Raw genomic sequence first — 1,019,279 nt, 5'->3', positions numbered from 1 at the left:
GGTATCCAGGAGGTTTAGGAGAGTTTGCCTCAGTGGATATTACATATAAATGTAATATTTTATATACATGAAAAATTAAGGTGTTAATGAGAAAACTCTTCTGAAGGCCAGTTCTGAATTGTTGCTGTCTATTAGCTACCATCCAGCTGGATGTCCTAGAAGCATTTCACATCCAAGTTCTAAACTAACAAATCAGCTCCAGCCCACAAGCCCACTCCTGTCCATTCACCATCTGCCCAGTTGCCTGGGCTCCAAGCTCCAAGCACTTGCTCTCTGTTGCTATTCAAGAAAATGAGTTGTTCTTTCTATTCTACCCCCACAATATTTCTCACATCCTTCCCAAGCTTTGCTTTCTGCCGCAGGAACTCCTCATCTCTCTTGCAAATAGCCTCCCAATTGGTCTCCCGGCTTCCTCTCACTTTTTTCTTGGAATACTGAAAACAGCTTCATCTTGCTAAAGTACAGATTTGAACAAGTACTCCTCTGCTTGAAAATATGCAATGTTTCCCCATGGCCTACCTACTGGAAAAGTCTCAACTCCTTAGTCTGCAGGGGTATTTGATGGTAACAAATCTGGCTGATCAGATGGCATCTCCTGGGAGGGGAGAATCTAAGGAGAAGGCAGCGAGAAGCCTTCATTTGTTCATGAAACATCGATTAGCCTCAGCTGTATGCCATGCTCTGTTCTAGGTTCTGGGGACATGTGAAGTCTTTGGTTTTATGGAGCTTGTATGTGAAGGGACCAGAAAATGGAGTCACTAGTGTCTGCCACGGGATACGTCTGGTTGACTTTTAAGATGACCTCTAGTCTGAAAAACAAGATTGTGTAGATTGCATTGGCCTCAATTCTTCCGTCCTCGGCGTCCACGCTCTTTGCCATGTGATAGTGAAGTTCCTTACAGAAGTAGATGGACTTCTTCCTGCTCAACGCCGGGCTTGGCCACGTGACTTGCTTTGGCCAATGGGACGTTAGCAGATGTTACACAATTAGAGGCTTGAAATGTGTTTGCTTGGCTAAGCTTGTCCTTCTTGTACTTTTGCTTCTGCCACGGAAAGGCTGCCCTGGGTAAATCGCTGGTCCCAGAAGAAGGAGAAAGATACGAAGTAGAACCAAACTGTGAAGGAATGGTGATTGCTTTACGACGCTGGGGTTTGGAGGTAGTTTCTTAAATAGCCCTAGTGGGGCAACAGCAGATGGATTCTATCCTCCATGAGATCTTCCTGACGTCCCTGCATTGGGGGTGCTGCTCCAGAGAAACTGGGCTGCTACTTGGCGGGGGGAACTCTCATACTTCCTTACTTCTGTACAAGAAACCCTTCCATGTAAGGAATTTTTTAAAATCTAGCCATTTACATCAGCACCTAAGAGATGGAGTATGTCTTTTCCTTATAGCCTGAATGAGCCTAATGAAAGCGAGAGAGGGAGGAGATATTGGCCCAGAACCTGGTGTAGTGCATGGTATACTCCACGAGTTGTGAAACCAGATGAAACTCTGGGCCAAATGAGTGAATTTAATGGAGCAGTCTGCCCTCGATCCTCTCTCGGGAGATCTTTTTCCATGCGAGAGGCTATTGTCAATTCAGTTTACCTGTCTCTTTCGCCCCCTCCACCCATGCCATTGGTGGAAAGAAGACATTCTATTAGGCTGTAAAATATAGGGGGCAAATCAGGCATGGCTGACCTTGTCCTTGTAGAGATCACAGATTAATAGAAGAGATTAATAGACTATTCCAAGGTGGTGAGATATAAAATCTACCAGAGGAATGAGAACTAAGATACTAAAGGAGGGCGGACTAATCCAGGTTGGAGGATAAGATGTGTCATCCTTATCCTATCCTGGGGTTTTGATGGACAAGGAAGCACTGACCAGGTAGGAAACGGGGAGAACATTCTGGGAAGAAGCTGAGCAAGGGCATGAACTGAAAATCTATGAGGAGGGTGTGTGGGGTGGGGAGGGCGTGGGAAGTGGTAGGAAATGAGGTAGAAACTCAGACCTAGCCAGGTGTGAAGAGCCTTGAGTGCTGCAGTGGGGCCCTGAGGACACTGGGGAGCGCTGAAGATTTTAAACAGGGGAGCGATGAGTTTGGATTTTGCATTTTTAAAAGATCCCTCTGACCACAGTGGTTTGGGAAGGAACAAGGGAGCTTGTTAGGCCATTACAGTCATGCAGGGGGAAATTTTAGATGACCTGAAGTGTTGCTAGAAACCTAGAGAGGTGAGAGAGTGGGAGAGTTAGGAGGTTGAGTGGACGGACCGGGTGACTGGTACCTGATCCGCAGAGAGAGCAGTGTTGGGACTCCCAGGCTCCCAGGTTGCTGCTTCAATGAAGGCTGGTGATGATACCACTCATTGGAGTTGGGAACTTGGGTGGATGGGGGCGGCAGATGGAAGATGAGTCCCCTTAAGGTCATGTAGATCGGCGGGGGGCCTCAGGAGCCTCTAAATGCAAGTCTCACAGGCAGCTGAGCACCCACACTCAGAAGAAGTATTTATTTGGGTGTCATACATTGTGATGGTGGTTGAAAGCAAGAGTTTGGCTCGTCACTTGGCCTGCCCGGGGCTGGTGCTCGCAGACACACTGAAGAGTCATCTGCACATGGTAGAAGTAACTTTTGCAGTCCTAAAAGAATCCCTACATGGGATGTGAGAGGTTATCCTAGGATATTCACGTGGGGGCCATCCTTTTCCACCTTCGTGCAGCCAGAACCCTCTCTAGGGCCCAGATGTTAGCACATGCTCAGTAACGCAGATGAATGAATGAATGAATGCATGAAGCCCCCTGGTGCTCTGGAAGTGGTGGATGGAAAAACAACCTCATCAGACCGCATACCACAACCTGATTCTGTAGGTTCAAGTTATGAATTAATGATGTTGAGGTTTCTCGTAATTCCATACCTTCCAGAGATCCCCAGGTGAATTCTGCAGTCACCTTGAGGAGTTTTCTGAAAGTGCAGATTCTGGGGCCCTACGGGTAGATATGTTGATTTGGTAGGTCTGGGCTGGAGCTTAGGAATCTGCTTTTGAAACAAGCTCCCAAAGGGTTCTCGATGCTGATGGGATGTGGGCCCTATTTTGAGAAAAGCCACTTGTGCTGGATACTTCCCATTTCTCCATGCAGATCTGCGCTTGGCTTTTATTGGAGTCTGTGCCCAGTCAGGTTGCCTTCTGTGGCCCGCACCAGGGTGGGCGTTGATGTCCTGGACCCTCTGGCTAAGCTGTGTTTTCGCAGTGGCTTCACCCGGAGCCCCTCTACGGGCTGTAGCTCTCCCCCAGTCTTGTCCCAGCTCCCTTCCCATGCCCCCGCAGGCCTGGGGTGGTAACAGCTTCTCCCCTGCAGCTCCTCTGCGGGGGCTTTGCCGTCTTTATTTCCTCTAACTCCGTCCAGACGTCTAAATAATTTGTTTATTACATGCTCTTCAATTACCTCTTAGAGTGTGCCCTCTGCTTCCTGCCGAGACAGGAAAACAAAAACACTGACTGGAAAGAGTCGGGAATTCTGGGCCCAGTTCAGTTCAGTTCAATTCAATTCAGCAAACATTTACTGAGCGAGGTCCTCGGGGCCGGGCTCTGGGCCAGAAGCTGGGGATCCAGAGAGTGACTTAGACACAGTACCTGCCTGTAGAGGGTTCACAGCTTCACGGGAGGGTAGACCCCAGAATACAGGTGAAGATGTGGCAAGCCAGGGTAATCCTGGAAGTACAAGGGAGACCACTAGGTCAGGAGCAGCAGGCAACGAAGGCTTCCCAGAAAAGGGGGCAGGTAGAATGTGGGTGGGCCAGGAAAGAATGAAATAGGATGTTTGAGCAGAGACAGAATCATGATGTGAATGGCAGGGTCTGCTCTGGCTTCCTGGAGGAGGAACCAAAGCTAGGATCTTTGTGCCCACTCTGCTGGGAGGCCTTGGGAGGCCTCGGAGTCTTGGGATGTGGGATGCTCCCCTGGAACAGGTGCTAGTCAGGGTCTCCCGGCCTCCAGGTGTTCTCTGTGGGCTGGGCACCTCCCATTCTTTCTGACCTGCCTTGATCTGGACTCCGCTCCTTTTAACGCTGGTCTAATTCACCAGCCCGCCCTCCAAGGGTTGTCTGGGAGAAAAGAGGGAGATTGCATGGATAATGCATGTGGTGGTCCATGAGGTTAAGGTGAAAGAAAAGCGCTGGCTGTTATACACAACAGACTTCCCATTTGGGACTCCTGATTCCACAAACTATCTCCATTGTCTTTGAATGGAGAGGAGTCTGGCAAACTCTTACTCATCCTTCAAAAGCCAACTGAGATTTCACCCTCTCCAGGAAGACTTCCTGGAGCTCCCTCACTCGTGCTCCTTCCTTGTACTCATCAAAGGCTTTGGTCATTCGTACGATCACTGGCCGATCCAGCTCCCCTCGACTACTGGATCCTCACATGCATGGCTTTGACCTATTTGACTCTTTCTTTCCGGGACCCAGCACGGGGCGTAGGGCATCACAGGGCATGAGAAAATATTTGCTGAACAGAACTAAAAGGAATTCTTGCTGCATTAGCAGAAGTGGTAATAATAATGGTGATATTATCGGCCCTATGTGAGGAATGAGGAACTGTGGCCCAGGGCCACGAAAGGGCTTGCTCACCGGGATGGCACAGCCCATAAATGACAGGATAGGAACTGAGACCTGAACCCAAACAAGCCTGTTGATCACAAGGGCTGGAGTAGACCTGGGTGGGCTTTTCACCCACACACACACAGTGTGTGCGATGGCTGCCCAGTGCTGCCCAGCCAGGAGATTGAAAACAAGAGCACGTGTTGACAGAGTGCTCCTCACCAGGAACCGCCAGAGCACTTCCTTTCCATCAACTCACTTAACCCTGACAACAGCTTCGGGAGGTATGTGTGCGATCACTGCATGTGTAATTCCAAAGATTAGGATCCAAAGAAGTGGTTAAGGAATGCGCCCAGGTCATACCAAGAGGAGACAGAGCTTGCGTTCAAACTCAGACTTGTTCCAGAGCCTATGCTCTGAACCACTGCACTTTCCCCGGGGAATGTGACCCCAGTGTTAGATTTAGGAAAAAAGAGAAAGCACTTATGTATATATTGTATTTGTCGTTATTGTTGCTGGTTTTTGAGGGGGCAGAGGGAGAGAGAGAGAAAATTTGGCAGGTTTCACACCCAGTGCAGAGCCAGACATTGAGTTCCATCTCACTACCCTGAGATCATGACTGGAACCAAAATCAAGAGTTGTGCACTTAACCTACTGAGCCACCCAGGCGCCCCTATATATATATATAGTATTTGTAAGAGGTTTATAAACCAAAGTATGCCTTAACATGACAGTGGGGGTAAAAAAAAGGAAAAAGAAGGGCGCCTGGGTGGCTCAGTTGGTTAAGCATCTGCCTTCCGCTCCCGTCATGATCCCTGGGTCCCCGGCTCAAGGCATGCAGCCGGCTCCCTGCTCAGCAAGGAGTCCGCTTCTCTCTCTGCCTCTGTCCCTCCCCACTGCTTGTGCTTTCTCGCTCTTGTGCTCACTCACTCTCTCTCAAATAATCTTTAAAAGAAAAAGGGAAAAGAAAAAGAATGATGTTTCTAGAAATATCCTGAGTTAGAGAAATGGAGAGTTTTAGAACATTTAGAGCATTGCAGAGGAAATTGCCTGGGCATGGTGGAACGTGCTCGTTCTGCTACTGAGTAGCTGTGTCATTCTGGGCACATCACTTCCCCTCTTTGGATTTTGTCTTTCCTCATCTGCCTAACTAAGTCTTCAGGAAAGCGTTCCCTTTCGGATCGCCAAGTACCAGGCAGTTTGTATCAAGTGTAGTCTTTTAGTGCCCTCTACTGTCCAATTGTGGCACTGCCAGCGGCGTGGTTTGAAAGCAGAGGCGGTCTTGGTCTGGAGCCAAACTCTCCCCGCCCCCCCCCCCCCCCCGCCTCCCCCACCCTCCGGGAGAAACCCATGACCTGAAGCAAAGGCCAATCCTGTTCCACCCCTTCCAAGACTTAAAAGTGCTGCTTACACAATCTCAATTGTTTCCGGAAGTCTCCCCTCCCCCAAGGCTACCTGGATTATTACAATCCTCACATTGTGTGGTAGTAACTTGTTCACATGTTGGTCTTTTTTAAAAAAATTGTGTTGTTAGTCACCATAGGATACATCATTAGTTTTTGAGGCAGTGTTCCAAGATTAATTGTTTACGTAGAACCCCCACTGCTCCATGCAATACGCTGCCCGTCCTTAATACCCACCACTGGGCTCACCCATTTCCCCACCCCCTCCCCTCTAAAACCCTCCCTTTTCTCAGAGTCCACAGTCTCTCCAGGTTCATCTCCCCCTCTGATTTCCTCCAAGTCACTTTTCCTTTCCTACTCCTAATGTCCTCCATGTTATTCCTTACGCTCCACAAGTGAAACCATATGATAACTGACTCTTCTCTGCTTGACTTATTTCACTCAGCATAATCTCCTCCAGTCCCGTCCATGTTGATACAAAAGTTGGGTATTCATCCTTTCTGATGGCTGAGTAATATTCCATTGTATATATGGACCACATCTCCTTTATCATGTTGGTTTTTTAAAATACAATGCCTAGTGTTACTTTTATATTCTCTTCCTGCCCCCTAGAAGAGTGTGTGACACAAAGGCCTTCAGCTCAGGCTTGCTGAAGGGATGACAAATGGTGAGAAGAATGAATGAGCCAACAAGAGAGAGAGAGCCCTCTGCAGAAAGTTTGGAGCATGAGTTGGGGGAGTTCCGAGTTTGGGACTAGCAAACACTCAGCCTTTGCCATGCCCTCCCCTCTGCCTGGAACACAGTCCCCCGTCCCTCTGTGGGGACTCACCTGGATCACACCCTCTGGGATCAGCTCGGTAATGATTTCCTTTGGGAACGCTCCTCCGATTCCCCTTGGCCTGAGTGAGATCTGCTTTCTCTATGCTCCCACAGTGCCCTGAGCTTTTTCCTCTCGAAACACTTACCAAACTATTTCCAACTCTAATTTGCTTGTCTTCCTCACCAGACTTGCGTTCCCATGAGGGCAGGGACTGCATTTATTTAGTTCATCCTTAAGTTGCTAGTTAAAAAGGCGCCTATACTCATTCTCAGAGCTTAAATATTGTTTTGTTAAGTAAATATTACATGAAAACTAACACAAATGGGCTAAAGAAATCCCCGATCGAAATGAAAATCATAGGAGGAACTTCAAGAGTGTCTAGTCTCATCCTTTCATTGTACAGATGGGAAACTTGAGGCTCAGAGACGCCTGTCTGAGGCAGGGCTGGAGTTCAAGGGTTCTGATCTGGATGGTCTGGGCTTTCTCTGCTGGCTGGTTTATCTAAGGAGTGAGGGAGTCTAAGCTCTTAGGACCAGCAGCATTACTAGCACGTCGATTCGTTGGGCTCTCAGGCCCTGCCCTAGACACGCTGAATCAGTCTTCTTCTTCTTCTTCTTTTTTTTTTTTTAAACAAGATCTCAGGTGTTTTGTAGACACATAAAGTCTGAGAAGTACTGATTTCAGTGACCAAGGGGGACACCTAGCCTGGCTTAAAAAGTCATTCCAGTTTGTGTGGGAAAGCCAGCTTGTGAAGTGCAAAAGGAAAACTGGCCAAAATATTGTGCATCCAGTGCATGCAGGAGATGAAAGTTCAGACGTACGTGCCCCCTCACCTTCCAAAGTTCCATATAGTTTGGAAGTCCAGGACCTGACCTCATGGCGGTCCATGGTTCAAGTTCAGCTGAGGTAAATAAAGAGACCTTGAGTAAAGGGAAACTCTCAGAAGCACAGCTGACCAGCAAGGCTTTGTTGCACATTTCCAGCTTTTGTGGTTCTCAAATTAAAAAAATATATATATATTTTTTCAAATGTATATTCATTTATACAAATAATTCCAACTGTGACTCTTGATTTGGTGGTAAAATCTCATAGCCTGCTGGTGACATTGTTCCCTGGTGCAGCCCATGTGGTAAACACGACAACAGTAGGTAGCAACGGTCAAACACAGTTTGTCCCGTTGGACCAAGTAATGCCATCCACAGGAAGTGATTCTAAGAGAGACAGTTGGACAGAAGGGAAAAGCTATACGCAGGAGATGCTTACTGCCATGGAAAGTGGAGCCTATGAAATGAAAAGGAAATTGCCTGAGCAAATTATGATGCGGTATCTTTCCAAAGACCATTCACAATTAATTGTAATGTAACTAATATACCTCACTTCATCTGCTTGGGGTACATAGGTAATTAAGAGCACGGTGTCTGGGTTTTCGATTCCGACTTTACCACTTGCTGTGTAACCTTGGGCAAGTTTACTCAACTGCTCTATACCTCGGTTTCCTCATTTGGAAGATGGGGTTACTAACAATACCTACTTCACAGGACTGTTGTGAGAAATAAATGCTTAATTGAGTTGATTGAAGTGCCTGGAATAGTCCTCCCTATAAATTGATACTATTATGATTTTTAAGGTTTGTTTGTTTATTAGAGAGGGAGAGAGAGAGCACAAACCCACGCATGTGCATGCACGAGTCGGGGGAGGCACAAAAGGAGAGGGAGAGAGAATCCTTAAGCGGACTCCTCACTGAGCGTGGAGCCTGACGGAATGGGAAGAAGGGGCTCAGTCTCACAGTCCTGAGATCATGGCCTCAGCTGAAATCACTAGTGGGACGCTCAACTAACGGAGTCCCTATATTATTATTATTATATAATATAATATATTATTATTATATAGTATTATATATTCTAATATTATATAATATTATAATATTATAACATATATTATATATAAATAATAATATATTATTATTTTTAACAGTCAAATTAAATGGCCTGATATTAGCACCCCACCTGCCTGACATACGAAGGCTTTTCTTCCCTCCTCAGGACCTGACCTCCAAGACCCCAGGGAGGGATGTTTCCTCCATCCTTCCTGGAGTCAGTCTGGTTCTCTAGCCTCAAGGAGAGAAAACAAGAGAATTTGCTCAAGTGGCCTGTACCTTCCATTCTTTCTGGCTTTTGTTGATGGCTGGTGTGGCCACTGAAACAAGTGGTCCAGGGGCCCTCTTGAATTCTCTCTCCCCAAGAATTATGCTGAACCATGGGAATTCAAGCCCACATAGGCCAGTACTCCCAAGTCTTTGGTACACACACACACACACACACACACACACACAGTGCAGCTACTTTCACAAGTCACTCCCCATGGTTCCTAGGTCTTTGTTACTGAGGGTAAACAAACTCCTTTATCTCCCAAAGCCCTTGGTCTGTTTGCATTTACTGGCCTCGAATAGCATTCCATTCAGTGGATAACCTCACTTGTTTCAATGGTAGTAACAGCTACCAGCAATAGAAAGCCCAGTGTTCTGCCGATGTTTTCTTAGAAACATCCATCCTCAGAATGAACCTATGAGGTAGATACCATTATCTCTACCTCGCAGCTAGAGTCTGTCCGGTTCAAGTATGTGAAGTAGTTTGCTGGAGATCCCCAGCTTGCCAGAGATAAAAACTTAGATTTTAACCCAGGTTTGTCTAACTCCAAGGCCCACACTCAGAACCACTACCCTACACTGCCTCCTTATGAAGGGATATAAACAAGAAGTTCACAACAAATGGTAAATGAGGAAGTAAAATTGCATCATCGCAGTAAGTACAGTTGTACAAAAGTATGTCTGCATGTCCAGAGCATGTGCTTTGCAAGAATGACGGGATTATGTGCGCTTGTTCTCCTCTTAAGGTATTTCCTCTAGTGACAGCTGCTACATGGTTTTTACAATTTTTACAAAAGTTGTCCTCCACCCACAAAAATTACTGCCTTTAGCCTAGTAAGTTCTTAGCATTGGTTGCGCAGGAGAATCACCTTGAGGGTCTACTGGAAAAGATACTCAGTGCCTGGGCTCCATCACAGAGGAAGTAAATTAGGCCTGCTTGGGGTCGGATCCAGGCAGTGGTATTTTTTTTTTTTAATTTTAATTTTATTTATTTGACAGAGAGAGAGAGAGAGCATAAGTAGGCAGAGAGAGAGAGGGAAGCAGACTCCCCGCTGAGCAGAGAGCCCGATGCGGGGCTCAATCCCAAGACCCTGAGATCATGACCTGAGCTGAAGGCAGAGGCCTAACCCACTGAGCCACCCAGACGCCCCAGGCAGTGGTATTTTTAAAGCTGATTTTAGCGTGCAAGTAGAATTGAAGAAGAGCTTCATGGAGAAGCTTCACTTCCCGCTCCTCCTCTTCCGGTGAATCTAGCTTCTTTGTGTTCTGTAACCCCATGCTACTTAACTCAAGCTTTTCCCTCTGTGCTCAGGAAGGGGCTAACAGTATGACTTCTTCTTCTTCTTCTTCTTTTTTTTTTTTTTTTTTTTTAAGATTTTACTTATTAGAGAGAGAAAGAGAGTGTGCACAAGCGGGGGGCGGGGATGGCAGAGGGAAAGGGAGAAGCAGGCTCTCCACCGAGAGCAAGGAACCCAATGAGGAGCTTGATCCCAGGACCCTGGGATCATGACCTGAGCTGAAGGCAGACACTTAACCGACTGAGCCATGCAGGCGCCCTGTATGACTTTTTTTCTAATCCTTTTTGCAAAGAGGCACTGAGAGGACCTTTTGGCTGATGGAAATATTCTATATCTTGATGGTGGTGTTGGTTACATCATTGTATACATTTGCCAAAACTCATTAAATTATAAACTGAAAATTGGTGAATTTTTTTAAATGTAAACTATACTTTATTAAACCATTTTATAAAAAAGGTGTAAGTTTTGGAAAGGAAGAAATAAAGGAAGATTGTATGTTTGAATATGAAGAAATCTAATATAAAGTATTAAATAAGTAAATTGGCAAGAGAACTGAATACAAGGTCAATGTATAAAACACATTTGTACTTCTACATACTAGCAATAAACAAGTAGAAAATAAAAATTAAAAAATATAATTTATAATAACAGAAAACACAAAACATCTAGGAATGACTCGAATGAAAGGTTTTGAAGACCAGTATACTGCCAACCATGAAACACTCCTGAGAGAAATTAAAGAATGAAATAAAGTGAGGGATAAACCATGTTCGTGAATTGGAGGATACAATATGAATAAGATATGAATTTCCCTTAAGTGGACCTCCAGACTTACTGCAGACTCAACAAAATTCCAGTAAGGTTTTTTTTTAAAAGTGGATATTGACAAGTTTTAAAAAAATTTATATGGAAGCAAAAGACATAGAATAGCCAAGGCAATATTGAAAAAGATTAACAAAGCTGAGGACTTCCACTACCAGGCATAAATGTATTATAAAACTACAGAAATTAAGACAGTGTGATACACAGATAAACCAATGGGCCAATGAAATAAAATAGAGTCCATATCTATGGACTCCTATCCGTATATTGTGGGGAGCCATGCAGCAGGAGCTGGGAGTCACGTAGATGGATATGCCTGAGGAGGAGGGGCTGTGAATGTTTAACCCAAAGATAATGGGTGCGCTCATGGACGACGCACGTTCAATGCCTGGAGTCACAAGGAGGGTATAGGATTAACTTGTAGTTTTGGGAAGGGCACAAGATCTGTAGAACAATAGAAACCTATGGAGTCACGTAGGTGCTCACGAGCATCTCACATGCTCATGGATAAGGTCACTAGTAATCCTTCTGATTGGTGTTTAGGTGAATCGCGTGATATGGTGATTGGGCATTTGTAACTACTGATACTATAATAAGGGGCTTAATTTGAGGAGCTGGGTTCCCGGATCAAGATATGTAGAAGACTGACAATAAAGAAGTTTGCCACTCAACCTCGTCTGCGGGTCGTTCTTGCGGGTCGAGAACGACAGTATATGATCATATGATTTATGACAAATGTTCTATAGGAAGCCAATGAAGAAAGCATCAACTTTTCAGTAAAGAAAAAAAAAAAAGAAAGAAAGAAAGAAAAGAAAAAGAAGAAACGGGACCCTTCACACCACATACAAACATTCATGATGGACCATAGATATAAATGTGAAAGATGAAATAATTTTCTAAAAGGAAACATTGCAGAATATCTTCACGATCTTGGAGTATGCAAAGATTTTTAGAATAGGATATAAAATGTATAAACCATAAGAGAAAAACTTGATAAATTGGATTTCATTAATATAACTCCTATTCATCATAAGCACCATTGGCAGAGAAGGCAAACCACAGACTAGTAGAGAATATTAACAATACACATGTATCTGACAAAAGACTCATACCCAGCATATATAAAGAAATCTTACAAATCAATAAGCAAAAGGCATACATCTAATTTTAAAAATAGACAACAATGATTGTTTCACAAAGGAGGATATCTAAATGTCAATTACTTATGAATAGGTACTCAATATTCTTATTTATTTGGCTAATGCAAATTAAAACCTCTGTGATCTTCTGAAGGGGCATACGGCAATGCTGTAACTATAACTGCTCAAGAAAAAATCTATTAATTAAAAAAATTATTGACCAGGAACAACAATGATAAGAACAGACTTGTTACCAGAGGTGGATGGTGGGGGGAGGGGGAGCTGGAGGAAGGGGGTCAGAAGGAACAAACTGCCAGTTATAAGATACATAAATATTAGGGATATAGTGTACAACACGATGACTATAGCTGACAGCGCTGTAGGATATATAGGAAAGATGTTAAGACCATAGATCCTAAGTGTTCTTATCACAAGGAGAACTATTTTTTTGTCTTTTTTCTTCCTTTTTTCTTTTTTAAAATTTTATCTGTATGAAAAGATGTATATTAGCTGAACCCATTGTAGTAATCATTTCACACCATATGTACATCAAACCATCATGCTGTTTGCCTTAGACTTATACAGTGAGGGGGTACCTGGGTGTCTCAGTTGGTTAAGTGTCTGACTTGATTTCAGCTCAGGTCATGATCTCAGGGTCGTGAGATCAAGCCCCACATCTGCTCTGTGCTGGGTATGGAGCCTGCCTAAGATTGTCTCTCTCCCTCTGACCCTCCCCTAGCCTTCTCTCCCTCCCTCTCCCGACAACAACAACAAAACAACGACAACAACAACAACAACACCCAACCAACCAACCAAACAAACAAACAAAAAACTCCAAAACTTTTACAGTGATGCATGTCAATTATTTCTAAGTAAAACTAGGGATAAAACCCCCACATAATCCCCCATCCTCCCCTGCCCCATCACTTGATATAATTAAAAGAACTAATAAGGCTTGTGTTAACAAGGATATAGAGCAACTAGAATTCTTGTTGCTACAACCATTTTGGAAAACTGACAGTATTTACTAAAGTTAAATCTTATGTCCAAACTTGCCACTCTGTGTATACTAAAAACAAGCACATCGCTGTGTTCATCAAAAGACACGTATGTGGATATTCTTAGCAGTCAAATGGAAACAAACTCCAATATCCATTAATTGTAGAATAAAAAATAAATTGTGATATATTTATATGGGAAACTATGTATCAGTGAAAAAGGACAAACTGCTACACACAGTTAAAAGCATGGATCTCAAAGACATAAAGTTGAGTGAAAAGAAGGCAGTTGTAAGAAAGCACAGGATCTCTGATTCCATTCGTATGAGGTTCAGAAGCTGGCAAAACAAATCTGTGGTGATGAAGGCAGAATGGTGATTACCTTTGGGGGTAGGGAGCCTTCTGGAGGGCTGGATGTTTATTTTGATCTGAGTGGTCATTTCAAAGGTATATGTAAAAATTCACTGTTCTGGGGCGCCTGGGTGGCTCAGTAGGTTAAGCCGCTGCCTTCGGCTCAGGTCATGATCTCAGGTCCTGGGATCGAGTCCCACATCGGGCTCTCTGCTCAGCAGGGAGCCTGCTTCCTCCTCTCTCTCTGCCTGCCTCTCTGCCTACTTGTGATCTCTCTCTCTGCCAAATAAATAAATAAAATCTTTTAAAAAAAATAAAAATAAAAAAAATATAAAAAAAAAATTAAAAAAAAAAAATTCACTGTTCTATTAATGTTGGTGCACTTTTCTATAAATTATATGTTATATAATATATATATATATATCATATATTATATGTATATATCTATGTGGGTCTAACAGTCTCTTCTTCCCTTCTCTCTTTATTGTCTCCTCTCCCTTCTTCTTTGTGTGTGTATATGTGTCTCTAGAGTCTGTCTGACCATATTATACATGTTTTAGTGTCTCTTTGTTTGATGACTTCTACTTCCTTGTACATTCATTCTTTTTCTTGACATTGTTGCTCTTCTTCTCCCAGGGTTGGCTTTCCTCAGATATTCCTGGCTGCCCACTCTCCTTGGACGCTAGACGTCCCTGGTTAGCACATGTTGACTTTCCATATGGTTCCGGTGGCTGCCTCCTATCACTGTGGGGGAAACAGGATGTGTGCTGGTGTTTGTCCTCCAGGATGAAGATTCTTGGACTCACCCAGTTTTCTATGAACCTGGGGCTTCAGAGTCTATACTCGGTGCTTCTACCAGGGAGAGATGCGGCATTCTGTCCTCCATTAGAAGTGGAGAAGGGGGCAGGGCTGACAGGTCTAGCTTTTCTCAAAGTGGTTCTCAAATCTCTGTCTCTAAACCAGGAGCATGAGCATCACCCGGGAACTTGGAAGAAAGGCAAATTCTCAGGTCTCATCCCCAGACAAACTGAATGAGAAACTCAGGGGTGGGGTGTGGCCATCTATGCCTGGACCGGCACTCCAGGCGATAGCAGTGCCCTCTCAGGTTTGACGACCGCTGTCTATTATAGAGTGCCTCGGTTAACTTCCTGGACCATCACTCTTCCTCGTCCTTGACCTGTTTTCACTGTGGGGACCTTTGCAAGTATTTCAAGCTAGATGTCTTCCATCCTGTTTCTCCTTCTGTGCAATCCTAACTGCTGTCTATCTTTCAGAAATTCCTTACAGTTTCTGATGGGCGATAGCCCCCATTCTTGATTTCCCGTGTTCTGGCATTTATTTATGTGTTTATGTATTTATTTATTTATTATTCATTCACTCACTCACTCACTCACTCCACACTCCGTGCTCAACGACCCTGACATCAAGACCTGGGCTGAGATTAAGAGTCAGATGCTTAACCGAAGGAGCTACCCTGATTTTAATTTTTAATTGTGGTAACATTTATAGAAGAGAAAGCCTCCTCCCTTTACAATTTCTGAGTGTGGAGTTGAGTAGTGTTGGGTACATTCACACTGTCATGCAGTCCTCATCACCACGTAGCCCTAGAACTTTTTATCTTGCAAAACTGAAACTCTACACCCTTCCAGCAACAACTCACCTTTTAATGGATTTCGTAAAGCATTTTTTTTTCTGTCATTAAATAGAATTTGGGGTGGAATTTGAGTCCGTAGCTGCATGTCCTTTGAATGCCATCTTTTTAAAATTGTGGTTAAATATATTACCAGCCCCACCATCCATCTCTAGAACTTTCTCTTCTTCCCAGACTGGAAGTTTGTACCAATTGAACACCAGGTTCTATTCCTTTCCCCGCACCAGCGCCTGGCAATCACCCTTCTATTTTTGGTCTCTGTGAGTTTGATGGCCCTAAGTACATCACAGGAGTGGAACTGTACAGTATCTGTCTCGTTTGTGACTGGCTAATTTCACTTAACATGTTGTCTTCAGGTTTCATCCAAGTCCTCGCATGTGTTGGAATTTCCTTCTTTTTAAAGACTGACTAATATTCTATTGGACATATATACCACATTCTGTTTATCAAGAGTGCTCGGGTTTCTTCCCCTTTTTGGCTATTGTAAATAATTCTGCTGTGAACATGGGTGTACAGGTATCTCCTCATGTCTCTGCTTCCAGTTCTTGTCGTTCTTTTGGGTAGATAGCCAGAAGTGGAATAGCTATTTTTAGTTTTCTGAGGGATGGCCATACTGTTCCCCACAGCAGCTGCCACAGTTTTACAACTGTGCACAAGAGTTCAAATTTCTCCATATCCTTGCCAACATTTGTTATTTTCTTAGTTTTGTGCTGTTTTTGATAACAGTCATCTTAACGGATACCAAGTGGTATCCCATTAAAGTTCTGATTTTCATTTCCGTAATGATTAGTGATGTTGAGCATCTTTTCATGTGCTTATTTTTTTAAAAAAGGTTTTTTTTATTTATTTGACACACAGAGATCACAAGTAGGCAGAGAGTCAGGCAGAGAGAGAGACAGAGAGGAGGAAGCAGGCTCCCTGCTGAGCAGAGAGCCTGATGCAGGACTCAATCCCAGGACCCTGAGATCATGACCTGAGCCCAAGGCAGAGGCTTAATCCACTGAGCCAGCCAGGTGCCCTTTTCTTGTGCTTATTAATCAACTGTATATCTTCCTTGGAGAAATGTTGATTCTAGTGCTTTACCTGTATCTGGTTCTTTGTGTTTTTGTCATTCTTTATATATTGTGGATATCAATGCCTTATCAGAGATAATTTTCAAACATTTTTCCCTCATTCTATAAGCTACTTTGTCACCTTGTGGATAACATCCTTTGACGCACAAGAGTTTTTCATTTTGATGAAGTCCAATTGGTCTGTTTATTCTTTTGTTGCTCCTGACTTTTGTGTCTTATCCAAGAAAATCAGAGCTGATTCTGATAGCATTGAAGCCTCATGTTTCCTTCTCTGTATGCCATTTTGATCCAACCTCTAATAATGGTTTCCAATTATCTGCTAGTTAAGCATAAATATATAGCTCTTTCCTACCTCTACCCTGCCTCTGTCATTAGCATGGATATTTAAAACCCAGCACTCTCGCGATCAATTTTTTTTAATTTTTATTTATTTATTTATTTTTTAAAAGATTTTATTTATTTATTTGACAGACAGAGATCACAAGCAGGCAGAGAGGCAGGCAGAGAGAGAGAGAGGGAAGCAGGCTCCCCGCTGAGCAGAGAGCCCGACTCAGGACTCGATCCCAGGACCCTGAGATCATGACCTGAGCCAAAGGCAGCGGCTTAACCCACTGAGCCACCCAGGCGCCCATTCACTATCAATTTAAAGTATAGATACAGCTGCTCTCTGACGAAAGGCTAAGACAGGCTGGAGTAAGGCCAGAAATCAGAATAACCTTGGTCTTAACCTTAGTCACACTGGAAGGGATCTGGGAATAGTAGAATGGGCAGAAGTTTGGAGAATCAAGGGAGCCTTGCTCAAAATCTTGGATTATAGCCTTGCCTCTGCCGTGGCTAACTGGGGCGCCCTGAGCAAGTTCCATCAATCTGAGTTTCAGTTTTTATGTTATTTTTTATCTTTAAAATGAGGATAAGGTGTACTTGTGAGAATGACAGATAATCTATATAAATGTCTGGCTCTTGGAAGCTGGATGCCAACACCGGATCCCAAGCCTGGTCCCTGGTAAGTCAGGACCTCAATAGACATTGGCTCAGTGAGTGATTTGGAAAGAGAAAAAACATTCCCTTGCCGCCTGCCTGAAAGTCACATGGTTGTCCTTGCACACAGGTAGGACGCTGAGTTTGAGGGCTCCTATGGAAAGCTCTGTAGCCTTGACCATGCACCCTTGCTGACTGTCTACATTCGTGCTCTTTGAATGTACTTCTTTCCACATTATAGATGCTAAACGAAGCCCAGCATTTTCTTTCCCTTCTTCACTGCTGCCATTTTGTTTTTGTTTTTGTTTTTACTTTCCAAATGAAAATGATCCTGCAGAGAAGTTAAAACTTTGGAAGAAGTTTTGGTGGAGGTGAAGCCAGGTTCCCAAATGTTCTGGGTTTAGCAATGGAAGTCTGGGGTCTGGGAAACCCCTCTGTCCTGGGGCTTCCTTCAGAACGGTTGGTCACTCTAAAAAAGCAAGGGGAACTTGACTAGCAGATACACCAGCTACAAGATGGAGACCTTTCAAATTCACTCTGAATAGATAGATTCTGTCTGGTTCTCATAGGTCACATTGAATTTAGTACTCAGGTGAGCATGGAGTAGATAAGATTTTCCTTCTGGCTTCATTCAAATTTTCATTCTCTGTACGCAGCAACCCCATTGACTATTTCTAAAATTTACAGCATGCGGTATTTCTTGACATGGGAAATTGGCTGAAACTGAGACTGGGAAAATAAGTGTATTAATTTTGGATCCTACCTCCTTTTCTAAACCTATTTTCATACCACACTTTGCTCTCATCAAAACCAGGCTCTCTTCCTTGGTGAAGTATCTGCTCAAAGACAAGTCTCTGGGAGTAATCTTTAGAGAAAGAGGAAGCACGTTAATTTTACATTCAAATCTGTTGGATGCCAAAGGCGGTAGGATGTGCAAAAGGAGGGGCTTTAGTTCCTTAAAATAACACCTACAATTTTTCTTCCCAGAAACAGTCTTCTTACTGTTTCTGAGTTCTAATTTAATGGAAGAGGATTACAATCACTTCCCTGAAACATGACCAGGCAGTAGTTTAACTTCCTGGTCCACCTGTTACGAGCTCTCACTGAGCCAGCAGACTCCACCGGCTGTTTCCAGGGTTCTGGACCCTCTCTACTGTTACCAACCATGCAGTGTAAATGTCTAGACTTTTTTTTTTTTTTGAAAGATTTTATTTGTTTATTTTTATTTTAGAAAGGTGTGGGGAGGGGCAGAGGGAGAGGGGAAGACTCTCAAGCAGACTCCGTGCTGAGCAAGGAGCCTGTCTCTGGGCTTGATCTCGTGATTGCAATATCACAACTTGAGCGGAAACCGGGAGTTGGCTGCTCAACCAACTGAGCCACCCAGGCATCCCCAAAACGTCCAATGTAAAACAAGTCACCCACCGACTAAAAATTCCTCACTGCCATCCCTTTCTCCCAGGATGAAGTCCGAAGATACCCAAGGCTTACGGGAGCCCATTCTCAATGGATCCTATAAGCTTGCTTCCTGGCTCCCTCCCAGCTTCTTCAGAGCTCTCTTCTTATTCACGTCATATAAAATTAACCGTTTTAAACTGAACAGTTCAGTAGCATTGCCACATTTACAGTGTTGTGCCACCATCCCTATTCTCTGGTTTTGGAGAATTTTTATGCTGCTGAGCAGTCATTCCTCATCACCTCTCCTCCTGGTCCCTGGCCATCACTGATCTGCCTTCTGTCTCCAAGGATTTCTCTATTTTGAATATTTTATATAAATGGAATCGTACACTCTGTGACCTTTCTGTTTAGCTTTTTAAATGGAAGAGTATTATTGAGGCTCCGCTGTGTGGTGGCAGTGTTAGAAATTCATGCCTTTTTAATGGCTGAATAATAATTGAATGGATATACCACATTTTCTTTATCCATTCATCTGTTGATGGACATTTGGATGGCCTCCTTTGTTTGGCTATTGTAAATGGTGCGTGCATATATGTATTTGTCTAAGTACCTGTTTTCAGGTCTTCTGGGTATATACCTGAAAGCGGAATTGCTGGGCCGTGTGGTAATTCTACATTTGGTGTTTTGAAGAACCGCCGGACTGCCGTCCTCTCCTTTCTCTTGTGCTTCAATAGCCCAGCATATTCAAGTGAACTTCTGTCATATTACAATTAGAAGATGCCTTTAATCCTAACAGGCTGCATACGCATCTGAGGGCAGGGACTGCGTCTTACTCATCTGTGCATCGCAGGCGGGCTAGTCAAGGGCTTCACAGAGAAGGTGCTCCATGAAATGTTTGAGGGAATGGATTGACTCTAGAAGGATTATATACAGTTTTATCTTGAGGAAAACATGGGGTGTGTGGTAAATCTTTGAATCCCTTTGAGTGATGAGCTAAGTGGAAATTGGGGGGTGGGCAGCGAGGTGAAGAAGAGTCGACTGACTCCTTTGGACAAAGGGAAAGGAACACCATGTAGGAGAACCAGTTATCCGCATGCCTGGTTTCTGCTGCTGGTTTGCCTTTTTCTAATTCATTATAGTTCTCTGGGAAGTGGATTCCCCTCTCTGTCAAATGAAAAGTTTGCATATTTTAGCGATACTCAATTTTTTGGTTTCCTTTAGGGCAATGGAAACTGTTTTTCCCATGAACTCACAGGGGAAAGCCAAATGGGGTTAGGGTATGCATTTGAGGAGGGAGAGCTGAGGGGAAGGCCAGAATGCAGGGTACCCTCTATCCCTGCAGCCCCAAGGACCTTGGAAGGACCCCAAGATTCCAAGGTTCCCAGCACAATCTGAGCTCCCCTCAGTAGCTCTCAGAGACCTCTGTTCTACAAAGATTAGGAAAGCATTAATGCATCAAGGACACATTATTCTGTAAAAGATATTTTTTTCCCCAAGCAATCAAGGGGAATGTAAGTATTGAGGTAGCCACTTAAGCAAGAAAAGAACAAAAGTTCTTTCTGTATGAAAAATTAGAGTGAATAGTACACTTGGTTAAAGAGGGGGGTACCCAACCTCCCTCACACTTCCTCTTCCTTAAAAAGTAAAAAGTAAAGAAATATCAGTTGACTTCATGACAGGATTGTCACATATTTTTACTTTCCTAACCAAACGGATTCCTGCACCGTGAGAGCATTTCCTCTGCAAATGTCCTGTTCCAAACCAAAGCTGAACATGTCAACGGGCAAGCTTAGTCTTGTCCGAACACTCCCGGGTTTCCTTTTCTTTCTATCTCTCTCTCATTCCCGGGGAAATGTCTTGAAAGCGTAACATTTACACTGTACCCTTATGCTCGCTGCCTTTTCTCGCTAGTTCTTTGCTTTGGAATTAGCCTGCAAAACCGGGTCTTCGCTGAGTGCCCCCCACCCCTGCCGTTTCCTGACACGCCCATGGCGCCAGCGGGCCGTAACCTGTCCCCTCAGCGATGGTCACTGTTGACGCTCGCCTTGCTCTGGTCTCGTTGGATTCTTTATTTCCATGAAGCTCCTTTGTAGGCCACACTTCTGAACACACCCTGCCTGAACTCCAGCATCATCTCTCCCCGAAGTTCTTCAGGCACTGAGACCAAAGATGGTTTAAACAGATGTCTGAGTGAGCCCCAAACACTCGGTGTTCTAACACTGGCTGTCATAGAAACACAGCTTAAGCAGTGTAACCACAAATGTTATTCACATTCTAGTATTAACCCCCCCCTCTTTTTTTTTTTTTCTTTCTTGCAAGGCTCTTCTTGAAATTCTAGAACTTCTTTTAAAACAGAGCTTCTAAACAATGACTGTCCTTTGGGGGGCATAGCCCTAGCCCAAGAATAGAAAGGATATTCAGTTTTATGACACCTCTGGTTTTTCTTGCCTAAGGTTTGCTTTCATTCCAAAATCAGCGTGAATAACAAACACTGCAGTATTTCCACCATTTCTTTAAAGGCTTTGTTTCCAGGGAACTTACGGTTCTCCGGAGGCGGGTGCCCGCAGGACGATAATCCCTCTTGCTCCACCATGATGCCGGCGGACGAATGGAGAGGCGAAGGCGCTAATTCTTTAAACAGCACTTCAAAAGTGATTTAGAAAAGCTAACGTCTGTCTTGTGAACCCCAGAACTTGTCTCGGAAATCTTGCCTCGATCGGCCTCCAAAGTCTAAATGCAACATGATGATTTTCCTCCGGGGAAACCTGTGAAACAGGTCTTCGAGCCCCATTTAATGTGTCAGAGTTTTAATTGATTCTTTACCACGTCGGTCCACCCCATAATAGCAGTGCTAAGCACAGGACGTGTTTTACGGGAATAGTCACCCAGAGCTTAATTTGTTGTTGTATAGCAGACGGACTATTTCACAATGAAAATAAATCTGTTTCGTGCCCAGAGAATTTCTTCCCGATGAAGCAGGGCCTGCTGTTACAGAATGCAGACCATGAGAGCCTCCAACCTGCACCACCGCGGCGGCAGGGAGAACTTAGGCACTGCTCCCTGTCAGCTCTAAAGACCTTCCGGTTGAGGAGAGGGCTGCCCCACAACCCTTGACCCTTGACCTCATTTACTCTTCTCTTGCTTCTTGAAGCACAGGACAGAGCTGATCCCCAGGCTCCTATTTATAACCCTCCTAAAGCAACTTCGCAAACCTTATCTCCTTCTGTTCTCGTGATAACATTATAAGGAAGGCAGGGCAGATATCAATCAATGCGCCCATTTTACAGATAAAAGAACTGAGAGCTAACAACCTTGCAACCTTCTAAAGGAACCCCAGATAGGAAGCACCGAGCAAGAACTAGAAAGCAGATCCTCTTTTTAGTAATTACTGTTTTCCCTGGAGAGCAGCCTGGACTGGTCTACCAGGAACCAGCAGCAAGCAGCACGGTCTCCTTTTCCCAGCACGGCTGGTTCATTCATACATTCATTCATTCAACAAATATTTGTAATGAGTATGAATTTGGGGGCTTAAAATTCAGATCTGCCAAACAAAGGTGGCTTTCTTTTTCTATAACTTCAGTTAAGTTCTCTCCCCAGTCCTTATTCCTTCTGGTGGCAGAATCCTGTCAATTCTAGGTTTTCTGAGCTGGCTCAGCGAGTCCCTCCTCCCCTTTTTTCTGTGGTTGTATAGAAGTTCAAGCCTCTGGAAGGGATGTGTGGGGGGTGTTGGGGAAATGGAGGACGAGTATGGCCTTCAGAAGTCTTCCCACCCTGGCTGCTATTGAAATGTGTGGCCCATCTGGTCTTCAGACATTTGGAAAATGCTGACATTCCTTGTTATGCGCTGTTTTGTTCGTTCGTTTAAACGTGATCTTGAAGCATCTGTAGAATGGCCGGCTCCCTCTCTTTCACCTAGCTTCTGTGTCCTCCTTGGAAGTGTGGAAGAAGTTTGGTGGCTCTCCTGGGCTACTCAGAGGATCTGGGGGAATGCCAAAGGGTTATCTCAGGCCCTTGTGGTCTAGCCTTGTCATACATCATTTTTTTTTAAAAGAGATTTTTCTTTATTTATTTGACAGACAGAGATCACAAGTAGCCAAAGAGTCAGGCAGAGAGAGAGAGGAAGGGAAGCAGACTCCCCGCTGAGCAGAGAGCACGATGCGGGACTTGATCCCGGACCCTGAGATCATGACCTGAGCTGAAGGCCGAGGCTTAACCCACTGAGCCACCCAGGCGCCCGTCATATGTCATTTTTATTCTAAAGCTCCTCTCTCCTTTCCTACTGTGCATGGGCGGTAGGGAAGGGACGGGAGAGGAGACTGCTTCCCCATCTCCTCAAGCATCGCCTGGTGTAGGCACAGGTCCCTTCTCCTCTAGGCTGTCCCAAACTGATCAAGACTGTACTTAATATCCCTAAGCACAAGCATATATCCCTCACCCCTGGCCTTAGCCCAGGGGAAGGAGGGCAGTGCAGTATGCTGGCTGATTGAAAGCATGTGTAGGGGGCGCCTGGGTGGCTCAGTGGGTTAAGCCGCTGCCTTTGGCTCAGGTCATGATCCCAGGGTCCTGGAATCGAGTCCCGCATAGGGCTCTCTGCTGAGCAGAGAGCCTGCTTTCCTCTCTCTCTCTCTCTGCCTACTTGTGATCTCTCTCTGTCAAATAAATAAATAAAATATTAAAAAAAAAAAAAAGAAAGAAAGCATGTGTAAGGTGTCCCGGCTGCCTTTTTCGGAGACTTAAGCAAGGACTATACTCCTCCAGTTTCCTTGTTATCCCAGCTATTTGGTGCTCACAACTTTGGGCAACTGTTCTGAACTCAGACGGGAGCAGAAAACCAAGGAAACAATGATAAAACCATTGTCATTTTGTATCTATGATTTCAGTGGCCTTCTCCACCTCAGCGAGAACTAGGAGGGTTATCTCCGTGTGGCGCCTATAAAGCCAGGGTTACTCAGTAGCCTCTTGTAGGTACCCGTGCATGTGGAGAAGCACCAGTCTGGCATCCTGAAATAATCTGAATGTATACTCTCAGAGAAGCTCCGAGAGCGTGTGTGTTCTTTACTTAGAGCTAATCCCCTCCTTCTCCCACCTTCTCTTTTCTCATTTTCTCTTCCTCCTCACCTCTTATTTATCCTATTATCTATCAATCTATCCGTTGATCTATCTATCATCAATCTGTCCGTCCATCCATCCATCCATCCATCCATTCATCATCATCTATCATTGACTTATCTCTCTCACACCCAACTTGGCCTTTTTCCCAGCCCAAACTCTTTCCCACCCCAAATCTCTTGAACTGAGCTGGCATAGTCTTTTTTTTTTTTTTTTTTTTAATAAACATTTTCAAGACCTTCCTATTTCATTTTCCTCTCTTTCTTTTTCTCCTTTTCTTTTTCCTCTCCTTTCCCCAAAAGGCAGGAGCCTGAAATTGCTGAGAAAACCTAGAATTGACAGGTTTCTGCCACCAGAAGGAATAAGGGCCCAGGAGAGAACTTAATTGAAGTTATAGAAAAAGGAATCATCCATCTTGTCCACCCAACACGGGGCTCGATCTCATGACCCTGAGATCATGACCCAAGCCAAAATCAAGGGTTGGATGCCTAACCAACTGAGCCACCCAGGCACCCCACCAGAAGTTCTTCTAAAACTTACTAAGTTTCATCTTTTTACTTTCAGATCTTTGATCCTTCTGTAATTGATCTTGATGTAAGAAGTTAGGAAGTTTGCTATATGATTGTTATTTTTATTATAGGACATCTTTGGTAGGAAAATGAATCAAGAGCAATAGTGGGAAGACAATGGGATATGCAGTTGGATCAGTCTGGGTTCAGGTGACTCTACCAGTTACGAGTGTGTGACCTTGGTCGTAACCTCCCTAATTCCAGCTTCCTCATTGGAATAGTGGGGATAATAATAGTATCTGGCTCATGGAGCTATTGTGAATATGAAGTGAGATAATGCTAGTAAAGCACTTTGCACAGTGTCTGACACCTTGTAGGGACTTAGTAAATGGCAGTTACACTGGGTATGATGATGGAGATAATTACTGTTGTTACATAAGTAAGGAGACGAAGTCATCACACCTGTGAGTCAGGTGCACCAAGGGCTTGGGGAGCTGTTGCTCAGACCCAGTCCACACTTCAAACCACACAAAAAGCTGCTTTCTATCGCAGAACCTGTGTGAGGTTTGAATCCATGAGATGGATTTGGGTTTATAGGATCAGGAAGTGTGACCAGCAAATGGGCAATGTTGTAGGTAACACATTCACATCTCCCTTAGTTAATGGTGGTAGACAGGGAAAACGAGGAATCTACGTTTTCTAAGAGAGTGTTTCTCAAAGTCGGAATTCAATCATCTGGTACCCTTGCTAAAATGTAGATGCTTGGGCCCCATCCCTGATCTGGGAAATTAGAACCATGGGCAGGACCTGAAACTCTGCATTTAGCAGGCTCCCCAGATAACTCTTCTGGGCACCGAAATTTGTGACAAACTTCTCTAGAAGGAAAAGGAAGAAGGTGGGTGTGGGGATGGGAGGGAGTGAAGCAAGGAGAGCAGGAGACAAAACAGCAGAAGAATGAGAGGGGAGGGACTACTATCGTGGATTAGAGTATTAACATCTCCCCTTTGTAAATCTTCCGGTCCCCTTCCCCTAGTACCTGCGGTAAAATACAGCCTGGATCCCACTTTTTATAGGTCACTCAGAAAGCTCATTTAGTCAACCCAAAGTTTTCCAGTCTGGCTGTGGACCAGAACCCTGGAGAGAAACAGAAAAGAGACACATCACCCAGTGATGGAGAAAGACACACACTCACATCCCATTCAGCAGGAAGGTGCTGTGGTCGAGAGATGGGCATCAGGCGTATATGGAAGGCTGAAGTAGGGCCACTAAACGCAGACAGGGAACATCAAGAGATGGCTTCCGGGGGGCGAGGTACTTGGACTGAGTGTCGTAGCGAGTAATCATTCATTACAAAGGGGGGAAAGAATTAGCAGGGAGAGGGGAGAAAGGGAGCCAAAGACTCAGTCAAACAGCAGGGAGTGTCCAGGATGGGCCAGCTCAGTGTTGCTGGAGGAGACAGTTCGAGGGGGGAAGCTGTTTGTTAGAACAGTGGTCAGGAGCCAATGTTCTCATTGTAGTAGCCACATCTTAGAAGAGTCTGGGGGCTATGTCAAAGCACTTGATCACCCAGGAACCACCCAAGGGTTGAAGCGAAGGATGAATATTGGTGAGGTTCTCATTTGCATGTTGTAATGTTGGTTTTTTCTTTTTTCAAGATGGACATAGTTTTATTGATTTTTCTGATTTATAAACATGATGCATGCCAATTGTGAAAATAGAGATAATTCAGAAAGAGGTAACGAAGAAAGTAAAAGTTGCCTAGAATTCCAACACCCAGTGTGTGTTTATCCTTCCAGACTTTCCTCTAGGTGGGCATACATCCAACCCCCCTCCACCCCACCACACAGCATATTTTGAAATGAGGCCATTTCACACACATTGTGAAATGCTGCCTTCTAATCCTTTTTATCTTGAAAATATGGAGTGGACATCTTTCTCTGTCTATAAATATAGATTTCGACCTTGGTCATCATTTCTTTTTTCTTTTTTTTAAAGATTTTATTTATTTAACCAGGAGAGATCACAAGTAGGCTGAGAGGCAGGCAGAGAGAGAGAGGCGGAAGCAGGCTCCCCGCTGAGCAGAGAGCCTGATGCAGGGGTTGATCCCAGGACCCTGGGATCATGACCTGAGCCGAAGACAGAGGCTTCAACCCACTGACCCACCCAGGCGCCCCTTGATCATCATTTCTAATAGCTCTGTTGCTCACTTCTGACCCTCCTTTTTACTCCCTCTCCATGTGTTGTCCTCTTCCCATTTGGTCTCGCTCCAAGTGTCAGCTTGGGAGCTCAGCACTCAAGTCCGTCAGGCAGATGGAGATGCTCTGTTGTGAAACCTTGATTCTGGTAGGACTTCTGTGATGCTTAATTTTATATGTCACATAATTTATTTGCTTGGGCCATGGACTGGCAAGATATTTGGTTAAACATTATTCTCAGTGTGTCTGTGAGGATGTTTCTGGATGAGATTAACATTTGAATACGTAGACTGAGGACAGCAGATTGCCTTCCCCACAGTGGTGGGCCTCTCCTAATCCATTGAAGGCCTCAATAGAACAAAAGGGTGGAGTTAGGGAGATTTTGCTCTTTCTGTCTGACTTCCTTCAAGCTGGGGTATCAATTTTCTCTTGCTTTTGGGTTTAGACTTGAACTGGAATTTACACCATTGGTTCTCCTGTTTCTTAGGCCTTCAGACTTGGACTAGAACTACGCCATTGGCTCTCCTGGGTCTCTAGCTTGTCAACTGCAGATCTTGGGACTTCTCAGCCTCTATAAGTCTCTTATAATAAATTCCTATATATATGTGTATATGTGTGTGTGTGTGTGTGTGTATAATACGTGTGTGTGTGTGTGTGTGTGTGTATACTTTTAAATATGCATATGTTCTGTTTCTCTGGGGAGACCTGTCTAATGCAAGTTTCCTGCCTTGTTCTTCTCTGTCTTCCTGGCCCACCTCTTCCTTTGTGCCCAAGTCCCTTGCCTTGTCCCCTCAGTCATAGCAGCTTAGATCTCAGTAATGTTCTTCCTGTCCTAACACTCACCTGCTTCATGTTTCTTCGGGATGACACCCCGTTTTCTTAGGCTGGACCAGGGAGCTTTCTTGTCACCTTCTCAGGTCTCACCCGCACACCCTCTCCATCATTCATCACCTGCAGCCACACCCCCTTAGACTCCCTGTGTTTCCTGCATCTTGCTTTCCCGCAATTGCTCATGCTGTTCCTGATGCCTGGAATGCCCTCACCCTCCAAATGTATCTGGCTCACCTGCCTAACTCCAATTCATCCTTTGGAACTCCACTCAGTCATCACGCCCTCCAGAACCGTCCCTGACACAACTTGGCCTGGATTAGCTACTCCTCCTGGTGCTCTAAGAATACTCTGTTGTTTCTTTTATTGGGTTGTGTTAGCATAATCTCATGTGTCTGTCTTTCTCAAGGGATTGTAAGCTCCTTCACTCATTTAACTTTGTATTCCTGGACCCTAAAATGTAATTGGCAGTAAGTACATGTTTGTTAAAGGAACAAACCCCTGTGTTTGTAGAGGGGGTTTCTCTTTTCCTGCCATCTACCCTGTGGCTCAGATCTCTGCCCTGTGCATCTCTGCCCACCACTGCTTTCTGCTGCCTAGATGGGCACCTGTCTGGGACAGACCTTGAATTAGTATAGACCTTGGCCTGTGATGCTTCCTTCTGCCTCTACTTGCCCTCTCTAACTGATCTTCTGGTTTGGAGTCCTGTGTCTTGTCCTTGACAATTAGTCAGTAATAGTCTGTCTTCTGGGTCTATTTGAACTTCAAGGCCCAGCCCTCTCCACCCAGTCCATCTTGTCACCTTAAAAAAAAAAAAAAAAACCCGACACAAAAAACACAACAAAACAAAAAAACCCAAACCAACCCTGCCATGTCCAAATTCCCTGTTTTACTTTATAGACATTAAACATTATTATCAATTTTATTTGATTATAATAATACTTTGACAAAAATGTCCTTCAGCGCACAACACAACAAATGTGTGCATTTGTGTGGTTCTGTGAAGTTAACAAGCTGTCTTCACACAGCCTTCCTAAGACTGTGTGAAGACTTCCTAAGACTACTTCACTCAGTCTTCCTAACAACTGTGCATAGTGGGTTATTATCCCTATTTTACAGATGAGGACACTGAGGCTCGGTGTAGTTAAATGAGCTCCTTGAGGCCTCATCAACGGGGAGTAAAAGAGCATGAACCTTGGGTGAGATCGTTGGATTCCAAAGCTTGGAACTCTCTGGAGTTCTCACCGTGGCATTAACATTAGATATATGTGATTGCCGTCAGTCTTTGTCTTGTACCTTGCTCTGTAGGCAGTGGTGGTCTGGCCTTGGTGCTCTATGACTTCACCTCCCACCTCCACTGCATTTACCCTTGGCCTGGCCAGTATGTCCTTCCTATCGAGCTCCGGTGTCACCTCTACTCCGAGCCCATTTTAACACACCCTGTCCTCACTCTTCCTACTACTGCTTCATAGTGTCATGGAGTGAGTCCCACACATCTGTCCCGGCACCTCTAACCATGTGTGGTATTGTTCTGATTATCTGTCTGCCTCCCTCAGAAAACCTCTCTATTCTTCAGGTTAAAACTGAGGCTCAGGTCCTCCTATATTTACAGACACTTAGCACCATCCCAGCGCGGAGTACAAGTGGGAATGGGAAGACAAAGGCAGGAAGGTTAGGTCGGGTCCGGCTGTGGTCTGTGCTGCGATCCTGGTAGGGATTCTGGGAAGGAAGTCTTCAGTCCACCTTCATGCTGCTGCCTGAGGCGTCTTCCACAAAATGAACCGGATCAGATCCAGGATATGATTGTGGTTTTCCTGGACGCCGAACTCCCAAGCACGGTATGTAAGGCATCCTGTGCCTGCCCCGGGTCCACCTCCCCGGACACAGCAACCTGTCCCTCTCCTGCGCTTCAGCCACACCCAGCGCCTTCATGTTTCTGAAAACGCCCAGGCAGGTCCAGTTCCCCTCACTCCATGCACCCAGTGCCCAGCCCCTGGGAAGGAAGCACTTTCCTCCCCTTCTTGAGGGAACACTCCGGGATGTTGAGCTTTCAGGTCGAAGCTCATTAGGACCTCCTCGGTGGGTCCATGGTCCACCGTTCCCTCCTTTGTGACTGCTCAAAGAGTGGCTCAGATTTCTCGTTTTGTCTTTTTCTGGGTGTGTTTTCCTCATCACTGAACGCTCTATAAACAGCAGCCCTCATTTCTCTGTAACCCTTTATTCTACTATCTTTTCCTTCCTAGCTCCAAACACCACTCAACATTTTCTGATGTATTCATATTTTTCATATAATTGTATGACCCCTTTCACTTGGAAGCAATGCCTCCAAATTCCTGATAGATACTTATCTTAGGGAGTTAAGAACAAAAAAAAAATGACAGTTTCTTGGAGTTTGGGGAGAGTATCCAAATCATGTCTTTCTTTTTAAAAACCTGAAAGATAATTTTTCACAACTTTGTTTTAAAATGCGAGAGACCATAATATTAAACAAAGAATCATTTTTCTAAGATAGGATTATACCCAAAGTTTTAGAGACTTTCTGTTTAAAAAACCTGACATAAAAAATACAAGGTTTGTTAATTATGGATCAATGTGTTATAAAATTACATATTTCAATAACATTTGAAAATGGTTTTTGTCTGATATTTTAAAAATGAAAGATTAAAGAACATTAACACAAATAAATTACTTTTTTAGGGGCACCTGGGTGGCTCAGTGGGTTAAGCCTCTGCCTTCGGCTCGGGTCATGATCCCAGGGTCCTGCGATCGAGTCCCACATTGGGCTCTCTGCTTGGCAGGGAGGCTGCTTCCTCCTCTCTCTCTCTTCCTGCCTCTCTGCCTACTTGTGATCTCTCTGTCAAAAAAACAAATAAAATCTTTAAAAAGAAAATAAATAAATTACTTTTTTATTCATCCTGTGACAAATATTCCAGATGTCAAAATTTTTTTCATGTTTCACTGATTCAGTTAAGAGTAAATCCAAAAATATCTTCAAGTTGGGTACATACTGTTTCATATAAGCTCATTTTCTTAATAATGAAAATATTTTTTCTGTCTACTTCTTTCAAGTCAAATATCATCTCCTCAGAAAAGCCTGCTTGGACTTCATGATTCAGAATAGCAGTGCCTCATTACTGGCTTTGCCTCATTCTGCTGTCCTTCCTGCCAGCAGGAGGTAAGTGCTAAGAGAAGAGCGGTGACAATTTGTCAGTTTTAAAGAATTCTACAAGTTCAATGTGAGTCAACTTATGAGAGGACTGCTGACCCTTCAGTTAGTAGCCATAGCAATAGTAATAGTAAGTTGTAATAGTAATAGTAACAACAATAACTAATTTTTTTTTAGATTTTTTTAAAGAATTTATTTGACAAAGAGGAAGAAATCACAAATCACAAGTAGGCAGAGAGGCAGGCAGAGAGAGAGTGGGAAGCAGGCTCCTCGCTGAGCAGAGAGCCCGATGTGGGGCTCGATCCCAGGACCCCAAGATCATGACCTGAGCTGAAGGCAGAGGCTTAACCCACTAAGCCACCCAGGTGCCCCAACAATAACTATTTTTTAAAGGATATTTGGGGGCGCCTGGGTGGCTCAGTGGGTTAAGCTGCTGCCTTCGGCTCAGGTCATGATCTCAGGGTCCTGGGATCGAGCCTCACATCGGGCTCTCTGCTCAGCGGGGAGCCTGCTTCCTCCTCTCTCCCTGCCTGCCTCTCTGCCTACTTGTGATCTCTGTCTGTCAAATAAATAAATAAAAAATCTTAAAAAAAAAAAAAAAGGATATTTAGTTTTGTGTGTGTGTGTGTGTTTTTAATTTATATTTTACTTTTTAAATTCCAGTGTAATTAACATACAGTGTTACATTAGTTTCTGGTATACAATATAAAGATTCAACAATTCTGAAATGACTCAGTGCTCATGGTGGTAGATGTCCTCTTATCCCTTTCACCTGTTTCACTCATCGCCCATCCACCTCCCCCCTGGTATCCAACAGCTTTTTCTCTATAGTTAAGAGTCTGTTTCTTGGTTCACCTCTCTTTTTTTCCCCTTTGTTCACGTGTTTCTTAAATTCCACATATTAGTAAAATCCTAGAGCATTTCTTTTTCATTGACTAGCTTATTTTGCTTAGCACTGTGCTCTCTAGATCCATCCATGCTGTTGCAAATGGTGACATTTCTTTCTTTTTTTTCTAGCTGAATAATAGTCTGTTGTGTATATACACACCACATCTTCTCTATCTGCTCATCAGTCAATGGAAACTTGGGCTGCTTCCATAATTTGGCTATTGTAAATAATGTTGCAAAACATAAGGGTGTATATATCCTTTCTGATTAGTGTTTTCTTTTTTCTTCAGGTAAATACCTAGAAGAAGAATTGCTGGATTATATGGTGGTTCTATTTTCAATTTTTTGAGGAACCTCCATACTGTTTTCCACAGTGGTTGTACCAATTTGCATTCCCACCAACAGTACACAGGTGTTTCTTTCTCTCCACACCCTTGCCAACACTTGTTCCTTGTCCATTTGATTTTAGGCATTCTAGTAAGTGTGGGGTGATATCTCATTGTAATTTTGATTTGTATTTCCCTGATGATGACTGATGTTGAGCATCTTTTCATGTGTCTATTGGCCATCTGTATGTCTGCTTTGGAGAAATGTCTGTTCATGTCTTCTGCCCAATTTTTAATTAGCTTATTTTGTGTGTGTGTGTGTGTGTGTGTGTGTGTGTGTTGATATTTATAGGTTCTTTATATATCTTGGATATTAACTCCTTATTGGATAGATCGTTTGCAAATACCTTCTCCCATTCAGCAGGTTGTCTTTTAGTTTTGTTGGTTGTTTCCTTTGCTGTGTGGAAGCTTTCTATTCTGATGTAGTCCCAGTAGTTTATTACTTGTTTTTGTTTTCCTTGTCTCAGGAGACCTACCTAGAAAATGTTGCTATGGCTGATGTCAGAGAAATTACTGTCTGTACTCTTTTTCTAGGATTTATATGGTTTCAGGTCTCACACGGAGGACTTTAGTGCATTTTGAGTTTATTTTTGTGTGTGGTGTAAGAAAGTGGTCCAGTTTCATTTTTCTTCATGTAGTTGTCTGGCTTTCCCAGCACCATTTATTGAGGAGACTCTCCCATTGCGTTTTCTGGCAAGAGCTATTTTTGGTTTTCGCTCTTATTATGTACCAGGCATTGTTTAAGTCCTTAAAATGTATTGTCTCTAAGGGACTAGATAGAATTAGTGTCCCCCGTTGCATCGGTCAGGTCATAGAGAGGTTAAACAGTTTGCTCAAGACCGGGCAGCTAGGAAGTGAGAGAGCCGGGAACGGAATCCTGAATGCTTGACTCTGGATTGTACACTTTTCACTGTGATATCTGACTGCCTCCAGAACAATTTTATTCTACGGATAGCATGGTGTATGTTTCTGGGAGAAAAGTATAGGTATGGCTTCACTGTCTCGACCCTGTGCTAACCAGGTGGCACAGAAGAGGGCTGTGTTTGGTGTTGGGTTCTACCAATTGGAGCCCTCCAAGAGAGGGTCCAGAAATCAACCTTGAAATCAACAAGCCCTGAGTAGAAAACATTCTGCACCTGGGGTACGTCCTGTTGGCTGAATTGCTCCCCTTACAGAGCAGAACCAGGATGTGGCCCAGTGGACAAGTGAGACTTAACAACCACCAGCAGCAGCCATACCCGGTGGACACGCAAAAAACCAACAGTCTCCACAAACCTGAAAAACAGCTCCCCAAACCACCAAGGAGCTGCGTGAGTTGCTTGCCAATATCAACCAGCCAGGATGACACACTTTCCTATCCCTGATTAACATGGTGGACGGCAGCAGAACCTGAGTGGGAACTGTCTGTGGGAACGTCCGCCACAGAAGTAGGGCCTCCTGGTTGTTGGGGATGCCAGTCTAGCCGCTCTCTGTGGGTGCTGGGTCTCCCCTCTGCTGGCGTGGTTGCCCCCGGAAAGCCTTGCCTGTGCCTTTGACTTAGCGGTCTGGCCCCGTTTTTGTCCTCGTCGGGTCCAAGAACCCGGCTCTGGTAACAGAGTCAGGGGCTGAGAGCCTGATGATGCTCGACCTGGGGAAGAAAAAGCATGTGACTGCTTCCCGACTCTGTTCAGGTCCCTACCCAGGCGAGAGAACCCTTCCCTGATCACAGGTTTAAAACAGCAGCCCCGTCGCGCTGCTCCTTCTGTTTAATTTTTTGTCGTAGCACTTACTGCCACCTGACATTTTCTGTTACATGTATTTCCAACCATAAGCCACTGTTGAGTTTCCCTACTAAAGAGTAAACTCCATGACCTCAAGGATATTGTCCAAGACTGTCACTCCAGGGACCAGAAGAGTGCCCGGCATAGAGTACACACTCAACACATTTGCTAAGTGAATAAATAAATCTGAATCCCCAAATATTCTCAGGTGTTAATATCCTACTCTAGTCCTTGCCCACGAACAGAACTGACTTGTATATACTTCAGCTACATCACAGAGAGAAGTTGATGTCCTAAATTTTCCATTGATACTGGGCCATGCGTATTTCTTTTTTTTTTTATCCCGCGGCATTTGAATCTTACCTTCCTCTTTTCTTTCCTTTCCCATCTCCTCTTTCCCAAAGGCAATTGATATTAAAAGTCGATCCTCCCTTATCTTTCTCCCTGGTTGTACAATCATGGACATATGACATGCGTACACGTAAGTTTTCTCATTGGTTTTTCAAAACGGATTATTTTACATATCTCTCGCATCTGCCTTTCTCACTTACATAATGGAAATTCTTCCAGGTCAAGACATAGAGTAGCCATTAAAAAAAAAAAAAAACCCAGGATACTATTTCATGGTATAACTGCTTCAGCAATTTATGCTGTACTGGAGTTTTATCAGCAATTTATACTGACAGGCATTTTGATGGCTTTCTGTCTGTTGCCATGTCTATCAATTCTGCGGTTTGCATTCTTCGAGGTATATTCTTTTGACCCTCAGGCTTCATTTCTATTTGTTACATTCCATAAGTGGGATTTCTGGAGTATGAAGGTGTGTGGTCAGAATAAATTTGTTAGATTACTTGCCCAAGGAGCAATCACAATTCACGTCCTATCAGCAAAGCCCAAGAATGCTCTTTTCTCTCTGCAACCCTCTGTAGGGACTCAAACTTCTCTGGATTTCTCAGCATTCCTGTAAAAAGCCCCAGCCTCCTGAGACAGAGCAATGTGCATGGTATAAAGCCAGGGAATGTCTGACTTCCATTCTCCTAGGCACATTTTGCTTTTCCCACAGTGAGAGAATTAAGTCTGCAGGCTTTTGTTAATTCCTCTAGTCCGAAAGGGTAATAAAATTTCTCTTATCTCTCCAAGAGGGACCAATGGTTATAACCTGGACTAGATTTCTCTTATACTCCCAAAGGGTCGGAAGTACAGGACTGCTATCTTGCCAGGTATCTGCATTTCTAAAGGAATGAAGCCCAGACCTTGGAGACATCTCTTGATGGTAAAAGCCTAAGACTCTGGGTTTAGCTGGCCCTTGGAGAGTTGTTTTTATGTTCCAAAGGGTCGAGTGAGAAGCCAGGATCCTTCTCATCCCTTTTCCAAAGAGCCAGGGTTTTTCTCCTTCCCGTCTGTCTTTCTTTCTTTTTAAAGATGAGTTGTTGTTGTTGTTTTTAAAGATTTTATTTATTTATTTTAACAGAGAGAGAGAGAGAGATCACAAGTAGGCAGAGAGGCAGGCAGAGAGAGAGGAGGAAGCAGGCTCCCCGCTGAACAGAGAGCCCGATGTGGGGCTTGATCCCAGGACCCTGAGATCATGACCTGAGCCAAAGGCAGAGGCTTAACCCACTGAGCCACCCAGGCACTTCTTCCTTTCTAGAGAGGAGGGGGATGGCTGCCCCTGTCCTGTATACAAAGGGAGGAAATCCTTTCTTCCATCCCTTGTCTGTGGAGTGAAACCCGCCACTCCTGGAAGAGTTGCTACGGTGCTCACAGCACTGCCTGTCGGTCCACATGTCGGGGGCTGATCTAGGTGTCAAGGGTGGACCCCTGCCTGTTACCTGGTTGCATCAGGAAAGAACACTTCTCCCTCCCCCATCCAGGCGCCTCATGTTTCTACAGTATCCACACAAAGAAAGTACAAAAATTATCTAAGTGACATAACGTTCCACACCCTTCACAGTTCTTGGCAAGGCATCCTGCCAGCATGGGAAATGATCATTATTTTTAATTTTTGCCCATCTAATAGGTGAGAACTGGCTTCTCATAATTACTTGCATTTTATTTCCCTGGTGGTCAGTGAAATTGAACATCTTCCATTTTAGACATTTCCGTTATCCTGGGGGTACATCTATGTGTGTGTGTGAGGATCGCCTTTTCATACATTCTGCCCATTTTTCCAAGGGTTTCAGCGAAAATTCTATAGCTTCTACGGGCTGTTTTTAGAGTAGCAGAACGGTTATGAGCATAGACAACAGTGGTTCATTAGCAGACGTTTTGCACATAATTTTACTTCCAGTGAACCTTTCTTCGGGGTGTTGTCCTCATCCTGCTTCTTCCCCCTGCTTTCTCTGTGTTACTAAACAGGAAAAGGGTCCTTAAAGCCTGCTGTTTGCAGGTCCAGAAGGGAAAGCATGGCCCTCACTGAGGGAGGGGCCAGAGTCACCTGGAAGGAAGCCCTTCGGGAGGGGCTGGCGGTAGGGAGGGTGGGTCCAAGGACAACCTCCTGTCTGACAAGGAGTCCCATGCAGAAGAGCAAAGCCAGAGGGGAGGTCACAGTTGGTCTCTGAAGGAAAAGAGAAAATCACTGTCAGGTGCCCCAGCTGACTTGGTCACAGTAGCGTGAGGCTTGGAAGGTACACTCAGGCCTCCCATTGGGAAGAACTTTGACCTCTGCTTCATCGTGGGTCAGCTGGCACACAGCCAAAAAGCAGGACTCTCCCCAGTCCTCACCCCCCTGGCATAGGGGGTGGTCACAGGAAAAACAGGCAAAGCAGGACCCAGAGCCAGCAGGAAAAGACTACAGTGTCCGGAGGCTGTGTTTGGACCAGAAATGAACAGGATGCGAAATGGGGCTGGCTGCAGAGGCAGAGGTGGGGAGAGCAGGGGCGGCCTCCATGCTAGGTCCTGAGAGCGGGCGAGTCCCAGGGAGGGCACTGGATATCCATGCGGAGCTCTAGATGTTCTGGGGCGGTGAAGGGCAGCGGCAGTGAGGGGAGGGGAGAGCAACGGGCCAGGTGCTGGGTACATTCCTTCAGCAAAGTTTATTTGTAGAAAGAAACTGCATGGTAGCTGATCAGAGAATGAAGTTTCCTTTCCAGATGTAAGCTCTGAGTGTTGGTTGGCCAACCAGGAGGCATCCAAGGCTTAATGAAAATACTCACACTTCCAGAAGCAACTAGAAACATTGTTGCCAGGGATGGTTGGCCATAACGGAACAAGTTTGGGGGCCAGAAGTGCCCTGTGGAAGGTTTGTGATGTCCAGGCTGTCCCTGTGCCTGGGGTCTCAGCTGGGGACCTCCATCCCTGAGGCTCTCTGGCTGGACGAGGGAGAGACGTGTGCGGGGAGCCGCAGACATACCTTCTCAGAACTCACTTCTCATTCCTCCCTTCCGATTCTGCGCTGAGGGCTCCTGCCATTCTCCTGGAGACTGAAGAGAGACACCAGAGAGACAAGAAAGGCAAGTCAGGGTCACGCTTCTCCAGAGACGCATTTGGGGCTATTTCCGTGAATGGACCGGGTAGCAGTGAGGACAGTGAGGCAAGGCGGTGACTTTGCATCAAGGTCAGGTGTATGAATGGTGAAGCTTCCCCCTGCAGGGCGTCCTGGAGAGCTGGCATGAGGATGGACATATCCTGAACTTGCAGTCTCTGCCGTGGTAGCCGCTAGCTACGTTGAGCACATGGAAAGTGCCTATGATTACCGAGAAAGCGGGTTTTTAATTTTCCATAATTTTCATTGCTTTAAATTCGAATGTAAACAGCTACCACACTGGCTCGTGAATTCCACATGGTCGAGCCCTGCACCACAACACAGGGGTCTGGTGTTTGGGCTTCAGAGTGAGACAGAGAAGCTTGCCTCCCTCAATTCCTAGTCCTGTGAACTCAGAAAAACAACTTAAGCGCCCAGTGTTTCAGGGTCCTCTAATCCAAACCAGACTTAATGGAACCAACCTGAACTTCTTTCTGGGAGAGTTGAATGATGTCACCCAGGGGGAGGCAGTACAAGCAATCTTGCCTACACGTACAGGTGCCCAGCAGACATTGGCTCCTATCCCCATAGGTCTGTCCAAATCCACGAACGCTGCCCTAGCTCCCATCAACTCTCCTTCCCTGCACTTCCTCAACACTTACATTCTGACCCTACGCTTTGCAACAGGACTGGGACATCTGGTTCCGATTAGGAAGTACCTCGTTAGTCATACTGTAATCAAATCCACTCCTCTAGTACCCACTCCTTGCTCCATCAAATCTGGCTTCTTGGACGGGCACAGGGAACCTGCAGATGGAGTGCAGGCTCTGCTCAGGAAAGAGATTAAGACTTTTTTCTCCCATATGCTCTACAAGCATCCCAGGAAGCTCCCAAGGTTTACAGCAGAAAGCAGAGACATCGGAGCATAGTCAGGAAAGTGGAGGCGGGTTACTCTGAGAGCCCTGCTCTGCCTCACTGGACCCTCAGTGTGGCTTTCCAGTTCACTGGACTCAGGTAAATAAATGCCTCACCTGGCAAACCGTTACCATCACACATCAGGATACCAAAGATATGGTTGAAAAAGGGCAATGTATTTCATCTGAATGACTAGTTTCCTTTTCTCCCTGGCAGGAAATTAAATACCAGGTTAAACTGTTTCTTGAAACCTTTCTTGGACCTGAAGAGTAGGGCCACATTGTCAATACAGAGAAGGACACTTATCTGTGTATTAATAGGTGATCATGTGTCTCAATCACCAGAAAAATGTTATTCATACCACAGGGCCTAAGAAAGGGTTCTCTGCTTTATAACCAGTGATGACAGAATGGGGATAGGAATAAAAATTAGAACAGATCTGGGTTCAAATACCTCCTCTATAATTTACCAGGTGGTAAATGACGCAACATCTCAGAGCCTCAGTTTCCTTTCTGTGAAGTGGGGATAATAGCGATAGCTACCTCATAGAACGTTGTAGGGATCAAGTCAAATCGTGTGTCTCAAATATTTAACTCAGCTCTTTGGACATAGTGCTCCCTAAGTGTTGGCCATTATGATATGCTATGATATGATATGATATGATATGATTTGAAGAGCAGTATCAACTGTAAGATAAATCCATCGTATCAGAATATAGATAGTTATTAGGTTTTAGTGGTAAGCACACAGGATGTATTTGGGTAGAAGGCTGTGAAGTTTTGACTTTCTTGTGACCGGAGTAGGTAAGTGAGCCAAGGACACTGGGGGAATATGACCTGGGGCTGGGCTAAGGACAGATGGTGTAAGTCTTCTTTCTGGTTTCCTGAGTTTTGAGTTGCCTCTTTATGTACTGATGTCGAGATGCGCAAACCCCCTCCAGATGGAGTAATTAGACATCAGTCCTAGCACTCTGTGGCTCATGAGCCCCACCTAGAGGAAGGGGTTGGAAGTGCCAGTTACAGAGGTTACAGGGAAGAACGTGAGCTCTCCATAAAGAGGCACCTTGGGCTGGAGTCTGCAAGCCTCTTGCCATGTGCATCTACCTACAGTTTCTCTTCCAGGCATAGCTGAGACCTGTGAGAATAAACTCCACCCCCTCATCTGCCCTGATTGCCCAGGCCATGGTGGGGAACACTCCACAGGGAGACAGTGGCAGTCACCGCATCAGTGGCTTCTATGTGTGGGCTTAGGTTGCCTGGGACCGTGGCAATCTGATCTTGGTTGCTTTCCTGGCCCCTTGCTGCTGCTAAAGAGGGCAGAGCCTGCATGTATGGGTGGGATTGGGTGTCAACAGTGTCACTACTGTGGCTGTGGGTGTCACTGACCCCACCACCGCCACTCTCAGTTATAAAGCTGGTGAAGGACATTGGTTGGCCCAGAAAACCACTACTGAGAACTCAGTTTCCTCTACTTAGAAGAAGAGCAGAAAGAAGGAAGAAGGAAAGACACTAATGAGCAGTAAATAACCAAGATGAACGTTGCAGTTCAATTATTCAGGAACAGAGGCCAGAGAAGGCGCCGAGATCTGACCAGGACGGCCGCCTGCCTGGCAAGACACAGAGCTCCCTGCTCCCCCCAACACCACTTCCGACGGCCTGCAGGTGCAGGGCTCACATTGTGTTGTGTCATCCTTGGGACAACCCTGTGATGCGTGGGTCATTGTACCTATTTTACAGTTAGGATGAAAGAGGCTGGAAGACCTTGAAGAGGGCGCCTGGGTGGGTCAGTGGGTTAAAGCCTGTGCTTTCGGCTCAGGTCATGATCCTGGGGTCCTGGGATTGAATCCCGCCTCAGGCTCTCTGCTTCGGCGGGGAGCCTGCTTCCCCCGCCTCCGCCTGCCTCTCTGCCTACTTGTGATCTCTGTCTGTCAAATAAATAAATAAAATCTTTAAATAGATAAATAAATAAATAAATAAATAAATAAAGACCTTGAAGAGTTTGTCCAGTTTGATCCAGTGAGTAAACGGAAGAGTAGAATTCAAACTCAGGTCCATTTGGAACTAAAGTTCTCTGATTCATCACTGGAATGTCACTCCTACTCCCCAAGTCTCTACTTTCCTTCTCAGAATATGGGGGAGTACAACTGACTCCAAGGCCGTCATTCTAACCCCAAGGATCACAGGGGATCATCAAGCAGTACTGGAAATGGGAAAGGATAGGAGAGGACCCGGTTCAATGGAGCAGCAGCTCTGGGTCTTGAACAGAGTAATTCAGGCAACAGGTGTCTGCCAGGGGCTGGCCTGGAGCAGGCAGCTTTGGGAGGGGAGCTCAGAGAAGGTAGGGTTTGGGACAAGTAGGGTGTGTCTTTCTCAGGCCATATGGGTTCCCTAGAAAGGACATTAAAGATGCTAGCCTCCCCTGCGCCTCTCTGCCCTTCGTCCTAGCCATGAACCCTGGGTTCCGACTTCTTCCCTAGGAAAGACCCACACCTGCCTAGCTGGCTTTGTGCCACCAGACTGGACTCTCAGCTCTTAAAGCTATATTCTCCTTACCTCTGGATGCCCTTGCCCATGTAGCTGGGCTGCAATTGCTTGTCTGGAAACTGTCGTGAATTACCCAAGTACAAAAATGTAATCCAAGGCCCACCAGTGCTTGGAGACCTTCACATTTTCACTGGTTTGGCAGCATCAGCGGCGCTGTCTGTACCCACGGCACCGATATGCGTGTTAGGATTCAAGCTGTCAGCGGAGCCACAGCAGACAGGCATGCCTGACCTCACCGGTGATGCCGGAGCTTTCCGTGGTCCGGCCCAAACTCAGACCTCATTGCTTCTGTAAGACCTGTAAGAGCAGTGCCTTCTACCAGTGTAAACCCCTGTGGATGTGCTTTGGTTAAAAAAAAAAATTTTTTTTTTAAAGATTTTATTTATTTATTTGTCACACACAGAGAGAGAGAGAGAGAGAGAGAGAGAAAGAGAGAGAATACAAGCAGGGGGAGTGGGAATGGGAGAAGCAAGCTTCCTGCTGAGCAGGGAGCCTGATGCAGGGCTTGATCCCAGGACCCTGGGATCATGACCTGAGCCGAAGGCAGATGCCTAATGCCTGAGCCACCCAGGCACCCCCACCCCCCATATCAGTCTTACTGAGGAATAATTTCCATATGAAACTGCCCCTCTTCTGGGTGTACACTTGGTGACTTTTGGCGTATGTACACCTTTGTGTAATCAGCATCACAATCAATCTATAGAACATTTCTGTCATCCTACAATGTTCCCTGTGCCCTTCCTCAGTCTATTTTCCGTCCGTGCCTCCCTGGTCCTAGGCTTCCAGTGATCTGCTTTCTGTCAAGACAGACTTGTCTTTTTTGTAGTTGCCCATAAATGAAAGCATGCAGTAAGCACTCCGTTCTCGTTCTGTCAGGTCGCTTGGCAGAAGAACGTTGGGATTCCTCCATGTTTCTGCACGTGTCATAGGTCATCGTTGTCGTCACTGAGTAGCATTCCATTGTATGGATCTGCTATTTGTGTGTCCATTCCCCGCTAGTAGGCATGTGGATTGTTTCGGGGTTTTGGCTAGTACAATGAACAGTGCTATGAATATTCGCATGCTGGTCTTCGGGTAGACATAGGTTTTAATTTCTCCTGGGTAACACCTAGGCGTAGAACTACAAAGTGTGTGTCCTTAACTTTCCAAGAAATTGTTGTCAAGTGCTTTTTCTGAATCGACTGAACAAATCGTGCGAGTTTTCCTTTCATCTGTTAACACTTGGTCCATGATCTGTTACCTTTTTACAGATTGGCTGATGTGATTTGCCAAAATTCTATTAGATTTGTACGTTTGCGTTATTAAGGATATTGGTCTCAGTTTTTCATTTCTTGCAAAGCTTTTGTCTGCTTAGGGCACAATGTAGTGCTGGCCTCATGAAGTGGGTTGACAAGTGCTCTCTTTTCCTCTATTTCCTGGAAGAGTTTGCATAGAACTGGTATTATTTCTTCATTAAGTGCTCGATAGAATCCATCAGTAAAGATACCTGAGTCTGAAGTTTTCTTTGTCAGAAGGCTTTAAAACTGCAAATTTATTTTCTTTAACAGATATTAGGATAGTCAGATTTCCTAATTTTTTCTTGAGCCAGTTTTGTTAATTTATATCTCGGGAGACATTTGTCTACTTCATCTAAGTCGTTGAATTTATTGGCAAAAATCTTTTTATAATTTTTTTGTTGGTGACTGCAAACCTGATAGCAGTGTCCCTCCTTCATTTATGATATCACTAATTTACGTTTCTCCCCTTTTAAAAAAACTGACATATAATTGACATACAACATTCTATTAGTTTCAGGAGTACAACATAACACTTTGATATGTGTATATATTGTGAAATAATCATCATGTGAGACTAGTTAACAACTCTCAATATACATAGTTATTTTTTTCCCTTGTGATGAGGTCTTTTCAGATCTACTCACTTAGCAACTTTCAAATATGCAATACAATATTAACGACAGTCACCCCGCTGCCCATCATTACATACCCTCTTTCATTTATAATATTGGTAATTCTGTTTTCTCTCTCTCTTTTTTTTTAACTTGGCAGTCTGGCTAAGGGTTTATCAGTTTTACTGATTTTCTTTGTGGAATTTGCTTTTGGTTTAATTGCTTTTTTTGGTTGTTTCTTTGAGCATCTTCTATATCATTGATTTCTGTTCATATTTTTATTGTTTCCTTCATTCTACCTACTTTGCGTTTAATTTGCCTTCCTTTTTCTACACTGAGATGGAAGTTTAGATAATTAATTTTAGACATTTCTTATTTCATTAACTTTTCAAACTTATGGAAATATTTCAGAAAGCAAGAATTTCCAATAAGCCAATCCCCTTGAGGTAATTGTCTTTAAAAATAAATAAATAAATAAACAAATAAATAAATAAATAAATATATTTGAGAGAGAAAGAGAGAACCTATGCGATAAGGGGAAGGAGCAGAGAGAGAATGGAGACAGAGAATCTCAAGCAGGCTCTGTGCTGAACATGCCACCTGATGGGGGAGGGCTTGATCCCAATACCCTGAGATCATGACTTGAGCCGAAATTGAGACTTGGATGCTTAACAGACTGAGTCACTCAGGTGCCCCAAGGTAATTGTCTTCCTTCCTTCCTTCCTTCCTTCCTTCCTTCCTTTCTTTCTTTCTTTCTTTACCAACACTGTGCCCACCAAAGACTTACCAAGGATGTGGCATTCTTCTAACATACCACGTGCCTTTGAATGTATGTGCTTTGCCTCATGGCATTCCTTCAGACTGGAATACTGAGCCCAACATCCTCCGCCTGGTAAATTTCTGCTTACTGAGCTCGATCTCAAATGCAGCCTTTTCTTTGAATCTTCCTTCTATTCTTCCGCTCAGAGTTAGTTGTTCTTATCTTTGTGTACTATTGAATTTTATATACAACTCTACTACAGTGTTCATTGGATAGGAAGGGTAAAATTTTAATATGATGCATCTGTTTCCAAAGTCCACACTCTCATGTGCTATGTTTCTTCCTTGGAACTTTTCTATTGGAATTTAGAACATGATCTAAATGCTTGATTTGCCATACTTGTTTTTTTTTTTTTAATTTGGGATATAACTCACAAACCATAAATTTTACCTTTTTAAGGTACACAACTAATTTCAACTATTACAGGTTTTTTTTTTAAGATTTTATTTATCCATTTGACAGACAGAGATCACATGTAGGCTGAGAGGCAGGTAGAGAGAAAGGAGGAAGCAGGGTCCCCGCTGAGCAGAGAGCCCAACACGGGGCTCCATCCCAGGACCCCGGGATCATGACCTGAGTCGAAGGCAGAGGCTTTAACCCACTGAGCCACTCAAGTGCCCCTACAGGTTTTGTTTTGTTTTTGTTTTTGTTTTTGTTTTTTTTTTAAATTCCTCTTGGAAAATTTCCTCTTGGAAAAACTATATCTATCTTGCTATTTCCAGTTCCTGGTACAGTATTTAACATTTGGTAGTAAGACATTCAATAAACACTTCCTGAATAAATGCTCCAAGGCAGCACTTTCTCAAATCATCCAGGGAGAGTGTTAACACATAGATTCTAATGGGGGAGGGATGCAAGATCGACATTTCTAGCAAGCTTTTATATGATACCCATGCTGCTGGTCTGAGGAGACCACACTTTCAATGAATTTCAAGGCTAACTCCCTACTCTCTAGACTAAAGGTAGTTCTCCTAAAGTTTCACAAGGGGGCGCAATGGGCAAATATTTCTACTGCTATTTATAACATTAAATGAATTCATGCGACATGCTTTCAGCAGCTGTTTTGCTAATTATTATTTATTTCATGGAACAAGCGCAGTGCATATCTCAGTGGACTAAAAATAGATTTTCCTTTACACTACCGTCTAAAGAATTTGGCAAGATTGTGCTCACAGAAATTAGAACAATTCAGTATCTCTGTTATGGGAAGTGTCATATAAGAATAGTACTAAAAAAATTATTAGATACGAAAGATATAAAAGATGTGATAATAATAATTGTAATAATATAAGTAATAATAATAGTATCAGTCACTTATTACATGTTGTGGTATTGTCCTAGCTGTCTTGGGTAGATCGCTTCATTTAGTCCTTACAGCCACCCCATGAAATAGGTCATAATACCCTCATGTCACAGGGAATAAAACTGATGTTTACAGAAATGAAATAAAATGCCTAAGTCCTGGGGTGCCTGGGTGGCTCAGTCTGTTAAGCATCTGCCTTCATGATCAGGTCATGATCTCAGGGTCGTGGGGTCCAGCGGAGTCCCGCGTTGCACAGGGCTCCCTGCTCAGCTGGGCGTCCACTTCTCCCTCTCCCTCTGCCCCTACCCCCACTTGTACTCCCATTCTCACTCTCTCTTTTTCTCTCAAATAAATAAATAAATAAATAAATCGGAAAAGCAATACCCAAGTTCTGGAGGTCATAATTGGAAAGATAGAACTTGAATACATTCTTTTTCCAAAGTCTGTGGTCTTGTGGGCTACGCTGCTTCCCAGGCATTTTCTGCCGGGATTTAGAGCAGGAATCCATGATTCTTGATTTGCCATCCTCTTTTAAAAAATCGATTTCTGATTCATATGCCATAAAATGCGCCCTTCTAAGACGCACAGTTCCCTGGGTTTTAGTATAAACACAAGGTTGTGCAACCATTGTTACTGTCTCATTCCAGATGATTATTTTTTAAAGATTTTATTTGTTTACTTGAGAAAGAGGAGTATGAAGAGGGGGAGGGGTAGAGGGAGAGAGTGAAGCAGGCTGAACAAGGAGACTGATGCGGGGCTTGATCCCAGGACCTTGGGATCATGACCTGAGCCAAAGGCAGATGCATAACTGACCGAGTCACCCAGACACCCCTAATTTCAGTTTATTTTTGTTACCCGGAAGAGAAATCCGCACTCATTAGCAGTCACTCATTTCCTGGGTGGCTCAGTGGGTTAAAGCCTCTGCCTTCAGCTCAGGTCATGATCCCAGGGTCCTGGGATCGAGCTCCACATCCGCTCTCTGCTCGGCAGGGAGCCTGCTTCCTCCTCTCTCTCTGCCTGCCTCTCTGCCTACTTGTGATCTCTGTCAAATAAATAAATAAAATCTTAAAAAAAAAAAACCGAAAACCACAGACTTACTTTCTATTCCTATGGATTTGCCTATTCCAGGCATTTCATATAAATAGAATCATACAATAGGTGGCCTTTTGTATCAGACTTTTTGTCACTGAGCATCATGTTTTCAAGGGTTTATCCATCTTGCAGCATATATCAGCCCTTTGTTCCTTTTTATGTCTCAGCAATATTCCATCACACGGATGTATTACACTTTGTCTATCCATTCACCAATGGATGGACATTCGAGCTGTTTCTAGTTTTTAGCAATTATGAATAATGCTGTCAGGAACATTTATGCCTCGTTTTTTTTGGTTTAAGATTTTATTTATTTATTTATTTATTTGTCAGAGAGAGAGCGTGAGTGAGCGCGAGTGCACAAGCAGGCAGAGTGGCAGGCAGAGGCGGAGAGGGAAGCAGGCTCCCTGCTGAGCCAAGGAGTCCGATGCGGGACTCGATCCCAGGACTCTGGGATCATGACCTGAGTCAAAGGCAACAGCTTAACCGACTGAGCCACCCAGGCGTCCCTATGCCTCCGTTTTTGTGTGAACATATGTTTTCAGTTCTCTCGGGTATATACCTGGCAGTGGAACTGCTGGGTCGTATGTGATCTCTCTGTTGAGCTTTCCGCGGGACTTCCAGACCGTTTCCCACAACGGCGGCTCCATTTTATATTCCCACCTGCAGTTTTCTCCACAGATTTGCCAATGCTCTGTGTGACCCTGGAGTATGATCTAGTCCTTCAGATTCTCAGCTGGAGATTTGAGATAATAAAATCTGACTCATACCCCCTTCCATTCCCTCAAAATCAATCAGTCAGTCAATCAATCAATCAATCAATCAAACAAATCTGACTCACTTACCTGGTGGTCGTGGCACAAAGCTAAAACCAAATACCTATGTCATGAGAAAGGGGTTTCACAAAGGAAAGAGCTGCCACAGAGTTCATGAAGGTTAAGGACAGTGCCCTCTCTTGCATGGGCCATGGCCTCTGCCCCCACTCTCTAATCCTTCTCCTCTAGGAGTGGCACTGGATGGCCAAGGGCATGTTGAGTCAGAGCTAAAGATTAGTTGAGTTGGGTTCTAAATGACTTGTTTCTGGGGCACCTGGGTGGCTCCTGGTTAAGCACCTGCCTTTGGCTCAGGTCATGATCCCGGAGTCCTGGGATCGAGCCCTGTGTCAGGCTCCCTGCTCAGCGGGAGTCTTCTTCCTCTTCTCCCTCTTTCTCTACCCCTTCCCCTGCTTTTGTTCTCTCTCTCTCAAATAAATAAATAAATGAAGGCGTTAAAAAAAAATAAATGACCTGTTTCTAATGAGGTGGGTCCCAGATGTCAATAAAGTCATGGCTGTATCTTCACTTACTCAACTATGTACTATACTGTATCTAGCACCTGTACTAAATACTGGGATACAATTTTGTACAGGGTAACTAGAAATTTTATTATAAAGCTAACTTAAAATAAGCAAAGGTATAGAAGAACTAAACAACATAACTAACAAGCCTGAAAAAATATGTACACTTCACACTTCAAAGCCAGCATTCAGAATATATACATGTTGATCATACATTGTATGTTTATTAGAATCGGCCATGTTTTAGGTCATAGAAAAAAGGTCCACTTTATTCCAAAGGGTCAATATAATACAAACTATGTTCTGTGACCATAATGTAATAACATTAAAAACCAAGATAAGAGTTAAATTTTTTCATTTCTTGGAAACTGACAAATAGTGAACAAACCAAAACTAAAGGAAGGCTCCCTCCCCCCAAATCTTTGGGTTAAGGGGATTGTTATATGTCACAATTCATGAGGCATAGCCAAAACTGCATTTAGAGGGAAAGTTATAGTTTTAAATACATTTATCAGAAAATGGGAACATTTGAAGGCAGATAAATGAAACATTTGGTTACAATAGTTTGAAGAAGACAATAAAGCAAACTCTACTAGTGGAGAACAGAATTCATGCTCTAACTTATACATACCCAGGACCCCGAGGGAGCCCATTGGAGAGGCGGCTAACCTGGGAAGAAGACATGTGAGCTGAGTAGAAGGATATGGGAGAGAAATTGTGGCAAAAACGAAGAACAAGTGCACCGAGGTGAGAAAAAGCCATTTGGTTGTGCCCAGCTGCAGTAAGGGCTTCTACAAAGGGGTGCTCCGAGAGAAGGTGGGGTCATGTCAGACCATGAAAACTTTGTTGTGAAATCGATAGGGGAGCCTACCACTTTTTTTTGTTGTTTTTTAAATAAGATAATAATGATCAGTATGAGGCAGTGGTTAAGCGTATGCGCTCTATAATGTATAGACGTATGCAAACACTATATTGTACTCCTGAAACAAATGTAACATTGTGTGTCAACTATACTTCAATTAAAAAAAAAGAAAAAAAAAAGAGTATGAGCTGTCAGGTCAGCTGGTGCCAAGTTAGAATCTCACTCATTCGAACTGTGGGGTTTAAGCTGTGTGTTCATGGACCAACCACCTAACCCGTGCAAGCCTTAATTTCTTCATCTTAAGCGGATAATAATAACTGTTGCCCAATGAGAGCACTGGGTATATAAAGCACTTAGCACAGTGCCCGGCAGAGAGTTAGGATTTATTTACCGCACCAGTGCAATTATTCATAGCACATCCTGTTACTATCGGAAGTGTCTGTTGGCTGATAAACTATATGGCCACATGTAGTTGGCAATCTGTGGGTCAACTCTAGGCGTAGGTGAGTGTTTTAGAAAGATCATCTTGGGTATACATTGGAGAATGGATTTGGAAGACACTAGGCCAGAGACAGAGAGGGCCTCTGGGAGGGGCTTGAACAATGCAGGTGAGAACTGACTGGAGAGTTCGGAACATGGGTGTATTTTTTTTATTTTTAAAAGAAAGCAGCATTTATCCAGCTGGTAACTAAGGTGATGCTCCTAGGCGTATGCTGATGTTTTTGACTTAGATGACCGCATGGATGGTGATGGGAGATTCACCAAGGCGGGGCTTTCTGAAGGAGGCACAAGTTCAGGATGAAGGCAGATGGGCTGGTGAATTTCGGATACGTTGGTTTGAGATGCCCAAGGACTGCAATGTAGAGGAGTTCATGAGAGTCAGAAAACAGAATCCGAAGTTCAGAGCAAGGCCAGGCCTGGGGATGGCGATGTGGGTCTTACCTGTGTGTGAGAGCAAACAAGATCACTCAGGAAGACAAATGCACAGTGAGAGGAGATGAGAGCTGGAGACCAAGCCCGAGGCACCCTGCGAGTTAGGTGTCCACGAAGGACGTTGTTGCCTGGCAGCTGGGGAAAGCCAGGAGACGCGACGCTCATGGAAGCCAAGGAGGGCAGGGTCTCGAGAAGCAGGAAGCTGCCATGGAGAGGTCAGATACAATGAAGGCACAGACCTGCCACCAGGTTCAGCCGTGTGAAGCTCGTGGCTTCTACAGAAGGGAAGGTTCTGTGAAATGGCAGACTGGAATCGTGTGGCCGAAAGCTTAGTGTGAGTGGCAGTCCAAGGAGGAGTGAAGAGTCAGGTTGTTTCTATAAAATTTCCCAGACTCAGAGGTTCAAGTTAATGCCATCATTCGGATGATTAAAGTAACGGATCAGAAAGTCATGATCGAATTCTCGGGGCGCACGAAGAGGCATCCACGGCTGTTATTTCCTGCGCACTCAGACGGCCACCCACTTGCACACTACGTCTGCAACTGAGGATGTACTGAATCTTGGCTACCTGCCCGCATTGTGACGCAGTGATGGTGTAAGGGACCTGCCCCCTTGACCCCTGCAGGAGGGGATGGGAGGGGGTTCCAAGTGGCCTGCTCAGCATCACACAACCACAGTGGGATGGAGCGGCAGCTGCACGCATCCCTGACCCAGCCCGGAGTCCACGAGCATCCCACCGAACCTCAACTCCAATCTCAGAACATCGCCCCACTTTTTAATTGTCGGAAAACAATTAGCAGCTACCGACACCGTAATCATGTTTTCCAGTAAAAATGCTGCAGGTTCACATAATTGCCGAGGAAGACCATCACTTGTGTTCACCGTGCAACCTGGGGACCTCAGAAATGTTAAAGGCATTAAAACAAAACAAAACAAAATATTGTGCTTTCTCGTGTCTAGAGCGAACAGTGGAAAATGACCTGTCTTTCCAACCTGAACCCCGCTTTCGGGGAACAAGGAAACTTTGTGTATCTTTCACTCCCAGAAAAGGGAGGGGGCTTGTCCCTGAGTAAAACAGCGAGTTTCATCTTAGCCTTCAAGAATGGTGCCTTTTCATGTCTTCCTGGGGGTACCTGAAGGCCTGCCAAAACTCTCGAGTGAGAAACCAAACCCAACTCACTCTGGCCAGTCTGCACCATTCCCAGCCAAATAGGAGGCCCTTTTAGTGGGGGTGAAGGCACCCTTGTCCTCGGAGGTCCGTGCGTACTTGATTCTTTGTACCGCATGCATGTTATTTACAGCTTTTCATGTGTGCAGAACATCTCGTGATACGATTCAAAGTGCACTGCTTATAACAAATAGCATGGAGGACATGGGGACTTAGAGTGGAGAAGGGAGTTGGGGGAAATTGGAAGGGGAGGTGAACCATGAGAGACTATGGACTCTGAAAAACAATCTGAGGGTTTTGAAGGGACGGGGGGTGGGAGGTTGGGGTACCAGGTGGTGGGTATTATAGAGGGCACGGATTGCATGGAGCACGGGGTGTGGTGCAAAAATAATGAATACTGTTATGCTGGAAATAAATTAAAAAAAAAATCCCTAAAAAAAAAAAAAAAACTGTAAGCAAAGGAAGACTCCTCCTTTCAAAAGGGAAAGACAACTTTTTGAATAGAGGAATAGTTAAATAAAGCAGATAATACACTGTATGGGATACCATACAACGGAAAGAGCAGATTCCATCTACTGGAGTCTGTTCGGGGAAGCCCGGAAATATGTCATGGCCTGAAAATAGCACACCGCAAACTGACAGACTGAACGTATTTATCCAAAAGTAAAAATAACCAAAAAACCTATATACATTCTTCTACAACTATAGTCCATCTAGTAAAAGCCCGTATGAGGCGTAGATACCAACCCTAGAATTGTGGGTATGTCAGCATCTGGAAGGCAGTGGCGATGCCGGTTGGTTGGTGACAGATGAGTTGAGAAGGACCTCTGCTTGATGCGTCGCAGCTGCTCCAAAGGGTGGTCTGAAGGTCCCGAAAAGTCTCCGTGACTGCTCCAGGGGTCCTCAGAATCAAAGCTGTTTTCATAACAACATGAAGATGTTCTTTGTCTTTTTCATGGTATTGACATCTGCACCGATGGTGTCAACCAATGACGTGCAGAGCTGCTGGGTCCTTAGTGTGTAGGGGGGGCTCTAACCGAAAGAGCTGTCCTTGCGTCCAGTCCCGCCACCTGCTTGAAGGGAAAAAAAAAATAAGGTTCACTTTGGAGTGATCGTAAGGAAATGGTAAAAACGATTAATGTTAATAAATCTTGGCCCTCGTGTACACATTTTTTTGAAGATTTACTTATTTATTTTAGAGAGGGAGTGTGAGTGAGTGGGGGAAGGGGCAGGGGGGAGGGAGAGACAGAATCTTCAAGCAGATTCCCCGCCCAGCGGGGAGCCGGACTGGGGCTCCATCCCAGGACCCCGGGATCAGGACCTGAGCCAAAATCCAGAGTTGGTTGCTCAGCCAACGGAGCCACCCAGGCGTCCCTCTTACATATTTTTAAAATATATCCTGAGTACGGGGCGCCTGGCTTGCTCAGTCAGTGGAATGTACAACTCTTAATATCGGTGTTGTGAGTTCGAGCCCCAAATTGGGTGTAGAGAGTGCTTAAAAATAAAAAATCTCCAAAAAAAAAATCCCGAGTAATGAAGTATGAGTAAAGTAGCTTTGCTGCCTTCTGAGGCACAATGGCTGTCTTTATTAAAAACACTTAAGTAAAAAATAATAAATAAACTTGTATGTTTGAGTTGAGATCTTAATTAATCCCTCCCCTTTTATATGGAACACCATTTTTATTTGAAAGAATGACAGCAGACAAACTGTGATTATTCAGACAAGGGGATCTGGGGAATATTTTCCTGGAAATTAACAAAATGAGCCTGTTTCTTCAAGGAAAACAAGTGATGATTTTTTTTTACCAATGATAAAAATACAAAATTTCAACCAAAAATTTGAGTTTTGGAAAACTTGTTTCTGTAACTGAGCTTGGCAGCCCCTCAGTTCTTAAAGAATTCTACAGTGAGACTTGTGGTGATACTAACACAGGGGATTTTTTGATATGGTATAATACAACATTTGGAAGACCTGTGTAAGCAAGTGAGCCAGTATTTTCCAAAAGACCAATGTGTTTCATTACAAGATCATTTTAGTCTCTGCTTTTCTGCATCTTCAACTCTAAAAAAATTATTTGCTGCAAGGTTCTTCTTTCTTGTAAGAAACCTAGATCATTAGAAATAAAGTTATTTTGGGACGGGGCAACAATTCACAGCATGCAAACATCCAAAGAAGTTTTACTTGCCTTTTTCTCCCAAATCTTTCACTGCATTTTCCTTTTCTCCCACTTCCCTTCTTTTCTATTTCCTGCTTCTTTCCTGTGTCCCCAAACCAAAATGACAGGCACATCGAGGGTTGTGGCTGTGGCTCGTGCCTGTGCACTCACGCATAGGCACACATGCACGTGGGAACGCAGCAGGTACGAGGTATCAGATAGTGGTGTTTTGTGTTTTCCCCATATGTTGGTATTAATACCCCTTTCCTCTGTTCTAGTATGAAGAGAGAACCAGGGTACCTGGGTGGCTCAGTTGGTTAAGTATCTGCTTTTGGCTCAGGTCATGATCCCAGGGTCCTAGGATTGAGCCCTGCATTGGGTCCCCCCATCAGTGGGGAGTCTGCTTTTCCCTCTGCCACTGCCACTTCCCCTTGCTTGTGCTCTTTCTCGCTCTCTGTCTCTCTCTCAAATAAATAAATAAAGTTTTAAAAAAAGAGAGAGAGAGAGACAGAGGGACACCTGGGTGGCCCAGTTAGTTAAGCATCTGCCTTTGGCTCAGGTCATGATCCCAGGATCCTAGGATCAAGTCCCACATTGGGTTCCCTGCTCAGTGGGGAGCCTACTTCTCCCTCTGCCTGCTGCTCCCCCTGCTTGTGCTCTCTCTCTATCTCTCTGCTAAATAAATGAAATTTTAAAAACAATTTCAAAGGGATGCCTGGGTGGCTTAGTTGTTAAGCATCTGCCTTCGGCTCGGGTCACGATCCCAGGGTCCTGGGATCGAGTCCCATACCGGGCTCCTTGCTCAGTGGGAAGCCTATGTCTGCCTCTCCCACTCCCCCTACTTGTGTTCCCTCTCTCGCTGTGTCTCCTCTTTCTGGCAAGTAAGTAAATAAAATCTTTAAAAAAATTTTTTTAAAAGAGAGAACCTTGGAGTTAGAGAGAAGAAATAGAAGCATGGAGACTTTGTCCCAAATGGCTTATTTTAAAATAAGGAAGAAAAAAAAGGCAAATATAATGAAATATATTATATACAGAAATATAATGCCAAGGCTATTATTTCTCAAGGAGTGGCCCAGGGTCAAAGTCGTGGGAGAAAATACATTCTTCCTACAGCCTGGGAGTCCTTGGAAGTGTCATGGATTCTTGTGGTTCCAAGTCACGTTAGTCTTCTAATACTTTAGGTAGAAAACTGGTCACAGCATGGTAGGTGGGGAACAGCTGAAGCACCCACTCTTTCCTGCCTCCTCCTAAGCCAGAACTAAAGCCCACCAGCTCTCCTCCTCACGGGGGAAGTCAGCAGAGAGGTGAGCTTGAGTTCTTCACTGCGAGCCTATCATGGGTGGTGTTTGGCTCAAGCAAGACAAAAATCCACCTCCTTAGCCCCAGACCCAGGTCCAATGCAGCATCTTCAGCTGCTTCTCAGGGCCTGTACATTGTCCTTGTGGATATTAGTAACTGCAGCACATAATATCTCCTGAACCCTCACTGTGCACCTGAAATGCTTATTTTGTTAATAATCCTGTAAGGGTATCATCCTGGGGCAGGGACTGGCTGGCTTCCCCTTGTGGGCGCACTAAACCGCTAAACTCTATTTCCCAGACTCCTCTGCAGTTAGGGATGGTGATACGGTTGGGTTTTGGTCAAAGGTTTGTTAGCGAAGGTGTTGTGTGTTACTCCCAGGCCTGGCCTCCACTCTCCTCCCTTACCTCGGACCCCCCATGTTCTTTTCTCCTCTTCAATCTCATGAAGACAAGCATGGTGATGCTGGAACTATAAGCCAGAAGGAGTCTGACTTTTGAATCACATCTTGGAGGACAGCCACCGCTCTGCGACAGAACTCCGCTGACCGTGGTCAGTCAGGGAGATTTTTGGAGTTTACTTTTCACATGAAAACTCATCCCCATTTTAGAGATGAAAAAACTGAGGCTCAGAACATCTTCCTTGTCCAAGGTCTCACAAATATCCAGCAGACCTACATGAGCTTGAACTGTGTATGTGTGTGTGAGTGTGTGTATGTGTGTGTGTGGTACAGTTCCATCTGTGTTTATGGGCTCTGTGGTCCCCGAGGTCCCCCTCAGTCTCCAGCAGGAATGAGAAATGTGAGTTTCAGTGACCATACTCGACCCTCCTCACGGGACTGAGGGTGGGACAGTTACTTCTGCTTCTGGGCACAGCCGAGTGAAAAGCAGTGACCCCAAAAGTGACTGAAACTTCATCCCCTATGAAGCGGCTGCTGTGTGGCTGCCTGACAAGCTCTCAGCCCTTATCTGAGGTGCAGGGGGCCTGGCCGAGGACAACACCAACCTGAGGAGAATATAACTCTGTAAAATGTCAGCCTTTCCCAGGGATATCAGTGTCGGGAGGCTGGCAGGATGTGGAAGGGAAGCAATCTCAGGCCGGCGTACCTGGCCCCACTCTCACCCCCGCTCTGTGGAATTTCCACTGGGCCTGGCAGAAAACAAGCACCTCCCCCCCCCGCCCCCACTCCACTTCTTAGCCAGGTTACCCAAGCTGGCCCACCTTTCTACTCATTCCTGCGTCAGCGTGGAACCGCGTGTCTGTGACGAGGGAAGTCACTCGGATGTAGGTCATGTAGCTTGCTAGTGGCATATTGGAGCCCCTGTCATATGCTCGCCTTTCTCTCATTGTTGCAGGATCGTGTTCCCAAGGCAACACACGCTGAAACTCTGAGGCTCTCAAGCTAGACATTTATTGGATAGTCCCTTGGGAACGCGCCTGTAAGGGAGGCAGGACTGGGCAGAAGGAGACGTTGAACTGTGATTTGGTTGCAAGAGACCCTAGCTGAACCCACAGGGAGCACTGAAATTGAGGTGGCCCTTTGGAGATATTCCAGATTGAGGCAAGAGGGCTGAGGCTTTGCATCCCTGCATGGACTGAGTTGCAAGTGAGCTGCTCTTGGCAGGACTGGGGGGTTGGGGGAAGAGGGGGAAGGTCATATCCTTGGGTGAGGCAGCTTCCTTTGGCATGGGGCAGTTTCCAGGGAGAGGCTGTGCTGTGAGCTGGGGGAATGGGTGCCCCAGTTCTAGATCCTGGAGGGCGTCTGAACAGAAGACCACACAGCATTTGCTATATTCATTTATACACACAGAAGTGCCGAGATTTGGGATGGCGGACATCGGAGCTTAGGGAAATGATGTTCCTTGGGTCACTTAGTCACTACGTGAACTAGAAAAATTTACATCTCTGGTCTCAGACTTTTAGCTCAAAGTCTCAAAGTGGTTGGGAAGCATACCAGAGAGGACGGAACAAGGTTGATCTTGAGAATGATGGACTTCCCAGTTTAGGAAAGTGGCTCGAGTGGAATACTTGGCCAGGGCTGAGTTGACCCCTGAAGTGTATACTGGAACAGGAGAGAAAGATTGGTGGGGCCAGAGGCAGGGAATGGAAGGACTTGGTAGTGAGGGCAAGAGGCAAAGGATGGGATGGAAAAGCTTGGTGCCAAATTCCAGAAAGCCTGGTCTCCCAGGAGGAGCTGAGGAAGCCCTGTAACCACTGGGAAATTCATTTCCCTGCCTTCAGTGCCTTGGGAGCAGCAATGGGTGAGGTGGAGGGAAGGGGCCATCCTAAAGGTTCCTGAAGGACACTTCCGTCCCATCAGCAGACACCGACACCACCCCCCCCCCCCACCGACCGCCGCCCATGGATATAAATGCCTTAGATGATTGATGACATTTAAGCAGGTGGCCTAGCACCTGGGAGGCATACATTCTGCCAGGAAAACATGTGAAAGACTTTGAAATAGGCAGAAAAGACTACTGGGTGTCTTGTCTAGCGCACCCTTCCTGGTTATCTGCAACTCTCATTGCTTCGCAGCTTTTTTGGTAGCTCTGTCATTTGTAGAAAACTGATAGTAATGCAAATGATTCTTGCCCATAGAAATGCAAATGAATTTTGTTCACTGGAGATGCACTTGGTTATTGCACTGGGGATATCGACCAGGTTTGCGTTTGTTTGTAAATTCATTTCTGTGTTCGGGATTGCACCCCTCCGTGTGTTCTTTGAATGCTCCTTTGATCTGGTTGTAACACCTCATGGTTCTCACATTCATGATTAAATAAATCTTTGACACGTGATCACTTAAAAAATCACACAAAAGGAAAAAACCCCTGCAGTCTTGTCTCTCTCAGTTGAATTGCTCTGAAACTGGGGAGAGTTATTACACCCTGCAGAGACTTCTAGAGTCTGCAGGAAGAGGGTGGTGCTGAGGGAGTGGCGAGAACTCAGCACGCTCGCTCGCTCGCTCATGTCACTTAGAGAAGTTCCATTTCCCCCCTTACCCCCTTAGGGGCATCCTCGTGAGATTTCACTGGAACCAAAGTGGCATGGGTTGAATCTTTTCCCTTTAGAAGATGCTGAAGTCCTATCTCCCAGTACCTGTGAGTGTACTTCATTGGAAATAGGGTCTTTGCAGGTGGTCAAGTTAGGGTGAGTCATCAGGGTGGGCTTTCATCCAATAGGACTGTACCCTTATAAAAGGGAAATTTGGACACAGAGATAGACACACTCATATAGGAGGAATTCCAGGTGAAAAAGGCAGAGATCACGCTGCTGCATCTACAGGCCAAGGAACGTCAGAGATTGCCAGCAAGCCCCCGTGAGCTAGACGAGAGGCATGGAGAAGATTCTTCCTCACAGCCTCAGAAGGAACCAACCCTGCCAAAACCTTCACCTTGGATTTCTAAGCCTTCAGAACTGTGGGCAATAGCTTTCTGTTGTTTAAGCCACCCCGTTGTTGTGCTTTGCCATGGCAGCCCTAGGAAACTGATACCCAAGGCTTCTATAGCTCCGTGCAGTGCAAACCACCAGATTTTGGCTTGCGAACCCCTCTTTACCACCAGAGAAGGGGAATTAGGACTGTAGAGTGTTAGAGGACCTTAAGTACCTTAAATACAACCACCATTCAAGTGGGGAGGCACTTCATCTTTTTGGTTGTAAAACTCTTCAGGAAAATATGAAATCCAAAATAGCCTGCCCAGCTGCAGTCTGACACTGGGTAATTATAGCTCTCCTGTTTGTTGTAGGCAAAAGAAGAGACCCTCCCTGTGTCTTAACAAAAGAAGCAGCTTGGTGCCTGACTGGTACCCTGTTACTGTGTCCTCAATTTCCCAATCAGAACTGTCAGAGGTTGCCCTTAATTAAGTTGTCTTCCCGGCCTCCTGGCATCCGACAGGTTCCCATAGTCATTACTGAGGTTTCCAAGAAGGGTTGGCTTTCCTGCATTTTTGCACACTCTCGTGGCAGGCAGGGGTGGTTTGGACTCTGATGAGATCTTGGCTTTTCCCCGTAGCATATACTGGAAAAAACATTGATTGAACCTTGGCTTATCCAATTTTTTGACAGGAATAGGGGTACCGAAGAGGACACACCCAGGGCTTGAAGTGGGAGTGACCCGTGTGCCTTGCAAGGGTTCTCTGGCATGTCTCTAGAATGCTGGGGGCTGTGGGAGGAGGGTTGAGTGGGTAATGAACCCGGGGAATCAGCCCCATGGTTCTCTTAGGCTGAAGAGATGTTGGCTGGGCAGTTCTCTCTGGTTAATAATCCATGTGATGCCTCTGAGAAGCCCACCCATTGCCTGCATTCCCTAGACTTAGGTTAAACATTTGACTCTGATGGAGATCTGATTGCTTGTTTGCCTGCAAGAGCTCAGGTCAATGCCCAAAGCTGGATGATGGGGAGGGCCACAGAGATAAGGCAAGAATAGGGAATCCTGATTCTCTTTTGCATTTTCTTGCTTGCTGCAGAGCACTTGGCCTAAGGGGGTACAGCTTCCCTATAAAGATTCTACTTCATTCCCTAAACGCCCTGTTTTTTCTCCTCCTATAGTCCTCCTTGAGGACTTCTCTTGTGTCTTGTGAAATCTGACACCTTGGCCTTCAGGTGGGAGGCTGGTGAGGCTTCCTCTGGTGCCCCACAGTGGGTCTCTTTGAACTATCAGTTCTTTTGCTTCTTCTAATCTGTCCTTGAACTTCTCTCCTGACTTCAGAGGAGTCTCCTGATCCCTTTCCCTTGAGACTTCAGAAAGTGGCTTCTCACCCTTGCTGTGGCTGTGAATGCCCCCAGTGTGATGCTGATGTCCAAGGCAAGTCCCCTAAGGGTACGCCTGATGTCTTCACTTCTGGCAAGCTCTAGGGAGGAGGAGTCCTCCCCACTGTGTACCCTACTCTCCCTTTTGTCTAATTTTTAGTTCTCGTTAAAACTACAGAGAAAATATGTGCTGAACTTGCTCAGCCTCAAGCTCGCCCCAAGGTCAATGCCAGCACACAGGGGATGGACTGGTGACACATGCATGTTGGGGCCTGGAGCCTTGGCTGTGGAGTCCTGTGACCACAGGTATGAGAAAGGCCGAGATGACAGAGAGTGATGGTTTCACTGTAGACCTGTCTCCATCAGGTGTCTGCAGTTCTCATCACGAAAGAGAGAATATACGAGGTATTTGCTTTTCCTGGCATAAAGTGCAAACTACTCCCCAAGCCCTTCTGACCCGCAGACGTTGTAGCAGCTTAGTAAATTCTTGTCCAAACATCTGCATGGTCAAATATGTCTGGTCACTTGTGTTCTCAGTGAAAACTTTCACTGTGTTTCTCCTGTTAGCTGAGGAGGAGCTCCCAGAACAGACGGGCCTATCTCGAAGGGAATCTAGCAAAAGCAGTAGGTTAGACTGGCAAAGCCAAAAATCACAGTTAAAGAATCTGGCCAACAGAAGCTCAGGTGCTGTGTTGGGAGCAAGAGAGCTGCTCTGAATGAGATCTCCTCCCGCATTAAAAACCATTCCCGGCCCTTGACTCAGCTAATCCTGATGTTTACGTTACGAGGAAAGTTCACCCAAGAATGTAGAAGTTGTCCAGATCTGTAGATTTCTCAGTCTACAAGGAAGTCCAGGCTGCCTGAAATGTGGGACTTGCTGTTCATTCACCTGGCCTTGCCCTTGGGACTGTCAAGAAGACCTCACGCAGAGGGGATGCTCGGGGTTCCTTATCATGGCACTGCTAATACACAGCAGTCAAGGTCCCCTCAGGACACAGAAACCACATCTTATTTTCATTTTCGTTTCATTTCATTTTTCTTTTGAACACCATGGGCGATGTTCACCGTCTAGAGCCTAGACCTAGAGGGGAGAATGTGGGATTTCCCAGGAAGGGAAGCTGGACGTGTCTGGAGGCCTCAGGGTGTGTTTGTGGTTTAGAGTATGTGATGGAGAAAGTCCGAGTCTAGATAGATGGGCAGGAAGAGAGTGGCCTGAGATGTGGAACAGACCCTTTCTCCAGGTCAGAGTGTAGCATTTTCTGGCCTCCATCTGATGCCCCAGGCAACCCTTCCTAGCTTAGGGCAAGGTAGATGGGCTCCATTCTATGTTTTTTTTTTTTTTAAGATTTTACTTATGTATTTGACAGACAGAGATCACAAGTAGACAGAGAGGCCTGTAGAGAGAGAGGGAGAAGCAGGATCCCCACTAAGCAGAGAGCCCGATGCGGGGCTCGATCCCAGGACCCTGGGATCAGGATCTGAGCTGAAGGCAGAGTCTTTAACCCACTGAGCCGCCCAGGCGCCCCTCCGTTCTATGTTTTGCAAGAACAGGTGGCTTTGCCACTTGTCCCTGAGCCTCCTGAACCGCTAGAGGTCAGGTCCAATTATCATCTTTCTGTGAACCACGTGGCTTTGGTGTTTGCCCCTGGGTCGAGCTATGCTTCTCTCTCTCTTTCACTGCATCAGTGGATTTTCTTTCTTGCTTTCTAATTCATATATGTATTGAAAAAGTTCTTATTTTGAGAGACTTGTGTGTTTTATCTTGCATTTCTTCCTGTTGTAGCTGAGGTAGGGAGAAGGGGGAGACGCTTCCATGACAGGTCAGTGTGTCATGCTGACCCAGAGTGTGGGAGAGTCCTGACAACCATGGGAGAGACAGAGAATAGGAGATCTATGCAAAGGGAATGCTACAGTGTTTTGCTGGGAACCAAGAATGTGGTCTTCTGCCTGCCACTGGTAATGACTCAAATTGTTTTTAATTACCTTCGTTTATCAAACTATAGTTTACTTAATTACAATTCCATGCACCGAATAGAGTCATACAGAGCTCTAGTTATATTTGAGATAGGACTCCTGGTCTCAGTGTTTGCCATGTAGTAGACCCTCGATACGTACCTGTGAAATGAAAGCAGGCACGCACGAAGGTCAGAGTGTTAATGAAAAACAAAGGCTTTCTTGACAGAGGGGACGCCTGGAAAGTATGAAGAGCAAAACTAGAAAGAGGGAGCCTGAAGAGAAAACATTTCTCCAAGAAAACGACACATTGAAGGCAACTTTAACAACAACAACAACAACAACAAAAAAGGCATTAATGATCATATGGTAGAAATTGCTTTATTGTCTCTCCGGAGAGAAATCAACGAGAGTTTTAGATTGAGAAGAGAGGAATGGTGGGTTCCTCAGAGCACATCGTCTGCGGGGTGTAATGACAGCTTTGCCTCAGGGGAGGCTTTCACAGTGACAGGAAGAAGGTGGCTTCCCTAGGCAAGTCGCAGGCCCGCTGGGGACCAGACCCGAAGGACGGAACAGCAGGTTCTTCAGAATAGAAAGCTGACTCAGAAAAAATGTATGCTTAGGTGTTGTGGAGAAAGGAAAGGGGACCCAATAAAAGAGATCTTTGATTCAAGAAGGGAGGAAGCTTGATAATCACATTAAGTTGATGAGAACAAGTAGCAGGAAGACAGGTGGGACAACAGAAGTGGAATCAGTGGCAGTTATCAGGGCAGTGGGATCCGAGAGGGCACCCTGGACAATGGAGCACACCTGGGAGGAAGGTGGGGACAGGAAGCTTGGGAGGAAGGGATCCCAGTGGGCGTAATGGAGAGAGCGACCTGGTCACAGCTTGGCCCCAGGCTGTGGACAAAGAAGGGAGAATGATTCCAATCTTTTCTTCCAGTCTCTCCCTCTCAAGGCTATGGTCTTCAAACGGGAAAGGGTAGAATGGTGCGAAAGGGAACTGCAATCAGATGTGGTTACGGAAATAGTGGAAACTAGGTGCCCAGATGAAGCATATTCTGGAGATCAAAGGGCTAGAACCATAGAAAGTTGTTGTCAGCCATCTATGAGAAATTGTAGAAAATTGGAGCAGTCCAGGAGATCAGAGGGGAGTTGTCTTAGTCCGTTTGTAACTGTAACCACATACAGTAGACTGGGTGTCTTATAAACAGAGACCACTTATTTCTCACAGTTCTGAGGAAGGAATCCAAGATGAAGGGGCTGGCTGGTTTGATGTCTGATGAGGAACTGCTTCCTTCTTCACAGATGGCCTTCTCCCAGTGTCCTCTGGTGGCAGAAGGGGCTTGGGCACTCCCTGGGGTCTCCTTTGCAAGGGCACTATTCCCATTCATGAAGACTCCACCCTCATGACCCAAGCACCTCCCAAAGGCCTCGCCTTTAAGCATCCTCCCAATGGGGACTAGTTTTTAACATAGAATTTTGGGGGACACAAACATTCAGTTATAGTGTGAGTTAATATAATATTCAGCAAAGCCACCACTGGCCCATATGAAGCCTTTGTGTGATGCAGCAAAAGGCACCTCTTCCTCAATATACTTTCCTTCGAAAGTATATCTGTCAAAAAATTATTGTAATATAATTTTTAGAGAATAAGACACTTCGTGGCCTTCTGCCAGAACAATTTGGATAATATTCAAGACTCAAATCTACAATATCTACCAGGTATAGGGTCTCTCTGTCTAAGTAATATATCACCTGCACACCTTGCACAGTCCCTGATTTTCAGGACAAGAGGAAGGTGGATTACAGAAATTATAGAACAGGAACATGATATGATCCTGGGAAAAGTTGAAGAGCGTTCAACTATCCTGCTTGGGAACAGAAAGTTATACGATGGTCTATAGAACTCCCCGAGAATTCTGATTAATGGAGACAAGTTAACTTGGAGAGAGGTTTTTGGGGCAAATGACGTGCTCTGCCCTCAGTTCTGCCTTACTTAGCAATTCCTAGCTGACACGGGCCTCAAATTTTCAGATATGACATTAAAAGGAGTTAGGAATATCGAAATTGCTGGGTAATAGAATTGGGGTGCCCCAAATGTTGACAGATCAAAGTGATACACTAATTTGCTAGAATGATATTTAATTGGCAGAACTTGTAGATGTCAGCCCTGCAGTGTGAAAACAACACCATGCGTATAAGTACAGGGAAAAAGTGGGATTAGAGGGAAAGCGTGTGTGAGAAAGAATTTCTATTGCCACGCATCTCGGCATAAGTAACAGGTGAAAAGTGATCCCTATAAAAGTTTTTGGTGTCCGAAGCCACATCTGTAGAAGTAAAATTCTTAGAATGATAGAGATAAAGGTCCTTTCCTATTTTAAAATCTCACGCCATGATCGACATGTCATTTTGTGTTCAACACATTAAGGTACATATAACTAAACTGGAGTCCATTCAAATGCTTGTGTAGGAATGTGAGAAAACTTGACATTACAGGAGTATTCCCCCTATCTGTGGCTTGGCTTTCAGCAGTTTCAGCGACCCTGTCCACCACCGTGAGGAAGAAGCCAGAAGGCTCCTCCTTCTGGAGAATCATCAGCCAGTCAATAGCAGCCGCGTGTCCCATGACGTCACAACACCTGCATGGTCCACTGCCTTGTCTCACTCACCTTGAGGGCATCTTACGATCTCATATCATCTGAGGAGGGTGAGTAAAGTAAAATAGAATATTTTGAGAGAGAGAGAGCACACTCACGTAACTTTTATTACAGTATATTGTTACAATTGTTCTATTTTGTTTTTAGTTATTGTTGTTCATCTTCACTGTGCCTACTTTACATCATGGCATGGACCTAGAGGAAGAAACATGAGCATGTGGAGTGCCGTCTGCTGTTTCAGGCCTCCAACGGGGTCTTGGAACATATCCTTCACACGTAAGTGGAGACGACTGTATGTTGTTCGTGCTGTAGTCTGAGGAGCTGAAGGCATGAGCTTGTGTGATGGGAAAAATTATAAAAGGAAAAGATTATTTATAATTTCCACACTGAATGGTTGTGGTTGAACACTGTTCTGTTTGCTGAAGTCAAAGTCCTCCTTGGGAAAATAAACGCTAGCGTTCTGGGATTCCAGGAGAAAGATGAACACGGATTACAGGGCAGCCAGGGGGAAAGATGCTCGGGAGAGGGCTTGTGTTGGATGGGGATTCCTGGGGCGTGAGATCCTTCCTCTACCACATCAAAAAATCTGTTTTTGTTGCTCATTCTTGATTGTGGAAAATATTGGGGCCATAGGCTGAGATGAAATGTTGAGTCCTGCTTCAAGGTGGTCACCTTGGAAAAGAGAATTTTTTTTTTTGTAGGGAAAGTAATGGTTACAAAAGGCCATACATTAGAAAAATTGGTAGTAGTCACTCCCTTAAATCTTTTTTGATCGATAGCAATCCTATACCCCTCCCCCACCTCACCCCACACCTTAGCCATGCTATTCATCTGTGGAAGAAATATGGTCATTTTTCCTGCAGAAATTCCCATTTTCTGGATTTGGCTAGTTGCCTCTTGTGTGTTGATATCCTAATGAGTTGATATCCTAGCAACCTCCAAAAGTGACCCATGTGTGTTATTATTATTTTTATTTATTTTTTAGATTTTATTTATTTATTTAGAGAGCATGAGCGGGGGCGGGGGGCGGTGGACAGAGGGAAAGGGAGAGAGAATCTCAAGCAGACTCTGCGCTAAGTTTGGAGCCCGACATGGGGCTGGATCTCACCCTTCTGAGATCACAACCTGAGCTGAAACCGAGAGTTGGACACTTAACTGAGCTACCCAGGTGCCCCTGTTGTCATTATTTTCAAATGATCCCATAACCCGGGCAGCACCCTCAGATGGTTTACTTGTTCCTTTCATTCTTGGCAGATGTTCCCTGGAGAGGCTCAGTCTTTGCTCCCCACGTTTCCACTGTTTATTCCTTCCTAAAGCAGTTCCCGGTGGGATAGATAGTGGTAGGTGATGGCAGCTAGTGGGCCGGCTAAGTGGACTGGCGCCAGGCTCTGGTAGATCGAGCTCCAAATCCTGGCTTAGCAGGCGTGTGACCTTAGCCACATCACCAGACTTCTCTGAGCCTCAGTTTCTCCTCTGTAAACACATGAGAAAATAATAGTCACTCTGAGTCTTGGCGCGTTAAACGAGATAATGGGTGCAAGGCACTTATCCCAGGGCCTGGCAGGTAAGTTTGGGTTAGAAAAATGGCAACGGTTACAAGAAACCTCTCGAAACAGAGTTTCACCTCAATGATCCATCCAGACACATAGGAGTCCCCGCTGAGCTCCAGTCCCCCCTCCTTCCCTGCCAGCCCCACGGCGACCGGGCTCGCTCAGTCCCCCAGGAGAATTCCCTTGTAGCTTTCTTCATCAGCAGGTCTGGCCGCCGACGCCTTTAAACCTGCCTTGAAGAGAACGTCCCTCTCCCTCACTGTGCTCATCGATAGTATGTCTTAATACTGCAGTTATTTATCATCTACTTATCTTTCTTTCAGTATGCACGTTTTAGAGGAGTTTGTATCGGAAAACAGTTAGTATTTCTCGCAGTTGTGGCGCATTTGCCTTTCCTGATTCACTCTCCATCACTTATCCTGCTCAGATCGTGTGTGCTCTGGCAGAGGGCTTTTTTGCCCTCTGGCTTCTGGCTGGGTTTGGCCCATGGGAGGCACAGGCTGGAGACCTGATTTTATCCCTGCCACTCGCTCCCTGCCGGGTCACGGTGGCTTGGTTGTCTCCCCCTAATGCAGGCTACACACGTAACTCTCTCCACATGCTCTCTCCAGTTTCCGGTGGGCTCTCATTCTCCATCAGGCCCAGGGAGGGTACCAGCTTCCTTGGCCTTTCCAGCCACCAAGCAGTGCACAGTCTGCAGTTGCTTTTCTTAAATCCTCCCCTTAACTTTGTAAATAGTACCTCTTCTGCGGTAAATATTATCTTGGTTAAACTCTCCTTGAGTGTCCCAATGCAAGTGTACCACCTGTGTCCTGCTGAGAGGTAGGACAGCTGTTGGAGTGCCGAAAGATCAGCAACAGCCTAAAATAATCACCAAGTATAGAGGATTAGTTTATCCAATTACGGTGTAGCTATGATGGAAAATCATATGTAGCATCTGAATTCGAGTTTTTGAAAAAACACTTAATGGCAAATTCAAATGCTCCAGTATTATCTTCAGAACTACCCAATTTTATAAAAGAAAAAGCGTGTCTAAATTGTGTGAGCCTGTAGAAAAAGACTAAAAGTTAACATAAATTCTATATAGGATTGTGGTTGATTTTAGCTTAATTCATGATTTCATGTTCCCAAATTAAAAAGTAAAAAGGTGGAGTTTGTAAGAATAAAACCAGCACATCTCATTAACTTTTATATTATCGAAAGGACTTCTCTGCTTAATGTTAGGAATGACAATTATAGCAATACCAAAAGAGTTACTTTGGGCAGATGATCTTTTCTACTTGTATATTGTTTGATGTCTATAATTTGCTTGAAATAACTTCAGCAGGGATGTGTTTGGGGTGGTGGGAGAGAAAGAGAGAGAGAGAGAATGAATCCGAACTACTTTCTAAGGGCTGTCAGTGGCCCTCAACAATTCCCACTCCGGAGCTGGTCCGCTAGCATTTAATCTGAAAGTCCATACCCCAAAGGCAGCTACCATAGCATTTAAGCTACTCTATTTCAATAAGCACCAGAGGCTCTATTAGTTAAAGATTTATTTATTTATTTATTTGACAGACAGAGGTCTCAAGTAGGCAGAGAGGCAGGCAGAGAAGAGAGAGAGGGAGGCTGGCTCCCTGCTGAGCAGAGACACCCCCATCCCCATACGGAGCTCGATCCCAGGACCCTGGGATCATGACCTGAGCCGAAGGCAGAGGCTTTAACCCACTGGAGGCTCTATTAGTTAAAATAATGAAGGTCAGAAATGGGTTTTCCTAGATGAACTATACGTCTTGCTAATCTGCATAACAGATGTTAGAGATCAGCTTTTCTTATAAAATTAAATATTCTCGAGATATAGAAATTAGCTATAATATTTGAGAGACAATTGCCACCCTAGCAAGTCCGGGAGCCTGTCCTTTTGGGGATGGCCCTTGAGGTTTGGTCCCTAAGTAGTCCTGTGTTGAGCCAGAGTGGGATGATTCTGGTAGCTTTATATGGACAGTAGGGACAGCAGAATCCTGCCTCTGGAATATTGTGGTGTCTGCCTCTGGTTAATGTTCCTTGCAAGGTGGGGTCAGAGCACCTATAAACCAAAAGGGATCGTATGGTGTTTTAGTGCCTGCTACTAATAGAAGGTTGTTTAATCCATGTCTGTACATGTGGCAGAATTTAGTCTGAGACCTGCTTTCATAGAAACTTGGCAGCAAGGTTATGGGGAAATAGTTCATCCCTACACCCAGAACTTTTTGATGTGAACAAGACAATGAATTTGAGAGTCTTGGGTGACCAATGCAGCTTAAGTTCACTTATAACACAGAGCGTTTGGATTCTTAAGGCACAAATATTCTCTAACACAAATATTCTCTAATTCCAAAAGAGCTACTTGAGGACGGAATCGGGATGGAAAGCACTCTTTGACCAGGGGACAATAAGATGGCATAAGGGTATGTAGCAGAACGAGATGTTCACGAAAGGCCAAAAAGTTTGCCTTTTGTTGTCCATCGTACCCTGTGCCTTTGTAGCGTGCCCGGCACTCACCTGCTCCTAAGACTAGGGTGTTTCAGGGAGGGTGGAGATCAGAACCCCAGCTGGGCCAGAGCTTTCCAGAAGGTGGTCATGTCCGGAGGAGAACGGCGGATCCTCCTAGGTCAGAGGAGGAGTGTGGTTATGAAAATAATTTCAGGGATAAAAGGGAAATAGGGGCACCTCCCAAATATTGTTGGATATCTCCAAGAAACAGCACACAGATGTAAATCAGATGTTAAGGCCTCGATGCCTCCGGGGATTAAGAAATAAAGCATCAGTAATTGTGGGCATGTTAAATGTGTTTGCATGCTGAGTTCGCTTAGGATTTCTTTCTTTCTTTCTTTCTTTCTTTCTTTCTTTCTTTTTTTTTTAAAGATTTTATTTATTTATTTGACAGAGAGAGATCACAAGTAGGCAGAGGGGGAGGCAGAGAGAGACGCAAGCAGGCTCTCTGCTCAGCAGAGAGCCCGATGCGGGAGACTCAATCCCAGGACCTGAGCCGAAGGCGGTGGCTTAACCTACTGAGCCACCCAGGCGCCCTTGCTTAGGATTTCTGAGTCATTTACAGTGTCTACCCCGTAATGGGCATCAATTATGAAGTCACATATAAACAACATTTTTTATTTACTAAAATTCTGCCTTTGTCCTAGAACTATTGAGGCAGCTGAATAGTATCGCCTGTATAACAAAAGGAGGTTAATTCATGCAGTATTTGCGGATACATTTTATGGGCTAGCTTCATCTGATAAAGCTTTCAGAAGCAGTTTTGTTCTCAAAGGCATCAGGTGACCTGCTTATTGAAGAAATAGGGCCTTAGCTTTTCTCTAAACCTTTCTGTTGCCTTATCTTTCTCTGTCCTGGATGAAACTTTGGGCAGTTTCCCCAGCTTTTCCATAATCCTCAGGTGTTAACACATTGTCTAATTTTCCAGCCACGCCATTAGTTAACTCCAGTCCTGTTGAATAGCAAACTTCAGTCTTTCATCCAGTTTAAAGCCTCTCCCCGACAGTGTGGACCGCTGTCAGGCAGGAGACTAGCAGTGGGGGTATGGGGGTGTGGTTGGAATCTTTACTATTCCTCACCCTTGTGTTCTGTTGCTCTGGCTTCTCCATGGTTAGGGCCAGAAAGGGAGGGAGGGAAGAGGCAGAAATTGCCTGCCTTGAGTGCTCAAGCCCGTCATCCACATCGGTGCCCTCTGGGTGGGGCCAGCGGACAGATGACGGTTCTCTACGGGCTCCTTCCTGGAGGGAACCCTTCTGCTTCTTGACATGGCACTTTCCTTGATAGTCCCTGACTCTTAGTGGATCCCTCCACACCCTTTCTGGGGTTGGCCGGGGTGGGGTGGGGGGCTGTCCCTCCTGATGACCTGTCCTTTGTTCCTCCAGACGACTGAGCCTTCTTTCCTTCTGAGGGATCCAGATCTAGCATGTGGGAAGCACATGTTAGAAACAGGCATCTTTGGGCCCTCCACAGGCTTCAAGTGGAGGCCAATTTCAGTGAAGCCCTCTTTATCACCAGCGGTCCCTCTGGCCAGCTGGCTTTTCATACGTTGACGGCGTCAGGTGTGGGACCGCTCCAGACTCCAGGACTCCAGGCTCTCTCTCCAGTCTCTGTCACCAGGGTATACCTACCAAGCTTTCTGAGACCTGAAAGTCGCCTCAGGTCAGGAACCTTATGTGACTTAAGATGAAAACAGCTTCACACTTCCTATTTCCCAGGGGGAAGGGAGGAGAAATGCCACAGGGCACCAAGTCTGTTTCTAAAAAAAATGGCCCGATGTCTGTGACAGGTCCTCAAGCCTGTCCCAATGTGAAGAGTGAAGGACCGAACACCCTCCAGCCCATTTTCTAGCCCATCCTATGAGAGTGACGTGTCCAGTTGTCCTCAGCTGCAACCTGAATCTTGTCCTACTGTCCTCAGCAGAAACTTCAATGAGAGGAGAAGTCCTACTGAACACCCTGTAACTCGCACTGCACACACCCAGAGGTGGTGCTGTGCAAAACACAACATTCCCAAGGAGCCACGGTCCTCAAGATTCTCCTGCAGTAGAAGTGGGCGGGTAACGCCTGCTCTCGGAATCTGTTGGGCCAATGTGGTCGCATTCCCTGTGTTTCACTCTGAAGAATTTAGGAACTTAAACACATCAAATACTCAGGTTACTTATCTTTCAGAAAGTCTCTAGAGATCTCCATTTTGCACTGACGGCCACATGGTTCTGTCACGACCCTGGGCACAGCTGGAGCTACCCCAGCCATCAAATACCCCCAGCCATCCCAGACTCTGTCTCTCTCTCCTTTCTGAGACCCATATCAGGCAGAACAGGCAGTTCACTGAATAGTCTTTCTAGGACTGTGATCTAATTCCATGGCTCTCACCGAAGGTCAGTATAACAAACAACCATATACAATTTCCTGTTAGCCATACTAGAAATATCAGGGGAAAAAGCAAGTCTAATGGAGAAATAACCAACTCCCTTTAATCTTTCTGTAAAGCATCAAAGCTGTGAGATAAATCTGGAAATTCCGGAAGAAAGAAACGCACAGTCCAGAACATCCACATAGCTTCCTAACTCCTGTGACAACAGAGAACATGTCACTTAGAGACATGGCAGAGGATGCCTCTGCTTCATTTGAGGACAAATCCTATTTCAAATAAATAGCAGAACAGACTTTCTAGAAGTTGTAATAATTGTATCTGGGCCAGAATGGAAGAAGAAACAATTGAGAATAGTGAGTTTAAATGCCAAGAACAAGAGGAATGACATTAGCAGCTGTAAAAAGTAGCCTCTGACCAAATCTCCCTGTGCCTTCCCCCTCCAGCCACCCTCAAGATCTTCACATTCTAGAGCAAGGTTTGTCACCTTTTATTTATTATGGTCCAATAAGGAGCTTTTTCAGACATTTTTTCCCTACTCTCCACCTCTCATGAACATTTAATATCACATAGGTGTTTATGTACTTACTGTAGTTTTATCTGTGTTTTATACATGAAAAGCGTAAGATATTTTCTTTTTTTGGGGTGCTTTTTAAATTAATTTTTTATTTTTTTATAAACATATATTTTTATCCCCAGGGGTACAGGTCTGTGAATCACCAGGTTTACACACTTCACAGCAAGAGTAAGATATTTTCAACCCCTATAATAATTTCCTAGGATTGCCATAACAAACTGTCATAAACTTGGTGGCTTAAAACACCACCAATTGATTCTCGTACGAATCTGGAGACTCCAAGTCCAAAATCAAAGTGTTGGCAGGGTGGTGCTCCTCCGGAAGGTTCTAGTGCTTCTGGAACCATTCTCTATGGTTTCTGGTTCCGTTGGACCCAATCATTCCTTGGCCTGTGGCTGCCTAACTGCAGTGACTGTCCTCACACTTGGCCTTCTCCTCTCTGTGTTTCTGTCCGTCTTTTTCTCCCTTGTACCAGGACACTCATTGGAGAGTGGCCCCATCCAGCATGATCTCATGCCTTCCCTGAATTGTATCTGCAAAGACCCTCTTTCCAGGCAAGGACGTTTCCCGAGGTTCCAGGTGGACATGAATTTTGGGGACACTGTTTGACCCAGCACAGATCTGCCCCTCTAGGGATGATATCATCTTCATCAAGAATACATAGACTAGAGAATAAAAGATCCTCAAAGCACTCCAGAACCTAAATGCAGTTTACCTGGAGAAGCGAATGTCAACTCTCTGAAAAGCTGCTTTTACAAATCCTCTGTTGGAGACTTTCTTGTGGCTTCCTGCAGGGGGCCTTCATGCTCCCTAAAGGGGCGTCACAGCCCTGCCAGTCCATCTGCCTTCCCGCACCCCTCACCCAGCTGTCAAAAGCATTCTTTAGCATCTCTCATCCTTCACCCAAGCCTAGATAAAGTGGAGAGAAAAAGAGGCATTAAGGAGGGCACGTATTGCATGGAGCACTGGGTGTGGTGCCAAAAACAATGAATACTGTTACACTGTATAGAAATTAAAAAAAAAAAAAGATAGTATCTACTTCTAGAGTTAACTTTGCCAATAATGGAAGTCACGCAAGAAGGGGCGTTAGCTCAGTGTCTGCAGTAGAACACGTGCTCAGTAAATTATTAGTCCTTGTTTTTACTGTTACTCTCTTCCCCTCACTGTGACTTCTTTGAGAGATGATGCTCCCTGTTCCTCCCCTGCCAGTTTCAAGATCCCATTCCTCCCTCTAGCCAGGCGTCTTGGGGCTTCTCTTTTGCTCTCTCGCTCGTGATCCCCATTTAGTGACAGCTGACCTGATCTTTACAAGCTTCAGGTTTATCTCCAGTCAGGAAATCATGGAAATGCTTGTCCTTGGCCCACAGCACTTGCCCTGATACAAGCAGGGAGCCTGGGCGAGAGAGGGCCAGCCCATCCGGGTGGGATGCCGGATGCATCGTGAAAAACCTGGGTGCACGGTCCTGTTGGGTTCCCTTCAGAGGCCTTCTGTGTGACTGCTCTTCTGAAAAGGTAAGAAACCCGTAATCGCCTCTTCCGAGAAAACATTTTACCATGACATATGCTTATAAATAATCTGCTTCCAGCACACTTCTCTTGGCATAGTCCTGATATTAGGCTGTGTATCTTTGTCTCTATACTGTGGCTAAAACTCCGCGGCAGAATTAGAGTTGGACTAGGTGTCCTTAACCCCATCAGCCCCCCAGGGACTTCTCAGGCAGTCCCTCTTGTACAACCGGGAACTCTATGGCGTGGGTTTGATTTTATCTTTGATGAGTAAGTCTAGATCTGTCTTCACTATTTCATCCTCTCCCCTTGAGTTGCGCCAAGAGTTCTTGGTCACACAGTATTGTGTTTGGGATCATTTACTGTGATATGTTTTTCATGCCCTTTGGCAGAGTTAAGCATTGGTGGGGACTTGAATGCCGTTTGGGGACCACTGCTTAAAGGACGCGCTAATGATCATTTCCTCCAGATAATCCGCCACATACCCTCGAGTCACACTGGCTCAAAGAGACCCGGGAAGGTGGATGGCACTCTCCTGGTGGCATGCAGTTTGGATTAGTGAATTGCTTCTGGATTTTCTGTCTTCAGCCTATATTAGCATCCCCTGGACTGAGCCCTAGCAAGCTTCTTATTCTGTGGGAAAGCGATGCTGAGGATATCCTTCTTTCCTTCCACAGTGTCCTCTGGGGAAGAGTCTCATCTTCCCTACTGAAAAAAAAATCTATTCTTCCCTTGAATGCTGGGTCCGTTTTTTGCCTCATGGATGTTGGAATCCTGTCTGTGATGATGTTTCTTGTGTGGATGGCAAAGCATAGAGCAGTTGGTAGTTCCCTCGGGAGCCAGGCTGAGGGCCTCTCCTCCCCCGCGCTCGTTCTTGTCTCTCTCCTTGTATTATTCTTACTTCTACACCACTCAGAATTTGTGCCCTTGTGGTGTGTTTTAGTCACCCTTGCAAACTCCCTTCTATCATTTCTTGTAAGAAAGGGGGGAACACCTTTTTAAGCAAATGTTTACCTGGAGAGGAATTAGACAAATTTTGTCTAATTTTGTCAGGAACTGAGCTGGGAGACTTAGAGAGATAGAGGAGGAAGCTTTAAGCTATTTAAGAAAGAACTTTACAGTGCTCAGAACTGCCCAAAGACAGGCAATTACCCCTTGCCCCAGAACTTCACAATTTACAAAGCACCTGCGCGCACACATGACTTTGTTTTACCTTCACAGCAATGCTCATTGTAGGTGTTACTTACTATCCTTGTTGATCAAGAGTCTGAGCTTAAGCAAGAATCTTAGCTAAGACAACTCAGCTGCTAAATGGGGGAGGCAGGGGTTGCCTTCTGGGTGGTTTGCCCTTTCTGGGACCTGATACTCCCCACCACCTGTCCCTCCTTTACTCCCCGTGGGCTGGGCACATCCTGTCAGTCTGAATGTGCTCCATTTTACTCCGACCTCGTTTTTACCCAAAATGTGAATAACATTTCATGTAATGCGCTTTCTATTTTTATTTTCTGTGATTTAAAAGACAATAGAAATACACCAGACATGTTTCTGCTTTCACGCTTCAAAAGTTTGGCTTCAGGAGACGGAATCTTCCATAGAGGGGCCATATGAATGCTGGTTGGGGAACAGGTGGGTCAGCGTGCCCATCACTCAAGGCTCCCATCAGATTCAGCACAGTTTCCGGGTCACCACACACCACCACCTCCACCTGGGAGGCGAGCTCTAATTTGCTGTTTATATATGCGTATATCATGCATTATTGTGGGGAGAACAGAACAGTATGTTCTAGAACAATGCTAGTGCTTGTCACAGCATGCCCCACCAACAACTATTAAGGCACTTCCTTCTCCAAAACCAATATAAACTTGGAGAGCATTGTTGTGTGTGTGTGTGTATGTGTGTGTCAGGAAGACTCCTCACCACAGCCCTATTTAGCATGAATAAGTAATATTTTCTAAGATATTATTTATTTGTTAATTTGTTATCCTTCCTTAAACTCATTTTTATCTTGTTGAAATCCCTCAAACCCCATGGCTTATGGATGGTACTCTTCCTCTGCTCCTAGAGAGATGCTGTTTCCCCCTGTTTTTATGGTTCTCTGGTCATTTCAATGGGGGCTCTTCAGTGTAAGCCCCTGGGTATTGTGGATCAAGCAGGGTAAATCAGGTTATGCTGTGATAACAATATACCTCAATAAAACAAAGGCTTATTCCTGGCCTGGGTTCACTGTAGGTCACCTGGGGGCTCTGCTTCTCATTGTCTTTACTCTGGGACCCAGGCTGACGGAGCAGCCCCACCTATGTGGTGCTGGTCGGCGTGGCAGAGGGAAGAAGTGTTACACCTTCTGCACTAGACCCGAAGATTTCAACCTTTCAAAATGAGTCACTTGGTCACACACACCTCACTTCAAGGGGCACTGAAGTGCAACCCCACCATGGACCTGTATAGGGAACCTGAAAGAGTTGGAACAGTGAGTTGGATCCCTGCGCTATATTCGAATCTTATCTGGAAACCTCACCATTTATATTTTAAATGTAAATGTAAAGTTTTATTAGCGTTTTGGAATCGTGAGGCTAAATCTGACACTTACAGCTTTGTACTTTTGGATAGGCCACTTACCCTTCTTCTAAGTCCAGATTCCTTTATCTTAATATGGTAGTTATAGCCTCTGGTCTGGCTACCTTTGTAAGATCATTGGTGAGTTTATCAGTGAGATACTATATATGAAAATATTCTGAAATATGAAAAATCTTTATAGATAAAAATTTTTCCTATTATTACCATATGCCTCTTTTGGGTAGAATGATAATTGCAACTCATACCCATTAGATTAAGAAGAAATACACCTATTTTGAAGACTGGTACCCTTTCTGCAAGTGATTCTAAATGTCAAGAACCATTCAAAATCAATGCACAACAACAGTAACAAAAAGTTATTGCAGAACACACGGGAGAAGAGGCCATGGCAAAAATAGTTACTTTCACAGGGGTCTGACCTCATGGGTCATTTTGACTTTAGACACTTGTAGGAATATTTTTATTCAGATGAAGAAGTTTTCTGCCCTTTGCTGGCTTTCTGTAAGTTGACAGGTAGAAGAGTGATCATTAGAGAAGAAGACACAAAATCCTAACACTGTAGATTGTGAATGGATCAGATTTCATGGGCAGTCTGAGGAATTCATTCTATGGCATTCCCATTTTTCATGGCAGTTCATGATGACCTTCTTTGGGGCCCCCTAGAGGGCAGCATTTAGCATATGTGCTCTTCTTAGGTTAACAGGACCTCGGTTAACAAGACTTAGGTTAACAAGTTTCCATTTACCCCAAATTTCACAGGATACCATGGAAGGTAAGCTCTTTAGGCCTCCAAGAGCCTACACTGGGCACACAACTCCAAGTGGGTAGCTTACCAAAGCTGGTTCTTTGTTCTTGGCTTTTTAATTCACCAAACACTAATTAAACACCTTTAAGTTATGAAGCACTGGGCTAGTGATCTAGCTAGTATAGATGCAATATTAATAAGACCCGGTCTGCCTTTGGGTAGTTCATACCTGAGTGGAAGGAGACCATTCTACAAGTGGTGATTACTTAAAACGTGTTAGAGATGTCCGGAAACAACTTAGAACAGGGGAGCCTAACTGTCTGTAGGGGTCAGGAAAAGCTCCTAAGAGAAGACAGAAAGAAAATAGAATCTTAAATGGCTATCAATACAGAGCAATAGAATTGAGGGAAGAGAGACAGCATATGGAAAGACCTAGAGGCTGAGAAGACTTCGTATTATGAAACTTGTGTCGCCGGGGGTCATGAGGCCCAGCAGAGCTAGGAAGGCAAGCAGGACTAACTGTGCTGGCAGAACTGTTCCCCTCAGAAGTAGTCATCATCCCAGATGTATGCACACATAATGAACGCGTACGTTACACTCTGGGGCGGAACCCAGAGAACACTTCTCAGGTTTCCCCCACATCTTCCTCCTTCTCTGCTCCTCTGCCTTCTCCCTGGCCCCTCCCTCTACTCCCTAGGCTTTTGGTTCCACCCAGCTGCTCCCCATTTGGGCAAGTCTGGGACACTGTGTGCCCCTTAGTTCTGAGATTGCTGCATTTAGGGGAAGATAACAATGGATCTCTGCATTCTTCAGAATGAGACACCTACCAGACTACCCCCTCTCTCTTGCCGATACCCATTCCCCAAAGGCTTAATTTTGATGCGTGATCATCAAAGTCTAAAAGACTTTCTTCCTGTAAGGGAAGAGGATGGGAAGGAATAAAGCAGACGAACAGCACAAATAGCCATGTCTATTCACTTTACCTTCTGAGGCAGAGATGAAAAGTCTGAGAGCAGCCATGTCTCTGTATTTGCCTTGTTCATCGCCTTCCGGGCCAACCTCCTATTTTCACGGTAAGAGGATGTGAGTGGGTGATATAAATTCAAGAGCTTACTTAGCCAGCTTACCTTCAATGACAACCTAATGGATTCCATGAGATTGTCCCAGGTTATATAAGTCAACAGCTGTGATCTCTGACTCGAAGTAGTCAGAAGAGCCAAAGAAAAAAAACCAGTAAGAATGTATTGGTAAAGCATTTGGTCCTAAAAAAGAAAATTTGCAGTTGTTTTTAGTAATGTACAGAAAGGCTACAGAATTATTATGTGAGCAAGTGTTCTGTTCTTTTGCTTAGTTCCAGTATATATTGGAATGATCCTAAATCATTCTCTATTATATTTTCAGCTCAGTCCCAGCTGGTCATTTTCTGTCATTGTGCCTGCGGAAAAAAAAAAAAAAATTGCAGCTGACCCATAACACAAAGACTACTGTATTCTTAGAGATTTGTTGATTTGATTTTAAGATCCCAGAAGCTAGCACTGCATTTTGAAATGGCACATTGCTTGACATGGGGTTTAAATTCATCTTGGATCCAAATCCTTCCCTACCACCCCAGCTGCTTACTGATGGGTCTTCAAAGCATTCATAACAGCAGAATGCTATTTTCCCTCTTCCCCCCGTAAACCATGAAATTCTTTCAGTTTACCACTTTATACAATGATCAAAAGTAGTGACCACCACTGATTAGTAGCTGTTTTCAAAAATCTTCTAACCATGGGAGCATTTATGGCAGAGATTGTCAATCTTTTGCTGCCAGTAGATTCTTAATTCCATCATTATTCTTGACAGATAGTGGGGGTACAATAAATATTGAATGATATTATGCAATATCTCTGCTTAAACATTTTCAAGTCTTCCTGTAGTCTTTTGATTTCCTCCTGACTTTGGAGGAAAGTAGTTTGGGGTTGAGGGACTCCAAGAATATCCTTGGGTCTGTGACCCAAGGCTTTATTACCCCTAAATACTTATAGTATATATTTAGATCAGAAAGGCTACCCCAGGGGCGCCTGGATGGCTCAGTGGGTTAAAGCCTCTGCCTTCAGCTCAGGTCATGATCCCAGGGTCCTGGGATCGAGTCCCGCATCGGGCTCTCTGCTCGGCAGGGAGCCTGCTTCCTCCTCTCTCTGCCTTCCTCTCTGCCTACTTCTGATCTGTCCCTGTCAAAGAAATAAATAAAATCTTAAAAAAAAAAAAAGAAAGGCTACCACACTTCTTTTCCTCATTAGCTCGCACTTGAACTGTTACTGTGGTTTCTTATCTGGTTTCCTTGCCTTCTGACTTCCCCCCTCATTTTAATCATCCATAACCCCATATCCTAAGTCCTGACCAGCCATATAATGTGAAGGTCACAGGTAAGAGGAAAATGCATGGACTCATATTCAAAATTACTCAAACTTTCAACAAAGCAGCAGTATATTACACCACACTTGGGACACTTCTATGCTTGGGGTCCTGTGTGACTGTGTAGTTGGCATAGCCATGAAGCTGATCCTGCCTGGGTTCAATTCCTTTTTTTTTTAAACATATTCATTCATTCATTCATTCATTCATTCATTCAGAGAGGCAGAAGGGAAGGGAGACAGAGGGGGAAAGAATCTCCAGCATTCTACATGCTGAGTGCAGAGCCTGATGTAGGGCCTGATCTCTGAACCCTGAGTTCATGATCTGAGCTGAAACCAAGAGTCGGTTGCTTAACTGACTGAACCACCCAGGTGCCCTGAGTTCAATTCTTTTTAAAGTAAAGTTTTGGTCATGGTAAGTCCTTGCTCAAAACTTTCAACAGCTCTAGTGTTTAAAGTTATAACTTTAGGGACCTCTAACTAATTCTAACTTACCATTGATGACAGAGGTGAAGATACTTCTGTGGACCCCTGAACTTTCTAATGGGGGGTACAAATTTCACAAGGAAAAGCCCTGGCTGACCCAGGCCTTATACTCCATTGGTCAGCTGAGTCCAGAGAGGCCTGAGGAGTAAAAAGAGAACAAAGAATGCTGCTGTCCCTTAACAGGTGTTTTAGGGAAGAGCTGCATACAGGTGTGACCTGGAGAGACAGCAAAGAAAGGCAGTTGATGCCTTTAGTCACTGCATATTATGAAATCTGTGGGAAGAAAGAGGGCACTTAAAAAAAAAGATTTTATTTATTCATTTGACAGAGATCACAAGTAGGCAGAGAGGCAGGCAGAGAGAGAGAGAGGGAAGCAGGCTCCCTGCTGAACAGAGAGCCCAATGGGGGGCTCGATCCCATGACCCTGGGATCATGACCTAAGCCGAAGGCAGAGGCTTTAACCCACTGAGCCACCAAGGCAACTAAAAGAGGACACTTTTGATATGCCAGCCACAAGTATGGTTTCCATCTAATTGAATCTGTTCATCACTGTTTTTTTTTTTTAAAGATTTTATTTATTTATTTGAAAGACAGAGATCACAAGTAGGCAGAGAGGCAGGCAGAGAGAGAGGAGGAATCAGACTCCCTGCTGAGCAGACAGCCTGATGCGGGGCTTGATCCCAGGACCCTGGGATCATGACCTGAGCCGAAGGCAGAGGCTTAACCCACTGAGCCACCCAGGTGCCCCCATCACTGTATTTTTAAAAAGATGATGTAATTGAAAAATGAATTAAAATGAATCCATCCTCCCACAAAAACAGCCTGTTGTGTGTGTGTGTTTGCATGTGTGTGAGTATGCATGTGTGCATTGATATAGATTTCATTTTAAAGAAAAAAATGTAGTCCTGGCTTCGAGCAAACTGGAGACTTATTTCATATGGCAGCCTCCTTGCAGACAGCGGATGGTTCTAGCTCATGGAATTACTTGTGACTAAAACCTCTGACTGAAAATGAGGATGTGGCACTCAATTATCATCCTCTTTTCTGAGATTTAAAAGGCTCTTTAGAACACAAACAAATACCAGTTGTTATTTGAACCAATCTGTAAGTATCTTCATGGACTTGATCTTCCCCATTTGGCAACATCCCAGAGACCTGTGACCATAAAGTTGTCATATATGTGCTGGACATAGCCATCTTAGAAGAGTAGGTCTTCTTTTAAAGACTCTAGGAAAGGAAAGGGCAGTGCTTGTTTAGAACTGTGAAAACCAGCCAATCTTCCCTCAATATTTCATCTTTGATCAGGATTACGTTAGTTATCTGTTGGTGTATAACAAGTTACTACAAATTTAGTGACTTAAAATGATGCACATTTATTAACTCAGTTTCTGTGTCAAGAGTCTGGGCACAGTTTAGCTGATTCCTCTGTTTTAGGGTTCCTCACAAGGCTGCAATTCAGTTGCCAGTTGGGGCTGTGGTCTCATGTGAAAGCTCATGTAGGGAAGGAGCCACTTCTAAGCTTTTTCAGGTTGTTGGCAAAATTCAGTTCCCAGAGGACTATTGAACTGGGTGCCTTATATTCCTCATGGCTGTTGGCTGGAAGCTTCCCTGAGTTCTTTGTCATGTGGACCTCTCCAACATGGCCCCTTGACTCATCAAAGTTTGCAAGCCAAGAAAACAAGGAGAATCTGTTAGCAAGACAGATATAATAATCATCCTACAGGTGACAAGCCCATCATCTCTGCTGTACTCGAATGGCTCCCCCATTCTCAAGCGGAGGGGACTACACAGGACATGTGAATACCAGGGGATGGGGATCATTCGGAAACATTTGGAATCAACCCACCACAAGGATGTAGTCCCTGCTTGAGGGAATCACAATGCTATTCTCTTATAAAGAATGTACTGCATGTTCCAGAGTTTTGAAAATTCTTGTGGATAGGTTCAGCAGAGAAAGTATATCCTTGGAGAAACTGTGATATCCCAGTGGCAAATTTATGTCTGTATTTCAGCTAATTTTCTCATCTTTCCCATAAAACATTATCTTCTATTCCCTCCAAAGAATCTCTTTTCTCTCATACCCCCTTTCATCTTAATCTAAGGGAGGAAATGTCTGGTTAAAGTAGAACCAGAAAAGAGCTCAGATTCCTTGACGTTGGACATAATAGCCTAGAATTAGCTGGTGGGCAGTGTTGTGTCTGCAGGGCATCCTTCGACCTTGGCTTTTCTCAGTTTCACTATTTGTCTTTCATGTTTATGAGACCCCGAATCAGACACCCACACATTTTCAGAGCCTTTCCAAGTGGAGTCGTCATGACAAGCATTTTTAGAGAATTCCATGCTTTATCCTCTAGAATCTTAAAACCTATTGAATTTGTTCCCAGCCATTTCCCTTATGGACTTTGCTAAAATTTGCAGATGGCATTCTGCAACTTATAATTCTGCAATTTCTTCTATGTTTGTCATTTTTAAGGACAAATACAAAGGGCCTACATGTCTTTTTCAAGTGGGCAACGATTTCAGGAACTAGAACATTCTTGTGGCGGCTGTTCTTTTTGGGCACCAAAATGTAGTATACTAATTAAGTCAATCGCTTATTCACAGAGTAAACTTTACTCATTCGAGAATGGCCATGGCTGCTGGTGTTGGGAGTGACAAATGTCCCTGTTGGTCCTTGCTCTCCTCACTCTTGATGGCATTTCCTCTTAGTATTCACAGTTCTGGCCTCTCTTAGAGATAGAAAGTATTTTATCTCTGTGCCTCCTAGGGTCCTAGCTGACTCAGAACTGATATTCCTTGTGTCTGAACACAGAGTCAAGGGCAATACTTAAGTTTAGTCCAATTGTCCTTGGACTTCTTCTACATATTCTGGGGGACTCAGGGGCTATCGAGACCTGCCTGCACTGGGTCAGACCCAAGGATGTGTAAGATTTCTCCTTTCATGACCTACTTAGAGGTAGCAGATGGAGCGGGGGAGGAGAAAAGAAAGATGTCAGGAGTCTGAAGGCTAGACAAGATGGTTAGAGTCTTTTAAAAGGTAAGATGGTAAATTTCAGAGCCCGTGAGAAGGCCTTGAGGTAGTTCTCAAATAGGTTAGTGTACATTAGAATCACCTGGGGAAAGTTTTTTTTAATGCAAATTATTTATCTCCTCAGATATTTTAATTGGGGTGGAGGAGATCTAGGTATGGCTTAGGAATCTGCATTTGCACCTAGCATTCTTCACAATTATGACGCTAAAGGCCTACAAAGCATCATGTAGAAAATAGTGGGATCTTTGCAAAAGAGATCACATGGAAAACTGTAAGAAAAAAAAATCCAAGGAGTGAATTTACTATTTGTTTTCCCCTTCATGGATTTCAAATGTATAATCACAAACACAATGCAATCTACTTCTTATATTTGACCAGAGGGGGAATGATTGCAATGTTTATTAGCTGAGGGAAACCTAAAAGCTGAAATTAAGCTAACTGACTGCTTAGTTGGATCATTTACCTCCTCCATTTAAAGGGCATTCATTCATTTCCTCTTTTCTTTCATTCAGGAACATAGTCACCTATGCTTTATGAATGAAAGTCAGCAGCCTTTCACAGCTTGACAAATAATGCCAGCTTTGGACAACCAGACAATGTCTCCTTTATATCTGCGTCTCTAAATCACACCCTGAGTACTCACTACTGTTGTTCTCTCTTGTTCTCAAAGTTTTGGAATTACAAAGACTCAAAGCGAGAAGTCTGTGATTTGCTAAAGAGAGCAAGGTATAAATAAGATAATGAATGATACAATGTGAACAACCATGACATAACATCTATCTGTATATATTTGTAATATATATTTTTAAAAATTATTTATTTATTTGACAGAGAAAAATGACGAGAGAGGGAGCATGAGCAGGGGAGTGGGAGAGGGAGAAGCAGGCTTCCCGCTGAGCAGGGAGTCTGATGTGGGGCTGGATCCCAGGACGCCGGGATCACGACCTGAGCCGAAGGCAGACGCTTAACGACTGAGCCACCCAGGTGCCCCTGTAATATTTTTATGATGAAAATTTTTAAAATATTTATGAAATATTGTCATGAAATATTTTTATGGCAAAAAGAGGTAGAAGATAGCTCCATCCTATTAATGTGTCTTTCCCCCTTTGGGGGACTGAAAATGAGATAGATGTAGGAAATTATTAACTTCTATTTTTTATATCTTAGTATTCTTGTTAACATTGAGCCTGTATATATATTTTTTGTATCAAAAAATAAAAAAGTGGAATATTACAGTGTGTATTAGGTACAAGGAAATTCTGGCTTTTGGGTCCCAGGTCCTGGGCGTGTTAAAATTAGAGGAAGAATGCAGGTATGAAGTAGCTTCCTTTCAGTGACTTCCTATCAGATGCCTCTCCTCACTGTCTTGTTAGGTCAGTCAGATTTACTAAAGTATTTACTAAATACTAAAGATTTATGAGGACCAATCACCTGCTTTCTTTTTTCCTCAATAGGCTCACGCTACAAAGGGTATTCACTATTACCAAGAACACAAAGCACCCCCAAAATGAATGATAGGATGGCAGGATTTCTGATAACACTTCAAATGTGCCCTGATTTTGGAACAGTACAGAGATTAAAGTGACCAACTGTTAACTCTTTAAGAGCTACTAACAAATGTCCCGGGGCCTGTCCAAGTTTTGAGACAGAGGTCGGGTACCATTCAAAGTTCGGGTACCATTCATTTATTCACGGAATGAATTTTTACAAGTGTGTGGAAGGCCAAAGAAGAAAAAGTTGTTACTGATTTTATTCTGTTAGCGGTACCCAGTCAACAGCTGGTTATTTTCGCTACTATAATTGTAAACCAATAAAATTCAATTTATACTTCAATAATTTCTTGAAAGCAGGAAAGGACAAATATTATATGATTCCACTTACATGAAGTACTTGGAGCAGTCACATTCATAGAGACAGAAAGTGGAATGTGGTTGCCAAGGGCTCAGGGGAAGAGAGTGGAGAGTTAGTGTTTAATAGGTACGGAGTGTTAGGTGAGGAAGATGGAAAAGTTCTGGAGGTGGATGGTTGCACAATGATACAAATGTACTTAATGCCACAGGACTATACACTTTAAAATGATTAAAATGGTACGTTTTATGTTATGTATTTTACCACCATTTAAGGAATTACTGAGAAAACTTGACAGAAAATGCAAGATGTTTCCAGAAACCTCTTCAAGGTATAACATTCCTGGATCTTATGACCCTTGCAGTGTGGTCTTAATGGCTACCATCCAGAGGGAAATTGCAGGGGGCCGCCAAGTGTCCTACCGTGCCTGGGAAGGAGGGGTTTCTTAGGAGGTGGAAAGTGCCTAAACTGGAAAGCCTCAGGAAAGCAGGAGCATGTTGGTTGCCTTAACAGTATCTAGCAAAGGCACCTCTTGGAGAAGAAAGACAACGGGATTGCAGGCTTGCAGACCATGGAGAACAAGGTGAGGGAGTGAGTGGAAAAGCAGTCTTGATGTGGGAAAGCAAGCCCCATCAGGACTTCTTGTGCCTTTAACAGTGGAGATGCATTTTTGTTTTTTGCAATTTCGTTTGAAATCTGGATTGCCTTGGCTTCTTCTAATTTACCTTTTTTGATGGTCGGTGAGCCATTCAAATAAGGACACGGTGCAGACCCAGCCGAAACTGAATTGGAAGCACTGACAGAGGAGGGAAACACCGAAGGACCTAATGCAGGACATAGAGATTGCCTGTTTTGCAAGCATCCAAGCTGACCTCGTCAGGTTTTCTGGAGAATAAACAACTGAAATGGCATCCTTTGATGGACCATTTGGCTGCGCGGGGACAATATCCCATCCCTTCCCTGGCCTTTCCTTTTTGCTGGCTGCCAGCCAATCAGCATTGTACTCTTTTTTTTTTTTTAAGTATTTATTTATTATTATTTTTTTAAGATTTTATTTATTTATTTGAAAGACAGAGATCACAAGTAGGCAGAAAGGCAGGCAGAGAGAGAGGAAGGGAAGCAGGTTCCCTGCTGAGCAGAGAGCCCGATGCGGGGCTCGATTCCAGGACCCTGGGATCATGACCTGAGCTGAAGGCAGAGGCTTAACCCACCGAGCCACCCAGGTGCCCCACAGCACTGTACTTTTAAGTATGGAAATCCACGTCTGTGTTCTCAGAATAACTTTCTTTCCTCCTCGACTTCTCTTTCTCCTATTAAAGTCCTGTTTTATTGTTTTTTCTGCTTCCATTAGAGGAAATCAACCTATTAATGTTTCTCCTTATGTACAAATAACATGTTAATTTTACTGTATGTCTCTGAGTTAGTTTGATTCTTATTCTGCTGTGATCTAGTCCATTCCAGAAACAGGTAGATTGACGTGCACCTGGTCTGTGTCTTGTCTATACCTGGACCCACTGGGTTCTTGGCTCATCTCTTGGCTCCAGTAATAAATCTTGTGTGGCCATTGTGCTCTCTGCCTCTTACATGCTGACTCTGATTCTTGGCCACATCTATTTCTGCGTCTGGTTCCTGCTTTGCTTTGAGCAGGGTTGATTGAACCTACCTTGGTGGTAGCAATGGTGGAGTCTGGGTTTTAATTTTCTGGCCTGCCCATGACATCACTTCTCTCAAGTGGTAGCTGAAGGGCATCTGCAATCGTATCCATGTCCATCATAGGTTGTTTGCTTGGAGGTTCTAATGGCGCCTGGTACTTGAGAATGCAAGATTGAAAAGTTCTTGGGGTTTTTCTTGCTATCGACTGCATTCTTTCTATTTATGCATTTTGGTTTGTTTGTTTGGGTTCCTCTGATTCCAAATATCAGAACCTTTTTTTCCTTCTTTCAAACCGCTGGTAATTTTTCATGTGCATTTGTTCTGGACCCAATTGTGCCAATATCTGCAAAGTGAAAATTGCTGTACCAGAATTAAAAGGACGCTGGATCTCTTTGCTTTCTGGCACAAGTTGTTTCAGGCTCGTCTTGTACTTTTTTAGTTCTAGTTCGGAAATGAGTATTCAGTGGTCAGATTATGTTTCTTTTAATGACTAAATAATTCCAGAATTACTGTCTTCAGGACTTATAAAATAAGGCCAAAGAAAGATTTGTCACTATTTTAAAAAAAATGGGGGGGCATTAGATAAAAACGAAAAGAGACTATCTTGGTATAATTAGAAGGAAAATCACAAGGTTTCACAACATTGACACTGATGCTTCCCAAAAGGAACAAATGATGATCAATTGCATGCCTCTATTCTTTAGCTGATCAGTATCCTTAACAAATATGGCATCTACATTTCCACTTTAAAGTCTGCTCCTTGTCACAATTAGCTCCTCTAACTTGCATAAGAATGGATACAAGTTCCCAGCTTAGAAATATGAATCAGTTTCTGAGCAAATAAATGGATATATTTTGTCTACCTATAGAGATAGCTAATAAATTAGATTATAAGGTTCATTAAAATCTAATGGAGCATGTGCCTTTTCCAGTTAGCTTTTACAATTTCAAAATATTAAGTGCTTATATAAATGTCAAGTAAGAGAAACTAAAAATTCTAAGTATGACTTAAGTAAGTTGACGGTATAAAAAGTTTTTCGTGCTAAAGCTGTAACTCAGAAAAAGATTTAACTGTAAGTTTCATTAACAGACTTGAATACTAGGTTCAAAAATCAAATGGAAAAATTTGCTTTTAAACGTGTTGGATGTTTTAACATATGGTAATATAAAAGTATAGAAAATAGCTTCTTTTAATATTTATAAACAAAATGCCTCTGAAAATTAGACTGATTTAATAAATTTATTTAAAAACATTATCTCTTTTCTTTATGCCAGTCTTGGATATATTTTCTCATAAAAGCCTAATTAATTTGAGTTTCCTAAATTCTTAATACTCGTTTAGCTGGTTATGTAAACTAACATTCCTTTATTTAAGATGATAAAATTACAAAAGCATGTGTTCAACTAAATTAAAATTTAAAAGGTAATTTCTTTATAGAAAGAGATACGTTACTTGTAGACAAAAATAGCTAGTTCTTGCTTTTCTGTTTCAGGTTTTCTGTATCAGGAGAAAAAAGTTGGCTGCTTTCGTTAAAGATAGCAATTAATAGAAAAAGCTGATATACTGGTATAACGTATTACAAAATATGAGGGGTGCCTGGATGGCAGAGGGGGTTAAGTGGCTGACTCGTGGTTTGGCTCAGGTCATGATCTCTGCATCACGGGATGGAACCCCGTGCTGGGCTCTGGGCTCAGTGCAGAGTCTGCTCGAGGCTGCCCAGTGTCCCCCAACCCCCATTTTCTCTCTCTCTCTCAAATAAGTAAATCTTTAAAAAAAAATAAATGTGCATATACAAGATAATGGATATTTTAGCTGTTTATCAAGGGAATTGTTACAGCTTATTAAGATGGCAAACTTTATATATTGTGTATATTTATATTTTACACATTTATATTATACATTTATATAGTCTTATACATTTCAGATGAAACAATTACCAATATATAGAAAAGCTGGAAATATTGCAAAGAACTTTTATTTCCTGAGCCATTTGAGAGCAATTTGCCAGCCCAATGCCCTATCACTCTGTCTAATGTGTACAGTTTTTCTTACGAACAAAGCCATTTTTCTCTAAAACTGCAATACAACCTTTGGAATTGGGGAATTAACCTCGATATGTTATTGCTATACAATCCTCAGTCCACACGCAAACTTTCTAATAATATCCTTTATAGGAAAAGGACCTAGTTCAGAATAGTTGTCACATCTCTTTTGGGTCCCTTAGTCTGGAACATTTCCTCACTCTTGCTTTGACTTTCATGACCTTGACACCTTTGAAGGTTATAGGTCAGTTATTTTGTAGAGTGTCCCTCAGTTTGCATTTGTCTGATGTTTCGTCATGACTAACACAGGTTAAGCATCTTCAGCAGGAATATCCCAGAAGTGATGCTTGTTCTCACAGCATCCCATCAGGTGGTACAGGGTGTCACTTGGTCCCATTACTGGTGATGTTCACTTTAGTCACTTGGTTTAAGATGGTGTCTTCCAGGTTTCTCCACTGCAGAGTTCTCTTTGCAATAGCTCATTTGTCATCCAGCTTAACTGTGTTCTTTTTCTCTCTTTCTCTCCCTCTGTGCCTCCCTTCCTTCTATTACTATTGACTCATGGATTTCTATTTTGTTTGATGGGTTATAGTCTGTTTCCATCATTATTTCTGTTGTCCCCAGTTGTTCCCCTGAGGCTAAATCAGTCCAGGTTGGTTCTTCTGTCCTTCTGACATGCTCTTCATTCTTCAAGTACTTCTTCGGTTTCTGGCGTAAGTTGTTTCAGGATCACCTTGTACTTCTTTAGTCCCAGTTCTGAGTCATTTCTCCAAGGGGTTTTGGTGCCTTTAGTGGAAAATAATATCCAGAAACCCACATCTGGGGACTTGGTGTCCTCACATTACTTTTATTGGGGTGTTATTGTTCCAAGGCCCTCTCTTTGTGGACACAGCAAGAGAGAATGAATATTTGTTTGCATGCTTATATTTCATATACACATGAGTTATGCACACATTTGTGTCTGTATTAATTTCTTTATCTACCTATCTGTATATTAAAGACCTTGAATTAACACCAATATTTCTAATTCCAGGTTTCATTCTGATATTCACTCTTTGTGTATTTATTGATCCTTTTTCAGATACTCAGAAACCTGGCTCCTATTACCCTTCTGCATTTACTTATTTGTTTGCTCTTCCTGCCCAGTCTATAGTCAATGCTACCATCCTTGTTTTGACTTGACTATATTCAACTCTGGTGATAATTCTGAAGTGATAGTTCATAATATGTATATATGTATGATGTCATATATATGATATATAAATGATATATCATGTGTATATGTGTGTGTATATATATATAGTTATCTCTAGCTTATTTTCTTCAGATAGCCACTCTACTAGAGGTTTAAGAGTTAACATCTCTACCAATTATGGATATGTCTTCAGAGTTGGCTGTGATTTTTTTCTCCACTATAGAGTTCTCTGTGAGGTATAAAAATAAAAGTAAAAAAGTAATGACTTCTTAGAGGCACTTTATGAAGTGAAGAAAATCTCAGCTATTAAGATTAAAACCAAAGAAAATGTCCCAAATGACCCATATGCTTACAAGAAACCATGATGCTTTTGGGTTCCAGGATTCTGTGAAGGTAGAATGGGCTATGGTGTGTTAAAATCAATATGGCCCAGGGGTGCCTGGGTGGCTCAGTCAGTTAGGCGTCTACCTTCTGTTCAGGTCATGATCTCAAGGTCCTGGGAGGAGCCTACTTCTCCTCTCCCTCTGCCGCTCCCCCTGTTTGTGCTTTCTCTCCCTCTCAAACAAGTAGTCTTTTTAAAAAAATCACGATGGTCCCAACTTTCAGAAAAGCTTACTCTTTACATTTAGCACTAATAACTCCACACCCCAAACTCTTCCTGTGCTCTTACCTGTGAAATGGTTGCAGGAGGACCCATGGAACTTGCTTGACTCTTCATGTAACAAACTCTACTTCCTTGGACTCTGACTCAGTCATTAGTGAGATTTCTTGGGTTTCTTGGTATTCTCACCTTGCCCTTCCTCGAGTTCCCTGGTTCTGACTCAGATTGCCCCTGGGTCTGGTGTCCTTCCCTTCTCTCTATGGACTTGGCTTTGGTTATTGACCAGAGCCAATCAGACAAAGACCTCTTCAATTTTCACAAAGAAATTGATAGTCACGTGGCACAGAAGCAAAACATAGTCTAGAACATTTTTGCCTTAGAGCAAAGAAAGTCAGAACTATTCTAAAAAGCATTGATTGTTAACATTTTATTTGGATGGGAGAATCCTATGATTTGTACGATGTTACATTTAGTCTGGTCAATTTGCAACTTTATACTGTAACTTTAATATTCATTTAAAATTGATATTATTTCAAAGACTAACCAGTACCCAAATATTTTCCCCAAGACCAGTCACAGTGTCTGAATCTGAACATCAGAGACTCACAGGATGATAAAGAGAGCTTGAAAATATGTTTGGTCCTTAATTGCCCTCCATGGAAATCTGAACCACCACAGGAGGATTGTAAGGCTGGGAGAGGTTCTGGGGTTCTTGAGATCAATTTCACTTTTTAGAGCCAGCCTCTCCTTGCCCACTATTTTTGTTTAAACTTTTCAAACACTTTCTAATGTTTTGGTTTTGGAGTGCTGCACAAATGATGCTTATGAATATGAAAAAATTTAAAGGGGAAGTTATTTGTATTGTTGGAGACAAACACAGATCAAGTTCATCTTTGTAAGCTGCTTAAGCGCTCAAATTAAAAAGAGTGCCTGGGGAAGAGTTATCTGTAGTGTTAAATAAAACCATGGGTGAAGGCAGGGGACCTGGAGAGTGGGGGAGTAGGTTTGGGAGGCTTCAAGGACAGCACGGGAGGTGGAAAGGCCATCCTTGGCAGAGTGTCTGACAATGGGACATATGTGCTTCAGGCCACCATCTTGTATATGACCCCTACAGTCAACATCTTTTTTAAAAAATTTTTAAAAAACTAAAAAAAATTAATTTATTTATTTGACAGAGAGAGAGAGACCACAAGTATGCAGAGAGGCAGGCAGAGAGAGAGAGAGGGGGAAGCAGGCTCCCCGCTGAGCAGGGAGCCTGATGTGGGGCTCCATCCCAGGACCCTGAGATCATGACCTGAGCCGAAGGTCATGTCATGAGGCTCAGAGGCTTAACCCTCTGAGCCACCCAGGTGCTTCTACAGTCAACATCTTTTTGACTGGGTTTTGAGCCAGTGATCTCCAGGAGAAGAAGCTGTAGGGACTGCTGCCACCTCTGAGTTCTGTGAAAAATACCCCCGTTCCCCTCCTGTCACTCATCTGCTTACAGGCCCATTAAGTAGCTTGTTTTGACTTGTCTAGAAACCTATAACTCCCCTAAGAAAACTTGTATATGCCCTGACCTCTCCCCATTCCTAACAACCAACATCTTTTAAAGAAGCCCAGAGCACCCTCCACCCCCAATCTATCACTAAACGGCCATGCAGTAAACCACGTGACTCTGCAAGAAGCTATGAGACATCCATGTGTTTTGGGAAATTCAAACCCATCACTGTTGATTCCTTAAAACCAAGATTGTAAAGGACAATCGTATCCTGATCCTGACTTGGACCTTCTCACTGACTGACGTTTCCTGTCCAGGTCTGCATTGGTGTCAGCCTCAGTGGACACATTGGAGATGTGGGCAGGCATATTCCCAAGAATACTGGAAAGAGGCCAAGGTATGCTTCCATTTCCCCTCTGAGAGTTCCAGGACCAAGAATATTATTAGCTCTGGGAAGCAAGGAGAGAACATACCCTTGCCCCATACCTCCGCTCTACTTCTGTTTCCCAAATGTATGCCCTTGTGAAGGAGAATCAAGAGTGTGGAGATACCGCGGTACCATCTCTTTCCCAAGATCTGGACCTCAACCCAGGAGTACCCTCCCCACCTCCTGCTATTTTCAAGTTGCACTAAGTTTGTAGGAATAGAAGGAAGAAAAGGGGATGTGGAAAACATGGATTCTAGAAATTCGAGAAAAGTAAAACAGGACTTATCTTTATCCTTTAAAAGTAGGTCATGTTCATATTTGGCATTTCATGGTGAAACCTGATGAGTGCCAGTGGCTTGAGTGGAATGGAAGTTAAGTTGCTGGGTGGACGAGGTCAAGAAACTGGGAAGAAAGGATTTGCACAAGACACTCGCGAGCATTTAAGCCAGTGGTATGATGATGGTATCTGGCTTACAGAGGAATTCTGGGAGTGTCAGTGAATGTGAGCACCTGGCAAAGGTAACGGGAGGGAGAGGCTGGTTATGGTTTACTTGGTTCAAAGGAAGATATTTAAAAGTTTTATCTGAGGGGCGCCTGGATGGCTCATCAAGCATCTGATTTCAGCTCAGGTCATGATCCCAGGGTCCTGGGACAGAGCCCCACCTCGGGCTCCCTGCTCAGCCGGAAGCCTGCTTCTCCCTCTCCTGTTCCCCCTGCTTGTGTTCCCTCTCTTGCTGTGTTTCTCTCTGTCAAATAAATAGATAAAATCTTAAAAAAATAAAAGTTTTATCTGAGAATGGAGGTCTAGTGGGAAGAAGTGGCCCGTGGCTTCAGTGGCTGCCTGACCTAAATTGTTGATGTTTCTACTGATAGAACGTTCGTTACCCGAAAGTCAAAGGATTTCTTATTGGGAGTAACTTTCCTAGTTCTCTAGACTAACGCCTAACCGAATAGCCCAATTTTGAGTACTCCGTTACTTCAGTTACTTTCCCTGAGCCCTCTGACCCTATACTTTCATAGACCTCTGGAACAGTATATTGTAGAAAACTAAATTCAGTTCTTCTCAGACGTTGCTTCCCCTCTCCTAACGTCTCCGCACAGCTCTGCTGTGAGCAGCTCAGGGTATTTCATAGACCACACAACAAAATACGAGGTGTTCCTAGTCTAGAAGGAAATGACAAGCTGCTCATTTGTTGAGGTCAGAATCCTCTGGTGGCACCTGCAGGCTCCTCTCGAACGCTCTGGCTCACTTGGTCTTCTCATCTGTCAGTGAGTTATTTGAGCAGTGAGAATCAGGTGTGATGCCTTTCTCTTGCCCACACATTCTGCACCCTGGCCTATCTCTTGACTCTCTTTCCTTTCCATGCCAACTCCGGCTGCCCTAATTTAAGACCTTATCATCTCCTGTCTAAAGGATTGCAGCAGTTTTTGAACTAGCTTTCCAGCCTTCAGGCTTGTCCACCCTGAAATCCATCATCCAAGCGGTCATGGAGAGCCAGTGCCTTGCCAACATGACACGGAAGCAATAACGTAAGACTGAGGGGGAGAAGGCCTCATGCACAACCTCCAGAGAACACCTTCCTCCACATCACAGTATACTTTCTCAATGTCCCAGAGGGGAGGAAACCCAAACTATTTGAAACATGGAGATCATAAATTGTGATTACAGTTGAAATCAGCTGCGTCAATCATGAAAATGACTCTATTTATTCTGTGTGCATCCCAAAAGTTTTGAGGAAGTAGAATTATAAATTAAGAGAGACCGTAAATACCTCTTGCCTCGATGTTCTGTGATTTGGAGGTAAGGATAGGTATTGTGTTTGCCAGTGTCATCCTGTCCCTTAGTTAAGCTTCTGCTTAACTGCTTACCTCTGGTGACCTTTTTTAGTCTCACCTTTAACCAGTTCCTTCAGGACCCCTTCATTGCACAACCCCACAGGGTATCGGGTATCGGGTATTGTTACACTGGATTGTATGTAAATGGTGCCTCTGAAGTTGAGGCATACTGTGGTCCTTCTCTTTGCCTTACATTCCAGTACATGCCAGAAATATGTAGAACTCACCCTTCTGAGTCTTGTTTATTTGTCTTTGATTTTTCTGGTTTCTCCTGGAAAATCTTTTCTTTTTCCCATCTTCCTGGACACATAGACACAGACATGGACATGTGTACACACACACACACACACACACACACACACACACAACTTCTGGTTAAATGTTATTCATCCTTAAAGACATAGTGTAGGCATCAGACTTCCAGCAAGCTTTTCCTGTTTCCCTACTCATCCTCACCTTTGTGATCACATCACAGTATTGTATCTCAATTTTTTAAAATTATTTATTTATTTATTTTACAGAGAGAGAGATCACAAGTAGACAGAGAAGCAGGCAGAGAGAGAGAGAGGGAAGCAGGCTCCCTGCTGAGCAGAGAGCCCGATGCGGGACTCGATCCCAGGATCCTGAGATCACGACCTGAATCGAAGGCAGCGGCTTAACCCACTGAGCCACCCAGGCACCCTGTATCTCAATTTTGATTGGAAACACATCTTTCCTCCATAGAACCCTAAGATACTTAGGAGCAGACACCATGTCTCAAGCACCATTATAGCCCCAGTTCTGACCACAGTACCTGACACCATCTTTCCTTTAACCACTTGCTGACCTTCCTCTCTGTGGTTCAGATTTTCCATCCCAAGCCTGACCCATTCCCAGGATGATGAGGATGGAATGATATAATTCCTTCATTTGAAAAACTCCACCCTACCTACTGGAGTGTTTTTTTTTTTCCTACCCCCTGAATGACATGAAACACAATTCTTGGCCCCACACATATGCCAAAGGTCTAGGTTTACTGAGTATTAATACCAAATGCCAATACCAATTGAGTATGAATAGTGATACCAATAGGTGAAACACTGAGAATCTAGACCAAGTTTTACTACCTCAGCATTATCTCATTCCTTTTCAAAATGTTCTCCAGCATCCAAGAGAAATAGATCTGCATACTTTCTTGCCTATCTTGTGTGTGTGTCTGTGTGTGTGTCTGTGTGTGTGTACTTGTGTGAATGGGTCATGTCCCTGATCCCTGAGATAGGATCAAACACTGTTATATGGGGCAGTCAATGCATACCTAGAGAAAGAAATATTTCTATGGGAAAGACTTGGATTTGATAAAAGGTATATCAAAGAAAGTACAATTTCTTGGTGTCTTACATAAGATGATTTTTTCCATTATTTTATTTAACAAATATTTATGCAGAGACTGCTATGTGCTAGTCACTGCTTTAGGGGACATATGAGTGAACAAAATAGAAGAAGAAATCTCTGTCCCCATAGGTCTTACATTCTAATGGGTACTTGATTGCATTTGCAAAAGTAAAATGTTCTACTTGCATTTCTTTTTCCTAGAGCAAAAGAACATTTTGCCTCAAGAATAAATCCAAGTTTCCAATTCTCAGAAGGGAAAAATGGTTTTCAACTTTCTAATGATCTTCCTCAAAACAGGTTCCAAAAAAAATGTTGAGTTTCTTCTTAGGTAGTGTAACTTTTAACATTGACATTTAATATTTGTATCAGGAGATGAGAATATTCATTGAGTGTATAGATAAGCAACCTTTAAAGATACCACCAAGTAACCAAATAACTTCTCCAGCTTCATTCAGTATGATGAATGATCGAGCTAATAGAATTTTGCTCAATTAAGTATTAGTGGCCTTATTATCAAACATCACCAAGGTCTTCTGGCTCATAGCTTTCCCAGTGTGCAGTGTAGCTTGGTGACACTGAACTGGCTTCTCTCCAATGTGTGGTCAAGGGACAGCTTTTCCTTGGCAAAATCCCCTTGTTGAGTCCATGGTGTCACCGGTGTGATCTCTGAGAGGTCATTGTTCGTCTTCCATCATAGGTCAGACTTGGCAGTGGTGAAATAAATGTTCTTGCTCCATCTGTACGTACATAATCATGGGCTGTTCTGAACACATACGTCATTTTGTGGGTGGGTGAGAGGATTCTAAAAACAAAAAACAAATAGGCCTTTTCAGCTCTTTAAAAGAAAACAATAAATGTGTTTCAGCGAGAAGGATGATTCCAGGTCAATTGTAGAAGTTTGTGTTGGCTGATGGACTAGGTAACCCCCAGAATTCCTTCCATTGTCAATAGACTGTGATTCTGAGAACCACCCATGAGCCAGAAGTCAGTGCTATTAGTGTGTTGTCTGAGCATAGTCATAAATATATAGAGAAGTCAATAGAAGGACCATGAGGGTTCTTCTCTAGAAGGTTCTCTCTAGAACCTTTGCCTCTATTTAACCAAAGAAAAGAACTCCTTGCATTTTGCCAATATCCTTCCTGTCACAGTCTATGGGCTGATTCTATAGAGCATCAGAATTACAAGAAACCATTTGAGGTGACCTATTTTTAGAGAGGACTTATTAATGGCGGAAGAAGAGTGATGCATGGAGTCTAGTAGTGCCTCCTCCATGTTCACACCAGCTCTATAAGCCAAGTGGGAAATCTACAGATCAGTGAAACTCAGTAAATTATTTAATTACACTCCTCCACCCCCCACATGTATAGGTCTAGATGAACAAATACCCAGTTTCTGTTAGAGATGTTCCTTTCCCACATATATCTAAATAGTAACATGGAAGTAAAAAGGTAAAGCAGTATGTTATGAAATATAAAAGCTACATAAAGCTCCAAAGGTCCTATTACTTCTAGGAATAGAGTTAAAATCCAGTAATGTCAGGTAAATTAGAAAAGTGCCTGTTTTTATATTTTAGTGATCAATCTAATGATTTGCTTTGGGTTTGTTAATGTATTTGAATGATGCCTTAAGCTTGACAAAATGATTGTGCCTATTTTTATTCCCTTCCTCCCCCATTAGACCTTTAAAATTATAGTAATATCTCCATTAACCAAACATTAACGAGAAATGAGACGGAACAGGAGCCCTGATGCACTTTCCAAATAACTAAATGTTAGCCTAGCTGAAAGATAAACATTAACAACCTAATATGAATGGGAACATTTGAAAGCCTGTTCAGTCTTAAACACAGGTGCTGAAAATGATTATTCTGTGATGTTCTCAGGAGCTACTTTGATGTAGACAACTGTCAGTTCCTACACTGAATGATTCCACATTGTTTCTGTTTTGTTGTCCTATGTCCATTTTCATATGTTTCTTCCTCATTTTTTAGCTCTTACTTCCCAAAATCACAGTTTTACTGATCCTCTCCAACCTCTTCAAATTGTGTATTTCTAATTCTAGTGATCCAGACACCAGTTAACCAAATATACTAAGTATTATATCCAAAGTAGTCCTATTCAGAATTTTGTTTGTTTTGAATCAGGAACACTAAGGTAACACGGTGAGAGGCATGGACATTTTCTCTCTACTTGACCTACCGCTCCTAGCCCCTAATTCTGCCTGTAGTCTGAGGCAGATCCCCAAAGCCCAGCCATGGTCCCCAGTTTAAGAATTCTAATTCTAAAGCTTATGCATTATGCCTAGATAGAAATCATGTTGGGTTTTCTCTCAGCCAGCATATTCTCTTTTTAGACCAGGAGGTTGAGGACTTTGGTTTTGTTTGTGAATTTGACTCTTGTTGACATGTGAACCCGTTAAGTATTTAGCTACTCTAAGCTTCAGTTTCTTCACCTACAAAATGGGGATAATAAGTCCCACAAGACAATCACAGGATAAATAGAAAACAATGTATATGGGAGCAAGTGGCAAACTCCAGGCAGGTAGAACTTAGTCTGAGGTCCATGAAGAATGCGTGGGCTTTAGGGCATCTACAAACCACCTGATATTATGAGAAAAATGTGAGTTTGTGCCACCTTATGTTTTTCCTGGGAGAGGGGTCTACAGTTTTTCCCAGATACTCAAGGAGGTTATAACCCTAAGGAGGTTAAGAATAATAATTTATAACATGGACTTTATGATATGACTCTTTTATTTCCTGGTTCTAGACTAAATTTCAGATGGGTTAAGTTGTTAAGGTATTGACTTCCAAGTTAGAGAGGTGTTAATGTGTATTTGGTGTACTAATAGTATCTGGTGAGCTCAACTAAATGAATAAACCATTAAAGAATGTGTGTATTGGTATATCCACATAGCCATAGCCTGTTACTTTTTATGCTATGTATACTACTTTACTATATTATATTATTGATATATCTATATCATTTTAAAGAATAAATAATATGTCGTCTAGTGTAACATTCTCATTCCATCAAAAAGAATAAACAAGTTGATCTTCACCATGTCTACACCTTTATCAGTTTCACTTCTTCAGGGGTAAAGGGATGTTGTGAAGATAGAGCTGCACAATGTTTAGGATTTCAGAGGAAGGATGCTATGTAATAATAATATGGTGACAATAATAATTATGATAATAGCTTATTATGCTGCTGTTAATTGAGTAGCTACTAAATACCAGGCACTGTGCTAGACATTTTGTATACACTGTATCTAATTTCAAACCAACCCTTAAAGATAAGCATTATTGTCCTCATTTCATAGATGAAGAAACCTATGAATTAGATTAAGAAATATGTCCCAAGTCACAAAACTAATAAGTGGGCAAGCTGGAATTTTAAGCAGAGTCTTAAAGTTTAAAGTTTGGCTTTAAAGTCTGTTATTTTTTCCTGCAGTTAAATGTAGCAGATGATATGTTTGTGTCTTTTAAAAAGATATAGGCCAGCCCTGTAAAATGAATTAATTCTTATTTTTCTACTGCATTTGAAAATTATATTAGTGAAGAGACTAACTTCAAACAACTTAAGGTGTACCTGCAATGAAATCTGACCTTTATCTTAAAGTTGAGAGATGCCAATTGAAAGGTGTTAGGCAAGGGGACGATATGATTAGATCTTGTGTCTTTGGAAGATTGCTCTGGCTGTACAGTTAGATGAGTTGGAACTCCTTAAGATGTAACTAGAAACAAAAAAGCCAGAAGGGAGGCTGTTTTATTAACATCAGTGGGATAGACAGGAATGAATGGGCTCTGTGACTCTTCAGGAGGTAGCCTGGAAAAATTCTGATTGACTGGATATAGGAGGTCAAGTGGAGACAAATCAAAGAAGGTGCTCAGGTTTCTGCATGGACATTTCCCTCTCTATTGTTAGGATAGTGTACAGGTTACTAGAAGGAGATTTACAGGTGAAAATGAAAAGTGCTTTTTGGACATATTGGATTTGAAGTGTTTGTGAAGATGTTACAAGGGACTTTGGATATTCCATTTTGAAGATTAGAAGAATGATGGGCATTTGAGATTTACTTTTAGAAATGAACACCAAAAAAGCAGCTAATTAAACCCACAGAAGTAGATAAAATTGCTCAGGGAGGGTATGTACGGTCAGAGGGAAAGAGAGTTAAGACCAGATCTTGCAGAACACAGAACACTAACATCTAAAAGACAAGAATCAGAGAACAGGTGCTAGAGCTATGGCAATGTGGTGTCACCTAGGACAGTTTTTCAGAATGGTAGGTGTGACCCTAGGTATTTACCCAAAAGAAATGAAAACATATGTTCACACAAAGCCCTGTACTTGAGTGTTTATAGAAGTTTATTAGTGATTGTCACAAATTGGAAATAATCTAAATATTCATCAGCTCATCAGCTGATGAATGAATAAATAAATTGAAGTCCATCTGTATAATGTACTCAACAATGAAAAGAAACTGCCTCTACACACAACACTGACTCCCAGAAGCATTTGCTAAGTGAAAGAAGGCAAATATAAAAGGCTACATACTGTTTATATGACATTCTGGAAAGCAAAACCACAGAGACAGAAATCAGGTCAGTGGTTGCCAGGAGCTAGAGGTGGGAGAAGGGAACTGACTATCCAGGGACTCAGAGGAACTGTTTGGGGGTGATGGTAATGTTCCTTATCTTGATTATGGTGGTGATTACACGAGTGTATAATGTGTCCAAACTCTTAGACCTGTACACCTGAAGAGAATGAATTCTGTATATAAATCATGCATCAATAAAACCAACTTAGTGGGGGATAAAAGCAAATACAAAAACAGTGGTCAAGGGGTGCCTGGGTGGCTCAGTGGGTTAAGCCGCTGCCTTCGGTTCAGGTCATGATCTCAGGGTCCTGGGATCAAGCCCCACATTGGGCTTTCTGCTCAGCCGGTAGCCTGCTTCCCTTCCTCTCTCTCTGCCCGCCTCTCTGCCTACTTGTGATCTCTCACTGTCAAATAAATAAATAAAATATTAAAAAAAAAAGAGTGGTCAAAATGTCAAATGCTGCTCATAAGTCATGAGTAGAAGAGGCCCAAGACATAGCCATTGCATTTAGCATTAGCGACTCTATAGGGAGTAGTGTCGGTATGGGAAAGGCAGAAGCTGGATTGTTAAGGGTTAAGGAGTAAGAAAATAATGCTGGTTTGCCCCCAATACCCATTTTCTCCTTCTTTCATGGGAATGGAGCCCTGAATTTCTGGTTAGGCTCATGACTATGCAGAATGAAGACTGTTTTGCCCAGTCTCCCTGGAAACTGAATATGGCCATGTGACTGAATTCTAGCCAAAAGATGTAAGTGAAAGTGTCCTGAGGCAGTTTCTGGAAGCCTTCCATAAGAGGCAGCTGGCCTGCTTCCTTAGCCCTTTCTTCTTTGCTTTTTCCACCTTTGTGGTGGTTGGAATGCAGACATGATGGCTGGAGCTGGAGCAGCCACCTCTGACTATGAAGAAGGGAGACCACAAATGACAGACCAACATTTTGGAGGAGCCTGGGTCTCTTAGCTCTTTGAGAGATATTAAAGCAGTCCAGGACTGCTTATCACTGAACTTTTAAGAGGCAGACAAATCTCTTTCCTGATTGAGACTCTTAATTACTCACAGTTGAGTTTAATCCTATAAGCTACCAGGAACAAATAGGAGGTGCGGGTGGAGAGATGGCGATTATAGGCAATGTTTTTAAGAACCTTGACTATGAAGGGTAAGAGTAAAGATAGATGGTAGCTGGGAGGAACATGGGTTGAGGGAGGGTCTTATGATCTCCAAATTCACACCAGATTCTCTGTGAATGGAGACCTGGCGATACCCCAGAATCTCTTTCCACAAAACAGCCCTGTGAATATTCACTAAAATCAACTTTGTGGCTCACTCTCCAGAGGGAAAAGAGGAGCAGTGCATTCCCCCAGAATATTTTACACCCATCTCCTTCCAGCCCCTTGATTGTGCAGAGCTCTTTCCCATCTAGAATCACCCAGCAAGCTGGGGCTGCTTTTGAGCCCATCCCCTCTCAGGTCAGTGTTTTCAGGGGTCCTTTCCTGAACACCTGACCTTAGCAAGCCCACTTCCCTTTTATTCTCCATTGGAGTATTTTTCTCTTAACTGCTTTAAGATATAGTTCATATACCATAAAATTCACCCAGAATGTACAATTCAGGGCTTTTTAGTATACTCACGAATTTGTGTCATCATCGTCACAGCTTAATTTTAAGACATTCATCTTGATATTTTATTTCTTAATTTTTCGAGCAGTATTTTCAGTCGGTGGTGATGTTTATTTTTCTCTTTCTCTGTGCTTTGTCTTTCTGCTTTAGCCGGTGAGCTCCACTAGGGCAGGGACTATGATGACTCTGGTTAGGGCTGCATCCTTATCGCCTGGCAGACACCCACTGACAGAGGGACCGGGCAGCAAGACACGGTGAAAGCCTAAAGCTTATCCCGTCTAGTCTTCATTGCAGCAGGTGCAAGGCACCTGGATGGGAGCCAGGTTTACATTTGGGAAACCGTTAGGAGTAGGGAATCCTTGTGTGTGTGTGTGGGGGGGGGGCGTATAAGGAAGGAATATATGCCCTAGGGAGGCTTATAACTCTGGGGTGGAGCCATGGTAATTTGGGAAAACATGTTCAATGAACCTATTGTTTTCAGAGAACGAACTAGGAAAAGTAACGCTGGACAGTATCTTCCTACTAGGCAAGAACACGCAGAATATGGAGTGATAGGAAGGGCGTGGGATTGCCGAAGGGACGACACACCGCAGTAACGCGCCGCCACGCAGCTGGAGTTTTCCTTGGGAAACTCAGACCGATGCCCGCCGGGCTGGCACAATGGCGTTTCCGAACTCCTGCCCGGCCCGCTGGGGGCAGTACTTGTTATTTGCAGCGGCTAGATGCTAGATGCTTCTTTCTTTCGCAACTTCCAAGCCTCGAGAGCTGCAACCTTGCGGATGACTCAATCGTTTCCCTGAGCCCTCTGGGCTGTGCGGCCGCCGCAGCCGCCCCTCTCTCCTCCCACCGGTCCCCACCCCCCACCCCCAGCGCCTCAGTGCCGCGCCGCCCGTCCCAGGGGAGCCGCCGGCGCACCTGGCGCCTCGAGCGCCCGGGCACTGCGCGCTGGTGGCCACACCGCCCGGCGCGCAGCTGCCAGCGCGCTCCCTCCCGAAACATTTAAGTGGAGTGGCTTGTCTAGCGCCCAGCGAACAACATTATCCAATTGCTTCCCGTTTTACTCGCAGGCTGGGAGCTGAGAGAGCCTGAGCGTTCACTTTCAACCCTCAAGGGGAGGAGGGGGTGCGGGCGGGGAGGGGAGAAGCTCCCGAAGCTTGCGGCTCCACCTCGCGCGCGGCGCGGCCAGAGCGCCCGGCTCCGGCAGAGGCGAGCAGCGCCGGTGAGCCCCGCAGCAGCGCGCCGCCGGGCCGCCCGGAGCCCCGCGATGGAGTGAGTATCCCCGCGCCGCGCTCTCCGCTCGCTGCCCTGCTCTCGGCATGTTGCCATGGCGACCGCGGCAGCAGGCCGATGCCGGCTCGGGTCCCAGTCCGGGATGGGTGTTTAATTTCAGCCCAGTGTGTACGCCTGGTGTTTCTATAGCAGCAGCCGCAGGGGCTGGAGCCAAGGGGTAGGAGCCCCAGGATGCGTGGTTTTGTGCCGCTGCCTCTCAGCCAGCAGGGCCTCCGGAGGGGACGGTACTACTAAGGAGGGAGGCAGGTTCTAGGCTTCCCCATCCCTGCCCCAAGCTCCCGCTTCTCAGGGAGTTGACTGCAATAGCCATTACTTCCGATTCCTAACCATGTCAGCATTATTGGACTGCAGTTAAAAAAAAAGGGGGGGGGGTCACTGCGGATCGGAAGCCAATGTGGTTCGGTGTGAAGCGTGTCATGGAAGGAAGGATGATGAGTTCGTGGTAATATGAGCCAGAGCGGCAATGCCCTGGCTACTAGAGACCATCGGAGGACCCAAAATAATTGATTTGTTCCTGGGGTAATTAATTGAGAAATGAGACAAAAAGGTAGGAGCAGCAGCTGGGGGTTGAGTTACCACGTTTGGCCCCGTGGGCACAGCAAGAGAGGGGTGGGGAAGAGAGGGCAGGGAGGCAAGAGGGGCGTTAACCAGAAAAGACACAATGAAGGGCTTCAGTTGTGGGTTCGAACTGGGGTTTCTTTCTCAGTCTTTGCATCTCTGGGCTGGTCCCTCTCCCAGGCTGCTGCCGCAGCAGGGCCACTGTGACAGGCGAGACGCTCCACGAAAGGGTCAATTCTGGAGTCGGCTATTAGATACTGCTCACTTGGTCAGCTTCTCTGCCTCCTCTTTTCCCACGGATACTCCCTGATGTTGGGGCTTCATGAAATCATATTTCAGCCTGGGGATAACGTCCGGTTTTCGGGTAGCAGGACCTTCATGTCAAACCCAATAAACCCTAGATGCAGCTTTTGTCCTTCTGCGTATCTGATTGTGCAGATGCAATTTAATCCTCACCAACAAGGCTGCTAAAGCAGAAGTAAGAGACGGTGTGGCATTTTAGGAGTGAGGAGTTGTAGGTTTCAGCCCCTGGTTGAAATACCCCTTGGCTGGTATTAGTGCTATTGATTTCCTATACCAGTAACTTCTGTCTCTGAGCCTCAGTTTCCCCGAGTGTTCATTGGAGTCAAAGATGCTCTTGACATAGTTTTTAAGCATCGTTGAGAGGATCGGATAAGCTTTCTATCTCTTCTAAAGGGCATTGTAAATTGTAAGGTGTATACAGATTTAAGGAGTTAATGATTAAGTCTTTGCGATCAGTTTGCCGGGCTTGAGTCCCTGTGCACTTTGCGGAATGACGTCAGTCTCTCTGGGTCTCATTTCTGGAAAGAGGAATAATAACTATTTCATGCAATTTTTGTGCAGATTAAACAAATTGATACATATAATGGTCTTAGAGCCTAGCACAAAGAAAGCTCAATAAATATCCTCTATTATCTAAAAATATTATCTATTGTCTACTATTATTACTGTGGTCTCCAGCATTCTCCATTAACATTTTGTGGGGTTTCAGGTTGGCACCAAGCTGTTTTTTTTTTTTCTCCCTCCAGACAATTTATAAAGAAACTTAATGCCCCAAGGGCAACTAAGAGTAACACAATTTTCAAGATGCCATTGTAGGTGTGGAGAAGTGACCAAAAGACATAGCAGCCTTGCATACATAGCAGAAGCTGGACAGCTTGGGCTTGGACATATTCTATTCTTTTTTTTTTTTTTTTAAGATTTTATTTATTTATTTGACAGACAGAGATCACAAGTAGGCAGAGAGGCAGGCAGAGAGAGAGGAAGGGAGGCAGGCTTCCCTGCTGAGCAGAGAGCCCAATGCGGGGCTCGATCTCAGGATCCTGGGATCATGACCCGCATTGAAGGCAGAGGCTTTAACCCACTGAGCCACCCAGGCACTCCTGACATATTCTATTCTTATTGCCATTGTTGTTTGTTTAGACAGGGAGACGGTCCTTAATAAGAGAATGAATGTCGATCTAGCCATCGCACCATGGACGCTTACGGGATACCCTGGTTGCTTGCCAGGGCAGTGACTTTCATCTCTACCATCCCACATTAGTATGCTAATGTACTGCCAATCTCCAGGATTAAAACTGGAGTGCTCAGTAACTGTGAAACAGCTTAAAGAATTTGTAAGTTTCCTTCCTCAGACCCTCCCTCCTTTCCTCTCCATCTTCCAGCTAAGTTTTTGTTCCAGGTGTGCTGATCTCCCACACTCTTCCTCTCCTATCACAGGACCCACCTAGGAGCCACAACCAGCCTGCTTCTCTCCTGATCAACCTTGGCCCTGGTTTTCCTGTTCCCTTGTGACGTTCCAAAGTCCTTCTCACCTTCCAGTTAACCTCCTGCATTTCCAACTGTCTATCTGTTCCCTGTCCCACTTCCTTTGCTTCATTAATGTAATTAACTTTTAAACTCTTTTTCTCTTCTTTCAGAATACCACCTCTTCCTGTCTTGGTTCTAACAAAATTTCTCATATCCTGTTCTTCCTCTCAATCTAAGCCCTCTCAGAATCTCATCTTAGGTAGGACAGGCTGCTTTAAATATCAGTGAGATAGGGGCTCAATTCTTCTTACTTATTGTGTTCAACTTATGTTTATGAGAAACAATTAAAAGGGGGTATAAAACTCACTTCGTCCTTTTATTTTTTCATGTAACTAACAAATATTTGTTGAGATTAGTCCTGGTCAACAAAGCAGTCATGATTCTCACCATCTGAAGTTCATAGTCTAATGAAAAGGTCGATGTTAAAGTAGTAAACACAAATGAATATATAAATGCAAAAGTATAGTAAATGCTATGGAGGGAAATGCACAGAGAAAATAACAGGAAGGGGATACAGATTAGATTGAGGTGTCAACAAAACCTCTCTGAGGAGCTGATATCTAATGTGAGATGTAAAGGATGAGTAGGAGTTGGTTAGGTGAGGAGTAGAGGGAAGAAACCCTTTAGGCTGAGAAAGCAGCATGTGTTAAGGCCCTGAGGCAGGAGAGATCCTTGGCAGGTTGGAAGAACTGAAAGAAGGATGGTATGGTTAGAGCTTTGGCAGTGAGGGGAGGATGGTTTAGAGATGTGGCTAAGTGCAACGCAGAGCCATCAACAAGCTTTATGAATGGACATGAAGATAATCACTTGTCTTTTAAAACTTTTAAGCTTACAAGTTCAGAAAGCTAAAATTAACTTTCCTACTGAAGGTATGTAAAATGGATGGCCTAGAAAATGTGTCACACCATATAAGATAAAGTGATAGTATCAAAAATCTATAAAGAACTTATCAAACTCAACACCCTCAAAATAAATAATCCAGTTAAGAAGTGGACAGAAGGGGCGCCTGGGTGGCTCAGTGGGTTAAGGCCTCTGCCTTCGGCTTGGGTCATGATCCTAGGGGTCCTGGGATCGAACCCCGCATCGGACTCTCTGCTTGGCGGGGAGCCTGCTTCCCCCTCTCTCTCTGCCTGCTTGTGATCTCTGTCTGTCAAATAAATGAATGAAATCTTCTTAAAAAAAAAATAGTGGACAGAAGACATGAACAGACATTTCTCCGAAGAAGACATCCAGATGACCAACAGACATGAAAAAATGCGCAACATCACTCACCATCAGGGAAATATAAATCAAAACCATAATGAGATACCACCTCACACCAGTCAGAGTGGCTAAAATTAACAACTCAGGAAATGGCAGATGCCGGCGAGGATGCAGAGAAAGGGGAACCCCCCTACAATGTTGGTGGGAATGCAAATTGTTGTAACCACTCTGGAAAACAGTATGGAGGTTCCTAAAAAAATTAAAAATAGAACTGCCCTACGACCCAGCAATTGTACTACTAGGTATTTATCCAAAGAATACAAAAATACTGGTTCAAAGGGTACACATGCACCCCAATGTTTATAGCAACATTATCAACAATAGCCAAATTATTGAGAGTGTCTAAATGTGCACTGACTGGTGAATGGATAAAGATGTGGTGTGTGTGTGTATAGTATATAAAATGGAGTATATATAATGGGATTATCTACACATAATGATATATATATACATACATAATGGAACACATAGACTTAATGGGAATATTATATATATAATGGAATATTACTCAACCATCAATAGAATGAAATATTGCCATTTGCAATAACATGGATGGAACTAGAGTAACTATTGCTAAGTGAAATAAGTCAGTTGGAGAAAGAAATACTATATGATTTCACTCATGTGGAATTTAAAAAACAAAACAGATGAACAGGGGAAAGGAAGGAAAAATAAGATAAAAACACAGAAGGCGAACCTTAAGAGACTATTAACGATAGAGAACAAACTGAGGGTTGATGGAGGGAGGTGGATGGGTGATGGGACACCTGAATGGCTCTGCTGGTTGGGTGTCTGCCTCCCACTCAGGTCGTGAACCCGGGGTCCTGGGACCAAGTACTGCATCGGGCTCCCTGCCCTGCACGGAAACGGCTTCTCCTTCTACCTGTCTCTCTTTGTCTCTCAGAAAGAAAGAAAGAAAGAAGGGATGGACATTAAGGAGGGCACTTGTGATGAGTGCAGGGTGTTTTATGTAAGTGACAAATCACTAAATTCTACTCCTGAAGCCAATACTACACTATACGTTAACTAAAAAAAAAAAAAAAAAAAACTTGGAAGGAAAATATGTTGTCATAGCCAAGCGTCAGTATACTGCAGATATGTGCAATAGGAGAAGGGGATATCAGTTTTGAAAGCCAGACCGTTTGTGGTGTGCCAGTACCTGAGAGTTCTGAATAAGCCAAAGTCACTAATTTTAAATGAATTGGAGTAAAATAAACAATGAATCTTGGAACACTGAAAAAATAAAAAATTAAATTAAATTAAAAATATAAAATTATCCCCCCCCCAAATAATCATTTGTTCATGAACGTTTTTGGTTTAAAAAAACAAGAGCATCTCAGTTGAAATAGGAAAAAATAAAGATAGCAAGCAGAGGGTCCTAACTGATTACACTTGGCTGTGCTCCTTGTTGGGCTGAGTGTGAGATCAGTGTTATATATGGGGACAAACTTTAGTATGTGCAGTATTTAATTTGGTACCACACCTATAGGTTTTGCTGGACACTTCTCTAGAACACAGCCTTCCAAACAGCATGGGAGCTAAAAGGCACAGAGGATATTACATGGAACTCTTTAAATTGTTGCCATCTCTGCAAGCTTTGGGGTCTGACAACGTGGATGGCAGCCTCGGAACTTATCTGATGGGGTGTAGAAATGACATTTCTCCTCACCTGGCAGGTGCCTGCTTTCACACAGCCATACCACAGGACAACTTTAAAGCACGCAGAGGAGATCAACAAGTATCTCAAAGAAAGTTTCTTCTTTCACATAAACAAATCAAGGCTCATGAAGGGATGAGTGTGGGAAGGGTATTGAGTCACAGCTGACTTCTGGTTCTTCATATATGTCTTCATTCATGCATTCATCCATTTATCCAACAAACATGTATCGAATATTTTCTTTTTTTTAAAAAATATTTTATTTATTTGACAGAGAGATCACAAGTAGGCAGAGAGGCAGGCAGAGAGAGAGAGGAGGAAGCAGGTCCCCCGTGGAGCAGAGAGCCCCATGTGGGGCCAGATCCCAGGACCCTGGGACCATGACCTGAGCCAAAGCCAGAAGCTTCAACCTACTGAACCACCCAGGTGCTCCTTATCAAATATTTTCTATGTGCCAAGCACGGTGATAGGTACTGGGAGTAAATGGTGACCTGATCCTGTCTTCAAGGAACTTCCCGTTTAATCTAAATGTGACTATCGGTGCTCTATGACCTTGAATCATTTTCCTTGGCTATGTCTGCCATCCGTTACACAAAGTGTGCCATTTCATGTGTTCAACACTTTGTAGGCATTGAAAAAATGTGTTTAAAAATGTACAAGTCTTAAAAAAAATTTTTTTTTGTTGGAAGTATTGTTTGCTTTTTACAACAATTAAAATGTTTGGGGGCTTAGTTTATGAAATAAACCCCTTTTCCTTTCTCTTTCCCCCAAGGCTTAGTCCTTGGAGCCTTACTGTGAACAGTTTGGAGGTATCCTTCCGGATATTTTCCATGCAAAGCAAGTAGAGTTGGAAACACATACTGATAGAAGTTTAAATACTTCCTTTTATATAAATGAAATCATACCACATATGTTGTTCTGTAACTTGCTTTTTCCTCTAAATATATCGCACATACTTTTATATATCAATATATACATACCTATCATGTATGCTTTTATTAGCTGATTACCATTTACTTTTGGAATGTAGTTCATCAGTCTCTTTTGATGAAGATTTCGGTTTGTTGCCACTTTTTTTTTTTTTTTTGCTATTAAATGCAATGTTGCAGTGAACATCTTTGTACATCCTGCAAATGAATCTGTATAGTGCTTTCCAGAAATGGAATTGCTGAGTGAGTGAATATGCATATTATGAATTTTTCTATATGTTGTCAAAGTGTATCCAAAAATGTTCTATCACTTTACATTGCCACCAATAATGTGTGAGTCCCTGTTTCCTCAAATCCTTGACAACCCTAGCCACCTTATATATTTATATCTGAGTAATACATTTATATTTGACTCATCTGACTTTATGTAACCATTCTTTCAGTGGTCACCGTCTTTGCTTTTGCCTCACTGGACTACTTGTCATTTTTTTCAGAGAGCACTAGGGAGCCATAAAATACAAACAACAAGCTTGAGTTGGGAAGAGAGTGAAAATTATTTACAAAGGGAAAACTTAAAATACCTAGTTAACTTTAAGAAGTGATCAAGTAATTTTTTTGTAGAGTTTGTTGTCAAATTTTGACTTTATTGAATGTATTCTTATTCCTATCATTAAGGAAATCAGAGTATATCACTTAGCATTTACCATTTGTTGCAGTTATACTGTTAGTTAGATTGTTAGATTAGTTAGTTAGATTGTTAGTTACATTTTCAAAGTTTTTAACTTTGGCAATTTTGAATTGTAAGCCAAATTCTCACAGTTCAATCAACTGAGCACCCTTTATGCACTGGGCACTGTTGGAAGCACTGAGAGTAGAGCAGTGAATCAAACTGAAAAATGTCCTTCCTTCACAGAACTTATATTTCATAGAAGAGATACAGTGTGTATCTACATTAACATCAGGAAGTGATAAATGTCGAGACTAAAATTAAAACGCATTAGGAGACTGGAAGCTGATGAGGGAGGTAATTGATGATCGGATAGTCAGGAGACAAGTTTCTGAGTGGGAAAGTTTGGAGAGAGACTTGAACAAAGTGAGGAAGTGAGCTGCAGGGAAGGAAGACCACGCTTTGTGGACTTAGAGTTCGTCTTGAATCTGGATAGAGTCAAGGTCACCACCAGCCCCTTCCTCACTTGCATCTTCCTTTAGCATTTTGTGATGACTTAGTGTTTAGTGGGGAGGTACTGTTTTCAAACAGGGCCCAAGAGTGTTATATTCTGGATGCCTTTCTGTTTCTTCTATGAACAAACAGATTGACTCCTTGTAAAATTAAATTCATGTATATCCCCCTTCATAATTCTACAAGACATTGTTCCATTGTGTTCTGGCATGGACTGTTGCTCTGGAAAAGTGTGAGGGTGGCCTGATTATTTCCTCTTTGTAGCTGGCTTGCCGCCTCCTTGCCCTCCCACTCTTGCAATTTCTTTCTTTCTTTCTTTTCTTTTCTTTTATTTTTTTTGGCCTTGGTGCTGATAGAATTATTTTTAAACATGAAAGTTTAATAACTTCTCTGTGCTTTTTCTCACTGCAAGTCACTGTGTCAATTTTTTCCTGGAAAATGGTATAGTCCTTTGATCTAAAGATTTTTATTTTCCTTTTTTTTTGTAAAGGCATTTTCTTTATGGCTTTCAATTAAACAATCTACTTGTTCTCTTATCTAAACATTGTGTGTGTGTGTGTGTGTGTGTGTGTGTGTGCATGTATATATGTATCTCAGAGTGGGCGGGGGCAGATAGCTATTTGGTGCTTATTTGTCATCAAGTGGTTGGCTTAGTTTAGCATCTACAAACAGGAGGGAAGGGGCAAGTCATCAACAAAGGTCATTGTTACTTTCCTTTTTTTCTGCTGTCTCTCTAACCTCCGGACTATGGCTAGACTGGCGGATTATGACTATCCTCTATGCATGCAGACTAGATCTCTTCATTAAGTTTTTAAGCTTCAGGCTTTCACTGATAATAAAGAGGAGAGGGATGCCTGGGTGACTCAGTGGGTTAAAGCCTCTGTCTTTGGCTCAGGTCATGATCCCAGGGTCCTGGGATCGAGCCCTGCATCGGGCTCTCTGCTCAGCAAGGAGCCTGCTTCCTCCTCTCTCTCTGCCTGCCTGTCTGCCTACTTGTGATCTCTTTCTCCCTGTCAAATAAGTAAATAAAATCTTAAAAAAAAAATAAAGAGGAGAGAGTTCACACCATCAGTTCACACCATCGTGGTAGAAGTGTCATCGGTTCCACCATGCTGGTACGGAACCAGCCCCTCCATATAGATGTTTCCCATGTCTTTCATGACCTGTTGCTACTCCTCCCCGTTCTGGCATTGGGTTCTGTGAGCTCTCTCTTTACTTACAGAGAAATTTTTGAATAGGATTTGGAATCTCTGGAGGTATGGATCACCTTTTAGGTTTGTCCACTGTTTCAATAAAACTTTTACTCCTTAGGGCCGGTAATTCTTCTAGTCTGTGATTTGGGAATCTCAACTCTGCTAGTTTCATAGTAGATAATTTTTTTTCAACGTTTCATTCATTTCAGCAGGTTTCAGAGAGATGGAGAGGAAATTTGCCTTTACCATATCTCCAAGTGAAAGAATCAGTGAATCTTGCATCCACATGAAAATATTACAAATCAGCAATTGTTGGTGTTATTGGAAAATTTGTTTTTATTATAGATCATTTTGTCAATTGGTTCTTAGCGATGCGTATGACAAAATAAGTTTGTGAGTGCTCTTATGAATACTTTGCAGTACAGGAAATTTGAAGGAGGTGTGCATAGTCGGCATCCTCTGTCCTGCCCTTCAGATGCATCCTTTAGCTCCCCCACTGCTTACTGCCCTATGAGGCTGACGTCCGTGGACCACATCAGTTCGCTCTCTTGCCCTTTGGTTTCCTGTTGGGTTGGATGAATGCAAGGCACCAGCAGGAGACCCAGAGGTGCAAAGAAGTCTGAGGTCAGCATATTTACTCTATGGTCTCCCTTCCAGTAGAACAGGGTGTTGGCACTGGCTGCTTTCCTCAGCTGAAGGCTACAGGTCCTGCCTTGTAGCCCTTTGCTGCAACTTTACTTCTGGTTCTCTCCTAGTTCTGGTGACCGTTCCCTCTCCTTGCTCCTTCAAGTCCAGGTGAGGCTATAGCTGATCTCCCCACTTGGTTTGCTCCTGGTGTGTTTCACCATCCCTGTTGGTTTCCCTGAACTCTTCCCGTGGTTTCATAAAGTAGTACCTTTATTAAGCGCATTTCAGTTATCCAGGTGAAGCATGCCATCTCTCTGTAGCGGGATTCTCAACTCACAGAGGGTGCAAAGGAAACAAGTGTTTGAAGGTTTAAAAAACAAACAAACAAACAAACAACAGAAAACCCCACACACTTCACATTACCAGGATGGAACTTGGCAACTCTTTATTTGTTTACACATTTTGGTCATTGGAGGTCAAGGCCCCCATATATGAAGAAGCTATTTGATAACTGTTATGAGTTTACTCATGAACTTAAGAAAGAGAAGCTCCAATGCTATGAGCTATTGAAGTGTTTAGTTGTTTCCCATTGAAAGTTTCATTTTTCTTATAACTTATAATAAAAATTCCCCAAATTTGATTCCTCAGAGGGAAAACCAATCTTAGTCTTGAGGTGGCTTAATTAGAATTTTATTTAAGGAAATGAAATTTTATGTGTTCTTGTAATAGGAGAGAACTTTACTATTAAAAAAAAACTAGGGGAAACTATTGTTTTCATGAATAGAACTTCATAGTATTTGATCTACTATTTAAGTATAAGTCATAATTTAACTTATCATTAATATCTAAATGAACACTTCTTAAGTTGCTGTCAAATCAATAAAATCTGTTTTGTTTAATCCTCACAGATAGCACAAAAGCATAAAATGGAGTCTAATCAAAGGCTTTGTTTTACAAGTTCTGAATAGGTGGGATCTAAATTAGATATATTTTACTCCATCTATCTTTATATAGTATTTCATGCTTAGAAAGTGAGCTTCAGGGGTGCCTGGGTGGCTCAGTTAGGTTAGGTGTCTGACTCTTGATTTCGGCTCAGGTCATGATCTCAGGGTCATGGGATCAAGCCCCACACTGGGCTCCATGGTCAGCACGGAGTCTGCTTGAGTTTCGCCCTTTCCCTCTGCCCCTCCCTGTGTGCACTGTCTCTCAAATAAATAAATAAAATCTTAGAAAAAAAGTGAGTTATTTAGACTGCTTATCCTGCTTTAAGTACTTCCATTTTTCTGTCAATTATGTTCATTTAATTTATTCATTTCACTCATAATTATTAAGTACCTACTATGTGCTAGCCAGTGCTCTAGGTACCTGTAATACCTAGATAAATAAATAATAAATAAATAATAAATTAAAAAAATTAAAAGAATATGCTGGTCCCTGCCTTCATGGAGGCCACAATCACATGAGGGACAAACGTAGTTGACCAAGTTATTATAATAAAATGCGCTACATGTGGTGCTGGCGGAAGTTTTGGTGGGATACTGTCTGAAGCTATGACATAGTGAGAGGGCAGGAGCCTAAATGAATGTTAAAATCTCCAACATTCTATATGAGGTCAAAATCCAAATCTAATTCTTAGCCCCTGAGGTTAATTTTGCATAAAAACACCTTGTTTTTATTTTTTTAAAGATTTTATTTATTTATTTGACAGACAGAGATCCCAAGTAGGCAGAGAGGCAGGCAGAGAGAGAGGAGGAAGCAGGCTCCTTGCTGAGCAGAGAGCCCATGCAGGGCTTGACGTGGGGCTTGATCCCAGGACACTGGGATCATGACCTGAGCCAAAGGCAGAGGCTTTAACCCACTGAGCCACCCAGGCACCACAACACCTTGTTTTTTTGTTTTTTTTTTTTAATTTATTTTTTAAAGATTTTATTTATTAATTTGACAGAGAGAAATCACAAGTAGACGGAGAGGCAGCCAGAGAGAGAGAGAGAGGGAAGCAGACTCTCTGCTGAGCAGAGAGCCCGATGCGGGGCTCGATCCCAGGACTCTGAGATCATGACCTGAGCCGAAGGCAGCGGCTTAACCCACTGAGCCACCCAGGCGCCCCAACACCTTGTTTTTAATGTTGGGACTAGTCATCTTAGAACTCCTTACGTCATTTTCTAAAACACTAGCCAAGCCAAGTCCAATGTTAAGACTATTTGAATAATTGACAGTCTTCAGATGTTTTTGTTTGCACTAATGAACTTGGGCTAATGCTACCTCCAGGACCAAGCATGTTGCTATCAGTATCATGGTGAATGCCTGCCCCCTTGAGGAATCAGAGACTCAGTTTTTCAGATGACAAAGCAAAGTGGGATGGCTAATAAAGACAAAACAAAGGACAAAGAGCAGTCAGAACAAACAAACACTTTAAAGAATTGCAGGTCACTGCTAGACATTTTTTTAGACACAGTACTTGATTTGTTTAGCCCTCTGTTGAAATCATATAAAAAGCCTCTTTTTTTTTTTTAAGATTTTATTTATTTGACAAAGATCACAAGTAGAGAGGCAGGCAGAGAGAGAGGAAGGGAAGCTAGCTCCCTGCTGAGCAGAGAGCCTGACGTGGGGCTCTATCCCAGCACCCTGAGATCTGGACCCAAGCCGAAGGCAGAGGCTTTAACCCACTGAGCCATCCAGGCACCCCAAAAAGCCTCTATGTTTTGAAAGGTATCAAGATCTGCCCAACTATTAGCCAGGGAAGCACTCAAGAAGTTGACCTAGAAAGCACTAGGAATTCTCCTTCCTTCCAATGCTTTCCTTAGCTTCTTACCCTCCAAAAGGGAGGGACCCAGGATTTGAAGGTAATGATACCATCTCCTCAGAGACTCATGCTGTAATGTGCACGGAATCATCTGGAAATAGTGTTAAAAGGCAGATCCCAATTCTGTTAAGTTTAGGGAGGGATTGAAGATCGTCTATATTTCCAGCAAGCTGCTGGTCTGTGGACCACACTTTGAGTAGCAACGTTCACAGAGCAAAGCCCCAGCCAAGGGCTGTACATAATGCAAGAGGTAAGGGCCTCATTCTTTTACACTTAATCCCTCAAAACAGAACTGGAGTTCAGCAGTCTGTGTGTGAAACAGGCCAATATACAGAGCCAAACAAGGCCCTTCATTTTAGTTGGCATAACTTGGCAGTTCCATGGGAATAGCTAGGTATTTTCTGGAAAATCAGAACAGGATAGGGGGTTGCAAGAAAAAAAAAAGTGTTTATGAGGTAAATAAATGTAATCTTATCTTTTAAAATATGAACTTGAAAATATTTGGGGTCCTAAATAATTTAAAATCCAAAAATATTTTTCTTTGCCCAGTTCCTTAATATTTTTCTTAAAAAAAAAATAGTGAATCCGCTTATCTGGAGCCTCAGGAGTCTGCAAATCAGTAATATCTTGGTATAAATGTCAAGTTCGGATTCTAGAAAGACGATATTCATGTGAGCATGAATATGATCTATTAGGACCAAGTAGCTTGTGGTATTACATTTTTGGAGCGAGGCTGACAAACTTAGGGTTCTTTATTAGTGGAAGCCAGGAAAGAGCCACCTACTTCATGAAGAGTAATACAAACAGGTTACTAAGTTATATTTTCATTTACATGAGATGGGAAATATCTCCCAAACTCTTTCCTTGTTACGGGAACTAATTATTACAAGGACAATCCATATTGGAGAACTAAACCGTACAGAGCAAGGTTTTGTTAAGAATTCTTGGTTGCTTAATAAAACGATGGCTCTCCACAACTAATTACATTTTTGGGAATTAAAGCACAGTTCTTCTTCTTCCTCTTTTTTTTTTTTTTTTTAGGAGTTTGTTTATTTATTTGACAGAGATCACAAGTAGGCAGAGAGGCAGGCAGGTTTTTAATAGATGTTCTGTATCAAAATTGGGATGTTCCTTTCTTCCCCTGGTGTGCTGATAGTGTGTTTGTTTTTTAAATGAACAGCAGTTTCATTTGTCAGATACTTCTTTATAGATCTGATGAGGCAATCCTGTGAATTCCCTTTGCTAATATTATGTGGAGGTTTTTACATCTATGTTCGTGAGACATATTGCTTGTAATTTTATTTTGTTGTGGTGCCCCTGTCAGGCTTTGGTATCAGTGTTATGCTAACATCATAAAACTCTGGGAAGGTGGTCTTCCTTACCTATCGTCTGGATGAGTATATGTAGAAGTAGCATTAATTCTTCCTTAAATATTTGGTAGAATTCACCACTGAAACTCACTGGGCTGAATTTTTCTTGATTAAAAGATTTTTAATGACAAATTCCATTTGTTTAATAGATATAGGGACACAGATTTTAGAAATTTTTGTGTGTTATTTTCAGTAAGTTGCATTTCCAAGCAATTTGTTCATATCGTCTAAGTTCTGTCTATTGATAAAATCTTTCACAGTATTCTGCTATTATCTTTGTAACATCCTGGGAATCTGTAGTGATGTCCCTGATGTCATTCCTGATATTTGTTATTGGTATTTTCTCTCTCTTGAGAGAGTTTTCTTTTAAATTTTTAAAAATTGTTTCTTTATTTTAGAGAAATTGAGAGAGATATCAAGTGGGGAGATGGGCAGAAGGAGAGAATCTCCGGACAGACCCCCCAGTGGCAGGGAACCTGATGCAGGGCTTGATCCCAGGACCCAGAGATCATGACCTGAGCCAAAAGTCCCAAACCAAAAGTCCCAACGCTTAACTGACTGAACCACCCAGGTGCCCCTTGATTAGTTTGAATAGAGATTTGTCAATTTTGTTAATCCTTTCAAAGTACCAACTTTTGATTTAATGTGTCCTCTATTGTTTGCTTTCCACTTCATTGGTTTCCATTCCTTTCCTTTTTCTTTCTTGTAATTCTAAGTATCTTGGGTTTATTTCATTATTTTTCTAGTATTTTCAAATGAGGACTCAGGTCATTAAAAATATCTTCTTTTCTAATATGAATACTTCAAGTTATAAATTTCCATCTAAGCACTTTAGCTGCTTGCAACATATTTTGATTTGTTGTATTTTCCTTCTTTTAAAAACATTTTTTGTTTAGTGATCTCTGTGCCCATTGTGGGGCTCCAATTCACGACCCCCAGATCAAGAGTCACAGTCTACTAACAGAGCTAACCAGGCACCCCTGTTGTATTTTCATTATCGTTTAGTTTGAAATTATTTTCTAATTTCTGTGTAATTCCTTTTTTGACTCCTAAGATACCATCTAGTATCATTTTCCTTCAGCCCTAAGCAATTTTTTCCACTTGGTTTCTATGTGACATGTTTATAATGGTGACAAATTCTCCTGCTTTTCGTTTATCTGAGAATGTATTTTTACCTTCATTTTTTGGAAGATTTAATTTATTTATTTGACAGAGACAGAGAGACAGCGAGAGAAGGAACACAAGCAGGCTTGTGGGAGAGGGAGAAGCAGACTCCCCACTGAGCAGGGAGCCCAGTGTGGGGCTCAATCCCAGGACCCCGGGATCATGACCTGAGCGAAAAGCAGATGCTTAATGACTGAGCCACCCAAGCACCCTTTACCTCTTTACCTTCATTTTTGAAGAAGATTTTTGCTGAATATAGAATTCTAGGTTTACAGGGCTTCCCTCCCACCCCCCACTTTCTTTTAGCACTTTAAAGATGTCATTCTGTTTTTCACTTTCAATATTTCTAAGTAAGTAATAGTTTTTATCATCCTTCTTCTATATGTAATATGCCTTTTTTCCTTTGGTTGTTTTTAGGATTTTCTCTGGTTTTCAGCAGTTTGACTATAATGTGCCTAGATGCAATTTTCTTATAATATTTCCTATTGGGATTCTGGAAGATTCTCAGCTTATATTTTTCAAATACTTTTCCCACTCCATTCTTTATGCTTTCCTTTTGGAACTCCAATTATTCACACAATGGAGTGCTTGATGCTATCCAACAAGTCATTGAGACTCTGCTCATGTTTTTGTACTTTTTAAATTTAAATAATTTTTAAATTTAAGATAGTTTTTAGATTTATATAAAAGTTGCAAAGGCAAGTTACAGTTCATATATGCCCCATACCTTGTTTCTTATGTTGTTTGCATCTTACATTACTAGTGTACATTTGTTGCAACTCGGGAATGAACATTGATATATTGTTCTCTAAATTCCATACTTGATAAAGATTTCAGTAGTGGTTCCCTAATATCCTTTTTCTATTCCAAGATCCCATCTAGAACACTACAGTGTTGTTAATCATCATACCTCCTTAGCTTCCTTACCTGATCTGTGACAGTTTCTTGGACTTTCGATGTTTTTTATTACCTTGACAGTTTTGAGGAGTGCTGGTCAAGGTTAATTTGGGTTTGTCTGATGTTTTCTCGTAGTTAAAGTGGGGTTATGGCTTTTTGGAAGGAGACCACAGAGAAGAAGTGCTAGTCTCATCACACCATTTCAAGGGAACACAACATGATTTATTTCTGATAATGTTAACCTTGATCATCTGACCAAGGTCATATTAGCCAAGTATTTAAAAAGGAAAATACAACATTGTGAAGTTACTTTTCCCCCTTTTATGAGGAGGAGGAGTTAGGCTCTACCTTCTTGAGAGGGGACTATCTGGATAATTTATTTAGAATTATTCTGTAGGAAGGCTTATTTTTCTCCACAACTTATTTATTTAGTAATTCATATGTATATATATATACATCAGCATGGACTCAGGGATGTTTATTTTATACTTTAGGTTATTATTTCTAATACTACGTTATTTATTTTGTTCAAATGTTTCTACTTTTGTCACTAGGATCTCTCTCAAGTTGTCCATGATGTACCTAGAGTAGTTTTCTTCATATTTCTCCTGCAGGGTTTTGGGCACTCAGCATATAAACTTTTTTCACCCCATTCTTTATCTTCTCCTTGTAGGAGAAGTAATTCATATATTAGAGTGCTTAATATTGTCCCCCAGTCACTGAGGCATGCTCATTTTTTTCTAATTTTTTTCTTTGTATCATGCTTCTATTTTAATAATTTTTCTTGACCATCTTTATGTTCCATGTTTGTTTTTTTGCTTCTGCATTGTATGGTTTGCTGTTAATCTTATCCGATAAATGTTTTATTTTCATTTTGATTCTTTGTTATCTCTATGAGTTTTCTTATATTTTCACTTGTAATATCCATATTTTCCTGCAGGTTTTTAAAAAATATATATACTTACCACTATTATTTTAAAAGTCTTTATGTGCTAATTCTAATATTTGGGTCTTCTATGGGTCTGTTTCAATTAACTATTTTTCTCTTTGTGACTGTGGGTCACATTGTCCTTTAATATACCCAGGAATTGGCAAATATATAATGTACATTAAGGATATTATATTGTAGAGATTCTGGATTTGGTTATACTCTTTTAAATAGTGTTATAGTGGTCTAGAACCTGGATACTGCAAAGGCTGTCCTTTCAACAATGTGGCAGGACACAAATCAAAACCACAATGGGATATCACCTCACACCAGTTAAAATCACAAAAATTAACAAGACAGGAAACAAGTGTTGGTGAGGATGTGGAGAAAGGAAAGCCCTCTTACACTGTTGGTGGGAATGCAAGCTGGTACAGCCACTCTGGAAAACAGGATGGAGGTTCCTCAAGACATTAAAAAGAGAGCTACTCTATGACCCAGTAATTGCACTACTAGGTATTTACCCCTAAGATACAGGTGTAGTGAGAAGAAGGGGCACATGCAATAGCCAAGTGGTGGAAGGAGATGAGAGGCCCTTCAACAGATGAATGGATAAAAAAAAGATGTGATTCATATATACAATGGAATATTACTCAGCCATCAGAAAAATGAATACCTACCATTTGTATCGACATGGGTGGAACTGGAGGGGATTATGCTAAGTCAAATAAGTCAAGCAGAGAAAGTCAATTATCATATGGTTTCACTCACATGTGGACTATAAGGAATAGTGCAGAGAACCATATTGAAAGGGATGGAAAACTGAAGGGGGAGAAATTGGAGAGGGAGATGAACTGTGAGAGACTTGGACTCTGAGAAACAAACTGAAGGTTTTGGGGGTGTGTGGGGGGGATGGGGTCACCGGGTGATGGGCACTAAGGAGGGCAGTTTTGTGATGAACACCGGGTGTTATATACAACTAGTGAATCATTGAACACTACATCAAAAACTAATGATACAGTGGTTAACTGAACATAATTTTTAAAAAAGTGAAAAAATATAGTGTTATACTACCAGGTAATTAATTACTAATGTGCTCCCTTAACTTTGTGGAGATTTAAATTTTGTGTTTTATTGGAGTTCTAGTCCAGTGTTGTCTTTAGGCTTCGGGTGCCCTTCTAATGTGTAGCTCTCCTGGGGTTTTAATGGAAGTTCAAGGTTTTAACACATTTCTTTATATAGATGATTGGTGAAAACATATTTCAATAGATTGAGGGAGGTATTTTATGGGCAGATCTTGCCAGATTGAAAATCTGATTCTTCTCAGCTCTGAGACTAGCTTGCTTCTTTGTCTTAATCCTCTATTTTAAAGAAATACTTATGAAAATACAAATAAAGGAAAAATTGACTGAATTTCTGCATTTTAAAAATCAACTAATTTTTTTTACACAAAATAGAAAAATTGACATGTTTAAATTTAGTGGATGAAGGTAAACCCAATGTGCTTTTGAGTCCTTTATATTCCATTTGTAATATTTCTAAACATCTCAGGCTTATTATCTATTAAAAAACACCAAGAGAAAAAAAGACACCAAGATACTTGAGTTTTCTTTGAAAAATGTGTGCATATCTTTCTAATAGTCATCATCAAATTAATTATGAATTTTGATGACTATGTGTTGATAGGCTCAAGACTCATCCAGTAATCTAACCTTGGCAAAGGCTCTAAATAAACAGAGTTCCCATACTTTGCTTGGCCATATTGGCTTATGTGTTTGTCGTTATTTTTTAAATCTCTTTTTCCTTTTTACTACATATTAACAAATACCTCATCCTTTTGTTAGCCAAATTCTGTCTATAATTAGAGCCCCAGAGTCGTTTGCTTTTAAACATCTCAATCATCCCAGGGATAGTTCAGCTTTCCCATTCCAATCATCATTGTTCTAATTATAAAATATAAGAACAAAGCTTTTCACACCTCTTGATGGGAATATTTTGCCATCAGACTTTGCTTAGCCAGAGACTTTGCTTCCTCCTTTTCAGTCTTATCTGGACACAAGTCTTATCTGGCATTTTGCCTGCCTCTTCTCCATTTGTACTTATCCACTCTTACCTGTGTCTTGTCTCTCTGAGATGATTCTCTTTACTTTTTTCATGCCTATAGATTTCTGAAATGATTATCAAAGACTCACACATCATCATATCTACTTATTAGGTCCTAAGGCAGCCTGCCATGCAAAATTTCTAACTAAAATATCCAGAAGAGACTAACAAGGCAAAAATGTTCAACCCTCAAAATTGAGGCAAATGACCTATGGTTATCCTGTGGAAAGGATTTCCATTTATTTTAAAGTCAGTGGAATTGGGAAAAGGACAGGGTCTTCTATCCATGCTTTACCTCTGGTAAGGTAGTAGCCTCACATACCCAAAAGAAGGTTGAGAGAGCCCACCTGCCGCCATCTTGCATAATCATCTGTTCTAGTCAGAAAATCAGGCAGCTTTTCTCTATTCATTTCAAAACATATATTCTGTGACCACTGTGCCAAGAAAAGAGAGAAATTGTTGTTTGTCCACTTAATTTTGGAGTATAGCTGATGAGCAATCTACATCAGGACAAGGAGATGATAATTGGATGGGTGTCAGGATGTTCCTGATACAGGAGGGGAGAACAGACTTAGATGAAAGATAATGAATCTAGTTGTATGCATGCTGAGTGCGAGGCTCCTGTGGTGTTTTATTGTAATCATTAAGCTTGAGCTACTTTAAGATTTTTATTCATAATCGTTAAGACTTTTCAAGTAGATTCAAGGGAATAAGTGGTAGGAACTTGGCCATGTGACTAGAGTTTAAACCAGAAGTGATATGGATTTAGAAAACATAGTAGTTGTAGTCAGAATACGGATGCAAGAAGAGAAAAGAGCCCTAGATAAATCGCCAAGGGGCATCAGCATTCTAAGTACAGGCAAAGGTAAAGGAATGAACAAAGTTCGGGAGACACAGAAGGAGAGACGGAAAGATGTCGAGGAGAGGTTGGTGTCAGAACCCAAGGGAGTCGAGCGCTTCAAGAAAAAGAATGGTTCCCAGCGTCAAATGCTTCAGTTTAGGTAAGGAAGTAAATAAGTATGTAAGCTGAATGTATGTATTATGTAAGATTACGATGAATGCAGAGAAGTGATGCTGTAATTGGGTACCAGTTATCCGTTGATTATCACTGAAAAAGACATGTCATAGGAGTGATGGGATGAAAGTGAGATTCCCATGTGTTGAGTGAATGACAGAACGTGTGAGGACTACAGAAGTCTTATAAAGGGGTGTCTGGCTGGCTCAGTCAGAAGAGCGTGAGACTCTTGGTCTCTGGGTCGTGAGTTTGCGTCCCATGTTGAGTGTCAAGATTGCTCAAATAGATACAACGTTTTAAAAAGCCTTATAGAAATTTGACTTTCAAAGTAATATTAGGGGGCACCTGAATGTCTCAATGGGTTAAAGCCTCTGCCTTTGACTCAGGTCATGATCTCAGGGTCCTGGGATCGAGCCCCGCATTAGGCTCTCTGCTCAGCAGGGAGCCTGCTTCCCCCCCTCTCTCTACCTGCCTCTCTACCTACTTGTGATCTCTCTATCAAATAAATAAAATCTTAAAAAAAAAAGAAAGTAATATTAGGCTGTACCCAGAAGGCTATGTAAGATCAAGGGAAGATTCTTTTGTTCATGGGAAAGACTTGAATACTTTTATATTCTTAAGGAAGGATCTGAGATAGATATGGGAGAGAATAAGCTAGTCCCTAATGGATGAAGAAAGAGAGAAATGTATTGGCTTACCACCTACTGTATGCTTCACAGGATCCCAATTAGAGACTTGTGGATCTTTAGTTCTTAAGTGAAATTATGTTGCTGTAGGGATCATAGAAGTCTTTGCTACCTGAAGCCCCCTAACTATAGCATGCAATTATTAACATTAATAATATTAGCAGAAAAACCTAATAGGAACACATTCTAAAAAGGCTTTGTTGGCCACCTGGGTGGCTCAGTCAGTTGAACGTCCAACTCTTGATTTCTGCTCAGGTCATGATCTCAGGGTTGTCGGATCCAGCTCTGCCTGGGCTTTGTGCTCAGCACAGGGTCTGCTTTTCTCCTTCCTCTTTCTCCTTCTGCCCCTCCCCCCAATGACATGTGTGTGTGTGTGTGTGTGTGTGCACTCACTCTTTCAATTTTTTTAAAAAAATATTTTATTTATTTGACAGAGAGAAATCACAACCAGACAGAGAGGCAGGCAGAGAGAGAGGAGGAAGCAGGCTCCCTGAGGAGCAGAGAGCCCGATGCAGGGCTCAATCCTAGGACCCTGAGATCATGACCTGAGCCGAAGGCAGAGGCTTTAATCCACTGAGCCACCCAGGCGCCCCCGCTCTTTCAATCTTTAAGAAAATAAAAAGTTTTTGAGATGACCTATTTTAATAAATATTATTTATTTATTGTTTGTTATTTTAATAATATAATTGGTTAAAAAGAAATGGGTGATAAAATCAAGACAAAAGGGAGATTAGGTTTGGAAATACAGAATAAAGCTGAGCAAGAGTAGTACACAGCAAATGCACATCACATTGCTCTGATCAGTTGCTAAAGATTGGCTGCAAACTTGGCTCCAAGCTTGCCAATGTCTAAAATCAAAAAAGGAAAAAATAGTTATAAGATTCAAAGCACCTAAATGAAAGAAACTATTTATTAATTAGAAAACAGTTTTTCGTAGTTTCTCTCATGGATGCTCTCCATTCCCATGATAAATACACAAAAAGATTTCATGGGAATTTCCTTGCAATGCCCTCACTGGAAGTGGAGGACAAAACAACTATGTGTGTCACTTTTACAGCATGCAGCATTATTCAGGGGCATTTAACAGGCACTAAATATTTAAAAGATTCTGACAACTTTCATAGGTCTTGTTACTTACACTGAAGTAGTTCCTCAGATCACATCTGTCCAGTGTGGCACCCTGAATTTTCATTCCCCTTAAAACCTCTGAAATGAATGGGATCCACATTTCATTTCAGAGAGGCTGAAAAATTATCTGTCTCCGTTCCCTTTTCCATTGTTTACTGTGCTTTGCACTCAGTCTAAGAGAAGCAAAGCAGTGGTACTGGAAGCTGATAACGTTGGGTTTCATTTATAATCATTAAGATTTTCAAATAGACACCATTTCTCAGGGCACATACTTATCTAGGAGAGATAATCTATGGGCCTTGCTAGTATCCAGCAGTGACAAGGTATAGACAGAGGAAATTAAAGTTCTAGGAAGAGGAAATCATGGTTGGCCCAAATGTTATAGGAGCTTTTTTTCTCTGGCTAGAGGTGAGCCAAAATTTAATTATACTGTTGATGGTTTAGCTTGATAAGCATAGCAAATGCTAAGTCATAGGTGGCTGGAGATCAGTCCTTTTTTTTTTTTTTTTTCCAGTGAGTAATAACATGCTTTCTTTAAAATAGTTTATCTACGTGTAAGCTTCAACACGTACAGCTTTTTGAGGTGTCAACTCTGAGAAATGCAATATGGTAAAGGCAGATTTGAGTTTAGGGCTTAGACAGAGCTGCCCTGCGAGATCTGATTACAGAAGCCCCTCTTCACCTCTGAAGCATCATTTAGAAATCTCCATGCTCTCTAAGTGCTGGGTCTCTGTTACTGAAACAAGGCCTCTGTGTGCCCGAGACGACATTGGCTCTCTCTTGTGCTGCTTTCTGTTGAGTGTTTCAGGTTACATATTGCCGAGCTGTGGCCGTGGAGGGCTTCCTTTCAAGAGAACTAGCTTAAAAGAAAAATGCTTTCATGTTGTAGCAATACCAGAAGCAGAGGGAAGGTAGTCTCAGAGACAGCTGTCCAGAAAAGAAAAGAGCAGATATTCCAGTAAAAGATGAATGGTATGGGGATAGGAACCATGTATAGGAACCATGTATATATAATCAGCCAGATGAGCTGTTCGCTTCTGTTTCATGGGTATAGACCTTGTCCTTCACCAAGGAGAAGTGAGTTGCTGCTTATTTCTTGGGAAAGAAACCCACGTTCCCTGTCATTGAGTTTTGCCTCTGAAAACTCTGACTTATTATAAGATCTTGGGAAAGCAATTGGAATTCTGGGCTTCAGGTGCCATTTGAGTATGACCTAAACTAATTATATTTGGCTTTTTCATACCCCACTGGGAGATGCAGAGAAACCTCAAAGCACAGAATTGTAAAGCTCAAAGGTTATCTGGCTTAGCCTCATCTCCAGTCTGTGAGTTCAGAGGTAAGTGTTCTCCACAATAACTGGACCTACATTTTTAAAATGCACCCTCCAAGGGTAAAGAAATTCCTTTGGTTGATTTTTAGTGTTCCCTTTAGTCTTAGGTAACAAGATACTCTTTGTTCTAAGACATATTGTTACTGAGGTGGCATGGCTATATTGTGGATACAATCTTCTAATTCTGTTTGACAGGATTCGTTTACTATCTGTGCAACTTGGTAAAGTCACCTTGGTTATTCTGATTCGTTCATCATCTGTAAAACAGAATAATAATTTCATCTCTCTAGATTCATGCAAAAAGAGAGGGTTTTTTTCCCTTCAACTCTTATATGCTGTCGTTATTTTATATTTCATTATGTTTGCCCTGGGAACGAATTAGTTTTCCTTGATGACTCACATTTGCCTTATGGTCCACCAAGATTCCTAGGTGCTTCTGGCTATACCTGGACCTGTGAGTCTCTTTCCTCCTGTCTGGGATGTGTATGGTTTGGATTTCAACAAATGGCAGATTCTGTTTAAACTCCCTTCTCAGGGACGCCTGGGTGGTTCAGTCAGTGAAGCGTCTGCTTCAGCTTCAGTTCAGGTAATGATCCTGGGGTCCTGGGATCCAGTCCCCCATCAGGCTCCTTGGTCAGCAGGAAGCCTGCTTCTCCCTCTGCCTGCTGCTTCCACAGCTTGCGCTCTCTGAGAAATAAATGAAATCTTAAAACAACAACAACAACAACTAGTCTTAAAAAAAATGAAATAAACTCCCTTCTCTGTTAGTGAAACTCAGGTGTGTGTACACGCGCGTGCACACCACCTCCCCCAGACTCACGCATGGGTGATTAGAGCAAGACAGACAGTCACCTGGGAGTACATACACATGTCCTTTCTCCCCTGCTGCCAACATGTGGCTGGAAACACTGTCCCACTGCAAATGAATGGTCCACATGCAACTAAGCCTCAAAGCTCAGCTCTGGCTTTGGACATCACCTCAGAGAAAGAACTCAGATATGTGTGAGGAATAAGTACTATCAGGGCATAAATCAAGAGCCCTCCAACTTTCTCGAATGCTGTGATCTCTTTGGTAGTTTTGTGAAGCCTGTGGAGTCCTCAAAAGAATCCAATAAAATATATTGAAATATCATTAAAATATTTTGCAAAAACAAATTTGTGGTATGATATTAAATACACCTACATTTATAATATATACATATTACATATGTATATATGTACTTTTAAAAAAAATATTTCATTTATCAGAGAGAGAGCTCATAAGCAGGGGGAGTGGCAGGCAGAGGGAGAAGCAGGCTCCCTACTGAGCAGGGAGCCTGATATGGGACTCCATCCCAGGACCTGGGATCATGACCTCAGCCCAAGGCAGATGCTTAACTGACTGAGCCACCCACATGTCCCAGCACATACTTTTTATTCATGCATTAAATACTAAGCCTAAGAGCAAATCAAATAAGTAATTTCAAAGTTTTGACGAGTGTAACAGGTATTCCAATATACCTGTTTCAGCTAGAATAGAACGTGAAAACAGCCGTGATTTCTACTGGTGACAAAGTCACAGAAACCCTAATGAGACTGGGGCTGGTTACCTACACTTGTAATGGAAAGAAATACTGAATTTCAGTTGGACATTCATGGAAATACATATGTCATTTTTTCCCTATGCCCATTTATGGATCTCCTGAATTCTATCACAGGTGAAGGACCCTTGGTTTAGACAATAAGGAAAACAGAAGAAAAGATCAGTATAAGGAAAATGGAAGGCTTTCCTTATGAGTGCCCTGACGTGAATGTTAATTGCATTTGAAACCACTAACAATCAAGGGTTAAGTTTGGTGGTTCGCGCAGCTTTTTGTGTACCAGCATCTCCCAAGAAATATCTGTTGAAGAAATTAACAAAATCATCGCTTTGCATTTGTCCATCTATTAGTCTTTTTTCCCCAGTGGAATATGAACATTTTGAGTTTATTGAGTTAAAAAAACCGATATGGGGCGCCTGGGTGGCTCCGTGGGTTAAAGCCTCTGCCTTCAGCTCCGATCATGATCCCAGAGTCCTGGGATCGGGCCCCTCATCGGGCTTCCTGCTCAGCCGCGAGCCTGCTTCCCCGCCCCCCAGCCCCCGCCTGCCTCTCTGCTTACTTGAGATCTCTGTCAAATAAATAAATAAAATCTTGAAAAAAACCCCAATATGATATAACATAGTAGGATATAATATAATGGGATAGGATTTCATTTAAAGCTCACAGTAAGCCGCAGGTGTGCCTCACTCATGTTGGACAATGCAATTCAAGTATGGCTGGGCGCTTCCATGCAGAAAGCCGTGGCGGGCATTGCACCAAGATCAATGGGACAGTGGGGATGTAGACATGGTCCCTGTCTGCAGACATCTCATAGTCCAGGAGGGTGGGTAGATGTGTGTGTGCCTGATCAGGAGACAAGGTAAGCGAAAGCAGACTGAGAGGCTGTCATGGCAAGAGGCCCAGGGACAGGATGGATTTTGGTTTTTTTTTTCTGGGAATGGTGGGCTTTTCAGAGGAACTAAAGTTTGAGGAGAAAAGGAAAGGGAGTAGCAGAAGCAAAGGCTGGAAAAGTAGGTCAAGATTTAAATTGCAGGGCTAGGTGAGTCTACTGACTGCAGAGTTCAAAAACACCACCGCTGCCCTCAAATTGCATGTCCATTCTCTGCCTTCTTCCAGGCTCTTGTACACTGTTTCATAATGATGTTTTCGGGGCCTCACAGAACACATAATAAATCTCAAGTTTTCCGATTAGGTTTAATGAACACCCCTCTCTTCATGCCCAGGGAGGGCATTGCTAAAGAGTTCAGGGGACTCTGGCTTTTGGACAGGAACAGAGCATCTAAATGCCATCTGTCATCAACCTAACAATGCTAATCGGAAGCACCGCTCTGCTCTCAGACTCTGGTTAAACATTGTTGTCGTGGTTCATAGTAGTTTTCCCAAACCAAAAATTTAAGAGGATTAATAACATAGTAATTTGATCAGATTTGATGTTCTTGGACTAGTCCAGGCAATTAGAGAGCCATCATCCATTCCATGCCTCTGTTGAGCCAAATGAGAAGCGCCCTGATTTATAACGAAAGCCAGCAGTTTAATGTAGCTCAAAACAGAATTTGTAGACTCTAATGCCCAGAGCGTTAGCTATCGGAATGGTACAAATGGAACCATTTCTCAGAACGTGTGTTGTTTCGATGTTTCTGGATCACATTGCTTTGCTCACTGTAGGAAAAATATTGCTTCGTACACAGTTCACTAGATAATCAAACAGTCGCGTCTTCTACTGAAAATATGTTTCTCATATGATCATCAGTTTAAGAACATCTTTGGCCTTTGAATGTGCAGAATCATGGAATAATTGAATAGAAGAGGCTTAAAATGCTCTAGTCCAATTACCTTATTTTGTAAATAAAGATTTCCAGGCCCAGAGAGAGAGAGAGAGATCTTGCCTAAGATCATTTGATTCCATGTAATAGACCTCAGGTAGGACCCTGCCTGTGCATTTGTTCCCACCTTGAATAGTTTTTAGAACACTTAGTCCTTTATTTGTTTGGTGTGCTTCATGCTGCAGGAGAAAACTTTTTTTCTCTGCCAGTTTTCTGGGGCATCCTGACCAAGTACCACTGGATATTTTATGCTAAATTGATAAGTGTTGTCATTGGTGAAGCAGCCTCCCCTTTCCTCTGACTTCTTGACTTTATTTCTGAACTTTCTTCCTGTAGTCATTTGAATGGTGACCCTTCAAAAAGATTTACCCATGTTCTAAGCCCAGAAACTATAAATGTGACCCTATTTGGGAAAAAAAAAAAGAAAAAGAAAAAAGAAAGTTCTTTGCAGGTGTCATCAGGTTAAGGATACCGTGATGGAATCATCCTGGATTTAGGCTGGGCCCCCAGTCCAATGTCAAGGGTCGTTATAAGAGAAGGAGCAGAGGGGGATTTGAAACACAGAGACACAGGGCAGGAGGCCATGTGAAGACAGAGGCAGAGATTGGAGGTCTGCAGATACAAATCCAGGAACAAGGGGCATGCCAAGGATCGCCAGCAGCCCCCAGAATTCAGGAAAGAGACATGGAATGGATCATCCCTTAGAATCTCCAAAGGGAACCGTATTCGATGCTAATAAATTTTTATGGAAGGAGTGAAAGGCAAATAAATGTTTACTTCTAAAAAATTGCATAATAGCCCAGTTCATCAAATTGCCAAGAATTTAGGGATGCAGGGAAGATAAAAGGTTGAAACTCTCAAAGGAGAGTAAAATTTCATTGTAGCATTTGTGGCACCAAACCTATCCTTTTGTAATAATTGGGTATATGAGTTATCATCATCTCTGAAGGACTCATAGTTCTTCTGTATTTCCCCAACATCAGTGAATAAAATGCTTCATGTCTCTTGTGATAAGGCCTGCAGAATCGCATTCCCATTAGAGGGGATAAAACACACTAAATGAGTTCAGTGCATAACTCTGGGTCCCTTATTCCTTCTGATCCTCGATTTTTCATCTGTAAAATGGACAAAAATAACACCTTCCTCAAAGCCTTGTTGAGGTCATGAAATGAGATGGGCAGTGACCTATCTCTTGAGTTGGACATGCTGAACAGTACCCCCAGTGCCTGAGTTCTGAACAAACTGAGAAATGAGACAAAAGACTCAGTCAATGGAACACAGAAATGTCATCTTAGTGACGACTGGCAGAGACTAAGATGGAGTCCGCAGCTAGCGTGAGACCCACGTGAGGCTGCTAAATCCCTACAAGGGGCAGACGTACCCTTCTAGTTTCAGGCGACACTGGACCCTGCCGTGGGTACAAAGCCTGTCTCTGGAGATGCTGAGCAAATCCACAGTCTCCCCGTAGACTGGCCCACTTCGGAGAGGAAGAAGAAGGGTTTTGCATGTCAGATTCCAGCCACCAGATGTTCTCCTCAGCTGAGTGATTCCCAAAGAGAGAGTGAGTGAGAGTTGAAATGAGGCCAGGAGTGTCATGGAAATAGAGCTTCTTCCCAATGGGCAGGAGCCTGAGGAGTGGGGAGTAGCTTTCTGTTTTCTTAACCTACTAAGTCTGTGCTCAGCCACCGAGTGGTCTTCCCCTGAGGGAGAATGGGCCCCTCCCACTCCCATCTTTGCGACACTGTTCTCCACACCTAAGAGCCTCTGCTCACCCAGCGTGTCATCCTGCCCTGGCTTATGGCCAAGATATTATCTTTAATTTAGTTCATAATCTACAAATATGAGCTTAAAAATATGTAGTATTTGGCAAAAGATCTTAAAAGAAAACAGCTGTCGATCCACTATATCTTGATAATTATGAAGTTAGGAGCATAAATCTTTTCTGGATGCTGGCTAAAAGAGGAGGTTTGAAATTCTCTCTCTCACATATTCCTCCAAAGGCCCATCTGATCTCTGCTCTAAATTTATGTGTCTCCGTCTCAAAGAATCCAGTTAACTTTAAAATCCTTCATAATTTTGAGATGGACTTCTCTTCTGCTTTAATCATTATCGCTTAATACTGCATAATCAGGAAGAATACATCATGCTCACAATTTGTAACAGATATGCAATTACATTGTTCTCACATATACATTTAGGATCCCCCCCAACCGAATTCAAAGATAAAATTAACACAGAGTACAGAGACCCTGGATACAATGTTTTAAATAATTAAATACATATTTGCTCAATAAGTATAATTTACAAGTGTGTAAATTATAAAGATTCTCTTCCTTCCCTTCCTCCCAGTGCAGGCAGAACACACAGGAACTGATTACAAAATTAAGATCATGTCCTACACAACTGTGAGATAAAACAAGATCTGAGTTTTCCATGTTATAAGTTCTGCAGTGAGAGTTCTGCCTGCCTGTGAGATTTCTCCTGATTTCAGCATGGGCGCACTGACCACTTCTCAGAATGAGGAATGAATGTGTCTTTTTCCTGAACAAAAGCTGTAAAAATGGCTTTTAAGTGCCTTCAGGCAGGGCCTGGAAAATCTTGAAAGTTGAAAGGGTCATGGAATAATTTGCTGTTGGCATAAAATCAGAGGAGATTAAAATATGACCACAGTATAAAATATACAAAGGTTCTCCAAAGCACTCAGATCTTTCAGAGGCATGAATGCTGCATTTCTTTGAATTTACACACACACACACACACACACACACACACACACACACACACACACACACAGCTTCATGTGTTCTGCAGCTAACTGTCATCTGTCAGACTGAAAGGTGAGATAGTGAGGGGAAAATGAGATTGAAGAGTAGAGTAGAAATTCCTTCCCATCTCCCCTTAAATTTTTCCCCCTCTTTGAATGATTTCTATTTATTCACCAGATAGCCTCATGCACCCTGGGAAATGGAGGAAACCTTACTTAGAATGGATCCAGTCTAATCTCCTACCAAATTTTGGGATTTTCTCCCTCCCATTCCAGATTCTGGCCTTCCCACTTCTACTTGGAGAGGCCTGGGGATGTAGAGCTCCGAAAGCACGAGGGACCCCTGTTCTTTGCAGACAGTGCTAGCCATCAGAGAACTCTTGTATCTGAGCTGACCTTCCTCTCCCCGTAATATCCACCCTTTCATTTTCATTCAGTCTTTTGGAAACAAGGGGAATAAATTTAGTTCCCTGCTTCCGTGTTATGGCACTCTTTCAGATGCTGGAAGAAGCCTCTTAGACCACAATAAACCTTTTTTTTTCTAACTTACATCCAAGTTTTTTCCCATCTCAAGAAATGACATTTTAGGAGTGCCTGGGTGGCTCAGTGGGTTAAAGAAATGACATTTTTAGGGAGAATTAATGTCTTGACAATATTAAGTCTTCCGGGCCCTTAAAATGTTCTCTCTCTCCATTTGTGTTGGTAGTCTTTAATTTCTCTCAGCAATACTTTAAATTTTCTCACATTTTGCATATATGCATTACATTTGTCTCTGGGTAATTTATAGGATTTTAAGATTGAGATTATAATTCACATAAAATCTACTCCTTTAAAAACTGTATAATTTGATGGCTTTTAGTAGATTCACTCAGTTGTGCAAAAAGCACCATTTCACAGTTCTTAAATGATATTTTAAATTTGTGTTCATATATTTATATTATTTTTATATATAACTAGATGTATATAGATATACAGTTGATTTTTGTATTTTGACTTTGTATCTTGAGACCTTGCTAAACTCTTTTATAATTCAAATAGTTTTTTAATTGTATTGAATTTTCTAGATAAACAATTAGGGCATCTTGTTTTTTTTTTTAATTTACTTGACAGACAGAGATCACAAGTAGGCAGAGAGGCAGGCAGAGAGAGAGAGAGGAGGAAGCAGGCTCCCCGCTGAGCAGAGAGCCCGATGCGGGGCTCGATCCCAGGACCTGGAGATCATGACCTGAGCCAAAGGCAGAAGCTAACCCACTGCGCCACCCAGGCGCCCCAATCATGACATCTTTTAGTATATGTGCTGCCGAAGCGAGCACTCATGACATCTTTTAAAAGACAGTCTTAATTCTTCCTTTCTTATCTCTTGTTTATTTCTTTACTTCACAATAAACTTCCAGTAAATTCATGAAGAGCAGTGGTGACAGCGGATATCCTCAACCTGTTCCTAGTTTTAGAAGGAAGCATTCTTCTTTCACCATTAGGTTTGATACAGCTATAGGTTTTTCATAGATGCCCTTTATTAAATTGTAGAGTTTCCTTCAACATTTAATGAATGGATGTTGAATTTTTTAAAAAAAGATTTTATTTATTTATTTGACAGATCACATGTAGGCAGAGAAGCAGGCAGGGGGGAGGGGGAAGCAGGCTCGCTGCCGAGCAAGGAGCCTGATGTGGGACTCGATCCCAGGACCCTGGGATCATGACCTGAGCCGAAGGCAGCAGCTTAACCAACTGAGCCACCCAAGCATCCCTGGATATTGAATTTTGTCTAATGGTTTTAGGATTATCATATGGTTTTCTGCTTAGAATATGTTAATTGGATGAATTACATTGCTTAACTAATTTAAAAATGTTAAACTTTGTCTTTCTGCAATGAACTCCATTGAGCATGAAGATCTGTCTCATCACTGCTTTAGCTACCTTTTGCTAATTCTGATATGTTAGGTTCTCATTTTCATTCAGTTTTAAATATTTTCTACTTTTCTTTGTGATTACTTTTTGGACTCATGGTTATTTAGAAATGTGTTGCTCAATTTTTAAGTATTTGGGTACTTCTTAAAACATTCTCCTAAGATTGATTTCTGATTTAATTCCATTAGGGTCAAGTTTCAGTCCTTAAATTTATTGAGTCATGTTTTCTGGGCCAGAATATAGTGTTTTGGTGAATGTTTAATGTGCATTTGAAAACAGTGTGAATCTAAATCCATTCAGGTTGTTATAACAAAACACCGGGTGGCTTATAAACAAGAGACAATTATTTATCGTAATTCAGCGTTCTGGCATGGTTGGGCTCTGGTGAGAGCTCTCTTCCAGGTTGCAGACTTCTGACTTCTTGCTGGGTTCTCACATTGTAGAAGGAGCTAGGGAACACTCAGACGTCTTTTAAGAGGTCCCTAATCTCATTTACAAGGGCTCTGCCTCCCAAAGGACCCACCTCCTAATATCATCACTTTGGTGGTAGGATTTCAACATATGAATTTGAGACGGGATACATTTAATTTATACCAGTCACTGTTGAATAGTATAAATTTAGATGTTCTTTAGGTCAAGATGACTGATAGTATATCCAGCTTTTCTGTATTTTTATTGATTCCTTTTTGGTTATTTTACTAATTAGAGAGGAATATTGAAATCACCAATATAACTTGAATTCATCTCTTTATCCTTTTATTTCTGTAAGTTTTGGGTTCATGTACTTTGAAGCTCTATTATTTGGTGTAAACTCCTTTGGTATTGTTATGTCTTACATTGAATTTGTCCCCTTTATCCTTGTGAAATGTCCCTATTTCTCCCTAATTATAGTTCTTGTTGTGAAGTCTGCTTTGATATTAATTAGCCATTCCCACTTCCTTTATATTAATGTTTTCAGGTAACACCTTATCTGTCATTTTTTTTTTTTTACCTGTGTTTCTAAACTAGTTCTTTTTTTTACTTGAATAAACAGCACGAAATTGGTTCTTACCTTTTTTTCAATAATGGGACAGTTTCAATGTTTTACTTGGGGTATTTAGGGTGTTAGCACTTAATGTAATTATCTATATGGTTTGGTGTCAGTATTTTGTCTTGAAATTTATTTTTTAGTTGATCTGTATGTTTTCCTTCATTTTTCCCGTTTTCCTGCTTTCTTTTGGATCAACTAATATTTTTATGATCCTGTTTTATCTTCTGTTGGCTATATGTTTTGCTTTATTTTTTGTTAGTGTGGTTATTCTAGTGTTTGCAATATTTATTTTTAACTTACCACTTTCAAATATTGTAACATTCTACAAACTATGTAATGCCTTCGGACATTCTATTACCATTTCCCCTTCCTAACCTTTGCGCTACTGTCACTCATTTTACTTATGTGTGTTGTCTAGATGCCGTAATACATTGTTACTATTTTTTCTAAATAAGCAATTGTTTTTTTAAAGAGATTATTAAAATGAGAAAAAATTACATTTATCCATATTTCCCATTTCTGTCATTCTTCATTGCTGTGCATAGATCCAAATATCTCTTTTTTTTTGAGAGTTTATTTATTTATTTGACAGACAGAGATCACAAGTAGGCAGAGAAGCAGGCAGAAAGAGAGAGGGGAAGCGAGCTCCCCTCCGAGCAGAGAGCCCCGATGTGGGGCTCCATCCCAGGACCCTGAGATCACGACCTGAGCTGAAGGCAGAGGCTTTAACCCACTGAGCTACCCAGGCGCCCCCCAAATATCTTTCTAATATATATTCTTTCCACCCTAAGAACTTCTGTTAGCATTTCTTACAGTATAGGTCTTAGCTTTCATTTGTCTGGAAAGCATTTGACTTTCATATTTAAAAGACATATTCAACATTAAAGGATTCTAGATTGATTTTTTTCTTTAAAGTACTTTAAGATGGAATTTCATTGTCTTCTTCCTTCCTCCATTACCATCCCATTTTGCTTTTTTTGTCACAACTTCCTTTATTTGTTCCAAGACATTTATAGGATATTTTATTGTAGATTTGTTTACTTCACTTATGCTCTAGTTGCACCCTCTCCCTATCTCCCTCACACCTGGAATGTGTGTTCCATGAAAGCAGGAGTTGCACTGTTTTGTTCATTCCAGTATTCCCAGTTCCTGACACTTAATAGGCACTCAGTTATTGGCTGAATGAATGATTAAACAAATATATGACTTCATGTAACTTTCTTCAAAACACCAAGATAATTTATATACTAAAAGTTTTACACAGGCTAGACCATGGTGCTCAGATGAACACTTTAAAACATTTTATTTTTGGTTAGAATAAAGAATGCAAAAACTTCTATCATGGACATATTTTCCTGGAAAATAATTAACCTCAAATAAAAATAGTGTTTATGTGTCATCTACAATTTTTTCTTAAATTACTTTTAGATTATTTTTATGAGTCATACATACTTCTTAAATTAAGAATTCAGGAAAATGCCCAACTACGTGATTTATAGAATTAAAAAGGAGAAACAGAGACAAATGGGAAAAGATCCCATCTGCAACAGCAACATGAAAAATAAAATATCTAGTAGTATACTTAAAAAAATGTTTAAGATATATGTGAAAAAAACTTGAAAACATGATTAAGAGATGCAAAAGTTGGAGTGAATAAATGCCTGCTCTTCGGAAAGAATACTCAATATTATTAGACACCCACTCTCCCTAAATTAATCTATAAATTGAAGGAATTCCAAGAGAAGCACTGAAGATTTCTTAAGTGTATAAGGAAAAATAAATCTGCCAGAGTAGAGAGGAAGATTCTGAAAAATGGAGACCAATAGCCAGTGGCTAGCTCTCTACATATTAAAATATATTGTAAAGCTACCTTAATTAAAAGTGTAAAGTGCTGAGGCAAACTCAGACAATGGAAAGAATGAGGAAAAACAAGAGTCTAGAGACACACTAATACACGTGGAAACATATTCTGTCATAAAGGCACTACATTTTAGTGAAAAAATGATTAATTAGTGTGTGCTGTTTAGGTAAGGGGGTGTGCCATCTAAATTTTTTTAGATTTTTAAAAATATAATGGAATGTTATTCAGCCATCAAAAAGAATGAAATCTTGCCATTTGCAGCAACATGGGTTGGAACTAGAGAGAGTATTATGCTAATTGAAATAAGTCAGAGAAAGACAAATACCATATGACTTCACTCATATGTGGAATTTAAGAAACAAAACAAACAAACATGGGGTAGGGGGAAAGAGGCAAACCGAGAAACAGACTCTTAGCTATAGAATACAAGGTGATGGTTACCAGAGGGGCGGTGGGTGGGGGAAGGGTTAAATAGGTGATGGGGATCAAGGAGGGCACTTGTGCTGAGCACCAGGTATTGTATGGAAGTGTTGAATCAACTAAATCTACAACTGAGATGAAAATTACGTTGTATGTTAACTAACTGGAATTTAAATAAACTACACAAAAAAGGAAAAAATATTTTTAAAAGTTGGATCCCTACTTCTTACACCATGACAAATTTCAGGTGGATCAAATGTTTAAATGTTAAAACAAACAAACAAACAAACAAACAAACAAAAAAACCAACAACCCATAAACATAAGTGAAAAAAAAAATTCACCAGAGAATTATTTTACAGTTTTGGAAACTTGGGAAGCATGATATAAAATTGAAATGTTATTAGAAAGAATGATACACTTGGGGTGCATAGGTGGCTCAGTGGGTTAAGCCTCTGTCTTCAGCTCAGGTCTTGATCTCAGGGTCCTGGGATCGAGCCCCGCATTGGGCTCTCTGCTCAGCGGGGAGCCCACTTTTTCCTCTCTCTCTGCCTACTTGTGATCTCTCTCTCTCTGTCAAATAAACAAATAAAATCTTAAAAAAAAAGAATGATACACTTGATTTTAAAATATTTTAAATTTTTTTAAAAGATTTTATTTATTTGACAATATTTTAAATTTTCTTGTAAAAATACCATAAGCAAAGTAAAAAAACATATATATATATGGTTGAGAATATATATATTCACAGAAAAGGGTTGCTGTCATTAATTTAAATAGCACTTATGAATCTGTAAGAAAAAGACCAACAACCAAATAGAAAAATGGGCAAAGGCCATAAAGAGTTTTTTAAAAAATGTGTTGCCTGGCTGGTTGGTCAGTACAGCATGTAACTCTTGATCTTGAGGTTGTAGATTTGAGCCATATGTTGGATTTGAGCCCCATGTAGATTTAAGAGATTATTTTAAAAAATAAGTCAAGCAGAGAGAGTCAATTATCATATGGTTTCACTTATTTGTGGAGCATAACAAATAGCATGGAGGACATGGGGAGATAGAGAGGAGAAAGGAGTTGGGGGAAATTGGAAGGGGAGGTGAACCATGAGAGACTATGGACTCTGAAAACAATCTGAGGGTTTTGAAGGGGCGGGGGCTGGGAGGTCGGGTTACCAGGTGGTGGGTATTATAGAGGGCACGGATTGCATGGAGCACTGGGTGTGGTGAAAAAGTAATGAATACTGTTATGCCAAAAATAAATAAAAAATAAATTAAAAAAAAAGAAAAAAAATAAAGTCTTTTTTTTTAAGTTCACTAAAAAAGAAATAAAAATAACTTTGAAACATATTAAAAGATATCAAAAATTCCCATAGTAAAAGAAATGTGAATAAAAGTGCAACAAGATGCCATTTTCTACTGACCAGATTAACAAAGATTAAAATATTTACTAACTTTTTCAATGAGGGTGAAAGAAGACTGAAGTCTCATATGTTTTGGGTGAGAGGGTAAATTGGAGAACAACTTGGCAATAGTACCAGAATTTTAATTTTATTTATTTATTTTTAAAGATTTTATTAATTTATTTGACAGAGAGAGAGAGACACAGCAAGAGAGGGAGCACAAGCAGGGGGAGTGGGAGAAGGAGAAACAGGCTTCCCACTGAGCGGGGAGCCTGATGCAGGGCTTGATCCCAGGATCCTGGGATCATGACCTGAACTGAGCCACCCATGTGCCCCTCTACCAGAATTTTAAATGCTTATAGCTTTTGGCCCAGTAATTTCACTTCCAGGCATTGATTACTTCAGTGGTCTGGCACGTATACAGAGGCATGTGCCTGCAAGGATATAAGCATTCCTGGTACCTGCAGAATTGGAAAGGACCTAATGTCCATTGAGGTGCTCCACCTAGACCCCTTCTCCTAGGCTAGAACATTTATCTCTAGCCACATAGGTGTTGGCTGTCTGTGGTTTACAGCTACACCCTTCTCCAGAGACTTATTCTCAACTGAAAAGGATCCTTCTCACTTGGAAATGGCCGAAGGGTTACCCTTGGATGCAGCCAAAGCCATTGTCTGCAGAAAAGTGTGCCATGCATGCTCCAGAGCTCCCCATGGGATCAAGCTGATGTTAGACACAACTGAAGCGCCGTCTTTCCTTAGCTTCCTCCCCAGCCCTATCTTTCCTCCCTGGCTTTTGGATAGGTTTCTTTTGAAATCACTTCTCAAGAAATCACTTGTGCAAGAATCTCCATTTCGCGCTTTGCTTTTGGAGAATCTGATCTAAGAGATCCATCAACAGGGGGCTGCTTAAATAAGTGTAATATTCTATATAATGGAGTACTACCTAGATATTAAAAAAAGGGGAGGCAGCAGCTCTCTATATACTGATATAGACTGATCTCCAAAATGGAGTGCAAAAAACGAATTGCAAATATGTATAATATACTACCATTTATGTTAGAATAGACAATTAACAAATATGTTTGAGTATGCATGGAATATCCTTGTAAGGATAACTAAGAAAGGATAATAGTGTTTGCTTTGATGTCAAGAGGAGCCTAACTGGGGTCTGTGAGATGGAAGGTAAGAAGAGTGCACTTGGTACTATATACTGTCCTACCTTTTTAACATCTCACCATGCAAATAAATTACCTATTGAGTTATAGTTGATAACAATGTTAAAGCAAAACCCATTAGTACTATTAAAAAATTTAGGTATCAGAAGTCTTTTCTCTTGCCCTCAGGAATAGATCACATTTAAGAAAATCAGCATGTCAGTACTCTAAATGGAAACATATGTTTTTTAAGTCCTTGGAGAGCGCTTAAAAAAATCATCTAATCATCTGCATCTTAAGGATTCTTTCTGTAATTTTCTTAATTTACACAGTAAACACTTTCCTTGTAGGTAATGTCATGGCAACTTCCAACTGGCCCTTTCCAAATTATCACAAATTGGCAAGTATCTTCATTTAAATGAGTGTGCTTTTTCTAAACTTGAACTTAATTGCCATTCATTTTGCTGCATTAATTATTGTAGATTTCCTGCCTCCTTTATGCCTGTGGCCACACAGACATCATATCATTATTAGTTATACTTGGCCTTTGGTTACAAATTAAACACACATATCTGCTGTGAATTGTCCATTATGTTAAAGATCAAACATGCTGGACTTGGGGCTTAAACAGAAGAAGTAATGTCAGTGCACAGTCCTGAGATATGAGACTGCACGTTGTCTCTGCCTCATGAAACAGAGGTCATGACTATATTAAAAGCATCTCTGAAACTGAAATATAATGAAAGATATATCATACCTCTTTCCCTGTACATCCCTGAGTCCATGATATATAACAACAAAAAACCTGGCCTTTGTTCTTCAACGGCATGGTGCTGCTTTTGGAGGCAGGCAGAGTACTCTTCCAAAACGCTTCTCCCTAGTCATCTCCCCTCCCCACCTCTCACCCCTGCCACATTTGTCATACCCACTCAGAGATGGCACAGAAGACACAGGGCAGGAAGGCTGGTATGAATGCATCTTGTGGCCATTCGTCCTTCCATTATGTTAATAAATGTTAATAAACATTTCATAAATCTTTACTATGTGGTAGGTTTTGTGCTAAAGATCTGGGCACACAGTGGTAGATATGGTACCTAGCCTCTGGAGTTTAGACTTACTTTGAGGTAATACAGTAAGCAAATGAAAATAAGACAATAAGCAATGTCTTCTTAATGTGCACAGAGGAAAGGGAGAAGTGCGTGCGTGTGTTTTTGTGTGTGTGAATTTTAACACTATATGCATATATCTATCTATATACATATATGTGTATTATATGACTACCATAAAATTTTATAGTTCTGTGCACTAGGAACAGCACAAGCAAAATTGAAAGGCTGAAGATGACAGCCGGATTGTAGCATACAGGACAGAAAGAAGGGTGGGTTGCTCTTAACAATCAATAATAGAAAACAGACAGTCCAATAGAAAAATGGGCTAAAGACATGAACAGACAGTTCACAAGAAATGATCTCATTAAATCAACAGGTATAATTTATGCTTACTGAACTAGCAAAATGTTGTAGTTGTAGGACCTCATGAGATAAGAATGTGGTTGGAAAGACTCACACACAGCCATTGGTGGTGCAAATTGGTGTCTCCTTTTGGGTACCTCTCTACTGGACAGTTAGATTGTGTAAATAAAGAACCTGAAACCAGTTCATGCCACTTGACTCTATAACATCACTTTTCAGCATTTGATCTTGAGGGATTAATCAGAGATGTAAATAAAGATTTTTGTACAAGGATGTATATTGTAGCATAATTTGTGATCATGAAAAATTGCAAATAATCTATTCCAAAATTAGATGTTTAAATTTATTAAGGTGGTTATAGGGAGGAATATTATCCCACCATTAAAATTTATATTTTCAAAGAATAAAGATATGAGAAAATATTTCAGATTTATTACTAAGTGAAGAAAACAGGAAAGCACAGTAAGAATTCTAATAGATTAGTAATGTACACACAGACATAAAGGAATAAGTTATTTCTAGGTAAGTGACTTATTTCTATTTTAATTTTTCTTTGTATTTTCCAACTTCAACTGTGAACAAGGATTACTTCTTGAGTATATTAAAAGATTGTATCAAACGAGAAGGAAGAGCTATGAATCCCACCCAACTCATTCAACACCCAGCCCAGATATTTATAGTCAAGTGTATATTTTTTCCCTTTGGAGCAACTTTATTGAGATATATAATTCATAAATGACTATTTGTTCAAATCTTTAAAAGTTTCTAATGTCCTTTGGCATACAACTATCTCATAAACTCTCAAAATTCCTCTAGGATATAATTTCATGTTCACTCTTGTACTTCCTGTGTCTCATTGAAAAGTCTGAGCTAATGCTTATAATTTATTCTATAATATCTCATCCCCCTCAAATATGTATTTGAACACTTTTTCTGGATGTCTCTATTATGCCTGGAGTTCTTTAGAAGCAAAGAGGAAAAAAAAATTTAGGAAAGCAGATGTATTATTTCCCTATTTCCTTTTTGCTCCCCACCGCCATCTTATGTTTTCAAATCCTGCAGTTTAACACCAGATAAAAAGACCCTTTCATTGGAAAATCAAAACATGAACATAGCTGGCAAGAATGCATTAAGTCAATAATATGATTGGAATTGTAACAAGGACAAAGAATGGGGTATCACGTATGGTAGACATGGAAATACATGCTGAAATGCAACTTCTTATAGCTGGGAGAGAGGGAATGCCTGAAAGAAGATTTTGCATTAAGAATTAAATTTTATGTGGGGCGCCTGGGTGGCTCAGTGAGTTAAGCCCCTGCCTTCAGCTCAGGTCATGATCTCAGGGCCCTGGGATCGAACCCTGCGTCGGGCTCTCTGCTTGATGGGGAGCGCCCCCCCACCACCCGCCTGCCTCTCTGCCTGCTTGTGATCTCTCTCTCTGTCAAATAAATAAATGAAATCTTTTAAAAAATTAAATTTTATGAGATACTATAAGACCAGGTATAAAAAATTATAGTTGGAAACAAAACAACAACCTACAACATTTTAAGGCTATAAAATAAATTCTTGGACATACTAATGGCACTTTGAAAATATCTTCTTAAAATGTTTTCATTTGGCTGAATTTAGAAATTCACATGTACATATTTAGTTCCTTTTTGCAATGTTACAGGTATTCAGGTCAGTATCCCCAGTAAAAATTATTCAGCATTCTGTAACTTTTCATAAAATTGTTTTTTGGGCTTCATCTGTCAGGAGCAGTTTTCTTTTGGGGTGTGTTTGTGTTGTGACTAAAGATAGGGATTTTTCTTATTAGCCAAGTTTTCAATATATAAAATCATAGAATAATCTCATTTATTTAAAAAATTGTATTGCATATCCAATATATTATGGCGATATATTTTTCCGATAATTCTATTATAACGTTTAAAAGTCTTCAAAAATGGTATTTTGTGATGGAAAATTTTTGAAAAATTTTACAGGCAGGTACTTATTTCAAAATAGATCTTTATATCAGGAAAGTAGGAATTGGATGAGTACTCTTTGGAATTTTAAGATTAATTAAGACTCCCTTGGAATGATTTACTTATTTATTCAAGTAAGAACCAAAACATTATCTTAACAAAAGGATAGTATACCACTGAAAGACTAGGCAGTGTGGTGTGTTTCAGGGAACAGAAACCCTAGATATATAAATTTAATATTCATAAATGATTGAGAGTGATATATAATAGAGATCTTTCCAGCAGCTGGAGAGTTAAAAATACTCGTTACCTGATAGCTTGAAAATATTTTAGTTAATTAATCTATGGAGAATGTTAATTTTACTACACAATGCTTGCATACCAGAACACTCATATTTTTTTATTTCCTAAAATTTTATTAGTCTGCTCTGAGTCTCTACACCCATGTCTGGGGGAAAGTCAATCTTAGTGTGTTTTGTGAACACTCTTCACTCCTCGTGACTGAGGGTCATACAAAAATTCAGGGGTCTTATGTAGTCCAGACCACTGGGGAAGGACCTGTTCATCTTTGGTCCTCACTGGTCACTTCTGAAAAGCTCCTTAGTCCTCCCTTGTGTCTTGGATGTCTCCTTGGGAAGCCATTCAGTCTTGAGATCCTAGTAAGTGGCCATCTCTGAGAAAATAGATAGATGGTTTTCTGGCTCTGGGAACCTGAGATGGAGCATAGGGAAGAAGAAGGAAGTGCCCAGGGGCTCAAAGGAAGAACAGATGTCCTTATGAGGGAAGAGTCTTATAGGGAGAATCACTATTTGGACAAGAGGGCTGGTGCTCAGATGTGGCAGGTTCTAGACCATGACTGTGAAGCCCTCAGATCTACCCTTCTTCCAAATTTCCCCATTTGTTAGCCCACAAAACAATAGCTAAGCCTGTGCCTGGCTCAGAATAACCTCCATATGCATGATGTGTAAATGACTGAAATCAGATGAGCCACGACTGTGACTTTACTCATATAAATGTGTAAATTACTCAAGTGTTCCAATTGGATGAAGAGAAATAGCAAAGTGTAGTCCTTGGTACCTCAATGTAAGAAGAAGAAAATTCAAAGAGAGGATACTGCAGAATGCGGATTCTGATGGAAAAGTCTCTGCCATCATAGAATTTAAAGGCATGGGGATTCAGTGGGTGACCCGTGTCATTGTTTCAGGACTGCTCTTTCCATCACTCAGGCCCCTCATCTACAGTCTCCTTGCACACTTGTAACAGTCTCCAGACCCATCTCTGCCACTGTCTATATTCCCTGTTCATGTCTGATTGTCCCAGAGGATCTGAGACAACATATAACCATGAAGACCTGGCTATAACCATGAAGACCTGGCTGCCCATGAGCTGGCAATCACATCAGCTTGGCTCTTACCAGTGCTTGACAAGTTTTTTTCTTCCTTTCTCCTTGGCATGTCTCCAAAAGGGCTTTTTTTTTTTTTTTTTTTTTTTTTTAATGTTCAGTTAGCCACTGTATAGTACATAATTAGTTTTTGATGTAGTGTTCAGCGATTCGTCAGTTAAGTATAACACCCAGTGCTCATTACAGCATGTGCCGTCCTCAATATCCATCACCCTGTACCCCCTCCCCCAGTGAAGCACTCAGATTGTTTCCTGGAGTCCATAGTCTCTCATGGTTCATCTCTCTCTCTGTTCTCCCTCTTTTGATTTCCCTCCCTTCCCCTATGGCCCTCCATGCCATTGCATATTATCTGCATGTGAATAAAACCAAATGATAATTGTCTTTCTCTGCTTGACTTACTTCCCTTAACATAATCCCTTCCAGTTCCATCCATGTTGATGCAAATGGTAGGCATTCATGGTTTCCAATGGCTGAATAGTATTCCATGGTATATATGTACCTTGTCTTCTTTATCCATTCATCCATTGAAGGGCACCTTGGCTGCTTCCATAGTTTAGCTATAGTGGACATTGCTGATATGAATATTGGGGTGCATGTGCCCCTTCTTTTCACTACATCTGTATCTTCAGGGTAAATATCTAGTAGTGCAATTGCTGGGTCATAGGGTAGCTCTATTCTTAACATCTTGAGGAACCTCCATACTGTTTTCCAGAGTGGCAGCACCAGCTTGCATTCCCGCCAACAGTTTAAGATGGCCCCCTTTCTTCACATCCTCGCCAACAATCGTCGTTTCTTGTTTTGTTAATTTTTGTCATTCTAACTGGTGTAAGGCGGTATCTCATTGTAGTTTTGATTTGTACTTCCTTGACGGCTAGTGGTGTTGAGCATTTTCTCATGTGTCTGTAAGTCATTTTTATGTCTTCTTTAGAGAAGTGTCTGTTCATGTCCTCTGCCCATTTTTTGACTGGGTTATTAGTGTTTTTGAGTGTTTAGTTTCAAAAGTTATTTATAGAGCTTGGATATTAGCCCTTTATCTGTAATGTCATGTGCACATATCTTCTCCATTCCATGGGCTGCTTCTTGGTATTGTTGACTATTTCCTTTGTTGTGCAGAAGCTTTTTATCTTGAGGAAGTCCCAAAAGTTCATTTTTGCTTTTGTTTCACTTTGGAGACCTGTCTTAAATGAAGTTACTGTGGCCGATGTCAAAGAGTTTACTGCCTATGTTCTCCTCCAGGATTTTGGTGGGTTCCTGTCTACACTGAGTTCTTTCATCCCTTTTGAGTTTTTCTTTGTGTATAGTGTAAGGGAGTGATCCAGTTTCATTCTTCTATATGTAGCTGTCCAATATCCCCAGAACCACTTATTGAGGACAAAATGGCTCTTTTAAACTATTCTTCTCTTCTTGAACTCCTCAGTTGTACCTGCTGAGAGTGAGTGAGTGTGTATGCTGGTGTGGGCATCAACAGCTCTGCACTCACCAGCTGTAGGACCTTCATCACATTTCTTTTTTTTTAATTTTTAATTTTTTATTAACATAAACATATAATATATTTTTATACATCACATTTCTTAAGTGCACCTGGAAAACAAAGATGATAGTAAGCAGAACTTACTTACTGCTTACATAGTAGTAAGTAAGTAGAACTTAACCTCTGAGTGCTGGTAAGCCTAAAAAGATAGTATCTGGGATGGGGCTCTGTGAATGTCATCTGTGAATGTGAGTAATCTCTCCTCAGCTGAGTGAACCCCTTTTTCCTTCCTTTCCCTGGAAAATAAAGCACGCCCTGTATATTCTCCTTCAGTTATTTGATATTCCTTTCTGCATATCATTCTGTATTTCCATTTAATCACCTTTTCCCAAAATGTACCAGCAGACCTGTATTTTTGGATGCCATTATTGAGGGCCCAGTTTCTTTGTCCTCATAATTACCCCCACCTTCTCTGTAACCTCCTTTGGGCTCCAGGCAAACTTGGCTACTCTTGAGCATACTTCCTGAAATGCTCCCTTCCCTTGAATGACCTTGCACCATCCCCTACCATGTTGCTGGGCTTCTCTCCTTCCTGTGTCATATTTCATGGTTCAGTTCTTAATATTTTCATCTTTACTTTTGTACCCATTCACTCTGAGAGCTTTCAATGGATGTCAAGTGCAACAAATCATTGCTAAATGTCCCGTATTCTGAAAAGAGCCAACAACAGCTGGGGCCAGATACGTCCCCATGACATACTGTGGAGAGGCAGAACTGCCCAGTTAACTAAGGTGATACTTATCCACTTCTGAAAATAGCCTAGTGGTTGAGAGCACTAAGATGTTTTTGGAGCCAGCCTACTTAGATTTTAATCCTGGCTCTGCCACTGACAAACTTTATATGCCTCTAGTTGAGATATTTAATCTCCCTGTGTTTGGTTTCCTATCTGTAAAATAGGGGTAATAATAGTACCTACTCCCACTCCATTGGGCTGAGTCCATTATTTTTTTTTAAAGAATTTTTTTTTCTTATTTGCTAGGGAGAGAGAGAGAGTACAAGCAGCCAAAGTAGCAGGCAGAGGGAGGCAGGAAGCAGGAAGCCCAATGTGGGGCTCCATTCCAGGACCCTGGGATCATGAACTGGGCCGAAGGCAGACGCTCAACTAACTGAGCCCCCAGGTCCCCGGATTAAGTCCATTATTAAGAAAGATGGCAGTAGCTTTTTAATTCCCCAATGTTTCTGCCTCCTTCCCAGTCCCAGTGGGGGAGAAGGGGAGGAATGAAGGGGGAAACCATGTTTCTCTCTGCACTTAAGACTTCTCCAGAGAGGGGTCAAACTGGTACAGGAGACAAGGAAAGGGAGAAGATGAGATTTAAATCACATTTAAGGGGCGCCTTGGTGGCTCAGTGGGTTGGGCCGCTGCCTTCGGCTCAGGTCATGATCTCAGAGTCCTGGGATCAAGTCCCGCATCGGGCTCTCTGCTCAGCAGAGAGCCTGCTTCCCTTTCTCTCTCTCTGCCTGCCTCTCCATCTACTTGTGATTTCTCTCTGTCAAATAAATAAATAAAATCTTTTAAAAAAATAATAAATCACATTTAAGAGTGAAATGTTTGAGTAGATTGAAATTTTAATAACTATTCAGAAAATGTCTGGAAAGCCGTGGCATCTGTCCAAGATATAATTAATAATCAAGAAAAGGTTTATTGCAGATTTCGAGAAAAACTGACCTGATTCTGTATTATCACTCCTCCAACTTGATTCCTCAGTGATGTTGATGATGATGGCTAACAGCATCAGGATAGGTTTTCTTGGATATCTATAGCAAACTATCAAGCTTAATACCCCTTAAGATGGCTATAATCAGAAATATAGACAATAACAAATATTGGCAAGGATGTGAAGAATCTAGAATACTTACGCTAATGGGAATGTATAATGGTACAGCCACTTGGGAAAAAAAGCCTGGCAGTTCCTCAAATGTTACACATGGAGTTACCATCTGACTCAGCAGTCCTACTCCTGAGGATCTACACAAGAGAAATGAAAATGTATGTCCACACAAAAACTTGTCCACTAATGCTTATAGCAGCATTATTCATAAATAGTGAAGAAAGATGTCCGTCAACTGATGACTGGATAAACATAATGTGATATCCTTACAATGGAATATTATTAAGTCATAAGAACAGTGTACCAATGATACATGTTGTCATAAGGATGAAACTCAAAAACATTTTGTTACGTGAAAGAAGCAAGTCACAAAAGCCTACATACTGAATTGTCCGACTTTGTAAATTGTCCAGAATACATAGAGCTGGAGAGACAGGAAGCAGTGGTTTCCTAGAGCTAATAGCAGGAAGTGACTCTTAATGAGTATGAGGTTTCCTTTTGGAGTGATGAAAGTATTCTAAATTCAAATTAGGGTGATGGTTGCACAACTCTGTATATATGATAAAAAAAAAACATTGAATTATACACTTCAAGTGAGTGAACTTCGTGACATATTATAAATTATATCTCAATATAAGTACCACGTGCTAACCAATTACACCACTGGAGCTCCTAAATTATATCTTAATAAAGCTGTAAAAAAATCAGTTGATTTTCTCCAGCTGTTGAAAATAGAACCACAACTTCCCTTGCCTTGGGCTTCATACTCTACAATAAACAACCTTTACCTTCTCTTTCCACATGGCCTCACTTACCAGACAGTGGTACTAACAGATGTTTGTCATTTTTCTAGTGTCCCAGCATTTAAATCCATTTCCAAGTTTATGAGTTTTGGCAGGTGCATCAGCCATCTCTCATTATAGAAATGGAAAACAATAGATAGCTGCTTGCCAGAGGTCGGAGGCACCCAACCTAGGCTTGGCCAACCTGCTCCAGACTTGAAGTTCAGCATTAGGGATAGATTCAAAGAAGCAGGGACAGTGAGAAGTGCATTTGGATAGGGGTGAGAGCAGTGCCAACAGCCAACAGTGTTTCCAGGGATGGAGTCTGTATCTTGTGCCAGGCAGTGGGAGCGACGCAAACTCTGGTCACTGTGCTCAGCAATAGGGGTGATCTCACTGGATGGATTTTTGGCTTGATTTTGGCTGTGACTAAACGCTACTTCATCTTCCAGTCCTGACTGTTTTCCAAGTCTGGTTCCTCCAACCTTCTCAGCAATTGTGTGGGTGAGTTAATATCCTTCCAATCAGTTCTTTTTCTCCCATGATCAGTTTCTCTGCTTGCAGCTAAGAACCCTGTTGATGTAATTCATAAGTCAGGATGATTTTCATCCTACAGGGTCTCTGGGATTCATTCTTTTGACTGTAGGCATGTATTTATTCATTGATTACTTTGTGCCATCCATTATCTCATGCATTCTTCATAATAACGTCGTGACATACATACTATTAGCCTTCCTTGCACAAATGAGGAATCAAACTCATTGGAATGAATAACTTGTGGATTTAAACCCAGAGCAAGGCCAGTGACCCTTCCTTGAGATCTTTGTGGCCACTTCTCTATTTTCACTTTGGCTACATCTCATCCACCATCTACTGGACAAAAGTCTCTGCTACTCTTCCTCCTTCTATCTCTTCTTTATTTAAATTGTGGTGGGCATCATTGCCAAAGTTCTTCATTAAAGAATTGTTCTTCATTAAAGTTCTTCATTAAAGTTCTTCATTAAGGTATAGACTCTGTACAAGAGTCTGTACCTCCCTATTTTCTTGAGGCTCAGACCTCAGAAAGGATTAACCGCTGATGTCTGACACCTTCCTTTCTGTTTATATCTCTCAGTAACTCTAAACAAGCCCATTACATGCCACAAAGGCAGACCCTATTTTTTCTTAGTCTGGCTCAATTTACTGCAGACAGTAGGCCCTCAATAAATCTCCTTAATCTGGAGACAGACTAAAGACAAAATATTGAATTCACTCCTCCATCATAAGCCCCAAATTCCATGGCAGTGATGATTTGGGGAACAATAAAATAAGCACCAACATCATATGACAAAATCTATTGGAATGTGATGTTCTTGGCAGGAAATCATGTCGGAGTGGAAAATGATCCCTAAGTATAAATACTGTAAAGACATGTGTACCATCAGGACTGTATTATTAGATTCCCAGAGATTTTTATTTAGAAGCTCAAGAACTTGTAAGGCTATACAATTCCTGGAATGGAATTTAGGTTTGCTTTCTGAAATCAATCCAGTCAAGCCTTTTCACACACGAGCATTCTTAGAAAGTCTTTGAACGTCTATTCTTACTCATTTATACTGGTGGCAAGGAGTCCAAAAATAAAATCATCATGAGGTTCTGCTTGCTTCCTGTTTTAGTTGCACTGGAAATCTTCCAGGGAAAACTCATGTACTTTTTGAGATCTCCTTTGCCTTCCATAGTCAGCACTGGGTAGTGGAAGCCTAGACTTGGGGCAAGGTCTGGGATAGCATTTGGGGTTCTATACCCAATTCCAGTGTGTGTGTGTGTGTGTGTGTGTGTGTGTGTGTGTGTGTGTGTGTAGTGGAGTTTCATCTACACCAATAAGCAACTACTGGACAGCAACAAGGTTTTTGAGAATTCAACTCAATTCTGACACAACCTACCCTGAGATAGTGTCAAGTTTCATAGATTCAGGACTCAGTCCTACAAGACTATCCCTTCTCCCAGATACGAGTCACAAACCCAGGTTATGACCTGGCCTTCCAGCCAACCAGGTGTAGAGTGGAGGTTCCAGGACCCCTTGTTTGTATGTCAGATGCCTTTTGAGTTCAGGGTATTACCTGTACTTCTCATTGACTGGCTATAATCCCGGAGTTCCTAAGATCCCTTCCCTGGACTCAACGAACTTGCTAGAGCAGCACAGAGAACTCAGGGAAGCATTTACTCACTAGATTATTGATTTATTATACAAAGATTTAACTTAGGACTAGCCAGAAGAAGAACAGAAACTTCTATGCCCTCTATAGTTGTACCACTCTCCCCAAATCTTCTTGTGTTCACCAGATCAGAAGCTCTCTGAACCCTATCCTTTTGGGTTTTTATGGAGGCTTTATTACATGGGCATGGTTGATTAAATCGTTGACTCTTGCCAATTGATCTAGAATTCCAGCCCCTCTCCCCAGGTTGGGTGGGACTGAAATTTCCAGCCTTCTAATGACTTGGTTGGTTCTTATGGCACCAGTCCCCATCCTTAGGTTACCTAACAGCTTTCTAAAAGTCACCTCATTAACATAACAAAGACACCTTTATTGTCATAGGAAATTCCAAAGGAGCTCTGTGCTAGAAATGAGGACAAAGACCAAATATGCATTCCTTATTATACACCACAATACCACAGATGGTATGAACCAAGTGAATCAAAGAGGCTGAGCAAGAGAATGCCAAAGACAGGATCTCATGCCAAGGATGGACCTGGAAAGCAAGGGCATCAGGGGAGGGTTGGTCAGGAGAGATAGGGACGTAGTAGACATTGAGCCTGGCTCTAGTCTGAGACTACTTCTCTCCCTCCACTGGGGCTACTGGGGCCCTTAACAGATCCTGATCTAGGACAGATTGAAGGGTCTACAGCCCACATTTTGGGGCACTCCAGCATGGCCTTTTTATGGCTGGGTCTGTCCCTCACTTTGGACCCTGAGTGTGATACTCTGTGAGAGTATGTGGCCAAATCCTACTGTAAGGCCCAGCCTAGTATCTGGATGACTGAGAGTTGCCCCTTCTCTCCCCTTGCCTCCCCTACCCCCCTCCCAAAATGGCTATCACTCCATTCTTGCTGCTGTGAGATTGAGCCTAGCGAGTGACTCTCTTGGAGGCTACTTGCTCACTGGGCCACTGCTTGTTGTTAAACTCAGAGACTCCATTAATGCTATCCTTCACAGCCCCTTGCCAGGTAAAGCCTGTGCCTTCAGGGCCTATCTTCCCACCAGGAAGTCCAGTAGGCAGACCTAATTCCAGACCTGACCACATGCTGACTTCACCAGGCTCTGTTTCTCAGAGAGGTAGCATGAGTTGAGTAGGCTGCCAGAGGCCCAGCCATGGGTTAAAGATTGATAACCTTGCAGAGAAAGAATGGGCTAAAATCCTAGACTGATGGACAATAGGAATCAGGGCACACATTGAGGGGATCATGATACCCATTAGCTCATACAGGTCTTTGTGTTAAATAGAAAAATCACATCCTTTTGAGGTGGAACAATTAGGAAAAGCTGCTCTTCTTCCATGTGGATACAACCTGAAATGGATTGAAGTGGCCCCCAAAAGATCCATGCAAGTCCTAATCCCAGATACCTGTGAATGTGACCTTATGTAGAATGAGGATCTTGATAACATAATTAAGTCAAGGATTTTGAAATGCAATCATTCTAGATTAACCAGGTGGGTCCTAATTCCAATGACAAGTGTCCTTACAAGAGAAAGAGAAACACGGAGGTGACACAGGGAGATGATGAAGGCAGAGATTGTCTCTACAGAGCTACAAGCCAAGGGATGCCAAGAATTGCAATTGCCAGTAGCTACTATCAGCCAGGAGAGAGGCATGAAGGGATTGTCCCCTAGAGCCTTCAGAAGGAACCAACGCTGCCGATTCCCTGGTTTCAGACTTCTGGCCTCTAGAACAATGAAAGAATAAATTTCTGTCTTGTTGAGTCTGTTGGTTTGCAGTAATTTGTTGCAGCAGCCCTAGGAGATGAAGGCATAACTCCAGGAAGGGGATGTGGCTTTCTAGGCAGAATGCAGGTGGGCTGTGAACCCCCTTCTGCCCCTCAGCCAGATTTCTTTGAGCATGGCACAGACACAAACTGTGCAACTGTTCACCAACGCTCTGATGGAGACTGAGAAAACATAGCCCAAATCCACAAGAATTAAAGGGAGTCAACACAGGGCAGTGGTCAAAGAATGAATTCTGGAAGCAGATAGGAAGTCTGGGATTCTAACACTGTCGCAGTCAATATGACTTTGAGCATCATTTCCTTACCTGCAAATGGGCATGGGGAGGGAAATGACATTTATCGACTACTTGCTGGGAATTATTATTCCTCTGCTTTTGCTGAATGACTGTTAGGATTGGATGGCAATGTGTAGGACTTGGTGTCCCATCCTTTCTCAGTAGATCTTTATTTCTGTTTATCTTCCCACCCTGGGCAGTGTATCCGTACAGCAGGTATAAGAAGGTTGCTTGGTTCTGTGCTCTAGCTTTGCTTCTGCTCAGGAATATTGCAGGCCTCTTGACACGGCAGCCATTGGCATTTGCCTTTAGCTCCTTGGAGCTGTTAGAGAGGACAAACAAGGGAGAAAACAGGAACTAGGGTTAAGAGATACTGTTTCCCCAACATGGCCACCTTGGGAAATTTACTCTGTGCCTTTATTTTGTATGTAACGCTATAGGTGCCCAAACCTGACTTAAGACAAGCTCCTCGATGAACACAAGCATTAAATTTTTTAAAATTTTATTTATTTATTTGAGAGAGAGAGAGAGAGAAAGTGAGCATAGGGGGAGGGGCGAGGGAAAAAGAGAATCTCCAGCATACCCTGCACTGAGTGCCAAGACCGATGCGTGGGGGCTCAATCCCACGACCTTGAGAACATGACCTGAGCTGAAATCAAGAGTTGGACATTTAATCAACTGAGTCACCCAGGTGCCTCCAAACACAAGCATTTTAACAATTAACAAGCATTTTAGCAATTTCAATCTCAGTAAGTGTCCAAATGGGGAAAGGGTTCTTTATTCCAGTATGACCATGATTGGATGTTGTTGCCTTTGTCAGGCAGAAGGGAATTACTTTGTTTTCATTACAGAAAGAAGGAAAGAGAGAGGGAGGCTGGGAGGAAGGAGGGAAGGAAGGAAGGAAAATAAATAAATAAATAAATAAATAAATAAATAAATTTGGTGGATGTTAGCCTTGGGTTGGAGGAGAATGGATTGACACTTTTCTATCAAGCGGAGTCTGTCTGCTCTTCTGAAGCACAGGGACATTTCATATTTTCTGAATCTGAACAGAAGAGCTTGTTGAAATACAACATTAATATGCACTAGTAAGATGGTTTTGGTGGTTTATAAAACCCCTTGCGAATCATACAGGAGCGAGGGCCCTCAGTGAGATGGCGTTCGGTAATCCAGCGGCTGGGGTCTTCTAGTTCTTTCAGAGCAGGAGAGAACAAAATCATGCCTTTTCTTAACCTTGTGTGTATCTTTATGAATGAAGACATTGCAAATGAGTGGGATTTACTGAGTTCTCCCTGTGGTATGTGCCTGTCCCTGCATGTGTGAGCAATTCCCATAAAAAGCATCTCTAAAGGGCTCAGTTCTGCCTTCTGAAGTGACAGATGCATGTACATTGGAACCATGAACTTGTTCATCCAATGAAGCAGGGGTAATACAAGAATATCTATGTTTTTATGCCCCTTCTCAGCATTCCCAGGGACTTTTAGGCAGAAATTCATTGCTTAAAGCATAGTTAAATAAAGACGCTGAAGGATTAGCTAAAACATTATCCATGTGTTGTCCCAGAGTCCGTGCCAATATCTACCGACAAAAGAAAAGATTAATCTTAGAGCCTTTTGCTCAACAGCAAGCTGATACCCAAGTCACGAGTCAGCATACTTCATCACGGGAGGCTGTTTTATCTCCGTCCAAGGTGGTATTGATAGACTTAACGGAATAAGTTCTCCTGGTCTCCAGAAGCTTGTCAGCTTTCCAGTGACATGTTTTTTCAAATAATTCAACTAGTCAGGTCCATCTGGAAACAGTTGTTTTGATGCTTTATGTCTTTTGTGTGACCCCTAATAAAGGCTACAGAAAGAATATGGCTTGTAGAAAGACTGAGGTGTCCCAAAGTAGTATTTAATGCTCTGCCAACATTCAAACAAATCAACACCTTCTTTGGAAGTTTATATGTTAGCACAAGGAGCCACTCCAAGGAGCCTTGGAGTTACGGAATGTTTGCCCTAGAGACGCTTAGAGCTCCCGAGCCTACCTTCCATTTGGTGATGGTGAGACACACCTGCTGTGGCTTTCCCTCTAGGTGGTCTCCAGCTGTGGTCTCTGCACACTTTGGTAGAGGATGTTCCCCACTTCCTAAAGGAGCCTATTTCTACTACTAGACCATAATAGCATAAGGAAAGTTCTTCTGTTGAGCTGAAATATGCTCATCTAACATTTGGTCCTAGTTCTGCATCCTAAAGCAACAAAGAGTGAATCCCTTTCTCCGTAGTGGATTCCATGGTCTGGACAAATGGGTAGAGATATTGGATTTGACCCTGCTTCATCGCCTAGCTAGCTGGGCAGTTTAGAATCCCTCAGAACCTTGGCTTCCTGATCCCTCCAATGAAGATCAGAATCCCAATCACATGGGCTGTTGTGGGGTTTGGACCAAATAATATCTGTAGCCACTCATCACAGTGCCTAGCATATCATGGGTGTTTATTGAATGTTCCCCTTTTCCTTCTACTTCTCAGCTCTTTAGACACCTGAAGGCAGCACATCTGTTTGCCTTTGCTCTTTTCTCTTCACAGCCACTGAACTGCAGATCAAAGGGTTGGAGTTGAAAGTAGGGGCTGGGGAGGGGAAGAGGGGGCTGGGAAATATTCAAATCAGTGTTTCCTGAAGGGTTGGCATTGATAGGTGGTGAAAGGATTCTTCTCAGATAGCGCATGGGTAATCATTTTACAGTTTAAATTTAAATCTGTCTCTCTAAATGATATATTTCGGTTTCCTTCTGTTATGACAGGTGCTACTATCTTCCTTTCTTTGATCTTGATATAAAGTTTGCCTTAAACATACGTTTATTTAAGAATAAAGGTGAATTGAGCACCATAAAAAGGTCTGATTATCTTTAAAATCAAATGAATTTCCAAATAAATCAAAATCCTGTTCAAAATCTCCTTAGCTATCGGAAAAGGCTATCCTGTATGATTCCAACTCTCTGATATGCTGGAAAAGGCAGAACTGGGAAGACAATAAAAAATCGCCTGGGAGCACAGGGGATTTGTCGGGGACAGAAACTATTCTGTGTGATGTTACAATGACAGGTGCAGGTCATTATACATTTGTTAAAACCCACAGGATGTGTAAGACAAAGAATGAATCCTAACAAGCTCTGGACTTTAGTTAATAATAATATGTCAATATTGGCTCATCAGTTGTAACAGTTGTAACAAATGTACTACACTAATGCAAGATGTTAGTAGAGGCAACTGGGGGATGGGTGAAGGAGGGGGTGCATGGAAACTACTTTCTGCCCAATTTTTCTGAAAGCATAAAAGAGCTCAAAAGAAAGTCTGTTAATTAAAAAATCCCATTAGCTAGGCAAGTTACCATTCTGTTTAGTCACTACTGTACCTCTGTTTGCCTAGGGATATTTCATGTCAAAAGCCAAATTAGCCACATTTCCCCCCCCCAAATGTTACCATTACCACCAATTGCTAATCTCTGAGGTCCTCAGGCTCATCTCAGTGGGTCTTGTGCTCCTATTATTCCTTAAGTTACTATATTCAATTTACTGCCTGCCTACTAATTCCCCCAACCCCTCTCCTCTTACTCTGCCTGGAATCTCAGGCCTATTTGATTGACAACAACTCTTGCTATGGAGTAGGAACTCTCATTCCTCCATGTCTGGGCTACTCCAAGAGCCTCCTGGGTGGTCTTCTTACCTTTAATTTCTCCCACATTCTAAGATCACCCGCTAACATCATTAAAATGCTGTGCTGATGTCAATTTCATCCTAATTCTCCTCAGCTTGAGAATTTGTGAGTCTCTGCTCCCTACCATCCAATGAGTAGAATGATCAAAGATGTAGATCTTGCATGTGTCTACCAGGTCAGGACAGGGAGCTGAATGAAGATCAGCCACTAGCTGATCCAACCACGATAATTAACAAGGACAATTAAGAGCATTTTCTGAATACCTGGGAGTGTTGGCAGCTTCCAGCTCTCAGATGAGTCCCTCTCTAGGAATTGCTCTTACCTGAAGACACCACCTCCCAGGGGCAGCCCATAGCTAACGTCTGGTGGGTGACAGTGTATAACACCCTACCTCTTTGCCTTGAAGCAGGACATTTCTAAAGGCCCATTGGAGTATTAGAGCTCCCCACAGACTGGCTGCATGTGTGGTGACTGCGCTGCAGTTCAGCTCCTCTCCTCTGCCCTGTGATTCTTGCTCTCCTGCACAGCATCCAGCAAACTTCCTGCACTCACATCTCCATCCTGGCATCTACTTCAGGGGGAAACACGTCTGTGACAGCATCCAAGGTTAACTGGGCTCTAAGTATGTGCTGTTGCCCTGATGTGTGCTCTTTCTTCTTCTTTTAAAAAGTATTGTATTTATTCATTTGAAAAAGAGAGCAATAGAGAAAGAGAGAGAGAGAGAGAGCACAGGTGGGAGGCAGAGGGAGAGGGGGAAGCAGGCTCTCTCTTGAGCAAGGAGCCTGTTGCAGGACTCTGATCCCAGGACCCTGGGATCATGACCTGAGCCAGAGGCAGATGCTTAACTGACTGAGCCACCCTGGTGCCCTAATGTATACTCTTTAAAAAAGTGGGGGAGGGGATTAAAAGCAACAGACATTTTTTTTTTTAAATAACTTCTGGATTCCAGGTTCTATATAGGATATTTTATTTATGTGAGTTCTAATCTTTACCTCAACCTCATGACATAGGTCTGCTTTCCAGATAAGAATACTAAGAATTAAAGGATTTGGAAATGTACAGTTGTGGTCCAGTGAAAGAGGTCTTTGGACCTCACAGGGAAACTCCTGTGAGTGGTGGTAAGGAGGCAAAATAAAATGACAGCTTAGAACCCACGTGGCTTGGTATTGAATTATCAATTACTTCTCCCTCCACAGGGCCAAGTTTGGTTCCAGGAGAAGGAGGCAAAGTGGGAATGGGCAGTTTTCCCATAAAACCAGCTCATGGCTGCTCCAATCCCAGGCCCCAGCCTCACTCACTCTATTTCTACCCATCAGCCCTCCATTTCCTGGCAGATACTCTGTTTTCCATCTGTTTCTCTAAGTGTAACCCAGCCCAGCCCCTGCATTTTGTCTGGGCCTTGTATTTTCTTCAGAAATGCCCATTCATCAGCCCATGTCTGTTATATCCATTTCAGTTTTGTTAAAAAATATATCTTCCTTCAGAAAGGCTCTCCTAATGCTATCTCCGGATAAAGAATTCACCTCACCACGGTACTTAATCCCTCAGCGTGGTTATCGCTGTTCTACCTTTACTCATACCTTAAGTCATACTCTGAGTCATAGAGTTCAGAAAGCTTCTTTTGATGACATTGAAGATTGATTTGGGTTGGGGGTTCTAATCTCACTTCTGTTCTGAATCAGTGGTCGAGAAAAGGCATAAGAAGCAATATGTAATACTAAATTTGTTCAGAGTTTGGGGATATTAACTTAGAAGAGGCATTTCTGGACTATGGGGCCTGATCCAGGTATGGTTATTACAGGGTCTAGGAGCAGAGCCCAGGCCCCGTTGGAGCTCTAGCAGGTCTAAAAGAGAGCAAGAGGCCAGATCAGTTCAATCTCAGCAGGCAGTCAGAGAAACCCGTGCAGTGAGGAGGGGATATAGGATTTGAAATATTCCTTCAAAGCTATGTGTTCATGGAGAGACTAGAGAGAGACCTCTCTCTTCTATGGACACATGAAGAGTGGGTCACAGTGCCCTCCCGTCCTCTTCAGAGCAGAGGTGTGCTCTGCAGAGAGTGTAAGCTCCTAGAGGACAGTGTGCCTCTTCTTCCATTTCTTCTGTTCCATTGCCCAGAAGGTTAGAAGTGTCTCGAGCAGGACATCACTGTGTCACTTCTCTGCCAATGCTCCTTAGAATAATACACCCCAGAATGCCAATTTTAACCGGCTTTGTTAAGCAGATGTACTCTCTTTCTATTTATTACCAAGTCTATGGTGCCCATGTGATTTCTATGTGTTTTTCGGATGCCACTGGGCATGGACTTTTCTGCCAGGTTGACTGGAATGTCTAGAACATTTTATCATCTGCAGCTGGGAAATTGCTGAACTGTCTGAGTGTTTTCCTATGTGAGCAATTGTTGTGTCAGCCAAGGCACAAGTAAGATTTTAAATAAGCCCAAATTGTTCCATGATGTAATTTAGGAGTGAGACTTGTGTAAAAAGGGAAAGGAAGGATTTTTATTGTGATAACTCCACTTGTCAGAGTTCTCTCCCCTCTATGTCAATCACATCATTTCCAAGAAGACATTAAAATGTCTTCTTATGTTTATAATATTATTGAGGAGCAAAAACATGTGAAGCAGAAACTCATGGTTTCTGTAAGCCATTTGGTACCCACTGGACATATAAATTCTATGTCAAGACCCAGTGAGGGTAGTTTGGTTATCTGTTGCCTGCATCCCACTCATTAGACTGGCATAGAGGTTGCTAGGTAAAATATTGGATGCCCAGTTACATTTGAATTTCAGATGAACAACAAATAACTTTTTAGTGTAAGTATGTCCCCCAAATTGTGTGAGATATACTAAAACTTATGTTATTCATCTGAAATTCATATTTAAATAGGAATTCTGCATTTTACCCTCTGAATCTGGCAACTGTAGGCTGACAGAAACTTGGAAAGACCCCTTCCACCCTCCAAGGAGAAAATTAGGTCAGGAGTAAAGCCTTTAGTCAGGGCAAGGGGAAAGGAACATGTTTTTAGTGGCAGCCAAGAAAGCCAAAATAATTCACATTGCCTTGTCAAAATCTGTTCTACCTCTGAAAAACAGAAATGGTTTGGGAAGACAGGCATAACCAATGGTGTGGGAATGTAACAGGTGGCCTCATATTGTACATTTAGAAAATCAGTTGGCCAATGTAGACCTTGTTATGGCCATTGGTGGTTCTGACATTATAGCCATATGCTGGGAGAGGGAAGAAGGTGAGGCTGTCGGGAGTCAGCCTGGCAGAGTTGGTGTGGCTGAAGGACTGGATGTCTGGCTGTCAAATATCCAACATTCAGTTACGGAGCAAACTAGGCCTTGATGTAGGCTGGTAATAAGATCCACTAATACTGATCCAATGTGGCAGTCCAATCATAAGAGAAAGTCCTGGTTCCTGAAGAGAGAGGGTTGATGAGACTTTGGGTAAGAGTCAGGACTCTTGGCCCAGTGGGGTCTGGAAAGCATGGCATGAAATGGTGGTGGCTGGAGAAGAGGCTGTTCATGAAGACAACTGTGTGATGTTTTTGGATTCCTGGGCTTCTTCCCAACACTATAAAGGACCCTATTAGGGTAGCCTGTTTGATTCTGGGTCTGATTCAGGAGTGACACTGAGGCAGCTTGTGTCCTGTCTCTGTGGTCAGGCTGGCCAGGGTCCAGGAGGGGCCAGGCCTATGAGACAGAGAGAAGAGCCAAGATCTGCATAGCTCAGGAGAGACTAGGGTAACAGCCATAGAATTACCTCATTTATGCCAGGAAAGTGTGTGGGGTAGAGAACAGCCATGTACCAGACATCATCCAAAGAAACAGCAGAAGCAGTTGGAAATGCAAGAGTGACTGAAACAGAAAAGTACAGTCCAAAAAGGCAGGTGAGTCATCATACAAAGATAGCGCTCGAAGCCATAGAGGTCTTCTTCCTTTGAAAAACAGAAACAATTATAAAAAGGTGGGAACAAGCTTTTGTAGATTGCGTGTGATCTCTGGTTAGGCTCCCACGCTCAGCAGGAACCTGTCCTAAAAAGATTTTCACTGGGGGGCGCTTGCAGGGTGAGCAGCTTGAGCCCTCAGGAGAGAAGCACCAGTTTCCATTAGGTCTGATGTCTCGATTGAGTAATTGCATTGAGTGCCTCGTGTGAAGTCATAGGAATAAATTCAGGTGGACTGGGGGCACCAAACCTAACAAGAAGAGAGTTTGGCGGAAATGAATGAGAGATTAAAAGAAGGAAGGGAAAGGAGATAAAAGGAAAGACATGGAAAGAGAAAGGCCAAATAGACATTAGGTGCTCTGGACCCTTTCCCCTCGTTTGCACATCTTTTTTATTTTTTTTTAAGTTTTTTTTTTTTTTTAATTTGACAGAGAGGGAGCATAAGCACACAACCAGAGGGAACAGCAGGCAGAGGGAGAAGCAGGCTTCCGGCTGAGCAGGGAGCCCACATGGGACTTGATCCCAGGACCCTGGGATCATGACCTGTGCTGAAGACAGACCCTCAACGAACTGAGACACCCAGGTGCCCCTGATTTGTGCATCTTGACTGAACATCCTGAAGACTGGTCTCTGCTAGGCATTATTACCTGATTTTTTATTTAAAGTTAGTTTTAACATTATTATTTTTTTTATTTGAGTATAGTTGACCCTCAATATTACATTAGTTTCAGGTGTACAACTTAGAGATCTGAAAGTTCATACATTACACTCTGCTCATCACAAGTGGAGCTACATCTGTCCCATTACATCACAATTATAATTGCATTGACTGTATTCTTCATGCTGTGCCCTTTTTCCCCCCTGTGACTTACTCCTCTGGCATCTGGAGACCTGTATCTTCCATTCCCCTTCACCATTTTGCCCAAACCCCTACTCTTCTTCCCTCTGGAAACCAGTTTGTTTTCTGTATTTATAGGTCTGATTCTGCTTTTCATTTTAATACAAAAATTGTTTGCAATGCCCTTACCAGCTTCTGTGAGGTGTTCCTTACTCATGTTGCTTTCTATGGAGTTGATTTATATTATACTGTTGAAAAGTTTACTGTCCGGATGTGGATGCCGTTGGCCCTGAATACTTCTCAGTGTAACTTCGACATATCCCGGGGTTTTCAGGACTTGAGAAATGTTCTCATAGGACCATGTTTTCCTTCTCCCCGGAAGCCTGAACTTTCCCACCCCAGGCTTTGGGATCAATGTGTGGTCCCTGTTCAAATGGTATTTCCTCTCACTCACTTGACTTTTGTATTTACCAGATCTCTCTTTACATCCTTAAATGTAAAATAAACTATTTCAAAATGATTTTTTTTTTTGCACTTCTGGACTTAAAACCAGCAGAAATGCATGGTTCTGGCAAGGGAAAAATATATATGAACTGGGGTAAAATAAAAACATTCATTTTCCAAATTCAAGGCCAAACGCTGGAATTTAATCATCTCATAAAAATAAACCATTTGAAAATTACTTAATTCATCACTGATTCCGTCTGGAAATTAGATATCAAGGAACAAACACAATAAAGCTCTGTTAGTTAGCACGGAAAGGCTAAAGCATGTTTTGTTTGAGCGTTAAGTGTTTAGGATAAGACAATCACTGTGTGTTCACTCTAAAGAAAAGTTTAGTTTTCAGAGGCGTCTGCAGTGGTCAGCAAGGTATAATGTTGGGAACAGGAACACACAGGACCGGGAACCCTCCAGATTCTTAGTATAATCCAAGATAAGTAACTTTACATAGATCTTGATGTCTTTGCCTGTATATGAGAGGCATTTAGAGACAGTGCCATGGTCTGAATGTCTGTGTCTGCTCTAAATTCATAGGTTGAAAACCTAACCCAAAGGGGATGGTATTAGAAGTCAGGGCTTTTGGGAGGCATTAGGTTATGTGGGCAGAGCCCCAGTGAATGGGATTATACAAGGAGTCAGAGAAAGCTTCCTTACTCCTTGAGCGTTGTGTAGTTACAGAGGGAAGATAGCCATCTCTGAAAGAGTGGGCCCTCACCATCCATCTCTGAAAAAGTGGGCCCTCACCGGACATCAAATCTGCTGGCACCTTGATCTTGGACATCTCAACCTCTAGAAGTGGGAGCAATAAACTTCTGCTAGTCATAGGCTACCCATTCTGTGGCATTTTTTTAGAGCAGCCCAAACAGACTAAGACAGGGAGGTAGTTAAGGTGTTCTCCATTTTCTAGACTCCACAACAACATCCAACAAATTCCCTAAATGCTGTGGCCTTTGCGTATTATCTGATGATTGACCTGACGTTTAGGATCTTGCTGTACGTGGGATCCCAATACAAGTGCTAGCAATGGTGTTGATGAAATGGGTGAGAATTAATGAGATTTTGAGGACTGGAGGCAAGATTAGTGCTTTTGAACCCTCTTGATATGGCACCCATAGAAAACAGGTTAACAGCCAAAGATGCTTATGCCTAAGGCACCTGGCTTATAGTGTAATCAGCATCCCTAGGTTCTTTCCAGATGCCCCATGTGCCAAAAAGATTGTTATCTTGGGTACTAACCTATATCTCAGTTGTGGCATACCTTCACACATCAGTCAGGAAGCTCTGGACCAGAACTTGGAACTACAACTTACTATAGAATGGAGAATGACAGTTTACACAATAAGCATAATAGCTACTAAAAATAATACTCTTTATTTTTATTCTTTAGTTGTAGGAAAATTCGAGAGTGAGAAGGCATAGATCTGAAAGGGGCCAGGTTGTGTGTTTAGCTGGGGACAAACTGATTAGGGGGCATCTCTGAGATATCCAAGTGCGGATGTTGAGATGCTAGGTAGATACCCAGATCTGGAAGTCGATGGAAGTCTGGGCTGGAGAGAGTTCTGGAAGTCATGCATGTATAGATGAGATTGGAAACCCTGAGTGAGATTTCTCTGAGAGACTGAGAAGAAGCGAAGAGATGGGCTTCAGGAGAACACTAAAATTTGAGGTGTTGGTAAAGAGAAGGAGTTAGCAAAAGATATAGGGAGGAGCCATTTACAAAGTGACTTAGTTGTTTCATAACTGAAAAATACAAGATACATTGATGTCCATTGTAGATACGATTTATTATGTAATGACATCCATAAATACAGGCAAGGACACGTGCGTACGGTGGATTTGGACACGTGCATACAGGACAAGTGGATACAGTTAATTTCATTCACTCATTCACAGCATTTTTTCTTTCAACCAAATGTTTACAGAGTTCCTACTATATGCCCAGAATTATTCTAACCACTAGGGATATAGGCTACACAAGTGAACAAAACAGAGCAAGTCCCTTACCTAGTGGAGTTTTATTGTGGCATGCGCGCACACATGCACACACACACACAGAGACACCCCCCCACACACACACCCCACACTAAATACTTTAGAGCCTACTTCCCAAGAGGTAGAGCAGAATGTAGACAGGCTTGTGTTTTTACTGGGCCAAGATCCTTTATTCTCATAAAGAATTGCCTGTCATCACCCCCCACATATCGCTTTGGCCCTGTTATATTTGTCTTTTTTTTTCACTTAAAAGGTTAACTGGATGGTTGAATTATGGGATTCTAGCCAAAATACGCTTCCCTTAAAGGGGTTCCCAGCTAATCAGTAAGCTGAGCTGGTTTGGCATCTGTCTTACATTACCAAGGAGCTGGGCATCTGCAGGCTGAGCTCATACTGGGGAGGCATCAACGGGACCTTGATCTGCCTTCACACTGTCATTGCCAAATGACAGGGGAGCGGCATAGGGCATGGTTCCAGTCTGAGATGGCAGGTTCTGAGGACAAAGCCTGCAGGGATAATTTTTTATTGGAAACGCTTTCATTTCCACCCATTGTCAAATATTCTAACTCCAGGTTATCTTCCGACTCCAAAAAGTGAAGATAAATCTATTTTTTTTCCTTATCATTTCCCCCAAATTATTATTATCATTATTGTCGTTTAATTTTTCTCATATAATATGGAGATCAGAGATTTTCTCCATTTTGGGGCCAGTATGTTCTGGGCCCTGTTAGGTGATAGGACGACTCTATCTCTAGAATTTTCTGTTTCTATTAATGGCACCATCTGATGATGTTTCTAGTCTCTGTGGTTCCTTAAAGTGATTTCCCATTGAGGAAGCTTTTCTTCCCTTCTGTTCTTTCTCCATTGTCTGGGTGAGACCTATTTGAAAGCCTATATGGTATTGGAGATGGGAAGGATTTAATCTTTATGGGTGAGAAAATACTCCATTATGCCCAAAGTGTTGGCTGTCCTGGTCATTTTCGTTAATGATCTTAGAATAACCCTGTACTCCACCATCTTTCATAATCTGTTGTATCTAATTAGTTACATATGAAGTCAGTTTCTTAAAATACTATCTGTATATGCATTCTTTGGCCAATAACTTTCAATGAATCCCTATCATGGTTGGAATCCAAATGCATTAGCCCACATTTGACCCAGTGGTTAACACTTGGAGGAATTTTTCTTACAAATATAGTTACACCAATGCAAAATGGTCTATTTGTAAAATTACTTACTATAGCATTATATGTAATAATAAAAGATAGGAAATGTTTTAAATGTCATTTAATCAGGGATGGATTCGATAAATTATGATTTATACATACAATGGATTACCATTCAGTTAGAAAAAAAGGGAATTCTTTGTATAAGGGTGGTAAACGATCTTTAAACTATACTGTAAAATGATAAAAACTAACATTTAAAGAAAGATACACATGCACACATACACTCATGCATAGATTTTCTTCATATGCATTGTATCTTTGGAAACACAACTAAGAAATCAGTTGCCTGTCAGGGGGGAGTGGGGGACAGGAGATAGCCAGACTGCCAGGTGTCAATTCCAGCTCCACACAACCCGCACCATCCGGGACCTCAGTGAAAAGCTGTGAACTGCCTGCTACGTGCTTCTTCTCTCCAGTCGGCCTTTCCTCACTTTTTGGATTCACGGAGTCATGGTGACATTTGTAATGACAGCATCGTTTCCACCTCTCTCTTTCTCAAGTCATCGGGTTCTTGCTTAAAGAACGAAAATAAGCTATAATAGCCTAACTTGTGCTGTGGAGGGGCTGCCCTACTGGTCTAAATTTCTACCCACTGCAGTCCTGGGAGTGGACTTACTCGTCCCTAGAAATAAACGTCATCACCAGATCCCCCCGACCAGAAGCCAAGGCCACTTTCTCCTTTCCCACTGGATGATGTGCATGTGGAAAGCTGTATCTCCTGCAGGGCGGGGATCTTAGTCCCCAGAAAGGAATCCTGGTGCTCTCCAATGCTAGCTCTCTGAAGCCTCCAGGTGAGCTGTTGCTCAGAAGGTCTGAAGTTGTATTTATGGTCTGATGTCCCTTTGTAACCTGCCTTGACCCATAAATGAGTCCTCTTTTCAGCTTCTGCCATGAGAGGTTCTGACCATGAGATGTTTGTTGGCAGGTGTTCAGTCTTCATTCTGCATGAATTTCATTAGGTCTGGGTCCCAAAGGCCTTTCCTGGTGCAGAAATTTTGTGCTCTTTACATGTGACTTTGCCAGGAAAATGGCAAAACTCTTTCAACATACTCTCTCAGTCTGCTAAAGCAATACCAGATACATGATCTTGGAATCATAATAATGTACTGACAGCTAACAAACATTTAACCACAGAGCCTGTGCCATTCACTGGTCCAAGCACTCAATTTGCATAAACCCTTATAATCTTCACAGTAGCTCTCTGTAGTAGCTACTATTAGCATCCCCATTTTGGAGATACAACAACTGAGACCCACATAGATCAAGTCATTTGCCCAAGGTCACTCAGCTACTAAGTGGAGAAGCTGGGATTTGAACCCATGTAATCTGTTTCAAGCCCTTCAACACTTTGCACTCTATACCAAGTGTAACTTGCAAGCTGTTATAATATATTGATCTTCATGGAATGACTTTCTGGCCTCCATCAAAGGTTTTCCTCTTTAGGGCCACTCACTTTCAACCTGAATTAATGTCCTAGGTCTCACAAAATACAAAATACAAAATTTGGAACCAGGCAGTCTGGATCTCAAGGCCAGGTACTTGATCATTATGCTAGACTGCCTCTCTGGAATGAGACTGGTAGGGTAGACACTTTATTTCTAGTGAGGCCCATACTCCAATGTTGAGTTTACATGAACTAGGCTGTTCATGGACACAACACATTTCCTGATGAGACCTGTGCTATCAGAAAGTCTTGCTCTACCTCCTTCCTGCCAAAACTCCACACCTGACAGGGATCCATTCAGCCTGCACCAGCTCTCACAAGGAGGACCAGACTGGCAAGAGCAAGGACTGGGATTCTAACACAAAATTTTTTGATGCACGTTACCCTACAGCTTTATCTCTTCAAAACATGGCCTCGTTAATGACTTCAGACTGGACTGATTGGTAGCGCCCCCTTTTTAAAGTGTGGGTGAGGTGTCTTATCCTTGATCCTAGGCCCTTTTGTGTAGGGGAGGAGAAGGAGTCCGGTGAAAGAGCTAACAGAAGTTTCAAGCTCCTTCAATGTCCAACTTCAGGTCCACCTCCCCCCAGGCACCCGTGCCTACACACTCAGCAATGTGATTTCCCTTGAACTCCTGTAAATCTAATTGTGACTGCCCAAAGCACTGTCCAGAGCCAACCTGTGTGGCCACTTACCATGACACACTGGGGGGATCATGCTCTATTCCCAACCAACTGAATATATTTTTGCCTTCAACAAATTTATTGAAGTACCATGGTCACCATGGTACCATTTGGTACCATGTCACCAAATAGCAAAAAGATCAAGACCCATTTCTGCCCTCAGGTACTCATAGACCATTAGAGCAACAATTATATTTCAATGAAGAAGGCAGCCCTGAGGTCAGTGGGCCATGGCAAGGAGACCTCCAAACTCTTCATGGGAGATCATGGAAAGTTGCCAAAAGCAGACCAAACTTGACATGAGTCATGAGGGTATAAAAGGAGCATTTCAGGATGACAAGTGGAAAAAGAGCGAGGTTAAGAAGGAGTTTTCCAACAGGAAGACATGTAGAAGTGCAGCTAATTCAGTATAACTGAAGTACATAGCACCTGGGAAGAAGGAGAGGAGATGGGATGGATCCCCAGGCATGAGCTACTACAAAGCACAAATTCCTCCTGAATATGGGCTTCTTAGTGGCAGGGACTTTTGTCCGTTTCTTGATGGACTGCTGGTGTTCCATGGCACCTGACACAGAAGAGGCGCTCAACACGTATTTGTTGTCTATGTAAAAAAAATGAATGTGTGTTGGATCCAGAAATATGAACTTCATCCTGGAAGATTGCAGGACTTTAGGCTCGTGAGTGACATGATTAGACATTCATTTTAGATAAACAAATAAAAGGGCTCAAAACAAAGGCTGAACACAAACATACAAACACCAACCATTTACCCATATATGTAATTGCTAGTAATAAGATGATAGCAATAAAAATTCAAAATACCAAGTAAACTAAGAATGTGCATGATGTACAGTAAGAAAACTGTAAAGCTTGCTAGAAAGGCAAAAAGAAGACTTGACTAAATAAAGAGAAACACCATGTTCCTGGACAGGAAGACTCATATTGTAAAGATGTCATGCTTCCCTAAAATAACATATAAATTTAATACAGTTTCAGTTAAAAATCCCAGTGGGATCTTGTGGTACTTGACAAATAGCTTTTAAAATTCATTTGTATGTATAAATGAATGAGGACAGCCAAGAAACATGTGAAAAACCAAGAAAAATGAGAAAGGAGCTTGCTTAACCAGATCAAAAGGCACTATATAAATCCATGGTAATTAAAACACTGTGGTACTGGAGTTGGAACACACAGAAAAATGGAACAGATAGAATATCCAGAAACAGGCTCATGTGTGTGTGTATATAGTTAGCATATAGTGAGAGCTAACATTTACTGAGTACTTACTATGTGCGTGGTACTGTTCTAAGCATTTTGTATTGTTCATTTAATTTTTGCCCAACTCTGTGAAGGACGTCCTATTGTTATCTCCATGTTAGAAATAAAGCACATAGAGATTATGCTACAAGAAGTCTAGGGAATGGTATCCAGGCTTTCAAACTCAAAAGACTTCATTTTCCATCATAATGGAATGATTTTTCTGCAGGTGAAAATCAGGGGAATTAAAAAAAAAAGAGATTAACAAATTGGACTATATAAACATTTAAACAATAAATGGAAAAAAAATAATGTTAAAAAGAAAACGAAGACCAGGAAGATATTTGCAAAACATTTGATAGCAAAGGGTTACTATCCTTAATACACATTTATATGTATCAGGATATATAATAATACATAATTATATAAACTATTTGTAGTTATATTAATATTTACTATGTACAAATCAATAAAATATGAATCTCTGGGTAGAAAAAGCAAGGAATCAGTCTGAACAGGCCAGTTCATTAAAGGAGAATATGAATGCCCAATAAACAGATAAGATGCTCAATTTCAATATCAAAGAAATGAAAATTAAAATGAGATATCATTTTTTTTTCTATCAAAATGGCAAAGAGTAAAAGGATTTCTAAATTCCTGAGGTTCCCTAGAACATGTTGGTGGGAACAGCGCTGTGCCAAGCCATATTGCCTCAGAGCCTGAGGTGGAAGAAAAATCAGTAATACTGATTCTGCCTTTATTTAAAATTCTGTTATTTTGTTCATCATGGACTTCTGTGCCTTCATTTTGATTTTTAAAATATTGCACTAAGTCAGTATTTGTCTTAATTACTGAGTTTTTTAAATGCCTCCTTAAATTTTGAGCCCAAGGTGAAGTGCCTTATTCACCTTGTCCCTGTCCCAGCCCTAATAGAAAACTAAACTACTACTACCTTCAACAATTACTTAAAAATGTGAGTCAACCTGTTAGATGTGGTTAGCCACTAATATAGCAACTCTGTCTCTGGGAATTTGATCTAAATGTATGGCTGGGCCAGTACACAGTAATATATGTACAGGGTTGCTTGTTGTAGCACGATTCAGAAGAAAAAAACTGTAAAACTGTAAATAATCTAACCGATCTTCAGAAGGGGGTTGTTAAATAAAATATGGTTTATTTGTGCAATGGACTACTGTGCAGGGGAAGCATGGAAACACCTGGGTGGCTGAGTTGGTTGAGTGACTGACTCTTGGTTTCAGCTCAGGTTATGATTCTGATCAGGGTCAGGGGATCGAGCCCTGAGTCGGGCTCTATATTCCGCATGGTGTCTGCTTGAGATTCTTCCCTCACCCACCCCGCCCCTCCTCCCACTTGTACTCTCTCTCTCTCTCTCAAATAAATGAAATCATTTTTAAAAAATGATGGCATAGAGGTGTGCTTAAAGGAAAAGATCCATATTGTTTTCAGGAGTACATTAAAAAGCAAGAACTACATGTGCGCAATCATCCCCATTATACAACACACAACTCCAAAACGTCTCAAAAAATAATGTCTTTATTGGAGTCCTATGAATAGGTAGCCAAAGGAAGTATCACACTTCACAGAAATCTCACTTATTATCGCAGCTACTCGAAAATCCTTGACTGTCTCTCAAAATTCTTGCTAACTCAACCTCCCTATAATTCTCTGGCATGTTCTCTTTTCCCCATGGTAGTCAATAGCACCTTACATGCCAGTGGTTAAGCTCCCACATTCCCCAGATCCCTGGGTCTTGTGTTCTGTCTGTAGCTCTACCCGTCCTCCAGGAGACCTGGGCTTGTAACCCATTCGTCTTCCTCCCCCAGAAGGTGGGTGTAACGGATGTTTGTTTCTGTTTGGGGGAACTCTACGGCTTAGACTTTGCTTCCTTCTGTGGAAACCAGATTCTTGCTCTTCCAGCCTCCCTTGCAGCTAGAGCAGAGACACGTGACCTGGATTTACTCCCAGGGAGCTGTCCTTGTCCCAGACCTGGAAACAGAAGCCTGCAGTGCAAACCAGCAGGCATGGCACAGTAGCCAACTGCTGATGGTGGCAGCAGATCCATCCAGTGTCCCCCAGCAGCCATGCCAGGGGACCTCGGGGAGGCAACCCAGGGCCCAGCATCTGTGGAATCCATTGATGGTCTACTGAGTCCATCCTTGGTGCTGGGGTGTCTCCTCCAGAGCAGCTCTGCAGTAGGACTGGGCTTTGGCTCTGGCCATGGAGTCTCCAAACCTGGTTGTCTGGCCTTCCAAAGACTTCGTGAGTGACCTCATGACCTGTAATACATCCCTTTTCTGCTTCAGTTAGCATTGCTTGCAACCAGGAATCCCGATTCATACATACTGATTTTTGGTGTTGGCACAAAAACATGTTGTGGGGGGATCTGATTTCAGCATTCATTATGACACAACTTTAAGTAACTCTCCCCACCTCAAAAAGACACATGCATACAAGCTTATAGGTCAGGTCAAGTAACGTTTTGGGCAGCTTTATTCATCAAGAGCTGTGTAGTCCAATGCAGTGGCTACCAGGCACATGTGGCTAGCTAAATTTAAATTAATTCAAAATAAATAAAATTAAAAATTCAATTCCTCAGTACCACTAGCCAGATTTCAAGCATTGAGTGGTCACAGGTGTCTTTTTGTTACTGTATCAAGCAGTGAGATGTAGAAGATCATTTCCAAAATCACAACCTAGAAAGTTCTTGAGATTTCACCTGCCCACCTCACTGAACCCTCACAGAGAGTAAAAGAGTACTTGGGGATATATTCATTGCAGCACAGACATTTTAGGTTAACAGAGAAGTCATCTCGCTAACCAGACAGGTATGTTTTATTTGTGATATTTAAATTGTTCTTGCTTGATTGCCCTGTGGCTTCCAATCTCCCTTTCCCCTCTCCATCTCTCTGCCAGACCCATGCTGGTGAATGTGTTCAAATTATTTGGGCATATGCTATAAGTCTCCCGTGAAAGTGTTTGCCCTATCAACTTCACAAGGTTGCTATGAGCGTTAGAATATAACTCAGTAGGGTATGGAAAGAGCTCTGAGATGAGATGATTCTACGATTTTAATCATTTGACTCTGAGCAAATCACTCAACCTTTCCCAGATTCCGGTTTCCTCACTAGTCAACTGAAAAATTTGAATGAGATCATTTTTAAGGTCTCTTCCATTACCAACATGCAAAAATTCTATTATCCCATATGTCATCCAGAAATTGTGTTTATTCTTTCTTCAAGGGAGCTGAGAATAGAGTTGTAGGGCTGGTGGGCCTTGGTCAGGGAGGTAGGGATGACAATAATCTAGAATGAGTCCTTATTCAAGATTTGATATCCAGTCGCCCATTTTACTGGTGTGAAAGCTTGGGATGTGAAAGCAAAATGACAAAGTGAGGGGCTCAAACCACAACCTCTTTCTCAAATTACCCAGTTGTCATATCCTTACTGCTTCATAGTTAATATTTAAGCATTCTGAAGCAACTTGCAAATAGACCAAGTTTGAAATCTGCACTTTTTCTTCGGGTGACCCACCTCCATGTTTGGCAACTCATTCCTTGCTATGGGAACACAGTCTACCCCCAAACACTGTGTGTTCTTCAAAAAAATTCAAGACTATTTCCAAGTCACCCTTCTGGGTCAGCCACCTGGTCATCCATCCCAGAGGAAGACTACTTGAGCCTCTGCCAAGGGTTTTCTGTTCAAGAATTCAAACACACAGAGTATCAACTTGTCTCTATTGAACCTTCTGCTCCCATAGACTTTATTAACAGATTAGAATGTTAGGTCAAGGCCACCTTAGAATCAAGGGTTATGATTCTAAGTGAGAGAGTATTAAGGTCTGGATGATTTGGTAGTTTTAGAATATCTTTTAAGCACTCTCTCAAGGAAAAACAGATGTTCCTCATTGTTAATTGGGGACTGCGTTACAATAACATTTATTGTCACTAAGCATGTTCTGTGTATGAAGTACATTATTGACATCCCCTTTCTACAGATGTGGACACAAGCACAGAGAGGTTTAGCAACTTTGCCTTGCCTTCTGGTTCATAGTTAACTGTCACGGCCGGCGTGAAAAATCGACCAGGAACGTGAGGGTAAGAGGATGAAGAAAAGAACTCGAGAAGCAGGGAGATGGGGGCAGGAGGAGCACTGAGGAGGATGTCCAACAGTGCTAAGTTTATTCAAAGTATTAAGGCCATATATATAGTGATATTACAATAGGAGAAGCAATACATCTGTGTCTAGTTAAACAACCACGAGTTCCCATAATAAGTTTCACCATTGACTATAAGCAGACCTCATGACATCAAATGGCTGATGCCAGTACAATTGTTCTGTATTGATACAGCAAACCTGAAAGTAATTTATGGGCTTTACTAGGGCAGCAAGGACCAGCCACAAACTTATGACCCCAACTGAATTGTTCTCATTTGTTTAGCAAGCGTGTGGGAAGTCACGTAGGCAAGCGCACAACACATAGAACAGACCCTTTCTCAGTGCTACTCAATATTTCCCATCCTAAACCTTTTGTTAGGTTATTCGGACTTTAAAGGAGGCACAAGTCAGGGCCTGGTTTGGTCCTCGTCTCAAGCCTTCCCGTGGCCTCCCACGTTAACCAATGGCTTTGACAGGATTTGAAACTTAGAGCAGTCACATCTTGCTACCACGTGCAGATGGGAAATGATCACAGCACCCAGAAGCAAGAGGTGGTAAGAAGCTGAGAGCAGTCTTGTCCCAATGGCAGCAGTAAAGCCCTAAAGTCAGTTGTGCCCCAGGCAAGTCTGCCTCTGCACTTTGTGGTTGCAAAGGGTCAAAGTTTTGGGGGTTCGGTTTTTCTTTCACTCATACCTTCAAGAATCCTACTTGATAGAGCTTTGTTTTAATTAATGTCACCAACGCAAAGATGCATAACTTTAGCCAAAGGATATGTTTGAATTCCAGAATATGGAGAAAAATAATTCAATGACTTTTTTTCCCCCCTGGCTAAGGTGAGGACCTCCAAGAGCTGGATGCATGCGGTGGTTCACGGCTCAGGCTCATCCCCTTCTTCTCATTCTGGAACCTAAGCCCGGAACTGTAGTGGAGAAATAATTTAATGTGGCATTTTGCTGAAACATCCTGTAGATATTTTAGGTATTTGCACAAGGAATTTTTTGACCTTTGAATAATATATGTGCTGAGAAAGGTCTTGGGATATTTTAACATGTTGAACTGAGAGAGGCCTAAAGGGGTTTATTTTGGTCTCTGTTGGCTGCCACTTTTTTCAAATCTTGTTGGAATATTTTAGTTTTGTGAGGACGCTTTCAAGATTTTTATTACTGTGACGTATTTCAGACCACTGGATTGTCCCTGTATCAAAGGTGATGGGCAGCCAGTTGATGAATGTTCCAGAAACAGGCTCCATTAACAATCTAGGTGCATTAATGCTGAACTGAGGTGGCCACCTGGACCTCCAGGAGACACCTCCAGCTTAATGTGTCCCAGATTGGGTGTCTGGGGACTTAAAGTGGACACACGCTTTTCCAACATTTCAAATGTGGGCATAATTCTTTGAAAATATAAGTACCAGTGATCATAAGCATGAACCAGGCCAGTATCATGACGGGCATCTTGAGGACAGGATCTCTTCCACCACTGGTTTTTTATTAAGCAGATGAATATGGTAACATCTATCACATCAGCCCTTTAGCGGAGGAGACTGTGATTCTGCTTTCACAGCTGTAGGATAGATCTCAGCTTAAACTGGGGATCAGTTAAAAGTGCATGCAGTTTGGCTGTTCTGTCAAAAACCTGAGGAGACAGATTGACCCAGAATGCAAGGTAGGTCCCTGGCTGGAGCTTGGCATCTTTGGAGGACCTGTTAACCTGTCTGTGCAATTGAGCAACAAGAAGATACATTTCTGTTAGAAAAAAAAAAAAAGAAAAAATACGTTTCTGTCCCCTAGGACATTTTATTTCCTAAAAAGAGGAACTTGCAGGTAAATTTGTAAGTAAGAATGCTATACTGTGGTCTGAAATTATGTTAGGCCTGGTTTTCTTCCAAATTAATAAAAGCATGTGAGCTCTCCATGTCTTGCTCACTGCTGAATTCCTAGAGTCTGTCACAGTGTTTGCATACAGCAAGCATCCAATAATTATCTCTTGAAAGAAGTGCACTCGAGTGGTGAGCAGCTGCCTTGAAGAGACAGAAGCCACCTTGCCCGGGGGATTTTGGAGCTGAGTAGCAAAAGATGAGTGGGGAGTCTTGGTGAAAGGAGGGAGCATGGATGGGGGGAAGGAATCACAATAAAAGGGAATGGAGACACTGATGTCAAGCACCTAATCATTCATGGCAGGAATCCACGAGTAGAATCTTGTGTTAGGTCATAAATGACAGACTTTCACAAAGTGCAAATAAAACCCCAATTCATAAATGTCCTGCTGTGGACATTGGCCAGAAGTTGGACTTGAGACACAACATACACATTATATCAGGCCAATTACCTTTGTGAGGTGATGAACTATTTCTAGAAGTTGGCAGGTTCCTCCCTGCTGGTTTTATAAGGCTATTGCATAACGTCGACCTATTCTAGAATGTTGCCCGGGGCTACGTCACCAGGAGTACCCATGAATCAAGGACTGGTCTGGAAAATACACTAACCTTCTGTGTATGATAAGGTGGGAAATTCTTCTACAGTGGGTCTTTGGCCAACTGCCATGTTTTTTTTTGTTTTTTGTTTTTTGTTTTTTTTTGCCAATCGTGTACATCTGAGACTATGAATCTGGCTTAAGAAATCTAAGACAATTTTTAGAAATCACTGTATCTTTAAACGCGTTCATCATTTTTTCAGAGTTTGTGTGTACATACACGACATACATATAAGAGTCCTTCAAGAAGAGTCATCACACTTTTCTCTCCCCGTAGGATGCTTCACAAAAGAGAAAGGGGGACTCAGTCATTTCCAAAGGTCAGGCTGCTGGGCTCACTAGATGTTATGCTGTACCTATGCAAGGGTGGGGGTGTTGGTGCTCTTTCTAACCAACCACGTATCTTGAGTAGTACTCATTTACCAATGGCAGGGGAGGGGGAAAGCATAACATCCTTGATTCAAACCATTTGGTACAGATTCAGATAACTATTCCTGAGGTGCTTGCCTGTGATTTCCAATTAGGGACCATCAAATGCTAACCCACCTTTCTGGAATAGAACTTTTTATTAGGTACTGCAGATGTTAATTAGCCACACCCAGAGCGCATATTAAAGTTAACTTCTCTATGCATATATGTACAGACACACACTGTCTGTGCTGAACTGTTTTAAAGTAATTATGGAGGAATTGGTGTCTTAATTCCTGATTTTTTTTCTAACAGTCCCATCTGTGCCTCTACTGCCAATGAATAATGGAGTTCGTAACGCTGCGTGAACGAACCAGCTTCTATCGGACATGTTTCCTGTCTTTTCTGTGTCAGATGATGTTGTCCTCAAACATCTTGGAGTAGCTTAGTTTTCAGCAAAGCTAACCCTTATCTTTTCCTTTCCATTTTCTTCCTCTCCCAAAAATGAAGGGGAAAAAAAAAGATTCATGTCCTCAACGCAATCACTTTTATTGTATTCAGTAGAAAGAATGGTGGCCTGAATTTTAAAATTACAGTGAAATTATAAAGGAGGATATTCTTATCTTTGCATTAGTAGACTGCCTAATAATCTGTCATCACGGTGGGCCTTAGGTGTCAGTTCTGTTACATTTAATTATCACTAATGGTAATTAAATACTGGAGATTGTGAAAAATTTTTATGCTACAAGGTTGAATCATGCCCTGCTCTTCCATGTGTTCCGAAGCAAGTTGAAGTTGGGGTTAACACCTGGGGGCAGCACACACACACATTCACAGGTGTGACATGCATCAGGAGAGAAGAGAGAGAAAGAGCTCTGTCTTGTTTTGGCCGGAATGCCAGGGTATACGACGACCTTGGGTTTGATTCTTGTCCAGCTGTAGGGCTGGGTGGGGACTGCAGATAGTGCTACAAATGACATCTTAGGCAGTTGTCTAGCCAGGTCTGTGCTTTGGGAAGCCCGACTCTTTAGTGCCTTCAGCAGAAGCCATTTGACACAAAGGACAACAAGACGGGAAGATTTCTTTTTTCTTTTTTCTTTTTTTTTTTTTTTTTTTAAGATTTTATTTATTTATTTGACAGAAATCACAAGTAGGCAGAAAGGCAAGCAGGGAGAGAGGGAGAAGCAGCTCCCCGCTGAGTAAAGAGCCCGATGCGGGGCTCATCCCAGGACTCTGGGATCATGAACTGAGCTGAAGGCAGAGGCTTAACCCACTGAGCCACCCGAGCCCCCTGAGACAGGAAGATTTCTATCAGACTAGTCTTCCTCAAGCAACTTCAAGGGACCTGCTTCATTGTCCATGGGTTTAGATGCTATGCAAAGACCAAGGTACAGACCAACAGCAGTGAAAGACTACACAGAAGAGCAACAATCCTTCCATGTGTTCTTTGCCCTGTGTTTTCCCCAAAGCTCTTGGGTACTTTGCTTCAGAAGACCGGCAGCGTAGGATGCCGGTGGAGACAACATCAGCTTGAGCATCAAGTTAAGGAGCCCCGTGCGTGACCCTGAGCAGCTCAGCTCCACAATATCCTCACCATGTCTTCACAGGTCCTGTGTACATGATAGCAGCTTTCTAACAAGGTCTGTGTGATGATTAATGAGACACCCCTCGGGAAAAAATTAGATTTTATTTATAATTGATGGCTATCATCAAAGAAGGGGAGGTGAATGATAGTCGTTAGAAGACTTTTTGTTTGCTTATTCGATGGATGGATGGTGGGATTGCAAGTTTGGAAGAGTTAGGATGGAACTAAATTGCTCTCACCTATTCCTTCAGCACGTGGTCAGTTGGGCTTTGAGTGAATAGGGCAGATAAAGACCCTGATTTATGGAGTTTACTTTCTAGGTGAGGGAGGTAGATAATAAGCAATTAATCGAAGAGAAAAACAATATAACGTTTGCAATGATGAGTGCTAAGGAGACAAATAAAGCAAGGGAAAGGGTTAGAGAAAGGGTAGGGTGGGAGCAGGGAGGTGTCCATCCAGACAGGATGCTCAGAGAAGGCTTCTTTCTCTCTGGGTCATTGGAGTAAGCCACGCAAAACTCAGGGTTGAAGAGTGTTCTGGGCAGAGATTGCTGCCGTGCAAGGACCGTGCAGCTGGGATGAGCCAGGTGTGTTTGCTGAATTTTCCAGGGAGATGAACTGAGAAGGAGTGAGTAGAGTGAAGGTTGCATGGCAGGAGGAGAGGGCTGAGAGGTGGGCAGGGCCTAGTTATGCGTGGAGGCTTGGGCTTTTATCCTAAGTGGGACAGGAATCTCTTGAAGGATTTTCAAAAGAATGCTCTGGTTGATGCCGTGCTTAAAAGGGGGTGGGAAGAATTTTGAAGAAATTGGGAGCTGAGACACCGTAGAGTGATTCAGGTACATCTTGGAGAAGGGTTGAGGGGAAACATACCCCCTGGTCTGTTTTCCCATTGGCTTGGATACAGAAGGACCTTGGCGAGAAGGGAAATGGCCAAGGAACATTTTATTAGGTTGTTCAGAGCATGGTGTGTGGTAGAAGCTCCTACTTCCTCTCTTCTAGAGAAGCTTCAGGAAATTCAGTACCGGTCAACAATGCTTTAGGGTGAGTAGATCGCGTGTAAGTATGAAATGCTGTGTCCACCTCGATGGTAAGGCAGAGTGTGATACGTGTGTAAATACCCTAGCATGTACAAAGCAGAAACTCATCAAGTGTGCCTTTCTATCCCCAACTCCATCCTTCATCCTTGCTTTGCTTTCAGTTACTGTTTAAGGTCATTTCCTCATTTGTGGAATGACATTGAACTAGCCCAAGTCCCTTTCAAGGTTGACAGTTTATAGCCCCATGGTTCTTTTATCCCCCAGAGAAGAAAACTTGATGTAAATTTGTCCTTAGTTTTAATCATGGCATTTAACATAATCATTTGGGGATCAATCTGGAAATCATCAGGGGATTCTTTTTTCTTTTAACCGCTCCCACAGATAGTGATTGTGCAACCGTGTGGAGGAAAGATTTTTGGTTTTGATGCTGCAGGGAATGGAAAGTTGCTGCCATCTGCGACTTAGCCAGAATCATAATTTCTTTTGCACCACAAAAGAAGGCTCATAGGGGACCAGAGGATGGTTCTGGGCAGCCTCGACATACATCCAGTGGTGAATACACCATTGCAAAGGGGGAGACGCAGCCACGTTTGAGTAGTTCGATTAAAGAACAGCTAAAACAGATTCTAGATGATTTAACCTTGACTTAATGAAAACCCAAGGGAGGGACCATAATTACAACTTACTTCTCTTTTTCTTGGCAGAGTCTGGAGTCCATTTTGTTTTGATTTCACTTAAGGTATCCCTCCTACTCAATGATCTCCTTTTTAGATAGCGGCTTTAAATGTTTTAAGAATCTTACGGTTATTTTTCCTTTCAGCTATATCCTGGGGAATCAGTCTGGACTAACACAAGCAATGCATCATAACTGGCATCTCATAGCTAGTAAAAGGAGAATAAATTACAAATTGAATATTTAACCTAACAGGACCATGCTAATAGACAGCCATTAGGCACATGTGTCTATTTAAATTTAAACTAATTACAATTAATTAATGTTAAAATTTAAGTTCCTCGGTTGCATTAGACACATCTCAAATGCTCAGTAGTGATATGTGGCTAGTGTTGATCATGTGGATAGCATAAATAGAGATTATTTCCCTCAGTGCAAGCAATTCTTTTTTTAAAGATTTATTTATTTTGTGGGGGAGGGCAGAGGGAGAGGGAGAGAGAATCCCAAGCAGACTCCCTACTGAGCTCAGAGCCTGACGTGGGGCTCGATCTTATGACCCTGAGATCACGACTTGAGCTGAAACCAAGTTTGTTGCTTAACCGACTGTGCCACAGGTGTTCCTCATTGTAGGCAATTCTATTGGACATCCTGGTCTAGGAGTTTTAATGGCTTGGAATCAAGAGAAGAGTTCTTTGGAATGTATAAAGAGGGAAAAGGTTCTTATCAAACAGTTTCCATGACATTTTAATTTCATACCCTTGAGCCACTGACATCCTTAGCAATGATCTGTGTGCTAGAACCAACTCATTACCCCAGGGGAAGAAAAGGGAAGTTAAGTTTCCTACAATTTCCAATTTGTTAGAATTCCCAGGAGCTTATGTTCTTTTGCAAAGTGGCCAAAAGTATTTTCAGCAGATGGAAGGAGGACCCGTCTACTATGATCACAAGACCCTACTGCAATGAATTCAGCCATTCCCATCCCTGGAGAAATAGATGGACGCCTTCTTGACAAACATATTGACTTAGTTCCATCGAGGTAGGGAGCAAAAGAGCTTACCAAGTATGAGACTCTTGTGGGCCAAGCTATTATTCAAAGAATGTAGAGAAATAATAGCAATTCTTTCTCAAATACTAGGTTGGACAAGATGAGGCAAATGAGAACTTTACCTTGTTCAGCAAGCATCATTGAGAGAGTGTGTCTTGCCAGCTCTCTGTGCTCTTCGCCTGACTCTGGCAAAAGTCACCCTCAGATTTTGGATATTGCCCTGAGCACTAGATCCATGGGCTTTGTCCTGGAGTTCCTTTGTAGCTCATGCTGACCCTGCTCTCAGGCAGCTCAAACTCAAATACAGTTTGGGGTGAACCCATCATTTATGATCTCTTAGTGCTGCAAGGAAGGATACATTATGCACATGTGCCCATTTGCATACTTAAAGAGCATGGTGTCTGAGGATTGTTGAAAGCTGTGGGTCCAAGGGCTTCCTGCATCTGGTGAGTTTCAATTAAAAGGCAGCTTCTTGGGACAAAATCCCAGCTCAAATCATGTCCTGCAGGGAGCCATGAGGACTGAATCCAAGGATTTCCATTTTTAAAGCTGTAGAATTCCGCACAGAAAGGCCCAGTGAAATGCCTGTAGTCACACAGCAATTTAAGTATAGAATAAACAAATAATTTTTTTTAACTGAAATTCTGATTGCATGTTTAAGAACTTTGTTCCCTTCATTCTGTTCTACCCTTTGTAAAGATGCTTTGTGTGCCCAGGGGACAGGGAAAGATGGTGTAGATGCTGATTTTCACTTAATAGATTTTTCTTGGAATGTTTGTTGGTTTTATTCAAAGCATCAGTGGCAAGTTGGCCTTTGTGCACCTTGTCATCATGCTGACAGTGGGAAGAAAAGAAGCAGAATGAAGATTCATTTTTTTTCCCTCCCCTTCAGGACAACAGCTTGGGTTAGCTTTCTGTCTATGTGCAACAGGCTTCAGAAGACAGGCCATCTCTCTGGCTCTCAGATGTTAAGGAATGGGGCCAAATGTGGAGAAGAAAGCCAAGTAGGCGTTTCTCCCATGGTGGTTATCTTTAGTCTACGGTGAGGTCATTTCCCACTGTGAGAAAGTTGCCTGCTCAAGGGCTGGGGCCAAATTTGCACTGATTCCAGGAATCTGGAAGATCACCAATCATCCCAGCCTCAAGGATCAGACTTCTTCAAGGTGTAAGCAGGGTTAAAATCCCTGTTTTTTTGTCTTGCCTTTATCTTTCTATCTGGAAGAGAAGTCCCAGGGGTCTGGCCCTTTGGGGGGAAAAATGGTTATAAACATATACACATTTGTGAATGAATGTATAAACATCTTCTGCAGAAACAATCTCTTTTTTTCCTGAAGTTACTACGAACATGAGAGAAATTGATCATTTAAATTTAAATTGAGTGAGTTGCTAGTGCATTGGAAGACATGTTCAAACAGTGGTCTAGATGCTATGAGACTTTATAGCAGTGGTCACAGCCAAACACCAGTCCAAGTGAAATGACCTACCTTTTCTTCAATTTTAGTGGAAGATGGTAACACACAGCCACATTCACTTTATAAATGAAAGGATTTGATGGCCATTTCCTGAAGCCTGGAGAAAGCATCTTTCCCCTTATACCGCCTCTAAACTCTTGGTATGAAAGCACAACCCCTGTGCTGTTGACAGAAAAAAATAGCCTTAAAGAACTGAAGGGCTGCCCCCGGTTTGCCATATCATTTGCATATCAAGGTCAGCCATTCTAATCTTTAACACCATTGGGGGAGGACTAGAAAGCATTTGAAAATTGATTTGGAAAGAAGACAACATAACCAAAGATTCTTTTTATCTCCCTGGAGATATCATTGAGGAAGGTCTTTGCCCAGAAACATTCTTTCTCATCCTAAATCCTAAGAGAAACAAGAAGAAGTTTAGGGATCACTGTTCTGGACAGAAGGCATCAAAGGGGTCCTGGGAACCATCTGATCAGAATGGCTTACAGAGATGTGGTAGAAAAGACAGAAGGAACAGGGGTCAGTGTGACCCACATCCCGGGTAGCCTGAGTGGTCATCACAACTAGAAAGGAGTGACCAGTATATCCATTTATCCTGTGACAGCACAGCTAAGACTCACTGACTCCATGACCACGTGGCCAAGGATGAGGTCTGGCTTGATTCTGCAGAGAAGTGTCACTTACTCTGCCAAGCATGCGTCTGAAAAGAGGCAGAGGTAAATGAAATGTTAGAGGCAGCAGTAGCAGCAGCCACTGGAAAGGGAAATGAAGCATGCCAGGAGTCCTGCCATGGACAAAAAGAAGGCAGCCAGGCACGTAAGAATGAAAGGTCTGAGGAAAACAGAACCAGGGCTAGAACTGGGACTTTGCTAATTTTAGCTAGGTACATTTACTGACCTCATAGTAAGAGTAATTGATGATCCAACAAGAATAATAACTAGTTAAGAATAATAGCTAGTTAACACACACTATAATTAGTGAATTTTGACCCTACATTGTTTAGCAAATCTATAAGTAGTTTACGCATAGGGTTCCAAGCATGGGCTTTCAAAGGACCAAATTAAAGAACCCCATTCAAACATGATTACTAATCTGAAAATGGATGGTCTCCATCCAGTTGTAAGGTTTTATTTGATATTTTCTCAAAGCCTTTACAACTTGCAGGTTGGAACCAAAAAAAGTCTGAGACCAGGTAGATGGACACCAACTTGCTTAATTAACATGGCATAGGTGTCTCAGTATGAAAAAAATTGATCGTGTCTTTCAGATGGCAAGAGACATGGACAATCATTATATAATCGGCCTTTAAATGGAAGGCCACTACTGCTGCTACTGCTGTCTGTCTACATAGTTTCTGATACTAGCATTGTCAAAAACGAATACCCATTTATTGAGCACCAACTGTATCCAGTCAACTACATTTGTCAACTGTTTCTTTATATAATCATCTGTGTTTCGCTCACAGCATACCTGGGAAGTAGAATTACTATTCCTATTTTATTTATTCATTTATCTTGAAGATTTTATTTATTTATTTGACAGAGAGAGAGAGAAATCACAAGTAGGCAGAGAGGCAAGCAGAGGTGGGGGGAAGCAGGCTCCCCGCTGAGCAGAGAGCCCAATGCGGGGCTTCATCCCAGGACCCTGAGATCATGACCTGAGCCGAAGGCAGAGGCTTAACCCACTGAGCCACTCAGGCGCCCTACTATTCCCATTTTAAAGGTAAGGATACGGTAGGGTATGTTGTCAAGTAGGATCTTCCTCCCATTTTCTCACAATTGCCTTCAGAGTCTATTGCTGAGAACTTAGAGTTCAGAGAAACAAGAGCTGCCATGAAGGATTTGTGGATGTGTACGCCATTCCTGAAGAAGGACCAGAAATAAAAGACATACAGCTAGGAAAAGAAGCATAAAACTGTCTTTCTTCACAGAGTAATGGTTGTTTATATAGACAATTAAGAAATCTACAAAAAAGCAACTCAGCAAACTTAACAAGGTCTCAGGATAAACGGTCACTATATAAACATCCCTTGTGTTTCTATTATACTAGCATTGAACAATTGGAAAATGACTTTTAAAAATGTTCCACTTGTAAAAACAGAATTCCTGGAAAGCATTAGGAATTGACTGATTTACTATTAAGGGAGTCAGCTATCCAAGCAAGTCAACAGAGAACAGTTGCTAGGAAAATAAAGCATTCTACATTTTACCTCTGAAGAGTTGAGACTCAAACAAACCTTTACACGGGCCCAGAGGAATTAACTGTCCCAAAACCATACGGCTAATAAGTCTGCGAACTGGGACGTGGACTTTGGCTTCACGAACTCAAAAGAGTCTTGTTTTTTTTTTTCCCCCCACAACACCTTTGTTCTCACCACGGGTACTGTGAATAGTGGGAAACCAATGGTGGGAGAGAGTAGACATACTCTCTCTTCCAAGTGCCCAAAGGTTCAAACATTCTTCTGAACTCCTAGCATTTCCATTTGGTATTAGGTTGACTTTCAAAGTGCTGTGCTATGATAATACTATCTCATATTCACACAGTGTCTTTTACTAAGCTTTTGCATATATTTGACTCTCACGATAACTTGTAGGTAAGGAAAGACTGAAATGATCTGTTTTATAGATGATCTAAATATAGGTAGGCTCAGAGGGTTTTGTCTCCACCAAGGTCATGTTGCTTATAGGTAACAGAGTTAGAAATAGAACAAAAAACTGCTTAGAAAACATTGATTCAGAAGAGCACCAGACTTGGCTGACATGGATGGATTTCATTAATTCAGATAGTCAGTTTATTAACTTAGACCATGTCTGAACATTGGAATACATTTAAGGAAATGCAGGTTGTTAAATCTGTTTACTTATGTCAGTGCTCCAAAAGGGATGGAGAAAGGGAAGCTAGGCCTCATGTTTTAGAGAATGCCATCACTTGTATGAAGAAATAGCAAACTTGGGGCACCTGGGTGTCTCAGTTAAGCATCTACCTTCAGCCCAGGTCATGATCTTGGGGTCCTGGGATCAAGCCCTGCATTGGGCTCCCTGCTTAGCTCAATCTCCTTCTCTCTCTCTTTCTCTCTCTTTCTCTCTCTAGTAAGTAAATAAAATCTATAAATTTTTTTTTAAAAGCAAACTCATTTGTAATAAGCCTATTTTTTAAAAAATATAGACATCACTATTGAAGGCTTTACTCATAAGTTGAATTCTTCCTCATTTATGGGTATAGAGTTCACAAATTCAAAAATTTCAGGGTTGGAAAATGATTTAACCAACTGAGCCACCCAGGCACCCACCCCTGGAAAGCACTTTAGAGTTCTTCTGGTTGAACTTGCTCTTTCCTAATTGAGGGTGATGAAGCTCCAAGATTTTAGCTGATTGCTTATGGTCACACCACTGATCAGTGACAGAACTGCTCCTTGATCCAAGCCAGACTCCAGTCCAGTCCTGTGGTAACACATCTCAAGGGTGGGAATGGTTTCCCCTGGTTTTAGTGTGTATTGGACAATTTTAATAAGAATTCTCAGGTCTCAAGTCTTGAATGGTTGTGATTTTGGAATGCAAAGGATGGCAGCTCTGAAACTCTCTTCCTGATCCTCTGCAGGGCCGGGAGGGAGGTCTGCAGAACATGGTCCCTCCTAGGGACGGGTCCATCCCTAGAGCTTCCCACTCTGAACACAAAGGACAGTGTCATGTATCACTTTGCTGTATGACATCTCATCTTAAAGGGCTTGTCATGGCTGGCCACACAGGCCCTTGAAAATATTGTGGAGTTCTTTGAAGTAGGTTGTTTATTTTTCCTGAAACACATCTGCTAGTCATCTTGTTTGTGTGTTAAAATGCAAGTGTTGTGGCCAGCCATTGGAAAGAGAAGTCTAATCAAAAGTACGTATACCAGTCTGCTGTGATATTTTTCATCAGATGTACCATTACCCTCTGTTCATTCATTCATTCATTCATTCATACTACTTAATGGGTGTTTACTGCAGGCCAGAGACTGTTCTGCCTGCTTGGGAAATAGCAGTGAACAAAACAACGTCTTTACTGTCAAGAAGCTTTTACTCAGGAGAAAGACACAGACAATCAGCAAAGAGATCATGAGGTTTTTTATATGCCAGATGCCGATGTGATCTGTGACAAAGAGGCAGGGTAAGGGAGGCTAGGGGGTGATGGTCGTAGTGACTGCGATTTTCTACAGGATGGTTTAGAGGTTTCTTTGCTCAGGTGGCATTTGTGCAGAAACCTGATGGAAGTGGAGAAATAAACCATGTAGCTACCTGGGAGAAGAACTTTCCAGACAGTGGCCCAGCAAGGCGTGGTCTCTGCATTAGGAGACCATTTGGTATGTTCTAGCAATAGCAAAAAGGCCCGCCTCTCTGGAGTGGAGAGAATTAGGTGGAGAGTGATGGGTACTGAGATCAGGGATGCAGCAAGGCCACACAGGCGCTCATAAAACAATTTAAGGGATTTTTGGGGTCCTTTTTAAAATTTTTAAAAAGTGAAATATAATTTGCATATAATAAAATGTCTGGGTCTTAAGTACATGTGTTGAAGGGTTTTGGCAATTACACATACCCTGTAGTCACCACTCAGAACCAGATATAGAACACTTCTATCACCTCAGAAAGTTCCTTGTGACATTTTCCAGTCAACTCCCCACCCAGCCCAGAGTCAACCAGGGTTCTGACTTGTATCACTATTCCTGAACTTCATTAAAAAGGAATTGTGCAGCATGCCAGCTTTTGAGTCTGGTTTCTTTTACGCAGTGTGATGCTTGTTTGTTTTTTAAAGATTTTCATTCATTAATTTGACAGAGATCATTAGCAGGCAGAGAGGCAGGCAGAGAGAGAGAGGGGGATAAGAAGGCTCCCCGATGAGCAGGGAGCCCGATGCGGGGCTCGATCCCAGGACCCTGGGATCATGACCTGAGCTGAAGGCAGAGGCTTTAACCCACTGAGCCACCCAGGCGCCCCTATGCAGTGTGATGTTTTGGGGCTTCCCCCACATAGTTGCTCTATCAGGAGATCAATGCCAACTAGTATTCCACTGGATTATGGATATCATGTATCATGTATCCACGGTCCTGTTGACGGCCATTTAGGACGTTTCTTGTTTTTGTCTTTTTTGAATGAAATTGCCACGAATATTCTTTTTTCTCTTTTCGTACCTTTAGAAGGTAATGAGGTACCTTCCCCCATTTCCCTATCCTCTACCCCCTCCCCTCTGCCTCTAGCAACCATCAGTATGTTCTTTATTTGAGTTTGCCATGAATATCCTTGAACTAGTCTTTTCGTGGGTATATATTTTCGTGCTTCTTAGGTACATATGTAGGAGTGGAACTGCTGGGTTATAGGGTGGTATATGTTTAATGAAACTGTCAGTTTTCCCAAGCGATGGTGTCATTTTATACACCTACTAGCGATGTCTAAGAATTCCAATTGTTCTATGTGCTCACCAACATCTGGTGTTGTCTCGCATGTTTGTTTTGTTCTAAACATTCCAAGTAGTTGGAAATGCTCCTCATGGTGGTTATGATCTACATTTATCCACTAACTATTGATATTGAGCTCATTATCCTGACACTTTTTTTTTGGCATCTGCAGATCCCTTTTTTATGAAGTTTATGTTCATGGGTTTTGCCCAGTCTTTTAAAATTGGGTTGCCTTTTACTGTTGTTTGTAAGCACTAAAAAACATAATTTTGATAAAGGCCCTTTAATAGATCATTCTATCTCTCTATTGATCTTGTCTAGCTAGCTAGCTATGTGCCAACCTATCTACCTAATATTTATACTAGTCTGAAGCTTGCCTATTTATTTTTCAAAGGATTCATTCATTCATTCATTCATTTGAGAGAGAAAAAGTGTGTGGATGGGGGAGGGGCAGAGGGAGAAGGAGAGAAGCAGACTCCCCTCTCAGCATGGAGCCCAAGGTGGGGCTCAATTTCAAAAGATCATGACCTGAGCCGAAATCAAGAGTCAGAGGCCTAACCGACTGAGTCACGCAGGTGCTCCATTGCCAATGTATTTTCTTAATGGTACCTTTTCATGGGCAGAGATTTTTGGCGGGGGGCAGAGATTTTTAATTAGATGATATCTGATTTTTCATTTTTTTCTTTTATGGTTAGTACTTTTGTGTCCTGTCTGAGAGATATCTTTTCTACTCCAAAGTCATGAAAGTATTTTCTTCAAGGAGTGTTGTGGATTTAGCTTTTAGATTTACCTCTACGATCAGTCTTGAATTAATTTTTGATGTACTGTAAAGCAGGATGAAGGTGCAAATACCAGTTTATTAAAATGCTTTATTTTCCCATTGAATTGTTTCAGCAGAAGGAGTTTGTTTTTTATTCCAAGTGAGAAGAAAGCTCCTGGAGAGCTTGAAGAGCTCTCTGAAGGCAATTAACACTTTCTGCCTTGCACTATAGTTGTTTATGTGCATATCTTAAACGGCATGGACACACACTTTTAGACAGGCACTGTCTTTGCTTGGATTTTTCATCTCCAACACCAACACGTAGCATATTGCTTGATACAGCATAGGTGCTCAATGAATCAGTGAATCCCAACAAAAGACAAAGTTAGCTTTTTATTCCTTGTTTAGCATGTGAGTCCACTCATTTATTCATGCTCTATATGGTTCCCATATAGATTATGACCATTTCCACTGAAGTTTGTTAGTCTCCAATTTCTGGGCCATTTATAATACGTGTGCAGGATTATATATTTCTTTGACCCATACCACATAAGCATATGCTGGCCCCTAGCATGGTTAACTTAGCTTCTATTTTTATTCTTGTTTCTACTTGTCACATTTGGGTAGAGAAGATTAAAAGGCATGTGTGGACAGCAGAGTCATGACATCTGGATTGTACCCTTGTTCAGCCCTCCCTACTCACTCCTAAAACTCCCAGAAAGACTCAGAAACACGAAGAAACACTCACCACAACCATGAACAGTATGATTGTTGAACAGGCTATTGCTAAGACCTAGGAGTAGTCTCCCTGAAGGAAGGGCAGAGGTGAACAGAATGGGGAAAGGGCTTTTCATGACCTCCTAGACTCTTCTTTTTGAAGAAACCATTGGTCTACTCCAGCCAGAAAGCCAAGTGCCCCTTCTCTTACTTTTGAGAGGCTGCTTCCTTTTAAGGCAGCCACAATTCTCCTTCCTATTCATCCTTCCTTTATCCGCCCAACCTCAACAACTCCCCCAAACTGAGAGGATGGAAAAAAGAGAGAGATCTTTTTCCTCCCCCTTTAAGCATTTGTAATGCTTCATTGTACCCAGGGAAGTAGAACTCTTTAAATTCAACACGCAGGTGGGTGCAAGAGGTAAGATTTATGGCAGAAGCCATCTATATGCCAAAGTTGTAGTTTCCCAGATATATCGAGTCAAAGTCTCAAAGAATCAGACAATGGGAGCTGGAGGAGATGCGCCCTCAGGGGAGCTGCTTTAGAATCTGGAGTTTGGGGACGCCTGGGTGGCTCAGTTGGTTAAGCAGCTGCCTTCGGCTCAGGTCATGATCCCAGCGTCCTGGGATCGAGTCCCACATCGGGCTCCTTGCTCCGCAGGGAGCCTGCTTCTCCCTCTGACTCTGCCTTCCACTCTGTCTGCCTGTGCTCACTCTCGCTTGCTGTCTCTCTGACAAATAAATAAATAAAATCTTAAAAAAAAAAAAAAAGAATCTGGAGTTTGGCGAGAAGCTGTACTTCCACCTGTCCTCCAGCTGTAGGAGTGAGGTCATCACAGATGCGAAGGGTGGGCGTTGCCAATGCCAATTTCATGCCAGGTATGACTGTTGACACGAAGTCTAAGGGGAGCTCACCTTATTTAAATAATCATACTCGAAAAACAATACAAAAGACTACTTGGAACCAGTGGGACAAACTGTTGCGGACTCCCTGCTTACCTGCCCCCCCACCACAAAGGAGATTCAATCTTAAAAATTTATCAGAAAATGAGACTTCTTAAAATTTTGTGTATTGTAGGATCAGAAGAAAATTTCAAAAAAAGTACAGGATTCAAAACATCTTTTGAGATTTAAGCCTTATTTTTTTTAATTTTTTTTTTATTTTTTGAGATTTAAGCCTTTCTTAAAACAAGGAAGACTTTCTACTTTACATTATGGTTGTTTATGATGCATATTTCTTTCTCTTTCTCTCTCTATATATAGATCTATCTATCTATCTATCTATATATATATATATATTTTTTTTTTTTTTTTCTCCCCACACATGCTTTGAGACCAGAGGGACATAACTTGCTTTAAAGCCTAGCACAGTGCTTGGGACATTATAGATTCTCAATGAATGATGAATGAATTCCAGAAAGTGACAAAATGGGCTTTTTTGTTTCTGTTTTGTTCTTTTTGCTTGGTGTATGGATGTACTCATCTGTCCATGTTCTATATGGCCATTAAAAGATAGAAATAGGGGACGCCTGGGTGGCTCAGCTGGTTAAGCTGCTGCCTTCAGCTCGGGTCATGATCCCATGGTCTTGGGATCAAGTCCCGCATCGGGCTCCTTGCTCAGCGGGGAGCCTTCTTCTCTCTCTGCCTCTGCCTGCTGTTCTGCCTGCTTGTGTTCTCTCTCTCTCTCCCTCTCTCTCTCTCTCTGACAAATAAATAAATAAAATCTTTAAAAAAAAGATAGAAATAGAAAATTCCAAGGTCATAGGGATAGGGAGGAATGAGATGAAAATGAAAAAAGAAGTGGATTAAATATGTTCGAAAGCTAAAATCTTAAGAATAGAATGAAAATCCTTATTAGAGGTAGTAAATAACTGAACTGAGCCGGTGGAGGTCTGGACATATTACTGGAGAAGATAAATTAGAACTCTGCCTTGGAATGCAAAGAGAAAGGAAAAAGGTAGGCAACTGGCAGGGAAGATATTATTAGATAGGGAGGGCAGGGAATGGAATTCCAACCCAAAAGTAATGCGTTTTTGGTTTGGTTTGGTTTGGTTTGGTTTTGGGTGTAGAATGTAGTGATTCATCCAGTGCTCATCCCAAGTGCCCTCCTTAATCCCCATCACCCATCTGGCCCATCCCCTGCCCACCTCCCCTCCAGCAGCCCTCATTTTGTTCTCTATGGTTAAGAGTCTCTTGGGGCACCTGTGTAGCTCAGACACTTAAGCATCTGACTCTTGATTTCAGCTCACGTCATGATCTGAGGGTCATGGATTGAGTCCATGTCAGGCTCTGCACTGAGCTTGGAGCTGCTAAAGATTCTCGGTCTCCTTCCCCCCTCCTACCTCCAGCTTGTGCATTCTCTCTCTCTCTCTTAAAACAAAACAAAACAAAACAACCAAACTCCCTTACGCTTTGCCTTCTTCTCTTACCCCCCTCCCCCTATGTTCATCTCTTTCATTTCTTAAATTCCACATTTGAGTGAAATCATATGGGATTTATCTTTTTATGACTGACTTACTTTGCTTAGCCTAATACACTTTAGCTCTATCCATGCTGCTGCAAATGGCAAGATTTCACCCTTTTTGATGGCTGTATAATATTCTAGTGTGTGTGTGTGTGTGTGTGTGTGTGTGTGTGTGTGTGTGTGTATCTATCTATCTATCTATCTATCTATCTATCTATCTATATTCTTTATCCATTCATTGATTGATGGATATTTGGGCTCTTTCTGTAGTTTGGCTATTGTTGACAATGTTGCCATAAACACTGGGATGCATGTGCCCCTTATAATCAGTATTTTCATATCTTTTAGATAAATACCTAGCAGTGCAACTACTGGTCTCACAGTAGGTCTATTTTTAACTTTCTGAGAAACCTCCATACTGTTTTCCAGAGTGACTGTACCAGTTTGCATTCCCACCAACAGTGTAAGAGGCTTCCCTTTTCTCCATATCCTCACCAACATCTGTTGTTTCCTGTACTATTAATTTTAGCTGTTCTGACAGATGTGAGGTGATATATCATTCTGGTTTTGATTTGTATTTGCCTGATGTTGAGTGATGCAGAGCATTTTTTTCATAAGTCTGTTAGTCATCTGTATGTCTTCTTTAGAGAAATGCTATTCATGTCTTCTGCCTGCTTCTTAACCGGACTATTTGTCTTCTGGGTGTTGAGTGTCATAAGTTCTTTACAGATTTGGGATACTACTCCTTTAACAGATATGTCATTTGCAAATATCTTCTCCCATTCCGTAAGTTGTCTTTTAACCTCCTGAGCCACCCAGGCGCCCCGTACGTAAGTTGTCTTTTAATTTTGTTGATTGTTTCCTTTGCTGTGCAGAAACTTTTTATCTTGCTGAAGTCTCAGAAATTCATTTTTTCTTTTGTTTCCTTTGCCTCCAGAAGTGTGTCTAGTAAGAAGTTGCTATAGCCGAGGTCAAAGAATTGCTGCCCATCTTTTCCTCTAGGATTTTGATGGTTTCCCATCTCACATTTAGGTCTTTCAACCACTTTGAATTAATTTTTGTTAATGGTAGAAGAGAGTGGTCCAGTTTCATTCTTTCACGTGTAGTTGTTCAGTTTTCCCAACACCATTTATTAAAGAGATTGTCTTGTTTCCATTAGATAGTCTTTCCTGGTTTGTTGAAAATTAATTGACCAGGTAGTAGTGGGTTTGTTTCTGGGTTTTCTATTCTGTTCCATTGATCTATGTATCTTTTTGTGCCAGTACCATACTGTTTTGATGACTACAGCTTTGTAATACAGCTTGAAGTTCAGAATTGTGATGCCTCCAGCTTTGCTTTTCTTTTTCAGGATTGCTTTGGCTATTTGAGGCCTTTTGTTGTTCCACATAAATTTTACGATTGTTTGCACTAGTTCTGTGAAAAATGCTGGTAGTATTTTTTTTTTAAAGATCTTTATTCATTTATTTGATAGGCAGAGATCACAAGCGGGCTGAGAGGCAGGCATAGAGAGAGGGGGAAGCAGGTTCCCTGCTGAGCAGAGAGCCCGATGCAGGGCTTGATCCCAGGACCCTGAGATCATGACCTGAGCTGAAGGCAGAGGCTTAACCCACCGAGCCACCCAGGCACCCCAGTGCTGGTGGTATTTTGATAGGGATTATATTAAATGTGTAGACTGCTTTGGGTAGTATAAACATTTAAAAAGTATTTGAACAGACCCATAGCAGAGAAATGGAATCAGTAATAAAAAAAATCTCCCAACAAACCAAAGTCCAGGGCTAGATAGCTTCCCAGGGGAGTTCTACCAGACATTTAAAGAAGAGTCAATATCTCTTTTTCCCAAACTGTTCCAAAAAGAAAAAAGAAATGGAAGGAAAACCTCCAAACTCATTGTAAAAGTAGACAAAGATCCCACTAAAAAGGAGAATTACAGACCAATATCCCTGATGAACATGGACACAAAAATTCTCAAAGGATACTAGCAAATTGAGTCTAACAGTATATTAAAAGAATGATTCACCACAGTTAAGTGGGGTTTATTCCTGGGCTGCTGGGGTGGTTGGTTCAATATTCTCAAATCAATCAACATGAGACACCACATTAATTAAAGAAAGGATAAGAACTATATGATCCTCTTAATAGATGCAGAAAAAGTATTTGACAAAATACAGCATCGATTCTTAATACAAATCCTCAACAAAGTAGGGATAGAGGGAACATACTTCAACATCATAAAGGCCATATGCAAAAGACCCACAACTAATATCATCCTTCATGGGGAAAAACAGAGCTTTTCCTCTATAGTCAGGAAAAATACAGGGATGTCCCCTCTCCCCATTGTTACTTAACATAGCACTGGAAGTACTAGCCTCAGCAATCACCCAACAAAAATAAATATAAGGCATCCAAATTGGCAAGAAAGAAGTCAAACTTTCACTATTCATAGATGACATGATACTCTATGTAGAAATCCGAAAGACTCCACCAAAAATTTACTAAAACTGATACACAAACTCAGCGAAGTCACAGGATGTAAAATCAACATACAGAAATCTATTGCATTTCTATACACCAATAATGAAGCAGCAGAAAGGTAAATCAAGGAATCAATCCCAGTTACAGTTGCACCAAAACCCATAAGATACCTAGGAATAAACCTAACCGAAGAGGTGAAAAATCTGTCCTCTAAAAACTATAGAACACTGACGAAAGAAACTGAAGAGGATCCAAAGAAATGGAAAAACAGTCTATGCTCATGGATTGGAAAAATAATAGGTATTTTTGAGTTAGAAAAAATGACTGGAACAGGAATAAGTATAAGGGCTTTGAAAAAACAATTGTCTGGGCTGAAACCAAGAATGTGGTTGTCACACTCCAGGCAAAATGAATGACCATATTTCTGGATAAAGAAAAATATCTTGCAAAGGCTAAGGCACTTTCCCCCTGAGCTCCCTTTAAGGCCTGTGTGCCCTCACCCCCTGTCATTTATGGATCCCACTGCCTTTCCTCTAAGCCTAGGCACCGAGTAACTTTTCTGACAGCTTAATCGGCATTTAAATCCAATGCCATCAGGGGCGCGCAGGTTGCCTTTTGGATCACATTCGGATCCCCAGCTCTTCGCCGTTAGGAGCTACCTTTCATAAAAATGGCAGGATGGTGGCCCCAAACCGTTTAGCCCCCCGCCAGTACCAGTTGTAGGCATGGGTTTCCCTGAAAAATGGGGCTCATTGTTCACAGTTCTTACTACCACTGTTCCTTGACTTGGCTGCCGTGAACGCTACCTCACTTCTTTCCTTTCTGATCTCTGGAATCAACGGTAGTGGATGTGCGCACGTGTGTGTGTGTGTGTGTGTGTGTGTGTGTGTGTGTGTGTGTTTGTGTTTGCAGACATGCACACACTTCCCCCTAAGAAGGGAGGGAGCACGAACTACACCAGTCAGAATATACACTCACACTCTCTCCTGTCTTACTAAATTGCACTCTGGGTTATCCAGAATGGTACTCAGCTGCCGTATTTTTAGCAACAATAAAAAGGAGCAGAAATCGTCAATTCTATGAACAATAAACATGTGTAGAAAAAGCGGCAGACAGGAGAGGCTGCTGGAAAGGGTTTCAAAGGCATCTCTTTGACACAGGAGCAGGCGGAGGATGCCGGCAGAACTCCTGGGCCCCCAAAGTTGATTTACACAGTAGTCTGGGGTGCCCCAGTGGTGACCACTCAGCTTGGCTCTGGGCTTTATAAATTCAGACCTCAGAATACAGTTTATTTGTGTTATGACTCCATCCAAAACGTTCCAGGGAGGCCAACTCCCCTCACCCCATTAAAGGTGTACTACGTCATTTTACTAGTCTGTGAGCTCGGCCTTTGGAGGTAACAGTGTGTGCTTTGTTCCTGCACAAGTCTGCCATGGAGGGGGCTGCGGTCTTTGCCAGGGGGTGTGAGGCTCCTTCCCAAGAGGGTTCACAGCCCCGAGAAGCACTTCAAGCTGCTTAACAGCCCGCTCTAGCCTTGCCTTTTATGGTGTTTTCCTTCTGCACGAGGGAATGACAACCACTTAGAACATCAGCCAGCGAGAAACAGATGACAGCAAAAAATCCACTCTGCTCTTAGTTCCAGGATGTCCTATCTGCCTTGAACTATTGGTCTTTGAACCCGTGTTCTGATAATGAATTTGGGAATGCCAGTGGGCTTGGAGGGAAATAGGCGTCACTTCGTGCAGCTGGCCAGATGATTCTAATTTAGAAAGCACAGAAGAGTGTCTCCCGCCCCACCCCACCCCCACTCCCACCCTGGTACATTAGTTAAGGAGCATAGAGCACAGGAAGCCCCCCAATAAATGGAAGAAATGGAACAAAATACAAGCTACAAAGTACGTGCTTGATCACATACTTAATACTTAATAATTTAATTCAATCTTTAGGGCAGAGTTGCCAGAAGTAAGTTGACTTATTAATTATTAATCATCATTCATTAATAATTATGAGAAGCATAACAAAGCATCCCAATGTCGCAGAGTCATCTAGTGGGCTACCTCAGTAAAAAGAAGCACCAACAATATTCCTTGGAGGTTGAAGGGAGGACTGTTGTAAGCCTTTTAGATCTAGTATCTCACTTAATCATCACAACAGCCCTATGAGGTAGTACTCTTATTTTCCTCATTTTGCAGATGAGGAAACCAAAGCCACACACTAGTGGGATTGGGGCATAATTACGAAGTGGCGGGAAATCTCACCAGGAGTATAATCTCACTGCCATATTGTGGAGGCACTGTAATTACTATTATTACTACTGCTGTTAAAAGCCAATATTTTCTTGCTTTTTTTCTTGTTAATTTCATCTGGACTAAATACAGAATTGTCTAGGTCTGTACTAGGGCACCAGCCCCAGTTCTTTTTGCCCTTGTCTTGCAAGTGGTTCATGTCAAGCCACGACACTAATATTCACTGAGTCTCTGGTATTGGATCTTTCATTAAAAATGCCTTCTTAAATTGATACCTTACTCTAGAAATGTTTTTGAAAAAAAAAATTCTATTCCACTTCTAAGTAATGGCTAACAAATACGCCTGAATAATGATGGCTTGGAGTTCATGCAGAATTTGTTATAAAATACTACACAATCATGCAAAATCATAAAAAAGAACCAAAGAAACAGTCTTTCTTGCTAGTCATTTGCATGTCACAAAACAACATTTCTGAGTAGAAGGCATAATGAAACATAATTTCACTAAATGCTACCTATCTGGTAGGCATTAACATATAGTGAGTAAGGAAGTATCATTCTTCCCATTTCTAAAATACGAAGGACTCCATAATTTTAAAGACCACAAAAATAGATCGGGCAGAAGTTATTCTTCTTACCGATTTCACTAAAATATTTACCAGCTCAAATTGCTTTTTATGCTGTTTAGAAGGCCATTTCCTTAATTAAAAAATTTATTCTAGGGCACTTACTTGATTCATCACTTGGAATGAAGTAGGTTGTGTTTTTCTCACTCTAATGGAATGACCAAGCAGATGAAGGAGGAAGAATATGAGCCATGGCAGATGTACCCAACCCCTGTCCTCTCTCCATTTGGACCTGGTGAACTGGGCTGCCCTCTTGCCCTTGGGAGCATGTTACCCATTCAGGTCCTTATTCCCAGTAGGGCACTAGAGTCTGTAGGTAAGTAGGTACTATAGGGAGAGGAGTAAGAAAAATTGGGGTAAAGGGGGTCTACAAAAATGGTAATCCCGTTGCCTTTTGCTTTTTTTCTAGCTCAAATAGCATGTGATCTTTCCATTGTATTAGAAGCAGAGTCATGATGTTTCATAAGTCAGATGACTGACTTCATGTACTGTCGTGTGTCATGTTCTGTCTTGACTGCATTTACACATTTGTGCTCTGGACTTGGGAGTAGGTTGATGTTGGGATGGGATGAATTTCCCCTTACGGATCCCTGCACCACTGGGCCACCTGCTTTAAGCATGAGGTGATACAGGGCGCCTGGGTGGCTCAGTTACTTGGGTGTTTGCCTGTGGCTCAGGTCATGATCCTGGTGTCCTGGGATGGAGCCCTGTGTCTGGCCCCCTGCTCAGTGGGGGAGTCTTCTTCTCCCTCTCCTTCTTTCTCTGCCCTCTTCCCTGCTTGTGCTTTCTCTTGTCACTCTCCTTCTCTGATAAATAAAATCTTAAAAAAAAAAAAAAAAAGCACAAGGAGATAGGAACAGCTCTTGTATTTCTATCTCTATTCCCCTGGGCTTCTCATTAGCTTTTGCAGGAGTCAGCCTGACAGGTCAGGATGCCCTTCAGAGGTGCCCAGACTTTTCATGGCATGCAGCAGGGCATCTCCACATTTCTCCAACAGACAATTGAACTTGGTCACGCGCCCCGCCATGTTAGAACCACTTACCCGGGCTTGGGCAAACCCCTAGTGATGAAAAACAATCACTGCACTAGAAGTCAAGAGATCTGGTTCTCATCCGGACTGCCAGGAGCCTGCTCTGGGACAAGACTTTTTCTTTGGTGGGGCTTGCTTCCCTACCAGAAAATTATAAGCATTATGATTTGTAAGGTCAGCTATATGTGAATTTACTAGTAAGTGCAAATGAGCTTTCATGGGTTGGGGAAAAAAAAAAAACCCATAGAATATTTTCTAAGAATTGGGAGCTTTCAGAACTTGCAATTTCACAGAAATATTTTCATTGTAAAAGTTAATGTACTAGGTAATCTTGCAGAAGGATGCAGGACCATTTTGCTGTTGCCTAGAATTATACCTGTGATCTCCATCTTCTAAATTTGAGCGACATTTTTGGAGCACTAATTCCATGCAAGGCACCAGGGTGAGTGCTGCAATAAGGATTTCATAATTCAGAGACAAATAAATCCTGCCCCTGCTCCCGAGTTGCTCATAGTCAACCTGTTTCCTTCTTTGGATGTTCAGGACCCTTGGCTAATGCCAAAGATATCTACGTTGGAGACCATGGGCTTTACTTTCTAGTTGTCCTTTGGCATTCAGAGCCTAAACAGCTCCAGGCTGGTAGACATCATTGGCATGGCTTTATTGCTCCCATGAACGATGAAAATTTTGCCCTTGAGCCTCCATGAGTCCAGGAACAATGATTTCAGTAAGGCCAATATTGCCAGACCTCATGATTTACCAAGAAGAAGCCAGATATCAAGATTGTAGGTATACCCTTGATTATACCTACAATAATCTTAAAAAGAGACCCTTTTAAGGGTCTCTTTTTAAGAAAGGGCAGACAGGAAGCTGAAGGAGCTGTGTGAAATAAGAAATGCCAAGGAAACGCTCTCACTTCCCTTATTTGAGACAAAGACGGCCAATGAGAATGCTCTCCGACACTGGCATGTTTGGTTCCTCATTAAAGAAGGAAAAACACAAATATACATGAAAATGTAATGTTCATATAATTCATATATAGTTGAATATATTCACATATATTCATATATAGTTCATATATTATATATAATTATGTATAATATAATGTTCATATAATACACCGCAAAAGTGGTGTAAGGTTAAGAAAACAGAAGGAGGAAGAGAAGGAGAAGAAGAAAGGAAGGAAGAAGAATTTCTATTACCGTATGGAACAGAAAAATCATGAAATAACAAGTAAGTTACCTAAATTAGAATGACCAAAGGTGGCCAATCAGTGGAGACAAAACATTTCTTTCTCATCCTCAGAGCCGGCTTAGTGTGTGCGTGCGCACGCGTGTCGGAATGTGTGTCATTTCAAAGATGAGTAACAAGCAGGTTCTACTCTGATCCAGCCGATCATTGCCATGCAGAAATTTTCAAAACGCTGGCAGCCAATTGAAAGCATTCTTTTTTTAAGATCTAGTGTGGTCCAAACAAAACATGCCTGGATCACTGATTTGCAGCCTCTTTTCTAGAGCATCTTTCCCAAGGTTAGATATTATATTCATGATCAGAAGCAGAAAGTGCAGTTCAAGACAAGTCTCTTTCCCGCTGAAGAGACTCCAGACAAAAACCAGAGCAGACAGAGTCTCTCGCGCCCCTGCCACACCCCTACCCTGGCTTTCTGTGCAAACTATACCATCTACTTGATGTGCTCTGTTCGGGCGAGTCTTTCAAAATATAACCTTCATCCAGCTGGGCAGTCCTGGATTTGCACAGGCAATCCTGTTGCATTTGCTCTCAAATGTTTTCTACTCCAAAAAGTTCTAGAATGAGTGGGAGCTATAGTTGAATTGGGCATATACAAGGGTGTCTTCAATTCTGAATCTTTCCCAAATATCCATGGCAAAAAAAAAAAAAAAAAAAAAAAAAAAATTTTAATAATAAATTATTCAAATGCACATTCATTCTTGAAACATTTTAAGGATGTTTACATTGAAACCAGATGCCTCCCCCCCCCAAGCAGCCCCCATTTCTGTTGATTTTACAGTTCTACTGCTCACTTCAGTTTTCTCAGTAGGGTCTTTGTTTCACTCGTGAGTAGAAAGAATGTTTCTTTTGTTTGCTTTTCTTGCCATCCCTGTGGCCAGCCTCGGGAGGGAACTCCCGCCACGCTGGGATTTGGCCGGCATCCCTTCCATTTCACTCCTGGAAGTCGCACGCTCACGCGGCGGTAAATCGTTTCTGATACCCCCACGTGCTTGGGCTTTTCCTCCAGCCCGCTTCCTCTGTGTGGCTGGAATTTTGCAGCACTTGGAGCTGCAAAATAAAGAAGCTGAGTCAGTTTGGGAAACCCATCCCATGGAGCAGGCCGAAGCTAGAATTTCTAGGGACTTTCTGGCCCTTCAAAAATGTCATCCGAACCCAAAGCTTTTATGTCTAATCTGAGCTGAATCCACAGGCAAGCAAAGATCTTGAAGACTCTTATTTGTTAAAATGCCTGGCCCTCTTGGCATGTGGGAGGATGGGAGAATGGCTATTTCCAAGGGTGCCCTTGTGCTTTCTTGAGGGGTTGGTAGTTGAACCCAAAGGGAGAAAGATCTATTTGTCCTGGTTCATCCATTCGTTTCTTCATTTGTCAAAAAAGCATTTATTTACACCTGTTACATATTTCTAGGCTCTATGATGGGTCCTGTGAGACAGCAGTGCATATCTTCTGGTGGGGGTGACAGGAGAATCCAGAAAATTGTTAATGTATCAAAAAATATGGAGGGATGGGGCGCCTGGGTGGCTCAGTGGGTTAAAGCCTCTGCCTTCGGCTCAGGTCATGATCCCAGGGTCCTGAGATCGAGCCCCGCATTGGGCTCTCTGCTCAGCAGGGAGCCTGCTTCCCCCTCCCCCACCGCCTGCCTCTCTGCTTCCTTGTGATTTGTCTGTCAAATAAATAAATAAAATCTTTAAAAAAGAAAAAGAAAAAAATATGGAGGGAAATGCATAGGATAACGGGAGACCAGAGAAAGGCTTTCGGTGTGGACTAGGTAGAAGAAAGGCAGAGTGAGAGAAGACTCTGGAAGGAGATCACTTTCAAAAGTGACCATGAGGAGTGCCTGGGTGGCTCAGTTGTTAAACATCTGCTTTTGGCTCAGGTCATGATCCCAGGGTCCTGGGTTTGAGCCCCGCATCGGGGCTCCCTGCTTGACAGGAAGCCTGCTTCTCCCTCTCCCTCTCCCACTCCCCCTGGTTGTGTTCCCTCCCTCGCTCTCTCTCTGTCAAGTAAATAAATAAAATAACAAACAAACAAACAAACACAAAAACCAAAGTGACCATGAGGAGCAATTAGCTGGACCAGCTCTCTCAAGCTTCCGTGCACATAGTAATTATCTGGGGATCTTGTTATACTGGAGATTCTGATTCTAGATATCTGGGGTGAAGCCCAAGATTCTGGATTTCTAAGGAGCTCCCTTCCCTGACAACTTGACCCAAAATAGCACCCAACCCCACCTCCACCCTCTCCTCTCTGTCCCCTTACCCGGCTTACTTTTCTATAAAGCCCTTGCAAATAACTAGTTAAATATTCATTTATTTATATATTATATGTAGGGAGAGCCCACTTATAAAGGAAGGGACTTCTTTGCGGTCATAAAACATAATGGTAGAGGGAACAGGAGGTCCCAGATCTCTCTTTTCCCCCTTGATTTATGTATTTTGATTTTTATTTATTTTAAATTTTTACTTATTTTAGAGGGGGTAGTAGAGTCACATCGCTAAAATTCAAAAGGTATAAAGATTAGTACCTTAAAAGTCTTCCACACTTCCACTCCTCTGGGGTTCCCAATAGACAAGTTTGTTACCATTTGCCTGCTTATCTTTCCAGAGATAGTCCAAGCATATACAAGCAAATACTCACATATATTCTCTAAGACCACCTCCTCCCCTTCTTTAACCTGCATGTTAACCTCTGGTCTCCTATTCGCATTTTGACTTTTTGTTTCCAGTATATCTTAATGATGGCTCCTTCTCATACATGAAGAGCTTTCTTATTCTTTCTTACAGTGAAGGCGTATTTTATTGCCTGATATAGAAAAATTCAACCCTGCTGAGGGGCATTTATTTGCTATTCTGCAGTAAGTAACGTGGCGTACATGTCATTTTGCACATGGGTGATCAGAAGGATAAAATTCATGGACGTGGGATTGCTGGGTCAAAGTTTTTTATAGTATTATTTTTTTTAAAGATTTTATTTATTTATTTGACAGAAATCATAAGTAAGCAGAGAGGCAGGTAGAGAGAGAGATGGGGAAGCAGGCTCCTGCTGAGCAGAGACCCCAATGTGGGGCTCGATCCCAGGACCCTGAGATCATGGCCCCAGCCAAAGGTAGACGTTTAACCAACTGAGCCACCAGGTGCCTTTTGATTTGTTTGCTTTTTTTTTTTTTTTTAAACTGGATATTGGCCTTATGTCTCACTAATTCATAGAAGCATATATTTAGAAAAGTTACCATTGTGTTAATTACATTGAGATTGAACATCTTTTCATATGTTTAAGAGCCCTCTGTATTTTCTCTCCTGAACTGTCTTTTCATCGTTTTCCTCCCTTTTCCTTTCGGATTATTAATGTTCTCTTCTTGATTTGTAGAGCTACTTATCAGTTATAGAACACAGCTTTTGGATCTCATTCCAACCTCTTACTTTGGCCAGGCTGTCTCCTCTAATAACATCATACTTTTCCTCATTTCATACGGTGGAAAAACATTTTATAAATGGACATGTAAAAACCAATTTCCTAAATGACACAAATTTAGAAAACAGCCTCAAAATTGTGATTGCTTTTTTTTTTTTTAAGGGGAAGATCATGTGAATCACTTAATTGCTGGCAAATGCATCACAACCTATGAACTTTCAGAATAGAAAATGAATCAAACCTATAATAAATCTTGCAAGCAATTTGTAAACAGAAGCTACAGTCTAAGTCATTGATCACAGTTGGTAAAGACGAAAAAAAAAAGTGGTTAACTGCAACCTTCAGACTCAGTTTAAATGCAACCCTCTTCCATAAAATAAGTCTTAGTGTCCTATCCCTGGATGGTTGTTTCTCTTGCCTCTGAATTCCCAGAGAACTTTGCACCTCTCCGAGGAAGGTTATCCAATGTCTGTTTTTGTTATAGTTAGTTTCATACAAGAGTATTCCCAAGGGCACCCTTAACTTCCTGTACTGCTTATAGATTTTTTTTTTTCTTAAAGGAAGCCTTGAAGGTCCCAAGCTACAATGTTCTTTTCTAAAGTCAGTTTTATTGAAGTATAATTTACATACAGTAAAATTCACTCTTTTCGAGTGTACAATTCGATGAGTGCTGATGAATGTACCCAGGTGTGTAATCGCCTCCAAAATCAAGATACAGAACATTTCTGTCACCACCAAGTGCTCCCTTGGGCCCCCTTTACCGTCTGTCACCTCTCTCCACATTCAACTCTTGTCACTCACTGATCTGATGTTTGTCACTATAGTTCTGCCCTTTCCAGAATGTTGTATACAAGGAATCATATATTCTGCAGTTTTTTGTGTTTGGCTATTTTTACACTGAGCCACAGGACTTTGCAATTAAACACAGAGGGAACAATTTCCCCCATTGCTTTGTGGAATTCAGGCTAAGTAGGCTCGCTCACCAAAATGATGTGAGTGGTTAGACAGTGGCCACAGGAAGGAGTGAAGAGGAAATGAGAGAGAGACAGAACAGAAATTGAGACAGAGACAGGAAAAAAGCTTAATATTTGTTATCATCTTGATTGTTTAGAAATTGTGGCTCTGAGTGGAGGAGAGCACTCTTGGCGGGCCCAGTGTTTTGCATAATTGCCACGACAACCTTACAAATTGTTATTATTCCCATTCTGCAGATGAGGACACTCGGGTTCAGACTGTTTATGTGGTTTGTCCCCCAAAAGCACCCTAGTGACTCAAGTACAGGGACTGAACTAGCTCTGGTTTAAAAGACTTTATTTTGTGGGCTTCTCCAGGCTCTGTCTTCCCTGAAGCCTAATAAAGGAGGGGTAAAAAGAAGACCCGTAAGCTCTGGATGGAAAAATTTCCCTTTACTCGCCCAGAAACTCTCATGGTAAGCCCAGAAACTCACACTGTGCCCAGTACACAGTAGGTGCTCATTTAAATACTGTTAAATGACCGAGTAAAAGAGATCTAACTTTCTGATCCTTCTAATGCAAATACACTTATTTTTTTTTTTTTCCTCAGTAACTCACTGGAAGTTTTTCAAGTGTCTCATTTCCCTTAGTTTTTAAAAGTTTGCTTTTCTAAACTCGAAGTGCACATTATCTCCAACCTCCAATTTTGTTTCAGGGTACATTATCTCAACACATGCATTGAAGGAGTTTGAGCAAGTTCCAATTATCCCCTTTTGGATTGTCTGTCATTTGAATGAAGGTTTATATTCATTAAAGACCATTCCAGAGGCAACATTCAGCTAATCGTTACTATGTTCTATTTCTACGCCATAAGGAGTAAAACTCAACATGAGGTAAAATGAACTTAATATGAAGACCTAGAAACAATTTAAATAAATATTTAGTATCTTCGGTATATTTGAATACAAAATAGGCTATACAGGAAATACTATTGTAATTGAAGGAAAATCTAATCTTATGGTATTTTAAATTACTGGCAAACCAATAAGGTACATGGCAAATTTCTTCCCAAATAAGATTATTGCTTTTCTACAAACAATCTGACTGCCTGAAAGCAGACGAATATGTCAGGAATCTTGACAATTTCACTTTGTGGAATGTTGCGAAATGCTGTCTGAGGACAAAAATGAACAATGTAAAACGTAGCATTCTATCCTATAAACCCTGTGCTTCCCAAAGACGTTCCCTAAATATTTCAGGGAAGTTGTCAATCCTTTGGATTTCTCATTATCTCTTCACATCATTATATCTCCAGAATGGTTCCTCTTTTGGTCAGTGGAAACACAGTGACACCTAGGTAATAAGTCCAAGGGTCTATTTTTTATTTAAAACATTTGTCTATTTGAGATCCTGAGCCTTCCTATGAAATTTCATCTCAGGGTAGAGTAAAAGTCTATTTTATCATTCTTTAAAAAGATTTTATTTACTTACTTATTTGAGAGAAAGAGAATGTGAGTAGGGTGGGGAACAGAGGGAGAGACTCGCAAGCAGACTCCCTGCTGAGCACAGAGCCTGACACAGCTCAATCACCGGCCCCAGAGATCACGGCCTGAGCTGAAATCAAGAGTCAGATCGCCCAAATGGCTGAACCACCCAGGCTTCCCAGTAAAAGGCTATTTTAATGCTAGACCTGTAGAATGATACTAATACCCACCTTTACATTTACTGATAGATTATGGCCACTAGCAGATTTTTCCATCCCAACCCACAGAGGAAATTGTAGGGGCTGGCAATTTCTTGAACTAGTCATGTATGTCCTCCATATGGCAGTAACACAGCAGACTCTGTGCTTTGTCGCTAGACCCAAACTGGTGTAACTCACTCCCTGTAGACCAGGAAAAAACCCTAAATTATTACAAAGAAGCAAAACGTACTTTCGAATGCTTTTTTTGGTCACTTGAACTCAGAGGATGAGAAATTTTACAAAGCGAAATAAGAAAACAATGCAGAGGGACTGATACTTTGCCTTGGAAGACATGGTTTTCCTACCAGCCCTTCACGTGGATGCTCTTCCTTCTCATTTGGCAGGGGAATGGGGAAAGCGGAGGAAAGGACCAGGGAGGCAGAGAGCAGAAACCAGTATAAACAGTGGGATTCTAGGGTCAGGAGAAGTGCCTGGGGAGAGCTCAAAGCTGTAAGAACATACAGCCAGACGGGGCACCTGGGTGGCTCCCTCACTCGAATGTCTGACTCTTGCTTTCGGCTCAGGTCATGATCTCATGGGTCGTAGGATCAAGACTCATGTCCGGCTCTGTGCTCAGCGGGGAGTGGGCTTGAAAGTTCTCTCCTTTTGTCCTTCCCTACTGCAAACAAACAAACAAACAAACAAATAAATAAGAACATGCAGCCAGAACCAAGAGAAAGAAGGAGGCATAGAGACCACTGTCTAGGAAGTCAAACAGTAGGGCCAATTCGAGGACATATTGGGGAGAGCCAAGAAGGATTCTTTGAGAAGCAGGTGCAGGGAGCAGGACTTGAGAGGTAGACAGGTTAGCATGTCCTGAGGGGCAGTGGGTCATGGAAAACAAAGGTTGACATCAACTCAGAGGATGGAGGCACCCTAGCACCTGAAATCCCAAAGCCTTAATCTCTCCTGCCCACCCTTCTGATGTCCAGGGAATGGCCATGTTCTAGTAATTCTTTCTACCTGCTCAATTCTGCTCCTCCCTCACCATCTCTCCCACATTAGGCCAGGGGCCTGAGGCCACAGGCTGTCCTCCCAGACTGCCTGCGAGGAAAGCCGTGCTCTGCCACCATGGGTTTTGTAACCCTGGGTAAAGCGTTTATCCTTCCTGTGCCTCAATTCTCCCATACCATAGATGGGAATGCCAATACTAGAACCAACCTCATGCAATTGTTGGAAGAGAGCAAACACCATTGAAGCACTCACCCCTCCCTGCACAGAGTAAGGAGTCAATGTTAATAACCGTGTCAATTTCCTAGGCCCAGCCTAATACATTACTCCATAATGGGAGTTGTAGAATAGTAACAATGTACTCTCTCTTGGGTCTCTAGTTCAGAAATCTGAACAGGGTCCTTTCCTTCTGGAGGCTGGGAGGGAGAATCTGTTCCATGCCTCTCTCCTTTGTTCTTGGGTCTGCCAGATTCCGTGGTGTTCTTTGGCCTGTGGCTGCAGAGCTCCTATCTCTGCCTCTGTCTTCACATGGCCTTTCCCCCTCTGGGTCTTTGTATCCCAAATCTCCCTTTGCTTTCTCATAAAGACATTAGTCATTGAGTTGAGCGCCTACTCTAAATCCAGGATGATCTCATTGAAAGATCCTTAACTTAATTACATCTGCCAACACCCTATTTCCAAATAAGATACCAAGAGTTAGGATTCCGAGGTATCTTTTCTGGGCTCTTCAACCCACTACAGTTGTCATGATTATTATTTTCAATTCAGTAGCTTACCATCTCTCTTCAGGACTTAAGGGAAATAGTCTCCCTGCTTACAATCTTCACATGACAATCCATTCTCAATAAATAGCCCCAGTGATCTTTCCAAACTAAATTCCCTGCCTACACCCTTCAGTGGCTCCCCACCACCTGCAGGAGAACATGTGAGTGTGACATGCTGAGCAGAGGTGTGACCTGATGCCTGCCTCATGCCCCCAGTGCCATCTTCCATGTCCTTGCACCTTGCACATACCTCTCCAAAACAGGACTTCACTCTTTCTTGCCTCCTGGCCTTACCCAGCCTCTTTCCTCTCCTTATGTACCATTCTCCTCCCTACTGAGGATTTGTGCAAACTTTGAAGGTCAGTTCTTATTTCATCTCCTCTGAGAAACCTTCATGGGAACCACCACCACCTGCTGCCCCAGCATTCTCCCCCAGGCCCCAGGAATAGGTGTTCTCCTCTTCACCCCCAACACATCCTTGACTTATCCCTGTCACCAAACTTTATTCATCATTTTTTAAAGGCCTGTTAAGATTTTTGTTGCTCTTTGAGAGCTATACCATACTCAACTCTGCATCCCAATGTCAGTGCAGTGAAGGAAGACGTTTAGTAGAGGATGGATGGATGAGTGAATGAATGGAGGAATCAATGTATAGGAGGATGGATGGACAGGTGACTTGATGGATGGATGGATGGATGAATGGGTAGATGGATGGATGGATGGATGGAGAGATGGGTTGAGTGAGTGGATGGATGGGTGAATGGTTGGGTGGATGGATGGATGGATGGATGGATGGATGGATGGATGGATGGATAAATGGGTTGGTGAGTGAATGAATGGATGGATGAATGGTTGGGTGATGGATAGACAGGTGAATGGATGGATGGATGGATGGCTGACTAATAACTGGGAAAATGAAAATGACTCATGGATCATATGGAACCAAGGGGTAAAACCTGAACTAAAACTGGGACCATCTACAGTTAGAAGATCTGACCAGTTACTGGAGGAGGGACTGTGGCTCCTTAGGAATTATATATGCATAGTATAAATTATGAGCAACTATGTATCTGAGCAGTCCTGTACATGATACCCAAGATGACTGCTAAACAAATTCATTATAGCTCCCCAGAGTACTTGGATTATTCTCCATTTTCAAGGTCCTAAATTAAAGAAGCCACTTTGGGAGTGGATAGAACATGGTTCTCATATCTTATACTTCTGTATGAAGAAGATTGACTGGTGTACAAATCCCTAGGCCCCACCCTCACAGATCCTGGTAAAGTCAGGATGGGACAGGCTCACGATTGGTCAAGAGGTTAAAGGAGAAAATGTTGTCTCTGCAAAATCCTCCACCTATGGTCTAGTTGTTGTTTTTTTTTTTTAAGATTTTTTAATTTATTTGACAGAGATCACAAGTAGGCAGAGGGGCAGGGGAGCAGGCTCCCTGCTAAGCAGAGAGCCTGATGTGGGGCTCGATCCCAGGACCCTGAGATCATGACCTGAGCCAAAGGCAGAGGCTTAACCCACTGAGCCACCCAGGCACCCCTGATCTTCATTTCGTAATTCTTAATCTGAAGTGGAAAAATATAGTGCCCCTTCCTAGGACTGCAGTGAGTGACTACAGTGATAAGAAGAGTCTGACATACGCAAGTGCTATAAAAGAACCTAGGAAGTTTGAAAACAGATCTTGACAGAGTCGTTCTGGAGTGGGTCTCAGGGAGGGACATTATTTTAAAGCATCCGGAGTCCCCTGCACTGTCGCGTGGAGACCCAGCAGGCCCTTGACCAATGCTCCTACAACTTGAACATGCACACGGATCCCCGAGGGATCTTAGAAAAATACAGATTTTGATTCAGAAGGTTTCAGGCTAGCTGAGAATCTGCATTTCAGCCATGATGCCTCTGATTCTGTCCACAGATCCCACTGTGAGGAGAAGCCCTGAGACACAGTTTACGGCTTGGTCAGGGGTTCGATGTCAACACAGGGGCTGGTTGTGGTGGAGGCCAGGTGGTTCCCGATTGCACCCAGGCCTGTCCCATGCCTCATGCCACACTCTGTCTGGAAGCTCCCCCCATTGTCGGCTAACACGGCCAAACCCTGGGAGGAGAGGCAGGCAGTCTCTTTCTGACTTGTCTGATAAGATATGTCAAGTGAACATTCATACTGTCCCAGGAGTCCTTCCAGGAGGCATTTAAGGAAATGCCACACACTTAGCACTTAGCTCTCCAGATTTCAGAGCTCAGGGGTCATCTTTTTACCCATAAAAGGGCCGTGTGTGTGCGTCTAAACTGCTGAGCCAATTACCCTGCCCCGTGGAAACAGTATTGTTGCGTCTGTTTTTGGCACAAATGACTTGAGTCTTTTCCAAACACCATTGGATGCCAAAGTCCCTGGCCCTTGGTTCCAGATGTAGTGACTCAGAGGTCTACCATCAAACTGGGCAAGGGAGGGGATAGAAGGTGAAAATCAGAGCCGACTAACCGGCAGAGGATGTTAATCCCCCAACACTGCGTTGGCATCTTGCAGACTCGTTGTGATTTTCGTCCAAGGTTTAAGTTGTTGGGGAGGCCCTCGCTGCCTGGGTAAGGGACAGGACTCACGGCATCAGGAAATCATCCTGAAGACAAATCTCAGAGCATCCTCACTCACCGTGCGTGAGCTTAACATGACGTCATCTTTTGGTTGCTTGTTGATTAGGCAAAATTATGAGTCATTTAAATACCTGATTACAAAGACTCTTACTATTTACATGGCAAACCGATCCTTTAGATTTTCATTTCGTATTTTGTGATTCCCTAAGATCTAGAGTCAATACTAATCATATCTTTTTAAAAGGCATGCATTATTTAGCATCCATATCACCAGAAAAATAAAAGCCAACACAGACCTTTCCATGTTCCCCTTCAGGTAGATATTATTGGCCTCAGGTTACTCAGTTGAGGCACTGGGAAGGTAAGTACCTTGCCCAGGGTCCCCCGTCCCCCGTCTGCAGAGCTGGTATTTGAGATGAGCGTCCGATCCCGGCAATGCTCTTACCCACCACGTCGGGCTCCTTTCATAGAAATGCTGCCGCTCAGCAAGGACCAGAACTCCGTGCCAAGGGCTCCACATGGATTGTCTTCTTTTGCCCTCAAGACACCTGGACGGGCAAGGCACTGTTACTTTCAGGTTCCAGAGGCGGAATCTCATCTTAGAGAAATTCTCTAAATGGGTTTGAACCCAAGCGGTCATGTTCCGTCTCTTCAGTCCCCTGCCACTTATCTCCTCCAACCTGGAGTGGAGGTTTCCTGGGTCTGTGTATGGGATGATTCCATCAGTGCTCACCTAGGTTCACTCTGCCAAAGTCCCCTTGCCACGTAAGGTTCCATAGTCACAGGTTCCGGGGATCTGCACGTGGAAATCACTGGAGGCCATTATGCTGTCTACCCCCACCTTCCTTCTCTCGTGTAACCCTCTAGCCGGTCTCTTACTCCTATCTTCTTCCCTACCTGATGGCTGCCAGAGTGATCTTTTCAAACGTAAATATATCCCTTCATAGCTTGTCCAACCGCCCCCCCACCCAGGCCATGCTTTGACTGGGCCACTCTCTGGCCTCTTTGCCCAAGACCGACACCTCACTTCCTCTGTCCTTGCCCCACAAGTCTCGCAGCCGCTCCCAGATGCTGAGCACAGTCATGTCACCTCACAGAGGCTTTCCATCTGCTGTTCCCTCAGCCCGGAGCAACCTTCCCTCAGTATCTTCGTGGCTCTGTCACTCCATTCAGGTCTTTCTGATAGAGTCACTTCTTTATCGCAATCCCACTCTCTCCCCCTTAGTGTGGTTCGTTTTCTTCAGAACATTTCTGAAATTAAGTTGTAGGGTTCCTGCTTTTAATGCCTCTCTCCCTTCCCTGGAATGTAAGTGCGAAAGGGCTCTCTTGTTCTCTGCGGATCCCCACAACCTGGGACAATGCTTGGTGGGAAGTGTTTGTCCAGTACATGTAGCAGGAAGGAAGGTAGGAACGAAAGAAAGATGGGAGAGAGGGAGGGAAGAAGGAAGGAAGAAGTGGGAGGCAGGTGTGGGAAAAGAAAGAAAGGCACAAGGGAAGACATTTGGTTAGTTGATTGTCTTTTTTATGGTTTTTGTCTGAGGTCTTATCCCTTCCGGAGGAGGATATTCCAAGTACCTCAAAAGGCAAGAAATCACTTTCACCTCTTACCTCTTTCAGTTGCGTGTTATTTATAATACAGTTAAGTCCTCCCAGCATTGAACTAGCCCCACACAGGTATGAGCTTCCAACAGCACAAGTTTATTATCTGATATTCTTACATTGGCTACTCAAAGGCTGTGTGACGGGAAGCTCTGTATTGCCTCAGTGTCCTTGTCTGTAAAATGGGTATAGTAATAGTGCAGCCCTCTACAGGGCTGTTATGAGGATGGCATCAATTAATGTTTGCAAAGCCCTTCGAAGGGACCCAGGGGGCAGAAGAAGCGTCATGTAAATGTTTAGTAAATTTAAAGAAACACACTTTTATCCTTAAATTCAAACTATTTTCTCCAATACTCCATTCTTAACTTTATTCAATGTAGAAAAACATTTGGGAACTTTCAGCCTTTTACTTACATTAATTTGTTTCTGATTTCTTATAACTCAGGAAAATACGGGTTTATGTCTGTGTTAAGGTAAAAAAGGCAAAAGTGTATCTGATCCCATTTTCCCCCACCTGTGGCCCTATTCTTAGCAAATAAATGTTTCCTCTGCAAACCAGAGCAGTTACAATGTTTTTTAAATAACGGGACTGAAGTTGAAGTCATCTCTTGCTCAGAGGGAAAAGCAGGCTGCTCTGAAGACATCATCAAAGTATCATCCGCTGGGCTTTCCGGAGTGCTGGGGTTTGAAAACGGACGCTCATGTTGCTTTGCCTCACCACCTTGGAAAGGCTGCTTCCCCCTTATTAAGGAAAAAGCTGCTCCCCCCCCTTTTTTGTGGGTTCCAACCAACCTAGCAGTGTCTTTAATTCAGTGACGAACTGTTTTCCTTGGAACTCGGAGAGTCCAGTGGTTTTGGATCAAGCTTGAGTTCTTGCTGGAAGTTCCAAACTCAAAGTCCAATGATGTCACTCAGCTGTGGTGGAGGCAGGAAGGTGGGGTCAGCCTTGGAACGTGGATTTTGAATATCGCAGGCTCTTCATCGTGGGGCCTAATAAGGGGCGCACCTAACTCCATTTGAGGGTGACGTGGACAAATCATTTTATTATTCAGTTCCAGCGCGAGGTCTTGATATCTCTTTTTATTTTGTGTTAATTGTTTCTACGGAAGATAGAAAGCAGTTCCCAGCCAATCCTGGGAGGCAAGAATAGATTGAAAGATTGCCTGCTGTATGCAGACGCAAGACAGATCTTTTTGGGAGACCAGGTGAAGGTCACTGGCCAGAGAGAGCTGGAGGTTGGGAGAGAGATAGTGCAGGTAGCGCGTGTGTAGGGAGGGGGTTCATTGGCCTTCTGCCTTTTCTCTGCCAAGAGTTGTGAGTTGGGACAAAGGAAGGCAGCTCTCAGAGCCACCAGCAGGTAGCTTGGGCTGCTGTTGTCCAGGGCAGGGGGACATGGAAGCTGAGCAGAGTTGCCCAGACTTCTGACATTTCTTGCATTAATAAGCCAGGTGACCTTCCTGAATCTTGGAGATAAATCTGCTCTCGTATCTCTCTCAATTTCTCTGATATTCTAGGTTCCAGAGCAAATATATATATTTTTTAAACCAGATATCTATGGGTACTCTCAGAGTATCCAGGGAAGAATTCAAGAGGTTCCTGAAAGCTCAGAAATTGTATACAATGTGTTGTAGGCATGTGAATTTCCCTGGAAAACAGTTCATGTTTCCTACCAGATTCTCTAAAGGCTTCTCTGATCTTCCCTCCTGCAAAGCTTAAAACCATTGTTCAAGATGGTAACATAAATCACTTTAGAACACTTTGCACTTTTGTCTCCTTCCATCTCTCATGGTATGCACAGAATCTGGCAAAGCCAAAATGTAGCAAAAAAGTTTGCACTGTGTGGAAAGACCTTGGATAGCCAACTCTAGTGGTAAGACTAGTCAAGGGCATTCACAAGCGGCCCTAGTCTGAAGGCCTTGTAGGTACACCTAGTGACTGGGTCAGCTGTGAGCTGCTGTAACATATTATCAACGAGAGGGTGCTTAAACAGCAAACATTTTTTCCTTCCGGTTCTGGGGGCTGAAGTTGAAGATCAGGGTTCAGGCAGATTGGGCTCTTAGTGAAGAGCCTCTTCCCGGTTTGCAGAGGGCTGTCTTCTCACTGTGTCCTCATATGGTGGAGAGAGGAAAGCAAAATCTCGAGTGTCTTCTAAAGACACTAATCTCAACACAAGGGTACCACTGTCATGCCCTAATTACTTCCCAAAGGCCCCACTGCCATCACATTGGTGATCCGGGTTTCCACATATGAATTTTGGAGGGACACAGACCTGCAGTCTCTAGTCCCTGGTGCTGGGCTGAATAACTCAGGAGCCTTCACTCAAACACAAGCACATCTCTGTAAAACACAGCCAGAGTGATAGAGTTCTCAATCAATCAGTAAGATTGTGCTCATAAGAATAATAGAGTTTTCACTGACCAGGGACAATATGCCAGGAACTTTAGATATATTACTTTATTTGATTATCACAATAATCTCATAGAGTGCATAATAGTATCTTTCCTATTCTACAGATAAAGTAACATAAGCTCAAATATGTAAAATAAATTTCTCAAGGTCATTAGGTGATAGAGTTGGGGTTTAAGGCCAGGTTTGTCCAACCCATGTTTCCTGTCTATTTAAGTAGCATTGTTACATCCCAACAACCATCGTGGCAGCCTGAGGAATGCTGATTAGTCTAAGGTCTCCTTCAGGGTCTGAGTTTATGATTTTTAAAGTTAACTGAAAGAGTGACAAGTCAAGCAATCAATTTGTAAGTCACACACTATGTTTGGAATTGGGAGGGAGAACCAATTTTCCTTCCCAAAGGGACCGCCAGGCATCCCCTGAGGGGTTGGGATTTCTGGAACTTGGTGGAGCTAACAAGAGGAGACTTGGATGGTTAGAAAAGTGAGGGGGAGGCTACATTCCAGACATAGCATATGGTATGAGAAAGCACCAAATTTGGAGTGGGACAAACAGATGAAGAAGGTGTCAAGTTCTCCGGGGAGGAGTAGGGGAGCAGAGGCTACACACAGGGTCACGTTTTGACAAGATGCTGGGGTGACTTAGCCGAGTCTCAAATGAAGAAGAACCATCCCACAACACGAGGAGCCTCGCCTGCCCCGTCCTAACAAGGGGGGGTTTCCACTGATGAAAGGGACCAAGTCCCAGACGGAAGCCGACTGCCTGTTCATAGGCAAATCTTCGCTTCTGGCAGAGAACTCTCCATTCATAGGAAAACTTATCTCTATTGCAATGGCTTGTCCACTTGCAAAAGATGACCTAGCAAGAGTCTGGCTTAGCGGCGAGGGAAAGTTAAGGAATTACAGGAGGAGAGGTAGTAGTTGAGTGGGAAGAAGAGAAATAACGGACTGATGGGAAGCAGCTGGGTCCCAGCGAGGCCAGAACGATCTTTCCTCGGTTATAGGTACACGGGACTTCACGCAACACAGCTCACAAATACAACATCCCCCCACTCCTCCCCCTCTCCTGACCCCAAGGAAGCTGCCCCAGGAGAGGAAAATAACTGGAATGACACTGCAACGGAAGGCAAGCTCAACTTTGCATCAGAAGTGGCCCTGCCAGCCTCCCACTACTTTCCCCCCTTGGGGACAGACACCACCTAAAGCGGTGGAAAGCGGCTGAGTGTCCACTTCCCCAAGGGCTGGGCCAGAAGCATGAGCTCCGGGGAGTCAGGGCGCCGCTTTTCCGGACACACAAGATCTGAAGTCTTGTTGGTGCTCACACCCTTCTCAGAAATGAAGGGCACATCTGCTCCCCTGAAAACATGGCCCTTTGTCAAGCCAGCACCGGCTCCATTCTCCAAGCCTGCAGAGGAGCTATCTTTCCTCTTCTGGAGCTCCCCCAGGGCCCCTGGCTCCCAGTCAAGCAGCCGCCTCTGTGTGGGCTTTTTTTCCACCAAGTATGCGTTCCCCTCTAGTGGGATAAATTTAGCTCTGAATGAATGCGGAAAGGAGAGCACATTCATGTAAACACAGATCAAGTAGCTTTCAAATACAGGTTTGACACAGACACAATCGGCAAAAAAGATCCAAGTTCCTCCGTCTCCTTCTCTCCTGCTTCTCTCTGCTTTTGCCGTCTTGTCCTCAGAGCCCTGCACCTTTTTCTGCATTTAGTGAAATGAATTAAATACGTACACCAGACGATGGTTGTTTGTCTTCAGACTGGAGAAAGCAGGATCACTTGAGGGATTGAGGAGCATCAGGAAGTCAAAGGGAACCCTAGATGGTGTTGGTAATTTTCATTTATCGGTCTGATTGTCTTAGTAGCCCATCAGAAACTGGGAAGCCTCTTTTGTCTTCTGCATTAGGAGAGTTTTCTCCAAGTGGGCCGAGCCCCTGGCTACTACAGAATGTTGCACAGGCCTGCAAACATTTCCCTGCTGACCCGTCATTATGTCCCTAAGTCCTTAACTTTGAAGCCACCCCTTTTGGTGTTGTCCTTCCCCCTCACAGAGCATTTATAGTTCTCAGAACACTTTCTCATTCATGAGTTCCTTTATTCTTACAAGAACCTTGTGAGGGAGTCCGGGATCCCCTTTCCCTGTTTAAAAACAGAAAGCCTCAGCTAAGAGCAGTTACGTGACTTGTTTGAGGTCATACAGTAAGTGGCGGAGTTAGGATTAGGAGCTAAGATTGACACTTGGTCTTAGGCTCTTTGGGGAAAGGTAGCTTGTCCAGGAGGCCCGATCTGGGAGAGTGCCATTTAGTAAACATTTGCTAGTGTATGGACTGTGGGTAAGGGGTGGGCCGGCAGGATTGAGACCCCAGATGGTCCAAAGGGCTCAGCATCCAAAGGCAGTAGGAGCTGAAGCCAGGCTTTCCAATTTCATGACTCACTCTCCAAACAGGAGGGCACATAGGGCTGGTGTGATGGGCCATTGTCCCTTCACTGCCAACCCCGTAGGACATCTCTCTCTCTCCTGTCAGCAGTGCTGACTTGCAGAATGTGTACAGCATTATCGAATCATGGCTAACAATGAAAGTGTCAATGACCGTGCTGCAAACAGGGATTCCAAGCTGACAGGGCACATCGCGCTCATTGTGCGAAGGCCAACGAGACTGGCCCCTAAGCTCTCTGAGAAGCCAATGACCCCGTTGTGTCTATCGGCATTACGTAACCAGATAGGCCTTCCCAAAGACTTTTTCCCTTTGTAGCTAATACATCCCCAACCTAGAATCAACTCCATGAAGGAGCGTACTTAATAGGTAGGCAAGTAGCTCTCCAGAATTCCGAAATCAAGCCTGTTTTCCATCTTTCCCTGGAATGCCATCCATCTCTTCTTAAGCATTCCCTTCTCACTCTTATTTATAATTATTAAACGGACTCACTCCAGAAGATAAGACTGTAGGTATCTATGAATCCTGAAAAAGAGAGTCTGGTAATGAAATTTCTAGACAATAAATGACACAGAGCAGAATCCTCCGTTTTAAAGGATGACGAAAGAGAAGTACCTACTAATGTGAGGAATTTTAAGAATAACCATAGTTCACTCTCTTTCTCAAGGAAAAAAAAAAAGCCTACATAAAAGGGTGGATAAAATCTAGTCACTCACTTGGCCTGGTTTATGACATTTTTAATGAGGCAACAGTTAGGCTGAGCAATTAGGACCTACCATTTCTGGAGCAGCTACTGTGGCCACTCTTAAGCATTTTATACCTGATCTCCTGATTTCTCAGGACCTCCTCATGATAGCCCCATGAAGTTAGAGTTATTCTCCCCCAATTAAAGATGAGGGCAATGTGGACCAAAGGAATTCCAAAAATGCAGCTGGTGAGTCTCGGGGCTGGGAGTCACACTTGTCCATAGAGCTCATGCCTCTTTTCCATGTCACACCCACCTACGGCTTCCTAATCGTACTTTCCAAAACTTATTTTTCAGTAACAAGATTATTAGGGACCAACATCTGAATATCAAGCAAAGCAAATGTAAAAATGATCCCTAACCACCCCGCTCTAATTCCCATACACTCTCCTCCTACCCCCTCATTTCCTCTGACAATGCACATCGTCAGTCAGTTGACCTTGCCAAAGCTAACCAAGAGAAAAGGAAACCATCAACATGAAATGCTAATGTTCATTTCTGGATGGATTTCCAGCTGCTGATTGTGAAGCTACTATGTAGACAGCCTAGTCAATAGATAGATACCTTAAGTGCCATCCAGCTCGTCCTGGCTGGATCTGTTTTCTAACTTCTCTTTTTGGCCCCACAGTGACTCTCTGGACGGATCTGTCATTTGAATCCCATAGGGAAACACAGCACATACTTGAAATCCCATCAACTTTCCCAAATTGTTTGCAACCAAAGAAGCCAAAAGCCTCCAACCACTATTCCCCTCCTTTTGATTCCATCACATATGTTTTGAATGACCACTGATTCTAAAAGACCCTAAAAGGCAAAACAGAGCTCATACGAGTACAAACATTTTGGAGGCCCCAGGCATTCCTTTTAAAATTACTTCTGTCAAGAGAAAGCTTCAGGTTACTCTGAAATTTCACACTCCTAGCTGCTGCTTAGTAAGACTTTGTTACTCGCTCAAGGGGTCTTGGCAAGTCATTTGCCTCTCAGTTTACAGAGCTCCTGCTGTCCCCACAGGGGAGTGGGCCCTGACCATCTGTGGTTCCCAAAAGACTCATGCTCTAAAGTATACTCTGAAACTTATTAATAAAACATTTATTTTGCAAATCTGGCATTCTGTATTCTCCCCGTATAATGCTTTGCCATGCAGCATCTATCAGAAAAACCATTTAACAGTACGGGCAGTGCTTATGCAACACAATTTAATGTCCCAGCAAGAACTAGTGATTTGTTGCACACATTATGCACCATTGTAATAGATCTTTCCAGATTTTAAATGTGTGGAGGGCAGAAGGTCACCAATATCAGCACTAGACTACAAATTCTTTGCAATACCAAGCCATAGCCTAATGTCTAGTATAGAATAGCTACACAATAAAAGTTTATGAAAGAAATGACATAATTTGTGTTAAAAATGTCTGTGTTTGTAATGGATTCAATGATTTTCAAATGCTCAAATTTAGAGAGCTGAAGGGAAGAGTGCTGGAAGAGAAGAAAATGTTTCCCCTCGGCTCTTTGGCAAGCATGGGCCATTCATTTTACAAGCCTTCCAACAGGAAGAAACATCACTTAGTGTTCTTGGTCATGAGAAACAGAAATTGATTCTAGTTGATAGGAGCAGAGAAGGCATGAACTCAAAGTGTATTCACAGAATAGCCGAGAAGACGAGAGAAGGAGGTTCGGACAATGGGCAGGACCATTGTCCTGAAAGAATTTTTGGATGCTGTTGCCTTCAGGATCCTTGGCAGGTGCTCGTGCCTGACGGAGCCCAGATTGCACGCCATATTGTAGCTTCTAGGGGATCTGGGGAAGCAAGTGTCTGGCATTTCCCAGCTTCTAGAACAAGAGGTGGCTCTGACTGTCACTATGGTTTGTAATATGGGAGTCCCCCAAAGATGGAAAGGGGTTCACAAATTGGGCAACCAAAAAACATGAAAGAATCTGCTACACCTCCCTCTGGGCAAAGGCCCAAGGTTCAGTGTTCTGAATCTCTTCCCTCCTTTGACTTTTTGCCATATCTGGTTTGGCAATCCTCAGCACTGACTAAAGATACAACCACTGTGTATCATGGGCCTCAGGTAGTTAAAAACCACTGAGGAAGTACACACAATGGGTCATGGGTCTTTTGTCTATTCCTAGTAAACTCAGTCCAATGGTTCCAAACCCATCCCTAACCCCTACCTCACCCCATAGGAATTTGTTTTTGTATAGGGAAATGTGTTCCATGGAAATCCTGATGCAGACTTTTGGGTGGGAACCATGTCTTATTTTTTATTTTTAAATAAACATATAATGTATTATTAGCCCCAGGGGTCCAGGGGTCCAGGTCTGTGAATCGCCAGGTTTACACACTTCACAGCACTCACCATAGCACATACCCTCCCCCATGTCCATAACCCCACCACCCTCTCCCTCCCCCCCTTCCCCCAGCCACCCTCAGTTTGTTTTGTGACATTAAGAGTCTCTTATGGTTTGTCTCCCTTCCGATCCCATCGTGTTTCATTTATTCTTTTCCTACCCTGCAAAACCCCCCGCATTGCGTCTCCACTTCCTCATATCAGGGAGATAATATGACAGATAGTTGTCTTTCTCCGACTGACTTATTTCGCTAAGCATAATACCCTCTAGTTCTATCCACATCATCGCAAATGGCAAGATTTCATTTCTTTTGATGGCTGCATAGTATTCCATTATATATATATATATATATATATATATATATATATATATATATACCATATCTTCTTTATCCATTCATCTGTTGATGGACATCTAGGTTCTTTCCATAGTTTGGCTATTGTGGACATTGCTGCTATAAACATTCGGGTGCACGTGCTCCTTCGGATCACTAAGTTTGTACCTTTAGGGTAAATACCCAGTAGTGCAATTGCTGGGTCGTAAGGTAGCTCTATTTTCAACTTTTTGAGGAACCTCCATGATGTTTTCCAGAGTCCTAGTACCAGCCTTCATTCCCACCAACAGTGTAGGAGGGTTCCCCTTTCTCCACATCCTCGCCTTCATCTATCATTTCCTGACTTGTTAATTTTAGCCATTCTGACTGGTGTGAGGTGGTATCTCATTGTAGTTTTGATTTGTATTTCCCTGAGGCTGAGTGATGTGGAGCACTTTTTTCATGTGTCTGTTGGCCATCTGGATGTCTTCTTTGCAGAAATGTCTGTTCATGTCTTCTGCCCATTTCTTGATTGGATTCTTTGTTCTTTGGGTGTTGAATTTGATAAGTTCTGGATTCTTTGTTCTTTGGGTGTTGAGTTTGATAAGTTCTTTATAGATTTTTGGATACTAGCCCTTTACTGATAAGACATTTGCAAATATCTTCTCCCATTCCAATTCAATTTTTTTTTGAAAAAAAAATTTTTATGGTAAATTATACATGGCGTAAAACTTACCACTTAAAAACTTTTAAGTGTACAGTTCAGTGACATTAAGTCCACTTACATCGTGCTCCTCTATTCCCTTTTAATATCTATATAGCTGGGGCAAGGGAGGACCATTTCTTATTCATTACCTGTTGATTCCGGGGGCTTGCCCTACCTCTGTTATCACTGGCTGAGCCTGGTGCTGAGTGAGGAGGAGCATGAGCTCTGGAAGTCTGACCTGAGTTTAAGTCTCAGCGTTATGACTCTGGCTGGAACTGTCAGCCTCACGGGTCTCACTTTTCTCATCTTGTTATTCTCTCCTATTGTTGGGTACACAGTCAGTCTGCCAAAGCAATGACAGCTGGGTTTATTTGTGAGCAAATACCCTGCAAAGAACTTGACCTGCGGGAGCTAGTGCTGGAAGTGAAGAGAAAATGAAGTGTTTGAAGAAAGTGATAGATCTTGGGGCGCCTGGGTGGCTCAGTCATTAAGCGTCTGCCTTCGGCTCAGGTCCTGATCCCAGGGTCCTGGGATCGAGCCCCACGTTGGGCTCCCTGCTCTGCAGGAAGCCTGCTTCTCCTCCTCCCACTCCCCCTGCTTGTGTTCCCTCTCTTGCTGTGTCTTTCTCTGTCAAATAAATAAATAAAATCTTAAAAAAAGAAAGGAAGGAAGGAAGGAAGTGATAGATCTTAGCCAGAAAATAGACTTTCTGGATAAATTGGAGTGGGATGTTGACTCGAGCACTGGCTTGGATTTATGACACAAATAACTCCACCTACACCCCTTATGAAAAGGAAGAGAAAACAATCAATCAGTAAAGCTGTTTTGGTGATGACTTCAGTTTTTCGGCAGAGTAGTAATTGCTCATCAAATGACAGGTAAAACCTCTGTGAAAGTTGAAAAAGCAATTTAGTTGAATTGCAAGAATTTGCCCAGGAAAGAGGTGATTTGGGGAAATTCAAAGTACATACCTTTTAAAAAGCCTTTCAAGTCCTGCATTTATAGAATCATCAAGGGTCTAAAGAGGTAGGATTGTTTTGTTTCATTTCTTTCAGTGTTTATTATTTCATTTTATGGAGGAAAGTTTACTTGTGAGTGTCCTGAAGGTTAAGAGGTATTTTGTTTGTATTTAGCCTTTATTTCCTTTTGGACTTGGTCTTATCCATCTCTCACATTCAGCCCAGGGCTGGTCACAAAAGATGCACTTTAGTACGGTTTAAAGGAATAGTGAAGTATTTCAGTGACCTGATTTTGCTTTTCCTTTCAGAGCCTGTGTAAAGAAGTAAAGACTCTGAGTTTCAGCCCCAAAATGTCACAGGATAATGATAGAAACAGCTTGCCCTTTACAAAGCACCTTCATATATTTTATCTCATTCATCACTGATGACATTCCATTTTTCAGATGAGGAGACTGAGGTTCAGAGTGGGTAGGCAAGTTGCTGGCATTTTCACTGCTGATTTGTCAAGCCCCACCTAGCCCAGCAACGGAGACTACAAACTCTCTGTTGTCTCTCTGAGCCACATTTGGCATACAGAGAGGTAGGTGGCCAGTGTTGAGCTATATACCCTGGCCGCGGCCCACGTGACCTCTGAGCACCCTGTCATCTAAGGCATGTGGGCGAGGCAGCCCTTCCCTACTGGAAATGTCCCCACGTGGAGCCCAAGCATCTGGCATAAGCTAGAAGGTGGCCAGAACACTCGGCGGCCACAGCCCGCACGTCACAGCACGTGCTTGGGGCCCGCTTTCTGCCAGAGGCCCCTCTGCTGGCTGGCACTGGCGCCACCTTGCCCTGCTCAGACTCCAGAGAGCGCCCGTCCACCCGGAGCCAGCCCTGCGCCCCAGCCGCTCGCCCTGCGCCCGCGCCCCAGGTGCCCACCGCACGCGCACTCCCGTCGGCGCCTGGGGACCCAAACTCCCCCGCGGCGACAGCCCGGCGTCTCCTGGCCGGCTAGAGCCCCTGGAGCGGGGGCGGTGGCCGCAGGTCCCCCACATCCCAGGGGCGGAGCGAGGCGCCGAGACGTCAGGGCGGAGGACCAGCGCGGGGCGGGCGCGCCCTCCCGGCGGCTGCCCGTGGCCCACGTCCCCGACTGGCGCGGCCGGCCGCGGCCGGGAGCTGCAGTTAGCGGCGGCGCTGGGGCGCATCCAGGCGGCTGGGCGGGCGGGGGCCGGAGGCTGAGCCGGGGCGAGCCAACCGTGCGCACAGCTCTACCCGCCACCCACCCCCCAACCCCAAGCGGAACCCCGGCCGCCCCTCGGCTCTCCCCTGAGCTTCTAGCGCAGCCCCCCGAGGTGCCCATCCATTTCCGTGGGTTGACTACAGCGTGTGTTTTGTTTTTCTTTCTTTTTCCCCCTCCCCGTGTGCCCTTCTCCAGGATGGCAGAGGCAGAGTTGCACAAGGAAAGGCTGCAAGCCATAGCAGTAAGTCCACTTTCATTTTATTTTCTTGCTCTATTGTCTGGGATGGAAGGGGACCCCGAGTGTTTCGGGGCCATCGACATTCCAGCACAGTAGCCGCCGGGCATGTGTTTGGGGGATAAAAGTCTGTCAAAGCTCAACTACGCTGCTTTTTCTTTTAGACGTCTGTGGATAGAAACCCCCAGGGCGCGCTTTGGGCTGGGGATTTGAATGTGGAAGACTGGCTTAGAAATAAGATGCTTGCTACTGGGCTTTGGGAAAAGACCAGACGCATGGGGGTGGGGGTGGGGCGATTCCTGGAATATCAAGTCACCCAGTGATCGGTCCTACTCTGACTGCATACACTGGAGAAGCAAGAAAACGGCGACCAGAACAGTGGCTGCCACCCTTCCTGAGGAAGCTGTTCGGTCTCTTAAGTGGGAAACCAGCAGTCAGCCCCTAGACCAGCCCCGCGGTAAAACCTCCTCCCTGAAACCCGGGGTGTTCATTTTCCCTGTTCTCTCTGATATTGACAAGGACATTGGCACTAGCCTCCATCCTGGAGGTGGTCTGGGAACTACTTAGAGCATCTGGGTCCTGGGCATAATATTCCAAGAGAGCATCCTTCTTTTCCCGGGGTGGACAATCTGAAACCTATTTTCAGCATAGGAAGGAGCAACCAGTTTTGGCCAAGTTTACATGCACTTTTGGAAAAGTGTACCCTTGTGCATCTCGAGTGAAAAAGGAGAACTTTCTGGGACTGTGTGGATTTGAGCAATCTTGCCTCAGTGTTGCCAACGATCCGCAGATGTGGTATTTTTACTGGAGCCACCGCAGCTGGATTATATATCTCCTTCGCAGATGAGGGAATGATTACTGCTGCCGTATGAAATATTAACAATTAAAAGAGGTCTGTTCACATATTGGCCTAAAAGAATCTCCAGACGTTCTTCTACCTAAGTACCTTTTTTTTTTTTTGGTCCAAGAGTTCTCTGGAAACACATATAAATCTGTCGGAGAAATTGTGTGTAATGTTTTGGAATCGAAGTATATTAAAGTGTTTTCAAAATCTTTGGACAGATTCTTCATGGGGAAAATGCACACAGGCCTTTTTTTTTTTTTTTTTTTTTTTTTTTAAAGAATCGTTTGATATGGTTCCCAGGGCACTGGGACCGTCTTTACCAATGTCTTCACATTTTAAACGTCTTAGAGATTTGACCACTGAAATGAGAGGGACATTTGTCGGCAGTGTTGAAATGCTATGGTTTTTGGGGGGGGGGGGGTTGGTCTATTGGGCAATCTTTGAACTTGGTCCTTCAGAACTAAGGAAGGCTGTTTTGTTGTTGTTTTTGTTGTTGTTGTTTTCTCTTTTCCTTTTCCCTCTGTGCATGTATATTTGGATGGTTAATGAAGTTATTTTACGGTTTCTAAAGCTAGTGGCGAGGCAGTGTGGCCAGTGTGTCCTGTCAAACTTGATAAGAATGGAGATATTCACTTACTCGTGCCATGTAGCTGCTGGGTGTTTTATGTAAACTGAATAATGGGCGGCTTTAACCACCCCGAAGTGGCCGCTCCAGAGGCGGTTCAGTGGCTCCTAGCCTGTGTGAGGGTTTCCAACAGTTGTCACATTTTCTGCCTTTGCGTGAACAGCTTTCCTGGATGCCTGAGAACAGCTGAGCCTTATGAAAGGACTTGCTCTCTGAACGGGAGTCAGTAGCAGCTAATGCTGGGGCGACCCCTTTCCAAAGGGGCTTGGGTAATCCCGGGAGGGAGCCGGTGGATTTTCAAGAAAGATTGCACCAGTCTTTTTGGAATTCTCTTGAGTGTATGATACATTTAAAGACAAATACTTGTGCCTGTTCAGTTGTGGAATTGAGCTCGTCCTGGACCCGGGAAGATGCCGATGATTCTCGCCACTGTATCAGCTTCAATTAACACGTGTTGTCATTGGTTTGGATGCACTAACTGTGTGTGTGTGTGTGTGTGTGTGTGTGTGTGAGAGAGAGAGAGAGACACACAGGGAGACACTTAAGAAAGGAGAGAGGTCAGCGAGTCTTGATGACCGTATCAATAAATAGTTCTATGCTATGCTTTGGCCTAGGGCACACTCTCCGAATCTGGCAAATGCTCCCTCTCTCTTCCACCTTCCTAGAGTTCTCAGGGGACCATCAGGAGGAAGGTCCTAAGCCTTCCTCTAGAGCCTAGCACTCCTGCAGTATGTCAGGAAATGAGAAAGAGAACGAGCACAAGTCCTTACCTCTTCACCAACCTGGGCTCCTCCCTAAGCGGCGGAACAGAGAGACGAGGATTCTAGGCTGAGCGGTCCTGGGCAGTCTTTAGTCTGGACTGCTGTTTCTTCGTCTGTGCAGTGAGCTCATGCATTCTACCTCGTGGGCTTCTGGCAAGGTTTAGCTCTGAGACACGTGAAGTACCTGGCATGTGGTTGTCATTAGATGGTTTGAGCCCCTGAACCCCCCATTCCCATCTACAGCATCACTGTGTCCCGTGAGGCATCAAGACAGGACCTCTGGAGCACAGAGCCTGAATAGCTTTTTACATTTTCCCTTTTCATTCTGACAAAGGCCAGGGCTGTGTCCAGCATCAGTTCCTCCCGCTGCTTCAAACACAGGTCTGTCACCTGAGGATTCCTCCATCCATTCGTTCCCTGGGTCCTCACGGCATGCCTCCCCTGGAAAGGCACTATCAACACCAAAACGTCAGTGTCCCCACGTTTCATCCTTCAGAGGAAAGATACTGCCTTTTACATACTTACATCCTGAGAGGACAGATGTCCTATGACCCATTTGCCACATGGTCATCTGGGATTTCTCCCCTACCCCCACTGGAATGAAATACTCAGAAACTGTGGTACTTTAAATGGAATCTTCCAGTTGAATCCAGAGCCTGATCAATGAGAAAAGATGGATTTCTCATCCTACCTCTTGCAAAAGAAGAGCAGGTCCATCTTTGGCAACTTTCTCTGCTCCCTTCCACCTGTGGGGACATTCCAAAGTGTTAATATCAGGACAGAGCAGAGGGCTTGTATAGCAGAATGAGTGTGAATAATAATTCTGGGGAGTAATAATACAATTGCCATTTATTGAACATCATCTATTCAGCAAGGCACTGTGGGATCGGCTTTTTTTTTTTTAACCTTAAGTTTTTAATAATCTAAAGGAGAAACACAAACAATTACTTATGCAAATGAGCCACTCACGTGAGCAGGGAAACCAGCCTCTAGGAGTTGCAGAACATTCCCCGGAGAGGAGGCATTGGAGCAAGTCCTGAAGACTGGGTCAAATCACATATAACATAATAACCTTCCTAATTAGCAGGAGGCATTTATTGGTTTCTTGTTAGTTTATTACTCATTTGGAACACTTAATATGAGAAAGGAAAAGCCAAAAGCATGAAGAGGTTCAGTCAGAAGCTAAAGGCACAAACTCAATAATGAGACTAAAGGGCATTTCAACACACATTATGTCATTTAATACTAACAAACTGATGAGGCAGGAAATGCTGTATTATCCGCATTTTGCAGAGAAAGAGCCCAACATGAACAGAGAGTGTCAAAGCCAGGATTTGAACCCACACTTCAGAGCGCTGGAGCCCCCGTATTGACTCCTGTCCTGAATTGCTACTCCCAAGATGGTGGCAGCTTCTGCTTTTCCTGGGGGCACATTCCAGTGCAGGTGGTTCCAACAGCCCTAGTGGGAGCCAACAAGGGTAAAGCAGAATGATTGAGTAGCACTGGAAAAGGCCAAGACAAACTGGGAGGCTCACATCCTTTTGAGAGTCTTCCAAGCTGGGTTTCAGTGCATGGAAATATACTTTCTAACTGAATGAGTAACACTCTCTTGGGAGAGAAGCTATGGAGTCTCATTGGAAGTCAGCCTCGGGAGAGGATATTACGTCTGCATCCTTGAGAAAGACAGTCTTCCTTGGGCATGTGGGAAGATAAGTACATGTTGCAGAGGTAAGCATGTGCAATAGCCCACAGAGCCATGTGGACAAGGTCTCGGCCTCTAACAGGGACCAGCATAAGCATGGTCACAAATATGAAAGGCCAACCCAACCTACACATGCTTTCTAGAGAATTTTTGTCATTTCGTGAGAACCCACTCTGTGGAATAATGAAAACGATCTTTTGCATCTCTATACTGATTTACAATGTACAGATGCCTGAGTAGGTTACCTTAATTCTGAGCTGGGTGCGGCATTATCTTCACTTTACAAGTGAGGATACAGAGATATCCACTTCGGGCTCCCTGCCGCCGTCTTGAAACTCTCACACAGTTAGTGGGTCTGGGGCTCCCACCTGATCCCATCCTCTGTCCTGAGAAGGCCTGGATGTGGGTGGGTGGCTTAGGTTGGCCCCGCGTGCACTTGCAGAGAAACACATTTGACATTTCCTTGGCATTTCCTTGGATTCACATCTCAGTACCTCTTCTTGCCTTGAAACGATAAGGCCTAGAATACCACCCGGGTTACGGTGTGGGACCAGGGGCCAGGGTGCCAATCAGCCTGCATTTGATCCAGGCCACTTAGGTTGGTCTGCATAGCCTGGCTGCCATTTACACGTGATCCAGCCCAGTCCAACTTCCCAAGTCAGGGACCCCTCAGAGCATTTAGAGATCCAAACCCCAAACCCTTCAGTAAAAACAACAACAACAAACCAAACCAAAACAAAAACTCCGATTCTTGCAGGGACCATCCCTGTACAGTTCCCTTGTACATGTGCAAGGTCATACACCCACCCCTCTGACCCCTAATCTGGACCTCTGAGTATTTCAGGCTTTAGTCTCTTGGGACACAGAGCCGCTGCTCTGGCGAGAGCCCTGAGAAAGAATAGCAGTCATCACTAAAAAGTCCTCATAAAAAAAGCCAAGCAGCGGGGCTTGTGGGTTATGATTTGTCAGTATTTAAGGGAAACCAAGGCTTGGTACTGGCGCTTCTATATTTCTTCTGGGCTGCCCAGCACTTTTGGGACCCCTGCTGTTGGCCGTTTGAACTACCCACATTTCATCACGGATCCCTTTTGGGAATGTTGTTCAACTCGCTTGACAATAATCATTATGTGGTGTGACATCCGTCATCAGGTGGTGTGACATTGATGGAGACAGCAAATGGGCTCTGATGCATGGAGACAGTGGTCCCCTGGACTGGTAGAGCCTCGCACGGTCTGACTGGTTACGAGCAAGGTTTCTGGTGTCCGAAAGCCTTGGCTCGAGTCCTGGCTTTTCTCTTAGTATCTGTATGACCCCACTGTCCCTCATTTTCCTCATCAGTAAGATGGAGATAATGATAATACCTATCTCATGGAATTGTTGTGAAGGTTATTTGAGAAATTTTCATGGGACATGCCCAGAGCAAGGACTCAGAAAGCACTCCGCCAAAGCTCTTTAGTTACAAGTGAATCATTGAATCATACCTCATGGATCTTTAAGCAGAAAATGGACACTAAGAATGGAAGATGAATTCTGTTAACTTCAACATTTTTGTCAAACTGGGAAATTCAAGTGAACAGAGTAGGTATTGAGCATTTCCAGTGCAGAAGGATACCACTAATAACAGTGAAAAGGATTGTTTATGGTGGATAGGAGTTGCAGATTTAAAGGCTCCAGGGGCCAACATGTGACATGGAGGCTGGGGGGCAGCAGTGAGGACCTGGAGAGCAGACACCGCTCTTCGGTTAGGATCCGGTGAATTTATACCATGTGAGAATGCAAGTGAGTTCTATGTTGTTATGTCCACTCATCTAGAGAAGTGGGAAATCTGCTTCTTAAAAATGTGGGATCTCCCATTTAAGAAAGAACTAGTTTCAAAACTTTAAAAAAAATTGTGGATACAACAAAATTCCTTTGGGTCAACAGGTCAACCTTTTATGACCTCCAGAAGTAGGTAGAGCTTTGAACTTTACGATGTGCTTTTCTTATGCATGGACTTATTTGGGTTTCGTAAGGATACTGTGAATTAGTACGGCCAGCACCCCCTTGGTGTTTCATAATGTTACAAAATCAGGGTGTATTTTCACCAGGGTTTTGTGAGTTTGTTGTCCAAATGTTTGGACTGTTGGAAAAACAGTGCGCATTTGCTGTATCTTTTGACATTAAGTGAGCTTTTGGTAATCACTAACATTTTTGTAACCCAGAATATTCACATCTGGGTGGGTCATTGCTCTCTCAAAATTAACAGAAAAATTTTAGACAATCAGTATCTTGAGATGGGAAATTCCTGTTCTAGAGGAATCTTTAGGAACAAGGTATACATGTCTGAGCCCCTCACATAAATCACCCAGGGTGTTTATATGATATCAATTTATTACCAGCCTCACATAATGAACAACCTAGGGAGACCCAGCAGGGGTTAGGACTTCTAGTAATAGCAGCAACTGCCATTGGGCACAGACAGTTTGCCAGGTAAGGTGTAGAACGGTGATTCTCAAACCTTAGTGTATTAAGATCCCCTGAGAGCTTGCAAGGCAACCCCCTGGCAGCATGTTTGATTCTGTAGGCCCCGGGGTGGGGCCTGAGAACTTGCATTTCTAATGAGTTCCCAGGAGATGCTGTTCCCAGCTGCAGCTGCTGTTCTGGGGAACACAAGTGGAGCACACCTGCAAAGGGACAGAAGATGAATGGTCAAGAAAGATGGCAGCCTGGGTCTTGATCTGTGCCTCATACCCATTGTGACATGTCCAGGAGTTTGTGTGCTGTGGATATCTTCAAGAGGCAAAGTAGAATAAAAGATCAATTCAGTCATGATCAGCGGGAGCCTGAACAAAGCTCTGTTTGAAAGTGATCCAGCATGTTCCTCTCGTGTCAAGTGGCTGATCAAGAAGAGGTCTCTGTTTGGGTAGTTGCTTTAACTGATTTAAATATAGGGAAATTTCTATCTGTTGGTCACTTGAAGACACTGGTTTGAAGGGTATGCTTGGGATTGGCTGATTAAAACCATGGGCCACCAAATTCCCGGAGGGGGCACCTCAGTGAGACAAGAAGTCATGCAGTGCGGTCGATAGCCAACCTACCGTGGGAAGACACTGAGGGGTGCATGGTACCTAGTACAGTGCTCTAGATGGTTCCATAGCAGATCAGGCCATGGAGCCTGGTGGCAGCCCCTCCACCGCCCCCCACGCCTGGTTCCTCATGCAGCTGCTTCTCACGTGGGCAACTCCAGTGGGGGCTGCCAGGACAAGCCGCAACTGAGACTCATTTACTCAATGATGGTTAATGATTCTCTTAAGCCAGTCTGCGTGCACACAGGCATAGCTTGTCACTGGGCTTTCAAAGAGGAGTTTATTCTCGCAAAGCTGTCGTGGAGGCTTCTTTCATCCTTCCTTGTAGCGCCCCTCTTCTGAACCAACCCTTCATGTGCGGAAGGGGTCAGCCTCACCCAGCCTCTTCTCTGTCCTGAAGCTCCAATCACAGAGGCCACCCCTGTACAGGACAAGGCCCAAGAGAACATGGATAGGATTGTGGGTGATGGCCGCCCAGCATGGGATCCTTTGCTGAGGAATGTTCGCACATGAGTGCTGTGGGTTTGGGAGAATACTGCACAGCTGAGACCTATTTCTGACAGGAAATGCCAGCAGAAGCAGAGGTTTGTGTGGGGCGGTGTGCGTTGGAGCTACATGGCCCTGGGTTAATTCTTATGTCATTTTTTTTTCTCCCTTCGTTTCTCGTTGGATTAAAATCTTCAAAAGATTATTACAAGAGAGACAGATAAAGACAGCCTAGAGGCTATTTACTTAATGCTTGAACATATATAAAAAAATGCTGTGGGGTTAGTCTTTGACCCTAGGATCAGCAGTTCTGTTGCATCACATGAGTTCAGGCAGAAGACGGGAACAGGGAACACAGTACCTTTCCCTTGCATAAGATGGAGTGGAAAGAAAATCCATATGCGTCCCCAAGATAAAAGCTCTAGGTGTAGATGAGAAGTTTGTGGGCCAGACCTCAGGACGCATCCTCCTACCTATCATCCCTTACCGAGCAGCCGAGTTCATTACCCTGAGGGCTCCTGGGCTCTTGACAGTCTGCCCCATCAGATGTCTTCAGAGCATTTGTAAAAGCTGCCCTTACTTTTTTGCTGAATTATACTGGTCTTCTTCCTATTCTAGGTGGGTGGGATTCCCCCCCTACTTCTAAATTATAACCAGTCATCTGAGTATTCACTTTATTTTTAAATTCAGAGCTGAAACTTAAAACTTTGAGGGTTATAAAAAATGTTATTCTTAAGAGAAAAACACATGCTTGAAAAGTTAACCCCTTTAGTGGTACGTGAGGGATCTCTCTCTGCATCTGAGCAAAAATGGTGACAACTTTGAGGCCAGTGACTAGCACACAGGGCTCTAGGATTTGGGCAGCTCTGAGAGTATGCCTGGGCTGTCTGTGATGTGTGAGAGAGGTTGGGATCTAGGAGAGGTGCCTCCTGGCTGAGAGGCGTAGAACCTTCTCTATGGGGCTTCTGGTCAGTCTCAAACACTGAGTTTCTATGGCCTGATTTGTCAACATGGGCTGATAATACCTGCCGCCTCTAATGGGGTGGGAAGTGGTGCAGAAGTTTCCTTGTTCCAGTGGGGCCGTGAGGCAGCTAAGGTCTGAAATGCAGAGAAGAGTAGAGCGGTTCCTCAAGAAATTAAAAATAGACCTGCCACGTGGTCCAGCAATCCAACTGGGTGTAGCTCTGGAGGAAATAGACTCTCTACTTTGAGGACATATCTGCAGCATTATTTATTATAGCCAAGACATGGAAAAACCCACATGTCCATTGTCCCATGAATGGATAAAGAAAATGTGATATGTATTATAATGGCATATTATTCAGTCTTAAAAAAGGAAGTTCTGCCATGTATGACTACACAGATGGACCATAAAGGCATTATGTTACGTGAAGTAAACCAGATGCAGAGAAACAAATACTGTGTGATCTTGCTTATACGTGAGATCTAAAAAAAAAAAAAAGTCAAATTATAGTAATATACAGTGTAATGGGTTTTACTAGGGCCTGGGAGGTGGGGCCAAGGGAAGATATTAATCAGGCCTATAACTTTAATTAGAAGATGAGTAAGTTCAGAAGACCTAATATATAACATGATGACTAAGGTTAATAATAATGTGTTATATACTGGAAACTTGCTAAGAGAGTAGGTCTCCTGTGTTATCATCACACACAGACAGACACAGACACACAAATCGCAACTATTTGAGGTGATGGATATATTACGTTGTTTGTGATGATCATTTTGTAGTGTATATCAAAACATCGAAACATCATGTATACTGTAGATATGTACAATTCTTACTTGTCAATCATATTTCAATAAAGCTGGGGGGAAAAAAAAGATCATTTTTTTAAAAATCTGAAAAGCTTGAAGCTATTGTGAGTGACCCTAACCCCTGAGGGTCCCATTTTTCTTTACCAGGTGCTTTGCAGCCAGCCTTGTTCATGAATAGCAAAGTCTGAACGTCTGTGTTCAACACACAGTGCTGTTCATTAAATAAAACTCACAACTGAAGCGGAAGGGTATTTAACAATTGGCGGGTTAAGTCTGGTGGGGATGAGTCGAAAGCCAGGGCAGAGCCTGGAGGCTAGGATGTATGCTTTACTGCCACCAACTACTAGAAGTAAGACTCTAGTAGCCCGATCACCCTCATCCTTATTCACCCTGGAGTGAGAATGGTAGGTACCTGGGCAGTATTGGAGCTGAGAAGGGAGAAGGAAGAGGAAGTATTCATTCTGACAATACAGAGAAGAGGAGGTGACGGGGAAAGTAAATTCAAAGGCTCGGCGACCCCCTCCCCCCTCCTTCCACCATCATCTGTGTCTGGACATGTCAGCTGCTGCGACCTCTGGATGATTCCAGCTGTCTGTCTGCCCTAAACCTGGGTCCACAGAAAAAAGCTGGAAGTTAGACTGGCTTAGCATTGGAAGGGCAGGCGTGGAACATCTCCCCTGTAGGGAGACAGGGAACCCCAGAGCTCTAAAAGCAAGTAAGTTGTGGCAACTGCATCCTGTTGCATTTTTTAGGGGAAGGGGAGAGGGGTCTCCCAGTTTCTGAGAGCTTTTCATGGGCCAGACACCCGGCCGAATGCCTGGTGTTAAAAACCCAGATGTGTACGGATGCCAGGTTGACAAGATGGCTGAGTTCTTGGGGTTGTGGCGACCCAGACAGTGTGGGTGCTTTTCAGGGATAGGCAGCACTCAACCCTAGCTGATTGGTACTTTGTGGGAACACATGCCCAGGATCTTCTGCTTTTTCAAGAGAAAACCTGGAGATCCAGCTTTTGAAGGAAGTCTGTTGATGTTTAAATGTTCACAGCGATTTAAACACTGTGTGGGCCAAACCTAACATAATGAGATTTTAACACAGTGTGGGCTGGATCCATTTCCCATCCCAGTGCCCCCCTGCCAGTCCCCATCTTGGGCCACCAGCTTGCCACTTCTGCTTTTCACAGCATATTTTATTTAATTGTCAGGAGTATGAGAAGGTGCTGGGGTGGTAGTGTTAACAGTGGGAAGCTAAGTGAGATGTAGATAGGTTTAGGCATGTTGGGCAGATTTGTGGGTGGGCCTGTCAGAAACCCTTTGTGGGCCTTTGGGGATGGGGACCTTGTAGGAGAACCATAGTCTTGGGTTAAAGTCAGGACAGCTACTTAAATCAGTTCCTTATGCAGCTTGCTTGAGGAACTGGTGAATTCTCCATAGACATAACAACTGAAAGCCCTCTTTAAAAGACAATTAACAGAGCACATGTGACCGTTCTGAAGTATACATTTTTGAGGGGGGAGCGGCAGAGGGAGAGAGGAGAGGGAATCTTAAGCAGGCTCGTGCCCGGCGCAGAGCCTGATCTCATGACCCTGAGATCTTGACCTGAGCAGAAATCAAGAGTCAAATGCTTAACTGACTGAGCCACCCAGGTAACCCTACTTCTCAGAATTTTAACACATGTGTAGATTTGTGTAACCACCAACAGAGTTGGTAGTGTTCAGTTCTGACAGCCTCCAGTACTCCCCCAAGAAGCACTGGTTTTAAATTTCTTCAGACACTGGCGTGTAAGTCGTTCTGCTTGCCCTTCCCTTTGCACCCTAACTTTAACCAGAACAGGAGACTGGGGTTCCCAGTCTCTGGTGGGTAGCTCTTTCCTAATAAGCACCGCTCCTAGACCTTTAACAAATTCTAATTTTCCCCTAGTAATTACCTTCAGCTCTAGGCTGGCCCCCCTTTTTCCCTATCCCCTACCAGGGTCATCACATTTAGCAACTAAAAATATAGGGTGCCCAGTTATGGCCTGGGGCACACTTTTATACTAAAAGATTGCTTGTTGACCTGAAATTCAGGTTTAACTGGACATCCTATATTTTATGTGATGAGCCCATCCCCTTCAAGTACACATCGCATCCGCCACCGATTTCAGAACCTGCTTCTCCTGGGGTTGTGTTTCACTCTTCCACGGTGACTCTGAAGATACCCCTTGGTTTTAAATAGTAACATGTTTTTGTAGGGAGAGAGGGCACGTATTGGAAGGATGAGAGGACCTCATCGATACATTAACATGTTTCCAAGAAATCCACCTGACCTCTCTTTTCTGGAGACTAAGAAATGGCCTAATGTGTGTCGGGAGGAGAATTACTGAATTTCAGAAGTTGGTGCATTTCCCAGCCCCTCCTGCCCCTCCCTCAGCCCAACCTCTGAATAATATCCAACTGCACAGTCTAAATAAGGAGATCGCTCACACTGAATGGGTTTAAAAATACCACTGGAATGTGAGCCTTCAGCAAGCCATAGATCTCCTACTGTATTGAGTAAGATGGGGCCTGGTGGTGTGTTGCGAATGAGTCTCTCGGTGGCCCCAACTAGATGATTCCCAGCCTGGGTATTTGGGTTGCGAGTGCTGTGATAGTTGATTTATTTGTCTCTTTTTTTTGTTTTGTTTTGTTTTTTCATTTATCACTTTTAACTAGTGTGATTTCAGAATCCCAGTGAGACAAGAAGGAAAATCAATTTAATTTTTTTTAAAAGATTTTATTTATTTATTTGACAGAGATCACAAGTAGGCAGAGAGGCAGGCAGAGAGAGAGGGAAGAGGAAGCAGGCTCCCCGCTGAGCAGAGAGCCTGATGTGAGGCTCAATATCAGGACCCTGGGATCATGACCTGAGCTGGCTTTAACCCACTGAACCACCCAGGCACCCCGGAAAATCAGTTTTATATGGCAGCTACAGCATTAAGAAAAATGGAAATTCCAATAACCTATCTAGGCCAAGGGTCATCAAACAATAGCCCACAGGTCAAATCGGACCTGCAGCCTGTGTGGATAGGACCTGTGATCTGTATGTGGCTCTTACAGTTATAAAAGAAAGGAAAACAGTCTTTTAAGGACTATTTCATGACACATGAAAATTATGTCAAGTTCAGATTTCAATGTGCACAAATAAAGTTTTATTAGAACATGGCCATCCCCATTCATTTATGTGTTGTCTAGGGCTAACTTCGTGCTAGGACAGCACATTTGAGTAGTTCCAACAGAGACCGTGTGGCCTGCAAAGCCTGAAATACTTATTTTATGACCGCTGCTAGAAAAATTTCTGTCTCCTGCTCCAGATGGCGTATCTTCTATGGTTGTGTCTGCCGTTAAGGCTCTAGGTGTCTTTTACCTTAAAGGAGTAACTGTTTTCTTCTTGCTGGCCATCCAGAACAATAGAGCGTGTCAGACAGGCTTGTACTGTTTCCTGAGCTACCGTGATGACAGGCTTATACTCCCTGAAGAGCTCACATGTGAGTTTTGCGACTGCAGAATTTTCTTGTTATATCCTTGCTATCCAAGCCACAAACTGCATGTTGTTTCCTTTTGAAAGCCGGAAAACCTGATCTCTTAGAAGTAATGGTTTGGCCCCTTTAAAAATAAATCATTACATTTAAAACCATTTTTTTCCCCTGGTGACAGGGACTGAGAGGGTAGAGGAAAACCATTGGTGATTCTCCAGGTCATTTTTCTTTCTCCTCAGAAATTTCCAGAACCCTCCTTCTGCTCTCTCTGAGGATTTTGAGGGTGAAGTGTTAGACTGAGAGTCAGAGAACACACCTACCGCTTTCCCAGAGTCCAAGCAGGAAGCCAGTGAATAGTGGCTTCTGACCAGCTGCCCTGTCATTTGTTAGCACATCATGGAGGGTTCATTACCTTCTGGAAGCCAGAGTGTCACAGTCTTCAGTGCACATGAAGTGACTGTCAGCTCAAGCTGATGGTGGCCTGTGGTGGCGGAGTCCATGCTGGCCTCTCTGAATCGACAAGTGTTTCCTTTCTGCTCTCTTGGCTTTCTTGTTTAGAAGGGCCAGGTGCCACCATGAAAGCTCCTCAGTGCACTCCAGCCCTGCACTCTCCTGTGTCCTGTGACAGTTAGTGGGGGCATGCATTCTGCATGTCGGATGCTCTGGATCACCTGGCTCTGGTGACCAGGGGGGTTTACGTTCCTAGTTCCTCAGAACTCTAACAATTAGACAGTTCTCAACAGGCCAACATTCCCAGGGCACTACGCAGACAGCAGATTGAAACATACTCCCAGTCTTGTGAAAAGTGCTCATTACTTGTCTGGAGCTTCAGCTTGAGGGGCAGACCACGGGTTTGCCACACATAGAGAACATAGGCTGGGGGACACCATCTTTGTGCTCTCCCTTGGCCTCACTGCGGGTCACTGGTACTTGTCAGAAAGGAGCTTATACACTCATCTGAAGCCCTGATTTTTGCAACTGTCACCCAGGGGACACCTCCAGATCACCTGGTCTGGAGGCCAGCAGGGTTTACAGTTGGGGTTCCATGGGGATGTATGTATTTGCATGTTTTATTTTTTTCTATTTGTATTTTTAAAGATTTTTTTTTTATTTGGGTATTAGGGAGAGAGAGGGATAGAGGGAAAGGGAGAAACCAACTCTCCACTGAGCAGGGCACCAGACGCAACGCAGGGCTTGATCCCAGGGACCCAGGATGTGACCTGAGACTAAGGCAGATGCGTAACCCACTGAGCCACCCAGGCACCCCTATTTGCATACTTTAAAAGCTGCTGCCTGAGGATCTGGTTTCCAATCAGCCTGAAACCAGGTGCTGATTGAGATCCCTCCCTTTAGAACACTGACAGGTCTTGATAGACCATTAACAACTGGGACCTATCAGGAATAAATCAGGCCTCTTAGACAGTCACAGTTCAACAATTTATTACAAGGATCATACATCAAGTGGGATTTATTCCAGGGATACTAGGATGGTTCAACATCCATAAATCAATTAACGTGATATACCACATTAATAAAATGGAGGATAAAAATGATAAGACCACCTCACTAGATGTTAAACATGTGACAAAATTCAACATCCATTTATGATAAAAATTCTCAACAAAATGGGTGTAGAGGGAATGTAGCTCAACTTAATAAAAGGCCATATCTGACAAGCCCACAGCTAATGTCATACTCGACAATGAAAAGCTGAAAACGTTTCCTCTAAAGTCAGGAACAAGACTAGGATGCCCACTCTTGTGGTTTTTATTCAACATAGTATTAGAAGTTTTACCCAGAGCAGTTAGGCAGGAAAAAGAATTAAAAGACATCCAAATTGGAAAGGAAGAAGTAAAACTGTCATTATTTGTGGATGACATGGTTTTATATATAGAAAACCTAAAGACTTCACTAAAAAATTGTTAGAACTAATAAAAGAATTCAGTAATGTTACAGGGTACAAAATCAATGTAGAAAAATCTGTTGGATTTTTATACACTAGCAATGAACTGTCAGAGAAATTTAGAAAACAATACCATTTGCAATTGCATCAAAAAGAATAAAATACTTGGAAAAAAATTTAACAAAGGAAATGGAAGACCTTTATGCCAAAAACTATAAAACATTGATAAAAGAAATTGAAGAGACACAAATAAATAGAAAGAAATTTCATGTCAATGGATTGGAAGAATTAATATTGTTAAAACGTTCATATTACCCAAAGCAATCTGCTGATCTGGTATAATCCCTATCAAAATCCTAATGGCATTCTTTTTTTTTTTACAGAACTAGAACAAACAATCCTAAAATTTGTATAGAACCACTAAAGATGCAGAATAGCCAAAGAAATCTTAAGAAAGAGGTACAAGGCTGAAGGCATCATATACCTTCATTTCAAATTATATTACAGTATGGTGTTGGTATAAGAACAGAGGTGTAGAAACACAATAGATACGTGGAACACAATAGAGAGCCAAGAAATAAATCCATGTATATACGGTCAGTTATGACAAAGGAGGCAAAAATACACAATGGTCAAAGGACAGCCTCCTTTTCTTTTTGAAGAATAAAATTGATAGGTTATATTTACTGTAATATACAGACCCCCTGCCTTCAACAACAAGCAAATGCATATTATTTTCAAAAATATGTAGAGTGTAGCCACAAAAATTGAACATGTATCATATAGTAAAGGTACCTCAACTAATTTGAATCCATTGGTATTTTCAAGACCAGTGAAAATGATAGAATTTAATTATTTTTTTAAAGTAAGACTATTTCCTTATTTTTATTTTAAGTAATACTTGAGAGATTCTGGGAAACAAACTGAGGGTTAGAGAAGGGAGGGGGTTGGGGGATGGGTAGCCAGGTGATGGGCATTAAGGAGGGCGCATCTTGGATGAACACTGGGTGTTATATGAACTAATGAATAGGTGACTACTATGTCAAAAACTAATGAGGTACTGTAAGCTGGCTAACTGAACATAATTAAAAAAGGGTAATACATGAATACAGCCTCACTTTAAGACACGAAGTCATTCAAACAACAGAAAAACAACCTCACTTCTTTTTCCCCACTAGGCAATGCTATTTAAAAAAAATTACTATTATTTTTAATTTAAATTTTAGGTAGTTAGCATACAGTAGCAATATTGGTTTCTGGAGTAGAATTCAGTGATTCATCACTTACATATGATACCCAGTGCTCATCATAATAAGTGCCCTTCTTCACACCCATCGCCCATCTAGCCCATCCCCTACCACCTCCCTACAGCAACCCTCAGTTTGTTCTCTATTGTTATGAGTCCCTGATAGCTCATTTCCCTCTTTCCCTTTTTTTTCTGTCCCTTCCCCTATCACCCTCTCTTGTGTCTCTTAAATTCCACATCTGAGTGAGATCATAAGATAATTGTCTTTCTCTGACTGACTTGTTTCACTTAGCATAATACCCTTTAGTTCCATCCATGTTGTTGCAAATGGCAAGATTTCATCCCTTTTGATGGCTGCATAATATTCCATTTATCTATAAATGCATGCATACATACATACATACATACATACATACCACATCATCTTTATCCACTTATCTGGGAATAGACATCATTTGGGGCTTTCTCTATAGTTTGGCTATTGTTGATAGTGCTGCTATAAATATTGGGGTACATGTAACCCTTCAAATTTGTATTTTTGTATCCTTTAGGTAAATACCTAGTAGTGCAATTGCTGGATCATTCCAGTTTCAGCTTTTCTGAGGAACCTCCATACTGTTTCCCAGAGTGGCTACACCAGCGTGAATTCCCACCAATATTGTAAGAGGGTTCCAACCCTTTCTCCACATCCTCTCTAACACCTGTTGTTTCTTGTGGTGTTAATTTCAGCCATCCTGACAGGTGTGAGATGGTATTTCATTGTGGTTTTGATTTGTATTTCCCTGATGATGAGAGATGTTGAACATCTTTTCATGTGTCTGCCATCTGGATGTCTTTTTCTGAAATAGAGGACAGCCTCCTTAATACATGATGTTGGGAGAACTGGACAGCTACTTGCAAAAGAATGAAAATGGGTCACTATCTTATACCATACACAAAGTTACCTCAAAATCAGACCTGAAACCACAAAAGTTATAGAAGAAAACACAAGCAGTAAGCTCCTCGATATTGGTCTTGGTGATGATTTTTTGGATCTGATTCCAAAAGGAAAGGGAACAAAATTAAAATCAATTTTTTTGTTGTTGAGTTAGACTACATCAAACTAAAAGCCTTTTGCACTGTAAAGAAACCATCAGTAACATGAAAAGACAACCTACTAATTGAGAGAAAATATCAGCAAAACTTATATCCAATAAAAGTTACTATCCAAAATATATAAAGAATCAGCAAAAACCCTGCAGACAATCTGATTTAAAATGGGCAGTATATCTCAGTAGACACAGAGAAGACATAGAGACGGCTAATAGGCACATGCAATGAAACTAACATCAACATCACTAATCATCAGTAAATGCTAGTCAAAACCACAATGATATATCACCCCGTACCTGTTAGAATGGCTGTTATCAAAAAGCAAGAAATAACAAATGTGGGTGAAGATGTGGAGAAAAGGGAACTTTCAAGCACTGTTGGTAGGAATGTGAATTTGTGCAGGCACGGTGGAAAACAATATGGAGGTTCCTCAAAAAATTAAAAATAGAACCCCACCATATGATCCAACAATCCTACTTCTGGCTTTTTATCTGAAACACTAATTCAAAAAGAGATGTGTACCTCCATGATCATTGCAGCACTATTTACAATAGCCAAGATATGGAAACCACCTAATAATAGATAAATGATCTGTACACAATGGAATACTGCTCAGCCGTAAAAAGAATGAGATCTTGCCGTTTGTGACATGGGTAGACCTTGAGGCTATAATGCTAAGTCAAATAAGACAGAGAAAGACAAATACCAGAAAATGTTACTTGTATGTAGAATCTGGAAAACAAAACAAATGAACAAATGGAACATAACTTAGAATGTTGGTTGCTAAATGGCTATCAGACACATGAAAAAATGTTTCTCATCACTAGCCATCAGGGAGATTCAAATTAAAACCACCCACCTTGAGATACCAACTTACACCAGTTAGAATGGCCAAAATTAGCAAGACAGGAAATAACGTGTGTTGGAGAGGATGTGGAGAAAGGGGAACCCTCTTACACTGTTGGTGGGAATGCAAGTTGGTGCAGCCACTTTGGAGAACAGTGTGGAGATTCCTTAAGAAATTAAAAATAGAGCTTCCCTATGACCTCGCAATTGCACTGCAGGGTATTTACCACAAAAATACAGATGTTGTAAAAAGAAGGACCATCTGTACCCCAATGTTTATGGCAGCAATGGCCATGGTCTCCAAACTGTGGAAAGAACCAAGATGTCCTTCAACGGACGAATGGATAAGGAAGATGTGGTCCATATACACTATGGAGTATTATGCCTCCATCAGAAAGGATGAATACCCAACTTTTGTAGCAACTTGGACAGGACTGGAAGAGATTATGTTGAGTGAAATAAGTCAAGCAGAGAGAGTCAATTATCGTATGGTTTCACTTATTTGCAGAGCACAAATAACACGGAGGACATAGGGAGATGGAGAGGAGAAGGGGGTTGAGGGAAATTGGAAGGGGAGGTGAACCACGAGAGACTATGGACTCTGAAAAACAATCTGAGGGTTTTGAAGGGACAGGGGGTGGGAGGTTGGGGGAGCCAGGTGGTGGGTATTAAGGAGGGCACGTATTGCATGGAGCACTGGGTGTGGTGCAAAAAATAATGAATTCTGTTATGCTGAAAAGAAATTAAAAAAAAAAAAAGAATGGTGGTTGCTGGAGGAAGGTGGTTGGGGACTGGGTGAAAAGAGTGAGGGGGGCCAAGAGATACAAACTTTAGTTGTGAAAGAAGTCATGTGATGAGCAGCATGATAATTGCAGTCAGTGATACTGTGGTGCATGTTTGAACGTTGCCAAGAGAGTAAATCTTCAAAGTTCTCGACATAAGAAAAAAAATTATTTTTTGTAACTTTGTGTGGTGATAGATGGTAACTAGACTTATCGTGGCGGTTGTTTCAGAGTGTCCACAATTATTGAATCATTACATTGTGCCCCTGAAATGAATATAAACTTGTATGTCAGTGACACCTTAATTAAAGACGAAAGAGCCAGGCACAACTTTGAGTCTTGTCTGCCTGGAAATTTCCAAAGGGTCTTTGGTGCCTTAGTAAATATTTTCAGATTGCCCAAGGTTCTGTGAGATAGCAGAGCCATAATTGTGAAATCAGGTTTAAAGACAACAGTTAGTGTCGTGCTTGGGCTGCTCTTGTGACCGTGTCATAGAGAGCCACAGTGCGGGTACTCAAGGGTGCTCTCCCTGCAGATGGATGGATTTAGGGCTTGTGGTGATACAAACTCCTGACCCTGAAACTCTCTCTCTGGGCAACCTCTGGAGAAGCTGCTCAGAGAGTAGGACGCCAGACATAAACAGCGTAGCGTTTCTCAACTGTGACACTATTGACCTGACACTTTGGACTGAATAACTCTTCGCAGTATGGGGGTGTCCCATGTATTGTAAGATATTTAGCAGTATCCCTGGTCTCTATCTGGTAGATGCCAGTAGCACACCCCCTCCCCCCTGCCGTCCCCCAGTTCCTCATCATGACAATCAAATATGTCTCCAGACATTGCCTGGGAGACAACATAAACTCTCTGAGAGCCACTGACCCAGTATACCATAATGGTTAGCCCTCTGTAGTACTATCTTGGAATGACCTCCAAGGCCGCACTGGGGTTTTGGAGAAAGAACACCATGATAGAGTTTGCCTTTTACGTGCGAGAGCTGAGGGATTCATGGGTAAGGAGCCTTGTTACTTCACGTCTGGGCAGAGGCTCATTAATCGGCCTTTTTTTTTTTTTTTTTAAAGATTTTATTTATTTATTTGAAAGAGAGAGAATGAGAGAGATAGCATGAAATGGGGGGAAGTCAGGGGGAGAAGTGGACTCCCTCTGTGCAGGGAGCCCGATACGGGACTCGATCCCAAGACTCCAGGATCATGACCCAAGCTGAAGGCAGTCGCTTAACCAACTGAGCCACCCAGGTGCCCCTAATCAGGCCTTAATCTGGGGTTGGAACTGTTCCCAGAGCACCATTCATTCACGCATGGTTCCTGCGCCATGTGTATTTGTGCTAAAAAGATGTCTTAAGAGGCGTCTTGTCTAAGTCCTGCAGAATGGAGGTGCTGGAGTTGGTCTGATGACATAAAGTGGCAGGAAGCAAAACAGGGGCAAAGTGTATAAATGCCCGTCTCTTTGCCCCGCACGATCATAAACTTCTGGAGGACAGGAGCTGTGCTCTTGTCATTCTCAGTGTGCTGCCTCCTGTGGCATTGGGTCAAAACCTGCTTAGTGACTGGAAGCTGGGCTCCTAACTGCTTTTATATCTTGTGCCCCTTTGTGGTCTTGTGGACCCAGTTCAGAATAAAGCCGAAATGTACAAAATAAAAGACACAGGGTTAAAAAGATGATCTGAAATACAGTGGGAAAACAAGAAAACAATAGTAGGACACAAATGTGCTACTTTATTATTCTATTATAGCAAATCCAATGACAGTTCTGATATGCAGTCCAACCTCAAATTACTGAGGGGCAGAGGTGTTATTTTGAGTTATCTCAAACAGCTATAATGTGAGATGAGTGTAACTGTGAGTTCTACTGAAGACAAAGTCATGGGTGCTAAAGACTTTCCTGAGGCTTGTGCTCATGTTCAAAACTAAAGATGGTGCTAAATTTCAGTTAGAGGTTAGTGAGAATAACCTTTAGCTGGAAGCCCTGGTTTCTGACTTATCCCTAGATTCCCTAAATTCTTTCCTAACCAAGCCCCTGCTTTGAAGGCTCCCTCCATTCTCTTGCCTGGCCCTTCCATGGCCACCTTCCTAGATGCTCTTCCCTTGCAAATTTCTCGAGGTTCCATCTTCTACACTCATTTCCACCTAACATCTCCTAGCTGGGTCGTTCATTGGTTCCTAACTTTCTCACTGAGGTTAGCCAGGGAAGGGAAACTTTCAGCCTAGCTCATGGTTCCCCTGAGCTCGAGGAGAGAAAAAAATGGGCACATCATAGATGCCCAATGAATGCTTGTTGAGTTGAAAAGTTTGCTTTGCCAGCTTCACCCTTTTTATCTGGTGCTGCTGTTGGGTGTTGAGTTGGTGCTTGGACTGAGGTCATTCCACCCTTGATGCCTCCCCTCTGGGTGGAGAGCATCTAGTATTTCCAGTTAGAGCATCATCCTTCAGTCCTGTTTGCCTGGTTCCTGGAGGTCTACAGAGTAAGGCTGTGAAATTTTGTCCCCTCATGAAGAGAGAGGGCTGCACACCCATTGTGACTTCGGGAGCAGCAGTGAGCCATGGGAGCAGTAGGACCTTTGACCAGCAATGAGTCCCCTACATGCCCCTGCCATGAGCAGCTCTGCAGAGGTCTCCTAATCCCCATGGTCCACCTAGCTCTGGAACAGCAGGGTGGGGGATATGCGCAAACCAGGCAGCCTGGGGATGGGTGATGGCTTCATGAGAATTCCATAAGAAAGACCGAAAACCAAAATGGGCCATCTCTAACTCAGTTCCCTATGATAACAAAGTCACAAGTTTCCAAAATGTGCTGTGAGTTTAGCACCAGTGGTTTTCACCCAATGAATACATCTACCCAACTTGGATCTTATGGCTTCCCCGGTTCTTGCCCCCCCCCACCCTCACCCCCCCACTGGATTGTTACAAAGGATCTGTAGTATATTCCTAGGGCTGTCCTAACAGAGTGCCACGAACTGGGCAGAAATGTACTGACTCAGAGTTCTGGTGGCTGGAGGTCTGAGATGACGGTGTCAGCAGGGTTGGTTTCTACTGAGGGCTATGCAGGAAGGTCTTCTCCAGGCCTCTCTCCATGACTTACAGGTAGGCAGCTTCTCTCTGTCTCTTCACATTGTCTTCTAGGTGCATCTGGCTCTATGTCCAAATTTCCCCCTTTTATAAGAACACCCCTCATATTGGCTTAGACCCCAACCTAATGACACAATTTTAACCGGATTATCTCTGTAAAGATGCTATCTCCAAATAAGGTCACATTCTCTGATAGTGAGGATTAGGTATTGAGGATACTTTTGAGAGGGGCACATTGAACCCCATATAGGGGTCCCTGCATGTTTTCAGACGATATCGGCATCTCACAGTGATGGTTGTTTGTATCCTACTCTTCTTCTGACTGTAGTGCTAGAAATCGTGTCCAAGGGAAATGGCCCAGGAACCCATAGGTAGAGGTTCCCATTTGCTACTAATGCCTCAGATCTCTGCCTTTTTTTTCACATCATGACTTCCTTTTAGCACCCACAATCCTCAGCATCCTACAACCTTCTGTCTCCAGTCAAAGCCTTGTATCTGAAAAGGCCCAGAACGGCATTTCACACAAGGTGTGATGAAGAAAGCTTAAACATTCCCTCCCTCTGAAAGCCAGCTAAAAGCAAGGCAGAGCTGTAAAGGATGTCACAGGAGTTCAGGATGTCAACTCAGCCACCATTAGTGCTATCTGTGTTTTGTTTGGGACCCAAGGTTGTCCCCTAACTTGCCGTCAATCATGAGCCACACATTCCTGGTGGGTTCAAGGCTATTCAGAGTCCACGGAGTTCTCTCATTTCCATTATCTTGTTGGGGCCTCAATGATCAGCACAAGTATTATTTTCTGGATTTTACTGCAGAGAAAACAGTTCAGCTAAGCAATCCGTCCATATTCATATATGGCAATATCATCCACATCTCTAAGCCAGCTCTCTCTCCATTACCTCCAACACACCCGCCCTCTCACCTTCCATTTCTTCTCTGGGTTCCCACGGTGTGGTCCAGGCAGCCTGAATCTCAGTTTCACTGATTCCCTTGCTCTGCTCCGGGAGCCCATCCTGGCCCTTCCTGCTGTCCTCAGGAGGGCAAAAAGTAGCCTACCCCTGAGCAGGGTGGCCAAGGTGAGAGTATTCTTTGTCCCCGGTTTAGGCCAAAGGAGCACACGGGCAAAGGCACAAAGCTCGCGAGAGTGAAAGCAGCCCCGAGAAACCACATGGAGTTGGGCGTCGTGGAGCATCCCAAGAAACGAGGCTCGAACCGCAAGAGGTGCTGGGTCCTGGTGTGCCCCGTGCAGGGGACCAGGACTTGCCCGGTGGGTTGTGGGAGCCCGTGAAGGCCCATGGTTTCTCAGAGAATGCCCTGTGGCAGAGTGGGAGGCAAGAGGAGGCAGACAGCAGTTGTCCATCCCCGCTCACCCCTCCAGAGCCCCGTCACCGCCAGAGGTGGTACATTCCTGAAGGGTTCTGAGGTGCTCTCCACTCCTTCCATGCAGAGGTCACCTTTAGCTTTTATTATCGCTTAAATCATCCTCTTGATCCTGAAATCCAGAAGCAGCAGCTTAACCAACTTCAGCTGAAACCCTCAGAACCAATGGAAACCAATTTGGAGCCTGAATGTTGGAGGTTATTTCTGGACGCTGTGACATCCTGTTCAACTTTCAGAGGAGCCTGGGAATAAAGGGGTGACTCAGTCTGTGAGCTTATTTTTAGGGAAAGCTGAGAATTCAGTGTGGAGCCACTCAGAGTCCCCATTGCCTGCCCGTGCAGAGTGTGCTATTGGGGAAGAGATTTCTGGGCAGAAATGCTGTATTTATCATCAACTGAATGTTACCCGGCACATCCTACACACCAGCACAAGGTTTGTTGATTTGAGAAGAGGGTGGAAATCCAATATAAACAAACCTTTAACTCAGAGAAGCATGTTTCAGGGCACTTGCATTTGAGAGCTGACTTCAGAGCTCAAGAACTAATGTCATAAGAGTTCCTGTTTATTGGGGTTTTTGTAGGTCCTACACATGATGGTAAGTGCTTTGCGGAAGCATAACAGGAATGTTGGTTCTCTGTTGGAGGTATGGTATTGTCATCAGTGTTTTATAGTGGGGAAATGTTAACTTAAGGAAGTTAAACAGTAGCCTAGGGCCAGGTAGCTGAGTCCAGATTGGACCCGAGATTTGACTCCAAAGTTCATGCAAATGACTGCTCCAGTTTTGGCGAATAAGTAGCCCACGTGCTGCCACTCTTTGGTCCTGGGAATCACTCATTGCTCATGGAATTATTTCCTGCTCAGCTCCGATTTGGCCACAGGATCCTTCCCAACACAGTACTCTGGGTAGTTCCTGTGACCAACAGACCAGCCTTAGTGCTTGAGATAAAGCGCCTCAGTCGTCTTATTTTTTCTCTTTGTATTTGCTCAAGATAAATTTTGAAGTCTGGAGACTTTTTGTTGTTGTTGATTTCTACAGATCTATTTATAGTCTTTTATTTCCCAAATACTTGTAAGAAACAGAGCATTTAACGGGATTTCCTCTTACAGTCAGTGGAGACTCTGTATTCTTTAATAGGGGGATTCAGCTGCCTTGGAGGGAAGAATGACATTTTAGGAACCCGAAGCCTTGATATGGACAATTGCCTTATGTATTGGTGTCTGCAGTGATGAGTGGAAGATGAGGGATGAACTTCAGGAACTCAGGCTGTTTACAGCAATAATGCTTTCAAATAACCCAGTCTGATTAATTATAGCAGGATGGTGGAGGGCAGGGGAGGGCGTGGCTGTGGTATGAAGGCTAAGAAAGCAAGATAATGGGGCAGATGCTGGGGGAACACGCTCTGCTTCAGTTGCTGTGAAAAGTGTCAGCTCACCAGGCAGGCCTGTGGTCCTGAAAGTGTAGCAACGGTTGGGGCGGAAGTCCCAGCGGGGAAAAGGGAGCTCCTTAAAAGCAAGCTCAGACAAGAGCAAAGGGAAGGCAGTCTCCGGGTTGGTGCCCAAGGAAGAAAAAAGGACCCAGCCATGTAGCAGGATGAGCTAGAATCCACCCAGGAGGAAGTCCCATGGTCAAGATAGAAAACTGGAACATTAAGATATAATAATAGAAATATATTGTTTAGGCAGTGCATGCATGCATTTAAGGTTCCAGATAATTGCTAGCATGCATTTAAGGTTCCAGATAATTGAGCTAAAATAGGGTTCAGCGGTTGAAATGGAGGGAAGGTACTACATATGGACCACTGATACAGGCTATAGTTAAATAAATAAATAAATAAATAAATAAAGGAAGAAAGAAAGAAAGAAAGGAAGGAAGGAAGGAAGGAAGAGGAAAAAAAAAGAATACTTTTGCTACGCTTAAAAAAAAAGAAAATGATAAAAAAAACCCCAAAACTCTAGTCAAGAAGCAACAGAAGCCTGCAGCAAGGGGCAGGATCTCAGTCATAGGCCTGGGCTATAGGGTCAGGCCTCCTGGCCCTGGAATGGGATGGGTACGAGTATGGCAAGGCTCACTCTGAAATCAGAACTGCATAGGTCAGGGCAGAGCTGGAATAAACCCACGTGTTGCCGCGCCTGGGCACCCCCTGGTGAGAAGCTGCTCTCTCCTTGCTGATTTCCTCGAGTTTAGTCTCATTTCTGGGTATGGCCCTCTGGATCATCTGGATCCAAACCAGAAAAAGGTCTGCCTGGCAGACGATTTTACCTTACCTCTTAAAAGGCTGGTGATTTCGCCAAGCGGGGCTCAGAGACCTGAGAGCTTCCCAAAGCCCTGTTCCTAGATGCATCCCATCCGGTTTCTCGAGTTTTCTTATCCGCTCAACAGCTGGTTGGGGGTGATGAGGGAGCTACAGCGTGCCTGTGGGCTGCATGGGAAGGATGGAGAGGAGCGAAAACAACTGAGCATCAGCACGAGGGGGTACGTGCCACAGGCCCAGTTCGCCATCCCGCACCCTGCTTCTCCCTCCAGTAGTAGACATGGTGGGAGAGGAGATGAGGAATGCAACCAGTGGCTTGGAATTCTCAGGGTCTGCATTTAATGGGTGCGTGTCCCTTGGGAGTTCAAAAAACAGCAGTGGCCATAAGCCTATTCCTTAGAGCTTGGAAGCTCCGTGGCTGTGTCCTGGACCAGGCCCACAGAGTCCAGAGAAAATCAAAAGCTGTCACATAACACAACTGTCTGGCCATCCCCTGAAGCCCCACCTTTTCCCAGGCAGCTTCAGAGAAAGATAATTCCCAGCCCGGCTCTGACAGCTGAATTGGATGGCTGAGTTGTGGCTGTGCTGTTGCCAAAACCACTTGGATTGTTTCCCCAGGGGGCCTATGGAAACAGCCAAGTATCCTACTTTACCCTGAATTAAGCAGAAATCCTCACCTGCCCGGATGTTGCTATGCCTGTGTCACCTCATCATCAGAGAAAATACATTTCAACCTCCTGCAGCTTACTTCATGAAACGAAGCATGGCATCGAGGAAATAAGATAGTCACTATGGTATCACAGCAGGTCAGAAATAGTATCATCTACATATTTTGATGATATTTTAAAATTCCGTTTACACACAATTGGAGCTCAGTTAATTAACTCCAAGCCATAATATCGGTCTGGGTTTGAGTGGATCTGCATTTCAATAGCTTCTTCCTCCAAAATAATATTTATATGCCCAATAGCAGCCTATCATTCTAACACTGAAATCATGGAACTTGGTTGTTTCCCCCTCATTTTTCAACAATCATTATTATTTATGCAGTAGTAATGAAATCAAGCAGTTATCATTGGACTTTTTTGTAGATGAGGTTAATTTGTCAATTTCCTGCCAGTCTTCCATTACTTCCAGTACACATTTTTCTGGTTAGCTGACAAATCAGAATGCTAATGAGAGCAGAGCAGAGAGGACTGGCAAAGTTTATTTCTGTGGATTTTACCCAACTCATGATTGGTTGAATTTTTTTTTCCTTTCAGTTTTCCAGGACAGAGGATTTAAAATTTTTTTAAATAATTATTTTCCATTCAAAACCAAAATGTGCAGTGTACCAAAAAAGTGAAAAAAATGGAATAATCTAAAAGTGTTCAGCATGGGGCCTGACACTCAATAAATGTTTTAATATTTTATAACAAAAAATGTATGTAATCTTAACAAATTTGGGGGACTTTCTGTGCATAGGTTGTTTATGGTTGTAATTATGCTTCATAGAAATGTTAGTTGGAAATTTTCCACTTAACGTTTTCATGAATATTTTCTCATGCTGTTACAAACTTCTTATAAGTACTATTTTAATTAGTTAGGTAATTGTTCATTAGGAGTATATCTGGCTGTGAGTACTAGAAAATCCAAGAAACAATAATTTAAGGGTTTTGTGTTTTTTTTTTTTTTATTCTGTGGGAGAAGAAATCAGGATAATTTGAGGCTCTTAGGGTAAGGGAACTGCTCAAGGGGGACACAAGGAGCTCTCAATGCACTGCCATACTTAAGGAAGGCTGCCTTGGGCCAGGCATGAGGTCTTCCTGGAGGAAGCAGAAAATTTTGCCTCCTGCAGACTGAGTCACATGACTGCCCTAGCTCAAAAGAACTTTCCAGCTTCTTTGGTGGAAGAATGTGGATTTCTTGGAGTAAGGTGGCCAGAACCAGATTTACCATGTCAGAAAGGACCGTTGATGTTTGTGTTTTCAGAATTTCATTTAGATTGCCTACCTGGTAAGTGGCAGAATCCTGTGCCCCGTTTCCAACCATCTGATTTGATCCTAGAAGCACAAAGGTACAATCGGTCGTGAAAGTAGCATCAAAACTCAAACTGGTGGATGCTGGTTTTAGGGAGGCAGCTGTTAATACAAGGAAATGTTCCTCAACATTTAGGGCCGGCCCAGTTTGGATTAATTAATTCATGGGATGGTGAGCAACCTGTCCCCAGATGCAGAGACTGAACAGAAACTCGGTGTGTAGATGGGAGAGGTAACATGCATCTGCTGAAGTGGGCCAGGGTACCGCTAACATCTGTACATTTCCAATGTTTAAAATTAGGGGATGTGTGCTAAAATACTTCCGAAAGCACCTAGGATGCTGGCTGTGTGGTAGAGCCTTGCTCCAGGGTCACTTCGGATCAGATACAGTTACCTGAAATAGGTAGAGTAATTGCTGGAAATGACAGGACTTCCCTGTTAGGTTCCAGGCTCCAGTGCTGTGTGAAAGCTCTGCCCAGGGTTTTGGGCCAACCATTACCTGGTCCATAAATCAGCCCCATCCACAGTTTTACCTTTTTCCTCATCGCCTGTTAAGATGACTCTGTTATTTCCCTTTATGCCATGGGTTTCCCCTTCTCTGCCAACAAAAGTTACATGTTCCTCATGTGGACTCTCTCTCTCTGACATTACTCAGTGTTAAAAAGAAGAGAAAAACTCACCGTTCCTCAAATTTATTTGTAAGAGTGGGTCTACTAAGATAGAAAAGTTTTGCTGATGAAACTCATGGGAATAACTTAAAGCTATGAGGTTAAATGCAATTGGTAAACAAGTAAGTTTGAGTTTATGTAACTCAGTCAACAAATATCTTGTGAACATCTTCTCTGGGTTAGACATATTCGTGTGTGCTGGAGATGTCGGTCAATGCAGCAGTTTCTGCCCAAATGGAGCTTGCATTCTAGGGGAGGGTGGGACGATTTACAAATGGACGAGTGACTATGTGCTGTGTTGATTTGAAATATGGGGGCTAAAGAAGGCTGGGGAAGGGACACCTTCAGAGAATGGTCAGGGAAAACCGTACCGATAAGATGATGTTTAGCACAGAGCAAAGGAGTGAGCCGTGTGGGTATCCGGGGGAAGTATACTCCTATAAAAGGTCACATCAAGGCCATTAGCCCTGAGTTGAGGCCTACTTGGTGTGTTCAAGAAGCAACAGGAAAACCAGTGTGACACAAGTACAGTGGTAGCAGATGTGACCAAAGAGATGGTGGCCAGGTCTAGATCACCAAGGTATCTGGATACCAGGATAGAGACTTTGACTTAGACTTTAATTGATATGAGAATCCGTCAGAGGATTCAGAGCATAACCCAACCTGTTTTTTAAAAGGATTACTCTATCAGCTATGATAAAAAATAACTTGGTAACTTGGTATGGGGCAGAGGGCAAGCGTGGAGGCAGGGAGACCAGTTGGCAGAATATTATAGTAAATCAGAAGACAGATGAAACCTGCCTTGCACCAAGATGGTAGCAGTGGAGGTGGTGAATGATGGATATATTTAGATGATTCAGACTAAGGGGTTTTCTCATTGAGTAGAAGTAGAATGTGAGAGGAAGAAAGAAGTCAAGGACGCTCCAAGAGTTTTGGCTGATGCAGCTGGCAGGATAGAGTTTCACTTTAATGAGTTGGAGACAACTATAGAAAGGCCTGTTTTGGAGAGAAAATAGGATTTCAGTCTTGGAAATGTTAAATTAGAGATGCCTACTTGATACCCGAGTGGAAATATTGAGTGGGCAGTTAGATGAATGAGTCTGAAGTTCAAAAGAGAGGTCTGAGCTGATGACATAAAGATGGGAATCATCAATATCTACATGACATTTCAAGCCAGAAGGTTGGATGAGATCACCAAGGGGGCAAAAAATAAATAAATAAAATAAAATAAAATAAAATAAAATAAAATAAAATGGAGACGAGGCCCAAGGATGGAGCTCTGGGCTGCTGCCAGGGATGTTGAGGAATTGGTAAATGAAACTAAGAAAGGGTGGTGGGTGAATTAGGAAGAGAACAAAGATAAATGGTGACCCAGATGTGAAGAAAGTATTTCTAGAAAGAGGAAGGGATCCTCTTCGTCAAATGCTGCCAAAAAATTTGAAGTCGAGTTTTGACCATTGGATTTAGCAGTGTAGAGGTAACTGGTGCCCCGGACTGGGGCCGTTTTTAGTGGAGATGTGGAGGTGAACACAGAAGGGGTTGTATTTCAGTGAGAGTAAGACAAGAGGAAATAGCAACGGTCTTTCATTGAGTTTTGCTCTAAAGGGAAAAAGAGTAAGGGAGGCATAGATGAAGAAGAATGTGGGCTCAAAGGAGCCTTCTTCTAGAAATACTAGCGCATGTGTGAGGGCTTCTGAGAATGGTCCAGAGACTGGGAAATGTTGGTGAGGCAGGAGAGAGAGAGGAGACAATTGCTGGGAGGACGTCCCTGAGTTGGGGAGTACGGATGCCATCCAGAGCACAAATGGAAGATTGTCCTCTTATGAGAGTGATGGCCCAGCCTGTGGGACCCATGGGCGGGCTGGAGCCTGTGATGGTAAGGTTCGAATGAGCCCTTCTGACTGCTTCTGTTTTCTCAGTGAAATGGAAGCAAGGTCATCCGCTGGCAGTGAGGAAGGGGGGAAGAGGTGTTGGAAGTTTGAGGAGATAAAAGGTGTAATATAATCCTTTGGGATAGTTCAAGAGCAGTTAGTCTAGGGAAATACAGTTTGATTTCTGGTTACCTCCAAGGCCCTTCTGTCATTTGAAGTTATGAGTTGAAACCAAAATCAGACAACAGGGTCATGTGCTTTTCTCCAGCGTCTTCAACTGAACATGTAGAGGTACAAATACGCAAAGTGTTGGGTTTCATCTCAGTTGGTCTTTTGGAAGAATATGCTTATAATTATTGATAGTGCTATCTAAAATCTGGCCAAAGAGGGAAATGAAAGCCTGAGGTGGGTAAGAGGCAGTGGGAGATTGATAGGATCAAAACAGTATACAAAGAGAACTATATTATGCTTTTATATGCTGGATTCCTTTTTATAAATTCATCGAATTTGTAATGCATGATAGAGAGTTACTATATTAAAAAAATCTGTGGTAAATTTTTATATATGAAACATCCAGTATAATAGTAAAAAATTATCTGTCAGTGTTGCTGTTTATATTACAATTTCTTATATAGCAGGTTACGGTATATCTGGAAGAAACGGGATGTAAGGCATTGTGGGTAAATTCTGACTGGGAAGAATCTGTGTGGAGGCTTAGTGTGAACTAAGGGCCCTCAGCCCAGCCTTCAGGGCTGAATTTGAAGATCCTGCTGATGCCCCACCAGCCAAGGAAGCAACAGTTTAGGTCACGATAATAGAACTGATGATCGGTGGAGTGTCTGGTCCAGAGGGACAGGAGACAGCTAGTTGAGGAGAGGGCAGCTGGGCATCTAGAGCCTGGATCGGTCTAATCCAGGAGAAGCAAACTGATAAGAACAGAGGAGAATGGACAACCAGGAACACCCATCTAAGAACGAAGCAGAGTAGTAGGGGCATGTGCTAGACAGACTGGAGTCTAAGAGATAGCAGAGGTGGCCCAGGAGGAAGGGGAGAACCTGGGTAGACCCCTTAGTCTCAGACACTCTACCCACCATGGCCTGTGTTGGCTCAGGCATTGGGTAGGACTGAGTCCAAGGGTGGAGGCACAGACAGATCCAGCTGTGGAATCTGGGAAAGGCAGGGGCAGAGGAAGCCGAGAGGAGCTGACAAGAACCATCTGTTTCTTCCCCCAGAGCAGCTGGAAGGCCTAAATCCCAGCACACCATTCATATCACCCATGGTCCCATTGTCCCTGTTTAACACAAACCAGGGCAGCGTGAAGGCGAACCACAGGTTCCTTTTCTTGGCCTTACTGACTTTATTCTTGTCCAGGGCGGCTGTGTGTGGTGGGTCAGCATCACGAAGTGGGTGACTCTCCAGGGCACGAGACGCGATTCGGATCTAGCAACGTCACAGCCTGGGCACGCCATGTTTGAGTCTCCTCATCCTTGAGGAGAGCATGGCGAGGCCCATTCTCTCAGTAGCACGAGAGAAGAGATATGGAAGCGTTCTTGGAGGTGCCACAGAAGGCACAGCTGGGAGGCTTCTGTGGGGTGGGATACAGCAGCCCAGTCCTTGCGAAACGAAGTGAGGTCAGCACAGACTAAGCAGACCAAATCAAATCTTTGATGGTTGAGTGATTTTTTAAAATGATTGCAGGTCTGTACAATTTAACGAGACTGCCCTTCGTGGCTGAAAACATTTTTCAGAGCAGATCAGATAAAACCAAGTTAGAAATCGGTCGTCGCTCTAAATCGGGTGGTATGCTATCAATGACCCAGATTTCCCCAGAAGTTTTCCCATAGGAAGCGAAAGGAAAACCACTGTGCGGGGGGCTGAGTCTTGATTTGTCAAGAGCAAAGAGATCGGCGCAGCATTAAAAGGTTGCTCTTCTCCCAACGTGCCCTAATGAATCGGGGTCCACTTAATTCAGAAGCCAGTGAGATGTGTAAATCACTCCTCTAAAATAAATGGTCTGATTTCAACCCCAGTTGCCAGCAATCTTTAATGGCTTCCGGTTACATTGTTCTTCTGTTAGCTTAGCTGACAGAACGCTCTAGTCACTGCTGAAGGCTCTGCTTTTTAATGCCTCACACGGTGAGGTCAGTATTTTTCCCATTTTCTGCCTCCCCCTAAGGTAGGGTTGGAAGATGGTGTAAGAGGGCTTGTTGCTGGCTCTGAACTGAGCGCCTCCGAGAGCTGCTGCTGAAGCAGAGATGTGGATGGCTGCTCTCAGTTGCTCTGTAGGGTATGGGGCTAATCAGGGTGGCCCAAGGCTGTGGTAGTTACTCCAGGGCATCCTGGACTTTCCAAAACGCCCATGAACTCGTAGGAAGAGCTTGGAGCTGAGCGCTTCTCATCTGTCCTGTATCAGGCCTACAAAACGGTGGAATGAATTATATCCTGCAACTTAGCTGATGAAAGTGAGTCATGGTCACTGCAGGATGGGTTCCTGAGGGGTCCTGAGGGCTTATCCCCCTGGGATCCGCTCGCACACCTAGAGGCACAGGAGGAGTTTAGAGTATCTTTGGTGACATGCAGACATCAGAGCTTCCGGGTCCACATTAGGACATAGTAGGTGAGCATAGTTCAGACAAAAATAAGCACATGGCACACGTTTGGACACCCACCTCAAATCTGCACGGTTCTATTGCCCTGCTGTGCCGTATGCACATGGAGCGTGAACACATATGAATTTCCTTGTGCTCTTGTCCTACAGTGTTAACAATGGTGTTTGCAAGTGAAGATGAATCTGGCAACGTTAAAGTATAAGCCTGAAAACCCTATAGGAGTGATTGTGGGAGGATTCTGGTGCTCTCGATGCCGTGTCTGAAGACCTTTGTAACAGCCAGGTGTAAAGATGCAATATTTGGCCCTAGGAAGAAGTGAGCTTCCTGTTGCTGGAAGAATCCATTCATTCTCCTCATTTACTCATATGCAGAGTATGTAATGGTGGCCACTGGGTGCTGGGGATTCAAGGACAACCCAGTAGAGGAGATGGGCCATGAGTATTCTGTAAGAGAGGAGCATGTGCTCTTGTCCATGGTCACAAAGTAGTAAGTGGCAGGGCTCGATTTGAACACATGTCTATCTGACATTGACTAGTCTAGCAACCACTAAACCACATGGCTTCACAAGCATGAGTTAGGATTGGTGAGAAACAGTGACAAAAAGGCAGAACAAGTGTTTGCTAAGTGAGGGGTTTAGATTTTATCCTGTAGGTAATGGGAAGCTTTTGGGAAGTGATCTAATTGGGTGTGCACCTTCTGAAAACGTTTTCCACTGTAGCACCAAAAGTAATTTGAGTTGGGGGGTGGGGAGTGGGCACTAGGCAGGAAGACCACAAGAGGTGGTTTCACTGAGCCGGTGATAAGGTAGTGATAGCCTAAAGTAGGAGAGTAGCTATGGAGGTGGTGAAGAAGGCTGGACATGATAGTTATGAGGTTGGGTTGTTAGACCTTGGAATGACTGAATCAGGTGGGAGAGGTATGGAGAAATACAGGTGCTAGACAGGTGACCGGCAAAGATAAGTGGATGGGCTGTTGGTATTCATCAGGGTAGGGAACACAGGGAGAGGGAGGTATTTGGGGAGAAAGCGATGAGTTTATTTTAGATGCATTAAGATCATTATGTGGAAAAACACATGCAATGCCTGGTAAGACAGTTATAGAACTCGGGAAGGAGATTTCATACGGCGATTTTAAAGACCTGCATATAATCATAACTGCATCTGTTGGAGTCATTGAAACCATCCAGGCAGAGATTGTAGAATATAAAGTCAACCCAATGAGTCACATTTAAGGGATGAGAAGGCCAGCAAGGTAGGCGAGGGAGGCAGGGAATCAGGGCTGGCAGGAGTGGGGGTGGGTGGAGAATGAAAGAAGAACCTTTCAAGGAGGGAGTGACGCACCGTGGTGAAGGCTGACAGGTAGTAACGCGATTTCTGGAGACAACATGATTGGGCATACCTTCCGGAAGGTCATGGTGGGCTCTGACAGAATGGAAAATCTGGTTAGAGTGGTGAGACTTGGAACTGGTGGTGAGAAAGTGAATGAGAGAAATATTGAAGGAAGCCCTTTTCTCCCCGAATGTGTGTGATTGTGAAAAAAAAGAGAAAAGAAGTGAGGCTTTGGGCAGGGAGGGCATCGGGGTTATATGGATGCTGTTTTAATTGAGAGGAGACCAGAATTCTGCACAACAGGAGGCAGGTGACAATAGAGAAAGAGGGGAACGCTGCAGAGGTGTGGAAGGAAATTTGATGGCACGTGGTCTCTGAGAGGTCACGAAATGATGACACTCAAGCCACACGTGATCAGGTTTTTTATGTATAAATGGAAAAAATTAGGGGCGCCTGGGTGGCTCAGTGGGTTGGGCCTCTGCCTTCAGCTCAGGTCATGATCTCAGGGTCCTGGGATCAAGCCCCGCATCGGGCTCTCTGCTCAGCGGGGAGCCTGCTTCCCCCTCTCTCTGTCTGCTTCTCTGCCTACTTGTTATCTCTGTCAAATAAATAAAATCTTAAAATTAAAACCAAAACAAAATCCATATTGAGTTCCTACAGGAGCTAAGTATAGGCTTGTGCTGGGGAGGGATTATCTTCTACTGACGCTAGGGAATCGACAGAGAACAGGTGCAGAGATTTTTGGACAGTGGTGAGAGCCCACCCGAGGCTGCAGACCACGGATTGTTGGTTAGTATTCTCTTGCACAGTATGAATGACCTTCTCCAGAACGGGCTTTTAGTCTTGGGAAATCAGGACGAGCGCCTAACCCTGGTTTGCGATTTTTCTGGACGGGTATAGATCAAGGTTATCTGCGAGGAGACTGTCTAGGGAACTGTGGGAATAACAGTTGGATGACTCATGCTCACAAACACTGAGGTCACCCAGCATGATGGTGGGATTGGATACGGATACTGGGAGCCAAAGAATGAAGTCATCATGAGTAGGAAAGAGGAGGTGACTAGAAGAGCAGTTGGTGACAGAGATGATAGCATGATAAGATAGAACAAGGGAACAAGCGAGATTTTTTCCAGGAGGTCAGAGGAGTCATGGTCTGGAAGCAACATTAAGAAATAAAAAAATTGCCAAACCCACTTCCTGATCCTGATACAGTCTGTGGTGTTTTTTTTTTTTAAAGCCCTCTTTTAAAAACTATTCTGTACTGTTCACTGAATCTGAAATTGAATGAAAAACTATCAGTTTGCCTGGAGATGCTACCACCTTAAAAAAAAAAAAAGCCTGTAGGAAGTAGCCCATTCTCAGCTTTATTCAACCAATGTACTCACCTCTACTGAATTTTCCAAATCAGCGAGTCCATATTTTAAGGAATAGATCTTAGGCACAAGAAGTGGTGGGAGTTTAAAGACTTGCACCACCAGTGTCCTCTTTTAATCAATCAAACTAGTCATATAAATCTCTGGTTAAAATTTAGATAGCAGTGGAGACTTAAAACGTGCAAACATTCCAGTTGGCATGTCTGTGGCTATTTGTCTGACACTTGGGCACAGTGGCTGGCCTTTTGGTTTGATCTGAGGCTGAATTGAACTAGGAATACCCCATACATTCCCATGATGTCCTGTTACCTTTAACACACACTTGGCTTCTGATCCTGCCTGTTATGCTGAGAATCATCGGACTGGAGAAAGGTAGATAGCTATGAATCACAGAGGCAGCAAATTTTGTCTAAAAAAAAAAATCAGACATCTATAATTAATGAGTTCATAACCCTATTACTCGGATTTTTTTTTAATCCGCAAAACAAAAGCAAAAAACTAACGTGGATGATACAGGTTTGTGTACATTTACAGTGGAAGTTAGCTCCTCCGGTGAGCCATCTGGTCTATAAGGGTTAAAAAATGAAATCCAGAAAGCAAAAATTTGGTCGCCTCAGAGCCCATGGGGTGCTCAGAACTCCTTAACATCATAGTGATGACCATGGAAAGTTTTGTGACTTGACTTAAAGCGAAGAAGGTAGCACAGCTGTCAACCATGACAGCTGTATTTCATTTATGCTTGGAAACGGGGCCCTTTTGTCTGTTCCAAATGTTCTTGGCCCCCTCCCTCAATTTCATGGAGTTTGGTTATTAGTGGAAAAGTAGTTGTTGAAACATAGTCTCACTCTTGCTGAGCCTGCCACTCACCAGGACTTCTGGGGAACCTTTGGGTATTGAATTTAAGACAGCGAATCTTGTTTGTGATATGTGGTAAGGTGCAGAAATCATTCAGCGGACTGACCACGTGTTCATCTGTGACTTCATTCATAGAAGCGCATGGATTCCCAAAGTTAAGGACTTGCTTCCCAGTTATCCGGGAACACAAAAGGATGTAGCGCCGCCTAGTGGAGGTGACTTAGTGGCGTGTGTTCCGCCTCTTTTTTTTTTTTTTTTTTTTTTTTTGTTAGAAAATATGCTACTGAATGCATTTATTTAATTTGGGTAGTCATAAAACAAAAAGGTATAAATAAGCCCTCCAAAAATTTTAATTGATTACACAATCTTTTTTTTTAATATTTCATGTACTTATTTGTCAGAGAGATAGAACACAAGAAGAGGAGCACCAGGGCGAGGGAGAAGCAGGTAGAGGGAGAAGCAGGCAGAGGAAGAAGCAGGCCTCCCACTGAGCAGAGAGCCTGATGCGGGACTCCATCCCAGGACTCTGTGATCATGACCTGACCCAAAGGCACACACTTAACCGACTGAGCCACAGAGACATCCCAACTACAATGTCTTTTAATGGTGAAGATAATGACTTTGAACCACAGCGTCTTGTAACTACAGGGGTTCTGGGGTTCATAATATGGAAACTAAAGTTGTGGTTACTTTCAAGTGAAGGGAGAGGGGTTGAGATTGGGATGCACATGGAGAGGTTTCTGGAAGTGGCTGGCAAGTTTCATTGATTTTAACTGGGTGGTGGTTATAAGGGTGTTTGCCTTGTAGGAATTCATACAGCTCAAAGTTGATTTTTTGCTTTTCTGTGTCCATATTTAATAATAAAAAAGGGAAAATATGGAAACTTTTGACCAGCATACCACCACCGAAATCTATAGCTCTTTTTAAGAGAAACCTCAACAACACAAAGGGTTGTATGGTTTTGACACTTTATTTCATCATATTTACAAAATACAGCTTAGGTACTGATGAATACTTGTGTCCACAAGCTTGGTGGCATCATTCAAACTGAGTGTGTTGTCTATCTCAGTAGCTATATCACGCTATTTAGTGGACTGTGTATTTTGCCCTGTTGTGTATTTGAATCTGAGTTTTATATATTCTCTGTGGCATAAATGTTCCCTTTCTCAGCCCCTCCAAGAAGTCCAAATTCAGTAATGCCCTTAGAACATCCGGTTGCCATGGAAATGGCCATTTAGGTTATAAGTTCATTTTTGTAACCAGTCAGACAGAGAAATTAAGGATTACTTAGGAAGACATCTGCCTTTTAGAAAAATCCTTCACAGAGTCCTAAATTCAGAAAAATTATACTTTGTTTTATAAGTGAGACATGAACAGGTGCATTAGTAATGCTGAAACATCTGACTGCTTTCTCTAATGGGGAAAACTCTTAGAGAGCCTTTTACAAGGAGAAATTATGAGTGATCTAAGTGATAGCAAATCAACCGCTGGATTGTAATATTAAATCGAACCTAGTTTAATGCTGAGTTATTCAGTCGTAGCTAAATTTCTTCAAGACACGATGCATTTAAAAATTTACCTTGAGGAAAATCTCCAAGAAGCTTTCATATAACCCAGATGAGGAACGAGAAAAAAGCAATGAAGTTGAAAGGCCCACAGTGATTCCAGAAGCCCTTGCCAAGTTTCCGTAATGTCTCATTAGCTGTTTGTGGGGGAGGGAAGCTTGGGGAAAAGCAAGGATTCTTTTCTAGGTTCTCAGGGTAGGAAGTGAGATTTTGATCTGGTCAGTCTGGTCTTATATCTCCATTCTTGTCTTCTACCCTATCCTGGACAGATCTGTCCCCAACCCTACCAAGGGAAGAAGATATGATGATAGGAGCAGCTCCTTCTACACTCATCATAGAACATCACCCACCCCCTAGTGGTTTGGATATACACACACATACTTCTGCAGAGACTGCATTGTTTGTGCGCACGTGTGTGTGTGTGTGTGTGTGTGTGTGTGTGTATTATGTATATTAAGCTGGGGCTTTTGTGTGTTTTCCCCTTCTCATTCTTCATAGCACAGCTTGTATAGAGACTAGCCCCTGAGTTGGAATATATTACCCTTATTCATTGGGCGTTGGGAGACCACTAAATATATATTAAAAAAAAAAAAAAGCTTTTAAAAAACATGACAGTTGAAATGAGAGGCTCTGCCCAAATAAACATGAATTAGAAAGTTTCTTTAAAAGTTTTGTTTGTAATAATAAAAAATTAAGACCAAGTCAATGGGGGAAAAGGGAAAGGGTTAAATGTAGTATGTTCCCAATAGAGAACATTATGTCGAAGCTTAAATTGTAAAGTCGATCTGTATGTACTGATGTGAAAAAAAGTCTGTATATGTGCACATGCCTTGTGTAAATACATGAAGAAGGGGTCAGGAGTTTGAGATTTGGTCTTCCCTGTATTATTAGGATTTTAAAATATCAACATGGTGTTCATATAGTACTAGTGTTAATTAAAAAAAAATGTCAGCCAAATTGAAACATCTTTGGAATTGACTTTTTAAAAGTTATCTTACACCACCTGGAGGTAAATATACCAAGGTGGTCGAAATTGCAATGATAACCTGAATTCTCGTTGGACCTTTTCAGCTCAAGATGTTTTCAAAGGAGGGCTTAGGGGCAAGATCCCCTCATGTGTATCTGTTGGGGATGTTTCATCATGTTGGTTGATGGCTTAGGGCTCTGTCTCTAGCCCCTCCTGTCCACTGTTAGCTCAAGCCCCCTGGGTAAGGAAGTGAAATAATTAAGGGCCAGCCCATCTCAGTGTTTCCTGGGTCCCTAAAAGCAAATGCTGTCTTACTCTAACATTTCTTATCCAAGATACCATCAGCCCCCAGAGAGTCATAGGGAGGGACTCACCAGAGATGCTGGTGATGCTAGCTGTTCCTTTGTCACTTGAATTCTGACTTGTGAGCAGATCTTTTGCCCAAGCCATGGGAAACCTCCAGTTGTCTCCAGTTGTCGTGTTTGGAGGGATCCATGGAGCGACTAGAGAAAGCAGAGCTTCCCTTTTTCTTTGAACAGCTGTTTGCACAATGTGTACCAGTGGCTTTGTAGACCTGGTTTTCCTTACCGAAGTATTCTATCTGGGGACAGTTATGGAAGGCAGCCACACATTTCAATTAGAGCAGCATGCTAGAACTCATTTACTTGTTTTCTGCCTAATGACTGTCCCAGCTGGGCTCCCAAGGACCCTCAAGATCTTCTAGATAGAACAGAGCACCCTGATTTTAGCCTATGAAGTCAGTCTGTGTACGTTTTTAAAGTGCTCTCCTGTCGCTGCACCAGGCATGGATACCCACTTCCAACTTCGGTGGAGTTGGCTGCCTTGTGAACTGCCAGGTAGGACCAGGCCCAACCCAAAGCAAGGCCACCAGATGTGTCTATTGGTAGAATAGGTGCTGAATAATATTCCTTGAACGGCTGAATGAACAGACATTCGTATAATCTGGGTAAGTGAATGGGCCCCCTTCCCTACCAAGGAGCCTTGGTAACGGAACTCCTGGAACCCACCTCATTTAGAAACCTCTCAGAGGTGGTTGTGTATCCATCCATCCATGCATTCTTTCAACAAGGAATGATTAAGTACATATTCTGGGCCAGATACAACGCTCAGTGGTGGGGATATAGTGGTGAAAAGGGCCATCATGGACTTCGCAATCCAATGGAAAATGCATTCTGGGATAGATGGAGGGTGTTGTGTAACCCCAGTGACTTGGTCACAATGTTGACTGTTGACACCTGCCTAAGATGATGAGCCCTGCTTTATCTTCATCTCCACCCTGTATGTGACTCTTCCTAAGAGGGAGCCCATTCTCTTAGGTACCTTTGTAAATGGATCGTCTGGTGTCAAAAAATAAAATATCTCAGATTCCATTGCTTGTAATAGGCATTTGGAACCTTAGGCATTTTTTTTTTTTTGTAAATGAAAAAAGAGTTTTTCATAAGTTAATGTTTTTTCTTCTAGACCTGGATGCCCTTCTCTTATTCATCCCCTGCCCATGTAGCTAATCAGATTTGAAGGGTAAAATAACACCAGGCTCATCACCGAATATTTCATGAGAAATGTATTATTAGTTAGAAGCCTGGGGTTCTAAGAAATAGAGACCAGATTGAGCTAGCTCAAGGAAAAAGGGGTGGGAGTTGTTACTATAAGGATGCAGGGGTGTCTCACAGAATCAGAAACAGAGATGTGACTGGCCCTAAGGAGAGCATTAAATCTGGAAAGCAGAAAGTCCCCGGAATCCTCTGTCTTTCCTCTTCCCATCTTCTCCATCCATCTCCTTGACTTCCCTCATTCCCTTCCCCTCCTTTCTCTCTCCCTCAATATCTTTCTCTACTTAGCTTCTTCTGCTTTTCTGATGCATATAGTCCATCAAATATGGCGGCCTCACCGTTTCTAAGTTTATATGTTGTAGGCCCAGCTACATCAAAGAGACGCCCTTCACATTAGGTGTGGTCAGGAGCCAGAGACCTAGTGTTTCAAAATGTCTCCTGGAAGTCACTCTTCCGGACGTGGGTTCGCTTCTAGAGAAGGGAACGTGTATGCCCAGAGGTATCTAGTATGCCTGGGTCTATACACACAGACACACTTAGAGCTCATATGTGAAAATCCCTTTCATGGGGATTGCTTACATTTAACTGGAGATGATCAGTTGGGCCCTGCTCTGAACTAGCATATGGAGGAAATATTGTTTACTGAATAATTTTTTTAAGAAAGTGAAAATTCCCTATACTTATACTTAGTTAGTTGGGTAGACTACTCCACACTTCTCCGTTGGTCTGTGTTGCATCACCCTCTCCTAGGAAGCCCTCTGGCCACCTCTCCCAAGAGGTCTTCCTTTGCTTTGCATCCAGGTGTGTCTTGTATCCACAGCACCTGGTGCATCTGCTGTCTCATCACCTGCTTTCCTCTCTTAGACTGTGAGTACCTTGAGAACTAGGAGAGTGACCTATTTATCTTGGTTTCCCCGGCATCCTGGAGCAAAGAGCGCAGCATGTTGTAGGCTCTTGTGGCCAATGTAATTCAAGGTATCTTGCAACTGCCCTGCTCATGGTGGCTGGAGGATAAAAACGAAGGTTTCTAAGTTCCCCACCTGCTACAAAATTCTGGGCTGTGAAAATTTGAAGTATTCTTTTCCGCATGCACAAAGCCTTCCGTTTCACAGCCTCAAGACTGAGACAACCAGTTCTGCTTGCCAGTCCTGTCCACCTGTAAAAATCAATCCATCAATCAATTAGTAATTTTTAGAGTCAGTAGGAAATAAACCTTGATTTATAATTTGATCGTGCAAACGTTTGATGAGTTCAATTAGGCAAACAAACAAAAAATGGAAAGAAAGACAAAATTGAAAGGAGACAGAATGACCTATTTGAATTGTGTGAATGATGCTTCATGGGCCTATGTTCCGGTGGGTATGGGAGGCTGATGGATTTACTAGAATCTCTACTGGCTTCTGTTTATGATTTTAGTGTTTCAAGATTTGGATATGTTCTTCATGCTTCATGGCCTCTAAGCACAAGGTAGATTTCTTTATCTGGGGGTCAAACAAAGAAGCCCTGCCCTGTTCACAGAAGAATAAAGGAAGCGGTGACTATGTCAGACTCCATGTGAGACACCGTGCTGGAGGCTTCATGAACATTTTACGGGATTTAATGGGCAGTTTTGGTGACAGATGATTTTTGCCTTATACACTGATTAGAAACTGAATGTGACATTCTTGGAGAGGCAGAATTTGTTCCGCAGATAGACTTCAAGGTTGGCAGGCTCAGTGAGCACATCATGCGTGTCAGTGGGGCTGAAGGGAGGGCAGGCGAGGGCCTGGTCCGCTGGCCAAACCAAAAGCTGGAGCTGATGTTTGATCAGCAAAACGCTTAGAAGCCTCGGAGTCTGACCTTGGTCTGGCTGCCAGTTAGGGTTGAGTAAAGCCTTTTCACGCCTGCCTTCCCTACCTCAGTTAATGGGGGGCGGGAGGGGGAGGGGGAGGGAATGTGAAGGAAAAGGAAGAGCTACAGCCAGGCAGTGGCTCCTTTCCCTCCAGAGAACAGAGTGTGTTTACTTAATTTTAGCTGAAAAGCCCCAGCCACTAGTTTTAAAGCTGGGTTGGAATAACAGAATGGCCTTGGGGGAGAGGGAGAGGGAAAAACAGGATGCTTGGTGTTCAGTGTCCCCTCTGCGTTCTGTGTCGTGTTGAATACGGAGGTGGTGGGGATGGTTCCCTCCGTTTTACCCACCACGCACCGGAAGCTCGTGGGCTGTGGAAGGCCACACGGTCAGCGTGACAGCGTCTAGACCAGAACCCAGGCCTGTCTCTCTTCACAGTCTCAGTTTTGACACTGCAGACTCGTCAACTTGACACAGGTTGAAGGCCAGAGGGAGACTTGTGCATGCTCCCCCAGATGTGAGAATGTCAGGTTTAGGGGTCATGTATTAAGAGAATGGGCCAATGTGAGTCTTTGGATCCCCAGAGCCTTGGAGGGAAAAAACCCGCGTCTGGGAGTCGGAGCTGTTCAGCTGGAGGTGGACAGTAGGGGTTTCCAGTGCCGCCTTTCCTTCTCGTGGATAGCTGTAACTGCCCTCCCACACACACAGAGGGGTGCTGGAGCCCGTGTGCACACGTGTGCTTACACACTCACATACGAGACACCGTTTTCTCCCACGTAAGGGCTCCTCTCCTTGCCCCTCTCACCCCAGCAATGTGTGCCTCTCTGTGGCAGAACTTTGCCTTGTATTAGGGCCCTGATGTAGAAGAACTCTCCACCCAGGCCCCAGAGGGCAGGCCTCCTTCATCTTTAAGCCCCCGTGCTTCCTAGCACAAGGGCGATGAAGGCTCCTCATGGTCTGGGGTGATTTTTGATGAGTGACATAGGCGACCTCCTGACACCCTTATTGCCACCATCTGTCCCATGCTGTGGGTGCCTATCAAATGAGGCCGGACAGCTTCTCAAGATCACAGTGAGAACATTCCTGGCAGAGTCAGAAACTTCTGGGAGTTGTTTGCAGGCCCTTAGGCAATAGTCTGCTTTGTGGACTTATCCCCAAGTTAGTGACAGAGGCAGTGAGACAAACAGAAAAAAATCTCCAATGATGCAAGCCCTTTGAGTTGTTAATCATTGATACTACCCTGCATTTCTTGATAATCCTTGGGAAATATGGAGGCTTGCAGTGCTTAAAATAATCAGTCCATTCCTCTGATGAGCCGGCTATCTAAGTCAGTATAGAATTCTGTCTTTTTGACTTTTGAACTAGTCTTTTTTTTTGTCTTGGTAGAGAAAATGATCTAAAAACTCCTTGTTTGGGGTGACTGGAACTGTCAATTCAATTGTGAAAGCCAATTATTTTTAAGCAGTAGAGCCTTACAAATTCTAAAGTTGCAGACGGGAAGCCAACCAACCATCCAAAATGTAAAGATTTCCTTTTGGGGGAGAACACTTGCAAATTCTTTCCATTTTAGTCCAGTGCCCTCCCCCCGCTGCCCACCCAGACACAAGGGAAAGCTCACCAGTTGGCAAAGTTGAACAGGTGTGAAGGATTCGGTGCATGGAGAAGCAAGACCCTGACCTCTCAGGGGTATAAGAGCAGGCAGTGCTTGTGTGGGGCCGTTTTGACTGCATGGAAGGTTCTGGAAGTGATCCAGGCTTGAGGTTTGGCAAGTCTCACTGGCTGGGTTCGAATCCCACCCCGTTCAGTCACTTGCTAGTATGCACACAGGGCCGGTTGCTTAATGTTTCTAAGACTCCGTTCTACTCTCTGTGAAGTAGGTTTGTGGTAACCATACTCACTTTGTAAGGATGCTGTGTTGCGAGGAACAGATGAGCCGTCCATGCGAGTAGGGTAGCATGGTGCTAGGCTCAGACTTGATGCTCAATTGATGTCTGTTATTAGTTCTTTGGTGCCTTCTTTCTTTCTTTCTTTCTTTAAAGATTTTATTTATTTACTTGACAGAGATCACAAGTAGGTAGAGAGGCAGGTGGTGGGGGTGGGGGAAGCAGGCTCCCTGCTGAGCAGAGAGCCCGATGTGGGGCTCGATCCCAGGACCCTGAGATCATGACCTGAGCTGAAGGCAGAGGCCTTAACCCATTGAGCCACCCAGGCGCCCCTCTTTGGAGCTTTCTTACTTCAGTCTCCGGGGCTATATTAATCCTTCTTTCCTGCCCAATGGTAATCTGAGGCCAATTGCCATTCTCAAAAGAAATGCTCTTTTTTCTTTTTAAATTAAGAAAAATGTACCCAGAATCCCAATTTCTGATTTAGCTTCCATACCTTAACAGAAAAACCCAGATATCTTAAAAGAGTTTCCACGAAATATAGATTTCCAATCTAGGAAATTCTCCATCAGTAGTAATGAAGAGCTTTTGCAAGCCCCAGAGCTCTTTTATGCCCACAAAACCATTCCCCAGTCACAGATCATCTGACACAATGTCACTGTGGTTCTCAGATGCTTAGAGCTTATGTAAAATGCATGGATCTGAGCCCCACCCCTAGAGAGTCTGATGAGGGCCTGGGAATCCACACTTCACAAAGCACCAGTCTCACTCTGAGAAGGCAGTAGACTGCCCTAGGCCTTTGGGTTCATCCCCGCAGCCCCGGTCTGCCCAGAACAGGTGCTCTCTGGTCTTTCTCTTGATGGAAGATGATGTGCCGGTCCACTAAAGACAAGCTGTGTCTCACCTTTTAAAATCGACTTCCCAACCAAGTATTGCTGTGTGCTCGACACCACGATGGGCCTGGAGTTGACAGTGATGAATTCAGCATGGCCTGTGCTGACGTGGAGCTCAGAGTCCCGCTGCCGACACCCTCAGCAGAGGACTTCCATGTATACTGAAGGTGCTTACAAAGGATCGTGAAGTCAGCACTGGCCCCGACCACCCTGGCCCCCCAAGGCCCACCCACAGGTTCCAGTTTCTAGTCTGTGGGCTCACCTGCTTTGAAGACTCCCTTGAGCATCAAGGAATGTTCCAAGCATGACTCATTCGGGGAGTTACCGGTATATATGGCAGGACAGTTAGTCATTGTGTGGGACTCCCCAACACATCAGAGCATTGAGCATCTCTGTCCTTGCAACACGGAATGACCACTGTGTCCCACCTTGTCACTGTGACCTTCTGAGAAAGAAGGACTAGTATGGTGGGATGACACTGCCCCATGTGGAGGGCCTCCCTCCAGTTTAGCTCTTTCTCTCTCTATAGCTCTGTCCCTTCTGAAGGGACCACCTCCCCCCAGGGTCGCGCTTTCTTGGGACTGAGTTTGACAGTGTGCAAAGTTGACGTGTTCTAAAATGCAAATAAGTTAATGGAGTATCAACCAACGGGAACAAAGCATCATTCTATAACAGACAGAAACCAGTTGGGATGAAGAGGGTCCTTAAGCACTTGTAATTTTTTTTTTCTATGAAGAAAAGTCATCTTATTTTTTTTCCAGGGATCGTAGATGAAAGTGTTTGGGTTGCCTTTGTGGGTAAATATGATTTGTAATCATATAAATGATAATTAGCATTTCTCAGGATGCAAAGCTATACCGAGTCTGAGGCTGATCCTTAGTGCTGTGAGGAGCAGGCCCAGGCTGGGGGTCTTGGAGAAAAGAGGGGCCAGCCTGAGGCCCTGACTTGCAGAGTGTCTCAGCTCTGCCTGAGATCACCACACGCAGAAATGAAGCCGAGGTGACCTTTGTTGTCCACTGCGTGTCACCACATGCCAGGCACCCTGCTGAGCACTGAGAAGGACCTCACACAACCTTCACAGCAACCGAAGCTTTTGCATCCTGCAGTTGGGGAAACTGAGTCTTAGCAGCTGGTTTCAGACAGCCAGAAGGAGTGGAGCTGGGATTCGTTCAGATGCTGTTCAAATCCAGAGCCAGGACTTTGGACCCCGGTACCATCCGCCTCCTCACCCAGCTTTTGCTAGATTCATCTATTTTATTATTCATTATAGATTCAGTCTGATTCTCCGCCCACCCCCCCCCTTCTCAAATTCTTCCAAGATGAGCAGCACTTCTCCTATAAACCCTTTGTTCTTATGCTGCGGGGAGCGGGGGTGGGGGGTGTCTCCACATCATTGCTATTGTTGTTTCTTTTTCATCTTTTTTTATTTGTGAGACCCGAGACCCTACTAGAAGAGACCACAGGCAGTAATTCCTCCAACATCGGCGGGATCCCTGCTTAGATGACTCAGCTGTCCCAGTGCCATGGTCCCGGCTACTCTCATCACTCAGATTTGGGCCTCGTGGAAGCTGGCATTTAATTTCAACAGCCCGATAGATGACAAGAGGCAGAGAGACAGGCTGGCAGGGAGAAGGGACAGGGAGGATGACATAAAAGAGAGGCTGGAGCTGTCATGGGGAGACCTGGGGTTATTTATTTATTTATTTTTTAAAGATTTTATTTATTTATTTGACAGACAGAGATCACAAGTAGGCAGAGAGGCAGGCAGAGAGAGAGAGGAGGAAGCAGGCTCCCTGCTGAGCAGAGAGCCTGATGCGGGGCTCGATCCCAGGACCCTGAGACCATGACCTGAGCTGAAGGCAGAGGCGTAACCCACTGAGCCACCCGGGGGTCCTGAGACCCGGGTTTAAACCTGACTCTCACATTTACTCGCTGGGTGACATCATGTGTGCTCCAATTCTCTGGGTCTTTTTCCAGTTCACGTGTGAAACAGGGACGTTGTTATCTACTTTGCTAATTGGGCTCTTGTGATCCTTCAGAGCAAAGAGAGAGAGGCATCCAAAGAGAGACAAACACCCCCCTTCCCCGAGGGCGAGCAGGACAGTCCTTAGGAGTGGTGGTAGAACATTTGAGGATTTCTGTTTATCTTTTCCTTAGTAAGAAACTTATATAAGTTTCACTTAAATATAAGTTTCACTAATATTTAATATAAGGGTTGCCCCTGATACCCACAGCATGCTGTATGTCCTGGGCATGTCCCAAAAGGAAAAAGGGAGTTCTAGAAGCAGAAGGGAGGGGGCATGTCTGTCTTCACTCAGCATGTTGCATTGTCTTATAGTTCATTTCTGCAGGTGACATGGGCTCACAGAGCTCATTATCCATTTTAAACTGCACCAGACTGAAGATGTGACTTATAAAAGATTTTTGTATAGACACTATGAATTAAAAGGTAATATGAGGGGCACTTGGGTGGCTCAGTCTGTTAAGCGTCTGCCTTTGGCTCCGGTCGTGATACCAGGGTTCCAGACTCGAGCCCTGTGTCGGGCTCCCTGCTCAATGGGGTTGGGGGGAGTCTGCTTCTCCCTCTTCCTCTGCTGCTCCCCCTGCTTGTTCTATCTCTGTGTCAAATAAATAAATAAATAAAAGCTAATATGAATAGTATCCACATAGAGCTAATATTAATAACATCCACATAGACCAAATATGGCAAAGCTAACACTTTGCCTTCTAGAAGGATTTTTTTTTGTCAGCTTCAGCCAGATGTTAAAAACAAAGACATGCTAGTCATATCTGATAAGAAGTTGGCCCCAAGTATTTAAAAATGATCAAGAAGACTTTTTGAAGTAAGATTTATAGTTACACTCATGAAGAGTTCTCTTACTTGTCCATTGATTTAACAGATTGCTTCTCTCATCTACAAATTACCCAATTTATTTATTTATTTATTTTTTAAAAAGATTTTATTTATTTATTTGACAGAGAGAGTTCACAGTAGACAGATAGGCAGGCAGAGAGAGAGAGAGGGAAGCAGGCTCCCTGCTGAGCAGAGATCCCGATGCGGGACTCGATCCCAGGATCCTGAGATCATGACCTGAGCCGAAGGCAGCGGCTTAACCCACTGAGCCACCCAGGCACCCCAAATTACCCAATTTAAATGCCCATTTTGTGCATATTCTATAATGTACACATTAGTTCAGTGGTACATATGTATTACATTGTTTATTATTTATATATATGCAGACGGTATGTACTGAACATATTTTATAGATAAAGGTGTATGCAAAACATTGAAGGCCTCCATGCATAATATATGTGCAGAGCTTGGCATGAATGTTAATTTCCATCCACCCTGGACTGGAGTCTGTGTTACTGAAATGGGCCTCGCTGATGGAAGGAAAGGTCAGCGTGACTTCCAGAAGACGGTGTGTCTAAAGCTAACAGCTGTGCTCCCCTGGGCCTGGCCCTGTGCCAGCTGCTCACGCTGAGCAGGGATGCGGCCAGCTGGCTTCCTATTCGTAGTCCTCTTCTGTCACCACTGGGCATTTGTCACAACCCTGATATTTAACCATCAGACACAGCCCGGAGACAAGCTAAGATTCAGATCTGTCATTCTTGTCCCCACCGGCCACACCCAGTTTTCTCGTTGGCCAGACAGAAAAACCACACTTTTTCAGATGTGGGGGATCTGCTCCTCAGACGAGCTCTGGACCATTCATTTCTCGGTAAATCGGAGCTTGGGATGCAGTCGCCCTTCCCGGTGTGATATTGCAGCAGCTCACATCTGCTGAGTGGGGAGTATGTGTAGCCTTTTGCTAGGCACCCTTCCAGAATGATTTAATTTTCACAACAATCACATGGTGCAGCTCTGCTCCTAGCTCCATTTTTCTGCATTAGCCACCTGAGACTTCAAGAGGATTAGTAATTTTACTAAAGGGGGAAGCGAGGGTCTTAGTGTCTCTTTGGCCTGAGCGTCATTTTCTGTTTGCAAAGCCTGTTTTGTTAGGAACGGAGGGGATGTACCGTCCTACCTCTTCAGATAGAAATGCCCTAAATGCAGTGTGGTATCCTGGATTGGATTCTGAAGTGGAGAGAAAAGACATTCGTAAAAAAAAAAAAAAAAAAAAAAAAAGCTAAAATCCCAAGAGTCCGCACTTAACAGCTCTGTATTCACATGCACCTGGTTGGGGCAGCTGTGCTGGGTCCTAGCAAGATGCTGACATGAGGGGAAGGTAGGTGGGTTGACCTTCTCTACTATCTCTGCCACATTTTTATAAATCTAAAATTATCCTAAAACCGAGAGTGTATTTCAAAATGGAAACGCAGAATTCCCGTGTGTCCGTTTGTGGACACACATGCTTACGTACGGGCACGTGGACGGTCGTGTGCGTGCGAAGCTTCTGGAACCCACTCTGTACATGATTGCACACCCACTGTTATCCCCATGTGCCATGGGATTCCAGCAGTAAGGCACACCTGCCACCCTGGGAATTATGAGGGTGCCAGCCAGGGGAAAGCCTGCAAAACTCACACATGACATTCCCTGTCGTTGTCACGTCACATCTCACCTTCGCTGTAGAAACCCTGCATCGTGGGTGGTAGGCTCATGCCCTGGGGGGAAATGTCGGGAAGGGGGTGTGTCTATGCTGGTGTCTATGCTCATGAAGTCAGTTATAAGGATGCTCTCAGGGAGGGCTCAGAATGACCAATTTATGTTTTACATGCTTATCTCAGGGAGGGCCATTTGCAGCAATCTTATTTATTAATTTTTTTTGGCAAGGACACTGGAGGATTCCTCTGCTTTATCTTTTCATCCAGCACCCAAATGGAAACCAAGGGCTCCTGGCGGTTCTGATCTAAAAGGCAAGCCGAGGAGCTGCTGGCCACAGACTTTTGCCTTGTTTCTTAACATGGGCCACGGCGATGCTGAGAGAGTATCTGGATTGTCTTTCGGCTAATGCCTGTCTCCTGGGGGGCCCTGTAAAGCTGGAATGAAGACAGTTTGCAATTTAGGCAAGAGCAGTCGCTTCCCCAGATGGCTAGGAGGCAACCATGAAAAGTGCTTGACTTGCTAAAAATTGCTCAATTAACTAGATTCAGGGATTTTCAGGGTTTCTGGGTTAGACTGTGTTCCTTTTGTACTGCTGTGCGGTGTAATTGCTCGAGGCCCCCGGTGAGCAGAGCAAACGCGGACTCGGGCTTTCCTGGGTGACTCCTAGCGCGCAGCCCTGGGGAGAGGAAGAGAACCCACTCATCTGAATGCATCCCATGATCGGGCAGAAATACTGTGTGTTGAGAGCCCGGGAGGCTCGGCGTCCTCCCTGGAAACGGAGCTTGCTGGGGGTGTGTCAGTTCACTTGCTCGCTCGCTCATTTATTTATCGTCTGCCATGTGCCAGACATCATTCTGGGGATGGGGAATCTAGTGCGGGACAATCAGAAGGTTCCAGGCTGGGTTGGATGGATCAGGGTGCTGACTTCTGAGTTGAGATCTGGAGGATGAGGCGGCGGGAGGAGGAAGAAGGGACAGCACTGGTGGGACAGCAGCTCTGCTCTCTCCGGCATCTCTCCGAGGCCCCGCACAGAAACTGGCGAGAGTGGCAAAGGAGGAGTTCAGGATGGGAGGGCCTTGTCCCCAGGCTCAGGCAGCCGGGAAGCTCAAGGCACCCAGACGGAGGCCTGCAATAATAGGGACCTGCCCCCTGAGGCCATGAAGAAAGGGGCAGATTGGTGTCAGGGCTGCTATGCAGATGAGTCTAAAAAGCCCAGGGGTGCGGGCAGCCTCCTTGGCCAGGGTTCAGCATCATATGAGAAGTCTCTGGCCATTTTGGTTCTTTCTTGCCCAAGTTGCTCCACTCCCGTCAGCTCACTCCCCGCTCCCAACACACACACACACACACACACACACACACACACACACACACACTCATGCACCATGTACCATTCCTGGCCAAACTTTGTGATGTAGAACACAGATGTTAGAAGGGAGAAGGCAGGAGTCCCAAGGACCCTTATTACTGAAGCTTCGGCTTTGGGGGAAGGCAGACACAGTGAAGTCTCAGTCCTCGGACCTGAATGCAAATACAGAACCAGCCCTACCCCCTCCCTCTATGTCCTGGGCACTCACCCCTTAAGACTTAATTCCTTCCTCTGCAGAGTAGAGAGGATGCAGTCTTCTTGGTAGTGTGAGACTTAACATCTGATAGTTCCAGAGCGTGGGATTCTCGGTGAGAGTTGAGAATGCTCTCGCTTCATCCTCCCTGGCTGCCTCCTTGCCTCCGGCAGTCAAGAGGACACCAGTTTGAGCGCCCGGGGCACCCACGTCACTAGCAGAGCTCGGGGGCCGGAGTCACTTCTTGATGTGGTTTGGCCAGGGTCTGCAAAGTCCAACCTGTGGGCCAGACGGAGCACAGCCACACCTGTTTGTGTCCTGTCTGTGGCTGGATGAGGGCAGAGCTGGGTAGTTGTGGCGCAGACTGGGAAGCCAAAGATATTTACGATGTGGCTTTTTACAGAGCGAGTATGCCAAGCCCTGCACTGGAAGATAGAGGCAAAGGATCCAGGATGCGACATGGGGAAAAGACAGGGAGTGTGAGATAGGAGAGAGAGAGAGAGAGAGAGAGAGAGAGAGAGAAAGAGAGAGAGATCATACAGAGATTTCAGTCTTTTATTTCCCAGCAAATGCAATACTCCATACTAGCTGTAACCTTTGGCACTTCCAGCCCCCCTGCTTTAAAGCAGAACCTTCCAAAGATCAAGTGCATGGGGCCCGAAGCCCCAGGATCCCGGGCTGGCGTTAGTTAATAACTCTTTAGAGAGGCAGACATCTCAAAAATGAGCGTAAACAGAAGGCATCCAGCTGGGGATTTGCAGATAGATGCCTTCTCTTTTGAGAAAGACTATGTGGTGTCACAATATAGTCTTGTTTGTTTCTTGGATAGCCTTTTCTTTTTTCTTTTTTTGTAAGTTAGCTGGTGTTCGCACTTCAGAAAAGCCTGTAATGATACAGATGCCATTTACCAAGTTTGCGATTTCCCCTTCTTGTCCTATCATTGTCCTTTTCATTCAATGAGACCTTTATCAAATACCAGCCTGGGTTCTTCAGTCATTCCCCTGGTTAGGAATGTGCCTGAACTAAATGCTATGAGTTCATGGAAAGTGCCAGAACAAAGAAGCGCTCATTGTCTGTAGGGTATCCTGAGGGAGGCTGAGCCAGTTGGAGAGACCCATGGGTCTCATTGGCCTTCAGTGGTATGGATTTCCTCTCCTGTTCTCAGGTTGTCATTAGAAACCCCCTTCCCCACCAGAGGAGACCAGACAGGGAATTCTGGGAGACTTTGGACATACCTGTGGGTTCTGCTGCCTGCAACCCAAAGCTGGTGGAGAACCTGCTCAGCTCACCTTTACTGCTTTTTCTCAGTATGTTTTTCTTAGACGGAGCTGCCTAGGAGGAATCCGTTCTCAGGGAAAATCTTTTTCCTAATCATGGTCATTCCTAATTTTTAAATGTAGTGTAGCACCCAGGCATTTAAATAAATCTTCAAAGCACAAAACTTGTTTATTTTTGATGGAAGCCAGATTCACTTTGACCTGCACTGGAGATGTTTTCTGTAGTTCTGTGTTCAACCCCCGCCCCGCGACTTCGTCTGACTTGGTTTACCATCCATGTTCTGGGGTAGAAAATTATAATGTAAACCAATTCTGAGAGCCTCCGAGGAAGGGATGAGAGCTGAGCAGCAGGTGAGGACGGTATACACTACAAAGAGAAGCAGTGTTGACTCTTGAGAGACATGGGCTCATACACACTCTACAGCCCTTACCTCAAAACCCCAATGACCTTTGGCTGAAACCCAGAGTTTTGAAGAGGAAAGAAAGTAAGGATTTAACTGCAGAAACAGGCAGGTGATCGACTCTGTGCTGAGTCCTCAACAAAATTATAACCAAAGAGCTTATTTCAGACTGACGATGAGGAAGCTCAAACCAGCTGGAGCAGAAAGAAACTGCTTCTCAGTGTGAACCATGGGATGGTCCCATGCCCTTTGGTGACTTTCCACCTTGGCTAACATTAAAACTACCTGGGAGCCGTCACAGCCTGCAGGGCCCGAACCAATGAGACCAAAGTCTTGGGAGGTGGGTCCTGGGCTTGGTACTTTGTAATGTTCTTCAGGTAATCTTAATGGTCATCTAGGGTTGCACACTGTGGGGGAGAATTAGGGTCAAAGTGTGGAGGCATCTAGCTGGCTTCTGCTTGTTCCGGGCTGGATGAGACTGGAAGCCAGAGCTTAGAAAGAAGGAGATCAGGGCACCACTTACGTGATCTTAATAGCCAGAAATCGTGAGTCTTGCTCCACACTGTGGCCATAACTCTGGAGGGTTCCCTGGGAGGATAATGGCAAAGGAAAGCCAAGTCTCATTTTATTCTGAGGCAGACTTAGCACAGATAGCACAGACCCCCTCCCACCTCCCTGGCCCCCCGGCGATGTTCGATCTCTGGTTAAAGCCAATGTGGCTGGAGTGGAAAGTGACCAGGAAAGAGAGACAAGATGAGGTGCAGAAGAGAGGCAGGCAATGCATTATGGATGGGCTTTCTTTGATTTTATCTCAGATGAAAAGGGAAGTCATTGGATGGCTTATAAGACTAACTAACTACTTGCTATTTGACTTTCTTTTTGGTGTTGCATATATATTTCTAGGTTGAATATACGTTACAAAAATCTTTGAGCATGTCAAAGATGATTTTTTTTTCTGCATAAATTCTTTATGATAAAGTCAATCAATAACTTTAGAAATGCCTTCCAGAAAGACCATTCTTATTTGTAATTCTGACTGAGATTAAAGAGAGGGTCTTTTTTCTTCACACCCTCTCCAAAACAGAACACATGGTATTTTAGGATACACTGAGGGTGTGTAGGATGCAAGAGAGTACATTTCATAGGTGGAACATGGCATCCCAGTGCTAAATTTGCATTTCTTTGGTTACTGATAATGTTGAATGTTTCCCCTATATTTTGTTCTTTTTCCTGTATTTCAGGGTTCATAGCTTTATTTACACCTCTTCTAGTTTTGTAAGAGCCTTTATTGACTAAAGGTCTTAGTCCTTTGACATAAATATTGCAAATATTTCATCCCAGATGGGCCTTTGGGTTGTATATTTCATTGATACTATAAAAGCCACATTTTTAAGTTTTATGTAATGAAGTTATATAATGAAGGTTCATACTTTGTGGTTTCTTTCTCTGCTTTATGTTTTTAAAGTCCTTTCCCTTCCTAAAATCAGATAATCACTGTATTTTCTCATGTTCTCATTTTTCACATTGCAAGTCCATCTAGAAATTATTTTGGTAGATGGATAATTTTGTACTCTTAAACCATGGAGGACAGCAGCAGCAGGAGAAGAAACAAACCTTCTTTCATTATAGACAAGTAGGCACAACTTGGCTCTGTAATTCTGACATTAACGGTATAAGGAAGAGGGATACATATTTGATTCCTCCTAGAAAACCAATGGAGCCGTGATAGACGTCTGTTCATAAAGGAGAAAAGCACCGCTTTTATAAACCTGAAAGGTATCCTTTTAAGCCCCAAAACACAGAGTAATCGTTTGTGATAAAGACGGATGGTTTAAGTATGGTTTAAGAACAGCTTGCAATTTATTAACAAAGCAGTGGATATTTTCTTTCATTTAAACTTTCATTTCTTTCATTTAAACTCCCCCTGGGTCACTAAAGATATGACTAATAAAGGGGAAAACTGTCAAAACCCTTTGTTGAGTTGCTTGAGTCTTATTTTCAACTCAGATTTATATTATTTAAGACACAGAGAAAACAGTTTGGGGAGGGCAGTTTGGCCCTATTCAAGTGTTAAGTGCCCAAATCCTTTGACTTAGCAGTCCTTCTGCTAGAAATTTACCCTACAGATATGGCCACAAAAATACATTTAAGATGTGTACAGAAAGAGATTCATTAGAGCTCTGTTTATAACAGCGAATAAAATACTGGGAACCACCTAAATAATCCATCAGGAGCGGACTAGTAAAATAAAGTAAATCTAAGCAGTAGTTACAAAGAATGAGGTGGGGGGGGGGGTCCCATGTGCTGAGGTAGAAAAAATCCCTAATACATCCCTAAGAAAAAAGGAAGGTGGAAAGCAGGAAGCATATGTTATGACTCCTTTTATATAAAGAATAAAAGTTCTCTATGGATAATACATTGGTATACTTTGTGGGGTTTTTTTTTTCCCCATCTTAATGTAGGATGCATTAAAAAATCTAAATTAATGGGGGTGGGGCATGGGGAGACTCAGCTATTCATTTTATTTCTTGTCTGAATTTTCTCACCATGCACATTTATGAATTTGATTTATATTATGTTTAGATTTATTTTTTTTAAAGATTTTATTTATTTGAGAGAAAGAGAGACAGAAATAGAGAGAACATGAACAGAGAGCTTAGGGAGACTCCCCACTGAGCAGGGAACTCCATGTAGGACTCGATCCCAGGACCCTGGGATTGTGACCTGAGCTGAAGGCTCAGACCCTTAACTAACTGAGCCACCCAGGCACCCTGTATTATGTTTTTGAATGCTCTAGTTATCTGGGCTATTTATATTTTCTTCTTTGTAGTTTTCTCATAGGTACAGGTAGATGTAGATATAGATACAGATGCCAGTAGGTGGTCACCGGATATTGACATCTAAAGAAACAAACAAAAACGTGGATGGCAAGAGTCAGAAAAGTTGTGTACGTCTCTGTTTGCAATGACGCTCTTTTCTCGGAGTTGGCGTTCCTCTCTTGTGAGAATGCCCCACATTGGCGTTCAGGTTCTATTTTGGGGCAGACTATTTTGTCTTGTATTTCTGACAACTGCAGCTCTGTTCGGGTGCCTCCCAGCTCCCCTACTGGTCCATGGGCTGCTGCTCTGAGACCTGCAAGCAGCCAGTGGGAGAACTGCTTCCCGTGAGGTCCGTGCAGGGTCCACTCCTGCTGCCGGCTGAGGGACATTTCCCAAGGAAGAAGTGCAGGCCTTGCACATCTTCCCAAGATAGGGCTGTCCATTTAGTGGATGCCTCTGCCCCTTACTCTTCCTGTCAGCTAATTTTAGAGAGATACATTCTAATACCTAGATGCCCCAGATTTAGAGTTTCTCCACTCATGAGCCCGACATGGTAAATTGAGAGCTTCTCCAGCTGCTGCCTCCTTTTGCAACCGTCCTTTTCAGACAAAAAGTTCAAATGGGAGAGACTTAGTTTGCATTTGCTCTCCTTATGACATGGTTCAATACTCCTGCAGGAACTGAGCAAAATGAATGTAGTGGTTCACCAGGAATTGCTAAAGGTTCCAATCTAGCCTCAGTGGATTTCTGTTTGGAATTGCGAAATCCTCCCAGATTTGTAAAAGGCCTTCTGTTTTGGGGGTTGGGGTGGTGGTGGAAAGGTTTGACATCAGGGTGTTTTGTATCCTCCCTAAATCATTTGTTCTGGAAGGTTTTGGCACATACGCACAAAGGTGGGGAGGTCGTGTGTTCCAGGTGTCTTGTGTGGAGCTCTCTCAGAGCTGAGCAAACGTTAGTAGCCAAAACACATGTCTGTTCACAATAACATGCTCAGGAATCAGACTGTCTGGGCTTCAGCCCCTGCTTGGCCACTGCCTAGCCCATGACCTTGGACATTTTTACTCACTCATGCTCAGTTTTGACTATTCTCATCCATCACAAGGGGGACAGGATAGTAAAGGTACCTCCTTGAAAGTGTGCTAGGGTTACCTGGGTGGCTCAGTTGGTTAAGTGTCTACCTTCCGCTCAGGTCATAATCCTGGGGGTCCTGGAATTGAGCCCAATGGTGGGGGGGGGACGGTCCCTGCTCAGCGGGGAGTCTCCTGAGGATTAAATGAAAAAAACTGGAGAGATCCTGGCACAATAAACTTAATTACCATTATTATGGTTTTTGTTGTTGATATTTTTATGACCACCAACATCCTTATTCTTAGTTTCAACCAGCAGAGATCTGAATTTTGGTTCCATGAGTAGATTTTAGTTACCTGGGCAGATCCTAAGCCCAAAACTTCATACTAGGTGTGAAGAAAGCATCTTTACCTTTTGAGTACCCCACTCTGTCAGGAGATGGGCTTGGTTCCATTTTTTATTGTATTTCACATGGGACCTTAAGACCTTTTTATTTCCATATTTCATACTGGGTTTGAATTCTGTTTGGCACTAGCCATCTGACCTCATCTCTGTATCTCCCTGTACCTCAGATTTCTGCTCTGTAAAATGGGGAGAATTATTGTTCCTAACCTACTGGATCATTGTGAAGGTGAAAAGTGTGAATATTTACCAATCTGGATGGTTCTAGGCACACAGTAAGCACTATGTAAACGTTAGCTAGTGTGACTTTAGAGATGAAGAAGGGCATGTGACCATCTAGAATGTGAAGCCATTGCTCTCTCTGGTATAGTGGATTCTTAGAGCTGGAGGAAGCTTACAGTGAAGCTGTTCCAACCTGCTCCGTTTCCACGTGCAGAATCGAAAGCCCAGACACAGCAGACTCATTCCAGTTACCCAGGGCTTAGGGGTCGAACATGGACCCAAAGCTGGGTCTCTTGACTTCTAGTTCAGTGCTCATGGGGCTTCATGGTTTGGAATAACACAGTACTTTGAGGGTGATTATATGGAGATTACATGCTGTGGGTGAATTTAGTTAAGGTATTTCTGGCATTTGGGACTTTCTGAGTTCTCTACCATTCCATCTGTGTAGAAAGTCCATGATTTTTTTCTTCACGGTGGACTTATCTACATGATACCATAAAACAGATCTTACTTTCTCATGAGAACTGTGTCAGACCACTCTCCTTTCTGGTTTCCAGAAAAGGACACTAAAGGGAAGCACGTCTAACAAAGATGTCGATGTTATAACCATTAAAGCAAAAATATAGCTGTATGGTTAGATAATTATTTAAAGGGTAACACTGAGGGCAGATCTTAAAAATAGACTTAAGGTATAATCCATATGGACTGTAATGTATCTACAAAAGGCCTCATACTAAAACTTTCCTGTGTTGTGCTTGGGACCTGTCACCAATAGTCTAGCTATATTAACGGTTCCGTTTTGCATCTAAATTCTGAATAATGTTTGTTAAAATTTTAGGTGTTAAAGTATCCTCTCAGAGAAACCCTTAGGGAAGTTTGAACTAATCCGTGGCTTCTTTCCCATTTAAAATTCCTTCTCTTGACTTTATAATTTCTGTTAAAAGCAAAACAAAGCAGGTGGTTCCTTCTGTTACCAATAGTTGGCAACTTCAAGGCCAAGGAATCTGTTTAATAAAAGGTAATTACCTAAATGGGAATGCGGGTCCAACCTAAGCAATGGGAATGAATAGAGTTGTAGAATTCTCTAGTTCACATGGTGGTGCTGTAGGTTGAATGGGTGCACAGCTGGGCAGAGCGGTGTGCTTATAGGAAAAGTAGTTGACTTGTCGTTTTGACCAAGCCTTTTGAGCTGACGCCAGATTCTGTGCCTTAGTTTCGTGGGATCAGAAAGTCACATAACAACTTGGCTTTCAATACACTTGTCAACCTAAGCCCAGGCACCATGTTATTCATTTGATGGCAGACGGACATTGCAGGGGGCTTAACAAGTATGATCTCTCTCCATTTAACTAACTTCTTTTTTTTTTTTTTTAAGATTTTATTTATTTATTTGACAGACAGAGGTCACAAGTAGGCAGAGAGGCAGGCAGAGAGAGAGGAAGGGAAGCAGGCTCCCTGCTGAGCAGAGAGCCGGATGCAGGGCTCAATCCCAGGACCCTGAGACCATGACCCAAAGTGAAGGCAGAGGCTTAACCCATTGAGCCACCCAGGCACCCCCATTTAAGTAACTTCTTGAGGAAGCCTGGATATAATCAGAATCATGATTGGTGACCTTCAAGTCAGAGCCAGGAGAGAGAGTTTGGATATCAGGGGGCACTGAGATCAGCCTTAACTGATCTCTGGTAGGGGTACATCCGCTGAGCAAACTCAACCTTCAGATTACCCGGGACAGGCAGCTGGACGGTCCCCTCCTCGAGTGTTCTGTTTCTCACCACTCAAGTTCTCAGTTTTCAGACTGACCATCCTGCTTCTCTTTCCTCAGATATATAAATACACTGGTTCTATAGCAGCATTGAACAGGTAATTATAATTCAACCACGACTGAGATAACATTCTGATTCCTTAATAGAAAAAGCTCACGGGGGGCCCCCATTTGCAAGTCGATTTCACAATTACCTTACTACTTAGCATAACCTCTATAAAAGCTGGCATCCTGGCGATTCCATTTCAGCTACCAGGCACATTTAAAGAAGCACGGTCTGAGGAAAAGTCCAGTGATCTTATCGGAATCTTTGGGAGTGCATCAGAGAGGATTCATTTGATAAGCCACAATAAAAATATCGCAAGATTCTCTCGTCCTGATCTTCTGGTCTTAATATCTCAGCTCCTTTTTAAATGGGTGAACTTTAAGCTGTCCCCAAGCCACCTCAGGATTTTTTTTTTTTTTTTTTACTTCATTTCTTTCTTCCTTTTCTCTGATTTTCCCCCATCAGCTATATGCCTTGTTCCCTTTCCAAGTGCAAACTATTTGAAACAGTCTGGGTCTGCAGTTCAGCACTCTGCCCCTTTCTCTGACGCTGCACCGCAAAGCCTGTGAACCAGCTGGCCCAGAGACACTGACAGGCCTGCGCGAGCTCAGCAAAAGGACACGAAATTCCCTCTGGCTCACAGTGGGAGGCCATCAAAGCAGCTTTCTCTTTATCTAGCAGTAGCTGGAGGAAAGACTGCAACATGTAAATTTTAACGTTTATTTTCTTTTTTTCCCCCCCTCTCATCTAAATTCTGGCATCTCTTGAAGGCAGTTGTGCTCTGAATAAGTAGGTCTTCTGGTTCCTTCCCACAGATGCATGCCGCGGCTCGAAGTATCTGCTCAAGTACATGGAGGCCTCAAAAGAGGAAAGGGAACTCCTTATCTCTGCTCCTTACTGCCCTCCCTGCTCAGCCTCTTCCCCTCTCTCGCGGTTTCTCCCAGACTCATCTGGAACACCTCCCCAGCCACTGCCGTGCGTGGGTGACAGCCCGGGCAGAGGAGAGAAGAGGGAGTCTGCCTCTAGCTGCACAAGGGTGAATGCAGGCTTCCTAGTGGCTCCCCGTTGTACTTCTAACCACCTTTGCCCAGAGTGTGCTCCATTCCACGGCTGCTCCTTCCTAGGCTAAGAGCCTGCAGTTTCATAATGTTGCAAAACTTCCAGAAAATACTTGCCAGGAAAATATCTAATTTACAGAAAGACAATGAAAGCGACTTGCTAGGCCTCCCAGATAGTAGAGGGATCTGGAAACCTTCTTAATGAATCGAGATCACTTCATTCCAGATGTCTGTTGAGTCACATTCCTTCTGAATGGATCGCTACTGTCAGCTCATTATGCTTTCCCTGGAATTTCCCCTTACCCCAGCTTTTCTCCCCAGAACGAGCTTCCCATGATTCCTTCCCAGAGTTAGCTTTTTCAGCTCTATTCTTCTATGCACGGCAACAATGGGCAACCATTAATTCCACAGGGGCTAATGTCTCCAACAGAAAGATGCTTCTGGTTCTCTTGACTGATCGCTAATGTGTTTTCAGTGATATATTTTACTGCCATTGAGATCATGAGAGCAAATTCAAAATGCATGTGAGTGAGAGATTTGTGCAAAGAGAACATGAGAGAGGAGCAAGTTCCCCAGTCAGGTATACTTGTCTATTACATGTCTTCATCACGCCATGCTCTAGGCTTTGGAGATGCATTGGCCAAGATTTTCTTTTTTAATGATTTATTTATTTATTTGAGCGAGAGAGATGGGGGGAGGGGCAGAGGGAGAGAATCTCCAGCAGACTCCCCGCTGAGTGTGGAGCCCGACGCAAGGCTTAGTCTCATGACCCATGAGATGATGACCCGAGCCGAAGTCACGAGTCGAATGCTCAACCACCTGAGCCACCCAAGTGCCCCTGCATCAGCCGAGACCTTTGTCCTCAAAGGGCACGTAGTTTGCCTAAAGGGAGAAGATATGTTAACAGTTAAATGTGTAAGTGTTGAAGTGCTCAGGGTGCTAATGCAGAAAGACCCACAGCTTGTAAAGGGAGAAAAGAGAAAGTGGGAGTGATGAATTCTATTGGAGGGAGCAGAAAAGGCATCTGTACTTGTCACTACCCTTTGAGTCACAAGTGGCAGAAGCACCACTCACACTCGCTTAAGCAAAAGGGAGGTGTGTTAGTGTACATCATTTCGGAAGACCAGGGGTGGTTCTGGCTTCATGGGTAACTAGAGTTGGGACCCATTAGTATCATCAGGATCCTTCTTTCTCTGTCTTTCAGCTCTGCTTCTCTCTGCATGTTTGACCTTTTCCAACATGGATGCATTTCTTCCATGTGGCTTGGGAAAATTGCCACTCGGATATGCATTGTTCCAGCTTAAAACCTTAGTGGAAAGGGAGCTTTTCCCTCCTAGTATTCATGTGTCTATTTCTTATTGGTCCTGCTTGGGTCATTTAGCCAGCCCTTGGCCCAAGTGGTATTGCACTGAGTAAGGTAGAATGATTAGCTCAGCCTGTGCCACACACAAATCCTTGTGGCAGGGACGAGCCTGGCTATATCTGATTAACTTAAGACTGTCATACCCACCAGCTCCATTTACGGTGAGGGTATGTGAATTCTCTGAAGGAAGGAAGACTGGGCAGATGGTTACTCTAGTTTCATTGATATTTAAACTATATTGTCAAAGAGGAATACTTTTTTTAAAAAAAAAAGATGTCATGTATGTGTGTATGGATTTGGAAAGCTTGGGCAGAGGGAAGGCAGAGGGAGAGGGAGAGAGAGAATCCCAAGCAGACTCCATGTTGAGTACAGACCCAGTGCAGGGCTCGATCCCATGACCCTGAGATCATGGCCCAAGCTGAAATCAAGATTCAGATGCTTGACCGACTGAGCCACCCAGGTGCCTCAGTACTTTTTTTTTTGCCTGATGAAGAAGTGAGGGAAAACTTAGTATTTGCCATTGCAGGCAATGGGAGGGATTCTGGGATTTGAGGCAAGGGATGGAGATACACTTCCATTTGAGACTGTCACTCTGGCAGCCGTGCAGCGGGACTTGTTCAGAGCCAAGACTCAGAAGCAGGGAGACTAGTGAGGACACCCTTGCCGTAATGCAGATGGAAATTGGATGTAACAGGTAAGTGCCAGAGAGCTGAAGATACCGATGTAGAACATTCTACACGTGCAGGTGAGGAGATAAAGGAGGGAACATTGAGGTAGTGATAAAGTTGTATTGGGGAAGCAGAAGATGTGGAAATGACAAGCAGAACCTACAGGAACCGGTCTTTTGAAAAAGTGACCTGTCTAGGATCATTGCAGTTTCTGACTTGAGTAACGTCATTGGCTGACATGAAGACTGGGAAGAACAGACATGAGGCTGGGGGAGGAGGGATGGCCAAGATGGTGTTGAGGGAAGTGCTAAATTTGAGGGAATGGGTATGAACCATCGGCCATTGGATATGGGAATCTGGAGCTCAGAAGAGAGATCTAGGCTGAAAACACAGATGGGGAAGTTATTAACATAGAGTTTTCTGGTCAGTGAGACTAAAGGGAATCATGTCTAACTGTGGGCGTGGGAAGAGAGTGAGTGGTTTTGCCTTTATCCGGGGAAGGAGAAGTCTGGGAAGCAGCAGGTGAGCCAGTGAGAAGCACAGCTCGGATCCCAGCAGCCCAAGCAGGTGATACCCGGAACCCAGCAGTGCCCTCTTGGAACTTGCTGGACGTTGGGCTCGAAACCGATAGTATACAGAAGCTAGCTGTGCGTCTTAACTCTTCTGTTGGGTTAGTAGTGGCCTGAGGACCTAACCACATCACTGTGGAGGGGGACTCAACTCATCAAAGATTCCTCCAACAGCCACTGATGTGCAGAGGGTCCCTGGGACGGGGCCAAGCCTGAGTCTGCAGCAGACGGAACACAGATGTAAACGTGCTCGTGCCGGTGCCTGGTTGTATATGTTAACAACTGTTTGGTTTTGAGTTTTAACCTAATAAGGAGTTTCCTCAGGGAAAATGTGAATACGGCACCAGTGGGAAAGTACTGCTTTCCCACTGTTGCCTGTTCCCACTCCAGCATGCTTTGGTCTGTGTGGCTAAAAGCCAGGATGCTGCCTTGCCTACCCGCCCTAGATCCTATGAGTCCCAAGTCCCACCAGTTCTGGTTCTTGTATCTTGTCCTTTCCTTTCCATTCTGATTGGAACAGCTCTTAGCGAAGATGGGCTTGTTAGTTTACCCATCCCCACCACACCTGTGGCATCCTCCTAAGACATTTAATGATCTTTTCATCTGGAGGCCAGCAAACTCTGACTGCAGGCTAAATCTGACCTGCCCCCTCTGTTTGTAAATAAAGGTTTATTGGAACACAGCCACCCCCGGGGGGCCCAGGTGGCTCAGTCAATTAGGTGTCTGCCTTCGGGTCAGGTTATGGGTCCCGGGATCCTGGGATCAAGCCTCGTGTTGGGCTCCCTGCTTAGTGGGGAGTCTGCTTCTCCCTCACCCCCTGCTTATGCGCGCGCTCTCTCTCTCAAGTAAATATTAAAAAAAAAAAAAAAGAACAGAGGGGCACCTGAGTGGCTCAGTGGGTTAAGCCACTGCCTTCAGCTCAGGTCATGATCTCAGGGTCCTGGGATCGAGTCCCACATCGGGCTCTCTGCTCAGCAGGGAGCCTGCTTCCTCCTCTCTGCCTGCCTCTCTGCCTGCTTGTGATCTCTCTCTGTCAAATAAATAAAAAAAAATCTTATTTTAAAAAAAAGAACAGAACCATACTCATTTATTCATATATTGTCCAAGGCCATTTTCGCACTATAATCACAGTTTTGAGATTGTATATTCTACAAAACCTAAAATATTTACTGTTTGAAAATTTATAGAAAAAGCTCCCATCCCCCACCATTAATCTATCCTATACACCAGTGTCAGATTAATGTTCCCAAAATGCCATTTTACTGTATCACTCTCTTGCTTAGAACCCTGCAATATGCCATTGCCTGTAAGATGAAATCCGAACCTCTTGACCTGGCATTCAAGGCCCTCGATGGTCTAGTCCTAGCTAATCTTTTGAATCATTGATCTCTATTCCGAAGAGCAAGCTCTGCACTTCAGATAGATTTCCGTCCTCACTATCCCTGGAACATGCCAGGACATTTCTACCCTTGTTCACACAACTCCCTTTTCCTGGAATGTGTCGCCCATTAATTTATACCTACCTGATTCCTACCCATTCTTAATGAACTATCTTAAAACCTGCATTGTTTGTGATCATGTCTGTTCACAGTGACCACCAATCAGTCTTCTGCTTGGGCATACAAGGGTTCACTGCTTATACCATTGGTAATATTTTTTCTACTTAAGGTATAGTTCACTCCTATCATGGTGGGTAACTCCGAGTGAGGATTTTCTATACGAACAAAGACCCAAAGGTGGGAAAACCTAGGTTTGCAAAAGACCAGACATGTAATTAGAATACTGGCTTAGCCCATTCAGGTTCTATAACAAAATACCATAGACTGTGTGCATTATAGACAGCAGGAATTTGTTTCCTGCTGGAGGCTGGGAAGCCCAAGATCAAGGCACTGGCAAATTCCGTGTCTACTGGGGTCTTGCTTCCTGGTTCAGGGATAACTGTCTTTTCACTGTGTCTTCACATGGCAGAAGGTGCAGAAGCGTTCTCTGGGGTTTCTCATATAAGGGCACTAGTCCCATTCAGGAGGGCTCTGCTTTCATCACCTCACCACTTCCCAAATGTCCCCACCTCCTAATCACTGTTGCTTTGGGGATGACGTTCTCATATGTGGATGTCGGAGGAGGATGTAAGTGTTCAGTCTGTAATGGACACGTAACACACAGTTTCACGTGCTTAAGTATGGTATCTCTGCATCTTGTGTCCATGACATCCTAGATCATGGATCTGGATCTAAATTTGGCCAACTACATGCATACCTTGACATCCAATGGAAGCGAATGATGAAGTTGTTCTAATGTTGAGGAGCTAGTCGCTAGGTTATAGAGAGGGTAGCCAGTTCTGGAGGCCCTTGCTTTATCACCTGGCACTTCCAAGACCCTGGAGAAGGGGGCTCTTCTCATGAGGCCTCACTTTGCCATCCACTATCATATATCATATGTTCTGACACATACTCTGGGCTTAAGCAGCATCTGTAATGTGCCACGGATCAGAGTTCTTTGGTAAATGGTGAAGTTCTCGGGCCTTACTTTGGCGGGGAGGTTATACCCCTGACGTGGATATCACATCTCCCAGCGACTGGAGATGAATAAACTAATATTTCTTACAAGTCTGTGCAGTGCCCAGAGGAACTTGGTTGTAACGCAAATCATTGCTGTGCTGACTTGATCATCAGTGGCGCGAGCCCATCCCCAGAAACAGCTACGCCGTAAAATACAGCCTTCTGTTGACACAGAGCACGGCAGCCGGCCTTCTGCGTGATTGTCTTCCCCGGGGTTTGGCGGTCGTATTGTAGAATGCCACTCTGTCTGTCTAGCAAGTTTCTCCCTGCATATGTGAGGGAAGGAAAGGAATCCAGGGCAGTGAATGTCTCGGCAGACTGCCCCACTGTGCACTTTGGAAACAAAACGTGGAACAAGCCAGCTCTTATTAAAGGCTGGCCTTTCTAGTCTTAAATCAGTCATGTTTATGTGATGTCTATTGTCTGCATTTGAGAAATGTGAAGGAGAAAGGCATCAAATTTGTACCCCAGCGGAAAGGTTTTGCTCTGAATACAGGGGAATTCCATCCCTTTAGAGCCGGCCTCTAGGCATTACCTAGAAGTAAATGCGATGGCAATAAGCATAAGAACAAGTAACATTTATTGAGCATTTACTATGTGCCAGACCATTGTTCCAAGCCCTTTATATCACCGTCTCATTGGATCCACGCCCCACCTGTAAGGCTTAGGTACAAATTATGATCTCCTCTTTATGTGAGAGAAGGCTTGGACCCAGGGTTGTAAAAGAACTTGCCAGAGGTCACACAGGTAGCAAAAGGCAGAACTGGGAGTTGGATCCAAACAGACCAACTTCACATTTTATATTTAACATAACCTCAGGGAGCCCCAGCCACCGGCAGTGCCCCACCTGCACTTCTCACCCAGAGACTAGTTTCAGCAAAGACCACCCATCTAATTTGCATTTTTGGTGATATCCAACGGAAATGATGTGTCCTACGAAACTGGAAATTATGTCGGATTACTTGTGTGTGTGATTTCAATAAAAGAAAGCTAACCTTAGAATCTCCCCGGTTACATTCTGTCATCTTTGCAGCCGATAACCACCTCTAGCTTTTCGTTGGAGACATTTTTATTCTTTGTCTCCAAATTAACACTGCATAGAACATGATTCTGTGAGTGTGTGTGTGTGTGTGTGTGTGTGTGTGGAAACCGCCTTTTCTTCTGGATTCAATTGCTGCAGCCCGGCTGACTGAGGGGACTCTCCCACTCGCAGAGCCCACAGCAGGCATGTTAGGAGAAAGCTCCTGGAGGCGGAGGGGCAGGTGACATGCGTGTGTGCCCAGCATGTCTGCGAGTGTCTCTCCAGATGTGAGCTGCTGCTGCTGCTGCTGCTGCTGCTGCTGCTGCTGCTGCGGTGGCAGCGGCCACTGCTTCCGGCCTTAAAATTCCTGGAGCCAACACCCACCTACTCTTACAGGCTCTCTCTCTTTATTTTCAAGGAAAAAAGAAAGACGCAGACTGAAATAGAAGGCAAGCGCCAGCAGCTTGACGAACAGATACTTCTGCTGCAGCATTCCAAGGTAAGTGGCCGATCCCACGAACCTTTTCCATGATTAGACATGCAGATCACACTCCGGAGAGCCGGGCAGAGCCTGCCCTGGCGCGAAGGCACTGCCGCTGACTGCACGAGCCCTTTCTCCTCCAGTCAGGAAACCATCCTTGGGCTTTTCTTGTGAATTCCTCCAGCGCAGGGCATTGTTAGAGCATTTCAGTTTCTGCGAGCAGGAGGAGATTACAGTGTGCATGTGGACGGGTTTGGGAGCTGGTGTGTGCATATGAAATGTGCTGGTTATATATAGAAACGGGACGAGAATCTCCACATGGTGGGAGAGGCAGTGTTCTGGGGCTGCCTCTCCAGTGTATCAGGTGCCCTGCGTGTGTGTGTTCACAGGTTCCAAAGGATCCGTTGAACAGGCTGTTCTTTTATAGATAAAACACCGGAATGTTTTCTTTCTTGATATGGAGAAAAGGGAGATAAAAGCATCATGATCTGATAAAAAAGAGCAACCCTGTGTATTTCCGGGGATGCATTCATTTTATTTCTACTTTCACAATTTTGTAAGTGTTCTCTCTGAATGAGCAGTTGGTCGAAAGATGGCATTGAAATGATTTCGGTCAGTTGGGTCTCCATTGTACAGAGAGAGAGAGAGAGACAGAGAGATGTTTCATTATTTATGTTTCTTTAAAACATAAGGCACTTAAGCATCGTAATTGATTACAACCTACGAGAAAGCTCTGTCACTGTCACAGGGACTCCACGGGCTGCAGCATGTTGCTTTCTGCAGGCTTGCAGAGTTCAGTGAACGCATTCCAGCGGCCAGCTGGGAGCTGCTACATGCCGTCTGCGGCTCTGCCCCACTCAAGTTGCTGTGACATTCATGTACAGATTCGCATTGCTCAGAGGGCTGGTTGGGAAGGTGGGGCTGGCTTTCCGGGTGATGCTGGCTGTAGATAGTTTAGATTCTTTCCAACAAGATGAGCCTTTATGATTGTATTATCCTTTCTTCCCTAGAAGATAGCGTTGTGCTAAATGAATCCTTCAGATGAGAGTGATCAGCAAGCTGATTTCAAATAGTAGCATGACCTAAATCTGCTTGGTATATTTATCAGTACACTATCCACTTTAACCAGAGAAATGTGTTTAAAAGGAAGTACAGCAGCATGATACTGAGAATATTGCCCATTTATTTTTGCTCTTATAAATCCATTTATAGACCTTTCTTTGTAGGAGCTTACAATACATCCCCTACGCTGTTACTCTCTGCTTACACCATTCCTGAGGAAGCACTGAGGGCTAGAGTTAGTATGTTCTTCTTGCGTAGAGGGGGACTTAACACTTAGTGGAACCAAGTGAATTTTTCAAGGTCGCTCTGGACAGAGCTGGGACTGTGGCTCAGAGAAAAGTCAATTCACTCCTTACAAGAGACCAAAAGGAGTTCTTGGTTTAAGGTGGATTTTTTTAATGAAGGGGACTGGAAAAATGAGAGGCTGTTTTGACTAGGCAGGCCCTCTCCCCTTTAAGCTCAACATGGTTCCTTGCTTTTGCATTCCTTGAACCAAAAGTCGGGCAATAAACATATGTCAGAAAATTAAGTTTCTTTTTCCCACTTTTTATCATTCCGGATGCCTGATTGGATACCAAGGACTCATTCAGGACTGACGTCCAGCTCAGTATCCATCCATGTGTCTGGCCATCCAGTCAACAGAAATAACAGTAAAAGGACTTAGTATTGCATGTAGAAGCAGTGAGACGCCCTCAGAGACTTGGAAACAAGGGAACCAGTTCTTTATGGTTATCCTGGTAAAATTCTCACATTGCTGGTGTAATTGGCTAGCTGAGGGAACACCCGGCCCTTTCACCTGGGTCATCTTCCTGTAACTTCAAGAGAAAGAACTAGAAGTGATGACAGTTTAATAAATGGAGACCAAGGGGTTGTGATTTTCTCTCTCTGGGGAAAGCCCATGTAGACAGAACAAGGGTAGGTCACTAGTCTTGAACCATGAAAACAAAAATGGAAACGACTGCAGGTACCAAGTTCCTGTGCTCTGGTGAGGTGGGGTCTGAGGTAGGCGAGGCATGTCATCAGGCCTCACTTTGGCTCAGGTGAAGCTTCTCTCATGACTCTGCCTCTCTTTGTTCTGAGGCCATCATTCCCAAAATAACTGAGTTATTTTGGTGGTGCCTGACTGAGAGATATGATCACTTCAGGCACCAGAAAAGAATATGTTCTACTTTCAGTCAGTTAGCGGTTGACGGGACTTGAATAGCCTGAGTCATCTTCCCTGTGATCATTCAGTTGTGAGCTCAGCTGCCTCACCTCTGGATGGTAGTAAATTCATTGAGGTTATAGTTCCTCTGTGAGCCTCTTGGTAGGGACTCCACCAGCTTTGTCCTGGCTGCATGGCAGCCGTGTCATCGCCTTGGCCATCCTCGGTGATAGTCATTTTTTTGAGTACCTTGTACGTGCCTGGTACTTTAAATACATCCCCTCAGTAATGGCCGCAAAAGAGTTTCCCTGTCTCACAGGCGAGGAAACAAACTCAAGAGGTCAGGTCATTTGCCCAGGAACATAGAGACTCCACATGAGGAAGCCCTGGTTGAACTCTAGGGCTTCTCTACCCTCAAAACCAAGCCTTCTCCAGGTCACTGTTTTCTTTAAATGTAATATTCCATTTTGAATAGTTTGTCTAGAGAGCTGCCAGTTACCATCATCATTGTCTATAACTCTAAGTTACACTTTCATGGACTCCAGAAAATTTAGACCATGCAGAGACATTATTGATTACTGGCAGTTCCTTGAAGTAGAAAATATTAAGAGATATGTCACCAATTAATATTTCTTCCACTAATTTATAAAATCTGAGATGCTCCCTAAAAAAATAACATATACTTAGTGTAAAGTTAAATGGAAAAGCATTAGAATTAGATTTCATGTTTATTAAGATATAGTTCTCATGGTCCAGTAGTCTATGGACATTTTATTCTCATGCAATGAGGTATGAAATATTTAGATAGATTTACTGGTCTCTTGTCAAACCAAAAAAAAAAAAAAAATAGAATGCAAAGCCATAGTTTTGATAATAATCACATAGTTATGTGATTAGTATTTTTGGTAATTGTAATGTGTAGGATTGTGCAGTGAGCAGTGCCACAAAAATGGAATATTTTTACTTTATATATGGACAATAAACAAATTCTGCAATGCAATGAAAGACCCCAAATATTGAAAGAGCTGCCACACTCCAGTAGTTAGGAAACCCCCAAGCACTTTGAAGTCCTCGCCAAATTAAACTCAGATTTCTTTTTACAAGATCCTTAGCTATACTTAGTCTCTAATATTTGTGATGTAAGAGTTTCCAAGAAGTGCTCACATCTGGGACCAGTAAGCGATTTCAATAGCTGAATTACTTTTTTGCTGATTGTAAGAGAAAGGAATGCATGATCATTCCAAAAGTAAAAATTTAAAGTGTAGTAAAATATAAAGGAAAAAAGATATCAGCTGTATACTGGTCACCCAGATGTCACTCACACAGAGATATATTCTTCTGTACTTTTTCTCTAGTATGTTTTTATAGATTAAGCTCTATGACCCTTATTCATAAGCCTCATCAGTTGGTGATTAAAATGAAATGGTTTTAACATTCAGGTCCAGAATACATTCACCTTTACCTCTTTTTTGGATTTTGATAGATGGGCTATTTTAAATTCTCATAAAAGGGGCACATGGGTGGCTCAGTCAATTAAGATTCTGCCTTAAACTCAGGTCCTGATCCCAGCATCCTGGGATCAAGTCCTGGGATCCAGCCCCATGTCAGGCTCCCTGCTCAGCGGGAAGTCTACTTTTCCCTCTCCCTGTACCTCCCCACCGGAACTTATGCTCTCTCTCCTGAATAACTAAAGAAATAATTAAAATCTAAAATGAGTACATACATTTTCATACAAACCTTTAATAGTTGTGATATCACAGCTAACATTCTTTTTACGTTATGATTTCTGACGTTGTTGTGGTTCTTGCAAAGAACGTCTCAAACATTCACCTAGGATGTTTCTTATCCTTCAGTCATTTTAACCCATCTAGAATTTATTTTTCTATATGAAATAAGATAGGAATGACTTCACTTTTTACTGATGGTGAACCAGTTACCCCAACGTGATTTATTGATTAATTCATTCTTGTCCTCACTGACTTAAATGTCTTCTTTATCATATCCATATTTCTCCCTTATACGGAAGAGTCCGCCGTCGGTGCCTTCTTCCTCCTAGATGAATCTGCCACTCCTGGGCCAATACCACCCTCATCTCATCCCTCTCGCTTTTTAATATATAACATATAACCCTAGTATGTCATAAGGTAAGAGCCATCATTATTCTTCTATTGAAAAATGCTCTTGGCTTTGTATTCCAGGGAAATAATTATTTATTCTTATTGTTTTTATTATGTGACTTGGGATAATGTTGAGTTTAAAAAATAAATCAACTATGAGATTATACCAGACAGACTAAATTTAATATTCCCTTTGTGCTCTGGGTTGAATGGCCAGAGATTTGTCTATTTTATTGGTCAGTCCAAGGTCCCAGCAAGAGCAGTCAGCATATTTTGCCACACGAATCCCTTTGGAACTGTCACATTTATAAAGGTTTGTATGACAGAGGCAGCACTGTCAGAATCGAATTGTTAATATCATATCTTCAATACATAAGATGCCTTTGAATTACTTATTCATGAGCAGGGAACCCTGACTAGAGGGTTTTTTTTTTTTTTCCCTAAACCACGCTGTGAAAATTGTCATTATATTTTAAAAACTACAGCATTTTCTTTCAAGAAGATTGAATGAAAAAAAAAAATCAAAGACTGAATTGTGACCCTACGAGATATTTATTGTCAACCTACCAAGGTCATTTGCTACATAGCCTGAAGGTTCCAGTGGGCCTCGCTGCAAACATGTTTTAGTGTCTCCCGCTATTGTGAACCTTTAGCACTAATTTTAGACTTTTCTTGGTCATTAGTATGTTTGAAAGGCCAATTTCAAATGTTAGAGTATTGAATTGACAGGCAGGGTACACAGTGTAAAGGAACTTCACGTCCCACTTTTTCCCATCACGTCTCCACTGGCCCTTTAAACAGAGCTTGAGTAGAAGTTAGAACTTGGTTTCTTCTTCTTCTTCTTCTTTTTTAGATTATTTATTTATTTATTTGACAGAGAGAGACAGAGAGACAGACAGAGGGGCAGGTAGAGGGGGAAGGGGAGGCAGGCTCCCCGCTGAGCAGAGAGCCCAATGAAGGGCTCGATCCCAGGACCCTGAGATCATGACCTGAGCCGAAGGCAGAGGCTCAACCCACTGAGCCACCCAGGTGCCCCCAGGACTTGGTTTCTTCTATCAGAAGTCTTGGTTTGGGTTCTGTGTGGACTGAAATCATGTGACGAAAACTCAATACCAAACCAAGATCTCGCCGGGAGTCAATGGGGAGGAGTGATAATTATCATTGTCATCATCATCATCGTCATCATCACTCGATACCGTGGCTTCAGATATCATTTATGTATCAATGACTCCCAAATGGATGTCTCCGGTTCCAGGGACCCCTGAACTCCATGCTCCTGTATTCAGCCATTTTCCTGACGTGTCCACTTGAATGTGTCGCTTCCCTTTATAAGCTTCTCAAGCTTATCCTGCCCTAAATGGAAATGTCCGTTTTCTGCTGTTCCAGCCTTTGTTCTTCCTCTAGTCTTTCCAGTCTAGTGAGGATACCACCATCCACCCTTTTGCTCAAACCAACTGTCTATGTCGTCTTGAATCCCACCCTGTCCCTTGCCCCCCACATCTAATCTGTCAGCAAGTCATGTTGACTCTCCCTCTGAAGTACACCCCGAGCCTTCCATTTCTTCTGCTGCTCCTCCGCTTCCAGCTAGCACACTCTGTCAACTGGTGATGTAATAGAATCCAATCACTTACACTTTGTAATCCTGTCCCTTCCAAACTGTTCTCTTCCTACGGTGCTCAGGAAACTCCTTAGCACGTCTGCAGGACCCCACCAACTCTGGCCCCTGTGCTCCTCTCCATCTCCAACTTGTTCTCCTCTCCCTTCCTCACCCCTCACTCACTGTGGTCCCGCCGCTTGGGCATTCTGTCTGGTCCACAAACGCGCTAAACTCTGTCCCACATCTGGGCTGTTACGTTTGCCGGCCTCTCCCCGTGAATGTCCCTTCCTTGGATCTCAGATCTCAGCTCAAGTGTTCAAGTACTCACAGGGACTTTTCCCCCCTAAAGTGTCCTCTCTGTGTTCCTGTTTGTCATATTGTCCTGCCTACCTCCTGCCGTGCATGTTTCGCAGTCTGAAATTATCTCACATCGTTGTTTATTGGGACAAAAGCTTAGTGACGCTGAGGACTTGCCCGTCATCCAGAGCGGTATCTTCAGGACCTGGCGGAGTATCTGGGGGAATGGATGGGGACACCACTGCTCCCGAGATGGGGATGCAGAGGGAGAGATGGCTGAGTGGGAGGATGATGAGCTCCTTTTTGGGTCAGGTTTGGCTAGCTGGTGGGAAAGCTTAGGTATTCTCCAGGCACTTGGATAGTCACAGGTTCTTCTGTGGGGCTATTCAAATTGTGGACCTTGGGCCAGGACCATCAATGACAGCATCACGTGGGAGCTTATTAAAATTCATATTCTTAGGCCTTACCTTAAACTTCAAGAATCAACATCTTGGGGGGGCGGGGAGGTGGCAATCTGTGCTTCCGCGAGCTCTCCTATAAGCCTTATGCATACTTCCTTTGTCTTGACTCTTCACAGTTGCCTCTCCTTGACCAAAGTGAAGTTTGACTGTTCTTCACTGCTGTAAGCTAGGATACAGTTTTTTGGTATATGCCGTCTGGACATTAAAAAAGAAGAAGAAGAAAATTTTTTATTTTTAGTGTTCACTTCTGCATGCTCTGCTTATCACTTATTTCTGAAACACTTAGGCAAGCCAGTAAGGACCAGCACAGTAGGGGGAAACGGGTGCTTTCGATGGGCCTGTGTGAAAAGCACGTTCAAGTGCATTCTAGTCTAAGGCCATAACACCACTGACCCTTAGAGACAACAGGAAGTGATCTGGCGGAGGTTAAGGGAACCTTTGGTGGTAAACGTATTTGGATTGGTGGTCTGCCCACGCAACATCAAGGCCAAGTGGGAAAAAAATCAACTTTGCTTTTTAATTTTTGTAATGTCCAAACACTTCTGTGAAATAGACTTCTCTGAGACCAGGCCCACTGTCTTGTTCTGTTAGAGTCTCTCTTCTTGGCTCCAGCTGTTGGGGATGTTTTGGTGACATCATCACTCACTGCCTTATCCAGAGAAGAGACAGATGTGAGGGCACATGTGCTCTCGGCGCTCGTGGTCACCAGGCTGCTCTTGTCAGAAGTACTGACGGATGGCTAGGACTCAGTCAGCCGGAAATGAGTGGTTAGACCCTTTCCTTGGTGGCGGGGGGCGGGGGGGGGCATAGTGCGAAGGAGAGCAGACAGAACATTCTCAGGAGCAGCCACTGGGTCACGTCTCTAGAAGCGCTGGCTCTAGAGCATCCCTCCTGGGGCAGAGAAAGCTGGGTCTCTCCAAGGCTGCCTTTCCAGAATGTCCAGTCAAAATGGACTCAGAAAGTCCATTCAGAAGTGTAGGAATTCGAGCCATTGGAACCTACCCCTCCGCAGCCGGCAGCGGCTTCATAGCCCCGCGTAGCTGCTAGATTTTTCAATAGAATGGTAAATCAGAACCATTAATGAATTCTTACTGTTACTAAAGTTGGTAATTTTTCATAACTCCTTTTATAGCTTTATCATAAGGAGCTCTTGTTCCTTAACCTCAAGACAAATGTGAACCTCTGGGATTGTCTACCTTTTGCTTATGAGAGTTGTAGAAAGCAAACGGTAGTGAGTATGAGTTCTGTGTCTATAATATTGGAGACATTCTACTCTCTCATTTCTGTACGTCATATTTAATTGGCTCGGAGCCATGCATAACCTGGCTCTGAGTCATTATACGGGGCTCCTTTCCTTTACCGTGCTCAGCCTGCCTGAGGAGGTCAAACCGGATTCTGACAGAGGTGATGCTGGGAGCCAGGGAACCCAGGGCTTACCCTATGCTTCCACTATGTTGACTGGCTTCATAGCCATGACAGGACCAGGGAAAATCTGGTCACATGCCCTACTTTGGGGGCACCCTTACTGCCTTCCAGGACCACCAACCTGACCAGGGGACACTCAGCCATGATGCCTAGGGTCCAGCCTCTACAAACATCTAATAGCCACCCTCTGCCATCTAGGCACCATATAATGAAAACCCAAATCAAAAATCCTCTCCCACACCTTCTTCACCTTGCTCTTTGTTTTAGGGAGTTTCAGCCTGCCTTTCTCTTGAGCTGTTTTCATTTCCCTTGTCAAAGCAGTAATGGCTCCCTCCTCGCCATTGCCTGAAACTCAAAACCTTTTTATTTGGGGGGGGGGCACCTGGGTGGCTCGTCAGTTAAGCATCTAATTCTTGATCTTAGCTCAGGTCTTGATTTCAGGGTTGAACGCAAGCCCCATACTGGGCTCCTCACGAGCCTACTAAAAACAAACCAAAAAAAAACCCCACCTTTTTATTTCACTCCACAATATATTAGTACACTGGTGCAAATGGAGTACGTGATTTTAATACCATTTGGAGACCACTGCTGAGGATGGTTGGGAATCATTAAAAAGCTTCTAAGAAGTATGACATAACCTTTTTTTTCTTTTTTAAACACTTTAAGATGGACGCAATATCTGGTGATCTTAAGAAATTATATAATGAAATTGCAGCTGCACAGAAGAATGCCCTTATGTTTTAGAGATTCATACTGAAATACTCACGGGTGAAATGTCACGATGCTTGTTATTTCCTTTAAAGTGCTCTGGTAAAGAACTTGTGGGAAATACGGCAAACTGTTTATAATTGTAAAGCTAGGTGAGTTACACGGACATTCATTATCCTGTTTCCTGTTTTTCTGTATGTTCTCAAGAGCTTTTTATAGTCAGAAATGCAGAAATAAATCGCGCTGGTGGCTCTCTAGGGGCTGGGCCTGGGGGAGGTGGGGAGCCAAGTCAGAGAGGAGGCGAAGGCAGCAATTCAGGTGACCAGTGACGAGGGGCGGAGCTCGAACCGAGGCACCGCGGCACGGAGAAGGCTGTGGACGGAGAGGTATCATCTGGTCTGTTCTCTTCCCTCATTCCCACAGTCCAAAGTGCTTCGGGAAAAATGGCTGCTGCAGGGTATCCCCGCCGGAACTGCCGAAGAGGAGGAAGCCAGGAGGCGGCAATCTGAGGAGGATGAGTTCCGAGTCAAACAGCTGGAAGATAACATCCAGAGGTAGGTGGTTCCCAGCGCCGGCGCCCACCCCCGCCCCTCCCTCTCTGGGGTCTTACAGTGCAGTAACCGCCACTGTCCTCTAGGGGGCCCTTCTCAGTGCCAGCCCCTTTGCCCAGAGCTCGGGAATTCTCTTCCTAAAAACAGAGTACTTTGGGGAAACAAAACAAAACAAAACAGAGTACATTGGTATCGTTTAAACGTTTCCAGATAACCCCGAGTTACTACTCTGAACACTAATTACTGTAGGGGCTGTTATCGGTACAGCGATGTTTTCCTGGAACAGTGAGGTGTTGGAAGCAGCTCGCCCCTTCAGTAAATGCCCACCTTTTTTGAGTTCTTCCACCAGCTTTTGTCTTTTTCCTCCTGTGAGTCAGGCTGTTAGCTGTTGTTGCTGCTGTAGTGGGTCTCTTTCCTACATTTGATCAGTCTGAAGTGGGAAACGGTAGCCAGGGGTCTGAGAACGAGAGACGTGCCAAATGAGGATACCACTGTGAGTTATGTGCCTGAGCTCTAAAATTAACGTTGCACTGTCTGCTTGCCCTGCTCAGAGGGTGAGTTGGGTTCCTTTATGGTTCTCAGCCAGGTTCTGAACATTTCCGTCTGGGAGATAAGTGCCCTTCCTGTGGCCAGTGGTTGGCCAGGCTCACACAGAAGCAAAAACATAGGTTCGTACTTGAAAACTGTAGTCGTATCAGGTCCCAGGACACCTAGCCAGAGCTAAGAGAGGGGGGTGGAAAGTGGCAATCAGAGATGCCTTAGAACCGAACTTCCCTATCCATCGTATCCCTCCAAAGCCCGCCTCAAATCTCAACCTCAGGAGCTTCATCTCTTTCTCCTGAGGGTGCAAGCTCGTTTAGAAGACAGGGCAAGGCTACTACGTCACTACCAGCCTTTAAACCCAAGGATGTATGAGGACTGTGAGAGTCCCTGGGGACTCCAGTACTGTTACCAGAGGGAAATCAGACCTGCCATAAGCCCTAAAGGCCTGGATCCCTATTTGCTTGGGCCTTAATGTCCCTTGAAGTGTTCTCAAGAACAGCTTAGCTAAATTTTGCTTATAGAGGAAATTCACTAAGAAAAAGTTTGTATGCGATGTACATATGTTCATATACACACATGTGTATGTGAACATGTATATGTGTGTACATACACGTGAGTGTGTGCTCACAAACATGTATGTGAATGTGTATACATATGCGCATACATTATGAGAATGTGTATGCATGCACATACATGTATCAAACACGTGTATGGAAATGTGTCTGTGTACATGCAAGCGAATATGTATACGTGTGTGTGCACATGCATGCAAATAGGCATGCATATGGATATGTGCATGTGTGTAAATGTGCACACATGCACAACACGTGTGTGGATATGTGCATTTACACATGTGTGAGTGTGTATACGTGTGTATATTATCATACATATGTGAATGCACATGCTTGTATACACATGCATGTGAATATAGATACATATGTATACATACATGCATGTGTGTGGATATGGATACACGTGTGCACACACATGTATGTGACTGTATGTCCTGTGTGCACATGCATGTGTGTAGGTATTATGCACGTATGTGTCTATGTACACCCACTTTTTTCTTTAGCATACAAAGGGTAAAGGCTAAATTATTACTAGCCATTTTAGATAGAGAGATATATACATGTCATTAGAAGAAGAAAATCTTAGTCCTGGGAAGACGGCATCAAGCTTGTGAAGACAAGTGCCTCTAGGAAGTAGGAAAGCTCTTCTGTTGGAGCCCAGAGGTAGGAAGGGGAGAGGCAGGAGCAAGTCACTCAGTGTCCTGAGCCTCGGGAGTTCTTCTCCTCCGAAGCGGCTCAGCTGGCTGTGTCTTAGGCAAGATAAGGGAGCCAGGGATTATTGAAAACATAGACGGTAGGTTGGGGAGAAAGAAGCTGCTCAGAGAAGTGATTTTGCGGGAAGTCTCGGAAGTTCAAGTCCATGGTGCTCTCAGCTGCAGGTGACCGTGGATATAATACAGCAGCATCGCTTTGTCTCTGCTCTCGTTAGAAGTTCCGTCGTCTTCATTTCTCTCTCTCACTGGCTTTACATACTCAGGACAGATGGGTCTGGTGCTGAGCAGCCGAGCAGAAACTCCCCAACTCTTTGTTGAATGAAGAATTGGGACCTGGCAGGCCACGTATCAGGGGATCCCTGCCTGGCAGAAGAAGCCTGGGAGATTATTCTCCGGGCTAACTTCATACTAGGAGCCCCCGTGGCCTGAGCACAGTCTGTTCGCTACCGTGGATGCGAAGGGAGGCAGGGTACACACTGATGGGCAGAAAATTTTGTTTAAAATCATTTTTCAAACACTGGGTATCTTTTCTGACCAAGGCTGAACCTGTTCATTCATTTCATCCTTTAGGTGTCATAGATGGAAAGCAGAAGGGACTTGGAAAATCGGATAAAATTAGGCCTGTGACCTTTTCTGTGTGTGTGCATGTGTGTGTGTGTTAATGGCCTCAGAAAACACAGTTTTCCCACCAAACTCTCAGTTTGGCTTTGGCCTGCGTACACGTAGACCATTATTCTGGCCTCACAGGTGGTAGCCCTTACCTGTGAGATGAGCCATTACATGGAGGGAGGATCTTTTTTTTTTTTTTAACTATTATTTATTTATTTGACAGATCACAAGTAGGCAGAGAGGCAGGCAGAGAGAGAGAGAGAGAGAGAGAGAGGAGGAGGAGGAGGAGGAGGAGGAGGAGGAAACAGGCTCTCCACTGAGCAGAGAGCCCGATGCGGGGCTCGATCCCAGGACCCTGGGATCATGACCTGAGGCGAAGGCAGTGGCTTAACCCACTGAGCCCCCCAGGCGCCCTATGGAGGGAAAATCTTAAATCAAGACTCAGTTTGGGCTAAACTGACCCCCAGAGCGAGGCACAAGAGTTCAGGGCTGGTTTAACATTCATGAGGTCGGGGCGCCTGGGTGGCTCAGTGGGTTAAGCTGCTGCCTTCGGCTCAGGTCATGATCTCAAGGTCCTGGGATCGAGTACCGCATCAGGCTCTCTGCTCAACAGGGAGCCTGCTTCCTCCTCTCTCTCTCTCTCTCTCTCTCTCTGCCTGCCTCTCTGCCTACTTGTGATCTCTCTCTATCAAATAAACAAATAAAATCTTTAAAAAAAAAAAACATTCATGAGGTCATCCCCATATGCGGAAAAATAAGGAGCATCTCTTCTTATCTTTTGAGTCAACAGAATAAAGAGCTCGCAGATGTATGCAGGCAATCTCTCGGAGCTCACTGAAGACCCAGATAGCCGAGCCAGAAGGAGAGAAGTCACAGCAGCCTAAAGGGCTGGGGATGTGGGTGCTTATTAGGCCTGGATTCAGGGCGCATGTCCTTCCGGCACAGTGATGGCTGCTCTGCCTGGCAGTGGTCATTTGCTGGGGGTTGAGCTGTGTTCCCTCGAGCTGCTTTTCTGTAGTAGCAGGACTGCTGCTGGGTGTCATTTCTTCGTCAGGGGCTCTGGAGGAAGGAGCTATTTCCTGGAGATCGGTTTCTACTTCTTCTCATCTTACTCGAAACTTCTCTGTTGCACGTTAGCATCTTCAGGTTCCTGTGCCAAGGGAAGAAAGGAGCTGTCCTGCTTTTTGCCTTAGAGGACTCTGAGCCCCCTCAGGCGCTTTCCTTAGTCAGGCATGGTTTAGTTCGCTCTCACAGCCCTAGAGCCACTGGAACAGCCCTAAAGGCTCTTTGGAAGCACGAGAGTCCTGCAGTCTTAACAGTCCGTGGGGTTGGGCCGTTCTGGCTCTGCTCATTTGGGCTGAGCTCAGCTAAGTGACACCAGGGCATAGGTTGGACGAGTCTTTGCTTTCATCCGCCGGGCCTAATGAGCTGACCATGACTGTTTCCTTTTACGGCAATGGCAGAGGAGCCAGAGGACCGAGAGGAAACAGAACTGTCCATATGGTATAGCCCCAGCAAGTCACGGCCACCCCCAAAATCAAGGCGGGGAGACAGTCGGCTTTTAGTGGAAGGAACTTTAGAATTGTGTGGCACCGGGCACAGATACAGGGAGGGGTGAGAATGAGGAGGAAGATGACCTAAAATTTTATAGCTTGAGAATTCAGAGGGACAGAGAGAAAAGAACGCGAGAAAACAGAAGTGGCTTTGAGATCAGATTCAGAATCTAATCTTTATAGAATCAGAATCCTGGACATTGACAACAGATTAAATGCAGAACCACTAAATAAAGGAATTCTAAAGGGAATTTTCTTTGTTTGAAGCAGAATATCAATCTTTAGATCTTTAGATTTGAGCCCATTAATCTAAGTCTCTCCTGAGTGTAAAAGAAATTCTCCTAAAGAGATACATGTGGGGCGTCTGGGTGGCTTAGCCGGTTAAGCGTCCGACTCTGGATTTCAGCTCGGGTCATGATCTCAGGCTTGTGAGATGGAGCCGCGTGTTGGGCTCCACGCTGTGTGGAACCTGTTTAAGATTCCCTCTCCCTCTCCCTCTGTCCCACTTCCCCTGACTCACTCTCTCTCTCTAAAAAATAAAAAAATATAAAATAAATAGGGAAACTGTTTCCAAACCATAGAGTAGATGAGTACCGTTGTGTCCCGAAGGTATTTTAGTCCCTGCTGGTGAACCAAGAGTAGCTCGAAGAACTTAAAGGAGCAATAGCGAATAGTGATCAGAGAGCAGGGAGAATGTGTTCCAGGAAAGATTAAGGAAAATCAGTGTCATTTAAGTTTGGAAAAAGAAAAGGTAATAATAGCACTCTAACTCAGAACCTCAGTGTGGGTCGGTTTAGGCCATGTCTTAATTCCTTATGTCTGAATATTTAATTAATAGTAAATAAATTAATATTAATTCTTGAAGTCTGAAGGTAATAAAGACTTCATATAAAGCACGAGAATTTGCGCTTAAATGTGTCTCTTTCCTTAGATATCTTCAGGAAGAAAGAGTATGGCCACATTTCCATTTCTGAGTCTACAGTTCTTTATAGTGTCCGCAGCTAGGCAACAAATCCCAGGTTTCCCCGGCATGGTTTTTTATAAAAGTGTTATTTGTGAATTGGTGGTTGTTTGGAACGAAGAATGTTATCTCTTTTCCAAGATTATTAGAAGGCAGCACAGATTAGATTTTGAAGAGGGGCAGAGGGAGGGAGGAAGGAACTAGACGATTCAATCCTGGGCCTTAGAATCACCTGGGAAGCTTTTTTTAAAAATATAGATTCCCAGGACTTATTCCAGAAAATTTTGATTCCGTGACCCAGGTAAGGAGCCCTGGAGTTTTTTTTTTTTTTTTTTTTTTTTTTTTTTTAAGAGTGTTCCTAATCATCTCTGCAGCGCATAGTCAGGTTCAAGAAAGATTGCTGTAAAGGGAAAAAGAATAGAACACAAATAAAATGTAATTCACTAAGAGCACAACAGAGCTGCAGTGGGAAAGGAAAGAGAGGGCTGGTCCCTACAGTGGATAAATAGATGGTTTTGTTGTTTGTTTGTTTGTTTGTTGTACAACTTTTCCCTGGACAATGTCTATTGGTTTATTCTTGGTTCTTTAGAAAGCAAAAATGGTCAGCATTGCTGAAAGCAAAATCTGTACAATGATCTCTTTTTTATTTTTTTAATTTCTTTTTTTTTTTTTTTTAAAGATTTTATTTACTTATTTGACAGACAGAAATCACAAGTAGGCAGAGAGGCAAGCAGAGAGAGAGAGGAGGAAGCAGGCTCCCCGCTGAGCAGAAAGCCCGATGTGGGACTCGATCCCAGGACCCCGAGATCATGACCTGAGCCGAAGGCAGCGGCTTAACCCACTGAGCCACCCAGGCGCCCCTATTTTTTTAATTTCAAATGTCCCATCTTCTGAGTGCTTTCTTTCCTCCTGGAGTGCCAGATTAAGAAAGCCCAAAGGATTGTTTCTGGCTTGAGCCCATGGTCAGCTGCCCTCCATGTTGTCCCTGAGTGTGAAGGGACCACATGTGGACCTCACATTTATACTCTTGGAGAATCCTGGCAATTAGATCCGCGCTGGTCTTGTCAACCTCACATCTCTCTAGACCACAAATCTTGCTGCTTGCCCTGTGATTTTCCTACTTAAGTGTCTCTTTCTAATTTCATCAGCTTTTATTCATATGTTTGAAATACAGTGTTCTAGTGCTCACTTCGGCAGCACATACGCAGAAATGGAATGATCCAGAGAAGATTAACGTGGCCTCTGCACAAGGATGATGTTGAAATTCATGAAGCTTTGAAATACATTGTTCTTAACTTTCTCTGACTAGTGAGAAATTTGGGAGCGCTGTGCCCCTCCCCCACCTTGGAATTACCCCCGTGAAGAGGAGAAACTGTAGCGAGTAGTAAATGAAAGTGGGGACAAGCTGTTGTAAAGCCAGGGTGTTAATTCTAGCTCTGTTGTTAACTTGCTGTGTGACTCTGCGCAAGGCTCTTGCTCTCTCTGGTCTCAGCATCCTCATCTTTTCAGTGAAGACTCTCTGAGGGTCTTCCAGCTCTGGTTTTCTAAGAGTCTCGAATTTGGGAAATTGAATAGAGATCCCTTTTCTGAGCAAATACACCTGTGTGGAGAAATGCTACTATTGTAGAAGGAAGTGCTTGTGGCGACAGGCTGGAACTGGGGAGAGAGGTGAAGTTCTCAGGAGACAAAAGCCCCATGGGTGAATCATTGACTCATCACCACAATGACTGATTCATCTGATCAGCTGTGAGTTCTAAAATATGTCCCATCAAATATTGATTGAATAAAATGTTGAAGTCCCAGCTGCTCACCTCGAGAGGGACATTGTAGCTTTTTAGAAAGAAAGTTCAAAACCCAAGTGGACTGGCTCATTTCTGCTTCTGATTTAAGATTCTCAGAGTGCTTCTGTTGGTCTCCGAATAAATTCGGATGCCAGAATTCACTTAGTTTTCCACATTCTTAAGAGACTCAAAGCAGAAGACTGGAGACATTAGGCAGAAGCATGTGTGTCTTACATGTTGGGATTTTGGCAACGAACGGGATGACAGTCATCCACAAATAACTGTTCTAGAAAAGGCAACCACAGAAATGTTCATTGGAATCACAAAGGATACTTGCTTGGGATTCATTCTGTCCTTCTTGCTATTTTTGACTCTATGGTGCACTGTTCTTCCGCAGAACGCTCACACAGGCGGTCCACATCTGTGCTCTCCCTGCCCGCAGCCCCACCCGCACAGCCACATCTGGCAATCCAGCCCTGTTCTCTCATGCTCTAGGTTCTAATATAAACCATAGAGTGATGCAGTGCCACCACCACTGTGCCATCTCATACTCATTGGTCTCTTACACTTCTGGGTCCCTAGCTTTTTGGCTTCCACTTAATTCATTAATTTTCTTGTGTGTGTCCTCATCCTACTCCCATGAAGCTGTGGTGATGATGATGCCCATAATACAGATGGGGGAACTGAGGCTTAGAAGATAAAGTAACTTGTTTCCCCCAATGATCCCATGAATAAGTGGAAAAGTGAGGAGTTGGCTTGGTTGGTACGTAGAGCACGTGACTCTGGATCTCAGGGTTTTAACTTCAGGTGCCATGCTGGGCATAGACCTTCGTCTAAAAGAACAACAAGAGTGAAAAAGCAATATTTCAGCTGGGCTCTGTCTAACCCCAAAGCACATTCTCAAAAATCTGGACGCAAGTTATTTTAAGGTCAAAATTCTTGAGACATGTGGTATCTTGGTCACACTGAAATCACACTGGCGTTCTCCTCGTGATGCAGCCCTCAGTGTCTCCGCAGGAAGCATGGTAGCAAATGTGCCCCCACCCCAGAGAAGCTGGGCTTGGGGCCATTGAGAGTAGTCACGTGGTTCAGGAGCCTGTGCCTTCAAGTTTGTTCTGGAAGTACAGGCTCCATTTTAGGCTTGGTTTCTTTGTCTCTTTCTGATGCCCTTTACTCCTGAGGGCTCTTTCTTGGCTGAAGAAAGCCTAAGTGTCTGCTGCAAACAGTGTACAATGACTTCAGGGGCTCCTGGCATACTAATGCGGAACTGGGCCCTTTGAGTCTAACTGACTGGGTTCGAGCCCTAGTTCTGCATTTGCAAGCTGTTTCGTCTTAGGCACAAAGTAACTCTCTAGGCCTTGAGCCCTGGACCCTGGCCAGAGCAAAGCCCATTTGAAGAGTTGTCGTACAGACCATATGCTTTTGTGAAGTACCAAGTATAGTGGGTTGTCAGCGAGTAAGAGTAGTGCTTTTGTTGTTGTTTTCTCCTCCATGCTTTTGGAACAGGGTTTCTCAGTAGCAGCACTGTTGATGTCTGGGCTGGAGAATTCTTTGTTGTGGGGGGCTGTCCTGTGTGTTGCAGGATGGTTAGCAGAATCCCTGGCTCCTATCGGGGAGATGCCAATAGCGTCCTCTACCCCCCATCTCAAGGTCAGGAATGTCTTCAAGCATTGCTAAGTGTCCCGTGGGGCCCAAGTAGCCCCCAACTGAGAACCATTATGCTAAAGCCTGGAATTACAGGTTTTGATACGAAGATAAAATCACCCCATCAAAGAGCTTCAGAACCCAGAACCCTAAAAAGATGTATGTGGCACAAAGGCCAGACAGAACAGATGCACGTGTGGATATGGAGCAAAGGGAACCCCTGTGCACCATTGGTGGGGTTGTAAATTGGTAGAAAACAGTATGAAGGTCACGTAGAAAATTAAAAAGAGAACTCTCCAAGTGATCCAGTGATTCCATTTCTGGGAATACATGCCAAGGATATGAAAACCAAAGATAACCAGGGTACCCAAGTGGCTCAGTCTGTTAAGCGTCTGACTCTTGATGTTGGGTCACATCATGATCTCAGTCCTGTGAGATCGAGTCCCACACTGGGCTCCATGCTGGGCGTGGAGGCTGCTTAAGATTCTCTCCCTTCCTCTTCCTCTTTCTTTCTCTTCCTCTGCTCTTCCCCGCCCTCCCCACCTGCATGTATGCAGGCACACACTCTCTCTCTTTAAAAAAAAAAAAAATGCTATCTTTTTTTAGGTTATAAACAGGTTCATAGCAGCTCTGTTTATAATAGCCAAGACCTGGAAACAACCTAAGAGTCCATCAGTGGATGAGTGGGTAAAGCAGATGTGATAAACATATATGGAATATTATTCTGCAGTAGAATAATATTATTCCAAAATATTATTTATATATATAGTAATATTGTATTATAAATTACATATTTTATATATAATAATATATTCCAATATATTATTCCAATGATATGGAATATTATTCAGCCATAAAAAATAAAGAAATCGTACCCTTTGTGACAACAGAGATAGACCTTGAAGACATTACGCTCAGTGAAATAAGTCAGAGAAAGACAAATACTGTATGATCTCACTTACATGTGGAATCTTCAAACAAACCCACAAAAAAACAGACAAAACAGAGAAACCCCAAACACATTGGAAAAGAGATTAGGCTTGTGGTTACCAGAGGCGGAGGGTGGGGAGGAAGGGGAAATTGGAGGAAGGTGGTCCTAAGGTGCAAACTCACAGCGGAGTAAGTACTGGGATGTCGTGTATGACGTGATGCCCACAGCTAATACTGCCGCAGGATATACAGGGAAGCTGTGAAGAGAGTAGATCCCAAGAGTTCTCATCACAAAGAGAAATTTCTTTCTTTTTTCTTCTTTCTTTCCTTTTTATTGTCTAAGAAGATGGATTTTAGCTGAACCTATTGGGGTGATCATTTCACATGTATCTATATGTACATCAAGCCATCAGGCGGTGTGTCTGAAGCTCATACAGTAACATTTGTCAACTCTTTCCCAATAAACCCTGGGGAAAGATTTATGAAAAGAACATTCACGATTTTCAGTGCAGCATGATGGAAGTGTTTCAGGTGCTTGTAGCGGAAGGCTTCTCTCAAGCATGGAACCACGAAAGTCAGTTCTGCGTTAAAAAGAAATGATGGCCTTTTCCGTTTGCATCCAATGCTGCACTGATTTTGCAAAGGCAGTGATTTTACGACAGCTCATAAAACCATAGACTCTTAGAGCATTCATAATGGAGGTATGATCTGGATCAACTCCTGTCTGATGCTTGAATTTGCAGTGAACCCAGTGAGTGGGAGTCCATTCGTAGTCTCTCCCCGAGGCTGAAAGGGACAGGAGTCTCACTTCCTCACAAAGTAACACCCAAGTCCACATTGGAACAGCTCTTACTATTATTACAAAGGATCCTCCTCTGGGATGAAAGTCATGTTCCCTGCCCTCGTCACTGGTTCTCTGATCCCTGCTCTCTGGTACCACGTCGAAAGGTCCCTTTTCACAGACTCTGAATGTGAATGCTTATGGTTTGTGGCCAGTTCTGGAAGCTGGGACAAGTCAGGAGGGAAGCACTCTCCTCGTGCTTTCAGCACGTCAGCATCGCCTGTGTGTAGCTTAGTGGCAGTAGTGGAAACGCCTACTTCCAGGGGCCTGTTTGTGAGAGCCCAAATATCTTGCCTTCTTCGGCTTTTGTGGGCTCCATTATAATTGCCTCATTATTGGTCAGGTAAATTGGGTTAAAGTATCCATAATTATGAAAATAATGGGAGAATTTTGTTCATACACTGAGACCACATAGGAGCCACAATTGGGGCAATGCTTGCATTTTCCAGCCCTTAGAACAATTGCCATAATTGAAGACATTGTGCAAAGTCAACTTTCTTGGCAGCTGGCCCCAGGCTTTTTGGCTTATGAATGCCATACCTCAGATCTCCCTTCTACAGAAAGTTTCCCCTCTGAAAATCACATTTTTCTGCCCCTGTAGCTGGTAATATGGTCCCTTGTAACCTGTCTGTATTCTTGATGAAACAAAGACGTCAAGCGTCCTGTTGACATTTTCCTAAACGGTTTTCGCCTCCTGTGCGTTGTGAAGGCAGCGGATGGTCACTTGGATCCTCTTCAGCGAGGGCAGTCTGTGATCTTACAATATGGCATCACGACCGTGGAGTCTGGGGGCTGTGGCCTGGCAGCCGTGGGGAGGCAGGCGGGCTCTGACCTGGGCAGGAAGCAGACGTGTGTAGGCAGACCGGTTTGACACTCCACAGCCAGGGCCTGGAGCCAAGTCAGTCTCCTAGGCACACCCCTGCTTTGTAGCCCCCTCTTTCCATGACTGAGGCCCCAAGAGAAGAGTTCAGTGGGTTCGGAGGCTGCTTGAGACTTGTCACGGCAAGTCCTGCGTCCACTGGCCTTGCCAGTTTTTCCTTCCCTCATCTCTAGCCTCGAGTTCACTACTGCAGTGAATGGGTCAGGGCATGGACCCACTCCCATTCTAGGGTTCCAGTTCCCTAGCAAACTCATGCCAAGACCTGAGAGGAAATGCCCCCCTTTTTTCTCTTACCCAGAAAGCAACTTCTGACATCAGGGCTGCTTTGGCTCTCTTCCCTACAATGTAAGCAGCAGAAGTGGGGACTTCAGGCCAGGGGAGAGGGAAGGCATGAACAGTAATAGGGGAGTTAGGTTGGGGCACATCTATGAGAAGGGCTTTGCCTACATCTTCCTTCCTGTCCCTTTTCTGAGAAACTGTTTTTAGCCCATTTGGAGCACATGTGCCGTTATATTTGCAAAATGAATAATTCAGGTTTATTGTGCTCATGGATTCTTATTTTTAATTAAGTATCATTGACACACTTGTTACATTAGTTCCAGGAGGACAACATGGTGATTCAACTTCTCGATGCCTTATGCTCTGCTCACCTCAATTGTAGCTACCATCTGTCACCATACAGCACTGTGACAGCTCCGTTGACTATATTCACTGTGCTGTGCCTTTTATTTTCATGACATAGTCTTTCCATAACTGGAAGCCTATGTCTCCTGCGCCCCTTTGCCCATTTTTCCCCTCCCCCCACTCTTCCCCTCTGGCATCCATCAGTTTGTTCTCTGTATCGATGGGTCTGCTTCTGTTCTTTGTTGTTTGTATTGTACTCTCGGATTCGAAGTCAAGAATTCGAGCAGAGAACAGTGGGGATGACCTGTCTCTGCTCCTGTGGGGCCTCAGCTGAGAAGTCGCCCATGGCTGGGGGTGACTCCAGGAGCTGCATGCTGAAATCACCTGGGGGACTTCTTCACTTGTGTGCCTAGGGCCTGAGCTAGAGTGACCCAAAGACTGGGACTAATGTCCGAGGCCCCTCCACAGGCATGGCCTTCTCAGCACACAGCAGCTGGGTTCTGACCGGGAGCCCAAGGGGGAGTGTCTGGAGAGCAGCTTTGCAAGGGACCCAGCTGGAAACTGCAAGACGTCTTCTATCTTGGCCCTTTGGAAGTCACATAGCATCACCTCTTCTGTATCTTACTGGTTTCACCTGAGACGCTAAAGCCAGCTCAGACTCAAAGAGAGGGAAATTAGACTCTACTTCTTTTTTTTTTTTTTTTTTTTCCAGAGAGCATCATTCAACTAACCTCTTTCATGTGGAAGTGGCTTTTTAAATATTTTTTTAAATTCTATTTAGTTAACATATACTGTATTATTCGTTTCAGGGATAAAATTTAGCGATTCATCATTTGCATACAACACCCAGCGCTGGTTATAGCAAGTGCCCGTCACGCGGTTATCCCTTGCCCATTTCTCCTCCCTGCCAACAACCCTCAGTGGTTCCCTAGAGTTCAGTGTTTCTTAAGGTTTGTCTCCCTCTCTTTTCATCTTATTTTATTTTTCCTCTCCTTCTCCTGTCATCTGTTTTGTTTCTTAAATTCCACATGTAAGTGAAATCACATGTTATTTTTCTTTCTCTGACTGACTTATTTCACTTACCATAACACCCTCTAGTTCCATCCACGTTGTTGCAAATGGCAAGATTTCATTAGACCGTTTCTTGATGGTGGCGGGCCACCCCTTGAAAAGACACCAGGTGGATTCCAGCCTGGTTTGGCCCCTCACCCGATGTCCTTGGGCAGAAACAAGCTGGGTGAACATGCCCAGTGGCCCCGCCCTTTTGTTGGTCTCCACACAGCCCCTTCTTATTGGTCATCAGGGTATTCCCAGTCTCCCCGCTTCTCACATGATCTCGGGTAAGTCCAGACAAGATGGACATGAAGCTTTTTACAGGCAGGTGGGGAACACAGAATTATACATGGGAACCACCACTTGCACAGTGGTGGGAAAGGTCTGATCATGGGGGTTCAGAAGGTTCTAGAGGAGCATATAAGGGGAGGGTACTTAATACTCAGGTTAGGGAGTGCAGGTAAGACTTCTTAGTGAAGGAGATGTTGGAGGAGAAATGCTTCTCAGGTATTAGACCAGTGATTTTCTCTTTTTCCGTCCCATCGCATCCCTTTCCATTGCATTCTGTTGGTTCTTAGCCAGGATGTAAATTCTATGAGAACAAGGACTTGATTGGTTGCCTCCTAGATTAGTTTTCTGAGACTCTATAACAAATTACCACAAACTTGGTGGCTTTAGACAACAGAAACTTCTTTGCTAACATTCTAAAGGCCAGAAGTCCAAAATCAGGGCGTCTGCAGGGCTGTGCTCCCTCCAGAGTCTCTAAGGGAGGAGCCTTTCTTGTCTCGTCCAGTTCCAGAGGCTCCAGGTGAGCCGTGGCTTCTGTCTGTGTCCCTCCTGTCCCTGCCTCTGTCTTGTATGGCCTTGTCTTCTCCCTGTGTTTTCTCCTCTTCTGCCTCCTGTAAGGACACTTGTCATTATAAGGTCCATCCAGTTAATATCAGATGAGCTCATCTGAAAACCCTTAAATTAATTGCATCCACAGTGACCATTTTTTTTTTTTTTCCAGATAAGGTCACATTCGCAGATTCCAGGGGTTAGGGTGTGGACTTAGGCTTCTGGAGGCCACCATTCAACACATGACACGACACCCCCTGTGTGTATCCCAAGGACCTAAAATTGTGCACGATGCCTAGTAGGTTAACAAATATTTTTCAATTTAACTGATCCACATCGGGCTTAGACCATCCATAGGACTGTCACGAGGACCCTAACCAACACTTCCATGTCGAGACGGTGCAGAGCTGTGGTTTGGGGCCTGAGCATCAGCATTATACTTCCTGGGGTCAAGACCAGGGACTCCCCTTGCCGCCTGTGAGCTCTTAGGCAAGTTCCTCTACCTCCTCTCTGCTTCAGTTTCCTCCCCTACAAAAATGAGATGATAATTATAACGAGGTGAACTTTCCTGGGTGGTGATGGTGGTTAAATTAACACAGGCAGAGTGTTTAGAAGGTTCTAGGACTTGGTACCCAAGAGACTCTAGCTTTTACTATTAATCCCCTTCATTATTTATCAATTATTACTATTATTTATTAAAAATGAAACTGATGTGACAGTGTACCATATGTAAATAATCCCAGCTGTTGGGTTTTACCAGACCCCCACTCCACTCTCAGAAATAGCTGAGAGGGATGCCCCCCCCCCCCCCCCGCTAAGCTTAGCGCACTGTCTCAGAAGTCAGCTGCCACCAGACCTACAAGTCCAGTGGCAACTTGGAAGTGCCAGCCCTCACCGCTGACAGCTCCAGGGCCGTGGAAGGAAGGGGGGATGGGGGCACAGCCCTGAAATTGGGGTGGCTGCTGCCTTACAAGCGTGAGAAGCAGCTTCTGTCCCCAGGGCAGCTGCCGGCCTCCCGTCCCTCACCTGTCGGGTTCCCTCCTGCCCTGTGATCAGCTCCTGTCTGTTCCCCTGAGGCCCTCAGCAGGGAAGCCAGGGCTGCTCCGCATGGCCAAGCGCTGTCAGCTGCAGGGGAGGAAGATAAAGACCAACTCCAAGGGCAGGAGAAGTAGGACGGTATGATAGACGGATTGGAGAAGAATCCAGATCAGGTGGGGCAGACCTAGTTGAATAGGACGAGCAGCAGGAGTTATCTCAGCAGGTGGATAAAAATAAATAAATAAATAAATAAAGGGGGCTTCGTGTTTTCCAGTTGCTTATTTAAAAAAAAAAAAATCAGAGCACCAGGGTGCTGCAGTCCTTAAGTGTCCGACTCTTGGTTTCGGCTCAGGTCAGGACCTCATGGTTGTGAGATCCAGCCCCATGTCGGGCTCCGAGCTTGGTGTGGAGTCCACTTGAGATTCTCTCCCTCTCCCTCTCATGCACGTGTTCTCTCTCTCTCTCAAATAAAGAAATAAATCTTTAAAAAGAAAAAAAAATCATCTACTTGTCTGAGTGATGCTCACCTCAGGTCCGTAGGAAGCTTGCTTTGTTCGAGAAAAATAGCTAAACCCAGCGTTGTTCAAAGTATGGTCCGTGGCTGCTTCTTGTCAGACAACTGTTCATTACCGGTCTATGACAAGATAAGGACAGAAATTGCCAGTTTGGAAGCTTTAATGGCAATTTGATATTGCCATGGCAACCAAGGACCGGGGTGGGGTAAGGGGTTGATCGGTGGACCTGTCTCACCAAACAGGCTGGTCTGGGTGTTGTCTCACTCCCATGGTGAGTGGCATGCATTGTGAGTCATGTGCGAGTATTGGTGTGTGAGAGGTTGGGATTGGGGTGGGGGAGCCCTAGTCCCTGACCACAGAGAGTCTGACAAGTCCTGCCCCAACTCAGATGGCAGAGAGATGATGTGCCTCTGAACCACATGTTTTGCCTGAATGCTTAAATATTGTCATTGCCATCTTTGGCCATCATTTATCTTTAGATTTAGGAAAGAACTGGGAAGGTCCTTAGAATAGCCCCTCCCCACACTTCTCACCTTAAAGGTGAGGAACCCAAGGCCAGGGTAGCCCACGGGACTCCCCGAATGACCCCGCCAGCCAGTAAACTCGAGCTACACACGGGTCCCCCGTGCTCTTTCAAAGCTGCTACTCTTTTCCTGCAGCCAGTGCAAAAGCACATTTTAGTCCCTAACAAGGAATCACAAATTCCAAATTAATAGCCCAGAATGATATGGCTTTTTCGGGTACAGCCGGTTTACAAACACAGCTCGGGCCTTCCGCACAGGGTCTTCTGCGGGTGCAGTGGTCTGTTCTGTTTGGGCAAAGGATGGGAATCCAAGACACTGACATTTTAATCTTAGCCACCGAGATGTCTTAGTTTGTGATCATGAGAAAATCAGTTAATTTCCCAACTGATTCTATAAATAGGAACAACAATAAAAGTTGCTTTCCTTGGGAACATCCTAAGAATTTTCATCGGGCTATAAAAGGAGGCCCAGAGAGACGGTTTGGTCCAGGAAGGCAGAAGTAAAACTTGGCTCTTTATTCTGGAAGACTGTCCATGGTTTAAATAAATGATGTGAAGCCGGGGGGGTGGGGGACCTTTGTCAGTTGGCTTGTTCAGCCCTCTGCCTTCAGGTAGGACGACACTTCTGCCTTTTCTAAGTGATGCACATTTCTCCTATTTTTCAAGAAGGGAAAGTTAAGTAGCTTTTCCTTTGGCAAATGCTGCCATGGTCACGATAATATTAATGGAGCCAGTCGGGGAGGAAGTCCGGCTTCCTCAAGGCACAGTCCCTGCAGATGGAGGGTCAGAAGGGAGAGCCTCCTATCTCAAGGATGGCTGCTCTTAGGTTCTAAGTGTGTCCTATGTCGAGTGGAGCCAGATGCAGTCCTGATAGAGAACATTATTCAGATGTCCTCAGGCTTTTCTTCAGATGGTATAATTTCACTGGCTTTCAGAGTCCCCAGCTGGCATTTTCCCCAGCCAACTTTTGCTTCACTTAGTAATTAGCTCCAAGGTCTTTTTGTCACTCCTTAGATGTGAATCCCATGCTAATAACAGGTGATGGGGATTTTCCACAAGGTTTAAATATTCACCACGCAACCTCTTAGCACAGAGCACGGAGGCCAGCCTGGCATCCTTCACAGAGGACAGAGTGGTGTGGGGACAAGAGCAAATATCCCTACTGGTTTCGAACCTTTACTTCGCCTCAGACTGATTACTTCGTGTTTTGTATTTCAGTGTCCTCACCTATTAGATGGAAATTTCATAGCACATACTTGGAGAATTGGCGAACTAATACACATAATGAGTTAATACATTTAGATACACTCAAAATGGCATCCGGCAGTGATGGTAGATGACCTTGTCTGTCGTGGCCCAAAACCTGTATTTGCTTTGAGCAAATGGAATGATTCTCAGACCAAGTGTTTTCACTCTCCATTTATTAGAGGGGCGTTTAATTTGATTCTCAATTATGTTCCAAATCACACTCACTGTGTTCAAAAAAGAAATATAGATACATAGTTGTGGTTTCTTCTTTTGGAGGGGGTGTGGGAAGGATTCGACATTGTCATCTTAAAGGTGACCTTCGTGCCTCACTCTGCTCATCTCTCACGAGAATTCCATTGTGTTTGCCACCGGCTAGCTCCGTAAGACAAGGGGTGTAGAGGAGCTCACTTACTGTTTAGATGAAGTGTCCTTTAGTCACGGGAGTATGGGAATTTGCATTAAAATAAATTATAGGTAATTGCATTAACAAACCAAAAAAAATTGTGATTTGGTAGGGTAAAATATAGTTTACTTACAAGTCCTATGAAACCTGTCTGTGACTGTCTCAGATCTCTAAAGAGAATTCATATGGATACACCTTTTTTTAAAAAAAAATTTAAACAAAGAGGTCACATAAGCAGTGGTACCCTACTTCCTTTGCAATAATTATATCCTTCATGCCTTCCCCAGGTCATAGCGATATATCAAGGTCAAGCTCCCACTATGTCAAGTAAAAGTACCATTTCACCTATGCACACAGAGTTGCATACAGACTCCTGTTTTTCAAGTTTTCTTTCCATACCATTTTAGAGATGAGGACACACAACTCAAAAGTCCTCTCTTTCTGAGCTATTTGAAGATATATTTTTGCAACGTGCTAAATTCATGGTTCTGCTTTTATATATGTTAGAAATATCTTCTGCCTGGACTCGTTTATGTTCACATTCATAGAAGCCAGCAAGTGTTTCCTTTATTAGGATGGACTCAACATTGCTTGTTGAATTATTGGACCTTTTAAAAGCCCATCAAGAGATTAAATTTTAGGAGTCTTGGTAAAAACAAGACAATCGGGGTGAATGAGCCTAGGACTGTGTAGCTGACTTGGGAACAGCCATTTCTTTGTGGTATCATCTGTTCCCAGGGCTTTCGAAATGTGTTCTTTCATCCCACTTTCTTCCCCCTGAGCTATCCATACAGCCACCCACCTCCTGTCTGTACCCATTTGGATCTACCCCAAACACCTAAAACTCGGCATGTCAGATACTGAATTGTTTACTTTCTCAAACTGGTTCCCCCTCTTTGGTTCTTTGTTTCATGGAAAAGCACCACGGTGTACCCAGTTACCCAAGTCTAAAACCAGGGCAGCATCCTTGATTCTTCTCCCTGTCTTGACCCCATATCTATTCAGTAATTTCCTATCACAAGTATTTCTGGAATCCTTCCATTCTTTCCTGTACACTCCACTGTGACACGAGTCCAAGCCTCCATTATCTTTCAGGTGGATTGCAGCAACCCTGTCGCACGCCATCTCTCTGCCGCTGGCATTGTGTCCTATCCCAAACTCCACCCAGCCACCGGACGTCTCCTGCAGAATTTCTATCTGATGGCACTGCTCTCCAGTTTAAAGACCTTCACCCATTCCCCTTGGACTTTAAGATAAAGTCCAAACTCCTTATTATGGCTCAGAGAACCATTTATGATATGGCTTCTGCCTACTTCTCCCGCCTTATCTCCCATAATTGCCTCCTCTTCCTCCCATTGCTGGCCACCCCAGTACTCTCTGCAGCTCCTTGGAGGAACCAAGCTCTCTCTGGGTCAAGTTCTTTATACATACTGTCCCTTCTGCCAGGAACTCCTCAGCTCCTCTTTACTTGGCTAACTCCTACTGACCCTTCAAGCCTCAGTTAAGACTCTACTTACCCGGAGCCTTGAACACTGGTTCAGTGTCTCCTATGGGCATTTTTAGCCCAGAACTTACTGTACCGTAACACACGTGAGATTGTTTTTTGCTCTCTTCTCCTCTAGCTTCAGTTTCCTGGAGGTGAAGAGCATGTAGTGTTTACTTTTGTATCCACAGATCCTAGCACACTGCCTGGGACAAAGGGCTTTCACTTGTATTTAATGGAAAGGAGGAAGAAAAGACTGAAGGCAGCAAAACGACACACTCACAGTCACTCTGAGAATAAACCCTAGTAATATTTCTCTTTGCACAGGCATTTCCAACTGCAGCTTGGGCCTTTGTCTCTATTCCTTTGATTGACATGTAATCATGAAAAGGAAAGAGAGTATTTTCTTGAGAAGGCTTTCCTTTACATAGAAGTATGGACAAGTACTGCTGTGAACAAACATCCATGCTCACAACTGATTGCTCTATGGTGGTTGACATAACATTCATCTGGAACAAGATTATTAAAAATAGGTTCATTGAGCATAATACCTAGCAGTGGTAAGGTGTAGGAATTGTAGAAAAGGAGACTGAGTCCTCTCCCTTGCCTTTATGAATCCAACAGTCTAGGTGCCTGATGGCTAGTGTACCCATATGGCAGTTGCTGGGATATATCATACCTGTTCTCAACATAGTTCAGAGAAAGGAATGATCATTGAGGGGCTTAGGGTTTGGGCTTTTGCTCCAATGGGATTTCTAGGACTGATGCATTCACTTAATGATCTGTTATTGAATATTTATGATGGAGGCTGAACTAAGTTCGAGATAGGCAAATGAAGGTAGACACAATTATTTATACCACTTAGTTAAAATGGGAGACAACTCTTCAACGTCTCTTAACTTTGAATATTCAGAAATTTCCAGAAGCTTCTGGACTTAGGTTTCTATTGGTCTTGAATTTGATGTTAGAAGGTCCCCTTCCGGGCGCCTGGGTGGCTCAGTGGGTTAAGCCGCTGCCTTCGGCTTGGGTCATGATCTCGGGGTCCTGGGATCGAGCCCCACATCGGGCTCTCTGCTCAGCAGGGAGCCTGCTTCCCTTCCTCTCTCTCTGCCTGCCTCTCTGCCTACTTGTGATCTCTCTGTCAAAAAAATAAATAAAATCTTTAAAAAAAAAAAAAAGTCCCCTTCCAAGAATATTTATCACCCAGAGAGGGTTAACTTTGACTCTAGACAGTTCACTATCGTCCTAACACAGAACCTTTAATACCTGAATGTTGTGAAGCAGTCATGGTTCCACTTCTCAAAAATAAAAGATAGTAGGTCAAATGTGGGAAACAAGCTATGAAGGCTGTGTTGAGATGGGCACTGAATGGCCGCCATTGAGATGCTGCAAAGGCTCACGGATATCATTAGATACTAGCAGACTGCAAAGTGGGGACCCTTCCTTGACCTCCATGAGGCCTTGGCCCCTTACAGCCACATGTTGGGTCCCAGCTTTAGAGCTGGGCTTGAGCTGCTAGATGATGTAGTCATTAGAGACCGTGGCCACAGGCCTGCTGGAACGGAGCTTAACTGGCGAGGCCAGCTGGCTGTCATGGACGCTTCATTTTGACCAAGCTCATTTGGCTCTTCACAGCTCAGCCACCTGTTGTAAACAGCTGAAGGGGGCCTGGCTCCATTGGGAGGTTGTCACTATCTCTGGTATGTTGTCCCTCCCTGGGAAGAGAAGGGTGTGTGGAAACGGAGGACAGTAAACAGTTGTTTCTCTCCCAGAGCCACTCTTTTTGTCAGAGGCAACGGTCCAGGCATGGCCAGGCATGGGTGGTCCTTCTGCATGGGATCTGCCATCGCTTTGATGACAGGATAGTCTCAGACCTAGCCATAGCAGCAGCTCTGCAGAAAAGACTCAAATAGCAGGCTGGAACCAGATCACAGAGGGCTTTGTACGCTCAGTGGAGGGATTTAGAATTTATTCTAGAAGCCATGGAGCATGACTGAAAAGTTGCAGAGCAGGAGAGTTGTTATAAACCCAGTGTTGCAACTAGAGAAGGAGAGGGGTAGGCGAGTCAAGGGTAGACTGGGAACCAGCGGGGCACGTGGCCAGCATAGGTTGAACTGAGCGGGCTAGAAGACATTCCACTGACACAAGATGGACCAGGACACAGCACAGATGAAACAGGTCACTCAACAGCCACATGATCCTCACTCACACCTGGGCCAGAGGAGGCATTGCAGGGGCTGTCCAGGGCTCTAGAGACTTCCCAGGCAGAGGCATTGCTATACCATGAAGGAAAACTTCCAATCTTGGAACCACTTCTTGCCCAGCCCGATTGTGTATTTTTTTTTCCCTTTTTTAGTCTTGGCAACATCATGGGCCGTGTATAGAGTTCTACCAGGGGTTCTCATCAGGGGTTCTTCTTCTCCCCCAGACCCTGGGGTTCCAAAGGCTAAGGAGGGGTTTGTTATGGAAGCAGTGAAAAGAGTACGTTCTTCGACATCAACTGAACTTGGTGTGAATCTTGGCTCTGTGCCTTATTAATTGTCCAGGCCCTTGGGCAAGCTACTTAACCCATCTGCAAAGCAGGAATCAATAACAGGGATCTCATTTGTCAGTTGAGAGATTTCACTTGGGTAATATATGTAAAGCATCTAATCAGTGCTGACTGCATAATGGGTTCCCAGCTCTTGTTGGTATCCTTTTGTCTTTCTTTTCTAACACAGAGCACACTTATACCCTTACACTGACCCTCATGAGGGGAGAACTTGGGGGAGGAAGTATGCACAAAGTACAGGCCTTGCCTCAAGTCCACAGATAACCAGGGTCTACTTTGTGCAGGTCCTTCTGTTGGGTATTGGGGTTCCTGAGATGACACGGGCTCAGGCTCTGTACTTGGAACTTCACAGACTTCATGAACCTCATGGGCTAGATGTGATTCCTGGCCTTGGTCACTGGGTTACCAGATGTACCGGGGGGAGAGCTGCTCTTTCAGGGAAGTGTTGCACCCCCGAAGGGAAGGACCAGGACACACAGAGTGGAGAAGTGTGCTAAGACCGCCTCAGAGAGGGAGGCGCCCTCGGGGCGTCACTGCTACTTTGCAGCAGTGGGAAGAGCCATGGGCCTCGGGGTCGGTGTCTAACCCAATGACTGGCCTTCAGGACACTATGGACATTGTGCTGGGACATATTGAGATATTGAGATATTGATATATTGAGATTTTGATTCCTAAATAACCACACAGTACCAAATCTTCAGAACGACAGCAATTTCTTTTAGAAGCTTTATCTGAATTCCCAAACTTACTAAGTTTGTGGTCTATGATGACTATCACCTGCCAGTAGATGGCACCACATGCACACACAAGCCACTTCCACGGAGAGCCCTTGAAGTAGTTTTTCTGGTTTTTTGTTTTGTTTTGTTTTTAAAATGTGTACACACACATATATACAGGCACAAAATCTTAACTTTCACCATCTTTGAAGCTGATAACAAATTTACTAATTTCCCCTTTAACATTCAAATGCTAGAACTTACATTCTCTGAAAAATTGGTTTAACATAAAAAATCTGGGGTTGTTCTTAGATCCTTTGGGCCATAAACTACATGATTAAGAAAGAAATTAGATTTGAATATCTTCTATTAAGTAGTATGTTTTGGTTTGCCTTGTAAAGTAATCCACACAGTGTTTAACAGAATAGTCTTTAAGTTCAAGTTTTTTTAGTAATGCTTACTTTAAGTAATAGTCTTTAAGTTCAATTTTTTTTTTAAAATAATGCTTACTTACTCCTTGACAGGAAGTGTTCTGAGATATTTCAAGTGGTTTTTTTTTTTTTAAGATTTTATTTATTTGACAGAGATCACAAGTAGGCAAAGGGGGGGGGGGAGAGAAGCAGGCTTCCCACTGAGCAGAGAGCCTGATGCGGGGCTCCATCCCAGGACCCTGGGATCACGACCTGAGCCGAAGGTGGAGGCTTTAACCCACTGAGCCACCCGGGTGCCTTGAGATAATTTAAATGTTAACTTATTAGTCTTCATAGTGAAATTAGCTCTTCTGTACCCATCATCATAACCGTCCTATAGACAAGGGAACGGAGACGAAGAAAAGTGGAGAGCTTACTCCATGTTTCAAGGAGGCTAATCGAAGTCCTGATCCTGGCTCCTTGGCACTGCGTCCTGCTGCCTCCCACTGGCCTAAAACAATCAGGAGGGGCTTAGCAGAAATCCAGTTGTGGGTGGCAGGAAAGATAATCAGATTCTGACTTCTCTTTTTTCCCTCCTTTCAATTTTCTTCTTGAAACCATAGAAACAAAACAGTGCCTAATTGCTACAAAAAGAACTTGGTGTACTACACAGATGTCTGCTTCTGTGATTATGGGGATAGTTTGGGGGTTTGTGGGAATGTAAAACTCTCAGATGTGCCCAGGAGGTGTGTGGTCCTTCCCTCATTCACCCCCAAAAGTTATTTATTTGGAGATCTCCCACACTGAGGTGCCTGTGTCAACAGCGAATCCGCCCTGCCCTGTCACAGCTGAGCGTCACCCTGAGGTTTCCCTGCGCTTTCAGCAGGTGTCTCGCCCTTGGCCTCAGGATCCAGAAATACTAGACAATGGTAGGAAAGCTGCAGAGGCCGGACCACAGCTGAGGGGAAGATGCCAGTGTTGCCCCTGCATAAGCCAGATCTCCAGCACGAGGCAGATGGGTTTTTAAATCATTATTTTGGAACACAGCGTACTACTTCCGGATCCAAGAGTTTCCATTTCAAGTGGCCAATCAGATCACCCCTCCAACGGAGGGCTTTAGCTAAAAAGCGCAAGTCTCTGGATTACACTTTAAAAAGGGCGTTCTTCTTCCTTGGACCCGACGCGAGCCACTTTGGTGTTGCTCCTAAGAGCTTCTCCAATTTGGCTTAAGCAATGCTGTCCGACCCGGGCTTTGATCCCTAGGTGTGAATCATTCTGTATCTGGAGGTTCTTTCTCCTTGGCAGGCTCTTGGTATAAAGAAAATTCTGTTTTCCTTCTAGATTTGAAAACCCAGCAGGAGATAGCATTCTCATTTGACTTCTTCATAGGCTAGCTGGTGAGAAACAGAATTCGGGCTGATAAGTCTGCAGGGATAGAGTTCATCAGAGAAAGTAGGTGTGACTTTATTTGTAGCTCCTCGAGTTTTTGTCTCAAAACCTCATAAATAAAGATCGGGTGCCTGACTTTCTTTATCCTCTGTAGGGCCTCCTTGGGCCACTGGTCCACGCAGCAGCCTTCTGCCAGGTTTCTCAGAGCTCTGGCCAAGGGGGCTTATCCACCAAGGCCATTCCATTCCTAGAGGACCAGCCTCTGGGGCAGCAGGAGCATTCATGAGTCAGAGATGGGGGATGTAGCTGTTTTTGCCTCAGAATCCTCTGTGCCCCTGGGGCCCCATAGGGCTCTCTTGATGGCATTTGGACAGATTGTATTATATCTGCAAGAAAGAAAAATGACAGGGGGGCTGTCAGAGGGACTCCTGTGAACGTGCCAAGGGGAACCAACAGTGCGGAACCACTTTGTGCAGTCCACACAGGGCGCGCGAGGAGGACAGTGTTCAGTGTTCACTCAACCTCCCCGCTGTAAGGGAGAGGGGAAGCCTCAGCATTTGCCCAGCCCCGTGAGGATCCGTTAGTCTGCTGCTGTGAGCCCTTTTCTGCTGCAGCTACATGGGGCCTGTGATACAGTTAATTGGGCTAAGGCCTGATTTCTCTTGCAGGAATTCATGGGTTTGGACCATTTCAAAACTTGGAACTTCTTAAATTGCGGCCTCTGGGTTCAAATTCATTTCTGGGGCAACACTGAATCAGAGACTATCAAAAGGGACAGAAATGCTGGCTTGGGCTGTATTTCCTCCCTTCCCCAAGATAGGCATTCTCTGATACCTCTAATGGTTGGACGGTCACAAGGAAGAGGCCTAGAGAGGAGTGGGCGGGAAGGTGAAGCCCAGAGTCTCACTAACCCATACAGACTCTAGCCACAGGGCCACCACAGTCTACTTTTGGGCTTAGTTTCACTATTTAATGTGCTCATCTGTTTCAGCCCAGGCTGTAGGGTCACGTCAGTGCCAAAATTTGATTTAGAAAGACCTTGATGTCCTTGGAATATAAAAATCAAGAAATGAAACCTTTTCTTGCTTCCCACAGTAGGTCTTCTCATCTCTTGCCTGGATAACTCCTAACTGGTCTTTATGGTTTCATCCTGTAGCTCCTCTACATATCCACATCCATTCTCACACAGCTGCCATAGTGATCTTTCTAGAACATAGCTGATCCAGGCACTCCCATAAAACAAACAGACAAGAAATTTAAGCGGTTTTTCTGTTGCCTTCAGTATCAAATCTAAACCCCAGAGGTGGGGTTCCAGCACCACGTCATCCTGGACCTGACCCTCCCTGTCACCCTCTTCCCATCCCGAGCACCCTTGGAGTCCGTCATCTGGTCTGACAGAAGTCCTCACTCCCTTGCTTGAACCCTCCTGGCACACTGGGCCCCTTTGTCCATGATATTGCCTTGGCCAGAAATGTCTTCTAAGCACCCCTCTGTCTTGATACCTTTTCTTATCCCTCAAGGTCCCACTGATATGTTCCCAAACCCTGAAATCCTGCCCTCCTCTCCCAGTCCCTCAGCAGTCAGGATATCTTCTTTGCATTCCCATAGCCTTGTGGACCTCCAGTTTGAACTCTGCTGAGCAGGGCTGTATAACTGTTCATACACTGGCCTCCCCATCAGATGATGAGTTTATTAACTGTAGAGACGCGGCAACTGTCACTGTACCTAGCTCAACACATCCTTGATGAGCAACGAGTGAGGAATCCAGAATATTTCCTACCTCCCCTCTGAGGCCAGAGAGACCCAAACGCTGTGGTTTCTGCTCAGCCAGCAACCACCCCTGTTTTGATTTCAGACCCTTTCCTCCTGGCCAGGTGCCTGATCTCAGAGTCCCCTACACCTCAGCCCGTAGCCGTGACTGTGGCCCGTGGCTCCTGAGAGGAAGGGGCAGGGCTCCGTGGCTGTGTCTCTGAGAACATGCTGGAGAACAATAGCGGGAAGTGTGCAAGTGGGAAACAATCACTGGGCTCGGCCCATGTGGAGGCGCTTCCTGATTGGCTTGATTTGTTCTGAGCAGGAACTCTTAGAATAACTTTGGAATTATCCCAGTGGGATGACAAATTTCTCCACAGAGGAGGAACTGTCACCTGGTAAGATCAAGCATGGAAAACATGGTTACCAAAAACAAAAAACAAAAGAAACAAACAAACAAAAAACCACAATAAAACATAAGAGGACGGTCCCTTGAGGAAGATGGTTTGGGTGTGCCAAGTCTTCCAGCCCCTCCCATGGCTCCTGGGGCCAGCCTCCTTCTGAGATGCCCCTTGAGGCACAATTCTCTGTCACCTGTATCTTCCAGATGGAGAATGTTCTCTCCTCCAAGGCTTAGAGGCCGGAGGTGCCTTCTGTCCTTTGTTGACCTGTCAGGCAGCTCATGGAAGCTTGGACTGTTGGTGGCCATAGGCAGCAGGGCCCCTCAGAACCCCATGCCTGTGGTAGACATTGATGGAGCCCTGGCTGTGTGCACAGCACTCCTGGAGGCACTGTGGGGGGGCGTAGTAATACACCAGATGCTCTTTCTCCTCTCAAGGAGCCATGGTTTCCAGACCATGTTCTGTTCTGTGGGCAGGCCCAGCCAAGGCAGGGATGGGGTAGCAGAAGCAGGAGGGTCTCCCAGTCCACCCAGGCCTCAATCAGAGCCAATCTATCTGATCAAGACATTGGAAAAGAAAACTCTACACCAGTAAGAGGAAATACAGCTGTTAGAGTGGGAACAGTTTCATTTGTCCTTGGAAGGAGGCAGTCCAGGACAGCCTAATACCGACCCTAGGCTCCAGCAATAGGCAGACCTAAGTTTGGATGGCAGCCCTGCCCCTCACTGTTGATGGGCCACCAGTTCCCCAACCTCTCCAAGCCTCCAGCAGACCATCCATCAAGTGCAGATGATAGCTACTGTGCAGTTTGCAGAGAACTGAATGATGCCTATGAAAAACTTAGCACATTGTCTGGCTCATGGTAAATGCTCCATAAATGTTAGCATTTTTACCACTACTACTGTTGGACATTAAATAATTTTTTTTCTCTTGAATGACTCATTAAGACGCAAATTCAAGTATCTGGAAAGCTCCGTCAGTCTCCTCAGCGTAACCTCCCATACAGATAACAGGCAAAAATAAGTTGATTAGCCCCAGTCTGGGCATTGATAAACGCTGTGGCTGAAGCCATGTGGGTCCGCACATGTACACACATACACACATACACACATACACGCACACGCGCGCGTGCGCTCTCTCGGGGGCTAATGGGGAACTCTAACTCAGCAGGAAAGCTATCACAGAGTGCTGGATTTAGACACAAACAATGAGTAAACAGGGATTTGGATGAGAGGAATGTGCCACATAAACAATTTTCACAATCCGATATGAAAGCCCAGATGCTTCCTGCATGAAGGGCAAACCCAGAGAGAATCACAGGGCAAGACAAAGTAAATGCTGAGACTCTCCGTCATTCTGGCCCAGTTCCTGCATAGCTGTGTGCCCGGTACCTGTAGTTTTCTGTAGGTGAGCCCCAGAGTAAAGAACAATGCATCACACATGCACACACACACACACACACACACACACACACACACACACATACGTGGGGTCAGGGGAAATGATCTATTTGAGATATATTTGAGTGAGTGAAAAGTCTAGAAAACACAGCAGTTCCCTCCTGCATTTTCTGATCTCAGAGAAAGCAAGTAAGACAAGTTGCTTCTCAGTCTGTTCTTTTTACTAAGTCTTGAGTTTCCATTAATTTGAATTTATTCTTTCAAGAATCATTTTTGACTGAAGGCATTGAGCCAAAGGGTCTGCCTTGAGGCTGCTGCCAGTTGAGAAACAATTTACACATTCACTGAAGTGTGTCTTTTTTCCACCAGCATTTCTTGAGACTTTCCCTGAGCCCTGTTTCTTGCTGGATGTAAACCAGCTCGATGCTAGAAGCCATATTCAGAGAAGGCTAAAGAAGAGATGGTTATTCTCTTTAAGAGTTTTGCAAAAGGGAGTTGGGAAAGGAACCTCAAATCCATAAACAAGTGATTCAAATATGATGGGAGAAAATCGGTGGTAGAAGTATGTCCACATGGGGCATGTGGGTGGCTCAGTGGATTAAGCCTCTGCCTTTGGCTCAGGTCATGGTCCCAGGGTCCTGGGGTGGAGCCCCTCATCGGGCTCGCTGCTCAGTGGGGAGCCTGCTTCCCCTTCTCTCTCTGCCTGCTGTTCTGCCTACTTGTGATCTCTCTCCGTCTGTCCAATAGATAAATAAAGTCTTTAAAAAAAGAAAGAAAGAAAGAAAGAAAGAAAGAAAGAAAGAAAGAAAGAAAGGAAGAAAGAAAGAAATATGTCCACAGGATAAGGTGGCGAAAGGAAGGGCAACTTCATGGGAAAGGTATCAGGGACGACTTCCAGAAAGAGACGCTACCCAAGCAGATTCTTAATGTGTAGTAATTACCCAGGGGAAGGGGAATGGGGAGATAAAGCAGTTCAGGCAGAGGCAGTGGTAGGAGCAAAGGTGTTGAGGCAAGAAAGAGTATCCTGTGTGCATGGATCTTTAAGAAAGTCATGGTCCCGGAGATAAGTGGGAGGCTGGGAGTCTGTAGACTAAGGGACTTAGAGCAGAGAGCCTGTGAGGAGTTTCTAGCAGGGGGATGCAACTGGGGTGTCGGATTAGAGGGCGATAAGGCTGGGTAGGGGCAAAGAGATTGATGGGAAGGTTGCTGTAGGCATTAGGGAGAAAGAGGAGAGAGCTTTCACAGGACTGAGGAGGAAGAGATATGGAAGAGATTTGTGGGGCAAATCAGCAGGATTTAGTGCTGCTACACATATGTGGTGATTAGCAGCGAGGGGCAAGTCGGAGGTCAAGATAACATCCAGGTTTCTATCTTAAGTAGAATGGATTGGGGGTGGTACCAGGAACTGAGGTAAAGGGGCGCCTCTGTGGCTCAGTGGGTTAAACCCTTTGCCTTGGGCTCAGGTCATGATCTCAGGGTCCTGGGATCGAGCCCACATCGGGCTCTCTTCTCAGCAGGGAGTCTGCTTCCTCCTCTCTGTCTCTCTCTGCCTGCCTCTCTGCCTACTTGTGATCTCTGTCTGTCCAATAAATAAATAAAATCTTTTAAAAAAAAATGTGGCGGGGGGGGTGGGGAGCTGAGGTAAAGAATGCCGGAGGGAGGAACAGCTTCATGGAGAAAGAGGAGTTTGGTCCCGCCAAGTGTTGGGTTTGGAGTACCTGTGGACCGTCCCCGTGGAGACCCGGCAGATGCAATTGCGTACAGAGGCTGGAGTCTAGGAGAGAGGCTGAAGGTACCGGTTAGGTGGAGGTCGGCATGTCGTGGGAATCAAACCATAAGCAGTGACGTGATTGGCCAAGGATAAAATGTCTAGCGAGGACGGTGAGCCAGATGAACACTGAATAAAGACGGGTAGAGGAACACATCGAGAATCCGGTGTCTTGGCCTCTGAGGGGGAGGAGGGATGGTCCACAGTAGTTTAAATATGGGAAAGCTAATAGATTCACCCGAAGAGTGAGACTCCACTGTTAGGATGTCACGGACGGGAACAAGACCAGAAACAACACGGTGGTGGGGGCAGAAAGTAGAGGGGAAGCAAGTTGGACGGTGATGGGGATACGAGGGGTTTGAAGCAGCCAGAGGGGAGTGCCGTCAGGGGAATCTGCGAGAGAGATTCAGCAGCAACTCAAACAGGATGCAGGGTCATAAGAAGTTCACCTATTTTTAATGTGAGAAAATATATTCTTGTTTGTGGACTAAAGGAAAGGAGGCATCTGGGGAGAGGTTGAAGCCATAAGGGGAGGGGATAATTGATGACGTGCCATCCCCGAGGAATCTGCAAGGTCAGGTGCACAGGTAGAGGCACTGGCCTTGAACAGGAGAATCTCTGAGTCAGAGTCGGGAGGCAGAAGGCTGGGATGAGACGTCTTTTCTCTTTTGACAAAAAGAGACACTTCTTGGGCTAGAAAGGGTTTAAGCCACTGAGAAATATGTTGCTTTGAAAGGAGATTCATCTTAGTGTCGTGTAATCAAAACTCTTTATTTCTGATGAAAGAGGCTCAGACAGGAATCACACCCAAGACATCAGTGCTCAGCACAAGCTTGGACGTGATTTCCTGTAGCAAAAAATCAACTTGCACAGATTCTGATGGTGTGAGCCGTGTGATTCCAGATGGAATAAACACACAAGACAGGGGGACACAGGCTGGTCTCTGTGGGATAAGGAAAACTTAGGGAGAGAGAAATTTGCATTCATGTTTATTTGGGATTCAGTTTGGTTGCACCAACGTCAGTAATGAGAAGTGTTAATATGTCCCAGCTGTATACTTAGATCAAGAGATAAGTCAATCCAATATTAATTTTTTTTTCTCAATGTATATACAAATTAGTGTATCTGGAAGGGGGAAAGTAGCAAAACCAAGCCAAGATTTAAAAAAACATATTGAAAAGTACTATCTCCAAGTTAGTTTCACTATGGAATCCTTGAAAAGTGTGTTCTTGCCTTGTCTTGATTTTCATTCACTCAACATATATGTACAGGGACCAAAACAATAGATAGTCCTACATCTCGGTAAGTCTGTCCTCAGGAGTGGGGTAGTACAGATAAGATTGGGTAGGGTAAATACATCTCTAACACTATTATCAGATGGTGTATACCAAAAACTTAACAGGGCTAGCAATGTTATGGTGGGGGGAGTGAACACAACAGGTTAAAATGACTTAAGAAAAACATTACCAAAAAGACAGGCTTTGGACTGGGTTTTGACTGTTAGGTATGTTAGATGACGTTGAGAGTAGGGAGTCATTCCTGGCTTTTTCACAGGGCGGCGTATTATCTGTTCTGGCTGGAACCGTGGGGGAGAGCATAAGGCCGGGAAGGGGTTAGAGCAGAGCCTGGAGGGTGTAAACTTCCTGCCTAAGAAGTTTGGGTCCAGGAAAGAGTGAATGGAGAGCCACCAAGAGCTTTTTAACAAGGGAAAGGATATGAGCTGGATTTTAAGAATTCTTGATGGCACTATTCTCTTCTCTGCCATTATTTCTGTCTCAGGGATGACATGGAAAAAAAAAAAAAAAAAAACGAAATGGGCATGAGTTTCCACTGACACCTTGCAGTCAGGGAAGGTCCTGTTCTGTTATAAGGAGAAGTGGAAATCCTCTGTTTATTTAAGAGCCATTAACCTTTTTTTTTTTTCTCATAGTAAAATACCAAATGATCTGGGGTGATTCCAGATATGCTCATCTAAGTAAAAGGAAGCTGTTTCCTTGCAAATTGAGTCACAAATGAAAAATATTTGGGGAGTGCCATAGAAACAAATGTACTGTCTTCCTGAAACATGGAAAAGGAATTTTGTAGCATCTATCTGTGTGAAAACAAACAATATTCTTCCCAGTGCTCCACCTAGACTGCAGAAACAGAGACCGAGGTATTGAGAGAGACAAAGAGAGAGAGACTGGGAAGGAGAAGGCAGGTGTGGGGGGCAAAGAGAGACCGGCTAAGTATTCTACGAATGGAGGAGGGGTCAGAGGATTAGGTCTCAGGCAGAGCTGAGGACCCAGGAAGCAGGAAGTAGTGGGGCACTCTTCAGAATCCTGCTGGGGGAGTATCTCCCCCTTGATGTTTCTTCTTTCTTGGGTCACTTCTCTCAAGAGGCAGACTGGGCAAGAGTTCAGGCAGACTCGGTTAGTTACATTTCTACTCCGTGGCTAGGGATGTGGGACCTTTTCATTGGTGAATGGTTCCACCAAACCCATGGAAACTCCAGAAGGACTGTGGATTGAGCTGGTTGTTGTTCCCAGAAGTCAAGGAGCGGGGATCCGGGACAAGCACCGTTCACAGCAGCTGGGACCCCCTTAGCCTCTTGTCACACTCACTTCTGAACCACATACGATGTGGATGTGTCTTCTGTTTCCATCGTGTAACTGCAACTTCATTGTCTTTGATGAGCACCATATTGTTAATTAAGTCTTACGTGTCCTATGAGCAGCTCAGCTGGAAAGTTGTTTCAAGTATACACAGACAGCAAGGACTGCCTCTCTCTCGCCTTAATTCAGCAAGCAAAGGCTCTGAGAGTCCGAGTGACACAAACATCACAGTCACAGCACACCAAAGAGATGCTAAGACATAAGACATGGGTGATTATCCCTGAGCAAAACGCAGGAACTTCCCTGCTGAGCCTTTGGCTGGGGCAGGGATTTGAGGTAGGGCTGTTGGTCCAGCACAGCTTCGGCCAAGCCCCATTGACAAGAGTTGACAGGCAGTGGTGAATTCCAACTTTGCCAATTGCTTATTCTTCCCTCCTGCTGCTGCTGAGTCATTAATGAGGCTCTGGGCTGTGATGAGCTCCGTCCCCACATCGTCAGCGGACTTCTAAGAGCGCAGCAGACTTCTCAGAGTGTTCATTCAAATTCAACCCTAACGTCTTGTATGGGTTAGAATTAAATGTGGATACAGGTGAAGGGGTCCCCAATAACACTGGCTTAAACAAGATGCTCATTTGTCCCTCCAGTAAAAATCCACAGGTGGCCATCTCTCTGAATTCCTCAGGGACCCTGGGCTGCTTTCAGTTTCTCCCTCTCCTATCCTTGTCCTCAGAGTTCGAGATGGTAGTTCGAGCTCCTCCTGCACACATGTGCGTTTCAGGCCGAATGATGAAGGAAGGGCTAAGGAAGGTTCTAGGATCTTCCCTCCAGGGCTTCCACTTACAGCCCTTCGGCCAGAATACGCCGTACGTGGCTACAAAAGAGGCTGAGAAATGCGGTTGTTATTCTGCATGGCTGTACGCTTAGCTAAACCTTAGGGATCACTCTGCTGTGCGAGAAAGGTTGGAAATCGGTGAACAACGAACGGTCTCGGTTACGGGTTCCCTTGTGCTGGATACACAAAGATGTGGGCAGCCCTCCTCTCCTCTGAACACAAACATTCTTCCTGAGGTTCTTGTTCTGGGAGGTTGGCCAGACGGGCGCCCCACTTGACTGCTCAACTATGAACCTGTAGTTCAAGAGAGGAGAACAAGACCTCTTAATTCGGCGGCCCAGCCATCCGCCAGCCTCTCCCGTTGTTCTGGGAGAATTTACTGAGACTCAAAAGACATGGCAGTGAGCAGCCGTGTTTGGCCTTTCACGGTTTGTGTGTGTCACCCTGGCTCAGGTTTCTCAGTGGAGAGGAAAACTGCAAAGGTTCACTCCACTGGCTTAGAGCTTCTCCCAGAAATAGACCTGGGCGCCTGGGTGGGTCAGTGGGTTAAAGCCTCTGCCTTCGGCTCAGGTCAGGATCGCAGCGTCCTGCATCGGGCTCTCTGCTCAGCAGGGAGCCTGCTTCCTCCTCTCTCTCTGTCTGCCTCTCTGCCTACTTGTGATCTCTGTCAAATAAATAAATAAAATATTTTTTAAAAAATACCTTAAAAAAAAAAAGAAAGAAAGAGACCTGTGAACATTTCTTTACCACTCTTGCCTCAGCTGACTCAGGGCTGAGTTCCTCCATGGGAAAGCCCACAAGCCCCCGTTCCTCTTCTTACCTTACTTGTCTACTCCTCCCACCACCCCCCTCCCCACTCCTGGGCCCCAACTCATATCATCAATGCCCCCAGTCCCACTGGGTGGAAAGTTCCATTTGCCTGGGTCTTCCCATGTCCCCGAATGGGGCCCCTAGAAGTCATGGTGTTTGCTGAACTTGACCTCTGCACTTCCAAACAACAGCACTCAGACAGCGAATGCTGCAGGGAAATGAACGTCACCTAAATCGGGGCACTCTGATCTGAAGGTCAGCGCTGCCAGAAGAGGGAATGGACTGCCTTTAGAGGTGGTGAGCTCCCCGTGCGGGGAGGATTTCAAAAAAGGGGTAGGATGACTGCTGAGTGGAGTACCGCTCGGGGCTTCATGTTTCTGAAAAGCAATTAGATTACATAGCTTCCACTCCTCGCCTGACCTTCTGTGGGCATGAAAAATACATTGTGTTGCATTATGCATTCTTCAGGAAACCAGGGCAAAAAGAGGAAGTGGTCATAGGGAGGTAGTGGAAAGCGGTGGCAAAGAATACCAGTGCTCCAGCCAGACCACCAGGGTCTGAATCCTGGTCCCACATTATCTTTGTGACCCTGGGCAAGTCAGGGACCCTTCTGCACCTCATTTCCTTCATCTGTGGACTATTGTGAAGCTTAATGCTTGTAAAAGACTTAGACACAGCGTCTGGCACGCAGTCAGCACTCAGAAATTATAGTCATTACTATTGTTGTTGCACACAAGCAATATATATGTAACCCACACAATATTAGCATTCTGAATATCGTAATGATTATTCTCACCACCACTGATGGAGAAACAAAAACACAGCATACCACAGGGATCAGGCAAAATCCTCTGCAGGCAGTAAGACTAGTGGAAACCCAGTTTGTATTGGTCTGTACTCTTTTGGAGTGGACTGAGAGCCGCCCACACGAAGGAAACATTTACTGGCTCCTGTAAGTAAGAAGGTTAGAGGTGTAGCAGAGAGGGTCAGGGGAAAGAGTAGTTAGAGCATCCACGGCCCAGGGTCCCTCTCAGGCAGCCTCTTCCTTGTTGGAGCCTTGTTTTCTCCCACTTCAGAGAAGGGGAGGTCGCTCCTCCCCAGAGCCCTTCAGATCTGGTATTTATTTCTGGACCAGACGAGGCAGGGCAAAATGCAAGCACCGATTGAGCCAAGGGGAGGAGCCATAGGGAGGGGCCAGAGGGATGCGGGATAGAAATGCCGAGGACCTCTCTGAGACCATCGTGCTGGGCCGTGTCAGGGTAGAGCTGGCAGTACCTAAAGAGGCCATATGAGGCTACATGCTCCTGGGTGAGAGCGGGGACATATTCTGGGCCGTGGCCTGTACTGGCTCCTTGGCCTGGCATGTCTTCTCTTGTTCACTTGGTGAGTGCATCCTTCAAGGCTCAGCTCCCATGTCACCTCCTCAGTCAGGCTTTTCTCACCGCCCTCTGGCAGTTGGAAATTGCTTTCGGCTGTGACCTCAACAGGGCCTTAGACTCCTACAAATCTGGAGCTAACAGTCCAGGTGCCTTTTGAGTTGACTTGTGACATTATGTGTCTACCTGACAGTTTTGGTCACTTGACCGAGGTCTCGGGAGCTGAGACCGTGGCTGACCTTGCTCTCTGTCCCTGAGGCTTTGGGCAGGGCCTGATGGGATGAAGGTGCTTGCAGAAAGCTGGATGGATGAATGCATACATGGATTTTGAAATGAGAGTGACTGATGGGCCTCACAGAACCAGAGGTCTTTCGTATCTTCCTGCTGGTGAAGTCCGTTGGGGTTAGGGGGACTGTGTAAGGCCATCTGGACATGACTGGAACTTTATCTCCAGTAAATTAAGCCTGCACAGGTGCAGTGTGTTCCCTCTGCTTACGGCCTGTTACAGGTTGGTTTGTGCTCGGAGGAAACCGAGCGAGCCGGTCTGAGGCTGCCTTGTGCACCTGGATCAGCCTTAAGAGCCTCGATTAACCTGGCGTGTAAATTACACTTCCTGCCCATTCTTTATTTTTAGCTCAGCAAGATCTACTTGACTCCTGCAGGCAAGACTGCTTTAAATTTCAGTCATGAAACTACAAAGCCCGAGCATCTCTAGCCCGGCTAGGATGACTCTCATTAACCCCACGATGCTCCGTTTCTTGGGACGCTCCCCAGCTCTGGGACTTAGGTTTGCCATAGAACGATGGTGGCCTGGGCCATTCAGCGCCCTCAGGACCCGGCCCCAGCCCACATGTGCACTGGTAGGGAAATCTGCTACTCGGACCGGACCTGCCTACACTTAACCAAACTGTCGATTTCCCACGTTCAACCCCTAGGAGGGAAACTCATTTGTTGTTACTGCAGAAGTCGAGTTTTGTTGCTTTCTCTCCCTCTGTCTCGTTCGCTCTCTCTCCCCTTCTCAGTTACACAGTATCATGACCCAAATCTTCAGTGCTTGACCTATATAGCTGAGAGGTCTGAAACCCGCAGCGCCAGGGGCAGGCTATGGAGACAGTCGGTCATACGGTGGGCATCCGTCCCCGGAGGATTCTTAAACACTTGGGGCTGCTTCACTGGGAGACAAGAGCAACTTAGAGTCAGCCTTTCCCCCCAACCCCTTTTTTCAGCCAGCCATTCTTAACACGATTTTGTTTATTTTAGAATCCCCGGCTCCGAGTCCAGCCACACAGGGTCCGAAAGTGTTGGTTGAGTTGAATAGAAATCCACGCTGGAGTGTGTCCTTTTAACCCTCCAGGGACCCGGGAGAAGCTGGCTCCTTTCCCGTGCCCCAGTCTGTGAAATGCTGCCTTCTCAGCACTAGGTCAAAGGAGGGTTTGTTTGTTTTTTTGTTTGTTTAAATCCACTTAATGTTTTATTCTAGTTAGACAAGGAATATATGATTTTTTTAATTGGGGAAAATATTAAAAATTATGAAGAACAAAATTAAAGTTTCCAATACACCATTACCCAGAGGCAACTACTGCTGATGTTTTCCTATTTTCTCAATCTTAACTCCTCATGACAGAGGGGCCTGTATTGCTCCAGATTTTTCTGAGGATTGAGGGGAGGAGGGTTGAGGGTGGATTATATTCTTTCTAATCTTACAGCTTCAGGCCTTCTTGGGCTATACACACACATATTCCAAATTTACATATATTATTGGGATATGTTTTATTAGGATATATATAGTCACAGGTATATGTCATATAATACATATGTATATAACATGTATCCATATAATATATAAATATTTGAGCTCTATCAGCTGTTGCCGTAATAGTACTATATGACTACTCGCAAACTCCGTGGGTTTTTTTTTAAAGGTTTTATTTATTTATTTGTCAGAGAAAGAGCACAGGCAGACAGAATGGCAGCCAGAGGCAGAGGAAGAAGCAGGCTCCCTGCTGAGCAAGGAGCCTGATGGGGGACTCCATCCCAGGATGCTGGGATCATAACCTGAGCTGATGGCAGCTGCTTAACCAACTGAGCCACCAGGCGTCCCACAAACTCAGTGGTTTAAAACGAATGTCACTTATCATTGCTCACACTCCAGTGACTACACTGGTATTTGCTGATCTAGGCTGGGCTCTGCTAAGCAGCTCTAATTTCAAGTATAGGTCCGACTGGGCCTGGCTTCTTACTCTGGTTTGGGCTCCAGTCTACTCCCCATGTGTTTTTCCCGAGGCCAAGGCTAGAGGGACAGCCACTGAACAGAGAATCTCTTCTCTTGGTGCCGCCAAGGCACGCAAGGACAGAGCCAGCTCCACAAGCACCTTCGAAACGTCTCCTGTGTTGTGTCTGTTAACATCCCAGTGGTTAAGGCAGATGACATGACTGAGTCCATCGTCCAGGGGCAGGGAAGTACAACCCACCCACCATGAAACGAAATCACATGACCAAGACCAACATCAGTGGGTCAGGGATGTATCCACTTCCCACGGAGGTGAAGAGGGGAGGGAGGGAATATGTTTGAGACTGATAGACTCTACCGGCGTTTCACATACCTGCTGAAGAACTCTGTCCGCTGTGATTCAGTCTGCTCAGAACACAGCGGGCGAGTACTCTCACCCAGTCTTCTTGGGAAGCCTCCTCCAGTGTTCCTCTACCCATTGAGCTAGCTCCGTTTCTGGATCATCATGACCCATTGAGCTAGCTCCGTTTCTGGATCATCATGACCCATTGAGCTAGCTCCGTTTCTGGATCATCATGCCCCATGTGTGTTGTTCCCATTGCACACTCATATCCCTTTCCTTGATTCCCCCAGAATAATGTACACAGAGGTGGGGAGGAGATTTTGCGACACATCTGGAACAACAAAGTTCTTTTTTTTTTTTTTTAAGATTTTATTTATTTGACAGAAAGAGAGATCACAAGTAAGCAGAGAGGCAGGCAGAGAGAGAGGGGAAAGCAGGCTCCCTGCTGAGCAGAGAGCCCTATGTGGGGCTCGAGCCCAGGACCCTGAGATCATGACCTGAGCTGAAGGCAGAGACTTAACCCACTGAGCCACCCAGGCGCCCCTATCCTTTTGTTTAGATGTCTGTGTCACTCGGCCCTGTCTCCTGTGGATTCGATTTGCATCTCAGCCTGCACACAGCCTCTCAAATCCAGGCTTGCTGAAGAACTCATCTTGGCCTCAGCAATCCTAGAGGTCTCATTTGGCTGAGCCATGTCTTTTTGCAACTTGGTTTTGTTTCTTTGACTCTTTTGACATACGTTACATTGAGCACTTGAGCCTTGCAGCCCCACGATGAATGGATTATCTAGAGGGGGAGATGAATGATTTCTGTGTGCTGTCGTGTTGGGTTGGGAGTTGCTGGACCTCAGCATTATTGAGATTTGGGGCCAGATAATTCTTTGTGGTGGGAGGCTGTTCTGGGCATTGTTGGGGGTTCAGCAGCATCCCTAACCCCACTACCCACTAGATGCCAGGGGCAGCATCCCCACTCTTCTCGAGTCGTGGACAACCAGAATGTCGGCAGACATTGCCAGATATCACCTGGGGGAAAATATCACCTCGGTTGAAAACCATGGCTCTAACATGTAGTAGACTTAAAAAGACCTCTGATAAACCAAAATAATGTGCTAATAAGTGAGGGCAGTGTTATTACCTGGTGCTGCATCTGTGAAAGCCTCATAGGCTGGCTGGTATCTGTGCTGAGACCTCAAGAAAGGTTAGGATTTTGAGATGGGTTTCTCGGAGGAGGGATTAACGTGGGGCACAAATGGGCAAATAAGGAGTAGCTCTTGTCCAGAATGTAGACCATGTTGGCATGGGAGGCTAGCTACTGGAGGGCCACCTAAGTTGTTATAAAGTCTTTCACTTCTCCCAGGAGTGAAATGATAAATATATCTGTGTTCGTTTGGAGGGAAGATGATTGTACGTAGAGTTTGTCTTCATAGCCCAAAGTAATTGCTACAAAGTCTCATCCATTGACAAGTCATTTCTCAGATATCCAGGAAGGAAACCTCTAAGGGGCACAGTGTATCCCTAAACAGACCCATGCTTGTAGCTTGATGTCCCTTACCCCTCTGAAGATCTCACTCTGGACTCCTCCTCTTAGGTCTTAGTTGAACAAGCTTGGTTAGCCAGTTCCCACCAGCAGACTGGAAGATAGAAGTGGATGGTGATAGGACAGATACAGATGCGCACAGACTCTGCAGCAAAGCTCTCAGCATGGCAGAGGGGAAAGAAACGAAAAGCAAAATTGAATGAGCGGACAAGTATGTTCAGGCCAAATAAATCTTTAGGCAGGGGAACATCCAACCCTTCATAATCCTTAGGACATTGCTGTGTGACAGCACCACCTAGGATGCCAACTGAGGCAATGTTTCGCAAGGCAGGAACTACGTGAAATACTCTAGAACCCGTGTGGTAAGAGGTTAACCCCACGGTCAGGAGTAGGGTCTAGAGTTTGACTTCTGGCTTGAGTTCTTGCCTCAAGCCTCTGTAGCAATCAACTGGCCCCTTAATTTGGCCAAGCCTTACTGGTCTCATCCATAGAATGGGGATTCCCTACTCAGAAGGTCATCAGGAAAGTTAAATAAAATCCACTGTGTGAATTCTGAGCTCTGTTCTCACCACGGATTTCGTACTCAATAAAAGCTAACATTTAATACTGTCATTTCATTGAAAGAATAAGCGACTGAGACCTCTCCCAGATTGAAACTGTTCTGGAATATTCCCAGGGTCTCTTGTCAGTGCCCGGTTTTCCCTTTCAGAAAATATCTAGGATGTCCGTGACAACTGAGAAAGTTCCAGTTGTCTCAGTTACCCTCCCCTTCCCCCTTCTTTGGGGCAGAAGAGGACGGGCCACTGAGGGCGATGACAGCAGGCTTGCAAGGATATTGCCCACTAGCCTGTGGCAACCTATTTTCTTTGAGAAAGAAGAGCAGTTGTTCTGAGATGACTAGAAGAGTAGGAATCTATTTTCCTTCGGCCCTTATGCCCTATTCTATGCAAGAATATCTACCGCCAGATTAAGAATGGGCACACTAACAGAGTTCCAGGGGGAGACGCCCAAGCATATCACAAAGCAGTGGCACTGAGCGAGGGGCGGTCGCTCTGGGATGCTTTCCTTTGATCACTGTCTGCGACCTGGCAGAGCTGAACACACAGGGTGCTCTGTGGGGGTGCTCTGGCCTGGTATTACACCAGGAGACAGAGACTGCCAGGAAGTCACCCCACAGGAAGGAGCTGCTCTCCGGCCCAGGAGTAGCAGGACAATAAAGGACCCTGTTCTCTGTTTGTGTGTTTTCCAGGCTGGAGCAGGAAATACAAGCGCTAGAAAGTGAAGAGTCCCAGATATCTGCCAAAGAGCAAATCATCCTAGAGAAACTAAAGGAGACAGAAAAATCCTTTAAGGACTTTCAGAAGGTAAAAAAACAAACAAACAAATAAAAAACTGATGTGATTTCTCGAGATTATATCCCAGGGAAAGTGAGCACTAACAAATTGGCACCAGTGGGGACAGGCCAGTTAGTACTGATGAGATGTCAGAGCCCCACACACACTCCATGAAATGTGGTGCGCGTGTGTGAGGACCCCGGCCATCTCCGACCCTGACAGTGGCCTATAGTCAGTCAGGTGTGGGACCACCTGGTCTGCTGCGAAGCACAGACAAGAGCCTGTAAATCAGCCCCATCAACCTATTATCCAAACCCTTCATATGCCTGGTTCCTAAAAAGTCCTCTCCCTTTGGACTTCAGAATTCCTAAGTCAATTCTTTTTTTTTTTTTTTAAGATTTTATTTATTATTCATTTGACAGACAGAGATCACAAGAAGGCAGAGAGGCAGGCAGAGAGAGAGGAAGGGAAGCAGGCTCCCTGCTGAGCAGAGAGCCTGATGCAGGGCTTGATCCCAGGACCCTGGGATCATGATCTGAGCTGAAGGCAGAGGCCTTAACCCACTGAGCCACCAACGCGCCCTCCAAAGCCAATTCTTATGAAGCAGATTAGACCTGCTCCTTGTGGCTTCCATCTAAATCTTTCCTTTATAAAAAGGCCAGAGGCAAAAACCATATCCAGTGGATATGAATACCGAATAAACAGAGTGTAGACACTATGGAAACAGGTGGGATCGTGTAGCACATAGGAGAGAACCCATAAAGCCAGCAGTCTCTGAACATCTCAGGACCTTCCTTCCATTTTGTCACCCACCTACCCAGACCGAAGAAACAATCCAACCAAATTAATTTTACGATGGGATTTTCCGATGTCACTTCTCCCACAAAACCAAGGGTATTTGCTGGGTAATTGACATAAATCCCTACCGGGAGAAACTCAGTATGAGGTGGAAATGCCAAAACTTTCCCTTAAATTTCAAGATCCCAAACAAATTTCCCAAAAGAAAAGAGAGTATTGGGTTTATGCACCACAGTCAAATTCTGGACTTGGGGGAGAGAGACGGGTTAGATGGTTGAGGGATTGTGTCCCCACATGTGAGTAACGCTCTGCCCTGCTTTTGTTTCCACAGAGCTTCTCCAATGCGGATGGAGGTAAGTGGAAGTGTTCTCTGCCCCCATTCTTTAGAAGAATCTTATCCCGGTCAGCTTAGTGGGTTTCACGAACACAGGCTCACTGGGAGATGCGATGTGTTGGCGTGTGAGGCCATCAGAAAGAAGGAGCAGCTCTCTGTGCTGGGCCCTGAGGAGGTGCACATCCCCAGGCTTGTCTGCCTCCTTCTTCAAGGATGGTTTCTTGACTCACCATTTGTAGTCTTCTACAGTTGGCCTGGCTCCTCCCCTTCCCATCCGGTCCTCCAGGTTCCCTGCTTGGGCCTTTCTTGGAAAGCTGCTCCACCAGGAGTGCTAACATTGGGACCAGGTCCCTGGTGAGAATGAGCCCATTGGTGGCCAGGGCTCCAGGTCACGACAGACATCAGAAGGCCATCACCTGGTGTTTAGGTAACTTTTCTAAGGCCTGTGTTTTTACTCGGAATCAGAAAACTGCCATTTCTTCAGCCTCCCAGGGTAACAAGGCTGGGCAGAACTTCCCTCCCTGTGTGGCGACGTTGGCCTTGAACCCATGAAGGGTGGGAGCAGGGCCCTGGCTTCCTGGTCCCATCCTGGCAGGAGTGGTTCTTTCTTCTGTTCCCCCTTCCCTTCCATGGCCCTAACCTGCCTCTACTGACCTTCCCTGTCGCCTGTAGTCAGGTGTGGGACCACCTGGGGTGGTGGGGGATGAACTTGGGGTTAGGGGATGAACTTGAGGTTGTGTGTTTCTCGTCCCTCACCTTGCTTCCCTCACTTAAGCTACAAACTCATGAAAACCACTCCATTTGCACTTTCACTACGGCCTTCAACTAGACTTGCTTTAAAAGGCCGGGACTTGTCAGAAAGATCAGATGCCATCTGCTCTCCTGATTCTTATAAGGTCAACCTCTAAACTATGAAGAAGATCAGGAACCAGAATAAAGGTTGGCATCAGTGTTTTCTCAGTGTCATTTGTAAATATAAGAGCAAAGACTTATAAATGCAGAGATGGGTCATGTATTTTTCTGGATTAGCAAAAATATTTGCACTGAGGATAATTCTGACTTTAGCCAGAAAAAAGTATTATTTTATTTTATTTTATTTTATTTTATTTTATTTGGTGGGAGAAGTTGGTTTCTAGCAAATAAAAAAGGAGGGAATCTGGATTTGGGGGCCCCAGGGATCTTGGGGAAAGTAGTAAAGTAAACTTCATGTTCCCAGCACAAAAGGGCAGAGACAAATCAGGGCCAAACTAGTAGGGACTCCTGGGGGAGGACCTATGACATTCTAAAGCCTTCTCCAGGGTGTGGCCAAATCAGGGGTCTTGTTCTGTGCTTTGGGAATAGAACATGGAGTGAAGAGGTGGTCCCGTGTCTTTGGGGCCTAAGGGATGGCAGCCGGGGAAGCACAGTGGGCTTCCCTAGTGCTAGGAAAGACCTGAGGCAGTAGACATAATAAGCAATCAGTCAGTAAGTGTGAGGCTGGAGTGGGGCCATGGGACATGGGCCCTCAGACACCTACATGCTGAAAGGGTACACACTGACCTTTCATGCTTTTACCTCTTTTTTCCCCCTCTTCTTTCTCAAACCAGAATCTTCCCTAGACTTTTCTATATAATTAGGGAAAAGAAGGAGCCTGAATGTCACATCTCTGGGATGGCTCTGTGGGGCATGGAGACCCACATAGCTTATGACTTGTTAACAAGCAACACAGAAGGCACGTTATAAGCCCTGCGTCTTTCATTTTCAACATGAGCTTCTTTCATTTCCTCCTGCATCACTTCCCATGATGGGCATCCCTTCACCCAGCAGCTCATGGAAGTGGGAAGAAACTTGATTGTGACTAAAAAGAGCCTACAGAGAAAATTGCTCTGCTGACTCTGTCCTCAGTCACTTTTTGACAGAGGTGACCTCGGGCTCCAGGATGCAGACATTTTAGGGATCCCGGGAAACAGTCAGGGAAAGCTTTCTGTGGTCTTACTGGTCACCCTGGATTATGGCTTCTGCCATCTCTTCTTATTCCTCAGTCTGCGCGTACCTTTCCATCACACCACATCTACTGGCAAAGAAAGGAGTTTGAAGGAAGGACCACATGCTCCAAGAGTGCGGTCAATGTTTAGCTCAAATTGTCGTTTGAGAGTACAAAGTGAAGCATATCCAGTTGAGAGACCCTGGAATATCTGATTCATTTCCCATTCTTTGGTTTCAAAGGCCAAGACCCTCTCAGAATCAACCATGTGTTGTTACTAAGAACTAACCCCAAAGTGTCATAGAATAATAATGCCTTGAGAAAAATACCCTACTTCTGAAATGCTAACTACAGAATCCAAGGCCAACTAGGATTATAACTGTGCAAGATGGTACAGATAACCAGCAGAACATCCCTAGTTTAATGAGGTGCCAAGGAGATGGCTGCTGGCAACCCCGCTTCAGGTCCCTGTGCATGTCCCCGTATGCATGTCAGAGGACGTGAAGGGACAGCACTGCTAAGTCTCCAATGGCTTTGGATTGCATGGTCGTCCTGGACATCAAAAGCAATGTATTCCGATCTTGAGTAGAATTCCCTGGCCATGTACATTTCGACCCCCCTCACTTTCTCCCCACCCCCATACTTTTTTTTTTTTAAGATTTTTATTTATCTGTTTGACAGAGAGAGACACGGAGAGAGAGGAACACAAGAGGGGGAGTGGGAGAGGGAGAAGCAGGCCTCCTGCAGAGCAGGGAGCCCAATACGGGGCTCGATCCCAAGCCCACGGGATCATGACTCAAGCCAAAGGCAGATGCCTAATGACTGGGCCACCCAGGCGCTCCCCCCGCCATACACTCCCGTTATGTGGCAGAGCCTTCATCAGTTGGGCGGGTTGTTACCACCACCTTAAACTGGCAGAATGTCTTACGTAACTGTAATTTCCATGTAGCATATGTCTTGTGATAACTGCTCTTCGCCCACCGAGGAGCTGGGGTGAAACCTTTGGCCAGAACTTGCAAAGGAGCATGTTGTCCCAGGCCTGTCTCCGCCCTCGCTGTCTGAGACCGATCTTGGGTTTCCATCCCATCCGGGTCTGCGGGGGCCGGAAGCCATCCCCACATCAACCCCTTCACAGGCGCTGCTGGGAAATCTCAGTGTTTTCAGGTGCCCATAAATCATGCGTTCTGAGGAATGTTCCTTTGGTTTCTCCAGCTCTGTCTGTGCGTGTCTTTTCTAGTCACGGTAAATATTTCAGCAGCACAAGGAGCACTCATGTGACGTGTCTGCCTTGGCAGTGACCGTTCTCTGCCTTCTCTGACCATAGACCACCCTGCCTTTGGCAGGAAGAGGGCAGGTTACTGACTGAGTCCGCGTGAAGAAACTCTTCCCAAGGAGGCTCTGGAGGCCCTGTTACTTATTCCTGGTGTTGGTCTGTTGGCTGCCTCCCAGTAGCACAGATTTGCGTTGACTACTTCATGCTATCTTGAGGGGGCTGGCTGCCTCGTTCTCCTTCTGGAACCCCATCCTCGCCACTCCCTCATCTCAGCGGGAGTCTGCAGTCCCCACCTTCCAAGAGCTGTAGTCCTCAAGCTTGTAACCAGAGACCTCTGGGCAAAGGGGTTGCCACCCCAACCCACACTGGGCAGGGAGCTGCCTTCTGGGGGAGGCTGAGGCAGAAGCACTGGAATCCTGTTCTCTTTCTGAGGTAGATGCCCCTGCCTGCAAGTGTCTCTTGTTTCTGGCTGCTTTCATTATCAGATGCCCCAGAAACTCTCTATTTAGCATAGAATGTACAGACACACAGGGGACCAGTCTGGAAGTCCTCCCCTGGTCCCAGTGGCTTGAACCTTCAACTCATTTGAAGCAGAAAGTCAGATTTACTGAGCTCGCATTCCACAGATTTCTAGAAACACTCCGGGAAAACTCAGAAGCTCTGCAGATCTGCTCTGGCCACCTCTTGTCCCCTGCACTGTTCCTCTGGCCCCACACTGCTTCTCAAGTCTTCTTCTGGGCCACTGTCAGCAGTCTGTCCCTACACCCTGAGGAACAGCTCATCTCAGGCCTCTGCTCTCTTCTGGTCCTGTGTTGTATGGGTTGGGACCCGGACTCTGCTCACAGATTCCCACAGTGAGAGTAACCCGAATTCAGGAATAAGGGAGAATTATGTACAACGTTAGACCTGTGGACACACCTGGAACCCTTGACTCAAGCCAAGCCCATCTTCAGGGAATCTCCATAGGCTACCTCATGACTATCTCCCAGTCCATCCCCATCATCTCAAAGGCCCAATTTCCTTCCTTGCAGCAAGAGGACCATCAATCATGTCTGTCGACCCTCCCACACACAAAAGGCCCCAGACAGAGATGGTCACTTGAACCTCACCATGGCCAGAGGCCTGCCTGTCGACTCCTGATTTCCTGTTCCTTCTCTCCCAGTGGTTGATATGGAAAAATCCATTCGCTTAGTGAAACTTCCCCTTCCCCCCATACACACAGAGTGTGTTCCTAAAAACATAACTGTCCAATCTCAGCACATTCTGGATCGTTGACCCGCGAGTCAGCAAATGGTCTAGTCGGTGCAGAACCGAGCTAATCCTAATCCGCATCTCAATCTAGTGTCTGGGTCCTCTCCAGCATGGAATTGAAAAAGGGAACAAGAAATCTGACAGAACGAAGGTGATATCAGTGGGGACCCAGAGGATGGGACGGATGTAAGAGTTGTGAAGGAGGTGGAGGCTAGGGGCTGACCTGGTTGTCAAGAGAGGGTGTTCAGGGCACTGTCTGGGATCCTGGGTGAATTGTGGCACCAACTAGCTGAAGTAGGGAGTCCAGGACAGGTGGCAGATGAGCACAGATGAGAGTTTTCTTTGGGACATGTTGAGTCTGAGGTGATTGGGGGGATCCAGTGGAGACGGGCAGGAAGCTGCTCCCTGTATCGTCTAGGAGGGATTGGCATTCCAGGATTCTGGGATGTGGTCCTGGCACGGGGAAGGAATCACATCACATCGCGTTCTAGAAGGTTCCTGCCTTCGCTTTCCCACTCCTCTTTGGGGGATACACAAATTCTTCTCTTTGTCTCATTCCTGTGGTTTCCTCCTCTCCTCTGACACTTTGACACACCTGCTGGCTGAGATTCATGGCCCGAGGGTCTCCCCTCCCTGAATGGGCTTGTCAGGCTCTTTTCCCAAGAGGAGCTCGTCTCCCAGTTTTGCCCGGCCACAGTGTCCTGCAACTGGGCTAACAGTGAATTCACTGGTGGTTGTTATTTGGAATCTCAGGATTTTCTGGCTGAACCACCACCCTGTTAGACCTGATTATTAAAAGTATTAAAACTGTGGGATAGATTCTAGAGTTTGGGGAGCTTTTTATTTTTTTTTTTAATGTCTATAAAATAGGTCTTCTGGATGAATCAGACACCCGACGCTACATTTCCAGTTTAAGGAATGAGCCCCGAGTTTATTTTTCAGTACTGTTGAAGGCATATTTCTGTGTTTGGTCAATCCCACCAAGCTCATAATGGCTCTTGTTAGCCCATCCCCTTCCCACCCTCCCCGAACTCATTGTACTCTGAGAATCTAGAGCTTTCTGATGGATCTTTTAATACATAGAGCAGTCCTGGGGCTTGAGCTCTCTGGCCAGGATCTGTCCTACCTCAGCTACTCTGCTGAATACCAGTCACTGGGCAAATGCTTGTCTTTGTTTACCCTGATCCTCTGGTTCAGTGGCTGCCTCTGCGGTCCATTATGTAGGGCAGACAAGCTGCTGTTTCGGCAGTGAACCCACTGGGCCTCCCGACACTGTGCCTAATTGTATTCCCTGTTCTCTGCTACCAGATGCAGTAAATTACATTTCCTCCCAGCTCCCCGACCTGCCAATGCTCTGTTCACGAACAGCAAAACCATCACCTGGGCAGGACGGGACTAGCAGAGGAGCTGGTAAGTCCTGGGGAGCTATTTGGTTTTGATGCCGGGACTGGCCAAGGGGCCTGCATTTCTCTAAGCTTTAATAACAAGGGATGCCCAGATAACCTTCCAGAGAGGACCCTGTCCTCAGCCAAACCTCAGACACAGAAATTGCAGTGGCCACAGAGTGTAGGTGCTAGGCCCTGATGAGTAATTAAGGACGGAATAGAAAGGACTACTGAGAAAATTATAGGGTGTTTCCCCCCTACTTTAGTGGGGTCTCTCTCTCTCTCACGTTTATGGTCTTTATATCTCTCCTTATTCTCAAAGTTAATCTGTGCTCTTCCTCTGGGGGTTTTTATTTTCCATACTGGAAATGTACAAGAGCCAAGGAGCTATGATGGAAGCTGGGGGAAAATTACTTTCAAAGTGTATGAGTATGTTGCCAAATCTTTTGGGAATCAAGGTGCTTGTATATTATAAATATATATTCCAAGTGTTCCCATTTCTGGAATTATTTCTGAGCTACTGTGGTATATTTGGGGAAGGGGACTAACAATTTAAAGAATATGTTTCTTGCTAATGTTTTTCACAATGGTGGATTTTTAAAAAAAACATACCTTTACAAGTATAAAGTCTATAGAGAGCTGTGTTTTGCTCTGTTCGATACAAATGTGCCTCAGAAATCAGAACTGGCTGGGCGTGAAGAATCAGTCTCTAAACCAGTCGTTTCACAATCCACACAGAAATGCACTGGGGGCCAGGGGCTCAGATGAAAAAAATGAATGGCCTAGGTGGCACAGTTAAGAACAATGTAGGTGAATTCAAATCCAATTTATGTTTTACATAATCTAGGTAAGTTTATGTATAAAATAAATCACATAATGACACTTTTCATGGAACAAAATAATCATGGGCTTTTAAGCCAGAAGAAATCATTTATATAGGCCAAACAGAATGTTTTGTGAAGCAAATAGTCCCTCCTTCTTTTAATGAAACATACCCTAAAATGGCAAATAAGTGGTGACATGGTTGACGTGTGCACTGATTCAGTAGCTACTGGGTATCTCTGTAAACACCTTAGCATGTCACTTTTACAACTGACTCACAGAATTCTAGAACTGGTGTTGTCTGGTCGGACCCTGGCCAGGTTCATGTGTCCCTGGACCGAGAAAGCAGTTCTCAGAGCCTGCAGGTGTGTAGCCAAGAAATCATTGTCAGAGGCTTAAGCCGTAAGCTCTCACGTGCTCCAAGAGCATTTCTGAAGTCAACTAGAGTGATGGCTGTTCAACAGTCACACACCTTACCTTCTGCCAGTATTAGAGACTTGGGTGCTGATCATTCGCAATAAGTGTGGATAAAGAGCTTCCAGGCCCTCTCTACAACATGCTCCTGGACCTTACAGGATGTGAGATACGATCCAACCAACAGACCTATGGATCAGCTCTGGGAGAGGAGAGGGACAATATGATGACTCACTTTTAAGGGGTCTAGAAAGGGTTTGGGCAGCATCGATAGTCAACAAGTGTGACATGTAAGAGTAAGTAAGGTGTTAATGCAGTTGGAGCTCCGGCTGTGTGGGAATACGTGTGCCATCGCAGCTTAGCCTCCTTCAAGTTGAAGGTGCGCCAGAAAAGTAATGATCCAATGGCAAATGCATTTTCAGAAAAGAATTATGTGATCAGGGTCTTCAAAAATAAGTGTAAGTGTACTTCTGTTTATTACCAAAGAACTCATTTGCATAGATGTATCTAACTGTGGAAATATACACATGCAGAATTGTGGAAGGAATCGCATGTGGTGTGGCTAACTCCTTTGTCTAGACTCTTTTCGGAATGGAGTGTCCAGATTCATTATCAGTTATGGCCAACAGACCATGGCTGGCATACCAAATAACGGCACTCGCCCCCAGAATCCTTTCCCCTAGACATGACCCATCTCACTTTATGAACATTCTTTTGGAAATTTGCACAATCTCAGGGCCATTTTATTTTTAAGTTCTCAATTTTTTTAAAGATTGTATTTGTTTATTTGAAAGAGGGAGTGGGGAGAGGAGCAGAGGGAGAGGGACAAGCAGACTCCATGCTGAGCATGGTGCCTGATGAAGAGCTCCAGGCCAGGACCCTGAGATCATGACCCAAGATGAAGTCAAGAGTCAGACGCTCAACCAACTGAGCCACCCATGCATTCCTTGGGCCCATTGTCACTTGTCATTACTCAGCATTATGACAAATCTTCTGGTCATTTGGAGTTTGGAAGGTTTAGGCTTCTATATAAATGGGAATTTATTTAGCATCATTGCTTTTAGAATTAGGAAGCATCTATTGCAATCAAACATGAGGCCAGGCTTTAGCAGCCCTGCAAATGGATCCCCAGACCACAGTCATATACCTCTGTGATTGGAGTTTGTGTCCCTCCAGGAGCCCCACTCTGTCTAATTGTACTGACCATTAGGAAGTCCTTCCTCTGATGTCTGCCTCCATCTTCCACCCATCAGTCCTTATCCTGCTCCCTGGAGCCACTTGGAACAAACCTTGAGTTGATTTCCCTTTAACTATTTGAAAATGACTATCATTTCTGGCCTTTCCCAGATCCTCAGTCTGCATCCCCTTAGCACCCACAGCACCCAGTCTCTTTGGCTGTCCCAAAATTAATAAAATGGCTTGGAGATACCCTCTGCTATCCTTTCCCCTCCCAACTAAACCCTCCCCACTTTGCCTCTTGTCCCTCAGACGTGCAGTGCATGGACCTGCCCCATGCACTCTGGCTTAGGCTGATCTCCCCCCCCGCCCCGAGAGCAGGGCGAGAATCCGCAGACCATGGGACTCACTCTGCTGGTGCTGTGGTCTCTCAGCTTCAGGTTCAACCTCTGCTCAGCCTCATTCCCTTGATCCAGTGTAGTCATTGTTCCAGAATCATTTCCACTGAAACATGTAGCGGTTTTCTCTAATTGTGCACACACTGCTTTCCCTGCTCAGAGAAACTACAAAATTCCTTATTTCTTAATTTCAAAAGGTAAAAGTAAGAATGAGCTATGTACCTTTCTGCCCTTTGTATATTTGATGTGACTGTTGAATTTCTTCTTGTTAGATTGTCCCTTGTAAGTGTCAGGGCCCCATGGGGTCACTTAAGAGCATCTGTGAAAGGTGGGGAGGGGAATGGTATAAAGGGATTTGGTAGTCAGGGCTCAGCTGTTCTGTCCCATTTCAGACACAGCAGCTCCTCTGTCCTTGGGTTTATATATTGTATTTCTGCCTCAGATTTCCATCTGAATAAAGGTTTTCACAGTTTTGAAAATAGAAAACCTTTCTTCTCTAGTGCTGGGATTTTTATAGCTATTGATTTTAGCACCTCAAAGCCTTGCTTTTCTTCTCAATTTAGTATCACCTGAGATCTGAAAACAAGCTTCCATTATTTTTCTTCATTTCATTGATGAAAACATGGCACAGTTAGAACCAAAGTCAGAGGCCTGTGACACACTGTTGGGGTCTCCTGGCCCTTGAGAACCCTAAATAGGCACCTATGGGACATGCTCATTTAATAAGTAACAAGTTCTGGCAACTGTCTTGACTACCCAGGCACATGTTTCTGTCTCGTCCACAGGAATGTAAGGGACTTTGTGATGATCCAGATGATCTTAATCTCTGGCTTTGCTTAAATTGCCTGAAGAACTTGAACAGAAAGAAAATGAAATTCATCTCTATACCTTCCGCCTGATGAACCCTTCCTGGGTCTTGGTGGTCTCCACTCTTTGAAAATGAACTTTAGAATTTAGCCAGCCACGATGGCAAGCTACTTCTACATAATTTATGTAATTCCTTCCTTCTTCTTTGTTTAAATCAAAAGAACTCCAGGTGTCGGCTTCTAGCACCTTTCCTGGCATCTAAGATTCTTGAGACAAATTTATCAATAAGGGAACTGATTCCTGGGTCCAAAGCACTGAGATCATTTATGTCTCTCAGTGCTTCATTATTTTTTGAGCTTCTCCACTCATCTGGGCTTCACTTCCCTCTTAGCAATATTCTTTGGCACTCTCGGACTGAAAACTGTCCTTCTTGAGCAAGAAAGTGGAAGCAAAATCAGATATGGGAAATTGGCTTGTGCTCTTCTCAGCCATGATGTCACACCTTTCCAGACTTATTTCTGTCAGTACTAAGGTGTCCTGGGAAAGCAATCATTCCAAGAAACTTGTGATGACTTGTTTTAAAGGTAGAGATTGTCTAACTGCTGGGATGAGAGAAAAAATCCACTCTGAATTAATTTCCTCGCTTGCATTGTTTTTTTTTTTTTTTTCCATCACAGCAGCCAAGTTTGTACTTCCATCCCCCAGAGAAGGTATGAGCATATATGTATATGCATAGTCATGTGCCCAAAGGGAAATGACCACATGTATGTATGTTCACTGAATAAGCTAAGTGTGTGCATTGTTTCTCCTCCACATTCCAGGTGTGATGTCAGCTACTGGGTGTTCAGTATATTGCGGGGGTCTAATGACAGTGGGCTGTGTCATATTTTATTTTACATGTGGACCTTCAGGCTTATACCTCCTCCCACTGATCCCAGTGAGTCAGAGCAAGTGAGCTGCTAGGAGCTGGAGTCGAGGGACCTAACATGATTGAATTTTCTGTCCTCATGGAACACAGTGTCTTGTTTGGTCTGCTCTTGGCTTGATTCTGAAATGGAATCATGTGGTTGGTCGCCCCACCCCTCCCTTGGGTCATATGCTCTTGTTTCCTCTTCCCTAGGCTCCATAGTGCCTGTATAGCTACCTTCTCCTTACCAAAGCTGAAGGAGCAGGGAACACGAGAGTACCTAGAACTGTTGGCATAAGCTTGCATTGAAATCAAGCATTCTCTGTGGCTCAGACCCATGTCTCTGGGCTGTTCAGTGTGCCAGTAGGTTCACCTGCTGCCCCCACCCTGGTTTTTAGGCAAGTACCTATCACAGGAGCCTCCCCTCTGAACCACACCTGGCTGTTTTCAGAACCAAGAGCCTAGGATTAACAATCCGAATTAGACTGCCTCTGTTTCTTTAAGGCTCTCCTTATTTACCAGAGGGTAGGGTGGAGCAAGGACCTAGTAAACCAAACCCAGAGGCCTGGCGTCAAAGCTCCAGTTGCATCATTCATTCCTATCCGTTGCAGAAACTCACCACTATGGGTTTTATTCTTCCTTGACAGTCATGAACATCTACTCCCCCATCTAGGTTCTTGGAAAGCATAGCAAAAATGCTTTATCCATTCCAACCTTATTGTCATGTATGTCGTGTTAGGAGATCAGTAATTAAATATATCATTTTGTAAAAACCTACTTTCAGATTTCAGTTCTCCTGTCATTGAGACTTCCATCAGACCATCTCCATTCTCTCTTCTCTGGCTCCAGAATCTTTCTCAATGGAGGAAATACTCATACTTTCCTGGAAAGTATGAGTATTTCATACTTTCCAATGTATGTATTTCATACTTTCCAATTTCATACTTTCTCAATGGAGGAAACTCTCATACTTTCCTGTATGTCCATGTGGCTCTCAAAATCTCTTCCAGGGGCTCCCCCAGAAAACCCCCTCTCCTCAGAAACAGCCCTTCCTGACTTGTTTTCAGTAAGCTGAGCACGGACCCCTCATCTCTACACAGATTGTAGTGTATCCCATGTGGCGAGGGAAAGCTTAAGGGAAGAGAATGGAAGAGAAGGGAGTATATTTTGTGGTTAGACATGAGAGCATGACCTAAGTGAGAGGCCTTTGGTAAACGGTGTGCATGCATCAAAAATAAAATGTTAATTTCAAAATGTAAGTCTCGTTTCTGTACTGGTTCACATTCACCCTGCTTCACATTTGAAATATTATCGGCTGAGAGCTGGAGCAAAATAAAAATGCTTGTTTATAAACAGCATATTTAAGATAAATGCTCACACTTCCTGTATGGCTTTCTGAATGTCTGGTAACATTCTTGTATGTGTATCCATGGAGTCTAAATGCTGCTTTCATGTTAAGCAAGAGCTTCTCAAAGTGTTCACCTTGGTACCTCTTCCTAGAGAGGAAAGTGGATGCAGACAAATCATGGGAGGCCAGATCCTGACGAAATCTGCTAAAAATCTGTTTCCTTTGAAGACTTGTTTTACCTGGGGGGGGGAAGGTAATCTGGATGGATGTGGTATTTTATGGCATAATGTATTCAGGCTTATCTTATTGGCAAAATGTCTTAACGATGTTCTACTCCCATATTCTAGAAATATTGAAAGAACAGTGTACAACATGTAAATACAAATACTAATATGTCACCCTGATGAAAACATGACCCATGTGGTTCAGTCCCAGAGCCATGTCACATTTAACAAAATACGGTTTAAAATCACACACACAGGGACGCCTGGGTGGCTCAGTTGGTTAAGCAGCTGCCTTCGGCTCGGGTCATGATCCCAGCGTCCTGGGATCGAGTCCCACATCGGGCTCCCTGCTTGGCGGTGAGTCTGCTCCTCCCTCTGCCTCTGCCTGCCATTCTGTCTGCCTGTGCTCGCTCTCTCCCCCCGCCCCCTCTCTCTGATTAAAAAAAAAAAAAAAAAAAATCACACACACAGAAACAAAAACAAACAAACAAAAAAAACCACAACATTAAAAAAGGAATTCTGTTCCTTACTGTTTTTCCTGAAGGATATTATAAGGACTCCAATTCATATCCCCACCCAGAAGCATTTCTCACTTGTCCTTTTCTTTATTCCCCATATCTCCACTACCACCACAAAAATGTACCCTCTTTTTCCACATCCCATGTAGCTTTTACCCCCTCTCCTACTGAACGCCTTGCTTCTCCGCTCTTTTTTGTGTGCATCTACTCAGGTGTTCTAGCATAGAACTCCTCCTCAACCCCCTTTCTGTCTCGTCTCTGATTCTGGAAACAGGCAAAGACAAAATGAAGGTTGGGGGTTAGGATGGTGGAGAGAGGAAGAGTGGACCAACAATGACAGCGTTCTCATTGGTGGGCAGAAGAAGAAGGACATCTCCAAAGAGTCCCATGCTAATCATTTGTACCCGATCACATATGGATCTAAAAATAGACATGTTTTGTTCCATAGTCTGTATTGAGAACAGATCAGTGTGTCATTTTGTTCACATATTACTAGATGCTTGGGGAATAATTAGATATTGTACCTATAACTGGCAATCATTAGCATCATCCTTATTTATAAGTATGTCCCATGAGTGTTTTAATAGTGATAGGACATAATATTTTAACCCCCAAACTGTGCTTTTTAATGTAAGTGTCATATTTAAAGAACAAACCTTGGAGTCCACACAAATTTTAAATGCTTAGTCTGTTTCTCTGGTGACACACTTGGTGGGAAATCAGGAAATAACCGAGACAAATATTTCTCTTGACGTCACCATCCTTGTGTGAGCCCATGTACTTCCATGACAAATATCGGTTGGCCTCTCACTGTGTCACTGAAGGAAACTCAAGATCTTTGTGCTGAATAAGTGAAACTTTCAAAACGGACATAAGGAAAATCAAGCATTGGATCTGGCTTCACAATCTGTTTAGTTAAGTCTTAACTGTGAACGGACTGTATCTTATTACCCAACAGATGAAATAGTATCATGGCTGTTTCTCTAACCAGTTCAAACATTAATTACTGTGTGTACCTTTTCATTGGTATCATGTTATACAAAGTCTTTGTGACTAGATAGTAGACTTTTCAATTAGTAGTATTTATTTCACCGGTATTTGTAGATCAGGTACCATGTAGACAGAAGGCTCTAAGGTAGGTGCTGGTGGGTAGGGGAATGGTAGAAAGACGTCGGGCAGAAAACTCACCTTTAGGGATCCTAAAAATCCAGGGAGCTAATAAAACATTTCCACAAATGATTATACCCCTGAGTGGAAAGTGTTAAGTGACTTCAGAGAGGTTTGGAAGTGTTCAGAGAGCTTAAGAAGAGAGAGAAGTCCTGGAGATGGAAGGACCAAAGAAACCTTCTGAAAGTGGGGAGGCAGCTGGCTGGCTGGCCATCGCATCGATGGATAGGTCCTATTTGGATGGATAGAAACTCTGAAAGGAAAGCCAGTTCATGAGAGGAGAATCTTAAAAGCAGGAAAAGTTTAGGTGTGGGGTGGTGTTATTTGATTACGCTAAAAAGGGAGGGGAGTTGAAATGATCATTTGGATCTTCTTAACACCCTTGGGGAACATGTAGTTATTCAAAAAGAGGTAGGGACTCAAAGGCAATCATAACCCGAGATGCCCCCACAGGAAAGGCAGGTCAAGTAGGGAAGGATGCTGAGTTCTGGGAATAGAGCAAAGTTTGCTATGGTTGGAGCAGACTGTGGGATGGGAGGGGCTGAGAGACAAGGCTAGAAAAGAAGTTGCAGACAAATTCCCAAGGGAATGATATGCCAAGCTAAGAAGTTTGGCGTTTGTCCTATATAGATGCAGGAACCCACAGAGCATTTGTGAAGAAGGTGTTGTGGGCTGGATGGAGCACAGGTTAGTGGAGCCAGTAGACTTTTTTTTATAAGTGGCCTGATTGTAAATATTTTAGACATTGTGGACCACATATAGTCTCTGTCATCTATTCTTTGTTTTTTTTTTCTTTTTTCCTTTTCTCTTTCTTAAATTTCCCTCCTTCTTTTTTTCCTTCCTTCCTTCCTTCCTCCCTCCCTCCCTCCAATTTCCTTTTTATAGTATTTTCAAAACAAGTTTTGGGCTACCTTTGCCCCCTGCTCTGAGAAGGGGCAGGTGGAAGTGGGCAAAGCTGTTGTGCGGAGAGCAGAGGGGGGCCTGGCCTGAGGCAGGGGCAGTAGAAGAGTCGTGAGGAGATGCAAGGGGAGAGGTCCGAAGTGGAATTAGTGGCTCACAACAGTTTGGCTGTGGATGAAATTAGGAAGAAAAGGACAAATCAGGTGTGATTCTGAGGCTTCTCACTCGAGAGACTATGTGGTACTGGTATTATTGAAAACCAAGAAGACTAGGGGGGAGTCTTTAGAGAAGGTGAGTTTGGTGTTGAAGTTGCGGAGTTTGAGGTAACCCATGGGTCATCTAAGGAAAGTGTGCCTGGGGCCATTTGGCTTCCTGGGACCAACACTCGCTTGGTGTCCTAGCATCCAGAATGCGTGCCTCGCAGGGAGCCTCAGAAGTAACAGATTGGAGAAGCTGGAGTGTCACACAAGACTACAGAACAGGAGAGAGCAGGTCTTTAGGAAGCCCAGATTGGTGGCAAGATTTGGGATAAGTTGGAGAGGGCTAGAGTGGACGGAGGGAGCTGGGAGGAAGCCCTTACTGTAACCTAGGGAAGAGGAAATAGTGTCTCAGATTGAGTAGTGGCTGTGGAAGAGAGAGAAGGTGACTGAGGAGAAAGATGGTATGGGGCAGAATCACGAGGATTTGGTGCTGTGCGCATGGCCAAAGCAAGAAGCCTTTTGTGATCATTGTCCTCCAATTCCAGTTGCCATGGGATGCTGCTACCTCCGTCTTGTTCTTTTTCTGGTCCTTGTTTCAGAAACGCAGCTCAGTGATTGAAGTAGTCTCAGAGCATATAACTTGACTGGTTTGTAGCTTCAGTTCCTGTAGACAGCCTAGTTCAAAGCACAGTGGAGGATAGCCATGCCCCACCAGCAAAATCTTTTGCATATTCTCCATTCACAGTAAAAGGAGATGCAGAAAACAAAAACAAAAACAACCGCTTGGTGAAAAAGTTAAAAAAAAAAGATTTAAGATTTTGGAATTACAATGCTTCTTAACCAGGACCTTTAAAATTGTCTATAAGCCTCGGGTAAGCTGTCAATCAAAATAAACTTGCATGTGTGCCAGCCTCCCAGAAATTCATTACAAGGGATGTACATGGTCGCTTGTGGTCTTACGTTAGCAGATCTTCCTTAGAAGTGTAAGTGCCAGTGAGATGTGGCAACTCTGTACATCTGGCTTCCCGGTGCAGTAAGCTGCTGTGTGCAAACACATTTATAACCACCTTTGTCCACACTGTGCACTCATTCTAACACTCAAGATGCTTGGCAGTTAGACTAGAAAGGGCACAAAGCCCTTTTTTTGGTGTCTGTTTGGCAATTAACCATTCACTGGCTTTTTTTGTTGTAACATGCACTTCCTTTCTCTTGTTTTCATTCAAGCTGTGTACGCCATGGAAATTAATGTGGAGAAAGACAAACAAACAGGAGAGACCAAGATTCTCTCTGCATCCACCATTGGCCCAGAGGGGGTCCATCAGAGAGGAGTCAAAGTCTATGATGATGGTACCAAAGTAGTGTATGAGGTGCACTCGGGAGGCACTGTGGTAGAAAATGGAGTGCACACGTTAAGCTCAAAGGATGTAGAAGCACTTATTCAGAAGGCGGGACAATCAAGCTTCAGAGGAGGGCACGTGTCAGAAAGAACTGTGATCGCAGATGGGAGCCTTGGCCACCCGAAGGAGCCCATGCTCTGCAAGGAAGCCAAGTTAGAAATGGTACATAAGTCTAGGAAGGATCATTCTTCTGGGACCCCAGGGCAGCAGCCCCCAGCCCCCAGCACAGAAGGGCCCGAGGCCAACTTGGATCAGCCAGTCACCATGATTTTCATGGGCTACCAGAATATTGAAGACGAAGAGGAGACGAAGAAGGTGCTAGGCTATGACGAAACCATCAAGGCGGAGTTGGTCCTCATTGATGAAGACGATGAGAAGTCATTGAGGGAGAAGACCGTGACGGACGTGTCCACCATCGATGGGAACGCAGCCGAGCTTGTGTCCGGGAGGCCGATCTCAGACACCACAGAGCCCTCATCCCCAGAAGGGAAAGAAGAGAGCCTGGCCACAGAGCCAGCCCCAGGTACCCAAAAGAAAAAGCGCTGTCAATGCTGTGTTGTCATGTGACCACTTCTTTCTTCCCTTTTCTTCCGGGCAGCCTCTGGGCTCTCCACCACTTCCGTAGACCTCACTGTACTGCTAACGGCAATACTGTCAGCTGGAAGCAAACACCTGCCTTGCCTTGCAGTTGGATTGCTTGGGTCTCTCTTATTTTTGTCCCCCTTTCATTTTTCTCCAGTTTCCTCACCTGAGAGACAACGTGCATGTGTGTGCTTCATTCTTTCCAAGAACTTACTTTTCCTCTAAACCTTTCCTTGTGTCTTCAAGAGTGAATCAATTTCTTACTGCTCGATTGGAATGGACTCTCCACATCAGCCAGTTCTATAGTAGCCTTAACTCACTTGACTGGAATCGAACCCGTGGCCCTGGGGGTTTCCTGTTGTAGCGTGTTCCTATAATGTAGTCACACATCACCACGTCGCTGACTTCCCACTTGCCTCCCTTGCTGTGGATCTTTGCTTTTATATCGTGTGTGGCAAAATGCTGTGGGCTCTAGCTGGTTGCCAGCGTGGCCAAAAGTGGACCTTATACTTAGTCTGTTCAATCTAGGGTGATGCTTTTTGCTGCCTTACATAAGCTTCCAGATTACAGTATTGTGCATCTATGACTTTCCATCTGTTAAAACTGAAATGACGTTGATGTAAAAGAAAAGGAACCCAGTGCTTGTCGCAGCTGAAATGTAGGGACTGATTCCATAACCCGCCCATCAGCAGCCGTCTCTTTCTGTGGCTTACCTGATGGACCCTTTATATACGAAGCACCATTTTTAATTTTCTAAGGACATGAAACAAACATTGTTTTGAGCATTCGTAGTAATCTCTAAACTTAGGCATATCCATGAGCCTTGCTTCTATTCTCTCAGAAAAAAAAAATGTAAATTTTTATATTGTTTTCTTTTTCACGGATATTTTCTGATCATGTTAATCTATTTTCAACGAAGGGATCATTTTGAGGAGTATCTCTGCAGTGACCATATTTCTAGAACAGTCTTTTTGACCAACTGTGGTTGCTGCCAAGCTTCCATTTCATTGTGGATGGACGGTGCTGGAACTGAATTTACCTGTTCATCTCCCCTTCCCACTTGATTACAGAGCCTTACTTCTGGACTCTTTTCTTTCTGTCCCATGAGAAAGAGAATGTTTCCCATAATGTCACCATGCAGGTTGATCCACCCTTCAAAATCAGCTTGAAAATGTAAAAAATGTGTAAGAAAGACATGTCTTCTCCACGTTAAGTCCTTAAACTCATTCCACAAGTACCGGCTGAGTGGCACATAGCGGAGCTTCTTAAGGCATGTTTCTTAAACTTCTGGAGATTTCAGAACATCAGAGAATAGTTTTTTGGTTGTTGTTGTTTTTTTTTAATCTAGAACACAATGAACAATTTAAATAAATTCTTAGCATTCTCCCAAAGCAAACAGCCAGGTGTGTAGTAAAACCAAAGGGAAGCAATAGAGTAAAAAAATAATACAGTAATAAAATAAAGATGTAACATTTTAACTGGTTTTAATAACAGAGATCTCTTAACCTGAAGTTATTTGCCCAGATGCTCATAGCACTGTTGCAAATCATTCACAAAATATATCTATGTTCCATGGAACATAGTTTTAAAAAACATAAAATAAGTCATGCTCCCTCAAGTCGAACCTCTGTAGAAAGCAGACAAGAAAAAAAAAATAAGATAGTCTTGAGAGAATTTCTTTATGGAATCAACTAAATTTGTCCTAAACATAGTTTTCTCAGTGCTAAATCTAACTGTTACTATTTTAAGTTTCGTGGCTTGAACTTATATTCCAAATGGAAAGGGGGAAAATGACATTTTTATTGCGAAAAGTTCATTTCTCTCAAATAATTATATTTCAGTGAGCACAAAGTAAGTCATTTTATCACCAACGGGTAAGCAGAAAAAGTCAAGAAGGGACAAATAAAGGAGCTAAATTTTGCTCCTAAAATGATTCCATCAATGGCTTCCTTTTGAATAGTGGAGGGGGTTCCCTCTAAATGATCTCAGGTTCACCAAAGCAGCTACAGTTGAATTAGGCTGCTGTCTTATCTCGGAATAACATCTGGTTTTGCTGCCTAGAAATCTCCCCACTCGGCTTCACACTCCTCAGTCAATGGTCATTTAGGCTTCCTTTAAATGTTGAAGAGAACGACATGCCAGATAAACTTATTCACGTAGAAAATGAAAAAAGTTTCAGTGTTTGGACAATCTATTATTTTAATAATTTATTTAATAAAGAAACAATCTAAAAGTTTACCATAACTTACCTTTTTTTACTCACTTAGGGGTTAATATTATTCAATAGGAGTTTTTAAAAGCACAGTTAGTGAGTGGAATGGTAGAATGTAGAACCCTTGAGCTTGCTGTTTGATAACCAGAATCAGTCTGGTTCGAGGACAGAGAATTCCCAGAAATGTTCTACCCATCCTGCCGTAGTGAGCTAGTTCTTCATGAAGAAAATGATCTGCCCCTTTCACAGCAGCCCTACACAAGAGATCTGAAAGACCAATGATAATCTGCACTTTCATTCATCAGTTATTATTATAGGAATTAACAAATTATATGAAGTAGAAGTCTCTTTATAATTTTACTATTAAATCTTATTATTAGAGCCTTTAAAGTAAGACATGTTACCTTTTGTAAAATGATATGTGGCCATAGGAAGTGGTTTGTTTGAATATGGCATTTATGTGCTTATTTTTCATCCTTTTCTTATCAAAATAGAGGATTTAGGCTCAGCCAGTACTTTTATGGGATGAGACCTATAATCTCACCTACAGCATCAAGTAACTACATAATGAACATATCCTCAGTGTCCTGATTGAGAACGTTCTGCCTTCCCTGCCATCATTCTCTCTGTAAAAACTTTATTATGTGTGGTATCACACCCTCCAAAAATACAGGGTACTGGCTTCCATAATCTGACAAATTAAAGAACCAGTAATGAAGCTGCAAGACCATAGTCTTTTTGAGCCAATGGTTCGTTGGGTTGTCTTCTAAAACTAAATAATCAGTTCCCCCCTTAAACGGAAAGAGAAAGAGGGAAAGGAGGGATATTTCATTTCTTAGAAATAGATTTTCAGTGGCATTGAATTAAAGATCTTTTAATGGTTAAAATGGTAAAGTTTAACGTACATATTCTTACAAATCTCAATGACTTGTATATCCTTGCCTTTGTTTTCTTTGATGTGCAATAGGACAGACTAAGGGGAATTTTTTTTTTTTTTTTTTTTTTTTACCTTGTACCTCTTTTGCCCTTAATTCTATTAATTACTTTTATAAGCAAAGTGAGTTGCCTCTAAAAGTGATTTGACAGTGTCCAGGGACATCACTAATACTAGGACCAGAGAGGGTGAGGAGAGAGGGCATTCCCTTCTGGCCAAACCCAACGCATGGTTTCCTTCAGCCTCCTGAACAAAGACTTTCAGGAAACTTAGATTTGACTCCTTTCTGAATTGCAATTATACATGTATCAGCTTTAAATTCCCATCAACTCCATTTTACTTCCTGGTCATAAATGTGTTTGTTCCTTCATACAAGTAGAATGCTTTATTTCGGTTAGGGTCAAGTTTTTTATAAAAGGGGGGAAAACATCAAGATGCAGGAACCTCTCTGGAGCAAAACATTCAGGCCAAGTGCGAAATAGGCTCCTGTCTCTTCGCCTCCTGCAGAACTTCATTTCAAGGGACCACTGAACACCCTTGAAATGAACACTTATTTCCTGCCATTGAACCAGGGTTGCGAAAGCAGAGGGAGGGAATATGGTGACAGAGGCAAAACTCGAACCACTAAACCAGCTCTTCCTTTTTACAAAGCACCCTGTCGATTTAAAACACAGGCGAACACAAAATATTCACAGAGGACTTTTTGTTGTTGTTCTTGCTGAAGATCTAGAAGCTCAGATCTCCCTTTGTCAATGGACTCACTGTGGAGTTCAGCTCACCAAAGGGCCCCTTCCTTGTGGGGATAGTCTCATCTCCCAAAGGGTTACTTTGTTTACAGTAAACACCCCTCCAAGGCAAGCAGTTTTAAGTTGTATTTTTGCAACATGCACCTTCAGTCATTGGAACCACAAAGAAGGTTTGAAACCTCATAAATATGCAATCTTTTAGAAGCTCCTCAGTTTACTTTGTATCAAGGTATATAGAACTCCACTGATGAGGATAGAACCAGCAAATATCCTTTGTCCTGCTGGACGGTACAACCCAGCAGGTAAATGGAGTGACGGTGGTATATATCACAAACCAGCTCCAAGAAACCAGCAAGATGAGCTCTTTGACTCTAGCTGCCAGCGGTCATTGTATAGCCTTCTTCTGGTCTTTTCAGGAATACTGGCCTGCATTTTCTAGGGACAAAGAAAAGCCAGGCTTTCGTGATCATAGGAGCACAATGCAATTATGTGTCTGTATTTTCATAGTTTCAGTGAACTCTAGGATAAAATTCTCATTTAAAAAAAAAAAAAAAACCAAAATACTTATTATTTGAATGTAGAAAAAAATAAAATAAAACTTACATCCTGAAAGGTTTCAAAAGGGCAATTTCCCTGGGGATCCCTAGACCAGCCTCGCCCATCCCCCTTCATTTTTATATGACTTAAATAGGCCTCTGCTTCCCCTCTCCACTCAGTCTAACCTAAGGTCAGAACCATATCACAAAACCTTGCTTTCAACTTGAAAATATAAGATGTAATTTTGGGGATCGCAGGTTTTCTGCATCAAAGATCTGGACCGCCTTAACTTTTGTAAAAAACAAACAAAACAAAAAAACAAACCAGTTTTTCAAGGCTCTCTTTTACTAAGCAGGGAAACCAAAATGTTTCCTGAAAATTAATGACTTTTTTATATTTTGTGACTATTTTCTAAGTTTCTATAGGTTGAGGTGTAAATGGTCATCTTCTCCCCGTAATGCCTCTTCCTGGTCAGCGGGGTGGGGAGCGGGGCCTCTTTTTTGCAAGTCACTGCATTTTTATCAAAAGAAAAGTATATTTCATGAACCATAAATAAATAAAAAAAAAAGTCCCTAGACTTCAGGCAGTCCTTCTGGAGTGAAAGAACAAAAATACAGAAAGAAAAGAATTACAGGGTGGCTTTCCTTTTATTTTCCTATGGTTAATGTACTGTATGGTATGTATGTTTACAGAATGTATCTGCCTTGTGATGTGAACAAATGAATGACAAAAACAGAGTTCTGATGTGCCATTTTAAAGTTTGCCTTAGCATTGCTGTTTATGTTTTTCTTTTCTGTCCTTTAAAAAAAAAAAATGCAGGTTGTATTCCAAAGCTGTATTAACACAACATTCTCTTCCCCGCCCCTACCCAGCCCTCTTCAGAGCTGTGAATTCCATCACAGGAGCCTTGAGGCAGAACCTTGCTGGTCAGACCCAGAGGGAATACAGTGGACATTGCCTGGACATTGTCTATGTCCATCTAGCAACCAAGCATGTTCCTATGTTCTCATCTGGGTCTGAATGTCACGCTCTGACACTCCTGGGCAGGCCATAGACAGCATAAGATCTTCTGCAGTCCTTACAGTGAGGGGATGGGGACTTACTTGTGGACCCCCTCTCTGGGTCTGGGAGCATATTTTTAAGCACAAGTAGCATAGCTTGTGAAAGCAAGAGAGATGGACTCAAATGGTGTGATTGAGCCATAACTGAGAGGTGTGCCCATTCATAAGATGAGTACCATAGGGCTGGGAGTAAGGAGTGGCCATTAGAAATGGAATATTTTACATTTATGTATTTTTTTAAGGAATGATATTTTTATAATGAAATCTATATGCATTATGAAGCTTGAGTTTGAAAACAATTTTGATTGAGTTATTTCTCCATTCCGTTAAGGTAACTTTCTGGTGACTTCAGCACAAGCCCAGACCTTGAGAGGCATGATCAAAGGTCCTGTGGCCTGCCCATGTGCCTCCACTGCATGAAATCCAATGTTTCCAAACAGACCTATATTGTAAGATCAAGCTTTCTATGCCTGTCATTAGATAAACCATGTCTTGATAGCTTGATAGCTCTCTGGGCTACATCTTTAATGATAAATAATGATGTTTTGAAAGGGGATAGCCATTTTAAGTGTAAGGCAACTCTAGCAATGATCAAAGTCCAAATATTTCACATATTTAAGGACTGATCCCTGTGTTGGAGATTAAGGGACCACTCACTATGGTACATTTAAATTATATGGATAAAATGGTGGGTCAGAAGCCTCTGGCCATAAACCAACAATATAAAACTTAGGAGGTATAATTGGCCTTGTAAATACCAAAGGTGCTGCACCACATTTTCAGAGTTAAGAAGACACAGGAAAGAATTGTCTTTATCTATCCACTAATGAGATTCTGAATTTTTAGAGTTCCTGGATCCTCCCCCTCCACCAATTTTCTGCCAAGCTCCCAAGTTCCCATTACAATCAAACTCAGTTTCCTAAAGATCTTCACCCACACCTGTTCCTCTGAGGGACAGAACAGCGTAAGCCTCGGAGTCTGCTTACCACCCCTATTAGACTCTCTTCCCAGACAGTATCCTTGCCCCAGACGGGCCCTTTTTCTATGACCTTAAAAGACCAAGAGCCTTTTCCAACAAGGCAAGGTCAGAAGCATTCTCTCCAACTGAAGAAAAAGAACCCCTCCGGGTCCCATGCAAATCATTTCGATTCTGTCATCACTAGAATCCCTCCAACAGGCCCAATTCAAGCCCAGCTATGAACGCCAGTGTCATGGAGACAGCTCTCAAAATGCAGGAGCTATGCAACTGCCTGAAGGTGCTAAGGGAGAGCGGTTTGGCTCTCTTCTCTTATCACACGGGAGCCTCACAGTGTTGAGCTGAGGCGGACGGGGAGGCGTCCAGGTCCTTGATTTTGCAGTCAGTCTTTAGAGACAGAGAAACCACCAGGTGATGTCTGATCCGAGCTGTTCTGGTGCAGCTTTAACACCAATTCCGTGATATCCTATTCTCGCAAGCAGAAAGAGTCCTGTCCTTTGCGGGGTTCTGGAACATTCTCTCCTCCTCTCAAGCTCCTGACATAGTAAAGTTAAAAAATCACACAGGGGTTCCAGAAAATGTTGTGTCTGATGCAGCTTTTCAGTGAATGTAGGTTGTTGATGGAATTTTCAGCTTTAGCAGTTCACTCGGGGTGAGTGACATCTCTGTAAATATTTCCATTTCTGTGGTTGGTTGGGGGGTGGGGTGGGAGCCTGTCGTGCTGACTCTGAATTAGACTTGCTGGGCTAGCTGCTGTACTTTGTAACCTGAAGTGTACTTTGACTGTTCTCTTTCCTTCGGATGAAAAACAAAACAAAAACCGACTTCAGAAATAACACTGCCAGCGACAGCCCAGGGCTGTACTTGTAGCTTCTCTCTGTTCCTCTGTACAGTATTAATAGACAATAAACTGCCTTTTCACTGCATCTACCTCTGAGTGTCTGTGCCCCGATTCTTTCCCACCCCCCACCTGCCACGGGTGCATTTCAGGCCAGACTGCCTCGAGCGGCGCTCGCTAATGCGAAACCCTAATCCAGTGCCTTTCAAACTGGAGTGTGCCTCAGAATCACGTGGGGGGACCTGCCAAGAAGGGGGAAGCTCGGTCCCACCTCTGGAACTCCCATTCAGGTTCCTGGGTGGGACCTGCTCACCTGCCTTGCTAATCATGTCTCCAGGTGATTCTGATACATGGGGTTCCTGGCCCGACGGTGGGGTAGGGGGGCCCCGCAGAGGGCATCCCTGTGGCCTGCCTGTTCCAGCTGGTTTCCACACTAACTAATCCGCTTTCCCAGCACCTTCTCTCTCTCACCTGCTCTTGCACATCTGTCTCCACACCTGTCGTCTTTGTTCTTGTTCCTTGCAAACCCCTAGCTGTGGCATCGACCGTGATCCCCTGGGTCCAACTTGGGCTGTCCCTCAGGCAGTACGCATTCAAGCACTGTTGTCTTAGAAACAGGAGCACCTGAAGACACATGGGAATTTGGTTATTCTTCTTTACTGCTGTATCCTCTCTATCCAGAATAGGCTCAAGAAACTTTTTCTGGAAATGGCCAGATACTAAGTATTTTGACTTTGCAGGCCAGATGATTTGTGTCATAGCTGCTCAGCTCTGCCAGAAGGTAGCCAAGCACTGCACATAAATGAATGAGTATGGCTAGGTTCCAATAAACCTAATGTATTAAAAAAAAAAAAAAAAGACAGTAGACTAGATGACTGGATTTGGCCCTCAGGCTTGTAGTGTGCCAATCCTTGGCCTCCAAGGGAGCCTGGCTCATAGCAGGTACCCAAGAAAAAAATGAAAAGGTATTATATTAAAGAACAGACAAAGGGCAGATGTGATACCACCTGTAGAACTGTCATAGAAATTTGTTTTCTTTGAGGATATGGAGTAAGAGAAATCAGTCGGGGGGCTCTCATCTGTTTGGGTTCCGTAGTGGATTTTTTTTTTTCATGTCTTTATGCATGGACATTATCTTGCAAGTTCGAAGCATGAATGGTGCCTTGTAGACAGCTCAAAGTGCCAAGCTGAAATGAAAAACTCTCAACCAACAGAGAGTTGAGGAAGTATTAGGACATCTTACCCTTGTCGGCAGCACTGGGGATACTGGAACCGGGTGGTCCCTAAGTATCTCAAGCATTTGATCCAAATGTCTGTGGAACTACATTTGGTCTGAGCTGTCCTATGCCGTGAACTCAGGGATTTCTTTATATTACCTCTCCGTTCACTGAAATACTCTTTAGTGTGTGCACATGTGGGGAACTGCAATGGCACGTTACACATCCCATAAGCCAGGGCACACTAACAGTGACACACCAGGAGCTGTGTGTTTCTATCCACGGCCAGTGTCGTTGTGGAGTTGAAGGAAATGATATGAACACAAAGCAGTTGGTAAGCGAGAAGTAGATAACAAATGTTATCGTACATGTGATGGGAAAGTGTTTGTCCCGCTACTGAAGGGTTCCCCTTTCCCAGATGTAAAAAGTACAGGCTGTTCCAGTATGTTTCAGAACCAGCAGAAAAATAGAAGCCACTTTTCCCTTCTTTGGGGTTGGGACTACTTTTGTATTACATGGAACCAAATGAAATTGATATTTTGGAGGTCAGTAGGGCTGAATGTTGACAGTTCCATAGACTTTAAACTGATCATTCTATTCCAGGGATCATTTTCCATCAGAGAGGGCAAAATATGACCAGAACTCCAAATACAGCAGGAGGAATTTAGATAAGAAAGTAAGAACTTCGAAAGGAACATGGTTCAGCAAGACTAATGCAGAAATAGGCATTTCCCTTGGGTGTGTAGGATTTCCTATGATCTTACATCGACCCGATGAGGTAGACATTGCTATTGTTCTCCTTTATACTTGAGGAAACTGAGTTACTAAGATAGTAAACACTTCGCCCAACCTAGCAGGGCTACAAATTGGGGTGGGGGTATGAGCGGGAGGGACAAGTTTCAAGCCCAGCTCTAACTTACTTCTACACAGAGGTCTCTATGTCATGAAAGTGATGTGAGGTTACAGCTAAGGTTGGACATAGGAAAGATGTGGAGGATGGAGCCATGGATGCAAATAAAAAAGCCCCACAAAATGGCACCAGTTCCTTTTTGCACCTCTTCCTACTCAGGCAAACGCTCTGTAATATCACTGCCCTCTGCAGGCTGGGAGGAGTCTCTGCAGGCTTCCATCCCAGAAGAAAAGCAGAGGGTGAAATCGCCCGCTGTTCTCTTCTCTGTTCATTACTGCTTGACTGTTTTTGCGTCCCCATTTAGGAAAAGGATTAACAAAATTTCCCAGACAACTCTGTAAATTCTAAGAGTGCTGTGTCCATCTCCAAGTAAGCGAAGGTAATTTTGTTGTTGATGATGGTGATAGGATTGCTATTACAATTATTAAATCACCCGTGTCGCAAACAGCGAAGAGGAACCGTGCTGGCGTTAGGCACCTGCCTTTGGATCTAGGCTGGGTCACCCATCCGCAGCACCACTATCTCCCCAGCACCCCAGCTCCTCTCCTGCTTTTCTTACGTGGTATCAAATCCTCTGCTTATGGACAACGCACAAAAGCAAAGATGTGCTATTTAGGGGCTCAGGCTACCAGATCTGAAAGAGATCATCAAGTACAGAAATCACAAGATAGCTATCCATAGACTGAATATGGTCTACAGCTATATAAATTTTGCCTGCATAGTGCTTTCAAACAGTTTTTAATTCATTGCCAAAAATATTAAGAGAATTCTCATTTTGAAAGTATGGATTTTCAGCTTCTCTGGATTTTAGAGCCTCTTTTTTTTTTTTAATGTTTCAAAGCTATTATTTATTCTGTTCAAGTTTCCACTATACAGTAGACATTCTTCTACTCTTGCTTACACAGTAAATAAGTATACACCAGCCCCGTGGCTCAGGCTTGCAAGTCTTCCCTGGAGAAGGGTGTCAGGTCGTTTAAACTCAGGGTGTCTTTCTCTGATGCCTCCTCCTGGAAGCACTGGAAGGCACCAGGCTCCAAGCTGTGTGGGTGTGCAAAGAGCTCCATACACGGAGCCCCATGCCTTGGTGTTGGACAGCCCTACTCTCTGGAAGGCCACAGAGTGGTGTCCAACTACTTAGGGCAAAATCAAGCCCGTGGGAAAGAATCACACAAACCGAAGCAAGATGTCCCAGGTTACTCAGGCTCCAGCTCCCAGGGTAGGACTGAAGGCCAGTGCCAAGAGGACCAAAGGGTGGCTTGGGCATCCCTGAGAAACTTGGTCCAGAGGGCTTAAGTCTAGGAGACTCTGGTAAGATTGGGGTTGGGGGTGGCGGGAAGGTCAGGGAGGAAAAGCATGTTAAAAGGGAATAAATTAAAGGTTAGAGAAGCAGCGAGGATAAGAGGCTTGTGCTCTCCTTCGATTGTTTTCCCAGCTAACAATTGCCTGGAGCTGATGGGCGCGGCTGCCCCCATTAGAGGATCCATGCTCTCATTCACCATCATCACCACTGCTTCCTATTACCTCAATCCTGGTCAGCTTCCTTTCTTTATGTCACCTGTCTGGCCCCTGTTGACATCCTTAATCTACCATAATCCACTCATTTTATGGTTGGGTCAAATGAGTCCCAGGTGGGAGGTGAGACTTATCCTTTGCAAGGTAACAGCTGAGCCAGAGCTCGGGATGATCTCCTGAACTCTTTTGCAAGCACAAGAGTTTGTACTGTGTTCAGATTTGGCTCTGATAGAAGCATTTAAAAATTTGAACAGGCTCTGGGCAGGTAAACCAACCTCAGTAGTTGGTGCTTTTGCTTTTTGACAGGGGAACCCACTTACTTGTATTATGATGGACAAGGCTGGTGAGTTCATTTACAACTCAAGAGAAAAAAAAGTCCTTTTCCTACAACAATGGATAGTATATGGATTATCCTACTCTGTCTTCCTTAGGTTAAATGAAAACGTAATGTTTGAAGAACATTGTGGTATCATACGCTTTTTGGTATAAAGTTTCATTCCCGGAAAAAATAAACAAAACTTTGTAATCAACAGTTGAATAGTACTGGGAGCTTCACATCTCTTCTTAGGGAGAATATGAGGCAAATCCTACACGTCCTTAAATTTAAATGTGGTCTTCTCTCCTCTCCTAATTCATGATCTTTAGTCATGTTCCTGAGGTTATATGGTCAAGGACTAGAAATGTTCTCTAATGTTTACTCCCTTATCTTATTAAGAAAAGCAATCAGTAAGAAGTTTGACAATTCAGAGAACAGAGGAAATGGGGGGACCTTCCCTCCCTTGGCTTGTCATCAAAAATTAGTGTGATCTAGTGTTTTCTTTTCTTTTTTAAATCTTAACTGGAGGCTAATCACATTTAAGATGATAATTGTATTTCCTCGCTTTCTTTTCATTCCCAAATCACTGAGAATTAAAAATATGAGCAGTGGACCTACTCTTTCAGGTCAGGGTTGTGGGTCAGCCTGGAGGGGAACTTTGAAATGAGATGATGTCCAGGGCTGGTGTGATGTGTCCCGTCCATACTGTCAGTATACGCAGTCTCCAATCCCATGTCTTAAAGAGTGGTTTCAAACCAGAGTCCATAAACAGGTTCGCTTGTTTCCTCTTTACCTGAATTCTACCCAAATCCTAGCTACACTCAGAGACTCCGTGTGAGATTCCATCACATACCTTAAACTCGGTTTTTCCTAAACTTTGACTTCGGGACGCCGCGTTAGTTATTTTTATCCTGTATGTATATCACCTGTGGACCATTATTTGTTTTTTTTTTTACCCACGTCTTTGACTTAAATAGACTTAAAATGTAGCTTTGTAGCCCTGCCTTAAATAGGTAGCACATACCATAAAAAGTAACTGTCTAAGAGCGCCCAACTAGGTCAAGCAGAATAGCATGCGACTCTTGATCTTGAGGTCGTGAGTTCGAGGCCCACACTGGGTGTAGAGATTACTAAAAAAAAAAAAAAAAAAAAAATTATATAAATAAACTTAAGGAAAAATAACTGTCAAAATAAAAGCGAATCAACATTATTAATTCCAAGCTTCCTACTGTTGCCTCCTCGTGCAGTTACCTGAGACCAGTTCTCTCATTGTCAGAGGAGGGAATGGCCCGCCTGGAAAGCTGTCAGAAATCAACCTCCATCTATTTCATATAACCTGATAGATTGAAAGAGAACGAGCATGAGAATAAGTCTCTCACTCCGTGACTCAGTGTTACGTACCGTGTCCAGTTAGCCCTCAAGTTTTGGAAACACTTCTTACCCTGTTGTATTCCCTTAAAAAAATCCCAGTTCTCCACTTTGAAGATTAGTGTGAGGAATACAAAGTGGCTTGCTAAGGCTGCGGAGAGGGAGAGCAGAGACACCCAACTGGTATTCACACCCAGGTCGGGGCGGGGTGGTGGGGGGGGACTTCCGATTCTTTCTGCCGCCCCAGGTGCCTGTCCCGCGGCGCCTTGCATGAGGAATGAATTGAATACATCCGCAGCAAACTTCAAGTCTCCATAAGGCTCTCCATCATTTAAACAAACAAAAGTAACATCTGTTCCAGCTCGAGCTGTCTCTGGCGTAAGCAGTTTTTCACTGACGGAGGCCAAGTCTAATTGGGCTCCTTCTCCCTCACTTGGGTAAAGTTACAGAATCAGATGCGTGTATCCAGATAGAGGGGGAACTGATGGGCTGGCTCATCTGGGCAGGACGACTTCTTGGTTAATTCTCGAAGAGTCAGGGATTTAGTCGATGCAAACTGTAAAATTCTGGCGCCTAGAGATGAAGCAGATCTTAATGGAAGAAGAACCATCTCAACTTGCGGGACATCTCACCTTCTTTTCTCATCTCTTCCCTTTTCCTCTCTCTTCAGTCTAGTCTCTCTTCTCTAGTCTCTTCTGATGAATGAGCCTGTTGTCCATGTGAGATGCATTCCCACCTGTAGGGTTTATTTGGGCTTCTCAAAGAGCCTGGGACTTCTCCCACCAAGGGCCATGCTGGAGGTCTCTGCTTCTTCTTTCCTGCGTGCTGCACATTACAGTCTGGGACAGTTCCTTAAAAATAGGATCATACTACGGCCCCGCCCCAGAGGTCCTGATATAATTGGTGTAGGTGAGGCCTGGGACATTTATTATATGGCCCCAAGTGGTTCTAATGGGGGCTGCGTAGAGGAGCCTAGGGTGGGCAGGAGTGGTCCAGAGGAGAGGTCCAGGCTGGAATCTTTGTCTCAACTTGCAAAACCAAGAAGAAAGGGAGGCTTTGGAAGCAGGACGAAAGTCAAACCCTGGGTCTGTCATTGGCCAGCTGGGTAATCTTGGACAATTGATTTCAATTCACCAAAAGTCAGTCTCCTCTTCTGTAAAATGAGGTTAATACTTACTTTGTAGGGCTTCTATTAGGAATATTCTAAAAACTTTTCTTTCTGCTTTCCCTTTCCCCCTTTGTTCCCCTTAAAAAAGGAACTTGTTTGAGGCAGTTTATAGGAAAAGACACAGCAGCAAAGAATATAGAGGGAAATCAGGTAAAGAGAAAAATAAGACAAAACCAGAGGACTCAAACTAGCATAGATTTCTGAATGGGTATTTCTCTTTCCTTTGTTTGAGCAATTCACTTTGTAAAATGTGGGACATGATACTTCTTTATCAACCAAACCACTGAATTTGAATTTCTTGGATCTGTTTTGAAAGCAAACAAAAAACCCCATTAAATTATCAAATCAGCGTTTTTTAGTGTGAAGGGACCCATGGCCTGGACTTTGTCCTTGTTCTGCCATTGATTGTGTGACTTAGAAGACTCCTTTTCCCTCTTTTGGCCCCAACTTTCTCATCCTTAAAATAAGTAATTTTACCACATGGCTGTTAAGGCAGTTTTGGGTGACCTTCTAGGTGGATGTTAATATCAAGACTCTTTCTTTATAATTGAGACGGAAGGAAGAAAGAAAGGAAAGGAGGGAAAAAGAAAAAAGAATAGAAAAATACATCAAACTGAGGGGTGTTTTTCTAAAAGTTCCAGATATCTCTGGCCTTTCAAAACGAAAACATCAGCAGTCTGTTGTGACTCTGGCCCGACTCTGAGAAGGCCCTGGGCAAAATCCCTCATCACTGCCTTCCTTCAGGGTCTTTCCAACCCAGTGGAAATCTGGTGGTCATTTTCTTCTGTGTAAAATCTAGTGGGGGAACACCTGATTTTCCAAGACTTCCAGTCCTCAATGGTTGAAAACAAGAGTTTGAATTCCTTTTTTAAAACCAGCTGTCCTTATTAGGAGCTAAAGCCTAACATCTTCATGCCCTACCCTTTTCTGACCCTGAGAGTCTTGGAGAGTAGGTAAATACCCACCTAGAGGCTCATGGGAAGTGAGTGTGGCAGACACACACCATTATTCATCTATTCTAGATGGTTTCTCCAAAGGAACCTTAAATATTTGACCCACAGAATGGCAATGCTTCTCTCCCCCAGACAGTGGATGATTTGGGCAAAATACAGCCTCCTTCCCTTGGGCCCCATAGCTTGATGTCCAGCGTAACTGGATCTGAGAGGAATAAATTCATTCTGCTCCTTCAAAGCTCTCTTTGGGGACACTTAGTCTGTATGCTCTGCAGTATGCCACCGACCACTAACTAAGCATAAGTGTGTTTGTGTTGATGCAAAGAGCTTTAGAAGCTGTAGATAAAATGCCAGTCACAGAACCTCCCAGCTGAGTGGGATTAGTTGACTGAAGTTCAGCTGAGGATAGTTTGGTCCAGGTCTTTTCCTCTCTCAGGAGAAAATTCCCCCAGCTGAATGTTGGGAGGAGAAATGGGAATTCTCAGGTCATTTCCTGAGACCAAGACCCCTATATAGCAATTATAGAAGCATCCATCAAGTCATCACCAAGGCACTGCCCGACTTCATAAGAACAGAGAGTTGATGCTTTATTCATTCCTTCCAGAATTAAGATCAGACTTTGCTCTCTGAAAGTCAGAATTTCCTAAAATGTAACACCTTCTCCATCTCCCCTCTCCTCCACAGGTGAATTCCTACTGGTTCCTAACATAAAGTCTCCTTTCCAATTCAGGAGCCCAGCCCTGCCCCTCACTGGCCACATTCACCCCCAGCATTGCTCATGCTGTCTGGTACACATCTCGAATAGCCCCTTTCCTCTCCACATTTTGTGAAGTCATAATCAGCTTGGCCAAGCTCAAGCGCCTTCATCTTACACTCCCCCACGTCTGTCTCAGTTCCATTGCTATCAGCCTCCTCTGTCCTCCTGCTCCCCTTATTTGTGGCTAAGAGTTTACATGGGTTCTCTGTGTTCCTATGATGAAACTCAGAAAATTAGAAAGACTCATTTTCTAGTTCCAGAAATGGATCAGAAACAGCTTAGTTAACTTTACCCAGACTCTGAGTCAAAAACCATAATCAAGGTTTAATGCCACCTCTTGGCTCCCAAGACTCAGAGGGAAAATTGGGACAAGGGTCCTTGCCTACCCTCCCCACAAAAAAAGAATTATAGTTTTAGTGTTTCCCTCCAATACCAAAAGAAGGTATTGATGTTGTACTGAGAGCCATGATCTTCTCTTGTCAGGCCAGAGGAAGGGTTAAACTTCTATCAGTGGGTGCCAGGAAAGTTAAGTAGCAGAGCATGTTGTTAAAACATTTTTTTTGTGTGCCTCATAGGATGAGATTATGGGTAGGTACGTGCTCACTACTTTTTGGAAGTGAGTAGGCAAGCAGACACCACACTGAGGGTGACCAGCTATTTAAGGATTAGACTGCTGAAGTATACCAGTTCTGGCTGATGGGGAATGGGACTAAAGTGTTCCATCCAAGGCTACCATGTATGATTGTCAGGTTGCACACTGCAGAATCCTAGAGGGCTCCATTCACATAAAGTATGATGTGAATGGTGCCCTTAGAATTGTGCAGTGCACAGCATGCACACTTTACATGCTCAGGCATGTACCTGCTCAGGCAGTAGATAAGTTCTTGGGAACACATAGCTAAAAATCAATCAGACACTTACTTCATAAACCTAACCCTATATTAAACTTGCCATAGTATGTCAAATTGTAAGACCCAGTTTTTAACTCCAGGAAACTGACTTTAACCAGTAACCAAGGCATACTTTCAGGACAGGACCTATTCTTGATTTTTTTCCAGTTAAATCTAGGTTGGTGTAGTCTAAACACATGGTATAGGAGGAATGTTGCATGGTGTTGTAGCTACGATCATGGACTGGAATGAAAGGGGCCAGTTGCTCTTCTCTCTAAGGCAGAACAGTATTGCTTAGGCACAAGAGGCTTTCCAGTGGCTGCTTAGAAAGGTTTCTCTGACCCAGGTGACCCTTATGTCCATGTTTGCCCATGTTTTCCCAGCCTAACTGTCAACAGTGTTCCAGTTTGGATGATAGAGCTCATGATCACGCTACCTCCGGCACCCAGATGGGCATCTCTGCTTCGTCAGCCACCTCCACACCTGAGACCAATCCTTCCTTTGATTGCTCCTTTGACAGTTCCCATGATGCAGAGCAGTGCTCAGGGCACAAATACGGCTCTTTATTCAAACTAACCATTATGAAGGATCAGACAGAGTGTTATGGGACAGTTGACCATCACATCAAATCATTTCCTTTTTTCTTTGCCATTTATGGTTGGCTTCATATTCCTATGGGCATGTGACGAAGAGGAAGAGTTAAAGAAAGAAAGCAGAACACTATCAAACTCAGTACTTACTAGCCAGATACAGACTCAGAAAGCACATGCATGGCTCTTGGCCCATGTCATTTGCCTGCTGTCCTTGGTTGTTGATGGAGGAGGTTCACTGTTGCCTGGGCTCTGTAGTTATAATTACCACCAATGCATGGGAGGGAGGGTGGAGGGTGACAAGGTCCTTTGCAAATGCACATTCATCCAACAACAACCAAGAAATACCCACAAGATGGGGCACATGAGTGGCTCAGTGGGTTAAGTGGCTGACTCTTGGTTTCGGCTTAGGTCATGATCTCAGGCTACTGGGATCAAGTTCCCTGCTCAAAGGGGAGCTGGCATGAGGATTCTCTCTCTCCCTCTCCCTTTACCCTTCCTTCCACTCAAGCTCTCTCTCTCTAAAATACATAAAATAAACTAAAAAAAAAAAAAAAAAAAGAAGAAGAAGAAGAAGAAGAAGAAGAAGAAGAAGAAGAAGAAAAAGGAAAAGAAAGAAAGAAAGCAATACTCATAAGACTGTGCAGATGCTGCCCAAGGCCTGAACCCATGTACACAAATGATTCAGAGTTCAAGTTCTCAAGTCTAATGGTCACTTCTTGGCACCTCAGTTTCTTCCTGTATGAAGTAGTAATGAAGGTTAAATCTCTTATAAAGTGTTTTGGACACTGCCTAGGGAGTGTGGGTGAATTAAAGTATTAGCTATTAGTAGGAACAGTAACAGCAGCCTTGAGAGCCACAGAGCCAGCTCTGAGAATGGTATGAAGAGGGAGTCGGTAACTATCATCCTTGGGGCAAATATGACTGTCTGCCTGTTTTTGTAATAAAGTTTTATTGAGATACAGTTATTCCCATTTGTTTACCATTAGTCCAGGGGTGCTCTGTTGAGTTGTCAGGAAAGAAACCATGAGGCCCACAAAGCCTCAAATATATATTGTCTAGTACTTTACAAAATAATTTGCTAACTTAAGTCAGATATTCAAATTCACTTTCCTAGTCTCCTAGCATTTACTGAGTAATGATTAAATGCCCTGAACTGTACTAGATTTTTATAACATATATTATCTAATTTGACTTTCACAAGATGTAGCTCTTCAAGGTCAATGGAAATATCAGCTCATTTTCCCTAATGAGGCTCAGAATACTTGTGACTTGTGTAAAATTGTAGAGCCAGGATTAATACTCAGGTCTCCTGACCCTAGGTCCAGAATTTCAGGTATCACCAGAGCAGGCATCCTGAAGGAGGTGGACTTGCACTTGTTCTTGAAGAATGAGTGTGGCTGTCAGTAAGCAAGAATGAGACCCAGGGGAGAGCATTCCAAACAGAAGGAACTCATTGATTAAAGCAAAGGGCCCGAAGTGGGAAGCTCAGGCTGTGTCTGCTCATCTAATTTTGAAGAACAGGAGGAGACTGAAGGAACTGAGGTCATGGAGGGCAAGAAGTGGCTTGAGGCCAGGATGTAGAGGGACAGGGTGTTCCTCAAGGAAGAAGTTACAGACTGAAAGTTCAAGGACAGATTGGTAGATGTACTGTGCTTGGCCTTTACTGTATTGACTCACACAGGGTATTTTTGCAGTGGGGGAGGCTTGGTTTTAATGTGAATTTATTAAACATTCCACAGTTTTATCTTCTCTTGAAAAAGCAAAGTATTTAGTCACACTCGGGCCCACATTCCTAGGAAGCAGGAATTAACTGCAGTTGTGTTCAGCTGCCTCCTTTAGATGGGACACCTGCTTTCCTGCAGGCCTAATCAGTACCATCTTTAGACCCAAGCAAGAGGAGCCTCTCTCCTGAGCCCTGGACTAGTAGAGCCTTGCTCTGACTACACCCTTTTCCATATCAAGAGGAGTCTTTGGCTTCAAGGGGACTTGACCCCTCAGAACCTGTACCCCTCTCCTGCTCCAGAGGCCAGGACTCAGAATTCTCTGCCTAAATGGCCCAGGCTCTCCTCCAGAAGTTATATGAGTCTCTTCTCTAGGTCTGGCCTTCCAAGGGTGGGGACACACTGAGGGGCCTACCAAGGGGGAGCAGATTGTAACGGGCAGATTGTAACTCTGAAGTGTAGGCTGGAGTGTCCACTGTGGACTTCAAGGCCACTGGAGATGCAGGACAGAGCCAGGAGCCAGAAGAGAAGGAATGTGGGTAACAGGTCAGAGGACCTTGTTCTGTATACCTGGTCTCAACCTGGGGCTCCAAGGAATGCAGGTACACAGTTTGAACAGGGCCTTCTGAGTCAGCAGGAAATATATTTGCCAACTTAGGGGGAGGTAAGATAGTTTATTTAATAATTTAGTTCTTGATTTCCAACTTTTAAATATTGACACACATTTATGTGGCTTCCATTTGTATACTTGCTCTAAGCCCCAAACCCTGCCTCAAATCCTGCTCCTTGACTATTGGTAGTTTAAAGTAGGAACTGGCTGCAGTCCCCATCAGTTCTTATGACGTTACACCATTGACATAACCTGTCTGGTCCTTACAGGCCTGGGAGTGTGGCACTTGCTTTGAGCAATTTGTGCTGAAAAAAGTTGAAGACTTTTGATCAGTGCACAGTGTGTCTGGGGGGCTGCTGTAGACAGAAAATGAATCAGGAAGTCCAGTTGGGGTGTGTGTTGGGGGGGTGTCCTAGGTTTAAACAAGTGGGAACAAGAAAGGAAGGGACAGAACAAAAGGAAATTTTTTTCTTGCACAATGATCGTTAGGTCAAGGTGGCCAATCCTTGTTTGCCTGGGACTTTCTTGGTTTTAGTTCTGAAAGCTTGCATCCCAGGAAACCCCTCAGGCCTAGAAGATTGGCCGTCATCTACCACCTAAACATCAGGTCCCATCATACTGAGATCTAACTATACCTGAGCCATCTGAGAACCAGGGGCATTGGACCTGAGGACAACTTTGCTTCTGGAGGCAAACTGTCCAGCTATTTCTATTCCTCAACCATAAATCAAAAATTTCTCCTGACTAGGGCAAATAACGTAGACCACAGAGGGTTCCCCCAGTGCTGCAGAATCAGTCCTCATGGCAAGGGTATGTTCAGGGCCTCATTGACTCATCAGAAGGCTTAGGTTCCAGATTCATGCTGGCAGAGAAGCCTTTTCTAGTTTACCTTTGCTGGATGCAGGATGTCATTTTCCCACCTGTTTCTGACTATTGTCATTACCTTCAGAATGAACAGAGATCACACATAGCACCTACAGTTATGGAATCCTCAATAAATTAAATTCTCATCTCATCTAGAACCAGCATTTATTAGTGAAATCAAAATCCTCAGGAAAACAATATTTAAGTCCCAGACATGTGGCCTTGGACAAGTGACTTAACTTCCATGAGCCTTAATTTTCTTCATCTATGAAGTAGAACTAACAATCCCTACCGCAGATTTGCTCTGAGAATAGATTTTTTTAATGCTTCATGCATAAAAGAGTTGAAAGCAGGGACTTGAACAGTAGACCAGTGTTCATAATAGCATTATTTCCAGTAGCCAGCTGTGTCCATTGACAGGTGAATAAACAAAATGGGGTCTACCCATATAATGGAATATTATTCAGCCTCAAAAAGGAATGAAATTCTGATATAAGCAACCACATGGATGGACCTTGAAAAATCACGCTAAGTTATATAAGCCAGAGAGGACAAATACTGTATGATTCCATGATATGAGGTAACGAGACTGGTCAAATTCAGAGAGACACAAAGTAGAATAGAGGTTACCGGGAGCAGAGGGCAAGGGAGAAATAGGGGGTGAGTGTTTAATGGGCACAGAGTTTCAGTTTGGGGCTGACAAAAAAGTTCTGGAACTGGGTATGGTGATGGTTGTACAACGTTGTCAATGTACTTCATGCCGCTGAATCATATACTTAAAAATGGTGAAAACTGTACCTTTAAGTTATATATTTAGAAGCCCAATAAAAAGTAAATGCCTCCTGCAGTATGTGGCCATGAAGAAGAAAAAAGCTGAAAGAATCAAGATGCTACTAGGTGTTCAGGGATAGGAGTTCATCCTTTAAACCACCAATAGCCAAAGAGCGGCACCTGAACCACGGTTTGGTAGGACCAGGAGACCAGGCAAGAAGAGGCAAATCCAAGCAGCAGGAAATGCGTAAGCAAACCGGAAGTGGGCCGTCATGGAGGACCGGTGGTGCTGTGTGCTCTGTTCCGTTTCCTGTTGCAGACTGGAGGCGGGACTACGTTGCCAGGGCGACCTGGTGGGCTGCCAGGCTGAGCAGAGGCAGCAAAGGTGTTCGGGCAGGGAGGATGGTGGGCGCCGTGTTTGCGGGCAGATTCATCGAGGTGCTGCAGGAAACGGATGGGGAGGTGCCGCGGAAGAGGTGGAAGCCAGCCGGGTGCTTTTGGAGGAGCCCTAGGTACACTCAGATGGCGGTCGTGGGGAGGAGAGGAAGGGAGGACCTGGAGGTCAGTTTCAAGGAAGATTTGATAAACGATGTGGGGGGAGGGAAAGAGGTGGCACAGTGTTAAGCGGCCAGAAAAAGAGTAATTAAGCCCCTGAGCCAGGCCCCCACGTTCAGATAGCAGCTCTGTTGCTTGTGAGTTGTGTGCCCTTGAGAATATGACCTAGTCTTTCTGTCCTCAACCTCCTCATCTATGACATACAGAGGTGGGGGCTATCATAGTGGCTCTCTCGCGAGGCTGTCATCAAGTTAAATGATTTGGTATGTGTCAACTAACTAAACCAGCATCTGGAACCGAATATATACTTGCTGCAATTATCTGTTAAATCTGGTTGGTAAAGGTATGTTGTGGTCTGTTGCATTATTTTTTGTGTTTGAATTTTTATAGGCATTGCATTAAAATACTATACTTTAGGGCCTCCAGGGCGGCTCAGTCGGTTAAGTGTCTGCCTTTGGCTCAGGTCATGATCCCAGGGTTCTGGGATGGAGTCCCGCACTGGGCTCCCTGCTGAGCAGGGAGCCTGCTTCTCCCTCTCCCTTTGCCATTCCGCCCACTTGTGCAAGCTCTCTCTCCCTGTCTGTGAAATAAATAAATAAAATCTTAAAAAAGAATTTAAAAAACTGTACTTTGAAAAAAAGATACGGTAAACAATGCTGCTGAAATCCTCACCCGTATGTGAAACACTTGGAAGTCTTATTACAGTGCGGGATTGGGCTCAGCAGGTGTGTGCTGGATCCCAGGTCTCTGCTCGGCTGACAAGCTCCCGGGTGGTCCGATGCCACTGGTCAGCCGGGCACCCCGGGAGTAGCAAGACTGCAGAGGAATATAGGCCCACCAGTGTTTCCGGAAGGGGGCACTGTTCCGGTTATCCTTCACTGCAAATCACCCAAACCTAGTAGCTTCAGCCGAAGCAGTTCATTATCATTGTTAGACTTATCATCCCTCGCAGTTCAGCTCTGATCCAGGTCTCTCACGCGGGGGTCCTCAGCTGGTGTGGGGCTGAGCTCACCGTGAAGCCTTCCTCACTTTCTTGTCTGGCAGGTGGTGCCCCTGGGACCTGAGCTGGGGCCATCAGCCAGGACATCTACCCGTGCTCTCTCCGCGAGACAAGGGACACAGCCCAACAGCTGAGTTCCAAGATCAAGTGTCCCCGGAGAGAGAGCCAGGCAGAAGCTGTGTCCCCCTTTCCGAGCTGGCCTCCAGAGTCACACAGCATTCTTATACCACATTCGATTTGTTAGAAGTGAGTCAAGATTTAAGGCGTAACATTGTGATTATACCTAACAAGGCTGTATTAAATACTGGAAAGTTGCTGAGGAGACTAGAACTTAAAAGTTCTCACCCCAAAAAAAGAAATGAAAAAAAAAAAAAGTGACCCAGTAGGTACCTCCGAATGAAAAGAAAGGGCTGCTCTGGCCTTAGATTTCAAATATCCGAGTTGCAATCCCAACTCTGTCATTTCTGGGCAAAGGAACTCCTGGGCCCATCCTTTTACTTTGAGTCTCGTTTTTTCCCACGTCTTATCAGACTGTTTTCTTCTTTGGAGATCTGAAAGTTTAATAAGGCCCCATACGTGACTAAGCCCAGCAAAGTACCTGCTCCTCAGGAATTGTTTGTTGTTGAAAAAGAGCTACGGGGATGGGGTTGGCGTATCTCACGTCGTCACTGCTGAGACCTAACATCATGCAGGAGGCCAGTAACTATTTTGAGTGATGAGGGCAGATAACTGTCTATCCAAACATTGAAATAGGATATATACAAGTTTTTTTTTTTTAATTTTTTATTTTTTATAAGCATATATTTTTATCCCCAGGGGTACAGGTCTGTGAATCACCAGGTTTACACACTTCACAGCACTCACCAAAGCACATACCCTCCCCAATGTCCATAACCCCACCCCCTTCTTCCAACCCCCTCCCCCCAGCAACCCTCAGTTTGTTTTGTGAGATTAAGAGTCACTTATGGTTTGTCTCCCTCATACAAGTATTTTTTTAAAAGAAGAAGAAGAAGCGTTTCACGAAAGCCAAGCGATAGACGAGGGGGGAGCCCTTCGACTCCTTATCTTGAAGGGAAAAGGGTCCAGACCTTTGCAGACATGTCGTAAACCCACCAGGGCCTTGTGCTTCAGGAAGCTCCAACAGGGACAGAAAACCGAGAACGAGTACACCAGGGACAGCCAGCTTGGTTGTGTTCCGATTTGGGGGTTTGAGGTACGCGGTGGGCTGAGTGGAGGTTCCTTCCCAGGAACCCTGCAGGACTCGATCCCTCCTTCCACACAGGAGGGCGTGTGAATAGTTGGGTGTCTGTGTCCAACACCAGACTGACTTCACAAGAGCAAGGACACGGTCCTTTTCTCTGCAACAGACCCAGCACGATAGTCCCACGCAACGCTTGGTACCCAAACAGACCCCATACCTAGTTGTTGGGTAAATGAATGGATGGATGGGGAAGGGGTTAGGACCGAGACTCAGAAATTCTGGAAACTGCCCCCAGAATTAGCCTCTTTGGCGTAGCTCCCCCGGAGAAAGGGACTCCTGGTTTGCTCAGAGGCCCTGGTGGCCCTAGAGGTCTGGTCTGTGGGCAGCTTCGGGCCCCTGCACCAGCAGGGGCTGGGAATCCTCCTTGACTTGCACTGATTGGAAACTGAAACCGGAATTTCTGGAGAAAATAAAAATCAACAGTGGCTCTTTGGACTATAATGCTATCTCTTCTCTAAGCAGTTCTCCTCATTTCCTGTTTACAGTCTCCACTAAGAGCAAGAGTGACCCGATCTCTGAGCAGAAGGTTTTCTCTGGGGACTTCTAGGCAGAGCAGCCTCAGGCAGCTGTGGGGACTTCTGGGCAGCCTGGAGGTTTTGATCGTGCCCTGGGTGGGGGCGGGGAGTGTGGGTTTTTGACAGAGCCTCCAGGTCTGTGTCCATCTTCAGCATCTACCACGCGGAGTGGCTCCCAGTGGCCCGGATCCTGGGGCCTCTGTGTGCAGTCAGCATGAGGGAACTGGGGAGGGAGGCCCCGAGGACTACAGAGGGACGTTCAGGGCCACCCGCGCAGCTGTGCGTCACTGTCCACTCACCCGGCAGGAAATGCTGTCCCTGGCAGGCCTTCAGTCTGCACACAGATGATCTCAGGATCTCCTCCAGGGATAGAACAGGGTCCCTAGGCTGGCTCACCTCTGGGACTGCTCGCCCTGAGAAGCCCCACCCGCCACCCGCTCTGTCCTAACCCTCCAGTGCCTTTCTCATTCACTGAAACTCCTAAATTCAGTCTCAGAGTCAGTGGGTATAATGATAACTCCACAAACCCAAGAGGGAGAAGGGACTCTTTGTTTTCTTTAAATCAAATGATACTGGACTCTGAGGTTCAGAGCTGCCAGCCTGGTGGGCAAGTCAATCTCAGTCTTTCTTGGGATTCCCTCTGACCCAGGCTTGTGCGGGGGTGCCATGCCAGCCATGGCGGGCGGAGAGGAGGCCCCCCCATCGCTGGGCCCCCTGATGTGTCCTCGGATGCCTTGTGGTGGCCCCCCACAGCCCCTTCAGGAAGCTTGTGTGGCTTCTGAGCACAGTCTGGGGACGAGGACTTGGGCAGAGGCTGGGAGCCAGCTTCCCTAAGAACACCACATTATTGCTTCCCACAACTCTCCTCCCCCAAGCCAGCGGCAGCCTAGCTGAGCACTCCCCTCTTCAGCTCTGGGAGGAAAGTGTCCACCCCCCCACCAGGAGGCCCAGCTTAATTTCCTTAATGAATTTTGGTTTTTGCAAAAGATCTGAAGGCCCACTGACCAAAAGAAGCTCTGCCACTGTCCCCCCTCCCTCCAAGCAAGAGAGCACAAAATCCACCCACCTGCTAGCAATGGAAAGGAGGGTGACACATAGGAAGCACCCCCACAGATGTTTCCTGGACCTTGCCAGTAGGGTCTCTCTGTTCTCAGGGATGCAATCCACCCAGCCCCTGAACTTGAACTCCCTGAGAACAATGCTTCTCTAACAATCTTAGTAAAGAATCAGATTTAATTTCTTCTTTTTAAACTTCTAGTTCATCCCAGAATGAGAGTTTTGTGAAGTACAGTGAAAGAAATTATTAGAAAAATGAAAAGAAACACAGACTACAAGTGCCCATTTTTATTAGATTCGGCAGATTGTTATAAAAGTTTCTAAATAATTTCTCCCCACTTGCAGACTCACCTTGTCACAGACAGGTGCCTGACTGTGGAGGGCCATAAACAGGGGAGGCACACACTTTACAGAGTATGGCTTTAGAACACTCAGGGAGGAAGAGTGCCTCCTTACCTCTAAAAGGATCGTAGGCAGGTCATAGTCTCAGGGTCCTGGGATCAAGACCCGCATCCGGCTCCCGGCTCAATGGGGAGTCTGCTTGAGATTCTCTCTCTCCCTCTTCCCCTCCCCCCATGAGTCTTGCTCTTTCAAATAAAGAAATAAAATCTTGCAAAAAATGAGATGCTTAGTGAGTATAGACTCTTCAAAGAGGTTAAAGTAGAAGACGGAAGCAGGGACAGCCTTTCCTAGTGAGCTGAGAAACTAGAATTCAGCCCCCTATACAACTACTTGTGGTACAGAGAGACAGGACACAGCAAGGGGCCCAGAGCCTGCCTCTGGAGCACACTGCCTGCCAATGCTTTCTGGCCCTGCCACTTACCGCCTCGACTCAGGATGAGTTTATAGCTCTGAGCCTCAATTTACCCATCTGTACAATTATAATAGCATTATCTCCTGGGGTTGTTATAGAGACTAGACAAGTTAGTAACTAGTGAATAATCGCAGAGTGGTGCTGGGAACTATTAAAATGTTTCCTTAGAATGAAGACTTCAGGAGAGCAGGGATTTTTATTCCCTGGTGTTTCCCAGATGCCTGGAATTGTGCCTGGCACATAGTAGGTGCTCAATAAATATTTGTTCAGGGAATGGATCCATCTTGTCACCCATGCTCAGCTTCAGACAGCCACGTTTATCCTACTCTAAGCTTCAGGAGAAGGGGCGGTCTGATTGCCCTCCAAGCTGATACCCGACTTAGTGTCCAGAGTATGTTTTTCAACCTCAGGCCCCTGGAGGTTTTTGTCCCCAGACTCCCACACCTTCAAGAAAGACTTGAATTGCCTCTCCGATCTGAGCCCTTTCTGGGCAGGTATTCAGATATTTTCAGAGTTTAGAACCAGATCTTCATAGGCTGGGATTTCAACCCTTCGAAATCTGGTTCCATCCGATGTTTCCAGACATTATGATCCGCCGCATGGTACACTGCCCCAGTACGGACTGTTTTACCTACTCTGGGCGTGTTCTTCCTCCAAGAGGCTCTTCTGAGCTCCCACCTGGTGAAAGATGACTCATTCTACCAAGCCAGGTGTGAATGTGACCTAGACCTTGGAGCTGGCCCCGATGTTTGGCCAGAGTTCATCTCTCTCCTCCACATCTACTCATCTTCCCTTCTCTTCTCCCTCTTTAGAAGGCCTTGTCCTCTAGTTCATTATTGGCACATCTGTCTCTTTACTAAGGGGGAACTCCTAAAGGACCAGGGACCACGTCTCAAACACTTGAATAGCATCGGCACTTAACGCAGGGCATATAAATAAACGTTCACAGGGTCCACGTTCCCACCTGCAAGTGTAAAGGCAGCAAGCTTCACTTTGGCCAAATACAGGTGTCAGTCGGAAGAGGAATGTTCTTGAAGGCCCCATCCCAACGGCCCCACTACCACTTTTCTCAAACTACTCCTTAGTCGGGGGTATTTTTTGGACAGCCTGATGGCACAGGCTGAACAGTCACTCTAAATGGAAGGCCTGTGCAGCTGAGGTTGAGTTTTCCTCAGGCTGAAGGCAGAGGCAGAAGGTACCACGGCGTGTGGGTGAACACAGGAGATACCGACGCAGGGTGTGGGGCTCTGACGTGGGATACGGCTGGCTTCCTATCCAGGCTCTTCTGTGACTGGCTGGATGCCCCTGAGCATGCTTTTTCCTTCTGAAAGCTTCATTTTCCTCTTCTGTAAATTGTGGATAATGTCAGTACCTTCCAGCCTAGAGGCCCGGTGAAGGGGAAACCGAGGTGGGGACGTCTGACCCCACTGGTGATCTACAGGAAGGGCCATGAGGATGCTAACCTTTGCAGACTCTGGCACAGTGTTGTGGGGAGAAGGCTCACAAACCTCATGTCCCCCCAGGCGCCGTGTGCCCTTACTGTATCACCCATCTTACGGCACAATTGTGAGGATTAAGCGCTGGGCTTAGCGCACTGCTCTCCGATAATGGCTTGATAAACATAAGCAAAAAGGCTCAATAACACAAAATACTATGAGCTAGAATGAATAATTCATGAAGGAAATCCTGGATGGGGTCTGTAGGCTATCGACACTGCTGTCCCATCAGCCTTGAATCCCAGTATAAAAAAAAAAAAATCTACTTCCTTTTTATGCCACAAAATGCCACCTTGAATTTATGCTGGTGATTAAATGTCACAACCCAACAAACCCAAAGCACTGGGTGATCTGGGAGAAGGCCTACAGTGTGTGCACTGATTGCTCAGAGGCCTACCCACTCCTACCGTGTATCAGCCAGCTTTCTCTCTAGATTGTGCTGCCGTGACAAGCAGCCCCAGGATGGGTTTCCTTCTTGCTCATACTTTATATCAGATGCAGGCCGGCTGCCCACTCTGCTTAGAGGGCGTTCATTCCAGGACTTGCGGAGAAGGAGCAGCCCGTCTGTGGGACACTCCATTCTCCAAGCATTCTCCCATCAGAGGAAAAATGCCAGAGCCCTTCGGTGCTGTTGAGGTTCACGTTGGGATGTGGCCTGTGTCACTTGTGTCCCATTGGCCAAAGCAAGTCATATGGCCGAGCCTCACAACCATCGGGTAGGAGCGTAAACCACCCATAGGGCAGCAAGGGAAGCCTCTTGGCAGTGGTGGGGGTTGGATAATCCTCTTAGAGGGATGGCAAAAAATAACTGGGGAGAAAAATCCAGTCTGCTGCATGTTTTTATGAGTGCTGTCTAATTTTAGTCTCATGATAACCCTACGAGGTGGGTATTATTATCCCTGATTTATGGAGTGGAGGATTAAGGCTTGGTGTGGCTCACGGACCTGCCCGGGGAGGTAGCCAGGAATGAATGGGGTCATCAGACTTGAAGCTGGCTCCAGGGGCATGTGGCCAGCTGTAGTCCCAGCGGCAGCTGCTTGAAGGCTCATATTCACATAGGTGTTGTCATTCAGGAAACATTTACCAAGTACCCACTATGTGCCTGGCACTGGGCTAGGCCCTGGAAGCCTGGCGGCGTGCAAGTCAGGCACTGCCTTACCCTTGTGGAGTCTAGAGTCCAGTGGTAGAGGAAGACCAGCAAGAACCTTGTGTCACATGAGCAGTGCCTCCCCAGGGAGATCGGGGCACAGTGAGAGGCACGGTGGGAGTATGTCTCTGGTGACAGCTCAGTCGCTGAGAGCTGAAGGACAAGGCACATGGCTCCTGTCTGTCTGGCAGGGTGAGTGTTGGGAACAATTTGGGGTTCAGAACTCTCAAGGGCACTCCCGGGAGCTCGGTGCAGAGGGGCATGTGCCCAGCTCGCGGCTAATGAAACTTGTCAATCCTAAACCGTCACCAGCCTCTCCTGGGGCTTTGCCCAGCCACAGCGGACCTACTCAGAGACTCACATGCCACAGAGGGCAAAGGTCCGGAGACTTTGGCATCAGCCTGAAAGAGAAAGAGAAAGAGAAACCTGCCTCTGGTCTGATTTGAATCAGCGCAATGACACATGCTGCTAGCTCCTTGGAGCTGGGCACTCTCACTTCCCCGAATGGTTTCCATTTTAAAGGCGTGGTCATTTAAAAGAAGAAGGAAAGAAATCCCCTTCCACGGTTTGCAAAGTGTGCTATAATTGTAAAAACAAAACAAAAACAAAACAAAAGAAAACCCTTTTCTTAACACAGCTGCCTGTGTATTAGAGCATGGGGATGGTGGGGGTGGGGGGCAGCATTTGGCTTGTCCCTATGAACACAGCTTGTTACCTACTGAGCAACTGCCCCTGAACCAGAGACGGCACCAGAGCCTCAGACTGGCCGCCTCTTAATGAAGCGGAACCCGGCACAAAGCCGGAGCCCCCACGGACCGTCCCTCAGGACACGCAAGGCGTCTGGAACGTGAGTGCGTGTGTTCCATGGCAGAGCCTTTTGGCCGCACATCTCATCTCCAAGGAAATGTTTTGGAAAGAGGGGACTCTATTTTCGGTTCAGTTACAGACATACACATCCTTGAAAATTTCAGAAAATAGCACAAAAGGGGCGCCTGCGTGGCTCAGTGGGTTTAGCATCTGCCTTTGGCGCTGGTCATGAGATCAGGGTCCTGGGATCCAGCACCGCGTGGCTCTCTGCTCAGCAGGGAGTCTGCTTCCCCCCCCCCCCCGCTCTTCCCCAGCTCATGCTGTCTCTTGCTCTCTCTCTCTCTCAAATAAATACATAAAATCTTAAAAAATAACCACAAAGCTAAATGTACCTATACATACATACGTGTATGTGTGTGTGTGTGTGTATATATATATATATATATATATATATATATATACACACACATATATATTATATGAATACGTACAAACACTCTTTTTAAATTTTGTCTGAAAACTGATACGCTTTGAGTTTATACTCCTTTTAAAAATTCAGTCTTGGAGTTTAGAAAGGAGCCTGTTCTGAACAGACAGACGCAGCCTCAGGCTGTGGGCAGGAACTTCCTTGCTGAGTCTGAGACCCCTGGGGGAGCAAGGAAGAGCTCCACATTGCTGGGGAACCACAGGGCCTGTGTTTGGAGTTTCAGCCAGAGGGGAAAGAGCAGATTAAGCCATCGTGTCCCATATCCCATGCCTCTGTAATCAAGACAAACAATATTTTAATGCAATATTTTAAAAAAATCAAACTAGCAAACTCTGGCCATGGGTCATCTGCCTGTGTTTATAAATAAAGTTTTATTGCAACCCCTTTTTAATTGGAATGATTCCAAGCTTTATTGGAACTAAGTTCATTGTGCCTTTTAAGTTTTATACCCAAGGCAAGCTCACCTCACTGCAGACCTAGTCCTGCCCCATATCCATTCACTCATTCCCAATACCTGTCCTATACCTGCAGAGTGGTAAGCTCCAGGAGACAGAACTAACATTTATTGAACATTTACTGTATGCCAACCACTGTTGTAAATCTCTGCACATAGTGCCTCATTGAATCTCCCCAACAACCCTATAGGTAAATACAATTATCCATCTCATTTTACAGATCAGGCATTGAAAGCTGAAACAGCTTTCCCAAGATCAAATAGCTAGGAAGAGGCAGGGCCAGGGTTTATGTCTGGGCAGTCTGATGGCTTTGAATAGAGGATGCTTAGCAGTGGGGAGGAGGAAGGGAAGCCACCATAAAGGAGGTAAGAGCTTAAAGGTTGAGTAGAAGTTCGCTAGACAGAACAAGCACAGGCTGCAACAAGTAAGTGTTTTAGAGGAGCAAGTCCCTCGGGAGAGGTCCTGTCTGGCTCCTCTGGGCCCAGGCCCTACCACGGAATCAGAGCAACAAAAAATCATACAAATAACCAGCATTTTATTCAGTGCTTACCTTGTATGCTGGGTATGCAACTAAATACTTTAGTTGCATTGTCTCATTAAATCCCCAAAGTAACAATGAGCAGCTACCACTCTTAGTTCTGTTGTACAGAGGAAGATGAGGCTTGAAGATGTTAAGTGACTTGCTCACGGTTGCACAGATAGTAAGTGGCTGACGCAGAATGCAAACCCAGGGGGCACTGAGCATCTTGTGGTCCCAGCAAAACCCACAAACCTGGCACCAGAGCCACAAATTGAGCCAAACCCTGTACCAGAGGTTCTCAAACCAAACGTCCTCGTGCATCAGAATCCTCTGGAGGGTTTATTAAAACAGATTGCTGGGTCCTACCCCTAGAGATTCTGATTCGGGAGGTCTGGGGCAGAACCGAGAATTTGCATGTCTAACAGATTCCCGGGTGATGCTGAGGCCGCTGGTCCAGGAACCAGACACCGAGAACCGGTGTTGATTCTATAGAATCCAGCAACAGTGTAGCAGTGGGCTGCAGGGGAAACAGGAGCGCAGGAGGTAATTGAAAGAAAATGCTTCCTTCTTGGTACCTAGATCAGAATCAACCCACTGCTGAGTTTTCTACCCTTCCTTTTATTCTAGGGGCTTTCTTTTCTCTGATACTTGCACTGACCTTCTTGATTGTCCAGGCTCTTCATATTCCTGCTCCTGTGGACTTCAGTGACGAGGTGGCCCCATGTCCCACCACCTCTTGTTCCAAGCCTGATGTGCTTCTTGGATGGACATGGACTCCAAGCAGCGAGAGGGAGGAAGTGAGGGAGGAAGAGCGTGACGATCTCGGGGTTCCTGGTGCTTCTCCGGGCTCCGCGGGGGCTTAATTTTACCAATTAGTCATTCATTCCACATATTAGTCAGAAGTCTTGGTGTTACAAGTGACAAACAATTTGAACTGGACTGGGAGAATTGGGCACTTACTGACTCACAGAGCCTGGTCACAGGATGGGCGGGGTGGCAGCTGAGCTGCAGGCGCGACGGACAAGGCTCCAAATGCCACTGGCTGTGGCCCTTTCCCTACTGCCTCAGCCTTTCAGGCAGGCTCTGTCCACACAGCTGGGGACACACCTGCCATCGACTATCAAGCCCTCCATTTTCAGCCCCACCTTGCAATAGGAGCAAGGAGACAGGGGTCTGGGGTTCTGGAAAGAGCTCTGAGTGGCCCAGCCTGGTTAGTTGTCCATCCCTGGACCAGAGCCCTTGGCCCTTTTAGATGTCTACCTATGTCCAATCTGGGATGAGGGGGGATAGGTTTTTAAAGATGTGAGATCTCCCTCCAACTATAATGTTGGATTGAACAAAGGGGCATTTTCCAGAAAACAGTGGAGGAGATGCTGGGCAGGAAGATGAACCCCACAGGTGTGTGGGTGAGTGGTTGGAAGGATGTGTGTCTTCTCAGCCTCAGGCCCCGAGTTGGCAGCTGCAGTAGGCCGAGAGAGGTAAGCGCGGAAAACCCCAGTCTTCCCGGAGTTCACAGTCTAGAAAGCAGGCTAAGACATGCCATAGATGTCGCTGAAGCTAGGTAGGAATTTCTGCAGGTCACAGCGGGAGGTAGAGCAGGAGGATCACAAAGAAAACCTAGGTTCTTCCGGCCAGGCTTACTTAAGCGCCCCCCAGCCAATTTGTGACCACTCACATGTTCCATAACATGCCTGCGCTCAACAGACTTGGCCACGTGGAATGCCCAGTATTCACCCTTACTCGGGGTCAGCCAGTCACTCTCAAAGCTGTTCGTAAAGCTCCCTGAGAAAAAGCATGTGCATCTTGTCTAGTGGCTGTCCCCAGCTTGCTCCCATGGCCACGTGAAGGACTTTCTCCCTGTACCAACTCGGGCTCCTCCAGCCTTTGCAGAATAATCTCACGGAGGAATATTAGTCTGCCTTGTGGCTTCTGTTTGCTTCCTCTGGATCCCTGAGCAGAGATTATTTTTCTATCCCTTCATGTCCTGTCCTGTGATTTCCTTGACCTTCTCCCTGGGACTCCTTGCTACCCCACGCTGTGGCTTCCAGAGCTTTCTAAAGAAATGGAGCAATCATGGCAAATCCTCCTGAGCCATTTGGCCTTGTCACTGTGGACACACTTGTCTCCATTTTTCTGTCCGAGTGGTGTGAGCTGGTGCCTGGTGGCACGGAGGACAGCAGGCAGATGTCATCGGGCTCCTTGATTATTTCTATCTTTTCCACGTGGTTCTCTGGTCCAGGTCTTCCATTTTAAGTCTGGCGAGGAGGGGAGAGGAAGAATTTGAGAGATGGATGGCTTCAGGAGCTCTGTGCAGGAGTATGGCCTCCCTGTCACCCCTGTGTTCGGTTGGCAATGGCAATGAATGCTGGTACCCTCCCTGACACACACACCGCACCAACCTTTGCAGAAATTCAGTAAACCAGGTTTAAAGTTGTCGGCTATTGTCTCTGTCCTCTCCAAACACGCATGACCTTTCTCTGGGCCTGTCCCTCCAAGAGCGTCTTTTTAGCCCCTGGCTTTATTATGCTTGTTTCTCACGCTTGGCCACAACATGTGTCCAGGAAGTGCCCTATCCCCACGCATGAACCTAACAAGGGATGGAGCTCAACTCTTTTTTTTTTTTTTAAAGATTTTATTTATTTATTTGGCAGACAGAGATCACAAGTAGGCAGAGAGGAGGAAGCAGGCTCCCCACCAGGCAGAGAGCCTGATGTGCGGCTTGATCCCAGGACCCTGGGATCATGACCTGAGCCAAAGGCAGAGGCTTTAACTCACTGAGCCACCCAGGCGCCCCTCGAGCTCAACTCTTCATGTAAAACAGAGGGGTGAAGTAGGAGAAAGTCCATCCTGCCACTGTCCCATCGTACTGTTGGGTTTGGGGAATGGTGATTATGGACACCCCTTAGACTCCCTTCAAATTCAAGAATACATTGAAAAACAACCAGTGAGGATTTGGGGTGTTTACTTGTTTTGGAAAGGTGAGTAGAGAATGTGGTTTAGGTCTGTGTGCTGAATACATCCCTCACCTGAATTAAGGCCTCCTCCCTAGTCTCAGACCAGTCTGGACAGCCACAGGCCTTCCCCGAAAGCAGGCCAGTTTTTGAAGACCAGCAGAGAGACACAAGTGTCCTTGGGATGCTCCTAAAAGTGTGGAAAGGCCACACCACACATACTAAGCTCCCTGTCACACCTTATCTTGACCCCGGCGTCCATGGAGTGGGGGCCTGCTCTGTGCTCTCTGACCCTTACCTGTGCCTCATACCTGTACAGGCCTGTCTGCCATGACTCTTCTCAGTTCTGAGGTCCCTGAGTTCTGCACACAAAAGGTGCTCCCTTGGTATGGAGGAAAGAACCAGGCTTTGGGCCATGAGTTCATCCCTTCCTGGTGTCCTTGGACAAAGTCATCCAGCCATGGTGGTCCTCCCCTCTCTCGGTTCTAGAACAGGGTGTCATCAAACTGGCCTGCCCCTGGGCTAAGCTGACCTCAATTACTTACTAAATTGTTCGAATTCTTATGTGAGGAGAATTCTTGCTGGAGGTGATTTGGAGATTGAGTGGGAGGATTTATCCAACTTGAAAAGGGTTCTGAGTGTTCCTTTAGGGCACTGAGGATCAGGAGAGGTAAGCACCTTGCCCAGGGCCTCTGCCCAGGTCCCAGGTCCCATCTCCCTAAACCAGCTCCTGCCAACCAAGCAGCTTTCTCACTGCTTCTCTGCTCTCTCGAGACTTTGGGCTCATCCCAGGAGCTTAGAAGCAGGTTCGGCTGTGGCTAATAACCTCCATCTGCGTCCCCCCTGGCATCCTGCCCACACCGGGAAACATTCAGCCAGTACTTGTCGGCTGCCTGGGTCCCAGGCGCTTTTGCTGCTTTAAATTCTAAGGGGCTTTGAAAAACCAGCTAAGATTTAAGGCCATGAAAGTCTCGAAGGGGAGCCAGAAAACCTGAGCATGGACAGTGGTCTGGCCATTTCCTGTGAGTTGTTATACGAGTCTGAGCTGTTCCCCTGGCCCCCACCGGCCGCTGTTGGCATAGGACTTTCGGAGCAGAAAAATGCCTCTGAGCAGGTTAGTAAGTCATTAATGCATACATGCAATCGAACAAACGTCTCCCTAATGTCTGAGACAAGGATGGTGAGCAGAGAGGGAAATTTTTGGTTGGGTTTGGTTTGGTTCTTAACGAAAAAGAGGCAGCGGGCCATCAGCCCACTGAGGGTCTCCGGGCTACGTGAAAACCAGACCCCATTAGTCCTGGGCGGGGCCGGGGGTGAAGGGGAGGTATGGATGCCGGGCACCGGAAGTAGCCTCCTCTACTTAAAACATTTTCCCTCCAACCCTCTCTGCACTCAGGAATGGGTGAGAAAGCGGTCCTTTTGACCAGTTCAACGGGCTTTTGTGGGATCGCCTGAAAACCTACATGTATTCTCGTGACCAAACGTGCTCGTGGTTTCCGGCACCTGGTTACTGTGTTGGTTTTGGTTGATACATTTGCCTTTCTCCTTCTCTTCCCTGCCCCCTTCCCTTTCTCGGTTTCTACACGGTCTCTCCCCTTTCTCTGTCTCTCCCTTCATGTGCCCTCTCTCTGCTTTTACTCCCTCCCTTCCTCTCTGCTCTGCCTGTTCTCATGTCCTTACCCCAGTAGCTCACAAGCCATTTCAGCTGACTCTCAGAAACAGAAATTAGGAAAACATCAATAAAACATAAAAGATTCCAAAGAGAGCGCCTGGGTGGCTCAGTGGGTTAGGCATCTGCCTTTGGCTCAGGTCATGATCTCGGGGTCCTGGGATCGAGCCCCACATTGGGCTTCCTGCTCAGCAGGAAGCCTGCTTCTCCCTCTGCCCCTCCCCTCTTCTTGGGCGCCACGCTCCCTGTCTCCCAAATAAGTAAATGAATTCTTTAAAAAAAGTTTTTAAAAGTCAAACATGACTTAGAAGATCTTTCTAGGGATTTGTGGTTCGTTTTTTAATGTTCAGTGACAGATACTCACAGCTGTACCGCTGTGTGTCAGGGAAGTCCTTCTGGCTTCATGATTGCCTAGTACAAAAGTCAGTTCAGAGGAGGCACATGTTGGAAGAGACATGCAAGCAGGTGGCTGCTAGAATCGCCAAGGCCAGTGGGAGTAGAAGTGGACATTCGACTCTCAGAACAGAGTTGAGCCTGAATTTGGTGGCCTTCAAAGTGACCTGTAGGTAAACCATTTTAAGTAGTTTACAAACTGTGAACATTGGGTTTAAAATATTTTCATGAGTTGGGGCGCCTGGGTGGCTCAGTGGGTTAAAGCCTCTGCCTTTAGCTCAGGCCATGATCTCAGGGCCCTGGGATGGAGCCCTGCATCGTGTTCTCTGCTTAGCGGGGAGCCTGCTTCCCCTTCTCTGCCTGCATCTCTGCCTACTTGTGATCTCTGTCTGTCAAATAAATAAATAAAATTTTCAAAAAATATATTTTCATGAGTTATCCCCACAGACTGTGATATGGGAAAACCGTTGCTAAGTTTATTCTTACTAAATGACTTGTTTTTTCACTATGTGATAGATTCACATGATTCAGAGTGAAAATGTGATACAAAGGTACACAATGAGATACCTTATTTGGAATGCATGCCCACCATTACCCTCTCTGCCCCTTCCCCGCAAAAGGTAAACCACCCTGAGTTGATTTTTTACCCATGTGTTCCTGTATGCAAATATAACCAAATTCAAAAATATGTTCTTATTCTCCTCCCTTTTTAATACAAAAAGTATAATACTACCTACAGGATTTTGCATCTTTTTTATTCTTGTATTTAATGATCTGTTCTGGAGAGTTTTCCATGTTAATACATATGAACATATTTTTACACACAGAGCTGTATAATATTCCAATGTGTGCATGTCCTTTATTCCTATTTACAAATTCTGCCCATTTTACTGATCTTCCAGTGGGGCTCAGTTATCTATAGTGTAGGGACCAACGAGAAGCCTGCGTGTGGTAGTCAGAGCCCCTCAGACCTGGAGACACCCTCACTGATGGGAGACACAGTATTCAGTGTGAGGTTGGGCTTTCTGGACGTGAGTATCCACCATAGGATATTGGTTTTTTTTTTTGGTTTTGGTTTTTTTTAAAATATTTTATTTATCCTTTTGAGAGACAGAGAGTGAGAGACAACATGAGAGGGGAGAAGCTCAGAAGGAGAAGCAGACTCCCCATGGAGACAGGAGCTTGATACGTGACTCGGTCCAGGGACTCCGGGACCATGACCCAAGCCAAAGGCAGTTGTCCAACCAACTGAGCCATCCAGGCACCCCAGGATATTCTGGTTTAAAACTCTGTGAGGGGATCCAGGGTGACTCAGTCATTAAGGGTCTGCCTTCAGCTCAGGTTATGATCTCAGAGTCTTGGGATCAAGCCCTACATGAGGCTCCCTGCTCAGCGGGCAGCCTGCTTTTCCCTCTCCCACTCCCCTTGCTTGTGTTCCTTCTCTCTCTCTTTCTGTCAAATAAATAAATAAAATCTTAAAAAAAAAAAACAAAAAACCCCTGAGTCAGAACACCTGTTGGCATCGAGAAGATCATTTGCACAGAAAACAAATAATGAGATATGAGATTATTGCATAAATCACCATAAGTAATTATCTTTTTTCAACATCAAGAGGTGAAATATCACTTAAGAAATAATCCTTTAAAAAAAAAAAAGAATCCTGATGAGGTAATAAAAATTCACCAAAGGTGAATATGACCTCATCTTTCCTTTTTGTCTGGACCATTTTTTGGAGGTAACTTCTCCATTGACTTAGAGATCCTTAATCCTCTCTATTTTTAATGACACTATTGGAGTGGCTAAAATCAAATGGCTATTTTGATGGAGAACTGACCTTTAAAAGACAATGCAAGGTGTCTCCTTTTAGAATTAAAAATTTGTGCTTTACAGTGTCTGATATTTAGTGTATTAAGTTTTTAGAAAGCAGGGCACATCTGTGGACTATTCCTGCTCTAAACATTTGCTATCTACAACAAGATAAAATACCTATGTAGAATATGTTCCTTGTCTTCTAAAACTCTGAGTTGTTGCTGTTTTTGTTTTTTTTTTTAATTCTACTGCATACTTTTCAACTTTTCAGTAACCTGACATCTTTTTCGTCTCATTAAACCGAATTCAACTGGTAATACTTAATCAAATTCAGAAGAAATTTGACCCCCACCAAAATCCAGATCTGAAAACATTTAACCTTAAGCTTTGGTTAAAAAAAAAAAAAGATGTTAATATTTAACAAAGCCTTCATATAAGGTGTTGTTTGAGTCAGTGTTGGAGGAACCAAATGACAGCATGCTGTGTGAAAGCTTAGGGGGAAAGGGGAATTTCTGTAAGTGTAATTGAATGTGTTTTCTTGAATCATTTTGCTGTAGTTCATAGGTGAACCTCCCAATATTACAGTAATTTTCTTGGCCTTGATTTTCAATCTGTCCTAATTTAGTTGTCAATACACATAACAGAATTCACTCTCATTGGTGACACTTGAAAGAGGAGTTCCAAAAATAAAATGCCGTAATTGCCTACTACAAAAATATTCCTATAGCCTTTCCATCGGATGTAAATTTGATAGGGTTCCTTCACGTCCGGATTTTCCCTGCTCCACATTTTCTACGATGTTCAGGCAGAGGCAGACCAATTTTTCAGTGTGACAGCCCCTCTGACTTAGATTTTCTATTTCCCTTGTGTTTGTGCCAATTAAGCCAAGCTTCAGGCTGTGCTTATGACATATTTTCGGAAATCCATTGTGTAAGAGATGTTGACAGTTCCCTGCACTGTTTTCCCTTGGTCTTCTTTCTTCATTTCTCCAGAATCCTACCCTTTCCCTCCTTTGAAGTCTGTGTGTTTGACATTCTTTGAAAAGATGTTTCATACATTTGGGTTATTGTAATGGATAATTACATCAAAGGAGGAGGCTCGGAATCACAGACATGAAATGACTAGTTCTAGACTCATTTCCTAAATTTTCAACAGTTATTTCTCTGCTGTTTATTTCATGAAAAAGTTCATATTGGGGGTCTGATGCCGTTTCTCATAAACTTTTTGAAAATAAAAATTTTGACTGAGTAATAATTTATAGAAACAGAACCTAATATGCATTCAACGATAAGCTATCACTATGAAGTTCAATTTGCTCATGGAGTTTGGTACAAGCCATGGCAATATTTACATTGTTAGGATTGTGTACCTACCCTTTTATATTCTGCTTTTCTTTTTCATAGTGTGATTTTCATGTACACGTGTCTCTGAATTTTTGAGTTTGGGAGAGAAAATTTTAATCTTTTGGCCACTACTTTGATATATCTCCTCCAAAGTGAATTACTGGGTCAAAGACTACAAACAATCTTATAGCTTCCCGGAGTGCTTTTGCTACAAGTAAGAGAAAATTCTCTCTCTGTTGGCTTAAACAATAAAGAAGCGATATAATTGCCCACAATAACCCCTGGAGTGGGACTGCTCTGGAAATAATTTCACTACATGGTAACATCCTCAGTGGCCTAGCTTGCTTCCATGTCTCCGTTCTGCCAGCCTGAGGGAGTCATCTGTGTCACTGGGCCTCTGTTCTCATGGTCACAAAATGGCTGCCACATTCCAGGCATCACCAACCCCCAGAGATCTGGCAATGTTCAGTAGAAGAAGAGAGAGATATTTCTTCATCTATGTCACTTTTAAAGAACAAGGAAATATTTCCCAAAGAACCTTATCTAGCTTCTCTTGCATCGTTCATTCAGTGTTTCATTGGCCATTGCCTTTCCTACCCTGGCATAACAAGGAGCATAGGATTCCTATGATTGATTTAGTGAAACACAGGGCCGTGTGAAGGAGAGCAGCATACCAGGGTTGGATGGTTTCTGTTTTACAGAAGAAGGTAGTTTCTGCTACACTTCCCTTCCATGTATTCTAGATTATTCTCTCAAAAGACAAAATCACTTTACAGTACCAACCTGAAATGCCTTAGTGTGCTTGTTCTCTGACAAAGCTGAGTCTCTATCATTTTTATGTATCATTATAAATTTGAAAGTTATATATAATGAAATTATTGTTTCAATGTGTGTTTCTTTAACGATAACCAAGGTATAGGCGGTCCATTTGGGATGAGTTTGTCTGCTTGCAGTTTCTTTAGAGTTTCACATCCCCTAAATTTGAAAACCCCTAGCCAACCACATTTATACAGTAGTTGTGCAAAGACATTCACTACCACTCAACGATCGCTATAGAATTTTTGAATCAGAGACCATAACTATGAAGTAAGCCTATATTGCAAAGTTTTCCTTATAAGATGTCAACATTTGTAAGTAGTAAAAAGCAAGCAAGCAAAAGGGTAAAGGAGCGTGTTGGGAGGTTTTCTCCTCCAAAGCATTCCAGGTACTTGGAGACTGAAGGGCAGTTAGCGACTAGAGCAAGAAGGACACCCTCTTGACAAATGGCAAATGGTCCTCTCCCAATGGCCCCTCCCCCTCCCTGTACCCAAGCATCAAGTCTGCCATTCTGTCATCCTGCCCCACAGCAACTGGAAAGGCAAGCAGCTGGGTCTATCCACTTGTAACTTGCCATAAGTCTTCTCCAACCCTAGAAGGTGCTCCAGCCACTCTCTCACTCTCCTTCTGGATGCCCCACGGCTGCTCACTTGTGGTCAAGCTGGCAGACGAGGCCTCCTTCAAGCTGTCACCCTCTTCTTGTGCCCCCCACCCCGGTTCCATTTGCCTTGAATACTAACATTCTTCTGGAGGACCCTAGCTAAAATGATGATAGCAAAAAAGCTTTTTCTCAATATTTACCAGTCCATATAGCCTGTTTTAAATATATTATTCTGGAGACACCTGGTGGCTCAGTTGGTTAAGACTCTGCCTTTGGCTGAGGACCTGATCCCAGGGTCCTGGGATCGAGTCCCTCATTGGGCTCCTTGCTCAGTGGGGAACCTGCTTCTCCCTCTGCCTCTGCCTGCCACTCCCTCTGCTTGTGTTCTCTCTCTTTCTCTCTGACAAATACATAAAATCTTGGGAAAAAAGAAAATAAATACATTATTTTGGTAAGAGACTCTCAGCGGGGGTGCTTACTTCTGTTGGGGTTAGCAAGAGTGAGGAGATGCAGAGCTCTGTCATGCCCCACTCTTAGTGGGCTATCTGGACATCCATCCAGAGAAACTCTGCTATTGTCATTCAAACCTGGTCCACCCCATCTAAGTCATGAGTTGCTATGGGTGGCTACCGCCTTCATCACTGGCTACGTGGGGACATAGATCATAACCTGGTCTGTCTCCAGAGATCCCCATTCTCATCTAAATGCTGAACTGCCACGTCAGTTAGGAATTGTCTCTCTGAACATCTGTGGAAGGAAGGGAGAAAATAAATGTTTTCCCCTCTCAAGTCTTCTTACTCCAGGATGGAAAGAATTTAGGAGAAAAACAAATGCCTTGTGTTCACGACGGCTTAACACGTTGTCTCCTTATGGTTTGGCTAATAGAGGTCCTCGTGAAGAATGGAAGTGTGGCCCGTCGGCATGTGGGCACACGTGGGTGCACTGTGCACGCGCATCTCCATATGGTGTTGTCAAAGCACTTCCCAAAAGTGACCTCAAATTGACCCCCATCTAAAGATGAGCCCCAGGGCAGAATCTAGAACCAGCCCTTCAGAGTCTTAATCCAAGCTCCAAGAGCTACCTTTGAAGTGGTTCCCAAATTTAACTCTCCATCAAAGCAAAAGTGAAGATTCCTGGCTACACAGGACAAAAGCAGCTTCTCTTTACCCCAGTAGGCATCAGACCAAAGCTACAAGTCATTCAAATGTGGGAGTGTACATTGGAATCTGTGACATTGCCAGAAATTGGTGCTTTTGTCAGAACACCTTGCCTTTTGTTCATTGTGAGATCAGCGTGTGCCCAGAATCCTGTGAGTCTGTGGTAATATTTTTATTCTTGGAGAAAAAATAAGAAGACGATGTTGAAAGGCTTTCTCTTTGTTTTCCAAATTTCCCCTCAGGACTGAGTAATTTGTTTTCCACTAATGTAGGACTTTATCTTTGGTTAACGGGAACTTCCTCTGACTTAAGGCCCAGGGATATGGGTCCTTGAGAATAGTTCCCCTTTCCCTCTGTCCCTGCCTGTGGGGGGGACATAGGGGACCTAGAAGTACAGCTTGGGGTGGGACCAACTTTGAGAGGAAACCTTCCTGCATTCCCAGTTGGGAAGGAGCCGGAATGTTTTTTAAATGTTGTCTATTAACAAACTTCTCTCCGTGTCTCGCCTTTTTGCTTCTTCCTTCAACAGCTTCTCATCGTGTCTTAACCACCATCATATTTCTTTAAGATGATGATGAAAAATGTCTCTTGGGAGGATTTTCAGTGGGAGCAAGTGCCACCCCGAATGCCGGGTTGCAGTTTATCCCAAAGCCTCGTTAGCTCATATCTCAAAGAAGAAGGCACAGAGGATGTTTTGAATAATGTAGCTGTGGTGACCGCTGAAAAAATAGGGAAAGGCTCCATGGTCGCCATGACCAAGTGTTGGGAGGCATTAGGCTTTGTTGTTTGTTTGTTTGTTTTTTAAAGATTTTATTTATTTGACAGACAGAGATCACAAGTAGGAAGAGAGGTAGGCAGAAAGAGAGCAGGAAGCAGGCTGAGCAGAGAACCCAATACAGGGCTCGGTCCCAGAACCCCAGGATCATGACCCAAACTGAAGGCAGAGGCTTTAACCTGCTGAGCCACCCAGGCGTGCCAGGCATCAGGCTTTGGAAGGCACCAGGATGTGAATGGTCCAGGAGCATAAACAAAGAGACCTCTTGCGGGCTGTATTCGCAGCCTGGAATACTTAAAGGCTGTTTCCTAGAGGCAGAAGTAAGTGTGTGTTTGACTCCAGAAAGCTGAGCTAGGATTAGTAGTTGCACTAAGTTTTAGCTCAGTATCAAGGAGTGCATTCCAACATGGAACTTGTTAAAAATGGAATGGCTGTGTATCAGTTTCCCAGGGCTCCCTGGGAAACATGGTGCTTCAAACTGGATGGCTAAGACAACCTTTTTTTTTCCTGGGTTGAAATGTATTCTCACACGGTTTTGGAAGCCAGAAGTCCCAAATCAAGGTGACGTCAGGGCTGTGGTCTCTCTGAAATCTTTAGGGACAGATCCCTCCAGGCCTCTCTGAGCTTCTAGCAACATACCTCTCATCTTTGCCTCATCTTCACGTGGCCTTCTCTTCTTGTAAGGACACCAGCCATACTGGATTAGGGTCTACACTCATGATCTCGTCCTACTTTGATTATAACCACAAAGGCCCTATTTCATATATAAGACCATATTCTGAGGTGCCAGGGGTTAGGTCTTCAACATATCTTCCTGGGGAACACAATTCAACCCATAATGAGCTACCTCTATGGGAGTAATTTCCTAGTCCCTTGAAGTATGCAAATAGAATCAGAGTGAGTTGTTTTTCAAGATGCTTAAAGAGATGTACGCATTAAGTAGAGAATAGGACCAGATGTCTTCCAGAATCTCTTCCAACAAGGGCATTTGCTAATTTTATGAGTCCTGTTGAGAAGGACTCTACAAAACTCTGGAACCACACTTGGTCCAGTCTTGGTAAAATATCATATGCACAGAAACACAGTCTAGCGTCTATAAATCACTAAAATGAATTCTCATCTTTACTTTAAATTTTTGACAAGCCTCAGTAGAACTTCCTTTTTCTGTCCCCTGCAGCTGCTTTTCTTGGGGTCCCTCTGTCCTGGCCGGTACTTGTTGGAATGACAGAATTCTAATTCAAAGTAGTGTTCAAAAAAATCCAATTTTCTCACAAAACTGTGAAGTCTGGGAGTTTTTATTTTGCCTTGAATTCCATTTTCAAACTTTGTCTTCCTCTCTGTTTGCTTTATTCTTAGAAAAGCTTTTCCCATATGGTGTCCACCAGTACCCCTAGGCTTAAATATTAGCATTTTAGCAAACTCACTAGGAAAGTTCTCCTTTTCCATTCTAAGGCAAGTCCCAGGATTGACTCTCATTAGTTCAACTTTGTCCCCTTGCATTTGTCATATACTCTTCCTAAACTCATCATTGGGATTTTGCTTATATTTTGAGGAGGGAAGGTGAAGAATGGAGGTAGTCCTATCTAAATCACACAGAGTAGGAATGGAGGACAGTATCCCCAAGGGGAATTTGAGGTGCTATTAACATAATAAAAGGGAATCAGGGTTGGAAAGGACAAAGCAATGACTGTCCATTATGAATCTTTGATTCCTTGCTTCAAACCACTGATGTCTTTTGATAGGTGGGTAGGTAGGTAGGTAGAGATAGGTAGGTAGGTGGATAGATGAACGGACAGACAGATAAATTTCTATTTATTTCTATCTATCCATTCACCCATTCATTTATCCATCTATCTACTTACCTAGTTGAAATCTATCTAAAATATGCAGCTGAGCATATGCTTTTTGTTTTCTCTTGCATTTTCCTCTTGCCTTTCTAGCTTGTCTCTTTCTACTTATTTCCCAAAGTCTGAATTGTAAATGCCTACTGGGCTGGGAAATACCGAGCTCTCCTTTAAGGGCAAGAAAGGAAGAAAAATGGAGCCGGCCAGAACCAGATTCCTCTGGAACGTGCGGAGAGGGAGATGGGGAAGAACTCACATTAATAATTTTGTCCCCATCATCTATCAAATCACCGGAGTGATCTTTTGTCATTTTGAGTTGTGGGTGCTTTAAAAATTTGCATCTGTGTCCAGGAAAGAAGTAGATAAATTTGCACATGATGGTAAAAGAAGACTTTGGGATATAAATACTCTGATGGGAAATTATGGATACATCCCAAAAGTCCAGTCAAACAGTGTCTGCATTTTAGCTTCCAGACTTCTGTAGTGGGTCAAGCCAAACTCCCAAATGGGTTTTTAAACTTCTGAAACATCAGGCTTGTTTGTTTCCAATCACACAAGCCCTCTTGAATTGAAAAAAACACTGGGTCATCAAACAATATAAAAATTAATTGATATAACTTATCCTTCTGCCTTCAACACATTCAGCCCTGTGACAGTTCAGAAGCAAATACTCTTTAAACAACCTCCCCACATACAAACAGCCTGGTAAGAAGATTTAAAATCCCAGTCAAGGTCTTTGGTTCTGTCTCTGGAATCCATCTGGGCCACCTCATATTTCTTTGTCCTACATCATTGGTCTTGCCCTTTCTCAGTCTCGAGCTCTGAGGGGAGACTGAGGTTCTAGGGTTCTGGTCCCAAACGCTGCCATGACCAGCTTCTTGTGATTGCTTACTGTCTCCCATCCATCAACTGCAAGTCAGAGGCTCTCTTGTCTTGTGCCCTCCCCTTATGGTTCCCAGGTAGATGCATTTACTAGGGGTGCTTAAATAATAGACATTAATTTTCTCATACTTCTAGAGCCCAGAAATCCAAGATCAACATGTTGGCAGGTTTGCTTTCTTCTGAGACCACTCTCCCTGGCTTGCAGATGACCAGTTTTTCCATGTGTCCTCACATAGTCTTCTTTCTGTGTGCAGTGCCTCTATGTGTCCAAATGTCCTCTTCTTGTTAGGACACCAGTAAGACTGGATTAGGGCTCACTGTAAAGTTCTCATTTTAACTCAATCAGCTCTTTAAAGACTCTGTCTCCAAATACAATCACATCCTGAGGGTACAAGTGTTAGATCTTCAATATAACGAAGAGGGGAGTACATAATCAGCTCATAACAACAGGTAAGTTGACTTCCCACTACAGACTCCCAAATCTGCTAAAAATTGGGAGTCAGACATTCCCATGTGGCTCAAGTAATTTCTTAATAAGACTAATTAAGAATCATGATCATCTGGCAACACAGAAGAGAACAAATCATCACCGCTATTTCTGGAAAAAAAACAAGTTAGCTGGACAATACAACAGAGGGGCTAATTATGATCCCAGCCCCCCAAAGACTCTAGAACCTTCTATTTAGATCTGGATATATGTTAACTCTCCTGGCAGCACTTTTCTTAGCTGCAATTTTTATTGCCAGATATTCCTAGAAGTTGTTGATTTGAAAGTGAAGCCACTATGGTATCAAGGAATAAAAATAATGATAATGACTAACTTTTATCAAGTACTTGCTATGTTCTGGGCACTGAGCTGTGGAGTTACATGTATTATCTCATTTAAACAACACCAAAACCCTAAATGGTTTCCATTACTGCCCTCATTGTACAGGTAAGGAAAACTATGGCTTTGACTAGAGAAGCAATTTGCTGTAGTCCTGGTTCTCCCACTAGTTCCCACAGTGAGCTCCTAACCAGCTGTGGCCAAGTCTGTTTTAAAATCAATCTACTCTGGGGCACCTGGGTGGCTTAGTCAGTTGAGGGTCCAACTCTTGACTTCAGCTTGGGTCATGATCTTAGGTTTGTGAGATCGAGCTCCCTGTCCAGCTCTGCTGAGTATAGAACCTGCTTAAGATTCTTTCTCTCTCTCCCTCTGCCCCTCACTCTCTCTCTCTCTCTCTCTCTCTCTCAAAAATGAGTAAGTAAATTCAATCTGCTTCAAAAAAAATCTTCAAAAAGGAATTTATGAGGTTCCCCCCGAGGGACACTGGGGGAGTTAAACCATATGGGGACTGTAACTCAGATGCCATCAGGGACCAAACCCTTAACATTAGTGAGTGAAATCAACCCACAAATAAAACAAGAATGTGGTGGAGACTGAGTCCCGTCAGAGCAGGGAAATCTCTTGTAAAAAGGTGACTTGGGGCACCTGGGTGGCTCAGTGGGTTAAGCCTCTGCCTTGGGCTCAGGTCATGATCTCAGGGTCCTGGGATTTAACCCCACATCGGGCTCTCTGCTCAGCAGGGAACCCGCTTCCCTCTCTCTCTCTGCCTGCCTCTCTGCCTACTTGTGATCTCTGTCTGTTAAATAAATAAATAAAATCTTTAAAAAAAAGTGATAATAGTCACTCAGCTCTTGGCAGTTGCTGCCATGTAGAGCTATAGATAGCCGGCCTCGTTTTGCCAGTCTTCTAACTTTTTTCCAAAAAACTAGATGTTTGGATGTTCACGTACATTCTCGTGAATTTAAATGCTGGCAACTAAGTAGGAACACCTGGCTGGCTGAAGAGCATGCGACTCTTGATCTTGGGGTTGCCTCTGCTGGGTATAGAGATTACTTAAAAACAAAATCTTTAAAATGAATGAATGAGGGGCACCTGGGTGGCTCAGTGGGTTAAAGGCTCTGGCTTCAGCTCAGGTCCTGGGATCAAGTCCCGCATCAGGCTCTCTGCTCTGCTGCGAGCCTGCTTCCCCCTCTCTCTCTGCCTGCTTCTCTTCCTACTTGTGATCTCTGTCAAATAAATAAATAAAATCTTTTAAAAAAATAAAATAAAATGAGTGAATGAAGATAACTAAGTCATTTAAAACAACAACAGTGTTGATACTCCTGACTGGCTTAGTCAGAAGAACACATGACTCTTAATCTTGGGGTTGTGAGCTGGAGCCCCATGTTGGAATAAGTTAAACACACAAACTTAAAAAAAATTAAAACAACAGCAATGCCTTGCAGATGAAACAAAGCATAGCTGCAAGCCTGAAGGGTCATCACTCCTAACTTCTGGGCTGATGAGCATCCTAAGAACTTCTCTGAACTTTTCGGGGGACTCTTTTTTATAAATATTCTCTCTTAGGCACTTCTACTTGATTCAAGTGGGTTTTTTGAATGGGTGAACTCCCACAGGTCATCTGATACCACCACAGCCCCCCAAGGGGAGGAGAGGAAGCTCTGCTGGCAGGACGCCCAGAACTCAGGGCGGAAATGTAACATCGGAAGGCCCCATTCAGTGAGGAAAGGAGTGGTGCTGGCAATCAGATTGCCCAAAGAGAAAACCTCCTCCTCCCAAATGGCCAGCTCCCTGAGTACCCGGACCGGGTCTTTTCAGCCCAAGCACATGCATGGCAAACAGCAGAAATACAAGGAGGGAGGTTGGGGTGGGGAGTGATATGACAATTACGTTTCTAAAAAATAACAATGGTGTTGATATAGCAAACAGATCTGAGTTGGGGGAACCTTGCAGGGCCTGAACTGGTGCACATGCAGTGGGGTTGGAGGGGAGGGATCCGGTGGGAAAGACATAGGCGAGACTAACTTCTTCATATCTCCAAGGGTCATGCTCCACTATGCCTTCATTCCAATGGAACTATTTTCACAGCCAAGAGAGGCAAAGTCACAGCACACCAGTTGGGTGGTTGACTCTCCAAAGAGCCCAAAGACCTTGAACATGCCCTGGTCATCACTGGCTGTTGTAGTTATTAATATACATCTCCTCTGCATGGAAACTAAATCCAAGATGGTGGCTTGGGTTTTTATTTAATTTTATATCACATTATTTAGGGGCTGAAAATCAAATAATTTCCAGCCTAATAAAATCAGGTTGGCAAAAGTAATAATTAGGATGTTATAGAGATTATAACAGAATCTCTTATTGGACTTAGGGAGAAGATCCTCTGAATGGTAATATCTGTAGATTAATTTGCAAGTAAACCAGATTTTAAATTGTTAGTTCTCTAACCTTTGAGTAGGGAACTTACTTGTGAGCACTCCTTTGAGTTTGTTGCAAGTATCATGGTTGCCTAAAAAGACTTTAATTTCTGAGTACTGATTCAGGTCAGCTAAAACAAACCATTTTTAAAATTGGTTTGGGCCCCAGAGTCTCATTAAATTCATTTTAAGCACTGTACCATAATCCTTCTTTGCTCTCATTTTCATGTAGTTTTCAAGTAGTTGAAGTTTGCCATCCCCTTACATTATGAGGGATGCTTAAAGTTCACCTTTGATGGTAGACCAGGAGATGAAACACCCAGTTTCTCAACTCACTCTCAGATGCTATGAGAGATAAAGGCTCTCTTAAAGGGAGGTCCAAGACTCCTCATTGTACATTGCTTGCTGAAAACTTTGCAGCTTCCTGCCCAGACATGCACATGTGTGCATGCCCATATGGGTTTGGGCATGGGTTATGCATGAGCACCTACATGGGTCTGCATGTGTGTGTATGCATGTGCATATACAGAGTATATGGATGTGACAGGCACATACATGTGTGTGCATACCTTCTCAGTCTCAGGAGGGTTGTTCCTTCTTGCCCCTCTCACCAAGGGCACCTTGGTTAGCATAGGTGATTAGTAACAGCATAGTGCAGCATGAGCACTGAACTTGGAGAGCCTTCTCCAAATCACAGGTCTGCTTCTTTGTGTTCTTGGGCAAATTATTTACCTCTCCAAGACTCCTGTTTGCATTCTGGAAAGTGAGGATTAAAAATAGTGCCTACTTCACTTGGAACTTTGGACTATTAGTGTGATAATATATGTTAAATATACCATAATGAAGAGCACATAATAAGCACTCAAGAGCTGACAGCTGCTATTATTATTGTTATTCCTTCTTACCCCATGCTTGCAGGGAGAGAGTCAGGTAGAATCAGAAAATTATTTTCCAGCTTCTGTTACTCTTAAGTCTTTACCTCTTTTCCTATGCGTGATTGCCTCTTCAATCACCCAAAGTTCTTCTCAGGGTTTTTCCTGGGCTGTTAAAACCCAAGGTGACACTCAAGAGGCACTAGGTGCTTTCATTGTCCATTGTCCATTTTTCAAAAGTTCTGCTGCTCAGGTCACCCTCTGCAGAATTAGATTGTGTGGGATCCCACAGGACCAAGCCCAAATCTCTTCCTGCATGAAAGGAGAACCGCCCATCCTAGCTGCCCCAGAGAGGTTCCATAAACTCTTCGTAAATGTTTGCTGAATTGTGTGGGATTGGGTTTGGTGCCCAGCTATATATTTTTCTCAGGACCCCACCATAAAAACCTTTATTTGATGTGTGCTTTGTTAGCTTGAACCAGAACATTTTCCCTCTGTGAATCTTGATTGTTTTCAGTATGTCCTCAAGTTTCCTGTTCTCCTATCTCTGAAAATGAAAGAAATACTAACCTTTTGGATGGTAATATGATGTACTGGTTAAAAATAATAGCCTCTGAGGTAAGAGCACTTGGATTAAGTATTGGTTCCATCACTTCATAGCTCAGTTTCAAGTCTTTGACCCTCAATTTTCTCATCTGTAAGTAGGAATAGTATTATATCTGCCTCATGTACCTGTACTCTCTGAAGATTGATGGCAAAGTTATACATAAAGACAAAGCCTTCGACCCACAGTGCATCCCCAGGACAGTTTAGTGGTCACAACTAGTTTTATTGTGTCCATGCTGGAGGACAGCACTTCGGTCAAGAAGCCTTGGGGGGCACACTTGGCAAGATACGGAGGTTTTTCTTTGTGCATCTTTGAGCAACCTGAACATCGTCCCCTGAGAAGCACCTAGAGAGGCATCACTTACCCAGGAATGTACAGGTAGGGAAAGAGGTCACTAACCTCTGGGTGAGTTTGAGGAAAATAACTTGTCATCCAAGAGGTGGACCTTTTCTTTCACAATGGGCTCTTCTCAGGAGAGGAACCAAGTAAGGGGAAATTGCCCTTGCTGCCATTGCTTCAGGAGGCCCGGGGGGGGGGGGGGGGCGGCGGCTAGCTCTTCCATCTGTCCTGTGAAAGAGAAAGCTGGGGCTCAGGTTCAAGGATGAGCTTCCACCTGGAGCAGTCTGGGCTGGGCTGGGGCCACATCCTGCCTTGCTCCTCCAGCCCCTGGCAGGGCTTTCCCTTCAGAGGAAGCAGGCCCCATCGGCTTATCCTTGGGTGGGGTTTCCCAAAGCCAAATGTTTAAAGGCAAATCATTGTTCTGAAGTTCCGCTAAGTTTTAATGACCACCCTTCTGAGAACGCCTTCAAGAACCAAGCGAGGTTTTTTAAAGCCCAAGGATAGCCAAAGACAGTTACAAGAAGAGAAATACCTGTGTGAGTCTCTGTTCCAAGACACTCTAGGCAGAGGCGTGGGAGAAGAAGGAAGAGGTGGGATCCAGGCCCTAGCCCTATCCTTTTCACTGTGATCAGGAAAAATACTTTCACAGTGGGCTGATCTTTTGTTTGTAAAATGGGGTTGACCCAGTTTGGGCCCCAGGAAGAACCCTGGTCTAGGAAATCAGGCAATCTTGTCTTTTCTCGGCCCAGCTCAGCTGGGACTTTCTGGGAGACCCTGGCCACTCATTTCTGACTGAGGTCTCAGTTCTCTCTGAAAAAACATGAAAAGCTAGGTTCTAGACTCTCTTGAAGTTCCAAGCTATGTGTGGGTCAGTAAGTTGATGAGGGCTGAGGCAGAGGTGTGGCAGGGAGGAGAATAGCCAGGATGGGTAGGAAGGTTGGCCACATCTGAGCAGGCTCCATCCACCAAAGTCCCCACAAATGAAAGGGACAATCTCCTAGCATTTGGGGGTCTACTGGGTCCTCTATTCTCTCCTTTAAATCAGGTGATGTAGGTCCTCATCTGGGCTCTATTTTCCCCAATCTGCTATTGCTCAGCTATTCTTAAGACATTCCAGCTGTCCAATGAACATGACCTTGGTTGGTGGTAAGGAAGGTACCCAGGAAAAGAGGGCACCTCCCTTACCACATGGAGGCTGAGGACATTGTAGAGGAGCTTTCTATCCTGATGAGAAAGCAGCTCAGTTGGCTTCAGGCCACTTCCAACTCCAATTCAATTTGGGGAACATTGAATGAGCCCCTGCTACACATCGGCCCTCACTGTGCTGACTGAAATGAAGTGGGACTAGGTGGGGCTGGTGAATGGATGGCCCTGTCTTCATAGTACTCAAAGAGTCCTTAGGGAGCCTGGCTAGCTCATTCGGTGGAGTGTTCAACTCTTGATCTCAGGGTTGTAAGTTCAAACCCCACATTGGGTGTAGAGATTACTCAGAATGCCCAGAGTCCTACCACCCAGATGTTTTATGGCTGATGACTGTTATGCCCCAATAATGGGTCCATGATTAAAGGAGCAAGACTGATATAAAGCGAAGGTCAAGCAAAGCTTTATTTTGCACCAAGCATCAAGAATCTAACCAAACGTTCGGGGACACACCTCTTACAAGAGAGGTTGACCCTTCTCTGTTTCACAGTCTAGCTTTTAAGGGCAAAGGCCATGCGGTCGGGCCTGGCCACGTGCAGGTGACCAATGAGGTTGTAACACACACAGGAAACTCTACAGTGATGCTAGGTGACCTATTGAGTTATAATTGTAGTAGGTGCTAGGTGACCAATTGAGTTACCCTAGTAGACATTTGATTTAGCCTATCACACCTTGGTTAGGATTGGCACCCAAAAGTCTCCCAAAGGGTGGGGCCCATACTCCTTGGTAGCCAGGGAGACAGTATGCATCCCCTCACTGATTGGATGCCTCTACCTGGCTTGACCCACCCTTGTATCTGGGCTTTGTTACCTGGAGCTGGTTTCTGGGACTTGTTTTAAGTGAATCCCCTGGGGGAAGGGGAGCAGGGGCAGTTTAACTTTAATGAAAGCCTCTTGCTAAGTAGGTCCTTACAGTGACTACACCTTCACATCCTCCCCATCTCTGGATTTGCCAACAAGTGCCTAGGGCCCCCAGGCCTTGCCTGGCTTGGAAGAATGGGACCAATGACAACCTGTTTGTTTCTTTAGCATCTAGAGTAAATTAGCACAGCTCTGGTGCTATTTCTAATGCCCTCCACACCCTGCCGTTCAGCGTCCCCCAACCTCCTTGGAGCACTCTCACCCCCTGCCCCATTCTGAAGCTCTGATCCTTCCAACCTGGCTGTCCAAAACTCACACTTCTTATTTAACCGATATTTGGGGAGGCTAACTGGGTATCAGGCTAAGTCCCTGCCCACAAGCGCTTACAAGCTAGTTGATAAGGTCCCTCTCAGGCATCATTGATGAGCCATTGCTGTCAGCCAGACACACTTAAGGGCTTTCCCTGCCCAACAAATGGGGCTAAAGATCAGGGCTATGAGTTCACCATGGAGGGAGCAGGTGGTGATGTCACTCTGGACACCTCACGCTGGAGCTGGCATCAGAAAGCAATGCTGAGCACTGGCATCACCTGTGTATTTAACTTCTGTGAATTCTTGTCTTTATTTCTAGCTAAAATATGATAGAAAAGTACATTTGAAAAGTATCAGGAATTCTGCTGACATTCCAGTCTATGTGCCTGCCTGTCAGACCCTGCTATTTGCTCGTCTGATAGCCATCAACCTGTCTCCTTCTTTCTTGCTGGCCAAGATCCCAATTTTGTTCCTTTCTTCATCCTCCAAGGGGCTGTGTGCTAAGAGAACGCTGACCCAGGGAAGGCCTGACTCAGGGGGTAAATCCTGATTAATTAGCCCCAAGCCAATTTTGAGGATTCCATTTGCTTTTTCTACAATTGGCTTAGAGATCGACTAATGCTGTGTTTGAGTGAGACTTTAGGTGTGTAGGCCAGGGTGCCTTGGTGGAAGTGTATTTACTCCTCCCTTTTCCTGCCTCTGGATGTTTTCATGACACATGGAAATGCTATGTCCACCTTGGGACCATGGAAGAAAATCAAGAGAATGGCAGAGAGGTCAAACTGGGACTAAGAGGCCCTGAGGCCATAGAGCCATTGGATCCATCAACCACCTCTGGTGCCACACTACCTTGAGACTTCTTGTTCCATGAGTCACTCAATCCTCTGTTGTTTAGTCATCTGTCAAGTAAGTAGGCTTTCTATTACATGCAGCCAAAAGCACTCTGAATGATACACTCTGGCACGAGGATGACAATGCCGGTGTTAATCTGCTGTCCCATAGCTGGTCTCTCCTTCTATCTCCAGTGTGCGCATCTCCAAAGCCTGAGAAATTCTACAGTTTCCAGATCTGTATTTTTTGTACAACATGATCCTTAGTCCAAGCCAACAGCATCGTCTGGTACTTAACAAAGGAAACGGTCTGTTCCAAAGCTGGAACAAACTGTGGCTCTGTTGGGTTTTCTGAAGTACGGTGCTATTTTGGACGGGATGGAAGATTTAAGGAATTTTCGAGAGCAGCCATGACTATGCAGGATGAGGTCTTTTGTCTTTAGGCCATAAATCCTTCATGAGATGCGACTAACCTATGCAATAAGCACTGGGAATAATGGAAACAGGGAGGCTCCAAAACAGTAGAAAGTATAGATCATCATAGCCTTGTTTTGGAGGCAAAATTCAAATGGCAGGAGTGATTTAGGGAATAGAACACAGAGTTACCTAAAGAACTCTATCCAAAGAACTGGAGGTTGATGGGAAAGGCAAGTCTGGAAGGGTTCCCTCCTCTCCTTAGGCTGGGCTAGGTTCCGTTACTATAATGAACAACTCTCAATTCCCATGTCTTAAAACAACAAAGGTTTAGTTCTCACTCATCCTACATGGCCACTGTGGGTTGGCTGCATCTCTGCCTTGGGTTACCCTCACCCTGGGACTCAGGCCAACAGAATCCCACTCTCTGAAACATTACCATTCACCGTGGTAGTGGAGAGGCGCTCTGGAGTGCCTTCCATCAATTACATGCTCCAGCCTAGAAGTGATAGATGCCACTGCTGCCCACACTCATCAGCCAGAACTCATCACAGGACCACCAATTCCAAGGAGGCCAGGAAGTGAAATTCTGTTATGTGTCCTCAAGAGGAAAGAACTGGAAATACTTGGTGAGCAGCACTAATGACCCACTTTGTCCAACAATCTATCTAAAATCTGTGTTGACAGATGAGCTAGAGCAAAGATCCACTCTCTTGCCCCCAAGGGTCCATATTGACTTGCCTTTCTTTCTTACTCTGCTTTTATCTAGCAGCACACAATGGTCCCAGGAGATCTAGGGTTAGCTAACACCCTCTGGTACAGTGCTACCCTCTCCCTCTAGGTCTCTGACCTTGTGTTTTTACTTTAGTCTATTTTGTAGTACTAACCAGAATCAGAGATAAGGAAATCACCCAGTGTTTTCTGCAGTGCCACTGGTTGCTTCCCCAACAAGCCTTCTTAGCAGCTCATCCCATTCTTTGCTCAGACTAGTCCTGTCTCCCTTTGCTCAAACAAAAAAGCCATGTTGTCTACAGGTTACTATACTCAAGCCCTTAGGGCTACCCTCCCATCAGCCCACATCCCTCACCTTGTTGGTGCTCATGGGTGCCCTTGGCTTCTCCAGCCAGGCCCAGAGCTCAGCCTCTTTCTGCTTGCTCTTCCCTGTCAACCACACATGTGTTATTCCCAAAGAAATCAAAGAGAAGGGCCATGCCAGTTAGTAGAGTGCATCTTGTGCATGGAGACCAGACATGTGAGTGCTAAGGAACTGGAAGCTCGGGCTCATGGATTTCTTCATCTGATTGTGTGGCTAAGCGAGGAGATGTATAAAAAGCAACAATTGGTTGGCTGATTTTACTTATTCCGGAAAGATTTTTGTATAACTGTCCCCGATGGGGGCCTTAAAAGCATACATCAGCTATAAGTAGACAGGTCTCAATTTTTCCCACTACTGTGAAATGCAAACCTGTTCTGTTCTGGGAGAAAGATGTTATTTTAATCTAGGGATTATAGAAATAATATAAAATATGTTCTCTCTTCTTTGAGAAATTATAAATAAAAGAGTTTAAGCAAAGGGAAAGGGAATATAAGAGAAAAAAGGTTAGGGGCGCCTGGGTGACTCAGTGGGTTAAAGACTCTGCCTTTGGCTCAGGTCATGATCCCAGGGTCTTGGGATCGAGCCCTGCATCAGGCTCTCTGCTCAGCAGGGAGCCTGCTTCCTCCTCTCTCTCTGCCTGCTTCTCTGCCTACTTGTGATCTCTGTCTGTCAAATAAATAAAATCTTTTTTAAAAAGAGAGAGAGAAAACGTTATTTGGATGGAGAGTGTATAGAAATATAATATGTAAAGTAGTGTGTGTGTATGAATATATATATATATACATATACATATATGTATATATATATAAATTATCCAAATTCTTAGGTCAAATTCTTTATATGGGTTCTTTCCCTGAAATCAGAGGTGACCGTGCTTACACAACTGACTAATAATAGAAATACGTCAGTCTGGAATGTGTTCTTTTGCAATTATACATGTGACCTGTTAAATATTTGTGCTATTGCTATAAATATTGATCTTAGTTGAGTGGAAATTCATCTCAGGAACGTAGACATGAAAGGAGAGGTTGATAGTCATTGATAAAATCCTAGAGTGGAAGAATGACAAATGAGCATTCTAAGCTATTCCCCTGCCTACTTGGGGTACAAGGCATTTACACGTTGGTGGTATGGAAATCACCATTGCGGAAGTAAAAGTCATATTTTCTACATTCTACAACCTAGTGAGAAGGTTATTATTCTTCTTATTAGAAGTGGAGGTCTTCTTGCTTCTCCAAGTCCTCAGGGTGAGAGGGTCTGCTGCCCTTTGGTGTTCAGATGAAACCGACCCATGGCTCTGTTGTGTATATTCAGGTCTAATACCCTGTCCCAGATTCTTATCATCATGTCCTCCTCAGATCCCACTTTTGCAGGGAGCTCCTCTGTGCACCTGCCATTCTCTTCTCTCCAGCCTGAGGTCCTCATTCTGTTTCCACCAAACCACACCAACACAAGATAATTGTGTAGAACAGATCTTCACTCAAGGTATGAGACTGAGGGGAGCATTATGTGATGAGACAGCATGACAAAAAATTTAAAATCGATGTTTAAACGTCATGGTTCTCAAGAGTCCTTTTTGCTGCCCTTGGAGATTTCTTAGCCAGTTCTCATCCCAGCTTCTTTCAGTTTCTCTCCTTTTTTGAATAGACTTCTTCCTTTCCCTCCTACTTCCATGGCATGGGGCCCATCCTATCCAAAACTCAGTTTTCTCCCTGGAAGGGATTTTGTCTCTAGCTTTTAAAATAACATTTTCCTGTCCTTACAACTTATCATTAAGTTGCGTGTCTGGTTCAGTTGGTAGAGCACACAACTCTTGATCTCAGTGTATACCCACACTGGGTATAGAGATTACTTAGAAACAAACAAAAAAGGTGTATTTTTGGTTGTAGGCTAAAATTTTGAGAATACATATATATTTATGTTTCATGTCTCTTAGGGCCATATATCCATTAGTAAAGATTGGATTGCTTATGAAAGGATCATAGTAGAGAAAAGATTCTTCCTCGCATGGCATAACATGGAGAGATACGGGGGAACCTGGCTGGCTCAGTCGTTAGCACATGCAACTCCTGACCTCAGGGTTGAGAGTTCAGGTGCCACCACTGGGCACAGAGCTTACTTAAAAAAAAAAAAAATAGAGAAGAAAGAAAGCAAGCAAGCAAGCAAGCAAGCAAAAGATAGATATAGAAAGAAGCTAGATATAGAAAGAGAGAAATATAGATATATCAATACTTGTAACTGAAATTTCTTTGCAGCAAAGGTGTTCATTTGCATTTGAACAAAGATAAATGTGCTTTATCCAAAATGACTTTCATGTACAATTTTGCTTAGGTATTGTATCTATTAGTTACTATTACAATAATGCTTCTTAACCTATATCATTTTCAAATTCAGTGCCTTTTATTGTCTTACATGTGCAGCTGGGCTAGGGATTGACTGATCAAGACTTGGCTTGGCTCCAAGGTGCTGATGGGGCCCAGGTCCGCTCCCCAGTCCCTTGCAGACCAACTGGAGCATGTCCTCCTCATGCTATAGCAGAAATGCAGGAGGGCAAGCATCACCACACAAGCCCATTTCAAACCTTTGATTGCCTTATGTCCACTAACCTCCCACTGGCCAGAGGAAACATCTGAGGGGCAGGGAAGAAAATTTCTCCCACAGAGGGAAAGGAGGAGAACGAATACTTGCTGAATGATAATTCAAACTACTCCATAAAGTAAGTATCAGATAATTGTCCATTATGCCCAATGTCTGTGTCTCTCTGCCAGCCAGATCCAACAGGGGCCAGCAGTGCCTTAAACCAAGAGGGACTACTAGTCTGTTGAATGCAAGATGTGTCAGGGAAGTAATCCATTCATGTAGGAGCAAAGATATCTCTCCCAGAAACTTGCATTTAAGAAAAAGCTGACAACCTCCTTGTAGCAATTTCTCTAGAAGAAACTGTAGGGCAGCTCACCAAACTGACCCAGTTACTACAACCTAGTTAGAAACAGCTATTTGCACCTTGCAATACATTGAGTGCATGGATCTTGAATAATCCATTGTGCATATGTCCTGTACAATGAGGCTCTCAGGGATCCAGAATATAAAATAATGTAATGGACGCTAAAATATTAAAATTGAATTAATGTCATATTAGTTTCTTAAAAGTGTCATGCAAAAATTGTTTCTCTTTCACCATCTGGTTTGTCCATTTGGTCTTTACAGAAATGCTGGAGTATAACAATCTTTCTTGTACATGTCTCTGCTTTCTTGATTTAGAACAGAAGCTGGTAAAGTAACTTTTTAAAAAATTACCATATAATTTTTATGACATTAATACAAATTTGACACAAAAATCATTACAATACCATACACGGAAGTATATGGAATACTATAGTGAATATTTTATGTACCTACAACTTGCTTAAGACATCAGTTCCTATCACCATACAAATTATTTACTGATAACACTACCAAGCGAGTTATGGTGATGTCAAAATGATTACATCACGCATTGTTGGTGGTTGTAAGATTGGCATCATTGTTTTACAAAGTGGAATGGGAACACATGCCATTACCCTTATAAGTACGCATACTTTTTGCTTAGGAGTCCCTTTGAGGGAGATTATTCATAAGAAAAGCATTTTAGACAAAGAGGTATTCCTTTTAGCATTACCTATACTGATGAGAAATTAAAAATGACCTAAATATCCAACATTTTAGAAATAGTTAAGCAAGTAATGGTATAGCAACTCATTGGGTGATTATAGAATCAGTTAAATTGAAATTCTGAATATTGCTTAGCAAAATGTTTTTTTTATTGTGGTAAAATATACATAATGTAAAGTTTGCATTGTAACCATTTTTAAGTATGTGGTTCTGTGCATTAAATACATTCACAGTGTGGTGCCACATTAATCACTATCCATCTGGTTTAGAGGATCTTATGGGCCAAATCTGGCCTGGTGCCTGTTTTTGTAAATAAAGTTTTATTGGAACTCAGCCATGCCCATTTGTTTTGAATGTTGTCTGTTGGCTGTTAATGGGTTGTGTGTTTTGCTCTACAATGGCAGCTTGAGAAGTTACAACAGAAATGGCATGACCACAAAGCTTAAAATATTTACTGTGTGGCACAGAACATGTTTGCTAATCCTCACTTAACGTAATGCTAGATAATTGAAAGTTTTTAATTTGAGCTAATCACACAAGTCCAGAATGAATGCTGTCCTTGAGTTATCCTTAGACAAAATTATTTGTTAAGGAAATCAACAATGGAAGCAAATATTACACAGCGAATTTTAACCTATTAAAGAAAACAATCTCTTTAATGCTTTAGGTTCTGAGCATTCCTGTATCTCAGCAGGCAGCTGTTATACCAATTACAAAATTTGTATCTACTGGTTAAGTTGGCCCTTAAAAACTTTACTAAGGGGGCTCCTGGGTGGCTCAGTGGGCTGGGCCTCTGCCTTCAGCTCAGGTCATGATCTCAGGGTCCTGGGATCAAGTCCCACGTCGGGCTTTCTGCTCGGCGGGGAGCCTGCTTCCCCCTCTCTCTGCCTGCCTCTCTGCCTACTTGTGATCTCTCTCTGTCAAATAAAGAAAGAAAAAAAAAAACTTTACTAAGTATTCCTTTTTTAGCTTTTAAGAAGATATGACTTTATCTGCAATAAATGTGTTTCTACAAATATACTTGTCATTACTCTAATACAGACCATCCCCCCTTAATTCACTCATATAATTGCATCTGACCCAGTGTAGTTTGGCTACATTGTGTTCGTGGGTATATCTGAACACCAACCCCTGATCTCCTTTTTTGAGGTGAAGAGAGCAAAACCTTGTCTCTTGCCATGTGTCTATTCTTGGAGATCATCTGGTAGCTTAAGAAAAAAAGAACACTAACATTTATCAAGACTTGGAGAGAAAACATATATAGATTTTCAAAGTGAACATAAACTCTCTGTCATTTCCAGTATGTATGTGGAATCTAGGGCAGTGAATAATCTGGAATCAGTTCTACTGGGTGTTGAATAGATTCAGATGTCTGTGTTTCTGCATCCTGGAATTCACTTTAAGCCCCCAGTAAGACCTCACGATGAGGACTGGATTCTGGAAGAGAATTCATTTCAACTTCTTCTCCACTCTGGCCTGGGAATGGAACTGTCTGGAAGTTAGGACTTAGACAATGGACTCCAAAATTGGAGATGAGGTAGAAACAAAGGAGGTATTGACTGGCCACACTTCTCCAAGGATGCTTTCCCAGTAACTGCCCTGCAGGGGAAACTGTGGAGCGACATTGGTTTCCTTTATAACACACATGGGATTGGAATCTGCAAAATGTCACTTAGGTGTCTATCCATGCCAGCTGAATGTACTTGGCTCAAATGGCACTTTTGTTTTTGTTTTTGCTTTTTTCAGGGGTCGGGTGGGAGAGTATACTGCTAAAGGGAGACGAGGCAGCCTCAGATGCCACAGAAACACCCAGCGCAGACATGACGGTCAAGGTAAGAGATGTCTTCTTTAGTTCGGTTCTCAAAGAAGTACACCCCTCAGGAAAACGAGCCCCTGGCAGACTGCTGGGAGCCAAAAGGGCACGGCCCCTCAACTCTGCTGGGATTCTTTCTCTGCTCACTGGAGCCGCAGTGAGTCAGCCAGACATAAGATTTTCTGAAGTTTGGCATCTAGGTTAGGAAGCTACCTGAAAGGTAGAATCCAAGAGATGAATTACAATGGCTTGTTGCAGGGTCTTCAGTGACTATCTGCATATAGGTTGTGGGCACATGGTAACCCCATTGGCACAGTGGAGCAAAGCTGAGCATTCCAAGCTGAGCAACCGGGGCCCCACTGTGCCTTGTGAAGAAAGGTCAGAGAGGCAAAAAGAGCCTTGATCTTGACTCAAGACTTCCAGTGATGCCAGTGGGAAGGCAGCACATGGCCCACTCCAGCTGGAACACCAGTGGCCAAAAGTTCACAAAATGAGTCATCTGGAAATCAACCTAATTATCACTGTTCTAATGAAATGCATGAATTTATAATCACTGCCTAGATTAAAGAATCCATAGCAACATTTATTAGAGTCAACGACTTCCCCTCTATTAATAGATTAGACACAAAGGAATAGTTCTTTCTTCTTGAAATTCTGTTTATGATTCCGTGGACAGAGGTTGGGAGTAGGAAGCCTTTCTTACATTTTTGATTGAGTGATTAGAATCTACATCTATACCACTAATGAATTTTTCTTTGAAAAAAGAAGGTAATTCCTCCCTTTCTTCTAAGTCAGCTCTAGGCCCAACATGGGGCTTGAACTCACAACCCCAAGATCAGGTGCCCCAAGTAGGGTCCCTCTCTGTATTGAGATATACCTAGATATATTTCAGTCCTGGATTTATTAGTAGAGGTTGTACTAACAGGAACGTACAGGATGAATGTATCCAAGCTTTCCCTTGTAATGTGAAGGCTGGAGTTGTATTATCTATGTTTCAAATGTCAGAGAAAGCAAACAAAAATGCCACAGTGAAATTAAATGAAAGATGGGATAGTAGCCTGGTCGGTCAAAAAAGTCAACTAATCTAAATAATAACCATCCAGTACTGAAAGTTCATTTGTTTATAGTTATGTTGTTATGTTAAATGGAGTTTGCAAGACAATAATGTACATCCAATGGTGCACTAGTGTTTCACTGACTGTTATTGCAAAGACAAGTTTGCATCTATGGCTGCATTGCACAGAGAGGGACAGGTGGATGAAGCTGATAGATTTAGATTGACCCTTTTGGAATCTGGCATCTTCTTAAGAGTTTGTTTCTGAGCTGTGTTGCTGATAGAGCTGCAGATGTAGTGCAGATATTCAAATGATCAGAAAGCCTAGAGCTTGTTTTATAAAAGCAAATGGCATATTCTGATAGACGATGTAGTGCAGACATTCAAGTGATCAGAAAGCCTAGAGCTTGTTTTATAAAAGCAAATGGCATATTCTGATAGAAGCAAGTCTTGTCCAAGTCCCATTTTATAAGGTTGCTGCTTAATCAGGCTGTGGATCCTTAGAACCAGGATCGTGACTAAAGTTGTATTTGGGTCTATCCGGTTTACATGTCGTTCTATCTCTCTTTCTCTTCTCTTTTAATGAATAGCTGGGAATGTTTAACAGAGGATTTTTAGTTCTTTAGAACTGAACCACTCTGAAGAATGGACACCATATAGTTTAAAGAGTTAAGCAAAATAGATGTATATTTAAATACATCCATAAATTTCTACAAATATTATCAAGTTCCTCCATGAATGCCAGTCTCTTCTCACTAAAGAATTTGTGAAACTGCTGGTGGATATAACTTAAGGAACTACTTCTGTTTAGAACTTCTACTTTGGTTTTCCCAATTATGCAGGAATCACTATTTTTTGCCCTTTGCTTCATACTCTGGTTCCCACTCCGCACTGCTTGATGTATCCATCCTGTCCTTATACCTAACCTAAAGAACTGTTTTTTCCTGCATCTGTAAGTGCCCAATGTTTATTAATTAACTAAAGATTCCTCATCATATATCTATATATGTACAGCTATTACTGATTCTAATAACTACTTCATATATCCTTGCAATATCAGCTCTTCCTGCCTTCTGCCCTGCGAAAGTTTTATTCTTTAAAACTCTAATTACAATAAAACTTAATCCATTGACACTTGCCAAGGGGACTACCAGGAGAAATCACTAAACAGTCTGGTATCCTCCATATTGCTCTTCTTATAATAGACATATCTCTCTTAGTGCTTAGAAATTTTCTTTCTGAAAATGGTGCAAAAAAATTTTTTTTGCAATGTCGCAATTCCCTGAATGTGGTTTTCTCTACTTCATGTAACCTTTTAATACCATATCTTATTTTTAAATGACAAAGTCATGCTTCTAAAAATATACATGACTCAGAGGAGTAAATTCATTCATAAATAAACATCGGTCGTTCTGAGGAACATTGAACTAAGAACATTTATATTAAAAACACCCTCTAAATATAGGTCTGCTCAACAATTTTAAATCACTTGGTGTTGGGGCGCCTGGGTGGCTCAGTGGGTTAAGCCGCTGCCTTCGGCTCAGGTCATGATCTCAGGGTCCTGGGATCGAGTCCCGCATCGGGCTCTCTGCTCAGCAGGGAGCCTGCTTCCTCCTCTCTCTCTCTCTGCCTACTTGTGATCTCTCTCTGTCAAATAAATAAATAAAATCTTTTTAAAAATAAATAAATAAATAAATCGCTTGGTGTTGTAGGTTGAATTGTGAACCCACTCCTTCCCTGCCATAAAGGGACGTCTATGTGCTATACCAGGTACCTATGAATATGACCTCTTTCTTGACTGATGATTCACAGACCTGTACTCCTGAAGCAAATAATACATTATAGGTTAATAAAATATATATATATATGACCTCTTTCTGGAAAAGGGGTCTTTTCAATGTAATTAAGTTAAGAATCTGGGTGAGATCACCCTGGATTAACCCAGTCCAATGATACATGTCTTTACAAGAGACAGAGGAGGAAACACACCTGGAAGAGAAGGCCACATGAACAGATGGAGGCAGAGATGGGGGTATGTGCAGGCCCAAACCAAGACCACATGGAATCAACCAGAAGCTGGAAGAGGCAGGGAAGGATGCTCCCTTAGAACCTTCAGAGGGGGCACAACCCTGCCAATGCCTTGATTTTAAACTTCTGGCACCAAAACTGAGAGAGAATAAATTTCTGTTCTTCTAAGCCACCAAGTTTGAGGTAATTTGTTAGGGCAGCTCTAGGAAACAAATACACTCCCATCTACAGGGAATTTTGTATCTACTTTTCACAAGTGCCAGTGCCAGAGACATGGAAAACCAGTACTCTGCACACCCATCACTGTTTTCTTAGTATACTGTGCTCACTTTTTTAAAAAATTGAAGTATAAGTTGACTTATATGACTTAAGTCATTACAGTTGACTAATGACATATTATTGACATTATAGTGGCATATTGACATTGTATGTCACTTATGACTAATGTCATTGGTTGACTAATGACATATATGACTAATGAGGTTACATTAGTTTCAGGTGCACAACAGAATGATTTGACAAGTCAAGTCTAAATGTTATGCTCTGTTCATAAGTGTAGCTACCACCTGTCACCATACAATACTTATTACAATATCATTTTTTTAAAGATTTTATTTATTTGATAGAGAGAGATCGTAAGTAGGCAGAGAGACAGGCAAAGAGAGAGGAGAAAGCAGGCTCCCTGCCGAGCAGAGAGCCTGACTCGGGGCTCCATCCCAGGACCCTGAGATCATGACCTGAGCCGAAGGCAGAGGCTTTAACCCACTGAGCCACCCAGGCTCCCCTACTACATCATTGACACGCATAAGGAATACATATATTCCTTATGCTGTTTTTATTTTTATTGTTTTTTATACTGCTGATGATGATTCTCACAACCATGCAAGCTTTAGAAAATACTGGTCTACGCCTTTTGCTTTTTTTAAATCAAGCAGCAAAACAGAATAAGATACAACATAGAAGCTATCCTAAAGTATAACTATCCTTGTGTTCTAGTGAACAGACACAGGCTGAAAGAGATCAGTAGGGTTCTTGAAACAAGAACAGGTGAAAACAACTTTTAAAAAGTGAACATAGGGGATGCCTGGGTGGCTCAGTTGGTTAAACGGCTGCCTTCGGCTCAGGTCATGATCCCAGCATCCTGGGATCAAGTCCCACATAGGGCTCCTTCCTCAGCGGGAAGCCTGCTTCTCCCTCTGCCTCTGCCTGCCACTCTGTCTGCCTGTGCTCACTCTCTCTGACCAAAATAAATAAATAAATAAATAAAAAGAAAGAAAGAAAGAACATAGTAGGGGCACTGGCCAGCTCAGTCAGAAAAGCACGTGACTCTTGATCTCAGGGTCGTGAGTTTAAGCCCAACGTTAGATGTAGAGATTGTTTAAATGAGTAAACTTAAATAAAAAAAAAAAAGAAAAGAAAAGTGATCCTAATCTATCCAACTGTCCATCTAACAGATGAATGGCTAAGTTCATTATAAATTATCCCTGTGACATTCATTCCATAACTGGAAACCTGTATCTCCCACTCCCCTTCAACCATTTGCCCATCCCCCTACCCCTTTCCCTCTGGCAACCATCAGTTTGTTCTCTGTATTTATGGGTCTGTTTCTGCTTTGTTTGTTCACTTGTTTTGTTTTTTAGATTACACATAAATCAAATACACAAATACACATAAATCACATGGTATTTGTCTTTCTCTGTCTGACTTATTTTACTTAGCATAACACCTTCCAGGTCCATCCATGTTGTCACAAACGGCAAGGTCTCATCCTTTTTTATGGCTGAGTAATATTCCATGATATACATATATAGGCTGCATCTTCTTTATCTATTCATCCATCGATGGACACTTACCACTCTTCACTAGAAGAAAAGGGCACTCTTATTTCAGAATAGCTTCTATATTATACTTTATTGTGTTTTTCTGCATGTCTAGACATTGTTTTTTTAGAAAAGGGATGGATCAGTATTTTCTGAAACTTGCGTGACTCTGAGAATCTGCAGCTATATATTTAAAAATAATAGTAAAAATACAGCTTTCCAGGCTTGAAAAAAAAATCAAGATCTGGGTTTGGGAATTAGCATTTTTAAGGAGGGCTCCAGTGACTATGGTGGTCGGTTTGGGAAAATGTTGTCTCTGCATATAATTATGGCAGGGTCATGTGTGGCCACGTGAGCCCTGTCATTGCTCTGGGTTCTCTAGTTACCACCTAGCCTGGGAAAGGACTTCCCCACCCAAAACCCTTGGATTCCATTCCTTTACTTTTGAACACTGACCAAGGCTTAGGTATTTCCTTTCACTTTCCAGATTTCCTTACCCTAACTCCAGTTTCGTTTCTAGCCTTGTCTTCCACCATGTCTCTTTCTGTAGCCATCCTCACCTTCTCAACTCAGCCTATTGGTAGTCACAGTGATCCTTTCAAAAAGCCAACCTGGGACCTTCCCTCCACTCAAGCCATGCTGGCCTTCCCCTTGCCCTGAGCAAACCAAACTCCAGCAGGTGCTCTGCTGTATAAAACCATAATGGCTTCCTTGGTCTTCCTCCTCTTCCTTCTTCCCTTTCCCCATTCACTAGAGGGAGAGAGAGAATCTTATATTCCAGTCTTTGGCTCAAATATTATCTCCTGAAACAACACCACTTTCTGACCTATCTTGATTGTCACATGCTGTCACTGAACCTAGTACTTCCCCTAGCCAGTCACATAAATAGCCACAGAGGCAATGCATGACATCTGATCTCCCCTTGTGGAATGTGATTTCCGCAGGGCATACATCCCCAGTACCTTGCAAAGTGTCCCGTGCGTTACATGCACCTGTCAGTATTTGTTTAAATGAACAAATCTGTGAATGAACAAATGAAGACCGCTGCTGGACTGCTGGCCTTCCCCAAACTTAGTTTTCATGTTCTCACCTCAAGATCTTTCTCTTGAGGCTCCTTTCCTGCTTTCCCCTCCTATGCCACTTTCCTTGTGGTTTTGCTGGTTTTTCACTTGCTAGAGCCTCTAAATTACAGTTCAGTTTTTACCATTTCTTTCTTTTTTAAACACAACTTAATTGATGTATATAATTTACAGACCACAAGATTCACACATTCAAGTGTATGATTTCACAATTTTTAAAAAAAAAGATTTTATTTGTTTTAGAGAGCGAGAGACCACATGCATGTGTGTAAGCATGCACAGGCAGGGTGAGGGGCAGAGGGAGAGGGAGAAAGAGAATCTTAAGCAGACTCTCCGCTGAGTGCAGAGCCCACTGTAGGGCTCCATCTCATGACCCTGAGATCATGACCTGAGCCAAAACTGAGAGTCAGATGCTTAACCGACAGAGCCACCCAAGCATCCCTAAGCTAATAGTTGTTAAATTTACCAACCATCACCATCATCCAATTTCATATTTCATGACTTCTGTAAGATCCCTCCTGCCCAATGAGAGATAATCTCCATTCCCACCGCAGTCCCAAGTCAACACTTGCATGTTTTCTGTCTCCAAAGATTTACCTGTTTTGGACATTTCATATAAATGGAATCATACAATCTGTGGTCTTTTGCGTTTGTCCTTTTTTCCCTTAGCATGGTGTTTTGGGATTCATCCTATTGTGTCCTCCACCACCAGTTCATTTCCTTTAGCGCTGAATAGTATTCTGTTAATGGGTACCCTGATGTTTTGCTGTGTTTCTTAGCTCTTTCACAAGCTGATGGACCTTGAGCTTGTTTTGACTTTTTGCCTGTTATGAATTCACTGCTGTGAATATTCATGTGCAACTCTTTGCATGGACATGTGTTTTCATGTGTTGTGGCTATGGACCTGGGCGTGGAATTGCTGGGTCATGTGGTAAATACATGTTTCACTTTGTGAGGAACTGTCAGGTTGTTTTCCCAAGTGGCTGCACCATTTTACACACCCCCCAGCCTCGGGTAAGGGGTCTACTTTTTCCACATCCTAGTCCCCACTTGCTTTAGTCTGTGTTTTGATTATAACCATCCTAGTGGGTGGCAAGGTGGCATTTCACCCTGGTTTTGGTTTGCATTCCCCAGGGGTAATAATGCTGAGTATCTTTTCATGTGCTTATGGATCATTTGTATGCAGTTAGGTTTTTGATGGCTTGATTTCCATTATTCACTAAAGGGTGGGGTCTTCAAAATTCTTCACTGCACACAGTCCTCTCTCATTCAAGTGCTCAGTCATTGTTTTAACAGGAGTGCAGGAGGGACCCTCTTACCAATTGGGGATGGGGCATGGGGTAAAGGACATGGGGTTGAGGAGGGCCTCAATTCATTCTTCCTCTTTAGTATCCCTGCCATCAGCCCTGAGTAGGGGTGCGGGCTCATCAGACTCTTAACACTTCTTTTCCCTTCTTTTCTTTCCGCTTATGTTCCCCTCACATCTCAGCTTTAAAAAAAAAAAAAAAAAAAAGATCTTTATTAGTGTATCCATTTTTTTTATTGTGGTCAAACATACATAACAAAATTTATTCCTTTAACCATTTTTAAGTGCAGTTCTGTAGCATTATGATGCCATTAGTACTGTTCTGCAACCGTCCCTACCCTCCGTCTCCAGAACTTTTTCATCATCTCAAACTAAAACTTTGTAGCCATTAGATATGAATTCCCCATTCCCTCCTCCCTCTAGCTCCTGGCAACCACCTCAGTGTTGCCTTTTATATATAATAATATCCCCTTGTCTTCTCAAAGGGAATTTAAGTACATCCTGTTAATCTTAAAAAGCCAGTCAAATGACTAACCCTTAACCTAGCATTTTCACATCCTGTGGACAAGGCAAGTAAGAAAGGCGATCACTTTATAGACGTTTAAGAGTAGTGTGCAAATAAAGGCATTAGGAAGGTGCTTAATGCTAGATTTTGAATGAATTTGCTGGTGACCGTGCTTCCTTTCTTCTGTGGAGTAAACTCCTCAGTGCCAACATCCTGGAAGTATCTGGCTTGATCCAGCTGGGTGCACTGCTGGGAGCCAGAAATTGCACCTGTTGGGCTACGCATTGTTTTCTTGAATTCTGTTTATATGACGACTACTCAAAACTACATCAGTCATGCTGGAACTCTATCAGTCTATGATAAAGAACTATCTTCTGAGTAGAAATCATGTGGCCATTTTAATCAGATAGATACACCAACTAAATCCCAAACGCTCTCTGTACCTTGCCTTCTTGTTCTATATAAAGATACTAAAAACTTGAGTATTTGCAAAAAAGAGCCATTTTAATCAAATACGTACACAAACTAAATCCCAAACGCCATCTGTACTTGCCCTTTTATTCTGTATGAAGATACTAAAAACTTATGTACTTGCAAAAAGGAGTCCTGAAAATTCTAGCACAGCAGATTCTTTTTTTTTTCCAGAAAGAAGCCTTGTACTTATTTATATTATTAAAAGATAAACCAAGACCTATTAAACATTTTAAGAGTTTGAGGAAAGATCAGTTCAAATGGGGCAGCACTTGATCAGAAGTGGTTAGCAAGGCTCCAAAGATGGGAACTTGGGGAGAGATTTGTATAGAGTAAAGGCAGAAGCAAAGAAAGGAAATTATTGATTGCTTATAGCTTGAAGACTAGTTGGCTCTTGGGATTGGCTATCCTTTATGTTTTGATTTTATAACCTTGAAGCATTTACAGGCTTAGATTTTGGTTTGCTTACATAGATGGCCATGGTACTAGAGCCATGTCAGTCTAATTAATTTAACAACATATACAATATTTTTCATTTGTGCTTAGGCTAAGATTTAGGCAGGTTGGAGATTCTGGCTGTAAAACCATTAAAAAGGGGGCATGTTTCCTAATCAAGGACGTGGGAAAGAAACATTTAAAAAAAAAAAAAGGATGTTGTTTCTCTATATGTAAAATTCACCGCTGGGACAAAGATTGTTCTGGAAGGGCAGATGTTCTCCATTACAAAAGGGGGAAAGCAGTTAGAATCTTCCGGTGATAAATAGAGGCCACAGGTTACAGCCATTCTGCGGAGGGTCTTTTGTGGGCAGCCGGTGGTGGAGCCCTTTGTCCTTTGTATGTGATGATGACGACATGGAGGATTGTTTTGTGTGCGGGACCAGAAGTCATTTCCACATTGTGTCCATACATAAGACTGCTCTCTGTTTGCTTCCTTGCCAAAGGAAGATTTGTCCCAGATTGTCTTAATCCTTTAACTTAAACTTTAAACTTTAAACTCTTCAGAGTCGTGGATCTCTGAGAGGGTCGGACGCATCTTTTGGTCCTACAGCTACCTTTTCACAGGAGTCCCTGTTGGAGAACCACTGTCTTGATTTTTTTTTTTTTTTTGGAAATATGCATTTGTGGGGGTGCCTGAGTGGCTCAGTGGGTTAAAGCCTCTGCCATGGGCTCAGGTCATGATCCCAGGGTCCTGGGATCCAGTCCCGCATCAGGCTCTCTGCTCGGCAGGGAACCTGCTTCCTCCTCTCTCTCTGCCTGCCTCTCTGCCCACTTGTGATCTCTGTCTGTCAAATACATAAGTAAAATTAAAAAAAAAAAAAAAGAAATATGCATATGGCATTGTTCCCAGGTAATGGATGTGAAAGGCCATGCTGTAGACTGTAACAAGCTGCATCAAATTGGTTATTATCATTCCGATGTGTTACTCCCTATTTGTCTAATAAAATGAAAGTCACATAAATGAAAGCATAGCCATTGGACAGTTCTCCATTCTCTGTGTATACATAAGGAATATTCCTGGCAACGGAAAGATCCAGGTACTTCTTTGCCGTTTTATTTCTTCGTTGTGTTCCCTTACCAGCAATCACAACTAATATGGATTGAGTTCTTGCTATGAGCTCAGTCCTGTGCTAGGCCCTTCCTGCACCATTTTATATAATCCTCAGACTGATCCTGAGAGGGAGAGGCTCTTATTCATCCCATTTTACCGATGTGGCCATTGGGGCACAGTCAGTGTAAGTAACTTATCAAAGGCCTCAAAGTGAGCATTTGAACCTGGTAGACCTGCTTAACCTCTCGATCTGAGTATTGATGAATGCAAATTAGTTTTACTGTTAGCAAAGGCAGGAGTGATCTCAGGATGGGGCAGGAGTAGCTTTGCCACACACAACACTGGACACTCAATTAAGTTAATTATTAATTAAATTAAAATTGAATTTTAGAGAAGTGATGAATAGATTTTTGAGTATTGGTATGTCCCAAATATTGCCTGGGAAATTGTTTATTGGTTACCTAAAATTTAAATTTAAGTGGGCATCCAATATTTTAATTTACTTAGTCTGGCAGCCCTAGTCCGGAGGGGTGTTGCAAAGGAGGTGAAGATAATTGCTTAATGTGTCTGATTATTGTGGTTTGGGACTTTTTTTTTTTTTTTACTATGCTTTCATTCAAGGATAACAATGTGTTCTGTGAAGCTTTAAATCAGACAGATACACAGTTTCTGTTCACAAAATACACTGATAGCCTATCAACAGAACTCTCCTGGCTTTTTTTCCTAGAAATAAAGGCTTCCAAACCTGATTCAGGTCAAGATCTATAACTCACTGGTTTCCCTGTGAAATGAAACTATAGGGAACTCTGTCCCCAGTTTGTTTTATTTCTCTTGAATGAAAAGAAAAAAACAAAAACAAAACAAAAAGCAAAACAGCTTTTCCTCAATCTGGGCACGTTGTGGTTTTTCTGAAGCCCATTCTAGAATTTTAATTTTAGCTGGGCTATCGGTGTTGGCCTGATTTCATTTTTTGCAGATAGCTTCATCATCCCAGTTTTTAAAATGTTGATGAAATATTCTTGCACTTTTACCAACTCTATTACTTGGTAAAATCTCCTTTTCTCTGAGTGGTCCCCTCCTAAAATAGAAGACAGTGGCCTGGATAGTTCAAGCCAAAGTTCTAATATATTCACAAATATTTCCTGGACACATCAGTGCATTTCCTCTTATGTTCATTTCTAGCATTCCACCAGTGGGAGCAACTAATGATGATAAAGCTCTAGAAATAGTCTCTCTCCATATAGGTCAGAGCCCATTTTCAGATAAGCCTGTCTTCTTATGAGGGGCTCATGGGCAAGGACCAAAGTCTACAGAGGAAAAAAAGGTACAGAGAGCCTAAGCAACTCGTCCAAGGACACAGAAAGGAGTCTCAGAGCACAGATCTAACCAGGCAGCCCTTGATCTTTCTTTTTTTTTTTTTTAAGATTTTATTTATTTATTTATTTGACAGAAAGAGAGAGAGAGAGAGATCACAAGTAGGCAGAGAGAGAGAGGGAAGCAGGCTCCCTACTAAGCAGAGAGCTGGATGCAGGGCTCGATTTCAAGACCCTGAGATCACGGCCTGAGCCAAAGGCTGAGGCTTAACCCACTGAGCCCCCCAGACTCCCCCAGCCCTTATTCTTAATGACTACTTCACACTGTTTTGCTTGGGAGCACAAAATGACTGCGCTGTATGCAAATGTATAAAGTAGGTCTCATAGCCCCTGATCAATAAGGGAGCTTTTATGTAGTTCTGTTGGCATTTGTTCTTCAATACAAAGCTGGAGTTTACCTGGTGGGAAGAGAGTCGATTTCATTGCTGGGATCTGGTTGGTTTTCAGACTTTGCCCTTGGGCCCTCATCCATCCCATCAATGTTCTGATTACATTTTTGTTATCATTCTATTGTGGTGATTCATGAATATGATAAAACAGAACTGCCTCTTCAGTAACTAAGGGAAGCTGGGCCCACAGTGAATAAATAGACCTTTCATGCAACCTGGAGAAATTCAGCCTATGGATGTCCTGCAGTATCTATTAGAAAACTGGCTGTCCCCACCGTGTCTGAGCTTAGGACAGTTTCTTCATTTAGTGTTGCCTAAGGTACCTGCACTTCTCTGTTACACAGCATTTGTTGGCTTTTAGGTAAAAAATCGGTTTATCGAATGTTGTGTTGTCTACTTTTACATGAGGTGTACTTTATTATTTATTTATTTATTTAATTATTTGACAGCAAGAGAGGGAACACAAGCAGGGGGAGTGGGAGAGGGAGAGGGAGAAGCAGGCTCCCCACTGAGCAGGGAGCCTGATTTGATACTTGATCCCAGACCCTGGGATCATGACCTGAGCCAAAGGCAGATGCTGAACTGAGTCACCCAGGCACCCCAGAGATGTACCATATTTAAACAAATTCAAATGTTAAAGGTGATTTTTTTTTTCAAATTAATGTCACTAAATCCTCTGGAAATTTTTTAAAAATCAAAGCTTATTGAAAGTTGAGAAATAAACAAACATTCATCCAGGAGGAGCCACTCCTTTTTTTTTTTTTTTATTCTTGATGTGCTGTAAATATGTTGGTTCTTGCAAAGAAAATATGAACAAAACCCAAATATGGAAAAAAATTTCCAAGTTTATATATATATGAGTGACAAAGGAAAATCCTTCTTAAGAGAAATGGCCGTGCAAAAGAGGTAGAGAATCTTTTTCTTTTTCATATTAAAAATGCATCCTGTTTCTAAGCACTTTTTCATTGTATTGGAAAGTTTGTTAAAATAAACCGTTTTCCCCCAGGTGGACTTCATCAGGCTTTTCTTGTCCTATGACAGTCTTGACCCACCTTCCTATTTCCTCTTCCCCTCTCGCCCCTTTTCCCTTCCTCCCTCCCTCCCTCCCCCTCCCCTTCCTTCCTCCCTCCCCCCTTTCCTCTCAGCCTTACTTCTTTGTTTCTTTCTTCCCTTCCTGATTTGTCCTCCCATTCTTCCCCAGCATGCGCTAAGGGCCAAGCACTATTACTAGACCTACATTATTTTATTTAACATTCACAGCTACACCGTGAGGCAGGTACCTTCCTGGTCCCACCGGTACAACAGATGCAGAAATCAATGCTCTGAGGAGTTAAGTGACTTTCCCAAGGTCACAAAATCTGTAGAGTGGAGTTGGGATTCAGTCTGAAGTCTGTAATATTCCAGAGCCCACAGGTAATGCTTTCTGTACAACGAGGATGCATTTCTTTTATAATTGGGGAAATAACTTATTTATTTATTTACTTACTTACTTATTAGGGAGCGGGGAGGGGCAGAGGGAGAGAGAATCCCAAGCAGATTCCACCCCACAGTGCAGAGCCCATCACGGGGTCAGTCTCAACAACCCCAAGATTGTGATCTGAGCTGAAATCAAGTGTTAGACTCTACGCCAACTGAGCCACCTGGGCACCCCCAAATACTTTCATTAAAATTTAACAACAGGAAAATATTTATGATCCTGTAGGAGAAGGGTTTAGTCAAGAACTCATCCGATCTAAGACCACTCTGGCTCTTTCGACCAAACATCGGGAAATTTCAGAGTACAGACTAGCACCGATACATCATAAGTAGCTACGCCCACTGAGAATCTGAATGGTAGGTTCTGTGGATGGCGTGAGCATTAACTCATCCAAGGCTCACCCCAGGCTTGCAATATAGATACTGTGTAACTGTCCCGATTTTAAAGACTGGGAAAGTCATCCATGGAAGGGTCCACCTGTGGATCTCCTGCCTGTGGTCATGAGTGTTCATCCTTTTCTCAGAAAGGTTGAGCCTGTTAACTTCACAAGCAGCCATTCACTTGGATTCAGATCCAGAGCAAAGACCAAAAACTATGCTTTCCTCATGGAGGGAATCAGTAACTTCCCAGCCACACATTTTTTGCGTAAGTGATGTGTCTGAAAAGACTGTTTGTGATTAAGGGAATGAAAGAGAGAAGAGTGACGCAGGTCATAGGAAGGGAAAAGGAACGGCCATGGTAAATGTTAGAAATGTGAGGGTTGTTGATCATTTCATATGAAATACGAAATTCTTCTTAGAATTTGCCTTACAGTCTAGTTTATTTGGGGTTTTATTTTTTTATTTTATTTTTTTTTAAGATTTTATTTATTTGACAGAGAGAAAGATCACAAGTAGGCAGAGAGGCAGGCAGAGAGAGAGAGGGGGAAGCAGGCTCCCTGCTAAGCAGAGAGCCCGATGCGAGGCTCGATCCCAGGACCCTGAGATCATGACCTGAGCCAAAGGCAGCGGCTTAACCCACTGAGCCACCCAGGCGCCCCATTATTTGGGGTTTTAAAAGTGCAAATTTTTTTTAACCTAAAAGTTTAAGAACTATTATATTCAGTGTGCTTTAAAAAGTTATTTTTGTGAGTTGGTCTTTTGTGTGTTTAGAAAGAAATTTCCTAGAAACCTACTCAGATGGGGACCAGTTCAAAAGGGCATTTTAGTGTAGTGATTTATGATCAGAATGTTAGTGGACAGAGTGACAGGGGCTGAAATCTTCAAGTGGTGAGGGAGGAGAGTTCACCGAGAGAGGACAGCAGTCCGGAGGAAACAGCAGGGAGAATGCCTGTCCCCTCTCCAGGCTCGGTGGTCCTAGAGAGAGAGAGAGAGAGAGAGACACCTGCCTGATGGTCCCCGTATCCCTAACACATGCAGTGATGCTTTCTACATAGCACGATCTTAATAAATATCTGTAAAGGGATGAATGATTGAATAAGAAGAATTTTAATTTTGGCAAGAGGAACCCCTGGAGAGTGGTTTAGGAGGCGAACCCCTTTACACTGTGAAAGCAGACAAGATGGGGGAGAGGCCGAAGACAGAGATGCCTGTTAAGAGACCAGGGAGTGGTCCAGGCAAGAAAGGAGGCAGGACTAGACCAGGCAGAGGTGTTGGGGACAGTAGGAGAAACCACAGTGGCTGGACCTCTGGGAAGAAGAGGGCAGAGGTGGCTCTAGGGACCGCAGGACCTTCAGTCAGGAAATGCAGGGAAGGTGAGGGGCAGGAGCCACGTATGGAGTTTGGCTGGAGTAAGTGGCTTTGAGGGGTCCTTAAGGGAAGACACTAAACTCTAGGTAGGACTTAGGGAGCACTGGATAGAATGTCTCTATCCAGGGAAAGGTCAGGATAATGGAAATGGAGGGAAGAAGGCTGTGCTTGGGGAATGGCAGCCTTGGGGACAGGCTGAGAAAGAGGCCCTTGAGGGAGAGGAGTTGGACAGGCTGGGGTGGGTGAGAAGGGCTTTCTGGGTGAAGGAAAGAGCGTGAGGTGGAAGGAGTTGTGGTTGTTTACTGTTTGCTTTAGCAATGATGACAATACAGAGGAGCCAAACTTACAGCCAAGAACTTTACTTTGGCCCGAGAGAGAGCAGGCCTGTGTTTGAGTCCTGACTCTGGCCCAGTCTTGCTGGGTGGCTCTGTGCAAGTTCTGTCCCCGACCTAGGATTCATTTGCTTCACTCACAACAACCACTGCTGAGTTCTGACCTTGTAGCCGGCCCTGTGTTTACAGCTGGCCCTGTGTTTACAGCTTTACGTGGATGATCTCATTATGCTTCCAGCAACCATATATGGCAGAAGCTCTGATCGGCCGCTTACAGGTGAGAGGGTTCCGGGAGACAGCTTTCCCAAGTTCACACAGCGACTAAGGGACAGATCAGGATCCAATCCCTGGCCTCTTGCTCCTATAGTTCACAGACACTTGGTTGTGCTGTAAAATGAGGGACGTGGCTTGGGTGACAAGTCCTTTGTGCCCCCAGCTCTCAGTCTCTGTCTCTGGCATTGTGAAATGCCCTCCCCCATCCCTAGCAAGTACAGAAAATGTTTAAAATAAAAAACAGGAGCAGCAGCCGTCCTCTATCTAAACACGCCGTCCCGGTCTCCATGCCCACCTATCTTATCTCCACCAGGCTATAAATTACTTAGCAGTCCAGCGCCGGGGCGCCTCAGTGCCCCAAGCCCTTCATGGGAGTCACCGGCAGTTTCGGGTACGTGGATGCTTTACCCATTTCTGTGATCTGTCCGAATAACAGGCTTCTTAAGGTATTTGAGTGTGCAGTGCCTGCTCCTAAAATTAGCCAGGCAGCAGTCTAAAAAGAAGGAAAAAGAGGGAAGGGGGGTGGTTGGGGAGGTCGGGAGGCAGGCAAGGAGCGTGGGAGGAGAGGGGAAGGGGAGGGAGCTGGGGAGAAGCCTTTGACCTGAGCTGGTGCAGAGTGTGCGCGGAGAACATGGCTCTGTGTATTTAGTTGACTTTACCATTAGCTGTTGTGGCTTTGAAAGTGATTTTACACTGGCCACGGTCCCATCCCAAAAGAAGCTTTAAACATGCCGTCGAAGCAGCGATGGGCATTCTCCGTATTTAAAAGATCTTAACACTTTGGAATCTTAGTGGTCGCTGATGTGAGTAGGTAACTTTGTGCATCTCATAAACTTAAAACACCTTCCAATATAGCTCATCATCTTTGGTGAACTTAGCACTAGGATAACGAATTTCATGTGTTCCGTGTTGTAGAAGGAAAAAGCCTACTTTCTCACTGGATAGTTATCAATATGAACACATTTGATGAGGGGCACCTAGGTGGCTCAGTGGGTTAAAGCCTCTGTCTTTAGCTCAGGTCATGATCCCAGGGTCCTGAGATGGAGCCCCGCATCGGGCTCTCTGCTCAGCGGGGAGCCTGCTTCCTTTCCTCTCTCTGCCTGCCTCTCTGCCTACTTGTGGTCTCTGTCTGTCAAATAAATAAATAAAATCTTAAAAAATAAATAAATAAAACATTTGATGAGTCAGAATCTGCTGGGAAAATTACTTCTGTGATAATCAGAATTATTTAAGATGTCAAAGTGTAGTCTTTCTCCACCCCTAATGGTACTGAAGAGCCTTAGGATTCTTTCCATAAATGAACAAACAGCCTCTGAACAGAAGTTCAAGGGGAAACTTGGGAATTCCTGGGAAAATGTTACAGTCCCATTTTGTAAAAAATTAAAAATAGCAGCACCTGGGTGGCTCAGTCAATTACGCAGCTGACTCTTGGTTTTAGCTCGGGTTGTGATCTCAGGGTCATGGGTTCAAGCCCCAAGTCGGGCTCCATGCTCAGCACAAAGTCTGCTTGAGATTCTCTTTCCCTCTCCCCCTCTGCCCCTCTGCTCACGCACTCTCTCTGAAAGAAATAAATAAATCTTTAAGAAAAGAAAATAGAAAAAAACCTAAAAAATAACTGCATCTTACCTAAAATTGAAAAGGAATCGAACAGCTCTGGAAAGAAAGTAGTTTAGCATTTCAAACACAGACCATTAATGAGAAGCAAATCCACTGAGTTTACTCAGTGAAGACTGTCCTGGGCATTGGGGGCACTATTTCCCAGCATCCTGTGAACGCACTGTGCACGGCTCCAGTATATTGGGCTTATTTTCTGTTTTTCAATGCCATGCTTTAAAAATGACCCCATTTCATGCTTTGTCTCCAATAGGGCATAAACTCTGGAATGTTTAGTACATTTTTTTGAAGTAATGGCTATACCCAATGTGGGGCTTGAACTCATGACCCTGAGACCAAGAGATGCTATACCTACCAACCCAGCCAGGTGTCCCTAGTAGGTTTTTAAAATGATATACTTGGGTAGCTCAGTGGGTTAAGCCTCTGCCTTCAGCTCAGGTCATGATCTCAGGGTTCTGGGATTGAGCCCTGTATTGGGCTCTCTGCTCAGCAGGGAGCCTCCTTCCTCCCCTTTCTCTGCCTGCCTCTCTGCCTACTTGTGATCTCTGTCTGTCAAATAAATAAATAAAATCTTAAAAAAAAATTAAAATGATTCACTTGTTAAATGAGATAAAATCCTCAGCCACGAAACAAAGAATCTGCACTTCAGAGAGCTTTGTTGTTGTTACATACCAAAGTAATACCTGAGTAACGTTCTTGTCATTAGCATGTGAGCTTCAGGGACTCTGGGACTAAGGGTATGGAACCCACAGTTGTCCCATGAAGCCATCAGCACCTTCCCATACCAGGGGACTCTGTCCTCTGTGTCCTCTTCCTTCCCCACCTGCCTTTCCCCTCCACCAATAGAGTTTTTCCTTCCACCCTTCCCAACGCAGGGCGTCCCACATTGTTGCTTTTCATTGAAGATTTTAGTCTGGAATACTGTCTGACATTCTCTCTGGGCTGCCGTGGAATGGTATATCACAATGGCCAATCTGGATGATTCGATCTCAGTTTGTCCTTGGAGAGAAGTCAGGGTCCAACTGCAAGGTGGGACCAAAGAAAGACCGTGAGATGGGCAAAACTTGCTTTGGTTCTGGAATGTGTCATTTGCAGGCTTCCTAAAGGTCTTTTGAAAAAAAGAGTCTCAAACAGCAGGCAGGAATGTAATCAAGTCACCATTTCCTTGTGTTAGAAAGTTTGGCAAAGGAGAGGCCAAGTGTGAGGATGCAGGAAAAGGAAATAAATGTGGAATAGGCAGGGAAGGAACTCAGCGGGGCACAGGAAGCCAGAGACCCTGGAGAGGAAAGGAAGGAAAGGCAGGCATTGCTAACGAGGCCCCGAATGAGTGTAAACATGGTCTAAGAGCCAAGTGTTCTCATATGACACGGTCCCTGTCTCTGTGTCCACGAGCTCTCCTTCTCCAGCCTAAGGACTGTGTCTACCCCAGGTGCCTCCCAAACCAGGCTGGGTAACAGAATCATGTGGAAAGCTTAAGCAAATACAGATTCCTGGGCCTCAGGGAAACAAAGTCCCAGTTTTTTCTCCAAGCTACTCTTGATGTGAGCTAGCTTGGGAAACACTGATCTGCGGTCTTTAGAGCGGACTACCACTTAGCAACCAGGCCTGACCTTGACCCATGTCAGTCTTATGTGTTGGACATTCAAAAAGTTGGTGGTTAAAATGTCCTATGGATGGGTCATCCTTTCTGTGAAGAATCCACACTTCTAGAGAGATGCCCTTTCTGCCTTTAAATGAGAATCAGGGGTCAGAAATGTCTTAAGTGGGAAGCCACAGACATACAAAACATCCGGATGAACAAGGTAAAACAACTATTTAGTTTAGAAAGCAAGCAAATGACCTGTGTGAATCCCAGCTCCTGGGATTGGCTGTTCCAAGTCCTATAGCCAGCAGGGATAAATTGTTCTTTTTTACTTAAAGTAAAATTATTTGAACCCCTACTCACAAATTAGAAGATGTCCAGTGCCCGGCCCATATATTTTTTTTAAGTTTTATTTATTTGACACAGAGAGAGAGATCACAAGTAGGCAGAGAGGCAGCAGAGAGAGAGGAAGGGAAGCAGGTTTCCTGCTGAGCAGAAAGATTGATGCGGCTGATCCCAGGACCCTGAGGTCATGATCTAAGCTGAGGGTGGAGACTTAACCCACTGAGCCACCCAGGCATCCCCCACCCCATTATTTTTATGGGCTCTTAACTCAAGTGATTAACTCAAGTGGCGTGGGGCGGTGGGGGGTGGTATGGTGGTTAGTTCTTCTGGACACTCCTTGTTCTGATTTCTTGTCTGACGTCTTCATCTCATATCCATCTTGTCTGATATTCACCCTGTACCAAGCCTCATACAAGCCCCTTGCCTTTGGTTCTCCAAACAAATCCTGTTTTAAAAGGTCTGCAGGTTACAGAAATACTTACATCATGACACAGCATGGCAAACAACTTTAAAAGTGTCTATTAAATATTCTCTTTCTTTTTAGCCTTATTGGTGATCAGGAATTTTTCATCCACTGACTTCTCCCCACCACCCCAATCTGTCATCTGACTCCCTAGATTTTATAAACTTCTGAATTCCCAGAGAGAATTGCACTTGAGCAGTGTATGAACATTTTTTATCCCCAGAGACAGCACCAAATTGTCTTCTGAATTTACCGATTTATCAATCATCAACAAAGTACAACAGTCACTTAATTTTACCGATATATTAATCATCAACAAAGTATAACAGTCACTCAATTTTCATCATTCCCTCACCAAAAACAAATAAAATTTGTATTTTATGTATTTACCAATTTCATAGGTCAAATATATTATCCCTGTATTTTTGCTTGCATTTCTTTAATTATAAAGAGTTTGAGCATATTTTTTTAAGTTCCATGGCCAGTTATATTTATTCATCTATAAACTATTAAGTTTTTTTTCTTTTGGGTATTTAGTGATTTTCTTCAGTTTTCTTATTGATTTGTAAGAACTCTTCACATATTAGAATAGTAACTCCTTGTTATGTATGTTGCAAATACTTCCCCCTGTTTGTTTCTTCTCTTAGATTTTCAGTTGTACATCTGGTCCCATGGAGATGTCCTTGGGATTGGGATCCTTCCTAACTTCCCAAAGGCTTTACCTGTTGCTTGGTGGGAAAGCTGTATAGATCTAGAGCTGTTGGTTAAAGCGGGGCCAACCTTTTTGGTGTTGGTTTTGGTTCCTTTGCCCTGCCCCCTCCCCCACCTCTTCCTTCCCCTCTTCCTTTTTCTTAGCAAACTTTTATTTTTGGTGAGACACATTTAACATATGAGGATTACACCCAGCTAATGTTTTTGATGTCTTTCGTTGCTAGAAGGGGGAAGTGGCAGATTCTCGTTTATGATGGGCCAGTCTTGGGCTCTCATTTGGGTTTGCAAATCACTTCTCTGAGCCACTCACAAGTCTTTTTTTCAACTTCTGCTCTTCTCAGGTTGGAGGCATGTTGCTACTGATAGACCATTATTTGCTGGATTTGGTTCCTTTTGCTCAGTTTGGGAAGAAAGAAGAGGTTTTGTCAAATTGTGTCTAAGCTGATTTCTTTCCCAAACACTAACATTTACTTTTAGTCTTTCTTTCTTTCTTTCTTTCTTTCTTTCTTTCTTTCTTTCTTTCTTTCTTTCTTTCTAAGATTTTTTTTATTTATTTGACAGACAGAGAGCACAAGTAGGCAGAGAGGGGGGAAGCAGGCTTCCCGCCGAGCAGAGAGCCCAGTGTGGGCTCGATCCCAGGACCCCAAGATCACGACCTGAGCCGAAGGCAGAGGCTTACCCCACTGAGCCACCCAGGAGCCCACTTCTGGTGTTTCTTTAGTGTATATTGTATTTCTTGGGTTCTGTTGAGACCACTCTTGGTCAGGGCACAGTTTAAAGTGGGCCAACAGCATGGCAGATGCAAACGGAGCAGAAATGTACACTAGGTCATAGCAAAAGAAATCCTGAGTTCTCCTGTTAAGCAACATTTCCATAGGTTTTGTGTCCTAGATGGTGTAGGGCCTTTGGGAACATTTAACATTTGGACATCCCAGCTAGATTTTTCACCCTGCAACATTAATAGCCCTTTCTTTGCTTCAAACGTGCTTCTAAAGTGCATCTAGGGGACACGTGGTGGCTCCCTTTGTTAAGCATCTGTCTTTGGCTCAGGTCATGATCTCGGGGTCCTGAGATCATCTCCCATCAGGCTCCTTGCTGGGGGGGTGGGGAAGGGAGTCTGCTTCTCCCTCTGCCTGTGCTTCCCCTGCTTGTGCTCTTTCTCTCTCTCTGACGAATAAATAAATAAAATCTTCAAAAAAAAAAAAAAGTGCATCTAGGAGACTAAATGGGCTTCTTTCATAAAATATTCTCAGCTCTAATAATCGTTTTCATGGGGCGCCTGGGTGGCTCAGTAGATTAAGCCGCTGCCTTCAGCTCAGGTCATTATCTCAGGGTTCTGGGATCGAGCCCCCGCATTGCGCTCTCTGCTCAGCGGGGAGCCTGCTTCCCCCTCTCTCTCTGCCTGCCTCTCTGCCTACTTGTGATCTCTCTCTGTCTAACAAATAAATAAAATCTTTAAAAAAAAATAATCATTCTCATGTTAAGAGATACATGATATGATGTACCCATAAGAATATTATGGGTATATTCTTACGTACCCATAAGAACGTCCTGGGTGATGGGGCACCTGGGTGGCTCATTTGGTTAATCCTCCAACTCTTGATTTATGCTCAGGTTGTGATCTCAGGGTTGTGCGTCAGGATCTGCCCTCAATGTGGGGCCTGCTTAAGATTCTTTCTCTCCCTCTCCCTCTGCTCTTACCCCCGCTCACACCCATGCGCTTTCTCTCTCTCTCGCTCTCTTAAAAAAAAAAGTGCTAGGTGGTAAACCCAGCTTTTCCCATCTCTAGGATTTCTTATACTTTTATGTTCTTACAGTCACCTGGCAGCTGTTAAAAGTTTACCTAGTGGGATGCCTGAGTGGCTCAGTTGGTTAAGTGTCTGCCTTCAGCTCAGGTCATGATCCCAGAGGACTAGGATCCAGTCCCACATCCGGCTCCCTGCTCACTGGGGAGCCTGCTTCTCCCTCAGCCTGCTATTCCTGTGCTTGTGTTCTCTCTCTCACTCTATTTCTGATAAACAAATAAAATCTTAAAAAAAAAAAAAAAAGTTTTCCTAGCCATGACCCCATAGGTTCAGACTTAGTAGGTAAAGGTGGGGCCAGGGAATCTGCATTTTGGTAACTGTAGTGGTTCTCATGTCTGTGGTTCTTAGTGCTGGCTTCGAGTCTGGGGCCAGATTCGCAGCCTCAGCCATGTTGACAGTTGGGACACAATAATCCTTTGTCCCTGAGGGTACTGTTTAGCAATGTCCCAGGCTTTACCTATTAGATATCAGTATATCTTTATAACATTATAACTATCACAAAATCTCCCCCATTGTAACAATTGTAACATTGTTATAACAAGCAAAAATACATCAGTCAAAAATATCTCCAGACATTCCCAACATGTCCTCTTGGTGGTCAAATCACCCTTGACTGAGAACCACTGACTGAGGGGTAAATAAATGAGAAAATGCTAATTAGGAACAGTTTTTACTTCCACATGCAGACGTTCATACCCGTGATTTCACTGAACAAATTAAACAAATATTTCTAGAACCTGGCATGTACCAAGTGTTTTTATATTAAAAAGTGTTTAATCATGTCTACTTCTTTAACACCTTATAAGATGGAAGAAAAGGAAATTTTCTTGTAAATTAATATCTATATTGAACATGGACTTTTCCTAAATTAATATTCCCAATAGTTGTCTGGAAGATAGACCAGAACTTTAAAATTCACAGAATAACAGAAAATTAATATTAATTAATATTTATTTACATTTCTATTATTTATATTTCTATTAATTTACTATTAATCAATATTAAAAGTAATATTAAATTAAAATTAATATTAACATTGGGGCTCCTGCGTGTTGCAGTTGGCTAAGCATCTGACTCTTGGTTTCAGCTGAGGTTGTGATCTCAGAGTTGTGAGATGAGCCCCAGGTTGGGCCCTGTGCTCAGTACAGAGTTTGTTTAAGATTCTCTCTCCCTCTCCCTCTGCCCCTGCCGCCTGTGCACATGCTTTCTCTCTCTCTCTAAAATAAATAAATAGAAATCTTTTCAAAAATTAACACTAACACTGACATCGCTTTCAGAAAGATGTAATCCAGCTGGTGTGACTTGCTGTGCTCTCTAACAATGAAACAAATTTGATTGATAAACTTTACATTTATTCAAATTTAGAAACATAAGAAAGAGTCATGACACACCTGCCATGTTACTGTTTCTAAAACCTCACCTCTGCTGTCCGTTTAGAATCTTTCCTTTGAGAGTCTGTGGTCCATATAATAAATAACTCGACCCAAACACCCTCAGTTCCGTGTGAGTTTTTCATGTGTCACTAAAATGGTAAAAATAGAGCCTGATGTAGGGCACTCAGATATTTAACTCCTTAAGTCAGGGGCAGGAGGAGCTACAAGGAAGGAAGGAAAGACGGAGGGAGAGGGAAAGAGGGAAGAAAGGAGAGATGGAAAAAGAAGGGGAGAGAGAGAACAGGAATTGACTGAGGAAGCTCTGTTATCTCAGACCACAGATCAGTTAAATCCTATTGAAATTCAAGAGTGGAGACCTACCAGAAGGCTGGTGAAACAATTCCCAAGTGGCAAGAAAAAGAAGCCTATTGACACTCAGGAACCCTGAGGAGAACAAGGGACCTCTCCATTTTGGACTTTAGCCCCTCCCCCAGCAGAGGTGTGACTCAAGCTCAAGACTGGAAAGATGCCTTTTCTCCGGAGGGTTCTGTTGTCAACGTGTCATTAGCGTGGACAGGCTTTCTGAGCAGTTCCCGATGGATGATATCATTTCTTTGTATGGGAGATGGAGGCCCTTTGTGGATTAGCAAAGAAGAACTGGACCAGCAGCTGTCTTTTCCTGCCGAGTCTGGCAGCACAACTGATTCTCTGGAGAGGACCCCAGGACCTTGGCCAGGGGTTCCGGAAGAAGCAGGCCTACCTAGAATGGAAACTCCAAGGAGAGCGAGGGGCTCTGACTTGCAAAGCTGGAGAGAGAATAAATAGGAAACCGAAAACCCCCATCATTCCCCATGGAAAGTTGAATTCAAGAAACCTGGCATTTTATTATTTTCCTCTGCAGAGATGGAGCAGAGGAAGAGAAGTGCTCGCTTTTTAAACGTGCCGTGTTCTGTGTGCGGTGTTTTCTGTGCGTGTCCTCTGAGGATTTCGAGACAGTCCCTTCTCAAAGGGTCATTAACATTATTTAAATATTCATGGTGGGGGAGGGGATTACAGACTGAAATTTCAGACCGCTGGAGAGTGAGGGACGGCTGGCCACCAGCCTAATGGAGCCCCACCTTGTGTATCAGCTGCCTCCTTCCCCACCGCTGGCTTTGTTAACTCACGCGCTGTGACACCAGGCCGCCGGCTGCCACAGTGGGGAGGGCAGCCTGAAGGCTCGGCCGGAAACATCCCTGTCCACACCTCGGCCTCTGGGCCATATCGGGGAGAGCGCCAAAACACAGGGAGACCTCATCCCTGTCACCAAGACAGACTTCCTCACCGCGGCCAGCGGTGGTACTTCCCCGGGGACCATCGTCGTGGTGCTGGGTAAGACATGAAGGATCGGGCAGGAGGAGCTCAGCGGCTCCTGGCATCGCGAGCGCGCACCGGCACCCACACGGTTCCACCTACCCCCCCCCACCACACACACGTGTACACCAACATGCGTACGCCTGTGCACACGCCGACACGCCCACCCGCACGCTGACCCGGGGCCCCATGCCCAGACACAGAGCCCTCTCCCCAGTTAGGAAATCACACAGCTTCCCTGGCCCGGTGCCTCTATTCATCCACCCTCCATCCCTCCAGTCCATCCATTCATTCATCCCGTGGTTTCTCAGTTTGTGCTTGGATTCCACCAAAGCCACAGAGAGGTGTGGGTGGATGGGGAGGGCACGTGGAAGCGGAGGGGCGGCCCGCGGGCGCCGGGCGCCGGGCGGCGGGGCGGGGCGGGGAGGAGGCGGGCTCCGGCGGCCGGCGGGCGGCGCTCCCAGCCCTCCAGCTCGCCCGGCGCGGGAGGCTCCAGGCAGACGCGCTCGCCCCGCTCTGGGGCTGCCACTCGTCTTCGCCGGAGCCTGTGGACGCCCCAGCCGGGAGGCAGGGGCCGAGCGGGAGCGGAGCTCGAGGACTGCGTCCCCCGGGATCCTGCGCCCAGAGGTGGGTGGCCCAGGCTGGGGGTGCGGCTACCCCCGACACCACATCCCCAAAGAGCTCTCCTGATGTAGGGGTTCAGGCGTGGTGGGAGGAGGGTGGCCTGGGAGGGGCTGCAGATCTGGGGAGTCCTCAGAAGGATCGCGGACTTTAAAGGGCTTTTATGGCCTTGCTTAGAGGAGCGTGTGCTGGGAGGGGGCCTGGCTGGAAAGGGCTGTGGCCATGTGGCTTTGAATTCCTAGGTTTGGGGGAGGGCCGAGCCTTTGGCCGCTTTATTCAGTACTTAGTTATATGTGCTTTGAAAAATAAACTTAGGGCTCTTTCTCCTGCCCCCCCCCCCCACAACCAGACACACACACACACACACACACACACGCACGGGCGCGGGCTGTAGAGGAAAAGTGAGGAGTATCTAACGGCCGGCCCGTGGCCACCCCTCCGGAACCGGGAGCAGCAGAAGATAGAACCACCGGTTCGGCTCCCGAGGAAGACAGGAGTCCTTAGATGGCAGCGCTGGGGGGTTGGGGAACTCAGGGGGTGCGCCGGGAGCCCGAGGCAGGGGAGGGCCACCTCCCGGACCTGCCAGAGCCCCGCAGACTAGATTTGCGAGCTGCGCTCCAGAGGCCATGCGGGGATGGAGGGGTACGCGCTGAGCCTGGAAGTTTGGCCTGAGGCTGAGACCTCGGCTGCTAGGATCCGGTATTTTATTCTGGATAAAGCCGAGGGTACGTCTCTTTGGGCCCTTTGTGGAGACACTTTGGGGAGTGGGATGTGTGGATCGTGCTGTGCTGGTGAACTCTGAGCAAACGGTGCCGGTAATGGGAGCGGGGTGGGGGGGGGGTGCCGTAAGCATGCCTTTAGAGAGGAGAGCCAGGAGATCCTGGTGGCCCTGAGCAATTCTGGAGAAACATAGTGGGGGACGGGGGACTGAATGGAAGTCCGTGAGCCCCGGAACCTGCGGAGGAAGGCCCGGCTGGGCAAGGGAAACTTGAAGGCTAAGGGTGGTTGCATACAGTGGGGGAGCAGGATGGGCTAGACAGGCAGCGGGTTACTGAGCTCCCTGCCCTCAGGACAGACATTGCCAGCCCTGGGGAGCTCTCCCTAATCCTCAAAAAGGGGGAGTCCTGTAGAGGGAGTTCACTCATTTGGAGAGATGGTGGGTTGTCGCTTCAAGCCAGTTTCCCGTGTGGGGTGGTATTGGTTTGGCTCGGGCAAGCTTCCTTCCCCACTCTTAAATGTACTTACCTTTGAGAAGAGTGTGCACACACATATCTCTCTATGTACATCTCTCTATGGTACATCTCTCTATGGTACATCTTTGAATCCGGGAAGCAAATTCCCAGGGGAAGCAACCTGCTCTCTTAACGTGTTCACTGGATGTGTTCACTGGCATATGGGGGGCCACCGCCCACTATTGTAATACCAGAAGATCTGTTTCCTCCGTTCTGTTCTCATTAAAGAGAGAGTTCACTTACGCATCACACTTTTCTTCCTGGAAACGGTCCTAATTTAATTAAACATTCTCTCTTTCTCCCAGCCTGGCAGCATCCCCAATATTCATCAATAACATTTCAGAGTAGCATGTCTAGAAATGATGGCTGTCTCTGAAGGAGTTTCCTCTGTTGCGTTAAACATACAGCCCTTAAGAACTAAGACTTGCCCTAACACACCTTCCAAACAGCTGTCCATGGCCAGCTTTCTCCTGCCCAGTTTTGACACAGGCTCTTTGCTCCGAGGACAGCTTCTCCTTTGAATGGGTGTCCCATTGGGTTATGTAGGTCCTGCAGTTATTTTGGGCTGCACTAATAAAATGAGCCAAGAGCCAAGAAAAATGAAAGTAAACCTCTCTGGGTCTTGCAGTCTCTTCCGTGGTGGACTGTGTGCAGTTAGGTGCTGACATGTTTCTCTGGCAGTGAGAAGAAGAAGAAGAAATTCACTTCAGTGTTTTTCTGGGATGCTGAGGTGCTGGTGTGAGAGGGTGGCCAGGCTCTGAGATGGGAACAGACCTTTTGAAATACCCATTGTTTCATCATTCTGGCATGACAGTTGGCACGACTCTGCCTGCAGAGTTCAGGGTAGTGTGGTCAGAGATCATTTCACTTCCATCAATGGTTCATTCTGACTCAGGAGCCTCGGGATCTCAGGGTAATAAGATGAAGCAGGTTGTCTTAACTTGGTATCAAGTGAGGGAAAAAATGATCCGTTGGTTGTTTTATTCGAAAACTTCTCTATTTTAGTATGGAATTAACTATTAAATATTACTTTTAAGAAATGCTAACACCCTCGACTTTCTGCTTAATTGGGAGAATTGTTGTCTTGGTAGCATCATTAGAGATTTGATTGACTCCTAAAGCTCCCATCTCTCAGATTTCTATCACGGATGTCCTTACAAGTCTCTACTTATTAAGATAATGAGAGATGTTTCAAGTAAGAATGAAATCAAATTTGGGTGGAGGTTATGTTGAGGAATTTAAACAATTGAAACAGGTGCGTGTTGAAAGTTACTTGTAAAGACCACAAGTGTGATGGTATAGTTCCAGTCTTTAATTTTATGCATATCTCATCTCTGGTAGAACTGGTGATCAATCTTGAAGTAGCCTGTGGAATGACTGCTCTTTGATCGTGAGAAACAGGAGTCATCCTTTGTTTAGGTTATTGGTCAGGGATCCTGTACCAGCTATTGGAAACTTGAACCGATTAATTCATGTACTTATCAGGTTCAACAGTTTTAGTAAGTTTTGCCAGGAAATGGCGTCATTTTCTTTATACTGTGTAAACTCTACACTGATGGATAGATTACTCTATGAAGCTAAAATAGCTTAAGGTTGGGGGTTCCTCATTGGCACCAGCCTTACCCATCAGCACGTTGAGTTGCTTGGGCCCTCGGGTTTTGGTGCCTCCATGATCCATGGTGATGAGATCCAGACTCTTGGTAAGAGAATCCCCTTTTAAGAACATCTGTGACTACTGTTCAGTTTTGGACCTTTTTCTCAGGGAGAAATTATAGATTTTGCCTATGTGATTTTTTAGTCACACCTGATGAACCAGAATACTTAAGAAATGAAGTACTCTAAGTAATATACGTTTAAACCTAAGTTTTTAAAAATTTGTTTCAACTGTTGCTGATACAAAGTGCGTTTCTAAGATATAAAGAATGGCTATCTTGCCCCTGATTGCTCTTTGCCTTGGTGAGTTTACTGTGGTGAACATATGGTTGTCCTTCCGTCAACAGTTTAGGACTTTGTAGTCTCCATGTGATGTCAGCAGAAAGACAAATTATGAATTATGGGAGTGCAGAAGCGTCATTGTGGAATCCACTCCAGGACGGCCCCTGGAGACTGGCTTTTGAGGAAACAATCCCACCATAAATACCATTTCTGTTTTCGCCCCGCTGTCTGGAAAATTGAGTGCCAGGAGAATGAATGAATCATGGAGCTTTCCTTTGCCTCCAGTAACAACAAGATGTGCTTTCTCCAGGTTTCAGCCCAGGGTTCTTTTCACGTGTTGAAGTGAATTCTGAGATTGGGGAGATACAAGAGAGAATAGACCCTTTGGGAGAAGGGCCTGAGGTTCTCCTCGGGCCCACCTACCTCTTTCCCGTGTAGTGTTTGTCTCTAAAATTTAGGTACACCTGTACTGCCAGGCCTTGTGGGATACCTTCGAGTGGGATCAGGGACAGGTAACTGGTATTGTTGCCGTCTCCGTGGAAGTCTCCGAGTGGCCTGATGGGCCATGCCAGTGGAAAGGGGGACCTGCGCAGGCAAAATGCTGTCCGTTTCCTTATCCAGGCGGAAGACAGGGTAAGGTGATGGAGTGTCCCTCAAGTGGGTTTAAGAAGTTGGGTGTTTTTGTTTGGTCTTTTAAGTCTTGGGGGATATGTATCCTGGTTGAGGGGGTCGTGGTATAAATGCCAGGGAAGCCAGGGGAGTGGCAGGACTCAGTGAGGAATGGATATCACCATCCTTTGGCCCCTTCCTTTCCTAGCTCTTTTGGTTGGTTTTGATGTTTGAACAGAGCAGCCTGAGTGAGCAGAGCCCAATACACAGATGCTGTAATGCCGTGGTTATCGGGAACCTCAGCGGGGCCAAAACACATTCGTGCCTTCGTCAAGTTCTCTGTAAGATCTTAGGCATGTCACGGAATTAGAATCTTCGTTCCTTCCCGTCTCAAAACAGGGATGCCAAAACCTGCCTATTTGAAAACTTGTGCTGAGTGAGAGAAGATATGGAAGTACCTTGCATGTGTTGTGTATCTCCCCAAATTGGTTGTTTTCCTAAGTTAACAAAGTCTCCTTTCATCTTTTTTTTTTTTTTAAGATTTATTTAGTTAGTTAGTTATTGAAATCGTCTTCAAACACCCAACATGGGGCTCGAACTCACAACCCCGAGATCAAGAGTCGCATGCTCCACCAACAGAGCCAGAGAGGTGCCCTGAGATCTCCTCTCATCTTTAACGTGGATGCAAATGAACGGTTTTTAAAGTATAATTTACAAAATTCCAGCAATTGTATCGCAGGCTGGCTGTTCATCGCTCACACTGATCAGATGGCAGAGCTTTGGGCACAAAGATTCTCCACCTGACCTCACCTCCACCCTCCTACCCCCTTTCGACTTGGGGGGTCTGGCTGACACCCTTCTCTCTTCACCCTCAAATCACTTGCACTCCAGAGGCTTCTTCCATTTTTTCTTTACTTGCTTCCTCTTTAGGCTTTGAGTTAAATCAGAAATGGCTTCTCGTTGGGCAAATGGACCCAAATTTTCAGGAGCCTAAACCTGGGCTTTAAGCTCACTCAGTGACCCGTAATATGATGGATGTCTGTGAGACTCCCTTCCGGAACTCTTACAAGATTCTTTGCTGGCTCTAATGAGTTTACTCGGTCACTAAGATGGGAACAGGGATTCATGTATTAAGGTAAGAGTTGCAGTTCGGGTTAAAATTAAAACGGTTCTCAGAAGAGCCTGAGAAGCCTGGTCAATCCAGTCCGTTTATGTCTTACCATTTAACTTTACAGATTTGCAGATCTCGATGGGGGGGTGAATTATTAAGTGGCACCATGGTGGGGTGGCCACAACAGAAACATTAATTTTGAGGGAATTTGTGGGCATTGCAAATCATTCTTTTATACAAAGACATGTAAAATGTTTTCTCCACCTCTGGTCCAAAGTTCTCCAGCAGATAGATCCTCTGTGCTGGCCAGCCCTGGGGACTCGACTAGGATGAGCCTGTACATTTAAGGAAGTGAGTCGGTTAGAAATAACTGGGGATTTACAGGCAACATGATTTAAAAAGCAGAATATTGTAGCTCCTGACCGTTTGTGATGCCTCTGTGAAGTTTCCTTTTTAGTCACTGTCTGCAGTGGGGGAAGTCCCCCCCGCCCCCTTAAAATGTCCAAGTCAAGTCCAGTGACCTCCCACTGTCTCAACTCTAGTCCTACACTGAAGACCCAGTGTCCGGGGAATCTGCCTTGTTCCGAGGGGCAGCCTATCGAGACAGGCAGTCTGGCCACGCCAATGTCTATGGAGGGATTCCTAGGTTTTGGTATGGAAATTCAGCAACCCCCATTTGAGAGGAGCCTGGATACCACCTTTTGTTTCCTTGGGGGTTTTTTTGTTGTTGTTTTTTCTAGATATTGCCTTTAAACCAGCTCTGCTGGTGACATCAAATAAAGCCTGAGCACTTAATGCCCCAGGACACAAGCCTGCAGTGGATCCAAGTCCGTCCGTCGCCGCCCCCCCCCCCCCCCCCCCCCCCCCCCCCCGCCAAGTGCACCTGCCCAACCCCAGCTGTAACTTAGGAGAGATGGGCATGTGCCCTGGACAGGGTCCCCAGAGCCATTATGAGATCAGGTGATCTGCCCTGACTTGCCTGCCTCAGGTCTTGCCAGTTTTCACTGCTCCCACCCAGAGGTGATTCTGGAAATACTTGGAAAGGTCTGTGGATCCTGCTTGAGCTTTCTGCCCAGCGGAGCCCCTATACTCCTTATCTGCTCTGTAGGCTTGGAGAGAAATCGAGTCAATACATGAAGATAATAAATGCCAGTCCAGAAACATTAGCCTCCCTTTGAACTACCCATGGGTGTATCTTACTGCTTTCCTGGTGCTTTGCTGAGGGGGACCTCGACGATGGCTCTTACAGGGCCTGCTCAGCAGGGATGGGGGAGCCGTTTTTCCTGGGGTGTCACAGGAGGCCGGCCTGGAGGTTTCTGCATGGAGCTTAGAGTGCCCTGGGTTTGTAAGGTGTAGAGAAACTGCCCGGGACTTCCAGGTTTTTAGTTCTTTGTTAGAAGAGTGTGAGGACCCGACACCCACTACGCTGAGCACCGGAAAGAAAAGGGGTTCCTAGGTAGGCATCCTCTCTGTAGCGCATGGCCTTCGCAGGATGTCCCTAGTGAACCTGTGGGGCCAGGACTGAGCCAGTGTCCTATAGCAGACCCCCTGGGGGGAAAGCCCAACTGGTGGGCAGGGAAGGGGGGAGGGGGGACACTAGCTGCTGCTCCCCTCCCCCACTGCCGCCCCATTAGTTGCCTCAAATGCAAAGCTCTGTGGGGCCTACCTGAGCCCCACACCTGGGTGAAGTGTGTACAGAAGGTTCTAGGAAGGCCCAACCACATTTTCCTGTAGGCGTTTAACTGACTGCTCTCAGCCCCTATCCCTGACCTGATTGGCTCACGTGATCACGATGTCATTTGCTCAGGGGAATAATGCAGAAACACTTTGTTTGGAGTAGGGCCTCATGTAAATTTTGTGATGCAGCCTGTAAACAGAGAAAGAAACCCATTGTCTAGCCCGTTTTATGTAAGGGTTAGGGGGAATGCCCAAGGAATACATACTAATTTTCTAGAAAGTTGAAGTGCTTCTCAATCCTAAATTCAAAAAGCTCTCTCTGTATGTGTATTAAAATCGAGGCCAGGGGTGCCTGGGTGGCTCAGTGGATTAAAGCCTTTGCCTTCCGCTCAGATTATGATCCCGGGGTCCTGGGATCAAGCCCCGCATTGGGCTCTCTGCTCAGCGGGGAGCCTACTTCCCCCTCTCTCTCTGCCTGCCTCTCTGCCTACTTGTGATCTCTGTCTGTCAAATAAATAAATAAAATCTTAAAAAAATAAAAAATAAAACCGAGGCCTGTGTGCCGTGTGCTGTGTGATTCCAAGGCTATTTTTAGCCTGGCAAATTAATGTTTTGCATTAGAACATTTTATCCTTGCAAAGGGATTTAAAAAAAAAAAAAAGGCAGGAATTCTCCTCTGACACAATTCCAGATGAGCAGAAGCCATTCATTTGGGGAGGAAAATGATCAAACTGTATTGGAAACTTAGATCATATCCAAGGCACTTGTGATGATCCCTATTTGGGATCATTTTTCCTTTAGAAGAAAGCTCAGATTGGTGTTTCACACAGCACAGAGATGGGCCCTGAGTGTGGGAGGCATTGCTTTTGCATGAAATCACAATGTGTACATTGTTTTTAAAATATTCTTTTCATCATATGCTTCATTATCAAAACAATTCACAGCCTCTGAAGGATGACGGATGTTATAGTATCACCCGCATAGAGGGTATAAAATAGAAGAAGGAGAAGGGAGGAAACCCCTCCCTCTCCAACCACTGTTGAGAATGGAATTTCGTTTTCTCTTCTAGGGAATTCCCTACAATCCCCCGGGACGCCTTGATCTTAAGGTTTGTAGGCCTGGTGCTGGTGCTGGGAGGAGCTCTGAGGGAAGGGAAAGGGAATTAACATTTTTTTCTCAAGATTTTATTTATTTATTTGATAGAGATTACAAGTAGTCAGAGAGGCAGGCAGAGAGAGAGGAGGAAGCAGGTTCCCCGCTGAGCAGAGAGCCTGATGTAGGGCTCGATCCTGGGACCCTGAGACCATGACCTGAGCCGAAGGTAGAGGCCTTAACCCACTGAGCCACCCAGGTGCCCCAGGGAATTAACATTTTTTGAGTGCCAGTTGCTAAATTGGTTGCTTTATCTCCACAACTTCTTTTTATCCTTAGAATCACCACCATGTTTCTAACGAGGATACTGATGTGCTCAGAGGCTGTGGAATCAGCCCAAGGGTCCCACAGCTGCACAGGGTCCTACCCAGCTCCTGTACGTTCCTAAACCAGGGCTCTGGGGCCTTGCTGTTCAAAGTGTAGTCGGAGATCCACAGCATTGGCATCATTCAGGAGCTCCTTGAAACTAGAGAACTCTGAGCCCCATTCTAGACCCACTGAAGCAGAATCTGCATTTTAACAAAATCCTCAGGAATTTGTGTGCACATGACAGTGGGAGAAGCTCCCTTACCCAACTAGGAGGGAGGAAGGTTTGGCAGTTGACACTGTGCAAACCAGCCAAGCTTCAAGAGGGGCGAGATTTGTCTGTGAGTGGGGAGGGTGCTACTACGATCCAGTGGACTGCACTAACAGCCAGCAGAGCTCAGCACAGCTCCCCCACAGGGAAGAATTACCCTGCCCGGAAGGTCCAGAGTGCTGCTGTTGTCCCACATCCTGTATGTGTTTCCGTAGCTTCAGATGTATGCAACTCTCCAGCGAAATCGTAAGTGATATCATACAAATTGCAGTGCGGTATGCAAATGTGATTCTTTTCCCTGGGACTTGAAAAGCGGCAGAGAGTTTAAATTGCAGCATGAAAGATTTCTGTCTGAATTTTGAGAGCATCTGGCTAAGGTACCCAGGAGGCAGGGGAAATGCTTCTGAGGCCAGTACCGAATTGCCCCCGTCACTCCCTCCTCCAACCCATCCTGGCTGGCAACAGTGTCTTTCCTTTCTTAGGTTTACTCCCCAAACTTGTCCAGGCCTCTGTCCTGTTTTTCAGCTCCCAAGCAAGCTGTGTTGGTCAGCTGTGCCACCTGGAGCCCGGTGTGTGTGTGTGTGTGGGGGGGTGTGGTGGTGGGGGGGTGGGGAAGGAAGGCGGGGGGGGGGGGGCGGGGGGGAGGGGAGGCCTCCTTCCTTCTGTCTTTCCTCTCTGCCCCCTGGGATCCGGGCCTCTACCTCTTTCCTCTGTAGCTCCTTTGGCTCTACTCCACTCACTGCCCATCACCCATCCCCTGTCCCTTCCTCCTTCTGTCTCTCTAGATTCTGGTCCGGAACATCTGGAACTTTCTCCCCTCCAGCTCCTTGGTCTCCCTCCTTCCTTTTCTCTCTGTCTTTCTTTTGTAAACAGAACATCAACCGGAATCACAGAGTCAGGACTGGGAAGTGAAACCAGCACGCCCAGTGTATATTAAGATGGGGGGAGTTTTGAAGGGAAATGATATCCACAGAGACCCCGTCATCCCCCTTCCGTTGTGAGAGTCTCCTCAACATTCCTGCAGACGTCTGTACCTACTTTCTGGTTTTACTCCGACTCCGCTTACTTTTTCTTGAGCTCTACCCTTTGCAAACAGAGTTTGTTCAAGGTTCTGTGGCATTTTCCAACCTTCTTTGACGGCTGGTATTATAACCGTCCTTTCCCAATACTTTTTAATAACCATTATCCACGGAGTAGAATGTTCTCAGTCAGCTTTAGAACCAAACTGGTTTCATAACCGAGGCATTCGAAGGAAAAGAACCCCTTTCCATACCTTCTGGGTACCCACTTTTCATAACCATTGTTATTCCTTGCAAATGGAAGGTGGGGCCATGAACGTGGAGGGGGCGGTGGGGAGGGGCTGGCGGGTGGTGCAGAACTTCCAGCTCCCGCCCTGGGATCCAGAGGCGGGGGTGGTACAGAAGAAGCCAGATTGCTGGGCATCTGGCCAGGTGGACTGTATCGTCCCAGGGGAAGTCTGTGTTTTTCCAGCAGACCGGCTGATCTGCTCCAGAGGGCTTTAAGCGGGAAGGTGGGGAGTTCCCGGGGAGAGTGGGAGTCAGGGCAGGTGCTGTGGAGGATTATCCGTCTTGTCACCAAAAGGGAGATTTGTCACCTGGTATTTGCTTCCTCGTTGTTTTGAGAGAATAATTGGGAAATCCATGATAGAAATAATTTTGTCTTTAACATCCACCCTAAAGGTGTGTAAATGAGAGGAAGCAAACCTTAAAGGCGTTTGTCCCCTGAGTACCACTCCTCCCTCCAACCCACACCCTCTAAGTGCATCGTCCCATCTCAGGAACTCCTCAAGGGTCCTCCTGGGCTTGATAACGTAGGCCACCTCTGACAATTGCCACTGAACTCTCTGTGCCGCAAATGATACCTTTCAAAATCGGCCTGGAAACATGCAAGCAAAAATTATTGCACAATACACCATACACAAAAATTCTTACCCTCTACTGCAAATACTTGAACAAATACAAAGTAACAATTCCTGTGGCTTTATAAAGAATGGATCCAAACCAAGGACAGAGTTTATATGAACAGAGGAAGACCTAATACAGTATGTGTACAATTGGATAAAACCTTGAGCCTTTAACATGGGTTTATTTGCAATCACAAAATTCTGATTGAGCTTTTTTCCGGAAGAGTATAACGTTGAAAAGTTCAAGTTTTTCTATTTCTTTTGGGAGTTCAGGCTTCCCCAAGAGCAGAGAGCTTTACTCTGAGAGCAAAGTAGATTTAAGCTGCTTTTCATAATGACTGTATAGTGAAAAGTTGGGCCCTCTTTCAAGGGGCCATGTAGATATTGTCATCTTTGACCTTTGTAACTCCTATTGGGGAAGATGCCATTATTATTTTTTGTTGTTACAGATGAAGAAACTGGGATACCATGGTTTAGGACAAGAGCATATAGCTAGTGGCAGAGCTGGATTTGAATCTCTATAGCTTGGCTTTTTACAGTCTCTTCATCCTTAGCCTCTTTATTCTGCCTGTTTAGTGCTTACTACAAGCTAAGACAGCCCTGTCCTTTTCCCGTGGTTGAAGTTATAAATCTCAGTCCATAAACAAAGGCTTGCAAAAAAAAAAAAAATTTTATTTAATTTACATAAATTAACTGAATTTTGTCTTTGAGCCCTCAACCTGTCTAGCTAACAGAAAATTTAACCCCAGTCATTTGGGGGGATAGTCGCACCCTGTGATTATATCTAAAATGTAAAGGTTTAGAAGGTTCTAGGTTGTGGGAAGGAGGCCGTCCTGACACCTTTCTGCACTGGTTTTAGCTGGGATTTCCCGTCATGCGTCTATATGGCTTTGACTGTTTCTGTCCACATGGTCAAGATTGAAGCTGCTGGTCCTCACGGGCGCACAGGGATCCTTGGCAAGTCTGTGAACTCGGGGCCTGGAGCCTCCTCTATGAAGTCTTGCCAGTTCCCCTAGGAACTTCCAGGGAACAGAGCAAAACACCCAGGGCTGGAGGGAATAAGGACCCTCTCTAAAATGCCTTGCATAATCTTATTGATGACTTAGATTTTTACAAAAGCCAGGATTTTTGACTCCTTGACACCAGATCCCCAAAGCAAGCATTTAAATGAAAAAGCCTGGCTGCCTGCCTAAGGAGGAGAGAAAGTAAAAGGAGAAGACATTTATTAAGATCTCAAAAATGTTCGGGGAGTACAGTGATGGTTGCCAGGGCCTGGGGGAAGGGGAGAATGAGTTCGTGTTGAAGAGGTAGAGTTTCAGGTTTGCAGGATGAGAAGGGTTCTGTGGACAGATGGTGGTGATGGTCGCACAACTCTGTGGACATTCTTAGGGTCCACAGGACTGTGCACTTAAAAATGGTTAAGATGGTACATTTTGTGTGATATATATTTTACCGCAATAAAAAAGCATAGTCATCCATGCAGAAATTTTATTTTCTTGGTATAAACTTTGACTCATTAAAAAATAGGAAAACTGCCCATAGAGAACAAACTGATGGTCACCGAGGGGAAGTGGGGGGATGGGCGGCACAGGTGATGGGGATGATGGAGGGCACTTGTGATGAGCCCCAGGTGACGTATGGAAGTGCTGAATCCTGTGTTGTACACCTGAATCCAGTACGACACTGTATGTGAACTATCCTGGAATTAAAATAAAAGCCTAGTTAAAAAGCAGTAAAAAGATAAACCCAAATGACAGAAATAAAAAGTTAATTTGTCACCCTCCAAAAAGAAGTTCATGACAAACGATTTTTGAATGCCAAAGGAGAAAAGTGGAGTTGAATTCTCCGGTGGTGGATGGGTTTACTTTCCTTGGGGAAGTGCCCGGTCTCGTCCGACCTCTGAGACCAGCCTGGGTCTTGGACACAGAGGCCCTAAACACCCAGAAGGGGACTGGCCCAGAGAGTGTTTGAGGTCCCCAGGGTGTCCATTCCCTCGAAGTGCACTCCATGGGACAAGCCTGGGTGGTTAATGGTGGCCTCACTGGAGGCCACAGGGCTCTGATTTGAAGAAAAGGATGTGAGTCGAGCCATGTTTTCCCTGTCCAGGCAGCTCTCTGTCCCTGGGATGAGGGCAGCTCCTTAAACGCCACCCCTCTGTCATCAAAGGAATCCCAAGCTGTCCCATTTCTGAATATTGTTTCCTTTGCAGATTAACTCTGGCTTGTCACATTTCCAAGGTGGAAACTACCTTTCCCCTTTCTGTTTTTACCCTGGTGGCTCCATGACAAGGGAGATGATGGATACCCAGACTTGCCTTCTGGCAGTCGGAGCGTCAGGCAGACATCTGGGCCCTTACACCAGCCTAGTCCCCGAGACAGGAAGAGGTGCCCGCTGAGGTCTCCAAACCATTCCGCCTTGGAGTTTGCGCTCTGCTCATGCTTCCACGGTGGTCAGAAAGGGCATGTTCTGAGAGTGACCTGTGTGTCACTAGGCTGTGGAAGCACAGCGGTGGCAGCTCTGAATGGCTTGTCCTTGAAGCGAACTTCAGGGTCATACCAGTGGGATGACTCCCTGGTGGGGGTGGGGGGAAACTCCCTGACCCCGGAGACAGTGGCCAGAGACAGTGGCCAGACTCTGGCCCACCAGCAGTCCCAACAGAGAAGTTGAAGCATTTCTGTGATGGGCATTCCTCCTGCCCTTGTTTGTTTTTAATTATAACTGTGGGAAAATGCTTAGAACATAAAGTGTACCATCTTAAAGGATTTTAAATGCACAGTTTAGTATCATTAAGTAGATTTGCATTGTCATGATATCACCACCCACAAAACTTTCCCTTCCTGCAGAATTGAAACTCTTTTCTCATTAAACACTAACCCCATTTTCTCCCTTTCCAAAAGCCCTTGGCAGCCATGTTCTACTTTCTGGCTTTATTAGTTTGCCTATTAAGGTACCTTGTGTCAGTGGAATTGTTCAATATTTGTCCTTTATTTATTTTTTTTTTAAAGATTTTTTATGTATTTATTTGACAGAGAGAAATCACAAGTAGATGGAGAGGCAGGCAGAGAGAGAGAGAGAGGGAAGCAGGCTCCCTGCTGAGCAGAGAGCCTGACGCGGGACCTGATCCCAGGACCCTGAGATCATGACCTGAGCCGAAGGCAGCGGCTTAACCCACTGAGCCACCCAGGCGCCCTGTCCTTTATTTTTTGACTAGCTGTTTTACTTAGCAAGTTTCTTCCCTGTCATATCATGTGTCAGAATTTCTTTCCTCTTTAATATTCATGGGTCGTTTTCCTTTGCATGTAGATACCACACTTTGTGTGTCTGTTTACGCCTTGATGGACCCTTGGGCTGCTTCTTCCTTTTGTCTCACCCTTGTTTTTGAGGAGAGTGATCCATCTGTGAGGTCCTTAGGAGATCACAAGAAATCCCCAGTCCCTGTTTTCAAGGGGTTTACTATCCCTAGCAAGTGCCAAAGCACAAACACAGGAAAGAGTCAATCACAGGGAAAGTTGTAGAAGAGGAGGCATCCTTTCAAGATGGGTCACGAGAGCTCGGGTGTGGATCTGCAACATGGACGGGTTGGGGAGACTCGGCTTCACAGCAAGGACTCCTGAGTTCTGAGCCCAGGCTCCAGTCTGGCTTCGTCACCTGCTATCCAGGTTGCTGGATAGCAAGTGCTCCTTAAGGAGCAAGGTTCAGCTGTGGAAGCTTTGTAAGCTTCAGTTTCCTGAGATGGGAAATGGGGATAAGAACCCACAGGGAGGGGCACCTGGGTGGCTCAGTGGGTTAAGCCGCTGCCTTCGGCTCAGGTCATGATCTCAGGGTCCTGGGATCGAGTCCCACAATTGGATCTCTGCTCAGCAGGGAGCCTGCTTCCTCCTCTCTCTCTCTCTGCCTGCCTCTCTGCCTACTTGTGATCTCTCTCTGTCAAATAAATAAAATAAAATCTTTAAAAAAAAAAAAAAAAAGAAAGAACCCACAGGGATCTTGGGGGATTTAAACAAGAAAATGTAGATAAAGAGCTTAACAGAGAGCCCAGCACTCAGTTAGCATTGTAGTTTTAGCCCCACAGTAACGGATTTTGGAGACTCTCATTATCAAGTGGAGAAAAAGCCCTTCATTTGTTTTTATCAGATAGGTGATAATCAAAGTAAATATGGTGGGCTTTCTTATCAGTGGGAAGATAGAGAATGCGGAAGGAGAATGACTGTTAATAGATAACCTTTCTCTAACTGACAAGGGAGTTGGCTCGATTAGAGAGAGTAGGATGCCAGGCTCTAATCTCTTGGGAACCCGGTGTCTCGATGACATTGTCTGTGCGGACTGCGCGCTCACGGCTGTTCTCTCGACCCAAGATTTCACATTTAGATTCCTTGAATCTCAAGTCTTGGAAACACTGTCATTTTTCAAGTAATAATTAGGGAAATTTTGTAAGGTCAAGGTAAAATGGAATTGTTTTGCTGAGTGAAATGTTTTCCCTTAAAGTGTTTTATTTAAAGGGTGCCCTTTAAGTAGTCTAGAATGTAGGTCTAACACAGATGGTCTGGTTGGTGCATTTCTTACTCTATTCCTGTTTGTCTGCTTGGTATTTCCTACCCAGGAGTTCATTGACTTCAAGGCAATCGAATCCATTATTAGCTGGGAGAAAAAACATCTCCGTCTCCCTGGCCCCAACAATGGATTTTTTAAATGCATTGTACACAGCCCTCTGAAGGAAAAAAAAAAAAAAAGACATTCGAGGGGGGTGGGTGTGAACACAGGGGATTTCCTCCTCCACCCTAACTGCTGCTAAACTGTAAGTTAATATTGTGAGAGAGAAAAAAATATCAAGGTCTCAACTTTCCTTGGCATATTGCTTTGTATTTTTGTTTATGAGTAATAATGAAGACTCGCCTCCCCCCTCCCTCCCAATACTGGTTAAAGCTGGGTGGTTGGCACTTGAATATGGAGACTTGGGAGTTTGCTTAGATTAATTCTAGGTTCCTGAGCTGCGTACACTCCTCCTGGAGGTTCTTTTTATACCTTCAGGTTATCCTGGGGTTGTCTTCCTCTTAACACTGGGGATCAAGAATTTCTTGTTTACTCCATCTGCTGGGGTGGGTAAAGATATGCTGCATGGCCTTTAAATGTATTTTTGATATTTGTCATCAGAAACGAAAACAAAACTTGGAGATTTATTTTCTCTATTTAAATTTAGATGTTTTTCTTTTTGCCGAAATCTCTTGAGAGCGACAGGGTGGCAGTGGTTGAAATACTTGTCTGGCTTTTAGCATGTGAGAATTTCCCAGATTGGGTGTAGAAGTGTATTTGTTTATGTTCCAATATTTTTTTTTTCGTTAAGGCCATAATTTTGAGTATCAGCAGAACTTGGGGCAGATAGAATTTCATGGAATGTATAATCCTTTGGGGTTGTATGTTTTACTCAAACTTTCATGAGGGGTTGGGTAAATGGGACAAAGACTCCAGCAGATCTGACTTGGTTTATTTTGCTGTTTTGTTCTTTTCCTTTTTTCCTAATGAGACTTCTATTCTACTCCTCTGAAGGGGTCAGCTGAACTGCATGAAAATAAGGGATCTGAGTGGTAGTGCACTTACTATGGGGTATTGTATTCAGGCTTGGTAACAGATCAGGCTAATAACTAATTGATACAGAAACCCCCATTCTGGCTGCTCTAGGGGTGGGTCTGGGGTATTCTCCGGTGAGGGCAAGATTGGAGGTCTCATCAAAGAGAATGCTTGTGGGTAACAAGGTGCCTGAAGTAGTTAGACCTTGTTTGGCAGGACATAGGACTGCCCACCAAGGAAGGATCCTACACTGTGGAAGTGCGAACATAGTATAGGAAGAAAGCTGACATTTTTCAGTGTCAACCTGATTTTAATTTGAAAAATCCTTTATTTTCTTAAAGCCCTAGAGTAACCCACAGACTCCTCAAGACCAAAGTGTGTGGTCTCTAAGAGGACCATGTTGTAGGGAAGGAGCCCTGCAGAGGTGGTCAACTCAGAATGACTTGATCGAGCTGGTCTACCTCCCAAAGCCTTGGCTTTGTGAACTGCAAAATGGGTTTAACAATACCTCGGATTAGCTGTTGCTACTGAGGATTACGTGCAGTAACAAACCCAGCGTGCTGGCACATTTTCTTTCTTTTTTCCTTTTTAAGTTTTTCTATCCACATTTTCAATAATGTACTTTTAAGTAAGTGTAAATTCCCTTTTCTCCAGCATTCCTGATCAAAGGAGCTGACATGTAAAGTGTTTTGAAAACTACAGATATTAATTATTGTTTGTGATGGCCTCTTAGTTGACTTTAAAACATTTGTTTGTCCCAGCAACAGAAGGGAAATATCTTTTGATCACAGGACAGGTGCGTTTTTAGTATGTGGCTTATTAATGTGGCTAATTTAAATCCTTTCTTCTTATTCTTCTTCTTTTTTTTTTTTTTTAAGATTTTACTTATTTGAGAAGGAGAGAGGGAGAGTGTGCTTGGGGAGGTCGCAGAGCGGGAGGAAGAAAAAATCTGAAGCAGACTCCATACTGAGTGTGTAGCCCTCCAAGCCCTAATGACTTGATCCCACCATCAGGAGATCATGACCTGAGCCAAAACCAAGAGTCAGACGCTAAAGTGACTGAGCCACCCAGGTGCCCCGAAACCCGCCCATATTCTTGATGGCATAGAACCTTGTATTTTTAACTGTGTTCCTGGGTTGTAAAGTTGCCGGATGATCTTCTGGGCCCCTTTCAGCTCCAAAATTAAATGATGTGTGCGTTTACTTATTGACTTAACTCTAAAGCCATGAAATGATGGGAGTGGGTGAGTGGGTGGAGCACTGAGCAAATGACAACATTCAAACAGTCCCTCAGCCTCACAGAGCCTGTGTCTCTGGGGGGAGATGAGTGAGGCAGAGGTGGAGTCGTAATCAATGACTCCCAGGGGTCCACTCACACTCACTGGTTTCCGTCTGGTCCCATTTATCAGGAGTGATGTGAACATGAGTCAGAGATGGTTTTAGAAGAATTTTTATTTTGGTTGAATCATCATTTGTTGGCTAGTTCCAGTTTTTAAATATCATTTGATTAGCTCAGAGATGTCCAGCCTTTATTGTCCTGACTCACTGAGGAAGGCAAATCGCTAATTAACGGTGAGACCCTGGAGAGGAAGAGGGTTGGCAGGCATTCCCACCTGCTGGCTAGCCTGGCACATTCCAGAGAGGGAAGCATGTGATCACAGCTTCCAGCAAAGTGATATAAAGCCTTGCACACAAACCTATCCTGGGGACACTTTCACCTATGTTAACACATCTGTCTTCTGGGAGGAGGCTGAGCTGATGTCACCCCACTCATTTTGCACACGAAGAAATGGAGTCTCAGACAAGATCAAGTGAGTAGCTCAGGGTCACACATTTGGCTCTGGCAAAATTCCAGATGGAGACAGACTACCAAAGTAAGAGGGGAAGGGAGGGTCTAGAAAGATTTTCTCCTACTTTTTAAACCTTTCTGTGTTGGTTGGCTAGTTTCCAAAGAACAATACTTTTTTAATAATCATTTAAAAAAAATAAAAATTCTGTTTATTATATTTGTACATATTATTCACATTTAAGAAAATGAAAAAGGACCTAATCAACCCTTTTGCCCAATCATCTCCTTTTGACAGGTAAGTACAATGAGGTAATTTGGTCATCGTGATAAGCCAGCTGGGGTATAAAATATGTTTCAAAACTTAATAGACTGAATGTGATGACTTAAGGTCCATATTCCATTAAATACATCTTTAGTTACCTGAACTAACACAGACATCTCCAGACTGTGCTGTCGAGAGGAAAGCTGCTGACCCTTGGCTCTGGGATCTGCAAGACCCAGGGTGGGAACATGGTACCTCTTGGTACCTTGGGGCACATTAGTGTTCTTTTTTATATCTGTTTCTTCGTCTGTAAATCTGGCAAGGTGAGAATTAGACATTAGAGATAATGAATTAGGTCAAATCCATCTGAAATGGCTATTTTTATAGATTAAAATAAAATACTGGGAATTTCATATGACTTAACCTAAAATATAAAGAGTTTGGTAGGTACTAAGTAAATAAACGATTCTAGCTGTAATAGGAGATAAAAATATAATTCTTGCAGATACTATAGTCTGATCCCAAATGGCTGTTTCCTTTTCTCAAGGAAAGGAGGAACATAGCTATGGCTTTTTTTTTTTTTAAAGATTTTATTTATTTATTATTTGACGGCGATCACAAGCAGGCGAGAGGCAGGCAGAGAGACGGGGAAGTAGGCTCCCCGCTGAGCAGAGAGCCCGAGGCTCCCCGCTGAGCAGAGAGCCCGACGTGGGGCTCAATCCCAGGACCCTGGGATCATGACCTGAGCCAAAGGCAGAGGCTTTAACCCACTAAGCCACCCAGGTGCCCCGAACATAGCTATGGCCTTACACTTTCTTAAATATGGTAGCAGCTCTCTCACTTTGAAAACCTTCTACTTCCTTGAGCTGCGCCTTCCCGTATGTCCCTTTATGACAAATTGCGCCTTTTGATGGTGACTGTTCATGGCTCGGTTCACTTTCTCCCATTCTGTTACGGCTCCCTTGGACACATATGGGTCCAGTTTTCTTTAACTGAAGATCCATTATTTTTAGGTTAGAATGTTTCCTGTGGAATAACTGCCCTGCTTCACCGATGCCTGGAAAATGGGTTATTTTCAGGATTTGTAGCACTGTCGCAGTTTGTCGTAGTTTCTTGTTGGGTAAGTTTTGGCTAAAAGGATATCTCTACAATTTACTTAAACTGAAATAGTATTATTGAGTGATAAGAACCCAAGGGAGATACCTCTTTTCTGGACATCACAGTGCTATTACCAAATGGTTGACCTTGGGCTTCAGATGATTCATTTCTCAATATATAAGATCTGTAAGATTGTTAAGTAGAAAAATTGGTTATTTGTGATTCTCCCCTCATTATATATTTATAGATCATACAGGCAGTGAACAAAGGGTAGGAAAAAGCAAAGGGTGAGTTATCATTACTTCATATTTTTAATTCATTTTATTGGAATTTCCTAGTTTTTCTTATCAAAAATTATCTCTAAACCAACATAACACCCAGAGAAATTGCTCAAGTCTCTTGGTAAAATGTAGAAACTTAACCACATTTCATTAAAGGCGAACTGTTGACACGAGCAGATGGGATGGGGGTGGCAGAGAAGGACGTGGGAGACGAAATGAGAAAATCCCAAATCTTCATCCCTTTCCGTAGGATTCGACTCAGTTTTCTACTCCCTGGAGTGCCAGGCTAGTCCTTTCCGTTTGGTCTTTTGAATGATTTTGAAAAAGGAAGCTGACATTTATATGCAACTTAACTCACTCAACAGCATCTTCTGCCTGGCAAGAACATGCATCTCTCGGCATCCTTTTCCAAGATTTATCTTGTTTCATTAAAACTGCAGATGTGGGTCATCTGTTTTACTCGTCCGCATAGTTTTAGTCATCATAGGAGACTTGCAACCTAAATTAAACACAGGAAGTATTAGCAATGGGAAAAGAGGGGAACTAAATGTCACTGTCTCTGAGCCATGCGGCAGCGGCTGTCAGTAAGAGATAATGTGGAAGGGTCTGCTACTGTGCCTTTAGACACCTTTTTAAGAAACCAGACCCAAGTAAGGTTAAAACGTCTTTTAAAAAGTTGTCTCATTTAGTTAGATTTCCCAGGTGACCTCGGAGGCTGGAAGTGGAGGCGGTGGCAGTGGTCTGAGGCCCTAAGCAGAGACCTCACTGGGGACAAGGAAGAGGCGTGTTTTTCTTCCCTGACCTCTCAGGTGACCTCTCCTTGGCTCCGTTCCCATCCTCCCTCCTTTTGTCTTTTCCTCCTCTGTGAGGGCCGGATTCCACCGCAGCCTTTCAAAGATCTGAGACTTACCTTATGCTCTGGGAATCTGCCATGTGAATTCTGGCTTCTCAAAAAACAGTAACTCATCAGCCAGGAGAGAAGCGGGGAGGGATGTCCAGCTGCGGACCAGGCTGCTGGTGGGGCCCGAGCAGGGCTCATTGCAACACCACGCTTCCTGCTGTGCCTGGAGAACGCAGGGGTGCCGAGCCCAGGCTGGGAGGGAAAACGTGACCTCTCCAAACACCCTGCGGCCTTGCCATCCGCCATGCCCGCTCCAGATGGTGGGCTCCCTCTGGAGCAGCTCCGTGGCTGGCCTGGCTGATGGCCAAGCAGAACAGGACTGTCCCTGATCTAGCAGCAGTCTCAAAAACTCTGCCCCTGCTAAGCTTGTATCTTTCTAGCATCGTGCAGGGGCTAGAATTCGCCTGTGATGTCATTTGTGGAAAAGGAGGAAAAACCGAAGGGAGGCTTAGAGAAATGGCGTGTCTTGCATCCTCTGGTGTCTGAGAACGGCCCTGAGGGTTTGAAGGAAGGGATTTGGGATGAGTATGGAGAAGATGCTGGTTTGAGACAGATTCGGAGTGAGGACGCAGTCATCCTTGGGTGCAGGCGTAAAGTCTTATTTGGGGGAGCAGGTTTGGTAGAATGTAAACCCTCTAGAGGTCTGTGAACCGCCAGGGGCATTATCTCTCCGTGGGATTCTTGTCCTTCCAATGCAGCCGGTGCAACGTGCCCAGTAACCCACCTCGGGAGCCGCCGGCTCTTAGACGACTCTACTTAACTGACCGTTCTCCGTGGACCCGGCTCTCCCCTCTCAGGCCACTCCGTTCACCTCCTCTGTCTCCTGAGTTCTGACCCTGGTGCACCTTGATCTGACGCTCCAAATGGACCCGTCTGAGGCAGTGACAATGAGCAGTAACACATCCCTGTTTATTTTTAGCACCTTTCCTCAGGCCTAGGAATTCGTACAACAAACCCAAACTGTTAACCATCGCCTTCGGAGAGGTTTCTACCGTGTGAGAGTTTGAGTTGATTCTGATCGCTCTTGTAAGACCCTCGTCTTCCATTCTGAGGCACAGAGTGTGTCTCTGCCGGATTCTGTGTTCTGAGTGGGACTGTGGAGGAAGGATGACGTCATTGTTGGTCTTGGGTCTTTCAGAGAAGCACAAAGCTTCTGGGGGCAAAAGCTTGAGCAAAAAGACAACAGGTTCTCCCGTGGGAGTTCCTGGAAACCCTCAGATCTGGGACACTTAAAGTGAGCCTCCTGACCGGGGCGGAGATTTGGCACATCAGACACAGCTTTTATAGAATGTTCTACAAGGATTCACTTTGTATGTGACCCACTGACTCGAGCCACGGCCAACCTGGCTTGTTGTTTTATCTCAGTTAAAAGACTTCTGTTAAAAGCACAAACAAGAAAATTCTGATGAGTCAAAAACTCATTGTATTTCCAATGCCGGTTCTAAGGATAGAACTTGATGGCAAATTGTGTCAATTTTGCACTGTTTTCCCCAGGGATTATGGGTTGCACACCCAGATGTCAGCCCTTCTGCAACTTGTACAGATAAAAGATGTGCTTTTGAAACCACAGGATCTATATTATGGGAAAGTCGCCCCCCCACCCCACCACCAAAAGGAGTTTCACAGTTTGTGCAGGTTCTGAAAAATCTTTTTAGGGGTACCATATTTCTTAGATATAACTATAGTAAATATGTTATGAAGATGTGTTAGTTTGTTTTCTTGAGACTGAATTGATGGCTGCTTCAATTCAGAATAAAGATTTCAACTGTTCTCTTGTCCTATCAGAATATTTATGTAGCTTAATGTATCTCTCTACAAAGCCCGTATTTATTGCAAGGGGAAAACAGTAACTTTACAGTGGAGGAACCTGGCAGACATCACTCTAATCCAATATCTAAAGTTAGCATCGTCAGTAATTCGACAAATTGACATTGAGTCTCGTTTGATAAGATGAATAAGAGGAAAACCCAGCCTCACTTCTGTGATACCCCTCCAAAACGCTCACCTTGGAACTAACCATAAGGAACTATTGGATAACCCCACATTGAAGAAGAGTCAACAAAATAAACTTTTAAGTGTGTCCAGGTCATAAAAGACTAAGAAAGTGTCCCAAATTAATGGGGCGCCTAGGTGGCTCAGTTGGTTAAGCCATCCACTCTTCATCTTGTCTCAGGTTGTGATCTTAATGTCACCAGATGGAGCCCTGAGTCGGGCTCCACGCTCAGCATGGGGTCTGCTTCTCCCTCTCCTTCCTCTGTGCACATGCTCTCTCTCTCAAATAAATAAATAAATAAATAAAATCTTTTAGAAAACCTAAGTGCCCCCAAAGGAAGAAAGAAAGAAAGAAAGAAAGAAAGAAAGAAAGAAAGAAAGAAAGAAAGAAAGAAAGAAAGAAAGGAAAAATCGCTTTTAAAAAAAATAAGTGCCCAATGGCGCCTGGGGGGCTCAGTGGGTTAAAGCCTCTGCCTTCAGCTCAGGTCATGATCTCAGGGTCCTGGGATTGAGCCCTGCGTCAGGCTCTCTGCTCAACGGGGAGCCTGCTTCCTCCTCTCTCTCTACCTGCCTCTCTGCCTACTTGTGATCTCTGCCTGTCAAATAAATAAATAAAATCTTCAAAAAAAAAAAAAAAGTAAGTGTCCCAAATTGAAAAAGATTAAAGAGACATGAGAGCTAAATGCTACATGGAACTCTAGTTGGAACCATTTTGTTGGTAAGAGCATCACTGGGACACCTGCTGACATTTGAATGGGGTCTGTAGTTTTAGGTGGTAGGATTTTGTCGATGTTAGTTGTGTGATTTTGAGGCTCTACTGTGGTTAGGTAGAAAAATATCCTTATTTTTAGGAAATGTACACTGAAGTATTAGGAATAATGGGGCATGGTATCTGCAACTGACTTCAGGGATTTAGAAAAAAATAATTATATACACACACCAACCACACACACAGACACACACACACACACACACACCCCATGTAGCATTCTAACTTTTAGGAAATTTTTAGGAAATCGATAAAAGACATAATTATAAGAGATAAATTAGAAGTAGTAGAGTATTTTTTAAAAGCTTTTATTTATTTGAGACAGAGAGAGAGAGGGTGTGCGAGCACAAGTGGGGGAAGGGGCAGAGGTAGAGGGAGAACCTGACTCCCTGCTGAGCAGGGAGCCCTATGTGGGGCTTCATCCCAGGACCCCAGGATCATGACCTGAGCCAAAGGCAGATGCTAAATGACTGAACCACCCAGGTTCCCCTAGAGCATTCTTTAACACTCTTTAATTCAGGGACAATTATTTAGGCTTTCAGTTGACAGTCCTGAAAAAATTCTAGCTGAAGTTTGGAGTGCCACCATTTTCACACATCAGTCCTATAGTCTGCCCCTGCTCATCTGAGGTTTGAAGGAAAAATAATTTCAAATATGTTGTAAAATTTACCAGTGTGATACTACTGTTGCAAACAGGATTTAATCTGTTTGGAGCTCAGAAACCTTATCTTCAAATTCCTCTGATATGAAGTATTAAGTTAGTGCAATACAAATTTTAGAAGACTTAATCAGATGTTTATGTGATTCATAAAAATGTGTAGCTTTCCTATACTATTTCATTTTTTTCCTGATTATGAAATAGTACATACTTCCTATAAACGCTGTAGATATACAAGAAGCATCAAAATAATACAGAGGAAATAAAGTTCAGATAGAATCTCAGCACTCAGCGGGATGCCTGAGTGGCTCGGGGTGGTGAGATGGAGCCCTGCATTAGGCTTCACACGCGGCTGGGAGTCTGCTTGAGATTCTCTGTCTCTCCCTCCCTCTGGCCCTCCTTGCTGCTCTCTCCCTCCCTCTCTGTCTCTCTCCCTCTCTAAAATGAGTAAATAAATTCTTCTTTTAAAAAAAGATATGTGGGGCGCCTGGGTGGCTCAGTCGTTAAGCCTCTGCCTTTGGCTCAGGTCACGATCCCAGGGTCCTGGGATTGAGCCCCGCATCGGCTTCCTGCTCCAGTGGGAAGCCTGCTTCTCCCTCTCCCACTCCCCAGGCTCGTGCTCCCTGTCTCACTGTGCCTCTCTCTGTCAAATAAATAAATAAAATCTTTTAAAAAAATAAAATAAATTAAAAAACAAATTTTAAAAGACACGTATCTCAAAAAAAAAAGAAAAAGAAAAAGAATCTCACAGCTCAGAAGCCACATACCAACTGGTAACAGTCAGGCTTTTTTCTGTCTTATATACCTTTTTAAACTGCCCCATTCTTGAGACATCATGCTGAACATACAGTTTTGGATCCTAATGTTTTTACTCATTTTATTTTATTTATTTATTTGAGAAAGAACAGGAGCTGCGGGGGGTGAGGTTGATTGACAGACCCACCCAGGCATCCCGCTTTTACTAATTTTAGCAAAGCATTTTCCCAGGTCACAAAATTTCAGTATTTTTTAGCTTTTCATTTTAACATACTTTTAAACTTACAAAAAAATTGCAAGAATAGTACAAAGAATTTTTGTCTTCCCTTCACCAATTGTTAGCATTTTCCATAGTGGCTTTCTCTCTCTCTTCAAATTCATATATATCTATATATGAATTTTTAAATATATATATGTAAGATATATATAAGTATTATATAAAACATATATATAATAATTTATAAATACATGTATATTATACACATTACATATTACATATAATTTTTTTTTTAAGATTTTATTTTTATTTATTTATTTAAGAGAGAGACAGTGAGCGAGAACATGAGTGAGGAGAAAGTCAGAGGGAGAAGCAGACTCCCCATGGAGCTGGGAGCCTGATATGGGACTCGATCCTGGGACTCCAGGATCATGATCTGAGCCGAAGGCAGTCGTCCAACCAACTGAGCCACCCAGGCGCCCCTACATATAATTTTTAATACAATTTTTTTCTGAACCATTTAAAAAGAAGTTGTAGTCATCATGCCCCTTCACATTAATTTGTATAGTCATGATAAAGTTTTTAAATTCAGGAGATTTGACATAGGGTACTAATATTTACTACAAACTACATTTTCAAATTTTGCCAGATTTCTTCAAAATGTCCTTTATAGCAGTTTTTTTCATCCTCAAACTAGGATCTAATCCAGGATCATTTGGAGGTCATGTGTCTTCAGCCTCCTTTAATATGGAAAAGATTCTTAGCCCTTTCCTTGACATTGACATTTGTGAGGAGTACAGGCAATGGCCCTCTGTGTAGATTAGTCTGTTTCCTACATAGCTATTTATAGCTGTAAGAGATTGTACTCAAGATGATGTTTTATGCTGGGCAGGTTGGTGGCTTCTAAATGTTTGACTTTTTTTTTTTTCTAATTTTTTATTTTTTTATTAACATATGATATATTATTAGCCCCAGGGGTACAGATCTGTGAATCACCAGGTTTACACACTTCACAGCACTCACCATAGCACATACCCTCCCCAATGTCCATAACCCAACCCTCCTCTCCCAACCCTCCTCCCCCCAGCAACCCTCAGTTTGTTTTGTGAGATTAAGAGTCTCTTACAGTTTGTCTCCCTCCCGATCCCATCTTGTGATGTTTGCCTTTATAAATAGTAACATCAGCAAACATCCTTACACTTACATTTCTGTAAGCACTTCTGATTATTTCGATCTAATAGAATCCCAGAAATGGAAATAATGGGTAAATTGGCATGGGTATGAAGACTCCCGAGACGGGCTTCCAGATTGCTTTGCAGAAGGGTATGAAACAAGTTGCCAAGTGAAGCTCCATGTTTGAAATCCAGGAATATAAAATAGAGAGCGATGGGATATAATCTATGTTGTTACTAGTTTTAAGTTTCCCCTAATCGTTTTGTCAGATGTGCTTTGTTAAGCAGAAAGGCAGGGCCTCCCCTTACACGTACACAGGAGAAACAAGTGTATGGGGGATGAGATCACCCACTGAGTCGTGTAGGCAAGCAGTTTTTGTGGGTTACCTACTAATTTGAAATTGACCCTGGCACGCGTCAAGCTAAGATTACTGACCGTTAGCATGGCTTGGGGGCTTTCTGTCACTGCCTGAATAGGTAAAGCTTTAATGTTTATTTTATGGGCAATGCTTAACCTCTAACCCATGAGGAAAGCTCGCACACCGACTCTGCCCTGTTGGTGCTCAGGCATGGCGCTTGTCTCAGATATGATTCCAGGAGGCCTTTGTTCAATGAAGTGGATAGATTTAGTATATACCACTCAGTGGATTATATCAGAGACCCAGTGCCCGTAGTGGTTAAAAGCATTAAGTTCTCGAGTCTCTGCTTCCCCACTTACTTGCTTTATAACAATGGACACATCCCTTAACCTTTCTGAGCCTTGGTTCTTTTACCTGTACAAGGAGAATCATCATGGTACCCATGCAGTAGGGTAGTTACGCACTTAGCATGACGCTCTGCACCTTCGGAGCACGAATTTGGCTTTAGCTTTCATAATGATTGTTAACGATCTGTTCGCTTTGAGGCTGTGCTTTGCAGTGGCTGAAATCACTGTCGCATCTGGGGAGGCGGGAAAGCCAGGGGTCAGCGCCTCCGTCTGACAGATGAGAAAGACCGCACTCAGAGAGGGGCTGTGAGCTGCGTGGTACGTGCATTCATTACACGGGCATTCATCTCTGTTCCTTGCCTCCCAGGTCAGAGCTCCTAACCTGTGGTCTGCTGCCTCTTTCATAACTCTGTACCTGGAAATCCAAAGCCACTCAGGCAAATGTTGGATAAACCCCAAGGTTCTCTTACAAACATGTCTTGAGATAAGCCAGGCATCAGCAAATGTTTCTTATAAAGAGCAAACAGTTAATATTTTAGGCTCTGCAGGCATAGGACATCTGTTGCAATTACTTGATTTTGCTGTTGGAACGTGAAAATAGCCTTAGACAGTATGTTAAACCAACAGACGTGGCTGGGTTCCAGCAGGACCATATTCACGAGAACCAGTGACCACCAGATTTGGCTCCTGGCAGGGCTCTTTATCAACCAGTGATTTAGACAATCTGCATTTCTTGGGAGGGGGCTTGTGCATTTCATTCCATTGGCCACACAGGGACCTTTTGAGTTTTTAGACATAGCGAAGAATACTTCAGTAGCTTAGGTCTGGCACATAGTAGGTCCGTGGTCACGGCCTACTGAACGCATGAGAACTGCTTCTCTCAGTCTGCGTTTTCCTCCAGGTTATATAGTCCTATATTTTACAAAAAGGATCACAGTTTATTTTGCCTCTGTAAATTTTTTATTTTGTTTTTGTTTCGTGTCACTCTGAAGTGATATTTAAAGAAGATGGGGGGCGCCTGGGTGGCTCAGTGGGTTAAAGCCTCAGCCTTCAGCTCAGGTCATGATCTCAGGGTCCTGGGATCGAGCCCCGCTTCAGGCTCTGTGCTCAGTGGGGAGCCTGCTTCCTCTCTCTCTGCCTACTTGTGATCTCTGTCTGTCAAATAAATAAATAAAATCTTAAAAAAAAATAAAAGATTGGGAAAAGAGCTTCTATTCCCAAATGTAGATCAAAAAATATTTTCAGATATTTTTAATGTTTATTGTGCATCCATTTGTTATTTTATTTTTATTCTCTCGCACAGAGGATAATTTTCAATAAAAACTCTCCTTGGGGATTTACACAGCTTTTGTTTTAATTAGAAAGCCATCTCCCTTGCACTCTTGTACTACTGTTGACTCAAATTATTAAAAAAAATAATGGCTGAGGATACATTTGTTCTTTTCAAAATAAGCAACTACCTTTAATATTCTAGAAAAGAACCAGCCTGTGCTGGGGTGTTTGCTCCAAGAATATTTCTCGTGGTGTGGGAAATGGCGGTGGTGGCCTTCTGACCCTTGGGCCAAGACACGTAGTGTATTATGTCCATTACTAGCTGGCTTTGTCCGTGAGGGTATTCTGATAATAGCAAACCCATGTGACAACTAAATATAGGAAACTTGTGTAGTTAATTAGAAATGCTGCCTTTGGTAGTTCAACCTTGGCTGAATAAAGATGTTTTCTTTTGGGGGCATCTGGGTGGCTCAGTCGTTGGGCATCTGCCTTTGGCTCAGGTCATGATCCCAGGGTCTGAGGTTCAAGCCCTGCATTAGGCTCTCAGCCCAGCAGGAAACCTGCTTCTCCTTCTCCCACTCCCCCACTGCGTTCCCTCTCTCGCTGTGTCTCTCTCTGTCAAATAAATAAAATCTTAAAAAAACAAAAGGTGTTTTCTTTTGAAATCAGTACTCTGTTGCCCTCAGTGGTTGTTCTACACTAGCCTGCCAAGAACTATTATGCTCCATTTACAGAACTTGGTGAGGTGCCTCAGAATCTCCCAGCAATGGTCCATGTTTCATCTGAAAGGAAACAAGTATACGTCTCTGGTGTGTAGTGAGGAGTGAGGTCACGTAGCTCACCTTCATCTTCGAGTGGACTGTTGGGTGGACCATTAGTCTCCCAGGGCTTTTCCACAAGGAGTAATTGGGAGAAGACTTGGGGAAGAAGTCAGTGCAATTCAGCCAATGACCAGAGCAGTTCAGTCGTTTCTAGAGGGGGGCACAGCACTGCCACGTATCTTTCTGTGTACTTGGTGCTTTCTAAGAGAGGGTTTAGACCTTGAAGTGTGGCTTTCCCTATCTCAAAAAGTATCTTTGGTTTTTTCTCTCCGCATCAAGTTTTGTGACCATGCATTTGACATCTACTAGGGGGCAAGGCACTGTGCTAGCCCTGGGGATATAAACATGTAACCCATCACCACTGTTAAAGTGCTGGTAACTTGAGGGCTGCATCCTAGACTGGAAACCAGTGGTAGTCACAGAAATGGACAGATAAGGTCTGCAGTGTCTTCTGTTTTTCTAAGGGGAAGAAAGCTGGGGAGGAGAAAACAATACATTCTATCCATTTTCATCTCTATGTTTTATGCCATGAAGAAGATTCAAAAGAGGTTACCGATAAAGTTGGTAATTTGAGATGACCAAAACCACAGAGGAGTGATGGCAGACAGGCCGGGCGGTGGGAAGCACAGTGTAGAAAGTCTGCATGGTACACTCACGGGTTATGATTAGATCCAGGGAGCTGTCCCTAGAGTGTTGTCATTCCCAGTGATTTTTTTTTTTTTTTAATTCCTTGTCTATAAGAGCAGCACCCACTGGTCATACAGAATGAGCTGAATAAGCCAAATATTTAAAGTGTTTTGAGCTTCTCAGGAAACCAATGAACCAGAAATTTAAGAATCTGTGGTTGGGGTGAAAATATTTTGTATCTTTCCAGAGACTGACTGAAGAATGTGTATTTGAGGCAGTAAATGGCAGAAATGCTTGAACCTGGTAATATGCAGTTATTGCTCTGGGACTCTTACAGGAAGAATACGCACATTTTAATAAAAGAAGGCAATCTTTCTGATACTCTATTTGCTTAGTTTTCTAAAGCCTTCTAGAAAAAAGTGTATTGTGGAAGATCAATCAAGTTAGTTCAAGTTGAATGTTTTCCTCTTGATGCAAAGCAATGAAGATCGCTTTCTTGGGGAGAGAAGAAAAGTCATGACTTGCGGGGTACCTGGGTGGCTCAGTGGGTTAAGCCTCTGCCTTCAGCTCAGGTCATGTTCTTGGGTCCTGAGATCGAGTCCCCATCGAGCTCTCTGCTCAGCAGGGAGCCTGCTTCCCCCTCTCTCTCTGCCTACTTGTGATCTCTCTCTCTGTCAAATAAATAAATAAAACCTTTAAAAAAATGACTCACACCAGAGCATTTCATTGAGAATTATTGTTGCTTGTGTTTTGGAATTCACATTGTTAAAAAGAGAAATTTTGGAAAGGCAGGGAGGGGTGGGACGAGTCTTGTGGTTTGCATGTTGCCTATAATCACGTATTTCTTTTTTTAAGAGCCCGTGTTTCTTGGCGGATTGTGGTCTTAAAATAGAGCACAGCACATTTATTCTTGGGCTTGGCAAGGACCTGCATTTTGTTTACGGCTTGGGCTAAGGTTTTGTGGACAAGGAACTTTTCATAGATAATCCCAGGACTGAAACAGCTCATAAAGAAAGGTCAGCTAGTGCAGGCTCCAGCACCCTTTTCCCAAGTGGTCTTTCTGCCAGCTACCTGGGCCTCATGGTTCAGTGGCAGGCCTGTTGATTTGGGCAGTGTCCAAGTGACAAAAATGTCTCCCTTCTCCGGAACTAGAATCTTTCACACTGACTTCGCTACTTGAGCTTTGTTCCTGTGGGGGGGTGGGAGGGGTTCACAGAATCTGGGCAATTCTTTCCTGTGATAGCCCTTCAGACAGGAGAGATTTGAAGGACGGTCGTCAGGCTCACACCTTACCCCCCCAGCCACCCCACCCACCCCGCCACCTTCCATCTGTATTTCGGTTGATAATTAAAGCCCTTTACCACTGTGGACTCAAGAAAGGAACGTGTGTCCAGTTCAGCGTATCACTTCTCTGGGTCTTGGTTTTAGACTTCCGTTAATATAGCCCCAGGTGCCTCTTACCATGGGAGGGTCAGGCTCTTGAGGGTGAAAGCTGGTATAGTAAGAATCATCCTTGAAATGTCATATGAAGTACAGTAAATGCAAACAACATGTGGTTTTGTGTCTACAGCCCTTTATAAAATTTCTTATATACCTGAAAGTTTAGAACTACTGATCTGGCCAACAGAATTAAAGAACAAAAAATCTTACCTGCAAAAGATTTCTACATAAATGTAGTGATTGAAGACCCATGCCTGCTTTTGCTGCCTACCAAACAAAACCTCATGGAAGCAAGATGAAGGAGGTGTGTTTTTGTTTCATTGTGGCAAAATGTACGTAATGCAAAATTTACCATTTTAAAACATGCAGTTCGGTGGTATTAAGTTGTTGTATGACCAGCATCACCATCCTTCTCCAGAACTTTCTCATCTTGCCAAACCAAAACTCTGTACCCAGTGCACACCAACTCCTCATTCCTTCCTCCCACCAACCCCCACAAGCACCCTTCTACTTTCTGTCTTTATGGATTGAACTACTCCAGGTACCTTGTGTAAGTGGAATCTTATGGTATTTGTCCTCTTGTCCCTGGCTTATTTCACTTAAAGGAGCTTTTTTTTTTTTTTTAAAAAAGATATTTATTATTTATTTGAGAGAGAGAGAGAGAGAGAGCACATGTGTGTGCAGGTTCAGGGAGAGGGGTAGAGGGAGAAGCAGACTCGCTGCTGAGCCGGGAGCCGGATGTGGGACTTGATCCCAGGACCCTGGGATCATGACCTGAGCTGAAGGCAGCTGCTTAACCAACTGAACCATCCAGGTGCCCCTTAAAGACGCTTTTTTAAAGGCACAAATCTAAAAGTACCAGAATAGCAGGAGAGGAGAGAATAGGAACAATTTTTGGCACCACGCTGAAGGGGAGATCTGTGGCTAAAATAAGGAGGACTGGCTTGTTTTCAGAATGTCAAAACATTCCTGAGTCTTTTATTGTCTTTTAAATGAGTCCGTTGGCTCTCAGCCTTCCCCAGTGACAGCTTAGGGTCCTGTTTTTTTTCCAGGTCTGCAAAATGTTGTGGGTAGTTATGCATCTGCTTTCTATCTTCCAAAGTTTTACTAAAAATGTTCTTGGTGGCAAAGAGAAGATCCTATAAGCTTCCAGGGGGAAAAACAGATCATATGCAAAGATCGGTAATCAGAATGGATTTTGACTTGTCCACAGTAACACTGACAGCTGGAAGGCAGTGGGGCCATGCCTTGGGTAGTCTGGAGGAAAATGATGTTAAAACTAGCACTTTCTATCCAGACAAACTCTTAGTCGAATGTAAGGGTAGACTAATGACAACAGACATACAAGTTTTCAGGAAGCAACTGGAGGAGGTGGCCCACTAAAATAAGAGTATAAACGAGGAAAGAATTGGAGGGAAGTGGTGTGAGGGGGTGGGATTAAGAGATCCTTGTGTTCTGTAAAATCCATAAGACCAGTAGGCAATTTAAATTATATGCCTATATAACTTTAATAGAAAGAATAACTAAAATTAAAGAGAATGTGGGGAAGGGAGGGAGATAGGTACTGAAGGATATGCTCCAGAATAATGAGGGAGTAAGCAACAAAAGCAGAAGACATGTAGAAAACCGAGGCTCCCAGTTCAGAGAGTACCCACTTGGCGTCTAGTGATCACCAAGGCAGGACTGGAAGAGGACGAAGGGACACAACAGAGCTGATCATCTTTTCGGTGAACTCAACTCTTCAGAAAATGGTATTGGGGGGTTTTGCAGACCTTCTGAATTTGTAGAAAAAGTTAAGTGATTTGTACGTAAAACACCATAGTTCTTGGTGTTTTTTAGGGAAACACCTCATTAGGGAAAATGAAGTAATTACTAACTCTAGAGAAAAGGCATTAAATTAGACAAGAAAATATAATGTACTTCTGAGGTCAGCCATGTATGAAACTTACATGATCCTAGAAATATAAACAGTGAAGAGTAATTAACCACCATTTGTGAAGTAAGTAACAAGTGCTGGGAGGGCCAGCAGAGGGGAAGTCAGTTGGGATTGTCTAAAACTGATAGGAGTCATGTAACATAAACACCTTCTGTGGAAAATTTTGGCAAATACCATAAGAAATAACTAAAAAAAATTTGTAAGTGGTTTAAACTAAGGAACAGAAAGGACTATTTGACAGCTGAACCCTGACACCATTTGATTTTTAAAAAACTATTTGTGTGCTCTGTATGTTTAAACCTAATGAAGATATAAAATAACTCAAATAGGAAAACAATCTCTTTGCAGCTGTGTGGACAATATAAAGGATCTTGAATCTCATTGAGAGATGTGTTTGCTGTGATTCTTGAAGGAGGTCATGTTTGTGAGAGCACCTTGCACACAGGAGGTGCTAAATCAGTGTTTGCTGGGTTTGAATCTAAAGCAAGCATGTTTGACCAGACGAGGAGATAGTTCCTTGGAAAGCTGCAGGAATGACTTGGCCGTCTTTCCTGACCTTCCAAGGTGGCATATCTTGCCATGGCTGGTTATTGCTGCTGTACTATGGGCATTGGGCTCAGGACCCCACAGGTGTGTGTAGTTGCCCGTGAGCACGCATGTGTGCAGATGTGTGTGTGTGTGTGTGTGTGTGTGTGCGCGCGTGCGCGCACGTGCATTAGGTGGTGAAATCAATCCAGATGACATGACTGGGTCATACCATTGACAGCCATATCACTTTTGGCCCCGTTGAGGCCATTGGGCTGGGCTGTATATTCTGACCCTGCCGTACATTGTGTATTAGGCTGTTCCCAGTCTCTTCACCACCCATACATCTCAAGGATCATGAAAATCATTAAAAAGCAGAGAGTGACATCATCCTTCTTCAAAGCCTCTTGCCCACTGCCTTAGGAGTAGCACCTCAAATTTGGGGTATTCTGGGTCTATCTGAGCTATGATTTCGCCCTCCACCCATTTCTCTAGCTTTGTGTCTTGCCCCTCCAGGCCTCACTCTTTACATACCAATAAAACCAAAGAAATTACAGTTCTCTGTAAACAGTTGACCATTTCCTGCCCATGACTTTGCTGTTGTTATTCTTCATGCCTGGAATAGCCATTCCTCAGCTCCTCCTCAGTCCTTCTCCCACTGTCATGACAGTTTTAACAATTCTGTTCCCCTTCAAGATCCAACTTACTTAGCCCTTCCTCCAGGAAGCCTTCCCTGAGTATCCTAGGCTGAGCGCGGTATCTCCTTTTGTGCTCTCATAGCACAGGTACAGGTCCCCCTCATGGGGTCCCAGAACTAATGCATCATCATAATGCTATGGCTGTATCTGTCTCTTCCAGAAGGAGGTGACTACCCAACAGGTCAGGGGTCCCAGCTGTTTCCATCAGTGCTCTACGCCTGCAGGTGACACAGTTCACTCCCCCTAAGGCTGACACTAATCTTGTTGGGTCTTCAGGGTTGCAGCCACTTGCTCAGAGGTGACTCTTCCCTTCTGTGAGAGGAGCTTCATGTCCGTTCCTCAAGGATCCCGAGGCCATGGCCTCCAAGTGTCCAACCTTGTGATCCTGGTTTGGAAGCTCCCCCTCCTCCTTACCATTTGAATGCAGAGCTAGATGCTGGGGATGATCTGTAGGACATGGTTTTGTGGGTCAGAGTTCCGAGAAAGCAAGTCACTCACCAAGATGCATGGATTTCCCCCTTTTTTCCGTTCCATCAGGGAAGCACCTTGCCCAGGTGAATGGATTCATTCACTGATTGACTCAGCAAATATTTACAGTTTTGTGCCAAGCCCTGTTCTAGATACTTGGGAGACAGCAGTAAATAAGATGAGATGACTTTTCTATCCTTGAAGACATTACGTTCTAGAGCAGAGAAGCAAACAATCCAAAGCAAACACAGGCACAATCATTCCAGGTACTGAGAAGGGGAGACAGGGTAGTAGGGGGTGAGGAAGGTACTTAGGTATGGTGACCAGGGGACAACCTCTCTGTGGAGGCAACATTTGTGCTGAATGATGAAAAAAAGCTGCTCAAATAAAGAGTTAAGCTGCACTGTCCCATGTCACAATATTCGTGTGGTGGTCACTGGCCACACGAAAGTACTTAAATTAATTAAATTTAAATTAGTTCTTCAGGGGCACCTGGGTGGCTCAGTGGGTTGAGCCGCTGCCTTCGGCTCAGGTCATGATCCCAGGGTCCTGGGATCGAGTCCCGCATCGGGCTCTCTGCTCAGCAGGGAGCCTGCTTCCCTCTCTCTCTCTCTCTCTGCCTGCCTCTCTGTCTACTTGTAATCTCTGTCTGTCAAATAAACAAATAAAATCTTTGAAAAAAAAAATAAATAAATTAGTTCTTCAGTCACACTAGCCACATTTCAAGTAGTCAATAGCCAGCAAATGGCTGGTGGCTACCATATTGAAATGCACAAATAGAGAACGTTTTCATCATCACAGAAGTGTTCTATCTGATGGAGCTGAGCTTGAGAAAGAACATTCAGGGGAGAGGGACCTGCATGTGCAAAGGCCTTGAGGCAGGATGGGACTGGTGTGGGAGGGACCAGTAGGCAGTCTTGGGTAGGGCAGAGTGAGCAGAAGGAAGTCATTGGTGAAACTGATGTCAGAAGCAGGGGAGGAAGGGACATTGGATTACTTACAGGAGAGCACATGGATGTTTTTTTCAAAGAACTGCCTCCTTCCCTTTCACTTGTTGAAACTGGGCATGAAGTCAAGATGAGATGGGTCTGATAGACTTTTAAAAGGAGAATGAAAATGATCTCTAGAGAGAATATTAAGTATGTAAAAATCATGGAGAAAAGATCTCTGTGGACGAATACAGCATGGATATAGCATGTCCTGACTCGGAGAGAAATCCTGGTTGACTCCAGTGGCCAGGGGCTGAAGTCATTCACTGCCCCTCTGACTTTAGAAGGAGGGAGCCAAACAAGAACATAATTTACCCGGTCTTTTCCCCAGATCTCTTTAAAAGCAGGACAGTGTCTTTTAAAGCCCTTCGTAATGTGGTTCTTAGCAAAAGTAGGATTTTGACTCTTGCGTGTGAGAGGCTAGAATTAGATTCTTGTTTTATAAACAGGAGTATCTGTGCCTTGACTTCATTTTGTTTCCCATTTCACGAGGCACTCGTCCCTTTTTTGCGCCTGCCTCTTTGCTAAACAGGTTTTCTTCCTTTCTTTGTAAAGGTGCCTTTGTTTAAACCAACCAAGTTACTTGCTTTTACTGTAAACACAGTGTCCAGTGACTCTCCTTATTGTGGAGATCCAAAGCTTCACAGGAGGAAAAAAGTCTTCAAGGTCACTTTCTGATGTTTGTATTAGAAAATAAGTCATCATGACAAAAAAAAAAAAAGAGCTACACATTGGCTCCTTGGGGCTTATTAGTCCATTACAATTGAGTCCAAGTGACAGCTAGCGTTTGTTGAATCATAATTGATCTGATAAAATGTAATCTGATAATTAGGAGCTGTGTAAGAATAAATACACTCGACTCCTGTTTCCTTTGCCCTTGAAGGCTCTCACGCTGTTCCAAACCGCACCTTTGAATCGGAGAAGTTAGGGCGGTTCACGTTGCAGTCTGTGTGCTTCCTGGGGCAGTGTCCACCAGGTACGTGCGCACACGGGGTGCCAGCCCAGTCCCACTTCACCTGAAAGGCTGTGACCTGGCAGAAGGCTGCGTCCTTGCATCGGATTTTCATCCGAGGAAAGGGAAACCTGGTTGCAGCTTTAGGAACAGCTGGTTCTGTAGATCAGGTTGTACCCAAGGGCTGGTTGGGTCATGATTGCCACCTGGATGCTGTTCTCCCTCTTCACGGTAGGTCTCCTGGTTACTTACTTTTCTCGTGGAGTTCTGTGGCGTGTCGCGGAGGGAGCTTACACCTGTAGGGCCTCAAACTCGGGAAGGCACATTTCCCGTTATTCTTTAGGGGAATTACCTTTTTTTTTTTTTTAAGGTTTTATTTATTTACTTATTTGACAGAGAGAGAGAGAGACAGAAATCACAAGCAGGCAGAGAGGCAGGCAGAGGCAGAGGGAGAAGCAGGCTCCCCGCTGAGCAAGGAGCCCGATGCGGGGCTCGATCCCAGGACCCTGAGATCATGACCTGAGCTGAAGGCAGCAGCTTAACCCACTGAGCCAACCAGGCACCCCAGAATTACCTTTTTAAACTAAGGGCCTTAGAGTTACCCAGAAAGAAAAAGCACATCCCTTGACGTTTCCGGCACTGGAAGGAGCTAACGGTGTGCTCCCATGGCCAAGTTTTCTTTAAGAAAGAGAAAGCAGGATAGCGCTAAGGCTGTTAAAAATGCTATTCTTCAAGTTCCAATTTTGTTGTGAATTATTTCTCTCTCCCTAGTAATTACTGTAATATCTTAGGACCTTCGACTTATATAGCATTTTTCTTCTCAGGGAGGCAAAGCTCAAGTAGAATGTTCTCTGGGATTTTTACCTGATAATTTAATGCTGCAATTATTTCTAAACCAGTTAGTGATGGTATTAGATGTGTTGCTAGGAAACCAGGCATACAGCTCATAAGCTGTGGAATACAGGAAAGGTATACATGCTATGCTTTAAAATCTGGTCAAATTATTTGCCACTGACCTTGAATGTGTTGGCAAGGTTGGTAGGCCTGGGGGAAAGCTAAAACCTATCCTTCTTAGTGTTTGAAACTATAATGTGAACTTTTCAGACCCACTTCTGGCCAGACATTCTGTACCCCACAGGGGGTTGGGGGCAGTTTTTGTACTTCTGTGCTTCCCTAGCCCAAGGCAAAGAGTATAGGGATATATGTACAATGCCTCCTACATCAATATAATGATGGTAAAGTAGAGAAAGGAAACGTGAACTTGAACACTTGAACTTCTTCAAGTTCACAAGAATCAGGTATTGTCTGTCCAAGGTCAATAAAGCTGTTAGAAAACATCTTCATAACTCAAGAGAGATGACTTCGTTTTCAGACACTTTCAAATTTGCATGTGCTGATTTATAAAGTAATGTGTGGGATCTTTGCTTCTTTCCTGATCCCAGACGGTTTTGTGTGGTTGGGATGTATATGTATATTTTAATCATTGTTTAAGATTTATTCACTTTTTATATACATGCAGTAAAACCCTTTTAGCCTACAGTACCCCACACGGGTTTGGTCCAGTGGATACCGTTGCAGATTTGTTTCCACAGTCAAGATACAGAATAGTTCAGTTATCCCACAAATATATTTTGTTTTCAAATTTCTGTTGGCATGTTTGGGTATCTAGTTTACTCTTACTTCTGAAGGTGAAGCCGTGCAATTTTGTCACAATTAACACAATAGCTTCTGACACCTTCTACCTAAAAGTTGAGTGAGGTATTAGAAGCAAGGTCTGATTTACTAATTCTTTTCTCAAAGAGTCCTAAATGATAAAGTTGCACTATTTGATGAGTTGTTTCTTCGTATTATAATAGTTGGTTAGAACGGCATAATGGTTGGTACAATATATTAAAAAAATAGCTGAAGAAATTTGTAATAAATACTACAGTTAGTAAAAGTAATGTACTAAAAATGAAAAAAAGCTAATTTTAGGGGGAGTTTATATATATGTTTTTACATAAATTTAGTACTAGAGTTTTAAGGAAATTGAAATGCTGCTAGAAGCAAGGACTGCATGACTCAAACTAGCTTACAAAAGGGGCTTTAGTGGCTCAAATCACTGAAAGGTAGGCTTCAAGCATAGCAAAAGCCAGGGGTTCAAAAGACAGTGTCAATGTCCCTCCCCCCACCCCCATTCAGCTGTGTTTTCCTCTGTTGGCTCCATTCTTGTTTGGCTCTTTTCCTTGTGGGATCAATATGACTGATGGACAGCCTCTCCAGGCTTTTATCCCATTTTCTCAATCTTTCCATTCCTTGGAATGGAGTCTCATGGGCTCTGCTTGGCTCTCTTGCCCCTTGCAGCCCTGAAGGACAGGGAGTGGGTAGGTATAGTGCTCCGATTGGCTGGCCTTGGGTCACATGCTCAACCCTGGAGCTGCTGCCAGTGACTGCATTGGGCAGAGGGGGTAGTGTTAGAAGGGGTAGTTCTTTAAGGGAAATTGAGGGACAGGTATGTCAGATAGACCAAGACAATACAGGTCCTCCATAGAGACATTCAGGCCATGTAGTCCGCTGTATTTTTTTTTTAATCATCTTGTAAACATATACTCTAGGCTGACCTTCCAAACCAGTGAAAACAAAACAAACAAACAAAAAAAGTGTTCAGGATTGATTGAGTGATTTTTATTTGTTTTTTTTAATTTGCTTATTTTTGAGTGAGGACTTGAAACGTTGTACTGGATGGGAGATGTGATCATTTTGGAAAAGAGTACTGGAAATTGAGTGACCATGGAACTGTGCTGAGTTAGGTTGATGGGGCATGAGGAAAATCGGTCCTGTGGCTATCAATGAATAAGGAACCTAGTATCTGAGGCAAAAGCTGAGGGGAAAAAATTGGCAACTGACCGAAAACTGAGCTCAGGGTAGCATTGCTGAAGGAACAGGAATGGTGTCTCAGATAGAGATGCTGTCAGAACATTTGAGGAGAGTTCACAAAGGTTGAAGAGAGGTGGGGTTGGTCTCATCCTATGAAGTGTGATTGCTTCCAGAATAAAGTCCAGATTCCAAAACATAGCCTTTGCGACCTACCCCAGCCTAACTCTCCAGCCTCCCCTCTCCCATTGCTGCTTTGCACCCTGTCTATTAACACCTCATCGCTGAATGGTGGGTGCGCGCATAGATCAGATGCTTGATAAATCTTTGTTGAAGACAGTTCATCCTCATACTTTAGTTGAGGGTCTTGGAGAGAATTACTCCAAAGACCCCTCCCTTACAGATCTGTGCATTTTCTGTAAAACAACAGTGACTGGGAAGACTCATCAAGGGTTATGCCTTCTAGTCAAATCGATGTATATCTGGGGCCACTTTCATCATTTAATGTTAATGACCTAGGTTGTAAGGCCAACATTCAGCCCCTGTAGCAAGAGAAATAAAATCTATACAGCACTTTCTTAGGATTAATAGACATGCAGCTTTTGGAGAAATATAGCTGATAAATTTTTACTTCCACAGATGAGATCATTTTATGAGTTCTTGGAATGGTAACTGTAATATGGTTTGGATCCTGGGGCATCAGATAGGCCAGGTAGAGGTCTGCCTTGCAAACTAATGCAAACACTAACTTTATACCATTCCACTGCCTTAGTGGCCAATTTAGCAGACATTGTGGAATCATCCCTGTGAGCCGGTATGTACGGGGTGCTGGGGACACAAAGGTGGCTAAGACAGGATCTCAGCCTCTGAGAGGCTTACTGTCTGTTTGGTTTGGTTTGATTTTATAATCATGATAAAATGGACATAGCATAACATTTTGCCATTTTAACGATTTTTAAATGCAAAATTCAGTAGTATCAAGTATATTCACAGTGTTACCCACCCATCACCACGAACTACTTCCAGAACCTGTCTGTCATCCCAAATAGAGTCATATAAGATCTCTCCTTTTCTCTCTGGCTTCTTTTGAGTAGCACAGTGTTTTCAAAATCCCTCTATACTGTAGCATGTAACAGAATCCCATTTCTTTTCATAGAAGAATAATATTAGTGTGTGTGTGTGTGTGTGTGTGTGTGTGTGTGTGTGTGTGTGTGTGTGTATACCACATCCTGCTTAGCCATTCATCCAATGATGGACTCTTAGGTTTTTCGTACTTGTTGGCTACTGTGAAGAGTGCTTCTGTGAACACTATTGTACAGGTACTTGTTGGGGTCCTTGCTTTCAATTATTTTCAACATGTACCTGGGTTCCTGTCCGATTTTGCATCTTGTCTGGTAAACGGGCTGGTCTGGCACATCCATCAGTGGCTTCTGGCAAAGATCTATGCTCGTTTCCCTTCATTTCTGTCATGCTTTTTCCGTCCTAGGTACATGGGGACCTGGTTTGGTAAAATTTGATGAGAAAGAAAAGAAAAATCAGAAAGTAGCAATTCTGAGAGCGGAAAATAATGAACCTTTTTTCTTCTTATGCCAAGCATGAATGACTCCCTCTTCTCCTAGGTCAAGGGGCTGCCAGGAATTCTAGAAAATCCTCTCCTCATGGATCTCTCTCTGAAAGCATATAGGTGGAGGATACTATCTAAATGGGTAATCCTGAACACAGCAGAGTGGCTGCCTGTTTAGTTATTAAGCGCTGTAGGCCAAGAAGACACTGGCGGTCCTGCTCTGCAGGGTCTTGCTAGCTGTGAGTTCCATGGGGGATAATAGGCAGAGGCCTGCTTTTAACTTGAGCTGCTTGTGTTTGGGTTAGTGGCATGTCTTAGAAATGGAAGGGAGCCAGCCTTCCCTTCAGCCACCCCAGGCTTCCCCCTGAATTTCCTTTTTACCCTGGGATTTCATATGGACCCTGAGCTATGTAGCAGATCACATATGGCCTGCTGTCAAGCATGAGAATAGCCTTTTTGTTCTTGGGGAGCTGCACCAAGCAAATGGGAGAGGGGGAAGAAACTCTTTTTTTAGCATGAAAATACATTGCTATAATTCTTCCATTACCCCCTCCCTGCTTTGCTTTTTTCACCCAGGGCTGAATCACAACATTTGGCCATAACAATGAAAAAGTGGTGACTGCCTGGGCAGGCCACTTATCCTCTGTCAGGGCTGGTTATGGGGTTACACTGGGGAGTCTCTAAATCTCCCCCAACCCTGCCACCGCTAGCTTAAATGCACAACACTGTGTAGTCAAACCCCCTGAATCAGTGAGCCTGTGACATCTGAAGGCACAAGTTCAAATCTGATTTCTAATAAGAGTGGAGTAGGCTGGGCAGTTTCATGCTACTTTTTCTGAGTATAGAGGGGGATGTGTTTCTTCTTGGTTTTTCTGGACAGATTTGTTCTTATTGCTCCCCCCCCCCCCCCAAAAACCTGGAGCATTAGTGCTAGTTTCAGGTCCAAGGGCCCCTGGCATTGGTTGGAGACAGCTGATTGGATCTCATTAATAACCTCCCCCCCATCTCTCCCCATTCGCGCATAGGCACATGGCTCTTCCTTTCCACTAGGCTAAATAGAGATTTACAGGTGGTTCATGTATAATGCATAGCAGGCAATGTTCTTTCCTGACTGATTAGCCAGTCATTTTTGGAAATTCCATTATGTGTCAGGTGCTGGGGACCCCAAAATGAGTCACATGCATCCCTACATGAAGGGGTATTCAGTTAGTGATCTTCCTGCTACTTCCTGGGAAAGAGATATTTTGGTCCAGGACAGCAAATTTGTCATAAACATGAAAAGGAAGTCTGTTGATATTTTATCTTTTATTCATAGCATGAATGATGTATTCAATAAGGAATGTCTTTATGTCAGACTCTTAATAGGATCACAGAATTTTCAAACTGAGTGAGAATGTTGGTTCTCCATTTGGACTGCCTAAGTCCAAATGTCAGTCGACTTTTCTGTAAAACTGGGATAATACTAGTACTCGTTTCATACATTTGTAAGGAGGATTATGTGAATTAATTCACAAAAAATGTATTCAGAATAAAGCCTGGCACTTAGAGCCATGTTACCTTTAAATTACCGATTCCTTCATTCTTCAAAAAATGACTAGTGGATATAGTTGCCTAAGTCTGTGAATATTCTACAAACTACCGAATTGTATGATTTAAAAGCGTGAATTTTCTGGTATGTGAATTATATGTCAGTGTAGCTGTTATAAAAGAAAATGAATGGGAAACCTGGATGGCTCAGTTAAGGGTCTGACTCTTGATTTTGACTCAGGTCATGATCTCAGGGTCAAGAGATCGAGCCCTGTGGCAGGCTCCACACTCAGCAGGGAATCTGCTTGGAGATTTTCTCTTTCCCTCTGCCTCTGCCCAGCCCCCTACTGTATGTACTTGCTCTCTCTCTCTCTCTCAAATAAAATTAATCTTTAAAAAAAAGAAAGAAAGAAAATTAACTGAGTATCTATTATGTGCTGGGCACGGCCTTTTTAAAACTGACAACTAAGTAGGTGACCAGCTCAAGGTGAATGGGTGCAGAGATGGTTCTAGAGCTCTAGTCTCCTGGGGCACAAGCCAAGGTCTTTGCAAACCATCAAAATAAAATGAAGATTGCAATTCAGATTGGAAGCTGAGGTCAGTTTCTTAACCAGACCTTAAGAAAGAAAACGGTGTAGGACCTAAGAACCTTAGCTTTCTACCTTTACCAGCTGTTTCTAGCACTTCACTTACCTGCCACAGACCTCTGTGTTTTCAAGACTTCAGACAAATAGATTGTAAATAGTTTTATAAATCCACTGGAAAATATGACAGCATTCTCCCCATGCAGCTCTAAATCCAGATGGATATTTTTTGGTTAGATTTTTCCAGTTGAGTTATTGCTTTCAATTCCCCAACTTTGATATTCAGGAACTAGAGCTTTCTGGAAGGAAGGAAGAGAGAGAGAGAGAGAGAGAAAGAAAAAGAAAGGAAAAGGAAAGAGAAAGAAAGGAAGGAAGGAAAGAAGGAAGGAGAAAGAAAAGAATAGCTTCCTATTGCAAGACAGGGATAGTATTTAAAAATCACCCCTACTGGCTTGGAGGGCTTAGTCGTTTAAGCATATCTGCCTTTGGCTCAGGTCATGATCCCAGGGTGCTGGGATCGAGCCCCACATCCGGCTCCCTGCTCAGCGAGGGGCCTCCTTTTCCCTCTCCCTCTGGCTGCTGCTCCCCCTGCTTGTGTTCTGTCTGTCAAATAAATAAAATCTTCGAAATAAATGAATGAATAAATAAATAAATAAATAAATAAATCGGAAACAACAACAAGTCACCCCTACTTACCACCACTACCAAAAATGAAGAATACAAATTTTGTTCTGACGGTGAAGAAGATCTCACTGATTGTGGAGATTTCCTAGCTAAGTCTAAAGAATCTGGAAGACAGAAGAAGAGACAAGTGGGGGGTGCCTGGGTGACTCAGTGGGTTAAAGCCTCTGTCTTCAGCTCAGGTCATGATCCCAGCATCCTGGGATCAAGCCCCGAGACCCAAGCCCCGGGATCGAGCCTCGCATCAGGCTCTCTGCTCAGCGAGAGCCTGCCTCCCTCTCTCTCTGCCTGCCTCTCTGCCTGCTTGTGATCTCTGTCTGTCAAATAAATAAATAAAATCTTAAAAAAAAAAAAAAAGAGGAAGAAGAAGAAGAAAGAAGTGTTTTCCAAATAAAATGGCATTGTCTCTCCCCGCTGGATCCTGTTAATATAGTCACAGAAACTGTTTTAGAGCCGGAGTTGCCTGTAGCCTTGGACTCTCTTCAGCTGCTGCTTTTTCTCTGCCATATGCTTTGTTCTGGGGTTTCTTCCTTCTCCTGACATTTGGTATTCAGGATAAGGGAAAACGACTTCCCCTGAACCAGTGAAATTACTATCAGGAAAAAATGGCTCATGTTTCTAGGCATCTGTGAATGAGATGCTTCTCGGAGCGTCCTCAGCAACTATCTTGTGGAAGGAAACAGAAGAAGGTACAAGTTTTCAGCTCTTCCAGTTACCCAGGATGAACATGAAGTACGTCTTGCTTCAATGGCCCCAGACATCACTGGCTTTCCCCAAGCAGATGGGCAGCATTACCTCACTGCCATTGAATGAATAGGTTTGCCCCCGGCGGGTTGGAATGGTGGGGAAGGCTATTATGAAATCTCATTTGCTTTGCAGGAATCAGTTCAGGAGTCCCGAGAAAACACCATCTGAAAAATGATAAAACAGGACCGTAACTTAAATAAGCTCCTTGTGTAAATCAGATTGGCCCCAAACTGCTCTGACTTGGCAGGTCATTCTCCTAGTAATTTTGCACTTTTGGGACAAAGAGCATTTTTTAATTGAATTTGTTTCTTGTGAGTAGGACCAAAACCAATTGTAAACACCTTTGTGGTTCCCCTCCCTTCTCTCTTTCTCTCTCTCTCTTGTTTTTTTTTTTTTTTTCTAGGACTGTAGCATCTGGGGCACAGAATTTAGCTCTGAAAGCAGATAGCTGGAGGGCAGTGGGGAGGGGGAGGGGATGGTAAGAAGAGACCCATTCAGTTCACACACACAACACACTGCAGTTTTATCAAGAAAGGTGCTAAGCACCGGGTAATAGACTCCTTTCATCAAACAACTTTAGGCTGTTTATAAATCTCATTTATCAAGGGTTGGATGTTTGACCTCAACCTAAGCTGAGGTTTGAAAGGGCAGGCTGGGTAGCCCTGGGCCCACAGAGAGATGGAGAGCACAGCCCTGCTCTTCTGGAATGGGGAGATGGTGGTGGAGAAGACCATACAGCGCCCCCCACCCCCGCTGTCCATCTGGGAGGAAGCTGGTCCTTCTCTGCTTAACCCAGTGTTTGTCCGTGGACCTAGTGTCCCCTCAGTCACCTGGAGGAAACTGAGGCAGCTTATCATAAGACTCTGTGGAGTCATTTAATAAAAAATGGGTTCAGGTTTTGATTTGGCTACTGAGGTGATTACCCCCAAAGACCCCTGTTTACATGGGCTAGGGTCGGGGGTCCTGAAAAAAGGCCATTAGAAATGGGTGGCTCAGTTTTTCGCTCCTCTCCTGTGTCCCAGATAGGAAGCTCCTTGTGCTAAAGAAAGGCCAAAGACCATTGTCATTTGGCTCTGTTAGACACCCCAAGTTGGCTCCCTGGCCCCTTGAAGGCCACGGGGCACTCTCGCAAAAAGGAGAGTTGTTTTTAGAATTTGTGTCAAGGAACGTTTTTAGAAATCATCAGTAACTACAAAGACCCTGCGATGCTTTCATGCCGGGCCTGTGACAAGAACATGCGAGGTGGCTCCAAGCCCTCCTCAGCCTCGGGAGAAGTGGGTTCTCCCAGCTACCTTGAAGACGCTGGTTTGGGGACTTACTGGGTGGCTGGTGGCTCTGCTAAGCGAGCTGGGGTGGCTTCTGGGAGGTGAGTCCCTGGAGGAGGGGGGTCCCCTGAAGCCAAGTCATGATGCCTCCTGATGTCCATGAGGGGTTCTGTCTTTTCCCAGAAGTTTAGAAGAGAAGCCGTGTGAATAGGGGTTACAAAGAATATTCTTAGAGTTGAACCTTTCGAGTGTCGCTAAGGTCCATAAGGTGACCCTGGATCTTTCTTGAGGATATTGGCCCCTTTTCAACCAAATTAGGGATCAAATCTGGCTAGAACAGAAATCTTAAAAAATGAGGCATGTGGGGTCTAGGGCCGGCCTGGGGAGTTTTGCTGGCGTGTTCAGGGTCCTGTGTTTTCTATTTCCTGAAGGCTCTGAGGGCCAAGGCTGTGTGCCCAGCAGTTGGGTCCCCTCTTCCTCTCACCGTGTGGGGAACATCCGCTGGGAGCTAAGGCGCTCTCTGGCTGTGCTTGGAAGACAAACACAGGGTAGGAGGACGGGGTGGTGCCGGCAGCAGCCAGGCCAGGACACGGCGGACGGAGGTGGCTCCCACGGCTCCCACTTTCACTGGGAGAACCGCGGTGCCCTTTCCCTGCCTGAAATCCGGGGGCAGCTGTCACTGCCCTTCCCTCCGGCCTCCCCAGAGAGAGAACGCAGCTGACTTCTGGGCCTGCCTGAAGTCATCCACAGCTGCTCGTGTGTTTTCAGTAGGAGAACAAAGCAAGCCGTGTTGGCAGAGGGTAATCTGGAGGAAAAAGTTTCCTTTTCATGGTTCCCTTTCCTTTTGGATGTGATGTACGACCCTCTTGCTAGATAGCCTGGCAGATCACTGGCCCCCAGGGATCTGGTGGGGCGGGAACTATTCCAGATGATTCCTACTACAATGGGCCTTGTGCCACGGTGACGGTTCCTGCGTGCTGGGCTCCCTCTGGGCACATCACATGCACAGTCTCCTTTGGCTCAGTGATACTCCAAGGACCGTCCACCCATTCCATTTTCAAACAAGGGCACCGAGGCTCAGAGAGATCCAGCAGCTCGCCCACAGGGAGCAGGTGGCCGAACCAGGAGGTGGGAGCCACCTCCGTCCGCCGTGTCCTGGCCTGGCTGCTGCCGGCACCACCCCGTCCTCCTACCCTGTGTTTGTCTTCCAAGCACAGCCAGAGAGCGCCTTAGCTCCCAGCGGATGTTCCCCACACGGTGAGAGGAAGAGGGGACCCAACTGCTGGGCACACAGCCTTGGCCCTCAGAGCCTTCAGGAAATAGAAAACACAGGACCCTGAACACGCCAGCAAAACTCCCCAGGCCGGCCCTAGACCCCACATGCCTCATTTTTTAAGATTTCTGTTCTAGCCAGATTTCGTTTGATGCTGAGTTCGACACTCTTCCTACCCTGGCAGTGCATTTCGCTTTCTATCAGCATTGAAAGTATGCTAACTGCGAATCAGACACCCTCCAAAAGCAGGAATATCCTCTTCACAGGGGAGCACCTCAAGGAAATCGGGCTTACCTCTGTTTCCTAGACAGTATTTGCTGAGCTGTTAGACACAACATGTTTGGAAAATATACAGGGATTTATTACTATGTTATTAGGGTATAAGCCTTATCAAGGAGAGAATAAATTTTCCATCCAGTGTTATTGGCATCACATATTTTTTGTTTGCATTATCTTCAGGGCTGGATATAGAAAGATTAATGTAAGGAGAAAAAAAAAATCAGATGTGCAAAAGTAAATAAATTATCTCAGGCCTGGTCTCAGATTCACTGCTTACGGAACTGAAAGCCCGAAGTCCTTGGACCACAGGAGCACTGTCAGAATTTCATTCCCTGATCAGACTCCTGACCTTGTCCAGGGGTAGCGGGAGCAGCAGGCCAGGGTCAGGACAGAAAACCAAGACTGGCTAAGGAAATGGCATGTCCTTCCCCACCCATGCCCTCCACACTTTAATCCCCTCAATGGCCCTTTGCTCTTAAATGCTCTCAAAATTAAGACCCTAATCCTACATGGTCTGGTCCCATCCACCTCTCCAGATATCTTTTCCTCCAGGAGTGTCTTGCCCCATCCCAGAGCAGTCTCGGGTTTCTTGTCTGGGGTCTATCAAATTAGACTGACAAAAGAGAGTTACAAGAGGAAAACAAACAGTTGACTGATCCCCACGTCCTGTGTGTATGGGGTGTGTGTGCGCGTGTGCGTGTGTGTGTACGTGCGCACATGTGTGTGCCTCCGCGTGGGAATACTTGGTGATGAGTAACTCAAAGGAGTGGTTAGAACTTGAACTTCTATAGCATCTTAGCAAAGTGATAATTTTATAGAAAAGTAACAAGACCAAGGAAAACGACTTTGAGTTTCTAGGGTGGTGCATTGTGAGAAAGTGAACATAGGGAAGCCAATGGTGGAGAAGCAAGGTGTGTTAGGAACGTTCTTCTGGTGCCAGTTTCGGACTGATGAGGGTCTAGTGTTGTCTCCAGTGATTAACTTATGTGCTGCTAGTAGAGAGAGGAAGGGGGACACCTTACAAAATCATGCCCTGTTTTTAGGCAAATAGGAGGAGAACAGAGAGCTTTTCTTTTCTTTTTCCTTTTATTTTATTTCCTTCTTTCTTTTTCTTTTCTTTTTTTCTTTTTTTTTTTTTTTTTCCTTAATTTTACTTTTGAGTACTCTGTACACCCACCAGGGAGCTTGAACTCTCAAACCTGAGATCAAGAGGCACAAGTTTCATGGACTGAGCCAGCCCAGCACCCCACAGAGAGCTTCTCTTGTATTATCTGCTACATCTGGATGGCATTCATCTCAAAATAATTCTGTGCCGGGGTGGCATGTTCTGCTCCCCTTCACCAGCCGCCAAAGCCACCTGCCATTTTTGTCCTTGCTCCTCTCACTCCTCACGCAGGGCCTTTGTGGAACCTGCCACCAGCCTGGAACAAGCTTCTGTCCCCGTTCATGGCTTAGTTAACGCCTTATCCTTCAGATGGCAAATTGTTACTTCCTCCCAGAAGGCTCCCCTGACCTCCCTGACTAGCTCACGTTCCCCTGTTATAGAGGCTGTCAAAGAGTACTTTCTTCCCAAGCACTTCTCACAAAAGCAACTTTACATGTATTGGAGATTGGAAAGTGTGTTGTTTCCCCACTACAATAATTTCCAGAAGACCGCTCCATGCCTGGTTTCCCCCATCGTGCCTGGTCCACGGCACTCCTTTGCAAGAGTGAATGAGTGCGAGAAGGAAGGGGAAGCCCAGGGCGGTATTCAGATCTCACCGCGGTGGCCGTGCTAAGTTGCACCAAGGGAAATACTAAGCAGGTAAACAGCTCACATTTCTTAGCCATGGTGTTAAATTTAAAAAGAGAACTTGGGACGCCTCGGTGGCTCAGTCAGGTAAGTGTCTGCCTGTGGTTCAGGTCACAATCCCAGAGTCCTGGGATGGAGCCCCGGCATCATTCTCCCTTCTCAGGGAGCCCTGCTTCGATAACGCAGGGCTTTATACCTGCTTTGATAACGCAGGGCTTTATACCTGCTTTGATAAAGCTTCGATCTTTCCCCTCGGGTGATTCTGCTCAGGAATCAGAAACTGGAGTGTGGCTGCTGTCTGAGCATTTCCTGGCAGTTTTTCCTCTGGTTGATTTTTCTACTTGTCCTTGAATTTTTATCGAAGGGGAAATGTCCCTTGTGAATCCAGGTGGCATACAGAGAACCAAGACCTCTGGGATTAGGCAGAGCTGGGCCCTCATTCCCAGAGCTCCCTTGGGTAGAGACATCACTTGCCTTATTGGCAAGAGACCAATTTAAAAAAAAAATTTTTTTTTTTTAAAGATTTTATTTATTTATTTGACAGACAGAGATCACAAGTAGGCACAGAGGCAGGCAGAGATGGAGAGGGAAGCAGGCTCTCTGCCGAGCAGAGAGTCTGATGCAGGGCTGGATCCCAGGACCCTGGGACCATGACCTGAGCCGAAGGCACAGGCTTAACCCACTGAGCCACCCAGGTGCCCCCAATTTTTAAAATTTTTAATCACATTCTTTCTTGCTCAAATTTCTCTTGGCTTCATGAATATGGATCCTTCTGCTTCTCTCTCCTTTCGGGCTCTGTTTGATCCCTTGAACATCTAAAGGAATGCCAGTCCCACCATCTTGTAGGAACCACTCAGGGGTCTCCATCCCACAACAGTGAGTTTCCTGTTGAGTTTTCCCTGGGAAGCTCCCATATTACTGTTTGCTTGTCATTTGGCCCCTTGGCTCCATTCTTCCTCTTGTCTGTACTCTAAATGCAGCCTGGGGAGTTCTCCTCTTTTTTTTTGAAGGGCAAGGTGTCATATTTTGAGTTCATGTCAGTCTCAGACTGGAAGCTGTCCAGACTTTTGTTTGGATTTCAGATATTAAGCCCCAAACAAATTAAGATGTAAGTTGAAACAGTTCCAGATTTGGTAAGGCTTAAAATTCCTCCCGGAGCACAAATCGTCCCTCACTTGAAGCTACCCTAAGTACAGTTCTTGAATCTTGAATCTCTGCATTCCTTGTAAACACTCATGGTAAAAACAGTTAACGATTAATCTGCTTGTGTTCCAGTGACTGAGAAAATGAGCATCCACACTTCTGAGGCCTCATCTTATCGGGCTCTGAGGGGTGGTTTTTATAGCTAATGCGAGGCCTTGGTTTATCAGCTCCACTGGCCTGGAAACTCCTCCTTAGATCTGAATATTTGGGATGAGCAGAATGGACCCCGCTTAGGAATTCCAAGAAGGCAGAATCAAGATAGAGAGCTGCCAAAGCTCACAGATGTGGAATGAAACCCATTTCTAAACCTGATTCTTCTGCTCAGTTGGTCATGTGCTTAAAACCTGGACTCACTTGAGATTTTTGTAGCTGGTTAAAATATGTCAAACCCAGAATTACGCTTCTTTGTGTATTTATTTGTGAAACATAATGATGGCGATTCCAGGGCTGCGTAAGGCCCTGTTGAAATCTTCCGAGCGGATACCGTCGTCTTTGTGCTGCAGAAATGCAAAATGGTAACTGTTGATGTGTGTCTTGAGTTGTGTGGTTGCGTGTGTTACATGTGTCTTCAGACTGTCTTGGCCCTTTTCTCTCTAGAACTCAATCCCCAGATTGAGGTACTAGTTGACAGATTGATAAACTTACTCAGGTTAGTAATACTATCTCGTAGGTTATAAATACTGTGTCATCCTACACAGCCCCCCTAGTTTATAGGAGGAGAGGGAAAGATGGCAGAGGATCGAGGCTAGAAGCCCTTCTGGACTATCAATCGAGGCAGGGCTCTGTAGACCTTTTAATGATGAGTCTTCAGAAGAGTCTCTGCTTCAGAAGCTTTGATAATACGTATCTCTTATGTCTTCTTTTGAGATCAGCTTGTAGTAAAGCCTGTGGGTTCATTATGCCAGAAAAGGGGGCACAGAGGGAATTTATGATGGAAATGATTGCGCTGTAGTTCCTAGGGAATAGCGGTCGTCCATGCCAGGGCTCCCGGGATAGCATCTAAATGTTTCTATCATTGTTGCTTGACATTTGGTTGCTTTGTGGGTCCCACTTGGGAACTGAATTAACTTCAACACACTTGATGGAAGCCTCTTTTTAACCTACGGTTTGGGGGATATTGTATCATTCACATTAGTAATTTTTTTCTTTTCCTTTTTTTTTTTTTTTTTTAAGTAAAGTCTGTCCTCAACTTGGGGCTTGAACTTGCCACTCCAAGACCAAGAGTTGTAGCCTCTATCAGCTGAGCCAGCCAGGCAGCCTCAGGAGTAGTTGTTTTAAGGGACTCTGGTTACTTACCGACATGTACACACATCCAATATATATGTCATTAAAGAAATAATCAGTTAATTTTTTTAAAATTTTACTTATTTGTCAGAGACAGAGCACAAGCAGACAGAGTAGCAGGCAGAGGCAGAGAGAAGCAGGTTCCCCGCTGGATAAGGAGCCCGATGTGGGACTCGATCCCAGGATCTTGGGATCATGACCTGAGCCGAAGGCAGCGGCTTAACCGACTGAGCCACCCAGGGGTCCCAATCAGTTAATTTTTAATAATGTCCATCTGGTGACTACGAATTCATATGTTTTCAAATCCCTGATACTCGTTTGATCCTTTTCATACCCCGCCAGTCTTCAGTGCTGATCAGCAGAGCTAATGAGGTGCCTAAGTCCTGCCGGGTTCAGTTGCTCCTTCCCGGAGTTGGTTACACTTTTTTTTTTTTTTTTTTTTGGGCATGTGGGCGGAGATAAATTTATCAGCAGGGAAATCCTGGAGGAACTCTGTTACAAGTATCCTGTTAGACCTGCAAGCTGCCTCAGCCAGCTAGTTCATTTTGTAAGATAGTCTATGGGGTTTTCATTCCAAAGCTTTTTGTGTGACTCGGTAAGCAGCCTCTGCTTGAGAGAGCAAAGCAGCCCGGGTTGTTATAAACGGACTATACCCTCTCACGTGTGATGCTCTCATTTTCCCCTTCAGAGTCTTTCTGTGAGAGCCAAACTCCCTACTTTTGTTTTTCCAAATAGCATTACACAAATTATTACTTGTCGCCAACAGCCTTGGGCATTTTGGAAAATATCAGGGGGCTACATCTGCGTAACTTTGCAGAGGAGAGCACTTCTTCGACAAACACAGTTTGGTTTCTTGAGGAGGAGAACCTGGGGTTCATCGGGTTAGTTTTTCTGACGTGGAAACCTGCTTGGAACCACATGAGGTCTTAGCAGGGTCACAACTCTGACCCCCAGATGGTGAGATTTTGTGACTAGAGTCTGGGTTGACCACAAAGGAGACCCGAAGAAGTCCAGAGAGCTGGGTGCACAGTTGTGTGGCAGGAAGATTTGAACCCTGGGGCGCCTGGGTGTCACAGTTGGTTAAGTGCCCCACTCTTAATTTCTGCTCTGGTTGTGATCTCAGGGTTGTGAGATCGAGCCCCGCCTCGGGCTCTGTGCTTAGCAGAGTCTGCTCGAGATTCTTTCTCTCTCTTTCTCTCTCTCTCTCCTTCTGCCCCTCCCGCTTGTATGCTCTTTCTCTCTCCCAAATAAATAAATAGACCCTAAAAAAAGAAATAAGAAGATCCTAACCCCCCAGAGCAGCTTCTAGGGTGTGACGTGGGGAACTGAACCAAAAACGGGGAAAGCCTATGCTTCTAACCACCTCAGGATCCCCCTGGGCATTATTGCCGAGGGCACGTGTAAGGCTGCAGCCTTCCTAAGGTGGGGAGAGGAGCAGGTGGTTGTGTGCTGGGGCCGTGGCACTGAGAGGACAGGTTATGGGCTCCCAGTGCTTTTCCATCCCTGTGCACCCGGCTCCCTGATTCCAGGTGCACTGAGGACCAGTGTGCTTTCCCCGGTGCACAGCAAGGTAGGAGACTAGGGGAGAGAGAGAACAGCAACCGGGAGTAGTTGGGAGAGAGTTGGCAGACAAAGGCTTGTGTCGCTTTGTGTGTGTGCACAAGCCTCTACGTCCATCAACAGTCCAGAAATTGGATTGCCGGTCAATCCTCAAATGGCTTGTTTATGAAACTGAAAGCTGCTATCTCCTTTAGGAAATATTCAATTCCAGCAGTTAGCCCTGAGGGTTAAAGAACCTCCCTCTCCACAGTCTGCTTTGTGCGGTTCCCAAACAATGCTTTGATGTGCGAGGCTCTCCTAATGGAAGATAAGCCATCAATTAACCCAACTGGAAGGTTAAGCTGAAAGCAGACTTTTCAAGGAAGGGATTATCTCCAAGTTAACCACTGATTGACTTTATCTATCTGGGATATGTTCTTATGAAAAGGCTTAATCTCCACCTAGTCCGAGGGCAAGGAGGGCGCAGAAGTATTGTAGTTATTTGGTTTGTTTTGAAAGTCCCCATAGAAATTGGATCTTTGGTCACCTGAGCCTGGGATGGAAAGGACCATAGTTTCCTTTCCAAATAAGTTACCATTTGAATTCCTTCAAGAGTCGGTCTTAATACTGTTAAATTGCTAGGGGCTTTATTTTTATTTTCTTTACAAAAAGTGAGCAGAAGCATCTATTTTATAAGAGTTTTTTTTTGTTTTTTTTTTTTAATGAGAGTATTAACAATATTATGAGTTTAAGCACAGTGCCGATGAAGCAGACTGGTAATTGTGTGCTTGAGATTTGAGATTCTGATTTCAGAATAAGTTTTCTTTATTTTGACTTTCAAATACCTTAAAATATTGACAAACTCTAGTCTTAATTTCCATAGAGTTTTCCAGGAAAGTAATTCATAAATTGAGCTATTTCACTGTTACTTTTTTTTTTTTTTTTAGTATGCCTTGCATTTGCTAGTATGTTTAGGAAACCAAAAGGGGACTATGAAAATATATATTGTCAAAAACACAGAAAATAGTATAGGGTAGTTATTCCACCACCCTGCTACAGTCAATAGTTTATTTTCTTCTTGTCTTTTTTCCCCTGTGTTTGCTACAAAGTGTAACCCATCTACCTAGATTCTATTTCCTATTTCCTATTTCCTCAGCCTCATAGGATGTTTCCAAAATTATGTTCGTGATCCTTAATGCCCTTAGTGGGTCCAGAGTGTCTTCTGAGGGGGGATGAAAATTTTTAGAAATAGTGGGAATGATTTACTACATTGTGAATGTATTATTGCCACCACAATGTACTTTTAAAATGACAAAAGAAAAAAGGCAACTTTTACGTCATATATATATATTCCCCCCACCGCCCCACACTGTTAAGACATGAAGTTCGGCTGAGTAAATTTTAAGGATCTCATTGGCTTTATTAAACAGTTCCTGGAGTGGGCAGCATCCCATCTAACCAGCAGAGGAGAACGCCAAGGGGGTGTATAAAATGGAAGGCTTTTATGGGAAGGACAAGAATGGGGCAAGAAAGTTTTAAGCAAAAGAGAAGATAGGATTATTCCAGGCAAGCTCACTTCCCCTCAGGGAGAGGGCCTGGGGGGCGGGGGTCATGTTAGGTAGATGACCTCATCTTCCTTTGGGGGGCATGGAGAGAGCCCATGTGACAGATGATCTCATTGGTGCTTATCAGAAAATTCCAGATTGACAGGTTAAGATTTCTGGGAGAGATTGAAACTGCAGTTAGGTTAGGTATTAAGCCCTGGTTTGGTGACTCGGCCTGGCCCAGTGATGCCATTTGGGGCCTCTGGATTTCTTTTGAACACCACATTGAAAAAAGTACATAAAAGCTGTGCTCCCACATTGTTTGCTCCCCCCCCCCCCCCTTTTTGAGAAGTAAAGTATTGACGGATTTCAGAGTTGTAACGCTGGGAGAAACTGTTAGTGTGAGCTTTATCTTCCACGAGATTCAAAAACCAGAACTTTTTAATACTATTTAGCCTTTGAAATAAGCCTAAAATTTAAGAGGAGAATTTTCAGCAATGTTGTGGCATGTTATTAAAACTTAAGAAATGGGGTGCCTGAGTGGCTAAGTCCATTAAGCATCGGCCTCTGGCTCGGGTCATGATCCTGGAGTCAACGGATCAAATCCCACATTGGGCTCCCAGCTCAGCAGAGAGTCTGCTTCTCCCTCTGACCCTCCCCCCTCTTCCGTCTCATGCTCTCTCTTGTTCTCTCTGTCTCGCATAAATAAATAAAATTTTTATTAAAAAAGTAAAATTCAAAAATCTCAGAGACGTCATGTTTCAGGTTTGAGGTCATTAAAACCCCTCCAGGAACACAGTGGCTGTTGTGGGAAGGAGGGTCCCCATGATGGATGGTGGCCCTTGACAGATAATGACAGATGAATAACTCTTCCAACTAAATTGCCAGCTCCCCAACACCAGTGAGGTCGAACCCTGCCCATAAGGACTTCCTACAATAACTGAGTAAGTCCTTGAGAAGGACATCCAGGTGTGACAGCAACATTCTGCCGGGGGTGTTTCCGCACCAGGGTGCTTCATGGGGAATCAGGTTTGACCGGGGCCCTACAGAAAAGCTGAGTGAGAGAGAGAGGGCACCAGTGAGGAAAACAGATGAGATTTGGAAAGGGTGAGAGGCCCTTAATTCCAGATTCAGGAGTGTCTTTAAAAAAAAAAAAAAAAAAAGGTCTTAGTGCCCTTTACTGAAGGCCTCATTGGGGACCATCTCTTGTTTCTTTTAGTTCTTAGAGCCCCCGAGTCAGGACTTAGGGAGTTACGGACCCTCAGAAAATGTCTGTGCTACACTTTGGTGGCGGGAAGGAAGACCCGGAGGGAAACCACAGTGGCACCGCCGATCTCAAGCCTCCATCGAGGTGCCCAGGGTTCAGATCACAGGCTGGCATGTCTTTCCAGACCGCACACCTGACTTCCTTTGCCCCTGGGACATGTGGTCCCAGACATGGTGGCTGTGGTGCATTCAATTCCAGAATTCTTAAACAGTGCAAAGATGCATCCAGGCTTGCAAAAACAAGGGCAAAGCTGGATATGTGGGCCCATTTGGGGTCAAGGTTTTCAACATCTCCTACTCTTTTAGGATATTGTTTTGTGTTCATATCCCACTTGAAATTCACCGGCCCCATACCAGTTAAACGTCAACTTGTGAAATCAAGACAGGATCTTAAAGAATGTTTTCCACAACAAGTTCAACCACGGTATGGACAAGAGAAGGCACTATCTTGGGCGTTTCGGTGCTGCACGGTGACATTGAGGGAGGCTGACTTAGTGCGGAGCTGACAAGCCCCTCATTAGCACCCCACTCTTTGCAGGTGAAGTCTTGCCCCCTCCTTTTTACATTCCCCTGATGGCCAAACCTTTTGTCAGTCTGAGATGCTGGTGTTCTAACTGTGCCGGTTCTGAGGTTCAGCATGTTCTCACCAATGCGGGGAGCGTGGGTTGGGCTTATTTCTTCATTTTGCATAGGAGGTGCTCAGAAGAACGAAGGGGAAAAAATGGGAGATTCAGCATTTTAGAACACAACAAAGCAACATCAACATCGTGGTGTAAGCCAGCCTTCGGGTACCAGCATCTCACAGCCCGAGATGTTTGTTGATGGGTTCCTGACCCATTCAAGTCCCCACCTGCATGCCTGGCCCCTGTTATTTCCTGTTCTTGGATCCCTACCTTCTGTCGTCTTGTTTGGGAAGGCGTCCACGTCTGGAATGGACTGGCTTCTCTGGGCTCCCTGCTATTGTGGTCCAAACTGTGTACAGGACAAATAGACATTCTTGGGAGTGGCCAGACATTATCTAGAGAATTCCAACCATTCAGCTGAAGAGCAAGTCCCTCACCCAGAACTTTTAGAGGAGAACTCCTGGCATCTCAAGTAAGGGCAGATGGCAAACACAACCTTGTAAGACCACCATCCGATTTGGGCCAGGTCATGATCTTGGGATCGTGAGATCGAGCCCCGTATCGGGCCCTACACGCGATGGGGAGTCTGCCTGAGATTCTCTCTTTCTCTCTCTGTCTCTCTCTCTCTCTCTCTCTCTCGTCTTCTGCCCCTTCCCCTGCTTGGGTGCTCGTGTGCTCTCTCTTAAATAAATAAATCTTAAAAAAAAAAAAAAAAGACTACCTCCCAAGATAGAGCTAAGAGCTCTAAGTGAATTTTCCTTTTGGTGGGCCATGGCACATCGTACATTTTACGAAAACAAAAAGGATGTCAGCATCTGCTTCTTTGTTGTGGACTTTGAAGAGCTAGGCAAGCCAGGGCTTGGATCTCAACTCTGTCCCTTACTTGCTTTGGGTCCTTGGGCAAAACACTTCTACTCTGAGCTCATTGTCTTCACCTGTCATGTTCATTTCCCATAAAGGAAACTAGCACACGACTAAGCCAGAAAGCATGTGAAAGAAGAGTTCTAGGATCCAGTTAGAGGAGGAGGTAAAGTAGATAAGGAATCACAGAGCTAATCTTCCTTGTTTGATAAGCCTCTAGTCTAGATTGTCCCAACTTCTAATTCCAAATCTAAGGGAGGCAGGGTCATAGTTCATTGCCCTTAGACAGGTAGCCTGGGGTCAATCCAAGCCTCGCTATTTACTGCTATGTGTCTTGAGGCAAATTACTTAAAACTCTGGATCTCAGTTTCCTTAGCTGTATGGTTAGAGATGTCAAGCCTCCTGGCCTCAGAGGCTGGTTTTGAGGAATAAATATGACTGTGCATTGAAATCATTTAATGGCAATGGCTAGCAGGTCATCAATGCTTATTATAAAGCTATGACCACTTGGTCATCAACCCCACCCAATACCTTCAAGATTGGTGGCCGCTGTCTTCCATCTCCAGTCTCACAGGGTGCACATCCATCGCCAACTCTGAGACTCTGAAGCATCAGTCTTTGCAAACTGGCCTCGGTGGTCATCGGCGCCCACCCGTGCTTCCGTTCCGGTTAGGCACTGGGTAAGCCTGTACCTGTTGCTGCCTGAGTGTGCCCTTACTCCACACCTCTCCCTTTGCTCTTCATGTTTGGTCCGCAAATTTTAAAAAGTGCAAATGCCATGGGGCCACTCCCCTCTGACAAAGCTTGAAAAATTCTGTTGTTGGCTTGCTGCCAACACAGAAAGCCAGGGTGAGCTGCCTCGTGTGGCCAGCTTACCTTGTCCCCGTCTCGGGGCCAGGTGCCTTCCCGTGCTGTCTCTTAGGGAGTCTTTACAACAGCTTTAGAACGTGGGTATGTTGGTTTCTTATTGCTGCTGTAACAGATTACCACAAAATTAGTGGATTAAAACAATAGAAATGTATTCAGGAGGCCAGGAGTCTGAAATCCAGGTTGGCTGGGCTGGTTCTCTCTGGAAGTTATGAGGGAGAACGGTTCATGTCTTTCTCCTAGCTTCTGCTTGGTTGCCAGGAAGCCTCGGCACTCCTTGGCTGGTGGTTAAAATCACTCCAGTTTCCACCCTGCCTTCATACGGAGTTTTCCTTCTTTGTGTATATCTCTGTGTGTTTTTTCCTCTTATAAGGACACCAGCCATTGGAGTGAGGGCCCACCGTAATCCACGAGGACAGCATTTTCACTAATTATATCTGCAAAGACCCTGTTTCCAAAAAAGGTCATATTCTGAGGTTCCAAGTAGACTTGAGTTTTGGAGGGAACACTGTTCCACCCACCACAGCAATTATACCCATTTAACAGATGAGGACCTGAGCTTCAAGAGAGGAGCAAATCCTTTGTGTAAGCATCATGCGGTCCACGTGTGACACCAGACAATTCCAGCCCTGACGTCCTGTTCTCTAAGACTTGTGTTCTTCCCACTGGTTCCCCTTACTGCTCATAAATAAGTGGAGAATAAAATAAGGCTCTAAAATCATGGCAGCAAAATGGTTAGCAGCGATCAGCTACTAGATCAAAGAGGGCCTCTAGGGAGTGAGCAGGATGAAACAGAGTCTGTGCAAGTGAATGGTAACCCCCTTTCTGGTTGCTGGTTCTCCGACTTCATCCTGTTTGCATAATCAGCATAACTTGTTGGCTCTCCACCACAGTGCTCTGCTCCTGGGATTCCGTGGCCGGGCAGAGAGATTCCTCATAAATGAGACACGAGGTAGTTGTCGGATTCTGTTGGCATCGAGAGAAAGGAAAGAACACATTTCTCAGTGTGGTGCCAAATACTCTTGTACAGCTCTCTTGCACCCCCTCTTACTGCTGGCTTCTGCTTATCTTGCATCCCCTAGGGGGATGGAGAAATTTCATGCTTTCCTTCTCCCGCTGAGGTTCCTTCCTGGTATTCAGAGCCACAAAGGCAGTGGACGGAAGCAGGTGACTGGCCCTCGGCCGCCTCTACAGTGCAGCTTTTCCCAGAATGTGGTCCTGCAGAGCCGGCCCAGGGTAGGTTGGTATAGCACAGTGCTGGAACACAAGGGGAGTGATCCACGGGCTCACCCTCATTCCGGCTAAAGCAAAGGGCAGAACGAGGGTCAGGTCCTCAATGTCGGGACAAGCTCACCTTGGCTTAAATCACAAATGCCACTCTGGTACCAGCCTCAGAGTCCTGGGTTGTCAGGGTCATCGGTTTGCGGCGTGAGGTGGGAGTCCAAAATTCAGGTGGGCCTGGCTTCAGCCTTTCTTGCCCTTTGACTGCCCTCCAAGGGTGCTCTTCTTCCATAGACCAATGTCCCCAGCACCTGTCCTGATCTAGAACTGCCACTCAGTCCTGGCAGAGCAGGACTGTCAGACTGACCATCTGGATTTTTCCTGGAGTTCTCTCTTGCTGTCAGCAACCGGAATCAAGTGGACCAGGGGTCTGTCTGCTGCCCAGTCCACCTTCACTTGTGGCTTTGTGCTTTTGAAGAAACTTAAGAAAACTGAATAGCAGTTCATAGTGACTTGAATAACCGTGATGATGAAACCTGTTTTGTGAGCAGGGGTCCAAACCTTCTAGAGCCTTCCAGCAGTTCCCTTCTAATTCATATGTAGCAGATCAATAGAACCAAATCCTTCTCCTCTTGGTAGGTGGTAAATGCGTTTGTTGAGTTTTCTTGGAGCTCCCCAGGTATTTCATTTTAAAAGTACCTCTTGATTGTTGTGGTTTACTTCCTTCTCCAAACTTGTGAGCCTAGTCATGGGGAAGTGAAGGCAGATGGTGTGCTACCTCCCATCTCTGAGCAGGGAAGAGCTTGGTGAGTGAGTCTACTCCAGGACTCAGCTCCTGGCTAAGTCCCCTGACTGCCCAAGGGCTAGGATCTGGGGGACAGATGGGAAGGAATCCTGAAGCAGAATTGGCACTTGGGTCTGGGGCCCACGGTTCGGGATTACCCCAGTGCAATTACTGCCCATCTCTAAACTGCTCAGCATTCATTTTTGACATTAATAAGAGATGAGATAGTTTTTGCTTCCAGATTACCAGATTTGCTAAACCCCAAATGTTTTTTTTTTTCCTAAATACTGTTTTTAAAACTTAACTAGAACAAAACAAACAAAAAGATTTAAATTCACTGTGTGTGTGTGCGTGTGTCCACCAGTCTGTCTGTCTTACAGGGGAGGTTACTAGTTGGACTCACCTGCACATTTAAGTTGAATGGAGAAAAAAAAACCCAACTATTGTTTAGAATAATAGATAAAGTCAGCCTCCAATTTTTGTTCTCTACCGACTGAGCAGACCTTCAGAAATTTTTCAGTGGGGTTTTCCTATGACATATCTTGTCTGTGACAGTTCATAGAATTCTGTGACATTTGACTTCCCAAGAAGAATTTGGTTACTCACAAAGTGTTACACAACTTTTCTGGGAATAGGAAGCTCATGGAAGGAAAATGTCCATCTATAACAGCAAGCCAATTTCTTATCTTTGATGAAAAAGGAAGATTATATGATGGTAAGATGGACAGAGAGAGACTGTGCCTTCAAGTATACTGGATCACAGCAAGAAAGCATAACTCCCTCAGGGACAGGCTACATTTTGACACACATTTACTCATCATGGCTCAGTAGAGGCTTTAGTGTTCATTGTATAGATAGAAAATGAAGTGTAAGAGGCATTAAAATACCCAACAAGTAGATAAGCCTGGGTCTATTTTGTTGTTGTTGTTAGAGAGAACACATGTCCCTGCCACGACGGGGGAGAGGCAGAAGGAGAGAGAGAATTTCAAGCAGATTCCATGCTGAGTGGGGAGCCCAGTGTGGAGTTCAGTCCCAGAACCCTGAGTTCGTGACCTGGGCTGAAACCAAGAGTTGGATGCTTAACCAACTGAGCTCCCCAGGTGCCCCTCCTAAAGCCTTTCTAAGCAAATTAGGATTCCTTTGGGCAACGTTTAAGTTGTTGATATTCCCATCAAATACCCATCTAAGTGTAAATAGCTTGAAGGACTGGTTCCACGCTGAGGCGTGGAGTCACATGGGGCTGAGACTCAGAGGAGGACCCATCTGAATGGCAGCTGGGGAAAGCGCAGCCGTGGCCGTTTAGAAAGGACATCTGGAGGGGCCGAGACCCAGGCTCCTCGGTGTGTACCTTGCATTGGACCTTGGAGCAGTTTGAAAAGCCACAGACCTCCAGCTCCCTTCCGTCCTGGGAAGCCTGCAGAGACTTCCGGGTGCCAGTCTCTCCCCTCTTCCCTGCTTTGCAATGCTTGCAGCAGCCTGGCCTCACTGTGGTTTCTAAAGCCAGCCTCTCTCCCCATCGCCTGCTTCCATCTGGTTTCTCCTGATCTCAACAAAGCTACTTTGGAACATTCTGTCACACGAAGGTGTACACATGGGATGGCTACATTTAGCCGAATAAACTTCAACCCAAGGGGTGAAGTTCTAACAAGGGGAATGTCTAAGACGGCCAAGTTCCATCGGGGAATCCTTGCAGACTCTCTTGGCCCAAGTATCAAGCAGCTTCAAAGGCCGAAGTGGCTGCTCCTGCTCCCATTTGCTGGCTTGCTTCCTCTCCGCTCTGCCCTCGTTCCGGGCTCACAACTACCTAACGTTTCCTTTTTGCCCAAGGCTCACCCCGGCCTCACACAACCACAGAGATTAGAAGCAGAAAGGAAGTGAACTTTGAGACTTCACCTGGTTTAGGTGCCCCATTTCTCAGACCAGAAAACTGAGACCCAGGAAAGAAAGATGGCCTTTCCAAAGTCACGTAGCAGCAGGTGCACGGTTTCAGAGACCGCCCGTTTGTCCCTTGCATTTGCCACCCCTTTTGAGCCTGCGCGTACTTCCTGGGTTCCCTCCGGAGCTGCCCTCTGTGGCTTCCAGAGCAGAGCCTGGAAGAGCTCTGTGGGTGGGAGTGATGGATTCTAGCCAGAGCTCTGTTCTGGACCAGCCGTGTCACCCTAGGGAGGACTCTGGGTCGTCGCAGGCTGTGGAATGAGTGAGAAACTCCACCTTGCTGTTGATGGAGGAACAGAGAAGCTGTGTAAGGAAAGGTGTGTGACACAGATTGGCACCCAGTAAGTGTGCAGCAGATACTTGCTGAATGGTGGACTTAAGAGCGTCCACTGCCTTCCGACCCCGGCTGCTGGGGGCTCGCAAATTGCGCTCTGCTTCCCAGCCAACCAGGACCCGATTTCAAAATGGCTTCACTTCCCCCAGTGCCAGACACCCTCAGAGACTGAACAGGAGATCGGGTTACAGCACAGGAGCATTCAGCTGGCAGTCCAATTTATTTTCGTCAATTCAGGAAAACCACCCCAAGCTCTGAGGCCGTGCGGAGGGGGAGGTGGAGGGGTGAGCAGTGGTGAGGCGTGCGCGCTGCATGTAGCTCTGCTCAGTCCTGACAGGAGAGCCACGGCCGTCGAGGGCAGGGAGGTTCAGCGTATGCTTTTGCCACCTGTATGGACCTTGCTGGTTGAATTTCGCCCTGTGCCTCCGAGTATAAACCAGTTTTCCTAAACTCCATCCTATTTTTGCAACTGGAGGGAGGGATGTGTGTGTGTGTGTGTGTGTGTGTGTGTGTGTATACAAATGCATGTGCACAAATGTGCATGCCTGAGTGTCCATAATTGTGCACATGTGTGAATGAATATGCGTGTTCCTTCCTAGGGCTGCCATAACGAAGCACCAGAAACTGGGCGGCTTGAACCACAGAAGTGCACTGTCTCACGGTCCTGGAGACCAGAAGTGCAAAAACCAGCTACCCGCCATGCTTCCTTCTGAGGGCTGTAGGGAAGTGTTTTTCCAAGCCCCTCTCCTTGGTTTATAGATGCTGCCTGCTTTCCTGTATGTTCACATTGTCTTTCTTCTAGGTGTTTCTCTGTGTCTAAGTCTCTTTTTATAAGGGCACTAGTATTGGATTAATGACCATGTAACTCGATTACCTCTGTAAGATCCTGTCTCCAGATAAGGTCACATTTTGAGGTACTGTATGTTTGGATTTAGGCATATGAAGTTGGGTTTCAACCCATAACAGGGAGCATGTGTGTGTATGTGCAAGTAGGTCATGAACCATAGCATCTCAGACTCCAGTCAGAAGCATGCCCACTAACGATGAGGCGCTTGGCTGGCTCAGTTGGTAGAGTGTGAGACTCTTGATCTTGGGGTTGTCAGTTCGAGCCCCACGCTAGGTGCACAGATTACTTAAAAATAAAATCTTTAGGGGGAAAAAAAAAGAACCCAGCTACTACTTAAATAATAGTACTTTTTTTCTTTTTTAGTTTATTTATTTTTTAAAGTTTGTTTCTTTGTACTTTTGATAATCTCTGCATCCAACATGGAGCTCCAGCTCCCAGCCCCAAGATCAAAAGTCACAGACTCCATCAACAGAGACAGCCAGGTGCCCCTCAGATAATAGTACTTTAAGAGCATGTATGTTTTCTCTTTTGTGAACAGGGAAGATTTAAAATAATTTTTTAATATATATATCAATCTCTTCCCTCAAGCAGAAGGGCAGGTGTGACTATGTAGAAAGTCCTAGGTACCACTCTTGCCTCTTGGCTTGAAACCATCTCTTCATGGAAGGCTGTCTCCTGCTCTGTCCCTCTCCAGCAGAACGCCACCCCTGGTACGTGATTTCCCCACCTCACGTTCCTTTAGACAGTTAAGTAGCATCTTGAAATGCCTCTGGCTATACTACAGAACATTCCAGTTATTCCAAAGGGTACATAAATTCAGAATTTCCATAGCACTCCCTAGTGACTTGGTATCACCAAGGTAGCCCTTGAGAAACCCCTGAGATTTCTAAATAAATGGCAGCAGATTCAAAATTTCATTTAGAGGTTGGAAATAGTTGTCAAGTATGGTATACCTTTAGCTTCCTTTTCAAAGGGGGCCTGCCTGGGCTCCGTCTACTTTGATTATTCTTCCCGTGACTTGTATTCTCGGGAGGATCCCAGGAGGTCCGCTTTGCTGGCCAAGCCGCAGACCGCAGGGCCGTCCCGCTACCAAGGTTGGGTTCCTCCTCTGCTCTACCAGGAGGAACTGCTCCCAAACAGACCCTGAACTTCTGGCTGTGCAGGATCATGCCTGGCATTTACCTTCCTCCCCTGTTCTCTGTAAATATCTGCTTTCTCTGCCTTCTCCAGACTGAGTTCTTTGTGGCCCTGCGGGGACCTGAATTACGACTTTCTAGTCAGCCAGCCAGAGTTATGCCAAGCTTTTTCCTAGGTCAGCCCAAAGTGGGGGGCCAGGTGGGTGGGACTTGGGGGCAGAGTTGGGGACTACTCTGAATGTACCTGGGCAGGGGAACCTATATCAATTACCTCGTTAGCCTTAGCGTGTGGTGCTGGGTGGTCTGATTCTGTGGCAGAGAGTGGGGGATGTATGTGTGTGATACTCGTGTCTACCTGAGGCACGTAGAGATCTTTTTTGGGGGGTTGCTGTTGTTGGGTGACAGATGCTGGTGAGCTCTGAGAAAGTGGGCTCACTTCTCCCTGAGACATCCCGTAACCCTTTAAATGATATCCCTCAGAGACCGTTAGAGGACATAAAAAGTGCGTGTGAGATAATACAAAGTTAAAAAAAATGTTGGCTACGAAACCGTATGTACTGTCTGGTCTCGACACTATTAAATACATACTTCTACAAAGGAGACTGCAGTGGAATGCCATAAAATATTAACTGTTTTCCCCTGTGTGGAAGGAAGATGAATAATTTTTAGTTTCCATGTGGGCATTTATTACTTCACAGACACACATGCCCATAGATCTGTTGTATCTAGCTCAGCCATTTTCCTGGATCTTTGGGATCTTTCAGATTTTGTGCCACCTCAGCACCACCAGGATATTAATTCCCTGCTTGTCCAAGGCCCATCCGTGACTTTTCAAGGAGGCACGGGTAACCGGTTCCTGTCAGCCAGAGCCTGGGTCCTCAGAGGGCCTGGCGGGGCCCGGAGGCCTGTGGACGGCTCCTGCCCTCCAGGCTGGGCCGCTAGGGAGGGGCCGGGCCTCTTTGAAGGAGGTTAAAGTCCTTCTTTGTGTGAATGGCCTTTTAGGGAGCAGAGGGAGGGGCAGCTGTGACATCATAGTCTTCAGTCAGGAGGCTCGGAAGGAATTTGTCCAACTTGAGCCAGTGCGCAGGAATCTGTCTGGGAAAAGAGGCAGTTCTGACTGGGGACGTTTGAGACACACACTGTGGGCAGGGTAAGCCGAGTCTGCTGACCTCTCTGACTGTCCTTTTCCTTCTGGTCTGAAAGGAGTGGGTTCCTTTCGGAGGCCAGTCTTGGTGGAGGGGGCCTGGGAGTGGGGACGGCAGGGCTGAGCTGGGGAGTCCTTTTCTGCTGGAGGGAGAGGGGGTAGCTGAGCTCTGACTGGTGACTTGCTTCTCTTTGAAACCTCGTCAGATTCCCCGCTTTCAAGTTAGAGAGCAAAGAGGAAGCGTGTGCAAAGATTCACAGGTCCTCTGTGGGCCACGGAGGACGGTGCGTGTGTGTGTCTGCTAGAAAGAGCATGTGTGTCTGTCCTGGTTCCAGAACAGGAGCAAGTGACCCAGTGATTCTGGTAACTGGTTTTCTAGGGACTTTATTTCGTCTCTAACAGGGCCGTGTTGGGGGAACCGCCACACTCATGGAGTGACTTGGGGCGTTATTGGGAATGTGTGTGCCTGTCCCAAGTAGGAGCCAGGAGGGGCAGGAGGAGAAGCTCATCAGAATTGTTCAGATTTGGAGTGTCAACTGTGGACAAGGGGTTAATCTCGGAAGCGTCTGGCACTGTTTCCTCTTTGCTCCTGGCTCTCTTTCTCAACATAGTAGATTTGTGCTGGGTCCTCAGTGGTGCTCAGCTTTGGGTTCTCTGCCATTAGTGGTTGGCCAGGCAAGAACTCAAGATCCTGAACCAAGAGGGACATAGCTGAGTTACAAAGAACTAAAGTGAGCCTTGCCTTTGCTTTCAGCAGAATTAGTTACCCTAGAAAGTTCTGGCTGCACAAGCAGCCAGAGTTCCCTCTGCGGCCTTAATGGTGGTTTATTCTGGAGGTGGGGAACTGCCCTGTAAAAATCGCCTCCCGGTGAAAAGGGCCGCTGGGGAGAAGAGCATCTGAGCCCTTGACAGGGCACGGAGTCTGCTGCATTGAGGAGGAAGTAAAGCCTGACCTTCTTGGAGCAGAAAGGAAGCCTCTCTGCTCAGTTAGGGCAATCCTGAAGGCTCCGCTGCCATTCTCGGTCACTCCTGTAGGGAATGGATCTCCACGCAGCTGAAAGAAACGAGCCTTTCACCAGTTGCTGTAGAAAAGGAAACAGCTTCGTTCCTCCCTCCAGCCCCCCTGCCTGCCGCGTCCCACCACCCCCCACCTCACCTCCGCCCCCATCTTCAGTTGCTTTCATGGAAAGCCCGAGTTCTAAATGTGTTACTCAAACAACACCTTGACATTTTCCAGATGTGTAGCCTGACATCTGAGCTGGCCGCTGACTTTGCAGCTGGGTTAAGGGGAGTGCTGTTAACAGGGCAAGCTGTGGTCCTGGGGAGACTCCGTTATGTTATAAATGGACCACTTTCCTTCAACAGAAGCTTGAGCCAAGACACAGTTTGTTCCCAACGAAGGGAATTTCCAGAAGTATTTGCATCCCATCGTCAAGCCTGTATCTGTACCAGAAGCCAGAGAGAACAGCAGGATGGTGAGGCCTTGGAAGGTCTCAGAAAGAAAGGCTGGGCCTATGGGAGCAGAACCGTCTTTTCAGAGCTGTCCCCGTGCTACTTGGCTGTAATGTGTCATGGCAGGAGGTCCAGGAGCCGTTGTTAGTGTTCACTCCCTTTATCAGGGGTCATAGCATTAACCCTGAGCCCTTCTGCTCTAAATTTAGCCTGCACCTGCCCAGGAGCGCTTAGGGGCTTTAAGTCTGGCCTATTTCCATCAACCAGGAAGGGGTCGTTCTTAGGGACTGAGGAGGCTTCTGGCTTCCCACAGTCCGCACAGGCCCCTGGTCCTCCAGGCCGGAAGAAGCTCTGCGAGGGGCGGAAGAAGAGGAAAGGCTGCCTGGGACTGGGACTGGAATGTGGCCCGGGGTGATAGCCTCTCCCCTCCGCTTCCTGGCCCAGAGGCCTGAGGCCGAACCACGGAAGGAAGCAGGGCGCTCTCAGATATTTCCCTCACAGCGGTGGGTGGAAGGGGCCTCCTCAGAGTTCCCGCACGTTCTCCAGCCTGCCCCGAGCCTACATCTCGGGCCCGAGAGCTGCAGGCCAGCCGCTGAGGAACTCAGGTGCTCTCAGCGTTCTCCCTCAACTCTTTCTAGCCCGCCCAGTTTGCGCCGTGGAACAGAGCTGGGACTTTTTTCCCAGTTAGCACGTCCTCCACCTTGTGCTTTTTGCTGTCTTTATGGGAGGTGGAACTCACTCCCTCCAAGGTCGTAGGCTCCTTGCTACTGAGTAGGGACCCCCTCAGAGCTCAGGGACCACCCCCTCTGCCCCTCACCATGGCCCTGGCCCAGGCCTTGCCACTCTGCATGTAGGTACTCAAGGCGTGTTTATCCTTGCCCTGTGACACCTCTCGGCCCCAGATCTCCAACCCGTAGCTCCATTCCAGTCCCTCCAAGTCGGATCAAGTTTAGGAACCTCCTGGGGGCATCTTTCAGGTGTCTGGGCAGGATCTATTAGCCAGGATGCGTCCCCTCCTTCCATTTCCCTTTGCGACAGAAACCACAGCCAGGAAGTGGGGTCCCATAAGAAGCATTCTAGAGGGTTCCACCACACGGACCACAGAACCAATTCTCTGCCGCGAACAGCAGTCATGTCTTGTGTAATCAGAACTCGACTTAGGCAAGAGAGAGAGGGTAAGAAGGGAAAAAATGGAGATGTTCTCTGGTTGCACAGCTATGCGGAAGTTACTTTTTATCGCCACGCCTCTGTTCCTAGGCCAAGAATGAGTTTGTATTTTTGGTGAAACTTAAAAATAACTGGATTAAAGGATCAGGTCACCTATTATCTGGGGAAGCGTGTTTCTAATTTGACTATCATGGCCTTAGTAGGAAGTAAGTTGAGTTATTCAGAGGAGAAAGCTGGTGGGGCAGCGGGCTCCTGAGGTGTGAGTGATTTGGGTCACACTTTGCATTTAGGCCGGGAGCCCTGAGGTCACAGCTGGTAACAGGCGGTTTCAAGGGGTAACAGTCTGAGGGTGATGGGGAAGTCGGCGGGGAACCTGTGAACACAACCAGCATTGAAAGCGCAGTGGAAGCTTCAGCTTCTTGCTTGCCCCTGTAGCAGAGGATACCTTCCTGCTGTCCCCCTGGGCCCAGCCAGATCCGCTAAGGAAAACGTACCTCCTGCAAGTTCTTTCTGCTCACGACGTGCCCAGCTGCAGGCCCAGGTGCCCTGGGAAGAAAGACCACACTGCCGTCCATCACCCAGCACGTCAGGTGTCAGGACCCCGCTGTGTTTTGTGTGCAGATTAAAAACAGTCTTCTAGAATCTCACCTGTGCTGTTGACCAGTCACAGCTCTAATGCATGGTGACGGTGGCAATGCTTGGGATGTGGGATCTGAATCTTTGGCCCCTGGGTTGCTGCTGGAGGAAGCAGAGGACACTCCTTCAGAGGCCAGCCAGCGGGAAAGGTAAAATCCCCAGACTGAGCAGGAAGTCAGACCCTCCTTTCTAACTGGCGGGCCCTCTGGGGAGTGCAGAAGGTAGGAAGAGGAAACCTAGTCTCCAGGAAGTCTGTCTGTTCGGTTCTGGATAAAGAGGCGAGAGGGGCCTTTGACTTCTGGAGCCAGATCGTGAGTCTCTCATCACTTCTAGAGGTTCAAGGGTGCAAAATGTCGACCAGAAAGCCAAGGAAATACTCTTTAGTAAAAACCACCCACCCTAGTCAGTTTGGAAGCCTGCTGTCACAGAGGGTACTTGCTGAGGTATCCGAGAGAATGTGAAGATCCGGCCTTCAGATCCTGGCTGTGCCACTTTCTAGTCAGGTGATCTCGGGAAAAGTCTTCCAGTTTCTCTAAACCTCTTCTTCTGAAGTTCTAAAATGAAAGTAGAAAACTCTGCTTTTCCTGCATGCCAAAGGGCCCTGTTACCAGGATCAGCGGAGAGCGTGTGTACACATGCCCTGTGAACATGGCATGTCCACAGCGGGAGGGGGTGTGGTTCTCGACTCTCCGTTCAACCATGTTCTCAGACTTGGACTTTCAGAGACAGGAGACAACTATTTTATGATTATTTTATGCAGTTACTCGGATTATGGCCACAGCAAGTGCATCTTCTAATTGTGCTCAGCTTTAGTTAAAATGAACGTTTGAGGACCTGAGGTAGGAAAAGATTGGGAGGTCCGAGATGCCTTAGGTCTGACTTGTAGCCTTGCCTGGGCCTTTCTCCTTGCAATGCCTCATGCTGATTCTTAAAATCAAAGCTTCATCACCTCCCCTCCCCACCCCCCATCCTCCTCCAAGAAAGTCAACCAGCCTGCTTCCCCCTCTCTTTCTGCCTGCCTCCCTGTCTACTTGTGATCTCTGTGTATCAAAAAAAATTAAAAAAAAAAAATTAAAGAAAAAATAAACATTTGTAAAAGTAGGCATAAAACCTACTGTCGTGAACCTCAAAGAAACCTCCGCTCTGGAAGATTCTAGACGCTCCCAACTCCACTTGGCATGGAGATAGATGCAGCAGTTTCACAAAGGCAGGATTCCCTTACTGGTTAGTAGTTCAACAACCAGAGTCCTCTGAGCTGGAGGCGGGGGTGGGAGGGGGGAGGGCTGTTCGTATTCAGACTCCAAGCACCTTCCCAAAGGTATAAAGCCCCGATGCTCACTCTGTCCCTAAATCCTATTCAGGAAAGGCCAGAGAACATCTCGAATCGGCAAATCTGAACACCACCAATCTCACCAATTTCTAATGTTTATTCTGCTAATTGACAATCTGGTAATTTCACTGATGAAAACCCATTTCTCACCTTAACTGTGCCAATTAGCAAAGCCTCAGGGGGCCCTGGGAGTTAAAGAGAGCTGAACTATCCAGGAAGGAAGCCACCTGCGGAACCTGGAATTTCGGTTTAGATCCTGGTTGACCACTCTTAGAGGGTTATATTCCCAGTTAGGACAGTTGTCAGCCCCGGAATAGGATTTAAACTGATTCAGACACACACGGCTGTATTATATGGTCTCTCTGCACATATTTTAAAGTAAATAGTAGACATCCTGACTGGTTGTTAGCTATTGCAGGAAGCCTGGAGGCTGGCAGGTAACCTGTGTTGTGCTGTTAGGGCTCCACCTGGAGGGTTAGCAGGGGGACTCCAAGGATTTCCCTTGGGTCTCTTAGCACCCTTTCAAAATCCGGTTTGGTGCTATGTTATGTTATGTTGTTATGTTATGTTATGTTATGTTATGTTATGTTATGTTATATTTTTAAAAGTTAGCTGTATGCCCAATATGGGACAGAACTTACGACCCCCAGGTCCCACGATCAATAGTCATATGCTCTACTATGAGCCAGCCAGGTGCCCCTTATGGGGTGTGTGTGTGTGTGTGTGTGTGTGTGTGTATTTTTAAGATTTTATTTATTTATTTGATAGAGGGAGAGCAGACAAGCAGAGGGAGAGAGGGAGCAGCAGATAGAGGGAGAGGGAGAAGCAGGCTCTCTGCTGAGCCGGGAGCCCGAGGTGGGGTTCAGTCCCAGGACCCTGGGATCACAACCACAGCTAAAGGCAGACGCTTAACCAACTGAGCCACCCAGGTGCATTGGGGCACAGTTTATTTTGAGGACTTTCCAGTTCATTTAATGAATGCATTTTATCTGAATCTGGAATCAGGTTCATCTTACCTGAGGCATGGAGAAAATTCTAGTCTTTCTAATCTTCAAAGGTAGCAAGGAGCACTTGTTGGTTTAAGCAAAACATCATTTAATGACACCAAGCCCAGATTCCTGCCAAATTTGTGCTGTGGACTTTCCAGCCCACTTCCATTTATCTGGGCTACTCACTGGTGGCTTTGATTGCATCAGGCATGCGTCCCGGTGAGAACAGAACTCAGCAATTTGCTTTGTTATGACTGTTCCCCAACTTTACAAAAACTCAGGACCTCTGATGCATGGTGGTAAACCAGGAATGAGCGTTGTCTCTTGGATTACTTCTACCCTGATTTGGGTGTAGAGCTGCTACTACCTGACGTAGATGGAACTGAGTATCAAGAAAAATTTACTAAATTTGTGGCAAGAAGTGGGAGGAGCCCCCTTGTAACTAACAGGAAGGAGAGAGAGCCGTTTCCTGTTTAAACCCTCCAGTGTCTCCATGTTTTAAACAAATGTATTGGAACAGAATTGTTGCAGATTACACTGGGACTCCAAACTCTGGCTTTTAGCCAGTAATTAGCATTTTTTTAAAAGATTTTATTTATTTATTTGACGGATAGAGATCACAAGTAGGCAGGCAGGCAGGTAGAGAGAGAGGAGGAAGCAAGCTCCCTGCTGAACAGAGAGCCCAATGAGGGGCTCGATCCCAGAACCCTGAGATCATGACCCGAGCCAAAGGCAGAGGCTTAACCCACTGAGCCACCCAGGCGCCCCAGTAATTAGCATTTTTAAAGATCTCGGTTTGCTACATCATAGAAGGCATTCAAGGAATGAGACTCCTAGTATCTGACTTACAGCTAATGGTAGTGGTGTTGGACACGGCGAAAAAGTATTGTCAGATGCTATTCTCAGAGTTAAAATTTTGAATTGGAACACTTGCTACTTCAGAAAATAGGCCTTGGAAAGACTTGGTATAATTTTCAAGTTCTAAAAGAGAAAAAAAGCTGACAGGGCATCAGCTTGGCATGGTCCAACACTTGACCTGAAGCAACCAGGAGAAAGACATGAGGTGCTCTTGGGCCGTGCTGTGGAACTGGGCTCAGGACCTCCTGTCTCTGTCATTAGCAACAGGAGATCACCCTTCCCTCCTCCTGACCAGAGTAAATAAACTCCAAAATAGACTTATGGCTTCCTAGGAAGTCCAATTTTTGTTAAGAAAGAAGTGTTGTCTCCTGGAGCTTATGGTTGCTGCTGATCTCATTATGACCTTGCAAAATAAGCCTCCTGCTTGTTTAATCAATAGATGAATGACTAAATGAAGCGTAGAATGAATTATTTGCCTTTTAGCTTCCTTTACTGTTAACTGCCCTCTTTTCCTCTTATGTCAACCAAAGTATTTTATGTTTTAGGACGGCGGTGGTTTTCAACCATAATACAGTTCTAGTAGCTTCCTACCATTTTCCTACCTCCCCCCCCCCAAACCAAAAAGGATATAAGAAAAGCTCTACTTAGTCCCATAAAGAATGTTAGCTGTAAGTCACTGGGCAAATGACGCTGGGGCAGGAGGGCCACAGATCATCGGATTCTCACTGAAGCAGTGCCTTGTATCTCTTTTTGTTGGTCTGTTTATTCCAGCTTTCCATGGAGTGGGCTGATTTTGACCTAGGTTTATTTGAAATTGAATGGCAGCCAGTGAGTTTCAGGCATTCATATTTTCTGTAATTCTTAATGACCTAGAAGTCACTGGCAATTGCCTTACCAAAAGAGAGTCTAGTTAATGTTTTTAAAAGGCAGTAAAAACATCTTTGACATGCCTCTTGAGTTCATTCCAAAGATAAAAGAACCCCAAGTTAATGATGGTAAAAAAAATAAAATAAAGGTATTAGCATTGTAAACATTAATGGTATTAAATACCAGAGTTGGACAAAGACCAGAGCTAGACTGGAAGATCATCTAAGACCAGAAAGTGTTGACAAAGGAATAGTTGTTGCCTGTGACTGAAGAAGGAACATAAATTACCTGATTGGATTAAATCTGGAGGAGAATGTAAAAAATGCAGAATGAGGGAAACCCCAGTTCATGGAGAACCATGAGACTTTTTCAGCATTCTGACAGCAGTGCAGAGCACATAGGGTGGGTCCCTGTATTGTTCTAGGTCTCAGGAAGAAATCCATAATTATGCACTTTCCTTAGAAGGACTCTGAAATGAATCCCCTGGGAGTCCTCCAAAAGTGATGTTTTAGCATTATGTTCTAAGATTTTAAAATCGTTTACAGCGGACACACATGAAAACAATGCCACCTCACAGTTTGGCATGGAAGTATGCCACTAATGCGGCATGAACTTGAGAGAGGAAGACAAACTTGACCAAGGTGTCCCTGAGATCCTTGAGGAACACTCCCTAATTAACGTCACAATTTACCAATAAATTATCTAAGATATACCAGAATCCTTGGGTGTGAAAAAAAATCATCCTAGAATTTGAAAATTAATTTTACTAATGCCAAATGACAAAATTGCGTGGGACTGGCAATTAGTGACCAAGTGGGATTTATTTCAAAATTAAGAAGATGTGGTTTTTCTTATTGAATGATAAGAGTGGAGCTATCACAGACAAAGCATTTTAGGAACCAGGGAGGAGCCTCGGGCCACTAACTTTTCAAAGCAAAATTACTCAGTCCTTAACTAAGGAACTGTTTTGATGTAGTCCCAGAGATTAGAACTGTGCAAGCAGTGGCTTTGGTTATGGCATTTATAGCGCACATGCTGAATTAAGAGTCATAACAATGGGGCACTGCAGTTGTTAAGAGGCTTTGGAAGGGATCTCCACTTTTACAGTATTTTATTTTGGAAAAATTCTCCAAGAAGCTTCTTGTCTCCAGAATAACTGCATTACACCTGGCAGAGACTCATGTTTTCAAGAAGTATTGCTTATGCAAGGGGACCATCTTATTATACTTGGGGACACACAAATAGTCCTATTACATTTCTGCCCCGTTGCTATGGCTATGGTATATAATCTCTTCTACTTCAGAAGATATCTGAACAGTGTCTTCAAATGATCTGAATCTTCATTTACAATGAAATTTAAAAATGGGGTTAACATCTATGGAATGTTCTCTGGAGACCCAGTGAGAAAAACAGAATCTAACATGGAGAGGTTTAGGTACCTATCACCACAACAAAGTAAGTTGGAAAAGGAAAAATCTCTGTTCCCGAGACCTTGTCATGTTTCAGTTTTCCTTCCTGTCAGTTACCAACTAATTTCTCAAGGCTTCACCTCCATAAGAGATTTAGTATCTAACTCTGCCTTTCCTCCTGTCTTTATTCCAGAAGCCTCCCCAGCTCTCTGAGGATGATATCCGGCTAAAAAACCAGAGAGACAACTGCAGCAGGGCCAACCCCTTGGAGCCTGCATCCAGCTCCCTTCCCCCAGATCACAAAAACATGGAAATTGAGGTCTCCGTCACAGAATGTAAAAGTGTTCCCGGGACCGCGTCTACCCCACATTCCATGGACCACGCCTCTCCTTTCTACTCACCCCCCCACAACGGCCTCCTCAGTGATCACCATGAAGCTCTGGATAATGATGTGGCCAGAGAGATCCGCTATCTAGACGAGGTGCTGGAAGCCAGCTGCTGTGACCCTGCTGTGGACGGAACTTACAACGGTACCTCATCCCCGGAGCCCGGAGCAGCCATCGTGCTGGGCGGCGGAAGCCCACCTGCCCACGCGGCCATCCAGCCGGAACCCACCGAGAGGGCAGCTGGCAGACAGGTCCCTCCCCACACTGAGCTCAGCACCAGCTACTCTGACACCATGGCAGAGGGTGGAAAAGCCAACGGCCACTCCCCGGCCCAGCCCCGAGACCTGCGGGGGGACAGCCCCCAGGCCCCCGCGAGCCCCGGCTCGTCCAGCAGCTCGCGGTGCTCGGGCCGTGATGGGGAGCTCACGCTCACCACGCTGAAGAAGGAGGCCAAGTTTGAGCTGCGCGCCTTCCACGAGGACAAGAAGCCCTCTAGGCTCTTCGAGGACGATGAGAACGAGAAGGAGCAGTACTGTGTCAGGAAAGTGAGGCCTTCGGAAGAGATGCTGGAGCTGGAAAAGGAAAGGAGAGAGCTCATCCGGAGCCAGGCGGTGAAGAAGAATCCCGGCATCGCGGCCAAGTGGTGGAATCCTCCCCAGGAGAAGACCATTGAGGAGCAGCTGGACGAGGAGCATCTGGAGTCGCACAAGAAGTACAAGGAGCGCAAGGAGAGAAGGGCGCAGCAGGAGCAGCTGCTCACGCAGCAGCAGCCCCCGCAACCGCAGCCCTTCCCGGCCCCCGCCCCCTCCCGCGAGCACGCCGGCGCCCCCGACCACGCCAAGGAGGACATCGTCACCGAGCAGATAGACTTCTCTGCTGCCCGCAAGCAGTTCCAGCTCATGGAGAGCTCCAGGCAAACGGTGGCCAAGGGCCAGAGTACCCCCAGGCTCTTCTCTATCAAGCCCTTTTACAGGCCTCTGGGATCAATCAACTCAGACAAGCCCCTGACCATCTCCAGACCAGCTTCCATCGGGGGACCGCTGGAAGACGGTGGTGCACCAGCAGCCAAGGGGCAGAAAGCCAGCTGTGCCCTGGACAGCCAGTCTTTGGGGGGAAGCCAGGGCAGCACAGCTCCTCAGGGGAAGGAAGGGCCCTACAGTGAGCCTTCCAAACGCGGGCCCTTATCCAAACTGTGGGCAGAGGATGGGGAGTTTACCAGTGCCCGGGCTGTCCTCACTGTGGTCAAGGATGAGGACCCCGGGATCTTGGATCAGTTTTCCAGGTCAGTCAATGTTTCTCTCACCCAAGAGGAGCTTGACTCTGGTTTGGATGAATTGTCGGTGAGGTCCCAGGATACCACTGTCCTGGAGACCCTGTCCAATGATTTTAGCATGGACAACATCAGTGACAGCGGGGCATCCAACGAGACCACCAATGCCCTCCAGGAGAACTCACTGGCTGATTTTTCTCTGCCCCAGACTCCACAAACTGACAACCCTTCAGAGGGCCGGGGAGAAGGCGTCTCCAAGTCGTTTAGTGATCACGGTTTCTATTCCCCTTCGTCTACACTGGGAGACTCGCCATCAGTGGATGATCCCTTGGAATATCAGGCTGGTCTCCTGGTGCAGAATGCCATTCAACAAGCCATAGCCGAGCAAGTGGATAGAGCCGTGTCCGAAACCAGCAAGGGTGGGACAGAGCAGCAGGGACCTGGGGCAACTCTAGAAGAAGCCGGAACTGGGGCTCCCGGCTCAGAGAAGCCTCAGAGCATGTTCGAGCCACCCCAGGTGTCCTCTCCTGTTCAGGAGAAAAGGGAGGTGTTACCAAAGATTCTGCCTGCCGAAGACAGGGCGCTCAGGGAAAGGGGGCCCTCCCAGTCGCCGCCGGCAGCGCAGCCCAGTGGCCCTGTGAACATGGAGGAGACCAGACCAGAGGGGAGCTACTTCAGCAAGTACTCGGAGGCAGCTGAGCTGAGAAGCACAGCCTCACTCCTGGCCACTCAGGAGTCCGATGTGATGGTTGGACCCTTCAAGCTGAGGTCCAGGAAGCAGCGGACTTTATCCATGATCGAGGAAGAGATCAGAGCAGCCCAGGAGAGGGAAGAGGAGCTGAAGAGGCAGAGGCAAGTCTTGCAGAACACCCAGAGCCCCCGGGCAAAGAACGCCCCATCGCTGCCCTCCCGGACATCGTGCTACAAAACCGCGCCAGGTAAGCAAAGCGCGCACCAGACACAGATGCTGTGCACAAAGTTTGATTTCAGCTTATGTGTTTGTTGTGGAGCCTCCTCTGTGTGTGGCTAGAATTCGTGTTTGGGGCGGGGCGGGGGGGGGTGTGTGTGCGACTTGAGGGTTTTAGCATCCAGGGACAGGCAACTGAAGTCAGAATGTCCCCAAGAAGAACCCTGAACCTGGCTGGCGTGCCATTTCCCTGAGGGTGCAATCCCTTCTTTCTTGTTGTTCTGCTCTGAGTTTGCTTTAGTAGAGAATTGTTTTCTGTTATTGGAAAGGGCTGCCTCTGGCTCTGGGAGGGGCCGTGTGTGGCACAGACCCTGGCGGAGCGAGCCGGTGTGGGGGCCGGCTTAGAGTCAGTAGCCTGACCCTTGGTCTCTGTGGTTAAATCAAACCCATGTGATTTGGGGGATGTGCTCTGCTAACCCCTTCCAAACCAGGTCCCTTCCTAGCAATGACAGTCATGACCCTGTGTTACAGACTGACCCATAGCAGATGTTTTTGTCTTTCTTCTGTAGGATTGGCTTGGTCTTCCTTTTAGTCATCACAATGCAGTTGGTTTGGAATCAGGGCGGTCTCATTCATTCTTGGCCTGTCTTCACCACATTTGGAGAGATGGAGTTACCCTAAAGGTCTTTCGTCCCTTCCCATTGCCTGGGCTGTCCCTTTCTTGAATGCTTTGTATAAATGGTTGATGTTATTTAATTATGGTGGTAATTCATGTTGCTGCCATTGTGAATTAACAGGGTGACCAGTGGTTTTTATTTCCCATTTGGATATGATGGCAGTCAGAGCACCACACGTCCTAGTGCGGGAAAATGCTGCTTGAAGTGTGGTCTGGGCTAGTCCATAAACTGATTGTTACCAGTCCACACTGAGAATCAATCCAGACAGGGAGAGCGAGCATTTGACCATTCTTGTTGCAATTTGATATTGTCCTCAAATCCAAACGCGGAATTCTGTGTTTTTTAAAAGTATTGGTTCAGGACAGACTGAGGGGGAAACTTCTTTCACTGGAGACCGTCTGAAAAGCATGACTGTAACATAGACTTGCTAGCATTTGACCTGGTTTATCCAGATCCTAGCCCCGTCTTGACCCGTGGCTTCCATCAAATCTACAGTGACTCAAGGTAACTCTTTCGGTTATTAATTTTTAGCTTTGAAATAATCTCAACCTAAGGAAAAGTTTCCGAGTATAGTACAAATATGTCTTATTCTGAACCATTCGAGAGCAAATTGCCAACACTGATGCTCCATCATACCCAATTTTGTAGAATGTCCCTCAGTTTGGGTTTGTCTGTGCTTTCACATGGGTACCTTCAGGTAATGCATATTTGGTAGAAATACCACAAGAATGATGCTATATTCTTCTCACTATATCCAATCAGGTGTCCCTTACAGGGATGATACGGACTTTTTTCACATGATATTAATTTTGATCACTTGTTTGTGGGAGTGTCTGACAGGCTTCTGCAGTAAAATTACTATGTCCTTTGTAATTAATAAATATTCTGTGGGGAGTTACTTTGGTACTGTGTAATCTTTATCCCACTCCTTATCAGACTTTATTCATTTATCTATTTATGTCAACGTGGTCATATGGATTCCTATTATATTCTGTGGGTTAAAATCAATTTCTATGATTTTTATTCTTAATTTGTTTAGATATAACTTACGGGAGCTCTTTCAAGCTAACTTCAGCATCCTTTTGACATGTCCTCATTATTCTCTGGGCGTGTCCTTGCTTTCTGATGCCACAGATGTTCCAGTCTCATCTTATATTTTCCTAACCCTGAAATCAGCCATTTCTTCAAACAGCACTAATTCCTTTTCAGTGGAGAATGGAATTTAGAAACCAAAATCTGGGAGCTTGGTGTGCTCATTGTGATTGGATCGTCACTGCTCCCAGGCCCTCTCAACAAGCAGAATTAGAGAATATACACAGATTCCATCTGTCTGTCTGTCTATCTGTCCACCTACCTGCCTACCTACCTGTTTTGAAAACCATGAGCTCACCTTGATACCTTTAATTCTAATTCAATACCACGGCATTCATATTCTCCATATTTGTAACCTCCTTTTGACAACAAAATACCTGCTTCTTGCTACCCTCAGTATATTTATTATTTCATCAATCCCTTCCTCACCTTATGTAAACAGTCTCCTCTATTTTCCTTACCCACCATAGGCTCCAATACCATATGCCTGGTACCAATACCTACCTACCCTGCTGTAAACTCTAGCACACCATTCTGAGTCACTGTGACTCCTCCCACGCCTACTGCAGACACCATCTTGTTGAGCCCTCCCCTGTGGCTTTTGGACTAAATTGTTCATGAAGAAAAGAAAGGGAAGAGAAAGAGGAAAAGCATGGTGACTTTCTTGATACAATTTTTAATTCCTATAGGTCACAGGGCAATGGCCAGCTGAGTGAGGCAAAGAAAACTTTCAAGGCCATTTGTGTGTGTGTGTGTGTGTGTGTGTGTGCGCGCGCGCACATGCGCTTAATTAGGGATTGGTTGGCTTTCCCCAAAGATCCTTAGTTGTCAAGTTCAATTTAAATTTTTGTGGACTAGCCTGGCACAGAGGTGCTAGTGGGCATTCTGTATAGTATTGTAGAAAAAGTTTTCATACCACTTGAATTCAGCCCAGTTTGAGGAACCTACTTCACGAGTTAATGATGCTGAAGGGCCACATAAGAACTCGAAGTCTGGCGAAGGAACGTTCTTCAAGCATCTCAGCAATTTCTGCTCACATGGAAGGTAGATGCTGACACGGCTCTCCTATCATTTATAGCTGGCTTTACCTGCCTAAGCCTCCCTTTACATGATTTGATTATAAAATGTTCCTTAAAGTACATGTGCTCAGTGGTCTTTACCTCTTAATTGAACCTCCTGCTGTATTGCTCCCCTCCTTTATTTCTAGTATGTGAAAAAAAATAAAATATTTCAACACTTTCCTCTGTTCCCTGACCTGCTGTGGTCTCTTGGGCTTCCCCACCAGGCTTAAAATAAGATAAGGTTCTGTGTTTGCCCTCAGCATCCCAGCAGCCCAGGACTGATTTTCCCAGCACATCCCTCTATGCTTGTGCTAATACCCCCCCCCCCCCACCCATCTCTCCTCCCGGAGGAGGATTGATTCTACATGATGATTCATCCAGGCAAGTCTGTGTACTGCAATGGTCTAACTGTTGCACTGAACATAATCATGGTAATGACGTGTGTGCACCTCATTCCTTCATGTTTATCTCTAAGTAGGTGGCGGGCCTTGCCAGAATTACAACATAGATTGAAAAAAAAAAAAAAACAAAAAAACTGAATATAAAATGTAATTTTCTTTCTGTCTGTGCCCGGAATTGTTTGGAGTAGTGCTTCGCCAGCCAGTCTCCCAAGTTTGTGATCAGGGAGGAGGCTGACGCATCACTGTGAGCAGCCAAGCTAGACGATTCATAGCAGGGTTGAAACCACTGGTTCCAACTTTGGTTTCGTGCGTGGAGATGATGCTACGTTCCTACTGCGTTACTCTGCATCTGCCATCGGAAGAGGTGATTCAGCTGGTTTGTTGCATGACTCAGCTTGACGATTCAGTATTAGGTGATGAAAAATACAATTTTTAACTTTCCTCTGGTGGAGATCATGCTGGAAACAAGCTGGAATCCTAAAACCTATGGGAAGTAGAATCCACTGAGAACCAGGATGTCATCTGGAAAAGCAAATCTGCTGATTCCCCCCAACCATTCCGCAGGTGTTGAAAAGATAACTTGTTTTTGCTGTTAGTTTCCTTGCCTTTCAGAGGTGGAGAAGATATATTTTTTTAAAGATTTTATTTATTTATTTGATGCAGAGAGAGAGGAAAGCACAAGTAGGCAGAGAGGCAGGTGGTGGGGGAGGGGGAAGCAGGCTCCCTGCTGAGCAAAGAGCCTGATGTGGGGCTTGATCCTAGGACTCTGAGATCATGACCTGAACTGAAGGCAGAGGCCCAACCCACTGAGCCACCCAGGAGCCCTGAGAAGATATTTTTTAAAAGATATGTCATTCTCAAAGGCAAGTGATTAGGAAAATTATTTTGGAAATTTTATCTTGTTGGCTCTTACGTGATTTTAAAGGAAGACGTTTCACTTAAATAGGGTCTATGTGACTTTTGCTCATACAGAAGAGAGTAAGGCAGATGCAGTTCCTGCCCTCAGGGAACTTACAGTTCAATGAGAGAAACAACATCAGACGAAGATGACAGTTTCATGGTAGAGAAGCATGAAAACCTATAGGAGCCCATATCAAGGGAGATCACCTCACTGAGGGTATAAGAGAAGTCTTCCTTTCTTAGGAAGCTACTATCCAAGCTTTGAACTGAAGGAGTAGAAAGAAGTTGGGTTTAGGGGTGGGGGGCAGTTGTTCCAGTAAAAAGGAAGAGCAACTAAGGTGGCCCAAAAGGAAGAGAGAGCTTGTATGCTTGAGGTACTTAAGTAAGGTTAGGATGGGTTAAAGGAAGAGATTTAAAACAAAATGAAAGAAAGTTGGTTTGGAGCCAGACAGTGAAGAGCTGCTTTAATGAGTCCATTCCACCAGCTTTTATTAAGCTCTTCCTGTGTACAAGAACTTCTGAAGTCGGTTGCCATCTTGACAAAGGCTGTGTATCGTGTGAGAGGCCATATTCCCAAGAGTGAACACATGTGTGCCTTCTGTTGACAGTACTCAAAAGTAGAGAAGAAAGGAAGCATTCCAGCAGGTGCCTTAGCCTAGCTTGAAGGAGCAGCCTACAGCACTGCTGCAGATACCCTTGACGATCAAGTTTGGGAGGAAAACCCAAACTTTTTGTCGAAGTTAACCATTTGGATCTTTTCAAATGTCTTTCATATTGAGGCTGTCAGCAGACGGTTCTCACTTTAGCGCCTGTTGTCTATTAATAGATATCCTGGTTTCACTTCCAAGTTCTAGGCATGACAGAGAAACCCAGCTAGTTAGGTGATGATGAATTTAGTTTTTAAAATAGTTTCCATTTTCGTGCCAGATGTTGAACTGGTCTACCACATCAAATAATTTGCTCAGTGGGACAGTATGGGGAGTGGGAAAGCAGAAGGTACGGATATTGAGTTCTATAACTTGGAGTGTCTATTCATGTCTTTTAATATGTGGAAAGATATGATAGTTATGCATCTCATAAAGATAAAATTTCCACGGAGTTTCAGCTTCGACTGTCAGTTTGAATGAAGGTTGCGCATGTGGTGACCTTTACATTATTATGAAGATTAGTGATTGGGTCTTTTTTCTTTCCCCTTCATTGTCTTCAAATATTATAAAGTCCTAGACAGAAAAAAAATATATATTTATGTCAGCACAGTACTCATGAAGGAGAGCTTGATGGCTTTTTCCATGCAAAATTAGAATGGATGAGGCCAAGTCTCACTTCAGATGCCCTCCTTGCTCCGCAGTAGAAGACCTTGTATTAGCAACTGGTGGAAACATTCTGTCACAGACCCAAGTGAGAGAGGGCTCTCCTTCCAGGATATCCGCTGTCTCCCTTTCCTGCAGCCACAGATTGTACAAACTACAGGGGTCCAGCTGGCCTTGTGAAAGTACTAAAGCTTAATGTGGAACATCTTACAGAGCATTATGCCTATGACCACCACATTTCCTGAACATTCTCTGGTGAAACAAGCCTAATCATGGTACTGTGGGTTACCAAAACCTTAAAGAGTGTACTATATGAGTTATTTCACACACATTGTTCTCAGTTTTTTTCATTTGCTCATTTAATCTGCCCATCAGTCTTTTAAGATGTCATAACAAATTATCCAAGTCCTTGAGGCCAGATATATTTAGTTTCCCTGATTTCAGAAAAGCCATGAAGTGTATAAACTCTTATTTAGAAAAGAAATACAAGGCCTATACTATACTTAACCCACCCAGGATGGGGTCTGGAAGCAACCCCCTATCAACAAATTAGATTTCTACTATAAAACTTAGGAAGACTTAGTTACATTAAGTGGGATAAATAAAGCCTAAGAAGAGCCTCATGCCGGATCTTGTCAGGTTTTGTTGCCTAATAGGGTATGTCTTGGTTTTCAGAGCTTTGTTTGGATTTTGAAACCACACATAAGAGATCATGGACCTATAATATTATTCCCTTTTCAAGGAATTAATACCAGAGTCCAGAGAGATTAAAACCTGCCTGAGGTCACTTAGCCCAACTTAATCCATGTTCTTTCTTTACCCTTTCTTGTCCTCTGCAGAACCTGCCCCTCTGCTCTAGAGATCTACAAGCTGTCTAGTAGTAACAGCTCCCCTCTCCAGCCAACAGTAGTTGAGCTCAGTTTCTTCCCACCCTCTCCCAGTCTCAGGCCTGACCCCTGCATTGTCTTGGGTCCCGCCTGCCCCCTGCTTTTTGGAACCACTATAGCTCTGAAATCCTTTGCTCACTGTGGTCTGGATGAATGAGTTTGCTCCCAGAGGCCATGAGACAGTGCTGCCCTAGTGACCCCCAGTGGTTCCAGACCTTAATTCCAGTGCTCCAGATGATAATAGGCAAAATTGCTGGTGCTGTCCAAAGATCGGAGCCGATGGCGGAGGGGACGAGCGTAGTCTGTGTCAGCTGTCTAGCCTGATGGCTCCCATGACTTCTTTCTGAATGTTCGTTCCCCAGAAAGAAACACAGTCACTCACTCTAGGAGCAGGTCCATTCCCTGAAGCCGTTGGAAGGATTGGGTTCTCAAACAAGGAATCAATTTCTTAGTTTGAGGATGAGCAGGAATAAGTGTTCGTTCCATTAACCGAACATGTTTGGAAGAGTGGGACCAAAGACAGCTGTGTTCACTGGTGGTCACTGAGCACCATGACTGCCTTCTGCTGTTCCTGTTTGCTCAAGGTTGATCCTTCTGCCTTGGACCAGAAGCTCCCTGTGTTTTAGTTCATCTGAACCCAGCAAATACGTTCATTTTTAAAAAATATTTTTATAAGTGAGTGAGTGAGTTAGAGTGCCCTGGTGGGGGGAGGGGCAGAGGGAGAATCTCAGGCAGACTCCATGCTAAGTGCAGAGCCCGACATGGGGCTGATCTCTTGACCCTGAGATCATGATCTGAGCTGAAATCAAGAGTCACACGTTTCACCGACTGAGCCAAGCCAAGTGCCCCAACTACGTTCATTTTTAAAAAATGCATGCCATTTGGGAAGGAATGGTCAAGAAAAGGTTAGATTGAAGGAGTGTTTGGCAAAGGGGTGAGTGTATGTGATGACGGGAGGGCTCTTCAAATGATAGAATTCAGAGTTCTTTTTTGGACATACTCCTCCAAGGCCTGAAAAGGACAGCTGCCATGGTTAAACACGTCAGCCTGACTCCTGAGAAGATAGGGACCTCCCGTCTTCCTTCCATGCAATGTCTATGGGGTATAGCTTCTGGCAAGAAGAACTTTGGAAAAGGCACTACCTTCCATGGGTTTAGTTCCCTTCTGTAAGCAAGTTCTTCTGTCACTGCTCCTTGTGCTGGTCTTCTGACATATTCAGCGTGCCTGGGTTACCTTCCAGTGGGGCTCTAGCTTTCCTGGGGCCACCTCATAGTGTCCTTGTTCCTTACCCTTGACCCCTATGTGTGGCTACTCTGTGTTCCAAGTTAGACCGGCTTCTGAAAAATCCGACTCCACCGCTGCCAAAAAAGATGTCATCGTAAGCTGAGAAAGAAAAGATGAATCAAAGGACCTAATTCTTATAAGATCCCTGCTCTACCTCCAGTAAGAAATATGAGCTAATCAAAGCCAGGCGTGGGAGCAGGATGTCCCCTGTGATTGCTGGAGTCTGGTCAGGATATGACTACGTCTCTCACTAGCCATCGTGACCTGCTGTTACTTCCCTCAGGAGACTGGCATTTCAGACCTATTTGATCTTTGTGAATAAGCTACTACTTCGGGGGTGGGCTAATTAGGGGCGGTGGTGGGGAGTGTGTAAGACATGACCGTTCAGACACCAAGGAGTACATCCTGTATTTCATGTTGTGATATTTTATTTCTCATGACTTTTCCCTATAAACTTCAAAAGTTTCCCAAAACCTGTCTGAGTCAGACTTCACAGGTATTTCCAGCCTGTCTTTACTTTTCAAATATAAATTCATGCCTTCTATAAAAAAAAAAAACTATAGTTAAGGGAAATTAGGGGCCTACATGTGACCATCACGTCTCTGGACTTGTGTCGGCAGTTCAAATCCTGACTCCCCTGCTTGCTGACTGTGTGACTGACTGACTTCACCTCTGTAAACTCCCGTTTCCTCACCAGTAAATGGGAATAAGATAGTACCAACCTCATCAATAGGTTAGAACTGTGCCCAGGACACAGAAGTCTCCCCAGAAGAATTAACTGTTTTGTGGTTATTATAGTTATGGTTATGTTTTGAGAAAAGGCCTCGAAAACCTTACAGAATTACTTTCGAGGTTGCTTTTCTGTAGCTACTGTGAATCTAAAATAAAAGTCAAAACATACATTATAAAATCTCTTTCTACTCCTAGCTGGTGCATTTTCATGTTTACTTCATTACAGTGAAAGTCTCACAGAATCTGAGTTCAGGAATTAGTTTTCCACAGTCAGCTGTGATTTAAAAAAACAAAGTGTGTTAGAGGACAATCAAATTGCAAGTCCATAAAATTGTTTCCTTTTTTCTTTCCCTCTTTTTTTTGGGGGGGATGGTAATCATCACACAGTCGGACCCACCTTGTTGGTAGAAATGCGTTTAACGAAAAGGTCTTGATGGGAGAATTGGTACTTGCCATGATGTTCCTTCTTCCTATTTTAACTAAATTTTTTGCTTTTTTGGTCGTACACTCTGCTTCCCCTAGAGAAGCAGAGCTCTTTCCTTCTAGAGGTTTCACCTTCTAGTCCTGTTCATAGGGGATGACCCAATTTCATTCAACAACTCATCCAACACCCCGACCTTTAAGGAATAATACTTGTTAATTTCTCAGACTTGTTTTACCAGGCAGAGCTGTATTTCTCATCCGAGCTAGGCTGACCACGTGAAGATTCATGTCATTGCATTTGCCCACCCCTGTGGGCCTTCAGAAAAAGAGATGAAAGGACCAGGGACCAGTCCTTGGTGTGTGGGTCACAGCTGGCCCCCACCAGCACCTGGGCCCTGGATCTGACAGGCAGGATATTCCATTTTACTGGGAGGAAGTGAAATTGAAAATACAAGTCTGAGCTCATTTCTTTCTGGGGACTTGTGAGTCGACCGTCTTAGATGTTTCAATCTTATCCCCATGCTGTGCGAAGAAAGGAGGTCATTGAAGGCCTGGGCAAGGCCTGGCATCTGGTGGGCGTCTTTGTTCGGTTTGCTTTGGTTTTTAAGTAAGAGTGGGTGATGACTTTTTCTTTTCTTTTGAGAAATGTAGAAACAAAGGATCTTTGATTTAGGAACTCCAACACCATAGACATGGAATATAATAATCCCCCAAATCATAGTGTTTGGCCAAAATAATTTTCTAAACTTTTGAAACCCATATTCTTGGCCTGTTAGAAGTTAGCCTTGTCCCTACTGAAGGAGGGTCTGAGCTGTCAGCAGTGGTGACAGCTGTGTGTTCTGAGGACATGCAGCCCTTGGTCTGGTTCCTGGTTCCTCTGTCTGCCGCCCCCTCCCCCCGGGGCAACACAGCCCATCACAGATGCCCAAGGGAAACCCTTCTTGCCTGGAAAATCCAGAATTGCAGCCAAGGCATGGCTTTCTCTCTCTCCACCAGAAACTGGCTTCATGATTTATAATAGTAGTTATCTATAATAATAGTTTCTTTATAAAACAGAAATGGGAAATTTTCACAAATTCATGTTTTTTAGTTTTCCACTCATGACGGGACACAGCATTTACTAATTTGGAGTGAGATGTAGCCACCCCCTCTACCCTGTAGTCCACCTCGAAGACCTACAGCCTGTGACGGTCACTGTCGCAGATGTGAGGGTCACTGTCGCAGATGGGAGTGGTGCTGATCTGAGGCCCCGGGGAAGCGTAGGCTCATCAGTGAGATGCAAAGGTGTGTGGATTGCCTCCTGCATGAAGTTTAAGTAGTTAAGTAGTTTAAGTAGTTAAAGCAGGCAGCTTTATCTACTTGACTCAGCATGGCTACCAATATTTAAAGGAATTTTTTTCTGCTTTCTTTTATATTTTTAAATTAATTCATGCTTACTGTAGACAAAAACTGGCTCATAATCCACCCTAGTTAGGATTTCTGCCTAGTTTTCTGCACGCACATACGGACATGGAAGAAAATATTGGGTTTATATTTTTATGAATTTCTTATCGCTGCTGAGATAAATCACCTCAAATTTATTATCTTACGGTTCTGAAGTCAGAAGTTGACAGTGTATCAGCTGTGGATTGAATTGAGGTCCCCCCAAAATTCATAGGTTGAGCCCTAACCCGCAGAGGAGATGAGCACTTTGTGAGAGGTAGTTCGTGTTAGTTGAAGTCAGGAGGGTGTGGCCTCAGGATGGAATTAGTGCCCTCCTTGGAAGACACCAGACAGCCAGCTCTCTCTCTGTCTTGGCCGTGGGAGGATCCAGTGAGATGTGGCCATCTGCAAAATAGGAGAACAAGTTCTCACCCGAACCCAACCATGCTGCCACCCTGATTTTAGACATCCAGCCTCTAGAACCATGGAAAGATAATTGCCATTGGGTAAGCCACGCCGTTCATGGTACTTTGTTATGACTCCTCAGGCAGACTGAGACAGTGTTTGTCGGGGCTACAACCAGTGTGTTAAAAGGGCTCTGTTCCTTCCAGGGACTCTTCTGGGCTCCTTCCCTTTTCCCTTTTCCACTTCGAGAGGCTGCCTGCATTTCTTGGCTCATAGCCCCTTCCGCCATCTTCACAACCAGCAGCATAGTGCCTTCCAGTCTCTCTCTGACCCTCCTACTTCCTTCTTAGTAGGACCCGTGTGGTTACATCAAGCCCAACTGGGTAATACAACATCATCTACCCTACTCCGAGCCCTTACTTTCATTACACCTGCGAAGTCCTTTTGCCGTGAAGGCAACATCTTGGCAGGTCTTAGGGATTAGGATGTGGCCGTCCTTGTGGAGGCTATCATTTTGCTACCACAGGACTGTTCGTCTTACTCGGAGAACAGCTTTACCAGATGTCACACATGCACTTTTGCTTTCTTTCATACAGCTGGTAAGTGGCGAACCGGGATTTGAACCCTGGCAGTTGTCTCTAGACCCTGTACTCTTAAAGCCTTGATACAGATCTGCTTTTGCAATCTGTTTTTTTTTTTTTCTTTAAGTATTTTGTGTGTTTTCCCATGACCTTAACTATTCCTCTAAATTTGAGAGACTAAAACATGATTTGTGATAACTAAATACTACTCATTATCTGAGTAAGTCAAAACTAATTTAACCAGTCTCCTACGTTCAGATGTCTTTGTTGTTTCCACATGTGTCATTATATATGATGGTAAAAATGCTTGTACATAAGCTTCGTGCCTCTACTTAATTATTAGCTGAACTTGTGTGAGCCCATTAAGGTAACTGGTGTACACCAGAGAACAGTATTTCACAAATTGTTTTCCTTGAGATATTAATAGGGATTTTATGAAATGAGGTTCCCTCATTAAATTAATTTGAGAAATACTACACACCCATCCTTGAATTAGTGATTCACGATCACAGCTGCATTAAAACCTTGGAGAAGTCCCCTGGTAAAGAAATCCATCTCATTTTATTTTTAAAGCTTTCTTTAACCAAGTGTTTACCAATGACTGTTTGTTAGCAGCTGGTATGACTTTGCAAAGTTAAGCCAACAGGACACAATTTGAGAAAGACCTCTGGAATCATGCCACCCAAGGGAAGTTGCTTACCTTCAACATCTTTAAGAGCTTATAAAGTCTAAAATTACTCTCGATGAGTATTAACCCAAAGAATATGAAAACCTAATTCAAAAAGATATATGCAACATTTTTTACAGCATTTTTTTTTTTTTTTAGATTTTATTTATTTATCTGACACAGAAATCACAAGTAGGCAGAGAGGCAGGCAGAGGGAGAGGGAGAAGCAGGCTCCCTGCTGAGCAGAGAGCCCAATGCAGGGCTCGATCCCAGGACCTTGAGATCATGACCTGAGCCAAAGGCAGAGGCTTAACCCACTGAGCCACCCAGGCACCTCCAGCATTTTTTACAATATGTTTATTGCAGCATTATTTACAATAGCTAAACTATGGAAGTAACCCAAGTGTTCACTGATAGATTAATAAAGAAGACATTGTGTGTATATATATATATATATATATATATATATATTCATACATATACATATGTATTACATACATACGCAGTTACACACATCTATAGTGGAATATTACTCAGCCATCAAAAAGAATGAAATATTGACATTTGCAACAACATGGATGGATTTAGAAGATATAATGCTAAGTGAAATAAGTCAGGCAGAGGAAAACAAATGCTGTGTGAGTTCACTCCTATGTGGAATTTAAGGAACAAAGAAAATAAGAAACAAACAGACTCTTAACCTATATAGAGAACAAACCAATGGTCACCAGAGGGGAGTTGGGAGGGGGGATGGGCTTGAAACAGGTGATGGGGATTAAGAGTATACTTATGATGAGCACTGAGTAACGTATAGAATTGTTGAATCACAATATTGTACACCTAAATAAATATAACACTGTGTATACTAAATTGGAATTTTTAAAAATACACTGAAAAATAATAACTAATAAGTGAACAAAGTTACTCTAGATGGAATAGTTTGAACAAAATCATGTTTATGAAGGGGAGTTGAAAATGTCTCCTACCTTCCACCGAGAATTCCTGCCTAGTTTTATTCTGTTGGTTCCTTATGTCAGATGCCGTAGAACTCACATTGCACCTGCTCGCTGCTCTGTAAATGTCAGGGACCAGCCTTTGGCCAAGACCAACACAGGTGTGTCCCAACATCTGCGTGATGCTTTCTGTTCATGCTGTTTCACAGGGACAGTGATGGGTGTCCTCAAGAGAGCTAGTTTGTAGAGCATGCAGTCCAGATGAGGAGCTAGACAGCAGGACATCTGCCATTGAAAACAGAGGCCCCTTTCAGTACCATCAACTAGTCAGTCATTCACTAAGTGAATAAACACACGAGAGCAAGTTTTGATGGAGAAAATGGGGATGGAACATGTTGGCACTGGGAGGTGCTGTGTGCGATATGCGCCGGTGAGCACCAAAGTTAACCATCACTGTTCCGGAATTGTAATGGGGTGCATCTTCTGGGCCAAGGAATTTCCAGGGGCCTTGCAGGGCCATGGGCAAAGGTGAGACGGACTTCCCAGGTCTATGGCACAGACCATTTTGCATCACATCCATGTGATGATCCCTGAGCCCCCACCAGTGGTGGTGTGTGCAGTGTCCACTGCTGGGGGAAGAGAATTAGAAACTTCTTCACGCATCCTTATCAAGAGGACTGTTGGCTACAATCTTGGGCCCTCCGAGGAAGAGGTTGGGTATGGAGCAGATGCCCCTCCAGCTGTTGGACCATCTGTGTGATTGCTGAGACCGCACAGTGCGTAGTTTGAACTGTACTGGGTCAGTGGGGGAAGGAGGGTAGCATGGTTGGAGATCACAGGTCCTAGCAGAGAAGCCCAGCCAAGCTGGCTTCCCCTGATCCCAATCAGACTGATGGCCAGAAGTCAGGGGATGGGATGGGTTGTGGTGTCTCCTTTCTCTGGGGAACCCGTGACAGCTTCCCTTGAGGCTCTGACATTGGGTTGGTTAATCAGAAACCTGTTCTCTCGGGGCGCCTGGGTGGCTCAGTGGGTTAAGCCGCTGCCTTCGGCTCAGGTCATGATCTCAGGGTCCTGGGATCGAGTCCCGCATCGGGCTCTCTGCTCAGCAGGGAGCCTGCTTCCCTGTCTCTCTCTCTGCCTGCCTCTCCATCTACTTGTGATTTCTCTCTGTTAAATAAATAAATAAAATCTTAAAAAAAAAAAAAAAAAGAAAAAGAAACCTGTTCTCTCAAAGACCTCTGGACCTCTTTGGAAGTTGCCATTCCAGACCTGTCAGCTATCTTTCTAACCTGTTACTTCTGTGACCTCTAGTGGCTGGAACTAGTAAAACGTGCTCCAGGGATGGGTGGTTTTGCTGGAATATTAAGAATAAGCAGGAAAATGCCTTTTAATGTCCAATACTTGACTATTTCTCTATATTAACCCTTCACAACCTTTTTATGATTCTCTCTCAGCATACATTCCATCATCTAATTTAGCCATAATCAACACAATTTGCGTTCCAGACCAGACCCAACTCTTAATTGTTACTGTAGCTGACATTAACTTGGGCTGGCATTAGCCTCTGAGTCTCTGTGGTCTAAACCATTCACAGATGTCATGGCATTGACCCTGACTACATCCCAAGGTGGTTGTAAGAATCAAATGACATGGAGCTTATAAATAAAATGCCACATAAATGTGCTTGCTATTCCTACAAAGCCATTGAATCTGTGCTTCTGTAGACCAAGATGGCTTTGTTTCATGGCTTTGGTGAAAACATTTAAACTCTCCTCAGATTCTTTACTGGGAATTTTATCCCAATTCACAAGCACTTAACAGGTGGCTGCTGCATATATGTCAGAATGTCATAATGTACTTAGTGTACTTAGTGGTTCATTCCACAAACATGAGCACCTGCTTTGTGCCAAATACCAGTGGGTGCCGGGATCCAGCAATGACCTTGACAGACAAGGTCCTGCTCTAAGGGAGTTTACATTCAAATGAGTTAAGGGATTCATAATGGTTGAAATCATCCCTATCCTGGGTTGACATTATAGCTTAACTAAGAAGAGAAGCTTAAACAACCGTGTATGATACAAGTCAATATGTGATGGGGCTTTCTCAGAAGTATAAACAAAGTGCCATGATCCAGGGGTCCTACTGTGGTATGTGTGAAAGGGTGAATTTAGAGCAGTGAATATGGACTCTGCTTTCTAGAAGGTTAATACTGGAGAGGTGACTGTTGGGAAATTATTTGGATACCTATGAAGTCAGTTGGAAAATGATCGACCTGGTAATTTGGTGTCTATTTCTAGTTCTAGAAGAATTGCAAAAATCTTATGCAGTATATGCCCTTGAAATTGCTCATTCTCATTTGGTAGACATATTGTTCTTTGAGATTACAAATAGATAGTCACTAGATCATTGGAATCTCACTGTTTGAAATACTAACTTTATAAATATTAACTTATATCAACTGTGTGAGGTAGGTACTTCTAGCCTCATACCCATTTTATAGATGAGGACACTGAGATAGAGAAACAGGAAGTTGCCCAAGATTTGGCTGCTAAGTATTGGATTCAAACCCAGGTGGCTAGCTCCAGAGCTGCACGCCCACCACTATGCTGTATAATTTCTTAAGGCTTCACTTAAAAAGTCAATGGGAATTCTTAGAGACACATACTAAGCATTTAGGGGTGATACTACCTAAGGTCTAAGGTTGTTTTAAAATATTTCTGTATGAAAAGAGGAAGGAAGATAGATGGAAAAGGCATGGTAAAATGTTGCTAACAGTTTAATCTAGTTGATGGGTCTGTAGGTATTATGATAGCATTCCGTGTTTTCATAATAAAAAATAGAATCCATTGTTCGTGAATTTGAGGACTTCAAAATATTTATGGCCTTACTGTCAATATCAAAAGACTTTTTATTAGTGACCTGAGTAATTTAGGTCAAGACAATGAGTTTTGCTAAGTTATGATGGAATGGTGGGTCTGCAGATAGAGTGCTCTGTGTATTAAAAACCACCTTACACCTAATTTGCCAAATATGATGACCATATGTCTTTCCTTTTAATCAATATCTCTTGCCAGAAATATTTGACAGAATGGCAAAATGAGTTTGTTAGAAGGGACCTCAAAGAAGTTTCTTCCCAAATTCTCCCTTTTAAAAAAAAAAAGGATTTTATTTATTTATTTGACAGAGAAGGAGGGGGAGGGGCAGAAGGAGAGGGAGAAGCAGGCTCCCTGCTGAGCAGGGAGCCCGATGTGGGACTTGATCCCAGGACCCTGGGATCATGACCTGAGCCAAAGGTAGTTGCTTAACCAACTGAGCCACCCAGGCGCTCCCAAATTCTCTTTTTATAATTAGAAAAGTTGAAGCTTGGAGATCTTAAGTGATCGGCCCGAGATAAGAAGGAGAACAAGAAATGGTTGTCTACGGTCAACACAGAGCTAGTGAATGGATGTGCAAGAATTAAAACCTGGGTTTTCTGAACTCTAGGGCGTGGGGAGGGTGTCCAACTCCCATCAAAAGGAGCTATGCCCAGAAAAGGGCTGTAGCAGCCCACATGGAGACATGGTCCCCAGGCTTCACTTGGTGACTGTGGCTACAGCAGTGGCCAAGTTAGAAGTCCAGGGAGGAAGAGGAAAAAACATGAGCCACCTTCCGCTTGGGAATGAAAGGGGTCAAAAGGATCCGTCTCCTCCCTTGGTGGTTTCCAAACTTTTAGACTCAAATGGCCCTAGTAATTTGTGAGTTCCTTCCACATTCCTTGTTCACAGACCCTATCTGTGTCTCCCGTAATGGGCATAGTTGGAAAAATCATGGCTGTTGCACCTGAAGATGCCTCTCAGAGGAGCATTTGGGGCTCTGGCAATGAGACTCACCCCGTGATGGGTCAGGAGTCAGGGCCGGGCATTTCCTGAGAGGGAAGGATACAGACAGTCTTAATGAAAGTGCCTGGAGTCACCATGGCATCACAGTTGACCTGATGTCCTTATCCTGAGAATTCTCATAGGGCCCTTCAGAAGCTTAAAATTTCACCTTTTCCAAGTCTGGTGCATGCCTTTCTGCCACACCCAACCTGCCTTTGTTGGTATTCCGACCCTAAGGTCTGAAAGTTGCAACCATATGCTCTCAGGGCCCTGGCAGGTAAGGCAGGTAAGAGTGAAGCTGGCCAGTGTAAGACTGGGGTGACCTGGGAACAACAAGCCTGGCTCTCGTCAGATGTTTTGTAGTCCTGTGCTGTCCATGCAGAAAGGCTGGGCAGGTCCGCTGCCCACTGCGCTTGTGACTTCTGATAGAAGAACTTGTGAGGAAAGCAAGAGACCTGGACCCATCGCCAGCTCCCTGGGACCTCAGCAAGGCATCCCCTTTGCAGAGCCTGTTTTCCTCAACTGTAAAATGTGGGTTTCAAAGGCTTGGCAGCACCGCCACCTCTGACGGTTGAATTCTGTAATCTGTGATAGAGGACATATTCTCAAAACAATCAGAGCCAATGTCTGTCTGACATAGATTTCCAGAGTGCCTGCAGGCCTCCTTGGTCTGGCCGATTTTCCAGCACTGTCATCCTTGAGGTCTTTGTCGGATGGGTTTGTGACATCATCTCTAACTTTTAGTCCCTGCAGGACAACGACCCACACTTAACTACCAGTTCTGGTACTGCTCTCTGTCAGAGGTTGCTTTTTGCAGGTGTTCTTTCTGGAAGCAGTCATGAGCAGACGAGCTTAGAAAGGGTCTTCTCTTCCTGTTGTTTCAGGGAAAATAGAGAAAGTCAAACCTCCTCCATCCCCCTCACCTGAAGGCCCCAGCGCGCAGCCTGACTTAGCTCCTGAAGAGGCTGCCGGAACCCAGCGGCCCAAGAATCTGATGCAGACCCTCATGGAAGACTATGAGACACACAAATCTAAAAGGCGTGAGAGAATGGATGATAGTAGTGTAAGTGTTTCCTCCTTTCCTCTTTCACTTCTCTGAGGGCGAACGTCCGCGTGGCGTGTGGTTATCCCAGTTCAGGCGCGGGTGTGTGTGCCGTGGTCTGGCCAGCGTCCTGGCTCTGAAGCCAGTTCTCAGATGTGTCCGTTTAATGTGCCTAGAGTTGGGTTTGGGTGTTTTGCCTTGTTTCTCAAAAACGTGGATCACGGAGGGAGTGGGTCGTTTTGCTGCCGAGTGTAGCTGGAACCCACCGGCGAGGCCAGAGCAGGGGATGTCTGGTGTGTAGAAAAAAACCACATGAGGACAGCACAGGAGGAAGGACACAAGCACCCCAAAATCATCTCCGGGTCCTGGGGAGCTGATTGCTACCATGGCCGGCCCACCCCATAGACGTTTTTTTCTCTAGAGAACTGTGACGAGGCTGTCCCTCTGCTGTCTCCTCGCAGCAGTCCCCATAAATGTGTCGCAGTGTGCCAGAGGCTAAACGTGTTTTGGGCTGTTCCCAAGTGTGTGTGTACAGTTTGGCAGGAAAGAGCCATTGGAAATGACAGTTCGAAACCACAGGGCTACCCTGCTACCCTCGGTTCTCAAGATCTTTTTGCCCGTGACAGTCAACCTGAGCCATGAAGGAAATCATCTACTCTGGCGTTTCTTTCTCCACTCGGAGACATTAGGATTGTTTCACACAGTCTCCCCCGCCAGGAGCTCCGGGCCCCATGCCGACCTCCTGGGAGTCTGGTTGGCCTCCGTCTCGTACCATTTATCGAAGTGGTCCTCCCTCAGGCCCGCACAGTTTCACCTGGGTCACAAATAGCTTGGGTCTGTGGAAGACACTGCCCAGTTTACCCAGAGGGTGCTGGTTTATGCCTGTGGTCCTGGTGTAATTTTTAACAGGCCCCTCCCCCCCAGTTTGGATGCTAAATTATTGGGTCACCTTCAACTTCAACCTACAGGCTCACAGTAGGAATCCCATGCCTACTTACTGCCTTACTTATCCTGGTTGGCTAAACTTAAAGGTTTCTGCACTCAAAGCTAGATCCTGAATGATGCTTTTAAAATATTTAGTGATAAAGAAAGTGGACACCTCCGTGGACACCAGCCCGATGACTCGCTTGCGTTCCCCAGGCTCTCCCTCGGGTTTACACCTAAGCTGCCTGGAACGCTGCCTCAGCTGCTCTGGTCAGCCGGCACATTTGGGGGCCATTCCTCCTACCGCACGGTGGATGGGGCCCGGCCCTCGGTAGCTGCCGCAGACACTCCTGCTGGGGCTCCTTGGCCCAGCGCATGGGACTTCTGCCCATGAAGTCACCTTGGCCAGCACTTCTCTACAGCCCCACTGAGAACACGGAGTCCCCCTGTAGGTATTTTCTGGGGCCTGTGCTTTTGAGGTGCTTGCTTGCTTCCTCCCAGGGAGTCCTCCCTGTGTATCAGCAGCCGTGGGGGCGGTTAGCTGAGGGGCCCCTGCGTCCTGGCACGGAAGGGGAGGAACGAATGGAAGCACTCTGCGTGTGCCCCGTGCAAGTGTTTTCTAAGCACCGGCCGCGTATCTCTGGTGTGTGCTTTTTGTGCGTCCGTTAGAGGCACCCACTACCCACAGAAGTGAAGAGCCTGCGGCCGCCCACTCAGCAGACAAAGCTGGAAGCTGCCTTCGTGCAAACTCGGGAGGCCACCAGACCGGCTTTCCCCTTCGCCTTCAGGACTATACCTGGAATCAACGTCTCAATATACGCCTTACCCCTCACTTAACCAACCAAGTGGCAGGCTCCCATGTCAGTTTTTCCTCGAGTAAAGAAACATTTTGCATAAGGAAGAAACCCGTTAACTAATCAGGCTATGAATATCCCCAGATCTTGGATTCAGAGCCAGGTGTTTTACACTGTCCTTGAGATACAAGAGAACTAAGTTTGTTGTTGTGGGAAACTTAGGAACAGAGCAAAATCTATCCAGTTCACTATATCCTCTATACCCAGAACTTCAAAAGCCTACTCAGGTTGCTTCTAAAGCACGTAAGTGACCATCAGCTAAACTTGATGTTCGTGCCACCTGTTTGTTCACCTCGTAGACCCTTTCATCCCGGGGGTCCTTTCTACTGTCTCTTTATCAGTCGCTGGGGAACGTGTCAAAGTTTCCCTGCAGGAATGAACAAACTTCATTTGTCTTTCTAGCTGTTTCTGGCCCCTTCTTTAATCATCTCTTCTACCAGAAGGATAATCAAAGGGAGCCAATGGGTTGCTTGATATTTGTGTACCTGGCTTCCCTGCCCCAGAAGCTGGTAGTTCTGTTTTCCCAGTGCCGTTCCCATACACTGTTCTGAGGGTGCAACCTGACTCCTTAGCTCCTCCCCCCCTCTAGGAGCCTTACCTGGCTCACCTGAGGCCAGCGTCACCTGACACATCCACCTGCCAATATTCTTCCCAGTAGGTCACTGGACAGCACTATGAGTCCCTCACACACACTCAGGACCAAACTTTGTGTTTGCTCAGGGGAAACAGCGAGCTCTTTCTGACTGGAATGAAAAGAATTCTTACTGAGGAGAAGGAAGACCTAAAAACAAAATGGGGCAGTTGGCCTGTCTGTGTAGTGATACGGTAGACCCATGGTCCTATAGAGCATGAAGGACAGAAGAAAGAGAAGACGGAGGAACCAAAGGAAGCTATGCCTAGAGTTTTCATGAGTGGTTTTTGCCAACCCCCGAGAAAAACATCCTTGCCATTCCAGACAGATGAGTTTTTTCCCCACCCTGGAGCAGCGGTGGTCTCTGGAGTCCTGTCCCTGCCCCATTTCCAGCTTAAATTTTCCCACTTTTTAAAAAATTGTATGCCAGACCGGAAGGAGGCTGCTGGCTCCTGGATCCCCTGCCAGGGGATGGTGTGGGGGAAGCTGCAGTATTTGGTGGCCTTTTTCATGTCCCTGAGCTGGCCCTCTTCTGCTGGAAACAAGGTGAATGCTCCGAAAACAACAGAAGATGGGAAGTTCAATCCCAGCTCTCTTTTGGGGTATCTACCCACAAAGCACTGCATTGGGGATCTTACATCACCTGTGGATGTCTGCTCCTTTCATAGTTGGTGAAAAAGTCAATAAAAAGGAACTGGAAAAAGGTCCCTTTTCTCGAGACGTGATCCCCACATGGCCGCCCTTGTTACCGGCTCTGACCTTGGACGGGTGCCACCTGCTGGTTTCCTTGCTCTGTGTGAGATGGTCACCAAGGAGTGCCTCCCTGCTCAGGGCTTTGGCCAGGCCCCACTGACTAAGAGACCCCTCCATTAATTTGGGGGTAGGGACGTTGCTTTCTCTACCCTTAGCCCCTTACCCTGGCTGTTTACCAGCCTCCACAGGGCCTTTGTACAAATTAGAAAAAAGCACCTTTTTTCATGTTCCAGGATGCACCCCTGCCTCACTGGGAGGGCAGTGAGCAGACCGAGCTACAACCCCGTGCACCCGCTCAGCCTGGTTCTTCTGTGCCTCGTGTGCACCACACACCCAGATGCAACGGTCCTGTTCTGATTATGGATTGCTCTTATCTGGAAGTGTTTTCTTTGTGAAAGTGTCCCCTTATCTGGGCCTGATGGCCATCTCTGGTCCATCCTGTAACACACGATGGGCTGGTGAATCATAGTTTCCTAGAAGGTTCCCTGGTGCCTTGCAAAGGAACGATGTTTAGGCAAAAGTGTTTTTCTAGCCACTTGTTTCCTGAGCCTCCGAAGGGAACGGGTTCTGAGTCAGTGATGCTCTTGAACAAGTTGGTGGATTTGCCTTCCCTTTCTCACTGCAGAGATGCTGACCTGCACCCAAATTACAGTCTCCTGTAGGCATTCGGCCCCAACCCCGCTTCTAGCATAGGGTCTGCTTTTGGAGGGTTTCTACTCTCCCTTGCCCCTGAAATAGTTACTGAGGCATCTTTCAGTCGTCCCTGCCTGTTTTGGAATAAGAGAAGGCCTCGCCTGTTCTTCTGGGCTAAGTCAAAGCTGGGGGCTAGCGTGCTTTTCTAAAAATTCCTCACACACATTCCCCCTCAAACCAAGACACCCTGTGGCCATACTTACTCTCAGGGAATGGACGAGGGAGTCCTGTCCTGTGCCCCACACCACAGGCTCCGTGGGAAGCTTAGTCACAATCAAGGATGTTTCGTGCTACCTAGATTTCTCCTAGCTGCTCCTGCTCTGTGGGGGTACAAAAAAAATTCATCAGACCCGGGTCATCAGCCTTGACCATTACAGAACTGTAATTTTTAGCGCGACACATTAGCAGCCGATAATGACCACAGACATAGGACCTCACCTAACCAGTCCATGGATGCCAGCGGCCAAGACTGAGAAATGCCTCCAGTGTCCTAAGCTGTGTAAACAGAAGGTCATTACCATTACCATAATTCCAGAGGGGGCTGCCCAAAGTCCATTCTTTTATGTCCTTTCCCTTAGCTGGCCCATTTTGTTTGGAGATTTTCTTGCAGAGACTTTGAGTTTCCCACAGGAACTAAAAGGTCTTTTTAGTTCCTGCATGATCACCCGACTGTCAGGAACTCATCCAGGCCCCCCAAAATAGTGACAGGGATGACTGTGTGCCCTCCCTAGGCGGTGCTGGCCACAGTTCGGCTCACAGAATCTGCCCCCACAAACCTTGCATCCAAATCAAGTCCTTCCTGTGCTTTGGATCTTCTCTTCGGGGGACAGTGGGCTACAAGACTGCTGTGGGGCTCAAAGGAACTACAGGAAGAGAAGAGGCTGGTTGGCTATAGATTCTAGCAAATCCAGTATAGCCATCGAAGACCTCGTTGGTGGGAGGCCATCTGCACACAGGGGTGGGGAGGACTCTTGTTAATTCAAAACACAGAAAAATGGAAGCAGCAAATCTTGAATTAACAAAGTATGGCTTATCTGATATTTTTATTAATGAATAGCAGGGTATCTGTGTGCTCCCCAAGATAGAGTTTTAAATAAACTAATATCAGATGAAGCGAGTGTGGCACGTGTGTGTGTGATGGCCTCCCGATGTTCCGTCCCCGCCCGCCCACCCCCAGCGTGGCACCCGGTTTCCAGCTGGGGGAGGGTGTTGTGCGAGTGTGTCTCTGCTGTGTACTAACCCTGCTCTTTTCCCTCTCTGCCAGTACACCTCTAAGTTACTGTCTTGCAAGGTGACTTCCGAGGTACTTTTCCACTTGTTTGCCTTGCTGTTCCTGCATGCCTGAGCCAGGTGCATGCTCTTGTGGTTTTGCCATTTCCTGATGTGTTCGAGGAGACGGGCAAGGCCGCAGCTCGTCTCCCGTGTTTCTTTCTTCCAGCCTTTTCAGAACTGGGGACTCTGGGGACTGCCTGGAAATGTTGGGGTAAATGCAAAAGGGCTCCTTGCTGCTGTGCTTTGCTGTGCTGTGTAGTGGGACCGGAGAAGACCTTGCCCTGCTCATGGATCCGGAAGGGGTCTGCATGCAAAGGCACAGATGGTAGTTTCTTCGGGCACTGATAGCAAAGATAGTCTGGTGTGGTTAGAAGACAGTGCAGCTCACGAGGACTGGTTGGTTGGTTGGGTTTTTTGGAAGCTCCTTAAGCATTCAGTTTCCAAGTCTCCTCCCTTCTTCTACGGTTTCCTTTTTCACAGAATTCACAAGTATCTGTGCTATGAAAAATCACAGTATTTTTCATTTTCCTCTAATTTTTAAATATTTTTCCTTTTTTTTTTTTGCTACAGAACCACATGTTTTTGTATTTTTTTTTTTAGAATTTTATTATTTATAGAAGACTTGCTGTAAGTATACAGAACTGCAGGGAGAATCATTCATTCATTCTCTCAGTTAACAATTTATTGAGGACCTAGGACACCCCAGGCCCTCTTTGAGGTTCCAGAAATAGAGCCTTCGACGAAACCAAGTCCCCAACGTCATGGAGTTGGCATTCAAATGTTCCAATGATAAGAGATAATAAAGCAATAAATCCTACCCATCCAGGCTTTACCATGCTTATCATTTCATAATATTTGCTTAATATTTTAAATTATCAATATTAATAACAGGTATTAATAATTAATACCATTACTATTAATTTTGCAAATACCATTCGAGCTCCCTTGTTACTTCTCCCCAGCCGCCACTTCTCTCTCTCCGGAGAGGTGATGTTTCTTCAGTTTACTGTTAATCCTTTCTGTGCATGTTTTTATAGTTATATTTCATATGTTTGTCTACGTGGGTGACATCTTGGTTTTTGCATGCCTTAAAACTTTCCAGAAACATATCACATTGTTACATCCTCTGCTCCTTTATTCTGTCTACATTGTCTTTAGATGCGAACACGGGGTTACTGAGGGCTCTGGCTCATTCATTGTGACTGCTGTATCGTTCCCCGTCGAATGAATATATCACTGTTTATTCATCCTTCTGTTGATGATGTTGGTTCCTCTCTCTCTGTTTCCTTATTTTTTTGCAATTACAAACAATGTTTCAATGAACATTATGCGTTGCTCTGGAAGAATTTCTCTCTTCTCGGAGGGAAATACTGGTCACGGGCTTTTTCCCCATGCTCCCAACTCATGACATACTGCACATTATTCTTCAGGATGGTTATGCTTACTTATAGCACAATATATTTTTAAAATCTCCCTATCTTGCAAAATAATTACTACCAGAGATGGAAGCTGATGATTATCAGTAATCTTCGTTTGAAAGAGAAGAGTATTCTTTCCTAAGATATAAAATAAGTAATGAAATATAAAAGTTGTATCATCCCATGGACCCACCTCGATGACTAATTGTGGTTCTCATCTCGGCAATGGCAGTAGAAGAAAGAGGTCCTAGGCCCCATCCCCTTTGAGTTAACATAATTAAGAATAACAAAAATCTGGTCAGGTATGTCCAAGGAAGATAACACTGGGCCCCGTCTATCTTCAACTGAAGAGGACTTAGGAAGACAGAATATTAACGTGAATGGAGTCACTACATTCCTTAACACCTCGGTCTTTTGTCACCCATCCTCCCAAGTACAATCGTCTGTTGGTTTCTATGAGAAACGAGCGATTTGCTTGAATTCCTCAAGGACAAGAGACAGAAAATTAATATTAGGGGGGTTGTTCAAAGAGAGTTGATTTTTCTCCCTCTCACCAAACCTAAATCTGAATTTGTGAAAATGATATACCTTTAAATCAGACTTTTTATTATTATTTTCAAATTTTTTAATGTTTTCCCCTCTCCATCCCTGTGGAGGAGTATTGTTCTTTCTGTTGCTTCTTTGGACAGACTCCTTGTGGACACTGAGCCGCAGTGTGGCACAGCGGCCAAGGGCATCAGCTCCACATCCACATAGGCACATACGACATTACTGTCTTCTGAATTAATTATGGAATAAATGCTCATTTAGATACCTTCTCCAGGAGCTTGGCCTTTAAATCTTCAAAAGGCCATTGTGGGATGCCTTCAGCCCTGAGCCAGTCCTCACCAGAAGCCTTGGATTACCTGGAGACAGTAAATGGTGTAGTGCTCCTTATAAAAATGCCTTACATCTGAACACTTCATCATTTACAACCCCCTTCCAATAATGATGGAAATCGTTACAGTTCACAAAGTTGCAGAGCACAGGGAACTAGGCCGTACGTACATTGTATCATTTATTCCTTCGGCCAGCTCTGTACTATAGCTTTTAGGATTCCCATTTCACACCTAAGAGAACTAAGGCCCAGGGATAGATGACTTTTCTAAGGTCACATAGTCATTAGGATTTAAATCTAGACATGCCTGGGCTTCAGAGTCAGCACTGTCTCCGGAGAACGCCTGCGACCCAGGGCAGGTGCTGTCTCCATCTTGCAGATGAAGAAACTTGAGACACGAGATGCCATGAACAATACCGTGTTCCAGACGGAACTGGAAAGAAAGTGAGGACTTCCTGATCCAGTCCAGTACCCTCTCTCAGTACCGTGTTACCACACGCTGACCTTCTAGACAATTCTCTACTAAACTACACTTCTTTGCCTCTACCAGTCTCTTATTCTTAGATATTGAATAAGTGACCGTAGTATGCTTACACACAAGACCCTGCGACATGGCTTATTGCTTAACGATGAACATTCTTTTAGGAGACATGGCTAAGTGCGTCCTACATGGTAGGTCCAGCTGTCCCCACTGGGGAGCCTGGGGAAGGCTTCCCAGAGGAAAGCTCATGGTGGGTCTGGGAAGTCCATCTATTTGTCACTGTCCAAAGAAGCAGGTTGAGATGGACCCCCAAGTCGTGAATCTCCCTAGAACTTGCTCGTGCTCAAGACTGCCTGCAGCTTGCATCTCCCTGCTGCTCTGGAGTTGCCCGCCTTTCTGTCCCTTGCCAAAATGATTGTTCTTAGAATCAGCAAAGCCTTCACTGCAGTTCGGATCATCAAACAGTGCTGGCTCTGCTAGACTTTAATGTCAGAACCTGCATGTCCTAAGCTAATGCCACCGTAATTTAAGTGGTTGGCACGCATGGGCTTGCTTGTGGTGCGGAGTCATGAAATCGAGTCATTTCTCATATGTTGGCCACCTGAATGTCATCCATCTGGATCTCATCTCCATCAAACCAAAGCTGGAACAGCCTGAATGAAGTTTTCCCTCTGGAGTCCACAGAATACTCGGGTGAACTGGAGGGAGGGAGGCCTTGCCCTGATGGTGGTGAGCCTACCTATCCTTGATTTTGTGACCTTGGATTTCATTGATTAGCACCTGGGTCCTGATGTTGCATCACTATGCTCAGGTTGCTTTAATTGGCCTGGGAAGCTTTTTTTCTTTTCACTTAGTTTCTGTTGGAAGTTGAGTTCTACCAAAATAGACTTTCATGATATAAATATGATCACGGCTTATGTATGTCCACAAAGTTTGACGGATGGAATTCACACTGGCCCAGCTGTTTGGGATTATTTTCTGGTTTGCTTGTTTACAAAGAGACTGAGACAACTGATAACCTGTGCTGTCCAATATGGTAGTCACAAGGTCTGTGAGGATATTAAAATGAATTAAAATTAAATTTTTAGTTTCGCAGCCACACTGGTCTTATTCCAAGTGCTCCACAGTCATGTAGCTCAGTGGTTACCATGTTGATGACACAGATCCGGAACATTTCCATCAGACAGCACTGATCGGTTAACATGTAGAGAACCACTGTGTTAGCGAAACACAACGCAGAGTCAAGTCTAGTTCAAAAACATGTCCAGACTTGTGATGAGCTCTGGGCGTTATATGTAAGTATTGAATCACTAAATTCTGCTCTTGAAACCAATACGACACTCTATGTTCACCCACCAGAATTTAAATAAAAATTTGAAAGAAAAAGATGGACATGCAAAACATTTCAGGGAAATTAAATCTTTTTATATTGAAAACTTATGGGTCAAATAGCAAATGAAATTTGGCAATGAAATGAATGCATATCCAGCACATCCATCGGTCTTCATTTCCCATGTCTCTTCTACGTCCTGGCCATACCAGACACTATTACTTTCCCTTTCTTGGATGCTGTTGAGAGGGAAAGAACAAAAGAAACGGAGAAGCTGGTTTGTGTACATAGTGAACATCCATGATCTCTGATTCATTTTTTTTTTCCTTCTCTCTTCAGGTCCTTGAGGCCACGCGGGTTAATCGAAGAAAGAGCGCCCTGGCCTTGCGCTGGGAGGCAGGGATTTATGCCAACCAGGAGGAAGAGGACAATGAATAACAAACTTCCTTCCACCCAGAAGCTTCTTTGGTGCTTGGGTTCCCAAGAAACCAAGAAATCCACACATCAAAGCATTTTAATGGAATATTTATTAAAGTGCGAACAAACTCCACAATCCTTATGTAGACCAGAAGCTGCAATGACCAATGATGAAAAATCAAGTGAAAAGAAGCCCACCCATCAAACCCTAGAAACACCCAGGAGTCAAAAGAGAGAGGATTTTTTTTTTTTTTAAAGACTTAAAGAATCACCTGGATTTGGACCAGTCCTTCGACTCACAAGGACAAAGCAGTAACGAGTCAACACGGCTGCCACGGGCAGAACTAAGACCAGCGTTTCTGGGTGATGAGGACAAACATTGGTAACACTGGCCACGTAGAGCAGTAGAGCCCACGCCGGTGCAAGCCACAGGGCCTGGGGTACTTCCTACACCGGCTTCCCACCTTCACTCACGTCATCCCAGGTGTTGGGATAACTCCGTTTACTCCAGCAGCCATAAAACAAAATGCAATTTTCTCTCTATCTGCCCGGAAGAGACCATTAGGATTCCATTTCTCTTCCATTTAGTTGTTTTTAATTGGGAGCAATCAATGATGGCAATACCTAAAATCCACCTTTTGGAGACAGTGTTTCTTCATCTTGCAAACACAATCTATTCTACATGAAGGGGTTGAGAAGGAGGGAGAAAGCCAAACCAAATGGATTGTTTTAGCTTTAGGATCTCGTCTGGTTTGAGTATTGACTAATTTGCTGTTCATGAGAACACATTTTCACAATTATGTTTCTCTTCGCACGAAAGCTCTATTTAGTGGGCAACAACTATTTTTATGATGGGATGGGGGGAGCGTATCCATGTATGAAAAACCTGTACACATTCAACAGCTTGGCTCAAGATGGTAGGGATATTGTTGGAGTGGCAATCATTGAAAAAGGGCAAACTCTGCCTGAGGCAGGGGACAGGAAATAAATAGGTGTTTATAGCTATATTTTATATTATAAACTGGACCTTGGGAGGAAGAATGATAGATTATTTTGGATCAGTCAGAAAGGAGACATTAAAGAAAAGGTCATGAAGGTAGACAGAGAAACAGGGAGGGAGGAAGTGGGAAAACAAGGAAGTAAAAGATACTATTTTTGCTGAGCAACCAGCGTTTTTCAGGATGATCAAGAGAAAAATATAGAATAGAAATTTTAAGTGCAGGCTTGGAATCGGCTACAGTTCCTAAAGAGGGTTGTGTGTGTACACGTATGTGTGTGTGTGTGAGCGTGTGTGTGCCTTGGTGTGTTTGGGTCAAGGGTGTGTACAAGAATGAAAGTTCCAGAATGATCTTGGGACAAGGGTGTACAGTGATTTCCTCCAAAGCTGTTTGCCAGTGTCGGGAGTGAGTGAGAATTTCTTTTTTTATGAGAAGGGATATAGAGGCACCGACCGGATACAGTATTTGTAATATTAAATTGACCTAACCTGGTATTTGCAGGAGTCGCCATTGAAATGTTGGGAGCGGTTTTGTAATTTGACATTGAGAAAAGTACCGTATTTATTCTCATGCTTTGTATTCATAGCTTAGTACACTGTGGAGGACGCCAGCTTTGCTCTCTGTCATTTAAAGCAATATGAAAAGGGTATCCCATAATTGGGTGCCCTAAATTTCTGGATGAGAAACATTTTTAATTCTGGCCATGAGAAAAAAAAAAGACCAGCCTTTTTTTTTTTCTTCTTCTTCCTATTTCTTTCAAAACTGTGGTTTTAAAAAAAGCAATAATTAAGCCAGACCTCACTAAAATTCTTTTTTGTTTTTATATTGTTATGTCATAAGCTCTGCTATGTTACTCTGATAGGTAGCGATGCCACAACAGTGTGTATGTAGATGTTAGGCACGTTATCTTTGCTTCTCTTAATAGACTAGTGTTGACTTTAGGGGGGAAGGTTTATTCGCAGACCAGCAGCGGGCATTAAGTAAAAATGCACCTGTCTGATACCTCACAAGGATCCTTCAAACTGCCAAGGGAAACTGCTATTTGAAGCCAAACTCTAGAGATGGGGGGCGGGCACCATCTTTATATGGTTTTTTGTCCTGAATATTCTGAAAGGATACTCAGCCAAACGTGCTGGCCACCGGGAACACAACAAAGATCCCTACGGCAAGGAATTCTTTTTCAAGTTGGGGAGCCTGGCGTGGAGACAGACGTGCCCAGGAAAATAAGGTCTGTGTTAGGTGGGGAGTCCTGACGGGTGGAATGGGGGGAACCCAGGAAGGCTGCTTTGCCTGAGGATTTCCAGCCTTCCCGCAGCAGGCACAGGACTGAAAACAGCTGGGACAAGACCTTCGTGGGGCCCCGGGGGCACAGCGGTAGCTAGGATGGCCAGTGAGTGAAGTGGGTCTAGGCGGAGCACCAAAAACAGAACATGCTTCATGCTTTCTGGACTGACTCTGCCTCTGGTAGTGATCCAGACGTGATAGAGACAAACATCGTCTTTCATAAGAGGAAACCGCCCTCAGGACTGACCTGCAGGTTTTTGTTCAGTTTTGATGGAAGCTCTGTACGCACCCACTTTAAAACCTACATTTGAAAAAGAGAATTTGCTGCGGATTGAAAGCTTAGGAGGTCACACAATTAATGGAATCGCTCTAGAGGCAGACCAGTTGGCCGCTGACTCCGGCTGATTGAACCAGAAGCATGAATCACGTTGTGCAGAGTTCTAGAGCCAAGTCCCTGGGTGCGTGCTCCGTGCGTCGATAAGGCAACAAATGCAGAGTTTCCGTGACCCTCCCGTAGTCCCAAAGCTGCTTACCTACGGCCCCTACATCTCCAGCCTTTGCTTGTCCCTCTGCTGCCTTCTGATGACTGATGGCAATTTCCTTGCTTCACTTACTCCCGATCCTATGAAAATGTAAATTACAGTTCCCTTGGAAGAGCCAGATTTTCTCTGAGCTCTTGAGTTTTTTACTCCTTCAGAAAATACGGGGCTTTGTACATCGCACCCTGCTAGGCTCTGGGATCCCAAATGAACCCCTTGAACCTTCTGAAGATGCAGCAGACCCCTGGAGGAGAGTCATTCCTGCGTAATCCATGAAGAGGAAGAGGCTTGCCCCGAAAATCAGCCTCTGATGCTCGTCCCTGCCCCCAAATAGCACGCAAGCTTGTTAATCTCAACTATAACAAATGTTTAGATTCTGTAGATGTTAAAAGCTTTCCTGAAAGTGTTCCTTTCCACAGTGTTTATAGATGTTCACCTTCCTCGGGGGCTGATGAACTACTGACACGCCTTGGCTTTCTCATCCAGAAATTATGGAAACAGGGTCTGTCAGTGGTAGGAGGCGAGGCTGTGTCCCACTTAGTCGACACAACGCAGTTTCCTTGCCTCTTCACACCTCTGCATGCTGCCTACCCTAGACGATGACATATAAGCAGTATATAGATCAGTGTCCACATAGACACACAATACACACACACACACACATATAAAGCATAACAAGAAACACTACAACAGTGTCGACTCTTTGAAGACAATTAAACATTTTTCCAACTAAAGAATGGATGTAATTAAACTATGTATTGAAAAAAAAATAGCCTAAGTGTTTAGAGATGGTGACTATATCCAGTTTTAGTGACAGAACCAATTTCCTGAATTTTAAGCATTCAGTGAGTGAGCTGCCAATATTGATTTTGTGTTGCCCTGGACCCAAATGACTTTTTTTTTTTTTTTTTTGAGGAGGAGAGTGGGGAAAGCAGCAATACTGTGTTTGAAAATTATACTCTGTATCTGGCTCTCCTGTGTATGTTAACCACTTAAATGTTATTATCCTGCTTCGGTTTTATAGTGATTGTGAGGCATTCAATGCAAGTATACAATTATTTTCTCATTAAAACCCAGTGTGTGCTGTGTTTTTATAACCCATGGCTGCTTGTTTGACTGGGGGTGGGGGGAGGTCGGAGGCCAGGTCTGCCACGCGGTGACACGCCCGCACCCTTGGCCTTGACTTCCGTGCAGCAGCACCTGCGTCTTGCACATTGGGAACAGAAAAAGCAATGCTAGCTGGTGGGGCGTCCCTGTAACAGGCTGTCCCAGTCCCTTTTATGTGATGCTGTCTATGGCTGCCCCAGCTAGAGCCTCGAAACCTCTGTTGGGACCCCAGGAATGTACAGGGCCTCCAGATCGGGTAGGCAGACGCACAAGGTCAAAGGGATGGCTGGGCAAACAGCAGGACAATTGGTAAAACTCAAGCTTCCCATTGGCTCTCGGGCTCTAATTGTTCTTACTACATTTCCAGCACCTGTATTGGGCTCCCCTCCGAAGAACAGAGAATTTCAGACTTTGAAGAGCATACGAAGATTGCAGGTTCATCAGAAAGCTTCCTCTCCAAATTTCCTCCTGTCTTCCCACCCCCGGCTGCTCTGTTCACTATCCAGCCCCTCACAATGACTCACGCCCCAGACCTTGTGTCTCCTGCTCCTCCCCCTCGCCCCTACGCCCTGCACCACCCCACCCCTCTCCTTGGAGTTTCTTCCTCCATCTCTCCCGGTGTATATGACTTCTTCCAACCTTCTGAGACAGCGAAGTTGTGATCAGCTCTGGATTCAGTGTCCTGGTCCTCTTTGCCTCTGTCACTCCTAATACCAGAGTGCTGGGCAAAGCCAGGGGTGTCAAGGTACACAGGACAGGCACTCAGAATGGGAGGCAAAGTCTAGGATAGTCCAGGTAGAAAGAAGATGGAGTCTCACTGAGGAGGCTCTTACCAAAACCAATGGGAGGCATTAAAACCACTAATGGGTAGATGGTGGGCGTGCAGGCTTTTTGCTCTCTGAGCGAGACCACCTGTCCCTACGCCACTTTGATCTCCCCTGTACTTACCGGCTGTCAAAGAGACAATCACTGGGGGACACATGAGGCCACGAAGTTACCTCTGAGCATTGCTCATGTTCATTATGGGATGCCTGTGTCACAAAAAAGTGTGGTGCTTATGTCCCTCCCTGCACAGAACCCCCACAAAGTTTAAAACTAGGCTGCAGGGAACACAGAGAACAAATAGGGAATTCAGAGGGAGACTTGAAAAGGTTTGACAGGTCTAAGAAGACACAAAGGCAAAGAACGGAGCCTCCGAAAATCCCCGGAGATGGCACAGTAGCAATTTCAAAATGTTGCCCTAGCATTCAGATGTTTTCTTTCAGAGTAAGAAAAATGCGTAATAAAGATTTTTTTTTATTTTAAATTCTGCCATGATCTAGTATTTAGTATTCTCAGCATCCGTTCAACTTGATGGGAGAATTATCCATCTGCTTTGTTCTCAGTTCACAGGTGGTGGGCTCTGAAAACCTAGGATGCCTGTGTGGGCACCCCCAGAAGAGTAAAGTGGCAAATCTCTGTTTCCCCTGTTGGTTTGGTTAGTCTCCGCCTACCCACTGAGACCACATTCTGTGTCCGCGGTGGTTCTCAGCTCCTAGCAGTGATGTGCCTCTGCGGAGCGTGGCTTCTCCTGCTTCAGCAAATACCTCTGACACCTGGAGGGCTTGTTAAACACAGACTGGGGCCTCGTATCCAGGGCTTCTGATTCAGTAGGTCTGGCGTACGCCGCCTAAGAATTTTCTAACCTGTTGCCTGGACATGTCGTGGCTGGTCAAGGAACCCCAGTCTGAGAATCACCGACCTAGAGTAAGTAATGAGTAGGGTCTGGGCGTACCACTTAATGTTTGAAAACGGGGGAACGGACGCCTGATTTATAAAGCTGCAGATACCGTCACATGTGGTCCCAGGTTGTTTTGAATACTGGGGGGGAGGTTGTGCCTTTACCCAACACGCCAACTCAATGCTTTGTGGGTCTTGGTGAACTAGGGCGTCGATTCCATTCAGACTCTGCAGAAGACCCCCCCCCCTTGAAGGGGTTGAGCAAATTAAAAAGAAAGTGTCAGGAGAGCGGAATATCTAGGTACATTCAGACTCTGATTTCAGGGTAAGAACAAGGGATTCATTTGACCTTTGGGAGTTTTTATTTTGGGGGGGGTAGCAACATCAGGACCCTGTAAGGTTTTTTTGTTTTGTTTTTGGGGGTTTTGTTTTGTTTTTTAATAATTTTTTTTAAGATTTTATTTATTTATTTAACAGAGAGAAATCACAAGTAGATGGAGAGGCAGGCAGAGAGAGAGAGAGAGAGGGAAGCAGGCCCCCCGCTGAGCAGAGAGCCCAATGCGGGACTCGATCCGAAGATCGAGATCATGACCCGAGCCGAAGGCAGCGGCCTAACCCACTGAGCCACCCAGGCGCCCTGTTTTATTTTGTTTTTAATTAACATGGCTGCATAATTTGAGATGAGATACAAAATAAAAGGCATTCCTTATTATCCTTATTTGGTCTAAAGCAGCACTTCTCAATTTCTGACTCCATCTGAATCACCTGGAGAGCTTTAAAAGTTTGGGTTCAGTTGGCCTGGGCTGGCGATTAAAAAGCACCCCAGGAGACTAACCTGCGGCAAGCTTGAGCAGCACTGCCCAGGGCTGTGGCTCCCTTTTTGGCCGCACCCACACAGGGTCCCCAGGAGTTTGCTTTTAAGATACCGGCACTTGGGCCTCATTCTCAGATATTCTGGTATTTTGTCTTCACTGGGCTCAGACATGGCTGTGAACGTGGGTGTGTCTTAGCAGCTCCCCAGGTGTTTCTAACTTGCAGCCAAGATTGAGAATTGCTAGCCAGTGGAGAAATGTGTTTGCCTCAGGGCCTGACTCTATCCAGAAAGTTCTTGAGGGCAACCTCAAAATGTAATGAATAAAAGGCCTTGAGGGGCTGAACCCGCCCATCTCATGGGTCCCAGGAGGCAGAGGGCAGTGTTGGGGGCTGAGGGAGGGGCTTTGTCTCAGGTCTCCTCTCTTCCAACCTCCTCTGGCTGACAGCAGGCCCAGCTGTTCAAGCTTTTGGGTGAACTGAGGAATGCAAAAGCTACAAGGGAGGCATGTTCTAGCTTCTATTAGCTGCCCACTGAGAAGGGGCCCAAATGGACACAGGGTTATTTCTGGGAGATGAAGCCATGATCATTAGAAGCGTTTGCTAATTTCTGTGGTATAAATATTCCTACAGCGGCTGATTGCAAGATGCCGATGGTTTAACAACTGTTTTGCAAAATCCCTGAATATTGAATAATTGGTGGAGATCAGAAAATGGGATAACCTAGAGGTCTGGAGCTAAAGCCCCATTAACAGAGCCATCATTTGCCTGAATGTGTTTTTTTTTTTTTTTAAAGATTTTATTTGACAGAGAGAGATCACAAGTAGGCAGAAAAGCAGGCAGAGAGAGAGGGGGGGAAGCAGGCTCCCCGCTGAGCAGAGAGCCTGATGCTAGACTTGATCCCAGGACCCTGAGATCATGACCTGAGCTGAAGGCATCGGCTTAACCCACTGAGCCACCCAGGTGCCCCTGCGTGAATGTTCTGAACCGGTCACGGCAGGTAGCAATCAGGGGCTCAGGACTCTGACCATCTCTTTGGATGATCGTGATACGTCCCAGAGAGCAAAACCACCCAGCCTAGGTCTAGTGCTCACTCCTGTCACCAGGGGCTGTGGCGCGGGGCAGAGGGTGCTGGGAAGACCACATACATGACACAAAAGAGCCCGTGTTGTGAACCATGGCCTTGGACATATAGTATTTCCACGGCCATTGTCAGTGTCTGACAAACCTCTGGGATCAGACAGGGACCTCAGAGTTGGGACTCACCACTTTTTCAGCAGAACCTTTGACCATTTGCTTATTCTAGATTGGATTTCTGACTTCTAGAGTTGCTGTGCAGAATGGATAGAAATGTTGGGGGCCGGTGAGCTCGGAGTTTACTTCCTGGAAAGGAAAGGCCTGCCTTCCGTCGGCAAATCCTTACTGAGCGCCTACTATGTGTCCAACGCTGCACATATAAGAACAAACGAAAACGGGGGTTGTCGGGATGGTTTTCACTGGGATTGGGGGAGCTCTTTGCATAAGGAATGTGGGGACAAAGCTGCTCCAAAGTCGGGCACTGTGTCCACACCTGCCTGTTAAGTGGGGCCATCCTGTGCAGGTCTCACACTCTTAGCATGCTTTAAAGTTTTCCCCTTAGTGTGGGAACTATGTAACTGTAGTATTCTCCTGGGCGAGAGAGAGAACGATCCAAATGAAAAGATGTTTAGGAGAAGCCACATATGTTCCAGAACTCATCAGGGGAGGGTCAAAGGGCGCTAGGAACCTACCAGGAGACACTGAAGAAGGAACTTCCTGCAAGAACAGGAGGGCGGTTCAGTCGCCTCCGGGAAGGGTGGAGTTTCTCACTTTTGGGGGTTCTCCTTTGCCTGCAAGCACGAAGTGTGGCCACTAGGTGGCGATGGTCTCTAGGGCGAAAGCCGCCTCCCCAGCCGCGAGCCTTCCCCGGGGGAGTCAGGACATTTTCCCACTCTGAACACAAGACAGGAATCCTTTGAGATCTGACACGGAGCTACCCCAAAAACACCAAAATGGAAGCCACCACGTGTGCAATGCTATGCGGAGGCCCAATGTGGCCCTTTTACTTACACTCACATGTCGGCGGAAAGCCGACCGCCGCCAGCAGAGGGCAGCAGGCCTCTACCTGAGCCCTTCCAAGAGCCAGCGCTGGTGGGTTCCTTCGCTCCATTCCTGGCAATACTCCTTTGAGGTTCCTACTATAGTATCGTCTCCATCTTACAAAGGAGAAAACCCACCCTCGGGGCGTCTGAATAACTTGGTGCCCGTGACAAGTCTAGGGGTGGAAGGAGGATTCAAATCCAGGCCATCCTCCCGGCCACAGCCTGTGCTCCTGCCTCCCCAACTTTCCTTCTCGAAGACTTGATTGAACAGCAAACAAACCTCCCGTCTTGGTCCTGGGCCAGCTCTGCTTTCTGTCAGACCGGTAGAGCCTGCGCTGAGCGCAGACCAGTGCCAAGAGGGAGATGGCACTACTGGGGGCTGGCAATTGGGGGTGTCGTGCAAGTCAGGGCAATTGGAGGGGGGCGGTTGCACTGACGGTCCACTAAAAGCCACTATTGTCACAAAGAGCCAACGCATGCTGAAATTCTGGTTCTTTCCAACGAGGCACCATGGTTTGCCGTCTTTATTATCACAAGTGCCTACGGAGTCCTGCATATGTTCTGGTGGGCCACAGACGTGATTGCCAGCTCTCTCTTGCCTACAGCATGTTTTCCTTGGCTCCTGCTGTCTCCGTGTACACACATACACACACACACACACACACACACACACTCTCCCTCTCTCTCTCTCTCTCTGAAGAAACACTCTAGTTCTAGATGTCTGCTTCTGGACTGGGCGAGGTGAAGCTAGACTGTCGATGAAGAGACCCCAAAATTAAGTCAGTGTCTGAAGGAACATAGTTTATTTCTCTCTCACATGACAGTCCAAGGGGAGCAGTGAAGGTCTGAGGGCAGACTTATTTAAGTTGGCTTCTTTCTCATCCTGTTCCTCCATCACCCCCAGGGCCTGCGGTCATAGGTATGGTCCAGCTTTAGGAAATAGTGAGATGCAGCCAAGCCACTTGCTGAAAACATGGGTGTGGCCATTCCCTGGCTTCTCGGTGGCATTGAGACAGACTGTAGACTGACTTCTAGAGATGAGGACTAACTATTTCTAGAATTTCCATTGCCGCCACAGAAGCTGTTAAGGGAACAACCCAAAGGCAGCCAAAAGGAATAAGCTATTAAAAACGTGATTAGGGTGGTGTAGCCTCTCCCAGTCCATGGTCCACGTGTAGCGTAGCTTTTTCCAGAGTTATGACAGCACAACCTTTGGGGTGACAAATAGTGACAAGGACAGATGAGAGGAACAGAGAACTAGAAAGTTCTCCGGACTCATCAGAATCTCCCTTGTCTTTTAACACAAAGAATAATGCTCACAGAGATACGACTGTGGAGCACGGGGTGTTTTGACCCTTTAAGGTTGACCACGTAACTGTGTTGTGCCTAAGGACCAGCTCACTCTAAGAGATGTCCACTGCAAGTAGACGGGGCTCCTAGTGCTCAGGCTCTTTGCATGTGCACTAGTGGTGAGGTGGGACCTGGGAGACTCAGCAAAGGGTAAACCAAGAAGACTGTCCCTAAGAATTTCAGACCCCTCTGATGTGTGTCTCTCTCCCACATTGCACTCTCCCTGGGACAAGGCTGCCTGAGCATAAAACGTTCAAAACTTGAGTCCTTGCAGCCACAGAACATTTGAAGTAATGAACATGTAATTAACACACATTATCTTTTCGATGCATCCTCATCATCTATTCTTAATGTCACCTAAACCCTCTGCTTGCTCAGGGCACTTGGTCCTTGACAATCAGCCTGGGGACCTGGAAAGGGAAAAGCTCATGACACGGGGGCCTAATGAGGGCTCTCGGTTGTAACTCCCTGGGTTCCATGAATATGACTAAAGAGAATTCAAGTGCTCTGCCCAACCTGTGTGTGAGGCAGCACAAAGGGTATCCTGCAGGGAATCTGTCACCTGCAGGGAAGAGAGAGGGGACACCAGAGAGCAGCTCTCCCAGGAGGAAGGCAGGTGTGAAAAGAGACAAGCACCAGAACAGAGCCGCGTGCGTGAGACCAGAGGGATGGGCTCAGAGATGGCCAAGATGGAACCAGACGGTTTGCTGGGGAAGCGTACATGACTTTAAAGAGATTATAATTTCCTGAGGTGAAATTCGCATAACATACAATTAATCATTTTTAAAGTGAACAAGTCAGGATGCTTAGTCCATTCCCAATGTTGAACCATTTCATCGTCTCTATTAGTTCCGAAACGTTTCCATCCTCCCCAACAGAAGTCCCATCATCCGTGAACAGTCACTCCTCAGTATCCCTCCCCCAGCTCCTCGCAACCACACATCTAATTGCTATCTCTGTGAATTGGCCAGTTATGGACATTTTGTGTAGATAAAATCATACAGTGTGTGACCCTTTGGATCTGGCTTCTTTCACTTAACGTAATGGTTTCTAGGTTTGTCCCGTTTATAGCAGGTGTTAGAGCTTCTTGCTGTCTTAAGCCTGAGTGGTATTTCCACTATGTGGACAGACCACATTCTATCTATCCATCCATCCACTGGTGGCCACTGGAGCTCTTCCCAGCTTTCGGCTCCTTTGAGGAGTGCTGCTGTGAACAGACATAGTCATGTACTTACGTGAGTCCCCGGTTTCGGTTCTTTGGGGCACATACCTAGGAGTGGGTTTGAGGAAACTCTTGAAAATCTGGTTTAATCCCATCCATAACTTCCAACCGCTTCCGTGTCAGGAGTCTGGGATTAGCAGAGGGTTGTTGGAGAGAAAGTTGAGTGAGTTCAGAGCCCCACCCCCACAGAGGGGGCCCGGGGGGTCTGCCTCTCCACTAGCTGACGGAAAGGGATTTTAGGGACCCTCAAGGAGCTTGGGGTGTGTTCTCTGAAGATCAAGGAAATGGGGAAGTGGTCAGCTTCCTAACAACGTAGGAAAGAGAGCTGGCTGTGGGCATTAGAGCTCCTCCCTAGAATCCACGGGCCCGAAGCGTGATGCAGCCATGCTGTGGAGCAGAGGTAGGTCGCTCACTCAAGAGGTGCGAGGTTTCCTTAGATCCTGCGCGTAGGGCTGCCCAGAGAGGGGCTGAGCAACAGCAGAGAGAAGCTGGAGCTTCACCCTGTGCGCAGAACAGCAGCCATTTGGAGCGGGGTACATCCTCCCTCCCCTGTCAAAGGAACATCCCAGCGAGGAGAAGGTGGGTCTCCAAAACCAAGAAAGGGAAAGTGTTGGCTCTCGCTCCTTCCCTGCCCATCTCCGGGTGGTGGTAGTCGAGTAAGGTCTTACCTCACCTCCCTCCCTCCCAGCCACCGCCTACTCCCCCGCCCTGAAGAAGATAGAAACCTCTCCAAGGAACTCAGGATGAGAAGGAGAAGCTCCAGGTAGGTGAGCCCTAGCCCAGCCCTAGCTGAGCTTCCCACCTTCCCCCTGCGGACAGAGCTACAGAGGAAGAAGTTTTCCCTTTGAATGAAAGCAGAAATCTTTTCTTTTTTAAATGACACTGGACAGAATGTAGTAAGTTCTCAACCGAAAAGATGTTTTTGTGACTTCGCGGCTGGAGTGCTTCCTATTTCTGTGAGTGATCAGAAATGCTACAAGCCCAGGTGTGAATTTCATCCATGACCATGGATTTGTTAGTTTGTTTTTGATTTTGTGGGGGTTTTTTGTTTGTTTTTATTTATTTGTCAGAGAGAGAGAGAGAGAGATCACAAGTAGGCAGAGAGGCAGGCAGAGAGAGAGGAGGAAGCAGGCTCCCTGCTATGTAGAGAGCCCGATGCGGGTCTCAATTCCAGGACCCTGAGATCATGATCTGAGCTGAAGGCAGAGGCTTGAACCCCTGAGCCACCCAGGCACCCCTGGATTTTGTTTTTAATAAAACTAAATAATATATTAAAACGAGAACAAACAGTACAGACCGGAGCGGTTAGGTAAGATTTGGTGTTGGCATTTTAATTCTTCGGGTTTCTGGTCATCATTACCATAGTATAAATTCACTGGAGAAGGGTGTGGTGTTAAGAATCGGGAGAGCCAAAATTTCTCAGGTTCGCTGAGTTGAGTGTTGCTTAGAAAGTGAATTTCTGGCTTAGACTGCACCCTCTTTCTCTGACCCCATTTCTGTGTGCACCACTGTTTGTGGTTTATGATTCAGATGTATGACTATAGCCCACAAGGTGTGCCTGTGCAATGTGTTGGAGCTTTACTTACTCTCCTGAAGAACAAAGCGTGTGACATTCCTACGTCCCTGGCTCTTGTCGTAGCACAGAGCCTGGTATGCAGAAACTGCTCGGTACCTGGAAACGGTGTGTTCTCTGTCCGTCTGCAGACTCCTCATGTGGTAACCTGCCACGTAACCTTCTACGGTGGCCTCTCCCAAGCTTCACTGGCTGGCTTGACTCCGCAAGGAGCCAATTAGAAAAAAAGGGGAGGGGGCTCTGCTCCCTTCCTAGGTGGCTTCCAAGGGACACTTTTCTTCCCTGCCCCTCTTTAGCCCAGAGTAGGAAAAGGGGACCAGAAGTGGGTAAGCAAGCTTGTCATGGTGGCCCAGTCTCTCCCAAACCAGTAAGCAGTTCTCCAGCGTCTCTATACCAGTGCTTGGAACACGGACCAGGGATCTTTTTTTGCTTAAATCTAGAAGAAGAAATCTAGCACATGGGATGCATGCAGGGGACAGTCTGTGTCATGACCCATGAGATGGCATCCGAGTCACATGGAGGACTTGCTCGGACACACTGTGTGGCCTCACCCCCAGAGTGTCCGGGTCGGCAGGTCCGGGTAGGGCTGGATCCCATCTCCGACCTGTGCCCAGTGAAGCTGGTGCTGCTGGCCTGCGGGCCATGGCGCTTGGTGCTCAGCGGGGGCACCAGCGGTGACCCCAATCGCTCCAAAGTTAATCACTCTGAAATTGTTAAAGTGTTTTAAAACACTCTGAACATAACTCTTTGCCCACACTCCTCCTCCCTAGAGAAATACCACAGAAAGTGCTCTCGGGAGCATTTTGCCCGAACTGCCCCAGACTCTTGCCCGGAAGTATTTTTTCATTGTGATCATTGAGTTCACTTTCGTCTGTGGATGGCTTCTAGCTCATCTCAAGAAGAATCCTGAAATTACAGAACCGTGCAGCCCCCAGCGACCAATATGTTTCTGGTTCCGTGTATGGAGAACACACAGATGGGTTCTCGAGGCAGTCCAGAGTCCCCACGTAACTCTCCCCTGGCACAGAACACAGTCGGGCCTGTGTATTGGTTAGAGGATCAGTGGTCCTTCTGCTCAACTTTCTTTTTTAGACAGCCCCAGATGCAGGGGTGAATGTTCTCACCCACACAACTGGTGTGATACAATAAGCATGGGCTACAGAACAGCCCCCTCCCTGCTGCCCCTCCTTAGGAAGTCAAGTACAAGGCTGAGACTCAAAGGAGAAGGAACATGAAGATTTGAGCGCTGTGCTTGGTCCTACAGAGAAGCCTCTGTCCCGTGAGAAACTTTGAGCCTCTGGTTTGTAATCCATGTGGTCCTAAGGTAGTGGGTCTGAACGCTGACCACACATTAGAATCACCAGGGGGAGCTTTCAAAAAGTGCCCGTGTTCCACACCAGCTGGTCTAGACAGGCGTCTGTTAAAAAAAAAAAAAAAAAAGGAGGGAGGTGAGAATTTAACAGAGAGAAATGAAAGCAAATGTCACCAAAGGACATGTACAGCAAACAATATTGACTTTATTCATGACGGGGGAAAAAAATGGAAACAGGACAATGGGAAAGTGTGGTTGGGGTTACCTGGAAGAGGCTGAAGGGAATTTTCTAGAATGCTGGACATGTTTATCTTGATCTATGCTGTGTGTGTGTGTATCTAGCTATGAAAATGGTGTATATCGCTAAGATATACACGGAAGATTAGTGCACTTCCCACATTATACATGTTTTATGCTTTGATTAAAAAGTAAACTATAGAATATCAATGCTTTGGCCCTAGTCTGGAGACTGTAATTTAATTGGATAGTCTTCAAGCCCCCGATGATTCTCTCGTGCAGTCGGGGATGGGAAGCACTGTCTTCAAGAACAGGGCCCACCCAGGTACATGCCGTAGGCTGGAGGGGCCAAAGGGGGCCCCCCTGCTCGCATGTGGGCCAACTCACCAGGGTTTGCCACAGCGAGCACTTGTTTTAAGTCTCCTTTGCATGCACACACCCTTTGGGGACCGGTGGTGATCCTTGGGTGGTCAGGGGTCTTCCCAACAATTTTGGGTGGTCAGGGGGCTTCCCAACAATTTTGCCGGCACGGGGTAGAAGAGCTCAGCAGAGAGGAACCTGGGATCTGGGGGAAAGTCTCCCCTAGCCCTCAGATTGCAAGTGTGGCCACATGCGCAGTGGGCAGAACCTTAAAAGGAGCGAGCAAGGGTCTGGTATTGGGGGAGGATCTGGCAAGTGGAACCTCAGCCTGGCAGGGGCGGGTGTCCACGGCTGGGGCAGGAGCGGGGATGGGCTCTCTCAGAACCCTCTAACCAAGAGAGCACCACGCTTCTTGTGAAGGAGAGGGGCTCCTGCATTGGGAAAACATATGCTCATCACATCTCACATGGATTCTGAGGGAAAGCTCGGGCTTCAAAACACTTGAAGTGTGGGTCCGCAGAAGGTGCCGCCAGCAACTTTTCTCTTCCTTCCTCCATTTCTTGGCCAAGGCTGAGAGGCTGGCATGCTGCCTGGCCTTGGTTATGATCCTGGACTTGAGGAATTCAGGGGGTGGATTAAAACAGCCAGGTGGTAGATTCATCAAGGAACAGACAAAGGGGAGATAAAAGGATTAAAAATACATAGTGAGTGTATTGTCTTCCCAGACAGAAGTGAATGGGAAATCTCAATGCAACTGCCCCAAACCCAGAGCCAAGGAATAAAATAGAAATGAAATGTTCATTCCCTTGAATACGGTTTCTAGGAAGCGTCTTGCTCATAAGCTGTGGAAGACACGCCATCACAGCAGTCAGAAAAAAAAATCAACTTCAGGAATTTATGCGCAGATGGAAAATGTGGATGTGGAGTCAGTTGGGTCTTTCTCAACAATAAGGAGGAGACCTAAAGGAATGTTCGTGCAAAGTAGGGATAACCAATGCCTGGATGGCTGGAACGGGGTTAGGTGTTAAGAAGCAGAGTATTTCGGGGCACCTGGGTGGCTCAGTGGGTTAAAGCCTCTGCCCTCAGCTCAGGTCATGATCTCAGGGTCCTGGGATCGAGTCCCGCATTGGGCTCTCTGCTCAGCGGGGAGCCTGCTTCCCCATCTCTCTCTCTGCCTGCCTCTCTGCCTACTTGTGATCTCTGTCTGTCAAATAAATAAATACAATCTTTAAAAAAAAAAAAAAGAAAGAAAGAAAGAAAAAAGAAGCAGAGTATTTTGAAAAAGTCTTAGGGTTCTCTCTGGCCTCCAGATAGAGGCACCAATTTCACCACAGTTTTCAAGTCAGAATATTTCAAGAGGATTTCCTAGCTATGATGGTGTAGAAGTAAATGAAGGGAGGGAATCAGAAGGAAGCAGTGTAGCATAGTAGTGTTGAAAGAGAAACTGAGACATAGTAAACATTTAAAGAGTTTATTCGAGCAAAAATCTATTCAGATCTGCTAGCTGCAGACTAAAAGTGCTTAGGGGTGCCCCACCAACAGGAGCTCAGGGACAGACTTTCATACAGTAGGCAGGGAAGCAATGTGAGGAAATTATTGATTGATGACAACCCAGTGCCTGGTCGGTTGTGTGCGACTGGTTGTCCTTGGATTTCAATTTTGTAACCCAGAGACATCATCGTTGGATTGGGTCTGCTTCTCTTGCGAAGGTGGTGGTGGGTCATGGGTCCAGAGACAGTTTCCGCCTGCGTGCCCAGGCCCTGGCCGGGCCAGCAGAGAGGAGATGAGACCGGGGCACCCAGGAAAGAGAGGTGGAACTCTGATGGGTAGGGGGTGGGTGGGCTGGAGCTACAAGAGGGAGTCTGTCATCTCCAGGAGCCTGAGAAGCACTGGGATGAAAAGTTAGGGAATCAGGCTGAGGTGGCATGAGGGGAGACTGCCCCCTAGTGGGGACACATGGAATTGCCAGCTAATGCCAAGGACCCTCCTGTCCTTGCTCCTGCCCCCAGGAGCTATCATCACCTCATGTTCTAACTCAGCCAAGGTCATGTCTCCCAAAGGCAATGCTGAGACTGGAGCCCGGAAGACTGAAGCCGATCAGCAGCAGCACGTCGGGGTGTCCTCGCTGTGGTCGGAAGGCTGGGAGCCCCGATGTGGGTTGGTCTCTAGTGGCCAATAACCTTCCTCTGTTAGCACCGTGGAGAGTGTGGGAAGAGGTTAGCTCCAGTCCCGCCCAGCGCAGGAGAGAGGAAATCAGAGCTGTGGGTGGTATGACAGCCCAGACTAAGCTGAGCCCTTTGCCCGAGCACATGTGCCAGCCCATGGGTTGGTAGAAGTGCGAGTGTGATTGAGCAACGGGGGCGTGCTTGTGGCAGAAGCAGCCTTGTGGGAAGAGGAAGGACTCCAAACCAGCACGGCTCTTGCCCTCTCTCCCTTTAAACTCTCTGAGGGGAACACTTGATCCTCAACCACCCTCCAACCCCCTCCCCCCCCCCGCCACCACCACTGCCCCTGCCCGGTCCTGAGTATGAGAACAACTCAGTCCAGGGAAGGCCAGGCCTCTGGGGCAAAGGTGCCTCCCTGTCCGGTCAGCCGCGACGGCAGACAGGCAGTTGGCTCTGACCTGAACTTGGTGACACTGACCTGTGTTCTTGGCTGAAAAGTTCTACCACTCAGGGATTGCCTCTTGGACTCTGGCCTTTCATTCATTCATTCATTCATTCATTTTTTTGAGAGGGTACAGAGGAGGGGCAAAGGGAGAGGGAGAGGGAGAGAGAATCTTGAGCAGACTCCCCTCTGAGTGTGGAGTCTGACACAGGGCTCCATCTCACGACCCTGAGACCACGACCTGAGCCGAAATCAAGAGGCAGCCACTTAAATGACTGAGCCACGCAGGTGCCCTGGCCTCTGGCCTTTTAAACCCTGGCTCAAGAAAAAGCAACTTCAGACAGAGGAATGTGGATCTAGAAAAGGGCTTTGTGGAAGGCTTACAGTTAGGGGAGTGACCCCTGCCATGTCTTGCCTCTCAAGGTCTGTAACTTCCCAGCACCCAGGCTCTCCTTTTCTCCTTAGTCAGGGTCCTGCTCTTCAGTGTCCGATTGGAAAAATCCTTAGAGACTTTTCAATTAAGTGAATTATGCATTTTCAGGATTCATTCTGGACCCTGTCTTCTCTCCACACTGGGTAGAGGTCTACTGGCCTTGCCTCGTCCTTTTCAGGACCTCCACATGCTCACGCCACTTACACTCATATCCAGCCCAGAACTTTGGTCTCAGGTGTCCACTGGCCCATTTGATATCTGCATCTGTGTGTCTCACGAACATCTCAAACTCAGGATCCCTCAAACGGAACCTCTACTCTTCCTTCAGTAAATCCTAATGACTTTAGCTCCAAAATACATATGCAATGTACCCACTTTTCCCCCATCTCTTCGGCTCCTACTCGTGCTTGAAATAACAGCATCTTTCCCACTGAACTTGCCTTGGCCATTTTTCCCCTGGTGTTGCCTCTTAATGTGACCCTCAACTCATTCTCTCTGAATGATCAGAGTAATCTGGTTAAACTACAAATTAAATCATTGTAGTCTCATATGTAACTCTGTTCATGGCTACTCCTTGTATTCAGAATGAAATCTGTCTGACCCCCATCTGCCGTGCTAGCCATTAGTACTGCTCACCCGTGCCTTCCAAATTTTCCCTCCTTCCAGGCACATGGGACGATTTCATATCTCTGAAGTGAAGATAGGACCGTGAGACTTGCTTTGGGCAATGAAATGTAAGTAGAAGTGATCTGAAAGCAGGGACGTGACCATTACTGAGGGCACTGTCTTCTCCTGCTACAGCGATTAGGAAAACCATTGTTGATATTGTAGGGATTTGGGAAGTTTGCCCAAATACACGTGGACTTTTTGTGAGTCACAACAATCTCATGTTGTGAGATTGGAGCATTTGTTTCTGCAGCAAAACACAGTCTATCCTGAATAACGCATTGTAGAAAGAGAGGTTGCATGTGGAGGTCCTCTTCAAAACAAAGCAAAGGACAAAGGTTTTTCAGAAAATGTCCTGGTTTTCATTAGACTAAAAAAAAAAAATTAACAATGGCTCTATTGATTATTCCCAGAAATCCAATCCCCAAATTGGAGTGGATTTCTGGGTGATCCAAGAAGCAGGCACACATGGATTTTTGCCAAGTAATGACACACCTAGTTAACAGCTCTGAGTGTAGATAGACAAGACTGGATCACTGTTGAGGCAAAAAGAGGAACATACAAGTGAAACTTTACAGAGAGATTATCTGATATGAGGGAAAGGCACCTTTGGTGTGTTTAAGTATCATTACTAAAGTTAAACATTAACCAGGAGAGACCTACTTTCTTCCCATAACCCAAGCAGTAACACCTGCTTCCCTTTGTTTTAAGTTAATATACCCCAGGAAGGATCTGAGGGCTTCAAATTCAGCTGAAAAGGAAGGAGTTTGTGGGGCATCTGTATTTTCCAAGCAGGAGCATTTCCTTGTCTCCTGCTCAGGCTCCTCTTACCATGTATCTTCAGTGACTGGCCTGGCAGTGTTTAATAACTTAATTAGGAGAGAGAAAGTGAGACAGACAGACAGCGAGCGAGAGAAAGGGAGGGAAGGTGAGATAACAGATAAGTGAGATGGACGGATGGATAGAAGGCAGGCAGGCAGGTAGGGAGGAAGGCAAGAGCAGAGGGAAGGAAGGAAGGAAATATACCTGTGATGACACTGGAACGTGCAGTCTCAGTGAGAGGGGAGAGATGGCCAACCTTCCTGAACATGTCTTAAACACACAAAACAGTAGAGTTTTTCTTTCAACCCACAGTGACCATACTTTGGGAGCCTCCGCTGAAATGGTATGGTCACTACCAAGGGATGTAGTGACTTCTCAGTGAGCTGGCCTCCAGACACAGTAAGCAGAAAAAGGCAATTCTCAGAGCTCATCTCCAGATCATGTGAGAAATCATCAGAACATATTGAAAACAAGGCTGCTCACACTCGTTGACTCTAGTGCCCCTGCTAAGGCATTCCTGTGGCTAGGGTGCCAGTATCACGTTCCAAAATTCCCATTTCTAGGGACAGAGAAGATGCCTACGGGGCCTCCCCAAGGAATCGGCATCTAGGGCTCCAGTCATGTCTTCATATACAAGCACAGTGGGGCCACCCTGATCAGATACACTCTTTCATCCTAGACTGTGTGAGATCTGGCCTAGGCAATCTCTTCTTTTCTGAAGGACAAGACCATGCCACCATGAAGTTCAAAATCCCTACCACTGAGTTAGTCTGGTTCTTGTTCCTAGCTAGAGGCCCGACTCATGGCTCTGCCTCCTGGGTTCTTGGATGAGGCCATCCATGGTTTCAATGTTGAGACATTTGGCTGAGTAGGAAGCTTTAGGCTGGGCCATACAAGCCCAGGTTCCTGGCGGTTTGAGAGATCCTGGGCGTTTTCCTCTGGGGAAATGGATAGTGAGCTGGCTTTCCAGACCTGTGTGGGTTCTTCTTGGAAAGAGGGTGCCAAATGTCCACATTCAAGCCAAATCCCTCTGCCTTTGTCTGGGCATTGCTCACTGGACATTCACACTGGGCTGTTGGTAGGTTGGTGGACCCTTGCTGGGTCATTGGATTGTTTTCAAACAGACCTGGGTCTCCTTCCTGAGGGAGCCTTTGTTTGGACCCCACGAGCTTGTTCTTGTGTTTTACTGGAAGACTGATTTCCTGGTGGAAGGTTTGAACGCAGCGGTACATCTCCAGGTGTGCGTGCCATGGAGATTCAGGGCCCTGAAGACAGCCTCCGTTGGCCTCCTCCAGCATCCCCTCAGCCTCCAGATCTGCCTCTTCTAGGGACACTGACTGTCTTCTCTCCTTGTTAATCCAAACAGGACTGACCACGGACTCAGCAGGAGCAGGCGTGTGTCCTCCTGGCAAAGCAAGGCACAAGCAGGGTCACCACTGGTAGGTACATGGCAGCGCTCATTCTGGCGGTCTCAGAGGTCTCGAGCCATGGGAATATTATCCCAAATATGTATTTACACATAGACGTGAGTCACACGCGATCTCACTTGTACCTGCTCCCACCTGTCCCCTCCCTCCCCTGCCCACACACTCACACCCACACAAACCCTCTCTAACACATACACACACTCATGCACATGGACTCATTCATTCAACAAGTATTTATTGAGCACCTATTCCATGCCAAGCATCATTCATTCTAGGTTCAGGGAATACGGCAGCAAATGAGACAAAATCCACATCTTCACGGATAGGTTTTAGTGGGCTAGGAAAACGCTAAGCAAAGGAATGTGTTACAAGAAAATTGCAGGGGGGAACCGATGCTATGACAAAAATCTGAAGCAGAACAGAGTTTAATAATCGACTCCAGTTCCTAACTGCAGCGAGGGGGTGACCCCAGGGCAGAGCTAGGGAACGAGTGTTCAGATTGGAAGAATGGAACAGAGTCACAGGCACTGGCCAGTGGAAAAGATTACTCTTCACCTACAGGGTTTTCTGTTCTGGGATTCCCATATGGGTTTACGGCCCAAGGTGCAGGAGGGAGGAGCGGTATTTCAAAGCAGCTCCTTTTGGAGGACTAGAGCCTCGCCTTCTCCCACCCCTCGGACACTGATCTGGGAACACAGTTACAGCAGCTCTGGCTTCTCTGAACTGGCTGCAGGGATGATGGTCCAGACCGGTGTCTCTTTTTCTCGGGCACCTGTTTTTACCACCTTGTGGCACACGACAGTTTATCATCAACCCTTGGTGGCAGTGACTGAAAGGGGTTCCAAAGAGAGTTGGTCTATTGCCTCTGGATCGTGAGTGGGGCTCCCTTGAGCCTCGTGGCACTTGTCCCTGCGGGAGGCCCTGGACGGGACAGGTGCGCGCAGGAGGGGAGAGTCGGTGCTGAGGTATGAAGGCAGAAGGAAGCCCCTAGAGCTCCGGGTCTGGGAGTCTGCAGGAAACAGGACTGGTGGGGCCATCTCTGCAAACCAAACCGCGGAGGGACTGAAAATGTGTTCCCACTTCAGGACTACCTGATTTTTCTCGACATAGACACCCTGACTAAAAGTCCAGAATGCTATGTACTTATTTGGGAAGAGGGGATTTGATAGGAGAACCTTGGAACTAGTATCCTCTCCATTATGTCTGTGCAGATGGGCAGGACTTGGTTGCAGAAAGGAGCCTCCTTCCTTGTCAGTCCCAGTTCAGGGTCCACAGAGGACAAGGAAAAAGACCAAGTGGAGGGTACACCTGGACCCCGACCCCAAACAGATCCTGCTGAGTGGCTGACTTCACCTGGGAGTCAGAAGTCTTCCCTGACAAAGCAGAGTCTGGTCCGACCAGCCTTCTGGCATTAACCTGGCCAAACTGATCGGTGAGGATAGCTGGGCGGGGTGGGGGGGAGGCACTGAGTTACAGAGCGTGGGAGAAAGACCCAGAGGGTTGGGTTGGAGCAGGGGCATGTCGAGTTGGCCTGTCTTTGCAATGTGCGTCCGAATTCTGAGTCTGCTGAGCCTGGTACTCTCTTGCTTTGATGAGTGGTTTAATTTCTTGTTTGCTGAATGACTGAATGAATAAACACATTCGGGGATGGACTAGACCTTTAGGAACCTTTTGGTGTCCACCCTGCAGAGATGGGGAGTGTCTGACTGTGCCAGTTCAGTTCACACAGAACAGCCCCAGGAATGGAAGCTGGATACCCTCCGCTCCGTGGGACCACTGTTATCTCCACAAGGCAGCACACTTCCTTCCAGATGGAGATGTCCCTCTGGCCCCTGATTCCTTCCCAGCTGGCCTAGCATTGGGTGGGCCGCTCAGGGAGTCCCGAGTCAGGCACAGCATTGCCCTTCCCACCTCCCTCCACCCATTCATTCCTCTGTTAGAGAGAAGGGCTGGGGTGGAGCCTTATGCTCCTAACTTATCCAGGAACAAAACCTGAGTTCCCAGAGGGAAGAGGCATTCTCTCCTTGAGGCTTCTTTATCTCATGCCTCCTTAGAAGTTGTTTGAGACCATGATAAGTAAGCTCCAGGAGTCTGGGTCCCTGAGTGCCATGTGTCCTGGAGAGAGCACCATGTCTGCTCTCTCCAGGGCCAGTTTCTCTGCTTTGCAGCCAGGAAGTGCTCCCATCACCCCCACCCCCCCCCCCCACCTGGCCCAGCAGGGGGCTGAGCCACCTCCACCAGGCAGAACAGTCTGGCAAGGTGAGAACCTAATTGCTGAGGCCAGGTACAGCAGGAGGCTGGCTAATGCCTGGCTGAGGCCCCTGCAGGGGAACTGAGCCAAGCAGAGCTGCCCAGAACTGGCCTCCTGCTGGGCTCTGCTGGCTTGCCTGCTCTTTCCCACCAGCAGGACCCACAGAGCCCCCACCGGCCCTGGCCGCAGCCCACCACCCACTGTGCCCATAGCCAGGCCCTCCTCCCTCCGCTTTTGGCTTTTGTCCCAGCACCTGCCCAGCCCTACCTGTCGGGAGCACCACCAGGTAGGCCCGCGCCCTCTGCTGCCTTCGCAAGCCTTCGTACTGGGCTCGCAGGACCTGGATGCTGAGTGGGGGCTCTTTCCCCGGGGCCTGAGGGCCCGAGCCCTCAGCCATGAAGCAAGACTCCAGCTGCCAGAAATGCGGCAGGGCAGGGCAGAAACAGGGCCACCCCTTCATCTGGATCCGGGAGAAAAACAAACAGTGATGGGCGGGGCGAGGGAGGGGAGAGAAGGAGCGGTGGGGGGCGGGGGGGGGGGGAGAAGGAGCGGTGGGGGGCGGGGGGGGGGAGAAGGAGCGGTGGGGGGCGGGGGGGAGAAGGATCGGTGGGGGGCGGGGGGGAGAAGGAGCGGTGGGGGGCGGGGGGGGGGAGTGAGGAGGGCAGGTGGAAAGGTGGGGGGGAGGGGAAGAGGAGGGGGAGGAAAAGGTAAGGGAGAGGAAGGGAGATGGAGGGGAGGGGAGGAGGAGGTGGGCAGCCATGGGGGGGGGGAGCAGGAGAGGGGAAGCGGGGAGGAAAAGAAGGACTCAGAGGGAAGAGGGGAGAGGGGAAAAAAGGGGTCCCCACGAGGAAAGGAAGGAACAGAGGAGGAAGCTGGTAGGGCCAAGGGGGCTAACGGGATGAGAGAGGAGGGAAAGATGGGGGCAGGTGCCGGCAGGGCAGCGGGGAGGAGGGACCTGGAGCGAGATAGAGGGGCGTGGGGTGAGGGAGGAGGAGGGGAGAAAGAGCAAGGCACGCACAGCTGCTCTGAGCCCTTCTGGGTGCCCAGGGAGGCCCCGTGCTCCAGGTCCTTCACTGCTGGATCCCAGTGTTCAGAGTCTAGTCCCCAGAGTTCCTGCGCAGTGTCCCGCGTCCCCCCTGAGCGGGGAGCTGATGCTGGGCTGGGCCAGGCGCCTGCTCAGCTCACACCTCTTGGACTGAGACCTGGAATCTCATGGGCAAACCTGTTCGTTTGGTTTCGATGGAAAAGGAGCACCCTCTGCAGCCTCACAAAGCTGTGCCTCATAGTGCGCTTCAGCCATGCCCCTGGGAACCCCAGCAGCAAAGGTGCCCCCCCATCTCCACTCACGCAGCACACACATCCCAGGAGGAAGCCCGGCCCCAAACCTTGCCCTGGGGACAGAGGCAGGGGAGCCCTGTCCTCTGGCCGGCCGCAGTTCTCTGACATTTGCACCAGCCTGCTCCGACTCAGCTTTCTCCAGCCAAGCAGGGAGCTGGTGTTTCTCTTACCCGCAGCGAGGCGCGCCCTCACCCCTGCTGTCCAGCCCCACCAATTCTATATCCCCTTGGAATCCTAGACTCTCTCTCCCCTGCGCCAGCTTGGATCCATCCTTGTGTTTTTCGGTCAGCGAAGTCCCTTTCTATCTTGTCCTAACATGAGGCTTGCAGAGAACCAAATTTCCCAACACACCTACGGAGGCTGTGGAAAGGGTAGCAGCTGAATTCTAGAGCCGTTCTGGAGCCGAAATGCATGGGGTCTAGTTACCAGGAGTGGGAGTGAGAGATGGACAGGAAGTCTCCACTGGGCAGTGTGTTTTCGAGGGCTTGCTCTAATGGAGTGCCATAGACTGGGAACATAAAGGACAGAAATGTATTGTCTTAGAATTTTGGAGGCTAGGAGTCCACGGTCTCCCTGTGTGCCTGTCTCCATGTCCAGATTTCCCCTTTCATGAGGACAACAGTGATGTTGGATTAGGGCCCACTCTAATGACCTCATCTTAACTAATTATATCTGCAATGACCCTATTTCCAAAATACGGTCACATTCAAATGTCCTGGGGCTAGAACTTCAAAGTATGAATTTGGGGGCGGGGGGACACAATTTAACCCATATCAGGTAGATGAATGGTAGTTCTGGTCACAGAGCTGGGCCCAGGAAAGGAGCAGACTAGGGTGTGGGAGAGGAGAAGGGGTGTGTTTCAGTTGTTGTGTTAGGGATGCCTGTGGTTTTGGATCCTCAGGAGGGGCTCAGCAGCTTGGCGGAGACGTGCAAATGTTGTCTTTGGTGAAAATGATACAGTTGGCTCTCAGAAAAGTTGGCTCGTGCTCTGAATATTCACGTATAGGTTTTTCTTTGAGTACTTGTCTGCAGTTCTTTTGGTGACTCTTCCCAGGAGCAGAATTGCTGAGTCATACGGTTGTTGCCTGTTGTTTTCATTGCAAAACTCACTTGGCTGTAAGTTATATTGCATTCTGAGGATATTTAAAAAATGTTTGCATTGTCTGCTTTGGTTTTTCAGTTGATACGCCAAGAACTCTGCCCTAGAGCAGGCCGGCCTTTGCAAGTTGGTGTGTTTGGTGTTTTGGAAAGGGGATCACCATTTATAATTCCTCATCAGGCTGTGACAAAATAACTCCCTGTCTAAACCAGGAACTGTCTGACCTTCTTTTTCTAGCACTATTATGTCGAATGAATGAAAAGTCCAGGATAAAAATGTGCAAAAGTTTTCCCAAATTTGTTTTGCGGTGGCCTACCAGAATCATTACCTGTGCAATTAGAACTTTATATGATGACTGTGCAATCTTATTAAGTGAGGTGAGTAGGCACTGTGGTGACCAGGTTCCGGATTCTCCCACCAGAACACCTGGGTTTTCATCCTGGCTGTGCCACTTACTGGTTGTGAAATCTGTTTTCTTAATCGTCCCAGTTTCCCCATCTGTAAAATGGGCCAATAATAGTTATGCGTAACTATTTACCATCTGTAAAATGGGGTTAATAATAGTACCTTTATGAGGGTATGAAGTCCTTAGAACAGTGGTGGTGTGAGGTCAGTGCTATAAGAACTTGTTGGAGACAAACTGACAGATTGGTTCAGGTAATTCCATACCTTAAATTACGATTATAAGTTAATAGTGCAAGTTCTTCTCAAGGAGGATCTTATTGATTTTAGTTTTGACAATGTCTATCACTCTCTGTTAAAAAAATATTTCCCAACACCCTCCAAAATAAAGCATATAAAAGTTATCGAAGGAATCCTCTGGGACAACTACTTAATACTTAATTTCAAATACCTAAAAAGAGATATTTCAAAATTTGAAAGGAATTTTACTAATGATAAACACAATGTACTAGAATAATAACAGCCTCCATGTTTTGGCTTTGAACTTAAGATTCAATTCATTCAATATGTATTTCATTCAACAAGTACTTACTCAGCTACTGTGATGTTCCAGACTCAGTAATCGATCAGTGCAGAATAGCAAATAGACATTATCCTCATGAAACGTCCAATGCAGTTGTGGGGAAAGAACTGTTATCATTTATGGTAAGAACGAGGTGAAGAGAATACAAGAAGTAATTTAAATTAAATTAAATATATGTTAATTTAAATTAAATTAAATATAAATTAAATATTTATATACATAAATATAAATTTAAATTAAATATATGGCAATTTAAATTAAATTAAATATATAGTAAATTAAATTAAATATATTTAATAAATTAAATTAAATTAATTAAATATATGGCATTTAGCGGAGTTCCCAACTTTTAGAATGTATGTAATAAATGTTACCTATGATTATTATTCCAATAATGATTATCATTTATCCAGTTTATTCACCATAAAAAAAAAAAATCCATCATTTAAAGTTGCCTGCCCTCTAGTGAGGACCTTAAGTCATAGCCACACAAACAACTGGGAAAGGTTGAGGGGTTTTGGTGTTTCTACTGCTATTTAATGAGCTCTGACTGGTTCAGCTATCAGGCCCCATAAACCTATAAATTTCTCCAGAGGGCTTCTTTACACAGGCTCAGTGCCAAGTGACCTCACCACCCTCCCTGGGCCCATCTATGACTAGTCAGTGCCTATGAAGTGGCCTGAGGTAGAAGTTCTACCGAATAGGCCTAACCCTTCCGGAGATGGCAGGCCCAACTAATCAGGCTTCACATAGAGCAAGACAGAGCCACTGAATCCACAGTCAAAGGAATCGGATGGGAAGTGTTTGAACCCCATTGGTGGGAGACCATTGGGACAAAGAATGCCTGCTACTGACCAGGCAGGGGTGCCTCTCATTCCCAAAATATTTCAGCAGCAGCTCCGAACAAGTCCAAGTGGGTTTTGTGACTATTGCCTTGTTCTTACCTTCCCTGAATATCTTTACCATAACCCTGAGTTAATCCACGTGGTTCCAGTGTCAAAGAGCCTTACCAAAGATGCTTTGGATATGCTGTCCCATTTCATCCCCACCAGCTTCCTGGGAAACAGGTATTATTACCCCCATTACAGGGGCTCAGAGAGGTTGTGTAACCTACGCAGGGTGCCACAGCTGATAACTGGAAGGACAGAATTTGCACCCACTTCATTCTGCTTTCGGAGCTGGAGTTCCTTCTCATAAAGTATATCCCATGCGGGGCGCCTGGGTGGCTCAGTGGGTTAAAGCCTCTGCCTTCAGCTCAGGTCATGATCCCAGGGCCCAAGGATCGAGCCCCGCATGAGGCTCTCCGCTAAGTGGGGAGCCTGCTTCTCCCTTTCTCTCTGCCTGGTGCTCTGCCTACTTGTGATCTCTGTCTGTCAAATAAATAAAATCTTTTTTTAAAAAAGTGTATCCCATGATACTGAAACCTGAGTCTAACGGGGGTCTGAGATTAGATATTCCTCCACTATTTATTATTAGCAAAATGCTCTTTTAAAAAACCTAGTTTAAAAAACTTTAATCAGTTTCTCAGATAATGTTCTGTATGAGCTTTAAAAATAAGATAACATCCAGGGGAGCACCTGGTAGAATACTGTGACTCGATTTCAGGGCTGTGAGTTCCAGCCCCATGTTGGGCGTGGAACCTCCTTAAAATAAAAAATTGAAATAATAATAATAGTAAGTTAACATCCAGGAACAATTTGATTCCTTGTTCCAAAATCTGTAAATTTTCCTTTAATCAACTCATCCTGAACCTGATCCTTGACTGAAAAGTCGTCCCAGCCTTTTGGGCCCACATTCTTGGGTTTTCTGCTATATAGTGTGATGGCTGCAGTCCGAAGGTGTTTAAGGTAATTTGGGGGCTCTCGATCCTGACTGCACAGTAAGAATCACTTGAGTAACTTCTTATAGTTTCTGACGCCAGGGCTTCATCCCATACCCACTGGATCCAAATCACAGAAGGAAGGGGCGAGGCTTCGCTACTGTGATACTTGCCGGCGTGCCATTAAAGCCAAGAACCACGGAGCTATTTCCATAGTGACTTATCAAGCTACTTAGCTTTGGAGAAACCTTTTCCTGTTCACAGTCCTGGCAGATCTGTTTGCAGAGATGCATTCATATCGGAGAGTGGGGTGGGGATGTGGAAGAAAGGATTGGCTTCAGGTCTCAATTTCCCTGCTCTGAGCCCTCTGTCCGATCTCAACATAGGTGTGTCCTCTCTGCTACAGCCTATGAACTTGAGACCCGTTGCAAAGATTTGCGGAAGAAGAGCGAGCCTAATTTCAGACTCCCTACAGGGGCTGACCTGTTAATGTCGCCCTATCATGTAGCCCAAGCTGTGAGTTTTTCCTTAGACTGTGTTTCCAAGCTCCGTGTCTCTGCTCTGCTGTTCACAAACAACACTGGGTCCCTCTTCCTAGCGTGTGAAATTTGTGCACAGATCCAGATGTGTGCACAGAACGGCAAGGATATTTACAGAAAAGCCTACTCATCTCTGCTTTTGTTTCTACCGAAGATTTCAGCTACATCTCTGGCTTCTGGAACATGACTTTTGGATCGCAGCAGGTTTGGCTGATGACACCTGGGCTTCCAGAAATCACGTGTACTAGTCAGGTGAGAGTTGCTCAGTTTGACATCACTTCCCTGTCAAGTGTTGACATTCGACTCTTTGTGACATTATATTTATTTTATTTATTTCTGGTATGTGTTTTAAAATGGGCTGTTTTTGTGTTTGGGTGGATTTGGAGAGGTGATAAGCCCAAGAACACAGAGGCTTTTGAGACCCAGAGCCAGGTTAAACATTTGCTAGAAACTTCCATCTCCTGGAATTTCTCTTTCCATACCTCCTGGGCTGCTTAGTTCTTTCTCAGAATTTCTGGGTAGAGACAGGCCTGGGTGGCCTCCCCACTTCCTCAATGGGGAATCACTAAAGAAAAAGCCTTTTTTGAGTCTCTAGCTTCTGTGCCCCCAACTTTAGCCCAGCCCATCTGGGAGAGGGGCCATTCCTTTGAATAGTCAAAGGAGAAGCCACTAAGGGACACGTGAGGGCTCAGTTGATTAAGCTTCCGACTCTTGGTTTCAGCTCAGGTCATGATCTCGTGGTCATGATCTCATGCGTCATGAGATCGAGCCGCGCATCAGGCTCCCAGCTCAGCACAGAGTCTGCTTGAGGTTCTATCACCCTCCCGCTTCCCCCAACTCATGCTCTCTCTCTCTCTAGCCCAGTGATGGGTATGAAGGAGAGCACAGATTGCATGGAGCCCTGGGTGTCATACACAAACAATGAATCATGGAACACTACATCAAAAACTAATGATGTACTGTATGGTGACTAACATAACATAATAAAAACAAATCTTTAAAAAAGAAAGCAGCCATGAAAATGTGATTACAAATATAAACAATATGGGTCTTCAGGCAGTTTGTGAATATGAGGACAGATAACTAAGTATCTAACCGTCTTGACTTCTTCATGCCTATAGTCTGTAGACGTGAGGAGGCATGGAGTCAGATGGAGAAAGATCTGGGTCCACCCAGAAACTGGAATTTGTATTTTGCTTGAAGTCTAATTGACATATCACTCCTGGGCTGTTTATTGGCAATAATTAATTACATCCCCAGAAAGTTGACCTCACTTAGGGACCCAAGTGGACAGTGAATCTAAATTAAAGAAATTTCAAGCCATACGTAAATACATCAGTACAGAAAACTCCCTTGAAATAAAACAGCTTAAACAGCTTAATATGTTTGTGATGAAGGTGGCACTAGAGAGCCAGGGGGTGGAGGGAGAGGCAGTAAGCAGTGTTCCATAAACAGTGTTTAGTCCAATGGACAGCTCTGTGGGGAAAGATTAATCTTGACCTCTGTCTCCCATCATACACAAAACCTAATTCCAATTGGATTGTAGGTCCAAATTTTATTTTATTTTATTTATTTATTTTTTTTAGATTTAATTTTTTTTAAAAGATTTTATTTATTTATTTGACAGAGAGAAATCACAAGTAGATGGAGAGGCAGGCAGAGAGAGAGAGAGGGAAGAAGGCTCCCTGCTGAGCAGAGAGCCCGATGCGGGACTCGATCCCAGGACCCTGAGATCATGACCTGAGCCGAAGGCAGCGGCTTAACCCACTGAGCCACCCAGGCGCCCTGTAGGTCCAAATTTTAAAAGACAGTAAGTCTTCTAGAAGAAATAATAGAATAAGTTTTGGGGGAAGGCAAAGATAATTTAAACAAGACAGGAAAACCACTAATCAGGGAGCATATTATTGATAAAATGGAGTGCATTAAAATGAAGAAATCCTTATTTGTTTCTTATTGAAGACATTAAGAGTAAAAATGCAAGGCACAGAATGGACATAGAAATACCAGTCAGTAGATTCCTACCTAAAATATATAAAGAACTACAAACCATTGAGAAAACATAGACATTAATACAGACATAGAAAAAAGACAGGTACTTCAAAAAAAAAAAAAAGTCAATAAGCATATAGAAAGATGTTTAATTTCCACAACCCTGAAGTCAATAACAGGGCTTTTGATAATAGATTTAAAAGGAATGAAATATTCACAATTTTCCTGGTTTCTTCGGGTAGCTCAATACTATATCTAATGACTGTTAGTTGAATGGACACTTGTTCCTGCCATCATCAAATTGAACTGAATATGAATTTCTCATTGGAACCCATTATAATAATTTCTTCTATCTACAGATTCCATTAAAAAAATTTTTCTTCCTGGATATTAATCCTTCATCTCATTGTTTTATTCTAGCACCCAGTTTCCAAATCATTTCTGCTACTTTCCATTGTTCTCTGTAGGGATTATGCAGTCGGCTAAGCAAAGATTGCTTCCCTGGGACACACAATGCTTGGCGTAGAGCTGGTGTGGTGTTCAAGAGCTTCGAGCCAGTTCTCTACGCCAGCATTGACTGTTCAGTATCATCCATTGCTCACTACCTTCTCCTCTCCCAGTTCTGACAGTTCCCTATGTGCATCTTTCCATGGGCAAGTGATGTTTCATATTGATTTCGTGGAGAATCTAGTTGACAGTCATACATACCAACATTGGCCAAAGAGAATTCCGAAGACCAGGTGTACACCATGGCATGGGAGTAATAAAATACTGTTCTTTGGACTGGGAATGTACAAGCCAGTGTTCCCCAGCTTCTTTCTGTGTTTTAAAATATTGGTTTGATTATTCAGATATGATGAGGCCAATGGAGCAGGAGATGTCTGCCCTTGGAAAGCCAACTAGTACTCACAGTTCTCATGAAGAAGGGCAGGTAGGGATGAGAGAAACCAAGGCAAGTGTCTTTATTGTGGGTTCCACAGGAAGGAGCAGGAGAGGCAGGGCAAACAGGCTGAAGGTCAGCGAGATCAAATACTGGTGATGGGCTCCGCAGCCCAGAACGTGTCCCTAATGCCTTGGACCTGGCTTCCCCTTAGTGGTGATGTCAGGCCTCAGGTTTGGCGTTTCAAAATCTGAGCTGTGGTGGGTTCAGCTCACCTGAGCAGTGAGGGCCCTTCATTCCAACTTTTAAAAACACAACTATGTTTGGTTTTCAGCCCCGAGGAGTAAATGTTGGTTGGTGGGAGATAGTTGAAGTCCCTGGGAAACCATAGGCTTCCGTCCTTGTGACACATGGTGGAAATTCACATGATGGATTTTAAAGTTTTTTTTTTTTAAAGATTTTATTTATTTATTTGACAGAGAGAAATCACAAGTAGGCAGAGAGGCAGGCAGAGAGAGAGAGAGGAGGAAGCCGACTCCCTGCTGAGCAGAGAGCCCGATGCGGGACTCGATCCCAGGACCCCGAGATCATGACCTGAGCCGAAGGCAGCGGCTTAACCCACTGAGCCACCCAGGCGCCCCATGGATTTTAAAGTTTTTTAAAATTTTGATTCCAGTGTAGTTAACATACAGTGTCATATTATGTTTCCAGTGTACACTAGAGTGATTCAACACCTCCAGACATTGCCCAGTGTTCATCCTGACAAGGGACTCGTGAATTCATCACTTACTTTACCTCGCCCCCCCAACCGCCTCCCCGCTGGTAACCCTCAGTTTGTTCTCGACAGTTAAGAGTCGTTTGCTTGGTTTGTGTGTCTCTCTCCTTTTTTTCCTCTACTCATTTGTTTCTTAAATTCCACATGAGTGAAATCATATATTTGTCTTTCTCTGACTTATTTCGCTTAGCATTATACTGCCCAGTTCCATCCATCTTGTTGCAAATGGCAAGATTTCATTCTTTTTTTTAATTTTCCAAATAGTTTTATTTTAATTTATTTTCACATCCTAAGTTTATTTTATTGTCTTTTTCAGTGTTCCAAGATTCTTTGTTTATGCACCATACCTGGTGTTTCCTACAATACGTGCCCACCTCCATACCCACCATTGCACTACTGGTATTTACTTCAGAGATACAGAGGTACTGAAAAGAAGGACCATCTGTACCCCAATGTTCATAGCAGCAATGGTCACAATCGCCAAACTGTGGAAAGAGCCAAGATGCCCTTCAACAGATGAGTGGATTTCATTCTTTTTTTATGGCTGAATACAATTATGTTTGTGTGTGTGTGTGTGTGTGTGTGTGTGTGTGTGTACCAAATCTTCTTTAACCATTCATCTATTAATAAACACACATGGATTTTGAACATGATCTTTTTTTTGGCTGTGGGGTGGTAAGGACAGGTGAATCGTGGCTCTGAGTGTAAGAGCCTGATGGAGAAGTGATGAGGTGGACAGGCTCAGGCTTGGTTTCCATATGACAATCACATTCATAGGTCAGTCCTTTCCTAGCACTAGGAATTGGCTGGCTCTCAGCTAAGCAGTCCTATCAGGGTCACTAAGATCCCACATGTTGAAACATCACAATCAAAAGATACGCTTAATGCACTGTGTTTGAAAGACCTGATGTTAAATGAAAGGCTGTATTTTCTACCATGTTTATCCAGTGGAAAATCATTACCATGAATTTGAAGCACAGTGTGTTTTGTTAGAAAAAAATCTCATTCTATTAAAAGGGTTAGAATCATTTTCCAGTATGATTAGCCAACAAACACAGTAACACACCAGGGATTTTGTCTTTTTTGATCAATCTGCTGGTTTTGTGTCTATAATTTTATCTCACAAGGTGCAACCCAGAGTTACATTTGTTACTTCTGAATTATGCATTTGACATTAGGAATTCTCTTTTCCATCTCAGTGTTTTAATTAGTAGCTGAAGAATCATTTACCAAATAATATTAAGTTGTAAGGATTTAGTCAGACTTGCAGTTTAAGCTGTGGATTTGAGCAGAATCATATTCTTACTAACGTCCATAAATAATTAAATCTTCACTAATAAATAACCTATAGTGCCTTATTTCTGAATGTATATGGGTTATACTCAATAAAGTCTGAATTTTTTTTTAAAGATTTTATTTATTTATTCGACAGAGAGAGATCACAAGTAGGTAGAGAGGCAGGCAGAGAGAGAGGAAGGGAAGCAGGCTCTCTGCAGAGCAGAGAGCCCAACGTGGGGCTCGATCCCAGGACCCTGGGATCATGACCTGAGCCGAAGGCAGAGGCTTTAACCCACTGAGCCACCCAGGCGCCCCAATAAAGTCTGAAATTTTTATTGCTGCTAGTTTTTAAAATTTCTACAGGCTTCTTGCTTGAAAATTTTCTTTTTCCCTTTCAGTTTTTTCTCTCTCCTAACATCCTGTCATGATTTTTACTATGACCTTGACTTGAACTCATTTCAGTGATCTTAAAGATTAAAAAGTAATGTGGGGTTGTTTTCAAATATTCAAATTTTGAATATATTTTAATCTAAAAACATAAATTAAGAGTTAAAAAGTAGAAAAATTAGAAAATTCTCATGTTTCCTAAAATTAGTTTTCCCTAAATATTCAGAATTGCCAGGGCACCTGGGTGGCTCAGTCGGGTAAGCACCTGACTCATGGTTTCAGCTCAGGTCATAATCTCTGGGTCATGAGATAGAGCCCCACATTGGGCTCCATGCTCAGGGAGAAGTCCGCCTAAGACTTTCTCTCCCGGGGGTGGCTCAGTGGGTTAAATCCTCTGCCTTTGGCTCAGGTCATTATCTCAGGATCCTGGGATCGAGCCCTGCATCGGGCTCTCTGCTCAGCAAGGAGCCTGCTTCCCTTCCTCTCTCTCTGCCTGCTTCTCTGCCTGCTTGTGATTTCTGTCTGTCAAATAAATAAATAGTCTTTAGGAAAAAAAAAAAAAAGACTCTCTCCCTCTCCCTCTGCCGCTCAGCCTCCATGCATGTAGGCACACCTGCACTGATCTCTCTCTCAAATAAATAAATCTTTAAAAATAAATATTCAAAATTGCCTCAAAAATTAAGGAACAAATATAAAGACATTAGTCAAAAAGGCCAACATCTTTACTTAATTTGTGAAAACAAATAGTTATTTTTATAAAAAAAATAAAGCCACTCTAGTATTCAGTGTCCATCTGAATATATAAAGAAACATAATTAGTATCCCAATATAAAGAAACATAATTAGTATCACATTTTCATGTATTACATCCAGAATATAAAGAAATACATAAATAAACATAATTAGTATCACATTTTCATGTATTACATCCAGGCCTATAGGTTTATATACAAATTCAAGAATGATATAAGTTCTGTACTATTGCAAAATGTTCCTGGGTTGTGCAGTGCAACTGTTGCAAACTCTGCCCTACTTTGTAAGAACCTCGGGAACTGAGACTTGAAATACCAAGAGAAGCAAGATAAAGATTTCTCTACCATGACCGGTCAATGACACTTTGTATTACAAGAATCAGCCCCCTCCAGGCTAAGAGTTGACCATGAAGAATGGATCATTTCTTCTTCTACTCCATTCCTCTCTCACTCTACAGTTAGCACCTGTCTCCCACATCTATGACAGCCCCAATAGGTCTTGGCTGACCTAGTTACTGGTTGCTATGACACAAACTCAAAACCGAGGCTTGGACGGAGAGAAATGTGTTGATTCTCTGATGGTGGTCACATGCGCTCTTTCACTAAGGTTCGTTCTAAAGCATGTCTGTTGGCAAATGTATGCACAGATGGCCTCGGGGCCATTTAACACTGCAGTGAATTCAACCCTACAATTTTTTTCATCTTGATATTAATGCCTCCAGATAATGATAGAATTCTGTAGCTTCTACCCCCCAAATATTGCTTCTCGAAGTTTCATGTTCTAAGAATCACTTAGAAAGAGCTTATTTAAAATGCAGATTCCTGGGTCCCACCCCAGAAATCCTGCTTATATAGAATCTGCATTTGCTGGAAGTTTCCAGACCACTCTCTAAGAACCACTGATATCTACCCATCTACAGCAGCACCTCCTCTTTAACTCTGTAGTAACAATTCAGATCCCTCCTACCCACCCATTTTCTCCCAGCGCGGACTCCTGACTGACACAATGGCCCCAGGAGAGACACCAATGTAGGGGTTCTTTTTACCAGCTGCACATTTCAATCACCTGGAGAACTTTTAAAAAAATTCCTGATGCCCGTGCTTCGCTCCTAGCAATGAAATCCTACTCTGTGGGACTGGCACCCCAGCTACCAGTATAGATCCAAGCAAACCCAGTAGAAAGATCTGCGCAGCCAGAGTCAAAAATGACTGTTGCCATCATCCACTGCCTGCCTTGGTCTTTCTTCCCCTGCCTTAAAGTATTCTAAGGTTCCTTCTGTCCTGGAGCAGAGCCTCCTGGCTGGTATCCCGGGGAAGCAAACAGGCTACAGGTGTGGCACAAAACATTGACCTACCAGTAATCCGGCTGCTCCTGGGCCCACGGGCTCACGCTGTAAGTAGCTTCTCCCAGAGCTCCCTAGACTCGAGCTTGAGTTAGCTACGTTTGCTTTCTTCTCCAAGACCATGTGGTCTCTGCTGCCCACTGTAGATGGGGACCCCATTGCACGCAGAAGGAAAACAGGGCCAGGTGGACCAGAAAGCTCAACCCCAAGGTAGGGCTGCTTGGGGAAGGGGTGTCATGTGATCTGGGGTTGATGGAAGGCCCATCTGCACCAGCAGCCCCTCAGATTTCTGTCTTCACACGTATTCGGTTCTTTAACCGATGGTCACTGGTGTGCTCTCCATACAGTTATGGGGTGACTCCCCCACTAGTGCACACGTGTTCTAAAAACCAGTTGCATTATCACTGGGAAGGATTTGATCTAAAAACATGAACCTGGATTTGAAATCTGTTGGCATTATTGCTGTGAGTGTTAACGCTGTGTTGGGCTATGAAAAAAAGGAACTGTTGTTTCTCTTAAACACCATTTCAGATGGTGGTTGTTAAATTGTTTTGTGTTTATCGCCTTGTGTGATGCAAGTGTGTTGTTGTTGTTTTACATAGATGGTTACTAGCTAAAATAGCAGAAACCTTGCAAAAGCTTGATCAGGAATTGTGTGTAGCATAACCTGCCCAAATAAGAACACTCCCAAATGTGTAAAAGCAGCTATCTACCTGACTTCAGGGTTTCAACAATATTGAAATTGGGAATTTCTGTTTACCCAAAGCAACTTGCTGGTCCACTCACTAGGTCGTGTTGTAAAATTTCATGAAATGTGCTCGTTGAGAGAGACTGCTCGCTTGAAGTGAAACTAGGGGCCACTAAGCCTGATCCCACTAGCTTGGTCCTCCACAGCCAATCATCATTCCAGAAGCTTCCTGTTCCTGAGCGCCAGACATGGACTGGAAGTGGTTTCCGGGCACAATGAGCTCTGTGGCGTTGCGTCTGTTACCAGAGGTCAGGGAGGATGGTCATCATGGGAGAAAGAGGAAATGGAGCCAGGCAATTCTAGTGTTCTAGTATATCTAGTATTTCTCAATTCTTGACATGAAATTTTTTTTTATGTTAAGTGATAATACTACTTTAAAAATCCACAAAGCGGGTGAAAGAACAAGTCGCCAGCTGAAAAAATACTTGGGACATAAAATCAATAAAAGGCTAGCATCCAAAATGGACAAAGAATGCTGAAAAAATCAGTAAGACTGAACAACCAACAGAAAAATAGAGGAAAAGACTGGAATAGGTGCTTCACAAGAGAAAATCTGAGTAACCAATAAGCGTGGTGAAAGTGCTCAGCATCATTAACCCAAAATGCAAAATAAAATCAAAATACGGTTACACCGCCACTAAGTTGGATTTAATTTGAATATAGAGGTCTGAGTGTAGTAAATTGGGGAGTATGTGGAGTAACGAACTTATTCCTGTCGTACCTAGTAAAACTAGCATTTAATAAACTTCAGCAAATTCATACTTGACTCAAGGCAGGGTCCAGGGACCGGACCTGTTCATGTTCAATAACATGAACATTGACCCCACCTGAGAGCTTGTTAGAACTGCGGAATCACAGACCCACCAAACCGGAATCAGCATCGTAACGCGCTCTGCAGGTGAATTCATGTACACAATAATGTTTAAGAAGCATAGGTCTGTGACTCTGTAATTTCACTCCAAGCCTCCCCCTTAAAGAACCTTGTTCATGACAGCGTTGTCTGTAAACAAAAACTGAGACTAATCCTAGTCCACTGACCGTGGAATGAACAAAGAAATTACAGTGTAGCCCTAGAACTCTAGAGCTGTGTGCTCCATTATAAATTGTAGGGATGCCTGGATGCAAATTGTAGGGGTGCCTGGGTGCAATTATAAATGGAAATCGTTTTCTTAATTCCTCTTCTACTTTGCTATTAGTGTATGGAAATGGATTTCTGTATTTTGTATTCTGCAGTTTTTCCAAATGCTTGTATTTTAGTAGTTTTGTTTCTGTTTTGTAGAGTATTTAGGATTTTCTAGTATAATGTCTTGTCATGTGCAAATCAGGACCGTTTTATTACTTCCTTACCAATTTGGATTTTTGTTTTGTTTTGTTTTGTTTTTGGTCTGATTGCTATGGCTAGGGCTTCCAGTACTATATCAAGTAAAAGTGGTAAGACTAGACATTCTTAATTTTTCACCATCGAGTATGCTGTTAACTGTGAGCTTATCATATAAGGCCTTTATTATGTTCAGGTATGTTCCCTCTGAACCCACTTTGTTGAGAGTTTTTATCATAAACAAACGAAGAAAAAGCCTTTGATAAAATTTAACCTCTATAGAAATGATTGTAGGATTTCTAATTCTTTTTTCTTTCTGCTGTTTAACTTGGGGACTTTCCATTACCCTGCCTTCTAGAACACTGATTTGTTTCTCTACGTCCACTAACGTGTTGTTTCCCTCTAATGTATTTTTCAGTTCAGTTATTGTATTCTTCAGTGCTGATTGGTTCTTTTTAAATACTTTTTAAAAATTTTTGTTGAAATTCTCATGGAATTCCTCCACTGTTCAGTCTAGCAAAAGTTTCTAGGATCATTCCTTTAAGCTCTTTCTCAGGCATATTGCTTATCTCTGTTTCATTTAGTTCTTTTTCTGAGGTTTTGCTTTGTTCTTTCTTCTGGAGTTTATTTCTCTATCTCCTCATTTTGCTTGACTTTCTGTGTTTGTTTTTATAAATTAGGCAGAACAGCTACTTCTCCTATCCTTGAAGAAGTGTATGGCCATCCCCTGCGTAGACTGTGTGTGTCTGATGCCGTTCGCTGGAGCTGTGGCCAGAGTGGGTTGAGGGTCCTAGGGTTCATCCTAGGAATTTTATCCTCCTATCATTAATGTGGTATATCACACTGATTTGCAGAGCCATCTTTGAATCCCTGGAATAAATGTCACTTGATAATGGTGAATGATTCTTTTAATGTATTGTTGAATGTGGCTTGATAATATTTTGTTGAGAATTTTTGCATGCATGTCCGTCAGGGATATTGGTTGGTCTGTAGTTTTGTTTTTGTTTTCTTTTGGTATGGTCTTTGTTTTTGTAACGAGAGTAACGCTGGCATTGTAGAATATACTTGGAAGTTCTTCCTTGTGTGTGTGTGTGTGTGTGTGTGTGTGTGTGTGTGTTTTCTCAATACTTACTCTTCCCAAACTATTAATTCTTTTGTAAATGTTTGGTAGAATTGACCAGTGAATCCATTTGGTCCTGGACTTTGATCAGTTGATAGGTTTTGATTACAATTTGATTGGATTACAATTTTGTTACTACTCATCAGTCTGTTCAGATTTTCTATTTCTTCCTGGTAGTGTTTGAAAAGGCTGTTTTTAAGAATTTGTCCATTTTTTCTGGGTTGTCTAATTTGGAATATTTTTCATAAGTCTCTTATAAATCTTTTGTTTCTATGGGATCAGTTATTTCTCCATTTCTGATTTTGAATTATTTTTCTTGGTAAAGGCTTTATCAATTTTCTTTATCTTTTCAAAGAACAGGCTCTTGGTTTTGTTGACCTTTCTATTTTCTTTTTTGTTTGTTTCCATTTATTTTTATGCTGATCTTTATTTCCTTCTAACTTGAGGCTTTAATCTTTTTCTGAGATAGGCCTGTATCACTATAAATTTCCCTCTTAGAACTTGCACCGTGCCCCCCGACCAAAATTTTGGACTCACTTTTATTTGCTTCAAGGTATGATTTTTGTTGTTAATTTCTCTTTGACTTCTAAATTGATCTATTGATTAGCAGCATTTCATTTGGCCTCCATATGTTTGGGTTTTTTTTTCCATTTTTTTGTTGTTGTTGTTGTTTTTTTTTTTTTTTTTCTTGTAATTGATTTCTAGTTCCATACCGTTGTGAACAGAAAAAAAGCTTGGTGATATTTCAGTCTTGTTAAATTTTCGAGACTTGGTTTGTGGCCTAACATGTGATCTATCCCAGAGAGTGTTCAATGTGCCCTTGAAAAACATGTGTATGCCATTTTATGGGATAAAATGTCCTATATACATCTGTTAAGTCCATCTGGTCTAATGTGTCCTTCAAAGACACTGTTTCCCTATTGATTCCCTGCCCTGTCCCCCGCCCTGCCTGGATGACATATCCATCCACTGATATGAGTGGGATGTTAAAGTCCCTTATTACTGTATTACTGTTGGTCTCTCTCCTTTTGTCTATTAATGTTTGCTTTATGTATTTAGGTGTTGCAGTGTTGAGTACATTGATACTTAAAACATTATCCTCCTGTTGGATTGATGCCTTTATCATGTAATGCCCTTTGTCTCTTGTTACAGTCTGTTTTATCTTTTTTATTATTATTATTTTTTTACAGTCTCTGTTTTAAAGTCTTTTTTTCTGATGTAAGTATTGCTACCTTGTTTTTTTTTTCTTTCCTTTTCATGGAGTATCTTTTTCCATCTCTCCTTTCAATCTGTGTCTTTAATTCTGAAATGAATTTTTTTAAGGCAACATACAGATGGATCTTTTGTTTTTTTAATTTATCCTATCTATGTCTTTTGACTAGAGCATTTAGACCATTCACAGTTAATTAGTGACAGGTATATAATTCCATTTCGTTAATTGTTTTATGGTGGTTTTTGTAGTTCTTCTTGCTCCCTTTTCCTTGTGAATGATGACTTTCTTTAATATTATGGTTGGCTTTCCTTTCTTTATTATTTGTGTATCTATTACAGGGTTCAGGTTTGCAGTTACCATGAAGTTCATGTATAACATCCTTAAGTAATTGACAGTCTACATAAAGTTGGTCACTGAAGTTGAAACACGTTCTAAAAGAACTTCATTTTTACTCCCCCCCATCTTGTGCATATGTTGCCATATTTTACATCTTTTTTGTGAGTCCCCTTAACTAACTTTTAAACATCTAATTTTACCGGTTTTAAAAAAAATAGTAAATATACAGCATTTTATTAGTTCCAGGTGTACGATATACTGAGTCAACAGTGCTATACATTACTTTGTGCTCATCATAAGTGCACTTTTAATCCCCTTCACCTATTGCGTTCATCACCTCCCCAACCCCCATCCCCCCCCAGCCTGCACTTCCCTTCTGGTAACCATCTGTTTTCCATAGTTAAAAATCTATTTTTTTTCTTTGTTCATTTGTTTTGTTTCTTAAATTCCACAGCAGTGAAATCATATGGTATTTGTCTTTCTCTAACTTGTATAGCATTATACTACCTAGATCCATCCATGTTATTGGAAATGGCAAGATTTCATTCTGTATCACTGAGTAGTATTTGTGTGTGTGTGTGCACGTGCCACGTGTTTATCATTTACCAAAGGATACCTCAGTTGCTTTTATATTTTGGTTGTTACAAATAATGCTGCTATGAACATAGGGGTGCATGTATCTTTTCAAATTATTTTTGTATTCTTTGGAGAAATACCCAGTACTTGCTAGTGGGATTGCTGGTTCATAGAGTAATTTAATTTTTTGAGGAACCTCCATACTGTCTTCCACAGTGGCTGCACCAGTGTGCATTCCTACCAACAGTGCATGAGCATTACTTTTCGTCCACATTCTCACTAACACTTGCTGCTTCTTGTGTTTTTTGATTTGGGGCCATTCTGACAGGTGTGAAGTGATACCTCATTGTGGTTTTGACTTACATATCCCTGATGATGAGTGATGTTGAGCATCTTTTCATGTGTCTGTTGGCCATCTGTATGTCTTTGGAAAAAATGTCTGCTGCCCACTCCTTAAATGGATTTTTTCTTTTCTTTCTTTTTTTTTTTTTTTTAGTGTTTAGTTGTCTCAGTTCTTTGTATATTTTGGATACTAACCCTTTATCAGATAGGTCATTTGCAAATATCTTCTCCCATTCACTACGTTGTCTTCTTGTTGTTTTGTTTTGCTGTGTAGAAAAAATATATGTGTATTTTTATTTTGATGTAGTCCCAATAGTTTATTTTTGCTTCTGCTCTCCTTGCCTCAGAAGACCTATCTACAAAAAAAAAAAAAAAAAAAAGTTATGGCTGATGCCAGAGATATTACCATCTGTGCTCTCTTAGGAGTTTTATGGTTTCAGGACTCATATTTAGGTCTTTAATCCATTTAGAGTTTATTTATGCGTACAGTATAAGTGGTCCAATCCCATTCTTTTGTGTGTAACTGTTCAGTTTTCCTAATATAATTTGTTTTAAAAAACGGCCTTTTCCTCATTGCATATTCTTGCCTTTTCTGTCAAAGACTGACCATATAATCATGGGTTCACTACTGGGCTCTCTTTTCTGTCACATTGATTTATGTGTCACATTGATTTTTGTGCCAGTACTGTTGTGATTATTATAGCTTCATAGTAGATCATGAAATCTGGGAATATGATACCTCCAGTTCTTTAAGATTGCTTTGATTATTTGGGGTCTTTTTGTGGTTCCCTACAAATTCCAGGATTATTTTTTCCAGTTCTGTGAAAAATACTGTTGGTATTTTGATAAGGAATGTATTTTTTGAATAGTGTGGATATTTTGACAATACTGTCCATTCTTGAGCATGGAATATCTTTCCATTTGTTTGTATCATCTTCCGTTCAGTGTTTTATAGTTTTCAGAGTACAGGTCTTTTACCTCCTTTTGGGGGCCTATTCCTAGGTATTTAATTCTTTGGGTGCAATTATAAATGGGATTGTTTTCTTCTAACTCATTACTAATGTACAGAAATGAAACTGATTTCTGTATATTGATTTTTTGGGGGGCTATCCAATGACCTTACTGAATTAGTTTATTGGTTCTAATCCTCTTTTGGTGGAGTCTCTAGGGTTTTTGATATATAGTATCATGTCATCTTCAAATAGTGAAAGTTTAACTTTTTCCTTACTATTTTATTTTGTATTTCTTGTCTAATGGCTGTGGTTAAGATTTCCAGTACTCTGTTGAATAAAAGTGGTGAAATATACATCCTTGTCCTGTTCCTGACTTTAAGGGAAAGCTCAGGTTTTCACCATGGATGTTCACTGTGGGTTCACAATGATGTTCACTGTGGGTTTTTCATATAAGGCCTTTATTATATTGAAATATATTCCATCTAAATGTATTTTGTTGAAAGTTTATATCATGAGTAGATATTGAAATTGTCAAATGCTTTTTCTGCATCTATTGAACTCATGCGTTTTATCCTTATTGATGTGATATATCATGGTGGTTAATTTGCTAATATTGAACTACACTTGCATTCCAGAAGTAAATCTCACCTGACCATATTGAGTGATTTTTTTAATGTTTTGGATTTTTTTGTTAATATTTTATTAAGAATATTTGTACCTATGTTCATCAGAGATATTGGCCTATAACTCTGGTTTTGGAGTGTGTGTATATCTGGTTTTATAGTGTGTATATCTTTATCAGGGTAATACTGGCCTCATTGAATGGATTTGGAAGTTTTCCTTCCTTTCCTGTTTTTTGGAATTGTTTGAGAAGAATAGGTATTACCTCTCCTTTAAATGTTAGGTAGAGGGGCACCTGGATGGCTCAGTGGTTAAGCCTTTGCCTTTGGCTCAGGTCATGATCTCAGGGTTTTGGGATCGAGCCCCACATCGGGCTCTCTGCTCAGCAGGGAGCCTGCTTCCCCGTTCTCCCTCTCTGCCTGCCTCTCTGCCTACTTGTGATCTCTGTCTGTCAAATAAATAAACAAAATCTTTATAAATAAATAAATAAATAAATTTTAGGTAGAATTTACCTGTGAGCCATCTGGTCCTAGACTTTTGTTTTTTGTTTTTTGGTAACTTTTTGATTACTGATTCATTGCTGGTAATTGGTTTCTCCTGGTATTCTATTTTTTCCTGATTAAGTTTTGGGAGGTTACATACATCTAGGAATTTATCCATTTCTCCTAGGCTGTCCAATTTCTTGGCATATAGTTTTTCATAATACCCTTTCATAATCCTTTGTATTTGTGTGGTATTGGTGGTTCTTCTCTTTCATGGTTGATTTTTGAGTCTGTTTTCTTCCATTTTTTTTTTTTAATGTATGTGTCTAAAGGTTCATCAATTTTTTTTTTCATTCAATTTAACTGTTTCAAAGAAACAGTTCCTGGCTTCATTGATTCATATATATGAATCTCCTTTATTTCTGTTCTAATCTTTCTTATTTCCTTCCTTCTACTAGTTTTGGGTTTTGTTTGTTCTTCTTTTTCTAGGTCCTTTTAGACATAGGGTTAGGTTATTTGAGATTGTTCTTCTTGATGTAGGCCTGTATTGTTATAAACATCCCTCTTAGAACTGCTTTTGTGGCATCCCAAAGATTTTAGACCATTGTGTTCTCATTTTCCTTTGTCTCCATATATTTATTTCTCCCTTTGATTTCTTGGTCCATTCATTGTTTAGTAGCATGTTATTTAGTTTTCATGTATTTGTGTATTTCTCAGATTTTTTCTTATTAATTTCTGGTTTCGTAGCATTGTGGTTAGAAGTTGATCTTTGAAAATTTGTTGAGACTTTCTTTGTGGCCTAATATGTGTTCTACTCTGGTGAATATTCCATGTGCACTTGACAAGAATGTATATTCTGACATTTTGGGAAGGAATGTTCTGAATAGGTTTGCTCCGTCTGGTCCAATGTATCATTCAGAGCCACTGCCTCTTGTAGACTTTCTGTTTGGATGTGACCTATCCATTGATGTAAGTGAGGTATTAAAGTCCCCTATCATTACTGTATAACTATTAATTTACTTCCTTTATGTTATTAGGCTGCTTTTACACATCTGAGTGTTCCCATGTTAGATGCATAAATGTTTACATTTTTATAAATATTTATATTTTCTTGTTGGATCATTCCCTTTATGATTATATAGTGTCCTTTTTTATTTTAAAGTCTATTTTGTCCAATGTAAGTCTTGCTATCCTGTTTCTCTTTTCACCTCCATTTGCATGATAAATGATTTTCCATCCCTTTACTTTGTCTGCACGTGTCTTTAGAACTCTTGCAAGCAGCAAGTAGATGGCTCTTTTGATTGGAGCATTTACTCCATTTATGTTCAAAGTAATTATTCATAGGTATGTAATTATTACTATTTTGCTTTTTGTTTTATAGTTGTTCTTGTAGTTCTTTTTTGTTCCTTTCTCTCTTTTCATGATTTACTGGCTTTCTTTAGTGATATACTTAATTCCTCTCTGTTTATTTTTTTGGGTATTTATCTACTGGCTTTTGATTTGTAATAACCATTAGGTTTGTATATAACATCTTATGTGTATAGAAGTCTTTATTAAGTTGATATTTGCTGAAGTTTGAAATCATTCTTGACTCCTTTCCTCCTTCCCACATTTTTAGGTATATGATGTAATAATTTATATCCTTTGCTTTTGCCAATCCCTTGACTAATTTTTTTTTTTGGTATATTTATTTTTAATGCTTCTCTGCTTCTTACTTTTCTTCCTCCAACTTATGGTCTTGCTTTTCCCATTAAAGAATCCCTTTTAACACTTCTTGTAAGGCTGGTTTAGTGGTGGTCATGAATTCCTTAAAGAGTTCCCAAACAAGTTAATCTCTCCTCCTCCTAATTATCAAGTTAATGATAACCTTGTTGGATAGAGTATTCTTGGCCATAGGTTTTTCTTCCAGAATGTTTTTCTTCCACTTTCTTCAGGCCTACAAAGTTTCTGCTGAAAAATCACCTGTTATCCATATAGGGTTTCCCTTGTATATAACTGGCTGCTTAAAGCTCCTCCAGAACCTTCCAATGCACTGGCAGGATTAGGAGCATTGCCCTTAATCTGGTAAAATCTGCCCTACCCTCGTTTCCTCCCAATCCCTTTCAAAGGATCTGCTGGAATCTCGATCAAGAGCCCTCCCTGTATCCTCAATGTATTCTTAGAACATTTCTCCTTCTTTAACTAAAATTTTGTAAGGGTTCTTCTTCCCTAATCTTTTATATTCCACATACCCTGAGTCAGGGGGTGATTGGATTTTGTGCTTGCCCTCCAGTGCCCTTCATAAACCACTTTCTGCAAAATTTCCCACACTTCGGGAACTCATTCACTTCCTGAGACCAACTTCTTACCCTCTTTATTTCTGCCTTCTGCTGTCTACCAACCCCCTCATTCAGTGAAGATAGTTCACCTCCTACGTTTCTTATCCCTGTTCTCATTTTCTTTCTCAACAGCTATGTAATCACCTGGTCTCTGATCATTGACCTGCTGAGTTCCAACCGTTTTCCTCTATGCCACCTCTCTATCCATTCATGGTCACTTACTCCTTATCTTCTCTGGAATCTGTATTACCTCTAAAATCCTGCCCTGCTCCCCATCTCCCATCTGTTCCTTTATGTGCTCAATCACGCCTACTGCCACTTTTTTTTTTTTTTTTTTTTTTACCTTGTTAAGACCTCTGATCTCCAGACTCCCTCACTTTGTTCGTCTCCACCAGGCTTCTCCTAGCTTTGCTTTTCCATTTATCTAATCATGATTATTTCCTTTTATAAAAACACTGCGTCAGTGTAGTCAATACTCTGAAAATACAGTCTACTCATTTGCGTCCTCCCTCTATTGGACTCACCTCCTACAACCCTCTGCCGCTTGCATTTTGACTCTCCACCTGCTGCTCTACCTCTCCTCCAACTGCTCAGAAGCAGCTGAATGGCTGGAGAAACACAGAACAGGGTTTTGAAATCCTAACAAACTTCTCTTGGACACTCAACCCTGCCTAGAAACCATGGTTTACTTCCCCATTTTGACGATTACTGTTTCATACTTTCTCCTTTAAAGTTGCCTGCTTGCTTTCCTCCTACTTTCATCTTGGAATGGTCATCTGATGTTTTTTTCCCTCTCTTTTTATCCCAAACCCACAATTCTGTTTATATTTGCACACATTTTTACTCATGGATTTACCTCTGGGCTCTCTATTCCATTCCATTGATCTATGTATCTGTTTTTTTATGTCAATATCCTACTAGTAATAGTTTGAAATCAGGAAGTGTGATGCCTCCATCTTTGGTTTTCTTTCTCAAAATTGTTGTGGCTCTTCTGTGGGTCCATAAAAGTTTTAGGATTTTTCTATTTCTGTGAAAAAGGACATTGGAATTATGATGAGGATTGCAATGAGTCTGTAGATTGCTTGGATGTTTCAAACATTTTAAGAATCTTCTTCCAATCCATGAGCACAGAATATCTTTTCACTTATTTGTGTCATCTTCCTTTTTTTTTTTTTTCATAAAGGTCTTAGAGTCTTCAGCATATGTATCTTTCACTTCCTTGGTTAAATTATTGCTAAGTAGTTTGTTCTTTTCAATGCAATTGTAAATGAGACTTTTTTGTTTCTAACCAACTGAGCCACCCAGGCACCCAAGACTTTTTTGTTTTTAATTTTGCTTTCTATAACCTGACAGTTCACTTGTATAGAAACAAAGATTTCTATATACCAATTTTTGTGTCTTATAGCTTAATTCATTTATTCTAATGTTTTTTTGTGTGTGTGTGTGAAATCTTTAGAGTATACACACACACACACACACATAGTGGCAGTTTTAGTTCCTTTCAAATTTGTATGCTTCTTATTTCTATTTCTTGCCTAATTTCTTTGACTAGGACAGTCAATACTATGTTGAATAAAAACGGTGAGAGTGGGCAATCCTGTCTTGTTTCTGATCTTGGACTAAAAGCTTTCAACTTTTCCTCATTGAGTATAATGTCAGGCACAAGCTTATCATATATGGCCTTTATTATTTTGAGGTATGTTCCCTTTATACCTACTCTGAGAGTTTTTATAAGTGGATGTTAAATTTTGTCATGCTTTCTGACATCTATTGGTATAATCATGTAATGTTTCTCCTTCATTTTATTAATGTAGTGTACAACGTTAATTGATCTTTCTGGACTCTGAACCTGGGATTTATCCCTGGAATAAATCCCACTTGATCATGGTATATGATCCTTTAATTTTTTTTGTTTTAATATTTTATTTATTTGACAGTGAGAGACACAGCAAGAGAAGGCACACAGCAGGGGAAGTGGGAGAGGGAGAAAAAGGCTTCCTACTGAGCAGGGAGCCTGAGGTGGGGCTTGATCCCAGGACCCTGGGATCGTGACCTGAGCTGAAGGCAGACACTTAATGATTGAGTCACCCAGGTGCCCTGTGATCCTTTGATTTGTGGTATATGATCCTTTAATTGTATTTTTGAAATCAGTTTACTAATACTTAAGGTTTTTGCATCTGTGTTCATGAGGGATATTGGCCTATTATTTTCTCTCTCTCTCTCTCTCTCTCTCTCTCTCTCCCTTTTTTTTTTGGCAATGTCCTTGTCTTGGTTTTAGCATCAGGGTAACGCTACCCTTAAAAAAGAAGTTTGGAAGTATTTCCTTTTTCTTTCTTTTTTTTTCCTGAAGAGTTTTAGAAGGATAAGTATTCAAATATTTGACAGAATTCATTGGTGAAGCTCTCGGGGCATGTAGCATTTTATTTGTTGTTGAGAGATTTGCGATTACTCCTTACTAGCAATCAGTCTGTTCAGATTTTCTATTTCTTCATGACTTAGTTTTGGAAGGTTGTATGTTTCTAGGAACTTACCCATTTCTTCTACATTGTCCAACTTGTTGGCATATGTTAACAATAGCTGCTTAAGATCTTTTGTATTTCTGTATTATTAGTTGTAACATCTTTCATTTCTTTTTCAAGTCTCCTCTCTTTTTTTGTCCTTGAGTTCATCTAAAGGTTTGTCTATCTTGTTTACCTTTTCAAAGAACCAGTTCTTGGTTTCATTGATCTGTTCTATTGTCTTTGTAGTCCCTGTTTCATTTGTTTGGGCTCTGATATTTGTTATTCCTTCTAAGTTTTAGGCTTCTTCTTCTTTTTTTTTTTTTTTTTTTTCCTTTCCCCCACTTCATTGAAGCATTTGTTTGTTGAAGTGTAGATGGCACACAGTTACATTAATTTCAAGTGTACAGCATCATATATAGCTCGACAACTATATGTTATGTTGAGCTCACCACAAGTATAGCTACCTTGTGTCACCATACAGCATTATTACAGTACCATTGACTCTATCCCCTATGCTGTATCTTTTATTCCCAGGATTTATTCATGTTTATAACTGGAGGCCTGTATCTCCCTCTTCACCCACTTTTGTGCATCCTTCCCCCACCCCCAACTCCCTCACCTCTGGCAATCACTGATTTGTTTAGTATTTACTGCTCTGTTTCTGCTTTTTGGCTTCTCATTTTTCCAGATTCTACATAAAAGTGAAATGATACAGTATTTGTCTTTCTCTGACCTATTTCACTTAGCATAATACCCTCTAGGTTGGTCCATGTTGCAAATGGCAAGACTGCTCCTTTTTTTTTTTTATCTCTGAGTAAGCTATTTTGTGTATGTATACATGTATGTATATGTATATATATCACATGTATTCATGGTGAACCACATGTTGTATAACCATTACACACACACACACACACACACACACACACACACACGATCTTGTTTTCTTTATCCATTCATCTATTGATGGACACTTGGGTTGTCTCCCCATCTTGGCTGTTGTAATTATTCAAAAAACATGAGGAGCTTCTATCTTTTCAAATTAGTTTTTTGGGGTAAATATCCAGTAGTGGAATTATTGGGTTGTATGCTATTTCTATTTTTTATCTTTTTGAGGAGATTCCATACTGTTTTCCACAGTGACAATACCAATTTACACTTTCACCAACAGTGCATAAAGGTTCCCTCTTCTCCATCGCCTCACCAACACTTGCTATCTCTTGTCTTTGGTATTATAGCCATTGTGACACGTTTAACATGATATATCTCATTGTTGTTTTGATTTGCATTTCCCTGATGATGAATAATGAGTATCTTTTCATGTGTCTCTTGGCTATCTATATATCTTCTTTGGCAAAATGTCTATTCAGATTCCCTGCCCATTTTTTTTTTTTTTTAAATACAATGAATGCTGGAACACTGAAAAGAAATATAAAATAAAATGGGGGAAAAAAGATTTTATTTTAGAGAGCAGAGTGATGGGCAGAGGCAGAGGGAGAATCTCCAACAGACTCCATACTGAGCACAGAGTCCAACATGGGGCTTGATCTTAGAACGCTGAGATCCTGACCTGAGCTGAAATCAAGAGTTGGATGCTCAACTGAGCCACCCAGGTGTCCTTCTCTGCCCATTGTTTAAATCAGATTTTTTCAGTGTTGTATAAATACTTTATATTTTGGATATTAACCCCTTATCAGATCATTTGAAAGTATCTTCTATTTAGTAGGTTGCCCTTCCATTTTGTTGGTTTTCTTTGCTGTGTAATCCCAATGGTTTGGTATAATTCTAAAAGTTCATTTTTGCTTTTGTTTCCTTTGACTGAGAATGACTATCTAGAAAAATGTTGTGATGGCCAATATCAAATTACCACCAATGGTCTAGTTTCATGTTTTCAGGTCTCACATTGATTTTTGTGCATGGTGTAAAAGGTGGGTTAGTTTCTTTTGTGTGTAGCTGTCCAGTTTTCCTAGCACCATTTATGAAGAGACTGTCTCTTCCTCCTTGTATATTCTTGCCCCCCTTTGTTGTGGGTTAATTGACCATGTAAGTGTGGGTTTATTTCTAGGCTCTCTATTCTGTTGCATTGATCTATGAGTTGATTTTCGTTTGGGTTCCATACTGTTTTATTAGAGTTTTGTAGGATATGTTGAGATCTGTGATTGTACTACTAACCGCTTTGTTTTTCTTAAGAGTGTTTTGGCTAATCAGCATCTTTTATGGTTCCATTCAAATTTTAGTATTTTTTTCTGGTTCTGTAAAAATTGCAACTGGCTTTTTGATATGGATTGCATTGGATCTAGATAGCTTTGGGGTAGTACGGACATTTTAACAATATTAGTGCTTCCAACCTATGAGCATGGAATATCTTTCCATTTTGTTTGTATAATCTTCAATTTTTTTCATAATTTTTTATAGTTTTCAGAGTACAGGTCTTTTACCTCCTTGATTAAATTTAGTCCTAGGTATTGGGCTTCATTCTTCTAGTTCCTTGAGGTTGTAAATTTAAATGGAGATTTTTGTTTCTTGAAGTAACATTTAGCACTATGAACTTTCCTCTTAGAATTGCTTTTGCTGTGTCCCATGAGTTTTGGTTTGTAATCCATTTTAATTTGTCTCAATGTATTCTGGCTTCATTGACTGACTTCCATCAGTTCAATAGCATGGTGTTTAATAGCTACATATTTGTGAATTTTAGAGTTTTATTCTCATAGTTGATTCTAGCTTCATACCAATGTATTTGGAAGACAGTGCTTGATAGGATTTCAATCTTCTCAAATTTAAGACTTGTTTTGTGACCTAACCTGTTCTATTCTGGAGAATGTTCCATGTGTGCTTGAGAAGAATGTTTATTTTGTTGCTTTTGGGTGAAATGGGCTATATCATCTGTTACAGCCATCTGGTCTAATGTGGTGTTTGAGGCCAATGTTTCCTTCGGTATTTTTTCTTTTTTTTAGTCTGGATGTTTTATGCACTGATATAAGTAGGTAATTGAGGTCCCCTACTATTTTATGGCTCTCTATTCCTCTTTAGGTCTGTTAAAATTTGATTTACATATCTAGTGCTCATGTACCCATCTTTATTCTGCTGATTCTGGTGGAGGAAATGACTTTCCTCCAATCCAAGACTGGTCTCTTCCGTCATACTCCAAATTCCATTCTTTCTTGACTGCATAAGGAATTCCTTTTTTCATATATCCCTTTTTCCTACAAAATCAGTCTCTACCTCTGCACATTTCCATTTGCATGCTAGCAAACCTGCTCTCTTAAAAACACAAAGTCTTTATTAATCCCACCTCTCAGCTCTACTTTAGGACAAGATTTCTCATAAGTTCTACAAATTCTGCTTCCTTTTCCTTATATCCTATTCACTTTTTTTTTTTTTTTTTTTTTTTTTTTTTTTTTTTAGATTGATGTATTTGAGAGAGCAGGAGAGTGCAGAGGGTAGGAGCAGGGGAAAAGGAAGAGAGGAGTCCTCAGCAGCCTCTACATAAACCTGGAGCCGACCTGGGGCTCAATATCATGACCCTGAGATTATAACTTGAGATGAAATCAAAGGTTGGAAGCTCAATAGCACCACCCAGAAGCCCCATTCACTTAATTTTTTTTAAAGTAATGCATAACACATTCTTGTTATGACCCATCCAAACATTTGTAGATAAAACTAAAAAAAACATCAGCCTCTACCTGTTCTCCTTCTCCAGAAGTCACTGCAGTAATCAGTTGGAAATATTTCCTCAGGGGCACCTGAGGGTGGCTCAGTCAATTAACATCTGCCTTTGGCTCAGGTCATGATCCAAGAGTTCTTGGATAAAGCCCCATGTTGGGCTCCCTGCTAGGTGGAGAGCCTGCTTCTCCCTCTCCCTCTGCTGCTCGCCCTGCTTGTCCTCTCCCTCTCTCTCTATCAAATAAATAAAATCTTAAGAGAAAAAAATATTTACTCGGAGATCTATGCCTGTTAATTTACATGCAGGTTTACCTGTAGAAATAGGCAGAGATGGGCAGTGTGTCTCCTGTTTTATACAGATGGAATCCTGTTCTGTATTAATATTGTTCTACAACTTTTTTTTTTTCCTCTGTGACTTTGTATTTTTTCCTGTTTCAGTATCCATAGCTCCTTATTTTGTTACTTTGAGAGGATTTATCTAATTGATTTTAACCATTCTGCTATTGACATATCCTGTTTTGCGTTGCTATAAACAATCCTATAACAATCATCCTTGGACATTCTTTACACTGAATAGTATTATTTCTGATAATGCTTCATTTCTCACCAGTCTGGCTTCCATCCCTAACTTTCCATAGGATTTATTTATTTTGTCACAATTACCACCTCCATTTTGTTTTCCTCTGCTATTTCTTAGCTTGTCAGCTTTTTTTTTTTTTAAATGTTCTACTCTTTGCTTTTGGGATAAAACCCTCTTGTGGGTGGCCAGGCAAGAAGGAGAAAAACCATTAAGTATGTCTTCTTGGTTCCTGTTCTACTTGGTTTCTAAATATTGGGAGTTTTTCAGGCTGTCTTGAGCCCTCTTCATTACCTTCCTGGGTGATCTCCTAGATTCCTGTTCTGAAGAGCCAGCCAGACACACAGGTCAGTGAGGCATGGCCATGTCTTTCAAATTCCTATGCCAGGCCAGACCTGTCCTTTGAGTTCTACACTAATATCCCACAGGCTGTAGGGCATCTATATTTGAATTCACACCACTGAAGCCTCTCTTAACATGTCTATGAAGAACCTGACCTACTTCTGCCTATCCTTCTCTCTTTACATGGTACCCCAGCCCCTCAGTTGATCAAGCCAAAAATTTGGGGAATTGCTCTAAAATCCTACTCCCACAAGTCCTTGGATTCTCTCCCCAAATGTTACTGAGCCCATACACATCGGTCCCATCCTTACACTTTCCCATCATCCCCTAATCACCACCATCATTATTTCTGGCGCACGTAAATGCGAACACTAACTGGTTTTCCAGTTCTTCAGTCTCCTTCCTCAACCCACTTTTGTATACAGTGCCAAAATAGACTCTTATCAGAGCACATTATCTCTGACTTACCCTACAATGGCTTCCTTTTGTACCTATAAGGAAAGCCTTAGATTACTGGGTCCTGCCACCCTAACCAGCTTTAGTTATTGATGGTTCTGCTACACCAAGCTTTTTCTTGACTCAGGGCCTTTGTGCCACTCTCTCTGCTGTGGTGGGTTCCTTGGCTCTTTGTATGTTGGAGTCCTTTTCACTCATCAGGTCTCACAGCTTAGTCGCCTCAACCTCTTGTTTTCGCCTCCTAGGATATACTAGGCTACTATTCACTAGTTTTCCTTCCTTTCTAGAATATAACCTCTTATGGGAAGGGAGTCTTATTCACAGCTGTTGTCCTATCTAGCACAGAATAGACACTTACTTTGAGAGATCTTCTAAGTTCAGCATCCCAATTTTAGATGAGGAAAGAAACCAAGGTAAGGGCTCATTGTTTCACAAGTTGTTAAGATTTTCAACTGAGAGGCAGTATAGTGGTGGAGAGTATGTATGTGGGCTCCAGACTCCCTTGGTTCAAATCTCCAATTGTGTGTTGATGGGTGTGACACTGGAGAATGTCTCCAAAGAATGTCTCTTTGCCTGTTTCTTCACTGGGAAAATAAGGATCATGGTACCTATCTCCTAGGATTGCTGTAGAAATTAGCATAAGGATGGTGCACGGCATATGATTAATTCTATGATTTTCATTATACAAATTTAAGAAGTGTTTCTTATGCCTCTAGCCCTTTGCTGTGTCTAGAACAAAAAACACCTTTTTGTTTTTTACACTCTGGGTTTGATTTTCCATTGAAAAAAAATTTAAAAACAAATATAGTTGACACACAACGTTCCACTAATTTCAAATGTACAATGGTGACAAATCTATATATTCTATGCTCACAAGTGTAGTTACCATCTGTCATCATATGGCACTATCACAGTATCACCGATGATATTCCCTGTGCTGTTCCTTTTATCCTTGTGACTTACTCATTCCAAAGACTTGTGGCTCACTCCCCTTCACCCATTTTGCCCATCTACCTCCCAACCTCTCCACCACCCCCCCCCCCGACCCTGGCAATCACCAGTTCTCTGTATTTACAGGTCTGATCCTGCTTGTTTGCTCATTTTTGTTTCGATTCCACACATAAGGGAAGTCCTCTGGTATGGTCTTTGTTTTATTACATTTTGCATAATAGTCTCTCATCTATCCATGTTGCAAATGGCAAGACCTCATTTTTTTTTAAGATTGATTTATTTATTTGACACAGAGAGAGCAATCACAAGTAGGCAGAGAGGCAGGCAGAGAGGGAGGGGGAAGCAGGCTCCCCGCTGAGCAGAGAGCCCGATGCGGGGCTTGATCCCAGGACCCTGAGATCGTGACCTGAGCGGAAGGCAGAGGCTTTAACCCCCTGAGCCACCCAGGTGCCCCTGTTGCTGTTGTTTTCTTTTTTTTTTTTTTAAAGATTTTTATTTATTTAGTTGAGAGAGAGACAGTGAGAGAGAGCATGAGAAGCGAGAAGGTCAGAGGGAGAAGCAGACTCCCCATGGAGCTGGGAGCCCGACGCGGGACTCGATCCCGGGACTCCGGGACCGTGACCTGAGCCGAAGGCAGTTGCCCAACCAACTAAGCCAACCAGGCACCCCTTGTTGTTGTTTTCTAAGTGGACTCTATGCCCAATGTGGGGATTGAACTCAGGACCCTGATATCACAGACCGAACACACGTGTGGGTTTATTTTTAGGCTCTCTAGTCTGTAACACTGATCTATGAAATCCTAAAGACAGATTTCTTTAATGAAATGACCAGCAACTTCTACACCGTTTACCACTTAAGTCAGTATGTCTATCTGGCCTCCAGAATCAGTTTCAGATAGTTCCCATGGCAATGTTTGCAGAACTCCCTTGTGAGCTAACCGTGAAGAACTGCTAATGGACAGAACTGGACTCCGTTTCCACTGACTAAACAGCAGCTCGTTGTGACGTTTTGAGACTAGAATCTCAAACCAGAGAAAATTCCTTCACAGACGGACCTCAATTTTGGTCTGAGGATCATTCAGACAGCAGATCTACCTGCTAGAATAGAGAACGTGATTCTCTCTGCTCAGAGGAGTCAAACAATTATAACATACTACCTGTTATCTGCATTGCCCCCCAAAAGATTTTTTTTTTTTAAAGATTTTATTTATTTATTTGACAGAGAGAAATCACAAGTAGATGGAGAGGCAGGCAGAGAGAGAGAGAGAGAGGGAGGGAAGCAGGCTCCCCGCTGAGCAGAGAGCCCCATGCGGGACTCGATCCCAGGACTCCAAGATCATGACCTGAGCCGAAGGCAGTGGCTCAACCCACTGAGCCACCCAGGCGCCCCCCCCCCCAAAAGATTTTTAATCAGTGGCCTATAAGGTCACTAAAGAGTTATTGAAATTAAGAGTATATGAAATTAAGACATTAAATGTCATCTAATGGCCACATTTCATTTATTCTGAAAGCTATTCAAAGACACCAGACAGTTTTAAAAAGGGCAGAATTAATATTTTATTGTCACTTATAATCAGGCGGCAGTTGGGTATAGAGTCTTCATACTTGATCTTTACTTTTTGTAAATAAAAAAAAAATTACAAGTTTTCAACAGCCAAGGGCTGGTTATGTTTTCAGAAAACATAATTAGATTAATTCATTTATGGTGGCTTCAAGTTTTTCCTTATTAGCTCCAGAAAATTCACCCACCTGTTAAGAAAATATTGAATTGTGGTTAGATGTAGTTTTGTGACTGAGATATCATAGAACAGGGAAATAAGAGGGGAGGGAGAGGGAGAGGAAGTGTAATCTTACTTGAAAGAACTGGTTATAAGCTAGAGCTACACATTTTAGGTTAAAAACAAGCTCTCCCCCACTATCCCCCAGTTTGTGTTTAAGACAGATAAAATTTATCTCTCAAAAATCAATGTACTTAAAAAAATACGAAGCACCAATCATGGGATTAGTGACTAGTTCTAACAAAGATCAATTTTCAACTGGATGTCACAGCATGCACTATGACCTATTTAAATATTATTAAAAGTAGAAAATGGGGACAGGCTTTTCCACGTGAAGGTCTAGGTCCCTACAGTGTCTTAATTTATTCTGTTTTCCTATTGGCCAGCTGGGTAGAAGGTCCGGTGTACCTACCTTCTGTCCCTTTTTAAAAAACTGGAAGGTCGGCATGCATTTGACTTCACACTCTGAAGCGACGTCCTGTGGAGGGAGAGGCAAGAATTAAGACTGAGTGTTGAGCTTTGACAGAAGTAATCTCTAACCAGACTATTTCTCCCCCGTCATATACCTCAAAAGTCAGCACTAGAGTATTTTTTAAGCATATGAAAACTGATGGACTGAATGAAATGGCGGCAGAAGAGGCAAACTGGTTATATTCTCAATGCAGATTAATAGGCACCCCCCTCTGGAGGGGCCACCACCAAGCAGAATGCATCAGATACAATGACCCAGTGAGTTGTTTAACCCAATTATATCTTGGCTATTTCAAGTTTAAAGGAGTAATAACAGATCCTTCTGTAACGATACTCAGGATTAGAATCTTAACTATTCCTCGGAATTAGTACTGTTCTTCTTTGCTCCTAGTTTTTTCCAATCTTCTTCTGGTAGTGGAGTCCACAGCTGATGGTCATGAAGACTAAAACACAGCCTTAGCAAGAGGACCAATAATTTACTCACCAAAGAACTGTTCTAGAACAAAGGCGTAGTAACCCAAAGACAAAGCTCTACACCATTTCTTTCTGCTTTTAACTAAACCTTTACTTGTAGGTTCTTATATCTGGCTGCACATCGTGAACAAAGGTCCCCGAAGTATCAAGCATATCCTAATTCTGTAACTGGTATACCAAAGGAGAACTTCTAACACCCCTCAATACTTTGTTTATACAAGGGCTGGGGGAAATACCCCATAAAGTGGTTTGGTTTGCACAAGAGTTTTGGATCAAGAGATCCATTCGGGATGTCTGCCTGGTCCTCAAGAGGCTTGTGAAAGAACGGCAGACCCCAAAGCAGTGAGGGACAGCAACCAAGGAGGCTGAATTCTGAGAACCAGATCGCAAGAACCAAAGAGCCTACTGAGGAAAGGAAGGTGTCGTGGTGATTTCTAGCTTAGTATTCGGCAGGGCACAGGACTTAAAGGGGACGGGGGCAGGCGTCTGAGTAAAAAGCAATGGCAGCATGCCAACCTGAGTTCATCTCCTCCACTAAGACTGGGGAGGAAAAACAAAGGGAGTTTTATAGCTTTATAAATTTGCTTTGCTGGTAGCTTGGGCAAGAAGGAGAGTGAGCACCACTGTTAGAGGAATTCCTTCCAGATAACCTTGACTTTTCCTCTAAACGCTGGCTGACAGAGAGGCACAAGGACAGTAATGACTGGAATAAAAATGGCTAATGGGTTCTGGATGCCTAGGGAAGTTACCACCACAACGAAGATTCTACAATTCCAGTAATTCCCTTGGGCAAGAACATCCACGATTGAAAACAGGGTGAACACTTGACAGGGAGACTATGAACTGCCCATGACCAGGCTCCGGAAGGACTATGGATGAGGATTCAGGAAATCAGAAGTAGACAAGTTAGAAGGGGGGAGGGGGACTGGCTTAGGTCAAAGATTGAAAATTGGTAGTCTAGGGGGCTGAATCAGGTCCAGATATACTGCCTGGCTCACGTAAGAGGTTAAAGCAAATCTCTGCACGGGTTGCAACAGAAGCTACCTCTTGAACTTGAATATTTGGGAACACCGGGCTCACCCCGCACAGCGCTGGGGAGAACAGCAGTTTGCCTCGACCCCTTCCCTCTCTGGTGCACACGGGAGCCCCTGGCTGGAAATCACCTTTCACGCAGGCAGTTGGCAGAGCCTCACAGGAGCTGGGCCTTCATTTTACATTTACAGAACAAGGGCAGCCACCTGGAAGGATGAGCCGTCTTCTGCCCCACTTCCAAACAGAAACCCCCGGGGGCATGACTGAGCTGCTGTCACACACAAAGGCAGGTAAAACAGAACCTCCACAGTCATCACAATTTCTGATGAGAAAGCTTTATCAGCAGAAGATACAGGTTTCCTCCCAGTCAATGAAAGGGATAGTCTAATCGATGTTCTCAGATTCCAGACGCCTTACCCCTCACCTACCCAGAAGCCCAGCATTCCTACATCGGCACAACTGCTTAATGTACAACAAAATCCTAAAACTGGAAAAAAGATGAATGCTCAGAAGTGGTGCCCATGCTTTGAGAGAAGAGAGTATGAACAAGACTTTTAAAATACTTCTAAAAATTACAGTCAAATCTTTACGTGGTAAATTTTTAAAGAGTTTTCTTTCATTGGGTATAAAAGGGGTTTGCTGTTTTGTTTCTTTTAAAGGGATCTAGGATTCTAAACCTTAATTCCCCAAAGTGAGGCTTTGTTACTTGCAATTTATGATCATCCTTATGAATAAATTCTCTGACATATCCTAGGACAAAACCTTAATGTGATACTGCTAAGCTTATTAAGGAAGATCATTTTTACTTGCATAAGTATAATCCACCTTTACTGCAGAAAAACTGGAAGCGGGAAACCATTCCTCCTCAACTAGCTACTATAAACATGTTACTATTGTATCTAAATGCTTTTCTTTATAAAACCTATGCTGTGTGCAGGCTACACATACAGTATAACATACCTACAGTGGACTTTTCCCCACAAAAAAGTACACAGTTTTTATGGTCCTATCAACATGGCCTCAGTGGAACTAATCCATGGTCAATATGTAAAAGGCTTTGATTTTTGCTTCAAGCGAACACTTGCACCTGCCTATACAAACATCTCTGCATCCACTCTGGTCACCCCCGCTAGAAGCAGAATTGCTAAGAAAAAGAACATGTTCCTTTCATTTTAATTAATTAATTAATTAATTAATTTTAAAAGATTCATTTATTTATTTGACAGCCAGAGATCACAAGAAGGCGAAGGGGCAGGCAGAGAGAGAGGAGGAAGCAGGCTCCCTGTTTGAGCAGAGAGCCCGATGCGGGGCTCGATCCCAGGACCCTGGGACCAGGACCTGAGCCGAAGGCAGAGGAGGCTTTAACCCACTGAGCCACCCAGGTGCCCCAAACATGTTCCTTTTAAAAGCTCTAGATACATATTGAAATGACCTCTGAATGTGAAAGTGTATCGACTAGTCAGTATTGATCATGATTTTTGCCACCAGCCCTTCTCTACGCCATTTCTTAAAAACACGAGCTTAGCCTACGCATCAGACTTCCCTTCTGTGACAGGATTCTTCCAGGCCCATTTCCTCAGTGGCAAGAGAGGAAAACAGTTAAGGACCTGAGACTACAAGAACCAGAGTAGTTAACGTGCTTAACAATGTCCATCACTTCTCTAAGTATGTTCAATATTTTCTAGGATTTTTGTTTATATCCAAGTAAAACCTAGAAGACATCTAAAGAATGAGGCAGAGCAGCAGCCCGTTAACCCCAAATGGTTAATGATTAATACACATTTAAATTTTTTTTTCTAAACTTTACAGTCTATTCCATGGGTATACCTGCCTACTCTGTTATAAGACCACCCTGTGTTAGTAAATGCAGCTAATACACTATTTTTATGGGGCCTGACCTTTCTTATCCCCCACGACTTCTCTCCCAGTTAAGGTTTTTACAAACACTTTCCAGGACTTTCCTGACTGTCTTATTTCAGAATGTTAATCAATGGCCCCAAAATATCAGGTTGACATTGCATCAGACAAACTTGGGGAATACTGACGTTTTAATAATGCCGAGTCACTATCTAGGAACACAGTACGCCTACCTAAGATCTTTTACGGACTTTTCAACCTCTTCCTTTCCACTACTACTACTTTTAATTTGCCTAGTCTTAATAGTGACTCTAAAGGTATTTGTCCTTAAACTTCAACTGTAAAGATATTTTTATCACATTCTTCACCTAAAAATAAAACTAGCCCCCTCCTACTGATGCCACCAACTTGGTTTTATAAACAATCTGGAATTTTAAGAATATAATGGAATTCACTTTTTAGGGAGTGTTTAAGTTCAGTGAATTCTGACAAGTGCACAGTCACATAACACTAAAATCAAGACAGACCGTTCCCTCGCTCCCCTAAAATTTCCTCAGCAGCTCCTCCGAACTCCAATCCTCCCCCAGCCCTCTGCCCCCACCCGTTTCCCATCCCTATAGTTTTGTGCAATCTGACTTATTAGTAAGTGTAATAAGACTACTTTTTACCTTACTAAGTTTAGTTTCATTGCTTTCTAGCTTAAAACTCCATATGGCCAAAGTAACTTTAAACTTGCTTTTGTCACTTCTATTAACTCATCTAATCAAAACAGAAACACACAATGTTCTAAAAGGTTGCACAATTATCAGGTCTAAATTATTTTGTTTCTTGTTTTAATTTACAAAGTTAAGTCTCCCACCCTCTACAGAATTGGTACTAGAGTCAAGTCTATCATTTTCAAAAGGACTGGTACTCCTACTTTTCTATAAATACAAAATTTTCTTTGTGTATCACATTATGCCCATACCTCCTAATCTTTCCAGGGCCTGGAAAAATCTGTTTGAATCTATCACACCTAAAAGGTAACTTCCTCATGCTCAAGTGCTTACAGAGCCTGCTATTAAAATGATACACTGCTTATGCCAAAGACACTACGAAGTATCGGAAGTCTGAAATTCATCAGCAGGGAATTATCTGCACAAAAATTTAAAGACTAGTCCATTTGTTAAAAATTTCATCCATTAATGATATGACCTAATTCTCAGAAATGTGACTGAAGTACGTTTTATCCTTTGTCTCTATTTTAGAGTCGAAATAAGGGGATGACTTTACCAAGACCTGCAAATTCCATGAGGAAAAACTACTGCCTGTCAATCAGCTGCTTTGACAGAATTTGCTAAGAGAATAATTCCGAATGGCCTGGGGAGTCGGAGCTGGTAGACACTGTTACATGTATGTGACCAAAGGATTCTGCAATTAGTTCAATTTTTAACTCTACAACAGGTTGATGAGGCTATTCAGATGGTGTTGTAATAGTATCATTAAAGGTATTCAAAGTAAAACACTGTGTGTTGCTCAGTCTTTAGAATACAGAGGCAAAGTGAAAGGTCCTCAACTTGTGAGAGGGTCACTCCGGGTCTAGAAAGTTTGAGGGTATATACGCTAATCAGATATGAAGGAAGAGTTCGGCCCCACAAAAGGCCTTGCTTGCTCTGCATATCTTCTTCCTCAAGGTTTCGGATTCCAGCCCTGAGAACACCTGTCCAGGGTCTGGCAAGGTGCACGGTCCCCATGCTCGGCCTGACCTACCCCTCCCTCCTCCTGTGCGGCAGGCCCCTCGGCTGTTCTGTGGGCGTTTTAATCAAGGCGGTTATCACAGCCGCCTGAGGATCAAAGGACAGAACCAGCATTGAGCACAGGTTATTATTCCTTTCCAATAAAAACTGAAGAGATTCGCTTACTGTCTGACAGGGTCCCAGGACCAGTCACCAAATCTCTCTAGTACCTTCCAGGTACCCTATCTACCTGGCTAAAATGACCGCAGAGAAAAAATGCCTGTAGGTTAGGTTTAGGTGGGGAGCAAGAGTATGTTCACAGGCACCTGCTCTATACCCTCCTTTTCTTAAAACTCTGGAACATTCACTTTACCTTATAAAATAAACTCACTCTATACCTACTGCGTGCCAGCCAGGTAAGTAAGACAGACTTTCTGGTCTCAAGAAACTCACAGAGACTAACGATAAAGGACAGACAAAAAGACTACTACTAGTTAAGATTCTCTGAACACAGGCAGGCACTACTCTAGACACTTCGTAAGGATCCTCTCACGTCATCCTGACAACTCCTTCGGGATGCCGGGTCAACACTGTTGTTTTACGGAGGCTCAGCTGAGATGGAACTGGAAAGTAAAGCAGGCAGTCTAGGTATGGGATCCTTCCCTTTCTACTATCATATATGCCAGGGGGTGGGGGGAATGGGGGCAGGGGCAGAGGACAACACGGAGGCACAGATGAACGAAAAGCCTAGTCTAGGTGGAGAGAGGTTTCTGGAGAAGATGTGAAGCTTACAGCTAGTGTCTAAGGTATGAATGGAAAACGTGCCAGGACGAGAAGACCCCACCAGGAAAGGCATGAGTATGGAATCAGAAAATGTGCTAAGACAAAATAATTTGGTGATCGTAGGTCCTCACAGGTTTAAAGGTACTGCCATATACCTGTTTTTATAAACTCTGTACCTTTATTAAACACTCTAAGTTTTGCTTAATGAAAAGGCCACCCTAGGAGGCTAATGAGGCAAGTATTAAGGTTAGCCTAAAGCAGAAGTCCCTGAGCCAGGCCTGGAACCTGGGTGGGCACCCTTTGGGCCACGTCTTACCCTTACCCCTCCTGCCTCCCAGGGATAAGGGAAAAATGTCCACATATCTGTAAAGAACTTCGAGGTGCTGTTCTTGAATGTGAACAAGCTATCCTAGTTCAGTGGGCTGGAGGGGAAGGTCTTGGGCCAGGAGCAGGATCTGCGCCCACCCTGTGCCAGAGCTTCCTCTGAAGAGCAAGGGCCAGGCCAGAGGCCCTCGTTTTAAATCCTGACTCTGCCACTTACTGTGACTCCATGGACAACCTATCTTATCTGTAAAAGGGGGATGCATGGCCCCAAGGATTAAATGAATCAATACTTGTAAAGCATGTGGAAGAGTACCGGGTACACAGAGTTGTAAAGAAGCATTTGTAAAATTAAATCAACCCTCAAATTTCCCTCCAAATTACTCTCTGCTGTCAGGCACCTTGGTATTTGTTCTTTAAAACACCGGGTTTTCTAACTGACTAAAAACAAGCAAGATGTGTGAGCCTGTGTTTACACCCTCTCAGGTCAGTAGTTCACAAAGAATCCTAAGAGTGGTCTCCCAAATTTTAAGTCTATGGATTTAGTTATCATATTCAAATTCAATTTCGATTTATTGAGCATCTCAGTGTCAAAATGAATGTATTAGTTTTTAAAAAGGTGACTGCTAAGGTACAGAAGCTTTAACCATCTGTTTTTATGCTTATTTTAGGATGTGATATACATAGCTCCTGGTAGCTAGATAAGCTCCTAATTAGCACAATTACCTTTTGTGGCTGGGACTGTAGTTGTCATATTACTCAATATGTATGTAAACAAGCACTTGCAATTCAGAGAAAAAGGCCAAGGTGAAAAGGTTAGTAGTATTCCAGATTTCCAGTCACATACCTGACAGTCATCCACGTCTACTTCAAGGAACACCACATTGGAATACTTCTCAGAGAGGGACTGCAAAATTTAAAATGAAAAATCCAGAAAAATTCAGAACTGGGTAATGGCAAGTCACGATACTCGAGCTTCTTTAATAGAAAATAATAAAAGTAGAAACTACTACTTAAAGATCCAAAAATTCAGACTAGGAACCAGGTAACCACAAAGGACATACGGTCTCTCCGATACAAATTCCTCCTGGCATAAAAGAATTCGGCACATCCACTTTTGAGGCCTGAATTTCAAAAAAGGCCCGCGTTCCAACATGAAGAAAAAGAAAAACCACTTAAGACAACCAAATTAAGTTTTGACAGTTGTCTTTAGTGGACTACACACATGCCAAAACTAAATTAGGTTGTTACAGTATTACATTTACATTAAAAGATTTTAAGTAATCTCTACACCCAGCACTCTTGAACTCAAGACCCCAAGATATCCAGAGTCCCATGTTCTACATAGTCTGAGCCAGCCAGGTGTCCTTTAAGTTGTTACACTGTTACTTTCAGACCAAATAACCACCACCACCACACACACACTGTCCCTTCATAGCTTTGCTACCACCAACCCAAGAAATACAGAAACTCTTATAAAAACACAACTGGCTGGGCGCCTGAGTGGCTCAGTGGGTTAGGCCTCTGCCTTCGGCTCAGGTCATGATCTCAGGGTCCTGGGATCGAGCCCCGCATCAGGCTCTCTGCTCAGCAGGGAGCCTCCCCCCCCAACCTGTGTCTCTGTCTACTTGTGATCTCTGTCAAATAAATAAATAAAATCTTAACAAAACAACAACAACAAAACACAACTGGCTTCATACTCACATGAAAGAAAGGCTTGATCATTTTGCAAGGCCCACACCACGTGGCTGAGAAGTCAACTACTACAAGTTTATCCCCTGCACCAACCAAGGCTTCCTGAAAAGCAATCTAAGAAGAAAAAAAGAAAAGCTGGTTAAATACCTCAAAGTCCTGATCAAATGCGAGACAACGTGACACAAAGAAGGATTCAAAGTTACTGCTTTTTAGAAGATTAATAAACTAAAATGAACCAAATAAACTATTTGAAAAAAGTCCTAGAGTGTGTAGTGTTACTTAATAAGATGAAACAACCATGATGTGTATAGTGAATCATTAGTCATGTCTTCACCAATTTGTATTCAAACCGAGCAAATGATAACAGACATTTCTATTAGGTTTCCACATCAAATTTAGGTCTATGGCAAACAAGCACCTAAATGCTCATCAATGATGAAGAGGGTCACTTCAATCAAATAAGTCACAAAGGCAGGGAATTTTGCACTGAAAACAAGTTTAAAAGTGAACACATTTCTTTGATTAAAATGGTCTATAATGGAACAAGTCAAAAGCTTTGAAAATATTAAGGAAAATAAACCTCCTCCAGACCCTCAAACTCAGAGGGTCACTCTGGACATTAAGCATTCGCACACTCTCCTTAATGGGTTTCCAGAGATGAGAGCACACTGTTTATTGTTGCTGTTTGCCCTTTATCTCAAAACTCTGCCCTTGCTGGAGACAAAGGATAGCTTTAGTTCTCCATGCAGGGAATTCTCCTTAGGTGTTATTTTGCAATACAAATATGTCAAATAAAATTCCCCCAGTGAGACATGCTCAAGAAATCCCTTACCACCAATCTCCCCGAATAATTTACCAATGGTTTGGATACCGTAACCCCAGGAACCTAACCTTCTAGTTAAAAGGGACTCCTTTTCAACCATAGTTTAGTCAGTTAGTACCTACCAAAACGGGGGCAACAGAGAGCAACCAAAACGTAAGTATCTGTAGCTGAAGTCTGGGTTTTCCCTCAAGGGGAAAATGCTGGTCACACAATGGTTTAATTAAAAACTAACATTCCCTTCCCTGGAAAGCTAAGAATCATATCAGATCCTATTCAGTAAACATCATTTAAAAACAAAACAAAACAACCAAAGTGAATTCTTCTGCAATACAGTTACTTTTCTAGACTTCTAATTTCTACCTCAGGCGTTTTGCAGAAAAAATTCAAAAGTGGCATTCCCATGACCTGACTTCTGGAACCTTCTAGTTACTCAGATGCAAGCTCCTATCCCACCTTGGGGTGTGGGGAAATGTTTGTGATTGAGGGCGCTACGGGGAGGGAGGGAGAGCGAGAACAAGTCAGAATTATAGAAATTATTTTTCCAAACCATCAAGTTTCTCCAGATGAATTTAATTCAGATCCTTCTCTACTGTGATTTTTTTAAAAATGTCAAACTAGGGATGCCTGGGTGGCTCACTCGTTTAAGCATCTGCCTTCAGCTCAGGTCACGATCCCAGAGTCCTGGGATCCAGTCCCCCTTATCAGGCTCCCTGTTCAGCAGGGAACCTCCTTCTCCGTCTCCCTGCTGTTACCCTTGCTTGTGTGCCCTCTCTCTGACAAATAAATAAATAAAATCTTAAAAAAAAAAAAAAGTCAAACCAGCCATACTTTACTTCAAGAACCAGGTTAGACAAGGAAAAAAAAAAAAAAAAATCAAGGAATGATAATGTCAGATGCATGCACTGTTTTGTGAACATGGTTGGCCCTCCATAAACACCTGGTAAATTACTTACAAAATAAAGTATTATACAAACAAGCTCAACGGCTTCCCAAACAATTCTGAATCAAATTCAAGCAGAGCTACCTAAAAATCTTGGGGTGGGGGGGGAGAAGCATTCAACAGTAACTTTTGGCTTAACTGAAGAATTAGAGTCAGGTATGTGTAAATTTCACAACAAATTCTCTTCTCCTGACACTTAAGTTTGTCTAAAAGAGGTATCTTTTGAAAAGGACTCAAGATTATCTAAGAAGCAATCCATAATGTCTAACACTAAGAGACTAACAAGGAAGATCAATAAAGGTCCCCATTATGGACCTAAATATTCTGAAAACAAAACAATGTATGTGGGGTAGATAAGAACAGAGTCTAGTATCTCTTTTCCTAAACACACCCATTCCAAAAGTAATTAACAAGCACAAGAGTGCCCATGTATAGAAGGTCGGAGTTTAATAAGGGCAGCTACCATTCTTAAGAAATAACATACAACCGTGTGTTGGTTTCTTCCTCATCACCTTGACAGTCCATTATCCCACTTTATCTAAAATAGATACCAGTGGCTCTGACCCATGACACCTCAGAAAGAGCTGACTTAGCCAACAGCACCAAGTTTAGTTCAGCAGAATGAAAATCTAAAATGTACTCAACATCTACAAGTAACACTGAACTGAGCTTAATTTTGGATTAATGTCCCTGGGTCATAATCTTGAAGATCACCTATTATCAGGGTCTTCGCGCCCTATACCCTAACCAATTTCTGGTCACCCTTGTATATCTTCTCATTGATGAGGGGAGGAGGGTGCCAAAACTATGACAACTAAAATAGGGAAAAGCTGAAAGATGTGTTCCGGGAGTCAACAGATTCTGTTTGTAGTGTATGGATTCTGAGACAACTATAAGAATCTTTTTATGGACAACTATAAACCACTCAAAGTCTTCTCCCTCCTTTATGGGTTCTCACCTGTTAGGTTATATTGATGATGGAGTCAGACCCGGGACAACACCTCCCACCCAGACTGACACCTGTCACTGAATAGGTACTGAATAAAAACTAGGGGGAACAAAATTCTGTATTAATGACCTCTCCAACCAATGACAGGGTTGCTAATTTTAAAATAAAAGCTCACACAATAATAAGACATGCCATTTGTAAAAAATTGATTAAGGACAAGCAGATAGCTACAATGAGTCAATCAACATATGGTGGGGGGAGTTCAGAGTCCCTAATAATCAAAGGAGATACAATTTTTCTTACTAATAATGATTTGGCCAAAGTTAGGGGGAGAATGTCCGTGTGGAGGAGGGTGCTGTGAAAGACCACTCTCACATGCTTCTTGGGGATTTACAAACCTTAAATAAAAGGTTCGCACCCCTTGACCCAATCACTGGGCCCTAACCTGAGGAAACAGCTTGAACTCTGTACAAAGGGTTCTGAACAAATAGATGCACTGAGGCACTGAAAACTGCGTCAATGTTCAGGAATGTGTTCAGATATCGAAATGATTACAAAGCTTCTAACTACACAAAAAGGGTTCAGGCTAAACTACAAAAGCGGGGGGGGGGGCCTCAGGAACAAAACAGGATACATAAAATAATCCAACTACTTTGCAGTGGCTTCTAGGAAATAGAAGATCGCTCTCTTGCTCAATTTTCTACAATGACCATATATGCTTTCTGATTTTTAAAGGAACCAAAAGATAAGGCAGCATTATAGAGAAACTTTCATTCCCAAAGCCACCCAGCACCTCTCAGGTTCAGACATTCAAGACGGGCGAGGGCTTGGGATGGGAGGTAACCGCAAGGTAAACGCTTTCCAAGGGTCTTCTACTGTTCCAGCAACATCAATTTCTGCCCCTCGCTTTTCTGACTCTGCAGCTAACAAACATCTCTTGAATGGCTGCAGTAGAGCAGACACGAAGTCGGGCTCGGATTTACCCCGAGCAGGAGGGTATGAGGCTTGCAATATACTCTCGAAGATGGAACACGGTCTTGGACATTCCTAACAGGGCAGAACCACCACCTGGTACCCCAGGGCCGCCGAGCACACAGCCGGGCGCGGCCGCCTCGGGGGCACTCCTGGCTGCAGCGAAACCCACCCAGCGTAGGTGAATCACGGACCGGCAGGGCAGAGGAGGCCCCTGGGCCCAGTCTTGGGGACTGAGTCATTCCAAAGCCAGCGCTGCCGGAAACACGCCCTGCGCCGCTAGAGGAGGAGTCCCGAGGGCGCGGCCCCGGCCTCACTTCCCTCGCTGCCACCTGGGCCGCTCGGGCCTCGGGGCCCGCCTCGGACAGACCAGGGGTTCTGCAGCCCGGAGCCGCCCCCTTGCGCAGAGGCCAGCACGCGCCATTTCTGGGGCCGGGCACCGATGGAGGCAGCTGGGGTCTCAGGCCCGGATACGCTCCCAAGGAAACTCACGCCGCCCAGCGTGGGCGATCACACCGCCCACCGGGAGGGAGTGGCGGCCCGCGACCCCGTGCCTCTATCGAGGGGCCCTCCATCTCCTTCCCCAGCCTGTATCCAGAAAAGCAGCCTCCAGCCTCCATCCCCTCAGCCAACGCGGGTTTCCCGAGCACCGGGGTGCAGGAGGCGCCGTTGGCGGGGAGGGGGGACGCCCGGCGCGCTGGACACGGGCAGCACCGGGCACCCAGAGCCCGCCCTACAGGGCGCCCTCGTCCGTCTCCTCCAGTGCTCCGGTGCATGCTCCGCTGCCTCAGCGCGCCCAGGCCCCGGCTTCCCGCAGTCCCCGGCCAAGGCGTCGCGTCCCCCTTCCCCCCGGGCTGCGGAGGGGCGCCTGCCCACCTCCCGCCCTCGCCCTCCCCAGCTACTGAGGCTGCGCGTCGCGCCCGGGCCTTCTCCGGGGAGCGCGTACCTTGCTCTCGATCTGCTTCACCATTTTGGCGGCTGAGGGTCTGACAAGCGACCGTAGGAGTCGATGAAAGTGGATGCAAAACGCCGGACGGAGCTTGCGGAGCGCTCAGCCCGCCTTCCCTTTATAGCACTAGGGCGGGCGGACGTGCGCCCGCGGCGTGCGTGTTCCGGGGGCGCGCCCGCTCGGGCCTTTCGCTCCCGCCCCGGCGCCCGGGCCCCGCCCCGCCTTCCGGAACCACCAAGGCGCCGGCTGGGGGCGGAGTCGCCCCCGGGGGCGGGGTTGGCGCGGACGCTGGGCGGGGCTCTAGGGAGCATCCCAGGCTCCCAGCCCGCTGCCCCGCCCTCCCGCGCCCGGCTGTGAGTCGGCATGTGAGTCGGCATGTGTGCCGGCCGCCCCGCGGCCTATGGGACGCGGGCTCTGTGCGCGGTAGGGGGAAGCGGGGACGCAGACGGCCATCCCCGGAGCCACAGGGCCACCTGGGAAGGGGCCAGCGGCCTTCACGGAACGCTCCCACGTTCGAGAAGGGGCCGCTTGAGTAGGGCTGGATTCCTCGAAAAGGCCCGCCACACTCCCGCTCCCCCAACCCTGCAAACCCCACAAAGTGCTGAGTAACGATGACCAGGAAGTATCTTTGCGTCCCAGCCTCCCTTCTGGAGCTTATCGCGATGGTTGTCTTCTCTTCGCTCCTTCCTCTCCTTTTACTTTGACCCATGAAACCGCTGCTCCAGCGTGACACTGCAGTTCCGCGCGGGAGAGACGGCCGGGAACCGGCTTGGCCGCTGGCAGGGGCTGTGCGGCAGGTGTACCTGCGGCGGGGCTGCTGCGGGGCTGCTGCCGTTGTGGCCTGAGCAGGTCCTGACCTCCGGGCGCTTCAGTGTTCCTTTCTGTACAGTGGGAATCATGCTGGTGCCTAACTCATGCTGGTGGTGTTTTGAGGACTAAATGAAGTACTTGTAAAGTGATTAGGACAGTGCTTGGCACGTAGTTAAGTACTCAATAGTTATAATTAAAGCTGTTGTGAGTACTAATTAGGCTTGCTTGGTGTCACGGTGGGGGTAGGGGAGACAGGCTGATCTTGGCGACCTTATATTTATAAGGGCGCCAGGACACACATTTGGGTGAGTTTTTTCTACCAGTGATAGAACCTGGAGCAGAGGTGTTGATCCCGGGATGTGCGTTGCAGGTTGGGTCGGGCAGGTTGTGCGTTGCAGGTTGGGTCGCGCAGGTTAAGAGGCCATGTGAAGCAGGGGAGCGGGTTGCGTCATAGCAGGAAGTGAAGGTGGTGAAACTGTTGAGCTGGAGAGAGGAAGGAAGGCTTGGAGGTGGGATGATGTTGGTGTGGGGTTCTCAGTAGGAATTTTCAGGGGGAGCAGCTCTGGATGGAGCTACCTCTGGGTGTGATTGGCTGGGATGGTGAAACTCCCCCCTGCCTGCCTTCTCCCTATTGTAAACAGAGGGAGGAAGAAAACCAGAGGGTTCGAACTCATCCTGCCAAGCTTCTACAAGGTTGAGGAGCACAGGGCCATGAGTAAGGCAAGGGACAAGGGTCGTGGTCTGAGGAATGGTCTCAATGCTTTCCCACAGAGTATAAGGACGATTGGAGCAGAAAAGAGGTTTTATGGGGTACCAGGATAGAATAAATAACCTTCTTTGCTGCTGCTGTGTCACTGGTCAAACCTAAACACCCGCTTCTGGGCTTATGTAATAGTGGGTACGTTTACATGGGAGATGACAATAAATCCTGTGCTGTCGAAAGGGGAAGTACAGGTCTTCAGTGACCATCCAAACCACCCTCAGCTGACATCTCTCCAAAGATCTTCCAGATACACAATGACTCAGTTGGAGGAGGTTCTGACTGCTCCCACCTTCACAGCACCAATATAGAGTGGCTATGGGGGAATGCCACAGTTTCCGAGAAAAGGGAACTGGAAGGCTCGCATTTATGCTAAGAGCCCAGACTCTGCCATTAGACACCTTGTTCTCATCCCTACTCTACCACTTAGTAGCTGGGGAACTCTAGAAAAGTCTAAATAGCCTTTCTATGCCTCAGTTTCCTCGTCTATAAAATGGGGCTAATAATACTTCACGCTGTTATAAGGGTTGAGCGAGCTAAAATATATGTAAGCTACTTAGAACTATGCCTTGGACACAGTAAACGCTACATGAGCTATGATTACAGGCTGTTAAATGGAATGGTGAAATCCCTCTGGAATGACGGCAGAGGTGGAAGGGGAGGCTGTAAAACAGGTGTCAGAGTCGTACGTGAATTAAGTAATCAGGGAAGCAGTAATGAACAGTGAACTCTATAACATGACTCTCCCAAGAAAAGGATTTTTGCCCCAAAGGGAGGAAGATGAGGTGGGGTAGATCTGGCCTTAAAGAGCAAGCCCCCTACCTATAGGAAACTTGTGGGAAACTTGTGTCCCATTGTGGCAAGGAGGTGACATTCTGTGAGGAAAGCGAGGTGCAGGGGAATTGTTTGGGACAGCCCAGTGAGGGAAGATTTGTTTGGGCAGACAGGTAGTGGGAGAAGAGGAGAGACAGGGTGACGTCAAGGCCTTTCCATCTGAAGGGCTGGTTCTGTATATTAGAACTCCCAGCTCTAAGTAGAAATTCCAACCCCAACTGACTCACACCAAAAAGAGAATTAGTAACTCATATTACCAAGAACTCCAGAGGCCTAAAGATGTCACATTGCCACTGTCTCTCCTGTTTCATTCTCAGTAGGCTCGCCGTCTTCTGTGAGACTAACCCAAGGAGCTCCAGCCTTAGGTTCCCTACCATCCTCCTATCCCAGAGGAAAAACTTTCCTCTCCTTTGTTCTGGTCAGTGTCCTGGAGGCTGACCTTCATTGACTTGAGTAGGGGCGGGAGCAAGGGCATCAGCCTGGCTTGAGCCATTTGGACTAGGAATGTGGATAATCCAGAGGATTAGCAGAGAAAGGGGAAATGGATGCCAGACCCGACAGGCAAAAATGATCCATCCCCATCATCCAGAAGAATAGAAACAAGGGGCATGGGTGACGGATGAACTTGCGTCAGGTTTCTGGGTCAGCTTGGTCTGAGGCTCCCTGGTGGCCTGGAAAACTAGGCTTGTTGTCATTGCACAGGTCCAAATTTGAAGAAAATGCAGCTCTAAGGTTTCTAAAGTAAGCTTTTGTCAGATCATAGATTTCCCTAACTGTGGCCCTTGACAATCTCGTTCAGCATAGCTGGGGGTACTTGCTGACACTGTAGATTCCTGGGCCACACCCAGACACATAGATGAGGTAGATCTCTGGAAATCAGCATCTTAAAGAAGTCGCCTACAGGACTGGATACACTAAGATTTGATAGACTGCCCTGGCATCTGCAGAGGAAGGCAGCATTAGTTTAGCTTGAAGACTACGACTGGTACAGCCACTGTGGAAAAAAGTACAGAGGTTCCTTAAATTTTTTAAAATAGGTATACCATAAAGGCACCTGGGTGGTTCAGTTATAAAGTGTCTGCCTTTGGCTCAGGTCATGATCCCAGGGTTCTGTGATCGAGTCCCACATCCGACTTGCTGTTCCGTGGGAGCCTGCTTCTCGCTCTGTCTGATGCTTCCCCTACTGTGTTCTCTGTCAAATAAATAAATCAAATCGTTAAAAATAAATAGATATGCCATATGTTCCAGTAATTCCACTGCTAGGTATTTACCCAGAGAAAATGAAAACACTAATTTGAAAAGATATATGTACTTCTCTGTTTATTGTCCCATTATTTCTAATAGCAAAGATTTGGAAACAGCCTAAGTATGCATGAGGAGATGATTTAATTAATTAATTAATTTTAAAAAGACTTTATTTATTTATTTGACAGAGAGAAAGAGAGAGAGGTCACAAGTAGGCAGAGAGGCAGGCAGAGACAGAGGGGGAAGCAGGCTCCCTGAGCAGAGAGCTCTGATGCAGGGCCCTGAGGAGGAGAGCCCTGAGCTCCCTCTCTGAGCAGAGAGCCTGATGCGAGGCTCGATCCCAGGACCCTGAGACCATGACCTGAGCTGAAAAGCAGAGGCTTAACCCACTGAGCCACCCAGGTGCCCCAAGATGAATTAATTTAAAAAATGTACATACACACATACACCACACGTGCATACAATGTAATAGTAGCCATAATAAAGGATAAGACCTTGCTATTTGCCAACAACACAGATGGACCCCAGAGGGTCCATCTTATGCTAAGTGAAATAAGTCAGAGACTGTCTGACATTCCATAGGATTTCACTTACGTGTGGAATCTAAAAAACACAACAAATGAATAAACAAAAAGAATCAGACCTATACATACAGAAAACAAACCAATGGTTGCCAGAGGGGTGGAGGGTGGACAGATGGGCAAAATGGGTGAAGGGGAGTAGCAGATCCAGGCTTCCAGTTATGGAATGAATGAGTCACGAGGAATAAAAGGCACAGCATATGGAAGATAGCCAATAACACTGTAATAGCGTTGCATGGGAACAGATGGTGGCTATACTTGTGGTAGGCAGAGCATGATGTATGGAGTTGTGGAATCACTGCTACACACCTGACACTGATGTGACATTGCATGTCATATATACTGAACTTAAATAAATAAATAATCCCAGTCCTGGGTGTAGGGAGTAGGGCTTGAACACTGTCTAGCAAGAGAGTTGAGATAGGAACATGGTATGTGATATAAAATTGGGAGCTCAAAATACTGTGGTAGAGGAGATACTTGAAGGAAAAGGAATAACTCTACATATGTGTGATAGTCATTAAGTGCCAAGTCTGGAGCAAGGGGTCTTGCATTACTTTTTTCAACAACCCCTAGGAAATAGGTACTACTCTTCCATTGTACAGAGAAGAAAATTAAGGTTCGAAGAGGTCATCTTGTCACACCAAATGCACACTGATTCTCTTCAATATTGTACTATGGGTTCTTAGCCAGAGCAATTGGATACGAAAAACAGATAAAAGTCATCTGGATTGGAAAGGAAGAAGTAAAACTCTCTTGGCAAATGATATGGTCTTATATATAGAAACTCCTAAAGGTCCTAAAGACTACTAGAATAAGCAAGTTTAGCAAGGATGTAGGATTTGACACAATATACAAAATTCAAAAAGAATGAATTACATACAAATTACATACAGATGAATTGTATACAAATTTAATAAAAGTAGTATAAGACTTGTACAATGAGAATTGCAAAACTTCATTAAAAGGAATTAAAGTGCTAAACAAATGAAAATACAGCCCATGTTTATGGACTGAAGACAATATTATTAAGGTAATTATTAAAATTATTAAGTTAATACTTCCCTAATTGATCTGTAGATTGAATAAAATCCCTGTCCAAATCCTAGGTGCCTTTTTTTGCTGAGGTGGACAAGCTGTTCCTGAAGTTTATACGGAAATCTAAGGCACACAAAATAGCCAAAACAATCTTAAAAAGAACAAAGTTGGAGGATTTATACTCCCTAATTTCAAAACTTACTACAAAGCTACAATATTCAAAATAGAGTGGTACTTGCAGAAGGATAGGCATATAGGTCAACAGGATAGAATTGAGAGTCCACAAATAAACCTGGGTTTATTTATTTATGATGAGTTGATTTTCAGCAGGAGAACAAGACCATTGAACAAGCGTTCAATCAAAATACATGGTTGTAACAGATGTCTATACAAGAAAGTACAGTTTCTTCAACAAATGGTCCTGGGATAATTGAATATCCACATGCAAAAAGAATGAGGTTGGACCCATACCTTGCACCATTCACAAATATTCACTCAAAATGGACCAAAGATCAACATGTAAGAACTAAAATTATAAAGCTATTAGAAGGAAACATAAGATAAATTTCTATGACCTTGGATTAGGCCATGATTTTGTAGATATGACACCAAAAGAACAAGCACCCCCAAAAATGAGACACATTGAATTTCTTCAAAATAAAAAAAAAAATTGTGCTTCAAAGGACACCCAAGAAAGTGAAAAGATAACCTACAGAGTGGAGAAAAATATTTGTAAATCATGTAATTGAGAAGGGACCCAATTTTAGAATATATAAAGAACTCTTACAACTCAACAGTGGAAAAAAAAAATTGGCAAAGCATCAGACATTTCTCCAAAGGAGATATACGAATGGACAATAAGCACAAGAAAATATGTTCAATAACATTAATCGTTAGGGACATACAAATCAAAACTACGAGGAGATACTACTTTACACACACTAAGACTGCTATGTGAAAGACAAGAACAAATATCGGTGGAGATGTGGGGAGACTGGAAGGCTCCCACACTGCTGGTGGGAAAGCAAATGGCACAGCTGCTATGAAAAAGTCTGGCAATTCCTCATACATTAAACATAGAGTTACCATACGATCTAGCAACTCCACTGCTAGGTGTATACTCAACAAAGTTGATAATACACGTGCACACAAAAACTTGCACATGAATGTTCATGGTGACATTACTTTTGATAGCTAAAATGTAGAAGCAACCCAAATGCCCACCAACTGATGAATGGATAAGAAGATGTAGTGTTCCCACCCCATGGAATATTACTTGGCCACAAAACGGAGTAAAGTTACGATATATGCCACAACATAGATGAACGTGGAAAACATGCTCAGAAAAGAAGTCAGCCAGAGAAGGCTACATACTGAATGATTCCATTTGTCTGAAATGGCCAGAATAGGCAAATCCATAGAGTTAGGAAGTGACTGGTTTCCAGAAGCTGGGGGATCTGGGGAATGGCAACTACCAAGGGATATGGAGGCTGTTTGGGCGGCGGGGGGGGGGGGGGGTTCTTTTTTAGGTCTCAAATATGTTCTGGAATTAGATAATGGGGTTGATCATACAACTTTGTGAATATACTAGAAGCCATTGAAGTATAAAACAAAATTGGGATAAGGATATCTATTCTGCCTTCACAAAATCATCTTCTATAAGTAGATATGTTCTACAAATTCTAAAAAAAAAAAAAATAAGAAAGAAAGAAAAAGAAAAAGAAACAAAACCCTTTTCACAGAAGCCAGGTGAATCCAGTTCTTGTAATTTTACTTTGGAAAACTTCTTTCTCCAAAACATGTGCATTAGTGGGAGTAGAATATCTTTGTCCAATGCCATTAACCACTGGTCTAGAGCCAAGGGTGAGCCTGACTCTTGTGCCTTAACAAGTTGTGCCTTAACATCTTGTTAATCTGTAACCACAAGTCAACCAGGAAGTACATATATTTTATGATCTTTTCCTTACCCAGGTATGGTAAGCCAGATCATTCAGTGGAGCTCTATTAACAATCCAGCTATGCACAATTATTCTTACAAATGGGTAAACTTTAAGGGAAGGAAGCTGATCCCATAAAGGAGTTTTACATATTAGGATCCATAACCCATAACAGAAGCGTTCAATCAAAATACATGGTTGTAACAGATGTCAAATCCTAGAACCATTTAGACTTCACTTGGTGACAAGGAAGTAATTTTTTTTTTAAAGATTTTATTTATTTATTTGACAGACAGAGATCACAAGTAGGCAGAGAGGCAGGCAGAGAGAGAGGGAGAAGCAGGCACCCCGCTGAGCAGAGAGCCTGACGTGGGGCTCCATCCCAGGACCCTGGGATCATGACGTGAGCCAAAGGCAGAGGCTTTAACCCACTGAGTCACCCAGTCGCCCCACAAAGAATTAATTAAATGGCCCAATAAGCACATTCAAGATTATTCTGCTATGGCAGTTTTGAGGGTATGGTCAAAGTGTCACAAGCCAAGACATAAACATATTATCGGTCAGACTGTTACGTGATATTGGCCTTTACCTTTTGATTATCATTGTAACTTGGCCCATGTTTGTGAAACATGTTCTATTATGACTCTCCTCCCAGGGAAGCAGGGTTAAGTCCTGAAATTGGAGTCTTTATCAGAAGTAAAGGGGAATTGAAGAGACACTAAAACTTAAAAATGTATCGTTGTAAGTCAATGTACACCAGATGTGAAGTGATCTTTATTTTGCCCATAAAGGATATCTTTACTCCAATAAAGCACTTGGCGTTCCTTCATTTCTCTTTCCACTGCTACCCTCCTGGTTGCGACCACTCCATCCCTTACCTAGACCACAGCCATACCCTTGTAACCCATCTCCCTTCCACCATTCTTGTTCCCTTACATACAATGTGTAAATCTGAACACGTCGCTCTACTTGAAACCCTTCAGTGATCTCTTCATTGGTCCCTGAATAAAACACGAACGCTGACCACGGCCACGGGATCGTGCTTCCCTCAGGTCCTCTCTCCAGAATGTTCCCACTTTGGGATCAACTCCAAACTCATGAAAGAAGACATAGGAGTCAGACCCACGAAGACCAAAACATCAGTCTTTTTCCTAAAAACACATCTGTTTGGAAAGCAGATGTGCAGCTATAATCAGACCTTCTTGGGAGCCAAAATTTCCTTGTAGAAATACGAGGGCTGAGGTATAGTGGTTTTATCTCCACTTCCTTCAGGGCCCTTTCCATCTTATTTCTTGATGATTGTAGAAACCAGCCAATTATTTGTCTCATACTAAACTGGTGTGTTTATGGCATCATTACCATGTTAACACAATTCTTAAAACAACTGTAGACACACTGAGCTTTCCTCTTTGATTTATCCCTTTTCTAATTTACAGGGCATTAATTGTAGTGTTACTCCCACTTAGTCTTTTTCTCAGGAACACATTTGGAAAACTATCAGAAATCTGATAACTGAAATGTGTCACCTAGCACCATCCCACCTCTGCCCAAACAGACCAAACAGACCCGTGAGTCAATTCTATTTAATCCTGAGTTGGGGACAGGGTCTTAGGAAATAACAGGTTACTTCATGAACATTATTATCAAAATTATTCATAGACCCCAAACAGATACATTTAACTTCTAACACCTAAAGACAAGCTATGAGCTCTTAGTGGAAAATGTGGGTTGACCACCAAACACATAATGAAACAAAACACGACCTGCAAAGTGGCTGAGTAAAAAGGTAATCTGTCATGTGAGCTCTCTGGTTTCGGGACACATCAAGATCAAGTAATGTCACCAGGACCTAGTTTCTCTTCTATCTTTGGTTCTACCACCTCTGCTTGACCCTATTTTCGGACAAACTTCTTTACTGTGGTAACAATTTGGTTGCTGTAGTTTCACACCTAAATTCCTATCACTTCAAATCCAGGGGGAAAGGGCAATTTTTTTTTCCCTTTCTCAGGAGCCCCTGTCCAGGTTTTATTGTGTCCTGTTGGTTGTGGTTGAGAGGATCAGTCTTCTTGGTCACATAAGGGATGAGGCCAAGGTTATATGTGCCACTGCTTTGGCTGGACTGGGACAATGAGAAATAGGATTCTGTAGAAGGAATCTTCAGGGACCACTCAGCTTCTTCAGGATGGCAGGCTGTGATTTTATTGGCCCTCTTAGATTTCCTATCATGTGGGGACTATACTTCTCTATGTAGAAAAGAGAGAGGGATGCTGGGTATAAGGAAAACAAAACAAAAACAAACAAAAAAAAAAAAAACCCCAAAACCACCACGTCTTTATAGTCTCTGTATGTCTAAAATTATCAATTGTTAGGACAATCTTTACTTCAAATTTGGCTTCTAGAGCCACGTAAGCAGCTCTAGCTGTGAGAGAATAAGCAGGAAAAGACTGGAAAGACTGTGTCCAGCATCTAAGCACCAAGTTCAACCACCTTTATCATCACTTCATAAGCCAGTAGCCCAAGTGACCCAGTATCCCCCAGCACGTCTGCAAGATACAAATTTCATGATCTGGAACCAAGGTGCTTCTCTCCTATCTGGAGAAGAAAGAAGGGCAGTGTTTCCAGCCAGTGTTTCCAGTGTTTCATAAGCATTATCATAATTAAATTGCTTCATTATAGGACCCAAGGACAAGTAGCAAATTAGCATCAACCCCTGATCCTCAAGAGGAAATATATTTATATATAACGTATTATTTATTTATAATATATATAATATATTATTTTGGAAAAGTAAGAAAGTTAAAAGGAATACAATAGAATGTAGCAGCCAAGAAGTAATGATAACATTTTTCATGTTATAGGTTTTCAATGTATTCATATTATTAAACTTAATCATAGGGTAATTATTTGTATGAGAAGAAGTTAATTTTATCAGTCATGATAGGCTAAAGGAAAGGAAGAGTCCTAATAAGGGAAAGACGTGATTATGCTCGAATTTTGTAATCCTTAATTTATAATTCATCGAACATTCCAGGATTGTTGCCAGTTTCCGCTTAGGTCAGTTGAAGCAGGAGGCATTTTTGTGAAATTCCTCAAGCCACTGATAAAGCAGAAGCTTAAAACAAACAAACAAAAAACCACCTAGTTCCCTAGGGCCCAGACTTCGGAAGGCAGTACTATGCCGCTTCTGCTTTAAAAATGTTCCTTGTCTTCTTAATCTCTCATCCTGATATCAACATTAAAGGGCACTTTCACATTTTTGTAATGTATGCTGCAGTTTGTATGATACTAGTTCACAGCTGCAAGCAACTGAAGCTTATGCTGTATGATTGATTCTCATGGAATGTCTGGTAATGACAGAAGGAGGCTTGGAAATGGAGCAGGAGCAAGGGGCAGGGGGCGGTGAGGGGGAGGGGAGTAGCAACGTGGACCACAAACCCAAATCAGCCAGAAACCCAGTCTGGTTGAGGGCTCTCTTGCCACCTGGCCACTGAATATGCCGATCCCACTGGATTATAGTTGGATAAAACAGATTGCCTAATTAAGACTGAGTTTTTAGGAAACAATGCATGAGTTTTTAAAAGTATAAGTATGTGCCATGATACTGTACTGGAGATAGACTTAAACTGAAAAATTATGCTAAAAATTATTTGTTTTTTAATCTGAAATTCAAATTTAATTGTACTTTCATTTGCTGAAATGGCGACCCTTCACTGGACGTATCTGCTGTTGTCACTACTGTCCTTGAAAACCAGCTCCCATAACCACTCACACAGATTTTTCAGGCCATTTCTGGATCTTGGCATCATGGGTTCCAGAAAGAGTCTCATCGAAGTGGTTATGTGTGATTGGTAGAGCCTCCGTTCCATGCCCCTGCCCTGACTGTGGGAAGGTCAGAGAACTGATGGTGTCTCCACTGTTCATGGAAATTGGCTTCTGTCTTCCACTAAATCTTAAATTCCTCAGACACGGGGGGCAGGGGTAATAGTGAGGTTCAGATACTGGGGGAGAAAAAAGATCAATGTCTACCCCGTTTTCCTTTAACATAAATTCCCCCTCTTTCTCATTGTCTAATGGCTGGTGAGTTGGGGGCCAGCCAGGCAGAATAATATAATTCTTTTTGCCAGCGACTGCTTCAAGAGCCCAGATCTAAGCCAGTTAGCATATGGCGTCTTCTTGGCTGCAAGGACTGTTGCAGGATCGGCCATGTGATCCAGTCTGGACCAAGGAGATGAGAGGAAAGCACTAGAAGATTCTGGAGAAATTTACCTTATTCCTGAGACTTACATGAAAAAACGAGCTAGTTTTCCTCCAGATACTGTTTTGGGTGCTCAAGAAGCCTGCAAATCCTACACCATCTTGCTTCCAGCCTGAGATAAACAAGAGAGAGAGAAAACAAAGGCAGAAAGCATCCTGGTACTTGCAGAGAAGTCAAGCTGGAACCACTGGATTAAGTCCCCTGACGCCTGTCCTACATCTGGACTTCAGTTCTGGACACCAATACATTTTTGTTTGGCTTAAGTAACATCAAGTTGGGTGTTCTCGTACTTATAGCCAAAAACAACCCAACTGAAAAGGGATTCACGAAGATGAGAGCCAGTTTTGCAAGCTTTGTCATTTGTTGAATTCTGGAAGTTTAGCATAATGTGTTTTGATTGAACTAGAAATTATTGCTATTATGAAATTGTGAGGCAAAGATTAGTATTTAAATTAATGCAACACAAACAACTGGAGAGCAGCTCCATTAAGTCAGGGAGAGAAGTGGCTTATGATTAGTGCCAGATTCTTGCTCTTTTTGCATGAACGCCCCGAGGATGAACCAGCCTCTCAGGGAGTACCCTCTGAAGAGAGAATCATTTAAATTCCTGGAAGGGCTGGCAGTACAAACAGAAGCAAGATTTTGGAAAACATTTCTCACCCTCTTTCTTTCTTCTTGAGGTGGATAGCTGCTTCTTTGGCCTGCCTAGTAACCTCTCCCCCCTTCTTTGGGTGCTAACACCTGGATTTTCCTGGGGATACTCTCTCTCCTCCATTTCTTGTTGTCCCTTTGGGACCAGCCATCCAGGTGCCACACTTGCTCCTACCATGAGGCCCAAGGGTGGGCAGGTGACTTCAGACCAAACTGTCTGGAAGAACGTAGCTCTCTAGGGAGTGATGCAAGAGGGGAAACTCACTAGAATCATTCCTAAAGGGACCCTTCTTGGGTCCCTGCCGTTGACACCCCTGCAAATGCCTGAGTCCCGTCCTTTCTGAGACTTCATTCTGGAACCCTCCCCAGCAGCTTTGTATCAGGTAACCAGGGTGAATTCCTCTTGCATGCTGCCAAAAGCTTTAGCTGACATGCTCCACCAAAACAATCCTTGAACACACCACGCCTTTCTATAGGAGCCACCTCCTTAATTTTTACGAAGCACATATATAAATCTTTTTATAATAACTCCCATCGTTTACCTGAATTATCATACAATTATTGATAAAAATTTGATTGGGAGCTAACATATTGGAAATGACAGTCAATTTTAAGGATTCCTTTGAAAAACACTTACATAGCACTTATCCTGCCCAAGGCATTGATTATGCGTTTAATCTTCATGATAATCTGGTGCTGTAAATACTATTGTTATCCCAATTTTACAGATTTTGAACCTGGAGCACAGAAAGGTCAATGAACATGCTCAAGGTCACACCGCTAGTAACTGACAAAGCTGCAACCTGACCCAAGACAACTTGACCCCGGGCCGTGCTCTGACGCACGAAGATCCGGCATCATCCAAAGGCTGAGACAAACTATAAAACGGACTTCTAATGCGGGAGATTAGTCCTGTGAAAAAGCATCTTGATGATACAATGTCTTCTTCGTCCAGAAGCAAGAAAGATAAACAGTCGGCTGAAGCCTCTGGGTTCCAACTTTCAATTTTTGAACCAAACGAAAACTGCTTCAGATTTCCAGGGGAAAAATCCTCCTCTAATTAGCGAGCAAGCAGGAGTGAAGTCCGAACACCTGCTGCTGTTTTTTCTTTCACTGTTGCCAGGGGTTCCGTGAGCCGCCTCGGATCAGTAAGTAATTATAATGGAGACTGAAGAGCATTAATTATGTAACCTTAACTTACTAGGTTTATTTCCATTAAAATTGCCCCATAAAACCGGGATATTTTAAAGGCTGCCATAGAAGAGGGGAGCGCAGAGGACTAAACCCTTTTTTACAATTGACTCAGCTAGGAGTCATATCCTGCACAGCGTGAATTCGTGAATTCTCTCGTATCACCGTAGTTAACTCTAGTCAATATCTACAGAAGTACGCGCCCATTCATTCAACGAAACCTGCTAAGTACCTGCTAAGTGATGAGCTCCGTCCTGGGTACTGGGACTATGGCAGGGAACGGGCAGATGAAAATCCTGGCCCTTCTGGCTCTTACTTAGAGGGAGCTGTAATGCCACAGCCACAAAATTGAAAAATCCTGAATTTCTCCCATCTCTTGATTGTTTCCACTGCTACAATGAATGCAAGGGTGGGTTCACCTGAGGGTTGTGCTGAGTGTGGGAGTCGGTGCAAGGTTAGCTGGCCTGGTACTTATAAAGGTGCGCAAGGGAAGGACACTGTGGCTGCAGACTGACTACTTGGCAGAGGCCATAATATCATGATTTGTTATTGCCTGCCCAGGATGGCATATGAGTACGCCATGTGCTTCATATATTCTAACACACTTTTCGAACAACCTAAAATCTAAAGGCAATAGCACTGCATCTCCGCAGACTGCTGCCTAAGGCTTGTCCTTTCTCCTCTTGTCCCCATTTCCAAAGGCAGAGTCCTTCCCCACCCCCCACACCTTGGGCATGAACTTCTTGCCTGAAGACCACAAAGACTAACTAGTGTGAAAATGATAAACCAAGAACCGAAGGCTTGGTCTCAAAATAACCCACCAGTTGTTTATTTCAGGGGAGTTAATTTCAGAAGGAAAATGGGTCAAGCTTGGGACAAACAACTCTCCTGGATCCTACAGGTACAGCAAGAGGCTGGGACACCGTGAAACATGCACCAGGAGAGGACAGTCAGCTGGTGGCATGGGGTGGCTTGGCGGCTGGGAAGAACTAACTCTTCGTGATGAACGTATCTGGTGAAGCTGTTCCAGCCACCAGTGAGGAGGCGGATGCCTAGAACTCCCTGCAGGTGTCGCAGCCGATGATGGAAGCCTAGAATCTGCAGCTGCTCTTCAGGAGCTTGAGGAAGACATTGGCCGTGAAGGTGACCTTGTTGAATGGATGCATCCAGGTCTGCCACACTGCACCAACCACACCTGGTGACAGGAACTACTCACGGAGATGAGGCTTCAAATGAAAGTCCCAAGCCAAAACCAGGGGATGGAGCATTTGTGGAAGTGATTTCTTTACCAAGGAATGAGCTGGAAAAGAGACCCGATACTCTGGTGGCTGAAGGACACTCAACAATGGACACCAGCTGCTATTCCTGAACTCTGGCGCCAAACCATGCAGATGCAAAGCTGTCGGAGGCCCCTTTCCTGGAATTTGAAGACCAAAGGACAGAAGCCATATGTTTCTGTAAATGAGACCACTAGACTTCCTTCACTAAGACTTTGTGTTCTGCTTAGTTTCATGTAGATTTGAAATGAGGTTTTTCATAAAATACAAGCAACACAGAATGTAATCTATCAATCAATCAATCAACAGTTTGCCGATGTACCTGTTTTTACACCTTAACTTCTCTGGAATTGAAAGCTGACTTAGAAGCCAAGGCCTCTCCTAGGTTCGCAAGTATGGTAGTGATGGAAACATCGCCTACAATATCACGCTTGGACATGACTGTTTCTGTGTTCAGCATTTCTGTTGAATTACGAGCATTGCTACTGCAGGTGTTGAATTATTTGTTATTTATAACAGCTTTCTGGTTCTTGCTTGAAACCTTCTGTTGACACCTGCTACTAAGATCATCTTGCAGAATGGATGCCATTGACAGGAAAGAAAGTCTTCCAGATAGGGCAGGGAGCAGGTGAGGCATGCATGGGGGGAACTTCTTTGGGAATTGCTGCTTGGCTCATCTTATTGATGGAATAAGGGCTGGTTTTGCTTGGGATAGCAAACAAGAAAACACTGGGTTCTAACTTAATTGGTAGGTTTTTCTTTAATAGTATACAAGGTGTCTTACAAAAAAGGGCAACTTAGAGTTGATAAAATGCAGAATTATTAAGCTCACTTTATAGATGAGAAAGCTGAGACACAATCATGTGAGTTAAGCTGCTGCACACCCCAAAGATAGTAAGTGAGAGAGCCAGAATTTTATCCTGAACTGTGCAGTCAATCTAAGGTCTAAACACTTAGGTAACTATTGTACTGTACTATTCCTTGGTATTTATGTTGATCAAGGAAGGCTCTGGTGACCTGATTTACTCAATTAGCCAACCAACTGCATCATGGGTGCCCCATATACTGGGGACAGGTCCAGTAGTGAGCAAGGACCTGGAGCTACCCTCACGGAGTGCATAACCGAATAACGGGATAGGTCTTAATCACGTAACAGGAATAAATGTAAAGTTGTAACATGCGGTAACGGAAAGGAGAAAAATACAGTGCTATTCAAATATAAAATGAGGGGCCCCCTTTTCTTTCCTTTTTAAATATTTTATTTATTTATTAGAGAGAGAGCGTGTGCAAGTGAGCATGAGTAGGGGTAGGGCCTGAGGGAGCATCAGTCTCCCCGCTGAGTGCAGGGACTCGGCCTTGATTCCATGACCCTGAGATCACAACCTGAACCAGTATCAAGAGTTGGATGCTCAACTGACTGAGCCAGAGAAGTCAGAGAAGGCTTCCTGGAAGAAGGCTTTCCTTTCAAGTAAAGGTAAATAGGCAAAGAGGTGGGAGGTAAGAGCATCTCAGGAAGAGGACGTAACATGTGAAAAAGGTCTTGTGGTGGGAAAGACGTTAGCACCTTCTCAAACTAGAAAGAAGCCAGAGTGGCCATAGGGAGTGTGTGTGCGTGTGTGTGCACGCGTATGCACACACAGATGGAGGCCGGAGTGTTCTGAGATGGACGTAGAGAAGTAGGTTGGGGTAAGATCATGCGGAACCCGGCAGACATGATGAAGATTTAAGTCTTCATCCTGAAAGCAATGACGCTCTCCTGGAGTCTCACTGTCCCATTATTGTTCCCTAGCTCTATTTCAGTAAATCTGAAACTGTCCCAAATTCTGATTCATTCTCTGTGGGTGAGAGTAATTTTTCTGGAAGCCCTGATAAGCAGCTATCTTGTATAATGTACAATTATTTCCCCTACTATTTAAAACAGTTCTCATTGCTTGCTCTGGCAAGCAACTTAAGTGAAGAAACTTAGCCATAAATAAGAGAGAGATTTAAAACGGAACTCAGATATGGTACTACGGTTGTCTCGGTCTGTTTGGGCTGCTATCACAAAATTCCCCAGATGTGGTGGCTCACAGTTCTGGAGGCTACAAATTGGAGATTAGAGGGCAGACATAGCTGGGTGAGGTCCCTTTTCTGGGATGCAGACTTGTCACATGATGTAAGGAGCTAGGAGCTCTGTGGGGTTCCTTTTATGAGTGCTCTACCCTCAGGACCTACTCACCTTGCAAAAGCCCCACCTTTGGTAATGGTATTTTAGCATAAGAATTTGGAAGGGGACACCAACACTCAGACCATAGCAGTGGCTCTCCAGACCTGTAAATTAGTACGTATAGAAAGACCGTTGAAACAAAGTTTATTTGCCAGTATGTAAACATGTGGTGTAGAGAGATGCATGCAATGTACTGCGAGGTCATACATATGAAACATACTGTATTTAATTCATTCAAAGATGCACATATTTTTCCACTGAAATTATGACCTGTCTTACAACAAAATACACATCTTATGTGTCACATATGAACTGTCAGCATCTGTTCTTGGTGATATATAAAATAATAGTCTTGCAGTTGCAATACAATCAAGTAGAATGTCCAAGAGTCGAGTTTATAGAGGCAGAGCCAAAGACAGGTAGTGGGGTTTACATAAATTATTGAGAAGTGCTCTTTCAAAAAAGCCTGTAAGGGAGGAAGTGAAGCAGGAGAGGGAAGGAACAGAGATAAGCAGGGTCTCAAGTCAAGACTAGCCTCTGGCTGATCCCTCATAGGAAGTGGGTTCTGAAACATAAGCCCATCACGGTTTTACTCTCTTGAGGCAAGAGGTCTTTTGTGCCACCCAATTAGCTAGTCATTGACTAGGGACTGCTTTTAGAGAGGTTCTAACTTCTTGGGCAAGAGGCTCCTATCAGCCAAGGGTAATCCTCAGAAGAAGCCAGGGAGCTGGGAGCCATTATCAGCCAATAGTCACAACAACTGAGCGTTGGGGACCTCCACTTGGGGTAGGTGACCTGAGGGACATTACAGCACCCACTAGAAGAATCCTGCTCAGCTTCAAGGTTCACAATGCCCACAAAGTAGCGACCAGCCCATCTCAAAAAGAATACTCATTATCTTGTCATGGTGTGATCTTCAACGTCCTCAATAATATCCTTAGAGTAGACTCACCACCAAGTAGCCTAGGGCTATATCTCCCAGGTCTCCTAAGGACAAGGCAAGGGGATGCTGTCACAAGTCACAACTACCACAGGCACCGAGCCACTGGGATCTGCTTGTGGCCAGTCTGGCTCCCAAAAGGAATTCCCAGACTCTTAACATCCCGGGAGGGTCAGGAGGTGGGTGGGTGGTGGTTAGCCCAGAGATGAAAGCATAAAGCAGGTGGGAGTGTGCATTCTGTCCCCTGCCCCACCTTTCTAGAATCTTCTCCCCTGCTAGCATCCTTTTCTCTACCCGGATCACCTCCACTCTCCCTCTGCCTGATCTCTAACTGTTCTCAGAATGTTTCTTTCTTTCCTTTCCCTCCAGAGAACTTAAATTAAAAAAAAAAAAAAAAAAAGTGTTACTTAGCAATTTTATGTGTTACCACCTGGGTATATTTGCATTTTAAAGACCACTGGCAGAAGATACTGTTTACCATGGGGAAATGAATAACTATTGGTGTAATTCAAGGCATCTGGGGTCCTTTAAATTATTCAACAGGGACAAGCTCCACATACAAACTCCAAACCTGGGGTGAGTGAATAAAGAAACAGAAAAGTTGGGAAGATCTAGCTCTGCTCTCTCGTTTTTTGGCACATAGACCAATCCATGCTGCTAGCCTTAGCTAATTCTTTCTCTCTCCCTGTATCTTGGCTTTTTTTTCCACAAATGAGTGGCCAGATGGATGGCATCCACAGGCTCAATCAAGGGCATACGCAAGGATGGGCTAATTCTAATATATTAATTTTCCCCATTGCAGGGGTAACAACACTAGCAGCAATGACACAACCAACAGTCACTGAATGTTTTCTAGGTATCAGGGACTTTTGATCCCCAAGCCTTATAAAGGAGTGCTCAGTGGACTTCCTGGTTAATTAGAGCTAAAACCTCCATCTTTGGATGCTTTATACCTGAATATGTTTGTACACATTTGAGCTGACCTAGAAATGAATGTGAAAATCATGAGGAAAAAAAAAAATACTTGGACGAATGTAGTCTTTCCTAGACTGACACTTAGCATGGGGACATTACTGGCTCAATTAAAAGAGATGTAATAAGGCAGAGAGGGATGGGGTCCTAAGGATACAGAGCTGTAAGGGTGCTTAGAGTTCCAACTTTCTCATTGTACAGATGAAAAAATTACATACCAGGTAAGTTGTCTAAAGCCACAGTGCTCCAAGAAGACTTGGTGGTGGGAGTGGGATCAGGGAGGTGACATGGTCATAAAAGCAGGAGCCAACAAGGACTTTGCTAGATTTAAATGAAGATATTTTAATACAGAAATAGAAGTTTAGGGGCGCCTGGGTGGCTCAGTGTGTTAAAGCCTCTGCTTTCAGCTCAGGTCATGATCCCGGGGTCCTGGAATCGAGCCCCGTGTCAGGCTGTCTACTCAGCAGGGAGCCTGCTTCCTCCTCTCTCTCTGCCTACTTGTAATCTTAAAATAAAATTAATCTTAAATAAAATCTTTAAAAAAAAGAAATAGACGTTTAATAATGACTGCAGTTAAATTCAGCTAGGAACAAATAAGGATGAAGACTAGGGAGTGTTTCAATCTGATGAGTATCCATTTGCTGCAAGTACATTAGCAATCATTCTGAGCTCATTCCCTGAGCAGGTGATGAGAAGGGCAAGCACCCCCTTCATGGAGATGTGCCTCATAGAGATATTCCCCAAGGTGGGCGCCTGTGATTAGGTGAAATAGAACATCTTGGTGAAAAATGTGGGAAGAACAGTTTCTATGCCAAAACGGTACTTTCCTATTTTAAGAAGGAAGTGGCTAGTGTTTCTTATCTGCCCAGATTTAGTCTATCGGTAATTTATGAAAGATCCTGTGCAGTCCACCAGTCACCCCCAAAGGTTAATTTCTGGTCTTATCCAACCAACTGTGGTTGAAGGTCATCAGCTTGATGAAAGGTACCGAATCACCGAACATTTCTAAGGCTTCTGTCTCTTTGGAGGTCTAGAAGACGACTATGCTTTATTGCACATTTTACTAGAGCCCCTTTGGGGAATAAAAAAGAAGTCAAAAATTAAAAATAAATAAAACACATGTTCACAGGTTCAAAGAGAGGGTAATCTGGCTGCAACAGTAGAAGGAAAAGCATAACCATCCTTACCACCATCAGTAACACTCTTGAATACTTGCTGTGAATAGGTACCATACAAAACACGTCATGGCCATTGTTCCTCTTAATACTCACACTGACCTTTAGGAAGTTCCATTAGAACCCAATTTACTGATGAGAAAACTGAGCCCCAGAGAGGCCTGTAGCTTGGCAGCGCCAGAGTCATAACTGTAAACCCAAGTCCATCTGACTTTCGGAGCCTGTGATTCTTCCATCCCTGCACACTGGCCCCCACAGGAAAGCTTTAGAGCAAAGCGTGGTGATTAATTGCCAGCCTGATTAATAGAGACAGAACTGGCCCCACTATAGAGTGGATTTGTTCTTGGCTGCAGCTTCTCTTTATTTTGCCTGGTTTTGGATTCAGTCCTCTAACTTCTCACCCTCCTAATGTGATTTGTGTGGGAGCTGATTATAGACTTGTAAAGTATATAGAAACCATGCAGTGTGTGACTTGTTATTATATGTGTTAAAGACAAGATAGAGAATAATGCAGAAACCTTTTGCTCCTTCTGACGTGTCTAGTTTATAGATTATGAATTCAGTGTGAGCCCATTGTCTTTCCTCCTTCCAAACCTGCATTTCTAGGTGGAAATAGAAATGTATTCCTGATCTTAGCTGAAATCTTAGGGTTTCCTGTGTATGTCCTCAGGACTGCAAGTGCAAGGATGGAAAACTCTAGCCTTTGTCCTTAGGGAGCGGAGTCTCATTGAAGACAGACAGAGAGTTGCCAGATTGAGCAAATAAGAAATACAGGACACCCTGTTAAATATTGCATGGAACATGATTACACTAAAAAATTGTCCTGTTTATCTGGGTAATACACTTAAACTGGGTGCCATGTATTTTAGCTGGTAACCCTAGGCAGACATAAAAATCCACCACACCCAACAAAAAGACGGTGGTTCTAATGGTTGTGCACACGCAGCTCTGTAGGCACACAAGAGAAGGACAGCCAATGGAGGCTTCATATGACTGTGTGGGCCAAAGGAACGGTGCCTTTGCAGGGTGATCTGGAATAAGATTTGACAGGCAAAGATGAAGGCAAGGAAATTCCAGAGGAAGGAGGAGCATAGAGTTTGATACAATGCCTGGAGTGTGTGGTCAACGGGAGAAGGGCAGAGGTAAACATGGGGGCCGGTCATGAAGGGCTTCGGCAGAAAAGTGAAGGATTCAGACCTCACTCTGCCATCAGCAGGAAACCACCCAACCAAATACTTTTTATTTTTTCATACAATCAGGCTTTGATTAAGAAGCATTTTGTTACAAAATGTGGGCCATGGGCCAATGTTACTGTGAGAGGCGATTTTAGGTAATAATTTCTGATGACTTGGCATAGTATGGGGAACGCAGCATTAAATAATCTTGACTCACATGGGGTAAATGCTAATCTGCCTTTTTTTCAGTTTAAAACTTAATTTTATTTTTACATTTATTTAATTCTATTTTACAATAGACTAGGGGCGCCTGGGTGGCTCAGTCATTAAGCATCTGCCTTCAGCTCGGGTCATGATCCCAGGGTCCCGGGATCGAGCCCCGCACTGGGCTTCCTTCTCAGTGGGGAGGCTGCTTCTCCCACTGCCCCTGCTTGTGTTCCCTCTCTTGCTGTGTCTCTCTGTCAAATAAATAAATAAAATCTTTAACAAAAACATATATTAAAATTAACAGACTTTTTTGGAACAGTTTGGAGGTTCAGAGACATTGAGCAGAAAATACAGAGTTCCCATATATCTCCTCTCGGTTCCTTTTTTGTTGTCTTTCAATCATTTTTTATTATTCAAGATGAAAGTCTTCCCTTGGTGTTATTTTATTTATTTATTTTTAAGTAACCTTTACCCCAACGTGGGGCTTAAACTCATGACATAGAGAGTCACTTGCTCTACTGCCTGAGGCAACCAAGTGCGTGGTGCTATTCTATCTTTAACACGTTTCTAGTAGTTGTTCTTTTTGTTGGAAGAGAGGGTGGAATAGAGAAGTAGGAAAGGGAGAGAAAGGGAAGGGGGGGCAGAGCATTCAGGCTTTGAATCTTTGACAAGCCACAAAAATCAGTTGTTTTCAGGATATTGTTTATGAAAGTTTTCTTCCACTTCGGAGAACAGTAATTCATCTCCCATTTCAGATCTGATGATAAAAACTTCATTGCAAAATAAGTTCATTCCTATACAAGAAGTAAATAGATAAAGTAGATAATAAAAGTGACATGTGACTGACCAAAGCTTGGAAATTTTAGGGCTAAGGTTGAGGTTGCCCTCTTACCTGGTGGCAAGCTCCCACTGGACCTTTTCAGCGTTAAGGAATTTTCTGGGGAAAAGCTCGATCTTTTGGGGAGACTGAAGGAGGAATGCCTGGGAGGTCAGTGGCTCTACAGGATTCCAGTAAATTGCTAAAACTCTTTCTCCGGCTCCTCTGCTCTGAACCCTCATTCCCATCTGGTCACATGTTCCTTTCTTAAAAGCCCTGACTATGAGGAACAGTCAAATGGAATGCTTCTTTTTAAGAGGAAACCAACATGAAAATCCCAAATACTTGCCCTTAAAAACTCAAAAAAAGAACGGCTCAAGATTTTTAAAATAGTGAGTACCCGTGACATATCTACAGCTGACTGGTGACTTTCAGGAACATTCTGAGAGAGAGGACTCTATAAATTTATGGAGATTTCTCTGAAACCCATTTTCTGGATCAGGGTACAGGAGCCTGTATGATAAAAAAAAAAAAAAAAAAAAGGACTGACCAGAGCAGCAGATTTTATCTGCTTTGAGAGAATCTTTTATTAGTTCATCTTCCTTTTAATTTTGTCTAGCAACCCTGGGTTCCCATCTGGGCTCACCCCATTACTAGCAGTGTGATCCTGGGCAAAGAACTTCATCTCCCTGAACTTCCCATCTAGAAATGGAGAACAGTAATACTGTGGGAATGAAATGAAATTGCGTGTGGGCTTCTTGAGCTGCACTGTTCAAGAATTGCAACTTATTTCTGCCCTGTCCCCCTTGGTTCCGACGCCTCACTGATGATTGCAGTCAGTCCTTTGGTGTGCTCAAAGTCCTTGAACAGAGGTGCTCAATGTCAGTGTAGACCAGAACATTCTGGATTCCTCTCGGGATCCTCCACCCAGCTTCCAACCCAGGCTGTGGGCTCTGTGTATGTGTCAGAATGTGCACTTTTAACAAATGTCCCGGGGATGTTCCTGATCCCAGGACCTCCCTTTGCAAACTCCAGTCCCACGTCATCCCCAACACAGGGGAAACCCTCAGGCAATGGTTTTCAGTTGTGACTCACCAGGTCCTACTTTGAGAAACATATTTTACATTGTGACCCTAGGATAAACGTATATCACACTGAACAAGGTTCACGAAATGGTGGCTATCATTGTGACAGTACGTGCTCTCTGCTATTTCTTGTTTTAAGAGAATGCTGACCCATAAATTGCATTTTAGGAACCATGATTGGATTATGTCTCGGAAAATACCGAGAGTGCTTGAGAAGCAAGTGCTGCACTGGTAAAAATGAGCAACTCAGCATTAAACCATAAGGCAAAAATTAGTGACTTCTCATTCTCTTTTCCTATCGAAATAGAAAGGACATTATATAAGTTTGAACTCTTCTAATTTCCTAGAGAAATCGCCCTGGGAACTTGGCTGCTGAAAGTCGGAGGGAGACTGGTGTCCAGGGACATCAGGGACAGTGGTGCGTCCTGTTTTACTGTTAAAACGGATGGCAGGCCTGGAGTAACAATGAAGGAAACAAAACATTGGCTCCAGCACGTACGCAGACGCTACGCAAGATAAAACGCCGGAGGCTGCCAGGATGCTGCGTCCACATCTGAGCGTGGAGCTCCTTCCCACCCTGCCCTCCTCTCTGCAGACATTTTCCAGGCCGCTCTTTCCAGAGGCCAGTGACTAGTGTGAGTGGGCTTTGGTGTCAGGTTGGTCCTTGACTTTCATTTATCGAACTTGCACATATCACCCCTTCATGCAGAGAACTTGATCCTGCCACCGTCCCCAGCTACGTAATGATTTCCCAGCCATCTTCCCCACAGTGGCCTGTGCTCTGGGGATAGGTGAAGGCCTTAGTCAAGGCAGTAGGCATATTCACTCACTCATACTCGTGTCAGTGCTGGTCTGGTCCCAGGGCCTGGCCAACAGCTTTCTCACCACCACCTTTGTCCTACCAGCAGCCTGGCCCTCCAGAGCCATCTAGCTCCAAGCACGTATCCTCACATCTCTGTCTCAGCCTCACTCAGAGATCCCCTGGGCTTGGCAGAATGGCATGTCTGGGAATGGGGAAGCAGTTACAGGACCAGCCCCCCCGGGGATCTTGTTTTTTGGTGCAGAGAGGAGCACCTCTGCTTCTTTTCTGCCTCATGTACTTAGAACATCTAGACCCAAAGATTTAAAGATTAGGGGCCCTAGAACATTCCATCCTTGACCCTGTGGTGAGGGCAGGCTTGATTTGGGTTCCAGGCAGATAAGCAGTTGGACCCTATGGACATAGTACACACCCTCCTCTCCCCCGTGAAAGTTCCATGAAAGTTCCCCCTGGCCCCCAACCCTGGTGGTGGGCTTTGGGCTAGAAAGAAGCAAAGCATCACTAATCATACTTAAGATCTCTATGAAAAAGGGACAAAGCTTTTTTGGAACCAAAATGCTCTTATACTCATCACGTCTCAGTCTCTTTGATTTTGAGACCTATAATTTCCATAACACTTCTCCAGTCACCATTTCACTGGGAGGTTACATTCCAGAAAGGGGAGCAGGCAATGAACAAGAATGAGCTACCGTGGGGCGCCTGGGTGGCTCAGTGGGTTAAAGCCTCTGCCTTCAGCTCAGGTCATGATCCCAGGGTCCTGGGATCGAGCCTCGCATCGGGCTCTCTGCTCAGCGGGGAGCCTGCTTCCTCCTCTCTCTCTGCCTGCCTGCTTGTGATCTCTGTCAAATAAATAAATAAAATCTTAAAAAAAAAAAAAAGAATGAGCTACAGCGACAGAGAGATGATTCAGATGAAAAGAGAGAAGAAGAGCACAGAAATACATAGAAGAACCCTGGGCTCCCCATCTCTCTCCTCTTCTTGTTTCTGACTGTATGTGAAAGCTGGCTATCTTTCTGTCTTTGGATTCTATGAACCAAGTGATACTCTGCATGCCTCTAACAGTGCTTGGCACAGAGTAGGTGCTCAATAAATATTTACTGAATGATTAAAACTGTCCTTTTCTCTTAAGCTGGCATCTGTTGGCTTCTGCTACTCTATGTTCCAAAGAATAGTAAGATTCTGTCAAAATCTTAGTCATCAGTAGCTAGGGAAAGCTGGCTCCATTCTATGACTTCAGAACTCCAGAGTTCCTCTGATGGAAACCCCGAGTGGGAATGGTTGGTGTGAGAAGCAGCTGTCTTCTCTGGGGACTTAAATGTCTGAGCTGTCTCAGTTAACAACAATAACAAAAACATTATAGATAGTAAAAGGACTTTCCAGCTTTTGTGTGTACATGTGGATTTTTTTTTTAATTATAAAAGAATCTTAGAAAGGCACTGGGGGAGAGAAAAATGACACCATTCTAATACAAACGGATGCATCAGAGAAGAATTCTGTACCACAAGAGATGGGTCAATTAGCACTGGCTTCTATGTATTTGCAGTACACTAGGGAAAGAGGGCACTTGTTTGTTTCTTGATCACTGTGAAGAATTTCATCTTTGGCAATCTCTGGAAAGCCTTCTTAATGACACGGTATCACTTAGCTATGCAGGGCCTGTTGTGGAGGTCATAAAAACATTGCCTAAGAAATGTGCACTGAAAGAAGAAAGGCTAAGTTAGAAAATGGGAGTGATACTTTCTAAGTTAGAGAATGGGAGTGATACCACAAGAGCTTTAAGCAATTTTGCAGTGAGATTGCAAAAAGGTGGAATTCAACCGGTAGAGCGTCAGGAAAAAGACCAATGAATGGAGCATGAACAATATTTGCTGCAAATAAAAACACAAACACATTAGCTGCCGCCTTTTAAAATGTTGCAAATGTATTTTATCTTGGAGATCGGCTTACATTAGTTCTCGAATCTTCGCTTCCAATTTTTGAGCATCAGCTCCACAAAATTCAAAAATCTGTTTACAAATACACAAGGGGAAATACGTATTGGTTTAAATATTTGCAAAGATGTTAAAGCTTTGAGTTTTGTTCCTGTTAAATTATCCTCTACTCATTTCCGTTGTCTGAAAGATACTTAGAATATAAATACACATTTAACACATTAAACTCATGGTGTTTCAATTACTTGGCACATTTCCAAAAATCGTTTATGCTAATGTTTTGTCAGATTTATAGAATTCTTCACAATAGTCTTCTAAACCGAGCTCTGAAACATATAGTGTGTTAGAAATGAGAAAACTCAATCACTGAAACCTCTCAGAGACTTTATACATTGGTCTTAAGGACTTGTTAATTCATACACGATTTCTTGAAATCAAGTGAGACGTAATTTCCCATGCCCTGACCTTTGCACACGTCATAGTATTATAAACAACTGATTCTAAGCAGCGCAAATTCTTTCCAAATTGTCACATCTCTGTCTCAGGATACATCTCATAGTGGATGGTATATTTTATTTGGAACACTTTCCAGTGGTATGTAATATAATAGGTGCGTCTGTCAATGTGTGACTTAGATTTGATTGAAATATGGAAGTTTAAGACCCTTACCATGCATTATCACGTTAGTACCAACAGTATGATGTGCTTGTAGAGAAGGCAGAATGTGGGTTAACTGAGGACAGGGTTAGCTGAAGACTTGAGTTTCCAGTGAGGAAGGTTTCAGCTGCCAGAAATGGTGTTAGGACTTTGGGACAGGGGTTGGAAAGTTGTAGAACAACTTCAATGCTCCGTGTCTAGCAGAGAAGAAACCATCCCTGCTTCTAATGATTCTGCTTCCCCGGGCAGCAGCATTCTATCTAGGGGCCGCCTGTGAGCATGATGGTACATTCCATTTCTTGAAAGTAGACCCCAGTGTGCCCCAGACTTGAGACTCCATCTTGATCCCATTTTCACTTACCGGCTTGCTCACGATTCCACTTCCATTACAGCAAAAGGCTCTTTTGAGTCTCGAGAATAGGGTTACCTAAGTGTGGGTGCAGAATTTCATGATTTATCTGAGTTGCCTGGTTTGTACCCATTCCCTCTATAAATAGTTCTCGTGGCACTGGCTGGCGGGGAGGAAGAGGTCAGAAAGGATCTACAAAATGTTTCATTTCTAAGAGTCGGGTGGCAGGTGGATGGTATCTAGAAGCATGAAGGGAGTTTCTGAAATCTTCTGAGCCCAGGGCAGGTCACAAGACAAGAACCCCTGGCAGGAACATGGGCAGGGTTTGGCCACCTGAATGTGGGATTTGGCCAACAGTTTTCCGAAGTGATTTGATCAATTTCTATTCCCCCAACAGAGGATGAACGTTCTGGGTGTTCCATATGCTTGACAACACCTGGTATTGTCCATTCTTTTTTATGTTAGCCATTCTGGTAGCTTTAGGGGACATTAAATTTATCACCAGATTCCATGGATTTTATCTCATGAACTTTCCCTCGAACTGACTTTAGCAACAGTGTATGATCTGTCTCCAGTCCTATGTCCCTTAGTTCCCTTCCCCCTTGAAGATCAAAACCACAAATCTAGTCTTTGTAAAATTCTTCAATGTTTCTTCACCACCATAACATCCAAAGTCCTACAGAGATTCCTTGATTTTGTCCTATCTACCTCACTGAAATGGAATCTACCTCACTGTCCTATCTACCTCACTGAAACTCTGACCTCTAGCAATTCATTACCATTGGATTCACTTACTTATCTAATTTAACAAATCTTTAATAAGCGTCCATTCTGAGCCAGATCTTGTAAACATGCCAGACAAAAGTCCCCTCTGGAGTTCACATTCCAGTGATAACTTTGTACTAATGTATTGTCATCAAAAAGTTCCTGATACATACCCACCCTATTTTGTTACTCCCCCTTCTTCCCTTCTTCCTCACCTGCTAGTTTTCACCATCCTTCAAGATTTAACTCATGAAGTCTCTGTGATCTCCTAGAACTGGGGCATTCCACTATTCAAGAGTCGATTCTGTTACGTCGTCTCCTGCAGCTGACCAAAGATGGAGACTCCGCCTCATGTTTTCCCTCCATACTTCTAGCATCTACCTAGGAACCTTATACGGAGTGGGTGCTCTGTTAATGGTTTTAGGTCTGACGTGAGCTAAGCTAAGCTGATTTCTGTCACTGAAGTACAAGTCCAAGACTCTGGGTAGTGTTACATTTCAGAGACCAGGTGTTACCTATTTTCTTTTGTCCAGTTTGCCAAAAGCAAATGTGAGGTGTTTTCCTGTCTAGCATGGGGCTTTATATATAGGAGCTTCATGTGTGTAGTTAGTGACCGAGGAGCAGCTCAGTGGTAAGAGTTTATGGAATAAGTAGCTTTCTTGTGAAGAGATACACATACAAGGAAACTAGCATATAATTTCTGCTTACAATGTTTTCTCATTTTAATCTGCATGTTGGGCCGTGTCTCTCAAAGGCACGTTCTACTTCTCTCTCCTCAATGCCTTCACTTTATAAGCACTGCTGTCACCTCCCCCCCCAGCCCCACACCCATGACTGCTAATGAAAATGACAAGCTCCAGTTTACGGAGCCCAGTGGGATATGGTGCAGGGCAGGGGGTGGGGCTCTCCATGCATTTCAGAACCAACGATGCCCATTATGAAAAATGGGCATCTTTCATTATGAACTTCTTTTTTAAAAGATTTTATTTTTAAGTAATCTCAGTGCCCAATGTGGGGCTCTAACTCACAACCCTGAGATCAAGAGTCACACACTCCACCAACTGAGCCAGCCAGGCACCCCTTATTATGAACATTTTGAAACACACACACACACACACACACACACAGTAATAAAGTAACTCCCTACCCGCCATTGACCCATCACTCAGGTCCAACCAGAGGCATTTTTTTTTCCCCAAAGACAATCAATCACCTATAAAAAGTATATTACTATTACTGAGAAAATGCAAAAGATTCAAAGACAAGGGTCCCTTCCTAACAAATGGACTTCTGAGAGTACCAATTAAGGAGTTTAATGATGTATTCATAGAATCATTATAATAAAACACTTTGGACATTTGATAGGCAATGTGGTCCAGTGAATACTGAAGTTAGGTTTAGACCAGCTGACTGAAAGCTTGCCAATTTTCCAGACTTCTTTACTGAGTTAAAAGCAACAACAGAATCCTCAAAGCAACAATAACAACACAAACAAAAGAGCCCAAACCACCAACCAACACAAGACACTTTTTTGGGAGAAGGCTGTAGCAATGTTCATACATACAATATAATTTCATTAGCTGTAATAGTAGGATGTTCCTTTTCTTCCTTACAAAGGGCTTGCTAAGGCATTAAATCTTACTAATGAGATGGGAGGAATATGTCTAGCAAGAGAATGGTGAAAAGCACCTCCACCTGCTGAGAGCTGGACAGTGTTAATTACTTTTTGATCCCATCTTTGCTTCTTTGTCTGATTCAACCAGACCCATGCCTTGCCCTGAATCGACCTCATCATGGTGCAGGTGTTTGCACACTTCCCCTTGGACTTTCACAAGGCTGTTGTAAGGCAGACTTTGCAAAGGCGAGCAGCTCAGTTGTGGTTTTTGGAGTTTAGCAAAGTCAAACCAAGAAGGCGGGGCCTCTTAGAAACAGTCTATTTCGAACACCTTGAATTTATATGCATATGGATTCAAGATGAAAGCATATGAAAGCAATCTATTATCTCTTCTTTTCGAAGCTACACTGGCCTTCTTCTCAATTTGTTCCAGCAGTGAGGTTTCAAGAAAACACTAATTTGGTTTCATTTTCTTATAGCTGGCTTAGAAACTCCAGCTGCATACCTATTTCTCAAGCATGAGTGGCATAAATACTGTTTTTCTCCTTCTATGTTGGAGGTTGACAAACTTTTTTTGGAAAGGGCCTGATACCTGTTTCAGGCTTTGCAGGTCATATCCTATGTGTTGAAACTCCTCAGCTCTACTACATATAGTGTGATAGTGGTCAAAGGCAATATTTAAACAAATGGACATGACTGAGTTTCAGTAAAACTTTATTTCCAAAAGCTGGTGGAGGGTCAGATTTGACCCTGGGGCCACGGTTTGCCAAGCCTTAGACTACTGCCATCAGTTGAAGGTGTTGAGCACACGCGTGAAGCTGCCTGAGAACTCCTCTCTCAGTACAATGTTGTTTTCTGTTGAAGGGAGAAAGGGGCATGAGTCTAATGTTGTGGGGATTTATCCTACGCCACACTGAGAATTGTGAAAAGTGATTTTGGTCTCTGGCCGTAAGAGATGCCATTCTGCCCATTACCAGAAGTATAGGATGAAAATTTGTTCATGGGGATAATAATGGTTTTGGAGCCATTGTCTTCAATGACCTATACTCCTGTTCTCATGTTCCCACTGGAAGATCTGCTCAACTTTCCAATACTGGGAGATCCCTTCACCGACTTATCCCCAGCTTGAGGTGAATATATCAGTTGAGCTTAGATAAAGGAATGAGTTCATGATTATCCTCTCCCTTTCTGGGGGTGTTCTGCCCAGGGGACAGGTCTGCTCTCCGCCCACTGTCCTTCCTTTTCTAGAAAGCACCTCCAAAGCAGGCCTCACGGAGGTCTAGGAGGCTATCATCACCCTGTGTCCTCACTTTTGGAGCATGACAGTTGTGAAAAGCAGCACTATCTCCTCCACCTAGGTGGGTAAGTTTCTCCTCCGTGGTCCAAGATTCTCTCTTAGATGGGCCATCTCAAAGTCTAGGCTTCAAGGGAACAGGAGAAAGTCTGTTGACCTGAGCCTAAGCCATGTTCTGTAATTAGCACAATTTAGTGTTATTACAACTTACAATAAAGGTGATATTTTGATTTTCCACAAGACTCTGTGTGAGAAGAATTAACACAGCAGGTCTGGTTCCTTATTTCTTGCTTGTCTCCAGGGGAACCATGATTGATCCTTCATCAGTGCCCCAGAGACTATTATGTACCCTCCCCCCACCAAAGTATTCTTTGTATCAATAATTGATGATTTTGTTATATATATCTGGAGTGATGGACCATGCCACACTGGCTAGCTTGGCATAAACATCAATATTGATGACTTGCACCTGGTTTTATTGTTGGGGTCCTAGTCTTCATTGTTATAGGTGGTTGTGTAGCAATGGTTGCTTAGCAAGATGTGTCTACATGGCCAGTCCCCACATAAAGGCCTCAGACCCTGAATGTCAAAAGAGCATCCCTAGGCAGAAACAGTCCACAGATGTCCTTGAAGTTCACTATGAAAGAGAGAGCAAGCACTCCTATGTGTCCCCAGCCAAGGAAGAACATCAGAAGTTTGTGCTGGACCTTTCTGGACTCTACCAATGCATATCTTTTTCCTGAATTTTTGCTCTATATTTTCTGTTATAATAAATCTTAGCTATAAGTATAACCTGCTATTGAGTCTTGTAAGTCCTTCTGGCCGATCACTGAATGAAGCACTCCTACATTTCAATGACTTAAACTTTAGAAGGCAGAGCTTGGAGGAGGATGTAAAATTTAAGGGGTTCCCAGAACTCAGTAACTAAGATAAATAATATTTTAATATATATTTTAAAAGTCAAACATTAATGCAAAAAATCCATCATGAACAAAATATCAAAAATTCAAATAAAGACAGGTTTCCACCCTATACCTGCAATCACCAGCCTCACTCTAATCCCTGCCCTGGAGACAAGAGGTGTACAAGTAATTACTGCCTATGAATTGCAAATACCTAGAGCAGTATCTTTAGCAATGGTGCCAAATGGTGATAAATGCTTGCTGCTCCTCTCTCTTTCTTTCCCTCTATCTCACTTAGTTCTTGCCCCTCCCAGTCAATTAATCTCTGCTGATGTATCAGCTGCTTATGGGCCTGACATATAACCCCTAGACACTATGGGAGAGAGTGCTTTTATTTTCCCTCAGGTAGAAACCCTCTGTGTTGTAACAACATCCTTAACAGTTTGAATATCCCTGGGCAAAAAACTCTTAAATGCTAAGATGACTTAGCTTAAATGGATATCATAGTTATTTCGAAGAGTTTTAGAGGTCTCTCCTAACCACTGCTTCCAAATTTCTATTTATTCATAGATTCTCAAGGAGATAGGGCTCTAGCAATAACCTTATTTTATAATATGTACCAAGTCTAGTGCTAAAGCATTTATATACATTATCACAATGTATATAAATGGGGCTCTAGCAATAACCTTATTTTATAATATGTACCAAGTCTAGTGCTAAAGCATTTATATACATTATCACAACATTTCGTGACAACAGTTCAAAGATACATGATACAGTCCCCATTTCAAAGGGAGGGAAACTGGATTCAAGGTGGTGAAGGCACATTCCCAAGGTCACACAATAATAAAAGGCAGACCTGGGGTTCAACCCACAGGTGCCTGACTCCAGAGACAGCAAAAACTAGCCACAGACATTCTTTTGGGCTATTTTTTATGAACTTGAACAGTGAGCATTTGGGAGGCGGATTCTCCAAGGACCACCATCCTCCTCACTTTCTATTATCTCACTTATTGTCCCTGCCTGGCTCTCGAAGAAACCAATCCTGTCCTCTCCCAAGCACCCCATGGTGCTGCCCCTTGGGGATTTTTATACCAACTTGAAGGAGGGAGCACACTGAAATGACTTCTATGTCATCTGAGCAGGAGCCCTGTTGTTCACAGGCACAGGGACAGGAACTTCCCCTGACTCGATGTGAGCATAGGAGCTCTTAGTTCTTCAGAATTATTCATTTGTAAACAGCTCACTTATTAGCATCTATGTCCCTATATCCTATGGCTCTTATGAGTAGATTAAAGTGCTTTGAGAAGCCATTTATTCTCACATCAAAAAATGAAAGAGGGAACAAATTTCTGATGTTGGCCCATGTTTAAGCAGTTGGCCAAGAGTTGCTAAGTCTTTGTTACTCTTCCTTTCTGCTATTCCACTGATATGTCAACGTTGGTCTGGAATCAATGTTATTAACCCAGGGGATTTCCTGATGGGCTTCAGAGGCTCAATGAATAACTAGTATCATATGCACATTGCAGTTTATGTATTTTTCTACTTATAATAGAATACACTATAATATTCTGGTTAAAAAAAATCAACCAAGGTTTTGGATGGCCCCTCTGAAAGACACTGTGGATTTTTTTTTAAACAATAGCTAATCATACTGGAACAGGATGTGGATGTCCCAGGTGAAAACACGAAGGAATACAGCAGGGAGAAACAACCCTACCTTATTTATTGCCTAGAATTTGCTTTCATTGTCTTTCACCCCAACAGTGTGAAGTAATTACAACTGTTGTTTATAGTGCATCCCTGCTAGGGGGCCATCCAAATCTGCCTGGAAACTTCCAGCAACACATAATGCCTCTTATCTACTGAGACCCTGAGTCATGGTTATGTAGCTTTATCTGCTTCAGTTGTTTACAGTTTTATTTGTTTATATTTTATGTATCTTTGAAAATAGTTGAAATGAGCTAGAATCAAGGGCAAGGTAAAGTGACACCCCCATTCAAGTATGATTCGGTATGGAGATGGCAATTAAGGGAATGCCAGGAAACTGCAGATAAGGGGGAGGCTATTGTATTTGAGTAAAGGAAGTAATCTTGACATTATTGGCAGCAATCATAAAAGAGAAACCCAGGGGATTCCCTAAACCATCTGATCTAATGCAAGGGAGTGGATCATATTTTTGAGGGCAGCAAACATTTTCCTAACTCTGTTCTATGAGGAATTATCGCAGGGCTTTTTATACAATGTACATTTAAAAAGGCATAATGGATCGTGGCTCTTTGCCAGACGTTTTACCAGAAATGTGAGTACTTTCTTATAACATCCCTTAATAGAAACTGGATTCTAGGCTTTTTTTTTTTTTTTAAATACTAGATAAATGCTATTTAACTGCTTTCCTAAGTCAATTTTTAGTTGCACTGTCCCAGGTGAAAGAGAGATGGAAGTGGTCTCAAAGAAATGAACTTAATCTTTTTCCACTCCAAGGAAAACAATGAATGTCATTGGTAGCTTTCCTAGTCAGTTCTATTGAGAGAGGAGGGAAATTCACAGAGACTGGTCCTTTTGCACAGTTACGCTCAATTTTCTCTGGTTCCAGTGATTTTCCTGTACAGACCATTACAGGATAGAACCTGGGGGCATTTCAGAGGTCTCAGGCTTTGACTGCAGCTCTGGATGCAATGGAAGAGGTGGGGGAAGCCTCCAGAAGCCCTATACGGATCTCAGATATGAAATGCTGGGGATTGAGTCAAAGAGGTAAAGGAATTTGTAATACCATATCTTTAGGATTTCTGTCTCCGTATTTTTTCTGCTGTTGTCTTTTGCACAGATTGTTATTCCTTGTCAAATGGAAGCCAGCATTGCCAATCTTCTCTGCAGGTTTTCAAATGATATCTAAATTGACCCAAGTATGACTCTTTGTGGAAATACGATCATACATACAAAGTTTAGAAGTAGACTTATTTGTATATTATGACATGAATGATCTCAAGTTGTTGTTTTTTAAATAACTCCATAACCAAGATGCTAAGTTAGTAATATTCAATGAGACCCTCAATTCTCAAGAACATTTCTTGGGACATGGGTATCCATGTTATAATCAGAGGCTGGCTAACTCTGGAATTAAAATAGAGGGAGAGGCAGGTCAGCTTAATGCATGGTGTCATCAATTCAGTTAATTTTCTTTTCCATCAGCTAACTGGCATAAAACTCAAATTTGAGATCCTTCATGATGCCTAGAATACAGGCATTTTGTTCTAACCATTCAAAAGGGATCTGTCCCTATAGAAACCAGTTTGGAAAAAATTAATATAAGAGGTCACCCCACCCCCAACTGAAAGTTCTTCTACTTCCATATAGAACTGAGACCAAGCAGGGTCAAGCCTTTCCTCAAAAGCATAGCTATGGATTTGCTCAAGAGCTTAAGGCACATAGTCAGCTGAGCACCCAAAGTTTTGTTTCATAAAATGGAGAGCAAACTGTTGAGTTGCAACAAACCTTAAGCAGTATCATCTGCAGAAGAGATGAAACCAGAAAGCTGTTCTGGGCTGAAGAGAAACCCTTCCTGAGCCAGACTGGTATGAGGACAGAACAAGGAGGGGAGGCAGAGCTGGCAGTGGGTTGCAGGCCAAAGACAGCAGCTTTCATTTACTCTTTCATTTGTTCATTGGCTCATGAATCAAACATGGAATGAGTATTTTCTACCCAGGGGGATTCTTCTACATACTGACATCAACTCCTCCAGGTGCTTGGAATAGTATGACAAAAATACATGAAGTTAAGGTCTGAGTCAAACAGAAATGGACTTAGAAAAGTAGATTGGGTCAAAATTGTGAACAAATTTGAATGTCAGACTTGAATATGAGTGCTTAGTCTTGATTTTGCAGACAGCGGAGGGGAAGGGCATCCAATTTTAAATAAGAAAATGACAGACATGGAGCTGTGCCAGGATCTATTTAGGAAAGAAGACAGAGCTATGGTGTGAACTTGGGGTTGAGGAGGGCTATCACACTTGTTTACGTTAAAGGTAGTTATAGCTGGAATTATAAGTAGGGATGAAATTACTAAAGGAGAAGAAGTAGAATGGGAAAAAGAACCTTCGTAAACACTTATATTTTCAGACAGTAGGAGATAAGCCAGAGGAGAGCTGGGGGAAAGGATCAGGCATAGGTGCCAAAAGAGGAGGAAGTTTCTAGAATATAGAACCTAATTAGTTAATGGTGCTTTTGTGTAATCAAGGAATACAAGGATTGAGAAATGGCTATTTGAATTAGGTGCTGGAAGATCCTTGGTGACTTTTAAAAGAGCAGAGGAAGGATTAAATTATAAATGAGAATTGAAGGCAGTAAATATATTCTACTTTTTCAAGAGTTAGATCATGAATAGTTTGATCATTGATTTTTTTGTAATTAGAAATTTTTTGGTTGCAAGCGACAGCAAAAGCAACCCCAGGTTTACATAACTAAAGAATCTGCAGGGGTAGTACAGGCTTCAGACATGGACAGCTTCAGGGTTCAAACAATGCCACTGGTGTTTCTGGTCTGAATTTGCTCTTTTGATGTATGGTGGCTTCTTTTTCAAGATCCCTATGGTGGCAAGCTAGTTGTATACCATCAGCGTCACATCTCCCCAAGTTCAAATCCAGTGAAATTGAAAGAGAAGGTTTTTACTTAGCTACTTAAGCCAAGTCTTACAATTAGCTCTGGTAGGGCTTGGATTGGCTTGACTGGAGTCAAGGGGCTATTCCTGATGGGGATGGAGTTCACTCACAGGTCTAGGCCTGGAGATGAAGCCCTAAGGAAACACATGGATCAAGAATGGGAAAGGGCATGGTAACCTGGAGGAAAATCAAAGAACTCCTGATAGAGAATGAAGAATGGAAGTCGGTAGCAAAAACGAGTGTCCAAACACCAGGTCTAAAAGAAGGTAGCTGACTGATTGAGGCCTGGAGCACAAGGGAGAGAATGCAATCAAGGTACGATGGATAAAATCCATTTCAAAAGAAGGAAGCATTTTCATTTCTGAGATGGAAGAGAAGAAGATAAAAAATGGCACAGAAACAATCTGATCTATGGGGGACAGGGAGTTGGGGATACATAGGCTAATAGTTTCAATTTTCAAGTAAACACTCAAGAGAGAGAATAGGTAGTGTTAATTCTTTTTGAAGAATTATTTATATCTATTGCATCAATTATGTTATAGCAAATACCCAACAAATAGAAGCTAAAAATGAAATTCCATAGCTAGCCTACCAACTGCTTTCACTTTTTATGTTGTAGACACAATCTTCCCCAAAGCTTAAGCCTGAATATTTTTGCTTTACATATGTTCTTCCTAACACTTTTAATCACACACACTTTCATACAGTAGATGTAACACAAATCCTTTAGCAGGTCTACTAGAAAAGACATTGAGCTTGCTTTTGTATTTTGTTAGAAGTAATGCTACAATTACTATACACTTAGGGACTTATTTTTCCTTGAGGTATTTCCATAGCAAAGATTTCCAAGGATAGATAATTGTGTGAAAGGAATCAACAGTTTGTTCCTCTTAAGCATGTTGCAAAGCTACTTTTCACAAGGTATGTACAATTGTCAATGCTCCCAGCCATATGTGGAATTACTACTTTCATCACACGTGAAATATTTCAGACATTTTATTTCATTAATATCTTTGTGATAACAACTACCGTAACGTGCACAGCACTTATGCGTGTCAGGATGGGTCTACAAACTTGAGTCATATTAATTCATTTAGTTCGCTCAACACCCTTTGAGGGGAGAAACTCAATGATCTTTGTTTCTACAGAAAAGGAAATTAAGATCAAAGAGGCTTTTAAGTGAAGTGCTACGAAGTGGTAGATCAGGTATTTGAACCACGGAAACCTATATCCAGAGCCCACATGCTTCACTACTAGGCTCTTCTGCCTTGTGATTGTCTTTGATTAATATTTACCCAAGTATTGCCAACAATTTGTATACATTTGTGTGAGAATTTCATCATGTCGTTTTCTGTAAGTTTCTTTTTTGGTGGTTCTGCCCCATCAAAAAGGATAAGATAGGGACAATCGTGAGATATTTCTTACAGATTTGGATATCTCAGACGGTCTGAATGAGAATATTTATTACAATTCATGCATTTTTTTGTACTCCTTGCCAATATGGAAAGTTCAGAAACTAAGAATTCCATTGGTAAATATTAAAAATAAATGCCGTTGTTTCATCCATCCTGGATGCCCCAGGCCTTTTTTTAGATTCTGATGATTCTATAATTCAACTCTGCCAGTTACCATGGAAACATACCTTCTGGGCCTTCTTGAACATCTGAAATGTGGGTATGACTTTGACATGATAAATTTGGGCCAAGTCCTGGGAAAGGAATGAAATGGCATGAAGTCACAATTTTGGTATCCACACTCTATACCGAGCCCAGAACTTTGTGACTTCTCAGGAAGCATGTCTGAAAGACCAGGGACAGCTAAGACTTGGTAGATTCTCTTGCCAAGGAATGTCAAAGCTTCTAGGAACGCTACCATAGAAAATGGTTGCTCTCTGAATTCCTGAGCTTTCTCCTCTCAGGGCCCTGGGAGAGGGTTGAGCAATGGAGGCCAAAATAGAACAGATGCCAAAGGACTAAATGAACTCTATTTAGAAGAACTTGTGAAAGATTGCAGAGGGACCCCAGTTGAACCCAATATGGAGACAGCACATTGCAAAGATAAGGAAGAGTAGAGGTACCTTTACAAAGCACACGTGAGACATGGGGTGTTAATACTGGTCTCGCAGTGTCAGTTAGGGTTTATATGTCTCTTTCTTTTAGGCCTTACTCCCCACTTCACTGCCTGTGTTTGTGAAAGATGAATCCAAAGTCAAGAAAATATGTCAGAATTGCCATTATTATAATCCATTACAATCTTCTTTCAAATGGCAGTTTTCGTTTATCTGGTTCAAAAGTCAAAAGAAAGGATCAACAGAACTGCACTTCTCTCTCTAATATACATATCATTTTATGGGGGTGAATCCCTCCCCTGCCGCCTATCACACACACACACACGGATCCACACACATTAAATTATAAATTTCATGACCACAGCAAAGACAACTAATAAATAAATTACTGTTAAAGAAAACTGTGCATTTTGTTTCACCTGAAAATGGAAAGAGCTATAATCAAAAAGGCAGACAAGAACATGTGTTAGGGAGGATGTAGAGAAATATGGAGAGCCCTCACGCACTGCTAGTGGAAATATAAAATGGCGTAGCTGCTTTACAAAATGTTTTGCCAGTTTCTCAAAAAGTCAAACATAGAGTTACAATATATGGCAAAAATTCCACCCCAGATAGGTACTCAAGAGAAATGCAAATATAGATATACATGTTATACTATCATTACTCATAAGAGTCAAAAGGTGCAAACAACCCAAAAGTCCATCAACAGCTGAATGGCTAAATAAAAGGTGGTGTAGCCACACGATGGAATACTATTCAGCAATGAAAAGGAATAGAATGTTGATAACATGCTTGAATATAGAGGAACCTTGAAAACTCATGCTAAGTGAAAGAAGCTTGTCATAAATGACCACCTGTTCGATGATTCCATTTATATGAAATGTTCAGAATAAGCAAATCTAACAGAATATAGACTTATGGTTGCCCAGAGTTGGGAGAGAAGGAACTGGGGGTGACCACTAGAGCCTCCAAAGTGTTTTTTGTTTTGTTTTGTTTTTTGGGGTGGTGAAATGTTTTAGAATTGATGACAGTGATGGTTGCACAACTCTGTGAATATAAGAAAGGACAAAGAGATAATGATCCTGGGTGTATTCTGAACGCACAATATATGATTCACCTTCAAGGGCAATTAAACACTGTAACACTTTGATGACGTTTGAAGGAAACGGAGAAATGGAACTTCTATTGTGTTCTGGGAACTATGTCCTATATCTTATGTATTTCATCTCATTTTATATTGTTAAATTTTATTTGTCCTGTTTTACAGATGAAGAAAATGAAGTTTATAAGTGATAAGAAGTCACAAAACTATAAAGAAAAGGATGGGTGCATAACAGATTTTTTGTTATTCTAAAGCTCAGATTTAATCCAGTATGTCCAACGATCACTTGTTACTGTTTTTTTCCGAGTTATAAATGGACAAATATTAGGAAGAATAACTTTCCAGATACTTTGTGTATACCGATAAGGCACATTTTTTTTTTATTTTAAAGATTTTATTTTTTTATTTGACAGATGGAGATACAAGTAGGCAGAGAGGCAGGCAGAGAAAGAGAGGGGGAAGCAGACTCCCTGCTGAGCAGAGAGCCCGACATGGGGTTCAATCCCAGGACCCTGAGATCATGACCTGAGCCAAAGGCAGAGACTTTAACCCACTGAGCCATCCAGGTGCCCCCCAATAAGGCACATTTTGACTGAGGACATGAGGCTGATTATTTTCGGGTAGAGGGTGTGGAAAGAAGAATCTAAGGAGGGAAATGAAGGAAGGATTTCTTGGAATTCCTGTGATGTTTAAAAAACCCACAAAAAGCACAAGATATAGCAAGAGGAAAGCAAGGCATATTAATTAAAATGTCTGTAATGCATGGAGTAAAGTTTTAGTAATTGACTAATAATTTACTATAAGGGTAACAACCACTTTTCACCTTGAATGCACTATCACCCAACTAGTATTGTCTGTGTACAGCAATTCTGCTCAGTGGGATTCTGGGGCAGAGCTGAGAGCAAGTGGAGGAAAACGTTGGGAAGTCTGCCATAGTATGGGAGAGGAGGGGGCAGGAAGAGAGTCACATACTTTCTCACATACTTAAAAATTAATACAAAACATCTAAGAACATTATGAGGAAATTTACTACCAATTAAAAGAAAAAAATTACAAAATTCTACTCGACTTAAAATTGACTATATAATCAATGAGATCACTGAGACAGGGCTTTCAAAGACACTGCATTTGGATTTTATGTATCCCCATGGAAGGATCTAAGATTCTTACCCGAGAATCATCCACATCCACATTGGCAAACATTACATTTCGGTACTGCAGAGACATTGCCTTCAAAATAAAGGAATAAAAAAATTCCCTATTAGCTTAGCATTAATACTAAATCAACATGAGAATTACACACTTTTCTCTTGGCAAAAACAAACCAAGAACAAAAAGACTGTTCAAGAGAGCTGAGCATCACTCTGGCATTTCACTACTGCCTGGAACTTAAAGCACGAGAGTCAAATATGAGATGATACCAAGGTCAAGTCAAGATCACTGGCAGATTCAGAGGCTAAAGAACCATACCGGAGATCAGAGTTTCAAAGCTGGGAAAGGAAGCGAAGAAATCATAACATGTGGGTCCAGAATTACTCTGCAGGGTGAGGGGACAGAGGAAAGCCGCAGCTCTCTTCTGCTTCTGGTTTGTTCTGAAAGCATCTTTGGCAGCAGTGGTGACAAAGGTGTTGATAATGGGTCTGGGAATAGTGGATGCAGTGGCAGCCTATAAATGTCACCCCTTGTGTTTTTTCTTTTCAGACAGCTGTGTTCATACTTCAAGGACACTTAACAGCATCTGGATTTGTCTGCTTTAACATTGTATCTCAGGCATTTCCAGTGACCTATTTCAAATGGGACCTCTCTCTGATGGTATGAGGCATCCAGAGACAATGGAAACTCTTCTGTTGTAGGGATTCTCTTCAGCTGTTGTCTGGAGTTTGTGACCAAAGTGGGAGTTCTTTCTTTGGTAGCCCATCAAGGTTGTGAAAATGGGGAAAAACTCTCAGATAACAGAGTATTTTTCAGACAGAAGAGAAGCTGATTTTGGTCAGCAGCATCTCTGTGCCTTATAGGAAAATGGGATCACTCATGAACTCTTGGGGAATTGACGTGTACTTCAAAGTTTGAAGATACATGGATGTTCCCCAGTAGGAGTCATGGGAATGAGTTTGACCTATGTGGACATCTAACTGTATTTATGAAGTTTTCAGAGCCTCTCAGGAAATGGATAGGGTTGTGGAAGTTGCCATTTTTGCATCAAGTAGTATGTATACATGGGATAGATATAAGTTCTTTGCTAGGCTGGGTTCCCCTATGGACACTGCCTTCCTTCATTATCCCATTCCAGCCACTTATGACCCCATTCCCACCCACTCTTCCTTCTACTCTGTTCTTCCTCGTATGTAGTCTGCTACTATTCGGTTACCTATTCCGTCGATCTTAGCTCTAAAATATCTCCTGAATTTGATCTTCCCTTCTTTCTCCAAAACCACTGCCCTAGTTTTGGAAAACCTATCATTGAGACTGATGTCACCTTGGGTTATCTGCCGTCAGTCTTTCTCATCCATTTGTGTATAGCACGGCTAAAAATATTCTCTACCCTCTCCATTTGACCACAGTAGAACCCTTTTAAAAATTCTTCTGTTTTGACTGTCTACAGCAACTCATTAAATTATAACACAAGGTCCTTCTTGATTTGGCCTCAACTTTCTGTTTGAAGTTCATTTGTCACCATGCCTCCGTGTACACTGTAAGTATACCTCACAGAATATTTATTTGTTTTTCCATGATCATACCAATAAATTTCTCAACAAATATATAACTTCTCCTTTCTCCTGAAAATGCTCTTTTCAGGATGATCCTCTTCACCCAACTTCCATTCCACCTTCCTGCAGAGCCTGGAAAGGAAAAGAGGCAGAGATTCCCTGGGCTCCCTCGCAGCTAGAGTTCTGGATGCAGATTGATTTTTCCCATGCAGGAGAGACATGGAAGGTGGAAGTGAGACAGTAGCTACTTTCTTCTTGTCTTTGGATGTTCCTGCTGGAAAGCAAAACTGTGGGTAATGGAAGTGGTTTTTGCTGGAGGCAGCAGCAGAAACCAGACTCAGGCACTGGTGCCCAGACATCAGCTTCCTGGAAGTCCAGAGGCACTTGTGACAGTAGGAGCCTCATGATTCTGATTCTAATTTCCAATTGATACTTTATTGTCATTTTGTTTTCTCCTTCCAGGGAAGGGGAGTGGCCTTCCATCCCCCTCTTACTTCTGATTATGGCCAAGTTAGGATCCTCAAAGTGGGGTATGTTGTGTTTTGAGAGAATCATTCAAGGAACCTATTAATCTAATCTTTCAATAATTTTAAAAGCAATTAATTCCTTGTATTAAAATTCTTTTCTGTTTAATTTGGTTTCTGTTCCCGGCTTTGATCTCTAGTAAAGTAAACTAGAGTAAGTAAAGCCCTTTCTCCCTCCCCTTATGTACTAGAAGTTTAAAAAAATTACGCACATGGTACTTGAATAATTATAATGCAAAATTTCAAACCTTACAAGAAAGATAAAGGAATCCAAAATTAATACACTTTTGCTGGAAAAAGTGCATGCATCTTTCTGTTTCCCTTTTCTCTATATATTATATGTGTGTGTTTATATATATATACACACGTACATGTATGTGTCTGTTTTACATAAATGGGATCATCCTAGATACATTTTTCTATACTGTACTCATCACTTAATACTACATTGTCTTGGAGACAATGTCACTATTCCATATGGGTCTACTTGATTCTTTTTTAACATCTGGACAGTCTTTCAGTATGATTTTGCCAAAATTTATTTTAAAACTATATTTGCATTAATCTGGATTCCACCAGGAAACAGATGGCACATTCAAATTAGGACCACTTGGGCAGTTTATCTCCAAAGGGCTAACTAAGTCTATAAAAGTAGGAATGGGTATTGGAAGAGCTACAGGAGCCCGGACAAAACTGTGGCAGAACTGTTATTGCCCTTAGGGCAAAGGTATGAAGAGAGGAGTTACTAAGCCTTCACATTCATTGCACTGTCTGGAAATGTCACATGTTGGCTGTTGGAATTTGATCAGCTTTCACTGTGTGGCATGTGAATATATTTATACTCTGGAAGCTGAACACTGAACATTTTCTTTCTTCAAGTTTTGAGTGTCAGAATAAAGGGGCCCATGAGATAATAAAATGTTTCCTCTGGATGGTCCAATAATTTTTAAGTACAGAATGGATGTTGGGATGTCATGTAACCAATTTCTTTACTTGGATATAAGTCAATGTCAAAGGTTGTGACTGTGGTTAGAATGAATTCAAGACACTACAACAAAACGTATGATGTACTATATGCTGGCAAAATGAGCATTAAAAAAAAAAACAGGGAAACAAAAAGAAATTTAAATTTCAAAAAAAAAACCAGTTCAAATTGAAATGTTAGAAACTTTGCTGAAAAGAGACCATAGTATATTCAGTCGTGTAGAGAAATCAAAACTTCTTTAAATTTGAAGAAATATTTCACAAAATTGACCATAAGTGTGAAACTTCTCCAAGATAAGGAGAAATGAAAATGCTCTGAAGTTCTTTCTGTGGCATGTGACACCAAAAATAAATAAAATGTTAAAAACTTTTAAATGGAGCAATAAGGAAATTAACCAGATGAAACACTGTATAGACATTAAAGTTATAATCTGGAGACCCTACATAAAGGCAAAAGAATGTATACATGGAAAAAAGACCCAAATAAAATTATATGATTATAACTAACTAGAATATTTTACTAAAATAGTTTATAAAGTAGAAAAGACATGAAAGAATGTGTAAGACATAAGTTCTGATAATAGGGTTGAAGGATGGGAGAAATCTATTATATTATAGTTAAAAAAACAAGTATCATTTTTTTTTCATAAACTGTTCCAATATTTAGAACTTCTGAACTCTGGAACTTTGGCAAAATGTCATTATTATGAATAATCCATTCATTTGTACCACTGTACCCTTCTGCTCATCTGGATGCTGCTTGCACAATTAGCCATAGGTAAATAGTATTAATCTTCTAGTATGTATACTTACGATCTTATTAGATCTTGGTATGTTATCATCCGGATAATCAGGAAACTTCAAAAAACTATGATTCCATATGGCTTTTAAGTGCAAATTTTTAAGATTGAGAAAATTATTAGGGGATTTAAGATTCCTTCAAAAACTGGGAAATATATACAGGTGATACTTACATGAACAAGAGGACAAATCTTTTGGCAAGGACCACACCATTTTGCTGAGAATTCAACCACCACAAGTTTGCTTCCGGCAGCTTTCAAAAATGTTTTTAATTCATCCTGAGACCAGAGCATAAATGAAATATGCATAATCACTGCATTTCATACAACTTGCAGATAATGACACTTCAGTTCCTGAAAACTTTAACGAGATACCCCACCCTATCATTCTCCAGGAGACATACTTTTCCTAGAAGTCCCTGTGGTCACATATATTTAACTTTCTAAGTATACATAAGTGACTCATAAATCTGCAAAAAGTGATTAGGACTGTATTTACCAAGTGGTGGTTCTTAATGGTAGGTTACCTCTGGGGAGAAATAAGATTGATCAATGAAAGATAAGGGGTGGAAGGTAGTGGTGGATAGTTGTTCAAGGTGGACATCTATATTTGACTTTTTTAACAAGGACCCAAACAGGCATTAATAGTGAAATTTAAAAGAAGAAAAAGAAGTCTAACACCTTGAATCCATTTCTTGTTTTTGTTTTGTTTTGCTTTGGGAGGTAATCATTACCAAAGCTGTAGTCAAACCATTCATTTAAAGATTTGAAATTCTTCTCACTGAGAATCTGCAGTGATTTTTCCATCAGCTGTCCAGATCATTTAAGTAAAAGTTTCCCTTTCTAGAACCTCAGGCCATTTTTATCATAACTTCCTTGGCCTCTGACCAGACACCTGGCAAGTACTCATAGAGTGGATGAATGATTTGTTTAGTTGATGAATGATTTGCTAATATGCAGTGTTCCGTATATTATTTTTTTCTTTTCCTTTTCCTTTTCTCACTGGAATAGCAAGGACAATAGTAGCTAATTTACTCTGCACCCGGTGTCCTCTTCCTTAATGTTTACCATCACCCTCTGGAATGGGTATTAGTTTTATCTCCATTTTGCAGATAGAATAAAACAAAAGGTTATTAACTTTCTTCCAGTCAACCAGCTGCTTGGGACTGTTAACCTAAGCAGCCTAATCCACAATCCCTTTCCCTAAGCAGTACACAAAATCATCTCCTGAGTTCTTTCTAGTCATGGGGTTCTCTCTCCCTCTCACTGGCCTGAATTCTATCACATACTCATCCCTGGACCGATCATTAAGATGGGGAATGGATCAAGTCAAGCAGGGCCTATCACTGGAATTAGGAATGGGGTTAATTCCATACAAATGGCATACTGCTCTGTAATAGGGGAATCTTGACAATTATGTTGCGATTTGATTTAGTTTCAAGCAGATGAAACAGATGACTGAAGGAAGATATGCTCTCTTTCTTTACCCGTATTCGTCTAGGATGGGGGGGGTGGTTACTTAACTCTTTAAAGAGCTAGGCCAAGCTTCCATTTCTTACTTGCTTCTGAAATTATTCAGTAGGTGTCATCCTCACAAGCCCTCAACACCCTCACTTTTCAGCAGATGCTAAGGTGTAAACTGGCCTAGCTGGATCCATGAATTTGACTTGGCTAAAGTCCTCTGAAGAGAATATCCCCATAGGATACACACTGACTCGACAAGTACCTATTAAGTCTGATGCTATGCCAAGTAATGAACACACTGCTAGGATACAGCTTGTGCAAAAATAAAAACAACAACAAAAAAAACCAAAACAGAATACACTTCCCTGCCTCCATGGAGATTATTTATTTATTTATTTTAGGAGTTTTATTTTTTTGTTTAAGATTTTATTTATTTATTTGACAGCGAGATAGAGCCAGAGAGCACAAGCAAGAGGGAGAGGAAGAAGCAGGCTCCTCACTGAGCAGGAGCCCGACTGGGGGCTTGATGGGGGGCTTGATCCCAGGACCCTGATCATGACGTGAGCTGAAGGCAGGTGCTTAACAATCTGAGCCACCCAGAGCTTATGTTTAGAGGCAGAAGCTGATGGTAAGATCAGTAAGTAAAATATGCTCTGTGCTAGTAATCATTGTTAATAAAGAAAAAAAGGAGAAAGATAATGCCAAAAGGAAGGAAATGAGCTGTAGTCTAGGTGGCCAAGGTTCACCTCGAATAGAAGGGGACATTAGGATACAGATATGAAGGAAACAACAGGCCCTCAGGAGAGGTCTCTGAAAAGGAGACAGGGCATCTCACAGGGTTAGTGAGACCCTGGGTTATTCTGTAAGATTCCCAGAAAATTTAAAAAAAAAAGCAGCATCACATACAAATATGTGGTATTTTAAAACATTTTCTTATAGAAAATCTACATGGCAATGCCTTCTTTCAATCTGGTTAGCCTCACTTTTGTGACCTTATATATAGCTGCATTTGGGGAAAATGTCAAAAGTGCAAGTCAGAGGGTACTGATGGATAGCAGGCCCAAGCCCTATGCCTCCCCCCTCCCCCCAGGCCCATGCCTCCTGTAACAGGGCCTGGCACCAGAATGTCTGGGTTCTAAGGCCTTCCCTCATAAATGGTGTAGAACCTTAACCACTCTTACATTTCTTCTTTATAAATAAAGAACTCTCCCTGGCCTATCCATAGATTTTGATTTTTTTGTGTCAGTAAAACTGGACAATGGATAGAAAGTGGCTTTATAAAATACCATCTAAGGAATTGTTGACACTGTTGGCTGTCATTTTTCTTACCCTATTCCATAGGCACATCTGAGGCTTCTATTTTCTAGAATAAGAGAAATATACAGACTTTTATTTTCACAGATTGTTCCAGGTGCAGCTAAGGTGGAATCAGTGGGATCAGGTACAGGACAGGATGTGTTAGGAGTTGGCCTGGATTCAGCTAGAGTCAGAGGAAGAAATGAGAATCAGAGAAGAAAACCCTTCCTATCAATTTGTTGCTTGGCTACTCTCTATATAGTGCCATCTCTTGAGCAAGAGAAAAGAAAGCAAGACTTAAAAAAACAAAACAAAACAAAAAAAAAACTCCTCTTGCTACAGAGCAGAGTAGTGAAGGAATACTAATAGAGGAAATTCTTATGGTTTATCAAATCTGTTCTCAAGGTTGTCTCTTTTGAAATATCAGTGAAGCCATATAAATACTTGCCATGTCTTTAATAATCTGAACCATCATTTCCTGGGAATTGCTGACGAAACCTGCCTGTTGGTTCAGTTGGCTCACAGTAGCAGTCTGTCATGAAAAGATCCTAGCTGGAATAGAAGGGTAACTTCTCTATGATGTCATTAAACATGACATCTCAGAACCCAGAACTTCGGCAGACTTGAAGTGAATTTCACTTTTATGTTATGACTAGGTAGTCAACGTGTGGTCAGCCAAGAGCCAGCCAACTGCGGGCCTTGTGTGGAGACTCAATAATCAGTCTTTCTACTTTTGATCTTCTGCCATCTATTTCCATAACCCCTCTTCCTTCTCCACCCCCTGCAACCACCAAATGAGAAATAAGCAAGCTAATATTAAATAGGTGAAGACTATTTTCAGTTGGGAGTTTGAGGGGATTGTTTTGCAATTGAGAAAAATAGGAGAGCCTTAATCCTATAATTGTAGGCTTCCTACCAATTAGGTTTTATGAGTCATAAATTCTCTGAACTTTGTTATTTTGTTCTAATCATTTAGGAGGTAACGAAATTTCACTTTTATGGACTGGACCATGGGTAGGCAAACTTTTTCTGTAAAGAACCAGATAACTCAGGCTTTCTGGACCACTTGGACCTGGACTCTGTTGCCTAGTCTTTGTTTCCATAATCTTTTTTAAGAATGCAAAACCCATTCTTAGCTGGCGGGTCATACAAAAAACAGCATTTTGCCAAATCCTACACAAGGCGATTTGTCATTTTTCAGAATTTAACGTTAGGAAATAACCCAAACGTGGCCATGACCAATGTTCCCCTTATCTTTTTCAGAGCAATTACAAGAAAAATGAAAGAAGTTGCAGAATTCTAGAATAACATAAAAACATCAAAATCTTCCTTTCTGGCCTTTCTATATATCCAGTCAGGTCTCTCAGGTATGGGAGTTGCCAGCTTTTCCTTTTTTTTTTTTTTTTTTTTAAAGATTTTTATTTATTTATTTGACAGACAGAGATCACAAGTAGGCAGGCAGAGGGACAGGCAGAGAGAGAGAGGGGGAAGCAGGCTCCCTGCTGAGCAGAGAGCCCAATGTGGGACTTGATCCCAGGAACCTGAGATCATGACCTGAGCCAAAGGCAGAGGCTTTAACCCACTGAGCCACCCAGGTGCCCCTCCTTTTTTGTATGTATTAGATGAAGTATGAAGTGTGCGTATTTTCCTGTATGGCCACAGGCCCACTTGGCTTTTGTAGCAGATATCAGCAGTCCTCTCCCAGTGCCTGCTTCCTCCACTTTCTACCAAAATACACTGACTTTTCTGTGGATGAATTTATCCCTCCTCCATTTTATAGTAGCTATGCAGTTTGTGTGGGATTATTCTAACCCTAAATCCAGGGTTAGACCCTTGTTATCTTAATCCAACCAAAAGTCTTATCTTTAGGTCAAGAGTTAATGAAGCAGGAGGAAGAAAGCAAGAGGATGCCATTTCTAGCACGTGTGACGGAGTCAGCAAAACTTTCTCTTTCCTCATCTGGATATTAATAAGAACCTGGCTGGCAGCTCTTACAAAACACACAGGAACCTTTGCTGAAGGCCAATATTCCACAAAGATGTGAGGAGACATTGAAGAGAGTTGGGGTTTGGGTGATACCTTGATCTACGGGATTAAGTGTGGCCAGAAGTTCAAGCTAAGTCTGAAACATTCATTTCCACAGTAAATTCCTTTATGGTTTAAACTGGATTAAGATGGGATTTCTGATAGTTATCTGGAAAGTATTCAGATACAATATTATAGAAATTTCTCCCCCTGAGTCAAATTGCAAGCGCTATGACTAAATTCATCATGGGTGGTTTTTTTTTGTTGTTGTTGTTGTTTTGTTTGTTTGTTTGTTTGTTTTTTAAAGATTTTATGTATTTATTTGACAGAGAGAGAGAGAGATCACAAGTAGGCAGAGAGAGAGGAAGGGAAGCAAGCCCCCCGCCTAGCAGAGAGCCCGATGTGGGGCTCAATCCCAGGACCCTGGGAGCCGAAGGCAGAGGCTTTAACCCAATGAGCCACCCAGGCGCCCCCATCATGGGTGTTTTAAAATTTCTCACATAAGGTATGTTGTAATAGAGCAAAATCTAATGTTATGATCAAGGAATTTAATTTCTTATTTTTGATATACCGAGGCTCAAAAGATTCACTGATGCTCTGCAATGCCCAGGGAGAACATGGAAGGAACATGAGCTTTTGGATTCCGACAAATGTTATTTTCCACTTCATGGTGTATGACAGGTGCTACAGTTGGATAAAATAACTTGGTTTCAAATCTGAGTGCTGCCTTTCTGAGATCTTGAGCGAATTACTGCTTATGTCCTCATCTGTGAAATGGGGATAACATCCACCTCACGAGGTGTGGTGAGAATGAAGAGATATGAAAAAAAACCTGGTCAAGTGTGTATAATTTCTAGCCCAAGCTAGCAAAGACATGCATTCCCTTCTGGATTCCCAAGTTTATACTTCAGAGAGGGCTTTCTTAACGCCTTAGAGAATAGAAAGCAAACAGAAATTCAATGTGTTCCCTTTTGAGATGGCAGAATTCTAAAAAGAGAAACAAAACCTAGCTGACCACAAACCTTTGGGGGCATGCTAGGTTGGCCATACCATAGTGTTGGCCAACACTGACGAACTAAATATTTTAGAAATAAACAAAGCCTCTTATTCATCTTGACAAAGACCGGAAGCTCTGGCAGCACTGCCTGCAGTCTTGCATTGCATGCTAACTGCCGGGCGCAGAGCAGTGACCGCCCCTCTGGAGGGGCCATACTCTTTCCGGTCAACCACTATCCTCGCCATCTTTTACCACTTCAGAAGAACTCAAGGTGGAGTGGCAAGGTGCCTTTCTGTTGTGGGCACGCAGCTATTTGACTTCTACTACAGTAGGCATTAGAAGTTTTTCTAATGTCATTCCTTTCCCTTTGCCTCTAGGGTGTCCCTACTTATTTATACTACTTGGCTGGTTTCTGTTGGCATTTGAGTTTGAGACCCCTGATGCTGATGTTTCTACCATCACAGGCAGGAATTTTTTTTCCTGGCCATATATTGAAGATCTTATCATTTCCTTCTCCTTTTCTCTCTTTTTCATCCAAGAAGGAAAGACAGATGTTGATACATATTGTACATCCTTCAAGCTCCCAATTAGGAACCACTGCTTTAATGTGTGGGCTCGGTTCTAAGCATCACTTTATTTAGGTTACCTTGCAAGTACACAGTTAATTAAGGGGACCGCGTCTTCTCTACAAGTGAAATGGCCAAGGTACAGTACTGCAAGTTTAGACAAGTTATCCTAGGCAGAATTTAGAATTCAAGTCTGGGTCACCTATCACTGTCACACAGGGAGGAACGTGGGGTCCGTTAAAATATGCAGGTCTCTTAGAAAGCCATTTAGAATGGATGAACTGAACTTGGGGAGTGAATTTCTTTCTTCTCTGCTTTAAGACCACATCTATCATTTCTATCTTCCTTTTCCTCGTAGGATTAGCTTTTCCAGAACTTTCCTCCACTGCATTTGTAAAGAAATTAGTACAGAATTAACCCTCGGGCTGCAGTGCCAAAAAACTCCTGCCACATTCTGGGGTTCCTGGAAGTTGAGCAAGGCTGGGTCAGTAATTCTGCCTTTCAGCATTTGTAGGCTTTTCTTCAGAATTCGCTCACACTGTCAGAGTACAAGTTGACAGCCCACAGAAATCTGTTTATTCTTTTTTTTTTTTTTAAAGATTTTATTTATTTATTTGACAGAGAGAGAGAGATCACAAGTAGGCAGAGAGGCAGGCAGAGAGAGAGAAAGGGAAGTAGGCTCCCCGCTGAGCAGATAGCTCGACTGGGATGATGACCCGAGCCAAAGGCAGAGGCTTTAACCCACTGAGCCACCCAGGCGCCCCAAAATCTGTTTATTCTTAACTGGAATTTGCACTTGACTGCCTTCTTTGTTTCCCTGACATGCACTCACATGTATTTTCCTAGACTCATTTCTGACCTCATTGTTGGGAGCAGGAACCTTGAATGTAATCTGGGTGGAGTCTCCCTTTGAGAAGTCCGGGGTGTGCGTGTGTGCTGTGTGTGCCTGTGTGTTTTAGTTTATCCAGGGCGGAATCCTGGTAGGGGGTTGGGAATTCTAAATCTTGAAAAAAATTGACAAAAACAGAGTGGGAAGAAGAGAAGGAAAGAGGAAAAAAGGCTGATGAGAGCAAAAGGTAGAAAGGAAGGGCACAAGAGAAGAAAGGAAACAATTTTTTTTTTACAAAATAAAAAATAAATAGCTAAATCATTCCTACATATTGCTTGGACTCTACCTCAGAATTTACAGAGGCCTATCAGAACGGTAAGTAGAGGTGCCTGGTGGCTCAGTCGGTTAAGCGTCTGACTCTTGATTTCAGCTCAGGTCATGATCTTAGGGTTATGAGATCGAGCCCCCCATCAGGCTCTGTGTTGGGGATGGAGCCTGCTTGAGATTCTCTCTCTCCCTCTGCTCCCCCACACCCCGCCACCCCCGCAAGAATGTTAAATACCATAAAAGTAGGTAAATAACCAACAGAAATCTCAGACCATTATTAGTCTTATCCTAAGGGAAAAAAGTCACTTTAGTGCTCTCTGAACAAAAGCCCTGGTGAAATCTTCCTCTCTGTGGAGGTTTAGTTATCTGGTGAGAGCTGAGAGGGAGTAGCTCAAGGATCTAGGCCTGGAAAGGAAAGGAGGGGCTTCCCTAAAGTGCTCTGCGGGAGAGGCAGAGAACTGGACCCACTCCTAGAGTCTTGCCGCTCAGTACCTGTTCAGACCAACAGTATCAGCATCACTTGGGAATTTTGGGGGAGGGGGAGAAAAGGAGCTACAGGAACAACAACAAAAAGAATAATACATGCAAGAAGGAGGGTGAAAAGGGAATTGTATACAGAAAGGATAAAGGATTTACAGCTAGGACTTTATGTGCAGGAGGAGGGTGAATTCTCTTCATGCTGTAAGACCTTGTTAATCAAGGTCATTTATAAACACTAGCACCTGGGAGCTTGACAGACGGGGAGAAGGTCAGGCTCTATCCTGCAATCACTGCTTATGAATCTGGATTATAAGGTTCCCCAGGGGATTCTTGTGCGCACTGGTTTTGAGAAGCAGTGCTCCAGAGCTATGATTCGATCAGGGAGCTGTCGGTGACCCCAGGACCAGGAGCACTAGCATTAGCATTGCCCGAGATGGTGAGAAAGGCAGATTCTCAGACCCCACCCAGGACCTACTGAATTAGAATCTGAGGGTAGGGCCCAGGTGGGGCGATTTTAACACGCAGTCCCTGTGATTCTGCTGCAAGCTCAAGTTCAAGAACCACTGCGCTAGAAGTTTTTTTAAACAATGGGATGGATTTATGTTGGTCTGGTGGCACGTCTTCCACACCGTAACGAGGAGGCAGGAGTGTCGTTCAAAATATGTAACACCCTGAGTGACTTGGAGGCTGATCATTCAGACTGGACAACAGCTGGGCATCTGCTCGTGGCAGGGGGAGGGGGTGGAAAGAGGGCTAGTCTGCCAGGTTTTAACATTTTCGGTTGCTGGATTTGGGGGAGATCCAGAATGTCCTAGCAGTGGGGAGGAGTCAGCCTCGCGGGGTTGGGACGTGAGGGTGGGGCTGGGGGGCAGAGGGTACTTACCAGCCATTATATATTCCCATAATTTAACAACTGGTTAAACTGGCCCTTCCTTCCCAAGATCAGCCTTGTGATATTGACGGGAAATGTAACAATTCTTCCCAGAGATCAGGTGGGCGACTGCAACTGCGGATTTAAGTTCTTTACCAGACCAAAAAAAGGAAAAAACAAAAAACCAAACCATTAGTCAAAACAAACAGCCATATTTGCTTAGAGTTTCAGCACTAAAGTAGGAATTTATAACCTTCAGTGATCCCTTGACTACGAGGAAGCAAAACCGTGAGAGGTCCCTGAGCCGATGGCTAGTCTCAGAAACTGAGCAGGAAGGAGCTCTAGGATTCGAATGGCACTTGGCACTTGCTCACGGTAATGGGGCAGGAGTCACAACGGTGGGTCGTGTGAAGAGAACACATCTTGGATCATGTGGAGAAAAAGACTCGTGGAAAAGGACCATTCGCACTCTTCATTCAACCCCTGCAATGTACCTTCAGGGAAGTGAACGAAAGTATAAATGTGGAAAACTGTGCCAGGGCAAAGTGTTCACGAAAGTGAGCTACTTAATATTATGGCAGCAGTTGGCACCGAGCGAATCCTGCCAGCATGGGGCAAACCCATGCCTCTGGCTTCTGTGGGCGGTCTGTGGTGCTCCGCTGGGAGAAGCGGAAACCCCCATGACATTCTGGAAATCTTCATTTACTCTGTGTCACCCCCATTTCCACAGGAGGCTTACAATCTCTCTAACAGACTCGCTGTTTCTTATAAAAATCTGTAGTTAATTACGTATTTCTGATTATTTTTATTAGAAAACCATTTGAAAATACTGAAAACTAGAAAGTAGAAAAGCAACTGGGGTACATGATCTCTAAGATTATATTATCACCACAGTATTTTGATGTCACACACACACATACGTATATGTAATATGTGTGCGTTTGGGGGGTGTCCCCCACACCAAAAGGCAATTCTGGGACACCAACAGAGTGTCCTATAATTCAACTCAATTCTGACACTGTCTCCTCAGAGATAGCGTCAGATCCCACAGGTGGAGGGTACAGTCCCCAAAAGACCCTGCCCCTTCAGACCCTAGTCACAAGCCCAGGTGGTTTACCTGTGCTCCGACTGGCTATGATTGAGAAGTTCCCATGACCCTCTCCTTGGATTTGATTAATTTGCTTGAGTGGCTGGCTCACAGAGCAGAGAAACATTTTACTTACTAGATTACCAGGTTTTTTTGTAGAAGGAAATAACTCAGGAACAGCCAGGCAGAAGAGACGCACAGGGCGAGGAATGGAGAAAGGGCTTGGAGCTCCCAGGCCATCTGCAGGCTGCCATTCTCCCTTTTATGTCCGCTTGGTCACCAACCCGGAAGCTCTCTGAATCTGGTCCTTTCGGGGTGTTTATGGAGGCTCATTATGTAGTTAAGGTTGATTAAATCATTGGCCACTGGTGGTCCAGTAGACCTCCAGCCCCTCTCCCTTCCCTGAGTTTGGGGAGGGAAGTGGTGCTGAAAATTCCAACCCACCCACCACAAGGTTGGTTTGCTTGTCAGCCAGCCCCCAGGTTAAGTTACCTCGGGGCTTTCCAAAATTCACTCTATTAGCACAACAAAAGCACGTTTACCTACCTTATTACAGTCACTGTAGGGTTTTGGGAACTGGCAGAAGAGCAAATATTTGTTATTATACATCACAGCATCACAATATATATAATTCAGTTTTAATGAATTGCCATTACATTATTATACGATTTTGTATTTGTTCTACTCCTTAAGGCTTAGTGTTATGCCAGGGTCACTTACCCATTATCTAATGTAGTTGGACCATGTGTTTTGTTTTGTTTTGTATTTTTAAGTGGAGCCCAACGCAAGACTTGAACCCATGACCCTGAGATCAAGACCTGGGCTGAGATCAAGAGTTGGGTGTTTAACCAACTTGAGTGACCCAGGTACTCCCACACCACATGAGTTTTAATTGCTACCTACATATCACTTTATCATTTTAGTGCATTACGTTTTAATTAACTTTTTTTTTGTATTAAGTCTTTTACAACCTTACAGTCATAAAACAATACTGTGAAGAGTGTCTAATAAACCATTGTGGAAACCCTTATTTCTTAGAGTGATTTCCTAGGAATATAACTATTGTTAGTGATTTTAATGTGTAATGTCAAACTTCTGTCTGGAGTGCTTACACCTATTTGCAAACACTAGCAGTCCATGGACTTGTTATTAGTTTTAATTTGTACTTCCACTATTATTAATATGGTTGAACACATCCCTATTTTTTAATATGAAGTTATTTAGTATTTGCCAGTTTTTTTTTAAACTAAGTCTGTTTAATTTTGAATTGGTAAGAGGATCTTTATATTTTAAGTGTTTTAGTGATTGATGTTTCTTTTTTAGTACAGAAATTAAATTTTTTTCAGTCAAATTTATGGTGCCTTTTGACATTTTTGCATTGGTTATATGATTGAAAAGATACTCTTATGTCTATCATATTTTTCCTAATAACCAAAAATAATTCTAGTTTTTACATTAAGCCTTTTAAATTAAAACACATTCTAAAAACCTAAGACAATCAAGATACATTGTTAAAAAACAACATTCATCCAAGTAAATTCGGAGAGCTCATTGGCTTTTATTAAATGATTCACGACTCTGGCAGCATCCCATCTACCAGGTAGAGGGGAAATCCAATGGGTTACAAAAAGTGACAGGTTTTTAAAGGCAGGCCCAGGAAGTCCTGCCATTGCACTCCTGGGTATTTACCCCAAAGATACAGATGTCGTGAAAAGAAGGGCCATCTGTACCCCAATGTTTATAGCAGCAATGGCCACGGTCGCCAAACTGTGGAAAGAACCAAGATGCCCTTCAACGGACGAATGGATAAGGAAGATGTGGTCCATATACCCTATGAGGTATTATGCCTCCATCAGAAAGGACGAATACCCAACTTTTGTAGCAACATGGATGGGACTGGAAGAGATTATGCTGAGTGAAATAAGTCAAGCAGAGAGAGTCAATTATCATATGGTTTCACTTATTTGTGGAGCATAACAAAAAGCATGGTGGACATGGGGAGTTAGAGAGAAGGGGGCTGGGGTAAATTGGAAGGGGAGGTGAATCATGAGAGACTATGGACTCTGAAAAACAATCTGAGGGGTTTGAAGTGGCGGGGGGTGGGAGGTCGGGATGCCAGGTGGTGGGTATTATAGAGGGCATGGATTGCAGGGAGCACTGGGTGTGGTGAAAAAATAATGATACTGTTATGCTGAAAATAAATAAATGAAAAAACAAAAGTGAAAGGTTTTTAAAGGCAGGCCCAGGAAGTCATAAACAGAAGGTTTATTATAGGTGAAGCAACCTGTATTTGGGGACAAAAGGGTTTTAGTAGATGGATTACCTTATCCTCCTTTGAGGGTATGAAGAGGGCCCTGGTGATAAGGTGCCTTGTTGGTACTGACTATAAAATTCCTGACTGCCTGGTTAAAGGTTACATTTTGGGGGGGGGTGTGGTTGAAACTACAGTTAGGTTAGTTATTAAATCTTGGTTTACCAACTTGGGGCCTTAACCCAAAGGATGCCATTTTGTATGGTCTTCTTTTTAACAACATGAAGGATAAAAGATGTACTCACCTCTCAACAAATACAATATTATATACACTGCTTCCCTGTTGTGTCTATGTACATTTTAATCTTTCTCTCACTATTTATTGTTATGGGAAGAGAGGAGAACACACATACATTTCTCTACAGTCAAGTTACTGAATGTCAATCAATCCTTCTCCATTGCCTTGTGATGTTTTCTGTATAACCTACTGAAGTCCTGTCTCATAGAGCATGTTAAGCATTTTCCCCCTCAGTGGCTTGTGTGTTTACTCTGGCCTCAGAATCACATTTATTTATTACACATTTAATGAAAATATAAAAGCTGATATGATTACTTGCTCTTTGCAAATGTTTCTTAGCTCTGAAAAAAAAGTTCTGAGAAAATATCAATGCTGGTAAAGATAAATAGAAAACAGTTTTGTACATGAAAGACAACAGAGTGTTAGTATGTGACATATGGAGATTCGAGGTGTAAGAAAGTTAAACACTTGAGATTGAATTCCCCTATGCAGGGCAGGTTGGAGGTGATATAAGAGAAAGCTAAGGTTGGATGATAAGTAAGTTGGGGTCAGACTATGGAGGGACTTCAAGGGGAGAACTTTGAGTTTAATAAGAAACCAAGAAGGAGACTTAAGGGTTCTTGAGTGGGGACAACGACTAGGAAAAATCATTAGTATGATAATGCTCTACAGGCTAGAGGCAGGGACACTGGATTCAGAAAAGCATACTGGGATTTACAGAAGTTGATTTGTGAGAGTAGGAGGAATTTTACAGGAGTTGCAATGCAGCAGAAGGCAATGTTTTCTTCACATGTCAGATAGACACAAGGCACCCACTCAATGAATACTTGTCAAGTTTGCATATACTCTAAGTACATAAAGGACAGAAAAGAGTCAGAGAATGCCACTGTTATGAGCCTTATACTTTGAAGAGGTAGTAATACCACTGGTCAAAATGGGAACATTCTCTCCCATCGTATGGACTGTTGCATATCCTTTTCCCACTCAACTCCCCATAACTAACCCTCCAAGAAACTCTGTCTTTGTCATTTTTCTCTATGGTAGCTTCTGAGGGGAATTCACACATTCCTGGGGGAGTTGATTTTGGTCCATCTATCCTTGGATGAGGAGTCCAATTGTGATCACTGTTCGTGCGCTCTGACTTATTGGTGGTCTTAACTTCCCTCCACTCTCCCCAGATCCCATGCAGGACAAGCTCTAATGAGAGCACTTTGCACCAGAGGTCTCTCTTGATGTGAGAAACAAAGGTAGAAGAAAAATTATTCAATTTCCTTACTATCTAAGCCCACTGACAAGTGCTTGGAACAGGCAGAATGATATTCCTCTAGGGACTCAACTGCCTCGATGTTAGTACTTCACTAAGGGCAGAAGGCAATCTTAGCTTACCCCCAGGATCCTATAAGTATACTTCAACATATAACAATTCCTTTGAAAGCTTCCTCTATCTCTACCCCCCAAGATACATGTTGGCAACCATCCCCCAAGCATATGACTCACCAATAAACATCTGAAGGGTCCCATGACTCAGGTTTTATTACACAGTAATAAATGACCTTTCACCAACAATAGCTAGCCCACTCAAGGTCCTGGAAACCTTGCTTCCATTCCTTAGAGACTTATGCTATCCCTAACGCCCTCCCAACTTGATGGTATATAATGGGCCATTCCTCATGACCCCAGTGTAGTTTTTTCTGCCCATAAGTCCTGTCCCCATGCTTTTATAAAACCACCTTTTTCCACCAAAGACATCTCAAAATTTTTTCTTGGCCATTGGCTTTGCACCCTAACATCTTTTCCTATATCATCTATCATCAGTTTCTATCAAAGGATGACAAGGGTCAAACTTCTCTTATGCTACATCTAGGTCTTGGAGAAGAGTCTCCAAGGATGGGTCCAGCCCATCTCATCAGGGTTAAAGATGACCAACCTGACCTGACTTCAGCATTTTGGTTCCAAATTTTTGGCTAATGTCAGTGTCCTACTTGGCCATCATGAAATCAGCAGGAACCCAGGGACTCCAAACCTGTTCAAATCCAAATACCTGGGCTTCTGACCCCTTTCTCTGCATTATTATGTCTGTTACTCTAATCCTCTTGCTTTGTCTAGTTTAGCCTGCTAACTTGCTCCTTGAATTTGGGTTCTAAAAAGCCTTCAAATCTCCTCTATAGAAAAGTCTGCTTTTGCCTTGGGCACTCTACTGTGCTTCTACCCTCACCTAACCCAAGTCCTGGCTCTAATCACCTTCTCTCCCAAAGCCCACATGGTTTCTGCCTGACCCATCACTGGACATTGCCTGCCCCAGAATCTACAATTAGTTGCTATGTAATTTAAAATGACAGTAGTTCACACCGTCCCTCAAAGAGTACCATGACCTCCGATGGCCCTAAACCTAAATAGTCTAAGAACTGCTAATCTGTAAAATGGGCCTAAGATGACCTGGCCTCCCTGCCTCACTGAGTCGTTTCGGGGCTCAAATGAGATTATATATGGAAGTTGGCTTTGAAGGCTTTTAAGTGCTCCACAAATCCATGGCATTACTATCTGACATTAGCCAACAGTCACTGAGCACCTCTCCTGAGGCCTACAGCTGAATGACCTAGTGAAGAGGTTCTATTTAAGTGTTAAATTCATTAAATTTATTTAACACTTAAATAGAATCTAGGTCTTAAATTTACTGAAATGGAGCATCTTCTTAGCCTGCTCAGGCAAAATCCTCTTTTGGATTTTTATAACATAATTTCATTACAGAAGCAAAACAACTTAAGTAGAGGATTCAGGGTATATAGCTCTTTAAATAGACTACCTCCTCTTTCTCTTTTCTTCCCTCCTCACTTCCTTTCTCCCTCTCCTCCCCATCTTTTAAAAAAATCTCAAACCATGCTTCTATACATGCAATATGGTGTGTGTATGTTTAGGAACAAAGAAGTGGTAGATTTCAGTGTCGATTTTTCTAGAAGCTGTTAGATGATTAGGTAAGTAGCTCAATCATTTATAACTCCCTAGACCTTTCCCACTGTCATTCTTTTCAATGACGTTCATTGGGACCCATGTCAGGATTTAATGTGAGAACTCTACTACAATATTCTGTATGTGCGGCATGATGTAGAAAGGCACACAGTCTGCAGTTACCACCTGGCCTAAATGAACAATTCTGGGACAAAAACACCTTGAAAGAGCCTTCGCTTGGCACTGGAGTTGGTAGTGAATCAGCCAGTACTGGCACTGGAAAACAGTTCGGTGCTTGATCGAAACATTTTGCTCTCCTTTCCCCCATCCCTTTCCTAATCGCCTTCCCTCCTTTCTCCCCTCCAACCTCCTCCCCAAAAGATAAAGACAAAACATGAACAAAACCAATGCAGGCACATTTAGGAGATTATATTACCACCTTCAAAAATGTAAAACCACATGAACTGAAGGTTTTAAGATAAAACACAAGGCTTTACTGAATTGGCTAATTCAGGAGGCCATGGAAGCTGGTTAGGAGTAACTGGAAATAGAGAGGCAGATTTAGGGAGCAGAATCTCAGAGGGGGTCCTCTGGCCCACTCTGGGGCACTCTGTCTCAAAAAAAACTGGAGTTCACGGACAGTCTTCATTGGATGTTGGGAATGTGAGCAGTGCTACTTGCAATCGTTATGCTAGATTGTTGTTACAAAGGGTGTGGGGGGAAAAGAGACTTTTCCTCTTTCATAGAATATCACAAGTCACTGAGATGGACTCAGGTCAACTTTCGGGACATGAATACCTTGTGGTGGGAAGGGAAATGGTGGCAAGTTCCAGAAAGAACTTCATAATGTGCATTGCAGAGATGCGTCCTTTTAAGGAACCAGAGCCTAAGAAAAAAGAATGGTATATGTTCATATTTGGGAAAATTTTAAGACAGTCTCGGGCCCTCCAGAAACAGCTGAGAACAGAGTCAGGAGGGGTGAGCCCGAGGTTCTACAACAGTAATAGATGCTTAATAGGAAACACAATATACATGGGTCACTGTCAAGTCCAGATTTCATGCGCTTCCAAAAAATAAAGAAGGTGGACCCAGTGGACCTTCAGCGGAGGCATCAGTGCTTAATGCCACACATTAAATTCCTTCTTTTATGCTGGCTGGACCTGATTTATCACCTTTTTTTCTGAGTCAGCGCTACTGGCAGGGAGTTAACACTTGAGGTAGTTAGGAGCAATCCAAAGAGAAAGAAAATGCAAAGGAAACTGTGCCCGTAGTCCACGTGTCCTCCCTTTCTACTTGGGAATGAAAACCCTCCCCTTTTGCTGTTTGGAGCAGTTTTAAAAGGTGGAAGAGAAAACAGCTAAGCTGGAGACTGAAAATTCACAATACATCTGAAGCATCTTGGGACTTCTGGAGGGCGGTGGGACTTCTGGAGGAAAAAAAAAATGTCAAAGGAGAGTGGGAAGAAGAGGGAAGGGAAGGTTTAGATTGGACCTCTCTGCACTGTGTTGGCAAACGTCTAAGAGAGGACAACATGAAGATCTGAGCACGGAGGCCTCACACTTTTACAGAGAGCAAATGACCAGATAGCTAGATTAAGAGGAACCCTACCTCTCACCACTAAGTCTGTTAAGTTTTGATTTTATCATCTTTATTTGAGTTAAATTTCTGGATCCATGTGTGTGCTTTTGCTCAAGAAGGAGCATAGCCAAGATGTTCAATAGCACGGGGAAGAGAATAAATCCCCAAGTCAATGTCAATGTCTTATAATTTTACAGTGAACAATAGGTTTACAGTAAAATGAATCCAGCCAGGAAGATCACCAAATAGAGAATGTATTAAAAGGGTCAAAGGTGAAGAACCTATACCCAGTTGAGTGAGGATGCCAAGGATATAGCTTGGGTCATGCTTTGACCCTTTCTGTATGTCCTCCACACTTTGATGTGGACAATTCATTCTTCCTTGATCTTAAATAAAGTCATTTGCAGGTGTGCCTCCAAGCCCTATTTCCCAACCACATTGCTGCACCTATAAACCATTACTCTCTGGGTTATAACAGTGATATCCAGGATGTTCTCATAGCCTTTTATTATAATCCAGAAAGACGACAAAAAAGATGACAGCTGCCCAGTGTTGCAATTCACCTGCTTTTCTGGAGATTGAAGTTGGAGACAATCTAAACTGAGGGAAGAGGTATACACTCCCTGGAGGCTAGTGTTAGTGGCCAAGGTTGTGTTCCTCATGGTATTCCTAATGGTGTCACTCTGGGGAAATCCCTCTCCCCTGAGTCTCATTTTTAAAATCAGAAAATCAAGAAAGTCCCTGGCCCCCGAGGACGTTAACTTTTTCAAGGCTCTTTCCCCTTCTGGTTTTGACAGTGTTATGACAATATTGAAGCAAGCTGTGCCATCAACGGGACTGACCAGTTGTGACTGCTCCTGCAGAAGCTGATTTGGAAAGAGGCATATGTCCTGGAAGACGGGAATATGAAATTGAAGGTCAGCACACCAGGAGAAAAGAGAAATGTGATCACATAGGCAATGGGAAAATTGGGGTATAGGGGTGTCATCCAGATGACTTCCAAAAAGAAAGTTCCTCCAGCATGTGTTTACGTGACTCACCAGGGAACTCGATGACAAGGCTGATGATGGGTGGAGAAGGTAGTTTTCGTGTGTGTGAAGGGAAATGATTCTGTTATGAGGCATCTTGGGGGGGAAGAAGCTGGATTTAGCCAACTCCTTTTTTCCCATTGTCTTCACTCACTTACTAGGAGAGCCAGTAGAATTGAGAGGGAGGGTCAGGATCTGAAGCACCATTCCATAATGACACATACAATCAAAAACAATGATGTTTAGGAAATAATCTTTTTCAAATTAAAGTTCAGGGGTTCAAAGAACTCATATGTTCTTCCTTTATCTTGATGTTTATTTTCTATTAGCAATAGCAGAGTTTAAAGGATACAGAGACTCAAAAGACTTTCTACAGACCCAGAAATCACCTTCAGCACCTTGGGCCAGCAATTCACCTAAGGCTATAAGTTTCCATATGTCAAATATTATATTAATATAAGGTTGGGCACCAAAGATGTCATTTGATTGCTTCTTATAAAATCTAAGGTACCATGATGGTAAGATATACCATTAAACTGCCAATTATATCATGCCACGCCATTGTAAGATGCATTTCCATCCTAGAGATGGTATATTTCAGATGAATGAAACATGTCAAAAATCCTAACTCTGCTGAATATTGTGGTTTATGTTAAAGTCTAACTGGATACTGTTATATCTGGGGATGTGGTCAGTCGACTCTGGCTAAGACTTTATTAATCCTTAAGGCCATATTCTAATATCTAGGTCAGAACGCTGAATACCAAGACAGGGGAACCAAGTAGAGGAGAGTCACTTGTGCTCTGTTGGTAGCAGGGTCACTGGGTAGGATACAGGAAAACTGATTATCTTGGCAACTTGATAGCAAGCCATAACAGTGGGCCATGGCTTAGACTGCTCTTCAGTTCCAGTTCTAGTGCATGACTGTGCATTTATCTCAGTATTATTCCTTCCTCAGTGGAAGAGGTCTGGGGCCATCAAGGCATCAAATCCATAATATCCATGTTTCATTCACCTGTCTAGAAAATAGGCAACATGGCAATGGGGTTAACGTTGTCTGTATTTCCCTCTAAAGAACTTGGTTTTCAGTATTGTACTACTTCCTCCAATCTAGCCTGGTTGCCTGGACAGAATGTGGGGTCAGGAAATAAAAGAGCCTGGGTGACAATCCCATGGATGGTTAGTGTAGTGATGGGACTCACAAGGAAACATACTCAACTGAGAAAAATGGACTGATTCAGTGAATTGTGTCAACACCCACTTGTGAGACTGTGTCATCCTCACAATGAGAGCAATTAGAGTAGGTCCTATTATTGCTTCCATTATGCAGATGAGGAAAGGGAGGTTTTTGGTCTAGGACCTTGTCCAGATGATATGGCTCCTAAGGGGAAGGGGCCAGGATTTGAATGTGAGTTGTTGAATTCAGAGCCTCCGCTTTTCATGACTGTTATCACTGTACAAGAAATAATTCTTGCCATTATGGAGATTCAGACACATAAACTAGTCATGATATAATGAGAAAATTGCCTTAATACATACGTGTATACAAAGTGCTGGGGAGCCCAGAGGATAAAGCTATTAAGTTCTTACTTAATCTTACATAATATGAAAAGTGACCTTGAGAATGAACCAGCTAGATTTGCTTTTTTAAGAAGGGACTACTTTTACTGTTCTATAACCTCACACAATTGGGGTTCCTAGACAACACGCATTTGCCTGTTTGTGGATTGAGCAGCGATACCTTTCCCCCAAGTCTTAGGGATATCTAACACAAGGTTTATCAGCTAACAACCAATAAATGTGATGGAAAGACATTGTTTGGTCATGGAAAATTTCAACCACACCCATAGGTAGAGAGGACAGTGTAACAATCCCTGAGTATTCTTTGCTCAGCTTCAGCTGTTAGCAACATTCTTCTGTTCTGTTCACTTTTTTTTTCTTTTCCTGGACCATTTAAAAGCCTATCCAAACATCCATATAATTTCATTATAAATAATGTAAATACTTCAGTATGACTATCTAATATACCAAGCCTTAAGAAAAGAATGAAAATACCATGAGCCCAACCAATGAAATCAACAATAATTCCAAATATTCATCTGATATTCAGCGTGTGCCTAATTTTTCCTGATTAATAAACACGCTTTTAATAGAAGAACTTTCACTTTTTTTTTGCATAGAACAGAGGTAGACAGTTTTCCCTCTCAGTTTTATCCTGGCATATTTGCAAAGACTCAATTTTTCTGAGGAGTCATGTAGGTTGTTAGGAAATAAAAATAGAGTGACCAGTTTTCACAGATCACGTGCCAAGGTTGAGAACTGCTAAGGAAGTTGCTACAAAAATCTCATTAAAGCACAAGCATATTCTTGAGACACTAAGGTTCCATTTCTGTATTTCTGGATTTACCATAAGTTTGAATGTAGCAAGCCAGGCAGTGGCTTAAGACCAACATCATGGTTGGTTTTAACAGGAGTAAAAAGGTTTGTGCGGTCTGTGTGTTGGATTGCCACATTTGCTTATCTGTTCTACTCATTGGCATTGTTGACTAGAGGGAATATTGAAATGAGAAAGGGCAGAACTCACTCTCCCTGTGTCCTGTGAAGTTGACCTTGGGGTGGAGGCAATGGGGTTGAGTCAACAGGATCTGAGAACCCAAGAACGAATGATAGAAAGACGAGTGTGGGAGACAGTGATTACCCTGGTGGGGTTAGGTCAAAACTGGGAGTAGAGAACAGTGACACAGGTAAAGGGAATGGCTTGTGCAAAGGCTTCCAGATGACAATGCAGGCATTCAGAGAACTGAAAGCCATTCATCATGACGTCTTCTCAATGTGGCAATTATGACTTATGGAACATTTTGGGCTGCCCTTTAAACATAGCCTAGAGTTATTTGGTGGGACTCTCATAAAAACCAAGGCTGCTTTGTGATTAGGAACATTTTCTTTTGCGAACACCAGAAACACAGGTTGTCATAATAAACTACCAGAGTTATAAAGCTTATTTGGGGTTGAAAATGCCAGCCACAGTCTAGCTAAGGTTTGTTGTCTGAAAGGGCTGTGGTTGAGTACTCTGGACCCTAGCCTTGGACTTCAGGTGTTGGCTAGTCACTTCTAGATCTTGTAGGCATTGCTTTTTTGTGCCTCAGTTTTGCTAGGATCAAGAAGGGGTTTTTCAGAATTGTCAAGAAGGGTTGGAGAAGGGCTAAGAAGAGGGCGGGACTCAAACATTTATTCAGCCGTTGGTTGATACAAGGCATTCACGTAACTTCCAACTCTCACAACATTTTGAGACAGCCTAGAAGAAAGTACATTTTATATGACAAAGCAGCATGCCAACTATAAGGTGTGCAAAAAGGAATCTGGAAATATTTCCCCCTTGATTATATACTTCATAGAGTCCCAACAACAGTTCTGAAGAATGTGGTATAATTGAGAAACACATGCACCTCGTTTTTGCTTCTTTTTTGTGGTCTTTGCCTTAATCCATTCTTTCAGGTTTTTCTAGTTTGTCAGTTCACACTCTTTATTGCCTTTGCTGATCGGAGGCACTTGAACTTGCAGAGGCATAAACTACTCGAAGCACTCTGCCGGCAAGGTAAAAGATCCCGTGGACATAATGAAAGGCGGGATCTCAGTGATTCAGAAGGGCGAGGATCAGGTGTGTAATTAGACAGGTCGGGACTCATGAGGGTGGAGAGAATACACCAGAATTCTATGAGGGGTGGGTGTGATTGGCATCTCTCCCTCCCTAGGACAGGACAGCAGTCTGTACTGGAACTCCTACAGACACCCAAACAGCCGAGCTCTGTGTGGCTCTCCTAAAAGTAGCATGGCTTCCTTCACAAAACCCAACAGCCCAGTGACACTCCCGGGGAAGAGCAGGTACTTTAAGTGGCTTTGCCCGCTGGTGGCTGCAGCTAGGAACACACAGACGCCCGGCCCTCACAACACATCTGCAGCTTCCCATTCCTTTCAAAACAGTTCCCTTTTATCCAGGTGCCATCCAAGTCTACATTTTGGGCCCAGGTTACCTGGAATGCCTGCTTTGTAAGATCATTAGGAAAAAAAGAAATGGAAGTCTGAAGTTGCTGTCACTGCCTTAAGGTCTGAGTTAGGAGGAAATCATGAGTAATTATGTATAAGCCCTTATTTAAAAAAAAGGATTGCTGTCGCTATGTTGGTTGTTAAGGAAGCATGGGAGTGGGAGGTTGGGGGAACCAGGTGGTGGGTACTGGAGAGGGCACGGATTGCATGGAGCACTGGGTGTGGTGCAAAAACAATGAATACTGTTACGCTGAAAAGAAATTAAAAAAAAAAAAAAAAAGAAAGTAATTCTGATGTAATGTGGCTGGTAAATTTGCAATCTTGTGCCAGACTCATGCATTCAGCTGGGGCAGGAAACACAAGGACAGACTGTAAAAATACATCGCCAGTGTCAATAATTAACTTGTTAAATCCTTCAATTTGAGCACCAGCAAAATTTTTCTCCTGTGTAGAAACGCAGCTCCAAATTTATGGATATTGCCTCTTGGTAGCAGTTTCCATCTTTATATTAACCTAATGATCACCCTGATCTGAATTCTTCTCTAAAGAATCCTGAGGAAGTGTTTAAACAAAACTATATGGAGGCAAGATTTTTCAATTTACTGATGCAAATGCATACGCCAGATTAATTAGGGTAGACAGAAAGATGACCTATGCATCAGTGTGGGGCTTTTACTTCCATTAATTTTTATGAATTTAAGATTACTTTTGGTGAACATGAAAGTATGCTTATGAATATAAAAGTAATATATTTTCTTTGAAAATAACTCAGAAACTGTCGCCATCATGCCGGGTAATATATTTCATCGCAGTTGCTCCTGGAACCCAACTAACACCTGGCCTGCACTTCTATCTGTGCGTTGTTTTTTAAATAAATGTAAGTAGTAACATACGGAATAAATAAAAATTCTCTGCATGTTTCAGCAAAAAAAAAAAAAAAAAAAAAAGTCAGAAATAAAGGGAAATTTGGATAAGGGGTAAAAGTTTCCCGATGTTCCACATCTTGGGGAAAATCATTACTAATAAAGTTTGGCAAATCTCTTTCTATGCATACTGTATATGCATATTCTAGGCAACAGAGAACACACTATAAGCACTTCTTTTGTTGTTTTTAGAGAGTTTTTCGTTTTAAATAATCTCCATACCCAACGTCAGGCTTGAACTCACAACCCTGAGATCAAAGTGGCCTGCCCCATCGACTGAACCAGTCAGGTGCCCCCATAAGCACATTTCATATACTATTTTCCACAGAACATTATGCCATAATGATTTTTCATGTTATTAAAACTCTTCGTAAATATGAGAGAGAGACGTGGGCGTGAGCAGGGGGAGGGACGGAAGGAGACGGAGGGGAATCCTCAAGCAGACTCCCTGCTGAGAGCGGGCCTGACCTGGGGACTGATCCCAAGACCCTAAGATCATGACATGAACTGAAATCAAGAGTCAGACACTTAACCGACTGAGCCCCAAGTCAGATTTTTTGTCAAAAAATCCAAATAAAAAAATCTGTGCCCCCAAGTCAGATTTTTTTTTTTTAATAGGATTGCTTCTCAGACTAGGAATTACTGAGGTAAGAAATATGCATGCATATTTTTAAAGCTGTTAATACATGCTGCTGAATGTTTTGGAGAAAGGTTGAACTAGAGAAGTTCAAGGAAATGATTTTATTTAATAGCCAACCACACATTATCACTAAAACAAATACCACCACCACCACCACCACCAGTAAAATATTTGCCAATTTGGTAAGCAAAAATGTACATCATTTTAATTTGCATTTCTTTTATAATTAGTAGGGCTGCTCCTTTTCTATCTGTATTTTTTCTTTAGTGAATTGCTTATACACATCCCAGCCCCCCCAAAAATGTTTTCTAATGGCTGTCTTTTAAATCATAATATTTTAGAATATTATTATTTTGTCATGTATGTTTTCCCTTGGTTTCAAAATTCAGTTAATGGTAAATTTTGACTTCTAAGAGAAGTTTTTACATTTGCAGTCAAATATATTTGTTTCTTTTTGGGTCCCTTAAAATTTTATTTTCCAATTATTTCTAAAGCGTATAAGTCAGTGGTTTTTAGTATATTCACAAAGTTGGGCAATGATCACCACTATCAAAGTGCAGAACATTTCTTCACCCTCAAAACAATCCTGTTCCCATCAGCACTTACTCCCCATTCTCTCCTTGTCCATCTTCTGTTTGTATAATTTGCCTATTCTGGGCATTTCATATAAATGGAATCCAACATGATATGGCCTTTTGCATCTGGCTTCTTTTACTGAGCATAATGGTTTCAAGGTTCCCAAGAGTAATGTCAGTCTTCATTTTTTGTCTCTTCCTGATCATGCTTGGTTTTGCTACAACCTTTGTCTTTTTTGAGAAGCCACAGGAACTTGAGATTTATTTGGACCTGGCACACCCTGACCCACTGACTTCAGTTAATTTGCTAGTCAGCTTCTACTAAGCATAATGAGTGTTAGTTTGAAAAGGAAAAGCCTTACTCTAGGAGAGAAGTATCTTTGTGGTATGAGTTTTAGAGATTTTATTGAGAATGGATACTAAACGTTGCTGAAAGCTTTTGCTACATCTGCTGAAATGATCATATGGGTGTTAGTACTTGACTTTCCTATGATAGAGGGTAGGAATCACTGTGCTATGGTTGGACAATGTTTTCATTCTTGTGCAAAAACCATATTCCATTTGGCTGTCATGTGTTGTTGAATTTGCTTTTATCTATTGCTGCTAATTATGTTTGCCATATAAATATTCTGAAGTTAAGAAGTAGTATTTGAATACAATGAAAAAAGCACAGATATTTGGGGCCAGACATATCCGAGTTTTAAGGTTCTGATACTGCTAATTCTGTGGCCTTGGCATTTTTACTTCTCATCTTCATTATGCATTATTTTTGTAGATTTTTAACCATATGAGTATGGAAATTTTTATATCCTGCCTTTTCCCTAATTTAACCTTACACCCCATGCATCCCCCCTCCCCCGCCCCGGTCACTGTGTTATCTTCATAGGCTGTGTAATACATGATTCAAAATGTGCTAAGGTAGCAGAGTTTAGAGTTCCTTATCATTGGGCTTTTCATCCAAGTCCATTTTTTTACCAATTAATGATGCTATGATGAACTTTATCATGCCTAAAATTTGCTTTATATTAGCTCAGTGTATAAAAACACTTTTAAAGATACGTACTAAGTGCTTTCTATAATTATTTTACAGATTTCCATTCTCACTGACAATGTATAAAACTCCGTATGTCATCCTACATTTGCCCACATTGTCTATTAATGTTAAAAATAAATCACTGCTGGGACGCCTGGGTGACTCAGTGGGTTAAGCCACTGCCTTCGACTCAGGTCATGATCCCAGCGCCCTGGGATCGAGTCCCACATCTGGCTCTTACTTGGCAGGGAGCCTGCTTCTCCCTCTGCCTCTACCTGCCACTCTGTCTGACTGTGCTCTTTCTCTTTCTCTCTGACAAATAAAGTCTTTAAAAAATCACTGCTAATCTCGGGGCGCCTGGGTGGCTCAGTGGGTTAAAGCCTCTGTCTTCAGCTCAGGTCATGATCTCAGGGTCCTGGGATTGAGCCCTGCGGCGCTCCACTCAGCAGGGAGCCTGCTTCCCTTCCTCTCTCTCTGCCTGCCTCTCTGCCTACTTGTGATCTCTGTCAAATGAATAAATAAAATCTTAAAAAAAATCACTGCTAAGCTGATAAACAAATGGTTTCTCACTATTGTTGAATCTGCATGCTGCATTGGTAAGGTCAACATTTTCTCACATGCAATGAATTTACTGCATTTCTTTGGTGAGTTGTCTATGCTCTTGAGTTCCATGTATCTTTTTCAGTTTACATAATAAGACATTATAATAAAGGCACTATTCCTTGGTCTGCCATAAGAATGTGTCTTTACATTTTGGTGACGATTTCTAAAATGACACCAGAACTTTCCATTTACTTATGCTGTCAAATCTACCCATCATGCCTACTATGAGTTTTCTGTGACTTGTAGGTTTAGGTTTTTTAAAATCTTTAAATTGCTATGAAAAATTAGTTATAAAAGCCATTTTTATGGTTTTGATATTGGTATTTCACTCCCAAATCCATCGTGAATTTACTTTTGTTTTGTGGTGAGAATAGAAATTAAGAGATTTTCATGTTTTTACCAATTGTCTAATGCCAGTCACTCAATACTCCTCTCTCTCACTTTCTAATACTTTATAACAAAAATGCCAGTGGTTACTTAAAAGTTTTCGTGAGTCTTCATCTTGCACTAATTAGCGCAGCTTTTTTTTTTTTTTTAAAGATTTTATTTATTTGACAGATCACAAGTAGGCAGAGAGGCAGGCAGGGAGAGAGGAGGAAGCAGACTCCCTGCTGAGCAGAGAGCCCGATGTGGGACTCGATCCCAGGACCCTGAGATCATGACCTGAGCTGCAGGCAGAGGCTTAATCCACTGAGCCACCCAAAAAGCTCTAGTACAGCTTTTTATTGTTTTGATTTTTAGTAAAGTAGGCCTTTTCATTATTTTTCTTTAAAATATTTTAATTTCCTACTTTTTTCCCCAATAAACATTAAAATAAATAATTGGGTCATGCTTCAAAAAAAAATTCCAGTCTGGCAGGTATGATTAGAATTAAATTATGCCTATAATTTTATTTGGGAAAAATCGACATCTTTAAAACATGCTATTCTCTCACTGAGGAGATGGCATGCTTCGCATTATTCAAGCATTTTAAATGTTTATACGTATGATTTTATAATATTTTTCCTTGAGGTCACATACATTTCTTATTTATATAATATATATACACACATACATAAAGATATATGTATGTATATACTAATATTGTGAATAGGATCTTTTCTTTTTTTACTATATTTTCTATTTTTAAATGACATTTAGGAAAGCTCTTTTTGTATGTTCATCTGTAACTAGTTTATGGGACTTGGTGTTTTTAATGAATTTTCATGCCTTTGGCTTTTCATTTTATAAGTTATATCACCATTCCTTCTGCCAAAATAAAAAGTGTGACTCTTACTTTTCTCATCCTTATACCTTTCATTTATTTGATAAATTTATATATTACTGCTATGGCTGGAACTCACAGAATAATGTTCAAGATTAATGGGGATAGCTTTTTTGCTTCCTTTCTGATTTTAAAGGGAAACATTTAATACTTCACTCTAGAACCGGTTATTGTTGGTTTGAAACAGATTATGCTTTAGTATGCTGGAAAACATCCTTATTTCCTTTTTAGAAATTTAAGAATTCACTGTGAATATATGCAGTACTGAAGATTTTAAAAATTACGTTCTTCAGCTACTTTTGAGTTTCTACTCTGTGACTCATATTTTTCGATATAAAATATCATTTGCAAACCTCATTTGCATGATGCTTTACTTCACTGTACTGCCTACATAACACAAGTAATTTAACTTACTATGAAATAAAGATCTTTTCACCTACTCAAAGTAACCCAATATAAATACCACTTAGCAGGTACACTTTCAGAGCCGAGTTTTGTTTTCAAATGCAGCTTTCCCTAGCTTTCCTTAGCTTCTATTTTCTGGTACCATCTTTCTTTTTATTACTTGGCTTTTATTTTATAGTTTAAGGATTATAAATGATGACGATCAACATAGTTTGGAAGTTGACAGGACATCAATAAGCTAAATAAAAGGTATACCCATAAGCTCGTAAAATTGGTCAAGAGGGTGAACGTCAGGAGAAAGAAGTCAACAGCTGAAGAGTGCAGGGCAGGGAAGAGAACCACTAGGACAATCGAGATCTTCTTCATTGTTCCTGCATTTCTTCGTAGTGTTACAACGTACCCCATGGCGGATTTGGGAGCATTTCTCCCAGGACGAAGGTGAACTGATTGTGATTCTCTTGTTTTAAACAAAATCTAGTGTTTGGCTTTATTTTCCAGAAGTCTAGGGAAGTCTTTATCCTGGCAGAAGTACAGTGATTGAGTGATTGAGTGATTGAGGGGGAGCTGAGCCCTGCTTTGGACAGCATCAATTCTTTATTGCAAGTGAGACCAGGAGCACAGTTTGGGGGAACTTCACCCATCTGCCTTTTCCTTTCCCCTTCTCTGTCCTGCTTTTTCCTATCTCCCAAAGCAGTGAGCTGTGGGATTATGACCTAGGAGTGGGCTCTCAGTTCATCTTCCAGTTCTTGCATTTCTTATTCCAGCTGTGAGAAGGAAGGGACCCACTTTGCTTTCTGAGCCATGACCATACTTTCCCTCTCCATCCACTAAGCTGATTGCCTATAGCTTTCCAGATGCTGGGGAAGGAATCAGCCAGGCTATTCCTCAGCTCCGGCTTCAGCATTCTGTGTGGCAGGTGGTGGTAAGGTCCAACAACTACCTGCTGATTCAATAAAAGGAAACCTTTTTGATTTTGCATACTGTGAAGAAGATGGAACTAGAACAAGGGGTGTTCTGTACTGTGATTTCTTGATACACTGCACGTGATCCTGTATTGGGCCAGCATGGATGAAAGATCGTTATCCTCTTCATCATTTCTGGGACATCTCACAAAATGGCACTACCCAACCAAATATTATTTAATAGCAAAATAGATTTTAATTGAAAAATCATTTTAAGTAACCGAAGAAAAACGTGTAGCAGGAACTTCCCCAGCAGACAGCAGAGTATGTACATTTTGTGAGTGGAGCAGCATCTATTTAATATACCTTTATATCGAAAATACGAGCATATTTAAAAATGGAAACATGTAAGAAAGTATGTCACAAAGAATAACAAAATAGAAGACAAAATACAAAGGTAAACCCCAAATAACAAGTTTACAAAACAAAACAAGACCCAGCACCGTGTTGGAATTTCTTTGCATAAGTTCCAGGATGCCCAGGACTACCAGGAAGAGATGATCCTGCTTTTAGGAGAGCTGGTTGGTTGTGCAGTGGTTAAAACCCAGGCCTCCTTTTCCTGGAACAAAAAACAAAGAGATTCAACAGAAGAACCAAAGCTAAGAGGTAAAAGCTTAGGGGCCGATGAAAATGGGACTGAAAGTCTCAGACGCCGCAGGCATCCTCCGTGACATCATTTGTATGGATAGGGGGCATCCCTTGAGAGAACACGGGCCAACCTTAGGAAAACATCTAGGAATCAGCAGAAGCTGAGTTTTGATCCTGGCTCTGTTGCCAGTCTCCTATCCTCTTATCTGTAAAACGACGAGTTTGGTCTTCGTGAACCTGAAGGTCCCTTACAGCATTGACACTTTAGGGTTTTTACTTATGCCATTTATTTAGGATTGATTTCCTGAAGATGCCCATAGAGATCAGGGGAAATACACTCTCTTTCTTAAGGACAGAACTAACTGGGAATAATAGCAGGTCCATCTTAGTCATCAACAGAGAAGGTTACAGGTTGAGGAATTTAATGGATACCACAGGGCGTTTCTCGGCCTGCTATCACTGATGCCTGGAAACGGCTCCATCTGTGAACAAGCTTTACTGAGCATTTTTGTGTGTGTGTGCCTGGAATAAGTCCGAGGGAGACAATCTTCAAGGCACTCAATCTTGCCGGAGAGAAGGAATTTAAAAAAAAAAAAAAGTGTTTGGAAACATTTACTGTTTTGATTTCTCAGAAAAGCTTTCTCCTCTTCCCATTTCGGGAATCCTACTATGAAGAAGAAATCCTACTATGAGAAGAAATGTTTCTTTCTTCTGGGAATTGTCAGCCTCCTCTCCCCTTTACCCAAGAGTAAAGTGAAGATTTTGACAAAATGACTCTTCCTGTTAGTACAACATAACTCAACTTAGGATCCATGGTGGGTCCATGACTGGATCTGAGTAGTCAGTTCTTCTCCTGGATTTTTAAACTGGGTCAGCATACATTTCTGTGGCTTATGTGGCATGACGTGTAAAATGTGGAAGCTCTAAGCAATTCTGTCCTTCCGCTTGAACTGAACAACAGAGAAAACCACACTAGAGAGGATGGAGTGGGCACTGGAGAGGGGAGGGGAGACCAGAGGTAGAGAGGCTGTACGTGGCTTTCCAGTCCTCAGTCTGGTCTACTAATGCTTTGCTGCCTAATGTCTTTGGGTTCTATGAAAGTCCTTCTATTGTGACAACATATTCTTTTCTTTAATTAAGCTAGTTAGAGTTGTGGTAAGAGCGTCCTAACTAGTAGTTTCTCCTAGAATAATCCATCACAGTACAAGGAGGCAGGAGCTGGCCCAATCATCTGGGTTGAAGATGACCTTTCCTTGAATGTGGGATACGCCTTGTAGTTTATTTTGCTGATTGCTGAATATATACATTCAGATTCCTTTATTAAACTTTTGCATAAGAATATCTAGATTTTTTTCTTTATTAATATATTTTCACAAAAGCTAATAATTATTCTTCCCCAGTTGAGAAAGATCTCTTATGGGAGTATTTTGATATTACGGAATCACACAAACAACGCCGGGTATCCTTTTCTTATCTCTAAGAAGAAGGAGTTGAAATAGAAAGTCTAAAATTATAAGGATGTTATATTTCCTGTTCCTTTTTGAGTCATTTCCATTCTTATTCCTTTAATCATTTTTTTTCTCTCTCTCTCTTCTTTTCTTTTTTCCCCAGAAATCCATTCCAGTTTTATTTTCATTTTCTTAAATTCTTTCAACTTTGCTCTCCCATAAAACTATTATTTTTATCTTGGAAGCTTCTAAATATATAATCCAAATTCTCTCTTTGGGGTTTAATTTATGTTTTCTCTCTGCAAAGATGGCATATACATGGGATGATGTGAAGAAATTCATCTTCAAGGCACTTGGCACCAAGACTGATTTTTTTTAAATGAAATTTGCACTTAAATTTTTGCCTTTGCAAGTTTCTAATCACGATGAAATTAAAGAAAATGGAAAAATCAAAGTTGTTTTCAGCTAACTGAATTTCCTGCTTTTTAAGGTGCATATGAAAATATCCATTTGTTTTTAATGATTACTATAAGATGGAAGTAAATAGACATAATACAATTCTAAGTGATGTAATACAATAACATATACTGAAGTCTTAAAATAGAGCTGGTAAAATTCCACCATTTCAATGTTTGTGAAGAAAATACTTTATCCACTGCATGGTGCAGTGTGTCTGACAATTCCTGAAATTTAAAAAAGCTTAAATCTGGAGAGAGAAGAAAAAAGCTAGAGGTGTCATGTTCTCTGATTTCAAATTATATCAAAAGCTATGGTAATCAAAACAGTATGGTGTTGGCATAAAAACAGACACATAGATCAGTGAAACAGAATAAAGAGCTCAGGAAAAACCCATGCATAGATGGTCAATTAATTTATGACAAAGGAGCCAAGAATATACACTGAGGAAAGGATAATCTCTTCAACAAATGGTGCTGGGAAAACTGGACAGCCACATGAAAAAGGATGAAACTGGACCACTTTTTTTTTTGTAAGATTTTATTTATTTATTTGACAGAGAGACAGAGAGAGCACAAGCAGGGGGAGCGGCAGGCAGAGTGAGAGGGAGAAGCAGGCTCCCCACTGAGCAGGGAGCCTGATATGGGGCTCGATCCCAGGACCCTGGGAACATGACCTGAGCAGACGAAAGCAGATGCTTAACTGACTGAGCCGCCCAGGTATCCCCCACTTTCTTAATCATACATAAAAATTAACCCAAAATGGATTAAAGACTTAAATATAAGAGTTGAAACCATAAGACTCCTAGAAGAAAACATAGGTGGCAAGCTCCTTGACATTGGTCTTGGTGATCAATTTTTTGGATTTGACAGCAAAAGCGAAGGCAACAAAAGCAAAAATCAATAAGTGGGTCTACATCAAACTAAAAGCTTCTGCACAGCAAAGGAAACCAACAACAAGATGAAAAGGCAGCCTACTGAATGGGATCATAGATCTGATAGGGGATTACTATCCAAAATATAGAAAGAGTTTATACGACCCAATAGCAAAAACAAACAAAAACAAACAAAACCCAAAACCCAAAATCCCAAAACCAAAACCAAAAAACAACCCAAACAATTAGATTAAAAAACAGGCAGAGGATTTGAATAGACACTTCCAAAGACGACATCCAGGTGGCCAAGAGACACATGAGAAGATGCTGAACATCCTCAGTCATCAGGGAAATACAAATCAAAACCACAATGAGGTATCACCTCACACCTGTTGGGATGGCTATTACCGAAAAGATAAGAAATAACAAATTTCGGCAAGAATGTGGAGAAAAGAAAACACTATGCACTGCTGGTGGGAATGGAAATCGGTACCGCCACTATGCAAAACAGTACAGAGGTTCCTCAAAAAACAAAAAATTAAAAATAGAACTGCCATACAACCCAGGAGTTCTTCTACAACTCGGCATTTCCCTGAAGAAAATGAGAATACTAACTCAAAAAGGTATCTCTACCACCATGTTCATTGCAACATGATTTACAATAGCCAAGATGTGGAAACAACCTAAGGGTCCACTGATGGATGAACAGATCAGGAAAATGTCACACACACACACACACACACATATGCACAGAAATATTATTCAGCCATTAAAAAATGTAATCTTGCCATTTACAACGTGGATGGCCCCCGAGGGTATTATGCTAAGGGAAATAAGTTGGACAGAGAAAGACAAATACCATATGGTCTCACTCAAAATAACCAGCCAACCAAAAAAACCCCCTCATAGGTACAGAGAACAGACTGGTGGTTGCCAGAGGCAGGGAGTGGGGGGTGGGCAAAACGTGAAAAAGGAGTCAAAAGGTGCAGACTTCCAGTCATAAAATAACGAAGTCACAGGGATTTCACGTATAGCATGGTGACTACAGTTAACAACACTGCATTGCATATTTGAAAGGTGCTAAGAGAGTAAATCTTATAAGTTCTTATCAGGAGAAAAACATTTTGTAAATGTGTGGTGATGGAGGCTAATTAGATCTATTGTGATAATCATTTTGCTATATATATATTATATATATATATCAAATCATTAAGCTGTATACCTGAAACTAATATAGTGGATGTCAAATATACTTCAGTAAAAAATAGTTTAAATTATATTTAATCATTTTCCCTTAGAGTTATTTTTGTAATAATCTTTTCTCAATTATGATATTTATCTGATTAGAAATGAGAAACCAACTGACAGACATATTTTTACATAAATTTTTTTGGTCAATTAAATACTGCATATATATACATTAGTTGAAACAAGATTTTTGACTTTAAAAACAAACATTTCTGATCAATTTCCATACCATTTTCTATTGTAATCAGGAATGCAAGTGAACATCAGTACAATGTATTGAGTTTATTATTTATTTTACATCCTTACATATGAATGCTGCAATCTTCTGTTCAAGAGGGCAGTTAATTTATTTGTTTAATTAAACCTTTCTCTGTGAAAAAATATGGAATGTTTCATGAATTTGCATGCCATCCTTTTAAAGGAGCCATGCTAACCTTCTCTGCATTGTTCAAATTTTAGTTTACATACTGCCAAAGTGAGCAAAAGATTATTTATTTTTGAGATATTGTTTTCTTAACTAATACTTCTTTATGTTGGCTCTGGTTCACATTTAGAGAGTATCTGAAGATGGACATTTTTGGATGTAAAAGGATTATACTTAAAGCAGAGTTACCTTCTGGCTCTTGGGACAAACGTCCCTTGAGTTTTGACCTCTTTGTGTTAGAGATAAATATTCATTTTTAATTATCTTACCTGGAGCAGTCATGTCCTGTCCAAGCTGAGAGACAATGACACCGGTTTGGTCTTACGCATTTTCCACCATTTAAGCAGGGAGACTGGCAAACAGCTGGGATGAAAAGTTCATGCATTTATTTAATTAATACTTAGCAAGTTGGAAGATGTTCTGCAAATGTACACAGAATAAGATCTCACTGTGCTTTCTGCTCTAGCCACTGGCGCTCCCCACCGGCCATCTGCATTACACATTTCTGCCACTTTGTTTGACCGCATGTCGTTACGGGACACCACCCTTTCCCTTTTCCCCCTCCACGCTAGTCCATTCTCATATTTAAGCTCCAGGCTAAGTCCTACACCTGTGTATTGAAACCTTTGCTGATAACATTAAATCCACTGATTTTTCTCATTTTTCTTTACGTGACCAATTTGACACATACGGTTTTAAAGTGAAAATATTTCAGATGCTCAATTAGACTATCTCACTTTTGAGAACTAGCAGTGAATTCTATGACTGATTGAGTCATTATATCAGACAGCAACTCTTTTTTTTTTTAAAAAGATTTTATTTATTTATTTTTTAAAGATTTCATTTATTTATTTGTCAGAGAGAGAGTGCACAAGCAGGGGCAGAGGGAGAAGCAGGCTCCCTGCCGAGCAAGGAGCCCAATGTGGGACTCAATCCCAGGATACTGGGATCATGACTCGAGCCAAAGGCAGCCGCTTAACCGATTGAGCCATCCAGGTGTCCCCAGACATCAACTCTTAATATAATCAATCAGACATACAGATTATCTAGAATAACAAAAAGCAAAACAAACAAATAAAAATAGGAGATGATTCAGAAGTTCTTTGTATTTGCTAGAAAACACATTTCATGGCTTTTACCATCTTTAACTGGAATTACAGAACCTGGGATAGAATTAAAAGTTAGCCACAGATAAAGCCCCGAGTGAACACTCAAAGGTTTATTATCTAGGCATCTTTCCCAAAAATGCATGGTGTCACAACCACACTCTTCAACTGCATGTACCTACCTGTTAAAAAACTTGTGGATGCTAAAAGCCGACGAAGACCTAACACCCACAAGTTTAACATAGCAAAGAAAAAGAAGAACTTCCTTGAGGAAGAAAATAAAATTTCTGTTGAAAGAAGGCTGGAAATCAGAAATGTTTCAGCCTCATTATCACATGGAAAAGTAGGTTTCCCAGATGAAAAACTCATCTTCGGTGAGACAGAAGTAAATGTCATCGCTTTAATAGTTCACCCATCCTGACAAGCAAACACTGGGCGGGGAAAAAAACCCAACCCTGTCCTCACCCTTGCGGAGCTCCCATGGGGAGGTAATGAGTGGGAGTGGGCCAACAGAATGCATGTATCTGCCACACAATAAAGAAGGAATTATGAAACAAAGCCCAGGATTAAAAATAGCAAAAATAAAACCAAATCATTAAAAACCAACTCTCTACAGATTCTGCTCACTAATAAAAAAAAATGCTCCTTTTCCTTCCCTTTTTAAAAAAGATTTATTTACTCATTTTAAAGAGAGAGGATACACGAGTCAGGAGAGGGGCAGAGGGCAAGGGAGAGAGACTCTCAAGCACACTCCATGTTGAGTGCAGAGCCTGATGTGGGGCTCGATCGTACAATCCTGACATCATGAGCTGAGCTGAAATCAAGAGTCTGATGCTCAACTGACTGAGTCATCCAGGTGCCTCACTCCTTTTCAGAAGCATGATGATTTAGTGGTTTCCAACTGTACTAACAAATTCATTTCACTTCCTTGCCTAATAGCTTAACACCTCCTCTTCCCTATAACAGGCAAGCCCCCAGTGTTCCATTTTGGGCTACCTTTTCATGCAATGTGATTTCTGTATGATCTTATGTTTTGCTCCATGAATGTTTCCCAGTGATGACTTATATATTGCTATCTTCAATCTAGATGTATCTTCTGGGAACCCAAACCATCATTCGACTGCCTATCAGACCTCTCCCTTGTATGTTTCACAGGGTCCTCGAACTCAGCACGTACAAACTTAACTCCTCATCCGTACCTTCAAATATACTCCTCTTGGGTTCTCTATCTCAGTAAATGGCAGCTCCTTCCCCTCAGGGGCCCAAAACATGTATTGGTCTTGATTCACCTCAGACTTTGACTCCCTTAATAAATCTATAGCCAAGTAGCGAGTCACCTCCCCAACTTCTCTCAACCCACCCCCCTTCTCAGTTAACATTTTCCCAGACTTCATTACATCTTGCCAATTCTGTTTTGTTAACTTCCTAAGTGGACTCCCAATTTTAAGTCTTGCTTTCTGCCATTTTCCATACTGCCACCACAATCACTTTTCTAAAAGAAAATCTCAACACGTGATTTTCCTGCTTAAAATCCTTCCGTGGTTTCTGTTGCTCACAGGACATAATCTAGCACCTTGAACTTGGCACACAGTGCGTGTCCTTCTCTGGCTCTGCCCATCCTGATGGCTTCATTTCCAGTCACACCTCTACGTTCGCTTTATGGCTTCAGTTCTCCTATGCAGAACACGCCTGTGTTATGCTTCCATGCCCTTGAGTAGAATGATCTTCCTCTGGTGGCTACTCTTGCTCTTCTGATTCTATGCTTACAAAGACTTTGGAATGTCTCCACTTGGCTAATGTACCTACCCTCACTGTTGTCATGACCCCTTTCAGAGAATTTGGCTAGCCTCTAGTTATCTGCTTATAGGCCATTCTGCTTTTCTAGATCAAATTCTGGAGAGCAGGAGCTCCCGTATCATACGCAGTGGTATGCTTAGTATATAGGACGTGTGAGTGGGATGTGTGCTGAGGCAGCTGCTCAGGAAAGGAAAACTATGTGGCTCAGCGTTGTTGGGAAGCTAACGCCAGTTAGGGAGCCAAGGAGCTAGAAGAAATACAAATAGATCAATGGAGCTTTAAACTGCATGGTTGTACCTAAGTGTGTCATAGCTATAGAAATGGGATGTTAGAAAATAGATTATTGTGGTATAAAGCAAGTTTGGAGACAAGAGGAAACTTGGGCAGGGCTTGTGAGGTTGGGTAAGGTTTGAAGAGGTAGGGGAAAGAGGGAAACCATGGGATGGTGCTGAGTCATGGGGGAATGAGAAAGCCATCACTGCAGGGGACAGCGTGTGCTTGGCTGGATGAATGCTGAGTTTTACCAGTTGTGTGGCAGCTAGTCTAAGAAGAGCCTTGGAAGTCAGAAGATTTGTGCTTGAAAATTTGGGCTGGATGTGGTGGACACAAAAGGGAGCCATTTTAGGTTCTGAAATAGGGCAAAAAGGTACACCAAAAGGAGTATGTCATGATGTTTAGCTTGGAAATGGAGAGACAGGAAGATCTGATGGTGATTCCAAGGAAAGATCTTTTATTCGCTGGTGATGGTGGGGACAGAGTAGGATGGGGGAGGTACTGTGCAGAGAGAAACAGAAAGGTGCTGATACTGGGAATCTCAGAGGACAGAGCAGGATAATCAGGGGTGCCTCCCCCTGGTAGAGCAGGGCCACCGCCTGCAAAGTAAGATGGCTGGGCCACGGCCAGAAGCGTTTGCAAGTGACTTCAAATTGGGAAATGTAGATAAAACCTCCAAGTGCGTCTGTTACAAACAAACACTCTATTAATTGCCTTTAAAGTTTTGATAAAGGGCTTTGCATTTAACCTCCAGTAGATTTTTCCTTTTCTACATTCACGGACGGCTGTTTCGGGGGTACGGGGACGACCCATCTGATCTTGCCTGTGACAGTAGGTGGTACTCCCATTTCCTTAGTTCACTTGTCAACTGTGTCCCTTTCGCTCTCAGAAATGTCCTAGTTTGAAAGCTAAATTATATGGGTCCCTGGCCCTAGAGCTTATGACAAGCTCTGGTGCCAACACGCCTATTCTACGTGATGTCTGACCCCATCAGAGAGATGGTATAATATTGTTTACAAGAAAAACAGTGGAGTGCTAGAATGAATACCAAATAAATACAGCGAGTTGTCTTCTTTTAATAGTTACCTAAAAATATCAGACTTTAAGAAGGTCCAAACCTGTCATTTTAGACTGATTTGTTTCTTCCACATGAGAAACCTATCGTACGCAGGCGCTATTTTAGGTACTGGCATGTAATGACCACAAAGGGACACCCCGTCCCCAAGCACATGTCATCTAGTGGGGGCAAGGACAGATGGGTAACCCAACAGTTAAGACCTCCAAGTGCAGAGGAGTAGAGGTCATATTTGAGATAGGTAAGGGTGGTTAAGGGGATGTGTCTGTCCCCAATTAACCAACAATTTGTTACTGCTGTCTATGAAGGAACCATCTCTTTGATTTAACTTAAATGGTAATGATTCAGAGCCTTGTTCTTACTGAAAAGTTACCATGAAGTTAGTAACTTAGTTTCATAGAGATTAAAATAAATATTCTTTTGAACCTCCCCATGTTTTCTTGACATTCTGCAAAGTAGAGCAGATGACATGAAGAAGGATGACAACTGAGCGGACTGAGATTCCCATCTTTGGTTCTCGACCCTGACAGGTGCCTCTGACGCAGTCACAGAGCTCAGCATTGAGACCGTCATCCAAGAGACCATCTTGAGGGATGCCTGAGTGACTCTGGCATCATTTCGTTTCCCTGCCACCTCTGATTCTGAGTCACGCTCACCACTGTCCTCTAGGGCCTCATGGAGTCAAGTCAACAAGAAAACAAACCGCGAGAGAAGGCCTACCTGTATGACAGCGGGTCCCCGTCCAGCCAGGTGGGCAGTCACACTGATAAGGGGCCACACAGCGCCCACCGTTCAAACAGGGTAGAATGCATATTGCTGGAAAGGAGACCAAAACAAATTTAATCAAAATACACATTCAGACATGTTCAAATGTTCAAAAAACATTTTCCAGGAGGAGGAAAACCTTGAATGACCCACCAGATATGTCTCTCTGGATGTGTTCTGTTTAGTAATCAGTAAACATAATCAGGAAAGTAAGGGTGGACCTTTAGCCTCACCAAATGACTCTAGTGCCAAATATACTTTCAGAGAGGATATACAGTAATCGATGTCTACTAAGTGCTTTGCTTTCTCTTCACAGAATAAGCAGAATGTTCTCCACTTATTATCATTTCAAATTTCCTTTTCAAATTACGTGAAGTGCCCAAGAGGGTTTGGCTGTCTCGAGGCTCTCTCACTGCTTGAATTAAAGGTATGAATGGGGTCCAAGGGGCTATCCTGTAGGCCGGTTTTGGCAACACATCAGCAGTGATGGGACAACTCACCCTTTATTTCCTAGGATCAGAGGACTGAATCAGGCCTCCTTTACACCCTTCAATCATTCTTCCTAGAAAATACTGAGCTCTTTAAAGAGGAACAATCTGTTTAAAAGGAGTGGGGTAGTCTCATGGCTTGCTGCTCGAAGAACAATTCATGCACCGGCATGACCTAGGAGTTGGCTGGAAATGCGGAATCTCAGGTCCCAAACCAGAACTACTGAATCAGAATCTGCATTTAACGTCTCACAGGTGGTCTGTACACACATTAAAGCTCGGGAAGCCCTGGTCTAATGAAGAGGGTGGCCACATGCTCAGCAAGCTCGGCTAGACCCCTAGGGGAAATGTTTCCCTGGTCTTTGGACTCCTAGCATTATAGCAGGTCAAGTTTGGAAGCCCTAAATGGGAAGGAATGGTTGGGGAGAAGAGGGAGGAAAAACACAATTTCTCTTCTTTCTTAATCACTGTGAGAATACTTGCTTTGGTGAGTTGTTAGCAGCCAAATTTATTTCCATTGTGTATTTTCCTTTCCAGATTAGTTGCAAGAATTACACTTAAAACAGCTTTTGAATCTCTTATACCATGTCTGGTCTTCAAAAAAACTGATACAGACCAATGGCATTCACCCAAATGACTCTTAATGTGATTTGCAGACACCACTCCCAATGCAATATGAAATCATTTTATCCTTATATATATATTTTAAGATACCGAAACAATGTATAGATTAGACATTGAAAAACAGTTTAAAACCACTTATTTCCATTCTCCTGAATGTTCAAATTCAAACATATTTTCATAAGGATCAAAATTCCATCAATTTACTAAGCATTGTCTAGATACTGGAGGGCCAACTTCCCCTATTTTCTTAGTTGGGAAGAGCCACCTCTAAAAGAGTGAATGGTGGGCTGCAAATACTACATAAAAGTGATGTATTATGCAATACCGTCAGTTTATCCCAACTACAGCAATGTGAGGCATAGCATATAAATGGACTTGAGATAGGGAAGATAGAGGCCAAGAAACCCTCTATTATAAGGTCCTTCTCCAGAGGATTCCTGGGAATTTGTGACAGAAGGCATGTGGAGATGGCTCTGGATGGATTGCGGATCACTGTATTTTCAAGGTCACTTATAGTCTAGATCTTTTGCAAATAACAGACATATTCAGATCCACCCTAGGCCCTCTTGCCTGGCCTGCTGCAGGATTTAAGCAAATGAGTTCCTTCTAACAGTAAAGCCAGTTCCTAGTAACTCCCCTGAGTTGGCAGCTTCCAGGCAAATTATCAGGACTCAAAGTAAGGTTTAAGGACGTAACATGGAAGGTTTGAGGACATACTCACGTTCTTCACAGAGGCGCCCCATCCAGCCATCTGGGCAGGAGCAAGCATTGGGACGTTGGCAGATCCCTCCATTCTGACAAGGGAATCGACAGACAGCTAGAAAAGAAGCAGGATGGATCATAAACCCAGGGAATTATGGAAGGGTATTTGTTGGAAAATAGGATTCCTTACTTACATTTCATAACATTTCCTAGAGTCAAGATTTATGGAAAAGAAAACCGAACCTCAAGATTTAGTCATGGACAAATGTGAGGGCTCTCAGAAAGGGGCATAAATAAGCTTGGATAGTTCTGAGAATGTGGCTTTCAAAGTTTTAGTAATGTGAGGACTCAGAGCAGAAGGGACAAGGTGGTTTAGACAGAAGGTCATCTCTTTTTGTCTGGACCAGGGGAAAATCTTCTTCCAGAAGATCTGAGAATGCCCTTCCAAAGGTGCCCTTAATGGTCAAGAGCTCTTTGGTGCTGCTACTGTCATTGAGTGTCTTAAGATAAGCACATGGAGGAACAAGCAAGCCAGCCAGCAGACACAGCTCTCATTTGACTTCTGATTTGAAGTGGGCTGCTCTAGGAAGGTGGCACTTCCTCCGCAGCCCTCTCATTCTCTTACACCCCATGTGTTAGTGATCTCGTTTCTCACTGTTGCTTTCAGACAATTCATCTTCCTTCTCCTGAAATCACCCTTGCTTCTTTTGAGGCTCAGGCCATTCATTCATTGATTTCCTCAATTCTCCCAGTGCTGATGGGTCATTAAATACTCTGGCCCTTTCACCCCCAGTCCAAATCTCACCAGGGCCCATGTGGCCATGTGGACAATACACTCAACTGTTCGATTTTTCTTTCAGCTCTTGTTCACGAGTATAGCTCTTGACTTTCAGTTAGTATTTGTAGACTGGACCAATCATTATGGTTTGTAAGAAAGAATCCTGTTCTATTAGAAAGATGTACATTTTAGGACCTATTGGGATGCCTTGTTATGTACCTCTTTCGATTTTGCAGAATTTTAAGCACAGAGCCTTGTTCCCTCGTTCTCCCAAGAAGATTTTATGGACTGCACACACAAAATTCATCCTTGGGTTGGCAAATTCAATCCAGCAAGTGAAGGGACAGCAGTGCTGGTGTGAGCATGGAGCGCTTGTCACCAGCTTGTCACCAGTCCCAGCATGGCCCAGAAGACCCTGGGGCTGCCCAGTACATCTTGTGTCTTACTCTCGCCCTGGGGCAGGCTACCCCATCTCTGGCGGGGCTAGGGGTCTGCCCAGGATGGGAGTGGAATCTGCTCAAACGACCTGACTGTCCAAGAAGTGCACTCAGGGCTCATGCATGACAGAGCTCCCCTAGCAGCTGGAGAATACTCTGGAAGAACACTTGGACTGAGACCCACGATCGACTCAGGAAGGGGCCGTGTGCTCCGCTGGAGTTCTATATGAAAGTTTTCGAAACTCAAACCCATAAAGTTAAGGAAAATGACATAGATGTCAAGAGAAAATTTAAAGCCAAAGAGAAGTAATAGTTCATGCATATAGCTGTTGGCCTTATCAGACTATTCGCATTTCCCCAGCGCTTCCCTGAGAAACAGCCATTTAAAGATTCCCTTACCTCTGCAAACAGGAGGCGACGTCCAGGTTCCGTTCTCCAGGCAAACACTCCTTAGGGAACCCTCCAGCATGTATCCACTGTAACACGAGTAGGTGATCACGTCGCCATACTGGTAATGTACTCCTCGAGTGATCGCGTTTTCGACATGAGTTGGCAGACCACAGGATATTTCTACGGGAAAACAGAACCATGATGAAGCGTGTGCTACTGACCCAGCTAGTGGTCGGAAGAGAACACAGTCTCCTCTCCAAGACTGGATTGATTTAAAGAGCAAAGATGAAATATAGAAAGTCGCCTTTTCACCGGTATAGTAACTAAGAGATACTAGGAACTAAAAGTATAATCTGCTGCTGTCTAGAAAAAATGAGATGTGCAGGATCAAAGGTTTTGTCTTTTGATTCAAAGGCTGAACCTGAGCTGTTTTGTTGTTTTTTGTTTTGTTTTTATCAAGCAAGAAGTCTCGAGGAGTCCAAGAATGAGTTTTTGTGGATTTCCAAAGAGGTAGCTTCCAAGAGAAGGTTCATGCAGGATGCTGATCAAGTCAGAAGGGGAGAAGCATGGGGGTTATTTGAAGTCTATTGTTTTAGAGTAAAGCTCATGAACTGCAGTAGTGCCTATTCCATCAAGACCATGGTACTGATGGGGCGCCTGGGTGGCTCAGTTAAGCCTCTACCTTCAACTCAGGTCATGATCCCAGGGTCCTGGGATGGAGCCCTGCATTGGGCTCTCTGCTCAGCAGGGAGCCTGCTTCCTCTTCTCTCTCTGCCTGTCTCTCTGCCTACTTGTGGTCTCTGTCTGTCAAATAAATAAATAAAATCTTAAAAAAAGAAAAAAAAGACCATGGTATTGGTGCCGAAGATAGCATCCCGTAGGCAGTGGGCTCTCGAGACATGTTTGAAAAGTGAGTAAATGAGTATTTCTTTAGCCTGTCCAGACTCAGTTTACACACTTTGATGAGGTTTATGACATTCAAGGTTTCAAGGCTTCACATCAGTTTCCTTCTTTTCAAAACTGTAACCCAGTGACTCTCTGCTTTCGAAATATGAGAGATTGAATGACAATCTTCTTTTAGAAGTGACATGTACAAAAAGCTTTCTGATGGAGGCATATTATGCCTCCATCAGAAAAGATGAATACCCAACTTTTGTAGCAACATGGACAGGACTGAAAGAGATTATGCTGAGTGAAATAAGTCAAGCAGAGAGAGTCAATTATTATACGGTTTCACTTATTTGTGGAGCATAACAAAAAGCATGGAGGACAAGGGGAGTTAGAGAGAAGGGAGTTGGGGGAAATTGGAAGGGGAGGTGAACCATGAGAGACTATGGACTCTGAAAAACAATCTGAGGGGTTTGAAGTGGCGGGGGGTGGGAGGTTGGGGGAACCAGGTGGTGGGTATTATAGAGGGCACTGATTGCATGGAGCACTGGGTGTGGTGCAAAAATAATGAATACTGTTATGCTGAAAATAAATAAATTAATAAAAAAAAGAAAAGAAAAAGCTTTATAACTAATTTTGCCTCGAGAAGCCTTGGGATGACTAGAGTGAATCTGGGGTGGCTCAGCAGACAAGGCCTGGATTGGAGCTGGGATTCCAGTCGGCATCCTGTTCGTGTAAGTCTAACTTTTGGATGACTCTCCGTGAAGTCGAAAAGGTCACTTGGTGGTCATAATACTATGAAGAACTTGTCAAAGGTATGACCGATGTGTATGATTTTTCTAAATGTTCTTTTCCTTCAAGGTGGTTACAAATGTTAACTCAGTGATTCAGCTATGTACCAATGCCTTCTGTGGCTCAGAAATTGGAAAGAAACCAATGAAGAAAATGCTGTTCCTTTGTTCAGACAAGGAGCAGAATGATGGACAACTTAAAAAGAACTTTCCTCTCCTACAGGAAAGTCAAGGTGAATGTGACTGAATATACTCAGGATTATCAGGGTACAAATCTCAGTGAAGGTGGCATTTGGACTGGGCCATAGCGCTGGAGTGGATCAGAGGGAAAGAGCTTCCAGGCTGGGGGAGCAGCCGGTAGAAAGGTCGCGGCAAGCTGATGGCTGGTTTCCTGAAGTGACCAAAGCACAGATCTCAGACGACCTATATGGGAATCACCTTGGGTTTTTGCTGAAAATGAAACTTTCAGGAGTTTCTAGTTTGCGAGTCTGGATCTTACCCATCCTCCCCAGGTGATTCCCAAACATGAACAATTTTTATCACTGATTTGTAAAAATAAATATTAGGATGAGAGGAAAAGAGGTAAGTTGTTGCTCATGTCCCTCAGCGAAGAGATTGTCTTCTAAGCCAGAGGCTTTCTGTGTAATAAAAAATGCAAAAGAGGGATTGAGGACAGCCAACAAGGGTAGAAACTGTCTCCTCTCCCAGGCAACCTCCGAGCCTCTCAAGAACACAGAGGAAGAATGAAACGCGCCCACAGCGCGTGTCTCTCCTCGCTCGGTGTCCCCGGCTCTGCGTGGTATGTCTCAGGATCAGGGCCCTTGGCCTGCCTCCGTTCAGGAGGCATTTGTACACATGCAGTTCTTCCCATTTCGCTTGGGGTCGATTTTATAAGGCTAAACATATAGTATATATTTGCTGGAGTAAAAATAGAAATTCTAAGCCTGCGATAGGCTGCTGGTTGGCAATTCAGACACTTGGGCTGTTGGTGTATCTCTTCCTATCAGGAGACACGGCTGGAAGAAATACACCGACTCACTGATTCTTCAAAACAAACTTGTAAGACAGGTGTTATCGGGCCATTAACACACGAGAGCCCGAAGGTTCAGAGAAGTTAGGGCGCAGACATAAGTTTTGACTTAGAAAGCTCTGAGGACAGAACTCAAACCCAGGTCTTCTCCGACTCCACCATCCCCGTGGCCTTCACACACACTTTTCTTCTTAACTGAAGGGCAAGAGTTCTGAAGATGGTCATCGCAGGCATGATATATTCTCGGACTACGCGGCCCTGTGTCCTGCATCTGGCTAGACTCGATGAATGTTTGTTAACTGCTGCAGAGGGAGTAGCTTGGACGACAAGGGAGCTGGAGGGTGGGATGTTGGGCGGGGCAGATGTTTTAAGTTACCACAAGGCAGCAAGTGATGCTGCCAGATTCTGGGTTCTCTATCAAAGTGGTGCTAGCCCAGGGGTTCTCAAACTGTGGTTGCAGGACCGGCATCTGCAGCAACACCTGGAAACTTCTTCGAAATACAAATTCTCAGGCCTCATCCAAGCCTACGGAACCAGACATTCAAAGGAGGAGCCCAGGAACCTGTTTTAAACAAGTCTTCCAGGTAGTTCAAGTTTGAGAACCACTGTGGAATCATTTTTGTATGGCAAAGCATTCATAGCCTGTTAAAGGACAGTTTGGGTACTCTTGGAATATGGGAAGAATATGTATTTTGTTTTTTTAAAGTAATCTCTACATTCACTCTGGGGCTCGAGATTGTGACTCTGAGATCAAGAGGTGCATGCTCTACTGACTGAGCCAGCCAGGTGTCCTGGAAGAAAAATATATTTGAGATTTAACATTTTGCTCATTCCTAGAAGAACACATTTTGAAAATCTGTTCAGTGAATCCTGGCCAAGTAGGTTTTAGCCTACTTCTGGAAAGTTTTCTTTTTATGTTTGGAATTCAAAGATCTTTTTAAAAAGTTTATTTATTTATTTATTGTTTAAAAAAAATATTTTATTTATTTATTTGACAGAGAGATAGAGAGTACAAGTAGGCAGAGCAGCAGGCAGAGGGAGAGGGAGTGGGAGAAGCAGGCTCTCTACTGAGCAGGGAGCCCGATGGGGGACTCGATCCCTGGGATCGTGACCTGAGCCAAAGGCAGTTGCTTAACTGACTGAGCCATCCAGGTGCCCCATAAAGATCTATTCCTTTTTTTAAATTTTAAAAATTATCAACACAGAAGCTGATAACCATATGACAGAGAGCTCAATATCTACATTTAAGTTACTTGACGGAAAATATCTCACAAGGATGAGAAAACGTTCCGCACTAATCAAAGGAACTGGAATCCACCTGTCCATTTACTTACTTTCACATTTGGCACTTGTCAGCGTCCACGTCTCGTCAGGGTTACAGGTAATGATGCCTTGGCCTTGGAGCAGGAAGCCTTCCCTACACTTGATGGACACGTTCTGATCAACATAAAACTCCTTTTCAGAAAGCACAGCATTCTCAGGAATCACAAAAGGAACAGGGCATGGATTTGCTGTTAAACAGAACAACAACAAAAAATGCTTACTGATATTCTCCTTCTCTTAATTTATTCTTTAAAGCAGAGTAGGATGAGCCCTTTAGAGTTGGGTTCTCATTGAGGATCATACAAGGCTTAAAAATACAGAACTTGAAACATTAAAAAAAATGTGTTTTGCAACTGCATGAAATTATTTTTAAGGATAGGATCAGATCAGATCTGAAAACCTCAAGTTACTCCACCACTAACACCTTGTCCTAAAATTCTAAGATGGCAAATTAAATAGTTGTTTGAAATTATGGCCCAACACTGGGGAAAGAAGAGGTGTGCGAGGAATCAGTGAGCGCATTAAACACTGCCTTGGTGTTGGAAGAATATTAAGAACGCAGATTAAATGTTTCTCTTTGTCACTTTACTTTCTTTTACTGAACATCCTTCAGAAGGATGCCCCAGAGAAGCATCAGACTTTTCTAAGTGAGCTGAATTAAACTTCAGACTCACACTACTTAAACAGGATAGTATAGCTTAAATTGTAGAGTTTGCAAGGCTTATTCATAAAAATGGGTTCATTCTGTACATCTGAAGCAAAAACAAAAAATGATTACAGCACCGGGATTTCTTAGTGCAAGTGTGTGGCACACATAACATATTTCAGCAGTTTTCATTTTTTTTTAAAATTTTCAAAGAAGTCTGTATGAGTGAAGTGGGGATCAGCTGAATCCTAAAGACTCATTTTGTGCATTTTAATACTTTAAACGTAACCAGCACTCTGTCAAATTAGATCTTGCCTGTGAATATTGTTTTTATTCTAATGTTTATAACTAATTATCTTCATTCACTATATTTATACATATTTTATTGTATTAAAATTGCACCTTAATATATTCTGGCTTCACTCTTTTTACATCCTTAAACAAATTCCTTATACATCTGGGTCAAAATTTTTTCATTAAGCTGCATTTTTTTTTTATTAGTGCCTTGGACTGCTTGTAATCATCCAAGGAATCTAATGAAAGCTGATTCTCAGACTGGATATTTCAGATAATATGAATAGATTTTTAAAAATATCCCAGAGGTTAAGGTTAAGTCGATTCAGCATGTGCCTTTGGCTCAGACTGCGATCTCCGGATCCTGGGTTGGTCCGGTTCCTGCTCAGCGGGGAGTTTGCTTTTCCCTCTTCCTCTGCTCCTCCACCTGCTCATGCTCTCTCTCTGTCTCACTCTCTCTCAAATAAATAAATAAAATCTTTAAAAAATACCCCACAGGATTTGGTTTGGAGATGCACGGATTGCTTTCTCTGGGCCAGTCTCACTCAGGGGAGTTTTCTCTGTGTTTAGACATTTGGGAAACTAATCACAAAACGGAAGCTGACAAAACCTCTAGAGTCAACACACACGTTTGCAAACAGGAAGTGGGTGGCTCCAAGCTCCGTGTTCCGTGCAGTGTGCCTCAGGTGCCCCTTCAAGGCTGTACCCTCTGTTGCAGGAATACAGCACCCGGGGGCCAGTCGTGGTGTTTTCAACTTCAGCTTCCCCATTCAGAAACTCAAGTGGAGCTTCACAACTGGTCTCTAGAAAGAAAAACCAAAGCCTCGTATTAAATGCTTCTTCCAATTGTCTTTCCTTCCTCTGCTGCAATTGCTACTCAGTGCATCACAGAAAATATTGAAGCCTACTCCTATGTGAGACACAAGGATACGCTTGAAAAATCCCAGCATGTATAAGTTTCGCTTTAGGCATGTAGGCAATTAAAGATTGGTATTTTCCTGTTGACTCTATTTATCTTTATATATATTGTCACCTTTTGTAGTTAATAATGCTGGGGGTATAAATGAGTAAGGCTTCTCTCTGACCAAATGAATCAAAATCTCTGTGTTGTAGCCTAACTTCTGGTATTAGAAGCTCCCCATATGATTTCCAGCGCTCACTCAGGGTTTGAGAGCCAGTGGATTTGATGCTAACTGACTCCTCCCAGCTTCAGCCAGCCTGGTAAGGACTCTATACACTGGGACCATGGATCTTGGAATTACCTGGGAGCTTTAAAAATATATAGATGTGGCTTCCCACCCCAGATTCTGACTTAACTGATTTATCTGGACAAGGGATTTTTCAAAGCTCCGCAGGATGTTCCAGTGTGCCAAAGGCTAAAAGCCATTAGTCCAAGGCAATGTTCCTAGACTGATGTGCATGGAAATCATGGAGGGAGGGCGCCTGGTTGGCTCAGCTGGTTGGGCAACTACCTTTAGCTCTAGTCATGATCCTGGAATCCCAGGATTGTGTCCCGCATTGGGCTCCCTGCTCAGTGGGGGGTCTGCTTCTCCCTCTGACCTCCACCCAACTCTCTCTTGCTTTTTCTCTCAAATAAATAAAATCTTAAAAAAAAAAAAAAAAACCATCTAGGGATATTGTTAAAATGCAAATCCTATTCTGTGCTGTGGGATTTTTTTTCTTTTTCTTTCTAAATTATTAAACACATGGCACAAGTTCTTTGTAGAAAATTAGAAAACACAAATAAGCAAAAAGAAAATAATAGTTTTGATGCCACCACTCAGGGATAAAACTTGATATTTTTATATATTTTATTATACATTTTCCTGAGCCTTATAAAAATTACAAATATTTCTGAGGGGAAAAAGTGCTCATACTGAGCAACCTGATTTGAAAGATTCCTATATGATTTACTAAATTATTACCTACACTGACCTCTGTATCTATCAGTGAACAGACTTCCCTGAAAACAGGTTGATACAGATACTACTATATTTGATTTTTGACAATTTAGAAAGAAAATGAAAAAAAACCCCACAGATAAAAGAATAGGATTTGTATAGGGGGGCTTGGGTGGTGAGTTGGTTGAGCATCCAGCCCTTGATTTCGGTCAGGTTGTGATCTAAGTGTCCTGAGATCGTGTCCTGTGCTGGGCTCTGTGCTCAGTGAGGTACCTGCTGGAGATTCTCTCTCCTTCTCCCTCTGTGCCTCCTCCTCATGCACCTGTTCTCTCTCTCTCTTTCTCTTTCAAATAAGTAAATCTTAAAAAAAAAAAAAAAAAAAAAAAAAGAAGAGGGGCGCCTGGGTGGCTCAGTGGGTTAAAGCCGCTGCCTTCGGTTCAGGTCATGATCCCAGGGTCCAGGGATGGAGCCCTGTATCAGGCTCTCTGCTCAGCAAGGAGCCTGATTCCTCCTCTCTCTCTCTCTGCCTACCTCTCTGCCTACTTGTAATCTCTATCTGTCAAAAAAAAGTCTGTAAGTCTATAAAGTCTATAAGTCTATAAATCATAAGAATGAGAAAATAAATTTCTAGTACCATACTGTATTTATTGAAACAAACCACACGTAAGTGGACATGCCCAGTTCAAACCTGGGTTGTTTATGGGGTCGACTATACATTTTCTCTGGCAGAGGAATCATATGAACCATGTGCTGAGAATAAACTCAAATGAATTAACTCATGTCTTGCTAAATAAATTTGGGTTTTCTCATTAAATGAGTTAATACAAAATTCCACAACTATTCATTTACTTGGCAGATGCAACATCACTTTAAAAGACTGTAAGTACTGGCTAGTACCATCACCAAAAAGCAGAAAGGCTAAGCCTTCTAATTTATAATTATTTGGGGGGGGGGAACCCACAAAAAGAATGCAAATAAATTCAATAGTTAACTAATTTCTAACAAAGTGTTTGCCACTCCGGAATCAGTAATCTTGTGATTTATGCCACTTCAGTCATTAATCTGTTTGTTGGTTTGGTGACCTTGAGTGAAATCCTATCTAAGAGTCACACAGTTTGTAGAGATGATTAAAAAAATTTTTTTTTTTTAAATTGAAACACTGATGTATAAAGGAAATGTGGCCACACTGTTACTATGAGGCATCAGTATTGTTCTTGGGACTGCTAAATGTCACGTGACTTACTTTTACACCTTGCTACCTCTCCACTCCACATTCTGTTCTTCTGACAAACACGTTCCTTATTCCCCTGTGAATCAATGAGGAAAAAAAAAAAAAAAGATTATTTCCAGGATTATACCTTAATGATGAAAAGATAATAAGGGAATGCAAAGTAATCATAGCTATAAGCCAGAATCTCCCAGCACTGGAATGCTAAATGAATTCATTAAATAAATATGGTTTAAGGATGAGGCTTAGACTTTTTTTTTTTGACAGATAGAGATCACAAGTAGGCAGAGAGGCAGGCAGAGAGAGAGAGAGGAGGAAGCAGGCTCCCTGCTGAGCAGAGAGCCCAATGCGGGGCTCAATCCCAGGACCCTGAGATCATGACCCAAGCTGAAGGCAAAGGCTTTAACCCACAGAGTCACCCAGGCGCCATGAGGCTTAGACTTTCAAAAATGCTTTCAAAATTCATACACTGGGATGACCAGTGTAATTAATTTGTTTCACTTTCTATTCAAGTGACAACTGATTATAACCAATAGCAAAGATTGATGAGAAATGTGTCTGAAATGTCGAGGTCTACTTGTTGAGTAAATTTTAAAAATATTTTGAATTGAATTTAGTTTTCAATACCTGAGAGGTACCCCAAAGAATGGGAATTGGTTTTTTTATACCCTTGCATGTGAAACAAGTCAAGGTATCTTACTGGTATGAGGACTGAATTATTTTGACAATGTAACTTATCCATTAAAGATAAACTTAACCTATTAAGGGCCCAAGCATCTAAAATTTTAAATACTTGGAATAAAAATCTTCTTAAACATTACTTCCATGCCTTCTGAAATAAATTTAAATAAATAGAACTTACTTGAAAAATTATAATCATTTTTCTGAATATATTTTTGTACATTCTTCAATATCTCATAGCCCTTGATGGCCCTATAGGCTGTTGGTTCCCTATAGTTATTATAGGCATATATGAGCTAAGATTAATTCTCTTTGACTTCTGGATATAATTTTTATGAGTCTTTGTTTCTTCCTTCATTGTTGCTTATCTCTTACTATAATCATCAGTGTTCTTAAATAGTCAGGGAGCTGGCTTTAATGGCTTGTTATATACTTCCTCAAAATTAGGTAAAACCAAAAGAGAGGCAATAGCTCTTTCTCAGATCTTACTAATGTAGAACACAGCTTCAAGATAATTTGATATCAAATTCAAGATAATTTGATGTCCAAATTTGGATAATTTGATATCCAAAGGGCTCTGAGTAATGAAGAAATAGGTAACAAAATCTTTGTGCATATATTGACTTAGAATCAAGCCCCTTAATGCATTACTTAGACACTAATCCTTTTAAGTATGTATTATAAAATTTTACTTTATTTATTATTTTATAGTAGATAAGGAATTTAAAGCATGGAGAAGAACTCATATTATTTTATAGTAGATAAGGAATTTAAAGCATGGAGAAGAACTCAAGCAAAATATAAAAAGAGAAATAAAAGTAACACACTCCCAAATAGCCACAACCCACCTTATAGGATTAATTTGAGGCCAAATTGTTTCCTCTAAGCCCTACCTCCTTCCTAAGAAGGCACATTATTTTGAAGCAAATCCCAGACATCAAATCATTTACCAGTAATTATTTCAGTACAAATCTCTAAAAGATGAGGGTTCTTAAAATTATAACCACAACAACCAATAACACTATCATAGCTTATAAGTAACAATTCTTTAATATTAATAACAATCTGATTAGTGGTCAAATTTCCAACTGTTGCATAAACTTTATAATTTATTGCTTTATGGTTCACTTGAATCCAGACCAAAATAAGGTCTACATGGTTTATGTACCTTTTTAAAATATAGATTCCTTCTATTTCTTCACCTCTTACCCTGTCAACTTATTTGTTTCAGAAGCTGGAAAACTGGGTCACTTGTTCTGTAACTATTTCTACAGACAGAATTTTGCTGATTGCCTCATTATGGTATCTCTTACCACTTTTTCTTCTTTTTGACAAGACTTTTTCATACGATGTGTTCTTCCACCCAGAGGCACATAATCTCTGGTTGCCTCTATTTTTTTTCTAACACCAGTAGCCACAATGATGATGGCCTAAATCCACTAGACCATAAGAGTTGCAAACTCTGAGATTTAAGTTCTATCACTTATTGACTGAAATACTTCTATAAAGGAAACTTCTGTTCATTTACTATTGGTTTTCTTATCATTCAGTTAGCATGGAAAAGACAATTCTTCCCCTTTCATTGTCTGTTTTCAAAATCATGAATTTGGTCATGAGCGTCCTCTAATAGTTACCAACTAATTTTCTTGTGTCTTTATGAGTCTACTATTGTTCATGACAGATTTGATGGGCTTAGTCCATTAAAGTTATTGCCTTACTGAAGCCCAAATGATCTCATTTTGGCCTGTGGGAACCTCACCCAGTTGGCCTCCAAGTCTTTTTAATACATAGCCTTTGAGATTCCCTAATATCTCACATGACAAACTTTTCTAGGTTAATCTTTTACATTTCATCTCCCACACCTGGCACTGGTTGTTTCTGTAAGTAACTAAACATTAATATTTTTAGAAGTTTCTAAGATGATTCTAACAGATAGCTTAGAATGAGAACTATTCTATAGTACTTCTCTAAATTTTGTAGTTAACACTAGGATATTCCCCCAAACTTTTAAGGTAAGTTATCTACTTCCTCAAATTTAATGACCATCTGTTTATTAAATATTAAATTTAAATTCATAAGTTTAAATTTTATACCACTTTACTTCTTAACAAATTGTAAGATTAGTACTCTCACATGAAAGAATAAATTTTAAAAACAGGAAAACTCCAACTGCAATCAACCATTACATTATCAGACTTTTTTTTTTAAATCTTCTGGAGAAATGAAATAAGATCTACACAAGTCTAGTTCCAGCTTTCGTGGATCTATCTTATGACAATTCTCTGAATGCATGGTCAAAAAATAGTGGACTGTACTATACAAATTTAACAAATAATGCAATGAATACTTCTGCAAAACCCACACTTAAATACCACAACAATAAAAACAGTAAGTTTCCTGAAAACTCAGATGACAATGTTAGGAAATATAAGCAAGCCTCCTAAATTTGAAGTTTGATGATATGATTTATGCTTCAGCAAAACTGATTCCAGATAGGATGGAGGATGGCTGTGGAGTAGGGGGGCCCTAGACTTGCCTCATCCCACAAATACAACTAGGTAAATATCAAATCATACTAAATACTCCCCAAATCAACTTGGAACACTGGCAGAACAAATTCCACAACTAAAGGTAGATAAGAGGCCACAACAAAGAAGGCAGGAAGTGCAGAGATGTGTTTTGGGAGAGAATAAGATCAGGCCACTGCAGTGGGGAGGGAGCTGCAACAGCAGAGAAGGGTAAGAGACAGACCAGCACACAGGGGAGCACATGGATGAATCCCCACAGCAACTGGCTTGGAAAGCAAAAGGGCTTCAATTTCATGAGTTCTGGCAGGCTTAAAGCCTAAAATTTTAAAGATCGGTGTGCTTGGCTCTGGAAGAGCTTGGAGGACATTGGGGTGTTCTTGGAGAGAAGATAGGCAAACATCTCCAGAATGACATACAGCATAGACACAGTGATCTGAAGAATGCCTGGGACACACAGTGGGGAGGTTAGTTGCTCATCCCAGAGTGTGTCTCAGAGACACAGCATTCACGGAGAGCCCCTTCTGGGAACAAAGGAATTGGCAGGCACCATTTCCCTCCCCCACTCCTAAGCAGAAGCACAGGGCTACCTGTAGGAACCACCACAGTGCCAACATTTACAACCTAACTTACTTACACCAACCCGGCCATCTCACACTCCAGAACAACCCCCCTTTCCAGTCACACTTGCTTCAGTCGCAGGGCAATGGGCCCCCTACTCCAGAAGACCAGCCTAAAAACCTGCCAGCACTGTACTCCTGACCTGGGAGTTTTGCAAGGGCTCAGTTCTGGTGGTGGTGGTGACAGGTCTCATTTCACAAATGGACCAGAGCAGACCTAGTTAAAATGCACCACATTTAGGCCAGGGACAAACACTGCCCATGACTGGCAGAGAGAACCTCTGCAGACCACTGGCCTGAAGGAAAAAGCAGCTGGGACACAAAAGCAGAGCACACACAAGACACACTGGAGACACACTCAGCAGTACCAGGCCCAGAGGAACAAGGGACACTACACTGCAGTGCACTACAGGACCTCTTCTTCATAAAGCCATTACCCTCAAGAGACATAGCATTCCTAACACAGGGAAACAGGCACAGAGAGTTAGACAAAATGAGAAGATAGAGGATTTTGTCCTAAGTGAAAGTACGGACAAGGTCACATCCAAAGATCCAAGCAAAACAGATATAAGTTACATGCCTGATGGACAATTTAAAGCAATGATCATAAGGATACTCACTAGACTTGACAAAAGAATGGATGACATCAGTGAGACCATTAACAAAGAGATAAGGAATAACATAGCACAGATAAAGTGTTCAATAAACAAAATGAACAAAATGCTTAATAGAAGTAACAGCACACTGGAAGAAGCAGAGGAAAGAAATAATGACACAGAAGACAGAGTAATGGAAAGTAATCAAGCTGAACAATAGAAAAAAGAATTATGCAAAATGAGAACAGATTTAGGGAACTCAGTGACTACATCAAACATAATAACATTTGTATTACTGGAATCCCAGAAGAAGAGAGAGAATAGGTGGTAGAGTATTTATTTGAAGAAATAATAGCTGAGAACTTTCCTAAATCTGGAGACAGAAACAGATATCCAGATCTAGGAGGTACAGAGAACCCCCAACAAAATCAACAAAAGCAGATATACACCAATACACATTGTGACTAAAATGGCAAATATAGTGAGAAAAATATTAAAAGCAGCAAGACAAAAGAAGACAGTTCCATACAAAGGAAACCCTATATGACTAACAGTGGATTTTTTTCAATAGAAACTTTCCAAGCCAGAAGGGAACTGAAAGATATATTCAAAGTGCTGAGGAGAAAAATCTATAGCTGAGAACACTCTATCCAGTAAGGCTATCATTCAGAATAGCAGGAGAGATAAACAGTTTCCCAGGCGAACAAAAACTAAAGGATTTCATGGCCATTAAACCAGCCTTGCAAGAAATATAAAAGGGAACTCTTTCAGTGGAAAGGATAGACCAAAAATGACATAATGAATGTAGGAAACACAAAGCAATAAAAATGAGTATTTTTGTGAAAAATCAATCAAGTAACTCACAAAATAAAAGGATGTAAAATATGACACCATATACCTAAAATGTGAGGAGGTGAGGAGGAAAGAATGGGTTCAAACTTAGATATCTATCAACTTAATTTAGACTGCTATATGCAGAAGATGTTATATACAAACCTAATGGTAACCACAAATCAAAAACCACTAATAAATATGCAAAGAATGAAGAGAAAGAAATCCAAATGTATTGCTAAAGAAAATCAGCAAAACATGAAAGAGAGTATTAGATAAGAAAGGATCAGAGAAAAACTTCAGAAACAACCACAAAACAAGTAATAAAATGGCAATAAATACATATCTATGATTATTTTGAAAGTAAATGGACTAAAAGCTCCAATCAAAAGACATAGGGTGACAGAATGGATAAAAAACCAAGACCCATCTATATACTGCCAACAAGAGACTCATTTTAGACCTAAAGACACCTGCAGATTGAAAGTAAGGAGATGGAGAAACATCTCTCATGCACCTGCATATCAAAAGAAAGCCAGAGTAGCAATATTTATATAAGAAAAAAAAAAAAACCCTAACCAGACTTATCAAAAAAGAGAAAGGATTGAAATAAATAAAATAATAAATGAGAGAAGTTACAAACAACACAGAAATATAATTAGGATATTATGAAAAATGTTGGGATGTAGAGATTAGTTAAAAATAAAAATCTTTTTAAAAAAAGCTCTTGTACAGTGAATGAAACAATCAACAAAACTAAAAGACACCCTATGGAATGGGAGAAGATATTTGCAAATGACGTATCTAATAAAGGGTTAGTATCCAAAATATATAAAGAACTCAACACCCCAAAAACAAATAATTCAATTAAAAATGGGCAGAAGACATGAACAGGTATTTCTCCATAGAAGACATACAGATGGACAACAGACACATGAAAAGATGTTCAATATTATTCATCACCAGGAAAATACAAATCAAAACCACAAGGAAATATCATCTCACACCTGCCAGAATAGCTAAAATAAAAAACACAAGAAACAACAAGCATGGGTGAGTATGTGGAGAATAAGGAACCCTCTTGCACTGTTGGTGGAAAGGCAAACTGGTGCAGCCACTCTAGAAAACGTTATGGAACCACCCTACTATCCAGCAATTGCTCTACTGGGTATTTACCCTAAGAGCAAAGAACACTAATTCAAAGGGGTATATGCATCCCTACATTTATTGTAGTTTTATTTACAATAGCTAAGACATGGAGGTAGCCCAAGTATCTATTAATTGATGAATGGATAAAGATGTGGTGTATATTACAATGGAGTATTATTCAGCCATAAAAAAGAATGAAATCCTGGCATTTGCAATGACATGGGTGCTAAGTGAAATAAGTCAGTCACAGAAAGACAGATACCATATGATTTTACTCATATGTGGAATTTAAGAAACAAATGAACAAAGGGGAAAACAGAGAGAGAGAGAGAGAGAGAGAGAGAGAGAGAGAGAGAGAGAAACTAACCAAGAAAGAGACTCTTAACTATAGATAACAAACTGATGGTTACCAGAGGGGAGGTGGGTGGAGGGATGGATTAAATAGGTGAGGGGGGTTAAGGGGGGGTACTCATCATGATGATCATTGGGTGATTAAAAAACAACAACAGGGGCACCTGGGTGGCTCAGTGGATTAAAGCCTCTGCCTTCAGCTCAGGTCATGATCTCAGGGTCCTGGGATTGAGCCCCGCATGAGGCTCTCTGCTCAGCAGGGAGCCTCCTCCTTCCTCTCTCTCTGTCTGCCTCTCTGCCTACTTGTGATCTCTCTGTGTCAAATAAATAAATTTAGAAAAATAAAATAAAAAATTAAAAACAACAACAAAAACTAAAAAAAAAAAAAAAAAAAAATTAACTGCAGCGTTCCCACCAAAGTAAATAGGGAGACACAGGTTTTGTTGACGGGGTTTTAATATTACAAACCAGGAGTGGTCTTAAGACATAACTTGGTATTTGGTCAGAACTGCTCTGAGGATTTTCAGGCCACACTTGGCATACAGCAACCTGGCATTTCAACCAAGAACCCTCCAAGGTATTTAAATGCAGTTTGAGGAAGTCTTAGTTTGCATACCTGAATCCCTATGGTCACCTCCCCACAGTGACAGATGGACTGCCCTGTTACACAGTAGGATTAACAGGAGGTCAAAACATAGGTTTAAATGGCCAACTAAAGTAACAGTATCAGCCTTGTGGCTGGTATTCCAGCTTCGTCTTCTTCCTCATGGCCTTGATTTTTTGAATTTGAGACTTTTTTTTAAATTTTATTTTTCCTATGTTCCAAGATTCATTGTTTATGTACCACACCCAGTGCTCCACGCAATTGGTGCCTACCTTAATACCCACCACCAGGCTCACCCAAACCCCCCACCCCTCTCCCTTCCAAAACCTTCAGTTTGCTTCTCAGAGTCCACAGTCTTTTGTGCTTCATCTCCCACTCTGATTTCCCCCAATTCCCTTTTCCTTTCCTTCTCTTAATGTCCTCCATGTTATTCCTTATACTCCATAAGGAAGTGAAACCATAGGATAATTGACTTTCTCTGCTTGACTTATTTCACTCAGCAAAATCTCCAGTCCCATCCATGTTGATAGGAAAGTTGGGTATTCATTCTTTCTGATGGCTGTGTAATATTCCATTGTATGTACGGACCATGTCTTCTTTATCCACTTGTTTGTTGAAGGGCATCTTGGCTCGTTCCACAGTTTGGTGATTGTGACCAATGCTGCTGTGAACATTGGGGTACATATGGCCCTTCTTTTTACTAGATCTGTATCTTGGGAGATTCCTCAAAAAATTAAAATAGAGCTGCCTTATAACCTTGCAATTGCACTACTGGGTATTTACCCCAAAGATACAGATGTAGAGATTTGTTTTGTTTTTTAAAATTGTAAGTCACTTAAAATATTTCTTGGAAAGTGTTAGGATATATGGTAACAAAGTATAAAAAGTCTTTTAAGACCAAAATCAGTGAAACAAATTGGTGTTAATACTAAAAATGTTCCCAAGTATATTGGAAAAACAAATTAATTCTAGTTAACCAATGTATTCACTTACCTCTAATTCATAGCCAGGTTCACACTGATAAATAATTGTGCTTCCAAAGCTGTATTTACTGCCAAACACAGACCCATGTTCTGGACTTTCAGGTTTCCCACAAGAGACTGGGCTGCAGGATTCATCAGAAAACTGTGGCTTCCAGGTGCCATCAAGCTAAATAACAAATGACAGATGAGAAGTTACATTTAGGGGTTAATACATATGAATGCAGAAACTTGTAAATATTGGCATAGAAGAATAATCCCCAATATGATGGTCCAAAGAACCTAGAATTTGGTTCTACTTCTCCTGTGTATTATCTGTGGCCTTAAAAGCACCCATTAAATATTAGATGGCCTTCCTAGTTATTGCTGAACAATCTTAGACATTTCTCAGAAACATAAAATAAGCATTTTCTTCCTAATAGAATCCTTTAAAAATCAGGAACACCAAAAAGTATGTTTTCATTACGATGAAGGAGGACTGGAAAGTTGACACAAATATTCTAAGACTGACACCAACGCATCCTTACATTTCACTTCACTCCCCTCCTCCCAAACCCACCACAGTCAGAGTTAACATTTTTCAGCATCTTTCTATTTGGGTGAAAGTGAGGCATACCCAGATGTTTCCCTTGGAGACTATTATTCTCTTGTTAATATATATTTTTTGTTTTCTTTGAGAAAATACTGCATGAGCTGGATAACAGTCTAAAACAGAACAATTACTCCACATATGAGGCAGAATTAATTTTACATATGTGTCTGTCTCATAACTAAGCACTTCCCTAATGTCAGAAATTCAGGTTGTATCTAATTTTTCAATTCTGTGAATAATGCTTCAATAAACATATCTTTCTGCATAAATTATTCTGGGCATTACTATTCACTTTTAAAAACTATGTAGTATTGGTTTCTTTGATATATCTGGGATCTGTTTTGACACATTTTAGTGTTTCCCTGTAATGGTTAGTTCACTATATTAGAATAATTTGTTTACTAATGATTCCTTTCTCCATGGACTGTGATGATTCCTTTATCAGGATGTACTTTTGGTTTATTTCTTCCATTCCACTCAATTTCCTCTCTGCTGAATCTACACATCACACTGACAGGACATTTGTAATTCTGTAATATGTCTTAATCTTGGGAAGGGCTGGATCTCCTTCATTCTTCAAAATTCACATTGATCTTCTCATCCATTTATTTGTTCTATGAAGTACAGAATCAATTTGTTGTATCAAAATAAAATATTTCTAGGCACTGAACATAGTTATGGACAATTTCTACATTTAAACACTTAGAAAGGGTCTAGTCTACCTTTCAGACCAAAATTCAACCCAAGACTCAGTTGTGTGAGGGTAAGGGGTCATACCTTGCGGGGAGAAAGTAATAAGGGTTGTCAAAAATAAATTACTGACTCCAAAAACAACCCCCCCCCAAAACATAGTCACCAATACATCAGGGTCCTACAGGGCACATGGAGAAGCACCCAGTTATCCATATACCCAACCTGGAAAAACTCTGGGAAAGCACTGAATTAATTCCCTAATCATGGTGGGACAAACTTCTTGTAAGCTATTTCAGACAGCTCAGGGTCTGTGAAAAAGTTGCCCCTAAGACTGCTTCAGTGCTAAATCTAAAAGGGGCCATCTGGAAAGATACCAATTTTGAGAGTGTGGTAACTCTGACAGTCATCTGAGCTGCTTCCTGTGATGTTCCTCTTTTTAGGTTTGGTAGCAATGAATCATTGAGTATGCATGATTTATAAATGGAAAACTGGGAAGACTTTGAAATAGTTCTTGAGTCCCTACTAAATGTCAGTCATGCACTAGATGCTTTACAAACATTCAATAATTTAATCCTTCCAATTACAGATTTACAAATAAAGGGGGTGGGGGGAACAGGTCATCAGAGAACCTGTTAATATCTGAGGTGGAGTTCAAAGGAATGTTGAAGGCAAAGTCTTTTCTTTGCCATGCAGCATGTCCCAGCTTTTACCTCCTCACTCCCCCAACTCTAGCAATGGAAGAGCATACTAATAACTCATTTTCTTTTTCTTTCTCTGGTTTATCTTACAGAAGCTAGGAGAAGGGGATGAGCTAGGGGTAGCTGCTCTCTGTGGTGCTGGTCTAGGCATTTCCCCCGTTCACTCCCCAGTTTCTCATTCTGACCATACAAGACACATATTACTAGACACCTTTTTTTCAAGTAAGGAAACTGAAGCTCAGACATTTTAAGTGACTTTCTTAAAGTCACACAAGTAGTAGGTAGCAGAGATAGGATTTGGCTCTAAGTTGCTATCTGTTTCTGTAACCTCTGGTTTTTCTACTAAAACTGCAAACAGTTGGTATCAGTCAGGCCTCATCTCCCACACAAGGACACTCTTTACCACATTTATGTGTAGAGACTTGTGGTTAATTTTCCATGAATATTTTGTTATAGATATCTTAACATTTTATTTCATTTTGGCACTTTTCACCTACTCCTGGCATTTTCATAGTTTAAAAATGGAGCTATTGAAAAGAAAGATATGTTTTAAAATATTTCTACCACAAAGCTCCTCAAATTCTTGACACAGCTGGAAACTTGACTTTTTTTCTTTTTCCTTTTCAGGATAGCAAGATACTGCTGTTGACACACACACACATTTAATATATATAAATGAGGTACAGGTGCAGGTTCTAAGACAGAGAATCTTACCTGACACGTTGATATGTTAACTCCCTCATAGATATACCCTTCTGCACATGACACAGAAATTTGCTTATTCACACTGAAATCATCCCCATGAACACGTATATGTGTTATATTTGCTGGAAGAGGGCATTTTTTAGGGCTGCAGGAGATTTTCTCAGGAAACCAATGACCATCTTTCTGACAGGTGAATGTGTCTACATCCGTATCCATCACATACCCTTCCAGACATCTGCAATGGAAAAAGCAAAATAAGCCCCTTAAAGAGAGTACAATGCTGTTGGTGACTTCTTGGGTTTAAGATGCTGTTACAAAGCTCAGTAGACATTTTATGTGATGCATTGAAACTGATTTGAATGTCAAGGGAATGGGATTGCCATGCTAAAAGACCGACAGAACAACGACAAGCCGATCAGTCCTTTGTTGTCCACATTAAGGATGAGCCAAGCCTAAAGTTGATTTAAATGTTGCTGATGTTATTTACCCTTGTTGTGGACAATTTCAACGTTGAATTCACTTTTATTCTGAAAAGACCTAACAGTTCAAAACATTCTAGACAAAGCATAACACAGACTCAGATACTAGTCAAGAATATAACATAAGTAATATTTACTGAGAATCTACTTTGTGCCAAGCACTGTTCTAAGTCCTTTACATAGGGTATTTCTTTAAATCCTGAGTAGTTGATATTATTATGTAACAACAGTACTGGTGTTCAAACTCCAATCAGCCTGGCTCCACAGTACCCTATGATTTATAAAATTTGGATTTATTTATTCAGCAAATGTTTACATAGCACTTATTAAATTCTAGTCACTGTTCTAAGTGCCCTACAAATATTAATCCATTTAATTCTCATGACAACCCTGTGAGTAGGTATGATTATCTTCACTCCCATTTGGCAGATGGTGAAACTGACATCAGAGACACTAAACTCCCCCAGGAAGTGACAGAGCTGAGATTCCGGCCTAGGGACTCTGGTTCTCAAATCCATGCTTTCACTACTATGCTACACTGCCTTTTAAATTAAACCATTTAGCTAATTAACATTTATTAGGTGAATTTTTTTTTAATTTCACAAATCACCAGGTTAGACAGGAGTCACAGGTTTTGCAAACTTGTAATCTGTTTACTACACGTAAAGATCTGAAACATAATCAACACATGACAAGGCATAATAAATGGGGGGAGCTCTTGAGAAGCAGGTGATACTGTGATTTCTCAAGGTATCTCACACATCAACATCTGAAGACACAATTGAAAATGTGTTTCAAAAACGAGCGATAATTGTTGTTTTTCTCCTCTGTGCATGATCAACTACTCGTCAGCTTTCTTACCATTGATGATACTCCCTTGGGTCTCCTCCTTACTGCAATTAGGAGAGAAAAAAGGTAGGGCTAAAATGTCCACAATAGACATGTTTAAGAAGAGTGACTGAATTATTAAAATCTTAGAATCCAATATGTAAAGGATAATCCATAACTCCTTCACAGACGTGAAAAAAATCTAAATTGATTTAGAGGGTTGAGCTATCTTATGGGCATTTATTCCAATAAAAATTTAATTGCATATTAATTCCATATTCTCTTAGTTCTTTTTAATAACACATTATAGATAACATTACAGCAAAAAAAAATCACTATTTGTGCATTAAATAGTTCAGTTTGTTCAAATAGCATAGGTTGGAAGTCTACTTAATTTATCTTCCTATATAGGAGGGCCGGGGTGGCTCTGTGGTTTGGTTAAAGCCTCTGCCTTCAGCTTAGATCATGATCTCAGGGTCTTGGGTCCTAGGCTCTCTGCTTAGCAGGGAAGCTGCTTCCCAGCCCCATCTCTGCCTGCCTCTCTTCCTACTTGAGATCTCTGTCTGTCAAATAAATAATACATAAAACCTTTAAAAAAAAATCTTCCTATATATACTGTTCAATGAAGGTATCTGCTTTTTGACCTGAATTATTCAGCTTTTGCCTTACTTCCCCAATATTTGCTTGTATGAATATAACCACAGAGTGATATCATAAACTTATCAGCACGATGTTTAGAAGAAAAAAGAGCCTGGTGCCTTAAGAGATATAAAAGCCCGCTAGAGAATCTCACTCTTTCATGAAGGTCAGCAGAATATGATATTCATGACAATTATATGAGGGACTATAAGCTGAAAATGTAGACATTTATTTTTTGTAGCCAATGGATTTCTAAACAATTATGAATAGAATAAGGCTAAGTGTGAAAAGCTTCAGTTTTTGGAGAGCAGACCAGAGATGGTATTTTCCCAATTAGCTTAATTTCTGACCTAGCGCTTTTTATTTTACAATCCTCCTGTCTGCACCCTTTGAAGACTCTAGAGCCATGGACTTACCTGAGTTTCACTTTACTTTCAAAAGTGTGTGCCTCTCCAGTGGCCACTGCATTGGCGACAGATGGTGGGGGTCCACAGGACAAGGGCACACAGACTGGATAAGGCTGGCTCCATGTCCCTTTCTCTGTGCAAACCAGCTCTGAACTGCCTTGTATGACGTACCCAGATCTGCAGTTGTAAGTTACCACATTTTCCTCCGAAGAGACGCTCTCACTGGTGAATGCATTTGGAATGGCTGGGAGAGAACCACAGGAAGTGTGCTCACAGTATGGGAAGCCAGAGCTCCACTGGCCGTTGGCTTCACAGCTGATTTCAGAAATTCCATGAAGCTTGAAGCCTTTGAAGCACTGAATCTGGACTGCCCTTCCGCAGCCAAAATCTGTCCCATTGACAACTCCGTTCTGAATCACCGGCGTGGAACACCTGCAAGGCAGGCAGGAAGGCGGGCTGCTACTCCAGGAGCCATTGGAGAGACACCTTCTTGAAGGACTCCCATGGAGCTTATAACCAGGAAAGCACTGATACTGTATATGCCCCCCGTGATAAAAGGAGAAGCCGTTAGAAAAGCCATGGGAAGAATCTTCAGGAGGGCCACAGTTGACTGGTTTACAGAGAGGGAACTCTGCGTCCCAGTTGCCATTGGACTGACAGGTGAGTTTTGGAGCACCGTGCAACATGTAGCCATCATGGCAATGGAATGCCACTTCCTTTCCAAAACCATAGTCCAGGCCATCCATCACTCCATTTGCCACCTGTGGTGGGGTGGCACATCTGACAGGCACACAGATGGGAGTGGTTCCACTCCAACTTCCATTGGCAAGACAAACACGACTCCTGGCTCCCTCAAGTAAGAACCCTAAACTGCAAGTATACTCAACCTCTTTTTGGAATGTATGTTCATTTCCTTTCACCTGGCCATTGGCTGAGACTGGCGGTGACCCACAGTCCACGGGAACGCACGCTGGCTCATTCTCATCCCAATTTTTATTTTGTTGGCATGTTCTCCTCTCAGAGCCATTCAACACATACCCAGGATCACACTCATAGTGTAACACACTCAGGTATGTGTAGTTGCTTCCTTTGATGGAGCCATTCATAATGGGATTTGGTGCTTTGCATGAAATGGCCTCACACCTTGGGGAAGCACCACTCCATTCTTTATTCTGTAGACAAAACCTCATGTTGGAGCCCAGCAGAACGTGTCCCGGCTTGCAGCTATACTGTACAGCATTGCCCATGGTCGTCTCTGCAAAATGCAAAAAGCCATTTTCAGGAGCAATGGGCAAGTCACATTCAATGGAAATGCAGGATGGAGCACTGCCATTCCAAGTGCCATCTTCCTGGCATATCAGCATAGGGCTCCCTAGAAGTTCATATCCTGGATTACAGGTATATGAAACAATGGTGCCATATAGAAAGCTTGCAGAATGTGGAGTAGGAGATCCTTTGGTGCTTTCCCCGGCTTTAGCCCCTGCTGTCAGATGGTAAGGAGGTTGAGGAGTCACATACGGAACTTCCATCATATCTTCTTCTTCTACAAAAGATTCCTGACTATCTTTGACCTTAGTACATTCTCCAAAATCAATATGAGGCGGGAGACCACAGTCTATGGGTACACATGTTGGTATGAAGCTTGACCATCCTGACTCTTCACAGGTCTGCATGGCATGACCAGCTACCTGGAACCCAGGTAAGCAGCTGTAGATGATCATGGCCCCATAGCTGTAATCTGCGCCTTCTACAAATCCATTTTCGATGGGTTGTGGGGGATTACAGTGGATGGCACTGCATGACGGGACACCCATATCCCAATCACCTGTCTCTAAACAAGTCAAGGATTTGGGACCTTCTAGCCTGAAGCCTCGGTCACAGGAGTATGTAATGGTTTGCCCGTAGTGTAGGTTTGTGTAAGAGAATTTGCCATTTGAAATCTCCTTGGGCATTGGGCACTGAATGGGTTTGCAGGTGGGTTTCCCCCCAAGCCAGTGACCATTTTCTCCACAAAGGATGGTAGTATTTCCCACCAACTCAAAGCCGGGCTTGCAGGTATAGAGAGCTGTGCTGAGATAGGCAAGACCTTGTACATCGATGATGCCATTGAGAATTTCCTCAGGGTGAGGACATTCCACAGGGATACATTCTGGCAGTGGAGAGCTCCAGGTACCATCAGCTTGGCAGGAGGTGGTGGGATCCCCTCTCAGGAAAAACCCATCCACGCAAGAATACTTGACAGTACTTCCAAAATGAAGAGCAGACGAAGGAGCGGGGACCCCAAAGGAAATGAGGGGAGGTGGGAGGCAAAGAACCATCTTACAAACAGGGAAAGAATCATTCCATCGCTGTGATGGCAGGCATTTCAGGACGGAGGGGCCCTGAAGGGCATGTCCTTCTTTACAAGAAAATATCACCACTCCTACTTCCGTAGCTGACTCCTTCAGGACGAGCTGGTTTTCCAAGAGGGGAGGCTCTGGGCACTTGGCAGGCACACACTTCTGGTTTGGCTTCTTATTCCATTTGCCAGATTTCTGGCATGTCCAAGAATTATCACCGATAAGCTCATAACCTTCATTACAGAAAAACTGAACCTTGGATCCTACTTCAAAATTTTCTCCTTTCATGTAGCCATTCTGGATTGGGGGAGGTTTCCCACAGTTGAGAGGGATGCATGACAGAGGGGATTCACTGTGCCAGTGGCGATTGGCTTGGCAGACAAATATGGGACTTCCAACGGACTTATAGCCTGGATTACACCGATATCTCGCTTCACTCTCAAAGATCCTGCCAGTTGTATGCTGTATAATAGGGAGAAAACAACTAAGTCTTACATGTATAATGAATAATTAACTAAAGACATTGAACAATAATAAAAAAATATATACTGAAGTCCCTATGTTAAGACGAATCAGTTAAGACATAAGCAAATAAGGACTTAATGCTTTTCTCATTAGGCCTGTTCTATGTTAGTAAGTGAAAAGGACAGGTCAAATTTGGTAATCCTTATTGCAGAAATGTTTACCATGGGGCTGAGTTGTCATAAGTAAAAAATCAATAGTTTTAAATTGATGATTTGGTAGACTACTACTAAAAATTATAAATTACTTAGTAAATTCAAAAAAATCTTGCTCACGATAGCAATGCTGTAATTTTGTTGCTTTAATTACAGAGAAAGAAGTATACACATACGACCTACATTTACTTGTTAATATTGTCAAAAAAAGCATATAAAATATTTTCATGGATATATTCCAAAGAGTACAAAGTTTTGTGTTCATTCTTAACATACTCTTAAAAACTGCTGCTCTAAAGATGGGAAATTAAAAAGCAGTATCTTATCTTCTAAACAAAAAATTAATCTTCATGAACTCAATATTTAAATATATAAGGGACTAATAACAGGTCATTTTTAGGTAGTACCACACATGAATTAGTCATGAAAATTTTAAAAGGAATATCACGGTAAAGTCTAGCTTGTATGCTATATAGTGAACTTCTTATTCTAGTGGACATAATTTTTTTTAAATTTCTTTCTTGGGTACACACATGGAAGCACCATGCCATCATAGACCTAATCTGTGTTGTTAAATACCAGCTCTCCAGTGCTTACCTGGCACCCAGTAGGAGCTCCACAGATATTTGCTAAATGAACAAATGAAGAAAGCCTCCTCATCTACATATACCCTCTTCCAGTGGATCTGGTACCTCAGAGCAGAGGTGTTAAACAGAAGGTATTTACTATCATTTAGAATATAAAGGAGAAAAGGTATGACATATGTGTGGGTTTTTACATAATATTTAATTAGAATATTGTCTCTTTAAAATAGCCCTTGTGGGGTACCTGTGTGGCTCAGTGGGTTAAAGCCTCTGCCTTTGGCTCAGGTCATGATCTCGGGGTCCTGGGACTGCGGCCCACATCAGGCTCTCTGCTTAGCGGGGAGCCTGCTTCCCTCTCTCTCTCTGCCTGCCTCTCTGCCTACTTGTGATCTGTCAAAATAAATCAATAAAATCTTTTAAAAAGTAAATAAAATAGTCCTTGATTTGGGGAAATAGATTAGGCACATATTAATGTGCAAGGAGAACAGGAGTGCATCTGAGAGAACTCTTTATGTCCTGACGAAACTACCTTTAAGTCCGCTGAAAGAAAATTGTAATAGCTGCATTATAGTGAACAGATGATTCACCCCATCTTTGGTCTAAAAATCAGAAATGATACCAGATTTCTCTAAGTTCCAGGAGACCTTGATTTCTATAAAATATACATTCATCTTGGAATAATTTCTTCTATAAAGGAAAATAATATTGTATTAAAATTGGTTAATTCTACCTTCATTGTTAGGGCTAAGGATTGCTACAAAGCACTTCAAATAGCACTTCTATATGCTAGCAGAAGGTACAAAGCTCTATATTAAAAGGATCACTAATTTCTATCAACTTCCCTCAAATATTCACTACCTATAGGTCTAGCCACTTCTGTTTTTCAACAGTTAATCTGTCCAGTGTCCTGCCTCTAATCCCAGGTTAGCCACAGGAGGCCGGCAGTCAGTGATGAAAGCCATGGACCACTCGCTCATTAGTCTCTTACCTCTAGAAAGCCATTCTCAACCTTGGGTGGTTCATTGCAAGCCACAGGGTGGCATGTGGGTGTGGGGCTACTCCACTGTCCTGTGGCCTCGCACGTGCTCTTCTTCTCCCCTTTGATGTAGAACCCCTTGTTGCAGCTATAAGCCACCATGGCCCCAAAACTGTAGTTCGATCCACTTGCATAGCCATTCATGATGCTTGGAGGCTCTCCACACCGCACAGGGATGCACTGGATGGACATGGGGGAAGGGTTCCACTGTCCACCTCTCAAACACTCAATCTTCGCCGAGGTATTCAGTACAAAACCTTCTGTGCATTTAAAGCTCACAACGGATCCTGCTGCAAATTTTGCTTTGCTCACAGATTCTAAGATGCTATAAGAAACAGATGGGGGCTTTTCACAGAAATGAGCTATACAACGGGGCATGGCCTGACCTTCAGGGGGAACCCACTTGCCCTGGGCATTGCAAAGGAGCTGGGAATTGTCTGCCAGGCTGTAACCATCTGAGCAATAGTAGAAGGCAATGTCTCCAAATAACCGATGGGCAGTCTCTGGAGAGGCGTGTTCCACATTGGGGGGCTCATCGCAGGAGACAGCCAGACACTGCTGGTTACTTCCATTCCACTTGCCATTGGCCAGGCATTCAATGGTGTCAGGACCAGCTAGGGTATAGCTATGAGAATGGGAGGAAAAGAACAATAACTAAGCATAATATTTGAGAAAAGGTGTTTGTGCCTTTGTAATTCTGTTTTTAGTTTTTTACTCTTTGCAACAATGACTATTTTTAGTTGTTATTCTTTAAAATAATATTTCTTAAGATGGAGGTATAAGTAGGAGAACTCTACAGGCTCGTCTCATCCCTCAAACACAACTAGAAAATTATCAAATCACTCTGAATACCCAAGAAATTGACCTGAGGAGACAGAGCAAACTGCACAACTGTACAACTAGAGGGAGAGTTGTACACAACAAGGAAGTGTAGAGACATGGTATGGGGGAGAAATGGATGGTAGGTGCTGTGGAGGAGAGGGAGCCCTGGTCTCAAAGGTGAGAGAAAAAGGATGCTCAGGGGAATTGACAGAGAACACTTCCCCACAGCCATTTGCTGGGAAAATGAGAGGGGCTTATTTTCATGAATTTTTGCAACCAATGGGGCTTGAAGACCAAAGTTTTAAATGTTGGTAGTCTTGGCTTGTAGGGAGAACTGAGGCACTGCCCTACTCCTGGAGGGAAGACAAGCAAGCAGCCTGGGGTGGGGTGGGGGGTGAGTGGGCAGACAGCCATTTGAGGAATGCCTAGGTCACATGGGGGAAACTGTTTGTTCTTCTTAGAGAGCATCTGCGAGAGGTGGCATTTGCAGAGTTGTCTCTAAAGGGACAAAAGAGCTGGCGGACGCCTTTCTCCCTCCCTCCTCTTTCCCCCCAGCATAAATGCAGAGACACTTGCTGTTGACATCACAGCACCAACACTGGCTGCCTGACCTGCTTACACCAGGTCCTGATCCAAAACTGTGCTCTGCTGGGACTGCTCTTCTTGGACCAATGTGCCTCAGTGCCAGCATGGAGATCCCCTTCCCCAGAAGACCAGCAGAAACCCCTCTCCATGCCTTGTCTCCCAGCCAGAGTTCTATGAGGCTTCAGTTCTAGTAGAAATAGTATTAGGTCTCATTTAACAAGCAGAGCAGAGCACACCTACTTAAAACTTGCCACAGGATCAAACCCTGCCCACTGCAGGCAAGGAGAACCTCTGCAGACAAGTGGCCTGAAGGAGAGAGCAGCCCAAACACAGTAGCAGAGGGCACACAGCATGCACCAGACACAATCCCTGAAGCATCAGGCCCTGGACACGACATGACCACTTCTTCAAAAAGTTAGTACTCTCAAAAGCAGGACACGTAACAGGTTTCTCTAACACACAGAAAAAGACTCAGACAAAATGCCAAGATGGAGGAATTCATCCCAAATGAAGCAACAAGATAAGGTCATGGGTCAGATTTCTAATTGAAACAAATATAAGTAATATGCCTGATGGAAAATGTAAAGCAACAATCATAAGGATACTCACTGGGCTCGAGAGAAGAATGGATGACTTCAGGGAGGCCCTTACCACAGAGATGAAAGAGGTAAAAAAACCAATCTGTCAGAAATGAAAAATGTAATAACTGAGATTGGAAACAGACTGGATGTAATGAACACAAGGCTGGAAGAAGCTGAGGTACAAATTAGTGACATAGAAGATAAAATTATGGAAAACAAGGAAGCAGAATAAAAGAGAGAAAGAATTATGGATCATAAGAATAGACAGAGAACTCAGTGATGCCATCAAATGTAATTACATTCATGTCATAGGAGTTCCAGAAGAAGAAGAGAGAGAAAAGAGGGCAGAAAATTTGAGGAAATAATAGCTGAAAACTTTCCTAATCTGGGAAAGGAAACAGACATCCAGATCCAGAAGGCACAGAGAACTCCCATCAAAATCAACAAAGCAGGCCGACATAAAGACGTATTGTAATTAAATTTGCAAAATATATAATAAAGAAAAAATCCTACAGCAGCAAGACAGAAATAGTCCCTAACTTACAAAGGAAGACCTATAAGGCCAACTGCAGATCTCTCAACAGAAAGTTGACAATCCAGTTTAAAAGAGTGGCATGACATTCAATGTGCTAAATGAGAAAACTCTACAGACAAGAATACTCTATCCAATGATAGCAAGCCTATTATTCAGAATAGAAGGAGAGATGAAGAGTTCCCAAGACAAAAACTAAAGGAGTTTGTGACCACTAAACCACCTATGCAAGAAATATTAAAGGCGGACCCTTTGAGTGGAAAGGAAAGACCAAAGGTGACAAAGACAAGAAAGGAACAGGGAAATTTTCCAGAAACAATGACAAAATAAGTAATAAAATGGCACTAAATACAGATCTATCAATAAATACTCTGAATGTAGGTGGATTAAATGCTCCAATCAAAAGACAGAATGTCAGAATAGATAAGAAAACAAGACCCATCTTATGCTGCCTACAAGACAGTCATTTCAGATCTAAAGACACCTATAGATTGAAAGTGAGGGGATGGAGAAACAGTTGTCATTTATTGTGCCAATGGATGCCAAAAGAAAGCCAGAGTAGCTACACTTATATCAGACAAATCATATTTTAAACCAAAGACTGTAACAAGAGATGAAGGGCACTATATCATTATAAGGGGGACTATCCAATAAGAAGATCTAACAAATGTAAACATGGAAGCATCTAAATATATAAAACAGTTAATGACAAACATAAAGGAGCTAATTGATAATAATACAATAATTGTAGGGGACTTTAACATTCCACTTACACCAATGGACAGATCACCTAAATAGAAAATCAACAAGGAAATGATGGCTTTGGATGACATACTGGAACAAATGGATATAACAGATAGAGTCAGAACATTCCATCCTAAACCAGCAGGATACATTCTTTTTAAGGGCGCATGGAACATTCTCTAGAATAGATTACATATTAAGCCACAAAACAAACCTCAACAAATTCAGAAAGATTGATGTCATACCATGCATCTTTTCTGACCACCATGCTATAAAAATGGAAGCCAATCACAAGAAAAAAATCTAGGAAAACCACAAATCCACGGAGTTTAAACAATATGCTACCAAACAATGAATGTGGTCAACTAGAAAATAAAAGAAGAAATGAAAAAATACAGGAAACAAGAAAATGAAGACACATTCGTTCAAAAACTGCTGGATGCAGAAGTGGTGGTTCTAAGATGGAAGTTTCTAGCAGTACAGGACTACTCAAGAAGCAAGAAAAATCTCACATAAACAACCTAACCTTACACCTAAAGGATCTAGAAAAAGAACAAACAAAACCTAAAAACATCAGAAGGAAGGGGATAATAGAGATTAGAGCAGAACTAAATGATATAGAAACTAAAAAAACAGTAGAGCAGATCAATGAAGCCATAAACTGTTTTTTTGTAAAAATCAATAAAGTTGATAACCCCCTAGCCAGACTTAGCAAAAAGAAATGAGAAAGGACTCAGATAAATAAAATCACAAATGAGAGAAGAGAAATAACAACCAACACCACAGAAATACAAATAATTATAAGAGAATACTATGAAAAACTACATGCCTACAAATTAGACAATCTGGAAGAAGCAGTAAATTCCTAGAAACATATAAATTACCAACACTGAAATGGGAGGAAATAGAAAACTTGAACAGACAGATAATCAGCCAAGTAGATGAATCAGTAATCCAAAAACTCCCAACAAACAAAGTCCAGGACCAGATGGCTTCACAGGTGAATTCTACCAGACATTTAAAGAAGAATTAATATCTGTTCTTCTCTAACAATTCCAAAACACAGGCAAAGAAGGAAAACTTCCAAATTCATTCTATGAACCCAGCATTACCGTGATACCAAAACCAGACAGACTCCACAAAAAAGAGAACCACAGGTCAACATCCCTGATGAATCTGAATGTAAAAATTCTCAAAAAAATACTAGGAAATTGAGCCCAACAGTACATTAAAAGAATTGTTCACCACAATCAATGGGAATTTATTCCTGGGCTGCAAGGGTGATTCAATATTCACAAATCAATCAATGTGATATAGCACATTAATAAAATAAAGGATGAGAAGCTGGAGGCATAACAATTCTAGACATCAAGTTATATTACAAAGCTGTAGTCATGAACACAGTATGGTCCTGGCCCCAAAACAGACACATAGGTCAATGGAACAGAACAGAAAACCGAAAACTTAAACCCTAATTATGTGATCGGTTAATCTTTCATGAAGCAGGAAAGAATACACAGTGGAAAAATAGTTTCTTCAGCAAAGGGTGTTGGGAAAACTGGAGAGCAACAGGCAAAAGAATGAAACTGGACCACTTCTTAAACGATACACGAAAATAAATTCACAATGGATTAAAGACCTAAATGTGAGATCTGAAACCATAAAATTCCTAGAAGAAAACATAGGCAGTGTTCTTTTTGACATCAGCTATAGTAACATTTTTCTAGGTAGGTCCCCTTGGGCAAGAGAAACAAAACCAAAAATAAACTATTGGGGCTACATCAAAATAAAAAAAAAGATTCTGCATAGTGAAGGAAACATCAGCAAAACTAAAAGGCAACCTATGAAATGGGAGATGGTATTTGCAAGTGGATATCCACTAAAGGGTTAGTATCCAGAATATGTAAAGAACTTATATGAATCAATACCCTCCAAAAAATAATTCAATTAAAAATGGGCAGAAGACATAAATAGACATTTTTCCCAAGAAGACAGGTAGATGGCCAGATACATGAAAAAAAGTTCAACATCACTCATCATCAGGGAAATACAAATCAAAACTACAATGAGATATCATTTCACACCTGTCAGAAGAGCTAAAAACAAAAACAAAAACAAAAGAAACAACAAGTATTGGTGAGTACGTGGAGAGTAAGGAACACTCTTGTACTGTTGGTGGAAAGGCAAACTGGTGCAGCCACTCTGGAATACAGTGTAGAGTTTCCTCAAAAAGTTAAAAATAGAACTACTCTATGATCCAGCAATTAGACTACTGTATATTTACCCAATGGAATATTAATTTGAATATTTGAACATTCAATAATTTGAACATTCACCCTGATATTTATAGTACCATTGTCAACAATAGCCAAATTACTCAAAGAGCCCAAATATCTACAAACTGATGAATGGATAAAGAAGATGTGGTGCATACAGACAGAGTGGAATACTACTCAGCCATTAAAAGGAACGAAATCTTGCCATTTGCAGTGACACGGATGGAACTAGAGTACTATGCTAAGTGAAATAAGTCAGAGAAAGACTAATGCCATATGATTTCACTCACATATAGAATTTAAGAAGCAAAACAAATGAATACAGGGGAGGGAAAAAAAAAAGAGAGGAAAACCAAGAAACAGACCCTTAACTATAGAGAACAAACTAATGGTTACCAGAGGGGAGGTGGGTGGGGAATGGGTTGACTACAATGGGGATTAAGGAGTGCATCTGTGATGAGCAGCAGGTGTTGTATGTAAATGTTAAATCATTAAATTCTACACCTGAAACTAAATTTACACTGTATGTTAACTAACTGAAATTTAAATAAATACTTGGAAAGAAAAGAAAATATTTACTGCTTGAATACTGAGCTTATTGATCAAATGAACTTCCTTCAAGAAATAGAAATCCATCTTGTTATTAAGAGTAATGCTTATTTAGAAAGGGAAGTGAATTTGAAATTTTTGCTATTTAAGGACCTCTAAAAATTGTTGCACATTTCCTTAAAAATAAGAATGACTCAGCTTAAATTTAGAACACCATCTGTCTATAGACGGTTTTAGTTGGTTGATTTTATCACTTGTCCTTGAAACAAAAGCACTAATGAACCAGATGTAGCCCACACATAACTCATGTACTTACTTATATTCAATGAAATTTAAAGCAATGATTGTAATTTTAGTCTCCAGGGTTTCCTAAACCCTTATCCAACCAAATGTTAGCATTTCGAGCTCTGCTATTCAACCCGTATGAATCAATTTTGCTTAATAACTCTCAGTCTTTCTTTGTGCTTTGAACAGGTATTTTCCCACAGAAGGTGACAGATTGATGACTTGAAAAAATCCGAGATTATTCTCCAGTGCTCTCTCAATGAAGGAGAACAAAATATTACGATATGTCGTATTAGAATAATTACATGTGAGTCATTCTTAACTTGCTTCTCGCTTTCTTACTGAAGAGGAAGATGACAGAATTTTAAAGGAATGTCTAACACCTGAGCCATCTGTCATTTTTATACTAATGAGGGATAAAAGGACAAAAATAATCAGGCACCTAATTTAATCCTGTTTAGATATATTAATTTCTTCATTTTACAGATGAGTGAATGGTGGTTCCACAGGCTAAAAGCCCAGTCTGGAGTCACACAGTTGCAAGCAGCTGAGTTGAAAAATTGCATTCGATTTACAAGAGTCCAACCACTTACCCTTTTCCGTGATGTTGTTGTTGCCCCCGCTCCCTTTCTCTTTTCAGAATGAGGTAGGTCATAATTTGCAGGTGTCCTGTGGAAACTGCATTGCAGTGTCGCCTAGTACAAATTTTCTGATCCATCTTTCAGCAAAGATTTTTTTAAAGATTTTATTTATTTATTTGAAGAAAGAGAGAGAATGAGAGTGAGGGAGTATGAGAGGGGTAAGTTCGGAGGGAGAAGCAAACCCCCTGCTAAGCAGGGAGTCCACTGTAGGACTCGATCTTGGGACTCCGGGATCATGACCTGAGCTGAAGGCAGTTGCTCAACCAACTGAGCCATCCAGGCACCCTCAGCAAAGATTCATTAGTCATCAGTTAGCAAGCACTTTCCTCCTGAGGTCCCTTGTAGTTTTACAATGGATCTATCATAGTGAGGATGGAATGTGTCCCCTCACTGGCCAGATTCATGAAATCTATAGGAAGCAGAAAGATCGAGGAGAAAATGGTAGAACATCAGCAGAGATGTATACATCCACCTTACCTAAGGCCACTTATCCTGCTAGGGAAAGAAGTGGTCTCAAAACCCTCATAGATGTCCCTGACGACACGATGCAGCCTCTAATTAGGGTCTCTACAATTCGTTGTTATGGATAAATTCTGCTCTTCCTATTAGAATTCAAATTTAGTAAGTTTTTAGATAGCTTCTGTCTAGGAGGATACAGGCAGGTATATAAAGACAATATGCTAAAGGCCTAATTTTATTATTTAAAGTATCCATTATCCCAGGTCTGAGTGCCCAGATTCTACTGTTCCTGTGTAGAATGTGCTCTGAGTAGAAGTCCCATTTATAAAGACATCTGATGTTCTGTATTTTTATAGCACAATTTACATCCTCTGCACACTTTGAAACATGCATCATTATTTTCATGGGTCCCTTGATGCTGCTAGCATATTTCATTAGTAGAAGTTCACAGACACCACCTGAGACATCCCTGATTTATTAGGACCCATTGTGCCATCTATAAAATGCTCCCTTTATTTCATGGGCCTGGCTACTTTGAGGTAGAAGCATCTGCTTCCAGTTCCTTATTCTTCAAAGCCTCTTAAGGATGCAAAAATTGTGTATAGTAATTTGGCAGCCCTTCGGTAGGTCTCTGACCCCTGATCTTAAAGAAAATCTCCAGAACTACTCTTCCTTAATGAAAAATCACAGCAAAGCTCTTCTGTAAAATAATGGATGATTACCACTAAATACATATATTATGAATAAATGAATTTAAAGAATGCATTTTCATCACTACCCATAATTTCTTAGACCCCGCACTATTTCTCTGACCTTAGATCTTGAATTTTCTTTAAGACGCCCAATCAACATTTAGCCTTTCATTAAATAATTCTCAAGGACCATGCTATGGGCTAGAGCCACTTCCTTAGTGCACAACGCAATGCTCATGTATTTGTTTGTTTACACACCTGAGTCCAACCTGCACTCCCTACCCCATCCATTGCCTGGTGCATTGCAGGCCCTTTCACACCTACAGCAGCTGCTTAAAGGATAAAAGCTCAATTGTACCTGGAGAATGGGAAGGCTTCCCTGGGGAAATGCTTTTGAGAGGAGTCATGAGAGAAGAGCAGAAAAGGAATCGTTAGAGAATGAGGGGTAACATGAACCAAGAGCTTGCAGTCTGGTATGGCTGGGGCATTCTGAGAACTTACGAATAGTTGGGAACGGCATCTGAACACTGGAACAAGGAAGTGATAATCACTAGGGTTTAGTGTGTTTTGACACTTCGTGATGGTTGATGGGTAGAGACGTGGCAGGCACAGGTGAACTGGAAATGCCTTTTGACAGTTTCTTCTACAAGGACTCTCAAAAGATTTTAGCAGACAAAATGCTGCTAGGACAGAAAGATATTTAAATGGTTTATTAACCGGATGACCCACGGAGTACTGCTTTACAGAAATGCCCTCACTGGGAATTTCACATCTTGGGAATGCCAAAAAACTGTCCTTAGTCCCTACATAGCAATGTGTAACTGTAGGGCGGGGAACAGGGAGCTTACGGTCCAGTTCAGTGTTTCTAATCCTACAGGATAATAGTTAATAAAGATAAGATGGAACAGGCTGCACAGATACACAGTAAAGAAAAGCTGCGCAGATGGAAAACCCTGCCTAGCGACCGCCAATAGGAAAGACTTTGGAATTCTACTGAAATTAAGTTGAATGAGTCAACAGTGGCATTCTGAAAGGGTGACTGTGTTTCTAGAAACTCATTTATTTAGAAAGAGAAGAAGAGAAATGAAATAGTTACCTCTGTACGTGTGTGTATGTCACGCCACGCAGCATTTTTCTCTCCGCCGTATTGTAACGTGCATGTATCAGTGTACATTCAGCTTTGGGTACCACAATTGAAAATGGACGACAGACCTACTGGAGTAGGCTCAGAAGGATTCTGAGAGGAACAGACTCAGAAGCACGTTCATTTATGAGAAAGAAGTGCAGACTGGAGGCTGAGCTGGCTGAAATGCCGGTCTCCCTGCACCAGCGTGAGTGATCACCTCTCACTCTGAGACGTGTGAAGCCTCCCACTTAGCTCCACTGATCCGTTTGTAGGAGAACCTTGGGACCAAGCTACGAACACCTGAACAGCCGGCATCTCACTGGTGCGGAGAGATATACACAGAGGGGTTTCAAGAGGTAGAAGCAAAGCCAGTACTTGAGACTAGATACAATGCTCAGTAAGATGCGGGTTGAGGTTTACTAAAAACAACTCTCTTCCAAAACACATCAGTTAATCTTTGAAGATGCTAAAGAAGTATATATATTCCAAATCACAGAAAGTGAGGAATTGTGAGCTATTGTCTAGATTGAACCAGGACTGGTCTCTGATCCAAATGCTGCGTTATTTCCTCATGTTAGAAGTCTGAAGCTTTGTTACAATTTCTGTGGAACATACTTCACCTGCTTATTTGTTTAAGAGAATCATTTGCGGTGTCTGGGTGACTCAGTTGGTTAAGCATCTGATTCTTGATTTTGGCTCAGGTCATGATCTCAGGGCGGCGAAATCAAGCCCTGAGCTGGGTTCCACAATGGGTGTGGAGCCTGCTTGAGATTCTCTCCCTCTCACTCTGCCCCTCCCTGCTCACACACACTCTCCTTCTGAAAAAAATCATTTAAAAATCATAAAGTTCTATACAGATGATGACATACATCCTGTAAATGTTGGCTACCAAAGCAGGAAAATTGGTATTGGCCCAAACCTAAAACGCCGGACTATTTATGCTGTGACATTTTGTGTTCTCTCATTCAAGAGACCCTGGGAATGCTAATGCAGTCTATTATTTAAAATCAGGCCATATATATAATAAAACAAATCGTCCTACTCCATAATCCCAAAGAAAAATGGCCCATCAATATTACAATGATGCCACAGGAGGACATATTTTAGGATGAATTTGCTGCAATTCATTAGCCTATTTCTCGAATAATTTTGAAAAACTCTTGGAGAATGGGCAGAGTAATCTGCAGACACAATTTTCAGTGATTTGATTCATACACTGAGTGGAAGCCAACTGATGAGCATGTGGGAAGCTTTATGAGAGAGCTCCCCAGGTGATTATTGCCTCTTCTCTTTTTAAAGAACCTTCTAAGAGCCTTAAAAGAGCAGCTAGATAGGTAAAGGGCTGTGACTTAATAAGATCGATGGAAAGTAGAAATCTGCATCAGCAGTTAATTCTGTTTTCAACTAAAAATGATACAAAATTTTATCTTAGTACATGCAGTAATTGCATTTAGAAATCTACAATTAAGACAATCAAAGGTGGAACATTCTATGAGAATTTTAGGATTTCAATGAGCCTTCCTTTCCTCTGAGTTTCTCACCAAGAGAGGAAACACATAAGATGAAAAGGAAAATGGGAAACAAGTTATCATTTTATTTATCTGGGAAAACAGCTGCAAGCTTCCAGCCTAGTGTTTTGCTGGAAGGTCAATTTTAGGACAGGAGGCAGAAAGGTACTTCTTGCTTCTTTCCTTCCTGGTGTTCATCTTCTTACTCCTGTCTCCTAAAGTATTTGCTCTTCCATCCTACAGATGAGACAGGTTCTCTCCTCCTTATTTCAAGGGAGAGTCTATGCAAAGCACATCACTGATATGAGAAGAAACAACACAGGCCCAAAGTAAGAATAAGCGTAGGTGCACCCAAGAAGCAGGCGGGGGTGGCTCCCATATGTGGAGGGCAGTGGGAGTGGAGGCGGCTGGAGAGCAAAGAGGTTCTAACCCTCATTTCAAGCCAACAGCATCCCAGGAAGCTGAAGGAGACAGCAGGCCCATTGCACAAACAGGCCCACTGCACAAAAGCTATGACTTGAACACAGTGACACGGTCCTGGAACAGAACAGAGGCGGTGCATCTTGGCTATGCCAACCAATTTCTTGGGGGGAAGAAATAGAAAAGGAGTAAAGGAGAGAAGTTCTAGTGCTGGCTATACCATAGTCTGAAAACCTTCCTTATATCATACTTGATGAAATAGAATAGAAGTTATTTTAGATGCACATGCCAGAAATGAAGAGGAAATTCAGAACAGAGAAGTAAGCCTGTGGCTGAATGCTGTGACTGCCATTGGATTGGACAGGGAACGTAAGAAGGGATGACAGGAAATACAACTATGGATTGAGAGAGAGTAATAGCTGAGTCTATGGCATGGACCTTTGTCTAGAAGGACATTCACTGAAAAGATATTAAGTAGAAAAATCCCGCCCGGAAGCCCAATGACACGACAAGTGAGATCTCTGTATTTGTCAGGGCTTTGAGTGGGAAAAATCAAGTCCCTGCTAAGGTAGCCATCCCCAGGTCTATCTCCTGTGGATCTGAGGTTGGGATTTATGCCATTTACTTTGGCATGGAAAGCCTTCGAACTTATAAATTAATGTAAAAAAATTTTTTGATGATATTCCATGGATTCCTGATAGAAAAAAAATAATTCACACACTTAAACCATAAGGGACTATCACAGATAAAATAAGTCCTGCTAACTATAAAGATACAATTTGAAATTACAAAACATACACAAGCATGTTTTCCATCATGAGTCAGTCAGCAGGCAGAACAAACAGCAAGATTAGAGTACCAATAAATTGAGATAGCACAAAAGTGATCTAAAATCTGAAGCTTTATATAAGTATCTGACATAATTAAAGAAAAAAGACTCCAAATCCTATTTAAAAAGAAGAGACTATTTTAAAAGAAATGTTTGAAAAACAAACATATAAATTCTAGAAGCAAAAAAAGAAAAAGTAAAAATTTAGAAAATTAATGGATACATTTAAAAGCAGATTATAGATAGTAGAAAAGAAAAACCTATAAACTACAAGATATCTGAAAAAATACCCAAATGCAGTCCAAGTTTATAAAGTGATGGAAAATGTGACAGGTTACTACATATGGAGACAGAAAGAAAAGATCCAATATATGTCTAAGACTTAAAGAAATAGGGAAAAAAGAAGGGAAGAGGAGGGAACATGTGAAGTGAAAACGGCTGAGAATATGCTCAAATTGGTAAAAGAATTCTCAGATGTAAGAAGTACAATGACTCCTAAAGAAGACAAATGACTGTGAATACATGTTTAGTCAGATCATAAGGAAATACCAGAATGACAAAGACAAATTAAAAATAAAAACCAAAGGGAAAAGATACTGCTTATAGGGGAACCACGATTCAAGCAGAGTTTCTCAATCTCAGCACCATGTGGGACCAGACAATTCCGTGTTGTGGGGGCTGCTGTGTGCATTGTAGGCTGTTCAGCAGCATCCCTGGACTCCGTCCACTAGAGCTAGGAGCACCCTCCCCTCAGCTGTGACAACCAAAAATATCTCCAGACATCGCCAAATGTCCCTGCTGGGCAACACTGCCCCTGGTTAAGAACCACTAACAGACTGATGACGGAATCCTCAGTAGCAAGAAGAAGAAGTCAGAAGACAGAAGGCATTGGAATAATATTTTTCAAAATGTCTATGGAAGAAAACTACTAATGTAGACTCGTACACTCGGTTAAACTGTAATTCAAGAAGCAAGGATAAAATCTTATTATTTTCAGAAAAAGATTACAGAATATGCTGAAACTTACTGAAAAAAAAATATGCAATGGAGATTCTTCAGGAAGTAGAAATATTAAACCCGAAAGGACGGAATGGGATACAAAACGTAATGGTGATGAAGAGATTAATAAACATGTGAGTCAAACTAAATAAACACTGACTATATTAAAAAATGACTAATTTGAGAAGTCATAAAATAGGAGGGACGTAAAATACAGACAATGATAAAACATTTAAGATGAGAGGGGGGATGGAAATTCGTGCTTTCCAAGATCTCTGAGTCGTTCAGGAGAAAGGCAAAGATACAGTATGACCTCGGGGTAGGGATGATTTCTTGAATTTGATACACCCACACAAAACAAAACATAAAGGACATGACTGATAACTATCAAGTACTATCTCATGAAGTTTAAAATAAGCATATTTCATAACTCAACAACTTCAAACTTCGGTGTTGGGGCCAGAGATAGTCATACTCATATGTACCAAGAGACACGGGCAAGGAAATTTACTTCAGGACTGTTACATCAGCAAATAAAGGAGCAACAAACTAACCTTCTACCTGTAAGGAAAACAGTAATTTACAGACAGCTCGTTCTTCCAAGGGAATACCATACAGCTGTTAAAATGAATTCTACTGATTTACAAAAATGTACCTTTGTTACTTTGGGGAGAACAGCAAAGTGATGAGAATTGCTTCTTGTTGTATTTGTAATACTTTATTTCTTTCATAAAAAGAGAGCTACAATATGGCAAAAACTTAACATGTACTTTTCTCTCAAGAACGGATACCTAGGAGGGGTGCCTGGGTGGCGCAGTCAGTTAAGCATGGGGCTCTTGGTTTTGGCTCAGGTCATGATCTCAGGATCATGGGATCCATCACGGAGCCTGCTTGAGAGAGTCTCGCCCTCCCTGCCCCTCCCGCTTGTGTTCTATGTCTCTCTCTAAAATAAATAAATCTTAAAAAAAAAGAAAGAAAGAAAAAATGCATACCCAGGTAACTTTAAGTGGAGATTAATAATTACTATTTGTGTTTTTCTGTATATTTCAAATGTTTCATTAGCCATTTGGCCAGAAAAAAGAGGAGTACAAAGGTTTTCTTTTCTTTGGCATCCTCATAGCATCCCAAGGTGGAGTTAGGGGTATGCCAAGGGCCATCAGTGTGCTTCCTCTCACCAAAAGTTTCACTTCCAGAAAAAAATGAAACTATCCTTTAATAGCTTGATTTTTTTTTTTTTAGAACAAAATGTAGGTGGCAGTGATTTGGGACTGTAGATACTTTCTATTAATTTGATTAACTACTTAAGACAGTTTTTCCTACATTATTTTTAAATGTCATCACCGTATATAGCAATAATGATGACAGAGAAGATAATAAAGCTATTTTCTGCTTTGTTCTTAATGGACATACAAAGCACTTTCATAAAACTGTTCTCATATCCTTCAATAGATACATGATTTAGGGGAGTAGATCTGGTTTCCATCTTTTTGATGGATAAAAGGTCCCACAGAGTGTCTGTTTTCCTAGACCAGAAGGAACATGCAAGGTAATATGGGTCAATCCCTTCAACTACCAAGTTGGAATACTATTTATTCTGCCAAACCCCCACCGTTGTGGAAGGGAGCACAAGAGGAGATAATGTGTAGGAAAGCCCTGGGGAAATGGAAAACCCTCTGCAAATGTATGGCTATGTTGTAATTTTAATTAGTGCCTTTAGCATTTCTTTTAATAAAACCCTTTCCTATAACATATAGACTTAATATTAGACAGACTCAGAACTCTTTGAATATATTTTAGGTGAATGATTTCTAATGAGAAAAAAAAATGTAAATTGCATCTATAGCAGGATTTTTAATACTAAAAAATATGTAAAGACAAAATTCTGAGAAGAAATAGAGTAAAATACCACCATTTGTTTTTGGATAATTTTTAAAATATATTTTTATTTCTCTTTTTCTTTTCTTGTCTTTCTTTCTTTAAGATTTTATTTATTTTATTTGAGAGAATGTGAGTGAGCATGAGCTGGAGGAGAGGCAAACAGTGTTTTATCAGGTTCAGGTGTATAATACAGTGATTTAACCATTCTCTACATTACTCATCAAGGGCTCCTCAAGATAAGTATACTTTTAATTCCCTTTACCTATATCACTCATCCCGTTTTAATAGTAAAGATTTCTGTTTCACTTAAGAAGGTGTTAAGTTTTGGGACTTCAATCAGCTATTTATTCAAGTAGCTGACTCTCAGGAGACTTTTGAAATAAATAAATAAATAAATAAATAAATAAGAATATATAAATATTTATATGGATAAACACACACACATATATATATACACACATACATACACACACACTATATATATATGTACACATATATATATGTGGCCTATAATACACACACATATATGTGTGTTTATATATATATGTGGCCCAATATATATACATGTATATATGTATGTATACATACATACATATACATATATGTATATATACACAATACATATATACATACATATATACATATATACACACATATGTGTGTGTATATATATATGTGGCCCAATATGTATAGTGTGTATATATACGTGTGTGTGTATATATATATTGTCGCCACCTGCTGGCAGTCCTGTTCTACTGGGACTGTCTTCCATCCAGGTGAAATGAACTTCTATGCTAGAAATATGCTAGAATAGAAACTGCTATCTCATCTGTGTTTCAGTCATAATAATGGCAAAGTTGGTTGAATTAATTAAGTTTTTTTTTCCTGGCTAGGCCAGGCTTTATACTAGGCATTTGATTTCTCACAGTATCTAGAAGTATGAACCTTAAATGAAACTATTTTTATGTAGGACTCTCGAAGCACAGAGAGGTTATACAATTTCCCTGAAGCTACACAGCGAAGGACAGAGCTGAGCTACAAACCCAGAAAGCGGCAAACTCCTGCTGGCGCTGCTTCCAACTGCGTGACAAACACCTCTGGTCAATCTGGTGTGTGAAAGCACTACTCACAGCGAAAATATTTATTAAAGAAGCACAAAGGGGTCGTGGAGAAGCAATGAAATGCAAGTCAGATGTCGTGGGGATTCACATACCCCTCACTTCCTTATACCTCCCTGAGATGCTAAGCAGACACCCCCCCAGGGGGAGCCTTCCCTTTCTCTGTACCTCATTCCTTGTTTTTCAAATTTTACCTCTGAATGAAATGAGATCATTAAAAATAGAATAACCTGAGTTTTATCATCTTTTTTCCTCTGCAGACCTGTCATCTTTAGGTTGTGACTCAAAGTGTTGCCTTCAGGTTTGCCAAAGATAAACACACCAATGTCTATTCAACCGACCAGACCACCCAGGCGCCCCCACAGATGCCTATGTAAAAGTGCTTTTTGCATCTTTAAGTATAAAGCTATTTTCCACTGCATTGCCCAGTGTCTGCTATTGGAGGCCTAATTTGACAAATTACTCTAACTCCAGAAAAACACTGTTTCCACAGGGGAATATGCTTGCTCTCCGCTGTCAGGAAACAAGAGCATAAAGTTCTCTCCAGCTTTGGTGTCCAGAAAACGTAATTTAGTGTTCAGTGGAGCCCATCTCCATGGTGGTGGGGGGAGCATCCCCTCCCTTGAGGTTCCCAACGCTTCCTTCCCTCCCAGGACCACTCACCCTTCTTTGCAGGTGTAAGTGACAGTGTTTCCAAAAGTGAAGTTCCTCCCTGTGATCACAGCATCTTTGATGGCTGGTGGCTCTCCACAGACAACGAGATGGCAGGTAGGTGGCGCTCTGTCCCAGCTGCCTGAGGCCGAGCATTCAAGGACTGAAGGGCCCTGTAAGCTGGGAAAGAATGGCTATTATTCACTGCCGTGGAGACGATTATATACAAAGAAGGGAAGCCAGAGTGCTTCTGTCACAGAATGGGCTAAAACAACATCACAACTGCTGCAAAATAAAATGGGCTCCCTGGTGCTGGAGGAGGGCCCGCAGACCTCGCCAAAGGATTACGTGGATGAGAAGGGGTTAATAGGCTGGTTGGGATCCAGCCATAATAGAGACAGACACCCAGGAAGTCTGGGTAACTGAAGTCAAAGGGCACTGTCCTTGTCCTGAGTCTGGGTATGTGCACTGTTGCTCCTGACTCTGACCTCTGGTCTTCTTTGATTTCGCAAACCTCATATCCCAATGGCGTCACTTATCCACCTCTGCCTACCTGAATCTGTGTGTGTCACCTGACTTTCTACTCACTGGATCTGTTTCACTTCAGATCCCGCCGGCCAAATTTCTGACTGCAGCCGCGCCCTACTGTCCCTTCTGTTGGAACATACACATACATCCCCATGCATAACACTGATTGAATCAACCTGTTACAGTATTAAGAACTTGGGTTGCGACATGCTTTTTGTAACATCACATGCAATGTTCAGTATAAGTGTGGTAAGTTATGTTCCAAAAAAAAAAAAAAAAAATCCAGATACTATGCTATGTCTCCGAAACACTTATTTGCTTTCATGTTTAATGACTGAATGTTTAGAGTGACTCAACTAGAGCTCCCAGAGTCCAAGTTAGGTAGACTGTTTCCCTAGGTATTCCCAGCATATAAGCCAGTCCTCACAAACCATGCAAATCTGAGACTACCTTTTACACTTAGAAACTTGTGTCTAAAGTCAGCTAGTTACATACAAATGAAACCTATGGAGTAAATAATGGGTAACCGGGTATTTTAGGAAGCTTGTGGTGTCTACGGACTTTACCTGTATCCGCTCTCACATGAATATGATGCAGTAGAAAGGTAGGTAAGCCCACTCAAAACATACTTCCCGTTATTTATGCTTTCAGGGCTAGAACACTTGACCAGTTCACACACAGGAAGAGACTGACTCCAAGAACCGCTAGCAAGACAGCGCGATTCTTTATCACCTTTCAGCACATATCCTTTATTACACCTAAAAAGGATAAATGGGGATTACAGAATACAATTTGCCTTATTTTGCATAATTTTATCAGTACCAAAACCTTTAAAAATATTGAGAATTTACACTTTACAATTTATTGGAAGAGTTCTTTCTTTTCTACTAAAATAATGCTTTAAAATTATTTCCAAGGTTGAATACTGTACATCTCCCCCATAGGGAACCTTGCTGAGCGACAAGTAGAAAAATGAAGAGTTTGGCTTGTCCCCAGTTTACGTCATGGATTAGTAGCTGCAAAGAGTAAATTCTTAGTTCGAGAATGGTCTGGTTTAGTATGAGTGCCTGAGCCAAAGCTCCAGGTTATAACCAAGAACATTCCTTAGCTTGCAGGGCCTTCCTCCATGGCACCGGTCCTCAAGGATGCTGGTCACAATGATAAGTTACTTGTCAAGGGATTTAAGGATTCTGGATAGGAATGCTACCAGTAGGTTACTGAACTTGATTCCTTTGCACTACACATAATCCAATTAATTCCATATTAATTAAAAAACATCCTCTGGTATTCTTCTACCTTTCTTTCAGTTTTAGGTCACAGACAGCATGTCACCAACAATTTCTACAATGTAGTGTTAATCTTACACACTTACCTATATGTTATTTTACTGCCATAAGTAAATGCTGACCCATCAATGCCACCATTTTCTGGAATAGCAGGTACACCACAGTAAACAGCTAGAAGATGCAGAACAAAGGAAGTGTTGCTTTTTTTGCCAGTGTGTATAAAAATCTCTAAAAGCTCAAGGGCAGCTCTAAGTTCTCTTGTCACGTTTAAAGATTTTCTTTTTTTTTAATTTGACAGAGAGAGAGAGAGAGAGAGGTCACAAGTAGGCAGAGAGGCAGGCAGAGAGAGAGGAGGAAGCAGATCCCTGCTGAGCAGGGAGCCCGATGCGGGGCTTGATCCCAGGACCCCGGGATCATGACCTGAGCCGAAGGCAGAGGCCTTAACCCACTGAGCCACCCAGGTGCCCCTCTCTTGTCACGTTTAAAGATGAACCCAATAGTTGGGCTTTAAATACAAAGAATATTGATACAATCTAACACATGACACGTCTCTACCTTAAATTTCTAGTACTGCCAAACACTATGAACCTGGGGGAATTTATGAAACATACCTTCGCAATATGGTAACAGATGACTCCATTCTCCAGACTCCAAACATGTGATTTTGGTTACTCCCAACAGCTGGTATCCTTCCTCACACGAGAATGTGACTTGGGCACCCAGTGTGTAAACCTCACCAGAAGAGTGGCCATTTTCTGGATTTCCCGGAGCCTTACATTTTATAGGTTCTTGAAAGAGAGAAAAAGTTTGTGTGGGACAATGAGTGGTGTTCACACAACCACGCAGGGTCTCACGACAAAAAAATTTCACTACAGTTAAAGTACCAGTTAAGTCTTGGGGGCGGGGAGGAAGCTTTTGAAGGGAGATATGGAAAGGGCTGGGGTACACTGGACATTAGACGAGAACATACATTTAGTAGGCATTTAAACAATAATATTTTGAAACACAGTGACTAACAAAAATATACAAAATTTATCTGGCTAAAAGGGAGTTGTTTATTGGGAAGTAGTGTGGTACCAGGAGTTTATTAGAAGAACTTCAGCAGCTCCTACCTCCCCTGACTTCATGCCTACCTTTTTAAAAGGAACAGGCTTTCTATCAAATTGAGCTAAAGGCCATCCCCTGGGCAGATGTGAGAAAAATCCCCAGCCTCCCTTTCCAAACAGACTATGGGTCAGAAATCCTTTCTGTATGAACTGGGGTTGGTCACCATTTCTAGGAAGAGAAGTAAGTTAAAGGGATATTTATGACTAGACTTGGATAGGAGTAAATATAATACTTGGATCATCAAAAAAGGAAGATATGTGGATTCAATCTTTCTGAAGGTCATTCTGGGCATGGAAGTCAAGGACTTTATTTATATTTATTTTTAAATTAATTTTTAAATTTTTTTCTTTGGGGGGGCAGAGGGAGAATCTTAAGCAGGCTCCACACCCAGCATGGAGCCTGATGCTGGGCTCAGTCTCGGGACCCTGAGATCATGACCTGAGCCAAAATCAAGAACCAAATATGTAATGTACTGAGCCACCCAGGCACCCCAGAAGTCAAAGACTTTAATTAAAAAAAAAAAAAGTATTTATTTATTTCAGAGAGAGAGAGAGAGAGAGAGCGAGTGAGCATGCACAAGTTGGGGGAGGTGCAGAAGGAGAGAGAAAGAGAGAAAATCTCCAGCACGCTCCGTGCTGAGTGTGGAGTCTGATGCGGGTCTCGACACTGCAACCCTAAGATCATCACTTGAACTGAAATAAAGAGTTGGATGCTTAACGGACTGTGCCACCCAGGTGCCCCCTAAGTTGAGAACTTTAAATGAGTCCTCTCAAAGAGTAAATGCCATTATAAGACTTGATTTTGAGACTTCCTCTTTACTTTCTATTTTCTGGGAGTTGGGCCTATATTACCAAAGCTATGATAAAATCTAGAGATGTGATAAGGGAACATGTCGATTTTTTTTCAATAACGTAATTCTGTGTGGCTGAGGCAGGGGAAACATACTGATGGTGAAGTTGTCTTCTTTGCTCTGACTGTGGCCACAGAGGCCGGTGACGATATTTCTAAATCCCCTCTGTTATCCCTGTACTCTGCAGATGTTGCTTCAACATTCTGGTGGTATGGTTGGCTCTCTGTTTTATGTTCCAGAGATTGGGAAGTTGGGAGAGGCACAGGCTCATTTAAAGCCTCTTTAGTGGTTATTTGTATGTCTTTTTTTTTTTTTTTTTTTAAGATAGTTTCTCTCTTCTCCACCTGTCCTTTGGACTTGAAAATACTACTGTATTTTTAAGTAACATACATTTGATATATATACTTAAATAAAAAAAATTAATAAGCTTCCCAATTCTACACGTACTAGTTACCTGCACAGTTTTTACCATCTCCTGTGTAGGGTGGGATACATGAGCAAACATAGGATCCATTCGTATTCAGGCAGGAGGCATACTCACTACAGTCTGACCCAACTGCGCATTCGTCAACGTCTAAAATGAAGACAGCTTACAGGTAGTGAAGTTGATTGATTTTTTTCTTATAATCAAATACTCTTTTTTTTACTTGTAAATCATTATATATTGCTTAATGCATAACACTATAGATACCTTTCTAGAGTGAAAATATAGTAAATATAGTAGTCATGATCACATTGCAGACACACAATAAAAGCTATTATTCCCCCATGTTAGAGGTGGTAAGTACGAGAAGACAGATAGATGGAAACAGTCTCAGTATCGAGCCTGGTAGCAATTCCAAATATTTCTGGCATGTCTGGGGACAGCTGCTTTGTCACTGTGGCTTGCCCAGGGCTTACTGGGATGAGATGACGTTAACAAAGGAATGTCACAAGAAAGCCTCAGGAATTCGGGAAGACTGTCTCCCAGGGAGCTAGAATGAACCCAGATGGTATTGCCAAGATTTATCTCACCAAGGCACGATGGTGCGATGCCATTCCAGCTCCCGTTATCTGTACAGAACATCCTCGAGTCGCCCAGCAAATAGTAGCCATTGTTGCACTGGTAGGTCACTGTGCTGCCAGCGTGGAAATCCTCCGCTGAATAAAAGCCGTTCTCCAGAGGGGGTGGCACCCCGCAGCGGATGCCTGTGAGGGGGCCGGGAAGAGCACAGCTACATGAGGACCGAAATGCTAGACGCACATTTTGTCTGTATTAAGCTAGCGGTTCAGTTAAGCGGGACTTTCTCCTTGAGCATAAACGCAGATGCAGAGCCCTGGGGGTGGGAGGAGGCAGTGGCGGGGCAGGGGGAGGGGCAGGCTGTAGCCAAACTTGTGCCCTCAGCATCCAGCTGACCTTCTGGCTCAGAGCGGGCCTGCCCCTCATTAATGAAAACAAAACATTTCTGAAGGTCACACTAGACACCGTCACGGGTGCTGAAGTTACAGTGATGAGCCACGGAGAAGAGCCCCTGCCTGTGGAGCCTCCTCTCTAGTGGGAGTAGAGAAACAAGCCACAGGAAACACACTTGTCAGCGGGGACAGGTGCTATGGAGGAACTTCACTGATTGCTCCACCTGATGAGGCAGTTGGCTTCCCCTCAGCCCTCACTTCGTATTTCCCTACTTTGCTTTATTTTTCTCCAAAGCCCTTATTTCCGGCCCTTGTTCTTCTTCACTATAAATAAACCATATTTACTTGTTATTTCCTGTCTCTCCCATTTCAGTGTAAACTCCGTAAAAGAGACTTTGTCCCAGCTGTTGCATCGCTAGGACACGGATCGTTGTCTAGCACATAGTATGTGGTTTAAAATCCCTGAGTAAATAAATGACTGGACGCATCCAACCCGAGAGATCTTTTCCCGTCTCCCACCCAGCCGTAACCCACCTCTGTTGGGGCTCCAGCTCCCAGCTCTGTCTTCCCTTCCCATCCCGTTCCCTAGCCCAGCCGGGGGGCAGCCACGGGGCTGGTCCCTTCATCGCCCATCTCCCTCACAGAGAGTGAACTATTCCATGAATAGCTACTGTGTTTACGACTGTGGTGTATTTAGCTTTTATCTAGTATTCCTGAAAAGTGTCCCTGTGCTCCAACATCGGTCGGGAGCTACCGAAAGGCCGTCCACAAAGGCAGCTCACGTTCACAGTGGGGGAGTGGTTGTGTCCACTGTCCTTGATTCAGACAGTACTGCACAGGGTTCCCAACCATCTGGAAGCCTGGATCGCAGAACACACTGACTTTGGAGCCTGGCTTTAAGTTGGCTGATGCGGTTCGCAGATGAGGTACTGATCCTTCTAAAGGTGGACAATCTGCAGGCAGAGAGCACAGGCACATGGATTGTCAGCACCCTCGTGGCAGTGTCACCAGGTCAAGCGTCTCAAATCACGTGTTGTGCCAGCCTCTGAGACCGATGCTACTGCTACTAAGCCACACATGCTACAAGGTGACATGTGACCAGATTACTGGCAAGCAAAGCGACTAAAAAAACAAACCCTATTTGAGGCCACCACTTCTCCTCTTGCCACAAAAGTCAGCTGAATTTTTTTAAGGAAAAAGGGGTATTTTAGAAATATTAATGAAGTGTACTTGTAAGTTATCAAAACCCCTGAATTCTAGGACAGATTTAGAAACCTCTTCATATACACTGAGTTTTATGACCATTCAGAGCTGGATTAGGCAGTGTGTGGGCTGTCACGCCCACTGCTTTTCTCTCTGTGCCATCTGTCCCTAGACGGCTGCTAGGAAGTTACAAGTGCCCATCTCGCACAGGACAGGGCTTTGGTGGCATTTGAAAAATTAACCATCCCCTTCCTCTAACTCTATTTTCCTAATCTTATTTTACCGTCCTCCAAGTTTTCTCCACAGTGAACTCTGTACTCTCCAATACAGCATGTGTTTAAGTATTAAAAAAATAAATCCTTTGGATAAAGGTAGAGTAAGGGTGAATTACTAGCTACACAACAGACTGACAGGCACACGTTACTTGACCAACGATGCATTTTGGAATCATTTCCTTTTGCAGGAAAATCTTGGGAATAGTCAAGAGATGGCAGTTAATAGAAGGAGAACATTCTAACCAGAACAGAATATGCTCTTGTAATTGATCTTCACTCTTCCCACAATTCCAGACAGGAAATCAGGCCAGGCCAACACATTTCCTTTTTTGAGTTCTTCTGGGCATGACGTGGCCAGTGACTTCACCTGGAAGTTTAAACATGCGTCTTTAGATAAACCTTATCTGTTTCCGTATGACAGAGTTATTATATCTTAATTTAGTCGTCTTGAAAACATCCACAGATCAGGGGGGAGGCTGGGGAAGGGAAGGAGGCTTTTGTACAGTATGATTTCGGGGGTAACAGAGAAGTGTCTTCTCTCCCTCTCTCTCCTCCACGCCCATCCTCCCTTCTCCCAAATACGCCAGTTGCCAGATAGTCTGAAATTCTCCACCCAGAATTCTTGTGTCCAGCTCTGCAGTTTATTGAGGTGCTGTAGAGGTTCCCCACACCGCATTCTCCTGTCTTCTGCCTCTGATCCAGAGGTGGGTTAACTCAGGCCTAGACAAGTTCTGCCACTATAATAATAAGGGTAGACATCTGGAAGCCCTCGCTATGTGGCAAACAAGACCACGACTATACCTGTCATGTTGTGTGTGATCTGCTGAAGCTCTACCGCGCCATCTGTCCATCTTTCACAGATAAGAAAACCAAAGCTTCGAGAGATGGAGTTAACAGTTCAAAACCAGCACAACAAGGCTGTGGTAGAACTGGGATTTGAACCCAGGCTGTCAGACTCCAGACTGGCTTTACCACAGGTTCCTCTGTTACTCTCTAAGCATGGTTTTATGGCCAGCCCTCGACTTCTGCATCTTTAGTCAGAGGGATGTGAACCGGTATTCTGATTCTCTCAAGCTCGGAAATTACAAGGTATCTTAAAATTATCTTGTCTAATGAGATTTAAATACATCACCAAGAAACTGAAAAGGGGATTCACTGAAAGTGACTGCTGATAACCTCCGCCTAGCTTAGTCAACCTCCACCTAGCTTAGTCTATGACCATAGCGTCAAATGATATTGGTGGTCAAATGTGAAAACCCAGAGGCCGCAGTAAGATATGGCATCATTAGTCTATTCACATTTTCACTAGGTTTGTACCTTTGCAGCTCATTACTGTCATACACTGAAAATGGAATTGACCTGCTGTGGAGACAGGACATAGTCCCAGAGGTTCAGCTGGCTTATGGAGCCCACAAAAGACTCAGCTGGGTTGAATCCTTCTCCTTTTTGGTCTTGTTCTTGCCCAACAACTAAGGCACCACCACCTAAAAACAGGAGAGAAATAAGGAGGAAGACTGACTTCATGTCTGTTATTCCAAAAATGCTAACTTATTGAAATCACTGCCAATAGAAAGGTATCGGGGAAAATTGTTGAACAACCAAATTACCTACATGTTTTACCTATAAGGACAAATTCAATATTTTATCTAGAGCAACTTAAAAAACATCCACAGAAGGTTTAGAATATTATATTAGATTTACAAACATTTAACTCTAAAAACTGCACATATACATACATATGTGCATGTAATATTTTATGTCAACAAAACAGGTAAGTTCTGTTTTACCTATGTCCTTGCAGGAAGTCACCTTTCGTGACAAGCTACCAGGAACTGCTCTTCATTTTCTTCTTCTTAATCCTGAAATGCTTAAATTTCTATCACCAGTTCTAAGGTAACTACTAATTTTGCCAGTGGCAAATTCAATGGAAACGCTTCATAGTCACCTCTGCTGATTTCTCTTTATCATCAGTTCCTACCGGCCATTTCATTCTATTTAACTGTCCTTCCTGGATGTACTGGATGGTCTGTGTTTGCCCCTCCAGAGATACCTGCCACCCTCCTCAACTCTGCTTTGTGCCCACAAAGGTTCACACCATCTGGCTGCCTTGTTCCTCTGGCTTCTGTTTATACCTGCCCAATGGAAGGACCAACCCAAGATAAGAAAGTCATATGAAAGAGAAGTTTAGTTTCCTGGATACCTTCCTCCCAGGCAAGGTTTAGGTTTGCCTAAATTCTGGCAACAACTCCCACTCCTTGTCACTTTGGGCCCATCTCTTGGGCCATTCCACTGTTGCTAGTCATGGGTGTGTTTTACTGTCATTACTTTGGTTCTCTTAATTCTGCCCACACCTTTGAAAATCCACACTTCCTTAAACTGTCTTTAGTTCTCCTCCTTGGGGGTGCCCCCTGGTTTCCTGCCAGGGCCTGGGCTGATTTCACTTTCTTTTCATGAAGTCATCCTTTCCTGGTTCTCCTCGAATCTTTGTGCTCATTCTTTCTTTCTTTTTTGCCTGCCTCTTAAGACGCTGATGCACTCAGGCTTCTACTCATTGCCTCTGCTCTTCTTCCTTCCACAATCTCCCCATCTGATCTCAGTCCTGCCACTTGATATATGTAGAATCCCTTTCCATGATTTCCCAAACTACGTCCTTTTCTTATTAAAGTAATCATTAAAAATGGATACACGCACAGAAGAAAATTTGAAAAAATAAAGCATAAGGAATTCTTCTTATCCAGGAAAAAAAATCACTTAATGGTTTTGTATATTTCCTCCTAGGTTTTATTTTTATTATTTTTTTTCAGCACATGTGTATGTGTGTGAGAGGTTTCAAAACATACTACTCAGGATCATACTATATATGATGTTTGAATCTGGCTTTTCTTCTTGGACATGGACATTTCATTAAAACTCACTTCATGAGTTTTAATAGCTATTTTATAGATGAATACATAATAATCCATACTTCGCTTAATTAATTAATTAATTAATTAATTAAATAACCATTTCTTATTGGATACTGGAGTTGTTTTCCAAGTTTGGTACAAAAGTATCACTGAGATAAGTATATTGATACATGAGTATTTTATTCAGACCACTGATTATTTCCTTTAACCTGATTCCTGGCAGTTGCATTGTTGTTTGTATGCCAAGGGTTTCTTTAAAGGTTCTCGACAAAAGTTTCTAAATTGCTTCCCAGAAAGGTTGTATCAATTTTCATTCCAGCACTCTAAAGTGTCTTCTATACTGAATCCTTGCCAATCACATCTTATCACTAAAAACAACTCTGTCAATTTAATATCAAGTGGTATCAACCTATGCTTTTACTTGCATGTATTCCTGTGATTAGAATTCAAACTCAGTATGTCTAAAATCCAACAGAAATTCTTCCTTCACCCCTAGGCCTGCTCTGATAATTGTCCTTTTTCCTAGAATTCCTCTCTCAGCTAACAGACTCTTCAGTGGACCCAATCCCCCCTGAAGCGAGCCACTCACTAAAATCTGTCAGTTGGGGCTCTGTAATACTTATGCACTCCAACTCATCCTTTCCTGCCATAGTCAGACAACCACCTCCTCGGGTGGCTACTATTACAGTCGCCGTGGTTTATTTTCTGATCCCTTTAACCTACTTTCACTCTTCTATCAGGGTTTATTTTTCTTAAACACAGAAATGCTAGTTGGTTTTTTTTAACCATAAAGGAAATACATGGTCATTATGAAATATGGGAAAAGAATAAAGAATAAAATCCACCTGCAATCCCACTATCCAGAGATAGCTGAAAGAAAGAATACTTAAAAGAAAAGGAAACACTGCCCCACTTTACCTAATGTCACTTCCTGTTGAAACATTTTTAATGTTTCCTTATTTACTACAAGGAACCTCCAACCTTTCTTCTTTCTATCATGTATGTCATAGAAGGATCTAAACAGAGCAGGTGGATTTTCATATGTGATACTGAGAATCCTATATCACCTAGTACTTCTGCATTCTTTCAAACAAAAATTCCCTGAATACTTTTTATAAGACAGTCTGAGTTCTATTTGAAAAGGGCATAAAAGACAGACAGTATCAGCACTGCCCCAGCCTCTACACTGGATATACTTGTGTCCTATATACACTATCACAAAACAAAACAAGCAACCAAAACATACCAGCAATTCCTCTCTTCCTTGGAAGACAGTTTAGTAACCTTCCATGGCTAGCTCAGCCTGTGTCTTGCTAGTCTTACCATGAGTCCCCAAATGTGTTTCTTACACGGAGTCACACAGCTCACCTAGGAAAAGCTTCTAATAATTCACAGTCTGGGTAATCAGGGAGTAGAAAATGGGAGAGATAACTGTTGACCTTTGTGCAGAAGCAAGGACAAAAAAGCTAGCCAATGTGATGTTCATCTAAGTGCTTCCATGCCTGGCATCTAACAGAATTATATTCCTTTAGCTAAGACATACCAAGTATGGGTGAACCAACAGAGAGGCCCACACCACCGTCAGATAGTTTCCCATCAATATAGACCTTCCAGGCTCCATCAGAACTCCTCCAAGTGATGGCAATGTGGTGCCAACGGTCATCATTCACGGAGGGACAGTCTGTTATCTTTTCCTTGCCATTCACATAAAGAACCCAGCTGTGAAAAGATTCCAGGTAACAGAGTCATCAGTCATATGTCATACTCTCATCTATGGGGCACATTACTATTTTTCTTCTCTTCCTTCTTTTTCTTTCTTTTTTTGTATAGAAAGCGTTTTGAGGAAAACCATTACTTCTTTTTCTCCATTTGCACATAGTTCATAGAGGTAGAGTTGACTTATAAATTACACTTTATTGGGGTTCACTGAAAATTAGTTAATGCTTCTTAGACATGATGGGGTAGGAAAAAGTCTTAGGATAATGAGAGAAGTTGATCCAACTTGAGATAATTTACCAACTGTCTAGAATGGAATGGGAAGAGAATTGCACAAACATCAGACTGGTTTCTTTCCTTTGGAAAAGATGTTTTCCTAAGACCAGGAACAAACTTCAGAGGTCTCATACAAAGTGAGTTCTGTCTCTGGGTTGCCAAAGCAGTCACATGGCAGACGAAGTATGTCAATCCAAAGGCAAAGATAATTGGAACTAAACAAAGATGACCAACAAAAAGAGGGTTCCAACAACTATGTCACTTTGGGGAATGTCAAAAATACTAAGCAGTTTGAAATGAAATATCTTCAAAAGCAACTGGAGAAAAAGGAAAAAAATGGGGAAAATCGATATGGAAGATAAGAATTCATTGAATACCTCTCTCCATATCTTCTTAGTCCTTATCCATAGATGTTTTGGAAAATATGGTCTTTTTATAATACTAATTATTTACCCTTTGTGTTTTCCCATTTTCCTTCCCTATTCAAGTAGGTAACAAGCTCTCTCTTTATATGTATTTTGCCTCAGGGGAGGTTTGTGCAAATTTCTTGGATTTTGTTTTTGAAAGCTCAGGTCCACTAAGGATAAGGTTTGAGGATGGGGAGAGTTCCATCAGAACAGTGAGAGTCCCATGGACTGAGGAGAGGCAAGAGAGCTCAGTGGGGACTGTACCCTAACCTGTAGCAACAGGAGAGGAATTTGGGTAGATCTGAGATGAAAAGGCACCACAGAGTCTGTCTCGACTGAAGGTCAGGATTTCATGTGGCAAAGAGCTGTGATTCTGAGGGGCCCACAGAGGCTGAGGCAGTTCATAGCCTAGTGATAAGCAGTGTGGACTGAGGGCCAGTGATGGAAATCCTGGCTAAGTCTGTGGCTCTTTAGCAAGACTCTGTGATTTTCCAACAAGCTGTGAGGACCCAAGATAGGAAAAGCACTCAGTAGAGAAGGAAGGAGGGTAACAACTGAGACTGACCTTTCTGACAGCCCAGAGAGATGGAGGCCTGCAGGTGAATTAATCGATCCAAAGAGAAATAAACATCAGCTCTTATACCTGAGTCTACAGATGGGTTCATATTTAATATATGTGTTTGCCATGGGTCAATAATGTCACTGAAATCCTTGAACCCCTGCAGGCTCTGATATATAAAAGAAAGTGTCGGTTTTAAGAGTCAGAGTCTGCGACTTAGCTCTACCACTCCGAGAGTGTGAGATTTGGAGAAAATCATGGGGAAAATCATTGAGTCTCTCTGAAACTTTGCTTTGCTACCTAGAAAACTAGTTCCTCAGGTCACTGCAAAGATCAATGAAGTAACACTTAGCAAATAGCAAAACACAGTCCGTGCATAAGGTGCTATCATTGAAACTTTGCTTTCTTACAGAACGTGTCCAGATGCTCTGTTTGACCATTGTCACTCTGCTGTCCTCCTGGAGCACCTGACCCCCTTACTCCTCTATCCCTCAACCCCAGTGTCAGTTCTAACTTGGTGTCAGTTCTAACTTATCTTGGATAAGATCTAGAGTATGGCTTTCCTGACATTTCTGCTTACCCATTATAATCGGTCAGGAGGAAGGTATTGTCACTGCCATTCTCAAGTGCATAGGAGATCGGTGTTCCATAATTATTGGTGTCATTGGATTTCATCCAGAATGTGCAGGTTACAGCCCAGAGAGATGGAAGCACACCATCTAGCATGACGTAACCATAGATACCCGAAACTTCAAAATCCAGGTTAAAGCCTGAAGACTGGTCTACAACAAATAAGAAAAGAGTGTGGACCATGGGAGGCATTTTTCAATTGTCTAAGGTAAGCAGCAGATATGCAGAACTTTTGTCAAAAAGTCCATTTCAGTCAATGTGATTTTATGGGAAGTAGTTTCAGCATAAAATATATAGTATTTACAAAATATACCATACATTCTTTTAAGTAAAAGAATCAATGGGTAACTAAGATAGGGAAAGCACTCAGTAGTGTAAGGGATCAGAGAAATAGGAACTAGCTGGAAGGAGAGGTGGAATTGGGAAGTTAATAAAGACAGAAAACACTAATGCATGTTTGTATGCTGATGGAATGACTCCGCAGAGCAGGGGAATTAAAGGTTCAAGAGAAAAGGGGGAGGTAACTGCTAGGGACACATTCCACCTCTACTCAGGGCCCTTGTTCATCCCTATTTCATGAGCAATTCAGCTCTGCCCCAATCCTGCATACCCCACTCAAGAAAACAAAAGTCCCGCAGCTAAAAGACTCCAGCACCCTGAGAAAACAGCTTAATTCTGATTCTCAGACATGTCTATGGACTCTGAGCTCCTATATCAAGTGTCCTTTCTAAACATGTAGAAGGTGAAGAGTTCTTCTAAATTTCATTTTCTCCATTTTCCCTCTGAGCTTCATTTTCCTCACTTTTGCTATTGGGGATAATTGTAACTAGTCTGCTGGACGGTGGTCAAGATTAAATAAATACAGGGGCGCCTCGGTGGCTCAGTGGGTTAAAGCCTCTGCCTTCAGCTCAGGTCACGATCCCAAGGTCCTGGGATTGAGCCCCATATCAGGCTGTCTGCTCAGCAGGGAGCCTGCTTCCTCCTCTCTCTGTGCTTGCCTCTCTGTCTACTTGTGATGTCTATCAAATAAATAAATAAATCTTTTAAAAAAAGATTAAATAAATACAAAAGGCTTAGCCTCATTTTTGGTATGTAGTCAGTGTTCAGAACAGATAAAAATTGACATTGTTATGATCTCATTATTTTTAGTATTGTTATTAATAACACTGAGCTCACATATACCTGTTTCACACCTGTTGCCTGAAAATCCCGGCTGACATTTACAACTGTATGAGTTTAATTCATCCACACAGGTGGCCTGATTTCTACATGGGTTGGACTGACATTCATTGATGTCTATTTCACAATATGGTCCAGTGAAGCCTGCTGCACACTGGCACCTGAAAGAAACAGAATGTTACTAACATATAGAAATGCATTAGACAAAGTTGTCTCCCATTTATGACAACACTGTCTCAAAAAACTTTGAATACTGAAAGCTCATAGACGCAGAGAACAAACAGGTGGTTGCCTGGGTTGGGGTGGGATGGAGAAATGGGTGAACTGGGGTTTTGTTTTGTTTTTAATTTAGGAAAACTGAGTAAAACAACTCTGAAATGATGAAACATATTTTCCACATCAAGAAAGTGCTTTAACTGTTGGTTATCTTTTATTTTAACGTTCATTTAATTAAACCTATTTAAGACAATATGTATCTGAAGTGTGTAGCAAAAATAGAGTAGGAAGTGGTTCTGGTCCAGGCAAATTATTTACACACTGGGATTTTCTTTCCCCCAAAGAAGTGCTAGGAAAAAATACAAGAAGTTCACATGCTGTTCCAAAGGCTTTATATATATTAAACCAGCCTTTATAACAATGAGGTAACATTATTATCATTCCCCTTTTACAGGTGAGTAAACTGTGGCTCAGAGAGGTTAATCTGCCCAAGTCTCCTTGTTACTAAGTGGTGGATTAGGATTTTAGACCCAGTCTAGGGCCTTGTTCTTCATCAGGATGCTGTACAGTCTCTGTGGTATGCGACACACCATTTAAACCCATCGGAATGGACAATATATCTGATAATGTCAAATGCTGACAAGGGTGTCATGAACCAGGAAATCTCACATAGTGAGTAGAACTACAGTTTGGCAATGTCAAGGGAAGCTGAGGGTTTGCATTCCCAGGACCCGTAATTCCATTTCGACTTATGTGCTCTAGGAACTTACTGCACAGGTGCACAGGACACATGTAGTGAACATTCATAACAGCCTTATTCTATGTGTTTATGAAGAATGGGAAAATAAACCATGGTATAATCCTTTACTGGAATACTAATCAGCAGTTAAAGTAAATAAACTAGAGCCAAATGTATCAATCTTGACAACATACAATGCTGAGTAAAAATAAAACCCAAATTGCAAAAGGAAGTATGTAGTATAATAGTTATTATGTAACTGTAAAACTATATTATGCACTGTTTATGTAGCAACCTATGACGTCTGAATGAAAAAGATATACACCAACTTCAGAACAATGGTTACTACTGAGGAAGAAGAATGTGTGTGTGTGTGTGTGTGTGTGTGGGTTTTGAGGGAAATCCAAAACGATCTTTAGAAGGTATTTCTTTAAAACAAAAGATGTGAATCTAATAGGGAAAGATGCTAAGGTTTGATAATTACCATGATGAGTGTGTGATTTTTATTGTTCTTGGTAATTTTCTGTATGCCTGAAATATTTTTTAATTAAAAAGGACCTGTCCCATACATGTTACTTAACATTGTTATTAGCACGTTTACACTGAAATCAGGGGCAGGGGATTCTTTACTGAGTTCTCTGTATTCGATGACAAATCTATTTTAGCTAGACTTTCACTCATCTGTATCCACCTATGTTTGATATTCTAGCAATCCAATATCCTTGTCTATGAAATAGGTTCACTTTGGTGACAACTAACGTTCCCTTTGAATTAAGAGAGTTTACCTTTATGTTTCCTCTAGTTAGGACTTAGACAAATTTATAATTCGATTGTTTTTGACTCTGGGGAGAATTTAGAACGCTTGTTGTTTATCTGGAAATTTCTCATTGCCTGTGGTTAGGCACCTATATGCCAGAAGATGTAAAAAACCTACGAAAAGATGAAGCTACACTGCTAAGATTTCACATCAAGAGTGAAAGTCTCACTGGCAGAATCGGTTGCCTATTTCTTCTGGATCGTGCCCTGGCTGTTTGTTGGGGGACAGTAATGAAGGGCACTGAGCCACAAGAGGACTGGGAAATTTTGCAACTGGGTACTTTTTTGCCCCTTTCTTTTAACTTTTATAAACTTCCACAGACAGTGGCATGTTGAGGACAATAAAGTTTCCTAAGATTTTGCAAGTAAGACCAGTCCATCGTTCCTACTGCAGAAGCTACAGACCCTGCGAGGGGAACAGGATGTAATATAGGGCCAACTTGACAGTGATGAAGGAGAGTGTTGATTTTCAAACTGTATTCTCCCGGCACCCCAAGAGCTGCCTCAGAAAGGCAAAGGATGTCTCCTCTACAAATACTACTGTTTTCAAACATGAAAGGTTAGTTTTCATGTTAGATTTCTTATGAACCAAGGGTTACTAAACTTAAAAAAAAAAATGTTTGAAAACCACAGATATAGAATGTACACTGGCTCTTTGACAGGATGATGGCACAATTCCTTTTGACGTTGGCTTGTGCAACAACTCTGGCTAAAACACAAGACACTTGACGATGAGCTCTGTCTAGTGCTTTGGTATTTATTTCTGTGTTAGTGTGTTTTCTTTCATCTTTCATGACTTCCCAAGTACAGAACGGTGGTTTTCATATCTGGCCATGCATCAGAATCATTAGGGAGCTTAAAACATATAGGCTATATATTTTAAAATTACAGACTCTACTCCAGACTTAGTGAATCAGAACCTCAGGTGGTAGGGAGAGTCTACCGCAGCCTATCCTTGGGCTAGAATTAGGGAGTGGCTGACTTGGGACTTGAAGGAACGCTCCATAAAGGCTGCAGAATGACAGAATGGTTGAGAAAATAAAATTAGTGCAAAGGACCACACTTAGGGCTTTACCTGAAGCTACTGGCACCATCTTTACACGTAGCTCCATTTTTGCATGGTTGACTGAGACATTCATCCACATTTTTTTCACACCGGGTACCCAAGAATCCAGGAGGGCATTTGCACAAGAATCCCCCAACCTGATCTTCACAGAGTCCATTATTTAAGCATGGGCTTGACTGGCATTCATCAACTTCCGTTTCACAGTGCAGGCCTGGGGATGGGGGAGGGTGAGAAAGAGCCCAAATGTTAACCCGCCTGGGAAACAAAGATGGAAGTGTGCACTTCCCGGAGGAAGTTGCTCCTGAAGGATCAGAAGGGAAGGAGGAAGTTGCTCCTGAAGGATTAGAAGGGAAGCGGCCGGACTACTGGCCTCTCACACTGGTTTGAGATCCACTCTTGAATGAACTTTGGCTTTTGTAAGGCATTTTAGGATTGTGTTTTGGATAATCTGCTCTTTTCATCTCAGGTCTTTCTGAAACTAACATTCGTAATAGACATCTAATTGAGGCTATGTTTAAAAAAAAAAAAACTAGCAAATTTAGTTCAAAATTTTCCTGTTTCTTTGATCTTGGCTTTTTCCTCTGTTTCTTTGACATTGCCTTTTTCCTTCACTGGTCATTTTTTGGGGAACTCTCTCTTTATAAATTGTATATACATATATATAACTTTTTATATATGTGGGTTATATATATATGATATACTTATCATATTGTTTAGCATCTATTTATTTCCAGTTCCTTCTTGAATGTTTATCTTAGCATATAAACTCTTGTCTTCTCTATGTCTCTTTTTCTTTCTGTCTCCTTTTTCTCTCCCTCTCTCATTTTCTCTCTTACACACACAGTTTTTTCTATGCTATTTGGGAGTAACTGCACCCTTGATGCCCTTTGACCCCAAAATACTTCAGCGTGAATTTCCTAAAAAATAAGGACTTTCTCTTGGCTAATCACAGCACAGTTACAAAATCAGAAAATGAACATAAACATAATATAATGTTTAAAAATGTAGTGATTTGCGGTGCTTTTCAGGACAATGCAACAATGCAGGAAGAATGGAAACATCTCACCTGTGTATCCTTTCATACAGGTGCAGAGATAGCTAGCCAAGCCATCAATGCAGGTTCCTTTATTTAAACAAGGACTAGAGTTACACTCGTTTATATTCTCTTCACATAGCTTCCCTGTAAGGAATTGTAGAATATTTTAACTGGAGGAAACGTGAAAGGAATTTTAGATGAATATTTTCAAGCAAGCTGTTCAGGTGTAACAGCAGAACAATCAGAAATCGTGGCTAATATGTTTGTGAAAAACTTTCCTCTTTGCCAAATACATTGAAATAAGATGTTTTCTTTCATTCTAGTTATTGCAAAAATTTTCTAGCAAGAAATCTGACATTCAATATACAATGGAAAATGATAACTATGATTATCTAGCTTTTTTTAAAATTAGGGTGACAAGTATGATCTATTTTAAAAATTTTATATTATTTGCTAAATGTTCACCTCTTTGTTGAATTTATTCCCTGAGTTCTTAAATATGACTTGCTTATCTACTAGTTGCAGGTTTGTACCCTTAAGAAACATATCCCCAGGGTGCCTGGGTGGCTCAGTGGGTTAAGCCTCTGCCTTCAGTTCAGGTCATGATCCCAGGGTCCTGGGATCAAGTACCACATAGGGCTCTCTGCTCAGCGGGGAGCCTGCTTCCCTTCCTCTCTGTCTGCCTGCCTCTCTGCCTACTTGTGATCTCTGTCAAATAAATAAATAAAATCTTTAAAAAGAAAAGAAAAGAAAAAACAAAAAACATATCCCCAATAATCCCACACACTCAGCCTCTGGCAACTACCATTCTACTATCTATTTCTTATTTATTTATTTATCTATTTATTTATTTGAGACATGGCGAAAGACACACAGAGAGAGAGCACAAGCGGGGAAGAGGGTCATAGGGAAAGGAGAAGCAGACCCTCTGCTTAGCCCAATGGGAGGGAGCGAGGGAGCCCAATGCAGGGCTCAATCTCAGGACCCCAAGATCATGACCAGAGCCAAAGTCAGATGCTTAACAGACTAAGCCACCCAGACACCCCTCTACTATCCATTTCTATGGGCTTGCCTTTTTTAGATTCCACATATAAGTGAGATCATACAATATGTCTATCTCTGTCTGACTTATCTCACTGAGCATATGCCTTCAATTTTAATCCATGTTGTTGCAAATGGCAGGATTTCCTTCTTTTTATGGCTGAATAATATTCCATTACATGTGACTCAATCACGTTTTCTTTATCCATTCATCCCTGAGGTACACTTAAGCTTACTCCCATATCTTGGCTATTGTGAACAATGCTACAATCAGCAAACCTTCTAGATAATGATTTCATTTCCTTTGGACAGATACCCAGTAGCAAAATTGCTCGATCATGCAGTAGTTCTGTTTTTAATTTCCTGAGGAGCCTCCATATTGTTTTCCATAGTGGCTGCACCAAACTTACCTTCCCACCAACAGTGCACAAGGGTTCCCGTTTCTTCACATCCCCACCACCACTGTTCACTCTTGTCTTTCCCTGATAGCCATTTGAACAGGTGTGAGGTGGTATTTACTGTGGTTTTGATTTCTAGCAATGGAATTTTAATGATGCCAAGGTTTATATTATAAAAACGAGAAACTTTCTTCTTACCTGCATAACCAGGTGGGCAATCACAAATGAATTCCCCAATTAGGTCTTTACAAATTCCACTGTTGAGGCAGGGCAGTGAGCTGCATTCATCAATGTCTGTTTCACACTTTAAGCCTAAAATGCAAACAAAATACTGAAGGAAGTCAAAGAGCAGGATCAACAGGAACAGAACGTGATCATTTAAAGGTAATTATCTTAATAATCTGAATTTATAGGGGATGGTAGTGGTGAAGGAAAGGGCAAAATTCCTTAAGTGCTATCATCTAGCTAAGTTTTTAGTGAAAGTACTGACTCTTTCTAGAGACCCCAGATATCTTGGGGCACCTAGCGGGTACCGTCAGTTAAGCATCCGACTCTTGGTTTTGGCTCAGGTCATGATCTCAGGTCATGAGACTGAGTCCTGTGTCAGGCTCTGTGCTCACTGTGGAGTCTTCTTGGTTTTCTCACTCCCTCCTCCTCTGATACCCTGCCCTGTTCTCTCTTTCTCTCAAATAAATAAAAATCTTTTAAAAGGTATCCTTATAAGGAAGAGAGCCTGAGTGGCTCAGTAGGTTGGGCTTCTGACTCTTGGTTTTGGTTCAGGTTGTGATCTCAGGGTCCTGGGATCTGGACCCTGTATCAGGCTCCATGCTCAGCAGTGGGTCTGCTTTTCCCTCTTCCTTCCCTTTGGTCCCTCCCCCGCTTACTCGCTCTCTCTCAAATAAATCAATGAATAAAATCTTAAAAAAAAGAAAAGATATACTTATAAGGATACATAAAAGAGAGCAGAATATCCCACGTTAGAAGTTGGTGGGCAGGGGAAGACCTGGGAACATAAAATTAGTTTAACTCCAAAGTGAAAAATATAGGGTCATATATACTTGTGATCATGGCCATGTGGCTGAGGAGTAGGAGTGGGGCTAAGTCCTGCCAGATAGCAGTGCATGTGCCAAGTGTCCTCGAGGGGGACATGTCTTCTAATACAGTGCATATAAGCTATCTGTGGGCTAGCTCTGCCAGAAGCCCATGTTTTTCCTCTACACCAGGGGGTCTTAAAGTGTGGCCCCTGGACCAAGAGCATCAGCAATTACCTGGGAATGTGATAGAAATGCAAATTATCAAAACTTTCCTAGATCTAGAGTCACAAATTCTGGGTGAGGGTCTAGCACTCTGTTTTAAGAAGCCCTCCAGATGATTCTGATGCACATAAAAATTTGAGAAATATTGTCTAAATTATGCCCTTTCTCGACCACCACTTGCTTATAAAATTCTAGGACAAGATCCATTATTCCTTATGGAATGTCAGGACAAAAAATTTTACAAAAATTGAGACACATACATATACAATATAAGTAAGCTGAAATAAGTAGAATTTTTTTTTTAAGATTTTATTTATTTGTCAGAGAGAGAGAGGGAGAGAGAGTGAGCACAGGCAGACAGAATGGCAGGCAGAGGCAGAGGGAGAAGCAGGCTCCCTGCTGAGCAAGGAGCCCGATGTGGGACTCGATCCCAGGACGCTGGGATCATGACCTGAGCCGAAGGCAGTCGCTTAACCAACTGAGCCACCCAGGCGTCCCAAGTAGAATATTCTTGATAGCCCTGGGCTACATTCCTTTTCCAATTCTCCTTTTGCTCATTTTGTGGTGAATTCTTTTATTTTAATACTATCTTTCTCATTGAAATGACATTTTGTGTTAGCTGTACAAAAGCCAAAAAAAAAGAGGCAAAAACTATTTCTAAGAGAAAATAGTGAACTATTACTTGAAATAAATTGTAATTTTAAGATATAGGTCATTTCCCCCTCAAAAATTATATTTCTGAACTGAACTGGAATGTGAATTACACTACAAGAAAATATAATTCTTGCAAAATTTCTACATAACCAAGTTCAAACCATATTGTTTTTCCAGGAACAGTTTCCAGAAAGATAGAAATGGAGCAACAAATCATAGCTATTCATAGGAACTTCCACTAATGTGAAGCCAATGAGAGAAACTGGAGTTTGTTTAAAAATATTTATGCTGGACAACCCGTTCTATGTTGGGTATCACATCATACATTTAATTTGTGTTAGAATGGAACCTTGGTCATGGTCTCTGAAACTGTATTCCTATTTAAATTGTGAGTTATGATATGACTTTTTCCATAGAGAAGATGATTCTTGATTCTTCCTCCAAAATGTGAAAGGAAAACTGTTATTTGTAAGATATGCACACGTTTTTTCACCTTGTTTTATCTTGTTCAACCAAATTTTTGTGCACTGACATAGTCCAGTGTATTTAACTCACAGGGTTCATTTTTAGTGTTTCAAAGTTTGATGTGCAAGTCACAATGATTTTATCGAAAAAATATACTAAAATTTGCATTCTTCTTTGTTACCTGTATATCCAGGTGGACAGAGACAAACATAACCACTTCCAAGCTGTTGGCAGGTTCCACTATTGCGGCAGGGGTTCAAGAAACATTCATGGAAAACCTACGGGTAGCAAAAAGAAATCTATCAGAGACAAAACACTCCAATCATATCAAAGCGATCCTGAGTAGGGAGTTTGAAGGTTTGCAGCACTAGACAGGTGGTTCCTGTTTCCAGGTGAGTTCACTCAAGCTAGCTGGACCACTGCCTGCATAATATTGGTGCCCGCCATATACGGACACAAAGAATATATCTTACTCTTGAGTGACATTCTGAAGTGTTTCTAAATGCTGGCTGCATGTTAGAAACCATCTGAGGTGCTTTGAGGTGCTCTAAAAGTAGAAAGGCTAGGGCCCCACCCCAGACCAGCTCAATCAGAATCTCTGAGGTTGGGATCTGAACATCATTATATTTTAAAGTTGCCTAGTGGATTCTATTATGTCTCCAGGGTTGGGAGTTACTGCTCTATGGGTTCTTACAAATTTTTGTCTTCTAGGCTCAGTTTCAAATATGATTTACAAGGCCCTTACAAGTCAATATGTTTGGACAAGATGGCTGGAAGCTGAAATAAGAAATACAACCTTATTATCCTCCTTAAAAATACTTAGGGCCAAAGAATTCATCTTGACATTGGGTTAGGTCTATGCAGAGTAATGGCTGAATCTACCAAAGTAATTGGTCTTTAGTAGTCTTTTTTTTTTTTTAAGAAAAACAATAGTTTAGTTATGTTCATGAGTTATGTTCCTTAGTTTTTTTGAAATCCATACATTATTCCAATAAATGATCTTTTTTTCTAACAAAAAATTTAAATAATTTTCATAAACATTGAGGAACTCTTCCTGCCAATCAGAAAAGGCCTTTGGCTAAACCAAATGCCTCTTACTCAAATAATGGATTATGCTTGAGGTAAGTGCTAATTATTAGTGAATTTAAAGGCTCCCACATCTACACATTCTCTATGCCAGCCATTGTTGGGGAGAATTCCCAATTTTTGGTAGTTAGAACTCTTCCAATGGTGCATTTTTAGAAAGTTCTTAGGTGAATACTATTATTCATTGATAATGTTTCTGAGACTTGATTACTTGAAGTTTCAACTCTGGTAGTTTTCCTCTGTGTAGCATGTGTAATGACAGAGTGTTTTCCAAACACTTCACTGGAGAAGATTCTATAACTATAAAAGGGACTTGCCTGACTGCTGACTTCATACTTCTTTTTGATATGTCCAGGAGAAGCACGGGGCACTATACTTTCCTCTGCTGCTGAGAATGTTGAGCCAAAAGCTAGTAAGATTAATAAGAAAACATTAGAAAAACCGTATTAGTGTGCGGTATTTATTGCCTATAAGTAAATTCTACCTAAATACTACGGTCAATATTCTAGTTCTCAGAGTAGGTAAAGTCACATATATTTTGATTAGGAATAGTGAAAAAAAGAGCATAGAGATGGATAGGATACATCATTAAATCCTAGACTCTCAGAAAGAAACTGGGCAGTTATCAAGTTCAATGTACCCAAAGTAAGAATCATTGAGTTACTGTCATCAAAAAGGCCTCAAATGACCAGACATCCAAATCCACAGAAAATAGCAATACTCATAGTTGAAGCTACCATGAGACAAACACAGGTCTCCAACACGTGGGATTACATAAGAAATGAAGCATCTTCTTCTTACTGGAGCAATCTGCGATGGACCTGGTACCACTGGTGGCTGTAGTTCCGTGAAAGGGACAAGATAGGCAGAAGGACTTCCCTGGATTGGGTTGGTAGTAGTCTCGTGGACATGGGTAACAGGGCGTTAATCCAGAACGAGAGAATTCTCCTACTGGACAAGGTACTGCAAAGGTAAAAAATCATTTGTAAGTCCAAACAACATATTTTACTTTCAATAGAGGTACATTAACCCTCGGTTATAAGAAAGCTACTGAACTGCTGATATATTCTCTGGCACATATTTAATAACTATACTATTTTATTGCATCAGATAAACATTCTGCTGTTTCCTTCCTCTCTTAACAACACATATTAACTCAATAAAAATTTGAATTCAGTAATATTGTATTCTGATTTTTCCACTTTATATCCTCAGCATTCCACAAACTGTTAAATAACATGGTGTTTCATAAAAGGAAAATATTGCATGTCAGTGACAGGACATGATTGAGCTAACATTTCCTCTACTACAGGACATTTAGGTGTTTGTATTTGTTAGCTATTATAAATAATGCTGACCATAAAATTTTCTGCATAAACCCTATAAAAAACTCTGATTATTTCTTAGGGATAACAGTTGAATTTGAACGATGAATATGAGTAGTTGAACCTATAGATCTAAAGATGACAGGAAACTTAAAGCCAATAATATATGTCAAATCATCAAAAAATAAATAAATAAAAATGGTTCTGACTTATGGGCCCATTAGTAATATATGGAATTACTCTTACTGCATACTGATTACTGATAATGATCATTTAAATACGTTTTTTTTCCATTTGAAAGTGAAAAATAGAATTGCACTGTTATTTTAACTTGCATTTCCATGATAAATTAAGTTTTTTTTTTCATGTTTGTCAAAAATTTTATTTCTTCTGTGTTGTTGTCTCTTCTGTACGGGGAAGAGGGCCTTTTTTTTTTTTAACTTTTAAACCTTTTAATGTTATTTTGTATTAGACATGCTTTTTATTAACAACATCCTGTTGAATACTGTGACTTAACCAAATCTGAAATTCTCTTGCTAATAATTGGTAGAATATTAACCAAACAAGAAATAGCTTCAAACATAACATGAACCTGCATTTTCTTTGATAAATTTTGGTTGCATCTGTCATAGCTACAGTGAGGCGGACCAGTCATGACTACATCTCTGGGCTGGGATTTTAGATTGTGACCCAAAGATGAATTCAACATGTTCTTTTCCTTGTGCGAACTGGTGTCATCTACATGAGCCCTTAAACCACTATGAATGGAGAAAACCACTAAAACTGTTAAGACTTGTCTGCATAAATTTAAACATAGAAGATAGAACACAAAGAAGTAGCTATTTGGGAATCTCGGCATATTTATCACGTAGGCTTTGGATTTTTAATAAAAATTAGTTTGGCAGAAATGATTAGCAATATGGCTGAAAAATTTAGAAATGCACTCAAGGCTCAACAGAGCAGGATAGTCCAAATAATGGCATCTTTTTTGGGGGGGGGGCATGACCATAAACATTAAATAAACAATAAGGCATTTGTGGTAATCTCAAGATGTTTAGATCAAAGTTTTTAAGGAAAAACAGGCAGCCACATCTTTTGCAAAAGTGCTCTTTTATATCACTGACAAAAAGTCAGGAGTCAAATCAAGAGATGGCAGAAGATATCATAGATATTAATGCTTATATAGAAAAACGTTATTTCTTCTGGTTACGTTTGTTATATTAAAACTTTAAACTGTAAGTATCTTGGTCAAACAAGATACTTGTCATACTTGTTATGAACAAGATACTTAAAATTTTCTTAAAAACATTTTTTAAAAGATTTTATTTATTTAAGAAAGAGAGAGAGTGCACAAGCAGGGGGAGAGGCAGAGGGAGAGGGCGAAGCGCAGATTCCCCACTGAGCAGGAAGCCCTACCTGGGGCTTGATCCCAGGACCCAAGATCATCCCAAGATCATCATCTGAGTGGAAGGCAGATACTTAACCAACTGAGTCACCCAGGTGACCCTAAAACTTTGTAAGTATATTTGTTTCACTAACAATAAATTAACCAATTCTTCGTTGTTAGATTTCAGAGTTCCAGACAAAGGTTTGCACAAACATACTCTAAGTTGCTGAGTTTAAAATGGGTTTTCTGAATCTCAAGTTTCAAAAAAAATGATTACCTAGTAGGAAAAGGTAACTCCCAACAGCTAATTAAAGTAGTTAACTGGAAGCATAGATTTTCTACTGGTAAAGGCATAAAACTTTGGTTTGAGAGAGTATCTATGAGTGTGTATGATAAGGTAAAAATACAAATTCTGTCAATGAAACCAAGATGCTATGATGAATTAAATTGTTTTGCACATAAAATTTGCTCAGCACAAACTTACTCTCAAAAAGAGAAAGACTATACCTCTAGAAAACTGTCAGAATGCCAAAAATTATGCTAATAAGTAATAATAAAATCTTAAGATTAAAAATCGTCAAGGTGGTTAGTGAACACTATGTTGTAATATCTATACTTTGTGTTTTGACATAGAAAGATATAAATTTTTATGTGAAAATTAGCTTAAATTATATTCCAAGGGAAGACAGCTGTCATCAGAAATATACTTTCTAGGACTGGACAATCAACACTTAATGCATGATTTACACATACAGAAAATTTACATATGCAGTAAATATACACAGACACATAGAGCATATGTATGTGTAAACATAACATACCACAAATAATAATAGCATTATCTGTAGTATATAATATGTATTAAATACACATAGATGCACGTATACAGGGGCAGTTCCTGATGGTTTATTTTCCTAAGAAGAGAGGGGAGAAAGTTTCATTTTGAATTTTGACCAAAGAAACTATGGTTTCTGAGTCAATAAAAATGGGACAAAATCCTTTTAATTTCTTCCACTCATGAGAGAGAGGGAGAAATCTAAGTATTCCAAAAAGGATATTAAAATAGGATTAAATACAGTACCTTGAAATGACTGGGAAAAATGTAATCTCACATGTCTGTTCCCTGACAGTGTTAAAGATAACATATAGTGAATTTTGCCTTTTCCAACAGGTTTCCTAAGACAAATTCAAAGGTCAGAGACTCTTGTCCTAAGCCTCTTTTTAACTTCATCCTATAGGGTTAGGGTAAGAAATGCCATCTTGGCTCAGCAATCATCTTTCCTTTTCCTACAGGACCAGGTGTAAACAATACCATCACCAAAAAATAATTCATGGGACTTATCTTTTGGATAAAAGTCATTTTAAAAAATGAAAGATTTCTAGGATGCCAGTATGGCTCAGTTGATTAAGCATCTGACTCAACTTCCGCTCAGATCATAATCCAGGGTTGTGAGATCGAGCCCTGTACTACCTCCTCACTCAGCGGGGAGTCTGCTTGAGATTCTCTCTCTCTCCCTCTGCCCCTGCTCTCTCTCTCTAATTAATTAATTAATTAATTAAAATAAAACAAAAGATTTCAGACTCTTGAGTTTATCACAACAGACCCACAGATATTTAATATCCTAAGTAGTGATAAAAGATGAAAGGCATGAAATATATATTACTTTAATATAGAAACAAACTTAAATATAGCAGCTGTGTTGATTAAAGTTCCACATGCTAAACAATGCAAAAAGTGATACCTTAGTAAAAAGTGAGGTAAACCATAAACATACACATAAAAATAAATCACTACAAAGAAAAACAAAAGGAAGGAAGTTTAAAGCTAGGAAAATTTTCAAAAAATAAATAAAACTAAGAAAATATATAAGGGACTGTTTTAGACAGTCCCTTATATATATGTGTGTATACACATATACATATACATTTAAAGTAAAATGGTATTTTTTCAATACCACAGGAGAGAGTGCTGAGTGCTGCTGTTTCCAACTCACTCATGACAAGAAAATGTGGTTAAATTTGTGCTAGGAATATATTAGGAGAAATACAGCAGTTACCCGAAGTTTAGAGACTTTCTGGGAATCAGAATTACTTAATTGGAGTAATTTGGTATTAAACAAACCTCAAGGCTTATTTGGGAAGCTAAAGGGAAAAATCATCAATTATGAATTTGTTTTACTGTAAAATCCTAGTTACTTTTGTGGTTGGAGGAAGAGAAAGAGAAAGAATTTTCACTACAGACTTTCTTCCAGAATTCAAAATTTTGTCTGTATATTGACATAATAAGAGTCTCTGGTAGATTTATTTCAACCGTAATGTGGAGCCTTATTTGCCTTTTAATTTAAAAAAAAAAAACCCTCAAACTTGGTATTACACAACAGACATGGTTTATGAGTCTCAATCAGGTCTTAGTTAAATCTCTTCTCTTCAGTGAAACATCAGGTTAATGACTACTGCTTGCCTGATTCCTCAGGTCTAACAGACTTTTACCTACTGTGATCCTACTACATTGAGATAATTTTGAGGCTTCCCCATTTTCTCCCTACAGCACTCATTTACAAGGACTATATCTCCCAAGACGCAATGCTGGACACTCCCCTCCCAGGATCATACAAAAATGTCCGACACAGTTGTTTTCTGGGAATTTGTTTTTAACTGGATGCACAGGTATAAATGACTGGGGGTACAATGAGGCTGTGTGTGTGTGTGTGTGTGTGCAGCTTGAAAGAAATGGGGAGCCAACAGATTGGTTTCTTAAAAACATTGCTTTTCAATAAGGAAACAGTTTTCTAATTTTCAGATAGCCATAGACCTTAGGTTTTTAAATAAGTGTGCAGAGGAAGTGGAGGGTACATAATTTTTAAAAAGCCATGTTTCAGCCAGCATGTTTGTTCTGTTCCCAGTGATATAGCAGAGGTAGGCCAACAACTTTTTATTTTTAATTGAGTTCCATTGACTTGGCAAAGTACGTGGAATTTGGTGCTCCTGGCAGCAGGATGACCTTGACTCTCAACCCTAATTTCAAGGCCATTTTAAGCTTTCACCTTTTCATTTTGTTTACATCTTCTAACTTTCACTGCCCTGGAAAACTGTACTTAGCAGGGATGTTAGAAATATTTGAAAATTGAAATTCTAATCTTTTTTTGTCTATTGTGGTTCTCAACATACGGTCCCTGGACCAAGCAGAAGCAGCATCCCTTGCGAACTGGTTAGAAATATACATTCTTGGGCCCCACACCAGACCTGCCCACTTAAACACTCCAGGGGTGGGACCCAGCAATCTGTGTTTTTAAGCCCTTCGTGCTAACATTTTAGATCTGAAATTAGTCATACTCAACTTACCCTGTTACTTTAGAGTCTCTGGAGGGGAACTTAAAAAGAAAACCAGACAAGTTAAGTCAGAACATCTTGGAGTGGAGACTAGGCTTTAGCATTTTAAAAATGCTGAGGTAAATGTACAGATCATTCCAAAGGGAAGCCAAGAGGGGACAGCCACTCACAAACCCTGCAAACTGTAGGAAATGAAAATCGTAATTCATAAAATGTCTTTTTAGAGTTTCAAGGAACCTGAGACAGGACCTCACTTTAGAAAGGAAGAGACTAAGTTCCTAGGTGAGATGCATTTCTACCTTATCATGAAGCCATGTGTTTATTAATGTTGAATACTAGCACCAAGTCTTGTCCTTTTTTGTGTTCCTAAAGGCACTAACGCAGTGTTTATATTGGGAGTGTTTACACTTAAGCATTGACTGGCTGAGTACATGGAAACTCTCCATGAAAAGACAGTTATTTACATTCTTTGCATACAGGAGATACATGGTTTTGCTGAAAATATTCCACTCCTCCATGCATAGAATCTATGGGGTTAGAAGAAATATCAGTGTCTAAGGCTTTGATAACCTCCACAAGCAGAAATGTTCACGGCTCCTCTCTTCACAGTGGAAGTGTTTTCTGGGCATGAGAGGCAGCTCCGGGAACCAAATGCTGGCTGGTAACTGCCCAGGGGACACGATTCACAAGTCTCAAGTCCGTTTGATGAGAAGGTGCCTTGCTTGCACTGAGCTGAAAAGAAAAATGTACTATGGTTAAGAATGATGACATTAAGCTATACAAAACTAACACTGGCTGGGAGAGGGTTTTCTGCATTTTAATTAATCTAGGAGACAAAGAACTCTAAGCATAAAGATTGTATTTTAGACTGCTGCCTGCTTCTCAGTCCTAATAAATTTTAGACTGATTTCCAGTCACTTTCATTATTACGAAACTTCGTTATTACGTAAGTGTCGATAAATGGTTTCTGAGTGAAGTTAGAAATTTCACCTCAGAAAGGTATTGTCACAAGAACAAGTTGTATGCAGGGGAACTTGTATGAGTTCTCAGCTTGCACTCAGTTCTCTGGAGTAATGGAAACAAAACCTTAAGTTGGGTGAGAGCCTCATTAATTAACTATAAGGCACCTTCGTCGCTCTACAAATTGGACTTCTTCTGTCCTCCTCCTACAGACCCCATCGGAGGGCTGGCGGAGTAAAAAGTAAAAGTAGTCTTAGCATGAGGCCCAGGGAGATAAGCAACTTTCTAAGGTTCATAGCAATGGTTCTGTGGGAGAGCGGGACGAGGGCCAGAATCCTCAACCCCCAGGGCACTACTTTCCTTTTGCCCTTGTTCTCCAAATGATGCTCAATGTTAGCATTTTTGGTTACTTCTACTAATCAGCTAGCAAGGCTCTCAAGTTTGTAACTGTCATTAAGCAATCACATCTACATTTGTAACAACAGCAAGGGGCATAGTTCTGAAATTCCCTCTTTTAGGTGTATCTCTTTTTGTAAAGTTTGTTAGTTTATTTATTAAAGTCATCTTTATACCCAACATGGGGCTCAAACTCATGACCCCAAGATGAAAAGTCCATGCTCTCGTGATGGAGACAGCCAGGTGCCCCTCAGGTATATCTTATTGTAACTTTAATCATGAAAGAAAACGTTTCCATCAGAAATGTTTATTGAATGATAATCAAATGTTTGGAAAGTATTGAGTATTTTAGTAGCAAGAATACATGCATGTGTACCTGTAGTTATTAATTTCCAAATAAATGGAGAGTTGATCTCATTGTTATCAAATACTATTCTCACAAAAAAAATTATTAAAGCAAACTCATGGTTGCTAAGTGTTATGAAAGTACTTTCCACCAATTAATTTGAGAGTTGATTAAAAAAAACTACATTACTTGATAAATGCAGATTAGAATTGAGGTGCCTGAGTGGTGTAGTCAGTTAAGCATTTGACTCTTGATTTCTGCTCAGATCATGAAATCAGGGTTGTGGGGTCAAACCTCAGGTCAGACTCCATGATCAGCATCTCCCTTTGGCCCTCCCACTTCTGTGTGATTTCTTTCTCTCTCTCTCTCTCAAATAAATCATTAAATAAATATTTTTTAAAAATGTGGGTTAGAATTATTGGCAGTGGAGTTTGACTTAGTGCAACAGAATGTGCCAAGGTGGGGGGAGGAGACAGACTTCTTTAATGTGAGGAAAACACTGAGATAATAATTTAAAACTAAAAGAAAAAAAATCAATCAATGAACTTGCTTATAGTGATACTCTTATTTCATCCTGTTTGCCATTTAGACTTCATAAGTGAAGACAAAATTTAGGTTTCTTGTCAAAATGTGCACTAGATCATTACCTTTGCATTCCAAGATGCTTCTTGAATGGAGATACTCGGTGTAAGTCCCAGCTGGACAGAGTTTGCACTCAAGCTGCCCTTCTTCATCCTGATAGAATCCAAGCAAGCAGCTTTCACAGACAGAATGCTCCAGAGAATAATAAGTTCCCAAAGGGCAATTGACTGAAAAGAAAACAGAAAACACTGAAACCAGTAAACTATGGAAACAGAAGACATTTAATTTCCTTCTTCCTAAAGACATGAAAATAATAAAGCCTGCTTCCAAGTACTATTGTTTCTGTGTTAAGTCTTACTGTCAGAGGTTTCCTCACAAGATAAACCTTCCAGAAATGTATTCCTAGAAACAAACAGTAAGATTCTTTTTAAGAAAATGCAAATCCTTATTGACCAAGATTAGGGCTTGTGTGATAGGAGCTTTAAAGCATGTATGAAACCAGATCGTCCTGGGAAATACACAGCTAACAAAGAAAAAAGGCTGCTGTAGGGAAGGAATAAAACAATGAACATAGATTAATTTGAGGCTTCAAGATAGGAAGAACAGTTTCTTAGTGATTCCTCTGAACAGTTCCCGTATGAAACTGATTGCTTGTCTATTACAGCCTCATTTCTAGAAACAAAACCAGCCGAAGGTTCTGAGTCTGAACCAGGAGAGTTAAGTAGAGCCTTGTCTCTGCTTATAGGAATTACTGTCCACTGAAGGCAAGTCTGAGACATCCTGAGACCCAGGGCTTCTGAGGAAACAGGTAGGACCTTCCTTCCTTGGAGATTTGGTCTACTACTTGGCAGGCTTGAAGTGACTCAGGATTTCTGAGAGCAAAGTGGAATGTTAAACCCACAGAAAGGATGTGAGCAAAGTTAGTGTTGGTACAGAGAGGGTACTTGAAATCAGCACGTATGATTCTGATGATAAAGTATGTAAAACTTACGTGGAAACTTACTAAAAATTCAGATGCCAAGGCCCTGCCCCCCAAAGTATCGGATGTATTAGTCCTGGGCTGGGGCCTGAATCAGGATGCATTTTGGTAAGCCCTTCAGGGGATGCTGACACAGGTGGTCTGAAGGCCAGACAGAGAAACACGGAACACTGACCAAGATGATTCCTAATTTTTACTTACAACGTAGGGAGGAAACAAGTCACCCAAATGAGCTCTAGGAATAGCAAGAAGTACTGTTGAAGGTTTTCCAAGCAAGGGGGGAGATCCCACACCTCCATAGGGACACCAGACTCACACCATTTGGTTCAGTTGAGCATAGTTTGGTTAGAGGAGTCTCCCGTATCTATAAACCATGACTTATTAGGGAAACAGGCTGGAATTGATCCAGATTGTGGCAGTCTGGGTTAAACGGTAAGGGGCTGTGGGTGAGGAGAATGAGGAGTGGTTGCTTACTGGTTAACGGGGATCTCCTCTGGAGGTGGTGAGACGGTTTTGGCAGTGGTGATGGTTTGGTGGTGGTTGAACAGCATCATGAATGTGCTAAATGCCATTGAATGCTACACCTTAAAGTGGGTGATGTTATACCATGTGAACTGGGCACTGGCTACTAAGCTGGAAATCTACTGTCTTAATGGGTAAGACTTCCTGAGTAAGCTCCTCGCCTCTCTGGCTTCAGTTCTGCCATCTGTAAAATGGGCTTAGTAGTAATAGCACTTCACAGAGTTGCTAAACAGAATTAAACAAGAGAGGGGCTCAGCCTGCCTATGGAAGTGGTCAAAAAGGATCAGTCTTTATCACTGGAGATGCTGCTGAAAGTTGTGAGCTCTAAAGTGCTAGAAATAAAACCAAGATCTGAGTCCCTTACCTGAAATAGTTTTCTTGTCCTGAACAATGGTGGTTACTTAGATTCCTGAGACAAAATAATAAGAAGAACAACCACACGACATTCGCACAATGTTTCATTTCAATACCCTAGTATAGTTGTAAGGCGGCTCTACTCATCTCATTTGACCCACTTATGAGCCAGATAATTTTTTTTTTTTTCAGGGAAAAGTCTTACCACACATACGCCCTCTCAGCACCGAGCCTGGTCTGCAGAAAAGGAAAGCCTTTTCTGTCTCTAATGAATTGCTGTCGGCTACCAGAATTTCAGATGAAAGCTGGAAGGAATACATGGGTTCCTGACTGAGGGTCCTTTCCAGTTGATTTGTAATGGTTTCCAAAGTCCTAATGAGTCGTTGCTGATTTTCCAGCTCGAGGGTATCATTTCTTTCATCGGGCAATGGCACACTAGCTGAGATAAAAACAAGACGAAATAAAACATAACACACACAACATGGTGTTTCAGAAAACCATTTGTAGTTAGTGTCTTTTTTTTTTTTAACCAAAAAGAATTGGCATATTAAAAATCTTCCAGGAAAAATAAACTGACACTCAACCACTACTTATTGAGCAACTAGTATAGGGGTAATACTAAGAACAATGCAATTTGTTTTAATCCTTCTCTCATGTGCTGGATCTACGTCACCTTTTTGTGAAGTTCTTCCTTACAGCATGTATAACTTTCTGTAAATTCTTGCTTTTTAAAAACATGCCTTAGTGTGTCATGCCAAGATGAGTACAAAGCAGGATGTCTGTTGCTGCGAGAATCATAAAATACATCTGTGATATTAAATTGCAAAAAATGACAAAACTTGGGTGATTGCGTTCTCCCTCATTTTCAGTTCCAGGACTCTTTACTAAGAACGATGACAAATGGTAAATTTGCAAAATAGGTCTCCCACCAAGAACGTCACATGATATATTTTTTTTTTCAGTCTCTCCTTACCTGTGATGTTAAAAACTAACTTAATTTTGTGGTTCGATAATGGGGCACTTCTTCTAATTCGTGAAGATCTGGCTTTGCCGACACCTGTGGGTGTCTCTTGCACAGAGTCCAAGAAGTCATCGTAAGAGTAATCCAGTCTGTTAGCTGCGCCCCAACCACCAGGTCCTGGACAGTTGGGGCAGAGAAACAAGATTCTACAGTTGCCTCGTTATCGGCATTTAGGTCTGAATCTTAAGCCACAAGTCAAATCGCCCCCTATTTCTTCAATTGCCCATAATGTACTATATACAGGGATTCATCTAGAATCTCATATTTCTCATCTACAATCTTATATTGTAATTTTTACACACTTCATTTTAGATTTAGACTACCAATGAATCGCACAAGAAGAAAGACAAGTCCCTTTGGAGCTACCTAGGCATTTAAGCCGTTCCTCCCTTTGAGTTAAGAGTTAATTACCTTAGCTTTAGAGGTAAATTAAGATGTGGGTGTGGAATTTTCAGAATTTTAATCAATTCCTATTTCCCTTCAGGGTTTGCCCCATTCTTTTTTTTTTTTTAATTGTAATATCAGCTTTATAAACAACGCAAATGATCAGGTTTCCTTTTGTGAAGCTTATTCAGGATACTGCATCATATTTTTTTAAATTTATTTATTTTCAGCATAACAGTATCATTATTTTTTCACCACACCCAGTGCTCCATGCAATCCGTGCCCTCTATAATACCTACCATCTGGTACCCCGACCTCCTACCCCCCGCCACTTCAAACCCCTCAGATTTTTTTTCAGAGTCCATAGTCTCTCATGATTCACCTCCCCTTCCAATTTTAAAGGTAGAGGGGCGGGGCACCTGGGTGGCTCAGTTGGTTAAGCGACTGCCTTCAGCTCAGGTCATGATCCCGGAATCCCGGGATCGAGTCCCACATCGGGCTCCAGCTCCATGGGGAGTCTGCTTCACCCTCTGACCTTCTACCCTCTCATGCTCTCTCTCTCTGTCTCTCTCTCAAATAAATAAACAAAATCTTTAAAAAAAAAAAAAAAAAAAAGGTAGAGGGGCAGGGGTGCCTGATGGTGCAGTCAGTTAAGCAATGGATTCTTGGGTTTCAGCTCAGGTTGTGATCTCAGGGTCATGGGATGGATCCCCACATCGGGCTCCATGCTCAGCACGGAGTCTGCTTTAGATGCCCCTGTGCCATTGTGACCACCCACATAGATTCAGTTGGTAGCTTTTGGACGTAGGGTGTGAGGGTGTACAATTCCAGTCAAGTTATTTTCCTCTTTCTGAACCTCAGTTTCTTCATTTATAAGTTGAGGTCATTCTTCTCACCTCACAGGTTTGGGGGATAATTGAGACAATTATCTAGCTCAGTGTTTGCCTCGTTCTAAAACCTCATTAAATGATACTAATATTGGTCTGGGCATATTGTTCTTGCATGATTATGTGCTTTAAATATCAAATTATATTTATACAGGCCTCTTGACCTATGTAAGCAGTTTAAGATTTTTAAATTAAATTTAAATTGGGTTTTAAAGAAAATAAGCTCTTAAAATTTTTTTTGTCTAATTTATGTCTTTTGGCTATTAAAATTACCTAGAATAAATATTTTTGTTTTTCACACAAACATCCTTCCCACAAGTGTTATGTAGCCATTATAGAAAAACAGATGAGCCAAGACAAAAAATTTTTTTGATTGCCTACAATTCCACCATATAGAAATAATGCCTATAACATTTTAGTCAGGATTTTCTTCTATGAATGTATAAACACACACATATATGTTTATGCATACACAGATACATGAATCGCTGGAACAGAAATAACCATACCATACCTTTAACAAATAATTATACTACGTGTATATTACTTAGTAATCTTTCCCTAATTTTCTCAATGATATATTATGGCATTTCTCAAAATATTCTCTTCTATGACTATACCACAAACTAACCAGGTTTCTATTTTCAGACTTTTGGGTTATTTCAAAATTTGAGAACACTCTTGTGCATAGAGGATTTCATAAAATGTAAGGCACCATCAATGAGAAGATATATTCCAATTTCAGAGATGTCCAAATGAAAAATGTACACCTTAGAATTTATGAAATATAGGGCATCTTTGCACACTGATGTGATTTTTATCTTGAGAAATATTCTTAGAATTAGATTTCTGGGTTTCACTATTTTTAATCTTTTGATACATATTGCCGATTGCCCTCCAATTTCTCCCCTGTATACAATATAAGAGTATTATTTTCTTTCCTTATACCCTTGCCAATTTTGGGTATTGTGATTCTTATTTGAATGTGTTAATCTGACATGTCGAAAAGGGCATCTCATTTTAGTTTTAACTGGAATTACATGACTATTATGAGGTCAAAGCATTTTAATATATTTATTGACCCTTTGTTTTTCATACATTATGGCTTTCCAAGGTGTTTTCTGAAATGTTACACTAATCTTGTGACTCTCTACTGTAAAGGCATTCAAGGAGGAAAGCTTATCTCTTAGGACACTATGTGTCCACATAGGATTCTAGCAAACCGCCATTTTGATCCTTATTAGAGGACAAATATCACCCATCTCAAAGCCTTATGATGCCAGCTGACTCCCTCTAAGTGCATTCTTAGACCCAAACTTCAACAGTTTGGGAGGGGAAACCTGTGTCATGTGTGACAGAAGAGCCATTGTTATTCTAGACATACTCCTGCCAACTCTGTTGCCACTGGCACCTCATGTTTTCCTATATAACACTTTAATGTCCAAAATTTTCACTGAGAAGTTTTATATAATAGTTAAAAATGGGGAAAAACCCAAAGGCTACCAGTAGGAAATTGTTTACATAAATTATGTCAAATTGATTAATTAAATAACATGTGGACATTGAAACTGAAATATAATGTTTAGTGACAGAAAAATGTCCTCAATATAATGTTAACTAAAAACTCAAGTTTACAAAGTAGTATGGGCACATATACATAATGTGTATAGTTATATGTATATATGTTAATATACATAGGAATACATATGTAAGTATATTAACAGAATTATTTATGGGATTGTGGGTTATCTTGATTTCATTCTCTGGGTTTCAACATTTTTCAAATTTCTGCAATAAACATATATGCAAAAATATTTTTAAAATTTAAAAGTTATAAAGCAAATGTCAACATCACTCTAAATGCTAAGTCACTACAAATATTACACATATGATTAGTGTCAGGAAGAAAAAGGCGGTCTGCTGTAATGTCAACTAATATCGTCTCTCAGATAACCTTCCAAGGACTTTATGTGTACTTGTACTTATTCATTTAATCCTGAGAATGGTCCTATGAGTTCAATACATATACAACAACATATACATACACATATATGTATACACAAACTTGCTCAAGACAACATAGCTAATAGGTAGTAGAGGAAGAATTTGGATATAAGAAGTTGGTCTTAGAGTATATGTGCTTAACTATGATACTATTTTGTTATCACTATTATTATTATTATCATTATTTTTTTGAGAGGGAAAGGGAAAAGGAGAGGGGGAGAGGGAGAGAGACCCTTAAGCAGGCTCAATCTCACAGGCCTGAGATCATAACCCAAGGCTCAATCTCACAAGCCTGAGATCATAACCCAAGCTGAAATCAAGGGTCAGACACTTAACTGACTGAGCCACCCAAGAGCCTCCATCACTATTATTTTTTAAAACATCATTCTGGAAGTGTTATACAGTTTTATAATAATGCAATAAAAATGACAAATATAATTACTAGAAAGGTTGATGATGTTATTAATGAAAGACCCAAGGGTGACTACGAAATCTTCCAGAAATATTAAGGCAGTAAGCTAAATGGCCAGCTACACCAGCAAACAAATCATATACCATAGTTAGAAATAACTTTAATAAAAATGTTGAAAGATAATATGGAGAAAACATGAAAATTCAATTAGAAGGTATATCAGACTTGAACAGATTGAGTCTTAATATATTCTGTGTGAGAAATCTGAGTATTTTACATGTGTAACTATTTTAAAATAATGGCTTAATTGTAATTTAAATTGAATGCCATATAAAATGGCTTTAGTACTATTCTAAGATATCATATAAATATTAAAATTTCACAACACAATGTGACTTATTTTTCTTAGTTTTTATCATCTCAAGAGTTTTGGTTTTTAAAAAAGTTAATTTTTCTAGATTGCCCCACTCTTCTGGACTTAAAAATTATTTTGCAGATCAATCTTGCAATCTCAACACTGCATAAATTAATTACCAATTGCAAAGCCATTTTCATAGTCATAATTGTATTCGAGGCAATATTTTTTGGTCAGGTCCTCTAATCTGCAGTCAATGTCCTCAGCATCACTACAAAATGATGGGACCTGCAAATAAAAAATGGAAGAGTATGAAATGTAAATTCCACGTCTGTGTGCTCTGGATAAGCCCTTTATTCTGTTGGTCTTCCATTTCCCTCTACAGAAGGGAGGAGAGGAACAGAGCTCTTCCGGCTTCTGGACAGACCCTGCCCCTCGCCCAGGCCCTCCCCTGCAGCCTCTAGTACGTGTGGACCAGCAGGATTAGTTCAGGCCTTTTTTCTCTGTGCATGTCTCTGATCCCCAGAAGTCCAGCACCCCTGGCATATCTCTTGTCTCTAAATGTTCACCCCATACGGCTCTTTAGATCTCTTTTCTCTGATTCTATCTCCCACCCATCTCTCAGTCCTCAGAACTTTCATCTGCCTTCTGGATCTCGGGCATCAGCAAATCTCCTATTATTATTTTTTTTTTCACCTCTCTTCATGGTTCCTTCATCTTTGTTCTCAATGACACCTCACCTTTCAGTTTTCTCAAACCATGGATGTGGCGGTGGAGGAAGTGTCCTCCTCACTCTTCCCTGCTGTTTCCAGATCACGCTCCCATGCCCCTCCTTAGGGCCTCACAGTCCTGAAGCTCACTGCATAGTAGATGGCCCCTCTGTGCGGCAGCCACCTACAGCCTTTCCCTATTCTGCATCACCCCCTCATTCCAAGAATATCCAGTAACTGTCGCTGTTATCATTCTTGGTGATTTCTATATCCATCTGGCGAATCTCCCATCACCGTGGCTTCTCACTTCCTTTTCCCCCTCTACTCCAGTCTTCCAGCCTTACTTTCTTCAGTGCGGTCATGGTCAAACCCTCAGACCCCATCATTACCCATAACTGCACCCTCTCTTACACCCGGAAGTCTTTGACTTCATCAAATTTATAATCCATGGACCCTACCACCTCTTCACTGTCTCTCATCCAATGTCTCCACCGCCTTGTTCATCCGTCTTAGACTCTATGGCTCATTACCAGGAATCCCTCCTTCACACGCACCCATCTCCACCGCTAGTCTGCAGAACCCATCACCCTAGTTAAGCTAATTGCTCTGCTTTCTTTACACGTGCACCCACATGGTTAATTACAGCTTGAGAGAAAACACAATCCTGCTTCCTGCCAATCCTACCACCTTTCTTTAGCACATTCATTTGCATTTTCCTAGAAAATGATTTTATACCATCAACTCCCTTTCCAAACCCTCACAACTCCTCCCCCCACCCTTACTCTCTCAGCTGATCACTCCACATCTTTTTTTCTGTGAGAAAACAGAAGTCAGAAAAGATCTTTTGACACACTTCTACCCCTGGGGGTACCCACTCGTGTATCTGTGTCCCTGTGTACACTGCCTCCTTGACTCCCCTCTTTCTCTCACACTGGACGTCAACCCTACTACCACTGAATCTACTCTTAGCATCTATCCAAAATCCAAGCTGCCTACTCTGTTAGGGATACAAATATGTATATAACACATTTTCTCCGAGATGTTCAGCACAAATTAAATACACTGTTTTGCTTTCCTATAAACAGTGAAAAAGTCCTAAACAAAAATGCATGAAAAAGAAAGTCCTTTCAATGTTCAATTATCTCTCATAAAATAAATACAGTCTACAATGGCATTTTTGTCATACTTTAAATAACAAAGCAGACATTTTCAAACCACATGAACCCCACGCTTCTCTGGCTTTCTGACTCAGAATGTTTTTAAAAACTCAAAAATGTTTTAATAAAGATTCACTTATAATTCGTTCCAGAAGTCCAAAACCTATAAGCAATCCTAACTATTAGGAGCAAGTTTGGATTACAGAGAGGCGGGAAATCATTAGGACACGAAATTCCAGTGGCAGGTTACCCTGAGGAGCTATGAAAAGCTCAAGAGCATCCTTTAAAATTCAACAAATACTGCGGACATACCATTTTCCCCAGGGTAGTCTCAAATGCTTCAGAAAACTTCTTCAGCAGATCTGTATCATCACAGCGAGTTGCTTTGTATAGCATCTCAAAGGATTTGAACCCATGATTTGCAAAACGTTTTACTGGAAAATGTTAGAGAAAACAGCTTCAGTTGGTTAAGTGTTTTCAACACAAATATTTAATTGTCTTTGTAATAACTGTAACTTAGGACTTTGGTTCTAAAATGATTTGTGCGCTGGCTATAAAAACAAGAGATGACAGTTAAGACAATTTCCTAGGCATTAATTGATCACAATAAACCATGAATCAGCCAAGCGGCACCATACCCAGTTACCCCGTGATGAGGTTTGCTTTGATATATTATTCTTTAGTTTACAACCACATTAAGAAAATGAACATTTAATGGAAAAAGAGATTTAAAATTTTTTAAATTATATTTTTGGGAATTTCTGAAAAATCCTGTCTGGGTCAAAGATATCTTTTATATCTATATAATTTTGTATCATGTATATTTCTATTATATTTTTAACCAAAATACATTAAAAATTTTCTAACTATGATGGATAATCATAATCCTTGAAAGTGTAATTCCCACAGAGAATTCCCCCTTAGATCAGAGACTTGCATGGTTAGACACAGCAAGCTGTCCCATAATATTCTGAGACAATGATTCCTAGTAGCATCAGGATGAAAATCCTACTGTCTAAATCTGTGATGGAGATGAGTGATATTGCAGAACTTTTAATTACTACCCAAATTTGTGGGAAAAAGTAGCTCAAGTAATTGGGCTTTATTCTCTTTTCAGGACACTGGCATTTAAACTCCAACTATAGTAATGAATCAAGGATCCATTCCAAAGAGTATTTATTTACACTAGACAAAGACACTGGCTATTTTTATAATTATACATATATTTAAGATTATGGAATAGCTCTAAATATAAATCAGACCTGCAGAGATTGTGACTGATCTTTCTCTATCATATATAATAGATCTTACTTTAATTAAATATAAGCTCTTCTACAGACTATGAGACTGTAAGTTCAAGTTTATAGATCAAGAATAACATGCTGACATTTCTATTTCTGGCAAATAACAAAGATTGGGCCAAGATGGGTTTGCCTTAAACAGAATCTTGTCCTGTACCAATCAAAAATGAGACTCTGAGGGGCTAACTTTTTAAATCAAGGGCTGAGCATTTCTCTTATTCACAAACATTTCAAGTTCACGACACTATTATTTTTTTCAAGTAAGCTCTACGCCCAGTATAGCTCAAACTCATGACCCCAAGATCAAGAGTTGCATGCTTGCTCTACTAACTGAGTCAGCCAGGTGCCCTTCATAGCACCATTTTTCATTCATCAAACCCAATCCCCATAGTAAGGAGGTTTTCCTCTTAAATACCCCGAAACATACACACACCCAAACACACATACACACACACACATGAAAGGAGTCCAGAAAGAAATTAAAACTTACTAGCACAGTCTGGCCACTCAGTGGAATACGGTGGCTTCCAAATTCCATCTTCGTAAGCACAGTAATACTTCTCAGTAGACCCTTCTGTGAAATCATAGCCCTCCGAGCAACTTAATGTGCAGTTAACTCCAGCACTATCTTGAGTACATATAAAATCCCCATTTACAGGTGTAAATGGAACTTCACAGGGAGAAGCTGCATTAAAAAAAATTGTACTATTTCTACACAGTGGTTTAAACAATATGAATTAAATTCTATGAGTCTAAGCTGAATTTTGGAAAAGGACTCCTCCTGTCCACCAGCATTCCTAGAAGAACTTTCGCCATAAACCCTTAGTGTGAGAACATGACCACACATGCCTCTTGGTTCTTAGGCAGGCACAGTTGAAAAGCTGTGCCTATGTGTGACTAGAGGCTGTGCATATTTTATAAATGCTAAGTTACTTCTGACTTGGAGTTGTTATTTGTGGCCTTCCTATAGTGAAAGTGAAAACTAGATAGCATTATGTAGTAAGTACATTTGCAGAGTCTGTCTCCTCAGCTATTCAAAACAGAATTATGACAGTAACGTTTTGTACTTTCAGTGAAAATGTTAATGAAATGTTAAAGACCACCCTTGAAGAAAATATTTCTATGCATCATGAAGTGAGGCAATGACAATAGGAAATGCAAGTAAGATCTGTCTGTATTCTAACCTTACGAATCTATAGCACACAGTCCATTTTCTCTCACTAAATACAGCAATTACATATAGCGAATGGCGACCAGCTTTCTGGAGGTTTTTGTTTTTTAAAGATCTTATTTATTTGACACAGAGAGATACAAGTAGGCAGAGAGGCAGGCAGAGAGAGAGGGGGAAGTAGGCCCCCCGTCGAGCAAAGAGCCCGATGCAGGGCTCAATCCCAGGACCCTGAGACCATGACCTGAGCCAAAGGCAGAGGCTCAACCCACTGAGCCACCCAGGCGCCCCATGAAAAGAATACCTTTTATGACAATGTGGATGTCACAGCTTCTGTTATTGCCCGAGGGGTCAGTGGCTGTATATCGCACTACAGTCTCCCCATGAGGGAAAAGGTCTCCGGGTGAATGGCTCCTGGTGATGAGCAACACGGCCCCTAGAGAGGAAAGAAGAGGAAAGGAGGGACCCAGTCTGGGGGTGACTGGTCTGCGGTCACTTCATCAGTTCCCGTATTTGAATTTTTACTTTCTCTTTATACAAACCACCTAAGCATTCAATTTATGTTGATTTGGTTACTAGTAGAAAAATAAAAGATGCAATGTTTATAGTGTAACACAGAAACATTAGATTCAAAAACCTCATCGGCATTCTTGCTAAATAAATGGTTTTCCCTGAGTAGATCAGTCTACTGGGATACTGGAAAATTTTTTAATTCTTTATTTAAATTCAATTTAGGTAACACATTATTAGTTTCAGGGGTAGAATTTAGTGATTCGTCAGCTGTATATGACACCTGGTGCTTGTGACATCAAGCGCCCTCCTTAGTGCCTGTCACCCGTTTATCCCTTCCCCCCACTCACCAATATTGGAAATTTAACTAAGAAATTTATTTAATTTGCATTTTAATTGTCACTTACTGTGTTTTAGTGAGACCTTTAACATGAACTTCAAATGTGTTTCCTCACTTTTTTTCTACTTTCCTACGAACCTTTCTGACTTTAGGGGACAAATCTTGGAGAAATGAAGAAGACTACAGAGAAGTGTACTAACAACATTACTGAAGTGCACAGTTCATGCCTTCAGGACGATGTAAACATAGAGAACTTATCAGAAATCTTCAAGTACAACAACTAGTATAGGTTTAATAAATGTGCATTATGAAGGGAAATCCCAGGGGCAGGTAAGATGAGTAATATTAAATTATATATAGTTATCCTAGCATTAAAACACATTACCTTATATGATTATTCATTCCACTTAAACAAGGAGTAATTTGCTTTTCATTTCTTTTAACCTTTTTAAAAGCTTTTAAAAATGAAATACAATTCAGTGTTAACCACGCTGACCACAAAATCTCGGCGTCCGCACCTGAGTTGTCTGAGAACTGAGGCTCATCCCACACCGCAGGGTACTCCTTCTCTGAGACCTGCATCGGAGGTGGGGATCTGCACCAGTCTATGCTAGGTGGTTCTACATCTAAAAAAACAGGAGAGCAGAGAAAGAAGTTACAACTGGTATTCAAAAGTGACGCAGTGGGCACAAGAGAACTGACGTCTACTTGTGCTAGCAGAGAACCTTGACCTTGTTCGCTGGCCCTGGAGCCCCCTTTGACAATGAGATTTGTGGTAACCCTGGTCTCCAGGCAAAAGAAAGACCTGACTCTTGTTATTTATTTGGTCCTCTGCCTGCTGAAGAAGAAATACTAGGGTCCTAAAATCACTCTGAGCATGGCCGTGTACAAGGCAATTCTGGGGGTATCTGGGTGACTCTGTTGGTTGAGCGTCTGGCTCTTGGTTTTGGCTCAGGTCATGATCACCGGGTTGTCAGATCAAGCCCTTAATAGGGCTCCACACTCAGCATGGAGTCTGCTTGACATTCTCTCTCCCGATCGCTCACTATCTCTGCCCTCCCCCCGCCAATAAATAAATAAATCTTTAAAACAAAAGTTTTTTTTGTTTGTTTTGTTTTTTAAGACAGTTGTGGATGTGGTGGGCATGCCACCCAGAGTAGTGAAGCCAATGGACCAGGAAATGAAGAGAACCTTCCCAGAAAAGCAGGAGTGAGATGACCAAATCTCAGGACAGGCTAATTTAAGGGACTCATCTGAGGTCATTACGCTAAAAAACTGCAACCATGGGCATTAAGACCAGGGTATTTCTACCGGTGATAGACAAGAACATATATTTGGAAATTAAATGAGCTGTATCTGTGAGAATATGTAGATTTCTGTTTTATGCTAAGTCTTTTCTCTTTTCCTGCTTGTCATTTCATTAGTGCAGTGCCTACTGATTTTCTAGACTGTAAACGCTGCCGACCCATGACGAAGTCTCTCTTGCAGTTAGGTTTTCACTGCAGAGCATGGCAGTGAAAAAGTTGCTAAATAAAGAAAAATGTGAAGAAATGCTCATTGGAGGTCTGTGCACTTGAAGGGTGCCGAATCGAGTCAATTCAGAGTTGAACTGACAAATCCCGCAGTGTTTACGGTTTTCCCAAAAGAAATTACAAACAGGTATTTCCAAGATTTTCTTAAACTTATCTGATCCTAGGTAAACATTTTATTTTTTCAAAGATTTTATTTACTTATTTTTCAGGGAGAGAGAGAGGGAGAGAGCACAAGCAGGGGAAGCAGCAGTCAGAAGGAGATGCGGGCTCCCCGCTGAGCAAGGGGCCTGATGTGGGACTCCATCCTAGGACCTGGGATCCTGATCTAGCTGAAGGCAGATGTTGAACCGACTGAGTCACCCAGGTGTCCCTAGACAAACATTATAAAGTTGAATTGCAGGCGTAAGAGAGCAGGAAGACTCAGTTAATTACTGTCAAAAGGACAGGAGGTACTAGTGGAGGCACTGTCTCCAAAGGGGAAAGAAAGCCCGTTTCAAAGCAAGTGAGGCCGCATTCCTGGAATGCTAAGCAAAAGCATTCCTGCTTCCTCTCATTTATCAGTAAGAGACCCACACCCTGTCATCCGAGGAAACAAGCAAATACAGGCTTTGGAATATTTTCTGTCTTTTTCTGTCTCTGTCTCTCTCTGCCCCTTCTCTCCTTGTCTCCCTTTCTCTCACCTTCCCCTGCTTCCTCTTCTTCCCCCTTTCATCTCTCTCTCATAATTTGAAAATCCAGTGTCTAGCTAGACACTTGAGTACACGTTTCACATTTCATCGTGCTGACTCTTCATTGTGAAAAATTAAAACTTGGCAAATGCTTGAACCACGGTTCCATGTCTAAAATCGCAGTATCACAGAAAACAAATCCAGTGTATTTTTCATATGACTGGTCAAGTTCATGTTTAAAACAACACTGAACAAGCAATAATAAAAAAAAAACAAAAAACCAAGCACTATGAAATGAATGAGGCTGATTTTTACTTGGATCTCTTTTTATTGACTTTTACCCAAACCTATAATTTCTAAGATAAGGAGACAGTCTGATATGCATTAGTTATTTTAAGAAGTTATGCAAAATTCTTGAAATATTATGAATTTAATGTGTTGAATTTTTAAACAAGCATATTAAAAAACATGAGATGAATATAGGAAAAGTCAATATGTTTCCTAGAGCTTAATGTGTGTCAGGCACCAGCTCAAGTGGTTTATGAATTTTAAGTAATTAAAAACCTCATAATAACCCTATGATGTAATTATATTTATTCATTCTATTTTTGGATAAGGAATCAGAGGCACAGAGAAACTACTGGTCACACTGCCTTTAAGTGGGTGAGCAGACTCAGCATGGGCTCCAAGTCTGTGCTCTTGACCACTACAGACTGCTACGTGTCCTGTCTTTCCATGCATTACATCTTGGTGATGGGTGTCTGCTGTCCACTGTATATCTGCTCGATTGACTGAAAACACAAAGACGAACTACAAATCAGTGCATGTCCCCACCCCCCAAAAAGGACTGACCTACAGCAGTGGTTGTAGGGATGAAGAGGCTGGGACAGATTTCAGAGACAATAAGTAGATCAAACCAGCAGAGCTTGATAACTCATAGAATGTTGGTGACGGAAGGAAAGGAGTCAAGGATGACTTCCAGATTTCTAGAGGGAGGTGTTTGGCTGGGCCCCTTTCTGAGCTGAGAAACATTCTAGGTCTGGGTGAGTCTGAAATGCCTCTAGGACGTCTACAGGGAAAGCTCAGTAGGCAGTTCTATACATTCGTTTGAACTTCAGAAAAGAGATTGAGATAGAAATCTGATGGCGGTCAGTTAACAGAATCAGTAGGAAAACTACAGAAAGAGAAAGAGAAGAGGACTAGGCTGGAACACTGGAGATGAGTCACCGTTGAAAGCTGGCCTGAGGAAGAGAAGCCAGTAGGAAAGAGAGAACAAGGAGAAATGAGAACAATGGGTTGGCGAATCAAGAAAAGACTGGTGTCGGATAAGCTAGGGAAGGAGACAGTTTTAATAAGGAGAGTGTGGTTAAAAATGTAAAATCTAGGGGTGCCTGGGTGGCTCAGTCGGTTAAGCATCTGCCTTCAGCTCAGGTCATGATCTCAGGGTCCTGGGATGGAGCCCCACATGGGGCTTCCTGCTCAGTGGGAAGCCTGCTTCTCCCTCTCCCTGTAACCCTCCCCCTGCTCATGCTCTCACTCATACACACTCTCTTTCAAATAAATAAAAGAAAAATCTTTAAACAAAATGTTTAATCTAAGGAAAGATTGTGCGAAGTGAGAACTAGAAAGTGTGTAGTAGGAGTAATTCTAGAGACCATTGGGTACCCTGATGACAGCAGTTTATGAGTGGAGGGGACAAGAGCCAGACATATTGAGTGACTTTGAGAATACATGGCCCTTGAAACAAAACAAATGACAACACCTGGGAACTTTTCAAAAGGCCCATATTGGAAGAAATCAGAGAGAGATAGGGATATGTAAAGGGTATGTAGGTTTCAAAGAGGGAGTGGCTTGAGTAGGTTTCAAGGCCCATAGGGAGAATCAGTGGTAGGGAACTGTCAAAGATAAAGGAGCAGCAAAGCCCTTCAGATTATTCTCACGAACCCACCCAAATAATTTCAGCGCTTACCAATAACCTTGACATGGAAAGTGCAGCTGGCTTGGTTGCCAGAGAGATCAACTGCTGAATATGTGATGGCAACATCTCCAATTGGGAAAAGGTAAGGTGGGGTGAAAGCTGGATGAACATGGATTGATACCTTTTAGAGATAAATAAATATTTTGAAAGTTAAAGTTAACAGCAATGATACATTTTTTAACTTAAATATTATTAGGAAAAGTGAAGTTTAAACAATGATACAGTATTTCATACATATAGCAAATAGAAAAAAAAATTGGGCACAGCCCTTTGGTGTGTTTCTTTCCAACTATTATTCTATTTATACAGTTTATATAGCTGGCATATGTATGAAATGTTATTCCTCGTTTTTTAAAATACAGTATCTTAAAACATTCTTTACCACTGTTACATAGTCTTTAGAACTTAAGAAGACTCTTAAATGTCTCCAAAATTTTCTATAGAATATGTAGATGCTAATTTAAAAAAATCTACTGAAGGACATTAAAACTGATCCCAAATTTTCCTATAATAAACTGGGATGAACAGTTTTGTACAGGTAATTCTAAAATTTTTAAATTATGTCTCTGTAACACATTTCTAGGACATAATTACTAGCCTCAAAGTCACTAACAATTTATTAATAGATAATACAAAATTTCTTTCCCAAAACATGGTAAAAATTTGCATTCCCATTTGTCAGTATCTGACAGTGTCACTGCTAAAGTTCCCACTCTAAGTTCTCTGCCCTGTATTAAATACCATTACTTCTTGGTTAACTCAAAAATATGACACCAGGTCACTGTTTTAGTTCACAATTTCTTAATGCCTCTGACTAAGACTACATTCTCATATGTTTGCAAGATATAGATATATTCTTTCCTTTTTGAATTACACATTTGCCTTCTTAGGCAGTTTGAAAATTATGTGATAGAAATACATTTATATTAATGTGTTAGGTAATGAATATTCTAACCTTTGACAAGTCTGAAGCATTTTTCTCAAATTTGCTATTTATCTTTTAATTTGGGTATTTTTAAAAATAAAAATTTAAAGATACTTTTATAGTCAAATGTGTTTGTCTTTTCTATTGTACTTTTAAAAATATTTCAACACACGGGGGAACATCTAGCGTGAACTCTCATTAGACCCTGAAATATGGTACTGTATTCCTCTTAGTGCTTGTTGATTATGATGAAGGCAACAATAATGCGTATTTTCACAGGCCTCTTAATGTAAAGTAGAAACCACACATGACAGACATCACCTACAGTACATTTAGTCCTAGAAGTCACACTTGTGCTGTTATTTATTTTTTTAATTATGTTCAGTTAGCCAGCAGAGAGCACATCATTAGTTTCTGATGTAGTGGTCAACGATTCATCAGTTACTCACAACACCCAGTGCTCATCACAATCCAGTGCCCTCCTTAATAACCATCACCTGGACATATGCACTTCAAAAATTCAGATTTAAAAGTTACCTTGTCTTCAGTTACCTAAAGAAAAATATCATGTGATTTCATTTAACACAGAATCTAAGAAAACAAAAAATCACATCCCTAGATACAGAGAAGAGGTGGTGGCTGTCAGAGGAAGGGATGGGGGAGGGGGTATGAAGTGGGGTAAAGGGGGTCACAAGTTACGAACTTCCATTTATAAAATAAAAAAATCTTGGAAATGTAATGTGCAGCATGGTGACTATAGTTATTTTTTTTTAAAGTTACCTTGATTCTAAGTATATTCAGCACAATGATTACAACAGTGTTTGTGTGTGTGCTGTGACCTCCCCTCATACCAGTATAGCCTGGCTGGCACAAATTATACATGTTTACACACAGTTGTGAAAACAATATACCATAAAAGCATCTTTGTGTATGTGAATACTAACAGTGTTAAGTCCTAAATGAATTCCTTTTTTAACATCTAATGGATAATTATCTCAAGCTATATACAATACTGAAATGCTGTATTCTGTGTTAGAGAAAGCTGAATTAAGAACTGATCTCTCCTTCACGTTGGCCAATATACAATCATTTAGGGCTCATATTTTAAAAGATACATTCATAAAGAGGAATTCATATTGTTTCCACATCTTTTTTTTTTCTTAAAAGTTCAGCAGAGCCTAGGTAAGGGGCAAAGAATTCTTAGTCAGGTAATCTTAATGGATACATAATACAACAAATCCATGGAGTACAAAGTTTCCATTTTAGAGATTCTTATCTGAGATTTCTAGTTAAAAACTCAAGGCCGATCATTCCTCCAGCCAATGAGGCATTAATATTTATGAGTACAGTATATATAGAGAGAATGGTCATTAGTGTAGTAGTAAATCTTTGATATCTCACATATTTGCAGTGCATTTAAAATCCATTCAAAAAGGATGCAAATGTTCACACAAACATTACCTTTTCCCCAGAGTTGTCTTTACTTGTTGGGATTTGCCAGGTGATATTGGCAGAGTCTTGCTGTTCCTGAGTCTTGGCCTCTATGTCCTTAGGACAGCTGATTTGAGGAGCCTCCACATCTGACTCAGAAAATGCACAAATCAGTGAATCGATTGCTGGGTAATTCTAAGTCATTTAAGAAAGAGGTAAAAATATGTGAATACTCTGTGACTCATTGTTTCCAGCCCAGTTCCAGGTTAGTTTGGAATATGCGGCGGCCTTCAGCGTGGCTTATGAGACCCTTCCTGACCTGGTACCTGTTGACCTCTTAGCTTCATCTCTTATGGTCCCCAACCAGAAATCACTCTCCAGGCTGGATACTCTCATTCCCATACCAATTCCCTGGTCTTTCTTGCACCTGTGCCTTTGTGCCTGAGTCAATGCCTTCGCCCTTCTTGACCTAGATAACTCCTTGTGCTTTCTCAGCTTAGACACTAGCTCCTCGGGAAGCGCTCCCTCCACAGGCTCCCACAGCCCTCTGTCCTTCCTGACCATAAAACTCAACATGCCATTTTGAAATTGAATTTCACCCCCCAGCAGAATTCGCATTTGTTGAAGGCTAGGATAGTTGTTGTCCCATTGTGTTAAATAGTACACTGGAAGCTTGGTAAAGATTTTTGAATGGAATGAAGAAACAGAAAAAAAAAAAAAATGTTAACTGTGGCCGGAAGGAACTACACTTGAAAACAAGACTGTCAAGTAGAATTAATTGGCAGTGCTAAAATGCACTGTCAAAACAACAAACAAATGGAAGCCAATGATATTTTCTGCAGCAAGAAACTCTGTAATACAGATGTGGAGTTAGACAGAGGTGGTAACGTTAAACATATCCACATCGGTCACTGTAGAGATAAGTTCTTATATATAACATAGAAGTTCTTTATTTTAAGTTATGTTAAATTAGGTCTACGATAACTTGCAGCTGGATATATCCTAGTTGATATAATCTGAGTCTCATATCTTGTTTTTGAAAACTTTATACAACTTATATTTTCTTTTTTTTGGAGGGGTTGACACCTAGACACTTTTCCCCCACAAATCTGAGTTACCATATTGACTCTAAAAATCTAAAAAAGTAGTTGAGTTTTTATTCACACTTGAATAATAGTTTAACTGGATTTGGAACTTAAAGTTTCTATTTTTTTTCTGTATTCTTTGGACATGGCTCTATTTCCTTCTGGCATTTAGAGTTGTAAATGAGAAGTATCATGTAAGTCTGCCTCTTGTTTCTTTCACGCAGTTTCCCTTTTTTCTCTGTGAAACTGAGTTAAGATTTTCTTGTTAAACTCTGGACCTCAGAAATTTTGCCAGTCATGAAACTATGCCTGTCTAATGGTCAGGGGCTATGGCTGATCCCATGTTTCGAGTTCAGCTCAGAGAAACCTCCTTCTACTAGTAAGACAGTACTCCTCTGTCCGCTTCCCTCTCTCCTTCTGGAACTCTTTGTTAAATGTACATCGGGGCTTTTTCCTATCCTTGGTATTTCTTAACTTCCATCTTTTTGATTTGATCACTTGGGATATTTGGGTTCTTTGTTTATTATTTCTCCATTCTGAGGGAACTCTCAGTTTGGTTCTTCAAATCACTAATAGTGTTTGCAACGACATCTGTTCCATTTTGTTTACCCTTCTCTTAGAGATATTTTTGATGTTTTTACTTCTGAAAACTCGTTTTTGTTCTCGACACCCCCCTTTTCACAGCAGTCTGTTCTGGCTGCAAGTAAGATGGCAACGGCCTCCTGTGAAAGTTAGGGGATGCAGGTTTTCCAGGGGAATGGGGTGCCTGGGTGCCTCAGTTGGTTAAATGTCTGACTCTTGGTTTCGGCTTGGGTCATGATCTCAGGGTTGTCGGATCAAGTTGAGGATTTTCCCTCTCCCCCAGTCTTTAAAAAAAACAAAAACAAAGCACTGATAACTTGCTTCTTTTTAAATGGACTCAGTCCTATGGGCTTTATATGGACCAGAAATTCCTCAGAGATTTTCATCTCCTGATGGACAACTTACCTGATTTCCAGCTTTAACATTATCCTTATATTCTACTTCTTCTGTCATTGCCTGGCCTATTAGAATTGGATTTTGTAAATCCATCATTTTGAAACAGAAACCTTCATAGAGTGTATTAGGATAACTCCTACCACTTTATCTTGGATTTGCAGCAAAAGCTGCAAAGAGGGACAGGCCCACCCTGTACGAACATGCCTTTATATAGGAATCTCGTTTTCAACCTGACCAACACAGGGGGGCCTACCTTTACACACAGCTGTCTGAACTTTGACGTTCCACTTCCCAGAGGTGGTGCATCTCACTTCTTCTCTGACGCCTGATAAAATGAATCCTCGGCGGCAACTGAGTTGACAGACCGTCCCAGGTCTGGCAGGCTGCTTGCCACAGCTGTGGGGGGAGATGATGACCCCTCTGGGCTTCTGAAAGGTGGGGCAGTGGCGCTCTGTTGTAAGGAAATGAAAGAACGTTATTTGCATTCCCACCAATTTCAAGAAAAATAAAATTATGCTGCCTAGGAGATGACATACGTCATTAAATGGTATCTGTTTATAACACTGAACATATGATACATTACAAATAATGCTAAACTATATATCTTTGGTTATCTCATGTTATTTTGTCAGTGTAGCAATACATTGAAAAACTTCTAACTGGTATTTTAATTAACGCCAACTGTGATTTTTATCACTGGCTTGGAGCACCTTCTTTCCGTGTGTAGAACATTTATCGCTCTAAAGTACAAAATAGTAAATTAGGGCGCCTGGGTGGCTCAGTCAGTTAAGTGTCTGCCTTTGGCGCAGGTCATGATCCCAGGGTCCTGAGGTCAAGTGCAACATCCCCTCTCCCAGCTCAGCAGGAAGCCTGCTTTCTCCCTCTCCCTCTGCCCCTCCCCTCCTCATGCACTCTCTGTCTCTCTCTTTGTGTCTCATTCTCTCTCTCAAATAAATAGATAAAATCTTTAAAAATAAATAAACTAAAATAGTAAATTAGAGTCCCTCTTTCATGGATTAACCAGTATAGTCAGCAACCTGTCTCCATTTTATGAGTTCTTTTGGTTCCATCTTTTACTGAGCACATTATAAGAAAATTTTTCATTCCCTCCCCCAAATCACTATGTCATTCTGGGGCTCTGACCCTTTATGTTATCTTTGGAAAAAATGAAGGAGGCAGAATGCAAGTAGAATGGAAACTCAAGACTAAGACTTACTGTGGGATGTGTAAGTGTGTGTGTGTGTGTGTGTGTGTGTCCCCACCCATGTGCACATTTGTTTGTTTTGTACTGATTCTACTGGCAGCACTCCTAGCATCTTTAATCTGTATTTCCGATATAATAACTGCTAACATTTATTCAGTATGTACTATGCCAGGCATTCTTCCAAGTGCTTTACGTGTATTGACTCACTCAATCCTACGCACTGAGGGGTACCGTTATCATTCTTGCTTATAAACAAGAGTGTTGAGGCACAACTATGGGAAAGTTACCCACAGTCAACATCCTTGAGGTCACCCTGTAGGTATGTGGCAGACTCTGTGTGCTCCAAAACATTTCACCACCACGCCGCCCCCCCGAAATTTCTTTCAAACTCCTGCCCCGGCAAAAGCAATTCTTTCTGAAAAATTGGTTGTTTGTTTATTTTTGCACAATACGTGCCAAACGACTGCCCAGACTTTCGGTTGCGCTGCAATAAAGAGGAAAATCAGAGCCAAATTTGTGGTTCAAACGTAATGACCCTGTGGGTCTCAATATCCCTTATTTAGGGATGGTTCTTTGTAAATTAAGAAAATTATCATTTTAGCTTTGATAGTCGTTGACGATTTTTTTTCCTGTTAATATGCTCTTTTTTATTGTTTATGTTATTTTGGATAAATATTCTTTAATTTTTATATAGTCTAATCCACTGATTTTATTTCTACCTCTTTTATACTTAAGTTCTGAAATTGGTTAACATTCACATATTTTAACTATACTCTCTAATTTTTAATTTTTAATTTTATATTTTAAAATCTACAAAGAATTCATTTCAGTGTCTGGTGTGAATTAAAGACACACAAGAATTTCATTTTGTTTCATTTGTTTTTCCCAAGGAGCTAGCCAATTTTTCCATATTACAAATTGAATAAATCTTTTTTCTCAACTGACCTGTAATGCTTCCCCAGTAATACATGAGACTCATAAGCTTTGGGACCTATTCAGTTGTCTACATCTATACAGCAGTACTGGCAAATTCTTCATTTTTTTAGTTTTAGTATATATTTTAAAACCCCATAGAGCTACTTTCTCTTTACTATCCTATATTACTCTTCCCTTTTGATCTTGTTTTTGTGATTTTTTGTGTACATATTCTTTCAGATAAGCTCTAGAATCACTACCTACTTTGAAAAGAGGAGCAAAAAAAAAAATCTCTTTTAAGGTATTAAATGAGATTGTACTTTACCTATAGATATATCTACAGAGTACTTACATTTCGATAAAATTTTATAAAAATATTAGTGTTCTCTCTGTCTCTAACATTCTATAATTTGTATAACACCATTTCTAGACACTGCTGTTTGAGGTTATTGTTACATATTTTATATTTTCCATAGGTTTTCTGAATGTGATTTTTCTCTATATATTCTATTTATCATTGTATATGGAAAAGTTCTTTATCTGGTATTCTTACGACATTTGGGAACTCTCAGCTCTCTTAGTAGATTCATTCCATTTTGGGGTAGACATGTAATCTATCAAAGATGATGATTTTAAATCCCCAAAGCTCTAATCTTATGATTTATTACAAGTGCTCCAGCTTTGAGAACAATACTACACAATATGGATGATTCTGGGCACGCTTTTCTTTTCCCAGATTTAGTAAGTCTGCCTTATATTGTTTCCATAAGTGGTTGCAGGTTTAATAAGCACATCTTTTTTATTATGTCACTTATCAATATGAGCTTCTCAGAATTTTATTGAAAATGTGTTTTAAATGATGATGAATGGCATTTTTATCTTCTGCTAAGTAACCATGTGAATTTTTCCTATTTGTTACAATGAAACAACTTATTATGTTGATTGATTATATCTAATTTTAAGCCCTTCTGCAGACCTAGGTTAAACTGCTGTTTTGACAGGCCATTCTTTTGGTAGTATATTTGCTGTCATAGTTTATTATCTGTTTTTTGGTAATAGCTATCAAGTTGGCAACTTGTAGTAGTTTGATAATATAAATGATTTAGCTTTCCATTATTTGGGCCAAGTTATATAGTATAGAGTTACTGTTTCTGAAAAGTTAAAAAGAGTTTCATTGATCCCTCAGTCATATTTGGAGTAATTAATGCTCAGATAACATTTTCCACTTTTTATAAGTAATTATACACTGTCATTTCTACTTTCTTCCTGACTCGTTTAAAAAACTTTATTTTCATAGAAAATCATACATATCACAGATTTTTAATTTATGTGAACCAATTTATGTACAGTGTTTTATTATTCTTTGAAAAATCAAGGGCCTCTATATACTTTGTTATAGCTTCTTAGAATAATTCTGTTTTCGCATTTTTCTTATTTATATTTTAAAATCTATTATGGTAGGAGTGCCTGGCTAGCCCTGTCCGTTCCAACTCCTGGTTCTGGCTCAGGTCATGATCATAAGGTTGTGAGATCAAGCCCCACATCAGGCTCCACGATCAGCGTGAAGCCTGAGATTCTCTCTCCCCCTCCCTCTATTCTTGCCTCCTGCATGTGTGCTCTCTAAATAAAATCTTCTAAAAAATTAAAAACAAGTATCTCTTCATTCAAAGATTTCCCTCTTACCCATTCTATGGCATCCCATCTCCCTTTGTAGTTCATTTTCCTTAATTATTAGTATGTATTTCTTTCAAATTCCATTGCAGTCATTTTTTCCTAACTTTTGAATTTAATGTTTAGTTTCAATCTCCCTGTTTAAAATGAAAGGATTTATAACTACAAAACTACATCAGTGTATAATTTAACCCATGTCTCAGAACTGGTGTTGGGAGTTTCTCAATTTTGTTTTTTATCTTTTTAAAAATTGCGTTTTTAACTTCTCATTTGTCCATTGAATTAATTTCCTTTATTTCTTTTTCTATTGAAGTCTTTATGCTTCAGTGTTTTTGTCTGGTTCCATACTTTAGAAAATGCTAAGACAATCATTAATAACATTGACACTGTTACTTGTGTTTCAAATAACCTTTCTTTTTTGCTGGTTGCCTTTTGATAATGTAAAGAATTCACCTGAAGTACAGAAATCTAAATCTTTATGTATCCAAATCTGTTTTTCTTTTCTTTTATTCTTAGGAAATTCTTCTCCATTAAAAACTCGGATTGTCTTTTTATTCTCGAAAGTTCTCCTGCATAAAATTCCACATCTTTTCTTATATTTCACTCCTTAATTTGCCTGATTTAATTAATCAACTTCATTTAGTGATTTTTTTGTATGTATGTAGTGGAGTCAAAATTAATTTTTACATAAGCTTTTCCCCCATTGATTTCTGGAATTTCCTTTACTGAGTGTTATACTCTTCTAAAAACAAACGTTCATTTCTGCACCATATTTAGTCATGTATAGCTCCATTGTTCTGTGCATCCTTGTACAAATCATGTCCTATTTTTTAAGTACTGTGGGTTCACAGTCTGTCTTATGACAGAGAGAATAAGTTCTCTCTCATTTCACTTCATGTTCAAAATTCTTCTCTTTTGTACCTGTCTATTCTTCTATCAATTTTTTAAAATCAGAATTTTCACAGTAATTACGGTGGTTGTCAGAATTTGGAGTTTACAGTAAGTTGTTCCCCAATAAAATGTAAAGAGAGATGCAATTTTCTTTGATAGTTACAAAAATCCACCGAGATGTGCATATGTTTTAAATCATTAGAGAGATGTGCACAACAATCTTAAGAACTGAGAACAGGAACACCTTATTAGAGGCATTACATTGTTAGTGAAAGACTGGGTCCCTCAGAGAGAAGGTGGACAGTCATGGAACCAGGGAAAGAGGTGATTCTCAGGAGTAAACATTTGTATTTACATAGAAAATCTAGCCTAAGGAGACAACATCCCAACTAAAGAGGTTTATTGAGATTTACTGTCCCATTGTAAAAGCCACCTTTTCTATAGTGATAGATCCAGCACCCTTACTTAATTCTGTGGAATATTTGAAGAAGCAAACTCCCTTTGTTTTGGTCTTATCCAAAATAAATGTGTTCCTGATTTGCGTGTTCTTGTAGATTGGCCTACAGGGAAATACCGTGTTTGTTGGGCCTAAGTCTTAGAGTATTGGTACCAGTAGGTATGTCATTGCTAATGAATTGAATTTTTGTTTCATAGTAAATTTCATTCTCCTATCCAGGAGAGATTAATCTCTTCCCAGTATGGTAAGTTTCTCTGAGCTTGCACAGTGAGGATCAGTTCTTGGACTGTTAAACGAATTCCCCCAGACCCTGGAAGCTCAACGGCCTTCCTGGCAATACCTTCCTCTATTATCAACCATGGATCCAATACCAGATAATACTAGAACAAACCTGTAAATTAATTTGGAAGAAAGTGACATTCTAAATGATACTGATATGAAATGAAACTGATACTATAAATTAATATCTAGTTTCCCATCTTGGGTCTTGGCATATCTCATTTCCTATGTACAGATCTTCTTTTTCCTTTTTTAAGAAGTTGGTTACTTTGATTTGGGAAACAAAGGCAAAAGGAAAAATTAAATTTCCTCACTGCCTACATCCTACTGACAAGTCCTTGAAAGGCGCAGTATTAGGAGTGTTAACATTCCTTTAGGAACTCAGCTGCTCTGGCATTGATACTTTGCTAAGGGCAAAAGACATTCTTAGCCTGAACCCCAGGATCCTGTGAGTCTACTTTAATATATAAAAGTTCCTTTGGAAACTCCCTTTATCTCTACCCCCAAGATATGTTAGCAATCATCCTCTAAGCATACAGCCCCCGAAACACATCTGAAGGGTCCCATGACTGAGTTTTTATTAAACAGTAATAAATCACCTTTCCTAACAATAGCTAGTCCCATCAGATTCCTAGAAACCTTGTTTCCAAAATACCTGGGAGACTTGTGCTTTCCCTAACCCCCTCCCAAATTCAGAGTACATGATCAGTCACCCCTCAGAACCCCAGCACAGCTCTTTCTGCCCATGGGTCTTATCCCCGTGCTTTGATAAAACCACCTTGTAGCACTGAAGACTTCTTAAGAATTCTTTCTTGGCTGTAGGCCCTGAACTCCAACACTTCTACATCAATTTAATTATACACCTGCCACACTCCTAGGTATCCTGTATGTGACATACAATAAGGATTCACTAAATGGCAGTGACCCTCTCATCATCATCATTATTATTACCACTGTTATTTGTATGTACAGTGTATAAGGAGCAGCAGACTGGAAAAGCTCCTGAATTTATTCATTCTGGACCCAATTTCAGTAGTGAGATGTCATGCCTCATCATGAAGGACAAGGCAAAAAACCTTCCGATGAAACAGAATGTTATGGTCTATGCCAAGACTCACTGGTTCATAATGTCCTTTCATCAACAAGGTGAAAGTAACTGGTATTTAGCAAAGCATGGGATCACACAGCATTTGCTATTTACAAAATCCATCCAAATTGGCCCCAGTTTTTTAAAAAAATCACTATTTGAAGCTGTAAACTTCAGTGACTTGGAAAAGGGGAATCTGGTGTAGAAGTCTTTTTACCAGTGGAGAGGAATAAAACGGTGTATTTGTTTACGTACCTGTGTCTTTGTGCACCTGTGTATATGGAGGTGTAGCCATTATATTCATTAGGAATCAATTTTAGTTCCAGGTTTTCACAGAAAAGAGGAAAATCCTAGAGCCAGAGAAATAAATCACCAGAGGTACCATGCCTTCAAGGACTTACCCACACACCGGGGTTCTAGGCCATCCCACTGGGCGTTCACTTGGCACGTAAGCTTAGCACTTCCTTCTAGTGTGTACCCTTCATCACAGGTAACCAGACACACTGTCTTGTAGGACATTTCCCCAGTGGAACAGCTGATGCGGCCATGTTTGGGCTGGCGGAGATGAGGGCATGTTCGTACTATATAAAATGAAAACAACTAGGTCACATTTTACTAAATAAACACAAAATAGTAAGTTTAATAATGCCTACACACTGAAAGCAAGAACATGCCTTTTCTTAAGATGGCAAATAGTAAATAATGCACCATTAGGTTTTAAGCTAGCGTGGGACCATTAAAAGCATGTGTTTTTACCAGATCCTCTGCCCAAGCAAAATCACTGTGGTTGGCCCCTGCCCACAGGTGGGACACTTAAGCTATCTAAGGAATCTGGTCCTAGATGGATGCTGACACCTGTAGATTGGAGGTGGCTGACAATGGGAGGTCTCTGCAACCTTGGCTAGGCCTTGGCTGTGATTTTCCAGGCTATAATCCAAGAAGGATTGTATGAATGAATCCAAAGGCTACAAGGAGTCTGTTCCAGGACAGGGATTCAGGTTCATGATTAAACCATTCTCAGGTCTCATGCACATATGGGTATATCCTGGACCTCTTAATGGTCCCAACCTCCACAAAGCTGCCCACCCTCTGCAATCTTAAAATAGAGTATCCTACTCTCTGATCATAACTCTGGACCTTTTAGCTTTATCATCCCTTTCTCCCAAGACACTGACTGCAAATCCTAGCTCATGATGCTAAATTTTGACTTAATGCATTAAGATTGTTTTATTTTTGCATTTCTGCTGCTGTGGCAAAGACAGCTAGCTGCTTACCCAGTAACATTCTTCCCAGTTTTATTCAGCATAGAATACACACAGCTAAAAGGTAACAATTGCCCACCGCCATTGCAACAAATGATAGGCAATGAGCTGTGAACTGAAGTTGGGTGGTATATATGGAAAAGTTTTGAATGGAGACTCTCACTTGAGAGTGCTTTTTGCCTTCCCCTCCTCTTCCTTCTTAGTCCTAAACTATGGACATGAGGGATAATAGTACCTTAGCATATTACAGTGTAAGTAGAGAATACTCCTATAGGATAACTATCATGCCCAAAGATGGTAGAGCAAAAAAATAAAGAAGCCTAGGTCTCTGATGACAATGGAGCTATCACATTAGAAGCAGGTATTAGGATTACCTGCTTCTCTTCTACTTTTAGATGAGAGAAAAATAAACTCTTAATTGGTTTAGGACGGTATACTTGGATCTTTGATACCAGTAGCTGTACATAAATCCTAATTTCCTGTGCCCAGTAGCCAATCATTTTTCCTTTGCTAATTTCCTAGGAAAAGATCTCTCCCCTCTGTCGGCTCATGTGATTTGTATGTGCTCCAACCCTGCTCAGAGGTACAGCTTGTGGCCTAGGATCATATTTCCCTGGTCTGAGAAGTGAGCGGGTACCACTGGGGACACGATTCCTTTATCTATCAGCTTTAAAACCACCATGAGAGAGCAGCCAGGCATATTTACTAAACTCTTGATCCTGGAAATGCTCCCCGTGCCTCAGTCAGCCTCATCCCCATCAGTCGAAGTGCCAGAGGGTGTCTAGAGAAACATGCATTTTCCTAATACTGCTAATTCTAACTCCTTATCCTCAATACTACATCACAGAAGGTCCAAGAGGACACTCGGACTGTCTGCCTCTGCAGGTCCCCAAGCAGCATCTGTGCTCTAAGCTCTCCCAGCAAGATCATCCTCACTGCCCAGCCCATCCAAATCCCATAATGTGTCTTAAGGTCCCTCTCAATTAACACTATGACATCCTATACTCCTGTTTCTGACACTCTCTTAGGATGCCCAAGGCTCCAAAGTTATCCCTCATCTACCAGGGTCACCCCCATGTAGTTCTAATCCAAATCAAATTCACACACTCTTGCACCTGCCCTCTGGAATACATGATCGGTCTTCAACAAATCCTCTCCTATCCTAACCTTCACTTGCCAACTTTTCTTTCACATTCTTATTCTAATCAAAATCTCACTGTCTCTATACCAAGGCCTGCAGGTGAGAGAAGTGTCCTCTTTGCTCCTTGGGACTTCCCAGAATTTTGCCTCTCCCTTCCTCTTTTCCTTCTAAAACACTTCAGTTCCCACAAAATGTCATATTAAATACTCAACATCTTTTCTTTCCCCCCAATTCCCTGCTGACCTCTGGGCCGCTTCTTCTTCTTTAAAGATTTATTCTCTCTCTTTCTTTCTCTGTTTCTCTCTGTCTCTTTCTCTCTCACGCACACATACACACACACATTGGCGATTTCATACATTCTATGTAGAAGATCATTCCGGGCGTTCTATTCGTTACCTCCTCTCTCCCAATAAACATATCCTTCACTCTACCTCAGCCTCCCTTCCATTGCCTTATCCCCTAGGCCTTGCTATCATCAGCCTAAGCAACCCACTCTCTGACAACAACCTCCTCTCTTCTTGGGTCACTCCTGAAGGACTTCAACTCCATCCATTTCTACACCCTCCTGGGATCTCCAATCTTTCACACGTTCTGTGGACAAAATTATCTCTAGAGAGTTACTCTTTCTACGCCCCTTTTCCTCCAGTTCTAGTTTAAACTCTCTCTGTTTGGGATTTCCAATTGGAGGAAGTATGGAAAGGGCAAAGGAGAAAGGAAGTGGGAGAATAAGCAAAGAGGAGGAGAAAGGGAAGACAAGGCAAAGGGAAGGTAGGTAGAAGAGGAGGAGGGGAGCGGAGAAAAGGGAAAAGAGTAGTGGGAAGGACAGTGCAGAGAAGGGAGGGGAAGCTGAAAAATGGGGAGGGAAGGTAAAGGAGGAACCGGGGAAAAGGGCAGAAAGGGCTGTGGGAGGGAGGCTGCAGAGCCCCGTGGAGATTTATCCTTCCAGTCAGATGGTATGTACATCCCTGTCATAAACAGAGATACGGAGAGGAAAAGAGAGTACATTCCTGTTGGATATGTGAAAGGATGTTCACATATGCTCATTTGCTCACAGATTTAATCCTATAAGCATCAGGCATAGCAAACACACACACACACACACACACACACACACACACACACACACACCCTCTGCAAAAGAACAAAGTTCTATTATCAACAATAATACTTATGTAACACTAAAGGCCAGAAGAAAACATGGCAATTTCTAGATATATTTTTAATTTTTTATAAACATATAATATATTTTTATCCCCAGGGGTACAGGTCTGTGAATTGCCAGGTTTACACACTTCACAGCACTCACCAAAGCACACACCCTCCCCAATGTCCACAACCCCACCCCCTTTCTCCCAACCCCCCTCCCCCCAGCAACCCTCAGTTTGTTTTGTGAGATTAAGAATCACTTATGGTTTGTTAGATATTTTTGAACAAAATAATTTGGGACTCAAGAATCTGGGGGGACTCTGGGTATGATATTTTTTCTTCTACATTTCTGTATTTGTGAATTTTTCATATCAAGAATATATTTATGATGAAAGCTTAACTTTATAATAAGAGGAAAGGAAGTTAGGAAAATTGTTCAGTGCATATTCTGCTGAAGTCACTGTCTGGCAGGATCTATTCTGAAGGAACCCATTCAAATGATATTAGTCAGCAGAGCATAAATATTGGGTGCATTAAATATACATATTTAGGATTGATTATTCTTAGAGAAAATTCAAGACTCAAATTAAAGATTAAACCATAAGCCTTAGCCTTTCCATCCCTGGGATGACTTGGACCAAAGTCAACTACTGATGACAGATGAGTAGATGTATTTTGCCTTCCACATCTAGATTTTTATTGAATGTGTCCATTATGTAAGTAAAATCACTGTTGAGCGTATCAGGTTCACAGAAGTGATTTGCCTTCCATATTTTGACTTTTATTAAGTGTGTCCACCATATGTGGCAGAATCCCAAGTGACAGGTGGATTAAAAAGGTGAACAGATAAATTCCTATGATCAAAATATATAGGATCCGGAAAACCATATTAAACAACTACTTTTAGATGTAATAAGCTGCCAAAATCACTCCGGCTTTCCAACTCAAGACGAAATGGATTTGCAACATCTCTCAAGAGTACTGACAGTAAATTAGAGTTGGTGTTTCATGCACATACAAATTATATTGTTTCTCAAATGCTGGTTTTAATAAACTTTCATTGCTCCTCTGGGAAACAAAGCATATGCAAGAATTCCTATTTAGTGCTTAAACATCTTAATATATAATATATTATATTCCTTTTTAACCAAGAATGTTTTTAATAGAAACATGCTTATTTATTAGTTTCAGTTAATTTTTTTTTTATTTCAACAAGCTGAAAAATTCGCACTAAATGTTTCTTGATGTACATCCATGTTAAAGCAATCCTTAAATATTTGTTTGGTCTTTTTAGAAAATAGCAATTTACTCTTTCAAGAAATCAGTCTAGTAAGAAGTAAACAATGTGAGAACTGCTCTGGTTCTCATTTTAAAGGCTAATTGGATTTTTCCCCCCAGGTAAGCAGTTCCTGCCAATCTCCAAATTGCAATAGTATCTATACTGAAAATAAAATAAATCTGATGTTAAATGTAGTATTCTCATTGTTGTTTGGAGCATTTTCTCAGGGAAAATTCTATTACAAAATTTAATTTTCTATGATGTTGTGGTTTAGTGAGTCATCATTAGGAAACCATAAAAAAATCCTTACAAGTTTAGAAGTAAGTGTATAATTCAGATAAAATTTTAAAAAGTATAAATGCTTTATGATGAATACAGAGGAGGAATAAGACTCAAGCCTATTATTTTCAACACTATAAGACTTTAACAATGCAACATGAAATTTATAAAAGTCTTTATATCTTACACTGATCTTTCATTTCTGTTTCAGTTTCGGAAAGATTTTCAAGAAAAAGATAACATACCTAAAATGGTACTGTTCCTACAATTAGATTTAAATTAGATCCTAAAACACTGTTTTCTCCATGTTACCCGCCCTGAGACCGAAGTGAATCCCCATGCAGCTGCCGTATTTCACCGAATCCCAGATGCTCCAGTTACGAGGCACACCATTATTTTCTGTGCCACTAATAAAGGAACAATAATATCTGTAAAAAGACTTAATGCCACTGATTTTAAGGTGCATCTTAGCTTTTAGAGATGTTAAAATGTGGGGGGGGATGTTTTAGAATTAAAGAAATACAGAATATATTTCAAAGAATAATATCTCAAGTAACTAACTTTACTAAAGATGAGCTAGAGGAAGGGATTAAGTATCTTCATTTGGGACAGCTCTCTATGCTGGTAAGTTAGGCAGCAGCTTTGGGGACGAAACACAGATTTTAGTTAGAGCCAGGATCCCATTTCATCTCTCTTTTGATTAAAATTATTATATTTATATTGGAATATCAACTGAAATTGCATAAATAAGAACAGGAATTTTTTTTTAAATGAAAATGCATAATGGAAAGTGACACAGGCAGACCACTGACATACCTACTTATCAGTGCATGTGTCAATATGTGTATTTGCCAAATTCACATTCTTGATCATTCACTAGAGGTATCACCAAGAATTGAGAGGAAGAGATACATTCTGTGCTCATAAAAAACTAACAGTCGAGCAATGGTGATAGACTAGTTGTTTAATAAAAGTTAAATGTGTTGGTTGTATTATAAAACATTGGTTAAGCTGGGAAATAGGCTGTCAGAATCCCCTTACTGTATGCCAGATTAGAGTTAGTCAAAAGATGAACCTGTCCTGGATTTTAGAAAGCAGTAAGGGAAGCAGTGGTCACTGCAGCCAGACTCAGTGATGGACAAATGTAGACAAGTCCCATGGGTTCCAGCTTGTCTTTGCTCATCTCCATTCCAAGCCTCAACTGCTAACTCTTGTTGACCTAAGAAGACTCCAAGATCACTGCCAGGTTCTTGGCTGTGGAGCCACGGGGTGTGCTTACACACAAGCAAAGATTCTCTTAGACCTCCTAACACATTCGGCTTGGCCCCACAGGCTGAGTTGGTAGTAACACCTCTGATGCTCCAACTTCTCTTCTAGATCTTCAGTCTGCCAGTTCTTCCAAAATTGTGTAAGGTCTGATTACTAAAATTAATCCCTTATCCCGTGACACTCAGGGTGACCAAGCTCAGGGTGATCAAGCTTCCCTGACTGACCCCGACACACACATAGCACAAGGCCTCTAATCAGGGGAGAACAGATTGGTGGACATGCATACAGAAGTCAGAGATCATCCCACCCAGGCCGAGAAGTATGATGACAGCAGAGGGTTTGTATGTAGGGACTCAGAGCAAAGGCAGGCCTATCAGACACTCAGAGCTGTGGGAACAGCCTGTCAAAGGATGCTTCCTGAGAGGACATGGCCATTTCTTATGGATTTAGTGAAGGATCTGAGGCTATGGACTGTGGAAGGCAAAGAGGCAGGGGTCTGACCTTATCCTAAAGGGGTCGTCTACTTGCTTCTCTCTTCTTTGGAAGGCCAGTAAGTGGAAAGTTAAAATGTCATACTTTCCACCCTCTGCCATGAAGTATGTGGAAGAAGGAGTAGAGATAAGACATAGCTACAGGAGTATATCTAAGTGGCTTTCTATGATTCACTTTTTTGGTAATGGCATGTGACTTTTTACCATTGGAGACTGCGGGACTGAAAACGTCTTCCCTTGGCCTTCCCACATAAACAGTAGCTTGTCTGAGTTTGGAAATCTAGGATCTGATTCTTTTCTCTCAGAATCCTGGCAACATAATTCTCATCTTCTCATATCTACAATGACTAATAAGAGGCTCATGTCTGATCCTCTTTCCTTTGTAGGTAGTGTTATTTATTTCTAACTGTGAAACGGAGACAATTTTCCATTCTTCCAGGGCATTCAGATATTTCACTAAGATTACTTCCAGACATGGATCTGTTTGCAATAATTCTTTTTCTAGCACTCATTAAGGGATGTTAAGCTGAATATCAAAGATGTTAGTTGTGTGTAGTTTCAAGATTTCAGCTTGAGGATATACCCTCCTTTACTCCATTTTCTCTCTGGATTCCTAATCCGAGAAGAGTCCATTGCCTCGGATGATTCTCATACACTTTATTCCTTCACATTTTTTTTTTATCTTTGAAATTCTGCTCTACTTTTAGAAGTTTCTTGAGTTGGTTTTCTGACTTACTAATTTGGCTTTATGTTCAGTCATTGTGTTTGTAACCTTTTTATTTTTTTTTTCCCTTCAGAAATCCTTTTGTTTTCAGATTTCTCCCATTTCTTGGCATCCTAGCCTTATTTAGCCCTGTGATTCCATTTGTTCCCCTTTTCTTTCAGGCTCCCCTTGTATAATTTTGCTGATTTCTTCTTTTTTTGTAGATACAGAGAAGGATATGGGTTGGGACCTAAGTTAAGCAGATTCATATGAATGGATGGGTTCAATGCTGGCAGATGATCACCACAGTGGTGGGCTCCTGGGCTCACAAATGACCTGAGCCTGAGTGGGTCGCCTTCCCTTATGGGTACAAGAGCCAAGAGGAAACTCCTCACCAAATTCCAGGGAGCTATGTGACGTGGGATCCTAGAGAAGTCAAATCCCAAAGTGTAGTACCAAAAGATGCCTGAGGGATGTGGTGGGGATGAGATTGTCATATTTTAACAAGACAAACAAATAAGGAGATCCAGGTAAATTTGAGTTTTAGAAAATCAACACCTCATTTTTAGTATAAGTAAGTCCCACACCTTATATGGGACTTAGTTATACTAAAAATTGTTGTGTATATAAAACCCGCATCTCCCTGGGTGTTCTGTGTTTCATTTGGCAACTCTAGGCAGGAGATAAATACCGTATTCAGAAGCTTGATGGGAAGAGATTCTCAAGTCCTTCGGCTTACTCCCCTCTTTTCTTAGATACCTCTCTCTCCCAACCCTACTTGTGAAACCTGGGTGGTTCAGTCAGTTGGGTGTCTAACTCTTGGTTTCAGCTCAGTCATGATCTCAGGTCATGAGATAGAGCCCAGCACTGGGCTCTGCACTCAGCGGGGAGTCTGCTTGAAATTCTTTCCCTCTGCCTCTTCCCCCACTTGCTCTCTCTCATTCTCTCTCAAATAAATAAATATTAAAAAAAAAAAAAACTGGACTCATTAAAAAAAAAAAAAGACAGAAACCTTAGGAAGTTGTGAGTATGCAATAGTTCTAACAAGTAGGAAAAGAGATCTTGGAGATGGCAAGAGCGAAGGTAAACTAACGTACTGTTCCATCTGTTTTTTCTCTTTTTTTGATGTGAGAGCCTTAGGTTCTACTTGAGGTACCATATGTCCCTGTTTCTGTTGGGCTGTCTAGGCTCTTTGGGATCTCATTTTAGCAAATTCCCACTTTCTATAGCACACTATCTAATCTGAGCAATGGCTGGAGACATACAATTCAGCTCACCAATCCTGTTGTGGGACCGTGGTGTGGTTCCCAGTCCTCCAGTGATATTAGTCATCAAAGCCCCCATTCCAAGCATTCCAAAACTCTCCTTGGCACCCTGCCTTTGCTGCTTAAAATCTGAGGTTTGGATAACCTGTACATTTCCTTCCCAGGAAGGGCCTTTCTTTGCTCTTTGCTTGTTCATAAAAGAAACATAAAGGGGATAGTTTATGATGATGTGGTCAATTGAACTTGGTAGTTCTGATTTCAGATGTCCTATAATCTTTTCTTTCTGTGGTCTGTGGTCTATGAAATTAAAAGAAACAAAGAACTTCACTGGTCCATTAAAATTTAAGTCAAGGAAATCAAGCAAGGCAATCAATAAACAATGTGAACCGGCAGTTTGCATACCTCTGCAGGAGCTCTCTGAACCGGACCACAAACCAGTGGGTAGACACAAGAGGATGCTGCTTCCCACGAGGTCAAATCCAGGGTGACATCGGACCCCACAGGCTGCATTGAAGTGGTTGTTACAAGTGTTCTGGATAAAGTAACCATTTTCAGGAGGCCTCAGGGCAGGGCAGTGGACAACTAACATTTACAGAAAGAAAATAAAAAAGCAAAATAAGCCTTTGAAGCAGTATCCTTTTCTTTGTTTGTTTAAGAGGACACTTTAGACACACAGTGAAATTACCTACATCATTTCTATTTACTGCATTTCAATTTCTAAGTGCATATTTGGAAGAAGAACCCTTACATCTCACTCCTATTAGGTACGTATTTACTTCCAATTAAACTTTTTAAACAGACTAAAGTCTTTTTTTAAGCTTTAAAATGTTTTATTTTGATATCTATGTGGATATGAGATTTTCTAGTTCTTGATATTCGTATGTCATTATTTATTTTCCTTCTTAATTAAGGTGGCATGAAACAAGGAATAAGTCCAACAAAGTACATCTGCTACAGATTCCACAGCCTCTTGTACATGCTACAGGTTAATTAAATCAATTTAACTTTTGACATAAATACTATCAAGATACCATATCATAAAAATATTCTCTTTAAATGGATTTAAATATCACCAGAGCCAAAACCAGCTCATTTGTTACCAAACTGTTGTTAGATTTGTGGCTTTTAAGTTCATATGAGATCTTTTTCAAGTACTAAATCTTTCTGGTTTTATGGTTCTATCACTGCCAGGGTCTTGGATCCAGTTTCTCTGGAGCAAGATTATAGATGTGTGCAATGATAAGAAATGCTACTTAATAAAAACAGAGAACTTCTCCTAAGATTAGAGAAATGAATATTAAAGATCACTTAAAATGAATTAGATGGAAACATCAGCATCATTCCTCTCAAAGAGATCAGCTTTTATATTTCCTATCTGCCAGATGTGGGAGACTTACCTTCACAGGTCTGGCCAGATGCCCGATATCCCTCCTTGCAGACACAGTCTTCCGGAGATGTACTTCCAGGTGGAGAAGTATGATTTTCATCAGGACATGGAAGACAAGTGCCGATTCCTCCTGGAGAACCTTCTGGTTTGTATGTCCCAGATGGGCAAGCTGGGGAAATCCATTTTATATGAATTAATGATACATGAATTGATAGTTAACAGTATTTTTGAGACTAAGAAGGCAGGAAAAATACTTCAGCAGAAAGAGAAGATTGCATTAAAGCATCACAGTATTAAATATTTAATTATTATTGAATTATTCTTATTCATATTGATGAGTATTTCTAGCAAAAGTTCAGTAAATATTTGCGCAGATCCTCAAGAAGATGCAAGACAGTGTGGTCTCCTTTAAACAGAAGTTAGCAGCTGTAGAAGAAAATGATTAAGATAAACACACAGATGGAGAAGAAAATACAAATTGTAACAACAAAATTAAACTTGTCTTTTGAGACAGTAAAAAGAAGCCATAAAATTCCAGAACAACAGAACTGAGTAGACCTAGGAAAAGTACTAGTTGTGATAGTAACGCAAGAATATATTCCTTACTTGAAGATTTGGAAAAAAAAAAAAAAAAAAAAAAAAAAAAAAATTCATCAAGTTTAGGCAAAATTAATAAAAAGTGATTTGACATCCAGGATAAAGGAAAATCAATCATCTAGGAAAGAAAACCAAAATATTTATAAATGGGAAAACCAAATTAATATTTCATTTCTCCTGTGCAAAAATAAATGGCAGGAGAAAGAATGGAAGTAAGATATATAGGTATGTGGAAAAATTATTATGAACCCCAAATCTTGTATCTGGGCAAGCTATTGGTAAATATGAGGAAGAGAAAGCCATTGAAGGGGGGCCTAGGTGACTCCATTGTTAAGCGTCTGCCTCGGGCTCAGGGCATGATCCCAGGGTCCTGGGATTGAGGCCTGTATAGGGCTCCCTGCTCAGCAGGAAGCCTGCTTTTCCCTCACCCACTCCCCTTGCTTGTGTTCTCTCTCTTGCTGTGTCTCTCTCTGTCAAATAAATAAAATCTTTAAAAAAAAAAGAAAGAAAGAAAGAAAGAAAGAAAGAAAGAAAGAAAGAAAGAAAGCCATTGAAGGATATGCATGGCTCCTGGAAATAAAGACGCACTTTACTGACTGAAAAGAAATCAAAATTAAAAACTCAAGTATGGGAAGAAATGGTTTTTAATAAACTGCTTGAGATTAAGAAACTAGGAGGACATATAGTATATTGCTATACATCTTGCTAAAATTGCAAAAACGAAAAAAAATCAAATAAGTTTCCTTCTTAAAAAGAAAGATGTGATCGAAAGAAGAAAATAAGCTTTGCACAATATAAAAAAATTGGGAGATGAATGGGAAGAGAACAAGGGAGAGTTCTCATTTCTTTTTATATACATCAATATGATAAAAATGAAAGAAAAACCGAGGGTCACATTTGTACATTAAAAAAAACACAAATAACTATAACTAGAAAAAGAATACGTAACCTCCAAATCATTGGAAGAGGAAAAATCCCAAAGAATGAAGATAGGAAAACATTGGGAAAATAAAAGAAATAGCAGAAAGAATGAAAAACAAAACAGCATAAACTGGGGCATGTGGGTGGCTCAGTTGGTTAAGCTTCTGCCTTTAGCTCAGGTCATGATTCCAGGGTCCTGGAATCAAGCCCCGAATCAGGGTCCTTGCTCAGTGGGGAGCCTGCTTCTCCCTCTCCCTCTGCCCACTTCGTTCACTCAAGCATTATCTCTCTCAAATAAGTAAATAAAGAAAATCTTTTTAAAAATCATAAACTAATATAAGAAAACCCAAAGATATCATCTATAATAAATAATAACCATGGGTTAATTTAATCCTGTTGGTAAGATACACACCTAAAATAAGCTGACTCACAGGTAAAAATAAGTGGATGTACAAAGATACTCTAAATATGTTTTAATATATATATTAAATATATATTTAATATATTACTTATATTATTATAAGTATTATAATTATACATTATATAATTATATATTACTCTATTAATATATATATTATATATATTATATATTATATATTATAATATATGACAAAGAACGAGAACTAGAAATTTCTTACAGAAGAAATGAAAATAACCAGTAGTCACAGAATAAACAGTTTAACCTCACTCATGATAAAGAAATGCAAAGTGATAGCTACTTTTTAATTTGGCAGAATTTTTTTTAAAGATTTTATTAATTTATTTAACAGACAGAGATCACAAGTAGGCAGAGAGGCAGGAGAGAGAGAGGGGGAAGCAGGCTCCCCTCAGAGCAGAGAGCCTGATGTGGAGCTCAATCCCAGCACCCTGGGATGATGACCTGAGCTGAAGACAGAGGCTTTAACCCACTGAGCCACCCAGGCGCCCCTAATTTGGCAGAATTTTTAAAGCATGTTAATACCGCTGATTGCCAGTAAGCAGGTAAGCAAACAGGTTCTCTTCCTCTAGGACAACTGGAGGGTAGACATCAAAAGCCCCAAAAAGAGCTTTCCTTTTAGCAAAGCACTTCACTTCTAAGAATTTGTCCCAAGTAAAGGTTAATAAATATGTATGTATAATTGTTGTTTATCATTACACACTCAGCACTGGCTATAACACAAATGCCAAGAGATGGGGAGTTTGTTAAATTCTTATGACACATCCATCCCGTGGAATATTAGCCATAAAAATACAATTCTTAACACAGAAAATCATCCAAATTATGTAGTTGAGTGAAAAAAAAAGGGGGGGGATGTCTCAAACAACGTTATGTATTATGTGATCCTTTTTGGCTAAAAAATACATATATAAGACTTCAAGGAAATGATCTTTAAGGTTATATATGCATGATAGAATTATGAGACTTTCAGGTTCATTTTTGTTGATCTCCATTTTCTAGTTTTGCTACGCTGAATAGGTATTGTGCAAAAACAATTAAAAGTAAATTAAAATTACATGCAAAAGAAAGTCATTGTCGCAGATGTTATATTTCATGTCACCGTTACTGGTTCTCTGACCTCAGAGATCATTTTGATTCCTCCTTCTCCCTCTATCTCTTCCAAAAATCCAAATGAAAACCATGTTGTTTGGATTTTATTCCTTAAAAATCCTCTGCATTTCCCCTCCTCCCTCCATCAGCATTGCCCTGTCTTAGATCTGGACCTACGATCTCTCATCCAGGTTCTTACAAAGTCCTTTACTGGTTCCTCAGTCTCCATCTCTACTCCATTCCATCATGAATGTTGCTGCCTCAACATCATCCTAAAATATAAATCCGATCAAATAACTTTCTACTTAAAAACTATACCAAAAGGATGAGGCCCATTCTTTACTCTGACATATAAGGACATCTTTGCTCTGTCTGCAGCCTTCCTGTATGCCTGCTATAAAGGACCCATGAATTCTGGTTAGAACCTGCTTCAGAATCAAGGACAGCCTAGTTTTGCACTAGGCTCCCCCTATCCCGCCCCCGTCAATGTACTGGACTTGGGAGTTTGAACAACGACTTCGTTTCTCTGAGACATGGTTCCTTTGTGTGTAATAGGAGTAGTACCTCCATTATAAGTTTTATTGTTCAGATTAATTGAAATAATGAGAGTAAAGCAACACTATCTGACATGTAGTTAGCGTTCAGTAAATTTCAGAATAAGGTCCCAAGCCAATCTTAACTTTCTCAACAATAAAAGAGATCATTATACTTCCTTCCTAGAGGCCTGGTTGATGCTGTAGTGCTTGGTAGATATTACCTCTCTTTCTTCCACTTAGCTTCCGCCTTTGCACGTGCTTTCCTTTGTCTGAGTGAACCTCCAGCATCCTTCAAGGCTAATTCATTCTTCAAAGCTCCTCCCACTTTTTCAGATTTTGGTGGCTACGTTTCTGAGCCCCCGTAGTACATTACCCTTACCCCGTAGTACATGTCCCACTGAATGGAATATGTGCACCTGTCTCTCTCTCTCAGGGGGCAACCTGCTCTTGCCTGTTCCAAGAGTCTTCCAGTGATGACACCATCCCATTTCCCGACCAACAGTGACTCAATCAAAGGAGGGCAAGAAAAAACAAGCTGCGTTGGAAGGTGGCAGTGGGTTTAATGTGGAGGGAGGACTAAAGTCAGAGAGAATAACCACTGGGTGAAGCGAAAGGACACTGCACTTGGGGTCAAGACAACTGAGTTGCAACCTTGGCTCTTCTACTGACGAGCTTTGCGGTCACTGGCAAGCAACTTTCTTTTCTCTTCCTACAAAATGCACAAGTTACAACTAATGAGGACTACGACCATTTCAATGCTAACATTTGATGTTTCCATAAATAGAATAATACTAGAAAGTAAGTTAAAGAAAACTTCCATATGAGCAGTCAGATTCTGTTTACAGATTTTATGATTTATTTTTAAAATAATATTACATAAAAAGGAAGTCATCTTAACAATATTACCCCCCAAAATGGTTTGAGTAATTGAGAGCTGACAACACTGGAGAACAGTGTTTTGGATAAAAATATCCAAAAGTACATTTGGAAATGTATTGTGAAATTCATAATGATAATGGAAAACAGACTTCAGGAGAACTATTTAAAGGCATTGCACAATTCTAGTGGGAGAGGTGTAATCAACTTCTTTGATACCCCCCAGGGGGGAGAATTCCTCATCTAAAACCAAGCAAAAGTTGAAAAGACAAAACAAAACTGTGGTTTGAGCAAGTTTCATAAGTGATGGTAAAGGGCTGGGGTACGTTCATTTCTTTCAATATGAAATGGTTCCTTCCTGGAAATGTCCCAAATATTATTTCTTAATTGCTCTTTTAGTTGTTGGTAAAATAAGCACTTTCTCTTTTCAGAAACATCTTGGCGGTTATCAGCTACTATTACTGGAAGTGTGATTCCTGAAGCTCTCATGATGTGCTAATGTTAGATTTTTCTTCAGCTGACAGTGCAATTCTTTGACTGAAATAAATGAAAGCATCAAACCTAGTTTGGAAATAGGAAAATACAAAGAAGCCTCCATTCTCTCTAATCTGTCTTACCCACTAAATATTAATTTGTTAGGTGACTATTTTAGTTAATATAAATAACATATAGAGTAACAAACACTTGATACAATTCCTTCATATACATAACCTAAGATTGATTTTTTAAAATTGGTAAGTATTAAGAGCCTTTTTTCCTTGCACAATTCATCTTTAAAGGTTAATAAATTCCTCTGAAGGCTACAGGAGTAAAGTTGCTGTTTCCGCATTCAGGCTCTTTACTACGCAATTCTAAGGGTGCCCATTTGGGTAGATTACCATGCCATTCAAGAGTCATGCGACTCAAAAGCCCTAGCTTCTGTTCCATGTAGGAAAGGCACCAAGCAAGTGCCTGGGCCCACAGAGAAAGGTTCTTTATTCTTATAACATCAGGTCCCTTCTCAGCATTAGGGATTTGATCTGAACAAGGAATCTGTCCCTACAAATAGTTGTGCTAGGATTTTGAGCACAGGGGTTCACTGCCCTAGAAGAGAACCAGGTTTCCCCAACGCCGAGCTAGTATTTTCACAATGACAAGACAAGCACATGGGCATGCATACGAGGAAACTTGCTTTTACGAGACAGCCAAGATCCTTTCCGTGTTCATTCATGAATTAGATAAGGAGGCTTTTAACTGCCTTGGATACTGCACCGCTGAATCTGTGGTAAATGAATTAGCATCCTGTCAGTCTTCCGGCGATCGGTTAGCTTATTTGGCTGAAGGACAGTGTATTTGGACAAAATTGTGAATTTGAGCAACTGAGTGGTGCCAGCTCAGCAAATGGACCATTGGCTGCAGGATGCCATGTTGCAAAGAGAAGCGTCTGCTCAGACTGGAAAGGAGATTACTGATGGATCAGGACAAGTCTATCAAAAACCAAAAGATAAAATCCTCTAGAGACCCTGTCTGAAAGAGAATGCATCAGCAAAGAAATTATTATATTGCTAAGAATTAACATATGTTACAGAGAGAGAGAGAGAGAGGGAGAGAGGGAGAAAGACAACCTGACTAAGTACAGAATACTTAAGCAAAGCCTTTTTTGTTGAAAACTCCATGTTCTTAATTGTTCTAAGGTGTTTACTGTCTGGATAAGAAATGTGAGATCATCCTAAGTTTTACAACAAAAATTTTGTGGGCAAGTACTTTTAGGAGAGGCCACTGGAGATTTTAACATTATCTTTAACCTTGTTTATTCTTTCTCAAATAGCCAATAACTCAGAATCGTATAAAGAAGAAAATAAAATTTACCGTAAGATAAACCACATTGGGAAGCAGAATCCAATTTTTTATAATTATAAACAACTTTCCCTGTTCCCTTATTTCTTTCATCCACTGAACTTTTTTTCTTAAGCAAAATAACATTAACTTTTCAAACTCATTAGCCTATTGCCAAATTACTTTATATTTCCATTATTTGGACTAAAAGTATGTATCTTATTGTAGCCTCCACTAATACTGGTGATTAATAGTTTTTAAAATTACCAGTTAATCAGGCCATTTTGGAGCCTGTGGAGGCCTGCTGTGAATAGGACTCCTAAAAATGACAAAAATGTCTGGAAGGTCATGGTCCAAGGCCATTTTTGCGGGCTACAGGTGGGGTTTCTGGAACCAGAGGGAGCATACGGCTCTCCTTAAAATTGAAGGTGTTTATGCTTGAGATGAACCTTAATTCTATCTAGGCAAGAGATGCGCTTCTATGTATAAAACAAAGAACAACACAGTGACTCTTGGTGGAAAACAAAAACAAAACAAAACAAAACAAAAAATCCAGAGTAATCTGGGGAAAAGTAACTTGTGTTCATGGAAACAGTGGCAAGGTTCATGAAAAATTCCAAAGCGACTTCGTTGCTGAGGGCATTGGCCATAGAATCCATGTGATGTTGTACTCCTCAAGGATTTAAACTTAATGAAAAGTGAATAAATAAAGATGCAGATGAGTTCTCTTGTAAAAGTAAAAATAAAATAAAATAAAATAAAATAACCAATTAATCAATTACTTAAATGTGAAATCCTATGCGTTTCAGTGCAACAGAGCTCAGCTTGAACCTAGTGTGGATCTGTCCCTGAGATTCAGACATGTATAGGTCTATTGCTTGAAGAACTTGAGAACCTTCTGGGAGAAAACTCCATCCATGGTAAGAGTACTATTCAAAATATTACAACTCAGAATGGCATGATTGTTGATCAATAACAACAGACATCAGCTGTAAGATGAAGCAGAATTCTACAGGCCCGCTCATCTGCTAGGTATTACCTCTACAGGTGCTGGGCGATGGGACAGATGCCAGCGAGCCTGGAATAGGGCTCAGATCAGTACGGGAACATTCAAGAGACTTAGGGCAGTAGCTATTCACCAATCCAGTATCTTAACCATGTTTACAACGGTACTAATGCATAACTGCTGAAAATTAGTCTGTCCTAAGGAAAGAGAGAAATTGCACACTTTGGATCTAAGAACAACCTTGGCAGTAAGAAAAGCAGAAAAATTCTGAGTATGGTTTGGTGTTTGTTGTCAAATTCATTTCCCTGCGGTCTTACAAGGAGTGTTAAGTTATGAGTCAAGTCTTAGGTCATACTTGCCTTGGATATTCTCCCTCCCTCATTGTCTCTACCTCACTTCAGTAAGCCTTTAAGGTCTTTGGGAGTTTGGAAATGTCGATATGTGATGTTTTCCATGCCCATTGTTGTTACACTAATCTAGGACCTTATTATTTTATGACTTGATTGATTCTGTAACCTCCATATGTATAACTCTTCTTCTAGGTTACTCCACATTTGGTGATTTCTGTTCACAGATTCCAAATTAATATCCCTCTAACATAGCTTCAATCAATCACACCATTTTCCTGCTCAGAAATCTCCAAATGCCTGCAGTTAGCTGTTAACCAAAGGCCATCTCTGCAGCCTGGAATTCAAGTCCTAGTACAATCTAGTTCCTACTCCCAAACTTTCTGGCCCAGAACGCCACTATGTTCATAGATTTAGCCCATTCACGCATCCATACAAGCTACTGCTAATATCCATCACAGGACATTCTATTCTGCACAGTGGTATCTCCTATTTATAACTGTCCAAATCCTGTCATTCAAACCCAAAGCAAATCCCATCACCTCCATAACCAAAAGTAAATATTTTTATAATATCTATAGCATTTTGTATATCATATTATATATGTTGGATCATTTTAATTTTCATTTAATTTCAGTTACTTAGAACTGGATTAACCATAATGCTTTGTTCATGGCACACATTCTGACTTCTGAATAGTTATTAGATGGCTCCATTTCATAATAAGCTACTTTAAGGAAAGTACTGGGCAACAATCATATCTTCCAAAATAGCTGAAAGATACTCGATAATTAAAAGAGTCAATGGATAGAGTTAAATGACTCCCTCCTGTAGTTTCCATAAACCCCCATTTAGAATGAGCCGTCCCACCTGGCATTCATTCTGATATCTGTGTGGTCTTGTCTACTGCACTTCGAAGTAGTCCACTCATCTAGCAATGTTTTCCTTCCATCTTCCCACATTAAAATGTTTGGATTGTTTTCTGAATAATCCATATGTAAATAAAATTGTAAGTATTTCACTCTGGCCACTGCAATGCTTTCAACACATTAAATTTCACTGTGTCACCACCTTTCTCCCATTTCACCCATTAATGTAGGGTGTGGTGCAAAGGATCAAGTGAGAATCCTTGGAAGAGAATTCTGGTAATTATTACTGGCTCTGACACTGTCTGCCCTTCTCTGCGTTATATAACCAATTAAAGAACTGGTTTTTCCATTACGATACCATGGGTGATCATGTTTGTAACCAACTAGTTGGAACGCTAAAATTTCACAACCCTCTGCAGGGATGAGAAGGATATGACAGGTAACAGGATACTGGGGATCGAGAATAAGACAGAGTTCCACCTGCACCCTGACAGACATTGTAGTCTTACACAGATGATTAAAAGGGGCAAAGTACCATGTTATGTGAGAACACATAAGAGAGACATTACCTAGACATGAAGCAGTCGGTCAAAGTGATTTCAGAGAGACCAGAACCATGCACAAAAGGGAGAAGTGTACATGTAGGGGGACAGCATTTAAAACAGAGGGACCAACACGTGCGGGCCCAGAGGCAGGAGAGAGCATGCTTGAAAACACAAGCATTCACTCTGGCTGGAGTACAGACGGGTGAGGCTAGAAAAGTAAGTGGGTGCCAAAACCACGAAGAATGGATAGGCCACATTCAAAAGCTAGGAGTTTATCCTTACAACGGTGAGAACAGGGAAAATGCTCAAGTTAAGGTATGTGACAAGATCACTCTGGGTGACTTCTGGAGAATTATTTTGAAGGACAATAACATTTCATTCTCAAACACATGTTGATTCTGCCACTCCTATTTTTCCCTATATGTAAGGATCATTTCAGAACTTTAAGTTATGATGAATGATTTTTTTTTTTTGCCTACTTGCAAAAAATCAAAATTTCATAACTTTTTCTAAAACTGTTATCCTTTATTTATTGGTCATTAGTTATTTTTTTCCATTTTACTTTTGGTTTCAATTGGGCATAAGATGTGAGAAAAAGAGACATCACTGCTTCCACAAAAGGTGTGCCTAGTTAAGTTAACAGATAGAAAGCAATACCACTGTTGAATGCATAAACCCAACATGGAAAAATCTGTCACCAGAGAAGATATGATGACACAAAAAGTAGAAGAATCTGTTTCTGAGAAGATGAAGTAGATGTACTTTTTCTTAGTCTTCCTGGTAAGTACAACTAAAAACCCTGAATGTTATATATAAAATAAACATAAAATGACACTAATAAAAAGGCAGACTACCTAGGGATCTTAAGAACCAAAGCCCAACAGGGTAGTGAATTCCATGGGATTCCTTTTTCCTCACACATTCCAGACTTAGGGCCAGAGTAGTTAGCCATTCAAAACACCGATGGGAATGGACAAAAACTCCAAAACAATAAAATACTGCTCTCTCTGGCCAAAGGATGAAAAAATGGCAGTTAGGACACTTTAAGACAAGAACCAGTCAACTCCTCTAGCCCAAACACCACAGAAAAACTGTGGCCCAGTGTAGCCATACCACGCAGAGACCAAGTGGGAAGTCTAGATTTTTTCTCTTGCAAAGCTCTAGCAAGGCACCCCAACACCTCTGCCAGAGTGGTATCAGTGACGGCCAAGTAGAGAGGTGGATCTTGCACGCCAAGGGAGGTGACAGTGGTGAGGGTTGTGTCTCACTTCCACACTCACCAGGAAGTAGCAAAGGGGTCTTCCCTCATGCCCTGTGGAGTGGTATCAGAGCTGGCCCATGAAGAGTCAAAACTTTCATCACCACCAAGCAGCAAAGAGGTCTCCTCTTTGTAGTGTCTGGGAGGTCATGCAAGGAGCAATAAGGAAACCTTCCTAGAACCAAAAATTCCATCCACATCCAGCAGTAACGAGGATCCCCCTCACATACACATATCAGTGTCAGTGGGAGCAAAATGAGGGTTATAGATAGCTATGCTCACTTGGCAGGAGTAAGGCAATGCTCCTCATCCCTCTTTCTCTGCTGAGGGAATGATTACATAACATTCTTGAGATGACAAAATTATAGAAACGGAGAACAGATTAGAATTTGGAAGAGGTCAAAGTGAGGGCAACTAGGAGCAGAAGGGCAGTGTCTGGGTTCTAAAAGAGCACATTATGAATCCTTGTGGTTTCCATCTTGATTGCATCCATGCCAATATATGCAGCGTGATACTACACGATAATTTTTTTTAAAAGATTTTATTTATTTGACAGAGAGAAATCACAAGTAGGACAAGTAGGCAGAGGGGCAGGCAGAGAGAGAGGAAGGGAAGCAGGCCCCCTGCTGAGCAGAGAGCCCTATGTGGGACTCAATCCCAGGACCCTGAGATCATGACCTGAGCCAAAGGCAGCGACTTAACCCACTGAGCCACCCAGGCACCCCACTACACGATAATTTTACAAGATGTTATCGCTGGAAGGATCGAGGAAAATTATATATGGGATCATTCTGTATTATTTCTTAAAACTACATGTAACAATCTGAAAGTTTTGAAGGGGCGAGGGGTGGGAGGTCGGGGTACCAGGTGGTGGGTATTATAGAGGGCACAGATTGCATGGAGCACTGGGTGTGGTACAAAAACAATGAATAATGTTATGCTGAAAATAAATTTTAAAAACATTTATAAATAAATAAATAAATAAATAACAAAAAAACTACATGTAACACTACAATTATCTCAAAAGGAAAAAAATGTGATAAAAATTCAAGAGCAAAAGGAAAAGAAGCAAAATTTCAAGGTGCATCTGAAAATATCCAAGATGGAGAAAATGGATTTTGGAGTGTGGAGTTCCTAAGGTCACCATGCAGGTGTGGTTGGCTGGTGGCCAGGGCTGTTTCTTCATGTCCAACTACTGCTTTACAGGTACCTTGAACCATGAAACACAGTATGATGAAGATGGTACATGAGTATTGGGACGATTGGAAATTGCTATTCCTCCTGCACAAATTCATAAATGGACCTTCTTATTTACATATCAGTTTCAATGAAATTTTATAGTTCCTCATGAGGGTCACACAATTCTCTTTCAAATTATTCTTAGGAAATATATATTTATATTTTTATTACTGTGAATGGGATGCCATAAGATTTTTTAAACTTAATGTTCCTGCATAAAAATTTATTGATTTTGAAGTATTTCTCTTATCATATTATAAATCTATTAAATTCTAGTAATCACTAGAATTTATTTCTCTGTATTTTCTAGGTTAAGAATAATACTGTATACCACAGGAAAACAACTCTTCTTGTTTAAAATATTAAATATTGATGGTAAAACAATAAACTTGCTTTATTAATGTTTATAGTTGTTTGCAGTATTTCACATATAAAGTGCATTTGATTAATTTTTTTCTTATCACTTGTTTCATGGTCCATATTTTCATATATCTGCTTCCATATTTTGACAAAAATTTTTTTTAAGATTTTATTTATTCATTTGACAGAGAGAGACACAGTTATCGAGGGAACAGAAGTAGGGGCAGTGGGAGAGAGAGAAGCAGGCTTCCTGTGAGCAGGGAGCCCAATGTGGGGCTTGATCCCAGAACCCCGGGATCATGACCTGAGCCCAAGGCAGAAGCTTAATGGCTGAGCCACCCAGGTGCCCAACAAAATTTCTAAATTTCAAGTTTTAAGAGAAATTTTCCTAACTACTAACATTACGCTACATGCAGTAATAATGGTTTGCTTTATGTATTTGTTAAATGATTGCTTAAATGGTAAAAATCCACAATATCCTGGTTAAGTGACTGATTTAATGGTAAAAATGCACAATCTCCTGGCATACTATATCTTGCAGTGTTATATGCATTAAAATCCTTTTCCAAACCATCAATCATCAATACATACAAATAGCTTTACATACACACACATGCACACACACACAACACACACACACACAAACACGCGGGAGCACACCAGTGACACAGTTTTATGAGTAGGTTTGGAAAACAATGTCAATAATTAGATAACATGAAAGAGATAAAATGTGTTATTAGCCACTTCCTATGTTGAACTCAGCCTTCCAGATGGCCCGCTTTGATTCTAAGCCAGTGTTTCTCAGGGTCAGTAGACTTGTTCACCTTCACTTCTCCAAAAAAGGAATGGAAAATTCCCAGGAAGTTGGGAACCAAGCAGAGTTTCCATATGCTGTGTTCTAGTATCTGAACATGCAGTGTGCTTTATTATCTCTTTACTCATTCATTCTTCACTCCAAGTTTACTAATGCTTACTCCAAGTCCCTGTGCCATGTCTCAGAGGCTATTAAAAAAGAAAGAGACATGGATGTAATCCTGCCCTAAAGGGATTCACGGAGTATTAAAGAAGAAAAACTTAGCCCAAATGATCATACTGTATAGTGTTTTAACCAAAGAAGATACTGAAGAAAACCAAAGACTTTAGCTTTAACTCACTGCTACAGCAATGAATCTATGGAAGAAGGGATAAAAGGGAAGGTTTCGTAAGAAAAGTGAATTTGTTGTGAATCCTGAAGTACTGTCAAGAAAGGGACAGACAAGATGTGGAATATTCTAGGCAAAGGTGACAAGGCACGGAACCATGAAAGGCGGTGAAGTGGCGGAGGAGCCACAGCAATTTGTGGCAGCCGGAGCAGAAGATGCTTCCGTGATCATAATTAAGAGATAACTTAACCCTAGTAGAATCACATGGCTTTGATATTCCCTCTAAAAGTTTACAAAGAGAAATGGTAATGCTTTTTTGATCTTATGCTAAAGCATGAACTCAGTTTGTCCCTACAGAACATGGTTTCTCAAGCTCAGTACTACGGGCATTTGGAACTTGCTGGTGACTGTTTAGTGTACTGTAGGATATTCAGCAGCGTCCCTGGCCCCTAGCCACTAGATGACAGGAGCTCCTTCCAGCTGTGACAACTAATATTGTCTCCAGACATTGCCAAAAATCCCATGGGGAGCAAAATCGCCCCCTATTGAGAACCACACAGGTAGAGAGTCTAATAATTTAAATTCATCAAGCACTTATTATAAGCCAAGCATCCTAGCAAGCTTTCTGCACACATTAACTTATTTTATTTTTATGACCATCCTGCTATTATTAAGCCCAATGTATACACTAGAAAACTGAGGTCCACAGAGGTCAAAGAACTTGCCCAGAAAAACACAGTAAGTGACAGAACTAGGATTCATGAATAGAATTCATGCTGATAACTGCAGTCAATGACTATACATACATAGATATACACATGTGTGTATATATATATATGATAAGATATATCAATCTTACGACCACCAGCATTTAGCATACTACATGGCATATCATAATTTCCCTGTGTTTGGCTTTCTGCAGCTTGGGCCATCATTCTCAAATCGCTCACACTGGCTAGTCATCTAACATTTAGTACGCACCAAACCTTGTACAGAGCCCACAGAACCAAACATATGGGATGCTAAACTACAACTCAGAAGCAACAGTTCACCTTAAATATAACCTGTAAAGAGCAGCAAAATATTTCTGGATCATTTCTTTGATGGATAATGACCGTGCAATGAGTGTTAACGGATGGACTGTGGGCAGTATAATGGCTCAGAGGCAGCACGAGTACTGGGATCCGAGACAGCTGGGTCTGCATGCTAATGTCTTTACAGTTGAGTGACATTAGGGAAACCTTAAATTCTCGAACACTGTTTCCTCTTCTGCAAAATGAGGAACCTAAGTAGACAAAAACTTTGCAAGAGCCATGTAGTTGCGGCATGAATCATTTTGAGAAACAATTATCAGAACCTCAGCATTGCCAGGGACTCCTACCTAAGGTGATGTACCAGAGAAAGCATCTAGAGCACTTTTTGCAACTGCCCTTCATTCATTTTTCAAAAGAAATGTGTGTTTTTCATCCCTTCTAAGTCTTACTAGGGTACACTGTCCCAAGGCAGCAAAGCTCCAGCACGACTCAAAATCTTGATACCTGGAGACCTTCCTTTAATTAAGGTACAATAAGCAAGTCCTCTAAGAAATGTTCCCTGTTTTACACATACTTAAGTTAAATATCATTCTGTATTTCCTGACATTGGAAATGGAGTATTTTGGTTCATTTCTGGGATGTCCTGAATTCAGAAATATTGTAGGCTGGGAGAGTGGGAACAAAGGTGTTGTTCATTTATCACCTCTTCTTTTCAACTTCCTGACTAGTGTCAAAGAATATGTCACTTCTTCAGAGGAATCTGATGAGGGCAAAGCAAGGGAGACAATCTCCATGGGAAATACTGAAGGTGGCAGCTACATATTCTATCCAGCTGAGAAACTCAAGAGCAGGCTCTCTGCCTTATTTGCCAACTATGGAAATCTAAAATACTATGTTGGCCACCGGAATCTGCATTAGCTTATTGAGGCTTTTTATCTCAGAAAATAAGTCTGATTTGGAAAATAGATTTAACTGTGTGAAATATTTTCGCAAATAAGTTATATATAGATATTTGTCCATAGATAAATAAGCTGAATCTATAGCTCCAAAATTTTGGTAAGGATATATTAATGCACATTCTAAGATAAAATAATTTTATCGGAAGCTACTGGACTGCTAAAGGTTTATTAAAATTTGTATTGCTTTGATTTTCCCAGATATGATTAGATTAAACAATGCGCTTCCATGTGAAATAGTAATGGGTAGTCTTTTAACATGTCCTAGCAAAGTTCCTTTGGGGGACTTCCGAGAAACTTGTGAAAAAAATGAATGATTATAATGATTGTAGTGATTGGGTAATATGTCCTTTTGCAAGTCAAAAGTATTTCAATTCTTCAATTTCAATAAAATTGGAAAAGGACTTAAGGGAACAGTCAGCTAATAGATCAACTGCAATATTTTTTTTGATGATGGATAACTCATGTTATTTTTGGCACATAACTCAGGAGGAACTCAAAGAACTGAGTGATGTCAACATAACACAACTCTTTCAAGCCCAATCTACATATTTGTGTGAAGGAGGTTTTCAGCACGAAAACCTATAAAAGTGAAAAATAGAAATGGAATGATGTTGTATGCTCTCTTACTCTAATAATAGAAGTCCATGGACACGTGAATTAATCATGATCCATCTCACAAAGACATGAGTCTCCAACAGCAGCTTATTTCTACAGGTAGTATCAAAAGGAATATTATCTTTGACAAATTTTATACAAATAACACTTATAATAACTCAATCGAACAGCAATTCTGGGTCACAGAAAATTTATAAATTTCATATGTCCATATATGTCCATAATTTTTGTGGCAGAGAAGCAGAATTCTGTGATTCATAAAAGGCTTTAAAGTATAAAAATACACTGCATTTCAATGAGGTAGTGCAAGTAGAATGGACAAGCTCTAAGAAAACAAGAAACCATGCACAGTTTCTGCATTGAAAAAAGCTGCTTCATAAAGGGATTACTACTAGAAAGAATCAAATTTGTTATAATATTTAGATTTCAATGGGTACATTTAAAAGTGATATCATAGTTTTATTTTAGAAGTCAATACAGGGGTACCTGGGGGGCTCAGTCGGTTAAGCATCTGCCTTTGGCTCAGGTCATGATCCCAAAACCCTCGGATCGAGTCCCACATCAGGCTCCCTGCTCAGCGGGGATCCTGCTTCTCCCTCTCCCTCTGCCTGCCATTCCCCATTTGTGCTCTCACATCTCTCTCAAATAAATAAATACAATCTTTTTTTTTAAAAAAAAAAAAAGTCAATACAGTATTACGGAAATACCATCTATTAAAATCTTGCTGAAAATTTTCCAACAGCTACTTTCGACAAGGGGTATATGGGTTTTCAATTTTTTAGGGGTTACATGAGCAAAATATTTAAAGACTATCAATTAGCAGATGTTAAATGTTTTCCTTTTCATTGTTGTTGGAGTTACGGGGCCAGGGAATAGAAGGAAAAAGGTAAGATTTCATAAAGATATCATAACAGGAATTAGTTATAATCTTTATTTTGACATTTTAGAATACTGGATATATTTTTATGAGTATTTCTAAAAAAAAAAAAATACAACATACTGACTTGGGGAGGCTCAGGTTTAAAATGACAATAGAAGAGGATCTTAAGCTCACCTTGCCCCAAAGTCGTATCACCTCTGTGGCTATATATGGAACAACTTCCTCTAAAAACAATCTAAAGACTGAGCAAGCCCTATGCATCAGACCCACACCAAGGCAAGTAGAAGAGTCTAAGACACAATCCTACCGTAAACCCCATCCCTACCTGGAGTGACCCACCACTGTGAGGAAATGCAAAGCCCTGAGATTCTCCCTAAGGAGGGAAAGGTTTGAACCCCACATCAGGCACCTGAACTCCTAAGACTTACACCTGATTGATGAGCCCCAGAAACATCTAGTTTTGAAAACCAACCAGACCAAAGGCTCACATCCACAGCTGCACAGGCTGTAACCAACAGAGAAGCAGCTCTCATGAGGCTCTTACTGCTCCCTCGCCCCCACTCAGCGGGAGCAGCCCATCCAGGGGCTCCCAGACTTCATGGGATGAGGCTGTTTGCCAGCCTTACAGGGCCAACCTGAGGGCAGTCATCTCAGGCAGCTCACAGCTGGAAGCCTGCTGGCTGGCGGGCACCATCTTCACACTTGCTCTAGTTGCTGGGCACCATCGTATTCGTTTGTTTTAAACACTAGGCTTTTTTCCCTTTTTCCCAGCAGGAACCATCTGTACACAGTCCCTCTGCCATACTCTACAGTGGCAGCATCTCCCATCTGGTGCCCTGGCTTTGCTGCTGCGGCCTAGAGGGTACCCCTTGATTCCCTGGCTTTGGTGGCCCGGGGCTGGTGCTCCTGGGTCCTACATATGGTACCAATGGGAGAGAGAGTCTTGGGTAGGCTACCACCCCAGGGCACCACACAGATAGCAGACTGAAAGACACCCTCTTGTCTTTCTTTCAAAGAGGACTGCTGCCTATCCTGGAGCTTGGCCTGCAGGCGTAGGTCTCAGGTTTGGCACACAGAGGCCTTCTGCTTTGAAGGAATGGAGGCAAGTGGATGCTACCTTGGAGCTTTCCTTCAGCCTCCTGACAGCCACCAATAACTCCCTCGAAAGAGCTTACACACTCCACTGGAGCCTCAATTTTTACCACTGCCCCCGAGGGGACACTTCCAGATCCCCTGGCTCTGGAGGTGGGCAGGGTGTCTATGAGCATTCCCACAAGACTATACATATTTGCATACTTTAAAAACTGCCTGAGGGTCTGGCTTCTAACCAGCCTGCAGTCAGATGCTATCTTAGCCCTACCCTTTGGGACACGCTCAGGTCTTGGCGCACCCTCAACAACTGGGAGCCACTAACAATAAAAGCGGCTGCTAGGACAATCACAAAGTTTTGAGAGACAACCAGAGTTAAGGTTCATCTCCTACATGAGGTCATTCCTTCAAGACTGGGAGAGGTGGCTGTTATATCTATGGCACAGAAACCAACACAGAGTCAAGAAAAATAGAGAAACAGAGGAGTATGTGTCAAACAAAAGAACAATGTAAGACCTCGGGGGCGGGTGGGCGGGGAAACCTTGATGAGATGGGGATAACTAACTTACCTGATATAGTTCAAAGTAATGGGTCCTAAAGATGCTCCCCAGCCCAGGAGGAGACTGGAAGAGCACGGCGAGAACGTCAACAGAGAGACAGAAGAACGTACCTAAGAAAAGGGTGCCTGGGTGGCTCAGTACCTTAAGTGGCTGACTCTTGATTTAGGTTCAGGTTATGGGATCAAGCCCTGAGTTGGGCTCCATGCTGGGAGTGGAGCCTGCCTCCGATTCTCTTTCCCCTGCTCCTCCCTGCCCCACATGCTTGTTCTCTCTCTCTCTCTCTCTCTTTCTAGAAAAGGAAAGGACCAAATAAAAATCACAGAGCTGAAGAATGTAATAATTGGACTGAAAATAAAATTTACTGACTTTGGAATTTGGTGATGTTTCGCACCTGTGGTTAAATGCATCTGATTCTATGCATTTTCCTGTTACAAAATCAGGACACCACCAGGACCTTATTCAGTGGAAAACCGAACAAACTAGCCTACTCTAGGCAACAGTTACCCATCCCCCTCCCGATGTTGATGGTAACCAGTGTCAACCTGCTAAGAATATTCCCTCATAAAAAGCATATAGGAATATGTTGTACAGATTCCTTATACCTTACATATCCATTATCAGGCACCGCTGGGGATGTTTTGGGGGGGAAAAAAAAAGCTAAGCTCTGCTCTGAGAACAAGATTGCCAAATGTTTTGGTTTCCATTCAAGAATTTCTAGAGCTCTCTGTCCTCTCTCTTTCCAAAGAAATGACATAATATTTAGACAGGAAAATGTCTGTGCGCAGCACAGGGGTGGGGATTCCTGTGCATATATTTACATGTATGAGATACAAATATTTTAGTGTTTCTATTTCTATAGTGTATCCTCCTTTTATGAAAAATAATACAACTGGGGCTGTCACTCGTTATCCAGCCCTCAGCCTTGGCCCTCCTCCAGCTATAATTTTCAATCTGCAGATTGTTCCAAATTCACTGAAATGGAGTCAATGTCTGCAAAGAAGCAGTGTCCTCAAGATGCCTATTGTCTTCATACTCTGCATCTCTCAAATCCCTTCAGGGGAAAGCTTAGAACATCTGCCATTGCTTGGATTTACAACAAGAGTTCACTGGCTGTTCACAACTGATGCAATGATCTAGTCATCTAAAAATGACTACTCCAGGATATCGACCATTCCCTGAATTTGATTTATTGTTGACAAGGTTTAGCTCAATGTAAATATTTTACATTAAAAAAAGGCATTCTTAAAAATTTCTTCCCATGTGCCTTTGGGCTAGGGATCCTGTGGTGCCGAAAGCAGACAAGGAATCCATGCTTTTGCCTGAGATTTCAATGATGAGTTCTCATCCATTTAAGATTCTGGTATTAAACTTGCCCTCGTACCTACATCCTTCCTCTGGAGTACTGAGGGTAGACAGTACTGAAGGTAGGCAGTGGGCACACATCATGAATTTGTCCGTGCCCATTAGAGTCACTAGTGATGAAGTAGGACAAAGACAATAGTTGGGTGTGGTGGGGAAGGGAACCAGAAGAAGCACAAAAAAGTCTGAGGAATGAAATAGCATGATACTTGGTGGAAACTATAACTAGTTCCAGCTTTTAGCTCAAAGGGTAAAGACAGGCCAACTCAGGCAAAGCCTTTATGCCATGCTAAGAAGCTTGAAGTTTATTCTATGAATGACTCATAACTAAAAAACACTGAGCAGATCTATATCTTATATAACTCATCTTCTTCTTTTCCTTCCTAGTATTTGGTTAAAACATATGAGACTGCTGATTAATATTGATGACCTCATAAAGGCCAAACTAATACTTAACAAAATCTGAAATTGTATTTTTAATTGTGCATTCATTTGTTAAATGTCTATCTCTATGGCCAGATGGTAGGCTCTAGAGCCAGACAACCTGGGTTTACCTCCCAGGTCTATTAGCTGACTCGGAACTAGTTCTTCAACCTCCCAGACTTTAAGATGGAGCAACACTCCAAAGAGTTACTATAAACATTAAGTGAGTTAATACATATCAGTGTTTGGGAAAGGGCCTGGAATATCTTAAGTGCCCTTTAAATATTAATAAATTATTATAGTTATTATTGTGGTCATCCTCATCTGTAACACTGTCCAAATGCCAATGTCAAAGATGCAGGATGAAGAAAGGAATGCTAGAGCTAGAAATGGAAGTAACACCTTCTTTTCATTAGACTCCACACTTCTGTAGTACAGTTCCCTTGACTGAAGTTCACCTAAGGGAACATTTTCTCAACCCTTTAAATGTGGACATGCTGTGTTAAAATTCCACACCTGAGGGGTGCCTGGTGGCTCAGTCGATTGGGCCTCTGGCTTTGGTTTATGTCATGATCTCAGGGTCCTGGGATAGCCCCGAATCCTGAGTCAGGCTCCCCGCCCAGCAGGGAGTCTGTTTCTCCCTCTTCCTCTTCCCTTCCTCGTGCTCCTTCTCTTTCTCTCACTCTTTCAAATAAACCAATAAAATCTTTTATAAAAATTCCATACCTGAATTTCTGAATCATACAAAATATTTATAGTAAATGAAACGGAGTCATTTTCATCAGTAAAAAAAAAAAACAACAACAAAAAAAAACAAAAAAAACTGAGGTTTTTTTTAAAAAACAAAATATCATAAGCCTTTTATAAGACAACAACAAAAAAGGATTGATATGCAAGTGTTCCTGGCCTTTCTCCCTTTGTGGTTCCCCAGAGGGTGATGCAGACTCAAGAGGAAAGAGTGAGAAGGGTAAGGAGTTTGAGTTAGGGCTTGGAAGTCACAACTGTGCTTGAGAGAGAGAGAGAGAGACAGTGTGTGTGTGTGTGTAGAGAGGAATTTGAAGAGATAAGTGCAGAAGAGTTATGGTTTCTAAGGGAAAGGATGATGAGGAAAGTGGGATTTTAAGAATTGCTGTGGTCTATATATCCCTGTTCTGGAGTTAGAAAAAATCAAGAAAAGGACTTACACTATTTTGAAATTTATTTTGATTGCTGTACTGGATTTCTTTTATTGCAATGCTTCCCCCTGAGACTGGACTGTCTGGGGGAATGGATCTTTAAGTATTACAACTATATTTTGGATTCTCTTTCCCTAGAAGAGTTTTTAGTGTTACCAGAACTTCTGTCAAATATGGTTTTTATGGTCAGCCCTCTTATACAAAGGAACAAAGCAACATTCTACCTTGGATTATCTATTTATTATATGGTCCTCACCTCTGTAAAACCGATCAGCACACACTCTCCAAGACCACCAGCTAAAAGCATGTGATTATTTTGAAATGAACTCAAGTTTTGAGCCAACAGAAATTAAAAACCAGTTCAAGCACATTAAGAAATGTCTCATAAAACTGAACTCTTTTGACAAAGTACTACTTGTTAGTAACTGCTAATGAATGTCTTCGAGCATGCATTCAAGTTAAAATGTTCAGGCTATGGAACGGATCTGCAATGATTAGAATCTTTTTGTGCATCAAGGTCTTGTCCTTGAAGCAGCTGCTTACCATAGTTGTGGTGCTCAGGCCATTTCAAGTCTTGGACAGGGCTGAGCAAAGTCATTGTTTGAGAACCCAGGCAACCCTGATTGCCAATCACCCAGAACAAGTAGGGAAAAAGAGAAGAGCTTAGTGATACCACAGTCATCAGCTTTCTTTGCAGTCTCACAGCACCAGGGGACTAAAATAAGGGAAAGACCCTATGGAGCTAGGAGGCCTGGATTCTGCTTCAGCTTGGCCACTTACTTCCCATATGATCATGGGTAGAGTTTCTGCATCTCCCAAGTGAGCAAAGCCCTTACAGCTAGCTCCAGCATTCCTGTCTATGAAATTGATAAATACAATTTACCTCAGGATATTTTCTCCCTAATCAAAGCAACCAAGCTCCACTTTCTTCAACATCCAGTGGTGTATTATCCGACTGCCTTCTCTCACTCGGTATTCTTGATTTTCACTGGAGACTCATCAGGTCAAAATTTATACCGGGGGTGCACGGGTGGTTCAGTCACTTAAGCGTCCAACTCCTGATTTCAGCTCAGGTCATGATTTCAGAGTTGTGGGACTGAGCCCTGTGCCAGGCTCTGTGCAGAGTGTGGAGCCTGGTTGGGATCCTCTCTTCCCCTCTCTCTTTGGCCCTCCCTGCACTCACGCATGTTCTCTCTCTCTCTCAAAACAAAACAAAACCCCAAAAAACAGAAAAAAACCAAAAAACCAAAAACCCTGTATTCCACCTTTAGTAGGTGTAAGCCTTCTTGATGGCATTCTGCATGTACAGATCTTCCTTATCCTCTGTGGCAAAGTTTTATAAAATATATGAGGTCATTTATCTTCAAGTATCTCATACGTGAGGTAACGACTTTAATATTCATTCCTTAACTTTCTCATAATAGTATGTAAATCATCTCACAATAATGGTTAATAATAAAAGTACCACTGATTAAGAATCGATGTGCCAGATACTATCCTAAGCAGTCTAAGTAATTCTCACAAGCTAAATATATATACACTTGCAAAATATATATATATATATGTATACACACATATCTATGATTTCTATATACAAAGATATATATGTATGTGCATACATAAATCTGTACCTAGGTATATCTATCTATATACACCATTATTAAGCACATTTTACAGAAGAAACCAAGTCTCAGAAAAAACTAAGAGTCCAAAGCTTATCATTGGCAGAGATTGAATTTGAGCCAGATCTTCCTGTGTTTTTAAACACTCTGCGCACAGTTCAGTGTCTATGATCTCTGAAAAGCGATGTATATAAGCTATTCTCAAAAATACAAAATAAGTAGTGTGATATCTTGAAATAACACAGAACTTGGAGAAAAGTGTCCTGGGTCCCTTTTGGGGTCCCGCTGATGACAGACATGCTGTCTTAAGAAAAGTATGCATCTTTCCTAAGACCTCAATTTCCTCTTGTTGAATGAGGGATTTCATGTAGATAAGCTCTAAGGGTTCTTCTGGCTCTAGAGAGGAATGATTTGGTTCTGAAGGGCACTGTTTCTACACTGAGGAAAAATACTCAGAATTCCAGTTCTTCAGAGCAAAAGGTTAACATCCTCTCCAGGAGCGAGAAAACAGCTCTCATCAAGGCACCTTCAGATCTTAGACGGATGATCTTAGTAGAGTCTTCCCTACAGTTCCTTCCTTAGAGCACGGGCCTTTCTACTCAATAGCACACATCAAGGCTTGTGGTTACAGACTGACTTGTGTGTGCAGACTGTAGGTTCCCAGCAGGTGAGGACCATGTCTGCCTGCTCACTGTCAAATCCCTGCCTGGTGCCTAGCACAGGGCCTGACCTGAAAAACACGCTCGATAACATTTGTCAATGGAATAGATTTTAAAAGGGGCTCATGGCTTCTAGGTTTTTGGTACTGGATGACTTAGAGCTGATATTTCTTTTTGCCTTTCTTAAAGAGTTTGGTAATGAATGAGTCCTTCACGCCATAGGAAAGATGTAATTAATTTCTTTTCTCTTAATTCTTAGCATGTAGGAGAAGCCAGTGATGGGTGCAGTCTCCTACAAGTATACAAATCACAGCACACACCTTGAGGTTCCAGCATGCCTTTCCTAACCTTTAGCAATAAATACTAAAGGTGACAATGTGAATGTGTGTATGGATGCAACTATATCTCATTTAAATCTGCATGAAACGAAGTGGTAAGCTGAGGCTTACTCATTTAGGAGAAGGGGTGGATAAATGAATCCTTTTGTGCTTGGTGTTCTTGGCAAGAGCCAGCTGCAAAAGGACTCCTGTCCCCTCTCTGGGGCTCTGCTGCCAGGCCCACCCAACCTCACATATATTATAGACCGCTGTGCCTCTCAGCCTGGAATGTATGACCAGGAGCCGCCACAGCTACTTCAGGGGTAGTGGGTTTGTGAACTGCCCCCATCTCCCTGCCACTTATCCCTTGGGGTGTGAGATTAGAGGGCTGGGGAGCAGGGGGAGCTACAGCCCAGCGTGGCTGAGGCTGTCGGGCAGCCACCCGGCAGTGGCTTGTTGGCAAGGCAGGGATCAGTCTACGACCACACGGAAAGCAGACTTGCTGACTACAGCATGCAGCAAAGAAAATGAGAGCTTCTGCCTGTGTCTGGTGGGCTAGGGTGGGAGGAGGGGAAAGGAGGGGGTGTTGGGGAGGGTGCCAAGCTGGGCTGTTGATGAAAGTGTGGGAAGATTCCAGGGGAGGCATTTTGCCAACTCAGAGGCAGTTGGGCTGATTTCTTTCCCCTTTCTTCTGCTCAAATGAGAATTCCTGCTGGGTGGGGTAGGAGCAGAGCCAAGAAAGGAGTGATTTGCTGGGTGAGCACGGACGCTTGGACCTAGGAAGTATGTGTCTGCCCGCTGGGACCAGGGCCAGGGGAGGAAGGAGAAATTAAAGGAGGGGAACTGAGGGGCAACGGGAATAAAGGAGAATAAAAGAAGAACACAAAAGGAAATGTCCTAGAAGGAGAAAACAGGAAAGAGAGACCGCAGGTCACGTAGACAGGGAAGAGACTCCTTTCTGTGCTGTTGAGCAGGCCTACCTACCTTCCAAATGTCAGAATAAAATAATGTTCATATGAAACAGGCAGCGAAAGACCACATGGTACAGTGTAAAGTAAACCAACTGCTCCTAAATTTTTCCTGGTGGCTGTTCATTTCCATGAGAATTACATTCTTCCCAAATAGCAATGCTGCCTTTTAGGTAAAACAGAACAAACAAAATGGTATCACAGAAAGCCCTATACCACTTCTAAAGATTAGGAGAATATTACTTAGAAGTATTTCCTAAAATATAATGTAAAACACCGGAGTCCTAAATTGCTCTTCTTGGCCTTGCTAATAAAATATTAGAAATATAAAGATCCTCTTGTGAGGAAATCTAGAGCAGGTAACTTGACAATGTTGATGTGGTAAATTCTACTGTGAAGTGATGTCACTTGAAGTAAGCTTTCTGATGTCCCTTTGCGGAGGCTTGTGAGGAGCTGAAAGGTCATCAAACAAATGTTGCATTTTTTTGTGGCAATCCCACACATTCTTGCCTGAGAACCAGAATCCCACTAGCCTCAGTCTCCTACAGAGACTAAGGCATATTTTGGCTTAGGTGGCTATAGGACGGATCTGGTTATTGATCGATTATAACAGAAGACCCCAAATCTTCCTTTCCCAAATCTAGGAACATCAAGGCTTTATGAGGCCTTGCAAACTTCCTTTCCCCCTTTGGGACTTCAGTCACCACCTTGTAAACAAGCCCAGGATAGCCTGATAGCATCTGAGAGGCCCCCTAAAGACTAATCTCGTGTCATAGACAAAGTGGTCGTAGACCAGGTTCCAGCCAGCTGATCCCCAAATAGGTAGAAAAACCCAGCTAAGATCAGCGAGGCAGCCTACCCAACTCCTAGCTAATGACACGGTTTGAGTTGGCACAGCTGAGACTAAAGAAGCTGCCCAACTGACCCAAAGATTCATGAACAATAATAAGTACACGCACACATACATCAACCAACCAACCAACCAACAAATAAATGTGTTAAGCCACTGAGATCGGAGAGCTTTTTTTACACAACAGATAACTGATACAATTACACCCAAACTGTAAACTCACCTGTGCATTCATACTGCAGACCTTTCCCATAATAGCCCTTCTCACAGATGCACTCAAACTGACCCGTGTGTGTCCCACATTTGCAGCTCGCCATGCGGTCACAGCACTCCTGGCCAGCTTCACACAGATACGAGCAATGGGACATATCCTCTTGAATAAAACTCCCAGAAGGCAGATCTGTTGATGACACAGGGTAATAAAAAACAAATTAGCAGCTCAATGGTACATTCTCCAGTTGTGAAAACTGAGGTGCAAATTGGAGAAAATAGCTTTTCATATCCGTCCAATTCCCAACGGCCCACCCCTCCCACCCAAATATGTAAGTGTGTCCTGCCCACGACCACAGGCTGGGACTTTGTTTCAGCCAGTGCAGTCACTTCAGGCTGGGACCTCCTCGTAAGCTCTCAAGGCCACACGGGGTCAGGCAGGAATTAAGCCCTTCGGGGAGGAATCTCCAGATGCAGCAGGAAGTAATATAGTCGGTTCCCCAGGTCACTCTCCTGGCTTCCACACTAGCAGTGTTCCACTGCCACAATATGAGGTCAGGCAGCAGTAACTAGATTTCCAAAACCCTTTTTCAAAAAGATAAATAAAATTATAATCTTGACCGCTGCATAAGGGTTTGGATTATGAGTTAATGGCTTGACCGCTGCATAAGGGTTTGGATTATGAGTTAATGGCTTAAGAACAGATTATCATCACTTCTATAGTTATTGGATGAAGACTTAACAGCACCACACAAACTTAATAATAGAACCAGGAGATGGCTTCTTTCTCAGTGTTAAGTAACTTCTCATGTTTTATATGAGATCATACTGATGACGTCAGCCATGTTCTGAAGTGAGGCATGCTGGGAAATCAGTAACTCAGGCAGGGTTGTTCAGAAAGTGACTTAACAGGGCAGGGTATGGTTGAATATCGATCCAGAATGGATGGCCTGGAATCAGGCAAATAATAAGTTTTGTTCACTCTGCTGAAGAAGTTCAGAAGTCTTAGTCCAAATCCCTGGGCGGGTGCTGGGCCCAGATAGAGTGATGGGCCCCTCACAGGAATTCAAATGTGTGAGTCCGAGCAAGACACATGCACTGCAACAGAACACCCGGAAAGAAGACTGGTGATGGCCTCATTTATGCAACATCTGTGTCTATGTCTTAAGAGTCTGAACTATACACCAGGGGCAAAGTAAAGAGAGGATTCCAGCCACAAGGAAAAGAGGCTGGTATAATCAGGTACCCAATTAAAGCTCCATCTACGAGACTGTGGTATGGGTAAAGGTCTGCAACGTGCACACTTAGCTCTGAGGCACTGGGCCACAGGATTGTCTGGCAGTAGAGTAATGTAGGACCAAGAAAGATCTAGCTACCAACACTGGTACACTGGCATCCAGGTCTGAGAGAGGTAAGTATACATGTTACGCATGGGGAAAGCTATTATTCTGTAACCCAGGTCTACTGATATGGCCAGAAACATGGATGGTCTTGAGACCAAAAGTGGATCCATCCAAATTGAAAGTAGCTTCAGAGGACTTAAAGGCAGGGAATATGAGGATCATTTCCTTTGAGTTGATCATGTCTTTGCAATAGGAAGAGGATCTTCCCTTACCAAATCTGGAAACCTGATCAGAGAATTATGCATTCTAGATATTTGCTTATTGTAATAAAAGTGATGCCTTTTAAAACTCTGTTGCAATACTGTAACCAAAAGAACACTCTGTCCCAACTCAGCTTCTGGGTCAACTTGGCATTAGGGTTCTATAAGGCTCCAATCCTACAAGCAGAAGGATGGTAGGACTGGAAATCAGTCTTGTAGAACATAGCGGGTAACACCCATGATTTCAGAATCCCAGCTAGTAACAGCCACCTGGCCTTCCCACTCAACATACCACTTTTCCCTGAGAAAAGGAGAAATAAAGGAAGCCCCACAGATACTGAATTTCTGCCATGTGATAACACTACACTTAATAATATTTAAATATTTTATTTAATCCTCTTGACAAAACCATATGGTATGCATTATAATATCTCCATTTTAAAAGCAGAGGAAGTGAGGCTTGTAGATGTTAAATAAATTGCCTATGGTAAGAATAGTAGAGGATGGTTAATGAGGCCTGTGGATAATAAGCCCTCAGTAACTTTTCTAATCACTTTATATATGCACTAATCCATTTAAGCCTTGCGACACTCCTATAGAGGAGGTACTACTCTCATATGCTATTCAATTAACAAGAAACTTAAAGAGGGTAAAAGCTAAAGAATTTGCCAAAAGCCACTCCACAAGTAGGTGACTTAAATTTTTTGCTGTATCCATAGCTAGTCTGAGATCCTGCTCTTAAACACTTCTCTTGGAACTATGATAGGGCTGATCTCCTTCTTACGAATTCACTAATTGCCTGAAACCTCACATGGCCATGATTTGCCCATGAACCTAAATCTTTCACATGGATACTTACAAGGATCAAGCCTAACTCGCTGCATGGTTTTGGTCTGAGGCTGGATTTCCTGTCAATCCTTCCCAATTTTACTTTCCTGGGGGGCTTACCAAGACACATGCCCATATGACGCCTGGAAGTCCATGTAACCTACACCACACAACTAAACACCCTTACAAATGGTGTAGAGCAAACTCTAATGAATAGGTTTACTGACTTCATTACTTGTTGGGGTAATGCTCTTCAACATATGCATAAGCACACGAGTCTTCAGACCACCAGGTCAAGAAGTATGTGTTAAGTATTTATTGTCCCTTTATCTTCATGTGTATTTCTGGAAACACTCTGGTGAGATTCACTATATCTGTCTCTGCACGTTTACTTCATTCTTCCAGATGACTATAAATAGATCTAAGTCAAGGCTTCCTGCTCTGTGTGTGGCCTCAAAACACACCTAAATTCATTCCATTGATTCTAACAGTTCCAGGTGGGAGCATATGGAGAGTCTAGTGAAAACCATCGTGGCTGTTACAAAACAAATAAAGCAAAACAAACACTCTTGTTGCGAGTCAGACTGTCACGTCTATTTATGAAGTTCAGCACATCTCCCAATACACCAAGGACACACGGGCACCATGCTCAGGGAAGACTTTACAGGGTTTGCTGTTACCCTCCAACAAGCTTCAAGCAGTAGGAGAGAAGGAACCCCCATTAAAATCATCATGTCATGCCACTGGGTTTGCCTCACCTTCGTGCAATGCCCGGCGAGCTAAAGCCTCAAATTCTTCAAAACTGTGGAGCAGGTAGCAGTGCTCCTCCTTTGGGGTGGAAGCCATGTCATTCAGTTCTCGAATGTTCCCTTGCCATATGCCAAACGTGAAGATCTCCACTCCAAAATCTCGCAGAGATGCTGCAACTGGCCTGGGATCTCCCCCATTGGAATATCCGTCGGTAATGAGGAATATAACTTTTGTTGAGTTTTCTCTAGAGTGACGAAGAATTTGCTGTAATGAAATAAAGGAAGTTAGTATAAGTCTGCATTGTGTCAGCCTACTATGTGTTTCCCCTCTTATACAGAACAGCGTTTGTGAAGATCATTAGCATGTCATGAGAGTGAGAACAAACCCTGATCAATGAGAGTAAAACAGAAAAAGACACAGACCAGCGCCTACGATGACCTTCTCAATGACCCACAAAAAACCCTAAAAGCACTTAAAATGTATCATTGTCATCAGTGACAGCATCCTCATCACCTTTGCGCACCTTGTTAATGAAGAGCAGCAAATGCTTATGGAATGAAATTTTATTCATATTATTATCATTTATTGTTATGTTATTTTTATGAATTTTCAGGCTCTCGACAAATGAGCAAAATGTGAGTCCTATGTATCTATTTCCAAGTATATCCATCTAGCTGCCCATCTACCTACTTAGCTGAACCACCTCATGATCATATATCAAGTCTAATCAGAAGAAAATTTAACAGAAAATGACTTTTCCGGAGTTAATAATGGCCAACCTACTTCCCATGTTTGTTTTTCCACTGCTCCTCCAAAACTCCTCCAGAATTCACTCAATCCTTCATCTTTTGTGGACCACCCGGTATTAGCAAAAAATCAGCCATTTTTGATGCTGTCCTATCTTTCTGAGAAAATACAGATTTATTCAATCTGACACTTGGGCTTTACTATTTTAGGACAAGTGAGTTATGCTTTATAATCTGCTATCCCTTCTCTATAGACAGAAGGGGAAAATGAAACCTTTTTATTAAAGACATCTATTTATTGTCACATCATGATGCTTTATAACATAAACTGCAAAAAGCACAAGGAGTCCAGTGGTGAATCAGGTATCGTAATGGAATTTGCTGTTGCTGCTTTCCATCAGAAATGGGTTGGAAAGGTGAAGAAGTGCCAGGGTATATTTTCTGACAAGTTCTTAGAAAGAATTCAGTGTCTATTTAGCAGTAATTCAAGTATATTCAGAAGGTAGTTAGGAAGAACGACAAGTATATATCCTAGGTTTTGTTAAAATTAAAAGGAGATGATGAGATTTAAAAAAATAAAATAAAATTCATTTAAGGGGTGGACGAAGTTAAAAGCTCCAGATTGTCTCAGATTATATGATCCATGTCTTCATTAGTAGAGAATTCGAGTGACTGACTCTAATAACTCTTACCAAACTTTATTACTGTTTGTGAGCTAATTAGATAAAGCCGCTAAACCTGAACTTAAAGACAATTAAAGGAAACTAAAAATGACTCTGGAAAACATCTGGAAAGTCAGCAATTTGAGAAGTATTCAAACACTTTACCTCCCGCTCTCAAAAGCCTACTACCGCTAAGGACCAAAGAGAATCAGAAACCAGCATGAACGAGCTCCTCCTGGCCAAATAAATGGCAATCCGAGTGTCAAGAACAGTAACAATTGAAGGGAATTTCAATGCATCATACATATTTACCTTTTATCATATGCATTTACATTGAAATGTGTATGAACATTTATATTTTCAGTTAGTACAAATGCAGGGGGAAAAGCCCTATCGATATAAATAATAATTGGAAAGGACAGAGATAGACACACACACACACACACATGATTTTTTCATTCAGGACCACCTCTGGGGGGGGGCGGAATCCAATCATTTGTGATGGGCATCATGAAGTGAGGTATTAGTTTGTCTTTAGAGATATACTTCAGGCTTCCAAGGGCAGCTCCTAGTTCTCGGACTCCAACAAGACGGGGCAACTGTGTTTACACTGGCCTTGCTCTTTACCATGTGATAAACTCTCTTTCTGGGCTCTTCCACTCTGAATCACAACCTACCCTCCACAAACACTCCCATAGGATTTTGCTCCTTTTGATTACTCTCTCTTCCACAAGACCGTGGAAGGAAACTCTATGCAAGACTCTAAGAAAGGGAGAATTTGGATGGAAGTAGAAGGAAGGAAAAAAGCAAACTGACTTCTTCAGCGTGGTATTCTGGACTTGTCTGGCACAGAGTATGCATTTGTAAATATTTATTTGATAAATGAATTAATGAGGGAGTGAGTGGACAAACTCTAGGATACTCTGAAGACAGTTGAAAAAGAGTTGGTCTTGAGGGAGCAGCAGAATTGTACAGAATATTCGTGTGCACAAACGTATTTCATTTTGTACAGTTTGGTACAAAAAAAGATGAGGTTTTCTTCTTGTGTGTTTACTGTCCTACTGCACAAATACTATTTTATATTAATTGTAGCTCACGTCAATGATATTCCTTAACATTCAGGTTAGGATTTAGGGATTTTTGCGGAGCTTTCCTGCTGTACTACTCATTCCGTGCAAATTACATTAAGCTGGGATTCCATTTTTCTTCTCTTCTTGCAGGGAATTGGTAAGTGTTTACCGGAACCATTATATCTGTTGGCAAGACAATATATTAAGCTTAAAATAGTCAGAAGAATAGCAGGACTACTAGTCCAAGTGAAGAATTACACAAGATCTGGGTTTGGAATGCACTCTAAAAGACAGAGGAGGAGTGGATGATTTACTGAAAATATTTTACCCCCTTCCCCCAATCTTTGTGCTTCATCATACTTGAATTAAAACATAATTCAATAAAAACATTTTCATCCCACAGACCTAAGAAGTAAATAGATCTGTGGTAATGTTTGTGGAATGTGGTAGAGGCCTGGCACTTGACTCTCCTTTCAGGGTTCCTGAAATAGTTTACATCATCTGCTACCCTTGTAAGGCATTGCAAGAAATAGAACTTTCTGGTCCAGAATATTGAATGAGGCAAACCTTCTGCTGCCTAAGAAAAACAGGCAACGTGGACATCGTAAGGCAAAAGGTTATCACCATCTGTATTGTATCAAGCCTCTGATTAGCTGGTATAAATATCTGGCAGGCAAGTAAGCTCCCCTTGTCCAGCAAAAGTCATTAGAATGATAAAAATGCAGGGTTGTGTAACATTGTTCTAACACCCGAGATCCATCACCATTACACAAGACTGCAACCCCACCCCTACCCCCAAGTCAGGCCACAAGGGAACTGCTTTGAAAAATGGTCTTGAAAGGAGAAGAGAAGTCACAACAAATCTGGCGTGGGGACCATATTTGCCCTGGGGCTCCATTAATTAAAATACGTGTAGAAAGACTACTATCTATCTGCGGCACAACCCTGTGGTTATCTGCCACGGCCCCACGTGCCTAAGGATGCTAACTGGAGAAGCTCCTAAGTCATCCTTGAAAGAAGTTGTTTCTTTAAGTTAGTATCTACTGTGACTATTATCAGAGCCCCTCTCCTCCAGGGGGCCAGCAATGAGTAAATATTTTCAGTGTTTCAACTTGTTTTCCACACATATTTTTTTCCTTGTTAGGAAATGTTAAGTACAAACAAGACACCAGAAGCTACTTGTAATACTTCCCTTATCCTTCAAATTCTAAGATTTCACCAAGCTGCATCTGTTACTCAGTAAATATTTTTAATTTGGGTACTCAAATATTCTTCAGTTCAAGCAATGTTCACGGTTCTGTACTTTCTGGGGGAAACAAGTTCTTTGTCTATTGGTTCATTATTTTCTGGACTTTGAATATTCTCTCCTTTTTCTTCATGTTTATCTCATCTTCCTTCCTTCTGAGTTTGGTGGAAATGTCTGAAGCTTTTCTTCCCTATCCCCCCCACCCCCACTCGCCCTTGCCCTTGCAGCCACCCCCCCACCCCTGTTTGCAGTTTATATACTCTTGAGTCTCTTCCTTTGTGCTTCTAATTAAGAGTTAATCCTGGCATTGCATTTTATTTTTCTTGTGACAAGACTTCTTTCTCTGGCACATGGTTTGTTCCCACGTTGGTCTATTGTTTATCCCCTCGGGTCTCATCCTCATTTCACTGTTTTACTTACTTACAGGCATGGGACAAACGCTTTCTAGGATTTCGTTCTATCTTTCATAGTGAATTCCTGTATTCTCTCTGTAGCTTACATCCTAGCTTTATTTTACTTGGCAGAAGCTTTTCAAAGAAGCCCCTGGATAGAGGGGTTCTATAGGAGAGCGCAAGGCAGAATAGATAGATCCTCATCCCAGGAGAAAAAATTACCAAAATCCAAGAACAGGCCCATCAGAATACTCTTGTCAACCCAAGATCTGCAAAAAACAACTTGAAGATTTAGAAGAACACACAACTTAATATCAAGATAGGAAGAAAATAAGCACAGTGCAATGGTGTTTGTATCACAAGGACTTAGAAAGTCACAGCCTCTATGAGGACAAGAACAGAAAGCTATAGAAAGAGAACAGGCTAAGAAGAAAACGGACAAGTGTAGGTACAGAGGGATTTTATAAAAAAATTATGAAGGAAACCCAAAATACAAGGAAAGACTTAGAAATCCACATTGGTGGTAGTGAGATAAAATGTCAGAAATTCGAACAATTTAGTACAAACTTTAGCATACAAAGCTGCTGACTTGTCTCACTTATAACCATAGAAACACAATTCCAAATAAATGCTTCCAAATCAAATTCAAATAATATTCAAAGAATCTTTGTCCTATGTTTAATAAGGCTTATTACTCAAACGCAAAAATTGGTTAAAATCAGTAACCCTTGGGGCACCTGGGTGGCTCAGTGGGTTAAGCCTCTCTGCCTTCAGCTCAGGTCATGATCCCAGGGTCCTGGGATTGAGCCCCACATCGGGCTCTCTGCTCGGCGGGGAGCCTGCTTCCTCCTCTCTCTCTGCCTGCCTCTCTGCCTACTTGTGATCTCTCTCTTTCTGTCAAATAAATAAATAAAATCTTAAAAAAAAAAATCAGTAAACCTTTTGTTGTAATACAACACAATAATTGTCCCAAATAAAACAATAATCTAAGATGCTAAAAGTTATTTAATAAAATTTATTTCTGCTTATTTTAATTAATAAAAAATTAAGAATGAGATGCCTTATTAATAAAACAGATTTTCTATCTCAAAGCAACAATGTAAATCATGCTTAATTGTGAAAAACTTGCAAATTTCTGATGCAGATGGGAAGTAAATCCGCAATTCTTAATATTTTCACTATTATTTAAAAATCCTTTGGATATTTCCAGCCAAGGCAACAAGACACAAAAACAAAATAAATATTACACTTCTTAAAGTTTCTGCCCCTTCTCAAACAATCAATATTAGAAAATAAGGAACTGGAAAATGCATTCATCAAGGCTACCAAATAAAGTATTGAGCTCTTTATAAAAATCTTTCACACATTTCTAAGGAAAAATAGAGAAAAATAACAGAAATATAGGTGAGTGTTTTGACCAAAGAAAATAGACCAAAAAAAAAAAATTCTATTTGTCAGAAAAATGGGAAAAACATTTAATTTCACTAAATCAGAATAATGTGAGTTAAATAACAATAATACTATTTTTTTCACTTCTCAAATAGCCAAAGATCTTTTTAATTAAAATTTTGTAAAATTTATGAGGAAACAGCTGTATCTACTGGGGATGCCACATGGACTCGTAATATTTGGGGTACAGTGACAAAGTGACAAGTTTTAAAAATTTCACACAATTTGAACTAAAACTCTTCATCTAAAATTATCTTCAGGAAATAACCATGGATACACAGGGGAAAAAATTAAAAAGATGTGTATCCCAGAATAATCTGCAATATAAAGAAACGGAAACAGTATAAAATTCAAACAATAGGTACTGTTTAAGGAAATTACAGGGCAATCATGAAATATCATTAAAATAATACTATTGCATAATAATACATTTTTAAAGTAGGTAACCCAATATGATGATTTTATATTAGTGCACATGTATGTGTGCCTGGACTGCATGTGTGGACATATATGTATTTGTATGGCTGACAGTATACACATCAAAATGCTGACTATCTCCTGGTTGTATTCAGAGAGTTATATCAACTTCTATTTTGTAGTTTTGTATCATTTCTAAATTTTTACTTTCTCCTCTCTATTCTTTCCCTGAGAAATGTCATATGAACTCAGAACTTGGGAGTCTTACCTATAGATAATGACTCCTAAATCTACATCAAATCAAACTCTTTAACTCGCAAGGTGAAGTCCCATTGGTCCAGTGGACCTTTCTGCCTGAATGTTCCACAGGAATCTCAAACTCAACATGTCCTCTCCATGCACAAAGAAGGGTTCCTTTCTCCTTTATTCAACATACATCAAATGTAGCACCATCATCTATCCCACTGTCCAAGTCTGCATCTAGGAGCGATTAGGACGCCTCCTTTCTGATCTGTCATCTACAGTCATCTATCCAGACCTATACCTTTCACTTCTGAATTATCTACATACCTTGAAATCCTATTGTTCTACCCTCAGTTCAGTACTTCTGTCTGGATGATTGAAAAGCAAGAGTTACTTTAAGGTCTCCAGGTGAGGTTGCTCTTCTTTGAATTCATTTTCTGACCTACCCTTAAGGCTATTTTTCTGAAATACTAATCCAATCATGTTTTAAAACTTCCATTATTTTCCCTCTATCTATAAAGTGTAAATTTCTTTACATGTCCTTAGACTAATCAGTCCTATACTTCCAGCCACATCTCCACCACACCCCATCTCCTGCCTACTTCTCCGAACTATCTCTCACACTGTCTTCTCATCGCAGGGATCTATTGGAAGGTTTCGGAACATACCATTCTTTCCTTATGTTTGCTATACCTGGAAGTTCTTAAATCTGTCCCATCTCCTAACATGTTTACCTCTACTTTTAATAGCCTTTCAAAATCCAGATTAAAGTTCACCTTATCTTTGAAATTCTCCCAAATTCTTCTGCGGTGCATATTAAATCCAACTCAGTGTTCCCTCAACATTCCATTACACTTAGCCCATCATAATTATAGTTAACTTATCTGGCTATATCCCCAAGCTAAACGTAAGATACTCTAAGGCAAGAATTAACTATTTTATTTTCACCCAACTGATGATCAAAAAATTACTATGAAACCAGTGGATGAAAGAATCAATAAACATATGCCTTAATATTCAACATGCAGAATAAGTTCTAAGCCAAACACTGTTGTTACAGTAAATCCTTTTCTGCAATTGTGAAATGAAAACTCTTATAAATACTACATTTAAACTTATTTCACCAAATTCAAATAGAGCCTCTATTTTATATGAGATACTATGCTAGGGTTTTTACTTATGCTATTTGATGATACAATAGAACCATTAACTAAAAACAAATAAGCCAAAGCTAAAATAATGACAGAAGTCTATCTGGGAAGAATATTCTGCAGTAACTAAGTTTTCCTGTTTATATTGTAATACAAAATAAATCATATTTAGGTATCTAATATGTCTCATTTATTTTAAGTATTTACTGAGCCTTCACAGACTGAAATTCTAGTACTAAAAAAAAAAACTTGGCTCAAATAACATTTAGGCTATTTGTTATAGTCTAGCTAAATCACAGAAGAACCAGAGGGTCAAAAAAGAACTTAATCTCAGATTTATGGTCACAGAGTTTTTCCACCCACATACATGCTTTTGTTATTAAACATGGACACAAATCACTTTCAAATGAACCCACAGGGGCAGTACATCAAATTGGGAAATGGTGTGCACAGGAGTTGATGGGTAGTAGATTAACTTCAGACTGTAAAAAACAACAGAATAAATAGGCAAAAGAATAAACAAACTTCTAATAACGCTGAATTCCACTACTCATTCGACAGACACACAAGGAATAAAGAAAATCTGGAGAGCATAAAGACATCAGAATCTGAATACAAATGAAAAAGGGCTAAATGACATACCATTTTTAAGTGAATTGTTAATTTGCTACAAGATAGCAACATCATATTCAACTTGACTGTTAGTTTTGTTATGAATAAATGTATAAAGTGATTTCAGTTGACATGTTAAATGCCTGTGCAATATGACCAAGTAAGAGCACTTACAGTCAAAGATGTGATGGAACTTTTTCCTGTGCCTCACATTAGGAGGGTAAAGGAAAAATTAAGATGATCTCAAATGATGTTTGGAAATCGGTTTATGATTTTACCAATGACTGAGGCGAAAACAAACAGCAGCACTTACTTAATAACACAGTTATTATAAACCAATGGGCAAAAATCATATTTGAAACAGTCTCATTAAACTCAGGAAGAAGACAAAAATGCCCCATCACCTCTATGTGAGAAGTCTAGCTAATCTAATGAGGCAAGGGTGAGATCAAAGTGTAACAAAAAAATTATTCATGTTTCAAAAAAAGAATCCAATTGAAAGGAAATACTGGGAGATGTTGAGAGTGATGCACCAGAATATTTTAATTGCAGAATTTTGTAGTAAAAGCTGACCAGTAATACTTAAAAATTTAACTGTGGTAGATCTACATGACAAAATATACTTGAAAGGTAATTTTAGGAGAATTTCATAGTATGGGAAATTTTTCATTAAAATAAAATAATTAAATTAAAAATTATAGACTGCAACTTTACTACAGATCTACATATAACTCTATATGTATTTACACATATACATAACAAGAGTCCGAGTCAAAACTATAAGTTATTATATTTTCCTATTTTATGTAAAACTAATTAATGGGTGTATTACTTTCATAATAAGGAAAAGAAGCAAAAATTGTTTTTAGAGAAATACTTGTAAATGGAAGTTAGTAAAGGGTTACCCTCAAAGGTATTTTCACAGTTTCAAGATAAAAATTTTTTTAGGAAAGATGTTTTAAACATACTTCGTTGCCAATAAAAATTGGATATCCACTTTGTTAGCTTAAACAAAGTGGGAAATTTATTGGAAATATACAGGAATATCTCTCCAAACCCAAGAGCAAGGAGAAGAACTGAGCCTCAAAGGGGACTGGAACCAGGGGGCGCCTGAGTGGCACAGCTGGTTAATCATCCAACTCTTGGTTTCAGCTCAGGTCAGGTTGTGATCTTAAACGTACGAGATGGAGACCCTGGTGGGGCTCAGTGCTCAGCCTGGAGTCTGTGTGAGATCCTCTCTCCCTCCGCCCCTCCCACTCATGGGCTCTCTCTCTAAAATAATACAGTTTTTTTTTTGTTTTTTGTTTTGTTTTTTTAAAGAGGGACTGGAACCAGGAACAACCAAGCTGCAGGAACCAATGGCTACTCCCTCTGATCTTCCATCCATCTGTTTCCTTCTGGGGCCATGCTGTTTCTTGTCTCAGTTTCTATCAACCCATCTTTGTTCACTCCTTACATTGATGGGATGCCTCTGGTTCTCTGTGCATAGTCTTAACTTTATATTGCCCACCTACTGGCAGGAAAAAAAAAAATCTACCCCCTCGGGTCATTTTTTTGTCCTACTCCAAATTTCCAAGAGAAAAAATATAAATGATCCACTTCAACCTCTAAATTGCCACTCTCGATCCAAACAGAGAGGGGCAGCCTCTCTAGGTGGGCAAAGGACTGAAGATGGATGTGGTTCTCTGTGAAAATGATTTTTGATTGACACAGACTGTAGAAGAAACGAGCTACAAAGAAAGGAAAGAATTGAATGCTACACTTGGACTTATCCAGTAGAAAAAGAGTTTTGAAAATTTATCAGAGCAAACTGTCCTTCCAGAAAAACATCAAATGCCAGGAAACAGTGTAGATTTTGGGGAGAATTCAATTGTAAAATTTTTCCTCAGAAAGTAGAAAAATCTTACAATTCAAAACTGTCAGGGAAGAAACGATGTCTTCTTATTAGGTATATTAATAGTATCTATGAAAGAAAAATTTATCAGGAGCTTAGATAATATAAAGGACACAGATAATCTAACCATTATACTGCAAATATTTGGGCTTCAGGAACAACCTCGCCTTTTAAAAAAGCCACACAAATATACAGACACACGGAAATTCAAAGGGGGTGGAGGTTGAGAGGAGATTTTAAGTTCATGAACCTACTGTGTATTTTGTTTTTTATAGTTATCCTAAATTTATCAAAAAACACATTTAATTGTGATATTTATTAGCGTTCCAAATAAATGACACTTTGTTTTGTTTTTCTTTTTATGTTTGTTTTGTTTTGTATTTTGGCTTGTATAAATAACATCAATTACCATTCTAGAGCAGAAGATTCTGTGCTTCATGTGTTAAAATAAAAAACCCTGAAATTAAACCCCAAATGATCTGACGTTAAATAAATTAGAAAACTTATTATATGTAAAAAGTTATATCATCCATCAGTGACTCTAACAATATTTATATATGTAATTTTTCAAAAATGTTGGCTTTTAAAATTGCTTTGAGAATAATATAGTCTGGCGGATTAACTAATTCTTATAATTTAATTACATGCTTACCCTTACAGTGTCAGTGTTCCCTAAATATGCACTGGATACATAAAGAAATCTAGTTCATTACCAAAGGTATTTAAAGAAAGACTTTTCCAACCATTGGTAATTATGGAGCTAATTGCTAAAGTGAGGATTCTTTTTACCTGAAGAAACTACTAAAAGAGTCATAAGGAGATTTTGTTTTTCTTTTGTGAAATGGGATGGTGCATGGGAAAAAAAAAAAAAAAAGGAATATTATGATGCACGGGAACATTGTGTATCCCAGATTTAAGATAAACTGAATTTAGCTGGAAGACCAAGTTTTGTACGGAGATTTGGCATATAAATTTATAAAGTTTAGGCTATACGATAATTTGAAAGAAGGACTAGATGTACCTAGGACGAGGAAAATGACTTCTGTTGAGTCATATTTGTACTTCAATCAAGAGTGTGAGGTTGAGGACCTATTATGGATTAGAGAAACCTAAGAATATAGGAATGGGAAGAGGCCAGAGGTAGAGGTGCTGCAAACCATGGCCTAGGGATCTCTGCAATGGCTGGTAGTTGTAGCTGTGAAAGCACATGAGATGGGAGACGCAAGCCAATGAAAGTATATTGTACAAAAGAGGCATATAAGAGGCTGGGCTGCATGGGGGTCCAGGGGGTGGGAGAAAAGGGCGACCACTTGGGACTAGCAGGGGTTTATAGAGTGTCCATTCAAATGACAGTCTCCAAATGTTCAGTCCTCCTGGTCCCGCATGTGCTCCAGGTGGCCGCCTGCTTGGTCATCCACAGACCAAGTCCCCATCGCAGCTGCCCCTTCTGCCTCACGTTTTGCAATGAACTTCAGTGATGGGTGTGTACCAGAGGACCCGCACCTAGCAGATCTTCAACAACAGAACAGGGGGTAGTCCTCCCCAGTGGTTAAGGATTTAGACCCTGGCTCAGACGGCCCATGTGGGGATTTCGGTACCTTGACTTACCAGCAGCATAACTTTGGTCAAGTCACTTATGTCCTCTGTGTCCCGGTTTCCTCCTCTGTACTTAAGGGATAATAATACTAACCACCTGGGGTAGAGTTTGCTGTTGGGAGGATTTAATGAATTCATATGGGGAAAAGGGCTTAGAGCGGTTCCTGACGAGCAGTAATTACTCATCACCATTACCATGATTAGTAAAAGAAATTGCTAGCGTGTTGCTGGAATTATGTCTGTCAAGCAGATAAACCAGACAATGGAGCCAACATTTTGTTCAAAGCTGTGAATGAAAACAAATAATCCTATTTGTGGAGACTGAGAAGATAGGTCAGGGGGTTGGGGAAAATTATGACTCTCTAGTCAATGACCACACGATCCCACCAGAGCCAGGAAGGAGGGGATAATGCCCTGGGCAGAGGAACAGAAAAAGAGCTTGACCTTTGCTGCTACGAAGATGACACTGAAAAGGGCAGTGTGGACAGTGATACGGAGAAGGGATGCGAGTTCACAGTTCGGATGCCTGTAGATGCCCTTCCGAGCTCAGTGCATGGAGTTCTCCACAGAAGTGTTGTGGGGTTGGCCCCCTTGACCAGATTTAGGCGAAAAAAGGTAGGGAGTCACACCTGCCTGAGAGTCTACTCACTTTGGATTGCTTCCTTGGGAAAGTGATCTGAAGAGTGAACTGGCTAAAATTATTAAAATCCATCATTTGAGAAGTCAAGCGTCCCCTCAACAGTCCTTTGAGAAGATGTCATAACCATCCTCGTTCGCACAATATTCTCCTTGATATACTAAAATTCAAAATGCTAAATAGCCAAAGATATGTCTTTTCCAGAACTCCGAAGTTATAATGAATATCATTTTCTACCCCGGGGCATATGTAAAATCCAACAAGATATGATATCTGTCGTCATCAAATGTAGGGGAGACAGGCATCACCTCCACAACAGGTGCTCTGATGGAATTACGTCCCTTGTTTCCCTATCATTTCCTTATTTAATCAGCTACGTTCCTACAGTATTTCTCCACATTTTGGAAACATGTTAAATAGGTGATTAGTGATTACTCGGCAAACCCCTGCAAAGTTCTCTGTTGCTAGGCCTTGACAACCTCTGCCTACTAAATTGATAGTAGGTCTTATGCCTTGAAACCATAGGAGATAACAGAAATTTCGAAAGAGCAGAAAGTGAAACAAAATAAAGAAAAAGCCACTGGTGCTTTATGGGTCTGTAGACCAGCAGATGACGGCCCATGTGTGCTCTTTAGAGAATTCCTCCCCTTTCCTCAGATCCCACTTTCTAGGAGTCTACATAACTTCTGACTACCGGAGTTGTCTTGCTTCGTGGGCAACCAAGTCACTTAATTCAGCTCCTTTCCGTGGTTCTCCTCCATACATGGAAAAGTTACACCTCTTGACTTTATAATGTGCCTATAGGGCAGGCCATTCCTGAGGCCCCTTCTTTCCTGCAACAGCAGAGCCTGTCCATATGTCCCTGCTGTCACATCCCACACTTCCAACCACTAGCATCTGTAACTCTTCGTCAGAGGGCTTGCTTTGGTGCCTGGAGACCACTTTGCCCACTTGCAGGGGAGGTGACAGTCACAGAGAATTGGTGCCCTCCATGGGACCCCTCCCAACAGTGACAGATGAGAACAGGTCTAGAAATGCCACAGATCCCTCTCAGTTGTGGTCATTCTAAAGCTTGAAATCTACACCGGCCACCCCGTGAGGCTCAGCACTAGTTATCTTTTCTGTTGTTGGTTCCCTTCCCTGTCTCGCATCCTCAAAGTAGACTAGGATCATCTCCCAAAGAAGCAAATTGCTCCCGAATCCTCATCTCAGGTTCTGCTGCTGGTGAATCCAAAACGGAGACACTGGCCACGTCTCTGGCTCGCTTCTTCTCCATGAAATAGGCAGAGAGACAAATGAAAGCTTCTGCCCAAGTAAATTTCCAACCAGTATATAAAATGCTCATCTCTTTGCTGAGTTGCTGATAGGAAAACACTATGTGAGGGACAGAGAGATCTGCTTTCAGAATGAACACTGCTCTCCCCCAGGATCTCAATGCCTGCTGTGGTTCTGTCTCTGTTTACCTCTTGCTCCTAAATTCTCTCCTGGTATAGACTAGAGTTGGGTCCTGGGCAGGAGGTGAGGTGGAATTGATTTTGTGGGGTCTGTTCTGCAGGCTGTGAACTCTGAGCGAATGTATCAGTCCCAATTACTGGTGGCTCTCTTCAAAATGTGGAATGATCAGTGTTCTTTAGGGTAAGCCACGGATCCTGCCAAATCTGGGACAACAGTGAGTTCCACATAACATCCTGTTGCAGATGAGTATTTAAAATACAGATTTTTACTACCAACCAGATACAAAAAGCCTAAACTTTGGTGTCTTGATTGCTAGAAGATTCCAACAAGAACTGCCTGAAATCATTACTTCTGAGCAACATTTAAAAGCCAAGTGTGCATATTTTGAAGGAAATCGTGACTAAAAAGAGAGCAATCTTGGCGAGAAAGAGTAATGTGAAAAACATAAACAAAACTTGCTTAATTTCTTTCAAAGTGAATTTCAGATTCATTTGGAAAGGTAAAGCCCGTAAAATAGGATTAAAATGACAAGGCTTGCAAATATGACTCAGCTGGTGTAGGTCAAAATGTGTGAGCCAAGTTGAAAGAAATGCCAGGATCAAAACTCACCATCAAACAACACATCTGAATGTGCCTGAACTTTCTCCATCAACAACAGCAGGCAAACAGATTCTCTTTTACTGCACAGGACCAAAAAAAAAAAAAGAACCACAATAAAAAATGAAGCTAGAGAGTTAGAGAATTAATTGAGGAAAATGGGTCCTTTGAGGCAATCATTTCATTTACATGTGATAACATTAAAGGGTTAGCGTCCTCCTTCCTTGAGAATGTTCTTTGATGAGGATTACCAGCAAGAGTGAAAGACACTGACAGGGCAGTGGGTCAGCATCCCTCTTGGTGTGTGACAAGACAAAGGAGGGCCACATTCTCCTGACCTCTCAGCCAGGTGATGGAGTCCGTTTCGTCCACCATCTGCAGCCTCGACACCCTGCTCTGCGTCACGTCATGGCCAGCTGTCCAGGCTCCTCTCCTCAATGATTGACTAGCTTGCCAAGTAGTGGGGAAAAAAACCAAAAACCAAACCAAAACAAAACAAAACCCACTATCGTCTGTGTGCAGAGTTGTATGTGAGTCTGGATTCTCAAGATCCAGTGTGGCACCAGGACAGAAGAGAAGGACAGCTGGAGTGAGTGACAGGATCTGAAAGGTCAGCGCCACTTTCAAACCAGTATGACTCTCTAGCCCTAAGAGACTCAATGCTACAGCATTCAGCATCTCTCTGATAAAGAAAAGACTAGAATTCTATCATTTCAATTTCTTGATAATAAGTGAAAGTATTATTTCATTTTTTTTTTAAAGATTTACTTATTTGAGGGAGGGGTAGGGAGAGAGAGCATCTCAAGCCCACTTCCCACTGAGCAAAGAGCCCCACACTGGGCTCAAGCTCAAGACCCTGAAATCATGACCTGAGCCAGAATCAAGAGTTGGACACCTAACTGACTAACCCACCCAGGTGCTCCTAAAATGTCATTTTATTTTTTAAATTCCCATATTGGAAAATAGAACACAATATTCTCCTGAATATTTAAGATAAAAGCTGAAACATAAAAGGAGGCTCATACTTGAACCCAATCACTTCTGGCTATGCCTTCAGATACCCTAAAGTTAGGTCTCCAATCACCTGTGCTCAGGTGGACAGGGATGTTTTACTTCCTACTACGCAGTGCGTGTTCACTGTAAATACTTTTTCAAAGACAGTAGAAATGGATGTATTTAAATAGGTAAATATACTAGATAACTCCTGTTAAGATTTAAACATTTTTCTTCACAGTTTTTTCTGAGTGTGTATATCTAATGAAATTGGACCTATGTTATATATACAGTTTTATAAACTGATGATGAACACCCACAGAAAGTTTCAGCTCATGTAATATGCTGATTTATTCTGTCATTAAATAGTTTTTAAAAATATGATTTAAGGGGTACCTGGGTGGCTCAGTGGGTTAAAGCCTCTGCCTTCGGCTCAGGTCATGATCTCAGGGTCCTGGGATCGAGCCCTACATCGGGCTCTCTGCTCGGCAGGGAGCCTGCTTCCTCCTCTCACTGCCTGCCTCTCTGCCTACTTGTGATCTCTGTCTGTCAAATAAATAAATAAAATCTTTTTAAAAATATGATTTAATTGACTATAATACATTCCTGTGTAGATACAGTATTTTTTAAAATCGTCTTGAGTTGTTGGAACTTGGTGGTTATTGCTCTAGTTTCTGTGTGGAGTGTCAGCCACAAGTTACCCTCCTGGAGAAGAGGGTTCCCCAGTCACTCCTTCTCCCCTTCTCTTCAGCCTTTCGCTGATGGGAAAGAGCGCTCTCGATTTTACAAAGGCAAGCTCCCATGTGCCCAGAACTGTCTGTTCCTGGGGAGGGAAGTCCATTTAATTTCAAGATTTAGTATTAGGAAGCTGTGCACCAAAGTCATATTCTCCATGAGCAGGAGACAAGGCCATGTGCGATTCTCCACCTGTCTTTTATGCTGAATTATAATTTAATTGATCTAGAATTCAGGAGAGGTGAAGGAAGGTACAATTTACTAAGCCCTCCCAAACCATAGCCAGATTGTTTCTAAATTTTTCCTACTCAAGCAATGCTGGGATGAATATCCTTTTACAGAATCTTTGAGCATGTCTTAAGTTAGCATTTTACAAGAAATTCTTTGATTTGTAATTACTTAGTTTTCAGATTTGTTTTTTACAACTCTATTAACATATTGACAATTTATCATATTGCTCTGGAAACAAGCTACCAAGTTTTAAAATATATAGATGTATTATGAATGTTCTACCTTGAAAGGAAGAGCTTGAAGACATAAGAAAGAAGGGGAAAGACCTGGGGGAAGGTCTTCCTTGGCTGAGGGCAGAGACCTTGCTCTAATACATGTAAGGAAGTATGGATGCACTTGAGTTTAGAGGCAGAGCTAATGAAAATTTGAAGAGGTTCATATCTGAAGAAAATAAAATGTATGTATTTTAACCACGTACATGAATATACATTTAAAATACCATCTTTGAAATTTTGTAAAAAAAACCAAAAAAACAAAAAAACAAAAAAACAAAAAAAAAACCTACATTTTGGATTAGCAGCCAATATAACCTAAAACCAGGTACGGCAGGATGGGCATCACACAATGAAGTCTATTAGGAGGGGTTCAGCAGGAATAAAGGAAATAGTGCATCCAATGTGTGTATCTCAAAATATATTTTGTTTATTCTAGCAGCAACTTACAACTGGAAAAATATCCAACTTGGATTCTACTTATTCAGTGAGTCAATTTACTAAGTAAACTTGCTTTACTTAGTAAATGATCTTTAAAATGTTTTTCTCTACTAATATTGTAGGAAGTTCGTTTTTCCTTAATTTTGGATTCTGTCTATTCACATCTAGAAACAAGGTAGCTAGCACCACTGCAATGTATATAGTAATGAGAATTTGTCCTCAGGTGGAGAGCTTTCATGATTCCTAGAGCTCTGAAAGAAATATATGCTCTGAATTTGAAAAATCTTTACTTCTTAAGTCTTTACACAAATAAAACAGCAACTGCTTGAATGACCTCATGAGGAGGACAGATAGCAAAGAAGATGCATACTTTAAGAATATTTTTATGAAGATTGATAAGTAAATACATCTACTAATGTGTTGCATATTTTACCTTCTGACCACTGTCATTCACTTCAAGCAGAGCACTGTAACAACATCCAACATACACCATCAGCTCTCGCCGAGTTCTCCCTACCCACAGCTGGCCTCCAAACCAGAGCAGGTTACTGTATATAAGCAGAGTCTATGCCAGAAACCCATTCTTCACATGGCCTGGGAGCTTTAGAGAACAGTCTCAAAAATCAGGGAAAGGCAGACACAATACCAGACAGGAAATTCCGTGTAATGTAGAGGTCTCTTAACTGGACAGCTTATTCTAGAAAAGCCAAAGAAGCACCATGTTTCCTGTGAAACATTAACTTGGGTTTACTAAATTAATGGTAAAAAATATTGATTTTTATTTTATAGTGTGCATCTCCCCCCCGTCACTTTTAGTATAATATTTTATTTGGGAGCAGATGCCATACTATTTAGAAGCTTCTGGCTCCTGGGAAATGAACATAAGTAGTTTTTTGTTGGCAAAATTTAAATGAATTGCTCTGGAACGTTGGCAGTTTTTATTAAAAGAAGTATAACCAAGCACAAGGGTGAAGATGTTTCAGTTAGGGAAGGGCCAAGTCTTCCATCTTGAGCTGAGGTGGGCCAGTGCCATTTGAGGAAGAAATAAAGTAGGATTTCCAAAATGTCCCTGGTTAGACACAGGCTCTTCTGAACACTGGAATGGCAAAGCCTGCTCATTACCTCCTCGGCATCCGTCCTCTCCTCCCTCTTCAAGGATGGGCATGAACCCAAGTTGTCCCAAATGAGATCTACATGGAAGTATTGTGTGGATAGCCACAGAGTCTCCTGAAAGAATGATGTGACTGTCTTTGCCCTGTCCTCCTCCCTGGGGTCTGGCATAAGCCCCTGATGGGTAGAAGCTCCAACAGCCATCTTCGACCGCTGGGTCACTGGGGTGACCTGAAGATGGTGGAGCAGAGAACTGAAAGGAGAGACTCCAGACCCCTGAAGACATCACAGACCCGCCCTGTTAGAATTTTCTAACAATTTTCTTTAAAAAAAAAAAAAGATTTTAATTTATTTGTCAAGGAAAGAGAGAGAAAGAACGTGCACAAGCAGGGGGAGCAGCAGGTAGAGGGAGAAGCAGGCTCTCCACTGAGCAGGGAGCCCGATGTGGGACTCGATCCCAGGACCCCAGGATCGTAACCTGGGCCAAAGGCAGACCCATAACTGACCAAACCACCCAGGCGCCCCTCTAACAATTTCCAAAACAATTTGAGACATAAATAAATGTTTTTTGTGTTTAAGCCAGTGGTACTTTAGATTTTCCAATTACATCCAGCTAAACCTACTCCTAGATAATTCACCGTTTAAAAAGGAAGCTCAGAAGATAAACTGGAAGGGATTATACCATTCAGGCTCTGCCAATGATTGGTCTATATCACACTACAGAATAGCAATTAGGACCATGAAAGGAGACTCCATGAGCCAGGTGGGAACTCTCATGAGTGGAGACAAACCACACCCAGAGTTGCAATGTATTCCAATTTGTCAAGGGGAAGACAAAAAAGTTAAATTTTTTTTAAACTGCTATCTTCTGATTTTAAAGTATCTGCTAATATTATAAAATATATTGCATGGGAGGGTTTGGGGTGGGAAAAAATAAAATATATTGTATATATGTAAACACACACAAATGTGCAAATCTATACATATGTCCAACTGAAAAGTATCCATTGAATGAAAAGGCCTGAAAACTGTGGTTTATGTCTTCTGGGTTAGTGCTTGGCTTTATGTCTTAATATAACACTTCTATAGCTCTAGAAATGGAATCTTCTACTTCTCCTTAGTTTTTGATATAACTCAAGACCTGGAGGTAACATGGTCAAAGGTAGGTGAGGCTGAGAAGTGGCAGGCAGAGGAGAAAAAGACAAGATGACAAGTCAGAAGACTGGACTGACTCTGTCCGTGGCATTTACTTAGTTTTGTGACTAGCATTTAGTTGCCTAACTTCTTCCAGAATCTGATGCTGTTCCTATAAAGCTCGAATCTTCAGAACAGATTCTTTAAAATCTTTAAATGAAAGCACTGTAAAGTTATAAATCTCTTTACAAATTAAAGGCATATCTGCTCAAGAACGGACACACTGAATAATTTGGTGGCCACTATGAAGAGATATCCTCTCTGAGCACATTTATACCAGGACAACATGGCAAGAGGTAGGGGATGGGAGAAACTTTCCTATCCTTCGACCACAGAGGTGAAATAGGACAGAACAGCCCATCCTCTCTCTGTGTCTAGGCATTCAAGTCTTTGCCCAAGAGTTCTCATGATACAGTTCAACCAAACACAGCATATTCCTGGCAGCCAACAACGATGACAGAAGCAGCAGGTGTACATCTGCTTCTTCTTCTTATTATATTATCATTCTTATTATTCTACTTCATGCACTGAGGACTCATTCAATTTCTTCATTCATTCGCATTTCTAAGGTTTGGCTGGGATAATGAAACAAGCTCCTGTATAAGACCAAGGTGATAGGAGAATTGTTTAAAAGTTTCAGCAGCACATTTGGTGAGTGCTGTGAAGTGTGTAAACCTGGTGATTCACAGACCTGTACCCCTGGGGATAAAAATTTTAAAAAAATTAAAAAAAAAAAAAGTTTCAGCAGCACAAAAAAGAGGCCTTTTCCAGAGGGACGTCTAGAAGCGCATCTTTTCAGTATTGAAACAACTTAGCCTCTGCATCAGTGAGCAACTCTTGACATCTAAATCATGCTCTTTGAGTTTGCATCAGCTGAATCCACTGCAGATTGTATGACTCCCCCTCAACCTTTTCCTCTAGAAGGAAAGCTCAAACCTCCCTGTTCCTTCAGGATTTGGACCAGCAGAAAGCCTGCTGGAAAATGTACAAAAGCTATTTTTGGTCTACTGTATGAAAACAAAATGGCTCTAACTTTATTGATCAGGGTTTTAATCTAGTGGCATCTCACACATCTCCAGATTTCATTAGAAAACTCAACAACAGATCCTTTCCTGCCATAAGGCTGAGAGAGCAGACTTGCCTCCTGGTAAAGGTGTGAATGTGTACAAGTGTGGACATATCACAGAGATGCTCTTTCCCCAGAGCTAGGAAGATAGCTGCTGCCCATCTCTTCCTAGTCTTCTGGCCATCTAAAGCTCAAATTTTTTTGTGAGACAGCACATTCCCCACCAGAGGATCATATTTCTGGAACTCTGGAACGTTGGAGAAAAGCAGAAATTTTTTCCAAAGGAAGCTTCATGCTGTTTGTTTAATAGATATTTAGTGAACGTGAAGTAGGAATGAGGGGCTCGGCTTTTATTACAAACTGGAAATGCTGAAGAGGTGGAGAGCCTTGCATTCATAGCATGGCCCATCCAAAAGATGCAGGTTAGGAAAGGCAATTTATAAATACATGGCAGAGAGAAAAATGAGGAAGAAAGGTCACTATGAAAAAGTCATTCCTTGGAAAGGAGAATCTAACGAGCTTTTTGTTTGTTTTACAAAACAAAAGGTTTTCATGTAATTAAGTTCAAGGTGCTAAATCTTCCTCCCGTTCTATTGACTGTGTTTCTGCAAGGACCTGTGCTACCTGTAGATGCACTGCTTTAGTCCTTGCCCTATTTGATGAGTGCTGGGGGGATAATGTCTAAAAAGAAAAGGCCTACACTGCAGTTTATCCATTGAAATAAAGTGTAATATACTGAAAGCTAACAGCAAATCTCATGCTGGTAAAGGAAATTTTACATCTTGGGATTTTTACATAAGAGGAGTCAGGTGTGTGGACTGTTAGGGACAGCCATGGACTTGCGAATATGTATCTATGTTTATGTTATTGTGCATTATGTATCTGTCTGTCTGTGTTTATGTCTGTGTATAGTTGGGTGGACATTCAGTTTCAAGTGGAAAAGGTTTGAAAAACTAATTTTTCTTGGGAAAGTCATTAACAACCTCAAAAATATCCCTGTGATATTCACTTTCCCAAGTCACACACACAGTCTGTTCCAATAATACCATTCTGCACACACACGGGAATCTGATGAAGTGTCTCATTTCCCTGATGAAATGTATTGAGTTTCATATCCAAACCCGAACTACAATTTTCAAACTAATTCTGGAGTGAAACAGGCTTGTCTCATCCTCATGCAGAAACCCATATTCGAACTTCCACTAATGTCATTTTTTTTTTTAAAGATTCTATTTACTTATTTATTTGACAGACAGAGATCACAAGTAGGCAGAGATGCAGGCAGAGAGAGAGGAGGAAGCAGGCTCCCCAAGGAGCAGAGAGCCCGATCGAGCAGGGCTCGATCCCAGGACCCTGGGACCATGATCTGAGCCGAAGGCAGAGGCTGTAACCCACTGAGCCACCCAGGCGCCCCTCCACTAATATCATTTTTAAACATCACTCTTCTTCTATTGATTTTCTCCTAATATCATATTTTAATTATACCTAACAATACTCATCAGCGGTTTAGAAAAGTTACAGTAAAGATGCATTAACTTTCCAGGTTTCTGACCCTCTCCTGCACCTTCACATAATCCAAATGAGAAAAGAAAAATAAAATCAAAGGGAAGGTCAGTGAACACCAACTTTTGAGAAGTCTCGGCTTGTTAGATTACAAACGGATCCAGACTGAAGAACAGCACTGGGAACCTTGTTGGCAATTTCCCTTTCCAAGACAGGATGTAGTATTTGGAAGGAGAAGGCTGAAGACAGAGTAGGTCTTGAAGTGAGCAGTGTGTACTCGATTCATTACCCATTTAACTGTTTTGGATCAACGTACTCAGAGGCCCCAGGCAAACCTGGCCAATCCAAACAGAGGAGTGTGTATATGGCAAGTTTTTCCCTGATGCAGCAGGGTTCTTCTCAGATGGAGTGGGTGGTGACATCAGGAAAAAGGCCAGCCCTAGGACTTCATGAGTACTTGGAGGAGTGGGGGCCAACAGAGAACTGGATTTGCAAAACTGAACCCTGCCTGTGAAACCATTCAGTAAAAGGAGAGCATCTTTAAGGAGTTACTTCATCTCCTAGAGGCAAAAGCTTTTCAAACTTCACAGGAAATGAAAAAAAGCATAAATGAAAAGAAAAATAAATTCAATCAGTTGATAAAATGATAGAGGTTATCACCATGAAGAAATTTAGAATGCAAGTAAAATACCAAGAAAAACAACTTTCTTCATACTTAGCAGTGGGAAGGTTAATACCATCAAGATGCAAAGAGCATTTGCAAATCAAAAAGAAAAAGAACCACCCTCAAATAAAAAATGGATAATAACCCCCAAATATTTTAATGGATATCCAAAAAAGCAGAGCTATATAAGTCCAATAATATATGAAAAAAGTGTTCAGACTCCCTAATAAGGAAATGCAATTCAAAATGGGACTCTTTCACATATAAAGTGGGACAAGGGGGTGGTGTTCAAATGATACTAAACCTGTGTTGGCTGCTTCCTAAGGACTGGTCCAGGTACTTCACATAGGAGTACAATTTGGTACCAATTTTATTCAGGACAACTTGGCACATGCCTAAAAAATGGGCATACTCTTTGATTTATCAATAGCTGCCACTTCAGAAATTTGCATTAAGGAAATTATTAAAGATATGAACAAAACTTTAGTCACACAATATTGTTTATAATGGCCTAAAAATATATAATAATAGGTATTCACATGGTAAAAATAAAGGCATATTCTATGACAGAATACTATGTGACTATGAAAAATGATAAAGTAAAAGTATATTTCTTATTATGGAAAGCAGACTGAAAATATGGTGGAACAGAAAGTCAACTTACAAAACAGAATGTACGATATAATCTGTTTTGGGAAAACACTGCTTATGCATGGACAACAACAACAAAATACCTATTATTTAAAGAACTGAAAAAAGTCAAGAAAGGTGTGTATCACAATAGTACAGTGTATTTATAGGAAATTTGTCTGATTATTTCATTTTCTTTTCTTTTTTTTTTTTAAAGATTTTATTTATTTATTTGACAGACAGAGATCACAAGTAGGCAGAGAGGCAGGCAGAGAGAGAGAGAAGCAGGCTTCCTGCGGAGCAGAGAGCCCGATGCGGGGCTCGATCCCAGGACCCTGAGATCATGACCCGAGCCGAAGGCAGCAGCCCAAACCACTGAGCCACCCAGGCGCCCCTGATTATTTCATTTTCTATAAACCATTTATTATCAGTAAAATAAAATGTATTTAAAAAGAAAAAAAAAATGAACCAAAGAGACTTCAGCAAGAATCCAGATACAGAAGATATAGTCAGAAAATCAACAATGTTTCTGTAGAACAAGAATAATCATTTACAATTGAATTTGAAAAGGTGCTATTACTGTAGCAATACTGAATAGAATATAGTTCGGTCTAAATTTGGAACTGTATGCAGGACTTAATTATTAGAAATCTACAAGCTTATTGAATGATATAAGAAGAACCGGTTATATATGGACATACCATATTTTTGACTTGGAGGGAACTATTTTATAATAATAGTAATAATAATAAGTAATCTACAACTTAATTCAATATTTTCTGTATTGAAATCAAAATCCTGGTTGCTTTCATTTGAAATACGTGAAAATGAATTAAAAATCCATAGTAAGTAAGAAGTGCATAAGAATTGATTTCAAAGGGATAAGAAAAAAGGAGAATTTGCACTGCCAGATATTTAAATATATTGTAATGTTATAATAATTCAATCACTTTTGCAAAGCTAAATAATAATAAATAGATAAGGCAAATTAACAGAAAGTCAGAAGATCAAATACACATAAGCATTTAGTGGAGGATAAAAGTAGCATTCAATTAAATTGGAAAAGGATGGATAGCTTTCAAGCAAATGATACTAGGACAACTTATTAACTACTTACTAAAAAATAAAACTGGGTATTTCTGCCATACCATACACTAAAATAAGTTCCAGACGGATTATACTGTTAAATGGAAAACGATTTCTCCAATTTGGGAAATGAAAAGGCCATTCTAGGAATGCAAGAAAATATGGGATCTTAAGGACAATGTTTAATAGATCTGAATATATAAAAAGTTACATCATCCATCTAACAACACTGCAATAAACAAAAGTAGAAGGGAGTGAACTGGAAAAACATTTGCAGTATATACAAATAGGAGTTACCACTGTTACTATATAAAGAGCTTTTACAAATCATTAAGGGAAAAAAAAAAAACTAACATGTATTGTCAGTGCAAAATGGACAAAAATTATGACCAGGTAATGATCAAAGGAAAAATACAATGCCCAGTAAATGTACTGGAAAATGTTCATCCTCAATAAAACTAAAAATGTGAATTTGCTGAGATGATACCTCTATTCAACGATGAAGTTGGCAAAGATATTTAAAATAATAGTACATGTTATTGGTGACCATATGGCAAATTTACTGCTGTGATACTCTGCTGGTGGGAATGTAAATTTACACAACCCTCCAGGAGAGAATTGGATAAGTACGTATTGAGAAGCTTACAAGTGTTCATATTCTGAAGTCAGGAACCTTCCTAAGTAAGTAATCAAAAGGGCATAAAAATATTTGTGTTTACCACAATTTTGTTAACAAAACCCCTAAATGTCCAATAATAGGTGACAAGTAAAATAAATGACGGTGTATGTACTCAATGGAATAGTATGCAGCTACTGTAGACTATAATAGACTAGTATAGATCATTTTTGGTTTAACAAATGAAAAATGCAAGCAAGACACCACTGTGGTGAAAAGTACGCACAAGCAGACTGGGCGACTGTTCAACAATATATAAACAGTGGGGTCTTTTTTAAGGATTATGGGGTTATAATCCCCCCCTTTTCCCTCTTTCTGTTTCTTTCATTCCATAAATACTGGCTTGCTGGTATGTGTCAGACATTTCTGTACGTTCCAAATTTTCTTCAACTGAATATGCATTACTTGGTTAATCAGAAAAAGTTAAATTACATAAAAGTCCATCCTCTATAATTGACTTCCTCTTCCAGATGCTAAAAATCCTATAAAGGTCTCAGAGTAAAGGTAAGACGCTTAGCATGCGGTGAAATGAGTATCAAAAACTTAAAATAACACAAAAAGGAATCGAGGAACTATTCAGGTCGCTCTACCTCTTACCTTTAGAGACACTTCATAACACACCCACACTCACCTGTTCCAGCTTGGACATGATCTTTCCCTGCAAGTGCGAACGTGAACCGCATGTTAAGGACCCCTTCCTAAGAGGGCCCTCAAAAAAGACCCCTCTGAGGAGCCTGCCATCTCACTAAGCGTTTAAAACCCACGACCCGCCGGGACCCCCTCTCAACAACAGGAAGGTAGGCAGGACTCTGATTCTGTGCACTGGGACTTGACGTGGGGAAGCTGCGGCTTGCGGGAGGGTGAGCCCCGGGTTGGAGGTGAGCCTGCAGCAAAGGAGGGGCAGGGCCGGGTGGGGGCGAGGGCCGGAGCCCGGAGGGGCGGGCGCCTTACCGCGGCTTGCTGGAAGGCGCCCTTGGTGTAGGTGCCGCCGCCGCGGTAGGTGATGGCCGGGATCTCGCGGCTGAGCAGCGCGCACTTGTGCTGGTGCGCGCGGCTGTGGGAGATGTAATCGACGCGCGGCACCACGTTGTTCTTGGACGAGAAGGTCACGATGGCCACGCGCGTGGCCGTGGACACCACGGGGAAGTCGGAGAGCAGCTTGCGGACGAACTTGAGCTCGCTGAGGAAGTTGGCTTGGCCCACGCTGGACGACTCGTCCACCAGGAAGACGAGCTCCAGGCGCTCGCTGAGCTCCCGCAGCCGCCGCACGCGCCGCCGGAACGCCTGGCCCAGCCGCTCCACTTTGCTCTCCGCCGCGTCCTCGGCGGGCGCGGGCAGCGCGGGTAGCCGCCCGGGGGCTCCGGGCGCGGTCTCGGGGAAGAGGCGGAAGCTGAAGTTGCGCGACGGGGACATCTGCTGAAAGGTCGCCCAGCCCGAAACGAGAGCCAGACCCCAGCAACAAAAGGCCAGGCGCGGCCACATCGCGCCGGAGACGGAGCGGCCGGGCCGGAGCGCAGGCGTCGGCCCCGGCGCGGAGGGACGCTCGGCCGCCCGGCTCGCGGAGGGGCGTGCGCGGCGCGGGCGCTGGGCGGCGGCGGGAGCCTCGGCGCCCTCTTATCCCAGCCTGGGGACACCGGCGGACTCCCGCGGCTCCGGGGCTCGCGGGGAACGGCGCGCGCTCTCTACCCCTCGCGCTCTCGCCTTTTTCCTTCCCTCTCGCCTCCTCCCTCTCTCTCCGAAGCCTATAAAATGTTTGAAGGAAAGGGGGCAGTCAAGAAAAATCTCCCGCGTCCCTCCTTCTCCCGCTCTCTTCCTCCTCTCTCTGTCTCTCCCGCTCCCCTCGCCTCTCTCCTTCCTCTATCTCTGCCTCTATCTCTCTCCTCCCCCTCTCATTCTCCTCCCGGGCTCAGGCCAAAGACTCGGAGATTCCATGACACCAGAACCCCGCGTCTGTCAGGCTGTCAACATTCCCGCAGCAAGCGCACCAGCGCCGAAGCCCTGATTGATCCCATATGTCTGGCAGGAGCTGCAGAGGAATTCACTGGAGATGGATCCAGATACCGAGAGTGCCACAGTAATTGGAAACACTTTGTAGAGGAAAACACACACGGACTGGCCAGCGGGTTGAAAGCATCCTTTGAAAACTGCTTGCTCACCTTTTGTGTCTCTTTTCCCTCCCCGCCGGTGCCCCACAGCCCTCACCAAAGAGATGTTTATTTGACTTTGCTGGTGGGGATTTCTGGTCCGTGGTGTGTGTAGGTGTGTAGACTCGCCCCCTCGGACCACACCATGTAGGGACTACATCTACCCCTACGCATCCATGGGCATAATCTGTCCTGCTGCTTCGTCCATGAATTTACTTATTCACTCGTTTGTTCATTCATTCATTCAACAAATACCTTTGAGCACCTATTATGTGCTAGGACACCAGGAATATAAGGAGAGACAAAAACGGCCATGGAGATCTTGTCTCCAGGGAACTTACTGGGTAACAAGTGAGGTGACCATTAGCCAGATAGTCCACAAAGGATATATATAATTATGGCCCTCAATGTAAGTGCTAGGAAGGAGATCTCTGTAGACAGACTTGACCTTGAAGAGGTCAGGGAAACCTTCTCTAAGAACCTGTTGGAATCTGAAGAATGAGTAGTGTTCCTTTACTGCCAGTACACTCTCATGTGTCTGTGGTCTGTTTCAACAGCCAAGGTCTATTTCCTTGACGTTGAGTGGTACCTGGCACATAGCTACTGTGAAACACAGGTTGCCACCTTGGTGTGGTTTTTCCAAAGCAAGATCCTAAAAGTAAAAGCATACTTTGCATTAGAGGCAGGGACCTCGGTTAAAATATTCCAGCTACAAGTCAGGAGGCTTGTGAAGAAAGGCCCCTGCAGTTTCGAAACCATCTAAACCAAGTTACTTCCAAACCTTGGCATCAGTTTCTGCATCTATTTCATGATGAAATTCAATGATCTTCAAGTTCCTCTATCTCTAGTATCAGATGATTTAATTCCATCTATATTTAATGGAATTCCTTCACTGAGAGGTATCATAGTGTATTGGTTGAAATGCTAAGGTTCTGGAATCAGTTTGCCTGAGGTGAAACCTCAGCTCTACCATTCACTAGTTGTATGCCCTTGACATCAGTTTGCTTATCTGTGAAACAGAGTAATAATAAGTCTGGTAGGGTGACTGTGAGGACTTAATCACAAAAACCTAAAGTTCTTAGGACAGGGCTTAGAATATAATATGTCTTCTATAAATGCTGATTCTATCATCGCCACCTTTAATCATGAACATTCTTCAAACTCTCATTTTTCTAACAGTATTTATTGACCACCTATCATGTGTCAGAATGTTAGATACTGAGGTTTTATAGTTGACTAAGACTCAGCTCCAGTCCTCCAGAAGTTCAAAGGATATCAGAAGAGAATGTAATTTGGAAACCTTTACAAAGCAGTAAAATGACTGCAGGAATGGAGAAGGGGCAGCAAGAAGGAGAAAGGTCTAAATCCTCCTGGGAAATAAGCAAGACTTCATTTGAGCTGGAGAGAGAGAGAGTTCTTCCAAATTTTATCTACTCTGTGTTATTTCAAACATATCATCAAGAGCTAACATTTCGGGACTCGGATGTGCCAGGCACCATGGCAACTACAATGTGTACTAGCTCATGTGTTCTCCACAAAACTCCAGGGGGGTAGACAATTCCACTAGGGCTCTTTGGTTGCAAGCATTGGGCACCCAACTTCTCCTCATTTAAACAAAAGGGGATTTCTTGGCTCGCATAACTAAACTGGGGAAAGGGCAGGGGTGGAGCTGGTCTCAAAAGGATTTGGAAAGGAAATCAAGAATTACCTAGGTCTTCCATTTTTCTCTCCCTTATGCTTCTCTTTGCATGTTAGATTTGGTCTCTGTCTTCAGATTTATGATCTGAGAAGGAAAGACTCTTTCCTTTAAGTTTAAAATGTTATCAAAGCAACACTCACCATGACCTTAAAGAAGGACTCCACAAGAGCAGGCAGAGGTTATATGCCCATCCCTAAGCCCGCTCTGTGATTGAAGGGATGGGCCATCATAATTGTCCTAACTGAGCTCATATACTCAGAGACTGTGGCAGAGACTCCCAGTCACCTACCCACCATATCTGGTATCACCTCCTTCAAGTAATAGAGCTCCTGAGTTTTAGCTAGGCATATGGTATTGAAATAAAGACTACATATCCCAGCTATCCTTGCAACTGGATGTGGCCATGTGACTAGGTTCTGGACATATATATTGCTTTGCATGGCAGTTTCTAGAAGATCTCTTTAAAAGATAGCTGCTATTTTTTATTTGTTGTCTCTTCCTTTCATCCCCTAATCCATCTTTCTACCTGGAACATGATTACAGTGGCAGAACTCTAGTAGCCATCTTGGACCATGAGAACAATGGTCTCATTCTAGCAATGGGTGAGTAACAATCTGGAAGGAGCCTGACTTCCTGCAGACTTGGTACAGCAGAACCACCATACTCACCTCAGATTTCTCATCTACCTACTTTGATATTGACTTTTCTGTCACATTCTGCTGAACTTGATCCCGACTAATAAACCCAAACCTGTAGCCAGAAGCTATCTTTCAACACATGCTTTGCTTTACCTCAGTGTAGTGGCAGAAAAAAGGAGAACATTATGAATTGCTCATGGGCTCCTAAAGTTGTCCCAAAAGGGACACACATCACTTTTGCTTCATTTCATTGGCCAAAGAAAGTTTTATGGCCATCTCTAATCCAACGGGAATAAGGAAACAATCCCACCATATTCCCAGGAAGCAGAAAGCTAAAAATATTTGACGAATAGAGCAAATAATTACCAAATTGAGTCACATGACAATGAGAAGACAGTTGAGTTCACAATGCAAAGGACAGGGGAAGGGGGAAGAAAAGCAAAGGAATGATAAAAGCCTAGAAAGTTTAGCCTACCCTAAAATTTAGGACATTCCTACAGGAGAAAGTTATAAATCAGTTTCTGCAAGCGTTTTCTGATCGTTGGTTTGGGACAGTAAATATACCTGATGCCTACTCTATTTACATATAACTGTGGTAAATTATGTAATAGTGTCTGGTTCTAACAAGAGTTCTAATTAATCACCCATAGGGATTAGGTTATAGTCCTCTTTTCTACCTTTTTCATCCCAGCCCATCCTGGAATCTTTGTCTTTCTTTGCATTAAAAAACACTGGATTAAATCAAAATATAGTTATTAAAATATTGTTAAAAAATAAATGTGTCATAGGGGCACCTGGGTAGGTCAGTCAGTTAAGCATCTGGCTCAGGTAGTGATCTCAGGGTCGTGAGATCAGTCCGGTGTGGGGCTCTGCGCTGGGTGTGGATCCTGGTTATGATTCTCTCTCTCTCTCCCTCTCCCTCTGTTCCTCCTCCACACCCCTCCCTATTCATGCACACATGCCCTCTCTCTCTCTCAAAAAAGAAAAATAAAAACAACAAAAACTAAATATGTCATATAGTAATACATGTACTTCTTTATGACCACATTAAATAACATTAACTATCAACTGTTCCAGTAAATGCCTTATTTTCAAAGCAGCGATATTTTGAGGTGTTTGGCATGGGTCTAGGCACATTTAAAGCTTCCTGGATAATTCCAACACATGCCCTCTGGGTGAGTACCTATGCCAACATGTCATTGTGTACCTGCAACAGGCTGAACAGTCAGGATTATGTTCATCATCCTCATGGTAAGATGGGGACATAGAGAATATTATTAAGACTGCAGTTTCAGGGCGCCTGGGTGGCTCAGTGGGTTAAAGGGATCAGGCCTGGGATCAAGGCCCACATCGGGCTCTCTGCTCTCTGCTCAGCAGGGAGCCTCTTTCCGCCTCTCTCTCTCTCTGCCTGCCTCTCTGCCTACTTGTGATCTCTGCCTGTCAAATAAATAAATAAAATCTTTAAAAAAAAAAAAAAAAGACTGCAGTTCCAATCTTGACACTACTCTGCAGAGCTCTCTAGTGTTTATACTCTCTAGTCTAAAGCCATGGTTCTTAATGGGGGTTGACTTCGCAGGGAACAATGGGCAAAACTTGAAAATATTTGGGGAGAGGGCAGTGTTACCAGTGTCTCATGTACAGGCCAGAAATGCAACTAAACATCCTAGAAAGCATCAGAGAACCTCCGCAACAAAGAATCATTCAGACCAATATGGCCATTGCAACAAGTTTCAGAAACCCTGGTTTAACCCACAATAGATAACAGACTCAGAAAATAATTAACTTTCATGATACCCAGAAACTGAGAAAAAGAAGCCACCAAAAGGTACTGAAATGGAAACTAGAGCTAAACTGAGGGGAAAAACATTACCCTCATGTCATTCTATGAAATAAAGACTCCCATGGTGGGGGGGGATTGTGTTAATACAGTCAGGAATGGGGAAGGCATTATATTTTTCTCACCACCTGTGTGCTATCTCAGAGTACCACTGTTTGATCAATGAAAGACTGAATTTCCATCCATGTCTATCTACTGAGACCTGTGCTAGTGGGCACCCACCCTTCAGTGCAACCATCTTTGCACGTTGAAGCAGGTGCTGTAAGAAGATAGGACACATGTGTGTTTGGGGAAACATGGAGTGGGGACCAAAAAAGAGAGCAGAGTTATACTGGCAAAGATCCTTCTGTGACATCAGGCATTAAGTCAAGTAAATGGAAGTAGAGCAGGAATTTTTTTCAGATTCCATGTGTCCTGGGAATAGTGTCTTGTTTTAAAAATTTGTAACAGTGTTAGCTAATCATAGGACAGGCAGTAATGACTGGAGGAAGATGCCCCCTTGTGACTGTATTCTAGAAGAGTATCTTTTTATTGGGTGTTTAACAAAGATAGTCTCCCACATACAGAGGCTCGAAAAATAAACTACCTTGTATGTTTGTTTGAGTAGAATTACCTGAAGATGGAGTTTAGGATAGAAAAGTCCTAGCAGTAGACACTGCAAACAATTGAAACACCGTATCTGTAAATAAATGTTGCAAATCTGGTTAAAACAGGAGATACAGATTGAAAAAAAAAATGTAAACGCACGTTATTTTATGTTTCATCTCATTTGAGCCTGCCATAAATTCTGAAATAAATATCACAGTCACACCATTTTTATAGTAAAGTAATAGAACTTATAAAGGTGCCCACAGAATCAAAAAATATAAATGGTTTACTGCTATTACCTTTCAATGCATAGCAGGTTCAGTGTGCTGTGCTTTGGTAGCAATGCAATCTTGCAGTGAGGCGGCCCACGAAGTTATCATTTGTGTCAATCTCTCATTTGTTTGCCCTCAGATAATTTAGTATCTGATTTCTGCAGGATAAACCTAAGCCTTTGACAAACCCCAGAGGAAGGCCTCAAAAGGAGTTCTGATCTGGTAGTCTACTCCACACAATGCCATCAGCCAACACAGTTCTGGAGACTCTCCAACGAGTCCCTTGTGGTAGTGTGCTGGCCTGCTGGAACCGCTCCAGTCACCCTGCCCCAAGTCTGTCATGTGCAGGCACTGACTGGTCATTTGACATGATGAAATTCATCTCTTCAGACATGTAGCTTCAAAGAAAATGGTCCCAAGACACATGTTTTGCACAGGTCACATCACACCATCACCCTTGCCTTGTGTTTGGGTGGCTGAAGTCCAGTGGAAGTTGTCTTGATTGTCTCCTGACCCAATGAGGCATCTACTGTTCGTTGGCCTTCCTGTTCAAATGAAAAGTACCTTGGTCTCAAAACAATCTTGGGAAAAGCAGGTGTTCTTATCCAGGAGATCCGAGCATCAGGAGCACATTTCCAAACAACAATTGGGGTTGTCCTTGGCTAAACTTTGCAGGATTTGCATCTTGAACTGGCAAAAGGCACATGCATGGAGAATCTTACATGTGGTACTGCTAAGCACCCCAAGCTTCTAGAATGGTCTGTAGGCTGACTTTCTTCAGGCTGGCCATTAGGCTCACAGTGACCATCTCTTTTACTTCTTCAGAAACAGTCATCCACAAAGAAGTGTGCCCCACACATTGCCTATATCCTTGAATTTGTGAACCAGCTTTTCAAAGGTGCATGGGAGATGTTATTTCTTCCAGAAGGACATGCATTGAAGGACTCTTTAGATCCACCAGCCCTGTGTCCCCTCAGAAGTAGTGGCTTAATGTGATCATCTTTCATTATCTTCAATCTGTAAAAAATAAAATACTATCATCTTTGTTTCTAAATACTACACTCAAGGTCAAGGCTTGAACCAAACTCTGTGATTTCCAGCATAATTCTAGAGTTTGCTGTGCTAATAACAAATAATAATGATGGCAAAAGTCTTAAAAAAAAGGCATGTTCTTTCTTATCTCTTTTCTTTTTTCTACCAGTGTGTGAAATACAAAAGAATCAGTAAGGATAACTAATTTCCTACTGACAAAGTATACCGCTACCACTGTCATTTGGAGGCAGCTTTAACTATGGTTACTTTATAAATTTTATTTTTAAGATTATCATACAGTAAAACTGACTTCTTCTGTGTACAGTTTCATGGATTCAGACACCTGTAATAGATTCACATAACTACAACCAAAATCAGTATATAGAACAGGTCCACTCACTCCAAAAAATTCTCTCTGTAGTTATGCCCTCTCCTTACTCTTAACCCCCAGGCAACCCACTTCTCTGTTTTATAATACTATAGTTTTATCTTTTTGAGGATCATATAAATGAATCATACAGCATGTATTTTTTGGAGACTGTTGTTTTTTTCACCTAGCATAATAACTTTGAGATTCTTCTGAGTTTGTATACAGGTTTTTGTGTAAACTTAAGATTTCATTTATTTAGGCTAAATACTCAAGGATGGGATTACTAGATCATATTTAATGTTATAAGAAACTGCCCAAATGTTTTCAGAGTGGTACACATACCATTTCTCATTTGTGATAGAAACAGAAATGTGTGAGAGTTCTAGTGGCTATGCATCCCTTCCAGCATTTGGTACTGCGTGTATTACGGGGCGAGGAGGCAGGGGGGAGGATCTCTATTGTATATATATCACCATTCAAATAAGTATGTAATGGTATCTCATCATGGCTTTAATTTGCATTACCAAATGGTTAGTGATGTTGAACATCTTACTGCTTCTTCATTACTGAAATTGTGGGTTCCTGCTGCCTGAAGAACTTCTGCTCTGAATTTTTGTAGAGCAGATCTGCTGGCACAAATCTTAGTTATCTTTGATCTGAAAATGTGTTTATTTCATCCTAATTCCTGAAGGCTACTTTGTTGAAGATGTATACTATATTTATAGATACAGATTGTATAAAGTTCTATAAATATAGATATATAGTAGATCAATAGATATAGATTTACTCACATACATAATTATAAAATTATGTATAATTATAGATTGATAGTCCTCCCCCTTTCTCTATTGCCTTGAGTCTACTATTGGGCCCATTTAGGAAATTTTAAATTTCAGTTCGTGTATATTTCAGTTCTCATATTTTCATTTGATTCTTCTTAATATCTTCTATTTGCTGGAGTAATCTATTTTTCCATTTGTCTCAAGAGTGTTTATAATTTTGAGATATCTGTATACCTTCTTTAAAGTCCTTGTGATATAATTCCAATTACATAGTCCTAATATCTACCATTATCCTCCACACAAGTTGTGATGTCTTTTTTTATATGGTGAGTACATTTTTTAAATTTTTTTTATAAAAATATAATGTATTATTAGCCCCAGGGATACAGGTCTGTGAATCACCAGGTTTACACATTTCACAGCCCTATATGGTGAGTGATTTTTAATTATATCCTGAATATTTTAAATATGTTATGTGATTCTGGATCTTGTTTAAATCCCTTAGAAAGTGTTGATGTTTTCATTTTAGTTGGCAGTTAACCTTAGAAATTTCAGGCCACAAGATCCAACCAGACTTTTATGTGTGCTAGTTCCAATGTTAGTTCAGATTTCAAAGTTTTTGCAATGCTATTAGACTTTCTGCTAGTGTGAGCTCCCCAGTGGTCAGTCTGGAACCTGTGTAGCATTCAGTTACTCATGAAGATCAAGTCCATGCATAAGCAGCCTAGAAGACCCAAGCCCTTTGCTTCCCATGACTGCCCATTTATATTCCCAATTTCTGGGGCTCCCCTCTTCAGTCCTCTGCCCAAAAAACTGATAATTTATTTATCCTACTCTCCTGTACCCTTCTGGGACTACATCTGAATTTGGGCCAAATGGCAGGAGGACAGAAAGGTTCCCCACATCCTCCTGGATTTTCAGCTCTGTTGAGAGAGAGAATCTCCTCCAGGGTTTGGCCCCTGCAATTTCTGTTTGCACTGCAGCCGCTGAAGTCACTGCAGCCACCACGAGATTGCCTGAGGTTTGGGAAGCATGAAAGCAGAGGGGAAAAACACTCTGTCTCTGCACCAATGCCTGTCTACTTCGGGGTTTCAGACTGTTGCATTCCACCTGGGGAATCCTGGAGGGGAAAAAAATGGTAAACTCATTGCTGGCACTTTGAATTCTGACCTCCTTCCCCAAGTCCCCTGCTACTACTAACTTTTCTGAGTCCTCAAATAGTGGCCCCATGCTCCTGTACAGACTGACTGTATAGCTGTATTCAGGGGAAGAAACTGGGTGGAGTAAACTTATTCCATCTTGCACAGAACTGGAAACATTACTTTTTAGCTTGAATAACAACTTTATTTTCCTCCATTACTCTTCCAAGGTTATGTGTTCATTTAAAGTTTATATCTTTTCTTAAGAAAGTTTTAGTCATTAACATTTTCTTAGGAAATTGTCCTTAATTCAAATGTAAATTTAAAAATTTATTAACAGAGATTTAAGTAGCATACGTTTCCAATTATTGTATTCTCTTCTACATATATGGTGTCATTTAGTTTCTTTGCAATATTATATATGGCTCATTTTACTTTTCTCTTGATTACTTGCATGAACATTTTTACTGATTGTGCTTTTTAGAGACCCCAAACTTGGACTTTTTGTTTTCTGATACATTAACTTATGCTTTTACCCTGAACAATTTCTTCTGTAGTTCCTTGACTTGAATCCTTTGTTTATTTTTATTTATTCTTCTTTTTAAATAGAGCTCTTAGAGGTATCATTTCCCACGCAGTCTAGTTTCAGCTAAATCTTATGTGTAGTGCATGATTATTCTCTAAACACCCTATAATTGGACTTTTTTTCCTCTTTGGTCCAGAAATTATTGAAGTGGGTGATTTATTTTAATATTTATTTTTATAATTTTAATTCCAAGTATTTGTTTGTACATTTTGTTAATGTATTTTAAAATTAATTTCCAGGTTTATTTCACCGAGGGCATACAACAAGTCTTTTCCTATTGAAATCTTCTATGACCTAATATATGTCATTAGGTTTTGAGACATTTTTAGTTGTAAGATATAAATTCTTCTCTTATAAAACAGTTTTACTGTACACATTATCTAAATGCTCTATATCCTTATTCACTTTAATCTATCCCATCTGTTCAAGACTGAAAGTGTGTTAAATTCTGGTACAGTCATTTTTTTGACAATTTATACTTACATTTTTAGCTTTGCTTTATATTTTTGTGATATATTAAGTTTTATGCATGAATGTTCAGAATGGTTATATATTCTCTGTGAATAAAGATATACTCATTAGCAAGGTAACTTTAACAACATAAAATTAGCCTTTGTTCATTTACCACATTTACTTTGAACTTCATTATGTTTGGATGGCACCTCAGGTTTATTATAATAATAATAGTAATTATTATTATCAATATCACTACTTTCAATTTACTTGATATTTCCTTAGTCTTTTTTAATCCCCTCTTTTAGACTGCCTCTCTTCAATATGCCTTAAAAGGATATTAGATTTCTGACAGACTTAAGAAATAAATATAAGTTAAATCATAAATAAGACAGAAGAATATAGAGATGAACATTTCTAATGTTCATGTAGAGAACATTGATTTATTTGACCACATAGCAATTAACACTTTTATTCATCATAAAATATTATTAAACAAATTAGAAGAAAAAAGACAGATAGAAAATGGCAGAAAAAAATCTTATTATCCTTACATATAAAGCACCCTTGTCAGTCTACATTAGCAAGACAACTGAAAATATGGACAAAGGATAATGGAAAAGCAATTCACCAAGGAATATGTTCAGATGGATACCAAGCATATGAAAAACCATTCAGCCACATTTTTAATTGTGGAACTAGGCATCATAATTAAAACAAGAAACTTTTTTCTTTGCATTTCACGTTGGCAAGAATTACTGAATATATATTCAGCCCCAGACTGGCGAAGGCTGAGTAGCAGACACAAAGCACATGTGTTTCTATTCTTCCATCCCTCATCGAAGTTAAACATCACTAATTTATCTTAGCGTTCTTTGCTGCTGGGACCACATGTGGTCTTCCAGTCCTCCTCATAAAGGAGTGCCAGGTCACCACCACTAATTAATTGATGCTGGTACTCCAGATGGAATCTATCAGCCATCCCTAAAGTTTGATGAAAGTGGGGCTGTTATACATGGTTATCCTTGGAGGCCTGATTCAATAATACGATTTTTAAAAAAATTATAATGATCATATTCTTTAACAAAGCATCCTCTCAAAGCAGATAATCAGAAATGAGTACACATTTATGTACGAGGCTGGAATTTCTAGTACTAATTACAAAAGTGACATATTGGGAATATTGGCAATAATCTTAACATAAAATAATTTGAGAATGATTAGATAAAGCATATTTGATGCATACAGAGAAAATTTACAATTAGTATGCTTGTATGTTCTCAAAAAAGTTCAGGGCTCTAAAAATGCTCAATACATCCTGCTAAATTGGGAGGTGGGGAGGCAAACACACACACTTGTGTAATGTGAATGAAGAAAATACACGTAGAAAATGATGCAAGGAAACATAAAAATGTAATAATGCTTATTTTAAGGTAGAACAATTGCTACGGGTGGTTATTTCATTCATTATATTTTAAGCTACAGAATATACCTTGGTATTCACATCCAGATAGTGCTGAGGAGATCGTATAGAGGATGTGACTGTTGGTTGACCTTGAGCCGGACCCAGGCAACTGGAGGCTGCCTACCACATCCCCTGCCCTTGGAATGTATCTTCTGGCCACCATTCCCACAGCAGGAAGCATATTCAAGGAGGCAGCCTTGAGAGAACAATGTGTTGTTGAGACCATCTGGATGGTATGTATGACTAAACCTAGTTAAATCCTCTAAATAAACGTAAGGTTCTGTAGGTGGGTATGGAGGTCTACTGATATTTTAGCTGACAAGTCTCCTATATAAATTCCCTCACTTTATTAAACCTGCCATCTATCAGTCTGGAGTGGTCTGCCTCTTTCTTTTATCTCTCGCTGCCCTCCAGGCAGAGGGGCAATTTTCAGATTACACCTGGGAAACCTTCAAATTTGAGAACCAAGAATACAGATATTATAAAATATGTATCAGTGGTAACCTATGGTTAAGTAAATTCAATATTGTAAACCTCCCGAGGTCTCTATATCTAATATAAAAATGTTTTTTTTCAAATTCTGGCTTTGTATACATAGCGGTTTCTGATGATCTATGGAGTATAACCACTCTAAAACTTAATGACTTAAAACAATTACTATTAACTTTTAAGATTCTGTTGGTTAATTGGGATCAGTTGACTGGGTCTCATTCAGCTCTCATGGGATTCCAATTACACAGAGGCTGTGGCTGCAGTTGCCTAGAGCTTCAACCGACCAGGACATCCAAGATGGCTTCCCCACTCACAAGTGTGAAACTCAGTGCATTTCCATGTAGTTCTCTTTCCAAAAGAAAAGCCCAGACTTTTGACATGGTGGCTCGCAGCTTCAGCAGGCAAGAAGCAGAACCACTGGGCCTGTTAAGAGTGATGACTGGAGATGGCATGCCATCACTTCAGCCATACTCTAATGGTCAAGCAGACAGAAAGTCTATCTAATCTTAAGGAAGTGGAGAAAGAGACTCTACCTCTTGACTGGGAAGCAGTGAGTTCAACACTGCAGAAAATCATGTGGAATGAAAATTATTATTGTGGACCTCTTCAGAAAATATACTCGGTCATTCAGTATTAGAAGCAAATCTATCACTTTGAAGGATCTTGTACATATTCTTCAACTTGCCAGCCTCATAACTAAGGATTCTAAGCCTTCAAAGAGCTTTAATGTACTCAGTGGGTCTTAAGCTGATGTAAAGTCTGAAAAAAAATGGGAACTTCTCTCTTATTTCACTACTTGATAAAGGACCAATTTCAGTAGCTTAATTTATCCCTTATGGAATGTGATTTGATCTCAGACTTACAGTGTTTGCAAACTTGAAGAGTTTAAAATGAAATAACATACTCCACTAACTTCTGTTCATCCTGTTAATCTGTGCCTTGTTTTCTTCTAGCCAGATGTTTCTTATACTTCATTTGCCTAACAATATTCAGACTAGGAAACGATTCTAGCATTAAAATGATGCACCAAGCATACCCACATTTATTTTCCATATCCTTGGCTCTTTCTAGATCTGTCTTGCATTTTTCAACATCCTTAATGTCTATTGAACCCAGATGGAATCTAAGTTTGCCAGGAAAGAAAGAAAACCAAACATGTGCCAGTATTTTATATTCTTCCATGGTATATGGAAAAGGTCTGAAGATACAATATGCTCTTTAAAATCATGCACACTAGGCATTTAGTTGAAGAAAGTGTGGAGTCAACTTCTGAAATGGCCCCCCATGGCCCCTAATGACCTCGGCCTCCTGATATCCCATGGCATTTTGTAATTCTTTCCCTTTGAATGTGGGTTGGACATAATGACTTACTTCCAACAAATAAAATATGACAAAGTGTTGGGATGTCACTGTCAAGATTAGGTTTCAGAAGACTCTATTTTCCATTTTTTCACTCTCTTTCACCTCTCCCTCTCTTGTTCTGAAAAAAGCCAGCTGCTGTGTCATGAGATGCCCTATAGAGAAGTCCACATGGCAAGGAACTCATGTCTCTGGCCAACAGCCAACAAGGACCAGCAGCCTGTCTACTGTCACGTGGTAAGCTTCAAAGTGGAACTTCTGAAGCCTGTCAACAGCTGTATGTTCCAAAGCTGACCCTTCCACTGTCAAGACTTGAGATAACTGCAGCCCTGGGCAGCATCATGACTGCTACCTTGTGAGATTCTCTGAGCCAGAAAACCCAGCTTAGCAACACCTGAAATTCTGAACTATGGAAATGTCAGATACTAATCACTTGTCAGGGAAAGCCACCAAATCTTAGGGTAATTAGACATAGCAGCAGCAATTTGGGTACCCAAAATTTATAGAGAAAGCTCATGTCTTTGGCTCTAAGAACAAAGAAAAGAGCTCCTGTGGTCCAAAGTGTATGGAGGGAATCAACATTTTTTTTTCTCCCCTTTCTCTTGCTACTTCATTTTGAGGGCAGCCCTGGTAGCACAGTCTCTATACAGAGTGGGGGGATAAAACTCTCAAAGAAATTCTGGCTTTTTATTGTAAGAGATAGAGAGTATAGGGGAAATTCCAGGGAGTAGAGAGCTAGAGGAAGATTCCCTAATTCTATGTATGAACAGATATAAGTTGTCATTCATGAGCTCCAAGTGCATGAACAGACACAAAGAAGAACAGCTTTGAGAACTGAGCAACAATATAAACCACTACCCATAGCCCTAACTAACTCTCCACAGTGCATGTATGGAGCAGACCCACGCAACACAGGAAAGTGTTTGAAAACTAAGCTTACATCAGAATCACCACCCACAGAAAGAGAGAGAGAACGTGTGGTCTAAACCTAACTGGATTGATTGTGTGCTAACATAACATAACATAACACAGCATAGCATAACATAACATAACAATGATTGGCATCTCCAGAATTTCACAATATAATACCCCAAATATCCAGAATATACCCCAAAATTACTTCAGAGAAAAAGAAAGATCTGATCACTTTTGAAGGAAAGACAGTTAACAAATTCAAACCCCAAGATGGCCTAGATGTTTGGTATCAGACAAAGATGTTAAAAGAGCTATTATTATACACATGCTCCCTAAGGTAAAAGTGAATATTCTTCAAACTTTTTTTTTTCCTATTTTTCTTTTCTTTTTTCTTTATTTTTACTATTGCATGCAGAGATAACATTTCACCTACATAGAGGCATTTCTTCTAAACAACATTTCTGTTCAAACTGGTTTTTTTTTTCTTTTTTTCCTTTTCTTTCTTTTTCCTGTTGCATGTAGAGATAACACTTCACCGACATAGAGGTATTTCTCTCACAGACACTTTGTGTTCAAATTGTTTTTCCCTTTTATCTTTTTTTTCTAAAGTTTTACTGTTGCATGCAGAGATGACATTCTACCTACATAGAGGCATTTCTTCCATAGAAAGGTGAATATTCTTAAAATGCATGACAAGTAGAATTCTTGAGCAAAGAAACTGTAAAAATGAACCAGGTAGAGATTTAAAAACTAAAAAAAATACATTATCTAAAATTTTAAAAGATTAGTGGCTAAAGGGGATGACAGAGGAAATAGTTAGTGAACTTGAAAATAGGTAAATATGATCCAGTTTGAAGGACAGTCAAAAAGATTTGGGGGAAAAAAAAAAGAACACAGGTACAATTACCTGTGGGACAATATCAAAGTTCTAATATTCATGTCACTGGAGTCTCAGAAAAAAAAGAAGAAATTGACTGAAATATATATATATATATATATATATATATATATATATATACACACACACAGCTTTTCAGCTGACAAGAAACTAGAAGAACTAGGAACTAGCAGACCAGCTCTAAAAGAAATATTAAAGGAAGCTCTTAAAGTTGAAGAAAAATACCAGAGGGAAACTTGGAACTACAGAAGTAAAGAGTGACAGAAATGATAAATATAAAAGTAAATATAATAGATTATTTTCTCCCTTTTGAGTCCTTTAAATATAATCGTCAAATGCAAAAAGTATAAAATTAATTGTCTGGAGAGGCTTTCAATGTGAGTATGTGAATGTATATTAAAACTATAACATATAGGACGCCTGGATGGCTCAGTTGGTTAAGCAGCTGCCTTAGGCTCAGGTCATGATCCCAGCATCCTGGGATCGAGTCCCACATCGGGCTCCTTGCTCAGCAGGGAGCCCGCTTCTCCCTCTGCCTCTGCCTGCCATTCTGTCTGCCTGTCCTCACTCTCTCTCCCTCTCTCTCTCTGATAAATAAATAAAATCTTTAAAAAAAAAAAAAACAACTATAACATAAAGGGACTTATGTGGATATAAGGCTTCTACATTTCTATGTGTTCCAATTAAAAACAGAGACTGGCAGATTAGATTTTAAAGCAGACTCAGCTATATGTTGATGACAGGAAATCTACTTTATATATAAACACAGATTAATAAAAGTAAAAGGAACATAAAAGATATATTATGAAAATACCAATCAAAAGAATACTACAGTAGCCATATTAACATCAGACAGAGCAGACTTTAGAACAAGGATATATTATCAGTATAACAAAGGACATTAAGTTAATTATTAAATACTAATAAAAGGATCAATTCTCCAAGACATAATAATCCTAAGTATGTGTGCTGCTAACAATAGGCATCAAACTTCATGAAGCAAAAGCTGAGAGATCTAAAAGAGGAAGTGGACAAATTAACAAATACAGTTGGAGATAGCTACAGTCAGTAATCAATAGAAAAACCAAATGGAAAAATCAGCAAAGACATAGGAGACTTAACACTAATTGCCATTTATAGAACACTTCATCCAACAATAGCAGAATATGCATTATTTTAAAATATTCATAGAATAGTCACCACAATAGATCATATTCTAGGCCATTAAAAAGTCTTAATCAATTTATAAGAATTGAAGTCATACAAAGTATGTGCTCATTATAAATGGAATTAAAAAAGAAATCAATAACAGAAAGACATCTGGAAAATTCCAAGACATTTAGAAATTAAACAACCAATGAGCCAAGAGAAAAATCTCAAGAGAAATTAGAAAATATTTTTAACTGAAAGGAAATGAAAATGCAACCTATCCTAATTTATGGAATATGGGTAAATCAGTACTCACAGGGAAATTTGCAAAATTAAATGCTTATATTAAAAAAAAGAAAAGAAAATTTCAAGTTGGTTATCTAACCTCACATTAAGAAACTAGTGAAGAAGAACAAATTAAACCAGAATAAGCAGAAGGAAGGAAATAGTACATACATTACTAACGGAGTGTATTCTCTAAATATCTGAAGAGATATATATGGAGTAGAAAACAGGAAAATCAAAGAAAACCAATTAAACCAAAGAGTAGATCTCTAATAAAACTCCAGCCAGACAAAACATGGAGAAAAAATATACAAATTACCAACATCAAAGGGGAGATAACACTACAGATCTCACAGATACTACAAGGACAGTAAGAGAATACTACAAACAACCCTAAACACATAAATTCAACAACTTAGATGAGATGGATGAATTTCCTGAAAACTATCAACTACCAGAAGCCACTCTAAACCAAATGTTTGGTGACTGGAAGGCATTCATTCATCTCAGAAAACTCTCCAGGTGTTACTCGGGACAATTCCCTGCTCCCAGGTGCTATTTCTCCAGTGTCAGGCTGACTTCCCATCTCCACCCTCCAGCTACCAACAGAGATTAGTTCCAAATTTTGGCCACTGATTCTCTGGTTGCCCCTTTTCCTTATAAACTTCTAATTTCATCTCTTCACCACCCCCTCCCTATCCCTACGCCCTCACGATTTTTGTTGAGAGAATTGATATAATCTTCAGAAAAGACAACCTAGGCTTCTATGGAAAATTTTTTGAAGAGTGTCTGATTAGCTTGAGTCCGTCTCCTTACTATCTGGTGCCCAAACTTTCTCAGCAGCAACGTGTGCACTTGGTATTGGTGTTCACTCAGGAAGAATCAAAGCACTTTCCTGCTACTCTGTACATGGCCAAGATCTCAGTCAAGAGCCTTTCTTCATCTAGCCACACTACTTTCCAAATCAACCTGTTATCAGTAGCATGCGGCTTGTCTCATGAGCTTTACTTCCTGCTTTGAAGAATCAACAGAGTTCTCAGTGTTGAAGGCTCCTTGCTCAAATAATCGTGATAAGGTTAGGATGCTAAAAGGACATCTGCTATAGCTCTTCCTTCTAATTTATACAATTTATGCCTGTAGATTCTGGTTTATGGATTAACTTCTAGGGTTCCTCCTCTCTTGTCAACTTCCCAGGTAGTTTGTGTGAGTTTATAATAAGATGGGAAATACATATTCAAAAACACAATTCTCATCTCTGACAAATGATTAAGTAGATTTTTACTAATTTCTTATAATTCTGGAGTTGTGTCCCCCAACTAATACTAATACTGGACAAATATATATTCTCAGGCAGCATTTGCCACTCCCTTGACAGGTATGACAAGTTATATTCCTGGCAATATTTTGAGAGAACACAAGAGCAATGGAGTTTGTAATAGATTCACTAATGAAGCCAAAAAGTTATAATGTTTGAACTTCCCAAAAGCCGCCCCCATAATTAATACGAATTTCTTTAAACCACTAGAACTGGGCCTCATTCCTCTCCCACACTTCCTGGGAATTCTGACTGCCATCCAGGATCTTCCCTATGATTTAAGATCAAGAGGACATGGTCTTTATGGTGTCTCCCAAACTGGATTTCTCTTAGTTACATGTTGACTACCAGTTTCTCATTGAAGTGATCCCCAACTTTGCAGAAACACCTGAATGCTGGCACCAACACCTCTCTGAGCTGAGCCCCTGCCTTGCCTTTTTAATTTTTTTTGTAACCAAAATCCATGGTATGTGCTTCTCTAAGAAAATATAACTCCTGCTCCCTCCTTTCTGTCTTTCAACAGCTAGCAGGCACTGCCTACCATCCCTCTTACACAAAATTACCTCTTTATGCTCTACCCCTTACTTAAACAGGTATTTCCCTCTTTTGTTCTCTTGTTTCCTTTTCTAAATCCCTAGGAGTATTAAATTTAGGGCTTGATTTTCACTTGGAAATGTTTTCCATATTTGTGGCACCAGTGCCACCAGAGGATTTACAGCAGGTCAAGTGAAGAAAAACAGAGTGCAGAATGAATGAATGGAGAATAAAAAAAAAAAGGCAAAACTCTTTTGCAACAGATCAAAATGCCAGTCAATTATTTTCTGCTAGAACACATTTCATCAAATAATTCATGGCTATTCTAAGAACTATAGCTAGTTGGATTAATCAAAAAATGAATTTGTATAGTCATTCTCCTTTAAAACACAGATTTTCAGATTTGAATGTCTGAGGAATTTTTTGAATTCTTTTAAAAAGATTTATTTATTTTAGAGAGAGAATGTGCACAGGGGGAGGGGCTGAGAATCTCAAGCAGACTGCCTGCTGTGTGTGGGGCCTCATGCAGGGCTTGATCTCACAACCCATGAAATGGAGACCTCAACTGAAAATAAGAATCAGACAACCAAGTGACTAAGCAACCTAGGTGCCCCAAATGCCTGAGGACTTTTTAAAAACACTAATACCTGGGTCTCAGTCACAAAGACTGATTTAACTTGTGTGAGTTGCAACCTGGGCATTAAAATTTTTCAAAGTTCCCCAGGTGACTCTATTGTGCAACAGAATGACTTTACCGTGCAGTTCTCATTTATCATGAGAACCATCACCAGGAGTCTGATAATACAGATTGCTAGAGTTGCTGATTCAGTAGGTTTGAATGGGGCCTGAGGATTTCCATTCCTAATAAATTCCCAGCAGAAGCTGTTGTCCCAGAGGTCATACAGTGAGAACCACTTTCTCTCTTCCTTTTTTTTTTTTTTAAATTAACATGCAACGTATTATTTTTTTTCGGAGGTACAGGTCTATGATTCATCAGTCTTACACAATTCACAGCACTCACCATAGCACATACCCTCCCCAATGTCCATCACCCCATCCCTCACCCACCCCACCCCAGCAACCCTGTTGGTTTCCTGAGACCAAGAGTCTCTTAAGTTTTGTCTCCCTCTCTGGTTTTATCTTGTTTCATTTTTCCTTCCCTTCCCCTATGATCCTCGTCTTGTTTCTCAAATTCCTCAAATCAGGGAGATCATATGATAATTGTCTCTCTCTGATTGACTCATTTCGTTTAGCATAATACCCTCTAGTTCCATCCATGTTGTTGCAAATGGCAAGATTTCAGGGGTTTTGAAGGCTGCATAATATTCCTGTGTGTGTGTGTGTGTGTGTGTGTGTGTGTGTACACCACAACTTCTTTATCCATTCATTAATTGATGGACATCTAGGCATCTAGGCTCTTTTCATAGTTTGGCTATTGTGGACATTGCAGCTATAAACATTGGGGTACACGTGCCTCTTCGGATCACTATATTTGTATCTTTGGGGTAAATATCCAGTAGTGCAACTGCTGGGTCGTAGGGTAGCTCTATCTTCAACTTTTTGAGGAACCTCCATGCTGTTTTCCAGAGTGGCTGCACCAGCTTGCATTCCCACCAATGGTACAGGAGGGTTCCCCTTTCTCCACATCCTTGCCAACATCTGTCATTTCCTGACTGATTAATTTTAGCTCTTCTGACTGGTGTGAGAACCACTGCTTTCAAGTGCATACGAATCACCTTCAGGTGCAGAGGATTCCTGTAAAAGGCAGGTCTACTTCAGTCTGTGTGGGATTGGAGTAGAATTTCTGCATTTCTAATAAGCTTTCAGGAGATACTAATGCTGCTGATCCACAGACCATACTTTATACAGCAAAAGATTAGAGCACAGGAAATTAACTATTAGAGCAGGACATTCATGAAATAAATACGATTTTGTGAAATAGTGAGAAAAAAAATTTTAGTACCAAAACACCATTTTGAAGCAAATTTTTAACTGTAATTTCAATATCATCACACAGATATATGAGAAAAATTTCATGACCTTTGAAAATTATGAAAAAATGCTTAAAGTCATAGGATGAGAAATTCAAAATTACTTTTTTCAGGTTTTATATGTTTATTCAGAAAGTGATTCAACTATGGGTGATGAATTTGTAGCACTATGAAATCCAACAGTTTAAAATCCCTTTTCCCTGCAATTCTGTTTATTACATTTTTTTTTTGTAGTCCTGAAGAAATTCTCTTAAGTTCTTCATGCATTTGGGTATTTTGAATGATCTCTGATGTGATCAGGAATAAAGGTTTCAGTGAAGCTGTAGCTATCATCATAACCCTCTTAAACCTAAAAACAACAGGGACTTTCTTTTCTGTGCAGGCAGCTATGAAGTTACCAAGTAGTGACTGTCCATCTGGAAGGAACTGGTTATCTTCTCCTTCATCAATTATTATGTCTAGCTGAGCACCTGGGTAGGACCTTACAAGCTGGGTAGCATCATAAGTCTTCCATTTATTTTGACCTGTGCCTAAATATCTACTAAAGGATTTTTTGTCCCAAAGACAGAGCACTGGGTTGCAAATTGGAGCAAAGGCAGATACAGATTTGTATTTTCCAGGATTCTTCAGAGCACAAATCAAAGTTTCATGGCCTCTCACGGAGTGGCCAAAGATAGACATCCTTTGGGGGTCCAGTGGAAAACTGGCATTTATAAGTTAGGGAAGCGCCCTAGTTACATAAGAATACATTCTGTACTTGGGCTCCTGGGTAGCTCAATTGGCTAAGTGTCCAACTCTTGGTTTCAACTCAGATGATCTCATAGGGGGTGGGCTCGAGCCCGGAGTCAGGCTCCATGGGGACTCTGCCTGACCATTCTCTCCCTCCGCCACTCTTTCTCTCTCTCCCTCTCTCTCAAATACATAAATAAATCTTTTTTAAAAATGTAAGCCTTGTGGTAGTTTTTAAAAATCAGTGCCTGAAAAGTGCCTATAGAGTAAGAATTGGAACCACCGGACTTTTGAATAAGTAATTATTTGGAGGCCATTTTCACAAAAGAGTTCTAATATTACAATTTTAGAATTCAGTTTCAGCTCTCATATTTTTTATTTTCTAGGCTTGAAGTTAGCAGGCTCAACAGTTCTTACACTCCTACTCTGCAAGTGTTTATCCAGTTTTACGTAAATGACAAATCAATCCCTGAATTTCGTTAAGTGCTTTCTATTTTTTGGATAGTGAAGGTCTCATAATAGGGTGGAGAGAGAACATTTGGTTCCTTTTGTGACCTTCTCATACACATTTTAAAGCAATGGCTTCAGTTTAAGGAACTGCTGGCTTTTTTGGAAACATGTGAATGTGTGACTTCCAAATTCTGAGAAATAAGCAAATAACCAAATAGAATGGCATTGTAGTGTGATAACTGAACCTTTTAGACTCAAGATTCTAGATTTTAGAGGAAGTGGCCAATATAAAAATGGCAAGAGATCTATTAGAAAATGATAAAGATTGTGATAAAACCATCTTTCAAAACAGGAATAATGGGGCGCCTGGGTGGCTCAGTGGGTTAAGCCGCTGCCTTCGGCTCAGGTCATGATCTCGGGGTCATAGGATCAAGTCCCGCATTGGGCTCTCTGCTCAGCAGGGGGCCTGCTTCCCTTCCTCTCTCTCTGCCTGCCTCTCTGCCTACTTGTGATCTCTCTTTGTCAAATAAATAAATAAAATCTTTAAAAACAAAACAAAACAAAACAAAACAAAATCCAGGAATAAGACATTAGGCAGATTTTAGTAAAAATAAAATCAGTAATATGTATATTTCTCCCTTGCAAAATTAGGATCATTCTCACCAGTCTGAAAGCTCATGATTGAGGGTATAGAGGCTCTGGGTGATCAATACAAGTAAACAAGACCTGATGGGGTGACAGCCCATTTGGGCTCTCAGTAAAATGAGAAGGTTCTACTTGACACTGTTTCTTAGTCTATGGGGGCAGGAGGAAGGCACACAACAGTTTGAGAAGCTTACGAAAGCTATAGATCCTCTCTCCAGAAAAATTCGTAATTTGCATGTGATTCCATAGATTCCAGATGCCCTGACCAGGGCTGAGGGACGGGGATGCTTAGAGCCCAAGTGAACACACACGTCACACAGTACTTGGCATAGAGGAAGTTCTATACGTTGGTGATGATGGTAATAAATAGTTTTGTTTCACAAGGTGAAGAAGCAGAAAAAAACCCACTTGTTTCATAAATGGGGTTTCACTCAAGCTAGTGATTAGAGAACATTCCTCCCAGATTCTGGCAACAGGCGGTCAACCTCTACTGTCAACATTTGTTATTTTGAATGCTCCTTCTTTCCTGTTTTTAATCAATAATTTTTGGCAACTTGGGGTAAGATCCATTTAAGAACTACTGACTATTTATTAATTCCTTTGTACCAAGCTCTCTGATAAGCAATTAGTCTGCATTAGCTCCTTTAATCCACAGAAATCCTAGTAAGTAAGGTTTACTAATGAAGAAGTTGAGGCTTCCAGTAGTAACTAGTGATCCCACAGACCATTGTGTGCCAGGAGCAGCTCCGTTCCACAAAGTGAAAATTATATAGAGCACTATTCATTTTTTAAAATAAATCAACCTTTGTTGGCCCAGGAATTACTGAAAATTTCTTCCCAGTTCTTTTTTTTTTTTTTTAAGATTTTATTTATTTGTGTAAGATAGAGAAAGAGAGCACAAGCAGAGGGAACAGCAGGCAGAGGGAGGAGCAGGCTCCCTGTTGAGCCAGGAGCCCAACGTGGGACTCGATCCCAGGACCCTGGGATCATGACCAAGCCAAAGGCAGACACTTAACTGACTGAGCCACCCATGCATCCCTTCTTCTGGGTTCTAAGAGTTTGTTAATATTCATTTTCACTGTTTGTTGTTTTGGATTGTCATCATCTCCTGATTTTTGTCAATATTTTCATGTGAACTCTGGACAAGGTAAACTAGGAGCTGCTAGCTCTTGAATACGCCATTCTGACCAGAACTGTCATTTCCACCGCGTAGCTCCCAATATTGTCATTTGGTTTCCTTTCTAGCTTTGGCTTTCCTCAAGAACTTGCTCCCTGGAATATAAACTGAACCTGATTCTATGCTCTATACTTGCATACCTTGTTTTCCTTTTCATTCATCTTGGATTCATGCTAAACATGAAATTAGCTAGAACATTCCACTTCAACGTGTTCACTGCAAGGTTGTCAAGAAAAGAACACCATTTCTGTAAAGACTGTCATGCTTGACTTTACTTGGTAAATATTTGCCATTAATGTCAGTAGGTGATAGAAACTGCTCATCCTGTGATCATCTGCTTTCTCTTGACAGGCTTTTAGCCTCTGCCCTCTCCTCCCACCACTTAAAAGCTTTTCTGATGCATACTCGCGTTTTGGCCTCATATTATCATACTCTACACATTATCCTTGAGTGGCCTCATCCATTTTCAGATATTCATGACATGCAAAGTTCCATTTCCAGCCCAGACCTTTTTCCAAACTCTCGACTTGTTAAATCATTAACAACTTGGATCAACCATCCAGTTTTCTGTGGGCATCTCAAACTCCACATGTCCAAAACAAAGTTATTATCTTCAACAATCCTACCTCCTAAATCGTCCACTTCCCTCCCACCATTCACCCATACAGAATTAACTTCTGATGTTTCTCACAATTATCACCTGCATTAATTTATCCTTGTGAAACTGAGAATCACCTATATTCACTGATCCATGAATAGTTAATTTCTACTTTCTGCATATGCAAATAGGAAGAATAACATTCACTTACCCCAGGAGGGTGGGGGTTGGAGGCAGTTGCAATTGTTTGAATGCTCTTTCAAATATATTTTCGTGTGATTAAAATGATGGAATACCTTTGAATGAATTTAAGCATAAAAGGCAAACTATTCCATCCACTTAATTTTTTTCTTTTTGGCTTAGAAAATATTAATATTTCTACTCAAACCATATGGGTCTTGGAAATATCATGTGCCTTTCATGACTATATGTGAAAACTATTTTTTGCATCTTTAAAAATTCCTGAAGGAATGCTCTTACTCAGTTTGTTTTCCTTTCTATTTTTCTGACAACAAATTACAATTAACTTGCAATTCAAAAGACAAATTTGAAATATATTTAAGCAGTTCCAAGGAACATCACAGATACCAAATGATCAAATTAAAATACTAATAGCTATAGATAACTCAAGTGTCTCCTTGACTTACTGTATTTTGTTTGGATGTAATTTTCTCTCATATTTAAGAAGTCCTTCAGCACCATCTGCTCCTATAATACTTTGCCATGCTTAAAAAATGTTATTCCCAGGCACGGCAGTTTTGAAATTATTCCATCAAAAAGTTTCTTAAAGAAAATAAATTGGAAAAAGAATTTCCATTCCTCCTAGCTTGTTTCTTAACAAACAGCAGACAAAGAGGATGTTTGTTACCCAAGAAACACAGTGCTACACGAATATTTTGTTATAATCAGACATTTCCCTTCTGATTTTCCCTCTGACCCTAAAGCTAACTAGTACCTGAGGGAACAATATGTTATGGGCTGTATGTATGATCTGTGCAATAATATGCCTTTTGGAGATGCAGGTCTCATTTTTTAATTGGAACTATAAAATGGGGTGAATTTTCATCTAGTCTTGTCCATTTTATGGATAAACACTGAACAAATGACTAGACTGCCAAAATAAACTCCCCAAGGGAAGCTGATAGACTAGAGCAGTAACACCAGTAAAAGAAATCCAACAAAGGAAGTAGATTCTTCCTCTATGAAACGGAAGCATACTCTTAGAGAAAAATCAGACTTTTTCAAGGCACCTAGGTGGTCCAGTCAGTTAAGCAACTGACTCTTGACTCTGGCTCAGGTCATGGTTTCTGGGTCATGGGATGGGTCACTAGGGAGTCGGCTTGAGATTCTCTCTCTCCCTCTGCCTCCCACCCCCCACCCCAGGACCCCTTGGGCCCTCTCTCTCTCTCTGAAAGAAATAAATTAATCTTTTTTAAAAAAATAAAACTTTTCCAATTCTTGACAGTGGTAGTAGAGGATTAGGCAGCTGACTTTTTCAATGTGTGCAACTCCGAGTCAGTGATATTGATTTAGAAATATAAAAAAGTGGCATTAGGATAGTGATATTGACATTGTTGTAGACAGAGTAAGAATAGGCCAGTTGTCTTCCTAAGGAAGACTAAGTATGGATGTTAAATTGTTTACAGATCTATTCATCCCTTCAGTCACTATTAAATATACATCAAACTCCTGCTAGGTCTAGATTCTATATTAGTTTTTGGAACGAATCAATGATTTTCTTTTAATTATAATAAAATGTATTCATCATCTTGTAGATGTAATTTGGACCTCCATCCTCCGGTATTTTCTACCTGAATCCATTTTCCACATGTGAGCCAGAATTTACTTTTTTTTTCAAAGATTTTATTTATTTATTTGACAGAGAGAGAGAGAGAGAGATTACAAGTACGCAGAGAGGCAGGGAGAGGGAGAGGGAGAAGCAGGCTCCCTGCTGAGCAGAGAGCCCGATGCAGGGCTTGATCCCAGGACCCTGAGATCATGACCTGAGCTGAAGGCAGAGGCTTAACCCACTGAGCCACCCAGGCACCCCTAGAATTCACTTTGTAAAGTTAAAATTAAGTTGCATGATAAAGTTCAAACTCCTTAATAATGGTTTACAAAGACCTTTACCGTTTGCCTCTTAGCTTACCTCGCCTCCCTTGCTGATAATGAATTACTAACCATTCACCAACAGGCCTTTGCATGCTGTTTCCCTGGCCAAATGCTCTTCCTCCCCGACCTTGTCTGACTCTTTCCCCATGACCTTTAGTTTCTAGCCTAAACATCTCTTTGGCTAAACTTCAAGGACTAAAGCATGGGCAGGTGAGCCTCTTAGGCAGTCAAATGCTTTGCTCCTGAGCTACAGGCAAAGGTGAACTTATCACACACCATACACCACTCCGGGCCTTACACTGTATCACAGCAAGTGATTTCCTTGTCTCACTCCTGCTAGACTGTATACCCCTCAAGAACAGGCACTACACTTGGTTTGCTCTGAAAACCTCATGATGTGAAATACAGCCTTGGCACATCTTAGGATAATAATTTGCTAAATGAGTAAGTTGAAAGTTGAACTATGCTTTCTTCCCATTCATCTTGGTAAGGTCATTTTATAATGACAAGCGTGTGAGATAAGAAAAATTATCCTTAGCCTCACTATTTGACTGCATGAATTCAGACATCTGATGGTAAATGCACATAGTTAAGCATCTTCTCTTTTCCCCACCTCATACATTTTAGTTATTCATATTATTTTCATTATTTAGTTCAGGAAAATGATTCATCCTAAAATCAATAATGTCCGATCTTTCCTACTGAGAATATTAAGTGGCTTCTTCTTGCTTTATGTTTTATGATGGATCAAAATACAAGGCATCTCCAAAATCAACTTAAATCTTTTTTTTTTTTTTTTTAAATCAAGGTAGAAAGTAAAATGAACTGCTCTAGAGAAATAGTAGAGAGATGAGAACTCCATCTGGATAAATTGTTTGGGTCCGCACAGTGTAACATAAAAAATACTGAACTTTTTTTTTTTTAAGATTTTATTTATTTATTTGACAGACAGAGATAATAAGTAGGCAGAGAGGCAGGAAGAGAGAGAGGAGGAAGCAGGCTCCATGCTGAGCAGAGAGCCCGATTCTGAACTGGATCCCAGGACCCTGGAATCATGACCTGAGCCGAAGGCAGAGGCTTTAACCCAATGAGCCACCCAGATGCCTTAAAAATACTGACCTTCTGAAAAAGTTTTATGTCATTGGTATTTTCTCTTTAAATTTATTGATATGGATATTGCATCCCCGTTTTACAGCATCATTTTAAGCGATATCTATAGATCCCAAGATCAAATCTGAAAATTAAATAAACATACATCTACATATATTTGACCGGGAGGAATTAGATCAAACATTAATGAAAGTTACCTATGGCTGCATTTTATTTTCATTTTCACTCCTCTCTATTTTCCTAAAGTTTGACCAAAAGGTCAAAAGAAAACCAACAAACATTTAACACACAGGAATGACCAGAAAAGATAGTAACATGGTTCAGGAGAGAAATTAGTAAGTATGGGTGTTCTGTAAGTTTCATACTATCTTTAAAATTCTACAATTTTATGATTCTCAATTGTATTATGCAAAAATCTGTAAGATTTCAGTCTGTACTAGACACAGCGGGGATTTAGATAGAAATGTCTGTTAAATGTTCTTTCACAATAGAAATAATTAATGAAATAGTTTACATATGACCTTGGTCATAATTAAAGGTGAATGCCTTGCACCTAGTAGTCATTCCTTATGTGTTAAAAGAATAAATCCATTGATTGGTCAATGAATGGTAAATGACCTTGGTGTTAAAATTGTGTCTCTGCTGCCCTCCAGTGGCTCATGTGCTTAAAATCAAGCGCCTTCCATTCCCAGACCCTTATTTGAGAGGAAGGAGTATGAGTGCTCAGATTTGGGGGCTTGGTATTCCTTTTGGGCAGAATTTTGTATTCAACCTCTGTGATAGAACCTTGGTAGGTCAAGGCCAAATGCATTATCTGTGTCCTTCCACCTGCAAAAAGTCAAACTGAAGCAATCGCAACAGATGGTGTCAATAAACAGTATGTTTATATTCACATTTCATAGGGATTTTTTCATTTGTGTCACCACAAACTTCTAGTAAGAAATTGTGGTGAGGGGTGCCTAAGGGGCTCAGTCAGTTAAGTGTCTGACTTTGGCTCAGGTGATGATCTCAGGGTCCTTGGATTAAGCCCCAGCTCCGTACTCAGCAGGGTGTCTGCTCCTCCCTCTCCCTCCTATTCTGCCTCTCCCTTGGCTCGTACTCTCTCTCTCTCTCTCGAATACATAAATAAACCCTTAAAAGAAAAAAGGAACTGTGGTGATAGTAATAATAATAATTGCAACTCCTTTATTAGAAATAGCTCTGGACCCTTGTTAAGGGCTGATGGTATTGTCATGGGCCGTTAGACATGAAAGTTCCCATCAGTGGTACATCTTAATGAGCTGCCCGGAATTCTAAACTTACAGATCATCTAAGTGTAGTACTAGAGAAAAATGTTAACTCGGCAGCAAATACCATCAGCAAATATCAGTGCTGCCACTGGCGAACACTAGGGACTATATTTTGGTATTGCCCTCGTCTGTGAGAGTTATTTATACCCTGAGTTCATTTGGTCGTTGCAGTGGCTGGAGGAAACCTAGTTTCCAGAATCTCTCTCTTTTTTTTTTTTTTAACATTGGCTATGATCTATTCTGAGATATCCTGCACTTCAGGCCTCATCCTGCCATTTTAGACAATCATCTCCATGACTTTTAAAAATGATTATTTATTTTAGAGAGAGACGGAACAAGAGAGTGTGAGTGGGGTGTGGCAGAGGTAGAGAGAGAATCCCAAGCAGAATCCCCACTGAGCCAGAGCCCAACATGGGGCTCAATTCCAGGACCCTGAGACCATGACCTGAGCCAAAGTTAAGAGTCAGACACTTGGCTGACTGAGCCACCCAGGCACCCCTATGTGACTTTTTAATGCCTATTTTCCCCTGTTATTGTAGTTTTTCTGGAATTCCTTCTAGTGTAGAGCAAGGAGTCTCTTGATTCCTTGCTCATCGGCGGCCACCACACCTCCATGTGAGCTGATTACTTCTGTCTTTCTCATCTGCAGTCTTTCTGAATTATACTCTTATTTTATTTATTTTATTTGTCTCTTACTTTCTTACTCAAGCAATTTTTTCCTTTTTGGTGGTATGAAAGTGTAAGGTATTAGCCTTCATAAACAAGTATTTGTGTTTCCCTTATCCTTTATTCCTTATCCTTATTTTTTCCTTATTCCTTATGAGAATTTTGTGTATTGCATTGATGTTTTCATAAGCTCCTGGATCTATTTAGCAAATGTATCGTTTTGTGCTTCTTTACTTCACAGTAATTTTGTGACTTGTTTTCAATTAAAATACTGGGAATATTACCAAAAAAACATCTATTTTTACAACTAATCTTAAAGAGAATAATTCTCTCACAAAAGCCTTATTTTATAATACTGAAGCATTTTTAAAAATAAGCTAAAAGTCCAATAAGAGATGTATGATACAAACTCAATAATCACAAAATGTAAATAATATTAAGAATTAAAATTGTGTGTATTTTTAAGGAATTAATATTGTTTCTTTAAAATATTCATTTGGCTTGTTGTAAGTCCATGAAATACCAAATAAAAGTTAAAAATTATACAACATTGTGGCAGTTAAAAAATAAAAACAGGGGTGCCTGGGTGGCTCAGTGGGTTAAGCCTCTGCCTTCGGCTCAAGTCATGATCCTAATTAGGGTCCTGGGATCGAGTCCCGCATCAGGCTCTCTGTTCAGCAGAGCGCCTGCTTCCTCCTCTCTCTCTCTCTCTCTGCCTGCCTCTCTGCCTACTTGTGATCTGTCAAATAAATAAATAAAATCTTAAAAAAAATAAAATAAAAATAAGAGCAAAGTAATAATTATTAAAAAATACTTTCCCCATTTTTAGAAATGAAGGTACATGCATGTATTGTGTGTTTATGTGTTGTGTATATGCAAACATAATGACTGAAGGAACATACTCTAACCTACCCACAGTGACTTTATCTGTGTCACAGTTGTCATTATCTGACTCTGTAACCAAGATCTATCCCAACTCTCATTATTGCTTCAGGAGGCTTTTAACCTACTCCAGTTGCGCCTCTAAGTTTTAGCACATATTTCATATAATTTCCTAAATATTTTTAAAAATTATATTGTAATGCAATAAAGCCAAACACATTATAATACCATCTCTATTCCATCTGTTCCAATCCATTACTAGCAGAATATATTGAGATTAGAACATTAAGATAATTTCATTGACCAGTGGGCATTATTGAGTAAGGGGGAAACTCATAAGTGGAAACACACTGCACTTGAAAAGCAAAGACATCAAGCTTGGTTTGCAAGCGTAAAATAATAAATTAAGAAGACATTTTTCCTTAAGGACTTACACACAAAACTAAAGGAAAGGACTGGACTCTGGTATGCTTTTCATTCTTGTTGTAAAAAAGGTGAACCAAGAACACAATGAGAATTTGTTTTAAAACACCAATTTGTCGTACTTAGTTATGGCAGCCCTAGGAATCAAATATAGTTTTCTTAAGGAATTATCTATTTTCTCAAGGCTTTAAAATTTTATTTGTATCGACATCTATAAAGCAGTCCCTTGTGATTTTTAAATGCTTTCTGCTTCAATTTGTTTCTACTCAATTTCTCATTGTGTATTTTTAAACTTTTTTTCTTGATTAAATTAGTAGAATTTTGTCTATTTTATCTTGCTACAAAATGGGGATTTTATTTATGAATTAGATCTACTGTTTTCTCTTCTAAACCTCAACAATTCCTGATTTTATTTTTACTACTTCCTTGCTTATTTCTTTCTTTGGTTTGCATTATTTATCTTTATTATTCTGTTTGTCTCCCCCGCCCTTGTATTTTGATCTGGAAATTTGATTCATTTATTTTCATTCTTTCATTTTTATTCATAAAAATTTAAGTCTATGAAGTTGCCTCTGAACAGTACTTTAAATATATCCAACAGATTCTGATACATAGTGTTTTCATTATCATGAGTTTTCAAAAATTCTGTAATTTCAGTTTGTATTCCCTCACCATCTATTAGACAAGAGTTGAACAGAACGCTTTCAAATTTTCAGTTGGACTTCTGTTGTAATGTTTATTTTTTGGCTTTGTGATAGATAATGCAGAATATTTCTACTTTATGATCCTCACTGCTATTTTCCTCATGACATGATCTATGGTCAATTTTTGTAATTGCCACATGCACTTAAGGAGGCTTAAACCAGAGTTTAAAGCTTTATATATCCTTGAGATCTTTTTTCTCTTTTAGATTTTACTTATTTATTTGTCAGAGAGAGTGCACAAGCAGGGTGAGGAACAGGCAGAGGAAGAAGCAGACTCCAAGCTGAACAAGGAGCCTGATGAGGGACTTGATCCCAGAACCCTAGGATCATGACCTGAGCTGAAAGCAGACGCTTAACCAAGTGAGCCACCCAGATGTCCCTTCCTTGAGATCTTATTATCAGTTTGGTGTTTGTTATCTCAAGTCTATCATATCATTTTATAATTACAATATACATTTGTTGAGTTCTTTTTCTATATATTGTATCTTTTCTTCACCCTTTTACCTTTTAAAATCTCTTTTGCTATTTAGAAAGTTCTAGTGTTACCCTTCTTCTTACTCCTTTTAAATGCCTTTAGTCCTCTCTTTCTTCTTTAACCTTTTACTCAGTATTTTATTAGTTTTTCTGATATCCATTTACTCTCCCCTATTCCCTATATTAAAAGAAGAACAAAATTATTCTACCTTCCTCTTTGGCTGTCCCTTCTCCTCTCATATTTTAGTTGCATTGTTTACACTCATCAAAGAATAAATTCTAATATATAGCATACAACATATTCTTCTAACATCCTTGTCCACGTTTTTGTTTTGGTCTTACTTAGATCTACAACCGAATATATTAAATGTGTGCCATTAGCCTTTTTTTGGTTGAAGTTTCAGCAGTCATATCTTTGGTTAGAAGAAGCTCTTGCTCTAGTAGATTTCTTAAGAAAGGCTGTTGAGTATAGAATGTCCTGCTCTCTAGCATATTAGCACTAATAGATGAAAGACAACTTGCCTTTACATAATTCTTGGTTCACACCTCCTTTCTTGGAGCTGTTTGAAAATGCTGCCAACTGATGCCTTGCTTTATTTATGTTTCTCTAAGAAATTTGACGCTGGTTTAATAATCTTGTTCTTATAACTTATTTGATTTTTTTTTAAACTGGTGGCCTTGAGAATCTTTTTCCTCATTTTTAAACTATACTACTTTAAGACTCATAAGTCTAATAGGGTATATCACCATATTTATTGTGGTGGGTCAATTTTTCCTTCTATCTGGTGGGCCCTTTCCGTATGTAAATATAGGTCTGGTTTGTTTCCAGAAAGTCTATCAGATTATACTTTTAACTATTAGTTCTGTTATATTGTTTAATTTTTCCTCCTTCTGAAACTGCAATTATACTTAAGCTAGTTCTTCTGTGATTGAATACCATCTTAGTCCCTTTCCTTTGGCATTTAAAAAAAAAATCTCTATTTTTCATTTCCATTGTTGTTTTCTTACTGTCATTCATTGTACTTTATTAAATGTTCACTCATATCTTTTCTTCCTTGGGTTCTTCATAATTTAGTCTTTATTTTTTATATGATTCCCCTGCTCCAGTTTGATCAATTCCCATTTTATTTCTTCCTATTTTTGTTTCTTGGATTTTTGATCCAATCTGTTCTGTTCTGTTCTGTTTTGCTTTAATTCCCAAATGCTGGTTTCAGCATATCTAATTCCACTTGGAATATTGTGTTATAGTTTCCTTCTGCTTTGCTTTTCTTTTGTTTGAGGAACAGTTCCTCAAGGGCCAGGTGCCCCTTATGAGATTCTTAATTCAAAAACACCTTCTTCTGTCAATATAACAAAGTGTAATTTCTTTCGAGATGGTGCTTGTTTTTCTGTAGGGAGTAAAGAAAAATGTGTGCTTTTTGACATTTTTATTTCCTTTTGTCTTCCAGGATCTTAAATTTCCCTCTTTTGCTTCTTTTTTTCATTCACTGTGAATTTTCCAAGACAAGTCTCTCTCATCTTTTTAAGCCTTATCTCCCCCTCAAGATTTACTCTTTTCCAATTGCTTCTTTATGTCCTCTGTACATTTTTAAGCCCATTTAACAAGGTCACTACTCCTCTACAGTATTTTTACACTTAGGGTTGATTTTCTTTCCCTCAAAGTGATTTTTAGATCTATCTTGGGTCCACTGACAGTTCCCTTTCTCTCTCATGCAGTTTTGAATGGGCTGCTATTGCTCTCAAATTACTTCTGTCAGGAGTATGAGTTCACTGGTCTTTTGTTTGTATTTTTCTAATTTTACACATAATTTAAACTTTGGACCTCTACTACAAAAGTTTTGCATAGTTTTATTTGTCCTTATTATTCTGATTTTTTTTTTAAAGACGCTATGTTGGGAGATTGGAATTTACACCACTGCCTTTGCTTTGGGCTCTCCAGATGCCACCAATTTTAAGTGGTGGATTTTAATATATTTAAAATTTAATATATTTATATTTTTAATATACTGTCATCAACTTGATTAAAAGTAACTTTGAAAATAATGTTTTTTGTTTTTTTTTTTTTTTTAAGCAAAAACATCCCACAAAGCTGCACGAGATGCTTTTCAGCAAAAGACATGTTGAAGTTCAGGCTTCTGCTCAAAGAGCAATTTCTTTTGCGACACCAGAATCACTACCAAGCGTCTCTGAGATATCAAGGGGACATGGGACAGTTGCATAGACATCCCAAGTGGGCAAATACTGTTGAAGTTTTCTCAACATGAAAGATGGATTAATATAATTATAACAATTTTGATTTTGTGCCTCAATAGTGTTATAGAATGGTTATTGAAAAGATAGTGTGTAACTGCTAAGATGAAGCATTAGTTGAACATGGGTTTGCTGTAAAAACCCATATTATCTGGACTCCTCTTTTTTTTTTTTTTTTTTGACAGGATGGATAGAGTTGGGGATTACTGTAGATACAATCCAGAAGTGTGAATATATTTGACAAATCTTTTATTAAATCCTTTTGGACAAATTAGGAAAATGTAGGCTGTATATTTCTTCTTTGTTTCCTATTGGCTATTGGACTTATCTCTGTGACAGATACTCCTTCATATAAAAGAGGTCCATCGACACATTCTTTTTCACTACCATTGTCCTAAACAATTTTTCCTTATTTGTTTCTTGTTTATCTTTACCTGAACTTCTGACCTGATTCATTTTCCTATTTATGACTTCAACTTGACCCTTGGAATTCATTACAATTTGCTCGTTAACAGCTATATTTGGCTAGAATTCATATTCTCTTGGATAATTTCTATGAAAGGGGAGGCTATAAATTCAAGATGATAGAGCTACAATGTAAAACAAAGGGAAAAGAGAATATTAGAGTCCATATTTCAGATTTTGAAAACCATTTTAATGGTATCAGACGTAAGTTAAACTAAGTGAATGTCACAAGATTTCTTCTTATACATTCCTCTTTTTTCTTAAATATGTTACAATGTTTGATTCTGATAATTATTGACTTTCCTATGTTCTCAAATTTTTTGTTGTTCGAGGGAACACTCCCAACATGATCAGCAGATGGCACTGCTAACTTGAAGAATGAATTTCTAGATGCATTTAAAACTGGAGACATGACTTCTTAAAACTATTAACAGACACTATTTTTTCGTCACATATGTGTCTTGCAGAATAATGAGAAATAAAGTTAAGCAGATGGAAGAAATTTAATATCATCCATATACAGTTAAAGTCACTATGAACAATTCAGTGCATAGCCATGTTTTATATTCATATATTTTAATAAAAATGGAATATATCCTACAAGAGTTTAGTAAGCAGGTTTTTTAAATGAGTCATATATTATAAACATTACCATGTCATATTTCAACAACAAAATTTTTTGTGGCTGTAACTGTATCATGATTTAGTTAACCAATAACACATCTGAAATTTGGGTTATTTCCAATTTCTTATTCTCATAAATAACACTGTCATGGACATCCTAGTGCCTAATTCCTTACTTACAAGGTCACATAACTTAACTGCCTCCACAAGACCAATTCCTAGAAGGAGAACTTCTGTTTTAAAAATAACTATATTTTTAAAGTATTATTTTTAAATTGGCCCCAAGAAAGGAAATACTAATTTATTATTTTTAAATTGGTCCCAAGAAAGGAAATACTAATTTACACTCTTTTCTCCCTTTGGTTTATATACACTGTATGTTAAAATATCATTTGCTTCAAAATAAGTACAAAGCATAACTTTTTTTTTTTTAAGATTTTATTTATTTATTTATTTGACAGATAGAGATCACAAGTAGGCAGACAGGCAGGCAGAGAGAGAGGAGGAAGCAGGCTCCCCGCCGAGCAGAGAGCCCGATGCGGGGCTCGATCCCAGAACCTTGAGATCATGACCTGAGCAGAAGGCAGAGGCTTAACCCACTGAGCCACCCATGTGCCCCACAAAGCATAACTTTTAAAAAGTTCTGTCTTTGATTAAATATTTTCAAACATTTTATAGGCTTATGACCTACTTGTTTTTTGTGAATTTCATCGAATTTATGTCTTTTACTCTTTTTGAAAAACAGAATAATTCATGATTTCTCTACTTATTTTATAAGCACTCTTGACATATTAAGGTTATGACTGCCATTAAGTTTATCCTAAATAGGGCACTTGGGTAGCTCAGTCATTAAGCATCTACCTTCAGCTCAGGTCATGATCCCAGGGTCCTGGGATTGAGCCCCATATCGAGCCCCAAATCGGGCTCCCTGCTCTGTGGGAAGCCTGCTTCTCCCTCTCCCACTCCCTCTGTTTGTATTCCCTTGCTCACTGTCCCGCTCTCTCTCTCTCTCTAATAAATAAATAAATAAATAAACAAAATATTTTTTAAAAAGATCATCCTAAATATCCCAGTGCCATTAACCCAAGAATAATGTAGAAGAACATTCTTTTACTTCAAAAATAATATATATCTCATTTTTAAAGTTTATTGAATAATTCTTTGGGTGTTATTTTAGGATTAATTTTAATAAATGTCCTCAGGGGCTACAAAAAGAGTTAGTCTATGCTTGCATGCTATAGAATTCAAAATTTACAATCCTGTTATATTTCTCAAATCCTCTACATACTATCATTTATCTTTTGACCACTTGGTTTCTCATGAAAAACAGATGCTAAAATTTTCTGTAATCTACTGGATTTTTTTTCCTTTACTTATTTACCATTATATTATTTGATGCATTAAAGTTCATAATTAACATTTTCGGTGTGGATTTTGCATTTTGGTTCAAAAAAAAGTTATTTGCCCTATTTCAGTTTTTTCTGTCTCTTTAATCTCAAATTATACTTAGTATACTTTTTAATGTATCAATTAGTACGTTAGTAATATATCAATCAATAGATACTTCTAAAGTGGTTGAAAAGTTTGATCTTTCAGTAGCCCTAAATATTGTACTGCTAGGGCGCCTGGGTGGCTCAGTGGGTTAAGCCGCTGCCTTCGGCTCAGGTCATGATCTCAGGGTCCTGGGATCGAGTCCCACATCCGGCTCTCTGCTCAGCAGGGAGCCTGCTTCCTCCTCTCTCTCTCTGCCTGCCTCTCTGCCTACTTGTGATCTCTCTCTGTCAAAAAAATATATATATATATTGTACTGCTAAATGTTTTCTACATTTTTTCAATGGTTTCCTTCAAATGGTAGCCTTGCCGCATAACACATATTATGAATTATTAAGGTCTAAATTCCATAATATAAATGCTATAAAGAAGGATGTGTTTCTTCTGTACTCAGTACTTAGGGAACTGCCTAAATTGGAATAAAATATTCCCATTGAAATTAATTGATTTTTTAAAATAATGGTCATTCACTTAATGATGGTTTTCAGGAATAATTTAAAATCTTCAAACACGGGATAGGTATATTTCCTTATCAAAACATCCATACAAGGTAGATATTATTATTATACTATTTTAGAGATGAGGAAACAGAGGTTAAATTATTCCCCCAAGGTAAGGCGGCCAGGATCCAAACCCACATGACAAAAATATCTGAATTTGTGGTTTTATTTCCACAACCATCCCAGAGAGAGAAAAGCCTATGAATTTTTAATGTCTTTTTTTTTTTTAAGATTTTATTTATTTATTTGACAGACAGAGATCACAAGTAGGCAGAGAGGCAAGCAGAGAGAGATGGGGAAGCAGGCTCCCTGCTGAGCAGAGAGCCCGATATGAAGCTCGATATGGATGGAGCTCGATCCCAAGTTCCTGGGATCGTGACCTGAGCCAAAGGCAGAGGCTTTAACCCACTGAGCCACCCAAGCGCCCCGAATTTTTACTGTCTTTTGTTGAATCACCTGTGGGAACTTTCTTCTTATCTTATATAGTTGACATAAGCTTTTTATGCACTATATTTAGTAATCAGTTGCAATGTCACTGACAAACATTTACCCTTGATTTCTCTCAGGGAGAGAATGGTTCTACCTCATTCCTGTGTCTATGTGTGAACTCTATTTGCATACGGTTCCTAGCTATTTTCTGACCTTGTTATCACTCTTCTGAAGGAAAAGAAGCATCATGATCCCGTTGATGGTTTCCGTAGTGTAGTAGTTATCATGTTCGCCTCACACATGATCCCGCTGATGAGTTTTGGAGGAAACTTCCTCCTCAGTGAGACAAAAGGAACGAGTTCTGTTCTACTCCTTTATGTTGTAAGTTTGATGGGGGGGCGGGGCAGGCCCTTTATGTAAAGGTCTAGGTTGATGGAAGGTTGTCTGTGAGTGAGTGGGTATACCTGCCTAATACAGGGACTTTATACTAGTACACTGCCAATCACTGTCTGCCAACATTCTCCAACACCAGCTTAATAATAACAAAAAGATGGTATTTGGGCCCCTTTTGACTGATGACCTCTTTTATTCTTCAATAGGTGCAGAAGTTGGGCAGAGTAGAGAGGTAATATTTACTGGACAATTTGCATTTCAATAATTTGGTGTTTTCTTCTCGATATGCTTCTTATAATACAAAATATTTTAATTTCTGTGAAGTCAAATTTATTGCTGCTTTTTTTTTATCCTTAGATTGCTTTTGTCCTTAGAAAATCTTTTCCTATGCTAAGATCATTCAGAATTTATCTATATTTTCATCCAACTAATACGCAGTTTGGCTTTTTGTTATTTAAATTCATGTAAAATTAGCCTTTGTACAGGATGAGAAGTGAAGATTTCTTTCCTAAATAATTAAGAAAACACCCTGGCACAACTTTTTAAATTTTCCTTTTTGGGTGCGTGGGTGTCTCCAAGCAGTTCAGCCGCTGCCTTTAGCTCATCATGATCCCAGCATCCTGGCTAGGACCAAGACGTATGTGGGACTCCCTGCTCAGCAGGGAGTCTGCTTCTCCCTTTGCCTCTGCCCCTCCCCCCTGCTCATGCATGTGTGCGTGCTCTCTCTCTCTCTCTCTAAAAAAATATAAATAAATAAATTTCCTTTTTTTCACAAAATTGCTATAATTTTATCATATACCACCTACTTATGTGTGTATGTATACATATGTATTTATGCAAATGTGAATATATATGTATATATATGCATGTCTTCACCCACATATTAGTACTATCATGTCTCTATCAATTACATACCCTGTTGATTCTTTTGCTAAAGTTCTATTTTTCAATTACCACAACTACATTTTTTTATTGAAGTATAGTTAACATGCAATATATACCTATTTTTTAATCATGTAAGGAAAATTCTACTTTGCATATCTGATTATGTGAATACATGTTATAATCTACAACATAACCTAAAATACTATTTTGCAGCTATCAAGTTTGTAAGCAAATGTTTAAACCCATTTCTTACAACAGCTTTTATTATTTTATAAGTATGATATTAAGCACTGTCCATGTGTAAAAGGCGTCTGTGAGCTAGGCCGGGGACTGTATTGTGGATTGTGCTACCAGCTGGCCTGTTGCATGACAGAGAATGGTCACCACCAGTCACAAATTACATCTGTTTGTGCCTCTATTTGTTAGACAATCTGGCACCAGTAACAGCTGAGAAGAAAGATTTGCGAACAGCTTGCTTGATTGATGTGTCTAGAGTTATCTCTAAATCCAAGTAAAATGTTAAGTGCTATCAAGAAATCATAAATCAGGCATATCTCTGAGCCATAAGAAGGTCTTGCTAAAGCTATTATGACACCCATGTGGGAGAGGTATGATTGGCTGATATTCAAAAAGAGAATTTGGACCTGCTTGTCCCTAACCATTAATTTGGTCACATTTTTAACCTGATTGAGCTGTAAGGTATACCAGAGGGCCTACCATTTAAGTCATGATAATAAAAAACAAAAACAAAAACAAAACAAAACTAGGGGTTTTGATCAGGTAAGAGGAATATAGCATCAACTAAGAATGCAGAATGTGGCTGATACTAAGGAGTATGTTGGGAAAACAGATGACCTGTGATCTAGGTTATCTGTTTTGGGGTAGCCAGACATCATTCGGAACAGGCATGAACAAAGCAGTGTGGCTGAACACCAACCAGTAGGACACAACCTTGGGGGGAATCCCAGCACTAAACCTTCATGGGTTATGACAAGAAGTCTTCACATTTTATATCTGTGAAAACTCTAAATGCCCACAAGAGCATGCAAAATTATCTCTTTATCCGGCAAGACTTAAAAAAAAAAATCCTGATCTGTTGTATTAGATGAATACCACCAATGACTACCACCTCTGCCTAACTTAGGGGGAAAAAGAATTACAGGAAGAGTATCATGAAGCTCACAGAATCAACAGGAAGGCTGGCGAACCAACAGTGAAAAGGGGATAAAAATCGAAAAAAACTAGGCGGGAGGCACTATGTCAAAGCAAGGGCCGAGGAGTCACTGGGCTCTGCAGACATCTTGGCAAGCACTTATGGCTGGACTCTGCTGCCTCCATGTCCCCTGCCGGTGAACAACATTCTAAATTACCATTGGCTCCTATCTGACTCACTCAAGACTCAAGTTCCTGGTTTGGAGCATCTGATTGGCTGGTCCTGTGCGTGTGCCCACCTGCTCTGGGGGCAAGGGTCAAGAAACTGAAAGCTTGGACTTCTTTAATGTAAGGAGGGCCTTGACTCCTTAGTAAGTCCTGAAGAGTAGGAAGGGAGAAAGTCTACATGTTGGGGAGCAGAGAAAAAAAAAAGGAAGAAAGAAAAAAGAAAAAATAGCACCTCCCACATACACACATAAATATATCAACAATGTAGTTCTATACCTAAAATTTAAACATTGTGAATATTTGTTACTTACATAATAAAATTGTTACTTATAATAAAAACCTCTTTCTCTTTCTGCAATACTTTGTTTTGAAAAGGATATTTCTTAAGGTCTGGTTTTGGTTTTGTTTTGTTTTTTCTACTTTTGGTGAGAGAAATATCTTCTGTTTATTTATTCTTTTGATAAGCATCTGGTATACCTCCAAGAAACTGGGTGCTTGGATGGACCCTCTTGGATTTCCCCCAAGTAAGGCTGAGCTCCAGCTCCTTGATACAGTAGCCTAAATGGAGTTTGGGATCAACTAAGAATGCAGAGGGATCTGAGGTAGCGGGCAGTCCTGGCAGGTAAATCTCATTTCTGGGGTTTCTCATCTGTGTCTCTCCAAAGTTACATATCAAATACCTCATCCTGTATGTCTGGATCTCACTCCTGGTGCGGCCTCAGCTATGGAAATCCATGCATAAGTCATGTCACTTACCGGAAACTATTCCCCACTTCTGCCTGCTCCTAATTTAGCACTCTGAACAGTTAGTGGCCTGAGTCTTGGCAAAAGTTTTCCAATGTTGCCATTGTTAGCAGCCAGTGACTTGACAAAGCCTTTCTTGGTTCAGAACTCTCAGGATGGTTACTCTTGAACCCTGTTGGACTCCCCTCTAACAATGACACCATCAAAGTCTCTAAGCAGCCACTGCCAAAGTCCTTCTAGGAGGAGGGTTTTCCTAGGATCTGATGGTCCATTTCCAACTCAAGCCTTGGACCATATAAATTAACATATGTTTATAATTCTTAATTTTTGCAAAGCTCTAATTTCTAGGGCAATGCCTTCTTGATGTTCAGAAGGCTCTAATCTCTAAGGCAAATGATTTGCAAGTCAATCCTGATTAATCTTCTTTAAACAGGTCTCATGTGCCCTTTAATGACAGAAATTCTAGCATTTGGACGGCACCCTTGCTAGTTTCTTATATGAATGCAATTGTTTCTCCATTTCTTGGTTGATTCCACTAGTTACTGGGAAGGGAAATGCTAGACATCTGTTGTCAAGTAGCCAACTTGTCCCACAGATGGCAATGTGACCTGCAATCTTCTTTTTTTATGTATTTTTTTTTAACCTCCTCCTTTGAATTCTTGTCTCTTTCTCTCTTTCACCATTGACAGAAAGGTAGGAGGCAAAAATGAATTAGGCAAGAAGGGAAACAGCACATTTCTCTCATATCCCCACCTCTTGGAGAGGTTAATTCCTGCCTAGCTAACAACTGCTCAGCTCAAACGCTACCTTCTGGGAGGGGGGTTGTCACCTCAGACTGCCCTCCCCATTGCTGGATCCCCCCATAAGTGCCTAGAGTGCCCCCCAGAGTGCTCTAAACAGGCCTCTCTTGCACTTATCCATGCTATTTTAATTTTTGATGTATTCACCCACCTCCGCAGCCAGACTGTGAGCTCCCTGATAGACAGGGCTCGTCCCTTTATTCCCAGGGTCAAATTCAGTTGGTTAAATGAATGAACAGGTTTGGAAAAGAGAAGAGTCAGGAAGAAAGGTTTCCTTAGAACCTCTAGAGAGTTTCTACATTGGTAACATAAAGATCGCTCATCCTTTGTTCGGCCAATATAAAAGGACAAATGGGAAGAATAAAGAAAGAGCTGGATTTTTGGAACTGATAACCATTTTTGTTTATGTTCTGTTAAAAGCACAGTGCATGTGTTAAGGGTTAATTTAGTGATTGTAAGTAGTTATTAATAGCAAATAATTATAAAACATACTTTTGATAGTAGCTTCTATACAACCCCAGTTCTTTATAATACCTGCACTATTCTGCACTGGTAGAAAAATGAATTGTTCACTGTGAAAATGCCACCCATTAGTGCCACAGCTCCCAAACGATATACAGTCTTGAGTTTTATGGCTCTCAGCTGCACACTGCCTGGAGGATCCTTTAGACATGAGCCAACTTTTTACATCTAACAAATGCCCAGTAAAAGACACTTAGAATTCCAGTTGGACTAAACTTGCCCCTTCTCCAGAGGGCACATAAATGAATAAATACAAGGAAATCCCCTCCCACTGCACACACACATATGCACGCACGCAATCCTCAGAGCAGCTGTGTTATATTATAAATTGGAGGCCTTTTGTTAGTTCAGATGTTTCAGGTCTGCAAAGGCACTCTGGAGAAGAAATAAATATTATGAGTAAGTCTCGTTTCCATGCTTGTAGTGGGGAAACACTTACTAGTACCGTTTACTACAGTCTTATACTGCAACAATCTCATAAAAGAATACCAGCATTACTCACTCAGCACATGACTGCTAAGACAAGATGGTGTCTGTTTTACTCCCTCAATATTCAAACATGATTTCATACAGATGCTTTCCCAGATGGACTTTCTTTTCAGTAAAACTAATCAGAACAATCACGGAATGTGCTTGCTAAATCTAGTCTTTTTTTATTTTTTCCCTTACCATTCATCTCTCTCTACTTTTACTGAGTAGCGCATATAAATGAAACTTCATGGACGAGAAAGACTGGATCTTAGCAGGTTGTCAAAGGAAAGGCAGGTTGGAGTTGCTGGGGAACTCAAGCTGGACTCCAGGTCATTCCATCGGAGGATCTGGTGTTCTGCTGTGAAAGCCTAGAGCCTGAGGTTGATAAATTCGGGAAGGAGATAATGTACTGGAGATTGATATAAATGTGGCTTTATTAATTTGGGAGGAGAAGGGACTCTCCTAATAACAAAAATACTACAACTCTGCACAATCATTGCATTATCTTGTTATTATGAAAGCATGTGTGAAGCCAAAGTATAATAAGATTGTTTAATGAACATAAAGTCAGGACAAGGGGACACAGAGAAATCTATTTTTAATGGCACTGAGAGCTCGATGTGTCCATCTCCCTCTGAGGTCCTGTTGAAGGGATTAGAAACACTCTGCCAAACTCGTCCCGAAGCCTGGTACATTCTCTCCCCATTCTTCACTAACTTCTACTAATCCATCTAATCTCAGCTCAATTATCACTTTCTTAGAGACACCTTTTTTGGTCTTCTTGTCTAAGGGTCCCCACCGGACACTCCAGAGCACTCCATAATTTCTCTTTATAGCACTTCCCTCAATGCTTAGATTCTTATCTAAGGTCCGTCTGCCTCTAGACTGTAAGCTCTAGGAGAGCAGGAACCACGTGTGTTTGGAGTCCTGCTGGCTTCTCGGTGCTGGCCAAGTGCCTGGCACATCTATCTGCAAGCATTCAGGACACACTTGTTACATGAACAAATGAGAAAAGCTCACCCAGAAGGTACGCAGGGTAATGGCGAAGGGCACAGGTGCTAGATTCAGAAATCCTGCCTCTGCCTCTTTAGTAACTACGTGAGTGTAAGCAAGTTACCAAACAGGATTCTTTATAAAATGGGAAAAGTGAAAGGGCCTGCCTCCCAGCATTCTAGTGAGGATTAAATAAATTAATAAATATAAAGCACCTGGAACAGTAACTGGCACAGAGTGAGCACTCAAGCAGAGTTAGCTCTTAATATTGTCTTACAAAGGATAATTCTAAGAGAAATTGAAACTTGATTGCTAAAACTCAGTTTCCTTGGGATGTTATTGGGATGGATAGAATGCATATGAATCTTTGAAGATATGTATTCATGTTTCCATGGTTTAGCAACTATCTTTCTGATGACTTCCATTAAGGATGGAATGTATTCAAACAGGTTTTACCCAAGCCCTTACAGTCTGGAAGCCACTTTATCTTCTTTCATGCTGTTTTGTGTCTGTGTACTGACCCATTATGCATGAACCTCAGAACTTAACTCTAATGGCAGGTGTATTTTACTCTTTTTTCCAAGTTCTTGGGAGGGTTATACTCGTAACAATACATTGTGGATAACAATATTCATTATAGCATTTAGAAAGTAGAAAAGGACAAAATAAATATTCATAATTCTGTAACAAGAGGTAATCATCGTTGTATTTGTCTTATTTGGTTTTAAAGGCTTTACTTAAAAATATCATGGGGCAAAGCAACATATTTAACAATCACATATTATAACGTTGTCAGGCAAAACTGGCATGGTTGTTAGAATCTTAGCCCCTGGTTCATTTGTTGAACATGTTTTTATTGAGTGCCTAATATGTGCCAAACAGAGATCAATGGAACAGAATAGGGAACTCAGAAATAAATCCATGCATATTAGTTCAACTAATTTTCCATAAAGGCACTATGAATACACAACAGAGAAAAGATAGCACTTTAATAAATGTTGTTGGGAAAACAGGATATCCATATGCAAAAGAATGAAATTGGACCCCTATCTTATACCATACACAAAAATCAACTCGAAATGGATTTAAGACTTAAACATAAGACCTGAAATTATAAAACTCCTAAAAGAGAACACAGCAGAACAGCTCTTTGACATCAGTCTTGGCAATAATTGTTTGGATATGACACCAAAAAGCAAAGACAGCAAAAGGAAAAATAAAAAAGTGGGACTATATTAAATTAAAAAGCTTCTGCACAGCAAAGGAAACCATCAACAAAATGAAAAAGCAATCTATGGGATAGGAGAAAATAACCACAAATCATATATCTGATTAGGGACTGATATCCAAAGTATATGAGGAACTCATACAACTCAATAGCAAAAACAAACAATCCAATTAAAAAATGGGCTAGGGGCTGAATATCATTTTTCTGAAGAAGACATACAAATGGCCAGCAGGTACATTAAAAGGTACTCAATATCACTAATCATCAGGGAAATGCAAATCAAAAGCACAACCAAACACCACCTCACACCTATTAGAATGGTTATCATAAAAAATCCAAGAGATGACAAGTGTTGGGAAAGATGTGGAGAAAAGGAAAAGCTTGAATGCTTTTGGTGGGAACATGGACTGATAGAACCATTATGAAAAACAGTATGGAAGTTCCTCAAGAAATTAGAAACAGAACTTAGAAGCCAACAATTCCACCTTTTGGTATTTATTCAAAGAAAACAAAATCATTATGAAATAGACATCTGAACTCCCATATCCACGGCAGCACTACTCATAATACCCAAGATAAAGAAACCACCTAAGTATCCATTAATGGATGGGTGGGTAAAGAAAATGTGGCATATACGTACAGTGGAACATTATTCAGTCTTAAAAAAAAAAAGAAGGAAATCCATTCGTGACAACATGGATGAACCTGGAAGACATTACGCAAAACGAGATAAGCCACACATTATGGTACAGTATAACTTCTATGCAGGATCTAAAAAAAAAAAAAAAAAAGTCACACTCAAAGAAACTAAGAATAGACCAGTGTTTGTCTGGGAAACTGTAAGGTGGTGGAAATGAGGAGAGGTTGGTAAAAGGATACAAACTTCCAGTTATACGATGAATAGGTTCTGAAGACCTAATATACACCACAGTGACTGCACTTAATAACACTGTATACTATACCTTAGATTTACTAAGACCACAGATCTTATACATTTTCACCAAAAAAAAGTAACTATGTGAGCTGATGAATGTACTATTTAGCTTGATTGTTGGAATCATTTCACTATATATATATTTATATATAAATATATTATATAATTATTTTAAGATATTTTGATGATTCAATATATATATTTACATATAAATATATATTATATAATATATAAATATAAATTTATATATATAAATGATTCAATTCATATATATTTGTATGAATATGAATTAATATATATTTATATATATATAAATCGAATCATCAAAATATCTTAAAATTTTGTCAAATAAACCTCAGTAAGGCTGGGGGAAAACCTACCACTTTCCAATTGGACTATCAATATGTTAAAATCCTCTCCAGCGGCTATAGATTTGCCAAAATCTCCTAGCAATTCTATACATATTTCCTTTATGTATATTGGGGCTATATAATTTGATGTATTAAGCTACAGTGTATAACAGGGGGTCAAGAAGAAACATATATTAATGCAACCCAATGTACAAATATACAGAATATTTGATATTACCCTCCCATTTGTGTGTCATGGGAGAAATCAGTAGTCAATCATGGCATGACAGTCTGCTCCAACATGACTCCAGAATATGTTTTAATATTCCACTCTAAGCAGTCATCTTAGTTGTCGCTCAGAGTAATTCCTTTTCCCTTTCCCTGGCCTACCTTAGTATTGTCCTGGAGGACAGAATATTCTAAAAAGATAGAATTTCAGATAAATGGGATGAATAAAAGATTATTCAAGAAATAGTGGTAGAACAATTGATGCTTTAGGAAAGAATGCCATATTTCTACTTTCTATGATATAGTAATTCTGACTAAAAAATTCATTATAAAAATAATCAACTCCTAGACAGTCTAGAAGAGAACATAGATGTAATCTTTTCTTGGGATCCAGAGAGCTTTTATGACCATAAAACAGAGGTGGATTTGCAATGACGTGGATGGAACTAGAGGGTATTATGCTGAGTGAAATAAGTCAATCAGAGAAAGACAATTATCATATGATTTCTCTGATATGAGTAAGTTGAGAGGCAGAGCAGGGGGTTTGGGGGTAGGGAAGGAAAAAATGAAACAAGATGGGATCGGGAAGGAGACAAACTATAAGAGACTCTTAATCTCACAAAACAAACTCAGGGTTGCTGGGGGGTGGAGGGTTGGGAGAGGGTGGTGGGTTATGGACATTGGGGAGTGTATGTGCCATGGTGAGTGCTGTGAAGTGTGTAAGCCTAGTGATTCACAGACCTGTACCCCTGGGGCAAATAATACATTATATGTTAATAAAAATAATTTTTAAAAAATGGAAGTGGGAAAGAAGTTATAAGAAAAATCTGATAGATTAGGATTTATAAAAATTAAAATCTTGTTTTTTAGTCATAAAAAAGCAAACTGAACAAATGAGGGAAAATTTAGCAGTGTGTTTAACAGTTAAAGTTCTTAATGCATAAATATTTTGTAAATTAAATAAGAAACAGACAAACATCCTACAGAAAAAATAAACTAGAAACAAATTCATATAATTTACAAGAGAAGAAGTATTAATGACAAATAACAGATATCGCATAAGGTTACACTTCACACTAACAATAAAATAACACAAGATATCTTTTTTAACCATCAAATAACCATGAAGAGCTCAGAAATGAGAAAGCCGTGACAGACTGCACATAGGGGAAAATATCTGGAAGGAAATTTGAAAATACACACCCAGGGCCCCCTAAGTACTCACACACATTGACTCAGTAATTCCATTTCTATAATGATCTGAATTAGATATAATAATCCACAATTAGAGCATCATGTGAAATAGAATGAATGAGATGCTGACATTGTATTCCTAATAGGTAAAAGTTGGAAATAACTAAAACAGGTGAATGTTTACACAGACAATAGTGTATCGGTACATTAACAATTAAAGTTGTAATAATCAATGATGGTAGAAATGTACAAGAAACAATGTGTTGTGTGCTTCAAATTTTATTTAACATATATTTCCTATATATTTAATATGAAATAAATTGGGATATAAATGCACAAACATGACAATGATGTTTGTTTTCTAAGTCTGGGCTTGACCCTAAAGTGCTTGGCTGTTGTTTTTATTCTCAGCATTTTACGACTGTTTTCCTATTACTTTTTGAAAGTGAATGGCTGAAGTAATCAGAAAAAGATTTCTCAGAAGAAAATGTCAGAGAACAGAGAGTGCCTAAAAATCACATCAGTTTATTGCAGTTCCCAAATATTTCCTAATCCAGAGAGACACAATCAAAACTGTCTTATTATACTATTGTAAATGCCCAAGAAAATCTCAAAAATCTAATTTTGCTCAGGAAGATAGAAGATGTCTTCTTGAGTACACATTTTAATCCTGTAGAAAGGCGTGTGTAACTCACAGCTCAAAATCTCTAGGACTGTCCCTCATCAGCACAGTTCAGTCCAGCCCCTTGCCCGGGCTAACCTAAAGCAACCCCTAAGTCTGGTCCAGAGGCCACACAGCCAGGCTTTGAGAAAGAGCCAGAAGCCCTGTTGGTTTGCCTACCCTAATCCTGTAATTACCAGAACATTACAAAAATAAGACTTATCTGTGGGTTTATATTTTTATTAAATTAAGTCTCCTGAGAGCATCATGGTTATGCATAAACCACATTTATTAATCCTGGCATAGCTCAGAGAGATCACTGCAAAAATAGACTATGAATAAATTGACCACGTCATACTTACTCAGTGTGCAGTGTAATTTTCCTAGCGTTATTTTGTGCCACTGAGCTGCTGAGTGGCTGAGGGGCTAAATGAAGGCTTCTCTTTCCCTGAGGTAGTATAGTTTTCAAAACTGGAAAATTCCTTTCCACGCAGTGTTGACATTAGTACACACTTTCTGAGCCTTTATTTACCTAGCAGAGTCAATTCAAGAGTACTGCATTTCTACAGAAGATGGGAGAAGATGCATCTAGCATCTGAATCTATTCAAGATGGCTGAATTCAAGAATATAAAGAAACACCGTCATAATCTGTGTGTGTGACCAGCAATTATCGCTAGGATAGGTGAAGGACAACTTGACTGCATTCATTTTCTGATCGTTTAATCACATGGCCAAAAAGGGGGCTAGTTTTGGGAAGCAATTTGCAAAGCTACTTTAAATGTGGTGTTAACAGTCCAAATACATTCTGCTTCAGATTTCCAAAATGAGGATTCCATGAATCAAATTAAGTTGAACTGAAATTTCATACATGCCTAGATGTCCTAAGACAAAATATCGCCTGCAGTCTTAGCCTTTCACTCTGCAATTTGAAGTAAATTCCTCCTGCCCAGGTCCCCAGCAACCAGCCTATCGCCAGATCAGAGGGCGCTCCCATCCCTGAACTCCCTTGTCCTCTCAGCAGCCTCCGACAAGTGGAGCGCTCCCGTCTTTTTTTTTTTTTTTTTTTTAATTTATTTTCAGCGTAGCAGTATTCATTGTTTTTGCACCACACCCAGTGCTCCATGCAATCCGTGCCCTCTCTAATGCCCACCACCTGGTTCCCCAACCCCCCCCCCCCGCCCCTTCAAAACCCTCAGAGTGTTTTTCAGAGTCCGTAGTCTCTCATGGTTCACCTCCCCTTCCAATCTTCTTAAGGAACATCCGTCTCTTTCCCCCAACCATGTACAGGCCCAGACCTCCTCCAGCTTCTCTAACAGTTGTTTCTCACTCTCTTCTGCCTGATTAACTTGCTCTTCTTCCTCAATACAGTCTCTTAAAGCCGACATGACTAGGAGCTCAATCCCGGGCCCTCGCTTTTGCTCCGTCTGAACTCGCCCGTGACCTTCCGTGCTGGCTCATGATTAAACAACATCCATGTGCTGAAAGCTCCCCCACTGGTATTCTGAGCTGCTCAGCTACGTCTGTCCTACCTAGCAGGCATTTTTATTTGGAGGTCACGTGACTTCCCAACATCCAAATCGGAAATCACGATTAAGAACACTGCCCTCCCTAAACTGGTTTTTAATCCGATCTTTAGCATCTTATGACAGGGCACCACATGCACCCAGGTACTCTCTCCAAAATCCTCAACAACACTTCTGTTCCCCCTTCTGCTTTGCCAAGTCCTGTTGTTCTGAAAGCCCTGATAGAGGCAGCAATCTTATTAGAACCTCATCTCGAAAATGACCCATCATCGCCTCTGCTGTGTTCTGATCATCAGAAGTGAGTCGTGAACTCCAGACCACACTCAAAAGAAAAAGGATTCTGCTGCTGGCGGCCATCTTGGAGGCTGCCTGCCCCACTGCCAGGGCAGGCTCCCTGAGGGCTGCTCTGACCCTTCTGCTGTGCTCTGAACCTTGCCAAGAGCTTCTCTCCTTACACCACCACATGGCCTACTGGAAGCAGTTGCCGATGTTTCCTTTGGACTCCAGGGCCTGGCCTAGCGCCTAGCCATGACCTGCTGAACTGAACTGAATTGTGCATCTCCCAGCCTGGGTCAGAATATATAAACAGTGCTGGGACTAAACCGAGAAATGAAGCTCCTAAGACAGGATGTTTCCTTTGGAGGGGATCTCCCGGTGCCCTACCTAAAAGCAAGTCTAACATATTTGAGGAATCTGTGGTAGGAGTCTGGAATACTCCAATTATAATGAAGAAGCGGAGAGGAGACAGGCAGTGAGAAAGAAGGCTGGCTCTGTCATCCTGGTAGGAGCTTACACAATGGTTTTGTCTTTTGTGTCTCCTCACGATACCTCGGGAAACTCCAGATGATGTTTGTGATGAAGGGAAGCGGTAAAGAGGAGGCGAAGGGGAAGTTGCAGGGCATTCAGGTGCCAGTTTTATCATAAGGGGAACCAAGGAAGGACATTTGCTTACCACCTTCAGGTTCCCAAGTGAGAAAGGCTACGGAGGGGCCAAATCCAATCCAATCAAAGACACTCTATTTCTGTATACTGTATTTCTGTATTCTGTATATTCTGAATTCCTGCTCACCGTTCCCCCTCTAATTTAGCCGGGTAAGTAACACAGATAACCTTTCTTCTCTACCGAAACATAGTCTTCACAAAGCAGCTCTCCACAACTCCAGCTCTGCCATCCCTCCAGCATTCAGTGCGCCTCCAAACAATCATTTCCCCAAGCTGCAAAATGTGGTTCTGCCTGACGTACTACTCCATATACTACCAAAAGGAAAGGTGGGGGTAAGGGGGAGCCCTAAGAGAATAAGCCAAGGAAATCTCTTTAATGCTTCCCTTCCCTATCAAGAGAATCCACTAGCAAGGCCTAAATTCTTAGGGAGAAAGGAGGATGTGGTTATTATTATTCCCTCCCTCATCATAAAATAGGTACCAAGGGCTGCAATGTTGAGTACTCTGCTAGGCACAGGAATCACAGACATAAAGGACACAAAAATCAGCCTTCAACAGGTTCACCTTCTTGTGGAGACTCAGAGGCAAGAGCAGGTTAAGAATTCTACCATAACAGCATGCTGTGCATTAAGAAAAAGGAGAGCACAGAGTGTGAGCTCCCTGATGACAGCACGGACATCCAACTTGGACCAGGCCATCAGAGAAACTTTTCAGGGAAGCAAGAACCAGGAGGAATCTTGAGAGGACAAGCCAGGACCGGCTCAGAGTAAACAGGGGAGTAACAATCCAGGAGACAGGAAATCATGCGAAGAAGCAGGGAGATCAGAAAGGACGTGGCGGTGATTTCAGGGGACTAGAGTGACTCCTCAGACAAAGAGCGTGAGGAAGGCAGGATGAGGAAGGAGAGGGCAACCGGGGATTGCCACACGAGGGAGCGTGGAGGTTACCCCCAAAAGCAGCAGGAAGTCATAAAACATCCCAAGCAGGAGAATGACATAGCCAAATTTATTTATAGAAGGAGCTCTCTCACATTAGTGGAGAGATCTGATTGGCAGGAAGACCCACTCCCTGCTGCCATAGTAAACAGACGGTAAATGAGTGAGAGCAAAAAGTGAGCTGTGGGAGCAGATGAGGAACGGACAATTCAGAAACAATGTAAACTTGATGGGACTCAGATAAATACAGGGTTAAGGAAAAAGAAGGGTGTTAAGGATGACTCACAGCTTAGCGGCTTAAGAAGCTGAGCAGAAGATGGTGATATTCCCTGAAACAAAAGATAAAGGAATTCTCAGATTTTATGGGAGGTGATGAGTTTAGCACTGGACATACAGATGTTACAGGGACTAAGGACCAATTCCCCCAGGTACTAGGATCTTGGATTCATTTAAATTCAAACAGACTCTTCGGTCAGTAGAAATCTAGACTCTAGGTCTTGAGAACCTTGGGAAAAAGTTGGAATTTCACCAACTCTGAAACTATAGTACCTTCCCTAAGCTGTCTTCCCACCACTCTCCATAATAACATGCCTCTTTCATACAATGCTGGGATGGTCGGGAAGTGAACAGTGGAGACCACCACAGCTGTATTGAGGTAGTGCTTTTCTCATGCTATCTTATCCCTGAGGGCACTTGAACACTGAGAATCATATGTTACAAGTCAACTTAGAGCCATGTCAAGTGGAAAAAGTTCTGAATTTATATGCAACTTGTATGTAGCCAGTAATAGCCTGTTGATAGCCAGTCACTACTCTGAAGTACTTGTTTTCCTAGAACTCACCAGTAAGAAAAAGCACATATGCTCCAACATTCCCAAAGATACAAGCACAGATAGGTGCTTGGAACTGGGTCCAAGTATCTGGAGGCATGTTGGTTTCCAGATAGATTCTAGCTCAACAAGAGTGCTAGGAAGCCAAAATGGAGGCATGGCCTATACAAATGGTATTCTGTTTTCCCAGGCAGATATTTAAACATTATGCGGCCAAATGGACTCATCCTTATAGGACTTCCCAGTTTTGTGTCATATCAAAGGTGTTTTCCATGGAATATATATGTACGTAAAATTTATAAATTTACTCACTTACTCCTATTTTAGATGTATATGTATCTCCTGCAAGAAAGCGTGTGTGTGTGTGTATGTATATGGGCATATGTCTTATAACTCGAGAAAAAGGCTTAACTTGGGAGAAAAGAAATGTTTTGGAAGGATGCCAGGTAGCTTATGGAGTACTTGGGAACACTGGAGAGCCAGGCAGGAACCAAGGCAGTCAGTCAGGTGGCAAGCCCCACAGCCAAGATCTCAACAGAGGAACAGCCTGGTCAGGGTGACACAGCTCCGCTGCTGGACACTGGGCACAGCCGCTGGCACCACCATCACCGGACACTGGATACTGCTGAGGCTCTGCCACGACTGCGGGCTACTCTTGGCACCACTGCCACCGAACACTTGATGCCACCACCACCGGAATGAATTCCAGCTACCTCCTTTGTGTCATCTGCTCCAAATTCAAAGTCCCAGCAAAGGCGTCTCATTGTCTGAGCTTAGGTCGCTCATCCATATCTAGCTATCGGGGTTCACGAGAGCAAGTACTCATTTTTCTTGGCTTATAGAGGCAGACCTGGGACCTGCCTCCTACCAAATTTCAACACGCAAATAAAAGAAGAGGTTCAAATACTGAGTTAAAAGCCAAAACCAAAACAAATTCCCGATAGAGGATAATGCCTTCCTCACTGAGATGTTTTTGTGATTTGTACCTGGTCATAAAACAACATCTGTAGCTGTCATAATTTTTTACATATTAAAACTCTAACCAAGACATGAATTGGATAATATCACTGTACTTGACTCTTTTCATATATTCTTTTATTTTTCAATGAGCAATAACAATGCCTCATGGACTAACTGGCTACATGGACTGACTTAGGTAGTACCCAAAGCTACACATTCTTTTTTTAAGCCTTTATTTTTTAGAGCAATTTTAGGTTCACAATATTGAGAAGAAGGCCAGAGAGTGCCCATAGTCTACCTGCCCCTACACGCACTTACCTCCTCCATGATCAACATCACTGACCAGGCTAGTACATTTTTTGGCAAGGATGAACTTAAACTGACCCATCATAACCACCCAAAGTCCAAACCTTACCTTAGGGTCCACTCTTGGTATCGTATCCTTAGTGTGTTTAAAAAAAAAAAAAAACATAATGACACGTATCCATCATTATTAGATGATAGAGAATATTTTCCCTGCCCTAAAAACCATCTGTGCTCTGCCTGCTCGTCCCTTTCCCTCCCCTCCTTCTGCCCCCAGAAACCACTGATCTTTCTACTGTCTCCATAGTTTTGCCTTTTCTAGAATGCCATACAGTTGCAATCAGAGAGCACGCAGCCTTTCCAGATTGGCTTCTTTCACTTAGTGATATGCATTTAACATTCCTCCATGTCATTTCATGGTGCGATAGCTCGTTTCTTTTTAGCACTGGACAAGTGTCCGTTGTCTGGACACGCCACAGGTATTTTATCTGCTCACCCACTGAAGAACAGCTTGGTTGCTTCTAAGTTTTGGCAACTACGAATAAAGCTGCTATAAATGTCTGTGAACTGGTTTTTGTGTGAACATGTTTTCAACTCCTTGGATCAATACCAAGAAGCACAATTGTTGGATCCTATGGCAGGAGTAGGCTTAGTTTTGGAAGATGCCGGCAAACTGTCTTCCAAAATGGCTGAATCATTTTGCATTCCCACCAGCAACGGCTGTGGGGTCCTACTGCTTCACATCCTCACCAATGTTACAGATTCTGGCCATTCTAATAGGCATGTGGTGCATAAATTTTAAAAGTAAAAAATATCTCTGGCAGCAGCATTAAAGGTCTGAACAGCCGATGGCAGCGGCATCCCGGGGAGGCTGGTGGAGGGCTTCTTCCCTCAGCATTATTTAAGCCATATGTATGAACTTCACATCTTTGAACTATAGCCATCTTGGAGTTTTCCGGTGGGGTTTCAGACAGACAGTGGGGCTGGATGAATCAGGAAGAAGTGCTGAGATCATGGATGTGATCAGTAAGTTAGAGGTCGTCTTGGAGAATAATTTTGTCCCACAGTACAGAAAATCCAGACAATTAGATCCATATTCTGGAAAAGCCCCTGTAACACACTGGAATACCGAAGATGTACCTCAGAGGGGCCAGAGGTAATACCACAGAGAAGTAGTGTAGTCAAGTCTTTGGGAGCAAGTAGAGAAGTGGGTTAAAGTGTGGCATGCTGACTGAAAAGGTTATTGTTGCAGACAAATGGGAACACTGGCATACTCTCTTTCTGGAGTTTGACTTGTGCTCTGGGAAAAGCTGGAACCCTTTAAAGAGACCAGCTGGGATATCCTTCCATTTATTCTCTAGCTCTACTTGTTCCCTGTGCTATGCCTGTGGAAACTGACTTCTGTGACCTCTACCAATGGGCTTCCTTGCCCTCTAGTTTCCTATTGGGTTTGGCCAATGGTGAGAATCTGCCAGAAATCAAAAGCATTCCCATGGACTGGCCAAATCCCTTAACCAAAGATCTCAGTTCCCAACAGGAAGCTCTTCTTCAACACAGTCACCCCTGTCTCTGGGTTGGAATAAGTGGTTTTCTGCCATTTTGACCCTCGGGCCTAGAGACGGCAAAGAGCACCTGTTAGAGGTTCACTGTCTCCACACCAATTCTTGTGGCTCCTCAACACCTCACACCCTTTATTCTACTTGAGGAGGTTATTGATTTCATTTTGGGACCCAGACAAAAGCCTAAGATAGAGATTTATAAATTTTATGGGACATAAATTGACAATTTTAGTAGAAAGCTTTTTTTTTTTTTTTTTTCCTTTTGGAAGTTCCTACCAGCATACGCTTCAACTCCACTATCTAGGTTCACTCAATGTTTCTTCCGCCTCCCCCACTGCCTTGCCTACGCACCCAGCCGTGAGTTCTCCAGGTCTCCACACTCCAGCACCCCATCTCCACTCAATTTTTCGAGTTGGAAATCTGGTATTCATTTTGACTTTATCCTTTCTGTACTTGTCTATAATCTACCCTTTCCTCTCCCTCCACTCAATGTCCCTCGTGTGTAGTTAACAGGGGCCTCAGAGCTGGTGTCCACTCTGAGAAATGAACTTAACTGCCCATAAACAAAATGGCCACAGGTCAAGGGCTGAGTTCCCAAGATGAACCCCTGAACTGGTTTAAAGCTACTTACACCCCTCAATCTCTTGCTTTCCAGCTTTTGCTCCTTCTCTTGTCCATGTTCCTACCTTCTTTGTGCTGCCAGTATCATCACCTGTTTACTGACTGTGTCTATTCTCAATACATCCACTTTGCACCCTCGCATCACATTTCCTTCTCTCTTCTAGAATGCTGCTTCCCTGGATTAATGTATCACTAACAAATGTACTTTCGTCCCCCCGACCCCCAAAATAAACCTAACCATTCAACATCTGTCAGTTGTGAAGCTGAGAAGTGCTGGAGAAAAAAAAATCGCAACAGGGTGTATGACCGCAAAACTTCAGTGACAACCTCAACTGTGCCCTCTCTTATGTTCCAAAATAAGTGTCTCAAATCTTCTTCAACCTCGCCTTAAGGCCACATCACAGAGATGACAGAAGTCATCAGATGAGGGCTCAGTAAACTGTTTGCCATTCCCACATACAAATGCATCTGCTTATCCCCATCCCTTTCTCATCACCATCTACTACAAGATCCTACGCTCAGGGCTACCCACCTAGCTGCCTGGTGTTAATCTCTTTTCTCGCTCCTTATCTTTCGCTGACTTTGAAAGGTTGGAACGTTGCATGGCTCAGCTCTAGGGCTTCCTTTCCTTCCACGTGCTCCCCTCGGTCCATCTGCTTCACTGCTGTAGCTTCTACCGCAGTCCACATTCCCACGGTGTTTCACTGCTCTTAGAATGAAGCTCTTACTAAGACAAAGACCCTGACTGACATCCCCTACCTGTCTCTGCAGCTATCGCCCTTACTTCCTGCGCTCCCAACAAACTGACTTTTTTCATTTCTGTCATAGCACCATGGTCCTCCATATCCCAGGCCATTCTTCTCCCACTGCTTGTAATAATCCACCCCCCACCTCCCGAACTGGGCTGTCTGACGTTTAGTCATTCTACAGAGCCGAGCCTCAGTGGCACCTCCTCAGAGAAGCATTTCTTCCTTCTCATGCTTCTCTGACTAGGCCAGCCTCTTTTTTTTTTCAGGCTCAGTTTTTATATAATTTTACAATATAGTGTATCTCTCCAAATTACAATTTAATTAGTTATGTAATTTTTTAAAAAGATTTTTATTTATTTATTTGACAGACAGAGATCACAAGTAGGCAGAGAGGCAGGCAGAGAGAGAGAGAGAAAGGGAAGCAGGCTCCCCGCTGAGCAGAGAGCCCGATGCGGGGCTCGATCCCAGGACCCTGGGATCATGGCCCGAGCTAAAGGCAGAGGCTTTAACCCACTGAGCCACCCAGGTGCCCCAGTTATGTAATTTTTATTATTCATTCCTTCACCAGACATTAAGCTCCACTGCCTGTTACTGAATGTCCCATATCCAGTAGGTATTCAGGATAATGCATTAATTCATTGAACAAACATTTTCTTTCAAGAGTCCTTTCCAATTTTATAAGACGTAGGTCTCCTGATGCACCTCTAATCATTATCCTAACAGTTCATGGGAGATCCATCCATTTTAAAAAATACAACCCCACACTCTCTTTGACTTCCCAGGAGTTTTTTGGAAAGGGCAATCCATGTGGCATTTACAACCCAGCCGTCTGCTGACCAGTCAGGCAGACAATTAGGTCATTGCCCTTTGCGATCATTAGAAGGGGCTCTTTGCCAAGCTTCTTCACCAGATGTATGAGAGCCTGGTGCGGACCAGAAGCACTAACGTGGTGATGGGCTGACTCTGGCAGGAACCGGGCTTGTCTCATGAGCTGCTGTACAGCTGAATGCCAGTATGTAGTTCAAGATGCGGCTCAAAATGGTGCTACTTGCTCTTTGAGCCTCCTTCCCAGGAGTTTTGGCCAGCTTCTGAGATGAAGAAGCAAAGACAGCAGAGGTGGCGAGGCAAGCTTCATTGGCAGCCAACTGTATTTTATTAAAAGGAAGACTGGCCATCGGCCCCATGTACTCTCCTCATGCCCAAAGAAGCCGTTAAAGAGTGGCACCCGGCCTCACCCTCTGTGGCTGAATGAGCCTACTAGTGTAAGAAATAGATCTGCTGGCATGGTAGGATGGAAGGCCATTTTGTACCAGGGTTACCAGAAACTGCTGCAAGGAGTATAGCTGGGGCAGCCTCTGGCTGCTCTGCTTTGGAATCCACTGCAGTGGGCATCCCCCAGCCGACGGCTGGTTCATTTCAAACCAGCACTCTCCCTCAAATTCAAGCCTGAATTCTCCCTCAACAGAGTAGTACCCCTTAGCACTGCAGGGTACTGTGTTCGCCTTAAGATGTAGGTTGTGGTGGAATTTGAAGCTGGAGATAATTTCCTGGAATGACTGGTCTAGAGAGTGCAGTTCCTACTGGATTCAAAACAGGTGCCATCACTGCTCGGTCTATACCATAAGGGAAAGAGGAGGAGGGGTGCTCCTTCTCAAATCCTCTTCCTGGATATCTGAAGAAAGAGGGCCCCTGGAGGGATCACCTTGGACTTCTTTCACTGATGGCCAGTACCGATTTAACTCACAAATCTAGAGTCAACCAAATTTCTAGAACCCTGCACTTTCCCTGGTATTATTTATGGAAATGACAGGCAGCCACACTGTTCATCCTGCTGATTCCTAAACTGCACATGAAATATGTACTCATCTTACTAACATCCAAATTTCCCATGAAAAATATATAGCATTCATAGGATATTCTCAACAGAAACCTCACCAAACCTCTACCTCTTCTATTAAAATTATATGAGAATTACTTTGGTTGCAGTTTAAGGACTCAAACTTATATGAGTCAAGCCCCCCGAAGGGTGAATTTATTAATTTAAACAACAATGAAGTCCAGTAGATAGATCTGGCTTTGCACATTATTTCTTCTTCATGGAGCATAAAAGCTTCCAATAGCCCTGGCTTACCTGGTCATCATAGGTGCTGATCTAAGAAGGAAGCACTTATTACAAAAGGCCCAGGAAAATATAAGACCTTGAACTGGCCAGTATGAGCTATAAGCCAGTTTCTGAATCAATCACTATGGTTAGGTCGTAGAGGTGTTCTACATGGAAAATATTTGCAATTTATGTAACAGACCAATGACCTAAATTTTCTACAGTGGGCATACATTAAAATTCCTATAAATAAGAAAAAGAAAAATAACCAAAGAAGAATACAGACAAAAGCCGAAGAGGAAAATGAATAACAATAAAAACAATGAAAAATTCTCATTACCAACAGTATTCAGTGAAATAGTATAAATTAAAACAATGAAATACCACTTTTACTCTCTCAAATATAAAAATTCAAAGGCAGATGTTGACCAGAGTGTGGGGAGATGGGGTCTCTTGTATACTGCCGGAGAGTAAATCACCATCATATATCCTTACATGAGATGACCATGCTGTCAACAGACATAATAGGTTGCGTGGTATGTGTTAGCATGGTAAAGTCTCCAAGACAGACTGTTCCGTGGGAAAAGGCAATTCACACAGTAGAATGCTTTGGAAGCTGTGGAGGTGCAACTCAGGAAACCTTGCTGCAAGGAGTGTGACTGGCTAACAGCCAAGAGCAGCCAACTCCATGGACTCATGAAGCCACAGAATGAGGGTACAGCAACATAAGGCAAAACACCTTAAAGCAGTGGGGTAAGTACAATGATAGAGATGTGCAAATATAGACACAGAGACGGAGATCTACAGATCTACAGACATAGATAAGTGCATGCCCAGAGAAGCCAAACCCAATGCAACTTTGGGAAGATCTGAGACTTTGGGTCTGGCATGGCTCCCAGGAGGGAAGATGATCAAGCTGAGATGTTAACTGGGGGCAGAGAAGAGGAAAGCACTCCAAGCAGACAGAACAGCATGAGCAACTCATGGAGGGAACTTACGACAGGTTGCTAAATATTAGAACAGAGGCTTGGATTATAACAGATGAGGCTAGCAAGACGGGCAAGTCCAGCAAGGCCTCCTTTGTCATCAGAGAGAGCCTGAATAGGTTTTCATGTGGTGAGAAGCCATGGAAGGTTCTGGAGTGGGAGAGTCCATCTGAGAACAGATTAGAGGATAATAAGACACAGGTGAGAATAGACAAGACACTGTCATTCAGAGGAGGTGAACATCTGGAGAGGAGTTCGGGATACTGTTGTACTAGTCAGAGTCAATGGAGGGGAAGAAATCCAGGAATATGGAGTCTGTGCCATCTGTAGGAACTGGTAACGGGCAGGAAGTAGGAGGTGGCGTAAGAGATGGGGAGGAGCCCAAATGATACACCCCAGGTTCTGGTGTGAGGCAGAGAGGTGGTGAACTGAATCATATCAGGAAACTCTACCTCAGGGAAGACAGTGACAGTTGCAAAGGCATCTAGTATTGTCCTTCTGCCACTGTCTTAAAAGGGATTCTAAAGGGATTTTCTTTCCCTTGTTCCTCCAGCACTACACTTGCATTACTGGCCTAAGTGGATACTCACCAGCTGGCCGTGTCCATCACTACAGCCAAGTCTGAGAATTCCTGATTATACTTAGAGCCTGTGGAGCTGCTGACACAAACAGTCATTAGCAGACGACCCTTTTGTAACCAACTATGCTTTAAAATGTAAACTGTGGGGGCATTTTCCTTGCATTGTCCAGAAGGAACTTTCTCCTGCGTGAGCCTGGATTAATCATGAGAGAGCTCGTCAACATTCCACTCGTACATATTCTTACTTTGGTTGCCTTCAGCGGGACTGAGAAACTTCCAAAAGGTTTGTTTCAGGAATCTTGTCTTTGTGTTGCCTTGTCACAGTTCTAGAGTGTATGTGTGTATATGTGTGCGTGCTCTGATCACGACCGACGACTGTGATGGTGGGCTTGGGTGTTGCTTGGTAAAGTAGGGGTGCGATGGATGGAGAGGGAGAAAACTGTATAAATAAGTGGTTGATTGATGGTCTCATTTCTACAGGCATCCCTCCCCCACTTAAGCTCTGCAATAAAAGCTTAGCCACATAGTGCATGCGGAACGCTCGCTTGTAGGGAAACATCAGCAGGTAGACTGCAAGTTATCAAGGTCCGTTTTGTTTATGTGTGTGTCAAACTTCAGGGTGGTCTAAATGGAGGATGAAAACATTTTCCCATTAGGTTTGCCGGGAATATAATCAACCCTACTCCCAGATGTCCAGAGTGTTTGCTTCTGAACAAAAATCCTTTCCATTTTCGGTTTCGGTTTTTCAAAAATCTTAGTAAATATTTTAGTTCCTTAAAAATTGGAATTAGAGAAAGACCCACCCATTTGCCTATATAATAAGGGCCTGAAGACAATGAGTTCTCAATAACTTTGAGGTTGAAGGCATGGTTTGGCTTGGCTAGAACTGTGAAAGTTTTTTTTCAGAGCCTTTGGAATGTACCGGAAATAACACCACCTCAGGGAAAGGAAAGCAACTTAAGAAACTGACAGACACCTGTTGCAGTAGCAAGAATGTCCACAGTGATATGGTTTCTGGCCAGTGTATTATGAAACTGAGACTAGTGTATTTCAAATCAGGAAGAAAGACAGGAAAATACGTGATTTGCAAAGTGACTGGGGGCTTCTTTGAAATTTTTCTTTAAAGACACGATTAAGATTGAATGATATCAGTTAAAGAGTTTTCAAATTAAATGTATTCGAGTAAAAAGAGTTTTGTGTTTTCTGATACTCTTGAATTAATTATTTTCCCTCTATGTTACTTTCCCAAAGAATTGAAAACGTTTGTATTGTATAGATAAGTGAAGGTATAGTATCTATATGTAGATGGGAAACGTAGCTTTACATTTTTCAGTTCACTAGAATTTCAGGAGCCACAAGGACAAGACTGCTAATGAGACACAACTTTCCTCATAAACAATCTGATTTCATAGATTTATGTTGTTTTGTTTTCCTTTTCTATCTTACATAAGCATAAAGGTATCTTTAGATGTATTTAAACATTGAATCGCCAACTAATACTTCAGGGTATCTCTAGATAAGGAAGAATCTGGATCTTTTCAAACAGCTAATAATAGACAGAAAGACTTAACATTGGCTTCAGATTATTTTAATACTTCCTGACCATACAACGGATGTCCGGTAAGGTAGCACCTGAATGTTCACACTTACAGACTGTGCTAAGTTTTATTTGTGCTATTAGAAACCACAAAGTTACATAAAAATGACATGGCTAAATGCTAAAATTTACTAAAATTCAGTATCATAAGGAGCAAAATAATTGATTTTGATGATTCATGTCAAGATTGGGTACATTAAAAAAAGCTACCTCTCTATATAAACAACCCCTAATCTAGATTCCAGAAAGAAATGATTTATAGTTTCCAGACTTTATAGGTAAAGCCCTTAATTCAAATGCACACTATCTCTATTTTGAAAAATTCAAAATAGGGTGACATAAAGATAACAAAGCCAAACATCCTGGCTTTTAAATAAAGTGGTCAGATTGTTAATTCAACTTTGTTTAATAATTTATTTGTTTATAACTTATTTACTTATATATGGTAAAATTTAAAGTAGTATGAACTTAACACCAACCCTAGCCAAAAATACCAGGCCTAGTAGAATAAGTATTCATTAACTACATGTACGTGCTCTGAGAATAAACTATCATAAAAACACAGTCCTTAAAATTTTAAATGTGTTCATGAAATACACTGGCACAAAGCCCACAAAAATATGCTATTATTTTAATACTACAAAGAGTAATAAGGATGTTCCACACAAACTATCTCAGTTACTTTCTCTATTCTTGACAGAGAATAAAAAGAGGGTTTTTTTTAAATGAATACCTTTGTGCTAAGCCCTTTATCATGAATGAATCACAATAATGTGTTAAAAAATAGACTGACAGATTTTTAAATAGTGCGAGAGTATTTAGTGGATTTTTTCAAACTGTCCATATACCATTTCCTCAACAAAATTAATAACAGACTTTGTAGAATTAATAGTTTATTATTTTAATTTTAGTTGAGATTCCCAGTGTTCAAAGACAAGGGGGAAAATTCACTTGCTCTGAATCATTCCGACTAGTGATACTTTCAATGATGAACTCAATATCGTAACCCACAAGAGAAATATACAAACCGCTGTGTATGAAAGTAACCCGTGTTTCATTGCATACTCGCCTTAACCACATACTTCAATAATATTTAGTGCTTTATTGGGGAATATTAAGTATATGGAGGGATTTAAAGTCTGTAGGAGTATAGGAGTTCATGTAAGCAGCACTAAGTTTGTTTAATATGCACAAAGAACTCCTGTCCAAACTCCACTTTTTAAATTACCCCATTTACTCCAATACCTAGAAGTTTCGAGTCTAAGTGGTTTATCTTCAGATATATTTGAGTAACCTCCTCTCTTAAATCATATGTATACAAAGATAGGATTCACAGATTCAACATATGACTAAGTCAGAGCAGGCACAGCTGTCATTGAAATCCAGGACACCAAGTCCTGCATGAATACTGACGTGCATTGAAAGAGCAACTCATTACGTGTCTGGGGAAACACAGTTGCTTTAAATATTATTGGCCTTAACAGAAAGAAGGAGCAGAAATATCAAGATTTCTGCCACATTTCCAGAATAGTAGGCAACTTCTCAATAAATTAGGACTTAAGGTCATGGGAGAAAGGGACAAGTAAGGGGAGACAATGGGGCCCGAAGAATGTGGCCCCATTCAGGAAAGTGAGTGAAGGAGCAGACCAGAGAATGCAGAAGAACTCCATGCAGCATGCTCAGGACCCAACTGGGCTTGGGGACTGAGCCTTTGTCGTGGCCTTGACCTACACCACGGTCTCCCTTCATCTAACTATACTGTATGCACATAGGAGCCCCAAGGACAGCTGGTTGGATTAGTTCAAGGTTGGTGCTCCCCAGGGTCACTGCCGCTAAAGGACTAGAGAGTAAGGGAGCTGAGATTATATGGCAACACACCATGCAGTCTAGGCTGAATAACAAAGGCGGTGAAGTGAGGACATTTAAGGCTTGGAGGAGAACATTAAGATCAAGTTCCTTTTCCTGGTCTCCAATGTCTTTCCATGGGTCTTTAGGGAGAGCACATAGTCTCTGAGAGCCTCTATTCCCTCGTAAAATGAAGATGTGCATACTAGTGTTCAACCTATAGTGTTATATACTATGCTAAGGACTGTCAACAATTGGCAACATGTTCATTCTTGGGTAACATACACATTTTAGATGGATCTCTATGAGACCACATCTTAACCCAAATGAATTCTCCCAGGACAGGCAATTTCAGACATTCTAACAAGCTGGGCCAGAACTCCTACCAGCCTGTGCCCAATACCATTCCTGAAGGCAAGGACCAAAAAGTGTGTGCCGTGACAAAGAATGAATGATACCACAATAGTAAGTGACTGAGATTATCGATGAAGTTTATAAACTCCAAAGGCATCATCATAAAAAATAACTTGCATTTTATTATAACACCAGTAGAATAAATGTGTCAGTTTCTAAGATAAGCCAAATGATGAGCAATACTGAATATCCTCTTTCTTTGGGGAATCTGAAAATATTCCAGCACAAAGTGTTTTCTCATACTGAAAAAACAATACTGTATTCATGATGTCAGGGAAAAAAAAACATGAATATATCCCAAATGTGAGCTCTAATTTACTAAAAACAGAAAGGAGCAAGCACACCTGGCTTCTTGGTTTACTCAGTCATTTAGTCCTGTTAATCAGCAACTATTCAATCAGAAGCTGGCATGCCAATGGCCATGTGATGGAGCCCATAAAAGGGTAATGTCACGTCCTTCTCATCAAGCAGCAAGGATTCAAGTTAAGCTACTCTTTGGGTACAGGAAAGTGTTGTGCTCATTTTCATGTATTTGTTATTCATGCGGTCCTTGGATTGAGCGAGGAAATAGTGCTCTAGTTTCAACAGACTCCGGCTGAGATGAAAGTTGGATAAGAGAACGAAAGTAAACAGGAGACAGTCTGCTGAGTCAACAAATATCACTAAATACGATGATGTGATTTTGTCCGCAACGATTTGAAAGTGGATTTGTTTGGATAATTTTGAAAGATGGGCAAAGTGAACTTAACCAACTCGATCCTGTCTCTGCAAGTTGATATTAATGTAAATCTTATTTTTCTCTCTGTGAGTGGGTAGTATTATGCTGATGACGTGAAATAGCTTAGAGTTAAAAGACAGGAACTTTAAACCAGGCTTCGCCTTGAAGGTCAGTTCTATCACTTCCTACTTTCGTCATGTTTAGACAAGTTACTTAGCCATCCTTAGCCTCCATTCCTCATCTGCAAATGAGGATAATAATAGTATCGACTGTTATGTTTGTTGTGATAAATGAGATAATGAATGAAAAGTCTAATTCATAGCCCATGGTAGGTTCTTAATTCTGGATGCTAAAATTATTAAAAATAGAGTTAAACATGACCGAAGACTGCCAGGCCACTGTACACGATGGGAAGGCGTTACTCCAATAAAAGTTCTTCCTAACACCTCACGTATATCTCCGTGAATGTCAAGACACTGTAACATTTATTTCCTTGATCTTAACTGATCTCCACAGTTTGTAAAAATATTAATAGTACGTCTATTACTTCTGTCACTTTGGAAATATCAAGTGAGAAGAAACTAACGAATCAATCTATTTTCTTACAACACATGGCCATGAAGAATCATTTTGAAAATACAAAATACAGAAAATCTTGAAATAGAAAAAAATCATCCCAACTTCCAAGACTGTTAATGCAATGGTATATTTTGTTCCATTTTTTCTATGCATCATAAAAAACTGTTTATACAATTCTGCTACCTGCCATTTCTACTTAACACAAATGCACGAGCATATTCTATATTAAAATGCTCTTTGTAGTGACTGTAAATAATATCCTGTTTAGACAAGCGTCACTGATACGTGTTTAATAGCTGCCTGAGACAAAAAAAAAAAAAAAAGACCCTCATTTGTTGCATTCGTTGATTTCTGTAGTGTAAATGCTCTGCCCACAGTCGATTTCAAGCAAACGACGAATACTGAATTGGGAAGAGATGTGCCGTAGCATGCCTTTACATACTATTTCTACTGTACAGATACATTGAATGTAAATTACTTCAAGAGAACAGATAATAGTACATTGTAGTAAAATAACTAGGAAGCGATCCATTTTGAGTATTATTGCTTTGTTTTTGACATGATTTATTTAATTATAATTTTTTTATTTTAATTTGTTAACCTGACTTAACACACAAGGTTAACATTAGTTTGAGGTGTACAACAGAGTGATTCAACTTCTCTAAACGCTATGCTCTGCCCGCCACAAGTGTAGCAAGTGACCCTCTGTCACCTAAATTTATATAATTTGGTTTTTGACAATGGCTGTATTTAACAACTGTCTCACAAAATTCTGGAAAAATTAGTGCTTGGCTCTGTCTAGCAAGCCAGTACCACAGCTAGAAGGCAGAACTGGGTGCCGAAATTTTAACTTCAACATGATTCGTACAATTTAGTACAATTAATCTGTTTCATACAGTGAAAGTGAAAGGCATCTATATCCCTTTCCATCTTGAGATTCTTTCCTTGGGATAGAATCCCAGATGTAATTATTCATGGTAAATTTGCAAGTCATCCAGAGACCCAGAGAACCACTGCACTGTTCAGGTTTATGTTTCTAAATTACCAAATAACACACAGTGTTCCCTACATGCAAAGGACAATTTTAAATGCTTCTCATAAACTCATTTAATGACTCCTCCAGACAAGCCTTTGTGGTGGTTTTATTATGCCCTCCAGCTACAGCCGAAGACACCGAGGCACTCGCTGAGTGACGGGTGGACAGGGAGTGACGGAGCAGGGATCTGAACTCGAGCCCTGTGCCAGCCCCTCTCACCGTCTGGCTGCTCAATGGTCTTTCCTTTTTTTTTTTTTTTTTAAGATTTTATTTATTTATTTGACAGAGAGAGACACAGCAAGAGAGTGAACACAAGCAGGGGGAGTGGGAGAGAGAGAAGCAGGCTTCCTGTTGAGCAGGGAGCCCAAAGCAGGGCTCGATCCTGGGAACCTGAGCCAAAGGCAGACACTTAACAACTGAGCCAGCCAGGCGCCCCTGTATATACTCTTTCCTTTTAGAGAATGACTTCAGTGGAGGGATGGGGCAACTGGGGGTGGGCATTAAGGAGGGCACGTGATCGGATGAGCACTGGGTGTTATACGCAACTGATGAATCACTGAACACTACATCAAAAACTAATAATTTAAGTTGGCTAATCGAATTTAAATTTAAAAAATTTTAAAAATAAACAATGAAAGCATTCAATATGATCGATTCACCTTGGGGTGAATTCTTCATTATTTACATCCCACAAACTTAATAATATTTACTGTTTTTATATCTTAGTATCTGTATTACTATACAGTTGATAGCTTACTTCATCCATGGGAATCTTCCTGCCCAGGTATGAAAGATGCCATTTCACCTAAAAATTCTGCTCTCTTATTTCAGCTATTCTCTTTCCACCTTTAAAAAAAAGGCCTTTTATATAAAGGTCTCAGAAATACAGTTAATTTAAACACCACATCAGTCAATGTGCTAACCCTGGGGATAGGAAAAGGTCTAAGACCGGTCCCTGGCCCCAAAGCTCAAGGTTTTTATAACCGAGTATGGGACAAAGACATAAAAAGATCGTTTTAATCACATCTGTGTGACAAGTGCTATTAGAGTGACATTTGCAGGATGACCTAAGGTTAAGGGAAACGGCATTTGGCTCTGTCTAGCAAGTCTGAGAAATTGGGAGAAGATGTTGCTTACACTGGATCTTAAGAAAAGAACAACATTAAGGAGGATGATGGGAGCCTAGTGGGACACTCACAAGCTCTGTGTTCCCTCATTCTCGGCCCATGAGTTCGTCTCTGAGTTTACTTTAAAAAGAAGGTTCGCTGAGATAGTGTATGTACGTTTTACGGCCAATGTGCCAGTTTGTTTCATGAGGCTGTCACCCTCTGTCCTGCAGCTAAAATACTGTTCACACCACTTATTTGGCTGTCGTGTGTACCTTGCATTTTAACTAAAATGACCACATAATTTACTGTCCAAAGTCGGGCACTCTGTGAGTGCAGGGAGTACTATTAATAATTTTGCTAGGAGAACAGGCATAACTGACTATGATAACTATTTTATGGGTCTATCCATCCTCATTATCTAGATTGTGGCAAAGATAGGTTTTATACATCTTTTTGCTTCTAGTGAACCTGGTGTTTGCTACATGGAAAACAGTAAATAAATCTCTGATAAATAATAATAATGACATCAAAGTAGTAATGATGATAATTATCTTAAATACGATTATGCAACGGGGTAGATTTCCAGACGCACCCAAAAACAGGTGTGGGCACTTCGCCACACCATTTAGCCCTTGAGATGCCCAGGCCCCCACCCTGTTTGCTTTGGCCAATCCATAGGTTTCCTTAAGCAGTAAAGAGGGGGCACGTCTCACTCCCAACCTGCTCTCATCGTTTTTAACTTCTTCGTCTTCCTAACTCTTGTAATCCAGGTGACTCTCATTTCACAGGGAGACAGGAGGAGAGAAAGGACCATAGCACCGTAACAGAGCCTCTCCCCCTGTTGTCATTCTGTGGAACACACACATATACAAACACACAGGCACACACAGAGGCACATACACACACAAACAAAACAACAACAAAACACAACAACAAAAACATGAATAATAGCTTTGGGATCTAACTCACATACCACACGCCTTAGCCATTTAAAGTACACAATTCACAGAGTCGTTCATTTACCATCAAAATCAAGCTCAGAACATTTTCACACACTGTCTTTTAGCGACCGATCATCACTCCTTAATCCCTCCATCCTCTCCCCCGGGCCTAGGCAGTCGCTAACATATCTTCTGACTACAGAATGGCCCATCTGGACATTTCATGTAAACGGAATTATACAATATGTCTGGCTTCGTTCACTTAGCTTGCTGTTCCCAAGATTCACCCATGTTGTGGTGTTTATTAGTACTTCATTCCTTTTTATTGTCAAATAATAATTCATTGTATGGATATACCCATTTTGTTGACCGGTTAATCTGCTGGTAGACACTTGGTTTGCTGCCCCCTTTTAGCTACTGTGAATAACACTGCTATGAACACAGTTGTCTGAATGTCGGAGTCCCTGCTTTCACTACTTCTGGGTATATACCAGAAGGGGAACTGCTGCGTCATATGGTAATCCTAGGCTTAATTTTCTGAGGAACCAGCACACTGTTTTCCACAGCAGCTGCACCATTTTACATTCCCACTAGCAATGCAAAAGGGTTCTAATTTTTCCTCCTCCTCGCCAAAATTTGTTGTGGATATGAAGTGGTATCTATCTGTGGTTTTGGTTTGCATTTCTTTAACAGCTAATGATATCAAGCATCTTTCCTTACATGTGCTTGTGTCTCCAACACAAATGAAATTTATACAAGTTCTTTGAAAAAATTTCTATTCAAATCTTTGCCCATTTTTTATTTGGGTTTTTTGTCTTTTTATATATCGAGTCTTTTTCTAATCTACTCACAAGCAGATCTGAATTCTTTGTAAATCTGGTGAAGCTTGAGCTTCAAAGTCTTTTGTTTGCAGGAGCCCCCTTCTAAAACCCTCAGTGGGCTCTAGCAATGTGTTCATATGAACATATATTACTATGAAATTTGGGGAAAAAGTTGTTTTTAAACAACTGTTAAGATCTCTTTCCATTCTGATTCCCTTCAGCCACACTCCCCTTCAAGTTGATTTATGTTGGGTGGCCACAGATATTTTGGATGTATAGTTTTATATTATTTTCCTCAAGGTTGAATACCCAAATTACGTAACTTTGGGCTTCACAAAACCTGGATCTGCCTCTACTTATATAAAATAAATTCTGTTCTATTCTCCTGAGAGCCTTCTCTTTTGATCCCCAAATGCCAGTATGAAATAGAAACAAAATTCTCTACATAAGATCTTCCTTTTGGCAACTTTCTGCTATGGGGAAATACAATTCTCATTTAGGTATGTGGTTCCCTCTGACTGCTCACAGAGGATTAGTAAACAGCATTCTAGAATGTTCTCATCTGTTGTCTCCTCCCCTTGTAGCTCCTGTCATCACTACTCCTCTGGAAACAGTGGATGCCTTAGTTGAAGAAGTGGCTACTTTCATGTGTGCAGTGGAATCCTATCCCCAGCCTGAAATTTCCTGGACCAGAAATAAAATTCTCATTAAGTACGTATTCTGCCCTTTTTCTGATAAGAATGCCCACTGCTGCCTTGCAATTTAAATGTCATAAATGGAATCAAAACTCTTGGTAGTATAAAAGCTCACATTCTAGAATTTGAAAAATGCAAATGTCCTCATTTATATAAATGTAAGATCTGAACATCAGTGAGGTTAAGAGACTTGCCCAAGATTGCATGGAGCACTGGGTGTGGTGAAAAAATAATGAATACTGTTATGCTGAAAATAAATAAATTTAATTAAAAAAAAGAGAGAGAGACTTGCCCAAAGCAAAACAGAGATTTCAATGACTTGCGGACATCTGGGCTATTTCCAGGACCCCATTAAGAAACACCATGACATCCTAGGTCTGGGGGCACAGAGCACATGTTGCAGGACATGCTAGGGAATTAATATGGACCAGACTTATCACCTCTACTTCTACTACCCCAATAAAGTAAAGTATGCTGTCTAGGAACCTGACCTCTGGGTCACCGTAACTTTTTCTTTTGAAAGTCAGAAAATTAGGGGTGCCTGGGTGGCTCAGTGCATTAAAGACTCTTCCTTTGGCTCAGGTCATGATCCCAGAGTCCTGGGATTGAGTCCCGCATCGGGCTCTCTGCTCAGTAGGGAGCCTGCTTCCCTCCCCTCTCTCTGCCTGTCTCTCTGCCTGTTTGTAATCTCTGTCAAGTAAATAAATAAAATCTTTATTGAAAGTCAGAAAATATAGATAGATAGATAGATAGATAGATAGATATAGATATATTGATATATAGTGAGGCAGCCTCTCCAACAAATAAAATTCCCACTTGACATGAAAAGGTCATGCTATCTTTTCCTCATTTGCAATAGTTACCTGATCAGAAACACTTCCCAGGCTTCTCGGCAGGCAAAATAAGTTTCCACTAGGGCCAGTGTGCTTACTCTGGTATCCCTAGATGGAGGTCCATGAACCTGCATCAAGAAAAATTATGTCTTTACTTGCACTAAACCCTAATGAAAGTTAATGTTTCCTTCTGTGATACATGTTGTAATGTGCAAAATTACCCTGTGCTCTGGTCCCCTTCAGGTTGTCTCCCAGGCAAGCTATTCCCAAAGTCCTAGAATAGGAAGGCTCAAAGTAAGAGGCCTGAAATACAGTTGATCAAATCCATTTAAAATATATAGATGGAGACAAGGGGAAAGAAATGGGATAAGTTAATGTACTTAGAAACCTTGGTTCACTCAGTGTTTCTATGTCTAGTCTCTGATGTGCCTCACACTTCCCCACTGCAGTATTCTTACAAGGACCAACATGGAGGCTGAGCCCACAGGTGGAAGGTGCCTGAAGCTACTAACATACCCTTGCTGTGTTGAAGAGGCGCTACCACACCTGGCCATGACTCTAGCTTGCCAATGAGCCTGCTGAACAGCAATGGATTTTAAGGGTGTTCCTTGGGTAGAGAGCACAGGACCATAAAAGGACCACATATTTATTTTTTGAGAGAGAGAGAACAGGCAGGGAGGGGCAGAGGAAGAGAGAGAATCTAAAGCAGTCTCCATGCCCAGTGCTCCGAGCCTGATATGGCGATCAATCTCACAACCCCAAGATCATGACCAGAGTTGAAATCAAGAATCAGATGCCCAACTGACTGAGCCACCTGGGTGTCCCAAGGGACCACATTTTATGTCACCGATGGGTGGGTGATTTAGGGGTGATAGAGCTGTCCGTCGAGAGGTGGCATGATTATAAACTTGTCTTTCCATCCCTTTCTACTCTTTGTTCCATCACATTTTCTATTTATTCTGTCAATCTTGGGCAGGTTGCTATTTTTTATGGCTTATACTCATCTTATCTGTTCTCCCTGTGTTTCACAAGTCACTCTCCTGCCTCCCTCTCACATGAGTCATTGTGCCAATATCGCCTAAGCTATTAGTTTTAAAATTTATATGCTCCATATTTTCATGAGTTTTTATCTGTTATTCATGTCTTTGTCTCCTATAGTAAAATAAATAAAATAATGTCTTCAAATAATACAGAAAAACTTCATTGTAAACATGGATTGTGAATCACAGTGGTCATAAAAGAACCCGTGAAGTTATCATGGAAGTTAGAGAGCTCTGTATTCCATTACAGCTGCTGCATATATCTTGACATATTTATACCCTTTCCTACTTTGAAATTATAATAGCTGTTAGACAGTCAACATTCAGTATTCAAAGGTCGATCTTGAAAGACTACTCTCCCCACCACAGCCCTCCAACTTGTCTGGGAAGGAAGTTTGATGCCTGCATCATTAAATAGCTTTGAAAAATATAGCCCTACGATCCTCTCATATGTTTATCTCTCGGCATTATATGGAGATGAAGAAATGGGCAATAAAAGAGTTTTTGTAAATTATACAGAGATAATCAGTATTACAATATTTATTATATATTTATTTTTATATATATAAATAAAAGCTCATGCTATCTTGGCTTGTAATAGCATCACTTAATAGATTTTAATAAAATCACTTAATACATTTGAATCTTCCCTTTATTATAAGGCAAAAATATTACAAATAAATAAGAAGTAAATGGAGCTATAGTTTTGAATAGTTAGCTGTTAGTCAAAGGATCTGTGAAATAGGAAGAAACTACATTTTGAAAATCTATTTGCGTGTCCCTTGAGGAATAATGAATATCTGGATACAGAAGAAACCTGACAAGCACTACCTCAGCCAGGTGATCAAGTTTAATACCAACAGCGAGAAATGACATTGATAGCATACCCTTGTTATGGTGGGATGTGGCACTCTGCTTTTTCAGTATTCCTCCCAAAAGCCACAAACCCAGTTTTATCATGATAAAAACACAAGGCAAAGTCTAGGAGGGGGCACCCTACAAAATACTTGACAAGTACTCCTCAAAACAGTCAAGATCATCAAAAACAAGGAAAGTCTTGGAAACTGTTGCAGTCAAAAAGAGTCTAAGGAGATGTGACAAATAAATGTAATATAGTGTCCTGGATGAGATCATGGAACAGACAAGACATTAGGTAAAAACTGAACAAGCCTGAATAAACTAAGACTTATAGTATCTGGTTAATACTGTATCAATATTGGTCCATTAATTGTAACAAATATCCCACATTAATCAAAGATGTTTACAGCAGAGGAGACTCATGCGGGAGGTATACAGAAAGTACTATTTTTTCAATTTTTCCATAAATCTAAAACTGTTCTAAAAAAAGTACTTTAAAAAATTATAAATACTTGAGAGTTCCTCACAATCCACAAGCAATTTACTCTAATTAAGCAATAATGATGCAACAGCTTATAAATCTTGAACACTTTATATTTCATGGAGAGCCTAGACTCTGGGTCCACCAGGTATATCTGTAAAATATTCCGATGTTCATATTTTTCCATGAACATTTACAGATAACAAAACAAAAAAATCAACAAAATCACGAGATGGAATGTCATGGCCTGCACAATTATTTGCTGTGAGCTAGTGAACTACCCAGTGATTATATTATCCTTAGTCACATTAGACCAAAATCTACTGTATGTCTTTTGGTTCCTCTTCAGGATCAGAAAATGATGGTAGTCACCCACTGAGATTAGAACATCAAGAATCCATTTCCTTTCCCATTTTTTGTTTTCACATTAGTCCCCTATTTCTACTGTAATAAATGACCCAAAACTTAGCGGCCTAAAATAATATAGATTCATTATCTTACAGTTCTGGGAGTCAGAAGTCTGAGATTGGTCTCGCTGGGCTAAAATCCAGGTGCTGACAGAGCCCCATTCTTCCTGGTGGCCCCAGAGAAGAATCTGATTTCTTGCCTTTCCAAGCTCCCAGAGGGCTACCGGCCTTCCTTGGCCCCTCCCTTCACTTTGAAAGCCAACAATTCTACCCCTCAGCCCTCCACCACCACTGTCCCATTTCCTCTCAGTCTTTGGCTTCCCTCTACCACCTTCCAAGGACCATCATGATTACCAATCTATACAAGCCATGATACTCTATTTTAAGACCTTTGGTATCTGTAAAATCCCTTTTGCCATGTAAGGTAACATATTCACCAGTCTTGGGGATTAAGACGTGGATGGGGGGGCATTTTCCTGCCTAATGTATATATTTTGCATAGAGAATCTTTATTTGGTCATAAAACCCACTTTTATGCTGTTGCTTCCTCTCACATTTTTCTGTTTCCCTAATTCCCTTCTCAACAAACAGCATGTAATTTAATGAGGTAATGTATGTAAAACATCGGTTTTTACAGTTTGAAGCTGTTTTGCTTCCTTATATATTCCAAGGAACTAGAACTGTGCTTCGCACTGTCAGGCACTCAACAAATTTTGTTTAATAAATGAATGCCCAGTTAATTGTTAGTTACTTCTATAAATACTACATTCTTCCCACTGGTCACATTTACATGTGTGTGTTCATTCCCTGGCTGTTACCTTCCAGTCATTATGGGGAGAAAACTCCTATATCTAGGTAGTATACTTTCCTGAATAAAGTAAACTTTATGTTTGGTCTTATCAATAGGCGTCACCCTTTGAAAGCGTGCTGGAGGGACTCCTGGGAGCTTTGATTATTGGAGCGTAGGGAAGATTAGAATGCATTGCTAACTTTATATTAGCAACTAAGGTTATCCTATTATTCAGAACTCATTCAACTTTCCTTTTGCTATTAATCTGCTTCCTCCATTGACAAGTCATCTGTTTTGATCGGTGAATGACAGCTGAAAACCATCACACAGGAGGTCGTAACCCGCCATTGCTGTCTCTGACCCCCAGGCTCTTTGACACCCGGTACAGCATTCGCGAGAACGGGCAGCTCCTCACCATCCTGAGCGTGGAAGACAGTGATGATGGCATCTACTGCTGCACAGCCAACAACGGCGTGGGGGGCGCCGCGGAGAGCTGCGGGGCTCTGCAAGTGAAGATGAGTGAGTGGGAGCCTCTGCTTGTGAGGTTAAAGCTGATGTGGTACACCCCAGAGAAGGCAGTAAACCGCCCCCACCCCCGTCACCCCGCACACCTGGAGGCTCAGCAGCCAGCCAAGTTCAAGATCAAAATGCAACCTTGAGGCAGTGATTTCTACACCTTGTATTTTTGTCAACTGCAGGGAACCCCTTAGTGCTCCACTCTCCTGTTTTCTCGCCCATCCACAACACATTGTTTGCTCCATCCTGCCTTCCGCCATCAGGAAACCTCCCTCTAAAAATCTTCTCCCTGTATCTTTAAAACAGGTGCATTACAAGAAGATGCACGTTTTATCTCTAAGCTCTTCGCAGACACTTCCACCCTCTGCCTTGTTTTAAGTTTGATTTTCTTGGATGACTTTTCAAACTTGAGTGGCTTTTCTCCTTCACTGGAACTGTTTCTTTTACCCCACTTTTCTGTCTGTGAGGCTAGCAAGGACCCCTAGCCCCCTTTCAAGCCATTACTGCTGTGCAAAATCTTTCCTCTCCATTCTGACCACTCTCTCTTGTACATCTACTCAAGTTATCTCCTCACTTCTAGACACTCCCCTGCACACCCCCCAACATCCACCAAAGACTTCAATTCCAGACTCATTATCTTTCTATCCATCTCTACTCCTACCACCATCCTAAGGGATCTGAACAACCCTGGAACAGCCTCTAGCCATCTCATCCTTACAGCTCCTGACCTCCACGAGTCCAGTGATATTTGCCTTAACTTTGCATCAGCTAACCCCATCGATGACCTTGTCACCCCCAGGAAATGGTCTGTATTTAAAATCATAAGCTCCAGTATGTCACACTCTGAACATAAACACTTCTATCTCTAGCTCTGTCCCATGGAGAAAACACTTTCCCAGACTCATGATGTGCCTCCACAGAGAAGGCACAAACTCCGTCTCTTTCCCAGCTAAGAACAGAGTCCAGCTCTCTCGCTCCCTTACTCCCACTACACAGCCATCACCGGCGTGCTCACCTTCTCCTGCCCTGGACTCCTCTGTTCTCTCTTCCACTGACCCCCAATCGGGACTTCCTCAGTTCTCTCTCTACTTGACTTTCTCTCCTACCTGGTGTTCTAGCATCTTACCAGCACCCACAGATCTCATGACCTTCCATGCTGGAAGCCCTAGCTGTTTGCAGTTGTCCACCTTGTCATAAAATAACCCTTATTTTCTTCTCTAGACACCATGCTGCTGATGCGAAAAATCACATCAGCATATGGGTGCCATACAACTCAGCGGGGTCCAGTTCCACCCGGGGAAGTTTACTGCAAGTTTTGTTATTATCCCTGATTGTCATCACTATTTCTTTTATCTTTTACATTTCTACTTTGTGGTCATTGTTTTTTGCTGAAGGAAGTCATTTGCTGCTTCTTTTCAAAGTGTGAGCATGTGATCATATAAAATCTGAGAATATTTTCTGAATCATTGCATTGCTAGAAGTCTTTGCTTTGTCTTTACTCCTGGATAATAACTTGTCTCTGTACAGACAAGAGTTTAAAAAAGCCCTTTCCTGGAGCGCTTGAGTGGCTCAGTGGGTTGAGCCTCTGCCTTTGGCATGGGTCATGATCTCAGGGTCCTGGGATTGAGCCCCACATTGGGCTCTCTGCTCAGCAGGGAGCCTGCTTCCCTCTCTCTCTCTCTGCCTGTCCTCTGCCTACTTGTGACCTTCCTCTCTCTGTGTCAAATAAAAAAAATAATAATTAAAAATTAGCTTTTATTAAACAATTATTCGCTGTCGTATAACATTCCATGCTGCAGCTGAGAATCGTTTTCTAATTCCTATAGGTAAGTCTAGTGTTTATCTTTCTTAAAAAGTTTAGCATTTTCTCTTCAAATCTAGAATTCATAAACTTCCAAAATTCACAAGAATATGTTAGATGTGTTTTCTTTAATTATTTCTACTTAGTTTTAGGTTTTGAATCTACTTAGTTTTGAATCTAAAACCAAAGGTTTGTTGTTGTTGTTGTTTTCCAAAATGATATATACTTTTTCCTATTTTTCTTCCCTTCATTTTATCTCATTCTTAAACTTTTATCTTCTTACTCTTAAACTTTTAATTAACAAATATTAGATCTCTTTCTTTTTCCATTTTTCTTGCCTCCAATATTTTCTCTTCATAGTTTCTACATGGCTATCTTGATATTCTATCTTCTTGGAGATTTAACTTTTCCTTCCACATCATGAACTCGGGTCTTCAATATGACCATTCTACTATTCTGCCCTTATACTGACTACTTTGATCTTAAAAACCCCTAATTTACATTTCTAGGAATTACTTCTCTGCTCCTTTTTTTTTTCAGAGCAAATTCTGTATGTTATATGATGCAATACTTGCTCAAGTCTCTGTAAGGGTATCACTAATTAGTTCATTTTTATTATTTTTTTAAAGATTTTACTTTATTTGAGAAACAGAAAGAGCATCAGCAGAGGGGAAAGACAGAGGGAAAGGGAGAAGCAGCCTCCGCAATGAGCTTGGAGCCCACTATGGGGCTCAATCCCAGGACCCTGAGATTATGACCTGAGCTGAAGGTAGATGCTTAATCAACTGAGTCACTCAGGTGCCCCAACTAATGCATTTTAAAAATATATATATTCTTCCCTTAAAATATATATATATATGTAAAAATATATATATTCATTTTGCTTTATTTCTGTTTTCTTCATAAGTTTGGGTTTCCTTTTGGTTCTTTTTTTCCATGTTCATGTTTTTTCTCAAACACCTATTAATATTTTATGTTTGATCATACTTATAAATGAAGTCCTAGAATCATTAGAATAGGTATGTAAGAGGGACTAGTTAGACATTGTGTGGAAACTGGTGTGGGGGTTCTGTAAGTGGGTAGGGGTGAACTCACAAGAAAGCTTTCTTTCAGCATGGAGGGCAGTAAGGAAATCAAGTAAGGAAACAAGCATGTTTTCCTTTGCTAAATAATGAAGGCTTGATTCTGAAGACAGAGCACATTTACGTATTTCACTGTTTTGTGGAGCTACCTTTCCTTTCTCATATTCTCATATTTCTCACATTTCTCATATTCTCTCTGGCTGTAAATGTTCCTTGTTTTGGATCTATCCTAAATCTTCTATTCTTTTTTCCACCTTCTCCTTAGGAAAGCTCACCCAGTCATGTGGGTATACACAGGTTTGGCCAGCCCAGTTGCTAACATTTTGGAATGCTCCCACACTGCTTTAGTAGAGACCTTCCTGAGACTCCTAAGACCCTGGCCTCCATCACTACTCCAGCTACCCTACGATCTCTCTCAGAGCTCCCTCCTCTCAAGATCCTTGTGGTCTGTCAACTAAGGGTTCCATGCTAGCATAACATGATGCTTCCAGCATCCCATTTTAACATGATGAGGAGCTCAGATGAGCCAGTGCTCATGGCTCCACCGGAAGAACGTTCCCTTACAGTGGGGAATCCACGACTGAATATCAATGCCTATCGCATTCTCAGTTCACTTTATATTCAAGTTCCACAACAGTTCTCCTCACCTCTTACCCAACAGATGACCAAGACATCTATTTCACTGAGAAGATAGTAGTCATTTGCTTTAAACAAAGGTTATCTGCTTAAGTTATATACTTAAGGCATAGGGATCAGTTTAAGGAACCCAAGGGAAGGAATGGATAACACCTTCTTGGCCTAGGTCACAGGAATATCAATTCTTAAGCTAAACTTTTGCCAGCAGCCATATGACAACCCAACTCACAACTGAGGTGCCTGGCCATCATCTAAATGTAGGTGTCCACTGTTGTTGATGAGGAGAGTTGTGTACTGTAGATAGCAGGCAAAGAGACAAACCATAACCTGCTTCAAGCCTATCTTGTAATTTTGCCATAATCCAAGATCATACCAACTCTAAATGGCAATAAATGCCTAGATTAAACATCAATAGACCATGCAGTCTTTGCAAAAATCACTTCCAACCCCCACCAGCCCCCACATGCACAATTAAAATAGGAGGAAAAAGTCCTTATTTCATGCTTTTATCCATCAAAGTAACACACTGATTTTAGCCCAGGACCTGAAGGAAATAAAATAAATCCATTTCTCAGTAGCCTCTCCTGCAAACACAGGTCTCTGTAACATGATATTCCTAAGGAAATAAATGTAGTTTTCATTATTTATGAATGTTTCAAATAGTAAAATAATTGGCTTCCTGAACTTGTCAATTCTTCTATACATTAGATTTAATAACTTCTTCTAAAAGCTTACTATTGGAGAATAAACAGTAGCTGGCATAAACTATTTCTTCTGACAGAATTAATTTAAAACCGGTTCACAGAACAGTAAATTACAAAAGTCTGCTTCACAGAGTACAGTTACTCTAAATTGTATGACAGAATTTTTCCAATTATAAATATAATAACGTCTAGTTCTAGAGGATAAATGTATCTATTGCTTAATCAACAAATTTAAGAGTCAAAGTGAGACTAAAAGGAAAGGGAAAGTGTAACTCAGAATTAGGCAAAAAATAGATCAAAATCATCTCTTCAAATGCTTTTGTGTCTATTGGTATGAATTAAATAATGTTGAATTGTTATGGTGACAGTTCATTTTAATCAACTTTTCATTAGCTACCTTTTAAAGTGAAGAATACTACAATTTCAAACTCCTAATATGCTTCCTGAATTTGTGTTTTTCAAATAAGATATGAATAAAACCAAGATAACTGAAACTTTGAAAAATGATTCCTATTTTATATCCACTCAAAACCTGTCTCAGCATTTGGTAAATCCTGTAATGTAATAAATTATTCTTAAAGTGGATATTTAGACTTAACTAGAAAGGAGAAAGTTTAATGCATGCGTATTGTCTTTCTGATTTTGAATTTTTGTTTCCCTTTAGAGCCGAAAATAACTCGTCCTCCCATAAATGTAAAAATAATAGAAGGATTAAAGGCAGTTCTTCCATGTACTACAATGGGCAATCCCAAACCATCAGTGTCATGGATTAAGGGGGACAGTGCTCTCAGGGTAAGTGATTATTATGAATACACGTCTATACAACTTGTTTTCAAACACAACAATTCTTTGCAAAGTCAGTTACATGATTACAAATTCCTGGTATAAAAATGTTCCCTTATATAACAGTTTAACCAAACTTAAATAGTCCTCTTCCCATAACCACCAACTTTAAGTCATTCCCGTTGGGGTCGGCTAGGGCAAAAAAGATGGGAACCAGTAGTTCTTTACAGGGATGGCCAAAGAAGCAGAGCAAAGGCAAAGCTAGAGTATTTCTTTGTTGACTGGTCGGTTAGTTTAATCAATTTAGTTTTTGACATTGAATCTTTGAGACACAGGAGATAAAAACAAAAATTAAACTAAAATCCAGGTCTTAGACCCAACAGTTTCTGGAAGGAGAATGAGAAAGGAGGTTTGGAAGGAAAGGGATGAGAACCGCTGGAATGAAGTTAGAGCACAAACATCATCAAGACCAGTGAACAAACTCCCGGACAAATGCCTCCGTCACAGAGCAGTCAGATTAAAAGTCTATTAAATACATGCTTATTTTGTATTGCTTTTGCATCTCATAACGACATTTACTGGTAAGTGATTACACTGCATCATCATTGTCACCTACTAACTGTGAATGCAGTGAGGTTTTTCATCTTATGCTCAGAATATTCCACAGAGAATATGTAGGTGTTGATATATGTCAATTAACTAAAATGAGGTACAACATCGATTAGCTTTGTATTATTTAAAATAAAACAAATAAAGTTGTGATAATCTATATAATTCCAAATGCTATTTTTTGATAAAAGCAGCAATGATGATGACCTGATGAAGTAAGGCAAATGATATCTTGATAAAGCCATGGACGTTTTAAAATTCATGTCCCTATCCCTGGCAGGAAAATTCCCGCATTGCAGTTCTTGAATCTGGGAGTTTAAGGATTCACAATGTGCAAAAGGAAGATGCAGGACATTATCGATGTGTGGCAAAAAACAGCCTCGGGACGGCATATTCCAAATTGGTGAAGCTGGAAGTTGAGGGTAAGGAGTTGCATTCCTTCCCGTTATGGGGCTATTAGAAGGGCCTCACGTTCTACTGTGAAGGCTGGACATTAGCTTGCAGCGGCAGATGTGTGGGTAGATCAGTTCCCTCCGCTGTTCCAGATACTAAAGCATAAGGTCAAAACTTGGAAAAGAAAAACTGAAAAGAGAAAGAAGTGTGCCCTGGGTCATATTCCATCCATTGCCCACAATCCCTGGTAATTTTGACCAAAACAGATTAAATTCACTAAAATACTAATACAGCAAGACACCAGTTCAGAACTTCTATTTGACTCAGACAATTCTCCCTTGCTTATAAATTTGAAAACCCTCATTTTATCTTTATCAGCATATAGACATGACTTTAAAAAGATTAACAAAAAAAAAGTGACTTTTTTTAGGTTGTATTCTGTCACAAAGGGTTGAGAAAAATAAAATACTGGCTCAAAATGTATAACGAAAACTATTTTTAGTTCCGTGAGTTATATTGTCAAAATATTTGTCATTTATTTAAAATGTTCTCTTAAAATCAACCAATTCAGCAACTAGTTGTAAAGGTCTTCACTGAGAAACCAGAATCCAGATAGGGTTAGGTGTTCTACCCATGATTGTCAGATCCTTCTTGACCTCAAATCACATCACATTTTGCTTAAATATAGAAACTACCAGCATGCCTGTGCCCAGTGAGCAAACTAAGTACAACACTCTTCCCAGCTCTTCCTGTTCTATGCTGTAGAATTAATCTCTCTGGCTCCCTGTGTTCTCAACTGAAAAGTGGAATTTGCTATGAGTATTCAGGGAGGTGGTGTTGATAGTAGCTAACAGAGTGCCTGGCCCTTTGTAAACACCCAATAAATTTTGACTAAAGGAATCACCTATTTTTCTACTTTTCTCTTATCTGACTGATAAAGTACTTGGACTTTCTCACACTGGACCATATTATAGTTCATTTGGGAGAGACCCTGGGAGTTTCCCCTACTTACTTTGATTCCATCCTATTCACGTAAACCCACATCTCTTCCTTTTCAATCATACAGTTTTCTATTAGATTCTTTTAGATTATTTTTATTTCCTAGGGAGCCCTTCCTCTGACAGCACTAAGAATCTCATTTCCCACATTTGTTTCTAATTGAGGTAACATCTTTATTACATCATTGCTTCGATTGCTCATAGAATCTCCATTAACTCCTCATAGAAAAGAATGAGGTTGATGGGATAATGGCTGTCAGATGTAAAAAAAAAAGATATTTTCGGCATAGTTGCTGTAATTTAGTTATCTTCAACATTAGCAATGGTATTTAAAGCTCAGTATGCAATAACCACTTGATACAACTTATTCAGTGAAAAATAAATATACAAACATGCTCAATCACATATTTGGACACTATCTGCTTAGACTCAGTGTTTCCTTGAGATGTACGTGGCATAATACAAAGTGAATGTTATCAATTTGTATAAAGTGTCACAAAGATTTTCCTCTTCAAGATATTAAATATAAGCCCTCCCTATTGTAACAGTAAATGTTAATAGTTTAGGTCAGTATCATCATAGATATTAAAAATATTTGCTTCAACAGTGACCTACAGAAAATGAACACAAATCACAATTACTTGGAGTCCAATTACACAGTTTGGTCCTGCTTTGACATTTAATTTTGCATCACACATATCAGTAAAACTGAATACTGTCTTCTTTCTTCTTAACACTTACATGGTCATGCTCATTGCCTTAATAGTTAATATACACAGAGGTTATATTAATCTCGCTAGTATTGAGAGCACACAATACCATTTAAAGTTACTCTAACAGTAGGTAAGATGATCCTTTTAGCACACATCTATTTCTACTCCATTTTAGTCCCTGTTAAAGCAGCCAATATATGTGAAAATTTGTGACATGCTGAGCACAGTTTCTGGTACATAATAAACATTTAATAAATGGCATCAGTTATAATCATTACTGTTAGAGAATTATAGCAAGTCTGTGTAGTTTCTCTTGAGGTTTTGAAAGGTTGGCTTCCACTTAAAGAAATAGTTAAGACATTTCCAAAAGATACAGTGCAGACATGATCTATTTAAAGGAAGGGCCAATTTAACCAACAATTCAGAACAGGTGAAAAAACAAATGAAAAGCAACTGGTATGACCCTGAATGTCTGTAAAGACCTACTAACTGGGCAATAATGAGGGCTGAGGATACAGCTGGGCCATAGTGAGTGAGGCAGGTGACCATTTGTTACGCATTGTGTCAGTAACTCTGAGAATTATTTTGAGCAAATTAGAATGAGAACTCCATGATGTCATTCAATGCCGGGTTACATGTACTGACCATGGTCATGCCATGGAAAAGCTGTTTGCCCTTGTCAGTTTCTGATAAGGAGAAGTATACCAACTGTGGATTTGGGAGAGTGTTTTCACTAAATCTTAACCACTGTAACAAACATGAAATAGCCTTCAACACAAAAGTTAAGCTCCCTTTCTAGATCGCCAGTCTTAGGCTACTGGATCTCTGGAATGACAACATGAACATATCCTAATTTTCTGTCTTATCTTAAAAAGTTCAAACAGTGACATATAAAATTACTAATGAACCATCTAATTCAAGCATAGCCAAACATGGAAGTATTTCCAAAAGGATGAGCAATGGGATGGCTAACATTTTATGAGACTGACGCGCTGCCTACTGTGCTAAGAAGGCACTTGGATGGCTAACATTTTAAATGCTAAATGCTTATGTGGATTATTTTATTGAATCCTCACTAACATTCAGTGAGGAAGGTCCTATCATTGCATCATTTAAGAAACTAAGGAACAGAGAGGACATCTAACTCACAGAGGTGTCTAAGAGACTGAGTAAAGCTAAATACTATGTGTTCTATTAAGGAATAGATATTCATATGTAACATTGCCAAGAGTAGTGTCAGAACAGGGGTGAGAGAAAAAGCCAAGATTCTATAAATGATGGAGAACAGGAGCTGAAAAAAGGAGACAGTGGATATCAACAAATTTTTCAATAAATTTGGTACTGAAACGGAAAAGCCAAAAAAGTGAGCAGTAGCTAGAGGTATATATGGTACATAAGTAATGGTGTTTTGCAAGATTTCTTTTTTAAAAGAAAATTAAAAAAAAAAAGATTAAAATGTTAAAAATTTTTAAATGTGAAAATTTTAAAATATGAATGAGAAGTGTCTCAGAGAAAAGGACATTTATATATAAAGGAGAGAGGTAGAATATTCAAGGGAATATGCCTTGAGAAGGCAAAAACAGTGTATTCAGGGGACAAGTAGAGTGATAAGCCCTATATGGAGGGAGACCACTTGTCCCAGTTTGCCCAGGACAGTTCTGATTTACACCTGTTGTCCTGGAATAATTATTAATAGAGTCCTCCCTGTACCTTCAAAAGTATCCAGGCTTCGATGATAAATTATTTGATCACTGTACTTAGGAAGAAGGAACTTCCTTCCTTGTAATAGGAAGGAGAAAGGGGGTATATTCCAGTATAAACAAGTTAATGAGTTTGGTAGATGGCATTTGAGAAAGCTCTGTTGGTTCCTATTTCCTTTAGGAAGTAGAAAGTAAGTTTATCTTCTGAAAATACTTCTGTAAAGGGAGGTGGAGAGCTGAGGAGAGTGGAAATGTTTTAAAATAGCTATTGGGAATGGGAGAGATGACTCACAAGGGTAACTAGGATTCCTACATAACATGAAAGTTTTAGTAGAGAATGGGACTGTGAATATGGAGTGACATCAATGTGCCTCACTGCAGAAAAAGTAGAAGACGTTCAGAAAAAGTAGAATGGCAAATCCAAAGGCAAGATACAGGCACTGGAGTTTGCCAGGAAGGAAAAAAGGGCAAAGGATTTAACAATTATTGCAAGAGAATGGTTGAAGGAATTAATCATGGCATCTTTTCACACCAAATATACAAACGTAAGCTTAAACACTTACAGCATCGGCAATATAACAGACAAGATACCATGAATATCTTCCTATTACAAACACCCAGAATTGCTGGGTTAGTCATACAACCCGCAGGATATAATTATATCTCCAGCGACCAGGAATAACTAGAAATTGAAAAAACAGCAGAAAGCTCATGAGCTGGCTCTACATTGTCCTGAAGGTAAAGGCGCAGGTGTCCATCTCTATAACCTAGAATATTTAAGACCCTTAAGGGGATAGGAGACAAGATCTTGGGCTCCTGTGAAGGAATGTTAGCCCTGAGAACCTTCTATAAAGCTCAGAATCATAGAAGTGCAAAGATGGACCAGAAAAAGTCCATCCGATGGTATATAAAGACAACGCAGAGGCTTGTTTTTCTACCTGAATTCTAGGTGTGAGAAAGAAAAAAAACAAGTTTTCTTATAAATAAATCTATATTCAGTGCTTAGGACTATATCCCCTCTAGGTTTGACAGTGAATTCATACTGCCAGCACAGGCTGGTGCTGCCAAGCTAGAGAAATTAACATAAATATTGGTCCCAAACCAAAAATTTAACAACAAAAAAGCTTTAAAAAATACCTTCCCCAAATTATATAGGATTTTCATATAAAGCCACACTAAGGATGAGTTCACAATGCAAAATTATAGCACCCACAGGAAACTGCCTTAAGTGAGAGTTTGCTGACCCAATATACAAAGGGATCAAAACCCCAGGAAATTCAGCTAACCCAATGTGAGGCTTGAAAATAAATATGTGTAAACTAATTAAAGACACAAAAGGAGAAAGAAAAATACATAAGAAGAAGAAAAGCAGTTCTGATAAAGAATTAAATAATTTTAACAGATGCAAAACATAATCATAATTAAAATTCAATGGATGAATGATGCTGTTTTAGAGATAAAGAGAACGCACACATTAGAAGTCACCTCTTCAGAATTCAGAATGCAGTGCAGAGAGATGGAAAAGATAAAACTGAATTAAAGAAATAGTTATGGATATGCATTACAGAAGAGAAGAGAGAAAATATGAGGCTATACTTAGAAGCTTAATGACTAAGTACTAGCTAAAATTATTGAAAACTTTAAATCTTCAAGTGCGAGAAACACAATGAATCCCAACCAGTAAAACCAAAGAGCAGATACGCTAATAGTTTCAGACCCAGATTCAACATAATAAACACCAAAGACAAAGAGGTGATCTTAAATTATTGAAGAAAAAACAGATTACTTATAAAGGACAACAATTAGGATGACAGCAATAAAGAAACCAACACTTTCAACTATTCTTATTATTTGGTACAGTCTAGTGGAGGTGTTATTCTTCATTCTTAATAAAAATCAAACTTTAAAATGTGTACACATGTGCTTCAATAATTTAATTCTGATCATTTATCTAGAGGAATTATATATATATGTTCAAGATTATCACAAAGCTAAAAAAAAGATTATCATAGTTATTTACAACAGTAAAAATTTTTAAAGAATTTAAATTTGCAAAAAATAAAATAAATTTGCATCAATAGGAAACTGACAAAAATATGTGAAAAAATTCCAGGCAGCTATTAAGAATGAGATCAAGCTATACACTTCTACAATTACCTACCATCTATGTGGGTAAAATATATGATTTGGGTCTGTTTTCTATCAGTGAGCCTCAGCTTCCTCATCTCTAAGATGGGGTAAAAAAAAAAATAGCCCCTACCTCTTAGGTTGTTGCAATGATCACATGAATTAATACAGGCACACAGCAAACATTATACAATTATTTGCTGTATTTATAATTATTTAATAAGTACTTATATAGTGCAATGTGCAAGGTTCTGTTCTATCTCATTAGAAATATTAACTCGTTAGAAATTTTAATGTGTTCATAAGTGAAAAAGTTGAAGAAAAGTACGTTTTATATATTCTATATTAGAATGTATGAACTAATAAGCTGTTAATAGTCACCATCTCTGCATGGAGAATTACATAGTAGGTAAAAGTCTTGTCATACACTTTACACAGTTCTTTATACTTTTTAGATTTTTTAAAAAAGTTTTTATTTATTTATTTGACCAGCAGAGATCACAAGTAGGCAGAGAGGCAGGGAGAGAGAGAGAGAGGAGAAAGCAGGCTCCCTGCTGAGCAGAGAGCCGAATGTGGGACTCAATCCCAAAACCTGGGATCATGACCTGAGCTAAAGGCAGAGCCTTTAACCCACTGAGCCACCCAGGTGCCCCTACTTTTTAGATTTTTATAAAGAGGAAGAATTAATACATGTATTCAAGTTTTGGAAAAAATTCATTTCTCCCAAACCTTATACGATTTTGACAAAGTGACATCAACCTTTCTGTTACTGGTTTGATGTTATTGGTTTCTGTTATGAGTTTGCAGTTCTGCTCCATTCTGCTCTAGACCAAACTAAGGGATGGGAAAAGTTTTATCAAAGGCAATTGGTTCCTATGTTGATTAGATATTCACAACACCTGGGCACTGGCTGAAGAACTGGGGTGGAGGGTGAGGTCCTGATGAAAAGAACATGAAACATGCCATTACCTTGGGGGAATCAGTCCATACAGACAGTAAGTTTGAGGCAAGAGGAAGGGAGTCACCTGGATGGAGGAGAAGTGAAGGAGTTCAGAGGGCAGCACCTACGAGTGGGTTCTCCCCCGCCCTTTGACTCTTTTTTCTTACTTATGGGCAGACGTGGAATCTGTGATTCCATAGTGGCTTGGAGGCTCCAACACTAAAATTCAGTTTGGGTTCTGATTTCTCAGTGAGCATTTTCTCCAGGTGGTTGGGTGTTATTGACTCAAAGTAAACAAAGGAAGTTCCCATGTTAAAGTGAAGCACTACCGCTAGGTGAGAACTATACAGGTATGCTGATTTAATACGGGTGCAGAAGTATCTATCATTTCCCAAATTCCATAGTCACCGGAAATGCAGAAAAGAGTGGTCCATCTCATAACAGTGGAGGCTCTTCCTTTGGAAAGTTTAACCCCTGTCCCATGTACCTCTGTGACAATGGCCTTTAGGACAGGTTTCATGGCAGGATGTGATGAGGGCAAGAGAAATGTCCATATCACATTCAATACATTCTAAGATGTTCATTTTTAAATATTTTACCATGGCTAGGGTGAATCTCAGAGATGCTAGCTCCTTACAATCACCACTGGCTAATATTTGTTTTCTTTGTTGTGCATTTTAATATCTCTGAAATTCAGGTTTTTCTTACCAGTCTTAAAGACAATCACACTTGGTTTGTGGTTTCTGTCCTCAAGCTGAGATCATCCTCCAAATACAAGAATGAAGATATAAGGATAAAGCAAAAATAAATCAATCATATCAGCTCATAAAGATCTCCTTATATTTAACTCGAACTATTCCTTCCTCTTCAGATCATTTCTTTCAATCAGTTCCCCACAGAGATGAAAACAGCATTTTCAGTGGCATGATCCAATGTAACCCCCCACCCCTCACTAGCACCAATTATATTTGCTATTAGTTTTGTTAGGTTGAAAACAGAGACAAAGACACTTTTCAGTGCCCTACAGAAGAAATTCTGAATCAAGAGAGTTTCTCCAATCTGCCTCATGTCCCACTTTAGGTATGGTGGGTATCCAAAGAATGATCCATGCTGTCTCTGTTTTGTATCCCTACTGAATCAGTTTTCTCTAAGTACTCTAAAGGCCAGGAAGACAGACACTCAGTGGCACAGGAAGTGGCAATGGAATGGGATGATTTGGATGGCAGGGCCGAAGTTTTTAAGGAGAGATTGCATCATGGAGGCTTTGGATGACCTCTAAAATGCAAGATTGTGATTTTCACTTTCCTGCTTTTGACCAGAGGGCTATTCTGTCTTTAAAAAATCATGTTGAATAAACACTACACCACAGAAATTAAACACTTTTAATATAATATAATTTTTTTAGCAAAGAAGTCATTGTTGAGTTTTTTAATCATTGAAAAAGATCCACTTAAAAAATTACAAATATCTAATTTTCTTGTATTTCCCTAGATTCTTACATGATTCCCTTATATACTTTGACTTAACTGTTATGAAATGGTTTATTTCACTGGAGCTGAGTGTCGATTTTATTACTTTCTGTGAATTTCACATTCAGATAAATTCTGCTTTGTGTATACAAACTGATTAAGTGCAGAATACTTGAGACTCTATTAAAAATAGATGTATGTTGGAACGTACTGGACTCCCAGTCAATTGCATTTTCTATTATTACCTTGTTTACTCTTGGAGGTTTAAAGCCATGAAGGAAAAGACTGGGCAGAAGAGGAGCCGGAACCAAGGGAGGGTTCTCTGTCAGCAATCAGCAGTGGGGAGAGGTGGCTTAGCACCAGTACAAAGCTGCAGATGGGAGCCCTTGAAGCAGACCAAGACTAAGAACAGAATCCTCTGAGGTCGAGGGTTATTGTAGGCTTCCCAGGTGTTTAGACAATACCTCATTTGCTGGAGATCTCAAAAAGCAAAACCCTGTCTCAACACTTGAGAGAGGCACTTTGGGGAGCGAGGAGGGAAGGTGAGCCACCAAGCGAATGTAAGTGGCCTCAGTGCAGGAGCCCCGATCACCTGTCAAGGCTTTGGAGTACTGACCGTCTGTTTCTGTGCAGTCTGAAAGGCTTTCTCATGTATCCTTAGGGTTGACATCGTCTATCAAAGGTTTCTTGGGGAAGATTTCTTGCAGATATATGCAGTATATCAGACTACAAGAGAATCTCAAAAAATAAAACTAAATCATTTTACATATACCTTATATATACATATATACAGATCTGTATTATCTGTATATATATACAGATTTGTATATATGCGTATAAACATATATATGTATATATACATATACATGTGTATATATACACACATACATATAAACATGCATACACACACATGATGTCCCAGAGGCAAATGTCAATAGATCGAACTAGAGGAGACCAGCATTGTCTTCAAAAATGTTAGACTTCCAGCTGCCTTCTTTCCTAGAGATCAGCTTTCCTTATTGCATCCAGAAGAGTGGAAGCAATCATGCAATGTGGACACAACATTTGATTTGCTTTTTCCTTTGTTTATGCTGCAGCTCTTAATATGACAAATGCCACAGAGAGAGGTATTTAAACCCCAATGTGTGCTGTGCTCTCAGTGATTTGCAGTTTTAATAAAATTTGCGGTGGTCCTGTTCCCGGCATCAATTCCACTTGCTTGATGCCACTAACAGGTTTGATTTGCTGTCATGAGTACACTGTGTATCTAAAAACCAAACCAAAGAAAAAGGCGTAAGTTTTTGATATCCCTGGGGGTTATCACGGACAATATTAAACCTGCATGATTAATAAGGTGCATGCTCTAAAAGAAGAGTTCTAGCCACTGATTTCCACTTAAGGGGCTATAACGTTGCATTCCCAACTAAAAAGTCCCATAGTGCTTTCGAGAAACAATGGTATAGCAATCCTTTAGTTGAAGACTTGTCACTGAAGAAAAAGTTATATAATAATTATAGCACTGAACAGATACTACAACAAGTGAAAAAAACAGGCCCTCTTTAACTGCAGGTTTGAAGAAAAAAAATGTGCCTCAAAGATTTGTCTTAAATTGTTTAATATACCATGGATGTTACATTATTTGAAAATGAAAAGTTACTGCAACCTGAAATACACATAGTCTAATCAGAGTAAACTCTGATTTTCCTTTTTTAGGTATCAAAATGAGCTGCACAGTTTCAAACATACATAGGCAAAAAAGGAAACATTATTTCTCTTTAATGCGCTGATTTACGCAACAGAGACTCATCTCACACCATGCAAGACAGAGAAGGCCATGTCTCTACTGGCCTTAATTTCAAAATGTAACAACTTTGAATCCTGGAAAGATATAATAGAAAGCTATTAGAACTCAATGGCAATATGGAATTCAAATACTATTACTTAAGTTATTTCCCTCAGGAATCAAATATATGACCTTCAAATTGTAATTAGTATATTCATTTCCATGAATGATAAACTAGTCAAGGCACAATTTTTTTTAATAATTTATTTTTTTATAAACATATAATGTATTATTAGCCCCAGGGGTACAGGTCTGTGAATTGCCACGTTTACACACTTCACAGCACTCACCATAGCACACACCCTCTCCAATGTCCATAACCCCACCACCCTCTTCCAAGCCCCTCCCCCCAGCAACCTTCAGTTTATTTTGTGAGATTAAGAGTCTCTTATGGTTTGTCTCCCTCCCAATCCCATCTTGTTTCATTTATTTTTTTCCTACCCCCCCAAACCCCTTCATTGCATCTCCACTTCCTCATATCAGGGAGATCATATGATAGTTGTCTTTCTCCAACTGACTTATTTCACTAAGCATAATACCCTCTAGTTCCATCCACGTCATCACAAATGGTAAGATTTCATTTCTTTTGATGGCTGCATAGTATTCCATTGTATATATATATACCACATCTTCTTTATCCATTCATCTGTTGATGGACATCTAGGTTCTTTCCATAGTTTGGCTATTGTGGACATTGCTGCTATAAACATTCAGGTGCACGTGCCCCTTCGGATCACTACGTTTGTATCTTATGGTAAATACCCAGTAGTGCAATTACTGGGTTATAGGGTAGCTCTATTTCCAACTTTTTGAGGAACCTCCATGCTGTTTTCCAGAGTGACTGCACCAGCCTGCATTCCCACCAACAGTGTAGGAGGGTTCCCCTTTCTCTGCATCCTCGCCAGCATCTGTCATTTCCTGACTTGTTGATTTTAGCCATTCTGACTGGTGTGAGGTAGTATCTCATTGTGGTTTTGATTTGTATTTCCCTGATGCCGACTGATGTGGAGCACTTTTTCATGTGTCTGTTGGCCATCTGGATGTCTTCTTTGCAGAAATGTCTGTTCATGTCCTCTGTCCATTTCTTGATTGGATTATTTGTTCTTTGGGTGTTGAGTTTGATAAACTCTTTAGAGATTTTGGATACTAGCCCTTTATCTGATATGTAGTTGCAAATATCTTCTCCCATTCTGTCAGTTGTCTTTTGGTTTTGTTAACTGTTTCCTTTGCTGTGTAAAAGCTTTTGATCTTGATGAAGTCCCAATAGTTCATTTTTGCCTCAAGGCATGATTTTTAGAGGGAACTTAATGTACTGGCTAATGTATATGGGCTCCGGAGTCTAGAGTAAACTCCTGAATTCAGAATCTGGCCCCAACACTTGGGGAATGTCAGGTAGTTTCCTTAGTCTCTTTGCGCCTCAGTTTCTGAGATACTTTGTATCTCATATGTTGTAAAAAGGATAAACTAAGATAACATATTTAAAGCTCTTACAAGACTGTACAGAGCCCTTGCTCAGGTAATAGTTATCAGTGTTAGTTCTTGGACTAATGTAACTTCTGTGGAACAGAAGTGATGATTTTAAAAAACACTTGTGGAGATAATCATACCTCTTTCATCCATGTATCATCTTTATCTTTGAGGTAGAAGCAATCAAGTTCAATGGCAAAACAAAACAAAACAAAAACCTATCTTTTTCTTTAAAAGAGAGTTGATTTTTAACTTTGGTTCCATTAGAAGAGTATTCATAGGTTTTCAGTCTGAAGTGGTAATTCCATCCCCCGTTCCACAGATCAGGAAACCTGGGACTAGAAAAATCAGTACTTTCTCCAAGTTAGCAAGGACCTCAGACATCTTGGTTCTGAGGCCAGGATATCTTCCAGTTACCCGACTCTTGAGTTCTCCCTTTCTCTGTGTTTGTTTCATAGACCAGAATAAGGAGTGCTCAGATGTTTTAGCATCAGACAGATCTGGTGCTAATCTTGACTCTGCCACTTCTAGTTACATGAGGCTGGATGATTTACTCAACCTTTGCAAGTCTACTTCCTCATTTGGGAAATGGGGGCCATATTACTTACAGCATAGGATTCTTAAAATGGACTAAGGTAGCATATATGCTGTGTCTACATGGGGGCTTCTGGATTGGCTGTTGGTGGTCTTGCTGCCTGTTGTTTATGTTTACATTCTACCCAGAGAATATTGCTGGTTAGGTCTCTCAGATTTCATAAATAGAATGTCAACATTACCAACTGCTCCTCTGGTTTCCAAAGAGCATAAATCTACCTTCAAGCAGCAATGTTTTACACTGGAATGCTTGGTACTTGTTAGAGATTATAACTTTGGTTTGGCCCTACTGGGATCTTTTATCAGAGAAAGCTTATCTAAGAAGCTATATGAAGATGTGCCTTTACTGGCAAAGGGGAAACGGGCTGTTTAGAGTCAACCTGTACAAAAAACATAGCATCCTCAGTAGGAAAATCAAAGCAACCTTAGTGCACACCCTGGGCTTACCACATATTTAACTCACTACAGAAATAGCAGTTTGCCAAAAAATCATGTTGAAAATATCGATCATTCCATCATTCACTACTTTAAGGTAAATATTAAGTAAAATATTGCTTTAAAAATTAAGTGCCTGGGTGAGGGAGGAAAGGCCTCTCCTGAGAAAGTGAACTTTTGTTTCCCTCCTTATAGTGAGAATGCTGTAAGTTATTTTTACTTTGTTTTTTGTGCCACCTGGCACGTATCTCGGAATCCACGTCGTAGTATCTGTTACACTAAACCGACCAGAAGTCTCCTTTGCCCTGATACTAATGTGTTCGTTATTTCGTTGACTTTACTGTCACATCATTAATTATATTCACTTCAAAACCTCTATGGAAAGAAATGGAAAATAACAAAATTGATGGACGAATACAACTCTTCCTCCAAGGTAGTAGTTCTCAAACTTCAATGCACGTCAAAAGCCTGTGCAAATCTTATGGGAAGTTATAGCTCAAGGATGCATTCCCCAGAGATTCAGATCTAATAGGTCTGTGTTAGGGCCCTCTAACAATTTCCCAAATGAACCTTACCCAAGTAGTCCATTACCACAAATTGAGAAGTACTGACTTGAGGATTTCTACTTGGAATGTCTTTATTCCAAACAAAGGTTAAAATTTAAGGAAAAATCTTATCCGTAATTCATACGATAAAAGTTAGAATAAGCTTTAAACCTATTCACTACTATATTTCTTGGAATGAGATTATTTCTAAGGATACAGAGATTAAAAAAATGGCTCACTTCTGGAAAAGTTTTCAAATTTAGTGAGGAAGATGAGCATGTAAGTAAGTAATTACAAAAATTAAAGTTCAACCATTTGCAGTGATAGAAGTACAGGGCAGGGAAGATGGTGGGAGGTCAGGGAAAGCTTCAGAGAAGTGAGGTCCATCAAGGCTTTGATTGATGAACAGCAGCTCATGGTACAGATCCTATCACAGTGATGGGGTTGGGGAGAAGCAGATTTATCATGAGAGCACAGGGTGCTGCTGAGTCAGGGAGTAACAGACAGACTAGAGAGTATGAGACAGTATCTACTGGGGAGCCATAAAAACCGTAATTTGACTTACAGACTAACACCGAGATTATAACATGTGTGTCCTTTCTTAGACATGGTTTTCAAATGTCATCTCTTCAGCATGGGGACCTACAGTTTAGAGGCTGTGGTCCTATTTGGACATCTGGAACTCCATCTCAAAAACCACAGAAATGTTCCCAAGCCAAGCCTCTTTAGACAACCAGGATATCATGGTGTCACTTAAGCTTAAGGTTATAGCTCCTGTTTCTTTTCCCAGTTAAAACTTCTAGTGAGCTAAAATAATAATAATAATTATTATTATTATTATTTTAAAATTTAAGAAAATCTTGTTCTTACTAAATTTTACCTACTTTAATTGCTGTCAGAGCTCAAGTACCTTCCTTTTCATGAGATTAGGTCAAAAATATGATTTAAAAGTGAACTAAGATTTTGATAAATGTACCATGGTTATTTATGGTACATTAACATGGTAAGATGTTAATATTAGAGGATGGGTGAAAATTACTGGAAACCTTCTATACTATCTTTGCAACTCTTCTGTCACTCTAAAATTAAACCCTTAAAAAGGAGAAACCAAGAAAGTCTTCTGTCCTGGCAATTAAGCAACTTAGCATCTCTTTCCATGAAACCCAGAATATACACTTTTTTAAAGAATGGAAAACTTGAATCACAACTGAAGTCCAACATCTTCCTTGCCTTATGGTTAAAGTTCTAATACCTTTTCAGAACGTTTGAGCCAAAATATTCTTATTAGTGGCTCCCACCTCCATCTAGGACTAACTAAACTAAGAACAAGTTAACTTCGTGTGGCTCTTACCTGATTTACTTGATAAACACTTCTTGCTCATGGTCATGATTCACCATCCATATTTACAAGCTGGGAAAATGTTATTATCTCAAAGGCCACAGAAATGTTTCCAGCCCAAGCCACTTGAGAGAATCGTGATGTCACAGAGCCAGGCCAGCCTTACTTTGAAGATGCAAAGGAAGGCTGTTTGTGAGGGGGCCGTGCATGTTTTCCAAAGGAGCCTGCATTCTGACTCCCTCAGAGACAGAGCCACAGTGGATAAACCTTACGCATTGCTCTGCTTCAAAGGAAACAGAAATGTAAACAGTGGCGGCACACCAGGGTCGGGTATCTTTGCTTTAGCTACCAAGAAGTCAGCAAAGAAAATGCAGGTATTTACTCGGGTTTATTATTATTATTGTCACATGTTCTTTTAATGACTGGAAAAGAAAAGAAGAATCAATCCAGAAACAGAGTGCCACGGAGCCTTAATATGATTAATTTTCAACAGTCCCCTGAGCCAATTTTTTTAAGTAAAAGGTAAAATAACTAAAATGACCCTTTTTGCTGTCTGAGGTGCTTGTCTTCTACTAGGAATCGCCAATGCAATAATTCTTAAAATACAGTGCTAGGTGAGACAAATGCAGTCTATTTAAGAATGGATTCAAATAATCTAGTATTGATTAGCATCCATGTTTTAATAAGGTCTCAACAATGGACTTCTCTTTCTACGGAATGATTGCTCTTCTCAGATAAGCGAGGAATGGATTTAAGTACATGCTTTTAACATCCACAAAAAGGGTACTCAACACGATCAATATCTGGAACATAGCTCCCTAAGGCAGGTTGAAATTTAAAAATAAAATACAACTTCTTTCTTTAAAGACAGATGGAAAAATAACTTTCATCAGTCAGGAAGATAAACATGAGCTACAAATAGCTCTGGAAAAAAAATAATAAACAAAAGAAAGGAAGAGCTAAAAGACTTGACTTCAAAATTAGCCTCCAGTACTTTCTAGCTGTGTATGTCAATTTATTAACTGCTTGGTGCAAATAATTTTATTGAAAAATGAAAAAGTCCTAGAATGGTGTCCTGACAGTACCAGATGATCAGAGATTTCTTGAAGCTTTTGTCAATGAAAAAAATTATAAACAATGCCAACCTACAAAGAGCAAGAATATCCAAAGGCCGCCTCTATTGAGATTTTGGTCTAGGTGGCCAGATTCCTGTTACCTTCTTGGGTCTCATCATCCTTGCAGTCTTAAGGGATAGGACGCGTCCCACAGTTCTGCCTGTGTATTCTTCTGGTCTCTTTCTTTCTTTCCACAAGGTCTATGTGACATATGTGATCTTTTCTGCCAGGGAATCTTGAGGGCTTTCCCTCTTCCTATATAATACATTTCCCTTCAAATTTCTTCTCCAATCAACTAATACAGTGAATCGAATAGGAAAAACTTAATTTATCTTTCTTAAAATCAAATCATATTCACATACACACACGTGTTCAAAACTGAAGAGCAAGTATAAAAACAGGTGTTGGATATTCATGATTTTCATTTTTTTTCCTTAAATTTTTAATTTTTTATAAACATATATTTTTATCCCCAGGGGTACAGGTCTGTGAATTGCAAGGTTTACACACTTCACAGCACTCACCAAAGCACATACCCTCCCCAATGTCCATAACCCCACCCCCCTTCTCCCAAACCCCTCTCCCCAGCAACCCTCAGTTTGTTTTGTGAGATTAAGAGTCACTTACCGTTTGTCTCCCTCCCAATCCCATTTTGTTTCATTCATTCTTCTCCTACCCACTTAAGCCCCATGTTGCATCACCACTTCCTCATATCAGGGAGATCATATGATAGTTGTCTTTCTCCAACTGACTTATTTCGCTAAGCATGATATGCTCTAGTTCCATCCATGTTGTTGCAAATGGCAAGATTCCATTTCTTTTGATGGCTGCATAGTATTCCATTGTGTATATATACCACATCTTCTTGATCCATTCATCTGTTGATGGACATCTAGGTTCTTTCCATAGTTTGGCTATTGTGGACATTGCTGCTATAAACATTCAGGTGCACGTGCCCCTTCGGATCACTACGTTTGTATCTTTAGGGTAAATACCCAGTAGTGCAAGTGCTGGGTCACAGGGCAGTTCTATTTTCAACATTTTGAGGAACCTCCATGCTGTTTTCCAGAGTGGTTGCACCAGCTTGCATTCCCACCAACAGTGTAGGAGGGTTCCCCTTTCTCCACATCCTCGCCAGCATCTGTCATTTCCTGACTTGTTGATTTTAGCCATTCTGACTGGTGTGAGGTAGTATCTCATTGTGGTTTTGATTTGTATTTCCCTGATGCCGACTGATGTGGAGCACTTTTTCATGTGTCTGTTGGCCATCTGGATGTCTTCTTTGCAGAAATGTCTGTTCATGTCCTCTGCCCATTTCTTGATTGGATTATTTGTTCTTTGGGTGTTGAGTTTGCTAAGTTCTTTATAGATTTTGGAAACTTGCCCTTTATCTGATATGTCGTTTGCAAATATCTTCTCCCATTCTGTCAGTTGTCTTTTGGTTTTGTTAACTGTTTCCTTTGCTGTGCAAAAGCTTTTGATCTTGATGAAATCCCAATAGTTCATTTTTGCCCTTGCTTCCCTTGCCTTTGGCGATGTTCCTAGGAAGATGCTGTGGCTGAGGTCGAAGAGGTTGCTGCCTGTGTTCTCCTCAAGGATTTTGAAGGATTCCTTTCGCACATTGAGGTCCTTCATCCATTTTGAGTCTATTTTTGTGTGTGGTGTAAGGAAATGGTCCAATTTCATTTTTCTGCATGTGGCTGTCCAATTTTCCCAACACCATTTATTGAAGAGGCTGTCTTTTTTCCATTGGATATTCTTTCCTGCTTTGTCGAAGATTAGTTGACCATAGAGTTGAGGGTCTATTTCTGGGCTCTCTATTCTGTTCCATTGATCTATGTGTCTGTTTTTGTGCCAGTACCATGCTGTCTTGATGATGACAGCTTTGTAATAGAGCTTGAAGTCCGGAATTGTGATGCCACCAACTTTGGCTTTCTTTTTCAATATCCCTTTGGCTATTCGAGGTCTTTTCTGGTTCCATATAAATTTTAGAATTATTTGTTCCATTTCTTTGAAAAAGATGGATGGTACTTTGATGGCATTAAATATGTAGATTGCTTTAGGTAGCATAGACATTTTCACAATATTTATTCTTCCAATCCAGGAGCATGGAACATTTTTCCATTTCTTTGTGTCTTCCTCAATTTCTTTCATGAGTACTTTATAGTTTTCTGAGTATAGATTCTTAGCCTCTTTGGTTAGGTTTATTCCTAGGTATATTATGGTTTGGGGTGCAATTGTAAATGGGAGTGACTCCTTAATTTCTCTTTCTTCTGTCTTGTTGTTGGTGTAGAGAAATGCAACTGATTTCTGTGCATTGATTTTATATCCTGACACTTTACTAAACTCCCGTACAAGTTCTAGCAGTTTTGGAGTGGAGTCTTTTGGATTTTCCACATATAGTATCATATCATCTGCGAAGAGTGATAATTTGACTTCTTCTTTGCCGATTTGGATGCCTTTAATTTCCTTTTGTTGTCTGATTGCTGAGGCTAAGACTTCTAGTACTATGTTGAATAGCAGTGGTGATAATGGACATCCCTGCCATGTTCCTGACCTTAGCGGAAAAGCTTTCAGTTTTTCTCCATTGAGAATGATATTTGTGGTGAGTTTTTCATAGATGGCTTTGATGATATTGAGGTATGTGCCCTCTATCCCTACACTTGGAAGAGTTTTCATCAGGAAGGGATGCTGTACTTTGTCAAATGCTTTTTCAGCATCTATTGAGAGTATCCTATGGTTCTTGTTCTTTCTTTTATTGATGTGTTATATATCACATTGACTGATTTGCGGATGTTGAACCAACCTTGCAGCCCCGGAATAAATCCCACTTGGTCGTGGTGAATAATCCTTTTAATGTACTGTTGAATCCTATTGGCTAGTATTTTGGTGAGAATTTTCGCATCTGTGTTCATCAAGGATATTGGTCTATAGCTCTCTTTTTTGATGGGATCCTTGTCTGGTTTTGGGATCAAGGTGATGCTGGCCTCATAAAATGAGTTTGGAAGTTTTCCTTCCATTTCTATTTTTTGGAACAGTTTCAGGAGAATAGGAATTAGTTCTTCTTTAAATGTTTGGTAGAATTCCCCAGGGAAGCCGTCCGGCCCTGGGCTTTTGTTTGTTTGGAGATTTTTAATGACTGTTTCAATCTCCTTACTGGTTATGGGTCTGTTCAGGCTTTCTATTTCTTCCTGGTTCAGTTGTGGTAGTTTATATGTTTCTAGGAATGCATCCATTTCTTCCAGATTGTCAAATTTGTTGGCGTAGAGTTGCTCATAGTATGTTCTTATAATAGTTTGTATTTCTTTGGTGTTAGTTGTGATCTCTCCTCTTTCATTCATGATTTTATTTATTTGGGTCCTTTCTCTTTTCTTTTTGATAAGTCTGGCCAGGGGTTTATCAATTTTATTAATTCTTTCAAAGAACCAGCTCCTAGTTTCGTTGATTTGTTCTACTGGTTTTTTGGTTTCTATTTCATTGATTTCTGCTCTGATCTTTATGATTTCTCTTCTTCTGCTGGGCTTAGGGTTTCTTTCTTGTTCTTTCTCCAGCTCCTTTAGGTGTAGGGTTAGGTTGTGTACCTGAGACCTTTCTTGTTTCTTGAGAAAGGCTTGTACCACTATACTCCACCCAGGGACCTAGTTCATTCCTGATTTACAGCCTCAGAATTTCTTGATGTTCTAACTCCACCAATTCTCACAAAGTCCCCTTCTCCTAGTGCCCAAAAATCACTTGAAGGAATCAGTAAGGCTTCTTGTTTTGTTTAAACCACTGTTGTATAATGAACAAATGATTTTCCTGACCAGCCTGTGGTAACAAAGGAAGGGAACTGGAGGGCTTACATTCCGAGTCCTAAGGGGAGGCCGACCCAGAGAGCTGGGGTCAACCCAGCCAGGCGCCAGCCCTGCCGCACACCTGACCACCCGAGCGTCCTCCCGCCGCTCCCTCCCCTCGCCCGCCACCCGCGTCCATCCCCCGGCATCCCAGCTGCACGTCCCCATCCCTGCCCACGTCCCCTCGGCCGCCCTGATTCATGATTTTCAATGGGATTTGACCTAACTGCACTTTTATATAAATACAAATAAAAACATATGTAAATTTATAGTCACAGAAGTAGAATATTAGAAAGAGTCTTACTATTCTTTGAATTTGTGAGGCTCTCTATGTGTGTGTTAGTTTTAGTTCTGGGGGTAAATTAAGATAAGTAGGTAAGATAAGAAAGTTCAAAAGTAAGCAATCAACATGGTGACCTGGCGCTAGTAATATTTGATGGATTGTTGTTGTTGTTGTTGTTCCAGTGGATAGGAACAGAAACTAAGTCTTGTGGGTGGTAATTATAAAGAGACTGATTTTCATTTGTTTTAGAATATATTCCTTTTTTTAACAGTATTTTAAATGGGTTGCTATGATAGTACTAAGTTCCCCATAAATCCAAGTATTCAAAAAAATGATGGATATACTGTTTAACTCAGATGTTGATTATATCTGCAATTATTCCAATAAAAGAAGTCTCTGATTCTCCATTCTAAATGTCTTCTTGAACAATTTCAAGAAAGTTGAAAAGGAAAATGTATCACTACCCAGCTCCTTGTTTAAGTATTTTCTTCTCTTCTACAAGAGACTGTGCTAAACTTTAGGGGGAGAAGAAACCATAATGAAGGTAAAGTGTGCTATGCTATTCCCTGCCTCCACCCCCCAATGGAGATTACACATCAGTTTGGAAGACAACACTGATGCATTATACATAAAACAGTTAAATGGGAATAAAGACCATGAAGCCAAGTATTTAAAAATTGATAGATGGTAAAACAGTAGGTTTTATCTACTGAACTCTGAACTCAGAGGTCAAGAGGGATCATAGGCTAAGCAAGCAGGATACATGGAAAAACTAGGCCTATAACCTGACCTCGAAATAACCAACAATCTCCTAACACCGAATGAGTGTACTCAAGCTTAAATAGGTTTTGTAGATTATTCTTGCATCGTTTTCTCTAATTTAAAATAATACCAATTGTGCGTGCATGCGTGTGAATGCGATCCGTACTTGTATAAATATATAAGCACATATAAATACAGCCGTATAGAGCTGTTTATCTGCACTTATGCCTAGAAAGAAATGTTGAGAGTCTCTATATGAAAATATAATTTCTGGTCTAACTTTTAGGCCTCCTCTTAGAAAAATGGTAAATGGTAGACAATCTTTCCTCTCTTGAGTTGGTTTTGAGGATCCACGGGGAGGAAATGGGTGCATTCTTTCAAAACTTCACACTGCTCCCAATTCCAAACAAATCAAGCAAGATGAACAGTCATAACAGCAGTAAGTACAAAGGGATAGCAGAGGCAAGTCAGCATGGTGTTCATAGTATGCTCTCAGGTACAGTCCAGTAAAAGATCAAAGCAAAATTAAGCAAAATTGAAAGGAGACTGAGAATGTACCTGCACTTGCTCCAGAACTCAAAAAAGAGTAGTGTGTGAGGGAAGGAAAAACAAAAATGATGAGCAAGTAAGATTCTCAAAATTTACTGAGGACTTTGAACTTTAGTGGAAAAAATTTTTGGAGATAATAGCTGCCAGGGAATGAAGACACTTCATATTCCCAAGGAGTCCCAAACCCATCTCAGCTACTCATAGATAGTTCCTTGGCTGGTGAAAAACAAAAACAGTAAGATTTGGAAATAAGCACATTTGTGTTGAGGAACTAGGAAAACATGCTTAGCCCAAAGGCATTCAAATGCAATTTTTCAGGGCTAATCTGGCCCAAACACGGACCTTCATTTATTTTTCCTAATTAATATCTGTGTTAGAAACCAGGGATCTCTACAGTTTCAAATATCCACAAGATCGGTTTTCAGCATGAAAAAAACTAGTATCAAATACCAGGCAATCTTGGGGTTGTTGTTAAAAAAAATAAGTAATTTTCTTTGTTTAGGTACATTTGACAGAAAGTTTCTAACTCTCCTTGTTACCATAGATGTACTCAATTTAACAACTTTTAAGTTGTCTTTGACCTTGAAAAAAATGAAAGAGGAAGGTACCACTGACGTGGTTGATGGAGGCAGGAATGTTCAATCACAATAAAATTTAAAAGGGGAAATTGTAAGTTTGCTTACATTTAAGGGGATTGAGTATTAAGCACAACAATGAGGGTTTCTTACTATGAAGCCCGTTAGAACAGGGAATTATGTATGAAAACTGGATTGTGGCGTTTCTGGCTCTGAACATACAGCAAAGCTCTGAGTCTCAGATTCCTTGTCTGGAAAATGGGCTGAGTAATATCAATGCAAAGGGATAGTGTGTGCACATACCCAGAACCTATGACTAGCTATGCAAATACATTCTTAGCATTCAAGGTCCTTAACAATAGCATTGATATTTTATACTTATAAGCAAACACTACAGCGTTTGTTGGCTTGTTACAAATTTGAAGAAGAAAGGCCTACATGGACACAAACTTTCAGGGAAGAAAAACAGAGCTCTATGTGTGATCTACCTCTGATATAGTTATCATATTAAACATTTTGGAACTACTAATTTGTCTCTTTTCTGGGATTTAAAAAAAATTACAAATTCTCAGTTCTGCATACCCACCCAGTGTAGACATTTTTACATTTTACTTTGGAGCTTGCTTCACTGGTAGTTTCCTACAAGATCAGGGTTTGCTCCTCCCTGCTCTCGAGCAGCCTCCGGGAGTGGGTATGGAGGAGAGAATCTCTGTTGGTGGTAGGCTCTGTTCTGCAGAAACCCCCTAATCCTCTGTTTACCACAACATGAGTCTATTGCCATAGAAATGATAGTTGAGATCCCAGATTCAAGCTCACTGACTTCACAGCAGGGCCTTGTAAAAGGAGAAGCCACGCTAACAAAGGGAAAACACAATTTATCAGAATAGTAGGCAGTCTGTTGCCTTGAAAGAAAGGGTAATTGTCAGCATTAAAATAAAAATGCATGAATGAGCTATGTTGTTGGGTATGCTGTAGTTTATTTTCTGTGTAGTACTGCCCAACTAAAAGTAGTAATTTGAAATTTTATGTCATTTAATAGTTTGCTTGTAAAGGTCAGCAGTTTCCCTTGATTGCATTTGTTTCTTATTGAAATAAGAAACAAGCAGATTCTAATTAATCTTGTTGCACAACTGATGTTTCTGTGGTCAAAGATTTTTCCCTTTTCATGATGTGTTGTTTTTGTTTGTGTGTTTATTGTGTGTTTTTGTTTTGTCTTATTTCTATTAATAGAAGAAAGTGAACCCGAACAAGACACTAAAGGTATTTTTTTTTTCTTTTTGCCCTGCTTCTTTTAAATGTCTGGTTCTATTCAATTGTTTGGTTTTGCTGACCTTATAAACAACTCTAAGTGCCGTTATTTTTTTTAGGAAATAACACATGATGTGTGGGGAATGTTGTGAGCATTTGACCAAGTGTTATTAGATGGGTTGCTTTACTTTATAATGTATTCATTGACCATTTACTTTTATTAAGTAACCTGAAAATGCAAACAAAATGACATAATCAGCATGAGAATATAAATCTCACACAGATTGGAAGAGAAAGGTACCTTTTGATTGAAAGCCTTTTTTTTATGGGGGGGAGGGGGATGAGGGGGTGTTACAATTTTTGGAGGAACGTAAAAGTGTTAAGATGCCAGCTTAGAAGGTGCCTGGGTGGCTCAGTGGGTTAAAGCCTCTGCCTTTGGCTCAGGTCATGATCCCAGGGTCCTGGGATCAAGCCCCACATCAGGCTTTCTGCTCAGCAGTGAGTCTGCTTCTCCCTCTCTCCCTGCCTGCCTCTCTGCCTGCTTGTGACCTCTATCAAATAAATAAAACCTTTAAAAAAAAAAAAAAAGATGCCAGCTTAGGTTTTAATTATTACTACTCCAAGAAGACAAGTCTGATGTAACTGCTTCAAACCAAACCAAATCAATCAAATTTAAATTAATTTTAATTGCCCACAGATACATACATATATTTAGTGGAATATGTTTGAAGAAAGTAGTTGGAAATCAAATTTTTGGTGGGGGAACCCTACTTTGTAGAAAAAGAGTTTTTCTTCCAAGAAAGCACCTTCCATCCTGATTAAGATCCAAACTTTGTGCCGTTCTAACATAACCTTTTATGTTTTTTGGATAAGACTCACAGGTTCTCATATTTTGGCATTTTGGCACTAGGAAGAAACCTTAGGCTGGTAGTCTTCGAAATAGCCCCTCCTTATCTGAGCATCCCAATAAGGTATTTGAGGTCGTTTTCTCTTTCTAAACATCAGGTTGCTTATGACCAAATTTAGATAAAATCATTTCACCTGCTCCTGCGTGATTCTTTTTGTTTTTATTTGCTTTCACTTCAACTCTGTCATTGCTGTTTAGAATCAAGTAACCTGTTTAGTAATCAAGTACTTGATTCTAAAGTAATGGGACTTTATTACTGAATAAACCTAAAAAACAAAACCAAACCAAAACAAAATCCTCTTTAAGGGACACTAGAATAAAACAAAGAAAGGAAAAAATGAGAGAAAATAAAATCCACGTGAGCTCATTGTGTCCTTTGAAATAATACTCAGAAAGAGAATTTATGGGACACCTGGGTGGCTCAGTTGGTTGGACGACTACCTTCGGCTCGGGTCATGGTCCCAGGGTCCCGGGATCAAGTCCTGCATCAGGCTCCCAGCTCCACGGGAAGTCTGCTTCGCCCTCTGACCTCCTCCTTGCTCGTGCTCTCTCTCACTGTCTCTCTCTCAAATAAATAAATAAAATCTTTAAAATAAAAGAAAGAAAGAAAGAATTTATAAGGGACTTGAAGTATTCCTCTCGTCCTACTTCCTTAAGAAAGGAGAGGAAACTCATCTACAGCCAAACGGCTTGTTCCTTTCCGGACTTAATTGGGATTCTCTGCCCTAGGCGCTCCTCCATTGCACCACCACTGCAATTTCAGACTGAATAATAGCTCCACCTCCTTACCACAAATTCAAATTATCCCTTAAAATGACAATCAGTAGTAAGATTTATGATGTATCTGAAAGGGCTTTGGAAAATGGAAAGAGAGAGGGAAGGAGAGAGGGATGGGTGAGAATAAGAACATAATATAATTATGTTATAAAGGACTGTGGAATCACTGGCTGCTTAAGCCCAATTTTGAAAGTATGATTGATTCTCAACCTGCAGTTAGCGCTGTAAATTTACCCAAGAGAAATTAGAGCCCAAAACTCATGAACAAATATCATGAGAGAAAACCCAAGGGTAAATAGATTGCCCATGTCTATTTCCCATGATGCAGATGAACAATAATTTGCTTGCCCACAGGAACTGGAGAATAATGGATAAGACTATAGAAAGAGTTGCATCCTGTTTTTTCTTTAAAAATCCGTACCAAAACAGTCATAAATGTTTTCCAAATTACTAAGTAATGTCGTACCCCGTCTATTAACTCGTTTATGTAACAAAAACACTTTTATGCTGTTTCAGATGCTAATAAAATGCACGATAGAGATATTCAATGAACATTTTACTTGATATGAAGTATACCACATTACTTTTAAAACTGATGACCTGGACTGCATTTTCAGTTTGGGGCTACCAGCAAAGTAATGGGACTTTATTACTGAATTACATCTACGTAATTATTACCAGTGTATTTTTATCCACGGAGGTTAGTCTGGCATTTATTTTTAATTGCAAATGGCCTTACTGTTTTCCATCTTTGATAATATGGTGGAAATTCTGTCATCCCTCCTTCAACTCTTCTGCTTGGAACTGGTAACAAACGCAGATGGGTATAAAAATACCAGTTTTATTGCTGATAAAACTGGATTGGAAAATAAACCTTTCTACTTTTTCATCTAAGAATTAGACTAACATCTGTTTTCTTATCCTCCTAAGCCCCTCCCCACTCCTTAACCTTCCACCCCAAGTTGAAGGATGGAGAACCCCATACCCTTGTTGTATGAGGGTAGCTGGGAGAATGATGGCCCCAAGAGGGCTGAGATACTCATAACATACACAAGTCCCTTTGTCCCGTCTCACTCATCAGAACAGTCACTCATTCATTCAGTTCATTGATCCCTTCACTCATTCAACAAATATTTATTGAATGCCTGCTATGTACCATGCAAGGCTCTGTCTCCCCACCTATCAATTAGCCCGTGTTAATGAACAAAGCAATCTCTGCCCTTGTGATGCTTACATTTCAGAGGAGGAGAAAGCCAACAAACAAACTGATTACTATGACATGGTGATAAGTGCTATGAAGAACCACAAACAAGGGTAAGGGAATGTGTTGAGAAACATTTTGATAAGGAGACATCTGTGACCTTCTTTGGGGTCAGAGGGAAATTAGCAGGAAGGGTGGAAGCCATCTTTTAATACTGAAAAAAGGGGGCAAGTTCCTATTTTATCTTCTGGCAAGAATGGGGTATGCAGAAAACAGTTCCCCTTTTATTCCTGGCCTTTTCCCCTCTTCACCCACTGGACTTAACCATGTGTGTGGAGAAGCTGGGTCTGGTGTACTGAACGAAGAGCATGCAGACTGTGACCCGGTGAATGAGGGTCACACGGGCTTGGTAAGGAGCTCCCTCAGCATCCCAGCTCCCACTCTGGGGAAGTGAAACCCATGGGTTCATTGTGATTGAAGGCGTAATTTCAACACACCCTCACAAAGGAAACAGAATCACAAGATGTATTATTTACAAATCCCAGAAGCCAGGGTCTGGGGAGTATGCAGTGAGCCCAGGGAAGGGAAGTCCTCTGACCGAGTCACAGAGAAGGGGACAAAGAGTCAGGTAGCAAGGGGGGGGGGGGGTGCCTGGGTGGCTCAGTGGATTAAAGCCTCTGCTTTCGGCTCCGGTCATGATCCCCGGGATCGAGCTCTGCATCAGGCTCCCCGTATCGGGCTCCCCACATCCAGGCTCTTTGCTCGGCTGGGAGCCTGCTTCCCTTCCCCTCTCTCTGCCTGCCTCTCTACCTATTTTGTGATCTCTCTGTGTCAAATAAATGAATAAAATCTTTAAAAAAAAAAAAAGTGGGGTAGCAATAACCTATACTTATAGGAGATCGGGATGCAGGATTCTAACTTTTCTCAGGCCTCACTCTAAGTGGTTATTTTAAAAGTTGCCCAAGAAAAGCAAAGTGGGAGCTTACAATGGACATCTTAAACTCAAGTCCTTAACTAAATGTCTAGACTCTGGATGTGGTAGGGTTATCATACCATAAAATGCCACGGCAGCAACTCAAAAACACAAAGTCGTTTTTTCAAAAGGTGTTTTTCTCACCATACAATCAAACCGTGGCTCAGCCAAAGGTCTATCTGGCCTTTTGGAGGAGACCAGAAGTTCATTAGCACAGTCACACCTTCAGGAAGCCACTGCAAATGCCAATACTGCTCCTTCATGTACCATCCTGTGCCCCACTGGACACCACCCCACCAGCCCCAGAAGGTTCTGATATGGGACAGAGCAATATATTGGACAAATTCACTGCAAGGCCAGGTTGCATCTATTTTATTTACCATCTCCCATTATGCATAGCTGTGTTGTGCAATGCAGATCATCAAAAGTTCTGCAGTGAGTCCAAATGATATTCTAAATAATATAATGCTAGCCAAAAGGGGGGGGGAAGCTGTACATCAGAACAAAATAAATCCTCCCTTATTACTGCATTTCTAGGAAGAATTTACAGTCCCCAAATGAAAACTCTTGCCTCTATAAATTAAAGCAGAAACAGTGTCTAGATTTGAATCTTCTCCAGTTTCTTAGTCTTCTTCACTTTAGCCAGAAGGCTGTCATTCATGTTCAAGGGTACAGAGTTCTCTACAGCAGCTGCTGGCTACACTTTTCCAGTACCTATGGGACTGAAATAATCCTACTCCCAATCTCTAAAAGATCCTGCTTTTTTCAGATTCTGAGAGGCAATGGGACCCATAAGATGATGAGTACAGTAGCCCCACACTCAAAAAATGTAGGACATATAAGTATAGTCCCAACCCCAAAAAGTTCTTTCAACCAAATCATGAAAGTGGACTCAGCTATGTTGTGCAACCGAGATCTCCATCACTGTTGCCAGAAAACATTAGAAAAGGAGAAAATACCTGAGAGCAGTCAGTCTCTGTCAGTTGTCAAGAGTGCACAACCTGTGAGCTTAGACTGAGTTGGGAGAAATCTCCCATCAGGGAGTCAGATGGGTCACCATGTGTCACTCTGGTAAATCTGGAAAAAGTGTGCACTGCCTCCTCACTGGCTGGTCTGCTGGAGAAATTCAGAATTTCCAGGGAGGAGAGCCTCAGTCACTTAGTCTTGATTGACACTTCCTTCAGACTCATTCATTACGTGACTTTTTATTTCCTATTTCACCTTGGAGCCCAGCTTTTCTGGAACTTCAGTCGAGGGACAGGCTTCACTCCCTCTTTAAGGTGGCATTTTTATCCCTGACTAGCAGGACTGGCTCCATAATTTGTAGGCCAGGTGATTTTAGTTCAAAAATCACGAGTAAGGGCGCCTGGGTGGCTCAGTGGGTTGGGCCACTGCCTTCAGCTCGGGTCATGATCTCAGGGTCCTGGGATCGAGTCCCGCATCGGGCTCTCTGCTCAGCGGGGAGTCTTCTTCCTCCTCTCTCTCTCTCTGCCTGCCTCTCTGCCTACTTGTGATCTCTCTCTGTCAAATAAATAAATAAAATCTTTAAAAAAAAAAATCAAGAGTAACTTCAAGAGAAGGACAGCAGACCGTTGAGCCAAGTATGAGCACCTCTTAGCATGGTGCCCTATGAGACCACACAGGGCCACTCACTCTCGGAGGCAAGCCTGCTGACCACTGCGGCTACCGCCACTCGCTCTGCTATGAAATTTCTCAGGCTGTATGCATCACCTGCTAGGGAAAGTTTTCCAACATTCTATTTCAACTTGGTGTCATTCCTCATAGAATTTTGATCTAAAACAGTTGTAGGGGGACACCCGGCTGCCTCAGTTAGTGGAGTGTCTGCCTTCAACCCTGATCCCGCAGTCCTGGGATCAAGCCCGCAAAGGGCTCCCTGCTCAGCGGGAAGCCTGCTTCTCCCTCTGCCGCTCCCCCTTTTGTATTCTCTCTCTCTCAATCTCTGACAAACAAATAAATATAATCTTTAATTTTTTTTTTTTAAAAAGGCTGTTGTAGATATTTCTGAGGCTCTTAGGACCAATGTCTCTGCCAAATTTTCCTCCTCAGAGCCTTACTTTTCTTCAGTTTTGGGGCTTTCTAAAACTTGATGCTAGAAGAAGTGGAAGAAGTGTGTGTCTCACCACATGTTTTCTGGAGCTGTTGGGTTAGGCTCCACAGCAATTTTTCAAAATGTTATTAAAAAATTTTCAATCTCACAAAAAAGTAGATATAGTACTATAGTGAACTTCCACATTCCCATGACCCTCCAACAACAATGATCAAGAGTCTACCAACTTTGTTTCCTAAATTCTATTACTATGTTCTTGCTGCTGGTTTCTTTTAAAGCAAATCCCAGACATGAGTTCAATCAACCAATATATACATTAGTGAAGGATTTAAAAAAAAAAAAAACAATATAATCACATTACCATGTTCATTATACCACCTGTCTCCAATTAGCACTAATTTCTTATACCATTTACTACCAGGACTGTGCAATTTTAACCAGTTACCTCAAAATATCTTCCTACATCTGATCCGTTGAATAAGAATCCAAACAAGATGCACACTTTTCATTTGGGGTTATGCCTCTAAGTCTTTATAACTCTACAGTAATTCCCTCCTCCCACCCCCATACAAGTTATTTATTCAGAAAACTAAATAATCTGCCCTATTGAAACTGTCTACATTCTGGATTGGAATGAACTGCATCCCTGTAACATTGTTTAATCTGTTCCTTAACCTCTGTTCTTTTGTAGGTTGGTAATTAGACCACAGGACTTTTTAAAAGCAGGCTCAGATTGTTTTGGGGGGGCAGATTCAGTTGTATTTTAAACATTTGGTGTATTTTTTTTAACCACCTGTTGCCTTAAAGATGGACCCTTCTTTGCTTTGCTTTTCTTCTGGCTTTTGTGCCCAACTCTGTATTTCTGACATGCTCTGCTAGACTCCATCTCTTAGAGTCCTCAATATCAAAAACGGGAAGTTGAATTAATCTGTACCTACAAATCTAAAATTAGAAACTGCAAAAAGATTTCAATTGTCACATCATATCTTCCCTGAACTTTCTCTCAGTTAATCAGTAGGGATTCAGTCTCAAAATATTAGTTACCTATTCTCCTGCTTACGCTGGGCCTAAAATATTTTTCTTTTTGGCCCAATGGGCTCATCTCATTCTCTCAAAAGCTTGACAAATATTTTCTGTCCTCCCACTATGATACAGTTGAAGATAAAAAGCATTAATTATTTCCTTAATTCAATTAAATACTATTACTTTGGTCAGGCACTCCTTCTAGGTACTGAACAAAACAGGCTTGGTTTTTGGTTGCCAAAAACTTATAATAACGGGGGTGTGGGAGAGGTAGACAATAGAATAACTTCAGATAGTGGTAAGGTCTATAAAGACAATAAAACACAATGATGAAAAGGGAATGGGGGGCAGGTTATACCTTCTATTGGGTGGTCAAGGAAGGCTCTTCTGAGGAAATGCCACTTAACCAGAGAGAGGATGATAAAAGGAACATGCCACATAAAGATCTGGGAGAGGAGTCTAATAGGCTGAGGGAAAGCATGGACAAGCTCCTAAGGAAGGAATGAAGTTAGACTGTCCTAGAGTGGTGAGAAACACAGGGTTCTAGAATAAATGGCTTAGAAGCCAGGGCATGGCATTTGGTATTATACTTAATACAGAAGGAACGTGGAAGGAATTTACACAAGAGAACACAATTTGATTTGCATTTTTTAAAAGACCACTCCAGGGGCACTTGGTTGGCTCAGTCATTAAGCATCTGGCTCAGGTTATGATCCCAGAGTCCTGGAATGGAGCCCCACACTGGGCTCCCTGCTCAGCTGGGAGTCTGCTTCTCTCTCTCCCTCTGCTGTTGCCCCTGCCTGTGTTCTTTCTTTCTTTGTGTCAAATAAACGAATAAAATCTTTAAAATAAATAAATAAAAGATCACTCCAGCTTGAGCATTCGCTATAGGAGTCACTCACCACTTCTGTTTTCCTAACAGTTTTTGCCAGAATCCTGCGGGCTCCTGAATCCCACAATGTCACATTTGGCTCCTTTGTGACCCTGCGCTGTACAGCAACAGGCATCCCTGTCCCCACCATCACCTGGATTGAAAACGGAAATGCTGTGAGTGCCACCTGTATGGGGACTTGTCTGGGGGAAGACTCACTGGAGAGGAATTTCAGGATAGACCACATATTTGTGACAGTACCTTGACCTCTGTCATTGGTCCCACCTGTACCTCAATTTTTCAAAGCCTTCTAGGATTTTTGTCCTAGAAGTCACTTCCCTCGAAACTGAGCTCCGTGGGTTTGCTTCTTTCTTTGTATCGTAACAGAAGAGTAGAAAATCAATTGCTCTTGTATAAAAGGGAAGAGAGGTCATAATTCCTTCCCATACAGGTAAATAATTCACACAAACCTCACCAGCTTAAGAATTAGTTCACTGGAGCTGGAGGCTACTTTGATGAAAACCAATTCAGAATTAGAATCCCTATCAATTCAACATTCTTTCACTTTTTATACTGATAATAATAACCATCATACATTAAGTGGTTACTATGTGCCAGGCTCTCTTCTAAGCACTTTACGTATAAACATTCATTTACTCATTCTACAAACATCTACTGATTATCTCCTGGGTATCAGGCACTATTCTAGGTACGCATTACGGGTATAAGAGCGAACAAAATAAGTGAAATAAGTCAGTCAGAGAAAGACAAATACCATATGACTTCACTCATATGTGGAATTTAAGAAACAAAACAGATGAATATAGGGGAAGGGATTGAAAAATAAGAGGAAAGTGGAGAGGGAGGCAAACCATAAGAGACAGTGAACTCTAGGAAACAAACTGAGGATTTCTGGAAAGAGGTGGGTGGGGGATGGGGTTACTGGGGGATGGGCATTAAGGAGGGCATTTGAGGTAACGAGCACTGGGTGTTATATGCAACTGATGAATCACTAAATTCTACCTCTGAAACTAATAAAAAAATAAAGTATTATTTTCAAAAGCAAAACAAGTGAAGTTCCCTGCTCTTGAAGAGCTTACATTATGATGGGGAAAGACAAACAATAAAATAAAATAGGAAAATATTCTATGCAGACAGTGTCAAATACTGGACAAAAATAAAGCAAGGAAATGAGACAGAATGTGAAACCTTACAAGAAAGATTCCATTCTCAATAGAGTGGTCAAGAAAGCCCCATTTAAGTGAAGACATTTGAGCTAAGATCTGAAGGAGCTGAGGAGGAGGGTGTGTAAATAACTATGGGAAGAAAACTGAGGAAAGTCTCTAAGAGAAAGTCACACAAGGCATGGCAGAGGAATAGCAAGAAGGTCAGTGTGACCAGTGGTGAGTGAGCAAAAAGGAAAGAAGGAGTGAGTTCAGGAGTTATGGATCATACTAGCTTATGCAAAGCACTGAAACAACTTCAGCTTTTATTTGAGTGAGATGGGATGCCATGTTAGGTCTCCTTCTGTTATCTGTTTTCCTACTGACTCTTGTTCATTGTGCTTTGTTTCCTTGTATGCCTTGTTATCTTTGACTACCTGCTATTCACTGTTTTGCAGGGAAAAAAAGGTCAGGGATTAATTGGAGATCTAGATAAAGGTACTTCTCTCATAAAGAATTTTTGTTTATTTTTGCCAAGGACCAGAGGCAACTGCTTATTTTGGACCATCTTAAACCTAGTTCAAGGTGTGACACTCCTTGGTCATCCCAGATAATTGTAGCACAGTCTGCAATTCTGTGTGGACTATTTCACTTGTAGTTCACACTGATAACTCTCTGACAGCTGATTCTTTGAGATTTTGATTTGTTGTACCTCTTACAACTTCTCATCTTTAGGGAACCTGAGTTTTGATTTCTGTCTGCTCACTCCTCAAAGGAAACAAATTTTTCTCGATTGGAAAAATGTCTTAGGGAGAATAAATCTTCTATATTTGTTATACCTGGTAGAAATATTTTTCCAGAATTTTAATTTTTGTGAGAATTTTAATTTTGTGAGAGTTGGTTTGATAACCCAGCTAACCAGTATCTGAAATAAGAATCTTTCATGGGTTATCATAATTATTTTTTATAGACTTCAACCACTTGTCTGTTTGGTTTGCATTTGATCCCTAGTTTCTGATACTCTTTATGAGGTTAAAGATGTTTATTTTAATCTTAACAAAATGTTTTTTAAAATAAACATATGTTAAATTCTATAAAATGCCTGGTCATTAATTATTTTAACATACAAGTTTTCATTTTAAATTGGAAAGTTTCCTTTTCATTCTTTAAAAACGTTGCTCCTTTTTTTGTGTTGTTTCACTTTGCAGTTTTCTTTATGATTATTGCATCTATTTTCAAAAATGGGAATAGTCCAGTTTGGGGGGCTATCATCCCCAGGTTTTGTTAACAATATTATGCCAGGCCTACATAATCAACTGGCAAATTGATGTACTTTCCTATGATACAGCACTCAAAGGGAGGAACTTGAGATGCAAATCTCTCTTAAACACAGGGCCACTTTCCTCTATTAAATTCTTAATAATTGCTTCTCTCTTCTCTACACTTTTTTCTATGCAGAGCATAAAGATCAGGAAGAAGGTAGTTGTAACAGAAGTTCATCCGACCTCTTAAATAAATTTACTTTAAAACTATGATCTTTCTAATCTTGATGCTCTACACATTTTTGTGGATGGACAGAGGGAGTCCTATGTAACCTGTCAACTTTTTCTCAGGCTCTACTGCCTACCATAAATGTCCCCCACAAGAACCCACTAAAGAAAATCTTATTCAGAGGCTCTAGCCCATGGACAGATGTCTCAGTCTAGTGCTGTATGTACACATAACAATTCATAACATTCTTCTGCTACTTTTTTAACTCTCTCAAAATCTGCTCCTACTTATAAGCCTTGTTATCTGAACTCTGGAATTTTCCATGACTCTATAGGGACAATTTATCCATTCTTCTCTCAGGGAAATTCAAGGTTTCAGCGACTTGATTGATATTAATTTTTCTATCAACTCAGCCACATCTCTTTGTATCTTCCAGGAATTGCTGAAAATTTCTGCCCCTTTAATTATGATACCCTTCTACCTTTCTAGAAATTTACTTTTTCCTAATTTTAGGTTTGATTTATCTTTTGGGATTTCAGGTAGAAAAAGGAGAGCTAAACATGTGGGCTGAGATCATCTTTGTGACTCAGATGCTAAGTAGGCATGACTTGTAATGTAATACAACCTCATTTAGTATCTTCTGTTTCTTGTTAAGTCTCTTCAGAAGGGCAGGTTCTTTTCTCACCATTGGCGCCTACCCCAAGCAGGCTCTCTGACTGTTTCAGTTCTTTTAGGTGATCTTACATCACTAACACTATCCCAATTTAGTAATTCTGAGGGCCTAACCCTAAGTAATAACCAGAGTTTCCAAAGGCAATTCACAGATGGGACCTTTCTTTTCTTTTCTTTTCTTTTTTTTAAGAATTTATTTTTAAGTTATCTCTCCACCCAATGCAGGGCTCAAACTCACCACACTTGCACACTCTATAGACGAGCTAGGTTCCCTTTCTTAAGACGACTACATGCATCCACCTGCCTTCCACAAGTCCCACGGTTAGCTGCTTCTCTCACCCTCACTCATTCACTCTTCCCCCACTTCCTAACTGCTATTTAAGACTCCTACAGGTTTGGGGTTGGAAGAAGTGAAGAGCAGTAACTGAAGTGGAAAAGTTCTAATTTAACCGACACTCTTTTAGGTTGGCTTTCCATCACTGTGCCTGACAAGTACTTAAGACAACTCTTTCCATCACGGACACATTCAAGATTCTTGAGAAATCAAGGGATATTCAAGATGACCTCAGTGACTCATTTTCCTCAGGGCAGCCATCTCCCTCTTAGCCCCCAATTTGTTAGTTGATGGGAAGCCTTTCTGTTGGCGTCCCATCCATGCCCCAAAGAGATCTTTGGGGGAAGACTGAAAATAACTCCAATCCAGGTCTTCTATAGAACCTGTATATCCATAAACTCTTAGATCCAGACCACTGAGCAGAGCTACCCCTTCTTTGCTTCTTCCATTGGAGCTACTAGGCAGCCTGCTCTCCTTTCAGATTTTACAGGTGTGTATCAGATACATCTCTGCTGTGTCAACAAACTGCAGGTGTGTCAGGGTCCCCTAGACAACCCTCAAGTTTGATGACTCACTAGAAGGTCTCGAAGAACTCAGAAAAGCCATTATCCTTATGGTCATATTTTATTACAGCGAAAGGATATAGACTAACTCAACAGTGGGTAATCAGTTGTTCTCTCCCTGTGGAGTCCCATGGAGAGCACCTAATTCTCCAGCAATGATGGCAACATGTATGATGTCTTGTACTCAGAAAGCTCACCCAGCCATGGTGTCCAGAGTTTTTCCCAAGGATCAGTTACAAAAGCATAGAGGGTTCACAGGAATGACCTTAGCTAGTCTCCAACCTTTCCAAAGGTCAAACTGATACAGTATAGCCTAGAGTCCCTGCTGAACAAAAAGAGCTATTCACCATAATTTGCACTGTAACATAAACTATCTGGCATGGCTCATGGTCTCAGATATACAAAGACACTCTTATGAGGCAGGATTTTCCAAGGGATGAGAGATTATCTCTTAGAAGCAAGTCAAAGGCCAGTTCTTTCTTTCAAACGTGCAGAGTTTGAGCACCTCAAGTCCACTTTACAGTTAACCCTTTACTACACAGCAGGGGACATATGTCAGCCCTTCAGGTGGTCCTTCATACCTTAAGGAGAGGGGATGCTTTCTGAACCAGTCCCTTGGGTTGGGTGAGGATGGTTCTCACTACAGCTAAACAACTTAAACCTTGATGAGTCATCCAAAGGGTTCTTGGCTATTTGTATTTTTCATGTCCTCTGGGATAGTCTCTCTCCAGCTTTTTAGGATCTTGGTTGCAGTGTCCATATGTTGTTGCCTCACAGTATATTAACAGCAGAATTTTAAAGTCAAAGGAGTGTTCTAAATGAGGAGAAAAAAAGAAAGAGAAGAAAAGCAGGTGAGGAAGGTGAAGAGCTGGAGGATGCTAGAAATGGGAAGGGAAGAAGGGTGGGGAGAGAAGTGTGTGGGAAACAAAGCACATCCCTGTGTGAAATTCTGGTGAATGTTGTGTACCAGGTAAAAGATGCCAAATTCTTAGGCTACCTCAACTACTGAAGAGGGTCATCCTGCAATAGCAGCCTCTTGGGGGCTTAAATTCATTTTTTTTAATTATTTTTTTCATTTATTATTTATTCCATTTTTTATCATTTATTATTATTTTGTTATTTTTATTATTTATTATTTTTCACTATTGTTTATGCTGAAGGTTTTTTTTCTGATACTTGAACAAATTTATTTTCTCATAATTTGTGTGTCTACCATGCATCTAAGTGCCTACCATGCATCTCTTCAAAATAGAGACAGTGAACAAATGTCACTTTATGAGCTTACTGCTTGAGGGACAATAAATAAGAAGAGGTGAAGGGTCAGCAGACCTAGGTTGGAAATGGTCCTCTTCCACGCATGTTCATTGTAGGGAAGTAGACTTGCCTCTGAGACACTGATTTTCCCATGTTTGTAATGACAGAGGTATCAGGTGGCTGGAGAAGATGATCCCTAATATGACATCAGGGGTATGGGTCTCGAATGTTGTTAAGTTACAGTCAAGGAACTTGTAGTTCCTGTTCTTCTTTAAGCTCTCTAATTAAATTTAAAATGTCATTTAAAATTCAGATCTTATTTGGCGATCTGTTTTGTGGCTCTTCTGTGGAAGCTGTTGTTGTTGTCTTTGGCCTCTCAAGGTAGTGTAAAGATATGTCCTAAGAAAGCTGGTGGACTGATGATAGGACTCTACTTATTTGACTTCCTCTGTGAAAACAGGAATAAGAAAATGGAAAGACATATGCTTACCAAAAAAAAAAAAAAAAAAAAAAAAAAAAAAAAAAAATCAGTGTTTCCAAAGGCTCATATGAGTTTAGAACTAGAAGATACAGGATTAGCCTCTGTCAGAGTTCGGGAATAATAAAAAAGCCAGATGGTTCGAATTAGTTTCAGTCTTATTGAGACCCCAACTTAATCATTCAAGATGTGATTCACCAAAAGCAGGAAGCAAAATAGACCACTGCCTCAGATTCTAAGGCAAGAATAAAATGAACTGATAGTGACTTTTTTCCAGGAAGAAAGCAAAAGTACATCTGTGGTTCTTATGGTCAGGGAGAAGGTTGCTCTTACAGCCAGCTTTCGGTCATGAAGCTACTGCCCAGGGCCAACTAGAAACCGAGAGGATAGTGCTCGTGCTGACACAAATCTCAGGAAATGGAGGCAAGCTTGGGCATTGCAAACCAGAAGAGCCTCCTGAGAACAGGGAAGAGCCCACAGCCCTGGTGTAATTTGGGGTGGACTGAACAAACACGAACGCAGAGCTGGGAGCTCACGGGCACAGAGTAAGACAGTTTGAGCCGCGGCACTTCACTAAGGCACTACTAAGAACAATGGGTCCTCTAGAGGATATGACAGCTCCTTTCCTCCCTGGCTCTGTGAAAATATCAGTAACCTAAACCTCGAGCACTCAGAACAAGAGAAAGGCTAGCTATATGCCCCAAAGTGATCAAAAATTATTTTGCTTTCTTCCTACAGAAATGTCATTCATTTTTCATGAAAATGTGTAGTCTTAGAGGAACTTCAAAGCGAGCAGTAATATTCCTTTTGGTTTTACAACACTAGAAGTAGTAGTTTCATGTGGACAGAACACAGCTTACTTTTCTAAAAGAAAATAAGCTTGTATTTTGATAACCAGATTTATTTCAAGTTATACTGATCATATCTCCATTATTTTGGCATTCAAATGAAAAATGTCAAAAAATTACACGTCTCTTTTGTTCTTCCAATAAATACAGTTGCTAAAATATTTTAAAAGTTGAGTCATCTTAATGTTAAAAGAGTTTTATAAAAATAAACAACCAAATTATCTATACTGAAGACTGTTTCTGAATTTTCTTAAAGAGCGGCTCACCTTTATTTACACATATATTTTAAAAAGTAGTATTTTTGCTTCAAAGTCCATGAACTTTGGAGTCATCCTACTAGCTCTGTAAATTAAAATAATTATGTGTATCAGCTGGGATATATTATGTGGAATACTAGAGCATCCAGATTAAAAGAGGTCACTATTTATAGTAATGTTGACCAGAAACAATATGGAAATTTTTCTCAGTCTGGTATCCCTTTTTCTATGATGCATAAACAGACATTTAAAACAATCCTATTATTATATCTCCCAAAACATGGACCCTTCTGGGTCATACCCTACAGCTAGCTCCATGAGGTATTCTCAGCAAGCTGGAACTATGTACAAGACAAAGCCATCCGAGGTCTTCCTCTGCCAGGTCAAGTCGCGATGAAGTATAAGATTACCCATAACTGTGAACAGATTCCCTCAAACCAGCATTATTAATGTATTAGCGGCATTTAAAAATATTCCACAGGTCAATACTAGTTTGCCACTTTCAAAAAGCTCTTATATACATATCTCAAGTGCAAATAAGTACTCCTATTTATGATAGAGGTTCCTAACTGCCTCCTTGTCAGGTCATGCTCTCAAAAAGAGAACCCACATACAGAATAGAGAGCTGCTTATCCAGCTCCTTCAGGTCAGTATGGCTGAGTGACCTGCAGGAAATTACATATTTACTGTAAATACCAGACACAGTCACCTCAATTAAGCACTCAGTTTTGCCTGGGCATATCTTGGTCAAAACTCAGTAATAATCTGAACCTGAGGGGCAAGAAGATCAAAATGGAGAGCAAAGGGTTGTTTTTATTTTTAGGTCATCAAAAAATACTAAACTGTTGGTCAGGATGATCCATGAAGAAAGAAAAACAAATTCAAACTATGACTAACAAGGCCTGCTGTGCATGAGTCACAAACCGAATCAAGCAAGGCCTCTGGAAACAGGAGGAAAAGCATCTAGGAGCCACATCACAATTGAGCAATGAGCCTTGTCACTTGTTGGTCTCTTTGCTGAACTATTTCAATAGCTTGGTGGAGTCTAGGAGAAGAGAGGTTAGCGGGTTTAAAACTCATCCTCTCCCTACCAAGAGTGTCTCAGTGACCTTGAGGAGGAGTGTAGGAATGACTTTCTTAGGTGTGAACATGAAAATAGTGCTGGTTTCTTCAACCTTGGGGATGATTCATTCCCCAATTGTGTCCTAGGCATTATGCTGACCTACTTCCTGAAGGAGGGATTAACCTTGCAAAGGGGGAAGGTGATTGTTCTACAGATTTCACTTCTATGAACTGGAAAGGGGTTATATTTATAAAGATATCCCAATAGCATGAAGTGTGTTGACTGAGCACAGAGGTTTGAGGCCTTTAGCTTTTTTCTCCTTTGTTGCTTGGTGGTTAAAATTCGAGAGAGAACAAAATTGTATCTCAAATTGTTCTGCCTTTTCTAGCTAACTTGGAGATTCAAATCCGTAAGAGGCTGCGCTTCTGATAAATACGATAATGACGCATTCTATCTGAATTCCCAACTGAGTGTATGTCTCTTAAAGAAATTTTTCTCTTTGCCTTGTCAATTGCTCATGAAGTCCAGGCTGTTTATCTGGGGAAACCACCATCGTACTTCATCTGACTTAAATTGATGCTCACATGAAGTTTTTATCATAAGGACTGAAACCAGTAGTGCAGAGAAGGAATAAAAAGGCAAAGAAGCTCACTGGAAGAACTTCATGCTTAATCACTACAAAGAGTGTTTGGATCCACGACCAGCCAGCCACCTGGCAGCAGAAAGAAGCAAGCTGGTTTCACCACAGGGCTTCCCCTCCCCTTGTTAGTCTAACTGTGAAAACAGGCAAAAGAGCAAAATAACTGGCTCCAAATTGCTTATTTCCAGCCTCGTTCCCTACCATGGGATGGAGAGCTCTTTCAAGGCCACCCCTCTGAGATAAGGTCAAGGTGAATCATGGCCTGATTCCTTAGTCATTCCATTCAAATTTCCCTCAAACTGGCATTTTCTCCTCATACAGTGACAATTAAATAATTATTGTAACTAGAGTAGGAATTCTAACTCTGCAACCTCACAGAAAGTGCTGGGCAGCTGTCTTCCCCCTAGAGCTGAAAGGATGGTGACTAACAACCACTTACATAAATTGACCTACCAGTTGGGTGCTAATATTGCATTGATATATCCTGGCTCTTTAAAGACATTTTATTTTCTGATTTAAATGGTATGGCATGATGTAGGTCATGCCTCGGAAACAGAATTGGCTTTACAACCATTTTTCTTCATAACCGTCCATCCATCTGGTGTGCATTTGTGGGGAACTGAACACGAGTTAACCATTTCATAATGCTCACAAGTCTGTGGGTTGTCTGGGTGGTTTTGCTGATTTGGACCATGATTTCGTGATCCTGGCTGATCTAGTTCCTGTGACCGGCACATTGACCGGGGGCTAGTCGATCTAGAATGGCCTCACTTGTGTATCTGGTGGTTGTTCTTGGCTCCCAGCTGGGGTAACAAGGCTAACTGGGCCATGTGTTCCTCCTCCTCTACTGGGCTAGCTCTGGGTTGGTCACAGGAGGCCACAGGTTCCAAGAGCAACAAGAAAGTAAGCCACAATGTGCAAGACTTTTACAAGTCTGTTTCTGATTTTCTAAAACAAGTACAAGGCCAGTTTAGATTCAAAGCATACAGAGAGATGATATCCCTTGGGGGAAAAGCTGCAAAGCTACATTGCAAGGTCATGGGCATAGGGAAGAAAAAGTTTTCGGCTATTTTTCTAATCTACCATGTGCCCTTTGATCATCATTTTGGTACTTTCTCTTTCGAGTCAACTGATGCAGCATATTAGGAAATCCTTGACCTAATTTTATCCATTTTTTTCTCCTTGACTCCACCAGGTTTCTTCTGGGTCCATTCAAGAAAGTGTAAAAGACCGAGTGATTGACTCAAGACTGCAGCTGTTTATCACTAAGCCAGGACTCTTCACATGCATAGCTACCAATAAGCATGGAGAGAGATTCAGCACTGCAAAGGCTGCAGCCACCATCAGCATAGCAGGTAGGATGGATTTCCACAATCGCACTGCTCCAGGAGAAGGGGGAGGTGGCACTATTCCACATCTCATTTGGCGGGAAATCTTTTTTCTTTTATTTTTACTCCAGTCCTCTTTGGGTGATTTCTTCCTCCTTGGGGACATTCCAGAGGTTGATCTACATAATTGATCTTAGGCGATTTACTGCCTCCAAAACAAAATCCTCCAATACCTGTCCACGTGATGGGCAGCAGGTTCCAAAAGTTTATTTCTCTCTATTTCTTTTCTCCCCCTCCCTTTCATCCCTTTTTTACCTTCCTCCTTCCTTTCTTTTTTTTTTTTAATCTGTTTTTTCATTTCCTTCTTTCCTCTCTCTCTTTCCTCCTCCTCTCTCTTTTTTTCTTTCATGGAGCTAATCACACTACCCAAGCTCTCAAAGAGTAACTTGGCAGATACTTCACATGGTTGTGCCAATTTCTGCAAGGCTTTTTCTTGAGGGCTTTTTTACTTAGGAGCATTTGATCTACTTTGTGGTCTTTCCCTTTCCTGTTTCAGGAAAGTGATAGCAGGACTTACAGGTGTTTTCAAGGAAAAGAGCTGACATACAGATTTCTAGGATATTTGTGTTGAGTTATAAAGGTTTATTTTTAAAATGTAAATGCCCCCAAAGCCTTCTGAGAACATTTGTGGAATTCCTAGAGATGGAAATAATCCCTGTATCAGGAAATGCCAGGCATGTTACACTCATAATGTGTCTCCTGCCCAAGGGTCAGCAGAGTTGCTTGGCCTCACATGTGAGGCAAGCACTGGTAGAAACTGTGCCCAGGGCCAGCTCCCCAGATCCCCGCTATGTCTTAATACCATGCCACTTCTTTGATCTTCCATGATGGGGAAATTCCTGGTAATGTTTGTGATTTTAATATAAGATTGAATAGAGACCACAGATATATATATATAGGGAACACTGGATAAGGCTGGCCTTCTAGCGCATGCCTATTAAGGAAAGAGAAGATTCTAAAATGAAGGATCCCTTCTGTCTTCTTCTCCAGAGATATATCTGCTTTTAGTACCTTGAGATATCATATCAATTATTCTAGAATTTCCACTGATGGGAAATTCTCTCCTAGAGAATGGTTGAGAATTCCAACAGTGAATTCAACTCAATTGAACAAATAATAAAACAATTATTGTTTACATAGCACCTTGTTGATAAAATACTTTTGCATGCATTTATTAAATACTAGATTCAAGCCATCATTAGGTAGAATAAAGGATGCAAACTTAAGTAACAAATGGGATAGTTAGCAATGGAGTCCCTACCTTCCAGGGCCTCTCAATCTAGAAAGGAAGTCAGCCAGCCATATACATTATGGCACGGGCTATGTTCTACTGCAGAAGCACAGACAAAGAAAGCAGTTGGCTAGCAAGCTCAGAGCATGATGGAGACTGGAAGTGAGATAAAGAACGGGAAGAAAGTTTTGAAATGTCGGGTGAACAGCCTGAGTAGGCTGGATGTATTCTTCAATCAGTGGAAAATCATCTAATTATTTTAGAGGAGACAAGTGATACACTCAGATATATCTATTATCAAATTAACAGATGTTGGGTGTAAAAGACTGGGAGGCACGGCATGCAGTCAGGAGGCTAAAAGTAACAAAGGTCTGAACAACAACTACAGCGATTAGGGCAGAGAGAAGGAGAGAGATTTAGGACACCTATCAGGGTAGAAACGATAGCACTTGAGAGGCACCTGGGTGGCTCTGTTGGTTAAGTGTCCAACTCTTGATTTTGGCTCAGGCCATGATCTTGGGGTTGTGGGTCCAAGCCCTGTGTCAGCCTCCGCACTGGGTGTAGAACCTGCTTAGAGTCTCTCTTTTCCTCCTCCCTCTGCCTTTTCCCCCCGTCTTAAAAAAAAAAAAAAGGATAGGATTTGAATGTGCTAGAACGTAGCCGTGTACGAGATGTGAGAGTTTGAGGAAGGTGTATAGGACAAATAATAATAAATAAAACAAAATAAAATAACAAGAACATGAGGAGGTCCCAGAGATGAAAAAAATTAAATTTTTAATGCTTTGAATAACCTGGAATTATTCTAGTCTCTCTATCTTATGTTTTATTTGATATTTCATCAGGAACCAATGTTAAATAAATACCTTTTGCAATACCTATCCATCCCTCCATCCATCTATTTATGTAATGTGTGTGTGTAGAGAAAGAGAGAGAGAAACATTTACATGTGAATACTCATATCCAAGAAAATAAACCGATTTTAATCTAGTTTAACCTACACGTCCTCAGGGTGGAAGAGAAAAAATAATGTTGCTAATCTTAAGAGCATTTAATTTTAGGTAATTATTCAGTTACTCACATACTGATTCCCTGCCAGGGCTCTTCCTCCCCTTCCTCCCCTCTCCCCTAGATAGCCAGAGAAAAGGGACTTGGAAACCTGCAGTGGTGACCTCTGGAACAAACCCCTACCCCATCCTCTGGCAAAGTCTACAGCTGGAGAATCTGTGATCTCAACTCTTGGCTTTGTTAGGACCCAGAGGACACCCCTGGCTGGCTCAGCACCTTTGAGTCTCCTCCTATAACAGCACAGTCCTCTCCATCTCTGTCACATCCTTCATCAAGATCCTCTCTGGAGTCTACTTTGCAACCTCTGCGACTTGGTCACCCTGTCTCTCCCTGCAAAGGCATGCCTGCTGAATTCCAATTCAGCTCCTTCCTTATCCCTCATGGGGCCTGAAGTAACTTCTGGATCACTTTCATGTTATGCATAATCCATTTGTTATACAGAATCCAGGAGATTCAGGCCTATTGACCCAATTCTGCTGTTTACCCAATCATGTCATGCTACCATTTTTAGACTAATGTGGCCATTCCATGTCACAGTAAGGGATGCCTATAAGGTTCCTTGCTTCTAGAGATCCAAATAAGAACTCAGGGAAAGTCACTCTGCTTCAGCTTTTTCCTTAATTTATACCTCTCTTTTAGGATTTTGGTCCAGAGAAAGCAATCTATAAAATGTATCCAAATTCTTTTTTTTTTTTAAGATTTTATTTATTTATTTGACAGAGAGAGATTACAAGTAGGCAGAAAGGCAGGGAGAGAGAGAGAGAGAGAGGAGGAAGCAGGCTCCCCGCCAAGTAACAAGCTCGATGTGGGACCCGATCCCAGGACCCTGAGATCATGACCTGAGCCAAAGGCAGAGGCTTAACCCACTGAGCCACCCAGGCGCCCTGTATCCAAATTCTTAATTCCTCTACCTTCCTTCTTTCCATAACATACCAAGCTGGAGAGACTCCCCCTTTATCGTGGCAACTTCAGGGGCTACCGTCGTAAGTACAAAGAAGAGCATGAAGGCAGTGCTATGACAATAAAGGAGAATCTAATATAATAGGTATATCTACATCACACCAAGGCAGATTCACTGCATGGACATGATCTTTAAGATGCTGAAATGACTACAGAGCATGACTGCCACCGTACTGGATACAGCAACATTACCTCTTTACCCCTGACCTAGCTGATCCAACTAGCTGATCCGATCGATCTCATCAGATCCATATCCGATGAGAGCCCAATCCAATGCCATTAATAAATGGAATATACCAACAGAGAAGGCAGTAAAGCTAAAAGAGTAACAGTATCTTCTGGTGGTAAAAAGAACCTTAAGTTATGGCAAGCAGCATAGAAAGGCAGTGCCTCAAGATGAGGGGAGAAGTGGTCTTAGGCATCAATGCTGAGAAAAGACCAGAGTGAAGATGGAGGGCATCAGCAATGGTAGCTTGGGGGAGAACAGTACTAGTGTTTGTATGAGGGAAAAAAACGGTAGAAGCAATTCATGGACTGGTATACAGCAGCAGAGAGGACTTGAAATCTCCTGCCGCACAGATGAGGAGTAAGGGCAATGGTCAGTTAGGCTGGAACCAGCAGTGACTTGACTTTAGCTAATGGGCCTGGCAAGGCCTATTTAACAAGTGTTAGGTGATGTATGTGAACCAATAAATGTGAATCCTTCTGCACATGGAAAAAAAAAAAATGTTACTAAGATGAATGAAGAGAGACTCCTTTAAGGAGCTAATTCATAAAAAGCTACAAGATCCTTTTGTTCACCCCCTGATCAGTTTTTCCTGTTGGAGCTCATGGACTATGAGGCCTGAAGCTCCCCCTACACTTCCTAAAAATTTCCCCAGGCAGATCTAATGAGGGTGTCTCATGAGTGCAGTGGAGTAAGACTTTTGAACACCAGGAGGCATCTGCCATTTTCTCTTCTCCTTGACCCTTTCTTTTCCATTATGTCTGCTAGATGCCTCACAACGCTTCCAGTACCATCAATAAGGAAATCGCCTCCTGACCCTAAAGGGCTCCCTGAGGCAATATTCTAGGAAAGTGAGGCCACACTGGTGAAAACAAGATCCATGGAGCCACTTAATTCAGAATCATTTTAAAGAAGCACGAGCTTATGCTCCCCAGACCTCCCAGAGCTTGGATATGGCATCTGTTTTCTCCATTCCTCCTTTCAGACCCTCTCTTCTCTGGCCTCTGATGGCCTCTGATGGCCTCAGAAGTCCAGAGTTTTGAGTCAGACACGGTGCTCCTGACATTCTGGGAATGCTTCCTGACCCCAAACTCTCCCTTCTCTCATTTCAGCCATCCGCATCCTCCCCTAGTGTTCTGTAGTCAACAGCCTTCTTTGTCACATTCTCTGTGTTTCACTTTGAAGCCTTTACTCCATCTGTTTATTTACTCATCCCAGCAGGAAAACTGGAAATAGAAAAATCTGGTCTAGCGCTTAGGATTATGTCTAATGATATTTCTAGTGTTTGAAGGAAAACAAAAAATAAAGAACAGCCTTCATTTTCCCCAAACTCTTCCATGTGTAGGCCCAAATCCTCATGCACTGTTTGAGAAATGTGATATACTTTTCTGACTCATTTACATTTGCCGTTAGTCATCAAAAGGAGTCAGGAAAATTTTGGAACCTCTCCCTATGAACCAGGAAGCTGCATTTCCTTCCAGCCACAACCCTGAAAGGCTCAAGTTGCAATTTAAAATCACCAGGATACTGGGTATTTGGCCAGGTGCCTTCTCTTTGTCATTAGAACCCTCGGCTCTGTGACAGAGACCAACAAGACAGTATATGATGCCTGTAATGAGCGTAATTCTGGAAGAGCCAGATGGCACCCAAAGAGGCACCGGTACTAATTCTACCAAACATCTAAAAGAAGAATTAACACCAATTCTTCTCATCCTCTTCCAAAACCTGAATAGGGGTAATACTCTCAAACTCATCTTATGAGGCCAGCATTACCCCAGTTCCAAAGCCAGATAAGGATATTACAAGAAAAGAAAACTACAGACCACTTTCCCTGATGAATACAGATGTAAACATTCTCAAGAAAATATTAGCAAACCAAATTCAACACCACATTAAAATAGAGCATTTACCATGATCAAGTGGGATTGATCTCTGGGATGCAAGGACGGTTCAACATGCACAAATAAATAAATGCGATACACCACATTAATAGAATAAAAGATGAAAAATCATGTGATCATCTCAATAGCAGGACAAAAGCATTTGCAAAAATGTAATGTCTTTTCATGATAAAAATGCTCAACAACCTGGGGATAGAAGGAATACAATAAAGGCCACATATGACAAACCCACAGCCCACATCATACTCAAAAGCGAAAGGTTGAAAACTTTTCCTTTAAGATCAGGAATAAGACAAGGGTGCTTACGCTCATCACTCCTATTCAACACAGAACAGGAAGTCCTGGACAGAGCAATTAGGCAATTAAAAGAAATAAAAGGCATCCAAACTGAAAAGGAAGAGTAAAATTGTCTGTTTGCAGATGATATGATCTTATATATAGAAAATCCTCAAGATTCTACAAAAAAAAAAAAAAATCATCGGAATTAATCAACAAATCCAGCAAAGTTGCAGCATACAAAATCAACACACAGAAATCAGTTGTGTTTTCATACACTAACAACAAAACATCTGAGAAAGAAATAAAAAAAATCCCATTTATAATAGCATCAAACAATAAAATACTTCGGAATAAGTTTCACTGAGAAGGTAAAAGATCTATATGTTGAAAACTAAAAGATTTTATGAAAGAAACTAAAGACACAAATAAATGAAAAGATATCCTGTTTCAAGGATCAGAATTAGTATTGTTAAAATTCCCACATCACTCAAAGCAAGCTACAGATTCAATGCAATACCGATTAATAGTCCCATGGCATTTTTCACAGAAATAGAATAAACAATCCTAAAGTTCGTACGAGACCACAAAAGATTGTGAACAACCAAAGCCATCCTGAGGATGAAGAATAAAGCTGGAGGCGTCACACTTCCTGACTTTAAACCATACTACAAAGTACAGAATTGTCATAAAAACAGATTCATAGACCAATGGAACTGAATCAAGAGCCCAAAAATAAACTCACATATATATGGTCAATTAATTTACAGCAAAGAAACCAAGGATACACAATGGGGAAAGAACAGTCTTTTCAGTAAATGGTCCTGAGAAAACGGGGTAACCATACAAAAGAATGGAACTGGACTCCTCCTATCTTATACCATACACAAAAAACAACTCAAAATTGATTAAAATCCTAAACATAAGACCTGAAACCGTAAAACTCCTAGAAGAAAACATAAGCAATAAGCTTGATATCAGTCTTTGTGAAGATTTTTTGGATATGCACCAAAAGCACAAGCCACAAAAACAAAAACAAACAAATGGGATCACATTAAACTAAAAAGCTACTGCACAGCAAAGGAAACCATCCACAAAATGAAAAAGTTTCCTATGAAATGGGAGAAAATATTCTCAAATGCATATCTGAGAAGGGATTAATATAAAATATATAAACAGCTCATACAACTCAATAGCAAAAAGACAATCCAATTTTTTTTTTTTTTTGAATGAGCAGAGGATCTGAACAGACATTTTTCTAAACACACACAGATGGCCAACAGGACATGAAAAGGTGCTCAACCTCACTAATCATCAGGGAAACGCAAATCAAAACCACATGAGATATTACCTTATAACTGTTTGGATGACTATCAAAAAAAAAAAAAAAAGATACGAGTTAGTAAGCGTTGGCATGGATGCGGAGAAAAGGAAACCCTTGCACACTGTTGGTGGGAATGTAAATTGGTTCAGCCACTATGGAAAACAGAATGGAAGATCCTCAAGAAATTAAAAATAGAAGAGCCATATGATCCAGGAATTCTACTTCTGGATATTTATTTATCCAAAGGAAATGAAAACGGGATATCGAAGAGGTATCTGCACCCTCATGTTTGTTGCAGCATTATTCATAATATATGGAAACAGTAGATACTAGTTACAAGATATGGAAACAATCTAAGCCTCTGTCAACAAACAAACTGATAAAGAAGATGTGATATATATAAAATACCGCATTGTGTATCTTACAGTGTCTCATATACATATATATACATATAATGTGATACTATTCAACAATGATAAAGAAGGAAATCTGGCCATTTGGGACATGGATTAAACTTGAGGGCATTATGGTAAGTGAAATAAATCAGAGGGAAGACAGATACATACGATATCACTTATGTGTGGAATCTGAAAAGTCTAACTCATAGAAACACAGAGTACAGTGGCAGTTACCCTGTGCTGAGCGGTGGGGGAAATGGAGAGATGTTGGTCAAAGGGTACTAACCTCCAGTTATAAGATGAATAAATTCTGGGTATCTTTGTCCATATGATAATTATAGTTAATAATGCCATATTATATATTTGAAAGTTGCTATGAGAATAGATGTTCAATGTCCTCACCACAAAAAAGAAATGATAATTATGAGACATGATGGAGTTGTTAGCTAATGCTAAGGCAGTCATCATTTTGCATTATATAAGTGTATATATAATTGTATACCTTAAATTTACACAATATCATAATTATATCTCAGGAAAGCTGGCCAAAAAAAAAAAAAAAAAAGAATGAATGAATGAATGAAAAGAAAAGACAAAGGGATTCAGTAGAGGAAAAGTTTGTATTTCGCATGCTCAGTGGCATTAATAGGTCCTTCCTGGAAGACTGAGGTTCAGCGTTCCATCTATTCTTATCCAGTCTGAGAGTACAGGAATGAGTCTGTGTTCCAACATGTCACCCCTCACTCCACCAACACTCCCACCCCCTCTATCTGCAACGCTCCTTCTCTGGACTGACCTCAGGATCTGGGGCTTCCAGTCACTGAATTTAAAACTCAAATGAATACACGAAACCTAACCAAAAATGGGCGTAGGGCGGGGTCTGATGTAGTAGTATTGGTGTTCCCCACCCCTCCAATGGGCCACATAATTATATGCTCTATGAGCATTGATAGTTCACATTACTACCAAAAAAAAAAAAAAAATAGAAGTTTGAATTATATTTTCACCATCGATATAGCTAATTGAAATGTACTACCCCGTTCCACAGACTCTCTCCTGCCTGAGAGTCATACTCCACGTCCCCCGCCATGCTCTTCCCGGTTATGAGACACCTCATGTGTGGAAAGGCCTCAGCACACGACCAGCTTTACCACCCAGTGCTTCAGCCGGGATAGGGCGAGTGCTCTGACCAACAGAACAGACGCTGACCACGGGTGTTTCACGGTGGCTTTATCTGGTTTCAAATTAATTAAAGGTGTTTGTTTTTGTTTGAAATGAAAAGGGAAAAGAATAAATGCGTAACAGCCAGTAGCCACTCTAATCGCTCTCAGCTGTTTTGCAGGGAGGCAGAAGAGGCAAGCGTTCTTTTTTTTCCCCCCTCACCATAGCACAAACCCTCCCCAACTTACAATCAGGCAGCTCTCCCATATTAAAGTCACTACGTGTGTCAGAAGACAGCCAGAGTTTTACTGGCTTTTCCAGATAATTTCAAGGATACTACACTTATTGAGGACGGCTGGCAATTTTTGGAATCTTAAAAAATATCTAGTTTGAGATCAAAGCACTTTGTTTATAATTATAAACCTTCTTGGACCCTTCCCCTGCTCCCCACCTTCCAAGAGAAAATGTGACTGGAGGAATTTCTGTCACAAACACATGGAAAACTTCTGATTCTCTGACTATTCTTGACACACCCAGGCACTCCTGAATTAGTTTCATTTTTCCTTCCCTACTCATCCTTGAAATAGAAGCCTACTTAGCTTATTATTTCCTCCCAAATACTACAGCTGGGTTCTCTTTGGCACTGGCACATCTTCAGGATCTCGAATCATCCTTTTACATCTTAAACTGAGGGCTCTCTCAGATACATAACCTTGGGCTCCTATCAGAGGCTGCCTTAACCCCTCCAAAGTATAGGCCATTTTCTCTAGAAGAATTTCTTGATGTCTCCTTTCATCTTTCCTCTCTGCACAACGGCAGAACTGTCTTGCAGCTTGGGTCCTATAAGTGCTTTCTGTAGGCTGGTTTCTCATCTTTTGGCTCTTTCCACGATATGAAGTCTCTTGGTGGCCAGTGGAGGGGAACTGGGAGCTCTGACACACTGCCTGGGCTGATGATGTCGGTGGTGGACCCACCCTGAAAAGAACACAGTTCCCGGAGACTCTCAGTCTTCTCTTATTAATATCCTCCAAGTCAGCCTGTTAATGCAGTGTCTGGCTTCCTAATCAAAGAAAACTTTGCAGAAATAGGCATTAGCGGTATCAAAGCTATCTCTTGCACATCTTAAGATTCGAATGTACTAACTTTTGTTTCTTTTCCTCTTTAATGTGACTTCCGGTGGGAACTTCCTTTCCTGTTCATAGAATGGAGGTAAGATAGCAGTTGTGACATCCATGTTTTGTTGTGGTGTTTTTTATTTGACCTGCCCTTTATTGCTATTTGCTGAGTACAGTGATCTTTCAGGAACTTTCTAATTTCTAAAACTTTTAATACTCTTATGCGATGATAATGAAGATGAAGATAAGTCACATCTATTAAATACTTACTGTGTATCAGACACTGCTAAACAAGAGCTTTACATGCATTATTTAATTTATCCTCAGGACATCCATAGGAAACAGGTACTATTATTATCCCTATTGCACAGAAAAGAAACTAAGAGAGTTTCTTTGAAATGGAGAGTTCCAGTGACTTACACAAACGGTAAATGATAGGCTTGGAAACTAAACCCAGAACAGACTCCCCAATTCTCCCTCATAGCTTTATCTTGTAGATAAGAAAGTGTCACCTTGTAATATAACATTTTGCAATGTACAGTGTTTTGTTTTCAGTAAAACTGACTTTCCTAAAAACTCTATGAAGCATTATAACTTTTTATCTAATCTTGTAGGTAACAAAACCAAGATTCAAAATGATCATTTAGTAATTGTAACAATGATAACAGCAGCTAAGTTTGTGGTACATTTATGATCACCACTTTTCTCATATTAATATTTCAGTGATTTTATGGAGCAAGACCTATTATCACCCGTATCTTTTCATATGAGACACGTGATGCACTAGATAGACCAAACTATAAACTCTCAATCTGAGCTCAGGTACACAGACTCGAGAACTTAGATTTGATAACTACTATACTAACCCAGATAGCATGGTAACTGAGCAGCACCTAGAACTCCAACCACTGATTCTAATTCCATGGAATAAAATAATTCATTGCATAAGAAAGTTTGGTTAGTTCTTGATCTTGTGCCAATTCATGTAGCTTTGATGCATTCGTTCACTTGTCATAGTTAAGATTTTTTTATTTGAGAGACAGTGATCGATCACAAGCTTTGGGGAGGGGGTAGAGGAAAAAATTAGAATCCCCATTGAGCAGAGGGCCCGATGCAGGACTCGATCCCAGAACCCTGGGATCATGACCTAAGCTGAAGGCAGACATTTAATTGACTGAGCCACCCACGCACCCCACCTATTACAGTTTAAGAGACAGTACTGTCCTCAAGGACTGTACAGTGAAACTGAATATCTTCTGAACAGATATACAATATAAATGTGGTAAAAGTTAAATTAAAATGCAGGCTGACAAGAAAAGAGATGCCGTCTTTGCTTTACATGCCATTCAGCACTCCTGTCCTTCCAATGCATTTTTAAACCACTTACTCTATTTCTGGCACTATATTGGAAAGCGGAAAAACAAAACAAGTTGTATGCATTCACTGCCCCCAAGTAATTTACTTTTGACTGGGTGTACATGTACGCACACACACAAAACATAATCATGGAAGCATGGACAAATTCCAAGGACTCCAGGACAGAAATAGATCATTCAAATGAAAGTAAATGCAAATGAAAAACCAAAAACCTATTAGTATCAATAAAATTTTTAAAATTCCATACTGTTTTTCACTTGTGATAACACAGTCAATCTTAAACCACTGGTAGAGAGAAAACTGCTATAACCTTTCTAAAGAGCATTTGGCAGTTTTTATCAGGAGCCTTAGATGGCTGTATCTGTTGATTGGATAAATCCAGTTTTAGTAATCTATGTTAAGGAAGTAAGTGTATGAACAAAACAAAATTGAAAACACTGTATTATTAATGAAATTTATGAGCAATGTCGATATCTACCATTAAGGGAAATTGGTGAGATTAAAAACCATATTTTTGAAAAATATAACAGCACAGGCAAATGTTTAATTATATTATTAATTCTTATATTATTTATCATGCTTATTATAATCATGCTAAATAAAAATGCAGGATGCAAAAATACATTTACAGAATAATTCAAATATACTGTATATATAACTATATAGTATGTGTACATACTATACATTATATATAACACTGTATATATTATACTTACATATAAACTGATTATAACTGATATACAAATATATAAAATAAATACAGTGTTTATATATTTGGCTAATATAATTTTAAAATTTTTTAAACTTAAAAATGCTTTCTTTACATCATTTTTTGCATCTTTTACATTAAAACTTGGTACTAATTTTAGAAGAACTACAAGAGGTGTTTCACAGAGGAAACCATGTCCTTGAGGACACTGGGTTTGGTATTTCAGAAAAATGACATTTGATCTATGCCTTAGAGCAGGGGTTGGCAAACCCTTTTCCTGCAAAGGGCCGGATACTAAATATATTTGGCTCTGTGGACATGCAGGCTCTGTTGGAACTGCTCAGCTCTGTTACTATGGAGCAAAAGCAGCCACAGACAGCTCAGAAATGGCCGAACGTGGCTCTGTTTTAAGAAAATGTTACTTACAGACATGGAAATCTGAATGCCATACAATTTCCACTTCTGATTTTTTTCAATCACTTAAAAATGTGAACATCATTCTTAGCTCACAGGCAGTATAAAGACAGGCAGAGGGCAGAATGTGACCTGTGGGTTGCATGTGCTGACCCCTGACTTAGAGAATGAATGAGATACAAAGACAGTAGGTATGGAAAGAATAAAAGCAATCCCAGTTTGCTTTGAGGATTGGAAGTGGTATAGAATGCCCCCCTCACACTTACTGGGGAAGCACAGTTGCTGAAGGCGTTGCTCTGTAAGGAAAGATCTACCTCTAGAGTAGTTCTCCCTTATCCACAGGTGGTATGTTCCAAGACCCCCAGTGGATGCCTGAAACCATGGATAGTACTGAACCCTACAAATACTATGGGTTCTTTCCTGTATATACCTATGATAAAGTTTAATTTATAAATTAGGCATAGGAAGAGATTAACAGCAGTAATAATACAGTAGAACTAGTATAGCGATATGCTGTAATAAGAGTTGTGAATGTGGTCTCTCAAAATATCGTACTGTACTCACCCCTCTTGTGGTGATGTGAGATGAAAACATGCTTACGAGATGAGACGAAGCGAGGTGAGTCGCAGGTGTTATGACCTAGTGGGAGGCTACCTGTGACCTTCCCACGGTGTGTTGGGAGGAGCAGCATCTGCCTCTGGACTGTGGTTGACCGAGGGTGACTGAAACCAGGGAAAGCAAAACCATGGGTGAGGAGGAAGTACTGTGCCAGGGGACAGGTAGAGCTCTCTGGGGTGCCACCGCTAAGGAGGGCGGGAAAACCCATGCAAGTTTCCATGGGATACATGGGATTGCTTTAACCCAAACCAGCCCCAGATGGCCGTCTGGATATGTCCCTGAACAAAGTACTATGTGTTCAAAGGAAATAGAGGCCTCCCTCTTAGAAACTGCGAGATCACAGAGAAAAATGCCCTACTGGGTGTGGTTCACACCTGTTGAAGCAGAGAGAAGTTAAGAGTAAAAAGTGAAGGGAGGATCCTTTAAATATTCAATTTGACCAAGGAGAGTGCTCTAAGTTAAAGGCGGGACTTGAGATCATATATCCGTCATTGCTGCTAAAAAGAAACACTTTACAGAAAGGGAAGTCAGCCAGATTTCATTCGTCAGGAGGCAAGAGAAGGGCTGGCTCCACGTGCAATATGAACGAGCATTTTTGGAGCCTGTCTGGCAGCCCATTCCAAAATAACCAGCATTCTGTGAACAGATCCCCGTGACCTCTGCCCCACTGTTCGAAGGACCAACAGGACCAGCTGCTTCTGGTGCTACTCCACACTGGCAGTTCCAAGAGCTGGGAGCAGGGGAACCCAACTGTAGTTGAACCGTTCACTTGCAAAAAGATAGCAGAGGACACCAGTGGAAATTCTTTGCATTCATCTTGTCCCCCAGTTTTTGCTGTGAGCTTCTTTTAAATTTTTTTAAGTGATAGGGTTAGGAGGATGAGGGACCATGGCCCCATACACTTCCATGTCTTGCCTCTGAAATTTGATACTATGAAAAACTAGAGGTTTACGACTCTACAAAAGATAAGAGGAAAAGGGAGTTGTTTAAACTCTGAAAGTGTAACTGGGCAGTCTCTATAGATGTATGTACATGTGTATGCATATATATATATATGTTATGCATGTGTGTATATGTAATACATAGATAAATCCTTTATCTTGTAGAGCTGATCTTAGCATGGATACACTTCCGAAGCTAAGTCTTTAATGCTCCTAAGAACATCACAGAGGCACAGAAAATTAATAAGAACCATATTCTTTATATTTCATGTCTTTTCCCACCATGCAAAGGGTTTCCACTTCTCACAAAAGGCTACTTCTCTGCAAGCTGGCAGAAAGAAGAACCAAAATTATAAACCAATATCACATTTCTATTCAAAACCTATACTGCTTTTCTTTGGTCTGTTATTTTTTTTTTTCCTTTACATTATATAGCTAATAAATAAATGAGGATCCAGTATTATCAGGCCAATGGAGGTTGTTCCAAATATTTTTCTAGGTCATTTATTAAGAAAGGCAGCAAACATACACAGAGAGAGATAGATTATTAATTGTCAATAATCCTTATTTTTGAGGCATTTTTATTAATTTTTCTTTTGTGCACCTTTTCTGGGATTTTCTTTTTTCTTTCTTTCTTTCTTTCTTTTTTTTTTTTTTGCTTGTATAACTAAAGGAAAAATCATGAATGTTTTTTAATTTAAAAAATACTTATGGAAAAATAAAATAAAGACAGAGTCAGACAGTGGTTAACATGTGACAGCAGAACCTGGATGAACAATCCTCAGCTCAGAGGTACTTGGGGAATATTTAACTTTCCATGACCAAATTCTTGTGTTAAAGGAAAAGAATCCCACCTGCTTTTATCTATCCCCCTACATACCAAGATGTTATATTAATATGTGAGACCATTAAGTAAACCAGTTTGAAGCACTTCTGATTATTAGGTATTATTCTTCCGTTTCTTGAAGTACAGCATCCTTGCCTTTCTTGAACTTTCTTAGTGTTATCACAGACCAGGATTCCCTACAAGACTGGGACATAAGCTATTTCTCTGGGTTTTTGCTGAAACTTTCCTGGCCCAAGTTTTCATGACATCTTTGGTTTCTAATTCAAGGCCTTCATTTTTAAAAGGAACTACAAACTACAAGTAATGTAATAAAATTTGCATTGGCTAATTAGTAAAGGCAAGTCTGAATCAGAGGAAGATCCTATAGTATGAAACATAATTTCAAAGTATGGTGTTTCTTGGAAGTTCGTTTTACCTGAATGAGCTGTATGCTATTCAATAAATTTGCTCTGAACACTTGGCAGCCATGGTTTCTAATTCAGCTTAACAATTGTTCAGATTCCAATGGGGTCTCTTAACAACTTGAGAATTTCTCACAAATGCCAATTTAATTCTCTTACCTTAAAATTGTTCATATAAAGATAACGAAATATGGAATTTCAATAATTGTACAAATCCAAATGATAATACAACTTCGTTTTTTCTCATTGTTAACAACATAGATCTGATGGAAAGCATAAGAATATGTTGAGAATATGTCAGTGTATACACATAATAAGTGCTCAATAAATACTTGTCAGGTGAGCATAGGAGTTATTATTATAATTGCAAGCATTCCATTAGGGGGCAGTGGGTATGTGCAGAAAGTACCAGCAGTATTTTTCCATTCTCCCTCTTACTCTCTTCAGTTGTTATGCCAGAGAAGTTTTCAATCTTATTTTTGTGCAAGCACTATACAATTTAAGTTTTTTCCTCATATATTACCCATTAACACACGATCTGAGTTCAGAATAATTGCTTACATCACTCAACAGAATAGGCCCTCGGGGCTCTGAGTGACCAGATGACTCTCCCCAAGTCATGTGATGAAGAAAGAGCAAAGCTGAAGATCTGTTTAGCTCCTTTGAGACCCTGATCCCAAATTCCTCCTCCCTATATGGCTTTCTTTTTAAGTCTTTAATGAAATGCTGGGAAGATGTATGAGTGAGAGACTCTGGGTACAGGAGGTGTCACAAAGATGAATGTGTTCCATAAAGTTCAGGGACTTCACTATCATAATACATAAACTATGTTCATGAAGCTGGGTCACCACAACTGTTATGCTCAATCATCTGTTAAATGTCACGATGGGTGTGTTTTTTAGATGCACTTTACTTGCTGAAATCAGCTCCATTTTTAAGAAGCATAGGAAGTACCTTAACCAAGAGTACTTAAATTCTATTTATAATGTAAAATAATAAAACGACCCAAATCTATTCAGTCCTTGATAGTTCCCAAAGCTTTCTACACCCATTATCACATGTGATCCTCATCATAACCATCTGGAGCAGCCGGAGGTGACAGAATAATCGCTGGGAAGGGAACCGGTATTCAGACAAAACAATCTGGTTAAGTTACTAGTCTAATCTTCTACTGAGGTGATGCAGAGGTGGAAATTTACAAAATAATAGGGGTGCCTGGGTGGCTCAGTGGGTTAAAGCCTCTGCCTTCGGCTCAGGTCATGATGCCAGGGTCCTGGGATCCGGGCTCTCTGCTGAGCAGGGAGCCTGCTTCCACCTCTCTCTCTGCCTGCCTCTCTGTCAAATAAATAAATAAAATCTTCAAAAATATTTTAAAAAATAAAAATTAAAAAATAAATAATAATAAACTACCCAGACAGAATGCTAAGGAATAGCATGTGATGGAGAACGTTCATGTCTTCTTTCAGTAAACTTCAGAAAGATAACAAAGGCTACTGCGCCCAGTACAGAGGGGAGGTGTGTGATGCTGTCCTGGCCAAAGACGCTCTGGTTTTCTTCAACAACTCCTACGCAGACCCTGAGGAGGCCCAAGAACTGCTGGTTCACACCGCCTGGAATGAACTGAGAGCCGTGAGCCCGTTTTGCCGACACGCTGCTGAGGCTTTGCTGTGCAGCCACATCTTCCAAGGCTGCAACCCCAGAGCAGTGCCTAATCCTATACCCGTTTGCAGGTAAAAGTTAAAAAAAAAAAAAAAAAGAAAGAAAAAAGTGGGAGGATTCTGTTGAATGCAAACTGAAGAGTTTTCAAAAAAAGCTGTCCTGTGCTATGAAAAGGCAGCTTTCATCCAAAACAGACGTAATTAATTGGACAATAGTCCTGCCATGTAAATCACTGATGACATCCTAAAATACAAGGGCTCTGAACTTCTAGAAAGTGTCATAAAAGGTATAATACTCTATTTTACTTGTTATTGTTCACATCATCATATTTATAAGTAGTTCTAGCTGTGAAATAAAAAAAAAAACAAAAACAAAACCCGCAAACCTAGACCTCATTAGTGAGCTACACTAGAGAAGGAAAAGAAAGGTCCATTTCAAATGTTTCAGCACTATTTGCTGATGAATATGAGTTCTTGGTGACCATTTCAGAATATTACTTTCTATAATATGTGTATTATCTTTAAATACATTCCACCCAGTGTTCTAATTTAAATACTAACATTCCTTCTCATGGTGGAGGGGTTAATAAACAGTTACTTCTTTAAAACACCCATACTCTTTAAACATGGAAATTCACAAATCCATGTTTGATAGAATTATCTTGCTTTATTTACTTCATATGTAGGAAAGACCGGGATCAAACTGGCTTTTGGGCCAAGTAGAACAAAGTTGAAGCACTGTTTGTACTGCTTTCTAGATACATGTAATCTTGGCTAACCTTCAGTTTCCTCATCGGCAAAACAGAGAGGATTAAAGGATAAAACGTCCTCATGGTATGTGTTAGAAACTGGGTAGACACTGTTTTCTTCTGAAGAAAACACACCAACACAGCACATTTCCACCTCTGTTTTGATAAAACCAGAAACTATTTATATATTGAAATAATCATAGCGCCTTGAGGTCATTAAAATAGAATGCTCTATTCCTCAACTCACTGCAAATATTGAGGGTTTGAAGAAGTTTTAAGATGAATATAACTTGCTGTTCCTTCATCCAAGATAATTATATTTTCATCAGACATAACATCTAAGTATCTCTTGGGGAACAATCAGAATTAAAATTGAGTTGTATCTTTATATGCTAGCACAAAATAAATTTATTGAGTAACTTTCAACATGTCCTAGGCTAGCTTCCATGCAAGAGCCATACATGTTCTTTTTGAGAATAATTTACCTTTTTTGGTTTTTTTGGATTAAAAAAAATCCCTTTCAATGAGATTTCAAATTTATTAGAATAGCATAATCATCTCCTAAATCTTTAAGTCGATTATAGCATACTTTAAAAAAATTCCTTTCCTTAGAGCTTTTGTTTATCCTTCCAAGTGGTTCAAAAGTCTTCAACCATTTTGCATTTCTAATTACTTCTAGTTATTTGTGAGATTTTTAAAAGCATTCTTTAAAACCATTACTCACAGTTTCCTTTACTTTTTTGTTTTGTTTTGTTTTGTTTCAGAGTAGAATTCAGTGATTCATCACCTACACACAACACTCAGGGCTCCTCATTACAAGTGCCGTCCTTAACCCCCATCAGCCACTGAAATCATCCCCCCCACCTCCCTCCATCAACCCTCAGTTTGTTCTCTATCTTTACGAGTCTTATGATTTGTTTCCCTATTTTCACCCCCCATATGTTCACCTGTTTTATTTCTTAAATTCCACATCTACTCATGCTTTTCTAATCATAAATAGTAATTAAACACTTTGCCCAACTTTCCATGAATGAAAAAGAATTTCTTTGACAAATATTTATTGAGCTTCTACTGGTCTCTCAGCACTATTCTAGGGCATTTGTTTGTGGGACTTACATTCTAGTAGGAGAAGATAATGAGCAAGAGACACAATAAATAAGTAACTTATATATTACCTTAGGAGGTGTTTTGAATCATGGGAAGAGAAAAAATGAGCACCAGGTTAGGGGAGATCAGGGTGCCAAGGATGGTAGATAAAGTTTTGATTTTAAAAATAGGTATTATCAAAATAAATGAAATCTTGCCATTTTCGATGATGTGGATGGAACTAGAGGGTATTAGATTAGTGAAATAAGTCAATTGGAGAAAGACAACTATCATATGATCTCCCTGATATGAGGAAGTGGAGATGCAACATGAGGGGTTTGGGGGGTAGGAAAAGAATAAATGAACCAAGATGGGATCAGGAGAGAGACAAACCATAAGAGACTCTTAATCTCACAAAACAAACTGAGGGTAGCCAGGGGGAAGGGGGTAGGGAGAGGGTGGTGGGGTTATGGACGTTGGGGAGGGTTATGTGCTGTGGAGAGTGCTGTGAACTGTGTAAACCTGGTGATTCACAGACCTGAACTCCTGGGGCTAATGATCCATTATATGTTTAAAAAAATATTTTTAAAAATTAAAAAAAAAAAATAGGGTGTTGAGGGTAGGCCTAATTAAGTTAAGCATAATTTTACTGAATACTCCACACTTCGTCTTTGAAAATTTTATCTGGAATTATAAACCAGGTTAGTATTATCAACTGTGTTTTATCTGCCAATGATCAATTTTTAGACCATTACTTTTAGCTTTTATACTTGATTACATAATCATATATACAAGCACCTGGTGTAGCGCTGTGACTTATTCCTGATGCTCACTGTCATTCATATCATAGAAAATCTTTTTCTTAAATTCTCTATTTTTATTCATCTCTTGTTCAGCTGGAGTAAGTATTTTTTCAGATTACATGTTAAAAAACTTTTTACCATTATCTTATGAGTATGTGTGTGTTTCTATTTAAGTCTTCTGTTACATTTAAATTTCCTGAAAATCTTATGCACTCTAATTGTTTTTTGGCTGTGCTGTAATGAAGAACATATCAGGCAATCCTGAATTTTGTTCCTTTAGAGGGAATATTTTATCTTGCCAAATCGTGGGAGGACTATTTTTTCATCTCTTAGATTCAAAAGATTTGTAAAATTCATCTGGGAGTAATTATTTTCATTATTTTCTTTCCTTTCAGGAATGCAAAAATAATGAATAATGTACCTTAATTAACAGGCTTACATCATTTTTGTCCTAAAAAATACTTTCTTTTAGTATATCTTTGAGTATTTTCTATTTCTTACGTACTCTAATTTTCTTATGGGGAAACATTATCTGTATGCTGGATTTCTTGCCGGCTCTTTCCCCTCAGCTGTCTCCTCACGTATTTTCACTCTTCCTTTTTTCTGTCTGCATTCAGTTCAGACTTGTCAAGTTTTCCTGTTATTTGTCCAGTGTCTTGCAGTGCCATTTCTTTACAGTTTTTAATGACAGTTTTAAGTTCTTTGGTGTCCCTTTCACTTCTTTGTGGTCTTTACTTTCTTCAGTTGCTACTATGTTCAAGTTAACTTCGTTTTCAGCTATTTTACATTTCATCCTGATTTTTTTTTTCCCCATGAAAAACTCTTCTATAGAGGTCGTCTTTAATACACGTCAATGAAAACAAAGCAAGACAAACAAAAATTTTTCTCATGTGTTCTGCTTAAGATAAAAAAATAACTTCCCAGTGTTATTTGCTTCCTCCACATAATGTGGACCACAGAATTTTTTTCACCTGCCCCATATTATTTTTGTACAGTCTAAGAGTGCTGTAGGAATGTAGAAAGTTGTGTTTGTGTGACCCAAGGGTGGGACCCAGGCATAAGAAGAAGCAAGCTAAGCAATACTCCTCTGCTTCTTCAAGTTCTCGGAAGCCTTGAAAGCCCCACTGCTCTCCCTTCCATTACAGACACCTCAAGAATTCTAAATCCTATTGTTGTTCTTATGACCACATTGTATCCCATCACATTCATATGCACGGCCCTTTCATTCCACACATGTTCAGTTGGCCCATATTGACAGGTGGCTGCCCAGAAAAGTGGCAGTGTAGGCATGAGTGTTTTTAAAACGACACCACTGTTTGACATATATATGTCCCAATGCATATGTATGCGCGCACACACACACACACACACACACACACACACACACAATTTCCTCCTCTCTGAATCCTTTAGATTCTGAATGAGCAACACTGCTATTATCTCTAATTTCTTTAATATTCTTTAATTTCCTTTTATTTTTAATCCCAAATATTTTAATTTGGAGTTAACCAGGTTTTTTTCTATGTCATCTGTCCTATTTTCTATAGGATAAACAAATATCATGCACAAAATTCTAATTAGTCCAACTAGTCTTTCTTCAGCCTCTTCATTTGTAATAAAACACATGGATGAACGTAACATTTTATATTTAAATAGATTAAATTACTCTGGCCTTCTCAGACAGACGCGCACACAGCCACGGGCTAGGAGGCAGCTTCTCCCCAAAGCTAGGGTGGTTAAGGACTCACATACCCTCCAGTAACCCAACAGGAGGGCGATGCTCTTCCCTTTTGGTGCACAAAATATGCAGAGGTGCCAACTGTGCTCCTCAGTCCCTGCCCATTAGCCCTGAGATAACAGGAAAATCTCTCAGGCTTGAAACTGACTGACAATGACCTATGACTTTTATTATGCAGATTTTTAATACTCGATGTACCTTGTTTCTGTCCCTTTGTATTTATTCTCACATGAATTTGAGAGAATGCATATTAGGGATTCCTCATCTGTTACCTTCTGAACTTCACAATTCTTTTCCCCCAGGAGAATTAACTACACTTTCAAAACAGAGCAAGACAGCGTTTCATCTCAGGGATTATATGCTATCCTCATAAAGTCTCCAATTATTTACAATAAAAGGAACCTCTCAAAAACACTTTTGCAAGAACAGTGATGACGTTTTAAAAATATGGAATCTAGGCTCTGCCACAAATTTGGCCTTGACATGCTATGATTCATCAAGTTTTGTTCTCCATAAAATATTTTAGAGAATACTGCCTGGCAGTAAAGGAGCTCTTCTGTGCAAAAGAATGGCAGGCAATGGAAGAAAAGACTCACAGAGGACTCTACAGATCTGGGATGCACCCGCTCTCCATGCCAGATTGCTACAAGCTTCCCAGCATGCACTGGGACCCCACGGCCTGCACCAGACTGCCATATTTAGGTAACAGAGCTCTCTCAAGACTTTAGAGTTTAAGACAAATCTATTATTTTGAAGAAGCTAAGCTGTGAACTTAAATCTCCCAATATTTCTAGGCATTTCTAATGTATTTTTTGAGTTCTGCCCTTTTTAGATACTTAATTACAGAATCCTGCTGTCTATTCTAATTACCCAAGTTAGCACTGGGGTTTAATTTCATTTGTTCGAAAAGAAATTAAGAAGCACTTTTAACTGCTGCTTAAGATCTTATTTCAGAACGAGAGCTTGTAACATTTTTTGGAATGTGCAGAGAAAAGGCTAAGAAATCTCATATTGTGTCAGATGAGTGGAATAAAAGAATAAAGTACCCCTTCTGAGCCAGCAAAGCAGATTTCTAAGCATGCAAAAATAAGCCACATGGCTGAAAATGCTGATCTCACAAAACAAAGCTGAATCTCTGCATGTTGTTTAATGAACTTCATGTGGAAGGAACGATGTTGTTAGCCCTAACAGCTGGTTTAATTTCAATGACACAATCCTTTCTCATTCGAATGCAAAGAATGCTTTCCAGTTGTATATCGAAAAACTGAAAGAGAACTCACATTTCTTAGCACTCACTCACAGAATATGTGAGGTTATCTGGATGCTCATTTAAAACAAATTTTTATCCTTTCCCCCTCAGATTATAAAAAGGAAAACTTAACAAGTAAGTAATTTTGTTTGTGCCCTTGAACCTTTATGTGTATGTAATTGGATTCGTGCATGCGTATTTACACTCATACTTAGAGAACAGAATGTACGGCCCCCTCAAAGGTTTTTTTTTGCTAAGCTTACTGGTGTAAAACAGGAAGGAAGATCATCAGAAATCTCAGCTTACAGCTCCTAATTAGGCCATGAAGAGCACTGTATTTACTAAATGATACAAATAATATCCCCTACCCCAAGGTTGTAACTTGCTTGATCCTTTCTATGGCTACAAAATAAGCCAAACTGAAAATATCACCTTTTGATTTTACATTTTTGATTTTCATAACATCTAATTATTTACAGATGAAAACAAATATTTATTTGTTCTTTGAGTCAATTCATGATCCTCATTTGTGACAACAGATCTTTCTTTTGGAAGATGGGTGTTAAGACAGCTACTTTCTAGCATAAAGTTTACAGGGTCAAACCGAACAGTTTTAAAACTGGGTGCCTCAAAATCCCTAGGGAAGAATTCAAGAAGGTTGCTTGGAAAGAGATGTCCTAGACACAAAGTTGTATCTGAGGATGCTTTAACCTACCAGAATGCAGAAATCTTCAGAATGAAACTAGAAAAGTTTTCATGTCAATTAACTTCCACTGATTTGAGTGATCTAAGGTTTAAATCATAATAATTTCCTGTGATCTATCTTCGGGGCCTGACTGCCTCTGCACCTGGCTAAGAGCCAGGCCTTGATTTTTCCAGCCTCCTTCAAGGACTGAGACTTAGGGTATTAAAAGAAAGAATGCTACAGGTCCCACTTGAACGGCTCGGTGTTAATAGACAACAGCAGCATGAAACCCTAAAAATCTATTACTCTGGAAGCCTGTCAAATTGTTATTTCCAAACAGAAGGAATGAAAAAGAAATGTTTCGATTCTTTGTCATACGAGCAGCTAAAGTTCAGTTTGATTGGACCTTTAACTGGTGACTTTGGTCTTCATTATCCCTTGATTGTTTACTCATTCATCCACCCAGGCATTCATTCCACTGTATGGAAGGTACTTACCTTCAGTCCTAGACTAAATACGAACACACACACAAAATCCGTATTTCTGCCTCATATACTGATTCTAAAAAGTTGTGAACAGCATAAATTAGTTACAATAAATCAATTCCCTATTCTTAAAAACCTAGTTTAATGAAGTCTTTGGTACCTGTAAGAAAATGAACTGCAAATGTCATCAGTGGATCATTTCACTTGGCCACGTCATGGGGAACATCTAAAACCGTGCTCCCTGATTAAATGCAATTATTATTGAAGAAATCGGCTCCGGCCTTTATGGTAGGTTGACGGCTAAGCAAAGAAGACATCCTAACTAGATAGAGTGTCCCATATTTTATGGAGTGTATAAAGCCCTCAAATATTTCTTACCAGTGCACTTTGAAGGGTGATGGAATGGTTTTTTGTTTTTGTTTTATTTTTTTGCTTGAACACACACAGTAGAATTTCAGTAGTTTTCATTTCTATAATTTTTCTTTTTGCTGAGATGAAGTATGTTTTTGAACTTGTAATGTCTTTGTACTATTTACTTTGCCTCTTTGGCAGGCATTTCAATATTCCTGAATTCAGCAGAGCTGTACGCACTCTGTTTTTCCTCAGATGGGTTTGTGGGGGACAGTCTCCGCCTCCCAACTGATCTTCAGATTAGCTTTCTCTCACCTGAAGAGCCGAAAGCTGTATCAGCTGGACACATTCTTGAGCGACATTTCTCTTCCGTCAGTAATCTACAGATGTGATTTCACTCTTTTCTAGCTTCTCGTTTTGAAAACGATCAGTCGTCTGATAGGAGTCTGGTTACTTTTTCCTATAAGCAATTTGCTGCTTCTGTTTAGAAAGAAACTTGGAGATGTTTTTCTTTATCCTTATTACCTGCCTGGTGGAAATCCTCTATAATGGTGTGTTACTGAACATCTCTTTCCAACTCTGGACAGTTCAGGCTGCAGGCAGGCAGATGATCTTTCTAAAGCAAAAAGCTGATCACGCTACTCCACTGATGCTAGTCCCGCCACGGTTCTCCCCACTTACTGCAGGGCAAAGTCCAAACTACTTACCTTGGCATGCAAGGCTTTTTATGACCCAGACCTGATCTCTGCAGCCTTATCTACACACAAGGAAACTTTTAGGTGCACTTTTAGGAAAGCACCACAACTGCTTGGTTTGGACCCTGAGATACGCTATTCCTTCTTTGTGGAATACTTCCTCCTCCCTCCCTGCCCCCCTTTTCCTCCTGCTCCACCCCACACATACTCCTTCAACTGGGCATTCCCTAGTCGACCTTTACACTTAATTTAAAATTATTGATTTTAGAAAACCTACCTAGTGTATCTAGACCTGGAGCTGAACTGCCCCTGGATGTTCAGAAGCTTGTAAGTTTTATAAGACTTCTTACATTCTATTATAATTATCAATTTACCAATTGTTCCCCAGCTAAATACTTGAACACAAAGATTTGTCAGGTCCACCACAGTATTCTGGATACCCAACATCAATGTTAACTTAGTGAATACATTAACGTATGGATGAATGAGTGAATAAAAATTCTCTTGATGTGATAAAATCAGTGAGAGAAGAAAAAGACAAAAAGAAGGGGACCCAGATTGATAATTTGGATCCAAAGAGATAATCGGTCACTAGGGAAGGCCACAACAAATACATCAGAAGTAATAAACAAGGAATAACAGAACTATCCAGAAAGGAAGATATAATTAAATCAATGAAGCAAAATTATTACTCAAACAATGCCAACTTCTGCATTTTGAAAATAAATCTTACTAAGTCTTCATGGATTAATCTCTATGTCTGACATATTTTTTTAAAGATTTATTTATTTATTTTGGTAGGGGGCAAAGGGAAAAGGAGAGAGAATCTGAAGCAGACCTCCTGCTGAGCATGGAGCCCAATGTGGGGCTCTATCTCACAACGCCAAGATCATAACCTGAGGGGAAATCAAGAATCGGGCACTTAACTTGCTGAGCCATCGAGGCGCCCCATGTCTAATATTTTTCATAAAAAATTATCCTAATATTTACTAATGAGACTACACAACCAATTTTGCAAATTACATTACATTCCCTCATGTGTTAAACATGGTTTGAACCGCTCTGTAAAATCCAGATACAAAAATAGTCGCCTCTTCCTGTCTTTCAATGCTTGCTCCTACTTATTATTAGCAGGAAGTCTAGCTTTCCAATTTAAGTCCCCCTCCCCACACATCTTGGATTAATTTAAAAAAAAAAAAAAGCCTTCATAAGACTCAGTTCAAAGAAAGTCAATTTGGCTTTCAAGCCGATCATAAAGGAATCTAGGAAGTCAAAGTCCACCACGGCCGTGATACCTGATGAGAAATACTGTCACTGTTCTTGCACAAATGCACTGCTGAGCTAGTCTTCCAGTTTCCGTGCCTGAGCTGATGGTCTTCCTGCCACAGCAATGACCAAACTTGGATCTCCACAGGCTCTAAAACCAGTTGCTAGCCATTGGTGCTCAGGCCATAAAAACTGTCTCCACTCCTACATTAAAAGTCATCCAATGGGCACCCCTTGTAATCTCTGGCTACTTGTCATCACTTTTATTAAGTGTCCTATTTCAAACAGCTTTAGGCATCTACTGTAATAAAAGCTTTCTTTTGACTTTGGGATGTGCTATATTAGTATATTTCCTTATATCAAACACATTCATTTCCTATATTGCAGCCAATTGCTAACATTTCATTTAGGATTTTTTAAAATCTATGTTCCTTAATCTATGTATGCACTTTTCCCTTGTGCTAACATTGCCAGGCTGTGATGTTAGTATTTATAACTTCTAACATTGCCAGGCTGTGATGTTAGTATTTATAACTTTCTAAAATAATTTTATAGATTTTTCTCTTATTGGAACATTTTATAAAATCTGGAAATTTAATCTCTTCCAAGACCAAAAGAATGTATCCTTAATTCTATAATGACTTTTAAATTTCCTGGGTATGACTAACTTCAGATTTTCTGATTTTTCAAATTCAGTAATATGGTCCTATCATTTTTCTAAAGATTTAAAAAATGTAACTACATAATTATGTGTTACTGCATTTTTATTTCAATCTACTGTAATAACTCCTTTACCACTCCTAATTTCGTATGTTTGTGCCTTTCTTGTCTTTTAAAAATTAAAATTCCACTGATAGACTACTTTATAAATGTAAGACCAACTATTGACCTCTTTTTAAATTCTAGCATTTGTGGTATGTGTATTCTAACTTATTTATTTCTGCTTGTACATGGTTGTTACTTTATCAGCTACTTTTCTCTGTTCTCTGTAGTTTTTGTTTCTTTTTCCAAGTCTTGAGTTAAATGTCTAGCTCATTCAATTTCATCCTTTTGATCTAATGGAGAAAGATAACTCTATGAGTTTACCACCGAACTTCCCTTTGGCCAAAGCTCATATGCCCTATCAGGAAGCTATTTTTGAACCTGTCACTATGGCTACTTTTTACTCTTTGAGTGAAAAGTTACTGAATTTTTTTTTTAGATGTCCTAATGGATTTTACTTAGTCTATTGTTAATTGCATTTTAGTCAAAGAATAAATCCACATAATTTCTGCTTTTGAAATCTGAGATTTACTTTTGTGGCTTGACCAAAGATCATGTCTGTCAGTATTCCGCAAATATTTGAAAATAGGGTTTATTCTCTCCATGTCGGGTACGAAGTACACTGTTTGCTATTAGAACATTCTTGTCAATTATATTATTAAGATACTCTGAAAAAAAAAAAAAAAGATACTCTGTACCCATGTTTTTGTCTTTACTCAATTAAAAGAATATAAAATATAAATTAATAGGGTTGTTTTAATAGATACACAGAGGACTTTGCACTCTACAGAGTGATACAAACATGACATCATTTGGTTTCCAGAGTAATGCAGATTTTGCCTTGTCTTCATATTTGCATGGACCTTTTTAATAAAAGTTTGACAGGAGCTCAATTTCTGGATGAACTCACTTCCCATTTGTGTCCTTGTATTTCCACTCTTCATCTTCTTCTATTATTTTTGTTTTGTTTGTAAAACAGTAAATGTAACAAAAGCTCAGCTTTAGATGATCCTGACCACAATTTCATGAAATTATTTCATTTAATAACTTAATTAGCTCCATAATTGTTGTCAGGTCATAAACGACATGATGCAATTTAAGGAGCACTAGCCCAGGATCTGCATTTGTCTTGGAAAAATTGGTTCCTTTCTCGGGTCTCATCTTTAAAATTCTGTGATTCTGTAAGCGGGACTGACTTACAGCTGGATCTCTGGATTTTTACGCTTGGCCTTTAGAAATATATAACCAGGGAGAACCTAATCCACGAAACCACTCTTAAAATTAAATTTAGTTTACTAAATTTGCTTGAATTTAGTGAAGATTGCTTGAATGCAAAGACTGCTTCTTAAAAGTTTAAGAATGAATGAAAAGAATTTTGTTTACTTACAGCATTCCCACCCATGACGTCCTCAAAGCCAAGCGTGGACATTCCAGACTTGCCTTCCTCTTCCTCTTCCTCGTTCTCTGTCTCACCTACATACTCCATGACTGTAATAATCTCCATCATGTCCAGCTTTGCCATATTTGTGTTTCTTACTGTGACTACTCTTTATTGCTGCCGACGACGAAAACAATGGAAAAACAAGAAAAGGTGAGATTCTAATGTAAGCTAACCACATGTAGTAATGTTTTAAAACCTACAAACTGAATATTGGAATTGGGGGCAGGAGGAGGAATATATATAACACTGCATCTCTTTATGACATCCACTGCCTTGCTTTAAGATGAAGCACCCCACCATGATCTTTGAAAATATCAGTAACTTTTTGCATAGGATCACATGTCCTAAGGTTAATTTTTCACAGCAGATAGGATCTAAACAATAATTTGGAAGAATATGGCCATTCCTGCTCCCTATCTGCCCCTACCCCCTAGGCCCACTGCCACACCAGATTGGATAGTGACAAAATTCCTAAGGAAAGGTACCTTCTGACTCCCAGACAAAAGAAAGTATTTCTTGCTTTAAAACTGAAGGATCTTCCGCTGCCTTAGTATAATTTGTTTTGTTTCCTCCTAACATCGTATCTCTTTAAAAACCTAAGCCCGAGTACAAAGATCTCACCTGATCCTGAGTTTATCACTGGTCTTCCCTGTCTTACTTGCAGAGAATCGGCAGCAGTAACCCTCACTACACTTCCTTCTGAGCTTCTGCTAGACAGACTTCATCCCAACCCCATGTACCAGAGGATGCCCCTCCTTCTGAATCCCAAATTGCTCAGCCTGGAATACCCAAGGAATAACATTGAATACGTGAGAGATATTGGAGAGGGAGCATTTGGAAGGGTCTTTCAAGCAAGGTAAAGTTACCCATGTGAAAAATCTTGCCACGGAAATATGTTGTGTCTAAAAAGTTACCAGACCACTACCTTGATGCCTAGGTTGCATGTGCAATATTTATTATCAAATAATTCTTCACATCGTTAACCTCATTTTACTGAGTACTGTACTTTGAATCTCAATAGTTTTTCTTCTCTGCTGAAAAACAGTGCTGGGTAGGAAAGAATCTTCATTTATGTAGTGTTCAAATTATGAGCTATTAGCAAAGTTTAATTTTATTTCCTTGTCATAAAATAATTTTATGGTACGTTTTAATCATAATTTCTTGCATTGTTTTTAGTGACAGTAAATTTTACTTCTCTTCCATTTTCTATTGCTATTTTCTCCACTTTATTTAAAATTTACTTTGACCTAGTATTTCCAGTTAAGAATTCAGAGCCTGGGGCACCTGGGTAGCTCAGTGGGTTAAGCCGCTGCCTTCGGCTCAGGTCATGATCTCAGGGTCCTGGGATCGAGTCCCGCTTCGGGCTCTCTGCTCAGCAGGGAGACTGCTTCCCTTCCTCTCTCTCTGCCTGCCTCTCCGCCTGCTTGTGATCTCTGTCAAATAAATAAATAAAATCTTAAAAAAAAAAAAAAAAGAATTCAGAGCCTGACATGTGTAGATATTAAATAGATGTCCATAGAATGGCAAAGCAGAAAAGAGGAAAAATAATGTAAAAATGCCAGAAAACAATGAGCTCAAGGAAGGAGTATGTATAAGAGCCAAGGCTAGTCCATTTATTGCCTCTGTGTGAACTGGAAGGAAATGCCCTTTCTCCATGGATATGGCTCACAGACACACAGCTGGGCCATGGAATGTTGACTTGGTTTTAATCACCAATTGTCATTCTGTCCTGGTGTTCTTGGGCAGGACACAACCTTACTGTCACTCACAGTAGCCCTCCTATGGAGGTTACATGATTAATGAAAATCTCACACATATACTCATGGAGAACCAAAAATATGCAAGGCACCACTTTAGGTTTCAAAAGGATACAAAGATGAGTAAGCCATGGTCCCTGTCATCCAGGAATTTAGATTCTGGCCAGAGATCAAGGGTTTAGGGCGGTAATAACAATCTCGTTGGATCTGTGTACTTCAGATTTCCTGACATTTACAAATAATGCATTTTCAAACAACCTGTGTTGAAAACAGTCCCAGTGATTTTTATTAACTGGCATCAAAAAGGTTTAAGTACAATCTACTCTTGCCATCTTTTTTTTTTTATTCTGTAGCTCTGGGAAAGGCTGCAAAAGTGGAAGGAATATATATGAATGTGTGTAGATGAATGTTAATATGTATATGTTCCTGATAGTTGATCTCTTCCTATATAAATGTATCTCTCAGGGCTCCGGGCTTACTTCCCTATGAACCTTTCACAATGGTGGCAGTGAAGATGCTCAAAGAAGAAGCCTCAGCAGACATGCAAGCAGACTTTCAGAGGGAGGCAGCCCTCATGGCAGAATTCGATAACCCTAACATTGTGAAACTCTTAGGTATGAAAATAGAAAAGAAGAAATGTATTGCATTTATTGAAATTATTTGCATTTATTGCAAAACGGAGTCTTTCCAAGTTTTCCCCCTTCATCCTACACTTGTGCCTTTTCCGTTACTTCTTCATCAGAGGGACATCTCTGTTCCTTCCTATATAGTATTTTTTGCACCATGGAATGGAACATTATATTAAATAACCAAAGGTCAAAAAATTGTTTTTTTAAATTGCTCATAAAAATGTTATCATTTCTTAACTTGTCTCTCTAGAATCTATAAATATACTGATTGCTAAATCCCTAGAATTAAAAACCAGCCCCCAAATAAAAAATCCAAGATAATGGTATTCATTACTTCTCTTCCTTTTTGAACAGAGACTTCTAATTTTTGTCTGAAAGAAGAATCCCAGATTTCATAATCTATTTTTACAGTGATATGAAGTTGTGAAACCCAAATGATTTAATATTTTAGGGTGTCCCATTTCCCTCTCAAATATAGCAAGAATTTAAAATTTGCAAATGTCCTCCTGGCACTAAATCTGAGGCTCTATATGCACATTTTTTTTTTCTTTCTAGAATAAACACTGTAAAACCTAAATTTTGAAATGTTTCACTGAGTACTTCACCTAAGATTTTTGCCATTGTTTTTGTCATCCTTTCCAAAGTTCATACATCTTCCTAACCAACCTTCTTCAAAGAAGTAGAAGAAACATAGAACATCACACGATCAACACAAGCATCCATTCCTAAATTCACTCACCAAATGCCTATTGAGCACTTGCTGTGCCAGATACCCGGCAGGTGTGTGGGATTTAAAAGAGTAAGACATGATTTCTGCTTTCAAAGTGCTAACAGGTTGGAAGAGAAACCTCAAACAAATTTGGAAGAGAAGCCTCAAACAGATGATTGTCATGGGACGGCAGGCCCTAAGCCAAGAGAAGGAAAATCTGATCAGTAGGGCTGGGAGCCGAGGCATTCTAGCAGGAGTGACAGATAAGCCGAACCTTAAAAGGAAAATAGGAGATGTGTGAACAGACAGATAGGGTCAGGGTTGGGCTGTGATGATGTCCACAGAAGGCCAGGGCCCCTTATTTTCCAACCTTGGTCACTGGCTGTCGGAGCGCTCCTCGTGGAGAGCCACGGTAGACACCCCACATAACAAGGCGCGTGATTTTGGTTGCAGGTGTGTGTGCGGTCGGGAAACCCATGTGCCTGCTCTTCGAATACATGGCCTACGGTGACCTCAATGAGTTCCTCCGCAGCATGTCCCCGCACAGCCGGTGCAGCCTCAGCCACGGCGACCTGTCCGGGGGGGCCCAGGCATCCAGCCCTGCCCCGCCGCCCCTCTCCTGCGCCGAGCAGCTCTGCATCGCCAGGCAGGTGGCCGCCGGCATGGCTTACCTCTCCGAGCGCAAGTTTGTGCACCGGGACCTGGCTACCCGGAACTGCCTGGTGGGCGAGAACATGGTGGTGAAAATCGCCGACTTCGGCCTGTCCAGGAACATCTACTCGGCGGACTACTACAAAGCCAATGAAAATGACGCCATCCCCATCCGCTGGATGCCCCCCGAGTCCATCTTCTACAACCGCTACACCACCGAGTCGGACGTGTGGGCCTACGGCGTGGTGCTGTGGGAGATCTTCTCGTACGGCCTGCAGCCGTACTACGGCATGGCGCACGAGGAGGTCATCTACTACGTGCGCGACGGCCACATCCTCGCCTGCCCCGAGGACTGCCCCCTGGAGCTGTACAACCTGATGCGCCTGTGCTGGAGCAAGCTGCCCGCCGACAGGCCCAGCTTCCCCAGCATTCACCGCATCCTGCAGCGAATGTGCGAGAGGGCGGAGGGGACGGTGAGCATTTGAGAGCCGACGCCTGCCCAGGGCAACGCTCCCTTGCCCGCTATGACACTGTGGGAGCCCCTGGCATCGCAGCCCCGTCTCCAGCTGGGAAGCAAGGCTGACGGACCCCGGGAGCATGCGCAGTCTGTGTCCCGGCCAGAATCGAGCCTGCGCAGAACTCACGCGGGAGACCGACGCATGCCCAGTCCACCCCGCGGAGGCAACCTGGAGCGTGGTGTGCGGGGAGGCAGTGGCGTCCTCTTCGGTCCCTGAGTTAGCTGGCGGCAGACTTAGACTCTGCTGCATTAAATTTTAATACGAGATGTGATGCAGGGCTTCATTTTGAACAGAGTTAATTCCCGTCCATTATGGAAGTAGTGTCTCTTCCTGGAAGACACTTAGGTCAAGTACGGAAAACTGAGAAGGAAAAAA

General features: G+C 42.3%; 6 protein-coding genes, 2 long non-coding RNA genes, 2 other non-coding genes and 2 pseudogenes across 35 annotated transcripts; 6 read left to right on the top strand and 6 right to left on the bottom strand.

The window, feature by feature from the left end:
- The first annotated feature begins 62,835 nt into the window (after positions 1 to 62,835).
- Positions 62,836 to 544,386, top strand: PALM2AKAP2 (PALM2 and AKAP2 fusion). Of its 12 annotated transcripts, none has more exons than XM_032306714.1 (12): positions 62,836 to 62,903; positions 218,939 to 218,984; positions 285,497 to 285,577; positions 294,794 to 294,924; positions 335,030 to 335,144; positions 336,244 to 336,265; positions 342,042 to 342,143; positions 352,224 to 352,919; positions 413,455 to 413,540; positions 512,957 to 515,357; positions 532,863 to 533,041; positions 542,593 to 544,386. In XM_032306714.1, exons 2-12 carry the CDS (start codon positions 218,940 to 218,942, stop codon positions 542,689 to 542,691), a joined length of 3,957 nt encoding a protein of 1,318 aa, XP_032162605.1. In that variant the 5' UTR covers positions 62,836 to 62,903; position 218,939; the 3' UTR covers positions 542,692 to 544,386. The 12 variants fall into 12 exon arrangements, with proteins under 12 accessions (XP_032162605.1, XP_032162612.1, XP_032162600.1 ...); XM_032306709.1 differs by lacking the exon at positions 62,836 to 62,903 and adding an exon at positions 100,286 to 100,305; XM_032306711.1 differs by lacking the exon at positions 62,836 to 62,903 and adding an exon at positions 218,222 to 218,434.
- LOC116571230 lies at positions 301,054 to 301,159 on the top strand. The gene has a single exon (XR_004277795.1). It is a non-coding gene; the product is annotated as a U6 spliceosomal RNA (small nuclear RNA).
- Positions 544,387 to 554,013: 9,627 nt separating the features above from the next.
- Positions 554,014 to 561,391, top strand: LOC116570434. The gene is made up of 2 exons (XR_004277428.1): positions 554,014 to 554,582; positions 561,008 to 561,391. It is a non-coding gene; the product is annotated as an uncharacterized LOC116570434 (long non-coding RNA).
- Positions 561,392 to 562,295: 904 nt separating this feature from the next.
- On the bottom strand, positions 562,296 to 566,700 carry C12H9orf152 (chromosome 12 C9orf152 homolog). The gene is made up of 3 exons (XM_032307562.1): positions 566,526 to 566,700; positions 565,775 to 565,967; positions 562,296 to 563,234 (listed from the first exon to the last, which is right to left on the bottom strand). The coding sequence occupies exons 2-3, from the start codon at positions 565,965 to 565,967 to the stop codon at positions 562,708 to 562,710; spliced, it is 720 nt and encodes a 239-aa protein (XP_032163453.1). The 5' UTR covers positions 566,526 to 566,700; the 3' UTR covers positions 562,296 to 562,707.
- On the top strand, positions 563,195 to 604,365 carry LOC116570433. 2 transcript variants are annotated; one of them, XR_004277426.1, is made up of 4 exons: positions 563,195 to 563,268; positions 571,442 to 571,539; positions 574,868 to 574,978; positions 604,067 to 604,365. It is a non-coding gene; the product is annotated as an uncharacterized LOC116570433 (long non-coding RNA). The 2 variants fall into 2 exon arrangements; XR_004277427.1 differs by lacking the exon at positions 574,868 to 574,978.
- On the bottom strand, positions 598,740 to 612,102 carry TXN (thioredoxin). Of its 2 annotated transcripts, none has more exons than XM_032307564.1 (5): positions 611,964 to 612,102; positions 607,343 to 607,447; positions 606,486 to 606,545; positions 599,398 to 599,463; positions 598,740 to 598,956 (listed from the first exon to the last, which is right to left on the bottom strand). In XM_032307564.1, exons 1-5 carry the CDS (start codon positions 611,985 to 611,987, stop codon positions 598,894 to 598,896), a joined length of 318 nt encoding a protein of 105 aa, XP_032163455.1. In that variant the 5' UTR covers positions 611,988 to 612,102; the 3' UTR covers positions 598,740 to 598,893. The 2 variants fall into 2 exon arrangements, with proteins under 2 accessions (XP_032163455.1, XP_032163454.1); XM_032307563.1 differs by lacking the exon at positions 598,740 to 598,956 and adding an exon at positions 599,255 to 599,312 and having other exon boundaries at positions 599,345 to 599,463.
- Positions 612,103 to 637,820: 25,718 nt separating this feature from the next.
- TXNDC8 (thioredoxin domain containing 8) lies at positions 637,821 to 659,620 on the bottom strand. 4 transcript variants are annotated; one of them, XM_032308745.1, is made up of 6 exons: positions 659,507 to 659,620; positions 656,473 to 656,577; positions 652,453 to 652,512; positions 649,755 to 649,820; positions 638,892 to 638,957; positions 637,822 to 637,948 (listed from the first exon to the last, which is right to left on the bottom strand). In XM_032308745.1, the coding sequence occupies exons 1-6, from the start codon at positions 659,531 to 659,533 to the stop codon at positions 637,886 to 637,888; spliced, it is 387 nt and encodes a 128-aa protein (XP_032164636.1). In that variant the 5' UTR covers positions 659,534 to 659,620; the 3' UTR covers positions 637,822 to 637,885. The 4 variants fall into 4 exon arrangements, with proteins under 4 accessions (XP_032164638.1, XP_032164636.1, XP_032164637.1 ...); XM_032308747.1 differs by lacking the exon at positions 649,755 to 649,820 and having other exon boundaries at positions 637,821 to 637,948; XM_032308746.1 differs by lacking the exon at positions 638,892 to 638,957 and having other exon boundaries at positions 659,507 to 659,619.
- Positions 659,621 to 684,961: 25,341 nt separating this feature from the next.
- SVEP1 (sushi, von Willebrand factor type A, EGF and pentraxin domain containing 1) lies at positions 684,962 to 865,188 on the bottom strand. Of its 5 annotated transcripts, none has more exons than XM_032308801.1 (48): positions 864,573 to 865,188; positions 838,862 to 839,117; positions 835,686 to 835,862; positions 809,924 to 810,082; positions 808,929 to 809,108; positions 800,093 to 800,272; positions 793,441 to 793,638; positions 791,155 to 791,273; positions 788,760 to 788,889; positions 785,109 to 785,216; positions 784,045 to 784,176; positions 783,063 to 783,257; positions 781,584 to 781,705; positions 779,584 to 779,692; positions 775,315 to 775,479; positions 774,547 to 774,780; positions 772,552 to 772,713; positions 770,773 to 770,934; positions 764,962 to 765,123; positions 764,478 to 764,569; positions 763,256 to 763,352; positions 760,898 to 761,011; positions 759,291 to 759,404; positions 758,234 to 758,435; positions 755,391 to 755,548; positions 754,159 to 754,360; positions 752,164 to 752,339; positions 749,074 to 749,198; positions 747,958 to 748,081; positions 747,019 to 747,189; positions 745,859 to 746,032; positions 745,299 to 745,418; positions 743,499 to 743,675; positions 742,974 to 743,058; positions 742,168 to 742,359; positions 741,086 to 741,253; positions 724,331 to 725,003; positions 719,752 to 722,543; positions 717,399 to 717,624; positions 714,715 to 714,870; positions 706,380 to 706,443; positions 703,865 to 704,038; positions 702,307 to 702,483; positions 698,273 to 698,443; positions 696,678 to 696,773; positions 694,800 to 694,895; positions 690,098 to 690,191; positions 684,962 to 685,349 (listed from the first exon to the last, which is right to left on the bottom strand). In XM_032308801.1, the coding sequence occupies exons 1-48, from the start codon at positions 865,101 to 865,103 to the stop codon at positions 685,328 to 685,330; spliced, it is 10,713 nt and encodes a 3,570-aa protein (XP_032164692.1). In that variant the 5' UTR covers positions 865,104 to 865,188; the 3' UTR covers positions 684,962 to 685,327. The 5 variants fall into 5 exon arrangements, with proteins under 5 accessions (XP_032164692.1, XP_032164695.1, XP_032164694.1 ...); XM_032308804.1 differs by lacking the exon at positions 864,573 to 865,188 and adding an exon at positions 864,253 to 864,529; XM_032308803.1 differs by lacking the exon at positions 702,307 to 702,483.
- On the bottom strand, positions 689,781 to 689,887 carry LOC116571222. Its single transcript, XR_004277788.1, has one exon. It is a non-coding gene; the product is annotated as a U6 spliceosomal RNA (small nuclear RNA).
- On the top strand, positions 816,521 to 816,872 carry LOC116571081 (annotated as a pseudogene).
- A 20,635-nt stretch (positions 865,189 to 885,823) lies between the features above and the next one.
- LOC116569952 lies at positions 885,824 to 917,755 on the bottom strand (annotated as a pseudogene).
- A 7,579-nt stretch (positions 917,756 to 925,334) lies between these two features.
- MUSK (muscle associated receptor tyrosine kinase) lies at positions 925,335 to 1,018,882 on the top strand. Of its 6 annotated transcripts, XM_032308806.1 has the most exons (17): positions 925,335 to 925,797; positions 935,159 to 935,285; positions 940,046 to 940,197; positions 945,082 to 945,209; positions 946,090 to 946,231; positions 955,247 to 955,276; positions 968,720 to 968,749; positions 976,609 to 976,733; positions 986,516 to 986,675; positions 996,453 to 996,459; positions 1,003,139 to 1,003,402; positions 1,008,233 to 1,008,408; positions 1,009,067 to 1,009,090; positions 1,014,589 to 1,014,790; positions 1,015,305 to 1,015,496; positions 1,016,863 to 1,017,011; positions 1,018,189 to 1,018,882. In XM_032308806.1, exons 1-17 carry the CDS (start codon positions 925,719 to 925,721, stop codon positions 1,018,869 to 1,018,871), a joined length of 2,670 nt encoding a protein of 889 aa, XP_032164697.1. In that variant the 5' UTR covers positions 925,335 to 925,718; the 3' UTR covers positions 1,018,872 to 1,018,882. The 6 variants fall into 6 exon arrangements, with proteins under 6 accessions (XP_032164697.1, XP_032164700.1, XP_032164699.1 ...); XM_032308809.1 differs by lacking the exon at positions 955,247 to 955,276; XM_032308808.1 differs by lacking the exon at positions 1,009,067 to 1,009,090.
- Positions 1,018,883 to 1,019,279: the final 397 nt, after the last annotated feature.

This window comes from Mustela erminea, chromosome 12 (assembly GCF_009829155.1).
Source record: "Mustela erminea isolate mMusErm1 chromosome 12, mMusErm1.Pri, whole genome shotgun sequence".
NCBI lineage: Eukaryota > Metazoa > Chordata > Mammalia > Carnivora > Mustelidae > Mustela > Mustela erminea.
The sequence above is the reverse complement of the archived record's forward strand: the minus strand, read 5'-3'. Positions and strand labels throughout refer to the sequence as shown.

Excerpts from the sequence above, each read along its gene's own strand:
- MUSK (XM_032308806.1), top strand. The coding sequence starts at position 925,719 with ATGAGAGAGCTCGTCAACATTCCACTCGTACATATTCTTACTTTGGTT. Across the intron at positions 976,734-986,515 it reads GGATTGAAAACGGAAATGCT|GTTTCTTCTGGGTCCATTCA; the intron begins GTGAGTGCCACC and ends TGACTCCACCAG. Across the intron at positions 1,017,012-1,018,188 it reads TAACATTGTGAAACTCTTAG|GTGTGTGTGCGGTCGGGAAA; the intron begins GTATGAAAATAG and ends TTTTGGTTGCAG.
- C12H9orf152 (XM_032307562.1), bottom strand. The coding sequence starts at position 565,967 with ATGAAGGGGTGGCCCTGTTTCTGCCCTGCCCTGCCGCATTTCTGGCAG. Across the intron at positions 563,235-565,774 it reads CCTGGTGGTGCTCCCGACAG|GAGGACACACGCCTGCTCCT; the intron begins GTAGGGCTGGGC and ends TTGCTTTGCCAG.
- SVEP1 (XM_032308801.1), bottom strand. The coding sequence starts at position 865,103 with ATGTGGCCGCGCCTGGCCTTTTGTTGCTGGGGTCTGGCTCTCGTTTCG. Across the intron at positions 839,118-864,572 it reads GCGCCTTCCAGCAAGCCGCG|CAAATTCTTCGTCACTCTAG; the intron begins GTAAGGCGCCCG and ends ATTTCATTACAG. Across the intron at positions 791,274-793,440 it reads TCAGACAGCTGTGTGTAAAG|ATGTGGAGGCTCCTCAAATC; the intron begins GTAGGCCCCCCT and ends TTTCTGAGTCAG.
- TXN (XM_032307563.1), bottom strand. The coding sequence starts at position 611,987 with ATGGTGAAGCAGATCGAGAGCAAG. Across the intron at positions 606,546-607,342 it reads TGATCAAGCCTTTCTTTCAT|TCCCTCTCTGAGAAGTATTC; the intron begins GTGAGTATGAAG and ends TAAATTTTGCAG. Across the intron at positions 599,313-599,344 it reads ATAGGAAAACAGAATAAATT|AAAAGCCTGTCCCCATTTTC; the intron begins AAGACACTGTAG and ends ACCTTCACGTGG.
- PALM2AKAP2 (XM_032306709.1), top strand. Across the intron at positions 294,925-335,029 it reads CTGGAAGATAACATCCAGAG|GCTGGAGCAGGAAATACAAG; the intron begins GTAGGTGGTTCC and ends TGTGTTTTCCAG. Across the intron at positions 336,266-342,041 it reads CTTCTCCAATGCGGATGGAG|ATGCAGTAAATTACATTTCC; the intron begins GTAAGTGGAAGT and ends CTCTGCTACCAG.
- TXNDC8 (XM_032308745.1), bottom strand. The coding sequence starts at position 659,533 with ATGATGGTTCAGATTATTAAAGACATG. Across the intron at positions 649,821-652,452 it reads TGGATGTGGATGATTCTCGG|GACTTGGCCCAAATTTATCA; the intron begins GTAAGAATCTTA and ends TTCCTTTCCCAG. Across the intron at positions 638,958-649,754 it reads TGTTCAAGAAGGCCCAGAAG|GTAACCCTATTCTCGAGACT; the intron begins GTATGTTTCCAT and ends ACCCACACTTAG.